We start from the raw sequence: 1,153,433 nt of genomic DNA, 5'->3' as shown, positions 1-1,153,433 counted from the left end.
GGGAAACTATTTTTTGGTGATGTTGGCTGGCAAAAGTAATTGGAAATAATTCATAGGGAAGGAATAATCCTTAGGACATAATCCCCTACTAGATCTCTAGATGACCATCTACCCCTTGCCCATCTGTGTATTTTATTCTCATTACAGCCATAATTGGAGTAGTTTTAGGGGCCCCATCCAACTCTGTATTCAGTGAGCCTGCAAAGCTTGCCTTCTTTATGCGATCATTACAATCAGAAAAATCATCTACAGCAGAGGTAATCAAATAGTGTTCCTTCTGTAACTTATTGCTTGACTTAATTTGCTTCATCCACATCTGCTTTCTCTATTTTACCATCATTAGAAAGCTGCAGATTCATTTACACAAGCGGGTAGTCTCAGACTTGCCCAGCCTTTTTTGATTTAGATTAACTGTGTCTGTCTGTTCATTTTAAGTAGGAGGGTGTTGATGTCAAAGGCATGGGGAAAACTAATCCTAAAATGTAAGATACTAGACTTCAGTACAGCAAAGCATAGTCCTCCATTATGTTCCTTAGAATCTACTAATTTACTTGATCAGAAAACTATCAGAAACAACACACATCAGAGGTGACAACACCTTCCCCACCATCAGTGGGTGACATTTTGCTGTCCCAAACTGGAACCCTGTGCAATGCCAACAAGGCAGTTTAGCAGCAGCATTACACAAGGATTAAAGAGGCAATGTGGAGGAAGCAGTTGCAGGCTGATGCTCCAAACACAAAAGAATTAAACCAAATACAAGAGAGTGAAGATAGTAGTGTTAAGAGCCCTGTTCTTGTTAACAGTGTCACCTTAGGGTTTTTTGGAAAAAAACAAAACTCTCAGACAACAAAAAAATGGCATCTTTGTCCTTCGAGTACAGTTAATGATGTCTACTAAGGCAGAGGTAAGTACTGCAGGAGAGCAGCATCCTAATCTATTTCACAGGTTTAGCTGTTGTGTTTTTGTTCTTTAGATTATTCATTTCTCATTATTCAGAGAGCTTCTGAGAATATCCCCTTCTGTAAAAAAGACTGGAAAGAGAGTCAGGAAAACAGCATCTTATTAGCACACTGCTCTCAGAATATATTTCTTCTGTAAAGTACAAGGCAGTCCTGCTGGGATTTAAAGCTCCACATCCCATTTTATTGCTAAGAACAAGATATAAAGAAATCCATATGAGTCTGTGGCTTCTAGGTATACTTCGTAAAATGTACTTACCAGATTTTTAATTTTATTTTATAGTATTGAGTTTAATGAGGCTAGAAAGATGGGATTAGATATTTACCTACATGTGACTTGGATAAAATGAAATGCATATCAGTCTAATTATCCACTGTGGGCTCAAACTAAAACATGATTGTGCTGACTTCTTGATGTCTCTCCAGTTCCACATGATAAATCATCTGACTGGATGCACCCAAACTGATCAGTTTGATTCAAGCCCTTTAAAAAATCAATAGCATTTTTGAATTTCATATTGTCAGGTTCCTTCACTCTGCATCTACTTAAAGAAAGAACCTCAAATCAAGATGCCAAACAATAACAACAAAGCTCCAGAAAACCTTCCCAAAACTCTGCTGGGCTTCTTTCTTTGTAGGCAGTTTATTTCTCTGTTTTCCTTCAGCCCCGGATATAAGGCTTTGTGACAGGGCAGACTGGAGCTTTGATGGACAGAACCATAATGTGCCAGAAAGGACACCCTTGGAATTGTATTTCATCCACATACTGACTTGGAAGGTAGCAGTGAGCAGGTACAGGTATGGGATTAAAAAAACTAAAAGTAAGTTCTCTGCCTCTGTATGAACTGACCTTATGCAGGTAGATCATCCCTCCTTTCTAAAGCATCTGTGGAAAAAAATCAGATTATTTCAGGGGTTATTATTTTCCACAGATTTTAATAGGGGACGGATCCTTTTGTCCTCTTATTTTCGATTTCTTGATCACACACAGAGTATAGGTAAACATGTCTCAAGGTGTATGCTTTAGCACATGCAGTAAATTTTCATCATATGATTATAATTATTTCTGATTATGGCGCAATCATTTGTTAGCTTTAATCTTGGGTGGAGGTAATGTCTCATGTGTGTCAACAGCCAAAGGTATTACTGATATATGAGTACTGTAACAGGCTAAAGAAATACCATCCCTGCCTCTGGAACATCAGAGACCCAGGGTCCTGAGGCAAGGGAAAAGGTACCTCTGCAGAAAGGAGTTGCAGCGATGTTTCAGACTTCTTTGAGCCAGGGCCAGTGTTCTTGGCACCTGCAGGAGGTGTGTGCTGGTGAAAGGTCTATGGCACCAGGTATTGGAGCTATGGGAGGAGGTGAGCAGACTGTGTAACATCAAGGATATTGAAAAGAAAATGGACCAGACCCCCCACCCTGACCCTGCAGCTACAGGAACTCCCACTGCACCGATGAGAAGCAGGCAAAGCCTTAACTTGTCAAGCTGGGCATGGACATGCTGAGTCTCATGAAAACTGGGAGCTTGTGAGCTCCAGCAACAAGAGGATGGTTGTGCTCTGCTTACATCCCTGATCTACAGAGCAGGTTCTGAGCCCTGGCAGCAGACAAAGACAGGGAGCTCTGTCCAATGAAGCCTCCAAACTGGCTGTGCCCAAGTCCTGTGGCAGTACAGGCAGGACGGGGCAAGAACAGTGGTGAGCAACTCCCTGCTGCAGGGACAGAGGCGCCTCTGCCAGCCCAACCTGTCACCTGGCAAGGTTTGCTGCCTGACAGGGTCTTGGGTCCTGGATACCATGGACAGGCTATTACTGAGGCGGGTAGTAGTCTTGCCCTTAGGCTATTACCCGCAGCTGCTCTTCCATGTGGGCACCACAGACATGGCATGGGGAGACCAGGACTGTACCAAGCATGACTACATGGCTCAGAGAGTTTTGGCCAATGCCTGGCAGCCAACTGGTGTCTCTTTTGTCCTGCTGGTGAAGGAGAAGGCCTGGAGGAGTTAAATGAATACCACAGACCAATAAATTTTCTTTGCCAACAGGCTAGTCAACCTGCTATGGGAGGGCTTAGACTAGGAATGATGGGGGATGGACGTGGTGACCTACGATCAGTTGAAGCAGTGGTGGTCAGGATTTGCAAGCAAAGGATTCAGGAAGTTGTCAGCAAGAACAGCTTATAATCAATGAAACAGGGCTGAAGTGTGGCCACCTCAAATATATGTATACAAAGAAAGAAGTGCAGGCAGAAGAGAAGTATGTGGCAACTTCACACCCATTTTAAGGGAAATCAGCAAAATTGGATGTCCATCTGAAGTACCTGTACCCCACTAATACATGCACCACATGGAACCAAATAGGAGGAATTAGAGGTCTATGTGCAATTGTGGGGCTAGGATCATACTGGGATCATGGAGGCACAAGAGAATAGCTTACATGATTGGATGCTGCTGTTGATGGATACCAGATTTTAGGAAAAGCAGCCTGGGATGGTGAGAAGGGAGATTTATTCTTCATGTGAGAAAGTGACAGGGAGGCATGGAGCTCTGCCTAGCGATGGGGCATGAACCAGATGAGGTCAGGCAACTGTGGGGAATATTGTAGGTGTCTTCTGCAGACTGCTTGATCAGGAAAAGTAAGCAGATGAAGCCTTCTTCAAAACCTGTTGTGCTGGTTTTGGCTGAGAAGGGGTTAATTCTCTTCACTGTAGTGCCTGTAGTAGTCAGGGACCTTTCCAGCTTTCCATCCTCTGCCCCAGCTGACCCTGACTGGCTAATGGGATGTTCATTCCATACCATGAGATGCCATGACGACCATATTAATGGGGGTGGTTGTGGTTCAGGGACTGGCGGCGTCAGGTGGGGGCAGTGAGCGGCTGCATCACACGCCATTTGTTTTGGTGGTTCGTTCCCCCTCCCCACCCCTCCACCCTGGGTTTCACGCCTCTCATTGTTTTCCTTTCCATTGTATTTTTGTTGTTGTTTTATTTTAATTATTAACCTGTTCTTATCTCAACCCATGAGCTTTACCCTTCTGATTCTCTCCCCCATCCCACCAGTGGATGAGTGAGCGAGCAGCTGTGTGGGGCTGAGTTGCTGGCTAAACCACAACACCTGGAAGAAGCCACACTTTCACTACCCCTTGTCCTCATGAGGGACATTGAATGGCCTTGATACATGTTGGAGGGACAACACAGGAGTACAAAAGAAGCGTAGGAAGTTTCTAGAGTGCTCCGATGGCAATTTCCTGACACAGGTGATTGAAGAGACAAGGAGTGGAGGTGCTCTGCTGGACCTGATACTCACAAAGAGGGACGAACTGCCTGAAGATGTAAAGGCTGTGGGTAACCTTGGCTGTGATGACCCTGAGATGATAGATTTTAGGATGCTGAGGAGGGAAAAAGCTTAAAAGCAGGGTCAGAGCCTTGGACTTCAGGAGAGCACACTTTGTCCTCTTCAGAGACCTCATTGGAGGAATTGTATGGGACACAGTCCTGAAAAGAGGAGGTGTCCAGGGCAGCTGGTTCATATTCAAGGTTTACCTCTTCTAAGTCCAGGCATGGTCTGTCCTGATGAGCAGGAAGTCAAGCAAAGGTGGAAAGGATTGAATGAATGACTATGGAGCTCCTGACTAAACTCAACCAAAATAAAAGAAGCATAGAGGAGGTAGAGATGAGGAGAGGAGACCCGGGGAAAACACAGAGGCACTTGTCCAAGCATGTAAAGACGGGATAAGCCAAAAGCCATGTAGGGTTGAGTCCAGTGAGGGATGTGAAGCAAAAGGAAGAGAATAGAAATGAGGGCCTGCTGCTGAGTGGGACAAGGGCCCTGATGACAAAGGTCGTAGGAAAGGCCAACAGACTCTATGCATTCTTCACCTCTCTCTTCACTGATAAGATCTCCTTTCAGGTCTGGTCCCTGAGTTGCTGAGACCCATCGGCAAGCCTGGAGCAAGGAAGACTTACTCTGGTGAAGGAAAATCAAGTTAAGGAACATCTATATAGATAGGGCAGACACAAGTCCCTGGGAACTGATGGGATGCACCCACGAGTGCTGAGGGAACTGGATGATGTCATTGCAAAGCCACTCTTGGTTACCTTTGAAAGGTCATGGTGATGAGGTGATGTTCCTGAGGACTGGATGAAAGCAAATGTCACACCTGTCTCCAAGAAGGCCAGGAAGGAGGCTCTGGGGAACTGGAAGACAGGCACTCCACAGTTCAGTGATTTCTATAGCAACTCAGTATACATTAGCACTTCAATAACTTCTTTTTATGTCCCGCTCCTATTTTTTTTTAATGTGAATAGTATTGGTAAAGTTATATGAGCCTCATCATGCTCAGTATGAAGCCAGTAGATTAAAATCTGCTTGCTTATATAATTGATGATTGGATCTTGCTGGTCTATTGTTGATAGTTTTGAATAAAATTATTTTTATACATTTCAGTGTAGTACTATATGTTCTTTGTTTCTGACACATGTTGTTCTACATCTTGGGATCTTAATTTTTCTTGTTTGTTACTTCTTTTTTCTCATTTGGTCATTGCTGTTCTAATGTCAGCTGAACTCTTTTCACTTCATGAAGCCAATGTGATTTCTTGCACAAACAGTGACAGCAGGCCTTGAATCTGTAACTGGAAATTTCCTTTTACTCCCATGGTACAGTTTCCTTCATTCTAATTTTAAACCTTCTATACAATAAGTTCTGTCTTTACAATTTAATACAACCTGTTGGAGTTCATGTGGAGATAAGATAGAAAGTTGGTATGATAGTCATGATACAATATACATTAATGATAAAACAACAGTTTTCAAATTGTACCCTCACTTGCTCTTTGTCACAAATCGCCACCATACAGATGTGAACTGTTATAGATGAAAGAGGAAGCAAAGCTCATTGATTTGCTCTATTTATAACATGTAGCCAGAGAACAAGTAGGAATTTAGTTAAACTTTGACTTTGCGTATTACCATTCATTTGTTGGCTCACCACCTTTGTGGCAGGAGAAGTAATTACTCGGTATCATATACACTAGTAGAAAATCCATGGCCTCAGTGCTAAAAGAAACTGAGAAGGAATTGTGCCTCAGAAAGGGAATTAGTGAAACTTGTTGTTTTGTGCAGATGCTTCTAGCAGCACTCCTAACTTATTCCTCTTTTAAGTCTTTTAAGTCAGAACTTTCTTACAGTACACCCCTGCGACGAGCATGTACCTGACTGCTTCCCTGTAAGGCAGACATTACTACCTCAGCTTGTTGTTTCTTGCCTATTCATAATCACTCTGTTATTACCTGTTCGTGTTCTCATGCAGTATTCATAATACATGAGAAGAGCTTGGTAAGCCACATCGATGATTGAATATATCAAATATTTATTTATAGTTGTGTACGATTGAATAATTCAGAACTGAATAATTGCTGTGTTCTGTGGAAGTTCCAGAAGGGGTTACAGAACATCCGTAATGCATCAATTCTTTAAGGCTAACATTGCATTTTTAGACCCAAGAGCCACTTTCACTTCTTGGGTTCTTGTGAATGTGCTGGATGTGTTCTTATTTATACAGCAGCAAGACACAGAGCCACCTGTATGGACACTTCCAGAGGCCCTCATCTGCTGGGAAATCTGTGCACATAGGTGAGATGGGATCCAACGGACTCAGAAACCTTGATCCTTGCACAGGGGTCATAAATGCAAACACATGGTGGAAACAAGATGCAACCTCATAACCTTCACCTACTTCTAAGCACCAGCCATATGAATATATACATGCTGTTACCAAGTTATATTAAAGGATAATCTGGTTTCATTAGGATTGTTTTTCCCACACCCTTATAGTCTCCAAAGTCTGCACAGGAACAGCCGCCTCTTTTTTTTCTGGCAGTGAATCTTCAGGAAAGCGTTAGTTTATTGGATGAGTGCTCTTAAATTAGAGTTAGTAAGGAAAACTCTGATTAATCACTTTTTATACGGAAAAGACTTGTCAGTTAATCATGATATGTTCTATGAAACAGTCAAAAGTTCCACAACATTTTGGTTGGGGGAAACATAAAATTATGTCCAAATATTTCAATTTCCAAAATTCTACAAAGAACAAAATTAGTGTTATAAACAATATTTTAAAAATCTGAGATGAAACTATTTCCTTGTGTATTCTTCCAATTCACAGATTTTATCACGTTTTCTTTACTTCCGTAACTTCCCCTCTTCCTCCCAACCCAGAATAAAGATGATATATAATGCAAACCTGAATGCAAATCTGAATACCAGGATTGTAGTTCATGTGAGTTGCTCTACTTCCATTTGTAAATCACCTGAAGACTGCTTTTGTGTCAGCAGAACTCTTCAGTTGAATTACATGCTTCTACTCAATCAAGGATCATTATATCACATTATAAGGTGGCAGAACTTTTCTGTGATAAGGCTGAACAGTGAGATCTACGTAGCATACTTCTCAGAAGCTTGTGTCTCAACAACTGCAGCTTGCATTTAGTTCAAATTTGGCATGGTTGATTGTCAGTAGTAGCTCCATAAATGTCTGCTGCACTCATAAAATAGATCACCCTTCACCAATACCCACATTTAGGGATTTATTTCTCCTGGAACATCAAAGCTAATTTGGGACTAGCTTTGTTTTTCAGAAGCATCTGGTCTCTACCCTGAGTGACCAAAAATTTCCAAAACATCTATGTAGTGTATTAATGAAGGGTAAACCAGATAGACAATATGAAGATCAACTCAATATATACTGTAATGATACTGCTGTTGATCATGTTAATGACCTCCTTACAAAAATATTATTGTTTGTCTTCTCTGAGGGATTTTTTATCCCTGTCTCTGTCATATTTTCCAGTTCTCACTTACTGTAACTTTCCAATATTTTAGATTTTAAACATATGGAATCTGATATAAACAAATTGCTATGCTAAACAGGTAAGCTGGTTTATACAGATCTAAAAATTCTGAAGAAAAAGCTCTATGTGGATCAGAGACTTAGTTGGGAATGTTTTTACATTTAAAATTTTGTGCGTTTGTGTAAGGGGTCAGTCGTGTACTCACTTTAACAGGCAATCAATAAAAATTCCTAAATTATTTAAACTAAATGCAAGGCTTAAAGTGAGTAAATCTGTCTACTCACTACCTCTAAAAGATTTCATGTTGAATTATCAAATACCTTTGACCAATCCAATCCCTTCACTATTCTCATTTTCCTAAACACCTATTTTCTCTCCTCATTCTCCAAATCGTATCACTACACCACGACATCATAAGAAAAATTAAGGCTTGTTTACTCCTACCTGAAACGCAATTAACTAATAAGCTTACAATGGTTGTTGATTAAGAACTTGAATGTGGGGAGCTCTCACAAACAGATGGATATCTCAAAAATTAGGAGCGGGGATGAGAGAGAAATAACAGGCCAGGAAAAAAATCCCATGTTCTTTAGTGTCCTGGTTAGACTTTTGGACCCCTTATGCCTACAGACAGATCTGCTCCTCAGAGGAATGTTTAAAAAAATCTGATTGTGTCAAACTCATAGCACAGCCAAAGAGCATATGAATAATTTTGCATTTTATAACGTAGTCCGAATAGTGCTCAATAGGCAAGGCATGGGGCTAAACAATAAAACAGGGTAAATATATAAATAGCTTCTTGGTAATAAGCACTCTCTGCCTTAGACACTAAAGTCAAGTGTCCTCTGGTGAAAAGGGTATCTTATAGTTAGAGATTCTCATTAAATATATATGTGCAGAAGAGCTACAAAGGCAAATCTGAAACTGGGATCTGTAACTTCCGAGTTCCTCATTTGGTAGCTTTAAGATTGCTTTATCATATATTATAAAATGGTAAAATATCTTGAGTTGGAAGGGAACCACAAGGATCATCAAGTCCAACTCACTGTTCCTCATAGGACTGCCTAAAATGAAACCATATGATTCCGAGCGTCATCTAGATGCATTTAAAATTATAGAAAATAATTTCAAATAACATATTAGAAAAGAGGCAAAATTCCTAAGCAGAGCTCAGGAAATTATTCCTACTGCTTACTAATATCTAGGCTGAACCTTCTGACCTCATTCAGTTGCTGTGGCATAGCCAAAGGTATCAGTGGGGGTGAACCAGAAGCCCTGCTGACGCCTTTGGGTACCCCACAGCACCTGAATCAGGTGAGCAGAGCTGGCTACACAGATGAATCATATCAAATGATTGGCTTGGAGCATGTGCAGAAAAAACATACAAAGGGGAGTTTCACTTAGGGTTTCACTGTCAGCACTGAAAGCTCTAGGAAAACTAAAGTCTCAACCATTTTGTCATTATAGATTCTTGGTTAATTGGTTGTTACATAGGTAGACTTAACACTGCAGTTATTATTTAAACTCTTCAATATTTTTTGTAAGACTATCAGTTTGGTTTTAATACTGAGAATCCATTGCAACAATTTCAGTATTATAAGACAAAGGAACATTTTCAAAAGCAGACCACCTATTTCTATAAAAATATGAAAACACTACCATTTTTTAAGAAAACCAACATTTCACAGGTGATGTAAGACAACAACAGAACTGGGCTTTCACAGCATGATGTGACTGATTTCTCAAGGTTATTATGAAGTCCAGGAGGAAATGGACAAACTAGAGAAGAGAAAGTTATATCTTGGAACAAACAATCTGTCCATTTGACTGTCTGGATGTTATATTTTTGCTTCCTGCTTGGATATTTTAATGAATTTTCACTGCATGGGGACAGACTTGCTGTGGCTTAGCTGATCAAAATTCGTGTCATTACGCTAATGCTGTCTCTCTATATGTCACTTGCAGTTGGTATGTATTGATTATACTGACAATGGTAATAAAGATCGAATTGCATTATGTATCAGATGAAAATGTATGAGATTCATCATCCATGATATGATTGTGATGTGTTCTATTGTACTACCCCATGGATGCAAATATGAAACACAAACATTCTCTCTCTCTCTTTGTCTCTCTGAAAATTAGTAACAATCTTGTGGTTTTTTTCAGCAGGGGTCTTTTTTTGCTGGAAGGCAAGTTCAAAATCACATATACACATGCACATGTATTTATATGTAACACACATATATGTGTGTATATGTGCACACTTATATACTAACATATATAGGTACAAATGTATTTTACAAAAAACCTCAAACATCTTTATGACTTCTCTACACTCAATTCCTTCCTTACTGTTCTTTGGTTTGGTTTTCAGTTGCATTCAGATTGTGCACATCTGTGTTTTCTACTTCATTACTTAATGAGATCCTGATAGAGACACCGAATTTTAGAGTATTTTATAGGACTTGGTGTTGCTATGTTTCAGTTACAAAATACCTTTTTTTTTGGTGTAGACCTTTGTTCTTCTGCTTGCTTGACTGCAGGATGAAAGCACTGAAAACAGTTATTTTTAGCAACACTGTTTCCACAGGTACCACAGTCATAATCTGTGCGACTAATTTTTTCCACCAAAATAAGCAAGCTTATTTCCTTTTCTCTTACTTATTCCTCTTAGCTTTCAGGAAGTAGTTTGTAACTACTGGATACTACAAGGACACTGCTGCAAACTGTTAAACAAATATAGCCTGCAGAAGCAAGACGTTTTCACTTAGCACTGGCTGAATTGATAAAGCTGATTTTATGGTAATATGTAAGAGCCAGGAGATCTTCCTGGTATTTGTAAAAAAGGGGGGGGAAATTCTCCTTAAGGGGCACTGAAAGAAGGGCAGGGCAGGGCAGGGAAGGGAAGGGAATTTCTCACATAGAAAGCATGTGAATAAAGTGCTAAACACAGAGGTAACAACACTGTGAGATACTACTTACTGTGGCTGGCAAAAAAATCTAGTTCAATATATGCATAAATTTCCTGCAAATTCAGATGTTTGATAAAGGCTTAGTCAACACTGGATCTCTTGCTAGTAGCAGCTCTTTGATCATATTTTCCTGTATTGCAAAATGAGACAACCAGTGTTCTCAGTGTCTGCACCACACACTGCAAAGGTATTCCTATAAGCTGCATATCTTCGCATTATTATGGCACTTGTCAGTATGGAAGGGAGTGAAAAAGTGATCAGTTTTAATTGTTCCTTATCAAGGAAGTGACTGGCTACTTTCCACAAAACCCTGGCCCCCAGTGAAGGTGCTCTGGGAAAGTCAGTCTCATCTTAGAATGAAAACTTGACCTGTGAACCTACAATAATATGGAGACTGTCTAGGAAAAGGTGTAGGGCCAGCTTTTTCTAGGTTGTTTTGGGAGATTTGAATCAGGGTTCAGAGAATTCAGTCATAAACTTTACAGCTTGAGAGTGAGCTAGCAGGAGTCTTGGATTTAGAGTGTTTATCAGATGTATTTGCATTATTAGTCTAATGACCAAAACCAGCTTCCAGGATACTGTGTAAACTAAGAATTATTTACCATATCTTCTACTATTAGTAAAGCAGGAGATGTACACATGTGTGTGGAGTGAGAGACCCTGTTTACATATGCTCAAGCACTTTCTTTACGACATTTAATATTTAATAATTTAATATACTGAAATTCTACAGTATCTGTGTTCCAGGTTCATGTCAACACATCACCTGATGCTGCCTGGGTGAGTACCATATAAAAATTTTTTTGATACTACCTTAGTGAAAAGCAACATTTTAGAAAGACAACACCATGGGTTTTTACCTTATTTTCCATGTTAGAATTATGTCTTTTGACATAATTCAGCAGAAATTGTGTCAGAAATCTCCCACAACAGAAAACACTGAAAGGAAGGCTTGTCATTTTCACCTGTAAATAGGTATCACATTCAGAAATTGAGACTGGTTTTTCTGGCTCATTGATTAACCATCTGTACTTCTGTACATACCACTAAAGTAATTTCTCCTGGAGCCATAAGCAAAGCTACTATTCCCACTATCTTCACTTGCTTCCTTTACATTCATTAAAGTAACAGCATATATTTCATTTTCATCAACACCCATCACAGCAGCTGAGATCAAGAAGGATGTTACATTATGCAAAAAACATAGCTGTAGGGCAAATATAATCCACCAGGGATACAGTGAGGATAGTAAAATCTACTTGTTTCCAGGGCCTGGCTGGAACATGCATTATATACCTGCTGTCGAGGTTGGTGTCACTGATAAAGCTGCTAATTGAATTAGCAATGGGCAGCAAGTACAGCCCTGTATACCAGTACAATTTGTTCTTCCTCTGTCTCTCTACAACCAAATGGTTTAAAACTGGTTAATAAGTGATATTATTTGCCTCTCAGCACTGCGGTATATTCCAGTTCTTCCCTTTGTAAACGGTGATGTTGTTCTTGCTCCATTATGTAAAGGCACTTAGTTTCCTGAGGGAATATGTGTGCCCAGGGAGAGGGCATATGCACATGTTCATGTCTGTTCTGGAAAACAAAAAAATCAGAAGATTATGAGCAGTGAGCATTGCTGGAGAGACTCCTTTTTATTGTGGTGCTGAATTTCCCTCAAATATTGTGGTGAGATTAAATAAAGTACAGAAGATTTAACGAATGAGTCAGCAGCCTGGAATCACTCAATGTTGTCATACAGGTAAGCAGTCCTCTGGAGTAAAGTAAATTAATTCAATGAAGCCCAATCACATTGTTCAGATGAGGCAATGGTTTGTTTCATAGCTGGGAGCCATTGATACAACATAGTTTCATTTCTTTTATGAACTTGCCAGAATTTATTTAAGACCAACAGCATTTACTGAGTATTCTTCTGAATGGAATTCAGACATAGAGTTGAAAGAAAATTTATGAAGACTCCCCCCCCCCCAAAAAAAAAAAAGAAAGTTAATTAATTTTCATTTAGATTATACCATATGGAGTATTTCTTAGCTTAAAAATATAAACAAAATTGGTTTTCTTTTGCTACAATATCCTTGGCTGAAAAGACATCATTTAAACACTTCTAATTTACTGCACTGTTATTCTCTGGTACATGAATTATAGGTTTATTTCAACACATGCTGCCTAGACAAATACAGACTATTTATATTTATATTAGGATAACATTAATGGATCCACAGTGAATGTTATTGTACCAGTTTAAGCACTTGGGTTTGAGGTTTTTTGACAATTTTATAAGAAGTCTCTCAGGGACCTTTTCCCCCCGAATTACTGGATGTCACAGAATCCAAACAAAACATCTGAAAGTTTCTTCACCGTGAAGTTGATATGTTGCTAATATATGAACAGACAAGTCACAGAATAATGAAAAGAAGTTGTTACAAAAAATTAAAAAAAAAAAAAAAAAGGAAAGGACAGAACAGTTTGTAAAATGCCATTATACAGAGTTTTTAGTAAGGCATTTGATGGAATATACTTTTCTAGATCTGACATTGCACTTCAACAGAATAATCAGAGAAAGTACAGAGAAAAACAGTAGAAGCAACATGTGATTGGTGAGTAACTATTGCTTTAGTCTGAAGAACAACTGGCAGGGCAAGGACAGATGTCTTTAAGCATAGAAGTCTTCAAGTTTATAAAATAAGAACACAATCTCTAACCTCCATGAAGAAACGAACAGGAAGTAAAAAAGGCAATGTCATAAGTTCCCATTAGATATCAGGGAAGTTATTTAGTGCAATAGATAGAGAAACACTGGACAGGCTGACTGGGAAAGTTAATGGATCTGTATGGTGTGTTCTGGCTGCAAATAACTTGCTAGGTAAAATTCATTATGGGATGGGTGTGAAGTACGTGAGCTCCTTAGGACTCATCAATATATAAAGAAGGTAACCTGTATTTTACTGTCACAGCTCAAGTTTATTTTATTCAAAAAGTGTAGCTCAAAATGTTGATTTAAAGCACAATTTATGCATCACATAGTCCTCAGATCAGCATTTTGCTCAAACATTCATTCAAATCCTGCTGTGCTATGCATATGTGAATGTCTTATTTTGGACCAAAATTTCAAGTAATTTAGTATTCTCCGTTTTAGTTCTTTATGAGGTCTTCCTGCAAGAAGAGCAACAATAGATAAAATCTATTATCCTAGTTACAGAAGGAAATATTTTATCACAGAATCACATGTTGGAAGGCACCTCTAGAAATCATCTAGTCCAACCTTTCTAGGAAGAGCAGAGTCTAAACAAGATGGCCCAGCACCCTGTCCAGAGGACTCTTGAAGGTGTCCAATGTGGCCGAGTCAACCACTTCCCTGAGGAGATTGTTCCAATGGTTGACTGTCCTCACTGTGAAAAATTTCCCTCTGGTGTCCAATCGGAATCTCCCTAAGAGCAATTTGTGTCCATTCCCCCTTGTCCTCTCCATGTGACTCCGTGTAAAAAGGGAGTCTCCATCTTCTTTGTAGCTACCCCTTAAGTACTGGTACATGGTAATGAGATCCCCTCTGAGCCTCCTTTTCTCAAGGCTGAACAAACCCGTTCTCTCAGCCTATCCTCATATGACAGGCTTCCCGATCCTTTGATCATCTTGGTGGCCCTTCTCTGGACCCTCTCCAGCCTGTCCACATCCTTTTTGTATAGCAGGGACCAGAACTGTACACAGTACTCCAGGGTGTGGCCTGACAAGCGCTGAGCAGAGCAGGATAATGGCTTCTTTCTCTCTGCTGGCGATGCCCTTTTTGATGCAACCCAGTGTCCTGTTGGCCTTCTTGGCTGCAGCAGCACAGTGTTTGCTCATGTTGAGTTTCCTGTCCACCAGGACCCCCGGGTCCCTTTCCACAGAGCTGCTCTCCAGCCAGGTGCATCCCAGTCTGTGCTGCACTCCCGGATTATGTTTTCCCAGTTGCACGATCTTACACTTTTCCTTGTTGAACTTCATATGGTTCTTGCTGGCCCACTCCTCCAGCCTATCCAGATCTCCCTGCAGAGCAGCTCTCTCTTCTGGAGTGTCTACTTCCCCACTCAGCTTGGTGTCATCAGCAAAATTCATCACGCTACACTTGATGCTGTTATCCAGATGACACATAAAGATGTTGAATAACATTGGGCCCAATATCGATCCCTGGGGGACTCCACTAGTGACAGGTTGCCAGTTTGAGAAAGAACTATTTACCACCACCCTTTGGGTGCAGCCTGTCAGCCAGTTCCCCACCCACTGCACAGTCTAACACGTTACAGTCTAACATTGTATGTTAGACATGTTCTTAAAATACTGAGTTACAAAATATTTGCAATAAGAAAACCTTCCCCCCCCCCCCCCCAATCCTTACAACATACTTGTGCAACACAACCCACAGTTCCATTAAATTCTGGTTTCAGAATCTCTAAATATCAGCTCTACATGGATACAGATTTGTCGTACTGACTCTTCAGACAAAAGCAAAATGGACTTCTGTCATTCATTTAAATAAAGTTACCTCTGAAACCTGACGATGGCAACTTTATTGGCACATCCCTAATTGTTAATAACTACATCATTGTCCTGGTTTCAGGTGGGATAGAGTTAAATTTCTTTGTAGTAGCTACTATGGGCCTTTGTTTTGGATTTTTGCTGGAAACAGTGGTGATAATGTGGAGATGTTTTAGTTGTTGCTAAGTAGCACTTACACTGGTCAAGGACTTTTTCAGCTCCCCATGCTCTGCCCGGGTGCACAGGAAGCTGGGAGGGGACACAGACAGGACAGCTGACCCAAACTGGCCAATGGGATATTCCATACCATATGACGTCATGCTCAGTATATAAAGCTGGGGAAGAAGAAGGAAGGGGGGACATTGGGAGTGATGGCGTTTGTCTTCCCAAGTAACCGCTATGCGTGATGGAGCCCTGCTTTCCTGGAGATGGCTGAACACCTGCCTGCCCATGGGAAGCAGTGAATGAATTCCTTGTTTTGCTTTGCTTCCACGCGCAGATTTTGCTTTACCTATTAAACTGTCTTTATCTCAAACCATGAGTTACCTCACTTTTACTCTTCCAATTCTCTCCCCCGTCCCACCAGGGGGGAGTGAGCAAGCGGCTGCGTGGTGCTTGGTTGCTGACTGGGGCTAAACCAGTGTTCAGGTAAAGGGCTTAAATCCCTTTTGTCCTGAGAAAGTATCTTTAGAGTATGCAGTTCTCCACTCATGTTTAGCTTTTCAGATACTTGTAGCAATATCTCTCCATAAAAAAAAAAAAAAAAAAAAAAGAAAACAAAACTAAAAGAACGGGAGTATGTCATTTATTTAAGTTTTAAAAGTGATTCTTGCAATGCTTCAGGAACATGGATCCCAAACTTTTGTTGCAATTACCAAGAAAAGAGAATGATTGGTCATCTTGCTACACCAGAAAGCTATAGTAGGAGAGCTGGGACTGCTTGTTAAGCATGCTGCACAGCATAATCATGATGATAGATATAGTCAGGAGCACAAATCAGGCTGGAGTAGTTCTAAGGGATGAGTTTCAATATTAAGATAAAATGCAAACATTTACACTAAGTTAAATATTGGCTCATTTGAAAAAATCAGCAGGAATTAATTTATAATGAAAATTAGTACCAAAGGCAAATGATCTCCCTAGTAGATCTACATAAATTAATTTGATACAGATGTATACATTTAATGCAACATATAATAGTTGGAGACCCATTAATACTCTTCCATTGCTCTTGAGCACACACTGCTTACCTGGACAGTATACGTCCTTATTCCTGGCTGTGCATAGCATTATAACAACACCTGGCCCTGGTGCACTATGGAGGTACAGTTTGTTTTCAGAATTCAGTATGCTGAAGTCAGTAAGAATAACATGCCCTTGAGATTATTCAGGGAAGTTGGACAGTGAAAACAATTTTGCCACAAAAAATTATATAAATACTAAAGTAAAACTTAACTTCCCCAAACCTCAGAATGAAATATTTCTCCATTGGGTGCCACATCCATAATACCTATGATTTCTGCTGAAAATATACAATATTCCCAACTTAGCAGAAGTGTTTTTAAGTGTAGCTTTGAAAGTGTACTCTAAGGAAAGATACCATGAGAAGTTTCTTATTTTATATTATTAAGGGTCTGTTCAAAAATTTTGTATGGCTAAAAAAGGTGGTAAAAAGAAGCACCAATCCAATTTTGTCAGGAATCAAGACAGAAATCAGTCTTTCCCTAAAGGATTGTCTGATGGTGGGTTTTTTTGGTGTTGCTTTACACCATGTCAATTGTCAGAAGCATCTCACAAAATTGTGCATGCCACCTTTGTTCTTTGTTCTACTGTTTGGCCTTGTGTAGTTACAGTTTCCACCTCCTTTTCAAGCATCAAAGTGAAAAGAGTTTATTTGAGGGAGTCTTTTTGTGTATTTGGGGCAGAAGGATGTGTCTTCTTTCTCCATCCTTTTCCATTCCCTGTTGCTTTCATTATTAGAACCTTTTGAGGAAGACCTGTAAGCCTGTCCTGAATCTGTGTAAAGACTTGTTTGCTTTAGTTTAGTTGACAAATCACCAGAAATGCTGTGCAGCATGTAAGTCACAAGGCTGCTGAAGAAACGAGTACAAGAATATTTAAATAATCAAAGCATGTAAGTTTGAATACTCTGAATAATGTTTTACTAATTTAATAAAACCCTTAAGGAACTTGGTGTAATTTAAGGAGAAATGGAAGTATGAATATGTTTCAGTATCCAGTAACACAGTTTCACCCTGGTACCAGCAACACTTTCCATCAAAACATTATGTCCTCTCTGTCATTTGTGGCATTTATGGCTCTCATAAAATAGCAGGTCCACAAAATATCAAAGTTTACAAAATCAGCCTTAGAAAGTAACGTGAAAGTGGCTGCCTAAAATGAAACTGCTTTAAGTAACAGGAGAGATTGGGAAAAACTAACTTGAATGAGGCTTCTGACTTCCCAGACACCTTGAGAATTGACTCAGTATATTATACTGGTTTTATTATTGTGTTCCAGGCTTAAACTCAGAGTCATTTTGTAAATAAATAATATAAGAATGTTTGAACTGTAACTTGAAATAAAGAGGATTTAGCCAGTGTAGATGTGTCTCTGAATGCATTTATGTCTCCTTATAATTAGACTTGTATAGGCTGCCTGCTCTAAAGTTTCCTAGAAATAGTTTCTTGAAGGCTATTTTCCTACTTTGATTTTTGTATATCATGCTGTGGTCATGTAAGATAGCATGATTTTGAGAGCCCAGAAAAACTCAATGTTGTGCGATGGAGTATTAGATCTGCATTCAGTCTTTTAAAAGTCTTTGAGTAATCTCTAGTCTTTACATCTAACTGGTGTTCAAGTACAGATCTTTTATGACATGAGAGCAGTTCTCCTGGTCACATCCATTTGTCAAGAAAGAGAAGCTACCATTCAGTCTAGAAATATAAAAGTCTTAAAAGAATGACCCCACAGAAATTAGGAGTTATATCTTGGTTATCAGAAGATTTGCAAAATACTAGACAGTGCCATAACTTACTTTTTGTTCCCCCACTCCATTGAATGGAATTTTAAGTTTCCTAGAAATACTGCCTCTCTAAGAAAATTCTAATTGCTGGAGAGCCACTACACTCTTGATGTGATGATGTTTATGCACTGGAACTTATTCCTGTGACCCTTGGAGGAATTGCAGTTACAAATAGATCTTTTTTCAGCTAAATAGTCATTCAAACATAAAAGTTAGAGCTGTAACCTGCTTTATAAATGGCTAAAATAGCCTGAGACTGAAAATAAGTCAGGAAAAACGATACAGTAATCTTTGTTTATACTAACAGATATTTATAGAAAACACATTTTTTAAACCACTTAGGGGCTGAGTTAATGCAATAACTCACTTTCTGTAGATTTTCCTAGAGAGCATATAGCTTTACGGCATAGTTAATTCTAGCCCTTATTTGTCTATTACCCTTTTTCATCCAGACAAAGAAGCTCTGAGCAGGATTTAAAAGTGCTTTAAATCTTATCCAGTTTACCAAGATGAACACCAAACCTGGAACATAGGCTACATTAAGACTCAGGATGGTACATCATGGAGAAGATATAAGTGAAGTAACTTGTGGGCTGAATATTGTCCAGTTCCTTTTTCATTATTCTCTGTGAAGAACAGACAAAACCTGTCATAGAAAATTGGGGAAGAGTCCTAGTCATTCACAGTAAAAAGGCCTATAGCTGTTGTACCTCCCCAGACACAGAAAGAAACAGTAGCTCACATACGCCCAAGTAATACTTGCACTGAGGTTATGGTAGTGTGAGTATTCAGACTTGAGTGACAATCTAAGATACACCAACTACCACTGTGGAAATACTGTGACAGTTGGAAACACTGGGAAACACAAACATAAAGAAGCTTTTTTCTCGTTCTTTGCACTTTCTGGATTTTAGCAACTTTCTCCAACCCTCAAAGGAGCAGTGCTCCAATACAATATGTTAGTGTACTTACTAGAAGAGAAGCGCAATAGCTGTGATAGCACTTAGCAAATGTGCAGCTTTTTTCTAGGTGTCTGTCAAACTTATGTAAGGGTAAATACCAGTTATGACCACAGAAATGACTGTAAAAATCAAATGACAACATGTTAGTATGCTACAAGGCTGCTGTTGCCTGAGCTAAGACTACAGAGTCTACTATGTGCCTAGTAAGAACTGGATATTTCTAGAAGCGGGGGCAGGCTCATGCCAAGTGGACTGTTCACACTGCAAGCAGGCAAAGTTATTTTTCCTCTTCATGGAACGATTCATTATGACAGCATATTCTCCATTATAACTATTAAGAGACTAGAATGCAATCCTCTTTCTGTGTTAGCATTACAATCTGAATCTGGCATATGCTGTGCGAAGCACAGAGCAGCAAAACTGCTTCTGTTCACTCCTTCTTCACTACAGAAAAGCTGTCTGAACATATGTAAGTGACCCCTGCACCTGTGTTCAGTGTTGAGTCTGAGTTCCATGTTGAATTTCAGCATCAGAATTCAGAAATGTGCTTGTGTGTGATCGCTTGCGAGCAGGAGTACTGCACAAGCACACATCCATGAACTTGAAAAGGTGAAGCATGACTTTCAAAACAGATACGAAGACTATGATAGAAGGAAGGCCTTTTAAATCTGGATGTAACAGTTATTCTCAATTTCGAATACTCCTGGAGAATAAACAATAGTTCTGAATTGCAGAAGGCAGAAAATGGAAAAGTAAGTTCCATATGCTATGTGAAATAAATTGGCTCTACCTTCCCAAAATGGGTGGTAACTGATGAAAAAAATTTATTGATGTAAATAGTCTTTTCCTCTGTTTTATATCTTTATTTCTCTCATAACCTAATTTTTTCATTTGTTCCAGTATCTAGCATGGTAGTACAAAATTAGCATTATTTTTTTTTTATTTAGCTAAGCCTTGTATATTTTTTATAAAGATAAAGAAACTATGAACAAAAAAGACATAAGATATATTAGAAGGCACTTGTCTTTATGCAAGCATCCATAGAAAGCTGAGATATCTGACATGGGAAGATGACATTTTTAATTATATGCTATTATTTGGATAGGCAAGTTTTTGCCCTGCTGTCAGAAAGTAACTGTACAGGGACACTATGACTTATTCTTTTAGAAATGGAAGACTCTTTAACTCTGGACAATGAGCTGCAGCATAAAATCTATTCTAAGAAGGGCAACTGTTCTGATCCCAGTAAATACAGCTTTTAAAAAGGGTTGAAAGCGCAGATGACTCAGGAGATTAGTAATAGACAGTAGAGTCTTTTCACTTCTAAGTCATTAGTTCAAGTGCAGCCATGGCTGGCAGGGTTTGAATCACTGCTCTTTGGTGGCAGTTAGAAAGAGTGTATGGAGAAAATTCTGTAGTTTTTGTTCCTGTTCTGTTTCACAGAGCATCTGTGTTACAAAATCCTCATTATTAAACAACGTCCAATAGAGGCCTAGTAAACTAAATGAATGCTCTCTTTCTAGCCCTGGTTGTAGGTAGGTTGGGAAACAAGCTTCTTACTTTATTATGAGATTTTTCACCTTGAATCCCCATGTCAAAAGCAGCAGCATCTGGGTGCAGAGTAGACAAATGTTGTCAAATCTTTCTGCTCTGGTTTACTGGCTGTAAAATGTGTATAATGCTTCCTTTGTCTCCACTATTTGACTTCCGTGTTCATTTACAGCCTATATTAATCAGGACAGAGAATGCTTTACCTGATGCTATAAATGTTTACCTATGTTTAGTATTTATGCAGCAGGAATCTTAGTTATTGTAGATGCATTCTCCTGTAACAAAAAAAAAAAATATCCTTAAAGAAAATATGGGCTAAATTTTAAATCCAAGTATGTAAGTCTTTTTCTTAGCAGATCTGTGAAAAAGATAAATTACTTGACCAGGTTTTTACTTTGTATATACAAATCTGTGTCCTCTTTGTAGTTTGTTCTTAAATGTGTGGATAGAGAGAAAAGGTTGTACTTTTTCAACTCCCTTGCTTTTCTTAGCTCCATTGTGTCAGTGCATATTTTACTTAACACATACCTCTATGTGCCTGTCACTAATATTTACCTAGCACAGCCTGTGTCAATTTTTCAAATGTGTCCCTGTCTGGAAACCTTGTAGGTGTCATTTGTTATTTCTATTCTTGAATAAATGTAGTAAATCAAGTATGGTGTATCTGATAATTTTCTTGACTACAAATTATTAAAAGTATATTTATGTTAAAAAAACAAAACAAAGCAAACAGGGAAAACAAAAAAGCCCCTTTTAATTTTGCCTGTAGAAGTATCTGCAGAAAAAAAACCAAAGAAACAAACCAAAATAAACTATGGTGCAGTATATTTGCAATGAATCATAGGTTTATGTAAAGTTGCAGGCTGAATAAAATGTCACCCATCCATGAAGATAGCTGTAACAAGCCACTTATGAATTCCCCCACAAAATGTAGCAGCCATCACTGAAAGCACAGGCACGTCACTTTCTAAAATAAAGGTATATGTGGGTGATAAGACTTTGGTAGACTTTGGAGGGGTTTGTTGGGTTTTTTGTTTGTTTGTTTTTAGTTGTGAAGTTTTTTGTTGGGTTTTGTTTGGGGGCTGGGGGCTGGGGGTTAGAAACAGGAAGTACAGAAGCATTACTGGAAAAATTAGAGAAGAAACAGAAAGCTGAACACCTCCTGAACAGGCACTGAGAATATGACTCTGAAGAAAGTTCAGAACCAGGAAAACTTTCTGGAAAAGTTTTGAAAAGATGTGGAGCAATTGAAGCTTTGTAGGTTGTACCTTACTCCTTTACCAATTGGTCTTCGTGAAATAGACAAATTATGGGGGAAAGTCTCCATTTTCTCTGTGCCAAAGAGGACAATTTTTATTTGTTTATAGTTTTAAAGGAAAGCTCTGATTCCTGAGATATAAAAAAGGCACTGCTTTATTCCTGTGCCAGACATGACTTTGAAGCACAGGCTGATGAAAGCAGAAGGAAATATTTACATGAATTTTTGGCTAAAAAAAAGGTTCTTTATGAATGGGTTTGGCTACTGAATGATTGAATTTTACCATGATGAAGGAGCTGTGAAGTTGTCAAGTGTTCTCTGTGTGGCTGCTAAGGCTTTCTATTTCTTCTTCATAATGACATCACACACAAAAAGATAAATCAAACTATTTCTGACTTTGTCATATATAGCAAAATGAAACACAGCTTTCCTTACACTGTTCTCCTTTCAGCCACATACTCTTCAAATTATTCAAAGTGAAGGGGAGTTGGTTTTGGTACAAGCCAACTGAACAAGGCACAGAAGTAGAGAAAAAGCTCCATTGACACTAGCATCTTTTTAGATAAAAATACAAAGAAAAAAAATAAAACGCACAAAGAAAAACTAGCTAAAAAGTCACCTTATTTTATTTGAGCCGAATAATGATAAATGACTTTATGGTTGAGCTCAGTGATTCTTTTGGTGGTTACACCATCACTCTCTTTGGACATACTCTGTATCTCCTTGGAACATTTTGTATTTAAAAAAAAAAAATCTAATTATTCTTTAGCACAGCTGCTTACACCCAGCCAGAAGGGTATTACAGGGTACATTTTCCAAATGAGGATAGCTAACAATAAGGCAGTTTGGCCAAAGGGAATAATTAATGGAGATTGAAGGTTACCAGGGACTGGAGACAGAAGTTGGTGAGAGCTAAAAATGTGTCACAGGATAAATAGAAGAAACTACTATGAAAATGTAGTATTGGGTTGAAATACAATTTAGGAAAGACATGTGAGACAAGGAGATCTGATAGATTCTCAGCAATTTCTTCATTATGCTTCTGAAAATTTATGTCTGGAGTTCTGAATTCACTGATCCTTTGCTGCTCAACAGAATAAAAATAGTCCAGAGCTTCTACACAGCTCTTGGTGTATTAGCCTAGCATAAAAGATCCAGCTGCCTATGTTGACTTTACAAATAAGTAAACTCAGACTGACCAAATCTGCTACTACAGTCTCAATTATACAGGCCAGTGACATCCAGCTAACACATTTTGCAGGGCTAATAGGTAGGTATCCTTCTAAAAGACCAGAATATATGGGAGACGGCAATAGGAACAGAAATCTAGGAAACCATCAAAAAAGCATCAAGCACAGATTTAAATATATGAACATATAATCATATCCAGTAAGGTGAATTTAGTGCTGCTTCAAACAGAACTGCAGATATTGTAACTCTTTGCTAACTCTTTCTAGCAAGGAACTGTGTTGCATGTAAACAAGACTGTTTAGTAGTTAGTAATTCAGTTTAGCATGAGGTAAGTTCTGGTAATGGCACAGAGCTATTAATGAGGTATGTAAAGCAAATGTGAAAATTGAAATACTTTTCTTCTTTGCTATTATTTTATCACAATGAATTTTTAATAGTTTTGGAAATATATACTAAACTAGGAGGAGCTGTAGACTCCCTCAGAGGGTAGAGGCCTTGCAGAGGGTTCTGGATAGACTAGAGAGCTGGGCAATCACCAGCAATATGACATTTAACAAGATAAGTGCCAGACTGTCCACCTGCGATGGTGTAATCCTGGTTATATGTACAAGCTGGGGAACGAGAGGTTGGGAAGCAGCCCTACAGAAAGGCATCTGGCGGTCTGGGTTGACAGCAAGTCGAACAGGAGTCATGTGCTGGGATGCATCAAGTACAGCATAGTTAAGGGAGGTGATTGTCCCCCTCTATTAGAGTGTGTGCAGAGCAGGGGGACCAGGATGGTGAAGGGTCTCAAAGGCAAGACTTATGAGAAGTGGCTGAGGTTACTTGATTTGTTCAGCTTGGAGAAGAGAAGACTGAGGGTTGACCTCATCACCATCTACAACTTCCTCAGTGGGGGTTGCAGAGGGGGAGGTGCTGATCTCTTCTCTCTGGTGACCAGCAATAAGACATGAGGAAAAGGAATGAAGCTGCATTAAGAGAAGTTCAGATGGGACATTAGGAAAAGGTTCTTCACTGATAGCATGGAATAGGCTCCTCAGGGAAGTGGTTATGGCACCAAGCCTGTCAGATTTCAAGGAGCGACACTTTTAGTCACATAGTTTAGTGTTACATCATTCTGCAGGGAACAGGGTGTTGGACTCAATGATCCGTATGGGGCCTTTCCAACATGAGATATTCTGTGATTCTATATTGGGTGGACTCAAAAGTCCCATTGTCTATTCTTTATTTATTCTGTTAATTTTGTGGTAGTATCTGGAGAGAACATTACTGCACTGCCTGAAAAAAAGCCCATTATCTTGATAATAGTCCGGCAGGAATATGTTCAGTGATAAAGGTTTAAGTTACTGTATTTACCTCAAGACTGCAGGGCTCCTCCAGGCATGAGTGCATAAGCAGTGCAGAGTAAAATTCAGATGACATCAACAGAACCCATGTGCACCAAGAAAAAAACTGTTCTCTGCTGTCCTATTTCTGTCAAGCATTGCAGAGATAATGGGAAGGCGCTTACTTGATCTATTTGCTTTTCCTAGTGATTGATTTAAATTCCCCAGCTTTTGTAGGGGTATAAAACACATTTCTTCAGTCCAGCTAGGCACCTTATATAATTTAAGCTTGATATTTTTGAGAGTACATTTACCATGATCTAAATCACCAGAATAATTCTCAGTGCTCAGCCCTGTAATGTTACCCACAACAGGCACACATATCGTTTGCATCTTATGTTTCACAACAAATACACATTCTGCATGTGAATTGAATAGGATCATTTTATAGAGTGCATTAGTAACAATGTTACCTCATTTTGCTCTTCTGTATGTTGATTTTTCTTAGAATTCAATGACAGTTACTCTTGATTTACATCATTGTGAGAGAGATATTTGACCCTGTGCTCCTGTAGCTCTTGACCAGTGTGTCACACAAAATATATTAATTTAAAACTACTTCAGTCATAAATACTTTATAAAACATCTGCACAAGAGATATGAACAATCCTGCTCTCATGCATTCCTAGTAATCTGTAGTAATACTACTTTTACAGAACCAGATAGTGAATCTTTTATTTACATTAATAGGCACTCAGTCATGCATTCAGGAGTATTCCTGTGATTAACAAATCACCAGCAGAATGGAGGGGTCGATATTCTCAGCCTTTCCTCAAAACATATGTAAGAAAGACATATACAGTTTGTATAATGAAGTAGATGCTACTGGATGTCTCAGAGGTTTGAAATAACACATATAGGAAAAAAATAAAAAGAATCAGCAAGTACTATCAAGTTTGTTTTCTTCAGGAGGGCTTGGACTGAAACATGAGGAAGGAAAGCAACATGCAGAGGTGAAACTGTATTTGCAGTTGGGAGAAAATCCTTAAGGGAGAAGGATCATCTTTTGTGCTACACTAACTGAAGTCTGTGCTCTTAGCCTTTGAACATATGTGCATTCTGATTTTCATATAACCAAATTTAAAAAAAAATCTGTACATAAATGAAGAAATATTATTTTGCTGTGACACTGGCTGCTTATTGCCATGGTAAGTGACAATCCTGTCTTCCTTTCAGTTCACACTGTTATGAGTGGTTCACTGTTTCATCACACTGCTGTATTTGAAAAGCATACTGTCAACATCAATCCTGTTTCTGTTTAAAAAAGAATTGGGGGGAGCAATGAGAACACACAAGAAGAAGCATCTGAGCACGTAGATTTTCTATCTTTCTCTTTGTTTGATTTCTCTGCTTAAGCTGCTAGGCTTTCTAGGGCAGCGACTGTGTCTTCTTTGTGCTTGTACATTCCTAGCACAATTCAGTTTCTGTCTTGGTTGGAGATTGTAAGATGTGCTATAGAACAAATTAAAAATAAAAAACTATCTCATTATCTGAAAATGACAAGTTTTTTGTTTGGCAGTGTTCTTTAGCTTCCTTGTTCTAATTGCTTCTAACGGTGACCAGTAAAGGGCATCCTGTTAATGTTGTTTAGCAGAATAAAGTAGGATAGTCACATCTCGAGAAAATATTTTTATCTTCACTTTTAAGGTCTTTCCCTTTGGTATTTAAAATAAAAATAATTTTTCACTCTCCACTGGTTCAAAATTTATTTAAGGGAATTTTTTATTGCCTATACATAATTTCTCTTATAATTTCATCTGGGCAGTGTATGTGAATTTAAAAAAAATAATTGGATATCTGGAAGTAAACCCAAGAGCTCTGTTAATCTGATTTAAGCTAAATATAAATGTAACATTTTGTGCAATTAATCTAATTTCATTTATTCTGAAAAAGTTGGAACAATAGTAGATTTTTTTTTTATTTCAGTAACATGCAAAATGATATGTGTGTATATAGCATATGTAAACTAGGAACACATGTGATTGTAGATTTAAAGCAACATGAATTATTTGAAGCTCAGCTATAGCAACAGGAATGATGGCACATCCTAATGGTCACTGGATGATAATAAAAGGACATGTATTCATAAAGTCAAACAAGAGAGATGGACTTGTGTTAACTCATTCAATGACAGGTTTTACATAAGTTTAAACCATTACTAGACAACTATTTAATCTGGCTCCTTTTCTAAGAGTGACTTGATACCCATACAAACAATTTTAAAGGATTTTTTTTTTTACTTTGAAGGGGATTGGATAAAATTTATGCTAGTAAAAAGCTTCTTTGTTTTGTGTTTTCTTTTGTTTCCAGGCCAATAGAGAAATACCTTTTTAACTTATTGCTGAGAGTAATTAGATTATGTTAAAGTATTGCTTTTACATTAAACAAGATAAATGTTAAAATATTGACAATGGAATGTACTTCTTATTAAGACTGTCACTTTAGAGACAAAAAGACACTGTATTCCAGATAATCTTCTCTGCAGCTTCAATAGGTAAATTACTTCCTATTACAACAATCAGAACTGCTTAGTCAGGCGTGGAGAACTTTCAGCATCCTGGTGTTAAAGGTCCAGGTCAAAATGCTCATTTGGATTAAATAAACTAAGGGCCCAAGTTAATGTATGAATCACTTCAAATCATACTTCCTCATTTTAACAGAAAATCAACCAGGAGAAAAATTGTGTGGGCATTTTCATGAGGCACAACATAACCTTCCACTAGACTTTGCAAACTTGCTACCACTGTGGTGACCACAACTAGAGATTTTTCTTGGCTTCTAATTCTTTTTGGAGATGCAGAAAAATCTGAGATGCTGTTGATCTAATGAAGTGGGTTAATCAAGTTTTAAGGTAAATTTTGTTCTCATGACTAAGTGGAACTATACCCAGTAAGTGTGGTGTTTGTTTTTCCATGAAAGCACCCACACATTTTTGTAAGCAGGATTAATTTTACTGGTCTCCTTGAAATACATAATGGCTGTTTCCCAACTACTATTTTAGAGAAGGCTGGGCTTTGCTGTGTGAGTAACAAATAATCAGCCTTACTAGTATGGAGTTAACCCCACATTTCTGTGTGGCAGTGTTATTGATACTGCTTATGTAGGTCACTAATATAGGAAAGTAGTCAGCTCAGAGAAGAAGGTAAAACTATATATACTTAGAAAACCTTTGGGGGCAATGGACAGTTTCATGTGCAGGTGGGACCCTGAATAGGCAGAGTTTTGCAGTACATTTTCTTGTACATTTTCCTGAAAATGAGCACTCCAAAAACACAGAAATGGCTTTCAGGCCTTGAAGTTATACATTATTAGGACAAAATCAAGAACAGTATAACCTTTGAAACAAAGAAGATAAGATTTAATGGCTGACATATATAAAAATTAAAAAGGAAGTGATAAAAATCTGCCCTTGCCAAATCTGTCTGGGATTGGTCTTTTCCTCTAGTCATGCTTTCCAGTCCAACAACTTCAAGCAGCTTCACGGGCTGAAGCAAAGTCCTCAGGAAAACCTCCTTCTTCTGTCACCCTGGATGCATAGTGGATTTCACCTTCTTTATTCATGTCTGAAGCACCTTCCCCCTTTTCCTTCCTTCCTCTCTGCCTGCCTCACTCTCCTACCTGAAATACAGAGTATTTGCTTCCTGGCAGAAATTTCCATCTAACTCAGTGAGTGCCAGTTAATGCTAGGGCAAAAGATTTTCCTTTTTCCAGACTCATCATGCAGTCAGCAGACAGTAAAATGCAAGCAAACGTCATATGCAGTTTCTGTCATAGAAGCTGCATGAATTCACTTGGTGTCAACCACGGTACCAATGCTAGCACCTAGGCAAGAGCCTGGTTTCCATCCCTCCTCAGTGAATATAGGCACTGATGGAGGGACACTTAAAAGACAATAGAACAGGTTTTTTTCTGTGTTGTCTGGGTCCCTGTGCTCTTTCCATTGAGTCTGCTGGAAGGCATCAGGTATGGGAAGGTCTATGAAGGTCCCCGTTTAGTTGAACTTAGATATGTTTCTTGTAGGTTTCCGAGGAACTTAAAAACCACCAAAGGAGCTGAAAGATATTTACAAAATCACTTACATAAAAGATGTGACTGTTTGAAAAATTGTTCTACTAACATGCAGCAGCAGAGGAGCTGCAGCAGAAAATTCAGTTGGTATTTGTCATGCCAAGTAAGCAGAATCATGGCTCTCTTTAGGAGGTTACTTTAGGCACTGCCCCCTCAGAAGTAACAACAGCATTGTACCTTAGGTGAAATGCTTCTAGGTGTGGTGAGAAAGCACAAACACTTTTTCCACGCAGTTCAGCTCATACCATCTGTCTCCCTTGAAAAGGCATCTTCTGACAAAAAAAAAGATGACTTCTACCAGGGGGAGTGCAGAGAATAACATTGCCCTAGATCCTATTTAAAAATGAGATTGGGCCTGTTTGAACCCACACCCACATCCTCTTTACAGAACCAGGTACAAATATACTGTCATTTAAAAAAAAAAAAATCCCCTCTTGCTTTAGTGTCCCACACAGATTTTAGCTCTAAAATGGGACAAGAAAAAAAGAGAGAAGAAACAAATACTCCTATACAAAACCAGAGATACTGTGACCTGAGAACACACACTTTTATAGAGCATACCATATTTCATGCTCATTCTCTTTCTCCTCCATTTCACCTCTGTGGTGCATTGTGTTCAAACACAGCTATTCTGAAGCTAAAATAACCATTAAAGACTTTTCATTCTGGGCTAGACTGTGAATGCTTCACAAAGCATTTTTCAAAAATGAACTTATTCTATCCTTGTGAGATAGAACAGTATGGATGAACAGCTGTAAGACTGAACACAGTGAAAAAACTAAGATTATAACAAAAGGATCTAATTTATAATCTTAGATTCTGGTAGTTACATATTAGATCTTTTCCCTGCTCTGAATCAAAAAACCACATTCTCTTATTATGAACAGAAATAAAAATGTCATATTTAACAACTATTAAAGTATTAGGGCACATTCTGCTTTTTCACAGAATCCTGAATTTTCTGAATGACGCCTAAAGACCTGTCTTTACAGAAATGAAGAAAGAAATAGGAAATAAAGAAATGCAGCACCAGTAACAAGGACAAAAAAAAAAAGCAAATGAAATATAAATGCACACACATTTATATATATTTAGCAAATATGAATAGTCTCTAAAGGTATAATTAGTGGAGAAGGAGAGAGGAATTTTACACTAGGCAAGAAATAGGTCAATTCAGCTGAGGTTCCCTACTGTACTGACAGCTGGCTGAGTATGTATTTTAGATGTATAGGTACCAGTGATTTATTGGTCATTCTTTCTCTAGCACCTATTGTATAACAGTGCAAGAGAAGAAACTTTATAATGCCCAACCCTGCTGGATATTTTTGTCTTGTTTTGTTTTGGTTTATGTGAGGTAGGCTAGACATTTGTATGATATTCCGTTTGGGATATCAGTGTAATTCTAAAATAACATATTCCAAATTAAGAGCAAAAGGAAACATTGCTAATTAGCTTTAAACACATTGCAAGCATGACTTCAAGAAGAAAACTATACTGGAAAATTGACCCTACCTGATAGTTTATGTCAGGTAAAAAAATGAATTAAATATGTTCTTCATTTGCAACTATGCTCTTTTTATTGGACATATAATTCCATATTATGAAAAGATCAGAAAATATTAAGAATTAGTGAGATTCACTTAGCAAATTGAATTTTGTCTTACCTACACCTTCAAATAATTTTTTTTGCAATATTCTGTTATAATACATTCTCTTATGCAGTAGTTGTGACCTGCATTTCTTCATTTCTGTATCTGTTCTGTGTCTGTGCATTGTTTTCAAATACTGTTGTTAATTTACATTGTGATCAGATTTGCATAAAGAATTGGCTGGTCTTCATTCCTGTTTGCCATTGCATGTATTTCAAAATTAACTGATAACTCAATCTGTACATATTCAAGATCTTTTGTTATGTTTGGTGGTTTTTTTAATTTTAAATATTAAATTGAATTAGATCAGGGATAGAAGAGTTTTTGAATCTGCTCACTGATGGTCTACTTTCAGCTAGATTTCCAAATTCACACATTAAAACCTTTTATTCAGTTTAACCTAACACCTTGATTTTGTCTACTATGAGCCATTTGAAGGACAACACTGGATGAAAGAAGTTAAATGTTTTTTGAAAAGACCAAGCATATTTTTTGTCTGTAGGTGACTTTGTAAGTCAGAGTGGTAATCTCCACAAATGTTAAAAAGTTTTTCAGAGGAGGGCTATTAGACATAAAAAACCTTGGTGAGGTGAAGCCTGCTGAAACCCAACACTGTACCTATATTTAATTGTTTGCAGTGGTGAGGCAGGTGTTTATTTTCCATTTAATGCTCCATTGTAATTCAGGGTTAAGCAGTGTATGTCAGATAGACTGCCTCATGAAAATGGAGTGGGACAGAAAGCCATCAAGAAAGGACTGTCATAATCTGTTGAATAGGTCACTCAGCTGGACATAATGGAAATTTAGGGGTATGGTCCCAGATGGCAAAACTGGGACTTTCTTCCAGGGTAGGGGCTGATACGAACTACACAAACCTCCCAAGGGACGTTGGCCCAAACTGAAATTCAACACTTGCTTCAGAAGGACCAAATAACCACCACTTTTCCTCTCCTTGTACCCGACCATTTCAGAATCAAAAAAATTAAATGTGTTAATTTAATTATACCAGATCTGAACCCTTGCTGATTGCTGTTCACTATAGAAATATTTCTTCATTATTTCTATCATGTACCAATTCCATCTTGAACCAGCTTTTCCAGACTTGGTCCCAAAGAAGGCTAAGGAATAAATAAAAAGGATCCTTGTGATCTCATCTGCTATAACAGTTTTGTGCCATTTTACTCAGCTTCCCACACAGAGCTCTGTGCTGCCCTAAATGTACTAAGTCATTCTTGGGTTAGTTTCTTCTCACAGCTAAATGGCCCCTATAGCCGATTCCTTGTTCTATTTTCTCTTCAATGTTCTCAGTCAGGCATTTGGGCTGACTATGACCTTCCAGATTTTTAATATTAAAAACCACATAAATTATTTTTTTTTCTCCAGGATTTTTGATATTTTCTCTCTCACACTTATTTTTCCACCCATTTCTGTTTTTACAAGTAGCACTATTTTCCTCTTCTTGCAATGACAGACATTATCATTGCAATATGTAATCACCACATATGTAGTGAAAGACACTTTTTATCTTTATGACTTACTATGAATTTCAAACACCATTTTTGCTACTTAAAAGTCATCATATGGATTGAAACACACAAATATATACTGTGATTGTATAATTTATTTCCTTGAAGATTCATTGTTCTTTATATAGGTTGATTGACGGTGGGTCAGCAGGCTACATTAGATTCTTCCTAGAGAGGACTCTGGCATAAGACATCTTTGGTAGGTAATTGATTTAAGTATCAAACACTGAATTTTTATCAGCAATTACAGTAGTGACACCCATTATTTTTCTGGCTGTAACAACATGGTGTGCAATTTTTGCATGCCATATCATACTCACCCTCAGTAACTGGAAGTGACAACTTGTCTGGCCTCAAAGAGATTGCTTTATCTCCCAATAAAGTGAAAAATAACACCAACAAATCAGGTAACACACCACAATTGGACTCTTTTCCCAATTAGGTAGACAGAAGAGAGGAGTGGTACCCACTTATTAACTCTAGCAATCACACTAATTAAAAAACTGTTGCATTTAGATAAGAACAATGCTTATAATACATGACTCTACAAGAATGGAGTGGATTCTTCTCTACATGAACTGTAACAATTTTTAAACGTCTCACATACTTAACTAGTATACAAACCAAAAAAAATATTACATGGTACTCATAATAAATAGTGAGAAACTACAGAAAATATGAGTAACAGCTTGGAAATAAAATGCTAAAACATGAATTTGTGTAACCTTCAGTAGGTACAAGAATAAGGTGAAAGATACTCTATTTTCCTGTATTATGCAAGTAATATCTTATATTTTGAATCATGCTTCAGTTTCAAGCACCCAGAGTCCATTACAAATGCACACAGATAACTTAATCGGTTACTAAAGCAAAGCAGTTTCTGGCAAGAACTGTGAGAAGAACTGCTTATTTGATAAAATGGAATGCTTTATTGCATCTAATGGTAGTAGGTAAAATGCATTCATTTGACAATGAAGATAATTCAGTAAAGCTGACTTTAGGATATTTGGCAATGTATAAAGTTTCACAGACTTTTTGGGATTCAAATGTCTTGACTTCTATTTATAAATCAAGCTTACATGCACACCTACTGATGTATAGGGATATTAAACTACATTAGGACTATCAGAAATTAATACTGTGCCTTACTCAAGATTTATCTGACAGCATTAAGTATTCAGACTTCAAAGTTACAGTGTTAAGTACTCTCTGATGAGGTGCAGCCCCACCACTGCTGAACACAAAGGGATGATTACTTCCCTACTCCTGCTGGCCACACTATTTCTGATACAAGCCACAAAGCTATTAGCCTTCTTGGCCACCCAGGCACACTGCTGGCTCATGTTCAGCAGGCTGTTGATGAACACCGCAAGGTCCATTTGCACCAGGCAGCTCTCCAGTCACTGTTCCCCAAGCCTGTAGTGTTGCATTGGGTTGTTTTAACCCAGGCACAGGACTAGTCACTGAGCCTTGTTGAAACTCATAAAATTGCCCTTGGCCCATCAATCCACCCTGCCCTGATGCCTCTGTAGAAACATCAAGTGTTTAGTCAAGTGTTTGTGATTAATGTATCTAATGAAGAGACATGGCCTTATTATTAAAAATATTCATCACTTCTCTGCATGAAGGTGAAAATTTTATCACAAAGAGCACATTAACCCTAGTGGTAGAAGATGGCTGAATCAGAGGGAACCATTCCACAACTAACACCATGCACTGCAAGATACTGTGTCTTTTTAGGAGTCTTTCTTTGGGTAACTAAAGTAAGCCAACCCTGTTTAATGACTGGAGTTTGGAAAGTCTGAGATCTTTGTGACAGCATTTCTTATAAATTATATGCACCTAGTGCATTTACATTGCTACAGTACTCAGAGGTATATAATCCCTTTCTCTGTGTTCCAGCCCACTACAGTCAAACTTTGGACTGATATCCATTTTCTAATAATTGCCAGGGTACAAGCTAGAACAAGATTTTTGACAAAGTTTAGCAGGGACTATGAATCTAGCTGACAGCTGAGAAGCACACAGAAGCATAAAGTAAGTACTTAGATACCACAGAGGATGTGTAGGCTAGTGATATTTCTGTTGTGGAAGAAAAATATGCGCCCTATAAATTATTCCTTAATTTATACAGATGGCAGACAAAAAGTACCATCAAATGAGTATAAAGGCATTGGTGATGTCCACGTAGCATGGATTATTAGCTGCTGGAAAGAGAATGCAAGGAAAGAATATTTCTAGCTTCTCTTTTCAAAATTCATGCTCCAGTTAACAGGCAGGAAGTAAAGAGGTCATTGTAATAACGCAATAGTGTTTTGCCATACTGCTAGTTTTGGATGCTCAAGCTTTATTAATGTACTATAATGTTATTTTCTAGGGATGGACTTCGCATGCTCAACAGATGCACATGGTTAGGGGTTCTACGTGTTTTGTTTCCTTTGGTCTTCATTTAGGACATCACAGGAGTTTCTCTTTTTTTTTTCAGGAAAAAAAACCAAAACCCAAAAACCAAACCTGAGAACAAGATATTCCAGCGTAACTCAGCTTCAGGAAACAATGTCATAGGTTGGGTTTGGTTTTTTTTTTTTGAGGTTCTGGCTGTTCAAAGTTGCTCTGCGCTGGTCACATTGATGTCTGCAGGACTTTTGCGCACTGCAAAGGGAATCTCAAATCTGAACCAAGCTACAGAAAGATGTGGTCAGAGTGCCAAATCCCGGGAAGTAGGTCCTACAATGCTTCAGATTACAAATGAAATATGTTACATAGCCTTGTCTCATCCATTTGCTATGAGGAGCCCAGGAAGGTTTGAATATTATAAAATATGTAGTATGTCATAGAAAAAATAGCAATTAAATTTGACAGCAATTGGGTGCAGAGAAAGAAAAGAATAATGCAAAGAAGTTTTCTGTTTGTAAAGCTTTTCTTAATTTCCAGAGGTGAATCTCTGCAGTCACCATCTCAGAGAAAAGTCAATGGATGAATAGCGAAGTATTAGCAACCTCTTGCCTTCCCATCTCCTCTTATACTAGTGAGTTATTCAGCAGGGATCTGCCTTCTGACAGTTCAAAACACCCTCCTCAATTACGTTCCAGCTCTTTTTCTAATTTTCTGACATATTGGCATTACTTTCAGTGTTCCTTATAAATTAAAAGTTAACTTCATATGCCTAAGGTCTGTTTCTTATTTATACTATGATATATTTACTCTTTTGGGAAATGCTAAGGAGCTTTAGAAAGGTATAAAAACTGCAAAAACAATGTAAATTTTTTTTCCAATTATTGTATAAGAGTTGCACATATTGTTTACTACCAGTTTCTTTTCAGGGGCTTCGTCTCAAACTGGAAAGACAGGAGAAAAGAAAGACTGTAACTTACCATTCACTATTACATACTTTAAATTCTACAAGAGGTCATCTCACACTACACTGCACTGGGAACTTTTATATGGCATACTGCTTCTGAACCTCAGCTAATCCATCACCTGATGGCAGGCTGCACATAGTTAGCATTAAAAGAGAACTTCATCTGTCACATTCAGATAAGGATCTATATCTATTTGTTCATTTTATGAAGCTTTAGAAACAGGTATAAGCAACTACTACAAGACATCACTGTAAGGACCGATGTTATTTGTCAGTGTTCTATAGGAGACACCAATCCAGACCGACCACATTAGGTGTTATTGAACTGTTCCAGAACTTGGTATGTCAAAATATGGTGTCATGGGCTACACAAAGTGTAGCCATGCCTTTTTTCCCTATGCTGAGAATATCTGAATCCAGTGCTAGTGCCACAGACAGCCCTAGAGAATTAATGGTGCCAGCTTGACCCTCGCTGTCAAGATCCATGAAAGTTCTGAATATGAGAAATTAAAATCCTTTTTCTTTTTCATTAAAGCCAGTTAAATACATGATAGGAAAGCATTATTCATCACACTGATCTTCTAAACTGTTAGCTTAGACAGTTCACAAGCACTAAAAAGATGCGCTGTGATAACAATCTTACAGAGATCAAGGATCTTCTGTGGTGGTATCAGCTCCCAGTGTTAGTGGCCAGAAAACATATTCACTAAAAATAGTGAGTTCTGTAGTCTCGATATACTCCTCAGAAGTTCCTAAAACTGCTGAAAATGTAGTCTAAATGGGGTTTTGTATGAAATTTCATCTCTTTGGAGGTATATAGCATTATAAGAATTCAGGGACAAATGTGCATTATCCTTGAATCATTCCTAAACTCCAAATCTGATTTGTTTTCTAAATCCTTGATCTTCATCCTTCCTGTGGTAGTAAAACCAAATAGGAAGAAATGCTCTGTATCAGTTTCCTTAGAGATTCAGGAGATTACATCAGTTAGTTTCATATTTCTATTTCATATTTCTATATTTCATACATTATTATGGATGAAATTTCAAACCATTGTGAACCTATCTCAATGACAATAAGAAAAGTAAATTTCATACAAAATTGATCATTGTTCCCTTATTTCCTAGAAAACTTCTGATTCTTTAAACATTCAGGTATATTGTAGTTTTGTTTTTATACCTGGTCAAAATGCCAATTTATAAATATAATGAAATTTAAATGTTTAAATAATATTAATTTTAACATGGTATTTAAATAATTTAAATACCATGAAAAAAGAAACAGAAAAAACTCTTCTTAATTAGTGTGTTCCACAGTTTTGATCTGTGGGCTAGGTCTTATTAGTTGAGTTCTTCAGTATGGATGCATTTTCTGTGTGACCTAAAGGAAAAGTATTTCTGAGCACAGTCTTTGCACACTGGATTACTGATCAGTACAGTCTGGAGTGTGTGTTTGCACAGGACTTCTGTTTTACAATAATTTTGTTTGATTCCAGGGGCCTACTAGTAAGAATTATGTAAAGATTATCAGAAACTAAAACCAGCTTTCTAACTGATTTTAGGGTGGGGGATCAGGCTCTTAGATTCTGCTGTTTATACATACAAATCCGGTTTTGGTAAAAAAGGCACTTTATAGGCAAGTTGTTGGGTAAAGACTTTGATTTCTCATTAAGAACATTCTGAAAATGATAAAACACGAAACATTTCTTTTAAAGCTGAAGACCCAAAGGTCTGAAGAAAGCATAAAAATCAAAGCATTACTTTGCATATTAGAGGAAAATGCCTAACATCATTTACATATTTTGCTCTTTCTTTTTTTTTTTAATTTAACACTTTCTTTTCATGTTTTTCTCTGAGAGTCTTACCACGGTAGAGTGTGTATGTTAAAATTATGAAATCTTCAATTCAGCTTCATAAGAACTTAGGCATTTTAAAAATGTACTTTCAAAATGCTTACTAGCACCATTGTGTGGTCATTCTCTCCTTGATATGCTAGGGAAAAGTAACTTTCCTAAATAATGCACTTGTCTTAATGTCTTCATGAAGATGGTCCTGGAATTGTAGCTACTAACAGAAAGACATTGAAAAGCATGTAATGTAACATTAAATATAATTATGAAATTTATCAAGGGAAAGAAAAAAGTAATGTATTTGAAATTTCTGGTAGCTACCATTCATGAAAATTGTGTATTATATAGCTTAAGTGGGGAAAAATTATCACAAATTTCAAAAATTTTGCAAGTCCATTCATATGGAAGGATATTAGCTTAGATGGATGTACTATATAGAGGAGATTCTCTGACAGTGCAAAATAAGGTAGACAAAGAGTAGTAGGACGGCCTTCTTTCCTAAAAATAGTAGCACAGCTGAGTGTCAGACATGATAGATTTCATAGACTACTTATTTCTTGGAAAAAATAATGGAGGCAAATAAATATTCAGGTCTACTCTGCACACCACAAGAACTCTAATTGAACCCTAACTGTAAATTGTTTATGTGCTTTAGATATTGTACTATGTAACTGTTGAATAATTTTTGGTGCTAACCTTGTTTGACTGTGGGGTCAACCATTCCTCTACCAAGTGGTTGTGTTTGGATACCTTCTATTATGTGTAGAAACTCTGAAATCAGTGTGTACTCAGGAATCCACATTTTTTATTAATTGCTAGCATGATCTTATTTACTACTGGATTAAGCCTTAGAAATCTTCCAACTCCTCATGCAGGCCATCAGTGATATGACCTGCTGGTCAGGAATTTACAAGTCAGCTGAAGAAGTTATGACCTTTTGATGATGAAATGAGCTCTATCCCTACCTTGCTGTGTTGTTGCCTTCCAGCTTTGCATTTTTCTGGGCTTTTGACCTATTCATGTCAGTATTTTTGTCTTTAGTCTTGGACATACCACTTACAGCTGACTCAACAGTTCCAGTCCTTTGTTTCTTCTTTTCTGAGGTTGTGTAGTCTTAACTCTGATACTCACCCAAAGCTGACCAAAATTTTCTTAAAGTAAAGCTGAACTGAGGTGCCATGGCTGTGCTTTGCAAAGCCAGTTTTCAGGCCTTGGCATCTTAACCCTGGTGTCATGGAACCTAAGGAAAACCAAATGTGGGAAAGCAATGAAATATATGAGCTAGATGCAGTCCACTAGACTTTTCAGGGGTGTATTCTAGACAGTGCAATGGGAATGTAACCCTCCCTTGTAGATCTTCATCCCCAGTCCTAAGGCTGTTGGCTCTGTTCTCACCTTTTAATAATTAGTTACCCAGGCCACAGCTCTGTCTCCAAAATCTCCTGCTTCAGCCTTAATATGCTCCTTATAGTATTTTGAGATGAGAATTAATGAAGTTGTTTCATTGATTATTTCATTGCATGGTAGCACTGCCTTGCTTCAACTCATTACACATATGAATGAAAAATTATGTCCAGAAGAGTCAGGTAGAATATGTCACCAGTTTCACTGCTACATACACACTTATCTTTTCTTTGCAGATCACTGCTTATGCCAAAGACCTTTCAGTGTTAGGATATTTAAATATACTTTAAGGTCCTTCTACTGCTGCCTCAGCTGGCCCTTACATTGCTGTAGGATTTGGTTCATGAACAGCAATAAAGATAACTTCTGGCTTCTCTCCTCCTTCTGGTTTTAAATAATTCACATATATACTCTTTTACCCTTTCGTGAATTACATGCTGGCAATATGCCTAGTAGTTCTAAAGAGTCTGTATACTGATTCTGTAAGATTTTGCTTCTTTCTCTGTTTATCACAGGACATCATTGAGATTGCAAAACAAAATGAATTGGATTTAATCCACAATTAATTTCAGGAAAAAGAAGATAGTCGTAATCATAATTTCAACCAGAGGCACACAGTATTTTCCGCTGCAAATTTTGATGTTAACACCTCAGGGGAGCATAAAGTTCTGGTTTTATAATGATTAATCATGTGCTGAAAGTTTTCAGATAATCTTATCTTACCCAAGTGTTTCATTTGATTTGACCAAAGCACCACTTGGTAGCAAATGTTCTAAATAAACTTGAGCATATTTTCTCCCTTCTGCTGCTGCCCTCCCCCCACCCCTCCCCCACCCCCACCCCCCAAAAAACAACCAAACCACAAAACCAAACACCAAAACCCACAAACAAAAAAATACTTCAAAAACATCAGCAAAAAATTCATGGGCTTAAAATAGTTGGTTGCTCTGAAAACAAATGTGTTGATTCGTTTTGTTCTTTTTAGTATCAGATGTGTTGTGTACTATTTCTAAATAAATGGTGCCATAAGACAAGCATATGTTGTTCTATATCATGCACTGCAGGTGCTGCAGTACAGGCTTGCATAATGTGCCACCTGAAACTCAGAGAAGCAATTTTCTTTAAAAGGCCAGATTGTGGAGCCCTAGCTCATGCTGATAAGCGCTTACTGACGCAAGCAGTTCCATTAAAGCCCCTCCTTCCAAGTAAGTGCTAACTTACATAAATAAGTTTTATAGGCCAGCTCTTAGCTTCCACTGTATTTTGGTATTAACAATCACATACTGACTCATACATTTTTAGATCCTCCGTACATACAAAAATATGTAGAATACGGAAGGTATTGGCAAGTATTTAGGATTTAAAATCTGTATCACATTACACAATTTGTTAGATTAAATCTTCTAACTGTTAAATTCAGTAGACCTCTGCGGTAAGTGTGGACTTGCAACACTGTTGAACCTTATTGATATATAGGTTAGTAAGTATTTGTTTAAGTAGATGCTAGGACAGAAACCTTACATATACTTGCCATATATCAGGAAGACCTGAGTCCAACGCAGATGGTAACAGAAGGGAAGGTAGGTAAGAAACTGATGGTTGTTTTCTGGCCCAGACATATAATAGGGGTTTGTATTATAAAATACTATACTTCTGCATTTATAGAATGTGGAATTCTGCTGTGCTGTCTGTGATAAACTGTTTTAATCTGTACTGAAATTATTTGTTACCTCTTCACAAGCCTGCTGCTTTCAGAATCTTAGTTTCTTGGGACAGAGGCCATTGCAAATTTAGTTGTTGTAACATGCATTTGCTGCCTATACAATAAAAAGCACATTCTAACAATACTATTGCGGTGCTTGGTTTTGTAGATGTTCTCACATCAGCTATGTGGACAATTGTGGAGGAAACTAGTCCAGATTTACACTGAATTAGTAATTTAGTTCTCAGCTGACTACATTTGAAAACTGTCTTTAAAAGGAACTACAGTTGTGAAAGCTGCTGCTATCAAAATAAGGGGAATGCACAAAATCAGCATGGAGGCGTAATGATTGTAACCTCAAATGAAGCAAACAGTTGTACGTTCAGTTGCTAGAGCCATGGGAAACATGAGTATTACAGAGGAAATACTGCAAAATTCTTCTAGAATTCCCTCATTGTGCTTCTGATGGAAGACTACATGGCATATGATCACTAGGGGAAGAAATTAATACAAATTGCAACCAACGAAGACCAAACATTATCTGCATTACCTTAAGCAACATTGTATGACCTCTTGGATGATAATTGCAAGGCAGGTGTACTCAGCCATATTTTGACAATGGGTGTACGAAGGTACAATTTCTTTTATTGTCACATAAGGATAGAGTCACGTGGTATAGGGTAAAATATATGAAGCTTCTGATATTTCAGTAAGATTTCTTTTAAAAGTGTCTGCTTTCTCAACTCTTCTCTCATATAATTCTGTCCACAGATGCGTACAAAAACCCTTATGTACCTGCATATGTATTTATGTTACACAGCATCTGTGTAACACTAAGTATATATATTATTACATATTTGCACGTATGCATGCATGTTTATATACATACATATCTATAAATATACATACTTATGTGTATTATATTTAGAAGTCACAACACTTAAGTTAATCCTGACTACAAGTTGGGTTGAACCACAAGCAAACAGGCTAAAATTACTAACAGCAAGCTCATTGCCTAGAGCAACATTTTGTTGGTGGGTGATGTGATAAAAATAGACACATCGTATTTTAATTTTCCATTCTTAGTCTAAATTTTTTTCTGCAAAATAAATTAGGGATGTCACCATCAATATTATCCCTGGTACTTATTTGCTTCCAAGCAGATGCACCATTATTTCTCCACTTTCTAGTTTCATCTTTCTGCTTGTTAGATAGTTCGAATACGCAGACATTTTTCTGTCTAAAGGATCGTTTAGGTGATGCAATAATGTGATACCTAATCATACCACATACACTGGTCCCTATAGGCAGTTTGAATGTCCATACTTCAACTTTTTATTCATCCACTTTTTACTGACTTAGATGTTAAGACAGTTCAGGTGAGAAGAAGGAGCTTCTGCTGCTTTTCTAGTGAATGTTTTCACAAAGGGAATGTGAGCATTTCAGATTATTTTCTTTCATTTCCTTCTATAATTCTGTTTCTTCTTCACCAAAAAGGGCAATTTTTTTTTTTTTTTTTAATTTTCAGCTCTTTTAGAAATTAAGGTTTGGGGTCCATTGGTTGTCTTTTTCAGAAAAAAATGAAATTATTTCCCCCTATGTTATAAATTCAGGCGGCATGTGACACTCTTGAAAGAAAGCTTCTGCTGTAATTTGAATCTAGCACTATTGTAGGTGTGTGTCATAGTGTTCTGTGGACCATGCACAACTCTCTTCAGTGTCTTGAGTGCGTGACTCATTCCATGTGTGACATACAGTCAAATCCTCTTTCCCTGAAAATCGTGGCCTTTGAAACAGGTCAGTTCATACCCTTACTTTGTCCTAACATGATATTAGGACATTACAATCTCATTTACATTTACATCTGAAGTTCCTAAGTACAACAATAATTTCTGGTTTACGTTCAGCCACAACAGTGCTTGTGAAAATGGGGGCACTCTGAGGCTTGTATTTGTCAAGAGTTTGGCAATCTAAAATCTGATGTAACTTTTTTTGAAAATAGATCCATCAGAAATTTTTTCACCTGCTGTAAACAGATGTAAATCCAAAACATTGGTCAGTCATCTCATTTTTATGAAAATCCCAGATGTAGTGTTCTGCCAATAGGCTCTGCATGCCTGTGGTTTTTGTCAGGACTTGCCAAATCTGGCAGATGGTTGGAGGTGAGTCTGAGCATGTAGTCCCAGTAAGCACACACAGAAACACACATATACAACACACATATACACACATAGACTGACGAGCACAGCCAGAAACCACAGCACTCTTGCAGACACACACGAATAGAACTTATGGCCTCATCCTATTTCCCTCTCTGGCTGGTCAGGATGAGGGTCAGTTAGTGGGAATAAGCACATTTACATATAAAGTAAAAGGTGGATCCCTCCAGCAGCGGGGTTCAGATATTCAGTTGGCCTTGTAGCTGCCCCTGGATCCCTGTCTCCCTAGCTGCTGGTTCCTGGACATGCAACCACTGACAACACAGACCCACCCTTGCCACTGGTACAGAGCCCCTTGAAGACACAAGCACATACATGCATGAGTGTCAGTCCCCTGCCAGCTGGGCTTAGACACACAACCTGTCCAGTAGCTTTCCCTGGATCCTCCCTCACACACATGTATGCACACACCCATGCACACCCTCTCCAGCACACACCCACCACAGGTCTCTCAGTCGACCTCCATCCCCATTGTCCCTCCAACTCTAGGTTTGGACAACTAGTCCCTTCAGAAGCCAAGCCCTCTGGGTGCCTCACCCTCAGAGACACCCACAGCCCAGTCCTGGGCTGCTTGCCCTGCTCTGTCTGGCCAGGCTGCACATTTGCTTATGTTCACAAACCATCACACGCACCCATGTTGGCTCCATTGGCTGCCACCATGGCAGACCTTACCTGAACCATGATTCCCTCCTGCAGCCACCACCTGCTCCTCTGCACACACAGGACAGGGCTCCTTGCCTGGGAAACAGAAATGGAGATGAGAGAGAAGACAGGATGGACCATACCGATTGGGTGCAGGGCATGGCCTCATAAGCACACTGGCCAGCCCCTGTTCATACCTCCCCAGCCCCTTATATCCCCTTTCCTCTGTTTTTCCATGCTTTCTTCTCAAACCAGCCTGATCCCCACCTTTCCTGCCTCTGGTTACTCCCCTACACATCCCACAATAAGTCTTGTGGGACCCCCTGCACCCCATGAAGTGTTCCACGCACCAGGACCATGACCCCTCTAGTTTGTGATGAGATCCAGAAAGCCCCCACAGACTCACCAATACTGAGTGTCCACCAGCCCCAGGCAGCCGAGGCTCCCTTGGACACCCTGGGGAGGGGTCAGGGAGGGGCTTCTGGCTGGGGTATCAATATCGCCATTGGTGACTCTGGTGTTCTTCGTGGGAGTGGTTCTGTTATCTTGGTTCCCTGACTTGTCTTTTTTCCTCTGTGCTCTTTTCTTTGTGTGGAAATTGGCTGTTTTATTGCATAAACTAACAGTTTTACTATGATAAACCAGAAATATTCAATATATGTTTTGTCCCTGTGCAATAATATTTAATTTAAATGCAAAGTGCTTTGTGGTTCCCAGCTCAAAATGACATTTGAAGGTAGCATACTGGGAATTTTACAATAAGTCTGCATTGCATATGGCTTGACTTGGAATAACAGAGTATGCTTTTCATCTGTATTGTAAAGATATTTTGGAATTCCAAATACATATGCTGCACCCAAATTAAGTGTAGCTTTAATTTGACTGTCTAGGAGGGTAATGGCCTGACTTCTGACTCTTTTAATCTTTAAAAATTCTACTGCAAGTAGAATATGTCCAAATAATATTGAAAAGCATGTTAAGGTTTGAGGTCCATCGAAGTAAACATACAAAAGGACCACATATGAGATTAATCACCACAGCTCAGGTAAGTTTCTACTCTGGAATTATGACCTGCTGCTTTAAATCTTCTCTGATATTCTTCTGCAACAATAGCAAATTACACTAAAATGAAACTTAGTTAATTCAGGTGAGCTTTACTTTCTCATACTCCTTGGTGCATGCATGTGATTTACTGACTCATTTGCAAAAGTCAGAAGCCCACATCAGATCCTTGAAGATGTCCAGACTTCAGCTGTTGGTGTGAGTCATTCCACCTTGCCAGCAGTTTGAGGTTCTCCCCGGCTCCTCTGAATAACAGCTTCTAGCCCATGCTGGCAAGAGTGAGAGAAGAATGTCTCATATCTCTTTTTAAGCTTATTTCTGCTAATACACAGGATATGGTTACTTTCCCTCCTCGCAACATGTATTTGCATATGCACATTCCCCACAGTCTTCTCACTGTCCTCCAGCACTTATTGAAGGAACAGCCTTGCAATGTTGTGGAGGATTGGGTGAGACATCAAAATTCAGATGTTAAGAAACCCGCTTCAGCCTCATGTGTGTTGATGCATTTCCATGATTGAAGTAAACAGAATCAAACCCTATGAACATATACATTTTTCTTTCAAATGAGGTTAACACTTTGCTGTGATGTATGCTTGATGGGATTTAAGGTTCAATTGACATAACCTACTTAAACGTTCTGAGGGAACAGACTTTCTTTAGTTAACAGCTATGTAAGCCAAATAAGGACTAGTTGGAAGGAAATACTTTTTCTGAGACAGTTTCTCAATGGATCATCAGCTCATTGCCTAGCTTTGGCACACACCAGGCAGATCTAGAGGAAGGTAGTTTACTTCCAGAAATATCTCTCGGCCGTTAACTTTTGGGGCTGTAATTATAGCTCACAGTAAAGAGTTTATTGTAATACACATATTTTTTCCTTTCTAATTGCATGACAAGGAATACAGATTTGCAAAGATGAGTGTCAGAATTAATCCTTGTAACAATCAATCTGGACTGAGCTAAGCATCAAATGGACAGGAACTATAATATATTATTTCAAGAGTCTCCTTCCATCTTTTTTATCTACAATAATTTAGAAGAAGTTTATGGTGCATGCTCTGTTTAGGTGGAAGCTAAAACATTTATCATGACAAGAAGACAGATTTGATAAAAACAGCAGTAATCAACAAATGATTACACCTTCAGCCAGTTCTGCTATAGCCGATTATGTTTAAGTGCTGAAAAAATGGTAGATTCAACACAAACATCAGTTTTGCACACAGCCATTTCATATGCTTATATTAACTGTGCTTTCAGTCCAATCATGTCTTGTTCTTTTTGACATAGTGTGCAAATAAGACAGTGTATTTATTCTTATCAATGAGATTATTATTAGGTGTTAGAGTCATGTTTTTCAGGAAATGTAACGTTTGCATGTAGACTCACTCATGCATATAAACACAGCAGTTGCTTCTGTGGCTACAACTGGCTGTGTTTAGTATAAACCTATTCTTGGATCCTGACGTTGAGGAAAGGCCTGACAGGAATATAACATATCTGAGCTATAAATTTTTAGATGTGTTGTAGTATAGCACCAAAGCTCTCAAAAACGTATCTACACTTATGCCAAAGCATAAAATGCTGTGAAAAAAAATGGTGTGAATCCCCAGTAAATGTTGTGAATGCCAGTCAGGTATAGTTGAGAATTCATACTGAAATCTTGTGTTAATAATTTTTGTATTAAGCATTTATAAACCACCCTCTGATCAGATCAAAGGCCATTCATTAAGACACACTCTTGGTTGAAGTGTTTTTGCATTATAATTGAAGCTTTCATTCCTTCAGAAAAATACAAGGCAGTATCCATTGTTTCCACTTTATTCTGAGAGTGAAAATCACCTAATGAGGAGTATTTGTGTCCTACATACTCTTTCTCTCATTTATATCACTGATGTGAAAATATATTTTCAGCTGATACTCTCTAAGTGACTATGCCTAAAAGCTTCTTTCTTTTTTACTTCGATTAAATTGCTTCAGTTTATTAAAATTGTCTAGGCTTAATATACTCTATGTGACAATTAAGCATTTATGAAAAGGGAGTTGTTACATCTAACTGTACGTGTTCACTGTATCTTGTCATTTCTTGCCATAAATTGCATCTTCAGGTTCTTTACCAAAGTGACCCTAAGTTATAACTTGTCTAACCTACTTTCATTGCTATGCCAGACATTTTAGTATTTTATGTAGAAAATGCCATCATGACCGTCAAGGAACAATACATGGGGATCAGTGCAATATATTTTTTTTGTGTAAAAAAAGTGAACCTTCTTGAAAACCGGACTAACCTTTAGAAAAATAAGAAGAAAATAAACCACTGCTTTAAGATATTTTATTTATTTCATAAAATGTTTTGCAGGTATAGCTTTCCCTAATTACCTACTGTTTGCATATATCAAAGTAATATTTTTTTCATTTTTATTTCTGAGTATTGTTTTAAGTCTTCAAATATATTAATAAGGTGGAGAGATAGGGAAGTTACTTTCATACCATATTCTTTCTATGTAAGTAGTATAAATATCCCAGAAGGAGCCGACACTAGAATTCCAGAACACAGGCAGCTCCTAAGATGAGTATAGGGTTGTTTTGAGATTATCTGTGTCAAAGCCTTATTTACACCAACAAGCTATACAATGCCCTCCACATCCTGAGGGTATGACTATATAAACTTAAGGTCAGATCTGGTACAGTGAAGCTGGGCTAGTTTTGCTTGAGACTTCCGTCAAAACACTGAAGTTGTGAGACAGAGCTGTTTGAGAAGCCTTCCCTGGTTCTTGAGAGCTCAGACCCTTTCCTGGTGTCCTGGCCCAAACTGTGCTGCAGCTAGTAGTAAGCCATTGCTCAGCCATGCACCAGGCACCCTGGCCAGACCTTGGACCTGCCTGGTGGCTGTGGGCTGGTCTGGCCCTACTTGCTGTGTGGTAGGGCTGCCCTTGGCAGTCCTGTCCTCAAGCCTCTGTACACTGAGGCAGGTGGACTGAGGCTGTGCTCTAATTTCCAATGCTGTTTTCAAAGAAGCAATTGTGGCTCAAACACCTTAGTCTTGTTGAAGAATATTTAGAAAAACACTGCTTAGAAGGAAGGATTTCTGGTGGGTATCTAAAGGAAAACCTGTGGAACATATAGAAGTTGTCACAAACAAACCACAATGATGAAAAAATAAACAGTTTTTTCTCTCTGGCACTGGATTTTTCTGTTTTCTAACATGAGACCACAATCAAGCATCCACATTTGAAGTAATTATGCCACAGTTCCCCCTCAGGGTTTGGTTACTGTCCTGCTGGCAGAAGTTGCCTTGTCTTCAAATCTGCTCGTCTGTGCTGCTTATATATCACTTATTAACTCACACCTGTCAAAGCAAACTGGCTTAACCTAAAAACTTGAAATACTAGATCTTCACTAATGAAGCCCATTTTGATGGAAACAGCACAAGGAGCACTCACACAAACAGCTGACATCACTCATCCGAGGCTTTTAAAGCATTTGGTAGCTAAAATAAGATGGCTTTAACAGAGTTAACATTTTACCCAAGTGGCCAATGCAAATTTGATAGACGGCTCCGGTGGAGAAACAAAGTGCAGGAAGTGAATAGAAATGCATAAGGAGAGGGAACAGAGAAGTGTGTACGTTGCAAATTACGAGCTGGAAACATTTTGGGTGTATTCAGGAACAACATTCACTAGATGTCATTGCTTTATGGTACTGTCATTGTCTTGAAAACATAAAAAAAAAACCTCAATGGACTGTGACTACTCAAGAGTACAGGAAAGAGCTGCTGAAATTTGAAAAGGCAGATTTTAAATCTTTGAGAAAATACTCTTTTAAAAAAGGCTGAAAGGCAAAGCAGAAATCCTCAGACACAGTAGGTCTAGCCTGCAGGCTATTCCTGGACACCCTTCTCAAGAAATGAGTGACTTGCATACTAGTGAGAAGAAAATGTTGAAATAAAATACCGATATTAAAACCTCCATGACTTAGGGAAAGACAATGAAGGTATTGTTAAACAGGAAAAAAAAAAAAACTACTTTGAAAAGTGTTATCCCATCCTGAAGAAATTGGAAGACAGACTATACAAGCTAACATTGAATTCTGAAATAGAACAGGAAAATGTGGTAAAAATAATAATATAAATTTCAAGACTAATAATTGAAATAGCATTAGTTTCAGAAGTTTAATGTGTTGATGAATTCTATAGTGTTCTATGTTGTTCAAAAATGAATCTGTCTAGTTTTCTTCTCTGTCACCTTCTGCCTCAGTATCTTCATTTTTAGCCTGAAAAAGGATTTGGAAAATATCCACACATCAGAGGATCCTTTTCTGAAGTTAATAAGAAATTTTTACAGAAATTAAATTTTCAAGGGAAAACTTCAGAGTATTTAAAAATAACTAGACAAAAGGGTTGCTGTCATCTTTTAAGACAAAACAGCAGGCTAGCTTCTCTACCTCTATGAAATACGGATCAAGTTTTGTACTGTAATGGCTGCTATGAAGACTTGACTATGATAGGTAAATTGATACCAGAAAAGAAATAAAAGAGCTAACTAAATCAGAGGATGCTCATGCAAGAAAACTATCATAGGATGCAGTTTTATTTCTATACTTGAAATGTCTCTGCCAAGGAAGTTAAACCACCCTGTCAAAATCAGCAAGTTTATGTTTAGTTTCTCTGTTTTTAGAAGAAATCAATTAACCACATAAGCTGAATATAATTTCACAGGAAGAAACATGGTAGAATAACGCTCGAAGGAAAGGCTTTTCAGCAGAGAATTCCTCTTGTCATGTGAGACTTGGTAATAGACATATTTAGGATTTTAATACTCTTTAAAATCTCCTTATATTGAAAAACAGTCACAAACATTTTCATTTTTCTTTCTACCAAACACAGTATCCCAGAAGGCTATACTTTCTATGAAACAAGAGAAACTGTAATCTATATGTTAGTGGGAGAATTTTTTGCTATGATTTACAAAGCTAAAAGAGGTTGATCTCTCCTAGAATTCAAATTCTACAAAATTGTTACCTCCATCTGAAAACACTACCTCTTTCCTGTCAGTATAGAGTAATACAACTCTTAGAATAGCACACTCTGAGGAAGTAATTTATATCTGTCAGATATCTACATCAGGATTAAATGAATTGCAGTCCTGAAGTGCCTGTTTCTCTTTACTGGTAATAAATGCACTCTAGACCACTAACTAGAAACCTCAGTGTAAAACAAATATAATGAAAAGCCTATTTCTATCTATTGATTTTGAAGAGAGCCTAGATGATGATTTTCTTCAAAAAATTCAAATTTGAATTATTGAAAACAAGGAATTGTAAATGACACTCAGTCATCAACTTCATACATTGGAGTTTAAGAATGTCTTGGAAAAAAAACCTTAATATTAATCCTCAGAATATACCTAATCAGTTACGTAAGTCAGAGCAAGATGGAAACCACCTTCTGATTGCCTTCTTTTGGTTTCCTGAAGCATGAAATTACATGTTTTAGTTAATTGTTGACTTAGCAGATAGGTCATTCAAGCCATGGGGAATTCTTCAAGATGGTTTCATTAATAGAACTTCCGGTGTGTTATTATTCTCTTTTGCTAAGAACTCCTCTGGGAAAGAAGATACGAAAGGAAAGCTATTTATTAGATCTTTTAAGTAAATGTGTTCAGCAAAGGAAGAATCCAAGAGAAACAATGAGAGTCAAAGAATGAGAAGAGGCACAAAGACTCACAAACACACTTCCCTTATGGAAGCTTCCATAAAGAATAATATTTTTCAGCTTCCTAAATTATGTTTGCATGAAGCAGGCAGAACAGGAACCTCTTATTAGTGCCTTTGGGTGCTAAAATGGTGTAAGAGAAACAATGAGATGCACACATCTTTTACCTTCATTTTCTCCACTGATGTGATGTCTTTTTCCTTCCATTTGAAGAAAAAAAAATCTGCTAGTAAATGACACCACCTAATCTGCAACACTGAAGCCTAGAGGGACTTGTTCGCTCAAGCTCACTGGTGGTATAAACAGTAAGCTGCAGCTCATATATTTTTTCCAATTCAAAAGTGCCTGAACACCTAGTTCTCAGATGACTTGCAACATGATGTGTAAGAGTGGATAGTTTCACACAGCTCATAGCCTTTGTTTCATCACATTTCATATTGGGAAGGAAAAAATTCCATGTCTGTCTTTTGCAGGATATGTCCACAATTTATTTTACAACTATTCCTTTCATTATATTAATAATGGGGTTTGTACATATGCTTTTTGGAAAATTGTATACATAATTTATTTCTGTTTTGGATCTTTCCACATCACAAATTTAAATAATTTCAAGCAAAGGTCTGCAGATGAATGGCCAGGTCTGGTTTCTTCAAAATCTCCATGAAAACTAAACTTGTTCACTGAACGAAACTGAATCAGCTGTGCTGTATTTTTGAGGTAGCACCTGGTCTTGTTTAATTGAATTTAATTTAACAGAAATGATCCAATCATTTTCTCACCTCCTGTTCACTCTTTTACCTTTCTTCATAAAACCACAGCTTACAGGAAATATGTACTATCTATCCATCAACCCCAGTTTTTTTTTTCATTCGTTGTACCTTATAAGTAATTAAAAATACACAGCATTGACCATAACACTTTTTGATCATATGAGGTGAGTCACATAGAAAATGAACTTAAAAAATACAGTCACTCATTTTAACAGAAGAGATGAAGCACAGGAAAATATATTCTTAAGAATGAGACTTTGAGTGCAAAACCAACACCATATCTGTCAGCCTGTCTGTAGGTGAAGTGAATAGGGAATGGGCAGAACTTTGGCTACCTCTCTACTCTCTGAGTTTCTTCTTAATATCTGTATTAATATTCGGCTGAAGGATAGCAATTTATTGGTGGCATGGACCATAGCTGATGCAGCAATCCATTTCTACTTCATGAGAATGGAGAGGAAAGCAAGAAATAAAAAATGTGATGAACAAATCCTTGCTCAAGGCTTTACATAATAAGAAAAACTATCATATTGTCACAACTGAAAAAAAAAATCATGAGCGGGTTTATTCAATCTACATATTTGGTTGGGTTTGGGTTTTTTTGCTTGTTTTGAAAACAGAACGTTCAAATTCATTTGGAAGATACAGTTTTGAAATAAGAAAATAGGAACAGGTTAAATAAAGGGTAACACTACCGTGTTGCAACTACTGGAGAATTTTTGCTGATCACAGTTCATCTCTTGTCAGTACAAAAAAACACAGCCACATAGAGATAATGGCAGACTTGACATTTTAAAGAAATGTCTCAAATTATTTGTCCACAGATTGTTTCATCGCTTTAAACTATTATCCTTCTCTTCCTAAGAGCTGAGTTCTGATGTATGAAAAGCATTTTCATAATGGTCATGTATTATACAAAACTAAGATGTTGGTCAGTCAGTGAGTATTCACTGATTTTAGTCTTTAATCCAGGCAAATTTTGTGTGTAAAGTGATGAGCATTTTCCAGAGAAGAGGGACATAGCATAAAATATGTTTTCCTCCATAAATGCAGGATACATGACAAAAAAAACCTGTCTTAATGTGCACTGAGGCAGAGGAGCTGAGAACATCGTTGTGCATCCCAGGACACCACGAGTATCTGGGACAGTCTGGCTGAAAACTCCTAATTTAAACTGATAATCTCTTAAAGAATCTGCCCAAAATTGTCTGCAACTCTGTCTATTTGCCTGGGGTCTTTTTCCACCAGGTGTATGAGCAGGCAGGAATATGTATGTGTTTTGGTAGGGGAGAACACTCCATTAGCCAGCAGTACTTTCTCTGCAAGATATTTCTTAGCCACCATTTTAAAGAGGCTTAGTGTTATCCAATGACCTGTATGTAAACAGTCTTTGAAGTTTCACTGACAGTAAATCTATAAGAAATTCAGTTTATATGGCCCAATGGCATAATCCTTGCTTTAGAAGTAACATTGGACTGTAGAAAGGACCATGCTTTTTTAATCTCCATATACAGCATGAAACTTTTGAAAAGAAATAATAGTGGTATGACACAAAAGTTTGCTGACATCTGACAAAATTATTCAGAAGTTAAAAAATATATAATCTGAGACAAAATAAACACTTTAGTGCAAAAGAACTGTCAGTAATATGTATGGTAAAATTGCCTAATATATTTCATGGTAAATCCTGTTTCTAACTCTTTTCAATTTTTCTAAGCTTTAATCACTCCATGTGAAAATTTCTCTGCTTCCTGCCTGCTTCAGGCTGAGCTATTTGGGAAAATGAACCAGAAAAGCTAGCTGTTTCTAGTTCCAAGTTAGAGACACTTTTGTATTCCTGTCAAAGATAAAAATATCGACCCCTTTTTTTTTTTTTTTTTAAATTCCCTTTTGGGGCAGAGTGGGGGAGGGCAGGCAGGGGAAAGGGAAAGGGGAAACTATGTCAAATACCAGAGGGTTTTGAAGGAGAAACTTGACCTTTTGCAAATGGACACAGGCAGCATTTGTGTCATTCAGAAATCTGATGAAACTTTTACTTTTCACACAGAAATTTTTGAATTTGTTAAGGAAATAGTTTTCATTCAGAAACTATTTCTGTAGAAAATTTTTAGTTAATTTTTCCTGATTCTTTCTTTTGAAAGTTGGAATTTCCGATTTCATCTGTTGGCTAGGTTAATGTGCAAAGATAATTTTTGTGTACAATGGAAATTTATTAATAAAATGATACACAGAACAATGAGGACATGAAAGAAAAAGTACAATCGTGATATATCTTCTGGTACTTTTCAGTGTTTAGATCTTTTAAATTTGCTGGAGTCATTCTTGTGCGATATACAGAGATTAATTGTCTCAGCAAGCACTTGCAAAGAAAGCACTTGTGCTCTAATGAGTTTAAACCTTATGCCAGGCCAACTCTAATTGATCCTGCTCTTTAGGAGAAATCCTTTACTTAATGATCCCTTCAAGCAGCTTAATAGACATGAGAAAATTTACCTTGTAGTCTTTCAAGTATGAGTTCTTGATGGTGACTTTATGAGTGACTTTCTATTGCTACTCTTTTGAGTTTATCACAACCTTAACACACCCCTGAAGTTAACAAGATGTCTGACAATGTACAACCTGCTGCTTTGTTTAGCATCATTTAATTGGTAATTTTTTTGTAATATTGATTTTAAAGCTCTCAGAGAAGATTGGTATGTCTTCTGGCACTAGTGGTGAGTGTTACTGTCTCAGCAGTTCGCTTGTGGAAATACATTTATAATAATGTCTATGACTAATGCAACTTCTTTTCCAGCTCCAGGTAGATGGAGCCTATAGAAAGTTGAGGAAGATTTTAGAAACCAAGGGGAATTTGAATTTCAATAAAAGAGTTTTGGTAAAAAACCGTCCAAATCTACAAAAACTGCATTTTGATTGAAGGTTGCAGAGAGACCTGACTTTTTCTTTTCCCTTTTTCCTTTTTCCTTCCTCCTCTTTCCCCTTTCCTTTTTCCTTTTTCCCTTCCCCTTCCTTTCTCCTTTCTCCTTTCTCCTTTCTCCTTTCTCCTTTCTCCTTTCTCCTTTCTCCTTTCTCTCCTTTTTCTCCTTTCTCCTTTCTCCTTTTTCTTTTTTCCTTTTCCTTTTTCCTTTTTCCTTTTTCCTCTTTCCCCTCTCCTCCCCTCCCCTCCCCTACCCTCCCAGCTGGGTCCTTAGATGTATAAAAAAAATAAAGTGTATGCAGTAAACAACAAAATTAATAATGAAATAAAATAATGTCTTAGGATAAAATAAGGAGAGAACACAATGTGTGGGTATTTACATCTATACATACACACATATGCTGTACAAATATATGTACGCATATATATGTATATGCATTTAAATATATATGTATAAGTGTACATCATATGTGCATGTCCACATTTTATACATATATACAAATATATTTTTATATATATGTATGCATATATGCATATGGGCATGTATGTGTGTCTATTTATTATTTAGGTTCCAGGTAATAGTAGGTATATATATACACCAGTAGGTATGTACACATATAAATACTTCCCCTTTTCTTTCCCTTAATAAGAAACTGTTTAGTAAGCTTTATTTCTTTATTCAGGCTAGTCACAATGGAGGCATTCCCTTCTTCATTGAAAAGCTAAGCTGTGCATTTTTGGTGTAATTTCCAGGGTTATGATCATAAGAAATTATGTTTCTTTCATGATTCAGTGAATGAAGGATCCACTTTTACAGCTGTATTTCCTCATTTTAATTTTTCAACATGACCACAATATTTATTTTCCAATTTACAGTTTTAGAATTATCCTTCCTCTCAAATATGTGATTATCCAGTTCATTTATTGAAAAAATAAAATGTGAATTAGTTTGGATTTATGTAATTTTAATGAATGCATGATATCTTAATTTCTAACCTCTCATAAAGAATGCTAAAATTTAGTATGAGTACTGGGCATGCTACTGACGACAACTGTAAAATTGTAGAAGTTTAATATTATTCTTTGAGGTTTTGGTATCCATTAAGTAATAAAAGCTCAAAAATGTGTGTCTTTTGTCTTCAGTACAGATGCTACCTCACTTCAGTGTCACACTAAATCACAGAAATCATGCTGCTGAAGCATACTGGAGTTTAGTCTCTTCTGTGAAAAATCGGTGTTTCCCACAAACCAGCAAAAGGATTCCAGATAAATTAGATGGCAATTTCCTTTGGTCTTTTGTAGTAACAGAGCACTTACATAACTATGGCAGAGTTGTTTGGTTTTTTTTAAACACTACATTCTAGCTCCAGTTCAGAATTTGCCTGTGTGTAGGTCCATTAAAATAATAGGATGGTTAATAGTATGGTGTTCTGATGCAGGAGGAGATTTAAATTCAAAATGGTTTGCTGATATAAATTACATTTTCTACAAAATACTTTTTTGGGGGGGCGGGTAGAAAGGGGGAAACCCATCATTTAGCACAAAACCAAAAGGTGTTTTAATTACCTGTTGGCTGTGTATATAAGTGCAAAGAGAAAATAGTTCTAACAGTAAAGATTATTGCCTCATATAAGCATCTAGACTAGAATATAGAGCTAATATGCCAAGAAAAGAAGTTTCAGCTCATTTCTCTCTCTAAATAATTAAATAAGTAAGGTGAAGGGCATCCAAATCAAGACAGTACTGAATAATATTCTGCTACTCCTGCCTTTCTGCTACTTTTTCTACTGTGCTATTTATCTTCCCAGTGCCACTGTTTCTTCCTTGTCACTTTATAAACTTTTGTTAATGAGCAAACGAATAACTGCCAGACTACAGTTCTACATCCACACAATTCAATGTCAGAACCCATTTTACTCAGGCATATTACTGCTAGAGCTGTCATAAAACAGCTAGACCTGTGCACAAGGTATTAATAATAAAATCACCTAACAGAGATATGGAGGATGTGTTATTCATTTGTAAACATCATATATTTAAGCGTGCCCCATTATGCAAGACAAAGTGATACAGATATCAAATGCAGCTTAACTTGTAAGTCTTAAGGTAATCCTTTTTCCTTCACCCATTACACTAAAAAAATATTGTCTATGTCTACCGATCTAGTATGTTACACATAGGTTTTATATACATCTCTTATCATTATAAGCCCACTTGAAGGTTACATTTATTTTCACCTTCCCATAGCACAGGAAAACACATGTAATGTTTTAGGAGCAGAGAAAGGTTGTCTGACATTAGTGTTTAAAATGTAGGTCCTTATGAGGTAAATGGGAGTTTTACCATTAGATTCAACAATATTGTTACTGCACACCAGAGAATTAATCTGTTATGAAGTTGATTCTGATGAATCAACACAACAGCTGGTGATTTCCATATTTGGAACATAAATGGAAACTCTTGGGCTTATGGATCACTTTTTAAAAGGGAATATGTGAAATGCATGTATAATTTTGTAATATTATTTTGACATATGAAAACCAGTGGCCCAGCCCATCTAGCCATGAACCACGAGGTTAATGGGAGCTGGGAGTGTTCAATACTAGAAAGATTGTTTTGGATAGTCATTCACTCTAAGTCTATGGAAAAGGCTTTGCAAACTTTTAATGAGATTATTATAATGACAAGAAGACAAGTCAAGAGTTTTTAGAGGTAGACATCTAAAATGTCTACCTCTAAAATGGTAACACCTTAGAGGGTGTCACCATTATCTTTGGTGACACCCTCACTGGTGACCTCCCTTCAGGGCTCTTTCTAGGCCTCTGAAGTCTCTGTCTCATGAAAACATTTTAACAAGAATTTTTTGGGTTTTTTTTTTTAGTGTTTTCTTTTTCCTTTTTCTCCTCCTCTTCCTCCTCCTCCTCCTCCTCCTCTTCCTTCTCTTATTCCTCCTTCTCCTCCTTCTGCTTTTTCTCCTTCTTTTGCTTCTGCTTTTTCTTCTTCTTTATTTTGATAGGTCCTTATTTGTTTGTGTGCTGTTTTTGTTGTTAAGTAAGCCTCATTCCTTGAATTTCCATTACTTCACCACTGTCAATGTGTGTTTATTTTCAGTTCCCCCTAAAATGGTAAGAGGGCTTCAAGGAGACATCAAAAGTTCTGACAAAGAGGGGTTGCTGATGGCAGTTGATGCTTGCAGCTTCACAGAGTAGATTAAACAGACACCTCTTCTGCAGCCTGAAAAGTCCTTTCCTCATTTTCTTTACAAGTTGACTTTTATTATAAACTTTAAATCACAGGCACATGGCCAAGATTCATGTACCACCTTAATTACCAGTCATCCCATGCACCAATCAAAGAATAAATTAAATGCACAATCTTACAACACCTAGGTCATTAGGAAGTCTGTGTTTAAATTTCATTCATGTCTTTGAGAGTAATGTCATGTTTAAAACAGGACTCTTCTAACCTACTCCAGGTTGAATCTTACCACTGTGAGCAAACGACAACTAAACCAATCTTGCTATCTTCATCAGGCATAAGCTATGACTAAGGACATTATGTAAGTCTACTGAGTGTATATTATTAACACTAAATTACACTAATACCTTCATATGATTAAGCAAGAATGAAAATTATATTAATTATTAATTATTAATTTATTTAAGGAAAGAAGTCACTTTAGAAAAAAAAAGTCAATTTTTTTTTTATGTTCTGCTGTGCTGCTTTAAATCTACAGCATTTACATAGACACGGTATGCAAATAACGTAAGTACAGAATGTGAACAGTTCATGATTTAGGATCCAAGCCCCATATAATTAGTACAACACTTCAAATTCCTCTAACTTCAAGTTCTGCATATGAATATATTAGCATGAGTTAACATTAAATTATTGTCTAGGCAAGATTACATGTAGGCTAGGGAAAATTTAGATAGCTGAGAATATGTAAAGAGACAGTAACACATTGTTAGTTACAAACAGAAACAGATGATACACAAATAAAAGGCAAATATGTAAAAAATCTCATAATCACCTGTTAGACTATAGAAAATTTTACTATATATCAGTAGAAATGTATTTGAGTCAGTGCACCTTGAAAAATCATAGTCACACTTTCCTTTTTAAAGATGTTTTCTGTGTTTTTAACATATGCTTTGAGACATTTTCCTCCTGATTTTCTTCTGGTTGTACATAAAGGAAGTTAGGCTAAATTGTTAGCTATACACAGAATATGTGCAATGAAAAGTGATCCAGAAAGAACAACAGTTCTTTAAATACTTAGCTGATAATGGTCTGAGAATCCTATTCCCAGGTAAAAGGTAGAAAATCTCAAAATTTCTGGACTGTTCGAACTTTTTGGCAATAGCTATGATATCATAACCAAAAAAAAAAAAAAAACAAAAAAACAAAACAAAAAAGGAAGTGTTTATATATATTTATTTTGCTTTGATTATAATTTTTAAGTTCTTTGGTTTTGTGTTGGGTTTGGTGGGTTTTTTTTAAGATGTGCATGCTGACAGGACAATCTTAGATGTGTCTGATGCTTTATCTATCAGACAGTAACAGCAAAATATATATTATAAGATTCTGAACTAAATTCCAGTCAACAAAATCTTGCCAATTTATATCAGGGCAAAGTCTCTTCTCCAATGTTAATCTATAATAACTGAGAATTAATCTTATTTAGAAGCATTAAATAAAACCAAAGTCTAAGAACTGTGGATTTACAATAAATTAAAACAAAATTGTCATAAGCTTTTTACACAGAAGCTTTTCATGAGGAACCACATCTTAAGGGCTGCTGGAAAGAAAAGGGATGGTAACAGATACCCCAAAAGTGCAAGCACTAGAGCAAAGGCCTTGGAAGTGCAAGCAAAAACAGCAGGTCCATAAGCACAATTCACAGATGGTTAATTATTAGTTTATTAAAGGAAGGTAACCTTTGGATATGTGTATAACCAACTTTAAATGTAAGAAAGAAAAATGAAGAATAAGTCCCCTTCACAAGTAAAATCATGCAGAGGAAATTTGAGTATTATGTGGAACTGAGAACCATTGAAGAAAGAGCTGGTAAGCAGACTGTGTTGGCAAACACATGGAAGTGATCCCAGAAAGAGGAGGAAGAAGATGCAAAATCAGCCTCAAACTCACCTTACAGAGAACTTGCATGTCTAAAAACACATCAGAATTGTCTTCTGCATTCCCATCTTCTTCGTGAAAGAAATTCATATCTTTGACATTGACATTAGGACCCATAGCAGGAGTATAAAATATGATTGAGGTGATATAATTGGAAAATGTGGACTTTAACTCTTAGTATTTTTACTGGACAACAAATTCTTAGACTTACTGTCTAAGACTAAGACTATAGTTTGACTCACAATAAGCTCCTGTCTTCTCACTTAAGCTATATTTCCTTAATACAGAAAAATTAAACAGAGCAATTTAATGCCCCTGTTCTTGAGGATTAGTTGTTAGAATTTAATTGCAACAACTAGGGATAATGTGGACAAACTAGGTGATAATTTGCAAAGTAACACGGAAGTGTAAGGTTTTATCTTCTAAATGCATTATCTGGTTGTTCCCACATACCATGCTCTGTTTTCCATTGTGAAATGGTCTTGGAGCACATGACTAAAATACTTTTGGATTAAAATAGACCAGAAGATATGCTCCAGGAATGTGTGCACACAGAGAACTCAAGCTCTTGTCAGGAACTTGGTACATGGGGCCATGCTATAGCTAGAGCTAAACCCCTTAGAACTGGTGTCAGGTAGACACCAAAGTCTCAGCAACTAGTGGCTTAATCCACAGGTCAGCACCCATCATACTACAGTAGTTACTGAGATAAACACTATCAATGAGTGCAGAGATATTTTGTCTTTTCTACTGTCTCAACAAAATTAGAAGAACCTAAACCAACTGTAGTCATTCAGATTATCACCTTTGCACTGCTATTCTGATTACTGAATTTCCTTTCAAAATACTATGACAACAAATAGATGAATAATAATCTGTATTTTCAAAATTAATCCATTTTCATGTCTCAGTTAACTAAAAATAACTGAGAGTTTAATGGGAAAAAATAGTTATTTATTTTTTTTCCCTAGAAATTATGTAGCATTTTCCAACTAGCTTGAGGGGCAACATGTGTAAAGGCAAATTTCTGGTAATGTTGTTCCAGAAATTTAGTTGCACTGAACTGGAATGTTGTCCAGCTTTTCAGCTAGAGACAGCCTTCATTTTACTACAAGAACACTGATTACTCTTTTACAAGAACAAGTTTATGCATAAAATTCTTAGAAAAAAATACCCCTACTTTAGTTCTTATTATGAAACTCTATGCCTTTTACTCTGAATTGCCACAAGCACAGGACAGATATATTATTTCAACAGTGACATAAGTGACATAACCTTTTCTTGACAGCTGACTGTGTTGCCCAGATTCCCTGTTGCACTGAAAGGTGTGACTAAAAATGTATTTCCATTCCTTTAAACCTAGAAAACTATATGCTGCCATAACTCCGCACAGGAATAAAAAATTCCTTACTCATACAGAGACACTTAATTTTAGCAACTGATGATTACAGATGTGATTAATGTCCCTTTCAATGTATTTAAACCAAAAACCAAAGTTTATACACAAGCTTTTACTACTCATTATCATAAAATTCGATGTGTGATAATAAGAAACATATACAAAGGCTTAGTAAAATCCATCAACTGTAAACTGTAATCCTTATTTTCTCTTTCTTCCTCTCCAAGTCTATTGTAATTCATATGTTAAAGAGAACATAGACATTTTCGCAAAATATTTACACCATGTAATAGGATGCTCAATTTAATGTATAAGATATACACTCATAAACCTCAAAACCTGTCAGTTAGGATACTGGGAAATGAAATGCCCCTAAGGCTACTAATATATTGATTTTAAATAACATGTAACAAACAGTCTCTAATGTGAAACACTGAGGGGTCTCTACAACAATGTATCATTTAGAGATTAATACAGAGATACAGAAAATGCAGCAATTTAAATGGAGACCTCATCAGAAAGCAGGAGCTTAGCAGGAAAGTAAAGCCATTCCAGGATGACAAGTTTAGTGCCTGGATTTCCCACCTAACCTGCCATAATTGCTGTATTTTTTCCTAGCACTCTCAGAAAACTCAAAAGGTTGGAAAAGTCGGAAGGTTCTTTCCAAAAATTTGGACTGTCTATTTTTATTAGCGTGGAAATCAAAACAGAACAAAATATTATCTTAAATATACATTGCTGTTGACTGGATGAGCCATAGGGCTGTGTTCTTAAAGTTCACTAACTTTTCAAGTCTTCATTACCAATCTAAGTCAAGTATAGCCCAGGAGAAAGCAAAGGTCATAAATATTTTTCTCTCATTAGTTTAGCTAAAACAAGTTACTGGTTTCAGCCTAGCTTCCAGTGGATAGACATCTGTATTACAGATGTTGCCTTGAAAACTGGCACCTTAGTTCACATCACTGCTGTAGAGAAGACAATGATATGAACCCTATTTCTGAGACAGTAAAAGCTCTGCTGAGAAATAGACCCTGTCTATGACTTTTTTTTTCCTTCCAAGGAAGTTCACCACTTCTACAAGTTCCAGAACTAATGAAACAGCCCTTGGTTTCAACCAGAAGGGTGTCATAGTTCTTCTTCAATAATATATAAATAATGACAAGGAGAGATTATATTAAATGTGCTGTTAGTCACTTTATATCTTGGAAGCAATCATTCTTTCATGTGGTTATTCTAAGTCAGGCTGATTTCAGGTTATAGCTTATCTAACCTGTGTCTAATTATGATAAAAATGTGCAAAGGCTGGCTTTTATGTGGCTTTTGATTTTTCACATTGAGATTCCCAGATAGTCTCAACCAACCTCAACTGAGCTTTCTCTTCTCTGTTTTTATCTTTTTGTTTTATCTTTTAATTTCTTTTATCTTTACTACATGATCTTATGAGTTTAAATTATTATTATCACCCTACACTTGTTTTTTTTGTCTTTGGAGACAGGCATCATTGTAGTTATTTTACTCAATATTACACTGTATTTGCAGCTAGTCAGGGTACAGGAAGTATATTATTTTTCCATACAAACATATTTGACAGATATACATAAATTAATCACATGCATATTGAGTCTTTGCTTATGATATTTTAAATAAATCATCTGATCTGTATCAATGACCAAAACATTTCTGTAAGAAGATAATGTGTGATGGCAAAGTTTATGGTAAATTGGTACAAGGATATATGTGTGCTGCTACCCCTCTGTTCTAGAAAGGGTGTGCCACAAGTTGCAGTCTTCAAAACATAAAGACAGGGTAATCTTGAATTCTGACAACTCACAGCTGCAGTACACCGGGTCTCAGGGTCCTATGTGCCCATTGGCAGCTGTCCTGGGAAAACCCTCAGTGCTTCATTGCTACCCAGGGCTACCAAAGCACAATGGTCAGTCCTGCGCTTCCTCTTCCCACAGAAATGTAAATCCCCAGTACTGTCTCTGACATGACCTTCCTTTAACTTAGCTGGGTTCTCAGAGCCACCACCTACTGCATGCCAGCTCCCTCCCAGATTTTATTCTTCTTTAACTAGAGGAGTTAGAAGCAGAGTCAGAGATTGCCCAGCAAGAGACTGCATCTTCTGGCAGCTTAGCACTGTGGATTGTGGTTTGTACAGAGCAATGGAAAACAGATTTCTCCCATCTCCTCTCATATCAAAGAAATTGATGGTTTTATACTGCTGCCAACCCAGCTGTGATGTGATTTAACATCTGGATAGAGAAGGAAAGAGCATTTTACACCTCTTTACATGGCCTTTTCAGTCACCCTGGACTAGAAAGAGATGCATTCATTTACACTGATATTTCTTTAAGCTTTTTCCTTACACTCCTGCTTGTTGCTCAGTAACAATTTCAATAAGCAAAACAAAATGTAGCAAGTGCTAAATTGTCTGGGAGGCACTCTAGCTAGCATGTCAGCATGTTTCTAAAATAGGTATGTTATTTTGTGTGTTACTATCATGGTAGTCAGGATTATTAATGTTTATTTAAAACAGAAAAATTGCCACAGTTAGGTCAAAGAAATGTGCATCCAGTAACTGTACATGTTTACCATGTAAAATACATATATGCATACTATAATCTATGTTTATATATACACAAGTGCATATATGTATATTAATGTATACTAATATGCATATATATATACATTCCTCAGGGATAATTCTCAGACGAAAATGTTTTCTCTATTTGACATTAGGTTAGATAGTTTAAAGTTTATAAATTACAAATTAGAAATTTTGAACACCAGCAACCTGAAGAACAGACAAAACATCTAATAATTTTTAAATCAATCCAGATGTAATCAGGATTGATGCTAACAAAAAGCTTTTATCCTCCTGTACAATTCCTGCAAGATGATGTACTCCATTCTAATATAAGATTTTAAATTCAGTAACAAAATATCCATAGCTCATAGCTTAATTAAAATGCAGTATGTATATTATTAACTGTTATGTTATGATTTCCAGTGGGAGTGAATGATATCTTGTTTTTAATTTATATTTTGCTCTTTTTTAATCCCACTCATAAAGCAGCAGTATAATTCACTAATGCCTGAACCACTTTGTCTTATGAGTTATACAGGCTTGCTTTCGTTCAGTTTGATTGAAATTCTGTACTTATGGCTTATCTGGCGTCCCTGCTAAGTAACATGTAATTACAAAGAGCTTAGAAAGCAGCAGTAAGACTTAACAGCACCAAATTTCTTGTTTCAATCTACAGGAGGCTACAACTTCATTCAGAATGTTTCGGACTAGCAGGGGTTAAAGGAACGTGAACATTATGAAAGCAATAGTGATACTTACTTTTCTTTGCTTGTTTGTTTGTTATCTGGCATCAATATACTCATCAGTTGTTTACCTGGTAAACCTCCAGAGAGGTTAATGAATAGCCAACATGAACGTTTCTGGATAATTGATGGTTACCTAAAGATGTGAATAACTATAGAATCAGCTAGCTTTCCTGAGGACACACCTCAGTGATCCATGCCATTCCCAAACGTGCCATGCCCAGCACACAGAACTAAAAGAAGTAATTTACAAGGGAAGCTAGTAAACTCAGAAAGTTCCCTATTGTATATGTAATCACCTTTCATGTAGTCTTAATGAAAGTGAAAGTCCCACTGATTTCAGCTTTATTTCAAGAGGTTTTGCTGACATAGGGAGTGAAACAGTCTGTGTTAGTGGTCTTTCTAAGCTGAGACACGCTATCATGATTTTTTAATTTTTTTCCTTGAAAGAACACCTTATCTTGTGAATTCTGTCACAGGCACCCCTCTTGATTCCAATCTTCGTTTCACATGCTGATTTTGCAGCTAATGGCAATGGGGACTCTAAGGTATATTTGTGGTTTTATAGTATGAGTGACCCAAAACCTCAGAGCAAATAAAAGTTTAAATTGTTGAATGTCTGTTGGTTTTAACACCAGACTGTGTATCATTCAGGATCCTTCACAGTGTGACACTAATGATAATTTTCTTGGCCTCTACATGTATTTTTCCCTTCTAAAATTATATTAAGCCAGATTTCCCTGACTGATTGAGGAGAACAAACAAATAAATAAACCTCAAGGGCTTGACTACTTTAATGCTGTCAAAATTCTGAAAACTCATGCGGATTCATATGTGGCAAAAATGCAGTTCATTTATAAGATGCACACAAGACTAGGACAGCCAGTGGAAGCTAGCTATTGAACTGTAAATGGTACAGCTGGCTAAGGAACAGCAGCAGTGGTTGTGATCACCTTCTTCACTGCACAGCATTCAGAACAATCCTTTACTAAACTGTTTGTGAATCTCAGTGCATCTGAGACATACAGAAACAAAGAACAACTGTACTTTTCTATATGCTTCTACAGCATGATGAATAAAGAAACACAGCCTGCTCAGGCGGAATGGAAAGTTTACTGTGTCTAAGCCTGTGTTATTTTTATTATTATCTAGAGTTTTACTCATTTCTTCTTTAACAACCCATACATATTTTAGTGTTGGTAATATATGAAACCAAAATAATTCTGAGTGATTCCATTTAGCCATGTTTTGCTGAAGGTTGGAAAGTATTATTCCTTTTCATTAACTGATACTGAAACTACAGTTGTGAAACTATAGGCCAGTTAGCCTCACCTCTGTCCCTGGAAAGGTGATGGAGCAGTTCATCCTGGAGGTCATCTGGTCCAGGCATGTAGAGGAAAAGAAGGTTATCAGAAGCAGTCAACATGGATTCACCAAGGGAGGATAATGCTTGACAAACCTGATAACCTTCTGTGATGGTGTGAGTTACTGGGTCAATAAAGGGAGATCAGGGGATGTTGTCTATCTTGACTTCAGCAAGGCATTCAACACTCTCTCCCATCGCATCCTCACAGGCAAGCTAAGGAAGTGTGGGTTAGATGAGAGGACACTGAGGTGGACTGAGAACTGGCTGAACAACACAGCTCAGAGGGTTGTGTTCAACAGAGCAGAGTCTGTTTGGAGGCCTGTAACTAGCGGTGTTCCCCAGGGGTCTGTGCTGGGTCCAGACCTGTTCAATATATTCATCAATGACCTGGGACAAAGGGACAGAGCATACCCTCAGCAAGTTCGCTGATGATACCATGCTGGGAGGAGTGGCTGATACGCCGGAAGGCTGTGATGCCATTCAGTGAGACCTGGGCAGGCTGGAGAGCTGGGACAAGGGGAACCTCATGAAACTCAACAAGAGCCAAGTGCAAGGTCCTGCACCTGGGGAGGAACAACCCCATGCACCAGTACAGGCTGGGGGCTGAACTACTGGAAAGCGGCTCTGTTGAGAAGGACCTTTGAGTGCTGGTGGACGGCAAGCTGACCATGAGCCAGCACCGTGCCCTTGTGGCCAAGAAGGCCAACAGTATCCAGGGCTGCATTAAAAGGAGTGTGGTCAGCAGATCGAGGGAGGTTATCCTCCCCCTCTTCTCTGCCCTGGTGAGACCACATCTGGAGTACTGCATCCAGTTTTGGGCCCGCAGGTTAAGAAGGACAGGGAACTCCTTGAGCAAGTCCAGCGGAGAGCTACAAAGATGGCCAGGGGGCTGGAGCATCTCCCGTATGAGGAAAGGCTTCAGTTTCTTCAGCCTGGAGATGAGAAGACTGAGGGGGGATCTTATAAATACCTATAAATATCTAAAGGGTGGGTGTCAAGAGGATGTGATTGGACTCTTTTCAGTAGTGCCCAATGACAGGACAAGGGGCACTGGGCACAAGTTGGAACACAGGAAGTTCCACCTAAACATGAAAAGAAAACTTCCTTACTGTGCGGGTGACAGAGCAGTGGAACAGGCTGCCCATGGAGGTTGTGGAGTCTCCTTCCCTGGAGACATTCAAAACCCACCTGGACACATTCCTCTGCCCCTTGCTAAGGTGTGCCTGCTCAAGCAGGGGGGTTGGACAAGATGATTTCCAGAGGCCCCTTCCAAATCCTACTATTCTGCGATTGAGTGAAATTTAACTTAAAGGAAAACAAAAGCCAGATATAGTTATTTCTCTGTACATTGATCTACCCTACCATACCCTAGTTACAACTTGGATTTACTAGACCGAACTAGAAAAAGTGAAGATGCAATTTTCCTTCCTGTTTTTAAGTATATTTACATGTTTTTAATGGTTTCACCTGTTAAAAACTTTTTTCATGTTTTGTTGTCAATCTTTTTAAGGGCAAGTCCACTGTAAGTAATCTGATAATCTCAGAAATACATGGCAAGGAATAGGATCTACCTGACTGTGTGGGACAAAAACATCTTTGGCAATAGGCTGTCTAATCTACTAAGGAAAGTTTAAACTATGAATGATGGAGGAGAGAACTCATGACCTATGATTGAGTGAGGAGGTTGAGATAAGGGCTCACAAACAAAGGATACAGATTGATGTGGCAAGAGAGGCTTTATAATCAATGAACAAGTCTGAAGTTGGGCCACCATGATGTATGCACACAAATAAGGAAACATGGGCAGGATAGAAGTATCAATTAAGCTCACATATTTTCTGGGAATTCAGCTAAACTGGGTGTCCATCTGAAGTACCTGTACACAACTAATGCATGCAGCAAGGGGAGCACACAGGACTAATTAGAGATCTGTGTGCAGTTGTGGGGCTAAGATCTCACTGAAATCATGGAGTCATGCTGGAAGAGTTCACATGATTGGAAGCTGTCTTGCATGTATACAGGCTCTTTAGGAAGAGCTGGAACGGTGAGTAGGGGGATTTGTGTTTCATGTGAGAGAGTGGCAGGGATGCATGAAGATCTGCCTGGGGATGGACAATGAGCCAGCTGAGAGCTTGTAGGCCAAGATTAGCAAGCAGACTGAAGTGAGTGACATTGTAGTGGGTGTACAGATCATCTTGATAAGAACAATAAAATAAGGTCTTCTTCCACTGCTGGAAGAAGCCACACTTTCACTACCCCTTGTCCTAATGAGGGACATTGAATGGCCTTGATACATGTTGGAGGGACAACACAGGAGTACAAAAGAAGCGTAGGAAGTTTCTAGAGTGCTCCGATGGCAATTTCCTGACACAGGTGATTGAAGAGACAAGGAGTGGAGGTGCTCTGCTGGACCTGATACTCACAAAGAGGGACGAACTGCCTGAAGATGTAAAGGCTGTGGGTAACCTTGGCTGTGATGACCCTGAGATGATAGATTTTAGGATGCTGAGGAGGGAAAAAGCTTAAAAGCAGGGTCAGAGCCTTGGACTTCAGGAGAGCACACTCTGTCCTCTTCAGAGACCTCATTGGAGGAATTGTATAGGACACAGTCCTGAAAAGAGGAGGTGTCCAGGGCAGCTGGTTCATATTCAAGGTTTACCTCTTCTAAGTCCAGGCATGGTCTGTCCTGATGAGCAGGAAGTCAAGCAAAGGTGGAAGAGGCTTGCATGAATGACTATGGAGCTCCTGACTAAACTCAACCAAAATAAAAGAAGCGTAGAGGAGGTAGAGATGAGGAGAGGAGACCCGTGGAAAATTCAGAGGCACTTGTCCAAGCATGTAAAGATGGGATAAGCCAAAAGCCATGTAGGGTTGAGTCCAGTGAGGGATGTGAAGCAAAAGGAAGAGAATAGAAATGAGGGCCTGCTGCTGAGTGGGACAAGGGCCCTGATGACAAAGGTCGTAGGAAAGGCCAACAGACTCTGTGCATTCTTCACCTCTCTCTTCACTGATAAGATCTCCTTTCAGGTCTGGTCCCTGAGTTGCTGAGACCCATCAGCAAGCCTGGAGCAAGGAAGACTTACTCTGGTGAAGGAAAATCAAGTTAAGGAACATCTATACAGATAGGGCAGACACAAGTCCCTGGGAACTGATGGGATGCACCCACGAGTGCTGAGGGAACTGGATGATGTCATTGCAAAGCCACTCTTGGTTACCTTTGAAAGGTCATGGTGATGAGGTGATGTTCCTGAGGACTGGATGAAAGCAAATGTCACACTGTCTCCAAGAAGGCCAGGAAGGAGGCTCTGGGGAACTGGAAGACAGTCAGTCTCCCCTTGATGCCTGGGAAGGACATGGAACAAAGAATCCTAGAAATAATTTCCAGTCATACTGAGAAGTGGAGGGTGATTGAGGGTGGTCGATATGGAATTGTGATGGCAAAATCATTCCTGACCAATGTGACACCCTTCCATGATGAGATGACTGGCAAAATTCATGAAGTGAGAGCAGTGGATGTTGTTTATCTTGACTTTAACAAGGCCTTCAACACTGTCTCCCATAATATTCTCCTAGACAAACTGATGAAATATAGGCTAGTTAAGTGGAGAGTCAGCTGGACTAAAAATTGCTGAATAGGCTGTTTCACAGTACTGTAACCAGTGCCATTTGTGATCATTCTAGCTGAAATTTATCCACTACTGTATATCTTAGAGGTCAATACCAGTTCTAATGGTATTTAACATCTTCATTAATGAGTTGGATGATAGGGCAGAGTGTACCCTCAGCAAATATGCAGATGATGCAAAACAGGGAGGAGAGGCTGATGAACGAGGTGGGTGGGCTGACAGGACCCACAAGCAATTCAGCAAAGATAAGTGCAAAGCCCCATACCTGGGGAGGAATAAGTCCCCACACCAGCACAGGTTGTGGGCCAAATAGCTAGAAAGCAGCTTTGCCCAAAAGGTCCTGTGGGTCCTGGTGAACAGCAAGTTGAACAAGAGCCAGCAATGTGTCCTTGTGGCAAAGAGGGCTAATCTTTTCCTGACCTGCATTAGGAGGAGCCAGCAGGTAGAAGGAGGTGATCCTTATTGTCTGCTCAACATGGGCAAAGCCACCTTTAAAGTGTGTCGAGTTCTGGGTTCTTTAGTACAAGAGAGACATGGACATACTGGAGAGAGTCCAGTGAAGGGCCGAGATGATTAACGGACTGGAGCATCACTTATATGAAGACAGTCTGAGAAATCTGGGGCTGTTCAGCCTAGAGAAAAGAAGGCTCAGGTGGATCTTTTCCATGTGTACAAATACCTGATGGGGAGGAAGTAAAGAGGATAGAACCTGATACTTCTTGTCTGTGCCCAATGACAAGACAAAAGACAATAGGCACAAACTGAGATGCAGAAAAATCTGTTTTAACAAAACAAAAAGGCTCTTGCTGGTTGTTTTGTTTTAATAGTGAGGATGGTCAAAGACTGGCACAGGTTGCCCTGAGAAGTTGTAGAGTCTCCATTCTTTAGGCATATTTAAACACTCCTGAAGATGGCCCTGAGCAACTCAGGTCCAAGCAGGAGTGGTACTAGATGATCTCCAGAGCTGCTGACCAACTTCAGCCACTTTGTGTTCTGTGATACTGAAATGCTGTGGTGACATATATCAATAAGGGAGGTTGGAGACACTCAAGTGCTCCAATACCGTGCATTTGTTAGTATTCAGGAGTGTTTCTTTGGGGGAACATACTCTCATAAAAATGCAAGCTGTTATGTGAACATAGAATGATGTTGCAGTTTTACAGATTATGGGAGTTCCCTGGTGGCAAGTATGAAGAACTGAACAGAAATCCTGTTAATTGAACCTTTTCAGACAAAAGGCCTTCTAAATGAGTATACCTGTTCATTTACCTCAGATTATTTATTATGGTGAGGATTTGCAGTTGATTAATAAGTATCTGCATCTTGGTAAGGAAGTTGTGCTGGTTTTTAATGACTAAGAATCTGGCCTGTTATTCTACTTTTCTGTTTGTTTGGATTTTTATTTTAATTTCATATTCTCTTTCTCTTTTAGTTTTATTACAGTTTTGTACAACAATTCACAAATTATGTGAATGTAATTCACCCTCCTGAGGTATTCATCAAGATTTCAGTCTAAGCAGTCATTCAATATCTGAAGGGACTTTATAATATGAAATGGAAAAGGATCAAAACATTGTCATATTACTTATAAAATATTGATAAAAGTAAGAGCTTAATTATTCTAGGAGAAAAATAATTAGTAATGGCTACTCAGTACTCTCCAAAGAAACAGCAGAGAATATATTCAGATAGGAGTAGGACAAACTGACCCAGACAAGGACAGATTGATTTAAATCACATGAGCTGCTACCATCACAGTTTTGGTTATTACTCTAGCTCTTCAGAAAGGACTCTATGGCAGCACGTGCAGAAAATAGCCAGAAACAACCCAGAGAGGCAGTGCAGTGGATAGTACCACTCAATACTGTAAATAACAATCTTGTTTTTCCTATCCTTTTTACAACCCCTTTAATAACAAAATACTTTATTTTTTTAATTTAAAGAAGTATCAATAGATCTAAGCTGTGTGTATTCAAAAATAGCTTGGAAACAAGAGAAGTTTTCAATGCTAACACATAATGATTGTTGCACGTATTTTATATTAGTATTTTAATTTTATGTGGCTAAAAATCTACATGTGCAAATATATTCACCTTTCCAACTGATAATTTCCTATGGAAAATTTTCTGGCTAGTTAAGAAGAATTGTAAACCACCTTGAATATCTTTCAAGAATGAGAGCCTGAATGTTTAAGGGAATTACATATCCTCAGCTCTAAGAAGAAATTTATTTCCTCTACATGGATCTGCATAGTTCTTAGCATGTGGTTTTGTGCCTATTTTGCTTCAATATTTCCGTATTATTTTATTTTACAATATCTTTTCAAAGATACATATAAGTGTCTGCTTGGTATTCCAATTCAGAGTCTCCATGGAACAGCTAGGTACATAGCAGACTTCAGTTTCAAGCCATAAATGCTCTGCAAATGTTAGAACCATGTGGGCAAAAGTCAAAGAGACAATAAAATAGAACACTTCCCCCCTTGTACAATAACACAAATTAGAAAAAGACATGATCACCATCTCAGGAAAACTGGCCCTGTAACATATGTTTATTCTCAGGAACCCAGCCTGAGAAAGCATGGGCAGCGGTTTTGTAACCTAATTTTTTTAGTAAGGCATTTCAGAAATGAAGAATTCTACAGGGTGGATCAGAACAATCTATTGTCATTGGAAGAAACTGACTTATCCTTCTTTCTTGCAAAGAGAATCAGTTTACAAAGTCATTGTTATCTTTTCCTTTCATGGAGGTGTCACATAAAACATGGGAAGAAAGCATCATATGACTAGGAAGCAAGAGTCACACTCTGAACTGCCATTCTGTGACAGTTATTAAAAGATCCTTTCTTGTTCTAAGGACAACTTGTTTTTGTTTTTTTTTTTTAATTGTATGACTCGATTTTCAACACTTTAAATTTCACCTTTTTAACTGGAAAAATTGTGAAAATAACAATAATAACAAAGTTCTCTGAAGTTAGAGATTTACAAATGAGATTGTTTTTCTCTAAAAACACTTGTGAGAGAGAGCTGTAAAAGAAAAAGGCAAAAAAACCCAACACTATTGAATTCCAGGCTGTATTCAAATGAGATAAGCTCTTCCTTTCCACATTACCCAATGTTTCATACCATAATAGATTGTTGTGATTTCAACAGAACTATATTTGGAAAGCTGTTATATAGTGTGCTACATGGCAATTCTTCATTGCTGTGTTTAAAGGTAGTCTTATTCTCAGAAAATGAAGATTAAGTACAGGAAAATCTTATGTTCCTTATGAAGGAAATACATCCCCTCAGAATGACTGGGAATTGTGAATATATATAGCAATTCTAATTGAAAGGTACAGATTTTGAGGGTATTTTTCTTGAGTATTTTCCTATTTACCTCTGATTAAAAACCCCCAAACATCCCAATAACAAATTCTCAAAATAATTTTCTGATGAACACACACACAGGCTGTAGGAGCATCCTTTCTATAAAATTGGTAATTAATAATGGACAATATGTTCATAACTACATGTTGGTGCTGCTTTTCCAGATCTATAAACTTATAACCATAAGAAAAAGAGGAGGGCTTTTCTAATTCATACAAATGAACTTGTATGAATACAAATACAAAGTAATGCATTATAGTTCGTAGACTAGAGACTTAAGGAGTACACTACAGTAAAGAGCAAAGATTCTTCAACTTTCTCTAAATAAACTGGTAGAGATACCACTGGAAATCCAGACAGAGAAGTTTGGAAGACAATAAACGAAACCTGATATAACCTACTGAGAAACAAGTATTTTTCTGCTGTTCTTGACTTAAAGATTCTGCTTAGTACAAACATTTCACTGTGGCAGATGAAGAGTGAAGAGTTTTTGCTCAGGGCCTATGGGAAGTGACATAATACCCTTGCCTTCCATGCAAATGTCTAATTTCTATTTCTAAGACATTATTTTTGAGGTCTATATTCTGATACTGCAGTGTAGGAACCACAAAACACATGCTAATATTTCAGAATAATGCAAAAAGAAATTGTAGAGACTGCTGTTGTATCCATAGACAGAAGTTCAAAATGTGATGGTAGAAAAATTTATCCTATCTAACCCTTATGTGTATATACACTGTTTCACAGCACTGGAAAGGGAACATTCTAGTGCTACCTGTAGGAAAAAAAACCCCACTGTTTAAGGCCGTTGTTTTAATCATAGAATGGTAGAAATGTAGGATCATTAAAGTTGGAAGAGACCTGTAGGATCACCAAGTCCAACTGTCAACCCAGCACTACCATGCCTCCTATAGCATGCCCTGAAGTGCCACATCTATGCAATTTTTGAACACTTCCAGGGATGGTGATACCACCACCTCTCTGGGCAGCCTGTTCCAATGCCTGACCACTCTTTCAGTAAAGAAATTTTTCCTGATATCCAAACTAAACTTCCCCTGATGCAGCTTGAAGCCATTTCCTCTCATTCTATTGCTAGCAACTTGGGAGAAGACACCAACACCCACCTCACTGCGGCCTCCATTCAGGTAGTTGTAGAGAGCAATAAGGTCTCCCCTCAGCCTCCTCTTCTCCAGACTAAGCAATCCCAGCTCCCTCAAACTCTCCTCATAAGACTTGCTCTCCATACCCTTCATCAGCTTTGTTGCCCTTCTCTGGACATGCTCCAGCAACTTTCATGAAGCCATGCGGGCTGGGCCTGATCCCCTGGTTGTCCTGCAGTTGCCTGGTGAGCTCACTCAAGATGTCTCTCTCCATAATCTTCCCCGGTACCAAGGTCAGGCTTACAGGACAGTGGTTCCCCAGATCCTGCTTCCGGCCCTTCTTGTGTCACAATGTCAAGTGTCACAATGGCAAGCCTCCAGTCGCCTGAGACCTCCCCTGTTAACCAGGACTGCTGATAAATGGTTATATTATCACTACTAATCATACTGAAGGAGTAATACTCATTGTAAAGTTATAATAATCACCAGCAAAATTTCTATCTTTCCAAAGGAAAGAATAAGTATCTTCTAACTTGTCTTGTACAAGAAAAAGAAAATGGGTTATTTTATATGTTCCTGAGATCTTTGAAGTCCCCCTCTATTAACAGATATTTACTGTCCTGCAGTAGGAACAGCTGATTCCTACTCCATAATCTAAAGGTTCTGGACTGTAAAAAAATTCCTTTGAACCTGCTAATTTTCAAGTAGTTTTTGAGAGAGATCTCATTCTTCCACGAACAATTTGTGGGAAGTAAGATGTTAAACATTTTTTATGGTGGTGGTGTTGCTTTTTTTTAATTTTGTGCCAAATTATGTGGTGTTGCCTTCCATGGCACAGACAATTCCAGTTTTGTACATCATGCTGGCACTCATTTGCCACTTTCTCCATTATTGATAATGCTCACTTAAGCCAACTTTATAGTGTCAAAGGTGTTTTTTCATGTTATAAGCAAGGCATATTCCTAAGAACATCTGTTTTTTACTGTCTCAGTGGTTTTCTAGATTCACCTAAACACCTTCTTTTCTTTGCTTTTGATGTGGGCTATGCTGTAGCTCTAAATCAGCCCATGTCTATGCAAGGCTTCCCTTGTCCTTGCAACCTTGCAAACTTTAGTTGTTTGAGGACCTAGGTGTAATGCTTTTAATGTCTGTTTCTTCACTGGGTAAGTAATTTTCTGCTAGTTTACTCCAGAAGTACAAATTATATCACTTACCTGTAATACTGGCTTGACAAACTCATAACCTAAACGTCCTTTATACATCTTCTGGTAAGATCTGGATTTGCACAGGTAGGAACATAAGGGAGGTCTCAGTACTGGGCAGATTTCAATCCTTAGCTTTAAAAATCGTTCTGCTTTCAAAAAAACTACCTTGTTCACTATGTAATGAGTCACTGAACCACTGAGGTATATAAGTGAAAAAAAAAACCTTTGGCTTTCATTAGCATGATTAAATGCAAGTACCCTATTTGATATTGTAAAAATAACGTAATTTAATGATTTACATTATCCTTGTTTAATTTTCATTAGAATATAATTTAACAGCATAATGTTTTTTATTTTTGCATTGCATTGGCTTACAAATAATGACAAAGTCAATTTGAATTATTTTCTTCCTGCAGTCAGTGGGTTTCTACAGATTTTTAATAATAAGATCAATTAAAGGAGAAAGCTTTAAAACAACTGTTTGTGAGGGGTTCTTAGACAATGTCTGAAAGTGACTACAGAATGCATAGCATTCATTACAGCTATTTCTGCTCTGGTTCCTATGAAAAGGTCACCTTAGTTGAATCCTGCAAAAAATGAAAATTTTAGCTAATGAGCATCTGAGAACTTGTCCTTGTTTTTTCAATTAATATTTTTATCCACTGGTCAGCACCAATATATAAATCCCTACAGGTATTTTGGAAAACCTTTCAGTAAAATAAATGACACACGTGATTTTACGTGAACTAGCAATTCCCTTGAACTGTTTATGTATCTCAAGCAGTTTTAATAATCTGTCTTGGGAAAACTCTAATTGGTTTTGAATATATCAGAATGAAGTTAGCATTTAAGTTTCAATCTAATGTGGTGCATTTAATTTCACATCCTTTTATTATAATGTGCATAGCTAGGACAAAGTAGAAATGCCTGCTTTCATATTTGTGTTAGCTGAAAGAAGTCAGTGGAGTATAATCAGTTTAGAGTTTTGAAACTGTGTATAGTCTGAGTTCTTGCCTTGCCTTGTCTTCTTTTCAAATCTCTTTCCCATATGGACACAAATCCATTGTTTAATGTAAAATGTATAACAATTATTTTTCCTGTGCATAAACCCAGTTCTCTAACAAAATATGATGTCTAAGAAGGCATCTACAAAATCTAAGGGAAAATAAGACTATTTTCCCCAAGGGTTTCAAGGACCATCAGGACATATATTCTTTGTAAATTTAGAGATGTGAGTATACTTTACAGTGACATAAAGGCATTCGGCACATTTCAGCTAAATCTGGAACATGGAGAAAAAACAGTAAAATACTAATTAATGTACAGCAAAATGGTTAGGCAGGAATAATCTAGAGAAGATTCTTTGTCTGTATTATTGTGATTTTCATTTATTATTCATAGTTTCTCTTTTTCTGATATTGCCTGTCACTGTCTTAAATGAACAGACAAACAAAAAAAAGCCCCAAAACAAAACAAAACAAAAAAACCCAAACCCCACCACCTTGCTCATCTTTTCCACTAAACTGTGCCATTTTTCTAGGTATATCTGTAGAGAGAATGACAGGCGAATCTGAGTCATTAGTTTTGCAACCTAAGGGTCATTTCTGACTCCCTCTCATCTCTTATTGATTTGAGGAATTCTTTCCAAATCCTGTTGCTTCCTTTATTACAACAGCATGTGGCAACAGCAAAAGCAAAGTGAAGAAAGTAGCTAGGATATAGTGGATAGAGAAGTAGGTTTATATAAGAGCAAACATATAAGATTCAAATGTTAAAAATAAATAAGAAAACGAAGCAAAGAATTTATATTTGGAAAACAAAACAAAACAAAACAAAAAAAACCAAAAAAACCAAAAAACAAACACCACCCACCGCCCAAAAAAACCCTCAAACCAACAGCCAGAACAGGAGTGACTTAGAATTCACCCTACTGAACTATAGAAGCAGAAAGCATGGTGTAATTGTAGTGTTTTAGATAATCTAGGAAGGAAAATAAAAAGTCAGGGGACAAAAAAGGTTTATTTCAGTACCTGAGAAGTTGATCACTACTGAAAAATTGTCATAGAATCATAGAAAGTCCTGAGTTGGAAGGGACCCACAAAGATCGCCAAGTCCAACTCCTGTCCCTGCACAGGACAACCCTGAATTCACACCATGTCTCTGAGGGGGTTGCCCAAGTGCTTCTTGAATAGCATCAGCCTAGGTGCCGTGACTGCCTCCCTGGGGAGCCTGTTCCAGTGCCCCACCACCCTCTGGGTGAAGAACCTTTTCCTAATATCCAACCTGAAGCTCCCCTGGCACATGTTCCTGTCATTCTCTCGGGTCCTATTGTTGGAAAGACCTATAGGACGTTCAAGTCCAACCATCAATTCAACACCATTATATGCCTTCTAAACCATATCATGAAGTGCCACGTCTACACATTTATTTTAATGCCTCCAGGGATGGCGACTCACTACCTCTCTGGGCAGCCTTTTTCAATGCCTGACCACTCTTTCAGTGAGGAAAATTTTCCTAATCTCCAATCTAAACCTTCCTTGATCCAACTTGAGGCCGTTTCCTCTTGTTTTATTGCCAGAGTCAACCCACCAATCAGATTCCATTATGTCTTTTTTCACTAGACAACACTACAGAAGGATATGTATGCATCCACTTGTAAGTTTCTTTGTAATGTACTTGCTGAAGTATGCTCAGAATTTATTTGTTTGGGACAGAGGTGACAAGCAGTCATGTTCAGCAGCCAAATGCACAGAAATTATAAAAGAAAATAACAGTTCCAGCTTCATACATTAGGAATTAGCTTTGGATTCCCATTTTGCACATAGAGAAATTACGAAATTTTTGTTATTTTTTTTGGTAAAGAATTCATTTACATTCCAAGAATAGGACCACAGATTTTTTTTTTTAAGCTAGTCTGAAATAGGCTATCTATCTTTGCATATATGATACTACATTTATTTTTCATTCATCTCAAAAAATTTGGTCAATATTGAAGACCATTCGCCCTTAAAACTGAATACTGAAGTACTGCCTTTCAGAACTGAAAATATTTTAACATTACCATCTGAACAAAAAGATTGAGAATTAACATAAATCATTCAGAGTACTGTAGTGACTTCTCTCAAGTACTACCTATCTTTTCAACAGTACTATTTTAACAATAATGCTATAATTGTCTAGGTCATGGATAATCTTATACCATTATCATATATAGATGTTTCTTAAGACAATAAAATACATTTGTAATGGTAAGAATTCTGAATGTGAGACAATTGGTGTATGTAAATATTTTAACACAGTAATTGTAATAATAATAAGCAGAGAAAGATCCTCAAACAAGGATAAATTTAGAGTTTCATTAACAAAAAGAAAGTGTTTCAGGTGAGAAAGAAGACACGGTACTGTCTGCAAGGAGCCCAAAAATAAAAGTAAGAAGCAAAAGTGAGTGACAGAAGAAAACAGTATTCTGGTTCATCTTTGCCTTTAGTAAGAGAGGGATTTTTTATTTATCAAATTATGTTCCTCTATAACATTGTTGTAGACACTTAATATGTGTTCCATTTGATGTGCAACTCTAACTTTTGCCTTTTTTATTATTATAATTATTATAGCAAGTGTAATTATGTTAAATATTCTACCTGTACTCTGCTTCCTGTAGTCCAGAAGTCAATATCAATTCAGTTACCCTGGGACTGCTGCCCCATGCCTCGGAACTGGGGATGCAAAGGTGATGAATAGCCAACAGCCATGGAATAAGAGTGTGCAATCAAAACTCTCTACTGACACACAAAAGAGCCAGAAAAATGTTTGGCTGATGTATATTTGGAATCAATGCCTGATTGCTCCTCATTAGTTTTGTGAATCTGCAGAGTAGTGTCTGTAAACAGGTAGATTTTTTCCATTATTTTACTGGGATGTTTACTTGCAAAGATAGGTGTTTTTTAAACAGAGCACACAAAAAATTACAGGGCAAACGAAAAATGTGATTAATATATTTTTTCATTCACAAAATCCTAATATTTTTGTCTACTTTATTTTTATACTTGTATTTCTGTGTGAAGGAGAAAAAGGAAAATGAACTATGTTCTGGAATGTAAGTACCTGTACAAAAAATCATGGGAGAGCTTTCAGAGCAAAAGAGATTTTCTTGCATAATTTTTATTTCTCTTCCTTTGGTCAGGGGAGGAAAGGGAGAACTTTGCAAGTCTATGAAAAGTAGTACCTAAAGATCTTCCTGAATATCTGTGTTTGACAAGAGGTTCTGTATTTCTGCAAAGCCTTTCCTCCCTACCCACTCCTAATGCCCTTCACTTGCACACAGTCTAATATATTGTGTTACAATAGAGTGAGGCCTCCGGGGTACTGATAATGCATGGATTAGTACATTGTTATCTGTGATCTTACAGAAGCAGAGAACTAATGATAATTGTCTTTTTATTACATTATCCTGCATTTTGCCTCATATTTCTGGTGGATATTGACACATCTCCTCTCCTTAAGCTAAAACTTTTAAAAAGTTTTGTCTCAGCTTCCTGTTCCTCAGGTGAACTTTTCTGAGTGAATTCTTTTCATAGCAAAGAGTACTCTTCATGCATTCACTTTGTCTCATTTTTTTAACCATTGAAGTTTACATTATGACTGAGTTTTGCATTACTGGCTTCTTTTTTAAAGACAGACATAGTAGCCTGCTGGGTAAACTTACTGAGTTCCTAATCTGGTGACTCTGTCTTTACATCACCTATCAATAGGGGATAACATCTAAAGATGGAGCTCAGTTTTCCCAAATCATATTATGCTTCCTGAATCTGATTTGCAAGTACAGAATTAAATGGAGATGCATGAGAGGGGTGAAGTGATTATTTCATGCTTTTAGGCTTGATGGTCTGGCAAAAGAAAGAGAGAGGAGAGCACAAATCATGATAGTTCAGCTGAGCACGATGCAGGAAAGCAGTAAATACGAAAGCAGCCTTTAGCCATCTTGTGCTGACACTCCATATAGGAGATTTCCTGAGAAAATAAAAAATGCTTGGAGGGTCTAAGTGAGGGAAACAAAAGCGGCAAAAGTAACTAAGACAAAGGAGGAAAGCTTTACACAAGCAAAGGTTACCTTTTAAAGCTACTGGTCATCAGCATACATTTGTTTCACTCCATCTGACTTGACATTTGTTGAAAAGCAGAGACATATGGATAGCTTATATTTAAGTGTATAAGCCTCATAGTAGCTGCTGATCTCTCTACATCATTATTTTAAAAGGCTTAAATGAGATACACATACAGACTTCAAAACTGAGCCCATGTCTTCCTTTCTTTCTTTTTTTTCTTTTTTTCCTCTGGCTAGTTACTAGTAAATCCCTTTCTATCTCCCTTCAGTTTCATAAGTGATTCCTTATCTCTTCTGTGCTGATGCATGTAACCCTAATAGGATAATTTCCAATAGCCTCTGACACATTACCACTTCCATTTCTTAGAGATAAATGTCCAGCATGCACACCATTGAAAATTAATGTAATCTAAATTCTCTTAGGCTCACTATCTGAAAATGTAAATTATCCTATTGTGAATTTTGATCCAGATGACTTTTAGCAGCTTGAGCTGAATATGGGAGAGCGGTTGCATGTTTATTTGTATATGCATACTTTGGATTATTTTGAGCAAATAAGAAACCTTACAATAGTACCAAAAGGCAGATGATTTCTTTTTTTTTTTTTTTTTTCCCTTCTGGAATTACTATTAAGCTAGACTTGTTTAGGGCTCTAGACAGCAAATATTGGACTTAGGAGGGAAAAAAATTATTAAAAGGGATGGAGTGAAGTTTCAAATTCCCACCAACACTAATGAAGGAGAAAGATTGTTACAGCTCCATCACACCTCTCCCTCTCCCCACCCCCCACCAGCTACCCGACCAATAACAGTGCTGTAATTAGATATTAGAAAAAGGAGTTGAGAAAAATATGTACCTGTACATATATTTGTATACATGTATCCGTATACTATATATATATATATATATATATACACATTTAAACCTTATTGTGTAATGTCCCAGTAACCTGAGATTAAGCCTGCCTGAAGCAATGACCTGTCAGAGACACAGCAGGGGTCCTTGAGTGCTGGCAGAGGTCTGGAAAGCTCAGGAGCACGATGGTACTAGGAGCCCCAGGGCCAGTCACGCAAATGTCCATTTGCAGACATACAGCTGTGTAACAACCTAATGAAGCTGCACATAAATAGTAACACAGATGGAGCTGTCTTTAACGTATGTATAAGACAACAAAAAAGCACAGCTAGGTACACTGGCTCCACTGCTTCAGAACTGGGTATGAAGAGCTGACATTTATGCTGGGCAGTCCTGTCCTGTCCTGTTGTGTGTACAAATGACACCTTTGTTACTGTGGCAGTTACCTAGGCCTCAGTCTGCACCAGAAATAATTGTAAACCATTAATTTTCCAAAAAAAAAAAAAAAAAGGTAATATTTTCTGCATTTTGTTTTTACGTCTCTAATTCTCCACCATTCCTAGATATTGACTAGGTTTAAAATAACAGGGCTGGAATCAATGCACAGCAAAGACCATTTTCTGCATGTTGTCAGACATATAGGGATAGATACAGTTTACTAAGGAACACTGATAATCAGCCCTAGGGGTAGTGTCCAAGCTATCATCAGCCTAGTATAAATATTGAACACTGGTACTAGCTATGGTGTGATAAATTTCAGTTCCACTTCTGGTCACAGAAGAGAGCTTCCAATAGAAACTATGATTTCCCTCTGTAGTGTGTTTAAGCTGCTGTTTTGTAAATCAGACTCACATGAGTAGCTAGCAGCAGGACTAAAAACAACTGCAGTTAGATAATAGCAGCCTTTGGTCACAGGTTTGCATAAGAACTGCTTTCACATAACTTCCTCACCCTTTCCCATTGCCTCAAAACAATATATGCTCAACTATCGGCAGTACCTAAGAAAAAGTCAAGGGGAAGCTAAGAAGGAAAATACATCAAAGACCAAGACAAAACAATAGTAAGTTCTCAGAAAGAATATACCATTTTCTTCCAAAACTGTTCTTTCTGTAAGTTCCCTCAGCAAAGGTGAGTGGTAAGAAATTGATCTCCCTATTCTTCCCATTACTACACTGGCTTCTCACCTCTCCTGCTTATTGATCTTAGAGACTCTATCAGCAGTTTTGGGAAACTACAAGAAAGCCTGAGATGAATGCATATTTGAGGGGTGGCAAAGACACAGCAATTATTCTTATATGTTCACCATATAGCCTGGGACTCCTTTCTTGCTTACTGTTTGCATTTTGAACATTATTACCCAGGCAAGAACTTCCTAGGCTAAACCACTTGTATTATATACCAATTAAACAATTAACTTACTTTCAGTTCTTAAACAGGAATCTATCAAGTTTCAGCTGAATTTGATAAATGTGCTTTGACGCTTAAGCATTATAGGGTGTGTTCTCATTTCTGCCTCTTTTGCTATAACATAGATATTGAAAAAAAGTCTCCCCTGGAACTACACAGGAAGCTGAGAGCCTTTTAAGTGAGGAAACAGTGGTTTAAATCCTTAGACCCAAGTCATAAATCTACCAGAGTAAATTCAGGTAGTAAAGGCTGTCATTCACAACTAACTTCATGATGTTTAGAACATCAGAGTAATTTACAACATACTTCTACTAATTAACACATAAAAATTATGTGAAATATCTGAGACACAGAAAGGAAAGCTGCCAGCTCTATTTGTATTCCTTAAGGGTGAAAATTAAATGGTATTTTCTTGTGTATAGTAGAGGCGCAGTAAGCTGCTTATCACCACTCCCACAGGAGCCACAGCAACCTTCCCAGCCTAGGGCCAGTGTCTCAGCAAGTGTCTGACTGGTTCATGGTTACACGTAGGTATTAATTATGCTTGATATCTGCAAGAATACTTTTTATATTTCTAAATATATTTGATAACTGCATAAGTATACTCAGCTATATTTAGCCTGCATACAGTCTAATATAAGCTGCACTTCCAAGCAGCATAAGCTACAAGTACAAGATACAAGTAATTCTTGGCATTGGCTTCCAGGAGAGAAGGCAGGCTGAGAGAAGGCTAAATCTCACAAAGAAGAAATATAAGGATAGACTGGGGACTCTGAAACTACAAAATTAGACTTGCAGCACTATTAGGAAAAAAAATAATTCAAGCTGTGTACGGGCACAGCAAAGAAATAATATCTTTGGACTGGTAGACCAAAATCTTGGAATTTAAAAAAAAACAAACTGAACAAAAAAAACCCAAAACACATCAAAACATAAGACCACTGACAGTCCCAGGCAAAATTAGAGCTGAGCCTGGTCAATGGATGGCACATGGGTACCAGTCAGAAGCTAAGGGGTTAAGGCCAGAAGCAGTACTGGAGACGTACGCTCATACATGTGTTGCTGCAGCAGAGACTGATGGCCCTTTGCTGAGCTGAAATCAGGGTCCTGAGCTCCTGGACAGGGGTGCCAAGGGCCCCAGGTGAGGCTGTTCAGGGCCAGTAAGGTCTGTTAATGCCCTCAGAGTCCAGAGACATAAAGTCTGAAGGACTTTGCCTGGTTCACTTTGGAGAAAAGATGGCTTCCGGGAGACCTTTTGAGTGTCTACAACTACCTGGTTGGAGAACCCAGACAAGATGGATTCAGACTCTGATTGGAACTCTATGGTGATAGAACAAAAGGAAATGGGCAAGCATCTGATCCTGAGAAATTCCAGTGAGATGCAAGGAAAGCTCTTTTTACCATGACAGTAATCACATATGGGAACTAAGAAACAGAGAGATTGTGAGATCCACATCAGTGGAGGTGTTCAAACTCAGAGGCACAAGGCCTAGACTAATGGTATCCAATTAGAACTGCTTTGAACTAAGGGTTGGATTAGGTAATCTCTGGAGGTCCCTTCCAACCTGTTATTCTGTGAATCCATGGTTAGAAGCAACATCATTTTCCTATGGGACCATGGCAAAAGAAAAAGCATTTTAAGCAATTTCAGGGCTCCAGAATAGAGAGTGAGCCTGCAGCTATGCACTGAATACAGAATTTGTACTTTGAGAGATGCACAGGTATCTGGTCACATGTAATGCTAGGTTTAGCAGGGAGTTCAGTCACCTTTTCACATAGAAAACTATTGTAAGGTAAGTTGGATTCATTTGAACCTGGGACTGTTCAGCCTGAGGTTCTGTATTTATATGTTTACAGGAGACAATCACTCTAGAGCAAAATTGACCTTTTTGTAGAAGCATGAATGAAAACAATTGTCACATCTGTTAACTTCAGATAAATTACTCATTACCAATCTGACTGATTTCTCAAAGAAAGGACTTTGTAGTTTTAAACCCTTAAACCTCTCCATCTTACCTATTGTAAAACAATAATTCCAAGATAGCAGTTCCTAAAGTTGGCATTACGTGGAGGAAAAGCTTTACTGGGAAATGAATTAGCCTGCTTTAACTTTTCTGTAAGGCAGCATTTAAAGTGAACAGAAGGTTTTGAGTTGACAGAAGTCATGGACTTCTGCACTCTGCTGAGTCTATCAATTCTCTCCAGTTTTATTTTAATTTTGTAGCTTTCTTTAAGCAGCATTAATTGCAGTCTATTGCAGGTGTGTTCCCTGTGCACTTTATGATGAGATGATTTGTGTATCACTAATCTGCATAGAAACCTGACCCTGAGCTTGAGTATCAGCAGGGTCTGCCCTTAACAGTGATAAAAGCTAGCCATGGCTGTGGTCCGGATCAGGGAGCAATGACTATCCTTAACAGTTTCAGGAAACATGTCCTATGAAATTAGTCAGATATTTCATTATCTTTTGATCTCCTTTCAACACTGAATGACAATGCTAAGTATTTTCCATGCTATTAAAAGGGAGGCAAAATGCATCCTTTTGTTTATGCTTTGAATGCCTCTCTCTGGACTGTTTAATTGTATGTACTCATCCTTTTGTGGCTTGCTCATCTGGTCCAGGTATTTCACAGCTTACTGCAATATCTCTGACCTGGTTCCATTTTCTGTTTCTAGGATCCTTTCTGCTATATAAGTAAAACCAATCTTTATACCAGTTTTTTCTAATTTTTCTCATGCTGATCTTGTGTATGGCAATTGGTGTGCTGCTCCTAAAACTTTCAACCATAGCATCTCCTTTACTATATTCAAATCCCCAATCAAAAGACACCTGCCATTTGTTCTTCCATAACTGAAGGAGATGCAAAGATTTTAATTGTACAAAATCCCTCAAAATCACCTCTATGTGCCCTTGAGGTTTATTTTATCCTAATCATTTCTGACTTCCCCACATTGTCCTTGTCAATTATCTACCCTTTAAAAGTGTTTTATTGTCAAATTTAGATTATACTGTCTTTGTGAGAGAAATTATTGCTGATAAGCATATTTCTGAATAAAAATATATTGTTTTTTAATTTTGACTCCTTTAGCCATTGTTAATGTTATCAGAAATTTTAGTGTGTTTAGCAATACAGGAGAAAATTTTATTTAAAAGAATATACATCACAGAGGAGGCAGATGAGGGGAATTTAGACACTTATTTTGTGCTTCTTTATGCAGTGCAGTTATTTTGCATACAAAGATGTTTCTGAAACTTAATCTTTTTGTTATGGACACTTCCTGACAATTCTTATATCAGCACAGCTGGATATCTGACAAGCAGGAGGATGTAGAAAAAGATAACTTTCAGCATTGCAGTGTGTTTGATTGACAATATGTCTTAGACCAACAGCAAATGAAGTATCTCTATGTTTGAAGGAGGAGGGGGGCAAGTACTGTAGTTGTCTATGATTTGTTCCTGGTGGGGAAAATGACACAAGCTACAGCTAGAATGAGATGCCTCAGCAAAATAGACTTTACTCAGAGAGGTAATTCCATTGAAGCTGGTGCATTTCCTCTTGATAAGCGTTCCAGAATCTAGCTGAAGATCAAACCCAATAAATAGGGGATTTTTGATTCAGTCTAGCTGACTTGCATTAGAGACTAAAAGAGATAATGGCAAGGCTGTTGTCATGAGTAAACACACAGGGGCAAATTTTCAGTGGTTTTTCACCTGTACTGCATATAATAAATCACTGATTACACTATAGACAAGTAAACTTTTACTGGGCTTTTTTGTAGCTTATTGTGAAGCTGGTTAACTTTTAGAAAACAATTTCATACTGTACATGTGTCTTCCATTCACAGGAACATTAAAGAAAAGAGATCTGTCATTCACACAAAATAGCTACAATCTACTGTATAAAATTTGCAACAACACTGCTGGCTATGTTGCTTTCTGACATGCACTATCTGACATTTTCTGACAATAATCTGACTCTTCATTACAGTTGTAAATTAGCATGTAGGAAATTTCAGCTACTGCATCTGTTTGAAAGGGCATCCCATATAACTTATGGTGCAATCCAGTTTCAGGGTTCATTGGCACATGCGAGCTAATGTTACTTTCGGTGAACTCAGGGACAACATTCCCAGTGATTTTTGCAGGAGTTCAACTGAGTCATAAACCACAGCAAATATGAATGGCATGGACTGTTATGTGTATTTATTTAAGGCTGTGCAAAAATGGGTACAAGACAAGAGCTGATGTGTTTTTTTTGACCATAACTCACTTTGCTGCAATACTGATCTTGTCAGTTTCTGTTGTTTTGTTTCTTTACCAAATGGGATCTGATATTCCAAAGCTTTTGTAGTCATACACTTTATTTTCCTGACCCTCTGTCAGAGCTTGCATGAACCAGAGCAAATGACACTGTCCAACAATCTCATCATACTAAATGGCTGTATAAATCCATCAGCTACCTAGAAAATCTACTCTGAAGCCTCTACATAGCCTTCAATGATCTAATACATTAAAAATAATTGTGACAAATCAGAAATCACCATCAAATAGTTTTCGATTTGCAGAGATCCTCCTTTCCAGCATACCTGGCAGGGCAACCAGAATATAAGGAAACAAAGAGAACGCATGAGGTAGGGTATGTCTACAAAAGTGAACTGAGGATTAGGGTTGTTTTTCTACATGTGCCTAGAGTAAGAACAATCAATAATCATGGCTATATTTTCTGTGTGTATCTATTCCCCTGTTGAAAACAGGAATGTAGATCTTGTAGTGATCCTGCATTAAATTATTACTCAGTTATCTTGAGAACTCCTGCACTTATTTGCATGATTTTACACATATGGGGTTGCTCTCCCTCCATTTTCCTCTTTAGTTTTCCCCTTTCATAAAGGGAATGTTACTTGCTTTATTCAGAGAATTGACCCCTGCAGCTGACAGATACTGTGAAGTACATTTCTTTGTTATAATTGCTGGTTTTACATAGGTACTCAACCACTTGCAAGAGCATCCTTATTTCTTTCCCATAATATATACATCATTATCATCTACTTTTTGATATACCAAAGAGCATTTAGTGTTTTGTCGAATGTGGAAAGATTATCTTAGGAAGAAGAACCAAACCAAACCAAACAAAACCAAAACAAAAAAAACTCAAAACCAAGCAATAACGAAAAATCCCTGCAAAACTTTCTCCAAACAGCATTTGTTATCCTCTAAGGTATGTGTAAATAAGCATTTTGTACTTCTTATTACAAGCAGCAACTCTTCAGAGCATGTTGCTGTTGTCCTGTCCTCGATATGCACCTTAGAACCAATTAAAGCATCACTGATCTTCATTACTGGTGTTCCAGTCCTCCTGATGCTTAATCACACATGTTGAACATATGCCAGACAAAGCTGGATGTCAAGAAAGTCAACATTCATATTTTCTGTACTTCCTCAAATACTTCAGCTAATATATTCTCTCCATCTGTTGCAGAAAAGCAAAGATAACGATAACACAGGGATGCTGAAGTTATCTGCTAAATCTATTCTATTACTGTCAAAGGTTGAGACTTTTAAAATATTTTTACTTGGTAGGGATCAACTAAGTCCCCTGAGCAGCTTTGAAAATCTCAGCCAAGATTCCTGCATTTTGCCTTTGGCCAGATGAGGAAACTGAATTTCCCATTGTGCCTTTCACATCTTGTGCAGCTACCCTGCTACACAACCATCCAACTGCATGATTCTTAGCAATTTTTCCCTTCTTACTCATAATCTGCTCATATTCAACAACCAGTTCTTAATTTGTGAGCAATCAGACACATACTATGCCATTATACAACCTCTTTTTACTTTCCTCATTCACAAAACCTTTCTCTTCAGCAGGTCCCAACCTTACTGTGCTATCCCTCTTTATACCTAATGGCATGGCTGACCTCACTTAGAAATTCTAGTCCCTAAAGGAACATGGAATAGTGTGTATGTAATGATAAGGCAATGAGAGAAATTCACTGTTAGCTGTCAAGGAGGATTTCCACCATCAGCATTAACAGTATAATATAGTGGCAGTGGAGAGCAATGAATGTGGAGAGAAGTGAGAGCAATCAGCAAGCTTTCATTCAGTGAGATGGAAGAGCTTGTCAAAGACACAAACAACTAATCAGTTGCCAGCACTGACTGATGTCCCAGCCTGCATTCAAATCTATCATCGTGACCAAGTAGTGCCTATCGTTTACCCAGTGGATGGATAAACTAGAAGTAATGTATGGCATCTAAGCAAATAGATCATTAATTCTGCTTAATATGTGGGGGCTAAAGTTTAAATCTTTTTCTAAACAGCAGCTTTTCCCCTCAGGGAGAAAAAAAAAAGCTAAAAAAATCTACTGTGGTTGACTAGGCAATAAAGATTTTTTATTTTTTTACGTGTTACAAATTTGTTGCATTGGATTTTATTTCACTTTATGCCTCACAATTTTCAATAAGTATTAAATCTATCAGGAAATTTATTAACATCTTAATTAAAGTGGTTAAAGAAGATAAGAAATTATATGCCAGCAGAGACAGAGGTATGCTGTTCTGTGTTTCCTTCTTATACTTTACACATTTTTATTTCCCAAAGTGTTCCCAAACTCAGCCCTGTTACACTATTACTCTAGACTTTGTATTCTTTTTTCTGACTATGAGATGAAAATTTTAAATGCAGACATACAGTTAATTGGGGTTTATTATTGCATGGCTTCTTCTTAATTGCAGGGCATGGCATCGAATGATTTCTTAATGGTTTGTAAATTCCACATTTTGCGCCAATCAGCATCAAAGTCAGTAGATTTTGGCACACCCTTTCGTAAAATGTTAATTCAAGTCATAGTTCCTGGAAATATTGAGGTCTGCATTGTTATAAATTAGAACTGTCTTAGGACTGGACAGGAGGAAGTAAGCAGTCTGCAGTTGTCCAAACTGAGGCTTGGTTTCTATCTTGTCAGTCATCAATACAGAAAAAAGTAGGTGTTAATAATTAAAAAACAGTGTCTAAATTTGCTGCATATACTATAATGAAATAAAACTATAATCTCTTAAGCAGAAACACCCAGGAGTATGATTTATATGGTTCTGCATTTTATTAAAGTACATTCTGGCTTGTTTCAAAAGTTGCTATTAGCCTCTGATCATTTGGATTCTGTTAATAAATAATTAATGGTTTTATTCATGATTGGTATCTTCTGAGGTTATAAATTATTAATATTAGGGAACTATAATAAGCATAAATATTTATATAATCCATTTTGTTTAATATACTTAATTTTTAAGATAGTAAAAGAGATCAAAAGTACTATTAAAGTATTTGACAAAAGCACAAGTCTACTGAATTTGTTTCTAAGTAGTATGTTTAAAAATGTTAATATGCTGAGAAAGAAAGTATTCTTCTTTCTTAACTTTCAGATTTTTTTCTGAAATAAAAAAGCCTTCCTGAACAAATTCCAAATGATCTTACACCTAAACCTGACTACATAAAAGTGGGTGCCAAACTGTAAACTGTTCAACCACATAGATATTCTCAAAGTCAGTATGCCAATCAAATGAAACCTAGACTTGCAATAGGGTCTTGACTATCTGATAATAGATTCCTGAGACAACTCTAACTCATCCTGAGATTAGAAATCTCTTGAGGATCCCTCACAAAGCCCAATTTAAAATCACTATGAATTAAACATTTAAAAAATATTCCCTAAAGTACTGATATTACTCATGATGCACTGATGGAAAGCACTCTGTTCTCTTTGAATGGTTACCTTTTTCTCAGTGATCCATTTACCTGGAAATACTAATATCACAATATTTGCTAACTGTTTAATAGCATTGCAACTACATAGGCAGTAGGAACATGTATTGGGTGTGTGTGGCAAGGTTTTGGTAGTAAAGGGTCTACAGGGATGGCATCTGTGAGAAGATGCTAGAAGCCTCCCCCATGTCCAATAGAGCCAATGCCAGCTGGTGCCAAGATGGACCCACCACTGACCAAGGCTGAGCCCATCAGCAAGAGTGGCTCTTGGACAACGTATTTAAGAAGGGGCAAAAACTACTGTGCAAGAGCAGCTGGAGAGAGGAGTGGGAATATGTAAGAGAAACAACTCTGCAGACACCAAGGTCAGTGGAAGAGGAGGAGAAGGAGGTGCTCCAGGTGCCTGAGCAGAGATACCCCTGCAGCCTGTGGTGAAGACCATGGTGAGGCAGGCTGTCCCCTGCAACCCATGGAGGTTAGCGGTAGTGCAGATATTCACCTGCAGCCCATGGAGGACCCCCCACCAGAGCAGGTAGATGTGCCCAAAGGAGGCTGTGACCCCATAGGAAACCTGTGTTGGAACAGGCTCCTGTCAGGACCTCTGACTCCGTGGAGAGGAGCCCACCATGTAGCAGGCTTGCTGGCAGTACTTGTGACTCCACGCTGGAGCAGTCCATTCCTGAAGGCCTGCACCTCATGGAAGAGACCCACGCTGAAGCAGTTCATGAAGATCTGCAGCCTGTGGGAAGGACCCATGTTGAATAATTTCATGGAGGACTGTCTCCTGTGGGAGGGATTGCACGCTGGGGTAGGGGAAGAGTGTGAAGAGGAAGGAGTTGCAGAAACAGCATGTGATGAACTGACTACAACCCCCATTCCCTGTCCCTGTGTGCCACTGGAGGGGAGGAGGCAGAGAAAACTGGAAGTAAAGTTAAGCCATAGAAGAAAGGAGGAGCATGGTGAAGGTGTTTGAAGATTTGGGTTTATTTCTCATTACTCAACTGTGATTTGACTGGTAGTAAACTAAGCTAGTTTCTCCAAGCTGAGTCTAGTTTGTCTGTGATGGTAACTGGTGAGCAATCTTTCCATGTACCTATCTCAACCCACAAGCTTTTAATTACATTTCTCTCCCCTGTCCGCCTGAGGAGGGGGAGTGATAGAGCAGCTTTGGTGGGCACCTGATATCCGGCCAGGGTCAACCCACCACAGAATGCTTTATGAAAGTATTTGTAAGAGGTTTAATTTAATGGGTTGCATGCTTGGTTTAGGAAAACTTCTTTAATGATAATGGCTTAAAAGCACCTCTTTTAAAACACATTCACTAGGGGTGTGCTTTGAGAACTGAAATACGCATTATTTACAAAGTATTAGTCCTTGTATTTGTTCAGAAAAAGCTCATCTCTTCGAGAAGAATATTTTCTATCATAGACTATCTGTTCTTTTAAAATTCTCAACATCAAAACTTGCTTTAGTTTTTCTTATAACAATTGAATACATCTCAAAAATGTTTGAAAAAGTAAAATATAGTATAATGGGAATACTATAAACCTGGCTTTGCTTTTTAATACAAAGCTTTGGTTTCCAAATATTTCTTTGATAGCCTGTTTGAGATATATAAAAACTAAATAATCAACTCAAATTCCATGAAATAGGCCCAAGAGTACTGAAATGCAATTGTGTCCTGGGAAACTTTACTGAGCACGTAATACTTATAAATGGTGTTTATTGCCCTTGGCCCCTATTTTCCAATAGCTGCTAATGTTGCTTTATAATCTTCTGCCTAAACACCAAACTGTAGTTTCAGTTATATGGAATATTTCAGACCTGTAACACTTTCTCTCTCCATTTCTGAGCATGCTTATTCTGTCAGCAGCTTGATTACTCCTTAGCATTTTTTTGGTGTAGATTGGAGACTGGTGGGAAGGATATTTTAATAGGTCGTACTCATATTAGCCTTCTGCTTCTATGGCTTCTTCTAGACATAGTGGGCTTCTGTACATATTGCAGAGTTCTTTGACCCCATCACTTTTAGGACAAAATCACATTAAATTTGAGTCCTGTAGTTCTCCAAAAAATAAACAAGTCTTCAAATATATATTTTGGGTTGATTTGGTTTTTAACTTGAAAATTTGAAAGTGGATGTTGTTCCTATGACCAAAATTATAAAAAGTCCTTGGTAGTCAGTTATCAGTGGGAGTCCTGGATAAAAATAACTAACAGCTGGGTGGGATCTGATCTATGCCTACCCAGGTCTGTGCATTAGTCAGTTAAGTATATAACCACTTCTGAAAAAGATAGAGAACCATAGAATCATCAAGTTTGGAAAAGACCTATAGGACATTCAAGTCCAACCATCAACCCAACACCATTATATGCCTTCTAAACCATACCATGAAGTGTCATGTCTACACATTTTTTTAAAGCCTCCAGGGATGGTGACTCACTACCTCTCTGGGCGGCCTTTTTCAATGCCTGACCACTCTTTCAGTGAACAAATTTATCCTAATCTCCAATCTAAAGCTCCCCTGGTCGACTTGAGGCCATTTCCTCTCATTTTATTGTTAGTAACTTGGGAGAAGAGACCAACACCCACCTCACTACAGCCTCCTTTCAGGTAGCTGTAGAAAGCAATAATGTCTCCCCTCAGCCTCCTCCAGACTAAACAACCCCAGCTCCCTCATCTACTCCTCATAAGACTTGCTCTCTAGACCCTTCACCAGCTTCGTTGCCCTTCTCTGGGCACCCTCCACCAACCCAAAGCCCTTCTTGCAGTGAGGGGCCCAAAACTGCACCCAGTACTCAAAATGCGGCCTCACCAGTGCTGAGTACAGGGGCACGATCACCCCCCTGGTCCTGCTGGCCACACTTTTCCTGATACAAGCCAGGATGCTGTTGGCCTTCTTGGCCACCTGGGCACGCTGCTGGCTCATGTTCAGGTGGCTGTCAACCAGCACCCCCAGGTCCTTTTCTGCTGGGCAGCTTTCCAGCCACTTTTCCCCAAGCCTGTAGCGTTGCATGATGTTGTTGTGACCAAAGTGCAGGACCTGGCACTTGGCCTTCTTAAACCTCATACAGTTGGCCCAGGCCCATCAATCTAGCCTGTCCAGATCCCTCTGCAAAGCCCTCTTACCCTTGAGCAGATCAGCACTCCTGCCCAATTTGGTGTCATCTGCAAACTTACTGAGGCTGCGCTCAAATCTCTTGTCCACATCATTGATTAAGATATGGAACAAGACTGACCACAAAACTGAACCCTGGGCAATGCCACTTGTGACCTGCCACCAACTGGATTTAGCTCTGTTCAACACAAGTCTCTGGGCTTGGCCATCCAAACAGTTTCTTACCCAGGGAAGAGTACACCTATCCAAGCCATGAGCTGCCAGCTTCTCTAGGTGGATACTCTTACAGTGTCAAAGGGTTTACTAAAGTCCACGTAGACAACATCCACAGCCTTTCTCTCATCCACTAGGTGGGTTACCTGGTCATAGAAGGACATCAGGTTGGTCAAGCAGGACTTGCCTTTCATGTAGTCATGCTGGCTGGGCCTCATCCCCTGGTTGTCCTGCACATGCTTGGTGATCTAACTCAAGATTAACCTCTCCATAATCTTCCCCGGTACTGATGTCAGGCCAACAGTCCTGTAGTTCCCCAGATCCTCCTTCTGGCTTTTTTTGTGGATGAGCATCACATCGGCAAGCCTCTAGTCATCTGGGACCAACCCCTGTTGAGCAGGATTGCTGATAAATGATGGAGAGTGGTTTGGTGAGCTACTCTGCCTGCTCTCTCAATACTCTCAGGTGGATCCCATCTGGCCCCTTAGACCTGTGAGTGTCCACGTAGCTCAGCAGGTGGTAAACTGCTTCCTCCTGGATTATGGGGGGTTTATTCCACTCCCAGTCCCTGCCTTCCAACTCAGGAGGCTGAATACCCTGGGGGTAACTGGTCTGACTGTTAAAGACTGAGGCAAAGAAGGCATTTAGTACCTCATCCTTTTCCTCAGCCTCAGTAGCAATGTTCCCCTCTGCATCCAATAGAGGATGGAGATTGTCTTTAGTTCTCTTTTTGTTGTTAATACATTTGTAAAAATATTGTTGTTATCCCTTACAACAGTGGCCAGGTTGAGTTCTAGCTGGGCTTTTGCTTTTCTAATTTTCTCTCTGCAACACCTAATGAGATCTCTGTACTCTTCTTGTGTTACCTGCCCCTTCGTCCAAAAGCAGTAGACTCTCCTTTTTCTCCTGAGTGCCAGCAGAAGCTCCCTGTTTAGCCAGGCTGGTTGTCTTCCCCACCTGTTCATCTTGTGGCACTTGGGGACAGCCTGTTTCTACACTCTCAAGACATCCTTCTTGCAGAGTGCCCAGCCTTCCTGGACTCCTTTGCCCTTCAGGACTTCCTCCCAAGGAACTCTCCCAACAAGTGTCCTGAACAGGCCAAAGTTTACCCCCTAGAAGTCCATGGTAGTGGTTCTGCTGATCCCCCTCCTTACTTTGCCAAGAATTGAGAACTCAATCATATCATGGTCACAAAGCCTAAGACGGCCTCCAATCACCACGTCTCCCACCAGTCCTCTGTTTGTAAACAGCAGGTCAAGCAAGGCCCCTCCCCTTCTAGGCTCACTTACCAGCTGCGTGAGAAAGTTGTCTTCCACACACTCCAGGAACCTCCTAGACTGTTTGTTTTCTGCTGTGTTGTATTTCCAGCAGACATCTGGTAAACAGATATCCCCTACTAGAACAGGGGCAGCCGATTGTGATACTTCCACCAGCTGCTTGTAGAACACTTCATCTACTTCTTCATCCTGGTTGGCTGGTCTGTAACAGACTCCCAGCAGGATATCTGCCTTGTTGGCCTTCCCCCTCATCCTTCCTTACCCATATGCACTTGACCTTATCATCACCATTGCTAAGCTCTATGCATTTGAAGCACTCCCTAACATATAGAGCCACCCCACCACCTCTCCTTCTTTGTCTATCCCTTCTGAAGAGCTTATAGCCATTCATTGCAGCACTCCAGTCATAAAAGTCATCCCACCATGTCTCTGTGATGGCAACTAAGTCATAGCTTTCCTGCTGCACAATGCCTTCCAGCTTCTCCTGTTTGTTGCTCATGCTGGGTGCATTGGTGTAGATGCACTTGAGCTTGACTATCGGTTTTAATCCCAACCTCGGCACGCCACACCTCAGCTCCTCTCTAGTGGGCCTGGCTATATCCTTTTCCCCCTTTCCATCTAGTTTAAAGCCCTCTTGATGAGCCCCACCATCTCATGTGCAAGAATCCTTTTCCCCCTTTGAGATAGGTGAACTCCATCTGCTGCCAGCAGGCCTGGTGCCATGTAAACCTCCCTATGATAAAAAAAAAAAACAGAATTGCACTGATGGTACCAGATTCTGAGCCACATGTTAATCAGATGAATTTTCCTGCTCCTTTCAGTATTATTCTTCCCTGCCACTGACAGGGTTGAGGAAAACACTACCTGCGCTCCTAATCCTGACCTGTGCCCTGAAGTCCCTTTTGATCACTCTTGGGCTTCTCTCCACAACCTCATCACTGCCCACCTGCATAATAAATAGTGGGTAGGAATCAGAGGGCTGTACCAGACCAGGGAGTTTCCAAGTAACATCTCTGACCCGGGCTCCAGGGAGGCAGCAGACTTCCCTGTGGGATGGGTCTGGTTGGCGTATTGTGCCCTCTGTTCCCCTCAGAAGGGAATCGCCTACAACAGTTACCCCCCTTTTCTTCTTAACAGAGGTGAATCTGTCATGAATATGATTTATGCAACAAGGATATTGGATGTTTAGTTTGAGTTTTTACCTATACAGTCATGGGAGTCTGTAATTTACATAAATTAGAATAGAAGCTGATGTGAACTAGGACAAAGATTTATTTTCATAAAAGTCCTTGTGCTGCCTCCAGGAGAATTTTTGGAAGTCCTACCGATTTGAAAAGACAAAAGCACCTAAGGGTAGACAGTGACTTTAAGTCTCTGACTCAGAAACCATGATGCACTCATTGTTAAGGAAGGTGTTCACAGTTCAGGTTACTTTCAGATTAATTAGACATGTGAGATATAAAAAATGAGAGCACAGTTCAGCTCACAAAATCTTGGTCACTGTGCCACAGAAACATTGACAAATCTATGAACTATATAGTTCCAAAGTGTAAGTCACTGTCTGCATAGTTCACTATATCTTGTTCCATCATCACCTCCACTGAGGTCACTGCAACTATTGATAGAATAAGATAGTATTACACATCAAGAAGTGGACTGGCATGTTGCGATCAGTGTATTTTAATTGCTACTGTCTTTTATTGCTCAAGAAATCTGACTGCAGCCTTTTACTGCATTCCAAACTCTGAATTCTTTCTTGAATTTCATGGACCTGTATTCCCATTAAACTTTGTTTACATTTCACCAAAGTTTTCCTGCGGGAGTACTTATTGTACAGATATGACAAATTTTTGAATATTTGGAAATATGTTTAAACATCTGCCTTCTTTTTTGCTTTTTCTTTTTGACATGCCCAGGTGTGTCATTTAAAAACATATGAAGAATGGAGCTTAATAAAGCATCAGAAATATGCTGGTAAATTACAAAGTCATACAGCAAATGCTTTTGTTACATAGATTTGATTTTCATGAATGCTGATGTTTAAAAAATTATTGTCTGTGTTTTTACAGTATTTAGTAGTTAGTTTTTAGTATTAAAATTTAGTAATTTTAGTAATTACATGCTTGCTGTGAGAGCATGTCAACGGGGCCTTTGTAAGTAACATTTTGAAATATGATTTTTAAATCTGGTTTGCAATATATTTTTTTCTTTTCTAAGCCTTCATAGAACTGATCTTCACTCACACCTATGAGTTTATGGATCTGCCATTTGGTTAAACCTATGCCAGTTAGTTATGTGACAGGCATGAAACATCAGGATGAGTCTGTGGATTACACTAGAAGGACTAATACTATCTAGTTTAGCTTAATTTTAGTAAGGAACAAAGTTTCTTGAGAAGGGATTATTACATAATTTTTCTGAAAAGAAATTCACCAAATTTGAGTTACTCGATATCTGAGTTAAATCTGAGTTAACTCGGTATCTGAGTTTCAGCTACTCACTTGCCTCCATTCTTCTATATTCCCTTCTTTCAGTCAGATGTCGATACCAAAGTAGTACTGTTTCCACTAAGTATGCTTACTGCTAAAAGGAAGCTTACAGCTGATGCTAGAGAGAGTTTTCTTCCTTTTTAGGTTGTCCAATGGGAAAAGGTAAACCAAATCAAGATTTGGTTCAGTTGTTCAGTCTATTCACAGATTCTCTTGATGACCTGTACTGTCCTGCTTATAAAGTTTAAGAAAGCATATTTAACCTTCTGTGCAAAGCAGGGTGGAAGAGGGAAGAGAATTACCTGTCTGGTTATAGTGCATCCCATCCATACAGATATAGTGTATACAGCCACTATGCCACTATTCTACTCTGTACCCACAGACTTTTTTTCAGGGGCAGTTGACAAAATACAGTCATAATTTCTAAATACTCAGATATTAAGACAGTGTGAGGTCATAAATGATGTCACCCTCTTTTGCTCTAGCTTGAGAAAGAATATTCAAAAAAAAGATATGTTAGAAACTTCAAGAGGACTTAGGCTATGTGGACCCTTTTGAAAATGGGACTTACCCATATCTCTACAGCCCAAAATAAAGCAGTGCAAAAAGTTCTTCAGGTATCTCTGGTAGTCAGAGCAGAGTGCTATTCTAACATAAACAATCTGTTTTCAGTGTCTGAGCTAACTTAACCGGAGGCATTTCAGATGTCCTTGCACAGCAATGTAGCATGCTGGAAGACACACCTTTGAAACACCTTCATGGCTGTACTCTTACATGTGAAATGTTACTTAGACAAAATCATTTTATCCCAGAATAAAGACCTTTCTGGCCAGCCATTCTGGGCTTTGTTTTTGTTTTGATTTCTTTTATTTTCCTATAAACATTTTTAACCAAACTAATGAAACAAATCCCTGCATTCATTTTACTCTGCAGCTTTGAACTCACTTCTTTGTTAAAGTGCCTGCATTTCCTAATCATAAATACAAATTTCCTCCCTTGAAAATGAGGGGAAGTGTTTTGATTGACCTAAATGACAATTGAGGGAGGTCTTGTATTCCACAGCTGTTTCTTAGGAACACTAGGTCTGATTCTCCCAGTTATTACTCATGGTTAAGCTAAGGGAAGAATGCTGCAGGTGTTTACCACACTTCACAGAATTTGAGAACATGAAGGGAAGAATAAAACCATAAATGTGAAATTGTGTGAGGAATTTAGCCAAAAAGAAGTATTTTCTTTTTTGTTTTTGAATAAAACCCAAAATACAGCTATAGTTACCAGGACTGGTTCTTTCAGCTCTGTGGATGCAAATGTCTTACATAGAATAAGAAATTTTTCTTCAATAGCAAGGTCAGATTTTATAGAAATGACAGGGGTTGTTTTTTGTTTTCCCCGTAAAATTTTTAAATACGTAGGATTTCATGTCTTAATAGCACAATGTTTAAGTACATGAGATGTCTTTATATCAATAGTCATAAAGTGACTGAAAGCCTCCTTCTCTTCCAGTATTGCAATCCAATGACTGCAATGACTGACATTTGTTCTCCCAAAGATGTCTAGGATCCCAGATGCAGCTGAGTCCTTGAATTTTATTCCTTCCCCAGAAGTGAATTCTGTAGCAAAATAAGGATGTTTACAACCTTAAACATCTCCGTGGGCACAGCTCAGATTAAAAAAATAAACAAAAAACCAACAACAAACAAACCTGTAGCAGATACTGATACTGCAATCTGAGATCCCAAACAATAATAACTTGGATCAAAGGGTGTCCTTCTTAGTCAGCTCTTGTTCATTTGACACTTCTCCTTCCTGTTCCATTCTCATTTATTGAATTGCTGGCACCACATCATATAGTAAACCATAGTTCTTTGGAGCTCTACCATTCACACTTGACGTTTCTTTTATTCCATGTTGATTACTTTGTAAGAAAGACAGGACCTCAGGCTGAGGTATGTGTGATACTAGCATAATAATATTTTCAAATCCTTATACAAACATGCAACTTTTTCTTGTAGCGTCTTTTCTAGGGTATCATTTGCTTTAGGAATAATAAGTCTTCATGAAATACGTGTGACTCTACAGCCTACTAAGAAAAGCTGTAAACTTGCAACAATATAGTGATAGTGCAGTAGTATGCCATACCTGTGATTTGCCTGCTTCACTGTTGTCCATTTGTGGATTCTGAGTAAGAAACAAATAATCCTGGAGAACAAATAAAATTGACATAGATTGACCCTTAAGTCTGTACTGCCATGTTTAATTATCTCTTGCCCTGGCTGCAGAGGTAAAGTGACCTCTGCCTCTTGAGAGACTTGACAGGGTGGTTAACTTTTTCCTGCTTATTATACAGTCATCTGCAGCTGACCAGCTTTTAGGATCCCAGTGGGAGAAACTTTGAGGCATAGTACAGGGATTTTTGGTGTTTTTTTCCTTGCTTGCTGAAAATTGGTATCATGGAGCTGGCTTTTCTAGGACTGCAGGGATCAGAATGCTTGGACAGAGGGGAATTCAACTGCTATTTTTTCCTGAAACTTTAAAAAACCCAAACCTCTCAGTCTGTAATCTGATTAAAATCTAAATGACCCTTGCAGATTAGATTTATTGGCTTGCTTTATACTTTAGGACTAGTGACATTTTGTCAAAGAACACACAATGCATACTTTCTTTCAAAACTGCTTTAATGTTTCACTGATAGCTGCCAAAAAGCAACAGGTGCATGAGCAGTCATTAATCTACATGATGCTTAGTTATTTATACATTGACAATATCAATTTTTAACTAAACATCTCATGCTTCTTATTTTCATACTTCATGTCAAAAAGTGGCAGAATTCAGCCTTTCAAAGCTTTGGCAGGGGAGGTTAATTTTCCATAGTTTCATCATACATGAGTGCCGCTTAGCATTATTTTAAATGCTATTAGGCTCCAGAACATTATTTGTAAAACAGTTTCTTTCTAGTGGTTTCAGAGCTGACAGAAAGCACTAGCTCAACACTTCAGTGGGCTGCAGCAGAACAGGTACAACTCACTCAGCAGCAATAAGAATCACTGCCCACCCCCTCACTCTTCCTTTCTGACAACTTAGTATTAGTAATTCATTTTCAGAGAAGAATTCCAATGTTCAGCCAAATCCTGGCCTAAAACCGACAAAATATAATCATAAAAAAGAGGGTCCAAATGGAGCTAATAATGATGTTTTGGTTTTGTGGATGTCTGCATACAAAGAACTCTCCAACAAGTCATTTAACATAGCCCACTAAGGAACTATCAGCTCTTAATGTTGTTATGTTGGTGCCAGTTTACATTGGATGTAAACTGGTTGCATAAAGACATGCAGTCTTTCTCAGTACGAGAAAGGGTATTTTTGTGTGCAAGATTCAGAAGACCTAAAGAATACTCCTCTCTTTACCACATATATAATTTATGAGTGCAGGCACAGGTTTGTAAAATGTAGAAAGTGCTACTATTCTATTTTTTTGTTCTTTCATCCTTTTTCTTTTCTGTCTGCTTAGCTCCTGAGCTCCTAACCAGAGAGGCTCATGATTACTAAGGAGTTCAAACATAATCTGTGTGCTTTAATAATACAAACAATTAGTAGGGCTTCTAAAAATAGTATTAATCAGATACTCATGTGTGACTGCATTGTGTTGCTACCCTTACACTTACCAGGGTTTTGTGGCTACCTTCTCTCCCAGGTAATTGCATTGATTTACACTGTATCACCTATGCGATAATTAATCAATTACCTGATGAAGGATAGAAAAATCTAGTCTTCAGCTACCACTGGTAGTTACAGATCCCTACCAGGCCAACCCAAAAAGGCATATGAATGTTATATGTGTAAGTTACATTATAGTATACTATATTACATACATATGTATACACATATATGTACCTGTATAGAAATAAATGATGTTGATGTCAGGAAATACAACAGTCATGAAATATAGTTGAATCATAATGGAGTTGCTTACCATATTTGACACTAACATATTGTAAAGGATTCTGTTACATAAACCTGTATGCATACATACATAGATTTAAGCAACAGCTTTCAGCCACCTTTGAAAAAAGTGTTCTTCATGGTTTTTTTTGTTTCTGCATTAGTCTTGATTAATGGCAGGAGTGTCGCTGCTGCGTGCTATGCCTGGTTATTATGAATGATGCTACTAATTATACTAATACTACAAAAAAATATAAACAAAAATATTTGTGCCATCAGTTGTCACTTTTGATAATCATAGTCATAAATGAAAGTTGAGTTAAAAAAGCGAAATACTTCATTGATTCCAGAGGTTCGCCTGGCTATTCAGAAATAATTACTCTACTTGATGAACCATGGTACTGTCTGTTCTTATCTTCCTGTTTGATTACAGATCAGAATCTAGCACTTAATGGGTAAGCAATCTGCCAGTAAGCTTTCCTTCATGCTATGTTTCAGGATACATTATAACAATTCATGTGATGAAATGCAGCTTTCCACCATATGCTGACATATCACAATGCAAGATGGTGAGGTGTCATAACCGACGTGTTGCAATGTGATCTGCCACCCATGAAATGGAATGCCTCAGAAAAACAACATGCCAGTTCTCAAATAAACTCTGACTCCAGTAAGTAGTGCAGCCAGTAGACTGTATAAAATGCCTTAAAGTTATCCATAGATTGCTCAGCTCTTCTGCCAATATAAAACTAACGGTCTAATTTTATCTCCACATTGGAAAGAATACAGTTAACCTTACAACACTGCAGCACTACACTAGCAAGATTTTATTTTAGCCACTACAGCAAATACTGACTTTTAACTTTTATAAGGTTATTTATTAAGACATGCAGTTGCCTCCCAATCCACACAATTTAGCTATGGCTGTGAATGGATAACAAAGGTCCTAGCATTTGTTAAGCTCTTCTACAAATCAAGTCTACTGAAATAGTTATAATGTATTCTATTAGTAAATATAAAATTTATACACAATAGTATGTGAGACTTTTAGCATAACAGCAGCCAGATTTGTACTCTGGTGATCCTGAGTCAGCACTTACAGAACAGGAAGTGGAAATTTAGGGTAACCCAGCTCATAAGATATAGGGAAACAATAATGTTGTTCTTTACTCAGAATAATTGTTTAACCGGAGAAATCTAGTCTGGCTGAACTTGGCTAGCCCGGGCGCCTCTTGCTGGGCTGGTAAAGACACCAGCACATTGTTTTAGATTGTTAAGTATTTAATATAGTGTTACATTCTTTGCAGGGGGGGAAAGGAAGAAAGAGTTCAGCTGGGTTAAAAATTTGTTGACTTCTCACCCATCTTAGCTGGCATGTAATGTGTTTAGTGTGAAGACCGGTGAATTTGTTTCCTTGGAAGGACAATCTCAAGTGACAGCAGGAGAATCTCAAAATACCGCAACATTGCTGGAAAAACAGGAGAGAGAACTCTCTTCTGAGTAAACTCTAAGGAGGGTTCAAGTGGTAGATTAGCTGGCCGCTGGGTAGTATGGAGTTAATTCCTGGTATTTAGCTGGAAAATATTGAAGTAAAATTTAGTTAAATCTCAACTACACCAGAAGATGTAGACACATTTCTTAATCCTAGAAGAACTCTCATCCCAGCCTCTTTAAAACCAAAGCATTTGCACTTACTAGTCCAAGATAATGTTCAGCATCAAAAATTGCCAGCAAACTGTCACCAGGATATAGCAGATGCCATTCTGATCATGGTTCAAGGACACAGGGAATCCAGCTTACCACTGACAGAAGAGTAGAAGTCCTATCAGGGTAATATTCATGCTCTCCATCCCTCTGTGGACACCATCAGCTGACCTTGTCACTCAGGGTGGGACACAGTGGCACTACCAGAAACTGCCACAAAAATACTATGCTATTCAGTTTTGACAAAGATTTTAGTGTTGTGAGAAACACTAATTAAAGAATGATTACATCAGGACTGTCTGAAGTGGCCTCCTGCCTACCCATGGTGCTATGGAGGGTACAGGCTGATTACTTCTTGTGCTTAAGTACCTTGACTTATTCTAACTGAAGAAGTAAGTGAGTAACTATGTACTCTAAAACCTCCCTGGTCTGTTCTTCTATTATGCCATTACTGTTAATGAATTGTTGATCTGTTAAAAGCTATGTTTTTTTCACAGATACTTCAACAAACTAATTGCAAAAAATTATTATCAGTAAAAGCATGAACAAAATGTTATTTCTTGGAAGAACAGAGAAGCATTTCACTTATTAACTACTTCCTTCTTGTGTTCTTCTAAAATCCCAGAAGAAAAGATCATCCCTGTCCCCATCCCAAATACTCTTTGGACATTAATTTTTCATATTTTATTTTCTCATACAGTCATATGAACAGTCTAATAGAGTTAAATTTACGCAAACACAAGTATCTCACATATGATTTGTGTTGTCTTTCAAGAAGCTGCTGCTGATCACAATTTTTTTTAAGATTTCTAAATTCTTTCCTCTAGCTTGATTTAAGGCGTAAAATACATAACAATACCTTCAGCTAAATTCACTGTCATTTACAGCTATTTAATGTCTTTCCTCGCTGTTATATTAATTTCACCATGAATGTTTATCACTTTTTGTGAACACCACAATTATTGTGCATGCGTATATTATGTGTATAAACATTTTAAAAACATTTTCTCATCTGTTTTCTGTTCTTAACATATTGTTTTCACCCACAGAATAAACCCCTGTGGACAAGTGCTTAGCAAAGAAGATTTTGGAAGATAAATAAAATTTTCTTATTTGACTGTTCCCTGAAAGAGATTTTAAGATCATTTCTATACAGGTTGCTGCAAACAGACATGAAGTGGCCCTCCTTCAAGCCACAGCAGCTGAAGCAGTGCAAATCAGGAAGCTGTACAGCCATACTGCTGAAATACCAAGTTAACATTTACTTCAAGATCTCTTCTAGTTGTCCCAGAGAGAGATACTGATGTTATAGAGGAGTTGTTTCTCACTGACCTTCCTGGTATTCCTATCATTGATAGCATTTAAAACAGCTGCACAGCTTGCTTCAGTGATGTGAGGTCATTATCAGGCTTAACACGGCAGCCTGAGAAAATGTGTTGGGCTTGGATTGTTTGGTTTTTTTTTCTCCATTGTGTGTTCTTCTCTACCTTGTTCTGTACTTCCAGAAAACAAAGCAAGGGAGCACAACTGTGATCCACCTTTCTGAACCCCTTCAATAAGAGAACTTGCTCTAACTAAATTACTACCTACTCTACTCTTGGTAAAAATAATGTGGATTATCATTAAATACACAGAGTGACTGACTTTCTCAGGGAGTATATCTGAATGGCCTGAAGCACTGCAGACATTTTATCCCAGGCAATTCTAGTGGGAAGCAGAACTGTGAGAAAGAGATGAGATGACACTGCCAGTCACTAGCCTCCTGCAAGAAACTGACTGTGACTTTTTTCCTATGTCTTGTTATAAAATTTTGTTTTAAACCTCACATGTTCTTTCACAGAAATTAACACAGAACATTCCACTCACAAAAAAAAGACCAGTGCTGCTATGAGTGGGCAAAACTGTAGGATAATTGTTCAGTAGCTGCTGCAGGGTGTGGAAGACAGAAGAACACAGTACTCAAGACTCCGTCACAGCTGAAAAAAAAAAAAAAAAAAAAGCCTGCTCTAACTTTATGGCTACCTTAGCAAGATAACAACGTAAGGAGCTTCCACATTTTCCTGATATCACTGAAAAAGTAAAGTCCCAGCAGACAGCTAACCTTAGTCACCTAGTTACACTAACAAGCTAATGGTGTGATTTTACAGGCAAGGGGGCAGGACCTTAACAGGTCGCTAGTAAGTGGATTACCAAGGCAACTGTAAATTCCAAAAAAAAAAGTATCAAATCATCAAAAGAGGTAAAAATAAATAAGGTATATTATTTACATGGAAAGTGATAAGGGTAGTAAAGATGAAGAATTTGGGAAAGATAAAAAGGGTAATAAGGGTATATAAGGGATACCAGATCATATGATCAGGTGGTCAGCCCTGCTTTTGATCACTGTAGCCTGGGACAGGACTACACACCTTTGCTTTTTTCAAACCTACACATGTCAGACTTCTACAGACAGGAAATTCAGGTGTGTTTTTCTCCAGTGATGTTGAGGCCACACTAGGAGAGCTCTTCCAAACTTCGACAGGGTCAACACCCAGAGGGTGCCTTGTAATAACATCATCTCTTCCTAACAGAAATGGTTATGATGGGTTTGAAATTCTGGAATGTGAAAGGAAAGAATAAAATTCTATGAGTGTTTTGGTGAGCCAAAGTGACTGGCAACATGCTGAAGAAAATGTGCAGCAGACAAATGAGTAACAAATAGCTAGAAATCTCATAGAAGACATGTAAAAAACCCTGCAAAATACAGAGAATCAAAGTAATCTCAGAAATGTTGAGCTACAGAAGATGTATCTTGAAATATATTCCTCTTACAAATGGAGATAACTGTAGCAGGTTGTGATGCTTCCTTAGCTAGGTTTATACTTGCTGTAAGTATTATAATGCTTGAGGCCATTTTTAGTCTATGCAATACATAGTATACAGCAGGTCACAGCTGATTTTATTGTTTTGCAATATTACAGCCTATTCTTAAAAGAAAACTTACGAGTATGTTTACAGAAATAGCAACAGTGAGAAGAAAAGAATAAGTAAATAAAACAAGGGCAACAGCAAAATTATAATTTCATCTTGTCCACACGGAGAGGATGAGGGGGAATGGACACAAGTTGCTCTTGGGAGATTCTGACTGGACATGAGAGGAAAATTTTTCACAGTGAGGACAGTCACTATTGAAATAATCTCCCCAGGGAAGTGGTTGACGCGGCCACGTTGGACACCTTCAAGAGTCGTCTAGACAGGGTGCTGGGCCATCTTGTCTAGCCTGTGCTCTTCCTAGAAAGGTTGGACTGAATGATCCCTGAGGTCCCATCCAACCTGTGATTCTGTGATTGATTCTGTGATGTCTTTTCACAGGTTAAGGAGTACACAATTTAAGGTGTTTAAGCAAACAGCTCTCAGCCTCTTTCCAGTTTCAATTTTAAAAATTAGGTATCTTTTTTTTTTGGTTATTGGAAGAGTTATGACAGGGACAGATTTCTTGGCTGTTGGTTACTTTTTAACTTTGATTTAATAGGATATTTTCTATTTTGGGGATGAGAAAGTCACTGGCAGCATCTCTAATGTGTTTATAGTTTTAAATATGTCATCAGTAGCAGTGAGGATAGATATTTTTTTTTTTCTATTTTCATAGATACTGTTATGACAGTATAGATATTTTCATAGATACTATGGATTATACATTGTTAAAAATAAATAATGACATAATATGACAGATCTGGAAATATAAGGAGAGGAAATGACATTTTGTGTTTTGGTATAAGGGAAAATAATACACTTGGCACTAAGCAAGGCAAAAGCAGACACCCAAAAGAGCATTATGGCAAATAGCTTCCTAGGAAAAAAGAAGCAAAAAAATTTCAGAAAACCATTGCCATATCACCATTCAGGTGGTATATATGTCTGTATAGAAAAGAATGTTGAGGCCATGCTTCCTTTTTTCAGAGTTTTATAGACCTGGCTGCCACAATGTATAAACCTGGCCATATGGTGTTAAGTGGTCATGCACTTATATTTAAGTGTACTCTATACTGCCCAGACAAACTTTCTTAATCTTGAAATCTTCCTAAAGATATAAGGTAAGGACAAAAACTGTCCTTTGTATTTTCTTTCCACACAATCACATTCCAGATGCCCTCAGTCTGGATCAAGATCCTGTGTAGCTACTGCATGGCAGTAGGTGATGAGAACATCTTCGGGAAAGGTGACACTGAGTCAAAACTACAAGGGGTTCCTCACTTCAACATGGTTTTGGGGAATGCCTCTGTCTTTCTTTCATCTCCCAAGCATAGGTACATGACAACTATATATATGAAGGACCAATGTTTGGCAGAAAACTTCTGCATATGGGGAATTTTTTACATATAGAAATTGTAAGCATTGCCTAATTTTGGAATCTGTAGCATCAGAAAAGCATAAATTATTTTAATCTGTCCTCTTTACAGTTATATTTTGAGGCTTCTCAGACTATATACATTACAACATGGTCACAAGCTATCAAGACAATTATAGGACCCTTAAAGAATAAAGACATATGAAGAAATTTCTTTCTTGTTTAAAGCAATAATAAACAACAAAAAAAAAAGACAATGCCATCACCAACACAGAAACACTACAAGTAATGAATAACCTTTTAATAGTAGACAGGACAATAATCTGGAATAATATAGAGAAAGAATAGAAGACCCTTTCTGACTAATTCCTATTTAATAACAGGTGTGGATGGCATAAATTTCTTTGCAATACCATCGTGTTTTTTGGAACAAAGCTTTGGACAAAACAAAGTAAAAATCTGTAGGACAGCAGGATAAGTAAAGGATAGTGCTTTTGATCACTGCCCTTTCAGGTAAGGGCATATAACCTCTGGATTAATAAAGGCAGATATTTAAAGCAGCATAATGACAGGTAATAGAGTATTAGATATATATTAGTATATACATAGCACATTGAGTTCACCCGGTGTACTCACACTGTGGTTTATTTTTTGTCCAAAATTGCTTTGGTTAGTGCAAAATTACTTAAGATACATATATTTTGAATTCTTGGTTAGCAACTATTTTTGATCAGAGTAGGTCAATAACTTTTTATTGTGGTTTAACCCAGTGAGCAGCCAAACACCACACAGCTGTTCGCTCACTTGCCTGCTCTTCCCCTCACCCCCAGAAAAAAAAAAGAAGTAAAAAGAAAAGAAAAAAAAAAGAAAAAAAGTAAAGAAGAAAAAGAAGAAAAAAAAAGGTAAAATTGTGGATTCAGATGAAGACAGTTTAATAGGACACGAAAGGAAGGGAAAATAGTAATAATAATGGTAAAAGAATATAAAAAGTGATGCCCAATGCAATTGCTCACCAACCAGTGCCCAGCCCATTCCTGAGCTGCAGTCACCACCTCCCCATGCCAACTCCCCCAGTTTATATACTGAGCATGACATCACATGGTATGTGGAATATCCCTTTAGCCAGTTTGTGTCAACTGTCTTGGCTGTGACCCTTCCCAGCTTCTTCCTATCAGGGCATAAGAAGCTGGAAAGTCCTTTACTAGTGGAAGCACTACTTAGTAACAACTAAAAAGTCAGTATGTTCCCAGTTAATGCTTGCTATAGTAACATAGCCAAGTTCCACAATGTTCCATTACAGTGTAACAAACACCAATTTTATTTCTATGACAGAAATAGAAAAAGGAAAAGTCTTATTATGAAAGATATTGACAATACTCAGAATACAAAATCAGCAGTATTATGAAGTATTTACAGTCAAAAGGGTTTATCTTAAATACAAGCTTGAAATCAGCAGGAGAGCTCATGATAACAGGGTTAAGCAGTGTGTTTAGAGGAGTGTTCTTTTAAGTAACCAAGACAGACATAAAAAAGAAACAAAATTGGAGGGAGAAAAACTAAACAGAGAAAAGTAAATTATGTGCCTGAATTCAGCAGAGAAGTCAAAGACAGAAATTAGTTTTGGAGCATAAAAGTGCAAATTATGAGCATTAACAACAGATCTTTCCACATTAGTGTAATGAACTTGTTATCCTAATTTTTTATAAAGACCATTAAATGCTTTCACAAAGAAACTTCTTAATTTATGTGAATGTGGAACAACCTCCCTGTGGAATGGGTCAGCATAATTTCATGGCAACTTAAATATCTTCTAATGTAACAGTAATTTTAATGTTTCTATCTGGTTCTTGTATCTCTAACTGTAGGATACTGACAGAGTTTCTTTTTCTCATTTTTCTTTCCCTTTTTCCTTTTCCTTTCCCTTTTTCCTTTTCCTTTCCTTTTTCCTTTTTCCTTTTTCTTTTTCCTTTTCCTTTTTCCTCTTCCTTTCCCTTTCCCTTTTCTTTCCATTTTTTTGCTTTTTTCCTTTCCCCCTTCCCCTTTTTCTTTTTTATTTATTTTCCCTTTTTTTTCCCCTTTTTTCTGTTTTCTTCTTCTCTTCCCCTTTCACCCGTCCACCCTTTTCCTTCTTTTGAGGTGATAGATATCTACTGACTGATTGCTACAAGAAGTGTATCAGACAGCATAGCAGTCCCAATTTGGCTGGGATACAGTTAATTTTCTTCATAGCAGATCACATAGTGTTGTGTTTTGGTTTTATGACCAAAAGAGTGTTGAAAACACATCCATGTTTTTAGCTGTTGCTGAACAGTTCTTACACAACATCAAGGCATTTTGTTTCTCTGTTTCACTAGCAAGTAGGCTGGGGGTAGGCAGGAGGGTGGAAGGGGATGCATCTGGGGCAACTAACCTGAATTCACCAAAGGGAAACTCTGTACCATATGATATTTTGTTCAGAAGCAAAACCTATAAAACTGGAAAGGGCTGCAGTCCAATGTAGCCTCTCAGGGACTATCTGGGCATCAGTCCTACACTAGTAGGAAGTGAGTCTTTTTGTGTCACTCCTCATCCACTTTTTCTTTTCCTTCACTTATTAAATTGTCTTTATCTTGACCCACAAGTTTTCTCACTTTTGCCCTTCCAATTTTGTCCCCCATTGAGCTATAGGGGAGTGAGTGTCCCACTAGATGGGGGCTTGCCTGCCAGCTGGGGTCAAACCACCTCAGAGACTTGTATCCCTTCTTCTGGCATTAGAAAGTAAACCTAAAGAAACAAAGCATTATTATGGCATCAACCATCATATCCTGTAATTTATCTTTGTGGGTTTAAGTCTTAGGGTGCATTATCTCCATGCTCTGATGTAATGTGTTTGACTATTTGCTTGGATAATATTCCTACTGCTGACTTACACAAATCTTCCAATCTCCCATGTGGTCTTCGTTGTTTATAATAGTTTATAAGTACTGAAAGTGGCATTTTGATTTGTTAGAAAAAAGAAGACTGAACAGTGATTGTCCTGCCTCAATACAGCAGATCACCCTAGATTTTGCAGTTTAAATTTTCCATGTTAGCCTGTAAAATAATATTTTTAATATGACAAAAAATTTTCATCAGAGGAATCTCCGTTTTCAGGCTGAACTTTCAGAATGAAAATGTGAATATGTCTTTAAAATGTCACTTTTCAATTATATTGTAAATCTAAGTACTCCATTAAAACTTAGCACCTACTTACATAATTTCCAAAGCATCATGTCAAGAAATTAATAATCTTATAAAGAATATTTATAATGCTTTCTGCAATTTATTTATATAAATAATATAATGTAATTATATTGAGGTTGGAAGGGAACTCTGGAGGTCATCCGGTCCAGGCATGTAGAGGAAAAGAAGGTTATCAGAAACAGTCAACATGGATTCACCAAGGGAAGATAATGCCTGACCAACCTGATAACCTTCTGTGATGGTGTGAGTTACTGGGTCGATAAAGGGAGATCAGGGGATGTTGTCTATCTTGACTTCAGCAAGGCATTCAACACTCTCTCCCATCGCATCCTCACAGGCAAGCTAAGGAAGTGTGGGTTAGATGAGAGGACACTGAGGTGGACTGAGAACTGGCTGAACAACACAGCTCAGAGGGTTGTGATCAACAGACCAGAGTCTGTTTGGAGGCCTGTAACTAGCAGTGTTCCCCAGGGGTCTGTGCTGGGTCCAGACCTGTTCAATATATTCATCAATGAGCTGGACAAAGGGACAGAGCATACCCTCAGCAAGTTCGCTGATGATACCATGCTGGGAGGAGTGGCTGATACGCCGGAAGGCTGTGATGCCATTCAGTGAGACCTGGGCAGGCTGGAGAGCTGGGACAAGGGGAACCTCATGAAACTCAACAAGAGCCAAGTGCAAGGTCCTGCACCTGGGGAGGAACAACCCCATGCACCAGTACAGGCTGGGGGCTGAACTACTGGAAAGCGGCTCTGTTGAGAAGGACCTTTGAGTGCTGGTGGACGGCAAGCTGACCATGAGCCAGCACCGTGCCCTTGTGGCCAAGAAGGCCAACAGTATCCAGGGCTGCATTAAAAGGAGTGTGGTCAGCAGATCGAGGGAGGTTATCCTCCCCCTCTTCTCTGCCCTGGTGAGACCACATCTGGAGTACTGCATCCAGTTTTGGGCCCGCAGGTTAAGAAGGACAGGGAACTCCTTGAGCAAGTCCAGCAGAGAGCTACGAAGATGATCAGGGCACTGGAGTATCTCTCTTATGAGGAAATGCTGAGAGACCTGGTTTCTTCAGCCTGGAGATGAGAAGACTGAGGGGGGATCTTTTCAATGCTTATAAATATCTGAAGGGTGGGTGTCAAGGGGATGTGATTGGACTCTTTTCAGTAGTGTTGAGTGGCAGCACAAGGGGCACTGGGCACAAGTTGGAACACAGGAAGTTCCACCTAAACATGAAAAGAAAACTTCCTTACTGTGCGGGTGACAGAGCAGTGGAACAGGCTGCCCATGGAGGTTGTGGAGTCTCCTTCCCTGGAGACATTCAAAACCCATCTGGACACATTCCTGTGCCCTCTGCTCAAGGTGTACCTGCTCAAGCAGGGGGGTTGGACAAGATGATCTCCAGAGGTCCCTTCCAACCCCTACCAATCTGTGATTTTGTAATTCTTTACTCATGGGAATTCACATAGAATTTGTACCCCAATTTCCTTTGGAAATACTTGTTTTATATCTTATTTATTATTTGTATTTATTGATTTATAATTTGTTTTAATTCCTCCAAGGCAAATGAAGGAAAACAAATATGAAAGTAGGAAAAAATACAAAACTGAAATAAATTTTCAATTTTAGCAGCTACTGTTTCAGTTAATTTTGGTAGTGAGCCTGAACATAATATTTAACACCACAACATACTATAGTAAACTTCTGGTAAAAATCTCTTCAAGTGGACATTTCTGATTCTTTTCTGTCTTCACCATGATCCAGAATTAATTTTTCCCTAACTTTCTTTAATATATTTTCAAATTATTCACCCCTTCTGAACAATGGCTATTGTCTGGAGTCTAGAGCATTTTACCTGTTACCCATAGGCTATGTTTCAGGATAGATCTTTAAGTTTCTAGATTTATTTTTTTTTTTTGAGAACATTGTTAAGTAATGGTTTCTGGTCATAAAGGTACTGGTATTTAAAACCTCCTTTTGTAACACTTCCAAATTTAAATGATTAAAGTCAGATCCTTTGTAAAAGCTACGGGTTATTTTGTTTGTTTCCAGTGACACACAGATGCCAATTGTTTAGCAGAAATACCTGTCAGGAGGTGAACTGGGAGTAGAACATGCTTCATGGATTGAGCCCTTGTGAGATCTTAGAGTAATTTAACTGACATCTGTTTGAAGTGCCTTAGTGGATGAAATTCTTACTTTCTTAGACAATATGCTTTGTTTTGGCTAAATAACTTCAGCCTGGCAGACTTTGACTCAAAGGCTCACAAAAAGAATCTTCTATCACTTTGGAAGCATGCAGCAAAACTGCAGTTACTGTTGATCATAAAGAAAGGATTCTAATAATATCCACTGTTTTTACCAGAGGTACCAGACTTTTCCTTGAAAGTTCACTTATAGGACCCCACAAGAGTGTAGCATCACTGCTAGTGTTAAGTGATACAGAGGTAAGATTTGGTTAATCGTTTTCAAGACTGTATTTCCATAGTGTGGGTCACATATATTCAGCAAGTTTGGAGCTAATGATCCTTGGCAATCGCATCCGTTCTCATCTGGCACATTGAATCATATCTGTTGTAGGCAAATGCGTCTGATTTTTAAGGGTGCTTCACACAACCCTGTTATCTTTATAATTTCAGCTAATTACTTGTCCTTTATTGTACCCCCAACTTTTATCACAACATGTGTAGACAAATACATAAATACATAACTAAAAGGGACTACATCCACAATTAATTATGAATGCAGTACGGCATCTAAGGAATTCAGATCTACGCTGAAAATTTGAATCCTAGAGTAAATGCCTTTGCCTTTCTGAGAACACTAGACAGCTTGCAGCCACTGTTTACCGTGTTAATTCATTGTTTGTTCATTGTTTGTTCATTGTTGTTTTGTGCCTTCCTCTCTTTTGCCACATCCACCAATTTTCCTTCATTTCTAATTGAGACTGAAGTTTCCTTTTGGCAAGAGCATTTTATCTCAATAATGGTGCCTTGTGACCTTCCAGGGAGCTTACATCATTTCCTCTTGCCAAATTCTACCATTTTGGCTCCTTGAGATTCCCCCATGTGATTTCAGATGAACAAGGCCATCGGCATACATTCTCTTCCAGTTACAGCTATGCCAATTGAAGAAGCGTCTGCCACAGTTGCTTATTACCAGCACCTCAGACCTGCCAGCTACGAAGTTTCATTTACAGAAATTGTATTTATTTCTGTGAAAAATCAGGCCAATGCACCTATGTGATGTGAAAAGTAAATCTTAGCCACGTTGTCTCTCTTAAACTGAAAACTGTTAGAAAACATCTGCAGGAAAGTTCAGGTAGGACAAGGGAGCAACATCCTGCCACCTGGAAGGAAGCAGCTCTGCAGTTGTCTGCCACAACTACCGCAGGTGCTGCAGGTGTGGCTAGAACCGCTTTCATTCACAACCTGTGGCTTGGCAGCTGGTTGTTGCTTTATTTTTTAAGATGGGTTGCAAGGCAGGGTGACACTATAGCCTAGGATATGCAGAAGGCAGATGGACCACAGCATTACTTTTCCCCCAAAGGTAAAAAACATTTCCTCACAATGTAAAAGGTGCTTGTGTGATATTTGTGCATATTTAATGATACCGTTTCTGTCAGTGTGCTTTGTATTCAATAATAAGCAAATTGAGCCCTATATAGCTTTATAGTTTAAAACATGTCTAATACTTCAGCTCAAAGATCACAATAGAAATAAATATAATTTAATATCGATATATAATTGCATTTTATGTGACTAAGTGAAATGAGGCCTGTTAATAGTGATACTTAGAGCTCAGATTGGAGCCTTCAAACTGACTAAATCATTAAGCCCTTAAAGAGTGAAAGAAAAGCATTAATTGGTGGATAAATACTGAGAGGATATCTTTATATGTAATATTCAGTTTGTTTCTTTGTTTTTACCGTATACACATCTCTGATGATATTTTAACACACCAGAACAATTGGTTTTTAATACCTAGTTGGTGCAAAGTATTTGATTTGGGGGTTGAGGAAATTTTGAAATTACATAAAAATTAGGCCTCTTGAAGTTTTCAATTATTTTTGCTTTGCTGAGACTCATTAGTGAAAATATATTTGATAGCTTTCCAAACAGAATAGAAGGGACATTCTGCAACTCTTGACAAAAAACATATGTAACACACAGATGGAGAATCAACAGTTTTCAGAACTAAAACTATTTTGTCCACAAATAATTGTTTTTCTCTTGCATTACTTAAAAAAAAAATTAAACAAACAAAAGAAACACCCCACCAATTATATATATGAGGAAAATAAATACCCTTTTCAAAAACTGTGGGTGTTTTTAACTGACCTTTTTGGTGTTTAAAGTTATTTTGTTTAGTTAAGGATAACAGAATTGCCTCTTGCCTTGCCCCTTGCCTTGCCTCCACAATTTCTATGTAATGTGACCTTGCATTATTTCTGGCTAGAGAGGCACTATGAAAGCTTTTATTCAGTTCCTATGCTCTAATGATGTAATGAGGTGCTTTTCTAAAGAGGAAACAGGAAAAGGAAGCATTAAAATTAATAAAAACCTTACAGTGACCTCATGCTTTTGCTGGTCAGATAAGCAACAAATCTTAGCATCTGACGTTGAACACAAACAGATCTGCCTCTGTGGAATAATAGTTGGTGTTGGTTGATGTGTTGCTGTTTGAGCAACTGAGAACTCAAAACACTCAGAACACAGACCAACACATACTCTTTTATGCTCCAGGTTGATAGTGGTTTAGTAGATTAAACATTTCTAATGAAGTGTCTGCAGATCTTAATACCGTACAAACCTTTAGAGATTCACCCATACCTAATAATCACTTTTTGTACTCTAATCAAAATACTTGTATTCCACACAGGTGTTTATTTCACAAATTAGGAAGGAAAACAAAGTTGTTTCTACACAAGTGACATGACTAACATAAAACTACTAAATGACTATCTGAGTTGAACTAGTACAGAAAAAAGGAGAACAAAAAGTTACAGGGTTTCTTTTATCCTTTAAGCACAGAATTAAATTTTTTTCCATTTATAAAAGCAATAATTACAAGGCCTCCTTTCAAGTCATGAATATTTTACCCAGAGCTCTCCCTGAGAGGGAGAGAAACAGCTTTTCAACCAGCTGGTGCAGGGTTATATTTGGCATATGGAGCCTGGATTCAGTTATTGACTTAGAAGCCCATAAATACCCCCTTAACAACAGTGCTGTGTGTAATACACATCGTTGGGGAACTCCTTAACACAGATTTCTAAGGTATCCAGCCTGCTTGTCTACTAACAGCACAATATACAGCAAAGCAGAAGACTTGAATTTAGATCAGGTTGATAAAATCCTGAGGATGGCAGAATCTGGGGAGCCTTCAGTAACAAAATAAACTCTGGGAATTTGTTTAATGAAGAACGACACTAAAACCTTTTCAATAGTCCTTAGAACCATTTTCAGCTCATTTTGCATGGTGTATTAGTGAATGATGCTGAATTAATAATCCTGACAAATTATATACACTTTATGCAAGGCAAATATACAGTACAACCAGCAACAATACAACCTTTCTTGTAACACCAATTGGGCTGCCATGGAAGCCTGATTTCTTTACAGCTTCAAGTTCTAACATGATTTGGTTTCAATTATCATTTTTTTTTCCTGATGAAGCAGTTAAAATCATTCTTCAAGGTTAGTCAATTCACTCTTCTTGGTAAATTTACTTATAAATTTACTTTTTTTTTTAGTATTTCCAAGTTCTCTGTTCATTTGCCTGACAAAAATAATATAAGGTCTGTCTATGCTGAATAGTTCAATGCATGTGTTGTGCAGTCATGTAACAGCTGGGATCTATAAATGCCAAGTGATAATTAAACAAAATTGGCAACAGAACTCTGGGAAAACTTTTGTGTGCAAACCAGAACCGTATATCTTCTGTTAGGAAGGTTATCGTGGGTGTGTGAAAAATGCATTCAGATTACTTTCCGTTTGTTTTTTTTTATTATTATTGTTTAATCGTTTACTAAAAGTAAAGACAATTTAAACCGATTTAAAATGGGGATGTTAACTCTGAAAATCATTAAAATCAGAAAAGTCACTTAAGTAGCAGAATTACTGAAAATTTACCTTATTGAGAGAATTAGAGCAAAATGTCACTTCTTAACCATATCCATAATTAATCAATTCTGCTTAATTTCCACGCTGGCAAAAAACATTGTGTAAATTTTATAATAAGGTTTGCTTAAAGGGATTATTGTAAACTCATTATACAAACTACGCATATAATTAACAATTTCAATCTAAATTCTGGCTCTAAGGGTGCTATACATTGTCAGGCAAAACAAACTGGCAGGGTGACCATGGCTTTAAAAATGCTGACGTGTATTTTTACACTCTATGTAGTTATCTTGCTGTGGCATTAAATATGGCTACTCATACTACGAAACTGAAACATACATGACATTGTCAGGAAGTGATTAAGTATGCTGCTATCTCAACAATCAGACATCATGAAAGGAATACAGAAGTCACTTTCATGTGACAAGTACTTACAAGGAAATAACAAATACCTCAGTCTTCTGAAGTGAGAGAAGAAAATGAAACCTTTTGAAGAAACTGCTGTGAATAGTTAGGTCTTCTCCAGTTACTAAATATGAATCTTATTGACATTACATGGGACCATAGTGCTGGAATCAATATGCCAGTTCACGAGTCTGTGGTGCAAGAGGTTGCTGCACTGCAATGCTCTGAACTAGAAAAAATTACTTGAGAATAACTCAGGATTTTGTAACGGTGAGATCTTATTACTTACTTATTGGCAATGAATAAAGACATTCTATACCTATGCTAGGTGTTTTGGGAGAGGGCTTGAAGAAATATTATGAGGATGTCCTATGTTCTTCACTATCATGCAACTTTTAGGCCTTTAAGTCAGCTCAACATGTCTTAGTATCTATTCATTAAGAGCCAAATGGACTCTTCCCTCAGCCAGATACATTATACAGGAGCTACATTCATGAATAAATTGAAAACTTTCGCTGTTCTGCATTCTCAAATTATCTGTCCCTCAGCAAAGTCGTAATCTTTTACCTCAACCTATCTTTTTAATTTATTTATACCTGAGCATCTGGAACCCAGGGAATATCTAGGGCAGTGATTTTATACTACAGGTCTCTCATTTCCTTCTTTTGGTCTTTCATTTGCTTCTGATCACTTAGTCCTTCACCTGGTATGGACTGTGTCCATTCAAGTATCTCTTGGTAATTGTCATCAAACCTACTTGCTACTATTAGGTCTACAGTAACATGGAGGATAAATTTTTCAGTAGTATTTTCTTGTTGCCCCAGTACAATATGGAAAAGCAGACAATAAGCAAGTATAATCCCCTTTGAATATAGAATATTAGAAAGGTTACTAGGAAGCCTTCAGACTTCTGGGTTATTAAAACAGCAGTTTTGAGACTGGCTATGGTAACTGAGAAACTTTATAGAGGGTAGTGGTTGTATATTTTAACATTGCAGATCTTGGAATACAGCTTGAAAATTTTTCAGCCAGGTATGTGTTCTGTAAATGCATCATGAAAGAGTATCACAGTCTGCAAAGTATTGTATTTAAAGCTTCTATCTGCCACTAAGTATAAAAATGTTTCCTGAGGAAATGTAGCTCGTTATTATTGTGGGAATACAGTGGTCACTGAGGTGACATTATGTAGGAACTTTTCAATGTAGATCAATACTGGCAATTCATTTGTGTGGAAGACAGGATGCAGAAACAGAACCAAAGGGAAGGCCATGATAAAAGAAAAACTCTTATGTATTAAAATGGGAAGGGATAAGGAGCAGGCCAGAAAGCTTAGTGTATGACTAATTTACTCACACATATAGCAGACCACCAAAGGTCCTGCTGTTAAAACAGATATGTGCTGAGTTCCCTGTTATGGCAATGATTCTGTGTGAGATCCTTAAAGTAGTTATTACCATAATTTTGCACCCTTTTCCTCCTTCATACACACTGGTGAAGTAGCTAAAGACTATCTTAAAAAAGAGTGCAAAATGAAAAAAAACCAAATATCCCCATTTGCAGTAAGATACAGAAATATATCTTTCCTATATATAGTAGCCTGTGGTCACCTTTCATATTGCTGTAGATTATTTTTGGTGTCAAAGGACAAGACTGAATGCTTATGCAAGTATTTGCAATTGATGTGATTAGTAGATTTCAGCAGCTGGAAAAGTAAACATTCCAGCAAATGGAGGTAGGAAGTATCTACAGTACAGAAGATACTGTAGTAAGAATCAGGAACTGAAAGCAATAGCATGTCATTATGGTCCTGAAATCTCTGGGTTCTTTCTGTTATTTACTACCACTTAACTGTAGGCAGCTGACTCATATTTATCAGCCAGTTTTCAAAATTCTCATAAAAACTGTGGGTTATGTCTTGCTCACTCTTCTATTACACAAATGTTTATGAATCTCACTAATGAAGAAATTAGAAGCAGGGAACCTTTGTGTAAGCACAATGAGGATCTCAAAAAGACTAAACCAAGTCAAAGAAAAACAGAAATATCAGTATGCTTTATCTTAAAACAGTATTTAAAATTAAAGAATTAGCTTATATGGTTGTTACCCAGGAGGCAACAGCCTTTATAATGATCAGCAGAATAAGCAGCGCAGCAAGGATAGTACTGCAATGGAAGATCAGTTCTTTAAACACAGCCCCCTCTTCAGTACGTAAGCAAGTTTCTTTTTATCATATCATGTGGCAAGTTGTTCAACACATCTTACTACTTCTGTTTTTTAAAGAAGTTGAAGCAATTTTAAACCATTTAGTTAATCCATGAAAATATTGAAGTTTAATTTCATTTATTAAACCAGCCATGGAAGATGAAAACCATTTTAAGAAGTTGGAAGATTATTCAAAAACAAACAACAAAAAAGAGCCCAACAAAAAAAAGTTGATATCCCTTTCTCTTTATCCAACAGTCAGGGAAATCCCTGACTGTCAAAGGAAGATTTCCTGTTAATTTCAACAGGAGAAAAAATTTTATTTTTATATATATATACACACACACACACACATATATATATATACACGAGAGCAATTTAGTAAAATCTTGCCCACGTGCAAAACTGGCTAATAATAAATCAGGAAGAAAAGAGCCAAATTTACATTCCAAGTGAAAATAATCTCTAGATTGGTTCAGGCTTAGTCCTTTAACAGCATTGCTGGGTGAAATATCCCGCTCTTTGTTTTAAAGCCCATTACACTTAGTGGTAATTGGAAAATGTGCAGAAACATGGATATCTGAGGAATTAGAGTGACTCCTCATCTCTTTAGTCTCCTCAAATGTTTTTCAAGGGTTATTTCAGATGGTGGAAGAATGACACCTCTCCTACTGCTTCATGGAGGTTTCTGATAGGCTGTTCTGCACCTATCTTGAAGAATTAAGCCTAATAATAAGATTTTGGCTCTTTAATGAAACCTAATTGGACACAAAGCATTATTTGGTGCACTGTTCTGTGAACATTGAGACTGCAATTGTGTGAACAGCTACCATGAGACAAGGTAATGTCTGTGAAGCACAGAGTGGTAGAGCAACTTTAAGGGAAAAACCAAACAGGCCTGCAGAGTATAGAGTGTGTCAAGCAGAGTATAGTGAACTCTTGTCTATATTTCTCTGCTTTCAAGGGCTATGGCTATGAAGCAAAAAGTAGTGACACCAGTTTCTTTCCAGTTTCTTTCCATCTTGTTATAGTAAATTGTCATTACACAACACAGAAGTGCGATTTCATCTTGTAATGAGCTGTTAGGAAGGATGCTTTGCAATGCTGCAGTGGTAGATAGGATTGACGTTCACAATGCCTCCTCTATATGGCTTCTTTGGAAGGTTATATAGGGACACATGAAAGAGTCTTTGAACTTATTGTCTATGAGACAATGAAAACTCTCCAGCACATAGGAGCTGTTAAAAACAAGGTCAACCCTATGCAAAAATGGCAGTTCTGAAGAAATATTTCATGGCTACACACAACATTTGAAATATTTAAAATATCTTTTTTGTTCTTTGGAGCACTATAAACTTTTAAAGAAGAAAAATCTGTATAGTCAAGATAAATGAAAGATGTGTGTGAATTATTAGGACTGACTATGTAAAACCAGCTCTGGTTTTAAAAAAAAAAAATGTTTGCAAAAGTGAAAACTTCTTATATTTTTCTAGATTCTTTCCTTTTCTTTTTCTTTTTCCTTGAAAGACATTTTTCACTTTAAATCTTACAAGGATTTTAATAATTTTTACTCAAATCTCACTAGCCCATGAATGAATCCTTCTTAGCAAAATATTAATATTGTTGTTCATATGTAATGAATTGTTGGAACAATAAAACTTTTTTAGGGGTCTGAAAATTGGCTTGGTATACCCTTGAATAAAAACAGTAAGCATTATTTAAAATAAGGATACAGGCTATCAGACGCACAGTCTATGCAACTGGATACACCCGCTCCTTCTTGACAAAAACATTTATTCTAAAGCTGCCTTAATTTACAAGAGTCTGTTAAAGGAAGGCATCTAATATCCCTCTGAAATGCAGAAAAGTAAAGTGACACAAACCATAGTCTCTTGAACCATTATGTTAAATTTGGCTAAATGTTTTTATTTCAAAATAACCTATGAAGCTGCAATTACTTTTTTCTGTATTCTGTTGCTCAAAATGGTTTGGCAGGGATGAGTTGACAGATAGTGTATGTTTATAACCTGTGGGATGTAATTATTTCTTAGTTTTGGAGGGGCTATATTGAACTCTAGTAACTTGGCCTGTGAATTTTTATTACTCCTTTATAACTCATTTTGTATACTAATGTAGTTTCTATCACAAAGGTATAGCTTTCTGTTACTTTGATACAAAGGACATAAAACCCCAAAGGAATGAAATCTGCAGTATATAGGTGCTGATTATGTTAATTCTATATTATATTTGCCTTATCTTTGGACTGTATGATGCCCAATGGCTTTCTATTGTTGCACTGTAACTTGATGTACATTTGGAATTCATGGTTAAAACCTGTAAACTTTTTTTTCAGAATTAAATAACGAGTAATTAGATATACATTAGGTGGCCTTACACTACTTTTATAAGATATATTGGCATGCATTCTCAAATTCCAATATTTATAGGCCTTACAATATATTGCATTTCTATTTTATTTTTTTGATTAAAGTCTTTAGAATTATCCTGCTAAAGTAGCCATGGGTTTTCAATATGCTTTGGTGGCATCTTACAAAATCAGATATTAAATGTACACTTTAACAGAAAAATGAGACATGTCTTAAAATAAATAGTCTGTGTTTGAAAAAATTACCCTGCAAATAGAATGTAAATGAGCAGAAGAGAGAAAGGAACTATGGTAGAATATGCTTATAAAATAGATGGGAAAAGTAGGTCACGGAGAAGGAAGAGAATAGACACTGGCTTTATATGATAGGCAATCTTATAATTTATTTAGTTTATAATTTATTTACAAGAACATTCATGCATCAAAGACAGTATAGACTTGTTCAAAAATGGAGAGTTGATCTGCTTGCACTCCAGAAACTGTTACAAGATCATTCAAAACTCCTGATCATAGTATTAGCAGCTCAGTTTTGAACTGTGAAGCAAGAACCCCTTTTCCAGCAATGTGTAGGGGAAAATGAGTTAAGCTGATGTGGGAGAAGGCTGTTCCACTGAGCTGCCATACCCCATGCATTACTTTTTGATTTGGAGAAGCATTACTGAGTAGTGATAATTGAAGTTATAAATCACATGAAAAAGAAAAAGGGCAAATCTTTGGTTGCTAGATGCTTGCTTCTGTATTGAGGTTATGTGTGTGACAAACAAATTGTAGACTTTTTAAATGTTGTTTCATTGGACCCTAGTTCAGCCAAGCAATCTGAGCAGCATGAACCCCTTTAATGTGAAGAGTGCTTGATTGTATGCTAACAGGTAAGTATATGCTTACATGTTTTTCCTGCCATGTTAAGCATTGCGTCATTGTCTGTGGTAGGAAAGATATGATATCACTGTAGATAATTCTTAAATGATGTTCCAAATTGTAAGTGTACCAAATGCCTACCATTTATATATTTTCATGAATTTAAGGCCGACTTATCTGAAGTCTTCTTGTATCCACAAACACACACAATTGAGGTCACATGTCAAATTACAGTATTATATTGAGCAGTCAAGCATGTGCTTCCCCAGAATGTTTCTGGAATAAACGCAGAAGGAGTCATGCTTTCAATAAGCAAAGCTCATTTTAGTGAAAAAAATATACCTAAGATGGCTTATTTTTAAAAATATTAAAACTGAAGGTATTTCCAACAATGTTTGAAGCAAATGTCCTATTCCAAAACATATTATTGCTGTTTGAATCCAATCATGTTTATATTCCTTATAAATAACTTGAAAATGACATTGCAGTGCTTGACTGGTAAATAAGAAATAAATAGTGGAAATAATGATAGCAAATAATGGAAAATAGTATGATGTTTCCCACCAAAATAAAATTGTTCCTTTCAATTTTTACATTAACTCTGTTATTTTAAAGAGAAATGGTAGATAAGATGCAGCAAATCATATCTGTTTCCTTTTTGGTGTAGTCAAAAGCTGCAGTAGCAACACCATAGCTCATCATCAAGCGTTGTTCTTGTAAATCTGGTTACTCATCTATGATCAGCTTGTGGTTGCTTACTCCTTTGATTCGTATTCTCAGATTTGAGGAAAGCAAGCAAATTAACATGCATCTTACCTCATGCCTTGTGTAAAAGGCAACCCCAAATTGGAGTCTTCATGTAAAGAGGAACATAGGAGACCATTCAGGAAAAAACAGATGGAAGACACAACCAAACAGGCCTAGCAAAAACTGCATCCTCCCTGGTAAAGTATCTTTTAGATTAATATGGGAAACTATTCTCAGATCAGTGTGGGAATTTCAAATGTAACAGTCTTATACATGAGGTTGTAATGAAATCCAGCCCAGTGCACCAACCAGCCTACTATGATTAGGTTTTGTTTTAAAGGATTATTTGTCAAGAAAGATCTAACACTTACCGTGTGGGCTGAACAGTAGTGGAGTCTGACAACACATTAAAAAACAAACCTTTACTGAGGCAGTACGAAAGTGTGCAACAATGCACACAAATAGTGGTCACTAATAACAAACACAGGATCATAAGGGATGTATGGCTCTTTTGTACTGCCAGGGATCCTTAATGTCCTGGGTCATCTGGCAGGAACAGTAAACCATGCAAAACTTTCTGAATGCAGGTAGAAGTTGGGCCACCTTTGGCTCTGCCAAGAGCAGTGTGATCTGAGAGAATCATTTGTGTCTAACATGAACAACATGGGTGGCATCTTGCCTCTGCTTCTAGTCAGGGGACTGGATGTCAGGAGAGAGAATGTTGGCAGTGTGTCTGTGCTGCTGATACTAGTCAAGGGCAGTGTTGGGAGGCAGGATGTCATAATGTTAGAAGTTAGACACTAATGCAACATTTACATGTGATTCATGACTTCGCTCAAATGACATATATTTCGTTGTTTATCTTCACCTAAGCTGTATATAAAAGTCTTGGAGATACATGTGCAAATCCTGTTAGTGTGTGTCAGAGCTGATCTTTCAAGGTAAGGAATTAGAGCTATCCATTTCACTTAAATTATTCTCATTCAATTATTGGCTGGTAAGGAAAATAGTTTTTATTATTTAGGGAAGGGAGACTTGTTACCTTATGCCTTCAGGTGTTACTCCTTGCTGAAAAAAAAGAAAATCAAAACATTAAGGTTACACTGCTGAATGCTTCCTTGCTCTCCAAAGGATACGTTTTATTGTAACTGACTTGTCTTCCACAAAACACATACACAGGGAGTGGCTGTCTTTATTAAAGCATCTTCATTTAGTTTTCTCATTTTAAGATTATTTACTCCAGCAGGATACAATCACAGCTTTTGGACAGATATCATTGCTGTTTCTAATGGCTTGTCTTCGCACAGCCTACCCTTTCAATAATTGTAAAGTATCAATTAAACCTAATAGATGTTGAACTTCACTGTTTTTCTCATTAATTTCTCAGAGAACAGTCTATTACATTTTTCATTAAGAATAATTGGTTTAGAACATTCTATGATTGCCTTATTATTTTTTCCATATTTTCAACATAACACTTTTGTTCTTTGTGCAATTGTGCATCTCTTTCTCATTATAGAATAAATGTTTTTCTTCTGTTTAACATTTGCTATGCTACCTCCTACCACAGGATTTTTTTACTATTCCTTCCCGCACCCTGTATATTACCACTACTGGTGTGTAAAATCAGTCTCTTCTGTTTTTTGGGTTCCTCATATTTGTCACAAAAGCTCCCTTAGGAGTATTCAGTCCTTACAGCCCCTTTTCTCACTTCTGTTCCATGCTTAACAGATCCACACTTGTGATTATCCAGTAATAGCTGACAAAGGTAGAACTACTTCAATTTAGAGAAAGATGCATCACCCCCCACCTTCTCACTTAAGTTTCAAATTGATGATTGGGGAAAAGCAGTAGCTTTTGGTTTGATTTTTTTTTTTCTGAGAAAGTATTTAAATTTTAATAGCTTAGGTGAATGAAGAATTAAAACCATACATTTTTAGCTTATTTTATCAAAGACTGTGGAATCCCCATCCCAGCAGATGCAAATGCCTTTCAACTACATTTTGGAATATCATTGTTTGGGCTTATAATTTTAAACAAAGAATGTAAACTCTCTTATACCCAGAAATCAAATAAAGATGGTTACATATTTTCTCTGAGTAGTGACCTAAAAACCAGAAAAGCTTCTGTACATGTCTTAATTTTTATAATTGTTTACTTCAGTCATACATTCATTTCAGTAGTACTTTAAAAAAAACCTGAAAAAAAATTTTTATTGTCTAAATTCATACCACAGACACACATACATAATATTTTTTCATCTTTATTGTACTTCAGGGAATTGCCACCTTCTTCTTGTTTGATTATTTGTAATTAAGACACATAGTTCTAAACTCAGAGCACATGTATTGAATAGTTGCAATAAATGATTTCTAGTGAAACCTTACACAGGAAAAAACTTGTATTAGTTCACATTCTTCATAGTAATTAATTCAAGAGTTTTCCACAATAATGAAATTATTCTGTAAAAGGTTAAAAACACTGGATAACACATATATAATCAATAATTAACTTCTATATGTTTGAGTAATTATGGCATTGATATATTTGTTCCAAACTGCAATGTTTAGGAATCCTAAATCTGAAAATGTTTTTTGGTAATATTGCTGAAGAATAAGTAGTTTTCAATGTGGAACTCATAAAGAAAGTAATGTAGATAATAACTTTTGTAAGGGACTTTTAAAAATAAAAGCAGTAGTTGTAGCTTCATTGACTTTGATATTCTGAGACTAAAACCAAAATGCAACTCTTATAGTGAATGAAAAGCAGGGAAGCAATGAACCAGGAGTACGTTATGAGTGAAAACTTACTGAGATCTGCATCTTTATCTTTCTGTTTTATGTGTTGATATCTGAACAAATGTGCAGATATGCATTTAAATGTTTGCTAATTTATTTGACTTCTTTCTGCACAGATTTTTTAGCTTTTTTAAAGATTTATTTCTGTTCCATTTTATTCTTGCAGCATAAGATGCCTTATATAACTGTGCCTCTCCTTGATACCATGTAAAGTTTGCAGCTCTCTTAACTCTTGAAGATTAAGCATTAAGAACGGGGCAATTGAAGGTATAGTTACCTTATGTTGACTAGATCAAAAATCAAGGTACAAAATCATAAAGATAATTTAAAATAATGTATTTTCAATACACACACCATTGGGTCTCCTGACCAGTCAGAACAAGCTGAGGGTTTTACTAATGAAATATTGATTGTTGCCAGTCCTATGACAGTGGCATTGTTTAAGACAGTGTAAATAAGCAGTAATTCGAGGGCCAGACTCACCAATATTGAAACAGGGATGTCACAGTCATTGATCTGGGACTCATTAGGGTGCAGACTGAACATTACTGTGCAATCGTGCTAGTGAGATGGATCACCATTTGCAGATAGAACATGCAGAGGGATTTTACTGTCTTTTCCTGAGAAACGTACGCAGTTTTCCAACAATAAGGAGATTTGTGGATACACAAATCAAGTCTATTGTGGAAAGGATATTTGTCTTGGAGCTCTGATTTGCTTTTACAGACCCTGAAGCAAGATCAAGGCAACATGGCTTCAGTTTCAATGTGCAAAGCTAGCAATTGTAGCACAAAGCCATTGGAGGATCTGAGGAGTCTTTGCTTTTTTCTGTGATAACTGCTAGGATAGTGTTTCTGTGGCATGAGGACTTTCAGGAATTCATAGCATAAGGTAATTCCTGAATGCCCAAAGTTTATGGAGGAAAGTTAGGCTCATTAATTTATTCCTACTAATTAGACAAAAAGACAATGATCCCAGACTACTCTGGAGGAATATAGGAATGCACAGTTCAAAATATTGCAAATCTGTTAGACCATGGAAACCTTGAAGATCAGCTAAAAAACAGAGGCTGTAGGACAGTCTCAGTGAAGACAAGAATTAGCTAGCAGGCTGGCCCCACATCTCTTACAAAGGGTATGGCAGATTATCCTCTAATTTCTAGTTTGGATGAACAATATGAAGGAGGCAGCCTTTACATTATCAATGATCTAAAAAGTATCACATTCAGAATATTCCTGAGTTTGTGGCACTTCCAGATTTCTTTTTTCTTTCTGATAGAGCTTATACCTTCTCATAAACATGCCATAGATGGCCTTAGGGGGTTCTTTATTGAATTTTTGACTACAGAAAAAGATTCATTCCCACTGGAAAAAAGTAATAGCCTGCCTGATGTTCAAGCTATGCAATTCTACAAGCAAGCTGAGTCCCGATCTCTGTATTTCAGTCTAGAATGTTCAAATCTATTACACTGGAACTGGTATAAAATATTCAATGAATCATTTTGATACAATCCTTATGGTTTTGGAGTTTTCTAGTCTTTGACTTACATTATGGTAACAAGTCTCATGATGACTAATTGGAACTAATTGCATCTTAGAACAAATTAAAGAGGGTGAGATGGGAGGGGGAAATTAAAAAAAAATCCCTTCTGTAAAATATATGAGTGGGTGTATTGTGCCTGAGCAGCTGTGTTGCTAAGTACTTTGAATGTTTCCTGTGATCTTACATTCCTAGAAGTTCTGAAAAAAATACCCATACATATATTTTAGAACTTACTCTTCTGCATGAAGTTTCAGACTAATACATAGTGACTTTATTCCATTATGAAGTCACTTAATTAATCATTACTTTATATAACTGATTATTGGAATACAGTAAAACTCTCCAAATCAAAGAATACTGTAAGAAATGAAGGATGTGGGTGGACGATACCTGACAAAAGTGATTTTTCCAACTGATTTTTTTTGCAGAAAAGGTAACCACATACTTCAAAGACTTCTTATTGAAGTGTTTTATCCCAATCCATTTTTTAAATTATTGTTTCTTTTGGTCCCTGGTACTGATGGATACATATATATTTAAAAGAAACCACTCTCCAATTGGATATCTGCCTGAATTACAAGATTCATCAAAAGATTCTAAATAATGTACAGTCACCTGAAATTTTTGAGACATTATCAAATTCAGACATGATTTTTCTCTGTTCCTCAAATCTTTTTAAAATAATCATGTTTTTCATTGAAACTAATAATGGCAATAATGTGATTGGAATGAAAGATCCAAATGTAAGTGTAATTTAATTCCTTTTTTTAAAAAAAATTTTGGTTTAGATCAAATTCTTATTTTTGTATTGTATTTTTACATATACATCACTAGAAAGTATCTCCTTCTTAACACTATCACAGAGCACATTTTTAAAAATAACTGGCCCATTCAGAATCTCACATCTTGATTTTCAATGTCAAGACTGTCTATTCAAGCAAACCAGAAAAAAAAAAAATTTGAATCCTTGGATTAAGGGGGTGGGGGGTGGGGGTGGGGAAAAGAGAGAGAGAAGAGAGGGAGTAGTTCTTCTTATGGTTAGTGTATGACTCATTATATTTTGGAATACTGACTTCTATTTAAGTGAAATGTTGTTATATATTTTTCATTTATTTTATACTCCATGACAATATAGATCACTGAGAACAGAAATCAAAAGAAGCTTGGCTTTCAGCTAGGTTTATTTAATCCATAATTTGCTAAATCCTATTATTTTTGCATAGCAACCCTATGTACAACTTATGCAAGGGCTTTTAAAGACAAGGTTTCCTGTGGCCCCTTCAACAGAAAAAAGCTACTACAGCTCTATGCCTTTTGAGGTGGGCTGTGTTTCTTCCCTGCACTCTCTTTCTCAGCACAACTTCTTCTTTTACAGAATACTGTCTTTGGGACTTGAAAGAAGTATTTCACCTTAAATATCTCCAGTATTCTTTTCTCTTCATATTTTCACACTCTTCAGTCTTAAATTTTGGATGCTTCATTGCCTGCAGCATTGCCAGAGTAAGAATCCTTCAACTCTAGCTTGTTCATGACAGTATTGAATCCAACGGGATGTTGGATTCACAATCACTATATTTTATAAAGTTTTGGTTCAATATTGAATTACTAGGTGTGAAATAGTAGAGACGCTGTTTTATAGATTTTAAAAACAATACTTTTCAGTACTTCAATCATAACATTTAATCAAGTACTACTGTTACTACTGAGATTGACAGTACCACACTTCAATACATTCAGCTTAGAGTGGGAATCAAGAAGTACACAAAGCCTTACAAGTTCTGTCTGTTTAGGGTTGTTTTTTACAAGAATAAGTGTCATTATAGATTCCTAGGGTAATATATTTACTTCATTGGAACACAGATTCAAAAACATATGTGAAAATCATCTTACATGATTGCAGTGCTGTATCAAATTAACTGAGAATTAATTTCTTCTTATAGTAACCTCTTAATGTCTCTCTAAAGATTCTTCTTTATCGGTCATATTCGTGTATACTTGATGTTAATGAAAATCTCTAAGGAACACTATTGCATTGCAGTTTCTGCTATTGTTGCATACCCCTTTCCATCTGAACATTCCTTTTTGAAGCAGTGTTTGACTTTATAATAACAGTATTTAGTTAATGTGTGCATGCACATATTTTACAGCTAAGCTTTAATCACTTTCAAGGCTAGGTTTTTGTTTACTGGTCTTCAGAAATTAATCACTGCCAGTGCATTGTTAAAAGAAAAATAATGAGACATTGATGAAGTGGCTACAATTTGTGCACTCTGTATAAAAATCAGATTATGCAGAACAAAATCAAGAACTTAAAAGGTATTGTTAAGGCAAGCTCCTTTCCTACCTTGCATTGCAAATGGTGATGGTTAAAGGTGCAATAATTAACTGATGGTAGTATGAAAAGAAGGGAATGCTTTAATAAATATTTGAAAAAAATATATATTTGCACGGATAGACCTAGTGCAATCTTCAAGAAATACTGATATAACAAGGCAGCTTGTATTTCTCAGCTTTCTTTGCTATAATAACAGCAGTTATTATAAATGAGTGATATGCCATCTTCTGTGATTGAAGTGACTTTACAGTTAAAAGCTTGTATCCTACATGGATGGGGAGTGGGGCAATATATATAAAAGAGGTTAAAGTCCATATATTTAATAAAGTTAGGAATAGTACATCAGGAGAACAGATGTTTATGTTAAAGAGAGAGAAGAGAGACTTAGCTGTTTATCTTTATCTGCTTCAGGAGTTATATGTTTCCAACATGTTCTAAGAAGAAAAGAAGAAGTCTGTAGATGTCTTGATCACAATCTCTTTCTCAGAACAGTCACTTCAGAAAATATTTCTCTCCTACAGATTCTGTAGCACTACTTTTCCAGCAGGGTCAAACCTAAATGTTTGGAAATCAATTTGGGTGGCAGGTTTTTTTTCTGTTTGGTTTTATTTTGTTGTTGTTTTTTTTTTTTAAGTGACAAAACTTTCCTTGGAGTCACAGGAGTCCTACTCATCTAGTATGTCTTTTCATCGTTCTAGAAGTGTGTCCTGCAATCCTTCATTCAGCTCTCTTCCAGAGGTAGTACTGAAGACATGCATAAAGGTTCTGGATCTATCTTCAAGTTTTAGCAGTAAAAAGATAAGGGAAACAGAAAATGGAGAGAAGGCAGGGAGGGAGGGAGGATACTGAAATAAAAACAACTGGAAATCTCCAAGCTAGTTCATCTACCTTTTTTCCATTGTTTTTGCTTTTTATTTTCATTGTTTCATTGTCATTTTTTTTTTCCTTGGGTTGCAAAGAACAATCTTTCTCCTTGCAAACTGCACACCTGAATAATTGTATTTGCAGTTTTGTTATTACTATGTCTGCTTGCAGAAAGAGTGCATTCACAGTAGTCAAAGAATTTTCTCTTGTTCCCTACTGGGATTGTGAGCAGCTTTATCTGTCACTAACTCATACCCTTCCCTGGATGTTTCACTAGGATCTGCACCAAGCTGAACATAAGTTTGCTCTCTGCCTTCTTTGCCTTAAATAAGCTATTTGTGACAGTCAGGCATTCTAGCTTCCAGTGACAGAGGATGCTAGGTGAATTAGTCACTACATCTTCCATCTGTATATCCTGCATCACTGTTTCTATGCCAGTTATTTTCATAATGGAGACAGAATAACAGTTCCATGATTCTATCTTTCATTTTGCCCTGAGCAGGGAAGTAAACAGACTCCTTCAACTGCATGAAAGAAAACTGGGATATTCAAGTAGATAAATTTCTTTCAGTTATAAAGTATATTTTCACCAAAATAAAAAAAAACAAACAAACAAAAAAACCCACAAACCCACAACCAAATAAACCCAAAACCACAAAAAACCCCACAACCTTAAGAAAACCCACCCCCAAAAAACAACCTGAAATAAAGGATATAGCATTTTAGAGTTGACACTAGTTTATTTTCAGCAATTTTCCTTAGTGTCTTCTCCTAAAGGACTGATGAGTCTGCCAGTATGGTAATAGACTACTTGCTTCTGCCTGAACCCACAAGTAGTAACTGAATTCATTGTACCCACAGGTAATTTTCCTCTTCTGCCTGCACTTATATGAAGCAGTATTTCTCCACATTTGAAGCACATTCATCTTTTTTCATAAAATCACTTTAGGATTACATCCCTCCATGCAGTGAAATAAAAAATGTTCTGCTCTCAGGGCTCATGAGTAGACAGATGAGAACCCTGACTGAAGAAATGCAAAGGGGGATACAAGGGGTCACTTAGGCGAGGAGGCCGTGACCACTAATGGCATCATAGTGTTTTCTAAGGGCTGTCAATGGGACCAATGTCCTGTTGGAGTGAGCATTTAGATACATACATAGTGAGACATGCTCTCCAGGTGAATTTGCAACCTAAATAGACAAAGTAAAACGTGGACATATAATGCCTTGGATTTCTTTCCTTCTCAAAATACCTTCCCATATAAGGTAGGAAGGGTGAAGAATATCAAGATATGAGTTATTTAACCAATGCCACATTATGGGTCAATGGGGAAGCTTAGAAAGACTGCAGTCCAAGTCAGTAAGTTGTTGTCATCAGATTAAAATCCAGAACTGAGCTCATGCTCCAGATCTTGCCTAATACAGGATCTGCAATTTTGTCTGATCCTTGTGGGCGGAACTGTGTAGGAGGAGAATAGCATTACCATCTTTTTCTCTTTTCCGGTACCAGTGCCAGTCAGAGTCTGGCCCAGGGCCTATTCTGAGGGAAGAACAGACTTGGGATCTGGCTTGCTAAAATCATTAGTCTTCTTGGTCCTACTTCTATACATATCTATAAAATAAAAATTATGAAAGTACTGAGAACTTTTTCCTAGGACCCCATAGGAGTATTTTGGGGCATTTTGAAGTTACATAATGAAAAATCCTACAGAAGGAACAGACAAGTTGTGTGCAAGAAGGCAATAGAGCTTTGTCAGCAGGAATCAAGGGACTAATTTGTGATGGTTTTCCTTTTGCACTGGGAAACTAAAGCAATGAGATGCATATGAGAGAACAGAGCCCTAAAATCAGACTCACAGTACTGGATTACAGCTGTCTTGGACTTGCTTGGACTACATATACTGTTGTAATTCACAGTTTGCCTGGCATGGTGCAGAGAGAACCACATGGTTGTAATTAGTGACTGTATGTGCTTCAGTTACTAATAATAGCCCTAGGTGCCTGAAGGGGTTTTGTGGTTTTAGTTTACAATTATCTACATTTATCTCTGGTGAAAGGTCTTTGCTGCTTTTCCTTTCTGTTCTTCTTGGTGAATCACACCAAGGAATGGATGAACAAGTAGAAAATTATTACCACTGAATCAATCAGTGCTTCAGAATCTACCGAAAAGTATGTGTGTTCATAAGTGAGCATATATATGAATTATATAATTACATATTTATATATATGAATATTCAGTTATATATTTATATGTATGTATAAAAGAATGTAACAAGGAACTGTATGAAGGAAAAAAATGAAGGCTCTTTGGCACAGATAGGACAGAGCAGGGTCTAAGGAAAGGAAGATAGATGGTTTTAGAGTCAACACTTTGTAACAACACAATGATGTGGAAATGAGAGTTAGTTATACAGAGTAAAGTGATTATTCCAAAGCATGCAATAAAAATACTTTTACTAATGAAACAAACATGGCATGTGGGAAGAGCAATCAAAAGCTGGGTCAATAAATATCAGCATGAATACGATATATGTGGAGCATTAACAGATAATGAGCTAATGCAGTGCAGTGCAGAAACTGAAACTTGTTAGGACAAAAAAAGCAGATAGACTTTTTAAAAATTCCCCTACTCTATATAAGCATAGAAACAGTTTATTTAGATAATTAAAATTAATACTGCAGAAATCACAGTTATAGAGGAATAAAGAAAGAATCCTTGTCTAAATTCAGGTACCAGATTAATGTGGCAGTATTAGACCACACAGGTCTGTTAATGCTTATTCTCCTATGCTTCCATAAAGAGTCTGATCTCACTGGAGCATAAAGGTCCCTCCACCTTTGCCTCTTTATCCCCTCTTGATAGTCTGTGACCTTGACTCAAACTATGCTTCCCTCATGGACTATAGCAATGAGATTCATTAGAAAAGGGAACTGGAAAAGCTTTTGGGGAAAAAAAACCCCAACAGCTGGAACAGACCAATGCCATGTATCTCAACTCCGTTCACTAAAGGCCTTATTGACTTCATGCATTTATTTCTGTTTTCTCTCAGTTTTTTTTCCCTGTTCATCACTTTGTTGAGCCTATGTTTCATATACTGAGCTGTCTTGTCACTTGCTGGTGGAAGATAACTTCTTTTATATAGCTGTGTTAATTATTGTGCAATTCATAACTCCCAACAGGTTCAAAGTACAGCCTGACGTCAGAATAGACTGAACTGGTGAAGAATAAAGATCTTTAATAATTTCACCTTTTGTTTGTGTTGGACAAACTGAAAGCTTTTTCCAGTTGACTGGATACTTATTTTTCTTTTACAAAATGAGAAAAAAAAAAAGTTTATTCTAAACCCATTGGTTTTTATTCTTTCAGTTAGCAACAACAACAAAAAAAACACATTTAAAATGGAACATCACTGGAAGGACAAAGTGGAAATGGAACATTTAATAACAGAGCAATGCTGAATTTCCTCTGACATCTGTTTCTTTACTGTTTCCTTATTCCAAGCATCTGACCTTTAGAATACCACTCTGTTAGATCAAAATAAATTTATTTACAGAATGTTTAGATTGAAACTTTGAGTTTTGAAACAGGGAAATCCAATACTGTTTGGAGTGCAAGGTCTGGTTGTCATACTGCCTCTGCATGGTGACGACACCATCCCTATATACATATAAAATATAAAGATAAATCAGCAACTAAAATCGCATTCCTTCCACATCAGTTTGACTATGTCATGCTTTCTACGGAAATTTGTTACTTCATTCATCTTCTCTACTGTATCACAGAACCTTTTCTTAAAAGACATGAAAGATTCAGTTTCTTCTAGGTGTTTGTCTTGTTGACTCTTGACCATAATATTCTCAGTCAAGTGCAATCAGTCTTTATACTCATCATTACTTACTGGTTCATATCAAGATTGTTACTGTGTTAGGAGCCCGTGTACCTTGACATGGTCTGCAAGGTGACTGGCCTCATTCTTGTCAGGATTTATTCTGTATTACTGACAAGAAATTAAATGTCTAAGGATACTTTCTGGTTTCATTAAATTAACATAATTTAATGAGGGCGTAAGCAATTATGGATCTGTTCACTGTGTTATCTCTCACAGAATTTAGTTTAGTCATATGAGACCTTAGTGCTCTGTCTTTCCAGAAATGTCTTAGACCAAAAAGGTAACAAATAATGAAAAATTAACTGTATCATCAAGATGGAAGCATGAGGCATTATGTAAATCTAGCTTTTCCTTTAGCTCATCTGTTTAGATTTTTTAAGCTGTTTTTTTTTTTTTTTTAGTTGTAATTATAAGATTTTGAAAAACCAGTTACAAAGACCTTTGATAAGCCTTTCAGGTAACTAATTTTGAGCTTGTATTCACATGTTTCTCCGCCTTCCTTTCTGTGCAGTTCTAATTTTTACCTTGCTTGCCTCATGTATCCAAGAGCAGCAGCACAAATATAAAATGAAGTACCTCTATTTCCTGGCACTAAAGGATGCAGTAGCCCTGAGCTCTGTTGCATAAACAGTTCTAAAGACACTCCATTTAAAACAGATATTTGACAGTTCACCTAGTGTGAGCAAAAAATATAGTCTCTTTCCTTTTAGCAACACATGAAACCAGAGGGTTAACTGTGGACTTAAGAGCAGGGTTCAACACTCACTTCTGAAAGGTCTTTATCAAAAAAAAAAAAAAAAAAAAAAAAAGATACCCATGTAGACTAGAAAAAGTCTAGTATGTGTTTCAAGTAAACTGAATTTTCGTTTTGACTATAGGAAGAAAGGTTCTTTTGCATTCATGTAAAGTGAACCAGAAGGCAGTGTCTGTGACTAGAAGATCCTCTTCTCAGGGGGAAAAAAAGATTGCTTGGCCTTACTTTAAAGTGATATTGTAGTACACATTGTAGGAAAAGCATGGGTTTCTTTTTTTTTTACAGAAACTTTCCCACCTTCTCTGTTATTGTAGCTGGATGAGCTGGAATAACTGAACTAAAGCCAGTGAATTTGCAATGTCGCCTTGTTAAAGGGACATTAAAATGAGCTTTGCTGTAAACAAATTTTTATTTTTAAGCAATTTTTTAATTTCAGTGCAATTGTGATTTTTTTCTTTTTTTTGTTATAGCTAACAGCATATCTTGTTTGGTTATAGTAGCCAAAATATCTTGTTTTTAAAGGATCCTAGGTTCAGGGGATTTTCATAAGTTTGTGAAATTGTGACTCTTTTCTTAAAAGGACTTTTTCTATTTTAGTTTTCCAATAAAATTCTTACACATTTTAACCCCATGTGTGTCAATCACAGTCTTCTAATTTGAGCAGGACTGCTGTCACTACCTGTGAGTATACATATGCTGCATAACCACATGAGATAGTTTGCCACGTCTTTGTTTAACATATCTTTCTGGAGACACTGACCAGAAGGAAAATCTAGCTACTGAAGAGTATTTTATAGAACCATAGAATCATAGAATCATTAAGGTTGGAAAAAACTGCTAGGATCATCAAGTCCAACCATCAACCCAACACCATTATATGCCTTCTAAACCATACCATGAAGTGTCATGTCTACACATTTTTTTAAAGCCTCCAGGGATGGTGACTCACTACCTCTCTGGGCGGCCTTTTTCAATGCCTGACCACTCTTTCAGTGAACAAATTTATCCTAATCTCCAATCTAAAGCTCCCCTGGTCGACTTGAGGCCATTTCCTCTCATTTTATTGTTAGTAACTTGGGAGAAGAGACCAACACCCACCTCACTACAGCCTCCTTTCAGGTAGCTGTAGAAAGCAATAATGTCTCCCCTCAGCCTCCTCCAGACTAAACAACCCCAGCTCCCTCATCTACTCCTCATAAGACTTGCTCTCTAGACCCTTCACCAGCTTCGTTGCTCTTCTCTGGGCACCCTCCACCAACCCAAAGCCCTTCTTGCAGTGAGGGGCCCAAAACTGCACCCAGTACTCAAAATGCGGCCTCACCAGTGCTGAGTACAGGGGCACGATCACCCCCCTGGTCCTGCTGGCCACACTTTTCCTGATACAAGCCAGGATGCTGTTGGCCTTCTTGGCCACCTGGGCACGCTGCTGGCTCATGTTCAGGTGGCTGTCAACCAGCACCCCCAGGTCCTTTTCTGCTGGGCAGCTTTCCAGCCACTTTTCCCCAAGCCTGTAGCGTTGCATGATGTTGTTGTGACCAAAGTGCAGGACCTGGCACTTGGCCTTCTTAAACCTCATACAGTTGGCCCAGGCCCATCAATCCAGCCTGTCCAGATCCCTCTGCAAAGCCTTCTTACCCTTGAGCAGATCAGCACTCCTGCCCAATTTGGTGTCATCTGCAAACTTACTGAGGCTGCGCTCAAATCTCTTGTCCACATCATTGATTAAGATATGGAACAAGACTGACCACAAAACTGAACCCTGGGCAATGCCACTTGTGACCTGCCACCAACTGGATTTAGCTCTGTTCAACACAAGTCTCTGGGCTTGGCCATCCAAACAGTTTTTTACCCAGGGAAGTTTATTTTTGGGTGTAACTTCAATACCTAAAATGATCCTGTTGACCTGGCACCTTTTTAAAGGCAAAGGGAAATAAAATCTTACAGATCCCTTGAAAATAGTAAAATCCTGGTAGGAATGATAGAACTACATCATGTAATGATCTTTCTACATTCATCAATAAGTGCTGGCTGTGTACTCCAATATCCCTGAATTCAGGTGCAAGCATTGTCAGCTTCTCAAATGGCTATATTGATTTTATTTTCCTTCCTTGGATTTGAGACTAATAGTTTGAATTGAATGAATGGACTTAAATCAATTTCCCTAAGGTACGGTGGATCTGGAAAACATTCTTTTTGTCTTGGACTGTTTTATTCTATAATACACCTGGAGGTGTTGGAAGCAGTGGGAATCTTTAGAGTACATCCAGGAGAGAGTTCATATTACAGTAACACAGCTTTTAATTCCATGACACAGTTTAATACTTGTACTGTAGAGCACTGGGAAGGAAGAAAACCTTATGCCCAGACTATGAGCTACAGGATGAGATCTACATTTATTTGTTAGTGAAGCGTCTTGGTGGGTGCCATCCATTTGTGGTACGCATTTCCTTCCCACCATGTAGGAGGAAGCCAATAGAATTCAATGGGCCTCCATCTAGGAGCAGTGCTGAACACCAGACTCCCAACATCACTGAAATATCTGCTTAGGGAATAAGCATTTCACAAGCATTTCCCTATGTTATATATATTGATCACTTCTTGCTGTGTATGGCACCATGTTGACTCCTGAACAAGGCATTGCAAGGAGAAAAGAATTCACACCTGAATGAAGTAAGAACAGTGTCAACTCTGACTGAAACAACAGAGGAATCTGAATAAGTTCTGTGCAATTAATTCTGCTGGACAAATTCCGTCCTGTGTAGCACCCATATTTGATACCAAAGCATCCTGGATCACCTGGCAGACAAATTCCAGCTACTAGCTATTCCAAGATAACTAACTGCCTGTCTCATCACAGCACCTCGCTGTAGTGTGTGATACAATTAGTTCATTACTATCACACATAGAAGAAAACCAAGTACTAAATCGCCATCGTCACTCCTTCTGTCATCCTGACAGAGATTTGCCAGCCAAATAAGTGACCTGCTTCAGCTTTATTTAGCTTGTTTGTTCTGCTGGGACAACACTGAAAATATCTTGTAACCAGGCATTTTGGTATGATGAACATTTACAAGAGTAGTTTTCAAATTTTCACTTGTCACTTTATTTTTTTGAAGACCTAAGGGAAAAATTCATGAACAACACTGCTAGATAGATGTTTTCATATTGTTTGGCATGTTACACAATGAGCATTCTTTAATGGTGCTTAAAATAGATGCTTCAGGAAACAAAGAAAATTCTCTTAAGTGATAGTTTATGCTTAACCATACTACCTCCCAAATTTTAAGGTATTTTCTTCTGTCTGCAATTGTTGCAAATATTCTTATATAATCATATTTTGGAGAGTGAGAAAGAAGAGAAATATATCTGCTGGATTGATATTTTTTCCATTGTTGCTTTGTCATTTTCCTCGTTTTTAATGTATATACATTAATCTCTGTGCAAAGAAGATTATCTGGGCCTGGAACCATTTCTTCTGCATTTCTTTCCTGCTAAGAGCAGAATGCATGCTACAGTAAAATCAAAGAAGTTATTATTAAAAAAGTACAAGATAAGCAATTCCGATAACAAGCAGATGTGTAAATGTTTAATACCCTGCATCGTTACACACTACAGCAGAAACTAACACTGTCTAGTTTTGTGGCAGTGCCCTAGATTCCCTTGCCTTTGTTCTAGCCATGCATCATTTAGAGGTCTCTTGGGTGATGCTGTAATACTGAGGAAATGGGAGAGTGAAAAGGGTGGGGGGGAAAAAAAGAATGAATTCCCATTAAAAAAAGGACAATAATAAATGGTGTCATGGTATATATCACCTGTATGTGTTACATACAAAAGTGCAGGGCTCACGCAAAACAGCATACAGCATTTTGACACACTGACAAAGTCTTCTCAAGCAAAAGTGGACCATATGTTTTTTTTAAGAGAATTCAAAGCTCACCGTTTATGGAAAAGCAACTTGCATAGATATTTTTAGAATGTTATCATTCTGAGGTATTTTCAGCACTGCCTTTTCTAACCCTTTCCTTTCTTTCCCTTTTCTTTCCCTTTCCTGCTATATATAGCAGGGGGACTCTCTTCTCCACTGAAAACAGGTTCTTGCCTCAAATAATATATCTATCCCATTGCTTTGTATGTTCAATTATTATATTGCCCAGCTCATAGAGGTGGGATGTCTGAGACCAGAATTTCAAATCCTCAAAAAATTGTTTGTGATAGGGGCCAATAGGATAGCTATTTCTCTGAAGTATAATGAACAACATAAAGATTTGTAGATTTAATGGTAACAGTATTAACTACCAAGTGATAATTAGTGTAATGACACCTCTAAACATTATTGTGGTTATCAGCTGAACTATATTAATAAAGCACCTGGTGGTTTTTAATTTGACTTTATCAATGAATTTTATCTTTCAGTCTGTATAGTTTTTCTCAGTTGCTGAAATGGATACATTTAGGCCATGACAATATAATAATTATAAGTTAACCAATAGCCTCATGAAAAAACATGAATTGAATAACTCATGCATTTATATAAGATGTGAAATAAATCCCAGTTTATAGGAAGAAGACATAAATTATGATTTCTGTGGTAAAGAGTATACCCCAAAGAACAGAAATATCAGCCAAAGCTGTCCTAATTCTGAAGAAACAAAACCACTGTATCTCATGGGATAATTAAGTGTATACAGTAACATTAAAAGACAGAGGGCACTGCAGCAGCATAAAACCACAACAGAAAGTTGCTATTGCAATGCACAGAATTATGCAAGCATCTCCTTCTCCCATGCTCCTAATTCTAACAAAATGCTCTCTTGGTTTTTCTCCATTTTTGTATCAAACTTTTTTTATGAGGTCACCTTTATTCTTTGCCGGTCTTGAAAAGTTAAGCAGAAAAATCAATTCACACTGTGTCAAACTTTTCAGATTATTATACTCAGTTCTCTTAGTAAAATTGATACGCCAAAGCACTCTAACAATTGCCTCACAGAAAATGAATGTTGATTATTAGAGTAAGGGGTAGAGGGCTGCTGTTACAGATGCCTTAAAAAACATGGAAGTTATTAAACAAATGGTCCATTATGTAATGTTTTATTTTATTCTCAGCATATATTAGAATTAATATTTTATGTTAATGGATGAATAGTAAAACAGGAGGCAAATTTAGTATATAACAGATTAAGTTCATCTTCATCTTCCCAGCTTTGCTCTAAACTAGACAGGTGACTTTGGACAGTTAACTTCACTTTCAAGTTCCAGAATGTTCTGTCTTTAAAATAGTTGAAAATATCTTACTGACAAAATAGACAAGACACAAAAAGAACTAACAACCTGTGTTCATTCAGGAATCCCTGTGGATTAACTTAAAATCTTCCAGAGCAGGAGTTTATAGTACAGAATTGGAGAAAGAAAGGAGAAAAAAAATTCTCTGTGGTTTCTTTTTTACCTTTTAAGTGAGAATCAGGTATTGAGCACAGATTCATACGAAACAATTAGACTTGCAAAGCTTCTGCTACCCCTGCCTGGCTGTCTTGGGAAGGAGTTAGGCATTCTGCTCGTAGAACATGTAGTTCTACAAGATCTAGAAAACAAGAGGACAAAACATGACAATCTCACTTAATGTTCACATTAAATAACTTCATAATATTTGAGAAAGTAGTCTTTTATAAACACTTTATAACACTGTTCTGTTTCCATAATTAAAAAAAAAAAAAGACATATAGGAGCAAAGGGAGGGATTTTCTGCAGATCCCATCTCTCTAGCTTTTGTAAGTTTCCAAATCCTAAACTCTAAAATAAATCTTAAGACCTGTTATATGGGTAATTGAAGGAAGGATATTGTAGTTTTGTAGAATACTGCTGCAAGTTTTTGTAATACCTCTTTCCAGAAGACATTGAGGGTCATTAGACTTAAAATGCAGAGAGTAGGCAGGATTTACGAAAAATAGATTCAAAACTTGAAATTATTTTCTATTTTGGGGGAAGGGAAACATTGGGCTCAGCCTGCATTGCATGAGAAACAAGGCAACATATTTCAGAATATGAATCATGAAGGCACTTACAAAGACTAGTTCTAGCAAGTTTATCTGCATTTAAAAAAATAATTTTAAAAAGTATTAATAGAAAAGAAAGCTTTCAGATCTTTGATCTGCCATTCAGGTATACTGCAACAAGCTTAAGAAACAAGGGAAATGGGTTCTGAGTAAGAATCCATATTAGAAACCCCCTTAATATAAAGCAGAATTCCTTAGTGAGGAGGTGTATATATACAAACACGCACATGCACACAGAGGGGAAATAACCAGGACTAATGCAATTAGGAACTTCATATTCTTTCTTTCATGGAAATGTAACAAATTTGAAGAAGATTAAAATTTACACTTAGCTTATAGCTATCTGAATATTATCAGTTAGTGATCTGCACGTAGCTTTTATGTAACTGGATAAATGTGAGGTTGGAAGATGTTGGTACAATTCTTGGGACTGCGTGTTGGACCTTCTTTAGAAGACAGCATGGGAAATTTAGTCTTGTATTCCTGTAGAAGCATGTGTAGACTGGAAAAGGTATGAAATATTTCGTAAGACTTAGTCATGTATCTAAAAATAAAATTACACACTGTTGTATAGCTGTGTTACAAAGCCTATCATCTACCACACATATTGCAGGTCTATCAAACTTACACATTGCAAATTATATGACCCAAATTTCTGACGTTGTGTACCAGGTTGATTTGATCGGAGAAACCAAGCAAACCTACAAACTGTCAAACTGCCTTAAAGGACAGCAACTGCAGGATGGATCTCATTCTCTGCTATGATACTCTGACTAATACCCCTTAGGAAGGATTGGTGGAGAAAGAAAAATGTTTCTGGCATTTCAAATATATATATGTTTTATATATATATAAGCCTTTATATTGCAACTGATATTTTAGGCATGACTTTGTGTGCATGCTGGGCTCTGTAGTGGTAATGGAAGATAAAGAGTCTTGTTAGACTGGCAAAATGTGATGAATATTAAGAAGGCAGAAAGAAGTTCCCTCCAATGGTCAAGGACCAGATCCAAACAGGCTGTAAGTGCTTAACATTTACTGAAGTTCAAAGAGACATCTTATATGTCTCTGTTCAGCTTTGCTTCATTATGGATGTGCTAGACTGCATAGCCTGAAAATTTGCAGCTTCTGCCTGTGTGTGCCCAGAAGTCTCCTCCCATGGTTGAGACATAGGTGTACTTAGTCTCTATATTAGATAGTTAAATAGGTGTGCAGGAGAAAGGAAGCATATTGGTGACAATAGTGTGTTAGTCAGAAACACGGAAACTATTTTGAACAGTGCTAATGGTGTAAGTAGAGGCCCACCAATTCCTCTCCCTACCCCTGGTAAGTGTTCCTGACCAAGGTGACCGAATGCAAGACTTCACGTACTCTTCTATTCTTTGTTACTGGCTGTTTCTTTCTTCTTCTTTGCAAAAGCCTGACCTTCCCATCTGTTTTCAGCATATATTTTAGTGTGCAGGACATGTAGAACTACATTGATAAAAATACATAGTTAGTTTGAGCTTTCTCTTGAATCTCAGCATGTTTAGTTCAAGAAACACTAATTTAATATGTTATCACAGAAAGCATGATTAAGGGCAGTATTTTATTTATTTGTATTCAGTGCACATATAAGGCTGGTTGAATTATAAAAATATTAATAAGAAAGGACTACATGTATGTAGTTTAATCAAGAATTTGTCAGGTAGGTATTTCTTTACAAAATAGTAAAATATTTGCGCACACTTATTTCTAGATCTGACTGTAACCATACACTGTCGTAGAAGAATTCTATTTAAATACATATATTTAGGATAAGAAAATTTTTCTGCATACAGCCTCAGAGGCCTGGTTGGAGAAGGGGAGTAAAGGAAGAAAATGAAAATATTATACTAAGAGGTGTGTGTTTGTGTTTTAGAGGTAGAGGGATCAAGATAGGCATGAGACACTAGGGAGCATGCACGAAATTAATTGAGGGGAGCCCCAAGATTTTTTAGAACTTGGCAAATTACATCACTGCTCTGAATTAACTTGAGCAATTTCTCTTTGTGCTGAAAATCTTGCCAGGCAAGAGGCAATTAATTAACCTAATTAATTAACCTAATTGCCTCTTAACTGGACCTGGATAAGTCTATAAGAGACACCCGTGGTCCCTTACTACCAAGTGCCCATCAACTAGAGTTGCTGTTAGGTCCCAAGTCTTTTGAGGTCTGGCTGTGAGCCAGTCTTGTTTTCTAATTCCTCAGCCCTCTCTTCCTGAAAGAAGTTGATCTGCTCCTGAGTCTCCAGCCAGAGACTTCCTCCTACCTTATCACGCTTTTTTTTTTTAGAGCGTTCAAAGGAGTTCCTGCAAGATAGCTATTGCCCTGGGAGTCTGTGTTAGTAAGAAGCTTATCAGGTCTATGCCTTCATATCTGTGCTGCCTGCACTGAGAGCACTTTCTTATAATTCTGCCCCTAAGTGTCATTCCTCTCCTTGCAAATGTTTTTATTTCCTCTACTTTTTCTGGTTTTCTCTGTAGGCATATCACACTTCTTTTGTTTTATTCACTGTTTTCATGGGTGGGCTTTTAGACTCGTAATATGTCTTCTAGTAATTAGGAAATGTCCTTGAAACATGCAAGCTGAGTTCTATAGTCTTGGCTTAATTTTACTGTTTTACCTGGTCAGAATTAAAATGTTTTAAGGTTGCAAACCGATCAGAGGAAGGTGCAACAAAAGGTTTCCAATCTGTCCTCAAAAAAATATTTAAAATGAAAGCAATGAAATAATTTAGAGTTTATACCAGTGAACAAGTTGGGTCAATTGCCTCAGGCTCATTATGTTTGAAACACTTCCCACAGAACACAGTATAAGAATATTGCTAAAGCACTTGAAATACCATATAGCAATATTTCTGTGAGCTTCTGAAGATTGAAGGAGGTTGTTCTCCAAATTTTCTTACCTTAAAAAAAGCTGTGTGCAACAGATTATGGGAGAGTGTTGAAAAAGCAAGTCCTGCAAAAGGGAATTTTGTATTCATGTTAATACTAGAAGTATATCCATACCAAACATTTGTTTTTAATTTCTCCAAATCCTGATCTCTTTTTATTCAGACTGAATATTAGTAGCTACCTCCTCTGTATGCAAGAAATAGTGTGTTGAAAATGGTCAACACAGAGAAACTGTCAAATGCAGACAGTGAAGGTTGTGCAGTGCTGTTTGTAGGATTTTGTTCCATCTATTTTTATTAAATGCTGTTATGAAAAAAGCATTTTTATGTAGCTGACATTTTTGTCAGACCGTGGAAAATATATTTTAAAACTTTTCCAATTGGTGATGCAGCCTTAGTCACCATCAGCCAATTGAGCGATGTGGGCAACAGTTACAGGTTCTCCTTGTAGTAGAACCCTGTGGCAGTTGAAAGATTAGGGACATGCAGCTGTTTTATAAAATCAATCAGTTCTGAAATACTGGAAGGAACTATTAGCTGAACCTGCTGCTTCTTCTGGGGAAGGTCCGCACAGATTACTTCTGCAATGAGATGAATAAAGATTAGAGGACTCCAGACCATATTTTACTGCAACTTTTACCATCACTTGCAGAAATGATCACTTACAGGAGAAGAAAGTTCACCTTATTTTAAGACAGTCTAGTAAATGTATGGGAGTAGAATAATGGATTTCACATTTATGTTGAACAGTAAGACATAGTCATTGAACAGACTGACTAAACAAATCACAGAAACTAGATGCTCTATCTTGTTTCTCAGATGCTGCAATACTGAGAGCCATATATATATATATTCAAATCATTGTCTTCAGTTGAAATGAAGGATAGATTTATACCAAATCCTTAAACACAACCCAGTGAGTAAATTCAAGACTTATGGAGTTTGAAACCACATTCCTCTACCTACTTGAGATTTGTTTCTAACAGAATATATACCTAAACTGAATGAACTTTCTGTCTCCAAACAACCTGAATTTTGACCTCCATCACTTGTCTCTTTGTAGTAGAGAAATCCAAACAAAAATGAACAGCGAACAAAATCTTCACCAAATTTCTCTGTAACTCCATCTAGTTTTCTTTAACTGTGGAACCAAATTTTCTCCATAGAAAGGTATGAAAGTAACTGGCACCACATGACAAAACAAAGCAAAGAATTTACAGTATGGTTTATAAAAACACTGTTCCTAGCTGCTGAATCATGTTGTCTAGCATGACATTATTTAGAAGCTTTGAATGTAAAAGCTATACACCAAAAAATTAAAAAAACTCCCTTTTTAAGGAATGCTTGGGGGATTTGAATTAATCCAACTAATACAAAGTTGATGTGATATTGTATAACAGAGGGAAATTCAGATCCTGTAGATCACAGACAGTAAACTACTAAGGGATTTTAAACACTGGCTAAGCTGATAGGATCTGGGGTGCAACCCAGGAAATTAACAGAAAGGAATTTTCGTACTTAAAAAGACTTAGTTGTTGACCACAAAGAACTGAGAAATGCCACTGTTTCTCTATAACATCTCAAATCTATCAGTGTGAGAGACAGGTACCTAGAAAAGAAACATTACAAAGACACCTGCCTCAAAGGTACTTAAATGACACTTTCCTCAAGCCTTAGTTTGTTTTATGGAGCCAGAAGATCTATTGGTATGGTATTCATTAGGTGTACACGCACTGACCAAGATGGGCACTCAATAATGAATCTCACAAAACAAAGCTGGGTCCCTGTGTATCTAAAAGCACACTTATTTAAAACAGTGAAAAGCCACCAAAAAAAACCAACCCAAGCCAAAAACCTCCCCCCCGACAAAAAAAAAAAACAAACCCCAAACAAAAAAACCCAAACCCAAGAACCCCAGCCCCCCCCCAAATCCCCAAATATAAAACCAAACAACTAACCACCACCACCAAAATAAAAAACCCACAGCCATTTCAGCACAGAATTATGGGACTCCCAGCTAGGCAAAAGTGCACATACAGTATCAAGTAATTGTACTGTCAACATTACCTGCATTATGGATGCTACTGAACACCTGAGTGGACATAAACTAAAATTTTTTCATACTTGCCAGAAGCATGAAATGTTGTATCAACATTTTCTTCTCTATGCCTGCTAGTCGTTGACCGCATGTATCTGTGATAAATACTAGTATGTAAGCTGTCAGGGACACAGTTTCCAAGGAATAATGTCCTCTAGCCTGCATCTGTTTCTTCACTTGAAAGCTGAATGGAGAGCTTGCATTCTCTGCTAGATCTCTGCAAAAGGTCCCATTTTCCCTGTCATTAGGCAGATATGCAATGGATGTTTAATGCTTTTCCTGTACTGTGATCTAAAACATTACCTCCATGGTTTATCATAGACACTGAAAGAAATCTGCACCAAACTCATATGTTGTAGTTTAAATGTTCTAGTCTAGTCTCCTCTTTACCATTCATATCCCAGTGCCTGAAACACTATTAGATTCCTGCAGAGACATCTCAAGTGCACACAGTCCCCATTCATCAAGAAGCACAGATAATTGAAGCAACCCACGTGCTTCACTGCACCATTCCCTGTGATTCTGACTGGTGTCTATTTGCCTTTTCCTGCAACCTCTGTATTCTTTAGATACTTCTATACAGAGTGAAATGGAGGCTACCTGTAGTATATTTTTCTTGAAGTTATTGGAGATATTCTTTTATGAAATGACTGAGTTCTACATTCACTATCTCCAGATTGCATTTTTTTTTTTCCTTCTTTTATTGTGCATATAGCTCTTTGATTTCAGGATGAGATGGAGATCATAGCCCTGATGAAAATTCCTAGTGCTAAATCACTCTTATGGATTCTTGGCAGTTCTGAATTACAGTCTGGCATGTGTCCTCATTCTTTTAATAGAACTAAGAAGGTGTACATGGAAGCAATGAGCTGAAATTTGCACTTTCAAAGAACAGAAGCATCAGAACTTTTTTGATAGGTGCTGCAGCACACTTACAATTCCTATGCATATGACAGAGGTAGATGTCAAGACTGGAAGAGCACAGGATGCTTGCCATCCTGAATTTGGAGGTTTATAAGATGTAAATCCATTTCTGTCATCCTATCAGAAAATGTTGCTTAGGTATTCCACTTTTGAAAAGCTGGCTTTTTTTTTTTTTATCGTCAGTAGTCATTATGGCAAACTATGGTGATTGGAGCAATGCCACTTTTTCTACCCATGAACAATACTGATGAGTGATAACTTTTATTTGAAAGAAGCAAATGTTGAATATCTAAGGGTTTGTGCTAAAGTAGCTGCAGAACAGAGATACGGTTTAGGTAGAGAGTATTGTTTGTGTGTTTACTGTGGGACAGTCTCACCCCATGTTGTACCTTTCTACCTAGTTGGGAACACCCTGGGCATTGTCCTTAATGCTGAAACAAGGCCTTCTCCCTTAGCCTCTCATCATTTTCCTGGGATGAAACCCACAGCACGAGGAAAAGCTTCTTAGCCTGGCTAAGAATCACAGCTGAGTCCAAACCCTCTAGCCTGCAAGTACTGGACATTATAAAAACAGAGATAGTTTCTACTCTCTCTGATCTCTACTTTGCTGTTTTTGATTTGGTATTTAGCATGTTTTATGAGGGTTCTGCACCTATGCAGTTAGTGGCTGGGTGTAGTTAGTGGCTAGGCTATTCTGCTTTCCAAAACCCAAAACTGCGGTTGTGTAAGTTGTGTGCCAGTTGATATCTACTCCTCTTTTCTTAAAACACAATCCTGTTTTAGTTTTGCAGACGACATTGAAGGATAAGCTATTGAGTGACTATTAATTACCTTAAGATAAAGAAACCTTTTGTAATCATTTAACACTTCCTTAGTTTATCTAGCTGAAGTAAGCATCTGCATGAGACAGACACTTTTTTCCATTTTAAGTGCATTTTAATTTTCTTTTTAAAGTCTTCAGCAAAGTATGGGTATATAAAATTTCCTTTCTCCTTAAAATCCCTTGAAAAAATGAAATTAACAAAGCACTGCCAGTTACATGTAAAGCCTTCATCCTATATTTCTGGTTCAATACACTGTAAAAAGAACCTAGCCCTAAGACTGCTTCTGGTTTGCTATCAGTAGATAATACTATTTCTACTGCTCCCTTCCTATTTTAAACCGCTTTTTTTCTTTTTTCTAAATAAAGAATAAAAAGCAAGGTGCTTTTAACTTTTCTACTCTTCATCCAGATGTCCTATTTAAACCTTGGCAACCAGCCAGAAACATAAAATGAAATGGAAAAACTTTTTTAAAATCTCTCCATCATATTCTGTCTTGCCTTATATACACTATTTCAGCTTATTATTCCAATTTTCTTTCATAAATGCTACTATATGAAGGCCAAAAAAACCCTGCCCCATTATTCATCTGATGTTACTGTTGTGGAGTCATTTTTTATTTTCAGAAAAATAGTATTTCCATATTTTGAAACCCCTTCAGGCAAAATGCCATTACCAGTTCCTCATTTGACCATCTCTGAGATGGCTTAGGATGAACTGCTTCTTAGAACTTTAGACAGAAAGGACCAGACAACTTGGTTTCTGTTTGGTTTCATTCAGAAAACCAAATCTCATTGAACTGCAACTCCAAAAAAGGTTACATTTTCTGGCTGGACTTTACCAGAAGGATTATAAAACTACAATTTTTGCATTAAATGGATGGGTAGTGTTGTTCAGTGACCTAAAGAAAAGCAGGACGTGGACGTAGGTGGGCTTCCTTCAGAAATGTCAAGACTGTCTTTTTCAGGTACAGGTTTGTCTGCTGTCTATAGATTGCTGAAAAATACTGCCATAGCTGAGCTTATTCTTCAGTTGGAGTGCTAAGCATCCACTGAAAGCAAACAACAAGCATATACCAATGTCAGGCCCAGATGTTTTAAACTTACCTGTTTTAAATTTAATCTGATTGGCATTGAGCAAAATATTTTTTATTTTTTAATCAGATGGCATCAAAGGATTCAAAGCAGAATCTGATGTACCTTATTAAGATATATACGTGTGTTAGTAGACTGAGTATAGAGTACCAATTTCCAAGTACAATCTTCCCTTAATGTAGGATTTGGTTAGGCTCAGAACTGAAAATCTGGGTCTTCACTCTCTTGTGTTTCCTCTCTTACAGTTTGGGGTTTTTTTGCTTTTTTTTGTTTTGTTTTGGGTTTTTAGTTTCTTTTGTTTGGTTGGTGTTTGGTTTGTTTAATTTGGTGTGGTTTTATTGTGTTTTTTTCTTTTTTCTTTTATATTTTTCATTGCCTTTCTTTGTACCCTTATATGTTTATCTTACATATTTTCTAAAACAGCTGAGTAGTAATTTCATAATGACTGGCTGGGTAGGAGAAGGGAGATCAGGGGATGTTGTCTATCTTGACTTCAGCAAGGCATTCAACACTCTCTCCCATCGCATCCTCACAGGCAAGCTAAGGAAGTGTGGGTTAGATGAGAGGACACTGAGGTGGACTGAGAACTGGCTGAACAACACAGCTCAGAGGGTTGTGATCAACAGAGCAGAGTCTGGTTGGAGGCCTGTAACTAGCAGTGTTCCCCAGGGGTCTGTGCTGGGTCCAGACCTGTTCAATATATCCATCAATGACCTGGACAAAGGGACAGAGCATACCCTCAGCAAGTTCACTGATGATACCATGCTGGGAGGAGTGGCTGATACGCCGGAAGGCTGTGATGCCATTCAGTGAGACCTGGGCAGGCTGGAGAGCTGGGACAAGGGGAACCTCATGAAACTCAACAAGAGCCAAGTGCAAGGTCCTGCACCTGGGGAGGAACAACCCCATGCACCAGTACAGGCTGGGGGCTGAACTACTGGAAAGCGGCTCTGTTGAGAAGGACCTTTGAGTGCTGGTGGACGGCAAGCTGACCATGAGCCAGCACCGTGCCCTTGTGGCCAAGAAGGCCAACAGTATCCAGGGCTGCATTAAAAGGAGTGTGGTCAGCAGATCGAGGGAGGTTATCCTCCCCCTCTTCTCTGCCCTGGTGAGACCACATCTGGAGTACCGCATGCAGTTTTGGGCCCGCAGGTTAAGAAGGACAGGGAACTCCTTGAGCAAGTCCAGCAGAGAGCTACGAAGATGATCAGGGCACTGGAGTATCTCTCTTATGAGGAAATGCTGAGAGACCTGGTTTCTTCAGCCTGGAGATGAGAAGACTGAGGGGGGATCTTTTCAATGCTTATAAATATCTGAAGGGTGGGTGTCAAGAGGATGTGATTGGACTCTTTTCAGTAGTGTTGAGTGGCAGCACAAGGGGCACTGGGCACAAGTTGGAACACAGGAAGTTCCACCTAAACATGAAAAGAAAACTTCCTTACTGTGCGGGTGACAGAGCAGTGGAACAGGCTGCCCATGGAGGTTGTGGAGTCTCCTTCCCTGGAGACATTCAAAACCCATCTGGACACATTCCTGTGCCCTCTGCTCAAGGTGTACCTGCTCAAGCAGGGGGGTTGGACAAGATGATCTCCAGAGGTCCCTTCCAACCAACCAACCAAACAATCAAAAGAAGAAAAGAAACGAAAATATCTCCCAAAACTTGGGCAACTCTAAGAAGCAGAAGGCCTTTAAAACCAGATATTATGAAATCTTACATTGCATTTTGAGTCCTCTCTACCCCGTCCCAGGGTCTCATTGCTGAGGGTCTGTACAGATAGATAAACCACAGAACTCAGGTGGTGACACACTGCTCACAGTTGACAGGTGAGCCCTATTCTACTGACTGTATATATACGCCTAAGCCTTTTCAAATGCAATGGAATGGAAAGTATGCCACAGTAAGTAACCCCAAATTGTCTCTCAAAACATTTGCTTGGTTCAGGTAAACGAGAAGAGTGTTGTGGTTGGTTTTGGATTTTTTTTGTTTGTTTGTTTACTGCTGAGCAGTGCTACACTAACATATTTTCCTGCCATTTGCACAAGCTATGAGCACACGAAGAGTCAATTAAGATTGATGCTTTGTAGCTTCTTTAATCTGCAATAATTCCCTTGTTTTGTAGTCTTATGTCTGTACCCCAAAGTTGGGTGTTGTTTAAACCTCCTCAAGTTGCCCTCTGTGTTTCTGGAGTGTTCCAACTCTAGTGAGGTTTTCACAGCTCCATTCCTGTGCTCAAAGTATTTCTCTTCATGTGATTTATTCCTGGCACCATTGGCTCTTAGTGATTACTCAGAGCCAAGGAGTCTAACAGAGTTCTGCTTCCTCCAGTGTTTCACTTTGAAATGATCAGAATTGTAGAACATGATCCCCTGCACAAGAAAACAGCCCACTTCTAAAGGCTTTTCTGAGAACCTCTTGCATACAAGATCTCCTGCACAGCTGGAGAATGGGACATAATCATCTGTCAGGGAAGAATGCTACAGACGTGCAGACTGAGAAACAAATGCAGAAGGGTTATACCAGGACGATTTTACATTTTGGATGGCTGTACAGGAGAGCGTCTTTAGCTGAATAAGGAACTGCTGGATCATCTTCTCTCAGTAAGTGCTGAATAAATACATGTAATATTTATTCTTGGAAGTTCTAGCTGTGAGTGTTCTGAGGAGCCAGTGGAGAGTTGGACCACAAAGGTTTTGGGGGCAGATTATAAAAAGTAAGCAGGTGCTCATGAAATTTGAAAACTTGGATGTATCTAATTCTCAGCACAGTGTTAGGGGGAGTAAGGCACCTAGGTATGCAAGAAGATCCCACTGGGAACCAGTTGTTGTTTACAAGTGGGAAATTTGGAATAAGGGCCTCTGCTTGGAGATCTGAAAGCACTGAACTTCAAGCCCATCCTTGGCACATCAAGACAGTTATTGTACCTTCCACTATTTAGCTCAGTTGATGTTCATGTTTGTGTGAAAGAAAATATGCAGAGGGGTATTTCTGGAAATCTGTCTGGTATGAGCCACCTAGTAATATGGCTGCTTACAATGCATGAGATGACTGAGGCATTCCTCCTTCCACACAAGGACAAAGGCCTGGAAAATAGAACTATGTTTACAAATATGTATTTTTAAGGCTAGGAGATTTTTATGCCCATGTACATGTGGGATATGGACACTATAATTTTACAGATTGCATTTGCTTCATACTTTACTGAACCTCAGAATCTCTTCACTGGAGACCAACAATTTCTTACTTAAATGGGAAACAACTCCAGCTGGTTGCCCAGTTACACACAGTAGGTTTTTGTACTGTGTTAGGATTTGTATCTTATCCTGAGAAAGGTCTTCTCTACTAATTTTTCAGACTTCATAAATGAGTTACACAAGCCTCTGGCAAAGTATATGTACAAGTTTTGACTCCCTCATAACTGATCAGCAAAAAGGTACATTTCTTTACAGTGTTACACATTGTATGCACACAGCAGAGATTGCTTCCAGTAGAAAGAATTTTACAGTCAGACTACTGACAATTATTGAATGTTACTAATACAGTGAAGGAGCTCTAGACATCACTAAGAGAGCTCTTTATTGTAATAAATAAACTGATAGTGTACCTGACATCCCTGACTTAACAATATATCCAACACCCGACCATTTGGAAGCTTCATGAAATGAATATGAAAAATATAAAGGCTGAAAAAATTTGTCCATCTAATCACACTTTTTCTCATCTCTGTATTCTAACAAATCTACTCCTTCATTCTAAGAATTTCTTAAAGTGTTTTCTGCTAACCCATATAATAACTGAGTTTCTCTAAAGAGCCAGGGTGTTCCAGTATTGTATTTCACTTGCAGTGAGGTAGTTTGACCAGCCTAGGTTATCTCCAGAGTGAAAGAAAAAGCCTATTCAAAACAAATAAATCATAAAATGGGGAAAATTCTAGCAACTAAATTCCTCAACTGCAAGAATGACACTTTGTGACTATGGGGAATCAGATGCATGCTTTCTTCTTTTCAAAGCTTGCTCAGGAGTGTCTAAACCATCTTAAAGTTACCTCTGTGCTATCCATTGCAGAGCATATATTCACCAGACTGTACATAAAGCCATGGAACAGATTAATATATCTGTAGAATTACTCTCTTCATCTCCCATTTGGATTCACCAAAGATGGTAAATGTGTGGGTGGAAGAATGCATTTATATTCAGTGGCTTCTTTGAAGAGGTCTGCTTCTGAAGTCAACAAATCAGACAGCAAACTGTAGTACACAAATCTGTGGCATATTTGACCTCAGAACTCACTAACATATCATCCCGAAGTTCAGCCTTTTTTGACATGATATTATAAGGCAGAAAAGGGTTTCCAAAGCTGTGGTGTTTTGAGGGACAAATTGAATGATGACTCCAAAGAAAACTCATGTTCCAGTAATAATTAAAAGTAGAGGTGTCAATATCAAATGGTGATATTCCTTACACAGTTTTACATGAAAAACCACGTTCTTCTGAAAGTACCTAGATCTGTTTCTTTTAACTGCTGGTGTGAGAATTAAATCTCATATTTTCTGAAGCTTTTGTAGGTATGGTCATGAATCACAGTCAACGAAGAAAAACACATGTACCAGAAACATAAAACTTAGACCAATTTTCAAGCCCACAGGACTGTTAAACTGAAAAGGAGAATGTACATTTTCTCCTGGAGATTAAAGTAACCCCTTCCAAGCCTCCAAATATGGACTTATGTCAGCATATCAAAATGAAGCCAATGCCTTCAAAGTGAAACAGTAAGATACATAGCAAAGGGTTAGGCAGATGGCAGATTCCCCTTAGTAAAACTGGATGATTATGTAAAATGAAAATAAAAAAAACGTTCCCAGCACATATGGCAGGAGAATTTGAGAACTGGTGCCTGCAAGAGTGAGAGAAAAGATGTTCCTCCTTTTAGCTGCTGGGTAGTGGGAAAAACAGTCCTGAGGAGCTTAATCATTGACTTCCTGGATTCAAAAGCTGTTTTCAAGAAGGCCCTTTCCTGCAGCACAGCCATACCTTCAAAAGGGTATAAATTTTAAGTTACCTTTCATCAACTTAGTAGTTTATATGCTTCTTTGACAGTGATTGCTTTAATCACAGGGAAATGAAGACAGACAGTTATCACAACTATGTCAAATATCACAGATATGACAGATATTTAACATTATTAGTTCCATTTCCTATTAACAATTTGTATGTGAACCAACTCAAATCTTTTTGTATATTCGAAAAGATTACAAAAAGTTAGTTCATTGTTTTATGCACACAAATTCTAGGCAAAGTTTGATTCATTAATTATTTGCCAGCTATTTATAATATATATTTCCTAATCTCTCTAGCAGTGGTATCTGGCAGTATTGTTCTCTCTCCTCATTGGATATAAGAAGCCCTGAGGAAGCATAAAGAACAGAAAATAGAAACACTTGTAGGAAATTACATATTTTATATATGTAAAAAAATATATATACACACATAAAAACATATTTCTACAAGAGGCTGTGACGACACATACTTTCCTTCGACAGACTAAACTGTTGCTGGCGTGAACATTTTGAAAAGAAATGAAAAAGGCTCAGTTCTGTCAAAATTGCATGGTGTTCTCATACCTCAACCTGTGCTATTGAATACCTATTCCCAATACCGTTATTTTCATTATCATTTTCTACTGTTTGTTGCTCTGTAGAGGTGTTCACTTGAACTAAATAACTTCTGTAAAATGGGGAGTCAATGATTTGCTAAGCACACTATAATATGAAAGGTTAATGGCTGAATTAAAGGCTGGTGTAAGTGTCAAGAAGTAACTACAATTACAATGCAGAGTAATTTAAACAATGACTAATAAAAGCCAAAAAAAAATACCCTTGGAATGCTTAGAAATGTCCATTATTTTATTCTACTCTTATAGACGGTTGTCTAATTTTGCCATATTGCCGTATATCATGATGATATTACCATGTGTTTCTTTTTATGATAATAGTATAGGAAGACGTTTGAGTATAGCTAAATGAATTTATCTACAAGCTACTGGCAGCCTTCTTTTTTAGCATATTTACTATTTCTGTTAAGTTCGTAGTTTCATCCATTGGCTTACCAAAACAGTATTTTCAATAATGAATTGCTTAAATACATTTCACTCTTTTGAATATTCATATCAGTTTTTAAAATGTGAAATTGTTTTTTCAGCAGAAGAAACCACCCCTAGATACTATTTCTGCCCTACTGTTATTAGACCAGGTAAGAATGGAAGCATGTGAGCTGATGATTTTTGTCTTATAACCAGCAATGGATAATCTTGTTGGTCTAAACACAAAATGCATAGATGGCTGAAAGAGAACAGAAGGTTATGTAGTAGCAGGAGAGATGATGCTACAGTATTTATCAAAGATTTGTAAAATGAAAAGAATTCTCCATTCTGAATGCTAGAAGATCAGTTTGCAAATGCTAGTAAACAGAACCAGTTTTCTATCACAGTTGGTTACTAATGGCTGCACTGCTCATGCTTCTTGCCCAGCCTCTCTGAAAATGAAATATTGTTACAGTAAACTATTAAGTCTTCACGATAACACCTACGGAAGCAGCCACTACTATGGCAAACAACTTTACTAGGTAGTTACTAATTGTCAGTTTGCCTCAGGATGGAAAACTAACTAGTTGCTAATTAGTGAAAATGGCGGGCTTCTTGGGAAATACAGTTTCAATAATGCATGACTTAAACACCACACTGTGTTTTTTATCCTTCACAAAAAATTACCTGTTCCTTTCCTTTGTCTCTATTTCATAGTTTGGAACACACATTGAGATGAGTCCTTACTTAAAAGGGGGCACTACTGGTAACCAGCCAGCCTCTTCAAGGTAAATTGCTCATGGTGGGCCAGAGAAAAGGAATAGATGGGCTCCATATGTATTGAAAAGAATAACCTGTTGCTTTAGAAATTTGCTTCTTGTTCCTATTTTCTTTTCATATTCTTAAGCCATTGTTATATGAGTTACCATTGTGAAAAAGTTATTTTTTAACTAAGAAGGGTCTTATAACTACAAATTCAGTGTCATTCTACCAACATAGAGGCTTTATAAGATTCTCTCTTGTACAAAATATCACGCAAATGGAGAAAAAAATAAAATACTATTTTTTTCTACAGCTCGAACCAACTATTTCTGCACTTCACTTTGACATTATTTTTTTGGTGGAGGAAAAAAGCCATTGGGCAATACAAATTGTATTTGTTAAATCAGGCTTTTTTTTCACAAAAAAAGAGTTAAAAACAGCAAAATATTTTTTTTAAGCTTGGGAAGTACTAGGTCATCCAGTCACAACATAGAATAAGTACAATGTAACTTTTGAGACCAGCTGCAATTAATATAAAATATTCACATTTAGTAGTTGACAAATGAGCTGCAGGACAAAATCTTTCTTTTTAATACAAATAATTAATTTAATAATAATATGTAAATAATAATATTTAATACAAATAATTGGTCAAGCAATTGTAAATAATGAATGAAGTCATGGCATATTTGTGAACATATATAAAAGCTGACTACTTAGATAAGCTGAAGACAATGAATAACTGACAGTACTAATCATGTATAGATAAATTTAAACTTACACTATAGTAGCAGCCAACACACCCAAGCTTCTAAGAATGAATTTTCCAGACAGCTATATCCACCATGAGAATTTTACAAAGCTATTGTTTATTTTAAAGTTACTTGACAGTTTAGACAAATTTTCCTTTAGGAAAAATCTTGTATGTTTAACTTTCTCATTTCTTTCTCTCTTCTTTCTCTCATGCCTTATTAATAAGATAAAGTTGATAAACATTTGTTGTGATTTGCTCGTGTTACATGTTGTCAAAATATAATTCTGATTCAATTACATTTTTCAAGGCACATGAAATTAGGAAAAGTAATGATTTCCCTAAATATTATCCATTCTTTTTAAATGAAATATTAGTTTCCAAAACAAAACCTGATTAAAAAGCCAATGATCATTATATTTGTGTTTTATTGTAGATAGTATGTAAATTGCATGTATGAGCTTCCAAATGCACTCCACACTTTTCTGCCAATACACAAAATGTGACATGTACAATACTTCCAAGGGTAACTTCTCTTATGGAAGTTGTTAGTGAAATGACAGTTTGAACAATGATAACCCATAAAAATGGATCATTTTCAGAGTCCTCCTGTGAACTCTTCCATCTTCTCAAGAATTCCTGCACTCAGGCTGGTGCATCAAAGGTTAAATAATATCTCAGTCACTATATAGGTTCTAGCTGTTTTTCCTAGCTATGAGTTTTTAATTTGCAGTTAGAACTGTGATCCTCACTTAACTTTCTCACTATTTGGTAGGGTCAGCTTTTGCATTACAGCAGTTGTCCATTATGCTGGTCACCTCCCTATTACCATTTTCCTCTGAGGAAATGATCTACTGAACTTGCAAAACAAAATACTATGCACTGGCCCTCAGCCTTCTAGGACAGAGCATTTCTGTGCTACCTTTGACACAGGTTCCCCTGGGTTGAAATTCTAGCTTACTACAGTTGGAGTGTCTATAATGCAGTGCTATAATCTGTCACCAAAGCATGTGCCCTTTACAGCTGGAGGTACACTGGTCATGTTTTAGCTGTATGGATAGACAGAATAGAAAGAAGGGCATTAAGTGGTTTTTATCCAAATAATCAGAGGAAGTAATGTAGAGGTCTTGGCAAGGGTATGATTCATTAACATGAAAAACAAGCAGTAAAATCTCAAAAGAAACATACAGAACAACAAAAAAACCCCAAATCCTAAATGCAGAAGTATTACACCTTACACCTGTATTGCACCCCACACTCTGAAGCAACTTATAGTAACAGCAATAGGAATTGAATTTAGCAGAGTGAAATGTAATATGATCCTCTTGGAATACGACAAGGAAAAAAACATATTAGCTTAATTTTTTTCACCTCTTAATGACTGAAACAATGGCTGTGTTTATGGGCAAATTAATAAGTACTTGGTATATCCAGGATCTAGCAGACACTGGAACAGCTGTTAGGGTCTTACAGGAGTGCCTACACACATTGTCAAGATCATTTCTGTGCTAGCCCCTCACACTATAACACAAAACTACATTTGGATCAGGTCTGGGGAGGAAATTTATCTTTCACTAGACTGGTGCCAAGTGGGACCAATAAGTCATGTGGTTTGTACAAAATAGGGCTCTGGCTTCCCCCTCATTTTAAAATATGTGCAGAAAATAGCAAATAGAATACAAAGCATCCACATGTCCTGCTTTCCTCATCGCCTTATGCCTCTCTCAGAAAAAGCTCCAAACGTGGGTCCTGTGAGGGTGGAATCCAGGCTGGAAATTGCTGGTGCTTGTTTTGCCAGCTTTTCACTTTTTAGTGTTCTTTGGCACAGACACTTGCTCAGCAAGCCTTTGTTTGAGGCTGAAACCCGACCGAGGGGAAAGGAGAACGGCGTTGCTTAGCAACAGCTCTCTTTTTGGTCAGGTAGCACATGGTTATGGGAAATAGAAATCTGTAAATTCAGTGGATTTGGGTCCTATCCAGGAATTTTACTTCATTTTACAGAATCAGGCTTTTCCTTTGCAAAAATCTTTGACTGTCTATTCCCCAAAATTTAAAGCACAGAGATGGTCAAACAGCAGCATCCTGTAAAGAGCAGGCAATATTAGCCTAATGGTGCATTTAATTCTATTCTTCTGTCATATCTGCCCTAGTATGCACTTCAGAAAGATACTTTCTAAATAAAAAGTATTCTCAAACTATACAGTTACTTTATTTATTTTATAAACTAGTTTAATTATATGAGAATATAAATCCATACCTAAAAATTAAAGTCAGCCTTTCTTTTTAAGTAGAAAGATATTTAAAACTTTTATCCCTTTTGTGTTAGTGGGGCTTTGATTCAGCTTTATGTGTTTATTTATTAATGATTAATAGATAGTGGTAAGGATTACTATCTGGAAAATTATTCTGGTCTCTACACATCTGCAGCAGAGGGGTTAATAGTCTTTCTTATGTAAAACATGATGTTACTGTATTGACACAACCTTGGGGAATAAAAAATAAATATCTGTGGATTTGAGATAACCATAGCAGCATCAGACTCTGTAAAGTTAATACCCCTAACTCTGGGTGAATAATATAATGCTGTTGCTATTCAACACATTTACTCTTAAACAGAAACTGCCCTGTTTTTCAACTGCACTGCTGTTTTAGAGCTCAGAGCAAGAACTTTTGCATCTTCTGTGCAAAATATGTTCTGTTCTTGAGTCCAACTTAAATTTAAAAAGCAAACAGAAACACTGTATTTCTGAGCATATGGAGTAACTTCCAATTCTGTTTGATTCTGTAGGAAAACTAAAGCAAAGAACTAAAAAAACCCTTACATGACTGTTTTGAAGAGACTACTAGCAATCAGATAAATGAGGAAGAAGAAAGTTGCTGAAGAAGACAGCTGTTCAAGAAAGTGGGTAGTTGGGTTTATCTACATCCATACTGTGTGAACTCAAGTCTCTCTCTGAATGGGTCCTTTGTGGAAAATACTGTTTGGCGACTAGCTCTCTTAGAGGAAATCACTCAGGTTTTGCTAGAGAGTCATTCCATGCTGGAGTAGAGTTTTGGAGGACTGTAAAATGCACTTTGCATAGTTCTGTATGTATGTTTGATCAACATATGTGTTTACGGTTGTGCTCCATATTAAGTTATTGTCATGGGTTTGTCTCAGAAAATTTGGATCAACCCACAGTTGAAAAATAGAGGATAGGTTCTGTACAGTGTTATTAAGATTCTCTACCAACCCCTCTTTATCATCCAGTGCATTACTTGTAGACCATGTTTCTACAAATAGATATTTCTTAATAAAGGAAAAATGTTAATGGAAGTGAGGAAAAATACAAAGTTTGTCCAGTTCCCTTGAGTATAGCTGAGGAGTGGTTATTAGTACAGAAAATAGAAAATTTATGGATAGGAAATAAGATTTTTCCCAACAGGTTTAGCTTAAGAAGACCACGCAAAACATTCATTTCTGTTGAATCATTTTCTATGCTATCTTGTGGGGTTGATATGAATAGATAGAATATTAAGATTATGTATGAACAGGTGCTGCCTAATAAACAGTTTCAGCAGTGATCTAAACAGACTGAACGGGACAAAAAATTCTTGGAGGGTTACAAACCTATTCATACTATATCATTATTCCCTCCACATTTCATGGCTGTGATGAGTATGCTTTTGGAACTGCAGTGTGGCATGGGTGGACCATATGAAATTGATTCATACCTTAATGCTCAGTGGATCATTCCAGGGAAATTACACACTTCATTACACTAAAGCACAGAGAGATGAACAATAATGAAATGCTAATATGGAGTGGCCATAGGGTACTTATTATTGACATAAATAGTAGTTCAAGGAAATGGCTTAGTTTTTTTGGACGACCAAGCAACAATTGATGTAATGAGTTTAGCTAACTCTTGATAGGAAAATAATATAATGGGGTAGTATTAAAAGGAAGAATGATACACATGTTGAAAAATCACATAAATTAGAGATACAGAAAGGATCTGCCTGGAATACAGACAAATCAAGTATATCACCTCTGTATAAGAGAGAGGTGAGCTACAAATAAAGTGACAGCATTAATGTGGGGTGTCTGTGTTTTTTCAAATACATTTGCTTCTAGAGCTACAGTAACAAGTGTTTTGTGCTTAATAAGGTCTGATATAATGTGAATTTAGTTTAATTCCTGTTGATTGTGGATGTGGCCCTCTCAAGTAGCTGACAGCAGCCTCAGTAACCTTTTGCACTAAAATTTCTAGATGCACTCACATTTTTACTTTAATGATTAGATGGCACCAAATTTGATATATAACTCAGATATGAAAATATGTTGGTAAACATATGTCCTGGTTTCAGCTGGGATAGAGTTAAATTTCTTCATAGTAGCTAGCATGGGACTATGTTTTGGATTTTTGTAGCAAATATGAATAGAGGCTCTAATTGTCAAGCATTGAAGATCATCATAGTTCCACAGAATTTGATAAAGAAATAGGTATTTTCCCCAATACCTAATTGTGTTCCTTCTTCCTTTCAGTTTAATAATCATATTTCTTTCCTGAAAAAAAACCTTAAAATTGAGAAAGTCCTAGATTTTCTCTCCTTCTACAGCCTATGAATTTCTCTCACATGGACACAAAGACTCAGGGACACACAGACATATGCACACACGCTGCACATATCACAAGCTAGCTTATGTGTATCTCTCCAGAGTGTTGTAAAATTGTGCATACACACAAGGCACCATTTTTGAGTAGGTAATATTTCACAGAGCCATATGACTCTATTTTCTTTGCTTCACAGGAGATGTAGTTGACACTTTTCTGGTATCTAGGATATATTTTTCTTAAATATTTTAGTATGTATCTACTAGTCTTTTAACAAAGGATATGGAAGAGGAAGAGATACAGATATTCAGTAGGAAAAATGAATGTGTACAGTAATGAAGTAATAAAAGAAAAATGCAAAACATCAAAAATTATTTAAAGGTCTCTACATTGATTAACAGTTGAATTATTTCATTGCTGTGCAGACTTAACTTGGAGTCAGATACTATATGAGGAGTATAACAGACACTGGGTCAGTTATCTGAAGAGTCTTGCTGGAAATGGCTGTAATAATGGATAATCACATGGTTCGGGCCTGCATATACATGAACATTTTGGAGTTATGTAGGAGAGGTCCCATAAAAGGAAGTCCTTGTATAAGTTAGTTGTTTTCTTAGTTCAAAATTACTCTCTAATCAGGTTTTCCTCCTTTGGGAAAGAGCTATTTCAGTAAGGCAAACAAGTTAGTTTTTGAATCACGATGCAGGATGCTTTCACACCTTACCATGGACTTCGCTGTGTTCACAGAATTGGTAACCAAAAACCTAATACAGCAGTGCTAATTCTGATTGATTGGTTTGAACTCATTAAGCGTTTTTTTAAGTTTTTACTTCTCATTTGCTTCCCAAATCTGCTTGTTCTAGTATCACTTACTTTACTGATCATGCATAGAAATTAGTCTTCTTTTTTTTTCTTTCTTTTTTCCTTTTATTTTTTTCTTTAAGGTAAATGTCAAACCTAATAGTAGCTGGGGTTTTTTTTTTTGTTTGTACTATTTGAAAGTCAATGTTCTTTTTTTGCAAACAGTCTGGGCTGGTTCACATCAGAGGTCTAGTCCCTATTTCACAAATAGATTAGAGGTTTGTGATTGGCCAGATGTGGTGTTCATCTCGTGTTCATCAGAGGCTAGGCATGCAGTTAAGCAGTGTACCTGAGAAAATATACACTTTTAAAATGTAGTTTCTTTCTTGATAACAGCAGAATCAAACTGCTAAAACTGCACATTACAGGTGAAATACATTTGCTGAAAGCATTGGTTAAAACCTGTCAAAAGCTGGGGTGTCTGGATATTCATGGTAAAGGCTGTGCATGCTTTGGTACTTATGGAACTCTATTACAGATTCATGAAGAGGTGATATTAGTTCATTTCACATCCAAAGGTTTAGAGAGTCTCCTAGAGTCCCAGGCAATTCATCTTTCTGCTTTCCTTACAGACACTGCCTGCTCTCACATCTTAAAATAATGCTTTTTTTGAGAGAGAGGAAAAAGCCTCCAACTTCAACTCAGGAAGCTTTTGCTTGCTTGAGGCAACCAGAGCGTGTTTGATGGGGTACTACTTTTTGCAATGGTCTGCTTTTTAACAGGTTGACCCACATCAGAATATTCAGAATTGTCCCGTAGGTTTGCTGTGACGCTGCCTGTTCTCACTTAAGGCTAAGAAGGAAATTAACATCACTGTCATGTTTTCTCTAGAAAAACAGAGCACTCCTGATTTTCAGGTGGCTTGTTCATGTTCTGTAGGTAGCCTACATCATGAAAGGACTCAGGATCTAGAGGTCTTCTCATATGCTCATGCAAATTTGGAGACTGCTGTCACAGGAAGAAGTAAACACCCAACAAACTCAGTCTTCCACTGGAAATTACTGTCTTACGCTGTGTATAGTCAGGGAACATAACCCACTGGAAAAAAAGACACTCTAAGGTATAAGAATTTCCTCCAGGTGAGTAACCACTAGGTAAAAGTAATGTCCTTTGCTTGGTCAGTTATATGTCTCCCAAATTCTGAGCGATCAGAATTATTTTTCCACTTTCTCATAGGAGAAAGTAGTTGGAAAGAAGTTTTACCCTGCCCCTGCTTAAATCCAAAAGCTGAGTGTCCTTTTTGTCTGTCTATGAAGACAGTGGATGACAAACTTCATTGTCATATGACTACATTTTCTGGGTTTAGCTATCAGTAATCTGATTCTTCTAATGAGGTTAATTTTTCCATTTGCAGAATACAATAGATAAGTAACGTTTCTGTCATGTCACCTTTGATCTGCACGTGTGCCATCACCATAAATTTTCCAAAGTTATTATGTTTTTCCCCTGTGATCAGAATAAAGCCTATGACAAAGGACAAAGGACTTGAATTGTAAAAGCCAAAGATGGAGAGGTAAGTAATCATCTGTGAAAGCTGTGTGCCTAATCTGACTGTTAAGCCCAAAAAATGACAGAGGACAAATCTATGTAAATGCTGCCTTATGTACTTGATTCTTTGGCTTAGTCTCCTCTGCTTTTTTTTTAGTGCTGTGGAATGTGAAATCCTAGCTGGGGCTCAGGCTGCTTCTCCAGGCAACTGGCAGTAGTCTCTGCCAATTTGTGAATTTGTACAACATGACAGAAGAAAACTTCAAAAGGAATTAGTGTCGATGCTGCTTCTAGATCTGCTAAGGCTCCAGAGGAGGACCATATGCTAGAAACAGCAATCCCAGATCTAGTTCCAAAATAATGTGGAGCTTTGATTATGGAAGGGGGCTTAGCCTCCATGACATGTTTTCCCTTTGCATGTGTTTCTTAATTACTAATCTCCTGGACCTTTTGAGGTAGGTGTATAAGTTTCTCTAGCCTTCACCTTTTATATTTAATCTTATGTACTTCTGGAGCATCTGACTCATAAAAGATCTCAATCATAAATACAGCCATCTCTATTTTGTTGTGATCTCTCTACCTTGAAACATATCTGAGAGGGAATGTTTCAGTAGCTAAGATTGATCTTCTGTCCTATGTTTGTGCTGTATATTTCAGCAGTCAAGCCATCCTCTGCAATAACATAGAACTTTTCCAAAGACTTTCTGAAAGTTCTGAGATCCTATCTGTTATGGATTATTGGCTGTATTCTCCACAGAATACTGAGAATTATCTTGTGCAGGTAATGGCACAGAAGATCTCGTATGTCTTCATAGCTCCTGAAGGTTTCTTTCCCTTCCAGTTTGTCTACAGTTGTCAGTCCAAAATCAACTGGCGGTCACCAAATGCATGTCACACCTGCATGCCCCTTCACTCCCACTTCCAGTTCTGCTTTCTGAACATCTAAAATTTTCTGTTTGTACTTAACTTGCCTTAAATGCTAAAGGATTTGTTGATTCTTGTCAAGGGTTCCAGTATCTTACAGCCAGAAAAATCAATTTCTATTCAAGTAGTAAATGAAGATTTTCCTGCTAGAAATTGACACCAGTCAACATCAGCTTTCCAGCTGATATATAACTGATATATAACTGATATATAACATATGTTATATTACCATATATGGAAAAGAGGATACTGTATGATCACCACTGATATCACTAATCACACACAGGTTCGGCTGTATTTTAACAATCTACAACTCATGAAAACACTTCCTGTTGCTTATGCATTTCAGTTTAGTCATAGCTTTTTATCAATAGTCCTTAGTTTTCTTTGTGCTTATAGCTTGGCACTATATTTCCAAAGAGAGCAGGAAGTCCACAGAAATGGTGGAATATTTGGATGTTTCCAATGGAATGGAATTCCTTCTCATCTTTCCCCTTTCCTACCTCTAGGCCTCATGTTTGCTGCAAACAGTGCAGGCCTTCTTTTGTTTCTTTTTTTTTTTTTTTTTAATGCAGGAAAAGAAAGAAGGAAGAGAAGGGCCAGCATTGTTTCTCTTGTCATTGGATCCTTACTAAAAAAAGAGTAAATGCATCAGTCTTAATTAGTGTTTACAATTAAACCTTTCGCTATGTCTCAAGGTACTTGTCATGTGTTAACTTTCCTAGTAAATTAATGTTAAATTATAACCAATATATAGTTTAAACAAAAAGTGTATATTCCTTTCTGAATGATTTTCCAACTTGAATACTCCTATACCACAGGTTTGGCAAATCTCTCAGAAAAATATAGGAACTATATTACAGTTCCTGGTGTGCAGTTTACTTGTCTGACCACACTCACTTGACAGTCTTTCTGTAGCCCAAAGTTTGTTGCACTTGCATGCAAGTAAATCTCAATCATGCTCATTTTTGTAGGAAGAGGACACAACCAAAGGAAATTAATTTTTAAATTAAAATGCTGGAAAAATTTCTTGGTATTCAGCCAGCCCCCAGCTAGTGTTCAAGAAAAAGAAAAATTCCAGTTGCTAGCAACCCACTGACTTTTGTGTTTTCTTTCACATATTCTGCATCCATAATGGGAGTGCTAAGAAGAAATGACAAGTGGCTAGCCCCATAGTTCATCAGCTTTCATAAGTATAGGCAAATATCACTCTGAGAACTTTCTTTTGTTGATATAATTTCTTTAATGCATTTCTTACTGTTCTAAGAGTTATCCAGGGTATGTCACTTCCTCTAGTATAGTAGTTTGTTCCATAGGCTTGAATATTATTCATAGCAATGAATCCTCCAAAACCGTTCTTATGTCTGAAACATTCCATTAAAAGTGACATTTGTGCAGAGAAACTCAGACTTTTCTTGTTCTAAGACATCACTCCCCAAAGTTTCTGCTTGTGAAAGTGATAATAGAACTTGTAGTTCAAAGCGATTTTGACTGAGTGCCAGGTATTTTGAGATGCCTGCAGCTAACGCATCGTTGCATGACAAATCATTTCCACTAACCCCTTTGGAGCAGTCGTCGGTTTGTCTGCTAAGCTCCTAGTTACTGGGAGATCACTTGAAGTTCTGAAGTGTAAGACATCATCCACCATATGTCTGTAGGCAATTACTGGATATTTTTGCACTTGTAGATCTCTACAGTTAAGTGCTTCTGTTTGGAAATGAGAGAATTCTCCAATTTGTGAAGTAGAAGTAACATTTATCCCTCTTAATCTAGTATGTAATCATTGCTTCTCATTGACTGCTATGACTATGTTAGGTGCTACCAATAAACATTTGAACAGTATACTTTCCTGTTATGAATGCGTTATGTAGCACCTGTCCAGTGAGGGCTGAGGCTTAGGAGAAAAAAAACACAACAAAGTCAAACAAAAAAATCCCTACAATTAAAAGACTGAAGTATAGCTTTTTGTTCTGAATGAAATATAGGAACAATCATTCTTATCATAGTAAATAATTTTTCATCTCCTGGCACTATACATCTCCTGTTAAAGGTTCCTTTAATCATTCTCGTTAAAAAAGGAATGCCCAACATACTCCACATGTTATTTTCTGGAAGTGATCTACATTCTGGTGTTTCCCTATAGGGACTGCTGGAAAATATTTCAGGGAATTAAGATCAAAACATCATCAAGTATTCTTTTAATTCTGTAATGTCATATTTAATAGTGAGTACCATCCATCTGATGAAGGATACAGTGCGTGGTCTTTCAATGATCTTGGTTTGGGGTTTTGTTTTGCTTTTGTTTTTGTTTTAATAGCCATTATATTTTCCTGACAGCAATTTTTATTTACAAATAATTATTCCTTTTATATAGATATGTATCTGCAGAAGACTCTCTAATTCAAAGGTTTATTTGAAAGCTCTTGTGTGAAAGACAGCATAAATGGTGCCTCCAGACATATAGGCAATTGCTGAGTAGCAAGCCTACTCTGTAAGCCAAGTTCTTAGCTTCAGGGTTGCACAGGTGCAGCTAATCATGTGGTTCCTGGCTTAGCCAGATACTACCTAGTGCTGATGTGCTTTCACAGAAGGAGCCAGTCAGGTTTCAAATTAGTTGGGCAAGAACTCGAACAGGTTTTTAGGTTTTTGTTTTTCTTTTCTCATTGAGTTCACTGGATGTAGGATTTCTTTCTATTTAATTGCCTTTTGCAGGTTTACAGCTGTCACAGGGAAATGCTGAAAAAAATCTAGTAACAAGGTAACAAGAAGGCTCATTAGAAAATAGAAATCATACCACCTGAAGTTATAATTACATCCAACTATTTTTAATAGACCCAAGCATAAATATTTAATAAAATTATGCATGTATGTTTAATGACACACTTGATAAAATGATGATAAATTATTCAATGTTAGATACTAATAGTTATTATTAATTGATCTGAATTATTATGAGTGATGCTTGAAGTATGATTCTTATGTAAATTACAATGAAAAGCAGAAAAAGTAGGATTGGAAATACGTATGGCATATTAAATATGCCACTAAATATATATACTACATATACCAAATATATAAATCACTAAAATCCCTAAAAATACTAAAAATACTGTTATTTAGAAGACATCTATCCAGTCTTTGTAGACTGAAAGCACATTCCAGTCTTACAAGAACTCTCACTGTTTGTCACTGCACTTTCTGAAGGCTCTCTAGACATAAATTAAAAAACAATACCACTACCAACAAAAAGCAATTACTTGAAAGCAGCTGTCTCAGTACGCACTCCTTTTTAAAGTTACTACAATTTAGGCAGATCCAGAGATGCATAAGTTCAGTTTTAGCCTTTTACAACCTCAATTCATTCCAGGTATCAAATATTTAACATAGAAAATGGACACTAAATCTTCTCCCTAGGTTTTCCAATGTTAAGAACTATCAGGTGCTGATCTCTATATAAGTACAAAGCACACCTGGAAAGAATTATCATGTAGCTATCTCTTCATGAAGTTAGGCTGTATTTTTACAGAGCAAAATTAAACATGGGGAGTATTAATTGCATCTCTTCAGTATTTTATCTTAAAAAACCAAAAAACAAACAAACAAACAAACACAAAAGATGTTATTTCACAATATAACTCCAAGGAGTGAAACAGTTAATAAAATTGCTATTTGCTTTTAGGAATTGAAGGCAAATGTAATACTCTGTTGATACATAGGCAAACATCATGCTTAATCCAAAGTTATTCCGAACCTGAGATTTTTAGCAATTTGGAAACGTTAATTTTCAGGCAAATCCTACTATAATTCTGTATAAGAAATTGCATTAGTTAAGGATTTAAAAACAGTTTAAAATACACATAGATGCTGGCATAAAGAAATGAACCTTAGGTCATTTTGAAATAAAACATTCAGTCCTTCAGTAAGCATAATGTTTTTCTAAAAATCAAAGTATGCAAATAGGAAGTAGAGTATTTATCTTGAGAAAGGTAAAGTTTTAAAATATAATCAAGCTGAAATATTGTAAAATGAGATTTACAGCAACAATAATTTAAGGTAATAGCAAAGATGTCATTTAAGCAATTTGCAAATCGTATATTTCCCTGCTGTGTTTGCAAGATTACCTTGTGAATCATCAGGAACTATAACTCAAAAAGCTTTTGATTTACATTTTCCTGAAACCTAAAGGCAAGAAAGGACACTACAGATAAGACGAATAACTTGATGATCTACTAGCTTCAATAAAGAAAAGGCTGCTTTTTCCCAACTGGCTCAAGTTAGACGTGATACATTCTTGCAACCTATCATATAGATATACTGCACGGTAAAAGACTGTCTGGCTCAGTTTGTGAGCAGTTTTAGTGAGGTTTCTACATGATATTTATGAGTAAACCAATAATTTTGGGTCTAAGAGTGCAGGAAAGGAAACTTAAAACAGCTCTGGAGAATGAATGCAGAATTAAAATAATTTTAATAGTTAAGATATGCTTTTCAGAATGTCTTCATCTTACATTTCTGGCTATACCACAGGTTTATTTCTGTGTAAGCCCCACATTTCTTCTGGATGTCTGCCTTATTCTATTCAGGTTCAGCTCTGTGTACAATTACTGAAACATCTGAGTGCTTTCCTGTAGCATATTAAGTAGTGTGACTAATATCTGTCCTGTATTTTTTTGGTTGTCTTGTTTTTATTCCTAAAGAGAGAAAAATAAACAGTGGAAGTTCATTTATTTATTAATTTTATTTTGTTATTTTAATTTTTTTATTTCTATCTTTTTTGAGACTTCCAGAATGTGCTACTATAGATTTACATTAGAAGTCAGGATAAGAAAAGAAATGTATCCTGTGCCTGAAATAGATGACAGTGAGGATGTAGTTGGCCCTCAGTTCCCAGGGGAAGATCTCTATCTGCATAAGACAGGATTTAATCTTAGAGAACAAACATACGCTGTGCTAAAGCAACAGAAGTGCTGACAGCAGCTTTCACTGTAGGGTAAAAGATTATTTTTTCAGTAGGTTGGGCATAGTCTACTGAGTGCCATGAAGATAAGGAAAGCATCTGTAAATTTGTCTATCTTCCATATGGCAACCATGTAAAAAGGGAAAGCCAGGTGTGATGCTTTCAAGTAATCTATGTTGTAGGGGAATCTGATGTTATGTGGTTACATAAAGCCCAACAATTTGTTTCAGTTCATGTAACTTTCTTGCAAGTGTATGTGTCATAGAAGAAAATAAGTTATTCTAAAAAATAGTCCAAAGTTGTTTTAGATCAAAACCTGTACTTCTTTTGCTAGCAAATGTGCATGAGCAGTGTTCTGAAAACAGGATTCCTATTGAGATTTACAATATATTTTACCTCTGTTTGGACTGGAAATAGTACAATGAAACTTGCAACATCTTTGAATAATGTATTCTACCATGGCTGACTGCTTAAGTCACGCATACTTTGATGGCACACAATGTTTGTAACATCTCTTCTCATTTTCCTACAATTCAATTTCCTTGTTTTTCAATTTCCTATAATTCCTTCTCATTCTTGGGTAGGAAAATACAGTTACAGAATAAATATAGCTTATCATTCACTGGAATCTGGCAGCCTCTGATGCTCAGCTAACTCCAGTATGAATCTCATCTACAGAGTCTACAAGGACTTGGTACTGTTTTCAGATGGTCTAATACTCCTGCAGGAATTGGGTATGAAAACAATTCTCTCCACTTTTGTATAAAACTCAAACCTTCCTTTCTGACCCTTCTTAAAACCGTAACACATTTAAAATTCCTGCTATTCCTACTCCTCTGTCACTGAAAGGAATAATGCGGAAAAAAAATTCTCTTGAAAAATGATAGTAATCTTAGCCAATTGTAAACTTGAATGCTGCAAAGACATTGCAGTGATGGACTTGGTGCAAAAACCTTCTTGCTCACGTTGGAACTTAAATGGAAATAATTGTCCGTTACCTACACTGGGATAGCCCTGCATCCTTCAATGTTTTCCTGTACCTAGATGTCCACCATCCACTTCCCACAAAGCAAAAGCTTTTCTGTGCCTGTCCAAATAGGAAAAGAAAGCCAAGAGATGGATCCTTCAATTTAAATTGAAGCAATGTTCTGCAAGATGTTCTAATCATCAGAAGGCTCTTCAGTATAGCAATTTTGAAAGAAACTGTGCTTTTAAGAGGTTTCTTGACCTGGCAATGATATAAAATCTCTATCCCTGAAATGAAACCTCCCCAGGAGTAGGCTTTCCTGAGTTTTGCCAAGTGATATACAAACAGGCTACATGAAGGTGCAAAAATTCCCTTTTTAATAAAATTTTATCTTCTTCTGACTTCCAGATATAAAGGCATTTCAAGCAGGGAATCACAGGCCAACGTTTGAACAGAGTCTCAAAAAACTTGAGTCTATTAAGTGAAGCACAAACCAACAGAAAACATTGTGAATTACTTATTCTGCTAAAAAAGGTATTAGCATTTTCCTTCTGAAACACAAACTTGATGGAACCTCGTAACCTAAGTCTTCATGTGGGATTCAGGAAGTAGAGTAAATTAATCCTCCACTAGCAGCAATCAAACAAATAAAAGCATTTCTAGTGTATTATGCCAATACTGCTAGAATGGGGGGAAAACCCAAAGCTATTCTGTTGTGATTAATAAATATTTCTCATAATCTCTGAGCTCCAGTGGGAATAAGATGTCATCAGGTATCTCTAGACTGTTTAAAAGAAAATACTAATGTTAATTTCACTTGCTTTCCAAACAATGAGTTGAAAATAAACACAATGTCCAAGAAATTGAAAAGGAGGAAAATTGTTGAGGGCAAAAAAGGATTTAAATTTGAATTTTCAAAAGATCATTATAAATGACTTTTTTTTTTTAAACTATATGGTACGTGTATCAGTCAGCAAATTTTTTAGTTATTTGTGTGTTTCTTGATTACTTTTTTTTTTGTTGCAGCTGTTTAGGTAGAGAAACTGCACTAACTAACTATCATACTAACTAATAAACTTGATTTCACATTACTAATATATGCCCTATAAATTTCCAGTGATGGATGTTATTTTAAAATTAATTCCATATTGTAATTCAATATTTCATTTCTATTTCCATAGAAATTTTTGCTATTATTCTGAAAGTTGTTGGATTTTTTGTTTTTGTATGCAAGCAGAATTAATATTTGAACACTGCTTTTTAAAAGCAGTTAACTATCTAACCAGTTAATTTTGGGAAATAAAGCCCTCAGACCTTGAAATCTGTGTGAGGTATATATGCGTTTTGAAATTACAAACCCTGTTACTGGTTAATGAACAAAAACTTCCAATGGCACCAGTCGAGGAATAAAATTCATTCTGTATTGTAATAGCCCTCAACACTCTAGACTTCAGGTACAGATTTCTTAGGTTACTGACTCTCTTTCCAGAAAACAATCACCAGAAATAAGGGACTTCTAAAACGTCACGCAACCAAATGAATCTGAAACAAGTTTAGCTTTCTCTCCCTTTATATATTTCTTTTTTTTTTTTTTTTTTTAATGTGGCAATAAGGACAATAAATGAAACTCAAAAGAATGTCAGGAAAAGTTGAATGGATTATTTTCTAGTCAAAATAACTTGGTGAAATCTGCATATATTTTCAGGGAAAATTTTGTTTAAGTTAAAAAACAACAACAACAACAACAACGAAAACCAACCAACCAAAAAAAAACAGCCGAAAACCAGAGTGCTCTTTTTTGTTTTGTGGAAGATAAGATTTCCAAGGAGGTTTAGTAATAACATAAACCCTAATAATAAAATTTTGGCAGGTGAAAATGTCTCTTTCAATCACTTCTGAAACTGAGAAAGTACTGCTGTAGAAATCTCCCTTTGCCTGGGCAAGCTATGCCTCTTTTGCAAAGATCACCTTGAGACCTCCTGCATGAATGCATTGCCTGAAATTCAGGACTTCCTGGACTCCTCAACAGATCATATAGGGGAAAGTGCCCTGCTTCCCTGCAAAGAGCCCTTTTTCATGAAGTCGAGTTTCTGGGTGGGAAAATGATACATGTTTTTACCCTAGAAGTATTGTAAAGATAATATTTTACTCTTTATGTCAATGTTTTAATACTTTTGTAAGGGATCAGGTGCAGAGACCTATAATTTTAGGCAATATACTTGTGGAAGAGCATAAAATCTATTGAAGCTGATGGTAGTAAAAGAACAGACTTGAAATCCCAGACTATGGACACCATTCTCATCCAGTAACTAGGCGGGAGAAAGGTATTTTAATGAAACCAAGAAAAGGGATTTGTAGGGTCCTATGCATTATGACCCTTTTCTCTCCCAAGTGTTCAAAATATCATACTCGTTTTACTGAACCTATTTATTCTTCCTGTACTTTTTGGAATTCTCTGTGTTTAAAACTTAGCACAAGACTGATCTTTCTCTTAAAATTTTCAACTTGATTAAAATCTTTGGAGGAAGATTATTCTCACAGACTTTCCCATGTGGAAAGGAGAGGTTAACGGGTCATGACTAGACATTGCCAACTAATTTATATGAGTAAAGTTGCTGAAAAGGCCAGGAAAGTCTTTCACTGAGCCACTGGTGCAAATGTTTGGAATGTGACATTGTCTATACAACATCTCTAACCATATCTGGTCATTAGTACCAGTTTTACACTTTTTACTATATTTCTATTAGTGTTCCAGGCAAGATCTCTGTTCTGATATTCTCAGTAGTTAGTATTTTATATGAAATTTTGTGTGATATTGATCTCTGACAAGGCAGGGCTCTTTGAGAATCTGTACTCTACTACCAGTGAAATTGAACCATTTGATAGTGTAAGGGGCAACGAATCTCACACGGTTTCAATACAAAAAAGTATTTTCATGTTTGGATGCAGAAAACAGTCACCTGTGGGAGGAGGTGAAGTTTTCCTCTTCCTCCTTTTCCTCTTCCTCTTCCTCTTCCTTTCCCTTTCCCACTCTTTCTCTCTTCCCTTCCTCTTTCCCTTTCTTGTCTTTCTTTCCTCACTATTTCATGTTTTTCTGGTTTAGAGTTGTGCTGAAGCACTAATATGGTTTACTGATTGGTAGCTGTTCTGTGTGGGTGATTGCTACAATGATCTCTGCGTACTTTAGCTCTCAGTTATGAAAATATAAAACTTGATTAAATTAGATTTGCAAAGTGTATGACATATTGTTTGAGGTCCTGGAGATAAAGGCACCCTAGATGTACCAAAAGCAACATAATTATCACCATTTTTCTCTGGCTGAATTCTTCTGATGACCATGTCCATAAAAGGAAGCTTGGGGAACCCAAGCATCACTGTTGCTAACACTGGTGTAATTCCACTGCTGATGGCTTTGTATTAACAAGATTCCCATGGATATGGATGTTCTGCCATTTACTCTGGGTTTAGACAACAAGTCGGTAAACACCCAGTAGCCATAGCAGCTTAGTAGTTTTGCCCATTCTTGTTTGTATTATGTGACATCAAATGCAAGTTTTTCTGAATTGAACAGTGACAGGAAATTAATTAAAATCTTGTAGCCTATGAATTAGATTCACACATGGGCTATTTCTACTGGGATTATACAGATTTTTTTTCAGTCATCCCTGAATTCTTCTGTTCTAGGCTAATTTGATTTTGCAAGAGCTTTCCAAAGGTCTGACAGTTTTCAAATGTGTCTTCCCTTCCTGGTCAGGATTTAGAAATTAATACTGTCTTCCTTATATTTCCGTTATGTCCCCCCTTGTTTCCTTCAAGGAGGATATTTGAGGTGAGAGATGCTATGGTGGCTTCATATCTCATAAAATTTTTCACTGGGCTGAAGCCCACTGTGAAAAATGAGGTAAAACAACACTTGAATCTTCTTTTGGTGAAGGCATATTCTAAGTTGGGAAAGACCAATGTATTGCTACATTTATCAAGTGTAGGGGAATAGACAGGGATCGGCGACCGGAAGATTACGGGATGTGACGGAAAGATAGACTCCTCCCCATAGGAGTGGCAGGAACAGGAACCGCAAGAGCTATATAAGCGTGTGACGCAGCCAAATAGACGGACATTTTGTATCCATCATATTGGTGTCTGTGCATCACTGTCCCCAGGGTGGGTAGAGCCCTGTGTCCCGGAGGTATGCGGCCCAAGATAAGTTCTCCCGTAGAAGCGTACAGCTACAATCAAGCAGCAAGGCAAATTTCTCTCAGCAAAGGAAGACGAGCTTTAAAATCTTAGTTTTTCAGAAAGCAGCAGGCAGGGCTGCTCTGCAGTGGCAGCAGAACCAAGGGCAACCCCAGCACAGGGCAGGGCAGGGCAGGCAGTGCCACTGGTGGATGCAGTTCCCCCTCAGCAGTGCAGGGTGGCCAGGCCAGGTCCCTGATGGTGACCAGGGCCAGCCAGGATTCTCATTGAGACTGAGAGATCAAGCCAGGGAGTTGAGTCTGTGAGTCATAGTCTGGGCAGCACAGTATGTCACCAGGTGCTGACCCAGCTGCGAGGGCTCCTGAACAAGGTGGGGTAGCAGGGGCATTATTCATAGCCCTTTCTCTTAGCTATTACCCAGGTCCAGGCAGTCTCATCATGTCAAAGCTGGCCTTGAGTGCAGTCAGCAAAACCCTTATGGTCTCTATGTGTGCAGGTGTGTGTGTGTAATGAGGGGGGTGCAGGGTCTTTACAACAACTGGTACCCTTACCCCAGTCACAAATTAATTATGTCATTGTCATTGTTGCTAAGCAAGGTATAAAACCTCTTTTTAGGACAGGACTAACTTCTACATTTTCTTGAGAATAAAATTGAAGATTTGGCAGACCCCTGAGGCAGTACAGTATCTCATATTAGTATCAGCAGAAGATCTACAGAGAAAAGGAGAATGCAATTCTTGAAGTGATCTTGATATATTTAGTTGATGCTGCAATGCCACATTGAGCTTCGATTAGTGAAAAGTACTTGCTTGTCCACACACCACTGTTATTGTCCATTTATCCTCTCTTTATCCCTTCCTCTCCTGCAGTCCTCTCTGTCCCTTCTTTCTTCTGAATTTCTTCCCTGCAGCCAGTCCTAAATTATAACCTTTAAAAGCCTCATTCATACTGCCTTTCCTCTTTCACCTTTGGAATAGTTACTATTACTGACTTTGAAGTTTTATCTCTATAATAATATTCCAGGGGAAAAAATAGAGGTGGAGACTTCATAGTCCTGAATATGCTGTTTTAAGGTGGAGGCAAACATCTTGGTTTTGTTTTATACTATGTTCACATCCAGAACTTACTTTGTTGCTCTAAGGCTAAAAAACTGGAACCCACATTTTTCTTTAACACCTAGCCTATTCTCAAACCCTGCTGTCTTAGCTTATATTAGAAGGCAAATGCCATCAAAGAGCATATCAATTAAAACATGATTAGCTAACCCTGAATTCAGTTTGGGTTTAGGTCACGTCTGCAGTACTAAATAGAATGAGTTTATTCAGAACAATTAATACATATCACTACAATGTCAAAGCTACTGACTTGTTAAATTTTCTCCTCCAACCAGGACTAGAATTCACACAGGGTTGGAGTCTACAGGTAGGAGTGAAGTGGACTGCCTTGGTCAAGGCAATGTTGTAAGTCTACGTCCTTCATAGGAATGAACTTGTTTGCAGGGATGAAAAAAGTGTTCGGTTTAAACCCATTTTCTTTGCAAAACACTTATTTGTAAAGTGCTGCTTCTTTTTACTTTTCATCACGGTGATAAGTCTTGCCCCTAGTAACATCACTCACTATACAGTCACCATCTTATATCCATGCCATCAATTAGGTGAAATGCTGCTGGATAAAAGAAATAAACCTGTTCAAGGAATAGATTTACTATACACCAGGGCAATGAATTCAGAAGTCTCCAAACTCTCTAGTGTGTTCTATATTTCCTGACCATTTAGCACATCCCTTAGAAAACAAACAAGAAAGATCACTTTCTTCACTCCAACACGTAAAGGCAAATTGCAGCTAAAATAAAGGCAGGATGCATAAATTCTTTAAAAATGCTGAATAATTTTTCTCTTCTGATTTTTTTTCTCTTTTCTTTTTCACCATCTCCTAGCAAGATAATGCATTCACTAAGAGTAGTTTACGATGGTGTGCTTTCCCTGAATTTCTGCGCATTTCATAAAAAGTACAACACTAAAATTCTAGAGATGTAGGTTCAGTTCCAGGCACTTTGATGGACTTCTTACGCAACCTTGTACAAAGTAACATGGTGATAGACGTGATACAGTAGTCAGAATTCATCACTAAAGTTATCTTTTCATAAGGTTTGGCTTATACTGTTGAGATGCAGAATAAGGAACTGGTCATTTTCCAGTACCTTAGGTGTTGCACTGCTCTGAAAGCCAGGCCATACATTTCACAGAGCAAGCCATTAGAGCCTAATATCTTTGACTGTTTACCAGCCACAGAATCTACTCTTAGAAATCTTGCCCCAGCTTTTTTTTTGACAAAGAGACACATATCATCTTTGTGCCTCAACTTGCCACTTGCAAAATGAGCTTCCATTTCACTTTCCGTCACCTTTGCCTTTCTTTTGAAGCCTGTGACAATCTGTTTTTAGCTAAATACATAGGTTATATCTACTGCAATTTTTTCTGTTGTTGCTATTATAGGCTTCTCTAGTATCAAAAGTCATGATATAAGGAATCCATGATTCTAATAAGGATTGTACAGCACATATCAGTAGCTACCAAACACACAAATACTCTGCTGTAGTTGATCATATAACATACATGGATACTTTAAGCCAACATAAAAAACAGACTAATGTGTAAGGTTTCCACAGAAGAAGGAAACTATTCCTTTTAGAAATAGGAAATATATGTTGCATTGTCAGAGAAACCTTAACTTTTAAAATTTATTCACTTTTAAGCAGGGCTTGGTGAATTCATGCTTATATTCTTCTTTAAAGACAAATTTACATTTAACCGTGTAATATCAAATAAATCTCTACTGCCTTTGTTCTCATTAAGTCTACTGTCCACATCTACTTTAATGAGGGAGTTAGAAAGATTGTCCAAATCTTTTTTATGGGTCATTTGATTTAAAAAATACTCATGGAAAGTCAATTTTAAAGTAGGAACCAGCAGTATCTACCTTACAAGCCTTCCATTAGAACCTGCATTTAAAATATTGGGCTTTTGGAGAGAAAGAACTGGGTGAGAGACTATTTGGATATAATAATCTTGCACCAGAATGTGACACAGTAGCAGAATCAGTAAAACTCATGCTCCATGCTGACTCTGATGTCATACTTTAAAGCCCTTGAAGCCAAAGATTTTCCTGAATTTTTTGACCCAGTTTGGTAGATCCCTAGAGTTTTTTTAATTCTTCTGTACACCATGTAGTTTATCTCCTATTTTGCATCATTCAAATCATGTAGTTTCAGACCAATAGGTTGTAAAATAAAATAAAAAAAAGACTGAACTAATGTTCTGCAAGTAATTGTATGTGTGTGTGTGTGTGTGTTCTTTTCCGCTAAACAAAATGCCTTTGAGACAAAAAGTGCCAATGAACTTGCCTGATCTTTTTTTAACTTGGTGTGACATAAAAAGTAGTTCTTGCTTCTAAGAAAACACTTGATTTTAGACAACATGTTTAGTGTTAAGAATCATACAAACACAAAGGAAGAGACTTTAGAAACTGGAGGGAAGAAACAGGAGATTGAATTCCTTCCTCTGAGGAGATTTTAACTTCATCACAGTAAAGATCCCCAGTCACCACAGTATACGGGTCTCTGAGGTGGGGTGTTCTCAATTACTTCCATTCACATTCTGCTTCACTTTGCTTGAATAATTAAACATTTGTGAATCAGGGAATAAAATCTTACTATCCCAGCTCCCAGATGAGAGTTGGAACCTCTAGGCTGGAGAATACTTCTTTCCTTTTCCGGCCCACAAATATTTAATTATTTATGTAAAGTGTAAAAGTGACATAAGGAGAAAGTGAAAACATCCAGTCTTATTGCAAGGCTTTGGGATACTTCCCAGGGAGGTAGGGGAGTTCAGAGACAGTAACTGAGCCCTACTTTAGCACATCCAGGCTAATGAGATATGCAGTGAACTGTTTCTATTGATCAAAGCCTCCAGTGGATATTGTACACAATTATACCTTCTCTGGGTTTTTGCCTTTTCAGTGCTTGTTACAAATCATTCAGTAAACAAAAAGGGTCTACATGATTGTCATGGTTTAACCATCAGGCAGCTAAACACCACACAGCCACTTGCTCAATCCCCCCTGCATTAGGATGGGGGGAAGAATTGGAAAAAAGGTGAAACTTGTGGGTTGAGAAAAAGACAATTTAACAGGACAGAAAAGGAAGGGAAAAAAATAATGATAAAAGAGTATAGAAAACAAGTGATGCACACTGCAATGCTCACAACCAACTGACCAGGCAATTCCTGAGCACCAGCCCTTCTCCCCAGCTAACCTCCTCAGCCTTTTGTTGAACATGATGTACTATACTATGACATATCCATTTGTCCAGTTTGGGTCAGCTGTCTTGCCTGTGTCCCCTCCCAGGTTCTTGTGCACCTCCAGACTCCTCACTGGCAGGGCAATATAAGAAGCTGAAAAGTCCTTGACTTAGTGTATGCACTGCTCAGCAAGAGCTAAAACGTCATTGAGTTATGAGCATTATTCTTATCCTAAATTGAAACCTCAGTACTATACCAGCTACTAGGAAGAAAACTAACTCTATCCCAGCCAAACCCAGAACAATATCCGCCCCTTATTCTATACCATCTACATCATGCCCATGTCCCACAATTTCCAATACATCCCAATTAATCACCACCACCTTTCCTGTCTTTTGATATATGTATACAGATATCATACCCTAAGCCTATGGGCCATCCCTCTAAAATGTCCACTGAGTTCATTTAGTCCATGACTTTAGGCCCCATCTGTCACAACAGGCCTGCAGGGCAGGAGAGATGGTGTGTGGTGTTGGGCTGTTGTGTGCTGAAGCCAGTTCTTGTTGCATCACCACTGTGCTTGTTTGGTTCTATCATCACTTTGCTTGGTTTCATCAAAATTAATTCTTCATTAATTTGGGTGATTCTTACATACTGTTGATATAGCATATAGCAACTATAGTAGTGACAACATACAGTATTATATAGCAATTAGCATCACACAGTTCAAATAATTGGCTTTTCTCACCCCAAATCAAGTCCCCTTGAGGTACACATCAGCCTTCCTATGTTGTCCTTTTTGCAGTTAGTGTTAAAGATTTGTGTTGGTTTGTTTAGTCTGCTGTGTTCTGCTGTGATTAGTAACATTTTGCCTACAAGATTTGTTATGCAAACACTCATTTTCAGCTTTATCTGGTATTTGGGGTTTTTGCTGAAACCATTACTGTACTTTGGATACCACCTTGTTGAGGCAATTAGCAATTATACCTCCTCCTCTGAGAGACTTTATATGGAGGAAATACAGAAGACTATCTTTGCAACTTTCTTCTATGATGTCTCTGCCTCTATTACAACAACCTTTTTGTATCTTGAACATCCTTGGGTGGTTAAGATGCACTTATTGTTAGTTTTTGGGCATGTTGTTTTGGTTTTGACTAAGCAACTTAATAATATTAGCCAGAAATCTGCATGAAGGTTTGATAGTTACAATTGGCAGGGCATGTGGGATAGCATGGGCAAATACCTAGGGCAGTGGGCACCCCCAGTGTTTTGGAGTTTCACCCATGAACAAGTGCAGAATCCTGAAAAACTAGTAGAATATTTGGAGAAAGTATGTTGTTACACTGCGAACTCCAGAGAGACACAGATAACTGCAACGTGCTGGGGTCTGGCCCATGCATACCGAGCCCTGCTCAACAGTATTCAGTCCTCTCAAGGGGAAGAGAAGGTCTCTGGATTGAAATGCAAAGTGACTGGCACTGTAGTCCCTCCAGCCCTGACGACAGGCACTGCAGCCACTCAAACTCCACGACAAGTACTGGAGCTGGCTCAGAGAATCAACCCATACCAGTATCAGTTGCCCCCATAAACAAGACAAAATCTTGGAAGCAGACATCAACCTGTTTAGAACAGGATGATGAAAAAGCAGGGCCGTCATGAGGAGAGGAGGAAGAAGCTATAAATGAAATAGAGACCACCTGATCCCTGTCCTTGAGCGAGTTGCGAGATATGAGAAAAGATTTCAGCCCTCGTTCAGGTGAGCACATTGTCACCTGGCTGCTCCGATGCTGGGATAATGGGGCCAGTAGCCTCGAATTAGAGAGGAAGGAAGCCAAACAACTGGGATCTCTTTCTGGGGAAGGGAGCATTGACAAAGCAACTGGGAAAAAACCCACAAGCCCTCAGCCTCTGGAGGCAACTCCTGTCCAGAGTGAAGGAAAGGTATCCCTTTAAAGAAGATGTTACATATCACCCAGGAAAATGGATAACTATGGAGAAAGGCATCCAGTATCTAAGGGAATTAGCTGTGCTTGAGGTGATTTACGGTGACCTGGATGATCAACTGTCATCCAAAGACCCAGATGAAGCCGAGTGCACATGACCCATGTGGCGGAAGTTTGTACGGAGTGCACCATCTTCGCATGTAAACTCATTGGCAGTGATGTCTTGGAAAGATGATGAGACACCAGCGGTGACAGAGGTGATTGATAGACTCCTGGATTACAAAACAAATATATCTTCCTCGCTAGTCTCTGCTGTGGAGAAACTATCTCAAGAGGTCCAGCAACTCAAAGAAGATATGTCCTGCTCCCCACCTCTACAGAGTAGTGTCTCAGCTGTTAGGAATAAGAGTCCTTTGGCTCAAAGGGGAGGATACACACCACAGGCCACCCTATGGTTCTACCTGTGTGACCACAGAGAGGACATGATGAGGTGGGATGGCAAGCCTACCTCAACCCTAGAGGCACGAGTGCATGAACTGCAAGGAAGAACAATCACTCAGGGAAGCTTTTCCAGGAAAGCCACTGCCCCAATTTCCAGTGAGCAGGTCCCCAGACAGAGGAGTAGAAGTGCTGATTTTATTTCTGAGCTTAATAGAGAGACTCTTGATTCACATTTACAGGAAGTGAGTTGCGAATGCCATGGTCAAGACAAGAGGGGCCCTGCCTCCAGACAGGTGGAGGAAAGGGATATTCTGGTTTACTGGACTGTGTGGATCTGATGGCCTGGTGCATCTGACCCACAGGAGTATAAAGCTTTAGCGGACACCGGCGCACAGTGCACCTTAATGCCATCAAACTATATAGGGGCAGAACCCATCAGCATTGCTGGAGTGACGGGGATCCCAAGAGCTAACTGTATTGGAGGCTGAAGTGAACCTCACTGGGAATGAGTGGCAGAAGCACCCCATTGTGACTGGCCCAGAGGCTCTGTGCATCCTTGGCATAGACTGCCTCAGGAGAGGGTATTTCAAGGACCCAAAAGGTTACAAGTGGGCTTTTGGTGTAGCCGCCTTGGAGATGGAGGAAATTAAACAGGTGTCTACCTTGCCTGGCCTCTCGAAGGACCCTTCTGTTGTGGGGTTGCTGAAGGTCAAAGAGCAACAGGTGCCAATCGCCACCACAACAGTGCATCGGCGGCAATATCGCACCAACCGAGACTCTCTGATCCCCATCCATGGGCTCATTCACCAGCTGAGGAGCCAAGGAGTCATCAGTAAGACCCACTCACCCTTTAACAGTCCCATACGGCCAGTGCAGAAGTCTAATGGAGAGTGGAGGCTAACAGTAGGCTATCGTGGCCTGAATGAAGTCACTCCACCATTGAGCGCTGCTGTGCCAGAAATGCTAGAACTTCAATATGAACTGGAGTCCAAGGCAGCCAAGAGGTATGCCACAATTGATATTGCTAATGTATTTTTCTCCATCCCTTTGGTATCAGAGTGCAGGCCACAGTTTGCTTTTACTTGGAGGGGGGTCGAGTACACACGGAATTGACTGCCCCAGGGGAGGAAACACAGTCCTACCATTTGCCATGGACTGATTCAGACTGTACTGGAACAGGGAGAAGCTCCAGAACACCTTCAATACATTGATGACATCATCATGTGGGGCAACACAGCAGAAGAAGTTTCTTGAGAAAGGAGAGAAAATAGTCCAAATCCTTCTGAAAGCTGGTTTTGCCATAAAACAAAGTAAGGTGAAGGGACCTGCGCAGAGATCCAGTTCTTAGGAATCAAATGGCAAGATGGATGTAATCAGATTCCAATGGATGTGATCAATAAAATAGAAGCCATGTCTCCACCAACTAGCAAAAAGGAAACACAAGCTTTTTTGGGTGTTGTGGGTTTCTGGAGAATGCATATTCCAAATTACAGTCTGATCATAAGCCCTCTATATCAAGTGACCCGGAAAAAGAATTATTTCAAATGGGGCCCTGAGCAACGACAAGCCTTTGAACAGATTAAACAGGGGATAGTTCATGCAGTAGCCCTTGGGCCAGTCCGGGCAGGACAAGATGTAAAGAATGTGCTCTACACCGCACCTGGGGAGAATGGCCCTACCTGGAGCCTCTGGCAGAAAGCGCCAGGGGAGACCTGAGGTCGACCCCTAGGGTTTTGGAGTCAGGGATACAGAGGGTCCGAAGCCCGCTGTACTCCAACTGAAAAAGAGACATTGGCAGCATATGAAGGGGTTTGAGCTGCTTCAGAAGTGGTTGGTACTGAGGCACAGTTGCTCCTGGCACCCCGACTGCCAGTGCTGGGCTGGATGTTCAAAGGAAAGGTGCCCTCTACACACCATGGAACTGATGCTACATGGAGTAAATGGGTTGCACTGATCACCCAGTGGGCTCGAGTAGGAAACCCCAGTTGCCCAGGAATCTTGGAAGTGATTATGGACTGGCCAGAGGCAAAGATTTTGGATTATCTCCAGAGGAGGAGGTGACACATGCTGAAGAAGTCCCACTCTATAACAAACTGTCAGAAGATGAAAAGCAGTATGCCCTGTTCACTGGTGGGTCCTGTCGCCTTGTGGGAAAGCACTGGAGATGGAAGGCTGCTCTATGGAGTCCTATACGACAAGTCGCAGAAACTGCTGAAGGAGGAGATGAATCGAGCCAGTTGGCCTTAGACATGGCTGAATAGGTAAAGTGGCCAGTGCTCTATCTCTATACTGACTCCTGGATGGTGGCAAATGCCCTGTGGGGCTGGCTACAGCAGTGGAAGCAAAGCAACTGGCAGCGCAGAGGCAAACCCATCTGGGCCGCCACATTGTGGCAAGATATTGCTGCCCAGGTAGAGAACCTGGTTGTAAAGGTACGGCATGTGGATACTCATGTCCCCAAGAGTCGGGCCACTGAAGAACATCAGAACAACCAGCAGGTAGATCAGGCTGCCAAGATTGAAGTGGCTGAGGTGGATCTAGACATAAGGGTGAACTATTTCTATCTTGGTGGGCCCATGACACCTCAGGCCATCAAGGGAGAGATGCAACATACAGATGGGCTCGTGATTGAGGGGTGGATTTGACCATGGATGTTATTGCACAGGCTATCCATGAATGTGAAACATGGGCTGCAATCAAGCAAGTGAAGCAGTTAAAGCCTCTGTGGTATGGGAGATGATGGCTGAAATATAAATAAGGGGAGGCCTGGCAAATTGACTATATCACACTCCCACAGACCCGCCAAGGCAAGCACCATGTGCTTACAATGGTAGAAACAACGACTGGCTGGCTGGAAACATATCCTGTGCCCCACGCCACTGCCCGCAACACTATCCTGGGTCTCGAAAAACAAGTCCTGTGGCGACATGGCACCCCAGAGAGAATTGAGTCAGACAACGGGACTCATTTCCGAAACAACCTCATAGACACCTGGGCCAAAGAGCACGGCATTGAGTGGGTGCATCACATCTCCTATCACGCACCAGCCTCTGGGAAAATTGAACGGTACAATGGACTGTTAAAAACTACACTGAGAGCAATGGGGGTGGAACATTCAAGCACTGGCATATACATTCACCAAAAGCCGCGTGGTTAGTCAGCACGAGGGGATCTTCTGACCCCGACTGGCCAGTGGCAGGTTCATTCCATACCATGTGACACCATGACCAGTGTATTAACAGGGGGCAGTTGCGGCTCGGGAGCGGCGCGGCGTCGGGTGGTGAGAGCTGCTTTGTGTGCGGTTTGTTTCGGTGGTTCGTTCCCCTCCCCTCTCCCTTCCCCCTTCCCGGGGTTTTGTGCCTCTCGTTGTTCTCCTTTACATTACATTTCTGTTGTTGTTTCTTTTAATTTTAATTATTAAACTGTTCTTATCCCAACCCACGAGCGTTACCCTTCTGATTCTCTTCCCCATCTACCGGTGGGGGAGTGAGCGAGCGACTGTGTGGGGCTGAGCTGCCGGCTAAACCACGACAGCAGGCTGTGAAACAACTTGTAAATTTTACCTAATTTAAAATAAAATTATGTCAAAAAAGGTCAGTGGAAATAAGATTTTTCTTACGCAGTTAGCTTACAGTTTTAGGTCTGCAGCTGGAAGCATTCTATAAAATCTCTTCCACCCCCAGCTACAAACCATGTACCAGAACTTGAGAAGTTCTCTGTCCTTCTCTTACAGAAACTCTGTTCAGGAAGAGTGACAGGGGTTCCAATGCTCATTGAACTTCTTTTGGGATGGAAATTTTTAGTCAGTAATGGGATTTAGGACTTTTCTTTATCTCACTGTACATGTGTAACCATTAAATTACACCTAGTAAAGTAACAATCTCGTTACAGAAATATACTGCCCTTCTTCGGAGCTGTGTGTTTAAGAGATCTTTGTTGCATCTGACACAAGAATGTCAGATGTTTAATACTTCTCTTGAAATAATCACTTATTGACAATCTACAAGTAATATAAAGGAAAGTGGGATTTAAATAATTCAAAATAAAATCTGTAAAAAGACCCAAAGAGGCAAGCTTGAGACAGGATATGGCATACCAAAACATGTCTGTTGCAGGATAATACAGCCACTTACTGTAAGAGGTACCTATGCTACAAAAGAGATATTTTATTAAAAAGTGTTGTCTACTGATTTTCATTACCACACTCTCACTAAATAAACATAATTGTGAATCTTGGCTCGAGGTTTTAAAAAAGCTGTCAGGAAATAAGAAAATACCTCTTTTATCATACTAGGGTGTCATATTTATTTGTAAATGAAAACTGTGCACACAATAAATAACAAAATGCAGGTTTGTATTTTGTTTTGTTTTGTTGTTTTTTTTCTTAATTGGGAACTTCAGATATCTCTTTCATGTGAAAGAAATCTATACTTTACAATAATTTTTAATTAATTCTATTAAATTTAAGCTTGCAGTGCATTGTGGGATGGAAGAGACTAGAGGGAGAGAATGGTAATATTTCTAAAGTTCAAAATAACTACAAACAGCCTGCCCAGTGAATGGATCTTTTATTCCTGAGGAAATGTTTGAAATAAGCACCAAAACATGGGTGGTTTTTACTTTTATTTTTTATCTCTGTCAAGCAGATTGTTAACCAAAAATACTTTTCCAGGTGAATTCTGTAGTCTATAAAAGAGATGGTTCTTCCCCCTCAGTTTTGTATTTTCAATAACCCAGACTAATCCATTCCTTCCAAAGAAATATTCCTTTCAAATGACTGATGAATGGTGGCATCCATCAGCTTCTAAGTAATTGACAACTGGACATTTTAACAGAAGCGATACATAAAGCAGCATTATAGAAGAGCTGACCAATTCAGTGGTTTGTGCCACTAGTGATAATTAGATGTTACAGCTCAGTGGTGTGCTGCATTGTTCAGTTCCAAAAGGTATTTCACCAATACAGTAATTCCAGATGCATATCTCTCATGTGTCCAAATCATTGTCTGCACTTGTCCCTCTAGAAAGAAGCAATGGCAGAAAGGAGCTAGGGAAGAGCCAACAAAATAAACTGAAGAGATTAGGAGTCATTTACATTTCAGGTGGATTGCCACAGAAACATTTTTTCTCTAAACCCTGTATTCTTGTTACTTGCAGTGTTCTACTCAAAAGTGTGGGGAGACTGGTTTTACCCATCCTGTTCTTTCAGTAAACACAGCAAGATTTTCTTGAAATGCGGTATACACTAAAGTGTAAAACTGGCTGTACCTTTATGCCTGTTGGATGAAGCTTTTATGTAGCATGTGAAGGAGGAATCATCTTGAGTGCGAACTATCCAATTATGTGTGTTAAAATACTAAGAGCGGAAGTACATTGGGATTACTAGAGCTAACCATGCAGTCTCTGTCTCACCAAGGAGGAATATTTCAGATGATTTCTTGTCAAGTAAGTGAGTTAATCCATTGTTTTATTCCCTGTTTTTGACAGTAAGCACTTATGAGTGAAACAGCAATAATGAAAATATTGATTTCTTATAAATGTGATTTCTGTACTCCTCCTGGGAAATATTTTATGCAGATTTAGAGCAATCATTGAAATACCTCATATTGCCATGATCTGTGTGATGTCAGAGGGACTTAAAACACCAAAACCATTTATGTCACTTAGAAGATTTGAAGCCTCCACCAAATCACAGTTGCTTCTAGATCAAGAAACAGTAGCTTCATAGTATAAATCAGTAATGTATGTAGCTTGGGACCTGGAATGGTAACATAGGCTTTGTTTTGGACTGGAGGGAATGTTTTGAAAGAAACTGTTCAGTTTTCTGAAGGCTACTCATGGAAGTTAGTTCATGATTTATTCTTTATTGTGCAACATAAAAATTTTGAGGTAAAATTTCTTACTGGGAGTAATGCAGTAGTGATCATTCTGAAAAATAACTTAGATTTCCGTAAATGTTTCTATTACATTATAGAAATCATTCTCTTTCATGTCCATGAATTTTGTATCTGATTATTCAGTGAAGTTGTGCAATACCTATGGTTCAAGGATCATAGAACCATAGAATCATATAATGGTCTGGGTTGGAAGAGACCTTTAAAGATCATCTAATTCCAATCCCTCTTGCCATGGACAGGGATATCTTTCACTAGTTTAGGTTGCTCAAAGCCCCATCCAACCTCACTTTGAACACTTCCAATGAAGTTGTGGCATCCACAACTTCTCTGGGCAACCTGCTCCAGTGGCTCATCACCCTTACCACAAAAAAATTCATTATATGTAATCTACCCTTTTTCAATTTGAAACCATTGCACTTAGTCCTGTCACTAGAGGCCCTGGTAAAATGTCATTCCTCATCTTTCTTGTAAGTTACCTTTATATAATGAAACACCATGCAACCTTTATATATTGAAAGGATGAACAACCCTAACTCCCTCAACCTTTCCTCACAGGAGAGGTGTTCCGTCCCTCTGATCACTTTTATGGCCCTCCTCTGGACCATCTCTCATAGGTACATGATTTTCTGGTGCTGAAGGCCCCAGAGTGAATGCAGCACTCTGGGTAAGGTATCAAAAGAGGAAAGGGGAAGAATCACCTCCCTTGACCTGTTGGCCACGCTTCTTTTGATGCAGCCCAGGGCATGATTCGCTTTCTGGTCTGCAAGCGCACATTGTCGGCTTATGTCCAATTTTTTATCCACCAGTATCCCCAAGTCCTCCACAGGGCTGTTCTCAATCCATTAATCCCCCAGTCTGTATTGCTATTGGGGATTTCCCCAACCCAGATGCAAGGCCTTGCATTTGGCTTTATTGAACTATCATGCGGTTGGTCAACCCCTCAAGCCTGTCAAGATCCCTCTAGATGGCATCCCTTCCCTCTAGTGTATCAACTGCATCTCAGCTTGGTGTCATCAATAAACTTGTGGAGAATGCAAATAATCTCACTGTCTGTGTCATTGATGATGATATTGAACATACTGGTCCCAACATGGACCCCTGAGGGATGCCACTTGTTACTGATCTCCGTTTGGACATTGAGCCTTGAGTGTTGACTGCAACATTTTGGATGCGGCCTTCCAGCCAATTCTTTATCCATCTAACAGGGCATCCATCAAACACACATCTCTCCAATCCAGTAACAAGACTGTGTGTGGGACCATGTCAAAGGCCTTACAGAATTCCAGGCAGATTACATCAGTAGCTCTTTTATAATCCACCAACTCAGTCATTCCATCATAGAAGGTTACCAGATTTGTCAGGTATGAATTGCCCTCAGTAAAACCATGTTGGTTATTTCTAAAGATCTCCCTGTCTTCCATGTGCCTGGACATGCTTCCAGGAGGATCTGCTTTACAATGTTACTGGGCATTGAGGTGAGGCTGAATGATCAGTAGTTGCCAAGGTCCAACTTTTTACCCTTTTAAAAAATATGTGTGATGTTTCCCTTTATCCAGTTACTGGAATTCGCTGGACAGCCATGACTTTTCAAATACAATGGAATGCTCCTCTTCAGTTAAATTTGCTAAATTTCTGATGCCCCTCCAGGGTATCAGTACTGAAAATCTAAGGGTAACTCTGTGCTGGCTCTTCACAGACAAGGAAACCGTAAGCATAACTGGAATATATAGCACTCCTCATGCCCAAGCTTACTCCTATGGCTGTAGGTAACTGTGTAAGTGTTCTACACCATAAGCCTGTTCATCTCCCTGCAAGGCAGCTGCACACTTGTAGGAACAGGTGGGTTGTGCAACTATTTTTGCCATTTTCTGTTGCAGTGTGGGTAGACATAGCCAGCAGGACTAAGATGAGCAACTTCTTGAAAATAAGACTTCAGTAATTCAGAAAAAGATTCACTCTATCTTTTTTGTTCTCTGAGGTAAGTGAGCTGTCATCTGAATCACACCTTTCTTCTATTTTCTAATTTGGATGACCCACTAGCCAATGAAGAGGTAAAGAACAGATTTGTTGGCGCACACTCCTTTCTATTTTCTTGCAAATGTAAACCAAGCAATACCAACAGAGGCTAAAAAGCTATTTTAAAAGGAGGTCAGTTAAGTTTAAGTTTCTCAGAATTCAAAAAATGTTGTGAATGCTACTTTTCCATTTTTCATCATATTCTTCTCCTTAATAGGCCCCTTTGGAATAACTTAGATCTCCAGGTTAAAAGTTTCATGGAAATATAAGATTTTAGCTTAATTTTTCTGGAACTGCAGTTCAAGGTTCAGTTAGACTCTTGAGGGAAGACTGGCTATTTCAGTTCATCCAGGTGGGCTTGCTTTTGTGTAATGTTTTATGTTGCAAATAATTTCAGGTGGAACCTGAAAGTCATATGAAACTTTAAACAGAGAAGTTACTTGGAAATCTACTTCCAAGAAAAATATCACCACTTTCCCACAAAACTTTCTCTATATTCAGAAAGATACATCTTAAATGAAACAGGAACAGAACGATAAACCTCAAAAGTATTTTCCTTTCTTTAGTGTTGCATTTTTGCATTTATTCATTTGAATATGTTTATCAGTGCTCAAGATTCAGAACTGACGTTTCCCCATATGTTTGTGTAGTGACTAGCTCAGCAAGGGCTCAGTCACAAGGTGATACCACATTTCCTATAAATCTTTAAAATACTGTTAATAATAGCTAAGAAATGTGATTGGTGCTAATGCTGCATGTCTTTTTTTTTTCTAAAAGAACATAGGCATTAGTCTTCTGGCTTTGCAAACATAGATACTTGCAAAGTATGCTTGCAAAGATGCAGATGCCTAGAAGTTAAGTTTATGCTTCCAGTCAGGATATTTCTTGTGGGCTTTTTTTCTTCATTTCTGACATGAGTCACATGGCAGTGAAATAGTCCTAATCACTTCTCTAGATGTAATGTCCAGAGGTGGAACTGAAGGAATCTGTACTTAGTAGACTAATAACAGATTCAGGCAATACCAAACTAAATGTGGAAGGATTTACCACAGATTAAAGAACAGGTCTGACTCACAAGTTATTGTTAAGAACCTAGTTACCAGTTATGTTCTGATATACTACGGAAAAGCACAAGCTAGCCGAGACTACCTTTCTTCAGTAACTGTGTTTCCTTTTCGTTAAATAGAGTAAACTTCTATCGCATGAAATCTGATCAATGTAGCTTACACCGTACCAGGTTCATACTAGCATAGAGTGCTTTTACTTTTCTCAAATGATTGATCTCTAGCATTCTGCCACTTGGCCAGTTTCTCCAGAACCTATTACTGGGAAAATGTCTGTGCTAGCTCTTTTTGTCTGTATCAGCATATTTTGGGCAATGAAGCACAAAATTTGCATACAAAATTGTAAATTGCACTCTGTTTTTATCATCTTTCTTCCCTCTCTGCCCTGCCCCATTGGAAGTATTCAGTTGCATCTGTTAGCTCTAATTGAGAGGAGAAGAATAAAAACCAAACATTTAACTTTGAGTAATGGTTTTCCATTACTAAAATTATGTGGAAGAACAAAAATGCATCACCAGTCATTCAGAAATCTGAATCTCTTTGGGAAGCCTTCACAAAAGAAATGTTTATATATATATAAAAATTAAAAAAGGTGGCATAAACCCTACTAGGAAAATATGTACTGTATACAGACAGTGTAATTGTTTTCTTGAAGGCTTACCTCTACTTTTATACTTCATCAGTTTTTCCTTCAATAAAGTAATATTCTGCCTGGTTAGACAAGGTCTTTAAAACAATTACAACAGATTAATTGCACCAAATTAACGTATCTATTATGATACTAATGCCATGATATGTGGTGAATACTAGTGGTTTTATCCACCATATGTATTTAATTACATATCCATTTGCCAAAGTATTTCTGAACACAATGGTGTCTTGAATGTCTGCAGCTGACTAGTTTAACTTTTTATAATTATTATTTTCTTCAAGTAAATTGTGAATATTCAGTTTCCCTCTATCCTGCACAAACCTTCATACATCTGCCAACCTGCATTTTTGTTTCTACTATAAAAATGTACAGATGATCTGGTCATCACAACTTTGGACCTCTAGAATAAACACTTTTTAAAAAATTGCAGCTGACCTGTCTATTAATTTCAGAAATGGCACAGAGTAGACTCTGTGAAACAAATTTCACAATGATTAAGCTGGAACACTTAAGTATCTTTTAGCATATGCTTGTTCTTTTGTATTTTTGATCCTAATCTCAACAAAATAAATGGCAATTTTAAAAGATAGTAGCATTAGGAAAATCCTAAACTTTTCTTTCTGTTACGTTAAGCTAACCCATTGGGGATGTCCCCAGTGATAACCATGGTTAAAAGAAGAAAGTATGAGTTAGATGTGAGCAGTTAAAAATAGTCAAACCCAAACCAGGATTTTATTTTGCAGAACTGTGTTAGTCATATAGCGATGCTAGCTCACATTGGTTTATCATAAAGATCTCTGGCTATGATTTTCACCCTTTTTTGAAGGATGATGAAGAAAAGTAAAATAGAAAATTATTTTTATCACTAAAAATATTACAAGATGAAGACTAAGATAACGGTGGAGTGCATTTCTTTAACTGAAAAAAAGTGTTTTCGTTCTGTTTTCACAAATATATTTCACAGATATCATTTGTGGTAATAGGAAAAAGAGCCCAAATGAAGTGAAGTGAGATCAAGCAGAAAACAAGTAAGAAGTATATAGAGAGAAGTTAAATTAAAAAAAAAAAAAAAAAAAAAAAAAGAAAGGCAAAAAAGAGAGAAAGACTATAGATGAGACAATGACATTTGAAATAAGAGGAGCTACAGAGAAAAGAACAGAGAAGGGAGGAAAATGAAAGAAATGTTCCTGTAAGTGAATTTTGATTTAGCAGGCACTGAGAAGGAAAAAATAAAGATAGCAAAGAGATGTTTTCAGTATATAATGAATGATGTAAAGAAATCAGAAAAGTGTTTTCTTACCTTTTCAGAAACACATTTTGTAGCTGTTGGCAGCCGCAGCTGCATTGATGATATTTTATCATGTAATGTCAACATGAATGAACTGTTATGAATGCTACTTTAAAATGCCCTTATTTTTACTGGGAAATCCAGGGCTAATAATTTATTCTGTTTAAATCTATATTTAAATATGTAAGCATGTTTACACTATTTCAATTTTGTCATAAAATAAGTGACTTGTCTAAATTAAGGTTAAAAGTACTAAAAATCTTATAACTGGATTTTTTTCAGTGTTATAGCCAAATTGGTGAGATACGGGCGTGACAAGTGGACAATAAGGTGAATGATGGACAACTGGGTGGTGCAGAGGGTCGTGATTAGTGCAACCAGTCTGTCTGGTTACAAGATTTACAATCGGTGTCGACTTGGGTGTTGATACTAAGGCTAATAATGCTTGACGTCTTTACTGGTCACTGCGGTGATAGGGCATAATGGTCCCCACCAATTTGTTTGATACCAAGTTGGAAGAAATGGTCAATATGTAGGAGAGCAGGATTGCAGTGGGTCCTGGACAGGCTGGAGAAATGGACAGACAGGAACCTTATGATGTTCACCAAAAATGAATGCAAAGCCTTGCCCTGGGATGGATGAAGTCTTGCAGTGGAACAGGATGGGGCTGACCAGTCAGAAGCAGTTCTGCAGAAATGGGTCTGCAGCCTCAGAGACACCAGGTTAGCTGTGAACCAGCAATGACCCTGGGCAGCAAAGTAGCCCCTGCTTGCTGGGCTGCACAATGAAGATTTCAGCCAGTAGGTCCAGGAGGGCATTTTGCCCTGCTTTCTGGGACCTGTGAGATGGATCTGGGGTGCTCTGCCCATTGCAGGGCTTCCCCATATTGGACAGACACTGATGTACTGGTGTGAGTCCCATGAAGGCCACCAAGGTGGCTGGAGGCTGGAGCACGGTTTATTTTGGAAGACACTGTGGGAGCTGGATCTCTTCACCTGGGAACAGATGGCTTCAAGGGGGCCTTCTTAATTCTTCAAGTTATCCAGTAGGGAGATGTAAAGAAGACAAAGCTATATTCCTCTCAGAGTTGTACAGAGGAATGAACAGACTTTTGCTGGAACATGGAAAATTCTGACTGAAGATAAGGAAAGTTTTTTCACTGTGGAGGTGATTAAACATGGCAACAGATGCCCAGAGAAAATGTGGGATCGCTGTTCTTGGAAGTACTCAGAGCTGCACTGACCACAGCCCCAAGCCACCTGCTCTAGTAGGACCTACTCTGAGCAGGGGCTGGGGCTGATGACCTCTGAAGATCCCTTCCTAGCCACAATAGGAGTCTGTGGAATTTCACTTGCAATTTTCTATAACTGGGAATGACTCGAGCACTTGCTTTATGGACCAAATATTGTACTCTTCGAATGAAACTCCGCAGTCACATCTTTTGATTATTTAATTTACCTCTAGGTAGCTAACAGCAAAGTTTTCCATTCTGTTCAGTCTTTTAAATACACATATTCATATTTTGAGGTTTCTTTTCTCTTTGGTAATTATATTTTTTACTGTAAAGTGAATTTATAGGTAGAGACAAATATTATTATTGCCTTGTTCATTTCAGAAGTTAATTATTACTATATTTACACTATTGTGTTAGAGGTAAAAGTTTAGAATAGTTGACATGGCTGGCCTTCATTGTCAGGGGGTTATTAGAAGGGGAAAGAATAGACTATTCTGGAAAACCATAAAGCACCTTAGGATCATTTTTTTCAAAAGACAGAGAAGTGTACTCAGAGGGGGACACTACTGGCTCTGACAGTGACAGTGAATATAGAATATAGAAAACAGGCTACATACATCATACAAGCTCATTTTCCATAGTCTTGCTCATTCCCCTTCCTGTCTCTCCAACAAAGTAAATGTGAAGATATTGTGACAAACACAAGTCAGGCAGCAGATACTCAACAACCAGACCATCATACCCAAGTGGTCTTCCATGTCTCTACAGTCTCACTATGTTAATATTAACCCAACATCATTAATAATTTCAAAATGAGATTACTTAAAAATAATATTAAAAAAACCCCAAACCAACCAAACAAACGAAAACCAAAACAACAAACCAACAACCTAAAAAAACCCAGGAAAACACATGTAAACTTTTGTCACCTTCCTTTCAATTTATACTAGGAGCTTCGCTCCATATCTGAATTTTCAAAACTAGAAGTAATATATGAGTCTCAAGTTGTGACTCCTTATTCCACTTCCCAGCAGATATTCTCTGATATATGCCAGAGAAAAATTGCTTAGTAAATCTTATGAAGTCTTTGTTTCAATACTTCATAAGCATGTCTGATCAGTGCAGGAATGCAGCCTTAATGTTGTTTCATTACTGGTACTTATAATTTTACCATGTTATGATAATGTGTTCCTTTTGTTTTTCTTTAATTCTTATGATCTTTCTGAAGTTTTGACATACATTAGAAACATCCTTTACAAGTGAAGTCTTTATGTCTCATTATATCTAACATAGTAAACTCCTAATCTTGCTGAAATGGTCACAATTTTCTTTTCACTGCATTCAGAAGTGAAGCCACCTCCATTTCCAGAGGAACTGGAAGTAAACCATCTTCATGAAAGTTGGATGACCTCTTGTTTTCCATGATTAGGAAGCTAGTTAAGCAATTGTTAGGCATCAGAGATACACAAAGAAGCCAAGGGAAATGCAACTAATTTCAGGTCATGTAAGCAATTAGCCAGAAGCATATCTGTCTCCATGAAGGGCTAACTTCCTACAGTACATCCCTAGCACACGGAAATATCTTTTAAACTCTAAAGAGAGTAACCCAACAGTGTGGCATGTAATTAAGTATTCTGCAGAGCTTAGTGTGCTGCTATGATAGAAATAAAGATTGTCTTAACAGAAAAGAGACTGCAGGTGAGGAAGGGAATTAGGGTTTCTGCAAGTACAGAGGAGGTCTTGTTGAAGAAAGACGCAGGAGAATATGAGTAGCAGAAGACCTTACGGGAAATATTCTGTGGGTGTAGGTAGAAGACAAGATATTATAGATTACTTCAAAAGGTAGCAAAGGTGGAGGAAGGAATGGTAATAGAATAGATGGTAAAAAGAAAGGTAACAGAAAGATACCATCACAGTTTCCTGTCAGAGATACTAGACGAAAAGCTAGAATTCTCCTCTGAATGCAATGTGAAAGATCTATTTGATTCCAAAGCCTCATTCAATTTTGAATGTGACAGCTTTGTAAAGTACCAAATCATAGACAAAATGTAACAATCTTACACTAAGGCATTAAATGTAAAACTTCATTTAATTAATACATATATATGGGTGAACCATCAAGGTTTTATTTGTTTGTTTGTTTGATCAATCATGATGGTCAATACTGTTGTGAAGGGGTAGATTAGTTTAGTATCTTCTCTTTTTTTCTTTTTTTTTTTTTTTGTGAAAGAAAGTTCCACAACTGTATATAGTCTGAACTGTGGCACTAACACTGCTCTTGATCTACGCAGCTACACACCTCTCTGAGTGTAATAACAAGGCAATGCTAAAGGAAAGCGTGGAGTATTCTTAGGATATTGCCTACAGCATCCAATGCCCTAGGAATCCATTTACAATTGGAATCCACTCCATCACTTATGTTTTAGCGTTTATTATGAAACTGAAGATCAATTTATCAAATGGAGGCTGCTGGGGAAAAAAAAAAAGAAGGCATTGCTCGAGGTTCTCTGCTATATTATATTGGGATATCAGCACTTAAATGCCTGCAATATAATCTGAGCCTTGTAATTAGTAATCATTCATTACAAGCTGAAAACACCATATAGAGCACTTACAGCCCCAAAGGACTGAGTTCTTAACTGCAGCTAGTGTTGTTTTATGATTCCAATAACTAAAATCCATTGACTGTGATTTTATTATGGTTTGTAAAGAAAGAAATTGAGTGTCTCTTCCATTTTCCTCTAGCCTCAGGCATTTGCTGTCTGTCTTATTTTCTGTTAACATTAAAACTGAAAATCTGGAGAGAAGTACATTTCTTTATATTAGATGGCCAATGGAAATTAGCAAAGTACAATCAATTGATGATATTAAATTAACATATTTAATCTTGAGTATCAAGCTGTAGTGCCCTGTTCATTAATATACCTAAAACCATATAGTTGCTTTTGGTTTTGGTGTCAGTTTGGTTGGGTGGGCAATGCTTAGGCACAACATAAGATACACTTACTGATTCTTAAAAGGTCTTTATTCACACTTGAGCCAAAGCAGCTGGTGGAGGGCTAAAGAGCACTCAAGTCACCCAAATCTCTGGATATTGCTTTCTGCTGTACCATCTGTATCCTGTTAAATATTCTTGACTTTTGCCAAGTTTGGCCAATTTATATGTTAAATCAGTTACTGAAAACTGGATCCAAGATGCCTGTGCAGGAAAAAAAGTAATATTAAATTGCAGACTCTTATACATTAATATTTTGTTTTGGAGAAATCTAATTCAAATTCTGCTGCACAAATAATGGCAGTGAGATGTCAGATTTCTCAGTCTCCAAGACAAAAATAGGAACGTAACTGTGACTTCAGCATGTTTTATTCCAAGGGAATGGTACTATCTTCACTCCTGAAAGGAGGTGCCCTACAGCTTCTTGTTGCAAAAGTCAGAAAGCACCAATCCTGTGAAGCAGCTGTAGAATCATTTGCAATTGCAAATGCTTTCTCATCCAGTATATGCTATAACCAAATGAATCCTAAACTGGTTAATTACTGACATTTTACTGCTGTGTAACCAACTAAACATTGGAGCAGTCCTGAGTGCCTTACATTAAGTGCTACTACTTGATGGTGATAACCTGTAAGCAAGTCAACATTTTAATTGTCTATTAGTTTAGTTTATTGAATTAGGAGGACAAAAATCTCATCTTGGATGAGATATTTTTCCTATAAATTGAAGACCTGCTGCATTGTGTTAACGATGTTCCATCTACTGATTTCATGTCTGTCATCTCCATGCAGAAGTTTGAATGTAACCATCTCACTAAAACCTACTGAATGCATGAAAAGTGTGTGGGTTGGTTTTTTTTTTTTGAGGGGCTGTTGCCTTTGTCTATAAAAAAATCTGTTGACTCTTGGCAAAAACAGATTTTTTTTTAAATGTTTTAAAAAATGCTGAGTCTGATTTTGTATCCCTTTGTTCTTCCTTTACCTAACTCTTCTTTCAATATATTTTACTTTTACATTTTAAGCTCTGCCATTGCAAAGACTTCTACAGTTTGACTGCAGGATTTGTGTATATATTAGGAGCAGTAAGACCTTGCCAAATTTCTATGAGAGTTTCAGAGTCCCGTTGTTCTTCCTCCCCACAGGAGTAACATAATCTTTTGCCACTTCTCATTCTCATCTTGAATGAATGTGTATTCATTTCAGTGAGAATGCTTCCCTGCTGAGATTTGATGTTATGCCAAAGTGCCCTAACTTCAGTGTTAAATCAGTTATTCAAAAAAGTAACCATGGGTTAAATAACAATATAAATAATTTCTAATACAAGCAGGTGTGTCAGAAATAATTCCTTATGAAAATATTTGGATATGTTGTACAGTCTTTCTTCCATGGCTCTCTGTTTGACTTGTGGTAGCTATGAGAAAGAGACCATTCAGGTCTAGAACACAAAGGTTACCATTACTTCACTTTTGAATAAAATTTCAAATCGATTCACTCATACATTTCTTCATTTCTAACTACATTTTTTTTTAATCACAAGAAATGCAAAGGCTTTCTAAAGGAAGAGGGGGAAAAGATTGTCTTCTTTCAAGGCTTATTAAAAAAAGAAATAAATTCACAATATTCTTTTTCCATAGTAAAGTTTCGCAGACTCTTCCTAAACCAACAAATTGGTCAAGCCTGTAGTTGATAATGCATGAACTGAGTGGGTCTGAAATGTAATGCCTTTGTTAACTTTCTTGCATTTTTAAGCGCTTTTTTTTTTTTTTTCCATATATATATATACATGTGATAAGTGAAAGTGTTGTTATCTGGTTTTTTTTAAGTGTGCACTCTTCTTGTAAAATGTAGGCAATAATCTTATCAAAGGACTAAGCTATTCTTTCTAGCTTCCCTGATTTCATTGCAGCAAGTGGTACATGGAAGATGTATTTTACCTATTGGATTTCTGCATTGCTCTTAACAGGTTTCTTGGTTACAATTAATCCATATGAAAACTATAAATCTTGAAACAGTTACAGGTAGTGACTTCAGAAAAGACAAAATTAACTTATTGAAAGGTAATTAAAATTTATTAAGATTTATATACAAGCTATCAGCAACCAAGAAGATATTATAGTCTTTCCTTTTTAAAACTGGCTTCACACTAGGAAGAAAATACATATATATATATTTTTATATATGTATATATTTAAACAACAAGTGTTGAATTACTCATTTGGCTTTCCAAATGATAAGTTAGAGACTTCGCAGGTGGTGCCAGTGCTTCATGTCAAGTGTTATATCAGAATTCAATAGAAAGACACCATTACTTCATTATTAGGTCTCAACTACCTAAATTAAATTGGAGTTGTCAGTTCCTCTGACTGGGTGATGATGACTAATCTTCCAAATTGTTCATAACCTATTTGATATTTATTGGAGAATTAGGATGCACTGTGAATGTCATCTCTGAAATGAAACCTTGCCAGGATTTTTAATCTCATACACTTCTGCTGCTTGAATTTTCACTATTAATATGCATTCATTTTTTAGAAATTATAATATTTTCTAACAACAGATGAATGCAGGAATGATTTAAAATTGGTCTCTGCTTCATTAACTCTGTGGGATATGGGTGGGGATTAACATGAAGAAACTGTTAACACCTTATAATTACATGGCATTGGGTGATGTAGCTCAGAGTGGCTGCATTTAAGGAACATCTATTGTAGTTTTATTTGGTTAGCTTTAGGTGGTTTTTAAATTAATCTCTTAGACTTACCTTAAGACAAACAAATAAATAAATAATGACAAAGAGGTCCTAAACTACTGTTGTACAACCATCTTTTTGGGTCTGAACCTTTCAAATTAGATTTCAATAACAGCAAATAGATGAATGATGAGGAGATGTGGGGACATAGGTTTTAGCTCAGAAATATCTAGAAAAACCTTTCTTTACTAAATACCATAATCCTAAATGGTTTTGCTAATGATTGGGTTTCTGAGGACAATCTTATTCTGTGTGATGCATATTTACAGTTTTCTTTTAGGATTATACAGATCAGTTGTGTTTTGTATACACAGGTTGCTTAGTAATCCAGTAATATTCAGAAGAAAAATGGTTGTGTATGAAGATATGACTTAGTGTTTCTTTGTCACCCAGTGGTAGCAAAATCATGGGCATTCTGGATTACTATATTAAGTAAAACCAGGCATATCAAAGATAATACTTCAGATACTCAAGCACTGTCAGGTCTGAAAGTAGTACAGCAGGAGTGTCCCAAATACGTTCGTTTACTGTGCATGTATAAAATTCCTTAACATCTCTTTGTCCTGTCACAGCAGCTTATTTTCATGACACCCAGAACTCAGAGTGAAAAGGTAATGAATTCCTACTAAAGTGGTTGTCCATTGCTGAAATGAATCATCTCTGCAGGTCAGTGTTTCTCAAATCCTAATTTTGTAAAATCTTGTCTTTTAAAATAGAAGTATAAGCAAGATGTGAATTTACAATCCTTTCCTGCAGAAATCTTGAGTAAGATATTTCTGTCTTGCTCTGGGATTACAATTTTCAGGAATTTTGGTCTATACCTCTTTCCTGGTACTCTAAGAAACTTAATTGTATCATAATATTTCTTCTGATTTCCAGAATTTTAAACCTGAAAAACCCATACACCAAGGGTCTCATCAAGAGTACATGGCCTAGAAGGTATTTTCAGAGCACTCGTCTTCACTTAGGTAATGATAGGCTCATGGAATCTCAGGCTTTCAACAGTGACAAAAGGAAGATTGTGTTTACATATACAGTCTTCTTAGTTGTTTCATGCTACTAAAAGTTTCTATATTAAGAAGCTATGCAAACTGTTCACATTTTTCATAATAAAATTGTGAAAGATTTAGGTCAGTGTAAGGGATCGTAAGAAAGTTACCACTGTTTTGAAAATGTTTATTTCATTCTCATATGCATGCTGTTCTAATTGCACTGAACAATTGCCAGGGGCCGTGCAAGTATAGTAAGAGAAGACTGTCTTTTCTCAGTTGGCCATGTTTGGAATTGACCTACTGTCATTGTTTCCTGCATGTACAATCTCAAGGTCTCTCCACTTCAAGCTTCAGTGAATTACACGCATAGCTGAGCTAGTCATACACATTAACCTGAATACTGAAAGCTGTGCAGAAGTAACAACACAGGCTGTACAGTCTAATTCATCTACCTGTTGTCACAGCTAAACCTCTTGTAGAAACTATACTGGCTAAAGTGTCTCACTTTCACACTGCAGCCCACTGGGCAGATACCCAACTGCCTCACAAACATTAGTTGCCTAAGTGCTTTAATTCCAGGTTCAAGTAACGAAGTTGGAAATCTGCTACTTGTTCTCCTAAGTACCTCTAAACCATCAGTGACTATTAAATATGAGTCCACTTCATGGCTTATATCCTTCCATCTCTTTCTAGCTGCACCTGTCCTCATTTTCTGTCTTGCTCTCTCCCACATACTATTTTCTATTTTTTTTAACTTTTTCCTTTGTGTATAATAGCAGCTGTATTTGTCATTAATTTTCCGTGCTGTCACTTTCTTAATATTTTGCCCAACCCTCTGCGATATGATCAGATGGCCATGAGGGAAAAGGATGAACTGGCACTCATTCAAACTTCCTGCTAGCCTTCACATGAGAAGATGGAGGGAGGGGAAAAGGACAGCTGATGTAAAATAATATCCTGCTTTTCTGTCCATCACTGACTTCCATATGAAATTCACTTATTCATAAGCTAAATACATGCTTGTCCTTTCTCTGAAGATCAAACTGAGTCCTTCTTGTCTCCTACCTCATTACCCATAATAAAGATTCTGGAATTAAAACTTACAGGCAGGTGTGATAGTGCATGGAAAAGAATAACATGTATTGTCTTTGCACTGTTGACAGCTAAATTTTTTGCTAATAAATTCCTGCATTTCCTCAGATAGTGTAGTAGGTTGAGCTTGGCTGGATGCCAGGTGCCCACCAAGCCACTCTGCCACTTCCTTCCTCAGCAGGATGGGGGTGTGGAAGAAAATAAGACAGAAGAAAATTCATGGGTCAAGATTTATCTTTTTATCTAAAGATAAAACATTTATCTAAAGATGGCAGTTTAATAATGCAAAAGCAAAGCTTGTGCACAGACCCAAAGGAAAACAAAAAATTTATTCTCTACTTCCCATCAGCAGGTGATGTCCAGCCACTTCTGGAGAAGCAGGGCTTCGATATGCATAGCAGTTACTCTGGAAGACAAACACTGTAGTAACGAATAACCTCCCCCTGCTCTTCCTTTTTCTTATCCTTTATTGTTGAGCTGATGTCATATACTATGGAATATCCCCTTGGTCATTTTGGGTCAGCCATCCTGGCTATGTCCCCTCCCAAGATTTTTCCTGTGCCCAGCCTACTGGGTGAGGCAGGGGGAACGTTGGAGAGACAGCTCTGATGTTGTGCAAGCACTGCTAAGCAGTAGCCAAAACACTGGTGTGTTATCAACACTTTTTCTAGCTACCAATACAAAGCACAGCACTATGAGGGCTGCTATGGAGAAAATTAACTCCTTCTCAGCCAGATGCAGTTATGTATAACAACAAAACAAAATGTTTTCATGCTAGTTTCTTTTGACCCAGACTGGAGACAGTTCAATAAACATGTCCTGTGCCATAAAGAAGTTTTTCTCAGACAATATTGACCCCAGATATGAATGTTCCAGAGTCTTACTTCACTCAGTCCTTCACTATCATGATCAACTGCAAGTGTTAAAGCTGAGATATGACATTGGTGAAAATGATGATGATGAAAATGCTAATAATAATAACAATTGTAATAATGACAGTGCCAAGAGTAATAATAGTTTCTCCTCTGACTGGAGATTTTTCTTAATTACTTTAATTCTCAGAATTTCACAGGGAATGTTTTTGAGTGTGTATGAAAGTAAGAAATTAATCAGCATCTTGATCTGCTGGGGAAAAAAAAAAAAAAAAACAAAGGAAAGAGCAACAGCTTCTTTGAGAGTCAGGTTTTTTATAACTTTAGTGAGATGCTTAAGTATATTTATCAGTCCCAAGTGAGTGAAATAAGATCCAGTTAAGAAGTTGAAACAGTAGAATAAACCCTAAGGGAGAAAATAATTTATTTAAAATAGAAGGGGAATCTAGTATTAAATATGTCAGTAACTTATATGCAATAAAAAAAACCTGGAAGAAAGTGAACTTAAAGTGAAGGACATGCATATCAGTGATCAGTGAGATATCAGGTCAGAGGAGATGAAGGACATGTTCATTCTTTTTACATGGAACTAAATGTCTAGAAACCCCAGCAAGCTAATTTATTTAAATTATACAAATCAGGTCTCTTGCTATTGGACTTCATATTCGCTGGTGCAATCCAAAGTTAATACAAATATATATAGCAAATAAACCCTGAATTAAGCAAATATGAAACACTAGAGACGCCATGACGTAAGTTTTTTTACAGAGCCACCACTGCCATCCTGCTCTTTTGCAATAAGATTTTGGAGGAATTTCCTGTATTTTCTTGTATTATTAATGGGGGAATTACCTTCAAACTGAGATGCAAGAATAGGAGGTAGGAGCTCTATCTAATTCTGTTTTAAGAAACAGTTAAAACTTCTTCCCATTGGTCATATTCAAGGTTAAAAAAGGTACATCCTCTGATGGCATGCAAAGATCCAGAAGACATTCCAATTTGGAAGCAAATATTTTTGGGTAGGAAAGGGAAGGAGAGGCCTTTTTCACGTGACATACATTATGCACAGTGCTCTGGTGTGTCTGCCCCTGAAGTTTCCTCAGTATCATTTTGGACAGAAAAGAAACGTTAACGAACAAGAAGATAAGATTACAGAGTAGGAATAGGAGGGGCCCAGGCCATGATACTTAAACAGTAATTGTAAAATGAACATAAAACACAACATGAGGAAGAAGGTGATGGATGAAGGTGAACAAAGTAGGGAAAGATAGTGGAATAAAAATTCTGTTTAATTCCAAATGGAATATATGTCATCAAGCTGTGGTACTCCATCTGTCACTACTTTCTTTCTAGTTCTGCTGATTTTATACTAATTTTCTTCATAGTAGGTCATATAGTGCTGTGTTTTGGATTTTTGATGAAAATTCTGTTGATAACATTGTCATGTTTTAGTAACTGCTGAACAGTGCTTACACATGATCAAGGCTGTTTCTGATTCTCCTGCTGCCCTGCCAGCAAGTAGGCTGGGGGTGCACAAAAGGTTGGAAGGGGACAGAGCCGTAACAGCTGACGCCAACGGACCAAAGGGATATTCCGTACCATATGACATCATGCTCAGCAATAAAAGCTGGGTGAAGGAGGAGAAAGGGGAGATATATGGCATTTGTATTCCCAAGTAACCATTACATGTGATGAAATCCTTCTTTTCTGGAGGTGGCTGAACACCTGCCTGTCAATGGGAAGTAGTGAGTTAATTCGTTACTTCGCTTTGCAGCTTTTACTTTACCCATTAACCTATTTTACTTCAACCCATGAGTTGTCTCATTTTTACCTTTTCAGTTTTCTTTCCAACCTGCTAGGGGGCAATGAACAAGTATCTGTGTGGGCTTCACAGTCAACTGGGCTTAAGCAACAACAGTCCTTTTATTGGAGTTCAGTGTAGGGCTCAGAGGGTTGAAGATGATGACAGATTTGATTGGCGTGTGCTCGACCAAATTTGTAGCTCTTTAGCTGCTAATTGGCAGGTTCCTATGCTTGCCATGGGCCTTGCTTGCCTGACTGCATACGAAAGTCTAGTGCTTGTTAGTGGCTGCTTTTTGCTGTTTGCTATCTGTATCATCTTAATCTACTGTGCGTGGCAGCATTTTAATAATAGCAACAGCCACATGCCTGGGCCGGCAGATGGCCAGAACATTGGTGCTCTTCATGTGCTGCTGTACTGGACAGGGTAGAACTGCAGTGTGAATTCAAGTCGAAGGAACTGTGACCTGTGGATAAGTCCACAGGGGAGGAATTACACTCCAAAGCATCTGTGGCTATGGTTATGTTCTCATCACAGCAGGTACACCCCTGAAGGAATTGTGGCTCAAGGATAAGTCCATGCTGGAGCCAGTGCACCTCAAAGTGTCTGTGACTGTAGATAAGCTCATGCTAGAATGCCCTAAAGCTTCTGTGGCCATAGAAAAGTCCACACCTCAGTAGATACACCCCTGAAAAGACTGGCCCATTGGAGTGCTACCAGATGATGTGACAAAACATAAATACTTTATTATAGAATGCACAGACTGATAAGAAATAAGGACCATTCTTCCAGTGGACATTTGGGTCCAAGTTTCTAGGTTTGTACTAGCTTTCTAATGCCTAAAAGACAGGCACAGCCATAGAATGCTCCAGAAAGCATGTATTCTTTTTTAAAAAAAATTCAGATACGGTACATTATTCATGTTACCATGGAATATCAGGTAATTATTTTAACAAACAAATGTGCCTACAAATGATATATCTACAGGTATATTTGATATCACATTTCCTGAAGGTGAATTTGAAGCAAACATAATGGTTTCATCTTTATGCTTTATTTAAAAAGCAACTTGGATAACATTGTTTTAAATGACACTGAATGCATTTGATGACTAATGCACATGTAATTGCTAGATAGATCTGCAAATTTACCATCACTAAAACGTTTGTACCTTACCTGAGATTTCATTTTTCATGGTGTTTTTATTAACTGATGTTAAGATTTTTGTCCTCTACATGCTTCCAGTTCTGTCACATTGACCAAAGACGTTTCATTGACCAAAGATGTTTCAGGTATAGAAACCCATCCATCAAGTTTTTTCAATGGAGATATTTCACTCTACAGCCAGCTACTCTACCTTTGTCTCAGCATCTTATTTAATTTTTTTTAAAAGTTAGAACATTTCACATGATTGACACAGCTGACATATATTAGATAAAATGGTAGAACATTTTTATAGAAAAGCTATTGTCCTCTGTGCAAAAAGAACCACCCATTAATATTTTAAGATTAAAATACTTTACATTCCCCCTAGCCAGGAAACCAAATGCTTAGGTGATGTAATTCAACATAGCTCCACTGACTTCAGTGAAGCTCTGCCAATTTTATATCAATTGTGAAAATACCTTCTGAATTCCTATTGAATGGATTTAATGGGGATTATTGTCAATTTCCATTGTAAATGCTGAAATGGTGCTTATTGTCCTTTTTAGCTGGATGTTATTGAACATTTCTGTTGCATCGTCTCCCTTTTTGTCATTTATGCTGCTGAAGAAAATCTGGTGTGGAGAAAATAATTTGTAACCAGTGAGTGAAAGAATGACAAAACATTTATCTTAAGAAGAAAAAGCTCTCGGTCATCATGAGGAATAGATTTCAAAAGGATCTCCGAGCTTCAGCACATATAGGCCAGCTTTTTTAAAAGAGTCTGAGGGCTGCCACTCAGAAGTGGACTATTTAATTGTAATATGGATGCATCCAGTGATTTTTAGCAGAAACTAAGGGCTTCAGAAACCATGGCAGGAGTCAAGGGATACTGAAACAACCTCTCAACTCTCATTGTAAGCTTAAACAGCCACAGACAAAGAGGCCAGCATAACTTTCCATAAAGAAGCATGTGCAATTATTTATTTTAAGTGTTAAAAATAAAGAGTGCAAAATTAGCTGTAACACTTTAGAAAAAAGGATACACAAAAATAAGTATTCTTATTCCTGAATTCTAAACTGTTAAGAATAATTTCATGGAAGAAATCAGTCTCATACAAATATCAAACAATCCTACAAGTCCAAAGCAAAAGGTACTTACACTGACTTCAAATGCAGAACACACTATTTTCCATGGCAGGGGGGGATTTTTTAGTGATTTATTTTTAAATTAAAGGCTCTCATATGCAAAGATGAAAAGCAGGAAGGAAATTGTTGAAAGCAAAAGACGTGCCAGCACATAGCACAGTGTTCTGTGGTAGACTATATATTATGACTTAGCATTTTGGACTGCTCCCAATAAAACAAGATGAATAATGAAATAATAAGGTCCCAATTAGACATAATTATTTTATATGATTCAAAATGAATAGTGATTTATGAGTTTCCTTCTACTACTTAATAACATCAGGTGAGTGGGTTTTTAGATGCTTTCCCTTTGGCATGATCCTAATCAAAGCAAATACATTTCCGTTCCCTTCATAATCATCGACACACTGGCAGAGGATAAAATTATTATTTCTGTACCAAATGAAAAGATATTTCCTCATTAATGTTTCTGAAGGAAAAAGCTGTGGCATTTAATGATCACTAAACCCAATAAATACTGAAGTTTATAAAAACCTGACTGATTTATGGGTGTAGCTCTCCATAAACTGCCAGTGGGAGTTGGTCATTCAACTGCTTTTTCTGGATCTGGGTCTCAGGGCTTATGTGATTTTCAGGAGACAGCCTTTATTCTGTGTTAGGCTCCAGGGACCTGTTCCTGTTTTCAGATCTTAACATTGCTCTGAAATTACCACATCTAGGAATAACCCACAGAACTCCTCAGGCTAATCATTCATTTGCTTTACAGGCAATGTTAATTTTGATGTCTCAGAAACTGCTAATGTTTTTTTACCAGTCAATGAGGACATTGAGAAAAAAGGTGAAAAGAAAGGAATAGTAGAATCTTTTGTACACAAATAATATTTGAAAATAAGCAAAATGTTATTTTTTCTTATAAAGTGTTTAAGATAAAGGTACACTTGACATGGATTAATAGAAGAGCATCAAAAGATATTCCTAAGAATGTCATAATTTGTCATTGTAAAGTTCACTGTTTCTTTATTTCTCCTTGAATTTATTTGTAGCAACTGAATATATGGTTAATAACATTCAAAAGGTCTTTTTTTACCACCAAATCTGTGAGGCTGTGATATATTAAGTAGTAAAGAGGCAATCAAATTTGAAATAGCATAAGGCAAAAAGAAGCTGCATTTAAGTATAGAGGAGTGAGAGATTATCTGTCTTACTGTTAGTTCACAGTGAGCTTTATACCATCGTCCACACTTGTTTACTAAGACCAGTTTATAGTGCTTGCTGGCAGACATGCAATCCTTTCCTTTCTTGCATGGCTCATTCAAGTGCCAATAAAAACTCTTTTTGCATCATGAATATGTAAGGTATCGGTTTTTTCCATGCATACTCTTTCAAAGGAGAGTGAGGAAAGGTTCCAGTTAAAAAATGTCTTGAGAAACATAATTTTTTTTTCCTGTGAGAAAGCCTAGTGAGGGAATGCACCTGAAATGCACCATTAAGCACTTGGTTTTTAGCAAGTCTGCCACACAAAATCCCATTACATTAGTGTTGTGCTAATTATTTCTTCTAAGGTCATTGAAACTGATATGTTAACTCAGGTAGTAATACTGGCGCTACCATTACTGAACTATAAAATAAAAGTAAACTATGAATTTAATTTATAATTTAAACAAACCTAGTAAGCACATATATAAGCAAATTATATAGTCCTGATAGAGTTCCTGTATCTTTACTATGTTTTCTTTAAGATATGTCTTTCTAAATGGTTACCACATGACAATACTTATGAATTATACTTTTCATTTAATAAAATCCTACAGCATCCTGCACTTAATACTTGTTAGATATCTCTTGTTTGGGAATACACTGTATTTAAAGAAAAGTGGATTTTGCCTTTTCAGATGCATTTGCATAGAACAGATTGCATGCTTTTTCAAAGATTGCATATGGACTTGCAGTCTTTGCATCATAATTGTTTACCTTTTTTCTTTCAGCCTCCGCTTCACCCTTCCCCTCCCCCAGACTAATCCTGCCAATATTTTGTAGTTTGCATAATTTGTAGGGAGGTGGTTGGTTATTTAGCACATATGTGGTTGATTGTAGTTTTAAAGTTGTTATTTATAAATGACATTGACTGCATTGATATTTCACAATTAAAGGGTATGAATTATGTACTCTGACACCATTTGGCTAGATATGCTTTTCTTCCCTACTGGGCAATACACTCCAGATTATTCATTGTTTCAGCACTTAGCACAAATGCTGATAATTCTGGGCTGTGTGGCTGTGGTTGGTAGACTCTCTTCTCATGCTGTCTATCCAATGTCTGGGAAGCCTTCCTGGGCCATTTTCCCAACATATGGTCCACAGCAGCCTTTCTGTGCCCATATGGCACAGGTGTTCAGGCCATTTCTGATGGCTTCTTGCCAAATTTTACTGAGCTATACAATCAGATTAGTCAAAGTCATTTCACTGTTGGAGTTATTTTCCCTTTTTTTCTATTAGTATGAACATATGATTGGATGCAAAATGAAAATAAATGAACACGATACAAATCTCAGCAGAGATCCTCTTACTTTATCTAATCTTGTTTCTGGCACATGCATCAATATATTTCACCTACAAACACTTCATAAAATTCAAACATGGAAAAAACAAAGTTCCATGCCATAGAAATGAATTAGAGATTTGGATTTGATTTAAATCAGCAAAAGAACAAAACCTACAAAGATTAAATCTTTAATAAAATAGATTCCAGAGACTGTACATGTAGAATGTGTCATACATAAAATGTACAGGGCTTATTATTGGATTATTAATTTTTTCTGTTATTTTCATCACAGGTCCATTCTGGATGTTCCTGTCTTGCTTTGGCCCATTGCATTGCACCAAAGTAACCAGTGCCAGGTAACTTCTTCCTTACTCAGAGGCCAGAGCAAGCATCATCTTTAACAGAGTTGACTGGTTTTCTAGCATCGTGTCATTCTTTGATTATTTCATGTCTGGTTTTTTGTTTGCTCTACCTCTCTAATCACTGGCTTAACACAGTTTCAGAATATCTTTGCTGCTTCTTATGTATTATTCAAAGGGTTCTGTCTTTCACATATCTCTACATCTTAGTAGTAGGGATTTTCCTGAGTAGAATTAGCTGCTGTTTTTTATCTTGGATTAGGATTTGTGGTGGTTTTTGGTGATTTTGATTAGTGTGGTTTTATTCTTTTTTTTTTTTTTTTTACCCTGCAGCAGACATGAAACATCATTTCCTTTAATAAAACACTCTAAGGTTTCAAAAGAATTTTTCTTCCATTTCAAAACAAAACAAAACAAACCTCAAAGTACTTTAAAAGATGTTAAAGAAGAAATATACACATACCTGTGCCTTCAGTATATCAAATAGAGTAGTGGATAAAGCTTATCCCTTGATTCAGAATTATAATTTTAAATATTCCATCCATATTCATCAGGCTACTGGCTATTCTGCAATAGGCAATAGACTTGAAGGTAAACCCAAGACAGATCTGAAAAATTTTACTACTTGAAAGGTTTGTGGAAACATAAATGTTTCTACAAAACCTACCCGTTTCAATGAGAAAATTGCAGTTTTGATCTGCCACACTAGTTTTATATGCTATAGTTCTTATGACTTCTGGGATCCAGTTTTCAAGGTCTATCTGTTGTATTAATTGTATTTCTACTGACTCCAAACATTGCTGCTCATCATTTCAATATTATTAATTCCTTAATTCTTTTGTTTGTGTTTGCTTTAGGGAAAAACACATCCTTTCCCAATTTCAATCTCTTGCTAAATTTAGAACATATCAAATTCATTGGGGGTGCTAAATCAGGATGCCTAGAGCTAGGCAGATTATTTCCTTTTTCTGTGAAAACATTTTGTTTATCTGATATTTATTGTACACTCATGCCAGTGGATTTCCCACTGAAAGTTATATCAATTGGAAATAAATTCATGGATATCGCTAGTAAATTAAAATGTCTTTTCTTTAACATAATGAAAATACATAGCTGCCTTAAAATCACTGAACTTTACTGAAAAAATGAACCACATGATGAGGTAAAGAATGGCAGAATTACCTTTCTTCTATGGAACACTTAATATGTACTACTCAATTCTTATAATCAGTACCAAACATTTTTTACTACATTCTGAATTTTTGTTCAGCAGGTAAATGGATGAAATTCCACCTGTGGTGCTGAACTTTGATAAATCTTAGGTAAGGGTTTTTGTTTCTGGTCTTGATTGGCTGGCAAAGTACACACTTGCAGTTCAAGCACCTCATCTGTATTTGTTAGATGGAAATTAGATATTATACTTCCAGAATAAAATCTGATAGATTTCAGCAGAAAGTAGTAAGAAACAAGGAATTCTTTTCTAAAAAAGAAAATCACCAGTCACAGAGAAAAAATGTATATATAACCCACTTCTGTCAGTCGTCTGATAATAGTTTTCTACTCTAAAAGATATTTTTCCTAAGATGTGTAAGGTGTTCTCATTTCTTTTAGCATGATAGAGTTTAGTCAGTTTGTCAGTTATGTTGAGGTACATGAATCTGTTTCATATCACTTCAAAATACAGCTTTCTTCCTTCATTTTACTATAATCTTTGTGAATTCAGTTCATCTCTAGCAGTCAACACCCTCACATGTCATGACTAAAAATGAAACAAAAAAAACCAAAATAAAGTAAAACCAAACCAAACCAAACACTTTCATCCCATTTCTCTTGTCCTTATCAGTATACAGTATAAGAGTAATGGGATTTCCCACAATAAGGTATATGTCATGCATATATTTTTTATATCAGGTCATATGGGGTAAGAAGCATTCTGTCACAACTGTCTGTTATGTGTGTGATATCATTCAATGGATGGATCATGAGCAGTTAATTACTGAATTACTGAAGCCATGCACTTCTGAAATCCCAGTTTTCTTTTTCACAGAATATATGCTGTCAAAACTTTTAAAATAATCTTTACAGTTAATAAACAATAAGAATTGATAAAAGAGAAGAATGCAACCTTTTTCTGCACTGCAGTTGCTTTAGAACTGATAAATTTATATGCTGTCATAATTACCTTTTTTAGGATTGGAATAGCAAAGTTGCTCCTAAGACTCATGAAAGTTATGCTGCTGACTGATTTATTAAAAAAAAATACATGCAAAAGAACAGAAGGCAAAGAAAATAATTGTGATATGACTTCAGGAACAGTACTTGACCAACCTCCTCTCCTGGGCATTCTCTGTGTCTTGTCAGATGGTGCAACTGCTGGTAACTAAGAGTTGTCTGGTTATTTTTTTAGCTTCCCAATTTTTTGTAGAATTCAAGCTTTGTCACTGACTTAAGTTCTCAAGAAACTGTCCTCCTGAGTGGATTCTATAAAATAGATAGCCTTTTCCTGGCATCTGAAATCCATGGAGGAAATGCATGCCTTATTGCACTTGGAATAAGCTTCTCAACTCTCTGATGTTTTGTGCAACCTCTTTCCAGAAGTTCTTTTGGCTATTGTAGACCTTGGCCTTCTGGACTTATTTTTCTGGAAGCCAAGGAAATTATCTGAGAAAACAAATATATTCCAATATAGGAAAACCTTCCATAAAGTCAGAAAACCCTGTAGACCAAACACAAAGGTCATTTAGAACACATAAATGTACAGAAAACCAGTACTACCCAGGTTTCTTGCTGTCCTTTAATCTTTGCCTGAGCAAGATCCTGGTGTATCTCCTCTCATTCTGAACTAGAAGAAAAGACCATTTTCAAATAAAGTCGTTCCTAACTTCTTGGAACATCTGGCCTTTTCTTGCTCATTCTTTGGTTGGGGAGAAATTATAAAGCTATTCCAGGTGACTTCTTAGACAAGGCATCCTATATCTGTTAGATCAGTCCTACTCAGTGAGAACTAGGCAATTATATAGCACATGTATTTTTAAGTAAAGAACCATTGTCTTTTAACTCCTGAACCTGGATATCTGATAATATGCTTTCAACCAAACAAAGCAATAAATAAGATCAATCTAAGTGTTCCTTTAAGATGACATTATTCATTTCTCCTTTTCATAATCCTCCCTACTCCCAGCTGTCCTTTTGTTTTTCTGATTATAGTATTTGTATATGTACTCTTGAGCCTGTTCAGCTCAATAAAGAAGAGGTTTTTTTGCCTTTTTGGCATAGTATGCTGAGGAGTTAGCGAGCTCTGTGACTGAGAGAGCTGCAGAGCCAAGACAGAGAAAAGAATAGAATTACACAGCCACAAACTGTGTTGATGTAAGACAACCTCTCTCTGCAGAGGTATTAGATTGACTGAGCCAGCTGCTGAATCTTAATCCTAAGTATGAAGAAACACATGTTTAAAAAGAAGTGGACAATGTAAAAATAAAAGGTCATGCATACAAAACATCACTGTCAAGTTGGTAAGATAAAAACAGTGTTCATGATGAACACATACAATTCTTAAGGCAAGATTTTGCAACATTTTTAAAGGAAAATTCACTCATGAATTGGGAGATTCATACACAATTCTGCATTAATTTCTTTGTGTGACCTGCCATCTGCTAGCCAGTCATTTATACTTTTTTAAATACAATTAAATCTATGTGGTAAAAGAGATAAGTCTGCCACTGACTGGTCAACTGTAGTGGGTACTTTTTGTGGCATGTACACATCACTCTGCACCATAGACGAAAACAGATGCCTTTTATTATTTACATTTTTCTTTTTCTGAATCTAGAGTGGATATTCCATTTTTATATGCCCCTTTGAAACATCTATGGTAGTGATGGCACTTATTGTCCATGCATTACAATATATACTGCAATCTTCTGTCACACTAACTTTAGGCACAGGCAATGCTTTTATCTGCTGGCCCCTAAAATACATCCACTTTGTGGATTCTTATTCCCAAACACTATACAAGAGAGTGGTCAACTTCAAGCAATCTGCTAATTTTTTTCATTCAAAAAATTTTTTTTCATACCTAGTCTTAAAAAAAAAGAGATTTTTGTTGTTTTGCAAAAGCGTCAGTGTAAGCAATAATCAACATAACATCAAAATATGAAAGAGACAAAATTGGCTCTGCACTTAAAAGAGACTGAGGTGTTTATTGAATTCTGAGGAAAGAACTTGTTATTTTCCAGTTTACACAAAGACATCTTAATTATCACCTTCTGTATATCCAAGTTTTGATTCTTAATCGACAAAACACAGCAAATATGTATTTGTGCAGCTATCTCATTTCAGGAGTGTGAAAAAGAGGAAGGGGGAGGCATCGGACCCTTGGAAAGTCCTCAAAATGAAAGGGAATAAGACAACTTAAAACTTCTAAAATGCAGAACTTCTTAAAATGGTAGTAAAAGTATAAATATAGCTTATATATCCCCTTCAGTTCACTATTTCTGACACAGACCTTTTTTTAACATGTCATCTGGAAAAGATGCTGATGTAGAGGCATTTGATGACTATCCTTGTCACATTATTTCATGCCTTATATCAGTCAATTGGATACTTTCAAGTGACAGCAAAACTAAAACACTGAGATAAGCAGAGGCAAAGAATGAAGAAAGCAAAAATATTGAATAATTTTGCAATACCCTATAAATATGTGTTGGATGCACTAATTTTATCTTCAAAACTTGAAAACCAGAAGGAAACATTGCTTTAGAATTACTAAGGGTGGAATGCAGCTTTTATCTGCCCCTCTAATAAGTAGATAAAACTGACACCACTTTCCCTTAAACAGATTGTAACAATTTGAAATAATGGTTAAGAGAGATAAGATGAGGTCTTCTTTAGGCAACATGTAAGTAATTAATGACTCCAGGCACAAAACAATAAGCTGGTGCTAAAACACAGCATGTGTGTCCTGGTTTTGTCTGGGAGAGGGTTAATTTTCTTCTTAGTATCTGGTATGGAGTTGTATTTTGGATTTAGTATGAGAATAATGTTAACACATTGACATTTTACCGGTTACCATTTAGTGCTTAGGCTAAGTTAAGGACTTTTCAGTTTATTATGGTCTTCTGACTGAGAAGGCTGGAGATCCACAAGAAGCTGGGAGTTGGCACACCCAGGACAGTCAACCCAAACTAGCCAAAGGGATATTTCATACCATATGACATCATGGTTAGTATATAAACTAGGGGAAAGCTTGCTGGGGGGCTGCTGCTTGGGGTCTGGCTGGGCATTGGTCAGTGGGTAGTGAGCAATTGCATCATCCATCACTTGCTTTCTATATTATTTTATCATTATCATTATCATTATTGTTGTTGTTGTTATTGTTATTATTAATGTTATTTTATATTATTTTATTTTACTTCAATTATTAAACTGTTCTTATCTCAACCCATGAGGTTTTCACTTTTACTCTTCTGATTCGCTTCCCCATCCCACCAGGGTGGGGAGTGAGCAAGCAGCTGTGTAGTCCTAGGTTAAACCATGACAGTGTGGAACAACAAAGACTTCTCATTGGCAGAAATGTCATATTTTATTAGTAAAAGGTACTTTTAAGTCAGCTTCAAGGCAAATGTATGTCCCTCAAATCTATGGGAAGAAATTAACAAAGGCTGGTCTTCCTTCAGAAGGCTTTGGTAGGGGCTAGAAGACTGTTGTTATTGCCAGGACTCTGCTTGGACACTGGTTAGTGTGTAATAACTGTCAAAGATGGGGAAGACTGCCATGCCTCAATACAATAAAGTGAATACTGGTAAGTGTAAACTTAGAGAAATATATTCTCTGCTGCTTCTCTCCTGGCCAAGAGTAAAAAATTCTACAAATCAAAATCAGTGAATGTAAAGTACACATCTCTACCCCTTGAGGATTTCTTTCGTGTTCCATAACCTGAAGTTCTATGATATTCATAGTGCAGTAAATATGTCTTTTTAAAAAATGCCTGTGAACAAACTGTTGAATAAGTTGAATATTTGGTACTGAGCCTATTCCTGATGGAAAATAAGGCAGAACCCCCCAGATGTAGGAGACAAAAGGACCAACGATCCTACTTAGTTTTCTTGTCAATGAGTCTATTGGACCATATTGTCAAAATATAAATTAAGGTATTATGATACTGAAATATTGCTCAGGTGTTCATATATTAAAAGTAACTGTATTCTTACGATGAATATTCTTTTGAGCAAAATGTTTTTAAAATTTTATTTGGAGTCCTTGCTTCAAGTGTAACAGTAAAATGGAATAAAACAAATAATTTATAAACACTGCTTATAATTTCTTACTAAAAATTGTTTCTTTTTATTTATTTAAAGTATGTTATAAAAGAAATTTTTAAAATTCTATGTGTATAATCAAGTAGCAGTAATGGTATTCTTAAGACATGGTAGATTATCAGGTTTTCTTTAAAAATTCTACAGGATAGAGAAGGAAATTGCAACTGCACCTTGACTGTATTCCCGACGTGTAAAAGTATATGTTGTACAGAGGTATAAAATGCACTTTGCCCTGGTATGGACTTCTAACCTGCTTTCACACCAAATTCCATATCACAATTTATCTAAAACTTCTGGTTTGAGACTTTTTGCTTGTTCTCTTTTGAAAAATTGATGTAAGGGTGTTCTCTGTTCTAAAGCATAAGAAAATGCAAAACAAGTTATTGTATTCTGAGCATTCTTAGAAGTGTGTAAAACTTTCTGGTTTAATACTGCATTTTGGGGCAAATTAAACCTTCACTGAGAAACAGCACTAACACTGTCTTCAAGAGAAAATTCCTTTCTATTTATCTGAGTTATGAATATTCAAAATCCACATATGGCAGGATTTTTCCTGAGAACTTATCATTGGCTTAGCTGTTCCAGAGGAATTAATGGTAAGATGCCTGTTAAATTCAGTGCAAGCAAATGTAAAGCCAAGATTTTTAGTGTCGCTCTCTACAGACCTGTGCAGAAGATACAAGTAGATTTTAAAGTGCTGCTGCAAAATAGTGGATTCTCATTTGGAATGAGTTGGATTTGATTCCGTCAGAGTTGGGAGCATAACAGCTGTCTTTCTGTCAGTGTAAACTACAGAAGCCATTTAATGTCTTTGTGTAATGAGACAGCTGAAACTATAATAGCCATGAGTGAAAACACAATCTCATGTGTTTAAGTAGAAGCTGAAACACACAATACAAGAAGTATTTGTACAAATCAGCACAGAAATGGCTGAGGTGAAATCAGAGATTATACTAGAAAGAGTTGACAACCTGATATTGAAGGAACCAAACTGGGAAAAGCAGGTGATATACCAGGTGTGCATGCTGCCATTCAGAGACATCTGGAAAGGCTGGAGAAATGGGCCAACAGCAACCTCATGAAATTCAACAAAAGAAGGTGGCACACCATGCAGCTGAGGAGGAATAACCCCATGCATCAACAAGCCAATGGCCCATCAGCTGGTGTACAGCTCTGCAGAGAAAGACCTTGTGGTCTTGGTGGACAATAAGCTGACTATGAGTCAGCTGTATGCCCCTGCAGCAAAGGCGGCCAGCATCATCCTGCTGCATTAGGCATAGCATTGCAGGCAGATGGTCCTTTCCCTGTACTCAGCTCAGATGAGACACTTCTGGCTGCGGTGTCTAGTGCTGGGATGCCTTGTACAACAGACACATGGATATACTGGAGTGACTCCCCTAGGGAACCATGAAGATGATGAATTGACTGGAACATCTGTCACCTGAGGAGGGGCTGAGAGAGCTGTGAGTGTTCATCCTGGTGAAGAGAAGGCTCAGGGGGATCTCCTTCAGGTGTATAAATACCTAGGGGACTGTGTTAAGGAGGAGTCAAATTCTCAGTGATGTCCAGTGACAAGGCAAGATGCAAATGACACAAACTGAGTTACATGTAAATAATTCTAAATAGAAGAAAAAGGGGTTTATTGTGAAGGTTGTCGAACAATGGAGTGGATTGTCCAGCGAGGCTGTGGTGTCCCTGTCCTTAGACATATTGAAACCTGCCTGGACACAGCCCTGGGCAATGTGGTCCTCTGCATGTCTGGGTAAGTCTAGACAACCTCCAGAACAGCAGGCCATCCTCAGTCACTCTGTGATTCTGTGATAGTTCATGGCTTCATGATTCTGACAAAAACAACTTTTAAGCTTCTTGCTTTATAAGATATAGTTGGAGCCATTAGTGAAGTGAGCCACCTGTTGCTTGGTATTTCGTGTGCTGATGAAGCAGGAAGTCTTTATTCATACTTAATTGTTATCCATTTTATCTAGAGACACACGTATTCCACCATCAGCATATCTTTATTAGAAACAGAAAACCCACAAACCTGAAGTAATTGCTTAGATCAAGAAGTAATAACAATATTTAGTTTGTGGCAGAAAATGTCAAAGTATTAAACAAAATGGCGAGTTTGGACGAATCAAAACAGGTTTGACCTACCTTCATCTGCCTAGTTGACATTCAGGTTATTGCAGCCATGCTTGCTGTATTAGAGCTACAATAACCTTTCTTAGAAACAGGTAAAGCAATAAGTTCGTCTTTTTTTGCTGTCTATTTCAATGTTCTCATGTTTTGTTTTCCTGTTTCTTGCATTCTGTAGGCACCTGAGATGTAGAAGTGGAGGAAAGAAAGCAAAATAGAGAATATTAGAGATGTCCAGTCTGTAAGCAATTGTTTTAAAAGCATATGATGTCTAGAATGTCACACTATGGTGTCAGGATGGATTAAGTGTTTTGCATTAGAAGTCTGGAGAATTTAAAATCTCCATTTAAGATAAGCTACAGTTGTGATACCCCTATATAAAGTTTATCAGAATCTTATTTTTGGTAAACTTCTGAAAAACAATTGGCAATGACAGTATTGGAATAGCATGCTGCTTTGTTTACCTTTAGCAAATACTGTATCAACATGTAGTTTCAATAGTTTGATAATAAACAGGAATTTGTTGTAAAGTTTATGATGGTCCCTGTCAGCTTACATTTATTCCTGACCTAAATGTCATGGAAATTACCTCCTCAATTCAAAAATACTGTACCAGTTTTTAAAATATCTGTCATAGCTTGATTTACACTAACTGATGCTTTAGCCAGTTCTCATTATAAGAAGGTGAACAACCTATTCCTATCTCATATTCCCCAAGACTGGTAGTTAGGAAATGTCTAAGCACAATAATCTCTTAGCTTGTTATGGCATTGCTTCTTTTTGAATGCTCTGTTTATGTTAGATGTGCAACTTCATACCTTATATACCAAAACAAACACTATAATGGGGGACTTTGGGTGGTATTTAAAACAATACAAAGTTTATGCAGGAAGATGATTTTTTTTGCAGACCACGAGTCACTGATGCCATCTGCAGGTGGTAGGAACATTTTTTTTTTTACTTTTCATGAGATAAAGTATTTGTCACAGTTGATGAGGGTACAGATGATAAATATGATTCAATAATGTAGAAACACATTGCTGTTTGACTTCTGATGCTAAGAAGGCATCCTTGGTAAGTTCCTTTTCCTCTGTCCTCTAATCTTTTCACCTCCCCTAGGAAAGAAAAGCTATTGATTTTCTATAAATGTGGATAAAAAATATCCAGTGGCTTTAAACTGCTATGTATATTTCCCTTTAGAGATATGGTATATTATGTCCATGAAATGTTTTTCCTATGAGCAGTTTAAATTTTTAAATTCTTGCATAAGCCCACAGACAGTGATGCAGCCTTTAGTATAAATTATAATGAATATGGTCTCCCTTTGTGATGCAAAATAATTACCATCACAGGCCTTCTAAGAGAAGATGTCTGCATATTCAAATCACAAGAGGTTTGTTGTTTGCTGTAAAATAAGAACAATGCTATGCCAAAGCTTTGAAGGAAGTTCTGCATAAGGAAAGGGAAATGCTCAAAAATGTTACTAAACTGTTGTGTAAATCCACCAGGGAAAAGAGACTTCTGCCACAAATAATTTTCAGCAGATATCTCTCACAGCTTTTCTTCCACCTCATAGGCTGCTGATCAGTAAGGAGAGAAGACACCTGAACACAACGTGATTTAGGTCCTGTGTTTGACACTATGCATTTTTCATTCAACCAAATAAGTAATGAAATACCCTGAAGCAAACTTTTCTATATCACATTTTGATATATGGAGACAACAGTGATCCCATTGTTGCTCTCATTTCATTAAGGTGCTTCCAGAGAGAGAGAGCAGAGAGAGCAAATAGCCCAGTCTTTCAACTGCTAGCAGCAAAATAATACAGCCAAGGCATGTTTCCCCTGCAATAGAAGTAAAAGTTCCATTTGTTCATTAATATTGAAAACTGGCAGAGTGAGTTAAACCATTAATTCCTTTGGCAGTGTTTCTTCCACTGGTATCTTACATTTGATTGATCATAGCATATGAAGTTTGATACTGCCCAACACTTCCCCCAAAACAAATTTTGTGGAAGGAAAAAAAAAAACCACAGTGAAAAGTTGATAAAATATATAAACAAGCTGCAGGTTGTGGGAGAGTGGTTTTGTTTCACCACCCCCACCCCCCATCACCACCCCCACCCCCACCCCCATCCATTTGTCTTTCATTCTTCTTGTCTACCTTATATCCCTTAATCCTTTAAGGCCTCATATTCCCACCAAACACTGACATTTTCAAGTTCCTATGTTTTATGATACTTCAAAAGCTGCTTGACGTGATTTAGTTTGATTAATGGCTGGCAGTATTCTGAAAGTATGTAGCAAAGGGACTACCCAAAGGTAATCACAGGAATCAAGAGTCTATGAGGTCCTATTTCAGCTGAGCTGTCGATACAGGAATCACCAATGAATGGAGTGTTTAATTATAACTTGGGGAATTAATTTTATGTTGTACAGTGATTTTGACATCTTAGTCTAGATAAGATTTTCCACAGCACATGCCCTGCAAAACAGACATAATTCTCTCAGACTGGAAGGTTTATCTGTGGTTTGGATGTTTTTTAAATTAATTTTTAGTTTTTGTAATAAGAAAATAAACTGACAGTGTCCTTTAATCATTTAGAAAGACAGCGTCAGGATGAGATGCCCAAAATCTTAAACTTGCAGCATGGTACACAGTTCTTGTGTGCTTCATTCTTGTCAGGAAACTAGACAGTGAAATATAAATGTATTTTATTCTGTTCCAAAAGGCAGTAATCTTGTATATTTCATTATGCATTCACATGATTAGAAAACATCCTGGATATTTAGGGTGTCATTGAGATTGTAACAATCAGGCAGGAGTGCCTGAGAAAGTAGGTCATGGAATAAATCCCATAACATTGAAAATGTGATCTAAAGTAGACAAACTGCATCTCCAAAAGGAGTTTTTCCTTTATTTCTGAATCTGTATCATCAGTGACATTAGTCCCTAATGGATGTGTGTACAGTGCAAGTAGCTTTTGAAAGACTATTAAGAGAAATGTGTGCATAAGGCTTGGTGACTTATTATTTGAACAAAATTGTTGTATGATTGCCAGATGTAGATGCAATCCCAGAGTACAACATGTTGTAAACAAGCCATAAAATAAGAAACTGCCCTGGAGATAATCTTTCTGTGATACAGAATCATGGAAAAATACACTTTGGAAATTATTTCTGGTGGTCATCTTGTCCCGTGCTCGAAACAAGCACAACTAGATCAGGTTGTTCAGAGCTTTGTCCTGTTGATTTTTTAATATAATTGAGGATGGAGATTACACAGCCTTTCTGGGTAATGTGTTCAAGTCCCTGACTCTGCATAAGGTGCAAAAACTTCCTTTTGCTACCTAGGTGAAATTTCCCTTTTCTGTGTTCTCTCTCCACTTTTCACTGTATAACTCCATCTTCTCCATACTCTTCCATTAGATAGCTGAAGATAGCAATCATGTTTCACCTCAACCTTCTTACTCTTAATGGATGAATACACCTAGGCCTTGCAGCCTCTCCTTGGATACACAGTGCTCCAGCCCTGATTGCCTCTGTGGCCTGTGTGGGACTTAAACCAGTATGTCAATGTCTGTGTCAAGCAGCGAAGCCCCAGGCTGTGCACAGCACTCGGGAGTGTCTCACGGGTCCCACGTGGCTGGGCAGGATCCCTTCCTCGACCTGCTGGCTGCACATTTGTTTGTGCAGCCCATAAGAGGGGGACTATGTTGCTGCACAGGGGCACTGCTAAACTGGTGTTCTCAGAGCCTGTGCTGTAGAGCTGCTCGCAGCCAGCTGTCCCCAGCCTCTTCTGCTGCAGGGCTTTGTCCATCCCATGGCATTTGCCTTTGATGATCTTCATGGAGTTCCTGTCCACTTGCTTTTCCAACCTCTCTGGGCCCTTCTGTATATTAGCCCTGTCCTTCAAATGTATCAACAGCTTATTCAGACTAGATAACATCCACAGATTTGCTAAAGGTGCAGCTTACTCATCATCTAGGTTGTAATAAGGGTAATGAAATAGATAATTAATTACTAGTGAAATAGTATTGATCCCAGACCAGCTTTCTGACAAACTCCCAGTGTAAATGGCCTCCAGCTGGACTGTGACACTGTTCATAGACCTTTGATCCTGATAGTCTTGTCAATTTTCCACCCACAGTACACTCTATTCATATCTCAGCAAATTTAGGTAAAAGTTACTATTTGATACTATATTTTATATTGTAGCATGCTATGTTTGTTAAGATTCTAATTTTCTGAGAGAGCCTGAGCAAACAATAATTTAAGCTAACATTAAAAAGTAATCGGGACATAGATTTTTCACAAAATACTTATAAAAATATGGTCTTCTAAGCATCTTTCGAATCATTCTTGTGAAGGACCTTTAATATGAATGACACAGGAATTAGAGGAGCTTATTCCTTGTTCCGTATGTTTTTCTTTTTGACTGCTGAGGTGATTCCCTTTTCTTCACATACTGGAAAGCTATTTCTAGTTCACTGAATTCATCATCTGTGTGACTCATGACTGACTTAGCTATTTCAGGAAGATATTTTCTGAAGAATAAACACCAAAAAGGTAGGCTTTGTAATGTTAAAATAACATTACAGTGCTGATAACCACTGAGGGTGTCTCCCTGTGTGACTTTAATCTTCAGTTTTCCTCAGATTTTCTATCTATAAGAATTTCCTTCATCACAGGGTAGTAAGAATGTAGAAGTAAATACTTAGGAAGAGAATCTGGAGATATTAATACAAGGAAATCTAGCAATTTCAAAATTCCATTGACAAAACAAGTTACAAGTTTTCTCTTAGAAATTGTGATGATCTTTGGATTCTCCAGCAGAAGTATTACTGGTCACAGTTTGCATTCATCTATGTCATAAATCTGTACAGATTTTTTGGGGGAGTTCGGTGACTGTATTCTGAATAATATGTAAACAATTGAATTCATTAAAACAGGCTTGAATGGGCAACAATCACACTGCTGTCTGACCCCTTTAGTAATACCCTCCCTCTGATACCCCAAATAAAATGGAATTTTCCGCTAAGTAATAAAAATGGACCATGTGAGCCTTGCAAAACAGAAGTCAGAGAAGGGAGGTGAGCGAGAGGGTAGCGTTTGTTTTACAACTATATCCTTGAAGAAGAACTGAGAGACTGATAAAAAGGAACATCCCACCTCAAAAGATGCCAAAAGCTGTGTGACAAAGTATGTATTCAAAGAGGACAACCAATTGAGATGTTTATGCACGTTGATAAAAACTAAAACTAAGTGTCTTTTAGGTTAACTATCCTCATCAGAAAACCAAAAATCATGCCCATAGGCCAGAAAAACCTCTACTCAAATAAACCCCTTACTCTTAGTATGTGTGGGAAATTAAAAGGGAGCTGTACCTTTAAGATGAAGTGAGAAAGAAACTAACCAATTATTAGCTGGGGGGGCGTGAATATTAGGTGTAACTGACACATTTAACTGTATAAATACCTTGTATTTTCTTGGTGTGGTATGCTAGATTTGTGGAGTTACTACTTAGCACCCATCTTTGCGCAAGAATGAAATTAATAAAATACTTCCACTTTGTGTGTATTTTGGTGTTTTGCACACCGGGTGAATAAACCTGATTTCTGGGAAAACACCTCCTTGAAAATAACTTATCAAGTTGGAGAAGAGAGATATGGAGTGAGAAAACTTCACGGCAAATTTAACTGGAAAGTAATTGTTTTCTACATGGATAGAATTGTTCAATAATCTCTTATGGAATCTGAAAGTAAATCTAACAAATTCACTAAGCTAGTTCTGAATGATAGAACCAAAATGCTTGCTTTTGGTTTTTTTTTTTCACTGCAAGTGCACAACATCAAGGCAATCTTACACTAAACCAGTGTTCCTGGAAGATGTGAAAATAATTACATGTTCTGCCTGAGCTACTGAGCAGAGAAACATTCTGTCTCAGGCTTCTGTAAAGCATGTCAATTTCCAGTTTCCATGTTTTCTGTTTTCAGTGCACAACCTGCTTGAGAATGCCGTGATTTGAAAACAAAAGCATCCTCTAACAACAAGGGATCCTGAAAATTAAGCAGATGCCAAACTCCCCTGTGGACATGCTCAGGAAAAAAAAAAAAAAAGAAACAACACAAAAAAAACTAGTAGAAAAACACCATTCATTCCCTTGGAAGTCACAGCAAGGAAATAAAAAAAAGAAACTTCTTAATGAGCCTATGTCTTGTTAATTGCACATTTTGCCTAGACATTGTACCATTTGAATAGATGTTCGCATACAGTGAAGCAGAGTTTTATGCTTAATATGATCCATGCTTTTCCACGATGGAGATTAATCCTCCATTTCAATAGGAGAGTATTTCATCCATTCTGTTTGGATCAGTTTTATTTATAAAGGAACAGATTTTAATGCCTCCAAAAAGGTAATTGCATCTAATTTGTAGAATGACCTGAAAGTTATGTTTGAGAGAGGTTAAGGGTAAGTTTAAGACAATTTAAGAGAGGTGAGTTATTTCAGTTCTGGGGGAAGAATTCTTACAAATTCTTGTCTATTACAACTTGAAGTGGTGTGCTGGTTTTGGCTGGGATAGAGTTAATTCTCTTCACTGTAGCTGGTAAAGTGTTGATCTGGTGGGAGAACATTCTTCTTTCCTTCTTCTTCTTTCTTTTTTCTTCTTCCTTTCCCTCCTGCTGGTCTTCGCTGGCTTTGCCTTTCATAGCGTTGTTCTCAGAACTGTTTTGCATACCCACACCTCCTATTCAGTGATGGGGATGCATGTCTAGTACTGTCACTAGAGGGTCTAGAGGGTCCAAGTCTCCCGTATGTGGTCAGTTGATCCTGGGCCCAGGAGCATGCGCAGAGGACTGGGGCTATGTGCTCTGAGGCAACAGCATGCATATGTGTTCCTGTCTGGTCAAATTCTCCTGGTTGCTGTGGTGATGAGGTTTCAGTGGTTAAACTGTCCTGCTTGTTTGCTGTAATGGCTCAAATTGTCCTGCCAACAATGTTGAGACAAGTTTCTGGTCCCTTACAGCAGAGGAAGTGGGTGGTGAATGGCTGCTTCACATGTTGTTTGTTTTGGTTGTTTATTCCCCACCCCCCACCCCCCCGGGATTTGCCTCTCTCATTATTTTCCTTTTCATTGTGTTCTTATTGTTTTATTTTAATTATGAAACTGTTCTTATCTCAACCCATGAGCTTTCTCACTTTTACCCTTCTGATTCTCTCCCCCTTCCCGCTGGTGGGGGAGTGAGTGAGCGGCTGTGTGGGGCTGAGCTACCAGCTAAACCACAACAGGCAGCCAGTTACCAAGGCATATCCTTCTTTCTGTTTTCAGTGAAGTCAAAATCTTCCTATACGTCTAGCCAACAAAGACATGTTATGTTGCATAGGCCTGGGACAGGTAGCTTTGTAGCTTCAGTTTTAGCATCGTTCAAGGTTTGTATTACACATGATTTGTCTCCTTTGCTTTGAAATACATTTATCCTAAAAATATTTTATTTTTCATTCTTTTTTCTTTTATTAGAGAAGTACCAGGAGACATGGTAAATTAAGCAATATTCTTTTTATATATACATTGTCAGCTGTTTAACTTGCTAGTCACCTATGTCTAATTTCTGTTATTGACCTTTCACTGGAGATGGTCGCACTGGTAGCATGGCTACATAAATTAAATGGATGAATACTGTTACTGCACTCCGTCTCTGAATCAGACAACAGAAGTTGACTTTGCACTGAACAGAACAAGATGCTCAGTCTGTCTTGATTCAGGGTAGGTCTTTGAAGATGCTAGGCAGTACCAGTTATATGGCTATCTAGATTCTGAGATGTTATTAAGTATGTTGAGCTACCATGCCAGAATGATTGCATATATTCATTTCCCTTCAATTCTAAAATTTTAGTTTTAAGTCCACTTTTGTTCTTCAATATGTTAAATGCTTTTCTTCTATGATTAATGTTACTTCTGAGTGGTAATTAATCTGAAAAATAATCTTGCATTACAGTTAGTTTACTGTGCTGTTTAAATAACTATGACATGCAGAAAGGAAGATCAGAGTAAACATTCCTAATCTGTCTCTTGAATGTAAGGAACAGCTATTTCATCATACAGCATGTAAAATGAGTAGTTAACCCCATCTTCAGTAAGCACGCAATAACTTGTTCCAACAAGTAGTGTTCCCAGGAGGTTCTTGATTGTTGTTCTGCTCTGATACCTGAAGAATAAGGATTTCATTCTTTTGTCTTCATAGATTCAGCCTTATTTACATGGGAGCAAAAGACTAGGTAATTGTGACTATAAAGTCACAACAATATTATCTGGGTGATTACAGTTTGTGTATTTCAGTGCAAGTTGGCAAAGTTTGAAAAATGTGTGTTTAAAGCTGTGTAATTGCTTTCAGAAATCTGTATCTGTTTCCCTCTCTCCCCACCTTTATTTCCGCTATCCCTAATGCATTTTTTGTATCTAATTAACACTGGTGTCAAAACCCAAGGTGATCTGAACAACATATGTGTACAGAGAATAAAAGAAAAGAGATAAAGAGAGGTTCTATGAACAATAAAAAACTTTCTTGGCCAGAGGTACACAGTCTGCATAATATACCATTATAACAACCCACATAATATATGGTGGCTTAAAGATAGTGGATTTAGAGCTTTATACTTCATGGAGAAATTGAACACAATAGCTATAGTAGGATATATTAGTTTTTAATAGCTGTTCTAATCAATGTATCCATTTTAGCTTCTTGTGCAGGTAGGTTTAAAGCTACCTCCTAATATCTTAAATTGCAAGGTTATTTCTGCAAATTGATTAAATGTATTGAAAGCATTCATGAGTAAGCAATGCTTTTCTTTTTTGTGGTCTTCTAATGCAAGCAGTAATTTTCTGCATAAAACAGTAACAGAGGAGAAATACAGAAATGCAAATTAATATAGGTTGATATAGGTTTATGAAAAAGCTTCTGCTTTTATTACTATTATTTGTCATGCTGGTTCTCAATTTGAGAATGGTAGCATGCATTTACTGGTTTTGGCCATCTTACACTTTCTGTCTTGGTCTAAACTTAAAGATTCTCTTCCTATGTAGCTAGACCAAAAAGGCTAAATGAGCTTTTTGGCTTTGATCGGGATTTTCTTTAATTTGTTTGTCCAACACGAACTCTTGTTGTCCCCACAGCACCTTCTTCTGCACTATTCCCCTTGGCACAGGGTTTGCATTCTGACCTGCAAGAATAGCCTGCCCTCCAGCTGCCTGGAGCTGCTGTTACTCACCATCTGTGAGTAAGACTTGTGGAAAGTAACAATAGTTTTAGAGTAAGCTCCACTATATAAAGTCTATATCAGAGAGAAAAAGTTTAAAACAAAATTATCAAACATAGACATAGCACTTCCCACCTGCTGGGTGTATCACATAGATGGTATGCAGTGTTCAAACTAAAAGCTTTCCTATTGCCCTTGAGTGTGCATTACTTCAGAAACAGGTATCTTTCATGAATTTTGGCATACCACAGAACACAGTCATGCACTTGTTTGTGAGTCCTAATTAGTTCTGTTATTTCTCAGAGAGTGGAAGCTGCTGTGCTTATTGCTCAACAACAATAATAATATACATGTATGTCATTGTTTAGCCTCAGTTAGCAACCAAGCACCACACAGCTGCTCGCTCACTCCCCACTGGTGGGACGGGGCTGAGAATCGGAAGAGTAAAAGTGAGGAGTTTCACAGTACCAAATTTTATGTTTTGACGTAGAGGAAATATTGCTTGGCTCAGCTCTGTTGACTGTTCCTTACCTATTGGTACATAACAATTTTGTTTCCTGTGGTTTTTCCATGTCATTGTGGAAATAGTAACATCAACAGCTTTTCTTCCTGTTGTTTTAATCGCAATTAAAATGCATTTTATTTGTTGTTAAAACAAGACAAACAAAATGTCTCTGTTTCTGTGTCATTGGAAGAATAGGGTGCACAGGGAAACAGAAACAAACAAACAAACAAAAAGGACATTCTTCATTTTGATTAAGGATTTTGTAAGTGAAAGGCATGGATCTTTATGAGACTCTGTAATATTGAATTCAAAAGACTGGCCAGAACCATGCTTCTGAATAGAGAGTCTTGGAGCATTACTGGCTACAAACACATTAGAGTTCTGGAACAAAGAATTCTGTTAATTACAAAAAAATTCTGGAAGTGTCTTACCGAAACTTTGAGAAAATGTGCGTAGCTTGTATATGGGACCTAAAATGATGGGTATGTTGAAGATCAGGGTACTGACCTTAGACATTAAAATTAACATCAGTATTCACATCCACTTGATCAGGAGGAAGGGACAGCACTGTCATCTAAACAATAAAGTCCAAACATTGACATAAAGTTGGTGAAAAAAATAAATCTGGATGGTTGATGACATCTGAGCAGCATATTCCAATAACAGCAGCCATTTCCACAACAGAAAAGGATTATACCTTCTCAACTACTTTTGCCTGGGCTAATGGACTGGTTTCAATCAGGATGTATGACAATTCTTCACGATAAAATAAATACTCTTATTTCGTATGTTGATTTAACAGTATTAGTGTACACTTGAGGGAGGGCTGTGGCACTTAATGTTCTTTTATTTTGCTGTTTACTATCTGATCTATCCATGAATGTAGCTGGGTTGCACATTTTGCAAGCAACAGCATACAGTGCAACCGGTTACTGACAAAGCTAATAAATTAAAAAGAAATGTACACCTGTGGGTAATTAAATTAGACCTGAGGAAAGTTGTAGAGATTAATGCATGTAATCAAACTATGTGCCTTAATCACTGCCACTGTCACCTGTAATTTATGGCAGAGCTTCTTTACAACAGTTCACTTTATCTAAATTTTAAAGGCATGTATATGCAGAAATGAAGGATACTGCATTTTGTATTGGCATCTAGTGCATTTTGACTGATAACAATTCCACAACAACAACAACAACAACAACAAAAGCTCAGAACAACCACTTTTACCACTGCCAAGTAACACTGAAATTCTGTGGTTAAGCACTAATCACCTGAAAGTGCACAAAAAAATATTCGACAAAGGTCCTGAACTAATATGACATCTGGGGAGATGGAACCAGAGATGGCTGCTAGAAAACCTGTTAGAGGTCAGACATTCGATTCACAACACTTTCTGTGAAGTACTATTTATTTACTGACTTTTCTTTTAGCAGTTTTTTGTTCAGCCTAACTTTAAAAGCATCATACACATGCTTGCTGTATAGGTAATTGTGCCGGATTAAATAAAACATGATGGTAGACATAGACATGACAGGAAATGAAGCTTAAACCTTCTATAGTTTAAACACCTTCATTTTAAAAAGCTTTTCATTGAGAAGTCATTTTAGATACCAATAATTAAGGTAATTAATTTGTTGAAGTGCACATGTAGGTTTCCATCAGTTTTGCAAACATGTTTGTGCAAGTCTATACCTACACATTCACGTTCACTTTGCTAAACTACTGTTAAAAGAGCAAAAATAATTTATCATCATTTTTGCATATACACATTAATGAAGAAGAAGTAAATGTTAATCTGTGACATTTTGACACTGAAAGATTGGAGAGAACCCTGTTCTGTAACAAAAATATTCATCACTTCAAACATGCTTATGCAGAATGGAAATTGTATACTGATACATTTTAAAATTAGGCCTGGACACACAAATGTTCTGAGGCAACTAAGATACACATGGCAGCTGAGACATTCAGTTCACAAAATGTGACAAAGACATCTGGATCAAAGAAGCAGATTTCAGTTGCAAACTCTGTTTTCATGGGGTGCTTATTGCAGGGTATGCTTAAATTCAGGGTAGAAAGAGGATTTTAAACACACATTTGTCTCTCCTTGAAGTTTAGACATCCTTCACTGGATGCACTGGCTTCCTTGATGGGCATGTCTTTTCCCCATTAACTGTGCAGGAAACCTATGGACTTATAAGAGATCTGTGAACTCTGGTCCCTTGACTTAGTATTTCAGATTTTGAGCTATTGCATCCTTTCCATACCAATAGGTACAACCACCTCACTGAATCTGAACCTAGGTTTGTACTAAACTTTCACTAAGAACTTAACATTTCACGTTTCAGAATTTCTGCTTAAGACACTGTGGTAGGTTGGACTTAGCTGGATGCCAGGTGCCCACCAAGCCACTCTATCACTCCCTGTCCTCAACTGGACAGGCAGAATATGACAAAAACCTCGTTAGTTGAGGTGTGGCCGGAGACAGCATTCACCAATTACTGTCAAGGGCAAAGCAGACTCAGCTTGGGGAAATTAGTGCCAATCAAATCAGAATAGGGTAACAAGAAATAAAACAAAATCTTAAAACACCCTCCTCCCACCTCTCCCTTCTTCCTGGGCTCAACTTCACTCCCAGCTTTCTCTACCTCCTCCCCTGCAGCAGTGAAGGAAGGTGGACAATGGGGGTTGTGATCAGCTCATCACATGTCTCTGCCACTCCTTCGTCTCCACACTCTTCCCCTGTTCCACTAATGGGTTCTCACCTGTGAAAGCCAATCCTCCACAAACTTCTCCAGTGTGAGTCCTTCCCACAGGATGCAGATCTTCATGAACTGCTCCAGCATGGGTCCCTTCCACACAGCGCAGTCCTTCAGGAACAGACTGCTCCAGCATGAGTCCCCCACAGAGTCACAAGTCCTGCCAGAAAACCTGCTCCAGCCTGGGGCCCTCTCTCCAGGAGGCCACAGGTCTTGCCAGGACGCCGCTCCAGTGCAGGCTTCCCACAGAGTCACGGCTTTCTCCAGGACACGTTCACCTGTTCCAGTGTGGGGTCCTCCATGGGCTGCAGGTGGATATCTGCTCCACCATTAACCTCCATGGGCTGCAGGCGGACAGCCTGCCTCACCATGGTCTTCACCATGGGCTGCAGGGGGATCTCTACAGTGGCAGCTGAAGCACCTCCTGCCCTCCTTCTTCACTGACCTTGGTGTCTGCAGAGTTTTTTCTCTGACATATTCTTACTCCTCTCTCTGGCTGCTGTTGTTTCTGCACAGCAACACTTTCCCCTTCTTAAATACATTTTCCCTGGGGTGCTACTGCCATCACTGAATGGCTCAGCCTTGGCCAGCAACATGTCTGTCTTGGAGCTGGCTGGCATTGGCTCTATCAGACATGGGAGAAGCTTCTGGCATCTTCACACAGAAGCCACCCCTGCAGTCCCTCTGCTACCAAAACCTTGCCATGCAAACACAATACAGACAGCAACAAAATCTGAAAGCAGGGCCAAATGATGTTCAGTAAAAGGCTTAAAAATATGTGTTTTTTCCCTAGCTTAAATATTAGTTCTTTGAGACTTGTACAGGCTCAAACCAAGGCCAAAATAATGGCTTTCTGGAAAGACTTTAGTATGACTTCAGTATAACTTCAGCTCATTTCTAACTGATATTAAGCCATTGACGCAGATTATAGTATAATTTGACGGTTTATGTTACTGAGGATATGCCTTCCAGAAACCTGAATGAGGCCTACTTAGTTTTAATGGAACAGATGTTATTCAGTACAGCTAGTTAAGGGGAAAGCTGAGACTGAAAGGTTCAATTGCTGGAGTAACATTAACTGTAAGCCATCCCAACTCGGACAAACATAATTCTGTCCTTTGGGAATTTAGGCTTATTGAAAACTTGACCCCTTGTCTGTTTTTAATCATTTTTTTGGATGGAACACAGGATTTTATAATGTCTTCTTATCACCATGTTCTTCTGCAGACATGTTGTAATTTTAATTTTATTTTCTTAAAATATTGGTTAAAAATTTTATGCCATAAAAATATTTTAATATGATAATGAGATATGACCTATAAACAAAATTAACATGTAATTTGAAATAACATATTGAAATATTATAGATCTTCAGGGTTCCAGTTAATAAGACTTTACCTCATGTTGTTGCTGTTAGGATTCATCTGGAGACTGTAAAATAAAAAGAGATCAGTTTTCCTAATACAAACCTTATTTGTATGTCAAGTTTTTTAACAACAAAAACAAAGGAAACTTTTCTGTCTTTATCTGTCTGATAAAATTCATTCCCATTCATGAGATAACAGTTACGCCAGAAGGGTTTGGGGGTAATATTGTTCGTTTAATGAATTTTGAGTATGAAAATAATCATCTGATTAATCACAGCATTACGGATTTTATTTGGCAAACCCCACTTTGACATAAATATGCAGTTGTGCACTTTGTGCTCAGTGTGGCTGCTCTTATCACTAGTGGGACCATCTAGTATCTCTGAGCTGTCATAGCACAGAGGTTACTTGAGATAAATCACTTAACAGTGGCTGCAGGCCCTTCCAAAATAACAGATTAGATACAGTATATGCAGGGTAATGCAGAGTGAAACAGACCAACTGAATATTCTGGAATCTAAATCAGTAGCATCTTCCTCCCCAGCTAAAGCTCAGACCTGGCAAAGTGTCATAGAAACTGGTGAAGATCATTCTTCAGTAAGGTCAATGCAGTCTGGAATAAGAATATATTGAGCCAGCATAACAAATACATTGTCGTCATGGTCATTTTTTGCTGCTGTTTTCCTTTTCTGACAGGTTAATTTTTTATTCTGCTTTCACTGTTAACGCCAATATGGCTGAGGATCCTTTCCTGTGCATAGTCTTGTTCTCTGGGAGGCACTAATTGCCAAAGGACAAGCCAAAACTGCATTATGAATAACTCTTTGATAGCTGGAGTACAGAATAAAGTTAACTTGATGCAGTTTTTTTTCTGGTTTGAGATGAGTGAAAGAAAACTAACTCTATTCAAATGAGATTTACAAGCATTAAAGCCAAGCTTCAGCTAATGGTTTAACAAGGAAAAGTAGATCATAATACGTATGACTTTGTTTAGAAATAGATAGTACTGCCTAAAAACAGGGCACCTGCATCTCTCCCTTCTTGTCAACAAAAGAGAAATTGCCAATACACCTTGCTTGCAAGTCCTCTGCCCCTATCATAAGCTATAGGATGTGTTCAGAGAAGAATACAACACATAACTTTTCATTTATTGCAAGGCATAGTTAGAAGAAATGGGGAATTTTATCATCAAGCTTTTCAGTTGACATATACAGTACTGCTATCCTTTTTACTCAACCAGTAGTCTCAAGTTTGCTTAAAATCACTCAGGTCCTCACAAATTCCAGAGTTCTGAGGGTTTTTAAAGTCAAATCACCTTGTCTAAATTATATGTATTTAATGACTACCAAAAAAATGTGTCATCTAAAACTAACCTTCTACACCCAAAATGGTTGTCAGATTAGGATTAAATGTGGCAAAAGTTATAGTTCATAGAGAATTTTCCTTCTAAAAATGGAGAGGAAGCAAAAGGATGTGAAGAAAATGCAAGCTGTAAACCATAGCAGGAGGCAATTAAACTTGGTGGGAAAATATGGTAACTGTTGTAGAGGCAAACTTTATAGTGAAGTAGAAAACGGAGGAGGGAGGTTTACCATAATAACGCTAGTAGGCATAATGATGTTTCTCATGTGTTATAAGAGCATCTGTGAGCACACCGGACAAGAAAGAGCTTGTGCTCTAAGAGCATATTACTTTTCTGATGCCAAAACGCTTGTACTAAAATATGTCATCCAGAGATTTGGATAGATATTAAGATATAGATTTGGTTCTATGAAATATAGAGCTAAGTTATTAATTGTTAATAAATTCTCTGAAGTAGTGGGAAAATAGCTAATTATTCTGCCTTGGTCACCAGTCAACCCCAAATGCCATCAAACATTTTTTACTTAACTTCAGTAAAGCTTGTCTTTAATTTGCACTCAAGGAACAAATAAAATCAGTTTGAAACATTTTTATATAACCCACTTTCAAAAGTGAGATTGGTGTTTATTGCCATTTATTCTTTACTAATCTTGTCCCAATACAAAGGAAAAGGATGAACTCTAATTGGTAGTGTGTATTCACATTGCTGTGGCTTCATTTTCCCTGTCTTAATAAAAGACAAATCCAGAGGAGCTGGATCCAAAAATTCAAAAAAGGTAGGGGTGGTTATATCTGGGTGTTGATACAGGCCCAGGTAATTTGAGAGAACCTCACACTCAGGTGTTGTTAAATCAGGAAATTTCAAATTAACATAAAGGTAGCTCATTGACTTACTAGATCTTAATGTTTATGCAATCAGATGAAGAAAGTTCAGAAAGCTGGTTGGATCAAGTGAGGAGAAGAATTTTGTACTGTAGAGAAATGACAGTGCAGTGGGAAAATGCAAAACAAAGATATGTCTGGTAACTTTTAAAACCAAAGGGGTCTGCTAAAACAAAGCTAGCAAAAATATGCATCTTGGGTAAAAAATGACTGTGTTATCACGATACACAAAAGAGGTATTTTAAAAAAAGTCACCTCAAGCTGAGCTGGGACATATTGCACAATTCCAAGGAGAAACCATCTGTATTAGGGAAACTTTAGCTACCTAAAAAATTGACTAGTAAACCCCAGTTACTTTTTGTGTGTATTAAGAAACTAAGACAGAAAAAGTGTTTAGTTAAGTTGGCGTTGTTTAGATGTGTGTTTTCCTTACACCCAGCAAGAAATAATTTGTTTTATAGTTCTGTACAAAGTCTGTTTGTCAGAAAAGCCCAACCCATGTCCTGGGAAAAAAAACGTTGTTGAGATGGCTACTTGATATCTTGGAGAGCCTTAGAAGCTGGACCTTAGTAGAACACATTGCAAAACTTTTGGGCCACAGGATCTTGTGTTAGACAAATATGTGCCTTGGCAGTCTTAGTCCATAGGCTAGATGCAAGAGCAATACTATATTTTTAGATATTCACAGGGTTTGGAAGACTATGAGGCATAGTATGACGGGCTCCAAAGTCAACAGTGTATGAACATTTAGATATATTCCCTGCTCTAGATTGCAGATGGGTGCATGGGGGGTGTGAATGTGAACTTGAGCACTCTTGCATGTGTTTCTATGGGTGGGAGGAAGCATCAGTCTACTGTTAGTCCTGTAAATAATGCAGTCATTCCCATGTAATAATTCAGAGTTACCTTGTGTTTCCTGTGTAGCAGAGAAGTGTACCCTTATTGTTATTTCTGTGAGTAGATGGCTTTTCCCCATTTTTCTTTTCCTTACTTTCTCTTCATCCCAAAAGATAAATGCTTTCTCATTCTCACATGCACTCCTGCTCCCAACTCTCATTACAGTCATGGCTGTACCTTACATTTGGCAAGCTTAACATGTTACTATCTGTCCTCAGAACCAAAGTGCACTGGAATACTCAATAAACCAAGAGAGTTGTCTGACCCATATTACCCAACAGACGGTATGCATGTCATTTGTAAAGCACCCTGCATGCCTCTGCTAGCCAAGAGACTTCACATATTCTGTCCATTTTGAAATAAGCATCCCTTGTGTAGCTGCATGTGCACCTTTATACATATTTTACCATCTACTCTTGTTTTAACTGAACCTAGACAATGTTCTTCTGACACTTGCAGACTTTAAAATATCTTTGACTGTCAGAATCCCAGAGTTTTCAGATGCATAGACGTTGTGATGCTCTAAAACACTAATAGAAGACAATTGTGTGTGTGCAATAAATGGATTATGAATTTCAGAGAATTTTCTCCAAGAAATTCAGCGCTACTGGAATTCCTGACTGTCAATTATTCTACTAAAAAAATGACCTTCCCTGCAGCAGTGTGAGTGAGTTTTATAAAATTTAAACTAAGTTCTAATTAAGTTTAAACTGAAACACTACTACTGAACTACTGCTCTTGCATGGAGCAAGAACAGACCACAAGCAATTATCGTTTCTAGAGTAAATGGCGTGGGCTACAAAAAACAGGCAAGCTGCAGGTAAAGGTCACTCTAAACAGTGAATTTCTGTCCTATTCACCTTTGTTAATGGACATTCTCTGCTTCTCCTTTAAAACGAAACAAACAAAACAAAACAAAAATTGATGTTTTTAATTGTCACTCATCTTCCTCTGCCCAAAGACTTTGTCACTTTTGGATGTTGCACCACATCAAACGATGACAAACTTTAATTTGAGCTGCACCACTCCTGAAACGATAAGAGACAGAGAGTCCTGCGACTCCTCATGCATGCTGTTCACACAGACAGTGGGTAGAGAGGGGCAGGGGGATTTGCACAGTGCCACTCCAGTTCTTTTGGCAGAAATGCTGAACAGTGAAGGCATTTCTAAAAGACAGATTCAAATTCACCTTTAAAAAAGATGTCTTCAGTCTAAAGCATGAGAGGGGAGTAATTAAAATGTATTAGAAGTCACAGTTGTTAGACAAATGTTCTGTGATTTCCTTCAAAATATTAAAGCAAGGAAGCAAGAAGTTTGAAACACATATTCTTACTTCTTACATTTTTTTTTTCCTTTATCTCATGTACCACTTCAAGAAACAAAGCTTCAACAGGTTTGCTACAGGTGTTTCTTATGTAAATCACTCACTGGTTCAGGTAGCTTAAATCACAAACCACATGAAAATAAAACACCAAGAGATGTAACTAATACAGAAATTCATAATGACTAATTGTGTGGCTGAGGCTTGAAAGTGTATTCTCTTTATCATATTAGATGCCTAGCCTGCCCTTGAAACTCATTTGAAACTCAGCCAAGGGAAAAAAAAAAAAAAAAAAAAAAAAAAACAAAACAAAAGACTCTCTTCATTTCCTTTGTCTTATTGTTCTATTTTTCCTTTTTAACTTTCAGTTCTAGGGGTGCCTTAGATATCTGGGGAAATACTTAGCATTATCACTTAGTTATACTGCATGTCATATTGATGAAATCATCGCTACTGGACAGATAATATTCCTCACCATGATTATTTGTGCTTTGCTAGTTAATTTTGAGATATAACTGTTCCTTGAGATATCTTCTGTCCAAGATGCAAAGATGACAATTGGAGAGGCAGAAAATAGGTGTCATTTTATATATTAACCTCCTCTGCCTAGCCAAGTTCAGAAAAAATTGACGAACTGTAGGGGAATAGACAGGGATCGGCGACCGGAAGATCACGGGATATGATGGAAAGATAGACTCCTCCCCATAGGAGTGGCAGGAACAGGAAGCGCAAGAGCTATATAAGCGTGTGACGCAGCTAAATAAACGGACATTTTGTATCCATCATAATGATGTCTGTGCATCCCTGTCCCCAGGGTGGGTAGAGCCCTGTGTCCCGGAGATATGCGGCCCAAGATAAGTTCTCCCGTAGAAGCGTACAGCTACAACGAACTGCATATTCCTGCTGGAAGTTGGGGTGTACCTCTAAGCTATTCACATGTGCAAGGACCCCCTTCTCTCCTGCTTTTATCTGTTCTTTTTTTGGTAACGATTTAGTACCAGAATCCATGTAGCACAATACTTTTTGTTTGTCCTTCCTCATGCATAGCAAAAGGGTGTTCTGCTGCCTTTTCAAAGTCTTTTCTCATGTACACTAGTACATGTCTTTTTTCATATACGCTAATTATTCGGTTTGTACCTATAAATGTTAACCATGATAGCAGGAAAAATCCTTCAGGCCTTGAAACACCAGAGCATAGAGTCTTTGTGTAATAACACCAGCAATCTCACCACATTAAAGTATGTTTTAAAATTTTCCTTTCTCCTCATCCTATTCCCCACACCTGAAACACCATTTCAGGTACTTCTGTTGCAAGTTTGGACTTCTCATTTGGGCACTGACCATTCAGATAACCAAATATTACTGTTGAACTTGCCTTCACTGAGAAACTTTCACTAGACAGAATATGAGAAAACTATAAACGTGGTTTTGGAGGAAATGCTAGAATTATTCTTTCAATATTCTGTCACAGTATTTCTGGATGGGCACCATAACAGTCTTGAAGTAGAACTGGATGTCTGTAGCCTTGCTCATACCTAATCGCCCTTGAAACATTTCTTAGACAGACTGGTTTGTTGAAGGTCTATACCCTCTGTTTTGACTGGATTTGGTTTAAGTCAGAACAGAATAGAATAGAATAGAATAGAATAGAATAGAATAGAATAGAATAGAATAGAATAGAATAGAATAGAATAGAATAGAATAGAATAGAATAGAATAATTCCAGACATACAATGATCACCGAGTCCAACTGCCTGATGTCTTCAAGGCTTATCTAAGTTTAAGCATGTTATTAAGAATATTGTCCAAACACTGAAAGGCTTGCAGCATCGACCACCTGTCCCAGTGTTTGAGAACCATGTTGGTAAAGAAATGCTTCTTAATGTCCAGTCTGATCCTCCCCTGATGCAGCCCTGAACCATTCCCACATGTCCTATCACAGGATACCAGGGAGAAGAGATCAGCACCTCCCGCACCACTTCCCCTCCTCAGGAAGCTGCAGAGAGCAATGAGATCACCCCTCAGCCTTCTTTTCTCCAAACTACAAAAACCCAAAGTCCTTTGCCAGCTTTGTTGCCCTCCTCTGGACACATTCAAGTACCATAACATTCTTCTTAAATTGTGCTGCCCAAAACTGCACGCAGTATTCAAGGTGAGGCCGCACCAACGCTGAATACAGCAGGATAGTCACCTCCTTTGACCATCTGGTTATACTGTGTTAGATGCACCCCAGGACGTGGTTTGCCCTCTTGCTGGCTCATACTGAGCCTGCTGCCAAAGAGCACCCCAGATCCCTTTCTGCAGGCCTGCTTTCCAGCCACTCCTCTCCCAATTTAGACTTGTGTCCAGTGCTACTCTGTCCCAGGTGCAGAATCTATCATTTATTCTTTTTAAAATTCATGCCATTGATGATTGCCCAATGCTCCAATAAATCTAGATCCTTCTGCCAGGCATCTTGTCCCTTATGAGAGTCAATAGCACCTCCTAGGTAATTATCATGGACAAACTTACTAATGGACCATTCAAGTCCTGCATCTAGATCATTGATAAAAGTGTTGAACAGGACTGGTCCTAGAACTGAACCCTGAGGAACACCACTGGTGACTGGTCGCTGGACAGATGTAGCCTCATTCACTACAGCCTTTGAGCTCTGCTGTTAAGACAGTTCTTCACAGATGGACTACTTGTTCAGAAGGCTACTGTGAGGGACAGTGCCAAAAGCCTTACTAAAATCCATAAAACCTACATCCACCACCTTCCCTTCACCCACTAGCAGGTGACCTTATCGTAGAAGGATAGCAAATTAGTTAGACAGGATTTTCCCTTTGCGGACCCATGTTGACAGTGCCTGATGATTGCGTCGTCCTTCAAACACCTTTCAGCAGAGCTCAGTATGATCTTTGAGAGATAGTGTAGGTCAGGCAGTTTGTGTCAGCCACTCGCATACAACTGTTCTAGCATTTTTGGCTATATCTTTTTAGTCTAGAAATAGTTAGACACAACCTGTGTGCTAGGAAAGGTTTGAGTAAATTCCAAATTTACCTTAGCAGCCAGATATCTTGAAGAGGTAAATTCTAAGCTCCAGATACTTAGATGATTTATGCCACTAGTTCTGGGACCAGGCATTGGGTCAAAAGCTTTAATAAATATTATGTTGAACCATACCTTTAATTCTTCTTTGTTGTCACTTTTGCTGTTTCTTAAAGGTCTTGAACACACTTTCTGTAGGAAGAAATTCTGAAGTACTATTTATAATGCTTTGTTAAATATTTTTACAAATTAAAATATTTATGCTTAACATGTAGTTAGTTACCAAATGGATTTTAGTCATTGTAATTTCCTAATTTTCACAGACAGGATACAAAAAATCTTATTATTTAATAAGATGATCCATTTATATTAATATAACTTCTCTGCTGAGACCATAATGTTGTGCATAATGCTTAATTCTGAAGATGGTAATGGCTTAAAATTTCAAAGAAGTTCTTTCTTTTCTCAGGCTGTCAAATAAACAGAAATACTGCTGTCCATCATGACATCCCAATAGGTCTCTTTATAAATTTTTAACATCTTTAGAGAGGAATGAAAATAGAATAGACATTAACTTGAGATTACATGTTGCAGTCACCACAGTGACCATATAATAATAAATAATAATAAACATTAATTACAAATATTAACAAGTTGCTAGACTTATGATTAGGTAATGATCCTAACTGCCTTGAAAAGTAAGACTTTTAAGATGTTAGAAATCCATTGCAGTGGTTATAGTCTTCTGTGATGAGAAATATTTGCTCACTTCAGTACTCTGACTATCTGACTTTCATAAGTCCTTGAGTCTGATAGTAGAGAGTGTGTCTTCTGAAAGTGAGTCTGATACTTTGATTTATGGAAATGTGGTAGAAATAAAACAAAAAAAAAAAAAAAAAGAAAAATGGGGCACCTGGAGGAATGATACACAGCAGCGTAAATGTAGGGGGACAAGCCAAATATCTTGAAATATACATCATACTCTTAGATAAACAGTCTTCCTGTTTTTTCTTACAGATGAAAAAATACAGTGCAGACACACCTGATTCACACGCTCAGAGTACCAGCAGCATTGTTAATGTAACTCAGGTTGAACAAGGCTGACTTTGCAGAGGTAGCATTGTCCTGTGTGTTGGATTTGAAGTAGCATTCTGTGGATGTTCACACTACATGTTGGGCTTTACTGTGAAAAAAATGAGGAAATTACTCTGTAGAAGTATAAAGTGAAGTTTTGTAAGAAGAGACTCAAGCCAAGAAAGAATAGAATCAGTGTGACACTTCCATGATGAATAAGCCTTGCTCCAGCTGTAAGTCTTGGAGCGAATTTCAACTTCAGCAAACAAATGATGAATGGGCAATGTCATCTAATTGTTTTTGTGTTCCAAAGATCAAAATGGTAAGGCACAGTTCAGGAATGAATTACACAAACATTGCTATCAGGAATACAGTTTTAGAAAAGTGAATATTCACCAAGGGTGTCAGGGAGAATGTTGATCAGTAAATGTACAGAAGTGACAACCCCTGCCCCATCTCTTCTCCCCCCCCCCCAGAAAAAACCCACTACATGCCTCCTCCTAGCCCCACCCTCCCAAAATAAAGATTCCAATATGAATCAATCAAAAATTGAGGACTAAAATAAGAAGGGTTATAGAAGCACTGAAGGTTTTGTATGCCTTATTTGTAAAGTCAGATCAATATTTGAATTGCAAAAGTATGAAATACCTAAACATTCACTAAAATAAAAGAATAACAGAAAAACTTTCCTCATTGCACCCAGTCATTGTAACTAATACTTATTTTGCACACCAGAAAACAGAGAGGTTTTAAAACTTTTTATGTTCATTAAACCAGCATGTATTTTAATGACGTGAAAGGGACAAAAATGAAATTTGAAGCCTTAGTCAATCACTCCTGAACCCCAAACTCTTCAAGGATAAAGGAGATAGTACGTTTATTCCTGAGCTGGAATTATGTTCTATTGTGAGTCTGCTCACAGAAATATAAGGCTTTCCATGAAGAAAAAGCTTTCTATTCTGGCAACACTGCTGGAGAATGCCCATCTAAAGCATGTCACATTTAGAAGCAGTTGCATTTGCTGACATGTTTGAAGTGTGTCTGTGAGTAAGCATGTTTACAGTATGTCATTTTTTCTTGAACTGCTACAGAATCACCAGAAAGTTGTGGCAAGGAGAGATGCAAAATTGGCCAGCATAAATGAAATGTATCAGGAGCAACAAGGTTATGAAGTAGACATTGTAAGATGTTATTATGCAAGAGGAAGCTTATGGCATGCATTTTGTAAGCTGAGATTCCATGATGAAATTCATGATTCAAATCCAAACACTCGGTAGTAAGTGCTGCAAACCATTTACTTGGGGTAATGGGGTGGATCATGACTATACTCAACCCACTGTCACTGTGTGAAACAGCAGAAACACTGTCCAGGGTTTTGTCGCAAACTAGAAAGCAACGTAGAAGAAGGCATATGTCTGAAAGAGCTCCATCGGATAAAGGATCATTCTTTACTTATTTGGACTGGAAGAACGGCTTTTATTAAAAACAAGCCATCTACTGCTTTACCCAGGGGAGCTCTGACAAATTCATATTAAAGGGACTGTGCTGTTTTGTAAACATTAGAAAACTGAAATGTAGAGTAATACTTTTTCAATGAAGCCAACACATACTTTTCAAATTTAGGAGTGCAATTGTTTTTCCATTGTTCTGTCTTTATTAACACATCTAGTTGACTTTTTAGATTTATATATTGTAACAATCCAGTATGTATGTACTGGACATCACAATGGAACACAGCAAACAACAGAAAGACCACACTTAGAGTAATAGCCTACTTCAGAAAGCATAAGAACTTGAAACCTATGGAATAAAAATGAATTGACAGAAATTAAATTAGTCTGATATAGGTTAGTGGAATCAGTTAGTGAAATCTGATTGCTGGAATGATCAGAGACCAAAAACTGCCCATAAAAATATTTTAAAATTTGCCACCAGTATGCAAAAAAACACATTCAAATGCTGAGATGTGTAAAAAGGAAAAGAAATAAAGACAAATTGAATGAATATGAGAAATAAATTATGGCTGAAACAGCCTCCATTTTCCGGGAATACTAACGAAAACATTGAAAAGTGGGTATAAGATTTGTGCTTGGGTACTGCATTTGTATTTTCTGCTTCTGTTTGTGCTAATATTGTCTCTTTTCAATATTACCTGTTCCACATCAAGAACATACCCTGCATGTTGCTGTATAATCTGACACCTAAGTGTGTGGTTGGTACACTGATTAAAAAAATAAAAAGTATTATCATCAGTGTAAACAAAATAAACAAGCAAGTAAATATGTTAAAGCTAAGAACACCAAACAAAAGCTCAAGCAGAGCTACCAAATATGTTCCCAAGGGGAACAGAGATTGTTGTGGTTCAGCCTCAGTTGGCAACTAAACACCACTCAGCCACTCACTCACTCCTCCCACCCCTGTGGGATGGGGGGAGAGAACCGGAAGAACAAAAGGAAAAATAAATTTTGTTGGTTGAGATAAGAACAGTTTAATAATAATGATAATAATGATAATAATGATAATAATTATAATAATTATAATAATGATAACAAGGAAAAGGAAAAGGAAAAGGAAAAGGAAAAGGAAAAGGAAAAGGAAAAGGAAAAGGAAAAGGAAAAGGAAAAGGAAAAGGAAAAGGAAAAGGTAAAGGAAAAGGAAAAGGAAAAGGAAAAAAACCAAAACCACAAGCAATACAGCCGCTCACCACCTGCCAACCGACGCTGCTGGTCCCCAAGCCGCAATTGCTGCCTCCCTCCCCTGTCCAGCTCCTCCCAGTGAACGTACTGGGCATGACGTTACATGATATGGAATATCCCTTTGGCCAGTCTGAATCCGCTCTCTTGGCTGTGCCCCCTCCCGGCTTCTTGTGCTCCTGGCAGAGCATTGGAAGGTAGAAAAGTCCTTGACTAGTACAAGCACTACCAAGCAACAACTAAAACATTGGTGTCTTATTAACATTATTTTCATACTGAGCCCAAAGCACAGCACTATGCCAGCTACAGTGAAGAAAATTAACTGTATCCCAGCTAAAACCATGACAGTATTAATAAAAATAAAATAATAAAAAAAGCACCAGGCTACTTTTTGTGAAGTGAGCAACATTTGGCAGGGAAAATGTAAGAACAAATAAGAGCAGAATTGACTACCCAGTGTTACTTATTCAATCTGGATTGCAAGGTATCTGTCTGGCTCAATAGGATTACAGTTTTGAAATCCTGCCTATCCAGAAACTTAGCCTACAATAAGACAGATTGTGACAACTCGCATCTAAGTGTGTTACAGCTAAAATAGTAGTTAATCAGAGAAAATGTGTCATTCTAGCTAGACTAGGTTTGAAAACAACAACAAAAAAAGAGGTTAAGAAGGAACTGTAGTGAGAAATTGCTAAAACAATGTAGGTTTGGGGAGGTATTTTTCTGACTGTTAAGTTTATTATGCAAAATATATTAAATATAGACTCTAGACTATAATATAGTACATTGGAAGATAGGAAATTGATTCAAGCTGCTCTGTCCATTCCCTGTGGTATCTGCTGTTAAATATCCACTTACAAGTGCTAAATTTCATTTTACATGGGATGCCAGATAATTTATAGTATATATAAAGTAAAACACATATTTAACATAAAAGTAAAGGTGTATTGGCATTTCAGAAATGTTATGAAGATGCAAACTCCTTAGGGTTAAGTTTCATAATCTGACGACCTCTCGATTTGAGCTTTGTTGTGGTTATATATTTTTTAATTTGATACAAATTATGTAAGTACCTGAATACAAAGCAAAGCTCTCATCTTACTATACTTCTTGGTTTGCAGATGTTGACCTCATTTTCAGATGACTCTGAAAGTACTAGTGTGGTGGGTTAACCTTGGCTAGTTGCCAGGTGCTCATCAGGCCACTCTCTCACACTCTGTCTTTAGTGAGACAGGGGGAGAAAATAAGATTAAAAGCCCACAGGTTGAGATAAGAGCAGGGAGATCACTCACCAATTGCAGTCATGGGCAAAGCAGACTCAACTTGGGGAAGATTAATCTAATTTATTGTCAATTAATAAAAGAGTAGGATAACAAGGAATAAAAACAAAACTAAAACCACCTTCCCCTCATCCCCCCCTTCTTCCCAGGCTCAAATTCATTCCTTCACTCCCAACTCTTCTGCCTCCTTCCCCTATCCTGAGTCTGGGGTGGGGGATAGGGCTTGTAGTCAGTTCACAACACTTCATCTCTGCCACTCCTTCCTCCCCATGCCTTGCCCCTGTTCCACTGTGGGGTCCCTCCCATGGGCAGCAGTCCTTCAAGAACTGCTGCAGCATGGGTCCTTTACCATGGGGTGCAGTCCCTCATAACCAGGCTTCTCCAGCATGGGTGCCCCACAGGCCTCAGTTCCTGCCAGCAATATTTGCTCTTGCATGGGCTTTTCTCCATGAGCCTGATCTTGTGTGGGTTTTCCATGGGATGCTGCTTCCTTCAAGGCATTTCTACCTGCTGTGACGCGAGGTCCTCCATGGGCTGCTATCCAGGGTGGATATCTGCTCCGGCATGGTCCACTATGGGCTGCAAGAGGACAACATGATTCATCATGGTCTTCTCCACAAGCTGCAGGGGAATCTCTACTCCAGTACTTGCATCACCTCCTCCCCCTCCTTCTTCACAGACCTTGGTGTCTGTGGACTGTTTCTGTCATGTTCTTCTCTCTCAGAGCTGTTCTGCAGTGTTTTTTTGCCCTTTCCTAAATACATCGTCACAGGGGCACCACCAGTATTGCTGACGGGCTCAGCTTTTGGCAGGAGCAGCTCCGTTTTGGAGCTGGCTAGAACTATGACCCATAGGGGGACAGCTTCTTGTATCTTCTGACAGAAGCCACTCCTGCAGCTCCTCACTGCCTCCCCCATTACCAAAACATTGCTGTGTAAACCCAGTACAGGTAGGCAACCACCCTGATTTCCAGTTTAATCTTTCATTCAATCAATTTGATCCTAAACTGGGGGCTTAGACTAATATTGTTGAGAGATTGATTTGAATCAAGGAAGACTTTGAGAATTCATTCCTTCCCAGGTTACACAAGGAGCTGTACACAGAAGTAGACCAGTATCTTATGAAAAACATAAATTTATTAACAGGCTGAAATGTATTTTTTGTCTCTTTTGGATGTAGCAGATTTCCAAGCAACAACAGCGATATGGGAGAAGCTGAGGTACACAGGCTCAGGAGATATTGCTGTGCAGGGTGTTATCGAACACAACAGGTCTTTCACTGTTCAGTTCCATCTCTTGTGCTATGTGAGCAATAGTGACACTGGGTAGTAGCAAATATAGTGGAAATATTCTGAGTTCTTAAACTCACCATTGCTTCAGTAGCAAATGAGCAATCCTGTAAGAACTAACAGCGTAAATGCTGGGTCTTGTTCTACAGAACTAAGGAAGCATGATTGTTGACTTCACTAATTTTATGGATCTCAGACAGGCAGTAATGATTTAGAAAAGCATAATTTCAGAACAGTATTTAAGTATTGATAGAAATATAAGCTAAATTAATGAAAGTTATAATGAAATTCTAAACTCAAGAAATTCTAGACCGTGAAAAGTAGACAGATATGTAGTTTGAAAAATAGAAAAGGAGTAATATTTATAGTAGTATAACAATATTTATAGGTTGTCACAAGGAGATCTAATGAATTTCATCATATCAAGCTGTTTCCAGACAGCAAATATGCTGAAATATTATTTGAAAAGAACATGAACTTTTATACTTGCACTGATGCTGCTAAAGCTTTAGTTGTGTCCAATTCGGGTTATTATAGTTCAAGAACTACAACTTATCCAAAATAAATGAAGAAGTTTATCAAACTTCTTGAAAATGAGAATTATCACAAAATACCAAGATTAGGGGCTGCTTCAGCTGTTATGCCAATTACCCTTTCAGAGCTATTTCATATGAATATCAAGTCTGGAAATGCCTGATGTTAGGAATGTACCACTTGGTAACGAGTGACACATTCACTGGAACAGAGAAAAAGGACAGGAGACATAGACAATATAACCAACCAGTAATGAGGATTATGATTCATTCCCTGCTCTGCAAATCTCTTCTATCTAAGGGAATTCCTTCTTAGCTGGCTTTGGAGGTTTTGTGGCCTAACAGAGATATCAAGAGTTCAGGAGCACACTGGAAGTCTGGGACAGCCAACTTCGGAGCCTCTGATATTACAGAGTTGAAGGGATGTCATCTTGGTCTAGTTAATTTTTTGTTTGTGTTTGTTTGTTTGTTTTGGTGATGGAGGTGGTGGTAGTCTTATACATTTTAGAATATATATGCATCTTAAAAATGGCAGCAAAGAGAAAGGAAGCTTCTATAAAACGTCTGGGTGACAGTTTCTTTGAAAAGGTGTTTCATAAATAGACCTGGAGTGAGGCACTCCAGAAAGCAAGAGGGACATGATTTGAGACATGTTGTTTACAACTTTCCAGTGTGACTGCAAGAACACCTTCTCAGACACCAATAAGAAAGAAAGTACTTGAGGAAAGGAAAGAGTGGAAGCCCTTGTATGTGTATGTCTTTTTTTTCTGACTCAGATGGTAATAAGAGTTATCAGTGGAGTGCCCACATATGGTTATTGCTAATTCCTCAGAAACCATTCACAGTTTGTTGTCAAACAATCCTATGTTTTCTAGTAGATGTGACAGTTTGTCTGGGGGAGTTCTGGAGAGTCCACTTAAGAAGAAAAAGGGTGTCATATCTGAGTAAACGGGGACTCATCTGACTCAGAAGTTGATTTCCTTCAGCAACATTTCCAAAACTATGCAGTATTTCTAATGGATTTCAGACCCACCAGTAATATTTACATAGCGGTTCATAGGAACTAAATCACTTGCCCCTAATCTATAAGAAGAGATTCCTTTGAGGTGAAGGATTTTTTTCAATTTTGGAATATTTCTTAATGCTAGTGTGGAAAAGAACGTGTATGAATAACGGTAATAGCTTTGGCTGCATTTTTCTAAGCCTCTTTCCCTGTAGACAGTATAATTTACTGTTGAGCAATGCTTTTAACTAGACTAGCGAAACAGAAATACACTGAGTTTGGAATAGCAACATTTTGCTAATCCATCATAGTGAAGCAGAAAATGCAATCAGTAGCCTGAATTCTTACTAACCCAGAAAGAACTGTGCGTGCATGTGTGTTGATATGGAGCTGAGAATCCAGAATATCTTTCTCCATTTCTGAAGTTTATGTCTGCGAACTAAAAAGAGTACAAATTCTCTCTAGGTGAAAGGGTAAAGGTCTTCTCTTCACCTCACATTCTGATTTATTATTTGGAAATGTTGCTGAGAATGTAGTCATACTATATGTTTCTAACTCACCTTGTTAAATTAATCCATCCCAAGACAATAAGAAAAAATAAGTTGTTTGGTTATTTGTTTATTTATCCTAGTTAAGAAGTGTGATGTTCAAAAAGGTAATGTTATTAGCAACAATCTGATCAGTAGATAGAAAGTTTTTCAGCAATATGGGGCAATATATGTATTTGCAGATATATAAGTAATATATATTTGCCTACATATATATAGAAAAGTAAACATAAGTTTTTATTTTGTTTTTAGAAAAAAAAAATTAATAGTCTGTGAGTAATTAAATCAGTCTCCATGTAACATAAAAATATAACTCTTTCCCAGCTACCCCATTTCTTTTCCAGTTTTGAGTGTGTGTTGATTCATTGCTGCATTATTCCCTAGGAAATTTTATTCTATAGATGGGATTCCAGTTATTGTCATGATCACTTGTAAATCTGTTTATCAGTACAATGATAAGATTTCGTGTTGTAGGATCATGGGTTAAGTAAGATTGTCCAGTTATAATTTGATTGCAATTGCAAACATGAAGCATTATATTTTCAGGCACTGCTTTTTTAAAAATTTACAAGTTTTTTCTTATGACCATTTTTTCACAGTTGCTATGTTAAATATTTTTGTATTTCTATATTGTATTCTTACCTAAACCCCCAAAATTAATATAATAAATTACTTTTCTTCTCATACTTATAATTCTAAAATGCCATACCATTTTAAGCATTAATAGGTGTAGTATGGGAAGGTATAGGTCTCTAAGATGGAATTTAATTTGTTAACCTGATACCATCTTTCGTTGTCATAGTGACTACCCATCTGCTTATAATATTTTAAAAGTAGACATTCAGTATTCCCCTTTCGAGAAACAGGATTACTAATTCAAAAATACCAAGGTAAAATGTTTTCCTATTTTGCTTTATACTGAAAAGCTATAGTGCAATTTTAAGTAGAAAACCATGGGTTTTTAAAAATTAAAATCATATAGAAAAAAGCTTTTGACACAACCTTCCTTAATTATTGCAATTTTAAATACTGTTTTTATAGCACGAGGTAACACAAAGCAAAAAAAAAGACTTTAAAGATCCCTTATAAGTTCAGACTTTCTACTTAGTTATAACAGCAACTGCATTACAGAAATGGATCTCTCCTATTGGGCTTTGTTCAGTAAGTCCCTAGAAATGTATTGTAATTCATGTGAATCTTATTTTTACCACCTAGTTAGCTCTTGCAGCTTTTGCAGGTCAACCTATTTTATTATTTCCATTCCTGCAACCTTCTTGTGTGTGTGATTCAGCTAGTGGTATACTTCCCTCCCAAATCAGTAAACAAGCCAAGTTGTAGTCACTGTGCAGCCAGAGAGGCCATCTTTCAGATGAGACATATGAACAAGGTTATGATCTCTCAGTAATTTGTAATATTTCACAGAACAAGACGCAAACCTGGGAACTTAGTTCCTTCTGCTTGAGGCTTAGGTTGCTAGGACTCCAATCAATACTGAATTTCACTTAAAGTTTTGTCACCATTGTAGAAGTATGTGGCCTGTTCCCATGTTATGAGTGACACACATCTGAACATCTCTTCTTTCCTGTAAAATTATTAATCAAATTTCTCTGTTTATCTTCACCATGGCTTTAATGTAGCTTGTCTTTTGACTTTACTCTGAACCTGTTCTTTCCCTTTCTTCAGAGTACAATAAAATATTAAACCCATAAACCAAGTGTGTTATCTCCGAAACCTCAGCCAAAATTCAGTACTTGTTATAATTGGGCTATTCAATACCTTGTACTCCTACAATACCTCCAACTGTTTAGACATCAAAGGGCCTCAAGAACCTTAAGTAAAGACATTAAATTAAAGTTAAAACCTACTAGTAATGTCTTCAAGTTAACATTTTTCTGTAATATGCTACACATTTCTTTGGGATTGTACTTTAGTATTACAACATGATTGTAAGGTAAGGAAGTAAATAATCTCCATTATGTTGACATAAGTGAAACCTTCCACTCAGTTACACAGAGAGCTCAAACTCTGAATAATTTCAGCTAGTTTCAGACATAGCTCTCCCCTTAAAGTTTTAAACTTCAGATATTTCCCCTGCAATTCCATCTGCAAATTAATTGTATGCCAAAGCTATTAGGTGGGATTGATTTACAACACTTCTCATATTGTTCAAAAGAAGCCATATTTTACCTCAGAAGCAGCACCACACTAATGATGAGTGAAGTGACTTTTTCATTATATATTCCTTAGAGACTAAAAAGCTAAAAAATGTGTTAACAGTTTCCCTAATCATCTTACTGTAAAGGATATTTCATATCATTCTTGTATCCATTTTCCCCTTCTTTGTTTTCTTTTCCACGTTTCCATGACATTTTAAAAGTATGTCAATGAAATCGCTATTTCAATAGTGTTCCTCACAGTGCCATGTATTAAAAACAACTCTGTCATGTTCAAAGGCCTCCCTTACTTTTACAGAAAAAAGCCACGTATTACTCTTGAAGCTTAGATTCTTCCTACTGTCCTTCTCAGTACCAGAGCTTTCACTAGTACTGTTCTTTACTCCATTTGTATAATCTATATTTCAAGTTTTCAGATCTATCTTTTTAAAAATTTATTTATTAGCATGACATTGGCCAACTAAAAAGATCAATAAATTATTGGGCACAATTGCTAATTCCAGATCAGAGGTATGAATGACCTCTTTCTAGTGAGTTGATAAATAATGCTAATATTTCTTCGTCTGATTTTTTTTCAATACCCAATCTTTTATTTTCATTGTAAATTGTGGTTTAATATATTTTATAGAATTTGTATGACAAGGAGTCCTTGTGAAACTGTATGCAGTTTTTCTTACAGTAGAGTGGAGTAGGTAATTCTATCCTCATTTGTTGAAAAATACCATGTAATAATTTTTAATATTATTCTTTAAAACACTTATCAAGTATTTAACTAATGTTTAAAACAACTCCCTACATTACATATCCACATTAGGTTGTATTACAATAGAGGTTTTTTTTCCATACGTGTAAGAATCCAAAATCTTTTTTATGAATGAACAGAAATATTTAGAGATGAATCGTAGAATCACAGAATCCCAAATTGGAAAGCACCTCTAGAAATCATCTAGTCCAACCTTTCTAGGAAGAGCACAGTCTAGACAAGATGGCCCTGCACCCTGTCCAGCCAAAACTTAAAAGGCTCCAATGTGGCCGAGTCAACCACTTCCCTGGGGAGATTATTCCAATAGGTCAATGCCCTCACCGTGAAAAAATTTCCTCTCGTGTCCAATTGGAATCTCCCCAAGAACAACATGTGTCCATTCCCCCTTGTCCTCTCCATGTGACTCCTTGTAAAAAGGGAGTCTCCATCTTCTTTGTAGCTACCCCTTAAGTACTGGTACGTGGTGATGAGATCCCTTCTAAGCCTCCTTTTCTCAAAGCTGAACAAACCTCATTGTCCCAGCCTTTCCTCATATGGCAGGCTTCCCAGTCCTTTAATCATCTTGGTGGCCCTTCTCTGGACCCCTTCCAGCCTGTCCACATCCTTTTTGTATAGCAGGGACCAGAACTGCACACAGTACTCTGGGTGTGGCCTGACAAGTGCTCAGTGGAGCGGCATAATGACTTCTTCACCTCTGCTGGCGATGCCCTTTTTGATGCAACCCAGCGTCCTGTTGGCCTTCTTGTCAGCAGCAGCACAGTGTTTGCTCATGTTGAGCTTCCTGTCCACCAGGACCCCCGGGTCCCTTTCCACAGAGCTGCTCTCCAGCCAGGTGCATCCCAGTCTGTGCTGCACTTCTGGATTATGTTTTCCCAGATGCATGACCTTACACTGGTTCTTGTAGAACTTCCAGCCTATCCAGATTTCCCTGCAGAGCAGCTCTCCCTTCTGCAGTGTCTACTTCCCCACTCAATTTGGTGTCATCCGCAAACTTCATCAGGCTACACTTGATCCCGTTATTCATAACATTTATGAAGATGAACCTTTTTTTTCTACCTTTATTTTTTGCCCATTTTTCATAGTTATTTAAGCACATAGATAACTCACTACTTAAAATTAGAACAGGTTTGAGATAATAATTGAGGAGATTTGTTTTTAACAGGTTAATAAGTATTATTAATATTTTGCATTTAGGTATATGTCTTTTGGAATTATCTTCCCTTACTCTAGCTAGGTGAGTATGATCTTCGCCATTGTTCTAATGTTAGTCCCAAAGGATGCATCATCTGTCACTAAATCTTCAATATAAAACTGTTCATTTTGTTTCCTTTCACTCATGTGGAAGCAGAGCTCAGAACAGTCCCTCTGGCATGTTCATAGAAACTGTGATATCACTGATTAAAATGCAGAGAAACTGGCATTCTCCTTTTATCTGCAGTCCATCATATCTTTATTGTTTGAATCTCATTAACACTGTGTTTCTACTTTTTCTTTAGCACTGGTATTTTTGTTTTGGGGTTTTTTTGTTGTTGTTGTTTTTTCCCCCACTTACAGGAAACTAATTAAATAGGCCCAACCAAAAATATTGAGATAGGTTTCTCAGGGAACTGTCTGTGATAACATTTTAAATATATCTTCCTAGAATTTATGTAGTGTTCCATCATAATTCAAAGGTAAAGTACAAAATCCAGCATCATTTAAAACTGCAAGTCTTTTATGCAAGAGCCATCATTTCTTGCATATATTTTACATGTACCTTATCCCCTTTTAAACTTTTCTTCCCTGTGCTCTTCATATTTTACTGTTAAGATTAGAAATTTTTTAAAAAGTTATTTCCAAATCCTTGTATTGGTCTTGTGAATTTACTATCTTTTTAACAGGGTATTCCACAGGATACTCCTTATAAATGTCTAAATGATCAGCTTTCCTTGCTCTGAGTGCCACATTTTTGCATATAGACGCTCCACAAAATCTTCACAGCATAATCCTTTTCTTACATTAGAAGATATAAAATCGATTGTCTTTTTCCAAATTATAATCAATTATTTTAGTACAATGTTGTTTTCCAATGATCATCTAAAGATTGAACTAGATACACACAAATTCTACGAATATGTATATGTATATGTATATGTATATGTATATGTATATGTATATGTATATGTATATGTATATGTATATGTATATGTATATGTATATGTATATGTATATGTATATGTATATGTATATGTATATGTATATGTATATGTATATGTATATGTATATGTATATGTATATGTATATGTATATGTATATGTATATGTATATGTATATGTATATGTGCTGGGATAACTGGGTTTGTTCAGCTTTGAGAAAGGGAGGCTCAGAGGGGATCTCATCACCACGTACCAGTACTTAAGGGGTAGCTACAAAGAAGATGGAGACTCCCTTTTTACAAGGAGTCACATGGAGAGGACAAGGGGGAAAGGACACATGTTGTTCTTGGGGAGATTCCAATTGGACACGAGAGGAAATTTTTTCACGGTGAGGGCATTGACCTATTGGAATAATCTCCCCAGGGAAGTGGTTGACTCGGCCACATTGGAGCCTTTTAAGTTTTGGCTGGACAGGGTGCAGGGCCATCTTGTCTAGACTGTGCTCTTCCTAGAAAGGTTGGACTAGATGATCTCTGAAGTGCCTTCCAACCTGGGATTCTGTGATTCTGTGATTCTGTGATTCTGTGTATATGTATATGTATACGTGCATGTGTAACCATATGTACAGCAAACACCACTTTCACAGTACTATATCCTATTTTTTTAGCGAATGTTGCTCTTCCTTGGCAGAAAAGATAAGTCTGAATTCTGGGATCAAAATTGACAGAGCTGTAACTACCCTTCCTTGGCTTTTCTCTTACAAAATCAAGACAAATAATTTTCACAATACAACTTAAGGAAAACAAGAAGTTTTGCACAACTGTCTGTAAGACCTTGAATTCATCACTGAAAATGGGAAAAGGACAACCTGTGTTGAATACTTTTGTAGCTATTGGAGTAACATACTTTCTTTACCTGTTTATCACATCATTACTCTTGAAAAGTTTGGCATCCAAATACTGCTATGGATGTGAAAAGGCACATATTTTTTTGAAATCAACACATTTATTCACTTAACTCACAGACTTAACAAAGAAGCGCCTATTGATCAGCAAGCTGGACCTCATAGAGTTTTCTATAGCTTTTATACAACTTGGCTTACAATAGTCCCTGGAGACTTGTTATCATTAGATAACAAGAGTTAAGGATCATTAGAGTAATGCACGATTTGGCTATCCAAGATTTGTGAAGCCATTTTGTTTCTTATAGTTTTCCTTGAAGACAAAAAACAGCATAAACTGTACTGCGTTATTTTGGATAATTCATTTCCATGTATGTACATGTGTAGGGTTCATATCTATTTAAGACAAAACAGTCCTTACTGTGTAAAAATTCACGAGCTATAAGGCAAATATTGTATCTTGCACTGTTTGGCCAGCAAATAAGGGAGAGTGTTTCAAGGTCTGCAGACTTTGTACTGAATACTTATTCTGAAACATCCCTTCCTGTGCAGCTGGACAACTATATTGGAAGATGCTGTGAAGTGTCAGCTGATACTTCGTGTGAGTAAATAGCAAAGTAGTGTAAGCAGGAAATAAAAGATTTGAATGTCTTTTAACCAAGACTGACTAAAGATTTTGGGGGGTTTTATCTTTGGTTTTTCTGTTTTTTTAAGTGTGACTTTTATTAGATATTTTGAAGGCCACCATTTTTAATCATTGGTTTTTTACTTCCATTACAAATTATGCGTGGTTTTCATACTATTCCTTCTGAATATATTTCTTAAATTGAATTCAAATCTTAATTTCAAATTGAAACAGAAAATAACCCCAAGTATTTAACCCTTAATTTTTGTAAGCCCTATACTTTTACAGGTGTTACAAATGTTTTCTAGTTTTGTTCATTAGTTTAGTTCCATTCTATTTAAAAGCGCTTATGTACATTAAGGGATAAATTACCTGCAGAAGTCCACTAAATTCTCTGGAGTTATATTAGCAAGGAATTTAACTTGAAATATTCACTTTCAGTACTTCTCAAATCCAGTAAAGTCTCTCAATTTTCATTTCATTACAAGTATATCTGTCTCTTGGGCTTTAGCTGTAACTGCTTTCTTTTTTTCTACACAGATTTTTTTTTCTTTGGATGTTCACAAGCTGATGACTAAGATCTATGAGTAATACATGAAAAAGCATAAACTTGACTTCATTTTTCATGAATACGTATTGGAAAACATTTAGTTTTGGAATTGTTATTTCTTTCGTGTTCTTGTGGTATAATGTCCTCTGCTAATATTCAGAAATAATAGTCAATAATTAGATGGGAAAAAAAAAGAAAATTCCAATTTTATATGGAGAAAAAAAAAATAGTGGACATTTTCTAAACTGGACATGGCTTGAATAGAACAAAAATAATTTATGTTGATGATAAATGAAACAATTGCATATCCCACGGTGAATGAAGGAAGCAACAGAAAAAAAATTATAATGGAAGTCTAAAGCATGAAGCAGTAAAACTTTTAGGTAGGAAAGCTATCTGATCTTTCCTGTTTCCTGCTGGAACTAGGAGGACTGTTTCTCAAAAAAGAAGGGGTGGGTAAGTCATTTGGATTTGGAGGGAGAGGGAGGGGAAGGGAATGGTTGTGATGTCTTATTATCTCAGTAAATCAATGCATGGGATCATCTTCTTTTGCTTCTGGTACTCCTGAGCTGAACAGAAATACAGGTCATTGTTTCCTTTAATCCTGTCATGTAGTATTCAGACAAAGGTTTTATAACAACAAAAGGTAAGCATACTGGATTTATATTGCAGAGCTAACACTTTAACTCACTCCCTAGTATGTTCATTATAATAAACAAAATGGAGGAATGACCAAGTAATAATATACCTTATAACAATAGTGCACAGAGGCTAGCTATGAGGCATTCTTTCCATGCGTGTGCAGTAATAAACAGCATGTATCACTTGCAGCTTAAAAGAAACATGGACTAAAAACTCTTCTATCAATAATGCTTTAATATGAAAAGCTGGCAAGAATCATTTTATTTCCTTCTTAACATGACACTAGACTACTTTTTGCTTAACAGTGTACAAGGTCTTACTTAGAAGTACTGTAGTCTATGAGAAATTAAAAAGGCAGGCAAGATGTCAGTAGAAAATTTAAAAAGGGGGAAAACCAGCAAAAAAAACAGTCCAGTGATGTCCGTGGAGACTCCTAATATCTCAGCTTGGCAAGTTATTCAACATTCTGACATAGAATAAATAAAGATACTTACATAAATATAATGCCCTTATGAAGAGCCAGCATGGCTTCTGTACAATGAAGTTCCACTTTAAACTCTACTGGCCTTTTCTGAAAAGGTTAATAACACATACCTAAGGGTAATTCAGTTGATACACCTGAATTTCTGAAAATTTAATGACAACCTACCTCATCAAAGTTACTGGGGAAAGTAAGTAGCCATGGTAGGGAGGAGGTAAATGTTTGTAATATATATTAATAAGTATTTAAAAGAGAGGAAACTGAAGGTAAGGATAAGGGAAAAGACAACCAGTGGAGTTCTGCAGTGATATGGGTTGGGAGTTATTCTGTTCAACCCATTTATACTAGCCTAAAAAAGAAAGTGAGCAGTGAGATGAGAAAGTTTTCTGATGATGCTAACTTCTTCAAGATAAAATGAAGGACAGACTGACTGTGCAGAATTACAGAAGAAACTTTTAAAATTAAAAGGTAGAATAGTAAAATTGCAGATGAAATTCAGTATGATGGAGTGATGGACTTGCCAAAGAATCCTAACGTTTCATTTAGGAAGTGATGGTCTCTGTGTTACCTTTGTCACTCAAAAAAAAAAAGACTTGGCAGTGTAATGAATTCTTCCTTGAATAAGTACACTTCAGAGAGGAGGAATGATTGAAAAAAAAACCCAGAAAATTAAGTAGTAGGATCATTAGGAAAAGATTGGAATCAAAACAGAAGACATCACTGTAGCAGTTTTTAAATTTTTGTTTTGTTGGCCTTTTGAATACTGAGTGCAGTTCTTGTCTCCCTTTCCAACTGTTATTTTATAGAATAGAATAAGTTTCAGAGGGAAAAAATCAAAGATGTTCAGAATTATGGAATGGCTTCTATATGAAGAACAATCAAGTAATCTAGGCTACTACAGCCTGGGAGAAAGACAGCTACAGACAGTTATGATAAAGGGCTACAAAACAGTAAACAGAGCAAACAGAAAAAAATATGTGTTGCTCTCTCCTTTTACAACAAGGACCAGAGACTATCAGATTAAAGTAGGATGAACAGATTCAACACAAAAAAGAGGACTTGTTTGCTTGCACCTCTGTGGCAGAGACTGGATGAGGTGCCTGCTGATTGCTGGCATGGATTCAAATAAAGACTGAACTGCTCAGGAAAACAGAAATGCTCTGAAGCCTTCTAAATACACAGAAACCACATCTGGCCTAGAAAGTCCAACACATGAACTTTTGCTAGAGACATGGAGGATATCTGTGGAAAACATTGTATTTGATTGCCATAGTCTTATCCTTTCCCATACACCACTTATGGCCATTGTGCAAGAACACAGATTTGAACTGGATAGAAACTTATCTCATCCCTGTGCAACCGTTTTTGTATTCCTTATTTTTTTTTAAGCCCTGTATTAGACTCATCTGTGCCACAATATCTGCAAAATCCTGCAAACTCATATTGGTAAGTCACACGTCAAGTTGTGTTGTGTATTCATTAAACTTTGTTTCTTTGGCCTGGCCCTTTATTTTATCTTATTTCTCATCTTTAAAAATGAAAATATAGGAATAAATATACAAGCATAAATGAGATAACAGCAATCTGTCTCTTCCTTTTGTGCTTGTAAAGCATCTACCAGCAAGGGTCACAGGCTGTAGGCTGAAGCCTTGCAGATTGTTGCAGTAGACCAATATTTAAGAACGTCATAACTTTGAGCATGTAAGTATTAGTTTCTTAGAAAGTTTTAAAGAAAACATTTTACCACATGGAGCAATGTATTTGGAGATTTTAACATTTAACTGTCCTCTTGCAGTGTATGACAAAACAGTTCTTTTTTCTCTGTTGTTTTGTAAACAAATTCTTTATTTTTAATTCTTCCCAGTCATATGATATTTCCATATCTAGACACAGATTTTAGAAGCACAATATTTTTCCTTATTTTTTTTTGAATGTTACAGTTAATATTTTCCAGTGAAAAGCTGCTTTTCTTTCTGATAAATGAGATTTTTTTCTTTTCATGCTTCTGCATGCTAGATTAAAATAAAATGAAACAAAAAGATAAACAACCTACACACACCCCCAGACTCCCTTCATTAAGTCTACAAAATATGACCTTTCAGTATCCTTCTAAGGTACCAGAATGCAAAATGAGGTGCCAGATATAGTAGATTCATGACAGGAAATTTATTCTCCACCAGTATTTGAGTTACTCTAAAGAATAGAAATAACACCGTGGTAAATCCTATACAAACAGAAGGCATAAAATAATGTCCATTAAGGAATTGTTAGCATTCTAATAGCTAAATGTCACTTCTCTATGTGCTGCATATCTCAGTGGTCTCATCACACTGGGCCCACACTGAATCCACTGTATCACAGTTAAGGATGATTCTGTTCATACTTTCTTATACAAAGGAGAGAAGGTACCCTTCCATCAGAAATTCAACACACTGTTTTTAACCTGCAGGAGATAGAAAGGACTGATAACATAGCCCAATGAATACCCTGATCATCCCTTAAAAATTTCTATTACGACCACAGTCTTTTTCATAATGTAATATTATACACCCTTCATATAACTTCTGGTAGATTAAATATGAGGAAAATAATTCCAAAGTTGAATCTTTATAAAAACTTAAAATAATGCAAATTTACACATCTAAACATAGTATTAAAATGCTCACGTCATTAAAAGCCTGGATTTTTTGGCCATTTTACTATAGTCTTCAGAATTTAACCAACTAGCCTTTCAGTATTGAAAGACATTTCTGCTAATGGTTTCTCCTCTGGAATACGTAACATTTTCTGTCTCCTTTGGTCAATGTCCCTTATTGTTAATTTTTCTTTAATCCAAATAAATCTCTTCTCAGTCTAAAAGCCTTTGTTCCTATTTATATCCCTGCTTTTCAATGTTCAGAACATAGGTGTTAAATCTAATTATTTCTTTAGTTTGCTTTGAAGCTTCTTCTACTGGGAATATGTGACATATGTCGGGGTCCTTCTCAATCTCTGGCTAATTCACTACACACTGTGTCAATTTTTATAATATTAGCACAAATTAATAAATTATACACAGACAGAATCTTGAAATTGCCATAGGAAGACAGGAAAGGAGAAAGCAAAAAGCATCTTCAATTTACCATCTGGATCATTAATGAAAATATTTGTAAGAAAAATCCACTATAATTTATGTTTCTGTTTTTAAAAGGGATCTCATCTACCTAGTTCACTTCTCAAATGGGGCATTAATTCTGCCTCCAGCAGTCTGCAGGAAAGGGATGAATGAACCCTAATCTCACAAAATCTAATCTCAAAGTAAATGAAACTGTGTAACTCTGTATGAGAAAAAGGAAGTGGGTATATAGCAATGGCTTTTAAATGCACTTTCCTGACAAGAACCAGTGTGTTCCTGAAATAATTACTTCAGCCTTCCTACACAGACTGAGACTTGCTATCCTGAAGAAAGGAAAGGTAGGAAAAAAAAAAGACAGTCCAAAGTTCACTAAGGTCATGCAGGATTTAATTTGTTTCTTTGAGCATATTGAGAGAAAAATCCTTGGGAAATCATAAGTCACATCCTCCTTCCTGTTTTCTTGCCAGTATCTTGTTCTGGTGTGTAAATCAGAACAGAAGGTAACACTATACTCTCCACAGTACTAAACCTCATTGTTACAATAATGGGTCACTTGGAGAGCTATTTCTTCATCACCATTCATTGCATTAGCCCATATTTGTTGAAGGATATTTTCCTACCTTTTTGGCACATAACACTACCTGTCTGTAGCTGTGTCTCCCAGGGTATGTTTGAAGATCTCTGTGAATCTTAATTCTATCATTTCCTTAGGCAATGTCCTTTTTCTCTCATAATTTTCTTCAGGAATTCTTTTCCTGGTCTTTCCTCCAACAAGCATGTGGCGCTTTAATATGTAGTTTTGATCAATGTCTATGATGACTGTAACTATATCTCTTCGTTTTCCTTAGATTTTTGTTACAGAAAGCAAATACAATATTTAAGAAGCTTAACTGAGTGAAAAATAAATCACTATGAGATTTTTATTATTTTAAGCAGCCTTCCTGCAAGTCGAAGAGTATTCACAACGGCTGTAACGGTTAAAAAATTATAAAATATAAAAGGGATCCATTTTACGTACAACAAACTCCAAATTTGTTATTTTTCTTTATTATTCCTAGTCACCACACATTGTCTATTAATACAGATGTCAGACTTGACATTCATAGCACTATTATGAAGCTTACATCCCCTGTTAATTTTTGTTAGTGTCAGCAATACCTAGTTAAACATCCATAAACAACAGAAACATAATTTTTTCTACACTAAATCAACTTTTTTCTGCTTTGTAAGTGAATATTAGCTCTTTTGCCACGCATAATGTATGACTTCACTTAATATAGCCTTTTGCAAAGACTTTGTCATAGGCAAGTTTGTTAAATTTTAGTATATGTAGAAAATTTTGGGTTGTTTCTTGCGATCCAGTTATGGACTATTACAAATTACTATATCCTCACAAATTCTTTCTTCATAAGGAAACCTCTGTAAACACAAATTTTACCTTTTGGCCAGGGCTGGATTTTGTTTCTTTTTTTTTTTTTTTTTTTTCTTCAAACAAGAGAGATGTACTTCAGAGAATTGCATAGAAATTGTGTCTAGTTTAATATTTCATCTGTATATATGCTCCACAGATTGTGGAGCAGATATCTGATGGGGAAAGTGAAAAGAGGAGGGTGTGACCACAGCCATGAGTCAGGTATTGAATGTTAGGAAAAGATGAGAGTTGTAGTCTCACAGGCTTGCACACATAAATGGGGCTGATAAGAAACTGTCAAAATGCTTCCCTCCCTTGCCAATGGGGACTTTGGATATAATTATGTTTACTGCCCATGATTATCTTAAACCTTTATTCTAATTACTTGTTGCCTTACCCACCTAGAAGAACAATCCTGTGTTACCCTGTATACGAAGTGTACCATCTTTGACAGGCAGAGATTTGAGACATTATTAAGTATTCCTTCAGCGCTCTCTTTTAGGAGGAAACTCTAGCTTGCAAGAGCCTAGGAGGAGCAGACTTCCCCTAAAGAGAGGACTTGTCTTTCAGAGTTGGTCCCTCTCTTCCCTGAAACACTTTCTGTTGTGTTGCTTCCCCTGAGGATGCTCTTGAATCATCTTTGTATTAATATCAACCTAAGCAAATGTGAGAAAAGCATGGAAGATGTTTTTTCCACCACATACCCATATACGGCTGCAACTTTGAAAAGAGATGTTAGGGAAAGTAGGACAAGAATTATAATGTATACATTCACACATCTCTACCTGTTAGAAGAGGACTATAAATGCAGGAATATTTCATTCAGGGAAATTGGAAATTCCCTCCGAATTATAGAAAAGAGCACTATCTGGAAAGCAGTGTTTGTATAACCATGCTATTGATATGTTTATTGTTTTAAATTACTGAAGAATCCACGTACTAATGCTATACCACATCTATTGTCACCATTCATTTTTACATTACATCTCTTTTGGAGATCTCAAATGCACCAAGATTTCAAATAAGTTTATGCTAATGAAGAGTTTCAAAAGGTGTCATCATTATGCATGTGTAATTGGCTATCTCACGTTTTACAAAACAAGCCTAACTGAAGCAGATCCAAATCAAAGAGGATTTGTTAGGTTCTTGTAAGAACATGATAAATAGGTAGCTTATCCTGACCCTAAGGCTTGGTGGGAGTTACAATGCAGAATAGAAATCAGGATAATCCCATAATAGTGACACAGCAATAACAATAAACTGCAGATATGAACTGACGTTAGCTGATACGATAGAAAGAAAGTTAATATTGGAAAGAGGGAGCCAACAGACATTCGTGCTCTGAAAATATAAGTTACTAGAAAAGCAGAGTAAGCAGATCTTTTAGTTAGACAATTCAAAATAGAGTGATGCATTTTGGGGTACAGGAGGTGCACCTGACAGGTATAATTCTCTCACTTTTGGTTTAGGACCACTCAGTATCATTTGTGTAAGTAGGTAATCTTTAAATAGAAGCTCTGCATTGTATCCTGTCTACTCTAATGGAAACTTATAGTTTATTATGTGTGATCCCAGTAGACTAGAACAGGAAAAAAATTTATGCAAAACTGTGTAATGTGGTGTAAAATTTGAATTAATCAGAGATACAGTGAAAAAGAGAGTAAAAGAGAGATCTGTGTGTGTTTTGCTTTCATTTTAAGGAGATAGACAGCTTAAGATCACTGTACTGTGGATAGGATAAGTCTAGCACAAGTATAATAGCATAGCATCCACTTATTACATTACCAATTAAAATTTGGGGAAGAAAGTCAGAGCCGTAGTACATATCCCTGACACCATTTCCAATCAGCTTTCTTGAATATGTGACATGTCATTTTAATTGGATGAGGCACTGGTTCAGCAATGAGCCAACCCACAGCTTGAGTTTACACTGCGGTTCTGTACAGGAGATGTCTCCAAAATAATAAAGCATGGAAGAGAATTTATGCACTGCCACCAGTGAGAAATGTACATGTGTGAGTGGCTATGCATGCATACTCAGTGCACAGACAGAGAAACAAAATATATACTGAGTATTGTAAAGCTCCTAATTTCTGCTGCATAGTGAAGAAGAAAATTTCTTATTCTGGGAATGCAGCTATTTGAATAACTCAGTGTTTTTAACATCTAAAGATATAGTTTAACCTACCCACAAAAATAAAACTTTTTCCCAAAAATCATAAAGAAAAAGTTAGATACATCAGCAAGGAAAATAAAAACTTCTTTTCATTAAAGCAGCACTACTCTGGTCTAATTATAACCGAATTATCTCTTTCTTCTGCAACGAGAACGGCAGAGGTTTTTGGCTTTCATTGATTATCCTTTCCCTCAAAGAAGAGATGATTACATTAGAAATGAGAGCTAACTTAACATTTCTGCAAGGATGTCACTGAGATGCAGTAGGACTGAGAACACCTGCTTGGTAAACAGTGGCTGTGCTTGGAGAAAAAAGCATCTTCAATAAATACAGAGCCTGCCCGTAAATATCCTTCAGGAAAAGTAATCTCTAAGTTTAGCAGATAAATCTTTAACATACTTAATATTACTTTGTTCTGGTGAAGCTATCTGAAGTGGGTCACAAGAAAGCTAGTGGAGAGATCAACCCGCCAGGGAGCCAGAAGGAACATTTCAGTCATTCACTATGATTCGTTTGTAGAAGCCCATTGTTGAAACATATTGTAGGGTTAACGTATTTCAGCACATGAATGCCAAGGTTACATCTCCTACAGAAAACTTAATAAGAAAAATAATAGAAAGTATGATTCCTAAAACTGCCAGGTATACTAGTTCAGACAACTAGGCAGGAAGGCAGTAACTGCTTCCTGTATGTACAGTACTTGGTATTTATGTTTTGTCTTTTATTTTTACTAAGGCCAAAAAACTCATGGAAATTTGAGCAGTTCTTAAATGTATTACCAGATTTTCCTGCATGGGGAATGTCATGAAGGACTCTGAACGATAAGGTAAGGTACTAGAACTGATTTACACAGAAAGTACAACATATATTGAGTTGTCGTTAAGGTTGATATGGGCTCTGCTGTGTCTGCTGGGTACTTAAATGATGTACAGTTATGTGAGAACTTCGTACTATAAAATTCACAAAGTTAATTTGTCATATAGGCAAAATTTAGATTCATGTTATTGTGGTTTTTTTTCCATAAGATTTACTAGGATATAGAAATTACCAATTAATATAGTGGGGTTTTTTTACTCACTGCTATCCAAACCTTCATAAATAGTTTCAGCCTTGAGAAGTTTAATCTAGCGTATATCATTACTACTTAAACATGCCAGAGGACACACATCACTCACTCTTTTTCTGCTTTCTTTCAGGAGTACAAGCTTTAATTTTGTTTGTATATCTCATCATAAAGAATGAACAAATTACACCTAAATTGTAGAAAAGTAAAGGGGAAAGAGACACTCTCTTTAGCCATCTGACTTCATGAACTACAAAACCTTTAAACGAAAAACATGGTGAAGATGGGTTGAAAATCAGAAAAAAGAAGGAACGTATTTCTGGGTTAGAGGAGAATGATGAGTGGTATGTTACAGCATAACGCAGTGCTTTAATATCTGTTCCTTAAGTCAGACTTCAATTGCCAAGCAGCACAGCTTTCATAAGTCTGCATCTGTGGTAAATAGACCAGATGGGTATAAACAGAAATAGAAAGCTTAAAAAAAAAAAAAAAAAAAAGAGAGAGAGAAGGGGAAAAAAAAAAAAGGTTTTGATTCTCATACCTTGCTTTAGTAACAGTATCAAGTTCTGTTTTGAAATGGATTGGTTGTCCAAGCAGGTGTCCTAAAGGTGCCATCAGGCATCTGAATACTAGCCAGTGTTTGAAAGTGTGCCAGCCTGATAGCCATTAATTGACAAACTGTGAGAGTCCAACATTGTGTTCAGGAAAATTAGACTATTCTGAGAACCTCACGATGAGAACAGCAGAGGGAGCTGTCAATCTTCAAAGGAACAAAGACACTGTCCAGCAACAGAGATGGGCATGCATTATCCAGTTGTTAGTCAATGCTAGAACATTACATAGGGCTTGGTGAGAAGTGTGTAGGCTATCTATGTACCCAGATAAATATGGAGTTCCATGATATCATAGCTTAACAAAAGCTGGCAAATCAATCCATGTAGTTTAAAACCAGCCTGAATTAATCTATACTGACTGTAGTCATTACCCATTGAACTGTAGTTCTGCAGTTGCTTTAGTTGCTTTTTGATTTTTAATATAACTGAATTCCTGATTTTTAATTTTATTTTTTTTTTGCTAAGTCCTTAGAACTTCCCTTTGGCTGCTTTGTGCTGGCTTTCAAAACTACATATACCACAAAATCCCAGGTTGGAAAGCACTTCAGAGATCATCTAGTCCAACCTTTCTAGGAAGAGCACAGTCTAGACAAGATGGCCCTGCACCCTGTCCAGCCAAAACTTAAAAGGCTCCAATGTGGCCGAGTCAACCACTTCCCTGGGGAGATTATTCCAATAGGTCAATGCCCTCACCGTGAAAAAATTTCCTCTCGTGTCCAATTGGAATCTCCCCAAGAACAACATGTGTCCATTCCCCCTTGTCCTCTCCATGTGACTCCTTGTAAAAAGGGAGTCTCCATCTTCTTTGTAGCTACCCCTTAAGTACTGGTACGTGGTGATGAGATCCCTTCTAAGCCTCCTTTTCTCAAAGCTGAACAAACCTCATTGTCCCAGCCTTTCCTCATATGGCAGGCTTCCCAGTCCTTTAATCATCTTGGTGGCCCTTCTCTGGACCCCTTCCAGCCTGTCCACATCCTTTTTGTATAGCAGGGACCAGAACTGCACACAGTACTCTGGGTGTGGCCTGACAAGTGCTCAGTGGAGCGGCATAATGACTTCTTCACCTCTGCTGGCGATGCCCTTTTTGATGCAACCCAGCGTCCTGTTGGCCTTCTTGTCAGCAGCAGCACAGTGTTTGCTCATGTTGAGCTTCCTGTCCACCAGGACCCCCGGGTCCCTTTCCACAGAGCTGCTCTCCAGCCAGGTGCATCCCAGTCTGTGCTGCACTTCTGGATTATGTTTTCCCAGATGCATGACCTTACACTGGTCCTTGTGTAACTTCATAAGGTTCTTCTTGGCCCACTCTTCCAGCCTATCCAGATCTTCCTGCAGAGCAGCTCTCCCTTCTGCAGTGTCTACTTCCCCACTCAATTTGGTGTCATCAGCAAACCCTACTAATATTTCAGATTCCCCATAATTACTTATCAGCTATTAGTGCTCCAAGAAACATGATAGTAAGGGCAACTGAAAGAATACAGCATGTCAGCAAAAATTGCATCAGAAATAGAAAAAAAGCCCAACTTATTTCAGTCATGAACTTAATATGAAGAAGTGAGCAGAAAATGGTTTCTTCAAACTCTTTTCCCAGCATTTAAATAGCTATACTGCTTCCACTTTTTTCCTCCTGCAACCTAGGCTAGGAAGGTTTTTTAAGTGAGACTACTGTGCCATTGTGTAGTGCTTCTAATACAGAGTTTTTAAGCACCGCAAAAAGATCATTAAATGGTAAAAGGCAGATTTAGTCAGTGTCAGCTCAACACTACTTGAGATGTAGTACAAATCACCTCTGTCTTCACTTGACTGCTAATTTGCCCAAGGCAAATCTTTTTTATATCAAGCTTAGTAGTAAAGTACATGATAGCAAAACTAGATAACTGTTAAATCACATGAAGTCCTCTCAGGAATAAAATATTCTACAAGAACTGGAAAATAAACTATATTTTAAATTACTGCTAACAGTTATTTGAGTAAAATATTAAAATGACACTTGTAACACTTTTCTAATGAACATAAGGAGTTTTTGGAAGTAATCAGTAGTTTAAACTGTCATGGTCAGTGGGCAAAATATTAACCTAGTAATCAAAAACTAATAATTAAAAGACCCGTGAATGCCTGCAAAACTTAATTATTACTTTTGTCTTCTCTGTATCACAGGCTCTTGTCTTCACTTACACAACTTTTGCACACTTTATGCTTACAAATATTTTATTAAATGGTAAGGAAGGACAAACAGCTATTATTGGCAGATATGTATGGTTCATCTAATCTTGTATATTGTTAATCCTTTATTTAATATAAAAAATATAAAGGAAAAATAGTCGTTTCCTCCCCAATATTTTCTTCTGCCCATGTCAGTGATTCAATCTGATTTTTTTTTGTTTTACTGTGTAGTTCACCTCAACTTGGATACACATTCAAAATAACAAGGGACAATTAGAAAATTACTACCTATGCATTCTGGAAAGCAGTAGTAGGGGAGGTATGACATGTAATTTTTGTATTTCAGATTTCTTTAAATTGCAAGTTTGGTCTGCATTTCACTCAAGGAAACAGAACTTTTACCCTTTATAATCTATTATTTAGAATAAAATACAAAAAGAAGAAAACAAACAAACAAAAAACCCAATAGAAAAAAGATTACAAACCTTCTCAGGTAACATAATCCACCCAAGAGCACAACTCTGCCTGTTTTTCCAATGTCATTTAAGTGGGCAAAAATACAGACACATATTTGAATTATACCTTGCCAAAGGAGACTTGTTTATATTGGGCAGTCATATAATGCTTAAAAATGTTGTAAAACTGTTTGTTTCTACAAAAAAAATTAAGTACATGAGATGCTAGGCTTCATAAGAACACTGAAACAAGTAGCGGTGTCTACACATATGTCTTCTTTGCAACTTAACTCACATCTACTTTCTCTGCTCCTCAACCATAACATTCTCTATCTCCTTGGGCTGTTTAAGAAAGGAAATATATAAAATGGATTTTGAGAGAGTTGCATGCTAAAGTAAGGGGGCAGGTGAAAATCTATTTATTGACTCACAGAAACACAGGTTTTGGTCAGAGTTCTGTAGAGTGCCACATCAGCAGTCAACAGCTGTAGGCTTTCAGACCTCATTCAGTCACTGTACCCCAGACTGGATACTCTCTCTTTTATTTAAAAGCAATTTTACAGAAATGTACACACATTAGAGCAATCTCTGCAACAGACAGTACAAATACAAAAAAAAAAAACCAGGAAGATCATCTGGGAAGCAATTTCTTAGGAATGTAGGAAACTTGGAGGACTTACAACAGTTCTCTTGGGAACCTTCATATTGACCTGATACCTTTGCCTATGCACCTGAACAGGAAAACAGTTGGGACAGCTATCTCTATGACACCACACAATTCTTCTCTCACAGGTGTTGGTTGTTGTTGTTGTTGCTGTTGTTGTTTAGAGTTCCAGAAATAGTAGTTGTCTGGGACAGAACAACTGCTCTTCTGCCCAGAACCCAAGAGATCTCCTGGGGTAAGTAGTGCCCTCTGTTAATTTGTTGCCTTCCCAGATTAGAGATGTTCTATTTAGTGTAATCCTCAGTGAAAAATCTTTGATGGTGCAACTGTACTATTAAGGATTGAAAGATATTCTAAGTGCCCTAGTTATACAGCTTGGTATTCCTGATCATCTTGAGGAATCTATTAGGTCTGCGAGTATGATTAAAGAGTTCCTTTCTCCATGGGGAAATCCTCTCCTGAACATTTCTAGAGGAAAAAAAAAAAAAAAAATTACTATATTTTCTCTCCTTTCAGTTTCACCACTGAAAACCTGTATTGCAGGGTCCTAATCCGAGAGGTGGGTGAGTGTCTGTTTGAAACATAACTTCATCTCAGTTTTGGCTCACCATGAAAAGCTTTCTCTGTCGGATAGAAGACATTTCCTAGACAGAGTACTAAGCAATTTGAACTTTCTGTTCATTACATGCTTGTATACAAAGTGTTCCTTTTTATAAGACTTTCAAAAACAAAATCCACATATTCATAGAACTAATTTTCAAGCTATAATGTTAACGCTTTTCAGAAACATCCTTGTTCAAAAAGTTGCTAAAATCAGAAGTAAATAAACCCTAATTTGTCCACAGTACATTTTCTGGAACCATTGAAATGGCTTATTTTATTAGTGATAGCATTAGGACTTTTCTATTGTTTTTATTGTCAGCAGTTCTTTTACCAGCATTACACTTGTGAAATAGCTGCAATTTGTCCACTAGAGGCAATCTATCCTACAAAGTCCAATGACAAATGCATTTTTCTTCATGACACTTTTTGAACCCTCTCACCTTTTAAAGCTCATCAGTTCTGTTTCACAATAAAGGAAATTCAATGAAGACAAATCAAAGCAAGAGTGGACAATGGGCAGAGACACAATAATCATGTACTAATCTATAGAGATCTGTTTTCTGTTGTGCTTTCTGCTAAACTTTTTCTGCGGTGTTGTACATGGGTTTTGGCTCAAAAGTCCTTGACGAGGTTTGGAGATTTCAGACCCTTTAGCAGCAGGTTCTTCATCTCTTTCCTTCATCTTACAATTCCTAAACTTATATTAACCTTTGATTTTCATTAACTATATTTTCTTTATAGGTCTGCTGTGAGAGTGAACTCAGTGAATGGACTGAGCTGAGTCTGGCAATATGAAGAGCTACTGAAGTCCATTATGTTCATACTGAAAGGAATTCTATGCAGCTGCTTCAATATTAAATTTATTTTATGAATACATACACATTACAGAAAGATCCTTAAAAAAAGAGGAAGGTTCATTTTCTTCACAGCTCATGCTACTCTCATTGTACAACAGCCACTTTTGTGAAATATGTTGTCCTTAACATTTTATGATTCAAATTATTGGGTACCACATGTTCTGGCTAACTAAAAATAGTGTTTCCAGTATAAAGAAATTAAAGTCAAAACTGCTACAACCACACAATGGCTTGCCTCTGAGGTCCAGAGCAATGGCATATGTCAGTTAGAAATGTGACAGCTATTTGATTCTTTTAATTGCACAATGGCCATGACTATTCAAATATAATACATTGTTTAGTCAGCAAATCCATTTGTGCTTACATTTACTTACATAATCAAGTGGAGTTTTGATCCTCCAGAAGTTTCTCTGACCACATTATCAGATGCTGTAAATCAATGTTAGTGAGATGTATATAAGTGCCAAGACACAGATGCTTTTGGAAATCATTTGTCCAAAATGTTTAAGAAACCATTGTTCTTCTAAAAAAAAAATTTATTTTTTATGTGCAATTTAAAACCAGCACAATAAGCAGTATGACCTTCTATAAGCTGGGTTAAACTGGGCTTCCTTTGTTTCATTTGAAAAAGTGTGCAATACTTGAAAATTTATGGGTTTCTCACATTTTAACAACAAATATCTTTGTTTTGCCACAATGTTCTTCTGTGACTCTGTAGCTATGTCAGTTTATTCCTAGCCACTTCACTGCTAGGAATTTATTTCCTTTAATTATCATTTTTTAATCTTTTTCCTTATTTTTTTAATTTTCCAACAATCATTTTATAGGGCATTCTGAATCTTGAAGCAAAACCAAATGAATTAAAGCAGTTAGAACTGCTATTTGAACTGGTATATGAAGTTTGTAATAAGATACCACCTCTATAATCTATCATTTGGCAGAAAAATAATTACATTTTTTGAAAGGTCTTCAATTCATATTAGATATTCATAAGCTGAAAAAACTCCAAAAACTGGCAGTTCAGCATGTAAATCTCAATGTTATCCACATGTGAATTGCTGTAAAATGATGAATAAATGTGATTGAAGCACTTGCTGCAGCAGCTGCATAAATCATCTTCTCTGTCTTGATTCTTGTTGCTTTATACGTTTATCACAAAGAGAAGCAAGCTTTTAATGTCATAGCAGAATCTGCAAACATTAGCACTTCCTCTCTTTCGTGAGTTTTTCACACACTGTGTGTATGTGAATATGATATTCACATTGGAGGATTATATACTGGCAATATATATGTACTAAATAATTTCAGCCCTATGAACATGAAAACCTCTATAGACCTACTGTAATCATCTCCACCAGTTGTTAATCAGGGATCAAACTGGATTCCAGAAACATGTGTTACATCTTCAAATCCTTCAACCAGAAGATTAAAGTATCCTTGTCCTTATTAGTCAGCCATGTTTTCCTCATTCGGGCAAAAGCTTTTTGCTTCTGACCTTTACCATTACTCTCTGAAAAAGTACAGTGTTCCAAACTTCTGTTAGATGTAATCTAAAACTTCATTTAAATTTTGTTCTGCCTTTTTCTTAATGTCTGAAAATATTTGGAGTCCTCCCCTTCCCCCCCCCGCCCTTAAATATAGTCCTGTCTTGCAAGTGCTTACACTTATCATAGACTCATAGAATCATAGAATGCCCTGAGTTGGAAGGGACCCACAAGGATCATTGAGTCCAACTCTTGTCCCTGCACAGGACAACCCCAAAATTCACACCGTATCTCTGAGGGTGTTGTTCAAGTGCTTCTTGGATGGCATCAGGCTTGGTGCTGTGACTGCCTCCCTGGGGAGCCTGTTCCAGCGCTTCACCATCCTCTGGGTGAAGAACCTTTTCCTAATACCCAACCTAAACCTCCCCTGGAACTTCTTCCTGCCATTCCCTTGGATCCTGTCGTTGGTCACCAGAGAGAAGAGATCAGCACTGGCCCCTTCTCCTCCCCTTGTGAGGAAGCTGTAGACTGCAATGAGGTGTTCCCCCAGTCTCCTCTTCTCCAGGCTGAACGAAGAAAGAGACTTCAGCCTCTCCTCATATGGTTTCCCCTCTAAAGCCTTCACCAACTTCATGGCCCTCCTCTGGACACTCTCTAGTAGCTTTATATCCTTAATATACTGTGACACCCACAGCTGCACACAGTATTTGAGGTGAGGTCGCACCAGTGCAGAGTAGAGTGCGACAATCACCTCCCTCGAATGGCTAGCAATAGAGTGTTTGATGCACCCCAGGACATGGTTGGCCCTCTTGGCTCCCAGGGCACACTGCTGGTTCATGTTCAACTTGCTGTCAACCACATCCGCAGATCCCTCTCTGTGGAGCTGCCCTCCAGCCTCTCATTCCCCAGTCTGTGTGTACATCCAGGGTTGCTGTGCCCAGGTGTAAAATCCGGCACTTGCCCTTGTTAAACTTCATGTGGTTGGTGATTGCCCAGCTCTCTAATTTGTCTAGATCTCTCTGCGGGACCTTTCTGCCCTCAAGAGTGTCAACAGCTCCTCCCAGTTTTGTGTCATCAGCAAACTTTATAAGTATTGTTTCAAGTCCTGCATCCAAGTCATTTATAGAGAAATTAAAGATTACCAGCCCCAAGATGGATCCCTGCAGAACCCCGCTAGTGACTGGCCACCAGCCCAATGTAACCCCATTTACTCTAACACTTTGAGCCCCACCCATCAGCCAGTTGCTCACCCATTGCATTACAGCAGTTTGGCAAGTTATCTTTCTCCTTATTTTTTGTCTTTTCATAGTTTTTTTTATTTTCATTTTTCAGGGGAAAATAGGACCAGGTTGTACTATCTGTATTGAGTTTCTTCAGCTGGGATGAATTCTTAGGGTTTTAATAATGAACATGTACCAGAAAGGCCTACCCAGTTACCTGCCCTAATACATCGGTGTCTACCTGTGGGAGACGCCCAGCCTGGGCAAAGCATTCAAGTTTGTCTCAAAGCCAGCAGGGCAGCATCCCTCCCCAGACCTTCTGGTAGCACCCTAGCTCATGTAACCCAGAATGCGGTAAAGACTCCTTTGGTGTCCAGGAGTACTGTTGCCTTGCAGCCAGCCTGATGTTCCTGGGGCCCCGGGTCTGCTGCTCCATTTTGGCCTGTCCTGCAGTAGGACTTCATCTGTCCCAGGGGCCAGGCTCTGCTTTCAGTTTTGATGAACTGCATGAGGTTCCAGCCTGCACAGACCTTCCTGCATTAGCATGTGTTCAGAATCATTGTCCATGTCAGAGAGTCACATGTGTGATTAAACAGACCTAACAAATATTGTGGAATGCAATAGGTAAGTTTATATATATTTTGTAGATACCTCCTAACCTTGTCATTACTCCAAAAAAGAAGGATAATGAAGGGTCAGACCTGAGATCTCTCAACCTTTTCCCACTGCCAGCAGAGATCAGGCTGCAAATCAACCACAGAACTATAAACAACATATTTTGGCAGAAAGGGTGGGTTGTTGCTTTTGTGACCTTTTCCCTGTCTCTCTTCCATTACCTCATCTTAAATAAGAGTTGTGTTCAAGGAAAGATGACCTTGAAATAGGTAATAAAAACAAAATTTCTGATGCCATCAGCAAATTTAAGACTGTCTGAGGTAACTGCCTTGCTATAGCCCTGCTGAAATTCATGGGAAACAGTTTTCTGTCTGCAAAGTCCTTTCGTTAAGGAAGGGTCAAGGTGTAGGGTTACATGTAAGGTTTAGGGTCTATGTGTTACAATAAAGTACTGTGCTAAAAGTACAGATACTATCTCCACCTGAACATATAACCTGTGTTATATGGAATAACACAGATATGCTAAATACTTATCTGGCTTTTATCACAACAGCAGTACATCTGCATCAGCGTGGTATTGCACCTGCATAACTAGCCTTGTTTCTCTTTGGTGCCAGTTTCAAAAACTGTGCAGATGGTTCAGGAGGGTTTCCTTAACAGATTTTTCTAGATTGTAACATTAGGGTTTTCATTCCCTCTTTTTTTCTCCTGTTTTATAAATATAGACTTTAAGTTTCTTAAAACAGAATCTATACCTTTTAAATGTTCCCTAAAATAGTTACTTCATTTTAGATACTGCATAAACAGTGTTAATTCTGTGTTAAAGATTCTCTCACTATCTAATCCTATAAGCAGGGAACGTGTGCAAAGAGCAGGATTTTAGAAACATTTGGTATAATTTTGAAAAATAAGGCCCACCAGTTTTTAAAAGAAATTTATGAGATTCTGAGAGTTACTGTGGCCTGTATATTTGATAGAAAAGGAGGTAAAATCACCAAAACACATTAGCTTCTTGTAACCTTTTTTCCTTTGGCAACTAATACAGGAAATTTGGGGCATTGGCCAGAGCAGTCTCATTTCTTAGTCTTTTATATTTCAAGAATGATTTGGTTTCTGCCATTGCTAGTTCTCATTTGCAGCAGTAAGAAAACATGCCCAGAAACATACTCAGCGTTATGGTACATAAAGACTGTATACAAACCATTGCAGTTGCTGCCTTATATATGAACAGTACTTTTTGACAGCTGCTGGTCCACAACACTGGAGTGGTGAAATGCTGTCACAGTGTTTTCTACGGATTGAAAAATCTTACCTTTTCACTCTGACAAAGTCCTGAATATTTCCTTAATGAAGAACTAAAGAAAGGCATTTAAAAAATATGCCCTTATATGTTATGCCCATTAAATTAGATCCCTTACTTTAAGTTTGAGAATAATTTTCTCTAATTTTATATTGTTAAGAGCATAAAGAAATTATTTCCTCAATCTGATGATACATCAGAATCTCAACAGGTGTAAACTCATGTGGTCACAAAAAAAATAAAAATAAAATACATATACTACTCGTTCTTATGTACTTTAATATTTAATTCAGCTATTTCAGTCCAAAAGTATAAAATAATCTTTCGTAAATTTAAGAAAATAAGCTTATTCACAGAAAAAATTATATCAGAAATAAGAACTTCATGCTCTGTTCCAGAATTCTGAGACAATTCTCAGATACTGAAAAATATTAGGAAATATCTTATCTCTCTTTATCTTCTTTCAGAATTTGTAATCAAAGTACTTGTTAGAGTACATTCTGGTTGTATCTTTTTTTCTGAGTGAGATATTATTATTTGTGTTGTTGTTAATATTTTAGTAGATCTATAAAATCTTATAATTACTTTTCTAAAAAAAAAGCCTAGTTAATTTTTTTATTATTTTTTACAAGAAAAATTAAGTTCCACTCTTATTCTGGAATGAGGGACAGTGCAAGCTATTTGGAATTATACAAATAGTCTGAGACCCACAGCTTTAAAATTATAATTCCTACTAAAGAGCTGTAATTTGACCCTGAAATAAATTGCCTGCCTTAGGATTAAATGTAAGCTTTTTATGCACAGATCCAATGCATTACAAAAACTGTAGGTTCATTATAATTAAACATTTTCAAAGAAAATGTCATTTGGAAAATTAGTTCTACAAAGTTTAAAGACAATCTATAGGAATAGGGCTTGACCATATGTACCCTTTTTGACTAGAATGAATACTAACATGCCCTTTTGTTTCCTGGGCTAGCAAGCTGCCCCTTTTATGCTGGTTGTGCACAGTCTTTTGGAAACAGAGGTTTAGTACTACTGAGCCCATTATCTGACATGATATAGAATGCAATATGTATGTATGCACATCCCTTGGTAGTGGCTGATGGGGCTTGAAAAAATTCCTAGGAAGAAGAGCCCAAAGGCTCAGGAAACAAACAAACAAAAACATTCAACAGTGTTCCTCACATAAAGAAATTCATGTTTGCCTTTCTAACTCAGTGGGTGAGTAAGACATATAAAGAATTATAGATCTGAAATGAAAGCAAGCTGTATAGCCAGGCTCAGGTGGCCTTTTACATTAAAATAAATGTTATCACAGAAAATTATCTCCACTGGACATCCTTTTTTACTATAAGAATGCTCTGCACATTTATTTTATGAACAAACAATGCAAGGTCTTTGGTAAATGCATAACCAGATACCTCATAATTCAAGGAAAATATGTGGGAGGAAATTAAAGAAAATACCAGTCAGGAAGAGTACTTGGACATTCAAAACGGCTCTTGCATATAAGTACTCAGGCTCTGCAGAACATCACTTTTGGGAAGATTTCAGAAACATCTTGTAATCATACTGTCTAGTGTTGGTGTTGTAGTCACAGTTATCAATAACATTGCTGTAACAGCTACATCAAGAGAAAGGCAAAAAGCCAATTAGATAGTGAAAACAGAATTACGAAAATATACCCACATCCAATTGATGTCTAACTATTTTGGTAGGATAATGAAGCCTAAAGTAAATGTGTAGGTAATATATGAGTGATTAAAATATAAAGAAATTTTGAAAACATGCTGATTATCATGAGAGAACCAAATTTCATATTGTTATGAGGCTTGTAACAAATTGTCAAAGGGTGCTTGGTCTGCAATTCAGATGAACACATTTTTGTAGAATGGTATTACGTATAACTGTAGTTGAGCTGAGGGACCATGAACACATCAAGTATTTCCTAATTTACCCTGCTACGTAGGCCAGGTGGGCCTTGTTTTCATCAATTCAGAAAAATAAGAAAGCCTTTCTAAAGGAATCAAAGGAACAATTAGGAAACCAAAACGTAGGAAAGACTCCATGACGAATCTCAGGTTGTTTGATTACTTAAGAGACGAATAAAACTGAAAGGTGGGAAGGACATATATTTTCACAATATTCATTCTGTCTTCACTACCTTAGACTGATGTTAGACTGTAAGGAGCTGGTTCTCTCTGTGTAAACACTTACATAGACATTCAGTAACACTGATGGATTTTTTTTTTATGCCCTCAAAATATCTGTGATTGAGTAAGGACTAATTATTTCCCTTTTAAAGACCAAAAATTACACACACTATGGGAAGTTTCTTGGACAGCTTCTAGCAGAAATGTTAACCTAAATTTTCTGAGCCCTAAGAGAGATAATCAGAAAACAGTATTTTCTTCCCGATGGCTTTAATCTATAACAGGTTATATGGTCTGGGATAAAATAATCTAAAGGATCAACATCTTGCCCATAGCACACTGTTAAAACTGAGATGAGCAGAAGCATTCCTGCTGGGGCTTCCTCAGAAAAGCTTACTTCATGACAGACTTGGGTTTGAAATAATTTTTCCACCCAAATAGCCTGCTCGGTTTTGCTGGCTTTGGAGAAATACTGTGTAAAGCCTGTCTCTCCTTTTTGTATTCCTTTTGGTACTATTGAAATTAGGCTAGATGAAGATGGGTCTGTTTACTGGCACTTTTGGTTTTATTCTGTTCTTTGTATGCACAGGGTGAAAGCCTAAAGAACATAGTAAGTGGGTTCGGGTAAGCAGAACACGATAAACTTTGTAGTTGTGAGGAGGTTATTTTAAAACAGATAGAAACTATTGAGATTTCTGGTTACAAAGCTAGAATAGACTCTCTTAAAAGGGCACATATGTAATCTACAGGAGTCCATGATCAGAAACTTTAACTTTATGCACTAGTTCCATTAATACACTTTAATTCTGGAATTGAGAAAAAGTATGTTTATTGACATGCTTTCAACATTTACTTCTAAATGCATTTAGATTGATGTAATAATAACTTACACATAAAAGGAAAAAAAATCATCTTCTCTACCCACCTGCTGATTCAGACTTGGTTTTTGTTCTATGCTGTGTTGGTTCTTCTCATTTGTTCATCATTATAGTTTTTGTAATTGTAGTATATTTTTCAGAGCTGTGCTTTAAAGAAGCCTTGTTTAACTCTTATCAACACTTTGTAGTTGCTGCTTTTCTTGGAAACTGTTTACCAATGAAAGAATAACAGTTGCTGGAACATATTGTGGGTGGTCTGTTTAACCTTGTTTAACCTTGCTTTCTGACTACGGGAAAGCCACTTTTTTCTCACTCAGTTGGCCAGAAAATCCCATTTTACGGATCAATCCCATTTTACATTTTGCACTCTCATTCTACTAAACTTTCAAGGTTTTGAAATGTTGTGGTGTTTTTTACAGCAATGGGTGACTGGGAAGAAGGGAGAGGATATACACAAACAATTTGATGAAATAAAATTCCTTCAATATTTAGAATTTTCAATCCTTCTGGAAAGCTTATAGAATTGTGTAATAGGTATAGAGATTCTGAGAGTTGCAACCTTTTATCAGAGAAAGATTTAGAAATAACCAGCAGCCTGCAAGTTTCATTTCTACTATAACATTTCATTTGTTACACCTTGTCTGTTCATTCACCTTAAGAGCAGCAGAATCTGCTTGCACTTAAATAAGTATCATTGCTTTTACTCTAATTCACTGATCTTTCTTTTCACATGATCTGCCATTTATTTCCTTTGGTAATTGTTTGGATTTTAAAACATTATTTAAAAAAAGAGAAATCTTTCTTTAAAATACTCATAATCAGGCAATTAGAATGCTTACAATGCTTTATTTGAAATCCTGTTTTATATACATTTTGCATTGTAAGTTATCCAGCTCACAACTGGATTATTACCTTGTAAAAATGCATCATAATACCATTGTGCTTCATTAGAGATGCACAAGGGTTCTAATACCCCCCCTCATTTTTATGTTCTGTACGTAGAAGTCCATGTTACTTACAAATGGATCATGTAACACCAGAAGGTTATTCTGTCTTCAGCCCATTCCTGAAGAAGATGTTCTGGTTTTATGGTGGTTTTGGTGGGATATTTGAATATTTTTAATTTAATGTAAATATTATTTTCAAGTATTTTTCTTTCCATTTTCAATAACAATAGGATATGTGATGTGTGATACCCAATTATGTTAATATTTATATCACAGCATGTAAAAACTGCTGACATTAACTGCATCTCATACAACATCTTGATGAGTCAAGTAATTTTGAAAGGTTTAATCTATTTTAAATATTCAGTACATAAAGCACAGTGCCAGAGGCTCTCCAAGACATTATGGTATTATTCTCCTGTGACAGCAGATCCAGTACCAACATTACCATTAGAATAGGAAGATATGAAGTAGAAGAAATATCAAGAGTCTTTGGCTAGCGTCTGATCTTTTTTGTTATAAAAAATCCCAGAAGTATTCAGCTAAAGAGGACAATTTTACCATGACTGTAGAGAATGTAAACTGCTAGACTTTAAAAATGGCATGAACTATCTAATCATACTAACAAATAGATATAGATCTAAGACAAAGAATTAAAAATCAGCAGCAAGCACTTTGAAAATTAATCCCACCTCTTTCCTCCTTTCTGTTTTACAAAAAAACCCTAATGAAAGTTAAGGAAACTGTATGTTATCCAGAAGCACAGTTTAGGATATTGTATCTGTAACATTCATGGATCAAAATGGATCATGCTTTTTCTGGATTGAGAGGCAAAAATTCTACAGCTAATGTAAAAATACATTTTCTTTTCCATATATAAATAAATCAGCTAGGATTAAATATTTCCAGGCATAATAATGTGAACCAGAATTCAAGCTTCAGTTGCATCCAAGGGCATGGTCATGATCACAGTTTTCTTGCACTAGAGTTTCTTATCTAAGTGCAAAGGTGTGAGTGTACTCCTACACCTTTGAATTTCTGCATTTGATAAAATCTACTATGTTTGCAGAAGAATTTATGGTGGATCACCATCCCTTCCAAATTTCTCAGTTAAGAAATACATTTGCAGTACCCTTAGGGTGATGCAGGGGAAAATGTTCTTCCTATAACCCTGAAGCTTCTGGCTCTTGACAGGTTTTGGCCAAATCTTTAATACTATTTTAATACAGTTTTGCTGTTTAATTACTAGAGGCATCACAGTTGATCATGTCTATGAGTACTTAGGAGCTCTTAAGTATACCGATTATTTAGGTGACATGTGCACACTAATGAAATTTTACTAAATATAGAGCAAATCTTTATGCAGAATATTTTTCACAATATTTTTAGCATTCACATCCATATGAGAACTTTATGTATCCTATTAATTATGATAAATTAATTATATCATAGTGGATTTGTTTTATATAAAAAAACCAATTTTTAAAAGTTTTCCTGTAATGTTTAATGAGGCAAACAGGAAGATGTTTGTGTTATAAATTGAATTGCTCAACTTTTAAATTAAGCTTTTCCACATGTTTGAATAAACACTTTCTTTTGCAGTCACTTGTGACATTTTACTATGATTCTGTATTCAGAAGCATTCATCAGTGAGAGGTAACTGGAGACAGATCAGGCTTTACAAACTTGAAACACACCTACAAAACAACTACACTGTTCAAGTGACCATCTCAAATTAATTAAGACTTGAGAGTTCGACCTGAATGTAACTAGTTGTAGTGTAGAATATTTATAAAAGATATTATAAAAGAGACTTTTAAACTTACCTACATACTGCCTGAATCAGAATAAGGAAACTGGAATACAAACTGTTTGTTAATATTCATGAGCTGAAACTTGCTTTTACCACTTAGAAAAAGAAACTGTGAAAAGAGAGAAAACTGTAGCTTTTATTTAACTTTTCCTACTGGAGTTCAGGTTAAAATGACTGAGTAATAAAAAGACTTAAGCAACAGAATTCATGAATTAGCATTTTGATTAGAGACAATTTAAAGTGCAAAAATATTTGCTGAACATGTTATACTGTTAGTTTTTTTCTCTCGTTCCTCAGCTAAAGTGATGAACTTTATTTGACCAGTTGCACAGGCAATGAAATATTGAAAAGAATATTTTCTAATATATTTGATTAAACAATACAAAACTGTTTTATTAACATCTAAAATTAATATGTAATTCAGACGACTCCTGAATACAACCTCAAAATTACTGAATCACATAATACTTTGCTTTTTAATATTTTTTTCTTCTGGAGTTAATTATTGAAGTGAACAGCATACATCACTTTGTGCAATCCCATTTCCAGTTAAAATTTGTCAGTTTTAAGAAAATATAAATCTGAAATATGTTGTATGCCCTATTCTGGGGTTTGGGTTGTTTTTGTTGCTGTTGTTTTCATTTGGGTTTTCTTCTTCTTCTTCTTCTTCTTGTTCCTCTTCTTCTTCTTCTTCTTGTTCCTCTTCTTCTTCTTCTTCTTGTTCCTCTTCTTCTTCTTCTTCTTCTACTTCTTCTTCTTCTTCTTCTTCTTCTTCATTTTGTCTTCTTCTATTGGCTCTGCATCAGCCTGGCTAAACAGTATCTCAAACCAACTGCAGCATATCTTGTCATGAATAGGAGCTGAAGGTCCCTGTATTCGTTGGGAGAGGAAACCTTTACTCAAAGCTCAGTGTAAAAATGAGCCTGTCATCCCAGAATTCTCAACCACCCCAAAAAAGAACCTTAAAAAGTCCTGTGGAGTCTGATCATTCATAGGCATATGCTCTACAATGTACTCTGAATGAGAATGAAGCAGCAAGTGCAGCTGAACTGGATTAAAACACAAACAGCCACACGAAAAAACTTACATAAGAGGGTTCTGATAAAGAAATCCTAACCTATTCTGGGTGGAAAGAGAACAACTAAGAACTGGTCTCAGTTCCATTGTATGGACTGTTGAATGTGTGTTGACAGAAAGCCAAAAATTGCATAATAGACAACAATCAAAAGTTATGAAAAAATTAGGTACGTTACCAAGCGAGAATTTTCAATGACCAACACTGACTGCACACAAGCAGTGAGTACACGTTACCAGTGATGGAACTAGACAATTAGATTTATTCAGGACAGAGCTGTTTGCCATGTGTAACATTAAGAATGTCTTCTGGAATACTATGGTAGTTGAACTTCAGCCCTTTGACAGGTTTTGCTGAAATATTTGGCAGGTATGAATGTCCATGGATATCCAATGTGAGCTGATCTATATTCTAGAGAAAGCTGTAGACCGCAAAAGACATCCTTCTCAAAGGAAAGGGAGGTGTTGAGGAAGATGTGATATGGGACAAAAAACTCATTGACATGTGCTAATGAGATAGTATATTACTTCTGCGGGCATGTAACCCAAAATGGTTGAAATTAATGTCTTTTTTTCATGTGACAAAAAGGTATAACCCATGAAAATAAAAAAAAAATTGGGGGAAAAATAATTTAAAACAGATGCCTATGGTTCTTCCATGAAAGTATATTATTCCCCTGCACACCAGGTGGCAGGTTTTTTAGAAAGCCGCTATGCAAAATGAGTTACTATAAAATAACACTTCTACAATGGCCAGACTGTGAGGCACTTACTCCTCACTGCTAGGCGAGATGTTAGCTCTCAGCATAAGGCAGGTTTTTCTTCAAAGGGAATTGGAAGTCATCACAATACCTTTTAGATGAGGCATCATGAGTAAGACACACACTACACATGCCAGGGACTGAGGTATGAGAAATTAATCAAGAACATGCCAGTTACATGAGCTGATAGTGCAAGAGAGAATGTATGTGGGAAAGGATAAGGACAGAGGGCACTTTACAACTCCATAGAAGGTCCGCTTGAACCTACTAAACAGCTGGAAAGCAATTTAGGTCTGGGCTGATTTTTTTTTTAATGTTAATATTTAATGCAAGAACTATACCATCATTGTGAATTAATACCCCTTTTTTGCTAGGTAGTCTTTTAGTGGGACACTCACCAGGAAGGCCTCACCTAAACCCAGTCACACCTGACTAATCTGCTAACATTCTATTATTAAATAATTGGCCTGGTAGGTGAGGAGAGAGTGATGGATATTGTCTACTTTAGTCCTCAGTAAGGCTTTCAGCACTGTCTCCCATAACATTCTCTTAGAGAACATGACGAAGTATGGGTTAGGTTAGTAGGCTTATCTAGCCAGGCTCTTTTCAGTAGTAACCAGGGACAGGACAAGATGCAAAGGCACAAACTGAAACACAAGAGGTTTTAAGTCAACATAAAGGAAAACTTTTTTACTATGAGCATGACCAAGCACTGGCACTCCTAGAGAGGCTGGGGAGTCTTCTTCCTTGTAATACTCAAAAGCTGTCTGGATTCGGTCCTGAGCAATGAGGTTCCAGGTGGTACTGCTTGAGCAGGGGGCTTGGACAGGACTCCAGAGGTCCCTTCCAAACTCCACCATCTGTGATTCATCCAAATGTTCAAAGGAAGTGTTTTAGAGCTGATGAACTTGCAGTTTCCACAAAGTGATTTCACTGGATAAACATCTTCTTGGACTTAATAACAGACCAGAACAGGCTACCAGCAAGGGTCAGACCACCTTGGGAGGTTGAATACTTCAAAATTCTATTCCCAAAATGCTATTACTCATATGCACAAGATTTAAAAAATGTAAAAGAGACACATTTAAAAAAATAAAAAAGCTGCAAAAAATGTTAGAGAGAAAATGTGACAATTTCCATGGAAGTTGAAGAGAGAGGAACAGAATTCAGAGGAGGAGCCTTTGGAGATGGTCATATAAAACAACTCCATAGTCTGAATGCTATCTCCAGTTGCAGCCTCTCTGGAAATGCTTTAATAAGGAACCTTGGTTTGGAAGCATAAAGACACTTGCTTTTTATTAGGAAAGTGTCAAGTACATTAAACAAGCTGGGCTGTAGACATGTGTGACACGGCGGGATGTCATTAAATGTGGCAAGCCCAATATATGACACCTGGCAGCCCTGAAAATGCCTGCTGCCTTTCTGAAACAGAAGAGAAAGGGATAGAGAAAACCCAAACCAGTTTCATTGCCTTAACCTTTGGTCTTCAGTGCTAGAGGGTAAAGAGGACAGTGAAGTGCCTATTAGTGTTAGTCAGAATTTTTAAGTGTTTTTGTAACTACAACTGTTATTAATAATGATGAAACATCATAGTTAAATTATTTATTAATATTTATTAATCTCCTGAGGAAAATAATTGTTTGAAAGTCTACAAATATGTCTGTCAGGAGACTATATGACTGTTTTACTTAACAATTTAGGAAGACATATAAAATTGCTTGCCAAGTGGCAGCAGCTTTATGTGAAAAAAATTGTAATCTTTTTATATGATGAGGTGAATGTTACTGCTTTGGGCTATTGGGTTTATTTTTAGGAGGTGATTCACAGACATAGTTTTTTATCTTCTTTTTCCTCATCAATACGTACCTAAACTACATTTTTTTCTTTCTATTTATAAAGTTGATACTGTTTTTGCTAGTTTGTTCTTGGCAAATCCCTGGCGTTTATTTTGTGAAATTCCTTATCCAAAACCCCAGTTACAAAATTTCATCATTCAAACCTAAGACATTTGAACAAAAAATAATGGTCAATTTTTTTTTTTAAAGTAAGCAGGTACTGTGGCTTAAATTTCATTTTTAGAAAAAGCCAAAACTCAAAAATTATATTATGTTGAGTAGTACCTTAAATATATGTATATGAAATATTTCTTTAGTATATTAGTCATAAAAAGTTTGGGCTGTTGAGAGCAGTGCTTCCACAGTGTCAAGGCTTCCTCTCTTTCCCAATGCCCTCCCCAACCCCCACCCAGGATGAGTAGGTTGGGCTTGAGCAAGAGATTGGTAGGGGGACATAACCAAGAGAGCTGACCCAAATCGGCCAAATAGAATGAAATGAAAGCTGAGATAAAGGAGGAGGAAGGGGGGACATTCATGGTTATGGCAATTTTCTTCCCAACTATTACACATACTGACACCTTGCTTTCCAGGAAGTGACTAAACATCTGCCTGTGAAGGGAAGTAGTGACTGAATTCTTCTTTCTGCTCTGCTTGCACATGCAGCTTTTACTTCAGCTGTTAAAGAAGCTTTCATGCTTTTGCTGCTTGTCTGCTTGTCAGCCCATTCTCTTTCTGTCTCCCTCTGCATTTAATAATCCTTGTTCACTGATGTTGAGGTACATGATATAGATATGTCAAGGAATTAATGTTCTTTAATATTCTAAACAAGCTATAAGAATACAGCGTTATGGAGCTGATGGTATAAAGTTAGTACAGGTGGTGATGGTCCCTGATGACATCTCTTCTTGATCATGGTGATCAGGCTTGAAAGCTCTTTGACAAGAAAAGTTAGAACTAGTAGACTGGTTTTCTTACCCATCTTTCTTCTCTATATATGATGGGTTTTTTTTTCCATTTTGCTCCCATCTTCTGATCCCAATATTGCTTGTCTTCTTTTTGGTTTTGCCAGTCGTCATTCTTTGCATCCAGCAGGAAGTTCTGCCTGTAAGCAGTCCCTTGTCCCTTATCTGCTGCACAGTCTACCAAGTTTTTGTTACTTGGATATATGACTGCATCCATCTTTGTTTGCCCCTAGGGTGGTCACCTTGGTCACACATTTTTGTAACATGGTTATAAATTGTGCCCGGTAATGCATAGTTTGTGAACGCTTCATGAACTAAAGGTTCAAGGCAAAGTAATGTTATTATCTACACCTTAATTAGAGTGCTTTTGATTTATAAATATCACAGACATTTTGTGTTGGCTGCAGTGGTTTCGATCACATTTGGGAATGGGAGAGATCTCAAATATACATCAGTTTCTTCAGTTTTATGAATAGCCTTCTGGGCAGAATACAGACACCCAAGGTATTTGCTCTAAATGAGAAAGTTTTCAGTGAGATCAGATACATTATTAAACACTGTATGAGAATTTTCTTGGTAGCTGGACATTGTTCACTGAAGCTCCAGGAAGCTGATTTTCATATGTTGTGCTATTCACAGAACTACTTCCCTGATTTTCTACCTTTTGGGGGTTTTTTTCTTTTTTTTTTTTTAGCTACTGCTGCAAATAAACACATGCTTTCACTGAGACCTCTACAGTGATATTTTGTTCTCTTTTCAGAAAACTAAAATTTCATTTTAAATTCAACAGCATGCCTTTGCATTCCACATAATATTGCATATGGTACTATCGGATTTCATTGGTTAACAAGGTGACTATTCACACAGTTTTTTCTGAACAGATTCCTGTTGTAGATTTTTCAACCATCACCAGAAGGAATGTAGTGACCTGGATGGACCTCACACACAAACACACAGTTGTCCAGGTCTCCAGCTGCAGGGAGTGCCTGACCCTGGCAGAGACAACATCTGGTTTTGGTGGGACCAGCTGGATGATCTACTCTGTCTGGTGGCAGAGCAAAAGGAGTAACTCAAAATGTTAAGGAGTATCAGGGAGTGTGAGAGGGAGATAGATTGGTGGAGCCGTACCCTACCACCCCTAAGGCCAAGGCAGCAGATGGAGGCTCCACAAGAAACCTCTTGCCACCAAGCAGAAGAAGGAAACCTAAGAGATGGTGTGGAATGGAAACAGGTCCCTGCTCAGGACGGCAGGCAAATCCCCTCCCGGCCTCCCTCACCTTCCCAGCTGCCTGTACACAAAGATAGAGGTCTCTGGAACTTGAGGGCCAGCCAAATTAGGATGTAGGTGAAGGTCCACCCAGGGGGCTGCCTAGGGTGAGTTGGTCAACCCCACGCATTATGGCTGCCTCCATTAAGAAGAAAAGGAGGGTAATTGTTATAGGCGATTCCCTTCTGACGGGAACAGAGGGTCACAATATGCTGACCAGACCCATTCCACAGGGAAGTCTGCTGCCTCCCTGGGGACGGGGTCAGAGATGTCACTAGGAAACTCCCTGGTCTGGTACAGCCCTCTGATTACTACCCGCTATTGGTTATGCAGGTGGGCAGAGACGAGGTTGTGGAGAGAAGCCCAAGAGCGATCAAAAGAGACTTCAGGGCACTGGGGCGATTGGTTGAAGGATCAGGAGCACAGGTAGTGTTTTCCTCAATCCTGTCAGTGCAGGGAAGAATAATACTGAAAGGAGCAGGAAAACTCACTGAATTAATACCTAGCTCAGAGGCTGGTGCCATCAGTGCAGTTTTTGGTTTTTTGATCATGGGGAGGTTTAGACGGCACCAGGCCTGCTGGCAGCAGATGGAGTTCACCTACATCAAAGAGGGGAAAGGATTCTTGGACATGAGTTTATGGGGCTCATTGAAGGGGTTTTAATCTGGGTTCAAAGGGGAAAGGGGATGTAGCCAGGCCCACTAGAGAGGAGCTGAGGTGTGGCATGCCAAGGCGGGGGGTGAAACTGATAGTCCAGCTCAAGTGCATCTACACCAATGCACGCAGCATGGGCAACAAACAGGAGAAGCTGGAAGCCATTGTGCAGCAGGATAGCTGTGACTTAGTTGCCATCACAAAGACCTGGTGGGATGACTCTTACAACTGGAGTGTTGCAATGGATGGCTAGAAGTTCTTCAGAAGGGATAGACAAAGAAGGAGAGGTGGTGGGGTGGCTTTGTATGTTAGGGAGTGTTTTGATTGCATAGAGCTTATCAATTGTGATGATAAAGTCAAATGTTTATGGATAAGGATGAGGGGGAAGGCCAACAAGGCAGAAATCCTGCTGGGAGTCTGTTATAGACCACCCAATCAGGATGAAGTAGAAGTATTGTACAAGCAGCTGGTGGAAGCATCACAATCAGTTGCCCTTGTTCTAGTGGGGGACTTAAATTTTCCAGATGTCTGCAGGAAATACAACACAGTAGAGAGGAAACAGATTAGGAGGTTCCTGGAGTGTGTGGAAGACAACTTTCTCACGCAGCTGGTAAGTGAGCCTAGAAGGGGAGGGGCCTTGCTTGACCTGCTGTTTACAAGCAGAGAAAGACTGATGGGAGATGTGGTGATTGGAGGCTGTTTTAGGCTTTGTGACCATGATATGATTGAGTTCTCAATTCTTGGCAAAGTAAGGAGGGGGATCAGCAGAACCACTACCATGGACTTTTGGGGGGCAGACTTTGGCCTGTTCAGGACACTTGTTGGGAGAGTTCCTTGGGAGGAAGTCCTGAAGGGCAAAGGAGTCTAGGAAGGCTGGGCACTCTTCAAGAAGAATGTCTTGAAAGCATAGAAGCAGGCTGTCCTCAAGTGCCACAAGATGAACAGGTGGGGAAGACAACCAGCCTGGCTGAACAGGGAGCTTCTGCTGCCACTCAGGAGAAAAAGGAGAGTCTGCTGCTTTTGGACGAAGAGGCAGGTAACACAAGAAGAGTGCAGAGATCTTGCCTTGCAGAGAGAAAATTAGACAAGCAAAAGGCCAGATAGAACTCAATCTGGCCACTGTTGTAAGGGATAACAAAAAATGTTTTTACAAATATATTAACAACAAAAAGAGAACTAAAGACATTCTCCATCCTCTATTAGATGCGGAGGGAAACATTGCCACTGAGGCTGAGGAAAAGGCTGAGGTACTACATGCCTTCTTTGCCTCAGTCTTTAACAGTCAGACCAGTTATCCCCAGGGTATTCAGCCTCCTGAGCTGGAAGGCAGGGACTGGGAGTGGAATAAATCCCCCATAACCCAGGAGGAAGCATTTTACCACCTGCTGAGACACCTGAACACTCACAAGTCTATGGGACTGGATGGGATCCACCTGAGAGTACTGAAAGAGCAGGCAGAGGAGCTCGCCAAACCACTCTCCATCATTTATCAGCAATCCAGGTTAACTGGGGTTGGTTCCAGATGACTGGAGGATTGCCGATGTGATGCCCATCTACAAGAAGGGACAGAAGGAGGATCTGGGGAACTACAGGACTGTCAGCCTAACCGCGGTACTTGGGAAGATTATGGAGCGATACATCTTGAGTGAGCTCACCAGGCAAGTACAGGACGACCAGGGGATCAGGCCCAGCCAGCATGGCTTCATGAAAGGCAGGTCCTGCTTGACCAACCCAAACTCCTTCTATGACCAGGTGACCAGACTAGTGGATGAGAGAAAGGTTGTGGATGTTATCTACCTGGACTTTAGTAAAGTCTTTGACACTGTCTCCCACAGCATTCTCCTAGAGAAGATGGAGGCTCATGGCTTGGATGGGTACACCCTTCACTGGGTGAAAAACTGTCTGGATGGCCAAGCCCAGAGAATTGTGGTGAACAGAGCTAAAACCAGTTGTCAGGTCTGTCACAAGCAGTGTTCCACAGGGTTCAGTACTGGTGCCAGACTTATTTAATATCTTTATCAATGATCTGGACAAGGGGATGGAGTGCATTCTTGGTAAGTTTGCAGATGACAAGTTGGGTGGGAGTGTCATCTCCTTGAGGGTACAAAGGCTCTTCAGAAGGATATGGATAGGCTAGATCACTGGGCTTAACCTGGTGGTAGGAAGTTGAACCAGGCCAAGTGCCAGGTCCTGCACTTTGGTCACAACAACCCCATGCAAGACTACAGGCTTGGGGAAGAATGGCTGGAGAGCTTCCCAGCAGAAAAGAACCTGGGGGTGTTAGTCAAAAGGCCACTGAATATGAGACAGCAGTGTGCCCAAGTGGCCAAGGCAGCCAACAGCATCGTGGCTTGTATCAGGAGTAGTGTGGCCAGCAGGAGTAGGGAAGTGGTTTTGCCCCTGTACTCAGCAATGGTGAGGCCGCATCTCAAATACTGTGTTCAGTTTTGGGTCCCTCACTACAAGAAGGACTTTGCGTTGCTGGAGCATGCCCAGAGAAGGGCAATGAAGCTGGTGAAGGGTCTAGAGCACAAGTCTTATGAGGAAAGATTGAGAGAGCTGGGTTTGTTCATTCTGGAGAAGAGGAGGCTGAGGGAAGACCTTATTGCTCTCTACAACTACCTGACAGGAGGACTTAGTGAGGTGGGTGTTGGTCTCTCCCAAGTTACCAGTGATAGGTCAAGAGGAAATGACCTCAAGCTGTGTCAGGGGAGTTTTAGATTGTATATTAGGGAAAATTTCTTCACTGAAAGAGTGGTCAGGCATTGGACCAGGCTGCCTAGAGAGGTGGTGAAGTCACCAACCCTGGAGGTGTTTTTACAACCTTAATAATTCCATGACTCTATGCTATGAATTCTATGAAACATGAGTTCCTAATGTGAGTTGTTGGATGGATGAACTGAAAAGTGTCTGAACCCCTAATCTAAAAGGCAAGTAATCAGTGGCTTGAAAGCCATTATCAAACTACGTGCCTTAGCACTGGGGCTGATATTACGCATTAACATTATCAGCTGCATGATTGATAAGACAACATGTGCCCTCAGCAACTTTATCTATCATACTAGTTCAGAAGAAATGGTTGGCATGTCAAATGGTAGCAGGTCAGTTCAGACTGATCAGGAGCAGCTTAAGAACCAAGCCAGAGATAGAACCAGACCACACCAGAAAATTCCCGATGTTCGAGAGGAAGATAAGAAATCTCCAGAACAGGCTTATACATCAGGGCAGGCTGGGAACTGACTGCTTCACTAAGCCCTTCTGAAAAAGACAGTTGATCACAATGGATGCCAAGTTCTACATAAGCCACCAGTGTGCTTTCATGATTAATGAAAGCAGAAGACAGACTGACCTACACTAGGAGGAGTGTAGCCAACAGATTTAATGATGTTACTGTCCTTTAGGTGATAGGGTCTCACCTGGAATATTTTGCCTGGTTTTGTACACCATGCACACTAAAATCAGGAGAGGGTTCAACAGAAGTTACTACGGTCAAATGACCTCAAAGGAGATTTAGAAGAAGCTGGACTAGTTTAACCTGTTGAAGAAGACAACATCAGATCTCCAAATAATTGGGAAGGTGTTAATAATGTGATGGAGCAGAACTGTTTTAGATAGTGGTTACTGATACAAAAGGTACTGAGGCCACAAGTTTTGTCTTGAAATTTTCAGTCTGGACATTAGTAGCAAAAAAATCATGAGGACAGTAATGCAACACTGGAAGAGAGTACCCAGAAAGTTGTGCAATCCCCATCTTTTGAGACTTTCAAGACAAAGGCCTGTACAACTTTAAATTTTAAATTTTAAATGAGTGAAAAAAACCTATATTTACTTTCACTGTACTTTAAAAAATTCATTTAATGTTAGCATAGAATTGGCAGTTTTACTTCATCTTAAAAACTTTTGTAAAATCAAGGAAATATCTCTTGCCAAGTTCCTAGCTTATGTGGTGCATATCACACTACATGGTTAACACGAAACAAACAGAATAATACTATTTATAGACTGATATTTTTCCTCTAACATATTGTAACTCCTGTTACACAAAGAAAAGGCCCAGATTGAAGGAATTATTTTTCAAGACAGACTATAAAAACTTGCAGTACATTCTTCTTGAAAATTTAAATATTTTAAAAATAAAATCTTTAGGCTAAGAAATTTTATTGTATATCCAAAGTATAATATTTGATAATCCAGAAGCATATTTTATCAAAAAAGTGAAATTTTTAAGCCAAACCAGTTCTGATATTTTTTACTTCAGTCATGACCACATTCTACAAATTTTACAAACAAGACTCCAAGTGTGACTTTTCTGAGACTGACAAGTGAATTTATGCATATCTATGCAAGATGTTGAAATAACATTACCACTCCAAAGAAGAGAGCTGGGACAAGCACAAAATTTTTTCAGCAAAAGTTTTCAGAATCTTCAGTTCATTAACAAATATGCTATTTAGCAAAATAATAGCACAAGTAGTCATAGGTAGTCACAAGTAGCCCCTTCATTATATTAAGTAAAAATTCATCTGCTTGCTGGTTGCCTGTTTTCTTTCAAGGTTTCTTTTGGTTGATATAACTTATAGATAACTATTTTCTGTTACTTCCTTTCTATTTTCTCCTGTCAAAGACACATCTAATGCAAAATACTTATTAAAATTAAATAGAGGAATAAAAAAGAATTAGCAATATTATTTAAATATATCTATAGAGGCAATAAGGTATGAAAGGTTCTTTAAACAAGACACTGCTTCACTGACACTCTGGTATTGCCCCAATATATCAAGGAAGTCGCACAGAGCTACCATAAGCTGTGTCGAGTTTAATTCAGTCTAAGACCAAATAAAGGGAAATACATTTTGCTGTGAAAGTCAAAATAATAAATGAGACCTGAACTAAGGTGCCTGGTTCTGTACTGTGCTTTAGCCTTCTAGCGCATATAACCTACAACACTGATACTTCAGTTTAGGTATTTTTTTAATTTGAAATTTCCAGAAATACTGGTTAATGTACATAGTCTCTAAATTCTCATTAGTGCTATTGGTAAATGTCTAAAGTAAGTATGAAACATGCAATTTACAAAATATGGAGTATGGGGATTGTAGCTTAGCAATTTAAATTCACATATTGTAGTCCTACTATTCCCGGGAGGCCTGGACCGCTTTACCTTGTTTCTATAATGAGAATATACTGACACATTTTCATTATTAGATCAAAGGAGTAGGGCATTACACAAAGCAAGCTGCAAATGAAATAACAAAATTGGCTGGAGTACACACGTTCATTCTAATCAATTATCATTCTGTTTTTCAGAAATCAATAAAGGAAATGGAAAAAAGGAGACAGAGGACCTGAAATTAATACAGTTTGTGAAATGTGGCTTAAAGTATGTTCATTTATATACAGTTGACTGGAATGAGTGAACTGTAGATTTTATAATTGGAAGATCTTTTGAAAAATGACTATTCAATATTTAGAGCACTTTTCAAAAACAATGTTTAACTCACATTCAATCTATATTGAAACAAACTATATTTAAATTGTTATTTTATGTTGAAATATGCATGATTCATAGCTAAGAACTTCCACTTACTAAAAAAAAAAAAAGAAGGAAAGGAGGAAAGAAATCCAGACTTACTAAATTATTAGCCTAGTTTTTATTTCTTAAGGCTGATGAAGAAGTCCTTTTGAACTGATTGAGTCTGTGGATTGCTTTCTTTTGGATAATGTGATACAAAGTCAATTGGGGGCAGATAATTTGATTAATATTCATTACTATTGTCATAGGCTGTGACACATCACATGAACTCTTTATTAGTAAGCAGCAAGAAACAAATTTGTGAGATCAGCCAGTGTCAATAGAAGTTAATCAGTTTTCATATATTCACAGGCTAAACCTTCTCTGCCTTTAGGACATGATCTCAAATCACTTACGTGAGATCATACTGAGGGAAGCAAGGACACAGTAAATGGTTTTCTTGATTCTTTTGACTATAATAGTCTAAAGTTTAAATGAGATTATTATATTGATCCCTAGGAAGAATACCCATGTAACCCATAGAAGAGATTTTGTCACCTCTTCTAGAGATCAACCTGTAATACCTGACGTGAGTCGGGGGAAAAAAAAAGCCCAAACAAATCCAATAAAACATTGCAGTCAGCTACTTTTACTGTTTCATGGTTATCAAAGTAATGCCATGGTGGATAGCTTTATACAGATTATAAAGCTGATGCAATTTTCTTAACCACAGAATGGCATTTTTATTGTTATTAATTACATTTTACCATCACACAAAGAGAATACACCCACATAAAAAAGAGAGTGTTCAAAATATATCTTATGTTATACATATGTGTTAGCCAAGACTGAGTCATGTGGCCTAGATAAAAGGATGAGTCCAGTCGAAAGAGGCAAAAAAAAAGTGCTCTAGAACTGACAAAAGATAATCAACACTGTACTAGAACCAAATAAAGTCCTGGGTCTGTGTAAGCAATTTTTATCTCATTGACTTTAAAAAAAGAAAAAGAAAGAAGTCTTTTTGAAAATTTGTCATAACAATTTACAGATGTTCTTTATAGAACTAATCTACATTTTCTAAATTGGTACCATTAGCAGCACCTTCATCCACAGAATTTTGGTCTGTAGTGCTCCAACCCAAAGACAGAAGAATAAAGTGCTGTGTTCCTGAGGAGGGCGAGGAATAGGAAGGGTGGGGTGGGAATAGGAACACATCCATGTGGGCAGGTCTGTGGTGGTACCCACCTCTGTGTAAAGACAAGGTAGTTGCTAATGAATATAATTTGTATTTGGAAGGAAGAACAGCGTTTACATAGACTAATTAACTAAGCAGTGGATTTCTGGGTGTAACTTGCCAGGTTTCAAAACCAAACTGTAAATACACCTAAATGAGTAAATTATGGTTCCAAGTTTCATTAAAGGCTTATACTGTCATTCTGCATGTGTCTAACTATCCAGAACAACCTTGAAAGATTTGTAAACCACAGACAAGGTGGAATGAACCTTAAGAAGGAGAGAAATGTTCCCTCTAAGGAACAAACTGGGCGCATTTCAAAAAAAACTTGATTATACAAAAAGGGCAGAGCATAAATTAAAGGCCCCCAGGGGCAGCTCCAACTTGCAGCCAAAACCAAGTTTTGCTGCTTTACTCTGTTGGGTAGTTTCTAATTGCACACTGCAATGAAAATCGTTTATAACTAGAAAGGTCCCATAACAACATGGCAAAGGCACGGGGGCTGCAACATAATATTAGAGAACACTTACCCTGTGGGCAATCACTAGTAACTGAGGAAGATAATAACTGCTCAGCTACTCTGAAATAATTTACTCATAAAAGAATCTTCATTAAAATAACATTAAGGAGTATTTTCAATGTGGCGTGCAGGGACTTAGCTGCGTGATTCCTTTTAATATTAATGGGAATTGCATGGCTAAACCCACACACACTGCAATGAAAATCTGCACTTATGGTTTTAACAAAAAATCCATAGAAGGAAACAAATTCAGGTGAAGGCTTCACTCTGTTGTGCCCTGTTATTGCTGATAATACAGTATGTAAGATTAGTGCATAAGAATTGTTACGTCTGTAATAAACATGCTGCTGCACTTAAGCTCTTAATAAAAGAAGTTAAGGAGAGGAGGGAAGGCTTACCTCTGTGGTAAAGCAGTGATTAAATAGAAAGGACAAACCTGGATGGAAATTTATAATTCTGCAATCTGAATTGTTTGTATAATATGCTGCAGCTCAAATGTGCTGGTGAGCTATAAAATAATTATTGATTGTTCCAAAGGAGAGGAAGTTGAAAATATCAATAGCAAGAGAAATTGTGACATTTGGTAGAAAAAGCCCTTTTGGTCAGACAGAAATTAGAAACACCATCCTTTAATGAGAATTTTCATGTAACCCTTGGAGGCCACCTAGAAGCTGACACAAAAAACATGGGACCCCTGGCAAGGCCTGTTTGGTTTTATTCTTCTCAGTTATGCTACCCTAGACTGGCATAAAGATGACTAATTGGGCCAGTATGACACAGACTTCTCATCACAAAGCTGGAAAATAATTTGGTTAAAGAAAAAAAAAAGGGCTGTGCAGTGACAACAAAGAAAGAGCCATATCTGAACTTCATCCAGACCAATAACCTACAGATTGCAAACAGGGAGAGGAAAAAAGAGCAAGTCCCATAAAGACAAATTTTTAATCCATTTTAGCTGGTAACTGGTACTTTCATCCTCTTAGTGAGTATCAGAGATATTTGTTCTCCACTTTTATTTCATCTTGTACCTTCAAGTTTTGTTTTGTGAGCAGTATTGGAGGTTTTGGGGTTTTTTGAGTGAATGTGAGAAAGATTATTTTGAGGCTTAAAAATTTCAGTAATGCCAATTATTTATAACAAGAATGCCCTGAGACGGTATTTGGGTCCAGTATTATCAGATGAGGAATACTCTCAATTGGAGTAATTGGAATTTGAAGACACGGACATTATAAAGCAAAGGATTTTCAATTATAATCACACTTGTAAGAACACCTCTATTTCCAGGAGGCAGTAATGTGAAGAGGAAGCTCTGCATATAAAGCTTTTATTATACCTTTTATTTTTTAAAGATTGTTATGAGAGCTTAACATTACTTTTAAATGATTGACACAATAACCATTCCATTTTAATTGGCACTTCTGTGATTTATCACTATATCATGTCAGGAACACCCCATTAGGCCATTTGTAAGTGAATAGCAGGGTACCGTACATCTGACAATACTTGAAGACTTCTGTTGAAGGCTCCTATTAAGAAGAGACACCTACTAAGGGAGTTCATGTCCCCATTTGATCTAACTACAGAATTTGACTGAATTGTATCCTTCCCTCCTGAGCAGAAATATAATCCTTGCCACCCCTTGCTATAACATTGCCATGTTTTCCTGTTCTGAAAGGGCATGAATAACATTATTTCAGTTTCTAAACTGAGAAGACCAGGAAGCCTAATCCCACTGAGAGTAATTGTATTGATTCTCTCAGCTTGTTACATCCACTCTAATCAGAACAGTCTTCTCAGTCCTCACCAGTACCATAACACCTGAGGTAAATAAGGAACCATATCAAACGTTGGTTTAGATCAAGGGTGGAGTTTCCTGGTACTAAGGTTTAAAAATTTATTAAGTTGGCACCACTGACACTGTCGTGGCTCTCATACAGAATGCATTTCCTTCTAAAAGCTGTTCAGTCAGATCCTGTGGAGGCAACAACCGAGGGGAGCCTCTAAATATTGCTTCAAACCCCTAGCCCCCTTCTTAACTTAATGTTCTGTTTACCATCCCACATTCAGGTGCTAAAGACTAATGATTCTCAGGAGCATCTGAATTACTCCATTTTAAAGAGCTGCATTGTTCAAAATCTTTCTAATATGCATCTGATATTGCTATTTCAGGATTTTGTGGTTCTAATTTTAGAAAAGCAATTAATCTTGACAAATTGTGATACATGCAGTCTTACCTTAGTATTTTGATCTGGCCCAAATGATTTCTTTTCAGCTCCTACATTCCATATTGCATGTTTTACATCAGCAGCTGTTACTCCATGTGCCATCTGTCTTTATCAACACTGATGTACACAGATGTGCTATTGCTGTGTGAATGTTAGAGATCAGCTTAACCTTTCCTATTATTAAAAATCTTAATAATAATAATAATAATGTATTGAAACAAGTCAACATCTAATATTTACACTAGTTTGTTTCAAGTGGGTTTTTGTAGGCTTTTAGCATTCTAAAATATGTGGTTTTAGTGAAAAAAAAAGCTAAGAATAAAATTTCCACTGAAAATACAAATATATATTGCATAGTTAGAAATTACATAACCTGTAAACTGATTCAATGCCAGAAAGAAAATCTAAAGCTATTTAAAATACTGGTGTCCTAATTTCACCTGGGATAGTGTTAATTTTCTTTGTAGTAGCTAGTATGAGGCTATATTTCGGATTTGTGCTGAAAACAGGTTGATTATGTGGAGATGTTTTAGCTGGTGCTAAGTAGTGCTTACACTGGTCAAGAATTTTTTGCAGCTTCCCATGCTCTGCCAGGTGCACAGGAAGCTGGGAGGCGACACAGCCAGGACAGCTGACCCCAGCTGACCAAAGGGATATTCCATACCATATGGTGTCATGCTCAGCATGTAGAGCTGGGGGAAGAAGGAGGAAGGGGGGGATGCTTGAGCTGATGGTGTTTGTCTTCCCAAGTAACTGTTACACTTGATGAAGCCCTGCTTTCCTGGGATTGGATGAACACCTGCATGTTGCTGGGAAGTAGCGAGTGAGTTCCTTAGTTTGCTTGGCTTGCATACACAGCTTTTGCTTTACCTATTAAACTGTCTTTACCTCAACCCATGATTTTTCTCACTTTTCCGATTCTTTCCTCCACCCCACCAGGGGGGAGTGAGCAAGCAGCTGTGTGGTACTTAGTTGCCAGTTGGGGTTAAACCACAGCAGTCCTTTTGGTAATAGTAATGCTATGATCGGGGGCATTTCAAGGTTATTTTCTAACTACTTATTATTGGTTTAGTGCCAGTAAGCTATTCTGTCAAATGTCAGAGTTTTAATAAAGAATAAACACCACAAAAAGAATCTTGCCAAAAAAGTTAATATAACAGTGCCTTAGAATCAATGCATGTTACTGCAGTTCTTTACAAAATTATTCTTCATCCCTGTGTATAGAAATGTGTAAACATACATGTAATATGTAGAAAGTTGAAATTGAAGGTAGCTTTATCATAAATAACTGCTCCAGAATTACATCACAGAAATAGGAAAAAATCTTACGTGTTAGCTGTATGTATATGTGTTTTAGTAATGGTGTACCCATGATACCAACATATGGATACTATACACAGTCTCTTTGTCACACTCAGTTTTCAAACTCCGTTGCAACAAAGCAAAACAAGTATGAAACTCCTAGACCAAAAGGCATGTATTAAAATATATTTTAAGCGATTGTAAGTAACTAAAACATGGTTAGAGTCCTGGAGAGTCTGATCTCTGTTTTTCCTATTGTAGAAGTAAGGATGATCAAGATGGACACTTACCTAATATAAATTTGTAACTTCCCTTGTTTAAACAAATGGGTCATTTTCCACAGCAAGTATTTTAGCTATATTCAGATTTATGAAAATGTAAAGGTGTTTTCAGGTATTTGCAACTCTGTAGTCATGAGTTGCAAAGAAGTATTTGTATAGATACACAGGAAAACACACTTGCATACAAGTATACTAGATGTACTTCCATACGCTTGTACCCAAATAAGGTGTCTGTAGCTTACATATACCTTTATAGGCTTTTGCCAGTAACAGAAGTATGACAGTTCACCCACTTGTAAAAGTGGTGGTATTATTTAGCACCACAGTATTTCAGAAACAGAAGCATAAGGGGCTGCTGGAAAAAAAGAAATTCCTCAGATACTCTCTACTCCCTTCATACATAGTAAGGTAAAACTATATCAGCTGTGGATGCATTGGAGAAAAAAAATATAGATTAACCTACAGCATATAATTCTGATATTATTCAATGCCAGTGTATCTGAACTTGACGAGTTAAGAGCAAACCACTAGGATATTTTTCATCTGAACCTGAACCTGAACACCACATATGACTTCTAATATAGAGCTGCTATCTGGCTTGTAACACTGCATTATTTTTCAAAGCTCCATCCTCTTAAAACATGTATACATACACACACACACACAGAGTTCATTTAAAAACACTGCATGACTGTCTGCTTTCCCAAAAACAACCATAAATCTTTGGGTAAAGTATTTGCACTTACACTCTTTTCTATAAATTTTTAACATTTCTACACATTGTCTCCCCTTAGCTTTAATATAGAGAGCAAAGAATGTGGTCATTGGTATATTTCTCCTTTGCTGAGAAACATTATTGGAAAATATGATGGAGGTAGTCTTGCCACTTCTGTGTCTTTAACTCTACTGCCAAAGAAAAGAAAGCATGTTTCAGGACAAAGTACATGCAGAAAGATAAAAACAAAGCTGTAGGAAAGCAAATAGCCATCACTCGAGTGCCATCAAATGTACGTCAACCCAGCCCAATCCAATCTTAAAGATAGATAATATTAATGTAGAGGAATTTTCTTATGCTTAAATTCTTCTAAAAATTATTTAAATACTAAATAAGGAATGACTGAGCTCAGGTAGTTATCTTTATGTTCCAATGTACCTGGTGAAAATGGATCTTCTGTAACGTTTCGCAGTTTTTATCTTGCACTACAGAGGAGATTCTAAGAAACTTGGACAAAGTACAAACCACATACCCAGTGTAAAAGCTTTCACCTTTTTGCGTTTTTTTTCCTTGGCTTTGGTTTATATTTTGGTTTTCTATTCTATTCTATTTTCTTATCTTACTTCATTTCAGGTTTTCATTTTAAAAACTGTAAAAATTGTTAGAATCTAGAAAACAATCTTTCTCTAAATTAAATACCGCTTCTAAAGGTATACATTTCTAGCCAGCATGTGTGAAGATGTATGTGAATACAAGCACACATTTACATAAACACAAATGTACTGCTTGATGTTCCACATTAATTGGTTTAAATATGAAATAAAATTTAATAGCATAGCTAGTATTGTATAGTATTTGACAATGTATTGTCATAATAGAGGCTTTCCAAACTGCTGGGGCCACTCTCAGTCTTAATTGTTATGTGTTTCATTACTCAGTTCCTCTCTTCTACCATTTAGGAAACAGAGAAGATGAAACTATGCATTATAGAGACGGAGATAAATAGACACCTAATAGGTGTCTATAGTATGAGTTAAGTTATAAAGTTTTTATTTCAGCAGATTTGAATGAATATTGCCTCAATCCAGGAAGCTGCTATGATGGCACAAAAAAAGCAGGGCTTTTTTCATAATGTGTTCTTCTCACCCACTGCTGACTTTCAGCTCAGCCTAATTTCCCTCCCGTTCTGCCAGCAATATGATTCTTCAAAGGACTCTGCTGTCCAATATCTCAAATTTGTGATTTTCTCTCTTTTCTGTGCCAGCCACTGTACTGCTCCTGCATTTGCTCGCTCCCCATTTCCACACAAACTCTAGGTCTCCTACTGCCAAGAACTGAATAGAGAGACATCGAGGCACTGCTTCCCTTTTTTTATCATAGGAAGTCTATCTCTTCCTCACCCCCATCTTTCTCAGCAAATTAATACCAGCCTGACAGAAGAACATGTTATAAAGAGGTACAGGTTAAGTAGCTTTTTATCTTCCAGGAAAAACTAAAAATCTCTGGAAACCGCCATACTGTATAAAATTATAATACCTAACCTGTTACGCTGCCAAACTCTTACGCTTAAGCCAGTGGATTCCCAATAAGATATTGAATATCCTGATCTTAATTTTGCTTATGTTTGTCAACACTGTATGTGTAAAACAAAAATTTCTCAAATATAGTTTCCACTGTGCAGTTTTCAACCTCTTCCTCAAGTGGAAACAAAAAATGGCACTCTAAGTATCTCTGAGATGCATCTTTTGAATCTGAGGGACCATGTATCTTGTCACAGGAGTTCTGCAGAATGATAGGAGAAGCAGCAACCAATATACCTGGGGGTAGACAGAGGAGAAGATTAGGAACAGGGAAAAAGTTTGTGAAGAAAAAATATCAGCATGATCAGAAATAGATGGAAAGTGAAGACTGGGAAAGAGTGAAAAAGAAAGCTCCACAGAAGGAATAAGAATGTAGAAATAAGAACAAGCATAAGAATGTGCAGATATAGAATAAGAAATCAGAGGGAAAGGATTAGGAATGCACAGGAAGAAGAAAAAAATGTAGTCCATGGAAAAGCATAGCTTTAAAATAATAGAGCACTGCATTACTTGATGGGTAAAAAATATCTTTGCAGATACAGAAGACATAGCTACTTTTAGCAGATAGAATTTTATCTCATTTTCTTATCTTTTGGAGGTTCGCTCACCAGTCATTTGCTAAAATATGATTACAAGAACCCTATATATTTAGTACGGAAGGCAATATTCATAATATATAATTTGTTAGAAATATCTTTGTGTGCATACCTCTACTGTCAGTTACTTTTGATCTTAGTATTTCAGAATAGTATTTTCCAGGCAGAAGACTGTATTCCTACTGTGTAAGACTTGTATATTGCATAGAAAATGGATAGAAAATAGCAGTTCAGCAGCTGCAGCAAATCAACAGTGTTCTGATGTTGCCTATGACAATGGATGTTCCAGATGGACTATTTTATATACCACTCTAAATAAACTTGTGTGATAAGGAAACGGACACAGATGATTATGGCCATTGTCACATCCTACTACTACTTCAGGTCTCATTTTTATCTCAAAAGCCTACAGAAAACACTGAAAGATGGCACTGGAAACCTGAAACTTTGCCATGTGAATTCCCCCTGCTTAATGATACCTGCTGGGAAGAAAAGAAGAAATAAAAAAGAAAGAAAACCAAACAAATATCAGGTACATTAATGTACCAATGTGCCATTTCTTATTTGGTTCTACATATGCGCTTGTCTCTTCAGACCTTAGAATGCACTTACTGGGGTCGACAATGTATAGCCTCTTAAAAGAATTATATTCCTCTCTTCTCCTTACCCAGCTTCTATCCTAATATAATGCCATATAATCTAAAGTAAATACACCCCATTGTAATACGTAGGTGTAATCCAGAAAATAATAAGAAATACCTACTCCAGTTATGGACTGTTTATTTATCTTTTTCTGAATGCTGAATAAATTCTGATTATACCTATAGAAACATGCTATGGCCTTTTGATCAAGTCAAGCAGATTCATTCAAGTGTTTCACCTGTGATAGCATAGACCTATTATTGCATTACAGTTCTGAAATTATCAGATCTAATAGTATAATGAAACAAAGCAGACTTCTGCCAGCTAACAGCTAGAATAAAAGCAAATTACATGATTTTTGGATAAATAACAAACACTACCTTGATAATTTTTCTTGCAAAAACGTCTCTTCCTCTGAAACACAAACTTGAATGAGGCTGGGGGATGACAACAGACTTAGTTGGGAAGGTTTTCTAATTCAGATTGGGGTTATTTTCCTTGTGTTACTTCTGATTTTTTTTTTTTATTCAGTGCCACAGGGAGCCATTTGAAAGACCAAAATTATGTGAGATCCTTAATTTGCAAAGTAATTCAATTATTGGATAGTGGAAATATCATAGTAAAACCAGATTACATTTTAATTTTGCCACAATAATTGGCTCCCTGAGGCAAAAGATACTCAGAAGAAACATTAGCATGACCACCAATATACTCAAGTTTACCCAGAAGTAAATCCCAGTCAAAATAGTATTTGATTTATTCAGATTTAAACACAAAACCTAAAAGAATGTCTACCCTGGGAGATTTGCACTGCCATTATTAATTAGAAATACAGTATTAGCACCATTGCAGAAGTAAAGTGAACCGTTTTCCTCCTGTCATCCCCCTAGTGATGAGTGAGTACACAGGTGTTTACATTTCTCCGTCCTAATCCAGCAACCAGTGATGAAATAGAGAAGGCCATGTGCAACACGAAATTCTCTGTAAGGGGAGAATAAATGTAGAGATCTATAGGGTTTTAAAGATTATTTTGACAGTCTTTTTAACAATTGTGCATAGAAACAATTGTTTAGAAACCAGTTCAGGAATCAGAAAGCATTTTGACTGGGAAATGAATCTGGGCTTCCTTTATCAGTATCACTTTTCTGTCACACTTCACACAGAACAACATTGACAATATCCACCAATCAGTACTGAAGCATCCCTTTTCATATCTTCATAATAAGGCAGGAATAAGCCACTGGTGGGTGGGTGTGTGTGGGGAAAACAACCAAAAAAAACCCCAAAACCCCAATGATCCAAGAAACCATTCTCCTGTAGCTTTCCATCTTTCTGTAGACAATGCATTCTGGACACCAGTAAGGCCTAGCAGGTGCTACAATGCTCCCAGCGTAAGCATTATCTTACTTGCTTTGATGGAGATTTACTGCAATCCAAGTGAATCCAGGGACAAGGAAAATTTCCTTTTTTTTCGATTTTCTGAGCAAAGATACTGAGAAATTTACCACTAAAAATAAATGTAAATTTTTCAAATTTGTATGTGCAATGAGGAATATGCATCTTTCTTCCCAGAAGCAACATTGTGAAGAAAGCTTGTAAATAGTCTTAGAGTCAGACGAGACAGACCATGAGAACTGTATTGGAAAGCTTAAAAAGGTTTTGTGTTTTGTATATGCTGACCCACTGTTTTAAAACATTAAAGAAAGGAATAATAGCAATAAACTTCCTTCCCTTGTATTAAACAAGAGGGAGGCCTGGGAGGCGAGAAGGTGAGGAAAGGGGAAGTGAGAGTAAAAGATGAAATATTAATAGGACAGAAAAGTGCTTATAAAAGACTAAAGAGGAAAAATTAAGGGAATAGAAAGGACAGAAAAAATGGATAGCTGGGGAAGCAAGATGAAATACCATTTAGCCGTCAAAAAAGCACAGTATGAAGTCCCTCTAAATCATGCCTTCAGATGTTATTTTTTAAAATGAAGCTTATATTTTTTTCTAAGATTGTTGACTTCATTAAGCATTCAATCTGAAATGGAAGAGGAGGCCAAGGACCAACTTTTTTCCTACAGCACAATTGTGTATAACAACTCTTCATCCTCTTGTCCCCTTTCCCCTTTCCCATAATTTATAATACCTTAATTCTGTTGATACTGAAATTGAAATCTCTAGCTGTGATTATCTTGTTTTTCTTGGGATTTTTTTCTTCTTTGTTTTCCCTTAAGGGAAAATCCAGGCCAAACTGGATGTTAATGTTTTATCTACCAATCTAAGTTCTCTAAAATACCCTATATTGTCTTGGGTAGCTCTATCTTGGTAAGATTCTCCACCAGTTTATGCAGAAATATTTGGTGCTGGAATACAAGGATCAATTTTCAGCTCTCAAAATTTCAGTGTCTTCCAGCGCACACACTGTACACCATATTTTGTTATGTTGTACTTTGGCATGCGGAAAATTACTGTGGGGAATGTGTTATGCTACAGAAATAGGTGACCCTTTCCTTCATTCAAATGCTTGTTCAATTACTATTTTATGAAGTAAAATCAGTAAAACGATGCTAAATTTTAGCAAACAAATGCTCCTTAAACAGCAACAACAACTATTAGCACAACACTCATACCACCTTCCACTCACCCTTGACCCATCGCTTTTACAGGCTATCTACAATCCACTGCATGGCTTCCCAGAAGAAATCTCCAACACACACTCGCCAATGGGTGACATGCTCAAATCAGCCATAAGGATGGAGTGGTGGTGCCTCTGACTAAATTTGTGCACTACGTTTTGTTTATGCTGTCCAGGCTGCAATGAAGACAAGGAGATGGCTCTGATGCTTCCTGTCTTGCATCTCCTCTGCTCCCCACACTGCCAGGCCTGTTGGCAGGTGGTCCTCTGGGGTTTTTGGTGCACCTTTCCCTACTCTCAACCCCAAATATTCATCACCCAAGATTTATAGTGCCAGTTGCCTGATCTCAACTTTGTGTGGCTGCCCTGTCGACATTACTTTTTATGATGTCACCCAATCATTAGTCACTTCATCTACTTTTCCTAGTTATTTCCATAGGTTACTTCTGTTACACTCAAAATCCTATTATGAGCAAACACACTCTATATAAAGCCAAGAATTTATTGTTAGCAAAACTGAAACCCTAATCCAAGAATTATTATTATTCCAGACCTAGTAATTATACAAAAAGAAAGAAAAGGAAAAAAAAAATAAAAGGAATGCTACTATACAGGAAAAAATAACAGTAATAATAATAATAATAATAATACAGTTAAATTTGTTATATATACACCTCCTAGTAACTCTCACTTTTCCTGGTGTCATGCTTACTTTTGCACTGCTCCTCTTATTGTTCTTATTTTCTTATTGTGTCTTTTGTTCATGGCATCACCCTGGTGTTATAAGAAGGTGAACAGGAGAGGAGGTGTGCAACAAATTATCATCAGCTTGAGTCCTTCAACCAGGAATATCATGTTGATATAGGTGGTTTCTTCTTCCTCAATCTAGGATGTGCCTGAGGTCATTTTTATGTTTGCTAACATGTTTTTAGATCTTGGTTTCTTTGCTGGTCTGCAAGTTCATGTTACATCTGATTTTACTACATATGGTACCTTTTGCATATGTCAGGCACGAATTTTCACCTTTGTTTCCACCTCAACTTGACTTTTTCAAGTCCTGGCTTGCAGTTCTCTAGTGGAGCACCGGAACACTGTTTTTAGCTATAGGGTCTCCATTGCCAAGCCTGTCCCCTCTGCTTACCAGCCTGTGCTCTTCTACGCCACCTCCTGTGTTTCCACTTCTCAGAGTGATAGCCTCTGAAAGCTGATCTAGGTGCAGCTAAGTTTGACCTGTCAGTTGTGTTGTAGTTATTGCCTCAGGAAACAGTGAATCAGATGGATGTCTGTTTGTCAGTTAAATATTTGGGTTTAATGATTATATACTGTCCTACATTAGTACAAGAGATGTGAGTAAGCTCCTGTATTAGACTTCCAGCTTTATAAAATGTCACAGCTCTCTTGAACTGGCTTATGATATTAGAGTCCTTATTTAATCTAATCCTATACAGCAAAATTAGAGATGTTTATGTGGGGGAAAGTAACTTCTTTTTAAAGGATGAAAAAGATACTGGTATAAAATTTCATCAATTCCTTAGGAATCTGTTCTTATTTTTTAATTATTTTCATGGGATGTAACAAAAGTTTTCAAGTTTTTTGCTAGACTCCCAAGGCTTACAGCAGCGTTACTCATGGGTAGGTACCAAGTTTCTTGCAAGGCCTGCAAAAAAGGCATCAGATGTTCTTGATCCACCTCAATCATTTTATATTGATTGTGCTGGCATGTAAAAAAAACATGGAATGCACCACAGCTGGCATGTTAATTGTTTACCACCCGCTGATGTTGACATTATAATTTTTCTCCTTTTACTCATAGTAAACTAGTGCCATACACCTCCTTATGATGAGATAAAACTCTAAATTTATATAGAATTTATACTAGCTAGATATATTTTGTGCTGACATAAAATTCTAAATATATATATGTTCGCTATGTACAATGAGTGATGTCCAAGATATCAGGCAATCCAGTCACAACATTCAACTTCTTATTTTCTCAATAGAATTTATGGGATGGCTAAAAAGTGAAAGCATGACAGGTGCTGCCTCACATTTTTAAGACTAAGCAGTGTAGATACCATCATTTGGCCATATGACAGCAATATTTCTTGCCAGCGCCTCAAGTGATTCACTACTTAAATAATTAATTGGTTTATTATTTTTTGTGTGTGCAGGATTAGAACACTAAACACTTAATAACAAATGCATTTCCAGTCTGTTAAATTAAAGAATGTAACAACTTTGTGTTTTACTTAGGCAAAAAGGGCATGCTTTTTTTGCCATAATGGCAGAGGAAAAAGGAGTATAATCTTCGAAGCCAACAAAGATGTATAACCTCAGGGAACAATAATATAAAAATCCATGTGATTTGAAAGAGGCTAAGATAAATAGGATAATAGAGAAATCTGTATATTTTTATAAACCTTAGTGTACAAATTTTAGTGTACAGATTTTAGTACAGAATATTATTCCTGTTTTTATGCATTTATGATCAAGCGTTTCCACAACTTTAAGTTTTGCTATGGTTAAAAATCGAAAAACTCTTATGTGCTGACACAAACTGTGCATGTAAAAAAAAAAATCTATATGCCAGTTATTAGAGAGAAGTTAGACATTTATACAGTGTTTGAATATTTTTATATCAACCACAGTACCACTGGCATATGAATTTAAATGGGGTAGTCAAAACAAAACCTAAAAATTACAAACTAAAAAATCAGACAACCGAGTCACCAAAGAAAATAATGTGAGAGGGAACTGAGGTAAGGCATGCAGGCAATCTTTGAGGCAAATGAGGAATTTGCCTCCTGAATGATATTTAGCTGACAGAGCCGTCCTGGGAAGCTGTCCAAAGTGGATCCATGTTTTCAGGATTTACTGAGTACTGTGTATAGGCTCCTCACTCAGTTCAGTCAATTCATTTAAGTCTTTGTGTAAATAGAACAGCAGAAGTGCACTGCAACCAGCAGAGACACTTTTTCATGAAGTGATATCTTAGGTTCACCAGGCAAGAAAATACCAGCTGAACAAGGTTTCTATGACTGTGTTAATTGTGGTTTTAGAAAAAGTATAAATAAAAAATACAACTGATATGACTTCAACATAAATATGTAATCATATTCAGTTTTGTGAATAGTGTTTCAGCCAGAACACTATTTAAGCAAGTAAAAAATCTAAATATATGTCTAAATGTCTTTAGCCTGTGCTTCTGAGTCTACCAGTTGTGCATATTGCGCACAGTTTCTCTTTGAACTGTTACATTAGCTCCAGTTATTTTGTACTGTATAAAAATAAGATCACACTTTCGGTTCCTTCAGGATATACAGTAGCTTGTGGTACAGGTGTGCTTTGGAAGGCAGGGCTCAAATTTTTTTTGTTTGTTTCTGTTATTGCTGTGCAGTTGGTATTGTTTTACTAATAAAAAAAAGTCTGTAGACATGAACAACAGAACATTGTTTTCTGGCTTCTTAAGGAGCATAGGTAAAATTTTGTCTAAAATGTTTGTGAAAGATTTACTTACATTGTTGGAAAAACGACTAGAGGTTCCCCACTTTCATCCACATGCAAAAGGAAATGTGAGAGCAACTCAGTAGTGTCTTCTACTTGATTGGCCTTCATGCTTTAGCTAAAGGTCAACTTTAACATGACGTGTACCTAACATTACTGATATCTGTTATTTCTGCAGTGACCTAAGGAATTAACTACTGTGTATCTCTTCCTTTAGTTCTATAAAGCTTAGACAGATGTAGTCCTCTTGCTTCCAGTTCCAGTTTTGACTCTCTGGTTCAGTTTGGGAGTTTTTTGTCTAATAACTAAGTCAGAATGTAATTCTCACACACACCAGCATACGCACCCTTTTTAATATAATAATATACCCATTAATGTTCAAATTATGTATGTTGCTGGGTTCAGTAATCTCATTTTAGAACTATCAGCTGTGGAGAGACAGAGATATAAAAGGGTATCCTACATAATACATTATGATTCAGAAAGTAATTTTTACCTAATCATAAACACTCTATCATCCTGACTTTCAATATGTTTCTTAAAACATTAGTGTCTGATCTGAAATGTGTGTTTAGATAATGCAATAATTGGCAGATACATGCCTGTATTTAACAGTGTGTACTCTAATATTGGCAGCTGTTCAACTATTTGTAATCAGCATTATAAACAGGTGCATATAATGTAGTTATGGTTACTGAGTCAAATTTTTTACAAGTTACCAGGCATGTAGGCTGCTTCACTTGTTTCTAAATGAAATAGTCATGTTCTATCCTTCCTGCATGATTCTTTACATGCATAAATGAATCACATGAAATTATCATTAAGGAGGCAAATGTCTTTCCTGTAGATCTGCTGCAAATCCTACAGAGTACAGGCTGAGGAGGAAAGTGAAGGAACCAGGATACTATAATCCAGTACTGATTGTTAAAGAGATATGTTGATAGTTCTATGCAAATCACATAACGAAATATCCTCCAACTGGCATAAACAGAAGGAATGGTCTTCTAGCTGGAGAGAGAGAATGGAAATCTGGTAGCCTGCATCTTGCATCTTTTCTTGCCGTAAAGGCAAAAACACTGGACCCCGTGGTGGTTATCTCAAATATTGTAGGATAGAAAATAAAAGCTATAGTGCTTCTTCATTAAAGCCTCTGATTATCTTTGAAGATGTTACTAAAGTTGTGGAAACAGAATTAACAAATTTTGTGCTATGTAGTGTTGAACCCAGAAAAGCTGTACTATGTGGAACAATTTTCTACTAGATATGCAAATTTTACCACAGTAATCCACATACTTTGGAAATGTCACAAAAGAAAGCTTGGAATATGGATACAATTCCAGAGGATATTTAATCTAGAATTCATGCAGAAAAAGCGGTAATGAAAAACACGCAGAACTTTCAGTATATTTTTTGTTATTAAAAGTAATCCTTCTTCTTTCCTGGTGAACAATATTTAATATATTTTCACAGTATTATGAAGAGCATATAAATGGTTATTCCTGCCTCCTTAAGGATAATTGAATATATATATATATATATTTTTTTTTATGTGAGGGCATAAGCAATTAAGATATTGTCTAAGGATACAGAAAATCTGTTTAACAGATCAAAAAGACCATCTGTGGAGATTGGGTTTAATGCCAGGGGGTAATTCTCCTCTCCACAATGCTTATGTAAATCAATTTAATCCAGGAGACTGAATGATTTTACTCTGAAAGATGGCTTTCCTTATTTGTAAAGATGTATTTTCAGAAAGTGTGTTGAATATTATTCAAGGCTGTGATTCAGAATATTTCCATATATAACTAAATCATCTTATAGGTAGAGAATGAGTCAGTCCTCCAATCACAAGGGAGAACTGTGTCAGATCTACTACACAAGTAAATTTTCTTACTGAAAGATCTAGTAATGTGATCTAAAAGCTGTAAGTAACATTTCTGATTAATTAATTTTGCCTTTTCCTTTTTTTCTCCTTCGTTGTTTAGTTGTCTTTCTTCAACTTCAGCCTGAGCGCTGCAAATCTTGATGGAGATGCCTCCTTGAAGCTAATAGCTTGTAGTTTTTGCAAATTTCATGTAACTACATTGTTCTGTGCAGTCAGTAATTATACTTCATCATAATAATCTAGTACATATTTCCTAAGACATTCTAATGTATTTCTGTTAAAAAAAGGTCTTTCTGACTGTATGACTTGTTGATCAGATATAGTATTATACACTAAATCCACTTATGTCATGCACATATTTTTTCTACCTGACCAAAATATTTTAGTTCAAATGTATTTCTGATTAACAACCAGTTGAGTTTTCTTCAACATTCCTAATAAATGGATAACTTTCTAAATAATGTAAGGTTTTCAACTCCGGATCAATGTCCTTATGGAATGTTTTTAGCTCTATGCTATTAACATCAAGTCTGTGGTCAAGTACTTGCAAAGCTGCAAACTGAGGACACGTGTATAGATATATGAACAATTAAAAATAAGGTCTATGTTATCTTTTGAAAACCAGTAAATTTCTTAATTTATGCTCTTATCTGAATTAGCATAGTCCCCAACAGAAGCAGATCTTTAGATCTTGCACTGAGGGATACATATGATAGGATGTGACAAAAGAAAGGTAATTCTGAAATAACCTATAGGACTATAACTGTCATTAATCACCTGCCAGTCATTTGATACTCTGCTGTAATTTATCCATGAAAGTTTAGTCAGATGTTATTGCCCAGTTAATGATAGTTACTTTGAAATTCTCAGACGTGTTTAGCAGAAAACATGACTAGCCATACTTTCACAAGGAGCTCTGCTGCATTCCAGTGAAGATACTCAAATGTGTAAAGACAAACAGGATTAGAGCTTGACACAGAATTTCTTTCAGGACATTATATGTTTGCCTAATAGGTAAGGGGATAAAGGAAGTGTCATATTTAAAAAGTCTGTACAGAGGTAGTTCTGCTGCTTGCTGAATCTTTTTTATTTACAATATTATTATAGTAGTATTTACCTTTTACTCTTTTTATTTGCTTACTTCTGCTTTCTTTTTAGCAAAGAAGAATAATAGATTATTTTAACAGCAAACAATGAACAAATGGGTGTTTATTTACAAGCTGGTTCTTGCTCTTTGACCAAATAATGCATCAAGAAGTTTAGATTGTTCAAAAGAAGGTCATTGGAACTCAGAGAAACTAGCCGTCTGGATTTATCTCTTCTTAACTTTAGAGATGCCTTTCCCTCTCTTCCCTTCTCTCCCTCTGTCTGGAAATGGTTCTTGTGGCCTGTAAGAAAAACATAAAGTCTTGGAGTGGCAGGTGTAAGCTTCATGGATGTCTAATATTGTATTAGCAGTAGTAACCTAAAGTCCCACGTTTTCCTATAGAAGAAAAACACAGGGCATTAATTTGAACTAAATTTTCATACCAAAAGAAATATTAGAAAACCAGATTTGTTTAGTAGTTTTGATAGAATAACCAGCCATTGAAAGGCTTGCACTGGAATGTGTACTGAAAGGTTATACGAATAGATAAAAAAACATGTTTCCAGTAGTAATATTTATTACAGTCTCCATAGCTTTCTTTTTAGGGAAATAGCAGTGCATCAGCTTCCAAAGATTGATGCTACACTTTGACAAAGAGTAACAATTTTTGCTCCAAAGTATTTACAGTCAAAATACAGGACACAAGCAATGGTAGCAAGAGAGAGGAAGATGGAAGAGGAAATGTAAGAAGGTTAGATGGGCAATAACAGAGCTGAGTACCTACTGTAGGTTTCCTACCCACTCACCTATTTTCTTTCTTCATTTGATTTATTTTCTTTTTAAGTGACACAGCTAAAACACCGTTTTAAAACAGACAAGAAGAAAATGATATATTCATCTGCTACAGTACACTGTAAAACACAATGCCATCAGAGCCATCATCAAAATGTATGCCAATGTATTTAGAAAGAAATACCTAGCAATCCCTACACATGTTTCCCCACCACTACCACTACACAACAGAGCATTTATGGATACATGAGCTACAACATTATTCAGCAGATATGAACCACTGAATGCTTGATGGGAAGGATACTATAAATATCTCTATAATAAGGGATTTTCACCTATTTATAAGTCTATCATAAAACTGGTAAAGGTTTTGAAAGGAAAATCCCTTCTTCTCTTTCACAAAAATTTTAATCAGGATATCTGAAAATTCTATCCAGTAATGTACCAGTGTCAAATGCAAAGTGATTTTGCACTGTATCTCCTGTTTGGAATTAATTGGTTTAATTTTTGTGTATGTGTGTTCTACTGCTGAGAAGGCTGCTTAGTTTTATATCTGTTAACTTGAAGTCAAGTGATATGGTAACTTTTCAGTGTGGTTTGATGACTTCAGAAGAAAATATGCAGTACATTTAACTTCAGGTAGAAAGAGGTATCATCAATTGATTTTTTTTCTCTTATTTAATTCCCCACAATATAGATCCTAGTGGCTGTAGATGATGATGATTATAGTACTGCATCTTAAAAATGCCAAGAAAAAGAAAGACCACAGCAAATTCCAGTTTTTCAGATTAAAAGCTTGTAACCTAACGCTAGAATTTCCCCATGGATCCTGCAGTTCAAAAAAAAGCCTGTTCCAGTTGTAGAATACTTATTTAATGTTATTTCTCTCATCTATTATATTAAATAGGGAGGCTTCTATGTTAGGAACTAGGTGAACCTTCACTGTCAACTTCTTTTATGTGGCCAGAAGGAATGAATTGTAGAACTTATCCTCAAAAACATAAATGCATGAAGAACCAGGAAATAATTATAATCCAAAATATTTATAAACAGACTGTAAAAAAAAAAAAAAGAACCTTTCTCATCTTTCTCTTTTTCTTAAAAATCACAATTTTATGAGTATCTAGTTGTACTTGTACTGTGGAGGGACAGCTTGCACAGCTTGTTAGATTTGGGCAACATGAAATACTTCATAACCATACTTCATATGTTGGAAAGAGTGCTTGCAATTAATTTTGTTCTTCTTATGTAATACAGCTCTAAATAGGATTCTTTTCATAGTTCAGTATTCTCTTTTTCTAAAAAGTCTAAATCACTTCAGAAAATGAGAGTAGGATTTTACATCATTCAGGCATTTTCAAAATGTTAGCCCTGTACTACAAGTGTTTACATGTGTACATTTACAAGTGGACTACTAATTTTTTTATATCTCAACATCACAAATTGAATTAGGAGTTTTATACAAAACTGAAAAATAACTCCTCTTCAATGAAGCACAGAATAACCCTCAACTTCTGGTAGACCTAGGGGGACCTCAAGAACAGCTATTAATACATTTTAACATCTGAAATATACATGATACTTACAAAGAAAAGTTAAAGCACTAGGAAAACATAATTTACTTTGGTCACTATGACAAACATCTTTATACTGGACATGGTTGCCACCTTCAGTTTTAACTATATTGATCATACCACATCAGGAATTCTAAGGTTATCTTGATGTGAAAGGACTCCAGCAAATCATGTTAGTTCAAAGCTGCATGTATATCATTGCTTGAAGCTGGGGAAGTCATAAGAAGCTTGAAGCTTGAAGCTGGGGAAGTCAGAAGAAAGGGTTAAGACTCCATCAGAACACAGGAGAATTCAAACAATAACTAATATCACCTCTTCACAATGTAATTTAAAACACGAACTAATCTGGGCCACATATCTCACTTCAAAAATAATTACACAGCTATTCCCACTAGTTGGTGAATATTTAAATTATTATAGTTGGTGAACATTTAAATTATTGGTGAATATTTAAATTATTGTATTCTAATGGTTAAAACTAGGATTCCCATAAGTTATACAGGATCTTGAGGATGTTTTCTATGGACATGAAGACCAAGTAAAATGTATCTCTGACAGATGAAGATATAGTCTGGGAGAAAGTAATAGGAAACAGTGATTATAAAAAGATGGTTTTTACATTTCAAAAATATTAATGTATGCTGCTTCATTTATGTTTATCGTCTTCCAGATTAGATTTTTAAGAAGTCCTGTGGTGATTAAATAAAAGCATATCATATTATCAAACAACTTATCTGGATAAATGTAAGGATATGTTTATCTTCAGATTTACAGGTGATGCATTCATGTTCCTGTGGGCAGATGTGAGTGTCTTACAGAAATGATGATTACTATCACTGCTGAGTGCAACATGGTACGCAGCAGCTGCGAAGGTAACACATATCGCCACTGCATGTTTGAAGTGTGTTACGTCTAGATTTTGTAACTATATACATCAGTGCTAAAGTTGAGGTATATAGGTTTTATCACTGAAATTGGCTAGTTTGAGCTCCTACCTGCAGGAATGTTGGGTTGTTGCTCATGGATTCTTTTTAAATTTTTTTATTATTTTTTTTTTGGTGGGGGGGAGCTCCCCCTTAGATTTATTCCTCATTTCTGTTGAAAAAATATATATGTATTTAAGGATGACCATTAACAATCCTGAAAGTCAGAATGAGAATACTAAGATCTGCAGAGTGCAGATTTTTTTTTGGTAGTGTTTTTTGGTTTTCTTGGTTTTTCTCCATTCCCACCCTCCAGCTCCCTTTTCTCCTACATTACGGTTTCTGTGTCTTAAAACTATATGGGAAGATTCTGCCAGTTTGAACTTTACTTCTGTGAAATCCAGATGATTGCAAGGCAGGCTATTTTATGACAAGTCATCCAGGTTAACCCATGATACTTGAATTCAATATGTATAATGAAAATTTATTTTAATAATCGTCTTTATTAAAATCAGCCATTTGCTTTGCTGATCCTTTAGCCTGCATCTAGTCTTTATGCAGATACTGAAGTACAGAGTTCCTCCCTAGGATAAAAAAATAAAAAGACTGACCAAATTTAACACTTCAGTCAAGTTACTGGAATTCTATTTATGTCATTTTAAACTTCAGGTTTACATCCAGGACACTAGGGTTAAACTAAAAAAGAAGACTACAAGAGGTTTTTCCTAATTTTATTCAGTTTCTTCTTGTCATTAAAATTCAATCTTCTTCTATTCATTAAAATTACATCTTTAACACATGCCCTTGTTATTCACATCTTCTAATATTATTCACAACACCCACCCAATTACCCATACTTAGCAAATCTAAATGAAATCAATATCTATCAAATAGAATCATGCCCTTCCTGCACTTTATTTCTCAGTCTTATTCAAATTATTTTTATTCCTCCTGGAACAGCGACATTATTATGCACTTTCAGTACCTTTATTAACAGTAGTTCTGAACCTACAGAAATTTCTTCCTACATGTGCATTCTAAAAATGTTCTTCGTAAGCTCAGGTTAGTCAAGTTGTCATCTAACCCACTTCTTCATACTAGAGCAGATAGATAGCTGATGTCCCATAGAAGAAAGCTGGTGAACTTCTATCTATAGATCCAGTCTACACTGTTATTAGCCTCTTTGCTAAGAGATTTACTTTCTGTGGCTGAGCATTCTTACTGTCCTTGCAAGAATCATGAAAAAGACCAGTTTATGCTTTCTGCTGTGCAATTAGGCCAGTTGATTTCAAAAGAGAGTAAAGGAATGAGTGCCCTGATCCTGCGTAACACAGCAGGATCTCTGCCAGCTTGTGCTGTGTTTTATGCTCAGCAGCATACCTCCTAGCCTGGCCAACCTGCATCAGGAAGATGGCTTTATTGCCAGAGAAGTGTCTGGAACTACTTGCTTTGCTTTCCCTCACCACATCATCCAAGTGGACACATCTGTTAAGACCAGGATTTCCCCCAGTAGGTCTTATTGTTAATCTTACGCTTTATTTATCTGGCTAAAAATCTCATTTACTAGTGTGGCCTTTTTGAAAGATTGTCTGAAACAGAAATATCCAGAAAGATTTTCCTCCATCTACTATTGTTACTAACCTCTCTTAACTAATACTTTTTTTCACTTCCTAAAAGTAAAAAAAAAAGGAACAGACCTCTCAAAGTAGATGATGGTTACATGGAAACAACCAATCACCAATGAGCTCTCAAAGGATCCTGTGGGAGAAAGGGAACAAAAACATCTGGATAAGTTTGAAAGGAGAAGGGAAACACATATATTCGCTTCTGATACATTTGCACTTGCATGCAGCAGTCATTTAACTTATCTATATGTTTTACTTTTGTAATACAATAAATTTCCTTCTTACTCGTGACTGTAAAGCATAAAAGCAATATATAAAAGTCATTAATTTGTATTTATTTTAGATAATTTTTACAGGTTTGGTTTTGCGGGATTTTTTTTGCAAATGTTCATTCATAAGGTGTACAGAATTGACAGAATGATGAAACAGATGGATTGGACTTGACTGTTAAGATCCTTAATTCAGCAAAGCAATTGAGGATATGTTTATTTACATGGCAGAAAAAAATCCTATGCTACTCTTCCATGTGGGCACGAATGACACTGCAAGCTAGAGACTGGCCATAACTAAGGAAGACTATAAAGCTCTGGGAAAGCAAGTCAAAAATAGTGGTGCCCAAGTTATCTTCTCCTCCATATTACCTGTTGGAGAAAAATGGGTGACTAGCGATAGGTGAAAAATGCAAACCAACTCCTGGTTACACGGCTGTTGTCAACATGAGGGTTTTGGTTTTTATGACAATGGGACGTTCTTCAACAACCATAGACTGCTAGGGAGGGATGGACTACACCTGTCAGGAAGGGGCAAGAGAATCTTTGGCAGAAGGCTGGCAAACTTGGTGAGGAGAGCTTTGAACGAAGGAACCTGGGGGAAGGGGGACCAACCAGCAATGCTAATGCCACCACACACAGTGGGGTAATAAAACAGGACAACCAGAGCAATGATAAATGTGCCCTAGTGGCCTCATGAGATGGCAACCTAGAGACCAACCACCTCGTGACTATAGTGGGTCCTCATGCACCCCTCTGCGGAAACCTGTGTACTCAAGCACCTTTCTGAAATGCCTGTACAACAATGCAACTAGCATGGGGAATAAACAGGAGAAACTAGAGGTCTGTGTGCGGTAGCAGGGTCATGATCTCATTGCATCTCAGAGACATGGTGGGGTAGCTCGCATGACTGGAATGTGGTCACGGATGGCTACAGGCTTTTCAGGAAAGACAGACCAGCAAGGTGAGGTGGGGGAGTTGCTCTTTATGTGAGGCAGCAACTGGAATGCATCGAGCTCTGCCCAGGAGTGGAAGGAGAACAACTTGAGAGCTTGTGGGTAAAAATTAATGACAGCCAAATATGGGCGATACTGTTGTGGACATTTGCTATAGGCCACCTGATCAAGAAGAGGAAAGTGATGAAGCCTTCTACAGACAGCTGGAAGTAGCCTCACAATCGTAGGCCGTTTCTCATGGGGGACTTCAACCACCCTGCTATTTGCTGGAAAAACAACATGGCGAGCCATGCATGATCCAGAAGGTTTCTGCAGAACATTGAGGACAATATTTTGATGCAAGTGGTACAGCAGCCAGTGAGGCAAGATGTGCTGCCTGACCTTATCCTAAGAAACAAGGAAGGGCTGGTTGAGGATGTGAGAGTTGGGGGTAGACTTGACTGCAGTGACCACGGATATTGAGTGGTAGAAGCAGGGCTACGAGTCGGGTTACAACCTTGGACTTCAAGAGGGCCAACTTTGGTCTATTCAAAGACCTGCTTGGAGGAATCCCATGGACTAGGGCTCTAGAAGGCAGGGGGATCCAAGAGAACTGAACAGTATTTAAGGACCACCTCCTCCCAGCTCAAGATCAGTGCATCCTTGTGAGGAAGAAGTCAGGCAGAGGAGCCAGGAGACCCACATGGATGAACAACGAGCATGTCCCTTATGAGGAAAGGCTGAAAGACCTGGTTTCTTCAGCCTGGAGATGAGAAGACTGAGGGGGGATCTTTTCAATGCTTATAAATGTCTGAAGGGTAGGTGTCAAGAGGATGTGATTGGACTCTTTTCAGTAGTGTTGAGTGACAGCACAAGGGGCACTGGGCACAAGTTGGAACACAGGAAGTTCCACCTAAACATGAGAAAAAACTTCCTTACTGTGAGGGTGACAGAGCAGTGGAACAGGCTGCCCATGGAGGTTGTGGAGTCTCCTTCCCTGGAAACATTCAAAACCCACCTTGACACAGTCCTGTGCCCCCTGGTCTAGATGTACTTGGTCAAGCACGGGGGTTGGAAAAGATGATCACCAGAGGTCCCTTCCAACCCCTACTATTCTGTGATTCTGTTATGTGTACAAATATCTGAAGGGAGAGTGTAAAGAAGAAGAGCTTTATCTAAAAGCTAAAGAAAAAAGTCAGGCTGTTTTCAGTGGTGTCCCATGAGAGAACAAAAGGCAGCGGGTACAAACTAAAACACAGGAGGTTCCCTCTGAATATCACAAAACACTTTTGCACTGTGAGGATTGACCTAGCACTGGCATGGGTTGCCCAGAGAGACTGTGGAGGCTCCATCCTTGGAGGTATTCATAAACTGTCTGGATAATGTCCTGGGCAGCCAGCTCTAGATAGCCTTGCTTGAGTAGTTTGGTTGGACCAGATGACCTCCAGAGGTCCCTTCCAACCTCAATAATTCTGTGATTCTGTACATGGTCTGTCTATGTCAAATGACCTTCTTTATCTGACCTGAAATATGTTTCAAGAGGAATTGCAGCTTTGCTTTTGCCCTGGAACACAACATGGATGAATCAACAGTTGTCCCCTGGCATGTTGTTTTTCCCTTCTGATCCCAGCACATCTGTTTCCAGTGATTTATATGTGTTCAGTTCCCTGTTACCAGGCATTATCAGTAGAAGATATACTGTACCATGCTTCAGTTTTCCTTTCTTTCTGAAAGGTGAAAATGATACCTGCCCTGTTTCTGATGCTTGTTCTTTAATGTTTGCTAAATTGAAGTTTCATTTGTTAGCATGCCTTTATATAACAAAGTGTTTATGTTACTATGGAGAAAAGGCAAACCTAAAACCCAAAGTATCTAATAAGTATATTTTTATGGTTAGTACATGCATAAGTGTTTGCAGAATTTGGCTGTGACTGCAGGATCCATTTTTATATTCCAATTTTTGTAACAGAACTAGGCTAGATTACCATGTTTAGGAGAAAAGTAGCTATCTGAGTACATTAAGATGTTGACAGATATTGACTTTAGGTGCTGACCACTGAAGCCTATCCACTGAAAGGTTTAGTTGATCTACAGAAAAAAAGCAACACAAAACAGCAGTCATATCAGTTTTCCATGGGAACAGGATTTGTAGATAAACTATATATACAAACTTGTGTGAAAAAGGCAGTTCTACTTGTTTTCAAACTTATGTGTCCCCACAGTCAATTAAAATAAAGGCTTTTTCATGCTCACATACATTTAGTTTGAAAGTACTGTAAGACATTATAAAACTAAAAAGTGCCAGTGCTATGAATCCTTGATGCTGTTGTGAAAACATCTCAACTATTGTAAACTGACAACACTTATGTAAATCAAACTATGTTTCTGAACCTTACATACACAACACAGTAAGACAGACATCTAAAAGTATCGCTTTCTTCAGTAGATATATAGTTGAGATTTGGATGAGAAAACATATTGAAACACTTTTCTTTCCAGATGAAAATAATAGCTACCAGAGCAGAGGGGTGGGAAGGCAAGCTGAAGAGAGGGTCCAGGAGTCTTGCTTTTATAATAATAAGTTGATTTGTAAATATTTAAAGCAATTCTACAGACGTAACAGGAGAACTGCAGACAGAAATTATGTTTCTATGGCAGTACTAAGCCGGTCAAGATCACCTGCACAACTGTCTTGGTTATATTGCTTACCAGTAGAAGAAGAAATAGGAGCTTTACTTGTTCCTAAACAAGTAAAAGATGCCTTCCAAAAGAGGCAGATGCCTCTGTAGGTGTGTAGGAGAGATAGCTACTCCTGCATGAGAACTTCCTAAGGGAGTGTCTGTAAGCAGCAGAATAAAATTACATTTTATAACATAAATTTCTTGATGGTGATGTTTCTTCTTGTCCATATGGAAGGAAGTTACATGTAAAAATAAGGAAGCCATTAACTTCCAACATCTTTACTGAACACAGCTTCAAAATCATAGAAAAGATGTGCCACCTATTTGCTGCTAAAACTGGTAGAAAAGTAAAAAAAAAAAGGGTGATCAAAGTATTACAGCTACTGAGAAATCCTTTACAGAACAGTAGAAATTGAACAATATTTTCCACACATATGCAAAAAATGTCTTAATATAAAAACAATTATTTAACATCCTTTCTAATGTATCAGTTTCAATGCATACTAGAATTGTCCAGATTTTTAGTTTCAATGCCAATGAACTTTTAGTTGTATCTGTTAAGCATTGGTACAGGAAGCAATTAAAATAACAACAAATCTGAATAATAAAAATCTGAAGATTTTATTATTAGTGTAAACTGAAATATCTATTTCTGCAAAATTTAGTTGTGTCTTACTAAAAGAATTCTAAAATTATGCCTCTAACCAGAATCCTGAAAATCTACTTGAGCACATAAATAAGTAGCCTTATTTTTACTTTCAGAAAAGCTGTGGAAAACTATCTTGTTCATCAAGCTTTTTTTTTTTTTTTTTTCCCTGACCTCTCATATATTGAATTAGAACTTAATTTTACACAGAAAAAGATTGGTTATACTTGACAAACCATACTCCATTTCCTTTCTTTTTCTGTACTAGGGCAATGATGCAGGATTTAGAAGATGCAGGATTAAATGATTGTTTACTATAAATTCTGATTGGTCTTGCAGTTTTCACACAGAGCATTTGCTCATATTTGTGATATTATGCTGTCTAAAATGCATCAACATAAAAACAAAATAAAACAAAAAACCCCAAACCACCAAACCCTACCTTTTTATCTGAGAGAATTACTGTAGCATACAAAGTAATAAAACTGGTTAGATGAACGTAGCACTGTTTTCTGAGCTATTTTCCCCCTTCCCACCCGCCTCCAGCAATAGGTCTGCAGATTCAGTACTGTACTGGAATACAAGATCTAATTGAAAAACAAAACATATATTTGTTTGAATTAAATGAAGTCTGTTTCTTTCTCTCTCTTCCTCTCTCTCCGGGCCAGTTAAAATGCAAATACACAAATAACAAGCACTTCCACCCACACAACACAAAAGAACATTGCCACTTGCATTGTTAAGTTTTGTGGCTCTTACAAGATTGCCAATAATTGCCCCTTATTCTCTTACAGTAAAGCTAAAGGACCTGTTCTATTTGTTGATGTTACTTTAATTATTATTTATAACTATTTTTATATATAATTATATATAATTATATTTTATATTTAATTACTCTTACTCATCCCTTAACTGTTACATTGCCACTGTTATTCTTCCAAGACAATTTCAGTAAATGTACATCTGTTAGTATTTACTAAAATAAAAAAGTATTTCTGCAGCAATGACATTAGTCTAATAATTAGTTACTACTTAAAGTACAATTGTTTATCTAAGCAAAGAAAAAGAGGGCAGGTTATGCCAAAACTATTTAAACTGCAGTGCTCCAAAGAGACAGAAATGGACAAGATTTTGACCTTGCTGGTGTTGAAGTTGGTGGGGCAGTTAGACCTGCTGTTTTTATCTGTCTTGCATGATTTCAGCTTATAAAAGTTAGTTCATTCAGTTCACTAAGCCACAAAGGACTTAAAAGTCTTTTACTTAATGGGTTTGTGACCCACTGGCCTTTTCTCAGTGAAAACCTTTTCAGCCTCTATAGCCTGTGCTTGTACTAAACCCCATTTTTTATGAAGACAGTAAAATTCAGTATGCAAATTCCAAGTCAAGGGCTGAAGAAATTACCCTAATACTTTGTAGCAGTTTCAATAGTTAATTTATCTTCCTATAGAAGCTCCAAATCAGATTCAGATAATGCATGCTCAAGTCTCTTTTAAAGGGATGCTGTATTTTATTTGCTTTCAAGGAATTATGTCTATATCGGTTCTTCCATTATTTTGTAATAAGCTTGTGGCAAATCACCATCTTCACCTGTGGCCAAAGAGAAGAGGTCATTATTCTCCTGAACAAAAGTCACACCTTCTGAGCAATCCTGGGAGGATGCAACCTAGCTTTAATCTAAAAAACTTTACCATGAAAACAATGATGGAAGAGACCAAAATAAGGAGTTGTTATGGCAACTGGCATACCGAGCATAAGTACATTGATAAGAAATTACAAACAGATACAGAAAAATGATGGAATAAATTAGATTGCTAATTAGGAATTCAGTCATACAGTTAAAAGTCTCAAAGGGTGTGAAATATTTCCCCAGTGATCATCAGCTATTTGGCTGGTGAACAGTGACAGAGGTGTTACTGCCCGCTTCCTGCCCACAAGGCATGGAAGGAACATAATTTCTGTTTTCTGGATTGCACTGGATCAGGGAGCTTTCTGTGACATAAAAAAAACAAAGCTTTTTGCTTTCTTTTCCTGTTTCTTCTTGAAAGGCAGTGAACTGCTAGGCAGCAAACCTAAAGGTCATCACTTCACATCCAGGACCCTGAGGAACATGAACAGAACAGGTTCTGTCATCCAGGAATCTCTTACTTATCTACCTGTCTACTGTATCTACCTATCTTTCTACCACATCTTCCTATAAGACACTATTTCCTTTTCAAGTGTATTTTCATTAGTTCCAGTGTTGTGGGTGTTTGTCAAGAATTTCCATAGCCTTTTGTTTTGCATATAACATTGAAGTACATAGTCTATGCATTACCAAGCAGCTTACTAAAGTTAAGAGCTAATAACTGAAAAGTTAAGAAGCACCAGAATTAACAATATAGTACGACTTCTTCCCAATATGCAGTGCAAATCTGTTTTTTCTCACTGGACCACCACTCCATCTCTGGCATATGTGATAATCACTTGTAAGACTGGTTAATATAAAATCTTGGGGTGGTCAGCACCCAGCAGGACAGGGAAGGCTGAAAATTGATGGAAACCAATCTTTACTTGAGAGGAAAAACAAGCTTATTTAATATTATTAAAGTGAATTTCTACAGCCTTCAGAATGCAAGAACTCTCCTTTTCTAGTCGTTAGTAACAGTGCTCGTGGCCTTTAGGAGAATAACATATTTTGAATGCAGGAATGGTCTTGTCAGTTCTGGATGTAAAGAAAAGAGTTTATTGCTTGTGGAAGCTGTTGGAAGAGGAGAATGACTTTCTATGCCAGAAAGCTTTCCATGCTTTTTGCAGCATGCATAAAAATATTGTTACATAACTAGCATTTACCTTCCATGTCAGGAGTTCAATTAGGAAAATTATTGTTGACTCCTCTAGCAATTCAGAACATTGTTTTACAACATAAATTGTATAATTTCTTAATTATTTTTGTTAATATATTTTTAGGGCTTTGCTACTACAAGTTAACAGCCAGCAAAATTTTCTTCAGAAAAATACTGTCCGCTTTGCAGATATGAGAAAGTAAAACATTTTGTAGTTAACTTGAAAGCTGATGGTACCTTTTTCCATGATTTTTACTGGACTGTGAAAAATCCATACCTGTAGAAGACTAACAGTGTCATATCTCTTCTGGGATACACTGCTTTACAAAAAAAAATTTTATAACATTTCATGTTTGTATAAAGAGCAGTTATGCATGATCTCATAAGTGTCAAAGTTCTTAATGTTCAAATCACCTGTGAATTGTAACTTTTTGGACAATCGGTTGTGTGCTTGTCACAGTATATTATGCTAATAACTTTGTTTGTTAACTTCACCAGGATCAGATCAAAGTCATAGACTGTCACAAGAAGCAAGAAGTGTTGTGTGTTCATTGATGTGAGAAAAACAATAGTATCATGCAATTCAGCAGGTGTAGATTCAGTTTGCTGAACAACTTACTTTACAAGATCCTAGTTCTGTGAATGCTGTCAAGCACAGTATCAAACACTTGTAGAAGTTTCATTAACTTCAGTCAAACAGAGGCTCAAGTCACTAGCTCATTGTGGCTAAACACCCAGTTATGAAGTGTCTCAAAGAGAAAATAGAGGATGTGATTCCTTTTATAAATATGACACTCATAAGCTAAGATATAAGGGAAACACAACCCACTGCTTTTCCAGCATTCCAGTTGAGCTGGACCAGTGTGTATGGAACCAGTATCTTGCAGGGGCATTTTGTAGGGGGGATGGTCTTTCTCTACTGTGGTCTAGGTTTCCTCAGCTCTATTTGCTGCACAGGAAGGATTTTGCTAACAGTTATCAAGGAATTTTAGAAGGATTACTGAATGAAATTCAAGTCTAGCTTTGATATCAAATACACTGACATTCATGACCTTACAAATAGCTAGTGATCCCAAAATGATATAGGAAACTACTCCTACTGATGACTTTGTGAAAGCGATCAGCCATAGGCATGAAACAACCTACCCTCCTATTAGCAATAAAAATAAACAAATAGATCATTGTCAGAACTAATGAGGAAATAAATCACTTTTTTGTCAGTTTCTATAAAAGCAAGACAGTTTGTGGTCTTTCTTCCCCTGCTCTCTCTGTTGTTTTCCAGAAAAAAAAAAGGAAACATATGGTGATCATTGCAGAAAACAAATGTGCAGAGAAGAATTTTGATACAATCTCAGGTGGAATCTAATTATCCATTCAGAAGCTATGTTCTCTGGTTAAAATAGTCAAAATGTGTGCTCTTAACTTCTAGGAGGACCAGACCTGCATATTATTGCTTTAAATAAATCTTTCAGTTTTGGTAGGTTTCATTTTGTTTTTATGTCAAGATTTCTGCCTGTTTTAAGTACATGTATAAAACATGGCCTTTTTTTATTGGGACACTTCAGAAATTTCCAGCAGCCACAAGGTGCTTTTTTAGTCAAGAGTTCCTCATAGAAAGTACAGTTCTGTGATCTTGCCTGAGGAAATTTAACTTCCCAGAAATATATTTGTTCCCCAAAGTTGACACTGGGCAGTACATGGGTTCTTAGCAATTTGGCTAGAAGCAATGTTCAGGTAATGGTTCCGTGGTCAGTTTTCAAGCCCATATGTAAGTACTTGCATATGTGTATGGATAGGGGGTGTCTGTGTGTGTGTATTTATATTTATGCATATTGGTTTTGCTGTATCTGGAGAGACAGCAAAATATTTTCAACATCATCTCAATCTACTTTATTATATTGTCTAAGAGTTTCTCAATACTAGGCAGACATCATATTGAATAAAAACAAAATGTTCGAAGAAGGATTTGAAGTCAGCCAAAATTGGGAAAAATATATTATGAAGATTAAATTATATATAAAACATGAAGGTTTAGTTCAGATGTAGTACATAAATAAGGTTGTTTTCCAGCTGCTTTCAGACTCTTTGCTTATAATTCTGGGAGAAGTCAGCAAGGCTGGGTCACCCAGCTAGTAAGCAGTGCATTTACTTGGTGCCAGCCACTCTGTTAACACTGGGTAGACTTCCTTCTTCTTTTACAGGAAAATGAGTTATTGCTCATTTACTTTGTGGGTAGGAAAGCAGACCTGTTACCTTTGTTATTTGAGCAATTCCTTGTCTGCTCTTTCTACCCTGCCTTCTTTATTTTAACTGCAACAAACTCTTCTCTGCATTGATGCACAATATACATTATTTGAAATCTTTGCTATTCGTTTAAGCCCACAAATTAGATACTATCCAAGACATTGGCTGTACTTTCATTTTGGCAAGATTTTGTCCTATGGTATTAAGTAAAAAATAAAGACAGTACAGATGATAGACCTTGAGACAGAGTACAGTTGATTTAGGTATCTCAGTGCCTCCATGGCAGAATTCTAAAAGCTGTTTGTTGGACCAATAGTTCTACACAATTACACTTAATTTTATGGTGTTTACAGAACTCACAATGGGTCTGAATTGTCTTTACAGATTTACACACCAACAGTTTTAAATTTATACGCCAACTTCTCATTGATTTTGACCCCTCTCCTGTCTTGAATTAATCCTCCTATTTCAATTATAACCACACTAAAAAGGGAACAATCTTATAGAAAGATAACAGATGGATTTCAGACTCCCAAATCCCCATGACTACCCAGTAGAATCTGGGTACTTAATTCATAATATTGTTCTGAGAAATCTCTCTAATCATTACCAAGAGCGAGCCACATGTTTTCAGTTAGATAAGTACAGCCAGGCTAAGCTGGCTCAACCCTCTCATAGACATGGTTTTCAGAACAGGCAACATTTAAAAGATGTGAAAACTCATATCCTCAAGCCTTTACATATCATGTATGCTATGGAATTTATATAATTAGTAGGCTTATTACAAGTACAAAGTTTATTTCACTGGAACTAGTAAACAAGGAAAGGAATATTAACAGACAGGTCCTGATTTAGTGTAAATTCACCCAGAATTAGTCTGTTCAATGAAAATACAAAAGAAATGTTGGAAAAATCTGCTTAATAGCACCACCAGAGATTTTCTGTCTTATGAGAATTTCCTGAGGTTGTATCTTTACAGAGCACCATTTCTGCAAATTAGGTCTATGCTAGAGTTGTGACTGTAATGCTGGTCTTCAAATGTGTAAGAATCCTGAATTACAGATTCTATTTATTTTTACTGCATGACCCAATAATACTAGAAGTATATTGTGGGTTAACCATGGCAGGCAGCTAAACCTCACACAGCCTCTCACTTACTCCCTCACTGTGGGTTGGGAAAGAGAGTAGGAAGGGTAAAAGTGCAAAAGCTTATGGGTTGAAATAAAGACAATTTAATAGGTAAAGCAAAAACCATACACGCAAACAAAGCAAAACAAGGAATTCATTCACCACCTCCTGTCGACAGGCAGATGTTTAGCCATGCCTAGGAAAGCAGGGCTTCATCACTCATGATTTTTACTTGGGAAGAAAAACATCATCATTTTGAATGATCCTTCTTCCCCCAGCTCATATTGCTGAGCATGTCATATGGTCCTTGTGGTCATTTGGGGTCAGATGTCCCAGCTGTGTCCCCTCCCAACTTCTTGAGCACCTCCAGCCTACTCCTCGCTGATGGGGTAGTGTGAGAAGTAGAAATGGCCTTGACTCTGTGAAAGCACTGCTCAGCAATAGCTGAAACGTCAGTGTTATCAACAGCGTTTCAGCAGAAATCCAAAACATAGCCTTATACTAGCTACTATGAAAAAAAATGAACTCTATCCCAGCCAAAACCAGTACAAGACTCTTGGAAAATTGTTTTTAAATTAAATGCATCCATATTCTTAGCCACAATTCTATGATTCTTTTACATGTTTGCAGCTTGAATATGACCTTACGCAAGATTATGAGCAGCCTTAATTATATTTGGTTTTATTAAAGGAAGCATGTAGGTAATGTTGAATTATGTATGCCATACTGCCAGAACTATTATTGCTTTGTTTGTTGGGGTTTTTTTGTCCAAATACTTAATAGGAAACTGTTAAGCAATGAGTCCTACATCTGAAGGTTCATCATCTAAGTCATGAACAGAAATCACTGACATTTTAACTAACATTAATGCTTGTGAACATTTCTCTATATCTATTTTCATACCATCTGTGCTGCAAGGTAGTAGAGGTCAGGAAAACTAAAAGAGAACTTTTGACCATTTTTATAAACAACTGTTATTTTAATACCATTCCTTTTTAAAATATATGAGGAAATTAACCTTCTTTTCCACTTGTGTGTGTTTTGTAATTGCAACAGCCATATGATTTGGTTATAGCTCAGGCATCTGTTCCCTGAACTGATTTTGGCTAGGGAGAGGGATTGATTCTTCTGTACCCAAGCTGAAAATAGGAAATATAGCTGGGCCTTTGGATATATCTTTGAGAAGTATATTTTGGTTTATATTAATTGTAGGACTCTGTTGAGATGGAATGGAGAGCTGTTCTACCCAAGCATCAGTTTAGTGGGAAGCTATGAGCTTCTTTACAATTTCTTGCTTTGGCTACTGCATCTAAATCACGTTCTATCTAATCCAAAGGAATTCTGCAAACAAACAAACAAACATGTTTCTTAATGTAGATGTTTCTCTTTGTTTGTTCAAAATTGAATCAAATATCTTAATTATGCTCTTTTTTCTTTTTTCCTTTTCTTTTTACTTTTTTTTTTTTTTTAAGAAAGGGAAAGGAAAGGGAAAGGGAAAGGGAAAGGGAAAGGGAAAGGGAAAGGGAGGGGGAAAGGGAAACGGAAAGGGTTACAAATCTGGACTTTAAAAGAGCCAACTTTGGTCCCTTCAAAGAATTGCTTGGAGAAACCCAATGGGCTAGGGCTTTAGAAGGTAGGGAAGGGTCCAAAAGAGCTGGTCAGTATTCAAGGACCACTTCCTCCAAGCTCAAGATCAGTGCATACCTAGGACGAAGAAGTCAGGCAGAGGAGCCAGGAGACCCACAGAGATTAGCAAAGAGCTTCTAGAGAAACTGACATGGAAGAGGGGGGTTCACAGTATGTGGAAAATGGACTGGCCACTTGGGAGGAATATAGGAATGTTGTCAGGGTATGCAGAGATGTGACAAGGAAGGCAAAGGCCCACTTGGAACTAAATCTGGCAAGGGATGTCAAGGATAACAAGGGCTTCTTCAAATACATCAGTAGGAAAAGGAACACTGGGGAAACTGTGGCCCCCTGCTGAATGAGGTGGATTGAGAACTGGCTGAACAACACAGCTCAGGCGGTTGTGATCAATGGCATAGAGTCTGACTGGAGGCCCGTAACTAGTGGTGTTCCCCAGGGGTCTGTGCTGGGTCCAGTCCTGTTCAACATATTCACCAATGACTCAGCAAGTTTGCTGATGATACCATGCTGGGAGGAACGGCTGATACACCAGAAGGGTATGATGCCATTCAGCGAGCCCTGGACAGTCTGGAGAGCTGGGCCAAGGGGAACCTCATGAAATTCAATAAGAGCAAGTGTAGGGTCCTGCACCTGGGGAGGAACAGCCCCATGCACCAGTACAGGCTGGGGGCTGAACTACTGGAAAGCAGCTCCACTGAGAAGGACCTTTGAGTGCTGGTGGACAGCAAGCTGACCATCAGCCAGCACCATGCCCTTGTGGCCAAGAAGGCCAACAGTATCCTGGGGTGCACTAAAAGGAGTGTGGTCAGCAGATCGAGGGAGGTTATCCTCCCCCTCTTCTCTGCCCTGGTGAGACCACATTTGGAGTACTGCATCCAGTTTTGGGCCCGCAGGTTAAGAAGGACAGGGAACTCCTTGAGCAAGTCCAGCAGAGAGCTACGAAGATGATCAGGGCACTGGAGTATCTCTCTTATGAGGAAAGGCTGAAAGACCTGGTTTCTTCAGCCTGGAGATGAGAAGACTGAGGGGGGATCTTTTCAATGCTTATAAATGTCTGAAGGGTAGGTGTCAAGAGGATGTGATTGGACTCTTTTCAGTAGTGTTGAGTGACAGCACAAGGGGCACTGGGCACAAGTTGGAACACAGGAAGTTCCACCTAAACATGAGAAAAAACTTCCTTACTGTGAGGGTGACAGAGCAGTGGAACAGGCTGCCCATGGAGGTTGTGGAGTCTCCTTCCCTGGAAACATTCAAAACCCACCTTGACACAGTCCTGTGCCCCCTGGTCTAGATGTACTTGGTCAAGCACGGGGGTTGGAAAAGATGATCACCAGAGGTCCCTTCCAACCCCTACTATTCTGTGATTCTGTGGTTGGGAAAAGGAAAGGGGAAAGGAAAGGGAATGCTCACATGTGGAGACAGGTGATCATGTAACCATTTGAAACACTTATCCCAGAGATAACTTTATTGATTCCTCAAGAGAATACTACTTTTCTACATTATTAATCATTCTTCAATGTTACTATTTCTGTTCCTTTGTGGTGGGTTGACCTTCACTGGGTACCAGGTGCTCACCAAAGCCACTCTTTCACTCCCCTTCCTCAACTGGACAGAGGAAAGACAATATAATGAAAGGCTCATGGGTTGAGATAAGGACAGGGAGAGATGACCCACCAACTACCGTCACAGGCAAACCAGGCTCAGTCTGGGGAAATTAGCTAATTATTACCAATCAAATCAGAGTATCTAATAAGAAATAAAACCAAATCTTAAAAAACCCCCACCCCTCCCTTCTTCCTGGGCTCAGCTTCACTTCTTATTTTCTCTGCCTCCTCCCCCAGAGCTGTGCAGGGGGACAGGGGACAGTTCGTCACAGGTTGTTTTTTCCACTCCTTCATCCTCATGGGGAGGGACTCCTCACACTTTTCCCCTGCTCTAGCATGGAGTCTTTCCCACAGGAGACAATCCTCTATTACATTCTCCAACATGAGTCCTTTCCACAGGCTGCAGTTCTTCACAAGCTGCTCCAGCATGGGTCCCCACCAGGCTGCAGACCTTCAGGAACAGACCGCTCCGGTGTGGGTCCCCCACAGGGTCACAAGTCCTGCCAGAAAACCTGCTGCAGCGTGGGCCACTCTCTCCAGGGGGCCACAGGTCTTGCCAGTAGTCTGCTCCAGTGCAGCCTTCCCATGGGTTCACAGCCTCCTTCAGGCACATCCACCTTCTCCAGCATGGGGTCCTCCATGGGCTGCAGGTGGATATCTGCTCCACCGTTAACCTTCAGAGGCTGCAGGGAGGCAGCCTGCCTCACCGTGGTCTTTGCCACAGGCTGCAGGGGTAGTTCTGCTCAGGCATCTGAACCACCTCCTTCCTCTTCTTTTCCACTGACCTTGGTGTCTGCAGGGTTGTGTCTTTCACATATTCTTACTCCTCTCTCCAGCTGCTGTGGCACAGCAGTTTTTGCCCCTTCTTAAATACATTGTCCCAGAGCCACTGTTGCTGATGGACTTGGCCTTGGTCAGCAACATGTCTGTGTTGGAACCACCTGACATTGGCTGTATTGGACATGGGGGAAGCTTCTAGCATTTTCTGACAGAAGCCACACCTGTAGCCTCCCTGCTACCAAAACCTTGCCAAGCAAAACCAATACATCCTTTAAAATCTTTGCCATCTACCCCAAGAAGAAAATGTAGAAGAATGCCTTTAAAATATATCTTCATGCACCACTATCTTCTCTCTCCACTAAGTAGTGGGGACTAGGTGTGCTGGTTTTGGCTGGAGTAAAGTTAATTTTCATCATAGTAGGTGGTATGAGGCTACATGTCATGGTTCAGTCCTAGTTGGCAAATAAACACCATGCAGCCGCTCACTCACTCCCCCCACCCCTGTGGGATGGGGGAGAGAATCAGAAGAGCAAAATAAAAAAAAAAAAATTGTAGGTTGAGATACAACAACAACAACAACAATTAAAAGGAAAAGGAAAAAAAAGAAAAAAAAAAAAAACACAAGCAATACAACCGCTCACCACCCACCGACTGACGCTGCCTGTCCCCGAGCCGCATTGCTCCCTTTCTCCCCTGACCATCTCCTCCCAGTTAACATACTGGGCATGACGTTACATGATATGGAATATCCCTTTAGCCAGTTTGAATCTGCTCTCTTGGCTCTGTCCCCTCCCCTCCCGGCTTCTTGTGTACCTGGCAGAGCATGGGGAGCTAGAAAAGTCCTTGACTAGTACAAGCACTACCCAGCAACAACTAAAACACTGGTGTCTTATCAACATTATTTTCATACTAAGCCCAAAGCACAGCACTATGCCAGCTACGGAGAAGAAAATTAACTTTATCCCAGCTAAAATCATAACACTATGTTTTGTATTTGTCCTGAAAACACTGTTGATAACACCAATGTTTCAGCTATTGCTGAGCAGTGCTTTCACAGATTCAAGGCCATTTCTGCTTCTCACACCATTCCACCAGTGAGCAATAGGCTAGAGGTGTGCAAGAAGCTGGGAGGGGACACAGCTGGGACAGCTGACCCCAACTGACCAAAGGGATATTCCACACCATATGATGTCATGCTCAGCAATAAGAGCTGGGGGAAGAGGGAGGAAGAAGGGATGTTCTTAGTTACATCTTTTTTCTTCCCAAGTAACCATTACGCTTGATGGAGCCCTGCTTCCCTAGGATTGGCTGAATACTTGCCTACCAATGGGAAGCAGCGAGTGAATTCCTTAGTTTGCTTTGCTTGCATGTGCAGCTTTTGCTTTACCTATAAACCTGTTTTTATATCGACCCACAAGTTTTCTCACTTTTACTCTTCTGATTCTTTCCCACAACACACCAGGTGGGAGTGAGCAAGCGGCTGTGTGGTGCTTAGTTACCTACTGGAGTCATCCAGTAGCATCTTGCACAAAGACTTTGATAGCTCAATTCCCTACAGAAGAAAGGGAAGGCAAAGAATAAATCAAGAGTCTGGGATGAGAATTCTCTATGCAGAGCAGAGTGAGACAGGATCCTTATCTCTGAGTAACACCAGGATACTACTTAGGAAATTAAAATGTGATCCAGTGTTTCCAATAGTGGAAATAGATGACATGTAAGGCAACAGAAACTTGGAGCTATTGTAATGTGAAGTATTAGTTGTCAGACTTCACATGTTGTTTTGGCAGATGTTCTACAGCTCTTCAGAGGCCACACCAAAAAGGCAAAGTGTTAATCATATTAATCATTACGTTCTAACAAGGTTTGTCTGGAGAGGCTGAAAGAAGAGATCCGTATCTGAAGGTGACAGATCTCTCAAGATAGAGGGAAAACAAACAAATAAACATTTGAATAAAGCCCTGAGTTTTGAAAATCTTCCCTAGCATTTCAAACGAAAAAGTACCTCATGTCAGTTTTTTCCACACTTCCAAGCTACTTCATGATCCCAAAACGTATCAAGAGTTCAGTAAAACATCCATATGGACCCTTTTCTCTCTGAATTGCATCCTGATGATGCCACGGGAGTAGTAATTATAGCTACAGGGAATAACTGACTCCTTTTAAGAACAAATATAAACTCTACTATATATAATTACATTACAACTAGCAGGTAGAAAGTTCAACACTGTTTCGTGGATGTACTGGTCTGTACAGAGAATCTCATTTCTTTTCACCTTTAAACCCCAAAAGTATTAAAATTTAAGCTCACCTATTCATCTGGTACAAATCTGCATAGCTCTGTTGTACCTAAGGGGTTCTTGGTCAATTTACAGCAGCTGCTTCAGAAGCATAGTCTGAAGGTTGTGTGTCACTCATATAAGTTACATTTTCCCTTCCCAAGGTGATTTTTCTAATGGTGCTGAACCTGTGCTCAGCTGACCTCAAACAGGAATTAAAACAAAACCTCATAAAAGCGCAGGGGAGACACAATAACAATGCATCTGAGGAGAGGTCTGAATGATTGACAATAGTTCCTCAAAATAATGAGTACTGCTTCCCAGGGTCAGGAGGGTACGTGACAAGCAAATTTTGCCAAAATAGAGAGGAAGAAAAAGAAGAGAGAAGAGAGATACAGGGTGTGGGTTAGAAATAAACATAAGTATTAAACCTCAAGTGTATAACCAAATATGTGTATATGTGTAATCACATGAAATATATACTTATATGCAGGTATTTGTATACATGTGTGTATGTATATTTGTTTATGTGTATATAGTTGTATGTGTATATGAATGAATTCATAAATAGGCACAATCTTTCTAAAGGTGAAAAGTCTCTCTTCAGGCTTCCCAGATAGAAACTTACTCATGTTACATTTACATTTACCCTATGGCTTGTTCTGTTTAGGGTAATGGTGTCTGATTCTAAAAATAACACTCAATAAACATATTCAGTCCTGCTTTTAAAACATCTCCAGTATAGTGGTTCATTCACACTGTTGTTACATCTGTATTCATTATATACAGCTTCTGTCTTTTTGTGATGAGAGACCAAATATCGTAGGAAAGTAAATTCTACAAATGGAATCTTGCCTGAAAACAAACAAACAAACAAAAAATGAAAACATTCTATAAGGTTTATTTGTAATTATACTCTTTTTAGCACCAGATTCTTTTTTTTAAACTTATTTCTTTTCCCTAGTTGCTCTAGAAGTTTTTAAAAATACTTTTGATGTTCAGTAGTTGTTAGGAGTAGCAGTAAACATGCAAATGTTTGAGGAGTCAAATGTACTTAGCAGTTCACTCAGAAAGTAATCTGTTTCCAGAACTGCATTTAGTTTTCAGTTCTTTCAGTACTTAATTTTCTAGTCCTTTGCCTTCTGTCTTTCCACTCTGCTAAGCAACTGATTTTACCTGCCAATTTTAAAAAAATATGTTTATGAGAAATCTTAATTTTTATTGATTTATTGTACTAGTATAGTCTAGTTTATTGGAGGTAAAACACCTTCTGACAGGAAAGCAGTGATTGACCTCCTCTTGCCTTGAAAGATGTGAGAAGAGGACTTGTAGGTAATATCTATGGGAAAGGGCTATACAAAAACAGCAGTTACAGAGTTAAAAGCACTGAGATAATTCTTTTTGTAATAGAGTAGATTACAGGAAGGGTGTCTTTGGGTAGCATATTGAAAGCTTTATTGTTATTATTATTATTATTTAAATTATGTTCACCAAAATGACAGTTTCATAGTCTGAGACATACAGTTTGGATACACACAGTTTAAGCTAAGAGTTATGACAGCAAAGGAAATCTGTTTTGATGCTACTGCTGAATATGTCTACAGAAAAATAAACAAAATTATTCTATGTGAAGCACTGTGTTTCAATTATATTACCTTTTGAAGGAACACCTGATTATTAATACTTGATTGGTGTGGCCTATCTGTTCCTGGGACCTGAACCAGGCAATGCAGATTTTTATACGTCAAATGCCTTTAAAAAACCCTGTTATTTCCACTCAGATACTGAAGGATGGGGTTGCTTTTAAATCAGAAGAAATTTGTTTTATGATTGTCCGTGTTCCTAAAGGGACAATCCCTTTTTAATATTCCCCCCCTCCCGCCCCAGAATATACTCAATAAAAATTCAAGTTGTTAGGAATTTTTACAGAATGTATACAGAGTATATACATTATCAAACTACATTGTATGAGGAATTCACATGAAATATATATTTTCCCTAAATGAGTCTTTGCTTGTTCTTTGAAAATTTCTAGGTATTATCTCTTCTTTTTGAGAAACCATGCTTACTATTTTTAATCAAATTATAGTTCTATATCTGTTCCCCGTCTCTCGAGTGACTCACATTTCCAATAGTTTTACCCATTACTGAATTTAATCTTATGGCTGTGTATATTAAGGAATTCACCCATAGATCCTTTTTTAAGCATGGTATAATCTTGGCTTCTTGTCTCATGACTCCTCTGCTTTAAATTAGCTATGCTATACAAGCAGATTGAATTAATGCTTTATAAAGATAAAGAAAAAATCCAGTGTTATTGAGATGGCCTACTCTCACAGTACTTTAGTGATCTGAGGGACCAAAACTCTGTTGCAAGAAAACAAATCTGCTTCTTTTTTTCTGGTCATCTGTCAGAAGTGTCATTTTTTTGGTGTAATTCTGTGTCTTTTGTTTTCCTCTGCTCATATCTGTGTCATGACTTTAGTATAAACACACTTTTTTAAAGGGTGATATTTGAAAGCATATGATGGTTATAGTGCATGTGCAAATTCACAGAAATTACAAAGCAAGCACACCAATGACGATCTCTTTGGTTATTTTGCTGTCACCTTAACATCTATGTTTTTGAAAGGCCTATGTTATGTAGCTTTTCCAGAGACCTTCATTTGTTGTTTATTCTTTGCTAATGTATTTTATTTTGGATGATGTTAATGGATTTTCTTTTTGCATATAATATATGAAATTATACTGTTTGTGCACATTTCTACACATTTGTTGTTTCCAAAAGCGAGGAAGTGTTGTTTGCTACTCTATTAAACTCTCTGGGAAAAGTAAAAACAGACCTCCGATTTTAAACCTCAAAATCGGTAAAAGAAAAAGCAGTGAACAAGGGAAAAGCTTGTAATTGCTATTGTTTGCCATAAAGGGTTTTCAAAATGATCATAGTGTAGCTGATGAGAAGAAATCTACCTGACTTCGCAAAGAGTCTGCAATATCTCTGAAATATTATCTTCTTTATTTACACTTGAGAAAGGCTGGGTAAGACACCAGGGAAGGTTTCTAAACTTTAATACTGTTGATTGTTCCATGAAGCATGGTAAAGGGACCAGGAAGAGAAGAGTTACATAAACTCTGTCTTACTGGAAGTTTATTGTCCCTCAAGTTTCTTAACATAATAGTGTTATTTAAAAATATGTGTAGCTATTAAGACACTGCTTTAAATACACTTGGTCAGAACTTGGAGATCACATAAAGAGTTGGCTGAAGTAAAAGGAACCATCTGGTTACCAGTAAAAGAAAATAAAATGACACCTTTATCTGTCTACGACAGAGGATGGAGTTAATCTACATCATGAGGTCTTTCTCTGAGTGTACCACTGAAATAAATAACAAACCAAAAACTCCAGAATGAAGCAGTTTTATGAAGTCAGTATCTGCTTTGAATAAGAAATGGTGTGAGATGTCAGGGTTCTCAAGGGACAAAATTTTCCCTTTCAGTCAAATCTAATAAATATTTTGGGCATTTCCTCCCTGCCACCACAGGATGAAATAATCTGACTGGAGTGTGTAATCCTCCTTTTCAGGAAAACATTGTTGCTTTTGTTAAGAACAAGTCTGATTGTAGTACCATGATAATGGTGATCTCAAACATATTTTGGGTTTTGTTATGACAGCCAGTGTCTGGAGCCACAGAATTCCAAAGGAAACTCTGCTTTACTTTTTCTTATGGAATTTTCTCAAGCTATTATTTGTGGTAATTATTTTGGAAGTGTAGAATCATATATACTAAAGTTCTGGGTAAAACCTAAAACAGTCATCTAATTCATTCTTCTCCCCACTTGTAGTGTGCCTCTGCTCCCAGTGAACTAAGTCTTTCTCACTGAAGACAACACAGCACTAAAAATGGATGGTAAAGAAAATGTAGTGTGAAACATACATTAAAGGTATTTTTTTCTCTAAAGTGTTTCTTAGTATTACTGCTGATTCCTTTTCATTTAGAATTTAAAACAAAAAACAAAGCCAAAAAATCTCTTTCAAACTGACTGAACTGCTGATTGCTCTGCTTTCTTTTTCCTCTCTTTTACTTGAAGAAATTAGAATAGCTACACTGTCGAAGAAAACCACATATTCCACTGCTGTGGAAGTTGAAAACAAAAATCATAAGCGATGGCAAAACCTAAATTCAAATAGGAAAATTTAGTATATGACAAATAGTTAAATAGTTAAACTACCCCTTCTTCTTCCATCTAAGAGGAACGAAAGAGATTAGGTTGGTGGTTTGCACTGAAAAATAATTCTACCAAGGCATAATGATACAGCAGGATCAACTAGATTACGTAACATACTTCAGACAAAAATCAGCACAATATTACTGTCTTTTCAACCTGGTGCCATCCTGCTGGATAAACATGTAAATAGAGCACTTTGGAAACCCTATGAGATAGCAGATATTAAGTTACAATTCAACAAGGATGTGTAATGTCATCTTATTTGCTGCAAGGGGCAAAGCATTATATATGTGTATACTGTTGTTATGATTATAAGCTGTTCAAGTATTAGTTGCTAAAAATTCATATATAATTTTTTAAACCAAGGGAGAACTTGCATAAACAGGTCCAGTTTAATAGAATATTTGTGTCACACAATTTTCCTCTTTTATCCCATGTTAAATCCTTCTAACATGACTGTTGTGATATTACTACTTGAATGTTAAATTCATGTTGCCTGCAAGAAGTGAGAAAGAGGTCTTTTCATTTGCAGAAAGTTTCATCAGAGTTAAGTTCTAGAGCTAATGATCTGAAACGAGCAGATCACCTCAAGGGATTTTTTGTCATGTATTCCTCTGGATAGCCCTTGAATTCCTCTTTGACCTCTTTCCCTGGACAGCTGCTACATCACAGACTCTTTCTGTAGATGGGAATTCTGTAAAAATCTTCTTCCTTCACCCATCAAAACTGCTTCTGAGCCGCCTACCATGAGTCCATCAAAGAAGTGCAAAGCAGTACCCTGCCACCACCATTTGCTAGGGGAGCAGAGGTAGTAGATGAATGTGAAGTCAAGTTCATTGCACAGACTTTTGTGATACCATCACAAAAGAAAAGCATCCTCTAAACTAAATATAAATGATCAATTTACTCTGGTATATTAGAATTACAACAGGAATGTTATTTGTGGGTCACTATTTTGAGAGATTTTACAATATCTGTTACAGTGCATGTAACAAATATTACAGACATTGCCTCTTTCTTTTGTTAGAGAAATTATTGCCTAAAAGTTAAACTGTCCTGAATTTTTACAACTGAACCAACTAGAGTCTCCAAAAACTCATTAATGCCTCTAAAGTGTTTTCAAGGGTAGCATTTGGAATTAATTGACTAGAACATGTGAAAGTTACCTGAATCCCCTTATAAAACACTAGAATTTCAGATTGTTAATCATGCATTTTCTGAGATTGCTTATTCAAGTGCATTTTTCTGGATGGGGAAAAAAAGAAAAGACAAATAAACCTCCAGATCAAAGACTGGTGGTTTTTATTCTTTGTCTTCTGTACCCTTTTGTAGGGCACAGTGCAGAGAAGAGGTGATCAGCTGAACCTCTTCCTACGGGTCTGTAGTATCATGCCTTTTCAACTGCCCATTAAAAGAAAACAACTAGCAGGATTTGACCTATGTTACATTTCATTGGAGCTCCTTAGCTGTGGCTCCTCTCCATTGACTACATACACCTATGTAGAGCAGCTCTCCACAACGTTTGACCATATACTGCACTTTTGAAGGCAGTCAGAGCTTTGATACTAACTTCCAACAGACAGGCTTTACTTATATACCTCTGTTTACAGTTTACCAAGAAATTCCTCTATTTTTCAAAATTAACATGTTAAAGGAAAACTTGTTCATGTTCTTTATAAGTCAGAGGATTAGGAAAAAAGAAAATGCTAGCTTTCTTCTTTTTTTACTTTTTTCTTTCCTTTTGTAATAAATTTTAAAACACTATCTACCCTGGATGTCTCAGTCATCAGAGGGAAATAAGGGAAAGAGAATGATGTCACAGAAATTCATGTATTATCAGGTAGCCACTTTGATTTTGTCTGTTGAAAGCAGCTTGAAAGAGTAGAGCAGTAGAGTTTTTAAGATGTGTAGTATACTCACCTTGATGTCAGTGTTCAACATGAGTCCCAAGCCTGATTTTAGTGTATAAACATTGGCGTTGTTTATAAACAAACTGTTGTCTATAAAGTTCTGTAAATTTAATGATTCATTTGTCACTCTGAAGAAATTACTATTAACTTTACAATAAACGATTCAACTTCTGCCTTCCCATTCCCTCTCTTAAGGTATGTGTGCTCCAACATACAATTTCTCCAAGACATCAGGGGACTCCAGAGTTTAAATCCATCAGTTAGAACCAAACAGGAATGGGAAAACAATTCAAAGAAAAATACTCTCATCTTTCTAATTCATTTTTACATTAAAAAAATAATAAAAGAAAGTAACAATGGCAAAATAAAAAGTAATCTCAATCTTTCCATCTAAATATAACTCAGTAGGCCACCTTAAGGAAGACCTGATGGTGTTATAGAGAATTCTGATGGGTAAATTTAATGTCTGGCAATAGATGGGTTCCAAGGGTAACCAAATGCCATCTTACCCAAAATGGAATTGGAAGTGGATAAATACTTTAGTACTATATCCATCAAGAAAGAATAAATTATTGGTCCAGTGACCACTGATGAAACCAGGTGCCTGGGTTATTCCTTCCTACATGTGACTCACAGTACAGCCATCTGTTTTGCAGAAATCATTACAGAATCATAAAACTTAACAAAAAATTAAAAAAAAAAAAAAAAAAGCAAAACAACAACAAAACCAACCAAAAAATACCCCCTGTAAATATTTCTCAGTGTTTGGTGCTAAATCATTAATTACCAATCTTCAGTCCAAAAGACTTCATTTCAACAGTGAAAGTAATATGTGACACAAGAGATAAGGGAAACTGGCAATAGCAAGAATTAGGCACCAACTCTCAAAGTGTTGAAAAGCAGTCAGAAGTGATCTGTACAGAAATAAAACTAAGACGTTTGGACAAGTAGTTGACAGTCACATGCATGGAAATAAGCCTCCTTTACTTTTTTTTTTTTTTTTGATGAAAGGTGATAGAAAAAACTGCAAAGCATGTTGCTACCGCCAGATACCATTAACCCATAAAGTTTATTAATGCCAAAATGAAGTGCTGGAAGAGCAACCCATGTTCCACTTCTTCACAATTCTAGCTATTGCCCTAAATATTCTGAATGAAATAGAAGGAACAATTGTATGATTATCAGTCCCATAACAAAGTTAGACCATGGAAGGGCATGAGAACACCAAATGCATTGCCTAGCCTTTCTTCATTTCTTTGTAATTTACCAGTAAAGCTACCGTGGAGATAGGAAAAGCATATGGCACTCAAGGAAAAAATTGCAGCAAATTCTGTAAATTCTTCTGCTATAAGTATTTCTTCAAGAGTGCTCTTTGTGCAATTGCTAGGTAAATTATTCACTCTCTGTTGTATTATGTTACGGAATAGAAAAAGTTGAGGTGAAGTTATACTCTAAGAAATAACAGTGTAAGAAGTGAAAATGACAGCTCAACATGGAACCTCACAATGGCTCTCAGATTAATTTAATTCCATTTTCTTCTACTCACTAACTTCTTTCAGACTTCCAAATGTTGTCTGAGTTTTGGAAGTCAAACTCTGTTTCTGTTTCCCCCAGCCCCATTGATACTGAAGATCTTCAAACTTGCACTAGAAAAGGAAATTTGTTCAAAGCTGCTTGCAGAAAAAAGTCGACATTTCTTCTCATGGTCATAATGGCTGTGCAATGAGAACAGTATTTTTCATGGTTAAAATACATAGCTTCAGAATTTTTACATTTGTTAAAAAGCTAAGTCTTATGGGAATTTGTCTTACTTAAACTAAACTTCAGACTTAGCTTATTTCATAAAAACAATGAAACAGTGTTTTGCCTAAAGTTATGTAAGAAGACTTCAGAGAATCCAAAAGCAGAAGTTTAACTCCCAACCTCCATAGCATCTTCTCTTCTTAACTGTTCCAAAATTCTATTAATAGTAAAAAAGAAATAATTCATAACGTATTGTCAGCTGTGAAAATCTTGGCTCAATAGGAGCATTTGACCAAAAATAGCTTAATTATACCTTGATTGCAAAGTTCAAATAAAGTCCAATGAGATTTTACATACCTTGTCTATGTGCCAGGCACTTTATTCAGTCTCTCAAAATGCCGGGGAGAATGTTTTTGGGGAGACAGAGTAAAAGCCAGCTTTTACAACTTACACTTCTGAGAAATAAATAGTGTATCTTACTGCTCCTCCTCTAAAACCACAATTGCAGGCCACTGAAAAAAGGTAATGGATTCAATGAACTACGGATCTAGTTTACTATGCCTATTCTTATGTGATTTATTGTAGCATTTAAGTTTAGAAGAACCTTTTGCTCCATGAACACCGATCTCAGCTGTACTGCATTCCTTGAAGGTCAGGGGAGATGTCCTTCAACAGATTCTACCACTCCCTAACAGTCTATAGATAAATGTATAAGTAGTAGCTAAGTCATCTTACCCACCCTAGATTTCCTGTGCTTCATCCCTGAAAAAAAGTGATGACTTTTCTACTTAGTGCAGCAAGTGCATTAGAAAATTCTCAATTTGTTCATCAAAAAAATCTGAAAATTGCTAAAGTAAGTGGATAAATTTCCACAGTCCTCCAGAAGGCTATGAATCAGCTTATCTGTCCAGAAGACATGACCTATATGGCCAATTTCTCCACCCTTTTACATTTACAACCTCTGTCATTTAGTCCTTCTGTTCTGTTCGTCTTACAGTGAAAACTATGCTAGTAGTTTCTCTTACATACATCAATGTTTTGTAAGAAAACTCTGAGGCTGGTATAGTAGCTTTTCAGATTTGGAGTAAGGTTAATATAAAACTTTCTCACTAATGAGATTTAGTTTATGCCTGTGGAAAAAATCAAGCCAAACCAACCAAGAAAATTTTTAAAAAGTTATCAAATATTTTACTTTTTCTTTAATCCCTAAAGGACTAATGATAATATCTCTCTAGATTTACAAATCTACTATCAAATCTAGATGTGTCCCAAAATTAAAGAATTCTGTTCCAATTGACATTTTTTCCATCACTGCTAAAACATGAAGAATTGGGAGGTATGGGGGGCAGAACTGTTTGTTTGAAAATCTTGCCCTTTTTACAGATGTGGTTTAACATTAGTGAAATAAGTGTGGAGAAGTATTTTACATTTTGAACAAAACTTCAAGGGTAAGATCCATCCATTTTTAGATTTACTTGAACAATAGATAATAATGTTCATCTCTGGCACTGATATGCTATGAATTAACTGTTTTGAATATATGGTAGAAAATTAGTTAAAACTTCTGCAATTCAGTAATGCTGAAAGACAAAATGCATGTTGCTAATGATAGGCTGGGGTTTTTAAAACATTTTCGGTTGTCAGTGTGTCATTCATAATTGTTTTTTGTCACTGTAAGCATCTGAAGAGAGTAAGTGCTTAAATATAGTCCTATGAATAATCCCATGTAATTCTGATCTCTTGCTGAAAGTAAGCAACTCCTTCCATCACTAATGGATGCAGTCAATGGGGTAATGTGTCCAGTGCAGAGTTCTTTGAAGCAAATGTATATATGAAAAAAGTCTGATCCTTCTTTACCATGTGATGGTTTGGATCTTGAACAATAATCAGGTATTTTGGCACCTAATAAATGGTGGACATAGTTATTTAAGAATAATGCTATGGAATGATAAGATAAATTTTAAATACAACTTCACATAGTGACCTGTCTTCAGAAATAGATATAATTCATCAAAACATGTTAGAAGAGATCATAGTGACATTTTGTAGAAATATTTCTGCCACTTAAGAACCTAGACTTTTTATTAAAGATATAATGTGCCTCTTCATCATGTTGTCATTGTGGACTGCAATCTCTGCTTCAAGAACAGAATTGTGATTAACTATCCTATTTTCCTTAGTGCCTACAGGATTTGAAAATTTAACTGCATATTTTAAAAAATTGCAGGGTTTAAAAAATTAACTGTATACCTGGCATAAACTTATTCTAAACTATGGATTATCTGGTTTATTTAGCTAGATTGTGAAGTGGGTTTGTAGTTAAAGCAGTGTTATCTAACAATCTTACCTCTGAAATTAACAGGAAATCTCTGTAAATATAAAGGAAAGGAGTAATTTGGTTTTCACTGGACAGAGGTGTTAGTGTCCATTACATTATGCTGATGTTTTCATTAGTAGGGAACAGGTCTGCTTAACGATAGGTATGAATGGAATGGGAGGTTAAGTTTATATAGAGGTGGGCAAAAAAAAAGGACATGGAACAGTTGGAGCGGGTCCAGAGGAGGACCGCAAAATGATCTGAGGGCTGGAGCACCTCTTCTATGATAATAGACCAGATTTCCATATACTCCTTTTCACAGATGATTATGATTAAGGACTGAAGCTATAAACTGTTGCTGTTAAAAGGAAAGCTGGCCATTTTCTGGATTTGCTCTATATTTCTATTTCTGATGTATAAAGTTTCAGAATAAGTAGGAAAAAATTACTTGTGATTTTGTGTCAGATCAGTGAATAGTTCTGCTGAAAATTTCCAGGAAATAGAAAGCAAATTCTGGTATTAAAAAGGTTATTTTGAAAGAGCTTACCAAACTTTGTATAATAACATTTGCCAAAATGTTGTTAACATTGACTACAAACATACTCATGACATACTATGTTTTCACCAGATACAGGGTGGTAGAGCATGGGGTCTTCAGGTCCAATTCTTTACAGACATATTCTGAGTTTCATTTTGCTTGAATTTTAACTAAAATAATTTAAAACAGCCCATCAAAAGAGATATATGTCTAAAAATTCACCTGTACAAAAAGATCTTCAAAACACTTCAAAGTCGTGTTTTTCCTCCTTTTGATTTCACATAGTTTGTAACCTTTTATTCATCAACTTATTTTGTATTTCCTTTCTGAATTTGCCCTCAGTTGCTACAATTAATTAAAAAAATCACCTCTCAGACCGATGCAATCAGTTTGTAGTGGTGTTTAGGTACAAATGCTAGTTTCTTGAATCTGTATTTCTTTCCCTAAAATATTTTATGTTGAATTTTTTATAGACACTAATTGTTCATTGTCAAAAATAATTAAGCTATAACAAAAAAAACTTTAAAATACTACCTTCTCTGAAAGTTATTTGAAAATTAATTTGTCTACATGTATTTGCTGAGTAAAAACTTCTTGCTTCCCCTGCTTTTATCAGTACCAACAACAAAAACACATGAAACTCTTGAGAATTTATATAAGCAGACTTGGCAGCTGTTTTTATATTTACTCAGATTATGAAATATAATCAGAAATTAGAGCTTTGCTCAAGTAATATGTTGATTTTGAGAAAATTAATATTTATTCATTAATTCAGAAATAGATACATTCTGATTAAAGAAATTTATTTTACTTTTCAAATTTTTAATATTTGCTAATTACATTTTTTACTGTGAATCATGGTTCCCTAGATTCTCAGGTAACCCTTTGTTGTACTGTAAACAACTATTTCAAAATTAGCATGAATATAAGACATTTCTTTACATGGTTTCCTCTTCACAGTGCTGTCTTACACCATTATTTTTTGTATTTTATACATTAGAGAAGCCCCTCTTAATATCAACAGGAACTGTTAAATTCTGTATAACATTTGAAAACTTTACTCGGGTTTTCTCAGTCACATAAGTGAGGAAATGGAAATGTTTGGTCAGACTGAACAGTGTTAAATTCATGGGTTTTACAGCAAAGCAGTTTTTCAGGTTGCTTTAAAATCTGTACCTGAATGAGAGATTTGGCTTTTATATTTCACTCAGTGACTGTCTACACATGTGCATGTGTCTAGGTATATGAAGAGCAAAGGAGCCATGAACACAAGAAATCATACTATAGCCAGGTGTGGCTAATGTTCCTCCTGCCTTGTGAGTGAACCTTTTGTCTTATAGAATTATTCTTAAGTAAAAATCTGCTTCACTGGGTCAGGAAACAAATTCCAGGAAACAAAGTAGGGGAATGAATAGGTTACGTCCTAAGTCCTGTGATAAGACTCTTTCTGAGAAGCAGAGCCTATTGCAATAAGAAAATGCTCAGACAGAACACTGAGAAAAGATCCATACCAACTTGCTTCCAATCCTTGCTAACTAGCCCAGAACACTGAAGATAATGTATTGCAGCAGTTGACATCATTTGAGGCGTTGGTCTTAAGTAGTGTTAACTGATGTTCAGGTGGGACCCAACTAATTGATATGCATTTCAATTTCAGGATATTGTCAGGTCTTTCAATGTCTCCTTTTTCCTACGCTTACTTCTCCTTTTTCATTGTTATTTTTGAGTGAGGGTTTGAGGGGAAAAATTGTTTGCTTTCCCTTCTATCAATTTACATCAGAATGAAATGGATTCAGTATCTTACTATTTTCATTTATCAAGGCCAGCAGAACGCTTACCTCTCTGGTAAATTTGAATTGTAAAGGAAAAACTTTCCAACAGGTTTTTCATCACTTAAAATCATGTTCCTGTTTTGTCCCTCCCCTTTTCTTGCTAAGCTACGTGAAATGTGTTTGTTCCCTAATATATATGTGATTTAACTATTTTAAGTTATTACTAGACATTTCACTTTTCTTTAGGACATTTTCTACTAACTTCTTCCACATCAATTCACTGAAATTTGTTTGGAATGAAGGCAAATATCGACGACAAAACCACACGTTTCTAGGTCTGACACAGAAGAAATCTAATGTTTTTGTACCTCTGATTAGGTTCATACCTACTGCTTGTTATGCCTTTCAAGAACTGAAAAATGTGTAGTTTGCTTTTCATTTGAGCTTCAAGTCTCTTTTGGAGTCAAACAACATGCTGCTTCTACCAATGCAGTATTCTTCTGACTAATAGATGGAACATGTAAATAAAATATTTGCTGTTGTGTTATACCATTCTTTCATATGTACTATACACACGACTCAGCTTGAGCCAGTGTACTTTGTTCACATGGTTTGCTTTTAAAATATTCTGTGAAGGAAAATTGTCCTTAGAAATCTTTTGTCATTATTGGTATAGCATTCAAAATTATCAGAGGAATTTTCATTGAAGGTGTTAGAAAAAACATGCAAAAAAAAACAAAACCAAAAAACAGTTCTAGGATTTAACTGGGGAAGATTTTAGGAAGCAGAAAACAGTTCCTTAGTAATGATAATAAAAAGTAATAAACCCATAAACCTGTCATGGTGCCGGGGCCTGGGATCAGGGAGGGCTCCCTGGAAGGAAGGGTGGCAGGGCAGGACCTGGCCAGCCAGGGCCCATCCCATTGCCCAAAGACAGGGAATAGGCAGACTGGGGTGAAAAGTAAGGACAGCCCCATCCTGGGTCATTGGGCACCTCAGTGGGGACCAGGTTAGGTTGAGGCCAGTGGGGCCCACCACTGGGCAGGACAGGGCTGTGTTGGAGCTTAAGACTGACATCTTATGTCATCACTGGGGCAGCCACTCATGGCGTCATAGGCATTAGGAATACAGAATTCCCCCCTTTTAAATAAATAAATAAATAAATAGAAGAATGTTTTTAAAGTGCAGTGTTAAGGCTCAACAGCTGGGAAGGTTTGCTTTTTGTGGGACCATATAGTAGCAATCCATAAATGACTTAAGTTCCAAACTGATCAAATCTGAGGTGTCAAGGTGCCTTACATATAACTATATGAGTCATAACTGTATGAGTCCACTGATCAATGACAACTCCAGATGTAATTTAGAGGAAGGAGCCACCTAAAGCAAGCTGATAGAGAAAACACCATGTAAGAAACCCACTTATAGCTTAGCCACATAAATGCTCTATCCACTTGACATCAACCCAAAAATAAATACCTATACCTTTTTTCTTTTTTTTTTTTTAGTCAAAAAACCCAAGATGTCTGGACAAAATCTTTACTGCAATAGGCAACACAGACAATATAGCACTTCACTCTTGTTTAAGATGATTGTCCTTCTCTATAGTCACCCATGTAAAAATTGATCTATTCATATGTGGTAAGTCAATGTCTCTAGAAATGTTGAAGTTGAAAAGGGTGAAAAAGATTTCATGCATTTCCAAATGGTGCTATTGAACACAAAGTCAGCCTATTCAGTTGTCACACTGGCAACCATCAGAATGACTGTAAAAGTAGATAAGTTGACTAGAAGCCTGGTGAGGGGGCCCCCACAGTGATCATGTAGAATATTTTAATAAAACATTGCAGCATTACCTGATCAGAGACATGCTCCAAATTTTTCTTTGAAATTGTGCTACTGCTTGTAAAATTTCTGAGATTCTCTAAGGCAAGCTTAGTATATATATCTATGAATGAGAATTACTTAATCTGGTTAAGGCACTCAGACACAGAAACCTGCCTCTAATATACTTTAACGAGCAGATGTCTCGGGTAAAAGGGAGAAACAATTATTTCCTTTTCCAGCCATCTAAAAACGTGCTGGAGAATTGTATGATGTTTGAATGACATTTGGTTGTTTACATGCGTTAGGTGTACTGTGACAATGCTAGAAGTTCCAGAACACTGTGGGACTTAGAAGTCTTGGGTAGGTTAGAGTTCATTTTAGGCATGAGGTTCTCACTTCTCAGACAACTGGGATAGTGTTGAACAAATGTAACATTCTAATGCCTGGGAAATTTTACTTCCAAATAGTACCTAGAAAAAGGGTAAGGCAGATATAGGGAAGGTTTAATGAGCGTTTCAGGAGTACACTTAAATATCTAAATTTCTTATAAGCCAGGCTTCTTTCTACCTTCCATAAACACCACCAAAGTAAGAATACTGTGGATTTCCCAGAAGCTTTTGGCAAGATTAAATAGCTTTGGATTGAGTTTGACTAAGATTTAACATTGGCTATCAACTTTTTTTGGATACTTTTGTCTTTGCAGTTCACCTTCTAATGCCTGAAGTCTCTCAGGTGTTGACAGTAAGATCTTTAAAAATGCAGTTTTAACATTTCAAAATCAGAAGCCTGCTCCTTCATATAAAAGCTTTCCAAAATATTCCACTGCAAAAAGCTAGTTGAGCCTTTTTAGGTTTGACATTTGCATGATCAAACTCTGTTTGGAATGAGGTCCAATTTTCTCTCAGGATGACAAAGGTTAAAACCAGTTCATCCTGTTTTACTGATACTCTTGAGAAAGATTGTTGTGAATTAGGGTAAAGCACCACTTTACTATTTCTACTATAATGATTACAGGCTAATAATTTATTATTAGGCTAATAATCTGATAGGCTAATTAATTAATTAGGCTAATAATCTGATAATTTTGAAACCAGAGGTGAATTTGACAGATAATTTTAATGTCATTTCAAAGTTTTGCCTGCTTAAGAAAAAAGAAAAAAAAAGAAGAAAAAACACAGTTATACAGGAGCTTATATTCCTTCCTTAAAAGTAGCTTAACTGTCCAAAGTCTCATGAGTTCCCCAGTTAATTTAAAAATGTAAGACTTAGACTTGCAAATAGATTGGGAACTTTTCAAGCTACATAATGTGCAGGAAGTGTACATTGAATCCATTGATTCCTCATTTATTTGATATTTCAATGTCTTTGCTTTAATTTAATTTAATTCTTATCTATATTTTATTTTGTAGTTTTTGTCACGCTAAATCTTAGAGAACTGGCAAGTATAAACTTGATTGACCTAAATTCTCATTTCTTGGGCCATTTCTTTCTGCACAACCTTGAAAACTAAAGCATAGGATGAAATAGAACAATCAAAGCATTATTAAAAGTACTCCTGAGAATTTCATGTCTTTAATTTACAGACTGCAAGTGTTGTGGTAAGGAAGTGTTTGAAACATTTGACGCTTGTTAGTTTGCATAACAGAACACAGAAATAACTGTATAGGCAAAGGAAAAGATCGGACTCTGCAGTACTTTGTATTTAATTGAATTTAAGAAGGAGTCAAATGAAGTTTCTTCAGAAGCGTAGAGTTTTTAATCAAAAGAAAAAAAAAAACAGCTAAACTCTTCATTACTCTGTTTTGGTTTTTTTTAATGAAGATGTCCTAGCAATAAGAAGCAGACACATTAATATTTCAGGACCTTTAGAACTTAATAAAACATCTAAAACCTCCCTAAAACATAATAAAGACCTTGTGTGTACACTGCAGAACATTCCAATATTCTTGTTCTCATAGCCTTGCCTTGTGCTTGGCTCCACCAGTAACTGCAGATTTTTAAGCTAACCTAGAGTTTCAATATCTGGTAGAAAAGTGATTAAAGAGATCTTTTCTATGTTGAATGCTAAATGTTGTTTCTGAATACTGGAAGGGAAATTAGTTCTTTTTTTCAAGGAAGAAAACAGTAGTAAAATGAACTATACTTCTATAAACATCAAAAGGTTGGGTGTTTTAAATCTGGATTATAAAAACATCTCTTTATCCACACAAATGAATCTTGCATCACCATTTACTAGTAGGTTTCCTATCTTTCAAAGAACACTCTCAATCATCAGACATTATTTCATATGTCAGTAAGTCACTTTTCATTCTGCAGAAGCTCTTCCTTTTTTTAAATAAACCCCATGTTCTAAGAAGAGAAATTCAGAGTCTCAGCTTGACAGGTGATAAATCTGATTTTTGTACAGGAATCCTTCATAGTTTTCTCGTCTTTTTTGCTACTATACACAAAGTAAGCTATTTCTAAGATATCAAATAGCATCCAGTTAAAGAATAATCCAGACTACTTGAATACTGGATACTACATATGGGGTCAATTTACTTTATAACTTCTGTTGAAATTCAGTGCTCATAAATTAAAGCACTCAAGTAGGGTTTAAGGGAAATAATGTTTTCTTTCATATTGATACACATTTTTAAGAAAAAAAATCTACTTTTTTTGAAAGCCTAATATGCAGAAGTTTTTCTTTGTTAAAATTTTACACTTTCTACCAACTCAAATCAGATCTTGCATGACTTGCAAGAGCAAGTCTGACTGGAGTAAAGGCTCACAGACTTAGTTTCTATAAAACCTCAAGTGTCTAAGAAGAAAGAGTAAACAGTACATTCTTGAAAGTAAAAAGGTGGTACAGGTGTGAAATAGGCTGATTCAACATCTCATGAGTATTATTTCCATTGTCAGGATACAGCCATACTTATAAATAAGTCCTAGAGTTACCTTCAGGAACACATTTTATACTACCTCATCCTGTGCAACACACTTGAAATCATGCTCCCTGAGGCAACCATGGGCCAAGACTCCATTTTTCACACACACACACACACACACACACACACACACACACACACCCCAACACCCACCCCACCACCACCTTCGCCCCCACCCCTCCTTAACATTGGCATTCTTACACTTCTATGGACCTAAAATTTTATGAGACAGATGCTTGTCTTGTAGGCTCCAAAGATCATCAGTGCACTTTTATATCTATGGAGCACTGGCTCTCTTTTTTAAGCTATTTTTCCCTGAAAAGAATGGTGATCTTATCTCTGGTGATAAGTATTGTAGTAAATGGGAAGTAGAAGTTGTGTTGAAATTAAAAGATTTTGTTTCCAAATTAAGCTATTGATTTAATATTTGCTTGAAAGTACTGGAACTTTATCTTGAAATTGTAAAAGATTAAAAACCATGTATTCTTAAAGCTAGCTCCCTCAGGCTTTTCTCCAGGGGTTTGGCTAGCAGAGAAAGTGGAAGGGAATCCACATAATGGGGTTGACATCAAGGTTACTCAAAACACCAATGTGCAGAATATGTTTGTTAAGATAGATCAGCTATTTTTGCTAATTTATAAAAAAAGGGGATGAAAATGCGTATAATGTGATGTCATTTGAAATAATACTAAATAACCAGAACACCTGTTTTTTTCAAACTGTGTGCATAGCGCTGAAGATATCGAAAGCACTGATGGACTGTCAGGTGTTACATTAAAACTCAACAACAACAACAACACACAGCAAAAAAACAAATGGGAGATATTTCCAAATGAGGTCAAGTACAGTGTAGTAGTGAGCCTAAGAAGTGCAAGACCAATTATTGCTCAGGTGCCATTTCTCACTCTTTCTGTTTCACCCAGCACTATAGTGCTGACTGCTATAGACACTGTAGGCTATGTGTTTGTGATAACAGCACAGCTGATACTGTAAAAGCATTGTTGAAATTGCTTTCCTGTTTATTACTATAGTTTACTTTTGATTCCTAATGAAAGAGGCACTTTTAGTGTTCTCTTGTGTTAGAGATGTAAACTGAAACACTCTGCTTTAATTGCACAGACATGAGTAGTTACTGTTCAAGCTGAAAGTAAAATGACTCTCCTCATCAAGGCCAAATGCTTTGTGGGGAAGTTTTTCATAAATAATTGAACTACAAACAATTGTAATAGTAACTAATGGGAATTAGGGGACGTGGGCTTACAAACACAGCAATATGTTTTGCAGAGCTCAGGAAACCTGGAGTAAGGTTATGGAGTAAGAGGGCAAAATATTTTCTCCTTCACCTGTAGAATTTTTTTAATATCCCCTATTTTTGATGTCTCCTCTCAAACTACATTTCCATGGCCAGAATTTTGAGAGTTTATTTGAAACCACTTTTCATTGTATCAATAAGTAGAACAGTCAATTTTATCTTTTTGATATTCATGCAATATTGGTAAATAATCTACTGTGCTATAGTTAGGTTAGAATAGCATTAAATAACCAGTCAGTCCCTGCTTGATTGATCCTTTTGTATCTTTGACTTCCCATGGAGACAGAAGTATTTTAAAAAAATAAAATTAAAAAGCTTGAATTAAATGATCAGAACTCACTTTAGATATTTTTTGGAACTGTCATAATAGACCACTCTCATGGGATTTAATATATGCGGAAGAAGAACCTCTTCATTTTGATAAGATTACTTTAGGTGTTCAAGACTTACTTTTTCCAAAGAAAAGGCTAATGAAGTGTTACATGTGTGCTTATCTGAGTTCCACATCTGCTTATTTATGGGGCTTCTCTGAAGCAGTAGGAGTAATAATAATTAAAAAAAAAAAAAAAAGAAACAGACCTATTCTAGGAGCATTTTAATACTATTAAAATATAACTTATTATACCAGAGATAAGAATGTGTTTGATAAATAAATTGAACCATTTAAATTAAAGAAAGCTGGGGGGGGGGGGGGGGGGGGCGTAGGGGGTGCAGAAAAAGGTTCTGATAAAACTGAGAATAATTTCTCCAGTGAATAGAATAGAATAGAATAGAATAGAATAGAATAGAATAGAATAGAATAGAATAGAATAGAATAGAATAGAATAGAATAGAATAGAATAGAATAGAATAAAGCATTTGTCCCCTCAAACAAGAAACTTATAATTCTTAATTACACATAGAGTTTGTGTATACCTATGTACTTCTCTAAAGCAGATGCATACAAATACCTTTAAAAATGGTAAAATTCTATTGATATGGTTTATATGGCAAAATAAGGATGTGGGGTTGTTTTTTTTTTAATTGTAAACCCTGACAAGGACTTAATTTCTATTTTGAACATAGGCTTGAGATTATTTTAATCTTTGGTAGTACTTTTTTTCTGTATTAATTTCATATATGTGTGCTCTGCTCAGTTCTTTATTGTCTCCCAGACTTTTATCTGAGAAGAACCTCATTTCTGTGTCAACTTTTGAGCCAAATAATTAGCCAAGTGGTTTAGAATGGTGGTTGGTCATTCTGAGACCACACATCTACATCTATTGATATAGTTGTGCCTGGGACTATGTTCTGTGTGATATCTAGGGTCAGGACATAGGAATTTAATGTTACACTCAAAACCTTGTCATGGGCAAAAGAGATCTAAATAAAACCAACACTATGTTGTTAGTTACATTAACGTTTCAACAGCACAATACCATGCAAATTTATCTCAACAAAACAGAAGAGTTTCATTAATAGCACAATTAACATTGTCATACAGAAACATCATACTTTCTACCCCTAACAGCTCAATTTCCTGTGGAAGGGCAGGGGAGGAGGGTTAGGGTGTCAACAAGCTCCAGCCTCTTGTAATCTTCACTGGGAGAATTACAGTGTATATTCTGGGGATTTCTCTCAGTCCCAGATATATTGAAATTTGTTCCTCTGCATTTCCATGTCACAGCCTGCTTCTTTATTGCTTCCTGGCTGAAGCCTCAAAGATGTACAATCAACTCTTCCCACATTTGGGGATGTAAGGGGAGTTGCTGGTCACACTGGGACCCCCTGGAAGACTCAGGTCTTGTCCAGATACAGCAGGTACAGAGTCACATCTCCAACATGGTTGGTAATGGCCACCGGATTCTTGTTAAGGCGTACTAAAACAATACAGGGGCCAAGGCCAGCTCAGCCAGGGCTGACAGAACCTAAGGCTTTTTCTAGTGATGTTGAAGACATATGTCTTGTGATACATTAAACAATCATTAACTGATTACTCTTTGACACTACTGCAAACACTGTGGCAATCTCATAGCTGTCATGTGGTCCAGGAAGTGCAGGAGTAAGCAGAGGAAGAATGAACTACTAGTTCTGAATGGAGTTTATCGGTTTTCATTAGGGTTGTCGTTTGTATTTTATCCTGTATGCCTAAAATTCTGATTGTAAATATAACACAGATACTTTCCATTCTTTCCTTTTACTGTTATATTCTACGTGCTTGGCACGGGAAGCAAGGTGCATAAAAAGGTATAGTCACCAAATCTGTAATGCTTATTTGGGTCACTGCATTTGGGTCCCTTGTATGCAGTGAGAAAACCTTTTGTCGCACTTTGTCTGATTCGACTGTATTTCTGGTATTCCAGCCTGAGAGGCTCGAATCATCAATAGAGAAAATTCACTGCTGACTTCCAGCTAACGTTTTCCCTGAATTAGCATATATTTACATAGAAAGGGATATCTTGTCTGTACTGAATTTCTCTAAGTTTGTCTATCATTATTCTTTTACCTCTAGATGAGTACATTAGGAAGGAAGTTCTACATGTATTAAAAAAAAGAAATCTTTTGTGTTACTGCGAAATGGAAGCTAAGAAGTTGTCTATGACTATCTCTGTTAAATACATACATTTACAAACAAATACATATATTATGTATTCACACTTCCATATCCTATGGTTATGTGCATGTGTGGTTGAAAGAAGGATCATGATTGGTCAAGGCAAGATTGCTTGATTGTTGAGTATCATGTTCTCTTAAAACCAGAGCCTGAAAAAGAACCCTAGAGGAACATTAAAGCTTAATGTTTCATTGACTAAAGTTTAAATAGACTACATGCTGCTACTTAACTGTAAAAACATTGTGGATTTAATTCCTCAAAAGCTATGCCCTGCTGCTCACAGTAAGAGGAAAAGGAAATTTACCATATATGAAAATAATGTTGATGTATACACCTGTGGTGGTCCAAAACTCTGCAGCATCCAAATGTGGTCTAATAACTGCTGATTAAAGAGGGACCCCGTACACTCCAACTGAGGCCTCCCCAGCTGGCCCTAGTTGGCCCTAGTTGTTACCTAGTTGCATGGCTGACCTCTGCTTAGGTCACTGCCCACCAGCGTCCATGGCCATGACCCAGAGCTGCTCCCTCGTCCCACCAGACCCAGCCTGCACCCCTGCAGGGCTCTGCCTTCCTGGTACAGAGCATGGCCTCATCCTTGCTGAATTTCTTGGAGTCCTGTTGGCTCCCTTCCCAGACCTGCTTTTGTGCTATTCAGTGCGCATATCAGTCAAGAAATTGCTTTATGTCCCTTCTCTTCTTTCTTGGACTGCAGTCTGCTGGTTCTTTTTCCCTAAAGTAACTTAGTGGTTTCTTTTTGGTCTAAAACTTCATTCCAAGACTATTCCTGTAGTGAATATTTTGACATGAGTAAAGACAAAAGGTTGATCCAGCGTGCCTGATTTAGTTACTACAGGCAGGTACTTATTCATTACAGGGGTCCTATCGGTACTTTTAAGGATGTAACAACATTACCAAATTAGATGGATAGTTTCTTATATATTTCTGTAGATTAAAAGTGTTTTCCTTTTTCTCTTGTTCAACCATCTGGAACAAAAAATCACCTGAAGCCTGTAAATGCCTAGAATACTTCCACCCTCCTCTGGTATGTTCTTGTATTCTGCTTCCAGGAGAGAAAATATGAGGCTAATATAGCCATCAATACTTTCTAACAAAGGATATTCAAGAAACAAACTTTCCAAAGGGCAGGTAAAAACTAGACCACAGTAATAATCGTAGCACTTAAGGCCTGTTCAATTTTTTATTATTGCTTTTACTTTGTACCCGCTGAGTTCATACTATGCTGTTTTGAGAACACATTAGCTCCAAGTGCTGGTACAACCCGCAGTCAGGTTAGCAACACATTCCAGTTATCAGCAATCATCAATACTCAGCAGACAGTGTTATGAACCTACAGTTTCCAAGGAGTAACAGATGAAAACATGTCTGTAACTGGGAAATCCACAGACATCTCTGTTGCACATACTTAACGGAAATTATTGGCCTCCAGTTTCACTTGTCTGTGCATACCTTTTTTGTTCCTCTGATCTACAAAACTAACAGCATTTTGAGGATTGCTTTTCATTTGTAAATGACTTGGATGCAGGACTTGAAGGAATACTAAAGAAGTTTGCTGGTGACACAAAATTGGGAGGAGCTGTTGACAATCTCAAAGGAAGAGAGGCCTTGCAGAGAGATCTAGACAAATTAGAGAGCTGGGCAATCACTGACCACATGAAGTTTAACAAGGGCAAGTGCCGGATTTTACACCTGGGCACAGCAACCCTGGATGTACACACAGACTGGGGAATGAGAGGCTGGAGGGCAGCTCCACAGAGAGGGATCTGCAGATGTGGTTGACAGCAAGTTGAACATGAATCAGCAGTGTGCCCTGGGAGCCAAGAGGGCCAACCATGTCCTGGGGTGCATCAAACACTCTATTGCTAGCCATTCGAGGGAGGTGATTGTCGCACTCTACTCTGCACTGGTGCGACCTCACCTCGAATACTGTGTGCAGCTGTGGGTGTCACAGTATATTAAGGATATAAAGCTACTAGAGAGTGTCCAGAGGAGGGCCATGAAGTTGGTGAAGGCTTTAGAGGGGAAACCATATGAGGAGAGGCTGAAGTCTCTTTCTTTGTTCAGCCTGGAGAAGAGGAGACTGGGGGAACACCTCATTGCAGTCTACAGCTTCCTCACAAGGGGAGGAGAAGGGGCCAGTGCTGATCTCTTCTCTCTGGTGACCAACGACAGGATCCAAGGGAATGGCAGGAAGAAGTGCCAGGGGAGGTTTAGGTTGGGTATTAGGAAAAGGTTCTTCACCCAGAGGATGGTGAAGCGCTGGAACAGGCTCCCCAGGGAGGCAGTCACAGCACCAAGCCTGATGCCATCCAAGAAGCACTCGGACAACGCCCTAAGAGACATGGTGTGAATTTGGGGTTGTCCTGTGCAGGGACAAGAGTTGGACTCAATGATCCTTGTGGGTCCCTTCCAACTCAGGGCATTCTATGATTCTATAAGATTAGTCTCTAATTTTTCTACCCAACCCACCTGCAGGTCATTGCCCCTATCAAGAAGTGATGTATATTCTGTAGTTGTTCTTACAAGCTGTTGTGACTCAGACACATCACCTAATTACCCACTACAAATTAGCTATTTCTACTATCAGCAAGAGTCAAGGTGCAGCAGCAGCAGCTTTGTAGAAGCCAAATATCTCCCTTGAGAGTCAAATGGGGTTTCTGTTTCTTCTTCTGTCTCTGTGATTGCAGACTAAAGACAGAGAGGACAACAATAGGTTACTGATTTTTTCTGTTATTCTACTGTTCAATACACTATTCAAATAAGAGAATACATCAGTTGAACTTTTAAAATTTCAGATTAAATATTCTCACTATTTAATGCAATTCTGCAAAGGGAAACAGGAGTGTTGTAAAGTCCATGAACTGATAGTGCTCTGGTAGAATATTTTAAATAAATTTAAAGGTGATGCATGTGTACCATTAAACCAAGGGGAAGCATGACTTGCTAATACCAATGATTTGGTAAAACACTGTATTTTGTTCTTTTTTTTTTTCCTATGACAGAGAAGTTCAGCTCTTACACTGAGAACATTGTTTTGCCAATAGGGAACAAGCTGTATACATGGAACGAAGAGTATGCTATTAGTCATATTAATGTTTCAACAGCACAATATAATCCACAATTATCTCACTAAAATATAAAAATACCATTAATTACCATTAACATTGTCATACAGAGACTTCACACTCTCTTGAATCAGTGTTTGACTTGACTTACCTTTCCAGTGACTTTCCAGGTGCTAAGGCTAAGATTTCAGATTTTCTCTGGTAGGAGAGGGGAGCAGGGGCAGGGTAACAACAAGTTGCTGTCCTCCTGTTAAAGCAAGCTAAAACAGGACAGATGCCACAGCCTCTGTCCAGCCAGGACGTGAGACCCTGCACTACCAGGCAAATACAGAGCCTGTGGCCTCTTACTAGTAACAACAAAAAAACAACAGAAAGTGTCTGTTTAGGGGATTTGCTTGTTTGTTTGTTCCTGCTCCTCCCTCCCCATCCACTCCCCACCCTCCACCCCCCACCCCCACCCCCACCCCCATTTTTTATTATGCTGCTTTTAAAATTCAGTTTCTTTCATGATGATGTTGTTACTCCTGTATTAGGATACCTAGACAGAACTAAAATAATGTCTGAATTATTTTCTCTGGCTTTTCCATGCATGGAATACTGTTAATAGATCCTTAATCTTTTTTAAGTATGGGACAAATATATATTTTCCATTTCACAGCTCTTTCAGTATAAGCTGAAATTATCTCAGATACTTGCTCAGTCTTGTAGTGTTCCTATTAACACTAGTTATATTGATGATATTGTCTTTTCTTTTTGTGATAGTTGTCTAGAAAAAACAGATATAAACTTACTAAAATACTTCAGATGCTTAGTTCTTGTGTCAGCTAAACATTTTATTCTGTATTTGCCAGTGTCTGTGCCCAAAGCATAATTTGTGGAGTTGAATTTACCTGTAAGTAGGAAAACAGAGGTTAGCTGTATAATGGCAAGCTGTACTGAGTCTTCAGATGTAAGAACTGGTACTGATAACCACAGTAGCAAGGAGGAATTTTTGATGCTTACTCCTACAACCCTCTTATGCCCTGATCCTAATGTTATTCAAATTAGTAAAAATATTTCTGTTGATTATTTACACGGATTTTGGATCAAACAGCTCCAGAACCACTTTCAATTAAACAACAAAAACAGGATACAATCCTGTAGTTGCTGGTACAAAGGTTGCCTAACAAAAAACAGTGCTGCTAAAGACAAGTGTTAATGGAGAGTTAAAAACTCCAGCATGAAGCTTTCAGCTAACAAAGGCTCAAAGTATTGAGGTATAAAAAATGCTAAAATGGTTATCAAAGTCATCACTTCTGAGGCAGCTTAAATAGTAACTTCCATTTAGCAGTCTTTCAAAATCTGTCTCTCCTAAAGTTTAAAGCTGTTAGGTTCTCATAATGGACAAAGGTTACAGTCACAATCCAATACAACTTGGCTTGCTTGTATTTCTGGGAGTTTTGTGTGCTTATTTGTTTTGGTTTGGTTTGTGGGGTTGTTTTGGTGTTTCACACACACACACACACACACACTTAGTAATAGTAACAAAACAATTAATTAAATGAAGCATGGTGAATGGATTTATACAACATACTCAGCACTTTAAATGGCTTGTTAATGAATTTTCACATGGTAGCTGTTGGTTTTCCAAAAAAAAAGTTGAAGGCTGCATTACAACCAGTACGGAAAGAGGTCACTAGTATGATGATCTCTGAAATAAATTGTTTCAGGCTATCCTGTATTTCATACCCACTCTTTTCCTCCATCTCCCATGACCAACCAAATAAAGCATCTTAATATAATTGCACGTTTTCTTGGTTTATCCTAGGGTGTGTTATCTGTCTTTTCCAGTCTCTGCCTCTCTTGTCTACAGTTTATGACCACTGAAGATGAATAGAATGTGTTGGAAAAAGGAAAAAATTTAGCATGAGGGCTGAAAACTGTCACTTAAATGAGCTGTTGTCTCTTGGGTATCCCTTCTTTCTGGAATAATGATCTACCCTACTCTTTCTTGTAAAAGATGGTGTATTATAAAAAGTAAGCTGTACTGTTAAAATAATCTTTTCCAACAATTACTTGCTTTGCATCCTAAAATGAAAAGAACTAGTGTTTGAAGAGTGCTAGGTCTGCTTTAGTGCTCCCATGTAGCTGCATATACCTGTCAAAACAGAGTTTCAAATCATATCTGCTAATCAGCCAGCTGTGTATAGTTAGAAAGAGAGTATTCAAAACTGACTGAAATAGAGAAAATGTCACTATACCTTGTTTGCCTCACCGATCATTTCTCTGTGTTTAGTTATTAGGAGTCAGATGTGTCCATTGCATTTGAGAAAGAAGTTTAACTTTTTCCTTGCCTTTGAATGAGGAATACATTGCACATTGACAATAAGTCTTACCCAAGATCTCTCCATATTCCAGCAGCAGGGTCTGGGAATAACACAAAGCACTTCTGATACCAGAGGCAGAAGGCACTACCTGCCAACATTTAATTTTACTGCCCCGACCTTTGCTAACCACACTGCTTGCAGTTTTCCCTTTTTCTGTATTGCCTCTATTGCCTGTTTTAATATCATTGGGTAAAACACCAGTCTCACACCCAACAGTAGTTGATTGCATTAGGCCTTTAGCTGATGCAAACATTAATCATAGTTTTTAAACAGACCTGGATCTCAGCGTTACTGAAGATCTCTTAATAAAAGTTGCTTAATACTTTACATATTCTGGAGCATAACATAAGTTAGTTTGCTGAGATACCTTGCCATGAATGGGGCTGGCTAAGGCAATATCTATCTTCTGTGACACTACTAATTTTGCTGTGCCCACCCAAACTATTAGTTTGTGTCATTCTGGTGGTGTTGCCTTTTCTGAATTCCTCCTTTAACCTTGCTGTGTTAAATTTTAAACTTACATTTGCTTTCTGAGACTCTGATTTTGTTAACAGCTTTAGAACTGTGTTTTTTCATTACATTTCTCCTTCTTCTGTTTTCTGTTAGTTCTGATTGCCCAGTAATCCATCTCAGTCAATTTGTCCTCTTCTTAGTCTACACATCTCCCAAAGATGGTTCAGTGGTGTGCAGAAAAGGAAGTGGAAAAACTTGTGAGTTGGGAACTGCACACCTATTTCATTCAATCCCATATCAAAAAAATGCACCTCCTGTTACACACACCAGCTGTAAGACATAAATGTAGCACATTAATTTGCTTACCCTGGATTTTGAAAATGCTTGCTGTCTGAAACAAAAGACCATTTGCATCCTAAAAGGACACCCTATGTCTGAGTTAGGAGTACTAGCAATGACTTATGAAGTAAAATTAAAGACCTGTTGCACCCATAAAAGTAAAAGCACTATGAAGCAGGCTTTATTACTACCTTTTTTTGAACCCAATCTTAAGTACACAAATGTAGAATAACTGTGTAAGCATTTTTGCACCCAGTGGCACAGTAACAGTTGTCTTGTCACTGTTCGTAGCAGGCCACAGGTATAATGTTAGCTGTGCCCTACACTAATTGTGCAGGGACCTGGTTCCTCCCTGTCAGGCTTGTTACTGACTTTTTATGAGACCATACTAGGTTAATGACAGCTTGAAGTGATGTTACAGTCAATATCATTGATATTACATGTTTAAGGAGTGGACCTAAGACAACCTCATGAAATTCAACAAGGCCAAGTGCAAGGTCCTTGATGTGGGTCAAGAGAGTTCCCAATAACAATACGGACTGAAAGCAGCCCTTCAGAGAAGGACCTAAGGATACTAGTGGAAGAAAAACTGAGCACTACCTGACAACTAGCACTTGCAGCCCAGAAAGCAAATTGTATCCCGGGCTGCATCAAAAGAAATGTGGCCAGCAGGTCAAGGGAAGTAATTCTGCACCTCTACTCCACTCTTGAGACCCCTCCTGGAGTGCTGCATCCAGCTCTGTGGTCCCCAGTACAAGAAGGATATGGGCCTGTCAGGTCATTGAACACCTCTCCTGTGAAGAAAAGCTGTGAGAGTTGAGGATGTTCAACCTAGAGAAGAGAGGGCTCCAGGGAGACCTTACTGTGGCCTGTCAATATATATAAAGGGGGCTTGAAAAATAGACAGAGACTTTTCACCAGGGCCTCTAGCGACGGTACTTTACATATGTTTATGTACATTTAAACTGAAATATAGTAGATATAAATAGGGTTCTAGAATGAAAGCTTTTATGATAAAGGTGTTACGACATTGGATGAAGTGGCCAGAGAGGTTGTGGATGCTCCACCATTGAAACATTCAAGGTCAGGTTGGATGGGGCTTTGAGCGGCTCAGTCTAGTGAAAGATGCCCCTGTGCATGGTGGGGTGGGGGGGTTAGACCAGATAAACTTTAGAGATCCCTTCCACCCCAAACCATCCTATGATTCTGTGATTATATTATTCTATTATATACAGTTTAATTGGAAGATAGTAGCAAAGATCTTGAAAATATGGGCACATTTTGAAAACTGTTGACCATACAAAATTCACTGATGATTAATTACACATCATTGAGAAAACATAGCCACAGAAGCAGGAAAAAAAAAGGTGTCTTTTTTTTTCCTCTAAGAAAACAATCAGCAACAAGGTGAGGAAGAGAAACAATCAAGCAAGAGGATAAGACACCTGCTGCAGCCTTGGAAAGTAACACCACTCAGGCATCTTGCAGCATATGGTAGCCTCAGCCTTGACATCTAACACCATTAATGACCACATCGGTAAACCAGATGATCTCAGTTATGTGGTGTTGTGCACTAGCTGATGTAGAATATGATGTTAAAGACTCGTTTCTGTAGTGATCATGATTAATAGTGTGTAAGAACAAATTATTAGTACCAGGTATGTTGTTAATGTGGTAGTCCAGTAAAGTTTAGTTTTAAAGCTTAATACTGGCCTGATTTAACAAACTTACAAATACTCCCACCACAGTGATGTCTAATTTCCTTGCTTTTGTACATAAGCATATATGTATAGTAACACACATATTTAGAAGTAAAACCAAGCCTTTAGAAACAGAAATTTGGTCTCCTCCTAAACTCTGGGTCTCTTTGTCATGCAATGGAAAATGTTTCTTCTCTATACAGAAGCTTTTTTTTCTGTTAGAAGCAAACATGTCTGTTGTATGATATGTAAAATAAAGAGATCAAGAAGAATGGTTTATATGAAGACACATAGGGACAGTGAAACAGAAATGGACAGAGACATCAGTGTTCCAAGTAATGCAGCTACTAGTTTTTGAACAGAAAGTCTTAAGTCTGACACTAGCACTGCATTTCTTTGCTCACAGTTATTCTGCATTGGAGCAAAGGATTCTGGTTCAGAAGAAAAGGAGAGACAAAGATTTTTGTGCAGCACATGGTTATTGTTATCCACTGAGAACATAAGTCAGAGAACATGAATGTGTAAGGAAGATCATTGGCCTTACTCATGGATAACAGATAGATCAAGCGCCATTATGGTGTGTTGGGCAAGATGTTGGTTTAGAGATATAAACGTCTGTTTGCCTTGTTCATCTTGTATTAATGAGTCCACATGTAAACTGCAGAAAATCAAGCCACATTTTTAACAATTTTCCAGAATTATTTTTGCTTAAGACTGTGAAATGTTATGCACAGGATGGTCCTTTTACTGCAAGAAAATGGAAATTATCCTGATTATTCTAAGAAATCAGTAAGAATATTACTTCAGCAATGATGTAAGACATTTTCAGGTGACTACTGGTACAGTTTAACAACCATTAAATAAGAATTTTTTAATGCCTTCTTCAGATGAAAGGCTGTAATGCCGGATGGCAAATTGTGTTCCCTGCACCCTAGGGAACTCTGGCTTATTTTCTGTGCTTTGTTTTGTTTTGGTTTTTTTGTTTGTTTGTTTGGTTGGTTTTAATACATCTTTAAGATAATACTTTCACACATTTTTCTTACAGCCAAGGTCTCCTTTCTTACATGGTCACATCAGAAACTCCACCAAACCCAAGGATCTTGACTTGAAATTGATGACTTTTCTTGAAGTCCACATTTTAATATGAAATGTGGAGGAACGTTTTGTTTCTAACAAAAATGTGGCAAATTCCAAACCAACTTTAGGAGAAGCTTAAAACCTGACACCTGTTAAAAGTTATAGAAATTGGTTTATTCATATTCTGGGCTGTTGAAACTGAAATTTAAGATAGCCATCATGTCAAAGTCTATATTGGTTTGTGTCAGACTGTTCAGATATACAACTTATTGGCAAAGATTGTGGAGCAACAGTAATCAAACAATAAATAACTCAGAATATCTGGGAATTTTAGACCTGGTGAAAGTACTCATTTTTGTTTAACTCATCTTTTTTCCATCACCTATAATAGATTCCAGGAAAATCTGACAACTTTACCTCTACAAAGTCTGTATTAATTCTGGCTTGCATAAAGCAGGCTATTCACTTTATTTTAGATTAAACAAAATTGGCAAGTTTTTTTAGCACGGTTCTGTTTGTTTATTTGTTTCTTTTTAAAGTCTATCCGTATCAGCATATTTAATTATAGTCTTGTTATTTCTTCATATTGTAAATCCCTCTCAGCACCAGAATGTTTTGGGTTTTGGTTTTTTGGTTGTTTGGGGTTTTTTTACTGTCTGGACAGACTATAAAGCAAATATGGGCTTTAACATTAAAGGCCCATTTTGATGAGTACAGTGAGCCATGGGGCTCACCTTTTGTAAAAATATCTGGGAACTTGCTTCAAGGAGTACCCTATGACATACTATGAAGACTAAGGGTTTAACTTAAAAGAAAAATAATGCTGATAAAACACAGAACATTTTTTACACGTCCTTCTTGCAGTAAGCCTGAGTTGTGGTTCTAACTGTTGTAATGCAATTTATCATAGAATAGAATTATGAAATCATAGAATGGTTTGGGTTGGAAGGGACCTTTAAAGGTCATTAGTCCAGCCCTCCTGCAATAAGCAGGGTCATCTTCAGCTAGACCAGGTTACTCAGAGCCCCAGCCAACCTGACTTTGAATGCCTCCAAGGATGGGGCATCTAGAACCTCTCTGGGCATCCTGTTCCAGTGTTTCACGACCCTCATCATTGTAAAAGAGTTCATCCTTAGGGCCAAACTAAAGCTACCATCTTTTAGTTTAAAAACATTGCTCCTTGCCCTATTGCTACAGGCCCTACTGAAAAATCTGTCTCCATCTTTCTTATAAGCCCCCTTTAAGTACTGAAATTTTGCAGTCATATTTCCCTGGAGACTTCTTTTCTTGAGGCTGAATACCTCCAACTCTTAACAGCTTTTCTTCACAGGAGAGATGTTCCAGCCCTATGACCATTTTTGTGGCCCTGCTCTGGACCTGCTCTGACAGGTCCAGGTCTTTCTTATACTGAGGACTCCAGAGCTTGACACAGTACTCCAGGTGGAATCTCATGAGAGTGGAGTAGAGGTGCAGAATTACCTCCCTTGACCCACTGTCCACACTTTTTTTCATGCAGCCAGGAATATTATTGGCCTTCTGGGCTGTAACCACACATTGCTGGATCATGTCCAGCTTTTCATCCACTAGTATCCCCCAAGTTCTCTGTATGGCTGCTCTCAATCTCTTCACCGCCCAGCCTGTATTGATACTGGAAGTTGCCCTGACCCACATTCAAGACCTTGGCCTTGCTGAACCTCACAAGGTTCACATGGGCCCACTACTCAAACTTGTCAAGATCCCTCTGAACGGCATTCTGTCCCTCAGGCATGTCAACCGCACCACTCAGCCTGGTGTCATCTGCAAACTTGCTGAGGATACATTCAATCACACTATGTCATTGATGAAGATATTAAACAGTTTTGGTCCCTATATGGACCCTTGAGGGACACCACTCGTCACCGGTCTCCATCTGGACATAGAGCCATTGATCACTACCCTCTGGATACAACCATCCAGACAGTTCCTCATCTACCCAGCAGTCCATCCATCGAATCAATATCTCTCCAATTTAGAGAAAAAGATGTTGTGAGGGACCATGTCAAAGGCCTTACAGAAGTCCAGATAGATGACAAATGTAGCTCTTTCCTTGTCCACCCATGTAGCCACTTCATCACAGAAGGCCATTAGGTTGATCATGTAAGACTTGCCCCTAATGAAGCATGCTGGTTTTCTTGACGCACCTCCCTGTCCTGCATGTGAATTAGCATAGCTTCTGGGATGATCTGTTCCATGATCTTCCCAGGCACAGAGGTGAGGCTGACAGGACAATAGTTCCCAGGGTCCTTCTTTCTGCCATTTTTAAAAATGGGTGCAATGTTTCCCTTTTTCCAGTCACTGGGGAGTTCACCTGACTGCCATGACTTTTCAAATATCATGGAGAGTGACTTGGCAACTACACCAACCATTTCCCTTAGAACACTGGGGTGCATCTCATCAGGTCCCATAGACTTATGCATGTTGAGGTTCCTCAAGTGGTCATGAACCTAATCTTCTCTTACAGTAGGAGGGACTTTGCTCCCCCAGTCCTGGCCTTGAGGTCCATCCACTCAGAAGGTGTGGGAAGAGAGATTACCAGTGAAGACTGCAGAAAAAATGTGGTTAAGTACCTCAGCCTTCTCCTCATCTGTTGTAACCACTTTGGCAGTTTTCTTCTTCAGTGGGGTACACTTTCTTTGACCTTCCTTTTCTCGCTGACACAGTTGTAGAAGCCCTTATTATTCTTTGTAGCACTTGCTATGTTCATCTCCACCTGCACCTTGGCCTTCCTGACTTCTTACCTACAATACCAGACAACATCCCTATAATCTTCCCAGGACATCTGTCCCTGCTTCCACTGTCTGCGCGTTGCCTTCTTGCCCTTTAGTTTGACCAGCAGGTCTTCACTTATCCATGCTAATCCCTTGCCTTCCTTTCCTTATTTCTTGCACCTGGGGATCAAGAGCTCTTGTGCTCTATGGAAAGCATCTTTAAAGATCTGCCAGCTCTGTTCTGCTCCCTTGTCCCTGAAGGCAGTTTCCCAGGGGGTCTTATTGACTAACTCCTTGAGGAGCTGGAATTTTGCTTTCTAAAATTCAGGGTCCTGACTGTACTCTTTACCTGTCCCATTTCCCTCAGGTCTGCAAACTCCACCAGTGCATGATCCCTGCAGCCCAGGCTGCCTCCAATCTTGGCGTCACTGATTAGCTCACTTACATTGTTATTCACAGATAACAATTTTTGTTCACAAAAAAGAGATGACTCGGATTTAATGAATGATTTAATGAGAGGGATCCACGTACACAGATTCGGAATTTGGATTATTACATAGAAGGCAGTAGTATAGAAAGAGAAGCAGATAAACTTATGCTAGAGATGCCATTCTCAGTTTTCTAAATTTTGGTTTACATGTTATCTGTTTGCCTTAAAATTATAGTTAGTATAAGAATTATTCTGTGTTTAAACAATCAGTAGAAAAGTTATGACTGTTTGTGTTCCTTTTTTGTTTATGTCAGGATTTTGACAAAAAGCTGGGAGAAAGAAATTTTCTTATGCTGTATTTCTCTTATGATTATGAGGCATTCAGCACTTGAGAATGCAGAGATGGTCAAAGACTCAGCTCTCTTAGGACTTACATGGTTATCATTAGATATCCTTACCCATGTAAAATATATCATTTTCCCCACGACTTCACAATTCAGAGCTGGCAAGTGCCTGATTAAAAAAAAAACGGCAGTCCAGTAGATCACTGTAGGAAAAATGTCCAGTTTCTTAATTATTTGTAGAAAGCAAATGCCAAACACACACAAGCACAGCTGAAAGAAATCAATTTTCTATCAAAACAATGAACCGCCTGTCTTTTCCAAGCCATTCACACATATCTGTCTGATTTGTGGGATATGGCACTTTAAAACAACAAAGCTGAAGTGAGGCTTATTACAGAGTGACAGGATTTTCAGTAGTATAATGAAATTTCAATAACCTTGTGATCCTGATCTGATTTGATTGTATTTTTGGAAAATATTCTTTAAATAATATCATAATGTCACATCCTTAAATCTATATAATTAGCTATCTAAATAACTTCTGCAGTGTTTTTGATTTGTAGGGTTTTTTCCTCTTCAGGTAAGGATGCTTAAAATATATACATATACCTGAGAAGATATCTATTGTCTATCCCCGCCCCCACCGCCCCCACCTTTTACTTTGTGTTCAAATAAAAATGATTAAAAAGGGGAGAGGTCAGTAGAAAAGCCAACACCACATTGAGAGTTTTCATGGGATCAGGGGTAGAACTACTAGGGAATATTTTTTAAATCTGTGTAAATTAAAGTTATTTACTGTCTGTAACTTGTTTCTTAAACCCAAATTCTCTTCTTGACTTGTACAAATTTTCTTTATAGTATAGAGCACTGAGGTTCACAAATCCACTTTCCCTCCTTTTCTTTACAGTTGCTCATATACTGAATTAATTTTTCAACAAATGTTGTCATTATACATCTTAAAAATATGACCATAATCAAAAAGTAGTAAAAGTATATTACATACAGAAAGATTAGATTATTTGCCTTTTGATCTGTGAAATAATGAGCAACAGAAGCTGTTAATGTTTCGTCATTTACAATATTTAAAACTGGTATATGTAAAATTGCAGAGTAAGTGCAAAGTGGAATATTCCTTCTCTGACAAACAGATGGAATGGGTAATCAAAATTGTCTCTTTTTTAGCTGCAAACTTTTTTTTTTTAAATGACTCTGTTTTGGTTATTGTCACAGCTGTTAACAGCTGACTCAGAGCTGTTACAAATCCTTAACACTGATTTAGCCAAATGGTAGACATTCATACAATATTAGTTTTTCAATTCCAGCACAATATAGTAGACATCTTTTCCTTCGTCCCTTACTTCCATTACTGCTTTCCCTATCCTTTGTTCTCAGTAATTCTACTTCAAGAAAAACAAGAGAACTGGCATTTTCAGGTATACATTAAAATGTCTTTGAACTTAGATGCTTCCTTTTCCAACTAGCATAGTTTTAATGAACATTAAAGTTTTCACTTACATATTTATATAACTTATTCTCCATGAGTAATCTTAGTAGTTGTCATAATCGTACTTATAATAGCTTTTAAATTAATACGGTATTTATCATAAAAACATCTTTATTTATAAGATGGTAAGAAATAATTGCCTTTTACTTCTTTTAAATGGGTTCATAATTAACATTTCTAATTTTAATATTGAAATTAATACATCAATATGAATGTAAAATATGATTAATTAATACCTGAAATAGTAAAAACTATTTTCACCTCCATGCTTCTATAAGATGTTAAGATTTTCTGAACAACAAAAGAAACCCACAGATTTTTTTGTTGTTCATGGTGTTCTGTGACTTTGTGGACTATAAAATTCTTGTGGAAAATAAAAAATGATAACCCCCTCTCCCAAGAGCAAAAACTAAAACAAAAACATGGATGTTTTCAGTCTGTTCTAAAAACATGGAAGGCTCAGTTTGCACAGCATATGATTTTAACACTTTGTAAATAAACCACAATTTAACCATTATTTAAATACAAATTACTTTACTAGAACTCAAATTTATAAAGGCAATAACCAACAGAGTAGGCAGCTATTTTATACTGTTTACTGTACATCCAGAAAGCTCAGTGAAATGGATATTATAAGATTATGACCTTTGGTTTAACCTTCAAGTGTACTTAGACTCCTATGTTATTCCACTAGTGTGAATAGTAACTCTTCAGCTATTGGAAATAATTTTCAAGACAGACCTATGGTGACTTTTGAGTATGTTGCAAATAGTAGTCCAAATTCTGTTATAATTAGCAGGCAATGTTTCCATTCATATCAACAATAGCTTTACCTTAGTGAGTCACAATTCTTCAAAAACTTCATGCAGTTAACAATCAAGCTAAAAAACTTTCAAATAAAAATTTCACATGAAGTTTTATAGCTTTTGGTTTTTGCCAGCAAACACAATTTCTTCACTTCTAACACATTTAATATCTCCAATTCTGTATTTAAAAAAACTATGTGACAATGCATACAGAATAATTGGTCATATGCATACTTGTCTTATAACATGGCAGGGCCACAAAAGTAAAATAAGCTGGGGGAAATAAAGGTATCTTGTTATATATGGGGAAAAAAAGAATAAAGTTTACGAAATTATCTTATTCTTAGAACCTGAAGAAGAATTTTGCCAAATTTATTCTCTGTGTGAACTGAAAATATCATATATTCATTATCAAAATTTATAATTTTATAAATTATATATGTCTAGCCAAGCAAATGACGTTTTGCTGTAATCGCATGCAAGTGCAATGCTCAGTATACATAACGGAGCCTTTAACAGATTTTTTTTGTTTATGTATTGATTCTATAGATATTTAGCTAACAGGAATGGTTTGTACAGGCATGTCTTGAACAAGCTGAAATATACTCCTTAACAGAAAGCATACTATCTGCTTTCACTTCACTGGGACTTGATATCTGTTACAATTAGAAAGACCTCTTGTAGTAAAATTCAGAAACCTCACCAGATCAGAGTCTAAAGGAGTATTCAGTGTTAACAGAGCAGTCATTTTTGTGTAGGGTCCTCATGTTTCTTTTCTTAATAAGGTCCATTATACTACAAAAGCCAGATTTCTTGACCTGCTTGTAAATTGGCATAGTTGCATTCAGTCCCTAAGCAGTGTGTGTCAACCTCCAGTGCCGTTAATTTTAAGTCAAGAATGGGTGTCTTTCCAAAAGATGCAGACATTATTATAGATCTAGAGGAGTAATATCTAGTTGAAATGTTGCAAGTTATAGCAAAAAGCGTCTCCATAACATTCCCTATGAGTAGATTTTTTTTTGCAAGTTCTGCTCTCAGAACTGGTTTGGAGCAACCAAAATGATGCTTACATACCAGTGTGCCTGGAGTTCTACTTTTGTTTGACTGAAATAAGGGTTAATATTTCAATATAAGGGTCACTAGTAGTCTCAAAAGTAAATTGTTTGGGTTGCCGTAAGGGATGACTGGTAGAAAGGAAAGGTTTAAGTACACTTTTTGCTAGCTAATTATTTGACTTCGCTAATCCACACTATTACTACCTATTGATTCCCCCCCTACCCAGGACTCAGTACTACAAAGTGGATTTTTATGCCGTGCAACAAATTGTCCGATACTAAGGGCTGTAGGTGTGGACTGGATCTGAACTGGTAGACCAAAGCTAACACACCCCATTTCTCCTAGACATACCAACATAAACTCAGTAACAATTCCTTCACAACTTCCCTGATATTGCAGCAAGCTGCTGTCAGCAATACATTAAGCTTCAGGACCCTTGAAAAGCTTAATCACTATTCAGCAGGACAGTAGGAAATACTTTAGAAAAACATGATGGCAAAATATCGAAAGACATCAAGGATTTTTCATATCTAAGGAGGCCAAGAGTGTCTGAAAGAAAGTAAATTATTTCAACTAGTTTAACGTATGGTCTTTGAGTGGTATACAACAACCAGACACAGGACGTCCTTTTGCTTTCATCTTAAATTCTTGTATTTTACTGCTGAACCAATAAAGTGGTATACCTTGCAATGATGTTATCTGGGGTGAAGCAACTCCAAAATGAAAAACTTGAAATAATGTAGTTTCTAATTTTATTTTTTTAAAGAGCTGTATGACGAATATTCTTATTTTACTTGAAATTTTTTGAAATATTTTTCCTCAAATTTTATAATTCTGTGGAAGCTGACTAATGAATATCTCTTTAATGAACAACTTAATGCAGAAAAATACCCAAACTTTCAACTGAATTGAAACCTTAAACTTTCTGTCAAATAAACTTTTCAGATCACTTAATAAATAAGTAATGAATTAAAAAATCCACACAACTCTGCACATCAGTTCAGTCTAATGACCAATGAGCCAAAGCTGTCTCACAGAGGCTGATCTTTAGTCCAGTTTTTACACAGTGAAAAGGTAAGATAAACAACTCAGTGAACTGAAATAAGTTAAATTCTACAAATTTGTGTTAGAGAGGTTAGCCTACGGAATTTGATTGTCCTCTTTGTAATATCCTAGATGACGAGATGTTCAATATGAAATTTTAATCTGAGTTTTGTATGACCTCTTCAAAAAAAAGGTTGCAGAGGGAATAAACAAAACCTTTCTGTGTGTATTCTACTACCTGAATGTGTGCAACCTGCACCTTTAGTTCTGAAATTACAGATTTAATTTTAATAGCTTGAGAATATATCTAGTTCTAAATACTTTTGTCTGAAGAATTACTAGGTTAGATTGTGAGTACGCAGTATTGCAAACGTAAGAACAAGATTTCAGTCCTTGGTTACAAAAGTGAAAGATGTACAGAGCAAGATGTGAGCAGTTAAGGAATTTGTTATCAGGTTAGTTTCTCAGTCAAGCCAATTTTGGAAAAAGAAGATTGTTTTTGAAAAGTAGAAATTAATTCTAGGCTGGCAGGTAATGGTTCTTCCTTGTTACCACATCTATTCCAGGATGATGGAATCTGGCGCTAAAGTAAGTTTTTCTTATGCTATGCTAAGCATCCTTGTCACTGATTTCCTATTCACTGGCTGTTAGTCTGTAAAGACTCAGTATTTCCTATGATTTGGTAAAAGATCAACTAAATAAGAAGCCACAGTTCTTGTGTCCATCACATGCATTCTACTTTTCTCAACTTCATGAGGATTTCTTCCAGAAATTACTATTGATGGAACCACTTGATGGTGGGTTTGGGTGCAAAGGACTAAAACTCCTGAGATAAAATCCTTGGCTTGAGGAATAAAATAAAGAAGTTAAAAGTGTACTAGAAATATGGATTTACATTTACTCTGTAATGGATCTCAAGGTTTAGTTCTATATGGATTTTTATTAGCTATCTTGTGGCTGCATCTTTCTGGAATTCAGTGTTGAGTAGTTAATACATTTTATTGCTATGTAGGAGATAAATCTAAGGTAGAAAAATATGTTTCACTTCAGTTGCTACTATATCACCAAGTGAAAGAATTCGTGCCATCACAGCACTTATCATGCGAAGGTCTGGATATGCCTGAGAAAAGGAAGTGCAGCTGCCTTCTGGACTGTGCTATAGATCTTGGGTTTAGTCAATGTGTTTTGCTCACCTACCTCTCCACCACACTTGTTGTCTGGCGAGCTGCCCCAGAGGATCAGGTAGGTAGTTCAAGCACTTAACTGACCAGTCAGAACACACGTGTATCTGTCACTGTCCCTTCTGAAGAGTTTACAGCCATCCATTGCAGCACTCCAGTTGTGTGAGTCATTCCATTGTGTTTCTGTGATGGCAACTAATATCATAGTTTTCCTGTTGCATAATGGCTTCCAGCTCCTGTTTGCTGCCCATGTTGTGTGCATTGGTGTAGATTCACTTCATTTGGGCTATCGATCCCACCAACATTTTGAAGGGAGAAACCCTAATTCCTATGTGACCATTCTCAGTTGCTTCTGTGGTTTCTAACACATCCATAACCCTTGCATCTTTGCTGCCACAGGGATCTCCATCCCCTATCTCCAAAATTCTGCTGGTGACACTAGGCTTGGAAACATGTATTGATCTGCTGGCTCTTCCTGCTTCTTCCTTCATTATTCCCTGCAACTGGAAGGATAGAGGAGAACACTACTTGTGGTCCTGATCCACTACAAGTCATCCCAAGGTCCTGAAGCCTTGTGTTCGTGCTGTCCCCTGACTTATGTCTAAGGCCAGATGGATGGCCTTTATTTCACTAATTGACTCGATTCTCCTTCATCATTTTCTCTGACTTGCCATATAGGACTCCATACAGCAGCCTTCCATCTCCAATGCTTTCCCACAAGGCGACAGGACCCATCAGTGAACAGGACATATTGCTTCTCTTTCTGGCAGTATGTTATACAGTGGGGCTTATTCAGCACATGTCACCTCCTCCTCTAGTGATATTCCAAAATCTTTGCCTTCTGGCCAGTCCGTTATCACCTCCAAGATTGCTGAGTGACTGCGGTTTCCTACTTGAGCCCATTGGGTGATCAGTACAGCCCATTTACTCCACATAGCATCAGCTGCGTGATGTGTAGAGGGGACTGTCCATTTGAACGTCCAGCCCAACACCACCAGTTGGGGTGACAGGAGCAGCTGTGATTCAGTACCAACAACTCTAAAGCAGCTCAAACCCCTTCATATGCTGCCAATATCTCTTTTTCAGCTGGAGTATAGCAGGCTTCGGACCCTCTGTATCCACCACTCCAAAACCCTAGGGGTCGACCTAGAGTCTCCCCTGGCACTTTCTGCCAGAGGCTCCAGGTAGGGCCATTCTCCCCAGCTGCGGTGCAGAGCACATTCTTTACACCTTGTCCTGCCTGGACTGACCCAAGGGCTACTGCATGAACTATCTCCTGTTTAATCTGTTCAAAGGCTTGCTGTTGCTCAGGGCCCAATTTGAAACCATTCTTCTTCCAGATCACTTGATAGAGAGGGCTCACCATCAGACTATAATCTGGAATATGCATTCTCCAAAAACCCACAACACCCAAGAAAACTTGAGTTTCCCTTTTGCTAGTTGGTGGAGACGTGGCCGTTACTTTGTTCATCACCTCCGCTAGGATCTTACAACATTCCATCTTGCCATTTTATTCCTAAAGACTGGATCTCCTCTGTGGTCCATTAACTTTACTTAATCTTATAGCAAAAACCAGCCTTCAGAAGGATTTGGACTATTTTCTTCCCTTTCTCAAAGACAACTTCTGCTGTGTTGCCCCACATGATGATGTCATCATTGTATTGTAGGTGTTAGGGAGTTCCACCTTTTTCCACGCTACTATGGACCAGTCCACGGCAAATGGCAGGACTGTGTTTCCACCTCTGGGGCAGTCGATTCCAGGTGTACTGGACACCCCTCCAAGTAAAAGCAAACTGTGGCCTGCACTCTGCTACCAAAGGGATGGAGAAAAATACATTAACAATACCAGTTGTGGCATACCACTTGGCTGCCTTTGACTCCAGTTTGTATTGAAGTTCTAGCATGTCCGGCACTGCAGCACTCAGTGGCAGAGTGACTTCATTAAGGCCACAATAGTCTTCTGTTAGCCTCCACTCTCCATTTGACTTCTGCGCTGGCTATATGGGACTATTTAAAGGTGAGCGAGTCTTGCTGATCACTCTCCAGTCGACTGGAGGACCCATGGATGGGAATCAGGGAGTCTCAGTTGGTGTGATAGTACCACTGGTGCACTGTTGTGGTGGCAATCGGCACCTGTTGTTCTTTGACCTTCAGCAACCCCACAACAGAAGGGTCCTTCAAGAGACCAGGCAAGGTAGACACCTGTTTAATTTCCTCCATCTACAAGGCAGCTACACCAAAAGCCCACCTATATCCTTTGGGTCCTTGAAATATCCCCTCCTGAGGTAGTCTATTCCAAGGATGCACGGAGCCTCTGGGCCAGTCACAATGGGGTGCTTCTGCCACTCATTCCTGGTTAGGCTCACTTTGGTTTCCAATAGTTAGCTCTTGGGATCCCCCTGTCAATCTGGCAACACTGATGGGTTCTGCCCAGATATATATAGCTTGATGGCATCAGGGTGCACTGTGCACCTGTGTTGACTAAAGCTTTATACTCCTGTGGGTCAGATGTGCCAGGCCATCAGGTCCACACAGTTCAGTAAGCCCAGTTACCCCTTTCCTCTGCCTGTCTGGAGGCAGGGACCCTCTAGTCCCGATCATGGCTTTCGCAACCCACTTCCTGTAAATGTGAATCAAGAGTCTCTCTATTAAGCTCAGAAGTAAACTCAGCACTTCTACTCCTCTATCTGGGGAAACTGGAAACTCACTGGAAACTCACTGGAAACCGGAGCAGCAACTTTCCTGGAAGAACCACCCTGAGTGACTGTTTTTCCTTGCAACTCATGCCTCTAGGGTTGAGGTAGGTTTTCCATCCCACTGCCTCCTGTCCTCTCCATGGTCATGCAGTTAAAACCATAGGGTGAACCATGGTGTGTATCTGCTTTCTTGAGCAAAGGCACGCTTAGTCTTAATGGCTGAGATACTGGTCCATACTGGTGGGGAGTAGGACATATCTTCTTTGAATTGCTGGAACTCCAGGGACAGTTTCTCCACAGCCAAGGTGAGGGAGGAAGAGAAATTTGCTTTGTAATCCCAGAGTTTATCAATCATCTCCGCCACCATTGGTGCCTTGTCACCTCTCCAGGACATTACTGCCAATGAGTTTCCATGCATCCATGATGCGCTCTGTACAATCTTCTGCCACATGGGTTGTGTGCACTGGGCTTCATCTCAATCTTTGGATGACTGTTTGGTCCAGGACCCCATAAACCACCTCAAGCACGGCTAGTTCACTCAGGTACTGGATATCTTTCTCCATGGTTGTCCATTTTCCTAGGCAAAATGTAACATCTTCTTTAAAGGGACACCTTTCCTTCACTCCAGACAGGAGTTGTGTCCAGAGGCTGAGGGCTTGTGTGCCTTTTCCAGTTGCTTTGTCAGTGCCCCCTTCCCCAGAAAGGGGTCCCAGTTGTTTGGCCTCCTTCCCCTGTAATTCCAGGCTACTGGCCCCATTATCCCAGCATCGGAGCAGACAGGTGACAATGGACTCACCTGAATGACATCTGAAATCTTTTCGTATATCCTGCAACTCTCTTAAGGATAGGGATCGGGTGTTCTCCATTTCTTGTACAAGTTCTTCCTCCTCTTCTCCTCCTTTCCTCATGATGGCCCCGCTCTTCCATCTTCTCTTTCCAAATGAGTTGTCTTTCTCTTCCAAGATTTCTTCTTGTGTATAGTGGTGACTGATACTGGCATGGTTTGATCCTTTGATTCAGCTGCAACGCTTGTCACTGGGTTTGAGTAGCCACATGGTCTGTCGTGGGGTTTTGAGTTGCCTCAGTGCTTGTCGCTTTCCTTGTCTTCGTCTTTTTAGATCCAGAGGCTTCCTCTTACCCTTGGGGGTACTGAATAGTGTTAAACAGGGCTCAATAGGCATGGGCCAGGCCCAAGCACATTGCAGTAATTTGTATCTCTCTGTCACTGCCTGGGTGACGACATACTTCCTCCAAATATTCTAATAATTTTTCAGGATTCTGCACTTGTTCAGGGGTGAAGTCCCAAAACATTGGTGGTGCCCACCTTCTTAGGCATTTGCCCATACTATCCCACATACCCTGCCACCCATAGCTATCGAGCCTTGGGGCAGACCTCTGGATGATATGCTTAAATTGCTTATTAACCTTAGACAGAACTAAAACTGTCTGCCAAAGCAATACCAACAGATGTATCTTAACTGCCCAAGGATGTTCAATATACTGAAAAGTTGTTGTAATGAAGGAGGAGACATTACATAAGATGGAAGCTAAGGTGCCATTCTATATTTTCTCTATAAAAAACCTCTCAGAGGAGGAGGTATAATTGCTAATTGTCTCCATGAGGTGGTACCCGCAGTACAGTAACAACTTCCATGCAAGACCCAAATAACCGATAACGCTCAAGGCCAGTGTTTTAATAACAAATCTCTCAGGCAAAACATCTCTAATCACTGCAGAGCACAGCAAACTACAAAAAACAACAGCAATTTTTAACATGTACTTCAAAATTAGCATGGTGAGATTAGACAAACTAATATCAAGAGTAGATGAGTCAGTGCTGTGACCAGCAACAGTTACTATCTCAAACCCTTTGTGCCCAATGTTGGGTGCTAAAAAGGACTGGTGTGTTTCAGCCCCAGTCAACAACTAAACACCACACAGCCACTCGCAATCAGAAGAGCAAAAGTAAAAAAATAAAACTTGTGGGTTGAGATAAGAACAGTTTAATAATTAAAATAAAATAATAATAATATTGATTATGATAATAATAACAATAATGATAATAAAAAGGGAAAGGGAAAAAGAAAAAAAAAACAAAACCACAAGCAATACAACCACTCACCACTCGCTGACCGATGCTGCTGGTCCCCGAGCCGCAATTACTGCCTCCCTTCCCTGTCCAGCTCCTCCCAGTGAACATACTGGGCATGACGTTACATGATAAAGAATACCCCTTTGGCTAGCTTGAATCTGCTCTCTTTGCTCTGTCCCCTCCCCTCCCAGCTTCTTGTGCACCTGGCAGAGCATGGGAAGCTGGAAAAGTCCTTCACTAGTACAAGCACTACCCAGCAGCAACTAAAACATCAGTGTGTTATCTCAACATTGTTTTCATACTATGTCCAAAGCACAGCACTATGGCAGCTGCAGTGAAGAAAATTAATTCTACCCCAGCTAAAACCATGACAATTGCCCTTGGAATTCTGTTGCAACTCCATAACTGCCTACTGGAAAAATCAATAATGGATAGTAATCTGTAGCAGGGTAGGAGGTTTTCTCTTCACTCTTTAACCCAAGCCCCAGGGAGGCAGAAGACTTCCCTAAGACCTGGGTCAGGTTGGCATATTGGGTCTTCTGTTCCCTTCAGAAGGGTGTCTCCTATGAAAATGACACATCTTTTTTTCTTTATGGAAACAATTTTGATGCAGGACATTGGCTGACTTAACCTCCAAGATAGATGAACCATTGTCCTTGTTAGTTGTTTGGCTCCACTTGCAGAGCCTCATATCTATTACGCAAGGGCATCGGGAAAGGTGAGGTAGCCACAGAAGAGGCACACCTGCTGCGCCAGGCAGGAACTTGTTGCCATTGTCCCCTATCCCTTAAGTCACTTTGTTCAGCCAAGCGGAGAGAGGACAGGGAATCCTTCTTATCACGTGTCCTGTCAGCCTTTTGGGCCTGTCTCAGGGACTGTAGGGTGCAGTTCCAGTAGTTCTAGATAACTATAATCTATATTTATATATATTTATGTATATATAGACATATATAATATATATGTCTATATATATTTATATAATATATATACCTAGATCAGATGCAGCTCTCCCTGATACTCCTCAATCTACTCGCCTCCTCCCAGTGCTCTGTCCCTAAGCAGAGTTCCTCCACCCGGGCGCACCTCCCACAGGGGTGCTCACTACTGCCATCTGACCCCAGCATAAGGGCAGGGCACACCCTGCACCCGGACACCTCAGTGGCAGCATGTTCCTGCTGGAGCTCTGCTTCTGAAGCTGCATCAGTTGTGGTGGGTGCAGATATTAAACAGGCTGTGACTTTCTACTGGGTGTATACCATTGCTCCCTCATCGAGCTGGTAGAACTTCAGCACCATTCCTGCACACCCTTTGCACATACTGCCATGCAAACATCCACACCATGCCCTTGCTGACATGCTGTTTACCTACGCTGTTCGTGGTGCTCCTGGTTGCCAGGGCTTCCTGAGGGCTTCTTTTATATAGGGCAGGGGGAGGGGCTTGGGTGACACTGCTCCCTGCCCAGGTCTTGTCAGCCACTGTTGTGCAAGATGTGGGCTCCTGGTGGGTCTCTTGGCTCCTGCTGAGGCTCCCCCAGCTCAGAAAACCCCACTGTACACCACACTAGAACACTCCCCTGCAGATTGTGCCAGCACTGGTGCTGCTTGCTTCAGTGACTAGTTATGCTATGGAGCAGGAGAGGTATTTTCTGTGAACTGGATGATTAGCAGAAACCTACTTCCCAAACATAATTTTATCACAGGAGGTAGTAGTGAATGAATGTGTGTGCTGAAGGAGGAAAAGGGCTAATTATGTTCTGGTAGCATAAGTGGAGTTCTGAAGGGTTTTCCCCATCCTGTATTTTTGTAGTATAACGAACAGTATGTCAGACTGGATAGTTTTCACTTGTGGCAAAGCCTTGAGTTATGGAGTGTGCAGAGAAGTTGATAGGCAGTATTGGCTCAATATAACACTACCCCAGAAGTCATTTACTGCACCAGCACATAGATTTCTGCTGGTCATGGGTTTGACTACCCAACATAAAGTGGCTGGAGATCTCTTTCTCTTTACCCTGGGAGCCATTAGATTATTGGCAATGCATATTTCCCTGACAAAGTTTCCCCTACATGCGGTATTAAGATTCTGGAGACTTCAAGAATTTCTTCTCTAATACTTAAAATATAAATGAGGTAAAGGCAAAAGTGCCAGCTGGTTCTGCACTGTGCTGGTTCTGCACTGTGTTTGCAGTGTGCAGTCTTGCTAACCCAAGACATAACTGGAGGGCAAAAGGAAGGAAATGTCCCTTCTCCTTCTTTGCAGATCTATGGTAAGGTTACTGTGGACTGTGAAGAGGAAATGAAGAAAAGTATAAAGTCTGACTTTGTCATTTAGGTGTGAATGTGACTAGAGGGCATAAAGCTGCAAATGCCATCCCTGTCGGCAGCTGAAAGAGAAGTACAAAACACTGACATCACAAAATTCCAAAGGGAGAAAATTTTAGGCCCTTGATGCTGCAAAACACTGTCTGCCTTAGCTTTTATTTTACCAGAGACCTAGTCTATTTGGGCATCTTTTATTTCTGAAAGATGTTACCTTTCTGTGCCCCTCTTTTTACAGTGTCTTATTTGCAAAAAAGCTACCACTCCAGAGTAAATTTAATTTATCTTTCCACATTTTCTCCCTCAATGATCACAATTCATTTTATTAATGGTAAAATTCCAGTTCACAGTATGCCAGCATGACTGTTTTTCAGAACGGTTGCCTTTCTTAGAGAAAGGAGGAGAGATTGGGGAAAAAGGGGGGAGGAGAGAGAAGAAAAGAAAACAATCTAGATGCAATTATGAGTGACCTTGCAATACTGAACTGGCATACTCTACAGAATCAATAGCCAGACAAGTTTCTGTGGCAGATCCAATAAAAGGAAAAAGCACTGGTGTGGGGAGGAAGCCAAGTAGATTAGAAAAAAAGAGATCATCGTACTACTATTTCTTTGAAGGTGCCAATTCTCTGATACAAGTTTTGAGGCAGAAATTTGATTCACACAAAAAGTGACAGCTGTTGTGGCTTTGGCCAATTAAATGATGAAAAAATGTAATAATTTTACGCTCTGTCTGGTATAAAACCAGGTACTTGAACACCAGTCAGCTAGGTGAAAACAATGATGAGTGCATAATTTGTTGCTGCAGAGCCAGAAATTTCTTTCTTCCTTCCTTCCTTCCTTCCTTCCTTCCTTCCTTCCTTCCTTCCTTCCTTCCTTCCTTCCTTCCTTCCTTCCTTCCTTCCTTCCTTCCTTCCTTCCTTCCTTCCTTCCTTCCTTCCTTCCTTCCTTCCTTCCTTCCTTCCTTCCTTCCTTCCTTCCTTCCTTCCTTCCTTCCTTCCTTCCTTCCTTCCTTCCTTCCTTCCTTCCTTCCTTCCTTCCTTCCTTCCTTCCTTCCTTCCTTCCTTCCTTCCTTCCTTCCTTCCTTCCTTCCTTCCTTCCTTCCTTCCTTCCTTCCTTCCTTCCTTCCTTCCTTCCTTCCTTCCTTCCTTCCTTCCTTCCTTCCTTCCTTCCTTCCTTCCTTCCTTCCTTCCTTCCTTCCTTCCTTCCTTCCTTCCTTCCTTCCTTCCTTCCTTCCTTCCTTCCTTCCTTCCTTCCTTCCTTCCTTCCTTCCTTCCTTCCTTCCTTCCTTCCTTCCTTCCTTCCTTCCTTCCTTCCTTCCTTCCTTCCTTCCTTCCTTCCTTCCTTCCTTCCTTCCTTCCTTCCTTCCTTCCTTCCTTCCTTCCCTCCTTCCTTCCTTCCCTCCTTCCTTCCTTCCCTCCTTCCTTCCTTCCCTCCTTCCTTCCCTCCTTCCTTCCTTCCCTCCTTCCTTCCTTCCCTCCTTCCTTCCTTCCTTCCTTCCTTCCTTCCTTCCTTCCTTCCTTCCTTCCTTCCTTCCTTCCTTCCTTCCTTCCTTCCTTCCTTCCTTCCTTCCTTCCTTCCTTCCTTCCTTCCTTCCTTCCTTCCTTCCTTCCTTCCTTCCTTCCTTCCTTCCTTCCTTCCTTTTTCCTTCCCTTGTTTTTTCTATTTATTTTTCCATTTATTTTCCTAGGGCAAAGAATTTGGGCGTAGATATTGTGACAGATCAGTGTAGCTGGTAAAATTAAAGCATCAATTAAAAGTTGCTTCAACATGTAGAACCTTCAGGCCCTGTTTTGATTTTTTTGAATTCATTTGTAAAGAAGGAACTGCTTATTAATTATGCTTTATGTAAATTTTGTAACTTTGTACACAGAGATCCATCCAATCAGATGACATGCATCTGAGTTTGAAATTTTGAAAGGAAGTCTGATTCAGGTAAGAAATATTTTTGTGAGTTTTTCTTTTCTCTGTGAAAACAAAAACTCATGAATTTTTGTTTTTTTTCCCTCCTACTAGACCCTCTTTAAAAAAAGAACGGATCTAGGAAACAAAGTTTTCTCCTTCTTTCACCTTGAATGTGTCCCCAATTTCTGGAAGTTCCTATTTACTAAGGCACATACGACAGTGAAGAATATCATATAAATATTATTGATCAAGTCTAGGCTACTTGTGTCTCATACTGTGGCCATTGATCCCTCCATTGTCTCTGATCCCAAGTTTTAACCTCAGTCTTTACTAAACTCAAGGTAGAACCTGGGATGCATTCTTTCTGAGGGCTGCATTTCTGATTGTTATACAAACAAAAACAAACAAACCAACAACCCCAAAATGCCTATATTAGAAGCATGTTTGAAACTATGGTTTTAAAGTAATAAAGAGAAGGACTGTACCAAGGAAATCTTCCAAAGAAAGAGAATCGTCCTTGAAAGAAACATGCATATAGCTGTCTCAAGGCACATTTATACACTCAGTACTGTAACATCTTCAGTCTCCTTCAGTGTTGTTAGTGCCTGCATTTTTTAAAATGAAAGTAGCTCACACAGAGGTGAATGATGATATAGTCCTTTCACTCTTGAATGCTGCCTGAAACTATTGGCTTGCTATCTTTTTTTCTTTTTAAAAAAAGTTAAGATACTGCATTTTTAGAAAGTTTACTTTGTCTTTAGAGTGATCTTTCTGCTTTCTTTGGTAAGGAACAACCATCTTTGTTTAAATATGCAAAAAATATTCTAGATTTCTCACAAGAACATACTCCTTGGCCTTTGACATTTATCTGGGACATTGCCTGCCAATGAAAAGGGAAGCATCTGTGGGTGTTTCTCTTGTTAATACTCTGCTGGTTCATTCATGTTCGTGAAGAACATAGGAATTTCTTATAACATTCTACAGTCAAATTCTTCTTGCTGTTAGAACAGCATGAAGTGACATCAGGCTGCTTCACAAAGTAGTCAGAAAATTATGTTGATACAAAATAAACTATTGCACTTCTTTCATTTTCTAATGTTCTACCTTAACATATTCTACATTCTGAATTTTTTACACAGTTTAAAATTGCCTAGTGTTTGGTCTTTTGACAGAAATGAAGAGAATGATATCTCACATAACTTCTGCATAATTCTGAAGGTGTGTGTTACATGGCATAACTTTTTATTGTGTACCCATATCAAAGTGATGAGCTTTTACAAAGACATCTCTGTTCTCTTCAGCTGTTGCATGTTTGTGCAGAGCTGCCAATATGAATCTTTGATACTTGAGAAATTGAACCAGAGACCTATTCTATATTAAGTAATGAAATCAGAGAAGTACAGTATTACATTAATGTTTGTGATTTCCCTGTTTTAATGCCTGCAGTTTCTTCTCTTCTTCTCTACAAAATTAGCAAAGTACATATTCCCTATTGAGAATGTATTATATACTATATCTAAAGTTTCCAGGTTCAACTTTTGGCATTAGACGAGTTAATTACTGTGCTCCTTTCAAATGATAGTCAGGAAAAAACAAAAATATCACCTTATAACTGAAAAATCTCTGAAGGAATTTTCTCCAAAAATCTTTTTACATGTAAGTGGTAATGAGACAAGGGCAAAATATAACTTCCGGCTGACAACTTTCATATTCATTTTTTTTCTTTTTCTCCTTTCTCTGCCTGTCATAAATGAACAGACATCCAAAAATATTTGCAATCCACCAGAAGACTGGTATGTGAAAGTAAATTATTCTAATATAAGTCTGTTTTGCAATTTCATCTACTGAAAATTACCTCTACAACATCTATTCAAAAACAGTGTAATCAGACTTCGAATTTAGAACCATGCATTAGGATTTTTTTATGTAATTTTGAGATAACAATATAACTCTTGAATATGAACGTGTATTAGAGAAGAACTTTTGTCTAATTAAAAAGAGAAAGATATTTTGGATGGAAATACATATGGAGAGTTCATGTGATTGATAGAAGAATGTATGACCATCCCTGTATTAAACTTTGTCTTTTATTTCCAGTTATGACAATGAGGATGACACATATATTATAGAAATATGACATTTTAGGTAAAACTGCAGAATAATCAGAGATGACATACAGGGGACTGTTACTACAGTTATGTACCAGAAAACAGAACCACCTGTGTCATTAAGTTGTCCTGCCATCCTCTGCAGCAATGATTTAAAATAACTTACAGAAAGCATGCAGCAATCAAACACCATTAGGTGAGCAGTAGGGTAGTTGTATTTGCCTTTGTAAAAGAATTTCTTTCTCTCTTATTTTTGAGCTAAAGATAAGCCCTAGGAAAAAAAAAAAAAAAAAAAGCAGCAGTATGGAGGAATATCTAAGAAAGAAACTTTGAAAAAGACTGAGTACATTTTTGTGTCCCAAAGCAGGATCAGCTATACTTCTTTCATTGGTGACATATGTTTATATTAACTACTCTTAAAGTCATACATGGAGTTTCCTTAGCATCTGCAAGAAATTTCTTTGGCTATCTTTACCGCCAGAAACTTTTCCTTATTTTGGTGTTCTGCCCATGTCTTGCTGCTGTAGTACTGTTTCCTCTCACATATGCTGGACGTAAAAAATACTGTTTCCTCCATGCAGCAGCCTCCTTCACATCTAAAGCCATACAAAAAAATCTCTCCCCAAGTTTCTAAATTGTTTTCCAATATCAGATGGGAGAACTCAGCATAGAGGAGAAAAATAATCAGAAAATATAACTAAAGAAAAGCAACTTCCACTATTAGACTCAGTGCCTCAGCTTATGGAGGCAAAATAGAAAGTTTTACTTCATATGGTTTTTATTTTATACTTCTAGAATGCACATTCATTACAAGGTTTGACCTGCTTCAACAGACTAACTTTGCTGAATTCACATTCCTCTGTTCTGACACACTACAAATCTAACAAGTTGTAGCTGGACCTGGCTGTCTGTTTAAATTTAGACACCTGTCCTTTTCTTTGTGAATGTTACACTGCTTTTGGTTATATTTCCAATATGTGTTTCCCTTCCCTTTCTTTCTCCTTTCTCTTATCATTTCCTGTTAATGTAATTTTGATTTTGTTTTCCAAGTTTTCTGGTGTCCTTATGAACTTCAGGTCCTAGGTAAATGTGCTGAGCATACGCTTCTTTTAACTCTCTAGTTCGCTAAATAGAAATATTACATAATAACAGATTTAGCAAAGTTCCTGCAAAGCCTCACAGAATACATCTTATTATTCTGACATGGAACTGTCCCTAACTAATGTATGTACTTTCCCCACCTCTCCTTGTTTAAAGAAAAGATGTACTAGTGTTCTTCTATCTTTCCTAAGGATCTGTATTTGTATGCTTTCCCTTTCCCACATGCATGTAGGAGAGACTGAAAGCAGAGAAAAGGGTGAAGGAGAGGCCTTGCTTGATATTTCTTAGCTCAGTCTGCTTCCCTTCTGGAGACTGCATCTTCCAATCTGACCTGTACCTGCCATCCCTAGCTATTTTTAGCAGAGACAATTGTTATAGCTGGCTTTTGTTTAAGGTGGGAAACAAGCCATTTGTACGTATGTTCTCCATTTCTGTCTACATGGGTCAGATTAAGAATTATAAGGAGATTTATCTTTCCTTCTGCCTTCAGTTTCAAGGGGGAATAAGGTGGTGATTCAGTGCTAACTGTAGTGACAAAGCTAGTATTTTTGTGACACAGGCATAGGACAAGTCTGCACCAAGTCACTCCCTTCAATATCAGCATTACTTTTTGCAATCTAAGAAGTTTATATATTGCAGTCATTTAGAAGTAATTTTTCTATTTCCAGTGCCATGATGAGACAAAACCTTGTTGGGTTTTTTTGTTGTTTTATATGTTTTATTTTGGGTTTGCAAGGAGGAAGTTTGGGGTGGGGTGTCATTATTTTTTTTTGTTGCACTATTTTTCCATTTAGTTGTCTCTGAAAAACTGTCTTGAAAAATATAGCCTATTAAATCACTTGAGACAAACTCCTTTGTCAGTCTTTATGAAGGTCTTAGTATGTTTATGCTCAGAACTCTTATTTGAAATAGTCTTTCTAAACTGCATTTTTCTTGTATAAAAACACTGCTTGAATATGCTACTTTAATTTCCTTCTTACTCCCTAAAACAATTTAAGAAATAGTATGCATATGTAAATACATTTTACCAATATCTAGGTAAGTAGACAGATTGATTGATCTATTTCATATATTAGGCATAAAAACCACTTTATTCCATCCATCCATCCATCCATCCATCCATCCATCCATCCATCTATCTATCTATCTATCTATCTATCTATCTATCTATCTATCTATCTATCTATCTATCTATCTATCTATCTATCTATCTATCTAATTTACCTACCTACCTATATACCTATATACTTGTACACTTATCTTTAGAGTGCAGATATGCCTGCTAGGGTCAAGAGAGGAAAGATAAGTTTGTTCCTTTTGAAAACCTAAGAAGATGAAAGGAAGATATAGGGGAGAGGAAGAAAGAAGGTTGGTTTTTAACATGTAACATATTTACTTTGTGCAATTAACTTAGAAAACTGGAGAAATTCTCTCTAGTTCTGATTCCTACAATTACGTACTCAATTTTCAGCTAGCCTCAAAGGGAAAAAACACTATAGTTATTACTCAGTGTATTTTTGGTTTGAAATAGTGTTATTCATTTTATGTAAACCTCTGAACTCTGAAGTGAATGGTTATACAAGCAACTGATATAACAATTTTAAGAAAACAATGAAAAACAATTATATTGTGGTGACAGTTATCAGGACATTAGGAGGTTGATCCCTTCAGGCTGAGTAAATGTTGGTCCTCATCTATTCTGAAAAAGAGGACTTTATTACACAACCTGAGGTTAGGAATAGAGTGATCTGGCCTTGGTTTCTGATGTATATACAGCTGAGCTCACTTACAAAAGGTCGGGACTAGGATCTATATTTGTGATTTAATATGCAGTTTGAGAACAGAGAATATAGCTCTGACATCCTTTCCAGATGGCACTGAAGGCTACAGCCTTGAATCCAAGCAGCACGTGGAGACTGAAGAGTGAATTTTGCTGTTGCCAAGTTGTATTCTCTTGATCCACATAATGACTAGCAATGTCAGCTTTGTGCCAATGAAATTAATTTCAGCCAACACAGTCAGTGGAAAGAAGACAACTTTCTGTCTCTCCAGAAATTAATTGAGCATGTTGCTGAAAAAAGAATGTGCTGTAAGTGGTGGGTTTTTTTCCCAGTGTCTTTCATAAAAGTTCATCTATATTTCTGATGTTGCTAATAGCATGCAGTCACTGAGACGATGTCCTTATTTTGGGCTTTAATTCATATTTAGCATGCTTTTAACTGTAGTGATAGTACTAATTTTGATGCAATAGTTGAGGTGTCCTTGCAATTGTGGTCTTAGAAATGAAGGAACACATTTTAAGAGCTGGCTGGTGTATAAATTTTTATGAAAAGGACTCATAAGAGGAATGGAAGACTCTTCTGCATTCTCCAACAGTGATTTCTAGATTCTCCAGTTATTAAGGGATACCTAAGACCTTTGCTTTCAAATCCAGAGAAACAGTGAGGCAGTTTCAGCTTCATAAATGCTGATAATTTACACCGAAAGCACTATACAGGTCTTATTTGAGAGGAACAAACAAAACTTTCTACAGGAAAAAAAGCCTGAGAATGTGCATTTCATGCTAAGCGTTTTAAAAGATGTCAGGAGTAGCAAGTTGCCAAGAATAGTTTCCACAAATGCAAGGTATTTCTTCAAGAGGGCAGCTGAGTGCAACATTAATGCACAAGTTTAATTGTAAGCTAGTGTTCCACACTGAAAAAATCTCCTTCTCTAACTGCTAGGTTAGTGACAAAGCTAGTGAAAAGTCATCACATGAACGAATGTGTGGTTCTAATCTCATATGAAATCACAACTGAAAACTGTTTTAAATTCAACCACCAGCTAATAGCCAAGGTTTGCTGGTATTTCATACTACATATATATATTCCAAAAGTTATGGTGGAAGCCCTGTAAATGTAAATGTGAAAACCTGGGAAGTTTTCAGTGTTAACATAAGCTAAAGCATGATTGAAGTAGGATTGATAGGCTTTTCTTTTCTTTTATTTATTTGACCAAAACAAAGTCTTGGCATGATATGCTGATGGCAAAGATTTTACCAACTCTGTGTTTTCTTGTATGCCTGAAGGTATAAAGAATATATTTTTTCCCTCAAAAATATTAAAACAACATGTTCAAGTGTGCTTGCAGAAATCAGTTCTCCAGTGCCCTTGAGTACTTTTGAAAATTGCAACCAAATATGTCTTGTACAAAGAATCTCATTCACAATTGCTAGAGACCTATTTTTTACTTGGTTCACTGAAAGTGCTGTTCTTCTGATATTAGATTTTCGTTCAGTTCAAAGTCAAAGTAATCAAGGTATTCAGTTTCCTAGGAAATTCTAAAATTAAGGTATTTTAGAAGCAAAATACAATCCTTAGATTTTGAGAATTTTCTAGAGGAAATTGTCATTCTTTTTAATTGTATCACCCACTACAAATGTGCTTTCTGTCAATTCTGAATTTTTTAGTTATTTTCAGAGTTTAAAAGTATGAAGCATTTCTATAAACCTGTTATCTATTGCCTTAGCAGCTAACATCAGAATGGCTTGTCTCCACCAAGAGATCTAGGATCTGAACCCAGACAAAAATGTGTTAGGAAAATAATTTATGAGTCAGAAATTCTCAAATGACATGGTAATTAGACTAAAGGGGACTATAAAGTAACTCAATGGTTTCTCTTTGGATCAGTTCCACTTATCACACTGGAAGAGTCACCAAGCTGAGTGGCACAATTAACTCTGTAGTAAGGCTACTCTACACGTGAAGCAACCAGGTATTCTTCCTTGTCCCAGTGTAAACAGAAAAAAAAGATGGCATTCTGGATATTCCAGAAAAATATTGTAGTTTGATGACTGGGTAGTTCTCCAAAGTGAGAAAAAGGTATTGAATCTCAGTCTCTTATACTGAAGGCGAATGAACTTCACCACTGAATGTTTGGACAGAAAGAGAATTTAAGTTGCTTTGCTCTTCCTATAAATGCCCAACATTAATCACTCAATTCCAAGCCATGTTAATTTTTTCTTCGTATAAAAACGGAACTCTTTTTTTTTATTATTATTTTTATTTCTCATTTACTTGAGTGTAGAAAGAAAAAAATATTAATTCAGTTCAGATTCATTTGAATATATTTATTACATTTTCCCATTAAGTGCAGAAAAGAACCCCAGTTGCTTACATTGTCTTTTTAACAGCTTCATCAATCAGAGGATTTCAAATGCACTTGGAGTTGTGCTCTCTTGAATGCAAATCACCTCATGTGCATGGTTTGGTCTGAGATTTAGGATATTTCCAATACATGCTTAGATCTGTCCTGATTTTTTGTGTAAGTCTGACCTATAACTTCAGTTTTGTAGTCATCTTTCTCTCTTATTTCCTCTTTTTTAGTTCCCTTCGTGGTTTGCAGGTTTTGTGTGTGTGTGATGTGGCTTTTGGCTGCACATTCTGCTTGCATTTTTTCAACCCTGTGATGTTTTGGTAAAGATGCATTCTCATTCTAACTGATATCTCAGAAACATTAGGCATAGTTATAATGTTATACAAAGCAATGACAACATAGCTGATTACCTCTTTGCTACCATTTAAAAGTTTTGTCCATCAATCAATTATATTTATGATGGCTGTTTTAACAAATGTTTTTCTTTGGTCAACTGAGTTTAAACATATATCACAAGATATGTTTCTCAATGGCTTATACTCTTTCTCAGAATAGCTGGCATGAAGGTATTTTGAAATTCGGTGTCCCCTATGTAATTAATGTGAAAATTACACAAAACTCTTGCCATAGAACCTATTGAACACTTGAATACCAGCTTCTTGCTTTTCCTATGCATGTACAAAGCTATCCTTTACTTTGATTTAGATGTATCTACCTTCTAAACACAAATGCCATTCAGGACATAGATTTTAAATGCAATTCTACTACCTGTTCAGTAGCTGGATCTGGTGCCTCATACTTTATCAACAATAAATTACATTCCTGTTAAACTTGCTGCTAAACAAGGAGTTACCATCCTATTAAAATCCAATTAAACATGCATCACATTTGATGGATATAATTAGAAAAACTGGAGAGGGTAAATGGTTCAAAACACTACAGCTAGAAAAATGTCAGTGGAATGTTAAATGCAAAAAAACCCCATACAATGTGCATACAATGTGCATAGAATATATCTGTTCATAAAAAGACATACTTTTTGCTGTCCTTTTAATACATTTATTTCATACCTTTGGCTGTTGAGCAGAACTAAATACATTTCCTGTCATAAGTTATACTGAGGTTAGACTTTTGATCCTTGTTCATTCTGAAAAGAAAAAAAATGTTTTCTGTTTCAGGACAGATTTTGCAAGCATTAAAATGCATTGGCTGAATTCATTTGTGCAGTACAAAGATATGCACTGCTGACTAACAAGACAAAATCATAGAGGTCAAGAAAATAATTTCACAGGAAAGGATGTGAGATCTGATATGAAATGAAGAATTTCTGCACTGAGGCTTCTAAGGTGTACTTTGTCATTTCCTGGTACTTGAGTATTTTTAGAGAAGAAGAGAAGGTTTTACCACACAATGGAAAAATGATACCTTTGAGAAAGCATCAAGCAGATGTCCTGTTGAGTGGATACCTGCCTTTGCCTAAGCTACATTTGCAAAAATTTGAAGTCACATGGTTAGATAGACCATAAGAAGGAGAAATTCTTAACAGGTGTGGATGGATTTAGTATGATCTGGCTTCAATAGTGGATATTTTTCCCCAGCCAAGACAAGTACAGATTATATTTTAAATGGTTATCATAACACCATTGATAAGACTGGGGCAAGTCATGTGCTGTTACATAAATATAATTCTATAATAATTCTGTTCAAATCAGTGGGATTCATTAAGATAATATTGTCTTAAATGAGAGAAAAATTTGGCTTACATACAGTGCAGTCACACATGTTAAATGAATCATAAACAATTAACAGAACTCTGATCTTAATGTTTTGTTCATTTCCTTGTTTCAAGCAAAAGAAATTTTGCATAAATTACACTATCAGAAAAATATTAAACATTTGCTGAGTTTCAGAAAAATATCAGAATACCTTTTCCCTTCTGTATGACAGAATCCCAAGTGTATTCTGGTCTTGAGACTTAATCCTTTTAACACTTCACTAAGAGATGTAAATTTTGCCTTGAAAATAGCACAGCTATAATTATGATTAGTTTACACATGGACAGCTTACCCACAGATAATGAACTCTTACTGGAATACCAAAAATAAAAAAGCCACATAATTAAATGACTATAAAAACCAAATGCCTCTTTAAGATTTAGCCCCTATTTGGTTTTTTATTTGGTTTTTTTTTGTTTATTTGCTGTTTAGTTGTTTTTGTTTTGTTTGGGTTTGGTTTTCTGTCTGTTGTTGTTTCTTGAAAAAAAATAGAGGGAGTCTAGTTCGGTTCTCTTTGAAATAGTCTTTGCTGAGATCAGAACATGACCTAGAGGGAAATAAAAGCAGATAGCTGTGCTCTAAAATAGTTAAAGTAGATAGTGTGGATGATGTAAAGTTGATTAACACTATTTTAACTTGTCCATCTCTCCATTTTTCATATGATGAGACAAAAGAAGAATTCCAGAGATGCTGAAAATAATTAGCTTGGCTGTTCAGAAACAGGTTTATGAAAAGTCAAAAGTGAAGGACTTTTTACAAGAACAACATTTTCATTCTAAAAATTTGTATTTTTTTTTCCTATTATTTAATGTGTTTCATTTAAAATTATGTCATTTCGAAGATTTCTTCTTATAATGTTACAAAGCACCTAGTGGAAATATTTCACTTCTTGAGTTTATTAGAAAAGTTTTCTAATGCAAAACATACAATAAAGTGTGAATGATATAAGAAATCTGAGTGATACGTTTACAATAAAGTGCAATTGATATGAGAAGTCTGAATGATATGTTTTTTCCTATCTCAGACATAACTTCCTTTCAGGAAATTACACAAACTGGCTTCATGTGAAATCATGTGAAAGAACTGTTCTCTGTCATATTACCTTTATGTATAAATTCATGGTCCAGAAATGTCCTGAAGGAAAGAGCAGCCTCCCAGTCCTGTAAACTGCCAGTAAATCCAGTGGCATTCAGTACTCACTGGGTTTAGAGGAAAGTAAGGACTTCAAGCTTCTTCCAAGGGATTCTTTTAAAATCTACTTTATAGATCTTCATAGAGGATAAATCAGAGGCTACTTGTACAAATATATTGCAAAAATTGAGATGTTTAAATACCATTAATTTAGAAGAAAAAAGTCTACTGTTACTGTCCTGGTCCTGAATTCTTTGAGTATGGATGATTACAATGAACATAAATACTTCCATAACTGACTTTCACTTACAATGCTAATGTGCAAACAGGGTATCAGGTGCAAAGTGACTGTGCTATGAGTCATCTCCTTCAGTTTTCCATGGGTTTGGTTAATTAGGCTATTAGGACCCCTATTCTGTTCTTCTTTTATCTTGGTGTTATTCAGCTGCCGTTAACAAGAGCAGTGTTTGTTAATAGGGCTAAGATTTACAGCACCGTTAATGTATTTTATACTACAATCCTCAAATGTTTTACAATGAACCTGTCCTTTATGATATAAGAAAAGTGAAAGCATGAAAATGTCAAGTGTGAGTATTTATGATATTCTTTCTGATATGGCGAATAACCAGTGCTATCTTCGCCGAAACATTTGGGAGTCCTAAAATAATGCACAATGTAAGGGTGTTTCTTTTGGAAAAAAAATAATTGAATGACCAGCATGGATTTGCATAGATAGTCATATATGTGAAAATTGGCAAAAAGAGTTCTTGTTAAACAACTTCGCATATTTGCAAGGACTCTGTATTCTAATATAAACAATAAGCAATAGTGTCATTTTTCACTATAGGCTTGTACCAGAAACATAAATAGACTATGTTTATGCCTGATAGAATACTCTTACCTCGTCAGTTCTGCAAACTAGAGATGGAGAAACACACAAGGGAGTAATTATCTTTAAAAAAAAAAAATTAGTTGTGGGAGGAGCAGAATCAATTTTGTTATTGTTATTTACTATCGAATTGTCTCGTGAGCAACTGTCATGAGTTGCTTCATGGATTCTTTTATGTTTAATAAAGCCTAAACTCATACTTGAGCCTTTTCCTCCAGGGAGATGCTAATAGGGTCAGATTCCTATACCTGATTTTTTGTGAAGCATGTAAGCACCTCACATTTTAAACCTTGTATCCCTTCATCATATAAGACTGAAATGAACACGTTAGAAAGCTGTCATAAGACACGGGTAAACAGAAAGACAGACAAATGCTATGAATACACATATCTCATTTCCTTGGGAAACTAGGTATATTACGTAACATAAAATGTGCACTCAAGGGAATAGTGCCAGCAGCCTGGGTATTTGAATATATTGTCTTAGTAAGCAGCTCTCCTATCATTCCATCACCACTTTTTATATAGATACTTGCAGAAATATGCTATTGTTTTAAGGGCCTCTGGCAGCAGGTGCGCTAATCCAGTCTGAACCTATGCCTGGATGATCTTACATTGTCACAGGCTTGGGTCTGAATACCTACTAGATGGTCTTTTCTCCACTCTCAGATAATATGCACAGGCTACCAATATTTTAGTGGGAGTGCAAAGAGTGTAAACATATTTCTCTGGTTCAGAGAGAAAGGGCTTGGATAGTCCATCCCTTGAATGATGATACAGAAAAGTTCCTCATAGCTGCTGGTTAAACCTAGAAGTGTTCCTGACTGTCTCCATCCATTCACCCTTGTATATGCTGATCTATATGTGTACCTTACATCTGAACTCAACAGTAGCTAGTTTTTTCTGTAGCCTGAGAGCATCGATTGATTTATTTGCCCATATAGAAAATAGCCACTTTGCCTTCTTTTCAACATATAGTTGTAAAAGGACATCACGTTACTAGTGGTTTACTGTTTAAACCAGGACTTTCCCCTTGGTGAGTTTAGGGGATTTGCCTACGCTTTATACTCAGGCTGCTGTGAAATCCATATAGATACACAGTTATTTATTAAAAGTGAACTCAAAAGAAAGCTAAGAACCACAGCTCATATTTATATTCTTATTGGGATGGTTCATGCTATGAAATATATAAGTATTTGTGATTCCAGGGAGATGAACTTATGCTTTTAGCTGCAAATCCATTATAATTCCATGGAGCACAATGATATTGAAAGTAGCATATTTACAAAACGTCTTCTGATGAGAAAAGGAAAAACTCTGGCCTTTGAAGCTCCTTTCTGAATGTCTTCATATTAGCAAGAGTGAGAGATGAGACAGACAGGACAACAGATAAAGAGGTTAACTGCCAAGGTTAAAGTCCATTACCCATTTTGAAGTCCTTGGAGGAGTAAAGACAAACTCCTAGCCAGGATATTCAGTGTTGTCGATTGATTACTGGCATCAAAGCAGGACCCAGCTTTGCCAGCAGACTTTCTGGAGGCTAGGAGAGAATCTTTCCTCTCAGATATTTTGCAAGGGCTTGGTGGGTTTCAGTTATTAGCCAGTGATAGGTATTCACTGCTGACACTGAACTGTAGGCAGAATTTGTCCATTTCTCTGATGGATTTACCTTCATAATAGGCTTGGAGGAAAACAAATCCTTAACAAAAAGAGAGAATGAAACCCAATGAGCAGAAATCAAAACCAGACACAGTAGAGGAAGGACTAAATCTGTCTCTGTGTCTTTAACCTTTGTAAGAGTAGAATGTCAGTGGGGTCTTGACAAAGGCTGATAGCAGCTCTCATCAGGTGAAATTATTAGAAGAGAAATAACTAACTAGGCTGTATGATTTATTGATGTGAAATTCCCAGATGAGTTAATAAAATTACAGCCTAATTAAATGACCTCACTTATTGTCTTTCTTTCTGCTTGGCTGAGATACCTCATTCATTTTTCACTTAAAGAGAAATATATTACATTTCAACAATATGTTTAGCTGGAAAGATTTCCAGAAAGTATTAATCCTTGAGGTAATTTCTATGGAGAATGGAATGGTGACTATTTAAGTACACTTTGCACATGAGCCAGTCTTTAAAAAGAAAAAAAAAAGTAAAATCAATGTACAAAATAACAACAACAAACAAACAAAAAAAACCCCCAAAACATGAGAGTGAAGGAGAAACTTATGTGAACAGAATGCAATTAACTAAATTGGACTTTTTCCAGATCCAACCTTCCTTAGTCTTGTAAGGAATGCCAATGGATTTTTAATGATCACAAGGCATGCAGGCCTCTGTTTGCTTAACCTTTCAGAAGACCGCTGGAATATTTTAATATTTTTGTGTCTGATGTGAGTGTTAGGCAGGAAATGAACATTCTAATCCTCTCCCAACCTACCATCCACCATGGCACTTAGAAATTTCTTGGCTATATATCTATATTTTTATATGCAGAGTATAAATATAATATCTTTTTAGAAAAATTTCATATTCAACAGTTTTCTCTCCAACTTCACTTAGAATTTTTCAACAAAATGCATACAAATAAATGTATACCTGGAAACAAAACAAACCAAAACACATTTTTCTTAACCTGCAATTTTCAGGGTGTTTTAGTGGTGGATATTCCCTTTCCTCTTCTTTCTTCATAAGAGGAAAACAAATACAGATAGAATTATACACACACAGCTTTTTTCAAGAACACAGGTGAAAGAAAGAGTATATTTCATTTGAAATTGGAAAATATTCAGAAAATATATGCACAAATATGGAAAAAGTATAGTTCTCACCTAAAGTCTACTCCCCAGCCTTGACAAAGTTGCTTATTCTGGAAACATAAATGTAAGAATGATTTAAATAGATGCTGCTAATCATTTTGTAATGTAGCTCATCTGATGCACAAGAAAATTAGTACCAAATTATTCCAAGTGTAGCACCTTAGCAAGAGGTAACAGAAGCTTGGCATCCTTGCTTATTCAACCCCAATCTTCCTTTATGACAAAGGGGTTTTGAAATAACTAAACCCTGAATAACTCCATAAAATCCAGGGTCCTAAATCTAAGTATGAATGGCTGAAAAATCTGCAAAAAACTAAAGTTGAGTTTGTTTGTGGAGTAGAGATATTGCAGTATTAATGTGAGATAGTGACAAAGAGCTGGCATAAGTTGAAAAATAATTAATACAAAATTGCAAAGTATTTGGAAAGGAATTTATGGAGATCAAGGGAAAAATGAGGCTCTGAAAATACCTAAATTCACAGGCAGAGACCATTGATTATACTATGCATTGCCGTAATTAACTGTACTGTGTTTCAATGAAGGGGAGTGCTGTTTACGAATCTGTGAGCAAGGGGTGTTCTCCATGAACCGGGTTTTTAGCTGGAACAGAGGAGCATCTTCCTTTTCCTGATTGGTTTGGGCAGTCTGAATTCCAAATTTTCCATATAAATGCTCTAGCTTATAGATATTTCTTCATGTTTTTTCTTTCTCTTGACCTCAATAATAGTGTATGATTTGAAAAAAGAGGAACAGCTTTCTTTCAGAGGAGAAACTGAAAGCAGTATACTCTCTTAGAAAGAGTCAAGTAGAATCAGGTAGAGTTCTAACAATCAGGCTCTCCTCAGTGGTAGAGAGGCCACTTTCTGTAAAAGGTAGGCATTCATTTCTCATTATTTTTATCTATTGGTTCTAGAAGAAAATCAAGGAAGGAGAGTAATATAGTGCTAAAAATAGTTTAATAAGGCTAAAGAGACAGATGTAAGGAATTGGTCAGTGTTTCTGGAGATGGCAAGAGGTCTGCTTACCTATCACAAAACAGGAAATGGTTCTTCTTTCCTTAGTAGAAAAAGACAGTAAGGCCAGTAGATTTATACAGTTTGAAAAAGCTGGTGGTATACTTCCTGTTTAAATATTTGCTAAACTAATTTCTGAGCAACCAAAACATAGACTTCTTTGTAGTCTGGAACACCTATTACAGAAATTACCCATCTTTACAAGACAAGAGTTTTCCCCATTTTGAACTGTGTTAAACAGTAACGTCTGACCTGTGCTATTCAGATAAGGTTGACCACGGTCTTTCTCCACATAGCTGTCACCGGATTACTTCAGAACAAACATTTGAATCAAAGAACGCTCAGACTCAACAGCTGCCAGATCACGTTCTGCAACCCTTGTAAACTTACAGATTCTGTCTATTCTGAAGACAGAAGTAGTTCAGTTGGATAAATCACACACATTTTCTACTTTTTGTCTCTGACATAATGGAAGGATCTCTCTTTCACATAAAATGCAAGACTGTGGTCTAATTTGGCTAATCATATGTCACTGAACAGCTTTAGAATACAGACCTTTTTTCAGTATTTGATGTATTATCCCTGTGGCCATGCCATCCATGAGGGGTAGGATTAATAAGATTAATTTGGAATATCTCACCTAGTAAGTTTCTAGAAAAGGAACTTTAAAAAGCATTTTAATTGGGAGTAGTGACAAAAAAATAAAATCTGACAAATTAGTTTATGATTTACTAAGAAATTTTACACCTAGGTTTGATTAAACCATGTGCGTTTAAAAGGGTATTTGTCTTACTATTCTGAGTAGCAGCTGGGAAAAAAAAATTATCAATCAAAATCCTATAAAAATACCTGAGGTCTTTCAGAAAGAAAATGTAATGATGTTGGCAGTCAAAGGATGAGAAAGAGTATTCTGGTCACTTCACTAATTTCTGTGTGGTTGTGCAGTTTGGTTTGGATATTTGGCATGCAGTTAGACAGACATGCTACTGCTGCCAGTGATGTTAAGAAAAATGTGACTATTACTGTTAGTATACCCAGCTTGTGTTTCAAAGTCATAGCAGTGGTTATTTCAAAATAGCTTCCATCCATTTTGTTCTCCTTGTGAATAATTTAATTGACTCACTAGTTACATTTTGATCAACGTAAGTTACGTTTCAGAGTATCTTAAAGTTTTTCTTCACTTTCATCATTTCATAAGAATGTAGACATTGGTACATTAGAATAGACCAGCAGCATACCTGCCCTATTTTTGTCTCAAACAGCAGTCCTAACTGGTTACAAATTAGTTGCACAGTATAAAATATAGAAGCTGAAAATTATGGAAAAAGCGATCTACTGAGTATCTTTTCCACTCACATTCATTAAAAAGAGGTCTTTGCCTTGGAGGGTGCTTGTTGCAAATGTTATTTCTTTTTCAAGTCTTAAGATATGTAATCCTTTTTATGCCATTCACTGTGGACTAACTGCTTTGGAATATACTTCACCTCCACTTGTGGAAAAACTGTTTCACTTTAAATCTACCTGAACAGAATTATAATAAACATATTTTTACTGTTACATTATTAACTTAATTCTGATAGTACTCTGTTAGCTAGAGAAAAAGTATGTGCCTCACAGCTGTAAATATTTGTCTTTTAACGATGCTTAAATGTATCTGAAGGTCACAAGTGCTTAATCAACTTCACAACACTTCATAAGGAAGGTAAGATTCCTACAGATGAGGGAACTGAGGTATATGAAGTCTGTGTAGTCTGGATACTGTAGCTTATCTACAGGCAAACTGTGAGTCAGTATTTTAGCATCAATATAGACTGTCATGGTTTAGCCCCAGCCAGCAAGCAAGCACCACACAACCACTCACTCACTTTCTCACAGTGGGATGGGGGAGAGAATCAGAAAAGTGAGAAAACTCATGGGCTGAGATAAAGACAGTTTAATAGGTAAAGCAAAAGCTGCTCACGCAAGCAAAATAATTCATTCACTACTTCCCACAGGCAGGCAGGTGTTCAGCCGTGTCCAGGAAAGCAGGGCTCCATCATGCATAATGGTTACTTGGGAAGACAAACACAATCTGTCCAAATATCCCCACCTTCCTTCTTTTTTCCCCCAGCTTTATATGCTGAGCATGATGTCGTATGGTGTGGAATATCCTTTGGTCAGCTGTCCCAGCTGTATCTCCTCCCAGTTTCTTGTGCACCTGGCAGAGAATTGAAAGCCGAAAAAGTCCTCCTCCACATTATCAACACAGTTTTTAGCACAAATCCAAAGCATAGCCACATAAATTAACTCTATCCCAGCTGAAATCAGGACATAGACTTACAAATTTTGTGCACAAACTTTCCTGGTAAACTCTATAGACATGCACATACGTGCATAGGTATATGCATACATTTGAAATTAATCTTTTCATGTGGTTTTATTTCTAATTAAAGTTTACATTTTAAGCTTAAAATAGATTTGAAAACACATTTCCTTGAGTCACATCATAATAAAATCTTTGTGGTATTTATGTCAGCACAAATACTCTTGCCTGCAGCTCTCCTTGATTAAATGGTGCGGCTGACATAAATCCTGTCTAAGAGTTGTTGGCATGCTACAGAATATACTTTGCAGAAATGCAGAGAATATTCTGTAAAGGACTTTGATATTAGGTATTGGAACTAACTGTAGGACAAACAGAATATGTAAAAACTTTTTTACATTACTTACAACATTTGATACCATTTAAAAACATGAGAAAATCTATTACAGTTGGTGTAACTTAGATCTCTTGCTCTTCATAGATCTTAACTGATTAATTGCAACACACATGCAAGAGCTTTCCTCTAAGGAGATAGATTAATGCACATTTTGAAAAATGGTCTAGTATAGACTGGGTGAGGAAGGGGTTTAAATGTTTGGGCAATACTTTTATTTAACCTTTTCTTTAACATTTTCTGTCTTCATTTTCATTTCATATATGTCTGTATTTTATTTGTTGTAGTTCTCTGACAGGGAGATTGACTGATCAATCTGCATTTTCTTGTTTTTTCAATTATTTACTGGTATGTCTATAATAAACAGGACTGAAAATGTATGTATGTGTTACTGAATTACAATGTGTATATAATGTACAGTAGTTGTAAGCACATATAAAATCACACATAGGTAAGCATAATATATACATGATGTATGCACATACACACACATAAAACTCTAACCTGAGGTACTAAAATTATTAGTAAATGTGCTAAATTAAATGTATGCAGTCTGAAACTAATCAAAACATATGGAAAAGAGCAGAAAATTACCTAATAAACATTTGTATTAATATGGTAAAATTACTATACTTTTTTAAAGCTGTATTATAAACATATGCTTTTAAAAAGCCCATCAGTAATGGAGGGAGACATGTCATACTGTCCAGACAAAGCCATAACTTACTATTTTGACCAAAAACCCCACATCCCTCTGGTATTACAAGTTGATGCAAAGCCTATTACAATCAATATCAAGCAATTGCATCTCATTTTCTATCAGTCAGCATGCTAAATCCTTGATGGATAACTAAGACACTAATCAATATCTGAGTGTGAGCCTGATTTCATATACTTTTCTCCTGTTGCTGCTACAGTCTGGTATTACAAAGTATAGCGAGAAAGATTCTGAAAGTGTCAGGACCAAGACTATGAAAATATCAGTGAAATAAGAGCACTTTCTCTAGGTTCTCTAAACATAAAGTTAGAGTAGGATTGATATCTGCATGCTAATACTTCAAGATTAATTCTTTCTAAGAATATTACTGTTGGTAATTAAATTACATTTGAAATGAAGACAAACTGCAGATCAAGTGCATCAATAGGTTTCCCTGACCCTTCACTGCAGAGTTCAAACATGTTAATGATTTTTCTAAGGAGTTTATTTAATCAAAATATTTAGTATTTTGACTTTCAATCATCTTCAGATTCAAGCATCTTTATTGCTCCTCAGTAGTAATGATGCTCCAGTCTAGAGTCGAAGGCAAAACATCAGTCCACAGTAAGTTAGTAGCAGTTTTGTCATCTCTATAAACCCTGTCATTTACCAGGATTTCACCTAAGCTGTAAAGATAGGTGACCCGTTTTCAGTGACTATGGCATATATGTTCTGGAGATAACAGAACTTAATCTCTTGGTTCCTAAGCATAAGTATCACGTCCCAATAGAAAAAGAAAATGTCTTATATGATTACGAGTGGCTTTAACACAGGGTATCGCTCTTCTCTTTTTAACCGGATCTGTGCAATATAACTTTGGGCTTTCATTCTTCTCTAAGAAGAATGAAACTAAACATATGTTCATATGACAACATATGATGTGTTGTCAATGTCTAAACAATAGTGCTCTGGAAAAGATGCAGGAGGAAGCTAGGGGTTGTAGGGATCAGAGTCTGTCTGAGCTCTATATATTTTGTGTGAGTCTAGTGAGGAAATGTACTTTGGCATAAAGTAAAGAGCAGGGAAATTCTGCTTAGATTCTTGTACAGGTCTGAAAATCCTTTGTATGCCTAAATAACTATAACCTTTGTTGTAGCTCTACATGTGGTCCCTCTGCCTGTAGCTGTAAAAATGCCAACAATCTGTCTGTGGATCATTGGCTGCAAAACCTACACTTGTGAGCCTCCTGTGGTTCATGGGAGTATATGCAAGAGCAGGCAGCTGGGCTGACAGCAACAACAGCTGTGTTCTTAAATTCTCATCCAGAAGCTTCCTACCAAAATAGGTTTCTGGAAATCTGTCTCATGACACCTGGAAGTGAATTACAGCCATGGAAATGGTGGTGCTTGGGCTCTTAAAAGACTGTCACACTCTTTTCTTGAGATATTTATCACACATTTATTCAATGCAGATAGTTTATCCATGAATGAAAATAAAACTGAGACTGAGGGCAGACTGAGGCCTCACAATAAAGAAACAAATTTTACATTCAGCATGTGGCTTTGACGGTTGACTTAACTATGAAAACATTTAGTAGCCTGATTCTGCAAACTACTCGTTATCTCAGACCCTTATTTGATGTTACTGGACAAGTGGGGAAGACTTCTAGTGCCCCCATATTGTGCAACTAAATTATGGATAAGAGTGTAATGCAGACATGAGGGTCTGTTTCTGCTGCCTGCATTTGTCACCAGTGAGAAACAATGGTAGTTTGGGGTTTAAGTAAAATACCTTTCTTCATCTTTGTGAAGTATTCAGGATCAATAGTGCCATTTCAGGATTTCTTTCATGGCCTTCTGACTGTTACAGAAAATTTTTGTGTGCCTGTACCACCTTCTGCCCATAGAAGCCTGGCTGAACCACATTTAAAGAAACTCTCAGATATTCATAACATGGAAACTGTTATAAAACTAAATCTACTTATTTGTTTACATCTTGACAGTCAACATTTTATTCTGTTGTTCTTGTGCTTTGATTTGATATATTTTCAAACTCTTCCAAATACAGGAGACTAGAATACTGACTGATAAACAGAAATATAGGGAAAACAAGGTGTATCTAAGCAGAAATTATTTTTGTTATTGTTTGTTGTAGCATAATTTTACCTGACTTTCAGTATTTAACATCTTAGAGCCAATCTGAATGATATATAGAAACACATATTTGGAAATGGAAAAATGTGCAAAGTAAGTAAGAATTTAAACACATTTGGAAGTGCAGCTTTAGGCCTATGTTTTGCTGTCTTCAGTTTCTGCTTTTAGAGCTGGTACTATGGATGAGCTAGCTTTGAAAATTTCAAATTTAAATTAACGATGTTACATCTTTGTATGTCATCCTTCTGCCCCTGCTCACACTGTTGGCAAAGGTTGCAGTGTCACCCTCTTTATCTACATGCATTCTTTCCTTTCAAGACAAACTCATGGCAGAAATGGGAACTTCCAAAAAGGAAAGTTGCTGAGGTGTCTCTGACATCGTCTCTCCAGAACAAGAGAATTAACTATAATGGAATACGCAAGGAAGTAACAGCAGCTTCGAGGTTCAATTCTAGACATTGTTACAGTAATTATTTTATTCATCTGAGCTGCAATGAAAATTTAGTCCTTCTAAGCCTCTTCCAGGTTTAGGGTTCATGTCTCCCTCAGACAGCACTGCAGCCATTCAGCTTCCTTTAGCTTTTTCCTAGGGTTATTTTAAAGATTGTGTGGGAAGGAGGAAGTAAAAAGGATGAGGCTATAGACCATTGTAATCAACAAGCTGTAGCTCAGAGGTGTCAAGGAAGTAGCTTGTTAGATCCTGTTCCAGGGCTGCCTTCCTGGGAAGCAGAGTCAAAATGAAAAATGATTTAGCAGTAGAGGAACTTCTAAGACTCAGACAGGGTTTGAGGGCAGTTTGGACAGATGTTCCCATCTTATGCTTATTGCTTCCAAATGTGTTTAAATCTGTTTAGTGCTGGCAGATAGGAATGCCAGGCAACTCAGTTTTGTTGGTCTGGTTTCAGGCTGAGAAATTCTTAAGAAGTACCACAGGCAATAATATTTTTTTTCTTCTTTTCTTTCCTTTTTTTTTTAATTAGTCTGATTTAATGATTGGGGTTTTCTTTTCAAATTTATTTTTCATAAAACTTCATGAAAACAAAGCAAAGAAATCAGCTGTTAGTCTCCATTGACAGTGCTGCAGATGTTGTCTAGGAAATTTCAAAGAGTTCCTATAGCTCCACTGTTTTAAGAGTGGCACACCTATTAACTGCAACTAATAAAGCCAGAGATCTCACCATACAAAAGGTGAAGAGAAATGATGCATAGTAGTGCTAAGCGGCACAAAGTTCACAAGGTCTGAGTTCTACCTGTCTGTGATGGTTTTTGCTGGACTATGCTCTCAAGGGAAGTTTTCCCTCCTGCTGTTTTTCCTCTGGCTGTACTAGGAGAGAGAAAGATCTGTAAATGTTAGTTACTAACAAGTATTATAGAGATATACTGGAAAGAAGGAAATAAAGGAATGAAATAGTGCTGACTTAAGTTGTCACAGCAGTATTCTGTAACTTGTCAATGGAAAGACTTCTGATTTGGGGGTATTCTTTACTCACGAGGCTGGTTTGCTGTAGAATTATGTTATGAAATATATGTTCTCCCACACTTCATAACTTAAGGCCACCTTTCAATGAAAACTGATTTGTCTTTACTCAGTAGTCATTGTTTTCAGTGGAAATTTTGGTGATCTTTTATTCAATAACCGAGTTTTCTAACTAGACCACAAAAAATCACATACCAGTTTGATGCCAGGTTCTAAATAAGCTGCTGACTAAAAAGTGTTGGTAGTATGGGGCTGAGAATTGTCTCCTACAGTGGCTATATGTAACCATTATTTGTGTTGTGCAAGTATTATTAAGCAATGCTATAAATGCGTGGTATAAAGTAAATTTGTATCATACCATGAAACAGCAACAAGTTGAAAAGTTTATGACCACATATTAAGTAACCTTACCTTGTTCTCAAGTTATTTTTCACATCACTTTTTTTTTCTTGATGTTGATGCTGTTTGTCACTTCTCATACTTCTCCCTTTGTCTGGTTGTCTTTCCGACTCTTTGCTTTTTCCTTCTCTTTCATTTGTTTTGGTTAAGGTCTCTGTTTCCTCCTCATGCATCTGTCTTTCTTTGCTTTTTCTCCTCTTCTCTAAATTTATTTCTGTGCCCCTTTCCTCAGTATTAACTAAACTAATGAGCACTCATTTTTTCTGAAGACTTTGAGACTTTGATATATATATTCTTCTATTGCATTAGGTAATTCCTTATAGTGGTGCTAAGAGTTGTTTTACAGGCATAGAGGTAATCCCCTGAACCAAACAGATATCACTTAACTGTTCAGGAGAAGACTTTCAGGAAAGTTAACAAACAAGAGAGGTTTACAATACCTTAAAAACATTTCGGTATTTTTTAATACTCCTTTCCATTAAAGATTTATCTCCTGGTTTTGATGCATTATGAATAAACAATTTTTAATTAAACAATAGGGGGTAAAGGAATAATATCCTAGTTTGTACTATTTCTCACTAAGATAGCTTGCACTGTCTCATCCCTCAAAAATGTGAGGCATCACGTTGTAGTGTTTAGCGGGAGGTAGTGGGCGTCAGCAGACTTCCATTCTGTTCATGATTCTGTCCCATTTCCTTCCTCAGCCTCTGGTGAATTACTCAGTCCCTGTTTGAGTGTGTCTGTTTCCACATACTTTTTCTTTCCTCTTCCCCACCACCCCTCCCCCCCCGCCCAAGTGCTCTGCCTAGAATAAAAGTGTTGTGAGTTGCTCTATTATCAATGCAATAGCATATACAGCCACAGCAGAGTCAATTTTCAGTGCAATTACAGTGAGCTAGAGGCATAACTTATATTATTTATGGGGGCTGTGTATCACATGGATCATGAGTCAACCAATGTTGACAAAAATGCTTGACAAATAAATCCATTGTGGAAATTGTTTTTAAAATGCTTTCATTTACAAAACAGTTAAGCAGAATACTGTAGTATGTAAAGGAGAATGAACTGTTAACTTTCTTTTTCTGTCCAAGAGTGTTAATAGGAAGCTTCGAAGCCTGGGACACAGAGCTTGATTATACACAGACAGAGCTTTGAAGATCTTCTCTAGGGCACAGTTTCTTGATGGCATATTTAGGTTGCATTCTGTAATGTTTATTTTTAGAGAACCCTCTTCTTATTTAATAGTAACGATATAAAGCACAAGGGTTACAGATAATAATACTTGACTCCACATTTTATGATAGCATAACAAAAAAAAATCTGTGGGCTTACAGAACTATAGGTTCCAAAATATACTCCTTATTGATGGGAGGTCATATTATCATTTAGATCAATACTCCACTATTGATTAGTGTGAAATGTCTATGCAAATCTTGTAACAAAAGTAGAAGTACTATGTATAAAAAACACATTGATGTGCTTTCTCAGAAACTGACACCATTTTTAATTTTTTTTTCAACACACATATTTCACCTACCTTTTATAAACAGAACATTTTACTGTGATTTTCCCCCAGTTTCATAAAAAAAAAAAAAAAAAAAAGCAAATAGAATTTAAATTCAACCACAAATGCATTTATAGTTTTTCAGGGGAAAAAAATGGACATCTGAATGTGGTATAACCAGTGGTTTGGAATTTAAAGGTTTACTGCTATCTGCCTTTAATTATATTATCAAAACACAGGATTATGTTTCAGTAAAATCTTCCTCAGCATGGTGATAAAATAAACTTTCTTTGTTTTTGTTGATTTCAAACTATATAAAAATGTCTCCAGTTATTACAGGCTTTTATTCTCCAAATGCTAGTGATTTTTAATAGACTTATATGCTGTACATTAATCATTTATTTGGGAATTTTGATTTTAGCAATTTAATCATGTTCAATTATATATCAACATCAGTTTGCTTCTTTCTGATACAAAATCCAACCTAATCTTTCTTGAAATAAGGGTAATTACAGACAATAGGGAGACAACTATAGCCATGTATTTCAGTATGGTAGCTCTATAAGGCCTTAAGGTGGAAGTAAAAACCTGAAAAGATATCTGTGTTCTTCATGCAAGGTATAACACATAATCGCCTTATGGAGTACTTGAACAAGTCTACTGAAGACACACCTGTATCTGTAGCAAGCAGCACTCAGACCATGATGTGACTAGTATCACATCTAGTTACTTTTAACTTTCCAGCCTGGATTAAATGATACATATATATTTCTGAGTGGGTAAGCAGCTTGCAGTAGGATTCCAGAGCACAGATGGAGCTCTAAACCTTTATACTCATAGCCAGGTGCCCTAAAGTACTTGTTACAACCTGAAGCCTCCCATCAGCACTTTGCCGTCATGCTCTGCTTGTTTGGCATTAGGTTCATCATTAATAATATGCTATAAATATTCTCAGATGCTGGACAGCTAGGTTTTATTCTTGTTTGGACTATATTGTGCATAAATTGTAGACATGTTTAACTGAAGTAACAACAAAGAACATTTCCTTAGCCATTTCATGAGACAGATTACTAGCAATTGCTGATTCTTTATCAATGTTCACTAACAACAGTTACTTGTAATCTGAATATAGTTAATTTATATTTGCAGAAATTCTCCTGAAGGTATTAATAATTTTTCTTGATATGAATAAAATACAACCATTGTAAGAGATTAACATAATAATGATTTTAAATCTTGAGGAAAAAAGTAAAAATGTAAATATTATATTTATAAATAATCATGTGAAAATATGAATATGTATGAAAGTACTAATCTATAAATTTGAAATTAAATTAATAGAGTGATAGTCATTGACTAGTTCAGAAGTTCTATTATCTGAATGATTTCTGTCCTTTTTCCAGCAAAATCTAAGTTTTCCATTAGGAAGAAAATCTTTAGCTAGAAGGACAGTATGTACAACACTTGAGAACTGGGAGATTCCATTACCAATCTTAAAGTCCTTTTTGGTTTCTGGAGTTCAGCTTCTTTGCTTGTCCCAAATTCATCTTGCTAGAGCTGGACAACACAGTGCTTATTTTCTACCTAAACCTCACCACGTCCCATAAATTGGACATGATTTTGACTAAGGCAAGTTTCATCTGCAGGTGAAAGAAGGAGAGAGTCCTGGGTTTGAGTCTTTCCTTTCATATAGGCTAGTCTCTTGAAAAAAATGTTTAAAATGTTGGGGTAAAAGCAGGGAAAACCCTTATAAAAATCTAGGAGGTCTAGTTAATTTTGTGGTTTTATTTTTCCTTCTGTGAAATGGAAACGGTGATTCTTTACCACAAAGTATAATTAAAAAGTTAGAATCCACCAGTGACTGTGAGACAATCAGATGCCACAGAAAAGAACCAACAAGAGAATATGGATAAGCCTGTGTAATAATATAAATACTAAACAACTTTTCATTTGGAGGATAACCGTTTTCTAGAAGGTTTCTATTACTTTTAATCTTTATTTATCTCTTGCCTTTCTGGATTTTTCATTTCATATAAACAAAAAAAATTACTTTTCTTCAGGGAAAATAACCAAAGTACATATCTTCTCATGGAAAGTTTGCACGACTAATGTATTGTAGATAATTTACATTAACTGATTGCTTGTAGGTGCTGGACAAAATATTTCATTTTAAATATGAGGCATGGTCCTAAAAGATAGGACTGTCAGATCAATAATTGTATAGGTAAGGTAATTACCTTTCAATGCTAATTGTCTTTAACTTTCTCATTCACCCAAACAAACGGTAAAATGCTAGTCTGAATCTTTTGCCCGACTCCAAAACCTTATTGTTACTTACAGGGCTTCGATGAAGTGATGCCTATTGCGGAGCAGATACATATGGAGTGACAAAGCATTCTCCAAAAAACAAATCATATTAATCAGTGTACTTTATATTTAAAAGTATATGTGTGTAGGATTTTAGCAGAGAAGGTACTTTCTAGAGCTTTCAGACACTGGCAGGGGAAAACAAATTAGTGTGCTAAAACAATACTAAATCCCAAAGAAAAAAAGTAGCCCATTTTCACGTCCATGGGTGCATGTTTTCTTTTTCTGTTGCCAACTGAAGCAAGACAACGTACACAACCAAGACACAAGGAGAAAGGAAAAGAATGTTCTGGGCTGATGGAGATGTCAGCACCGTAGAAATATAAAAGTTATTAAAGACAGTGCCAGAGGGATTGGTGCTGGTCATGTCACTGTAGTTCTTAGTATATTAAGCCTTAACTGATAGAAGGTGTGCAGACAAGTTTTTTGATGAAACTAGAAAAATGGCCAACTTGTGATTCCCAGTGGAAACATGCTATAGATTTGAGATGTTGATATTCTACGGAAACTGTTAGGTTGCTAATTATTTCTAGATGAGATTCATTGCAAATTTTGTTTTTATGTAGGTGACACATACGTATGACACTGGTAACCTACAGCAATTTAATTGATTTTTGTTCCTGTATACCCTCAGAAGTTATATCAGAGAATCTCACTATGCTGCTACAGTCCATACATGAGGTACAGTACTTTAAATTTGGGAAAATGTGCAGCTGGGAAAACAGAACTCTCATGCTGACTCAGGTTACCTGTGTGACTGCATTTAAGGGCATGAGGTATCAAAGTTTTTTTTCACAGAACTATGCAACTTGAGAACAATGGAAAAAGTCTATGTAAGAGTCTTATTGGTTACTGATGTAAACACAAACTTTTCACAAACTTATCTTCAGTGCAGATCACTAAACCTGCAGTAACATATCTCTGCATGTGTGAGCTTGTACGTTTATTCACACAGGCTTATGTTTTACTAGCACATTATCACTCTGTAGAAGAGATACTTCAAAAGGTGAAGTTTTTAAGTGTGCAGAAAATGTGGAAGAAATTGATGCCATTACTTGACATACTAAGAAAAAGAAAAGAAAAAAAAAAACAAGAAAAAATACTTCTAGCATAATGAGAATAAAATATTTGCTGATATTCAGAAAGCAAGCTCTTAAACTGAACAGGAGAAAGAAACAGATTGCACTCATGAGACTGAAATGGACCAAACCACCTTTTTTCTTTTTCTGGAACTCTTTTCTTTATGTCTTATTTCTATGTGACTGAAAGAACCATATGGGCACAAACCACAACTGCCAGGAAGGGAAACTTTAAATTCTACTATATCTTTGTAGCAATGGAGTATTATGTCTGTATTTTGGCCATAGTCAAATGAGTTTTAAAGCTACTGGAGACAAAGTGTTAAATGTTGTATTTACACACACATAAATGAAAGGACATTTTCAGTACACCAAGCACTGAATGCATTGCACTAGAGACCACCCTTGAGCACAATGGGTGCTTTCCATTCTACATTATGTGTGAACAGATACTCTAGCTGTAATTGGGTAAAGACCATCTTCTGTGCCTTACTCTTCCTTGATAGTTTGCTTGTCTTGGATTTAGTGAAGGGTCCTCCTCCAAGTAGACTGAAAATCTGAAAACAAGAATCTGGGCAGGCTCTGTAAGGTTTTTTTTTTCAAATACACTCGCTTATCAAAGAGAGGTATTTTGTCCCCTTTGCTTCTATGTCTTGTCTTAAAAGAAATTAAAACACTACAAAGGGTATGATTTAATATTTTTAAAAAAGTTTGCTCTAATCTTCAGATACAAGTATTAATTTTATTACATACTATATTCTCCTTAAAGCTGATGGGATGGTTTAAGAAAATAACATCAAGCAAGTATTTGTCTTCCATAATCCTAATCATACCTGTAAATTAAAAACAGTAGACTATGCAAGGCCTATATTAGTATTTGAAAGAACTGGCATATTTATTTACAAACATGTGGGAATAATAAATATATTTAAAGGACATTTCAGAATATTGGCAATTCTCATTTATGTGGTTTGGGCATTGCTAGTTAAAACATAGCATTGTTCTTCTATCTTTTTCTCTTTTTTTCCCAATGCTTTTATTGATTTCATTACACAGCTCTGGATAATTATTTTACTATTTATTTGTATGAGAACAATAATATTCCACAGGAGTTAAATAAAACCATGAAAAATCCCTGCATTTAAAATATTAAGTATAACAAAGAAATAAAGACAGTGGGGAAGGCAGTCTGTAATTACATTGTCTAAGTCAGTAGTGCACAGTCTGTAAGAACTGCTTCACTTTAAATTGGAATTAAAGATTTTTTTTTAATATATCTTTCCAGAATACTCTAGTTTATAACTAAGGCATGTTTCTGACAGTATCACTGGAAGACTATGAAGTGAGAATAAAGTTCTGTACTACACAGGATTTTTATTGAGATGAAAGGGATAATGAGGTTACTGTGAGTCTCCCCAACCTGTAAGTGCCATGTTGCCAATCTTAAGTAGCAGGTAAGAAAGAGCATTTATAAACACTGAGTGACAGAACGTACTAACGCAGAACTATTTTCTCTTTTTATTGTCTATTGCTGTTACAAAATGCAAAGGACAAAACATACCCTGAAGTTGGAGGTTAGGTTGCCAGTTATTCTAGAAGCTTATTAGCTCTTTACCAGTTACTACTGATAAAGTACTACTCATTGTAAAATTTAACAGTAACACTTAAAATAGGGAATTCTAAAATCTGAGGCTATAAGCAAGGTTTCTTAAATAGATCACAGACTGTCCTAAGCTATTCTTTATTTCTCGTATGACCTATCAGATATTTATGGAGTGATATTAATCCATTTCTGCTGTCCAAAATCTGCTTCTTTCAGCATAGTGATACCTCCAGTGCAGTTATATCAACCAGGAGCATTAACATGTAAGGATAAAATCAGAAATGCCAACATATGAAATATCTTACTAATAAGAAATGATTCTATAAATATGTTCATAGAATCAGAACTGGGAAGGTTTTAATATGTTAATCAATAAAGAAGGACCATAGGAATACATACATTATACCAGCATTCTTGGTCTTTGATTACGATAGCTTAATGCTGAAAAAAGGCTTTTGCAGAAGTCTGCTCTCAGAAATGCCACAAGTATTCACTGACTCAACAATTTAAAAAGAAATATTGTTTTCTGTGTTTTTCAAGAAGAAAAAAAGGATTTATTATCCGTAGTCTAACTGTGGTTCACTGAATAACTGTACAGTGTGTTTCCTAATTGTACTTGATCTGTATGTGGTTTCTATCAAATTCACAAAGATGTGGCTTGAAATGGTGAAGATAGGTGGTGCCAGTAATTTTTTATGGAAAATAAGCAGGAAAAGGCATGTACTGGCTTGACGTTTTTCACTTAGGTATTTCAGCTTCCACCATTTATCATTCTTACATTCAATTATTTACACTATACTGGCATCCTGTCAAGACTGAAGCCTAAGTGTGTTATACTGAAGAAATATAAGGACAGTCAGACCACTGGCTCTGCAAGACAGGAAGTAAAAAGTTTGTGATAGCCAAAAGACATACTGTGAAAAGCCTTTTCTAGAAATGTGCTATAGGTTAATATCAGATGTGTGTTATCTGCAGATAATTTCATAGTGGTCTGTTTTGTTTGGTTTAAAAATTGCTGAAATTGTTGGTAATTGGATATTGAATTTACTATCACACAGTGATTGCTGAAGTTTACAAGTGCTTCCTTCAAAATTCTCATGCAGAATTCTCCTTGTACCGATTTCCGCATCTGTGTGAGTCCATGGTATCCAAACTTCAGGTTTCAAAAATTAGTTTGGGGAGCAGAGTCAGGTTTGGGGTGGAAGTCTTCATATACCTCCTTCCTTGGGAAGAGTTAAGTTTATCTGTCTTAATAATCTTCTTAACTAGTGTGATCAGCAAGTAGCAATTATTAGCAACTACATCATCTGAGAAAGTCTTGTAAACATTATTAGTGTCGTCTTACAAATGCCTTTGTGGACCCCACTTCCAAGGTCCCTCTTTAAAACTTATATGTTTTTCCATATGCAACATTTATTTTGCCTGGTGGTGTCATGCTAGTTACTGTTCCTGGTCTTTCTTAATATATCAGAAGCAGTCTGTGTATTACAACCTAGCAAACTCAACATATAAAACTTGAATTTTGCAGCTGGAATAATAAAAAAAAAATCTACAAAAAGTCTTCAGATCCCTTTCTACATGGACATGATTTTCACATGCAGATAATACAAATATATAGCTAAAAAACTCATGTTAGTCTCCTGTTGCCAGCCAAAACAAGCAAGTGTCTGAGCTAGGCCGATGTGTCTTCTTGACAATTCTTTTTTCTCTGTATTGTTGTGGAGGCAAAGGTTGTTGATATGTTTTCATGGGATGTATCTTTTGTCCTCTCCTCTAACAGTTCAAGTAATTCCCCTCTACCTACTTTGTATTGGAGCTGCTCTTCTCTACAAATGATAATTCTCTGGGACAGGTCCTAACTGTGCTTTCCTACATTAAGAAGACCAAAACAAAACAAAACAAAAAAACCCCACATTACAGACTTATAAATACAGTTTAAAACTAAACCATATGCACTGATTTGGAAACAACGTGAGCCATTGCACTCCCAAGCCTGGAGAAAGAGGAACGTTGACTGTATTTGTGGCACTGAAGCCAAAGCATGACATGTGGTTGGTACGTATGCAGTTCCATATTACTGCCTTTGAAGGTAGCCTCACATTCCTTGTTCCATGATTCAGTTCCTGCTACCACTTACAACCACGCAACAAACTGAATTTCTAATTATCTGTGGATTCATGGATAATAAATTTCTGCAAAGAAGAGCAGGATCAGGCCCAGATATGTGCTGGTTTTGGCTAGGAAAGAGTTAATTCTCTTTGCAGTAGTGCCTGTAGTAGTCAGAACATCATCCAGAGATCTGCCTCAAGGCTTGATAGTTATGAGTGGCAGGGCATGTGGGAGAGTGTGGGCAAATACCTAGGGCAGGGGGCACTCTGTGTTTTGGAGTTTCACCCCCGAACAAGTGCAGAATCCTGAAAATCTAGTAAAATATTTGGAGGAAGAATGTTGTTACCCTGGCAACTGCAGAGAGACACAGATCACTGCAATGTGCTGGGGCTTGGCCCATGCTTATCGAGCCCCAACAGGAAAAGAAGGTCTCTGGATTGAAAGACAAAGTGACAGGCACTCAAACTAAAACCCCCAGGACAAGCACTGTAGCTACTCAAACCCCCCGGTAGGCACTGGAGCTTTATCAGAGAATCAACCCATGCCAGTATAAGTTACCCCCATACAAAAGAAGAAATTTTGGAAGCAGAAGTCAACTCGTTTAGAAATGGATGATGAAGAAGCAGGGCCATCAAGAGGAGAAGAGGAGGAAGAACTTGTACAAGAAATGGAGAACACCCGATCCCTATCCTTAAGAGAGTTGCAGGATATACGAAAAGATTTCAGATGTCATTCAGGTGAGTCCATTGTCACCTGTCTGCTCCAATGCTGGGATAATGGGGCCAGTAGCCTGGAATTACAGGGGAAGGAGGCCAAACAACTGGGACCCCTTTCTGGGGAAGGGGGCACTGACAAAGCAACTGGAAAAGGCACACAAGCCCTCAGCCTCTGGACACAACTCCTGTCTGGAGTGAAGGAAAGGTGTCCCTTTAAAGAAGATGTTACATTTTGCCTAGGAAAATGGACAACCATGGAGAAAGATATCCAGTACCTGAGTGAACTAGCCGTGCTTGAGGTGGTTTATGGGGTCCTGGACCAAACAGTCATCCAAAGATTGAGATGAAGCCCAGTGCACACAACCCATGTGGCAGAAGATTGTACAGAGCGCATCATGGATGTATGGAAACTCATTGGCAGTAATGTCCTGGAGAGGTGACAAGGCACCAATGGTGGCGGAGATGATTGATAAACTCTGGGATTACAAAGCAAATTTCTCTTCCTCCCTCACCTTGGCTGTGGAGAAACTGTCCCTGGAGTTCCAGCAATTCAAAGAAGATATGTCCTACTCCCCACCAGTATGGACCAGTATCTCAGCCATTAAGACTAAGCGTGCCTTTGCTCAAGAAAGCAGATACACACCATGGTTCACCCTATGGTTTTAACTGCATGACCACGGAGAGGACAGGAGGCAGTGGGATGGAAAACCTACCTCGACCCTAGAGGCATGAGTTGCAAGGAAAAACAGTCACTCAGGGTGGTTCTTCCAGGAAAGTTGCTGCTCCGGTTTCCAGTGAGTTTCCAGTGAGTTTCCAGTTTCCCCAGATAGAGGAGTAGAAGTGCTGAGTTTACTTCTGAGCTTAATAGAGAGACTCTTGATTCACATTTACAGGAAGTGGGTTGCGAAAGCCATGATCGGGACTAGAGGGTCCCTGCCTCCAGACAGGCAGAGGAAAGGGGTAACTGGGCTTACTGAACTGTGTGGACCCGATGGCCTGGCACATCTGACCCACAGGAGTATAAAGCTTTAGTCAACATGAGGGGATCTGCTAATCGAGCTGGCCCTGCCCAGTCAGAACACTTACGTACTGTGGAAGGGAATAGAGTCCCTGTAGTGCACATAAAAAATATGTTGGGGAGCACAGTCTGGGTTATTCCTGCCTCAGGCAAAGGCACCCATTCGTGGGATTGCTTTTGCTCAAGGACCCGGATGCACTTGGTGGGTGAAGCAGAAGAATGGAGGAGGCCAGTGTGTGCCTCAAGGGGATTAGATCTTGGGTGAAAACAGCCAATGAACTGAATGGCATAATGCAAACTGCTATATAATATTGTATGTCATCTCTTCTGTGGTTGCTACATGCTATATTAATGATATCATAGCACAAATCTCCCAATCCATGGAAGATAAACTTTGATGAAATAAGCAAAGTGCAGCAGTGATGGAATGAAGACTGACTTAGTATGCAGCAACCCCAACACCACACACAGCACCTCTCCTGCCCTGAAAGACCAATAGAACTGTTGGAGCCTGGAGTCATGGACTGCGTGAACTCAATAGACATTTTAATGGACACTTTACAGGGAAGGTCCATAAACTAAGGGAATGATGTCTGTGTATTATGTCAAAGGATGGGAAGGGGAGGGGTGGTGGTTGGTAAGGTTGTATTGGATCGTATGGGACCTGGGCATGGTGTAAATGGTATGGAATAAGGGGTGGAGAATGTGCTGGTTTTGGCTGAGAAGGGGTTAATTCTCTTCACTGTAGCACTGTAATAGTCAGGGACCTTTCCAGTTTCCCATGCTCTGCCACGTGGGCAGGAGGCCAGGAGGGGCAGGACCACATCCAAGAAGCTGACCCCGACTGGCCAATGGGATGTTCATTCCATACCATGTGCCACCATGACCAGTACATTAACTGGGCCTGTTGGGGCGCAGTGCAGTGGTTTGGGCTCAGGGACTGGCAGCATTGGGTCAGTGGGTGGTTGCATCACGTGCTGTTGGTTTTGGTTGTTCATTCCACCCCCACCAGGTTTCACTCCTCTCTCACTGTTTTCATTACATTACTGTTGCTGTTGTTGTTATTGTTTTATTTTAATTATTAAACTGTTTTATCTCAACCCCCAAGCTTTACCCTTCTGATTCTCTACCCTGTCCCGCCGGTGGAGGAGTCAGTGAGTGGCTGTGTGGGGCTGAGTTGCCGGCTACACCACAACAAAAATACTGTAATAATTCACTCCAAATACCTTTCATCCTGTTTAAGATCCTTACTACCTTTCTTTGTTAGGTTTCTAAAGGTAAAATACTAGATAAGGAGGCAGGAGGTAAAGAAATCTACTGAATTAGTCTTTCCCTTTTTGCCTTTTAATTCAGTGTTAAAATTCTGTGTGGATTCCAAATGTAAATTAGTTTTGTAGCCTTCTGTGATCCTCATGTGGATATAGGCCCAGCAGACAAATCCACCCCTTTAGGGGCATAATACAATGCTGTTAAACACATCTGGAGACGATCAGAACATGTATCATAGACATCTTTGAGATTAAAAAGTGTTCTTATGTCAGGCACTCCATCATTCCACCAGTGCATGATTAATTCCTATAATGTTGCCTTTTAGTGCTACATCACAATTTAGAAACCAGAACTTATGGTGTGCTGCTTCTTCCCTTGCTGATGATTTCATACCATAAACTAGGAAAATAGAAATTTTGTTTTGAGCACACCGTCCAGTTTTTTTAAAAGTTGCCCTCCATTTAGTCCTACTCACATTCCCAGGTAGTAATTTAGGTATATACAGACTCAATATATCAACGGATTGCTATATCATATCTGGGGAGGAAGTTGGGGGCTTTAATAAGAATGGAAATATTTTGGACAGGAAAGCACAGTGAAACCTGAGTCCTGTCAGTACCATTAGTCTCTCTTTTTTTGAAAAATCAAATTTATCCACCTATATTCTTAAGAAAATGTTTAACAGAATGACAAACAGAAGGATCTTTGATTCTAAAGACTAGTTTACCTCACAAAAATGAAAAATCTATTTTCATGACTTAGTGTGTTATTGACAAATCCTTACTTAATCAATTTTGTAATTATGTCAATGGCTTCATAAGTCAAACGACTTGTGTGTAACACCTGTTCTGTTAAGAAATCTGTCCTGCAATTGTTGCAGAAAGGCTAATATGTAACCACAATATTTAACATTCTTTTAGACTTCCTGGGAGAATTTGCTGCTTTAATAGAAAAAACAGACAAAGTGAATTAAAATGACCTTGCTTCTTTGAATTAGTGAGGGTTGGTGTGTGCAAGCATTAAATCAATGGCTGGCGTCAGCCTTGCTCAGCTGTAGGGAGGTCTGTAGTAGTCCGCTCATAATTTGAGTTGTAAAGTATTTGTCTTTTACAGCATCCAACACTCCCTCTTTTCTCCTCAGTACCCACTGTGCTAACACCTGTCTCAGCTAGAACTTCTGTTTGAAGGTGGCTTAATGATTTGGCAGTAGTACTGCACAGATCTACACTGTAAACATAGACTCCTGCAAGACCTCAGGGCTCTTGCTCTTCCCATCAGTGTGGACTGGTAACGAATGCAGGAAGTACATTGTACTTTATCTTTTATATTGCTTCTGGGTAAAGCTTTATGTACACATTTTAGTGAAATTAATGGGGGTTTTGTTTGCTTGTTTGTTTGTTTTAAAAACAGTTTTCAGTTACTACCTACTAGATGTTAAAAAAAGTATAGTTAAGTCCATATTCAATAAACAAATAGCCTTTCCTATATAACTCCAGTTTAAAGGTTTTTCAACTTGGTTTTAAAGAAACCATGTCTTAAAAATGTCTCCAAAATGTGATTTCATATTCACATCTCACAGTAAGGATCCCCTTCACTGAACTCATAAGCCTCTAAGAACAGCATTATTACCAGTTTCTGCTGTGTCTTAGCACAAAAAGCAAGTGTTTTGCTTTGGTTTGGATTTTTTTCTTTTCTTTTTATTTTTTTTTTTAATATTTACATATTTATTTCATGGGAAAAGAACACTGATGGAAAAAAGTTGTCTACCGGGAATGCAAATGGATAGAAATAATTTATGTGACCACCATATGTGTCACATTTCCTTTGTAGATATTTTTCACTGGTAGATGGACCTGCAAAAAGACATACACTGATGAAGTGTGTGTTTGCATACTAAGTGTTTTGTACTGAGAAGTTTGAAATTATTTCCTAAATAACTGAAACATCTCCCTTTTTTTAAGCCTTGCTATTCTTTTCATCTTTTGCCCTTCCAACATTTCTAGTTAAGCAGATGAATTTCATCATCTGAATATGTATACACATGTGTATCAACCTCAAAACTTCAATTTTATCCTCAAGGTTTTAAAACACACTTTCTTCTTTATCTTAGTTTCAGCTTCTTCCTCTCAATTCATGCACTATTTTACTGTCTATTTCTCTCCTCTCCTGTTCTGTTTCTTCTGTTAAACTTCTTCCCACATTTGGAATGAGTTTCTACCCTGAAAACCAGGAAAAATCAATGGCTTATTTCAACAATCCCTGTAATTCTCATCTTTGCAAAGTCTTTTTATTAATATGTCGGTTTAGACTCCTTAGTTATTAGCTTGAAGATAGAGAGGTATACACATGTGCACGTTTCTTTGTATTTAAGAATCTCAGTGCAGACACATGTTCGTCTGAGGGTGACAGATATACTCAGAATGCCTGATATACAGTATAAAGTAGAAAGCAGTCAACTTTTTTGTCAAAGGAGGTCAAAACAACAATCATGTTGTACGCTGCTTCTCTGTATTGACACTTGTATGTTTCACTAAATGCAAAGAAAAATAAAGGAATCCAGAGGAAATAAAGAGTTATTTAGTAATTCTTGTGCCTAATCACTTGTTTTTCACAACTCTTCTGCAATTTTTTTTTTTTAAACTGACTTTTTTTCCCCCTAAAAATGAAAGTATTAAAGGTAATCTCTCCTCATCCACCCCTTCCTTTAATAATAAAATAGCAAGGAAATTTCTGGATGAATGGATAGAATATAAAATACTTATTAAAATAACATAAACAGGCACCACATAATTCATGAGGCACTGTAAAAGGATCTATATAATTTAGCATAGTGTGATCACCTGCATATAAATTATTCCTCAAAGATCAACAGGAGACAAAAGGAACTGGGGGAGCTACTTTGAACTTCATTTAAAAAAAGAAATTAATTAGAAAGGTACAACAAAGGCTATTTTGTGTATGGTCCATGAAACCATAATTATAGATTTTTTAAATATAATTTAAAAGAAAATCTATTATTTAATTAGGAGATATAAGTCTAATATAATTTCTGTTAAGAGATATGAAATTACTTTTCCTTAAAATTTCTAAGTTGCTAAATACTGTGTTTATAATGCATAATAGAGTGCCTCAGTGAGTCTCCTTCTGACTAAAAGAGTCAGAAATTAGTAATACTGGTGCAGGTTTGGTTTACTTACTGTAAATGTGATGTCTCCAATGTGCTACATTGTAATTTAGTATTCTTAGGAAAGAAGAAGTTATTTGGAGGCTTATGATCTCTTTTTTTGCCAGCTTCTGCCCACAGTACTTGAGTATTTTGCAAATAATAAAATTCTGGGTTTTTTTTTAATATATGATAGAACAAGTTTAAGTGGCTCTATTTAGATTCTGAACCAGTAAAGTCATTTAGGTCTCTGTTTGTCCTTGAGGGAGAAAATAGCACTCATCTTGAAGTTGCTGGGAATACTTTTATGCTTAAAGATATACTGAAGTGTCTTCCTATCCAAGGATCAAAAATTGCAGTCTTTCTATGGAAGAGAACAAACCTTTAAATCACTGTCAGAGAAAGTTTGACTTCCTATCAGACCTTTTACTGATATTGCATTTAAATGAAATCCTAACTGCAATTGTTTTGTAATAAAAGAAATATTACACTTAAAAGACATTTAAATAACACAAAAAATGCAGAAATTAGCATTCATCTTTACAAAATGTTAGCACCAGGACATGCACATTAGGGTTGCAAACACTTGTTCAGACAAATAACTTTCTTTATAAAAATGGAGTTTATAATCAAGTGAAAACTCCAGGTGTTTCATCCAAAATGTTTTGAATTTAAGCCACATTTAATTTTTAAACCAGAGTTTCTAAATATGTATCCAAAGGAGAGTGATTTAGTTTCAAATCAAACTAAATATTCCATTTGATCCCAAATAATTTTGACCAGTGAAGCCGTTTTTCTTATAGCTCCGTGTAGAATGAATTCTTACAAAGTCCTGCTTTCAAGACCTTGGGCCTTTCTTCGACGTGTTACAAAAATTCACTTTAGGCTTTAATATCATTTTAAACAGTACCAAGCAGTGCACAATGAGCCACCTAAAGCAGGGTCTAAGTAAACCTTTGCAGAGGTAGTTATTGCTCATCTTGGGTAGCATGCTGTTTGTGCTGGGCATTTTCTCAACCATAGTCTTATGTCCAAAGGGCTTGAAAACTAAAAGCCTGCTTGAGTTTATTTCCTGCCTCAAAAGACAGTTTGGCTTAAGAAATAGCATGTTTCACCCAAGGAAGCCTGAAGAACTTGTTAGACATGTAGAATACACAGAAGATCCACAGTGTATGAAACACATATAAACCTGTGGGGTTGGAGACCTTGTCCTGTGAGGAGATACTGGGAGACTGGGGCTGGTTTAACCAGGAGAAGGAATGGCTTCTGGGGCGCCCAACAGTATTCCCAGCAGTGATGGGAGGGGATGGAGAAGATACAGCTGGGGTCTTCACAGTGTGGTGGGAGGGCAAGAGGTGTAGCACAAGTTGAATCATGGGAGGCTCAGGCTGGAAATAAAAAGAAGCCTTTTCCCCATGCAGACAGCCCAGCTGTGGAGCTGGAGCCCAGGGAGGTTGGGCCATCCCCAAAACATCTGAGGAATTTTACACCCTGACTGGGTTAAGTCTGAGCAGCTCTCTCTGAGCCCACCACTCAGCCCACGTTGGGCATGGTCTGGGACTAGAGACTTCTCCAGGTCCCTGTCAGCCTGAATTGTCTTGTCACCCTGTGATAACTGCATTATTTTTTGCAACTATCTAGCATTGTGGGTATAAATCACATTATGTGGCATGTAGTCTGATGGACTTAAGGTTTGAGTCATCCATGCACTAGTAGACAAAAAATTCACATTTTAACTCCTTTTAAATTTTACTTTCAGCACATCCCAGTCAGCAATGTGTTTCATAGTCTCAAGCAGTAAAAAAACCTGGATCTGACACTACAAAAAGTCACTGGAAAAAAACCCAAACGCTAAAAATGGTCTAAACTATCTCCATTTAGGCAAATAAAGTGTTCCATGACATCAGTTTTCCTTTGGGGAAGGATTCTTACCAGGCAGAATTCAAAAGTTTGAAGGAGCAGGCAGTGGTCTTGCTTCACTTGAATAAAATCAGCTACCATGTAAGTGCAATAAAGAGGACGAAATACAAATATAGTTTTGTTTTGTTTTGCCTTTTGTCTATCTTCCTCATGTGTACTAGCACCTTTAGTGAAACAGCAAGAAAATATTTAAATTTCAATGTACTTTGTGCCACATAGAATCATAGTAATGTAGAATCATGGAATCATAGGATGGTTTGGGTTTGAAGTGATCTTTAAAGATCATCTAGTCCAACCCTTTTGCCATGGACAGCAACATCTTTCACTAGACCAGCTTGCTCCCAACCACACCCAACCCGACCTTGAACACTTCCAATGATGGGACATCGACAACTTCCCCGAGCAACCAGTTCCTGTGTTTCACCACTCTCACTGGTAAAAATTTCATCCTTAGGGCCTATCTAAATCTACTACCCTTTAGTTTAAAAATGTTGTCCCTTCTCCTGTCACTACAGGTCCCGGTCTCTCTCCATCTTTCTTATAGGCCCCCTTTAAGTACTGAAAAGCTGCAATAACATCTCCCTGGAGCCTTCTTTTCTCGAGGCTGAATAACCCCAGCTCTCACAGCCTTTCTTCACAGAGAGATGTTCCAGCCCTTGGATCATTTTTGTGGCCCTTCTCTGGACATGCTCCAACAGGTCTATGTCTGTCTTGTACTGGGGACCCCAGAGCTGGATGCAGTATTCCAGGCAGGGTCTCATGATAATAAACTGGAGGAGCAGAATTAGCTTCCTTAATTTGCTGCCCATGGTTTTTCTTTTATGCAGCCCAGCATACGATTGCCTTTCTGAGCTGCAAGTACACATTGCCAGCTCGTGTCCAGTTTTTCATCCACCACTATCCTGAAGTCCTCCTCCACAGGGCTGGTCTGAACCCATTCATCTCCCAGTCTGCATTGGTATTGGGTGCTGCCCTGACCCATGTGCAGGACCTTGTACTTGGCCTTGTTGAATTACATGAGGTTTGCATGGGCACACTTCCCAGTCCTGTCAAGGTCCCTCTGCACGGCATCCCTTCCTTCATGTGTACAAACTGCACCACTCAGCTTGGTGTCACCTGCAAAGCTGCTGAGGGTGCACTCAATCCCATTGTCTCTATCATTAATAAAAGTGCTGAACAGTACTGGTCCCAACACAGACCCCTGAGGGACACCACTTGTTACTGATCTCCATTTGGACATTGAGCCATTGACTGTAACTCTTTGCACATGGCCATCCAGACAATTCCTTATCCATTGAATACTCCATCCATCAAACACATATCTCACCAATTTAGAGACAAGGATGTTGTGTGGGACCATGTCAAAGGCCCTGCAGGAATCAAGACGGACGACATCAGTTGCTTTTCCTATATCCACAAATGCAGTCACTCCATTGTAGAAGGCCACCAGAATAGTCAGGCACAATTTGCCCTCTGTGAAGCCATGTTGGCTCTCTCTAATCACCTCCCTGTCATCCATATGCCTTGACATGTCCTCCAGGAGCATCTGTTCCATGATCTTTCCAGGCACAGAGCTGAGGCTGACTTCCTCCAAATATAGTAATATGTGGGTGTCTGAAAGTGTCTTTTTCTTTTAATACAGTGTTCTTATGACTGTGACCACAGAGAGATCTTTGCCTTCTTTACAATATCTACTGCCTTTTCATAATTATTGCCTATCTCTAATGGCCTTTCCACTGTAATGTGTGTATTATTTTGTCAATTCTTCATTTGTTTTCAGCTTTACTTTAAGATCAATGAACTTACTTGCCTATTTGACAGGACCATCCGTTGTTTGTGTAATTAATTAAGCCTTTTTTTTTAACTCAAGCCCAACAGATCTTACTGAATTTAATTGCCACTCAATCACAGAGCAAATTCTTCCTGAAATTAAAATCCTGTTCTGCAAAGACAAACAAAGCTTCAGCTGCTTCTTTAGGTTGCTTTTGTGTCTTGTCCTGCCACTCTTAAAACAAGAAAACTGGATTTTCATCTTTGTAAATCCTGATATTCCTTTTTTGGTTTTTTTTTTTTTTTAGTTAAACACCTCTCAAATTGAAACACTCCTGTCTAGCACTAACAGATTAAAAGGCATATAACAGAGAAAATATCGCAGAGACTGCTGCTATATTTCTGAAGCATTCTGTAGGAGTAAATCAAGTAAGAGAGGTACTGGTATGTTGAGGGGCAGGAAAAGGGCACAAAACTTTACACTTGCTTTGCCCTCTGGTTATAGTCATCTATACTACAATCAAGAAAAGGAATGGTCAGTATACACAATTTACATTACTTCAAATAATAGTCAAGAAATGTCACTCTTTTGTCATGAGATTTACAAGTGAAATTAACAATTTTCTCACGTCTAAACTTTTCTGATTTTTTTTCCAACCTGGCAACCATTATTCCTTTTATTCTTATTTTGATTTGTGCTGTGGTGCTGGTCCCTCATGAACATGATATTGCAGAAGCATTATTGTGAACAGCAGTCAATCATCTTGAAATCTGAAAAAGGTGGGTTCTTAGTGGGATAGGTGGGGAAAATCTAACTGTAGCTTCATAGCTCATGCCAAAACAAGGTTTCATTGATTTCAGTGGTCACTCCACTGCTCTTGCTCATTGACTTCAATCGGAGTTTTGCTTCACTAAGGATTTTGTGATCAGATACTTCATTTGAACAAAATGGATCCATTTTTCAAATTGTCACTGTGTGCTTGGGAAGGTCAGAGCTGTATTTTATGTAAGCTAAACTAAAGAAGACTTGGGCTGTGGGGAAGAAAGTGACAATGAGAACAAGAAAGACAACATGAGAAGGGAGGCAGAAAGGGTGTGACAGTACTTCATTTTCCCTTTGAGTTCTGGGGAAGATGTTATCAATGATCTACTTGTTTTGTTTCCACAGATTACTATTCCCTGACAATGTTTTGGAGGTAGCAGAGGAAGATAAAAGTTTTATTTTGCTGCTTCACCAGCTTTAGCAATTATTTTTCTATTAAAGATTAAACATTGTCATTATCCATCTTAAGTCTGATAATGTGGCCTAACAAAGCTCCAAAATCATTACCCGTATCTCAGAATTTTTGAAGAGTAGGTTGAAACCTGCAGTTCTGTTAGTGGTTGCCAAATCTGGCAGCCTGACAGTGACAAGGCTGCCACAGCTCCATGCCTCCAATCCCACCTGGTTGAGGGGAAAAGCTGGTGAGGCTGAGTATGTAGTTGCAGTAATGCATACACAAACACACATATACAATATGCATATATGCACATAGACACAGCGGGCCACACAGATCCACACAGGTGGAAAACAGAGCACTCTCACAGATACAGGTAGAACTTATGACATCATCCTTGCCACTGGCATAGAGCTCCTTGAACATACACAAACACACATATGCATGAATGTGAATCCCCTGGCAGCTGGGATTACACACACAGACTGTCCAGTATGTTCCTCTGGATCCTCCTCTCACACACACATGCACACACATGTGCACACAACCACCTCCTTGCACAACCACCACAGGTATCTCAATTGACCCCCATCCCCATGGTCCCTCCAGCACTACGTTTGGACCCCTGGTTCCTTTGGGAGCCAGCCCCTCTGGGCGCTTCATCCTCACCGCTCACCCTGTTCCCCATCTGATGGGGTTGCATATTCACTGGTAATCACACACCAGCACACACACCTGTGCTGGCTCCAGTGGCTGCCACAATGGGCATATGGACCCTGACACACGGTCCCCTCCCACAGCCATGCCCTGCCCCTCCACACACACGGGGCAGGGTCCCTTGCTCAGGAAACAGAAATGGAGATCAGAGAGAAGTCAGGGACCCCCAGGGGAGGGGCCAGATAAGCTCCGGGGGTAGCGTCTGGGCTATTGACACCCCCCACCATGGAGGCTTTGGGGTTCTTCATGGGCACGGTAGCATTATCTGACCCATCATTGTTTCTCTCTGCCTCTCTGTGCTCCTTATACAGGACCAAATTTTTTTATCCCATAACCTAAAGATCTCCAGTTAATACCTAATTTGAGAGTCAAAAAGATTAAGGATGGAAAAGATCTGTTTTAACTTCCTAGGAAGGAAATATTTCTGCTGAACAATGCTTTGGACTACTTGATTTTAACCACCTACACTGGGATCATATATGACAAGGTTTTCATCACTTCCTTTAAGAAATCATTTCACTATCTATTAATTTTAATATCTCCATTAGTTTATTACCATATTTTTAACTATGTATTTTTGGTGTTTCATTGTTTGTTCAATCTGCTTTATTTGCACCAACCCAAAAAAATCTAACTCTCATAAACTCTCTTCTTTTTTAGTTCCTCAGCTGAACTCTGTTAGCTTATTCTAAAGCAGCTGTGCACAGAATTTAATCTCTGTTATTCATACTATTTAATAATGACAGAAATTATATTCTTTTCCACAGGTTTTGGATAATTTCACCTGAAAAAAGCTATTGAATGGATAGAATTAATCCACTTTATCTTCCTTGAAGAAAAGGGTGGTTCTGATTATACATGCTGAAACAAAGGTAACTTTGATGTGAATTTTGATGTAAAAATATTTTTATTTTATTTAGATGCAAAAAAAAAAACCTCCTTGAAAAACAGTCACTTCTTCACGTTCTTTTTCTTCAGGAGCAGAAAATGTCTAGCTGACTTCATTTACTAAGATGTGTTGATGTGTGTACAGCACCCTCTTGATAAACAGCAGCTATTCAACACAGCTGTGAACTTCAAGGTATATTATGCCCCTTTCTTGCACACTAAGAATATATTTCCTATTTGCACCCTTCAAATTATCTACCAGATCATGATAACTTCCTCAGCAGTGCAGTTACAAAGGCACATAGGCATAAAAACCCAAAATAAATCCACTGTAGAGTTCCTCTTAGTAAGTGATACATATAGGTACCTGAGAATCAGTGAATTACTGTTTCATTTCTTTTGATTTGCTCTTGTTATAATGTATATTTTTCCAGCTGCAGTTTAACAACACTAATAAATGAAGCTGGAGGACCTTTCTTTCTTTACCACACTAGGGTACCACTAGCATTCTAAAAAAAGCCTAACTGTGACTCTTCCTGATTGAAGTCTTCCTGACTGCTAAATCAGGCAGTCCTAACCTCATGAAACCAGTACAGAAGATTAAGCCACTACAGAAGATGAAGCCACTTGTGGCTAATTAATCTTCTGGCTAAGGTTCAGAAAGAATAGGTGTTTCAGGGGGTGGTTTCCCACTCCCCCAGATGAATAACTATATTATATTATGACATTTCATATTTTATTTGACTGGATGAAACTAAGTAGGCCTTCTCTTGAGTCTCTGATTAGGCCTTCATTTTTTTTTTTTCTGGTATTTTCCAAAGCACCAGCAAGGTCTCTCAAAATGTTGAGATCTCAGTCTACTACAGATAAAACCTGCTGGGCTCAAGACAATCTCCAAGGAGACTATGTAGATCTTTGCAAGCAGACTTATCTTGAATCTGCATCCCACAGGCACAGCTGACTCTAGTGCTGTTGTAAAATCTATTATGTTGACTACCTGGTGATGACTATGGTGGTGGTGATTATTCTATATCATTATATTTATGTGTATTACGTACACATACCAAGGCACAGTATTGAACTCTTAAGAAGACAAAGATTTTTCAAGATTTACTAGATTTTATTGTTTGCCACCAGATCAACTAGTTAATCTGTGAAATATCTTGTTCTTTATTTTTGGCCAGCAGCCTTTGAAAATATTGGACAGTACACACCTGGAACATCAATGAGCTATTTTTGGAAGTTGAGCCTGAGTTTCGTGCCAAGGAAGATGACCTTTTTTTTTATATTTGCATGAGAGTTACTCAAGAAAAGCATAGACATCTCTAATTTTTCTGGGACGCCATTGGAATATTTGAGCTATCAAAATATCAGACAGTCCTCTAATCTTTTTTCCCATCCTTACATACTTTTGTGTAAATGTAGTCTCTTCAGTTAACTCAAACCCTGTATGATATTTAATTACAACTCATTTTTGCTCTTCTCCCCTGAACAGTTATTTATCCTTGCTAGCATTTTACCTTGATTTCCCATCAGTGCTGCAAATAAAGACTTACTCTGTTTTTCTGCAACTCCCTGTTCATGTGGCATTTAAAGTCTTCCAGATCTCCTTTTAGTGGTGCAATAGTTTCCATCATCAATCTCCTCCCCTTAAGCTTTGAAAGAGTACTTTGTTGTTTCAGTGGGTTTTTTTCTGCTGTTTCAATGGCTTACAGTGCAATTAAAACTACTTCAGACAGATGGGAATTTCCATTCACATAATAGTTTCTAGCCACACTATCTCCATGCCACATCTTAAGTGATAGCTATATTGAGTCCAAAGCTTGCAGTATCCTAAACAGAAAGATAATCAGCTTGGGACTGCCTTAGCTGAATTAAGCTGTGACATTGTTCAGGCTCCGAGAGAGTGCTCTTTCTGCTGTTTTGTTGCTATCATTTCCAATTCAGAGAAAATAACAACTCTGCCTCACATACACCACCTCTGCTGTTGTATTGGGGGATTTTTTTTTCTTTTTAAAAAAATATTATTATTTCACATTACTTCATCAGCTTGAACTGAAGGATCTACACTTGTACAGAATTTTTACCAGTTAAAAGTAAAATAATATGAAGCTACTACCTTTTTGTGTGGTGGCTGAACTTTTAGTCCATAGCTAATACATTCAGGTTTCACTGCTGTGCAATGCTCAATTGTGCAAAATGTTTTTTCTCTAAATGTTCAGTATGAAATGCTTTTATGGGTCAGTATATTTTACCTATAAGTAATCCTTCCTAGCCAGTAATCTAGAAGACTCCCAACCATAAACTGACAGATAGAACGTTATTCCTCATTGAAGAAGCTACTGCACCTGGACTTTTGGTTGGCCTTTCCTTATCTATTCTATCTACCAACTGCACAGCAATACAAGAAAAATGGAAAATATTCTTTTAATATGTTTGCAGGAAGCTTGAAACTGAAAGCCCATGTATAAGGTCTATATAAGGCCTAGACATACTTTGCATACATATCCAAAGCATTCAAGGATATCAAGGAGGATTAGCAGAATTTATGTAGATAATCTTCAGCATAGCTGTCAAAGATGTTAACTTTGGTTAACATGCTCCATGGGCTGCAGCTCTTGCTAGGAGCTTGCTCCTGCATGGCATCTCCACGGTCTGCAGCTTCCTTCAGTACATATCCAGCTTCTGTGGTTTGGGGTCCTCCACACAGATATCCACGGATGTCCAGTGTGGATATCTGCTCCAGCTTGGTTCTCCATGGGCTACATGTGGACACCCTGCTTCACCATGGTCTTCTCCATGGGCTGCAGGGGAATCTCAGCACCTGCAGCACCTCCTACCACTACTTTTTAACTGACGTTCATGTCTCGAGGGTTGTTTCTCTCACATTTTTCCCACTTCTTTCTCTCATAACTGCCATGCAGTAATTATTATTGTTCATTAAATATGCTATCACAGAGATGCCACAAGTGTTGCTGATGAGCTCAGTTTTGGCCGGTGGTGGTGGGTCTACTTTGAAACTGGCTGTAACCAGTCCTGTCCAACACAAGGGCAGATCCTGGTTCCTTTTCTTGGAGACCGCCCCTGCAATCCTCACTGTCCTGCCAAAACCTTGCCTCCTGACCCAATACAACCATCTGTGTTGCATCCTGAAAAGATCTAAAGAAGATTGAAAAAATGTCATTTCTTTTTGAGGTTTCTTTACTTTATTAATTTTATCCCTTAGATTTATTCCGATCACGCTTGTTCCAAAATTGACATCTGATAGAAGCTGAGCGATGGATTACTAATGGATTTGGTAATGGCTAAAGGATGATACTCTAGCTCTCTCATAGCAACTCTCACTACTTGTAGTTGCAAGTCCTGTCTGCAAAAACCTTAAGAAACATTCCTGCAAGCACTGACTGTAAAGACTATTCACAGTTTATCACACAATTTCTCTTTTTTCTTAATATATTTTTTTAACACTGTATGGAAAATGAGGATGTGAAAGTCTGAATTGTGTCACTGAAGGATGCCATAAGCTTTCTTGCCTTGCGAGCCCCTTTTGCAGTTTGAGGAATACACTACCTAGTTACTTTCTCTAAATCATTCAGAGGTCTGTATTTGAAAATTGTAGACTATTTTCCTTGTCATTTTCCTTCTAATTCCAACTTTCTTGAAATATCAATTCAACTATGAAGATTGAAGGGAAAGCCAGGGAAAAGACACACTGGTGAATGTGAAAAGAGAGCAGACAGAACATTTAGAAAATGAGGGAGCAGAGAAACTGATAAGGCTTAAGTTTCAATTCACCTAATGGCATAGTAATTAGATAAAAACTTTGAGAATGTTATGTTTGCACCTTTTTGTGTGTGTAAATCACTTATGGTTTCAAACTTGTACATTTCAGCTGAAGCATGAACCAAAGTTTAGATCTTATATATACAAATTATAAGGTTTTGTAGTAATTGTACACTTCAAGGAGAAAGTGCCTTTTTTTATCACATTAAAAAAAATAGTTATCACTGTTCGAGATGCTGGATTAACACCTTCTTTGTCAGTCAGTCATATGCAGATCATATGCAGATGATTGTCAGCAAGTTTTGCAGCTGTTTTCTGAAGGTAGAGAAATGTTAACTTTTGTGAGTCCGTGTTTCTGTCTCACAGTCCTTTTCCTGCGCATGGGGAGGAATAACTCCTGCACCAGCACAAATTGAGGAGGAAGTGTCTGGAAGGCAGATTAGCAGAAAAGAGTAGGGAGAGGTCCTGATGGACACTGAGTTGACTGCTAGGCAGAAAAGCATCCTTGTGGCAAATAGGGCGAAGAGCTTCATGGGTTGCATTAGGCAGAGCGTTGCCAGCAGGTTAAGTGAGGTGATCCTTGCCTTCTCCTCAGCAGTGGTAAGACACATCCAGGTGCTGTGTCCAACTCTGGCCTCCCCAGGACAAGAGAGAAGTGGACATCTTTGAGCAAGTCCAGCAAAGGGCCTTGAAGATTAAAAAGGATTTTATGAAATTTATACATTATAGTAAAGATCATATAGAGGTTATGTAATCCCTGGAATATAACTAGAGGTGTCTTCCAGCTTCAGCAGTTCTGTGATGCTGTGAATTTTCATGGTTACCAGCTTTTCTTCATAAAATATGTCCTCTTATTCCCTCACTCATAGTGTCCCAGCTCCTTTTGGCACTACCATGCCAAGGCCAGCTCATCACCCTTCTGTATTGCAGCCAGGTGGCTTTCTCTTTTCCCTCATGTGACTATAAGCCAGGCAAAAGCCTTTGGGAATTTTTTAGGAGAGCAGTTTGCATTTCTGCATTTCTGCACCTGATGTGTCAGTTGCTCCTGGCTGACAGAATTAGAACTTGGGAGAGGAGAAGTTCACTTAATTACTGCCTTACAGGGAAGAATTCTTAGTCACCTAGCAGAAATGATGCTCACACATTGGATCTGGAAGTTAATAAGGTATGTTCATGGTAGATTGGTTTGTTGTTGTGGGTTGTGGTTTTTTTTTCTGGAGAATTCAGCTGTGCATCCATGACAAATTTCTAATGGGTATTTGCAAACAGAGTACTGAGAGTCTTATAATTTACAAATGTCAACAGATTTTTCACAGAGGGGAACTACCGAAAAGCAACTTCCTCTCCATATGCCAAATTTCAAGTCTTAATCCTAATGGTATTTAAATTTATTAACTAAATGTTAACAATAATGTAGAGAAAGCAAGGTTGCTTCCCCTAATCCTGCTCTAAAAAATGACAGGATTTTGTTGACTGTATATAATTTTCTATAAGGCTGGTATCTGACAATCAATAGTTTAGTTTTAATAATTAAAGTTAGGTACAATTCTAAGCTAGTGAAAACAGCTTCTAAAAAAAGAAAGATTGGACATTCCCAGCTGTGCTAGCAGGGTACACATATGAGACAAATAGAATATGAAGGAAATACAGAAGACAACGAGGAAAAACAGCCCTAAAACTTCTCAGGAGTATCTTGAAACACACATCTCACTATTTTAAGCAGATGACTATGGCTAATGTCATAAGAGCTTGTAGCAACTTAAAAGAATCTAAAAATTAAGATTATGACAAAATGCTTACCTGAAGTAGATTTCAATTAGACAACTCAGAAACCTTACAAGTAATGTCCTTCTGTACATTTCAAGCCAAAATTTTAATACATGACTCCTGAGACTGACTGAAGCCAACCTGTGAAACAATCAGATTTGCTGCCTGTTCCGTTTTATAAAGTTTGAGAACAAAAGCATTGGATGTCACAATTTAATATGTCAACCTGTCATAATTCCGATTTTTGCAATGCAATGGGTATAACTCAACCCTCCAGTATTCCTCAGTCCTCTTTGAGAGAAAATTTTTGTACAGAAGAAAATAACAAAAAATTACAGAAAGAACTTTTTAACCCATTTGTATGTTTATATATCCTAATTTAAATTAAATTTAAAATACTTCAATTAATAAGATTACTGTTGGGTCCAACTACAGTTTTCAATTTGGCTTGTTTATTGGGATGAGCTTTATATTACTAATATACCTTCAATAGCAACATCTGTACAATGACCTAAAATGGTTCTGCAAGACATATCAACATGCTGCTCTGTCGAGTGCAATGGGCTGTCATCTCTACAAGTTTAAACAAACACAGAAAAGTTCCACATGGGGTATTGTTTTGTTTCACACACTTATTATATGGTGTGTTCTCTTATCTGCCTGTAGTGTTGTTTGTTTTATAGAACACACAGTAGGTCCTGACTAGAGTATGGGGAAAATATACTCAATGTAAACATTACTTGTTAAAAATGGTCTTCTTTCATTTCCATGACATGAATATGATTCTATTACGCTCTTATCTACTTTCAGTGTTATACAATAACCTGCTTTGTGATAAATCTGCAAAAATACAGGCTTAAAAAGGTCTACCTTAATTATGATAATGCATTGAGGTAGCATGAAAATTATAAAAAACCACTATACATGCAATTCAGAAAAAGAAAATCAAGCTCAGAGAAACCTGAACCCCAAAACTGCATGTTTCATAATCATACTCTGCCCATTAAATATGATAAATCTTACTATTTCTAGTCTCTGCTTAATCACTATGATGGAATTATGTTTTTGTTTTCACTAACTGTGATTTACTTAGCGTGCTTTGATTTATGGCACCACAAATTTATTTAGTTAATGGAATATTTTAATTTACTGTGCATGATAGAACGCAGTGTAAAATTACTTTGAATATCTGTATTATATTATATTACTGTTGAGCCCTAACCAAACTATGAAATCAGAAGAAAATTAGTTGTGTAAGTAAGAAGAAAAAAGTTAGTAAGTACAGATACTTTCAGGTATCTGTACCTTAGTACATTGAAGATCTTACAACACATATACCAAAACAAAGATTATGTTTTATGTTGTAAGTTAACACATTCTTCTGCTTAGAGTCCTTTACAAGGGCTATGTGCTGCACTGCAGAGCTGAAGCTACTCATAAACTTGCAATCCATTGTCCCAGTTCTGCAGATTTCCATGATCAACCAATGGAGCTATTCATAATTATTCCTAGTAATTAGATTCAGTACATAAGTGTATCTTTATGGGACTAGAGTTCTTAGTACATTATCTTTGAAAGTCTTATTCAGAAAAACTAGGTGATGCAGAGTTGTTTAGACAAAGTGTGATGTGAAAAAAATTTCTGATACAATGCCTGAAAAGCAGCAGGTGTACAACAGGACAAATATGTTTACAGACTTTAAAGGAGAAGGATGATGACCAATTCTGTTCTGTAATATGTAATATTTACATATTAAATGTAAATATATAACACAGGTATATTATATATTCATATATTTTATGCCCTAGAATTCAATGGTACTTAATACCTATAATTTGTTCTGACAGGCACTTTTTAATAATTTCCTCAAGCAAAACAACATTTAGCACAATAAAAGATTTCACATTTTATACCACAGGCAGTTAACTGAAACATTCTGTTCTAATGGTACTGCAATACACTTCTCCGGTGATATTCAGAGGTTTTATTCCTAATTTAGATTATTGAGATTATCTTTAACACTCTGTCATGGTTTGACCCCAGCCAGCAACTAAGCACCACACAGCTTCTCACTCACTCCACCACACTGGGAAGGGGAAGAGAATCAGAAGAGTAAAGGTGAGAAAACTCATGATTTGAGGAAAAGTCAGTTTAATAGGTAAAGCAAAAGCTGCACATGCAAGCAAAGCAAAACAAGGAATTCATTCACTACTTCCCATGGGCAGGCAGGTGTTCAGCCATCCCCAGGAAGGCAGGGCTCCATCACGCATAATGGTTACTTGGGAAGACTAAAGTCCATAACTGTGAATGTCCCCCCCTTCCTTCTTCTTCCCCCAGTTTATATGATGAGCATGACATCATATAATATGGAATATCCCTTTGGTCAGTTGAGGTCAGCTGTCCTTGCTGTGTTCCCTCCCAGCTTCTTGTGTCCACCTCCTACTCACTGGTGGAGTGGCGTGAGAAGCAGAAACAGCCTTGACTCTGTGAAAGCACTTCTCAGCAGTAACTAAATCATCCCTGTGTTAACAGTGTTTTCAGCAAAAATCCGAAACGTAGCCCCATATGAGCTACTCTGAAGAAGATCAATTCTACCCCAGCCAAAACCAGCACACACACTTACCTAAAATAACTGTTGTGAATCGACTTTCTTAACATCTGATGTTGTGTCAGCATTGGCTTGGAGCTATGCCTCCATGGATTTGAATGAATCCAGCATAATATGCCTGCCTCTCCTGCAATTAAATCCATGTTTTGCATTCTCTTTTTGCATATTTTTAAGTCTTACATTCTGGCCATTAGTGTGTAATAAACAACCATAAACAGAATTAGTGTCCTAAGGCTGTACAATAAAACACCAGCTGATTTATTTTTCTTCCTGCTTAAAACACTGGCCTGTTTAAAATACTGGCCTTGTCAATTTATGCATGTGGACCAGCTAGCAGATGCAGGCCTATACAGGCTGCACTGAAAACTTCCATAGGTTCTTTGCTGTTATTTTTTAGAAGAAGATTCATAAGTCAGAAACCACAGAAATGAGAATATCTCCACAAAGTTACAACTGAATTATTGTGGGATCATGTAACTTGTCACCAAAAAAACCCAAAAAACAAACAACCAAACAAAAAATACCCCACAAACAAAAAATGTTACTGTTGGTAGTCCATCCATCTATTATTTCTGGTGGTTAATGTGGGAGCTGTGCTTGTGAAAAAAGGCCTGCAAACCAGGTCCCAGAAGGTAGTTATTAAGGTAGGCTGAATTCAGATTCAGGAGAAGAGATAAATTAAGGAATATATCATAGTCATTATATCTTTACCTTTTTTTTAATCACATTGATTGATTTGTAAACAAAAGGTTATAAATCGTCCTCAGTTTAATGTTTAGAATATTGAAATAGGATATGATACTTAAGTTTTATTATTAAGAGTACTGCAAATGTAATTTAAATTAACCATTTTTGGGGTGACAGATGAACTAGTACAGGCTAGATTTCTCAGTTTTGCCACACTTAGTGGGGACAACAGGAACAGAAATTAGCCAGCTGTACTTTATTGCTAAAATAGACCAGATCAAAGAAACAGAGATGCCAAGAAAAACTTCCTTGCTTCCCTGTTGTGACTGTAACTGCATTCTGTAACTCACTGAAGCAATTTACACCTGATGAGAAAAGGTTGTTCTCGGTGAAAAGTGTTTTCTGTGGTTTTGTTTGTTCGTATATATACATATTAATTTATCCCTTTGTCTTCTTCTTTGCGTTCATCCTAGTTTGGCACCTCTTCAGAAAGCCAGAGTATCAATTAATCTGTCTTCTTCCTTCATTAAGAACTACTGTACCTCTCTATTTTACTTCAGATTTCTCTACAGCCCATGTAGAATATTTCCAGCTTTAGAATTTTGCAAGTTCCTTGTCTGAAGCAGAACAACAGTCCCAGTACCTCTCCCCTGTACAATACCTAACCTCCTCTCAAAAACACCATTTCTAAGAAAGACCAGACAGTAAATTTAGCACCTATTTTAGCCAACAAATTTTGGATCTGCTTCTGTATAGAAGAAATTGATAGTCATGGTTATACTCTGCTTGACTTACCAGGCAACTTTACTCAAACTCTTACCGGAGCATGGTGACAGTCAAATATCTTTTCAGCTCTTATATTCTTTCCCTTTTCTCAGAAATAAGATTCTTTTCTCTAATGATGGGGTAGTCTGCTGATTTTTTCAGTCATCCTATCTCGAGGGTTTCATTTGAGTTTACAACAATTTCCCTGCTGGCAGCAGCCTTTACAGATTAATAGGTGGTTATGACTACACAGTTTGAGCAGTTTGTAATGGTTTAAATGCTTGAAGATTAACAGTAATTATATGTGGCATATTAGGATAACATAGATTAATGTTGCCTGTGACTCATAACAGTTTTCTTACAGACTAAAAGGTAACTTAGTTTTTACCATTGTGTTCAATGTTTTACAAATGATTTAAGAGAAGTTGATGAGGAATCTGTTAAAACTTCCAAAGAAATAATAATTACCAAGCAGTGAATTTTTCTTCAGTTTCAGACGGTCATTCTGCAGCTGTAATTTTAAGATCCCATATGCAGCAATAGACACTAGAGATGCAAATGGATATGAATAACAGATTTCAGAGAGTGCCTTGATACATGAGTTCAAAACGTTACTTGAATAACAGTTTTTATTGCCCTAGCAGCACAGAACTGAACATACCTGAATAGCAGCGAGTTAAAAGCATCAGCTACTGCGTAGCAGTGGGCATATTCCAACCTGTTACTGAGAAATTTTTGGCCACTGAAGCCACCAAGGATTCCTGTCCTAATGTTATCTTTCCCCCGCTAATTAATAGCATCTCTCTGTTTTACACCATGGAAAACAATACTGTCCTTATGCCACTGCAGTGTAAATTACAGATAATGAAAATTGCTACAGCATCAGTAGAAAGAATATGACAAAGATCCGTATACAGTCTGTTATGAAAATGATTTTGAGCAGACAACAGTCATGATCTGATGTCCATCTTCTTGAGTTTTATAGAAAAGGTCAGGTTCTAACTGTGATGATAAAATTAGCTAAGTAACGAACTTCTCATAAAGACTCAGTAGCCCAGTCCAGTCAAAGGTACTTTGCATGCATCTAATGAAAATAAGATTGCGGTACTAAAATTATGTAAAAAAACAGAAAAGTAAGATTGTTAAATGTGAGCCAATTCCAACTATCTTAAAGCAATTGCTATCAAATTTTTTTGTCATTGTTATACAAAGGAAAGAGTACTTAAGTAAAAAAAGGAAAGCAAAAAAATGTAGCATTTACTGATATTAAAAGGAATCTTTTTCCACACACAAATAAATAAAGTATTGGTAAACTGGCAAAAATGAAGTATTGGTATCCTATCACTTAGCCAGCTACTCCGTGTTTGTATCCTATGACTTAGAAATCTTCCTTTGGTGAGAACAGGGCAACTGAGATAACTTTTACAATGATGCAAGCTGACAGGTAGTGCCTGAATCAATCCCAATATTGATTTCTATGGATTTAGGATCAGGACTTTTATTACTATGAATGTCACAGAAATTCATATCAGCTCATGTTTCACAGATGCTGATGGAAGAAGGCCCATTTTTTTATAAATTTCCCTGTTCCTAAGAAACAATCATAATTGATTGTCTCTGGATCTGGAGACTAAACTCAGTCTCATCTTGGTAGTGCACAGAGAAAAATGGCATTTCTTACTTTTCCCAAGGTTAGCCTAACATTAATTAAAGAGTCTCACTGCACTTTTATCTACCGTCCTTGTTCTTTTGTGGATATTATGCTATTTTTAATACAATGAAAATGAATAAATTCAAATGTCAGAACCCAGAAAATGAGTACATTTCAGGACACTTGAACATGTACAGCAGATTCTAAAACATACGAACAGGATTTAATTTGCAAAGATCTTCCGATTATTTGCATTTTACAGCACCCTCCCTGTATGACTTGGTATTAGAGAATTAATGATGTCTTTTCTTAACAGCTTCAGTGGTTACTAATGATCTATATAAATTACACACTACCACTCTTGGTGATATGAACAGTCATTAATTTAGTTGCACTAATGAGATGGATTAGAGCAGGAGATCAGGCTCAGCCAACATGGGTTTATGAAAGGGAGGTCCTACCTCACTAAACTGGTCTCCTTCTATGATAAGGTGACCTGCTTAGTAGATGAGGGAAAGACTGTGGATGTTGTCTACTTGGACTTTAGAAAGGCCTTTGACACTGTCTCCCACAGCATTCTCCTAGAGAAGCTGGCTGCTCACGGCTTGGATGAGTGCGCTCTGCGCTGGCTTAAACACTGGCCAGACGGCCGAGCCCAGAGAGTAGTAGTGAATGGAGTCAAATTCATTGGCAGCCAGTCACGAGTGGTGTTCACAAGGGCTCAGTGTTGGGGCCGGTCCTGTTCAATACCTTCACTGATGATCTGGATGAGGGGACTGAGTGCACCCTCAGTAAGCTTGCAGATGACACCAAGCTGGGTGGCAGTGTTGATCTGCTGGAGGGCAGGAAGGCCCTACAGAGGGACCTGGACAGGCTGGATTGATGGGCCGAGGTCAACTATATGAGGTTCTACAAGGCCAAGTGCTGGGTCGTGCACTTTGGTCACAACAACATCATGCAATGCTACAGGCTTGGGGAAAAGTGGCTGAAGAGCTGCCCAGCAGAAAAGGACTTGGGGGTGCTGGTTGACAGCCACCTGAACATGAGCCAGCAGCATGCCCAGGTGGCCAAGAAGGCCAACAGCATCCTGGCTTGTATCAGGAAAAGTGTGGCCAGCAGGACCAGGGAGGTGATCGTGCCCCTGTACTCAGCACTGGTGAGGCCGCATTTTGAGTACTGGGTGCAGTTTTGGGCCCCTCACTGCAAGAAGGACTTTGGGTTGCTGGAGCATGCCCAGAGAAGGGAACGAAGCTGGTGAAGGGTCTAGAGAGCAAATCTTATGAGGAGTAGATGAGGGAGCTGGGGTTGTTTAGTCTGGAGGAGGCTGAGGGGAGACATTATTGCTTTCTACAACTACCTGAAAGGAGGCTGTAGTGAGGTGGGTGTTGGTCTCTTCTCCCTAGTAACCAGTGCTAGGACAAGAGGAAATGGCCTCAAGCTGCATCAGGGGAGGTTTAGATTGGAGATTAGGAAAAAATTCTTTACTGAAAGAGTGGTCAGGCATTGGAACAGGCTGCCCAGAGAGGTGGTGGAGTCTCCATCCCTGGAGATGTTTAAAAGAAGGGTAGACATGGTGCTTGAGGATATGGTTTAGTGGTTGGACTTGTCAGCGATAGGTTAGCAATTGGACTCGATCTTAAGGGTCTCTTCCGACCTTAACAATTCTACGATTCTATGATACATAATTTCTGTGTAACATGTTAAATGAGAGGGAGAGACAGAAGTAGTAGTAAGGGGGAGAGGCAGGACAGAAAACTTTCTGGGAGGTCATTAACACCACCTTTACAATGAAGGGAACATAAAGAACCAGGGGTAAATCTGTGCATTCATGTCCTTCTTCCCAGCTGATAATCATGGCTATGAGATAGTCTGGGTCAATGTGAGATTCAAAGTCATCATGTGTTCCTGTATTCATTACTTCCGACTAGAAAAGCAGAAAGCAGAAATGTGAACGGTGCAACCGTTAGCATACTGGTTTTAGAAGTGTGTTTTGTGAGTGTTTGAATTCATGGTGATTCTGGTTAAATTGCTCAGACTCCCAAAAAGGCTCAAAGACTATCAGGGGCTGTGGTTATGCCAAGTGCATATGTGCTGCTTAGCTTTCTTCCCTCTACTCTTGTCAAAGTCCTTTCCTCAGATTGCCTGTGGAGAGGAGTGCATAAAACATTACACTCCTTAAGTATTTTAACTGGTTCAAGAAATAGAATAGTTTATAGAACCATAGAGTCATAGAATAGTTTGGGTTGGAAGGGACCTTTAAAGGTCATCTAATCCAACCGCCAGAGTTGCACGAGTTGCACATAAGCATCTCTTGATTCTTTATCCCAAGTGGCAGAAAAATGAGGAAAGGCTTCTTCATACCTGGCCCTCCAGCAATAAAGTTCATAGGAAATTCAGTATCCCATATTCAGGCTAAATGGCAATTTATAGCTGCAGCTGTTTTCTTTGAATAACCTGATTAAAACTGAGTGATTACTTTTATACTTTTTCTCCAGATAAAACCATATACTTTGACTGTAACAGTAAATAGGCTGAAACCTTTTCCTTTTTTTTCCCTCCCTTTACCCCATCACCCCCCATTTAAAATATTTTTCTTTTCCTTTCTCTTTTTCACTTGCTTCTGAAGACCTTTTCTATTTTCAACATGTCAATGATGAGAGCATTTAATCAAAGTATTCTTTTATCATGAACATCCTATCCCATCACTAAAATATATCTAAAAGAAAGGTATAGTCAGCACATAAAACTGAAATCATGCCATAAGGAAAAGTGACTGGTAGGGTTTATAAGTTACAAACTACATAAGCAGAACCCTGGGATCCATGTCAGAAAATCTATCATAAAATTAAAAAGAATATTTTTGTGCTTTGATATTTATTTAAGAGATAATGTCAATGCAGTAGAATATTGTCACTGGTTAATGGTTTCCCAGTGCTAGAAAAATATCAGTGCAATGCAAAATATTTGTTTTGAAAAAGATGAAACAGCTTAGATCTTCAGCAGAAGATAAAACTGTTTCACTCTAATAATTTGTCTTGGATTCCTCAATGTTGTATTAAACAAAAAATACTATTTGTCTTCAAATAAAATCATCTGAAGTTAAAACTGACACATAGTTCTGTCATGATTAAAACATACCTTTTCCATGGCCTAGTAAATGCCACCTTTCATAAAGTGCACAGAAATTTTGGGGAGTCAACTGCATACAGATGTAAATGTATTAGAAAAAGGCAAATGTCTTGATGAGTCTTACTGTGGTATATATGAATTGAGCATAAAAAGAAAGTCTGCATTGCTTATTAATTTATGCTTTTCATGTTGGTGGTATTTTAACTCTTATATACTTAGTTAATTTTGATCTTATACTTTATAACAAATTTACTATAAGCCTCATAAAAATGACCAGTCGGTTCTACTTCTTGTGAATACAACTTATTTAATCTTAAAGTTTAGATTTACTTGACTGCATGTGTTTAGAACAGAACTCTGCATCAAAAAGACAATCTAGCCTTTGTATGGTGCTTTAATAATGATTTTCTAAAATTCATTTAAACAAAAGAGCAAACCTCCTCTCTGAAATGAAAAGTCATTTTGATTATTAATCAAATCCAAAAAAAAAAAAATAAAAATGTATGTTTCCATTACCAAAAAGCAACAGCAAACTCAGAAGGTCAAGCATCCCGAAACTCTTTCTAACTGATGGACAGTATAAGCTGTAGTCTGTAAAATTCCTTATCATGTAAAATATTTTATTATGCTACTTAGTGTTTCTTGTGGAAAAAAATAATGAATATGTTAGTTTTGTTTCCTTGTTAGGGTCTGAAAATGTTAATTATGGCTTCCAAAGTCACAGAGCATTCATGATAAAGCTATTCTTCAGAGCCTTATATTATAAAACAAAACAATGAACACTATAAGTTTAATGTACATTATTCCTATACATGTGCAAGACTCATATGCATTAATATGGTAGAGGCTGTGTTGTGTATGTGCATTCATTTTTAATATTTAGTTTCCAAATACTTCTAAGGGTGTTTTTGCTATCTTAGTTATAGTAGAAGAAAAATTCAGTGAATATTAAAAAGAACTCAAATAGAAAAACTTCCACTTGGATATATTCTTCATTTTATATCTCATCTGCTTTTGCATATTGAAGCATTTTTCACTGTGCCAGTTGAGAGATGCTGCAATGTTGCACCCGAAACTATGTATGTACAAATGTCTATTTGATTGTAATTACAACTGAATGATTTAAGTGCTTGAACTCAGTCATTTATTTTTACATCCAAAAATTATTCTTGAAAGCAGTCAGCACTTGAAAATATTTGTACGATAAATTATATCAAGCGTCAAAAAGCTCCTTCTTGTAGTAATACTTCTCAAAGACATTTGTTATTTAGAAATTTAACTATAACACTGTATTAGCGGTAATTTATGTTTACCAATGAAAACTGAAAGAACAGTTTGACTCCATGACATTTAACTTTGTGAAGTAAAATGGCAGTTTTATATTCTCTATGTGGTAACAGGTTATGTGAGTCCAGCAAAGACTGATCATATTTGGGTCCATAAAAAAAGTGAGGAAAAACTGCCAGTTTGGAAAAACTTGGTCAACAACAAGTATCTTAGTAAATTATTGGTGCAAAATTAAGACCAAATATAACATTTATGCCTTTCTGTCTAAATCTGATTTTTCCTCACGTTCACTAATTTTTCCTATTACCAGTAATGTTATCCTGGACTTTATTTTTGTCCATTCGATGTTAACACTTCTAATATAACTTTGCTGGAATTGTGTAATTTTCAAATTATTAAATTCCATTCCCTCCCCTCCCCTCCCCTCCCCTCCCCTCCCCTCTCCTCTCCTCTCCTCTCCTCTCCTCTCCTCTCCTCTCCTCTCCTCTCCTCTCCTCTCCTCTCCTCTCCTCTCCTCTCCTCTCCTCTCCTCTCCTCTCCTCTCCTCTCCTCTCCTCTCCCTCTCCCTCTCCCTCTCCCTCTCCCTCTCCCTCTCCCTCTTCCTCTCCCTCTTCCTCTTCTTTTTATATATCACCATAAAATACTTACAAGTATAAAGACATAGAACCAGAGGGACAAAGATAGTTGTATTATCTCTTCACCCAGTAGAACAGGGCTCCAGATTCTGAGGACTTTGCCAAAAGGTACATGAAAGACTGTAAAAGAAAGGGTCTCAAGTCCTGAGATCTTCTCAAGTCTGAGAAGGCTAAATGGTAACCTTTGGCCAAAATCACCCTGCAGAAATGCTAAGCCTTGGGGTCAGATGGTCTCTTATGGGAAACAGAAATCTATTACCTCATCAATGATAGAAAATAGCCTAAATCATACAATAGCTAATTTTAAGGAAACTAACCTACTGTTATAGACACTCTCAGTTTTTCCCTGTTTTGAATTTTTCATCTGTACTCCTGAGGTCAGTAGGGTGGTTAATGCTTCTGAACTTGGCCATGTGTTCCTAAAACTCCAATAACCTACTCAAGGATCTACCGAGATTTTGTGTATTGCAGAATATTTTTGTGAGAATTCTGAATTATGTAGACCAGAAGTAACCTTGCAAGAATCTGTTAATTTTTGGTTTAGAAGAATGTGGGTAGAAAATAAAATGTAGCATCATTGCAGCATCTTGTATTTTACAACTTTTCATCTTAATTGATAAATTATACTTCAGAGGAGACAGAAAACATAGATAAGAACAAATCTGTCAGCAAACAGGATTTGCCTCAGAGGAGAAACAGATGAATCCTTTTTTCTTGATGGATATGGTTTTTTACTTTTTTTTACTCTGCATGCAAGTTGTCAGCTTCTGTCTGTGGACCATGTCATGTCGTGAGATAGGAGACCCACCAAGTGGAATTGTTAGGGACTATTTGCCTTTGATCTTCTTTGGCACACAGCTTCCCAGTCAGCCCTCTATTTGGTGCCAGATCTCATTTAAGCAAGAAGTCCATCAGTCAATCTCAAGGTATTAGAGAAGGCCAAAAAAAGATGGGTAGCAGAGAGGATACATTAAGTGTAACATCACCTATATGATTTTTGTCCTTTCTTCCTGCAAGCTATGGAAAAAGCCAGTGAATATTTTTGAGAAAACACTGTGGCCTTGAAAGGAAAAGAGGCAGCAAATGTCTCTGGACACAGAACATGTCACTGAAACATTAATTTTGTGTGCCTCTGGTAAGTTATGATGGAGATGCTAGGAATGGAGATTTAAAGAGCTACTGGAAAAAATATAGTTTGTTTAACAGGATGCAGGGTCCATAGGACCTAGAAGTAGATTGAATTAAGTACTTAGGAACTAATGTGTACAGGGAAGTAGCAGTATAATACACTGACCAGTAGAAAAAGTCTAGCAACAAAATAAAATACTTTAACTTTCTAGACCAGAGAATAGAATCAAGTATACTAAAATCCATTATACGGTATAATGAGGGAACATAAAAAAATATAGTTCTAGCAAAAGAGGAAGAAATTATCAGTATGACCAAAACCTAAGGGTTAATGTAGAAATGAAAGGGGACATATAGGTCATACTAAAGGAAGGAAGAACACAGTGGTGGAAAAACACTTAAAAGTCATGTGTGCCAAAAGCAGATCTATGTGATCAGGGAAGTGGATCTATGCTGCAGAATTGCATGCTGTCTGCTAGTGGCTACTAGCAAAAACATGAGTAGAAGGCTGAAAAAGTCTGTGATAAATATTCCTTTATTTTTGTCATTATTACAACACAGATGATACCACCATACTCCAATTTGAGTGTATGAAGACTGAATACCTCAGAAATTACTCTGTGTTAAAGTAACCTTTAGAATAATTCAAGAAGTAGTTTTCAGGATATAGGCACTAAAATGGATAATATCAGCATGTCACTGTACACATCTATGTTTTGTACATCTCTTGCGTATCGTGCAATTCCAACCCTGCTTGTCTCAGAAATGGTGTACTAGAAGACAAGTTGTTTTGAGAGGGGTAAAGTAGATTATTATGTCAAGGATGACAAAGTAAGGTAGAATTTTTTATTCTGGGAAAGAAGTAATTAGGCAGTTTTGGTATGACAATAACGTATGAAGTGACTAGCTACATTGAGGAGATAGAGCCCGAAAGACTGTTCTCCTTATTGATATCTGATTAGATTGATGTTTCATTGAGGACAGACAAATGACTGAAATATCCGTATACATATGTGAGGAGTTTAGGCAACAAAGGATTGAAAAGAGAACAATCAGAAAAACTGTGCTTTTTCTAAGAAGTTTAGGAAAAAGATAGCTGTCAGAGTAACTTTCTTGGTTTTCCTCTAAAACTTCTCCCATGAATTGCAAATTAACCTGATCATTCTTCCTGGTGTACTCAAATCTACAGAGCTTCAGAAGCTACAGAGAACTTTAAGAATATGTTTAAAGTTTTGTGAAATTATTACTATTATTAAGATTAAACCCTTTTTTATGTAATTCTGGGTATCGGAGTTTGAGTACAGCCTCTGTTTAGCATGTGTATGGAAAGATGGAGTTAGAGAAAAGACAGTATTAAGATAATGTGGCTTATTAAACACTGCTGTCTTCTTTTCCCTTCTGCTTGCATACAAAGTTTTCTGGATTTTGTTCCATGTTCTCTGAAATTCTTTTGCAAGATATGCTTCGTCCTAATAAACTCCATAGCCAGTTATATTAATTTATGAAAATTAGTTTAGGGTTGAGAATGCACATGGAAATGTAAACCCATGAAGACATTTTTCTTGCAACCAGTGTCCTTCTTACCTTGTTCTTTTGTTGTTCTTGCCACCAATTTTTACATTATTTATATTAGTTTTTCCTTTTTCAAAACCAAAGTGTAAAGCAAGAACTTTGACTAGTATACCTTAGCATAATTCTGGCTTCAGTGGAACTATGTCAGTTCACAACTATCTCCTGGTTTATCTTTCTGCTGTTTTGTGCATTGTCACAGACAATCTGATTTGAACAGTTCAAATTGTCTTGGGCAGAAACACTGTCATCTTGACTCTGACAAAATGATGACACAGGTACATAAGTAATTGGATTTAATGTAAGTTACAGTTTTTATTTACAAGCATGGACATGCATTGCACAGCAGCTAGAGTAATGCTGGTTTTTCTGTTTAGCACATTACTCCCACTCTGTAAATATACCTTTAAAGATTTTCTCAGCCTAATTAAAAGGTATGAAAGGTAAAGAAAATTACTTCCCCACTGGGTTCGACAGATTCTTACCCTAACTTTTTGGAGTTTAAATTTCATAAGCCTGTCCAAGATGTTTTTCTCATTACTATAGTCATATGCCTTAGCTTAGAGTACAGCAGCCTGCATGTAGATGTGCTCACCTTTCATCTTGCTCCCTCAGTACTTCAAAAATGTTCAAAGAATGATATAGGTGTTTTACTTTGGTTTGGGCCAGTAGCCATGCAGATGGAAAGTACGTTACAACGCAAGAGGAAAATCTGATGACATCTTTTACAAATGTTTAGGCAGGAGAGAGAGTGTCAAAAGCATCAACTGCAAACTAATTAGCAGGACTAACAGGTCTGTTATAAGAGCTATTTATCTTTGCTTAAGGAAAAGGTGCATGATACAGCTTGGCAGAGCTCTCTGAGAACTTAAACATACTGTATGAAAGGCTTAGATAACTCTTGATAATTAAAAGACTAACACTGACAAATGGCACAGAAATAAAATAAGGGCTTAAGGGCAGTTAATTAACCCATTTAAGAGCAACTCAGTTTCTCTTGGGTTTTGTTTTTAGGTTCCGCCCACCACCCCCTTAATTTTGTTTTTGGGTGTTTCTTCTTTCTTCAAATAAGGCATTAAAAGAGTGACTTGCCACCCTTCTTGTCTTCCATGAGGCTCAGTAAGTAACAGTAATCTGCACTTTTATAAGATGTTGCACTTGAGAGCTGATTCAGCAGACGCTATAATCAAGAATTGCCATAATTATCAGTGATCATAGGACTCTGAAAATTAAAGGGGATTGAGTGCACCCTCAGTAAGTTTGCAGATGACACCAAGCTGGGTGGCAGTGTTGATCTGCTGGAGGGCAGGAAGGCCCTACAGAGGGACCTGGACAGGCTGGATTGATGGGCCGAGGTCAACTATATGAGGTTCTACAAGGCCAAGTGCTGGGTCGTGCACTTTGGTCACAACAACATCATGCAATGCTACAGGCTTGGGGAAAAGTGGCTGAAGAGCTGCCCAGCAGAAAAGGACTTGGGGGTGCTGGTTGACAGCCACCTGAACATGAGCCAGCAGCATGCCCAGGTGGCCAAGAAGGCCAACAGCATCCTGGCTTGTATCAGGAAAAGTGTGGCCAGCAGGACCAGGGAGGTGATCGTGCCCCTGTGTGCAGTTTTGGGCCCCTCACTGCAAGAAGGACTTTGGGTTGCTGGAGCATGCCCAGAGAAGGGCAACGAAGCTGGTGAAGGGTCTAGAGAGCAAATCTTATGAGGAGTAGATGAGGGAGCTGGGGTTGTTTAGTCTGGAGGAGGCTGAGGGGAGACATTATTGCTTTCTACAACTACCTGAAAGGAGGCTGTAGTGAGGTGGGTGTTGGTCTCTTCTCCCTAGTAACCAGTGCTAGGACAAGAGGAAATGGCCTCAAGCTGCATCAGGGGAGGTTTAGATTGGAGATTAGGAAAAAATTCTTTACTGAAAGAGTGGTCAGGCATTGGAACAGGCTGCCCAGAGAGGTGGTGGAGTCTCCATCCCTGGAGGTGTTCAAAAAATATGTAGACAGGTCACTTTGTGACATGGTTTAGGAGGCACAGTGGCGTTGGTTTGGTGGTTGGACTTGATCCTAGAGGTCTTTTTCAACCTTAATGATTCTATGATTCTGTGAAACCTGCTGGTAGGTTTGTTGTTACCTTTACTACAAGTTCTGCCTCATAATTTTAAACTAAAACATTTTAGTTTTAACATAAATAGCGTTGGGTGTTTTGTAGGTAAGGTCAAAACTATGAATATTTGAATGGTCCATTTCTATGTTTTGGTGCAGTTATATATGTCCAGAGGAATGGAGTTTGGGATAACTTTTGAAGTTGATCAGTGCTCAAGAGCATAACTAAGTTTAGGTACTGCAACTGCTATACACTTTTTGGATTATTTTTTTTTTTAGTCTTCTCAGAACAAGAATTTAAAAACAATCAAGAAGGTAGCAAAGCTTTCTTTGATTCTAGAGCTCAAAAGAGATGCTACAATCCGCTTTATTTTGCTTTAGTATCCTTTTGAGAAGCTTTAATGTCCTTTTGCCACAAAACTGTTATTTTTATATATTAGTACTCATATTTTGGCATGAAAAACAGAGTGAAAACTAGGCTTTGCTTTCCGGATGCAAGATTGTCTTGTATTCTGGACTCACCATGAGATTGTGTAGAGCTTGATTGACTGTAGAACCTGAATGCAGTAGAAAAAATGTTTCCTCCATGGTGTTTTGGATACATTATTACAGCATGATGTAACTTATAGGCATGTAGAGTCTGGAAAATACAAAGCATCTGTTCCCCTCAGCACTGGATTGTCACACAAAATATGGATTTATTTTTTCATAAGATGCTTAGCTACATGTAAAGACTTAACGTTTCTCACTTCTTTTATGTGGGCTTCTGGGTTCTACAGTGCCATATGTGACATCACTGTTAAATATATCATTAAAGAATTGATACAGTGGTGGCAGTCACAGTCCATATTACAAACATCCTATCACTGCATACGGAGAAAGAAATCTAAAACCTCTCCCTAGTATTTGCAATTAAAACATAGCTTTGGTCTTGTTTCCTGTAATATTTTTCAGTATTTTTGAAGGGCTTAATATAAGCAAGTACTATTTCTTTCTTTATTCACATTAAGCAAAACCATCTGGTAAGTACTAGTCATGTAAAGGAAAAAAAAAATCTTACGCAACACTGTATGCATACATATATGTGTAATGTCTTTTAAATTAAACAAGAGAACAAATTTACTTAAACTAGTCTCTTATCTGTATATCTATATATCATCTGAAATAGTTGCTGACCTGTGCAAAGATATCTTGTGAAATGTCACGGTATTAACATAACTATATGGAATTCACCTTTGTTTGAAAATACATTCTTGGCAGTGTGTTTTGAATTATGTCCATTTCTAGGACTTCCTGTGGATGTTGAAGAGAAAAAGAGAGGGAAGATCCAGCTGTTTCTGTTATTCTTTTGCACTACTTGCTCCATTACTACATAAAGAAATTCTTCCTGGTGTCATCAGAGTAATTAGATCTTACCTTGCCAGGAAGACCAGATTCTTCATTAATTTTTACACCTTTAAAGTACGACAGAAACTTTGCCAGGATAGAATAACTGAAAAAGTAAATTGTTAGTGACATTCAAGGTGAATTGCAAGGCAGAAGGGTATACTCAGAACCTTGGTTAGTCTTCATGCTTTGATCCAACAGAAGTACAGATATATATTGTTTCTTTGAATTTAAGATTTTCTCTCTCCACATCATTTATTGTTGACCAAGTAATGTAAATATTTTTTCTGTAACATTATGAATTGGAAAGTTTTGTTATAAAATTGAGCCGATTTGTTGGAAACTGGATTTAGTACCTTTTGACCTGCTGTTCACATTTTTTATGACTAAACTGCCTAAAACCATGAGTCTTATTGATTGGATCTATTTACACACCACTGCTGTCTTTTTGCTCTTAACATTATGTTCTTGAGGGGAAGAGGTCAGATTAAATTACTAACAACTTCAGCTTTGTGGTACTGCTCATTCACTGAGAATCTATACACCTATACCAGCCTTTCTGCTGGTAATCCACCAGGATCTTTAAAAACAAGGTATAGTTTTTGCTCTTAACTTGCTGACATGAATAATGTAACAAGTTCTAAGTATGATGTATTCCTTACTTATTGACCTGTTTGGGAACTTGTACTTTAGTCAGTTTAGGGGCTTAATTAAAAAAAAAAAAAATTAAGTATCTTAAGCTTTGTGGTATTCATTTTAACCATTTAGAAATAGGAATATTCTTTTCATGTTGCAAAACTTAATTGTGCAAAATTTGGAAAAATTGTTTTTTTAATCAGACTTGCCTATGAAATTTGTTGGTACAGAAAGGTTTTTTTTCCATCAGCTGATTCATTAGAAATGTCTGACCCTTGTCCTGTATGTGTAGCTGGAGGGGGGGAAAAAAGTCAATACTCTGTTTGGTCAGGTCCAAGTATCCAGTACCATTTATGTGTTCTTACTGACTATAGTAATCTCTTAGTACACTATGAAAGGTAAAACGGGGGACGGCAGTAAGTAATTCTTCTATGGGGGAAGGCTATAGCAAAAATTTATAAATACCAAATCCCAAGAAAGATCTAGCAGGAGTTTGGGACTGAGGAAACAAAATGCTTTTAACATAGTATAGGATGTTTGTATCATGAATTAGAAGCAGTCTCCTAACTAGTGAAATGGAAGAAATTACACCTAGCTTGCTTCAGCTTTTGCTATCTGCAGAAAACCTAAAAATTATACCTGTCTGGAAAACTAGAATTCTGTTTTGAGAAACATTTTTAAACTTTGAAAAGTTTTGTCTTTGACTAACTCATGGAAACAGTGGACTTGATCTTGAGGCCTGAGACTTTCAAAGTAATCTATCCTTTTTAGTGCTAGTTTCACTTGCATAAAGAATAAAAGTAAAATGGATATAAGCATGGCAATTAGGTCAGTCACCACTTTTTGCTCGAAACATATTTCTTAAAAAATAACAAGACAGTTCTACTTACATCATAAGACAGTTCTATTTATAACATAAATTTTTATTATTCCTACTGTGCTGAATAGACAATTTTTATTAATAGAAATCAGAAGATGCAAGCTTTGTCTTACATAATGAAACCCAAAAAGTGGAACACATTCTTTATATCATGCTAATAAATAGGTAGAAAAAAAACCCAACTGGACAAAATAAGTTGCACTGATGTAAGGTCACTATAAAATAAGTTCTACTCAAATTTACTGTACATGTTTCCACATGATTTTGCATACTTTCACAGATAGTAGAAAGGAAACAAACTTCTGTTTTCAGTAAACCTCTGAAAGTCTTCTAATTGTTGTAACCTTTCATGTGTAAGAGTTCCTCTGTTTCTTATAACTTAGCCACATAATCAAGAGTGCATTATGAAAAATGTTAAGGGAAGAGAGCTTGCATGTATATGAAAAAAGGAAAGATTCAATCAAATAATGACAATGTTTAAAAGAATAAAGGCCATCTAGTCATTCTAATAGGTTTTTTTCTGTTTAACATACCAGGTTTTCTGTTTCAGTCCTTATTTTAAAAATTAATAAAAAATTAGGGCATTACATGTTTTTTACATGAAAGTGGGAGAAAGTACCAAACAATATGCAAAGTCATTTGAGGCTTAAAGACAGTAAGTCCCCTGTAAAAACAAAACAAAACAAAACAAAACAAAACAAAACAAAACAAAGCAAAGCAAAACAAAATATGCTAATGTTAGTCAAATGGTTTAAATAGTTTAAAAACAGGCTTCCATGATTTCTTACATATCAGGGCAAACAAATTATCTGGTACAAGAAGATCCCACAACAAGTGGCGGAAGAACACTTAAACAAATATTTATTTTAAAGTGGCTTTAACTTCTGAACAGAATTTTGTCTCACTAGAAAACATGTAGATAGAAATAAATGTACTTTTAAAAATATTACGTTAACGGTGATACAGGTTTTGGTATGATACTTACCTTTCTCTGAGTTGTATTTCTCAGATAAGCAGATGGATGAACCTTTCCAAAAAGAAAATCTAGTGATTTTGACAAGATGACTGATATTCTTCCCAGAAATAAGTTGAAACAGTTAAAAGAAAATATCTAGGGGAAAGTGTTATCTTAGGGTTGTGAGTAAAAAGCGTGTATCTTAAGCTTAGTTGATTACGTAATGCTTTTAGCACTTCTGTTATGGAAATGTTCCGGATACGTCTGCTTCATGCAGTGCAGAGTTTTCTTAAATTATTGGCCACCAAATACTGAAGTAGCTGGTTTCTGCCCATTATTCAAACTAGAAATGTGGCCCTATTAATTCAGCTCGCAGCTCAAGCTAATAGGCTCTGTCTTCGTTTAGGTCTCGTTAATTTGGTAGCAGACCCAGAAAGCAGTGTTCTGACTTTCACCCATGTACGTGACCAAGCATCTGTGGCTATGGGGAGGGAGGTTTATCTTGATAGCTTGTGTATTTCTGTGCTGCTCCACTGCACTATGTCTTTGTATCCCCATTGAAACCAATTAGGAATCCTGTTGTATGAAGCACCATACAACCATGTCAAAATACATGGGGAAAAGTAGGCAAGGCAGGTAAAGGGACAAGGTACTACTGTTCAGTTTTAAAATGCACACATTTTAAACTGGAAAAGATTATGGGCCTCATGTAAATAAATCTGGGACTCAGGATTAGTGCTAGTCTTTTATCTCTCTGGGAATCACCAGGACTGGGACAGGTGTGCAACAACCCTACTAACCTGTAAAAGGTTCCCCAGGCTACACCCTGGTTCTGGAGTTTGGCAGTATTTGGCATCGTGAGACAGTCAGTTCCTGATTTTTTTTCATAAGATTTGCAGCAGAGGAAGCCACTGAATCCAGGTTGTCTCCACACATCATTAGGTGCACCAGAGGCAGTGCCATGCTGAACTAGGATGAACAGGGCTGAAAGTTATGTTTATCTTTGAAAAGCAAAAATGCAAGAAGGATAAAATTTTATTTGATAATATAAATTCAATTTTATTGTCTTTTATTTTGAAGCTGTTGAAGATTTTGTATGTTTAAAATGAGAATTAAGATAAACTCCATGGCTTTCTGAGGGATTTTCAGATCAGGGAAGCAACACTTTACAGGTAAATATTTTTTGTTTTGAGGATGATACTTTTTATTTTTAGGCTTTTTCCCATACCCAGAGAGTGCATTAATTTACAAATATGCTTCTTTAGCACTACTTAAAAATTTTAGTCTTAACAGGAAAAACAGCAATGAAATATTTTTCAGCAAAGAAATGGAGAAAAAAATATGAGTAATTTGTGAACATCACTTGTCATCTGTAGTAATAGACTTGGGGGCAGTATACAGTAGCAACTCTGGGAATAAGTATTAAAATTATACCCTGAATACCTTTATAAAAGGAATGACTAGTTCCCGCTTTCATCACAGGTCATTTTTCACTAGCGGACTAGAGCGGCTCCTGCCACTTTGACTTCACTGGCATCTAGAATCTCTTTCTTTTAACAAAGTTTTCAGTATACCTAAGCCATTCAGATATCTTTAATCTAACATCAGAGTGAAATGTCTAAACTTCAATCCATCTTTGGAAAAAAGTGTCTCCTAGTTTTCAGAGAGAGATCTAAGGTCAGGGTTGCTTTTGTATTAATAGATCAATAATAAAGATAACCATACAGTGCCACTGAACTTGTCTGACCTTGAAGTACTAGGTTATTGCTCAACACCAGTCAGAAATATTTCTTCCCTTCATGTTTGCTTCTCTAATTTTTAAAAATCTGTTGTGGTTTAGCCCCAGTTAGTAACTAAGCACTACACAGCCACTTGCTCACTCCCCCCACCACTGTGAGATGGGGGAGAGAATCAGAAGAGCAAAAGTAAGAAAACTCATTTGTTGAGATAAGAACAGTATAATAATTAAATTAAAGTAGTAGTAGTAGTAGTGGTAGTGGTAGTGGTAGTGGTAGTAATAGTGATAGTGATAGTGATAGTGATAGTGATAGTGATAGTGATAGTAACAATAATAATGGAAAGGAAAATACTGAGAGAGAGAGAGGCGAAACCCAGGGAGGGGAGTAGGGAACAAAAAAGCAACAAGTGGTGCAATCACTCAACACCCACCAACCGACACCACCAGTCCCCGAACTACAATTGCTGCTTTCCCCGGCCAACTCCCCCCAGTTACTATAATGAGCATGACGTCATATGATATGAATATCCATTGGCCACTTTAGATCAGCTGTCTTGGCTCTTCCCCATCCCCTCCCCTCCCAGCTTCTTGTGCACCCAGCAGAGCATGAGGAACTGGAAAAATCCTTGACTATGACAAACATTACTTAGCAGCAACTAAAACACCAGTGTGTTATCAACATTATTCTCATACTAAGTCCAAAACACAGCACTATACCAGCTACAATGTAGAAAATTACCTCCATTCCAGCTAAAACAATGACAGTGTCCACCCCTTATTCCATACCATTTATATTATGCTCAGGTCCCACACTATCCAATAAAAACTCAATAACCACCCAGCACCTGCCATCCTTTGATCAAATACACACATATCATTTATCATCCTCTTAGTCTAGGGACCACTCCTGTAAAATGTCTGTAGAGGGTCCACAAATGTCCACAAAATGTCCATTGAGTTAATTTAGTCTATGACTTTGGCCTCTGTATATTGTACCAACCTTTCAGGGCAGAAGACATGGTGGGTGTGGTGCTGGATTATTGTACTCCTTGTTCCATCACCGCTGCTCTTTTCTTGGTTTAATCAAAGTTCATTCTCCATTAATTTTGAAGATTCCTAGTGTGATACGTTTCATATGGCATATAGCAACTACAGAAGAGATTACATACAATATTATATAACAATTAACATCATACTGTTCAGTTCATTGACTGTTTTCACCCAAAATCGATTCCTTTTGAGGCACACGCCGGATTCCTCCATCTTTCCACATCATCACCAAGTGCACCCAGGTCCTTGAGCAAAAGCAGTTCTACAAAAGGGTTTTCTTTTGTCTGAGAGAGGAATAACCCAGAATGTTTTCCCCAGCATATTTTTACATGCACTACAGGGAATTTTTTCCCCTTTACAAGATCTAAAAACTTTCATTGGGCAGGGCCAGCTCGATTGGCAGATCCCCTAGTGTTAACTAATCATGTGGCTTCTGCTAAAAGTATATCCTAATGCTTAAATATCCCACCTCCCATTGCTCTCAGTGTAGTCTTTAACAGTCCATTGCATCATTTGTTTTTCCTGATGGCTGTTGTATGACAGGGGATGTGATACACCCACTCAATGCCATGCTCTTTGGCCCAGGTGTCCATGAGGTTCTTTCAGAAATGAGTCCCGTTGTCAGACTCAATTCTCTCTGGGGTGTCATGTCGCCGTAAGACTTGTTTTTCCAGGCCCAGGATAGTGTTCCGGGCAGTGGCGTGGGGGACAGGATATGTTTCCAGCCATCCGGTGGTTGTTTCCACCATTGTAAGCACACCGTGCTTGCCTTGACTGGTTTGTGGGAGTGTGATATAATCAATCTGCCAGACCTGCCCATATTTATACTTCAGCCATCGTCCCTCATACCACAAAGGCTTTAACTGCTTGGATTGCTTGATTGCAGCACATGTTTTACATTCATGGATAACCTGTGCAATAGTGTCCATCATCAGGTTCACCCCTTGATCGCAACCATGTAAGTTGCATCTCTTCCTTGATGGCCTGAGGTGGCAAGGCCCACTGAGCTATAATAATTCACCCTTACGTTGCGAGTCCAGACCCAACCAAGCCACTTCAGTCTTAGCAGCCTGATCCACCTGCTGGTTGTTTTGATGTTCTTCAGTGGCCCGACTCTTGGGGACGTGAGCATCCACATGACATACCTTTATAACCAGGTTCTCTACTCAGGCAGAAATATCTTGCCACAGTGTGGCAGACCAGATGGGTTTGCCTCTCTGCTGCCAGATGCTCTGCTTCCATTTCTGCAGCCACCCCCACGGGGCATTTTCAGCAGCCTTCCATCTCAGATTCTTTCCCACAAGATGACAGGTCCCATCAGTGAACAGGGCATATTGCTTCTCTTTCTGGCAGTGGGGCTTATTCAGCACATGTCACCTCCTCCTCTGGTGATATTCCAAAATCTTTGCCTTCTGTCCAGTCCATTATCACCTCCAAGATTGCTGAGCGACTGGGGTTTCCTACTTGAGCCCATTAGGTGATCAGTACAGTGTAGAGGGGACTGTCCATTTGAACGTCCAGCCCAACACCACCAGTTGGGGTGACAGGAGCAGCTGTGATTCAGTACCAACAACTTCTAAAGCAGCTCAAACCCCTTCATATGCTGCCAATATCTCTTTTTCAGCTGGAGTATAGCAGGCTTCGGACCCTCTGTATCCACCACTCCAAAACCCTAGGGGTCGACCTAGAGTCTCCCCTTGGCACTTTCTGCCAGAGGCTCCAGGTAGGGCCATTCTCCCCAGCTGTGGTGCAAAGCACATTCTTTACACCTTGTCCTGCCTGGACTGACCCAAGGGCTACTGCATGAACTATCTCCTGTTTAATCTGTTCAAAGGCTTGCTGTTGCTCAGGGCCCAATTTGAAACCATTCTTCTTCCAGATCACTTGATAGAGAGGGCTCACCATCAGACTATAATCTGGAATATGCATTCTCCAAAAACCCACAACACCCAAGAAAACTTGAGTTTCCCTTTTGCTAGTTGGTGGAGACGTGGCCGTTACTTTGTTCATCACCTCCGCTAGGATCTTACAACATTCCATCTTGCCATTTTATTCCTAAAGACTGGATCTCCTCTGTGGTCCATTAACTTTACTTAATCTTATAGCAAAAACCAGCCTTCAGAAGGATTTGGACTATTTTCTTCCCTTTCTCAAAGACAACTTCTGCTGTGTTGCCCCACATGATGATGTCATCAATGTATTGTAGGTGTTAGGGAGTTCCACCCTGTTCCAGTACAGTCTGGATCAGTCCATGGCAAATGTTAGGGCTGTGTTTCCACCCCTGGGGCAGTCAATTCCAGGTGTACTGGATGCCCCTCCAAGTGAAAGAAAACTCTGGCCTGCACTCTGCTGCCAAAGGGATGGAGGAAAACATATTAGGTGTATCAGTTTTGGCATACCACTTGGCTGCCTTTGACTACAGTTCATATTGAAGTTCTGGCATGTCTGGCACAGAAGCACTCAGTGCAGAGTGACTTCATCAAGGCCACAATAGTCTACTGCTAGCCTCCACTCTCCATTAGACTTCCGCACTGACCATAAAGGACTGCTAAAGGGCAAACAGTTTTCACTCATCACTCCTTTGCTCTCCAGTCAATGAATGAGCTCATTGGTGGGAATCAGGGAGCCTTGGTTGGTGCGATATTGCCATGGATGCACTGTTGTGGTGGTGATCAGCACCTGTAGTTCTTTGACCTTCAGCAACCCCACAACAGAAGGGTCCTTCGAGAGAGCGGGCAAGGTAGACAGCTGTTTAATTTACTCCGCCTCCGAGGCAGCTACACCAAAAGCCCACTTGTACACTTTTGGGTCCTTGAAATACCCTTTCCTGAGGCAGTCTATGCCAAGGATGCACGGAGCCTCTGGGCCAGCCACAATGGTGTGCTTTTGCCACTCATTCCCAGTTAGGCTCACTTTGGCCTCCAATACAGTTAGCTCTTGGGATCCCATTAGCAGTGGGAAACACAATCTCTTTTCATCTAATAACTCCTTACTGTTGCAAAATAAGGCTAGAATACCTTTGACATGTAATACACATCTTATATTTCATTGAAACAGCTTTATCGTACAAATTTAGTATAATAGTTATGACTAAAAAAATGTTCCATGAGCGATAAACTAATATGTTAGAAGTAATTAATATTAGGCCTCCCCTTACAGACGTGTTTGCTTGAGCATGATGTCACTAGATTCAGTGTTGTCCATTTTATATACTGGAAGATAAATAGATAAATAAATAGACAATGTCACTGATTTCCAGAATATTTTATATATAATTTAAATACATATGACATCAAGACAATGTAGCTCATTTTAGCAGATTTTGGTTAGATTAAAAAGACCTTAACTTACATAAATTTTCCTAATGAATTAGAGATATAAATATTTGTAGTATAACACTGCCTGACAGTATCATGGTATGGTAGCGAAAGGGTTGGAACAACTCATTATCTTCTGTTGCTGTTCCCCTGTCACCACCCCAAATTTTCACTTCTTCTGAATGTGTGATTACACACACGTGGTTTGTGAGCCATTAATCTTATCCATAAAATAATCTACTACTGAGAAAATAACTTTGTTACTGTTCTCAGCTGCCTTTTCCAGTTTAGCAGGAAAGGCTTCTGTTTTCAGCTTTTGAGTTGAAGGTTCAGTCCTACGCAGTGTCTGAAATGACAACTACGTTACAGGACTTAGTACAAATTGATTAGGGAGCTGAATTTGCTGCACTTGGGATGATTACCACTGCTATACCAAGTCCTCACACTGGATGATCGCAACACGTTCCATGCGAAAAGCACTTCTTTAAGGGAGTAATGGACAATTTTGATTTTCCATCCGGATACTTACATTGAAATCAACTCTCACCATTCCAGCACAAATAGGCATATTCTAGCCGTTATTTGGTATTAGCTTAGCTTTGTTACAATAACAAAGAGTACTTGGGATCTCAATGCAAGGGTTAAAACAACTGGAGTTTTCCCACAAAGTTAAATGGATTTTTACCTTAGAATTTTTTTACAGGGTCTGTTATCTTCCATAATGAGGGTTCTGTCTACCCGGTCTGTAGTGGAGAACTTGTATTCCAGCCTACTACCAAAGTTAATTGGTGTCATTTTTATATCCACAAACGTGTTAGTGGGGGAATAAAAATGAGATTCAACTGGTTACTAAACTACTCCACATACAGTCATATTTATGGTTTTGAATAGAAACAGAACAGATCTTAAATAAAGTGATACTAATGGGAGCTGTTCTGAAACTTCTTTTCGTTAGTGAATTATACAATACAGCATGAATAAGAGGTTTTGTGTTGCTTTTATATTATTTTTGATGAAAGAACATAATACATGCATGAAATAAATACATTCACCAGCTACAGATTCAGTAGCAGCAGCAGCAGTCTGACATGAGCATCTCTGGTTTAACTTGATAGGCCTTTGAGTGGAGGCTTGCTTTCTAGTATCTTCCCAGATTCTCTCCTGTGTACAAAGTTCAAAGCTATCTTTTAAAAAGTTGAGGAAGGTAAAGCTTGTTTGTTTGTAAGAAGAAACTGAATCATAATACATTTCTTTTCACCACTTCTTTTGTAGATGGCGAATTTACCTTTTTCTTGTTAATATGAGATTTAAAAAGATTCTATTGTGTCTGAGAAAAATCTCTATGGTTTCACACAAAGATTTTCCAATGCTATATTATTTCTTTTAAAATAGGATCCAGTATTATTCTTCCTTTGAAGTTGTACATAGTTGCTGAAAAAGAAGTACTTGAAACTTTGTAAACACAGCAGATCTCTTAAACCCTTAGAGTTTAATGGGGATGATGAAACATTTTCTTCTTTCTTGGCAGTGACAGTTCTATGTCTTTTTCAAGTAGAACCAACAAGCCAGCATGGCATATTTTCATCTTCAAGACACAACACTTAAAAGAAACAAGCAACAAGACCCTCAAATTACATTTACACTGAAGTAGCAAGACAAGTGTAATCTAACTATCAAAGGAATGGTACGCTTAAGTGCTCCAAATACTGCAAACTCAGCCTAGGTATAATTTGTGTTGACTATATTTAAACAGAACAGTGATAAAATGAGAAATAGTCACTACCTACAACTTTAAACACACCTAGTGTTAGACAACTTTCTACAAGATGTAGTGTAGGTTTTGCTACAATAACGGAAAATGCCTAAAGTGTGAATATGTGATTACATTATTCCATATGGTTTAAAGTGGTTTATATTTGTACAACAAAATGCATCTACATGCCATGTGCATATGTAGCACTTATAGATGACAAATAATGTATAGCTTCTGTGGAAATGTCTCAGGAATTTAGTAGACCCCTTTCCAGTGTTTACTTTCAAGGAATCATGTTTCTTTTCTTAAGCTCTCTGACACTGAGAAAATAGGTGCAGAAATGCTTCAGGTACATTAAGTTTCAAATATTATAATGTTTCTTTTTTTTTTTTTTAATTTTTTTCTTCTATTCTATACAATGAAGAGTTTGATGATTTATATTTCTATCAATGTGATCACAGAGAAGGTAGTTCAGAAAATACTCTTAAGGAAAAATAAAATTAAGAAATGTGTATTAAAATATATTTAAATACGGAGATAATTTTACCTAAGATACAGCTGATGATTTATAAAGATTCTTACTAATTTTGTACCAGTAGAGTTTCAGGATACCAGTACAGGAAAACAAATGGCAAATTCTATTATTGGTGATATTGAACTTGATGTAATACTTTAAGAATTATTCTCTGCAAGGTGACACTATTCTTGGGGACAATAGGACATTATGGGTGAGGACAGTGTTGATAACATAAATTAAAATTATAGTCCACTGTTTTTATTTATTAACTCACAATAAGCAGTTCAAATAAAGTTAAGATAGTGAGCAGGAAGTCCTGCATTTTAGGAAGAATACTGAGAGATTTGGCCTACTATACTTTTTCATAAAATCAGATGGTTGGCTTTTCCTACAGATTATATAATAATCATGAAAGAATGTACAAATCTTATATTCATATAGGCAAAAACTGAAAAGAAAAAAAATAAATATTTTAGCTGAGGATGGAGTATGCAATTACACAGTCTGAACTCCTAAACAAGGGTCAGGACAGGGTTGCTTGCAGATCCTCTCATAAGGAAAGATACTGTGCTACCTCCCTTCCCCTTCCCTGATACACCTGGACAATTACATGAAATTTTGAGTCCCATTATCTCCCCACTATCCCTGCTACTTATATAGCTCTGTCATCACTTTTGTTACTGTTTTTAAGAACTTCCACTCAGCAGAAGCCCTATGGCCCCAAGGAGAATGAAGGGACTGCAGGCTGAGTCCATGCCCTGAAACAAGGAACAGGGATGTAGTCAGAAATAACGCCTGTTTTCTGCTTAAGTAAGCGCTCTGACAGGTAACAGTTAAAAAACTGCCCCCAAAAAAATGGTTTTGTGAAAATTTTTGGCATTATTGCAGAAGAAGTTTTTATAAGAATAGCACCATTTCCTAAATTTTAAATAAATTCCTGTGGATGACTTAATTAGTAACAGCCAGTAAAACATCCAGTAGAGAAGATAATTACTTGATTGTCAAATGGAATAACAACAGTTTTCCCTGCAGTGAAATCTCTACCACTGTAATTAGGTTATGTCATACTTTACCCTGAAGGGAATATTAAAAACACAAGACCAGCCAGTTCCATCCACTGTATTTTTCTATTTATAGATTAGTGCTAAATTGCTGCCTTCGTGATTCAGCAAAGACATCAATAATGGAATAACAGCTCTTCTGTTGCTCAATTAAGTTTGCTACATGGATATTAATGTAAATATGGATCTTGTAAGAGAATTCTGTTGACTAATCATTTGGAGTATAATAATAAAAATTATACAAATGAAGAGTTCTAAAAGAAAAAATAGCACAGGAGAAATACATACAAGCAGGACAAAAAAAAGTAGCAATAAAAATATCTGCATGGAATACACATATACTGACACGATGAGTGATTTTTTTATTTATTTCTTCTGTGCAGAACTAAAAAAAAAATTAACAACACTGGTGGATTATAGCTTTATGTGATATGAAGAATTCCCTACCACCTATAAGTCCATTTTGAAAAGAAGAGTTACAAAATTGTTTTTTAGCACCTGCTCGTTTGTGTTCATTTTTATAGATAAAAAAAAATTATTCACTGGTGTGAATACTGCTTGGTTTTCCATGTATATTTGATAAATAAGGGACCTAGATGTTTTATACCTGATATAAAATCATGCTGCATTTCTTTTTCCTAGAAAACCAGATTGTCCTGCTAAGTATATCACTTAATGGAAAAAAAAAAGTACCAGAACAAAATGGCTTCACAAAGTCTTCATTGAGTTGGGTGAATCTTAAAATGCTTGACATTTACTAAATAGGAAACAGCAGTAGCCTCAGGTTCTCCCTGAAGTAAAGGTAACTGTTAGGGAGGCTTCTGGTTCAAGATTTGAACACCCTTTTCTTAAGAAAATGAGATTACTTTGTAAAATAAATTAAAAGATAAATTATATATCTTAATTATATGAGAAAAAGAGGTGAAAAGGCACTTTGGTTTGATTTCTGTTCTGTTTTGTTTTGTTTTTTCTTAAAATGGTTTATGGAGCTTTTGTAAATGATACACAAGCAAGCCGTCTCCCCAGCCTGAGATGGATCCAATACCAAGCTGAGAATGGATTAATAGGGATCAGGATTTTTTTATCTGAGCAGTGGTCCATGCATTGATGCTTTGACTTGATACAGAACTGCTTCTAAAGGATTTGTATGTGTAAGGTTACTATATAAAATGAAACCTCATGATCTTCATTAAAACAAGAAAACTGATAATGCACAAGACTTCTTGCAAGCTGTTTCATCTAACAGTTGAGGTCATTTAAGACAGATTAAGTAGTGCCAATGATAGCTAGAAATGCAGTATAAGGTATTCTTTGAAAATTACACAAAGCAACCTGCTTTTGTATATATTTATATTGGATAACTGGAAAGAGCAAGAGGGAAGACACCATCCCCATCCTCACTGTTTTCTGAAACGGAGCCTAACTTTGTGTTGTAACAGTGCAAAAGAAAATGGAATTTCTGATTAAAAGGCTGACAGAAAGCAACCTCTCTGTGCTGAAACTGAGTATCACACTATTATTACTACTTATATATCTCTCACCATTGCCTTGCTTCTCAGTTCTCTTCCTGTTGAAAAGCCTGTCCTTGCATGAGTGTCAAATCCATTGAGCGAGGAGTTTTCTGTAGCATTATATGCCACTTCAATAAACAGTTTATTTCATGTAAGTGTCACCTTTCTAAATACCTAAAATCTGTTTATTAAGTAATGATTTTTTTTTTTTAAATTAAGCAAGGGCCATGTAATTATCTCTTCTTAACTCTTAGGAATTTATTTGGAATTTATTACCACATACCTCTAGACTGAAAAAAGGCAACTGTTTAATTGTATTCAGAGCAGAGTACAGTACGATACAAAGTAGAAATTATTGTGTTGGATAGTTCAGTCATAGCTGAGGAAAGCAGAGGGGAAATTCCCATTCTATACTTGGTTGGGACAACACGATTGATGTCACCTTTTTGGTGAAGAGCTCCAAGGAATTCTTCCTTGTCACAGATAAGCAAAAAGTCAGTTTCATATGCTGTTCAAAAAGACAGCCTCTTTCCTACCATAATGCTCTGTAAAGCCTCAGTTCACTTCTGACTCAGGGGAATGTCAACAGCAATGCTCTTAGACTTTTTGCTGGAAGCTTCATATTTAAAGTCCTAGCACGGTGCAAGTCTACTTAGTGCATGAAATTCAGTGGGTTAGTGACTTGAGGTGACACAACTATATGCCACAATTTGTTATGTGCCATGCAGTTTTTAACACTTCAGGCAACAGTGCTTTGCAGATGTTGGAAGGCAATTATTTTTACAAATCTAGAGTGAGAAAACACCAAAGGGATACAATGTTTAATGATACTCTAGTTCTCAACCAACAAATCAGATAAAGTCGTGAGGTTACGAAGTAAGACTGACTGCATTAACAAGAATGCTATAGCCATTGCTTCCACCCTGAAGGTCTTGTAGACATGGAACAGTAATCCTAAGAAAGAATGGTTCCCTGAGGCAGAAGGCCAAGGCACAAGCACCATCACTATCTTGAACACAAGTAACAGTGCTAGTATCAAAGACATCCTGACAGTTTACCAAATGCTGTTGCTATTGAACGCATACTTGTTTTCAATCCTCAGAGACTAGTAACAAAGATACTTATGTCTTTCAAATGCTATTTAATATTAAATTCCAGCATCTCAAATTGCCTCTAGAAACTCATCATCTGGCATACATATAATTATGGCCTCCTCTGTACTAAGTGCAGTCACTTATTGATGGCTTCTGTGATGAAAACTGTTTCCATGTGCCATGATAGCTTTAATAGTTAAGTGAATGAAAAATTCACACATTAAAATATGCATGTAAATTAGCGATATTTCCCCTTCTTCCGCCTCATAAAAGAGCATTAGTGTTTTGCACTAGCTACTGTTTTGACACAAGACTAATTAACCTCCAAGATACCACCACAGGCCTCCCCCACCAATGTGCACCAACCAAGATCCAAAGATACTAGTTCTGAGATAGTTCAGTCCCTATGTCCATGCAGGCCTCTGTTTCACTGCTGAAATTACTGGCAAGGATGACAGCTAAGAGGAATTGTGAAGGTGGCTTTGTTTTAACACAGATTTCTGTCTTCAAGGAGCAGAACTGACAGTATTAGCTTTTTTCACATAAATTGCTGTGGAGCACCCTTATTAAAACATTTTCAGTCATTACCAGCCAAAGCAAGATCAGAGCCATTGACCTAGTAGTGATGTAAGACTCTGTATTGCGTTATCCAATTTACCAAACACTTTTCACCCATAAGCAGATCTCAGCACACACAATTGAATCTGATCAAGCCCTCCAAGACATCCCTACAATAAAAATAATCCTTCTTGAGGTTTACCATCCTGTGAATAACCCTGTGCTGAAATTCAGTGATCAACTCTTATGTCTGAAATATATGCTGAATTTTATATTTTCTCTTCTTAATGAGCATTATCTTCTCACAATTTTTGTATTTTAGAGGCAAATCTGGCCAGAGGACATGAAATACTCCTTTTTCCATAGATGATTGTTCTCAAAATTAGTGTTCTGACAAGTAAGGTCATCAGCTAAATTGCAGAACCTGTCTGGAAAGATCCTGTGGGGCTGCAGATATGGGGAAAGACAGTCTTAATCCCTTTGCATTAATCCTGTATCAAACAAGACAGAACCTTATAAATACAGAACTGTAAGTGAATAATGCTAGTATGTTTTCTTATAACCTCATACCATGTTTTCTTGCAGTTCATGTCTTTTTTTATTCCCTAATTTGCAAGACCATATTTATATTGACTGACCTTTGTGATGTGACTATTATTTTCCCAGGTTTTGGAGTAATACTGCCTGTTTCTTTTCCAGATTGGTATTGCAACGGTAATTTTTTTTTTGCTTTATTCTCTACAGTTTCTAATTAGAAAAATGCATATCTATTATTTCTTATGCTGTGGCATGTGGCCTGCTATCTGAACTGTGTTGGAAGACTTTGAAAGGATGGTAACTTTTTATATTTTCCTGTCACAACACTTTTTTCTTTGCTGTTTGATCACTTGCAGATATGATCAAGCTTTAACTTGAAAAAATTTCTGAAGAAATATTTGAAGTTATCAAGTTAACTTAAGATAGTTCATATGTGAAAATAAACCAAAAATAACTTAATGTGTGAATATACAAACATGTTAAAAAGAGCTGAGGTTGGTTTAGATGCTCAAGTTAAATATGAAACATTTCAAGTGAATTGTAATGTATAAATGTAATAACAAGATCAATGAGACAAAGGAGAAGAGGTTGTGCAGCATTCAAGAATGAGAGGAATTAATTATGTTTCAAATCTCAGTATGATAATTTTGGCTCCATGGCATCAAAAAAAACAATGTTGAAATGTGGCATGTCTTTTTGCTTCTCTCTCTTGACAAGAGTGATCTGCTCTTAGCTGAGTTTCTCTGTAGACACTCAGAAGAAGCTTCACGGTCATCTTTAAGGAATTAATCTCCTTTGACCAGTTTTCTTACCCTGCAGAAATCTGGTGTGATTTCAGGAATTATGCCAACAGCCATCATGGATGATAAATTTTTCCCTTTGTTGCTTCCATCTCTCAAACTCTAGCTTGTTTTATGAACAGTGCAGTACAAATAGCAGTTTCCCAGCTTCCTCATATGTTGGGAGAAGTTTTGCATCTCCTACAGTTTCTGTGTACTTATCCACATACTTGCTCCAGAGTGGTGCATGTGAAAGTGAAGAAAATAGTTGTCAAGAGTAATAAAAATATTTTCACTCTCAGGACTAATGAGTCAACACCACAAGCCAGCCTAGTATTTTATTGCACTTCCTGATGTCCTTCCTGCCATGCAATGCCATAAAAATCTCCTTAGTGTTTACAGTGTTTATACTATTTGTGCATTGTTTCACCTTTGACCTTCAAAAGAAAAGCAATGCAAAATGATCTGTACTCCCAAACAGAGTCTCAATTAAGTCATAGGGGTTCAGGCAGGCACATTTTCATGCACTGCATTGCTGGATCTGTGGGTTGGAAATCTTCACAGGAAAGGAATTTCTAAACGTATGCTTCCTGAGGAAATAAAAGATATTTTATCTCCGCAAAACCTGCTTGCATCATACATCTCCAATAACAACATTGTGCTTTAATGGGGGCTGTGTGCTGAAAAAACTTTTATGTGTCATAAGTTACCATTCAATAGACTATGGAATGCCACTATGATACTCATTTTTGGCACAGTTCATTTATACATATAGACTATAGGATCTGTCCTTAATATATATAATAAATGTAAAAGTGCACCTTTGTTTGTACAGTTTAGGAGTAAAGCACCATGTAAAGCTTCAGAAAAAAGCCCAGAGGACTACTGGAGTCATTTAACATATTGAAAGATCATAAGAAACATCTACTGAAATGATGAGGAGAACTTAAAAGGATCAATATACTAAGATTTTTTGAGGAAAAATTATGTAGTCTGCAACTATTGGTGCACATATACTAGGTAGTTTTCTGAGAGAAGTCACATTCACCCTTATGAAAACAGTCTGAGTAGACTATATACTTATTGTCCTATTAAATGTAAAAGTTGGATATTTCTTTTAGGTCTCCCATCATTAAGACGTCAGGGAATTTTCTCATACCATTTTGATCCATTCCTAACCATTATTCTCTTAGTTCATTGCCCAGCCTGTCACCGCTTACCTTCAAGTATAGAAGCTCTGTACTACTATGACTATTCACTTTTCAGTACTTTCCAGTTAGTGTTTCCCACCCATAGAATTTTGCCTTGAACTCCCTGCCTTGCAAAGGGCTTTTTTTCTCAGACCTAAACCTACCTGTCTGCATCCATACCTGGGCCCACCTGTACTTCCCAGTGTTCCCAGCAGAACCTTAAATACTTTAACTTGTGTAGCACTAAGGGCCTTTCTGTTTGTAAATCTTCAGCCTGCCTTTCCTCTGCAGCTCTGTAACTTTTTACCCAAGCTGCTGTGACAGTGTTTCCCAAAGCTCCTGTCCAGTTCTTCTCCCATGTTCTTTTCATGCTGTTTTACTTAGACTTGCACACCCCAGTTCTGTCCCTGCTGGGTTCTCATACAACGTAAATGTCACTGATGTGAGAATCACCCCTTTGCTCCTTCTCTTTTCTTATGTCCTATTTTGTGGGCTTTAGTTAATATTAGAGAAACTATAAACTTTGTGAATAACAACGCAGTAGTGATTTAAATATGCAGTAAGAAGTAATTAATAACATATACGTAGAAGACCTTAGCAGTCAATCAGCACATAATGCTCACGACTAAGTATACTGTAATCCACACTATCATAAGCAGGAGCAACCCAAGTGAGCGGGTCCCAATGAAGATCATGCAGTACTAGGAAAAAGTGTGGAAAAAGGCAACAGTCTCATCACCTTCAGCTTCACCACCTTCTACTCTGGAAGGGATGCACAGGGAAGATTTTGCATCAGTGCTTTTCCTGCCTTGTTATTGGGAAACTTATCCCTTTCACTTTCCTTTCAGAAGTAATATTCACACTTAGGACTGATGTGTCATTGACAATGATCCATCTGAGTAAAGCTTTGTGCATGTATATCTGTTTCAGCATCATTTGCGCAACAGGTTTGTGCACTGGTTTCATGTACCATTATGGAAAATATATAAGAAAAGATTCTGGACTTACCTCAGTAGCAGGGAAACCCCTGACAGCTACACTGCACTTGTTCAAGGCCTGGTCTAAAATGGGCAATCACAGAAAAAGGTAAAAGTAGTAAAATGATGTGGTTTATTCTTGCTTTCTGTGCACAGACTACAGCAAGTTACAGGACCTGATATCAAAAGTTTGTGTAAAGTGCCTCTCATGATTTGGTGCTCTCAGCTCTTGCAGGCATCTGAGTAAACTCCAGCTGATGCTGCTGCCACTGGTGTAGTCTGGGAGTCACACTGCCATCCTATTCCAATCTGATCCTGCATTGCAGAGGGTGCAGCAGGAAAACAGTATCTTAACAAGGAAGTGTCTTAACAACAGGCCTCTAGCCTGAGATGAGGGACCTCAACCCTTCAGTTATCCAGAGATATATTCCAAAGTTATTCTGCTATTTCAAAAACTGAAGAAGATCTGACAAAAAATGAGGCTTCATAAAAGGTAGAAAATACATGGATGCAGACTGTGAACTGTGGTCCTAATGACTGAGGCATAAAATAATATCTGGTCAGCTTATAAGGCATTAGCCTACCCTGTTAAATCTGGTGTCACACACCATGGACTTGCTAAAGTATTTGGTTTATGTGGCAAGGTGTGGTAGCAGAGGAGGGGGCTGCAGTGGTGGCCTTTGTGAGGAGGGGCCTAGGGCTGTCCCATGCTGGATGTAGCTGGTTCCAGACAGCTCCAACAGACCCACCACAGGGTACAGCTGAGCCCTTCAGAGAATAAGGTGGGAGGACAAATTTTTAGTTTTGTCTTTTCTTCACCATCCTACTCTATTTTTAACTGGCAACAAGTTAAAATAATCTTCCCCAAGTTGAGTCTGTTTTGCTTGTGATGGTAATTGGTGACTGATCTCCCTGTCAATCCATGAGCTTTTCCACCTCATTTTCTCCCTTGTCCTGTTGAGAAGGGGGAGTGACAAAGTGGCTGGGTAGGGGTCTGGCAGACAGCCAAAGTCAAATCTACCACAGCTATGCAGCAGAAAAATTTATTCATCCCTTAATGAAGAATGAATCCTTGTCAAGAAAGTAACAGTAACATTGTGAACTCTGACGCAAGGAAACCCCTTAACTACCAGCTGTGTACCAACCACCTAGCATACCATGAGCTGAGAATTTTATGCATACTGGATATTTCTTAAATCTTACAGAAAACAGTCACCTTTCTAATTCCAGATGCAGTAGAATCAGAAAGGTGAATGATAGATCTGCAGTTTGCAAATACTGAGGGCAGTCTTCTGGTCAATACTTGGTGGCTTTCTCATGTTGATCATCTAACATGCGAAATATGAGATGAGCTCTGCACAGATCACTAGCAAAATTTCCTTTCCCATGTTAAAGCTCTCCATTCACCATTAAATTCCTAAAAGTTATATCATAAACTTACACCATCAGTTCTCATCCTTCTTGTGAACAAAAAGATTGTGAGTAAAATCATGTGATGAGGCAGGTGACAAGCCTGGCCTCAGCTGTTTCCATATGTGCTGCCTGCACTGTATGTTGTCTGTCAAACTAAACATAGCCCACTGTGGGTAAAAGGGGCTTTCACAAGGATGGAATACCTGGGATCTTTTGGACATCCCTCCTGCTTATATGGTCACTCACTAGCTCATGTAACCTCAGATAAAAAGACAAAATTCCTATTCCCCTGGCAGACAGCATGGCTTGGCAGTAGTCTGTATGTACAAACAATACCATCTCATACTATTGAAAAACTATTGTTATATGATTAGGTAATTTATGCCTTGAAGTGCCAAATCACATATGATTTACTGGATCTGAACATCCAGAAGTCTATGGCTCCACTATTACTAATCCTCAGATGAGAGTTTAAAACAGATTCTGTACCCTTTTGCAGGAGATTGAATTACAGTTATCCTTTCTAATTGAGAAAATTATGATGATTTCTAAACATATTGGCCATTATTGTTCAACTATGTTACGCACTATTCCAATGAATCATAAGTCAGACTATCTGTTATTCTGTTTATCTATGCTTTAGAATTTAGTCTTTAGACTAAGGAATAATCTGAGGAGTAATTAAATAAATCTAGCCAGTAACTAGACATAATGTGTTTTTTACCAGCTAAATGGCTAGAAAAGTACTTAGGACCTGTGTGGGGTAGTCAAATATTGTAGAAAGACCACTGGGTGTGCATTAAAGGACTAAGGAAAGAAAACTACAAGTCTCTGTTACTCTGTTAAGTAACCGAATGCACAGAATTAAAAACTAGACTGACAAAGACAAGAACAAGTGGCATTTATATGCAAAATGATGTCTGCATACAAATGTATAGGGCAAGCATGTAGAAAACTTGACAGTTTCCAGAAAAAGAAACTATCTGAAGAAGTGTTTTTTTAACAAAAGGAAAGGAGCAAAGTGAAACACTTATTCAATATAACAGTTATTTTATCAAAAGAAGTTGACAATTTCTTTAAAAGCATTCTATTCTGACAAATTTGAATTAAAAAAGAAAGCCCTGTATGTGAAAATTTAGACATTCATTCTCTAAATCATAGGATGTAGTAATTTTATTCTCAAATGCAATACCTCTCTACATTCCACTTCTTTCATAAACCTTTTTTTCATTTTTCAGACCCATGTAGAGTTTTAGTTTTCTTGTACTTATGAAGTATCCTAGCCATGGCAACCTTTAAGGCTGCAGTACACCAAATGCCACTTATTCTATCTTCATCCTTTACGTACCTTGGCTATTTTGATTTCTTCATAAAATTTGCTTGCATTTGCTGTTTTAGTATATTCTGTTGCAAGTTCCACTTTATATATTTGATCACATTTCTGATGAAATTTTTTTTTGCAGTCATTTATTTGTAAACTAAATAACTATTAAAATGAAAGTAAATTTGGGTTGGGAAGAGTGATCGGTTTTGGGGGTTGGGGTGTTGTTTTTTCTTTTAACTGCACCATTGCATCAGTTCTACATTCTTAGTTTTTCCTTGGTGGAAAATGGCCCGGGGTACATACTTTTGTATCCTTTGTGTAGTCTCTCTATTCCAGGTTCAAAAGAATTCAGAATTGTTAAACATAATATATCAGTGGCACAAATAATCCTACAAAGTCTATAGGAGTGCCTGACATGTGATCTCTTTTGACAAAATGGGTTATCATAATCTAAAACACCAAAACCTTCCCCCCCCCAACCAATATCACTCTGATTTCCATTATTTGAATTCCAAAAACAGAAAGTAATGACAGCAGTCATACCAGAGGTAAATTACCTGAGGATTAAATTTCTGCAATAGAAACGTGCTTATGATTCTGGTGATCTTAGGACAAGATCTGCGTTCTGGCGGCATCAATGAATGAGGAGCGTAATCCTTTGAATAGCATTCTTCACTATGCAGTTGTTAAATGCCTATGCAATCTGAAACTCAGCATCACAAAAGCACATTGAAGCATGTCTGTCCATGCAGATTCAAGCTCTATACTTCAATTTTACTTTCAGGATTTATTTCCTCTACAGAGTACCATACAGACTGCTTTAATTGTACTGAAAGATCGTACACACCAGAATTACTAGGGATATGCTGTAATCATGAGGTTGTGTCTATATTTCATGAAAGTAGGCATCTGAACCAATAAACGTAGCATTTCTGTTCGTGATCACATAGCAGCATGAAACCTCAATCCAATCAGATTATTTATCTGCTAGTGAATTCCATCTGCCACAAATACTTTGAATAAATTTAATGGAGGTCAGTAGCTCATTGTATATCCCACATATCCCTTCATACTCTCTCTCTTCTGTTTTTGTGTTAATGTTGTACACAGATGTAATATCCTGTTATGGCACGTTGTGTTTATAGGACAAGCACAAGTAGAGCATTAAAAAAACAGCAAACAGAGATTCAGAAAGGTGAAGCTTGATTTCATGGTTTCCTTGTTTACTCAGGAAGCCCTGCTAGACTCCTTGTGCCATGCTGTTCAGAAGAACTTTCATTTTTTTGATTTCTTTAAAGATGCTATCTGTTGCCATTCTTCTCAACAAACTTGCCAATTTTTCTGTTATCAATTTTTGGGATGTTGTGTCATATTTTTCTCTTCTTCCATTTTCTATCTAATTTCTAGCCCTTTTATTGTTATCGTGCCTTCAGAGCCAGTCCTTGAATTTAACTTGCAATGATCATTGTAAGTTCCTTTCTGTAAATTATTATTCTAATGAATTTAACAAAATTAAATTTTGCAGGTAGTATTTCCACACTGTGCAAAACCTAAATTTGATAAGCAGGCATAGGTAAAAGAAGAAGAGTAGACAAATCACAGATTTTGGTTACAGATATTAATAGGATTCCCTGCATCTCTGGTACAGATCTGATGACCATCTGAGATAGGTACCTGGAATTTAACCATCATTTCAAAGTGCAACTCTTCCTCAGCAGTTTTCCTGAATCAGAACAATTAATAATCTTGAGATGTATTTTCTTTAAGAGTAGTTGTTAGTCATAATAAAATTATGTCTTGGTTATCTTCAAAAGCATTTAAATAAAGAAAAGCAAATGTATTAAATAAAGAATGTAGAAGTGTCTACAACACATTGCTATAACATTGCAAACTCGTGTTCATACATGTGTATAAATAATTACATAAATGGGTACATATTAGATGAAGGAGACATAACGTAAGGTGCTGCCCATGGAACAGATACCATAAAATGTGATTCCTTTATCTGTTTTGAATTCTAAAATGGAAAAAAATTACCTTGTCTTTAGGTGGAAAGCAGTTCATTAATTGTTTTTATCATGTTAGATTTCAGATGCGCTTGCAAGACAACTCAGAACAACTGTTCCAAAAAGCTGTTTCCTGAGAGGTAGAAAAAGAAGAAGGAATTTCTAGGCAATTATTAGAGGCATGAGGCCACCAGATTGAAACACCAAACACTACAGTAGGTCATCAGTTTTATTTACTAGATTTTTAATAATTAAATTTACGTAAAGAAGATTATTAGGAGTATAGATTGAAATGATCAGCATTAGATTATGCATGAGGATGTGTTTGATTATGAACTGAAAATAACACATCAGTGGCAAGGGTTAAAAGTAAGTAAATACCATCCTTATCTCATTCATATATGCAGTAAGGCATTTGTGTGGGTTTCAAACAGCTACAGGAAAAACAATCCCTGAGTAATCATGTAACTTGCCTGCCAATTTTGTTACAGTAAGATAGGACAAAATTACCTCATTCCTTTTTTTTTTTCTTCCACATCCAAAATGACAGTATTAAACCAAATTCTTTACATGCAAGTTTAAGGGATCAGTAAGTAAGGAGTGTTCTTTTAAATACCATTTTCTCTCTCTTCACTATCCTGGTGATATTAAAAAATTAGTGTTCACCTGCAGCAATATTCCTCTAACATCTGTATTTCCTATAAAGGCAGATTGTTATCAGCTAGTACAAAACTGAGTAACAGAAGATAAAGACAGGGAGGATTATCCTCTATCCTCTCAGTCTTATCTACATTGTTAAGTCAGGATCTCTGAATTCCAGCCAGTAGGGTTAAGAAGCAACAGAGTCTGAGCTCATTGAAACCCTGTCAGTTTGACTCTCTGTGCTCTTTATTTGGGAACAGGAGTTCGTAGAGGGAGCATCTGCATTCCAGGCATACTCACCAGTAAAGGTGCAATTGGCTATATAGTCATTTTGAACTGCTTTTCTGAACAAACCAGGGGGGCAAGTTGCTGTGTTGCTGACAGTGATAGAAGAGCAGGCTGAAAATGAAATTGCTGTTAACTTTCTACCCATCTGGGGCATCACCTTACTTCTCACCACCATTTCCCCTGGACATTTTCCTCTAGGACGAGAAGTTAAATATAAGAAGGCAGATTTCTCTGCACCTTCTCTCCATCTCCATCCGGTGGGAAAGTATCTTGTCTCCTCAAGCTGTAACAGTCATAAACACATGCTAGCAGCCACTATACCAAAAATATATACGAAAATACAGCTGGAGAGGAAAGCAGAATTTGTGGAAACTAATGATGTTGATAACAGAACTTGAGAAATGGTATCCCTTGTTTTACTTTGAAAGTTACATAATTAGTGGTGATAAACCCTGTATTTTCTCAGTTTGTGTAATATTGCATATCTATCTTGATTAAATTCACTAATAGTAAGGGGTAAGAATTCAATACTGTCCAAAATCAGAGAAAGAGAAGGTATCCTATCTGGGGTTCTTACTTATTCCTCTTGTTTGTATCTGTGATGCCTTAGACTTGAAAGATCAATTAATGTGAAAAAAATGTCTGTAGGTTAAAAAGCTGGTTGTTCTTTTCTCAGTACAACATGATACGCTTCTGCTGAGAATAGTGATGTGGAGCTCAAGGTCAAAGTCAGTTCTGTGCTGTTTAAGGGATAGAAGTGGGTTCACAAACACCCTACTTCTGGAATAAAAAATGCCTTGGGGTGGGGTAAGTAGTTAATAGCTGATTGTTACACATCTATACCAGAGAAAGGCAAACAAACAAACAAAAAAATATGTATAAAAAAGCAAGATCTATGCTGCTAGACACATCCTAAATTATAGAAAAATTTTTAAAAAGGAAAAAAAACCCAAGAAAGTAAGAAGGAAGGCTATTGTAAAGGACATGGATTAGCTGTAGGCAACTGAAAATGAGCCTGGCAGCCCTTGTTTGTGGTCATGTTCTGATCTGAGGTCTTTCAAAAACCTGCAGCCAGGACTTTCTTAAAACATAGGAAGCTATGTAGGCAACTAGGTATAATCTGTTATTTATAGAAAACATTTTTGCTCAAAAGTTTTTCATAAAGTTTTGTTTCTATTATTATAAAATACCGGGGGAGTAGCTCTTTTAAAAAAAATATTAAGCACTTGTCCCCAGGGAAGTGGTTGACTCGGCCACATTGGACCCGTTTAAGATTTGGCTGGACAGGGTGCTGGGCCATCTTGTCTAGACTGTGCTCTTCCTGGAAAGTTTGGACTAGATGATCACTCAGGTCCCTTCCAACCTGTGATTCTCTGATTATTTTATGCTTCATTTTTATCTGCTATGCTATTTTTGTCTTTCAAATAAAAAAAAAAGTGGTCATACTGGTTTGTGTTTAAATTGTTTTTTTGTTTTGTTATTTTCAACATTTCTCATGCATATGAACTTTGAAGAGCTGCAAATTGGGAGCTGGAAAGTTGTAAAGAAAACAATTGAAAAGGAAAGAAAAGATTAGAAACTACAGACATTTCATTTATGTGTGGGAAAGGTGGGAGATTTTAAATGAAAACTGATTTTTAGACATTGGTATTTTTACTTTAAAAAAAAATAAAATTTAAAAGGCCAGAATATTTTCTAAGAAAGCTATAAATTCTTCAAAAAATTTTTAGTACAAACTATCTTTATATTTATATTTATGTCTAATTGGCATTGTTATAATTTCAGTTTAATTTTCAAGTGTTTTCAGTAATGTAATGGTAAACTTCTTATTCTTTTCTCCTAAAAATAAATAGAAGTTCTGATATTGCTAAATTCTCCCAGAGGAGAAGAACACAGAATTGCAGATTTTACCTTTGTTATATTCTTTTTTCCTTTTTAATTTTTATAATTCTAGTGATAAAAATTTCAAGGGGCCTATTCCCCTTGGATTAGAAATTGAATTATCTGTCTTGTGGGTTTTGGTTGGTCTTTGGGGTTTTTTTGGTTTTTGTTTTGCTTTGTTTTGTTTTTTTAATCTTAGCAGGAGTGCTATATGATGTTCGGGCTGCACTCAGAAACATAGCTGAAATGACATTTTAGATAGTTTTTGGATGTGATGGAAGACAACAGGAAGATGATCAAAGCACACACAAGTAGATTCCTTCACCCTCTCTCAAGATACAGAATATTATAATACATCATTTTATCTGTTAATGTTGCATTTAATGAATCTCTTCTATTAAAAAAAAAAAAAGAGTTGGTTTGGTGTTTCTGCATCCATTTGTCTTCACATCTGGAAGCATAAAATACAGATGGAGGGTAAAGGAATAGGAATAGCTATGGTATGCCTAAAGTAATTTTGTGTGCAGTGAAGATATACATGAATTGCTGCAAAATGCTGATCAGGACTTCTCAGCTCTTTCTGGAAACACTGATTTCCCTAGTCCCTGGGAAACGTTGATGAGGACAAATTGTACCTGAGAACTTCAGGACATTTCCTAAATTAAAACTGGAAAATACCTCCAGAAAATTCAATTACTCTGGACTAGGAGAAATCAAGGTTCTTTCCAAAGAAATGTGTTAGCATTGGCCAGACTAAAACCATTAAACGATTCATTTATTTACATTTATTGATGTTTTATTCTTTTATATATGTATATCATAGACTGATTATTAAAGAATGTGAAGTGAATGCTCACAAACTAATCTACTATACTAATAAGATAGATAATGCCACAGAAGCCCATTTAAAGAGAATAAGAAAAAAAACTGGCAATATGTGACAGCTGATAGCAATCAGCTTCAGGCTACTGAAGTTTAAAAATATTCTGTTGGGCTAATGTCCCCCATCTTGTTAACAGTGCCCAGGTGGAGATATAGAAAGATGAAAGCTAATCACCTGATTTTTTAAAATAATGGAAAAATTTCAGTGTCCTTTGAGAAATTAAACCATGGGTTTTCCTTTTAGTTAGAAAAGTAGCTATCTCAAAAATATTTACTGGTTTTTATTTCTTTACTGTTGCTTTACTAAAGGAAATTATTTATTACAGTGTATCTTTGTTAAACATGGTGTATCTGGTTTGGGGACTTGGCGTTTGTTTGTTTGTTTTTAATTTCATATTTGTTTCAATTTATAAACTGTGCAGTTTCTAGATGGTCTCTGGTAAACTCTGGAAGATCATTGCACAAATGTCCTGTAAATCAGCCATATGTATTAAATTCAGTGACTGCATCCTCCAATCTATGGAACCCCTAATGTGGGTGTATTGATGGAAGATAATCTTATATTGGAATAATTAATTTTAAAGTTGTTATGACCAAAAAAAAGATGCTTAAATGTCTTGCATTATAGTATACTATTGAATCTCTCAGTTTTCAAAGAACAACATGAACTGTTTAGTTTACTAAAGATCTTTCTGTGTCAAAAACTCTTAACGAGTTCTGCTTCATTTTTCCTCCCATTTCCCAACCCATGACACTTAAGCCTTTCCTAAATATTTCCCTAACTTTGAACTCCACAGTTACTACTGAAGAAAGTGTTTTCATTTGCTGTTACCTCTGAATAAGTGATACTGTAATAAGTGCCTTCATCTTTCCCTGCCACTGTAATTTTTTAAGTTGTTCATAAAGTCTTAAATTCTGCTAAACAAAAGCACCTATGTATACTGACAGAACTATCATTGTAAGGGGTTGTTTTACCAGAATGCTTTCATACTGACAAAAGAGTGCTTCCCATGTACATAGGAGCAGACAGCATGTACTAAACCATGCTATACAGTATTACGAGGGTTTTGTTCATGGTTTGGTTTTTTTTGTTTGGTTGGGGTGTTTTGTTTTGTTTTGTTTTGTTTTGTTTTGTTTTGTTTTGTTTTGTTTTTTCATAGCAAAGATCTTTTGAAGAGCTTAGACTGCATGAAATATCTTAGTGATTTTAGAAAAACATAGTTTTTATGGTTCCATCCAGATTCTTTTACCACCAGAGCTTCCAGCATAGTAACTCCATGATTATTTTGTTTAAACTCAGAATTTTTTTCCTGAAGAGACAACACAGATGCTTGCTATTTCGTTTGGTATCTTCTGTCACATGGGTTTGGAAATATCTGGAACAGAGGGCAAAAGGAACTTGGAAAGATGTCATGCACAATTTGCCCTCTGTGAAGCCATGTTGGCTCTCTCTAATCACCTCCCTGTCATCCATATGCCTTGACATGTCCTCCAGGAAGATATTTTTCATGATCATACCAGGCACAGGTAAGAAGAGAGGCTGACTAGTTGGTAGCTCCAAGGGTCTTTCTTTTTGCCTTTTTAAAAATGGGGGAGACGTTATCCTTTTTCCAGTCACTGGGGACTTTACCCAACTTCCATGACTATTCAAATATTATGGAGAATGGCTTGGCAACTACATCAGCCAGTTCCCTCAGGACCCTTGGATGCGTCTTGTTGGGTCCCATGGACTTGTGTATGTTCAGGTTCCTCAGATGGCCTCAAACCTGATTTTCTCATATGATAGGTAAGGTAGGCAAAAGTGCTTCCTATTTCGTTTGCAGTGCCATTATCTTTGTTTCTTATTTGATTGGAACTGCAGTGTCTCCAGGATCAACATCACTGCTATGCACACAATGCATCTCTTAATTTTATCAGGGAAACAAAATAAGAAAGTTTCAGGTTTAAAATAGCAAAATAAACAAGCAAAAAAACAGTACCTGGGAGCAAATCATAGAATAAAGTATCTGGTCTGGGAAGACTGTAATGCTATACTGCATGATATTTCCAAATATTTGTTATATATTTGTGAGACAAACTTTTTAATTTGGCAAAACTCTACAAACTGTCTAGAAGATTGGTTATACAGGACAATGACAGATTTCAGCGAGTTGCCAACATTCTTCTTTAATGTCGGTCACAACTTTAATCCTTTGGGAGCAATAATGCTTTAACTAAGGCATGTTGGCAAAACAACTACTGTCCTTCCTATTATGTACATATTCAGGAAGTTTTCCAATTTGGTTTTCTACAGTTTCTTCCTTGGAGGAAGAATCTTTTTTTTCTTTTATTTAGTGAGAATAGAAGATTGATGTAGGAGCTGGAATAGACTTTGGAGGAGGTCTAAGGAAAGGATTCTGAGTGGAAAACTGCACGCAGTTCACTAAATTCTGAGAGCTCATCCATATCACATGTACAATAAATTTTAACCCTGAAACAATAATTTGCTTTTTATCTTTAGAGAGAAAGAACAATAAGCCAAGTAAGTTGAGTACAATATATAAAGTTCTCGTCACTTTTGTTCACTTCCTTAGGATTTGAGACACCAAAAATAGAGCAGTGTGATACATACAGGTTCAGTCTGTAACACTGCTGGTCATTAGATGAGTTTTTCTGGGGCAAAAAGGGCAGGTGACCAAGCTAACCTCTAGTTAGATATCTTGCATCTTCTGCGGCTGATGGCACTAAATATTCTTAGAAGCAAGATACTGAACTAAGCAGAACTTGGGTCAGTTCCAGCAAATATAAAAAGCATACATATTGTAATTTCATATTGATGATAATAGGCCCAGGTCCATATGAAAGTTTTATGCAGTTGTTTGTTTTAAGGCAACAGTGAGTCATTTATAATGTCCACTCTTATAGCATTTGTTCAATCAAAAATAAAGAAAAAACAATATTTGTACATGTAAAAGGTATCTCTTCAAAACCTGAGTACTAAGGCTGTTATTTTTTGTTGTGTTTCAATACTGTGTGAAGAGAAGTTCTGAACTTGTAACAGTACAGAATATTATCAGAAAATGCAATGTCATCATTTAGTATGATATTTTTAAGGAATTCCAAAATTCCAATTATTGTACTTAGCAAGGTATCCTTTTTCAAGTAAGATGGCATTTGATTGATGAAGTTAACATTCAAATATATGCCATTGAAAAGGCAAGGTGGTGACATGCGAAAACAATGGTCAAGGAGGATGCATTCTCTGTCTGTCTGTAGTTTTATTGGCTCGAGTTTTCCATGGCTGCTTCCTCCAATCAATCATCAGTGATTTACTAGAGCAGTACAAAGCGCAAAACAAAATACACCTATCTGCTTTATAAAGATGACAAGGGCATTCAAAAATGCCCTGATGATTGAGGACATCCCCCTGTATAGGACCATGAATTCACCTTTGTTACACCTAAAACTGTGATGTTGTCAAAATAATCCGTATCCTTACACTAACAAAACACAAATCTTGTAGAAATATATGCAAAAGCCATGACTTTATTTATTCCTACGTTATAACCCAATCATGCTGAAGCTCACTAGGGGCAGAAGTGGGGATGCTCATTTTGAATGCAAAAGTTTCCTGGTATTGCGTCTCTCTTGTTTGTTATATTCCCTCTAAATCAGCCTACAGTGATAAATCTGGCTGTTTAGGGTGTCTCTTTGGCAGCCTGTCCTTTGATTAGGCAATTTATCTTTAACATGCCCAAAAAAGGTGTTCTCCATGAACAAGAGTTGGCAGTTAGGTACTTGTACTATGAATGCTATATTGTACTGGCTAGGTAATAGACACAGAGAGTCAGATCAGCTGACACTAATGCTCCTTAATAAACGGCCATACTCTGTACCAACAGTATATAGCCATCAGTATAGAGGGGAAAAGATGCTGTAGGATCGGGAAAGTAGGGACACATTTTATTTCATATTAAATAAGACTGATGAAGATCATCTTCAGTAAAACATGGTTTGTGTTAGACAACATGTCCTGTGGAGACCTAGAGAGTAGAGAAAAAAAGATGGATACTGATTATTTCATAAACACTGTGGGACAAGTTGTCTGCAGTTACACAAGAATTTTGCAACTATAATGGAGTGGCCCAGATTTATATTAGAGCTGTATGAACTATTAGTTACAAAATTTAAAACACCTTCAGATTCAACTCATTCAATTTTTTCAGCTTCCTCAGAAATGGCAATTTGTCATATAAAACTTTATGCACTAGTGGTGAAGACTTATTTTTCCTGGATTTCAGCCAAAATTTCAATACAGCTTTCGGTCGTGAATGTTTGGTTTTTAGCTTATGTGGTTGTCTTTTATTCTAAGGTAGAAGTTATACAGTTTTCCTGCAGGATGCTTCATTGTCTGTGCCCACGCCATGTGCGGAAGAGGGTCAGCACAGAACGTCTTGGCCAAAATAAGTAAATAAACACATAAATCTAAAATCGCCATTATTATATAGCTACTTTTACTTGAAATTTTGCTAGAGTAAAAATGTAATTTTATCAAATATAGCAAAGTCAAAAGTGGATTTTATACAACTTTATGTGAAAAATATTAGTTGCTATTAATAATGTAGAAAAACAAAAATGAGGGGGAATTAAATTTCCCGAAGTGGAGAACAGGGATTCACTGTATAAATGAATCGTGTTTTGCTTTATGTATTAAAGCCATATAAATACATAACCAGTTATTGAAAGAAGATATATTTTGCTGCAGTGTTACAAGGTGTGCTGCCAGATATGTTGTGGACTTGGGGAGGAGTCTGAAGATTTTACAGCACTATTCAACATCCTAGGGCAATTCTGCCCAATGTATACATTTAGAGCAGTCCCTAAATAATATAAAATTATTAAATGTTCTCTACATCTTCACAGCTCCAGTCAGAATGAGACTGCCTGCACATGCAAGGATGTTACTACTACCATCAGGGATTGTAACTATTATCACAAATTAATCTTTAGCTCCTGTGATCTGGCTACTATCACCATGTATACATCAGCTGCTGCTAGACCCTATCATCCATAACCTGTTTCTACAAATACTTCACAGTTTCTTACATACTCCATTATATACAATGAAAAATATTAGTTGGAATTACCAACTCAGTCAGCACGTGGGTATTATTTGTGGAACAATGGAATGTTTTGGGTTGGAAGGGACAATTAAATTATCTAGTTCATCCCCCCTTCCATGGGCAGGGACATCTTTGACCAGATCAGGTTGCCCAAAGTCCCATCCAACCTGACCTTGAACAGTCCAGAGATGGGGCATTCATGGTTTCTCTGGGGAACCTGTTTTAGTGTCTAACCACCCTTATTCTAAAAAAACTTCTTCATTACATCCAATTTAAATCTACTGTCTTTCTGTTTAAAATGATTGCTCCTTGTCGTGTCACTACAAACCCTGGTAAAAAGTCTTTCTTATCTGTCTTATTAACCCCCTTAATTATACTGAAAGACCACAATAAGGTTTTTCTGCAGCTTCTTTTCTTCAAGCTGAACAACCTCAACTCGCCCTAATTTTTTTGATTGGCGAGGTACTCAAGCCCTTGGCCTTGTTGAATTTCATGAGGTTTTCATGGGCACACTTCCCAGTCCTGTCAAGGTCCCTCTGCACGGCATCCCTTCCTTCATGTGTACAAACTGCACCACTCAGCTTGGTGTCACCTGCAAAGCTGCTGAGGGTGCACTCAATCCCATTGTCTCTATCATTAATAAAAGTGCTGAACAGTACTGGTCCCAACACAGACCCCTGAGGGACACCACTTGTTACTGATCTCCATTTGGACATTGAGCCATTGACTGTAACTCTTTGCACATGGCCATCCAGACAATTCCTTATCCATTGAATACTCCATCCATCAAACACATATCTCACCAATTTAGAGACAAGGATGTTGTGTGGGACCATGTCAAAGGCCCTGCAGGAATCAAGACGGACGACATCAGTTGCTTTTCCTATATCCACAAATGCAGTCACTCCATTGTAGAAGGCCACCAGAATAGTCAGGCACAATTTGCCCTCTGTGAAGCCATGTTGGCTCTCTCTAATCACCTCCCTGTCATCCATATGCCTTGACATGTCCTCCAGGAAGATATTTTTCATGATCATACCAGGCACAGGTAAGAAGAGAGGCTGACTAGTTGGTAGCTCCAAGGGTCTTTCTTTTTGCCTTTTTAAAAATGGGGGAGACGTTATCCTTTTTCCAGTCACTGGGGACTTTACCCAACTTCCATGACTATTCAAATATTATGGAGAATGGCTTGGCAACTACATCAGCAGGTTCCCTCAGGACCCTTGGATGCGTCTTGTTGGGTCCCATGGACTTGTGTATGTTCAGGTTCCTCAGATGGTCTCAGACCTGATTTTCTCATACAAAAAGGGAGTTCATTCTCCCAATCCCTGCCCCAATCTTCACAGGCTTGAGAGATGTGGGATGAAAGATTACTTTTGATTATAACCCTTTAGCTATTATGCAGGTTTTGCAATATCCTAATTGCACCAATCTGGAAGGGCCATGCAACATCCACAGAGCATTTATGACAACAAACTGGTTTTCATATGAAAACATACAGTAGTTTTCAGCAGCAACTGCTGGAGGTTTCCAACTTATGTGGAAACACAATGCTGATATATAATGCTTTGGTTTTGACTCTGCTTTTCCGTTTATCTCTAGGACGAGAAGGCTTTTTTAGGAAGCCTGCAGATATTCAGTAATAAATTGTGGGACGGTTTTCAGGCTTTAAGCTGGGTTATCAGCATACCAAGGAGGAGACCTTGAATATGTAAGCTGACTATGATGAACAGACTTTGTTTTTATTCCCTGATGGATTATTTGCAAGTTTTAGCAACGTGGTTTCTTTTTTTCCTACCCATGCCCACTGTTCATTATTATCATTCCATGTTGTGAAGGTAGAAAATTTATACTAAAGAAAGTTTGGAAGATGGTAATTGCCATTAAGGTGACCAGTATGTCCCTCATAATAAGATAATTAAAAGTTGCATTTCCAAATAAGTCCATATCATACATGAGCTTTGTGTTACTCAGAGAATTGGCATTGCATTTTCTATCAATAAATTGCGCAATAAAATAACAGCTGAAATATCAGATGTATTGCATTTACATTTTGACTTGTGATTTAATGCATGCTGCTATATAAGTATTAGTGTTTATTTAGTACAGTATCAGAGTATCTTGTGTAGAATATGATATATCATTATGCTAGTATATTATGACCGTGAATATATGGTTAAATATTTTCTATAATTCTGGCACAGCATAATTCCTAATAGTAATGGAATTAATGTTTATTGTACAGCAATTAGTTTGGAAGGGATAGTGAAGTGCTTATTGCCTAACAGCAAAATGGCAGCAGCAAGCAACAGAGCACCTGTATTTGGATCTCCTTTATATCCACCTCCTGCCTTCCTAGTGTGTATCTGGCACTGCTGCATCAAAGGAAAACTGTTAAACAGAGCTGACAGGAGATAAAAAAAGAGGATGATATTCCAGAGAGAATGCCCTCCTTGGAAGAGCTTTCTTCTAGCATCTTTCTCTCATAATAATATGTGTTTCAGATAGCCTGTTGGGGACTTCTCAATGGTATTGTAAATTGGTATCATTTTAGAGACAAAAATTATTCCTTTATACATGGTCAGTCAACAGTCTGTGTATTTCCCATACTCATCACCAGGACAAGCTTTATGTTTCCAATATTCATTCTCCATTATTTCAAAATCATCAGGTAAAAACCAACCAACAAACCAACCAAAACCCCCAAACCAACCCACCTACACCCATATCTTTTAAAATTTCTAGCTGATTCACAAAGAGAAATCCAGACACCTTCTAGTAGCAAGTACCATTATGACTACATAGTCTTCTTGTTTCTCAGTATTTTTTCCCCTCTGAATATTCAAATTTTCTACTATGAGATCCAGACTGCATCATGACTTTGGTTGTTAGGTCCCAGAGTAATCATGTACCTTACTTCCACTTTGGCCTTTGATACAAGTGTCTCCCAACAGAATCATGCCATCATTGATCAATTTAGGGAGACTTTTGAGTGAAGAAGACAGAAATTTCACAGGACTGGGACCTAGCCTATAGCACTCACTCCCACAGATACTGAGAATTCCCACAGGCTTTGCATTTTTCAGAACTAAATATAAAACATGTTTTTATTTAGCTTTCCCCGATAAGGTATTTTCACTAGAAGATATGCATAGAGCCTTTCTATCTACCATAGATATATGCACATCACACCCTTCTCCCTCCCCCCTCAAAGAAAACCAAACCAAACCAACAAACAAACCAAAAACCAAAAACCAAACAAACTCCTGCCCCAATTAATTAAACTATATCTGTTACAGGGTAAGAATGGGAAAGAAGAAGAAGAAGGATGTTTGCTGTTTTTTCTATTTTTAAATACTCCAGAGGCACTTTGATTCTAATGGTGATAAGGCTACATATGTATCTAGATAGTTAATTCCTTAGTCCTCTAAGGAAGTCACTAAAAAATAAATGTTGATATATAATTGACTCATAGACATATTGCCTCTGGCAATATGCTATAGAAATGCCATCATGAGATCTAGGGAAACAGATCACAGATTTTAGTAACTGACACTTCACATTTTGTAAGTTTATCCCTATATATTTCAAATGTTAATTGGGATTATAAATCTTTCTACATTCGGGTGAGGTTGGGCTTCATCTCCTTGACAATAACCTAGTATTATATTTAAAACTTACACAATTAAAATGACTAATATCAGCATGAGTTAGAATAGTAAAATTGCATGTTAATTGTAAATTCATTAAAACCGACACTTGCTCTGACATGTGACTGCATGAACACTGTGGTGGTAAAGTGCTAGCAGTGCTTTTTTGACACTGCATATATAATTAGAAAAAAATTGCTACCTCCTGTCAGGGTTTTCTTTCTAACTGTAGGGTATTTTTTCCATCTCTTTTGTTAAGATTACATTTCTGAGGGTGTTCTATTGGTCCAACCAATAACAAATAGTATTCTGAAATAAAGGAGAAAGAAATTGGTTAGTGTGCTTATTGTTGCATGTGTAGCACAGAAAATAAAATGGAAAATGATGTAATTTGAAAGCACAGATTTGGAATAAATTCAGAGGGCTGATTTGGTGACAACATCTAGATAGTTAACATTTTTAAGTTTGACTCCTTGAGGGGTACGATACCTATCAAGCCGTCTTTCTGACAGGACAGCATTCTCCTCGGATGTGAATAGACAATGCATTATAAGACATTTTGGAAAAAAAAAAAGTGGGTGGGAAGAAGAATCACAGAATAATATAAAACAACAGTCAGTAGAAGGTATAACTGTTTAAATACAGCTGGGTTGTAATACATGTCAGGGAGACTTGTATAATTTTAGAATCTTAAGAGACCATATGTGGGGGCAGGCAGTGGGAGGAATGGAAAATTTGTGGGTTTAAAAAATAACAACAGAAAACCTGTGGTGAAGTTCTAAAAAAAGATTATGTTAATTTGTGATTCATTGCCAAACACAACTAGATATTCATAGCACCAATTAAATAAAATATTCTAATTAAAATGTGTTTTTGTTTTAGTTCATGGAAGGTGTGGGAAGTCAGCAACAATGTGTTTCTCTAAACTTCCCAATAATTTTAAAATTTCAACAATGAGGAAAAGTGTTGGGAAAAGGAGAAGGAATGTTTCGCAGTAAAGTCACAAAACCAGAAATAAGGAGATCAGAGCTGTCTCTGTCATGCATACAGTTTAGACCTTGGGTGATCAACTGAAATTTTATTTATTTTGTTGATCTCAATGTTTTTAATATCAAGGATCCATTATCTTTGTATCAAGTTTGTATCAAGAATTTTGCAGGCAGACTGGTGGGAAGACTAGATCTATCTTGTTGACAAAGCTTTAGCTCAAATACATTGTATTGTGGGTAGTGTTCCATGGAAGCACCAGAGTCAAAGATGACATGACTAGTGAAGCACCTCAAGGGGGAGAACCAGGAGCCGTGTAACATCTGTACATAGAAATTAATCTGCAATCACTGACACAGCATGATCTCCCTTACATGGCTTTTATATCAAGAGAAGGAAATAAATATTAACAGATTTTCAAATTGCCCAGCGTGTACAGTTTAGTATGATTCTAAATTTCTCATTTGGACTTTAGCACTCAACAAAAAACACCCAAACCAAACTGCTCACTATGATAGTGCCCTCTCTGTAGTTGAGAAGGTCCTCTGATGCCCCAAACTAGGTACCCATATTTATAAAAATCTTGGGCGCTATTAGATAGTCTATTTTTACTCACAATGCTTACTCACAAACTGGCATAATTTACAAATTTCTTAAAAGTCTCAGCAATTTTGTTGAGGAGTTTAATTTCTGGAAGAAGTTTCATTTGGTTTTACCTGATGCTAATTTGAACCAAACTGACAAACACTAAGCTATTTAATTTATTTGGTATTGCAATCTTTAAAGCAGGAGTATTGATTTATTTTGCAGAGATCATCATCCCAAGATACAGCTTCAGGATATTCAGACAGACTCACTAATTCAGGAAAGAAGAATTCTGCATCCAGAATGGACCCTTATTTTTTAGAATGGGTCAGTGCAGCATCTAGTAATGTCACAATCTGTATGAAAGCCATATGATCATTGGTTTTCTGTTATACAACAGGATCATGAAGGAGTGCCTAAATTTTGTGGATTCCAATAGGCTTTGTAAGCACAAAATAGCATCACATACAAGGAATATAAACTTATAAGTACAGAAAAGAACTTCCCTCAGGAGGTCATAGTATCTCTGTTGACATTTGGAGATCTTGTGTATTGACAAAATGCAAAAAATTTCTCAGAATTTCCTGGATTACTTAGTACATTTAATTAAATTAAATAAGCAATTAAAACATAGTCATATACATTATTGTATTCTACAGGTTACATGGAAATTATATAGTAACATCAATAACATAAATAACACGGTAATATGCAAGTCCACCCTAAATGTAGGAAAAAATCAAAACTATATTTTCTATAAATAGTGATATAATAATGTAAGAGGAATTTAAATGGATTAATAGTATATAAAGCTTTTTATATCAATACTGAAATTTTCTTTCTACAATATAAGTAATAATGACATTTAAGAGATGATATTTCAATTTGTCTTTGATTTTTTTGTTTGTTTGGTTTGCTTTTCTTTTAACTTTCTTTTTCACAATTGAAAAAAGGACAAGGTTTATTTAGATTTGTTTTTAGTAGAAAATACAGGTTCTGAAACACCTGTTCAGACACTCCAAAAAACAATCAGGCATACAGCCAAAGGGGCTGGGGTGAGAGAGACAAAAGATGAAAGATGACCAGGGTAGTAATTAATACTTATTTTATTTATAAGGTTCCATTACCCTCTCTACTTAAGTCGCTGTTGGAGGATCCATGGATCTTGACATCATAATTAGACAGATGAAGACACAACTGGAAATATTTACAAAGAGCATGAATGTTTCATGAACAATGGCATTCCCTGGGCCTAGAGAGGTGCAGTGCTTGTAGTGAAATATCAAGTCTGCATTGCTCACATCCACCAAAAAAATACTCCCTCCTCTGAGCTTGTAGGCCCTCTAAAGGCCCAAGAGGGTGGCTACCTACACTCCATAAGGCAACAAACAAGCAGACAAACAAAACCAGAAAACAAGGCACAATGTTAGGAATCAGCTTAGAGTCCTAGTACCCTAAGGACAGAATTACAAAGTCTTGCTGCCTAAAAAGAATGGAGAGTGTTATGAGTGGTGAATGGTTCTGTGGTAGGGACATCTCAGCAGAGGAAGACAGAGAGGTAGGCAGGCCCCCAAGAAAAAGGGAGGCATTCATCATATGGGACAGAAAGTTGTGGTTCCTGCTGTGAAGAAGAGTTTCCATTGTTGTTAATAACTGAATAGAACTGTTCTTTTTTGTTGTTTTTGGGTTAAAAGTAAAAGGGTATGTAAGGAGTTTGGGGCAGAATGTCTGTGGCACTCATTTTGGCTGGCAGGAACACTACAAGCCTGCAGGGAATTATGCTGTGTTTGAAAAATATGGAGCAGCTGAATATAGGTATTTCATAAGGACTGAGCTGTATGTACTCCAGGATTTCAGACAACATCATAAGCACCATTATAATCATCTGCCAGTTCTGAAGCAAGTAGAAAATATCCTGCATGTCAGCAGGCCCAGAGACCCGGAAGTGTGGCCTCGCTATTAAGGAAACTATGCATATGACAACCTCTTGCTTATTATGTACGTTCTTAATGTGTGTTCAGATTAACTCCTTTACTATTGCTGAGACTTTCCTATTCATGTGCTGGTAGCTTCTAGGCAGCACAGTAACTGTCCAGCTGCTCTGGGCTCTGATTAAGTAAGCATATAAACAGAAAATCATTGCCTTATGAGTATATGATTTTGTGACAAAAACAAATGTCTCTTTTTACTTCTAGCAGTATTACAGAGCAACAATACTTGAGATAAAATGATATAAATAGTATTGGGTTTGTGCATCACCAGTAGAGTACATTGTCAGAGGCTAGGTATGATGTACACATGCACAGCCCTGCTGAGTTTCAGTAGGATAAATCTCTAAGAATAAATGTTCAGGAACACTGAAAAGCACCCTAGTCATCTGTTTCAATGCAGCCGTGATAGCATAAACTGAAGGAGATTGCCACATTCTAGTGAGATTGCAATTTGGGCTGCTGAGCTTTCATTGCCAGAGGGGATGTTTGGGAGGCAATGAGCTTATCTTTACTTTTAAGTGTAAATTGACAGATAGAAATAGAGAGTTCTCCCCTCTCCCAAACCAATTTGAGATCAAGATTTTAAAGACATTTTACACAGAAGAACTCAATGATGACAAACAGGAATTCTTTACTGGTAGGTAGTTTGAGTGAAGATTCCTGTCTGAATGGAGCTTCAAAAGCAATCAGATATTCCTTGTTTGAAAGACCCCAAGAAAGTTTTTTGCTTGGCAGAGACATTAAACAATCAGCCTTGAAGATTAGGCTCTTGAGTCAACTTCTAACTCACTAAATAAACTGCAGAGTCTCAAAAGTTCTCAAACTCTACTAAGGTTAGAGTACATTTGAAAGTTTAAAGAAATAAGGTGTGGTCTTACAGACATGATATTTCTGAGTAAAGAGGCAGTGTGTGAGATAAGATTTTTGTTAACAATAAGAAGTATATAAGAAAATGTCCGAATCCTGTGATTAAAATGTGACTGTGTAAGAAATGTTTTGCAGAAGTATCATCCATAGCTGCTGGTGTTTCTCTTCCCAGCAAGAGCAAATACAACTTCCTCCCATGTAATGTAAGTGTAAGTAAAACATTAGAATTTCTAAGAAGAGACTAAAAAAAATTATGACCTTTTACTTGTGTAACAAAAAGTAAATTTTCATGCTATGAAGTATTTGTATACGTTCTTTTTTTACCTGAAAGTTTTAAAAATTATTAGTTTAGGCTAACAATATAAGGTTGCTTTTAAATTTTTTGTTTGTTTGTTTTTGGAGGTGTTATCTGTCAAATACGCAAAAGTTCAAAAACTAAAAGTTAACAAAACAGACTAAATTTTTTCTTTATTTAATAGATAGTTCATGTTAATCCTAACACATTTTAATAAAATAAAAACATTATTAGTTTTGTAGTTCTGTATTGCAAGGATGACTTTACACTTATTAAATAACAGAACACCTATTGATCAATTTTTTTTGGTTACTCTAGAACAAAATATTTCTGCAGCATATGCATTTTCATATATTTGTGTTTTGAGAAATAATGCTTTTCTGTGTAAACAACTTGTCCTCCAGTAGTATAAGAACATTTTTTTTAAGGTTTATGTATTTCAATACAGTGTTAACTCTAAAACTGAACTTAATTAAGCTAAAATAATAAAAGAAAATATTATCACTCTATTTGTTTATGTGCATTAAGATATCATCTGGTAGGGAAGAAGTGTTTTCTTTTTCCTTTTAGCAAATAGTTGAGAATAATTCTAGAGGTCTGTTTGAATTTGTAATTACTCTGGCTTGTATTGTATGTTATTATCAGAATTAAGTCAAAAAGTAAATGTATTTCCATGTTCCAGATTTTTTACTCTCCTCCTTTTCTTGTATTTGACACAAAATTTTTGGTTAAAGTGAAGTTCATTAGAGACCAAAGGAAAATGCAGACCAGCAGGTAACTGGGGAGGCACCTGCCCAGAGCAGGCTCAGTCATGGGGTAAGATGAGGATGCCTCAGCCCTCTCCCAAGCAGGTGTTCTCTATCACTTTCTCCAGGTCCCTGACAGAGATTTGGTACACTACCTGTGATTCTGTGATTCTGTGATACCGCCCAGGACACATCCCTGAAGTACCCATCTTGTTACCAGCCTCCATTATCCCCTACCCTCTGAGCCAAGTGGACTCATTCTTTGATTTTCCCAGCTGCCAAAGTGAGCCACTTCCCGTATCCTCCTTTTCTGCATTGAAGTTCTGGCATGAGTTTCTGGCATGGCCTGGTTAGCCAAGCTTGTCTGTTGATACATCTACCTGTTTTCCTGAGATGGACTATTCTTGTGTCAGATTAGCCAGTTTTCCTGACCTGTTTTGCCTCTCAGAGCTGCCTTCCCTGGTATCGTCTATACCAATTCCCTGAATATGCTGAAATTTGCTCTTAAAGTCGATTTGACCCTAAAGCCTACCCTTCCTGAACTGGATCCTGAATGTCTCTACTACATCCAAGACAACCACTGATTGTCACATATCCAGCAGGTTTTTCTGTATTAATAAGGCTGTGAGTGGATCCAGCTGTGTGCCACCCTTGGCTGGATGATCCAGTACCTGATTCACCCTCCAGAAATCTTGATTGCTTGTGTTTCTAGTAGATGGTTACACTTGTACTCTCCTAACAATTGAACTTATGATGAAGTCAAAGGGCATCCAGAAGAGGAGACAGTTAAGCACTCACCGTATTTTTTATTGTTTGTGTTTTGTGGACATATTAAAAAACCAGAACAAACCAAAACAACAAACCTTTACCATAAAAAAGACCAGTGGTTTAATCTAACTTGTACAAATAATTTAATGCATCTAATATACAAAGCTTCAAGCAGATAATTATGATTTGTTTTAAGGACCAGCTAGACTAGTTTTAAACCCTGTACTAATGTTTCTGGAGTTTAAATGCTTCACAGAATCAAAGCTAGATCTTTAGCCTCAATTCTGAAACGAAGGTCACTGAATAATGGTCAGTGCTCCCATGTTGTCATCCTTGTGTCCACTTGTACGCTTTCCACTGTGAGAACAGAGATCATGGGACCCAAACAAAAGCTGACAGCAAAGACAGATGTTCTTAATAAAGGTTAGACAGTTTTCAAGAAGCAGTTTCAAGCATAAATAAGAGGATTGAAGTTATATGTAATGGGATTTTCCAAATTGATTTGAGAGCCAAAAAGTTGGAAGATATATTATCAGCCCAAGATGCCATGGGGACTATATTGATATATGAAGCTAAATCTTTTCAATGCCAAATGAACAGAAAGGTGAATATGATGAAGGTGAATGAAGTTATTGGCATTCCAGAAGGCCTGGAATCCAATGTTATTGAACTTCTTGAAAAGATTAGAGAAACAACTCCTGGCAAATATTTTGCATTTTATGTTGCATATTGTTCAGTCAGTGGCTAACAGCCCCAGTGAGAAGTCATTATAGGAGAACATACTTACACACATCGCTTCACTGTACAAGAATTTAGGAGTAAGCTAACTAGTTAATTCACAACTGGGAGATATCAGCAAACAACATACAGGACATCCTGAAAGAACAGAACACTTGAATCCCTAAAACATGTGCTTGATTCCTGAATTAGGCTGGCATAGTTCTGTGAAAATGCAGAAAGTACCCAGATTTGTAAGATTTGTATTATCTACAAAACAACTACCTGCAAGATATGGGCATGGTAATTTTTTTGCTACCCTTCACCATTATTCTGGGGGACTAACAGCTTTCTGTGAGCTCCAGCTGGAAATTCACGTTCTTTGAAAGGTGATTCTACTGGTTTTCTATATACTGTTGCAAAGTGCAAAGCACTTCTGTTTTGTAATCACCATCATTTCTTTACTTTGAGTTGCTGTAATAAATTATTATGTTTACATACTCTGCAACTGCATGTGGGCAATATCAGAGGTTATATTTTTCTTTTCACTTTAGCTGAGCTAGAGTGCACAGATGCCATGGGCCTCGTAGTCCCAGCGCCAGCCTGAGAAGGGCAAAGAGTCTTGTCCTGGCCATACTGGATGGGGGTAACTTCTCTGGGGCTGTGCCAAGTGTTCTATTACTTACCTGAGGCAATAAGAAGAGTCTGAGCTGAAGTTTTTAATGGCGATCTAAATAACGGATCATAATGGGAGAAGGTATTCATTATTACATAAGCTACCAAAAGAAACAGCTCCTCGGTCACCACATCTTCAGTGTTATATTAGGAGTATTTAAGACTCGGCTCCCAGGACTCTACAATACTAGATTAAACTTCTTCCACGCTGTAAGCTTTTGAAAACTTAATTTATTTTAATAACATTAGGTAGCTGGAATTGGAAGGGTTTTATTTCCTATTGATTCTTCATAATTGAACAAGCTGGTCATTAAGTAGTCTCGAGATTCTGGTTTCTTTTAAGCAGCCATTTTATTGTACTTTACTCTCATGATATAATTTAAAGAAAACGTTTCTTCTTTTAGGACTTGGACTGCTGAAGATCAGATTATGTTATTGGGGAGCCTCTTCTGGAAATACTCATGGGTCTGATGCCGAGCTCATAACACTACTGTACATCTGGTCTAGCACTAATGAAGCTAGTGTAGAGGAGGCCATAATTAGGGACTTAAAAGAAAAACCAACCTTTGTCTTTATTGTACCTTAAAGTTTAAGACAAAATGAATGGCTGAGAATCTGGTGGTTTAGTTGCAGTCTAGTGGTTTCACTGCATTTGTGAATTTTGCTGTATAACACTGTGGAGTCTCTTACCCTCTATTACATGTAGAGCAGTACTGGAACAGACACTTACTAGGTTCTTCATCATGCAATTTAGTAAGGTAAATTTAGGTGTTGTAATCTGGTAGAACACAGAGAGCATTGTCTATCTCTGCAATTTATGGTTCTAATCACAATTCCTAGCTTAAAGGTTGTTTGTACACTTGCACTGCCTCCTTACAGTCATTGTGTTGGGCATTGTACAAACATTTGTAGGAGACATTCTAAATAAGTGCAACAGCCCAAGAGAGTGTGTAAAGGGAAGATTTTTCTAGTGGTAAATGCAAGTAGAACTTCAGTGGAAATGAAAGCAGAAATGCTTGATTTTCCTTCTTGCTCTTTTGAGTTTCAGTTTGCTTTTTATACTCATAATTTTTGTCACAGAGGCATCAAATTTATTTGTCACTTATTTGGAATCTGATGAAGTATTTTGGAATTTCTGGATAGTACATTATTCTAAATCCAGCAGTTGAAAGACAAAAACAAAATATCATATCTTGGTTTATCAATGTCACTTGAAATGTGTAAGCAATCTTATAACAATATATTTATTTATTTTGTTATGATATATCACAGACAGAAAATAGACTCTATCTGATGTTCTGTGGGTGGTTTTGGATGATATGGGTCATAACTAATGTGTTGTGTTGATAATATGTAAAAGCAATAAAATCTGTAAGATGCTGACATGGCCTATGCACCAGTTTCCTTGTGGCGTATCCAGTGCTGCATATCAAAAGCAGGAAGAGTTCTCTGTTTACAGTAGTTTAAATTTCAACTTTTTCTATTCTCACAGTCAGCGTTTATGAATCTATAGTTTTAGAAATATTTTATCCTAAGTAATCAAGAAAAATATTGCAATGGTTGGGTAAGTTATTTCCTGATTGTAAGTTTTACCTTTTGGATGAGTGTTAGTGTTTGTCTGAAATTATACTTATAGAAAGAATTGTTGGTAGGAAATTTTAGTGTAGAACTTTGTTCAGAAAAGTAGGCATTTTCATCTTCTGGAACACTTAATGAATTTTAACTTTAAAATGTTTTTAAAATATTTTTTCTTTGGCACATCATTATAGTATTTTTCCTATAAAACTTCGAAGTGACTATTGAGTATGCAAAGTCTGCATCACATCTTAAAATATTGCTTTCTCAGGCAATATTTTCCCAACAGCAGTGTCACTTTAGATTTAATTTTGTTCATCCATAGGCTTTAATGTTGCTTCACCGTCATTATGCTTGCCAACACCAGTACTGACACTATATAGCTGTGCGAAACTGCATCACTTACCTAATGTCATAGCAAATTGCTGAAAATACTGATCGTTCAGACCCAGGCTGTGCAATTCCTCTCATCTATCGTCTCTACAATAAAGTTTCACTTTGACCCAAATTTCCCTTCACTGCTGATAGATCTAGTATTGCAAATCATAGACTTCTAGACTGCTGAATCATTGAAAGGGGTTTGTAGGAAGGTGATTTCCATAAACAAGAAATGGCTGTTATATTAACCTGTGGGTACATGCACTACTTTCCCCCTTTTTTTCTTTCTTAACCTTTCTTTTTTCTTTTTTCATCTTTCTTTTCCTTTCTTCCTTCCTCTGATATTTCCTGTCTTCTGCATCTCACAGTTCTTGGTCATGTTCAAAAATACACATTGTAAGGGTCAAATTTTTGCTAGTAACTTTACTGATGATCTAGATTTAGAAGAAATGTGAGATGATTCCTACTTGTAGTTATTTTTCTACAGATCAATGCAATAATTCATATCAGATTTTGTACAGTTTGTGTGCATAAGTTTTGGAAATGCCGTAAGTCTCTTTTGGTCTTTAAGTTATGTTAGGGAAGTACAGGCTGACCAACCCCTGATCAGCACATTTACTTCTCCACATCTGAAGGGATGACTCCAAGAACATCATAACTTTTCAATTCCTTTTCATATTATATACCTTTTTCTATGAATAGTTTAGCTGATACTCTGTAGAATTAAATTGAAAACTTACTGAGAATATTATGAGTTATATTATGAGTCTGGAGTTTCAGTGGAAACTGAGAACTCTGAATTTAAATACTATGTACAGCTTGTACGTTACAATTTGCAAATAGTGTCCTATCTGCAGATACCCACATATTCTGCAATAAAAGGTGTAATACAGGCAAGAGGATAATAAACAGTCCTGCCTCCAATTATAGTTGTGAGAGGTAATAGAAAACACCAAAGTGGGGATAAATCTTAATTTAAATAGGCTATTGAAACCTAATTGGACCTTAGGAAAAAAAGAGAATAAATTAGCTTTTCATCAAAAATTGAATTATACAGAATAAGCATTCCTGTTTTCCAGACACCATGAAACCCTTCTGACAAACATTGCTTCGGTTCTCTAAAATAATTATTTTCTCTGAAGATTTTATTTTTCACTTAATTTGTATTTAAAAAGTATTTTAACAAGCTATATACAGAACATTTTAAGATGCATAGGCTTGGTCTATTGATTGCAATGGCATAAAGCTTTTGGTTTTAATTCATTGAGGAATTAAAGAGATACCCATTAAACCCTAAAATGAAAAGGTAAAAGTAATCAGATGGGTAAGCCAAGAAGGAGGAAGAGACTTTATGGTTCATGAAGACAGGATTTGATGTATAAAAGATTCAGCATGTATTACATTAGTCCACGAATTAAAAATAACATGCTTATCTGACCTACATTCCGCCAGGGACATAACTGAAGACTTTTCTGTCTTCAAACCATTAATATAATAGAGATGAAGGTCATTATTAAAAGACCACAAAAAGAACTACGATATTTTGTGTCTGCCTTAAGGAGTTCTGCCATCAGTCATCCTTTTTTTCTCAGAAGTATCACCTTATTCTCTCATCTTCATAGTTTTACTTTATTTTTAACAGTTCACTTCTTTTTAGTTAAGGATATAATACATATGCTGCTCAAGGCATGTCTTGTAGGAATTAGTGAAAAAAGAGGCTTTAAGGTGAGAACAGCATTGTTTTTTCCTTTCATTTCACAAATCTTCAGTTATCTCCAATCTGTACTCCAAGTGTGTAAGAAACTCAACCAAAATATCGGTGGATTAATGAAACACTTGTGAAGCTCTTACCAGGTCCTCTGCTTAAAAGCAGAGATGAGGTTACTCATTTGGAGATCAATCCTGTTCTTACTAATTAAATGGCAAAATCTTGCTTTCTTTTCAGTACTGCAGACCAGAATCTAAATCCATAACGGACTACAATGTGATAAGACTTCAATGCATGTTTCAGTGCACACTGAAATCTCTGGAATTTTTCAAGGCCTACATGAATGTTGGTATTGGTGTACTGGTCAGACATGTGATCAGGTCAGACAAGCTTTCAAATCTAACACCCGCTGTTTCAGTGAAAGGAATAATAATGCGAACATAGATTGATGTTGGACACACAGTCCACCATATTCATTCTCAGGTTGACCTCTAACAGTTAGAAATCTACCTTGACCCAAAGATATGAAGCTGGTTTTCCCTTTTTTTGTCTTCTTGGCTAAAATTAAACAGGTACCTAGCCAGAGCTAAGCATGTTCAGTAGAATCACAGTGAAGACTTTTGCTCCTTAGCTAATGCTTGTTGCTTTAATGAAATAAAAAGAGACAGCAGTTATATGAATTCAAATATAGGTGTCTAAATAGAGGTTTAGGGAGAGGGCCACAGTGGGAAATAGCTTCACCCTGTCAGATCTAAACACTCTGACCCAGGCTCTACAGTTTAAATGTTCAGGATTTCTACCTGATGTTACTAAAAATAGATGCAATTCTTTCGTGCAGTGTGAGACTGTTAACACATAAAAGGTCAGGAATAATGAAGAAAAATTATGGCATTCAGTCATACAGGAAAAAATACTTTCTCAATAATGGAGATCCAAAGGCCCATTTAGTCACTTGATCAAAATAAAGAAGACACTTAAGAACATCTTGTATAACACCTTAGTTTGAAACATTTGTTTAGCTTTTTAAACTTTTTTAACAAAAAAATACCCAGATACAGGTGGTATTACCAAACTATTTTAAAGTACATGCACTTGGAGATTTGATGTTGTTGTTATCCTAAAAAATGAATGTAGTTAATATATAAATACGACTGTCCTATAATAAAATTCTATTTTTTCTCAGTAATACATTCTGCCATGCTCCCTGAGCTACAGTCCTTTCCCAGGAAAAATTCCCATTATAAACCGTGAGACATTTGGCTCTTGGGTGCATACCTAGTCCCTTGTAGGCAAAGGAACACCACTTCAGCAACTTGAAAATGAAAGATTATTTCAGCAAGTAAATTCCTAGGCACCTTGTGATCTGCAGGTAGGAAACACTTTCTCAAACATCAATTTCTCTCATTTTGTAAGGAAATTAATTTATGTATATGCATGCAATTCTTTCTTAATTTCTCTCATCTTTGGAGTATGTGTAGTGTACAGACACAGACTTTGAACAATGTGTATTTGTTTTACACATAGTGAGAAGAAATGCATACCATCTTTTCCCTGTCACCTTTTCACTGTCTGCTTTAAGACATGATCCTTCAGAAAATATATTAATACTGGTACTGTGTAATTTTTCATTTGAATGTTTTCCTTCTTCCTTAGAATAAAATGTTCAGCTCTGACCAGTGTGAATAAGGAAGGTACAGCTATGGGCAGCTTGTGCTGATGAGGCTGCATCACACAGATTAATTATGTGAGGATATCAGGGTTTCAGAGCTGCTTGCGGGCACCTGGTGTTTGCAGGAATGGTCTTTTTTGCCTTCCAGGTGGTTACAAATTGCCGAGTCATCTTCTCAGTTTCTTGCAGGAGATGTTGGACTCTGCCCTACAAAAAAACACTCGAGGAGTTTCAGAAAGGCTTTCTTGCTGTGTTCTTTCCCATGTTATTATGTTATCTTCTATTCCTCTTCTCTCATAACTTTTATGTTGGGATGGGTTGATTCAGTTGTTCATTGTGGTTATAAATATGCTACATACCAAAATGTCTGCTGCTTTGCTTTGCTTTGCTGATGATAGTCCACAAAAAGAAGTCTGAGTATTGAAGTTGGCTGAAAAAAAGAAGCATGTGTGCCCACAGACACCTAAAGGTAGAAGTAAAATAAGGTGGTATTTTGCATCTTAAAACTGTTGGCTTTGCATTTTTCCTAGGCTTGCCTTTTCTTTTGCACAAGCTCAGTGTCATTATTTTAAAATGCCCAACCTCAGCCATACTTTTCATGGGTGTGTTGCAAAAAAGTAATAGATTATGCCCAAACAGAAGTGCTGGTCGTGTATAAAACAGCATAGTTAGTACTACAACTAATTCCTAAAAAAGCAGATATGCAAATCACCTTTCCTACTGTATCTTAGTTGGATATAGGTGCAGTGCTGCCTCTATGTTAGACTTAGTTATTTCAGGTTATAGGTGTTGTAAGATCTGGCAGACACTGCAACTTGGAGATTTTCTTAGTTCTGATATATTTTTATTTCTAAATTAATATTTGGAACATTTTGTTTTTATTTCTTGTTTACTTCTTTGTGATTTTCTCCCAGTTGCTTTCACGTCACCAACTTTGCAAAACTTTTTTATGTTAAATTGACCCCAGCCTTCACAAACTGTAAAAAGCATAGTGTAATGCTCGGGATGCAGAATGGGTGCTTCATTCAGGCTTCACGTAAGTTATGGCTAAGTGATCTTTTAACATACTACACTGCACAAAACTTTGGTACTCATAAAAGTTTATATAAATCAATATATTACAAAACTGTAGAATTTACTGCTGTGAAGAAATTTGCAGTGAAATGTAGGAATAAGACATAGTAAGCTGGAAAAACCTAAGTTGAAAAGATAAAGGGAAAGCCTGAAGATCAAAAGGAACATAGGAATGAAAGATGTATAATTCTATTTTGACAATGAGCGTTAAGATGTTAGAATACTTAATTTTCCACTGCATTTAGCAATGTTTTACTGTACAGATAAAACCAGCTTTACAAACATTAGTGATGCCATATTTATTCATAATTTAAAGCGATATTCACAAATGGTCTACCAAAGGGGAAGACATCACTGGGAGGAAATATTTAACTGGCTCTGTTGCCCAGTCTCAATGAAGGTGCACTCTACAATAGCACAATTTTTAGCCTCCTTTTTTCTTTTTTTAAAGGTGATGGAAATATTTTTCCATTCTTTTTTTTTTTCTTCCCTTTGTTTTGTTTTTTTTTTTTAATTTTTCCTTTTTTTTTCCCCCGAACTCTGAATCGTCATGCTTCAAACTAGGTCAAATTGAGTTGTAGTGAACCTGAAAGAGAAAACGGCGACGCTCAGTACCAGGTGCGTATGGGGAGTTCTCCATCGCCCGTATGCTTCTAAGGGCAGTGCTTTGACTTGTGCCGGGTAAACCTCGCAGCTGAAGTAATACCTGCAAGTGGACGATGCGCCTTCTGTCACTTTTAGGGTTGCGCGCTCCTACCTGTCCCTTTCCCGGGGCGGAGGCTGAGCGCTTCCCCCGGCCCGCTACCGTGCGGGGGCCACGGGGCGAGCCGGGACCTCCGCGGCCGCGCAGCCCCGCCAGCACCGAGGCGCCCCTGCCGCGTCCTGCCGCACTCGGCGTCGGGCCGGGCCGGGCCGGGTGCGGGGGGCGCCCCGCTCCGCCTCCCTGCGGGGCGCGGGGGCGTCCCCGGTCAAGCTCCCTCCGCCGCCGGGGGGATGTGTCACCTCGCAGCCCTCGCCAGAGGCCCCTCCGGCTGCCTGAGCTTCCGGAGAGCCTTAGGCCCGAGCGGTGCCTCTCCTTTGGTTCAACCTGGTGCTTGAGCCTTAGCGTGAGTGGTGGTTACGTCTCAGGAGTCGCGGAGTAGCAGGGGGACCGGCGGGCAAGAATTGCATGACTAGGGGTTGGGAAACACTTATCCTGGAAAGAAATCACCTTGATTCAAAACACCCCGGTAGGAAAAAAGGAAAAAATAGCACCTCTTAATAAACAGAAATCAGTAGGAGGTAGCCGGCATGCTGAACAAAGTTTTATTTTAATGCAGATGAAGTGAAAATTAAAAAAAAGAAAACAAACACAAAACAACAAAAACCCCCCACCATCAAACCCAAACCCCACAACACAGAAAAACAACAACAACAGAATCCCTTTTTCAGTCTTTCATGAACGGTTTAAGGTCTGTGAAGAGCATTCGCGCGTCGTTGTGGGGAGGAAATGATTGCAAATGTTCCTCTTGAAAGACAGTATTGACTAGCGTCAGAAATACCTTCGAAAATTAAATCTCGGTGGGACCTATTTCTGGAAAAATCTTAATTAAAAATAGCGCACTTACAAAACTGTATTCTAAAGAAAAAGAAAATACCCACCCTCCTCACCCCGTCTGCTCTCAGACTGTGTAGCGTTATCGGTGGAAGCTGAAATCTTACAGCAATTACCCCAGCATTTTGCCGTGCCGAGGGGTGGAGGGGCTCTGGCGGGGGGGAGGGGCTCTGGCGGCTCTCATTGACGGGAGATACTTTGGGGGCAAAGTAAAAGTGCCTCCCGGGAGCAGCGCTCTGCTGCTGCTGCCGCCGCCGTCTCTGAGATGCTACAGTATCAGGCGGAGAAGAAAAGAAATGAGTTTGGAGTTGATGTACACGCCGGAGCAGCAGTAAAAAGATATAAGATATCGACACGCTCAGCTGCATCTTGTTAAAAGCTTCCTGCGGGTTGGCAGAATGAAATCTTTATTTAAAACACACAAACTATCGTCAGGGGAGGAACGGAAGGGAAAACAGTAAAAGGGCCAAACGCAATGCTTAACCCACCGGTATAAGCAAAAGAGGAGGAGAAGCGATGAGATTGGTTTGGGGCGAACGGAAGGGGGGGTGCCCTGCTTGCAGCCCAGCCACAGCAGCCACCCGGGGAGTCAGTGCCTCCACTCGGGTTTGAAGAGAGACTTTCTCTTTGATGGTGGTAATGATAGTTGCTCCGGTAGGGGAAAGGGACTTATGAATACCAGAAGCGTAATTTGGGCTCACACTTGGGTGTGAATGATAGGAAAACGTGCCTCGCCACCACATCCACGTCAGCGCTCTCTTAAGTGGTGGTAATATTATTATTTTATTATTGCTAGCCAGTGGCTTTAAAGGTGCATTATTTTAATGCATTATTAATTGTTTTCCCAGGGAGAGGAGGAAGGTGGGGATAGGGCTTATTATTATTAATAGCGAGGAGCTGGCTCGCTCCGCTCGCACACGCCGGGGAGCGCGGGGGGAGGAGGCGGCGCGCCGGGCGGGGGGGGCGGCCGGCGGAGCGCGCCCCGCCACCGGCCTCGCTGCGCGGCTGCGGCGCGGACACGCGGGGCTCGGCGCATCCCCACGCCGCTCCTTCCCCGCCCGCTCTCTCCCCCCCCCCCCCCCGCCCGCTCCCCACCCCCCCGTCAGCCGCCGCCGGGCGGAAAGTTCGGTGGGCGGCAGCCGGCGCCGTCCCTGCCCGGAGCGGTACTCTGCGGCCGGCACCTCCCTCCCCATCCCCAGCTCCGGGGCGGCGGGGCTCGGCGGCTGCCGAAGTTGCGGCGGTGGCCGGGGGGCCGCCGCTGCTGCCGGCCATCAAGTGGCTCGTTAAGGAAATGCAGGTGAGCGGGCTGAGCGGCGGCGGGGGCGGGGGGGGCTCCGCGGGGACCGGCCCGGCCCTCACCGGCCCCCCCGGGCCGCCCGTTGCATCCGGCGGTGCCGGGCGGGGAGAGCCGGCAGCCGCCGCGCCCCCAGCCAGAGCCGCCCCGCCGCCCCCCGCCCGCAGGCGCGCACACACGCACACCCCACACCCCTCCTCCCCGCTCCGCGCTCGCTCCCTCTCTCCTCCCTCTTTCTCCCTCTTCCTCCCTCCCTCCCTCACGCTCTCTCTGCCGGCCTCATCGGAGAGAGTTGCAGGTACCTTTCCTCTCCCCTCCCCGGCAGCTCCCCCACCCCACAGCAAATTTTAGGGTGCAGGAGCCTCGGGCGGGCTTTTTTTTTTTCTTTATAAAAAAAATCACTGGTTTAAAAAAAAAAAATCTTTGGAAGGATGACTCTTTTGCAGGAGTGTGCTCTGAAAGCAGGGATCCCCCCAAGGAGCTAGCGGCGCTGGATCCCACCAAAACAGAACTGCCTGATGTGGCATGTGCTTCTCTCTCTTTGCAGTTCCTTTCGGGCCTGTGTGGACTAGGGGCACAGCGCGGCGCCTGACTGGCAGGACGGGAAAGCGGAGACTCCTTCAGGTTTCCAAAGAGGTCCGAGCGGACTGCATTAGTAAGTAAATACTCTGTGCTTTGTTTCAGTCCCTATATTCTTCTGCTCCTCCAAACCTGTTCTGAGCATACACACACGCACACACCTTTGTTTATACGTGTGTGTATGTGTGTGTATTTCTACTTCTAAGTCACTCTGCTCTGGTCAGAGAGGAACTTGGCTGTGGTAACTTGAACTGTTTTGAGTGGAAAAAGTGCATGAAGTGGTTTGTTCCTCTTTTACGAGATAATAAAATAGCAGGTGAATAACTGTGTAAAGAAACAGTGTGTCAAGTATTGTGTAACGTCTACCTTAGTCAGAGTACAGGTATGTGGTAGATTACAGAAAAAATCTAAACAAAGAGACGCTCCCTCAGGAGGGGTCTACAGCATGGTGTGACCTGCTAAGAAATGCCAGGTGACAGGGCATTCAGTTTAATGTAAAATGTGCATAGATTATAGATACTAAGAGTGGCTTTGTCTGCATTCAGTTGTAAGCATTTTTAGTCCACATCTCTGAAGTTGTCAGATTTTTCATGAAGTTTTATATGTACAAAATGTATGTGTATTATTTCTTCTAATGAGGATGACAGTTCCAGACAACAGTTTTGCTTTCAAAGTGCTTTTACAGGACATAATCAAAAGTACTGATGGCACTTTTTAAAATAGGTGCAAAAGATCTAGGAGAAACAAAAAGAGAAATTAATTTAAGAGGGCTTCATGATCAGTAGGATTGAGGTTTGCTGGCTGAGCTGTAGAGTTGACAGAAGGTAAAAGATCAAATAAAGGTATGACATGAAGAGTCTGCTGTTAGGTGCTCTTTAGCGCGAAATACATCTGCAACTGGAGAGGAGAACTTTCACAGGCATTATTTCTCTTGGGACAGTGAACCCATCGACATTTGCTGCATCTCTGGTAGAGATAGGTGGAGAGGAAACAGCTAGTACTAGTAGTTGAGGGTTAACTGTTTCCTAGGTAGAAGGAAGAAACAAGGATGAAAAGTATGTCAATGACAATATTTGCTCATGTTTGCTAATATCTAAATAAAACCTTTGTGTTATGTCAGTAGAAATAGAGTTGAGTCAGGTGTTTTGAATGTACTGGAAAGAATCAATAGCATTTCAGCATTTTTTCTCTATTCTTGCCAAATGGACTTGGATTTAAATTCTTCAATGTGTTATTGTATCTATTGTAGGGACGTTATGGATTTGAATGTTAATAAAATAAACTTACCTCTTTACAAATTCTTGACAAATTTCGATTATTTTACAGTACAAATTCATAATAATAAATGGGTACTGGAAATAAACTATACAACTCAAATCTCTTACGCATTACATTTTTACTGTTCACCTAATCAGAATTAACTTGTGTCATTAGAAGCTGTTAAACACGCATTTACAAGTGCATTTTATTAAACATCTCAATGTGAAATTAATGTTGCATTTTCAGGTGTAATTCAAAATAATTCACAACTAATAAATTTCTCCAGGAGTGAAAGTTTATTAGGGTCAAATTAAATTATTTTCCTTCTGAATTAAAGAAATTAGTTTATGTCACAACAGTAAACGTAATTACACAAAATTTATGTAGGAAATTGGTGTGACACAAGCAGGAATGGCTAAATCTGCAGTAGCAGAAGGATGACATTCAGAGTTGCTTTCAGGTATTCGTGATCTTAAAGCTAGGAATAATTACAAAGCATAGGCTACAAGTTCTGAGGTACTGAATCGGGGTGACTTTCATATTGCATCACAGTAGTCTTTGGGTAACTGACAGTAACGTTTATGACAGGAAAAAATGCCCAATTAACTTGTGAACTTGAAATAAAAGAATAACACATTAGCTAGCTTAGTAAGGAATCCTACTGTTACTGTTCTGGTACTATGAATTTATCTTTGAGTTAAAAACAAAGCTTTTTTTTTTTTTTTTTTTCCCCCCCAGTAGGTAACATTTGACATGGCTTATTCCTGTGTTGTAATCCCTGTGGACAGAGCATTAAAATAATATATCCAGATTATTTACATAAACTGTTTTAAGACTGCATACAGAGAAGTTTATTAGGTTAAGCTTTCTGTTCTGCTAGATGGTCCCAAATATGCAGATGCGTTGTTGAATGCCCAACAAAATGTCTATTTTTATAATAAAAGAAAAATTAAAATATATTTGACTAATCTGATAGGAACTACATTGTTTAGGTTGAATCACAGCATACTTAGTGACTCTTAGTTTGGAGCATGATCTTCATTATTTGTCTTTTGGATTATCTTTAAATCTAGGCTATGTCCCGGCAATTGTATCAAGACATTTTTCATATAGATACTATACTCCACTTTTGCTGTAATTACTATTTGCTACTGTGGGAAATGACCTGAGTCAGATCCTGGCAGTTAAGTATGTTACATATTATATTTGATCATATATATGTGCACAATCTTGATCATAATTGTTGATATAGGAAAATGTCAAATCAGGTCAATCTAATTCAGAAGAACAACGGAGGACTTAAAAAAGACCTCTTGCTGTGAAGATATAAAGTTGATAGAACATCTAAGTTGCATGTGTCAGCAGTAATGTGTTTTACTATGAAATTTTTCTTGTTATTCAGATCAGATAATGGCCTGATGAAATATATAAGCAGTATGCAGGGAATGAATGATAATTCCTCTAATGTGTGCTTATTGTAGGAATTTTTACTAATAAAATCCTGCATACCTGTATTACTTTGCAGTAGATAAAAGTCAAATAGCATTGTATATATTAGTATTAATCACATAGTATACCAATGTACTACCAAACTTTGTGGTGATAAACTGTGATGGAGAAATTATGAGAGGCTACTGATTTTTTGTTATGTGTATCTTTCCTGAAGAAACTGACAGTACACAAACATGATGTTTGATAGTACGAACTATTTTGAAATGGTGGCTATGTTAAGCATCAAATAACACACAGCTGTTTTGATCAGCTTGTTTTATGTGTCTTATTTTAATAACTTTTACAGCATTAATAACTTTTATGTGTATGAATGCTAATTATACAGGTTCCAAGTACTATAACAAGTTGGAGAAACTTAAGATATAATTGGCTAAATTGGAAGATAGGCCAGTTCAGCATTTTGGGAAAGGTTACTGATATTTCTCATCAGTCCAAAGCTTGTTTAGTGTGAAAACAGGGTGGTACCTGAATCTCACATGTTTAGAGTAAACTTAACTGATTTAGTATCACTTTGAAGACCTTGTAAGCAGCAAATGTTCTTGGCAGCAAATAGAAATTTAAGAGTGGCATTTATGCTGATGTTCTGTAATTTAGGGTTGGATTTTGATACCTGTACTCAAGAAAAGTAGACTTTTTCCCTTCATTAGTAGCTACAGGGATTCTAGGGAAACCAGCTGGGGAGAAGGAAACATTCAGGGCATTCTTGGAAAAAAAAAAAAAAAAGAAAAAAAGGCCATAGAAATATCTCAGATTCAAAAGTATTTGGACTGGAGAACGCCTGTTTATGTGGTTTTGGATTTTTTTTTTTGCCGCAGAGATGTTATAAGGTCATTAGTACTAGAAGTTTCTTAAAGAGCTTTTATGTTATCCGTCCTTTCTCTAGACTTTTCCACCTTGCAGTTTTGCATCTGTAATCCTAACAGAAACTCTGATAAAGTTAACAAGGGGTTTTATGTCACAGTGTTAACAGAACAATGACAATGGGGTCACAAAGTATTGACAAGGAGTGCATCTGGTCTATAATTTTTTGGACATATTTGATTGTGATAAAAAATGTTTAGTAGCAAACAGATGGATTTAAAATTCCAATAGGAAATAAGCAGTAGGCATGGGTGAATTGATTCTCAAAACAAGAATTACATGTGCTTAATAATACAGACTAAGACAAAGAAATGTGCACAGAAGATTAGGCAAAAGAAATGCATAATGGGAGGGTTTTTAGGATTCTTAGTGCTATTAGATGCTGTCTGATTTTTGGTATATCTCTTCTAGTAGCTTCTTTAATAAGATTCAGTATAAAACAGTAACAGAAAAGCTAGCAATAAATGGAAAATTGCGGAGGAATTACTACTTTTATGGTCAATATGAGGATTGAATTATGCATCTATTCTCATTTGTTGTCAATAGTTGCAGAAACAGTCCTATTTCTCTCATATTTCTATTCTATTAAATATGCTTTATTAAGTGAAAACTATTGTGTGAGAAATCTCATTTTTTACATTCTGTCAACTTTGTAACTACTTCTAAAAAGTGGATTTTTTTTGTGAATGCATAAGCTTAAGATCTAGTTGAATAAGATTTTAACCAAGTGAAGACTGCAGAATCCGGTTTATAAAACGAATTTTGTAAAATTCCTGTCAGCTGTACTGTAAAGTTTATGAAAATACTAATATGTTTTAAATTTATGCTGAATGCAGGCATGCTTTTAAATGCCTTTAAAGTTGTTTGAAATACTATTACACTTCCCAGATTATGCACTTCCATTGTGCTGAAATGTAAAAGTAAGGTTTTAGAGATTTATTTGAAGGAGATTTCTTGATGTGTATGTTTGCAATATAAAGAAGACTCTGAATAGTCTGATGAATTTTCCTAAGAATGCTGTGGGGAATTTGTTCCAGCTATAAGCAGCATAAGCTCAAGCGCTTACCAGTTAAAGGATAGATAGATAGATACTATAGCCCCAGTCCTCTGCTTTCTCTAAACACTGGGTGTAGAAAAATGTTCTCTACGGCAGTCAGTCCACACTTAAGTCTCATCTAATGAAAAGCTGGAGGGGTGTTTAAGCTGAATTCTTCAGTAGGTTTCAGGATGTGTCAAAAGGTAAGGTGGACATTTTGGTGCATATGGTGCATTCTGCTCTCCTCTTGAATTTGAAAAATAAGAGCTGTACACAATGGCCATCAAGAAATTACTCTTTCTCCAACCTGCTGCTCTTAATTTGGTTTTAGATAACCTAGTTAATTTGCAAAGTAAGTGTAAGACTACCCAGCAGTGAAATGTTAAATGCTTATGCTTTTTTTTCACGGTGGAAAGATGGGTGGGGAGAAAACTCAGCAAGGGTAGGTGACTGGCTAATCTGTAAACATGAGGACTCATGGTTTAATGGCATGTGGGACTATTTAGATGCTCTAGTTATTACTAAAACAGTGAATAAGGTAAACTCATATTTCCAGAGAGCTCAGGAAAATTCTTGGCTGGAGAGCTTCTTACAGGTGACAGAACAATTGCTTTATGATGATTAATTTAAGGTGAGCAACCTGAATAAAGGTCCTCTGGTGGCAGCAGGTTGGAAGTGTACACCAGCCAGTCATTCGGGAGCTGTAGTTCCTAAGGTTACTGCAGCAGAAGTGACTGCATAAGAACAATTGCAACTACTCTAGTCTGGAAGTAAAGTGATTTTTAGACTCTCATGCAGCAGTTTAACAGTCAATGTGGGAGTATGTCAGGCAAAGTAACTTTTCTCTAGCTTTGACGCATTCTCTCTCTCTCCTACGCTCTTAAAATGTATCCTTTCTTGTGGTGCAAGACACAGAGTCTCAGCAGGCCTTGTAGTACATAGGACAGCATCTAAAGTAGTTCATGTTCAGCTCTGTATTCTCCTCACTCTCCTCACTCTTATAGCCAAAATTGTTTTTTTCTGTCTTTAGCAAAAAAGTAGTCCTCCACATTGTAACTAGATTGAACATATCATATTAATTTAAAGTATAAAGATTTTGCTTTTTTTTTTTCCAAACAGGAGTTAAATATGAACATTTACAGAACAATTTTTAAATCTACACTGGAAGACTTAATTTAAACCTTAACGTCTGATGAAACTTCTGATGAAGCACAACATACTTTCAATACCTGCCTATAAGAATAAGGGAGAGCAACGATGTAACTCTTATTGGGTATTTACAGGATTGCTAGCAATAACAAAAGATAAGCCAAAATGATGTCTGAGTTGATGTCCGTTTGGGTAGAAGGACATAAGGGTACCCATCACATCAATTTAAAAGTGACAGAAAAAATCCTACAGGATAGTGCATTGACTCAATCTTGAAAGATTTTCTTTTACACTGAAAGGAATGTGCTGTGACGTAGTGTTAGGCAAAGCTCAATAGCAACATCAGTACTCAATAGAAAGGGTTCAAAGAGGAGAATCCATATGAGCTGTCCATGTCTGCCTGAGTTGATTTCCTTTTCTTATTGCAACTATGAGGTTGCCAGATGGCATCCTCATACTTCTTAAGAGAGCCAGAAAACCATAAGGAGTGCTGTCTTCATCAGAAATCATAACAGTATCATGAAATTACAGTTGATACTTTTCTTCTTCTAGGTTTTCCTTAAAGAAGTGTGTGGTTTTTTGTCTGTTAATTATTGTGGGTTTTGACCACAACAGAAAACTGTTATCATGCTCATGCATTATTAGTGTGAACCAACTCCTTAACTGTCAGTATAGCTAGGCTATTAATGTTCATATCGTAAGAAGTCAGACCTAAAACCTCTTCTGAGACCTGTAAAATACCTGCAGTGGGGGTAATGTGCTGGGAGAGGCTTGATCAACATTGAGTCATTATTACTGAAATATCCTACATATGTTAGTAGAAGTATTTGAGGTGTATACAAAAAGTTCTCTTTAAAGGAAATTTAGTTAACTTTTTTATATTTATGTAATACTCTGCAAATCTGGTGATATGGATAAATAATAAAAGTGAATTTCAGATAATTTATTACATGCAACCTGTAATATGATTTGTGTGCCTACTGTTCAAAGAAATATTTCTAATAAAGGGTTATATTAATTATTGGTATTCCTTCACAAATGGAAGTCTGCCCAGCAAAGCGTGACAGTAATTTCAAATTTGACATTAGTAGATTTGGTCTGGCATCTTTAACATACCAACTGGAGTACTTAAAAAAAAGAAAAAAACACAAAAACAAAAACACAAAAACCCCCCACAAAAAACCCCCAAACAAACAAAAAAACCCAAACCCTCATGCTTTAATATAGTGATAACCTATGTTCTCCTTTGGATAATTTAGCCACTTCTTCAGTTTTAAACACAGTTATTCTGTGAAATTGTCCTTTCTCCATACGAATAAAAGATACAGTAATAGCTTTTTCACACAACTTAAGTCCTAATCTTTTTTTTTGTTTTTTTGTTTTAACAATGCTGGGCAGCTATACTGGAAAAGCTGCATAAATGCATTGGCTTGTTTTTGCAGAGCATAAGCTTTGAAATGGGCTATATGGTTGATTTGACTCTTCTTTTTCTCTGTGAACCCAGTGTCCTCTGACAATTCCGTGAAGCTAAGATCAGATAGTGAGGTTGGAGATTCTTTTGTCAAATGCCTCATCTAGGAAGCATACAATAGACTGCAAACTTCAAGAGCAGCCAAAAGATACATAGGTCACCAAACCTGGATAAAGAAATGCTGTTAACCATGCTCCCTATATCCGTGATGTTGTCTTCTGCAAAATTAATTTATTCAGTGAGAACTGGGTCAGCAGCATACAATAGGTGTTATTTGGAACAAGCAAGAAATAATTTGAAAGCAGGGTCAGATTACTTTCTTTTGCATTTTTAGAACAAAGTGCAATGGGCTTCCTGTGCAGTTTGTTTTCTATTTTCTGTTCTGATGAAAGTATGAGAAAGGATGCAAAGTAGCACAAAAGTCGTATTAGGTACGGAAGGCCACTGGGTAGAATACAGTCAGGTCAGGATATGTGGTTTTTTTGTGCAACCTGTAATTAAAAAATATTCTAGAATTGAATAATTTCTTGAATAGCTTCCATATAGATTGTGATGCTTTGCCAACCTAATCAGAATGCATGATTTCTCCAATTTTAAAATCTCTTTTCTTTGAGAATCCCCTATAGGGTTTTTGTTTTCTATTCTAGCATTATTAGAAAAAAGTGATTTTTGTATTTGGCACAACAGTAGTGAGTTGTCTTGCAGCACCTGTTTTTCCTCAGCCACTGTAGGTTTTCAGAGGTTTCTATAGGTGTGGAAATGGAATCCCTGGATGTTTGCACTATCATATTCTATATCAGATCGTAAATCAGAAAGTATCCAATGTATCCACAAGTATTTGTCCTCAGAATCATCTCTTTTTCTTTTTTTTCAGTAGGGAAGCCAGCCTTTCCCACCATTCCCTGTCTTCCCCTTTTTCAAAAGGTTTCTCTGCAAAAGGCTGGAACATGGTTAAAGTGTCTGATTATTTTGAAATTACCTCGTAACTCAGGATTTCTGTTCATTCTTGCTGGTCCTGAGAATAGTGACCCTTTTTCCTTGGGTAAGAATTCATTATTAAGTAGGGTGATGTTCTCAGCTTCCTTACTTCGTTTTTCCTAGAAATTATACAAACGGGAACGAGCTTATATAAATATCAGATGTTTCCTAATGTAGGGTGAGAGATGAAGAAATAATAGTTACAGAATAGTTACAGAGTTACAGAATTAATAAAGTAGACATTTCCAAATGTTGGGATGAGTTAGGTGTATCGATATCTTTGGGCAACACTCAAGTACAGTTATACAGATTAAATCTTTTTCTTGCCCTGCCCCTACTCTGACAGGTGTTGGCTGGCTTGAGAACTTAATGGGGAGGGAAGAGGAAGCCCATGAATATTCCTATCTGTTCAGTGTTCTGTTGATTTTATTAGTCATTGATGCTGAACAAATTAAAGAAGGCATGAATTGTGACAGTTATTTCAGCATTTCTTGGTTACTTAAAAAAGTTTTGTAAAGAAAAATTGTATGTTTCATTGTATATTTGAAAAAAAAAAAAAGGATTGTTAGAAGGTACATGAGGAGGAAGGAAAGTGAAGGTAGAAGATGGGTAAATAATGGGAATGGAAGAAATCCTCAGAAATGAAAGGAGTCCTGTTATTCCGGTCTCTGCTCAGCCCCAGGCTACTGTTCTCTTGTACCATATCTGCCAGTCCCACACAGGTATTTCAGAAAACCAAGAACATATACAATTGCACATCTATCTGTGTTTAGGATTATGAATTGTGCAAGTCTATATTCTGATGTAACTAGAACTTTGCCTTTCCTCCTTGCCTTTCCCAAAGGCAAGGATTTTTTCATGTTATGCTAATTATATCTGAAGCTAACAGAGCTCCCTTAATCAACACTTGCGCTTAACTATCAGCATAATTAGATTAATTATATTTTGGAGACATCCTAGAAATCCTATCATGCATATATGCATCTGGATGTGTTGGAAGTGACATCATCCTGGTCATCATCTTCTGAAACAAGCTTATCTGTTGTTCTTTTGTTTGTTTGTTTTCTTTTCAGTTTCTCCCCCTTTTCATAGATGACATACAGGTTGGTGGAGTCTGAAAGCTTGTGCTACTAACTATACTCCATCCATAGAATCAACTTGTATGCTTTTCTGGTCTGACACCATGCTGGTGTCTCTGAGACAAGGCATGGGGGCACTGCAAAGGTGCTGAACTGTGTAATGTCACAGTGCCTTTTTCTTATTTGCTGCTTTGGTAGGTCACTTTTTTCTGTTTCTTGGAAAGGGAAGATAGACCTAAGGATATGAGTAATATAATTATGCTGAGGTGAGGTGTGTTTGCTGTTTTTGTATTATTGACATCTTGACCATTATGCAACCAGTAAAGATTACTGGCAGTAATATTTTCTTCTGAGGTCAGGGCTATTGATTTTGGAGTATAAGCATAGCTGATATGATAAATCTGATGGTAATAATTCTATCTGGATTTAACTTTTAACATAATTTGTTTTGGACAAAAAGTTTGAGGTACTTGCATATACATTTACTGAAGTTATTTGGCTATTATGTTCATTAAATGATTTTTGGAAAAGACATTCTAAGTGGCCTGCTTGATAAGGGGTACTGGGAATAGCATGCCTGAGAGACTCCTCTTATAGATGTAGGTCTCTTTCTAAAACCTATCTATCAAGGTTTTAGAAAGGCAAGAGAATACATCTTGATTGTGAGCCAGAAACATTTTCCATAAACAGAAGATGAAGTGATCTTTAAAGGTTGTCCTAATAATCACAAAGAATAGAGTGGTTTCATGAGCAGAAAAAAGGATCCAAGAAAACCTTAGTCTGTATCGCTTCATTTAATATTATTAATATATATGCCCCTAAGCAATATTCCATCCTTGTAAGATGGTATCCCAGCTCATGCAAACTGTAACATCTGTTCATGGTGCTTCGCTGGCTGTTTACATTTTACTACCTTGGGGAAACAAAACATACATAAAATAAATTATGCCACGTTGAGATTTTCATAACTTAATCTTACTCTATGTCTCTAAAAGTAGTACAGTATCATTTGCTGTCATTTATGTCTGAATCATATAAAAGTTGTGATCCAGATGGAACTTGGGGATAATAAAGAGGATGACTAATAATTATGATAATAATATTTATGGTGATGCCTTATTATTGTGTGAGAGTGAGACCACATTGTAAAGTTCAGAGGAAGTAGATGTTTTTTTCTTGCTTTGTAGTCAAGGAGAAAATATCGGAACAGAGTGAACAATGTAATGCTTCTTTTTTGTCTTTGTTCTTAAGCTGTTTTTCTAGCAGTGTTAAGAGGGAACTAAGATGGGAAGGTTACCTTGCAGAATAATATTTGCAGTGACTTTTCTATGGTAATAACCTTCCTTCTTATATATAGCAGCTAAATCTCACCATTAACTAAAAATACGATTTTTCAAATCAGTTCTCACGTAAGCAGATACAGTACTTTCCAAAAGGTTGTTATGTGATCTGAAGTTGTTTTACCAAAGTTTCTTTGAGCAAGAAGTATTGTGTTACTGGTTGCAGCTTCAGTTCTACTTATTTTCTGGTGCAATGTGGTGGGTTTTAATTTTTTTTTTTTTTGGGGGGGGAGGAGGGAGGGCGAGTATGTGTTGGTACACATACAAGAATGTTTAGTGATTGTACTGTCTAATTATGTCTGTATTAATTTTGAATTGCTAAATGGACATTTTAAGTTACAGCAAAGTACAGTATTGCCTTCATCTTCTCCTTAGCCAACACTTTCTATTAGTACCTTTGAATTTCCTTGACAGGAAGAAATAGCAATAATTCTTGGTGGTATGAGGCTTGAACACCATCTATACACTTTCTTAAAGTAGAAAATGGTACAGTTGTAAAACCTATTGTATTGGGAATATGTTCTTAATAATGCTACCTAAAAGTATGTTGTTATGCTGTTGATTTTAAAAAAGCTAAATGTCTGAGTTAGTTAATACTGCATGCACTTGGACAGAAAGTTTTTTTAACCATTGTTTATAGCAGCAGAGGATGAATGGAGGAGAGGAACAAGTATCACGGTACTGCTTGGCTTAAGGTGAGGACAGAGGCGTACATTCCCTCTGCACTCAGGAAGAATTTTCTATGGAAAAAAGTAGGTTGATCATGCAAGTCCATCCCTTTCTGCTGTCCGTCTTTACAGGATGAAAGCTACAGAAGCTTCTGTAGTGGACAGAAACAAGTAGTCAGAGAAACTGGAGCTAACCTAAAAACATGCATTTGTTTCTCCTAAAGGAATCATATCTTGGGGGCAAGCCTATGCCCTGTTCCAGAGTGACAGCCCCAGTGGTGTGTAATGGCCCCAGAGCCTGTGCTCAGGACATAGTTGAAAATGCCTCTTTCCTGAGGAAATTTTGAAATATGATGATCATTTGACTAAAGCTGTCTGTAACTAGTCAGGTAAAAGGAAGCATAGCTTGGTGAGCATTTGTGAAGGCTATCTTGTCCAGTTGGTTTATCTTGCCTTCAGTCAAAGTTGGTAACGAGCTGGAAAGTAGCTCAGAGAGTTTTCCTCTCTTCAACTTCGAGAAGAGCAAACCAGGTAAAGAATTAAGACAGTGTGTGTGTGCCTATTATTTTTTCCACAGTGCATATTTGTAGTGAGTGTAACCCTTTTTCTCTCAACACACTTATACAGAAATTCCTCTCATGGTTTTTTTTCCATTTGTAAAACACTTTCCCATTGTAATAGCTAAGTAGAAAAAGATGACATATCAGTGTAATTTGATTTTTATCCAGTGAAGCCCTGTAAGAATGAGAACTGGTAAAATCTGAAAACAAGGTGTTTAAACAGTTTTATAGGTGTCTGTTCCTTGTTATAGCAAAAAAAAAATAAATTAAAGTATGACAGATATGTTCAGACGTTAGTGGAACAGTAGCTGAAGTGTTAATTGGATTCTGTTTCCCTGAACGTCTCTCTTAATCCCTATAGCCCTTTACTTGGCCACAGAGGAACTACTGTGTATTTTAAATTGTAAATAAGAAAACAGGAGTAGTAGGGAGTACCAGATTGGGCAGTTTTATGAAGCAAAGATATCCACTCAAGGAGAGTGTGGCAGTGCTAGGCTGTTAAACTGCTCCTAACAAGTATCACTTTGTGCCTTCCATCACTAAACATTTCACAAGGAAGGCAGTGGACAGGAGCCTGAAGGAAAGGATACAATTTTTTCCTTCCCCCCTTGGATCAGGATCAAGTCTTTGTCTCATCTTTTTTACAAGGTAGTTCAAGTAAGCTTTTTCTTCCCCCTCTTACAAAATCTTCAATGCATTTTAAACTCTAGATTGATCGTAACATACAAATTAATGTGGTTGTTATATCCCAGTAGCTACAGGCAAATCTTATTCCCAAAACCACATTGAAAAAGGAAGTTATTGTAATACACACCATGAGTAAATTAATGGAGAAACAGAATATTTTCCACAAAAATATTAAATTGGAGTGTTAAACAAGCTATTTTTCAGTTTTAGAGTAACTTCTGAAGTGAGATGTAATTGTCCTTGCCACTCACTGTTGTTTGAAAACAACATTCTCATTATCAGAGTGTTAGAATTATTGAAAATACAGAGGAAAACTCCATAAATCCAGTGATGCATATTCCAAACTGAAACTATTCAAGCCTTTCCAGTAAGTTTAAATGATCAATTAGTACTTAAAATAATATAATTTATATATTCTCATGGTGAACAGTAGTAATCTTTTTTGGTTTGGAGAAGGCTATAACATTTTTATATATATTTCCCAGGAAAGACTGACACATAGCTTGCTCCTCTTCCCCCTTGCTGCTATGTAATCATTGGAAAGATTTCAAAAAGTGGTAATTAAAACATGCATGCACTAGAAACATGCACATCATTATTAAATATAGCAGTGTGAACTAATTAATTTCATTGTGTTACATTAGTCAAATAGTTGCAGTGGCAAGCAGAGATGATAAATAAAATGAGAAGAGCCAGCAATACTCAGGTCATAAGCTACTATTGTACATCTAAATGTGAATCTTGCAGGATAATAGCCTCTACATTAATCATAGGGCACTCGGGACCAGCTGGCATTGTTAATACATTGCTAGCAAGAATACTTTTTCATGTGCTTTTTCTATACAAGTTCATCACCAGCTAGAAAACGTAAGTAGTCAAAGTTTACAGTTTGAGCGAGTAGTTTCCTCTTCACAAGAGTATATGGTGCATGGGCTATCAAGCATGTAAACAGAAACAGCAAAATCTACTACCTACTGCAGAAATAGCCATTCAAAACATTTTATGATGAAAAATTAAGATGTCATTACTTACTAGTTCATTTAAAGCTATTTGAACAGTAAGAGAAATACTTTAATATAAAATATTTTAATCTGAAAATACATGCTTCAGCTACCATGGAATTCAATATGGGTATGTATACATGTTCTCAAAGGTTTGCACGTGTAGGGAAGCTAGTGTTATATTCAGCAGCAAGGTTCAACTGGCCCAAGATTTATTTAGTATTTGTTTCTTCTTTCAAAAGAAGTGCTAGTACAATATACTGTACATTATACAGGTCATGAATCAGAGACCTCAGCTTTGTCCACTGGAACTATGTAATCCATGCAACTGGAAATCTGTAATTATTATGAAACTGCCATAAAATATGACTTAATTTATGGTTGTTTTTTTTAAAAAGTTATATATAAAGTCTGAAAAATCTCAGAAGTGCAAGAGCAAGGTTATTGTGATCTGGATCAGAACTGGAAGAGGCTGCACAAAGAAGCTTCCACATACTCTGTCCTCGCTGCATTTGGGTATTATTGTTTTGGTACTACAAATAGAGCTGCATGAGAATATCTGAACTCAAAGTACTAGGGTACAGTCCCCGCCCCGTCCCCCTCAAAAAAACCCCCCAAGAATAATGAGGAGTAATAACAAATACCTACATAGGTACTTTTAGGTTTGGATCTTTATCCAGTCCATTTACTGCCTGTAGGTAGGAGCAGGGGAGAATATAGACAAGGGAAAATCTGTTCCAGTTAAATAAGAAAATGTGCTCATAAAGCCATACAAACCTTGTATAAATGTAATGTAAATATGCATCAGAAATGTCTTATAGGGAAAGGAGCTAGATTTCAGGTGTACAATTAAATATATTAAATCATTCTGTTCAACTTGCAAAACAACCAAGGAGGATTGACAGAAAATGATAGGAGCTACCACTGAAGGGGAATAAAGTCTTCCTTGAAGACTTTCTCCTCAGCTCAATTTTAGGGTGGCCATAGAAAGAGGATAACTTTATGGAAATTGCTACTAGAAACCTCTTATAATGTTTGAATAGGATAACAGTTCCTCCTACAAAATTTCAGTGATAAGTAGGTGGCTTACTAATGGGTCCTCCAGTATCAATTTCCTGTCTAGAAAAGTGATTTGAGGAGAAACGTGGTTTTTTTTTTTTTTTTTTTTTCTGGTGGGATAGGGCAGTTTATGCAGTTCCTGGACCTACGTCACAAAGCATGCTGGCTGCTCTTCAAATAGAGAGACTCTGGAATCAGCATGATCTCAGGAGCCCTTGGGCTTTGTACTCAGCAGAAATGAGTACCAAGTCCCAGGTCATGCTGATGAAAAACCTTCAATGATTCTGCATTATAATTAGATTCTTGGAAATGTGTTGGAATGATGATTAGGGAGACTGAGAAATGACATTGATTTTTTTTTAATGTCAAAATAGAGCAAATGATGCTAAATGCCAGTTACTTTAATTGAAATATTTATTCTTTGTTTAGTAGTGAATTCTTGTTACATGGCCATGAGCCAGTGTCATGCAAACCAACAGCAATTCAATTGGTTTGCAGTTCAATTTAAGGTGCAGATCCTCTTTTTCAGCTGCTAGTTATTCCTGTAAGACACCAAAGTATATTGTAGACATGTAGAAGTTATTGAACTTTGAAAAATCACTCATCTATTAAAAGTATTCAAGTCTTACCCATTAATTTATAATTAGCAGTTACATTGGCTTGTAGTTTAGGAACCCAGATTCGGTTAACTTGTATATAGGAATTAAGGTGTTAATTAAGATTTTAGTTTAAGTTGAAGTTCCTATGCTGGCTTTCAAATATAACTTTTAAAAAATATATGATGAGAAGTGGAGAACATGATTAAATTGGTAATTTTTTTCCTGTTGAGGTTGACATATGGTTTGAAATATAAATTATGAAAACCAGTATTATTTAAGTAATTAAGCCAAGCTGTTCTGAGACATTGAAAGAGAAATCTACACAACGTAGAAGTAGAATCTTTATATCTTTACCTCTTTGAAGTGCAAATGGTAAAGTAAGGAAATAGCTTATTTCTTCTAATTTGGTGATGTTGAAATTGTTCTTCAAAATGAAGTTTATCTATCAATATGGGGACACCAACCTATTGTATCCCAAGCATATTGTTACTTTCCAGGACTTTTGAGTTGATGGAGCGTTCCTGATACCTCATTATATGAATAACTGTGGCAGCGGTGTGACCTTGTCTTCCATTCAGTCATTCAGTCAGTTAAATGGCTGAAGCTCAGAAAATTGTAAGCTGTTTATTCAATTTATGCTGTTAATCAGTGAAATTCAATTGGATATCAAATGGCTTGAGAAAAACAGCAGTTTATAATAAATGTCTGTCAAGTTAAAAATATTCTCTGATTGGAAAGAATTTTTCAGTCTCAAATAATAGTCTTGTGTTATGTTATCCTCAAAATGAACAGTTTTAAATGGCAACCATCTCTCTTAAACACAGGGGACAGTGGCAGGATTCTGTATGCAAATCTTTATGGCTTACTTATATTTTCAGATGCTTGTGCAGCCAATTAAAAAAGAAAAGGTGAAGTAATACAACATACAGTATTACTGATACAAATCACTTGTTTGTAAAATAAAAGAGTGGTATGGTTTGGTTTTTTTTTGGGGGGGTGGGAGGGGGAAGGAGGTAACACAGGTTCAACTGGAAAAAGGTGTGTGTGGTGGTTTTTTTTTTTTTGTTTTGTTTTGTTTTTTTAAATAATGCTTGGTATTCAGGAGTGGGGTTCAACTGCTAAAATGGGAGCCAAAAGATAATGATCTTAATGTACTTATCTTCAGTTGAAAATGACATCTGAGATTACTTTTGACTTAATGACCCTCAACTACAGTATTGATTCCTGGTCAAAGTGCTGAGAATAAAAGAGTTGCAATTTTAGAGTTCCTAATGATACATTCATGTTACTCCTTTCATCCAAGAGAATCATGTCATGTGTAACAAACTGTATGCTTTGTTAACTTCAGTTAGAATGTGTTGTTTTTTCTGAAATGAAGAACTAAATGTAAGCTTGTTACATATGATGGACATGGTTTTTTTTCAGAGCATGTCTGAATTAATTTTCCCTTTGTTCTTGTGTATGTAGACATTTAGGAAAATATCAGAAACATGTTTGCTAGCAGAATGGAAATGGGTAAAATAAGTTAAAAAAAGGAAAAAAAGCAAGCAAACATATTTGCACTGTCAAGTAACAGCTTTCTTTCTGTCTTGCTAGTATAGAATGCAAAATGATGTTCACTGTAGAATTTCAGAAACTTGTTGTGTTGGAGGTAAACATTTCTTATGAAGCTATTACCATGCAAATGTGAGTGGAACCAGAATAGAATGGAAGACTGATGAGGAATAGAGCCAGCGGTCTTAAGTGTGCAGTGGCTTTCTGTTAACAGGACATATTTCATAGTAATGAATTCTTTACATTTACCTTGATTCTAAAATGCCACAAATTAAATGGGAAAAGGAGAGTTGAAATGAAGTCCCTGTTGACAGTTCTTTCCAAAGAAGAGTGGCTCAGAAGAATGAGATATGTGAAGAAAAGAGGTTAATTTAACACAGCAACATTCCTGACATTGTGCGTGCGTGTGTGTCGTGCATGTGTGTGGAAGAGCAGTTGTATATGTGCAAGTGGGCCCCCTGCCCTTATCTGCATGTAGTGACAAACCCTGTCAGGTATGTAATAATTTCAGGTTTTTGCTGTTGTCTTACAAAGAAAAGCAGTGAAATATGTATTTCATTAGGTGAATATTTTTCTCATCTGCATTTTTAGTTATGTATTTTTCCCCTGGTACAGAAGAATTGGGGTCCTGCCACAGCCAGAGGATTCTGTAATCTGTATGAGAGCAGGCTTGCTACAAGTCCTTAAGAGTACTGTAGCAAAAGATCAAAGACTTAAGAACATCTTACGTCCAGCACATGTGAAATTTGTTGTTGTCTGTGACTTCTGTTTGTGGAATACAATTACCTTAAATCCCTAAAAAGATGTTTCCAAAATGGTAGAAAGCTAGGTTAAGCAAACTGTCTAAACCAGGAATGTGTGACGTGGTAAGCAAACCCAAATCTACCTGTCGAGGCTGCAGCCCAGTCCCTGAAATTCTAGAGGTTTCTAAGAGGCAACACAAAGGCTGGTTTGTTTTGTTTTTTGTTTTAATACCACCATTTTTTCCAGTTTTTATCTGTGCCTACCTGACATGAATGAGAAAGAACATACTGAAAACAAAGCAAAGGATCATGTAATCTCCATACAAAGTTTGTTGTTTTATAAGAAATATAACAAGCAAGAGGCTGGTCTATGTTTGAGATTCCCCCCACCTCCCTCTTGGCAAAAGGAGGAGAAAAAATAATCCAGGATGATGATATTTTTCCAGTCCTTCATAGGTTATGCTCATAATTTAAAGTCTTACTCAGACTACTTCCCCTCCCCAACCCCCTCTCCCCTAATAACATTTCTTAAATTAGGCAGTTTGATTAATCAATTTGGTGTGCTAAATCACTTATCCTTATCCTTATACAAAGCTTTAGAGATTTTAATTTGTTTATTTTTCAGATTTATTTCAAAGTCTCATCTATAAAATTAGACTAGTTTTACTTTTTCTGTAATGAATGTGTGAAAAATATTTTTAATGTTATGGTGAAAAGGTCACAGGGTATTCAAAGAAGAGCTTGGTGATGAATTTGCAACATGACACTTTTGCAACCTGCAATTCTAAATAATTTTAAATTGCTTCCTTATCTTGCTTTGACATATTTAAGGTGTTCTATATAATAATATAATAATATCAAAGTAAGTATTATATATAACAATATAACATTAAAATATTCACCATCTTTCTATCTTTCTTGGAGGAGGGAGCAGATTTCTTGTTTTGGTACAAATCCATAAAATGTTCATGTTTATTTTTATATTCAGCTTTTATTGCTTTAAATTTGTCAACATTAAATTTCAGTCAACCTAGTTACAGAGAAAATCAGAATTAATTTAAACTTGACTTACTACTTGCAAAGTATGCAGTTTTCCTCTGACTTTTATATATCAGCAAATTTAACAATCTAGGTCATTTGTAAAAATTAAAAACCAGCAGAAGTCTTAGCAGAGATGACCCTAGTAAAACCCCACTAGATATTTCTGTGTTCAGCACTTCCATGTGTGAATACAGCAATTTTTTTATAGTCTTAAACACATTTCAAAACACCTTAAGAAACTGGACTTAACTTCTGTATATAAAGATAGCAGAATTCTAATTCTGATTTTTTAATGATGCATCTAATGCAATCCCGAGTTTCTTCATTTTAAGACATGAATTTTACCATATCTGAAATTCGTTAACAATTTAAAGACTTTTTTTTAAATTATAGTTTAAGAGAGATCAGTTTGTAAAGAACCACATCTTAATTTTTCAGTGCTTTTTTCTGACACATTAACTAAATCAATGGCTTATAGTTTGTTAATCAGTGTCCTTCAAAAAACTTTCATGAACCTGAATAACTAGAATTGGATATTTGAGCAAGTCACAAAGGAGTGGTATGGTGTGCAGAAAAGCTGCATGACTTTAACTGGAAGCCCTGTAATTTTTTTTTTCCTTTTAAAATGAATAATCCTATACCTACTTGTAGCTTTCAGATTATTATTATTTTATCAGGTAGATAAACTATGGACACTTAGAAGGAAGTTATTATTAGTTTTTTCCTATATTGTATACTTTTAATATAACTCCTATAAAATTATAAAATATAACATATCAGTATACTGTTAACACTTAAAATACCTATGTAATAGTATACAATTAATATGATGTAACAGTATTACATATATATCTCTCCATGCCTTATCCTATAAATCAGATTGGGCTCGCCTTAATGTTTGAAATTCTCTAGCAGCAAATTAGATATTTGTAAGAAAAAATTTCTGTCATTGTCTTCAAACTATTGATTTCTCAGCTGCAACAGATCATTAAAACCAAATACATGGTATAATCTTAACCCCAGCTCTGTTTATAGTTATTAGGATGTTTAGCTATAAAAGTTACATTTGTGTAGTATGTTTGGTTCCTCAGAGTTCATCCTTTTTTGTTATGGGTACTTAAGTATAATCTCTCAGGAAATTAATTTTTTTTTTTTTCCTTTTAATTCAGTTCGGTAGCTGATAATCTTTGCTTCTCTCCCCTGCACCCTGTCCCCCCCATCTCCCTGGCTCCACTTCTTATTTTGGAAGGAAGAGTAGTATGACAGCATAAATATTACTTACTTGCTAGCAAAGTTTTCTTCCTTATTCAGGTACATTGTGCCTGACCTTAGAAGTGCTGTGTGGATAAGAGGAGGTGATGTCTCTTCCCAGGTTTAAGGACCATAACCTGCTACATAATCTTCACTGAGATGACTGACTGTTTAAACAGCCTCAAATCTCAGACTTGCTTCTCATTGCCAGCATTAAGGCAAAACTGTGAGCTCACCCCCCCACCACCCCAACTACCCTTTTTTTTTTTCCTCCACTTTTATTGATAGGTTTTGAGAGAATGGCAACTACTGAATATTGAAGGGTCTGACTCTGTCCCAGTCTGGCCTTTGGTTACAGGCAGTATGACAGTCCTGAGGTCTGTGAGATAACGTCGCATTTGAGAAGAACTAATTTTCTGCGTATTGATGGGAGAGCTGAAGAGGTAGGAGTGTTGCGTTGCAGCTGGTGGGTTTTAGTGTTGTTGCTTGTGGTGAGACTCTGTTGACAGGGATTCTTCCCTTGTGTTAGGAGCTAACACACTGGTTTGTTTTTGTCCTAGAAGCTAGTTTCAAGTGGAAGGGAGAAGTGAGACTCTCCCCACTCTCTCAAGATGTCTATTGTTAGCACAAAGTCTGTTCTGCATCAACAACAGAATGAATCTAAACACCAGTGGAGGCAGAAGTAGAAAATGATTAAATTTGGGCTAAATTTAAAGTGGTGCATTTCATTTTAAAAAATACAGGGTTGATTTTTACATTTGAAGTGGTTCCAGCCAAGAAGGGGTGAGTGTTTTCCCCCCTTTAATATATCGGCATGCCTGTTATTTAGAGAGAGGCTAAAGCTCTTACAGTTTTAAAAAGAAAGTCTGGAATGTCACATTAGCTTCACCGATGGAATAGGTGTATTGATGTGCAGTTTTACTGCACAGCAGAGATAGTGGCGGTTAAAAAAAAAATCCACAGATCATGGAAGCATGCAAAATCTATCATCTAAATTATTGTATCAGACGTATTTCCATAGTATTTGAGCCATAAAGAACCTAACCTTGATGCATCTTTTCTATAATAAAGTCATGGTCATATCTAGCTCTCTTTTCCAAACAAGACTTGTCAGTCCAATGAAGTATAAAAAAATTTTGTTAGGCCCATTCTTAACATAGGATAGTGAACAGATTCTGTCTAATTACAATATTACATTCACTGGACGACTTTATGGCAACTGCTTGTGTTTAAAATCCTGTAGTTGCAAAAACCAGAAATTAAGATGCTACGTGTCATTTACTTTTATGACAGGTAAGACTGGCTAGTGCCAAGCACTACAGAAGTTTAGCTAAGCTTCAATTAAATAAGTGTTTTAGTACACTTGATAGAATTTTTATTCCAGTTGTGATGTATAATCAGTGCTGGTCAAGCATTTACCATGAAAATTGTATTTTCTCAGAAAATTGTGATTGTATTATGAAAAATACCTGCTTTCTACATGAAAACATATTAGGAAAAAAAATACGAACGCTTTTTCCAGGAAAAAATAAGCAAACAACAGGGGTGATGACCAAAGCTGAAAAATCCTGCAACTGACTGAGTGTATAAAGTTGCTAAGGTGCTTCGCAGGAATTGCAGTGGGGGCACTTCAGATCTGTTTTTCTGTAAGGTCTGTTCTTCAGCTCAATTTATTTACCAAGATTAAAAAAAAATAGGAAAATGTGCCCCTGAAGAACCCAGATGACTTGACTAGATGTGAGATGTGCTTTAATTTGCTTCCAACAGCTGTAATAAAGCCCATCTTGTAACTTTTATGAACACTAACTGTGAAAGAAAAATACAGAAAACAGGAAACTTGCCACTCTTCCAGCTTTCTGCAAATTTGTAGAAAAGCTGCAGGAAGATACCAATCAAGTCAAGAAAAACAGACACCAGGTTTTACTCTGTTCAACTTTGTAATATATTGTACATTTGTACGTTTTTGCATCTCTGTCTATCTATCAAATCCTTGACAAAGTGAAATAAGTAATAATATCTCTTGTAGTTGTGGAACATAGGGACTTGCAATCCTCTGCTGTACTTGCTCTGGCACTGCCTTTATGTTCCGTAGTCTATCATACCCGTTGTTTTCAGACATGATTTCTACAGCTTTGAGATGATACAATTGTTTTGAAGCAAAGAGTCAGACTGCAACTTTCTTTTTCCAGAGAACATGTCATATTTCTCTGATGTATTCTTTGTCCAGAATAAAGAAAAAACATGGCAAACTTGAAGTACTTGGGATAATAAGGATGTCAGTCTGCAGGGAGTGTAATGTAGCCTGCAAGACAGAAATGGTTGTGTTTCTTGGGTCTCCCAATTGCATTGTTTCCATGTGGTCCATTAATTTTTAAGCACCCTTTTCAGCTCCAAAATTAAAAAGCTTTATTTTGATTTTTAGAATTTAGCAGTGGAGGAAGAAGTTTTGAGGAAACTGGTTCAGATAGTGCCTGTAAGAAACAGACTAAAGAACTATCTTCAGACCACCCAATGGATGGTGATATGGCATAGACTTTTTCAACAACTGCCCATCAAAAATACATATGGAAGTTTCTTAAGAAAAGAAGAATAAATCCTCTAGCACTTGCAGTTACTATTGCTAAATCATTCACATCCTTTTTTCTCGACAGTAAAAATTCTTATGAGATATCATTAGACTGTTACAACTTATAATGGAAAAATCAATGCAGTAAGAAAATTAAATTTTACTGAGAGCCTTTAGGCAAAATGCAATGTGAAAATGCATTTTAGCTTCCCTTGTGGTTCAGAGGAAAAGGAAGAAATGGAATCTAGGTTAGCTGTCAGTGCACAACAGTTTTTAGAAGCCAGCAAAGCAGCCTGTGAACTAAACTCTTGCTTAATGTATTTCTTCCCTGATTACTTAATAATGTGAAAATAACCACCTTAATCTGATCATTTGAAAGGTCAGAAGTCTCTTCTACCCTTTTTAAAAACCAGTCTTTGGTCAAAATCAATGAGTAGATTCATCTTCCCAGGAAGAGGATTTAACAGAAGGAAAACTGATTCATCTGCTAAGGTATACAGCAATGACATCTGAACCCCTGGAGAGAGAGTGAGAGTGAGAGTAGCTAAAGTGGAATGAGGTGATTGTGGTGTAATCAAAAAGAAGTCGATCAAAGCTGCCAACAAGCTCTTGTGGAGAAGTGACATATATACTACATTTGGTGTACTTTGTAATCACTGTAAGTGGTCACTGTCTCTTGCTGGCAGACAGATATAGCAAACACAAACTGACACACATGGCAATTACAGATTTAAAGCTTATTTAAAAAATCAGGGAATTTTGGGTTCACTGTTTTAAAGTAAGAGAAACATTCATAAAACTGTTTTCTATTTCATGCAATAATTTGTTTACACAGAATTTATAGGTACAAAAATCTATAGTAATCAGAATCAAAGTTAGACAATGGTGGACTTATCTATCTTTCAAACAAATGCATTCAAGTTCTAAGATAGACATAATTATATTTTTTAATATTTAAAATGGATGAGTCATAAGTTGTACACATTAATAAGATTAATTTATTTAGGAAGATCCTTGAAAGCTAAGAGTAAGCATCATTCAGCACCTAAGTTGCTTTATGTTTTCACAACTTCTCTGGCCATCTAGGTAGTAGCTGTATTTTCTGGGAGAGGATTTATACATATTTCTACACACCCATTATGTTTATGTGAAAGAAATGTGTGCATATGTTTATATAATATATGTGTGCATTATATGTTTGGGAAATAGGTGTTTATAGCTTATGTATACACACAGACTCTAAAAATTGTAACTAAACTACTTTTCTTCCTGGAACTTTGATTTCTGATGGTCAAACTGAAAAGCATTGCTTTGCTTTGGCAAAATATAATATGACCACACCTAAATTTATTTATTTATTATGGCAAATAAAGAAAACCCAAACAAGTCATTACTGGTAGCTCAAAACATTGCATTTCTTTGAAGGACCAAATATAGAAAGCTCATTACTACACTTGTGTAGGTTTAAAAGATTGCATATTCTTGATAATTATAGTAGTTGATAGCATCTCTTGTGACTAACTTTTAAGGAATAATTTTTTGACCTTCTTTAAATTTAATTTTTTGAACAGATTTATTTCAGTCTGCAAGTAGAGACCCCAATATAGTTTATTGTGTGTGTGTGTGTGTATTAATTAACATCTTCCAGATATTTTGTCATTTAACAACATGTACTAAAAAGAAGCCTCCCAAATCTCTTTTGTGTAGTACATAGAAAAAAACCCCATTAGTTAGCAACCTCCAAAGACTAACTAAGATTGCGTCTTCTTTTATGCTACACATTAAAGTCAGAATCTGTTTAGAGTATTAAGACACCAGGGAAGAGGCCTATTTAGAAACCAATATCTCATTTGTACAGAATGTTTTGCAGTGGTTGTCCAGATTCTGTGCAAGCTCAGGTGTGACAGGCTAACTGAGCAGCTGACCTCCTCAGCAGAGAAGGGAAAACGGACAATAAGAGGAGCATACTGAATGGTGATTTTTGCCAGAGGTGTTGAAGTCTTACTTATGTTTGTTATGACAAAAGAATGTAATGTACATGTGCTGTGAGCAATACAGCCAGAACAGATTTTTTTTCTGGTTCAAATTTCTGGGAAAAAGTATTATCTTTATTATAAATCAGAAGTAATCTATATAAATCAACATCTTCAGAGGGAGGACCATGCATTTTAGAAACTTTCTGTGTAGGATTTCTCCCTTCACATGGAAAGGTAGATAATTTTCCATGAACTATTAAATATGTGTCCCACCACAATTATCTGCCCACAGTGAATCTTCTGATTTATTAGTTGCTTCAGTAAGCAAATAGGTTAAGGTAGGAGATACAAGAAATATACGTCATCCTTCCCCTGCTTCACAGACTTCTACCTGCATAATGTATGGCTGTGTTTTATTGAAAACACAAACAAAACCAAACATGGTGCTTGTTTTTCTGACCTCAAAAGTAGTCTGCTGGAGATGGCTATTTCCAAATTTACAACTTACTGTAGCTTCTCTGCTAAGAGATGGTGAGAAAAGGTATGCAGCTGAAGGTCTAGCAGTTGCATGGGGCTGGTTCTGCACTCCTAGAGGACGTGATGATCTCTATGAATGAGCCACGCAGAAGTTCTCTAAAAAATTTTCTCTGGAGCAGACTTTGGCAGGAGAAGATGCAAACTGGTTTGTTAAGATACATTTATAACTAGGACTAATTTCAATAAATAGGTAAGCTCTTTAAACCAGTAACATCATCTTTGGATGGGTGGCAATAGCTTCCATATTGTAATGCCAATCACTATTAATAATAGTCATAGTTGTATCAGTAGACAAAAATTAATATTACATAATGATAAGCCACCTGTTATTCCCTCCACTGTCCCCTTTCACTGTTAGTATACTCATTTATTAGTTAGAATATTCATATATTGCATAATTTAATTGTTACTGCTGTGGTATGGAATCAGAATCATAGAATGCTTTGGGTTCAAAGGGACTTTTAAAGGTCATCTCATCCAATACCCCCTGCAATGAACGCAAATATCTTTAACTAGATCAGATTGCTCAGAGCCCTGTCCAGCCTGACCTTGACTGTTTCGAAGGATGAGGTGTTTACCACCTCTCTGGGCAACCTGTTCAGTGTTTCACTACCCTCATTGTAAACTTGTAAAAAATTTCTTCCTTATATCTACTCTGAATCTACCCTCTTTTAGTTTAAAACCATTACCCCTTCTCCTGTTGCTACAGGCCTTACTAAAAAGACTGTCCCCTTCTTTCTCATAAGTCCCCTCTAAGTATTGAGAGACTGCAATAAGGTCTTTGCAGAGCCTTCTCTTTTTGAGGCTGAATAACCCCAACTCTCTCAGCCTGTCTTCATAGGAGAGCTGTTCCATCCCTCTGATCGTTTTTGTGGCCCTCCTCTGGACCCACTCTGAAAGGCCCATGTCTTTCTTGTGCTGAGGACTCCAGAGCTGGACACAGTACTCCAGGTGGGGTCTCATGAGAGCGGAGTAGAGGAGCTGAATGACCTCCTCTGGCCTGCCGGCCACACTTCTTTTGATGCAGCCCAGGGTATGGTTGGCTTTTTGGGCTGTGAGTGAACATTGCAAGCTCATGTCCAGTTTTTCATCCACCGGTACCCCAAGTCCTTCTCCCCCAGCCTGGCTTGATACTGGGGGTTGCCCTGATCCAGGTGTAGAACCTTGCACTTGGCCTTGTTGAATCTCATGAAGTTGAAGTGGGCCCACTTCTTGAGCTTGTTCAGGTCCTTCTGCATGGCATCCTGTCCCTCAGACGTGTCAACCACACGATGTTACTACTGCTGAAATGTGCTTAGTTGAAAATGTTAAGACACTTGGTATAACATTTCCTGTGCTAAGTTCTCCACAAGAATGCTGTTCAGGCAAATACTGAGCTCCTGGCTTGCAAACATGAAGTTCCTTGACTTCAGTGTGAGTTGAGGAGGTGTTAGAGCTATGCACAGCTGAGGGTTTATTTGGGACTGAGTAAATATCTCTACAGAATCACAGAAAATACGGATCTTCCAAAAGGTCATCCTACCTTAAGTATTTTACCATTCTGATAATGAAATGGCCAGTCTTTCTGCACCTGCCAGATTACACAGATCTCCAGACTCATAATGTCCAGAGAATTTGGGAATCATTCACCTCAATAAGTTCTCTGTTACTGTACTCTCTAGTTTTGATTTATAAGCATAATTCTATTTGGTGATTTTTTTTTTTAATGGTTTAAATTTATTTAAGATATAACATGTCTGAAATATTGCTCATCCAATAGTTATGAATTATTATGTGTAAAATCAATCTACAAAAATTCTGCTTCTCTGTAGTGTTGTTTAGTTATTTAAGAAAAAAAGATGAGGTAGGGAAATATCTTGGAAGTTGAAACAATAAATTTAATTTAGATGGAAAAAAGACACTAATTCAAGAATCCAGCTGTTGATACAATATTAAATATTTGGATATACTAATGTCGCTAAGGACCTATAGGTGCCACCTCAAGATAGTGGTCAAAGAGTAAGCAGTTGTGGACCATGTTCTGAGAGGTGACAAACACCTGAATGAATGCAAGATGAGTGTTAGCCAGAGATTAGGCAATGACCCTTTTTTTTCAAATCTAGTGAGCTTCATGCCACTGTTTTCTATTGTAAGTTATTATTTCAAAATGAGAAAAGGTTTAATATGATACTGCATATAGAGTGCCTAACTTTCTAATGAAGTGAGTAAAAGAGCAGCTCTGTAGCTACTCTGTGGATGCAGAGCATTGTGTTCAGAGGTAAATAATAAATGTTAAGAAGAATATCTGCTGAGTTCTCACTGATAAGTGCTAAACAATTAATTGTAGGAAGTAACGACTGTGCTGGGACAGATTAGAAAACCACAGGTGATTAGTACTTTGTTTAGAAGGTTCCACATTGGTGAATCCAAAGAACAGATTTATACTCATGTCATGCTGTTTCTTAGATATGTAAAGTTAGCTGAAATACCTTGTGAGAGACCCACAATGAACATCAGCATCAAACCACACTAGAAAACAGTCTAGAGCTAATTTATCTAGGATTTCTGATTTGTATAGTGCTGTACAGTGGTATTATAAAAGTACATAGCTATGAGAGACTTACTTTTATAAGCAGTACTTTTGATTCTATGATTTATTTGCAGGAAAACACTGTGATGTGCATTTTAGCACCTGTATTTAATGTCTCAGAACAGCAGTCTTCAGCATACTTCAGTTATGTTCCTGATATATGCACTGAGTCTTTCAACCTCTGTGGCACATTTCAGTGTGAATTTGACAACAAGCATGGCAAAACTGTTGGGAAATAATGGAGAGTTTCACACTTGAAGATCTTAGATTGCTGAGAAACAAAAATCAAGTCCTTATTTGTCTCATACTTTACCTCTTGGAAACATAATGACAATTGACCTAACAAACACTATGGATTGAATTCCTTTAAAAGCTTCAAGAAATTTTGTTTCTAGTGACAAAATGATTACATCCTAAATAATTTGTTATACTGGTGTCACTGAAAATAGCTATGTACAAAAAGAGAGTATTAATAAACCTAAAAATACGTTACTTCAAAATGCAAAAAAAGTAATGTAGGTAATGTAACTGAAATATTTCAATAATATATTTGAACTAGTTACTTCTTTCTGCAAATATGTTTTCATTTGTGCATACAAAGACCTTTTTGTGTTCTATTACAGTGTCATGTTTTACATTTCTAACTTCTTTTCCTGGGTTGCTCACAACAGAAAAAACTCATTTATTAAGACCAAAGTGTATTTGTGTCCATCAAAGATTAACTGAACATCTGTTCTTAGGTACATACCTTTAGCATATTATAACTTTTATTTTTCTATTTCAGGTAATTCTTACTTATAAAATACCTGCTAAAAAACTGACTCACATAGTTAAAAATTAAATACGAGCAAACAAGAGATTGTTGCTGGAAATGCAATTCATACCACTTTTCTGTCAGTTCCTTACTAGTTTATTAGATATAACAACTTTATTAAATGTATTCTGTTAAATTAATTTTTTATGTTCTTCAGTAATATATAAAAATGTTGCTGCCATGTAACTGTAAAGCATGTGCCACCAGCACTCTTTCTTTTTTTCTAGAGTACTTACTTGAAAGTAGAGGAATTTAAGAAGAAATTATATGGCAATTAGGAATCCCAAGCTTTACACAGTGAAAAGCTGTAGAAGACACTGTATAAATACAAACTGTGCTCGTATGGATTTTGATGGACTTTTCCAGCTGTGCTCTTTGTAGATTTGTTCACTTCACAGGCACAGCAGTCAGAATTTAAACCTAGTTTTTGAAAGTTATGTGATCAGCCCTTAAGGGGAAAATAAAAAAATTCAGAAGTGTGATCAGAGTGCAGTCAGTGTAACAGGAACTCAGTGTACTCAGTGCATTAGGTGCAATAACTAGTAATGTCTTCTTATCCCACCTATCACCAGGGTTGATGTGACCTAATGGGATCCCACATTTGCAGTAAGGGAATATTGAGATGTAGCGTTTGAATGCCTCTTGGTATCCTGAAGTATTTTCTTGTCCTAGATTAAGCTTAAATGCATCCCGAGATTTCAGTTTTCTTTGATTTACAGTTCTGCTTGGATAAAATCAATATGTTCTGTCCCATCCACCAACTCCTCATGATACCCCCCAAAAATTGCCTCTAGTAGGAAGTTGGGCAGTTCTCTTCCTGTGTGTGGAATAAATAGTGTTAACCAGTAGCAGTACGTAACTTTCAGCTGTTTCTGTTTTTTTCTTCTGTCATCAATTTGCACGTGTTCAGAGTTTTCTGGTTGTCTTCAGATGTAGGAAAGAAAATGACTGCAAGCTTAAATTCTGAGAGGAAAGTGGCAGCTTAGCAAATGTTGATTCATTGACTTGTCATGAAAACTATCGCTGTTGGTGGTAATGTCCAAACGTTTTCAGTAAAGTGGCAGCTGGTACTGTATGGATCAGAAATAAAGGTACTGTGATAGTGCAGTTATTTTCCTTCAAATATTTCTTTAGATTTGTAATGTAGTTTCTTGTTTTTTAATATTAAATAAAACCACAAAACAAACCCAAAACTTGTCATTCTAGCTTTTTTTTTTTTTGTCTCCTTATCAGAGAAACAATGTGGACAAAATAAGAACAGAGTAAGCCAGAGATTGGCTATTGTTGAATATGTATCTTCTCTATAGCTTCCGTTAGAAAAACAGCCATTTCCTAGTACTGGGACTTGGAGAAGTACTAATACTTTGCTGTTGTTTACTGGCTTTTGTTAGAAACTGTTAAAGCCTATGAAAATTTGGGGTTTTTGAACAGCTATCAGAGATGAACACAAAAGGTTCCTCATAGAACAGATGAGAAAGATGGCACATATGTGGAACAGCATTTCATACAGCCATCTCTTATCTGGGACATAAAAATATGTGTGGAATATCAGTGCTTTCTGTGAAAGAGCCAGGTACAGCAACTGGGGTCTTTTCTCCATTTCTTTCCTATGGACCACAAAATAACTGTTCTGCCAATGAGAATAAGAACTATTAGAACTGTGTAGTCACGTGAAGTTGTGTGAAAGACAGACTTCAAGTGAACTAAATATGTAGAAATGTGGCAGACAGGAGCATTACCACATAAAATTTCTGAAATTCAACCGAGCTCTTGAGGAGGATCGGTCTCTGCAGACATTTGTATTTATTTTTTTACCTTTGAAATTAGTCAGCTTTGAAGGTGAATGGCACCAGGCAAATTCTGCCTCCAAGAGAGGAGTACCATTCCAATCCTTAAAACGACTGGGGATTAAAGCAGTTTTTATAATTATTGTAATATTTTATATGGTTAAAATGTTTCTTTTCTAAATCTAACTTTCCATCTGTTCTTTGTTCTTCAAAAAAGCTGCCTAATAACACATATGCAAAAATAATTAGTAAAATAAACAGTGCAAACAAAAAAGAAAACAAAAAGCAACCTCAGGCACAGAAAATTGATTTTAAGCCTCTTCTTATTTGTACAACAATTAAAGGAATCTGTCTACTGTGTAGGCATAGTAAAACTAGTGATTTTTAAGAAAACCTTGTATTTGTGGATTTAAATCATGGTGAGACTCAGTAAAATGAAGTCTCTCAACTATGCAAATCATACAGATGTGTTTAATGCATTACTCGTCTCTGCTTGTCATGGAGGGCTTTTGTATTCCTACAAAAAAACTTCAAGATTATGTGTTTCTAAGGAGACCATATCAGCACAAGCTTTAATTAATGTCATTGATAAAGTGGTGTTAAAGTCGAAGATCTCAAATCTGAAGTATGACTGTAAAGAGCATTAAAATGCATAATCGTCCATAGTAGGATCATGGATAATCGAATGGCTGAATAACACACTTTGATTTTTTTTTATTAATTATTTTAAGAGTTACTCTTTTTTGCTCAGCAATCAGAAAACAACTGTACTTTTTGTACTTTGGTGAACTCACTTGGTTCTTGATGGATTTTTGTTTGTCACTGTGAAGTGGGCTAGAACATCTGCCAAGATCTTTTATCTAAGTATTAGTTTGCAAGTGGAGTCAAAAGGCTTGTGAGTTTATTACTGGATTCTTTTATATCCTGATTTTCTGAGTCACTGTACAATTTGATGGAATAAAAATTAGCTATGTATAGCTTGTTTGGATTTCTTTTAAAAGGAGCAAGTGTATGTGTGAGCTAACTTATACTAACTTGCTAGACTGGTAGACAGAACTTCACAATGGTCAAATTAAAGTCAGAATTAGGATTCAATAAATAAGCCAGTATCTTAAAATTATCAACCTACCAAATTAATAGAGTAAATTAGCTAATGAAACTGTGAGGTCAACACTAAAATAAACTATTTCTTATTAGTCTTGTCTTCAGTGAAAGTAAAGAGCCATCTCCCTTTTGAGCAAAGTCTGTAGCTTGTGCTGTAACACAAAGCAAATAACCTAGCAAACGACAAACAAAGTGCAATAGCCTCTGTTGGGTGTGACATGTTTCTGCATTGCTACCCTTAGTCTATAGCAGTTCCTTTGTAGTGTAGAGAAGTAGTATCTTCTATATAATGATTTGTATCTGATTCATATGAGGAAATGTCTGAAACTGGTCAGAAAATTGGCACTTGTGAAGTACGTATTTGTTTCCAACTAAAGGGAGCCTACAGAGACTAGCAATGTGGATCCTATAGATACCTATAGTTAGACAATGAGTCCTGTTCTTCGGGGTACATTTTGATCTTAAACTCTTGACAGGTTGAATTATTCTAATAAGTAAGTATTGTGCCATATTTAACATGAAAGGATTAACTGAAGAGGATGCTATAAGAGATCAAAGAAGAGTGAATCTGTGGAAGGGTAAGACATCTGGTACGATAAATTTCAAGACACTTAATATAGTAATGGCAAGAAACTACCTACAGGCTTGCTCTTTCCAAAAACAGAGCCTTGGAATCAAAGAAGGTCTTAAAACTCAAAAAAGATCCTCTGGGAGTGTAGTGGAGACTGCTCTGTTGTCTCATTGACAACATACGGACTTAGATAAAGACCTTTAAAGACCAACTGAAGGCTGGTGCAAGGAACAGTGAAGATGTAACAGTACAAATAGATGTAATATATGCGTTGTCATACCAATGCTGATGCTATTAAAGAAATGGTATAAACAACAGTAGGTCACTAGGGTAGGATGGTATGCACTTAAGAATTCTAGCATAGGGCTGAAACAACTTAATTGCTAATAAGGGCATGTAAAACTTCCTAGGTACTTGAGACTTGTGAGACGGGAAGTGTGCTACCACTCTTCAGAAAGATGTTCCGGGAGAAACCTATGGATCTGTATGCCTGAGATATCTACTGGGCAAAGAACTGACCGTTGTTGTGAAGGATCTCATTCTTGAACGTGGGATAAATATAATCTACCTGAAAAGGAATAAGCTTGTTTTAAAGAGAAGTCTCACTTTAAATTCCTTTTGAGTGTTTTGAAGGAGTCAGGGAGCATATAAGGAAGTTGCTGTAGACTACCTGTATTCCCAAAAGGGCTTTTTAAGGAATTTCAACATCTGTGGAGTAAAAAAGGAAGGTCTGGTACAGATAAATAATTCTCAGCATAAAGGATAAGTTCTTGCAGTGTGCAAATCCACCACGGTAGTTCTGCAAGTATGTGTTCTGGTATCTTTTAACATATTCATTTGTAAAAACTACAGAAAAAAAGATTGACCCAGTGAGGTGAGAAAGTTTGCTGATAGTATAAAGTGCGAGGGGTGACTGTGAAAAATAACAGAAGAACTTTACAAAATTGAGTGACTGTGCAGTAATAAGGCAGGTGAAATTCAGCACCATCAAATATGGACTGAAGCGTAACAGTGATGATAATAGTTTCACGTATTAAGTGGTGGATTCAGTGCGTCATTACTACTCAGGAAAAAGGCTTGAAGTTGAGATATGGATATTGCTAGAGTGTGGATACTGTGCTAGCTGCAATCTTCACCCATCTTAGTCTGATTGAATACTGCTGTTCTTGAAAATTCATAGAACACAGCATGCTCTATCCTGATGAAGTTTCTCTTCAGTCACTAATCATCCCATCATACTTTTCAAGAAGAAACAACTGCATGTTAAAGTGTTTGGAGAGTTAACTAAACACAGCTGGGGAACTGCAGGCTGCAGCGTAAAAATCCCATCTAGGTGAATGGATAGCTGAATTATTTCCAGGTTTTGGTGCAAAAAGTTCAACCAATTACCTGAAAGTTTCACAGAAGCAAAGCAAAAACTGTCTTTACCTGGTCTTTACCTAGTACTGTAGTAAAGAACTTGGTTTTCCTTTTTCTCATACTTACGTCCACTGTCCTGGAGATCATGACAAAGAAGGCATAGGAGGTAATGTGGCTTAATGCCATATTAGGATTCTCACCACAGAGGGACTAATTGCTTTAGGGTTGGTTTTGTATCTTTCTGTCTGTTATATGCCAGAAACGGCTAGCTGTCTTTAATTGCTGACATTTATGATACAGTATAGTTGCCAGTTAAGCTGCAGCTTACATAAAAAGCAAACAATACTATGACTGACTGTGATTTTCAGAATTTGTACATGTTCACCCTTTTGCTTCTTCATCTTTGTGAACTGTTTTCTAGCTCATATTCTGAAGAGATTCTGTATAATGCAGTTGTCTTCGATTTTTCCAGAAATAGCTCATTAACCATTTAATTGATATCTTGACCTTCCAATTGACTTTATAATTGATGTTTCCTTTCACTGCACCTGTTCAACAATTCATTTTTATGTGCTTATTATACTGTAACTGGTTGTCTTATCTAAAGCTATATATATTTTATTAATACATATGGTGCTTGGCATTTTGAATCAACTGCATGTTCATTTCTGAATCACTTCTTTTTCTCCTTATTCAGTATACTATTCTGATCTAGAAGCGGAAAGAGTAAGATAAATAAAACATGATGCAGTTCTTATTTTCCTTTTTTGGTAGCCCAGTGACAGGCATCACTAGGATACTATGATAATGTAGTTCTGAATGCAAGTGCTGTAAGCTGTATCAATGTCATTGCTATATTTACTATAACGGTTTTGTATGATACTGTATGCTGACCAGGCTTGTATGCCTTTGAATATTTTTTCCCCTTTCTGTACCCTTAAACCTATCAGTTATACCTGCATTGGGGAAGGACTAAAACTGGGAATGAGGGACCAGCAAGGGCAGATAGTGGTCTGTGAGAAAAGAGGATTTGGGAGCTGAGCATCAGAGCAGGGCACAGACAAGGGTGGTATCCCATGATACCTGAGCCAGGTGAAGGGAACAGGCCTATCATGGTGGCTGGGGTCAGCAGCAGGCCATGGTGATGGGGCAAGTCCAAGATCAAGCCAGGAAGCCAGGCCTGTGAGTCAGGATCAAAGTCCCAGTGGGACGTGTGACCAGGCACAGGCAGGGCTGCAGGCTCACGTGAGGACAAGGGGACCAGCCTGTGCTTAAAAGCAGGTTCTAAATGGATAGGGGGCATGCCCCGTTGGGGCTGTCTGCACAGAGCTGGATACCTGCATAATCGCTGTCCCTGAGCACAAGAGCCAAGTCCCAGCAGGACTAGGATGCATGCAGGGCTCTGACACTCCTGCCCTTCCTTCCTGTTTCTCTTCCTGTTGTCCTTCTGCTCCTGCTTCCCTTCCTTTCTGCTTGCCTTCTCCTTCCCTTGCTCTTTCCCTTTTTCTTTGGCCTGCCCTTATTCTTTTCCCTGAAAGAGTAGGTGTAGAGCACATTGGGCACACAGCTAGAAGTAGTGAGAGTCTGTGGGGACAGAACTAGGTGTGGACAGCACTGTGCTAGCTTTACAGGAGTGCACATCCACACAGCAGTTTTCAGCTGTGGGGTCTACCATCATGTCTTGGATGTCTGAAGGAACAGGATGGCACTGGAGGGAGAGTCATCTTCTGTATCCCCGAGTCCTACTGAATCCTTTTCAAAAGGTTTAATAGCATTCATATGTTTAATGATATAATTGTTTCAATGTCACTATATAGTTCACTGTGTATTTTCATATCAACCTTTATTTACACTGTGTGTAGGCTAAAGAAAAAAAAAAGAAGGAACAGAAAAGCGTAAATGTAAACAAGAACCAAGGCAATCACGCAATTTGAGAGAGAACATATATCACAGAAACCTGCTTTTGCCAAAGACGTATTTTGTAAGACATGCCTATAAATGTGTCCTCTTCATAACTCCACGCTCATCCCTCACAGGAACATTAGACTTCTCCAAACTCAGTTATCATTTACTCTTGAGTGCCTCAGGGTGCTACAGTTCTTCAATAAATTTACAAGCATTGTGACTAAGAAAAGCTATTATGAAAATTTTTCTGTTTTGGTATTAGAGTAATATTTTAAGATGCTGTATCTGCTCTGTGGAAAAAAATCTCCAAAGCATGCAGAAATTCATAAAAAATTGCTGCTTTTTTTGTCAATCCTGAAAAATGTTGACAATTTCTTTTAATGGTACTACGTCCTACCAGTATCTGTGCTGAAAAAATAAAACTCATCATTGATTCTATGTGTAGGCTGGGTTGATGGATGTCTCAGTCTATTACACCCAGCTGATTGCATTTATCTCCCATGGAAATAAGGGGTGACTGTTCTATAATAGTGTTCTAGTAAGTCTGAATTGCAGTTGTTGTTTCAACTTCATTCAGTACTTATATTTCAAGCTGGAAGCAATGTTTTCTTGAGGACTGTGCTGAATCACTTTGTCCCTTTATACTTTCTGCAATTTTTCACCAAGAATTTAGGCTCAGTACTCCTCTTTCAAATTAGAAATAACTTGCCTCCTGATCTGTGACGTACACTTAGTACTAGAGACAAAAGTAATATGATTGTCCTATAAAGATCATGAGTTCAGAAGAATAATGTTGCATTGGCACTTTTCAAAACTGCAGACTATCAATGCTATTTGTCAAATAAATCCTACATCCTTGTCATAAAATGGGTAGGTACAAATGACCAGATAGTATTCTAGAATCTTGTACTGGTTTTGGCTGGGATGGAGTTAAATTCCTCCACAGCAGCTTGTATGGGGCTGTGTTTTGGATTTGTGATGAAAACATTTATAAATAACATGGGGGATGTTTTGGTTATTGCTGAGCAGTGCTCACACTGGTCAAGGACTTTTCTGCTGCTCACACTGCCCTGACAGTAAGTAGAGTGGAGGTGCACAAGAAGCTGGGAGGGGACACAGCCAGGACAGCTGACCCCAACTGGCCGAAGGGAAATCCCATAATATATGACATCATGCTCAGCAATAAAACTGGGGGAGGGTTGGAGGTTGGTGGGGGCTGACGATGCTTGGGGACTGGCTGGGCATTGGAAGGTTGGTGATGAGCAGTTGTTTAATTTTTGCATCACCTGTTTTTCTTGGATTTTGTTTTCTTCTGTCTTTGTTGTGTGTGGGGTTTTTTTCTCCTTTTTTTTTTTTTTCTAAATTATTAAACTGTCTTTGTCTCAACTCACAAGTTTTCTCACTTTTACCCTTCTGATGCTTCCACTTTGCAGCTGGGGGAGAGTGAGTGAGCAGCTGTGTGGTGCTTAGTTGCTGGCCAGGGTTAAACCACAACATATGTCTTAGGAAGAAGTAGGGATCATACCCAGCCCAAGCTATATATAGTCCTTAACTTTTACTTAGAGATTCTGAAGAGTTTTGGTAACTGGAACAGATGTGATGAAGGAAAAATATGTCCTACATCAACAGTAAGGCAGACTAGTAGCATTTGCACTTTCTTGTTTGGTTACGTCCTTTGAAATGCAATGTACAAATAAGACTGAAATTTTAGAAAAATTTAGAAAAAGTCTTGCTTTTGGTAATGCAAAATCTCATGCCTGGAAACAAAACACAAATTTCAAGCCAAGCTAGAAATTCTAAGAATATGTTTACCATAATTGCAACACAATTCTGGATTCTTTATATTAAGAAAGTTTGGTGGTGTCCATGAGATTTTTCAGAATCATTATCCATAGGAGGTATTTCATCATTGTTAGAGAAAGAGAGGATTTGTTGTCCTGAATTCTACAGACAGAATTCACCATTACAGGAAAACAATGTCAAGGGCAAGTGCAAATACCAAGTATTATTAATAGTTTCAAAATATGGGCAGATTTTGTGGTTCAAGACTGTAATATTGTTATGAAGTATTTATATAATTCTGTGGTGGGTGGAGTACTGATCAGGTATGCTGTCTACTTCAAAAAGTTTCAGTAGGACAAAAACAGAAAATAAAGAACAAATCTCCAGGAGGAAGACCTGGGATTAAGGGTAACAAAAACAAAGACATACATTTATTTATTTAGTTGTGAAGGAGATATGAAAATGCATCTGGTAGGACATGAATCTCTGGTGAATAAAAGCAAGAGATGTTGGTACAACTAACGGGGGATGCTTTGTTTGCATTTATTCTAAAGAACTCAAACATCAAAGTGTGTGGTTACAGCTAAGATATAGGACAAGAGCTGTCTTTTGTATGGCCTGTTTGCGTTATTTTCTTAGAGTTTTGTAAGGGAGAGAAACTTCAGAAAAAGAAGGGCGCTCACGTTGGAAGTCTGAATCATCTGCTGTAGGAATTAGGGTATGTTTATGTTATAGTCTTATTGGAATGTAGATTTGAATGAACCTGTCATCATGTGGGAAACCAAGTTGCTCTTGAGACAAATCTTACTTTTGAATTTGGAGCTGAAATATCTCATTGATCTCTTATCAATTTCTTAAATTGCCTTCTGTGTACAACTTGTCTTTAAAGGTGGCTTGGGTAATATTGTACTTGGAAAATGAATAGTATTCAAGTTTTCTTTCTTGATATGCTCACACTCATTGAGGGCAAAGTGGTCATCTGTAATCTTTTGCTTGGTCTTAGTTTGCTTAGAATTAAACAAAACAAAATGCCATTCTTGATCTTGCTTATCAATGGAAATATTGCATTATTTTCATTGCCCCTGATGTGAAAGAATTGAAACTGTATAGAAGTTTTACTAAAGGTGTGCACAGAACTATTAATATTTATTTTTATTGTGGTCTGAAAGTCTGGAAGACTGTTATATTAGTCTGTGCCAAAAAGAAAGGCTTATACTCTGAGAAAACTACTATGAAAATAGATGATAACAAGGATTAAAAAAAGGCAAAGAATTCCTACACTACCCTTAAACTCTACTTGTTCAGAAATGTAATCAGATAGACTGATAGACTGATCAGACTTTTCACAGGATAAGTACATCTCTGTCTAGGGAAGCATTTTGCAAACATTCTAAGACAAAATAAATAGGCTACACAGAGTACAGTGCATGTAACTGTAATACCTTAGATAAGAATTTTCATTCTGTTGTGGTTTAGGGGTTCAAGAAAGGTCTTAATATCCAGATAAGTGTATTTGTATCACTGTCACTGCCATACAAACCCATTACATAGACTTGGACAATGAACACCGGGTACCAACTATGCCTGAGCCTTTTGAGAATATCTGCATTCACTATTTGTGGGCAATTCAATACCTGTAAAATAGAAAGGATAGTACTATCCTTTTTCATCAAGCAGTGTTACATCACTGAATCAAAGTTTAGAGAGTAATGCCTCTTTGCTATTGCCTTTTCCCTTTCCCTTTTCCCATTTCCCTTTTCCCATTTCCCTTTTCCCATTTCCCTTTTCCCATTTCCCATTTCCCTTTCCCCTTTTCCCATTTTCCATTTCCCATTTTCCATTTCCCTTTTCCCTTTTCCCTTTTCCCATTTTCCATTTCCCTTTTCCCATTTCCCTTTTCCCTTTCCCCTTTTCCCTTTCTCCTTTCCCCTTTTCCCTTTGCCTTTTCCATTTTCCGTTTTCCCTTTCTTATGTTCCTTAGCTGAAAATAATGCCGTTTTTGCAACTTATTTTTTTCTGCAGCCAACTAGAGGCTGCTAGCTCCTATCTCCTCAAAGGTTGACAGAAAAGCAAACAAACAAACAACAAAACAAAAGAGCTTTTGTGCAACATTTTCTCCCATTACAGCACAGGATTTTATTCAAAATCTGAGTGATCTTTATGGCTGTTACCAAGGGAAAATATCTTGATTATCAGGAACTCATGGTAAGTTTGAAAATATGTTTTCACCTGTATGTTGAAGTGTCTGTTAACTGGTTGAAGAAGATAAAATTTCTTGATCCAGGTGGTAGGAAAGAGAGAGATCTTACTATATAAAAACTGATCACTTGCATTATTCTAGGGAGCTGTTTTGCCTTCTTATCCCCTGCAGACATTCTCTAATCATGTTGAAATGTATTGTTTCAAACATTGGCAAATGCCCAGTAGTGCATAAAATACATAGACCTGTTTTTGTAAATGCTCCAAAATAAATATGGCAATTACAATGTTTATATTTTTAGCTATACTCTCAGACATAAAGTGCAGTGGGATGTCAGGACATCAGTAGGGCACCTGTTACTGAGACAGGTAGGCAGGGACAGAACTGTCTTGAAAGAAGAACCAAAACACTTCCTTATCCAGTATGTACAGCACACTCAGTAATTGAGAACTTATCTACTTATTTACTTCCTAACCTAATGAATCATTTATTTCCTTTTAATTCTGTAATTTGTAGAAAAATGTCCAATTATTAGAAGACCTCCTTTCAGTAATTCTGACACCTTGAATGAATTTAGTGGATAGTAGGATGTAGTGGTCTCTTTGTTTGTTTCAATCTAGTATAATCTAAAAGGATTCTCCCCACCCATCATTAACACTCATTAAAATGCATGAGTAGAGGGTCTTTATAATTCTTGTCTGAATGTTTTTTTCAATTCTGCTCTACATTTTGTATATGGCATGAGTGGCTAAGCTTTTTAGTCTTTCAGTATTATAATATTTTTAGAAAGATATATCTTATACTTCAGGATTCCTCCCCTCTTTGCATTGTACAACTAGAAAAATTCCTTCCATAAAAGTATAATACCAGATCTATGAAAAATTGGGAAATACAGCATCATGGTCTTGTATGATGAGTTTCTGGGAGTGGGAAGAGGTCATACTCTGCTTGTTAATATTGGATTTCCTAGGCAGAATGGTGATTTTTTTTTCCTTCAGTTGCAGTATAATTCACAAAAGTGGAATGCTCAGCCCTTTGATTGGAAGAGATTTAAGTCATCATCACCCAAAATGTTGGGGTTTTTTTTTGAGTAGGGTACTTCAAAGAAACTTGAAGGACTTTACATTACAAGTAGTAAATTTATAAGCTATTTAACAGTATGTCTTTGCAACTATGTATTTTTCTACTTTGGTTTTGAAAGGATTTTTATTTTTCTTTTTTAATCAATATCAGTATCAGAAATGATACAGTAACTTGCCTGGTATTTTTTGCTTTGTTTTTGTTTTTATTCTTAGACTGTTAGAAATGTATGGTGAAAATATATAATACAGTTTCTTTTGCAGACCCTACAGAGAGACATTTACAGAGTCTGCTTGTGATTGCTAAATAGCACAAAACCCATATGGCAGGCAAATACACATTATGGACAATGTGGAATAAATTCTTCTACCAATTATACTGTTGTAAATCTTCAGGAACTCGTGTCTCCCTTTGATTTCTTTAAAATTCTTTCTGCAGACAGGTGTATGTCATTGATTGGATTTTGTTTATTATAGGCTTACATGAAATGAAAAAGGATGCTCATACAAATGTCGCCATATATTATTTAATCTGGTTCTACTGCAGGGAGTTAGTGGGGGTAGAACTGCTGTGACTGCAGTTACTGGGACAGCTTGCATTGACTTCAGTGAGTTCATGATCAGAGATTTTACCCTTCAGAAAGTCAATGCTTTTATATTGTACTCCTATCTATTCTACTGAGGGTCACTGTCTAGCAAACAGCATTTTAATATACAGTATACTTCCTTCAACTAAAAAAAACCCCAAACCCCAAACCTCAAGATTTATGTGGTTCGCTTTTCTTTAAATCGTTACATAGCAATTAAAGCAAAGCAATGACTGGGGAGTAAGTATAAAAGTGTATTTCATATCCTTTCAGTGAACTAATAAAAAATTTATGCCATTTTATAATACAGTATAAGCTGATGCAGGGTTACAAGGGATTGGAAGTAGGATGTTATTCTTAGTACAGAGCATCTGTGTTTATAAAGCAAATTTTGTCATTATATCAGCAAGTATAGTTTACACTGGTTTATGTAGATCAGAAGTATTATATGCTAGTCTTTCAGTATTAAAAAAGCATCAGAGAAGACTTGAATTTTAAGGTGATATTAGGATATGATAATTTACAAATTAATAACTGCTTTTGAAATAAAACTAGAATCTTCTAGAAAGATAGATTTTATATATGTATTTAAGATAGATAAGAAAGAAAGGAAGATATTTCCACTTTATGAAAGATTTCAGATTGCTTTAGCACAGGCAACTGGAAATGGCTTTAAAAAGGTTTTTAAAACTTAATTATTTCTTCATAGTTGCCAATTTTTTTTCTTTGATATGTGTTCTTCCACTATTCCCTATTACCAAGATACTGTTCCTATAAATTATTTTTTCTCCTAGGACTAACCACCCCTGCTTCCACCTCCTGAACCCCCTACAAATGCTGCCACCTGTTGTTGGTTGAATGAATCTGATGCTAAGTTTTTGCATGGTGATGTTTTGTTTTGTATCCTTTTTTTTTTTTTTTTTTCACTTGGGTTCCTATATGAGATCTTAATTGTGCCAAAGAAAGAGTATGTGTAGCATGATCTCTAGCATGTTCTAAGATGGTGACACACCAAATCAACATTCTCTTAGAATATTCCACCATAGTCTTTATATATCTATCTATATTTTTAGCGCATATTTCAAATAGATATAATGAGTTTTAAGTATAACATAAGCTGCATTAATTAGAAACGGTATTCTAGGTGTGTAAAATTCTCTTACCCCAATTTTCAGTATGTTTCTGCAAATTATAGTGGTGCAGGCTGCTATCTACAACTCCCTAGTTGCTACCAATATATTCCATCCAAATCGTTTGGTAGGTTGTCTGCATTCTTTACCAACTAGTGGATTACTACTTGTGGTAGGCCAAGGAAAACCATTAATTTATTATTAGATTTGTTAAATCTTAGCATTCTAATGAAGAACTATTTTTAATTCTTAAGTAATATTGACACATAATGTTCAGATTATCTGATTATTGCAGCTCATTTGCATTAATTGTGCAGTCACAACTAATAAAAACAAACTTCAGGGTACCTTGGCTGTCATGATAATTTCTCCACTGCTTCTAGGTGCTAAGGTCAATGATTTCAATCTTGGGGTGCAAAGAGTACAGTAAACTGTCAGCATGACATGTTCTCGAGTGGAAGAAGCATGATACTAACTTGGGGATTTTGTCTTCTTACTTTTGGATCCGCTTGGTAATTTATACATGTTTGGTCTTGCAATCCACTTTCTCTTTCTGTATGGATTTGCAATTCTTGCATTTGCAATATGTGAACGATTGACTATATTTGATGTGTTTTTCTTAAGCTGGATATGCACTTTTGTGGACTTTGTAGTCTCTAAAACTGTTTTTATCTAGCTCCCAAGATTGCATTTGTTTAATGCCTGCTGACTGACTATTTCTGCATTGCTTATAGCCTGGGTGCTCCCATATCATCCTGCACCTGTACTTCCAAAGCCTCTGCTACCCGTCCATGCCTGTACTCTTCCACACTACATTTTTATTTTAGGGTGACAGTTCATCCAATGCAGAATCCTGCTTGTTATTACTCTTTATTAGTTAGAGATACATAAATAGTAATTGGAGTTACATAATATAGCTGTACTAAGCTCAGCAAAAGCTAAAACAAAGTGTTTAATAGTCATCTGGTGGTTAGACAATTGCTGTCACTGCTAAGCGAGCTAAAACAGAGGTCAAGGCAGTCCAAAACAAGTTTAGAGAAAGCATAACAAATCCTGAGGTTTGTGTTTTTAGTTTAACAGAAAGTATGTGGACTTCTTACAGCAACAATGGCAAAAACATACTTATTGGGCTGTATGGCTACACATATCTGATGGACGCGTGAACCAAAGATGAACACATCCACAAATCTGTGGTACTGGGTACTCAAACTGATCATAAGCCCTTTAAAATAGGTGGAAGTTCTTACCCGTTGTTCACATTATTGTTGTTGTCCTGCTTTCTGTCAATGGACATGCTTCAGAGAGAGAAGTATTACTGTTCTAGCAATACAGATAGTAAAAAATGACATGTAAATTACCTTCCTATCATACAAATAACTGGTCAGTGTCAGAATCAGAAACCCAAGATAGCCACAGCATTTTGGTTTCCAAGTACATTTCAAGTATACGAAATATTAATTGTCCTTATCCCTGTTGTTTTCTTCCTACCTAATGTCACTAATTGGAATTTAGGAATTTGTCATTTTATGATTAGAGCATTTCCACACTCACAGCTGAAGTAACGGTGTAATACTACTGTTGTCTGAGGCTGTACTTAATACATCTGCTGACGTGTTACTTTAAATGTTATTTCCTGATAAAAAAGGTCAGAAAATTATGCAGCCAACACATTAGCATTTCAGCAACGGGAATATTTTCCCCATTATGAAGCTATATTTTGGAAGAGGTAGGGGGAATGGAGTCAGAATACTTCTCTTTTCTTCTCCCATCAACTTTTGTCAATGAGTATCCTGTCGCTTTTTTTTTTTTATTTTGTTGTTGTTGTTGTTGGTTTTTTTATTTAGTGGCACTCTATTTTACATGAATATAAGCAACTTATAGCATTTCCCAAGAGCGAAACAAGCTTTCCCATATAGTTCTGCCAAAGCACTGACCTGCAAAGCCCTTGGCAATTCTTTCCCTGGCATTTTATTCCTTGGCCTCTCCTGAGTAGAAGCTGCCAATCATTCAGAACAGTGCCAAATTGTGTAGTGCTTTTGTGATGTGAGAAAGGATCTACTAAATGTTGGTGGGAGACTACCCAGCTGATTTATTTCATTTCAGTTGCAAAAAAAGTAAATGAAGTCACCAGGCTTTTCAAGAATGGAAAGCTAATCCAGCCATATTTTGCTTTCAGCCAGTGAATTTACTGTTCTTTTTAACTGGTTTGACATACATATAAATAAATAGGTTTATGGTTTTTTCCTCTATGAGGCTTAACAGAAGCTAAAGGAGCACGGGAAATAGTGAGAGATCCTTCCTGTTATTTGCCAAGAAAGACAAAAAAGAATGAATGGGAAAGTCTTGACAGCTAGACACAGGAAAAAACTGGTGGGGACTTTCTGCGAAATTAAAAGATCTGAGTATGGAAGTACAGGGGAAAATGAGAGACTTGAGGTGGACCATGACATTGGCAAATCTTTTAGTCTGGTTTGTGAATGAAAAGAAAACCGTGAGCTGAGTTAAAAGAATGCAAGTTGATTTCCTTAGAGGAGAAGAAATAGTGAATTTAAGATAGAAAATTTGTAATAAATCAGGATTAAATCTGTCTGTCTTGGCCATGAAACCAAAGGTGGAGAAAAAAAGAGGGGTCGAATATATGCTCTAATGTTACTTTAGAGGAGGCTGACTAAAGGTAAAACCAACATAATGTAGCCAGCAATATATAAGCATACATCAAAGTGTCTTAAGGCCATGAATTCTTCCTGTGAAAAAAGTCTATCAATCTAAATCATCTTGAAAGACTTGCCTAAGAGCCTGTGACCTTTGAAAATTCTGTAATTTGAGTTTCATGCTTGTATTCAACTCAGAAAAAAAGATCTTGCTCTCCCAGGTGTAATGGACATGTTGGTGATCAGCACAGGGGTCAGGCAACAAAGCAGTTGAAGGTATCATGACCCCACTAGCTAAATATGATGAGATAGTCTTCTGACCTCTAACTTCAAAACCTGCCTAGGACCTTGCTTATTGTTCTGTCTTAAGTTGGGTAGCATGCTACAGTGGTCATCCAAACTAATTTCTCCGAACCCTGTTTTTTTTCTTTTCCACAGAATCAAAGAATGGTAGGGGTTGGAAAGGACCTCTAGAGATCATCTTGTCCAACCCCCCTGCTTGAGCAGGCACAGTTAGAGCAGGGGCACAGGACTGAGTCCAGACAGGTTGTGCATATTTCCAGAGGAGGACACTCCACAACCTCCCTGGGCAGCCAGTTCCACTGCTATGTCACCCTCAGAGTAAAGAAGTTTTTCCTCATATTGAGGTGGAACTTCCTGTGTTCCAACTTGTGCCCATTGCCCCTTGTCCTGTCATTGGACACCACTGAAAAGAGTCTGGCCCCATCCTCTTGACACTCACCCTTCAGATATTTATAAGCATTGATAAGATCCTCCTTCAGTCTTCTTTTCTCCAGGCTGAACAAACCCAGGTCTCTCAGCCTTTCCCCATATGGCAGATACTCCTGTCCCCTGATCATCTTGGTAGCTCTCCACTGGATTCTCTCCAGTATTTCCCGGTCTTTCTTGAACTGGGGGGCCCAGAACTCTGCCCACTACTCCAAATGTGGCCTCACTAGGGCAGAGTAGAGGGGGAGGATAACCTCCCTTGACCTGCTGACCACACTCCTTTTAGTGCACCCCAGGATACTGTTGGCCTTCTTGGCCACAGGGGCACGGTGCTGGCTCAGGGTCAGCTTGCTGTCCACCAGCACTCCAAGGTCCTTCTCAACAGAGCTGCTGTCCAGTAGTTGAGCCCCCAACCTGGTGCATGGGGTTGTTCCTCCCCAGGTGCAAGACCCTACACTTGTTTTTGTTGAATTTCAGGAGGTTCCCCTTGGCCCAGCTCTCCAGCCTGTCCAGGTCTCATTTTCAATCGGCTTTCAGTTTCCCATCAGAGTGTGCAGTCACTGCTCTTCAGTTGTTTAACTGATAAAAACTAGCTCCTTGTCTTGTTCAAGGTGGTGGCAGTGGAGAGTGGGAGAGTGGATAGTGGGACTTCACAAGCCCTTAGTACTGATGTCAAGACTCTGGTCTTATTATTCCCAGTATTTCATTTTTGGGAAAACAAAAGGAGGTGAAAAAAATCCTTGCGTAATACTGCTTCACAGACTATTTACCAGTGAACTGGAGTATCAAGTTCACGTGATATTTGGTAGGATGAAGAAGAAAGTATTTGGGATAAATATAGAGTATTTATCTGTTGAAGTCCGGATTATATGAACAGGTTTTGAGGAACAGAAAATGTGGGCCCAGTACATGCTTTATGGTTACATATACATCACTTATGGAAGACAGGACAATTATTGTATCTCTGTTAGGGTAGTTCTCTGGGGTATAAAAGTAACAGAGGGTTGTCAGTTTCTTTTTTCTTACTGCTTTATCGGCAGAGAGATCCATGTCTACATCTGCAGCACAGAACTATACTCCTACTGTTTTCAAGGGAAGTTGTTTTCTTATCCTGTTGTCCCATGCTACTGCTGAGTAATCACATGCTTCCAAGAAAGCCTTCTTGCAAATTACTCATTTTTTTTTTAACCCCCCCCAGCCCCCCATATGCTCAGAGATACACAGCTGGTGCCAGACCAGACTGTCCTTAGTCATAGAGAGGACATTCTCTCTGTCCAATGAATTGCAAACTATGAGGAAAAATCTGCCTTGTGAGTCATTACACATTGTGTGAGGTGGCTGGTCAGCAGAAATACACCTGGCCAGGATGCGTCACTATTCACAGTTTCTCATTTTTATGAATATTTTTCCTTTAACAGAGAGAAGCTGCACACCATAAGAAAGTGCCTGGCAGAACCTGGCACTTCTGTGCATGTCTCAAGCTGAAGAACACTTTCTGGGTGGTATCCGTGCCTTTGCCCTTGAAGTCAGAAAAACATTATCAGCTTTCTTCTTCCAACATTTTTAGATATGTTATGTGGTTGACCAATGAAAGCAGGAACAGACGAGTTCTAGGTTTCCTTCTTGGGATGGCACAGAGCATGGTGGCAGGTTTCCAAAATAAAGATAAAGTGGCTTGGAGGAATGCAGAAATGCCCTTATTCCCATCCAGTACCTTGGATGTACATTTCTCCAGGCATTGTCTCATGAGTATGCATTACTTGGCATCATATCAAGGTGGTGTCTTGTTAGCAGTAATTTTTATCAGTCCACCTGCGTTCCTTTTGCCAGTGGGGCTGATGCTTGTTCTTATTTTAGCCTTCAGCTGAAAAGTTCAAACCAGCTCTTTGAGCACCACTGGTGTGTCAACTTTGAAGATCTGTTTACTGATGTTGAGGTCAACACTGCCCAAGCAGAAAATGAGAGAGACCTTGTACTGGTGTTGAATGTCCTGTTATTGCTGAGAAAACGTTTTCTAGGCTATCATTCACATTTTCCTGTTAGTATTAGATTTACTTAGAATGAATGAAAAAGTGAAAGACTTCAAAAATGTGGCTAAGTCATAAAGTCATTATTAACTCAAAATATAGTATAAGGAACATAGTATGATCAAGGGAATATATTCCTTCTTCTTAAATACAGAAAAGCCCTAAACTGATATATGGTATGGTTCTCTAAAGATAATGAAATGTGGAGTTTGGCACATGGTGTATTTCTCAGTGTTATTATTAGTAAGTATCTATATATATATCTATCTAATAAGTAAGATATAGACTGACTCGTGATTTATATATAAAATTAACATTGCCCTTGGCTAGATCTCCTTTACTCCAAAATCAATGTTTTTTCTCAAAATCTCTTTTTCATTAAAATGGAAGTTCAGCTTTATGCTTGGCTGTTATTTTGAATTAAAATTTCCTTTATTTGGGGGCTTATTTTATGTTTCTTACTTTCCCTATTTTGGAGCTTTTATTTTTGACCATGAAATATACCTTCTAAAGAGAGAATAGAATATGTGTTAAAATATTTTTGTGACTATCTAATACAACTTATAATTTTGATGTGTGATAGAATCCCATGAAAGTTTTGTTTTTTTTTTTTCCTCCCCAGCTTTTAAGTGTTCTAAGAATCATATACTCTGATGCATTTTATACTATATTTCATCTCATCATCTGTATTGTCAACATTGAATTTAGAGAGACTGACTGTCCTCTCTGTTTTCTATTCTTCCTGGGCATCCAGAGTGAAATAATTTGATATCTTACTAAAGTTTTCATTCCACAGTTATTCAGTCTCAAAATCTCCTGTTAAGCCTCACTGAGATTTTAAGTAGGAGTAACGTATCAAACCTGTACAGAAGTTACCTGCAAGTATATCCCTTTGTAGATTTCTCTTAATGCCTAATATGGTGAACAAAGCCCACGTGGTCATCTTATAGAAGTTAATCTTATATTCTATTATGAAAAATATACCAACATGATTCAGCCAATCCAATTTTGTTTAGAGCTGTCTCCAAAATCTTGCTGATAATGAAAACATAATTTTCCTCTATTTGAGAAAGCCAAAGTCTCAGATTCAGAGAGGCAAAGATTCAGAAATAGGCAAACGCTTGAGAAGTGCTGGGCAAGCATGTGGATACAGTGAGCCTATACATGGTTTACCAGCCTAAACCATCACTGAAAATTCAAATTCCCTTGGAAGCAATGCTGAAATAATCCCTCAGCTACAAATTTGGAAGAGTGCAAACAGCTGTGTAACTTTTCCAGCAAAGTATGTAAAGTGAAGGAAGTTAGGAAGTTATGCTATTGAATTTGTGCAACTTGTACAAAATATTTTAACAGAAGCTTTCAAAAAAAACCAACAAAAAACCAAGAGCTGGAGTAACTTTCCACATAAAATTCAAGGTTTAGAGTATCAATATAGTAATGAAAGAAATGTTTTGCAGATTTGGATCTTGCCCTAAGGGCTTTTGAAAATGTTACTTTGGAAGCAAGACTTAAGTGACATTAGTGTTAGATCTTTTTTCTTGTCTTAGATTTTCCGTCAGTATAATTTTTGTGTAATTCTGTGGAGTTACATTGGTATGAAATGTGTATTAGTGGAAAGAAAACAGGTTTTAGTCCCAAATGTAACTGTAAAGTTTCCATGCAATGCTTAGCACCTGCCAATCTGAATTATGTGTCACATATTGTGCAAAGAGAAAAGGTAAAGGAAACTTAATGGTAAATGTAATAGTTGCCACCCATCTCATTATTGTCAAGGGAGGGAGGAAAACGGTGACTACTTATTGGCCTCTGACACTGAGATTTAACAAGGCAATAAAAAAGCCTGTGTGTGCAGAATCCCTTTTCTTTCTCTGCTCTTGAAATACTTTTTTCTGATATGAGAGTACAGATGCATTTTTGTCAGCCTATTAGTAGCATGTTTTTTTTGTTATTAAATGTCATACATGCAGTTTCAACAACCACATGCAAATAAATAGGATGGATTGAAAAAGGATATAACAGCAACTAGGTTTGACTTTTTCTTATAAACTACCTATAAATCACAGGATATTTTCTATGTACAAATGGAAAAATAGGCATTTAAAATACATTTTTAATGAAGAAATTCAAGAATTATCATGATTAAGTGAAGAGAAACTAGTACCCTTTGATTCCCCTCCCTTCTTTTCCTGAGCTGATATGTGGACTGAAATCCAGCGCTCTACATTAAGGCAGCAATCTGCAGCAGAGTGGATGAATTTGTGATAAATTGTCCCTTGAGGTTTATAAAACATATTCTCTATAAAACCAGCCACAGTATGTTTCTCCACATTAGTCAGTTTCTGACATTCAGGCTGCTGAAGCTTCTAGGCCACTGGTATCTGCCATCCCAAAGCTGTAAACAACTCTTTGTTTATAGCAGCAGCGCTCATACATCCATTTCAAGGTTTTACAGCGATAAAAGGCTGACTGCCTACATAAACTGGAGTGGGCTGCAATGTTGTTATTTTGTTTATTGCTCTTTTACTGCAGTGGTCAAATAGTTCCTCTGAGACTAGACACTGGTACTCTGCCATCTGTACATTCAGTGTTAGACAACTTGTGTCAACTAAACAAACCACTATGACAAACAGTTATAATGAGCATACTAATTAAATAAAATGTTGCCGTGTTAAACTGTGGGGGACATGTGGAAGATTAATAGCAAATTAAGAAGAACTTGTCAGTTACCTTTTAATGGGTAATGACAGTAGCCCCTAGAGAGGTTTTGATTATATTAATGCTTTTTCATTTCTTTGGTCTGCACTATCGTTATAATTCACGTTATGTTATTACAGTAAGAAAATAAAGGTTTGCTACTTAAGAGGGATAGGACATTTTTGCTATGTCTCCATAACACTGAGTTTTCAGTTTAGAACAGAACTATGAAATTTTGAAGTGTGTGTACCATTAATTTCCCACAAAATTCGCTGTTGCAGTCATGGTGTTTTCTCCTCTCTTCATAAGGCTCAGAAGGTTTTTTTGATTATTAGGAAAATGCACACTGACCTTTTTTTTTCTTGAAGTTGACCTTTCCTTTGAAAATCCATCATGTTAATAAATGAAAAGCCAAATAAGTGAGGTATGACATCTACAATTTAAAACAAACAAAAGTATTATATGTGTACCCCAAATCTAAAAGGTATTGTGATTTTCTATACATAATCTCCAATTTTTTAATCAGCTCAATACGCCTTACAGTCCTGCCATATTATGTCAAAATCTTGAAGGAGTTTCCCGAAATGATTATTCCTTACTTTGCTGATTACGTCTCAAGTCACTCAGCACTTTCACATAAAAAAGTATGCTTAATTTATTTTAAATAATACCAGGTTCTCACACCACTGGGGAAGCAGCAAATCACATGGGAATCTAATGGACGCCTGGAAATAAGCTTTTTTAATTGATCAGTTCAGAATCTACCTTTAGCATCGGTAGGAAGTCCTTAGCTACAAATGGTGGTCCTTGTTAAAGGACAATGGGGAGAAAATGGAGAATGGGATCAACTTTTCCTGATACTTGAGTAGCTACATTATAAAAATTGGAAGCCTGACAGGCTATTTCTCCAGTTAAGCCTAGGTTTATTGTAGGTAAAGTAATTATGGGGATATCCCATGGCTTAATCCTGACTGTTTTTGATAACATGGTGTTAAACCCAAAGCTCCCTGACCAGCATTTTCTGGTAATAAGGCATGAGGCTGGCTGCTTTGAACTCAACTTTAATGAAGAGCTGTTACAAAACCTGAACTTTTGTTGAGCACATTAAAGGTCTTGCTTAATAAAAACCTTTAGGGACCAGACCCAAGAATTTTAATCTGCCATGAAAACATTGTAGACTGAAATTTGTTCCTCTTTTCCAGGCATGGAATTTTGACATGTTTTTTTTTAAGTGTAGATGAAAGTAATGAATACACTTTTCCGTAGTTACTATGAAGTAGATTACCTTTATGGGTTTAAATAAATTGGAAAAGGTGCCTAGAAAGGTAATACACATTTGTTAGTAATAACTATTATTTACTAGCTACTACAAAGAAATGATACTTAAATATTTTCACTGTTAAATCAATTGTAAACAAAGGATATGCCTCTTCTCAGGAATAAAGAACGTAGGAATAAGGGGATTGCTGGCTTCAAGAAATTGACATTAACAGTACTACTTCTTTCTCCCTAGGGAGATTGAGGTAAAATTAAATGAAATCAAAAGCTGTGCTAAAATCCTCCAAGAACACACCAGTACATAAAAAAAGGAGGGGTCACAATACTCAGAGTGGAAGCTGATTATTTAGATTAAATGAAGATAGCATAAATGTAAATCTAAACAGTTTGTTTTGCAGTGAGACCAGGAAAATGTTGGCAATTAGCTAGACAAAGAAAACAATTGTCATGTTGCTGAGGCACTGGATGGGCAATCAGGAGACCTTGCTTCAGCTGCAAATTTCACATAAATTTCTGTGATGTAAGGTACTTAAACTCAGATGTGGAAACACTGCCTTGCAATGAAATCAAACACCCCTTGAATCTGTGGTGTTAGATTGTCTGTTAGCATTGTAAGATTGTGGCAATGGTGGGGAAACATTCAATCTCATGCCATACTTGTATGGTATCCGGTAAAATGCAACATCATTCTTATTGCTTGTGTAATGTAAATGCACATTAAAATCTTGTTTGAGCTTCAGACCAAAAAAAAGTATTCCAGGATTGTTTTCTGTTGTCCAGCTCTGTCACTAACTTTCTCAATTTAACACATTTTACAACTGCTTTTTCATCTACTTTCTGGTTCATAAGAAAAACTTATGAAAGATATTTCCACTATATCCATGTACACATACTAACCCCAAAGAAAGTTTGTTATAATAGTACCTCAGAGGGAAAATGGACCCTGACTTTGGTCATCTTGCTGTCTTCTTGTAGAATGCATGCAGTAATGGAAAAAAAAATGTATACTTATTTTTGTAATCGACCGAGCCCTGAGTTATTTTACTTGGAAAAACTAAAGTACCTGCCCTCTGGGTGGAAAAATGGGAGTTTTTGTCCATTTTAAATGCTAACATTTTACCATCCTTTTTCTCTTGGCATTGCACAGTATGTACTTAGAAGCACGACTGAAAGGTCTTGCTGGAGCCCTTATATGATGGCCTCCTGAAGGCAGCTGTGCCTGACTTATGCTTAAACCGCCTGTCCCCCCTCCCTGCCCTTTATTATGTAGTGTTATCAGATGCTGTTTACAAACAAATTATAGTAGATATACAAGTGTTTGTATGTATGGCACGTGCTCGTACATGCATGCAAGTCTGTCTACCTGACAAAAAATATGCCTTTTGTAGCATTAAATGTTTTTCTTAGCAATTCTACCTTTCCTGGATTTAAAGACTGTGTAGTTGACACTTGTATCAAAGGGTTAAGGTCGTCTCTGTTGTCAGGAGGATGGATGACTTCATTATGACTGCAGTGCATGACTGAGAAAAAGAAGGGTTGAAGTAGGAACAGTCTCAGAGTTGCTGAGCTAAGAGGCTAAGTGGTGCTTGGGACAGCTGATTTGTCATTGATACCTAATACATTATAGCAAGCAGAAAACATGGATGATTTCTGGAAAACCCTGGCAGAAAAGGCAGGTGTTAATGAAGTAAAACCAGTTGTTAATGCGCAGTGGTAAACTAGCAATTACAGCATGATCCATGAGAGGTGATACAGTTGTTTCGTTGTAATGCCTCATTCAGTGAGGAATACAAGTTTATGTATTGTATATAACACTACCAATACTAATTCTATCTATATTTAATTAAGTAACAAACCATTTTTTCCCTCTTTCTTTACCTTACAGCAAGATTTTGACGAACTACATTGGATTTTGTTAATTGTTCACGATAAGGTGTTTCTCACTGGGAGGGAATATTTACTGAAAAAAGAAGATCCTAGACTTGTTGTTCATGATGTGATGTAATTTATGGTCATAACTTAAAGCATAAAAAATATTTTAAAAGTATAGATTCAATTTCTGTCTGCATAAACTAGTATACTATGGATGTATGGCATTTCACTAAGTTGCTTCTTTATTATGTATTTTTCCTTTACAACCATTAACTCTCATCTTATTTAACTGGGCTATCTTGGCCTACATCATACAACTTTTTAAATTGTCCCTAAACCTCTTCTGTACCTCTTCCGTTCTCTTGAATCTTCTCATCCTCATGCAAAGCACATATAAAACATTGCCATTTTGATTTGGCAGAGAATCATTATTATTCTATTCAGCAGGTGTAAAAGTGCACAGTACGATGGAAAATTAGATTATGATATCACCTGTGGTCCTCTTTAACTTGAACTCAGTTGAGATTCCTGGATGTTTTTTCTGAATACTGACAGATCTCCCAGTTGCTTTTCTGTAGCTGGTTATCTCTGTCAATGCTATGGAGAACATTAGTAGTCTAAAATGTAGACTATTTCTTTATCAATTCTAAATAGGGTTTTTCATGTTTTCATTACTTGGTTACAAATTTTAAAAAAATGAAGGCTATGTAGTCAAACTAAATCATTCACTTTGCAAACACTTGATAAATAATTTAATTGGATTACTTCATTCATTCATGCATAATCAGGACTGTCACGGAACTATTTAATTTGCTTCACTGAGTATAAATTCTACATTATATCAGTATATAAATAATTTTGTTTCTATTTATGGGTAAACAGATGTACCTTTAAAATACAACGCAACTAATAAATAGCATTATGGATACAGAGGAATTAACAGGTGTTCTTGATCATGACCTATAACAAAAGGTTGGAAATTTAATATACAATATTTTATTCTGCAATTTTCAGTTAAGTCTACTCTTCATTGCATGGTCCACGTCAAAAATATTAGACAACCACAGAGGATGTAGGGACAATCTTGATCTCCTGTCTAGGTTACATATCCATCATAGCACCTATTTTTAAACTGATTGAACAGTAAACCAGCATTTCTATGGTTACACTGAGCTTTTTGACTCAAGAATTATAATCTATTATATTGCTGAATGTAATAATAATAGCAATAACAATAATAATATGCATGCTTTGAAAATGTTACCCTTTTCACAGTTAAAAACATAAAAATTGAATCTCTTCTATCATGTATTTGTCTGTTTAGGTGCCACAACTAACTCTATTTCCTTTCAGTAAGGAGGAAAGTTGTCTACGGAATATTTCACTAGTACTGAGGTGGTACCAAAGGTGCCTGTAATGGCCTGCCTGGGACCAGAGTTCTCCTGGTTTTTGATTTGGCAATTTTCAATGTATTTTGACATAAACTTAAGTTTAAATAAATAAGTTTTCTTATAATAGCTTGTACAGTAAGGAACATAAGAACTGCTCTTAATGCTGAAAAATGTGTACATAGAAAATATATACAATAATTTAGGTTGGCACTGACCTCTGAAAGTCATCTAGGCCAAAGTAGCTCAGTTAGGCTGGGTTGCACATTACTTTGTTGGTAAAGTCTTGAGTATCTCCAAGTATGGGGTTCTCAACCTCTTTGGGGAGCCTGCCCAGTGCTTCACCACCCTCACAGTAAAAAAAAATATGAAACTTTAATCAGAACTGTTTTATTTTAACTTTTAACTGTTGCCTGTCATCCTGTAACGGTGAATCTCTGACAAAAGTCTGCCTCCATATTTTCTTTTCTATCAGGTATCTGTGGATGCCAGTAAGATCCCCCAAAGCCATCCCTTCCCAGGCTGAACAGACCCAGCTCCCAGAGCCTCTCCTTGGATAATCAGTGCTCCAATTTCCAATCACCTCGGTCACCTCTATGGGACTTGCACTAGTACATCAGTGTCTGTCCCAGTTTGGGAGAGCCCCAGTTTGGGCACAACACTGAAGTGCATCTCATGTGTCCCCGGTAGTGGGGCAGGAACCCTCTCTGGACCTTCTGCTTGCACTCTGCTCATGTAGCCCCAGACATAGGAGGCTTCATTGCTGCCCAGGGGCCACCCATTGCCTCATGGCCAACCTGGTGTCCCCTGGTGTCTGCAGAGATGTTAACTCACCAGTCACTGTCCAAGCTGCATTGTTGCTTGGGACTGCACATTGCATTTTGGACCTTCAGTCAAAAACTTTGCTTTTCAGTTGGATTGGAAGGATGTTTGAATTTTTTTCATTTTATCTTGGTTCTTACAAGCTGCACTTGTGTGGAAAAAATGCAATCCAGTTTTGTGCTGATTATCAATAAGATTTGTCAATGAATGAATGGTTGAGACACTAAGGAGGGAAAATATTTTAGAACATACGTGAAATACTAACTTCAACACTTTCAAAGGTAAAAGAGAAAAAAACAGTGCAAACAATTCAAAAGGTTTAGCAACTAAGATATACTTTGGAATTCCGTATAAATTAATTTCACATTGCTAACAGAAGGACAGGATGTATGTTCCACTTTAAAGCACAGTCTGCAGTGTCATGCGTATATCAGGTGTCCAAAAGGACATTGTTTCACAGTTTCTGTTTCTTCTCTCCCCCAGAGAAAACAAACAAACAAACAAACAAAAACCAAGCAAACAAAAAACCCTAATGGTGCATAGTCTGGAATAAATGCTTACAAATTTATTTTTTGTTCTAATGGAACTAGTTAGAGAAGTATCCCATGATTGCAGATATTGCTTTTTCTATACACAGTGAGTAAGGCCTAGTACACAAAAAACGAACCAGGAACAAAGAGCCGGCCATGGTATTGGAGTCCAAGCAGCAACAGAATTCCAAAATAAAGATCCAAAATTCTGAGCAGGCTCATACAGATTTATGTTTCTTGCGAGTTTTTTATCTAACTATTTAATTAAAATACTGCATTTTGAGCATGGAAGTCTTAAACCTTTTGTACATATCCCAGAAAACCATGTCCTAGGGCAAAAGGGTAATTTTAAAAGTGAAGAGATCCTCGGTCTGGAGTATGTGACTTTTCAATCTTGTAGGCACTCATGTAAGAAACTATTAGTTGGCTATAGTTGTTCTGCAAACTGCTGGGAAAATCACTTATTTAATTAGAGGAGAAATTTTCTGCTTCATCTCCAGCATACTAGAAAAAATCTGTGCTACTCCTGTGCATACATAAACACATATGTGTCTATTCACAATCAATTAACAGAGAGACACACGCTGGTTTCCTAATCATACCTTGATTTGGTGTCAGTCCACAGACCAGCGGAACTTGTAAGGAAGCAGTCATTGAAGTCAATTTCACCGTGTGACACATGGTCACTAGGCCATCGACCTTCCTTCTTCAGAAAACTTTAAAGGAAATCCGCATTTTTACAAGTGATTAATTTCTTCTCTCTTGTAAGTAGTTGTTTCAGATATGAGCACTAATGTTTTACTCATTTTATTCCCTGCCAAGCATCCACAGATGTGATCACAACTGTATGTAAGATATACTTTTTAGTTATCTCTTACTATATTTTACCAGTTGAAATGGTTACATCACTCTAGGAATTGTGTGGCCCAATAGGATGTATCTCAATAGAAAGAATGTCTGAAAAACATTGTGCTGGCTGACCTAATTTTCATCTTCCTAGTTTCCACATTTTTCCCCAAGAAATTTTTGTTCTGTGTTGACATTTAGTTTTACAGAGTAAAATAACTTTATCTTTGGTCATTGCCTAAGTAGTAAATTCTACGAAAGTTGAAAACACATTTGCAACTCACTGCATCCGAACGCTATTAATGCTGCTCTCAGAAGGTGCATTTTGAGTGTATTTTCTTTTTCTCCACATATAAGGCAGCTCTGTATCAGTTTAGATCCTTGTGTATTCAGGCCGTTATGTGAGAAAAACGTATTATGCGGATTTATTGCATAGAGTACTCCTGTATTCTTAAGGAGTCAACCCAGTTTACATAACTACAAAAGTTCAAAATTATTTTGTGTAATTCTAAATATTCTATAGCTGCATGTGGGTGTATTATCTTAGAATCATGGAATGGTTTGGGTTGGAAGGGACCTCGGGAGATCATCTAGTCCACCCCACCTGCCATGGGCAGCGAGACCTTTCACCAGATCAGGTTACCCAAAGTCCAGTGACCCTGGCCTTGAACATTTCGAGGGATGGGGCATACAGAACTTCTCTGGAAAACCTGTTCCAGTGTCTCACCACCCTCAATGTAAAGAATTTCTTCCTTACGTCCAATCTAAACCTAACCTTTCTCAGTATAAAACCATTGCCCCTTGTCCTGTCACTACAGATCCCGGTAAAAAATCTCCCTCCATCTTTCTTACAAGCCCCTTTATATAGTCCTGTATTCACAGCTAAAGAAATCCTTATTAATTGTACTACAAAATCAAATAAAGATACAAAATTATTCTTGGTGGCCTCTACAAACACCAGTTAGTAGTTAATACTACTTGTGTAGCCCCTCCAAAAGTATGTGTGATTACACCCAATCAGGCAACCGTTTTTTTCTGTAACATCAGAAGCTTTACTCTGGAGCAATCATTTTTTCTTGAAGTCTGGGAGTAATCAGCCCTTATTTAGTCAACTCTCAGTTCTTTAAGGTGTGAATTGACAGGTGTGGTAAGGGACACTGAGCTGTGTAGGATCTGTGTCTGTGAGCACCTGTTTGCGTGAGTGTGCATAGCTTAATCTGTCGGGTTTGTTAGCTATTTAAGGCTTTACTTTGTACTTACTTGCAAAAGAATAATCACTGTAAAAATCAGTTAAAAAAAAAAGAGAAATGTGAATTATATCAAACCCAGATCGTTCGTCGGCAACAAATGCAGCAGCAACAAAGGTGAGTTCCGCAGCCGGGTGCTAGATTGGGGCAGACAAGGGGGTTCCCAGAACCAGGGAAGCCCGAGGGAGCACAGAGTGGCCTGGCAGCTCTCACGAGGGAGGCTGATGCAGCCTGGGCGTTGCAACAAGCAACCGCAGGAGATTTAAATGGCCCCTCAGAGCACGAGTGACCAGGAGCGCGGCAAACAGGGCATCGCGCAGCAGTTTGCACAGGCAGGGCAAGCAGGGAGGGTGCTGCATCCCACTTGTAGCCCCACAGCCTGGGAAGCTCTCTAGATCTAGTTCTCTGCCGGGATGGTGAGCACTCGCCGCAGAGCGAATACCAGTGTTGTTATGGTGAAATCCCCAGAGAGGTCTGATGCATCCACCCAGACGGATCTGGAGGCTTCAGTACAGACGGTAGGTTGCAACATGTGCCTCAACCCCTGGCCTGGTGAGAAGGTAAGTACCTACACAAGGTGTGCACAGGTTGATGATCTGCTGCGTCAGGTGGCTGAGTTGCAGGAGGCAGTTAGAAGGCTGATTAATATTAATATTAGTAGAACTGAGGCAGAGATAGATAGGCAGCCCCAGAACCACGCCCCTATAGCAGACAACACTGAGAAGGAGGAGGTACCTTGGACCCTGGTGACCCGCAAAAGCAGGGCTCTGCCTCAACCCCCACCTCCCAGTATCACCACCAGCAACAGATTTGTAGCTTTAGCTACTGCAGACACCCACGAGCAAGGTCTGCAAGGTGCAGCTGTACCAGCAGCACAGAGTAGGTACTGCAAAAAGAAGAGATGAGTGCTCGTAGTGGGTGACTCCCTGTTAAAAGGCACTGAGGCACCCATCTGCCAACCTGACAGGGAGTCACGAGAGGTTTGCTCAAGCACCTTTCTGAAATGCCTGTACACCAATGCACACAGCATGGGGAATAAACAGGAGAAACTAGAGGTCTGTGTGCAGGGCCATGATCTGATTGCAATCACAGAGACATGGTGGGGTAGCTCGCATGACTGGAATGTGGTCATGGATGGCCACAGGCTTTTCAGGAAAGACAGACCAGCAAGGCGAGGTGGGGGAGTTGTTCTTTATGTGAGGGAGCAACTGGAATGCATCGAGCTCTGCCCAGGAGTGGAAGGAGAACAACTTGAGAGCTTGTGGGTAAAAATTAAGGGACAGCCAAATATGGGAGATACTGTTGTGGACATTTGCTATAGGCCACCTGATCAAGAAGAGGAAGATGATGAAGCCCTCTACAGACAGCTGGAAGTAGCCTCACAATCGCAGGCCCTGGTCCTCATGGGGGACTTCAACCACCCTGCTATTTGCTGGAAAAGCAACATGGTGAGGCACACATAATCCAGGTGGTTCCTGCAGAGCATTAAGGACAATATTTTGATGCAAGTGGTGGAGGAGCCAACGAGGCGAGATGTACTGCTTGACCTTATCCTAAGAAACAAGGGAGGGATGTGTTGAGGATGTGAGAGTTGGGGGTAGCCTTGGCTGCACTGACCATGAGATGGTCGAGTTTAGGATACTGTGAGGTAGAAGCAGGGCTATGAGTCGGGTTACAACCTTGGACTTCAAGAGGGCCAACTTTGGTCTCTTCAAAGACCTGCTTGGAGGAATCCCATGAGCTAGGGCTCTAGAAGGCAGGGAGGTCCAAGAGAGCTGGACAGTATTCAAGGACCACTTCCTCCAAGCTCAAGATCGGTGCATCTCCAGGAGGAAGAAGTGAGGCAGAGGAGCCAGGACACCTGCATAGATGAGCAAAGAGCTTCTAGAGAAACTCAAATGGAAGAAGGAGGTTCATAGTATGAGGAAAAAGGGAGTGGCCACTTGGGAGGAATATAGGAATGTTGTCAGGGTGTGCAGAGATGCGACGAGGAAGGCCAAGGCCCACTTGGAACTAAATCTGGCAATGCATGTCAAAGGTAACAAGGGCTTCTTTAAATACATCAGCAGTAAAAGGAAGACTGGGGATACAGTGAGACCGTTGCTGAAAAATGAAGAGGCCCTGGTGATGCAGGATGCAGGTAAGGTAGTTACTGAATGCCTTCTTTGCTTTTGTCTTTACTGCTAAGGATGGCCCTCAGGCGTCTCAGCCCCCAGAGAAGAGAGGACAAATTGGGACAAAGGAAAACTTCCCCTTTGTTGAGAAGGATTGGGTCAGAGATCATTTAGGCAAACTGGATCCTTGCAAATCCATGGGCCCTGATGGGATGCACCTGCAAGTGCTGAGGGCGCTGGCAGATGTTCTTGCTGAGCCACTCTCCATAATCTTTGGAAGGTCGTGGAGGACAGGAGAGGTGTCCAAAGACTGGACAGTAAATGTCACTCCAGTCTTCAAAAAGGGCAAGAAGGTGGACCTGGGGAACTATAGGCCAGTCAGCCTCACCTCCATCCATGGAAAGGTGATGGAGCAGTTCATCCTGGAGGTCATCTCCAGGCATGTACAGGAAAAGAAGGTTATCAGAAATAGTCAACATGGATTCACCAAGGAGAGATCATGTTTGACCAACCTGATAGCCTTCTATGATGGTGTGACTGGCTGGGTCGACGAAGAGAATGCAGGGGATGTTGTTTATCTTGACTTCGGTAAGGCATTCGACACTGTCTCCCATAGCATCCTCACAGGCAAGCTAAGGAAGTGTGGGTTGGATGAGTGGACAGTGAGGTGGATAGACAACTGGCTCAACAACAGAACTCAGAGGGTCGTGATCAATGGGGCAGAGTCTGGTTGGAGGCCCGTAACTAGTGGTGTTCCCCAGGGTTCTGTGCTGAGTCCAGTCCTGTTCAACATATCCATCAATGACCTGGACAAAGGGACAGAGTGTAACCTCAGCAAGTTCGCTGATGATACCAAGCTGGGAGGAGTGGCTGATATGCCAGAAGGCTGTGCTGCCATCCAACGAGACCTGGACAGGCTGGAGAGCTGGGCTAAGGGGAATTTCATGAAATTCAACAAAAACAAGTGTAGGGTCTTGCACCTGGGGAGGAACAACCCCATGCACCAGGTTGGGGGCTCAACTACTGGACAGCAGCTCTGTTGAGAAGGACCTTGGAGTGCTGGTGGACAGCAAGCTGACCCTGAGCCAGCACCGTGCCCCTGTGGCCAAGAAGGCCAACAGTATCCTGGGGTGCACTAAAAGGAGTGTGGTCAGCAGGTCAAGGGAGGTTATCCTCTCCCTCTACTCTGCCCTAGTGAGGCCACATTTGGAGTAGTGGGCAGAGTTCTGGGCCCCCCAGTTCAAGAAAGACCGGGAAATACTGGAGAGAATCCAGTGGAGAGCTACCAAGATGATCAGGGGACAGGAGTATCTGCCATATGGGGAAAGGCTGAGAGACCTGGGTTTGTTCAGCCTGGAGAAAAGAAGACTGAAGGAGGATCTTATCAATGCTTATAAATATCTGAAGGGTGAGTGTCAAGAGGATGGGGCCAGACTCTTTTCAGTGGTGTCCAATGACAGGACAAGGGGCAATGGGCACAAGTTGGAACACAGGAAGTTCCACCTCAATATGAGGAAAAACTTCTTTACTCTGAGGGTGACATAGCAGTGGAACTGGCTGCCCAGGGAGGTTGTGGAGTCTCCTTCCCTGTGCCCCCTGCTCTAACTGTGCCTGCTCAAGCAGGGGGGTTGGACAAGATGATCTCTAGAGGTCCTTTCCAACCCCTACCATTCTGTGATTCTGTGATTCTGTGAAAACGTGACATAAATGCTTTTATCCTTCTTTTTTGCCCCTGGATTACAGTGCCTTCCCATGAAAAAATAATAAGCCGCCTTCACCAGTCACATCACTGTGCTTTTTCAGAAGCAAACTCAGAGCTAATCCTCCCTGTATTTTTTTTAACTGTAAATTGGAGATGAATAATCTGAAGTATATCCTTTTTTACTGGTGGTTATAACAGCAAGCCATGGTGCTTTCATGAGTGATCTCAGTGGTCTTTGAGCAACATTAGGTTCTGAAAACCAGGGCAAGGCAAAATTTCCATGTCTACAGCTTTAGATGTACATGCGTGGATTTCAGTGTGGGAGGATTTTCCAGGTCTGCAGGCAGTATGGCATAGAAATGTGGAAACTGGCGACATCTGAAAGTGGGCAAACAGCTTTGACACATATTTATGAAGATGCTTCCCCAAACACATTTAGCACTTTCAAAATCAGAGCTAGCTGGTTCGCTTTAATTGTATTGAGTTTTCAAAAGGCTTTTTGGCCACACAGCTTTTAACCCCATACAACTGAAACCAAAGCAATAAACACCGAGAACATAGACATGACTCCTTCAGAGTTCCTAGAAACAGATAAAATACAAATAAATAATGTTGCAGCTGAAGATCGAATATCTGAAGTGTGTAATGTCAGCCAACCCTCACCACATTGCTACCCAAGCAAACATCTGAATAAGGAATGTTGACTTTTCCTAACCTGAGTCTTCTCTTCTTCATAATCTCAGTCTTGTAGAATTCTAGGCAGTAGGATTGTCTACAGAAGTCTGTATAATGCCCCAGAAACAGGGACACTGTGCTACCCAAGACTTATTCAAACGTATCAAAAATATCACGATGACTTTTCTTGTTTGGGTTTTTTTGTTGTTTGATTGGTTGTTGCCTTTTTTTTCCCTCCTTAATCTTAAATTTAATATCAGTTTAGTAATATTTCATTAACAGTATGACATTTCTGATGTCTGATGAGAGTAAGTTAAAATTCTGCTTCATTTTTAGTTTCATAGACTGCAGGCTACTATTTTTCTGAATCCCCCTATGCTTATTTTGAATCTTATGTAGATATTCTGGATATTTTATCTGGCTTTATGCTGTACTACTTGCTTTAATTAGGAGAAGAGGTAATTATTTGTTGAAAGAGCTTTAAACAACCATGCAGTCATTTCTCATTTCCTTTCACTTCACTCACTGCTTTTACTTTCAGAATTTATTTCACTCTAAGAAAACATTTTTAATACTGGTATAACTTCTTTGTTTTGTTCTATTTTAGTAGACTAGATCATATATTGGACTGTATTGCTTAGCTATTTTTTCTGCATCAAAAAGGAAATGAAGCACATATTTCCATGTTTTATGCACTTTATTTTTCTGTATTTGTAATGGCAAAATTTTCCATAATGGAAAAATCAGTTGTTGCACAATGTTATCTTCAGCAGTGCCAAAGAAGATGAAATTCACAAAGCAGTTATACAGTAATTGCAGCAATGCAGTGAATCTCAGCTGGGTAGCCTAAATTACAAAGACTTTAGGTAGCAAGGCACCACACTTGCCACATTTCCAATAACTGAGGTCATGGACGTGCTTTCAAATAATCCTTTAATGTGAAGCTATTATTAAAAAAAGCCTAGATATTAACTAATGGAGCAAGGAAAGTAGCTGGCCTGTATTGCTTGCTGATTCTTAGTATATTTTTAGTCTATGTTGATTGTAGCAAAAGACCATAGAATCACAGAATTATTTAGGTTGGGATAGACTCTTAAGGTTATTGAGTCCAACCATAAACCTAACACTGCCAAGTCCAAAAAAAAAGTCTAAATGTCAAAAAAAGCTACGCAGAATTCCAATGTTCTTAAACTAGCTGTTACTTTGGCCGGAGACTTCACTAGATAGTGTTAAATTAAGAAAAACTATGCATGAGCCATCAGACAATATGGATTCTGAGCATTGGAGAACAAACTCAGAAAGGTTGCTGATCAAACTTCTGCTGACTTCTCAGAATTCTATTTTACATCAGTCAGAGGGAAAAAAAAACTGCAAGTGCTAGGTAATTGTCATAGATGGAAGGTATTGGAGCTTAAAGATAACAAGCACAACAGGGTCTGGAGTACAGAGCATTTTATATTGGTGTCCTTTTTCCTTTCTCCACGGGTTTATATCTCAAGCTCTGACACAGCAACCCCCGCCTTTCTCTGTCCTTCTCATGGAGAGAAGGTTCTGGGGGGTGTCAGTAGCTTTGCCCTAGCAACACACCTCCCAAAGAGCCATGCCTCTCTCTCCCTTTGTATGTCTTGTGAATTTCAGTTCTCCAAGTGAACACCATGCTGTGACTCTGTAACAGAATTTCTTAAAGGCTCTGTTCATGGTGGTGGCTATGAACAGTAAGGTCCTGATCTGCCACAATATTTTTCTAAGGAGATTGTAGCAGGATACTACCTTTGACTTTTAATGAATAAAAATGTACTGTGTAACCAGTCTTTCTTAAAGGTATTGGATTTTAGCTGTAGCAAGTGGTTTGTAATTTTCCTATTAGAAGTGACTTGTCTTCACATTAATGTTGTTTTCCTTTATGGTATTAGTCAAAATACTCCCTGTGAATTAAGGTTATCCAAAAATATAAATCTGGTTTGTAGTTCACCTGTCATTACATTAGGATAGCAACCTGCTGTTACAAATGTAAATAAATATTGACCTCTGGTGTTACAAAAAGAGAAAAGTATCTTTCTGCTTTCCATGTCAAGTTAGAAACTAGGTACATGTTTGAGTGGGGCAAATACATATACATTTTTTAATGTATGCATCTATATATACACTCCATGACTTATTTTCCTGATGAAACTGCTAGATACAAAATTAATAAACAAAGACATTAGAAAAAGAGTTATTCTGGGTTTTCTTTGTCATTTTTTTAATAATTCACTGCCCAGCTTCTCCAGAAAAAAATAAAAATAACTTGTAGTTATGGGGATTTTAGGTGCATACGTAATGCTCAGAGTAAAGTATTCTGTTAGGTAGCTGGGAAACTTTAATCAAAATATATTTTGAAAAGGCATATTGAAGGGTGATTTTACAATGGTGTTCAGAGTGAAAACCAGTGTTATTCCTTCATATTTCTTATCTCATGTAACTGATTCAGTTTATTTGTGTTTTTTACTGAATTATTTGGCTTGGAGCAGAACCTAAAAGCATCTTCAATATTCTTCCTTTCCCTTTTTTTCTGTGTGGTTTTTAATAAATTATTTTATTTTAATTAAAGGCAATCTGCTTATGATCGTGAAAGTATTAATTTCCAATAATTCAATAGCCATGTATGCACACTTTTCATCATAATATTTAAAATTTTCTCATATTGCCTACAACAGTGTTAATTTTTAATAGTCTGCAGTCCCCATTAATACAGTAATGTTCTTCTAATATTTGATTCTTTCCTAAAACATCTAGAGAAAATTTCTAAGGTATTGCAGGTAGTACAGAGTTAAGATGTAAAGGCACCTCGTCAGTAGCCAGTGGGGTTCAGCCCTTAATGGAAATGTTCACCAGATAGAATAAACCCTAATATTGTAACATATACTTTAAGGTACTCAGACAAATATGTTGTGGCTGTTCAGATTTAATCAGTTGAGTCCAGGGCAGAAAGTGGAGTGCTGATTAATTAGCAGTGATTCGGGGAGCATAGGAAGAAACCGACTTTTTTGGGGGAGTCCCATGTGGGGCTCAGGGGCAGTAAGTCTGCTGCTGTTCCTGCATATACCAGGAGAGAAAGAAGGGGAAAGAGAGAAGGGAAAGAGCCTCAGGCTATCTTACTTTCCTGAGCAATTCCTGCTCTTCTCTACTTCCTGAAATGCTTCAGAGCACCAAACAACCTTTCCCCTTAACATGATCAGTTTGATTTACTGGGTGGCCCTGGCAGGTGTTTTGGGAAAGTAGTACATGTATCCTCCAGGCAGAAGACACTGAAACTGCCCAAATGCCAACAGCAGTTGTGTGGGCTAGAGGAAAGAACCACAACTCTGAGGTCAGTATGAAGTTCATACTGCAGATCCATGCACAGGTGTGCTCTGCTTTACCAGTCTTCTTGAAATGGAGCCTAGCTCCTGAAATGCTCCTAACCAAAATGGGGGATTCCAAAATAACAAGCAATGTTCAAGTGTCAGAGAAAGGTTATAAATTTCAGTTTCTGAAGCTCCTTTTTCAGGTACAGTATTTCCCAAGCAAATAGTAAGGTTTTTTTTCTCCTTCTTCCTAGGGAGGAAACAAAACTTTCTCCAGGGCTTAGTACTGGGGCCAGTTCTGTTTAGTATTTTTATCAATGATCTGGATAAGGAGATTGAGTGCACCCTCAGTAAGCTTGCAGATGACACCAAGTTGGGCGGGAGTGTTGATCTGCTTGAGGGTAGGAAAGCTCTACAGAGGGATCTGGACAGACTGGATCGAAAGGCCAAGGCCAACTGTATGAGATTCAATAAGACTAAATTATGCACTTTGGTCAGAGAACAACCTCATGCAACGCTACAGGCTTGGGGAAGAGTGGCTGCAAAGCTGCCCAGCAGAAAAGGACCAGGGGGATCTTGGTTGACAGCCAACTGAACATGAGCCAGCAGTGTGGCCAGGTGGTCAAGAAGGCCAACAGCATCCTGGCTTGAATCAGGAACAGTGTGGCCAGCAGGAGCAGGGAAGTGATCGAGCCCCTTTGTATTAGGCAGTGGTGAGGCTGCACCTCAAAGACTGTGTTCAGTTTTGGGCCTCTCACTACAAGAAACACATTGATGTGCTGGAGCATGTCTGAAGAATAACAACAAAACTAGAGAACAAGTCTGATGAGGAGCAGCTGAGGGAGCTGGGGCTGTTTAATCTGGAGAAAAGGAGACTGAGGGGAGACTCTATTGCTCTCTACAACTACCTGAAAGGAGGTTGTAGTGAGGTGAGTGTTGGTCTCTTCTCCCAAGTAGCAGGTGGTAGGATGAGAGGAAATGTCCTTAAGTTGTGTCAGGGCAAGTTTAGATTGGATATTAAGAATGATTTCTTCACCAAAAGGGTTGTCAAGCATTGTAACAGGCTGCCCAGGGAGTGGTTGAGTCACCATCCCTGGAGGTGTTTAAGAGACATAGATGTGGTGCTTAGGGACATGGTTTAGTGGTGGACTTGGCAGTGCTAGGTTTCTGGTTGGACCTAGTGGTTTTAAGGGTCTTTTTCAACCTGATTGAATCTATGATTCTAAAATTTATTTTTGTTCTGTGAAGGTTTGATTATAGATGTTATAACTATCACTGTAAAAGAGAAGCTTAAACCATTCCTTGATTTGGTTTTAACTCTCTCTGTGGAATCTATTTCTAAATATGTATGGAGAGTTTATGATCTCTCCTTATATTGAACAGATTATGTAAATGTATTGAAAGCAAGTTGGAAGCATAAATCACAGATGTCGGTTTGATGGAAAGTTTGTAACCAGAAAAATCTACAGCTCCCAAATCCCAATGTGTTAATTATAAGGCGGCATCTGGTATACAAATTTATGCCGAGCTACGAAATGTTCAGACTAAAATAGAGTATGCCTAAGTGGGCTTAGTGTCTAAAACCTACAGTCATCATAGGGAAACTTAAAATCATGTGACTGTGAAGTGTCTGTGATCTAAACTGTCTGCAGCTAGAAAAGTGATGTAAGCTGAAGGGGAAGGTGGGTAAAGACAGTTGAGAAAGGCTAAATGAGCTAGTCATGTGCACCTGGAGCAAGTTTTGTTTCCCTTCTGTATAATGAATGTACTTACAGGTAGACTGGGTAGAAAAATCAGAAATTCATTACCTTGATAGCATATAATCTCTGTGACCTTTAATACTAATGAAGTACACATTTTTTTCAGTGTTTTTTTGGGTTAAAAGTATAAACAGTGGAGCCAGTAATTTCTGTTGGATGCTCTGTGGTTACGGAAGACTGTATTACTCTGTAACACAGTTTTTGAACAATGTGGTTGTATTTGAAAATGAGGTAAATCAAACAAAGTTATCTAATTAATTGCCCTGTCAAAATTTAAGGAGAGATACTATGCAATAAAAAAAAAAATATGTTTGGTTAAATCATGGGCACTTACATTTTTAAAACTGAGATATCCTAAATAGCCATTCAGTGTCCAGTTCTGCTTTAGGTTACCTATAGAGAGTGAATGAAGGCTCCCATGATGTAGAAAATTCCCATTTTTTACCTGTCGGAGGATGTGCATGAATTAGTAACTAGGGAGAAAGAGATTACTGGTATTTCTCCACCTGAGGAACAAAACTATAATGTTGGTACTTCAGACCAACTGTGTCATCTCTGTGACAGAAATCAGCATAAGAAAATGGCTTGACTTAGAAAGCCTGGCAGATCATTCATACTGTACGATTTCAGGCAGGGGGAGTCATTGTATAAACTCCAGACCTTATGCTGATGAACAATCAATGAAAAGTAATACTCCATAATTTTGACTTCAGATGACTCTCAACTGTCAGATAAAGATAATGCTGGTCCCTACATGTTCCTATTTAGAGTACTCTTCATGAACCTGCCCTGGATTTAAAATTGAATTTCTCACTGCAAATGTGCAAATTTTTATCCTTGAAATCATATATAATTGGGGGGGAAAAAAAGTAAAATAGAATGAGAAGATCATATTAACCTAATTTTGTTTAACAAAAAAAGTTCATAATATTACAGCTTTCTGATCACAGAAGTTGTAATTCAATATTTAAACACATCCACGCATAGAAACCACCAGAAAGCTACATAATCTGTATATATTTAGTGATGCTGAGCTTAGCAATCTTTCAGAGAAATAGTTGGCAGTCTGTTTCCTCACCCTGGGAAACTGCAGTAACTCCAGTTTCTGTCCTGAGCACTGCCTTAGATTCAGAGCCTCTCTGCTGTCTGCCTTCATGCACTACTTCTGTTTGGAGACATGGCTGGTTTGCAGAGGGTAGTGGGAAACTGTCAGTTCAGTCTCAAACTAGATGTATTCAGCATTCCTGAGGGACTGAGAATAAATATGTAAAGGAGAGAGAGGAGTGCAGTGCATGCTGTAGCATTAAAACTGAACCCAAATATTGCATATGACATCCTGCAAGCACTAGGAGAGGATTATACTGTTGCAGGGGAAGAAGACTGCCCGCTGTGATGATTCAAAGTATACAGGCACTGAACTAATAATGTGAGAGACCTTGTCCAAGTGGCTGTGGCACAAAAACAGTAAAAAACTTAAAAGACAGTTTGGGAAGTTTCTTAAGGCTATATAGTGAAGATCATCTGGATGTTTCAAAGTTTCAGAACGCTCTCATGACACAGGTGTGAGTTAAGTTTCCTGAAAGAATATGAATCCACAATTGTGGCTTTTTGTGGAAAACTTGTCCCACCTTTAATGACTCTGTTTACAGTGGGTTTGGAGTAGACTGTATATCTGTATAGTGGTGTCTCTAGTGAATACCAAAATAACCATAATTTAGAAAAGTATAGAAAGAGATTATCTTGAATATTAATGCATTTTGCACTGGTATTAATGACAACTTTGATTCATAGATCTCACAGTAAATTTTAGAAGTACTATTGTTCTCAAGGTTTTGTTTGGTTTTGGTTTTGTTTTATGTCCCTAGCGACAGCAGTTCATAGATTATTTAATTTTGCTTAGGAATTTTAAGTTAGTGGTAGATCCAAATGTAAAACCAGATGGATATGCTGCTTTTTCTTAAACACTTGGTTCTACTTACAGATGTTGAGCTGGTAGCTATTAATCCAAGAGGAGAAAGTAACCAGATAGGCATTTCCAGTCCCTGTGTATATGCTTTGTAGAAAATGAAGTGTAGGCAAGATCTTTAGCTGAAAATTAGTTTTTCAAAATAAAAAATAAATGCACTTTATTTCCACTGGACAGGTGGTTTTCTTTTCTTTGCCTGTGGTGTTTTTATCAGGTTTTATGACAATGTTATGCTATTCAGCAAACAGTAAGTGTTGCCCCTTTCCAGAACAGTACTTGCTACATATACCACCTTTGAGAGGCCAGACTGCAATGTAAAAACATATGCAGAAGGAAGTATGAAGGAGGGACTAATGATTGTGAGTTTGCTATAAAGAAAGATAGCACATCAACAGACTTAAATAGCAGATACTTATGGTGTCTACTGACCAACACAGTGCATTCCTGATTGTTAAGCGGGAATATGGATACAGGGATTTAGCTTTGTACAGGCACAGTTGAATTTTATTGTTTGAATGTAAGTAAATAGGTTGTTGTAGAGGACTTAAGAATGTGCTGCCACAGCAGAAAGGCCTGGGTCTCCCACAGGTCTATGTCATAGCTCTGAGACCAGTGTAGGTCTCTCAGGTGTTCCACAGCATGCAGCATGGCAGTACATAACTGTGTTCTGTCCTGCCCGTAGATTCAGTTGGTTGAGGGTTAGAGGTCCCACTAATTCAGGACTTTCTTGGTTGCTAAAGCTACTTATGGTAAATGTGTTTTTCTCTGCATTTTTCTCTAGTGTAGTTGAGCTAACTTGTAAATGCTGGTTAATAGAAAATGGTGCAAAGATTATAGTATGCTAAAAAGAACAAGCAAGTCTATCTTTAGACAATACTGTTAGGATCGAAAGATTAAGCAGGCAATTCAGAAAATTAAAAACAAAACAAAACAAGGGACTCCCTGCAATATTTTAATTTGGTCTTGCTTGTGTGCACTATGTTGTCATTTAATTGTCTAATTATACATGTTTTTTTTCTGTAAGATCCTGCCTCATTTGATTCATGGAATTGGCAGTACTTCCTTAATGAGCAGTTGTTTGATATGCTTTTAATTTGTTATTCAAAGAATGCACCCCCTGCTGTATTTTCTGCAAGCTTGTTAAACCCTATTCTGAAGACAGAATTATTAGCTTTTTCTTTGACTGCACAGTTGATGGTCATTGCAGTTGTTCTTGTGTTCTCTGCAAGTAGAACCTGAAGGTCTTTTTTGGTGATGTTGGGTTTTTTTTTCATCATAAAATACAGAGTTATTGAATCCAAAGGCACTTGTATGTAAAAGAGTGTAAAAGAGTGTAAAAGAATGTAAAAGAGCTGGTGAAAGGTTTTGCTGAGAAAGATAAGAGCACAGACAGAGCTACGGCACTGCCATTTAGCAGAGGTGGAGCTACCCGACTACTCATCTAAGTGTCCTGTATATATTCACTCAGATAATAATAGTATGGAGCACATTTGTTCATTCTTCTAAATATTAAAAACACTAAACAAAAAGGAAGAAGAAAAACAGAAGTGTCATGAAAGAAATTAAGAAAAATGTCCATGCCCAAATTAGCTAATTTCTTTTGTCACTGGGGAAAGACTGTTGGAATGGGTAGCAGGAACATTGTTTTTGGAGTGTTTTCTGAAAAATAAGAGCAGTTACATAAGATTTTTTTCTTCTTCTTTGAAAATGAGATAACTTTTTTATAACGTTTCTGGGAGTTCTGCTCTTTCAAAAAGAGCTTTAAGATTTTCAGGTTTCCATTGCTGGTTTTTTAACTAAGGTCCTGCCGTTCATGTTGGAAGGTAGTGCGTACTGCTTGACTGGGTAGTTCTGTCCACAAAGTAGCCATTCACCCCTCAGTTATAACAAATACACAAAACAGACATGAACTCAAATTCTGTAGAATGTTGAAGATACGACAGAATTGCTTTGCTAACAAAACCATATCTGGTCAACCACAGAAAAGCCCTCAGACCCAGGCTCTTGTTTCTTCACTCTGTTATACTTCCTCCCTTCATTAGTAGTTCCCAGACTAATTTAATTTATCCAGTTTTATTTCCCTTAGTGTCTTACTCCCTTTCGATGGAGAGCTGTGAGGTTTTGGTATGATCAGGCTGGGACCTTACTTCCAGTAAAATCAGTGAAGACAGTATCCGGTATTGTTATCTGGGAAAGACCATGAGGAAAATCTAGGCTTTTACTGGCACTTCTTGACAATATCCACTGACCTTTTTTCTATCTGCAGCTCAGTTTCTTCACCTAACAGGTCTCTTTATCTGAAGCCTTCTTCATCTAGACAGAGAACATTTTCCTTCTTAATTTTCAGTGTTACATGTAGCTTTTAATCTGCATAATATCCCTCCCTGCTAGGTGGTCTTACTTTTCAAGTCCTGTTCTACTTGTTTCTTGTACAGAATCCATTTCACTTCACTATGTATCTTTGTTATTAATCTCTGTGCCTTTTTGAGACCAATTACACTCTCCTTGAGACGGATGCAATGGAAATTGAACATTAGTTCAGAAGGGTGTATATGGTAACTTATGTATGTTGTGTAATTTGTTCGGTCTTCCTTCCCTAGTAATTCTTACCATTCAGTCTGCATTCTTGATGACTACTGAACAATGAGCTGGTATTTTAATAGAAATTTTCTTTGTGTTAGTAGTTAGTTCATTGTACAAATGTATTTTTTTTCCCCATGTGTGTGGCTTTATATTTATGTATGTTGAATTCCATTTCCTGGCTTTTTTTATCAGTCAGTCACTTAAGGCTCGTGTGCAACTTATGCTTCAAATTTAGTACTTGTATATTTGAATACAATCATTAAATGTCATTACTGGGCAATTCACCCCTTTTTGTAAGTCATTTGTGATATTATTAAACAGAACAGCACCAGCACAGTCATCCATGGCAACTGTTAACAATTATAATATATTCTTTTTTTATGTCTCCTCTTCCTTAACTGGTTGGTTATTTATATAAGGGAATTCCATCTTTTTAAATGACATCTTTCTTTCTCCAAGACTTGTTAAAGGCCTTGCTGAATAATTCTCAGAAACCCAAACAGGCTGTATTGACTGGATCTCTCTCTTATCTATGTTTTTATTGAACTTTTCAGAGAAGTCTATCAAATTTGTGAGGCATGTATTTTATTTACAGAAGCAATCTTGTCTTCATCTCATTTTATCACTTATAACTTCAATAGGGTGTTCGAAATTGCCACTTCTGGTGAAACTGGACCTGTGTCTTTTTTTTTCCGTATGTTGAGAATATTTGTAGCTGTCATTTATGATATCAAAACATTGTTTTCTAGAGGGGTATCTGACATGCTGTTTCATTATAATAACTGCTCTCCTAAGGTGTTCATTTTATACCCAGTGGTAAATTAGATTCCTGATAACAATTAAAAGATCATCTTCTTCACACACATCAGGAAATCACTTCAGTGGGCTGCATCATTTTAACATAACAGTGTTAATAACCTATACAAAAGACAGACATACTTAATCTATTGTTTTAAATATAACTGTAGACTGATTTATACAATATCTCTTTGATTTTTTTTTCATTGTGGAATTGCACAGTTTAATAATGATAAAATTACTCTTATGCTAAGTATGATTTATGCAAAGGTACAATTGTTTGCTGTCTGGCTTTTTGTTTTGTTTTGGCTTTACAGGTTAAACCTGGCAACTCTTCCTTTACTCTGCCTAAAAGACGTTCTTCAGGTTTATGCTTTATTTGGCTTTACAGAATGTTAATATGACCACAATTCACAGCTCAAAATGTGGAAAAAATCATTAAACTAGCTTTCTAATCAGGAGGGTGTAAAATTGTAATTAAACTAATGGAAAACTGACTTAATTATTAAAAATATATTAAAGCACATGTAGTACCTGTGCTTGCAATCTTCTATTCCATATAAGACTTTTGCACTACTTTAAGTTAATATTTGATTCATAGCCATAGAAATAACATCATCACTAAGCATTTTTATAGTTTACACGTAGAATATTGATATGGAAGCTACAACTACGTGAAAGCACTGATACTGTATTGTGAGCCACTGTCATTTTCCTGACATTATGTGAGGAGCCCCTCTGTGTCTCCTGTGAAAACCAATGCTTTTTGAACTCCCCAAAGCAAGACAGAATTGTTCAGGACTCTTACAACAGGATACAAGAACTTTAATTGACTGGTGGTGAAACTAAATCCAGTTTAAATCCCAAATATCTTTGGTTTTCACTTTAAAAAAAAATCTGTCATTCAACCATGCTATTGAAGGCTTTGTCAGCAAGATAGAACTCCCTGTGTTCCATTGTTTAGGTGTTTTATATTAAAAATAAACGTGTAAAATAGAATAATATATTTGGGTCATTAGTTGTCATTTTGTGTGCGCAGAGAGAGCTGATTATGTTATCATATTCCCACAAAACTATTGTTGAAGGCCATTAATGAGTCACTGCTCAGAACTTCTTACTGCAAATGCCTGTAATTTATATTTTTCATTTATAGTGTCTTCATAAGTCCAGCAGCTGACCTGTTTATGTTTACATTATTTACTTTTGTATTTGATATATTTCCTTTGACCTCTGCCTAATATCAGAAGTGATCCATCAAAAAAAAATCCTCGTTTCAGCTAATGCTTGGCTTTTGGGAAAATATGGAATAAGCCTCTTTTAACTGAGAGCTTCATGGACTAGTCCCAGGTTATGCTTTCTGGGAAAGTGACGTGAGCTGCTGAGGCTCTCTGGTGCTAAGAAATTGCCCTGCTGTTAATTCTTCGATGGAAAAAGGTTGGCTCCTGGGAATTTTGCCATCCTCACTGAAGTGAAACTGTCCAAGAGACATGACAGAGCTAGTCAATTAAGGATTAAAGAATTAAAGATCAACAGTAGTACTTGATCTTAAAGATTTAAAGTACTGAAAAGTAATTAAAACATTTAAGGATTTAAAATTTAAATTTTAGGTCCAGTGTTTATAGAGGGGTTAAAGCACATTGCTGACCAATAGTGATATGTACTTCTAGTCCTTTCCCAATAAGCCTCCAGACAACACTTCTCACAGGTTTATTAGGCATACCATTCCAATGCTATGATTTAATTTAAAAAGATCTTGATTTTTGTAGATTTCTTTGCCATCATTGTATCTGAAAAACAATAAGTGATTAAAATTAAACTTTTCTTCTGTTCTTTTGCTTCTGGCTAAAAGACAGACCCACACATGAATTATTTTTTTAAGAAGTTCAGTAATTTGAACAAAAACTTAATTTTCTAAAAAGACACTTTTCAGGAAGTGTATTTATTTTTTGCTATGACAGCATATCCTAGCAAGAAATTCAGGTTTGTTGATAGTTGTTGTTTTTTTTTTTAAACACTGTTTTTGAGATCAGAGAATAAAGTACAACAAACAGAATTACAAATAAATTATGTGCCTGCTTAGCAAAACTTGTTTCTGTACAATAAATGATAAACCATGGAAAATAAGTCCATTATAATTAAAAAGTTATATTTTAAAGTTAATTTGGACGACTAAGATCAAACAATAACTGAGTACTACTAATTAATATGCATTGCATGTGATCTCAAGTATACTTTATAAATGTCATGGCTAGAGCAAGAGCAGGTTAAAATCATTAACTACATAATGTAGCTTATAAAAACAGGATCACAGTTATAGGAGAGGGTAACTCTTTAATTTCATGTTTTTAATTGACTGCTTCTGTAGTTAATTAAACAGTTAGAGTAGGTTTTGGTTACAGTCTTAATGGAAATTATTTTAAGCAGCTATTAAATTGAGAATCTTTCATATGAACATTTTTAGCCATAGAAGGAGTGCATTCATGTTAATAGGTTGTATTGGAGCTAAACTTACTTTTAATATTTATGAAGCAAATTAGTATTAAATGTCCCACAGTAATTTATTGAAATTTCTATTCTCTTGGGCTTCCACATGACATTATCAATTGAAATCACTATCTGTCACCTCCCACTTACTCCACTATTTCATTATATAACATAAAAGGACTTTTTTTTTCAACAACAAAAAATACTCTTCATGAATCCTGGTTGCAAACTATTTCTTCAAAGTAATGTAAAAATGCTAAGGCTCTCTTGAAGCTAAACCAAATGCTTCTTTTTCACTCTTATCTTGAATATACAATTAATAGGAGGTATAAAATTTATAAAAAGAATCAAAAGTACCCATTTAAAACCTCTGCAGGAGTTTTTCAGTAGATGTGGCAGGCTGGCATGTATGTCATACTTTCAGTTCTGTGAAACTCTCGGTGGGTCATCAATCTCTTTCTGGATGGTCTGGCAAAACTGCAACAGTTTTAACCCTAGTTATCACATTTGTTTTTGAAGATACCCTTGGAACAAACATAAGGATGTTGTTACTGATTTGCTTTTATAATTACTTCCATTGATAAACTTTCAGAATGCACTGGGAACTCTTATATATTGTTATCTGGAACCTAGAGAGCTTTCTACTCTGCAGACTGGAAAATAGTTTCTTAGGTTTTATATATTACATCTTCAAATCCTAGAAAACATTGAAGTTCTTTAATTTTTGTAGGTGTGAAACGCTCCTGCTTCTCACTTTTAAACTAGGTCATTGTCATGGTTTAACCCTCTCCAGCAACCAAGCACCACACGGCCACTCGCTCAGTCCCCACTGTGCAGTGGGATGGTGGAAGAATTGGAATGGTAAAAGTGAGAAAGAAACTTCTGGGTTGAGATAAAAGCAGTTTGACAATTAAAAAGAAATAATAATTTTTTTTTAAATGCCAGGAAGGGGTGGGGGTGGGGGGAGGAAAACAAACACCAAGAAAGGCAAGTGATGCAAATGAAAACAATTGCTCACCACCAACTGACCAACAGCCAGTCAGTCCCTGAGCAGTGGACCCCCCACCAACTCCTCCTCAGTTTTACTGCGAGCATATTGTCATATGTTTTGGGATCTGCCTTTGGTCTGTTGGGATCAGCTGTCCCAGGTGAGTCCCTTCTCAGCTTTTTGTGCACCTTGAACCTACTTGCTGGCAGGGCAGCGTAAGAGGCACAAAAGACCATGACTGTGTAAGCACTGCTCAGCCGTAATGAAAACTCGCCTGTCTTATCAACACCATTTTAAGCACAAATCCAAATCACAGCCCCATACAAGCTACTATGGAGAAATGTAACCATCCCAGCCAAAACCAGTACAGTCATAAATATAAATGTCTTCCTAGAAATTGTTGACAATGTAACAGTCATGTAATAACTCTCACAAAATTTTCCTTCTTCACAATTTTAATTTTTTTAAAAAAACCATCTTTCTTCTGGAAATAAAAATATTTAATTTGGGAAAGAAATGTTAGTTAACTGTCATTCATTGGAAGCAGGAAAATGAGATTGACAGGCTAAGATTCGTTACAAGATATTTCAGGTGGTGAATATTGTACATCTCATTACAACTACAACAGTGGATATTTGACTGAATTATTATCTTGTCACTATGTTTCATAGAACTGGGAAAGTTTCCACCAGTAGTTTGAAATGCCTGTTTCATTTCCACAAAGATAATGCTATCGATCCTGAGAATTCATGCTGTTACAATTATTTTTTTTTTTGCCTTTTTAGAAATCCAAATATGTCCTTACCAGTTTTTTATGAGAAACATAAACTTAAAAGAGACAGAATTATGAAATATCTGTATATTTTAAAAGGCCAAAATATTTGATTACTTGCCTTGGGAATGGCAACACTAAGTTCTATTCATTGCAGATGAAACAAAATAGTCAATGGTCCCATTATGACAATGAAGGTCATGTAAAGAGTTGAAACCGACTTGAATCTTCTTTACATGTGAGTGTATTTAATTCGTAAACTCGTTACAGAAGTGTTAGTTTAATTCAATAGCATGAAGAATGTGTTTGGCAACTGTACACTTTCATGCTAGTACTCTGCAAGCTTCAAATTGAGAAGTAAGCTGAAAATTTAGAGATTTTTTCAAAGTTTTGTGGGTTCCTAAGAAAGTTATATTTTCATTAGGACGTTGTTCTAAGCAAATGTAACTGTTCAAACTGGATGATATTCTTTTGTTGGCTAAACAAGCAACTTTCACATTCTAGCCCTCCTGTGAAATTGAAAAACTTTATCTGGGAGTATATGGCCCTGGTTTCCTTCCTTAAATGGAACCTTGAAACCTTTACTTTTCACCTGATTTCTTTATTTCTTCCCTCTCCCCACTTTTTTTTTAAAAACTTTTACATATTAGAGTGTCAAAAATCATCAGAAATGGATTGGCTTTTCCAGACAAATGCCTCTAAGTTTCCAGAGTAGTTGTATTATATCACTAAGAGCAATTTTTGTAAATGGTCTGTCATCCAAAGTTTGAGACATCCATTGCATCTTTAAAGTATAAGACAGCTATTACTGTAGACAGCTTTGGAAATTTATGGGCTTCATGTGAAAGAAAAATACAGTAGCTGCAGACCTTAGACAGATAGTATTACAGGCTTGTATATATTCTGCCCTTTACTTCTCATGCACTCATCTGGCTTGGGAAGAAAATAGTCTTGTCAGTGCTTGAAATTAGATATACTAGTCTAAGAAAAGTGTTTCCTCTATTGCTGGTAGCATCCCTGTGTACTTGCCCTCTGAAATCATCAGTGATCTATGTAGGGCTTTGTGCCTTCAAAAGTTGTCTTCATCTACTGCAAATAAATCCTATTAAACCAATCAAATTTTCCTGGGAACACTTCTTCATTGTTGATATGATTTTAAAACAGCTGACTACTATTAAAAAGATAATATTGCCAGCAGAGGAAGTGACATTATGGGTGGATTAACTAGATTCTGAAATCTGAAAGTACTGTGGTGTTGTACTATTATATATTACAGACACACAGTTAAACCATTTTGAGATTTAGGTTAACTAAGCCTAGTAAATGTCTCCACATCATAGGTTTCGTGAAAAACAGTGAGGTAAGACTTGGGCACAAAACCAAATAAGACCCCAGAAAAACTTGTATGTGTGCAAAGCGGAATTAATTGTTCTAATATCAGTTGCACTTTGTAAGTTATTCTGGTAGTCACCAATAACTAGAGAAACCTATACCACATTTCCAGTTCACAAAATAGAAGGTAAGAAGGTACCTGAGAAATGTGTAAAATTCCTCCATTTCCCTTTGCCTCATTGCTGAGAGTCAAAGCAACCATGAGGGATATTCTTATTTTGGTGATCCAAGAGAAGCAGGGACAGATAAGCTGCTTTCCCTCTGGTGTCCCCTGTTGCCCTTTAAAAGCCATTACTAAAGTGTAACTTTGCCCCTGGTTTCTCTCACCCATATGGAGGAAGATGAGATACTGCCTTTCCTTGACTCGAGACAAGGAGTAGGAGAAAGCTTCATGCTTCTCATTTTTCCCTTGATGATGGAAGAATTTGAATGTAACCTAGAGGTGAGCAATTTGCAGCCTTGGGAGGGCTGAAAGTAAAGAAATAAAATAAAAAAATCAGACAACACTTTTTCATGTAAGAAAGGAAAGGAAATTTCTTTGACAGATCTTGCAGTCTGTCAGTATTCTCTGAAGATAACAATAAGTGGAGCTCAGGGGTTTTCTGGAGCCAACAGAAATGAAGTGTATTGTGCAAAGATTCTAAGCTTATTCTAAACAGTAACTCTGTAATTCTCACATGACTGATTTATATTGTCTCTTTATATTGCCAATGTTGTGGGGAGAATGTCCATGCTTTTTTATAACCTCTGTATAAGGAGTCTGAGCATGCTTGATTTATTTATTGTAAAGCTGATATTTAATGGGGGGTTCTGTTTATATACTTAGATTTGCATTGTGCTTTAATGCTGCTATCCTGGCCAGTGCGTACTGCTATATATGAGAGAAAGTAGTAGTGAATATTAGTGTGTTTTAACCAACTATTATTATTTTGAGCTTGTAAGTCTACAAACTAAACAAAATTACTGGCGTTTTTTATTATTTTATGTGAGAGGAAAGATGGGTTCCAATTCAGTATCTGTCAGTGCCTAAAGAAATAACAACCTAAATATTCCAAATAGAATCCATAGGAGGAATTTTTTACAGATAGGTTTAATTTTCCTATCAAGGTAAAATGTGACACAAACAGGAATTGAACTCATGATCATGAATCCCAGTGTAATTCTTCAGCCATAGGACCATCCATCAAATCATTTAATTGCCAATTTGGGAAAACTAATATTTGCCCTGCTTTGCTATGACTTGTGTCCTAAAAGCAACATAAAGGATGTGAAATGGTGAGTTCCTTTCCTGTGCTCTGGTTCCTAAAACTACTCTCAGTATCTTACTTGTGTTCTTTCATATTATTTTACAGTCTCAGTGCTGTATAATTATACTTTTGGATATTTGCATTAGTAGTTCTAGAGCAGGAAGGTTATATGAAGGCCTGAAAAGGTATTATTTAGGGAGTCATAAGCAAGGAGAGAGGATAGGAAATAATTGATAGATAAACAAATCAGACTCTTTTTCTTAATAATCAATGTACTTCTGCTTTTAACCAACTGATCTTGTAACACAAATAATAGACTACTCTAATGATTAGTGTTTTAGCAACTGATACAATGGGATTTCTTGAAATAAGCATGCTGTAATATAGATATAGAGATAGCTTCTGCATACTACACTTACTGAACAGTCAAAAAGTAGTACAGTGGTAGACAGTTTTTTCTGATCGTAAGAAGCTTGCGGGAGTGAGGGGAAAGAGAAAATAACCTTCATTCAAATAATGTTGCTCAACATTAAAGTCTTCTGAAAATTGTCCTTTCATTTTCACACTTTCATTCTTAGAAGAGAGAAAATTGCTAAACATCTCTGGTGTGATTCAAACACAACATATTTTGCAAAACATATTTGCCTGCAAGTATTGGCTTTTAATTATCATCACATTTATTTCACTCTTCTTCCTTCTAAAATCCCTTTGGTGCAGGCACCTCATTTATCTATATTGTGAAACATTTTACATGGTTACAGGGCCCTAATTCTGAGTATATTAACAGAGACATAATAGGCACACTTAACGTGAGCACTGTATGTCAAATATATTTTTAGTACTGAGTGAAATAATGGTCTGTAGTATCTGTGAGTTCCATTGTTCACAGATAATTATGATCTATGAAACACCATATGGTCTCAATATCACAGAGGATACATATATATTTTGGAAACAGAGTGCTTTGTGGCAATATTGCCATTTTGATCATTAGAGAAAATTTTATATAGTACCTGGAGAAAAAAACCCACCATGTATGTTCTTTCTGCTTGGATGAATACACTTACATGGTAGGCTTTACTGTTGAGAACCTTTTAAAATTAGGAAAAATAGTGCTATTACCTAGTTCAGTAAAAGTTTATAACTGGAGCAATAGTCTTCAGTCATGCTCTTTCCTAGCAAACAATCAGATGAGATTTGCAAGGTTTTTAACACTTAGGCAGAAAAGATTTATGGAAAATATGAGGGTAATCAAAAATATTTTATATTGAAGAAGATGGCTTGAAATAGAAGTTTAATGGCTAGAGAGTTTGGGATGGCATTTTTATAGAAGCACCCAAATTCCATTGAAGATCAGTGACATTTTAATGCCTAATGATTTGAGGTTTCTCTAAAAATTAGAGCCATTTTGCATATCAGCAATTTACCAGCCCGTCTGCTTTTCTAGTAGGTTTTTTGTTTGTTTGTATTCCAGAAAATAGCATAATCTCACTCTTGTACATAATTTCTGAAGTGCAGGTTTTATTATATCCTTCTCCTGCTTGATTTAAATTCCTTTAAGTAGGTGATACCAATCATAGTTTTTCGATAGAACATATTTTGCCACAAAGTTACTGATTAGTGAAATTACTGTAGTATTTTAGTTTTGATGCATGTCTATAAAACAAAACCTGAAAAATTTTTAAAGTTTGAAATTGTTTAATTTAAATGAGAATGCTATGAATGCATCACATAACTTCTGAATCTTGATTTCTTTAGTTCAATCCTGAAGCTTAAGACATTGAAATCAAAATAAAAAATAATATCTTAGTTTTTCTGTTTGTTTCTTTTAAATCATTATACACAGCATGGGTTTTGCCTGAATATTTATTTAAGTTTTCATTATCAGTTTGTATCCTAAGCTTTGGAAAGGCTTGTGGGGTACTTGTTCTTTAATCTTTCAATATACATAAACTAAAGAATATCTTTTCTTAGATTTTAGGTCAATACCCTTTTTGTTTCTGTCTTACAGCTGCCATTAAAACAAAACAAAACAAAACCAACCAAACAAAAACACCTAGCATGGATTCTTGCTTCAGAACACTTGGAGGTGTCCCTGGTGTTCATGAAAGATTCCTGAATACTCAATTCCTGCCACCAAGTTTTCATTGGGAATTGGAGACTGTAAAAAACTAAATATATACAGTGGCATATTAAACTTTGAAGAATCTCCAACATTTATTAGCTGTGGACACCCTTTATAATCAACAGGTAAATTTATACTAGTAAGAAAAGCAAATTTCGTATCTATTTTAATAGATCAGTCTGTAAATAGTCTAGAAAAAAATATTTTACTGAATTTTTATAGTATAAGTAAATATCTGAATGAGTTTTCTTTCAAGACCTGTTATGTGATCTGAAATCTGAGTGTCGACTTGTTGGGACTTGACAGGTCAAAGTACCTTATAGTACTATCAGATGGGATCCCAGACCCACACATCTTTGCTGTTTCTGTAAGTTCCTTATTTGCTGTATACAATGGGAACAGCTTAGCACATTTGTTAGGAGCAACCTGTGAAATTGAAACAAATCACAGAGACTTAGAATACTGAAAGAGCTTCAAAGGCTGGTCTACAGTTTTACTTATGGCTTTACCCAAATACAAGGGGTCTGTTAATGAGACGGGCCATCCTTGCACCATAGATGTCTCCTGTCTAGACTATTCAAATATCAGAGATTTCTGGTACTGTGTTTGATTAGTAATCTAGCTAAATCAATAAAGTTCCATGAAAATTTTTTAATCATATGTAATATTCCATCACTTTTTTTTATAATGCAAACTTGTCTTTGAATTAATGAGACAGGGAAATAAAGTTGCTGTATTAGGCAAGAAACATCATAGTTAAAACTGCTTTAGGATGCTGTTTCTGTCTTTTGTAAGAGTTACAGGCATATGTTCATATGAACTGTAGGTAATAAAATCAGTCCACGGTGAAATGTTCATGTTGAAGCCATATATCATTAAAATCGAGCTGCATACACCAAAGAATTAATGCAACCTTCCATGTATTTTTTGTACCGTGTGGAACTATCTGATAAGGTAATGTCTGATGATAAATTGAGTTTATGGTGAACTGCTAGATTCAATCTTTGGCTGTAAATCTCGAAAGCTAGCTTCTTTCAACAGCGAAGCTAAAGTCACTGCAGTGTATACCAACTGTCACTTGAATCAAATTCATCATGACTAAGATAGTATCTCTTGCAAAATCTTCCTTAAATGGGGTCACAAACAGTTCATAATGAAAAAGCTGGATGGATAAATTTCTCCTACAGTAATAGAAAATTTCCTTCAAATATGTGTCCTAAATTCTTGTTGCATCTCAGAATTTCCCAAATTTTCTCCTATGTGATTTTATATATAGTTTAATATTACCAAATTAAATTAAATTTCATCGTAATGGCTTTCTGAAGGAGAAATGGTTTGACCTTCTTTGAGAAATCTTTTCACTCTCAGTCCTCTTGAGCACTTAACCCCACTTGCTGTTTCATGAATATTTGTTTGATATAGATATAAATGAAAATAGCAACTGGTAATTAAAACTGCTATGATTGATTCATTATGGCCTTAAGCTCTTACTAAGAAGTTTCCTGTATATTTTTGTTTAGGATTTATAAAGCAGACATCTGTTAAATATGCTTCTCATTTCTTTGTCACATTCAAATTCTTATTTAGGGTTTGACTCCTGTATGTTTGTCCTCACTGAGACCTACCGCTGAAAATATAGAAATGCTTGTTAATAAAGAATGATAAGTACAGATTTTGGCTGTAAATAGGTAAAGCTACTACAAGTATTGTGCTGGCATGGAGGTTGTGTAACTTTTGTCTTGAAACAGACGGAGAAGTGTTGTTCTTTTAAACCTGCTTCAGTGACAGCATCGTTAATCATAGAGGAAAGCACATAGGAAGAGATGGGTCGTTCCAAAGATATTATGTAAAGTACGACTGAAGTACACATTGGCATAGTTTTGGGGTGAAGCATAAAATTTATTTTTCAGTTGTATATTCCTTGCAAATTTGGATTAAAGCAACAGAATAAGCAAAGGTAATTAACAAAACTAAGCTGAATAATGGATTTTCTAAGCATGAACTTTAAATTAAAATTGAAATTTCAGTGCTTTAGTAAATAATCTTGCTATTGAGAAAATGCAGAAGGCAAAAATCAGAATCAGATTACATTTCCTGTTGGGATATCAAAGGTGAATGGGCTGAAATACTTGTGTCCTTTTCTGGTAATCAGAGATGAAAATTAGCAATAATTGGATGTTCGAGTTGACAAGAAATTAACAGAAGTATAGAAAGGTTTAAAAGACAGCTGGCTCAGAAAGAAATGAAGGCTTTAAGTTTAGAAACCAATTAATAGTAAAGAGAAGGTAGGTTGGCGCTTACTGTTCAGGCTTTTTCATGCTAGCAGACTTGAAAGAGGGCATGCAAAATAGTTAAGTGAAATACTGTTTTTAAAAGAGGAAGTAATTAATCCATGGGACTGATTACTGAAAGACCGACAAGTTAGCACAGACTGAGCAGCTATTTTAATCTTATACAATTGCTATAGACTGCTGCTTTTTGGAGGATGGGAAGGAGTTAAGTAAAAAGTGATCTGAGGCCTTAAGACATGAGATAACTACTAACAGCTAACATTGTCAGCTACTGTATTCATCTTCTCCCAAAGTGTTTCTTCCTGGACAGTGTCAGAAACACAGTGGTGAAATAAATGAATTATTAATGCCCAATAGTGCAGAAGATCTGGTGATCCACCTTAATAAAAAATGAGAAGCGTTAGTTTTGACAGCATCAGTGTGGACCTTCATCCATATTGACTGATGCAGGGAAGACACAGGGGGACAGATATTCAGGCAAATTGGAGGGGGAGTTACCTGCCTCTGCAGGGAAGACAGAGACTTGCACTAATACGCAGGAGCCTCTCCAGGCCACGAAGTTACAGTGGGAGACTTTTGATTTACACAAGAAGTTAAACGTTTAATTTCCTAGCAATTAGCTCCACTTAATGATGGAAGGGAAGTTTATGAATTGATTTGTTCCTTTGGTTCTGCACCGTATTTTCTTGCTAGTGTTGCCATGAATGATTTATTGAGAATGCTGATAATAATTAATTGCTTTGGGAAAGCCAACAACAGATTTGTTTTTATATGCTATAATCAACAACAATTATGTTAGAAGTGTAAGCCTGGAAGGTGCTGACTGTCTCCTGCTCCTGTTGTGTCTTCCCAGTGTGTCTTCTGCACCTTTCAATTTTGAACCTTTATTCCTACACAAATAAGCCAAATATTTCAAAACTTCATTAATAAGAACAAACAGAACAAGCCCAGAATTACAGGCGTTATTGAACGTATGCGAAGTCTTTACTGGATTGTATTTATTGTATATTACCCCATTTTATATGTAAACACAGAGAAGTGTGAAAAAGAAAAAAAAGAAAGAACACCACGAAAGAGACCAAAACAAAAACCCCAAAAATTTAGAAACAAAGAAGTTTCTCTTCAGGGTTAGTTTGTAATGCTTTCTGCTTTTATTAAGGCCATCCAAACCAAAGAATAACTTATTTTGTTAGTCTTACTTTCAAGCCTGTTGCAAACTACATTGCTGTGAAGGTTGTGATTCCATTTTAACAAAGTGTATGAACTGTAAATTGTCACCTAAAGGGAGCTGTATCTTACTGGCAGCAGTGATTAAATACGAGAGCATAGGAAGTTTGTATATGCAATAGGGAAAATGCCCAAGCAATACAGACAGCGAAGGTTAACATACTACCATCAGTAATCTGTTAATATTTGATGTGAATGACTTGATTGAAATATGTATTTATATGCTAGTTGTCACTTTTTCAAAAGAGACATATGGGACTTGCAAGGAAATATACTGAACATACATGTCTATGTAGAAAACTATACAGCGTAATTGTTCAGAGGAGGCAAATGAATCTCCTACTGTATGTACAGAAAGTAAAAATTATAAGTTGATTTTGATGAATTCCATTCCAGTGACAAATAATGATATAAATGCAGTTTTGACAAGATGTGCAAATAACTTAAGTCCACTGATATTTCTGAAGCTACTTTTTGAATGTGCTTTACTTAAGTAAGTCTGTTGATCTTTACCACATAGAAATTTAGTCAAAATAGGAAATTTTTAAATCAGGAATGCAGCATCATATGAGATAAAATAACAAATGAAGTTATTAGCTATACAGCTTTGTAGACATAAAAACCACTTAATTTGGTCCTAATTACTTTCAACAAAAATGCTATCCTAATCAATCTGGGAATTACATGTTCAGGTAGCATCTTTTTTCAGCTGTGTCTTGAATAAGAATGAAAATATATTAGCAGAATATTCCAGTTATAAAATGTTTCAAATTCAGTAATCTCCTTCTAATGATGACATTCACTTACATTAAATAGTTATTTTTATATGATACATGAGCAAATTCATACCGTGTTCAAGCTCTAAGACTAAAGGTTTTTTTGAGTTATGTAGTATATTCACACATGAATAGTAATCTTGCATAAAATGGTACGGTAATGCTCACAGTTTAGCTGTTGTGTCTATTTTAGGTATCTTTGAAATATCATGAAGCTTTTAAAAATGTTTTGCTGCAGTATATAAAAGCTGCATAAAAGAGAAATGGCAAACCTGTCATCAAGATTTGACCCTGTTTTATTATTAGTTAGGGTAATGTATATTTTAAATTACTTGAAGTTTTGCTGGATTACCCTGTTGTGAGTCATTTCTGAAAACTGTTTTTTTCAGTGATTAAAATGCACTCTCATAGCTGTACAGCACATCTGTGTGTCTTTCAGCAGTGTCTCTGTCTCCTGAAACATAGTTTCTCATCTATAAGATTTCTTATAATTAAATAAATGTGATGCTGAAAAATTCTCTGGTCCCTATGATATTGCTGCTGCAGTAGTAAGTGGGCTTGTGTGATTTTGATGTCAAAGTACTTGATGTCATTTTGTAATCAAATTCAGTGCCATTTCACTACACTATGTTGCTAATAGTTAAAGGCCTGAAATATCATAATGCAGCCTATATGTTTAGGTGTGCCTTCTTCTGAAGCTTTTTTCTATTTCAGTTCATTATTTTCTTTAAAAATGCATGTGTCCCTCCCAACGTATTTTGTGGAGTTGGTAATGTAAATTCCTTCCTTTAAAAAAAATAAAATAAAATATTAAATTTAAAAAATGAAAATAAATTGAGAAAGATGAATCCACAGAATTTATTAATTTTAAGAATTTTGGATAACAAAAGTTATTGAAGTGTTGTTTTTCTCTTCTTCTAAAGGAGTATGGAAGTTTCAAAATCAAAAACTCCCCAGGACAGGAAAATCACTTTCTATCTACCCTTAAGCACAATGTGACTCTGTATAGCCTCATAAATGTTTTGTTATGCTCATCCATTACACTTTTGTCATAATAAAGAACTAACATATGGGGTCTTTTTCAGATGAATATGCACTTTTAGTGAATTTTCACTTAAAAATATTATTAATCAAGTTACGTGTACAGTACAGCCAAGTAAATTTTGCCTATACTAACTTTTTCTTGCATAACAGACCATGCTGCATTCCTTATTTTATATGGATATGTATTAAAGAATATGAACTAAATATAAGAATAACCTTTCCTTTAAAAATAAAAAATTAAAAATTGCTCATGACAAATGTTTATTTAAAAGCCGTCTTATAATTAGAAAATTATGAGATTTTTGATTTTTTGGCTGTCATTTCAGTAAGAGAGTAAAATTGTTAGGTATAGCATGGGATTAATTCTCCTTATCAGACACAAAGATCATCCATAGTTTGGAATTCTTTTACACTTAGCGAACACTGAGTCCTATTTGCTCTAGTCATCCAATTTATCAGGTATCTATGATGAATTTTGGGAAGAGGGTTAGGGAGAGGAACCTGCTTCCATGGTGCTGGTGGTGTATTCATGCACATTTACCTCTCTATTTTTAAAAAGTAAAAGTCTGTGCTGTCATGGTTAATATGTCATGAAAACAATATTATGTAGCTATTTGTTTGCATTATTCTAAGGACATGTATTTGAAAAATTAGGAAAGCCTTACTTGAATTTCTTAACTTTGAAACTTCTCTGGATTTCTACATGCTTGGAAACGAATGCTATAGCAATGTCGGTATGAAATAATGCTATCAGTAATTAGGTCTATCAGTAAATTTGGCTGTTATTAATTATGACCTATGAATAAGTGAAATACATTGTATCACCTGTGACACTGAAATGGTCAACACATAAAAGAAAGTTATATTTTCTGTATATAGTAGCAATACTTAATGTAAGACCACAGAGTTCTCTCTTACACTAGCCCCAGAAGTGGATGACATGGTATATTCATCGTTATATTGATATAACTACTCCAATGCATAAGCCATACAACAGGCATTAATTCTTACATCATGGAAAGTATACAATATGGATGAAATTCCAGAGCTGGCGTTCCAAAGTGAGGCATATGGACCTTACCAAGAGGGAAAATCTAAGTGATGCACTTGCTTTTTAATGCCTTTTTTTTTTCTCTAATTACCATTGATATTGATTGAGCTGACTAATAAGCAATAAAGCAACAATAAGAGTTTATCTACAAGCGGAAAACAGACAAAGTGCAAACACATCTGGAGGCAGAATTAAGAATAAAATAGTCATCTTAGTTTGTGGCTTCAGTTTTGGAGTCAGCTTTCATAAACTGGGAGAACAAAAAAGAAGATAATTCACTTGGCTACAGTACTGATACTCAGGCTTCTTCACTGACATCTTTTGGTTTAATGCAGTGAAGGCAGAGTCTAAAATGAACAGTGAAAAAGTCATAACATTTGCTCATTGGAGGAAGAAATCCAAGTTCAGGAGTTCAGCATTTAATACCTTTTTCCTTCTCCATCAGTTTCATAACTCCTCCCAAATGCTTATATACCTAAGGGAAACTTAAGTTAGGTACCTCCATTTTGTTATTAATTTTATCTACGAATCTGATATTTTTTTCTTATTCATACAGAGGGGTACCACTATCAGTGGCACTTATAAATGCTTAATGTAGGTATATGGGGTTTGTTTCATTTTTATCCTCTCAAGAGTGCTTACAGACTAGTTGTGACAACACAATGTTTCTGTGCTTAACTTCCTTTCTTACATGTGTGTCTTGGGGCAGCTCCATAGTGCTAATAGAGCACAAATAAAGGAGTTCTGTCAAGGTCTGATAGGGTTTTAATGTCTACGTGACTCAACAGAAAACCATATAGCAATACCCGCCTGGGTCCCAAACGCAGTATAGCTGCATTTGAGAAGTAATAGCCACGACTAATTCAATCAAGCTTAGAGCTTTAGTGAGGCAGCTCACTACTTCTAGTTCAAAGGCTGGCTTGGACACAGTGAGCTTGAGTACCACTGCACCACAGTATATAACTTGGGTTATATCATATAGCATTGCTTTATGTCATAGAAGTGTGTTAAAATGAATTTATTCAAGATTGGGAAGTAGTCTGAAACCATCTGTGATAAAGTAATTTAGATAAGTGGGGGTGAGTACTCTAGTAAGCAAGCAGTTCAGTACCTGAGAAGTGTAGAGATTTCATGGATGCAAAAGCTGACCATTTTAGTGTTGTACTCTGTTAACGTTAATAAGCCCAATTTCTCAGCAAGGTATTTTAGTCTGAGCATACTATCATCCTAACAGTCATACTTCTTCTGGATGGGAAATAACTTCTGCTTTGGAGTGATGGAATGCAAGGAGAATAAAGTAATGTATTTTGGAAAAAGACTGTATAGACATATAACTTGGAGGGTAAAATCCAGTACTTTATGGATTAACACTATACTTCCAGCTTCGGCCCTAGACAAAAGGGTGACTGGTTTACATGCAAATCGTGTCTCTTTTGCAAGAACGGTCACAAACAAATCTGGTTCTGTGTGCGCAAAGTCCCCAAAGCCCCCAGTCTTACTTTTCATTCCCAAAGAAAGCTGCTCGCAGAGACTTCTGTGGAAGTAAAGGAAGACAAAACATATTTGTATTTTTCCTTAGACTTGTGCAGTTATGAAGTATCAGTTTTATCTTTATATGTCTTTATAATCTATAATCTTTTATATTCCTGGAACAAAAATTAATCTTTTATACATTCATCCTTCCTGTATATTGGAACCACAAAACAGATAAAAATCAGAAGTAAATGAAAATAAAAGAATGGGCCTAAATAGTCACTACATGCTATTAATTGGGCAGTGCATTTTAAATATCTTTAAAATGTAAGACACGTTTAAGTTTTTGTTTTTCTTCTTATCATGTTAAGTGTGTGAATATAAACACATTTTCATACTCCGTAATACACACTTACAGAGACCTTTTCATTTATTTGAAAAAAACCAAACCAAACCAAAGCCCATAATCAACTTCTTTGTCTTACTCTAATTCTTGTGGTATTCCTCTGGAAATAACCGGAGAAAAATACCTCCAATATCGGTTTAATAAACCTTACTTATTCTAACAACAATAAATAAAATATTTTAATTTTTAATACACATTTCCTAGTTTTCAATAATTTTTTTTTCACATTGTAGAAAACAAAAGTATTAAACATGGTTCCCAGTTACAAATGTAAGAACATGTTTATCAAGTGGCATTTATCCTCACATGTGAGTAAACGAACTCACTTTCCAGCAGCATCAGTATAGTAAAAGGAGCTGTCTCTTTCAGTTGCTTCCTTTGAAGGCCAGTGAAAGAAAATGCTGAAACAAAGAGAAACTGTCTTTCAAATTCAAGAAAACAAATTTTGTTACATCTATGAAGTGTTCAAGTCAGAATATGCCCCAAATGCCTGAGTTATGTGTAGGATGTATGGGCTGATCTGTTGGTACAGTGTTACTGTTAGCATTTCACACTGAGTTGCAAACTTGATGAAGCTGAAATATGTCCTAAATTCAGGTAGCATTGCAAGTCACACTCGGTTAAAAAGGGTATATCGCAATGTTTTCTCTCAGCTTCTCTCTCCTCTGCTGTTGAGGATCTGGTGCAATCTACTTTAAACTCTCTGTAATTAATCTGGGTTTCTGTTGCTCATTTGTTTGTTTGTTTTCTCTTTTTGGGGGGCTGGGGTGTGGTGGGTTTTTTTTGATAGAATTAAAGGTAAATTGTCTGCTCCCCAGCCCTGCCCCTGCAATGTATGACTTTTACACAAATAGCAGCTTTTTCTTGCTACTGATTTTCTGATGTCCTACCTAGGGATGAGTGGTTGTTACGGCAAAGAAAAGATACCTGGCAACACGAAGTGTAAAGAATTGTCTCCTTTATCTCCTTCCTAAGAAGCCCGGTGAAATAAGATGCTGAAGCAAAGGGCAATAAAAAGTGGTTGGAGTGTTTTTATTGCAGAAGGCACACAACTACTCAGAGGCTACACCAGCTGATATAAATTAGAGCATCTTTCAAACTGCTGTAATGTGGCTGAGACAGCCACGTCGTAACTGGCTTGGCTGCATCCTGTTCAGCCCTTTAAACAGAATGTGGATGTTGCAAAGAGTCATTTTGTAAGAGTGCATTAACAGTCATTGTAGCCTACATAGATTAGAATAAACAACTACCTACATACTGTCTGTATTACTTGAAAACACGATAAATGGATATTAAATATGTCAGAAAGCAAATGTAAAAATGACGTTTTATTAAAAACGAGGCAAAGTTCTTCAGAGGCAATTTAGTGATACAAAAAATTTCACACCATCTTCAGGGAAATAATTCAAAATAGCTGTTAGCTGGGTCCTATTCGTAAGTATTTCAAAGAAGATAATCATGAGGACAGGAAATTAATTTTTAAATGGAACAATTAAAATCAATTGTAACAGTCACAGAAAAGCATCCAAGGCTCTAGAGGTATCATTCATTCCTCGTTATTATTAATTAGAGATAATCAACTATTATGGTATTTAATTAGTTGTAGACCTACTTTGTATTTTCTATCCATAAAAAAGGATACAAATGGGGAAGCATGAAATATTAACATATGCTATATGAAATATTATATTTGAAATCTAGCTGTTTAGCTGTGAACATGCTGCTGCTAGGCTGTATTTTAATCTGATATGGGTATCTTTTGGTCAGAATTAATATATATAAATTAATATGAATAAATAAACAAACAAATAAATAAATAAATGACAGTATTTCAGAAAAAAAAATGCACAATAAAACTCCTTAAATGGAAAATAATCACCAGGACTTTAAATTGACAAACCATTATGTTTTTGGGAAAGCAAAATTCAGACCTATGCCAAGTACCGCCCCTTGGCACAAATGGCCCAGAGAGCTGTAAGTAGGTGGAGATGTTATAATTGTAACTGGAGCCTGTTCTTCAGTGAGCTGCCAAGATTCTCAAGCATATTCTGAACACGAAAATTAAGGGCCATGAGAATGGTCGGGGGCAGGAGCACCTCTCCTGTGAAGGCAGGCTGAGAGAGTAGGGGTTGTTCAGCCTGGAGAAGGCTTCAGGAGACCTTATAGCAGCCTTCTGGTATCTGAAGGGGGCCTACAAAAAAGCTGGAGAGGGACTTTTTACAAAGCCATGTAGTGATAGGACAAAGGGTAATGACTTTAAACTGAAAGAGTGTAGATTTAGATTAGATATAAAGAAATTTACAATGAGGGTTGCGAGAGACTAGAACAGGTTGCCCAGAGAAGCTGTGGATGTCCCATCACTGGAAATATTCAAGGCTAGGATGGATGGGGCTTTGAGCACCCTCGTCTAGTGGAAGATGTTGCTGCCAATGGCAGAGGGATTGCAACTAGATAATCTTTAAGGTCTCTTCCAACCCAAACCATTCTATGATTCAATGATTCAATGAAGTACTCAAAGGGCTTTGCTATGAATTCCTGTAGTTGAATGAATCCCAGCTACAAGGAGGTTTAATCCTCAAAAATATAGTCTTGTGCTTAATACTTCGAAATGATGGCATCAGTAAGTTCTTATTATTGCCTTGCTAAGGATCAGCTCTGCAAGGTGCTGAGCAAAGTGTCACCTATACAACAATCAAACAAAACAAAACAACAATTGCCTGATCAATTCAGGCAATCAATTCTGCAGCCAAGAAGGCCAACAGGATGCTGGGTTGCATCAAAAAGGGCATTGCCAGGAGAGAGAAGTCATTATCCCACTCTACTCAGCGCTTCTCAGGCCACATCTGGAGTACTGTGTACAGTTCTGGTCCCCTCTGTACAAAAAGGATGTGGACAGGCTGGAAGGGGTCCAGAGAAGGGCCACCAAGATGATCAAAGGATTGGGAAGCCTGCCATACGAGGATAGGCTGGGAGAACTAGGTTTGTTCAGCCTTGAGAAAAGGGGGCTTAGGGGGGATCTCGTCACCATGTACCAGTACTTAAGGGGTAGCTACAAAGAAGATGGAGACTCCCTTTTTACAAGGAGTCACATGGAGAGGACAAGGGGGAATGGACACAAGTTGCTCTTGGGGAGATTCTGATTGGACACCAGAGGGAAATTTTTCACAGTGAGGACAGTCAACCATTGGAGTTATCTCCCCAGGGAAGTGGTTGACTCGGCCATGTTGGACACCTTCAAGTGTCGTCTGGACAGGGTGCAGGGCCATCTTGTCTAGACTGTGCTCTTCCTAGAAAGGTTGGACTAGATGATCCCTGAGGTGCCTTCCAACCTGTGATTCTGTGATTCTGTTATTTAAAATTCAGGGCTGACCAAAAGTTAAAGCAAATTATTAAGGGCATTGTTCAAATGCCTCTTAAACACTGACAGGTTTGAGGCAGCCACCACCTCTCTAGGAAGCCGGAGATGTGAAACCTCAGAAGGAGGAAAAAAAAACCCAAACAACAAGGGATGCAGCTGGTCACCACACACCGACCAACACTGCCATTCCCTGACCTGCAATTATCACTTCCCCCAGCCAACTCAGCTAGTTAATTCACTGGGCATGACATCATATGATATTGAATATTCCTTCGGCTGGTTTGGATCACCTCTCTTAGCTATGCCCCCTCCCCTCATGGCTTCCTGTGCACGCAGCAGAGCATGGGAAGCTGGAAAACTCCTTGACTAGTGTAAGTACTACCTAGCAACAACTAAAAGAGTTAACAGTTGAGCAGTTCTTACTCGTCACTCGTTGGCTCTCCAGTTGATGAATGAGCTCATGGGTGGGAATCAGGGAGTCTTCGTTGGTGCGATATTGCCACAGATGCACTGTTGTGGTGGTGATCAGCACTTATTGTTCTTTGACCTTCAGCAACCCCACAACAGAAGGGTCCTTCAGGAGACTGGGAAAGGTAGACAGCTGTTTAATTTCCTCCGTCTCCAAGGCATCTATACCAAAAGCCCACCTGTACCCTTTTGGGTCCTTGAAATACCCTCTCCTGAGGCAGTCTATGCCAAGGATGCACAGAGCCTCTGGGCCAGCCACAATGGGGTGCTTTTGCCACTCATTCCTGGTTAGGCTCACTTCGGCCTCCAATACAGTTAGCTCTTGGGATCCCCCTGTCACTCCAGCAATGCTGATGGGTTCTGCCCCTATATATCTTGATGGCATTAGGGTGCACTGTGCACTAGTGTCCGCTAAAGCTTTATACTCCTGTGGGTCAGATGCACCAGGCCATCAGATCCACACAGTCCAGTAAACCAGAATATCCCTTTCCTCCACCTGTCTGGAGGCAGGGCCCCTCTAGTCCTGATCACGGCATTCGCAACTCACTTCCTGTAAATGAGAATCAAGACTCTCTCTATTAAGATCAGAAATAAAACCAGCGCTTCTACTCCTCTGTCTGGGGACCTGCTCACTGGAAATTGGAGCAGCGGCTTTCTTGGAAGAACCCCTTTGCATGATTTGTTTTTCCTTGCAACTCATGTACCCATGCCTCTAGGGCTAAGGTAGATTTTCCATCCCATTTTCTCATGCCCTTTCCATGGTCATGCAGGAAAAACCATAGGGTGAACCGTGTTGTGTATCATCTCTCTTGAGCAAAGGGATGCTTACTCCTAATGGCTGAGATAGTGGTCTGTAGAGGTGGGGAGTAGGACATATCTTCTTTGAATTGCTGGACCTCCTGGGACAGTTTCTCCACAGCTGAGATGAGGGAGGAAGAAATACTTGCTTTGTAATCCCAGAGTTTATCAATCACATCCCCCACTGTTGATGCCTCTTCATCTTTCCAGGCAAGTACTGCCAAAGAGTTTGCATGCAATGATGGTGTACTCTGTACAAACTTCTGGACATGGGTCGTGTGCACTGGACTTCATCTGGACCTTTGTGTGACTGTTGCCTATCCATAAATCACCTCAAGCGTGGCTAATTCCCTCAAATACTGTATACCATTCTCCATGGTTGTCCATTTTCCTGGGTAATATATAACATCTTCCTTGAAGGGATACCTTTCTTTCTCACTGGACAGAGTCACATCCAGAGGCTGAGGGCTTGTGCCCCTTTTCCAATTGCTTTGTCAATGCCCCCTTCCCTAGAAAGGGACCCCAGTTGTTTGGCTTCTTTACCCTCTAACTTCAGGCTACTGGCCCTGTTATCCCAGCATTGGAGCAGCCAGGTGACAATGGGCTCACCTGAATGACAGCCAAAATCTTTTCGCATATCTTGCAACTCTCTCAAGGATAGTGGTCAGGTGGTCTTCATCTCGTTTATGAGTTCTTCCTCTTCCTCCTCCTATCCTCTTGCTGGCCCTGTTCTTCCATCATCTCTTTCTAAACTAGTTGGCTTTCACTGCCAAGACTTCTTCTTGTGTATAGGGGTGATGGATACTGGCACGGTTTGATTCTTTGATTCAGCTTCAGCTCCTGTCAGTGGGGTTTGAGTGGCTACAGTGCTTGTCACCAGGGTCGGAGTAGCTGCACTAGCTGTCGTGGGGGTTTGAGTGGCCGCAGTGCTTTTTGCTTTCCTTTTCTTTGTCTTTTAGATCCAGAGGCCTTCTATTCCCCTTGGGGGTGCTGAATAGTGTTAAACAGGGTTTGGTAGGCATGGGCCAGGCCCCAGCACATTTGCAATGACTTTTATCTCTCTGGAATTGCCTGGGTGACAACATACTTCCCTCAAATATTCTACTAATTTTTCAGAATTCTGCACTTGTTCAGGGGTGAAGTCCCAAAACATTGAGGGTGCCCACCGTCTTAGGCATTTGCCCATACTGTGCCACATACCCTTCCACACATAGCTATTGAGCCTTGGGGCAGCTCTCTGAGTAATATTGTTAAGTTGCTTATTAACCTTAGACAAAACCAAAACAGTCTGCCAAAGAGATGCCAACAGATGTATCTTAACTGCCCAAGGATGTTCAATATACTGAAAAGTTGTAATGAAGGAGGAGACATTATATAAGATGGAAGCTAAGGTGCCATTCTGTATTTCCTCTATAAAAAACCTCTCAGAGGGGGAGGTATAATTGCTAATTGTCTCCATGAGGTGGTACTCAAAGTACAGTAATGGTTTCCATACAAAACTCAAATAACCAATAAAGCTCAAGTCCAATGTTTTAATAACAAATCTCTCAGGCAAAACATCTCTAATCACTGCAGAGCACAGCAAACTACAAAACCCAACAGCAATTTTTAACATGTACTTTACAATCAGCATGGTGAGATTGGACAAACTAATATTGAGAACAGATGAATCAATGCTGTGACCAGCAACAGTTATTATCTCAAACCCTTTGTGCCCCATGTTGGGTGTCAAAAAGGACTGTTGTGGTTTAGCTCCAGTCAGCAACTAAATACCACGCAGCTGCTCGCTCACTGTCCCCACCCCTGTGGGATGGGGGAGAGAATCAGAAGAGCAAAAATAAGAAAACTAGTGGGTTGAGATAAAAACAGTATAATAAGTAAACAGTAATAGTATTATTAATAACAGTAATAATAGTATAATGAAAATTAAAATAACAAGAGAGAAAGAGAGAGGTGAAACTTTGGGAGGAGGGAAAAAACTAAACAAGAAGTGATGCAACTGCTCACCATCCACCAACTGACGATGCCAGTCCCTGAGCCGCAATCTCTGCTTCCTCTGGCCAACTTCCCCCCATTATTATACTAAGCATGACATTATATGCTATGGAATATCCCTTTGACCACTTTGGATCAGCTGTCTTGGCTGTGTCACCTCCCCTCCCAGCTACTTGTGCACCCAGCAGAGCATGGGGAGCTGGAAAAGTCCTTGACTAGTGTAAGCACTACCTAGCAACAACTAAAACATCAGTGTGTTATCAACATTATTCTCATACTAAGTCCAAAACACAGCACTATACCAGCCACAGTGAAGAAAAGTAACTCTATCCCAGCTAAAACATGACACTCAGCAAGTTTGCAGTACCTGCCAAACTGATAGGAGAGGCTTGTACGCCATATGAGTATATTACCCTTCAGAGTGACCTTGGTGAACTGGAGAAACAGGCTGACAATAATGTAATGATGTTCAAGAAGAGGAAGTACCAAGTCCTTCTCCTGGGGACAAATAACCCCATGCAGCAGCACAGGCTGGGAGATGACAAGCTGGAAAGCAGCTTTGCAGAAAAGATCTTGAGGGTCTTGAGGGTTCTAATGGACACCAGGTTAACCATAAGCCAGCAGTACACCATTGTGGCAAAGGCAACCGACAGCTTCCTGGGCTGTGTTAGGCAGAGCACCACCTGCAACAGGTCATCTTTCTTCTCTTTTCAGCACTGATGAGACACATCTGGAGTGCTGGGTCCAGCACTGCGGTCCCCAGTAGAAACGAGAAACACAGATACCCTGAAGTAATTATAGTGAAGGACCACAAGGATAATCAAGGGACTAGATCATCTGACATCTGGGTGGAGTCTGAGAGACCTGGGGATGTTTAGCTTGGAGAATGGAAGACTCAGGGGGATCTTATCTATGTGTTTGAATACCTGCGTACAGTAAAGTGATGGGGTGCAGTAAAGAAGATGGAGCCAGATACTTGAATTGTTACTCAGTAATGAGGCTAGCAGCCTCGGGAATTATCCAAACCCTTCTGGGCAATCTTCTGTGTCTGACCCTCCTCTGCACTAGGGTTGACTGGGCGATCTCCAGAGGTGTGGGCTAGCTGTGATTGGGTAATTTGTCTTTCATGAAAGGTGAAATGCACGTCAGTATGGGAGGCAAATACAAGACATGTTATAAATTCCTAAACCTGAGATTGGTTTTGTATTGAGTGAACACATTGTACCTACAGTACAGCAGAGGTTTGCTGACATATATTGTAGGTATTAATTATTTAATGATTATACAGGGTTCTGAAGATGTAAGTGCTAATTATATACTATTTGCTTTTGAATGTGAGTTGATAATACTAGTTATAATGCTTCGGCTGGTAAAAGACTTGAAAGCTTGCAAACATACCATTATTATGCTCTTTTCACATATTCTGTAATAAAAGCTGTGTAAAATAGCTAATGCACCATATTCTACGTTGTCTCCTAATTTGAGTGAAAAACAACCCTATTACTTAATCATCTCTTCTTTTCTCCTTTAGAATATGTCGTTAATGAATGTCTCAAACTGCATGAATAAGTAAAACTATATATTCAGAGTGTAAATGTTTTAAAACTCTAAGAATGTATCTAGAATAATTTAATTGAGTCCTGAAGATATGTGGAAAATGAAAACTGCTCCTGGCAAATTAACAGTAGCTCTGAATATTCAAATAGCAAAGAGAGGAAAGTGCTGTTATAATTAGGATTAAATGAATGTAAGCTGCATTTATAGCTGTTATTCTTAGCTTTTTGTGATATTTCTTTTAGGAGCATGGTGCTGTGTTCTTATTGTATTTTTCTAATGAATGAGTGATGCTGTGCCTGTTAATTCAAAGAATACTTTCTTCTAACATTAAGATTGATAGTAACTATGCAGAAATGGATTCTTAAAAATCTAGTTTAAAAATGCATGCTTTATCAGCCACAGTTCTTTTTCTTTTCTCTTACTGAGTTTTTGCTTATTTTCTGTTATTGAGCATAGAAGTAGCTGCAGCCATATGAACTAACACAGGTCTTTAAAGAGTATGGTTTTATTTTTCTGAAGTGCATTAACAGTGAAAGCACTGCACAGAAGATACAACTAGTAAATTATATTTTGTCAACACTATAAAACAAGTTATTAAACTAATATGAATTATATTCAGCTAGGACAGTGTAGGATTCACAGGGCTTTCAATAATCAAATGAAAAACTGCAACATTCAGTATAGAATGGGGTAAATTCCTGTTTAAGGTTATTCAAAAAACAGCAGCCATTATTAGTATTCCAAAAGAAAATGCTAATAGAATTTTCTTTTTACTGATTTCAGTGATATTAATACTTTAGTAGTGGGTTTGGGTGCATTTGCTGATGTAGCTGTCTAAATAAGTCTGTCTGTTAGTTCTTAAAAACAGTAATATATAATAATGACATATCTATTGCATATCCTGAAAGACTTAATCATAGTTTTCAGATCATGTTGCTGTGCTAAAACTATCATTTTTACAATGCAGAAAAGGACAAGTTGAAATGTCTTTTTCTGTAACACTGGGATTGTACACACTGGAAATCTGTGTTTAATTCATGCTTTGTTTCTCAATGATGTTCATCATTTGAGGTAGCTTATGATATAGTGAACTGTCAAGAATATTTACAAAAACAGGTCTCCACTTCAAGCAGTAATAGATCTTTTTCCCTTATTCTTTTTTCTTTAAAAATAAATCGTTGAGAGATAGGGGGTTTGTTTTAGTTTTTTATAGGTGTTGAATGAATTTAGGTCTCTAAGAAATATATTTATTTTTAGTAGAATATTATTTTAATTTCTAAGGAAAACATTGAAAATAATAATAAGTGTTATATAAAAAGCTTATTCATTGAAGTAGAGGAGATAAATGCATAAAAATGCATTCCTGGCAAATTCATTATCTTTCAGGCAACCTTGATCGTAACTTGTCATACCCCAACCACATTCAAGAGGTAGTCCAAATTTAATTCTTTATAGTCTAATATACTCTATTTCCTGTTATGTGTTAATTCTAATACCTAACCCTTTACTCTCCCTCTGTATGCCTCTCTGTCACCATCTCTCTGTCTCTCTTTGTAACTCTCTCTGTCTCTGTGTCTCTCTGTCTTTCTCTGTCCCTCCCTCCCCCTGCCCCCTCTCTCATATATGAGCATCTATGGATTTGTGAATTTCAGCTGGCAAGAGGCCTGACTGTGCTTCAGAAACTGAGGTTTTGTCCATATTATACTGTTAGCACTGGGCTCTGAGAATTTTTGCATTATTGGGGGAAATGCATTTGCTTTCTCCCATAGCAACACTATGGGATTTGAAAGCCAGCTTTCACTTAAGACTTTCTAATGATTTAAATTAAAATTCACTGTAAAACAGGGCTAGAATTTCCAAAAATGTATTGAAATCTTTACTGTTGTTCTCTTAAAATCTCTGTCCGGAGAATATGAAAATCCATCAGGCAGCAATTCAAATCAGGGAAGGCAGAAGGAACTTTTCTTTCTTTCATAGAATTGCAGAATGGCTGAGGCTGGAAGAGACCTCTGGAGGTCTTCTGGTCCCTTGCTCAAGCAGGGTCACCTATAGCCGATTGCCCAGTACCGTGTCCAGGCAGCTTTTGAATATCTCCAAGGATAGAGATTCCACAACATCTCTGCACAACCTGTGGTAGTGCTCCATCACCATAAGAGTTTTCTGATGTTCAGAGGGAACCTGCTGTGTTTCAGCGTGTGCCCGTTGCCTCTTGTCCTGTCACTGGGCACCACTGAAAACAGCCTGGCTCTGTTTTCTTTACAACTTCCCTCTAAGTATTTATATACGTTGATAAGATCACCCTCTGAGCCTTCTATTCTCCAGGCTAAACAGCACCAGCTTTCTTAGCCTTTCCTTAGGGGAGAGATGGTCCAGTCCCTTCACCTTTTTAGTGGCCCTTTGCTTGACTTGCTTCAGTAGCTTCATATCTCTCTTCTACTGGCAAGCCCAGAACAGGACACAGTACTCTAGGTGTGACCTCATCAGTGCTGAGTAGAGGGGAAGGATCATGCCTGTCAACTTAATGACAATACTTTGCCTAATGCATCCTAGGATCCCATCAGCCTTCTTTGCAGCAAGGGCACATTGCTGGCTCATATTCAACTTGCTAGCCACCAAAACCCCCAGGGCGTTTTCTGTGAAGTTGCTTCCCAGCTGGGTGAACCTGAGAATGTGTTGGTTCCTGGGCTTGTTCCTCCCCAGGTGAAAGACTTTGTATGTCTCCTTGTTGAACTTCATGATGTTTGCTTGTTTTTTGTTTATGGGAAACACAGGTAATTTTGAACCAATAGTTCTTTCTATATGTGGAATATTTTAATGAGACTTTCTTTATGATAAGGTATTGATTCTTCTCCGATAAACAGAACAAATAACTTCAGTCTCTTCTACCTTATATTTACACATGTTCATGATTCCCAAAATGCTCTTCTGTTTTATATTGCAAGTTCTCTAATTACTCTAAGAATAATTGTATTCATGGAGCATGTATTAAGGTTATAAACAAATGTGATATTTAAATTCTGATTATTTTTGATAATTTCTTTGCATATGCTTAAACACCTGTTTAAATAATGAAAAAAATAGCCTTTAACAACCCAACAAAAAAGAGTAACTTGAAACCATACAGGGCAAGTGCAACACTAGCAATAACAAAAAAATCACACTTCCCATGAACCAACCCCCCTTAGGTGATATCGTTTTCCTCAGCATCCTTTCTAAAATGCAGGCTTTGCCTCATGTCCTGAAAGGTGACAGATCTGCATTATTGCAAACTAAGGGTGGCAAGAAGGTATTTCATGAACAAATGCATCCAGATTTAGGATATAGTTCTCACTTGGAACTGGGAAAGTCCTTTTGGGATCATGACATTGTCGAAGACAGGGAGATGGAAGCATTTGGTTATTTAAAGAAAAGATGCAGAAGATAAATTTTAGGTTAAGTTTTTCTAGTATATTTGCTCTTAACTGTATCAGTTAGGCACAACTTAGAAGGAATCTTCATTAGCCAGAAACGAAAGATTAAAAAAGACATTCTGCTCTTTCATTTTTTTCTATTATAACTATTTTATACTTCTTTTGCAGACTATTATTAGTTAAACTCTTGTCCTTTAATTATTACTTTTGACCATTATGACAGCAAGTTTTAATTACCTTTACCAATGTATTAATTTAATCTCTATCCTCCATTGTACACGAAGCAAACCACAGTTGTAATGAAACCTCGTGAATGAGATGGGAAATGAAGTTCATCTTAAAGTAATATGTTAGATAACCATGACATGTTAGCAGTTGCTAAGCCTTGTTTACTTAGCTCATATTGTTGTCGCATTCACCTTTCTAGAAGTTTAATTTCAGCAGTAGCTATCCTTCATTAAATCAGACTGTGCACTGAACATAAAGAGAAACATTGTTTGACTCACTGAGGAAGTTCTTCAGAGAAATATTTTCTAGTCCAGAAGTGTTAGGGTTTTCTGGTACATTTCAAACTATCAACAAATTATACCACTTCGGCGTACTAGATATGCTAATGATTATTATATTATAGTGTGATAGTATTATAGTGTGACAGTGAAGACCATTTGAAATGTCTGGGTGGTACTTCTGAGAAATCTGGCATCTGCTGAACAATTTCAGCAAGAGGAAAAGAAGGTGGTGAATGACCTGTAAATAGAAGAGTTAATGAACGGAAGAGACCACAAAAGGAGACAAAGAAGACATTCATCTGGTCTAAATATTGACAAGCACTATATGGAAAACTCCATATAGACACAAGAGCTGAAGATAAACTGAAGCATCGTTTCAGTTCCCTTATGCTAATGAGCAACAGATCTCAGATCCAATAATGAAAAACTGCTATATCTTTAAGTCTAGGTGGTGAAGAAAGTAGTGGCAAGAAGGCATAATTTTCAGGGAGCAAAACTTCAGCCTGTTACTTCCTTTATGCTGGAATTAGGTTTCTTTATGTTCTCTTAGTGAAGGATCCAAGGCAACTACACATTTTTTTTTTCCTTCTGATTGTTTTCTCATGGAAATACAGTGTCAACGGATGAGAAGAACAAGTTTGTGAACTGGTTAATTGACATGCAAGTAAAGCAATACTTAAATGTCTATTTGGAAGCATTTTGATTATATGCTTTCTATTTGTTTTAACAGAATACACCTTTTTTCCCAAGAATCTGCTTCTGTGTTGCCCCATGCTATTGCCATTTTAAAGCTGCTGAAAGTGTCATGCGGAGATGCCAAGAATTCATCCAATGAGATCATATTAATAGTTAAAACAGTAGGTAAGGGTGTGGTTTATCAAAGATATTTGTCCCTTCATTTTCCCTCATAGTGAGCAAAGGTGCTATCTGAAGCAGAGGAAAACTTGAACATTACTATTCAGATAGGTTTTCATATATAGAATAAACAGTCAAAACTTGTTCTGATTAGAGAGTTATGACCAGATGTTTAAATGGATCAGATTATTGGTAACACAGATTTTCTAATTACACTTAAGTTTTCATACTCAGCTTTTTTTGGTGGATGAGCTGATTTCCTGTTGGTTCCTGATAATTGGACAAAACCTAATGTCATAGCAATCTTCAGAAACAAGGAGGAAGACCCATGGAGCTACAGGGAATTCAGCCTCACATCAGGCCCCAAGAAAGCTATGGAGCAAATCCTCCTGGAAAACATTTCCAAGCACATGAAGAACAAGATGAATTGGAAAAAGCTGGTAGGGATTTACTAAGGGAAAAATATACCCATCTGAATGTGTTGCCTTCTGGGGTGAGATGACTGGTTTGAATCTTTAAGGGGAGAGAGGTGGATCTCATTTACACACAAGACTTTTTGCGTGGTCTCTTATGGTCAAATTGGTGAAAACTAGAGTGGATAGAGGACTATAAGTAATGTTCAATGTTTTCATTAACAACTGGAATGACATGAAGTAAATGGACTCTAAACAAGTTTGTGGTCAACCTCAAATTTGGTGTCAACACCAGTTTGGGGAAAGTGGTTAATGCTGGAAGGCAGAGCTAAATAACAATTTAGAGGAATGTGGAAAAGCCAGAGAAATGGGAAAACAGGTTCCTCATGAAATTCAACAAAGGGAAATGCCAAGCCCTGCACCTGTAGATTAGTAAAGCTCCCACACAGGTACAGACTTGGGGCTCACCAGCTGGAAGGCAACTTGGCAGAGTAAATGCTGGGGTCCTGGTGGACAAAAGCTAAACAAGAGCCAGCACTGCACCCTTCGGGCAGTGAGACTCTGTATGAGTGAGTGAGTGAGACTCTACCTGGAGTGCTGTGTCCAGTTCTGGGCTCCCCAGTGCAAGACACATGTGGACATACTTGAGTGGGTCCAGTTAAGTATTACAAAGATGATAAGGGACTGGAGCATATGGTGTACAAACAAAGGCTGAGGGAACTTAGTTCCTGGGGAGGAGAAGGTTTTGGGAAGATCTTATTGCGGTCTTCATAATGGGAAAGTGTAGAGAAGACACAGCCACCTTCTTACAGCTATACAGCAAAAGGCCAAGGGAAATAGTCACAAGTTGCAACCAAGGAAGTTCTCGCTGTGTGTAGGGAGGAAGCTTTTGCGATGTACTGAACAAACATAGGGGCAGGTACTCAAGAAGTTGTGGAACTGTTGGTGGAGATATAAGAATATCTACTAATTATTTGACTTGACAGAACCTGAGCTACCAGGTCTAATTTACTGTGCTGCAAGGAGGGAGTCAGACTACATGACCACCAGAGGTCTCTTCTATCCTGAACTATCCTATGATTCTACCAATTTAACATTTAAGGAATAAATGAAACAATTATGTATTACTGTCAAGGTTTCATTTCCTAATACAGATCTGCAAGTTTTAGAAAGCTACTGTTTTCCTTAAGTTACAGATGAAAACTGAAATTTTGACTATGCCAACAGTCTCACAGAGTATCTGCTAGAGGCTCTGCTATACATTACTTTTATTTTGTGTGATTTCAAATCCACCATAACTTACTTAGCTGTGTTAACTGAAGTGTATGTCAAGCAAAGTAAAAATAAGCCAGTCAGACCACTGATTTTCAAGAGGAAAAAGTGGATTTCTATCTTAGTCACATGCCTCGTAATTAAAATGTTAAAAAAGATAAGAGATGTGGGATGATTGGTCTTAACTAGGCTGATTAATATTGTTTTGGGTATCCCAGAATAATCAAGTTAAGTGCAGTTTTAATTTAATTATAGAATTTTAAATAAAGATGATATATGTTACTCTATCAGTGCTGTCAAAATCTCTGCACTCTCTCAAAAAATTATAATGATGTTTAACAACTAGGGCCACAGCTAAATCAAACAGTGTTTTTGTTTTTTATCTTGTACATTACCTTCTATGATTTGTAATAGCTCAAAAACCAGCAAGTGCTCAGGAGTTGTGTAACCCTCTTAGCCTCACTTGGTTTAGGTACTACATATGAAATGTAACTTTATATCCACTGGTACCCAGGAAGAAAACAGCTCTCTGGCATTCTGTTATTTACAAAAATAAAGGGCAATAATATCTTATTTTTATTTCATATGTCAGATAATTATATTGTAAAAAGTAGGAATATTTGATTTATAAAATACTGCTTTTTATTTAGCCTTTTTGGTGATAGCTACTTGGAGAATGTCAGCCATATTTGGCATAATTTGATATACATACTAGTTTCTTTTAAATTAAACAAAATGCTCATGATATTCTGTCACGCATGGGTTCTCAAAAATAGCTTTTGTGCCACTGAAACTGAAACTGCTGAAGATGTTGATCTTATTAAAACACTCTTAGTGATCCGCATCTAACTGCTACGGAAAATTTAAATTATTGAGTTAATATGAAATTAATTAGTCAACCTGTTTTTGAATATTTTTTCAACCTCCTGAGAATGTTGGTTTTTCAACACAATCGTATCTCATTACCTTCTCAACCTAAATCACTCTTTTTTGTTTTATTTCATATACTCATGAGGGAAAGGTAGGGAATTCCATTTAAACTTATCATCAATAATTTTAAATTCTGCCTCAATATCAGAATATTGACTTTCATGGAATATTCATTATTAAATTAATTTATGTATTTGGAAAAAGTTAATACAATAGCAAACACTTTATTTGGTGCTGCTCCATTTCTTAGCTGTAATCACAGCTATGGAAAAAAAAAAGAGCAAATATGGTTTAGTTTGTTGAAATGAAGTTTTGCTGAAAATATTTTAATGAAAATCTATTAGAAATAAGGCTAATATTTTTGGCTTTGGAAAGAAATCAGGGCATTACTTAAAAATATGATGTTGAGTTTGGAGGTTTTCATTATTTTAAAAAAAAGTAATTTTGGCAGCATCAACTCTGGATGGTCAGCCTTTTTCACTAGTTCATAGTTCCACTGATGTTAATGAGAATCCATGACATTAGCAGTCCACGCAAGCTTAGGTAGCTTGACTGCAATACTAGGATAGCATTAATTTTGGAACTGTACAGAGAAATAGCTAACTTCTGAATACAGTGGAAAACACTGCATATTACAATTGCAAGTGAGTGTAGGTGTTTAAAAGACTGGGTCTTCTTAGCAGGTTGTGAAGACGTACTAAGATTTCACATCCCTAACTGGGCTGGTTTATTCTGTATTTGAAATGCTAGTAAAAATATTCAACACAAGCTTTCTTTTCTTCTGTTCATGATTTTTCACAGGATCTGTTCATTATGTAGTGAACTTCAATTTCAATATTCAGGACCCACGCTATATTTCACAAATAGACTTTTTGAAAGAATTGATAGAGGATTTGGGGGGAATGGGGTTTGACAGGGTGGGGGTTTGTGGTTTTCTTTTTTTTTTTTCTTTGTTTTGTTTTTCTTGTTTTCTGTTTTCTGGTTTGTTTTTGTTTTTGTTTTGGGTTTGGTTTGGTTTTTTTTTCGTTTTCCCTGATGTGAAATACGCACACAGCCTCAAACAGTTGGCAGGGATTATCCTAGATAATGGAATATGTGTTTTACTTGTCAAGTGGTGTTTTAGGGAAAACAATCACTTATGGTTTTGTAGATAAACTTAAGTTTTGCCAATGCAGACTTGACCTTTTTAAAGAAGATCCAGTTCATTGTAAGCAATATGTTTCACAGTAGCAGTTTTGAAACAAAATTTTCTCATCGAATGCATGGAATTTATGCTGTCAGAGAGAGGCCTAATAGGGACCATCGAGTGGAATTTGAATTCCTGAATACACTTCATGTTTACTGAATGACTGTAATTATCAGGTTGGCCTCAGGGAGTATCATGGATTCTCTGCTCAGAGTTAGGAAAGTTCTGGATCAAGTTCTGTACTGGAAAGAGCAAAGATGGAAAAGATGATAGACTGTCCCTCTCCTTGTACTGGGCCCAGGGGAGTGATTTTTCCTACCTAACGTTCCTGAAGTGTAGTTTAAGAGGGACTGAAATTGTATGCCTGGATTTGCAGATGTCAGTTATATCTGGTTTATTTGGAGTTCTCTTGAAGGGATTGCTACTGAGCAACCCGAGGGAGAAGGGTGTAACTCGGAATGAAGGAATCAAAATATAGCATTGAGAAACTATGATGGGCTGTGTAATACTTGTCTGGGATTTCTTGGGGACCAGGAAAGAAGCTGGAAAATTCTAGGCACACCTGAAAAATATATGATTCATTTTAGTGATGGTAATGAATCATAGAAGACAACCAACTGCAAAAACTGGAGTTCTAGGTTACAGTGAGGTGCCAGATAAAGTTGAAAGTGAGATGCAAAAGGTACTCATTAGATGATGATGACCTATGCCAACATATCTATTCACAGGTTGTAACACAGTACAGTTTCTGGGTATTATATAGCACAACCATACATTTTTATATTTACAGAATGGTCTGTGACTTTCTAATGTTCCACATTCTGTAGAATTATTTGTTTAGAAAAATTAGAACATTTTTCAGTTATTAAGATATTTAATGTCTGTAGGTATCTTTTTCTTTTTAAGGAAACTTTGTGTGGTGTAGAGAGAGACTATAAGTTTTCCAAGAGGTATGGTATATATCCTCAAAATACTAAGCTGAATTAATTCAGATGCTGCCTATTAGATGAAAAATCATTCTTTTTGTGCATTTCCATTTGTCTGATAATCCTGTGCTACAATCTGCAGCATTTTTATAAGAAAGAATGGGATCTGGTCTAAGATTAGTATTGAGAAAAAAAGGCATCAAAAAAAGTCTTCCAGTTTATTAGGGTAAGTAAAGGTCCTAGTTCTTTACCAAAACCAAAACCAATATACCTTCCTGTGAATTCACTGACACAGCGTAGGTAGTAAATAGAAAACACCTTCAGTTCGTTTAGATAGGAGATTCCACACTCATGTCTCCCAGTCTGCCACTTTTTTATGGTTTATATATGGGTTTTGATACACTTGTTAATAGCTTCATTAGTCACCATGTATGATGCCATAGTTTCATCACTCACTCTCAGTGACTTACTGAGACTGTCATGAACAGCAGCTCCTCCAAAAAAGTTTCCTCTTTAGTTACACCACATTGGTGATAAAGAGGTGATGGACTAGACGGAGAGATTAATGGTCCAGAGATAATGCACAAAGGTTTAAATGGGAACCAGGTCTTTTGAAAGTCAGGAAGTTAGTTTCACCAGCAATCCTCTTCTGTCACAGAAGTTCATCTAAACATGATAAAATGCTGTGGTGCAATTAGCATACTGGTAGCTGACTTTTATTTGGGGAAGTCTTGGATACTCTTACACGGCAACTTTTATTGGTAACATGTTGTCCTACTTTTCTGTTCTGTAGAGTCTGAAAGAGATAACGATTTCCTGAAGAGACCAAATAAAAAAAAGACATCATAGTTCATAGAATCATAGAATGAATCATAGAATCATAGAATGGTTTAAGTTGGAAGACACCTTTAGAGGTTCATCTAGTCCAACCCCCCTGCAGTGAGCAGGGACATCTTCAACAGGATCAGGTTGCTCAGAGCCCTGTCCAACCTGATATTGAATGTTTCCAGGGATAGGGCATCTACCACCTCTCTGGGAAACCAGTTCCAGTGTTTTACCACCCTCATAGCAAACGTTCTTTGACCTATATCCAGTCTCAATCTACCCTCCTTTAGTTTCAAACCATTACCCTTTGTCCTGTCACAACAGACCTTGCTAAAGAGGTTGCCCCCATCTTTCCTATAGTCTCCCTTTAAGTACTGGAAGGCCACAATAAGGTCTCCCCACAGCCTTCTCTTCTCCAGGTTGAACAGCCCCAACTCTTTCAGCCTGTCCTTGTAGAAGAGGTGCTCCAGCCCTTGGATCATTTTTGTGCCCCTCCTCTGGACCTGCTCCTAGAAGTCCATTTCCTTTCTATATTGGGGGCTCCAGAGCTGGACAAAATATTCCAGGTGGGGTCTCACCAGAACAGAGAACAGGGGCAGAATCACCTCACTTGACCTGCTGGCCATGCTTCCTTTGTTGCAGCCCAGGATACAGTTGGCATTCTCGGCTGCAAGTGCACATTGTTGGCTCATGTCCAGCTTTTCATCGACCAGTACCCTAAGTCCTTCTCTGCAGAGCCACTCTCAATCTCTTCATCCCCCAGCCTGTATTGATATTGGGGGTTGCCCTGACCCAGATGCAGGACCTTGTACTTGGCCTTGTTGAACCTCATGAGGTTCTCACAGGCCCACCTCTCCAGCTTGTCTAGGTCTCTCTGGATGACATCCCATCCTTTTGGTGTGCCAACTGCACCACTCAGCTTGGTGTCATCTGCAGGCTTGCTGAGGGTGCGCTTGATCCCACTGCCTATGTCATTGGTGAAGATATTAAATAGTACTGGTCCCAGTACGGACTGCTGAGGGACACCATTTGTCACAGGTCTCCATCTGGACATCGAGCCATTGACCGCTACCCTCTGGATATGACTATCCAGGCAGTTCCTTATCCACCGAGCAGCCCACCATCAAATACGTATCTCTCCAGTTTAGGGAGAAGGATGCTGTGGGGGACCATGTCAAAGGCCTTACAGAAGTCCAGACAGATGACATCCATCGCTCTTCTCTTGTCCACTGGTGTAGTCACTCCATCATAGAAGGCCACTAGGTTGATCAGGGAGGACTTGTCCTTGGTGAAGCCATGCTGGCTGCCTCGGATAACCTCCCTGTTCTCCATGTGCCTTAGCATAGTTTCTAGGAGGATCTGTTCCATGATCTTCCCAGGCACAGAGGTGAGGCTGACAGGATGGTAGTTTCCTGGGCCCTCCTTTCTACCCTTTTTAAAGATGGGCACAATGTTTCCCTTTTTCCAGTCACTGGGGACTTCACCTGACTGCCAAGACTTTTCAGGGAGAGTGGCTTAGTGACTACATCAGCCAATTGCCTCAGGACTCTGGGATGCAGCTCATCAGGTCTCATAGACTTGTGTATATCCATGTTCCTCAGGTGGTCATGAACCTGATCTTCCCTTACAGCAGGAGGGGCTTTACCCGGCCTGGTCCCCATCTTGTGGGCCATCAACTCAGAATGGTTGAGGAAAAATATTACTAGTGAAGACTGAGGCAAAAAAGTTGTTGAATACCTCAGTCTTCTCCTCATCTGTTGTAGTTCACTGATACAAATTGGTCAGGCTTTTTCCCTTGTTGTCTTCCAGAAGCTAAGTCTAAGATATCGAAGGCTTTTAGTACCACAGGCTCTTAAGTGTATGAAAAAGTTAGCATTTTATGGTCACATAATAGAAGTAACAATAGCTTTTCTAGAAACAACATACCTTCTCACAGAAGACATGCGAGTGTGTGAAGTATTTTATAATCTTTAAATGCAATCATATACCTGTTTATCTTGTATCTGCAGTCAAAATTGCACAGAGGTGCTTAAAGGAATGAAAACAAATTCCTCTTCCTATGAAATAATGGCTTTAAGATGTATCAGGGGAGGTTTAGAATGGAGATTAGGAAAAATTTCTTTACTGAAAGAGCGGTGAGGCATTGGAACAGGCTGCCCAGAGAGGTGGTAGAGTCACCATCCCTTAGGCATTCAGAATATGTGTAGACGTGGCACTTAGTGATATGGTTTAGGAAGCATAATGGTGTTGGGTTGACAGTTGGACTTGATGATCCTAGAGGTCTTTTCAAACCCAAATGATTCTATGATTCTAAAAAAGATGAAGAAGGAAGTTTGTACAAGCCATATTACCAGAACTGGTGCATATTAAATGAAGGCCTTCTAGTTCTCTTTTTTACAATAATGGCATCCAAAGGTGATATCATCAACTCACCAATTTGAGGGTGCCTAAAACCCACATCTTCTTAAAAAAGGTAATATGTTTAGCTCCTGAATTTCTGTTGCCATAACTATCTGGGATTAAGTTTTCATGGAAAAGTACTTGACATCTTTTCTTAGTACTCAGCAATTGTTTATGAAAAAGTATTGTTACTGCCATGCCTTGTATAGCCTCTGTTGAAGGAGATATTGACAGTGAACAGGGGAACAGTGTATGACATCTCTCTTATTGTTAGAGAAAAAATATACTGTTCCAGAAAAACTAAGTACCATTAGGATGGAAAGCTGGTAGGAAGTGGTTAATTTATAAAGTTATTGATGGAAGAAGCAGGGCAGAGGAACACATTCTTGGTTATTTTTATGAGCACCCATAATCTTAGAGGATATGAACTTTGCACCTTCTCCAAGTGCAAATTCATAATGCTAAGCACTATATACGGTTATGTTGAACGCATATGTAAGGCTCCTGTTAGTCTATAAATAGGCAGCCAAGTGACACATCGCATGGGATTCTGTAAATTATTACTCAAATTCTTTTTTTTCTGGTAGTTAATAAGCAATAACACCTAACTTTGAATTTGATTTCTAAAAACACACTTTATTTTTTAGCAATGCTATCTAAGATGGCCTAAATGAGAACAGCTCTTCAAAACTGTTTGAAATGATATGAATCTGTTCATCACATCAAAGTTATTTCTCTGACAGCTTATGAAATTATGTTTTTAGAAAACTTTACTGTAATTACGGTTCACCCTTTTGGCACAAAGCACATCTGCAGAAAACTTAATAAGAGGATAATCAAGGAAGCAGAATAAAAAAGGAAAAGAATGCAGGCAGTCAAAATCAATTACTTGATAAATCTCTTTAGAAGTAATGCATACAGTGTTTTAATTTGGAGTTTTTAAGCATATGCTGTCATTGGAAATTTGTTAATATTTGAGCACGGCATAAACTGGTTTGGCAGAAAAGTTGTAACTGTCCCCTTTAGGCACTCTGGAGATGAACATTTTGAGCCAAATCTACTTTGTTTGATGGAATAAATTACACTGAAAAATAATATATAGTGTCAATTTATTTCAATTGTCAAGACAGATACTATACAAAAATACTGTGTGTTATCCGCCCTGAAGGACAAAAATAATTTCTTAAACACTCTCTTCCCCTAGTGACTTTGCAGTTCAGTGTGTGCTGTCGTATGATTTTTGGGAAGTGTGAGATACTAACGGAAATTTTACTCTTAGATTTCTCCAAGGAGTCATGGAATCCCTTCTCAGACGATATATAAATGCTTCTTTGAAAGTCAGTTAATGCTAAGCATTCTACCACAGAAGATTAATAAATTCAACAGGTCAATATTTGTCCCTAAATATGGAAGGGCATATCTGTCCCATTAGAGGAGTATATAGGAAAGCAGTGCATTGCTGTGCATTTCATGTATGTTTTAGGATATGTGGAGAAAGATGATATTCATAGATCTTCTGTATACTATAGTAAACTAAAATTTTTAGTTGTGTGAAGGAGGCTGATGTGAACCCTTTCACTTCAGAAAAAACGCATGTTCAGTAAGGAAAATAATGTGCTTTTTTAACCTAAATTCCTTAAAGAAAAGTAAGACATACATATGCATCAAACCAGAAACCACCCAAATGGCTCTTGTCTGCCACTTGTATTTATCAGACTAATCTCTTCGTAAAATGGCATTTCACTTGCCAGATTTCAGCTTTACTCCCCTGTATGCTGGAGTGGCCTGATAATACAGTTTCGACAGACTACGTATGCATCCATTGATACTGAATTTACCTACAAATTTGCTGTGTTTAATGGAACTCTGATAAATGTCGCTGAAATACAATTTTATGTTAAACTCAGAACTTTTACATCCTAAATATAAAAACCAGTTTATTTTATTGTTATGTTTGTAGCGTATGCTTTAGAATTATTTGAAATTACAACTCAAAGTAAATCTCTCTCCTTTCTTCCTCACCCCTATTCCCCAGCTGCAATATGCATACCTTCAAACAGTAAGAGGTGTCTAGTTTATCACATGCCTAAGATGGCCGAAGAACAATTATTTTTTAAATACGTTGCAAACGCATACTGTGCGCATGTCATTTTTTAATATACTTTATTCAAAAAACAATAAAAGGGATGGAGGAGCAAAACTAAGTCTTTTACCCTTTAAGTTAAGTAAGGACTTGAGCATTGGTTCCACTGGTTCAGAATTTACATATAAGAGGACACAGCCTGTGCTGAATATAAGCCTTCTTTTTTTTCTAGTTGTTACAGACGCTGTCATTGCCTAGGTAATAAAAAAAGCTTATATTCTTGTCTCGAAAAGTTTTTTGAGTGGACTTCCACTGCAGTTACTTTTTGCTCTTTACAGAGTGCAGTGCTCTTTCCAGGGGTTTCTAGGATATGAAGACAGATTGAACATGTTGCAGCTATTCATCTCAATGCATGTCCTGTTTGCAGACAGACACTTGTTAGAGTAGGTGTGAGAACTCATCCATAGGAGATTAAAAGCATCAGATCATTTCTGTAGAATATCAGAATAACCTTTTGTTTTACAGATGTCCAGGTGTATTTCAGAGAATGTAATCTGTAGAAAGGCAGGATTGCATTTCTGTAACTGCATTTCTTTGAGACCGCTCTTTTTTTTCTTTTTTTGTTAATGCTAATGTACATAAAAGAATGCATGTGTCAAGCAGTAGATTTGCTATAAATGGGATCTGTTTGAAGTAACTGTAAAGGCATGGCCTTGACAAGTAAAACCTCTCACGAGGAATGTTTGAAAAATATCTGTGCATTGCAGTGGTTAAACAGAACTTTACCCTGAGACACAAGTAAATTGGAAAACTTCTTATGGAAAACCTCTTTATTGTCTGCTGTTGGTGTTGAGCAGGTTTTCGGGGAATGGCACAAAGGATTATGTCGTATTTTACTATGCCAACATGAATAAAATTGCTTTTAGTGCCCCAAAGACTGAACTACTAGTATGAAGGTCAAAGAACATTGGCATTTGCTCTTTGGCATTGAGTTGTGAAGGATGAAGAAGACGGTGTTAAGTGTAGCACAGCTTCTTTACTCTGTTATTATCCTGAAATAGTGAGATGAAAGGATAGTGATAACTGAATGTGTACAGTAAAAGGAGAACAAGGTGCAAGTGTAGTAACTCTTGAAGCAATTAAGATAACTGAGAACATCAAGAGTAAGTTGTTTTTGCCTTAGTCATGTGATTATAAAAAGCTTTCCAGAAAGGTTTTTTTGTCCTGTTGACTACAGAACAAACATGTAGTATGCAAATGTTGTTGAAGTTCTCTAATTTCCATGTATGTAAAAAGTTCCTTAAATGTTTTAGAAATATATACTGGTGTACACTTAGCTGACTCTAAAATATGAGCTTAAATGTAACTCCCTGAATTCAAATTTAGTGCATAACTGGATTTATTTTATTTTATTTATTTTATTTTGTTATTTCTTAAGAATAAGAGGAATCAAATATGACATCAGGGATTAGTGAATAGAAAAGTCTATTTATATACCATATTCTGGGGTAATTGATAAAGAACAGTGATCCTTGTGAATCTAATTAACTTAATTGTCTGACTTTCCAAGAAGTTTATCTTACATCATGTTCTTAAGTTATCAAGTAACAGTGACATAGGTCAAGCAATATTTTGCTGAATAAACTATTCATGTCACAAAAGCTAGAATAAAGACAAAGGAAAAAACCTTATATTTCTAAAAGCTTCCCTTTAACAGGCTGAGTTGCACAAGGGAGATAATAAATTACTTTAAAAAGCGGTGTTGAATGAGCCTTTTAGTACTTCAAATTGTTTATAACTTACTTATGTACCAAAACATAATATTACATTTGAATGTAACGATACCAACAATTAGTAAACAATTTGTACCCCAGGGTGTTAGCAGGCTGTTTCTACTCCTGGTAGTAACAAAGGGAAGTGTGTGTGTGTGATTTAATTTATACTTTTTTTTTAAAAAAAAATCTATCCTTTCTGAAAGGGTCGTATATAATTGCTAGTTTTGAACTTCAGTGGTGTTTACAACAAAATTCCTGTTCATGAATGCAAGCCTTCAAGAACTACAAAGTTATCTTATAAATTATATAGCTAGTGCTCAGCTTAGTTTGTGATCTACTCTTTCATATTGCAAGATGTAGTGTGTTTAATGTGTACAGTAAAAGTTCACCTGTTTGATTTTTTTCTGAAGCGCACTGCAATGTACATGTAAACTGTACTGTTGCTATGAGATGCTGTTTAGCTTTAACGTGTCTTTGTACCAATTGCCTGATACCAAAGAAAGGGGAAATGATGTATGAACTCCAACTTAATGGCAACTTTTCAAAATTTTTATCTATATCAAACCCTACTAAAACACTATTTTCTTAATTACAGAAGTATTTCTATGGGTTTGACCTGACCAGATTTCTTCAATGCATATCTGTATAAGACATTTTTGTGTCATAATAAATGCTTGTATGATCAAAAGCTTATTTTTAGCTTAAAATGATTTTAATTTCAGTTGAATTTGTTTTTTAAAACTTTTTTATTTAAATGGAATCTCTCTTTTCAGGTAAACTACAAAAACCTTTTTGGGGGGGAGGGAAGTAAAAGTGTTTGAAAAGAAAGCAACCTTTAAAGTATTACAGAAATTAACACCCAGATAAGTTCACTAACTCTGTTCATTTAGTACCATGAAAAAACAACTTGTTTGTACACCACACAGGAAAAATGAAATCCCTACAATGAGCAGATCCAGAAGTAGAGAAGGTTTGAATAGGAAAGGAATGTTCTTTTCTCAGCAACAAGAGGTTTCAAGTGAGAGTAGCTGAGGAGAATTTTTCATTCTGTTTTTTAACAATGTAATTGTTGGACTTTCTTTTCGGCCTCAGTACAGTTAATTCAACTCTGCTATATATCTTTTCCTGGGATTCAAAGGTGATACACCCAAGATAGTTGCTATTTTTTCATGTACTCTAAGGAGCTAAAGACAAAGAAGAAAATTAGCATATTAATGTACTTCTTTGTGAATCTTAAATATTTTATTTTCTGTATTCACTAAGATCAGAGTAAAGAACCCCTTCTTGCTCAGCTGTTTTAACACTAAACCTGCAGCAACTGAAATGCAGCATTTTTTATTTTCAGGGGTAGGTTGACAGGAGTTTAAGAATCTTGCTTTATTACTTTTCATTAACTCTGTCAAACAAGTGCTACTGGTTTCCTTCATTTGAGATTTGCCTGCTAAGTGGAACTTCCAAACTAATCATAAATACCAGTGCTTTAGGCTGAATAGTAATGATCTTATCTGCATTGTAACTACAACCATTTCGTTAATGTACTACATGCTTAGTGCTGTTTTGTGAAATTCTGAGTTGTACGTATTATTTGTCAGACTATCTCTTCAAGAGAGAAATCCTGCATGGACTTCATTGTCTCCTCCAAGAACTAACTTTTGAGGCTATGCTCCTTACATTGTTTACAAATCTCAAACGTGAGTACCTGTAGAAGATAAGGTTAATCTGACTGAAATTCGGACATATCGAGCCCATAGTCTTTAAGGCACAGCAACAGGAAGCAAGCCTTACAATTCATACCATTTCTAATAATTATTTTAAAACAGCTCTGTGATTAAATGGCCAATATCAGAAAGTGAGAATTTACACCTTCATGTTCTTATTTAAATTTTAAATTTACTCTAGTGTAAGCAATACAGTTGATGTTTTATTGTCAGAAAGATAAGGAAGAAATTATTTCTTTGCAAACTTCATTAATGATTAATTTCTATGTAGCTTTCTGGTAGCATCATTACTGGTTAAGGCTACAATTGCAAGGAGAAGATGTTAGTTCATAAATTGGAATTTTGTATTCCTCCACCTAGGAATGAATTAGAAGTTTCTTTTTCAGTTAACTAGATAAACGGGTATTATGTTGTAGTATACCATACTGCAATATTGCATACTATGCTGTAAAATTTGGGTACGCTATAGACATAGTCTACTAACTTATGATTTATAACTTCCAGAATAGGAGAAGATATTCATGGTTATTAATATGTTTGCATATATAATACCTGCATACGTTTTTGTTGTTGTTCTGTCTCAGAACTAGCACAGAATGTAATTGCAAATAAATTCTTTCAGGCTGGAGTAGTATCTTTTGATGTCTCTAAACTGTTTTGCATAGAATGGATTTCTAGAGGTTCTCGTTTTACTTCTCAAACATAATTGAGAATGCTAATGTTCATCGTTATTCAGAATCTGCTTCTATTTTCAGAATCATAGCATTTGAGAAGAGATCCTTGCCTTTTCTTAGAATGGGCAAAACCTGTGATATTTCAGTGACTGAATTAAGCTTAGTGCCTTGTTAAATGGAATTCTGCTGGCTCTAACTGCAATTATGGGCAGGGAAAATACTTTGGAGAAATTTTTCCACAGTGATGGAATTGCTGGATTTTTCACATCTTGCACACAAACTGTTCTCAGATAACTACATAGAACTAAATGTCTTTCTCCTTAGAAATCAAAAGTTCATTAAATTGGTTTATTAATTCAGAACTTTGTATGTAAATTATGTAAGCCTATACATAATCCTACAACAAAGTTCTTCATTGCTTTCTAATTGCTGGAAAACTGTGGGGAAAAAAATCCACTGGTTTCTTTTCCTAGAAGATGCTGGCTTATTGGAGGATAAATTAAAAGAACACCCAAATGCTATGTCATGACCATAAAAGTATTGCTTTTTAGAGAGTATCTCCTTGAATCCATGCTTCTGCAGGGTAGCAATGTAATTGTACTAGGATTCTAATTCAGAGATGTATTGCTTATCTATATTTTAAAAATGTCTTTTGAAAGTCTACTCAGATGCTTCATAGTCTTTATGAAATAAACTTCCTAGTTCTAAGGCAAAATAATAATTTTATTGAAAATGTAAGAAATTTTCTTCTTATTTTGTCTTTCAGAAGTAGAATGGCATTAACTGATCTGTGTGTGAAGGACAATAAAGTACCGAGCACTGCCTGGTCCTTTAGCTTCCAGATTACACAAAATCAGTTCCTTTAGCCTATACTAAGAGGCTAGATATTCCATACCTCCTATCATTCAGCCCTGCTCTGTTTTTATTTGAAAACTCTTTCTTAAAAAAGATACAGGAAAAATTTTGTATGATTTTTTTTCCAGTACAGAACAACGTCAAATAGATATTGTCTGTTTTTCACATAAAGGACACTTGCTGGAGGACACTGTCAGAAAGTAATTTGACATTTTGAGTAGTGAGGCATTCAGACTGTGATCCACTATAACAAATTTTTTCATAGAGCTGCTATGTAATTGTTGATCTTCCAATTTGCTTCTGACTTCTTGCTAAATATAGTACTTTTGATTCGTGTCTTTGCACTCATTTTGGTGGGATTACAACCTTTCCCCCAGTATATTATGGTCATGATATTTTCAGAGACTGTACTCAAATATCTGATCTCAGTACCTCCTACATTTTTTAACTAAAGTTAAGATGTCCATAGAAGTGAACAAAACCTAGGATTTTGCTTTTTAGCTTGTTTTTCACTTTCCTTCATAGGGATTTAATTTACCTGTTATTGAAGTAGTTGCCATATGGAACAATTCATAAAGTCTTGCTGAAGTCAAACTATATCATCCGAATAATGAATTTATTTTTTTATTTTTAGTTATGCAATAGGCCAGATAGCCTATCAAGAAGGTGATAAATGTGATGTTATTAATTCTTGTATATCTCATTATATTCCTTGAACTGTTAGTAATAATTCTGCTTATTAATAATTGGATTTAGTATCCGGATATCCAAATCAGCCTTTCAGGCCTAAAATTCCTAGGTTCTTTTTAAAGAAATAAAACCAGCTAACTTTGTCCTGCCTCAATTCTCTTTGGACTGGTTGGTGTTGAGTTTTGTGCCGTCCTACTATTTGCTCTTCTACTTTCACCACAGGAACTTGTAGAGAGTTCCTTCTACACCATGGAGAATGAGGAGAGGTTGGTTATTCAAGCAGAATATTTAACAAAAAAGGAAGAGCAATATTTGTGTGGTCTTTCAGTTCCTACTATCTTCAGAGGAGTAGAGCTCAGCTTAATACAGGCTCCATAAAAATCTTTGCAAGTTGAGATGCTGCTGCAGAGCTTCAAAAGGGTGTTGCATTATCATAGAATCAGAGTAGTTTCAGTTGGAAGGGAGCTTTAAAGGTCATCTTGTTCAACAGCCCTGCAATGAGCAGGGTCATCTTCAACTAGATCAGGATGCTCAGAGCTCCGTCTTACCTGATCTTGAATGTTTCCAGGGTTGGTCCATCTACCACTTCTCTGGGCAACCTGTTCTAGTGTTTCACCATCCTCATTGTAAAAAATTTCTTCCTTGTATGTTGTCTGAATCTATCCTGTTTCAATTTAAAACCATTACCCCTTCTCCTATCTCTACAGGCCCTACTAAAAAATTTGTCCCCATCTTTCTTCTATGCCCTTTAAGTGTTCAAAGACGACAGTAGGTGTCCCTGGGGCCTTCCTTTCTTGAGGTTGAACAGCCCCAACTCTCTCAGCCTTTCCTCATAGCTGGAATAAGGAAACAGCTTGGAGAGGTGTTCCATCCCTTGGATCATTTCTGTGACACTCCTCTGGACCCGATCCAACAGGTCTTTCCTGGGCTAAGAGCTGGACACAGTATTCCAGGTTGGGTCTCACTAGAGTGGAGTAGAGGAGCAGAATCACCTCCCTTGACCTGCTGGCCACACTTCTTTTGATGCAACCCAGGATACAGTTGGCTTTCTGGGCTGTGAGCTCACATGTCTGGCTCAATGGCCAGGTTTTCATCCACCAGTACCCCCAAGGCCTTCTTTGCACGGCTGCTTTCGACCCCTTCATCCCCCAGCCTGTATAGATACTGGAGGTTGCCCTAAGCCAGATGCAGGACCTTGTACTTGGCCTTGTTGAACCTCATGAAGTTCACTTGGGCCCACTTCTGAAGCTTGTCCAGGTCCCTCTGAATGGCATCCTATCCCTCAGGCATGTTAACTGCACCACTCAGCATAGTGTCACTTGCAAACCTGCTGAGGATGCACTCAATCCCACTGCCTGTGTCACTGATGAAGATATTAAACAGTTTTGGTCCCAATGCAGACCACTAAGGGATACCACTCATCACCGATCTCTATCTGGACATTGAGCTATTGATGACTATGCTCTTGATATGGCCACCCAGCAAATTCCTCATCCACCAAAAAACCCATAGCTACAGCTATACTTAGCTACAGTTACAGCTACAGGTAGTTTCACTGGTGTGAGGGCCTTTCTGTGTTAAAGATACCTTCTCAACCAGGTGAGGTTGTCAAAGGAAAATTTGTCTGTGATGCATGGCTGGTTAATTTTTGCACCATGTTTCTCTAAGAGTCCTGTTGCTGAGTATTTTATATGTTGATTTTAACCCCTAAGGATAGAGCACATTGAGGGAACAGGGGTACCAGAGGAATTTTGAAGTCTATGCTAGTAAAGGGAGAGCCAGAATTCAATATAACCTTCATATGGGAGAAATGGTAAGGGCAAAACTAGCCCATATTATTACAAGGCATTGAATATTTCTGACAATTAAGGTATGGGAAAAACAGTGAATAAGATGAAGTTTCAGATTTGCATGGAAACCGAAAACAGCTGTTTTAAATTCAATCTATTTTATACAGAGTCAGGGTTCTGTGTTACAGATGACATAAAGATTTTTAATCTTTGAAAAGCAGAGAATGAAGACAACTGTGAAATCTGTAGGGTGGAATGCTTTAGATTGCTTTATAGCTTACTGGATGTCCTTGAGAGGGTGAACTGGAAGTTTGTGGGCTTTGCAGAAGTGTGCTGTTTTGTTTGGCTGGGTTTTTTCAAGGCAGTTGATTTTATCATTGCCTGTAATATGCCAACCATTGTTAGCATATTTATTTGCAAGACATTTCATATTTAAGATAGTATCCTACTAAGCCTAACAAGCTGCCAGTGGAGTAGCTATTCTAGCATGATACCGAATTTTGAAAAAGATAGTGTCTGTACACTTGTCAGCTGAACAGCTGATGTGAAACCACTGTTAAGCATTCTAAAATACTGAGTTTCATGTTTCTCCAAGAGGTATAGAAATACCTATTTTCCTGTGACAGATGCAGTACAACATAACATTAAGCTTACTTTAAGGATAAGATACCCGCCCCACTGAGGTTTATTGTCATGCCTATGTATAAAGGTTAGAAATATCTGAAAGAGTCATGGCTTTTTAAATCTTCTGGTAGACATACATTGATAACCAGTGCTCACAAAATTGTTCTTATGAAGGCTGTGTTTAAGTAGTACTCAGTAACAGTGCTACCTGCCTATTCATGACTATATAATTTACAGTATTTACTTTTTTTTAATAGCCTCTAATCTGCCTTTTATGTTTATGCTATTTCAACATCCTTAAAAAAACTTCCTTAAAACTAATTTACACTTCATAAAGATAAAATCATCATTTTTCCTCAAGGACTGATTAATTTGATACATTAATGAAAAAGTAAAAGGGCTTTCTATGTATCGCTGCATCTTGTGTCAGTATTTCTCAGATAGTAATATAGTCTATGTTATCTTAATGACTATCACTGTATGTTATCTTAGGAAGTGAAGGTGATGCACAGTAGGAACTGCTGGCCTTGTATTTTGCTTCCTCTGTGAGAACGCTCAAATGTTCAGCATTTGCATCAGTGAGAGAAAGAGGGCCACTATTGATACATAGATGGGCAGATGATGAAAATGGTAAAGAGAGATCAGAGCAAATACAAATTATATTCTTACATGGTAAACCAGAAAGGCTTAAAGAATAACTAAATTTTAGAACAGAATTTTTCCTTGATACAAGTTTTTGCATAGCAAGTGAATGTGTGTGATATTGTATAGGACAGTTTTGGCTAGCCTGTGCACAGACACTGAACAAACATATTAAGACAAACTTATTATGGACTTTTCATCTTCAAAACACAAATTACTTATAAAACACCTAATCTAGCTTTCATACATGAGATTTTTCTTATCATTGCATCAAATAACCAAACTGTCCCTTTGCTGGAGAAAGGAACATTGTAATTGCACATGACTCCATAGATAATGGGTTACTACCACTGCTGATTTCCATCAACTAAGGAAAAATTATTCTTTCGTATTGTTCTGGATTGAGTTTATGTTCAATCCTGAAAAAATCAATTGCTAAAAAATTTAATATAAAACAATGGGGAAATGTCATCATCCAGACATGTGTTTGAATAGACAGAGTAGTAACAACTCACAACTTCAGACTAACAGGGTAATCACTTACATGAGTGAAGTTTCCACTTGTATACTTTGAGGTAGACTCTTCAGAATTAACTCCAAAGCTGAAGTAAATCTTCTGAAGCATTTCTGTCATATGAAAAAGACAAAAATGTGCAAGCAGGAAGGAGGATGAGAAGAAAATTGTTCAAGCTTTCTTTTAATTTCTAAATCAAGTTTTGTACAGACTTTGATCATGTTTTGTTTAGACAATTTCTTACAGTCCTGCCAGCTGCTTAATTCATCTTTGTAGACCTTTCATAGCAAACTACAGTTGAGACTTATTTTTATTAATCAATAATTAGTCACACTACAGTATTAACTTATTACTTGTAGGTAACCACATATTTTCTAAACTGAACTGAAGAAATGGATCTTTCAGGTAGATTAAGGAAGATGCTAGAATATTTAACTATAGGCTGTCATAGAAAACAATTGAATTTCATAGAAGAGGAGACACAGAGGAGTATAAGTGGAACATACTAAACTTAAAGCAAACTTAAGAATTTTGTTGTCTTCAAATCATGCAAGCATCTGGCCTAATATTAAATAAACATAGAGAAAAAAAAGTTAGAACTGAATAGTTATTTGAAACTTTTTGAATGAAATTGAGATATCCAAGGTTTTCATATCTTGAGTTCAATAAGCATTTTTTTCTGTACTTGGACACAAGTTGAATAAATCATTGAGAAATATCTGGCATTTATACATTAACATTGCCCCTTTTATTTTCATTCAACGCTGGATGGATAATTTGCAATTTATTTGTCTGCATTTGCTTATGTTATATGGTACATCTAGAGTGAGTTGCAATAGATTCAGTAGGCCTATGCGGTTACGTAATTGTGACAGTTACAGGCTTAAACAAAACTTGGAAAGAATAAACGAAATGAACAGTGGAAAATATAATTTCCTTTGTAACTATTGTTTTGGGTTTGTTGTTTTTCGTTTTTTTTTTCTTGCTTTTAGATATGCCTTCAGCATGTGCCTAGGCATTTTTCCCTTGCTGAAGTTTTCTTATCTTGCGTGGCTGCTGTTAACAGTTTGAAAAATATAAATAAGCATTACATTGTGGAATCAGAAATTTTTTTTTGTTTGTTTGTGTGTGTGGTAAGGATAAAATGCTAGGAAAATGAAACGTACCACTAGATCATTCCTAAAAGCCACCCAGAATCCCAAGAAACACTTTGATTCTTTATCACCTCCTGAAACAGATAATTTACATTCCTGGAACAGCAGGCCCCACCACAGAAGACCATAGCCATGCACAATTTTAACCAAGAAACAGAAAAGCTGCAAAATGCGGGGACAGAACTGCAGTTTTTAATGGGTGGTACTATGAAGTGTTCACTAAACAGGATTATTATTTAATTAATTTGGAAAATTCTTCCTCTCTACCACACTTCCTCAATTCTGTAGACATCATAACTGACCATTGGTTAGCACAGAGAAAATATTAATGAGCCATGAGCCATGAGAGAAAAAGAGGAACATTACATCTGGACTGCTTCTTGCTAGAGGTCCAACAGGATGGTCCCAGTCAGCAGGAATGCACTGGGTATTCTGAGTGGTTGCAATTTAAAGATAGAATTTGTTCATCAGAAAAACAGTTTTCTGGTTCTAAGACACTACACATTAATTAGATAAAACCAATATATATGAAGTTTTCTGCTACACTCATCTTGCAGTTTTTGTCACAATTTAAATAAAAGTTGCTGTGTGCTGTTAGTGAATTTATCTCAAGTACATTTCTGAAAGCTTACTATGCCATAATAATCTTCTTCCATCTGTTCTTACACTAAAGAACTATGTTTTTATTGTTACTACCCCTGTTGTGGTAATAATTTCACAGGTTGGGGTTTTTAAGTCTAATAAACCTAATTCAAGATTTTAACACTATTAAGATGAACAGAAATGACACTATTATTTCAGTGCTGATGACAGAGACAGCCTAGACCTACAAGAACAGTACTGCAAATCTTTTTTTCCCAAAAGAGAACCTTATTTGTTCATGAGTCAGTAATTTGGTTTTGACACAGATTAGTAGTCCATAATTAAGACTAATAGTCTGTTTATTCACAGGACTTTCTAATCGCACAAATACAAATGTAATGAATATTTCCAACCAATATCGAATACTCTCTGTGCTAATCTTATTATAATGTGAATTGGAGTTGGGAAGTATAAACTAAAGCCATCTTGAAAAAGAAATTAATGTAGGTATACAAAGATGGGTAAGAATCTGGATGGGTAAAAAATGTCAAGGGATACTGAGTGAGAAGAAGCAGATGTAGTTATCTAACTAGTTCTTGTTTAGATTGAACAGCTTATTTTGAAAATATTGAAAGGAAAAAAATTTACAGTGTGCAAGTATATGAAAAATTCATATTTGTTCCAAAAACAATGGAACAAACTCCTGCCTGTCCATGAATTACCACATAAATGTTTTGCTACGGATCAAGAATCAACTGAATTGGAATCAACTAATGTTAATTTTATTTCCAGTGATACCGTTGGTAGGCTGAAAGCTTCTAGTATTTGAAAATATACTCAGTTATCCCAAGTAGCACATTCTAAAATTCATACTTTTTTAGCCAAGAATTATATGCTTTTTGAGTCAGAGTATTGAGAGCGTGGTTTATTTTTAAGCCACACTTACTCTCCATTTAGCCTTGAAGATGACAGAACAATGCCAGAGACTTAGTGATGGTTCTTTTGAGCATGTAGGTGGAGTAAAATGAATGGAAAGCCCTTTTATAGACAAAAATAAGTTCTTAATTCTAGGAAAGAAGGTGAAATATTTTTCACACATTTTAAAGATAAAGGGAGAATTTGGAGCAAGGAATCAGGGCTTCCATTTTGATACTTATTCTCTGAACCGCTGTTATCATGTCACATTTATATTACACTTAAGACTTGGTACAATTTGTAGAGCTACCCTCAACTGAATTAGTCTCAGCTATATCATAGTCTGGGGCATGATAATAGCATTAATATTACAAGCCTTATCCCTGTGTATTGAGCACATTAAGATTTTTATGAAATAACCATGTGTCTGTCCCTGGAGTACACTGAAATTGCTTAACAGCACCGTTTATGCAAATAAGTTATACAGTTAATTTATGTTAAAGACATTTAATTACTCTACAAAATTACTTCAATATAATATGCCCATTTATTTTAAATTATAAGACAGAGATTTTTGAGATTTCTTTGACAGCAGTTAGGAAGAAAGATATTTTCTTTTGGTACAAGTTTTTAAAAATAACTTGGTTAATAAAACAGACAAATGGACAATTTTTCAGTTCCAAGGTTTTCTTAGGCTACGAGAGGTAAAAATTACTGACTGTTTTGTATGGTTATGTTCAATTTATGTAAAAGTTTATGTAGTTGAAAACCTGTGTGAGCATGTAAATTTAAGGTGTTGAACGGCCTCTTTACATGACTGTAAACTTTGTCACTGTTTCATGCTCTAAGGCACATATCTTAGTTTCTGCACGTTATAATTTATTTTCATTTAATTCTTTTGCATTTAAAATCTGGTAAAATTTATAGTTAAGCTGATATTAGAATTGCCAATACCCAACTACTGTCATGTTCCTTCTCCCTTTATTAATAGCAGCAAACAATAATATTAATTGTAAATATTTTTATCTTGAGACTGTAGCTAAATTTGAACTTGAGTGGTATTGTAGAAATATGTGCCAAAAAATTAGAACAATCTACAGAAACTCAAATACTGGTGGTCCATACACATATGTTGTGCAGGTTGCAGTCCTTATTATTTCATCTGTAGTCAATACTTTAAGATATCCCAGGAGAATAAAGGTGAAATGAATGGCAGCAAAGGCAGTAGAGTGGAGTTTGGTAAAGCATCAAAATGAGAAAATAAATTTCTGAAAAATAAAGGATTTCTAGTTTTGCTGGTTAGCCCCACAGTAATATGTGTGACCAGGTAAAAAAGGAAGCAGACTCTTGAACAGGCAGATTGAGTTTATTACCGTGCATGAAATAGACCAACTGTACTTGGTTTTTTGTTTGTTTGTTTTGGAATGGGAGAAGCATACATAACTAGAGGACAAAAAAACCTGCTATAACATTAATTTTGCATATCTGTCAGCAAAAAGTATGTATACTGGCTGTTAACTCATGTAGTATCTTGCCTTCATTGTATCCAGATGCTCATAGCAAAAGTGAAATTGTCTGGAAGGAATAGGAAAAGACACAGCAATCACTTCCTATAAATTTACTTCATTATATGTTTAATATAGTGCAAGGTCTTTGAGGTCCACAACATAGTGTTAATGTTCCCATAAGCTTTATGGACTTACTTTAAAATTATTAATTTAAAATGTGTTATTCACTTACCTTTGTATCACTTATGTGATGAACTTCCTTGCCTGTTATATTATGTATGAGAAGACCAAGCATCAAGTGCATAAAACTCAAAATATTAAAAAGTACATGAACTAGTCATGGATATTCATACAGTTTTGATTAGTCATGCAAATCACATGATGCTATATTCCCTGATTAAATGATGCAGGGCATTCATATGCAAGTGTAAAAATTCCAAATTCAGTGTCCATGAAATGTTCACATAAAATCAATGAAATTATCTGTCAGAAATTATTTATAGTGAAGATTAATTTAGCACCACTAGTCAAACCAGGGTAGACTTCAGGATCTTCTCCCTGGACTCAGCAAGAAACCTTTGTTTATTAGCAGAAGCAATTTAATACTTTGCAACGAAGTGTTAGACCTTTGGAAGAAAAATGAATGGTAAAAATAAGGCTTCATCACAGATGCAAGTGCCATGCATATTAAAGGATGTCTTTGTCCTTTGCAGTGAAATGATCATAATGAAATCCATAGGATTGACTGGAGCATCTCTGAAGACCAGTTTCTTTCTGAAACCTCTGAAATCTCTGAAAGTGCATATGGAAGGTGCAAATCCCATAATAAATAATTGTTAAAAAAAAAAAGAAAAAGAAAAAAAGATAAGAACCTGATGTCAAACCTTCTGCACTTCATTTCTTTTTGGTGGTGGATATAAGGCTAAAAGAACCTCCAACAGTGTAATTCAAGTACCCCATGGCTGATAAAGAGCTAATACTGATTTTAAAAGAAAAAGTCCCAAAGTTTGTGCACCAGTGGTCCTTGAGAACAGTGTATTTGCTATTGTCTTTTATTGTACCAAAACTATATGGAATCATTTTTGGGACAAAATGCTTACACTTGTATGCTTGTATGAAAAACAAAATCCAAATCCAACTATCTCAGCATTTCTAGGTGAAAAAAAAATATTTGATCTCTGGGACTGAGTATATTTCACTTTTTTTTTCTTTTTTTTTTTAATTGCTTTAATTCCACCTCTTCAAAGAATTGGAATACTCATAATGAATTTTTGCTTTACTGGAGTAGTTTAGAAAGCACACAAAACTATAGACTAGGTCCCATGTCCTACACAGAAATTCTGACTTTCTGCTGAGTATTAAACATTTGAAAAGTTTGTTAAAGGCTATATTTACATTCATCACTGGGTGACCTGAGTTGTTTTCTGACAGGGGAAAGAATAGACAGTGTTTATCTCTAGGTTTTCAAGGGTTGCTTCTCAGAGTAGTTTCAATGATATCTGTGCATATGAAATTTGCTTACGGTAATCTTAATCGCATTTTAATCCTGTATTTTACTTACATTTGAGTGTAATTATTAACATGAAAATAGGACTGCAAATTAATGTGATTCTCCTTTATATTTCCATTGATAGTTTTAAGGCATCACATCTTTAGCAGGCACTTTTTGTAGAATGACTTCTAGGTCTTTTCTTACTTTTTTGAAATGATCCTCTAAGTTCTCCAGTTGATGCAGTGTTCAGTGCTATTTTTTTTTTTCTTATTTGTAAATTGTGTAATTCTGTATTCTATATATATCAATTCTGAAATATTACAGTTGTTCCTGGTCTTTTGTGGAACAAAGTCTTTCACAAAAACATAGAATCATAGAATCATTAAGGTTGGATAAAACCTCTAAGATTATTAAGTCCACCTGTCAACCCAACAATACCATGCCTCCTAAACGATATCCCAAAGTGCCACTTCTACATACGTTTTTGAACACGTCCAGGGACGGTGAGTCCACCACCTCTCCGGGCAGCCTGTTCCAATGACTGACCACTCTTTTGGTAAAGAATTTCTTCCTAATCTCCAATCTAAACCTCCCCTGATGCAACTTGAGGCCATTTTCTCTTGTCCTATCACTAGTTACCTGGGAGAAGAGACTGACCTCCACCTCACTATAACCTCCTTTCAGGTAGTTGTAGAGAGCAATAATGTCTCCCCTCAGCCTCCTTTTCTTCAGGCTAAACAATCCCAGTTCCCTCAGCTGCTCCTCGTAAGACTTGTTCTCCTGACCCTTCACCAGCTTTGTTGCCCTTCTCTGGACACGCTCCAGCAACTCGATGTCCCTCTTGTAGTGAGGGGCCCAAAACCGAACACAGTCTTTGAGGTGCAGCCTCGCTAGTGTCCAGTACAGGGGCGTCAAGCCTACTCCTGCTGGCCACACTATTCCTGATACAAGCCAGGATGCCATTGGCCTTCTTGACCACCTGGTCACACTGCTGGCTCACGTTCAGCCGGCTGTCAACCAGCACCCCCAGGTCCTTTTCTGCTGGGCAGCTTTGTAGCCACTCTCCCCCAAGCGTAGAGCATTGCATGGGGTTGTTGTGACTGAAGTGCACGACCCGGCACTTGGCCTTGTTAAACCTCATACAGTTGACCCCGGCCCATTGATCCAGCCTGTCCAGGTCCCTCTGCAGAGCCTTCCTACCCTTGAGCAGATCAACACTGCTGCCCAACTTGGTGTTATCTGCAAACTTACTGAGGGTGCACTCAATCCCCTCACCGAGGTCATTGATAAAGATATTAAACAAGACGGGCTCCAAAACTGAGCCCTGGGGAACATCGCTTGTGACCAGCCACCAACTCTTGGTCATGATTTAGCTCTGTTCTGTGTCTTGATTTAGCTCCATTCTTTGTCTTGATTTAGCTCCGTTCACCACAACTCTCTGGGCTCGGCCATCCAGCAAGTTTTTACCCAGCAAAGAATACACCTGTCTCAGCCATGAGCCGCCAGCTTCTCTAGGAGGATGCTGTGTGAGATAGTGTCAAAGGCTTTGCTGAAGTCCAGGTAGGCAACATCCATAGCCTCTTCCTTGTCCACTAGGTGGGTCACCTGGTCATAGAAGGAGATCAGGTTGGTCAGGCAGGACCTGCCTTTCATGAAGCCATGCTGGCTGGGCCTGATCTCCTAGTTGCCATGCACGTGCCTGGTGAGTGCACTGAAGACGAACCGCTCCATATTCTTCCCCCGTACTGAGGTCAGGCTGACTGGCCTGTATTTCCCTGGATCCTCCTTCCAGCCCTTCTTGTAAATGGGCATCACATTGGCAAGCCTCCAGTCATCTGGCACCTTCCCTTTTTAACTTTTGCTTAGGATTTTTTTTCTACAGAATCAAGAACATTCAAATAATGAGAATTCTATTAAAAAGCGTGATAGACTGGACTGGATGTGAATTTGGCACAGCATTTTTCTGAATCAAAACATAAATATTATAAAACATAAAAAAACCCAAAAATATTGTTATATGCTAGATACATGAAATCTTCCATCACTTAATAACTGTAGCAGTTGTATATCTTAATATACTATTCATTTGCTGGCAGGTAAAAATATGTTTGTTAGAGTTGATAAAACAATGTAAAAGTAAAAAAATCAAGTAAAAAAAAATACACATCAGTGAAATATTTAGGATCATCATACTTAAGGGAAAAGGTAATTACACTCAATATATTCCTCTAAAAGAGGTGGTTTTTGACAATATTTGGCAAAAAACTTCTACAAATGTTTTTGATCAGTTCTAATTCATATATTTTAAGAGGTGGGTGAAGATTTTTGTGTAATTTTCTGATTTAGAAAAGGTACATATTTCAAAGATGCTATAAAGAGAATTCACCTTCCTTTTATCTCCCTGCTTAGGCTGACCATATCTCTTTCATCATAGCTCCTTTTTTAAAGGGCAGAGTGTTGTGCAATAGAATCCTATCAATAAGGTGGCCATAAAACAAAATGCATGTTTTATTATGAATGTATTCAGATTAAGTGATTTTTATAAAAAGAACACTTCAGGAACATAAATAAAAGTATGGTCAAATAGAGCTTTTTTTTTTTTTTCTTTGAATAATCTTTTTACAGGAAAATGTAATCACAATGAAGACAGTAAAAACTAATATAGGAATCTTGGTAAGACTAATTCATAAAGGGGAGAAACAGAACAAATCTTAAGATATTTGCTAAATTCATATAAAACACTTGTTGCGTTGTTAGGCACTATCTTATAATAAAGCCGTTTTAGTGTCACTGAATCAGAGCAGTAAAAGTGATGCCAGTCCTCTGTACTAAATTAAAGGTACAAGAATTTACTATATGTCATGGGTCATTATACATTTGTTTATGGAGTACCTAAAGCAAGCACAGCATTTCACAGTCAAATCTGTGCTTTAAGAAGTTTTGTTAAGTTTTGTTACGTTAAAATTTGCAAACAGTAAAGCATGAAAAAAACTAGTCATAAGAGTAATTTCATCCATTAGGAAGTCTAGGCATAGTGCAATAGTTAATAGTCCTTAACAACAAGTGAATTTAAGGAAACAAGGTGCAGTTAATCTGTGTGTTCAGTTCTGTGGCATCTTCTGCAGTTCTACAGCTGAAATATAAGCTAGATATAAATGTAATGTACTCATTTTTTTCTAACTCTTTTATATCAGCAGAAGTTTTGCTTGGATGAACCAATTCCTTATTGCTTATGCAACATTATTCACTTTTATTTCAGCTTCTAAATTCTGCCATCTACTTCCTTCATATATATTTCTACAGATTCTGTAAAGTTTTATTTGAAACTTACTTCTAGCATCTATTGTGTCATTCATTTAGCACCATTGTTTATTTCATTCATTATTGGTGGCAAACTGACACCAAGAACTTTGATATTGCTCTGTCATTTCTCCAGTGGAAGATGAGAGTCCTTTCTTTCCTCTCCTCCAGACCTCTGGCTTTCTTCCTGCATGTCAGGTCTTGTGTTTCTCCACATGGATGCTCAAGTCTGGCTAAGATAGTTACATGAGTCTAATATATCCAACTTGCTGTGAAAATTTGGAAGAGGGTCCTCTGATTTTGTTTTTTTTTTTTCAAATTATGCTCTACCTGATATTCAGCTTTTGCTTTGTTATTATTTTTGGTTGATTGGTTAATTGTTTTTTTCTTGGTTTACTTACTGAAAAAAGACCTTGATGACTGTAGAACTTTTAAAGCATTTCCGAGCATTTGGGTCATCTCCCCATTAGCGTTTGGTTAAAAAGTTAAATCAATTTAGAAAGTGTTTAATATCTTATTTGAGACAAGAAGGGAGTAGAAGGCAAATAGGAGTGATGCACCCTTATATTCATACAACTATTTTATTACATTTGAGAGTGTAAATTTTATTTTGAAAGTGTTTTAAAAGTTTTGCTGATGCTCTGCTGTTTGTTATTATCTGCTAGTGTAGTTTTTTTGCTTATGTCCTATGAAAGGCCTTTTGGAGGGCCTGTCTGATGAAGAGGAAGACATGAGAAAGTCCCCCTCTCTTGGGAGGAAAGGGAAGGAGTACTTACATATACTAAATATGGACACCAAGTGTTTGTAATTTACTTTTTAAACTGTATTTTGCATGGAACTTGTTGCTCAGAGAAAATATTTGGTTTTGAAGATATTTTTTCCTCTCAGTGCTCTACAGTTTCTTTGTTGGAATCAAGACTTGAAGTCACCTACCACCACACATAACTTTCGATCAGCCAACTGCCTGATCTGCTAGAGCAACTTAAGTTCTCTGTGAGATTGGTCATAGGCTTTCATTATTCTTTTTTTGTGTGCCACTCCTTTTATTTTACAGAAGGTATGCTGGTGGAGGTTTTGTTTGTTTGTTTGTTTGCTTGTTTTTTTTAAGAAGAATTATGATTGAGAAGGCCATTTTCTGAACACATAATTCATGAAAAAGCAAATGTGATGTCAACCAAATTTTTCAGTCAGGTGTTAAATAATTTTCATTGGTGACAATAAAGTTATGAACTGTAAAATTACCAAAGACTGGTTAAGGATAATTTTGCAATTTAGAAAGAAGAGATACTAATTTCTTCAAGTAAATAAACAAATTCCTAGTAACTAACACTTAATGGTCAAGAGTAAGGAATATTTTTGCCTTGCATATTTTGAGATGGTCCAAAGGACATGGTTATGTAGGGGTTTCTTTTCATGGTCTTTGGTGAAGGACAGGCACGCACTTTATTATGGCTTAAGAAGGTCATTCTTCTGAAAAGTTTTTTATTTGCTTATATTTGGGATATCTATGAACTTTTTCTGGGATATGTAATCAAGTAATCGAACTTAGGTGTTCTCTGCTGCCAGATTGCTTTTATACCACAGTTAGCCCATCTTTACATTGTTACATGTATGCTTCATACACAAGGGGTTATATTAGTGATGGAACCCTGTTAATTCCACTGGCAAATTCACCCACGACCAAGTAAGGATGCTTTCAAGAAAAGATTGGAAACTGTCATGAACATTTAATGGTATGTGGGAAAAATAGCTTTTTCTTGCTTTGGAAGTGTTCCTAAAAGATCATTCAGACCTTTGCAGCTATGCAAAAGGTATGGTGTCATGGTAAACACCGTGAAAGACAGAGTCAGCATTATAAGTCTGTGTAACAGCATTACTGAAATGGGAAAATCTATTGTTAGCATCAAGTATAGTTTCTAGCATTATGGACTCCCTTCTGAAAATAAATCTTTTAATTGCATCTTAAAAATCCTGAAGAAACTGAAATAATGACAGGACCAAAACACAGAGTCTATGTAATTTTCTTCAGTGGTTGTAGGGAGGTAGAAGAGGTATTGTTTTCTGCAAAACCTTTCTCCACTTTGCCAACATCTGCTTTTTTCTGTTGGAAGAAAAACAGGGCAGGTCTGTTAGGGTGTTGGCAACTCCGGATATTTTCTCTTCTCCCATGTGAATTGAGCTCATAGGTTGGGGTTCTGTGTAGTCTGTGATGCACTGTGACTGCATATATATCTACATAAACAGAAATACATCACAAGAAAAAAACATATATTGCTACTCAGGAAGCAGTCAGGCAGTTGGACTAGATGATTGTTGTAGGTCACTTCCAACTAAAAAAGCCTATTCTATCGCTGATGCCCTGCTAAGGGTTACTGCCTTATTTATTTTTCAGACAGTCATTTATGTTTGCAGGATTAATTTTATGGGGCACTGCAACAAAAACTTATTGTGTGATCCATATCCTATGCATTTGTGTTGACCAAAAGACATCATATTATTGAAAAAACAAAACAAAACAAAACCCAACACCCAAAACACACACACACACAAAACAAACCAACAAATAAAACACTAACACAAAAAACCTTAGAAAAAATGTATTATTTTACTAAAAATTTGTACATAATGAGTTAAAATATCTAGAAAAATTTACAGCTGATCATTTCTGGACCTCCTTGGATTTTAGCCCTGCAAAGGAGTGAAAGTGCTGGAGTTGTTTTATCCTATATGTTTTTCAACGTATGATGGATAACTGAATGGAAATTTATAAACACAAAACTTAGGCATGAAATTTATATTTTTCTCAAAATTTTTAATCTCCAAAAATTAATGAATTGATCCAACCACAATTTACTGTATCTGCATTTTGTATATACCATATCTTTTAGACTAGTACATACATACAGTCAGACATAAAATGAAAAACATACTGCTTTCTTCAGTCCAAGATTCAATATTTCAGACAATTTAATCACTGTAAGCTGGCATTATTATCTTGTAATTTCATAAATGTATAATATCTATAAAATAGAAATATATTTTAAATTATAAAATATATGTCAATATAAATTTTATAGGTTTATATGAAATATCTAAATCTGTTTCTGTATTTATGGCTTCAAAAAGTAATTAGGATGATTTGCTAGTGCCTTTTTAATAGCTGTTTTTCTTAAGATCTTCCGTTAAACCCATTAGAGAGACTGGTAATACATAGACAGTAGTTACTGTTGAATATGCTAATTTCCTCAGTGCTATCCTTTTTTTTTGTATGTGGAGAATGAACTACTGGTACCTGGTAGTCTTATGACACTGATTGTTTCCCAAACAGATTTTCAGAAGATAATGTAGAAACTGGCTTTACAGTGACTGGATAGGTAATTATGGCAGCATTTATCTCTCCAACAGTATCATAAACATAATCATATAATGTCATAAAATTGAATGCAATATAACACAATACTATACAATAAGCAATGATGATCTTCATATTAGCATTTTGTGTTGAAATGGTTACTGCTCGTGTCTTTATTATGTTGCGGTCAACAAGTGATATTTTAAATTTCATATTTAGATGTCATAAAAGTAGAAGTCAAATACTGAAATATTTTTATAGTGACAGATGTTGCATATTTCACTAGTGAAATATATGTCTTCTTGCAAAATAAATGTCTGTTTTACAAAGATAGGTTTGCCTGTTGTGTCTCCATAGGTGATGTAAAATTTCAACTTTCTGTGGAAGGTATTGTACAAACTTAGTAGCAGTCAAATGAAATATAATTCTTAACAGAAGCATGAAAATGTATATGACATTCAGTGAGATACAGGAAGGTATCGTCATTTGCCTCTGTGTAACACTATTGTATTGTGTTTGACTCCATGAGATTTTAATACGAAAGATAATTACAATAGTTGGAAGGATGTTGCTGTGCTGCCCTAGACATTTTGCCTGTACTGAAAATTTGAAAAACTGAGAATTCTGTATATCTTCTGTAGATTAAAAAGTGTGAATGTTTCCCAGTGTTAGTGTGGTTAGCAAACTAAGCACCTGACTATCTAGCCAGGTAAAACACCCTTTTTTTAAATTTGCACTGAAAGACTTTTAACATCGTTCAAGGTGTTTATGAGAAAAATTATTTTTTCTTCAGCAGCAATATATGTTTTTTCTTGTGATGTATTTCTGTTTATGTACATATATATACATTCATATATATCTGTATGAATGTATGTGTATGTAAGCAGCTGTATATATCTATCTGAGACATGGCTACTTTTATTTTACTAAGGATTTCTCTTTGATGCAATAGATGGCATTACTGAAATGGGAAAATCTGTTGTTAGCATCAAGTATAGTTTCTAGCATTATGGACTCCCTTCTGAAAATAAATCTTTTAACTGCATCACAAAAATCCTGAAGAAACGGAAATAATGACAGGACCAAAACACATGAATTCTGATATGCTTTAGCTATATTGTTTTTCCTCATACCTTGATTCTAATATCTGTTCCACTTTTCCTGTGCAGGAAATTTCATTTACATATTATAGGAAGAAGATTTCACTTGCTTTTTAAAGTAGAAATAATGTTTCCTACCTGAAACTCACAAATAATGATTACTTAAAAATGCACCCATGACAGAAAAGTTGCATATCTAAACTCTGTAATTTTCTTTTAACATGTCATATTTAGAGTTGGGCTTTCTCATACACTTTCCTGCACTTGCACTTGCCAAAATGTGAAAGGTTTGCATAAACCCTCTGAGGAAAAGAGAGATCCTTGTGTCATGCTTTGCTTGTGATAAAAAGATCAGAAGGTATGTGAAAGCACAAATTTTCAAACTATGTAAAGCAGCCATTCTTGAGTGATAAAACAATGTTACTGACCTCTTTAGGCAGCTTCATAATGGGGGAATGTCACCCTAATTTCCCCCCGTGGGTGCATCTTTCATGTGTACAGCCCTTTCTATCACTTACGTTCAAAAAGTTGTCATGAAACATTTCCATTAGTCCCAGGAATAACTCCAGGTTCCAGTTAATGCTAGTTTTTTGTCTTTTATCTCTCGAAACTTCTTCATCCCAAGGAGGTATCAGGTACATTTCTTGAAGTGAGATAGGCCATTAAATATCTCCCCAGGACAGAATACTTGTTCTTTATTAAGTCCATAAAAAAAAGTAATAAAATAAAGATGTGGAAGACTACTTTCTCCCTGATAGGTCAGGACGACCATCAAAGAACCAGACATTGTATCTAACATCTTTCTTCCCTGGGGTGCATTCCTGTTCACTCTACAAAAGTCGTAATACTAGGGCAGAAAGAATTCTGGCCTCATTTGATAAATTTTGAAGACTCTAAATAGAACCGTTCTGTGTGAAGTGGATATTTTGACATCAAGATACACAATAGCATATTCTGTTAGACTTTTTTTTTAAGTACTTTAAAAACTGAATCCTTGCTTGCATACTTTTTTTTGATATACCTCCAGATACTTAAAGCAATGTTATGCATTCTTAAGCAAATGTAGAGTTAATTAAATCACCTGTGATTTAAAAGCATGCATTTTTAATGAAAAGACATAATAGGGTTTTCAAGTAATTTCTAAAAAAAGATTAGATTAAAAAAATTTATCTGTCTGGAATCAAACTTACTCAAATCATCTACGTGTTGTATATTCTCTTATGCTTTATATGATAATAGGCTACATCAAGGTAGCAATAGGATATTTGCACAGCTTCATCTCTCTGTAATCTCCTAATGGAAATTGAAACTTTTGGGCTATACCAGTAACTCTTTAACCAAGGTGTCAAAATGCTAGTTCTTTGTTCAAAAATCAGAACGTTATTTTGAAGGGGGCTGTAACAGTAAGAGAGCACATACAGAACTAGGAAACTTGTAAAAGTGGAAATAGTCCCCTCTTTTTATGCGTGGGAAACTTATGAGGGGTGGAGAGAATGGAGGAGTACAGATAGACAATAGCAAGGATTGGCTGAACCTTGGAGAAATTATACATAATATAATGAAATCAAGGAAAAATATTGTATTAAATTCTACAGGCTCACAGCTGGAAATAAGAGCTCAGTATTAAGTGACTACATGCATTTATTTTTAGTAAAGCTACTAAGAGAAGGGAAAGGAGAAAAGTTAGGTTTATAGTTATGTATAAATCTATAGTGGACAGTAAATGAGTGGGATGATAGTACCACAGTGATAACACAAATTGAATTATTTTCATTACATTTATAAAAGAAACCTGGGAGAGGTGGCAAGAATCAAACAGGCTGCACAGCTGCAGAAGGTGATTATATACCCATTTTCATGTGGAAGCAAGCAGCTGGGAAAACACAAAACTAGCAAAGAGGAAAAGGACTTTGATAACAGAGCTGTATTTTCTTGTGATACATTTTGAATGGCAATGAACCTGAGAATAAACTTGGCAAAAAACTGTGCAGAATCCCTAAACCAAGATGCCCTCAGGACATACAAAAATGGGTGATATGTAACAGTAACTATATTGCAATAACTATGCAGGATACTTGATAAGTGACAGGTATATTACATACATTAATTAAATGAGCAGGAGTTAAATCTTGCCAGCTACTGAGCATTTGATATGGCCTAATAGCAACAAATCCTTCTTACTCACTTTTTAACAACAACAACAGCAAAGTTCAAGATGTGTTTCTAGCTTCATCAGAGGCACCAATTAGCTGTTTGTGGTGTCTGTTTCTCTGCAGTTTTCAAGAACAATTGTATCATTAGAGCATTTAAAGTGCAGTGTCGGCAGGAAATAGAACAATAGCATACAAAGCATTACAAAGCATAGAGCCATTAGGTAGTTTTTGTCCTCATTGTGATATGTCTTGGACAGCATTTTTTTTTTTTTACTGCAAGGAAGAAATAGAAGATAATTTGTCAGAAAAACCCAAGATTTAGGAAGGCCCCTCTAAGTTGTCTGAGAAGTCCAGTGCCATTTTCTTACTGTTAATCAACTGTTTGCTTTTAATATTTTTTAAAAAAATTAAATTAGACCCTCTTAAATTCTCTTCAGAGAATTTATGAAGAGTAGAAAGTCTCACAAAAATATAGTGAAACAGTAGTTATTCTGTTCCATTTCCAGATGACTGGAGCACAGCAGGAGCTGGCTCTGTTTGGATATTTGAAACACCTGACGGTATGATTTTTTTTTTCCAGCAAACTTAACATAGTGTAACAGCCCTAAAATCCTCATTTTGCTTAGATTAATAACTCCTCTCTCACATTTTCTAGGTTATATGAGCACACACATTTGTCTAAGGCCTAAATCAGATTCTCTCAGCTTCCTATTTCAAATTCCTTTATTCTGTGTAGGGCCAATAGTAGTGAGCATGGAAATGGTGAATCCTCAACAGGTCTTAAGTACATTTATGCTAGGACCCTATATTTCACTTTTGGAAGTAAAAGATACTTAGGTGAAAGAATACAAGAAATAAGACAAGTATGGAGTGATACACTGTTCCAGATAATAAGCAATGTGAGGACTTCGTAAAGATCAGTTTCACCTACAGCATCATATTTAATGGTTGTTGCAGCACCTACATCTATATATTCCTTACCTGAATTGTTTTATACTTTTCCAGTATCCTAAGGCAAAGAAGTCCACAACTGCATTACTCGTACTATGGAAAAGGTCCTTCCTTTTGTTGCTGTACTGGTTCATAACTTTATTGAGCACCTTCAACTCTTGAGTAACAAACCATAGTCAGTAATTATTCCCTTTTTTACCTCTCCTTGCTACTCATAAGTTAATTCCATTTTGTCACATCACCCTTCTGTTTTCTATTTTCAAAAATGAATAATAGCAGAAATCTCAAAGGGAATTTTGTATGATGGCTGTGACAAAGAATCTCTGCTTACTCAGAAGTTGTTTTGTACCTCTGATTACATTTGCCACCTTTTTATCTGTAGTTTTGTGTTCAGTAGCGGGGCACACCAGAACTATTGCAGTATTCAAGGTAGAGGATACTATAAAATTGTCTTCCATTTGGTCTGCCATCGCTGAACCCTGAACACACTTTAAGAAACTGTTGCTCAAATCATCCTTGTGTGATTACGTACACCACATAAAATCCATGACTGTGGATGTATTCTTGCATTGTCTTCTCCCATATACTTTTTTGCTGTGTACTGACAGTGAATTCCATTTAGCATTTTTTCACTCCATTACTAGTACAATATTGGGTCATTGTGAGAGTCTTCTTAATTGTTTCTTTTTTTTTTACCCTCTATTTGTATCACCAGCACTCTTGGATGGCTTCTTTCCACTTCCTTTCCCTAATCCTTTAAAAATACCACAGGACAAGTTAAATCACAGTACAAACACTTTCTCTGTGTAATCTCCTACCTCTTCTGGAACTGACCAAGTCCATGCCCACACAAAATGCAGACTTTGGCCTAACAAAAGCATACTTGCATGTACTACTTTTCAGATAATTCCTGTATTTTGGGGCTACTGATGAATACAGTTCTGACTGGGGAAGAGATGGAATAACCTTTTAGTGCTGTCATAAGAGGATATATACCACACTCCAGCTGAAAAGCAGAGCCACTATTATGTTGAGAAATTAATTTAAGACACTGAGTTGGTTCAAGTGAAATGTATTTTCCTAAGCATTCTGAGGATGGATTTTTGCAACCGAATGTACCAAACAGTGCACAAGACAGCATTTTAAAAATAAAATTAATCTGTAATGCACTAAGAGTCTGCTAACTCTGTGCTCTAGAATTTAATTAATCCATCATGAATTCAGGATTAAATTACAATGAAACAGAGCCATTGAATCTATCAGGCAAACAGTATCTTTAATTTGTCATGTTCCCTTTAGGTTTCTGTGAAGCATGTTTAGAGTATTCCAGAAGGTGGAAATATTTTTGGGGCACAAATTGCAGAAATTATGATAATTTTGTACTGTGGATTCAGAAAAATTTTCTTATTCTGATCTGAATGAGGTAACACAAATGAGGTACAACTGGTTGTGTGTGTAAGAAATGAGGGTACAGAGGTAAGCTGGAGGCAGTTAATAGGCAGATATTAAAATTATGTCTGTCTTGTATTATTATTTCATGGTTCATATTTTAATGATACACATTTCTAGTTTGTGTTCTTCAGGATGGAAATTTGTTACATTCCCCTCCAACCTGAAGTTAGAAAGAGCATAAATTCAGAAACTGGGATGCTAAATGGGACGCTAAATGCTAAAATACTTAATCGCTGGAAGAATCTAGTTTCACAAGCCATGTGCTAACAGGGTAAGGCAACAGGCTTTCTAAAGAGTTGTACAAGAAAATAAAAAAGCTATCAAAGAATAATGAGAGACTCATTAAGGTATATTGATTCCAGGAAACTAGTAGATGGGAGTGGAGAGACTTCAGCAATTAAGTTGGACTGATGGCATCTTACTTAATTGTACTACTGTTTGCAGTGACCAGATAACCAAAAACATTAATTCCTGTAGGAATTTTGATAATAATGTTTACGGTAATGAAAAAATCTTCTGTGTCCCAGTAGGTGTTAATGATCACTTCATAAATAGGGTCAAGTACTTTCAGCAGTAATTTAAGGTGCAGGAATTACTTGAGCAGCAAATTCTGAGTGAAAAGAAGTGCTTTTTGCCTTTGGTAAGGTATCTTTCCAATAACAGTATGAAATACATAGCATATAACTGACCAATGGGCACCATGACTAGCAAACATCCTTCAGTTATTACTGTCATATATTGTAAATTATAGAGTATACATTTCAGCTGTACTTTTAGAAATACATGATGCTCTACTAAAAAGTAACAGGTTTTGGGTTGGGTTTTTTTTTGGTCTCAAGCAAGAATGTGATACAGTGTGACTATTAGTGTGACTCACCAGTCTTTGAAATGTAAAGTTGCAAACTGAAAATATTAGAAGTTCACTGTAAGACAATATTCTCATTAAAAAAATCTTAAAATAGGTTAATCTGGCCTGTATATGTGATTTGCTAACAGAAAACATAGGGGTGTGTGTTTGTTTAAGCTAATTTAGGATTCTTTCCACTGCAGTTCCTGGCTCATTTGTTTGCTTTCAGCCCTCTTAGGGTAGAAACATGGTTTCAAAGACCGTTTCAAAACAGCTATTTGGTTATAAACAGATACCTGGTAGTCCTACGAATCCTATCTAGGTGAAGTTCTCTCTAGAGGACAAACTATCTCAGCGGGCAAGTTCTCTTTGCAGTGAAATTCTTCTACAGTTATCTAGACTCCACTGTCATCAGTATTCTTAGTTTTCCAAGACCATTCCATCAGTGAAGTTCATCACCGGCAGTTCTCTGTGGATGTGTGTTGTGTTTATGCTTGATTTCAGAAGCTTGGAAAAGGTTTTGTGTGGTTGGTTTGGGGTTTTTCTATTTTTTTTTTTCCCCTGAGACCGACATCTCTGATCCAACAGCCATATTTGTCAGTTCTGTAAAATCCACAGACTCTGATATTAATTTTAAAAGTACTGTCAAATAGGTTCACATTTAATTAGGTAGTAAGGAAATGGAATTCCAGCATGTAGTTTGAGTGCTATAATAATAAGTCCTGTTCCTCAGTCATGTTCAGAATACAGCAGTGCAGGTGAGATTAAACTAACCAATAGCTTTTGTACCAAGAAAATTAATTTGGGACTTAAATTTCTAAAATATAGTTCATGTCCAGAAGTTATGGCACTACTCATACTGAATCATTCCAGGGCTTTGTCAGCTTCAGTGTGCAAAGTGCAGAAAACGTTGCCTGAAAGCATAGTATCTTTATCAGTTCTGCATTCTCAGTGGAGTTGTGGCTGGCTGTAGGGTTATTTTGCTTGGCTGTATTTCAGGATATGAATATACCTGAACTCAATTCTTCCCTATTCCAAAATGTCTTTTTTTGGGGGGCTATTTTAATCTTATAAGTAGATATTTCACTGTCTTAGTAGGAGGGCTGGAAAAGACTGTAAATATATCTAGTTCTTTCATGAGCTGTCATGTTTGCCCTTCTCTAAAAGAGCAAGACTCCAACAAAAAGAAGTATCAGAAACGTATGTGGCTTGAAAGAGTTGCTTTCTGAAGGAAATAACCAAAAGATTAAATTAATGGATAGCGCATATGCACATTCTTTACAGTAGCACAGCGCTCTGAAAGATAATGAGGAGAGATTTACAGGCCCACCAAAAGTCCTGTAACTATTTTCTTAGAGTGTGCTTACCAGTCTGTTCTCTCTGAATGTCTAGACAAGTGAATTTTGAGCCTGTTTGTAATTCCACAGAGATCTGGCAGCTTTTGTGTGATGATCAGCAAAATATTAAATTTAAGGAATAAAAATTGATTTTTTAAACCTAATATCTGCTTTCCAAATAATTTCCTTTCATTTACAATGTCCAATTTTGACAATTATGTCTGGACTGAAATGGCTATTACTAGCAGGGCAGTTCAGAATAGTATTATTTTTCTATGGAATTCCTCTAAGACTTCTGTTGTGTTCTCAAGTTTGCATACTGTACTTACAGGAATATGTATTCTTTTTTGTCTTCCAAACAAGCTGAATGGACTGATTTTTACCCTTTATTTCAGCCCTGCTTTTGTTGACATATTTTAAGTGGACAGTCACCATTGTGCTGGTTAGTATCTTCAAGCTAAGCCCAAGTAAGGAGGTATACAAAGCATTGGTATAGTATTTTATTTTAAAGGAGTCATCATTTTAAAGATGGAATTATGTGCAGTATTTTAATTCAATGACAGGGACTTCACTCAGCTTTGCTTTATTTTTCAACTTTAACTTAAGTGTTGACTCTGATAGTATACTATTTATGAGAATGTCATGACTTTTTTAAAAACAGTTTTTGACTTCAGAACTTTACTGTTGCCTGAAAACTAGGATGTTAAATTCCTTACTTTTAGCTATTGCGCTTGTGCTTGGAACTTTAACCCGGCTCCAATGTTGCTTTGAAGGCTGGATTTAAAATGCAATTATTTTTCATAATACTGTAGGTGGGAACTGAATTTACTCCAAATATGGAATTTTTATAGATATTGGTGGTGTTACATAGCCCTGCTTTGCTTTCATATACACTAGTTGGTTTTATTTTTCGCTGGAAGCTGCTGACTATTCTGTGGAAATGAACTGTGTACTCCAGCTCATTTAGTTAAAAAGTGTGGCCTTTTCACTCTGTCACATCTCTTTTTGTACAAAAAGTCTTACGTAGTGTGAATGTTTCTTCTTGGTGCTCCAGATTTCCTTTGCTGATTCTAAACCAGGGACCTTCTACAGACCTGAGACATTGGCAAAAACTATATAATCATTTTTCTAGATTCTGTTACTATACAAAGCTAGATGCTTGGAACTTAGATCCTTAATGAAAGAATAAGTTTTTGGAGGAGGAAACAGCTGGAAAAGGGTTTAATAAATGAGCAAGGTTAAGCCACAAATAGAGGGTGGGATTTTTCAGAGTCTCCTGAGCTAGCTGCGGTGGACTTTTTAGTAGTAGGTGCTGTTGAGTTAAGCAAAAGTGAGTGAGACCTAATTATCTATATTAAAATAATCCTGTTCACATGCTACCCCACTCTAATGTGATATAACTGTTATTTATATAGTCTTTGAATCTTGGAGAGATTCTGAAAAATATCTATATTAAATAATCTTATATTATTTCTTTTACGTAGTGTTCCAGGAGAAATTGGGTGAGTAGGATTTCTTGGGAAAAATAGCATGCTTTACCAAAAAGTAAAAAAAAAATTTAAACACAAACACTTCTTAACCTTCAGTAGGATATTTCCAGAAATAATCCATATGCTACAAATGCAGTAGGGTGGCACTGAACTGTTAGAAACATAGAATCATAGAATTATGTAGATTGGAAAAGACCCTTACGATCTTTGAGTCCAACTGTTACCCTGACATTACCAAGTCCACCCCGAACCCATGTCCCTAAGCTATATATCAAACATTATCTTTTTCCTGATCTGGATTTTAATTATGTGCCAGAAACTGGTTCCTCCAATGTAAATGGCTCTTGACTAATATGTTAAAAATGCTGTTATGCAGCAGGCAAAGTACTGGCATCAAAACACCATTGCTAGAGAAAATGCAATGGGGTAAATATTTACAAATATATTTTTTTACCCAATGTACAAGTATATCTGTACACCTTTTTTCTTTTAATCAGGGATTAGTTTTACACACTAAATCAATACAAGCCATATCAGACTGTGGAACACTTTGAAATACTCAATTTAATATGAATATTCTATGGTTTTGATAGATTGTTTTATACAGTTGTGAAATTTATATAGATGTTGAAAATTTCTGGTAAAGTCAAGCAGCCAAGGTGGGGTCTCAAAGCTGGATAACATTTTTATAGAAGATACTTGGACTAGAGTGAGCCTGTAGTCTGTGAAGCTACGTCATGATTACAGTAGCTCTGAGGGTGAAAATACTAGGTGTGGTAGTGCCCACATTCGATATCATATAGAAAATTCAACTCTCCAAAACTATGTTTCTTCAGCTTAGAACTTCATCAAATTATTTATTTGTGATTTGGAGAACACTTACCAACATCTGAAGGAAAAGTGTGGCATAAAGTATTCAAAGACATGAACTATAGACTTCTATTACTGTACTTGGAATATTTGCTATAATTTTCATGAAAATGTTGCATATAAATTGGGTACAATCTTAAAAAGTTTAGATAAATACTGTAATGCAGGGAACACTTGACAGAAAAGTAAATGGTTTAAAGATTAAGTAATTTCTAAATTTTCAGAGTGCAGCAATGAAAGAGCTGGAACCAAAACTTAAGAATAAAGTGATGCAGAAATACGTGTCCGAAGGATCGGGAAAACAGTTTTTGATAATAAAATATACCAGGATATTACCATGAAAACTGCAAAACTTTTTTCTCTTGTCCTGTTGTCTTGTTATACTGTTAAGTCCATGCCAGAGGACTGGGATTTTTTTCTGGTTTTGTTTCTGTGTACAGTTCTGGTCCCCTCTGTACAAAAAGCATGTGGACAGGCTGGAAGGGGTCCAGAGAAGGGCCACCAAGATGATCAGGGGACTGGGAAGCTGCCATACGAGGAAAGGTTGGACAATGAGGTTTGTTTAGCCTTGAGAAAAGGGGGCTTAGGGGGGATCTCATCACCATGTACCAGTACTTAAGGGGTAGCTACAAAGAAGAGGGAGACTCCCTTTTTACAAGGAGTCACATGGAAAGGACTAGGGGGAATGGACACGAGTTGCTCTTGGGGAGATTCTGATTGGACACCAGAGGGAAATTTTTCACAGTGAGGACAGTCAACCATTGGAATAATCTCCCCAAGGAAGTGGTTGACTCGACCATGTTGGACACCTTCAAGAGTCATCTGGACAGGGTGCTGGGCCATCTCGTCTAGACTGTGGTCTTCCTGGAAAGGTTGGACTAGATGATCCCTGAGATGCCTTCCAACCTGTGATCTGTGATTCCAGTCCTTCAATGGTTTGGTTTTTTTGTTGTTTTTTTTTTTTTGAGATTAGATGGAAATTGGAAATTCAAAATAGATTGTTGAAGTAAATTTTTAATCAGTGCTATTTGGAGGTTTTTGTCTTTTGTTTCCCGTTGAACAAGAATGCATAATTAGGGATACAAAAGTTTCCTGTATGTCCTTTTCATTGTTTCAGGTAAGATAATTAAGAATTTACTGAGTAATCTTTCTACAAACCTAAGTAATCATGCATGAACATAGATACCTTTTGTCCAAAGAAGCAATTACTTGCAAGATAGGGATATGCCAATACTCTTTTATCATGCCTTTTTTGCTACTTACTTCAGTGCACTTAGGGATGATTATGGTGGTGAATTTAATACTACCCCAGAAAGAATCTGAATATCTAGAAGAAACATGCATGAAGTGGAACCAACAATATGCAGTGCACTGTGTCCCAGAAGTTTAACTGTGTAGTGTTTTGAGAAGACGACAACTTGATTCATCAGGTTAGGCTGAACCACCTAGGAAATAACATTTGTTGAGCAAAATTACTATTACATCTTCAGCTATAAATAGTCTAAGACAGTGATAAGTGCAAAATACAGTCAGTGTCCACAGCTATTAACTATATAGTAGCTAGGTAATATGTGGCCATAAATCATTCCAAGATAATGTTGTCTTCAAACCAATTTATTGTTTGAAAATTGTTTGTTATTACTGTGCTCACCTGTAGAGGGGTTTCAGGTGGTAATATTGCTATGACAAAAATTTCAGTAACCGTTTCTTGCCACCTTTTGAATAGAAAGCTCTGTTTCCCAATACGAGAAAAACACCTGAACTTTTAATTACATCTTCATCTTTAAGTTAACGGTGAAGATGCCCTTGCATCCAAATTGCACAGTGATGATTGTTTTCTTACTTAGGTGAAACCATTTTTGGGCTTACCTCCTTTGAAAAAGCGTTTTTTTACTTTGGTCTTAGTCCTTTTCCTGACATATTTTTACTATGGATTGCACATGTAACTTTTACCAATTTTATTATTTTTTTTAACCAAGCTTTTTTCTTCTTCTTCCCCGTTACTGAGCAAACAAATTTAGTTCTTGTTGGCAAGATAAAGCATGTCAAATTTGTCTGTGGAATTGACTCCTCCCTTCCCTGAAACGTTGACTCATAGAAATGCATAACATATATTTACTGCCACAGAACCAGTTATTCTATATGACTATAAAAATTGGTGATTTTGTCTATGATGCTTAAAGCTCTATTAGAAAACTGGAACAAAATAGGAAATTGAATAAAGTATTTGGAAGATGAGACAAAGTTGTAGCAAATATTTGACTCCAGTTTCATAAGTGCATTTTGTGACTTATTAAACTTAGGTAGATTTTGCTCTGCCAGTTTTGTTGAATCATAAACGCAGTTCACTAGTAGACACAAAGGACCAGTTTTCAAAATTGTCTGTCTAAAGTACACATACAAAAGTGCTCTTAAGTGTGAAGACTGTAATGTGTTTGCCATTATAACAACACTTTGTATTGCCATACTACATTCCATTAGCAGATATCACTATACGTGCAGCTACTAATGACTTGAGTTCCCCAGTGAAGAAATGTTGCTATTTCTGTTTCACAACACATGAAAGAGAGTGTAAATGTGGCAGAGGTTGCCTACTCTCTAATGACAGTTTAGGAGTTGGAGAAATGAATCAACTGGAGAGGAAAGTGTGTGATTTGAAGCACTTTTCTTTTTATTGATACTGATATTCAGCAGCTTTCTCTTTGCCAGATAGCTGGACACACCAGGGAAATTGCTCATTCAAAGTTGCTTCTACTTTAAAACTATCTCTGTAGGTCCATTGTACCAAACTTGCAAGTATCCCTTTCCTTCCATGATGTATTCACATTCTTGCCAAACTCTGTAACCCTTTCAGGAAAATTATTTCTAGGCTATATTTCTGCCTTAGCAAGCTTGTAAGTCTGGCAAGTTTTCCCATCTGTACTTGTATTATGCAGTATGTTGTGTAGCATCATTGAAGGTGGAAACTCAGTGTTTCCCCCCACTGCCTTCCAAAATTGTTACTGAATTTATATGAACCTTCCCTCCACAATAATTCAGACTTTTTCTGATGCTAACATGTTCAAATAGCTATTCCACTGAGCAATGATACTTTAAAGGCAACATAATACTGGCACTATGCATTTTTTTGCTGTGCCTTTGAGAATGAACCAGAAGTCAGTGAAATTACTAGGTACCTGAACTGAAAACTGTAGCCTTGGAGAGTAAAGTGGACCCCAGCCACCAAGCCTAGTACCAAGGCAAAATCTTCTGTAAAAATTGTAAGGAAAAGCTGGGAGCCATCTTTCTTGCTTATTCCCTTTTCTTTCACCCAGCTAATTAAAAAAGTTGTGGATTTGGGAAAGAAATGATTTTGCAGGAACAGAAGACAAGGAGAGGACAGGGTTAAGAAAACCAGGACATGGAGCTGAAGACAAGGGAGTGGTACAAATACATAGTGTATAACGTATGTATATAAAATTATTTCTACAAAAACATCATCAGCAAAAAGAGAACCAAGGAGACTCTCCATCCTGTATTGGTCACGAAAGGGAACATTGTCACCATGGATGAGGAAAAGGATGAGGTACTTAATGCCTTCTTTGCCTCAGTATTTAGCAGTAAGCCAGAGACAAGTTATCCAGAGGGTATTCAGCATCCTTAACTACAGGAAGGGACAGAAAGCAGAATAATCCCCACATAATCCAGGAGAAAGCAGGTTCTGACCTGCTGAGCCACCTGGACACACACAAGCCTATGGGGCTGGGTGGAATCCACCTGAAGGTACTAAGAGAGCTGGCGGAGGAGCTCGCCAAGCCACTCTCTGTCATTTATCAACAATTTTGCTTAACAAGAAAGGTGCCAGATGACTGGAGGCTTGCCAATGTGATGCCCATTTACAAGAAGGGCTGGAAGGAGGATCCAGGGAAATACAGGCCAGTCAGCCTGACCTCAGTACGGGGGAAGAATATGGAGCGGTTCGTCTTCAGTGCACTCACCAGGCACGTGCATGGCAACTAGGAGATCAGGCCCAGCCAGCATGGCTTCATGAAAGGCAGGTCCTGCCTGACCAACCTGATCTCCTTCTATGACCAGGTGACCCACCTAGTGGACAAGGAAGAGGCTATGGATGTTGCCTACCTGGACTTCAGCAAAGCCTTTGACACTATCTCACACAGCATCCTCCTAGAGAAGCTGGCGGCTCATGGCTGAGACAGGTGTATTCTTTGCTGGGTAAAAACTTGCTGGATGGCCGAGCCCAGAGAGTTGTGGTGAACGGAGCTAAATCAAGACAAAGAATGGAGCTAAATCAAGACACAGAACAGAGCTAAATCATGACCAAGAGTTGGTGGCTGGTCACAAGCGATGTTCCCCAGGGCTCAGTTTTGGAGCCCGTCTTGTTTAATATCTTTATCAATGACCTCGGTGAGGGGATTGAGTGCACCCTCAGTAAGTTTGCAGATAACACCAAGTTGGGCAGCAGTGTTGATCTGCTCAAGGGTAGGAAGGCTCTGCAGAGGGACCTGGACAGGCTGGATCAATGGGCCGGGGTCAACTGTATGAGGTTTAACAAGGCCAAGTGCCGGGTCGTGCACTTCAGTCACAACAACCCCATGCAATGCTCTACGCTTGGGGGAGAGTGGCTACAAAGCTGCCCAGCAGAAAAGGACCTGGGGGTGCTGGTTGACAGCCGGCTGAACGTGAGCCAGCAGTGTGACCAGGTGGTCAAGAAGGCCGATGGCATCCTGGCTTGTATCAGGAATAGTGTGGCCAGCAGGAGTAGGCTTGACGCCCCTGTACTGGACACTAGCGAGGCTGCACCTCAAAGACTGTATTCGGTTTTGGGCCCCTCACTACAAGAGGGACATCGAGTTGCTGGAGCGTGTCCAGAGAAGGGCAACAAAGCTGGTGAAGGGTCAGGAGAACAAGTCTTACGAGGAGCAGCTGAGGGAACTGGGATTGTTTAGCCTGAAGAAAAGGAGGCTGAGGGGAGACATTATTGCTCTCTACAACTACCTGAAAGGAGGTTATAGTGAGGTGGAGGTCAGTCTCTTCTCCCAGGTAACTAGTGATAGGACAAGAGAAAATGGCCTCAAGTTGCATCAGGGGAGGTTTAGATTGGAGATTAGGAAGAAATTCTTTACCAAAAGAGTGGTCAGTCATTGGAACAGGCTGCCCGGAGAGGTGGTGGACTCACCGTCCCTGGACGTGTTCAAAAACGTATGTAGAAGTGGCACTTTGGGATATCGTTTAGGAGGCATGGTATTGTTGGGTTGACAGGTGGACTTAATAATCTTAGAGGTTTTATCCAACCTTAATGATTCTATGATTCTATTATACTGAATGTGTATGCTATCTGATAGGCAATAGTGGCATTCTAATTTGTGAATGTTTGAATGCTACCATAACACTCTTTAATACTTCAGATTTTCATATATAGTGATTGTATAATGCACTACTTCACTGTAGCTTAATTTTCAGATTTTTTTATCAATCATTAATATTGATAAATATTAATATTAATATCATTAATGCTCCTTTTCTGCATTACCCAAAATAACTGACTCCTTATATGGCAAACATCCTTTCTAGTATGATAAATGCAATGCTATATGTGTCCTGCTGAAATTGTAAGTGGAATTTTTTCTATAATTAAATATTAGACCAGCATCCAACACAGTAAGCCCTAGAATGGGGCTTTTATGCATAATCTCTTTCAACTTATTTCTAAAAGTTATTAACCAGAAAGTATTTGTAATGAATGACACTGCTGATTATATGCTGTATGCTAAGTTTTATAACAAACTAGGATGTCTTTTTATCACCAACTCGTTTGAATAGTTTCCTTTATATATAAAGATGTAAAACTCTTCTATAATTTCACCTGAAAAAGAGATCCATTAGATATGGATTTTTTTTTCCAAATTATTTGAGTAAGGGTACATATATTCCCCTAGAGAAAACAGGTTTAAACCTGAGATTTTCCATAGAAGAGCACACACATCTAGTGTTCAGAGAGAATATGTTCAAGGAGACATTAAAGGAATGTATTGATGGGGAATTTCAATCAGTGAGAAGGGGTGGGGAATTAAAGGGAATCTCTCCCTACTAATCTACAGTACAAAAATTCCTTTGCTAGAGAGCGTTATTTTGACAACAAAGGATATATTCCATCTGTATCCCTAAAATGGCTTTTGTATACTGAAGAAAATTTAAGTATTTTGCTTCAGTGTGGTACATATTTCACTTATTGTTTAGGGCTAAAAAGATAATTGATTGGGAAAAATGAAAGCATATAATTTGATGGTTTAAACTGGCATTTTATATAGTACTTCAGTTCAAACAAATACTTGTCACTGTTGTGAATTATAATGGTATTAAATATTTACCACATCAGGAATATAAACTCAGCAGTTAATAAAAAAAATCTTCACTGCTATGATACTACCATGAAATACTAAGGATGATGAGCGGAACATGAACTTACTCAATTGCTTGTTTCAGGCACTTGTCTTTTGACCTTAAGTTTGTGTGTTACACATTTTCTTTCAATACATTTACTGTCATGTTATGTAAAAATGTAGTCACATAAACACACAGCTGCATAAAACTATCACAAAATGGTTATCTAAACAGAACGATTAAGTGTTCTGATATGTCCAAGGATATCTATGGTGTGTTAGAAAGGAATGGAGATAAAAATGAAATTTGCAAATGTTGTGACAGTCTGACTGTAAATCAGATAGTTACTTTCACAACAAGTATGAGTAAACTCTCAGGAGGTGGAATTATTGGTGCCAGGAAACATTATTCATTCTCTTCCATGGTCATCTTTACCTTGCAGTACATGCAAGGTCATTTTTTTTTTTTTAAGTGTCTTCTCCAGTGGTATTCAGAGCTTGCTAAAGGACAGTCTCTGGACTACTTCTGTAGCATTAAATTAACATGTCATAATGAACATTAACCATTTGGGTTCTGTATGTCTGTACAGTAAATCAAAGAATGCTGTCAGTAATTTGTATCATATAATTAGCTCATACAGATGGATGACTATGTAGTCAGGCGTTGCATCCAGAAGCCATTCGTTTGTAGGGCATGGGTGTTATCAACAAAAATAAAGCAAAAAATTCTATTGAATTAATTCTAGAAGACTCAGTGACCTAGGCTATCTTAGTAACTGTGATACTGTATGTACAAGGTGCTGCTCATATAATTCGCAGAAGAAATGCCACGGAAGAATATCTGAAAATTTTCTGTTCACCCCAAAAGAGAAAGAAGGTCTGCCTTAGACTTGGAGATATCAAGGCAGCTCATTTGGAAGATCATTCAAGAGAAATTTCAATTATTTTTTTTCTTCTTTCCCTCTCTTTTCTCAATTCCTTCATTTGCACATTATTGTTTCTTCAAGGTGTGCTTTTTTTTTCACTCTTACTAGCTATCACTTGTTAATTGTTCTCATTTTCATCACTTTCCCCCAGTGTACCTTTTTACTCTGTGGCTACCAAATCCCCTGAACAGCAGAGTACTGTTCATAATTCTTATTGGCAAAGGGAAAATTGGCTTCATAGCAGAGTTTTCCAATAGGATGCTTCTTTCTATGGTAGTGAAGTACGTAATGAGGGAACACAGTGTGCTGAACACAGGGAACTGAAGGACCAGATGAAATTTTGCAGTGCCAGTCTAGTTGTCTTCACTGATGGGCCATGCAGTCATCCATGAGAATATTTATTATAGGGAACTGAAGTGTCATGAAAAGCAGTTGCATTGTGGGATTACTCACTCTTTCTGCAGCTTTTCATCCAGTTTTTCACTATCTGTTGCTTCCTATTTCCTCTGTTTAAATGTTGTTCATCTCACTTCCCTAGGGAACCTCTAAAACTGACACATTGTATTGTATGTATGTCCATCTATGTATTTATTTTTTTGCCATGTACCAAATTTTCATTTAAATTCTTACATTATTCATGAGGGAGACATTCTTTGCAGATTCATTCCTAATTTACTCTGATTTCCTACAGAACAAGTGAGTCTGTAGAGCCTTAAAGCCCCATACAGTTTTGTGGTTTAAAAAAAAAAAGTGTTTATCCTTGACTAACGGGTATTTCAAACATGCATGCAATTTAAATGAATTTACAAATGTAGCTGTGTTGTTTCATCATTTCTCAACAATGGTAACAAAGAAATTCAGTGAACATACTCTCTGTTCTGTTGTCAGGGAGACCTCACCAAAACGTGTGTGGCAAATAAACTTCTCTACTAAGTAACAGGTCTTTCACCATCAACCCCTGTGAGATTCAAAATATTAAATTGTACATTTCATAAGGCAAAAACTGATTTAAATCTTAGCGTATATTCAATCACATCTCCCACTTGTGATACAATATCTCTTAAGTAATAAAATATTTAAAATGAAGAAAAAAGCTTGACATAGTAGTTATTGAATTGCAAAGAATGAGATAGATGGCAAAGGGTCATAAGCATTATTAGCTTGCAAGACTCAAAGAGTTGTGTTGTAATGAGAGTTTTGTTCACTGTCATCCTATTTTTATGCCTGGGATCTAGCTTTGTGATACTTTTCGCAAGCTTCTATTAAGTGAATTAATGTCTGCTTGCTTGTTATATATAGATATTTTCTGTTTATATCTTGTCGTGTTTGTGACCTCAGGTTTCATAATGTTTAAAATGTTGCAGTTTGCTAATGCTTGCATGTTTATAATGGAAATGATATAAAAATGAAAAAAAAATGACAGATGAGATGACTGTTATCTGGTTAAATATTACAGAAAAAATCAGACAATGTACAGTTTTGGTTTTAGTGTCTTTTCTTAGATGAGGAAAATTTATGTTTTCTTAAATATTTCCCAGTGCATCTCTTATTCTTATGGTTAAGCAACATGAGGAAGAGGAGTGATTTAACAGCCTTCTAGAGATTGTGTCATCTGAAGTGTCTTACTAACATTAGTTCATTATTAACATCTTATTTTACCACTTGTCATCCTTGTATTTTCAGTCTGGTATTAAAGTTTCTTTGTTGTTAGATTTAGGTTGGGGGTGAAGAAGGAATAGAAGAAAACTACAAAAGTATAATTATGGTCCCATTATCCAGACTAAAACTAGATATAACAAAACTGACTATAGTTAAGCAAAAGGAAAACACAACCATAAAATGGTCACTTGGATTGTTTTACATAGCCAACTGTTGGATGCTTGCCTTCATATCAGTTGTTCTGTATGCAAGTTATTTTGTGTGTTTTATTAATTACTGAAAATTACTTTAATCTAAGGTGCTATTAAATTGTTTTAGTGTGATTTGGGGGAAGGGGAATGTGTGTGTTTGGTGTTTTATCAGACTAATGTCTTTCATCTACATTTTGGTACAGATGGGAGATTAATCCATTAATCCCTACAATTCTCCCTTGTGATTTACAAAAGTGTCTTTATTATTCAACCTGCACATCTATACAGTAAAAAATATTCAAGTATTTGCTAGCTGTTGTTTATGAGTTTCCTATTCTCTGAACCTATTGCTTTACCACATAAAAAACTCCCCTGGAATTTTTTGTTAAAGAAACAGATCAACTACTTTGGTAACATCTTTCTGTTGCCTTCTGGACTTGCATATTAGCAGTTTGAGTGTGGAGAAAACTGAAATTAAGTTTTTGTGAGAATGGATGTTCTGAATTTTCAGTGTAGGTTTTGTAGAATCATTGTTACTTGTGTTTGAGTATTTGACAACTGCAGATTTAGGTTTGTTTGTTTTTGTTTTTCCTCTGCCAAGAAAAAAATTATGGTTATCTCTACATATTTAGTTTTTTTAAATTTCACTGTTTGTATGTTTTTATATTTGTATCAGTCACTTTATCAAAGACTAAGTTAAGCTCACATGACATACATAGTAAAGGGAATTATTTGTATCATAATAGTGAAATGAAACAACTGACAGAAGAAAAGGGTTTTAAGAATGAGTAAAGATGGCTTCCATATATTTCTGTGGTTTTTTTTTCAGATGTTGACCTAATGACTAACAAAATATATTTTAATATACCTCAGAAGCTACAGAGCTACAAATTCTCTTAGGCAGGTCTGTGTATAGAAACCTATGTGGACAGTTCAAGATAGACTACAACACTTTTTAAATCATGTTACTAGATTAAGATGGGGAGAAGATAAAATGAAAGAAGTGCCAAAAACTGCATAAGGAACTCTTTCTTACTGTGAGACTAACTTACAAGCAAAAAGGGCCCTACAAGAGGGCCCTGCAAATTTTTTCAGAGGGTAGTTTGCTTGTTTGTTTGTTTTTTAATCTGAAGCAACACCAGAATTTTGTCAAAATAGAAGAATAAATTAATATAAAGACAAAGTATGGGGGGAGGGAAAAACTTCTTTCTGGTAAGATTGAAAATTAATGTGATTTAGCTGGAAGGCATCTGAATGACTGGTGATGTCATTTTTCAAGCATTTCAAGGTGTGATGATTAAAGAATGAGGAGAGTGGTGAGGAGAGCTTTGCAGTTACTTAAATTTTAATTACCGGTAATATGATTCGACACTGCAAATTACAAATTTAAGCTCAACATTGGTAATACTTTTCTGTTGGCAAAATCTATTAGCGGTGGGAAAATCCCCTCATTGAAGATGTGGAAATACCTTCATTTGATTCATTTGATGTTACACTTGATGAAATGCTTGGAAATATGTAGAGAAAGAGGATGTAAGCATCTAATAAATCTTAGTGTTTTTATTCTGACCACAGAATAAAATGGTCACCTTATGAAAATACAGGCCAAGCTATTCAAACACCATTTTTCTTGATTAAAAGATTTAGTCCATTAATCATGTTAACAGAAAAAAAACTTCATTATTTTTCTATCTGAATTTTCCTGAAATTGTCACTGTGGTTTACTCTATTGCTGAATGTGGTTTTTAAGATTTAAGGGAGCTTGGTTTTGCTGTGACAGCTGCACTCATTTTAATGCACAATGTCATGAAAGGACAGCACAATGAAAATATAAAAAGCCAAGCTTGTTGCATATGTATGGCTTGTGAGTAGCTGAAACTAAATTTTGTCAATTTGTGAAGTCTAAAATCCAGTTGGGATTACATCAGATTTACCCTTCAACTATTGTAAGGAAAGAGAAATACATGTTAAATGAAACACTCTTTAAGAAACTTCATCTCTACACTCCCCCTTTAAAGCTATTTTTTTCTCAGTGGCCTACTTCTTAGCTGCAGTTTACAGTAACTGAGCCATGGTATTTAATTCCTATAAAATGTCGCAAATATTGTCATTTGTTAACTTCGACAAAAATGCTGGCATTGATTTGAACCAGTGGATTCAGTTGTGCCTATGTGACCCTGGTAGATTGAATCAGCATTGTTTTATTAGTCTCTCAAAAATTAAACATTTTGGAGATTTTTTTGACTATGTGAAATTTGCTAGTTATGTCTGAGCATGAAATCTTTGTGCAAGGAAGAAAGCTTCTTCCTGTATTGGAAAATTTCATCTAATTAAAAACCAGTCTCTGTTCCCTTTTATTTTCTGATATTTAACTTGGCAACAGCTAAGCAGTGTAATCTAGACTAAAACTGTATTTTTCAGTAAATGCCATTCTTTTGGCATACATAAAATTATTTTGTACACTTTATTTTAAATTAGTTGCATTAGCCTTAAATGTGAAAAGTGTTACAAATTGTTTTATTGCAATAGTTTTCAATACATAAATACAACTTGGAAAACAAAATCAAGCACAAACCTCTATTTGCTGCTTGTCCTAATTCAGTTAGAAAGCAAAGAAAAAAAAAACTAGCACATTAAAAAAAAATCAATGGAAGGTCAGCAAACAAAAATAGCATATGGAAATGATCTGCAACACTGAGAATATTGCTTTGTTAAATATCAGTGCATAGAGCTCACATCCCACAGTAAGATCTGGACATATGTGGGTGCTTGTTATATATGTTGCTATCTAGTCCAAAGTCAGTTTTCAAAGGGAGGCAGCAACTTCACTTATGGAAATACTAGACATCATCAGCATTCATTTACAACAGGCTTTTGAACTTGCTCCAATGACAGTTATAAAGGTTTACAATTTACACCTGAATCTTTTGACTTAGTCCTTCATCCCTGACTATTTCTTTTCCTCTGTGAATTGGTGAGGGAAAGGGATAAAGGCAAAAAAGGAGTTATCTTTGCTCTCCCCTTCTACATAAGCCAATGGTTCAGAAGAGTCTGTATCTCTCTGGGAGCTGATCTTTTTATTCTTTCATCTGTGTTGAAATCTAGCCATAAGCTGCAACAATGCCATTTCTAATCTGATAGGGCAGTGCTAAACGTCATTATAATGGAAATAACTTTACAAAGCTTAAATTGTAAGCGAAGTAATATATCCACAGGACTCATTTAGTCCAAAAGGAAAACTTACTAATGCCTTATAAGTAACTAGTGAAACCCACTTTGTTAGATCCATTAATTACAATAGAAGGTAGGAATGCAGGACAGCTGAAAAGGGAAAGACACAATCACAAACATATGCAAGGTGGTGACACGGTGGACAGAGCTAATGAGCTGGATCAGTCAGCCCCAGCCCAGAAAAGAGAAGAAATGGATATGTCTCCACTTTTGCAGGTGCTTTCTTACATATTCTTCCCTCCCTTACTCAGGCCTTCCGCCCATACTTATTTTTTCCTTGTACAAAAGTGGGCTCTGATGTTACTTGCCATCTGCTCTGAGTCTCTTAGTAGTGGAAGAGGTATGATCACTATTAAATATTTCATCTGACATTTTGGGACAGATCTTGGCTTTACATTATAAACTCAATTATTATAAACTCAATAAAGTTTCTACTTTGTCTGACCCACCTCTATCTGACCAAGCTTAGTCTCTGACTGTGGCAAAAGAAGATCTGAGAAAGATAACGCCTGATAATATCTGCAGTCCATACACCTTGTTACTGCTGTAACTGCCACAGGATTTCATGAGAGCTGTTAGAGGAATATCTCTGCCTATTCTGTTTAGCATCTACTTACAGATTGTCCATGAATTTCCCATCTTGTTAAACCTGCTGATTCTATCTGCGTACACAACTTCTTGTGGCAACAGATTACAGAATTTCACTGCCTGCAGTGGCAGGGCTGCTGTGCAGGGTGAAAGGATTCAGCAATGATAAGTTTATCCATTGATATTCCATGTGAATCAAAGTAGTGAAAACCTGAAGAAGAAATGTTTTCTGACGTTATAGTTATGTTACATTCTGCACCACTAGAGCATGGTAGTTGGAGCAATGTGCATCTTTTAAATTTCAAATCACTCTGCCTCTATCAGGATTTCCTAAACAACTGCTTTTGATGAAATGTTCATCTATACCATCTGACAGCATTTGATCCTTTAAAAGCTATAATCTGATCTGCAGCAGTAAACTCTATATGACAAGGCAAATATTGGCATGCCTGACTTGGTATGAGACAATCCATCAGGCTTGTCCGAAAGAAATTGCACAAAAACAAAATACGGTCTGAGGGTTTTTTTTCAAGGCATCTGCAAAATATTTATTCTCATCCCCCTTCTCCATATCTTGAATTTCCAGGCGCAAAACTTAATTAGTAAAGCATCCCATGTCTCTAGAGATCTATCTTTGATGAAATAATGAAAAAAATTAATGTTTTATTTTCTTGAGGAATGGGAAGGTTGCACTGACAAATTTGGGTAAATTTTTGGACACAATTTTTTAAATTTCTAGAGGTCTATTCATTGGCATGTAATGTTTTGAAGTGTTGATTTATCTTAAGATAAGTTTTGAATTTTATATAGAAATACTGGTGTAAGAGTCATCACAAAAGCCTGGAAATGAGGAGCTATATTCTTCAGGATCTTAAGTAGCAGTTAGTATCACATGTCCTGTTCATTCAAGCACTTTTTACAGTACATACCTTTTCATCAGTGACATGTAAAAGCTCCTCCTTAGGAGTAAACCTATTTAATCAGCTTTTGTTATGTTTTCAATGTATAAAGTAATGGTGAAATTGCACATAGTGGAAGCCATATAAATTTTGCTGTGGAATGTCTTCCAGAGTGTATGAGCTTCACATAAGGTTCTAAAATTACATACATCAGCATGCAATTGTTAATCAAGAGAGTATCGAATAATTATTGGAATGGGAAGCAGATTACTTTGCTTAATTTGCCAGCGTTCTTTTTCAACTGAATTCCTGTCATTTCCCTTTTTCTTTTTTAGTTTATTTTCTTCCAGACTGGTAAAATTAGCTATAATTTCCAGCAGTTGCAGTGTTTACTCTTGAGAAAATTTGCTTTATCTTTTTTGTCTTGTTATAATCCAGACAAATGTTTGGGTTTTTTTTTACCTTAGGCTCTAAAAATCTGTAACAGCCAAAGCAGTAAAAATGATAAGCAAAGATTTCTGTTTGAGGGTTTGTATAGAACAGTTACATTATTTCACTTTTTACATTCATATAAATACCTTTATTTTGACCTTAAAGGGAACATTTCAAATGTAGACAGAATATCCATGTTAATGCATAGCCTAATTGCTTTTGGGCCATTTTTTGTAGGTTTTAGTTATCCTTTATATGTAAAATTCATAATTTTAGTCTTCTGCCTGTCAAATCAATGACCCAGCACTGGCAGAACACAGGACCACCTTTGTAGCATATGAATATTTCCACCTAGATTTTTTGATAAATCAACTATAGAACTTTACCTCTGAGAATGAACAAATTGAGGAGAAAGCTTTCCCATAAGGTGCCGTGCTCCCTTGAAGAAGTCTGGATTTAGAACTCCTTTATAGGACCCTCACTAAAATTTGCAGGTTGCATTCCGCATTGATCTGTAGTTCTGGGAGGATCATTTATGACTGAAATTCTTCTAAAACTGATGTAAACTCTAGAGAAACTTTCTGAAATTTAGCCATAAACAGTTGTCACAGGCTTTCTAGAACTGCTTTTTTCCTCTTTATTCCTCCCCCCCCTTTTTTTTTTTCCTTTTTGTAATATACATTTACCAAATTTTCATCAAATTTGTCTCAAGTTCTATGAATGTCTGGGGTTTTTTTGTTTTGTTTTATTTTGTACTGTTTGATTATTTTTTTTACGAAGACAGTGAAATAATATTTATTTCCACAGAACAGATATATAAGTCTGATTTGTGAATAACTTTACAAAATGTAATCTTTTGTTTAGCCAACATAGTGAAGGTAAATTTCACGGAGATTAGTATGCAGAGGTAGGAGAAGTCATGTTTGGAATGTAATTCTTAGCCTTTATTGCTCTCCAGCTGTCAAATGAAAAACTACTTTCTGTTTTCTAAAGATATAGAGATAAACAAAAATATATTTTGGTAACTAGTGATGAGGACAAGTCTGTTTTCTCCTCATTTTGCTAAAGTTATAGTACCTGTAAGTTGAAACATTCTTTCCTGATAGTTTTATTATGCCAAGAGATGAGAAAGCTGTCATCAGTAATTAATTCTTGCAAATGTCACAAGAATAAAATATATAAACTTGAAGAAAAAAAAATCACAGATCTTTAGCTGTTCAGCTGAAATTGGAATGGTGTGAAGGAGATGCTGAAAGGGTAAAAAGCAGACTCCCAAAGAAAACTGTCTATAAATAGAGGTTGGCCTAATTCTTACTTATTCTATAGTTGGTTTGTACTGCTTCATAAAAGTACTACAGAAATTCACTCCCTATATCATACATTAGTTTAGTTAGGAATTTTAGGATAAAAACTAGTGGGGTGATCCTGTCTGACTGCACAGAAACCAGCTGGTTCCACTAGACTTTAGTATAGAGAAAACGATTTTTAAACCACCTTTTTATTTTCATTTCTTTTCTTCAAAGAGAAGCATTTTATTATGAAAAAGTCAGTTATTTTATGTTTATGTGAAAATATACGAACAGTCAGTTTAAAGTATATGATAGCTATTCCCCAATGAATTTAAGATCAAACAATAGGCTGTGTCTCGTGTAAGTGAATTTCCTTGTTCAATTTTCACATGTTGTATCGGAAGGAAAGAAGTTACACCACCTGTGCTGCACTGTCTCCTAAACTCACCAGCAAAATAATAGAAAACTAAATATATATATTGAAATTCGTTTCATTCTCCTTAAAATTCTGTTTTGAAATACAACTTCAGGAATTGTATTTGCCTCAATTACAACTCACAACTTTAACTCAGCTATATATGTTCAGAACTTAAAATACATCACATTGTTCCCATTCTGTCTTTAATGGAAATGTAGTGCACCACAATCTATTTCTATCTTTGAAAGGTATCTCAACCAATTATTTTTGGTTTAGATTAATATATATTGGTATTTCTCTGGCCAGTACTGTAAAAAAAGGGAAAAGACTCATTTATCCAAGTAATTAAAGGCAAACCTATTAAATTCAATAATATTGTTATGAAATAAAGTATAATTTTATATTATTTGTATCAGAAAACTGTGGTCATGACAAGAAGAAAAGATTCATGGACCCTATATGTTTCAATAATTAACTGGTTTATTTTACATGTCTTTATATATAGCAGGTCTTCTCTTTAAGGTGTGAAACTGACCATGTTCAAGGGGCAGTTGTCTCACATGTTCAGCACTTAATTACCATAACAGTACAGTTAAAGTAGTTCAATAGCCATACGTGACCTTATAGAGTGACATGTATTTCACTTGGGAGAGCCATTACTTCGCTAGCTTTAAAGAGTTTCTTATTCCTTGGGAGTCTTTGACTCAATTTGCGGAAGAAAGGAATCTTACATATTTATTTTGTTCTCCCAATCCCCCTGGCCACCAATAAGTTTCAAGCTATGATGATTTCAACCAAATACAGCAGAAAATTAGATTCCTCCAGTATTAGTTTACGACAGGTTCCTAAGGTGTGGTGGAATGAGCAGGGGAGAGATTTGTAATGCTAGCTCCTGTGGAAATTTTTGCAGTGGTCTATCTGGTGGATACAAGAAGAGCAGTACATCTGGCCAACAAAGCAACCTGGCACAGTCCTGGATGCTTCTTGCCCAGACTCTCCACAGCCTCCTGCTATCCACCTCCCTCCTTGTATGGTCTCAGAAGTGTGACAGGAGGCTACAATTGTGACAGGTGTTGTAAGATTGGGTACCAGAAACTATTACAGCATGCTTCTGAGATGGAGGTCACAACAGATGCATACTTGTTGAGAAATAAACAGATACAAGATCAGGTTTCATTAGATCCTCTATTCAGAAGAATAATGCAAGCGTGGCCACTGGTGATCATTCTTTTGGTTTGAGTCTTTTCTAACAATTTACTCAAAAAATAGTTCCTCTTTATTTATTGCTCTTCATCCAAAATAATTGTTCAAAATTTAATAGTGAAAAATTAGGACCCTAAATTATCTAATGAATGGGATTACTATGAATAGTGAGCAATAGACTGTCTCTTCTATAATCATGCATTCAGGCACTTTCATGACTGGAGGTGTAGCACGAAGAGGGTATTTGAGATTAAAGACCTCATTTACTTATTTCAGGCAGGGCGTCTTTACTAAATCTTGATGTGTATCTGCAAATTTGACAACAACTTTTTTTCTTTTGCAAACAATTCTTGACATTAACTGAAATATGGAGGATAAAATAAACAGCCTGCTAAATATATTGTTATAAACAATAAGTACCAGATTATTTCCCTTGAGAAGAGTCAAAGCTGTTGTTTCTGAAACAAAGGAAATTGGGTTAGTAATTTATTTGTCATTGTTTCACCTTTCAATATAACTGGTTTAGGTTCTACCTGCTACCTTCCCTGAGCATATTTTAATACTGATTCTGCATTTCTTTATTGATGCTGAGATCTTGCATACACAGGCATACAAGAATTTATGGCTTAAATTGTCCCTTACATTACCTGTTACATTTTACTCATCACTTTATGAAATAACATTGCGATATGCTTATTTATTTTATAAAAGATGAAAAGTGGGAATGTAGCTCATAAACATAGGCTTTTACACCCTGATGTCAGCATTTCTTAGTGAGTGCTAGAATCTTAGCCAGTCTTTTCCCACTGAGAAATCTGTGAGCAATTCTGAAAGCTGCCTACATGTTTAGGTTCTTATTCTCAAAGAATCACAGAATGGTAGTGGTTGGAAGGGACCTCTGGAGATCATCTCGTCCAACCCCCCTGCTTGAGCAGGCACAGTTAGAGCAGGGGCACAGGACTGAGCCCAGACAGGTTGTGCATATTTCCAGAGGAGGACACTGCCCAACCTCTCTGGGCAGCCTGTTTCAGTGCTCATTCACCCTCACAGTAAAGAAGTTTTTCCTCATATTGAGGTGGAACTTCCTGTGTTCCAACTTGTGCCCATTGCCCCTTGTCCTGTCATTGGAGACCACTGAAAAGAGTCTGGCCCCATCCTCTTGACACTCACCTTTCAGATATTTGTAAGCATTGATAAAATCCTCCTTCAGTCTTCTCTTCTCCAGGCTGAACAAACCCAAGTCTCTCAGCCTTTTCTCATAAGGGAGATGATCCAGCCCCCTGATAATCTTGGTAGCTCTCTGCTGGATTCTCTCCAGTATTTCCCTGTCTTTCTTGAACTGGGGGGCCCAGAACTGGGCCCACTACTCCAGATGGAACTTGGAGGAAGTGGTCCTTGAATACTGCCAGCTGTCTTGAGTCCCCCTGCCTTCTAAAGCCCTCGCCCAGGGGATTCCTCCAAGCAGGTCTTTGAAGAGGCCAGAGTTAGCTCTCCTGAAGTTCAGGGTTGTAATCCTACTTTTTGCCCTGCTTCTACCACACAGGATCCTGAACTCCACCCTCTCATGGTCACTGCAGCCAATTATTATACATTATACATTGAATATCACAGAATCCCAGAATCCCAGGTTGGAAGGCACCTCAGGGATCATCTAGTCCAACCTTTCCAGGAAGACCACAGTCTAGACGAGATGGCCCAGCACCCTGTCCAGATGACTCTTGAAGGTGTCCAATGTGGCCGAGTCAACCACTTCCCTGGGGAGATTATTCCAATGGTTGACTGTCCTCACTGTGAAAAATTTCCCTCTGGTGTCCAATCAGAATCTCCCCAAGAGCAACTCGTGTCCATTCCCCCTAGTCCTTTCCATGTGACTCCTTGTAAAAAAGGAGTCGTCTTTGTAGCTACCCCTTAAGTACTGGTACATGGTGATGAGATCCCCCCTAAGCCCCCTTTTCTCAAGGCTAAACAAACCTCATTGTCCCAACCTTTCCTCGTATGGCAGCTTCCCAGTCCCCTGATCATCTTGGTGGCCCTTCTCTGGACCCCTTCCAGCCTGTCCACATGCTTTTTGTACAGAGGGGACCAGAACTGTACACAGTACTCCAGGTGTGGCGTGACAAGCGCTGAGTAGAGTGCGATAATGACTTCTTTCTCTCTCCTGGTGATGCCCTTTTTGATGCAACCCAGCATCCTGTTGGCCTTCTTGGCCACAGCAGCACACTGTTTGCTCATGTTGAGCTTCCTGTCCACCAGGACCCCCAGGTCCCTTCCCACTGAGCTGCTCTCCAGCCAGGTGCATCCCAGTCTGTGCTGCACTCCCACATTATGTTTTCCCAGGTGCATGACCTTACTCTTCTCCTTGTTGAACTTCAGAAGGTTCTTGTTAACCCACTCTTCCAGCCTATTCAGAACTTCCTGCAAAGCAGCTCTCCCTTCTGGAGTGTCTACTTCCCCACTCAATTTGTTGTCACTTGCAGAAAATTTTCCTAGGCTAGGTTACATGTATATATTTGAACAGTGAGCCCTTGTTCAGGCAAATATTAATGTACTGGGAATTTTTCTATTGTTATGTTCCATACTTTGGGTAAAATTTTGGCAAAAATCTGTTTTGTTAGCTCATTTGGGACTGAAAAGCTCTTCAACACTTTGTATGACACAAGTTAACACATTTACAACCTTGTCATCTGGTTGCACTACAACCAAGTGAGAACTAGCACAACTGAACTAATTCATTTGGATAACAGTGCATATTTTTGCTCCTGAAAATGGTTCTTAACAGCCCAGTTCTAAAAGAACCCGCATAAAGGTTAGGGCACTTAACAGGATTCAGATCTCTGAGTTTCCTTGTCTATTATTCTGCTGGAGAAAGAGAGGCAGAAAAAGCCAGACACTTTACTGTAGAAGTCTTGACAATCAAGCGGATAATTGGAACAGATAGGAAGAAAGTGCTTCCGATCTTTTCTTGTGCAGTCAGGTAAGTGCATCCCTGAATTCAAGATCTGTAAAGGGGTGAATAATATTACCATGCAAGCTGTAATACAAAGAACTATGAGATTTCAGCTATCAGAAGAGCACAAAGAAATACTTTACTCTGCTTTATGCTGCTTTTTCTTTTGACTGATTTTGTGCCATCACAGGTGTCACACATAGTCCAAGAACACTTGTTTTTCGATTGTATAAAATAAAGGCATTAATTTACTTTACCTATCCTAGACAACAGAATTTAACCAATTTTGGCTAATCAATAGCAGAGCTGTGAGGTGGTGACACTGTGCAGCCATGGAACAATGACTGTGATATGTTTATTATGTACCTTCATCAGATCACTTTTGTCTTTCTTCTAAAGATGAATGTACATGCAACATTGGAAGAGCCACTAAAATCCTTTCGCTGGCAGTCACTAGAAGAGTACATTTCCTGCTCCCAAAGCATGAGGGACTGCCGAGATTTAAATGTACACAACACGACTGATTCAGTGCCCATATTTTTTGTTCTGATTTTTTTTTCCTAAGAGAAAGGAAATGTGGAATTCAGCTGTAGACGGGTTATTTTTGCTTACTGCTCTCCAACCCAGTTTTGCATTCCCAAACGAGTCAATCACAATTTAACTTATTGTTGTTTCTTTCAGTGAGAACATAATGTGTTTGCTAAACTTAGTTCAGATTCTTTATTCTTTTTGCCCAAATTTCTGTGGAAATATTTTGATATATGCTATTCCTGCTGGGCTCATCTTATGAACTGTGTATGTCTTAACAATGAAAGTCAAGATATTATAGATTTCATATTTCGTTTGCCCATTTTCAGCAGTAGATGATGGAATGAAATGTTTTCTACTAGAACTGTGGCTAGCATAGCATGAGGGACACTGCTATATTACAAGCACTGATATTTCATGCAGTTTATTTAGCTTTAGCATTTTGTGAGGTTTCCCTATGGTTTTTGTATTCAGGCTCTTAGAGTTACTGCTGCTACAAACTGGGAAAGCAGGCTATTACTCTTGCACTTAACAGATGGCTTAAAAATGTCTTAGCCATATAAAAAGTGATTAGCCTTAAGGATGCTTTCTGTGATAATTATTTGAACATATTTTACCACTCTACCACCTTTTACCACTTCTGTTGAACTTAAGAATTATCTTAAGAACCTTCTCAAGAGCTTTTCCTCTTACTAACATCTAAAATTGCAGATACTGTATAATTTATACAATGAATGACTCTTGTCTCATGAGGGTCCCAGTTAGAAAAACTATATAAAGAAAGAAGATACTAGGAGATAAGTGCTCTGATTATAGTTACTGCAGAAATCCTATCTTTATTTCTTTGATAATATGCAGAGCATTTTAGAGAGAGGAAACTTTTGAGACATCTTTTCTGTACATTATGAGATTTCTTTCATGGTGAGAATTGCATTCTTTACACTGCAAGAAGTCATTTTCTGTAACTGTGATTAAAGTAATTATTTGTGTATTTCAGTCTTATTCACCTCTTTTCTACCCTTTCTGTTATTTTAACTCCTCTACAATATTTTTTTCCTGTGTTCTATTTTCCCACTTTTTTCTGGTTTTGGTTTGGTTTGGTTGTTGTGTTTTGGTTTGTTTTACCAAGGGCAGCTTTTATCTACCAACTTGGTTTCATTCAGCAGTTCTGGCTTATATTGATAAGACTATGTATGATACTTCCTGTTATTTATAGCTATGCTAAAGCTTCATGAGATTTAAACAACCTGGACAGAGCTGTTTTTTCAAGTTCATGACAAAAAGTAGGTCAGTTACTTAACATTATTAGCTAAGTAAAAAAACAAAGAATGTTCTTATAGTGCTCTAATGCTTTTTGCTGAATAAAATTTAGAAATTCTTAATAAAAATAAAACTAAAAATTCTTAATAGAATTTTTTTGCTATTTAGCAAGAAATTTATGAACAGCCTGTCCAGAACAAGTGTATTTCAACCTAGATATTCAGCAGACTGTCATTTGTATTCTGTTGGCTCCTTCCCATCGTTCACAGAGCAGGAGAAACAGTAGAGACTGAGTGTCAAAGAGTAAGGAGCTGTGTGCAAGCATGCAAGGGCACCACATGTAATACCATAGTAGATGAAAACTCAAGATGTCAGAGTCAGGCTTAAATTTATTACATGAACTGAGCAGAGGTGGGATGCCCCTGTAATCAAATTATCCCAAGATCAGTAGATGAGGTATTGTAGGGTTTAAAAGAGTATTTAAGACTTTCATTTCAGTTTCTGTACTCCTGATGAATTTCCCTAGTTGTTTATTTTAGTATAGTCTTAAGGGTCTGTTGTTTGCACCAAATTAATTGATAACTCATCATTAAAGCTTGATGAGCCGCAGAGATCCATTTCTTATTCAGCATTATTTTCAAAGTGCTTGACATTGCGATCTCAGCATCCTTTTGGGGGGACTTTGATTAATTTATTCTAGTTATAGTTTTCAATTTTACTGTGCTCTTGAAGCTAAGGAAAATATACACATATTTAGGGTGACTAATTTGCTTTTATAGAAGTAGCAGTCAGTGGAAAAAGTAGGTACATCTATACTAATTTTGTGTTTTAGATAAATGTCCACTTCCAATTCACTCAGCGGATTTAGAGTTTTAAAATAAATCATGTTTGCAGAAGAAGGATTTTAATAATTATAATTTTCAAATCTTCACCTTTTTCCCCTCACCACGAAAGAGTGCTGTTTGCTTTGAATGATTTATGTGATTTTTACTTACTTGTTTTTCTTAATCTCTCTTACTGTTCTTTGCCTTTTTAGACAGGTGGTTATTTTAACGTTCATCCTTAGGTGTCAAGACTTTCCAGTACAAAACAAATTCCAGTCCATCACTTTTTTCTTCTCCTTAATTTTGATTCTAGGATTTCCACTTGATTCCAAAACCTACATATCTTTGTGTTCCCTTATCCAAAGGCAGTATATATTAACTACAGTTTGAAATAAGATTTGTTTAGAGTGTATGCATGTGTGTTTGTGTATTCTTCTATTAATCCGTATTGTGTGTTATCTTCACCCACCCTCCCCTCCACCCATTTACTCAACTGTTTCATCAAAACAGTTATCATGGGATACGCCTATGAGCAGAAACCATCATATGTGTGCTTATTATTTTGATACTGCTGATACTGTAACTTTGTGGCTGAACACAGCTAAGACTCATCAAAAGGACATATATACTTTTACATTTCTTTGAATGTTCTTCATTTCAAACAATATTCAGACTGAAACAGAGAAAGAATAAAAAATTTAGGTTTTAGATTAAATTAGGAAAAACAGTCAAAGGTCCTGCGCATGGGATTTTTTTTCAAATTTTCCAAACCCTTAGAAGCTGTGAAATTACATTTTGCATTTTCCATGGATCTTCATTTTCACATTTCAAGGGCTTTTAATTCTAATGCTGAATGAAAAGTGATACTACAGAACTATCTTTGCACGATTTGATTTTAAATACTTACAGAAATACATTTGATTCTAAATAGATACCGAAATACATAAAAGGGCAACTAGAATACAATTCATAGTGACCATTAACAATGTTTTTTATTAAGTGCAATTCCTCTTAGTTAATATTTTAGCTAAAGAAATACTAAATTAATGAAATATTATTTGTTGCTTACAAATACCCAGACAGTCAACAAGAGTCCAAAGTTGTTAATGTTTATTTGAAGATAGTATGATATATATACAGAATGCAGCATTGGGGTCAGGTATATAAAGCTGACGTCCTCTTATTACATGGCAAGGATTAACCACTGAAACATTTTCAGTTTTGATTATTGTTTGGACAGTGATCCAATAGCCAACAGTATGACACTGGTGGTATCCCTAAACTTTCTGTCAGATATATCAGAATAAGCTAGATGTCTTTACAATTAGTATGTGCAAATACTTACTGATAGGCAATGTGCTCTTTAACAGTTTAGCAGTTGTTATTGGAGCAAACTGGGTTAATCAGTTCTTGTAGAACATCAGCATTTTTGGTATTGCCACAAGCAAAGACTGTAGATATATGCCCCTGTTTTAATTTCCATTTCTACCTGCCATTCTGCCTTGAAATATTTGCCAGCATCAGAGTCAGTGAAGACTGCATAATTAAGTCCTTTGAACAGTTGAGCTGCACACAAATGCCAGCAGTTTATTAACTATAAGAAACGTAATTTTTGCTTTTGTCAAAAATATCAAATAATCTCCACCCCTACCTTACCACACAGAATTATTTTAGGCTGACCTAATTTCATGTTTGGCTAACAGCCCTGTGAGAGAACAAGGAATTAGACGTTTATGCACAGGTAAAAGAAAAATAGCATTTATTCAGAACCACAGACCATGTAACTTTGTAGGAGGCAATGGTTTGTGTGCCACTGTGGGTCCTGAAGGAATATGTGGAAGTTATTGAAAAAATGTTCTTACAAACTTTAGTGTAAGCATTATTTATAATGTCATAAAATGAAATCAGTAGACCTGGTAGAATAACACCCACTCTAAACATTAGTAATATAGTAATCATAATATTTTTACTCCAATTTTGAACAGATTGTTCAAGATATTAGAAATTAGAGAATATCAGTGTTTATGTTGTTTCTTTTGAGTTTGTGTTTTGCAAATTTTTTTAATTACATTTTCATTTCTACTTCAAATGATACAGTGCTTTGTGGCTATACTTCTAATGGATTGGTAATCAACTTTTTCACCATTCAGAATTCTGGTGTCGAGATACTGATAAATGCTACATGATACAGTTGTTACTTAATTTAATTGCAAATAGAAAAAAAAAAAAAGCTACTTTGACAGGATGCCTGTAAGGCATTCTGTATGTTTTACAATATGGAGATCCATTGCTCCTATGCCTATACCATGTAGTATCTACTAAAGTTCAGGGTGTGGATAAATTTCCATTGTGCAGTTGTGGTCAGAGCAAGTTGACAGTTTTTCATTAAAAATCATCTTTGTGCATTGCTGAGTCATGAAAGCAATCCCTGTGCTAGGCAATGCACCTGCAACAATGCTTGGCAGTCAGACAACCTTCTAATTTTGCAGGAAGTATAAGCCTTCTGTTATGCGATACCCTCTGTAGTAACTGATGTTACACTATCTCATTCTCTGTATGGTGATTATCACAGACTGATTATCCCTTATGTTTTTGTAGTATATAATAATCAGATCAACGTAGGTGCCAGAATCCAGCCAGATAGCATTCACGCGATTGGTTGTTAGTTATAGTATTTCATCTGAGTACTTGTCACTGGAAAAAAAAAAAAAAAAAGTAGAGAAAAAGGCAAGTATACCTGATTTAGAGATTGTACCTACATCAACAAGTAATTGACCTTTGTCTGTCTTTCTCTGCAAGGTGCAATCTATGAACACATCTCTTCTCTTCCACTGTTATGACAGAATGCATGGTTTTACTTGAAGCTTGAAGTATAGGTTTTTTGTGTGTGTAGCAGGAAAAGCATACTTCCTCTGCTATTTAATGTAACAGTTTAAATAGTAATAGTAGGGGCAAAATGATAGCATAATGACAGACAATGAGTGAATAGTTTTGTTTTTTAAAGTCCAGTCAAATTTTAACCACTACATCTCTGTGGTTGAGTTTACAGGATCTTCAGATACATTTACTTTTTCGTATTTCATCTTATTCTAGAATACAGAATTGTCTAGTAAAGTAATTTGTCTAGGGGTGGCAAGAACAGGATACTCGAGACAAACAAGATTTTTATACTTTTAACTCCTTTCAGGCATTTTTTTCCCCCATTTTCTCCTCAAATTAAAGCTAAGGTGTCCTGAAAGCAGGGTGGTCTATGAGAAGGATAAATCCTAAAAACAGATCTACTGAAAATAAATTTAGCACAAACCTTTTCCTCCTTTTATCTAAATTCAGGTCAGACCTTCAAAATAATCTAGACTCAGAGCAGCCAAATACCAAATGAACAGATCAATTATATTATTTTTTATAACAAATTATAACTAGTGAGTCAAACTTCCCTTATCTTGACTAAATTCTTTAATTTCCTAGTTATCATGAACAAATCTTTTAGGTTTTTTAATGTAATCTTCAGCACTTTCTCCATAAAAGCATATGTATTTCAATATGTTCTTCAATATATTCATTTATGTTAAAAATGTTTTCATAAATGCTAGTTCTGTTTTAAGTATTACTTATTTGTTCTATATTTATTTAGGAAAACTTATAGCTGTTGTGTTTATATAATTTTAACATTATTCAGCATGAAGTAGAAAATGGAGATACTCTGCCTCATACTTCTGTCACTCTGACTTACTCCCTGGCTGAGTTGTATTAGGAATTTTATTCAGCTACTGAGATACCTTCAGGTGAAGCACTGCATTCAGGTAGGAGAAACTTCTGTAAAAAGAAAACAAACAAACAAGTCAGCAACTTCTAGGATTGCAATTTAGTAAATAAACAAAGCTAAAAGCTGGAGGAGAGCTTAACAATCAAAGAAAAACATCCAGGAAGGTAAACACTGTAATTCTTCCTCATGACTGGGTCCACTCCTCTGACGTTACCATTCGCTTTGTTTTTAACCTGACCTAAATGAGCATGCCAAGATCAGCTAATGTTCCTGCATAGAAGCATTCACAGTATTTGGCAAGAAGCTAAATGTTTTAACTGTTTCTTTTCCGCATGACAAAGACTATTTGTCCTACAGAACATCTGCAGAGGAAGGCTTAGTATGAGTGACTAGAAATGGTTTCTGTGTTTATTTTGTGAAATTATCAGTGACTTTTGGAAACTTAAGCATTTTGCTAGGTCTAGTTTTGTTTTCAAATGTAATCTATATAGAACAGAAGAAGCAGTTAGCACTCTTCCAAGAGATTAATCCCATCTCTGTTTTTCACTTGTAAGCCACTGTCCTAATACAGCCATTCTTATTTTTCTCCTACAAAAATATGTTCTGAATGCTACCACTTCATTTTGTTCTTTACTGTTAGTTTTTTTGAGAGTCAAATAATTTATCCTGAAGTCCAGATATGTAGAATATGTTGAGAAAATTATATTTTAGGATTACTCTAAAATAGTAATAAAAAAAAATCGCTGGGGAACGAGGGTGAAAACATTTGTCTCTGAAAGACTGAAAGAAAAGGCAGATATCATGCAGCACATTCTCGATGTAGAGTTAAGAATTGCTTTGATATTGAGACAGGCATGCTCAATGTTTTCACTATATCAGCTACTATTTTCAAACACCTAGCATGATATATGCAATGTGAAAATATACCACAGTATAAAGATTTCTCAGCACACATGATTTTCTCAGATCAAAAAAAAAATCTAGGCAGGATTTACATATAAAAGAGATTACATTTTCTATGTACTGACTGTGTAACTTCTCATCTAATCCTTTAAAAGTAGACTTCTTTTCTGTGCTAGAATACTTATGGGATATCAGGCCAACTGTTTTGGTTTAGTGTGTTTCCCATAAAAAGTTTTTCGTGCACCTTTAGGGAAGCAGTGAAAGAAGGTTTGAAATTTGTAGACCTCATTAACTGAGATAAAAGATTTTTTTTTCCATTTATTTATACTGACTGTATCTTTAATGTTCTGTAAAGATCATGTTTTTTTCTTAAAGTCCTAGAATAATTAAAAAAATATTATTTTAAATATCTTAGTTTCTTCTCATAGAACTTGGATGAATTTGCTGTTCTCTCAAGGACCTTTGTTAAAGAAGAAATTTTGAAAGTAACCTCTCTTTGTCATAGTATTTCCACACACTCATACAAGTACAGAAAATCTTTATGCTCTGAGATCAGTTACATGTAGGAACATCATGTGCATTAAGTAATAAAGGTTTAGGATTTTTAGGTTTAAATAGAAAAAATTACTGAAAGTATAACTTTGTTTCTAACCAACCATTTCTTTTTCTCAATCGTGATTTTGAGGACCAAGGAAAATACTTTTTTCTTTCATAGTTTTACTTAATACTACACAGAGATTGAAACTTTCAATATGTTTGTGTCCAAAGAATACTTTATCTGTATCCTTACTAATGTAAATTAACTTCCACATTTTATATGCATTTTGAATAGCTATTGATGCATTGTGTTGCACATATCTTGGATAGTGCTTTTCAATAAACCATCCATTTTTAGACTTATAGGGAAATAAAATCTGTTAAAAAATATGTTGCAATTTGACTGTCATTCTGATAAAATGACAGGGACAAGTAAAATAAAGGAAAGAGAATAAACATGTTTAGAATTCACTATGTAGCTGTATTATTCCACTGATTTAGGTTGTGCTGGAACAAAACAGGAACAATTCATAACTTTTTGCTTTTTTAAGGTATGCATGATTGAAGATTTTTAGTCAATACCAATAAAGCTTCTCCTCGGGTAAATATATAAATGAAAAAAATAGGGAGCTTTCTTTACTAGAGGACTTTGTTCCTAGTCCATCTGCACAGACGATTTATGTAATATTACCCTTTGTTGATATGTACCATGTTCAGGAGCTGCACAGCAATTTAAAAAAAAAAAATACTTTCAGTTTCTAGTTGCTTTTATCTAACTTTGGATGGCAAAGACTGACATGGGCCTCTCCAGAGTGCACTATTCACCTTTCTGGTGAAACATACAGTAATATACATTACCTCAAGTAGTCCTTTTGTCACTGTGGAAGTCCATATATATATATATATGTATGGTATATATGGTATATACATATATATATATGTATGGTATAACATTTATTATAGATTGTTAAATAGTTTACAGACTTTCTTACAGTACATGTGTGCCAGTGTCGACAGTACAGCAGATTAGAGTTTAGATTTAGTGAAGAGCACTGCAAAACCAGAGGTGATTTCATGCTTATTCAACAAGCCGTGATCCAGTAAACAAGAAAAAATATGCTAATACTTGGGAACTTGTCCTTTTTTCTTCTATATTTTACCATACCAGAGAAGAATAGCATATCTGCCATGTATGCAGAGGATCAGTGAACCTATTCTCTATATGTTTATGATCTCTCTTTCTCTGCATACAGATGAGGAATGGTTTATAGCTTTATAGAAAATAAAATTGAAAAGAACAGAAAGGAAAAAAAAACCACATCAACAACCAACAGACAAACAAAAACCTAACAAACAGTACCCCCACCCCCAAAAAAACCCCAAACAAACAACCCAAACCAAAACCCAAAACAAAATTGTGTATCTGTTTGGGGAGCCCTAATTGTTTACAAACCACATTGGTTCTCCTTTCTTCTGACAACTTCCTGGGGTAGACATTAGACCAGGGTAGAAGCAAGTTGAAATTATGAGTTCAGAGACAAGGCATTTATTTTTGGAGCATTACAGTGCTACTTCTTCTCTCAGGTATTGATAGAAAGCCTCCATTTCATTACAAACATATACAATAATATACTTCAATTCTTTGAAGGGACCATATGCTTTGATAGTTTCTGTCAGTGCAAAGCAATTAGTGTTACACTATATCATACTGCTCAATCAAAGCCTGTGTTTCTGTTGTGTGTTGTTGTCAGCCCATTTGCAGATTTTGCTTTTTGGAAGGAAAGAGTTATGAAGGACTGGTTCTCAGAGTACTCAGGGAAAGAGAGGAAAGTGAATCCATAATGGCCTCTGGAGGACAGAAAGGAAAAGTTTACTAAGGCAAAAGTTGACTACATGATCATCCTTACCTTATACCCACTCACTGTTGCTAAGAAAACAGAGATGAACTTAATACGGCTTCCTCATTGACATACATGTCTGCTTTTAGAAAGGAAACACGTGGAAAAGTAACTGAGGATATAAGTAATTAGAAGATGTTGGCTGAACTTCTGAAACTGAAGTATGTAACGTAAAGAAAGGAAAAGGACGTAGCTATGCAGAAACAAAACAGAAAAGCAAAGCAACAGGCACTTAGGAGAACTCTAGCATATCCCTCTCCTGTGTTAACAAGGCAAGGAAGGAGGAGAAAAGTGATTTAAAAAACCTGTCTTCATTCTCCCCTCAAAAACCATCACCAAACCAAAAAAAAAAAATCCTGGAGAGACATTATCTGGAATTAAAGGACCTATATAAACATTGTCATCTTTGTTCTTTTCTAAAATGGCATTCAGACCATTGCTTGAAAAATGAGTGATAACCTTTTAAAATCTGTGTCCTTCCTAGTGTGAATGCTGTTTACACCCAGTCTGGAAAATCAATTAAAAACATCTGGTCTGTAATTTCCAATTTGTAATGAGGAGCTCCTAACGTTATTAGAAGGGATTTCCTTCTCCTCCCCTTCATGTCTGAACGTGCTATTATCTGCAGGATGGGGTCTCTTCTCACTCTGATCTGTGCACACAGCTCCAATTAATGTTAATAGCAATTTCCAGGGTGGAGTAAAAGGAAATATACTATGTAAGTTTAATTTCTACAACCTCAGATCCATCTACTCTGGTGATGGATTCTAGCCATTGCCACAGTACATAAGACTTAAAGATTTCAAATGCTGAAATATGTTGACATCTTTGATTTGAGGGTTATGTTTTTTAGTGCAGATGCTATTAGTTTCACTCAGATTATTTTTTTTAAAATTTTAAATGCTTTTCTGATTCCTTGAAGCTATTTAAAACCTTTTCTCAAACTTGGCTTGCAATCTATCAACAAGAAATTCTCACTATGCCCAAAACCCTGTTTTTCCCTATGGGCTGGGAAGTCCAAACTCATAGGCTAAAAGGCAGAGTGTAAAAACATATTAATGTGTGACAGCTTTATACCTAATATGACTGTTTCTCTGTGGCTTTGGATAGAGGGAATTAAAAGACAAAAAAACCTTCTGAAACTGTAAACACATAAGAATTTCACAAAAAATAAATTGTGATTGAAAACTAGCCAGTGTCTTTGTCAGTTAGAAATTATGCCTCTGACAAGATGGAAACCTGCAACACTTTCTTAAAATTCTTAATCTTATGCCTCTTTAATTTCTACACTTTTCCTTAAGAGAATAAAGAATCCGGTAAACTCTACGAACACTTATCATGAATTTTGCTTATCTTCAAGCAGAATTAGTACTGAGTAAACACACAGAAATATTTGATGCAGAACCACAGGTTGCTAGACTAAAAATAAAGAGGTTAAATTATGTAAGACAGAAGGGAGAGGATTAATCACTGGGAATTGTCTGCCCAGTTTCTGTGCTACTAATCCCATCACCCTTTCTCCAAAATGGATTGTCTGTACAATGAGTCTTTACAATGCTGACATAAAACATGGTCTAAACGTATAAATAAGAGAGATTTTTATGCTAATTTTATACTAATCAACTTATTCATGTCAGTTTGTGGTCCTGCATTCACAATATAGACACCAGGAGAAAGAAAATTGCAGCCATTTGGTAAAAAATTTTAGTGAAAACAGAAAATGGTTTATTCTTTCTTGCATTCCTTTGGTTCTTGACTAGATAGGTTTCTCTTTTGTTTGAGGGAAAAATATAAATATGGTTGATTGGCTATATTAATGAGCAATTCAAAAATATTGCTCCGGAGAGTTAAAGGCATTTATAAGTTTTGCAGATTTTGATTCCTTCATGTTTGTTTACTTTTCTTTCCTCCCCAGAAATATAAGCTCTGTGTATTTACCCAGAATAATATTTAATGTTCCAATCTTTCTTTACCAAATTAGGCAAATAGCAATTATTACAAATTTTATAGCTCTACTGAGGTAGGAAGTTACCTTATTATTAAAACTTTTGGATCTCTCGTCAATACTGCCAGTAGGCATACGGCCAGTGGGACCTTAAGTATCTGAGCTTCTACAATGATTATTTTGTTACTTAAAAGTAACAACGTTAGTCCCCAAATAAGCAAACCCAGCTAATGGAATGAGCTACATAACAATCACTTTGGATAAAATGGTGCAGTGCATAAAGTTCTGTTGTTTTCTCAACAAAGGTTAGTATATTGATTAGCTTTACATTTAACATCTATCTTTCTGAGATATGTCAAGACTTGTTGAAAGAGCTAATTTAAAAAACAAAGTGTATTAGTTTTACTGTTTAGTTTCAGCAGTGAAAATTATGTAGCTCTTAATCTTTCTTCAAGTGCTAAAATGTTTAAATCATCCAATTGTAAGCCCATTGTATATCATTACTGTGTCTGTTTATAGGCTTTTCCATGTTTCTAGTCTAGGGAATACCATTAAACAGTAATGAACTGACTGAAAGACTAACTTTAGGCTATTGCTACAATACTCATCATATCCTCCACTGCAATAGAAATTCCTAACTTATTTCACAGAATCACAGAATCACAGAATGGTAGTGGCTGGAAGGGACCTCTGGAGATCATCTCGTCCAACCCCCCTGCTTGAGCAGGCACAGTTAGAGCAGGGGCACAGGACTGAGCCCAGACAGGTTGTGCATATTTCCAGAGGAGGACACTGCCCAACCTCTCTGGGCAGCCTGTTTCAGTGCTCATTCAACCTCACAGTAAAGAAGTTTTTCCTCATATTGAGGTGGAACTTCCTGTGTTCCAGCTTGTGCCCATTGCCCCTTGTCCTGTCATTGGAGACCACTGAAAAGAGTCTGGCCCCATCCTCTTGACACTCACCTTTCAGATATTTATAAGCATTGATAAAATCCTCCTTCAGTCTTCTCTTCTCCAGGCTGAACAAACCCAAGTCTCTCAGTCTTTCCTGACCATCTTGGTAGCTCTCCACTGGATTCTGTCCAGTATTTCCCTGTCTTTCTTGAACTGGGGGGCCCAGAACTCTGCCCACTACTCCAGATGTGGCCTCACTAGGGCAGAGCAGAGGGAGAGGATAACCTCCCTTGACCTGCTGGCCACACTCCTTTTAATGCACCCCAGGATACCGTTGGCCTTCTTGGCCACAAGGGCACAGTGCTGGCTCAGGGTCAGCTTGCTGTCCACTAGCACTCCCAAGGTCCTTCTCAACAGAGCTGCTTTCCAGTAGTTCAGCCCCCAGCCTGTATTGGTGCATGGGGTTGTTCCTCCCCAGGTGCAGTGCAGGACCCTACACTTGTTTTTGTTGAATTTCATGAAATTCCCCTTAGCCCAGCTCTCCAGCCTGTCCAGGTCTCGTTGGATGGCAGCACAGCCTTCTGGCATATCAGCCACTCCTCCCAGTTTGGTATCATCAGCGAACTTGCTGAGGTTACACTCTGTCCCTTTGTCCAGGTCATTGATGGATATGTTGAACAGGACTGGACTCAGCACAGAACCCTGGGGAACACCACTAGTTACGGGCCTCCAACCAGACTCTGCCCCATTGATCACGACCCTCTGAGTTCTGTTGTTGAGCCAGTTGTCTATCCACCTCACTGTCCACTCATCCAACCCACACTTCCTTAGCTTGCCTGTGAGGATGCTATGGGAGACAGTGTCGAATGCCTTACTGAAGTCAAGATAAACAACATCCCCTGCTCTCCCTTCATCAACCCAGCCAGTCACACCATCACAGAAGGCTATCAGGTTGATCAAGCATGATCTCCCCTTGGTGAATCCATGAATCCATGCTGACTATTTCTGATAACCTTCTTTTCCTCTAAATGCCTGGAGATGACCTCCAGAATGAACTGTTCCATCACCTCTCCAGGGATGGAGGTGAGGCTGACTGGCCTGTAGTTTCACTGGTTGTCTTCTTGCCCTTTTTGAAGACTGGAGTGACATTTACTGTCCTCCAGTCTTTGGACACCTCTCCTGTCCTCCGCGACCTTTCAAGGATGATGGAACTGGCTTAGAGCATCCGCCAGCTCCTTCAGCACTCACAGGTGCATCCCATCAGGGCCCATGGATTTGCAAGGATCCAGTTTGCCTAGATGATCTCTGACTCAATCCTTCTCAACAAAGGGGAAGTCTTCCTTTCACCAGATTTTCTCTCTCACCTCTGGGGGCTGGGGTGCCTTCAGGCCATCCTTAGCAGTAAATACCAAAGCAAAGAAGGCTTCAGTAACTCTGCCTTCCCTGCATCCTGCATCACCAGGGCCCCTTCATTTTTCAGCAGCAGGCTGACTGTATCCCCAGTCTTCCTTTTACTGCTGATGTATTTAAAGAAGCCCTTCTTGTTATCCTTGACATCCCTTGCCAGGTTAAGTTCCAAGTGGGCCTTGGCCTTCATTGTTGCATCTCTGCACACCCTGACAACATTCCTATATTCCTCCCAAGTGGCCACTCCCTTTTTCCTCATACTATAAATGTCCTTCTTCATGTGAGTTTCTCTAGAAGCTCTTTGCTCATCTATGCAGGTGTCCTGGCTCCTCTGCCTCACTTCTTCCTCCTGGAGATGCACCGATCTTGAGTGTGGAGGAAGTGGTCCTTGAATACTGCCAGCTGTCTTGAAACGCCCTTCCTTCTAGAGCCCTAGCTCATGGGATTCCTCCAAGCAGGTCTTTGAAGAGGCCATAGTTCTGAAGTCCAGAGTTGTAATCCTACTTGTTGCCCTGCTTCTACCTCACAGGATCCTGAACTCCATCATCTCATGGTCCCTCAGCAAAGGCTACCCCCAACCCTCACATCCTCAACCATGCCTTCTTTGTTTGTTAATATAAGGTCCAGCAGCACATCTTGCCTTGCTGGCTGCTCTACCATTTGCGACAAAAAGTTGTCCTTAATGCTCTGTAGGAACCACCTGGATTGTGTGTGCCTCACCGTGTTGCTTTTCCAGCAAATAGCAGGGTGGTTGAAGTCCCCCATGAGGACCAGGGCCTGCGGTTGTGAGGCTACTTCCAGCTGTCTGTAGAGGGCTTCATCATCTTCCTCTTCTTGATCAGGTGGCCTATAGCAAATGTCCACAACAGTATCGCCCATATTTGGCTGTCATTAATTTTTACCCACAAGCTCTCAACTTGTTCTCCTTCCACTCCTGGGCAGAGCTCGATGCATTCCAGTTGCTCCCTCACATAAAGAAGAACTCCCCCACCTCGCCTTGCTGGTCTGTCTTTCCTGAAAAGCCTGTAGCCATCCATGACCACATTCCAGTCATGCGAGCTACCCCACCATGTCTCAGTGACTGCAATGAGATCATGGCCCTGCGACTGTGCACAGACCTCTAGTTCCTCCTGTTTATTCCCCATGCTGCGTGCATTGGTGTACAGGAATTTCAGAAAGGTGCTTGAGCACACAGGTTTCCCTGGAGGGGTGCACGAGGACCCACTATAGCCATGCAAACCCTTGAGGTGATGGGTCTCCTGGTTGTCATCACATGAGGCCGCTGCGGCACCTTTATCACTGCTTCCCTTTACTTTATAATGATTGTAAAAAATTTTTCTGTCTTGAAAATATAGATATCCAAATAAACATGAGCTGGAAATCAGCTGGGTTTTTTCTTTTTTTTTCTTCTTTGACCTTGTAACTTGGGAGATATCGGTGAAATGGTGCAGGGCAACTTCCTTAGCATTCTTCAATTGCTAAAGATGATCTGATATTTTGGGCATCTTAATGTTCATTTTCTGTAAAATGAGAAAATACAGTTTCTGAAATTTATCTGAAGCCTTTCCTTGTAGTACGGTAAATGTCTTATTTGTATCTGGGCTTGTTAGAGAATACCAGTGAATGTTTTTTCTTTATTGTATATCTTTTTTATATCACACTGGGTTTATGAGAACATGAGAACACTAACCTGGAAATAAATCTTTGTGTGAACCTGTATGGATATGATCCATGGTCTGTTGAAGCTAATGCAATTAGAAATAATCCACAAATAAAGCTTCTGAAAGACAAGAAAGATTAATTTTAACCAGGTAGTAAGTAATACAATATTGATGTGTTTGCATTATAGCCAGTATTATATCATATTAAGAGTTCTTTATGTGTACTTCTGTGGTAAAAGAGCAAGACTTGTTGTTAAAAAGTATGAACATTACATTCCTAAAATGCATAAGTATGTGATGAATTACAGGGATACAGAACTATTGAAAGTAACCTGTCTTTGGTTTTGTCTTTGTTGTCACTGTTTCCTAATTACAAGAATGTTTGTGATAGCCAATACTTATGTCTGTTTATAAATCCAACTAAAAATGTGTGATTATTATTTTTACAGCAACCAATATCTGCATATCTAACTGCTTATTTGGGGGTATGCATTTTTGAGCATTAGTTCTAATTAGTCCTACATTATCCATATGCAAAACACCTGAATTAAGTGCAATCAACAAGCTTTTTAAAACAGTTTGATTCATACAGAGAAATTTTCTTGGAAGAGAGAAATTCACACCCATTTCTTTAAACTGATATGTGCTTATCAGTGGTCAGGACAGGGCTAATCTGACTGCAGGGCTTATAAGTTATGTGGTAGGTATACATGGTAAATGAATATACATAATAATGTATCATTTTTAATGATCTCAAAAGGACCATTATAAGATTGCTTTTTTTTTTATTTTATTTGAAAAAGGCACTTGGGCCTTTGTATAAAACTTTCAAATTGTCTATGGGAATTATTTTATCACAGAAACTGTGGTAAGAAATCTGCTGAGGCTGTTAAAATGTATTTCCTTTTTACTGTTGTAATTGCTGATAGAGGAATAATTAGTATTCATGCCACTCTCCACTGGGCCTGATCTTGATCCAAAAAGTAAATTGAAAGTAAGTTGATCTACTGTTTAACCAACTAACAGTTAAACAAATTTTAGAAAATTTATAATGGTGTATAAAACAAATGTTGTTTAGAAGTGCTTTAGGTGTTACATAAGAAATAAGACAAATTCAAAGTTAAAGCCTTTATTGCTCTATATTATAGTAGACTTCCACTGTTCTTTTGTTTAGCGGTTCAGTATAAATGCATATTTAGAAGGATAGAATCCTGGATGGAAACACTTTTTAAGAAGTGGTGACTGAATATTTCTCTTTCAAAATGTGTCTCACCTACAATGCCTAGAAAACACTGAATTTGTCCCTACTTGACAAAAATCTTTTTATGTCAATGTACTGTTCAAAGATCTGATAAAATCTTTTGTATTATTAGCAGTTTGTGAAAATCTTTTACAGAATATTGTGCTTTACTTGTTCTTTCAACAAATTGTCGGCCAGATACATATTCTTAACAGAGTATCCTTCAAAGGATTTTCAAAATAGCCAAGACACTAGTGAAAACTCAGGTAAAGGTTTGAACAATCATGTTAGGGTTTTTTGGTGCTTTTTGTTTTCTTTTTAAACTCTGGGCAATACTTGAAGTATGTTGCTCAAGTCACCTTAGAGTATGAAATAGTTTTCATAAATATGAACTGTCTCATTTGCTCTTCTGCTTGCCCTCTAGTTTAAGGGGATTTATGAGATACTGGGCCATGCATAATAGCAGCAAAATCAATCAATATTTCTTTTTCTTGATTTAAGGGTGTAAAGTATGTTAGAAGCCACTGCTCTTTCTCCAAAACTATGTGCAGAGCTCCATTTCCATAACATTTTTGATAGTCTGTAACGCCCTAATGAGGCAGCAAGCTGGTTTTGCGTACTTCTGTGTTCCTGTAAACATAAGTGACATATCCATCTCTTTTTTCTGATTTATGCAAAAATACACGTAAGCATTTATTGTGGGGAAACACCAGATAAGCTAAGGTGGAAGAATCAAATCTTTTTTTTGCAAAATTCAGAAGTAAAAAGATGACTTTAAGTACAAGGCTGACTTCTTTAACACTTTATAAAAACTTAGTGTAATTTTGAATTAATGGAATGTTTTACTGGTTTTGTCACCTATTAACAAAATTCTGGTTTTGCAGGCTGAAACAAAAAAAGCCCATAAGGGACTTTCAGGAAAAGTACTTTTCCCTTAACATATAGCTTAAGTCCTTTCTGATAATAGGTTTTAAGGGTATAATTTTTTGGGAACAAAATGCTCAGAATTACTGCAGGTCTTGAACTGGACAAAAGAGGCACAAAGTATATTTTGTTCTAGTCTAAAATACCTTTTACAGTGGCCCTGAGTTTGATGATTAAAGCTCATTGTGTCAAAACAGTATTTCAGAATGATTGTTCTTTTAGAAAAATAACATTTTTAAAATGATGTTTGGAAGATGACAAGATGTTCTTAGAATCTCTCCAGAAGATTCTATGATTTTAACCTAAAAAATATGCAGTTTTAAATGGGTTTAGTCATTAAAATATTTTTATTAGTTTAAATTGTAGTCTAAAGTTTCTTTTCTCTTCCATCAGAGACATTTGACATCATCGGCAAACATAGACATCCTCTGTGGCATTTATCTAGTTATGACTTGCCACCTCTTTACAATAACTGGTCAGACATTTCTCACAGTGAATTATCCTGAGAGCTGAAATCAGGTAATCTTTTTTTTTATTTTTAATCTTCAGGACTGAATTCTGGATAATACTTTGAAATTAACTTCATTTTTTTCTAATAATTTCATCCGAACAAGCGTATTTATTGGTCAGCAGGGTGCAATTTAAATCTTGATTATTTTTTAATCATCTGCCCTGATATTGTTTAACTGATTGTGTTAAAGTAAATTCTGTAACTTGAATGCTGAAATAAACTACTTTATATACTTTTTAATAACAATTTCTGTGTACATGGATGGAAATATAGTAAAAAAGAAAAGTACATATAATACAACTATCAACATCTAACATTTTTAGAGGTTTACAGAACAAATAAATTTTTTCTTACTCTATATTGTTTCCTGCCCTTATTCATTGTATGTCTTACTCATGTTTTTCCCAAGGAAGCCTATTCTAATTTTACATGTTCAAACTAGCTTTTGTCCAGAAACAGTAACCCCTTGTTTGAAGAATTGCCAATTACCTTGACACTACAAGAGTGTTTTGTCATGATATCAAATGTTGAGATTTCTCTTAAAGATACACTGAGTTAGAAACAGGATCTTTGTAAGACTGATATGGAGGCAATGTATGGAAAAGAGATTTGGGAGGTGGCAGCAAAAGGATTTTAAAGTTGATAGGTGATAATGGCTCTTATTTTGCATGATAGCAAACCCTGTTTCATTCTTATGGTTTCAACAGTTAGCACTGAACCTGCCACAAATACTTCAAAGTAAAAGAAAATAATCAGAAAATTACACAGTGCTAAACACACTTTATTAACCACTAATATTTGATAGAAGTAACAACAAATACAACCCTTTAGTGACTGGGAGAACTGAGATATATTTTGATACTAATATATATTATTTGTATCCCTTGTATTAGCTACTTAGTAATATACTGAGCTTCAACATATGAAAATTGGTCAAGGTCCTCATGGCATATAAAGCAAATGTTGATGACCAATTTATTGTAACTATTAAAATCTTAAATAGCATTTCACAAAATCACAGAACCGCAGAATCACAGAAACAAAAGGTTGGAGGGGTCTTCGGCGTTCATCTTGTATGACTTCCTTGCTTAAGCAGGGTCAACCTACAAGAGGGTGGCCAGGACCATGTGCTTCCTCATATCTCCAAGGAGGAGGACTTCACAACCCTCTGGGCAACCTGTGCAAGTGCCTGGTCACCTTCACAGTGAAAAAGTATTTTCTGATGTCCAGATGGAAGTTCTTGTGTTTCAGTTTGTGCCTATTGCCTCTTGTCCTGTCACTGGGAACTGCTGGAAAGGGACTGGCTCTATTTTCTTTACACCATCCCTTCAGATATTTGCACACATTGAAGACATCACCCTGAGTCTTCCCTTCTTGAGGCTGAACAGTCCCTGTTGTTTCAGCCTTTCCCCATAGGGGAGTTTCTACAGTCCCTAGATTATATTTGTGACCCTTTGTTTAACTCACTCCAGTAGTTCCATCTCTTTCTTGTACTGGGGGGCCCCAAAGTGCGACACACTACTCCAGGTGTGTCCTCACCAGTGCTGAGTAGAAGGGAAGGACAACCTGCCTTGACCTGCTGGCAACGCTCCACCTAATGCAATCTAGGAGGCTGTTGGCCTTCTTTGTGGCATGGACACATTGCTGGTTCCATGTGCAACTTGAACACCCCCATAGCCTTCTCTGCAAAGCTGTTTCCAAGATAAATAATGCCCAGCCTAGACCCCATATGCCTGACGTTATTCTTCTTTAGGTCTGGGACTTTGCAATTCCTTTGCTGAACTGTGTGAGGTTGCTGTCAACACAATTTGACAGTCTCCTGAGGTCCCTCTGGATGGGGCTGCACAACCCCCTGGCATATCAGCCACTCCTCCCAGCCTTGTATCATCAGCAAACATTTTAAGGCTACACTCTGCCTCATTATCCAAGTCATTAATAAAGATATTGAACATGATTGGACCCAATATTGATGCCTGGGGTATGCTGCTGTTTACTGTCCTACACTTTGTTGTTGTCTGAGCCTGGTTCAGCTAGTTCTCAGTCCATATCACTGTCTGCTCATCCAGTCCATACTGCATCATCTCCTCTATGAGGATCTTACGGGAGAAGGCATCAGAAGCCTTACTTAAGTCAAGGTAAACAATATCTACTTCTCTCCCCTCATCTATGGAACTTGTCATTTCATTGTATAAGGTTATCAGGGTTGTCAAGCATGACTTCGTCTTTGTCAATCCATATCTACTACTCCTGGTCACCTTTTTTGTTGTTCTCATGCCTGGAAATGGTTCTCAGGATTAGTTGTTCTATCATCTTCCCAGGGGTGGAGGTGAGGCCTGATGGGCCTGTAGTCCCCTGGATCCCTTTCTGCCCCTTTTGAAGTTAGAGGTATTTGCTTTCCTTCAGATCTCAAGTGTAAGTCAGCCTTGATCCATGCTTTTCACCTGGTGTCAAGGTCTGGTAAAGACTGGTGTTCAGTATCTCAGCCTGTTTTAATCTGGTGTTTTTTTTTCAGATTATTTTGCTGCTTTATCAATAACAACAAAATGTATTAACGTTTCTTATCTATGACAAGTACAGTCTCTTGTAAATCAAATATGAAAATAATACAAACTAAATTTAAAATGCCTTGGATTGACATAATTTTTAAAGAATAAAAAAGTGTGAAGAACATAAATATTTTTAAAAACAGAGAGGGCAAAAAAGTTCTCTGCCTCCCTTATTTTCAAACTTTGTTGCCAGTTTCAAAGGATCTTACTGACGTAAGTCTTAGTAAAATTAAAACCCTTCTTTTCTGTTTCATGTACTGCTAGGGTAAGTAATTTACACCTTTACAACCTGAAAGCCATGAGACATTTCTCACAGTTTCAGTTTCAGCTGTAAATAACAATTCTGGTTTTGTGAATAACAGTTTAAACTGATGAGCTCTGTAATTTGGTAGTCTTTCATTCCAAGCTAATAACCTCTAGTTAAAGCAAAAGGCATGTGACTTTTGTGTTTTAAAATAACCTGGAATATTTAATATTTCATGGTCTTTAAAATTTAAGTTTATTAACATGTTAAAATTTAAAAAAATCCACAAGAGGGGCATGGAAATAACATAATAGATGTGCTATAAAATATGTTAGCTAAGTAGTTCAATCAGATAGCTATGCCAGGCTTCACTGGCATATTTCAACTTCACTGAATTTTCAACTACTTAAATGAAAGCAGAAATTGCTATTAATTCACAGCTTTCATTAATCAAAACAAAATTTAAGTTAGATGATAAGAAAATTGATAGAATTAATTCAATTGGAGAATGTAAAAATGCATGAAGAATAAGTATATATCATGGTAAATCCAATTTTTATCATGCAGGGTTAAAGCTACGCTATCCTATTCTGAGGGGAAAAAGTGGGCATCGGTATGCAATTTTGTGGTTTTAATGCAAATCCTTATGAATTTTTTCAATTAAACTTTGTTAGTTAAAGATCTCGTTACGTATTACTGCATTTAAATAGTGCTATTTCAATGGCAGGTTTTTAGATTGTTTTCCAAAATAATAATTTGTAGATAGCTCTTTTTCTGTTTGTACGTATGCAGTAATGACTCAAAACAGCTTCTCAGGTGTGGGGGGTGGATGTTCTTAGTTATCTATAAAATGCCATGTTTGCATACCATCTCACTTTAATAAAATTTTTGAATTTTCATATATATCTTTGAGGTTAAATTTCCCAAAATAATTGAGTTAACAGTAGCAAATAAGCAGGACCATATTTTGAAATATATCTGCATTTCTAGACATTTCTGAAAATGTACCTTTGTGTGCTTATATACTGTATTGAAAAATGTCTTAAGTTCCTTAAGCACTTAAGACTTTGAAAAATCAATTCTGTTTCTACTTCATAATTTATTAATTCAAGTTATTGGCTCCTGTCTTCTGAGAATCTCAAAACTATTGTTCTAGACATGCAGGAGTTTTTTAAGCACTTATGCCTAAATGCAAGTAGAGCTGTGCTAAACTTAACATTCCAGTTACAGAATTCTTAACCATTCTTTGTCTCAAAATTACTGCCAGTCTGAGATGGAATATAACTGAAATAAACTATACTATGTTTAAGTAACTTTTCTACTTTTTACGTATATACAACCTTTTCTGAGTAAGATTTTATTTCCTTCTTTTCTTATTTTTGTAAATCTTTGGCAAACGATAGAATAAATTTAATAGCAGAATGTAAAAATGCATGAAGACTAAGTACACTAGATCACATTAAGTCTAATTTTTATCATACAGGGTTAAAGTTATGCGATCCTCTTCTGAGGGAAAAAAATGGATATCAGTATGAAACTTTGCGTTTCTCGTGAAAATCTTTATCAATTATCAAAGGTATCAAATTAGTTTTACAAACTGTAAACCTGCCTTGGAATTAATCCGCATTTGATGCTTGATGACATTGTTGTAAGTATTCGAGGAATACCAAAGGCCCAAGTGAACAGTATGAAAGACCCATGTTTAACCAGATTATGACATTTGTTATGTCCATTTCTCCAGGAAGAGCTATTGATAACCATTGCTGTGCTAACTAGCAGCTAAACCTTAAGAACAAATCCTCAGTTTCTTTTCCTTCCATAAAACCAAATTATGAAAAATACTTCAGAGGTCAGTAGTTTTATCTTAAAGAATTAATGTAATTTTCACTAAGTTCAGTTGAGTTCTTAGAGTTATTTTCGAATTTGTGATGACTTATTACTTAAAACATTTAATTAACTTATATTTGGTGCAGCAAAATGGACCCTACATTGGTACAGCATCATATACAGATGGATCCAGAGAAGGCTATCCGGCATCCATCCGATGCTGCACCAATGCAGGGCTCCCAAAATTTAAGGAGACATAAGACTTACTCTCTTATCTATATTCCTTTTATTCAGTCTTGTTAAAGCACATATTTTATTAGCAATTTGTTGTTGGGCCTTTCTTGTTGAGATCCAGAGAGAACCCTGCACCACTTCTCTCTCTTGCTCACCTAACCCTGTTACCCTAGGTGCAGAACAGATATCAAATGTGATGGCATCGTACAATGCACTAGAATTTAATACAATTATAAGCTTAATTGAACAAAACTAATATAATATATTTTCTTTTTAAAAAATCACTTTGCAGTGATGAATGAATTCTTAACAGAGCATAAACGTGCTGGTTTATTGTGTAGTTCTGGTTACTTGCTATTTTGTTTAAAGGCAATGTAAAATGTGTCATCAAATTATTTGTATGCTTTTGAAAGTTGTACAAGCTTTATAGTTTCCATATCTTTGAATTTGCATTTGCTTTTCTTATGAATTCACACAGGGTTTGTTTCTTTGACCCTAGAACTATAAAAGGTATGAAGATGCAGTATTACTGCCCAGAGTTTGATGTCTCTAAAAAGGATATTATTGAAGTCCTCTTACCTATGTGCTTATTAAAAATTAGACTTCCCATAAATAAATGAATGCCTTAAAATTAGTAAATAGAGCTGAATATATTTTGCAATAAAAATTACTATCAGTTGGCTGAAATAATGATAGTAGTGTCCAAAGTGGGAGAAGAAATATATCTTAGCATACTAAGATATAGCATATGACATATTAAGATCACTGAAAAAACATCAGATAGCTCTGTGGATCAACTTTTCTCTTTCATCTTCGAATAATATGCAAAAAGTCTAAATATTTCTAATATTTTTTCCTTACCAATTTCAGGTGTTTTTTGGCTGCCTAATATAAAATATGCTTACACTAATTGGTGTATCCTTCCACAAAAAGTATGCACAACTGTAATGAACATGAACTGCTTTGAATCTGGGATATCCTGTCACCTTCAATTTTATCCATTCCAGTCAATACTAGACTACTAATCAGTTCTTTCTTACAGAATGTGGGACAGAGGGTAATACTTGCAGTTTGTATGACTGACTGTTAAACCTTCATATAGTACATCAGAATGAGGTCTGAATGCTGAAGGGTTTTATTGGTTTGTCAGCAGAGTCCCAAACCTCAGCAGACAAAACAAAATACTGCAAACAGTATGTAAAACCAGTAATTAAAACTGAATAGGGAGAAGTGGTCTTTCACGGGTTCTCTCAGAAGTTTCCTTTGTTTTAGTTGTAGCCCTGATGGTGACTCCTTTTGTGGATTCAATCTCTTTGCTTCATTTTTGCAAGTGGTAAAATGACTCTCATAGTAATGGAAGATCTACCTGTACTAGTTATTGAAGCATTCATTATTCACACTGAAATAGACATATTACAAGATGTGACATTATATAATGCTAAATAATTTGTTTCTTTTACTGCTTGCTTATGTTTTTAATTTTATTATTTTTCTATTCATTGCAAGTTCAGCCATCCTTCTTTCCAATCTCTCATGTCCTTGGGTGGTACATATATTTGCTTCTGTGGTTGTCCTAGAAATATGACAGGACAAATTAGCGCTCTGACTCATGAACAAAATATATAAAACACTTCCCGATGGCCATATTTTCTTTGTGCTGCTCATCTCAAAGTGACCTAGTTTCTGATGCACTATTTGAAGTGCTTGAAGGACTGATAAGTTTGTTTCGGTACTGTGTACAAAGATATCAGAGAAGTTCAAGGCATCGGACCAAGGAGAATGGCTTAATTTTTCAGTCATTTTTTCACTCCTGGGTCAATTTATGACCAGTAAAGCAAAATCATAAACCTGTTAATGTCATAAACAAGCTGTAAGTGCAAATATGTTATGAGGCTTGAGTGTATACTTCAGGTAGAAGGCAGTGAAGAAAGGAAAAAAAAGAAGACAGCTAAAACTGAACCGATTTTAGCACTCTTAAGTTGATTAGAAAATAAAGTACGAGAGCCTGCACTATGACAGAATATTTTCCTCAGAATGCTGAATAATTCTAATTCTTTTCTCTTTAGTTTAAATGCGTTTCAACAAAGCAACTAACATTTTTAAAACATCCCATGTTTTATGACACGGTAATTTTTTCCAGGCTATATTATAGTCATGGGATAAGCCTACAATTGCCGAAGCATTTGACCAAGCTGATTTGTATATCAGCTAGCCAAAACTGATGGAGGCTTGTCAGGTCTGTAGTATTGGATCTGACCGAAGGAATAATAGGTGAAAATCTGCAAAGGGCTCTAGTATTGAAATGCATTTTATTTTATTGATTTTTTTTTTTTAACATTTTAAGCATGTACATACAAGAACTACTCTTTTTTTATGTTTTAGTTTGGCGTAGAATAACTGTTCTTTTAAGCACGTAGGGCAGGGCTACTATATGAAATGAATGGTATTGCTCCTTGTAAAGGAAATTCAAAGAATAATTGTCTCCCTCAGATATATTCCATCTGTGTGCTTCTGTGGAAATGGATTTCCTAGATACATCCCTAGAAATTTTGCACATTGCATATAATAATAAATATATACTTTTTTTATATATTTTACTGTGAGTATAGCTATCTTTACATAATTCCATATTGCTCTTCTGTGCTTCCCAGAGCAGGTGCTGTCAATCATTTTCCAGTAGAGGGTTGAGAAGGAGAATGGGAACATGACATTTATTTTAACTAGTGACTTAAACCAGGACGTGAATGAGCCCAGATGCCCAAAGCTGAAAAAGAAACGAGTCTAATTCATTGTACAAACCTTCTCAAGTGCAGCACTGAGTACAAGAATTCTTCTGTTTTGTGTATTTAACCAGATAATATTAAAGCATCTGCTTAAGTTACAGAAGGCCAAGGGATTAAAAATGAAAACTTTGAAATACTATTCTTAGCTTATACCAAAGCTTCTGGCAGAATGTGTTTTGTATCCCAAAAGTCTATATAAGCAGAGATATAGGCTGGTGTGGGAGTTAAAAAGAGGAGACATCACAACAATCACTTTGTTTTCTTTAATAATATATATATTTCTTTTCTTTTTTTTTTTTTTGTCTTTTGGTGTTCTTCAACCACAAGGGTTACAGTTAGCCAGTACTGAAAGCTAAAAAGAACAAAGGACAGGGTGAAGGCTTCAAAGTGTGTGTTAAAGCATTCTGTTCTTGAATTAGGTTTCACGAGTGAGAATTTTAGACCAGCCTTCCTTTAGTGCAACTACTGATCCAATATAGCCCATATTTTGCCACAAACACATTTTGATCGTATAATTTCGAGAATGACACTTAGCCAATATATTTCATCATTTCAAATACAATTAGTTATCATTACATATCAACCTGACCTAAAGAGAGGTGCTGTACGTGTAAAACAAGTTCTGTGTAGCTAGAGAGAATATTTAATCAGGTTCTTTCTGAAAATAGCGTTTATAGATGCAACTTTGAAAGTTACAGCTCAGCTGATTTTTTTTCTTCTTTAATTAAACAAAAGCTATATAGATAAACCATAGCATAACTGCTTGCTTGCCCCACAGTTTCTGAAATATGACTCATTATTTATGATAAAATGAGTAAAAACAAGCATACGGGACAGCAGACCACAAATATGTCATTACCTTTTTTCCCCTCAAGGATTAGGGATCAGGTCATATTTTCTGTTACTGTATAAAATATACATTTCTAAAGAAAACATTGATTACCACAATGTCCTACAAAAGAATATATCAATGCATCGTATTGTCCTTGGTAAATAAGATAACCACATGCAACAAGGAATGACTTTCAAACAGTTATGTATATAGTTAGCAGCACTTTTACAGATTCTTGCAGATCATCTTCTTTAAATGGAATTATTTGTGACGGTTATGTTGAGTATATACAAAAATGAGTACTTTGGGGAGTAGTCACAGAGACCAATTTTAGGTGTATGAGATTAGCCTTTCCAGACTCTTTCTGCTGTACATGGGGCTGCAAAGCTCCACTGCAGGGCAGCTCAGAGCACTCAGCTGGGGTTCCTCCTCTGATACCACCCTCCAGAAGAACCTGTCTCTCTCCCAGCATTAGCAGAGATAAGCCTTACAGATATGTTATCTGTACTTATGGATAACCTTTGTGAAACCCTAGGAGGGAGCAAAAAGTGAGATATGCACTCCTTGCATGTGGGTAACAGCTGCTTCCTGGATCCAGTGTGTCTGAGAATGGCACAAAGCTTTGCTGAGTTGATCAAGCTAATGGACTGGAAGGGAAATCACTCCTCCTAAACACCACCCTCTCCTAAGGTAAACCACACACTGCTGAGGCAAAAACTCCTTAGTTTTCATAGTTTTGTGTTAATTTAGGCTACTCCTGTTCAGAACAGGCAGTGCCAAGTCTCTCACAGTGTGTGTAGTGTGACTGTGGAAGTGCCACTGGAAGCTGGAATCAATCTTCAGGGACTACTAGCTGTATAAAATATGCTGGGACAATTCCAAATTATTTCCTTTTCCTCCTTTACTTTTCCTTTTTACTTTTATTTGTGACAAAACAATGTTGTTATCTTATTTAATTTCTTTTTTAAATCCTGAAATAAAGCATTCATCAATAATAGAAAAACACTTCAAGATGATCAGTGAATTGAGCAATACTTTATCAGTGCCATCTAGTGTACGCAACTACAAAATGAGATACTAGAATTTTTTCTATCCTGCCTTTCTAATAAATTCACAAGGCGTTATGGCAAGTACAGTTCTAAATGTTTGTCTTTGATATCACTGTCACTTCAGCAAATATTTTTTTTTCAGCTAAACATTTTATCAAGAGGTTTCAAAATAGTCTTGTGGAGAGTAGTTATTAGAAAAGGGTTTGGGAGGCTTATGTTTCATTTTAAATTTAAATAATAACCTTATTGTGCTCCTAAGAGAACAGTGGAAATAAATAGCTTTATCATTCACATCTGATGGTATCTGATGGTATCTGATGGTACCTTAATCATCTGTGTCATCCAATCATTCACTCTTTGTAAGGCAGATAAAGTAAGCTACCAAAAATGTGACATTGGCAATTTAATGGATAAACTTTCATAAAAAAGACTGACTTAAAAAGCGGACAATATAAAGTATTTCATATCATAACAGTAGAACTGTAGGATACTTAAGTGGGGTATCATAGTGCTTTTTCACATTTGAGTGACCTTACTATTAAGTTTTTACTCACTGATTTTCAGCAAAATTAAGCTACTCTTTTCCTTTCTCTCTTTGAAGAAACATTGAAGTTTCTTTTTGATTACTGATCTTCTCAACACTATATATAAAAAAAAAAGTAATTCACTTTGTTTATCAGAATCAGAAAGAACAAAAATGAATTAATTTCATAATTCTTGTACTCCACATTATTAAGTTAGTCACTGACTTTATGACTCCTGAAGGAGCTATGTTGTCAAATTACTCAAATGATTCCTTTTATTTCAGTCTTTCTCTGAGAGGAAAGAGAGTGGAAAAAAATATTGAGGTTGGCACTGTATTTTTGTTCAAATATTAATCCCCAAGTTGTCAAGTTGTCAACTTCTCTGTAAAAAACAACAAAACCTAATTGGGATGCAGGGGGAATAGAAAGTAAAAAGCGCACTGTGCAATGTCAGGATCCCTGTGCTTGGTGTTATGCAAAAGTTTCTATATGAGCTAAGATGTGGACAGAATATTACCATATTCTTTGTTGCTAACCTATGTCAATATATTTAGAAGTCCATCCGAAGAGATGAACTGGGAAAAAATTTTGATTTATCTCTCATTGGAACTGAATATATATACATATATGTACAGTCACATACATATATGTGCATATGTGTGTATATGTAAATGTGTATGTATACTTCTGCATATGTTAGTGAATTTAAGTATATGTATCCATATATGTATATCTAGCAATGAGAAGTTACCGTGAGGGGAGTGGTTAGCACTGACCAGTTTCAGGCCAGTTCCAACCCTTAGCACTACATATGTAAAACAATCATCTCTTAAGAATTTTATTCTGAATTAGCTGTGCATAGATAGTGCCACAGATCTGATGTGATTCATCTTGCAGGGAAGGCTAGAGTGCCTGGGATGTTCTTAGCCATGGAAGTCATGGTGGTGAGGGCTGAAAGCCCTTCAACAAGGGGAGCAGGAATAGAATTTTTTTCCCTGTTTTTTCCTATCTCTTTGTGGATGTTTTATGCTCCTCCACCTCTTTCCCAAAGAAAACAGTGTGATATTCCTCTACTTCAGGTGGTTTGAACCTACAACTAAGGCGAACATCTTACTGGATATTCTGAGAAACCATACTCTTAAACTTATGATTTGATGTTTTCTGGTTTATATCAATAAACATTTTATGCAAAATGAAGCTTACTGAACTGAAAAGACTAAAAATACTCCATCACAAAATATGTCAAAGCTTTGTAGCACAGGGTTGGGAAAATCGGATTTCATCGCTTCAGTGTGACATGAACCTGGGCATTTTGACCACAGTCTCACTCCATACAACTGTTGCAGTTGTTTGCACTGGATATATATTTTCTTTAATGATTTTGTATCGTTCAGTAACATGGTTAGTAAATTATTTACCTGAGATGATTAACTTGGAAAACCTTAGTCTTAGTCCCTATACAAGCTAACACTAGATCCCTTTTTTAAATTGGTGTGATCAGTTCATAGCAGTGAGCCTTAAAGATACCGGAAGGGTAAATACTTCCTATTAGACATTGTAGGTGTGGTTACAATAGTCAAGGAAGATAACTGAATCTAAGTCTGCCATGTACAAAATTTGTACATATCAAGTAGCAGGCTAAAAAAGTCGAGGCTACCCATCGACCACTTCTTACCAAATCTACTTTTAATGCACTTGTTTGGCCAATTTGATCTGAATTTGCAAATACAGTTTCAGAGAAGGTGAAAATGCAAGTTGGAGGTGTGTTAATTGACCTTTTACTTAGAAAGAAAATGTTAGCCTTTTCTAATTAATATATGCTGTGCTTACTTCTAAGAAATTGCATAAATAATAATTGCTTACCAAAACCCTATATACATTTAGGAGTCTCTAATAATCAAAATGATTACTTAATTGGAATTTTTATTTTCTTCAGAGAGTGTCAGTTAAAGCAAATTCCATTGTGCATGTGAAGTGGAATTCAAGCTCATTTGGTTAAATGTCCAAACCCAATAAAATTACACAAAGCTAGCTTAATGAGCCTTTTAAAATTTCTGAAGAAAAAATAGCTAAGCAACTGAGCTAAGTAGTAAATTAGGTAACACCACATAAGACATTTTGTGATATTATTCATGTACTTTTATTAAAAGTTTTCTTACATAATAGGGTATTTTGTGGTAGTACTGGATGCAGAAGGAATTTTTAGAAGTAATTCAATCTACTTTTGCTCTGCTATGCAACCTTAATTTTAACTGCAGTTAACGGAAATGTTTAAATAAAGCCAACTTTCTGATGAAGAATATTTAATGTTTGAAAATTCTGGAAGGAGAAGTGTCAAACCCTATATAGCATACTGACTTCACAAAAATAATCAGATGATAATAGGAATAGTCTTAAAAAAAATTTTGTGAGTACCTGACTCTGATGATACATATCATATTTTCCTGTAGTGGTCAAGTGTTGTCTTACCTTCTTTTTATTTCTGTAACAGTTATAGTCAATAGAATGATAAGACTAGACTTGTCAAAAGGTTTTGCATATGCCAGGCTTCAAAATCTTGAAGTGTAACCTTGCCTGTAACTGCTTGGTTAACAGTAACTATTGTTCTACTTCAAGTTTTAGAGATAATTACCTTTTTTTTCCTTTTATTTTCTCTCTTTAATGACTGCACCTGGATCATAATACTTTAATGATTTCCTAAAATCACAATATGTTTGACCAAAGTGTACATTCACTTTGTACTGGAGGAGAGAAGGAAACAAACCTACTCAAGCTGATGGAGATGTTTTCTTTTTTGATATTTTTGGTTTTCACCCTATCTAAATTTTCAAATGCTCACTTCTACTATGGCTGTCTTGTGGAGACAGTACATGTGTCCTTCAAACTTAAAACTGTGTGGTCTATCATGGTGGCATACTGTTTGCAATGCAAGTCCATAAAAATCTTAGTTATTCAGTGTCTACAAAAGGAGGACTGATATAAGGTTACTGGAATAGCTATAAAACTTCTTAAATTTCTTTCTTTTTTTCTCTCTCACCTAGAAGTGTGATTGCAATATAAAACATGTAAAAGTTTTTGAAGTTTCAGCAATGATGAAATGACTCTCATTTCTCACTATCATTATCTTTTTACACCTTTTCTGACACTTGGAATGTTTGCTCAGTAATATGAAAATGGACTTATGGCAGGGGGAAAGCCATGTGCAGTCTTCACAGCTGGTGCAATGGGCCATTGTGCCTTGTCGTCACCTTCCTACACTTAATTAATAAGCATCTGTTAAATTCTTGTATCTACACAGGATACAGAATAAAATGCCTAAGTTTCATTTTTTCCATTTTTGACATGATGCTTCCTCCCTCACTTGAAAAATTATTACTGTGAATATGAAAAACACAGATACATTGAAATGTAGAGCTCTGTTCAAGAAATAAAAGATATGGTTTAATGTTTTAAATATGCAGACAGATCAGCTGTGTTAACAGAAAGCTGTACTGTTATTTAGGTATTTTATGGTATTCCAGCAGATCAAAAAATAAAAATATGTGCATGTTACCTTTCTAACTATTCTGACATAATTCATAACATTTTACAAGCTAATTTATTTCTCTTCAGAAACAAGGAACATAATGTATATATATTTGGTTTCTGGCTATCGAGGAGCAAGAGGATTTATATATAAGCTAATGATTAGTAACTACTGAGGGTCTATTTATGCATGTATTTGCTCTGTAGATGTGTGGATACAAGCAAAGAACATTAATAATATAATGTTTATGAAGGAAAAGGGCCAGTAACCAGTACCTCACCCTGGTGATTATACAGATCCTTGTGATAGTCTCCATTTCTTTCTTATCATAATGCTAAAGCTTTAATGCATGGGTGCCTGTGCCATGCCATATAGATTTTACCCACATATATATGGTACTTTCCAGCACAAGTTCAATCTTGATAGCTTTTTCTTATTAGTTTAAATTTATCCATGTTACCAAGAATCATAACGTTCAGTAACAATGTATTGTACTGTATTTCTCATGGTTTCCCCCCTGGAAGGAATTACAGAATTTGTGATTTTAAAACTTCTCTAGCAATTGAGTGTGTTATTACCCTAGCGTTAATCCATACTTAACTAATTAAAGATGGAACTATAACATATTAACACATACAAAACTATTTTTAATATTGTTGAAAGCTTGGCCTTTAGAAATCTGGGCGTTCTTTTTTTTTAGTGGGTTGGTGGTTTTTTTGGTTTTTTTTTTTTTGCCTTGAAGCTGTAATATCATGTAAGATTCAGGGATTTTTTCCTGAGATTTATGGAATCCAGTTTGAAGCAGCAATGGATAGAACACTTGTTTTCAAAATGTCACAGAACTCATCTATTTCCTGATCTTTCTTGTTTCCTAAATGAATTAACAAAACCATTCTGTTATAGTACTATACCAGAAGCATAGTTTTGCTTCTGGAGCCATTGCTAGGAATATCATACTGATTCACTAGGTGTCAAAGGCAATTCTTACCACATTGCTAGGGAAAATGAGAGTAATAATTTGCATGATGTGCATAACAAGGTAAGTAGTTGGGGAACAATGAGTTCAAACATAAAAAGCTTATTCTTATCTTGCTTTAAAATTAATTTAAGCTTGCATCTAGGTTTAGGCTTCTATATTGTTATTTAGGGAGTGAAAGGAGGAGAAAAGAAAATATGTGCATCCGTGTTGAAGAAATTCTGTTGAAGAAATTCTGTCAAATGACTTGTTGAGAATTAGATGGCTCCTAGGATGGACAGCAGAATGTAACAATCTTCACTTTTATATTTCCTTGTTAAATTCTTTTCCAGGTCTGTTATTGGTTTTGGAATAGCTCATGTGGACAAGCTTCTTGCTAACTTCCATGCAATGAGTTGAGGATTTTTGGCTTTAGCAGGCTGCATTGCGGTAAAAAAAAAAAAGCGTAAGCAAAAAATAGTAAAAAAAGTCTGGCATTTCTGCAAGGACCACCTATTGCCCTCCCCATTCCATTGCAGCAAGGACTAAATTATTCAGTTGCATTAATTGTTCTTGCTGCTGTGATAAAGGAACATTTTGGAAAAATATATTTATGTTTAAACAGGCTTTTTGTTCTGACTCACATGAGAAGATAGTAAAAAGTGTGTATGAATGTTAGCACTTTCCTAAAGTTTTCAACTGAGAGAGAGAGAAAAAAAGAAAATTAGGTGGTTTATTTGCATCCCGTCTGATACCTGAGCACGTTTTACAAAATATCCAGCAAACTTCAATAACCTTGCCAAGCTTCCAAGATGTAACACTCAATCCTGCTATTTACATACCCTTAGGAAACAATGTGGAAATCACATGGAAAGTTCAAAATTATCTATACTGGGACAACTCTAAGGACCAAATTTTATAATACTGTGATGTGCCAAAGGCATACAGACTGACGTTACCTGAGTGCTAACCATCCAGAATTGAAATGAGCATAAAAGTGCTAGGGAGAAAAATTAGGAGGAACAAAAAGTACACTTTTTCAGTTATTTTCATTTTCAGCATGGCCTGCCATTGAGATAAAATATTTGTTGCTAAGGAAGGGAAAGGTAGTGTGAATTATGAAACAGATAAGAGGATAACAAATCAAAGAATCGCAAATCAAAGACCTGCCAAATAGCAAGCAGGTTCCCCCGAGAGCTAGAATTACAATTGAGTTCAGTTTATACAAACTTTGGGTACAGAAAGCTGTTGTGCTTTGGAAAAAGATGAAGATTTCACTAACAGATATTTTTCAGAAATGATGGGAATTAGTTTTATTTTTATGCTGATCACAATTTCTTTAGACATGAAGGGAATAAAATTGACAGGGCTTTTTGCCCTTCTTAAGGCCTTTGAACAAGTATGAACTACTCCATAGTAAGTTGAATATGTATAATACAAAAAATCCTGAAGCACCTGAGTGAACTGTCAGTCAAATTAATAGCATGCTGTTTTAAAAGTTCCAGTTGCAGGCATCTATTTCTTAAAATGGAACCAAGTTTTTGTGTCTTAATAAATAACCTAGATGTAAAATTAACTCATCCACAATTTATGTTTACATTGCAACATAAGCATACTTTTTTCTTTTTAATTGATATGGATTTTATTTTATCTTTCATTTGGAAGCTAAGATGGTGTATCTAGGAAGCAAACTGTATCAGGGTTTTGAAATTATATTTGATGCTTTTGTTTTTTCTTTTCAGTATTGTTATACAGCAGTGATTTGTAGTATACACAGTTAAAGCAAGTGCTTAGCTTTTAATGATTGAAAACCAGTCAGCTATTGAGATTGCAGAAGGTACTGCAGTCCACTAAAATTATACCAAAAACCTATTGGACAAGACTACACTGACAACTAATATAAAAAAGACTCCTGTACAAGTGCTCTGTCAGTTCCTGTGGACCACATAACATGGAATTTTTAATGTAATCATGTAGCTATGTTACATACTGAATTGTACTATGTCAATCAATTTCCTTCATCCAACATAGCTCAAGTCTCTCAGGATTGGTTGGCTTGTTTGTTTTTACCATCCTGACTCTGGTTTCCAGTCACACTTCATTTATGTATTATAGAAATGACAACTACATTCCACATTATGTTACGTTCTGATACCAACTTGTCTTCCTTGCTACATCTGTTATCTCCCTCCGCTTAGAATTCTTTGCTATTTCTTTTTCCAAATTACAATAACTCCCTGAAGTTAGGAAAATCACCCAGCAACCAAATTAACCAGCTTTATATTTTATTTCACCACTCCACTAGCATGAACAGGAAAAAGCACTCCAGAGGCAGTGGATTTTGGCCACTTATTTTAAAATATTTTTCATGTCCATTTTTCTCTAGAGTGTCTAGATTTTTTTTTAAATCCATATAGAATAAATGTGTCTGCATCACCTTGTTACAATATTTCAGCAAGGGATTAGAATAACACAGGTTCTGGTTTAAATCGAGAAGGTAAAGATTCAGTTTGATAAAGGCAGTCTGATTGTTTATTGAAAAAAGATTTAAAAAAGAACTGGAATTTTCAAACTTTGATAGATCAGGATCCTAGTATTTCATCAAGATTTGAGTATTCAGATTGAAAATGAATAGAAACATATGGAAACAGTTTCTGATCCTCCTATTGGAAGTGAAATTCAGGAATGTTAATTTACTTGAAAAAATAATGCATTGTGTTTTCTCATTTCTCTGTGTCCATATTGCACTACGAAAGGCCTTTTTCTTTTCTGAAGATTTTTTTAAAGTATTTATGTTAAAAGCTTATGTCACTAAATCTCCACCTACCTTAAGTATTTCAGGTGTGACTTTAAAATGATAATTGACATCATTATTTTCACAAATAACTCTTTTCAGTAATGGACTAGTGTTCTTTTTCCCTGTCTTTAAGTAAGCTGATGAATGAATAAGACATTTTTTATGGTAGAATCCTGTCCACCTGCAAAGCTACTTCTTGGTAGATTTACCAAGACACTAGAGTTATCCCTTGATGCCAAGTATTGATCTCTCAGCTTTCCAATCGTCCTCTTTTTTACAATTCTCTTCATTTAACACCTTACTGTTAAGAAGCTCTGTGACAGGTGAGTGTAAGGAGGGCAAAACACAAGTTTGACTAGCTAAGAATATTTGTTTACATACATACATAATCATATGTATATTTAAATATATGTATTTTACATGTAATATTTATAATATATAGCATATGATAAATATAGGTAGATACAAAAGTAAAACTAAGATATGTGTGTATACATGTATGTACACAATATATACAAAGAAGATATATAGAATTGGTTGGGTTTTTTCATGGCCATAGAAATGTAATTTAATGTTATTCTTCTCAGTATTGGCTTATCCTTGGTTATTTGTCTCAGAAATTTAGCAAGTTCACAAGCCCAGCCCTTGTTCCTTTGCAAAACCAATTCAATAGTTTAATCTGTGAGATGTTTTCCATTTGTTTGGTAGAGAATTATCTGTGGTTAGTTAGGTGGCTCACTCCAGCATGAAGAATTTTGGCAGTCCTCATGTGGTGGGCAAGCAGAAGGAAAGCTCTTCAGTGGGCTTGCTGAGTCTTTCACATTTCAGAGAAAACCCTGTGAAATGTTGCTGCTAACGCTTTGAGAATGTAATGTGAAATCAGCATCAACTGTCTCAGCATCTTTTTAGTATAAAAAGCCTCTTGAGCTGTTAGATTGATGCTATTCTGATGAAAACAGTTGTTAGTTGCTGTTTAGTTCCTAAGTTATCACTCCAGACAAGAGTCCTAGACACTTACTATGAAGCAATTTACATTATTTGGATCAGATAGTAAGCTGTTAGAATGAAAGGCCATTAGTGGAAAATGTATAAACACATAAATATATATATAGTGTGTATATATATATTGGATGGTGTACGTATATATATATGCAACATCCTTGGCCACAGTCCTGCCAGTGCAGGGGCATGGTCCCGGGGCGGGTGGGGTGGGGTGTCCCAGCTGTCCAATTAGCTGCCCAGCCTCCTGGGATCACCTGGGACACCCAGGCCAGAGGCTGCTCTGGCTCTGGGTGTATGACTGGGGATCTGTATTTTGTCCAGTCCTCCCTCTGCTGACAACATTGCTCATCCACTCCTATGTGTCTGTGGAGATTAGCCTCTATCCAGGTAGCCTGACAAAAGGGACATTGCCACTTTTGAGAACAGTTGTCTTGTTAAAAGCAAACAAACAAAAAACCAATAAAGTAAACAAAATGTCCAAAAAGATCATTTAATTGTAGCTGAGGTTTTGTTTGTTCTGTAGCCTGTATGCCTGAATTTCCAATGTATTTCCTATGCGAAGTAATTTCTCATCCTTCTTTCTAATCTCCTCAATGGTATCCTGCCACTCTCACCTCACCACGATGCTTGTAATGCTAATCCTTCAGGTATCAGTTGTTCTCTGAACTCCTTCCAACCCACCTTCTCAAGCAATCATTGTTCCTTTCATCCTGTATTACCTTAACTCCCTCTTGAACTCCTCATGCTTTTCAGTCTGCTGCTGTGTTGTTGCTGCAACTCTCTCTCTCAGGTACCATTAGTCTGAAATACCTACTAAATGTCTTTTTTAACCGTCCTCTATAGCCTTGTTGATTCTCACAGTTAAAACTCTTACCTTTCTTGAAATACCTGCCTTTTCTTAGCTCCTGTTGAATTGTTTGACTCCTTGTATTGGTCTGTCTATATTTGTTTATACATGTATATAAAAGTATGTATGTATGTATGTATGTATGTGACATATATACATATGTATAAGTCTATACTTAGACTCCTGTAAAGGTCTTATTTGCTCTCTGGATCCTCCAAATCACCCCCACCCCACACTTTATAATTCATAATGTTATAATGTTATAAATTCTGTCTCTTGTTTCTTTTTAATTGAAATAATGTATGATTAAAACGTTAGATCAGATTATGCCTTCCAGCTTAATCAATGATGAATTTAAAATCCAATTAAAAGATCCATTCAAAATGTGTTTTGTTTGAATGCCAGCTACTGAAACAAGAGTTTTAACTAATGAGATATGCTTATTAGATAATATTTGGACTACCAAAATGTTCCCAAGTATTGTATTCAGCTAAAGACCATCTGTGAACCTATACCAATTACAAAATCTAGTGATAGAGGTAAAAGCTCAACAAATTTATATTCCTAAATAAAATCCTGATTGAAAAGTTGCAGGTTTTCATCCTTTTTAGTATCAATATGTCAAACAAACATTGACAGATTTACATTTCAGATATGCATCATCTTTTTCTTTTTTTGTAAAACAATCAAAAATCCTTCTCTCAAAATAGTTTGCAAATGTGAGCATTTCTGTTGACTTCAGTAGAAATGCCTGCAAGACTAGCGATTTTCAATACTTTTAATTATTAAAGGCAAGTAAAAGGAAGAAGGAAAAATGGTACCACAGTACTTCTTTTTCTTTTGGCAGAGTTCACTTCTAGTATATTTTTTGTCTAACTGGTGAAAAAACTTAGCCTCTGAGCATAAAGGAAGAGAAATTAGATTATTGTTGCATTAAGAGGTACATACAAAATCCATAAGAGGTAGGAACAAAATATAAATTCTGTTTAGGCCTAAGCATGTGCTTATAATACATCTTTCATAGCCTCCTTTAAATTTTCCTAAGTAATTCAACTCCACCTGTACAAACTAGAAAGCTCCTTTTAGCCGTAAAAAAAAAAATCAATTATCCACTACAGGCTAAATTCCCTTTAAGTTTATGCTGATTTTTGGAAACTTACAACAGGTAGTAATTAATTATGGATCACTGCTGATTTTGAAATCTGATTTCATTTGACTGCCTGTACTTTGGAAGATGAGTTTCACATGAAGCAGAAATGTTTGCCATTTTTAAGCATCAAACAAAATCCAGAAATCACTAACATAACTGAAACTAAAGTATAATATCCCTCCCCTCTTTTTGCAGTGCAAATCACAGACTTGCATTCTGGTATGGGTTAAACTACACACAGTTCTTCTTCATTAAAATAAGAGAGCTGACTTCATTTTTTTTACTGAAACTGAAATTCCTTCTGACAAAAATTTATAACCTTCTGACTACTTTTAAAACACTGGACCCTTTGGGTCTAAAATTGAGTGAAATTCTCTCCGAATCCTGTCCCATGAACAGGAATTGTTGGACCTAGATGATGTACAGGTAAAGCGTAATATGTCAGATTGACTGCAGAATTGGTACCCTCATATTCAAAAGAGATGAAAACAGCAGTGAGTTACTCATTTCATGGCAATTTAACCTAATTGAAATATTACCTCTACAAATGTCCATTGTATAATGTACATTTGTCACCTTCAGGAAATAAATTTTTATAAGCCTTTTTGATAGTTTATGGGAAATACACTGTCCACAGAATATCTTTACATAGTTTTGAACTCCAGTCTAAAAAGAGAAGGAGATCAATTACAGGCTGTTTTGAAGATTTGTTTAAATTAATCCAGGAATATTGCAGATCTTCAATTTCATCATATTTCAGAACAGGGGTAGTTTATTCTGCTATAAGAGAGCTGGGAGTTGCACTGTTGTGGCCCATTGTTCTCTGAAGTGTGGGCCTTTAAGCGTGCCACTGTTCCAGAACTTAGGTTATTAAAAATATATATATATATAAAAAATTACCCGTACTGTAAAAATGTGTTTGATAAAGGCCAGCATCAAGAAACCTGACATAGCTACACACTACTATGCTGTGGAATAAGGTATTTTCTGTTCCACAATGAAACAATATTTCTAAAAATACTTTACAATGAATAGCAATTATCACACTGCATACTCCAAGTCTGAGATACCTGAAATACTCACTGCTAAGTTTCTTTCTTGTAACCAAAATGCCACTAACTTCTAGGGTAAACCCTGTAGTGTTACAGTTTTGACTTATGAACTAGTAAACTAGTGAGGAATAAAATATACCAGCCAATAGATGCCATTTGTCTCCAACAGATAATCATTATACATACTGCAGTTAGCAAGTAAAAGGTCAAGTAAATGCTGTTGTGTTCTTTTATAAAGGAAACAAACCCACATTCTTTCAATAAAATTCATATTAAATGTAATGAAAATAAAGCTTGGTAAATTATTTGTGAAATTAATCAAGTAATAAAGAAGAAATGCCAGTTCAACTGAGAAATCATGCTTCAGCTCAACTGGGAATGGGCTGTGCTACAGCAGAGAAACCTGTTTAGGGTTCATGACAAATTTAGCCTACTACATGCACTGGAGAGTCTTTCCCAATGGACTGGTTTTATGTGTGAGTGGTATTTAATATGCATCTGTTTTAATCTTTTTAATCTTTACAAATATGAAACATTATTTTTGTTCGTTTAGTTCATTTTAATAACTCAGAAATCAGCGCTCATTTGTCATGTTAGAAAAAAGGTTTCAGTGTTCTAAATAATATGATAATTTAACTATATATCTGCTGTGAAATCCTGGACAAAAGTATTATATCTCTGTGTTCTATTTTCTTGATAGAACAGGCCTTTCTTTTTGCTTTTTTTAGTATTATTTATAAAACTTTATAAAAATAGTGCTTTGCCTCTTGCTCATCTTAATGTACATGTACATGGTCTGGAAATTCATGGCAAATCTCTTAACATTGGTTTAGGCATATGACATCAGGTCCCTATAGAAGTACATAATATTCTGGTAAAAGTTATTTTCCTTTCATTTGAGAGATGGTCAGAAGAAATGTTACTTTAATATAGAGGATTTTGTCATTGTCAAACATTGATAAATTCTGTACACATTCAGATGGATTGCTTCTGATTCACCTAACAAGATGCAACTTGTTATCTTGGATACATGAGAATCTGACTTTCTGTGCTAGATATACAGAAATTCAGTCCCACTGACCACAACAGAAGCCCAAATCCAAAATGTAAATCCTCAAAAATCCTACTGAGCTGCAAATGAGACCTGCATATTTTTAAAGGCCATAGCACCTGAGTTTTGCAAATGGACTCCATAAGTTTCCTACATGTTTCATGCTAAGCAAGTGCTCAAGTGTTTCTGCAAAATACTGTATCTGCATCTGCACTGAGCACATGGACATTTACTCTATACCCAAGATCTCATAAAAACTGTCAAAGTAAATATTTCCTCATCTGTTCCACTGCTAGAGCTTAATCTGCCAGCTGCCTTCCAGGAACATAATCTGAGACAGTCCCTGTGAAGAATTTGGTTGAGAATAATGTTACAATACCTCTACCTGATAGTCTCATGATTGACATATTGTCTTGGAAGAAATAAGAGTTGGGCTGTGATACCTGTTTTTGCCTTAGAGAATTTTAAACCCACACTTCATGCCCCACATTGTACCAGAAATTGACCTAGTTGCAATAGCATTGATCAGTTTTCATGGGTATTCACAAAACTACATAAACCTATGGTATCTTGTGGCAGCTGATGCTGCAACAGCTCCTTAACTGCTAGTCAAACCTTGTACAGAGACTTATCAGGAGGAAAATTGTGAGGTAGCCTGAAAAAATCTTCAAAATGCCTGTCAACATTGCAAGATCTGGTTAATAGTTCTGGGAACCTGTTTCATGGTCACTGTGTCTTCTGAACATATACACTGCAAGAAGAGTACTCCTTTTTGAACAGGTATGTAAACTTGATAAGGTTACCTATTATGAAATTGTATTAGTATTTCTTATTTCCCTTGTCCTGTCTTATCTTCTTCGTTTATGAAGGATGCTAATACGTATGAGTTTTAATTTACATGGCTGATGGTTAAGGGGTAATTATTTAATTGCATTAATTAAAGTCTTCTTTAAACCTTATCCCTCATTACACCCATCACCTTCCCCAGAAAACAAATTTTCCTGATAAATCAGTTCTGTGTACCTTGTGGCAATGCTTATTGTCTGGAAGACAGATTATCTTATATTTAAAGAAATCACATTTTTGTAGAATAATTAATGATCTTGCAGTTCAGCAGTTCCTATTTGTGCTTTTATGGCACTTGGTGATTTTGAACTAAGGTGTTATTTATGAACAGAAAATCTGCTTTTCTGGAGAAATGACATTAAAAAAGAATAAAGAATAAAGAATAAAGAATAAAGAATAAAGAATAAAGAATAAAGAATAAAGAATAAAGAATAAAGAATAAAGAATAAAGAATAAAGAATAAAGAATAAAGAATAAAGAAATGTGTGTTAGCATTAACTTGGTTTACCAGCGTAAGCTGTTAGAAGATAGATGTTCTGTGTAAGAATTACCTTGATTTTCATCTATCGCACAGTTTACTTCCTGTTAAACCAAATTACAAGTATTATAGTAATGTGATCAGGTGTTTTCTGTGCTTCCTTAGAAATTCTTTTGACATTTTATTAAAACTTTCTGAAGAATCTGAATAGGATAAAGCAATTGGAGCTCAGGAAGAATCTTAAATATATACTGCAAACTTTATTGAAGCATTCTTTCTTTTGTTTATTATACTGTATTCTGTAAGAAAATCAGTTGGTCACTGCTAAGTTTGAACAGAAGTGTCAAAATCTGGTCTATGTATGCAAATTAACAGAAAAATAATAAAAATACAGTTAAGAAGTTTTCATTATTTAAAATACACAGAAAGTATCCTTAAAGTGTTCTAATTACACACTGCACAATTAAGCATAAAGTAATGCAGTAACTAACCACCTAACTCACTTTTTCTGATGTTCAGTTATAAAGCAGAGCAAAAAGTAAATGGAATTTTGAGATAACCTCATCACTATTCATGAAAAATACTGCTCTTTCAAGAAGTAACCTAGCTAGATTCCTTAACTGCTGAGAGGTTTCAGAAGACAAGTTTTCTAGGTATATATATCTTGTAGCATACCATTGTTGTCTAATTTATTTCTCCTCAGAAATGTTATCTCTGCTTATATCTACCTATCTCAACTACCCAGGTATTTTACCCAAATTTTCTCTGTATTTATCATTTTAATATTTTTCCTGTGTAAGTATGAACCTTCCTATTTTTCAAGGATCATAGAATCATAGAATCATTTAAGTTGGAAGAGATCCTTAAGATCAACAAGTCCAGCTGTTAACCTAGCACTGCCAAGCCCACCACTAAACCATGTCCCTAAGCACTGCATCTATACATCTTTTAAACACCTCCAGGGATAGTGACTCAAGCACTCGACTGGCAGCCTGTTCCAGTGCTTGACAACCCTTTTGGTGAAAAAAGTTTTTCTAATATCCAATCTAAACCTCCCCTGGCACAACTTGAGGCCATTTCCTCTTGTCCTATCGCTTGTTACATGGGAAAGAGACTGACATCCATTTCACTACACCCTCCTTTCAGGTAGTTGTAGAGTGGTAAGGTCTTCCCTCAGCAGTATTTTCCTGAGCTGACCTGACCAAGCATAAAAGACAGTAGTAATGCATTAACCTGAAAATGAAAGTTAAAAGTCCTCTGAGTGAATTACAGACTGGTAACAGACACCTGATTGTCATAGCAATCAGTGCTAGAGAGGATATCACTCCACATTTCCTCTGTTGTATTATTTTGCATGTCGTTAATGATACTGAATGATTAGAATCTCCTTTCAACTCTACCTACTCAATATATCAAGCAGAAACCATGGTTGGTGTGTCCAGCTATAATTTAGTGTCATTTACAGCTGTAGTTAAGTGATTTCTGCTCTCTTACAAAGCCAGTTTATATGCACGACTACCTTTCACAAGTAAGTTATGGTTTACTGTTGCTTTTAAGGTAAAGAAAACCAAACCCTAGTTCATTACTATTGTTCAAACCTACCCATTATTATCTCCCAAACCATCAAAGACCACTAGTTGCCACATTTGTATGGAAATGTTTAACTCTGAATTAGCTTTTCTCATAAGAAAGATAAAATAATGACACTTTATTTTGATGACATAATGCCATAAAGCGGAGGTTGGTAGATATATATTCTGAAATCACTTGTGTATAATTATGCTGCTTATAAGTTTCTGGTATGTTGGAAATACTTGTAAATAGCTTTTTTGTTATAATGTAAATATTCATTCTGCTTTTCATCAGAGAAGATAAAATCAAGGATGTCATTACAGAATGTAGTTTAGGTTGACATACTATTTCAAAGTAATTTTTAATGATTAGTTATAGATACAAAAATACATTTTACAATCCCGTTGTATGAATATATATGTGAATACTTAGGCATACATATGCACGAGTGCATATACATATACATATAGGTCTGGTTAAAGTTTCTTTTTTAGAATTCCAGATTTGAATCTGAAATTGAAATTGTCTGACTGACACTAATGCATTCTATTTTGCTTAAGAAAGTCACAAATTCTATACAATATGTGGCCATTGCAAATTCTCTTTCATATTTATACATTAATTATTATTTTTCAATTTGACTCTATTAAGAATCTAATAATTCCCTGTTAAACACTGCTTGATAAGTTGTTCAGCAGCAGCTGTTACATCTGAAAAACTGTGGAAAAGCTTGTATGACATTTCTGAAATGGTGCATACATAGGGGTAGTGGTTTTTAGTTTGAATCACTTGGTTAGTTAAGTTAATAAGTTGGTTAGAATAATAATGGTTTATCTAGCTTGAGGTGGTGGAAGTATGAATGGCCAGGAAACAACAATTTATAACAGACATCAAAGAAATAATGCCCAACAATAATATAGGTGCCTACTATAAATGGAGTAAAATCCCAACTACTCATCTACAACTTTGTGACCCCGATTAATATTGTATTTCATAAATATGGATTCACTGGTAGTTTTTCTTTGACTACTCTGCTGAATTTACATTGTATCTTTTGTACCTCAGTAACAAGACCTAAAATATTAAATGTGACTTCATCATTCTGTTTCTGAAATACACAAAAGAAAGACTTAAAATGATAGATGCTTCAAGAGTGTTGGTTGACTATTGTACCACACTTGTAAAGTTAAGAAAATAGCTGGAGATATTTGAGATGGTGAGACACAAGCAGTATAGATTACCTGATGTGATAATTTGAAAAAATTACAAAGCAAATAAAGGGTTTTTTTATGTATCAGCTGAGGTGTGGAAGAGTAAACCAATGTATTAACCTGTCTTAAGTTTTAATTAAGAATATTCCAGGAGTATGTTCAGTCATTTAGAATTCTGTCTTGAGCAGAATGGGGAATACCAAAGGTAAATACAAGCAGAAACTAAAATGAGGAATCTTTTAGGAAAAAGAAATAAACTGGAAATCTCAGAGTATGTCACAGAATCACAGGTTGGAAGGCACCTCAGGGATCATCTAGTCCAACCTTTCCAAGAAGACCACAGTCTAGACAAGATGGCCCAACACTCTGTCCAGACGACACTTGAAGGTGTCCAACATGACCGAGACAAACACTTCCCTGGGGAGATTATTCCAATGGTTGACTGTCCTCACTGTGAAAAATTTTCCTCTCGTGTCCAATTGGAATTTCCCCAAGAGGAACTTGTGTCCATTCCCCCTAGTCCTCTCCATGTGACTCCGTGTAAAAAGGGAGTCTCCCTCTTCTTTGTAGCTACCCCTTAAGTACTGGTACATGGTGATGAGATCCCCCCTAAGCCCCCTTTTCTCAAGGCTAAACAAACCTCATTGTCCCAACCTTTCCTCGTATGGCAGCTTCCCAGTCCCCTGATCATCCTGGTGGCCCTTCTCTGGACCCCTTCCAGCCTGTCCACATGCTTTTTGTACAGAGGGGACCAGAACTGTACACAGTACTCCAGGTGTGGCGTGACAAGCGCTGAGTAGAGTGCGATAATGACTTCTTTCTCTCTCCTGGCGATGCCCTTTTTGATGCAACCCAGCATCCTGTTGGCCTTCTTGGCCACAGCAGCACACTGTTTGCTCATGTTGAGCTTCCTGTCCACTAGGACCCCCAGGTCCCTTCCCACTGAGCTGCTCTCCAGCCAGGTGCATCCCAGTCTGTGCTGCACTCCCAGATTATGTTTTCCCAGGTGCATGACCTTACTCTTCTCCTTGTTGAACTTCAGAAGGTTCTTGTTAACCCACTCTTCCAGCCTATTCAGAACTTCCTGCAAAGCAGCTCTCCCTTCTGGAGTGTCTACTTCCCTGTGCAATTTGGTGTCATCTGCAAACTTCATCAGGCTACACTTGATGCCGTTATCCAGATCACTTATAAAGATATTGAATAACATTGGGCCCAATATCGATCCCTGGGGGACTCCACTAGTGACAGGTTGCCACTTGGAAAAAAGGAGCTATTTATCACCACACTTTGGGTTGCAGCCTGTCTGCCAGTTCCGCACCCACTGCACAGACCACTTGTCTAGGCTATAACGCATTAATTTCTCCAGAAGGAGACTGTGGGGGATGGTATCAAAGGCCTTGGAGAAGTCCAGATAGACAATGTCCAAGGCCCACCCCATGTCAACCAGGCAAGTCACTTTGTCATAGAAGGCCACCAGGTTTGTCAAGCACAATCTGCCTTTAGTGAAGCCATGTTGGCTTTTCCCAATCACATGCTTCATTTGACTTGTGATGGCCCCCAGGAGGATTCATTCCATAACTTTCCCAGGGATTGAGGTAAGGCTAATGGGCCTATAGTTACCCAGATCCTTCCTCGAGCCCTTCTTGTTGATAGGGATAACATTTGCCTTCGTCCAGTCCTCTGGGACATCCCCTGTTCTCCATGACCTCAGATTAAATATACAGAAGATGACTCTCAAATTAGTTGGTTTCAACCTCCCTGATTGTCCACAGATTGAGATCTTCTCACTGGTTTTTAAGGTTTAGGGCAATGTGTAAAAAATGTTACTTATGCTAAATTAAACACTTCTGAAGCTTTGAACCCTTGAAGCTTTTAATCTTTTTTAGCTTTTGTTTGTTTGATGGAATTTCTTATTGGTCAGAGCTATATATAATCATGCTGTAATTAAACTTTTCCTTTAGATCTGCTAGTCATGAAGTTTTGATGTTTTGAAGGTTGTGAATCTGTATTATTTTTACGATAAAATTTGGTAAATATTAACAAAAGCTTAAATCCAATTAATGTAGTCTAAGCTGAATAGGTATACTTCTACAAACATACATGTATGTGAACATCTGCATAGAAAACATGTATGTATTTGTGTGTGTGTATATACATGAAGTGTAATTTCATGCAAATTTTTGTTTTGAGTTTTAGCTGTTCTAGCCCTGGAAGCTATCATAAACAACAGTTGAAGCTACTACTCTATATTTACAGTTCCACTCTACATTCCAACTATGGACCTGCTCCTGGTAATAGTAACAACAGCAAAAGAAGGTTTCAGTCAGATAAACTTGCTGCTCAGAAACTAAGGCAGAAATGGTAACAAATAAGTAGGTCACAGGGCAACATAGGCTAAGACCACTTCTTTCAGCAGCAAACTACTCATAGCGGGGTTTAAACAAACCATGAAGCCATGGTCCCAGGGAAAGGAACAATAGCAAAAATTACCAGGAGACACACCATTAAAAAATATTACCATTCCTTATTTTCTTCAGAGATAAAAATCTTTGTTTAATGTTATTTTACACCAGTGCAGGAATATCTAATAAAACTGCAGTTTGCAACAAGTTTAATTTCCAAGAAATAGTTGGAAAAATAACAAGCAGTTTGTACTTTAGTTTTATGGGTCCTTTTGACAGATTTGGTAGTCAGCATAAAAAGGCATCATAAAGCTGTATTAAAAATAATGTGCTTTTTATGCTTTACATTACTGTGCAGAAGATGTTTTCTTTCTTTTTCATTTGTACATTTATTTCCATTTCACCTCTGAATGAAGCTGTTTACAGTGGCTTATCTGTCCATGGTTCATTAGCTCTGCTAGGCTTCACTGTTTTCTGCTATTCCAGGAATCAACAGGTGTTTTATTCAGCTGTCCTCAACTGAAAAAAGAAAATGTGCATCAGATTGACACTAACCAGGTTAATTAATTTAGGCATGTAAAGCATTTCTTTCAGTAGCAGCATCAGATGAAGCAGCTTAGCCTTTCCTCCCTTCTTTTTGTGAGATTGTTCTTAATCCAAATCAATGCCTTGATTGGTTCACCACACAGCCCAACAAACAAAATAACCAAAGGATTATTACTACAGCAAGGAAGCTTCCAACAGGCAGAGAAAAGTAGGAAGGTCTGCTGGGACTGATTGAGGTAGTCAGAGCACAAAAGACAAATGCGTGTATCTGTTAGTAAATACACAGTAAACCCATGTTAAGTGTGAAAGCCCATTATACCTTAAAGGTAGTATTCTGCTTTATTTTGATAGACACTGTATTTTACAAGTCATAGTCAAGTATATGATTAAAAACATGCAACAAATATACTTCTGTACTACTTTGTGTGCATGGCTTAGAATCTAAAGTGTAGAATATTCAATGAAAGGAGAATGAATATGGTAGCACACATAAGGCTTCAAGGTTTTTGGAGACGTATCAGTCAGGGAAAAATGATCAGGTCTTTTATTTTCTTTTTATCAACTCTGTCTCCTTACTAGAATGCATTGTAGTTAACAGAGAAGCATCCTCAGAGGCAGCAGTGAATGATCATTGCAATCTTATATTTAAAATATATCACAGCAGGAGCTGTGCTAAATAATAAATTAAGTAATCTTCCTGTGTGAGCAGCGTTATAAAATAGCCCAGTCATTTCATTAAGCGTATGCTTTGCCTGTGTAATGAACATTGGATCAACTATATGGGTATATTCTGTTGAATATATTATGAAGGTAGATTGGTGAAGCTTAAGGGAGTTTACCCTTTAAAGTTAAGTTGAAATACACCTATTTTATTGAAAGTAGACATTTTAATTCTTAGTTTAGAAGTATCCATTGGAGTGATATTCAGTAGTAATTTTTTTTTATTCTTTAGCTCCCACTTTTCTGGCATGAAGGTTTTACATGCTGCTATTTATAGTTACACAAAACACAAAATTCAGATGAAAATTCATGTTTTAATCTACAAAAGATGCTAAAAAGAAGCTTAGTAATCAAATGCACTGCAGGTAAAAAGCAAATATAATTACTTATCAGTAGGTCACAGTAGACTTGTACTACCAAGACAACAGGATATAAACGGAACAGCATGTGATAGTACCAGTAACAGACATTACAATATATGTAGAATACTTCATTCCCCTGTCTTTTCCAAACAACTACACTAAAACTGACAGTAGGTAGCAAGATAAAACTTTCCCTAACTAATAAATTCCCTGATCTAAAGCCCTATTTTGATTTTAAGATTTTTGGAACCAGCAAATGATGCCATATATTCCCTGTGGGTGGGGTGGAAGGAAATTTCTCTATCTGGATATAATATCAATCCCAATCAAATTTTCTTTAACAACACATTGATTTGTAGAATTTTTTCTTTTTATTTTCTCTGTCACTGTATAGACAGAAAGCATATAGTGTACATGTTACAGCCAGGATTAGGAAGCAATCCACCTGCTTAAAAATATGTATTCCTTTAAAGGTTGTGCTAGGAAGGTTTCCTAACTGACAGCGTCTAGAGTGAACATCCACAGTTCACTTGATTCTTTCAGCATCTTCCTCCAAATTCCTTTCTTTCATGTGTGCCAAAGGAACGCCATCCTCTTGGCTCTTTCATGGCTGTAAGTCAGCTACAGAGGTTTTGGAGAAAAGGAAATTAAGGGACCCCTATCTCTGCAGTGCAGCACGTAACAGAAGAGAACTTTAGTCTACACCCACCTTTTACTCCAAAAGAAGAACATACACAGGGCACCTTGCTGCTCTGAGGCAGAGTCAGAATGACATAGCCGATTACCTTGACTTGTTCAGATTAGGTGATTGGGGATCAGAAATACCTATTCCATTGTCTGTCTTCAGGGAGCAGCCATGCTTGCTCCTCCCTGACAGTAACATATTTCCATTAAATAATGGAAGAGATAATTGAAGTAGAAGCATTTTTCTTCACTTTTTTAAACAACAATATTCTCATTAATTTCTATTAAGAAGTTCATAAACTGAAACATTGATGTGCGTTTGTGATTTAAACAAATAAACTTTCGCTTAAAGTATTAAGTTGATTTTACAAAGAGATCAATACATAACTATTATCATTAGAGAGAAAAACTATATGGTTGCACTTGGTGTTCTTTATGAATACTCATCCACAGAAGCAACAAACACATAGATAATTATATAAAAATTTGAGCAAGACAAATTTATTATTGTAAATATTTAAGCTCTCACTACTATATATTTTTAATGAATTCTATATTTTTAATGCATCTATTACTAAGATGGCTGAATTCCACATTTCTGTTTCAGGCTATTTCTGCTTTATGACATCTCATTTAGGGGACATGATGTAATGCAGTTGAATATTAGGTTTTGACGTAATTGGTAGATGTATTTTCAGAATGATGGATTTGAGGGAAATACATCTGCTCACCTGCTGAAGTATGGTGTATTTATAAAATCCAAAACCATAAATGGAATGATTTTTAGTCATACCTGTTGAAGATAAAGGGAGGATAGAGCTGCCTGTGAAACTAGGAAAATGCTGTGCAGCCCAGTGGTTCTCTCAAGCCATGTCTTAACCTATAAACAGATGTATTCAAAGGAAAAATAAACCAGGCTGTAAGTCAAATATGAGTTGGCAGTATTTTTCCACAAAAGAGTAAACAGGGCAAAAAGGAGACCCATTTTGAAAGCCTTTGAAGTCATGCTTATTGCATGCTAGCTAGTTATTAAGAAAACCAAAACGATTTTTAGTATGTATAAAAAATGTAGTCAGAAGGTAACTCAGTATTTCATTCATTAACTCATGTAACTCCAGTACTCCATTACTTATCAAGACAGATATACTGTGGAAACATAACAGAAAATAACCTCCATAAGGAAATTACCTGTATAACTGAGAATACTTCTCACCATTTGACCAAAGCAAAAGCATTTTCAAGATCAAGCAGTCACATGGGAGTAACCATTTGATCAAATAGATTGAATGCCACCAGAAGTATCTTAACATTGTCCTTGAAAAGTCTCCTTGCAGTGAAGCTCCCTCAGTTCCTTTCTACTAGGAAATAAATCATACCTTAGGGTGAATCACCAAACCTCTCTGTAAATGTTCCTAAATGTGTTACCTTCTTGCCTTTTATTTCTCCTTCTTAGCCAAAGAGGAGAGGAGAAAATAGCTGATAGATGATACAGTGATTCTTCAATTTGGTTTTCACTGGGAAGAAGGTTGGTGCTGATCCAGTGTGTACTGTCTAGTAAATCCACTTTTCAATATTAAATGCACATATGACCATAACTTCAGTAATTCAGGAGAAACCTAAGAGGTTTTTTATTGTTGATTTAATTTATATCAAAGTCAGATATAAAAGTAGCAGGTTTAACTTCAAAATTATGTAAAACTCCAATGAAAAACCACACAGGTGTTAGCTATTCCTTTGCAGATAGATGAAAAAAATGGTTATTCTTCAGCTTAAAAAAGACCCCATTTCTAAAATTATTTTTTTCTGAATTCCTGAGCTTAGGACAGTTAAACATCATAAAGAATTAGCTCCTTTTAAGATTATGATTGAGATAATTTACAGAGGTTAATAAATATTTAGGTTTCTATTTAAATTTGTCATAAAAACACTCAAGTAAATAAGCAGAATAAATAGTGTAGCATAAATTAGATGCTAAAAATTCTTCCAAGTTCAGTCATTAAAATGACACTGATGCATCTATATATATGCATATGTAGACATTATTAATGCTATGCATGTTTTTGTTACTTGATTTCTTACATTGACAAAACTGATGTGATTCTATTCCAAAGTTCCTGCTATTTACTCAAGTAGAAGTACTTACTACTAACTTGAATAAGTGTTACTGTCATTTGGTGTTACATTTTTAATTAGCAAAATATACCATATCTCCCTATGCAATTTCTCATAAACATAATTCACTGCGATATTTCAGAAAATCTTTGCTTACAGGAGACTTTAAACAACCACTGAAATACAGGAAAGCAAAATTCAGATTGCTCGTAAACCTGGAGCAAATGCAAGAACCTATCTTAGAAGTGAGCAGGGCATTAGTGAATAAACTATCTCATGTCCACAATGGGTATATGGCTCTCTTTCTTTGACTACAATAGTACCATGACTCTGTCAGAGATTTTTTCCAGTTCACTATCTGTGAAACTTCTGTCTCTGAAAAAGATTTCATTTTCAGTGACACTGAGCATTTCTGGATGAAAGAAAATGTTTTATCTAAATTGTTGATGAGCTATACTTAACATCACATGGATTCTGATCCTAGCTCTGCCATTTACCTGATAGTTAAATGACAGGTTGCTGCATTTTTCTCTGCTGCTCTTTCCCTTCCTGTCTTTCATTTTTCCGGTATAAGAGTCTGTATCTCTGAGCATTTACTTAGTGATTATTGATTTGAGATCTTCACTAGGATCCTTAAGAGCTGCAGTAATATGAACACCATCAGAAATCTCTCTTTATCTCACTAATAACACAGGTGTCATCTTTTGTTCAAACAGTTTCCAAGCAGGAGAATTTTATAAAACATAAAAAAGGAAGTTGTCTTCATTTCATACGATCTTTTGTATAATCTTCTTAGTGGTACATCCTATTACAGCCTGCTCCTTTCTTAAATCATTGCTCTGTTTGAGACAGGGGCTACAGCTGCCACAATTGTTGGTTCATCTTTTGCTATACAGTGCAGCGTATTGTATTTCTGATAAAAGAGTATGACTACACAGCAAAGAAAAATGCTATTTAACTAGAACTCTGAGCCAGATACAGCCTACCAGATAAGAAAAGATATTACATGACACCATGGTCATGTAAGGAGGAGTGTGGTCACATAGGAGAGTCTCCTGCAGTTCATCCATGTTTAGTAGCAGTTCATGTGCTAACAGCTTAGGTGGAGGCTACTAGTTATGACCCATTGCCTATCGTGAAGGATACAAAATCAGTTATTTATAACAGATGAGATGGAATGACTCACTACACACATTCCCCCTCTGTGCCAGAAAGAAATCTCATAATTACCATACTTCATTTCAAAATACATTAATCATAATTTAATGATCTACAATATATAAGCTGTTGTGAGTGAGCAGCAAGAATGGCTGCTACGGAAAGGAAGGCAAGCCAGGAGCAACTGGTGACAGAAGGACAATGCCTGTAAGGCCAAGGGCAGAGTCCCATGACATCCAAACAAGAAGAGCAAAGCAGGTCTGATGGCAGTAGCAGAGACCAGGGGTTGCCAATCAATTCTGTAATGATGGATTAGGTCAAACCTCAAAGGCAAGTCAGCAGGTCAGCAACCAGGTTCACAGAGCACATGATCAGGCACAGCTGCAATGTTGCTTAGGCAAGGCCCAAGAATAAGTGTCTGAGCTTGAAAGCAGCTCCCAAGTGGTGGAGGAGAGCCTCCAACCTCCTTCACACATAGCAATTTCCCAGCAGCCAGAATCCACTTTAGAGCATTGCACTATGTCAGAGGTGACTTTGAGCATAAACCGCTTAACTCCTGAAAGGGTCCTGACAGTTGGCTATCCCAATTCCAGAGTCCTTAAGATTAACTGGAACATTTTCCTGAGGTTTTAAACAGAACTCAGGCAAAACAGTGTTTAATTTAGCTAGTTAGCTAGCTAAACATTATTTTTAAATGTGTATTTTATAGCCAAGGCCTCACACTCCAACTGGCTTCTTCAATAACTTCAATAGTCTTGTTTCTCCAGTAGAAAGTTTTTGGACATGGTCTGTAAATGCAAAGATATAAGATGATGAAGATACTGAAAAAGATTCAAGCAAGTGTGACAATATAATCTAAAATTTGCTTACAATCAATGTTTGATTAATACCGACACTAGTGAAAAGAAAAAGCCTATTTATAACATCCAAATAAGATTTTACCACTATTTTTTCTTTCTGTTCTCTTTAATTGTGGATCAAAATATTGTATTTAAAATGCACCCAGGGTGCTTCTTTCTAATCGTTAAATCATTTCAGTAAAATCTGTTGGTGGAAACAAAGGTTTCAGAATCTTGAGCTCCTAGGAAATGTGCTTGTTATTTTTATCCACCGCTGACGTGCTAGGGAAGAAGAGCAATTTTGTTTATTCCCAGGTGGTTTAAATTTGATTTGAACTCACAGCTGAGTTTAAGCTGATGAATAGCTTTTTATTGAACATGAATAAATTGAGAAATTCAGATTAGTCAGCCACTTTTTCGTCATAATTTAAATTCCGGAGAAGCTGCATTTAGCAAAAATAGAGCAGAATGGTAAGCACAATTGATCAATTGTACCTGATGACTAGCTGAATTAATAAAATCATTAATTAATTTAATGCTGTTATAGGTATTTTCAGTATTAGTGTTCTTATGAAAAAGAATTTGTACAAAACAAAGGGAGAACAACTGCCATCAAAGATAAAAACCAGTGAATGCACGAATCAACCAATATGCACACCAATACAGAAAGGTAGATTCCTGCTTGTAAACATACATATCAGATCTTCCTCACAGATTGAATACCCTGTAACAAAAATTTTGGTCGTGTATAAAACCAGAAGAATTTCAGCTGGCTAATATGGTCTTTTGAGAACTAGACAATATTGAACACTGTCTCAGCACTCAGTTCAACTTCAGAATCTGAAACCTGTTCTCACAAAAAAGAAGGTAATCCTAGCAATCCTTTCTGGAGTCAAGTAGCATTATCTAAGCATGAGAAAATCAGAATCTAACTCTCTCTTCACTAGTAAGACAAATACATAATTAAAGTTAAACACACAGTTTCAGTTATGTCTTTTTTCTCCTGACAAAGTAATAAGCATTATTCTATTCCTGCAGAAAAGTTTTTGTGTGGATTTTCTATATATGTATGTATATATTTGTTTGTGCTTATTTGGAAAATGCTTTGAGACCAAAAGATAACAAAAGCTACATATTATTATTTTATTCTGCTGAGGCATCTAGATAGCAGTGTCATTTCCCTATAAGAATGACAAATTGTGTGAGTCAGAGTCTAGACAGAGAAGGAAAGGACTAACCAAGAGAGGAAATATTGGAATGAATCCCCTTATATTCAGTGGAAAGTGGTTAGACCCCATTAGTGCTCTTAATTTGGCTTTTGGAGAATTGGTGATATACCATTAGAATGAGCCTTCACAAAACAGAATAGGTTGATATTATATTGGTTCATTTAAAGATTAAGAAGTGGGACAGGGGTGTGTCTGTGTGTTTGTTTAATATAAGAAAATTACTCAGTAACACTGAAAAAAATATATCTGGAAAAATTTTATCTTAATAATTTACAAATTTCAGATAATAGCAACTTACCAGAGGAGGGTGTATTCCTGAGCAGAGTTCCCTATGTAATTGTTTGTGTTGAATTCTTACGGACATTAAGTAACTTGGTACTTAATAATTACCTATTTTGTATATCAGTGCTGTCTATCATAAATGTTATATAAGTTATGTGCTTTTATCATGTCTTTATTTTACATATAAAAATATTTCCCAGAAGTTGGACAAATCTTAAAATGATGAAAAACATCTGCAAAACAATCACAGGAGCTTTGTAAACCCAAGAGATAACTGCAGCCCTCTGACAAATAATACCATCTGTTGTCTCTTTAGTTAATGTATTTATAAATTCTAGTCGTTTCTTATTATTTGGTAGTTAGTAGTAAAATATTACAAAAATTAATTGAAAAACACTTGGGTTTATACGTTCATTTAGGACACTAATCTTTCAACGTCTCAGTGCACAGCTAAGCAGTATGATAGGCACATTTTCATTTACAAGGATTACATGCAAATCAATTAATTTACAAACCTAGTACACTGGTCTGATTCTAAAGTTATTCCCACATCAGATTGAGAGAGTGGGAGTTTGGTACCTTAAAACTGGTGCTAAAGTTGAAGATGAGTCACTTAGCTATTTCTAAGTACACTTGCTTTACCTTCTTTGTTCCTTTAAAAACAAAGTGGAACATCTGTTTGGAACGTAGTGGTCCCAAAATGGACAGAATGCATGTGTGGATCACTATTTGCTGGATGATAGTGTGATAATGTGATTTGGAAAATACTCTTGCAATGAAACTACAAAATTATCAAGAGCTAGGATTATTCTGGAGTGTTACACAGCTGTTTTGAAGCAGGTTTGGGTTAGTTTCATGTTATCAACAAATATAAACAATTTGCTGCAATGACGTTGTTTACAAGCTGTCTGACTAAAGACTCAGTTCAGAAAAGTGTGGTTGAAATTTAAATAAATACATAGCCCAACTTATTTTCATATTTCTGTTTTGTGCTCCTAGATGCAGGAAAAACTGGCATTTCAATTTACTCATGGAAAACTTTGAATAGTATTGAACAGGAAAAAGAATCTTAATTACATGATGAAGGAAATCTTGCACTAAGAAATACGATAGTGTCATATTGGAACTTCTGTCTCTTTCCCAGCATAGGTTAATTGTGAGCAAAATGTATTATACAAGTGCATATTCACGTAATACTGAAAAAGGTTGAAACAGAAAACCACAGCAGCAGTGAGCATGCATTTATACACAATGCATTGTAATAAGAGATAGCAGCCATGACATCAAAGACATCTAAAAACTACAATGAAAAGCAATCATTGATGAGAAAATGTTGCATTAAAATAGAGATTACCCATCCTTTATTAATAGGATACAATTATTTCTGTAATTAACACACACACTAAGCACACATGATGTACAAACTTAATTTGTTAGAAACCATAACAGGAAAGAGTCTTGTGGTATTAGCAAGATGTTTTATGTGAGCTGGTACTTTTGAAAAAATTCTTTAATTTCAGTTGGGTTTCATATGTTTTTGTTGGTAGGCTATGTGGGATAAATAAATGTATACTTGTGTGATACACTGAATTAAAGGTATACGTGATTTCAATACAAATTGAAAAATAGTTAATTACAAAAATATTACATTAATTAAATGTATAACTGCACCGTATGATACGTTAAATAATGAAGTTATAGCTGTGTTTTGAAATTTTATTATGCTTGGTCTGTGAAAGAAACATTTTCCTGTACTGATTTATTTTTTCTTTATTTTTCAGCACATGGTAGTAGCTACATACCCAATTTACTTAGTATCTTTCTACTTCACTACCATTAGAGATTTTTTTTTTTCATTTTGTGAATATGAACTTTATTCACAAATTCTTTCTACTTAAGATAGCATTTCAGTATGTTAAAATGATACAAATCTCTGGTCTGGGTAGAGAGCTAAATATTTAATTTAGAAATAAAAAACAGAATAATTTTCTGGTCACACTCCTTAAAATATATGCCTGTGAAGGAGTGTGCTTAGTGATTCTGGAGCTTAGAAGAATGCACTACTTCCATAGACTCCAAATAATTGGAGTCAAATGGGATTCTTGGTTAACAGACATAACTAACAAGAAATTACTTTGAATGTAATAACTAAGCAGTGCATGAGTGGTAGCACACCCCACCCACACATCCCCTCTTACACAGGACAGTTCATGTTAGTGACGTAAGCATATTGTACCATTTTATTAGTTCACAGTTCTACTACTGTCTTCTACCCTTCCATATGCCTTGGATTTTGAGGACAGTCATTTAGTCTAATGGTGGTTACTCCATTGTACCTTTGGTGCTTCCATTATTAGTATGCACAATTCTGTGCATGTTTTCAGTGTACACACACCCGAGGTGGGTTGTCCATGCCTAGATGCCAGATGCCCACCAAGGCTGCTTTGTCACTCCCCTCCTCAGCCAAACAGAGGAGAGAAAATATAACGAAAGGCTCGTGGGTCAAGATAAGGACAGGGAGATCACACAGAAATTACTGTAATGAGCAAAACAGACTCAGCTTGGGGAAATTAGTTTGATTTCTTAACAATCAAATCAGAGTAGGATAATGAGAAATAAAACCAAATCTTTAAAACACCTTCCACTTCTTCTCCTTCCCTTCTTCCTCCCTTCTTCCCGGGGCTTAACTTTACTCCCAAATTCTCTACCTACTCCCCCCGAGCGGGGCAGGAGGACAGGAATGGAGGTTGTGGTCAGTTCATCACAAGTTGCCTCTGCTGCTCCTTCTTCCTCAGGGAAGGGAGTCCTCACGCTCTTCCCCTGCTCCAGCATGGGATCCCTCCCACAGGAGGCAGTTCTCCCTGAAATTCTCCAACATGAGTCCTTCCCACAGGCTGCAGATCTTCATTAACTGCTCCAGCGTGGGTCCCTCACACAGGGTGCAGTCCTTCAGGAACAGACTGCTCCAGCGTGGGTCCCCCACGGGGGTCACAAGTTCTGTCACCAAACATGCTCCAGCGTGGGCTCCTCTCTTTGCGGGGTCACGGGTCTTACCAGGAACCTGCTCCTGTGCACGGTCCCCCACAGAGTCACAGCTTTCTTCAGGGGACCTCCACCTGCTCCCGCGTGGAGTCCTCCCTGGGCTGCAGGTGGATATCTGCTCCACCATGGACCTCCATGGGCTGCAGTGGGACAGCCTGCCTCACCATGGTCTTCACCAGGGGCTGTAAGGGCATCTCTCCTCTGGTGCCTGGAGCACCTCTTCCCTATCCTTCTTCACTGACCTTGGTGTCTGCAGAGTTTTCTCTCTCACCCATTCTCACTCCTGTCTCTCCAACTGCTTTCACACAGCATTTTTTTCCCCTTCTTGAATATGTTATCCCAGAGGCGCTACCACCATCACTGATGGGCTCAGCCTTGTCCAGCATAGGGTTGGTCTTGGAGTTGGTTGGCATTGGCTCTGGCGGACACAGGGGAAACTTCTAGCAGCTTCTCACAGAAGCCACCCCTGTAGCCCTCCCACTACCAAAATCTTCCACGCAAACTTTTAATACCTCCTAATATAAATTAGTTCTATTATTCTAGAATTTGAACATGATCCCAGTAAGATTTTCAGAAGTAACTAAGTTTGCTGTGTATGAAAACTGTATCTAACGATCTTAAGTTTTTCTTGACTGAGATGGACAACAGTTTTTCCTGATTCTGTTTCTGCTTTTGCTCAAGGCAAGTCTTTTGTTAGTCCAGTGGGAATTTTCACTCAATAGCTGTTGTGCCCGATGACAAAAACATCTTCTTCTCTATCTGTATCTAGATCTAGATATCTAAAGCTTTATTAAATAGCTGTAACAAATTCTTCACTAGTGCTTAAATCTGCAAGGCACTCTGGGCTGATACCTCAGCTATTTTGGGGAAGCTGAGTGTGGAAATAATGAGGCTCACAAAGGATTATAAAAAAGGATACCTTCTCAGTTTAAATGAGATTTCAAAAAATGAACAGATATTGACAGAACTGAATGATTGTTTTCATGTTTTTAGTGTCCATTTCCTCAGGAAAAATAAGATATTTTAGGTTTATTCACAGTCTTCCAAGACTTCTAAGGTTCTTCCCTGAGATGGGAGGAGCCTGTGCCTTTCCCTGTAGTTAGATTCTTTCTTCTGTTTCTCACCCCAGAGTTAAGAAGGTCATCTGCTGAAAAGCATGACTTATGCCAGTTACTGTCTTCCTGGCACAGAACTTTTCCTTCAGAATTTAGAGTCTGCTTTTTTTATTCTCAGATCTTTTTGGCAGGTTATATTCTTCCCTGCTTCCTAGGGAATCCAAGTCTGCCATGTGATTGCCAGGTTAAACTGATAATTAGATAAGATACGGTTAGATAGGATCAAATTAGTTCCTTGATTTGCATGTAATGAGTGAGAACAGAACTGTTAAAAAAGTGTCTTTGATCTGTTGGCATAGACCACAAACAGTGTTAAGACTGACTTGACTGATATTAATAAAGGAAAATTTCCTTGATGGCAAATGTGATAAAGACTAAGATAATTTAATTTATTGGATCTAAGAATCTGGCCTTGGTCAGTTCACATAAAAACTGCTGTCCAAAGCTGTCCTTTGACTGAACTGTACTCTGTATTAATTTCCTGTGCTTTGCTTTTTGATTTACTTATTGGATTTTAAAACTATGCATGACTTGAGAACACCTCCACAGCACACAGGAAATAGAAGTGCTTTTATTGGTATTTTGACCAAATGAGCAGTAGTACACAACATTGCTTCCTATAAGAGTATTGTATTTATCACATTGTACATTTTCTTTTTACATCACATACATTCTGTTTCATAAAGCAGACATCAACAGTCTCCCTTTCCTGCTGAAGATAACTGTATGGGAGTTAAAACATTTGTACAAGAAAGCTACCTTATCCCCATTTGTATCAAAAGTACAAAACAGGTATGGTAAGACAGTTGTTATTTCTCCCTCCTTAAAAAAATAGAAAAGCCAGGAAAAGCAAGAAGTGAAATTTTTCAAAGCTGCCTATGAAGGCTGGATACCTAGCTCCTGCTAAAATCTCAGAGACAACTTTGAAAATTTCAGGCTATGTATGTATTTTCCAGCTTACAGATGGTTTTAGTTATTTATACAAGGCCTGTCAGATTATTCATTCCTTAATGATCTGTTTTTAGTGCCTCACATACCAAATAACAGCTTTTCAGTAGTGTTGGTGTTTCTTTGGCATGTGCCAAAACTATTGCATAGCTGTTTATTGGTGACGTGAGCCACTCCTTTTTCTTACTATTTTACACTACAATCAATGGGTGACTGATGCCCTAAGTCATTAAAAGAATTATTCTCAGAGATGACTATTTCTTTTTAAGATGAAATGTGTTGGTTTTCATATTATTGCATGGAATATTGCTATTGTTAAAGACATAAAGGATCTTCAGAATAAGCAGCTGAGGAAGCAATTTTATTCTAAGCCTTTTTTGCTTTTTTATTTGCTGACTGCCCAAGTTAGGCCAATAAGCAGTTTAGCCAGCAAACTGCATTAATAACATGGATTGAGAGGAATCTAAGAAACAAAAGAATAGACAGGTATGGTGCCTCATTTTTTATGTTGTTTCATTTTCCAAATAGATTTCTACCTAACTCATTCTTTATGTAAACAAGAGGCTTTTCATATGACTGTTTTTACTTTATCATGTTCCAGGATTATTGTAATCTGTTAACGTGTTAATTAGAGTATATATGTTTGTTTGATTGTTTTTTTTAACCTTTTATGGGTCTTGAAACTGTATTCTATTTCTGCTGAAAGAAAAAAGGTGTCTGAATAAAACATCTCCTGAATTCATTTCCCAGTTTGTGCAAACACAAGTCTAATAATCAAGTGAAATATTTTGTTTTGACACAAAAATGAATGATTTGTGTATTTCAGTCAAAATTACTTTCCATTTTAAAATGTTTTCTTTTTCCTTTAGTAGTGAAAACACTCAAAATCTTTTGTGTTTAATAAAATGAGCTGAAATAATACTTCAACTTTTTGATTTAATGGAAAAACTTACAGTAAACCACAAAAATTCTTATCTTATGGACATGCTACTGTGATTCTTTATCTAGAAAAAGGATGCTTTAATTTACTTTTCTATTACCTTTGGGCCTTCAATTTTAAAATATTTGAAAATTACATCTGTGTTAAATCATCTTAAGACTGAATATATTCAGTGGGTGTGTCCAAAAAGTCTTTACACTGTTAATAGTGATAGTACTTAACCAGTAGTTAGTAACACTAGTAACTAGCTAGTAGGAACACTAGTAGTTCTTAGCTTTTTGGCAAATACAGGTAATCGGCTCAATTACAGATTAAAGGAGTTAAGATTATGTCAATGTTAGCATTTTTTTTCTGATCACACTTTCTGACCAAATCTCCCAATCAGTTTAGGTCACTTTGAATTAGGCTGCACTAGAAAGCACAAACTGGATTCTTTCCACATGATATTATGCTAGAAGGCAGACACCAGAACTGTACTTAATCCAGAGTGAAAACAGACAAACGAAATACCTGAAATGCATCTAGTGTGAATCCTAGAACTTCAATACCAAGTGTTTCTCTCTACAGATCAGAGCTTTTTGGCCTAGTTGGTAATGTGTATGTGGTCTCAGTGGTCCAGTGTTAGCATCTAATGTAGGCATTTAACCCTGCCAGTAGACAGGCGGCTAAGGAGACATTGTCACTGAAGGACCCTTTTTTTAACTGTTTTAGTTTCCTGGCTGGATTTGTTCTCCAGGTGGATTCATTTGACCCACAGTCACACAAACAGGTGTCAGTAAAATGAACTGAGGACTGCTTCTTCTGGCAGTAATCCAGGCAGCCAGTTTATGAAGCCATGCTTCCTATATAGTCAATAGAGACAGGCTGTTTGGGAATTAAAGTGCTTTCAATCACCTTCTGAAGTCTCAACTGACTATATAAAGATCTCATATTTTGTTCTATATATAGACAGAATTTTTATATTTCTATATAAATAACTAATCCCAGGAAGGTCAGTGGTGCAGAAGACTTTTAAAGGAGAATAGTGCTTTCACAGGCATAGTTTTAAGTATTATGGGTCATAATATGGTTATAATGTATAAAATATAGATAATAAAATTATATATATAGGGCTTATACAATGTTTCTGTATTTTTAAGTAGTAGTTAAAACTTTGTTATCTTAATTTATTTTTTAAAAGTAGGGGGAAATATACAACATTATTAATATTATTTCCTGTGATTAGTTGCAGTACTAGTAGTGATTTGCTAATTTCCTTTGCAGATTTTTCAGTGTAGAGGGAAGTGAAACTGGTAGGAAGGATAAATGAAAAAGAAAGAAGCTGTCTTGGGCTACTGGAAAGCAGGAAGAATAATGACAGGAAAAAGGCTTTGTTTTCTAAAAGCAAATATGGCTGTTTGGTTTCTATGTGGTAGTTTATAAAACATATCCCATGTAAACCTTTATTTTAAGGTTTTCCTGACTTTCTTTTTAAAACATTGTGTGTGGTGTGACACACTTGTAACATAATTAAATGTAGTACAAGTGTGAAGAAAGACGTGAATTGTGAGAGCTATCTAGAATAAGTTCAGAATATAATTTTCTTATACTGGTTCATTTAGACACTGAAGGGGAAGGGTGTAATGTGTATTTGAGATTCATAAATCTCATTAACAAATTGTGTAACAGTAAGTCTATTGCTTCTGATTCTTTGTCTGTTTGACAACTCACCTCTGTTTAGCATACACAGGACTGCTGGGCATATTTCTAAAGAAAATCCCATAGTGAGCCTTTAATAAAACAAGCATAAAAATAGCAACTATTTTTCTGTGCTATCATATGTTTTTAATATACACTAATATTATGATGGCCAAATTCCATCTCTGAGGCCATATACGTTGTATTACATTTTGAAACAGAAAGGATATCTTCAGGCTTCTTTTTGTACTATAGATTCTGTTATTTATTCTTAGTTATTTGGAAAAGTTTCTTGTCCATTTGTCATTTTCAAAATTGTGTAAGGAAAAAGGGATAAAAATATTTACTGCTTGATTTCTTATTCATACCTAATGTATAACCTAAACTGAACAATACAATTACTATGCAAAGTTTACAAGGTATCTCAGAATATTAACACATCATTTGGGAAGTTCATGTTGTGTAAGCAAAAGCCTCTGGAATACCCTAACACAGTCTTTCCCACCCTTGTTTTTTCTCTTTTCAGCTAAAGGACTTGTTCTTTTTAGGTAAAACCCTAGGTCTGCTAAAGCTGATGTCAGAAATGCCTGTTAACTTCAGTGGACTCAGGATTTTCATTTTCAGTTAGTGATTAGCTATGTATGTATTCATATGAACACAAATGGATTGAATAATGCTAAGCACTGTTTAGAAAATACAATGGTAAAGTGATAGTCTTGTTTTACCTTAAGGACAGGTGCAACCTGTCTTAAACCTAACTGTTTAAGAATCTTCCATGTCCTGGGTACTTAGCTATTTGTTACCTGTCCACCCAAGATCATAAGATACCTCTGCTATGGAGGACTGGTTTAGATTTTTAATTCCAGAGCCCAAAACACTAGCCGGCACAGCACTTCATTATGAATACTTTTTCTGTTCTTTTCAGAGAAGAATTGTAAAAGAAGAAGGTTCTGCTGTGAAGTTCTGACTTCCAGTAAATCATTCCTAATGCCTACAAATGAATGCCCCCACTCACACAAAATAAATGCTGATACACTGCAAAAAAAAAAAAAAAAAAAGAAAAGGCAATGTAATCTTAATAATATGTTTATAATAAATCAGGCTTTAAGCTTGCAATCATGTTAATGTAATTTAGTACTGTATAATAGTCTCTGAATAAAATTAGTAACAATGTAGGATTGTGGCAGTTAGTCTGTGTGCCCAGCAAAGTCTTCACATAATAGGAGAGGTTTGGCATATGAGAAACCTTCCCACCTTTTTCACCAAGCACAGTCTTTCTTTGCCCTGATTCAGAATTTTCTGGTTTCCTGCATACCGGGGCTAACAAATCTGCAAACAAGAGCAGAGATATCAAACTTTAAAAATGAGACAATTGCAGTGATCTTCTTCCTTCACTGCGAAGCACAGCACATATCTTCATCTTCACAGTGTTGTCAATCTAGTTCAAGAATATAAGGTAAATTTTAAATTGCAGATATAACAATGCAATTTTGTAATATTAAATGAAGAGTTGGTAACACTTTACTGTAAGTGGGTAATATTTTCTCTTTTGGTAGTTATTGTAATAATATTTCCGATAAAATCATTTGGCATAACTGTATATGTAATGTAGAACACCATGAGAGTCCTATTTTTATATTATATGCCTTACAGGACATTTTAAAAAAATTTGGGGAAAGTCATCTGGAGACTGAAGAAAGATGATGTTTTTGAATAAATTGTGTACTACATTAATATTTTTAAACAAAAGAAATAATTTCTGTTACAACTTGAATAAGCATTGCTAGAATCAATAAGAAGAAAATTACAGAATCTATATAAGTAAAATAACAGCAAGATTTTATTTATTTTAAACTGACTGAGTCATAATGGTAGGACATAAAACTGACGTATTTAACAACAAAAGTGTATTATCCTAAGCAGTAATATCACATTTTTAGCTATTCTAGATTAATAACTTTACTGTCATGCTATTCATGCATGCATTATTCAGGGTATGGCATTCCTTTTCTCAGTGATTATTAACATAGCTTAAAGAAAAAGATACAGGTATTCTGAAGGCAGAGAATATGGACTGTGAGATAATATAGAAAAGGAGTAATTGTGGACAAATTTTTAAAAGCTTCAAAAAATATTACAAGACTCAAAAGGGAAGATATGTGAATGCTTAGTAAAAGCAAAATTATAATTGGCTTATTCATGCACGTCATTCTACTGAAATCAATAGGATTATTCATGTGAACCAGGTGGTGGCCAATTACCCTTGTCCTTATTAGATGACCATTGGACTGCTGACATAGAACAGTACCATATTTTTGCACAATAATTCGAGCTTAATTTTCTGGCATCCAGAAATTTTCCTCCCCACCATTCTTCAGTTCTGGTTTAAACACGGAAGGAACGTATATGTTTTCCTCCTCCTCCTTTATTTCTGAGTATAATTTCTCTGCACCTACAGATTATCATGTGAATAGCACTGACTGATGAGAAGTTACCTAATAGGTGCTACAGACCTAATTTTAGCTGGCTGTTCTTACAGTTATTCCAAGTTCAACCTGTTCTACCTACTGCAAAAGTCCTCAAAGTCATGCGTCTTGGGGTATGATTAACACATCTTCTGTTGCTACAAGTTTGGATAGATTGGATTTACTTTGCTAACCTGTCTCCCAGTGCCTGACAGACTTTTGCTTCTGTTGTACACCCAGCCATATATGGAAGACCTGACTGTGACATGCACTTTAACATGGAACTCCTCACTGAAAAATGCAGCTCTTTGCAGGTTATTTGCTGCCAAATTACAGCCTCTCTTCACAGCTCTGAGGGAGCAGAACAGGATATTAAAAAAAAAAAAAAAAAAAAAAAAAGCGCCTTTTTCTTGCAGGATTTTCACTAGCAATTACTTGTAAATAAAGGTTTTCCTCATATCCATCTACTTTTCTGTAATAACTTGCGCTTATGGTGGGCAGTAAGGAAAACACATACAAAATTGTGAAAAGTACAGATCTGAAAAAAGATCTGTTTCTGCATTTGTATTACCTTTTAACTAAAAAAAGATGCATATGGTTTTCCAGCATTATCTCTGGTATGAAAGATGGCTTTAACGAGACTGGGTTTTCCATGTCACTAGAATAATAACCTGACAAGGTTTCCTTTTTAATTTAAAAAAAAAAAAAAGTGCATGTCACTGTCATTCCCCAGCTGCAATTGGCAGGATATTAGACATTCTTAAAACTGTGCAATATGAATACTTATAGTAATTTTGGAGAAAAATAAAGACTGATGTATCTGCGACAAGTATGACAAAAGACTAAATACAAAGATAAATTTAAAAAAATAATATTCCAGATGATAATTATTTGGATTAAGAAAATTTAAAAACTAAGACTAAAATAACAGTTTGAAAATCCTGAATGAGTAGGAGGTCTCTATGAAATGGTCTTTTCCCACAGAGATTTCAAACTGGGCTGCAGTATGAGGACAAATTGCCCATCACTTTTTCTCTGCATTTTGAGTTTAGAGGTAGAATGCAGCACCTTTTTTCCTTTTTCTATGAACAGCCTGTGTGCTTTTTTTAATAACCTCTCATCTTAATTTTTTATTGCTTTGGTAACATATTCCATAATCTTATTTTGTACCTCCTTATTTCATATCTGTCTTTATTTTGACACTAGGTCAAGTATTCTTTAAATACCTATCTTATCTTTTTCTTTTTGAACTGTCTGCATCTTCCTGAGTTCTCTTTCATCTTTGGAAAATCTACAGATATCTCCTTTCCTTGTTAAGGGAGAGAAAGTGTGTACACCTTGTATTTCAGAATTGTATAATCGATAGGAATATTGTGTTTCATGTAAGATTTGCAACGTAAATGCATTTCTTCTCAGTGGTAATTGTTCAGACCACTTCGTCTCGCATTGTTGCCTGATTTAGAAGATATCAATCCTTTGCTTGTAGAGGCAAGTAGAATTATTTCAGCTGATTTGTTGTCTTGTAATAGTTTAGTGTCCAAAGGGGGAAGATAGGACACCAATAACTGGAGACTCACTGCAGGTCTTTATTGATGTTTATTTTATGTTACCAGCATTAGAAATTAATTTTCTTCTGAAATACACATTTTATTTCCTTTACCTTTTATAACATTATGTGAACTGTGCATAATAAGCTGAATATATTTAAATCGTTCCTTTTTCCTGCATCCAATAGTTCTGTCAAGGAATCACTGATTTGTTGTACTGTTGAACTGGCTTTGAGATATTGAAAGATTTTTACCAGGAAAATGGCTACTCATGCATCCCTTCTCTCAGATTTTGTGTCATCATTCCAGAACACAAAGATTTGGCTACATGGAATCATATCAGGTGTACAGACCTTTGGCAAATATTTTGTCCATGTGATTGCAATTTGAGAGTCAGAGATAAATAGGGGTAGGAGAAGCTTATGGATAGGCCCTGTAAGATTCTGAATGTCACACCTGACTTTGGAAATAAGTAGGTGAGAATGATGCTTAATTAATATCTTTATTTAAATTATGTTTTGACTCCTCAGGATTGCAAAAGAAACTTAAACATACTTCAGATGTAAAAAGTATAATAAAGTGAGGTCATCTTGCAATGAACATATTTCAAGGTTCATTTTCTTCTTCACCATACCAATCTGACTTTAAAGCAGTGTACAGAAGTCTGGTTGTATTTTTCATTCTGATACAATGTCTACCCAAGTTTTTGTATCATCATTCCACTTGCTTTATATATATGGTATGAAAATTAATATTATTTTATCTTTCTTAGCTCTTTTTAGTCTTTTGATTTTACTTTAATTAGTTACATTCTAATATTCAACTAAGCTCCATAATGTATTTTAGCTATCTTTGACTGGTGGCACAGTTACAAATATGATTATCAAGCGAAGGAGGGTTTGCACTTTTCTTAATTATCTATGTCTAAGTTTTCTAGTACTGGGTTTTTCGTTTTCTTTTTCTCTTTTGTGTATTATGACCTACTTTTAAATACATTGGAGTCTTTATTACTGTGGGTTTTCAATGACTGGATAAGTCAGTTTTCTTTGCTTTCTTTGTACACTTCATTGTTTCATTTCTTGGATTTATGTTGCTAGTTTGCGTTTGTTTTAAATATTATTCAGAATTTCATCCTGGATCAGCTCTAGGGCTATTCTTTGTATCATGCTATTTAGATCTAGGATTTGTGTTAGTTGATAAAAAATTCATCAACACCTCGATTGAAGGTAATCATGTGCTGCTGTGATACTTCATAGTTTCTTCTATTCCTTTGCTGTGCTGTGTGGGGCTACCTTTGACTTCATTAGGACTTCTCTGATTACAGTGATTATCAGACTGAATTTTAGTCCATTCACATTGCTGTCTGAAAGATACATTCTTCACTACAACAATTTTTTCATAGGAATTAATTTGAATTTATGCAAAATTTCAGAAGGAATATCTAAATATTATTACTCAGAAAAAAATAACCTGCTGCTTCTGCTGAGTACAGATTTGCACATAGCTGATGTGTATGTGTGTGTGTAAGGCTTGTGTGTGGATTTCTGAGTTTTACAAGTGGATGAAATGCCTCTAACCTTGTTTTTTTGAAAAATATGTTCTTGATAGTTCTTTACTAATAAGCCCCCCCAAAAAAGCACTGATAGTATAAGAGTTTGACCTAAGTCATGTCCTTGCCACAAGCCAAAATATAGGCTGTGAATGTTTGGACTTTGAAGTTTTATTCAGTGGAGCATGCTTCTAGACAGACAGAAACCAAAGTCAGCCCCTATTTTGTATAAAGCAATGTGGAGAAATGTTCCTTTCCTGCTTATAAAACGTAAATGTGCAGAAGGTGCTGAAAATAACTTGAGCACAGTGCAGATAGTAGGTCAGTACTGTTCCTTTGAATATATATATTTTTTCCATCATTTAGTGCATCTTAAGCCAGTTCTAGTTCTAAAAAATAAATACTCAGCATTTATATATGGAAACAGCAGTCCTATTCATTTTATTTCTGTAAGTAATGTCATTAAATCAATGGTGGTAGTCATATAAGGTAAGCACAGTATGGCCCTTTGTGTCATTTTAAAAAGATGCATCTTTATGGGAGAGATTCATTATTAAAATGTGATGGTGGAGAGATAAATCAGTGCTGTTTTTTAAAGGTTAAATCAGTTATAAGGGTCTTCAAAGCATGTGGTGTTTTTAACCTAATTATGAGCTATTCTTAACAGGATTAATTTTTTCTGCTTTAAACGCACATTTCAATGTTGGGTCTGATTTTATGGTTCCTGTATCCTATAAAAAGAGGTCTCTGGAGGGTGAGTTTCCTCCGTGATGGAAACTTTTGAGTTTTCAGGACTTTTGCCACATAAGCAAGACTCTTCAAGCATTTTTGGGAGACCAAATTGTGAAGAGAATGAGGCTAACTTTTGTATTGCTTAACAGAACAATATTGCCCAATAAATCCAGCTTGAATATTTTTAGTTTAATTCTGTTGAAACTCAAGTATATTGGGCAGAAAAAAAAGAAACAACACTGAGGTCAAGTCTCTAATAAAGCCTAGTGATTAGCAAAATAGGAGATCTAAAGGCAGAACCTCGCCCTGCCTGATGCCATTTGATTGAATGTCAGGCGCTTGCTCTGGCTGTCTTTGTCGGGGCAGGAGGTTGGTCTATGGTCTTATTACAAAGCTTTTCTTTTCCTTTTAAAGTAATTATAAAATTATTCTTGTCCATATGACCAGAATGGTAATAATTTTGTCAAGCAGTTCTACTGAATTATGCCTTTTTGTACTTTCACTTCTCACCTAAGGTACTAGAAAGAGACATTTTAGAATAACACATTATTTAAAATGTTTATTTCTGAATATACTACTGAAAAAGATACCGAATACTGAGTTTAAAGAAATACTTTCAGCAAGCCAGTGGCTAAGATTCTCCCATTGAAGTTATTCAACTTCTGCACTCTTTGAAATAAACCATATCAAAGAGGTTATGGAGGAAAAAATATGCAATGCAACAAAATCAAGTATAGCAACTCTCATGCATTTCACAATGACTGCTTTGGGTTTGTCTAGTTTGGAGAAGAGGAGGCTGAGAGGTGACCTCATTTTTCTCTACAGCTTCCTGAGGAGGGGAAGTGGAGAGGGAGGTGCTGACCTCTTCTTCCTGATATCCTGTGACAGGATGGATGGGAGTGGTTCCAAGCTGCATCAGGGGAGGTTCAGGCTGAATATGAGAAGGCATTTCTTTAGCAAAAAGGTGGTCAAACCCTGGAACAGGCTTCCTAGAGAGGTGATTGATGCCCCAAGCCTGTCGATGTTTAAGAGGTATTTGTACAATGCCCTTAATAATTTGCTTTAACTTTTGGTTAGCCCTGAAGTGGTCAGGCAGTTCAAGTGATGATTGTTGGAAGTCCCTTCCAATTCTATTCTGTTCTGTTCTAAATCTCTCATTCCAAATTCAAATAATTTTGTCATCTTCAGTTATGTTTCAGCATGGTGCATAGCATGAAAGGGAACTCTGCATGAAAAATAGACTTTCAGACTGTCTTTGGCAATTTGCTTTCATTAAGTCAAGCCACTAATAGCTCTGTTCAGTAGTAGCTGTGTTTGGTAGGTGGGTAGATTGATTTTTACACTTTCTATTCCTTAGTGCTTGGTTCATAAAAGAGTAACTGTGTCAAATAATATTTATGTTCTGTGAAAATGCCTCCAAGAAAGCATTAATATCAATTATGCCTAATAACAACATTGAAATGTAAAATATATTTATCGAAATAATAATGAAAAATAGTAATTTAAATCAGACATTGCATAAAAAGTAGTTTACGAGGTAATTACTCTTTACTCTAAACTAAAAACTCATCGACAGAATAGTAAATAATCATATCAATATAAGAATATTCTGGTATCTTATAAAATAAACCAGATAAAATAATTGATAAAATACTTCATATTGGCTGCTGAATTACTGAGTATCCCTAGGAATCCCTAGTATCCCTCCCTAGGAAACCACAATCTGTTAGGAAAATTTCTATGAAAATTAAATGTACATGCTACTAAAAATTAAGATTTCAAAATAGAATGGATACAGACAAAGTCTGTTAGCTTTGCTTATTTTAAAAGAGAAAATAGAAAGTCTTACCTAGTTAGCAGTATAAAATGAAAACTGAAAGGGGACAATTTCTTCCTAGGATTGGAGGAGAGAAAGTGGAGGACTAGAAAGAAAGAGTGAGGTGCAGCTAGATATTAAATGGAGAAGGAAGGTATTTAAACAACAGGATATTGTTAGTGAAGAACAAAAATATTGTCCATTAGTAGATTTTGCCTAGAAACAAAAAGAAGCTTGATAAAATTCTAGAACAGCATTCTAATAAAATGTAGTACAATCTAAAACCCAGCTTTGTGCTAAGATGACAATCATTTTCTGAGTTATTTTGTGGTTGCTTTTGATTCTAGGGGACTGAATCTATGACCCAAAGATCATTGCAGGCCTAAGCCGTTTTGTTCCAGTTCTTGGGGTTTTTTCCTCCTAATTTATTTCTCCATTTGGTTTTGGTATTGTTCCGGAATGTTCAATTGGCTTTGACATTAGCAATCATAGTCAGTAGGAGTTCGTACATATTCCACTTCAACCAGCTTTTCAGCAAGACCTACCAGAGTATTGACTCTCCCCTTTCTTCCTTTTTTTTTTTTTGTTTTTCAAATTCAAATTTAATAGTGAAGATAATAAAACTGATATAATTTCCATGGTACTTATTACTAAATTCTTCAAATTTTACACAATGACCCCTTCTTTACTTATCTGTACCAATGCTTTCTGAATTTTATTTTTGTTAACAGTTTATTTTCCCCTCACAAAGAGTATCTCATCAAAGGAAACCTGAGGCTGCAGCATCTATTGACAGATTATAGCACGTTTTCAGATGAATACCTGAATATCCTTTTTCTGAGAGCAAACTAGTCACATAAATTGGGGAAGATAACACAATTTTTTATATCCTCTGGAAATATTCTCATAAATAGTAGCTGTGAGGTACGTAAAGACTTCAAGTGGTTATATTTAACATTGGCTTATATTGTTCTACAGGTTTGCATCATTTGATATGAAGGGGTAGTTTAGACATGTAGGTAATTTGTCGTAAATGACTGGAAAAGGTGCCAATAAGAATTTCAGATTAATCGTCACAATTTTCACTTTTGTATGCAAGCACTTACTTAGACGTCTATTAGTGGGGAAACATGATCTCCTACTAACCAGTTTCTATTGATTCTGTTCCCATTACTGTAGCCTTAACCAGAAAGAACTAAATCATAATCTAATTTCTATGTTGGGTGCCATCATTGTGTATGCCATTAATAAACTAATGCATATCCTGTTTAAAAATAAAAGTTTCATTCAAATATGCTTCTTAGTAGTCAAGTTGCATAACATCTGTGGCCCAATATCCAAAATCAAGCTAATCTATTGTCAACTACATCCCTTATTTATATATGAATTACAGTTATGTCTGAGGTATACTATGATTTCAGCATACAAGTAAGAATGAGAAACCCCTAATCAATTTTAATCAATTGAAAATTATAAAAATTTGGGGTGAACATTGGTAACTGAAGATAGACCAGTATTTTTTGATCCTCAGCTGGAGGGGAAGAGGAGTCGATTTAAGACACCAGCACATTTCTGCAGGGTTTTAATAAAACATGTTTCATATCTGGAGTACTTTTTTTGTGGTGTTAAGTGTGGGGTGAATCGGTACTTCAGACATCAGAACTGCAATTCAACTGCAGAAGCATAACAGAACATAATGTTTCTCCACATTAAGGAAATTTTAATAGAAGGTCTGAAACTTACAATATACAGAAGATCTGGCTTGACACATTCTAGCACCAAATGTATTTATAAGTGCAGGCAGTTGCTAAAAGCAAACCCTCAAAACCATTGACTGCAGCTGAGCAATATACTGAAATTTAGGGTTAATCTTAGATATTCCTAACCAGAACTGAATGTCCAATTTTAAGGAATTTCCTTCAGCTACCACTAAGGGGGGAAACAAATGAGTTGAAAGTCAGGAAATAGGAAATGGGAGCTGACTTCCCATCAATAAGCATTTTATGTGCACCAAGAGTTCCAAATATATGCAGGTAATGGTGTCATAGGAAGTCTTACTGCAGGTATGAGGTTGACTTAATGTGTGAAATGTGGGCTGACTGCTCAGTAATGTTCTGGATTGCTGCAAGGAGCTGAGCGGCAGAACTTAATACCAGGGATCTTTAGTAAGTCTGATCTTTACTATAACCTTAAGATCATCCTTAACTTTTGGTGTAAGCCTTGAAATCAATTACACTATCTGCCTGATGATAATTACAGTATCTCAGATTATATATGATATGTGGATGCCTGTGCACACACCAAATAAACTATGTAGCAATTTGCTCAAAAATGTTACTAGTCCGTCTTGTTATTTATTATGGGAGTATTTGAATGTATAAACTGTTCTGTGTTCAGCACTGAAATGAATATAGAACTAAAGCATAGCATTTAAAAAACCTGACAGTTTTTTGTAATGAAAAATCAGTCAGGATTGCTAATTCTCCTTTGTATGAAGAAGTCCATGATTATGAATCCATAGTAAAAATTGCAACACTTTTCAGTGAAGTGGAACTGGCTTAAAAGCTTTCACTGCTAGTTGCCAAATGTATTTTTTTTAAAATCCTAAGCCTTGGAAATTAGCTTACTGTCATCACAGCAGTCTGCTGCTGTAAGAGCCATTATTTTAATTTCCTACTGCAGTTCCTGTTGAGAAATCAGCTATGAAAACTGTTTTTTTTATAAACCGAACATGATCATAGGTTGTATCTCTTAAAATGGGACAAGAGTGACTAACATCAGAAATTGAAAATTAGATTAAGGTATCTTTGTATCTTGGAACATTCAAGCTATCATAGAAGACAAATTCAGATTTTCTCTGAATTGATTGATTTGTTTCTGCTTTAGTATGAAATATTGTAAACTCCTTTCACTGAAGTCAAACAGAATCTCATGGCCTGAATAATGGAGAAAAAAATAAAGAGGGGAGAGGAGAATCCTGATATTATAGCAAATATGTGGAGTATGGTACAAGAGTCAGCTCAGGAATTATCAGGTCATTTCAGTGATAGAACTGACATATTCTTCTGGCTTTTTCTGATCCATTTGGGTATCTTCTTGCCTGCAGGGTTCTGAATCATAGAGGAACTATTAGCTTGGACTCCATGTTGGGATGTTCATGCTCTGCATGTTTGCTTAACACTAAGCCTGAGTACTAAGCTGTAGCTGAACCAATAAGCTTTATCTGACCAATGCACTGAGTCAGTTACACAGCACGGTTAGCCTGCAACATATATAACTTCACTGCAGGTAACTGGGAATTAAACAGTCCTGTTTTATGTACATTCCACTTACAATGGAGTACACCATATGTTACACAGTAAACTGATTTGCAAATGGTAACTTCAACTGGAGAATAAATATCCTTTTTTCATTTGTTCCCTAACAAGTGGTAAATATCATAATCTATTAGATGCTAGATTTTACATAATTCTAATTTTTAAGAAATTCACAGAATCACAGAACAGCCCAGTTTGGAAGGGACCTCAAAAGTTTGTCTGGTCCAACCTTTTATGGGAAAGAGACATAATCTAGCATCTTGTCCAGTTGCATGTTGAAAACCACCAGTGATAGGGACTCTACCACATCCCTGGGGAGGTGGTTCCAGTAACTGATTGTTCTCATTGTAAAAAATGTCTTTATTGTGTTGCAATAAAACTTCTCACAGTGCAACTTGAACCTGTTGCCCCTTTTCTTCTCCATGTGACTCCTCATGAAGAAGGAGTCTCTGTCCTTTTTGTTGCTGTCTTTTACGTATTGGAATACAGTGACGAGGACCCCCCGAGCCTTCTTTTCTCCAGGGGGAAAAGACCTAACTCCTTCAGGTTTCCTCACAGGGCAGATTCTCCAGATCATTTCTGTGGCTCTCCTTTGGACCCTCTGCAGTCTGCATCTTTCTTGAACTGTGGGCACCACAACTGGACAGCCTGACAAGTGCTGAGTAGAGTGGGATGATCATATGTCTATCTCTATAGTAATGCTCCAGGAGATGTAGCCCAGGATCCAGTTTGCCTTCATTGTGGTTCACTGCTGATTACTATTCAACTTGTTGTCCACCAAGGCCCCCAGCTCCCTTTCAATAACGCTTCTCCCCAGCCACAGATTTCCTAGTCTGTACAGGATACTTTGGTTGTGTCATCCCAGGACTTTGCATTTATCTTTGTTAAACTTCACACAGTTCTTGCTAGCCTTTCCAGGTCTCTGCATATCGCTCTCCTTTCTGATGTGTTCACCTCACCACCCGGTTTATTGTAATCAGCTCTCAATTCTTAATCACTCTGCTGCTCGCTTGTTTAAATTCTAGAAAGAGTTTGAACTAGTTAGTCTGACAAGATAGCAGGAAAATAAATATCAAACCGTAGGATAGGCCTCTATGTGGTGAAGTACCTTTTGCTGAAGATAAAAGTTGGTCCAAAATAATGTTGCCCTAGTACATTTCATGTGAAACTGACTATGAAAATCTGACTGTTGCTGTTTCACAGAAATATTTACATTTGACAAAAACTTATTAAAGTTACGTTTTATCTCACTTCAGCTATGCCTCCAGTTCAGTACTCACAATTTGAGACAGGAGTGTCTTATTACTTCCAGAACACACTCACAGCTTGCTCTGCAAAAAAATCCAAGAAGTGTTGGCAGGTATAATTATTACCTCCAAGATCCAAGCAGACAGAAATCATTCCTTCTGCTGCTTATAAGATTTTGACCTTCAGTCTGTAAGCAAAACTCTCCTAGCCTAAGTGGAAGTTTTGCTCATATAAGGACTATAGGTAGCTTGTATCCAGAGCTTAGGCTTCATTGTTGCTGTTTAATGAGGAGTAACTAATGTATGTTTTTCACAGAAAGTGGAAAGACGTAAGTTCATAAGACAAAAGTAATTTGGAATATAATGTTCATTATACAAATAACATTGTTGTCTGACTCATGGGAATCAAAAAGAAAAGTTGGAATCAATGTTTATTAATAATAAGTAATGAAGTTTATCTATTTGAACATAAATTGGGACCACTAATATGTTGATTTAGTAAATACTTTAACTTTGCTGGTAAAAGGCAGCTCTTTTTGGCTCACATATAGAATTTGTATTCTTTCTGAAAGTTAAATACGAATACAATAAGAAATTTTGAAGTGATCTGGAAATAATGATAATCAGTTCTTATGTTTTATGTAAATCCAATTAAAATTCTGTTTATTTCAAAAGAACTTTGGAAAATTGTCTGAAACATAATGTGTATGTCATGACTTACTTTTAAAACACTGTACAAAATCCCATAATATATTTTACCCCACTAAGAACTTTCTGGGAAATCAGCATGCTGGGGTGCCTCTCTGAGGTGCCTGTACATCAATGTATGCAGCATGGGAAAGAAACATGGGAAATTAGCGATCTGTGTAGAGTTGCAGGACTTTGATCTGGCTGGAATCATGGTGATTCAGTGGAATGGCTCACATGATTGGAGTGCTGCAGTGGATGGATACAGGCTTTTTAGGAAGGACAGAGAAGGCAGACAAGGAGGTAGAGTTGCCCTTTATGTGAGAGAGCAACTGAAATGTATGGAGCTCTGCTTGGGGATGGATGGTCAACCAGCTGAGAGCTTTTGGGTAAGGATTAAAGAGCAGACCAGTGTGGGTTACATAATAGTGTGTGTCTACTGTAGACCAGCTGATCAGGAAGAACAAGTAGATGATGCCTTCTTCATGCAGCTGAAAGCAGCCTCACATTCACAGGCTCTGGTCCTTATGCAGGACTTGAACCACCCCAATATCTGCTGGAACAGGGACAGTACAGCAGGACATGAACAACCCATGATGTTCCTAAAAAGCTTCAGTGACAACTTCCTGATCCAAGTGACAAAGTGACCAAAGTGAGGAGGTGCTCTGCTGGACCTCATAATCATGCACAAGGAAGGTCGTGTTGGGAATGTGAAGGCCAAAGGCAGCCTTGGTTGCCATTACCATGAGACAGTAGAGTTCAGGATCCTGAGATGAAAAAACAGGGGAAAAAGCAAGATAACAACCCTGGACTTCAATAAAGCAGGCATTGGCTTCTTCAAGGCTGTGCTTGAAATAATCACATTGAATAAAGCTTTAGTTAGAAGAATACCCCAAGAAAAATGGTTGATGTTCAAGGGACATGTCCTGCAAGCTCAAGAACAGTCATCCCAACAAGCAGGAAGACAGGCAAAAAATATCAGGGGGCCTGCATGGATGAACAAGATGTTGTTGGCAAAGCTCAAGATGTAAAAAGGGAGTATATGAAAGGTAGAAAAAGGGACAGGTAACCTGGGAGGAATACAGACAAGACACATTGTCTAAGCATGGAGAGGTTCAGGAAGGAAAATCAAAGCCCAGGAATAGAATCTAGTGAGGGATGTCAAAGGAAAGCAGAAGGGCTTTAAGTACATCAACAGCAAAGGATGACCAGGGAAAACATGGTCCCACTGCTGAATGAGGTGGGGACCTTGGTGAAACAGGACATGGAATAGGCTGAGGTACTGAAAGCCTTCTTTTCCTTTTGTCTTGACTAGGAAGATTGGCCTTCAGAAATCCCAGATATCTGAAACCTGGACAACATCTGGAGTAGGGAAGGCATACCACTGGTGGAAAAGAATCAGGCTAGGGAATACTTAAGCAACCTAAACATGCATAAGTCCATGAGCCTTGGTGAGTTGCACCCATGAGTGCTGAAGGAGCTGCCTGACATCAATGCAAAGCCACTCTTGATTATCTTCGGAAGATCATGGTGACTAGGACAGGTGCCTAAGGATTGTAGGAAAGCAAATGGCAATCCCATGTTCAAGGAAGGCTAGAAGGAGGACTCAGGGAACTATAGGAGGCCTGTCAGGCCTCACCTCCATCCCTCAGAAGGTGACAGAGCATCTAATCCTAGAAGCAATTTCCAGGCAATTTACAAACAGGAATATCACCAGGAGCAGTCAGCATGGATTCACCAAGGTGTGCTTATGCTTGACCAACCTGATAAACCCCTATGGTGAAATGATAGCCTTGGTAGATGAGGGTGGAGCAGTGGATATTGTCTACATAGGGTTCAGTATGGCTTTTGACACGGTCTCTGTCACCCAACCCTAAGGGGACAAACAGGTTCTTTTAGGAATCCTTGGCAGAATGATGACAGCACTATTACCAGGAGTCAGGAGCAGGGAGTAGTGGTCACACTCTTCTATGACATCCCCATAGACAACCTGTTGATAAGTGGGCTGGAGGTGGGCAGTGAGGTGGATTGAAAATTGTCTGAATCGACAAGACCAGAGGATGGTGGTGAGTGGAATGAAATCTGCTTGGAGGCTGGTAACTAGTGGTGTACACCAGGGGGCAATACTGGGTCTGACCCTGTTGAATACCTCCATGAATGACCTGGAGGATGGGGCAAAATGTCCTTGGCAACTTTTTGTAGATGACCGTGCTTGAGCAGGGAGGTTACACAAGATAACTCCAGAGCTCTCTTCCAGCCTTAACTGTTCTGTGATTCCATGCTTTATGACTGTGATATCTTTAATGTTGGTAGTGTTATAACATTACCAGACAGAATGTTTCTTGTATGGACAGTAACCTCAGTATAAATCCGGAAGGTGGGTAACCACAGCTGACAGCTGGCAGCTAAACAAATATTTAATTAAGAAACTATTCATCCAATATGGGATAACCCCTTTTGAAAACATCTCAATGCATGGGACAAGGAGTTAAAATTGAAGTGGAAGGATTTTATATGATTTCTTATGGAAGATAAGTGAATAACATTTGAATTTTAAGTCCCCAGAACTTAACTGCTAAACATTAGTATAATCTTTGACCTCCTCTTCCAATGAAACTCATTTATGTCCAAATGGAATGCCTACCTGTTAGTCTTTGAATATTTTTTATTCAAGAACATAAAGGATTCCATTTATGTTTCTAAAATTACAATTATTTGGAAGTATTTTTGTGTTATAATGATTAAAATCTTTTTTTTTTAACAATAGCAGGTTACATATAAGTTCATTAACTATTAGTTGAATTAGGACATTTGATTATTCTCTTCATATACCCAGAGGTCTAGAGAATTTCAATTTTAAAATCAGTCATAAAAACATTAAAAATCTTGAAAAGAGAAACTTATTTTAGTTCAGGGAACAGAACTGTAGTTATTATAACCTAGAATGATTTATCTGATGTTAATTTAGTTTTAACTAGTGTTAAAAGGAGTGCTGAACTTAAAAAATACAGGGTACAAATTTGGTTATATCAATGCTAGCTGCATCAACTGTTTTCAAATTGGCCTAGAGATCAGACATAGGTTCTTCTGGCTTTGCTGCTCATTAGCAGAATAAAACATTGTCAGCATCAAGCTATGGAAACATAAGGTATGATAAGCTGATCATTCACAAAGAAATTATTTTGTGAAACTATCAGTAGCATAAACAAGTTCAAAAAGCAGAACATGTTATATTAAGAAAAAAGAAACTATGAAAAAATTTTGGGGATTTCTTTGGTTTGTTTTTTTTGGTTGTTTGTTTTTGTTTTTTTTTTTGTCTAGCTATAGATGTTTTTTATATCAACACAATGAAGGAATTCACCATGCTGTAAAGTACTAAAGATAATGCATTTTTAGATTTGGTGCTTGCTTCCTATTCAGTCAAGCTAGTAATTCTATATGAGGTACAATGTTACATCTCATTTTATCATGAATTAGATTATGGAGTCTTCCAGGTAGAGAAATCTTTGATTACCCAGATCATATTTAAACACTAACTCAGATGAAAACACCCCCCACCAACTGTATCCATTTAACCCTGTTCTTTTGTTCACATTAAAATTATGCACCAATACTCAGCCTGTTGAAGAGATGTTAAATTGGATCTTGATGTTCCCAGTATATTGTTTTCATGACTGTTAGGTCAATAGTCTTCAGGGAAATTAGATACATTTCCCTGAAATTACTTTGCTCCATTATTATGAAGAACTAAGTTTGTCAGTGTTTATGAGATTTATCTACACTTCAGATTCTGGGGAAAAATGCATGAGTCGATTCCAGGTAGACATAGGTCCAACATCTTGTTACCTCACCTAGCCATAAATTAGATGCTTATGACTCTCCAGAGAGAAAGAGAGACAAGAAAGATCTAGGATGAAGCTGAGTAGTTCTCAGTGGAAAAAAACGTCTTAGGAATAGGGACAGAATTTAATTTAGTTATCTTAGTCTTTTGTTTTAAAGAAGCTTCAATGGAAAAAGTTACTTTTTTTCTTTGCATAGTAGATGGAGTTTTAATTTTTTTTTTTTTACATAGGCACAGAAAAAGACTGGTATGCAGAATTTCAGCTCAACCTTTTTCCAAAGGTTTTTGTTTAAGGATAGTAGAAATACATTTGCATTTTCTGTGAATTGCTCTCCTTTGAGTTTTTGATTTGTTTTGTTTTCAAATCATAGCATGATATAAAAAATAAAGTTGCTGCCACTCAAGCACCTAATTTTGCAAGAAGTTTAGGTTTGAAAGTGGTAGTACTTTATAATCTAATTTTAAACTCAGTGAAACATTTATCAATAAATGAGGTTTACTGCTGTAAATTATTTGCTTCCTATAAATTCTTTTTATTTCAGCTAGTCACCCTGCATAAATTAAAGGGTATAGAATTGCTCTCCAAATACCTATGCACTAAAGGTGGGAAAAGTGTCCCACTGTTCCTGTTGGCATTACACGTTTTTGTTGAATCATTTGTACATGTTCATGCAGACAGCAGGATTGATTCTCCGCTTAGTTATAGCTGTACATTTTTAAAATGTGACTGTTGTTGTAAACTAACAGAAATACAATATTTTTTTTCAGAATTAATCAAGGGAGACTTTTGGTAACAGTTCAGTGAAGTCAGAATTTCAAACTAAATCAAAACTGTCATGTAAGCCTGGAGAATGTGGTGCATACTATGACTTTTGTTTCCACCTCTGCATTCAGACTACTAGTTGTTGAGCAATTTTGCTTTTTTTTTTTTTTTCATCACAAAGGAATTTATTGTTACTTACCAGTCTTTACCAGTGCATAAGTTTGTATAAGCAGAACTCAAGTGAGTGGTCTTTTATGCAAATAAAGGTGAATCAAATCCTATTAAGTGATACGGAGTCATATCAGATTCTGCAGTTAACATTGTACCTGACTTCCTATATTATCTGATTTTATGTAGTTTCCTCTGATTTAAATGAAATAAGACTATTATACCTGAATAGAATTATAAATAGGTTAATTTTCACTTCACTGTTTTTATTGCTGAAAGTAATGTGTCAAAATGTTGCTAAAGTTATTCTTAGCTTTTAAATCTATTCAGCTCTTCCTAGATGCATACAGTCTGTTCTAATGGTCTTAGCAGGAACAGATATCTTTTCTAATTCTGTTCATCAAAGTTCCCTGAGCATGTCTGCTAAATCAGGAAATCCTATAGGTATGGAGCAAACCAAGAAAGCAAATAAGCTTTTCCAAACCTAATGTTTCTAAACATTAGTTGTGTCTCTCCTGGATTTATCGGGTCAGAGGCCAGGGGCAGGCACAAAATGGTTTTATAACTCCGTTCCCCACCTCCTCCTTCACTCCTCCCAAACCGGATACTCCTTAGCAACTCTGTTAACTTGGTGTGGCTGCCTTTTGTTACCTTGCAAAGGAGGCATATAGGGAGATGAGGTCCTGATGAACGTGGAAAAATGGAGGAGGTTCTGCTGTGAAATGTTTTTTTTTCATTTCAAGTTCTCATGAAAGAGTACACTCATAGAAGTTATACAGTCTTATTAAGAATATGTGAAATGTGTCCACCCAAGGGATTATCAATATTTTGTCTTGTATATTCCAATATAATCCTGAATCAACTAAAGATATGGGAGGGGCGACCTGTAGAAAATTGCCACAAATTGTCTTGTGCCACCATAATTGCCTAAAGTACAGTAAGTATAGTGGGGTTTAACAGTTATGGAAATACTCTAATCATAGAGCTGCTGAAAGTGTGCATCTTCGCAAAGCATTAAATGAGTATTGGGTGAATATATATAGAAAACATTCTGTATATCTGCCTGTTTCTGTAGGAACAGTAGGACTGCTGAGTGCTGTGATTTGAACTAAAGGCACGTTACCTGTACTATTGTGTGTGCAGTCTGGATTATAAATGGTAGCAGAAGAAGATTCTCTTGTACTGAGTACCACAAAGCATAGTAGGGAAAAATCCCAACCCAAAAACTCCCAGGAAATTCAGCAAATATATCTACACATTGTGAAAATTCTGTTAGACATTTTAGACAATGTGTTGATCTGCAGGCTCTTTTTCCTGGGATACAGGAAAGACAGAAAGTAAGCCTTTCAACATGGAAAGCTTTGAATCTCTTCAGTGACTTGCTAGGGAGAGTGAGCAGCTTGGGTTGTTTCAAGTTCAGGAAACATCTGATGTTCAGATAAGACAAGAAAAGGAAATAAACAGTTATGAAATCTTCAAAAGCAATAACTTTCCACTGATGCCCTGGAAAGAGTAATTAGCTCATTTGGAAATTCTTCTATGGGAGTCTTCAACCACTGATTCATAGAGGTTTTACTGAAGGTTTCTGACCCAAGTGTTCTCACTTTAGGTACAAAGATGTCAGTGGGCTATAAACAAAGTAGGTGCTATTCTTAACTACTTGTGCAAGTAAAACCAAGAAAGGTCTGTCCACTCAAATGCATAGAGTCATGCTGAGAGGAAGCACAATCCTATTTACCATATAAAAATCAAAAAAGGTCAGAAACCTTGAAAAGAACAAATAAGAATAACTTTATTCTAACCCAAAACTGACCTGTCAAATGATCTGTTACATCTGATTAGAGTGTTGGGATTTTTGTATCCCTTTTTAACAACCTTTCTAGTAAATGTACTAATATTTTCCCATGAACTGTAGAAATTAAACAATATTCGCTCAAAGATATCTATGTTTTGATAGGAATCATTGGGAAAAATACATAAAAAATCCAGGCAGACCTTAGTAAGGGTTGTGAAGATTTAGGTTATTAGAATACTGCACAAAAGCAGGTATGTGAGAATAGATTTGGGCATTTTATCTGTTGTTAGACAGATGTCAAAAACCTAACTACTAGTAAAATTGATATTTTCTTTAAAGTGGTAGCCCACAAGATATTTATCTAAAATCTGCTGGTGATAACAAAATGCTTAGGTGGTTCAGGACAAAGGAGGAGAGTCTATAATGAGACAGCATGCCTAGAGTTTTTTACTGTTTTCTGTTAATGCCTGGTAACATCAGCCAGTCTGATAAACATCAAGATTTAACAAGACAGAAAGGAAAATTGTGTGTCTTCTGCACTGGCTATTTAGAAAAGATTTATTTATTTGGTAGCCCAAATGTTAAGTGTTCACACAGATGGTACACCTTCAAATTTTCCATTCTTGAATAATTAACTCTGGCATTTCAATGTCAGTCAGTTCCTGAAGTAATGCTGGAAGTATGAAGTTGGGTCTCCTTTCTCATTCTACTTTCTCTGGGACCCCAGATGGGATTTTCTATTCCTGCAATACCTGTCCTTTATGATGATGGGGGTGACTGTTCTTTTTAAAGGTGTGATACTGTAATGACACTTTATTTTTTAGTTGAAACATCTGGAATATTAGTGAGTAGGTTAGCTGCTGAGTATGCCATCACCTCCTCTTCTGATACCTAGTTAAAGCAAAACAGAAAATATCTCCACTCTTTTATTATTTTAAATGAAATTATGACTGTCTGGGTGAGCTTTCCTTCTTCCACCCATTTTAATAGTTTAACAGTAGAAATAAATTACCAGGATTTTTTTTAAATATAGTGAACAACAGCATGATGAAATCAATGAAAAATGTCAGAAATCTATGTGATCACTGAAGAAATGATGATACAGGCTCCTAAACCATCAAACGCTTTTAGGTTGTAGAATGTGCTAAAATAAAAGTTCATCCATAAGCAAATCAGTCAACATGTCTGTATATATTCTCAAAGACAAAAAAAAAAGCTTATGTCATTTACACTGCTCTCATGTACTGAAGACACATGCAAAAATTTCGCACTTATGAGAGTGGATCCACAAAGTGGCACAATTTGACCTTACGTGTTGTTTTATTCTCCTGTGAAATTCTGTACGTCACTTTATGAACACTTTACAACACACTGAGAAATTAGCAGCTAGTTCTGCCTGGAAAAACTTCTCCAGACCACCTCTAATATTGCAAGAACATTGCATGTTTCATTAATAATTTCCATTATTTTTTTAAAACTCTAACTCTCTTGATGGTAAAATGTGCTTTTTTTGAGTCACCATCCCTGGAGGTGTTCCAAAAGTATATAGACATGGCATTCAGGACATGGTTTAGGAGGCATGGTGGTGCTGGGTTAATGGTTGGACTTGATGACCTTGGAGGTCTTTTCCAACTTTAATGATTCTATCGTGCTATGATTCTATGACTCATAAATCTTGAATGAAGAAGGACTTTTCCCTGCTTCTTCTGAAATTCATGGTATTTTGCAGTATCACACATGTTTTAATTACTTTTCCTTTAAGTATCTTTACCATTAGTAAATATTTGTTAATCCAAATTATTTTTAAAAAAAAATTTGGGCTAAATAAGAATAATAGTAAAACCACTAAATTCTTAGATCCACATCCTGTAGTCAATTTCAGTGCTGGTTTTGCTTAAGTGAAGACTGTAGAAATGAACTTCTTGAAGCTTCTTGACAGTTTTTTAGGACTTCTAAAATATAATCTGCATGAACAGACTCTTGTGCCCTCATAGCAACGTACTGGATCAAAGGGATTGTTAAACAACTAAGGACATAATAACTAACCTTTTCTTCAATAACTTTTTGATGGAATCACATTTTTCTACTTGTCTTATTGTCCCAAGGCTCAGTGCACTTGTATCTTTCAAACAGCTAGACAATTTTCTGAAAATAGGCATTCCCCAAAGAATTTTCTTCACACACAGAGTCCATAAGCCTAAGAAAAATAGACAGAATATTTTCACACATACAGCTCAGAGTAGCTTCATAGCAGATACAGATGATTTGATGTATAAATGAAAATGTTATGAGTGCTAAAAATAGGAGAGACAGTACTATGTAATAAAGCAATAAGCATGTTCATGTTCAGTGCTGATGTCTTGTCTACTCACACTTGAAACACTTTCATAGCATGAGTGTCAGTCTAATGTTTGGGGTTTTTCTTCCCTTGTACTTAATAGAGTCATGAATGTCCTCTGATAGTACTGAAATGCACAGAGTCTGTCCAGTATTTAATGAGAATGCTTTCACTCATACATCTCCATTTCAGGATGTCTGTGGTGCCAGCTTGCTTACATTTCAGTGTCATTTTCAGGAGAATCTATGGGGTAATTGAGAAGTTCTTTGACATATAGCATTGTGTTCCACAATGATGAATCTATATAAATTTTAAGGTAAACCAACTTTTTGAGTAAACCAAATAGAAGGGAAAGAAGAACAGAACTGTGCAAATTCTCTTGACAAAGATACTGTACTAGTTTTAAAGATTATATGTGAATTTAAAGCAATATTATCAAACTTTGTAAGTGACAGCTAAAGAGAATTTTATGATACATCTGATATACAGTCATGTTTTCATGTCTGTCTTCAAAAGAGAACAAAAAGCATTGGAACCTATGATGTGGTGAAACATTTTGCTCTGAAGTGATTGTTCAAAGTGTGCTTAGGAACCAGTGTTTCAGCTATCAGAATTAAGGATGGTATGGTAAATATTAGTATTATCTCTGTGATGTAACTTGGATACTGTGCCAGTTATGTGAATATTCTTGTAAAATTCATAAGTGTTTAGGCAGAACCTTCGCTGAAATAAATGCCAGATCCTAAATAATCAGAGTTTCCATTTTGATATGATTTTTTAAAAATATAGTTATATCTGATTTCTGTGAAAAGTAGACATTGGCTACATTTCTCCTGTGGACAAATATAAGGTACATGCTAACTCTTCTCCAGAATTTATTTAAATTTTGTTGTGTTTTTTACAACTTATAACATAACACAATGACCTTACACATTGTTATAGTGAATCTTCACATTTATACAGCAATGTTTTGGGGTATTTTTACATTTTTTTAGTTTGCATGCTGTTGTCCTCAAGATTGCTATTGATTTTGATCATTTTATTGAGAGGCATATGACCTTAACGTGAAAAGATTGGGGTTTTGTACGATAATCACTACTGATATTAAAAATAACAAAGGATGTGAAGTAGTTATCATGGCATGACTTTGTAATTTGCAAGTAACTGGAAAATAGTTCAGGGTACCCGTAATGTTCTTACGTGGGAAAAGGGGATGATTTTGTAACAGTGAAGTAGATAAAAGTGAAATACTACAACTGATGTAGAAGAGTAAAAATCACTATGACTTAACATGTAGTGAAGGATTATGGAGTTTGTGATGCAGAAGTAATATGGTGTCCCTTGACATAGGGAAAGAAAATTGCAGTGTCATTGAGAGTGCAGAAAAGTGAATAAAATTCCTCAGTGTAACACAAAGTCTGACTTACATGTTTTCAGGAAAAAAAGAATGCAATGGAAAAGTTCGATTAACACATTCGTGCATATTTTGAAATTATGGCTTAATACAATAATATGAAGTCAGCAGTGTACCCCAGCAGCAAAGAACAACCGCATACTGGGCTTTATGAATGGGGGCAGAGCTAAGACTTCATGGGGAGGGATTATCTTCTTCTACTCATTCATTAGACCACATCTGGATACTGCATGTAGTTTTGACCTTCAAATATGGGAAGGACACAGACAAACTGGAGTGGGTTTAGGGGATGCCACTGGGATAATGGGGCATAGAGCCCTTGCTCTCCAAGGAGAGCCTATGGAACTGGGGCTCATTCAGCTGGGAGAAAGCATGGCTTCAGGGACATGCAACAGCATCCCCAGCACAACTGGTAGGGGATGGAGGAGATGCAGCTGGGCTCTTAACAGCCGTGCATGGTGGGAGGTTGAAAGGCAGTGACAGAACCTGAAACATGAGAGGCACAGGCTGGAGATAAGGAGAAGCCTTTTCTCCAGGAGGACAGCCCAAGAGTAGACCAGGTTTCCCAGAGGTGGTGTACTATTTCCAGCCTTGGAGGTTTTCAAGACCCAACTGGACAAAGCCCTGAACAACCTTGCCTGAATTAAGGATCGACCTTGCTATGAACAGAAGTAGGGCTAGAGACCTCCCAAAGTCCCATCCAGCCAAAAAAATTTTATAATTCTGAGACTGTTAAGTAGGAAAATAAATGATCATGGCTGTTTGTGTTCTTCCATTGTTCCCTTCACAAAGCATATGATTTTATATTAAGCATTCTTTGGCCGTGGTGTATGTGCTGGATATTCACTCTATCAACAAAGTAATCTTTGTAGATTTCTTACCAGGTCTTGCGTATTCTGGGCACATCACACATATTAGTAAGAAAGGGCAAGTATTCTTCACTACATCCTGATTAAAAGAAGGAAATCAGTTAAAACAATAGCTTAAGAGGCTAGAACAAATGGATAAAAAGGAGTCATGGAGAGGAAAAGGAATTGATATTGCAGGAGATTTAGAAGTTATTAACCACCAGACTCCAATTCTGTTACCAAGCCTTCAGCATTCAGTGCTGTATCAGGCCTACATTGTGCACACAACTATAACAGAAAAGAACACTAATGATAAAGGAAGATTTTAATCTTGATCTACCCTGTAGGAACCCAATCCACAGCAGAGTTTAATTGCTGCAAGTGCAAGGTCAGTTTCTGCTGAGGATCTTTCTTAGTCCAAATTTTATTTAACCTGTGCAGAAAATTGAGAGCAATGTTTCTCTCATTAAAAAAAAAAAAAAAAAAAAAAAGAAAGAAAAAGGCAAAAAGAAAAAAGTATAGAACATTGTAACATTGACATAATTTATTATGCTGCACAGAGCTGAAATAACAAATAAGATGTAGATATTATATTACTGCCAACTGTGCAACTGCTGTTTTGCACCTGTTCCAGGGGCTGGGCAGGGAGCTGTTTCCCTGTACAGACACAGCCACAGTTGGAAGGATGCATTTTCCTCATCTCCTGATATACCCAAGATAAACTGACATGCTGAACAACTGCAATGACACAAAAGTCTCCTAGCTCTAGGACTTTAGTCATAAAACTGGGTTTGTCCATTCTAACTCCTGATAACAGGGTTACGCCAATCCTCCTTTGGGGAAACCTTCCTAGCAGCAAAAGGCAAAAGTTGGAATCTTGGTCTTAGCAAAACATATAGTAGTTTTGCCTTTTGTCACTGAGGCCAGTATCTTATTGCCATTTCTGCCTTTTACCAATTTGATTTTTTTTCATCAATTCCCTATTGCTGTGGTTCTCCCTATAGCTTTTGTTTTCTTTTCTAGGTTATACTGTGATTGCTGTTTCAACAAATATTACACCTATGGTGTTTGAGAAACCATGTAAAATCTGTTACTTTGCAGAAACAATTTTAATGCCTCTCTCATATCTGAATAATAACTAAAAAACTACTCATCTTAATTTTTTTAAAGAAACAAGGAAATAAAACTAAGGTTAATGGAGTGGGAGGTTCAGTGGAGATGGAGGATTTCTTTTTGCTTAATGAGACTTGAGGACAGAGTACCATAATAAACTACACATGTTCAGACTCATGGCCAGAATTTTTTTTTTCTGTTCTCTGCTCTTGGAGCATTGTGAAAGATACACAACAAATTATGAATATATTGAAAAAAACTGCTAAACCTTAGCAAGTAGCCGTCAAGAGCTGGAAAATAGCAGTGGGATACACAAAGCATACATGTGTGCAGGGCTACCTATGATGGATTTGATCCAAAAGGAGCAGTTTAGTAATAACAAAATATGATACCTAGGAAAATAAGCAGGTTAGTTTTAGAGTGAAAAATTCAATTCACAAAGGCAGCAGCTTACACGGTGTGGTACCTGGTGATAGAAAAATCGGGATAGTGTCAGGTCATCTTATTATGCCACTGCATTATGGATTTCATTACTTCTCATTGCTAGTCATGAGCCTTGAAGGTCAAAAGTCAGAAGCAAAGAACTTGTTAAAAGTAATATTATGGTCTCTTTCAATAAAATACAATGTAAATTTCTTAAGACCATGCCTCTGTCTGTGCAGTGGGAGAGGGGCCATGGACAGACAGAGAAATTACTTGAATTTCATGATTCTTGATTACTTGAATTGGGGAAATTCAGCTGATGCAGGGTTGCTTACTGGCCCTCTGAATATGCTCTTTGGTTTCTAAACAGTATGATGGCTAAGAAGTGCAATTAAAATGTAACATTGCTAATCTTCATTCAAGGAGTATGTCAAATGCCTGTCAGTCTCACTCTTACATGAACAGAGTGCAGGAAACTAATTTGTTATAATGCTGAGAAAATTCATGAAAATTAATGCAGTATATATATATTCATATTCTCTCTGTTACATTTTGATTCATATAATTAAACCATGGACAATGTTGTAGGCTGCCTCTACATGAATTTTGACCTTTGTCACAGACATATATCTTAAATTAAGACTATTGTCTTAAAATAATAGATTCTACTGCCTCATACAGCTGACATGTACATAACTGTCACATGACTTAAAGCGTGACCAGCATTTAGCAAACCCGTAACTGGTAAAACCTGCTTGGGTAAAAACTGTCTGTGTTTTTGGCATATTTAGCATGTGATACTTCATTATCATACAGTAGATTACTTAGAAGCACACATCTGTAATTTAGTCTTGTTTAGGATTACAGAGATTAACAAGGCAAACAATATTGGTGTGCTTATAACCAGTTCTTATTTTGCTCCACTACAACACTGTAGGTCCTGACCTCCTACAGAGTTAAAAGCCTTATCATGTCATTTAATTCAGAGGAAACTGAGGGGTCTAAACCCTCAGTGTGCTGAGTCCTTAGAAATCCAGTAACTTCACACCTTATGAGTTTCCTATTAAATTACAGTTGTTAAAACTCCAGTGTTTAAGCCCTTCTAAAAGGGTATTAAACTAACATCTAAGCCCTTTAAAAAGGGTGGCTGTATGTATAGTGTGGTGGATTGACCTTGGCTGGATGCCAGATGCCCACCAAGCCACTCTATCACTCCACCTTCTCAGCAGGACAGCAGGAGAAAATAGAATGACAGCTCAGGGACTGAGATAAGGACAGGGAGAGAACATGCAACAGCTACTGTCACGGGCAAAACAGACTCAGCTTGGGGAAATTAGTTTGATTTCTTAACAATCAAATCAGAGTAGGATAATGAGAAATAAAACCAAATCTTTAAAACACCTTCCACCCACCCCTCCCTTCTTCCCGGGGCTTAACTTTATTCCCAAATTCTCTACCTACTCCCCCCGAGCGGGGCAGGAGGACAGGAATGGAGGTTGTGGTCAGTTCATTACAAGTTGCCTCTGCTGCTCCTTCTTCCTCAGGGAAGGGAGTCCTCACGCTCTTCCCCTGCTCCAGCATGGGATCCCTCCCACAGGAGGCAGTTCTCCCTGAAATTCTCCAACATGAGTCCTTCCCACAGGCTGCAGATCTTCATTAACTGCTCCAGCGTGGGTCCCTCACACAGGGTGCAGTCCTTCAGGAACAGACTGCTCCAGCGTGGGTCCCCCACGGGGGTCACAAGTTCTGTCACCAAACATGCTCCAGCGTGGGCTCCTCTCTTTGCGGGGTCACGGGTCTTACCAGGAACCTGCTCCTGTGCACGGTCCCCCACAGAGTCACAGCTTTCTTCAGGGGACCTCCACCTGCTCCCGCGTGGAGTCCTCCCTGGGCTGCAGGTGGATATCTGCTCCACCATGGACCTCCATGGGCTGCAGTGGGACAGCCTGCCTCACCATGGTCTTCACCAGGGGCTGTAAGGGCATCTCTCCTCTGGTGCCTGGAGCACCTCTTCCCTATCCTTCTTCACTGACCTTGGTGTCTGCAGAGTTTTCTCTCTCACCCATTCTCACTCCTGTCTCTCCAACTGCTTTCACACAGCATTTTTTTCCCCTTCTTGAATATGTTATCCCAGAGGCGCTACCACCATCACTGATGGGCTCAGCCTTGTCCAGCATAGGGTTGGTCTTGGAGTTGGTTGGCATTGGCTCTGGCGGACACAGGGGAAACTTCTAGCAGCTTCTCACAGAAGCCACCCCTGTAGCCCTCCCACTACCAAAACCTTGGCATGCAAAACCCATATGGTAGAGTTTGCATATTTGACAAAAATAAAATAAAATTGGTTCCTTGGTGATGAAGAATTAATGGACATCTTCTTACCATGAATTTGCCATTTTTCCATAACCCCAGAGTACATATTTCTGTAAGCGAATGATCATGTGCACATGAAAGTGAAGGTAAATAGACTCTCCCCAGGACTAACTTCATTAATGTAGACAGTTTAATTTTGATACTAAGCAAGTCAGAATGCTTGATCCAAGACATCAAAATGTATTAGCTTTTTTAGACTGCAGTGTGCAGACCTGGCCTTCTCCCTTCATAATCTGAAACTTTTTTTTTACCTTTTTGCCCCATTACAGGTTCACGCCAGTGGTGGACTTGACTTTCCTCATAGGGAGCTACAACATGTTTATTCCTTGTCATGCTTACGACTAAATCTTGAAAAAGTTAACAATTAAGTTATCTAAATGAGACCAAATAGCATTCTAATCAATGCAATATCCACTTTTAACTCTTTAATTTTGAGAATACTTTTTTAAAAGTAGAGAAATATACTCTAAATTTTTAATAACACACCTGTGTTCACATCACTATGCCAGGATTACGGATCAGAAATCCAATTTATTTCAATAGAATTTGTAGTGATAAAGGGCTCTGAATGCTGCCTTGCAAACCTGGGAGTTGAGTCTTCCACATGGGTGTGACTAGAGCATATATGAGTGAATTCAAAGCAGAGAGAGAATATTTCCAGCATGACACATTTAAAGTTAATGGGACTCATGTAGCTATACCTCCCCATGCATTAACATTTCTTTTTGATGTCCAGAATTGGAAATGGGATATACAGAGACTGTGGGAATTCCTGCCATAAAATTGATGCAGGGCAAGTGATCGGTTGGGAGTTATGCTTTTGACTTCTCCATTAGACTGTCTGTATCAGTCAAAACCTTGAAGCGTATAATGCTTGGTTTTTATAAAAAATATTTTTGAAATTCGGTCCTGTGAATGGTAACTGTAATTATCATGCAGAATTAAGCACATAATAAAATTTATAGATGGCTTAATTTTAGATTTTTTGGAATTGATATGTACTTCCTGTATATGTAGTGTGTCAGTAAGGTTGATAAATAGCTGGTAGTATCTAAATTACACACAAGTTGAGTTTGTACTGACACTCAAAATCACATTGCTGCTATACAATGATTAAACACTTCTCTGGCTCATGACACATTCAACAATGTATGGGTAGCAAAACATCCATGGAAACAAACTGTCCATGGATATTTAAAACTGAATTACACATTTTCATGAATATTTGATCTGCATATTACCTGTAAAATGCTTCAGATTGGTCACCTGTAATTTGATCTTATTAAAGTGCTAGACGCAAGTTTCTGTGTGCCAAGAAGGGTTGTAGTTCTGGAAAAAAATATTAGAATTGTACAGTGTATAAAATCTAACCAGATAGACAGTCCAGGATTATAGACTTCCTATGATATTATGCTTCTGTGTCACAGGAATCAAAATGTTAATGTGACATAAAAGTCTAATTGTCTTGGTGTATTAGCATGTATTGGATCAGCACACATATTTGCTGGGTTTAATATCTTAAAGGTTAGTTTACGTTTGATCCTTTTAAAACTAAACATTAAAACATAAAAAAATGTTTCTCCTATACTCTAAAAATTATATTATTCACAGGCAAAGGTAGCTTACAGGGGAAGTGGAAATGTTTATAAAGTATAAATACTGAAGACATAAAATCCATTGCATCAAGAAACAATTACCTTTATCTGCTGATTGAGTGGAGAAGATAATAATGGAAAACAGCTGCAGGCCATCCCTTCTGTGAAGTTGCTTACAGGTGACATTAGCAAAGGTTTTACCTTATGGTAGAATGTAAATTTCATGTTTTTAAATGGGAAGAAGAAACTTTATTCCACATTTATAATGTTTTAATGGACCTTATTTTCTAGTACAGATAATGTAAGTCCATAGGGAGAAAAAAAGAGAGTAAAGCCAAAAGTCACAGTAACAAAAATATTCTATAGTCTCCAATATAAATCTGTTGTTATAATGCAGCAAGAATCAGTTTAAAGTTTTTGAAAAGGCAAGGAAAAAATCTCTTACCCATATATTAGTATTATAAGGTTATCAATAATGTTTTTACCTCTGGGGTAAGGTTCATCCCATTAAAATGTACTAGGCATGTCCTTTAGGGACTTCTTTTTCCCCTGCCCCTGAAAACATTGGTATTATAGTGGAAGGTAATTTCCAAATAACATTAAAACCCTTTGAAGCTTTAGCTTAATCCTTATCCATCATCATTAAGTAGTCTACAAAGACTATTTAAGTGTAGACTGCATATAATATTCACAAACAAATTCATTCTTTTAAAGGTTGCTCACTTTTTTTTCCTTTCTTCTATATTAACATCTATATTAGAAAAAAATTATTCTTCCCATTGCATATTTTAATTGTTATTTTAATTGTAGGTCTTGAAAGATTAAGATTTAGTACTTCAGTTAGCCTAATACAATTTTTTATTTCTAGTAAAAGATCAAAGTAGAACTAAGCCATATTTGATACTTTGAATATCATACACTTTCTAATTCAAGATTGTCATGATATACCACATGCTGGGAAAATAAAAGCTAAAACTTAATTCAGACCCAAAATATTTATTAGGTATTATTTAACAGTACAAAACACATAAAAAGGAATATAACTGTATTTTTAAGAAACTGCCTATAATACAGATTTCCTATGCAACAGCACAGACTAGTGGCTTTAGCAAGTCAGCAAGTTTGCCTTGTTCTCGTCAGTAAGTATTGAAAGAAGATGGCTAAGATCAGAGTGTATAGAAAATCTGAGTGTAAGCTGAAGGAAGTACTTTACAGAGGCAAGTATTACAAAACACTGCTTCAACTTTATTAAGAAACAAGGGACAGTGAAAGATATGCTGTTTAGAGGTGCATCTCTTTTAGGGGAAGAAACAGGTCATGAGAGTAAAAATTTTTTTTTCTTATTTTTTTGAATTTATTTAAGAAAAACACATCCATTTCATTAGCAGACAGGAATGCTATTTTTTTGTTTGTTTGTTTTTCTAACGCATGTATGGCTTCTAACAGGTCTGGGCATTTTACAGAATAGATTGAACACAGGACTTGAAAATTATTTTACAAAGTGACAAGTTATTTGTACTATAATAGGTTGAACCTGCCTTCATGCTTATTTACAAGGAGTGACTTTGTCAGGACTGATTCTGTGAGCTTCTCAATTTCTTGCAAAATCTGTCACAGGTTCACTTCAGTGTTACATAAAATTACAGAGAAGTTGTTTTTCAAATGCTGTTGATCATTTAACATTTATAGAGAAAAGGTCTGTATAAGATTTGGCTGTGGATGTTTTGAATCTGAGTGCAACTCTGACTTCTTAGGTCTTCTAGACTTCAGAAAAATCTGTTTACAATTAAGGTTAATGACTTATCTTGAATGTCGGAATTTTGATCTTAAAGGTTACACACAGCTTTCTTTGCGTCATTGCTCACACAACTTCTTATGATCCCTTGATACAGGTTATCTCTGCTTTTCATGTCTTTCTCTCCAGCTAGCCCAAGCACAGCATCACACTGACATCAGTGTAGTTGCTTCATGTAGCTTGTAAACTCCTTGAGCATTATCATCCTACATTTCTTCCCATTAAGTTGCATCTCACTTTTTGAGAAAAGCTTTTTTCTGCAATTATCCAAACAACACCTAGAAAAAGCTAGTGTGGCCTTGTAGAGGCATAAGAATATGTTATATATATGTTCAGTACACTAGAAGCTGCCAAGCATCAAAAAATAATTGCAAATTTTTTACCTTCCAGAACCCAGATCATGCAGAAGGAAAACATATTGCTCTTGTTCATCAGAATAAATTGACAAAATGGGAGGAGGTGTGCCTCTGTGTGCATTTAAAAAGAGATCTTCTAGCACACCTCATCTGTGTTGGTCACTTTAAAGCTGTTGGCACCAGGGTAATGAACACTGGATCTAAAGACAATGTTAAAGCTAGGGATCCATAAATAATCACTGAGATTGAAATTCCAGTGTGCTGAATTTAAAAACTGCTATTTGCAGCTTAAAAATGGTCAATGTGATGAGATATAAATGACATGAAATGTAAACCCCAGCCCAGGAGGAAATAAATGCTTCACCATGCAGTTTGAATTATGATAGAATTTGGTGCAAGTTTTCTTGTACATCAAATATTTCAGGCATGAGACCTGAAATCAATCAATCGTTTGACTATGTAATCATAGTTCCTTCTCACCACACCCCTCAACTGTGTATTTATATTCTTCCTTCTTTAGCTAGCCAACCATTACACTCACTGCACCTCTTTATGCCATCTTAATATTTCTAAGTGGTTCAGCTGGCTTGATTTCCTCATCCTAGCTGGTCCCATTTCCACTCTTTCCCAGCAATTTCTTCCCAGTTTCATTAATTTCTAAGCAACTGAAAATAGGTTAATGTAATGACAATAGAGTTCTGCAGGCTTCAGGACAGCAAATAGAGAATAACCATGACAAATTCTCTTTCTTGGTAGAATATATATGCCTATAGGCATTCTGGTTTAGACTCGCAAAAGTGTGAGACTGAGTACTGATGTCCACATCACAGTTCAGTCTGAACCGTTCAACATCTGACTTGGCTGTCTTGAAATCTTCAGCAGGCTAATATAAAACTGACATTTAAAGGCCTCTAGCTGGAAAGGAGTACTCAGTTTTATCTGGATTTGGAACTATACATAGCTGAAACAGAGAATGAAGACAGAAAAGCTCTTAAAAAATGTCCAAAGCTGTGTAAGCTACATATTACTGCTTACTCTATATTCAGCATCAACATGACTTTGCAGTGCTAATTACTGATGTGTACTTTGTGACCTAAACAGAGGTTTCCTAGCAGGAGGACAAAATTAGTGTGTGTTCTGGATTATTTGTTGTTGTTGTTGTTTGGTTGTTTTTCTTTTCTGGAGCTACCAACTCTTACCAAAAGCTGGGTGTTTGCTGTGAGGTGCCTGCTACCTGTCTATAACATATGCCTTTTTAAAATATTTGGGTTTTTTTCCTAAAATAATATTTTTTACATTTATTCATGAGTGAAACACTAGTTTTGAACTTTATGCTTTTTTAATTTTGATTTTAAAATGGTTTTCCACAGAGATGTCTTTGCCTTTAAGATCCTGCTCCCTTTGTACCTTCTCGTCTCCCACTTTTGGGAGGTTTTATGCCCTCTAGTTCATATTTATCAACCTGATTTTGTTACCTAGTCCCCCAGAGATTGGATTGCGTGAGGATTTAGGTTCATATTTTTCATAATTTTATGATCTTGATTCCATTAGAATGAGCATCTAGATTCTTACACAATGTTACGCCCTGAATTTCAGCAATGGTAAGGGTTTTAGTCGTCCATTACTTTACTCATAAAAAAACCCCCAAACAAACCACTTTTGTTTACTCTAAAATTGAATCAGGAAATTAATCGTTCCAGCAGATGGCAGTAACTCTCCACCTACCCCAGCTATGGCTAAAAATTTGTAATCATCCTAAGCAGAATTTTTTTTTTTTTTCCCAACTGATGGCTGAATTCCTTAGACAGGCTATTCTTTTTTTAGTTTTAATTTTCAAGAAGACCAAGCACAACAGTTATCACTAGGTCATTTGAAACTAGCCAAGACAAGAAGCACCTAACTCCTACATCATAATTAGTTCTCCATATTGATAATTCAGATAAAGGAACGTGGGTTGAAGTTGTAGTTAAATCTGCATTTAGGTGACAGGACTGCACTGCTTCAGTTAACTTGGCAGCTGCGAGAACCTGAAACTGGTCTGGCTTTTACTCAGTAACTGTAAGGATTTCCTTGCAGTAGACTTGTCATTCCTAGCTATTCTGCTTATTTGACACATTTGTAGTATAAGTGGCATTGGACAGGATACAGACAGTCTCCCTAAAGGAGAGTCTTGCTCAGACATTCTTTTCTAGTCACAAAAGATCACAATCACAATATCTTCCTGTTAAAGGGATACAGTCAAATAGAATATACAGAGAGATACCCATTAACTCAAATTCAGTGTATGCTGCAGCTTCCTAAAAAAAATGGACTGATTTTATTTTAAGTCTGCCTTAAAATAAAAGTTTTATAGTGACTTCGTTTCTCTTCCTGTTTAAAAATCAGTGCAGCTACTGAGATAGCAATTGCCTGTGGCTCTATTCTACAGCTTATTCAACTATGCATAGACTTACCTTCATCATGCAAATAATCCCTCTGCTGTGAAACTCCTTGTCCAACTATATCCTAATACATGAATAAGCGTTTTTAGGATCCAGATACAGCTAACCACAATTAAATTAATGTCATACATAAGAAGAATGATCAAAAATATATATATAATCAAGGGGTTATATATATAATGCTGCCACTGCCACCAATTTCCTAGTTACTTGATATTTAAAGAACTTGTAAGTAAATGAAACAGAAGTCTAAGAGAATCCTAACTTATTCTGAGTTTCTTTAGTGACAAATATGAGAGATAGAAGTTGTGCTTACTTTAAAGCAATGCAACTCTAATCCAGATTTCAACAGGACAGTTAATACTAAAAAGTATTTTATCTACTGAAGGCTTTTTATCTTGCTTCCGATGTGAAAGGACATTGTATCTTTTTACCAAATATGATTAAAGGACTTACACTGCAAAACACAGGTTTGTATAAAAGTGCGATGAAAGAGCTTTCAGTTACTTGATGACAGACAATTTCTTAGCTATGTTGTATGCAGAATGGATGCACCAGGGGAAATAAATCACTAAAAGGGTACTGGAAATCACAGAATAATCTTTTCTAACTTTATGTCTTTCTGTGACATGAACCTTACTGCTTAATTACTAGCTGTTTTTTTGTGGTTTATTATTATCATTGTTGTTATTATTAATTATTTTTTATTTCCATAAAGAAAATAATGTTTTTCTTGCCATATCTGTTCAGAAGACTTTGGAAGATTCCTGGCTCTTTTGCTTATAGCTAAGGTCACCTGTATCCACTGCCTGTAGAAATGTGTTATATTCCAAAAGTGTTAAAGAGACACGATTCTGTTTTAAGATGATGTGCGAAGATGGGAATAATTAGAAGAACACTTTGGCTTTTCATTTGTAAGCCTGTTCTTGGGAACTTCGGCTTCACTCAGCCAGTACTGGACTACATGATGGCTTCAAAGGACTAAAAGTGGGGATCGCCATTTTCTAACACTCATTAAGAGTGTTCCATTCATCTATTTGAATTATTGAAAAATGCACTGTATTTTATAACAGTAGTTCATTCAATATATATACACTTTTTCTACAAAACCTATCTTTCTGGATATATACATATTTGACATTTTCCATTATATGTCAGATGTTTTATTTAGACCATAGTTCTTGGCTTTCAGAAAAAGTAGAATCATAGTACAAAGGGAAAGGTTTACTGCAGTCCTGCTCCAGGGTGCATTTTGTAACTCATTCTTGATGTATGAACAGAAGAAATAATTGCAAAATTTTCAGGGTTTGGTTTGCGGTTCCTGTCCTCCACCATCTTTTTTTTATTACTTTTCAGCATAACAATGCCTGTTTTGTAGCATTTGATCCATTAGTAGATGATTTTCCTTATTTTTTTAATAGGAACTGTTGAACAATTACTATCTGGTAATATGCTATTTTCATAAATGCCAAATGCTGTTGAATATTATTTGCATTCTTTAGATATACAAAGCAGCCAATAAGAGAGCAGAATTAGAAAGCCATAGAAACAAATTACTTTAAAATGAAAAAAAAAAGCAGGGGAGTAACAGAAGGCAATTTGTATGTGAATTTCACTTACCGAATTCTTAATTAAACTAAGAGGATTGGTTGGTTTTATAAAAGAATAGCTTTTAGCTTTGTTGCAAATATAGGGTATTTTCACTCCTGCAGTCACCTCCAAGGCACGAGTTAGCTCACATTAAAAAGCTGGTTTTGCTGTAATGTCTTCTGTGCCTGGTACTGTAAGAAAAAAATGTGTCAACAGAAATTTACAGATTAGACAGTATATTAATCTAGACGCTCTGTAAAAATGTGAAGTTAATATGATAATTAATTCTATAGTGCTTTGATAATAGAACAATTAAGACACAAGGTGACAAAAAACCCTCTCCCTCTGCAACATTATATTTTTCCAAATACCAGAAGTAGCTGAACAAAAAACCTATGGTAAATTATCTACTGCAAAGGCAAGGCCACAATCAAACTTTTAACACCTCAGAAAATTCAACATTTTCTAAGGGATCTAGCAACTAAAATCTTTGGCAAGGAGGAAATATTTCTTTCATCCCAACAAATGAACAACATGAATGAACAACACTTTCAGATTTGTGATTTGTTCTGTTTTGGATCAGGAACTAGGGCCTGGGAAGGAGCAGGGGGCTGTGACAAAGTCACAAAGTCAGGGCAGGGATATGGGGCTAAGGTGAAGCACACGGGCAAGAGGAGGCCCACACATGGCCAGGTAGAGGCAGAAAGGTCAGCCCAGAGCTTCCCGCTGGCAGGGACCAGGGAGAAAGATGAGACTCATGACTTTCAGCTCAGTGGTATCTGTGGGCACAGCCCCAGACCCTCAGCCAGGCCTCACTGCACCTGGGTAGTCACAGGGGAAAAACACTGGCACAGCTGTGGGGCAAAGCCCCGTGGTGTCTAACTGTGGCCACTAGCACTGCTATGAGTCCTGGCCCCATGGCAGGACTCCCATGGCATGGCACGCAGTTGCAGGGGGTGGGGGGCAGCCTCAGGCACAGCCGTGAGGCCTATCCACCATGGCTTCACCCTAGGGCCTGGCCTCTACATGCAGCTTGGGGCTCAGGAAGGTGCTGTAGGAGTAGAGCCACCCCCGAGTGGACAAGCTGGGAGCTGGGGACACACCAGGCTGGGCAGAGCCCTCCCTGTGGGGTGCAGCTACCCAGAGGGGAACGAGCCAAGGGACTAGGGGAGCTGAGCCCATCCCACAGCAGTGCAGCAAGGGGATGGGCAGGACAGTGTGGCTTGGGCCTGTCAGGGGCAGCAGGAGGTGGGGAAGGCTCTGCCTGGACATCAGTGGCCCTGAGCAGGGGCAGTGGCTCTCACCTGGCCAGGATTTGGGGGCTGTCCCAGGCTTTGACATGCTGGGTCAGCCCTGGCTGCTGCTTTAACAGCAGCCCATGATAAGTCTGCCAGGAACTTCTATCTCGTGAAAAACAAATACTAACTTATATATTAATACTAATACACTTATATTAATATAGGAGGGCAGAACACACTGCCCTACTACTTTTTCTTCTCATGATTTATGAGTTCTTTTTACAGCACTGGTATAGAAATAGGCAAACTTAGTCAAATGCAAGGTAAAACAACTCTGATGCCATTCTAATAGGTGAAAAAGGGTTAAACACATTTTCACTTTATGTCTCCACAGGGACCTGTTTACCAGAGCTTAAATCTACCAAACAGCAGACTGAAACCCCTCTATTTTGCTTCCTGTGCTACTACATTCCCACTGGGACAATGCCATGTTTCTTGATATTATTCTTCGTCGTGCTGCCTCTAAATAGCAATACTACTGAGAATGACTATTGAGAATGAGGAGGAGAAACACTGATTTACTTGGCTGTAAAGTCATTCCTGGAAGGATGCCTGCTTGTGTCATACCCTAGCAGACAGACTGTGCTTCGATCTGTTAATGAAAATGAGATTAGGCAAGTGAGAGGTCCTAATAGGCTGACCCTACATCTTCAAATGCAAATACAACTCTTAGCTTCAACATCTGCGGCCAGCTTTCTGGACTATTACACCAGTGACCTTGAATGGCCTGGATTGACCATGAATGTTGGACCAGGAGGGTATTCAGAGGAACATACTTCAGGGCAAAATATCTTTTATTCATATAATACACATTAGATACAAAACCATAAATCATCCTGTTTCAGTATCCTGGCACATGTACATTATGATCTCCTTTCTAGAATTGGGAAATACTCTCTAGCAACTTTAGACCAAATTTCTTGCTCCATGGCTTATCTAGTGTTTCTGCAGAACTTTGCATTCTTGTTTTCTGCGAAAACAGATTGAGCTAAATTAGGCCTCAGATTTGCTATATGTTAAAATTCCTGATTTTTATATAACTATTCACACATACATGCTTTAATTTGAGGGATGGATATTTTTCCTCCTCTTGGACCTTACTTTTTAGAGCCAAAGACACATCTCCTGCTGTTTTTCCTTGAATAAAAGCAAATGATTAGGTAAGGAATATTGCCCTGTAAACTTAATTTGGGAAACAGATATTTTTCACATTCTTTATTTTGCATCTCACTTTTTGAAGTTCAGAATCTTTCTAAAGGTGCCAGTAAACACCCTCTGTGTACTCACACACATCTTGAGAATGATTATGAGATATTGTTGATGGCCAGCATTGTATCAGCTATAAAAAATCGCTCTTGATAAGCAGGCAACTTTTGACATTACAATCTCTTTGTCAAATAAATTTTCTAAATAATAATGATATTGTTCACTTCTATGGGGGGAAAAAAATCACTATGAAGGGAGAATTCTAGTTACATATATGAACTTTTTAGACAGTCTTTCTTACCTTTAATCATTTTTTTAATTGAAATGATAGAAGTGTTCAACCTTCCCTCTGACACTTATTCTAATTCAGACTAAGCACCTCCATGCTGGAGAAGAACTCCTGGTTCCCTTACCCTGCTTGTAATGAAACCAGTATTCTCATTTTTTTTCCGTGCTTCCATCTTTAGAGGTTTTTTACGTACTTTTTATAGTCTAAATCTGAAGATAGCTAATGTTACGGACAGTGTTACGTTGATGCAGTTAAACAGTTTCCAGCATCTAAATTAAGTCACTCAGATCTAGGATATCTCAGCATGACAGTTGTTTGTACTATGTTGGCTATGAGTCAGATTTACTTGATGTCTTTTCTTGTCACTACTTTTTAGAGGGGGTGTAGGTGTGTCTTCCTTTTCTATAGCATGCAAGTGGTTACTTGTTCCTGAATCCTGAGTCCACGTAGGACTTCATCTGCTATCCTGTGCCATATCCATGTGCACAACCACACTATTTAAAGAGATTCCCTTGGAAGAAATTTGGCTTGGCTACAATCTCATTTGTCCTGATGGGCTGTTCAGTTGTTAAAGAGCTCTCTTGCTTGTCCCTTGCCATGACTTCCAAATACCCAAGAATGCTCTTTGGCACTGTGGAAAAAACAATCCATAGTCTAGTTACCATGCAAAGAAAAGTCCCAAATCATGTGCTTCTGCCCTTTTCCCTTTGCTGATGTGACATTCATCAGACTATCATTACCATCAAAGAGGTAAACTTGCAGAAAATGAGACCCTTGTTTTTTAAGTATCAGTGCTGAGTTCTCCAGACTCATTGATTGTGTGTCAGGGGAGTGACAGTGGAGAGGACAAAATAACATGACAGGAGGGCATACTCTCTTTTCTCTGGTAACTCTTAGTTTTGCATACCTAAAGCATGAAATACAGTAAATGTCAATTTCCATAATTTCATTACAAGAGTCATTATGAAGAAGACTAAAGGACCACTGCAAGAGAATTAGCCTAATGAGGTCAAATTGAAATGAGTGACATTCATTCATATATATTCAGATGCTTTCACAGTATTCTTCAATTAATTTATTTACATAGCATGTCAGTGACGTAGCAGAAGACTGTCATCCCCATTTACCAGTGACAAACCTGAAAGAGGCCTGGCCATGGTCACACACAGAGTCTGTCTCCAAAATCTGCTGGCAGCTATTTGGCATGGTCATGTCTTTTCTCTCCAGATCCTGTAACACTGTGTTACACGGACTTAAAAACAAAGTCTGGTGGCTGTGACATTCTGTTTTATATATTTTATACTGAGAGGCATGAAAAATATATTCTAGAGACACAAGAGGTTTTGGGGGAGAGAGTGTTTTTGTAAAAAATATCACAAGCATTTTGTAAGTCATTTTCTTCTGAAGCAAGAACCAGCCTATTGATCCTTTGGGGGTATGTTGCAATATCGTCCTCTTCATATTTATAGCACTGTAATCCACTGTTCTCTTCCTGGGAAGGATTTTCTTTTTTTTTTTTTTATAATTTTCTTTTTCTTTTAAATAAACAATGGCCACTTAATAAGTAGTGGAGCTTTTTCTGTGTCTGCAAGTTTAGGGAAACAAATAGAGGACTTTCCAGAGCTACCCTATGATATTCAGCTGTGTGATGATTCTTGAGGCTTTATCATCTGTGATTTAGACTCATAGCTATGCTGATATGCCGATATCCTTAATGATACTGAATTGAGAATTAAATGAGCCCTAACAGTGAAATTATTAAAAGAAATTGAGAAAGAATAGAAAAGAGCCATGGAAAGGTAGGTAGATAAAACCAGAGTGTGGGGGGTGGGGAGTGAGGTGAAAGGCACACAAGCCTCCAAAATGGGAAAAAATTAGTCTTACCAAACTTCTGTCCCACTACCACAACTTTGCAATGGTTCGTCCTTATCTTATTTCTTCAGATTTCTCTTTTTAGGACTCAGCCCTATAACACTCCTTTCTCTCAGTTTGTTTTTTTCTTTTTCCTCTATCTTTTAAATGTACACAGAACAAGTTCATTACTTGTCAAGAAAATGAAAATAAATTATTTAAAGTAGGCAGTACTTATGCTTAGTAAACAGAACACTTAGAATATATTTTAGGTATTAGTTTTACTTCTTTTGGTTGGAAATACTGGGGTTTTTTAAGAATACTTGAAGAAAAATAGCAATAATAACAGAAAGGAAAATTATACTGAACATGATGAAAGTCTTTCGGTAGTGGTGAACAGGACAGGTTAATGATTTTCAAGTGATGAAAGCCCATGTACTTGGAGCACGCAAACTCAATACAAACAGCTAAAATACACAGAGCAGAGTAACAAAGGGTACTGGTAAAAGAGTGGATTAATTCACAAAAAATGTTAAATTTGCATGTGTTTATAAAAAGGAACAAAGGGTAGTGCACCAGTTTTTCAGGACATACATTGTAAGTTCCTATTGCTACACCAGCATTTCTATGACGTGATGACTAATTAAGCAACTTAAGTAAAAGAAAGTTAATTGATGTTTTTATATACATAAAGGAAATATTAACTGGTGTATAGTGTCAGCCTAAGAAATCTGCCATACACACAGCAACATTAAAATGTAACAAAAAATGTGTTCAAGGCAGTCATTTGAACATTGTCATTCAGCCTCCAGCACTGACAACATATATCCCATATTATTTCCCATATTATCATTCTGCTCCCAGTGCAACTATGGAAAATATAGCAGATATTGAAATGCTTCTGACTTCAAAATGATTGACTCAGTCCATTGTCATATACAACCTTGTTTCACCACATTTGCAGGCATTGCAAGTTCATATTAAATAAATGTTCCAAATGCACCAATATGCTTCCCTTGCAGTTTATACTATTTTACATTTCTTTACTTTTAACAAGGAAAAAAATAACTGCAAACTCAGATACCGGTTCAGAATGATGGGTTCTTCCTCAGGAGGTGAGAGGCAGCAGCACAGAGAATCAGTACTTCAGAAATACTTGGCACCTTTCAGAGCTGAAGTTGAGATATTTCCAGTTTACTTTTTTGGTCTCCACTAGTAATAAAAAATCTGAAATATTTTGGTTGTTTCTTAAAAGCTTAAAGTAGGAGATGATAAAGTTTCAAAAATGCAGTATCTTTCAAGAAAGGCTTAAGAGGTTGGATTTTGTTTTGTCTGGGTTTGGATTGCAATGCACTCTAGTCACCTAAGATCAGAAAAGTATCTTTCCTGGATCCATATAGACTTATAAGACACTTGGCACCATTATGAAATTTTTAGCTAAATTTAGGACCACAGAATAAGACTGGAGTCATCTTTGGAAAATGTAATAAATTTTTCATACCTCAAGGTACTTCATATTCTTAAATGTAACCACACTGCAACAAATACACTGAAAGTCCTTGATGCTGAGTCTATCTCTTTACCTTTAGACTCTCCAGTTTAAAAAAACCCAACAACTATTTGAAAAATAATGGCTTTTAACACCTCTTTTCGTGTCCTGGAGAAGGTTCAGAACTTCATTCTTTTGATATTTGGAAGTACTTGGTTTCTTATTTGTAATCCGTAACTAACACTGTAATTTCTGATGACTGTAAACATTTAAAATCAGAATTAGCGAGAAATCTGACCCATGCTATTAGAGTTAAGACAATACAGTTTTGATGAAGAATTGTGTCTTCATACAGAAAATACAGAAAATGTGTCTTCATGTAGAAAATTACCATACTGAAAGCAAATTTAATTTTATATAGAACTATCTTTAAATAATAAAACAAAAATTAATTATTTGTTAAAAGAAAAATAATTTGGCTGCTTTGAAAAAAATATTAATTTTGGAAATGAACCACCAAATGCATATTCATATGCATTTCATTTTGTTACAGCATAAGGAGAAGGAGTTCATATACCTGTTATTCCTGTGCAAAATAAAAGTGGATAAAATTTTTTATGAGGAAGCTATGTATGAATAGGTACATGTTATGAAGTTCAAATGTTTTGCATAAACATAGGTGTTTTAGAATTCCATATAGAAACCCTGGAGTTTTAGTTTTTCCTACTTTTATAGAAAGTTAGCATAACTAAGCATGTGTCTTAAAATTAAAATCTTCATAAATTTTTTTTCCAAATTGTAGTTCACTGGAAAAACTATTAAACTTGTAAGAGAAACATCAATAAATAGGATTAATCAAGACTTATGCACAATACTATTTCCTGTAAGAACAGGAAATAAAAGATGTACACTCTTTTTACATAAGGAAAGGCCAAAAGGTTTCCCAAAAAAGCCTCATACAAACCAGAAGAACCAGCCAATGGGTTCATAAAACAGAAACTTTATTTCAAGGTAGGTTTCAGACAGAGAAGGCGGGTGTCACAGAGCTCCCTTTGTGCATGGCTGTGGGTAGCTTCCATCTGTCTGTATGACAGTGGTATGGTGCAGACTGGGGCTGTGTGTACTTGTCCTTAAGTCAATGGCTTTGTAGAAAGCTGCAGAAATCTCTGGCTGAGTGGCTGAGGAAGGAGGGGATGGTAGTGCATCGTGTTCTAGTTGTGTCCCTGTCTGGGCCTGAGGCTGTGAAAAACAGGACACTATCAACAAACAATGGGAGCAGCCACCTTTGGTCACCATAAGTCACCCCTGCCTAGGGTTCTGCCAGCCCCAGGAAGTCCCAGGTCTTCCTGGCAACAAGGAGACACCCATCCTGAGCTGGCCATGTCACCAACTGCATGGTGACATAGGCGACCACCAGCTGCTGCTGATGTGACATGGCTGCTACATCTCTACAGTGGTGCCGGGAGCTGATGGCTTGAAAATAGCACCAGCCAGATGCTATAGAATCCTTATCTTTATGTCCATGGTCCTTCTGTAAATCTCTCTGCCTGGATTTGTTTTGATTTGATCTGAGGGTATATGATAGTAAGAAATTAATATTTGGTAGCAAATGTTAACTTTGAAGAGTAGCTGGAAAATTGACTATTAGGCAGCTGTATATTTCTACTTTGCCACTTTCACTTCCTTAGACTGTAAACAGTAGAAAAGGGACCCTTATATTCTTTTATATACTTTGCAAAAGAAGTTGTACATGTTCAGAAGCTTTCCAGTCCATATTCCTTTAGAGTACTAGTACTTCTACTTTGCACATGTAGAATTTCTGTGTAGTCTCATTTATTTTCTGTTTTGTAGTAGATCTGGGTGAGATTTTCCACTGAAAAATCCAGATTTAGTTTGACCTCATAATTTATTTTGATGTTGGGAAAGGAGATAAATCAGATTTTAAAACCCCCAAATCAGCAAAAATATTTTTTGTTTCATTAAGTTGTGATTAGCTTGGATATAATTGAGAGTTCATAGTTTATAGTGATACTCTGGGTCATCTTTCATGGACTTCATTAAGTTTTTAGTCTGGAATGCCAAGCCAGAGCCTAATCAGGTCATTGGAATATTCCTGTTGATTTCAGTGGGGTTTGGATTAAGGATATATTGTACTTTCCATGAATATTCAGAAATCTTGGTGATGAGATTTTTATGTCTCTACATGCTTGGGTACTTAGAGATCACAAATGCCTAAATCCATGATCATGCCTAAATTTAAATCCAACAAAAAAAGACCATTTTAAAGACATTCCATTCACACTTGATGACATTTTCTTGAACTATTTCCGATTTCAGGAAATAGCCTTTCTTCGGTATCTCTTAGCTGTGCTTTCCCTCATAAAAAAAGAATCTCAAGAACCAAACAGCTTTGCTCCAACTTCATAATTTCCTTTAATGTCAGTAAGTCTCAATACAATTATGATTTTTAAGGAAAAAAAATGCTCTATTTGCTTATTTTCAACAGCTTTCTTTGTGGTGCATGTGCAGTGCATTTCAAAAAACATTTTCTCTGAAACTGCTATTGTATTATGACAAAAATAGTTCCCCTAAAATTTAGGGGAAGAGAGCTTTTAGGGCAAAACACTCTTGATCATTATTTGCCATTTACTGCTATTTACTTCCCTTTTATTTTTTCGTGAATCATTAGGAATATTGTGGCTTCTGAATGTCACCGATGAGATACAGAAAAAGGTGGAAGGTTATGAATCACAGACTGCCTAGGTGGATGGAAAAAACAGAAATGCTAAGTAGCATGAATAAAATATCACAGAATCACAGAATCATTGAGGTTGGATCTGGACCGACCTCCCTGCTCAAGCAGGGCTACTTAGAGCAGGTTGCCCATGACCATGTCCAGATGGCTTTTTAATATTTCTAAGGATGGAGATGCTACAGCCTTTTCTGGGCAAACTGCTCCAGTGTTCAGTCACCCTCACAGTAAAAAGCTGTTTCCTGATGTTCAGACAGACCCTTCTGTGTTTCCTTGTTCCCATTGCCTCCTGTCCTGTCATTGGACACCAAAGGAGTTTAGCTCCATCTTCTTTGCAACATCCCTTAAGGTATTTATATACCTTGATGAGTTTCCCCTTGAGCCTTCTCTTCTGCAGGCTGAATAGTCTGAGCTCTCTCAGCCTTTTCTTGTTGGAGAGATAGTCCAGTCCCTTCAATATCTTCATAGCACTTTATTGTTTCTTTCCAGCATGTCCATATATCTTTTGTACTGGGGAGCCCAGAATTGGACACTACTCCAGGTGTGGCCAGTGCTGAATAAAAAGGAAGGCTTGCCTCCTTTGACCTGCTGGCAACACTTTTCCTACTGCCCAGGAAGATTTTGGCCTTTGTGACAAATGTACATTGCTGGTTCATGTTCAGCTTGGTGTCTATGAGGAACCCCAGGGCCATTTGTGCAAAGCTGCTTTCCACTTCTGCATGTTAAACTTCATGGGGTTCCCATCAGCCCATTTCTTCGGTGTACTGAGGTCCCTCTGGGTGGCAGTACAACTCTCTGGTGTATCAGCTACTCCTCCCAGTTCTGTGTCATCCACAAAATGTGTCAGTGGGCTACACTCTACACCATCCTCTAGATCATTAATAGGAGCACTGAACATAGTATTACCTAGTATTGACCCCCTGGGCACACAGATAGTTACTGACCTCTAAGGAGACTTTGTATTGCTGACCAAAATGCTCTGAACTCAGCCATTTAGCCTGTTTTCAATTGACCTCACTGTCTGCACATCCAGCCCATACTTCATCATCATCTCTGTAAGGGTGTTACTCTAGACAGTATCAAAAGCCACATGGAAGTCTAGGTAGGCAATATACATTGCTCTCCCCTCATCTACCAATCCTGTTATTTCACCACAGACGATTACCAGGTTGGTCAAGCATGAGTTCCCCTTGGTGAGCCCACCAGTCAATTGCCTGGAAATGGTTTCCAGGTTTAGCTGTTCCACCACCTTCCCAGGTATGGAGGCAAGGCCAGATGGGCCTGTAGCACCAAACTTCCCCCCTGGTCTCTGGGACTGCTGAAGGGTTTCCTTACTAGTTAAGGCCAAGGCAAATAAAGCATTCAGCATCTCAGCCTATTCCATGTCTTATTTCACCAGGGCCTCTGTCACATTCAGCAGTGGGTCCACATTTTCCCTAGTCATCCTTTACAGGCTGATATTCTTACAGAGGCCTTTCTTGTTGCCTTTGTCATCCCTAACTAGATTCTGTTCCTGGGCTTTGATTTTCTTTCCTGCATCTTTCCATGCTTAGACAGTGTCTCTGTGTTCCTCCCAGGTTACCTGTCCCTGTTTCCACCTTTCATATACTCCCTTTTCACATCTTGAGCTTTGCCAACAACATCTTGTTCATCCATGCAGGCCCCCTGATGTTTTTTGCCTGTCTTCCTGCTTGTTGGGATGGACCGTTCTTGAGCTTGCAGGGTATCATCCTTGAATATGAAAAGCATTGCAGAGAACAAACATAGTCAAATGAGAGAAAGTACTTCTACTGAGAGTAGAAAAAACTTGGCAGTGGCAGTTATGCTTACTGTATTTTGGGGTAACAGAAAATGTTTCTTTCTTTTGTTATTGTTTGTTAGTTCAAGGTTAATTTTTCAGTAGTGAGAAATTAACTTCTTCTTGGACACTATTTACAGTTAGAAAGTGTGCTGAATGTCCACTGCACAGAAAAGGGGATCAAAAGACTAAAAAGCTGATGGTGCATCTGCATTATTACCTCATTCTTACTGTCACAATATATATTTCAGTTTTATTATTGGGAGGGTATTTTAAGAACAATGAGAGGAGTCTGGAAGGATAAAGTCTAAAAGACCTGCAGACTAGAAGCATAAAGACCAAAACCTGTTGCTTTTGTTGTTGCTTTTTTTTAAGTGGACCATGTATTCCAGACACAAAAGAATGGAAAAGGAAGTACTGAAAGTGGAAATGATATCAAGGCCCATAGAGGATATTACAAGAAGAATGAGTAGGGAAGTAGAGTATCTCTGGTCAGGATAAACCTGCTATTATTCAATAAAAGGCAGAAGAGTGAAAAACTTGAACAATTAGATATTTATGGAAGACAGTGGCAAGGGCGGGTATATGAGAAGTATTAAGGTACATATATTCAAGAAGGGAAAGATGGATACTTGAAAAGATGAGGTAACTTAGAGCTAGAAAACAAGAAGGGGGAAAGGACAAAAGCATTGTATTGTAGAGAAGAGGTCCTATGATAATAGCACAGGTGAAGCAATAAACAAATTAACACAGCATGAAAATACCAACCTCAGCCCCACCAGAAAGGAGAAATTTCCTCCTTAATACAATAATGAGAAAAGAGTTGGGGTTTGGGTTTGTTTGTTTGTTTGTTTGTTTGTTTGTTTGTTTGTTTGTTTGTTTGTTTGTTTGTTTGTTTTTCCCTACAAACAATCTTTTAATATGGAAGAAAAGGTAGACCATTATTTGTCTAGACTACCCACATGTGGTGAAATAACTTAAGAGTGTTTGGCAGGCAAAACAGGCTGTTTGCCTGAAGGGTCAACAGGCCAATGCATTCCACAAAAGCAGAAAAAGGAGGTGTGAATAAGGTGAAGAAACGAAAGAAAAAAGTCAGTTTAGAAAGGAGTATCTTTGAATGATAGAAATGTTATTGTCACAAAAGCAATTATATTTTCCACCCAAGCCACAAATGCTATGAAATCAGACCAGGGTAGAGCTAGGGGATAACTAAACCCATCCAAAAGCAACGTATGAGGATCTAGACAACTGAAAGGAAAAGTGCTTTTTAATTGTATCTTCCTAGCATGACATTCAAATATATGCTGTAAAGATGAGTACTGCATTCTGTGTGTACGTGACACTCATCAGTTTTGACCCGGGTAGTTTATAGAACCTCTGTAAGCCTGACTTCTAGTGAGAAAGAGTTAAACAATTGAGTTAGAGCAGACATCGATATGGTAGAAATTGATACTCGTTTGTGGTACATGAACAGATTGGTAAGGCTACAGTTCTGTTTTCACAAACTGTTAAGGTAATTTACTGATTAACGTACTGCCTGTGCAAGTACTGCAGGTTTGGTAATACCTCTGGTGCACTTAATGAGCTAATAGCATAAGTTCAGTTTTGAAACTACATTTTTGCACTAAATATAGTACATTGAAAAAGATTTCATCTAGCAAAGTGACATAGCAAGAAACTGTTTATAATTAAGACAATATGGTTGAAAATACAATTGTTGTTTCATGAACACTTTAATCAGAAAATATCTGATTCAAATAATTTAATATATGCTTATTTATGATCTAGAATGTTTTATATCAGAGTTACTCTAGAAATTCCACTTTGTTTTGCTGCCTTTCAATGATAGCAGTTTGCAGAATTTATCATCAGTGCAGTAATATTTTCTTTTTCTTGAACCATTCAGAATTTATTGGTGTTACTGTAGAAATGCAAATAAAACATGGTTTATTTTCTCTTTCAGGGAAATCTGGGAGAGTCTTACGCTTTCAATCCTCCAGTCATTGCCTGTGCTGTGAGGACATTGTGGCGAGGTGGTAAGTTGGTGTAGATCTATTGCTTTGATCAGCTAAACTGTCATTTCAGATTTAACTGCTAAAACAATATCCTTCAGTGCTGTGTCTGTGTGACAAAACTTGAGAAATGTCTTCCTGTCTCTCTTGCTCTTGGCAAATTCCCAAAATTGAAAGTCTATGATTAATTTAATATGTAGGAAGTCTGAATCACAGCAGTATCAGATTTGTTCTGTATTTACAGATCAACTTTTTATCATATGAATAGACCAGTTGATTCATACATGTTCAGTCCCTATTTTCCAGAAATTCTAGGTTTGTATACGTCTAGAAATCTGGGTGATTATTCTAGGTTTTTTGGTAGAGCATGAGTCATGCAGCAACGTTTGATACTGTCAGCTTTCAAATTCCAGTGATCTGTTTGTCGACCATTTGACAGTCTTTTAAGAATTTTGCTTCCCCCTACCCACCTCAGTATGACAAATCTGTAAAGGGTTTTCTTTTCCTGACTACAAGGAGAGCTGATAGATTTAAGAGGTCACTGCGTCCTGTCAATGTTCTCTGGATGAGCAACTTTTACGAAGCTCTAATAAATTACATCATGACTTCTGTTGATCTTAGCAACACTCTGGTAACTCTTATATTAAAACAGTCCCTGCTAGGAATTTGTATCTTAAATAAGTTTAGTTTTAATTTTAACTTTTAGATCCTGAGTGGAGAAAATGGAAGTGATAGTCACATATTTCTAGGTGTTAGAACAGTTCTAAATAAGGAAGGGTCCGATGACTGTAAGTCAGTGTTCACAGAATCATGACTGGTGGCTCTCAGTATTTCTGACCTCCAGCTGCTTGTCCAGTCTGCCTTAATACGCGATGCTCGTGTTTTTTTTCTTTTTTTTTTTCTTTGTTATAAACTGAAAGTTTACATTACTGCTGGAGCTTGAGTGCTAAGAAATACAAATCTTCATCTTTCAGTAAGAAATCATGACTTTTGTTAAGCTAGACACCATTTTGTGGTATTTTCCCATATTTCTATCCATCCATTAATAAAACTAGAAGAATGGTTTTACAACTACAGTTATACATCCTAGTTCTATGGAAAAGATTAATGTTCCAGAATCTAATGAGTACAAGAAAACCTTTCAAAGTACTAGGTACTGGGAAGAATAAAGTTGTATGCTATTTCATTTCCTATGGACACAGAAATGGTCATTATATGATGTACATCAGTTGCAGAGTTAGAACCACTGACATAGCATAGATTCTTATTCTTGTTGATAAAGGAAGAATTTACAAAGTATACAGGATAAATTATTTCTGACTTTAATATATAAAGATCACCCAGTCCAGAGTCTGTTACTTTTTAAACCAGGCAGCTATTTGTTCTGATCAGTCTTCTGAGGGACTTTTTTTTGGTAATATCACTGAAGTATAATGTCACCTACTACATCTTGGTCTAAAAACAGAAGTGATTTCACACAAGCAGTGTCTACTGGAGTGAATAGTAACAACAAAATTTCATTTCAATACAAAGTTTCCTTTTGAAGGATTTTTTTCCTTGCCTTTGCAATCAGTAACAGATTAAAGTGCAATCTAAGTCATGTCATTTGGTCTTCCTTTTACTTAATTTAGTTAGCTAAAATATAAAATACTTTTATTGGAAGTAATCAAATTATCTCCTTGCCTTGGTTATTTTTACTGTAAAAGTAGAAGTAGTTTCCATGCAGTAATATATTTTACCCAAATTAATAAACATGTTCCCAGAATAAATTCACATTCTTAAAGTAAAATCTAATAAATACAAATCTAATTTATTTCTGCCTTCTCTTGCAGTAGTGTCTTTTTTTTTTTAATTAAATATGAACCCAGTATTTATATTGATATTTCACTGTTAAAGAAGACCTGATTCACTGCACTTAGATTGTTGCTAATCTTTTAAGACTGCAGATCTTGAATAAAGGTATTTTCTTTTCCTAGGCTGAAATTCTATCATTTTACCAAATGTAAAAAATTTCCTTGAAGGAATCAATAGCAATGAAAAACCAATGGGAAATAAAGAATGAAAGAAAAAAAAAATAAGGCCCAATTTATACCAAAGTTTGAATTATTTAAGATTTATATAATTTTTGTAATTCTGGATCTATGTCAGATATACAATGAAAATAATTTTAAAAGCCCATTCAAAGTTGAATAGAGGTTGCTTCTGTTTTGTATCAATTTCTTTTAACCAGAAATTCAGTGCTTTGTTTTCCTCTGCTTGGTAAGCACGGTTTCAGCCCTGAAAATATCAGCATGCAGTTCTTAAGGGTGAAATTTTGATACTGCAGAAATATAAAGCGTATCCACCAGACTTCACTATGTCTGAGATTCTATGTGTAAACTTTGATGAACAGGGATATGCCTGCAGCACATTCAATGATAACTAAGATACATCCAAGAGGAGAGAATAGGTTTTCATTATTTAGAATTAATTTATTCTGTTTTATGAAAAAGACAGAAAATACATAGGCAAATACGATGCAATATTTTATTTTTTGTGATCATAGAGATTAAGGAGGCAAATATTGAAGTTTTTTTATCAACTTCACGTTATTAATAACAATACATGAGTATTTAATGTATTAAAATTCTTAGCAGTGACTGTCAGTTCAATAGCTTGGCAAGCTAAAATTAGAATATTAAAGATTTAACCTCTAGGTCATATTTTTGAAGCCAGTTTAGACTGGTTGAGCTTGAACATTCTTTCAACTTGACAGTTATTTGGCACCCTGAAATGTGATGGTGGAGAGAGTTCAAATGCCGAGGATAAAGAACTAGTTTACAAAACAATTGCATGTTATGACAATATTTCACTTCTTGCAGTCACAACAGAAGGGTCAAAGCCCAGATGTCTATGCAGAGTCAACTGTACCTCAAGTCAAAAAGCAGGTCTTTTGGCTTAAAATTGATGAGGCACCCTGTTAAAAAGTCAACTTCTTTCCCCCTGCCCCCACCCACACAGCACTGCAGTTGTGTATAAAAAATTCCAGCCATTTACCATCAGCACAAAACTCACTTTACCACTTAATCAAGCTTAAAATTAGGGAGAAAAAGAACCTCCTTGTTTTGATAAAATCTATATTGTTCCTAAAAATATTCTTACTGAAAATGAGAATAGCATAAGTCAAGTCATTCCTACTAAAGCAATAGTGATTAGAAAAGCAGCCTTAATGGAACTGAAGAAAATCTTGGTGATTTTTGTCCCCAAAATTAAAGATGTTTCAGGTAACTTAATTCTTCTGGAGTGCTGTCATTTTGTGGATAGAAACCTGAATCAAGCAAATCTTCATGGAACAGTTAGGTATTTTGAAAACACATCTGTTTAGAGAATCAGAGGTTATCCTTAATGATCTATTACAAATGATTTTCAGTAAAACAAAATGGAAATTATTCTTAATCTGTATTTTTTTTCTAAATAAATATGGGTATTTCTCCCAAATATTCAGCACAAAACAAATAGAATTGGAAGGAAGTATGTAATACAATTCAGTATTTCTTAGTAACCTTGTGGTGACCATGAGTCACAAAAGGTAATCTGTAGAGTTACAAAACCAAGAAGGTTATAATATAATCTGAAAGAAAGAAAATGTTGCTTCTCTACAAGTATATTTTACCTTTCACAAACAGGTAATTCTGAACTCATGCAACACAGGTTCTATAAGCTGATTGAGGCATATTCGTAGTATTTTCTCTCTTATTGTAAATGAAGGTGTTGAGAACAACAACTTTTTAAAGAACACTTTTAGTGTTACCTGTTGTTATACATACATGTCAATGTTCTCCTATAAATATCTTACGTGTATCTTATAATCACATGTTCAAAAATAAGTTAATGTATTCACCAGTTTTCCTAAGTGTTAGGATCATTTAAAGAAAATTATTTTTTTATTTCACAGAGGCCATTTTAAGACCTTGTACAGTTTTGAGAGACCTTATTGACTGGTGAGGGGTAAAAAGTAATTCATTATTCACAAAGAACACCTTTTTTATCTGAGTCATGATGTGTTGTGCAGAATTGACCAAAACTTTATTGCAAAATACCTATTTTTCCTCAGCTCATTCTTGGTAGAGAAAAGCATACTTTAGAAATATTTAAAAATGAAATAATAACCTGCCAAAATAATTTTTCTTGGTAAATTTGAATGGTTTTTATTCTGGTTTCAATGTTTTCATATCTGTAGTCTAATTCTTATCTCAGCAATATTTATTCAATTGTCTGAAGGTAGGATTGATTACATGCAACTAGGTGTAGAATTAGCAACCTTCTAAATCAAGACAATTACCATGGATATATATGTGTATATATAATTTTAATAACTGATAATGTATTACCTTTTTACAAAATAGTACAGTTGACCTTGGTAAAAGTAGACTTTATGTGTAAAACTAAGACTATTTCATTACCATGTGACCTAGGATGGTGATAGTTTCTCCAGAATAGACAGGCAGGGATTGACATAATGCAAGTTATGATATACGATATAAGACTTCTGAAGACCTGGCATCCAAAGTGATTTTTTTTTCATTTATTGTTTCCTTTTTGAATTCAACTGCACTTCCACTACTTCTGAAATGCTCAATATTGTTCTCTTCATTCTTCAAAGGACTGCAACTCTTGAGGTACCCACTCTTGGCTAGTGACCAAGGCCATGCAGTTACTTTAACTCATGTTCCTTTTTTATTATTTCCTGGTCGGAAAATGGAAGACAATTAACATAATTTCAAAAAACAAATGTTACTAAATAATCATTTAGACAGATTGTGTTCTACATGCATATATGGACTTTAGAGGCAGCTGTTCCATAACAGAAAAATATGAAAACTATGTTCAGTGTTACCGCAGTTCTTAAGCTTGGACTTTGTTTTATAGATTTAAGTATTAGAGTACGGTAGCATATACAGTTCTGAAATTTTATAATGCAGAATACTGTGTATTATTTCTTCTCTCTTTGTATTAGGGAGTCTGATAAATTTAACCAACTTTCTGTTTTATAAACCACACAAAACACATCTAAGGATACCATATATTTTATTTATTCTTTCATTAAAAGTGAGCGCTAATGTTGAGTGACTTAGCAAGTATGGGTTAAAAGGTTACCTCAGGTTTGACCTTTTTCTGAAGTCCCATTTGAAAAAGCCATACTTAATATTTTAACCATTGATTTAACAGTCAAGATTCCAAAAAGGCAAAAATCCTTTACTTTTCTTTGTCTGCTTGTTTTATGGTTTCAATATCCTTTGACATTATAAATAACTATATTTAGTTTCTTTAGTTTGGCTGATTCATGTTTGCATTTTTGATCTCTTACAGTAATACGGATGACAGCTTCTAAGTACGAAAAGCCTTTTTCCATGCTTAAAACTAGTCAGGTAACTGTTACAGAGCTGCTAAAATACATCTGAAACCCCTGAGGATACCATCCTGGCATTCTACTAGATAGCATAAAAGGTGAATAGGGGATTTGTCTGGGTTTACCGCTTCTTAGGTGAAGAATAATATCAAGTACTTGGCAAAAGTAATTTATTGAAAGTGTTTATCTTCACACTTATTTGTCCACTAGTTAGAAAGAGGAAAAAAGCAAATGTCTTGGATACTTAGCAAAATCTCTTTTTGATACATAAACTTTTTTTTTATAGGCACTAGCATATAATCCTATGTCCCTGTATTAGAATGTTTTCTACTTAAATTAGAAGAAATTGCATATCAGAAGTGTTAGCAAGGCTGATGACAGTTCTAAAACTGGAATACAATCGCTTCCTCCTCCCCCACCCCGCTGAAATATGTTTATCTAATTTATTGCAAGTATTAAGCAAAATACAAGATTTGTAATTTCAGAAACATTAGAGAAGATCAATACTTTGGATCTCTATTTCTGCTCTAAAATCTTTGTTGTTAATTCCTTCTCACTTCGTATAATTCATTCCTATAGACTAGTATAACCATTAAGATACTTCCTTGAAAGTAGTCTGGCTGGTACTTAGATATTTTTGTGCCTCTGATAAATCCCACATTATCCAAACATAATCAGCATTTGATGTTCCTAATACTATACGGTGCTTTTATGTCTCAATAACCAGATTTAAATTATTAATTAAGTTCCAAATTTAAGAGCTCTAGTAATGACAACAGGAAAAAGTATCATATCTAGAAAATCAGAAGGCCTGATCCTGAATTCATTTTGGTGTGTAAATTGGAATTAGAGATCATTTCACATGGGTTAACTAGGTTAATAAGAAGCGACAAGCTTTCCTCAAAGAGGTTTTTGGAGTTGTTTTTTTTTTAATTATGTAGAACATGTGAACCATTTCCTTTAGTTCTATGACAAGAAATTAGGCAGATCACCATTAAAAGAACTACAAAAAGTTTTGTGAGATAAGGTGAAAGAAATAGTATGTTTGAAAAAAACCAGCTGCTTATTCTCAAAAAATTATTTAAGACTAGAAAAGTGACACATTTTGACTCCTCTCTTTGCCATATGAATTAATGATACTAAGGTACTTTAAAAATAAACAAACAAGCAAACAAAACCCAAGAATTCCCTCCTCACAAAATCAGTGCAAAATTATTTTGTTTCTTTTTTTTTTTTTAATATTAAGAAATGAGAACAGAATCATTTGGCACTGAATTTCATTTTTTATATAATGTTTTTCTACATAAATTCAGCACTCTGGTTGTTTAATCCTATTTCAGTTAGAGAGTTTTAGAGTATCTCTTTAAAAAAAAATATAGACATTACTCCTACAGTGCATTGCACAAAGAACGAGCCTGTGCACAAAGAACATGGCTGTATTTGTCTGGAGCTTTTTTGGGCTGGTGAATAACAGCCAGTCTTTACAGAATTTGAACCTGAATTTTCAAGTAATTTTTCTGATGATACTGTGGAGCTCTGGCTAAGGAAATAACTCAGTATTTAGTCATTATTTACCCACATCATTGAAATGAAAAAAATGTGTTGCAACTTCTGCTAATTCAGAAATGTATTTGTAAAGAAACAGTGAATATTACAACTTCTCAACTGAGGTATTCACTTTGTGTTATTGTAGGTGACTTTGTTTTACTCCCACTCTTTCTTTGCCTGCTTAAATATTTCTCTGAGGTAATAACAATAATTGTAAAATGTAAGTCAGCAGCTGTTAGCACACATATTTTTGTTGCTGACAAATTCAATTAAAGACATTGCTAGCTAAACCAATCAAATAACAGGTAGATCAGAAAAGGTCAACTCTGAATTATTGTTTCCCATAATAATTTCCCAAACCATTAAGTCCGTAAAATTCATTTGAAATTGAAGCTCATAAAAGTAAATTATAGAAAATGCCTTGCTAGTTTGTGGGTATTCTAGAGCATAAGGCTGTGTGTCTCCCATGCATAATGCTCCTGCTAACATTGTCCAGGTTGCAGCACAACTACAGATAGGCTCTAGAAGCATTTTCATTATAAATGCCTATTTCCAGGCATGCTAACTACAGTCAGAAAGTTTTTCTTTTTCCTCTGTGAGTACAAACCCATTTTTTTTTTTTCTGTGAGCTGTATATTGGGGTGTTCATGAACGACATGAGATAAGGCTTGATGCACAGTAATAAGTAAATTTATCGTAATAACAGCAGTAGCTTTTGAAGTTCAGTCATTTAAAAGGGAATTATATTTCCAAAATTACAGTGTGTGTATGAATTTGTAATGAATTAAAGTGCAAATGATTAAAAAAACCCAAACCCAAGAGATCTTAAGACTAAGGTAGGACGAAGCAGTAATTTATACAGCTACATTAAGCTTTTAGTTGATCTATGATCAATGCCTGTTGAAAATAATATTTGCCAACAATTCCAAAAAACTCGGCTGATCATGGTCCCTAATTCAGCTCTTCTAACAACTGTAATGGAATAACAACTGTTATGGAAGTCAGAAAGGGGCCTAAACTGAGTAGCTGCAGAAGTAGGTAATTTAATGTTGTCACAGTTGCTTTTTAAATGAAGTATTTTGTTAGAGAGTACTGCTTTAAGAGGGAATGAGGTTTTTAATGAAAACAACAAAAGTTGGTAAAAAATAGTAAAAAACAGTGAAAAAGAGGGAGAAACCAATACCCATCCAGAGATTATAAGGGAAAAAACTAAGCACCAGAGGTTAGGCTGGTACATATCCTACATGGTTGTTACGATCATTCATCGGCAGTTAAAATGTCTTTCTTTACTTCACTGTATTGCACATGAGAAATTGATCATATGTCTACTAAAATACTTCATGGAAAACTCATATGCTCTAAAAAAAAATCATATCTTATTCAACTCTTATGAATAGCTGTTAGAGAAGAAAGAAAGAGAGTGCTGTGGAATCAACAAGTGCTGCCAAAACAATTTTCACCTCCCCTGCTTCTTCACAAATAGGGAAATATTTGTTTTCTAATTACTCCAGGACAGTAGTTTAACTCACATTAGCAAAAACAGCTTCAGAGTCCACTACAGATGTTTATTAAAGTGAAGAACAGTGTAATTCTGTGGCATTTTTAAGGAAGGCAGGCATTCATATTGCTTTAACAGACATACATGTTCCTGTCTATTTTGCTTTCCCTTGGCCACATTTTCCATTATAAAAGCTTCCTTTTAGTAGAAGAAAATGCTTATTCAGATTTTCTTGTATAAAATGCAACATTTGTTTGATTAATAGGTATCTGAAAGGGAATAGAAGTAACTGGCACATTAATGCCACCATGTACTTACATAATACGACACTGAGAGATCACAGGACTTGAATTTGAATATGATATATGTATTATTCCATTATATAACTGGAATTTTAGTTTTAATTCTTATTCTGAGTAGTTGTAATTTATTTTATTTCCATTTTAGACAGAAATGATATCTTCACCTATCTGCAGCGCTAGCGCTGCCAAACTCTTAAGTGCAAGTGTTCAGGTTGCTTTTTTCCTATTCTGTAAGCGTTGTTCTTTCCCATATTGTAGCTGCAAATTAGGTTTACTTAGGAAAGTGATTGCTTGCAATTCTTTTTCTTATAGAAAGCTAGAAACATTTTGATTTGGGATTGAAAAAAAGAAAATTTTATCCCTTCTTGTTAATCTTTACTAGTGGATAGATGTTCAAGGCTTCTTTTGAAAATATAAATAAGCAGCTGTGGGTTTCTAACTTGATTTAGTTTATGTGAGAGAAGCACAATTCAAAAGCAAGTTTTAATCTTGTACAAAGTTGAGAATCTGCACTCTCACATTCAGACTCATTGCAATGGACACATTTGTGGGTTTTGTCTGGTATTATATGAATTAAAATAAGCTTGGGTTTTGAATGAAACTCAGAATCCAAAATTTAAGTAAACTGTGGACAGGGATAAAACATTTGAGTTTATTTGATATACACAAGTTTGTAAATGGAAGTAGATCCTTTTGAAGAATGCTTTTACTTAAACCAATGGAGTTGGTATAAAATAGATAAACAGCTTATTTTTCTGTGACTGATTCCACACAGACTTTGATGGGAAACCTTTTAATTTCAGTGGGAATGGATGATGACACCTGCCAAGATAGTCTTGAGCAGCTATTTACTCCAATTTTCAATGTGAAAAATATTTGAATGTACTATTTCCTACAAGAAGAAATATTACAAAAAATTAATATTTATGACATACTTTGATTTTTTTGCAAAAAAACCTTAAAAACATTAATTTGCAAAAGAAATAAACTAAAGCAATATATGATGCATTAATAGCATTATTCTTATAAGTGTTGGTGTTCATAATATAAAAGTCCCTTCAGCTTTAAATAAAAGCATAAATAAATTGAAAGGAAGAAAATAAATTCTCAGTGACAATCTTTATACTTCACACCTTCATACTTCATACCAGGGTAATAGAATCTTCTGTTTCCTTTAGGTATACAGCTATAGAAAATAGAAATATTTAGAGCAATAGTGATTACAGGTATTTTTCTGCTGTGTTCCTTTGACTAAAAGAGTTGCTGATGCAAGACTTGGCAAATTTGTACATGATCTCCCAACATCCAGCAGTAGACCAGAAGCCTATTCAGAGCTATAGCTGTTGTTCCAGCTAATGCGCATGTATAAGGAAATAGTGAAAAAAATGCTGGCTGTGTATCTGTGGATCAATCATCAGCGTTCAAAATGCAGCTAGCTCAGAAAGGAAAAAGGGATCAAAATGGTATCTTGAGTTGTGTAAAACTGAAACAACTTAGTTTGATCGTTACATGTGATTAATTAATGATAAATGGATCTGAGTGTTTAAAAAATCACCATTGATAGAAATATCTGTGCCCCAAATCCACATTACAAAAGGATTACTACTGAAGTGTATACTTTCTACTACAAACCATGGAGTTGTAGAGGAAGATAAAGAAAGGGGAAACACTTCTTAGAATACCTTTTATTTTGCTAATGAGCATATTCATGAGCTGAAGCATCTTTCACATGCTTTGGAAACTGGAAACTCTTAGCTGAATTGTGATGTCTTAGAATTGGTTCAAGAGAGGAATATTGTTAAAACAACCACAAAGATATTACTTATACTCCCATGAGACAATTAAGTGACGCAAAAGGGACATATGGAATTTTAAATCTATGTAGCTGAACTGAGATTGTCAGGATGGGAATAAATTGTGTCTTTCAAAATCAGTGATTTATTTTTCCTGCCCGAAACACACTGGAAGGTTAAAATAATTACATTAATTTTATATCTTCTTCTTAAGTATATATCCAATTGCTATAGTGAAGGTTATCATGCATTTTGCTTGATTTTTTTACTTGGAACATTTCTGTGACTATATCTCTCTCTACATGTATCCATCTTTCACATATGTAAGTGATCATTGTTCATGTTTCTGACTCATTTTTCTCTCTACTGGGAAAAAAAACCATTAATTATCATACCATTCAGTTCATTGCCAGTCCAGACCCACCTGAGCCACTTCAATCTTAGAAGCCTGATCCACCTGCTGATAGTTTTGATGTTTCTCAGTGGCTCAACTCTTAGGGATGTGAGCATCCGCATGACATACCTTTACAACCAGGTTCTCTACCCGGGCAGCAATATCTTGCCACAACGCAGCAAGATCCCGTCTGGGGATCTGCTCACTGGAAACCAGAGCAGCAACTTTCCTGGAAGAACACCCCTGAGTGACTGATTTTCCTTGCAACACATGCCTCTAGGGTCGAGGTAGATTTTCCATCCCACTTCCTCATGTCCTCTCCATGGTCATGCAGGTAAAACCATAAGGTGACCTGTGGTGTGTATCATCTCTCTTGAGCAAAGGAACGCTTATTGCTAATGGCTGAGATACTGGTCCATAGAGGTGGTGAGCAGGACGTATCTTCTTTGAATTGCTGGACCTCCTGGGACAGTTTCTCCGCAGCATGATGAGGCAGGAAGAGATACTTGCTTCACAGTCCTGGAATCTGTCAATTGCATCCCGCACCATTGGTGCTTCTTCATCTTTCCAGGCCAGTACTGCCAATGAGTCTACCTGCGATGATGGTATGCTCTGTACAAACTTCTGCCATGTGGTTCATGTGCAGTGGGCATCATCAGGATATTTGGATGGCTGTTCATTGTCCAGGTCACCACAAATGACCTCCAGCAAAGCTAATTCCTGCAGGTGCTAGATACCTTTCTCTATGGTTGTCCATATTTCTGGGCGATATATAACATCTTCCTTGAAGGGATACCTTTCTGTCACACTAGAAAGGAGTCACGTCTAGAGGCTGAGGGCTTGTGCTCTTTTTCCAATCACTTTGTCAATGTCCCCTTCCCTAGAAAGGGACTCCAGTTGTTTGGCTTCCTTCCCCTCTAACTGCAGGCTACTGGCCCTGTTATCCCAGCATCAGAGCAGCAAGGTGACAATGGTTTCACCTAGATGATGGCTGAAATCTTTTCAGATATCTTGCAGGTCACTCAAAGATAGGGATCAAGTGGTTTCCATCTCGTTTATGAGTTCTTCCTCTTCGTCCTCCTCTCCTTGTGATATCCCTGTTCTTCCATCATCTCTATTTAAATTAGTTGACTTTCACTTCCAAGATTTCTTCTTGTCTATGGGGTGACTGACACCAGCACAGGCTGGTTCTCTGCAGTGCCTGTCATGGGGGTTTGAGTAGCTGCAGTGCCTGTCATTTTGTTGTTAGATCCAGAGACCTTCTCTTCCCCTTGAGAGTGCTGAAAAGTGTTGAAAAGGGCTTGGTATGCATGGGCCAGGCCCCAGCACATTGCAGTTATCTGTGTCTTTCTGGAGTTCCCAGGGTAACAACATACTTTCTCCAAATATTCTCCTAGTTTTTCATGATTCTGCACTTGTTTGGGGTGAAGTCTCAAGACACTGGGAGTGCCCACCATCTTAGGCATTTGCCCATACTCTCCCATATACCCTGCCACTCATAACTATCGAGCCTTAGGACAAATCTCTAGATGATGTTCTTAAATTGCTTGTTAACCTTAGACAAAACTGAAGCAATCTGCCAAAGAAATACCAACAGATGTATCTTAACTACCCAAGGATGTTCAAGATACTGAAAAATTGTTGTAATGAAGGAGGACACATAGAAGAACATAGCAAAGGTGCCATTCTCTATTTTCTCTATAAAAAACCTCTCAGAGGAGGAGGTATAATTCCTAATTGTCTCCATGAGGTGGTACCAGAAGTACAGTAATGGCTTCCAGGCAAAACCAAAATAACTAATAAAGCTCAAGGCCAGAGTTTTAATAACAAATGTCTCAGGCAAAATATCTCTAAACACTGCAGATCCCAGCAAACTACAAAAACCAACAAGAATCTTTAATATGTATAGCAAAAGAAAAGAGCATGATGCAGATCAGATAAACTAATATAGAAAATAGATGAGCCAGTGCTGTGACCAGCAACTGTTATCTCAAACCCTTTGTGCCCCACGTTGGGTGGCATGAAAGCTCTGTTGTGGTTTAGCCCCGGTCAGCAACTAAGCACCACGCAGCTGCTCGCTCACTCCCCCTACCCCTGTGGGATGGGAGAGAGAATCAGAAGGGCAAAAATAAGAAAACTTATGGGATAAGATAAGAACAGTTTAATAATTTTAATTACTAAATTTACTAAATTTAAAATAGTAATTAAAATTATTATTTTTACTAATACTAGTACTAATGCTAATACTGATAATATAATGTAAAGGAAAATGATGAGAGAGAGAGAAAGAGGTGAAACCCGGGGAGGGGGGAAGAAAAAAAATATCAAAACCAAACAAGGGATGCAACAGCTCACCACCTGCCGACCAACACCACCAGTCCCCAAGCCGCGATTTTTGCTCCCCCAGCAAACTTCCCCCAGTTAATATACTGGGCGTGATGTCATATGATATGGAATATACCTTTGGCCAGTTTGGATCAGCTGCCTTGGCTCTGTCCCCTCCCCTCCCAGCTTCTTGTGCACCTGGCAGAGCATGGGAAGCTAGAAAAGTCCTTGACTCTTATAAGCACTACCCAGCAACAACTAAATCATTAGTGTGTTGTCAATATTATTCTCACACTAAACCCAAAACACAGCATGATACCAGCTACTAGAAAAAAATAACTCTATCCCAGCTGAAACCAGAACAACCCTATTTCATTCAGACAGCGCTACCATCATTCCATATAAATCTCAGCCCTATCCCAATGTTACCCTAGTTTTAGATCATTTATTGGGGGAGCAAAAGATCTATGGGGAGAAAAGACTGGTTTATATCCAGCACTTGCAGCACACTTAATATGTTCATGCTTGGGAAGGGAAAAAGTTTGTAACTCGCAATTAGGAAATCTTCTTTAAAGTTGTGGGAGTTCTGGTTTTTGATGAAGCTACATAAAAAGGTGTGCTACCTTGAGCCCAATTTGTGTGTGTTGTTCTCACTTTAGTTTTCTGCTTGATGTAAATTATGATGTATATTATAATAGACATTTGTGTGATGTTATAAATCAACCTCCTATCTCATGTAAAATAGTTCCAGAAGGGCAAACTGGGAAACACGAAGTTCACCACAGTTTTAGTACATGAAACACATGGCATATAATAATTCTTTCACTCCCAAGAACAAGAAATTTGGAAACAAGTTAAGAATACTTAACTCAAACAAGAAATTTTTTGCAATTACATGCCTCTTAGTGAAGTTAACTTCTTGCCTTCAGGATGTAAAATCAAAGCTAACAACTTGAAATACTATCACTGATTAGTTTGTCCTCAACCAAACCAAACCAAACCAAACCAAACCAAACCAAACCAAACCAAACCAAACCAAACCAAACCAGAAATGAAACGAAACCTAGTCTGTATTTTTTCTCCTATGTAGTATTATCTAGATTTCATTTTTAACAGACTGTTTTCAAGCAATATATCATCCGTCTTGGTTACCACTATTTTTTTTCCCTGAGAATGCACATTAACCATAGAAAGCCAACTTCAGAATAATAATTTGTAACTTATTTTTGCCCACCCGTCAGTGTTGTATAAAAACTAAGTTTTCTGAACTTCAAGATAAAAACATTTTGAACTGGAGCTTTTTTAATTGGAAGCACATTTACCATATTCCTTACTATATGCCTTCCTCTTATACCCTATTCCTCTCACCCGCAGGACCCAGGATAACAACACCTGGGTCCCAGTGCCCTGACTATTGCTCCCAGAGCCTTGTACTCACATCTGTTATCCTCCAGGTTGTCCCTTGTAGTACTATTGGTTCCAACATGGAAGAAGAGCAGGGGCTAATAGTCAGATGGTCAGGCAAGCTTTGACTCTCTCTCCACAACATCCTAGATCTGAGCCTGCATCAAGTAGCTACTTTCCCCAGACAACAGGTCAGGTCAGCACTGAATGCCTCCATCTCCCACATCAGGGCGTGACCAACTACTATCACTTGTTTCCTTTTAGTGTTCCTGCATGGGTCAGGGTCAGCTGTCCTGGACACTTCACTTGAAAGTAAACTGTAATAGACATTTAAAAACTGATTAGTGTCAAGGATACCACAATCAAAAAGAAATTTGGAAATTTTTGAGAAGTTTTCCTCTTTCTCAAGTATATGGACCTGCACAGAAGTAAGCTGTTGAGGCAACAATCATTTAAAAAGAATGATTTTTAAAAAGACACAGTAAGTTGAGCTAACTGCCTGGAAGGTTCTTTGCTTGGAAAGACACAGTGGACAATATAAAAGAGAGTCATACTCTTTATGGAAACCAGTAATCTACTTTCATCCTTTTATATTATTTTCTGGGCTGATCTTAGGTGGGGGAGAGTTTATTCTCAAGTGGGACACACATACAAAGTTACCATGTGAAATATCATGAGAAGATTTTTAGGTCTTTCATACTAGTGATCAGATAATATTTTTGAAAGGTTGATCAAGATCAGAACAGGATTTCCTTAAGAATTTAAAGAGAGAGATTGAGACACCTTACAACTAAAGGGAAAAAAATCCCCTTAATTTAATAAGAAGTTCCAAATGCTAAATGTCATGAAAGAAGAGGCACTAATGTACAGGGGAAGTGGAAAAGAAAATAGACATCATCATAACATTAGTGCTAAAAGAAAGTTGAGTGATGCTTGAGTTTTTCATAGGTGTAAAGTGCCAACCGCCTTCCTAGTATCCTTTTTTCTTCTGCTACTTACCAGGAAAAACAAACCAAGGTATAATACAGTCTTATAATTGAATATAAAGAACTAAATGATAAATATCTCATATTTATAGAACACTTAAATCTGACATCCACATACATAAGCTTGCCAGGTAATGTACAAGGCACAGACAACAAAGCCTAAGCACAGTACAACATAATGTACTGTAAGAAATGAATCAAATTAAAATTGGTTAGAACAGCACCTGTTCTCAGTCCAGTGAAAAGATGCTACCTTCGGGACAAGAAGCTCCTGACCCTTAAATTGATTGCAGTAGTTGGTAAATCTTGACTTGCTCAAAGATGGGCACTGCTAATTATCTAGGTTTGATTGTTATATTTTCCCACTGATTTGGCAGCTGCCTCAAAATTACATTTGGCTAAACTCCCAGACATTAAAATATGGGATGGACCAAAGACATTTAAATCCCTCCATATGTCCATATTGTATGCATGACTTCTATCACTTTTAACACAGCACATTTCATATATGTGTTGCATAGAAGCAAATAATTAATTTCACTGAAATCTGTCCAGGTAAGGTTTCTCCTAGTATTAGTAAGGTCTGTTACTGACAGCTTCTGGGCTGTGTGGATTGTTTCACTCTAGTAAACTCAGTTTCACAAGCGATGATTGTTGCTCTCAGTTGGTTGTTGATAATTATATCGTAGGAGTAGTGGAGTGCTTTCTGAGAACATGTCACATGTGTCTCCTCAGAACAGAGACCGGTTGTTTGAAGGGATCCTTCTCTTTAGTGCTACAGTTTTATTTTGCAATTGTTCCTAAAGACAAAGCCACACCATCTTTTCAGACATTGTGTCCCCTTAAACTTTTCTTTTGGCAAATATCTCAGTCAATATTCAGATTAGAATAAAGTTTCGGGGACATATTAACACATAACAATATCTAAAGATATCTGAAGAAGTGGTACATACCGTTTGTTCTAGCTGAAGATGTTACCCTTGTCAGAGACACCAAGTAAGCTGTAAGTTTGTAGAGAGTATGTGCTGGGAGTGCCCTAATTTATAGCTTAAGAACAGTTGTTCATCTTGTATTAAAACTCTTTCCCCAAACAGTCCCCTTTATTCTTTGCCTAAGAACTATCCCCCTGTTGTGACTTGAACTGTATCTGAAACAAGCATCATATATCCAAAGTTACAGCTGCTTTTTTTTATCACTGATGATTGTGTGTGTGTGTGTGTTTGTGTGTTTGTGTGTATGTGTTCCATTTTTCAGCTCTTACAGATAGTTACAGGAATGTATAACAGACTAACCCAGTGCAATATGGCTGGTTTAGAGTAATTTACTTTCATAGTTTCTTACAGATTTTATATTTTCTCTTAATGAAATCAGGTTGAGACCAGAAAAATGATGAATTGTAAAACTTAACTGATGATATCTATCAAAATCTTACCCTCTCTCTCCCTCTCTGACACACAGACAGACACACAGAAGTTATAAATCCTGCTATGGTAGGCTTTGTTTTTCAATGTTCATCTTTATTTCTATCCTGGAAAAAATCCATTGATTTGAACAGGTTTACTGTGATGTAAAACTGATGAATTATGTTGGAGAACGAGGTCATAATCATAAAAGCATGTTTTGTTTTGCTATTAAACAGATATCATTACTGATATCGATAAACACCATTAAGAAAAAGTAAGTTCTTTTTCACTGTATGGCTGGTTTACTTTTTTCTGTGCCTTACCTGATGTATAAAACCCAATTTAAGAATGTATTTTTTTAAAAAAAAAAAACACATCGTTGCCAGGAAGAATGTTATTTAATTTTATTTATTTTATTAAAAAAATAAGGAAAATGCCACAAAATGTTTCTGATAAGAAGTATTGGGCACTGCTTAGCTATATATATTGTGTGCAGGGAAGACAAGTAAGTACAATTCAAATATGCTTAAGCTGGAAAAAAAAGTAGTTATACATGTATTTTTATTTCATAGAAACATAGCTGTCTATGTTATAGCTGGAGATAAATCTTTATTTTACAAACCCATATTCAAAGTTGTCATTTTGCTCAATAGGTTTCATCCTTTAAGTTTTCAGATACTAAACAAGAAATTGTATGCTAAGGTCCTGAATGACCCCCATCATTCACACAGTGTGAATTGTCTCTGGAAGTAGTGGATGTTAGATGGAAGTGTTTACAGAGAATTAAAAGTGACAGCAGGAGCATAGCTGGTGTTAATAAGTCAACTATGCCAAGTCAGTTTTCCTCACTGTACTATGAAATTATCCAGTTCTTTTGAATTACACACTAATGCAGACTGTGTCTTTGACTATCACGAATGAGCAGAAGGTATTGATTAAATTTCTCTCAGCTAATCTGCATTTTTAAAAATGAATTATGCTGCTGCTATGTGTGTAAATACCATCCTAGTTATTTGCTGTATCTTCTTTTTGCATATGTGCCTCTCCAACAGTTACTGTGATTTCCGTACATATGCAGGAAAACTGGTAATGACACATTTCCTTTTTGCAGTTGAGCAGGACAGAAGATATGAAAGGGAAAGCAAAAATTATCAAAGCAGTAGGGATGCTAAGAAGTGGTGGATCCTAGGGCTTCAGGATTTTTCAACTCAAAAAAAGTAGCAATAATTAGTATAGCTCAAGTACAGAGATGCATTTATTCTGTAGAAGCTGGAGTTCTTCATATTAATGTTTCCAGCTTCTGACTGGTTAAAATTAACTGAGGTCATTATGTCTATAAGTTCTCTAGCTGAAATATCAACAGGTCTCTGTTGATCCTGTAACAAAAGGTAGAAGGCCATTTATTTTTACTTCTGTACTTCTTGGATCTTAATGTTGTCGATCTTGATGCTGTGTACCAGATAAAATTCTAAGACGTAGGGGCAAAACCTTCTGCAGTATTTATTTTTATTTAAAAAAACCCAACCAAACAAAACCATAAAAATAAAAATAAAAAATGAAATTAATAAAAATTAAATACATGAAAGATTTTCCTGTGTTGGGTGGCAACAAAATTTTTTATAAAAATGCTTTTCAGACTGAGAGATGCCTGAAATTGCAAAGCACTGGGGTTCTCACGGTCCTTCCTCCCAAGGGATATAGATTCAAAACTCCACTGTTACTAATACAAGGCCTAGTGCCAATTTCTCTTTGTCCTAATGTGTTAGAATATGAAACAGAACTGCTCCAACAATACATGAGTGATTGGTCTGTGGGTTTTTTTTCCCTCATCAGTCTGTGGTTAGGGCAAATGCTGGGCATACTCTATATAAGCAAAAGATGTCTCTGGTGCCTTATATGACTATTCTAACAACTGGGCAAACTGTTATTCTTGAAAAGGATGGTACTCCCCTAAGATTGGGCTTTTTATTTGTTTTGTTGGATATTTCTTTCTCCCTTGTGCATGAACAGAATTACTTATCTCTTTTTTTTTTGCTTTTTAACTTTTTAATACTCACATAGAAAAATTTGAAGTCAAACCCGTTTATTTTTCCAGAAAATTAAACTTCTGATTCCTAGCTGGTGTTAAAAGGTATTGTCACCCCACGTGGGACATCAATAATTATGAACAATTAGTAGAAATCAGTTTTGGTTATAGAGAATATAGTAGTCCAATAGAAGATGAGACATTTTCAAGCCTTTATTTGTCCATCTTGATGATACAGCTCTGTATAACAATAATAACCTTGATGCATGAATTCTGCATAACATGCACTAGCAATGACAAAACATCATATTGATTGGGTTTGAGAGGACATTATAGTAATATAGTCAGGAGCAGAGAGGAGAGTTTATACTGTGAACTGTGCCTGTTTATACTGTGAAATTTGTATGGGCCAATGTGCTGTGACTGTACAACGCAGTGCACTGAACAGGTTCTTGGTCAGGTCCTGATGTAGCTCTATGTCAATAAACTTTGCCCTTTTTTTTCTTTTTTTGCTTAATAGGAGTTCTCAGTTTGCGTGCACAGTGACACAAGTATGAATACGTAACTTTTAGAAAATTGTAGGGTGCCATTATTTAAGTGATCGTCACTCTGTGGTGCAAAAAGGCTTCAAAATGAGATGCATGGTGTTGTTGCAAGCAAGTAGCCATATTAAAAAACAAAAACAAACCAAAAACCAACTAACCAAATAAAAAAACAACAACCCAAAAATCTTATTCTAAGCATCTCATCCTCTTGTTTTAGTTTCTTGCAGGAAAGCAAGATAGCTAAATCTGAATATATGTATGTTCCATTTTGTGCAGGATAAAAACTGTAGTTGCTCCTCTGGTGATTGATATTCTTGTCAAAATCAAACCAGGCTTTCACACAAATCAATTTCAGAATATGAAAAATTGGAATCAGAAAATTCTCAAATTATCAAACAATGTATAATATTTAAGTTTGTAATTATATTTGTAAGCCTTGTAAATATTTAAATTACAGAACATTTAATAGATCTTTAGTGAATTGCATTTTAAGATTACTTGGATTTGCTTGGATTTATTTTTGCATACTTTGATGTCAATTTATAGCAAGTTCAGTTAAAATGCAAAATAAGTTTCCATTGCTTTAGAAAAGACACTGATTTTGGAAAGGCTGCTTCCATGCCAGAGTTTCCGAACAATGTACAGGCCAGAACCTTGTGTAGTTTTACAAAATAAGTCTGTGTCAGTGATATATAATTGATTATTAAGTTGCGTTCAACAATAAAACTATGTTTTTTCATTCATACAATATCACAAAAGAAAATTTAACGATTAGCCAACTTTTTAACACTGTTTTTTTCTGAGCTTCAAGGGGAAACATACAAATAATTTTCTTAATTACCTGTATTCTTAAAAAAGTGCTAACATAAGCCTAAAATTTGAGTTAATGTTTTGCAGAACAAGTATCTCTGAAAGCAATTTATGTCCGATAGGACAACTGAGTTAGAAGATTAAAAGAATATGACCAATATTTTCTTGTAATGTATCCACAAATAATTTAATAAAGGACTTGCAGTTTCCTTGAAATTAACTTCTTTGAAATATTTGCTGCTTAGTTTAAGAGGACAGGCAAACTGTAACAAGGTATGAAGTACAACAGTGCCATTTTCTTTTTTTACACATATAAGTGTGGTAAGAATAGTAACAGTTTGCAAGCCTTCAATAGTGCCTGAAAGATGTTCTTTCTGAAAACAAATTCACACAGATCTAGTGAATCTGTGATAGGTAATTTTTCTGTGAATTCTCCTATGACTAGTACACTGATTGAATTTACCAATATTATATTTTATGTAACTGCTTCTGTTGAGAAAGGAAAGGAAAAAGGAAAGAGGGAAAAGACAAAAGGGAAAAGGGAAAAGGGAAGAGGGACGAGGGAAGAGGGAAGAGGGAAGGGGGAAGGGAAGGGAAGGGAAGGGAAGGGAAGGGAAGGGAAGGGAAGGGAAGGGAAGGGAAGGGAAGGGAAGGGAAGGGAAGGGAAGGGAAGGGAAGGGAAGGGAAGGGAAGGGAAGGGAAGGGAAGGGAAGGGAAGGGAAGGGAAGGGAAGGGAAGGGAAGGGAAGGGAAGGGAAGGGAAGGGAATATTGTTCTATTTTTTCAAGCATAAAGTAAATTGCTTTAAATGAACATCTGCAACTGATGGAGGACATTCTGAACACAAAGTCTAAAACTGAACCTGGTTAATTACAAAACTTTAGGTCTGAAATTTGCCTTCAATATAATAATACAACAATGCCTTTAATAATCTGTGTGTACGCCTGCTCATATAATATATGAATGTGCCTGTGACTTTTATTTTAAAACTGTCATAGGGTGGGACTTTTTACTATTATTATTATTTTATTTCTTTGTGCTAGAAAAGCTTTTGTGATATTCAATTTTCAGGTTCAACTTAGCTTTCTATCACAGCTAAGTCTGAGAAGAGAAGAACCTTCAAAAAAGAAATATCCAGAAACATCCAGTGCAAAAATCTCATAGTACGCTCTTCCCACTAGTTTTCTGGTTTGATTTTTCAAAAATGCGAATTCAGGTGCATAAATTAATATTCTATCTCTTGCTTACTATTGAGACAGACTTCATGAAACTTTAAAGGTTCATTAGCTGTCTTCAAACCTTCCAGAAGTTGTAACACAATAAACACAGGTAATGATCTTTATTGTAAAAAACAGTCTGCTTGGGTATGTACATATTTTACATAATGACTAACACCTGGAGGAACACTTCTGAAACATGGGTAGAAGCTCATTTTTCTCCACAGATCCCTTATCAAATCTGTGGTTTTTCCTCACAAAAATATAGAAATATTATGCAATAAAATCACAGGTAAGGTTGCTTAGTTTGGTTATTTTCAAATAAGTATCTGATTTCTTAAAAAATTAGGTTGCATAAGATAACATCACTAAATGATCAGATTACACCAGAAAGAATTGACTCATCTGATATTTGGGGCCAATTTATGAACAAATAATGTAGATATTAAAGACAAGATTTAAAAATATATATCTATAACTAAAGCACTTCCATGGAGTTACTGGAATCTAGTCTTAGGGGAATAGCAGAACAGAAATACTTACTTTTCAACAAGATATTAACTTCAGCTTGACAAGATGCAACTCCTCAATGCCCAATAGTTGCAGAAATGCCAGTGTCATTTGTAAGAATGCATACTACTATAAAAAGACTGGTTTACGATATCTGTGCTTTCTAGTATCAACAGTAATTTCTATTTGCCATTTGAAGACTTTGATTGACAGCTACATCTACAATTCCACATATAGAAATATAACAATATATGTCAGAATAAATATTGTGACTCAAACAACATACAAATTTTTTCAGAATTCCCATGTATTCTTCCTTCTCTTATTCTTTTAGTTCAGGTAAACTGTCTGCTTGATTCCCGGTTATCAAATTCATACCAAAAGGGCTGGAAGGAAGGGAAGGAAATAAATTTCTTCTTCAAGCAGACAAATACTGAGGAAGGAGAGATCTAAATATAACAGAATAGGAGAAAATATTAAGCATGTACCTCTGTATGACAGAGAATTTCTCCACAGCATAGAGTATAAAATAGAAAAGAGAGGGGTGAAACATTGTCAGCTCTTATCAGGAGTGAGAATGGGAAACAGAAATGAAAAAGACACAGGAGACATGATCCTGTCTGAAATAAGGGAGAATATGACTCAGTAATTCCGGAGTGATGCCTTTCCTGTCATCTTCATTGGCGCAGAATTGTTTTACACTGAGGTCACATAATATACTTTTTCCCTGAAAGCTGGAGGCACAGATTCACCAAAAATTATTATTCTTTTCCCATATTTTCTACCCTGTCAGACATTTTGTCTTTGTATCTTGTATATACATATGTTTTTCTTGATTTTCAGTGTAGTGGTAAAGGAAGAACAAAAAGCAAGCAGGCAAAGGCGAATCTCTCTCTGATAATCACAAATTCTGCTTAAGAGACTAAACTGACAGACTAAAAAGAAAAAATTACTTGCTTCATTGGATACACTGGCCAGAAAGAATTAAAATATCATTGTACAATGCTAAAAGAAAAATGAGGTACCAACTTCAGGTACAATGCAGAGCATTTCTGAAGTTACACTTTTGTAGGACTAGGAGAAATTTCCTTCCAAAAAGAAGTCAATTTGTGCATTACACAACTGTTCACCTACCTATTGAAAGTTCAAAAAATACTTTCCTTGATTCCTTGGTGGGAAGCTCTACTCCGCACTAGTGAGGCCACATCTGGAGTGCTGTGTCCAGTTCTGGGCCCCCCGGTATAAGAAGGACAGGGAACAGCTAGAGCAAGTCCAGCAGAGAGCTGCCAAGATGATCAGGGGGCTGGATCATCTCCCTTATGAGGAAAGGCTGGGAGACCTGGATTTGTTCAGCCTGGAGAAGAGAAGACTGAGGGGGAATCTTATCAATGCTTTTATATATCCGAAGACTGGGTGTCAAGAGGATGATTCTTTACAGACTCATTTCAGTGGTGTCCAATGACAGGACAAGGGGCACTGGGCACAAGCTGGAACACAGGAAGTTCCACCTAAGCATTCTTTTACCTCAAAAAAACTCAACCCAGACCAAACCAAAACCAAACAAAAAGGACAAAATGTAATGTCTTGGGTTACTTTTTAAGGTAAAAGAAATTAATTAAGAATGAATTAATAAAGGCTTTTGTTTAAATCTCAAGAAACCATTTACATGTTTTTCCTCTGTGAATTCCCACAGTATTTTCAATATAATGAGGGTTTTAAAATTTTTTTTCCTATCCCTAATACTATGTAGTACTACTTCCTAATGGTAAAGGCAATTGCTAGCCGTCACCCCAGAGTCGGCTGCATTTCTTTCTGCATGAAGTAAATATTTAAAAAGTATGATTCCTAAAGTAATTGTACATAATAAGTTCTATAGAAATATAATAGCTTCTCACAAAGTTAATCTCCATATGTACCTCTTATGGGCTTTTTTCTGCTTGAGTGGCCAGGGGATGCAGTGAAAGCATATGTGCATTTGCTAATAACTGCAAGTGTCCTCTCACAGTAAAAATATATAAGCTCTAAACCTTGATAAGGCAACTTTGGAAAAGCAAATGTCTACTTTTGCAAACTACTTTGCTGTGTGGTTGTTTCTAGATTCTAATTGCTCATTGTTCAAATGAAGATCAGTGTTCCTAGAGAACAGATGAACCTTTTTAGGATATAGGCACAAACAGTTCCATATTTATGACTGTCAGATACAGAAATTACATTTTCTAACCCTTAGAAATGTGTTCTTCATGGCCCTATTAATGTAGCTTGAAAAATGTAGACTCTTATCTCTAACATAATTGAATTTTTTTATCAACTGCTCTCAGGAAAGAAGTTGACCTGCATCTTTGCAGGGTCAGTGATTTTTGAACTTAGTGATTGAATAAAGATTATAGAGTAGGAATGTGTAATAGCAGTACTCACCTAAGATTTACTTTCTGACATTGTTAGTGGAAAAAAAGATTAAACATATTTGCATTAAAAAGATTTTGCAGGAAGATCAATGTTAAATAACTTCATAAATGTTTCATGATCCATTATTCATTCTGCAGCCTATATTTTCATGTTGTTTTAAACACATAAAGTGAAATCTAATTGTTTCTTCTCCCTAGAGCACACTGTAGAAGTTATCTGTAGCTACTGAAAAAAACAGTCAAGCTTTATTTGTAAAAATATAAAAAATGTTATTAAGAACAGCAAATATATTATAAGGAGAGATATTTTCAAAATTCAAAGAAAAGCTGGTGAAAGTAGGTGATTGTTTTTTGCTGTTGATGTTTCTTGCAAGAAATAAAGTGTTGACGCTTCTATAATGAAAATGCTGTTAGTGCATATCTGTCAGTGTAATGGTACCCCAGAGCTGCATTGCTGGATTTCATTACATATTATAGTAAATAACATTTACTGTGAAAAACTGAAAAATGAATTCCAGTGGAGCAGTTATCTACCACTTAGTAATCAGTACATTAAAGAAAGATTCTACAGGGAAGACAAGATTTATTTCATGAACTGGTACAGATCTAAATAATACATGCATGAAAAAGGACATGGAACCAAATGTTAAAGATTTACTAAATTGTTTATAGTAGTGGTATGATTAAAGCAGTGTAGTGTTTGATATGGGAAGTTAGAGCTGTTTAGAGTAAAATTTCAAGACTAATTTAAGACAGCAAGCTACAAAACTCATAGTTCTTTTTTGTGTATTCTGAATATGTTTGAACTTGGTAGCTCCACTGCACATGAAGTACTTTTATACATGAAGACTTTGGCAACGTTTGGCATCTTACGCATTTAAAATAAATCTATTTTCTATAGATCACCCATACCAGTCATATTTAAAGATACATGAATTAGCATACACTGATAATCACCTCAACCTGCTGTTTTCAGTTGATAAAGATTACAACATACAGCTGACCTTGAATGCACTACCACACTTCATACTATATTGCTTCAGGAGACAAGCTAAGGGACATGTTCAATTTAGTGATGACTCTTGTTTGACATCCAGTAAGTCCGTACAGGTACATTCCTTTATTCTCTTTGCCACTACAATCTTTCCAAATGAAAGTGTCTACTTTAATTCCTGTAGTTAACTGGAAACATTCAGGTTTATTCTCCTCCCTTCAAGATGTTTTGCTGTAACTTCAACATACCTTCATGTCAGTGATGAGTGAACGAATAGATCTTTCTCGTCATCATTTCTGTTGATAAGCCAACTGTAATGACCGGGTGGTTGTCAAGACTGTTGCTGAAGATGTCACTGAAGAAACTTATTACTGTTACTTCTGCTTAGGGAGGTGCTTTGCAGCGGAAGCAAATTGCCAGTAGAACCTCTTCTAGAGATAACCTTGGATTCATGTGGTAGGGGTTTCTATTGCTACTGCTAGGTCTACCTGTAAGTTTGCTTGTTGGAAGCTGTTGCCTAAAAAGGGATTTGAACTGGAATGTATGAAGGATTCAGGGCATGAACTCAAGTTCAAAAAGCTTGAGTTAGTACTAGGCAAGCAGGATAAACAGTGTCAAGTCTTCTTACAGGATGATGTTCTCCTTGCATTTCCTCCCTTCTTGTTGGGAAGGATCAAAAATTAATCAGTTCACCCTTAAAAATGTCTTAAAACTACATGATCCTTGGCCTATTTACAGCATTGATGAGCTGAATCACCAGTTTTACAGCACTAATAATTATTAAAAAAAAACAAACAACAAAACCAAACACAAAGAAAGAAAGGAAGAAAAAAAGAAAAGCATAGCTGCTTTTGTTCTTGGAGTAACTAGTGTCCACTTTCTTTCTTCTTTTTCTTTTTTTTGTTTTGATGGAAGAAACATCTGAGTATTTTAAAGAGAAAAAGGTGCTTTCCTTTACTGCAGCAGTTCCATTATTGCAGCACCCCAAGCTGATGGGAAAATTCTTTCTTATGCCAGGTGATCATTGTGACTACTGGCAAGATCATGAATTGTACATTAGCAACTCTGTTGGGAAAAGATACTGATAAGGGATTGGGTTTTGGGGTTTTTTTTTGGTGATAATTTATTTAACACCATGCTAAATAGGTGTAACTGGATTTTAGTGCCTTTCTGCAGCATTGCTCTGTTCTGTGTGGAAGGGTTAGAAAGCAAGAATACTCATCTCTGTTTCTCCTATCACAGTAAATGTTACATCATATTTTATTTCCTTCCAGCTTCTGGCACACACAGTAAAATCAGGGTTATTTCCTGCACTATTTCTAAGCTTTAAGGGAGGGGATTCCCTATATCTTTACTTCTCCTTCTCTTTCCCAGTCATTGTAGAATTTACCCCTGAGAGTATGATATATAGGGAGTTGTATAATTAATTTATTTCATCATTCATTGGACTAAATGAAAGTAGTAAACTTTTATTTCCACATGATTTGAAATAATTTAAAGACATTTTTCTTATTTTCTGTCTCATGCTGTGCTTTGGGTTTAATAGACCATTTTAATTTAAAATAAAATGTCTCATTTAGTTTTCCATGCTTGCTTTTTGACTCTAAAATCTACTGTCATATATAGATTAAAAAAGTAATAATATAAAATTAAGATTATAAAAAATATTTTTAGAAATTTTGTTAAAATGAAATTTTGACTTTTAAGCCTCTTCGCAAAGTAGGTAGAAATTGATTTATCATTATCAGTATTAAAAAGTAATCTGGAAAATGTAATTAATTTGTAGTAATAAATTTTATGGAATAATAATTTCTTCAGGAACTGTCACATGTCAGGCATTTTGGCTGAACCAGAAATACATGTTAAAAGTAATTTCCTCTGAACTCTATGCTATCTTGTAAGACCATTCTTTTTACTTTATTGGTAGTAGGTTTTTTATAGCATATGAAAAATTATTAATAAAATTAATAAAAAAGCAATTTTTATCTCAGGATCTGGGAATGTTGTGTAAACTTAGAATTATGCAGGTTCACTAAGATTTACAGTTTGAATAGATAAGTTTTTGTCTATGTTAACTGTTCCATATCCTGGACAATCAGTGTTTATTAAGGGATATGAAGAGATATAAGGACGCTGTACCATCTTCTCCTGTATATGTCTATGAAAAGTTCAGGTGGGTTCTGCTGCAGCTTCTGAGTCAGTAACAGAGCAACAGAGTAGTTTCTCAGATATTAAGCCCTTTAGCAAAAGCAGGTTATTCTGGCCATATAGCTACTGGACCTCTTTTAGAGATATAGAAGTGAATGACATAGAGCAATGACAACACATACAGTGTCCTCTGTATCAGAGGATATCCCTGAGGAGGTTGCTGGTGAAGCTGGACTTCCTGTAAAGGAAAATATCTTCTGAAAGAGCATAAATAAAGATGACAGAGAGTGAAAGAGGCAAAAGCTTTTGAGTAAGTAGACTGAAGGGCAGGATTCTTATAGGAAAGACCTATTTTTCTTTCACACAGTCAGTTGAATGATACCCCTTGTTTTGACTGTTCAGAATACCACACTATGTCTTCTCCTACTGATGAGAAAAATGTATAATTTTTTTGAAATAAGAACACTACTTTTCACACTTTAATATTTTTGCTTTAATATTCCCAGAAATATTTAAAATTTATATTTTAGCAACTGTTGCTTATTATTTTAGGCTTCTCTCAATTATCTTCTCTTTTTTGTGTGTAACAGTACAGCACCTAAATCCTTCATGTTTTTCTTTGCTGTGAAAATTCCACAGTACTGCTAGTACCTTTTTGATGTTAATAGGACTGTCTTCATAGTATAGTATATTATGGAAAAAAACACCAGTAAAAGCTGAAAATAAGGAGGTCTATTTGTGCTAACATAACTTTTTTCCTAATTCTACATTTTCAAGTCAATTATGAGACTGTGTTTATGGTTACAGTAATACTTAAGTAAAGTACAGAATCTATGTTGTACAGAAGGTAAAAGAGTTTATGTTTTAGACAATAGTGTCCTTGTAATTTTAAAAAGGAAATTCTGCCTGCATTCGTTTCACTGCAATAACTATGACATTCAAAATTCTTTCTAAAAAAAAAAGGCATTATCAACAAACCTTAACAGGAAGACATCCTCACTCTGTATGTTATATTCAGAATAGAAGTAAGAAATTAATCTACATTTTTCATTGGATAAAACTTTCATAGAAGTCCATAGGGGTTGCACCTAGATAAGGACTGCTGAATTCACCAGTGCTTACCATATCTCAATAGTACAGTGAGAGCATTATTTAGAACACATTCTGTAGATTTTTCCTAGGAGTCCTATGAAGATTCCCTTGGCTTAGTTCCCCCAAAACCTAACCACATTTCAAATGCCAAAAATTTGTTGGTCCTGCTCCCAGTTATCAGTTTCAGACTTCTGGCTAACCTCCCTGACTAACACAAAGCTTAGACACTGTGCTTTCCCACATGTTCTTATCTGGAAGGCAGCCCACACAGATGATGGCAGACTAGGCAACTGAGCATGTTTGTAGGAAACACTGAAATGTATCATAGCTGTCTCCAAGGATTCTCCAACAGGAAAGTGTGCAGATGAGTATTTTTTCCTTTGTTTAATATGTACTCTGCATCTTCCTTGCTTATGTAGTTTTTGGGCATGATAACAAGTCATTTCACATAATTTTTTAATAGACTTTTCCTTGAAAGTTTCTGATTTTGATCTTCCATCTTGTCCAAGAAGTTACCCAACCCCCACCCCAGTTAAATAATGAGATTTATTTAAACAACTATCCAATTCTCAAGAGGAATTACAGTATGTAAAGTTATTCTGCTTCAGGCATTTCTGCTACATAGAAAGAATGTTGTGGACTCCAAGACAGGCAACTATCATGCTGAGAAGTCAGCCCCTTTCATAAGAAAATATGGCTGTGATGCTACATTAGCTACAGTCTCTTCCAATGAATTATTCTGATAAAAAATCCCCTATTGCCAAAGCTGATACTTTACAAGAATGGTATTTCAGTGTGTTTCTTTAAGAGTATTCTTTGGGAAAATGAGAAATATCAAATGATTTCAATTCATTTTTTCATAAATTAAAGTCTAGTTCTAACTTTTTGGCTTCTGAAGACTACATTTCATGCTTAAGCTATTTATGTGCCATTTTCAAAATAATGAAGTTTCTTATAAATCTTTTTTCAAGAACTGACATTAAAATGGTTCATTTAAACCTTACCCAAAATTTGATTTTTTTGTTTGCAAACCATTATTAGGAATTCGACTTTTCATCAAAACCTGGGAAAAAGTAGTGTCCCGCTTGGCATCATTCAGAGTACTGTGATGACGCTGAATGTCATCATACACAGCTCTTCTTGAAGAGAAGATATATATTTTTAATTTATAAATGAGTACTTCTTTTTTGTTATTTCAAGTTGTGCTGGTTTTGGCTGGGAAAGATTTAATTCTCGTCACTGTAGTGTGTACTAGTCAGGGACCTTTCCAGCTTCCCATGCTCTGCCGCCTGCCATGAGGGCAAGAGGCCACAGACGAGACATCTGACCCCAACTGGCCAATGGGATGTTCATTCCATACCATGTGATGCCATGACCAGTACATTAGCAGGGGCAGTTGGTGTGTCGCGGTGGTTGTGGCTCAGGGACTGGTGGGTTCGGGTTAGTGGGTGGTGAGCGGCTGCATCATGTGCGGTTTGTTTTAGTTATTCATTCCCCCTTCCCCCACCACCTCAGCTTTTGTCCCTCTGTCATTATTCTCCTTTTCATTGCATTATTATTGTTGTTGTTTTTATTATTGTTTTATTTTAATTATTAAACTGTTTTATCTCAACTCGTGAGCTTTACCTTCTGATTCTCTCCCATATGCCGCCAGTGAGGAAGTGAGCAAGCGGCTCTGTGCGGCTGAGTTGCCGGCTAAACCACAACACAAGTTAATCTCTTTCACTTACAAGGTAAATACAATGTTCTCCAGGCCATTCAAGTCTAATTTGAGGTTTTAGGCACTTACTTATTTTCATCATCTTCCAAGACAGAACAAAGCCAGGCCAAACAAACTTTCAGGAATGTTGTTCCAAGTCTCCACTTTGTTGGCTACTGGTTTTTATTTTCTCTCCCCCATTTTTTTCCCAGTGAAAGGAAGTTGTCACACTGCATACAGAAAAAGCTGTGTCTTCACTTTTAAGAGTGCATACACAAGCTTGTATGGCAGCCAAGATTTGTTTAAACTCTAGTGTCACCATCTTCAAACAGTTCCTACTTCTTTTCTTTCCGATACCTCCTTGTTAGTCACTCCTACATTTTTCCAGTTTTATTTCCTTAGAATTTATACTCCAGTCCATTTCTTCTTCTAGCAGCATTACTGTTACAGGGGCATTACACTTGAGGGCTCTGCACTTCGTAGAGATTTGTGTGTATCCAAGTTTTTTTCATTCCAAAATGTCTGGGTTATGGAAGACGATTTAAGTTTTGCTGCAGCATGCTGTTGTGCTCCTTTCATATTCTTTAGAAAAAGAGTTTAGTGTTTACTCTATTTAGGAAACTGAGAAATAAGACTACTATGTCTTAAAAAATTGAAATCCTAATCAGCTAGAGGATTTTATTGAATATTTAGTTCACTTGCAGACCTCAGAAGAGAAGCAAGAGATTAAAAACATATTTACATATGAAACTGATTCATTTTAAAATCAACCGAAAGTTATTTGAATCAGTAAAGCACATCATAATTCTAACCAAGAAAATGATCTTAATATAAGTAGCAATAAATTTCCATAGATTACAGTAGCTCCCAGTGAAGATGACATTTTCCAATACATGTAATAAATAATCATGGTCTCAGTATATAGGAATTTGTTTGGGGTTTTATTTTTTCTCCTAATCCTAGATAAGAACATGCTGATACCTAATTCATTCAAACACAAAGGCAAACCTAGTGGACTCTGACCATTTGTTTCCTACAGAACATGATGGGCACCACTGATAAGAGTGAAAGTGTTAGAAAAGATCTATAATTGCGGGGTAATTCATACCAAGAGTCAAACTCCTAACTTTGTTGTTATATATTTTATTATACTGAACCCAAGCCCCAAATCACTAGTGCAATTTGGATCAAAATTTGTGCTTTAGAGATCAAAAGAGCTCGCTGAGCCAATGCTATTTGTTATGGCAGTCCATGCTGGGAAGGGTCAATGACATTCCTCAGATATCTAAGCAAGCTGTGGAAAACAGAAATGAAGTATGAGTGTCCTAAACTGGCCTGTGATTACATGACAGGGTGGAGTAGAACTGTTCTCTTCCTGGACTGAAATTTGTCAGTTAGTAACATACTTTTCATTCATAACAGTGTGAATCAGTGGCAAAGATAAAGTTATTTCCGTACAGAGATTGGCCGGCATACCACTTTAATTACTAAATATAATACTAGTTCTTTGTATTTTCCCATCTACTTCTTTTGGCCATTCTAGCTTATCATTTTGTTTACCTATTTCAGAGAAAAATATCCTTTCTCTAACCCAGAAGATTATCTGCTTTTCCCAGCACTAAGTTTTTCTTATAGATCACGAGCTTATAGAATGGTAACATTCCCAAAATGCCTAGAAATAAATTTCGGCTGTGCCTCCTAAGAGAGACATGGATCTTCTTGAGGCTGAAAGATGCAAAATCAGTTTGTACTGTCAGAGTTTAACTTTTTTTTCCCCTATTGAATTTATTATTGGGAGAAAATGTTGTATTGACAGCCGTTATTACTGAGTCTCCTATTTGTTCGTGCACCAGCTTTGTATATCACTAGCAGTGATAAATTCTCCTTGCAGCCTCCCCATATATCAGCCACTTCAGACTCTTCCTACATTTTATCTTTGACTGCCCTTTAATAATTCAGCTAAAAATGTTGCTTGTGGAAAAATACTAATCACATAATGAATGTGATTCCATACTTGCACCCTGTGGTCATTTACAGTTTTCTGCAGTTATCACAAGGCAATTACTCAGCTACTAACTTATTTAAAGTCTGTGGCACTGTAGACTTATAGCCTTACATCCATCTGTGCTCGGTCTTTTCCAACCTATAACCACCTTTTCTAGAGTGTAGGATGATCTTTGAATCCAGTTTCTTTACATCATTACGGTATTCCACAGAGCACTCAACTATCCGTATACTAAAGCACATAAACTAGTTTCTAGAATGTCATGACAGGACCATAGATGTCAGCTACAGATACAGCTCTCATTTGTTTAGGCAGTATTTAGAAATGGCATAACATTTTACAACAGTATATCCAAATAAGTTTTGGAAAGAAAAAAATCTCAGGTCATTCTAAAGCACCTTTTTGTGGATTTTAAGGCATCCTGTCTCATATAATAGAAGCACCTAATATAGGTCTTTATACAGAATCTCAGTATGAAATATAAACCTATAACATAGGCAACACAGTAAAAAAATGAAATCTACTGGTCAAAATCAGCTGCAAGTTCTTAATATTTTGAAGACGTTGATGAAAATCTTAAAATAAGCTTAAAACAATGCTCTTAATTTTGACTCTGTGTCAAAAAAAACCCCACTGGCATAAACAGAATTTTGAAATAGGGCAATAGAAGGAAAAAAGAGCAAAATATTCCTGATATCATAAATTAGGCTAATAGTGGATACAGGAAAAAGTATTTAAAGGATATGAAAACTAATAAACAAATGGCCAGATTTCAAATGTACTTTTCCTATAAACATATAGATATGTATTTGTATGTAGTTCTTTTTAATTTTGTATCTTAAATTAAATTTTATAGATTAAAATCATGGACATCACCTTCTACACTGGGAAACTGAACATGTCAATGAATTTTTGCAGAATCAGGATAATACTGCATGGATAAGCATGGAAAAACTATACAGTACTTCTCAAGATGACAGAGGGAGCTGTTGGTTTAAAATACCAGGAATAAGTATTAATAATCCATTGGCACAAATTACATTCCGTAGTTTTTTATTATTATTAATATAAATAATAGTTTGTATATTAAATATATAATATATAATTTAATTCTATAATCATTTATATAATTAATAGTATATATAATCATATATAAAATAATTAATATAAGCATCATATTATTAAATATTTTTATAATATTAATAATTATTTATAATTATGTGTATTAGTGAAGAGAAAATATTTTAATATATTTATCTATACAAAGAATTCTTAACAATTATTAGTCTATGTATTACACATTTTTCAATTTCAAGAGTCACAATCCCATAGATAAACTCCGTTCTTAAAACAATCTTGAACAATAACTAGTTAACAACATTCCATTGAGATTTCTCCCAAGCTAGGAGAAATAAAAAAATCTACAGTTTTTACTGGAAATAACTGACACATGGCATTTTCTTCTTGCCCCTTCTGTCAGGATCCTGACCACAGCCCCCTTCCTACAGTTTCAGTGGGCTGAGTGAAGGCATTTAGTCAAAGGTTACCTTCACCTTGGATGAGAATCCAGAAGCTTGGGCTGCCCTCCTTCCCTGTGGAGCTGCTTCTTAGCAAAGGCTGCCCCTGCAACCCCTGCCTGAGCCATGTTGCCACTGCTCAGAAGCTGCATCTATGCCAAGACTCAGACTGCTCCATTCCTGACCCAGCCTGGACCCATGGACAGAGCTTTCTGGCCTGGTCTCACCTACCTTGCTCCAGTACCCTTATGAGGCTATCACTGCAACGAGACTGTCCCTGGCCACTGTGTCTGGGCCTGAACCTGATCCTGACTTGCTGTCTCAGTGTCCAGGCTCCTTGTCAGCAGATGGCATTACCCTGATTCCTCTGCATTCACCCTTGGTTCCTGGCACCGTCCCCGTGGTGAGCAGCCAGACCTTGCTCCTCTCTAACATCTTAATTCAAAGTCTAGGTTAACATTTAGCAAACCTATTTGCATACAAAACATGCAATGAACTTGGCTTCATACTGGGAATTTAACAGTGCTGTGAGGAAGGTAGTACAATTGCAGTTTCTTACAGGTAAGTAGAATTCACAAGAACAACTTGATTCGTTCCTTCAAGCTGGTGGAAACAGGGATGATTTTCCATCCTTCTTGGCCTAATTTCAGTGGATGACAGTAGTTTCTGATCAAAAATAGCTGAAGTCCAGTAGCTCTTTTTTTAGAATTGGTAGTAGGAGAAACAACAGGGAACATTGTTTTTTTGCTTGACATCAGTCTGCTCCAAGGACTGGGTATTTATCTTCATATTTTCATTCTGTTGATGAATTACTTCTTAAACATGGACTATTGTTGCTATGGTGTTTTGCAATGTGTTACAGTATTCCTTTAGAAACTGCTATATTGATCCTGTTACCACATAAGTTTCTGTAATTAGGTTCTGGTTCAGTCCTGTATTTTAACCCGTCTTTGAAATTTTGTTTCAGAAGGGAGTGTTTATCTGGAGGGGCTTGTTTTTTGAGACTTTTAGTGACTTATTTTACCAAGAATTTGAGAGCACAGACCCAAATATGTCTCAAGGAAACATCATTCATTAAATGAAACTTAATCATATCAGTCTTAAATAAAGACTTGCACTATAAAAGATTTCCTCACTGATCCTTTTTGAAGGCAAGTATTCTAGAACAAAATAAGTGTAGGTATGTGACTGAAACCGTATTATACTGTTGGAGCTGGAGATAACTTGAGACTCAAACGAAGGAAATCTACTGTAAATGTGCATCACGTTAGTAAAGATGGTCAAAACTCAAATAAGACAAAATTGAATCATGTGAGGCACCCGAACTAGCTCTCTGGTATGCTTGTGTGGCTTTCCACAGTGCTTTGTAGCAATACTAGCTCACAGTCAGCACTGCATTGTGCTTGGACCAACCAGTTACTTTTGTAAACTTCATCAGCTCTTGGAAATAGTTTTCTGACAAAGGTCACTTGGGCACTAGACACTTGTTAAAGCAAGCTAAAATGAGTACAGGCTCCGGGAGGTACAGCAAGGTCCCAAGACCCTGCACTGTAAAGTCAGTATAGAGCCTGTGGCCATATACTAAACCTGGCAGAATTCATGTATACTGGACTACAGTTTCAACTTGACCTAGCTGTCATTATGAAACCTCCAAGGAAAAAAAAGGGTTATTGCACATGTAGTAGTTTCTTAAAAAAAACATGTGTCTTGGAAACAATAATAATAACGAAAAGCTAAGAAATACTATTGATTACGATCATTGCACTGTTTTCCTATGACAGCTGGAATAAAAGGCCTGTTGACAGTATTCCCCTATAACCTGTTTGACATGTGCAGACATTTTCTTGCCTCATGAGGAAATAAAATACTAGATTTAGAAAGAAATCACAAATATGTTTATTTTGGCAAAACAGAAGTGCAAAAGTAAAACTGTGGTTTGGTGACAGATGATTAAAAGCTGTAAGAAAGTCTGGAAAAGTTATATAAATAAATAGCCTCATTGATGAGACGAATGGAACTGAAGTAAGAAATGAGAAAATACTGAGAAGTATGTTGGCTGAGGTGTGGTGGTTTTTATTTTGTTTGGTTTCATTTGGTTTTCTTCCCTTCTGCCCTCCCTACCGTCCCTTAGTTTAATCATTTTGCATGCTGGCATTGTGAATGCTGTAAGTGAGATTCTGAAAATATAACTATATGATTAGGTTTGAAAAGTCCCAGCTAACTCTGCTTTCATTTCAATGGTACAATTCTGTAGGTACGTTGTAGGGATCTGACAATAGCTTTATAACAGTGAGAAGAAGGAAATTGCATGGGAATTCTGATTTATGATGAAATTTTGAGCAAATCCCTTATTTGTTGAGTATAAATTGCTTTGACACTAAGACCTTGAGGAATATTTGATTCTTTAATTTTATGAAGTGAAGCAGATTCGAACTGTACCTAACAAGAAGAATTGCATTTGAATTGCTTTAGGAAAAAAAAAATCATGTTTGATCTCTTTATTACTTGTAATTTAATGTGTTCAGAAATGAAACAGTTTAAGAACTTTATGTACAACACAGAACGCTGAGTTTTGGATTGTGTAAGTCATAGGTTTTATACATTGTAGGAAAACCTAGGGTACGTGTGCTTTCTAAGATCTGATTTGCTGCAACACAGTCCAGGCTTTGCTGAAAATCTGAGTTTAGTCATAACAGTGCACTTACTTTTTTGGTTTATGATTATGAAAGCAGAAAGAATCTGCAATAGATAAGCATGATGTTCAAATACATTACAACTTGATACTGGATTTACACCAACATTCTACATTAAGGAAATGGAATAAAAAGATTATAAATTTATATATCTGCTACCTAGATTACTAAGAATATATTATTATAAGTGAGAAGTGCCTGAATTCATTGAAACAACATTCAGCTTTTTTATTAATTAAATTACCAGAGGCAAAATGAATGAGGAGAAATATTGCATATCTTTAAACTTTTTCTGTTATATTTTCTTCATTTAGTGGAGTTATTTGACTTCTTATATTCTTTTTGCTGCAAGTTCAAATGCAAATATCTGCGATAGCATAGCCATGATAACACTAATAATGGGATTATGCATTGAAAATACTTCTGAAGAATTGCTTTTGATAGAAAACTAGATTTAGTGCAGAATACTAATAGCCGAGTGCCTGCAAGCTTATAAAATCTAATACTATATTATCTGTTGACTAAAATGTATTATGGCCAACAACAGGTTTCTATCTCTTTTTTGTTCAGTCTCACTTAGGAAATGTCAGTCTCACACAAAGCAGATTATGAAGACTCCATGTGTTCTAAGAAGCTAATCTCCCATCTTCCAGACCAAACCTAGAAAATATCTCCAGGCTTTTTATTGTATGCTTCTGAACAGGGAGCAGCACCTGAAAACAGTATGAAGCATGTGGTGTTTGTGGCTCTTCATCTAGTGTACGGAATTCAGTCTGCATCAGAGCAAGTTCTGCCCTTGCTACGTAAATGGCTTCAACTACTTTTTATTGGCTTATTCCAAACTGAAGCCACAAAGAAGATTTTGAAAATGGTCTGTTACATCTGTCATATTAGGAGAACCATAAAGTTGAAAACGAATTCTTCCTTTAGGACAGAAGAAAGCAAAACAATGAATGGGAGGTATGACATCCAAAACTGTTGCTGCATAGTCAAGATTCAGCAGGCAGCCATACAGAAAGGTTGAAGTTGGAGGGGACCTCTGGAGGTCATCTAGTCCAAACCCGTTGTTCCAGCAGAGACACCTAGAGCAGGTTGACAAGGCCTATGTCAGATGGCTTTTGATAATCTCCAAGAATGGAGATCCTACAACCACTCTGGACAACCTTTTCCAGTGTTTGGTCATCCCCACACTGAAAAAGGTTTTTCTTACATTCTAGATGACCCTCCTGTGTTACAGTTTGTGCCCATTGCCTCTGGTGTTGTCAGTGGGCACCACTGAAAAAAGCCCATCCATCTTCTTTTCACCCTCCCTTCAGATATTTATATACATTGATGGGATCTGCCCTGAGCCTTCTCTCCACTAGGCTAAACAACTTCACTTTATCATCCAGATAAGAAAGATGTTGAATGTGATCTATCTCATGTTCCTGTGACCTAAAGTTCCATTATAACTTTCAGTGTGCCTTGTGGGATAGGAGGTCCCCTGGGGCCAGAAGTGGTGGCGACTCCCTAGGGGCTGGTAGGCCAGGACCTCAGCCAGAGCTGATCCTGCTGCCCCAGCCAGGGACCATGGCAGGCTGGGGGGACAGTCAGGGGTAGCCTCAGAGTAGGACATCAGGCACTTCTGTGGGGATGAGGGCAGGCTGAGCCAGGCTGTGATGGCAGCCTGCAGGTGGATGTCAGGATTGGGCCTGGTGAGTGGGCCCAGGGTGAAACACAGCCCAGGATGACTGAAACAACTTTATCAAAAATTTGTTATTGACAAGGACAATAGTGGCACTTGAATATAGCTGCTCTTCATGTTATTATATTAATACTTTTTGGTTTAGAAGGAAATGCTCTTTTCTTGTCCTTTCCAGCATAGCTTTTATATTCCAGGCAAAACTTGACATATTAGCATAATTATCAAGGGCTACATGAAATGTAAGTATATTTTTCAGTTCCCTGATAAGAGAGCAAATAAAATTTATTTGAACAGGTATTACGTCAGATCACAGTTTCTATGTGGCTTGTGCATGGGTAATCCATTCACCATTTCCTGGTTCTTGAAAACAGACAGCAGCTATACTGATTCCTAATACATAGAACTGTAGCTTTTGACAGTCTTTGTATGTGTTGCCAATAGCCACTGTAGATTCCTGGATTCGTTCACAAAACCAGTGGCAGTAGGATATTTGATACCAAAGAATGCAAGAAATCAGCCAGGGGCCATTATGCCTAAGACTGGATAAATTAGAATTTTTCCAGCCATACCTGTTGTTAAAATAGATCTGCTTCAGAGGGAAAGATAAGGAAGACAACCTTAAATTTTTAAAATTCAGACCTTTTATTTGGTTTTATGTATTGTTGTTGGAGCTGTAAAAAAATAACCAGTGATGTATGAAACTTAAAAATTAGTTCCACCTACATGATTTTTGAAAACTGATTTGTGCAACTCTTTATGTGGGGATTCAACAAGTTGTTTTAATAGCACAATCATTCTTTAACCAGGTACTATTTATGCACATTTAAGGATTCCTGAAATCAAATCTGAATGTATCGGTAATAAAGTTCTTTCCTGGTAACATATCTTCCTTTTCTTCTGAATAGACCTATCATAATATTTGGCCAAACAAATGAGAAGTTAAAGCACACCTGATACATCTGGCCAGATTTCACTGGCGTATTTCAGGAGCACACTTCGTGAACTGAAGATAACAGCAAGCAGACTGTACCGAATTGGCTAGGATGAATAGTATGTGGATGATGAACAATACATTCAGAAGTGTGAGAAAAGTTTTGAATAAGTGTTATCCTTGCAGAAAAAAAAACCTGGGGTTCTCACCCTGACATTCACTAAGGTTAGTCATTAAGATTATCTCGGCATACGTTTTCAGAAGCACAGTTCCTGAATTTCACATAAAATTTTAAGCACAATCCATGAGAAAGCCCAGAAAATCCAAACACATTAACTGTTTGAGGCTAAATAAACCAAAACACATAAATGAAAAGTTTAGAACTTCTAAAGTCTGAAGCATGTTTTCTTCAGATCCCAAAGCCTAGTAAATACCATTTTTGCTGCTGTTGGTTGACAGAATGTTTTACAACAACCTGACAGTACAGAGTTTCAGGACCTGGCTGGATTTGCCTTAATCCAGGCTGATTTTACCTTGTTTTAACAAATATCTAGAGATCAAGTGATGATTGCCAAACATGTTGCAGCTGCAGCTCTGTGAGTTCCATCAGGTCAAGCCCTGATGTTTTATATCACCATCATAACTTAAATTTCCAAAATTTTGCCATATTTGATATACTACCTCTTCATTTAGGTCATAAAATATCAAAAAATATTGGTCATCTAAAGCATCCAGCTTAAACTCATCTAGCCAAACTTGAGATAATATTATCTGTTAGATTATTTGGGTACGTGCATCTGCTGACTGCATTTTGAAACTAAACCAAATCATTAAGTAGGAAAAAAGACGTCACAAAGAGTCAGCAGAGATTTTTACTGAGATGAATTTTTAATCATCTTACTTGGCTTACAGTTATTGCATCCTTCTCTGTCAATATCTGGCTGCCTTCTTAGGCCAAAACTTTTAAATAACAGTATTCCCATGTGGCAATATATAGCCTTTTTTTTTAAAAAAAAAATCTTATTACTCCTTAATTTCCATTCCTTCCTGATTGGAATGTACATATCGCTCAAAAGAACCATGTACTCATATATACTTTTTTTCAGATACATGAGGATGCAGAAGAAAAAGAATAACATATCTGTATGTGTTGTATTTGGCAGCAGAAAAAATAGACAACATTGTGATTCTCTTTCCAACAAGCAGCATGGGTTGCACAGGGAATTTGGAGGGATGGCAGATAATTCCATTTTAAAATCAAAGGCGAAGATGTAGAAACTCTCTACTTTAAACAGAGGAAAATTCTGATTTCAAAATTTGAAATCAACGAATTGAAGTTCGGTAGTGTCTCAGTCTCCTTTGTTAAGCTGTGGTTGCTAGGATTTACAGGGTAGGTAATGGCTTCTAGTAAGATCCTTACTAAGGGAACCTTACTAAATCCAAGGCTTTTCTGGTATCTCTGGAGTTCCTTGTTTGAATCGTCTCCATTCAAAACTTGACTAGACAAACAACATGCAATCCAATCTAAACTGTCTCTGCTTTGACTAGAGAACTGGACTGGAAGAACGACTCCCAGATTCCCTTCAAACCTAAATTATTTATGATACTATGGCTCTGTGACAGAAAAAGTTTTACAGTGACAGTCCATTTTATCTGAGAATTCCTTGCCAGCTATCCTTGCCTCATGTCATGATATTGCATGCCAACATATAAGAAGACAATTTGGATAGCCAGTTCCTCCAGGTGCATTATCATTTATTTTCCACTTCTGTAATGAACTGACATGTATTTTGTTTATATGTAATGAACATCATCTTTAAAAAAGCTTTCTTACATCAGTAAATAAGTGTCATCTAAATAGGAATTTGGCAGTATGCTGAGACTATATATGCAGTAATATTTATCTTTTTTTTTCCTTTTTTCCCCCCTTTCATTTGAAAGGACCTGTGATCTCTGTAGCTATCTTACCTACTGTACCCTTTATAGAGTTTGTTGCTTATAAACCATGTAGTTGGCCCTTGGGTTACAGCATAAAACTGCTAAAGAAATTGCTGGATTTGCTTTTTCTTACCCTCAGAAGTAATTATAAGCAATTTAGTCACCATGATGATCACAGCAATAAGGGTCTGTAGAACCAAAATGAAGTAAAATTGTATTTTCTTTTAAGAGTTGCCCAAGTCGTTACCACTCTTTTCAGAGATTTTTCTGCCATATACTTTAACTTCTACATGTCTATATATTAAAAATTAGGACAATTTATTTAAGAAATGACTCTGTACCAAACTGCAGCATACATGAATGATGATTATTCACTCAGCCATGAGGTTTAAGGATGGAAATGTTTGCCAGGGATGGAAAAAGAGCTTTCATTCTGAAAATAGAATCAAGCCAGCCTTAAAATGCAAGACCTCTGAAGATTAAGTTGTCTAGTTTAATCAGAGAGAATATTGAGGGATCAATTCTACATGAATATATATGTGTATGTACACAACCATAATAGAATGGAGAGGACAGCTGTTTAACTTTGAAGACAAAAATGGTGACAAAAATCCAGTTATTGAGAGCCAACTTTTAGACAGTATAGTATTAGAATTAGAAATAAATGTTCTAGTTGTGAGATATTTAAATATTGTCAGGGTAGTGCAACTTGCAATTATTTGATAACACAACTATTTCAAAGATATACTTCACCCCTGAAAATTTTATATCCTGTGTGCATGGTTCTAATGGATATAGGACTGCTTTTGTTCATTTGGACCTTGAAATCCTTTAATCTCTGATTCCCCATTTTCATCATCATCTTTCAAGACTACTGGGGGAAACAAAATTTAATGCATTGATATTTTAATGTTCTTTGTACTTGCATCTATACATTAAACTAGTAACAAAATCAAATTTCATGCTTCAGAGCTTTAGCCAGTCATCAGCAAAGTGAAGGAGTACATTGTCTTGATGAGCAATTGGTTAGATATATTTTTTTATCCTTTCCTCTGAAGAATCAGAAGCTAGCTGTAACTTTAGACTGAAAGAAAAGATAGATACAAAGACTATTAAAAAGTGTATCTGCTGACAAGTTCAAGGTTATGCTCATCACCAGATTTTTATTCAAGTAGGAAAGTCTCTCTGCTCAGTCTGATGGGTAGTTTGGAAGATTTTTGCCAACTTCTTAATTTTCTCTTCAGCAAAATGAGTGGATGGAGCTCCTGAAGTGTCATAATGTAAAAATTATTTTTCAGCATCTAAATTTTATAGGCAGAATAAGTCACTTCTTGACAAGAAATGTCAAAACTGAGCTGAGCTTTGTTTGGATTATCTGGGTATATTTCAGATAATAAAATCCTACCACTATTAAAAACCTGAAGTAGAGGAGCAAATGCAGTCCTCCCTTGATACCATGACCTATCAGGGAAAAATGCATACAATCATTATACCTATGGCCTCTAAGAAAGTGAAGTTTTCAACTGTTGCAGCACTCAGGTCAGAAGGCTGGCAGCTGTGGTGCTTGACCTTGGAGAGCTGCCAGCTGCCTACCCAGCTGCTTTCTCACTCCTGCTCCTTAACAGGAGAGGGGGAGAAAATAAGGTGGAAAACTTGCCATCTGTTAATGTCTCTACACTATTTATGGGGACAGAACTATACCACATTGGAAAAGCACCTGGTTAAAATGACGTAAAAGAAATAACCCAACAATGTCCTGACTATTGATTATCCATTTAGGATAAAAAGAAATAATGTGGAAAACCTGTACCTTCTTAAAGGACACTGTAAATGTGAGGTTGGATAAATAAATTAATTTACAGCTGTAGTTATATAAGAACATGATGAACCTCAAGGAAATCTAAGTACTTCACTTTTCCTAATGTTCCCCATTTACCTCTTTTTCTTAAAGAACAAGGTAACTGTCATATTTTCTGTTGTAAAAATTAGATGTTTCTCTGGTGAGTTAACCTTGGCTGACTTCCAGATGCCCACCAAGCCACTCTTTCACCCTCCCTCCTAACAGAACAGGGGGAAAAATACAATGGAAAAGCTCATGTGTTGAGATAAAGACAGGGAGATCACTCACCAATGACTGTCAACAGGCAAAACAGACTTGACTTGGAGAAAAATCATTTATTGCCAAATAAAAATAAAGTAGGATAGTGAGAAAAAAACCCACCCAGCCTTCTTCCCAGGCTTTAGTTCATTCTTGTGTTTTCTACCACCTTCATGGGAAATGAGGGTTATGGTCAGTTTATAAAACTTATTCTCTGCCTCTCCTTCCTTCCCACACTTTTCCCCTGCTCCTGCATGGGATCCTTCCCATGGTATACAGTCCTCCATGAAATGCTCCAGTGTGGGTCCTTTCCATGGCTGCAGTCCTTCCAGAACTGCGCCAACATGGGTCCTTTCTACAGGGTACAGCCCTTCAGGAACAGGCTGCTACAGCATGAGTCCCCCATGGACTGCAGGTCCTGCCAGAAAACCTGCTCCCGTATGGGCTTCTCTCCACAGGCTCCTGTGTGGGCTGTCCACAATCTGCAGCTTCCTTTAGGGCATGTCTTCCTATTGTGGAATGGGGTCCCCCATGGCCTACAGTATGAATACCTGCTCCAATGTGGTCCTTCATGGACTGCAGGGGGACAGCTTGCTTCACCATGGTCTTCTCCCTGGGCTGCAGAGGCACCTCTGCAGCAGTGCCTGGAGCAGCTCCAGCTTCTCCTCCTCCTCCTCCTTCTCCACTGACCTTGGTGTCTGTGTTTCTTCCATGTTTATCTCAATCCTCTCTCTCACAGCTGATACACAATATATTTTGCCATTTTTTAAATATGTTATCACAGAAGCACCATCATCTTCACTGATGATCTCAGCTGTGTCCTGTGGTGGCTCTGTTTTGGACCTGGCAGGAACTGCCTCTGTCTCATGTGGTGGAAGACCCTGTTCTCACAGAAACCATCCCTGAAGCTCCCTTCCTCCTCTAGTCTTGCCACATAAACCCAAAATAGTTCCCCATACTAGTTTATAGAATGAAGGGTTTCTTCACTGCAAAAATTTACCAGATTCCCATTATAAACTTTAATTCATCTTCCATCTACTCAGAAAAACTAAACAAAGTAAAACAAACAATCACACTGACCCTAAATTTGAATTAGGTAAACTATATCCAAAGTAAAGTTACTCCATAGAGTTTGAAATAACTCCATTTAGGATCCATTTAGGATTATGCAAACAGGACCTTAAAAAATAAACCAGGCAGAGAAATGTTTGTAATTATGACCTTTTTTGCACTACTGTGACAAAAATGTTGAAAACATTATCAACATCTTTATAAAGTACTAGTTGATTATGATTTCAAGCAGTAAATAAACTATTAAAACTTGAGAATGGGCAGAGAAATAAGATGTGCTCAAAAATCAGCTCTTACAATTCCACAAATGGCTTTAAAAGCTACCTTTGCTTTTATTTTTATTTAAGAAAGCCATTTTTTTTTCTGGCATGAAGCAGAATGTGAGGATCTTAGTCACTTTAAGTTCTGAAGACAATATCAATATCTATATTAACATTTTGCTGTCTGTGAGGTTGTGTGAGACATTTGCTCTCTCCACATTGCCCTGGCAGAAATCTCATCTTTTTGTCAAGTTTCTTCCTTTGGGCTGAGGACTTGTGATCTTATCTAAAAGCTATTGCTGTTGATGACAACCTTCCTGTTAGATCAGGAAAGCTTGGAAAATTTGTTTTGAGAGGTCAATAAAATAGGCAGTAGCATACAGGGCTTACATCTTTGGGGGCAGCAGGAGTCTAATAATCTCATGTTGTCTTGAAGACATGTTACAGCAAAAGAGATTCCTTATGATATTTTTCCACAAAGAGAACAGAGAACATGATATATGTCTTTCTGCTGATAAAACAAATTTTTATAAAGGGACAGTGGCTGGTAATAAAAAGAAGCAATAGAAAAGTCTGTCATAGATTACCATGTTCTGTAATGCAAATATCTTATGCCGATGTTATCAATAAAAATTTTAAAATTCATGTTACATATAAAGATAATAAGAGATGTTTATATGTGTGAAGTTCTCTTTTCTTTTTTTTTTCATTGTCAGCTGAAAAGGTATTTTGTACACTTAGGAACAGGACCATGGTGCTCAAGTCTTGACAGAAATGAAGTGTATTTTAATATTTTTCTTACTTCTGTAATTATTCAGTGCCATGCTTGTGGTGAGTTACTTTATTGATAAAAACTTGTAAACTTAATCTACACAAAACTGTAAGAACTAAAAAGCTTCTTCTGAGAGCATGCTTTTCCTTTTTATCTTCTCTCCTAGTTTTTTTGTGTCTTCTTTTGTTTTTAATTTGTATTACTGCATTTGTAGGAAATATTCCAATGGCAAATGTTTTGATACTTTTAACTAAAGAGAGAAATGAAGCTCTCAAATACATAAAAAGTAATAAATATTCTGCCACTGGGAAAGAAAAAATTGCTCTTAAAGGGCATCACTTTCAGTGATAGTAACTACAGATTAGATGTGTGTTCATATTATTTGTTTTATTAATTTGACAATATTTGTTCTATTAATTTGATATTGTTTGCCTTTGTGTAATAAAAGAGAAGAGAAAATGCCTCCACATAAACATATCTGGAGATAACAAACACAGGTAAAAGATGCAGAGTAAATGAAGTCTTGTAACTGTAAATGTGAAAGAGTTGTTAAAACAGACAAACTCTATAATGTAGGATCGTATTCCACATGTGTGAATGAAGGGAAGTAGAAAACAGATTTCATGTTTTTGAAGGAGGGACATCAGCACCACATATAGCTCCCCTTTTCGTCCAAAGAATTCAGCAAAGGCTTATTGAACTCTGTGTTATTGCCACTATTTATAGAAGCTGAAAGAATAATGTCATTTTTACAAATAAATTTCTTTTTAATTTAATTTATACTACTAAGAAGAACTTGGGAAGTATTTACCCATCCTCAGAAGTCATGAGTATCATGTAAATATTCCTTAGTTGGAAATGATCACAGGTGTACTGTTTTTGTGATGGCTGAGGCAGGATTTCAGATTCTCTCTCACGATTTTAATAAGTAATTTTCAAACAAGCTATAATACCACACAGGTGGTGGAGGAGCCAATGAGGCAAGATGTGCTGCTGGACCTTATATTAACAAACAAAGAAGGTATGGTTGAGGATGTGAGGGTTAGGGGTAGCCTTTGCTGAGGGACCATGAGATGACGGAGTTCAGGATCCTGCGTGGTAGAAGCAGGGCAACAAGTAGGATTACAACTATGGACTTCAGAACTATGGCCTCTTCAAAGACCTGCTTGGAGGAATCCCATGAGCTAGGGCTCTAGAAGGCAGGGCGTTTCAAGACAGCTGGCAGTATTCAAGGACCACTTCCTCCAAGCTCAAGATCGGTGCATCTCCAGGAGGAAGAAGTGAGGCAGAGGAGCCAGGACACCTGCATAGATGAGCAAAGAGCTTCTAGAGAAACTCACATGAAGAAGGACATTTATAGTGTGTGGAAAAAGGGACTGGTCACTTGAGAGGAATATCTGAACCTTGTCAGGGTATGCAGAGATGCAACGAGGAAGGCCAAGGCCCATTTGGAACTTAATCTGGCAAGGGATGTCAAGGATAACAAGAAGGGCTTCTTTAAATACATCAGCAGTAAAAGGAAGACTGGGGATACAGCAAGCCCACTGCTGAAAAATGAAGGGGCCCTGGTGATGCAGGATGCAGAGAAGGCAGTTACTGAATGCCTTCTTTGCTTTGGTATTTACTGCTAAGGATGGCCTGAAGGCACCCCAGCCCCCAGAGGTGAGAGAGAAAATCTGGAGAAAGGAAGACTTCCCCTTCGTTGAGGAGGATTGGGTTAAAGATCATTTAGGCAAACTGGATCCTTGCAAATCCATGGGCCCTGATGGGATGCACCTGCGAGTGCTGAGGGCGCTGCCGGATGCTCTCACTAAGCCAGTTCCATCACCTTTCAAACGTCATGGAGGACAGGAGAGGTGTCCAAAGACTGGAGGACAGTAAATGTCACTCCAGTCTTCAAAAAGGGTAAGAAGACAACCAGTGAAATTATAGGCCAGTCACCCTCACCTCCATCCTTGGAGAGGTGATGGAGCAGTTCATTCTGGAGGTCATCTCCAGGCATGTAGAGGACAAGAAGGCTATCAGAAGTAGTCAACATGGGTCAGCCAAGGGGAGATCATGCTTGATCAACCTGATAGCCTTCTAGGATGGCACTACTGACTGGGTCGATGAAGGGAGAGCAGGGGATGTTGTTTACCTTGACTTCAGTAAGGCTTTTCATGCTGTCTCCCACAACACCCTCATAGGTAAGCTAACAAAACTGTGGGTTGGATGAGTGGACAGTGAGGTGGATTGAGAACTGGCTGATCAGCAGAGCTCAGAGGGTCGTGATCAATGGCGCAGAGTCCTCCTAGTTGGAGGCCTATAACTAGCGGTGTTCCCCAGGGGTCTGTGCTGGGTCCAGTCCTGTTCAAAATATCCATCAATGACCTGGACAAAGGGACAGAGTGTCCCCACAACAAGTTCACTGATGATACCAGGCTGGGAGGCGTGGCTGACGCACCGGAAGGCTGTGCTGCCGGTCAGTGAGACCTGGACAGGCAGGAGAGCTGAGCTGAGGGGAACTTCATGAAATTCAACAAAACCAAGTGTAGGGTCCTGCACCTGGGAAGGAACAATCCCATGCACCAGTACAGGCTGGGGGCTGAACTACTGGAAAGGGGCTCTGTTGAGAAGGACCTTGGGAGTGCTGGTGGACAGCAAACTGACCATGAGCCAGCACCGTGCCCTTGTGGCCAAGAAGACCAACGGTATCCTGGGGTGCATTAAAAGGAGTGTGGCCAGCAGGTCAAGGGAGGTTATCCTCCCCATCTACTCTGCCCTAGTGAGACCACATTTGGAGTGCTGTGTCCAGTTTTGGGCTCCCCAGTTCAAGAAAAACAGGGAACTGCTTGAGCAAGTCCAGTGGAGAGCTACCAAGATGGTCAGGGGACAGGAGTATCTCCTTTATGAGGGAATGCTGAGAGACCTGGGTTTGTGGGTTTGTTTAGCCTGGAGAAAAGAAGGCTGTGGGGGGATCTTGTCAATACTTATAAATAGGGTGGGTGTCAAGAGGATGGGACCAAACTCTTTTTTGTGGTGCCCAAAGACAGCACAAGGGGCACTGGGCACAAGCTGGAATACAGGAAGTTCCACCTGAATATGAGGAAAAACTTCTTTACTGTGCAGGTGACAGAGCAGGGGAACAGGCTGCCCAGGGATGTTGTGGAGTCTCCTTCCCTGGAGACATTCAAAACCCACCTGGACGCGGCCTTGTGCCCCCTGCTCTAGGTGTGCCTGCTCAAGCATGGGGGTTGGACAAGATGATCTTGAGATGTCCCAACACCTACCATTCTGTGATTCCATGAATATCAGTGTCCTATGTGACATCTAGCATACCTGAATTTTTCTTCCCTATATTCTTTTGACCTGAACAAGGACTTTTGTGCCAACATCTTGTAATTTTTTCCGGTTCTATCAGCAGATCTAATACGAGATATTACTTCTCCCCCCAAGCCTTCCTTTAGTGTCTAACTTGTGCCTTTGTGCAGCAGCATCATAAGTCTGACTTTAATACATTGGAATTCATTGTGACTAGAAGCATATATGTAAATGTCAATGCTGAAGCTTAACCTTTTTCTAATATTGTCAACTATATATTGGCATTTGGCTTTCTTGGCCTGTTTTCTGAGAAAATGTAAATGTTTTAGCCCTCCTGGCAGGGAATTTCAGCATACATAATAGAAGAGAGAGACAATAATGCACAGTGCTCCTGTAGTGGCTAACAGAAGTAGCAGACAGCCCAAAGCTTCATGCTTATCTGCTGCTTTCATTCAGGAGCCAAAGTGATGTTTCCTTCTGTTCCCAACTGATAACAAGTGCAAAATAGAGGCAAAAATAACTTTGGGCCAACTGCATCCCTATCAGAAAAGAGAAAAACAAATTGCTGGTCTGATTGGCAAGAAGGCAGTGAAAGTGTTCATACATTTGCTGAGACAGAAATGTGCAGAGTTGAAGGCTAAGGGAAAGGGCAACTAAATTCTAGGAAACAAGAGGACAGAAGCCAAGAAAGGGCATAGGAAAAGATAAAATACACTGAAGGAAAACATAAGAATTTACAAAGAAAAAGAGATGCTGAGAGAAGGGGGTTACTTGCTTCACTGGAATGGAAAATGTGCACCCAGTTTGTTTCTCTACAGCAATCTTAGCATGGGAGAAAAATGTCATGGTGTAGCTGCTGCACATGTTTGTTTTCCAATTTCAAGTTAGAAGTAATAACAGAGAAGACATTTCTGCCCCTTAGCCTCTGCTGATGATTCAGTATTTAGTTAATTGTCATATGTCTCCTGTGCACCTCTGCCTTGGGGAATTCCAGGCTAGATCTGTTTGGAAATTTACCATTAGAATAATTTCTCATAAGAAAATATTAATTAGTTGCAAAATGCAGCTTGTGAGGGCATATGCAACAAAGGGAGTTTATGGTTGAAGCACTTTGGAGAGATTTAATTCTCTCTCTGCATTCCACCTATTTGTCTTTCCAATCTAAATGTATCAGCAAGACACACTTAGATTTGCCTGTTCTCTTCTTTTGGAAATATTGTTGGGTTTCTGATAAAGTCTTCAGATACTTTCAGAATGCACCCCATGGAAAAGAAGTTTTTAAACTTAAAAATGTTGCAACAGTGGGAAAAAAGTTCTATATCAGTTCTGTTCTAGATAGCTTTTCATGGTCAAATTAAATTTGTCTGCCCTTAAGGGGATTTAGGTGTACAAGTAACTTCCACTAAAGCTTGTAGTGAAGGAAAGAGTACAAAATGGCTTCTGAGAGAGCAAATTTGCTAATTGTGCAAATCTGCGTCTACAGAGTGTTCATGGAATAATGCAGACTTTGTATTCCAGGGAATTACATAAAGTTCCTGTGTCTAAGATAAGGAATTCGGTTCTTTATGTTAGAATTAGAACAAAGTAGAAAGAGCTTTCAGTTGTTAGGAAATTACATCATATTAATTTTAAAGGATTACTTTAACTTTATAATGAAAGAATTCTTTGAACAGCTAGAGGACAGGAGACGTGTTATTGAAGCTTTTCAGTGTTTAGATCACATTTATTTTTTTCTGAGGAAATAAAGATATGCCATTTAACTTCAGGGAAATAACATCAATACATAAAATAACATTAGTACAAAACATAGTTTAGTTCTCCTAGATAGTTATGCTGTAAATGAAAGGTCACAAATTTATCAGATGTGCAGTGCCTCTCTAACCAATATTTGTATACAGCATTAAGGAACTAACTATATACTATAAGTCTTTCTTCTTGTCTGGCCTTACTATAACTGATCATTGATTCATAACCTGTATACCCTATATGGCATGGAATGTTGATGGACAAAGGTCTGAAACTTTTATAAGTCAGCTGTGTCCTGTCCACAGTGCTAGCATAGCATACAAGGTCACTTTAAAGTTGTTTTAAGGCAGAAGGCAGAGAGTTTGTGAAAAATTTTGCTCTCTGTAGAAATCCATTCCTTGTGTTGTAATACAGCTGAGAGCTGTAATATGATGATGATTTCTCATCATGTTTGTTTGGTGTTCTTTTAGTTTGAACAACAGATGTATCTTGTGGCCAAGAAGACATAATAAAATTATTGAATATTTTAATGTTATAGAAATGATGAAAGACTATTTTTTCCCACTGTCTCTTCCATATATGCATATCTTGATACATGTCTCTATCCTTTCTGACACTCTCCATACACAATGGTATGGAGGCTGTGAATCTCAGTGTATATAACAGGAACAGATAATTAAGAAATTGACAGTTTGGTATTCCATTTTTAAAGTTATTAACTTTTATTGTGATGCTTGAGAAAATACATGGATTTCATAACTTTCACTTCATCCATAAAATGTATTGTTATAGTGGGAAGCGATCAATTTAGTCAAGAGCAGTTTACAGTTGGTAAAGTATTGGTATTCTACTTCTGTAGTAGAATAGCATAGCATAGACTATTTCAGTTGGAAGGGCCCTACAATGATCACCTAGTCCAATTGCCTGATCAGTTCAGGGCTGAATAAAAGTTAAAGCATATTGTTAGGGGCATTGTCCAAATATGTCTTAATCACTGACAGGCTTGGGGCATCAACCACCTCTCTAGGAAGCCTGTTCCAAGGTTTGACCACTCTCTCACTAAAGAAATGCCTTCCTAAAGCCCAGTCTAAATCTCCATGGTACAGCTCTTAACCATTCCCATGCCACGTGTCCTACCACAGGATACCAGGGAGAAGAGATCAGCACCTCCCTCTCCACTTCCCCTCCTCAGGAAGCTGTAGAGAACAATGAGGTCACCCCTCAGCCTCCTCTTCTCCAAACTAGACAAGCCCAAAGACCTTTGCCACTCCACATAGCACATGCCTTCCAGCCCTTTCACCAGGTTTGTTACCCTCCTCTGGACACATCTGAGGACCTTAACATCCTTCTTAAAGTGTGGGGCCCAAAACTGTACACAGTTATCAAGGTGAGGCCGCATTGACACTAAATCGTTTGGCTGGTTTGAGGCACCCCAAGATGCAGTTTGCTTTCTTGGCTGCCAGAGCACACTGCTGACTTGTCTTGAGCCTGCTGCCAATGAGCACCCTCAGATCCCTTTCTGCAGGGCTGCTCTCCAGCCACTCTCCCCGATTTAGACTTGTGCCCAGGGTTTCTCTGTCCCAGGTGCTCAATCTGGCTTTTTGACTTGTTAAATTTCATCCCATTAATTAGTACCCAATGCTCCAGTCTTTTCAGATCCCTCTGCAAGGCCTCTTGGCCCTCCAGAGAGTCAACAGCACCTCCCACTTTGGTATCATCAGTAAACTTGTTAATGTTGCATTCAACACCTGCATCCAGATTATTGACAAATATATTTAAGAGATCTGGCCCTAGAATTGAACCCTACGGAATTCCACTGGTGATGGGTCACCAGCCAGATGTAGCCCCATTCACTACATCCCTCTGAGTTCTGCCCTTCAGCCACTTCTTCATCCAGCACATCATGTACCCACTCATTCCACCTTGTCCAGAAGGATGCTTTAAAGGACAGTATCCAAAGCCCTACTGAAATCCAGCAAAACTATATCCACCACCTCCCCTTCATCCACTAGGCAGGTGACCTTACCATAGAAGGATACCATATTAGTTAAAGAGGACTTTACCTTTATGAACCTATGTTGACTGCGCGTGATGATTGTGTTTTACTTTAAATGTTTTTCAAGAGTACCCAGTTTGATCTTCTCATTAGTTTTCCCAGGGACTGAGGTTAGACTAACAGCTCTGTAGTTCCCTATCTTCCTTCACACCTTTCTTGTATATTGGAATAACATTGACTAGCTTCCAGATAGCAGGGACCTCCCCATAATCCCAAGATCTTTGGTAGATCTGCCATAACATCTGCTAGCTCCTTCACTACTCTGGGATTTATCCCATCAGCCCTATGGATTTGTGAACATTCAGCTGATACAGCTGGTCCCTTACAACTTCATGTCCACAAGTGGAAAGTCACTGTTCCACACCTATGGTCTTCTGACTTAGAGGACTTGACAGCCAAAGGTTTGTCAGTATTATTAAAGACTGAGTGTCATGGTTCAGCCCCAGTTGGCAACTAAACACCACACAGCCACTCACTCAATCCCCCCACCCCTGTGGGATGGGGAACAGAATCAGAAGGGCAAAAGCAAGAAAACTCATGGGCTGAGATAAGAACAGTTTAATAATCAAAATGAAATAGTAATAGTAATAATGGTATTGATGATACTACTACTACTACTACTACTACTACTACTACTAATAATAATAATAATAATCTAATACAAAGGAAACTAATGAGAGAGAGAAATGAAGCCTGGAAAAAGGGGTGAAACCCCCCACAATTGATACAACCACTCACACCCATCGACAGACACTGCCGGTCCCTGAGCTGCAATTGCTGCCTTCCCTGGCCAACTCCCCCCAGTTAATGTACTGGGCATGATGTCATATGATATGGAATATCCCTTTGGCCAGTTTGGATCAGCTATCTTGGCTCTGTTCCCTCCCCTCCCAGCTTCTTGTGCACCTGACAGGGCATGGGGAGCTAGAAAAGTCCTTGACTAGGACAAGCACTACTCAGCAACAACTAAAACGTCAGTGTGTTATCATCATTATTTTCATACTAAGTCCAAAACACAGCACTATACCAGCTACAGTGAAGAAAATTAACTCTATCCCAGATAAAACCATGACACTGAGGCAAAAAAACCAATTGGATGCCTCTGCTTTTCCTTTGACCCTCTTAGTCAGATAACCATCTTCAACAAGCATTAGTCCAATGTTTCCTTTAGACCTCCTCTTGCTACTAAAGTACCTTAAAAAGCCCTCCTTGTGTACTGACACAACATTGGCCAATTTCAACACTGACTGATCTTTGGCCTATCTTGTTCTCTCCCTGCATATATGAACCACAGCTCTATTCTTCCTGTGCAGTCTGACCTTGCTTCCAGAGATCATAAAATTTCTTTTTTCTTTGAGCTCCACAAGGATTTTTCTGTTCAGCCAAGATGGTCTTCTGCCCTGCTTGCTTGACTTAAAACACAGTGAAATTTCCTCCTTCTGTGCTTCTAAAAGGTGGATCTTAAAGACTGACTAGCACTCACGGAGTCCTAAGCCCTCAGAAGCAGATTCCCAGGGTACTCTGCTAAATAGCTGCCTGAATAGTTGAAAGTTTGCTTTCCTGAAATTCAAGGTAACAACTCTGCTGTCCTTTTTTCTCATTACACTGAGAATTTTGAACTCAAACATTTCATGATCACTGTGGCCAAGACAGCCACCTACCACCTCTCACAAGTCCTTCTCTATTCACAAATACCAAGTCTAAGAGACCATCTTTCCTAGTTGGCTCACTGAACTCTTGTGACAAGAAGTTATCTCCTACAAACTTCAAGAATTTCCAGGACCTGCTCATCAGAGCAGTATGTTATTCTCAGTTAATGTCTGGTAAGTTGAAATCTCGTATAAGGACGAGGGCTACTGATCCAGAAATTTCTCCTAATGGTCTGTAGAATAATTCATCACTGCTTATGTCCTGGCTGGGTGATTGGTAGTAGATGCCTACTACAATATCTCCTTTGTTTTCCATCCCATTACTCCTCAGAGTCTCTTAACCACATCATCACTAACTGTAAGGGCTGTACAATCCAACCTTTCTGTTATATATAGTGTGACACCTCCACCTCACCTGCCCTGCCTATCCCTCCTAAACAGCCTGTAGCTCTCCATCCCAGCACTCCAACTGTGGGACTCATTCCACCAAGTCTCATTAATACCAATGATGTCATAGTTCTGGGTACTAACCAATGCTTCCAGTTCATCCTGGTTTTTTCCCATCCTGTGTGCATTGGTTTACAAGCATTTCAGATATGCTCCTGAGCCCTCCATGTCCCCAGGAGCAGTGTAAGTGTTCCTACTTACTTTGCCACCCTCAGGTGATGCCAATGCCAAGCTTTGTCTTACTTACTGCAATCCTATCGGTATCCCCTTCCCAATCAATTCTAGTTTAAAGGTCTCTCAAAGAGTCCCACCAGCTTACACCCAAAGATGCATTTTCCCTATTGGGACAGGTGGATCCCGTCAGGCCCCGGCATACCTTCTGTCTTCTTCCATGGTTAAAAAGCTCAAAAGTTTTGGTGGAGACACCAGTCTTGGAGCAAGGTATTTATATCCTTGGATTGCCTATTTCTGCTAAAGTCTCCCTCCATTACCGGGACAATCAAGGAAAACACTGCCTGTGCTCCTGAAATTTTTAGCATTCTTCCCAGGGCTCTGAAATCTCTTTTGATTGACCTCAGGCTTTTTGTTGTGACATCATTAGTACCCACGTGAAAGAGCAGGAATGTATAATAGTCTGAAGGTTGTACTAAGATTTTCAGTCTTGTGGTGACATCCCTAAACTGAGACTCAGAAATGCAGCAAAATTCCCTTTAGAGAAGGGCTGGTCTGCAAACAGGCACTTCCAGTGTGTAGAAGAGTGAATGACCAATGACCATGACTTGCTATTGTTTATTCTCAGCACTGGTCTTAATGCAGGTTTTGTTGTGAGGGGTTGGTCTGTCTGACCTTGTCAAGACTGCTTGTATATGTTCCCCCTCTATCTCATTATGTGTTTCATCCACTGTACCTATTCTGTAAGAGTATCTTAGAGAATAAGGCGGGGTTTATTATATGGGTCTGGGCTGTAACATTCTTCCATCCCTCCTGATCCCTTTTAACACTGCCTTCTTCCTGGCCCAGAATGGATCCTGGACCTGCTTCCATAGTGGTCATGCTGAGTTGGCTTGCACGCATCAGAGATAGCAGAATACAGCTCCATTGATCAATCTCTTTCTCAGACTCTTGAATACTACTCAGTCTGCCCACCTTCTCTTGCAGCTCAGCCACCAAACAGAGCAGCTCAACTATCTGGTCACATGTCCCACAGGCTTGCTTGCAATCACTCTCCACCTCCAGTAACATTTGTTCCCACTTCACGCAGCTGGAAATCTGGGTGGTCACATGCTTGGAAAGGAGTTCTGTTGGTGTGGCTGCATTGGTTCTACAAGGTGCTAGAAGCTCAAGAAAGGCAGAGGACACTGCTTTTTACCAGGTAGTCCTCCATGCTTCCACAGACCTGCCTGCTGCCACAGACCTGCCTGCTGCCACACTGCCACTTCTTGCCATAATTGTGCCTCAAATAGCTTTCACTAGGTCCTGTTCTTTATTTTTTCCCAGGTGCTAAAGTGAAATTTATTAGACCATGGGATTCTGAATCTTCCCTTTTGTCTGTTTTTGTAGATGAATAAAATATTTGTCACTCTTTTAGTCAGTTGGGACTTCTTTTTATCTTCATGACATTTCAAAAGTCATAGAAAGCAATTCAAAATTGAGACATATTTTCATTAACATTCTGTTTTAAAGATAGTTTGCATAATTTTGACGACTATAGTCCATTATAAGGTGAAGAAATTTGGAAAAAGTAAATAGTACTCTAAGATCAAAATAAATGTGAATCTTTGTTAGTTGTATACCTATATTGAATTACTTTCCTCTAAAACACTTTTATTTTCTACTGCCAGACATTCTGATTTTACTTTCTTCAGTACCAATACTTAGAAATGCCTGCCTTCTATGAATAAATATTTTATTTAAATTTAAAAGTTACAAATTAATATAACAGTAAATTTTATAAGAATTTTTTATAGCAAAATAAAGTATTATTTAGAGAATTTATTTATACACATGTTGTATCACACATTCAAGGAGAAATTCAGAAAGTGTAATAGTTTATGCTTCCATCCTTTGTATGAGTGTTCTGATAAACCCTTAATGCGACAGGAAAAGATAATGTAATGAATGTCTTATTGCACTTGGAAGACTGTGAAAAAAAGTAATTGACACAATATTTTTTTCCAGGTGGGAGTAAAAAGCAACTGCTTTCCTGGCCCTTTACAACCTATTTAAGAATTTGACTGACAGAATGTTGGCACCAGCTGTGGAAGAGCTGATCAGCCTCAACTCCAAGTAAGTGAAGTTTCATGCATTCAGAAGTTCATTTCACACTAAATTTACAAAGCCTGCTGATTTCTATCAACAAATATAAATTAAAAATGCAGTTTCTAAGACACTGTAGAGCACTTCGGTTTCCCATGTTGTGGAATTCAATTTTTCATTTAAACACATCTTTAAATCAGTATGTAACTTCGTCTCTTCACACATTCACATGTAATGTTATTTTGCAAAATTAATGACATCACTTTCTGATTCCTCTTCCTTTCTAGACAGTTGAAAGCACTCACTCAAAGTAATGACAAATTATTATAAAACATAAATATATAAAAAAATATATAAGCATATATTAAATGATCAAAATATAGATAAATACTAATCTGATGTAAAAGATAAACCAGTGAAAAAAAATGTGAGGAATATTATTTGGGTGCTAATTAAATGGACCTTCCTTCTTATTGCATTTCTCTTGGAAGAAAACATGGGAGATGATTTTGGATGAAGACAGTCAGAAGCCTTGGCTGTCCGAAGATGGTCTCTGAGGGAGTCCTACAATTATCCTTCACATGCTAGAGGCTAAGGTGACAGCAGTGCTAAAGCCACAAAGTACAGGAATTACATACACATATTAAAAAAATCTGCAGAAAATGTCTTAATGGAAACACATGGAAGGCACCAGCTGTATTAAAGCATACCTCTCATTCTTGTAATCTTAGTTTTTAATTATTCATGGACTCTGGTATCTCAGTTCAACTTAGAATATTCTATTTTCCCTGCTATTTTTTCCTGGTAAATGTAAAAAATTTCTCCTTTTCTATAGCTAATAGGAGCTCATGAAGAAGGTAAAGGTAGAGTGGTTTTCAGTTTGTCAGATCTGCTTTTTACTCACAGTATATGACACAGTAGAATTTCTCAGTGAAAGTCTATTTTCCTCTCAGAACACCTGCTAAGAAACCTGGAGGATACTAGCCTGGAAAGAGGAGAAAAGTGAGAGAGGAAGAAAAAGAAGAAAGAAAAAGAGGCAGTAAGGGTGGAGTATCAATAAAAGGCATTCATGTATCAAAAAGACAGACAAGATATAATATTGTAAAAATATTCCTCTCCGAAAACATGCTAATGTCACTGCAAAATAAACACTTAGCTTACATTATTAAAATACTTGACAGTTTGGAAATTGCTAAAAATGTTTATTTTTAGAGCTATTGACATAGACACGGTCTAATAGAGCTGCCAAATCCCTCTCAGTAGCTGTGTTAGTCTTGGATCACCAATTGCTTTACTGATTATTAGAAATGCTCATAAAGTTGTATGGATGCTTTGTCTTCTATGCCCACAGCTAGCCAAATTAAGCTAGGCTATGACTCATATACCATATTTGCTACATAAAATAAAAGAACTAGGACTCTTCACAGGTTCTCAAATGTATTGAATAAAATGTGTTAATCTACTTTAAGAGCTATTTTTAGATCAGGCATAGAGGGGAAAGGAACTTAATGTAGCATATTCTTGATTCAAACTGAGAAAAATGTTTATGTGAACAGTTATTTCTCTCTTAAAGCTTTCAACTAGCAATTTTACTTTCTATGAGTGATGTGTGACTCAAAAATTTATGGAAGAATGAGACCACTCCTTCAGCAATTCAGTGATTGACAGCTGCATTTAGGAAACCCATCTATTAATTATAGGCAGCTTATTTTCTCCAAAACTCTATTACTTTTCGTAAGTAAAAAAGCCTGTGGCCTAAAGGGAGTTTGTTAGTGGTTATTGATAAAGAAGAAGCCTCTAACTAAAAAAAAAACCCCAAGACTTTGAGAAGAAGTGTTCTTTGTTATTATCCAATTGCTGGTGAAGGAAGGAATATAAGCAAGATCCCATCTTCTATAGAGAGACTTGTGGCATTTAGACAAAACAGGAGTAACTGTAAAGTTTGGGTGCAATAAAGAGAATATACAATAAAAAGAGTAGTCAACAAGCATTCACAAAGGGAAGATCATGCTTGATCAACCTGATAGCCTTCTACTTCTACTGACCGGCTGGGTCGATGAAGGGAGAGCAGGGGATGTTGTTTACCTTGACTTCAGTAAGGCTTTTCATGCTGTCTCCCACAACACCCTCATAGGTAAGCTAACAAAACTGTGGGTTGGATGAGTGGACAGTGAGGTGGATTGAGAACTGGCTGATCAGCAGAGCTCAGAGGGTCGTGATCAATGGCGCAGAGTCCTCCTAGTTGGAGGCCTATAACTAGCGGTGTTCCCCAGGGGTCTGTGCTGGGTCCAGTCCTGTTCAAAATATCCATCAATGACCTGGACAAAGGGACAGAGTGTCCCCACAACAAGTTCACTGATGATACCAGGCTGGGAGGCGTGGCTGACGCACCGGAAGGCTGTGCTGCCGGTCAGTGAGACCTGGACAGGCAGGAGAGCTGAGCTGAGGGGAACTTCATGAAATTCAACAAAACCAAGTGTAGGGTCCTGCACCTGGGAAGGAACAATCCCATGCACCAGTACAGGCTGGGGGCTGAACTACTGGAAAGGGGCTCTGTTGAGAAGGACCTTGGGAGTGCTGGTGGACAGCAAACTGACCATGAGCCAGCACCGTGCCCTTGTGGCCAAGAAGGCCAACGGTATCCTGGGGTGCATTAAAAGGAGTGTGGCCAGCAGGTCAAGGGAGGTTATCCTCCCCATCTACTCTGCCCTAGTGAGACCACATTTGGAGTGCTGTGTCCAGTTTTGGGCTCCCCAGTTCAAGAAAAACAGGGAACTGCTTGAGCAAGTCCAGTGGAGAGCTACCAAGATGGTCAGGGGACAGGAGTATCTCCTTTATGAGGGAATGCTGAGAGACCTGGGTTTGTGGGTTTGTTTAGCCTGGAGAAAAGAAGGCTGTGGGGGGATCTTGTCAATACTTATAAATAGGGTGGGTGTCAAGAGGATGGGACCAAACTCTTTTTTGTGGTGCCCAAAGACAGCACAAGGGGCACTGGGCACAAGCTGGAATACAGGAAGTTCCACCTGAATATGAGGAAAAACTTCTTTACTGTGCAGGTGACAGAGCAGGGGAACAGGCTGCCCAGGGATGTTGTGGAGTCTCCTTCCCTGGAGACATTCAAAACCCACCTGGACGCGGCCTTGTGCCCCCTGCTCTAGGTGTGCCTGCTCAAGCATGGGGGTTGGACAAGATGATCTTGAGATGTCCCAACCCCTACCATTCTGTGATTCTGTGATACCTTGAGTCTTACCAAATCTTAATTTTGATATGACTTTCTATGGCATCCTAGGACAAATTAGGAAGGGAAAAGGTCTTTGAATTATCTTCTAAGAGTAGTGCTCCTACAGTTAAAAGCTCCATTTGCCACCACTCTTTGTGTTTAATGAAAGGCTTTTGAGATAAGCAACCTTTAGGAGACAGAGACAGCTAAAAAATGGATAAAAGTTATCAGGTTTCTTGGGATGAACTGACAGGAAGTAGCATCCTAAAACACAGGGGACAGCGAGAGCCATCTTGTTCCAGAAGATCATGTTTATACACAGGATGCAGTAAAGGTGTCTTGATTTCTTCATGAAGTCTAGAATAGCTCCTAAGTGTTAACAATAAACCTCCCAATTTATTTTATTTTTTTAATATCTTCGCCAGCAGCCAATCACGAATGGGAAATATACCTAGAGAGCGGAAATCTCAGCCAGGACGTCTGAGGCTAGAAAATAATTACCTTGTTAGCCCTCCTGAGATTCAAAAGGATGTCTGTGACTATTGCCTAGGTATCCTGGACAATGGTAGGCTTGCTTAATACACATAGATTTTCCAGTTGCCAACTTATTCAGTTTTGTTAACCTTTTTTGGTTGCGTGTGAATACGTCAGGGGGGGTTTTATGTTAAAAGTGAACTACTAGAGACAATTAATTTTCCTCTGTTTTCTGGCCCAAATTAACAGTCTTTACAGTTTTACAAGGCAACCCTAAATTACTAAACCTGGAAAGGTTTGCTACTGGCAACAGTTTGTGGAAGAATATTCTTTTAAATTCATGGTCTTATGGTCTATTTAAAGCAAAACACTTTTTATAGTTGTTTACCTGCTATCTCAATGTTATGAGGTCTGACAAAGAAATCAAGAGTGGTTCTAATTCTCAAGTAGAAAAGAGGTTCTACTTGGATATTAAGCAGAAGCAATGTGGGGATATATTGGAGGTTGCCTATTTTCTCAATCACATGCAAGATGAAGCTAGCACCAGTATTTCTGTATCAACAATAAATTTTAATGGATGTTTCATCCATTCTGTTTACAACATCATGTTAACATTTTGTGTCTCACAAACTCATCCCAAGGTCAAAGAAGCTACCTAAGCTAGTGGCATACAAGCAATTTCAAGCTTCTGCTCAACAGTGCTGAACACTTTGCTATGTTCTATGCAATGTGCTAAGCTAAAGAAATATCCCAGTAATGTCTGAAAAAGGAAGAATCCTTTGTCAAAAAGTTTCACATTAGAAGGAGAGAGTCATAGGCAGTGGACATGTTCAAAATGATTAGTTGATTGACACTTGTTTAGCACTTTACAAATTGAGAAATTACTTCCAATCAAAGAGGTGTATTTATGTGGCATATCAGATGACCAATATTTCTGAAGTGGGAAAAGATAATATGAAATTATCAGAGTTAATAAGCATAGTGATGGAAGAAAACAGACTTCAGCGTTGTGGTGTGGAATGTGAGTGGTGTGCACATCCCTTTGAGGTCATAGTCACAATAGTTTTATTGTTTATTTCAAAGTGAAATTGTAAATTTAGAAATATTACAGTAATTATGTAAGGCAGGTAAGTAGCATCTTGTTTTTTAAATAGCTGCTGTGTAAACAGTAATACAGAGGTTGGTCTAGATCACAGGCACAATATTTAACAAGTTCAGGAAAATCTAGGTCGATGCAATTCATGCCTATGCAATGTGATAGCCATGATTAGAAGAAGGCAAAGTTGTGTATACTTGATCACCCTGACTTCAGAAAATCCTTTGACACAGTCTTCATAGTATCTTTATTGCCAGGTTGGTGATATATGAACCAGATAAGTAGTCAACAATGTGGCTTGAAAATGCTTGGACTGCTGGGTTTAGTGTGTTGTGATCTATAGTACAAAGCTCCACCAGTGACCAGAAGGCAGTAGTTTCTCTCAGGGACCAATACCAGGACCAGTACTGTTTAACATTCTTCATTAATGGCCTGAATGATGGTACAGATTTCATTCTCATCATGCTTGCAGATGACACAAAATGTTCATGGAGCAGTCAGTCTGCTGCTTAGAGAAATTATCTGACAGGAACTCCATGAAAGTCCTTCATCTGGGAGGTAACAGTAGAAACTGAGGCTGACGAGCTGGGGAGCAGCTCTGTGGTAATGGCCCAGGGAGTTCTGGGGGACACTAGGCTGGCCCCAAGGCAGCAGTACACCCAGGCATAGCACTCCCACATCCTGGACTGCATTAGCAAGGGTGCAGCCAGCAGGTCTGGGGAAATGATCCTGCACTCCTGTTCAGTACCTGTAAGATAGGTACATGAGAGATCTGGCATGCTGTGCACAGCTTTGAGCACCCCAGTATAAGAACAGATGTCAACGTAATGGAGATAGTCCTGACCAATGTGGTATGAGGATGGAGGACAGGGCATCTAAGGATAGGCTTTAGGGGCTGGGCTTACTAAGCCTGGAAAAGGGAGAGTTTTGTGGGGGAGGAGAGGACTTACTGGTACATACAGCTACTTGATCGTAGGACGTAGAAGAGGCAGAGCCAGACTCTTCCCAGAGGTGCACAGAGGAAGGAGACAAGAGGCAACAAACACAGGATGGAACACAGAAAATTTTTATTAGAAATAATGAAAAAAGATTACTGTGATGGTAGGCAGGTTGCCCAGAGAGATTGTGGAACCTCCATTCTTGAAAATACTCAAAACCTGACCAGACATTGTCCAGAGCAACATGCTGTAATTGGATGTGCTTTGCAGAGAGGGGTTGGGCTAGATGACATTCAGAGGTTTTCTCTATAGATTAAATAATTCTCTAGTTTTGTGACACTGAACACTAAATAAAACACCAAAAGAATATATGCTCAGAGGCTTGACCTTTATTCAAGAAGTGCATGTCCATAAGAATCTGTCTACCAGTGTCTGTTCCCTGTGCTTTTCAGAGATTCAGCCCAGATTACTATTATGGAATTTACCCACTGAAAGAGGAATAGAGTGAGTTAATTTGTTTAGAGTCAGCTCTTGACTGTAACATATTGACCTCTTTTTATTCTGAATGTCACGGTTACCTTATTGAGGAAAAGTATGAAAAGTAAGCGAAAGGGTCAGAAATTTAGACTGGAATGTGGACATGCTGTATAATGTTACACGCTGAAGCTAAATGCACCCCAGATTCATCTTTACATTGGTATATATTAAGTACATACCTCATGGTTCCCAGGTATTTCCCTGGCATGTGGTGTAAAACTTTTACAGAACAAATAGAGAGGGTGGAGTAAATTGTTTAATATTTGGAAACCATTCATATCCCCTGCGATACAAAAAATCAGATGAACAGTGAGTGTGTTAAGTTATATATTTCACAAGTGCTTCCAGTGAGCAAAGAGTTGAAACAAAAGATTATTTTAGATTAAAAATAAAATCTGTGGATATTAGTCAATTTAGCTTAACACTTGAAATCTCAATGACAACAAATAAATCCCAGTAAAATTAATGATATAAACCCAAGAACGATTACTGTTACAGCAGTTTAGAATACCCTGACACCACAATGCTTGTGTGCTGGTGTCTTTCCTGGCCATCTTTGTCAAGTGATAGCAAGTAAAAGGCAAGGGAAGGAAACACTACTGTATTTATTATAAATTTTGGAACAAAACCACAGCAAAGTGAACATTCAACACTAGAAGTCTAGTGTTAAGCCAGGAATGGAACCCATTTATCTTGATCCCTGCTCCACAGCTTCAGCTTTCATCTCTAAGAAAGCTTTGTGTCTGGGTAACATCAGGATCAGATTTTCTCAAGCTTTTAGTAGCCCCATTGGATGAGGTCTTCTTTCCCCAGAGAGCACTTATCTGATTATCAGCTGATTATCCCTGATTTTAGTACATACTGAAGGTCAAGGTTAATATTTTTGCAGCTTTCCTGAAGTCCTGTGTGATGGCAAAATTCAACAAGGTAGAAGTGGTTATGATTTGTCTCTTAATCTTATAATCCTTTATAATTATTCCATTTATGCGTGTCAGATAAGATATCAGAATTTAGAGACACACTGATCTGACAGTTCCCTTAGACGGGAAAAGAGAAACCATGTGTGCACTGATGACTTCTCTCTGGATTGATTAAGGTTGTAAACAAGGGCAAGAAAGAAACTTAACCCTTCTGTCTCTGGATGTTCTAACCCTTTGAATAAGCAGGTAGTGAGTATGGGCAATAGCTGCTGTTGCTGGTTTTAGATCTGTAACTTATGTTCTCTGCAGGGCACTACTCTCGTCATCAGTAACAAGTTTTAAAGTTATATATAGACAAAACAGCAAACTGACTGTGATTAAGCATTACGAAAATCCTGTCTGCAGCTCTTAAACTAAGTTCTGTTAATATATTAAAATCGAGGCTTGACAGCATTTTACATAACTTTTAAAGAATCTTCTGAATAGTAGCCTGTTTATGTAAATAACATATTCTTGAAAGTTTTTGAAGCCAGAACATCTATATAGATAGAATTTTAAGTACTTCTGTGTATTTATAAGTTGAGAAGTTAATAGTAACTATACTGTAAGTGTGACAGACGTACAAACTACTAAATAAATGAGTCAATCTAAAAGCAGACCAAAGAGCAATGGTATGTTAATATAATAATCTTTTCTAGCATACTGGTATCATTACCAAACATATATGAGCATGACAACGTCTATTTTCATAAGTCCTGTGGTATGGGACTACTATTCTTTTTATGCAAATGCAAAATTGAGGCACAGAAAGAGCAATTACTTCCCCCAATGTTATAGAGCGAATATATGGGAAGATAGCGAGATGCTTTCCCAAATCCTAGGTTAGAGTCTCAAAAATGAAGCAGTCTATTGTGAAGGGCTGTCTGTAATACAGAAAACAAATAGTCCAAGATCACTACTTTCTATTCACATATCAGCTTCTGTATTTATAAAGAGAAAAAGAAAAAACCTTTAGAAATGATTTATTGAAATGTGATATACTTTCTTTGCAATATTGTACAGACTGGCATAATTATGTATATAACACATACATGTTATATATATGTAACAAGTTCTCTGTAAAAACTTCTTAGACTTATCTGCATGAAGAATACCCTGATATCCAACTGCTACTATGTGTGACTATGCAGTCTTTATGGTTGTGTTCTAAGGTGACAATGATACACACTAAAAATATTAAGGATGAAAAGGTAACACAGTTCATATGTAAAGCCAATAACTTAGAGTTAGTATAACAGAAATACTGACAGTCTAAACAAAATAATATCATTAGTCCAGAACTAATTATTACACAGAAAGAAAGAAAGAAAGTTTACTGATGATACCAAAGTGGGAGGTGCTGTTGACTCTCTGGAGGGCCAAGAGGCCTTGCAGAGGGATCTGAAAAGACTGGAGCATTGGGTACTAATTAATGGGATGAAATTTAACAAGTCAAAAAGCCAGATTGAGCACCTGGGACAGAGAAACCCTGGGCACAAGTCTAAATCGGGGAGAGTGGCTGGAGAGCAGCCCTGCAGAAAGGGATCTGAGGGTGCTCATTGGCAGCAGGCTCAAGACAAGTCAGCAGTGTGCTCTGGCAGCCAAGAAAGCAAACTGCATCTTGGGGTGCCTCAAACCAGCCAAACGATTTAGTGTCAATGCGGCCTCACCTTGATAACTGTGTACAGTTTTGGGCCCCACACTTTAAGAAGGATGTTAAGGTCCTCAGATGTGTCCAGAGGAGGGTAACAAACCTGGTGAAAGGGCTGGAAGGCATGTGCTATGTGGAGTGGCAAAGGTCTTTGGGCTTGTCTAGTTTGGAGAAGAGGAGGCTGAGGGGTGACCTCATTGTTCTCTACAGCTTCCTGAGGAGGGGAAGTGGAGAGGGAGGTGCTGATCTCTTCTCCCTGGTATCCTGTGGTAGGACACGTGGCATGGGAATGGTTAAGAGCTGTACCATGGAGATTTAGACTGGGCTTTAGGAAGGCATTTCTTTAGTGAGAGAGTGGTCAAACCTTGGAACAGGCTTCCTAGAGAGGTGGTTGATGCCCCAAGCCTGTCAGTGATTAAGACATATTTGGACAATGCCCCTAACAATATGCTTTAACTTTTATTCAGCCCTGAACTGATCAGGCAATTGGACTAGGTGATCATTGTAGGGCCCTTCCAACTGAAATAGTCTATGCTATGCTATGCTATCCTATCCTATCTTAGAGAGTCTTGTGGTTTAGCCAGCAACTCAGCCACACACAGCCGCTTGCTCACTCCCCCACCAGTGAGACAGGGGAGAGAATCTCATGTGTTGAGATAAGAAAAGTTTAATAATTAAAATAAAACAACAAGAACAAAAATGCAATGGAAAGGAAAACAATGAGAGGTGCAAAACCCAGGGTGGGGTGGGGGTGGGGGAAGGGGAATGAACCATCAAAAGAAACTGCACATGACGCAGCCGCTCACTGCCCGCCAACCTGACACCACCAGTCACCGAGCTGTAACTCCCCCCGGTGCACTAACTGCCCCCATTAATATACTGGTCACGGTGTCACATTGTACGGAATGAACATCCCATTGGCCAGTTGGGGCCAGCTGCCCTGGCTGTGGCCCTGCCCCTCCCAGCCTTGCCCACATGGCAGAGCATGGGAAGCTGGAAAGGTCCCTGACCACCACTGGCACTGCAGTGAAGAGAATTAACCCCTTCTCAGCCAAAACCAGCACAGAGAGTAAATAAAAAAAGATCTTTAGAGGAGAGTCCTCCATAATGATAAATCAGTTAACACTGCTATGCACACTATGCTTGTAGTATCTACCCCTTTTCTTATTCACTGTTCCTGTAAGTTCTAAGATTGGTGATTTTGGTCTGGAGTAGGCAGAAAAGTATGGTGATCAGCCAGCATCTTGACTCCCTTGGTGGAATAAATATGATGCAGTGGTTGAAGGTTTATTCCTACTCAATCTAGGAGTTACTTGTCATCATTTTTGCATTTTCTAAAACAATTTAGACTTCGCTATTTCTTCATTGGCCTGCTAGTCCATATTACGTCTGAACTGACTATACAGAGTGTGCTATCCTTATGTTGAGCATATGTTCTTTAGGGTCTTTGCAACTCATGATTGGTACACATCTGCACTTCTTTAACTAAACATTGGTGAGTTGTTCATAACTGTAGGGTCTCCAGTACCACACCGGGCCTCTTTTCTTGTCATTTACTGCCTGTGCTCCTCTATACTCCATCACGTACCTATTTCTAAGGCCTCTGCTTTCGTACCCAGAAAGCCTTCTTGAGCAAATCATTACTTTAAAGCCATAGACATTTCTATACAGAACACCTGCTTGTTACCACTACCTATTTAAAATTATAATTAAACACGACAAAAACCCAAACAAAAAAAAAATACCCAAAAGAAAAACCTCAAATTAGAACAAGTCAGGCATATCCAGGTAGTCATGAGGAAAAATTATATCTAAACAAGTTAAAATACAGCTTCAGGCAGGTCAAGGCAGTTTCAAAGTAAGACTGACAAACCAGTTCAGAAAGCCTGCAAAATGAGCAGAAAGCCTGTGACCTGCTACTAGCAATAGCAGAACTCTTATTTACCACAGTGTCGAGAGCAGTAAGTCTTGTCCTAGTTACTAAAGACTAATATAGCATTAATATCAGAACTGAGAGAGAAATGGTCTTTATGCTGCCAGTGTTCTCTGTCTGGTTTGTAGGTAATGTAGAGGAGGAGTTAGTAAACAAAATTCTATCAATCATAAAATGTTAGCTATTCATTAAATGAGTACTATTTCTTCCATTAGTTGCTTACATGTGAGCCTTAAAAATATCAGAACTGATACAAATAACAAAGTGAACTCATTTAAAGCATTTTTTAAAGCTTTGCTTTGTCAACTTACCCATATTTACTGTGGAAGGGAGTGACTTTTATCTCTGAAGAACCCTGAATCTGTGATTGTGTTTTATATTTTACATACACTCCTGTAACATTTCTGTAATGGGTGTTATCCCAAATCAGAGGCAAATATTTAATCAGAAGCAGTTGCTAATTAATTTACTTTGAATGTAACCGCAGTCACAAAAATTGTTTTCATGTAAATATGCTGGAATAAAATACATGTCACTTTTAATAAAATTACTTGAATTTTTTGGAACAGAAAATAAAATAAAACATTCTTGTCTCTGTACCTCATCTTTCTACAGCTACTTTTGACCCCACAATTTAAATAAATAAATAATGAAACCTAAAATTGACACTCTCTTAAGACTTTGAGATTTATTCTTTCTTTCCTTTTTGGTATTGATTCTTATTTTCATATATAAATAAATATATTATCCATAGAAGCCTACCTGCTGGTTGAATTCCTTCTGAAGAAAAGTATACTTAGTTTCCTGTCCTGAGGAGTCGTTGCAGTACTTCATAGGAAAGAACTTCTGAGTTCATTGTTAATATTACAAATCAAACAAGCAAGTAAACATTGTACAAGGACAACTCTCCCTATGTTTTATCTCAAGCTGGTCTTAAAAACTCCCAAACCACTGTAGTTTGATATTCTATTTATTTTTTAAAGCAATTTTAATCTGACTTACTGTTCTCTAATAAATCATTAGTATTCAAATAGTGTCAGTTAGATTGGCAAGCAGCCTACATGCACACAAACACATCGTTGCTTACTACAGCAAAAATCACATTTAAACATTCACTGCTTCAAAGCATATTAACAGTAAATATAACACCTGATCCCTCTCAAGTCTCAACACATTTAGTCAGGTTGTTAAAAGCTCAGCAATATTCTAAGAGGGCAGCTAATGCATCTGTTTTGTTTTGTCTGTCTTTGGATGTCCTTTCTGAAGTCTGTATGAAACGATTTAGACCTGATCGCTTTCAGGTTTCACCATGAAACTCAGGTCTTTTAGGACAGATCAGTTCAGTGTTGACCTATGCCATCACCACTGAGAGGTCTCATGCAAACTGAACTTTTAGTTTGTGGCAGACAGCAGTATAGTTCTTAAATGGATATACAGGTATTTACTTCAAATTCCAAATGTGGGGACTCACATTGTCCAGCAAAGAGGAAACTGAGGGGTGGTGATTGCATAATAGATTCATAGATTACATCTTCATTCATACATTTTGGTTCCACTGTCTGTAACCAACCCTTCAGACTGAAATTACAGTTTCCTCTGTTCACTAAAGCTACTACCTTCTGCTCCTCAGGGCTGCAAAGGACACATTGCCTGGAACCACCGAGCATGGAGGTTCAGCTTAAACTCTATCTACTAAGAATGTCCCTCTCCTCTCTGACCAGAAACCTTGTGCACTGTTAGCTGGAAAGATAGCAGCTCTTCACACAAAAAAAAATTAATGAAATAATTAAGAAGATTTACTGATTCTTTGGAAACTTTGTAATTGTTACTTCAAATGTAAATTTGCCTTTTTAATAGGGGACAGCTAGACAAGATTATTCTTCCTCTAAAATATGATTGAGCTTAGAAGAGAAGCAGTCCTAGCCAGCTGTAACTAATGTACAGGAATTTCCCCAGTTTGTTTATATTTTCTTTGAAATATTTAGGGTAGTCCTTGTAGAAGTTGGGAGAATCACTGGGGACAGAAAACTGGCACTCTTCCTGTGCTAATGGACAGCTGGATCATAATGGACAGATTTCCTGCAACAGTATGACATTTCTGGAGGATTTGTGTGTGACAGATGGGATACCACCTGCTGAGAAATCGAAGGGGCTTTGTTACCATTATTGAAAATACGAAACTATGAAACATGAGTAAATTAAGGGTGTCACAGCTTTTCCCTATGTAATATGTCAGCGAATATCAAGATTTAGGAAAAGGTGAAAGAACAGAGGACAACAGACTCATTTGAAACTTATTCCATAGTCCTGAATATGTAGAAAGAAAAGGACATTGGAGGTGTACGTGGATTATTAAACTGGACAAAGGTCTTTAAGGCCACATTTACCATAGCTGTCACTATTAAATCTAATATGGATATATCTGGCTGTGTTACATTCATAGCATTCATAGAAGAGTGGTTTCTTTGCTGCACTTGGCAGTGGGTAACGATATTACTACCTTTTTCAATTGTCATGCAGGAGAATTACTGTGTCTTTTGTTTTCAGTTGTTATGTGAACACATCCAGTGTAGACTTCCTTCAGGTAACAAACAACTAATCTTATTAATCTTTACCAAACTTTGGCCATTTGATTTTTGAATGTCTGTAGAGGAATTAAATGCACCTTTTTTTTTATTATTTAAGAATTTTAAATTATTTTTAAGTGTGTTTATATAGAAAGGCTCCATCAGAATGATTGTTGAAGGCAAAAGAGTATACACACATACTTTGATCATGTAAAGCATAGGTCTAACTAATAAGAGTTTCCTCCTTTCAGGTGTATTTACTGTTTTGTTTTATTAAAGGCACAGAAAATAAGGTGCTATTTTAAATGAGTAATAAAGTTAGGTGAGGAACTTGCAGCAGCAGGTAATCCCTTAAATGGGAGATGGTATAAATATGAGCAGAGAGCAGCCCATATGGAAGAAAAAAAAGAGGTTCTAATTCCTTGCATGAGCTTTGGAACCTGTAATCCTATGCAATGCAAAAGTAATTAGGAAGATACACCTTTTGCCAAAGAGTTAGCCAGTTTACAATTTAAAATTACTGTTTTCTAGAACAGAATGTTCTAAAATAATTCTAAGCTTCCAGATCCACATGGCAAACTACTTCTTATTCTCCTTTCTTCTGTATTCAAAAGGCAAAATACATTCACTACTGAGTAGTGCTGTGCCACATTTTGCATGTATTACTCATACTAAATGCAACCCTCCTCTGAGAATTTTCACTGAAGCCAGTGTGACTTGTTGCAGAACAAAGCACTTGTCAACATGAGAAAGGATGTGCAAGTTCTCTTCTTTAATGTTTAGAGGAATATTATATTCCTTTAAGGCTCCCTGCCTCTGGGAGATGGGGCAAGTAGCTGACCCATTACACAGCAAAGAGAAAGCTTTTACAAACTAAGTCTTGCCTGTTGAAACATTTTAGGGCTCTTAAATTCTTCCCCAGACTTAACTGCAAGCTCTGTCTTTTCTCACATTAGTCAAAGTGCTAGTAATTAAAAAACTCTTTCCTTTCTTTTGCTGGACCTTGTTTTTCCTGGTAACTTTGTGTTAAAAATGGAAATTTGTTTCAGAAGGCATTAGGGTTAATCCAAGTAATATCGCTTGTAGTGCAGAGATCAGAAGTGCTCAGTTTTGTTTGGTATTATTTACTTATTTGTCTGTTGCTCTGCATAATTAAGATGTGTGAAAAATACAGCCACATAAGCAATAGTTCACAAACTACTGACTAATTCATTGATTACTGCTGCTTTGAAATATGACTACAATTTGTGCTGACACTTAGAAGTAACATGATTTAGGGACAACAATTTCCCAATTAACATTATAATCTATAACTTTATTTAAAAATCATATTACTATGTAAAACCTATTAAATAGGCAATAGAATTCATATCGCTAGAGCCCAGATATTTAAGTTATAGAAATTCACAGTTACTTAAATATTTATAAAATGAGAGTTGAGAGAAGCACTTTTGAAAAGCAGTTAGTAATGAACAGACATCAAGGGAGTCATCATTATAACAGCAAAGTGCTTTGCAACTCCAATAACTTCACTGGTGCAGAAGCAGGCCATCAAATTTAATTAAAAGCAGTCTAAAATAAACTGAAAAATTGAACTGCAAAAGCCTATCCTTTGCCAGCAGCTGAAGGCAAAGAGAAAGAGAGAAGGGAGAACCTTGAAAGTAGTAATGAATTGATAAGCCTTCCTGCCTGCAACTTGTAATTTGTTCTGTCAGATTTTAGTATCAGTTAAACTTGATTAATAGAACAATCACTGATTCTCTATCTTAAATCTTTATGCACAGTCCTTCTATTATGGGTTTCCATGATAAATGAAAGTCTGAGAGGGTCAAAATTTAAATTCCTTTCCTTACTTGCTCATTTCATTTAAATAATTCTAGCATGTACATTTGCTGGACACAGGCAAACTCTTCAAAACAATTTAGAGACAGAAACAAACATTTTATTGGTTGGTGTTTTTTTAGGTTCTTGCAGGAACGTTTAACATTTTTTTACCCAACAAAGTTAGATATCACCTGGAGCATGAAGTATTGACATCTCCATCTGCCACTAGAGGTTCCCATGGTGAAATGAAAGATAAGGAGGCTCATTTGCACTGTAATAGGGCTAAAAAACTTAGTGCTGCTTTATATGCTCAGATTAATGTGGATATAGGCAAACTGTACCACAAGGACAAAACCAATTTACCCTAGATCATTTTATTTTTTATAATAATGTGCTTTAATGAAGCTAAAGCTTCCCTGCTGTGACCTTATTATGTTTTCCAACATCAGTAGGAAATAGATTATGTTGAATCGTAACAGAGCTCATGAAACAGCAGGAATTTTGAGGCAGAAGATCAATTATATTTTAGTGGTCAATACAGAAATAAGAAAGGCAAAAGCCAAGTAGATTCTGAGAAATAAACCAGTTGAAAAGAAGTAAACAATTTTCATGTCAATGTACCACAGTACAGTTCTTATAGCAGTTATTAAAGATACAGTAGTTTCCCAAGGTGGAAATTTCCACTCTAGTAGATGTTCTAGGACAATTGATATTCTTTTGTAAAACAAGGTGAAGTAAATAGGAAGTATGGTGTTGAAAGACTGAATAAAATTTATAGCAATATGAATGATTATTAATTTATTCTTTGGTAAAGAATCAATACTTATGAAATTAAGAGAAGCGGTCTCAGTCATGAAACATTTTTCACCTCTCCCTCATGTCATTTTCCTCTTCATTATATTATTATTACTATTACTATACTATTACTGCTTTATTTTAATTATTAAACTGTTCTTATCCAAACCCTTGAGTTTTCTTGCTTTTGCCTTTCCAATTCTCTCCCCCATTGTACAAGAGTGGGGGGGAGTGAGCGAGCGGCTACATGGTGCTCAGTTGCTGACTGGGGCTAAACCACAACAGCTACCCTTGCTTATATTAAGAATCTTAGTTTACGTGCTATGTAGGCAAATTTGCTTGGATATTGAGCAAAGCAATAAAAGATAATACTCACGGTATAATTCATTGTACCACTGATACACACAAGACCTGCACTATGTTAATAGATATAAACTTCAATTTTTTTAGAGTTATTTTTGCATGGTTCGTAGATAGTCAGGAAATGCATGGGGCCACATGGTAGATTCTAAACAAGTGTGTGGAAAGGATGACTTGGTCTCCAAACATTGAAGGGATCCTTCACAATGAGACTAGGGTGTGCCCAGTGCTCTAACAGACAGATGTGGACAGATTTGTGATTGCTACGGTGCAATCAGATGGTAGGATAATCAAAAGTGTACCGGTAACACATTATGATAACTTCACTCAGTCTGAAGAGCATTTATCAGATGAGGTACTCTGACTGAAGAGCTAGCCAATATGATGTTTGAACTGAATCTGAAGCAAGCATGTGCCAAGGTGTATAATAGTCTTTGCATTCCCACCTGTGAAACAAGCCAGGGAGGATATGAGTGTCCCATATGTCAGCCACCTAAGTCAAGAGACTTGAGTTCTAAAGCAAGAAGTTCTAAAGCATGCGTTCAATATGCCAATAATCAGTGTTTTCACAGCCAGGAGGATCTGAGCATCTCCAATCCACCAGCAGTACACATTTTTTTACTACATCCTTAAAGAGGACGTCATCTTGCCTTTCTCTTGTGTACACCAGTGAAGTAAGGATAGGTGGAGAAACTCTCTTGAGCCATGACTACATGAAGCAGACTCAGCTGCGTCAATGTCTGCTCTGTTTCTAGAAGGTTATCAGGAAATGGTTTAAGAGAAGTGACTGGTGTCACTTTTCAGACTGTTGTGAGGTCCCTGCTCTTATCAAAAGTCATTTATTTCTAGGAATGTAGAGCCAGGCTGTGACACAGAGATGTAGTGATGTTCAACCTGGACAACAGAATGAAAGAAAGAGAATTGAAGGGTCCCTCACCTCTCTATGGAGTAGAATCCTAAATATTAACTGGTATCCTTTGGCCTGGAGTGATCATGCAAATGCCTTTTCAGATGGTACAAGTAAGGACATGAAAGGATAAAACAGGTTTACATCTACCATTCAAGAAAGCTTTTTATTTTTTTAGCTCTGTTAGTAGTTCTAAAGAAACAGTTTCTCCTTACAGAAGTCTTAAAATACTTTTGAAGTGAAATCTGAATAAAAATATGATGCTTACATTTAAACATCTATTCACGATAGAAAATCTTAGTGGTCAGTGCCTGGTGCAAGTATTTTGTCTTGTTAAATGAATTTCAGTCTTGAGTGGGCACCTGGTTTTTGCTTCAAAGAAAATGGTCAACAACCAGATAACCTTGGGGATAAAACCAAGTTAAAGATAATGGAGATCTGCTTTCTAATAACATACCTGTGGGAAGTATTTATAATTTGAAGGCCTTTTGTTTATTATGTGTTTTTCCTGTCCCTCTTTGCTTTTCTTCTTTAAATAAAAGCTTCTTGTTATGCATAAATTTAAAATTAAGGTTAGCTTTTTCCCCAAAGTCTCTGTAGTGTAAATCTGTGTCCAGAGCTGCATAAAATTAATTGCATGTAGATGCAACTTATAGAAGACATGCTAACCGTGTCTCCCAGCTTTATTATCAGTAGGGTGCTGCCTCTAACAGAATTAAATTGAATATTACCTAACATTCTTTAATCAAAACAGCTTTTAAGTAACTTACCAGCCAGTATAGTTTCATTCTTTCTTTGATCTTCTGCTTAATCAAGGGGAGTACTTCTGTGGTACCTCAAAGTTAACTAAGTTCAGATCAGCTTTTTCTATGTGATTTAATTAAAAGATATGACTGGGTCTAAGGTTTAGCATATTAATGGGATTTTTATTTAACATTTTCCCACTCAAATGTTATTTTTTAAAAAATGATATACTGAAGTACCAGGAAAAAAATATTCCTGCATTTCCAAATTAATTTTAAGTGTCTGGGGAAGAAACAGTACTTTAAAAGTCACTTATGTGCATATTTTAGGACTTTAAAGCCTAGTTCATTAGTGTAGTAATAAGAATGTAGACTGATAGGATTTTTTATCCTGTAATATCAAAATACTAAAAATATTAATACTTTACAGAGGAAGGAAGAAAAAACTGAATGTTAAAAATGTTACAAGGATAGTGGTACCTGACAGTTCTGAACGATGACCAAATGATTCTAAGCAGTTCTGACTTTACAAACTCTAGCTGATCCTTGCTCCTCCTTTGATAAGAAGTGTTAGACACATCAATTAACATAGAAATACAAAATCACATCCAGATTTTTTCCATTCATGTTTCTATTTACTTCTGTAAATGTTGAGCTACTACTGTACATACTGTTAAAGCCTGTGTCACTTCAGTGTGAAGTATCATATTTTCAACTGAAAAACTGACCTGTTTATATTAAGCTAGTGCTAAAGACTGTCATTCAACCTCTACCTTTGAGTTCTAGTTTGAAGCCTACATACACCATGATTGATTTGCGTTAGCATATTGTTTTATTAGCTTTGTCCACAACATTGAAGATACATTGCTGAGGCCTCAGGTCATTAACTGGTCATTTGTCTTGGTCCTCTCTTTACACACTCTATTATTAAATGTCCTAGAAAACATCAAGTGATTTTATTTTCTGTGTTGAAATAATCAGTGTGTGCTAGTTCAATAAAGTTGACTTGATGCATGACCAAAAGTACAGATGCATAGAACAGAATGTATTCTAACTCCTATCTAGGATACTTAAAAATTCATTTAAATTTGATTTGTAATGACATTATTGTAAGATGTTAATACCCTAGGAAATAATGAAGTCGACATGTAGCTTGGAACATGATTATAAAAGGTTTATATAGAAAAAAAATCACTTTTTCTTCATAATAATACTAGAAAAAATTGTTATTGTTTTTTAACACACTTTTAATTAACTGAAACCTGATTGCCTCATTTTCTACATAACACTGAATACAGAATTGTAGTTACAGAAAAGATGCAAAACAGTAACTTTTGTGTTTGTTTGTGTTAAAAAAAGATCCCAACTACTTAATAAAAGCATTATTATGACTCTGCATACTTTTCTTAACATGAAAATAAACAAATTTCTATATTTACATTACTAGAAAAATACCTAAATATCTAGGAATATAATATTATAAAATATTATTAAAATTAATTTCCTTATTATTTTTTTGTTGTATTGGGGGGAGGGGAAGAAGAAGATTATTTGATGTTTATTGTAGTAAAGTGTGTAACTGGCATGAAAATGAAATTTGAGCTACTACTGCTTTTCCAGGAAAATGTAAGGTTTTGTCAGTGCATGTGCGTTTTATTGTATTGGCTAATATTTTCAGATGATGATGTTTTTCCATCTATGGAAAAGTATGAAGTATCATCTGTTATGCTTAAGAATTACCTATGCTCTCCCAGTAAGAATGATGATTTTCTATATCTGCAAGCTTCCTACTTTGTGTTCCCAAACACTTTGTTTATTCCTAGTCTAAAAGAGAACAAGGTACTGAATTGTTCTTAGTGGTGAGGAGAGGTGATTTCCAGTTTAGGAGAAGTGTGCAAGAAGAAAGTATTTTCCAGCAGTAAGGCAGTAAATTCTGGAAAGTAATTGTTTGCAACGCATCTACTATGGTCTCTCAGCAGGCTTATTTTCAGTGCCTGATGCGGAGTTCCTTGAAATTAAAATACCTTTCAAGCTGCCATTGCCTCCTCAGTCTTGAAATGTTCTCTTAATAAGACATAATTTATTATTAGACTTTAAAAAATATTTTCTGTCAATACAGTTATTCAAAGTTTTCAGGCTCTTCATTTGTGGGATTTGGTAAATCAAAACTAGGTATCAGATTAATCAGGCTTAAATTTATATTAATAATTTAAGAGCAATTAAATAAACTGTAAATGCATTTATAGTAAGAGGAAAAGTAAGAATAATATTAATTAATAGTCAATGGAAGAGCAAAGCTGTTAACACACAATGATGAGAGCGTAGAATCATTCACTACCTTTGTGCTCCTAAAAGTCCTCCACAGGGATAGCTGCATGAAATAAGCATGTATAAGACCTCAGGGTACAATGGGAAGGGAACAGTTGGAGACTACTTGGAAAAAATAGGCATTTTCAAATATCTGTCACATTCGTGCATCCATTAACACTTATCTTTGAGAACATGTAGAGAACAGATGACGTTCCGGAAGACTGAAAATTGATGAATATATTTTCAGGCTTTTAGAAGGATCAGCTGAAGAATTATAGACATGCCACAGTAACTTCAGTTTTCAGAAAAACACTGGGACAGAAAATAGAATACACGGTATTAGCACACCTGGAGGAAAACAAGTAGAAGAAAAACAGCCAACTTGAATTTATTGTAAGCATAACATGTCAAACCAGCTTAATTTTGTTCTAAAGTAGACTAACAAAACTTTTAGAGGAAGAAAAAGGTATATGTCAGTATCATCACTGTACTAAGGATTTTGTCATTTTCCTGTATGGTATTTCATAAACTAAACTGGGAAGCATGGTGGTCTAAGTGAAAGTTTCGTAACAAAGATAAAAAAATTTTTGGGTAACCTTACTGAAAGAAACCTCTTTATGGTGGTTTACTGTCGAAACAGATATGAGGTAGTTGTGAAGTTGCTTGCCATAGATCAAAAAATCTTCTACAATTAACCAACAATTAGGGAAAAAAAAAAAAAAAAAGTGCTTTTATGTATTTCACCATACTTGGAGAGGTTTTAGTAGCTTTAGTAACATTGAACACAGGATTCAAGTACCGTAGCAAATGTTGGACTTAACCTATATAATATTGTCCTTTAGCAAAAATACATTTTTAGAAAATTAGATTTAGGAATAAAGAGTTCCAGAAATACATAGTAAGGAATAGTTCTCTTCATAGATGAAGTACTGACATAACCTCTGGAAACTGAACTCTAGGGAAAGGTTGAGATGTTTGGAAAGCCTAGAAAAACACAAGAAAGAAGTTTAGAACTCCACAAAACTCCTGAAAACTTAATCAATGAGAACAGATTGAAATACCTGGAGTTATGTTATCCTAGAGAAGTGCTGGATAAGAACTGATAAGACTCTCCAAAAACCTGGTAGCCCGCTCCGAAAAGAATAAGCTGATTTTTACTAAAAATGGTGACTAGAAGAAGTAATGAGATCATATGGGAGGTTTCAGTTAGAAAATAAATATAGCTTCAATGGTAAGCATATATTGTGCAGGTTGCAGAAACTTCATAATTTAAGACCTGTAGCAAAAAGATTTTCAAAGCAGGGATTACATAATTATAACTGTCCTAGGGCAAGAAGTGTCTTAAAGAGTCCCTTCCAGACATGTTTTCGGTTATTGGTCCTATAACCTGCACTAAAATATCCTAATTATCTTTTGTTGATAATTTCTGATGGATAGTCAGGCACCCCTTGTTCTTTTTTTTCTTTAAATAAAAGGCTTTTAAGTGCTACAACAATTACATAATACTATGATATTATCAAACTGTAATTTTTAAATGAATAATTCAAGGTTATTTTAATTCATCAAACAGGCTTTCGTTTTTGCACGGGACTTTCAGACTGCCATTTACATAGTGTCATTATATTTGCATGCATAATATATTGATAGATAATGCATTTTGAGTGAGCAGGTCATGAAATGTATTTAATTTAATGCTAGACTACTTTCTGTAGCAGTTGTCATTTATTAATATACCAAGTCTAAATAAATGTGCATACATTTGCAGGAGGAAAAAAATCTACAATTTTTTGGTTGCTAAATTGGAAAGACTATTTATCCTTCAAAACTGCAAACTCGTCCTTAAAATCCATTAATCAGCATGTTAGCCATCCATAGCAGAATTTTATGAAAAACACCATGCTAACCACACATTTGACAGACATGCTTCTTCAGGTAGAAATCTGTCTCCCTTTTTCAATTTATAATGAATAAAGTACGTGCATCAGCAATCAAAAACTATTAAAGTCTGTTAAAGCAGAAGCTGAACTTTGCATTTGGGTCTGCTGTTTATTTCTGAAAGAAAGCTAAAGAGGAAAAATATTGTTACCACTATGTAAAAATTGCTGTCAGAATAGGCCTTTCTCCTCTAGTAGTTCAGTATTGTGTTGACTGTGTAATTTACAGAATAGCAACTTACCTGAGACAGGTTTTAATTCCTGTTATGGAGACTGGACTGCCAACTGACATAGGCAAGTTATTTTCCATCTCTTTCAAAGGGAGTCTCCATCTATTAAATGCAGGTAATAATTTTCCTTTCCAATTATTTACAGTTCCAAAGCATCTATACTTTCATTTTGATATTTACCAGATTAGATGTAAATATAATACTGACCACTAGGTTAATACCTTGCTAATTTGATGGGCCCCCAGTTAGACAAGCTGTACATAAAGACTGGGGAGTGACAGGCTTGAGAGCAGCTCCACAGAAAGGGACCTGGGGGTTCTGGTTGATGGCAAGTTGAACATAAGCCAACAGTGTGCCCTGGCAACCAATAGGGCCAACTGTGTCCTGGGGTGCATCAAGCACTGCATTGCAGCACTGGGGAGGGGATTGTCCTGCTCTACTCTGCGCTGGTGTGGCCTCACCTTGAGTACTATGTGCATTTTTAGGTGCCACAGTATATTAAGGATACAAAGCTACTAGAGAGTGTCCAGAGAAGGGCCACGAAGTGGGTGAAGGGTTTAGTGGGGAAGCTGTATGAGGAGCCGCTGAAGTCACTTGGTTTATTCAGCCTGGAAAAGAGAAGACTGAGGGGAGACCTCATCGTGGTCTACAGGTTCCTTATAAAAGGGAAGAGGAGGGGCAGGTGCTGATCTCTTCTCTCTGGTGGCCAATGACAGGACCCAAGGGAATGACAGGAAGATGTGCTGGGGGAGGTTTAAGTTGGGTATTAGGAAAAGGTTCTTCACCCAGAGAGTGGTGGAGCGCTAGAACAGGTTCACCAGGAAGGTAGTCTTGGCACCAAGCATGATGCTATTCAAGAAGCACTTGGTCAATGCCCTCAGATTCATGGTGTGAATTTGGGGTTGTCCTGTGCAGGGACAGGAGTTGGACTCGATGAACCGCATGGGTCCCTTCCAACTCAGGACATTCTATGATTCTGAAATGTTATCATGCTTACAAATTGTTGTATCTTGACATCAGCTGAACAATGGGTTTGCAGTAATTTTAAGACTAATTTGATTTACTATTAGCCCCGTTTCTTATGATTTGTATATAATAACACCAAGAGAAATTACTTACTTTCTATTTCCACCTTTATCCATCTCAAAGCTCTTCCTTGAACTGATCCTATTTAGTGTCTGAATTGGAAGATAGCTGGATTTTGAAAACTGACTTATTTTCACCTCGGTATCTAAATAATTTGAAAAATTGTAATTGTATATGATAAATGATAATGAAAAGTGAAATTTTGATAGATATTATTTCCAATTTATAATAATAGTTAGAGAATACATGCAAAAGTGTGACTGAAAATTGGTAAAGCATTAGGCATATATCGAAGTCCCTTTATAATGCGTGTACTGATGCGAAACTGTCATGTGATTGTACATACTGTAAGATGAAAACACAAGAATCAGTTCCAGGAAGCAAAAACCTTAAGACGTTCAGAAAAAAAATAAATCAAGGACAATACTTACCTCAGGAGGATTTAAATTTGGTTACTTTTGGAAGCACTGAATGTTTTAAATTTTAACTTTTAAATTTTAATTGTTACTTTAAAGAACTACAGGCAATAAACCTAAACTGAATTATTTTCCACAGGAGTAAATTTGTGTAGAAATCCAGAATATTGTTTTTAAGCTGGCATAATTTTCCTGTGCACATCCATGGTAGTTTCATAGCTTTTAAGCTGTGGAAGTATATTCTTTAACCTATATCTATTAAACAGATCCTAATATTGACAAATCTGTCCTGCCCAGACCTTCCTGATATAAAAAAAAAAACCACAAATTTTACACTTTGGATACAAGATATTATATTTCAAAGGTATTAAGTCTGTATTCTATTTTGGATGTTTACAATCAAATACTTCACTGAATCTCTACTTAGCTAAATCACACGGCCTGAATTTTAGACATTCAGAGCACTGAAGGTCTTAAAATGAAGTCAGTGTGCCTATCTTTGGGCGGTGGGGGGTCGGGTGGGGAGTGAGGAAGGGGGAGGCAAACCAATATTAACAATAAGCCATATGTCTAAAAGCCAACACATGGTCAGTACATAGCTGTTTCTCTCTGCCACTCCTTCCTTTTTTTCCCCAGCTGTGGCATGGAGAACAGCAAAATTTGTCATTTTCTGAGGGGGGAGACCTTCTACAATTGCATTGTCTTCTGAAAACACAAAAAAGTGTAGATAATTACACAGGATTCAGTGCTAATTATTCTTATTTATTTGGACACTAAATATCTTTGAAGTTTCAAAATGTTTCAGGAAGAAAAAACAAAGATAAGAGACTTGAACATGGTATGTTATTAATAAAATTGAATTATAATTCAATTGTATAAAGCCAGAATACATATACAGGTTTGATGTTCAGTTAATCTTTTCCCTCATTTGTACTATTTTCCTGCACACACTACTGGGAAATGTCACTGTTAGTGTGAAATTTTAGCTTTCATAATCTCCACATTTCAGACCGCATTGCTGACTTAGTATTTCTTTTCTATCTATGTTGCAACAGTTACATCTTGTAATATAGAGGCAAATGCATTGTGCTGTCAGAAAGATTTTGCTTAATATTGCTTAGGGAAAATCAAAACGAAAAAGCTGAACTGGGCTGAAACACAGCTACTAAATGCTTAGATTGGATATACAGAATATACTTATTTAGGTATTTATATATCAAATTTATGCGTGGTGGTATTTTTTTTCTAAAGGCAGCCCACAGAATTTTATTTTGAAAAGTTAGGTGCAGTATGCAGACTGTTGGAAAATATTTGTGAATTATGATTTGTAAAGAAATCATCCTGTGACCAGCCTTGCAGCTGTGATTATGTCTGTGAGTCAGTCAGCAGACACTTTAACTGACTCTATTGAATTATTTACTGAACATTTATATTCAGATTTCATTTTTATTTTAAAATTTCATTAATTTAGTGTCCAAATTCATAAGCAATTTTTCTTCAGTGTAGCTGTGTTAATTCATTCCTTGCATTGGATTCTGCCAATCAGATGTGATTTACTGTGTTAAATGACACATTGCTTTATCTATGTTACCAAAAGAAATAAAAAAATTATTTTAGAGGGAACAGGAAGGAAAGAGAAAAGAAAGTAGTAATTTAAAAATTTGTTTCTATTTACTTATATGGTTGTATTTTTCACATGTGCCTAGGGTTTAGACTTCCTCCAGATCATCATGGCACAAGCAGATACCACAATGGTTAATAAATCTCTATCACAGTATGAACCCTTTTGGTTAGGTATTGAGACATTTTAAAAGTCTGTACGAAAACTGCATTGTTAGGTACCCAAGCACATTTACAATCTGTCCACTGTTTCTTTGGCACTTTTAAAAATGGAACTTGATTGCATACACTTAGTCACTGTTTTTGTTTGTGCATACACTAGACTGTAGTTAATAAGATGCTGAATCCCATCTGTAATGACTTGAATATTCTGTTAGAAAAAATTATGTCAAAACTGTTTTGGATTAATACTGTTGATTTTTGTCATAGCATGTTGCTACACTTACTTTATTATTCCAAACATACACCACTGTATGATTTGTTTTTATGTTTGTTTCTTCAAATTCTCCTTACAAATGTGGATTTTAAACCATAGACTTTTTATTCAATCCATAAGGTTTTGTAATTTTTTTTTTCTAAATACATATCCAGTAAGATTGACTATAATTAAAGACTTTTAAAGGATTAGGAGTTAGTTAGCTTTGACTTTGGCACATTCCTCGTGCTTTAGCATATTATTATTTATTATGTCTTACAGCGTTACATATTTTTGCAGCACTGAAAGGTCAACAAACAGAAATAAAACTTTTAGGTTGGTGTAGACTCTTTCTGGCCTCTTGAAAAAGGTTCAGCAGCCATCTTACATGACATAGCATGGTGTGACTAAGATCACTGCTCATTAAGTGCTGCAGGGGCCAACTTAAGTTGTATATAAAATGGATTTGGTGGACTCAAACAAGAATGTCTGCTTAGAACTATATTGATATATGGTCTGGATTTATGTGTTAATATCCTAATGACAAACTGCAGAACAATGTTTTGAACTGCATTTGTTGTGTAACTTTGCCCTAAACTATGATTTAGGAATTACATCAACTTTCCAAACTTCAGAACAGTTTTGAGTAATCACTATTTCCCTTGTCTTTGGATTGAAAATGGAAAATTGTGGTAAATTAAGCTGATGACAGGCATTCTACAGCTGTTTCTGAGGGACAAGCTAAATGTTCAGTGTCTTGCTAACTTAAAATACCTTAATTCTTCTTCAAGACATTTCTGTGGACTGTATGAGTACTCAAACACTAATAAAACAAATATACAGGATACATTGAAGCAGGGAGGTATCAATCCTGGATTTCAAAATTATCATAGAAATGATGATAAAAGTTTATATTATTTGAAAACTTCCATGATGGTCCTATTAAAAGAATTTTATTGTACATTAAAAAGAAAGCCCCATTGTGGATTCTGACAGAAGAAAACAAAATAATAGCAATTGTCTTTATAATTTCTTAACAGTGATTTCTATTAAATGTGTAGTGGAATACATTATTTTTATTGTTACCCATTTGTAGATAATAGTACTGGGTATCTGAGCACAATAAAGACTGAATTAAAAAGATAAGAGTAGTAGATTTGGTAAATGTATCAGTGTGTTCAGCTAACAGCTTCAAGATCATCCATCCTTAAAATGTGATTAGGACAGGGTTTTTGAAACCTGTTTAATAATGACCTAAATCACCTGTGGATTCAGCTTCTTTTCCTATCATTATTCTGTGTCTTAAAAAAACAGTATTGAGGTTCCTATAAAAAGATGTCTGGACTAATCCTCCCTTACCAATATATTCTCAGGTGCTTGAATATGTGAAAATAGAGGTAAATCACTGCATATAGGTTCAGCTATAATGTGAAAAGGACAAAGACGTCTGGAAATAGAAGCATCTTTTCAAAGAACTCCTCCTTATGAAGACACTAAACTTGAGGAATATGTTTAGGTAGAGCACTTTCTTTTCTGGAGCACACATTTCTTTTATCTAAGTTGTTGGAGAGGCATAACGTGTATTCAAACAGAGCCCATGTAAGCTTTATCTTCACCTTTGTAAATATAGGAGCAAGAGGTTGATTACGGATGGGAAGGCTATACAGAACTTAGTACTTTGATCATACTACTGAAAGTTTGACACAGAATACTCAAAATACAATACATTATTTTGCTATGTTAAAATGGAAACATTGGAAACATTGTTTTATATCTGTTTTCTTTTTTCCAAAAGTTTATTATAGTGTCTGGCCTATGTGTATATTTTTCCTCCACTGGGGTGAACTGCGGAATCATTTAACAACGTACAAAATTACTGTTTTTCAGAATTCATGGTGGCCACAGAAAAATCTCTAAATACATAGAAAAAAATAAAGAAAAGATACTTTCCTCCCTCTGTCCTTTAGAGAACCAATCTGTTCCAGGCAGATGTTACAAATGAACAAAGTTTCAGTAAAAATATAACTATAAAGTAGTGTCGTTCCGGCTAACTCACACGAATCTTGAATTCATTGTTTTTTCTTCTTCATGCTGCATGCATATCTACTTTTTTTTTTTTAAGATGCATTTACTGACTGTTGGTTAGAGTCTTCAGCCATTTAGAAGATAATCATTAATAGACTTCAAGTGAATGCAGCAGCATATTAAGTGGAATAATCGGATTCCACTGTATTGCCAGGTTTCTGAAAATGTGGTGGTTCTGTTTTAATTAAACCAGTATTTTAACATAGTATTATTCTTCTCAGAAAATGAAAATCAAAGCATCTCACAACAGAATACATCTGAAAGGTTTGGTAGTTAAGCAGTCTCCCTCTTACATACACAGCCACCTGAACCTGGCAGGTGCTAAATGAAGGGTATTCAGTGTCTCACAGAATTAAAGCCCCTGAACAGCATGTTTTGTCAGTGTGATGGCTGTGAGATATGTAGCTGAAAAGGCCATATTGAATGACACCAAGTTCTAATGGAGCTCTCAGTGGGCTTTTGGAAAGTTATTAGCAAAAATAAGAACATCTACAACACTCAACATTGAGAATGCTCAAATTATTTATAGTCTGGTAAATTTGTGAATAAAAAAAAATGCTTAAATTAATGTATTGTCTGTTCAGTCCTGCTGAAAACAGGTTTTAATGAAATAAATATTCAAACATAGTCGAATTGAAAGTTAGCTTGCCAGATCAGACCACCTGGTTGAATTATCTATTAGGTTTATGATTACTGCGAAGACAGCTAGCTGTAGCCACACACAAGAGAGCACTTGGAATCAGCTTTGTCTGTTCCAGTGCTTCCAGTCACAGGCAAAGAGACAAAGACAAATCAAACATTGTCCTTTATTTGGAAGTAAAAAAGGACAGAAGGGCAATACAGTTTTGCAATTTAAATACCTGATGTTGTATCTGGTCACTATCATATTGCATGTAATTCTGTCCCTTCCCTGCTCTATGTATGAAAAATCTAGAAAAAGGAGAGAGGGTGATCAAAGGCGTTTCTATAGGAACCAATGAGAGAATAAAACATTACACCATTCAAGCTAAAAAAAAGATAACAGAGGGAACCATGATAGACATTCACATAAATATATGCAGCAAGGAAAAGTTGAATAAGGTACTATTAATCACTACTTTTATTCATGTAAGAACACTTCAAATTGCCAGAGCAGGTTCAGAATTTAGCACAAACAAAAGTGTCACTCTGAGTAGATACCCTGGATGTGTCTAGCCTCTTCTCGAAAACAAGAAATTTCAAAAGTCTGACATAGGCTTTTACATGACAGTAGGTGCTGTATCAAGTTCTTGTTCCTAAACCCATTTTCACTAGTTTTATATAGCAAATAGATATTATTTATATAATATAAATATGAAGTGAATTAGACAGATTTCAGAAGAAGCCAAACAATCTAAAAAAGGGGAAGGACAAACCAACCCCAGAGGGGGACCAAACCAATAAGAGGCAGAGTATCAGTTCAAAAATGATACGTGAAACAGAATATCAAGTCAAAGTCCAAGATCTTGTAGAAGGTTCCTATGGAATTAGACCAGGAAGTTCTCAGAGAGAGAGAGAGGCTCCAGTCTGAGTGAAAAATAACTTCTTTTTATAACAGAGATATAAGACAGTGTAGCATATTCTACTTCAAGCAAAAAATAGATACTGTTAATTTCTATTTTTCACCTGTATCATCCAATAGATGATGATGTTTTCTGTTTTTTCAGAGCAATTTTATTTTTCCAGATAGTTTTCCACCTTCCCAGACATTAAGTTGCCATTACAGTCCCTTGGTTTTGTGCTCATTGGTGGTGTCTCAGTTTCTAGGTACCCTGCATTTCAAAGAGGCCAGCTGCACTTTTCAAGGATGTTTTTGGTTCACAGGCCTAGTCCCCAGCCTTGCAGTTTAAGTCTGGCAGGCCTTCCTCTGTCAGTGTTTTTCAGCAGACAATTTATTCTATTCAGTAATTTCCCCTTTCTATCCAGACCATCTTCGTTGTTGCTCACATCAACACATAAAGATATTTTCATCTGTATGCTTGAGTTAATTGGAAGAAGATCAGCTGGATTCTGTTCAGCCTAGTCTGGAAGTTAATCTCAGGTAGCTCAGATAGCTTAGTGACAAAGAGAGGTCAGAAATTATCTTGTCTCTGACCCTAATCAAGAGAGAAGGTGTCCTAGAAGATCAGATATAGCCTTTGCTGTCTTGGACAGACTAGTGAGTGACCCAATGTAATAAGCAAGTGATGTAGGCTCTACTTAAACAATAGTCTGCCAAAGTCAAAATATATCCAGCCTTCTTCCTGTTTGGCTGCCGGACAATAAGTTATTAAGGAAATGATGGGTATGTCAGGCAGACTGTACAAACATATGTCATGGTTTAGCCCCAGTCTACAACCAAGGACCACGCAGATGCTCACTTACTCTCCCCTGGTGGGACAAGGGAGAGAATTGGAAGAGTAAAAGTGAGGCAACTCATGGGTTGAGGCAAAGGCAATTTAACAGGTAAAGCAAAAGCTGTGTGAAGAAGCAAAGCAAAAAAACGGAATTTATTTGCTACTTCCCATGGGCAGGCAGGTGTTCAGCCATCCCCCGGAAAGCAGGGCTCCATCACGCATAACAGTTACTTGGAAAGAAAAATGCCATCACTCCAAACGTCCCCCACTTTTTTCTTCTTCCCCCAGCTCTATATGCTGAACATGAGGTCATATGGTACGGAATATCCCTTTGGTCAGTTGGGGTCAGCTGTCCCAGCTGTGTCCCCTCCCAGTTTCTTGTGCACCCAGCAGAGCACGGGGAGCTGAAAAAGTCCATGACCAGTGTAAGCGCTTCTTAGCAACAACTAAAACATCTGTGTGTTATGTGCTATCACCACTGTTTTCAGCACAAATCCAAAACACAGCCCCGTACTAGCTGCTATGAAGAAATTTAACTCTATTCCAGCTGAAACCAGGACAACATATCTGCGAGGTTTAAAAGTGGTGGTATGGAAACCCAGAGCTATGAATACATTAAAAGCTAGCGTGGAGTCTGCAGTCTATTTTCGTTAGAATTTGCTGTATTTTGGCTGTCCAAAATTGCAGGTAGACTGTTGAGAATTATTATCAGCTGTTGGCCCTAAAGAAAATGGTATAATGTTCAAAACTGTGCAGGCAGTAGTGCTAAGCTAGTCTCTAAACTTTTCTTGAGCTATATGCAGGAAGAAAAAGTGAGCAAACAGACTTTAAACTATAAAATAGCACCCTCTAAGGAAAACTATCTTCTGGAAGAGGAAAACTAAAATATTTTGGTAATGTAAAAGGGTAAGGGATAAGTTCTTTCTTTGAAACCTGGCTATACATTAGGAAACTGCATTAACAGAAATAATTCTTCCAGTTCAATGAAAAAAAACCTTAAAATCAATATTCAAAGACTTTGACCAAACTTGAATGCTGTAAAGAAACTCTTCTCAAAGGTTATTGGATATTCATCACCTTGAAGCTCTGAACTAGTGACTTTTGAAGATCTTAATCATGATAGATATAAAATTAATGGAAAACTTCAGATAGTTTCTGTGATTTTTAGTTTTTTCATCAACACTGGTAAAGCAGCTAAAGTTAATCAACTGTATTATCTGCATATGCCTACAGTACTCCCTTTGTGTCCTACAATATTTTAAAAAATGCCTTTGTCTTACTATGATTTATTTTTTCTATGTTCTAGTATATTTCTATCATTAAATCTTCTTAAGGGATATTCATATGTACTGTTAGCTAATAATATTTTGTATTGTTCGATTCCAGGGAGACAACCAAAATTTGTATGCTCACAGTTGTTGCTACAACTTGTTTTATTACAATTTGAAAATATAATGGATATCAGTGTACAATGCAGCTTCATGCTGAATGCAGTACATCTGTCAGTTTCTATAACACAAAGCAGAGGAACAAACATAGCCAAATAACATTGTTGGTTTTGGGTAATGTTTTTCTTCACTGATTACATAAAATATCATAAAGCATCAGGCTGTCCTATGAAGTCTGATGCACAGCATTGGGGCACACTTTTTTTTTTTTTTGGTCTCAATGAGAATCAAAAGGTAATAGTAACTGTTTTTAACTATCCGAAGTTGTGGTTGCTTTTGAATACAGCCTCATCATTAAGCTTTGGAGATTAAATACTAGCTAGATAAAGAACAAATTCTAGTGGAGGTTAAATTTAGATACTAGAAATAAATCACATCATGAAAGCGGTAAAAATTTAGGAATTTTGTCTTCAAATATTGACCAATCATGCCTCTTTTAAGGTGCTTTTTATTTTTAATAAAACCCATTCTGGTTGTAGTAGGAAAGATCAGAAATGAACTTTCCAAACAAAACATATTTTTATTTTTTATTCTTTAACTAATGAATGTTTTCAGAAATCAAAAGTCTTCCTGTGCCCCTTGCTCTAGGTGTGCCTGCTCAAGCAGGGGAGTTGGACAAGATGATCTCCAGAGGTCCCTTCCAACCCCTGCCACTCTGTGATTCTGTGAAATAAATATATATTTTTTTATTTTTTTCAATTGCAAATTCAAGAGTTTCTGTTTTGATTTTAGGTCCAGAACCGCTGGAACAGGACAGTAGCAGAAAGAGACAATGAAGCCTGTGGATCTGCTTAGATCCTGGCATGTACATTTTTTTTTTTTCCCCTGATAACACTGTCTGTCACATACATGCACATGTGATGTCATTCTTAGGGCTTAAATCACACTGTTGTATTGACCCACTGTCAGCTGTCATTGAGTGGCCTTAAATGAAGATGTCCATCACAGAATAGTGGTACAGAAAGATAATACAGGCTAGAGATGTAGACTGTGCTTTTCCCAAACCAATCTATTTGTACATACATATGGAAGAAATGGTAATTTTCTTTCTTCTCATAGCCTGCCTACATACTCTCCCTTCCTATTTCCCACCCTGTGCAGACTATTACTAGTCAGAGACAAAGGAGAAAGGAAGTACTCTATTTCAGATGGTGCTTCTTAGGAAATAGGGTTATGTGTACAAGCATGTATGTGCAATTAATGCAGCCAAATAAATTTCTCTTGCTCCCTCACAGGTGAACAAGTAGAAGAAGAATAAAGAATAAAAGTATTGATAATTGTGTGCTGTTACTGAACTCTTTGTGCCAGGTGGGGAGATGTTATCAGGAAGCTCTGTGCCAGATGTCACTGTGATAAATTAAACACAGAGTATGGACACTCTTGTGATGAGATTTTAATATCATGAAAGAATTATGGAAAGGGCAAAAGTTTACCTTTAAATTAATGAAGGATGTTTCTTGTGATATGATGGTAAACATGCATACTTCTCTAAGCAGGACATTTTTTTGCAACAACCTGTCATAATGTTTGCCTTTACTGTAAAATCATTGGAGTGCTGTCTACACTCACTGCACGCTGATTCAGCTGAACCGATTGTTCAGTTTGGTAAATACATGAGTTGATCCTCATTGTGAACAAACTTTTTGCAGATATGAGTGTTAAAACCACCCCTGAACCTAAACGAAAACACAAAGCTAACCTGGACTTCCTATTGATTAAATTTATGGAACAAATATTTACATTAATGTAGGTATTCTGAAAAAGTTCCTAAAATATTAAGTCCTAGACTGAAAGCTCTTATTGCTCTGATTAAAAGAAGCATATGATTGTCTTAATGTACCGTATTTTTCTTAGAAAAATTATGCTCTGCCTTCAGAGCATCTCTTTCATGGGTGACTTTTTGGAGGGTCTGAGTGCTGTCCTACTATTAATGAAAGTTTTTCTTCATCCTTGTTCTTATAATTTTTACTCATTGGCTATTTTGAAGCAGAAATGTGGAAAACAGTGTGGAAAGCAGCAAATGTATAGCTTCACTTTTATCCTCAGAAGAAACTCAGAGGTAGCAAAATACCCACAATCAGGAGATATCAGATTTTATTCTATATATGTGTGTATTGCAAAACTCAGTTGTAGAGATTTCATTTGATTCACTGTTTGAATTATTAAAAACAGAAATATGTCTTTGCTTTTTGGAAGGCACTGGAAAAATGTGGAAAATAAAAATACTTCTTTAAAGTTAATATTGTAGACCCACATACCTTGCTATTATTTAACATAAAATTTATCACTTTCAGTAAGCAAAAAGGAAATTTAACTATTAGTGATCTACAGAGGGGTGGAATTGTTAGTTTTGTTTTCCTGCATAAGGTAAAAAGTAAGAGATGAGTAGCATTCAAAGATCAGGATCTCACCATCTGAACACAGAAAAAGCCTATAGTTGCTGAACTTCAATATACCCTTTTGATTTAAAAACAGAAATAAATTATGCTTTAAATTTCATTTTTTGAAAACATGAAATTGAAGAAGTGTATATATATCTTCTCTGTGCTAAATGACTTAAAATCTAATATGCAGTTTTAAAATTCTATATAATACAGAAAAAAATGACCAGTTTCTCTGATCTTAAGGAGAGTGAAATTAAAACAAATATTCAAGACAGTGATCATGCAATTACATTTTTTTAAAATCTAGCTTATATTACCGTATTTTCTTGTATTGTTGTTTCTTTGTTTCTTTCATTTTTCCATAGATACATGGATGACCTTTCTATTTCATGTTCAGCACTATGTGACAAACTTTGTGCTACTTTGCAATTACCCTGTTAAAAAAAAAAAAAAAAGAAAATAAAAAAAAGCACAACCAAATTAACAACTTCAAAATGTTGGAATGTTGCCTTAATTGCAAGATGTATCATCTGTGGAATAATTTCAAGTTAAGACATAGTTTGATATAATATACTCTTATTCTGTTTCAGTTTTTCTTGCAGCTCTCAACACAAAAAAAGAAGTGGAAAATAAAGTAGTTCTTGCTTTTGCCAGTAACATCATCTAGCTACTTTTATGTAATTCTTCAATGTTCTTTAAAAAGAAAATGAGCAGCTGTAGATTCTTTTCTTTTTTCTTAGAGTACACATATTCTGATGGAAACATGAACCTGTCTTTGTAGGCAAACGACTGAGCCATAAGCCCCTTATCTATTTCATTTGTAGCAGACAAAGTGTGACAAACAGACCTTTTAGGTTCCCATCAGTCATTTTAGGAGTGAGGTACTACTTATACTCACTTACCACACAGCCAGATGACAAATAAGTATTCCATTACATAGAAAACTACCTACCACATCCATCAGCCAGTTTGGAGTGCTATAATGTTTCTTTTATTTTTTTCCATATTAGTAAAAAGGCAAGTGTGTGGAATCCACCCTTCTTTAAAGGTGTATCTTGCAGTACTGTGGAAGCAAGTTGAAAGCTGAAATAATACCACTCATTTTTTAGTTTTCATTTACCAATGTTAGTGGTGTAAGGAGAGTGGAGGATAAGAATCCCTGAGCAATTCAATAAAAACTGCAATATTTATAAAATACACTAGACCTACAAATGGAAAACTTCCACTGTCTTCACTCCTGCCCTTCCCCACTCTGCCCCATTAACCACTTGGGTTCTCGATTCCCAAGGTCTCAAATCAGGTGCAGTACATAAATCCCATCAAAGTACAGTGAGAGAAATTTTGAGATTCTTCAGTCACCGATAAGACCTCATTTCAAGGACAGAGTCCTACAATATAAAATCTATTACCACTGAAATCCATTTAATACTATTTATTTTCTCCTTTGCTGATCTGGTCCTAATGGAAAATTGGGTCTGCCTGTGTCATAACTGTATTATGAAATACTGTACTGGTTTTAGTTGTGCCACCTGAGGAAACTTACACTTCACTTCAAGGCAAGTTAATTTATTTTATTCTGATTATTGCATTTAAACTTCACAGGTGTCACAGGGCTCTGCAATAGCTACTATACAAAGCTACTACATAGCACTGGGAGAAAAGAAAAAACTGAGAAAAATTTTAACTGTTTAAAATTTAGAATTTTTTTATAGATTTCATAAAATATCAAGAAGTGGCAAAGGTTTCTATTCACTAAGAAGCAGAAAAATATTAATCTTTTTGTACAGTTATTTTTTGAGGATCCAATGTTATGTGCAAGAACATTTTCCATGTGTATAGTAGTTTTGAGAGAATGTCAGTAGTGTGAAATTAATAACACTTATTCATAACTGCTCTTATATCTTGACAATTTAGAAATTTCTGACACTACACTTTGCTTTAAATAATTATGTAAAATTATTTATACTGCTACTGAAAGAATTTTAGAAAATAGCAAAATTATTACCTCTGTATTGATGATGGAAAGCACCTTTCAAGTATGACCAATTAGCTTCTGTTTCTATTAGAAAGCAGAGGTTGACACTGCATATAATAATACAGTCATCCTGCTTTGATACAGACTTTCAGTCTTCCTATTCCTTTATTTATTAGAGTTATTGCTGTGATATCAAATAATTTTTCCAAAGTGTTATGGATTGGAAATAAGTAAAAAAATCCAACATGAGACGCATAATTGTAACAGGTTCAATTCTACTTTATTTTACATAAGCTTTTACTTACAAACTGCATCTTCAGAAATTCTATGAGTGCTCAACGCTAACTGAAGGCTAAAGGGATTCAAAGATATATCTGAGGCAGAAAACACTTTTTCTGAAGAGATTTCAAAAGAGGTGATATGGCATCTTGCAGGCAGGCAGTTCCAAATGACAGACATCCACAGACTTCCACAGCAATGCCAGTGAAATTACACTAAAACAGACTGGTCAAATTGTAGGATTAAAAAAATAACCAGTCTGTAGAGGGTTGAAACAAAGGAGCTTGTGGATTACACTTGATCCTTAGATGATTAGAGGACTTATTGCAGGCATTTATGTTACTGGACTGCTTCAGAAGGCAGATGCTAGTTTTCAGAGAAGTAAAACTTAGCAAAGCCAAGGACAGTTTTTAATAGCTACATCCAGTGATGACTGTCAATGGAACTTTTAAGTGTAGTATCAAGACAATAGCAGTATTACTTCCATAAGAATCAAAATAGACATGTGGAAAAGGAAAATATAGAGTTAAAACCTACTTAATTAAAACTAATCTCAAAATCAAGGTCAGAGGTCCCAGCTTAGTGGTACTACGATATGTGATAGCATACATTTAAACTTTCTGGTGTTTTACACAGACACATTAACAGGACTAGTGAACTAACACACATCAATAGAAGAATAAAGTTCTTGGAGAAAGGAAAAACTATAAATATATATAGGAGTGACTTGTTTTCATTCTGGTTTTGCATTTCATCTACTTGACAAAGTGTGTTAATTTAATTTTCTTTTAAATGCAGGATAATAGTCACATTATAAATATTGTTTTGACCAAAGAAAAAGAACAGACATCAGAGTAAAACGATAATGAAGACCTCACACAGTATTTAAAACATAATAGATTTCAACATGGCTTCCCCATTACTACCTGAATTATTCTGCTTAATTTTGTCTGTGACCTATCTTCTGCAAGTTTTTCTTCAAGACAACCCAGACAGAGTTTCTACCTAGACAGAGTTTTTACTGGAAGATGTTAACTACTAAAACCAAAACATTTTTATTTTGTTATTTCATGTTATTTTGTGTTATTTTATGTTATGTTATACATTGTTTTCTTGTGTTCGTTGAGGACTGATCCAGCAGTCACCTAGGATAACAATTCCAGCTTCCTGTAACTAGGAGTGAGAAACAGTACGACCTAATTCTGTGTTCCTCACATGGCATCTCTGATTTTGTTGAGAATAGTGTGTATACAAAGGAAAAGGCCTTCTTTAAATTCTTACTATAGAACCCAGTCCAGCAATAGGATTCTTTAACACAGGAAAGTTATCAGACAAAGTCAGTATGCAGAATCAGAGCTTAAATTATACATCTCAGTATATAAATGACACATCTATTCTTCCTTTTGCTTGGAAAAAAACAGCATTTCAACATGCAGGATATTTTATATTATAACACTTATCTTGTTTTATTAAAGGAAGGGATGAGAGCAAAAGCCAATATGATGAGGGGATTGAGTGCACCCTCAGTAAGTTTGCAGATGACAGCAAGTTGTGTGGGAGAGTTGATCTGTTCCAGCCGTTTTGATGTCATGGGTTTTGTATCCACCCCTTATTCCATATCATTTATGTCATGCTCGCGTCCAACACTATCTGATACAATTTCAATAACCCCTACCTGCCTTCTCATCCTTTAATAGAATATACAGATTTTATTTGTCATTCCCCTGGTCTATGGACCACCCCTGTAAAATGTCTGTGAAATGTCCATTGAGGTCATTTAGTCCATGACTTTGGGTTCCACCTATTATACAAGTCTTTCAGAGAGATGGTGTTGGATTGTTGCATGCTGAAGTCAGTCCTTGTTCCATCACCGCTGCACTTTGCTTGGTTCAATTAGAGTTCATTTTTTAAATTAATTTGGGAGATTCCCACCATCATACCATTGATATGGCATATAGCAACCATAGTAGTGATGACATACAACATTATACAGCAATTAACAGCATACCATTCAGTTCATTGGCTGTTTTCACCCAAAACCAAATCCACTTGAGGTACACACCAGACTCCCTCCATCCTCCTGCATCACCCACCAAATGCACCCAGGCCCTTGAGCAAAAGTAATCCCATGAATGGGTTTACCTTTGCCTGAGGCAGGAATAACCCAGACTGTTTTCTCCAACATATTTTTTATGTGCACTACAGGGACTCTATCCCCTTCCACAGTACGTAAGTGTTCTGACTGGGCAGGGCCAGCTCGATTGGCAGATCCCCTCGTGTTGACTAACCAGGTGGCTTTTGTTAAATGTGTATCCCAGTGTTTGAATGTTCCACCCCTCATTGCTCTCAGTGTAGTCTTTAATAGTCTATTGTACCGTTCATTTTCCCAGAGGCTGGTGCATGACAGGGATGTGATACACCCACTCAATGCCATGCTCTTTGGCCCAGGTGTCTATGAGGTTGTTTCAGAAATGAGTCCCATTGTCTGACTCAGTTCTCTCTGGGGTGCCATGTCACCAAAAGACTTGTTTTTCCATGCCCAGGATAGTGTTCTGGGTGGTGGCATAAGGCACAAGATATGTTTCCAGCCAGCCGGTCGTTCCTTCCACCATTGTAAGCACACAGCCCTTGCCTTGGCGGGTTTGTGGGAGTGTGATATAGTCAATTTGCCAGGCCTCCCCATATTTATATTTCAGCCATCGTCCCCCATACCACACAGGCTTTAACTGCTTCACTTGATTGACTGCAGCACATGTTTCACATTCATGGATAACCTGTACAATAGCATCCATGGTCAAGTCCACCCCTCGATCACGAGCCCATCTGTATGTTGCATCTCTCCCTTGGTGGCCTGAGGTGTCATGGGCCCACCGAGCTAGAAATAATTCACCCTTATGCTGCCAGTCCAGATCCACCTCAGCCACTTCAGTCTTAGCAGCCTGATCCACCTGCTGGTTGTTTTGATGTTCTTCAGTGGCCCAACTCTCGGGGACGTGAGCATCCACATGACGGACTTTCACAACCAGGTTCTCTACCCGGGCAGCAATATCTTGCCACAATGTGGCAGCCCAGATGGATTTTCCTCTGCGCTGCCAGTTGCTCTGCTTCCACGGCTGTAACCAGCCCTACAGGGCATTTGCCACCATCCAAGAGTCAGTATAGAGATAGAGCACTGGCCACTTTTCCCATTCAGTGATGTCTAAGGCCAGCTGAATGGACTTTACCTCTGCAAATTGACTCGATTCACCTTCTCCTTCAGCAGTTTCTGCGACTTGTCGTGTAGGACTCCATACAGCAGCCTTCCATCTCCAGTGCTTTCCCAGAAGGCGACAGGACCCATCAGTGAACAGGGCATACTGCTTCTCATTTTCTGACAGTTTATTATACAGTGGGGCTTCTTCAGCACGTGTCACCTCCTCCTCTGGTGATAATCCAAAATCTTTGCCTTCTGGCCAGTCGATAATCACTTCCAAGATTCCTGGGCAACTGGGGTTTCCTACTCGAGCCCGCTGGGTGATCAGTGCAACCCATTTACTCCATGTAGCATCAGTTCCATGGTGTGTAGAGGGGACCTTTCCTTTGAACATCCAGCCCAGCAGTGGCAGTTGGGGTGCCAGGAGCAGCTGTGCCTCAGTACCAACCACTTCAGAACCAGCTCAAACCCCTTCATATGCTGCCAATATCTCTTTTTCAGTTGGAGTATAGCGGGCTTCGGACCCTCTGTATCCCCGACTCCAAAACCCTAGGGGTCGACCTCGAGTCTCCCCTGGCACTTTCTGCCAGAGGCTCCAAGTAGGGCCATTCTCCCCGGCTGTGTGTAGAGCACATTTTTTACATATTGTCCTGCCTGGACTGGCCCAAGAGCTACTGCATGAACTATCTCCTGTTTAATCTGGTCAAAGGCTTGTTCTTGCTCAGGACCCCATTTGAAATCATTCCTCTTCTGGGTCATTTGACAGAGAGGGCATATAAGCAGACTGTAATCTGGAATATGCATTCTCCCAAAACCCGCAACCCCTAAAAATGCTTGTGTTTCCCTTTTGCTAGTTGGTAGAGACATGGTTGTTGTTTTGTTCATTACCTCCACTAGGATCTTATGACGTTCCATCTTGCCATTTTATTCCTAAGAACTGGATCTCCTGTGCAGGTCCCTTCACTTAATTTTATGGCAAAACCAGCTTTCAGAAGGATTTGGACTATTTTCTTCCCCTTCTCAAAAACCTCTTCTGCTGTATTGCCCCACACAATGATGTCATCAATGTATTGTAGGTGTTCGGGAGATCCACCTTGTTCCAATGCATTATGAATCAGTCCATGGCAAATGGTAGGGCTGTGTTTCCACCCCTGGGGCAGTTGATTCTAGGTGTACTGGATGTCCCTCCAGGTAAAAGCAAACTGTGGCCTGCACTCTGCTGCCAAAGTGATGGAGAAAAATATATTAGCAATTATATTGTGGCATACCACTTGGCTGCCTTTGACTCCAGTTCTTACTGAATTTCTAGTATGTCCGGCATGCAGCACTCAGTGTCTTCGTTCACGCCACGATAGTCTTCTGTTAGTCTCCATTAGACTTCCACACTGGCCATATGGGACTGTTAAAGGGTGAGCGGGTCTTACTCATCACTCTGTCTCTCCAGTCAACGAGTAAGCTCATGGATGGGGATCAGAGAGTCTCTGTTGGTGCGATATTGCTGCTGGTGCACTATTGTGGTGGTGATTGGCACCTGTTGTTCTTTGACCTTCAACAACCTCACAACAGAAGGGTCCTTCAGAGGCCAGGCAAGGTAGACAGCTGTTTGATTTCCTCCGTCTCCAAGGCAGCTACACCAAAAGCCCACTTGTACCCTTTTGGGTCCTTGAGATACCCTCTCCTGAGGCAGTCTATGCCAAGGATGCATAGAGCCTCTGGGCCAGTCACAATGGGGTGCTTTGGCCACTCATTCCTGGTTAGGCTCACTTTGGCCTCCAGTACAGTTAGCTCTTGGGATCCCCCTGTCACTCCAGCAATACTGATGGGTTCTGCCCCTATATATCTTGATGGCATTAGGGTGCACTGTGCACCAGTGTCCACTAAAGCTTTATACTCCCGTGGGTCAGATGTGCCAGGCCATCTAATCCACAGTCCAGTAAACCCAGTTGTCCCTTTCGTCCACCTGTCTGGAGGCAGGACCCCTCTATTCCTGATCATTGTATTCACTACTCACTTCTCGTAAATACGAATCACAAGTGTCTCTATTAGGATCAGAAACACAATCAGTGCTTCTATTCCTCTATCTGGGGAATTGCTCACTGGAAACTGGAGCAGCAGCTTTCCTGGAAGAACCTCCCTGAGTGATTGTTTTCCTTTGCAGCTCATGTACCTGTGCCTCTAGGGTCGAGGTAGGTTTTCCATCCCACTTGCTCATGTCCTCTCCATGGTCACACAGGCAAAACCACAGGGTGCCCCGTGGTGTGTATCCGCTCTCTTGAGCAAAGGGACGCTTACTTTTAATGGCTGAGGTACTGGTCCATACTGGTGAGGAGTAGGACATATCTTCTTTGAATCACTGGAACTCCCGGAACAGTTTCTTCACAGCCAAGACAAGGGAGGAAGAGAGATTTGCTTCATAATCCCAGAGTCCATCAATCACCTCCACCAGCACTGGTGCCTTGTCATCTTTCCAGGACATTACTTCCAATGAGTTTCCATGTATCAGTGGTGTGCTCCGTACAAACTTCCGCCACAAGTCGTGTGCGCTGGGCTTTGTCTGGATCTTCGGATGACTGTTGATCATCTAGGTCTTTATAAATCACCTCAAGCACAGATAGTTCCCTCAGGTACTGGATACCTTTCTCCATGGTCATCCATTTTCCTAGGCGATATACAATATCTTCCTGAAGGGATGCTTTTCTCTCACACCAGAAAGGAGTCACCTCCAGAGGCTGAGGGCTTGTGTTCCTTTTCCAATTGCTTTGTCAATGCCTCCTTCCCTCGAAAGAGATCCCAGTTGTTTGCCTTCCTTCCAGGCTACTGGCCCCATTATCCCAGCATCAGAGCAACAAAGTGACAATGTGCTCACCTGAACGATAGCCGAAATCTTTTCGCATCTCTCGCAGCTCACTCAGGGACAGGGATTGGGTAGTTTCCTTTTCTTTTACGAGTTCTTCCTCTTCCTCCTTCTCTCCTTGTGATGGCCCTGCTTCTCCATCGTCTCTGTAGCTGCAGTGTTTCTCACTTTCCTTTTCTTTGTCTTTTTAGATCCAGAATCCTCCTCTTCCCTTTGGGGGTACTGAATAGTTTTAAACAGGGCTCGAAAAGCATGGGCCAGGCCCCAGCACATTACAGTAATTTGTATCTCTTTGGCATTGCTAGGGTGACAACATACTCCCTCCAAATATTCTACTAATTTTTCAGGATTCTGCACTTTTTCAGGGGTGAAGTCCCACAACACTGGGGGTGCCCACCTTCTTAGGCATTTGCCCATACTATCCCACATACCTTTCCACCCATAGCTATCAAGCCTTGGGGCAGATCTCTGCATGATATTTTAAAATTCCTTATTAATCTTAGACAGGGCTGAAATGGTCTGCCAAAGCAATATCAAAAGATATACCTTGACTACCGAAGGATGTTCAAGATACTGAGAAGTTGTTACACTGAAGGAGGCATTATAGAAGGTGGTAGCTAAGGTGCCATTCTGTATTTCCTCCATGAAAAACCTCTCAGAGGAGGAGGTATAATTGCTAATTGTCTCCATGAGGTGGTACCCAACGTACAGTAACGGCTTCAATATAAACTTCAAATACCAAATAAAACTCAAGGCCTATGTTTTAAAAACAGCTCTCCCAGGCAAAACATCACTAATCACTGCAGAGCACAGCACTCCACAAAAACCAACACTATCTTTAACAGACACAGCAAGAACACGGTGCAGATTGGATAAATATTGAGAACAGACTCTGTACTGTGACAAGAAACTGTTATTACCTCAAACCTTCGAGCCCCATGTTGAGCGCCAAAAAGGACTGTCATGATTCAGCCCCAGTTGGCAACTAAACACCACACAGCTGCTTGCTCACTGCCCCCGCCCCTGTGGGATGGGGGAGAGAATTGAAAGAGCAAAGCACAAAAATCCCCGAATTTGTGGGTTGAGATAAGAACAGCTTAATAATTAAAATAAAATAATAAATATAACAGTATTGATTATCATAATAATAACAGTAATGATAATATAATAAAAAAGAAAAGGGAAAACCAAATAAAACCCGAAACCACAAACGATACAACTGCTCACCACCCGGCGACTGACACTGCTGGTCCCTGAGCCACGATTGCTGCCTCCCTCCCCTGTCCAGCTCCTCCCAGTGAACACACTGGGCATGACATTACATGATATGGAATATCCCTTTAGCCAGCTTGAATCAGCTCTCTTTTCTGTGCCCCCTCCCCTCCCGGCTTCTCGTGCACCTGGCAGAGCATGGGAAGCTAGAAAAGTCATGGACTAGTACAAGCGCTACCCAGCAACAACCAAAACATCGGTGTGTTATCAACATTTTTTTTATACTAAGTCCAAAGCAAGCACTATACCAGCTGCAGTGAAGAAAATTAACTTTATCCCACTAAATCCATGACAGGGTAGGAAGGCTCTGCAGAGGGATCTCGACAGGCTGGATTGATGGTCCGAGGCCAATTGTATGAGGTTCAACATGCCAAGTGCCAAGTCCTGCATTTGGGTCACAACAACCCCATGCAACTGTTTCAGAAGTCTAGCTCAAATGGAATCTAATATATAGCATTAGTAGCAAGGCTTGCTAAAGCCTTAGGCTGCAAGCTGTGAACTTTCACCTAGGTAGCTGACTGTATACTGAACTTTTACTTAGCTACATGAAGGAAGGCCCTGAAACTGATGCAAACCAGAAAGAGAAGTTAGCCACAACCATCAACAGAAGCTGTATCCATTAAGGTAAGAAAAAGGAATGTCCCACCTGGTGACAGAGAAAAGATCCAATAAGGAACAAGAAGACTCCAGTCCCAAATATTACTATTGGATCAAACCATCATGCTAGGGCAGGGGAACTTAGATTGTAAGAGTATAATTGTCATGGGATTTCTTTGTTTGGGGTCCCTCTCCAGAGTCGTCCAGCTCAAGCTGATTTTTCTGCTGTACCACTCAATATATTCGTCTGGCATATATTGTGTGGCACACTCTGCTTCAGGGAAACCTAGGGTTAAGCCTGAAGGGAGATGAAGTGCCCAAGAGTGAGTGTGTGTGTGTAAATGAGTCAAAAAGGGACACCTGTCAGCTCAGTGGTGTTGTCCACTGCAAAGGGACTTGGGTCCTAGCAGTTAAAGTCTCAGGTGGTTTGTGTGGGACTCCCCAGTGGTGTACAAATGCTCAGGCACCAGCTTTTCCTTTAACACAACACTACAGACTTGGGGAAGGATGACTATAAAGCTACACAGCAGAAAAGGACCTGGGGGTGTTGGCTGACAGCCAGCTGAAGACGAGCCAGCAGTGTGCTCAGGTGGCCAAGAAGGCCAACAGCATCCTGGCTTGTATCAGGAATAGTGTGGCCAGCAGGACAAGGGAAAAGATGGTCCCCCTCTACTCATCACTGGTGAGGCTACACCTTGAATATTGTGTTCAGTTTTGGGCCCCTCAGTACAAGAAAGGTGAACATGTCCGAAGAAGGGCAATGAAGCTGGTGAAGGGTCTAGAGCACAAGTCTTAGGAGGAGTGTCTGAGGGAACAGGGGTTGTTTAGTCTGGAGAATATTCCATTCTGGATTCTACATTTCTATGTTTCTATGTGTGCATTCTGGAACCTTAAAAAGCACTTTATAACTTTGATAGTTATATTCACTCAATTTACATAGGAAAAAAATCTGTAATCTGTTCCTCTGCTACTGAAAAAATGGTGTTGTGCCTCTCCTAGAAGCAAACAGCTCTGCGCTGACCTCATGCTTCTTTAAATAAAATGCTGTTAGGTATTATGGGTACATTTTGAAAACCTATAAGAAATCAGATGTGATAATTAGTGACTCTGTAATCTGTTCAGCCAAAAATTTTTTGTCCAGGTAGTTTATATCACCTTTCTGTGTATTGCAATTTGGCAGTAGGTCAAGATGTAAATGTACTGTCTGTTGGTTTTTGGTTTTTATTTTTCTAGAAACACTACCCTGTGTAGGTGCCAGTTAAACAGCAGCAGCAAAGGTGAGGTACCAGAGATCAAGTTCAGCTGACTGGTGAAATCTAGGATCTCAGCATGGTCTAGAAAGTGACTGAAACACTAGTGTGACAGGCAAAAGAGAAAAAGTTCATGGTAAAGGTCACAGAGTCATCAGTAGAGTGAGCAGTTTTCACTAATCGATCCACAGAAACACTTACATGCATGGCTGCCTTTAATAGCTGTTTCAGCACTAAATAGCATCTGCTTAAAATGATACCCAACCACAGAAATGGACTGCAATAATAATAACCATTGTTCTTATGTGCATGAAATAATGTCTGCCATGAGAAAGGACCCAGAAAAGTAATGTAAATAATAGCTTTCATTTACAGATTTGAAATGAGCAGATACCTACAAATATTTGGTAATATTATTTTTGTGATTACACTATTTTATAGCATATCAAGGAAGCACAGCAATCCCAAAGAGAAGGGGTTGGCATCAGCTATGGCACTGTTTCTCCCTGCAGTATACCTATCTTTCTCTCCCTGACCTTTACTTCCTTTTTGTTTTTTGTTTTTTTCTTGCATGACTTCAGCATCTTGGACATGTGTAAAGTCAGGACACTGAAATGTGCATTCTACAATTAATGAAAAAGCTTAGTATACTTAAGCAATAACATGCTTTTTACATATTGGTGCACATCAGTGAGCTTGACAGTAGAGTTTTCAGTCGTATTTTCATTTGGAAAAGACTGCAGAAGAGAGGAAAGTACTGTGAAGTTTATTTTTACCTTTGTAGTCTAACTTACTACTGTGAAAAGTAGATAACCTGTTTATAAATATGTATAAAAATCCATGAATGTTTTATACTGTTTCCATACTTGAAAAAACATTGAAGAGAATCACTGATGCTCAGTGCTTGCGGGTACTTGCCATATGTTAGTGGTGATCAGAGGTTTTCCACAACTTTCAGAACAATATGAGTTTTACATACTGCAGATAGCATCCTCCATTTGACTGGTTTTATGGTTGTTTGACTGCTTCTTTGTAGAGAAGTTTGTGCCTGTTTGTTGGCACATCCTTTTCAGCTGGGGACACTTTTGGATACTATCAGAGCACATAAGTTTCTTCTTTAAAGCTGGTTCAGATGATGTAGTTTGTTATACCTGATAATACATTTTTTTCAGACAAAACAGAGTCACTTCTGATTAGGCATTACTTTTATATTTGTTTATTTAATGGATTACAGAGAATTCTTCGTATTTGTAAGCAAGTATTACAAATTTAAAACATAGCTCAGCTATGTTCTGAGAAAAAAAACACAGAACAAGCAAAGTATTATTCAATATCATCAGCCTTCACCCTCATTATTGATCTTTCTCATTTCCTGAATCACTGAATTAAATATAATCTACAATTAGCTCAATATTTTAAAATGCTTCCATCAGTATTTGTGCATGAAGTTATTTGCTGTTTGTCAAGGAGAATAGGGTTTGCACTGTGTCTTCACGGTCGCCTTGTCTGGTGCTGGGGTTTATACTGCAGTTGACAGTGAAAGGAAGGTGAAGGAAACTCTGTTCTTTCAGCTAACTAGTAAATCCATGCTTGAAGCTTCAATTTATTTCCTAATTAACACAACACAATGTGGGTTTTTTTTTTTAATTACTCTTCAAGCAAGTATTCCTAGAAACAACTAACTTTACTTTTGTTTCTCAGTGGGTTTCTTTCAGAAATCTGTGAATAGTAATGCTTAGGAGTCTTGTATTTGGTTGATTTCTGTAACATCTTTATGTTATTTTTGTGCATTTTATTTTCTTGTTATATTTGTAAATACATGATACTTATGTAAGGAATATTAGGCATGACTAAAAATATGACATCTATAAAGAGATTTAAGATTTTTCCCCCAAAACTAATAACTATGCTTAGAAGATAGAATATATATTGCAATAAGTTATATGAAATGCAGTGATCTCATATTTACCCCACTGCTGAAGACATGTGGCTGGTTTAAGAAGTATTTTCACATCAGGAGTGATTTATGATATCGCATTTACTTCAATAATTTTTAAAAGCTTAAAATAGAATTGTAGTGTCCTGTTAGTGAAAAGGATGCTGAAGGGAGACCATATCACTCTCTACAACTACCTGAAAGGAAGTTGTAGTGAGGTAGGTGTTGGTTTCTTCTTCCAAGTAACAAGCCATAAGACAAAAGCAAATGCCTCAAGTTGTGCCAGGGGAGGTTTAGATTGGGTATTAGGAAAAATGTCTTCACCAAAAGGGTTGTCAAGCACAGAACCAGGCTGCCCAGGGAAGTGGCTGAGTCACATTCCCTGGAGGTATTTGAAAGATGAGTACATGTGGTGCTTAGGGATAAGGTTTAGTGGTGGACTTGCAGTGTTATGTTTCCTTGGACTTGGTGATCTTAAGGGTCTTTTCCAACCTAAATGATTCTATGATTCTATGGTTCTAAGATCATTACTGCAATGCAAGACAAACCTTATAGAAATAATTCGGAGTTTCCAAGATTGACTATGTTTTTGAACATTTGGATTTAGGACTTGTGTAACCTCAAAAAAATATTGGTCTTGAAATTTTTGGAAAGTATTAGCATTGCTCTATTTTTATGAAAAACTGATAATTCAATGAGAACTTGTAAGGGCCTAACATTTATTGCAAAATGCCTATAATTTTTTTAAAAAGGGAGTGATGTCCATATTCATCAGAGAATTAAGAAACAGGGTACTAGAAGAAAATTCAGAAATGTTGAGCTATCAGTAGTAAAAACTGTAAAAGTCTTTGCACTGTTGCTAAGGTTTTAACAAATATCATTGGTTTTCTCAGCCACAAATGTTACAGATAACATCTCTATCCCTCATCTAAACTATGTGAGAAAGTAAGAATGACAAGAAAAAATGAAGAAAACACTGAGGAAATACATACATGAAGTTCTTCCTTCTATTGTAATGCATTTTTTTCTGTGTTGCATTTATTGTAATTTATTTTTGAACTGAGCTAGCTGTCTCCAGGTTAGCATTAGTAGAGATTTTTCTGGGGAGCTAGATCTCATACTAATAAAATAATGTGTTGGGGAACTTACTCAGAATTCTCTAGCTCTGCCTTGCATCAGACTGCATAGCAGAAAACAGCTGCAGGATTTAGGGCAATAATATCTAAAGTGCTTGTAAACAGTTTAAACTTCTCCTTACTTTTTTCTTCACAAAGTAGAAGGATCATCACTTTCTAAGTCCTGTATTTCCATATACAGTGTTCTTAACAAAACTTGCTTTTTCAAATAGTCCATTAACAGAAAGCTATATTACAAGCAACACAGAGTTTAAGGTGAAATGGTATTGAGTGCTAGATAGTCTGTACATTTATTTAGTGTCTGTAATGGAACTTCTTAACACACTTTCATAAAGGGGAGAAGATTTCATTGACTTTGAATTCACATGAAAGGATAACAGCGACAAAAGACATCTAATTGCGGGAACAAATGTAAGAAACAACCTTTGATGTCACCAGGGACACTAAGCCACGGAAAAAATTTGTCTTAGGAAATTAACTGGTGCCCTTTACACTATATCTAGCCAGAAATAGTCAGGGTGTTTGGTATCTGGAAGAAAGCAATGGTGGCCACAAGCCTTTCCCACTGAGTAATAAAGCTGGTAACTTTCATACTTCACCTCTATTGTCCTTTTGACTTGATCTGAAAACCTTACAAGCAGTGAAGTATACTCAAGGCAAACACTTAAGCTTCTGAGAGTGTAACACTGCAATATAGTACAAAGTCCAGCACTTGTGCCCCTGTTTTTTAGGCTTTGGCCCACCTTTGTGTGTCCACACAAATGGACCATGCACACTTGTTCTGGGGGTTGACCTTTTTTTGACTGACACCCCAAAACCTGCCTGGAGCAAGGCTGCACAAGTTTCTAGGTAAAGCTTGTGTCCAGGGAGGCAGACCTTAAGAGGATATCTACCAACACTGAGCACTGCTTCTCAGTCCATGTCTATCTTTTCAGCTGAGACAAGCTAGTAATTACATCTGACTAACAAATATGACTATGATTGCTATAACTAATGACAACTTACAGATTCCTGGATTTTAGTATTCATATGCTCTTACCTTGCAAAATAAATGTCACAGAAAAACTCCAAGATTTTAAAGAAAATAAAATATTTTTTCTTAAAGAAAAAGTATAGAACATTTACATGTAAAAGATAGCATGTAACAAAAATACCCCACTTTTAATACAGAAGTATTAAATTAATAAAAGTTTTAATATTGAAGAATTAAAAATAAATGTGTTTTTTTTCCTTTCTTTTTTCCTTCCTTTTTCTTTCTTTGTCTACTCTTAATAGCTCATTTATGTTTTGGGGTTTTTTATTGTTCTTACTATGACACTACGTTGATTTCTCAGAAAATTTGGAAGATATTTGTGTGTCCTGTCAGCACAAACTATTCACTTCTTATGGTCACTCATTCCCTGTGAGTTCCTCTATTTCTCAATAATTGTGGTCACTGGTGACACAGATAATACAGTACTGAAAGAACATTATGTGGTTACCTTTATAATCCATATCACAAGGTAATTAAATATGTTTTGTTCCAGCTGAAGTAAGAGTTAATTTTTGAAGAACTGGGTCAATTCATTCAATGTGATAATATGGGATTGACACTGTGTTCTGTGTAGCATTGACTGAGAGATGCTGGATTTGCATTTCCTATTGAATTTAATTTGTCTGAAGATATGTTCCACAGCCTCAAATTTTACATATATTTTTTTCTGTGATCTTTTCATACTTCAGCCTGATACCCAATTACTATCAGCTTGACCTGATGTGTCAGAAAATATAATTTATACTTAAATCTCTCTCTACAATCTGTATAATGAAGAGAACAACTTTGAGTATTTGCTAACTTTTGTATAGTTAACTTTGTAACACAAACACATCATGTTTGGTTTGCTACAATTTTGCATGCAATGCGGTGTTTCTGGAGCTAGAACACTTACAATAGAGAGCACAGTAGTGTTTAATAACCACATAAATACTTGTATCAGGTCATCTGCATTCAGCTAGAACCAACTAATGATAGCAGGGCTGCCAGGGTTATGTTCCTACTAAGGTAACATCATCTTAACTGTCTGGATAGTAGTTTGCTGTGTTGGTGGAAAGACTGTATTCCAAGCACTTTCAGGGTTATGGCCTTAACTGTCACATGATGGGAGGGATCTCAGATACCCTGATTAAATCGCCAACAAATGTTTAACAGTATAGCTTTGCCCCTACCCTTTAAACACAAAAGCAAATAACTGATTGTTGTCGTTTAACCTGGCAGGCAGCTAAACACCACACAGCCTTTTGCTCATTCTCCACACAGTGGCATGGGGGAAAGAATTTGAAAAAAAGGGAAAACTCTTGGGCTGAGATAAAGACAATTTAATCAGACAGAAAAGGAAGGGAAAATAATAATAACAACACAAGAGTATACAAAATAAATGATATGCAATGCAATTGCTCACCACCCACTGATCAATGTCCAGCTAGTTCCCAAGCAGCAGCCACGCCACACCCAGCCAATTCCTCCTAATTTTTTTTGCTCAGCATGATGTCATATGGTGTGCAATATCCCTCTGGCCGGTTTGGGTCAGATGTCCTGGTTGTGTCCCCTCCCAGCTTCTTGTGCACCTCCAGCCTTCTCACTGGCAGGGCAGTGTAAGAAGCTGAAAAGTCCTTGACTTAGTATAAGCACTGCTCAGCAAGAACTAAAACATCAGTGCATTATCAAGATTGTTCTCATCCTAAATACAAAACATAGCACTACACTAGTGAAGAAAATTAACTCTACCTCGGCCAAAACCGCTCTGAAGTCATTTAGACAGCCGGTCTGCAGGTCAGCAATTTTATTCTTTTTATGTCTGGTCAACCATTACAGCTATCTCACAGTCATTTCAAAATTGGTCTTGAACACTTCTAACAGCAGAGCTGATGCAGCAAAGAGATTGTCATTGGCTCTCCACTGAATATTTCCTCAATTTCAAAGGTTTTGAAGTCCACAATTAGTTCTGTAGTGCCACAGCTATGTTACTGGCCTTTCTGTTGTCCTGGCTGTCCTTGATTTGTTAGATAGTAAATGTCACAGTTAATGAATGTAAAATGATGGTGATGTTGCTAAAATAGGACAAGTGGCAGTAATTGTACTTGAACGTGTTCTTAATGGGCACTAATACTAAAAATAAGTGAGAGGAAAGGTAAACTCATTTAAGAAATTCAGTATAATCAAAATAACTGCTAGAATAAATATATAATTTCTTACTCCTAAGAGTGTATAAGTTGGTTTAGCTACTTAATTCCTTCCAAACCTATTGCCACAGACAGGGCTGAATGGAAACTTGAATTTCATATACCTTACTCAGCTCCCCTCCCCTATAACTCAAGATTCCTCACAAAAATCTACAGCAGTCCAAATGTGGCTCACATTCATTGTAAGACACAGAGGTGAAATGTGAAAAGTGAAAAAGAAAAAACTTGTGCTGGTAACTCTGTCTAGTAAAATGAATTTCCAAATTTTGTGTTTCTGTTATAAATAATATTCTATCATATTTCTGTGAACATGTATGGGTAATTCTGAGCTGACTTAAGTAAATAAATGAAAAATTAAGAACATAATAATTGGAAAAAAAATTGGAGAAAATATGTGCCCACAAAATAAGAGAAGCATAATTTCTAGAATAACATGGAATGGAATAGATGGCATTGACTCTAGTATTAGACCTAAGAAAGAAAGCATTTCTTTAAAGCAAAGCCTCTGTATAAAAAAAAAAAAAAAAGAAAACCAACAGATGTAACAGTGAAAAGTTCTGCTCAACTGGAAAGGAATAAGAATTGAGAAGGCATGCCTTTCACATTTTCATTGAAGGTGGTCATTAGGGATCATGATAATAATGATTTTGATGAAATACTGCAGTCTGGTATAAAACCAGGCTCCTGAAAGTCTGTCCTGCGTCTTTTGACAGTTTAAGTTACAGAATTTTTAGACCTCTGCCTGTATTTTTTATTTAAAATGTGATAATTAGGACATATTTAATTTTCTTGTCGCTCCCTCTTGGACAAAAGCTCATCTTTCTCGATTGATGTTACAGCCTGTGCTATGGATTCCAGCAAAGCAGACACACAGATGATCTCTAACTGCAACATATTGTCACAGGAGCATTCTTCATGCCTTTGCAGAACAAGTTTAATTGAAAAGCAGTAAGAAATATTGTATCATTTAATATGCAGCTAGAAGCAAAGGTGACCAGTGAAAATTCATCCTCTATTACTCAGATCAGTTGGAAGATCTGGTGCTTTAAACACAAAAATTAGAAAAATTGTGGCTAAGGTTGTGATACTAGAAAGATGTTTTCTGAAACAATCCATTATGGGTAATATTACAGAACTGTGCCTCTAATATTTTTGTCTTAGGACCTCAAACCTGATTGATTTGTGCTGTTCAAAGGTAATGGAAAAAAAAGAAAAGAAACTATAACTAAAAGATTAGTAATATCTATGAATTTCAGAATGACCATGCAGAACATACAGATTAAATACCAAAGTATTTATTTAGAAGAGAAAACTCTAAAACATTTTTTTTTCTCCAAAGACTTTGTTGTGTGCTCAAAATGACACACACAGTTCCCTATGTCCTTCTTCAACCCATTTTAATGGTTGCGATCTTCTCATCTTACTTACAGCCTATCAATGACTTTGGTTAAAGATGACTGAAAAAATTATGTAGTGTTGGGCCAGTTCATTCAGCTTTGGGACAGATTTAAGTCATAAATTCTTGGTTAAAGTTAAAACTGGATTACCTAAAACAATTTCCATGTATTAGACTTTGTGTTGGTGACTGTGTACAGCATGAATACAATTGCACTGCATGCAGCCAGGTGTATTCTTTGATGCCCTTGTGGTAGCATGAATATTTGCCTTGAAATAAATCTTCTCAGGAAGTTTGTATTTTGAGTAAATAAACAAATAAAACTTTAATTGCTGCCTTACTGAATTTTCAGAAATATAAAGTAGGCAGCAATAATTTTTTGTTTTATAAATGCAGTTCATCATCAGTCTCTGTATATAATATTAATTTCAAGATGCTATTTTTATCAGAACACTTGCATCCTGTGAGACAGCAGCTTGGAAATCCTCTGTGCATTCATAGCTGCAGACAGTGGAAGAAAGCCATCGGAGATAAACTGGAAAGCATTTACCTAATTCTCAGAAAAGAATATGCCAGCTGATTTGGCCAGTGCTTAACTTAATGTAGAATTTTACATCTAGAACTTTCAGAAAATACAAACTATGTATCATTATCATCTAGGGTCTTGATGGATTGCAGAGTGAATTTTGTAATTATGAAATCTGAAACCTTCTGTGGGAGCACATGATATTTAATACTACATATTGGGAAAGAACTTTCTTTCCAGAACAGGTTATCTGATGGAGGAAGAGGGACATGCACGTATATCTCAATATAGGATGTTTACTGAAGTGAAGAAGGTGAGGATAAATGTTCCTGCTTGGCTTGAAACTGAAGAACCTATTTTTAAGGCCAGCCCTAAGTGTCTAATACCAGCTCTTGTATCTCTTGCTCATTTTCTAAGAATTTGCAGTAAAACTTTGAAAAGTCTCACTTTTGATCAATGTGAATATAGTTAGGTTATAAAGAAAATGATTTGTTGCCCAGCTTACTTTTACATAATTTAATTACTTGATGATTAAGTCTGTAAGAAGGAAGGGAGAAGGTAGGATTAAAAAAAAAAAGGCCAAGTGTTTTCCATGACAAAATCCTAAAACTATGTTGTATACGAGTTTTTCTTAACCCAGAAAACCAGGGTTATGGATCAATCTTTAGATTGTTTCTTAGCAAATTCAGTGAGTTTCTTTAATATCATCTGTGTGCTTTGAGAAACACCTCCTACACCATGGATATCATCAAACAATACAAATGTAAACAGCAGCTTACATTGACTCTAGCCCTCAATGAAAAACTTACTTTTTAAGATTTGGGTTAAGAAAATTCTGATCTTGTAAGTGGAGGGTAGTATTTTATTAAGGCAGGAGATTGGTTTTAGTTCTCCTAGGTTCAGCTGAAGGATATACTTCAACAAAATCCTGGGAAAAAAAGCAAAACAACTAAGAAATATGAAGTTTTCATATTGAACGATTTCTCTGTATGTCCTGTTCTAGTCATGTTTCAATACCAAAGTATCAATACCAAAGACAGTAACAGAACTGTTGCCACTACCAACAAATAGTTCTACTTGACATATGTAACAAGCACTAATATTTTAAAAAGCATTAAAAACTCTTGATAATTAAGCGTAATCCTGATGAGCATGATGCAGAACTTTTGGAGAGCCAATAAAAGGCTCTTTTTTTGGTACAGGATCACCCTTGCTTGCCTTTGAGAGACGCGTCATACTAATCACTCAGTTTAGTCACAGGAGATTTTTTGTAATTAATTATTATCCCTATTCTCTGTTTAACTCATAGTTTAATCCCTTCCATTTCAAGATGATGATACACATTTATCTCTATTTTTCACCATATTATGATACAGGACAATGTCTGTTTAACATGTAACCTCTTAGCCTGCTATGATAGTCCAAAGCTATTGTCAGAATATCAGGCTATCTTGTTTAAATAGATAGGAATATTTTCTTGAAAGTTGGCATCCCTCAAGAGATAAGAAGAAATTCATGGAAAGTAATGTCTTTGCCAGATGAAAAAAATTCCCTTAGTAGCATGTAGCACATCAGTGTCTGCCAGCTAATTCCCATGAATACTCCAAAAGATTGTGCTTGTCCTTTAAAAAGTGTAAGATAATTCACAAAAGCTTATCATGAAAGACAAGTAAGCATGCTGACTACAGAGAAATTCAGGTAGATGCTTAATTTTACCGTAATTAGTCTGATTAACTCTGCTCTGAGGACAATTCTGCCTGGGAGGTTAACCTGTGTCCAATAAATTCATATCCTATCTTATTGTACAGTAACTCCTACAGGTAGACAAGGTCTCAATGTGCACTGATTTATTTGGTATTAAAGTTTTTTTGATAGGTGTATTAGTCCAAATATGTGGGTTGGGTTTTTTTTAAAGTCAGGGTTTTTTTTTTCCTTCAACTTCACCCAAACTACAGTAAGTTTAGAGATTTTTTTTGTTTGATGGTAGTCTTATGATATAGTAAGAGTTAACTTGGTCAAACATGTCATAACAAACCATTTGTACTACTCTCAGGAAACCTCAACGCAAACTATGTAAGTCCCCCTATGGCACTAAAAAGCATTTTACATGGTTGAAATACTGCAGATGGTGTTCAAGAAGGGGAAAAAAAAACCCTAAATAAACTGTATAATTTTGCAAATTAAGAAGAATGCATGTTGATGATGTTTGTTCGGTTGGTTGATCTTTTCTTTTTGCATGTTTAGACCAACAGCAGCAAAGCTGTACTAAGTGACCCCTTCCTGAAAAATCATTAAAAATGTGATTTATAAAGTAAGTATAGAAAAGGAAAATAAGATTATGCACCAGCTTCACAGAAAAAAATACTTGAAACAGAACCGTAGTATACATTTCTATATATGATTATAATGCATTCAGTTTGTTTTATATCAGGATTGAGAAGCATAAAGGAGCCTGGAGCGCATAGCTTGCAAAAAGAAAATAGTCACGTATTTGAAAAGCTAAATCTTGAAGAATGAGTTTTGAAGAATGGCTATTGTAATTACTGGTGTGTTCATGCTCCTTCTGAATTCCAGCATGCACTGTATTAAACATATTTTATTTTTATTAGTTTTATTATGTTATGCTCTTTGCTATTTTCACACATCACAGCACTGTCATGCCATCAATTTTCCTTCTGACTATATCTGCAGAATTCCCCCTTCCCCTTAGCAGGCAAATTGTACCATCTACACCAAGGACACTGATAAAGCCATTCATGTTAATCAACTACTGGGGAACTCCCATGGGAATACATTCAGCATGCAGTCCAAAAAGCTCTAACTAAAAGTCACCTCCAGGACACCTGACCACCCTTGAAGTGGTTGTAACATTATGTTAACCTCTTGCTTCTGCTCCCCAATCAGGCTGAGCCTCAGCTAGGGCATTTACCTTTAGGGGCTTCTTAACTTAAGAGGTGTAAGTTGCTGTGATTGGTATGACTTGATTTGTCCCCTGCCTGCCATACTTACCATTATTTTTCTAGCTATATGCATGCTGGTGTATAGCTATGCTATTTTTATTGTCTCAGCTTCTCTACAGGTTTAGTAGAAGAAGTGCCATTCACATTCTTCTTACTTATCAATAGACAGATGACAAAAAATGCATTAACGACATGCATCTCATATACAGAGCTGTCAAAATACAGACTTTTGTTTATGAATTCTCAGATTCTGTCTTCTACAGTTTTGTCTTCATACTGGAAAGAATTTTAATTCCTTCTCAGGTTTTCGATGCTTAGGAAAATTTTCTTTTAATTTAAGGTCAGGTTGTTCAGTATGTCATGGTAACAGCTGATTCAGCTGTTCAATACAGTGCAATGTTGATAACCATTGTCTCAATTTGCATGTAATTGTAGTAATGTATAACAGCTATCATTACATAAGTAATATAAATATAAATCCATAAATAAGTAAAATCAGTAAATAAGTAATCATTCATTACATAAGTAATGAATGTAATAATAATACCTAGGCATTTACAATCTATCTAGTTGGATCTTCCTGGCTTTTTTTATCTAGTTTTGCCTTTCAGCTGAATTCTATTCTCTCTTATGGTGAATATTAATCTTGGTCAGTACTGTCCTATCACTGCTATGTCTGTCCTCTGTACCTGGTATATTTGTGCTTTACTGTGCTACAACATAGCTGTTTGTTTAGGATTTTTTTCAAAACTTTAATTAACATAACATAACATAACATACCATTTCAGATGAAAACCTCTGAACTTTTTAGGCATTGGCTGAAAATGCTAGAATCCTCTTTTTCTCATTTGTAGACTAAGTTGCCTTCTCTGCCAAGGACAAAGGTACTCTACACATAGAAGTTTCTATTCAATTTCTTAGATACCCAATGTGGAATGATTAATTTATGTTGGTTTTACAAAGCTTCACCCAATAATGATTATCCAAGGAATAAAAGAGAATTGTCCTCATAAAATGGCTATTGTTATATTACACTGTGGAATTTCTGAAGCAATGCTATTGCTGTAGCAACAAAATACATGGAATAGTCTGGTATTTTTCCACAGAAACTTGCCAGTTAACACAACCAATGTATAAATCACCTGATCAGTACAACCAATGTATGTCTTTTATCTTGCCTTTGATGTTGTTTGCTTCTGCTGTTGTTACCACCTGAAATTAAAGTTGAAGAGCTGGTCTGAACTGTGCCTCTAGAATCACTGATGAGATCCTCACCACTGAGTCCTGGTGGTGTTTTTGTTGATTTGGGCTCCAGTGAAAGCCGATTTTCTTAGGTGGGCAATGCTGGGTTTACCATTGCAGTGCTACATTTAAACAGCACTCTGTTCCTGTGAACTTTCAGCAATTTTTCTCTAAAATCTTTTCCCTGTGTTTTAATTCTGCATGACATCACTCTCTGAAGTAGCCTTTCTCAATATTCCTCTCCCAATGCTTGTAAATCAATACTAAAACATGTTGATAAAAATCCATCTCCACAAATGACCACAATGCATCTCCACAAGACACTAAATAAATCTTCAAATAAAAATGTAGACTTTGTGGGAGGCTTATGCATAGTTCTTCAAAAAGGCTAGTTCCTTATGGGTATTGGAAATTACATCTTTCTCATGTAACAAAAATTTTTACTTTTTTTCTTTACTATATTAACTTTGCTTTGCTGATAGGAATTAGAACACTCAAAGGCTTTTGCATGAGGAACAGCAACATTGTATAATTTCTCCCTGAAGAAATTTTTCTGGATGATTTGTGAAAAGGGTTCCTGCTCCCTCTCTTTCTTTGCATGTAAACATCTTTCTAGAGGGAGAGGAAAAATAAAAATTTGAAAGACTGCTCTGTTTAAACTCTAATTGTAGATACCAGTGAGGAAATTTTCCCCCATAATCCTTATTTCTTTTTTTTTCCAACATACCTAACTTTGTCAAAAAAGTAGTAAATTTTTTAAAAATCTATGATCCACTAGTGGTGACAGAAATCTATTGGAATCTATGTGTGCCAATCGGTTGATATGGTTTGATTATGGTACTGTCCTGTAAGTAATTATTTATGTCAATCTGGTGTGATTTTGAAGGGTTGCGTTTTAATCTTCTACTACTGAATTTCTTTTTAAAAAATAATTAATGTAAAAATTAAATCCTTGTTACTGTATGTTGTCTGTAAGTGAGATAGCAATGCAAAACATGCTATAAAATAACTGAAAGGGGTAATATTTGTGGGTTCATCAAAATGCAGGAAATTAATTCAGATTTTATATACATAGATATATAATTATACAGTAATTGCAATTCTGAAAGCTTTTTAGGTCTTGTGAATTTCATATTACTAATGGAGTAAGGGTTAAATAATTCTGTGTAATTTAGTTGGAGTAGTGAGAGACAGTTACAGTTAATGTGAAGCATTATTCCATGGTCCTTCTCCCAAAATGTAAAACTATGTGTTTTTAAGATATGGTTTACAAGCAAGCTTTGAGTTTACCCTTTGAGAACATCACATGATTCTGCATTAAACCCAGTGGAGAGAGCTGCATTTCACATTAGTCCCAGATAAGCCTGTGGCTTTGTAAATCTTTCACATAGTTTATTATAAATGCTTAATAGCCTCTGGATAAGCCCTGACTTAACTTATTTGGCTGCATGTTTTTGTTTACCACAATTTTATATGCAGAGATCAGTAAGATTTATGATTTTTGTACTGTAAATAAATATTATAATCAGGTAAAAGCACCAGAAATAAAATGTTATTAATGTTTGTTTTACTGAGAGATATGTTGTAGAAATGAGTTTGCCTAAAACTCTTTTTCATAAAGCTCTTTTAGTTTCTTTGTTGTTTTTTGCATCAGTAGAAAATATGCATATATACCTTTTTTTATAAACAGCAGTTCATAAACTCTCCAGAGCCATATATATTTCCAAACATTCTTCAGATAAGAAATGGTGTGAAAATTACTAAAAAGGACAGATAAACATTGGTGGGTGTATTTTATTACATTAATACTGAAATAAATATTATATTTGTCAAAATATGACTCTGTACTACAAACATCATGTGGCAGAGGAACAAGCATTTCTATTTCATGTACTGATCTTTATATACAGTGCAAATTTGTTTTGGGGAGATTGTAATTACAGTGCTTTATGTACAAACTATTTATTTGCTGATAACTGACTTCATAGAAGGATTGATGAAAAAATTCAGAGTACAAATCAGTGTTTGCCCCTTTGTACTACTGCTTCTCCAAAAGAGCAAGGATACACAGTGTAAGCCCAATGACCAGTATGTGCACAACCTCCCAGAAAATACAATTCCAGTGAAGTTATGGCTCATGAAGTTTGGTTGAAGAGAAGTATGAAAGTGGAGATTGCTTTAAGCTTTGTCAAACTTTGTCTTCCTGCACCCTTTCCAACTTGCTTTCTGCTTAAGCTGTGGTCTTTCAGTTAATTACCCATTCTCAGACCTGTAACTTTTAGGTTATCTGCATCTCAGCCAAACACCCTTCCCACACTTAGAAGTAGCTGGGCTTTTGGTAAAGAAAAGCTCAGTATTTTACTGACTGTCTGGAAGCTGAGCAATGGCTGCAGATTCCAGAGATGTCCAGTATGTCCTGGATGAGTCTACAGTCTTGAAGCACGTGGTACACCCTCATTAAAACAGTAATCATTATATTGCTAACACCATGACCAATACTGGAATATTAATGTTTGTAAAAGGAACCAAAAGAGATACATTAAATGATTTTTTTTTTTTTTCTGGAAAATGAAAATATCCACTGTCACGTAAATAAGGAATATAAATGCTGTCATATTAAAAACCCCTCACATTATGAATGTAAAGTCAAAGACCTGCATTTGGGTTTAAAAGAAACTTCTTTGGACTACTTTAACTCTTTCTTATTTATATTTTCTGGCTGTCTTTTAAGGTATGGCAGTGCTGGTTCATTAGAATTATAGATCATTTACATGATAAGCTTATGGCATTTCTGTTCATACAATGTTTATTCTTTTATATATATTTTTTATCTTATTTTCATTTTTCCCAAACAGGTCATGGGATGATGTGAACAAGGAAAAAATAATATGTGAATTGTAGCTTTTGCATTATTGTATAAAGATTCATTTTTATAAGCTTGTACTTGGCGGAAATACAAGACTTTTTTTTTTCTCCTGGATGTTATCTGAATTCTAGACAAAATGTGACAGTATAGTCAAAATTAATAGTGCACAAAATCCTGCTTTTTATGACCTGCCTTAGGTCTCTGTGCAGTGCAGCATTTCCCTACATAGATGTAGGACCTTAATAGCTGCTAGCAGCAGTGGCTTCTCTCTGCTCTCCTTTGCACCTGTAGACATGGTCAAAAGGGTATAATGTAAGCAGGTGCATTTACAGTGTGTTTCTTTTCTGGGCAGTGTTAGGTAAAACATATTTAGCAGAACCTTTTATGAGTTACAGAGGACAAACTGTGGTTTCAGCCACTAAGGGCATCTCTGAGACAGTTTTGTTTGAGGAATTGACCAAGGTTACTTCTCATAGTTGACATCTTGTACAGTACACAAACATAAATCACAGAGCAGCTTTTATCTCCCTCAGATTCATGATAAAAAGCTTTAGAGTTTGACCTTTGCAAGGCACATGTGTTCTAACCAAATTTTACAATATAAAAGTCACCTTTAAAGAAAGAAAGGGGACAAACAGAATAACAAGAATCTGTTTAATCATGTATCATACAGGGAGGTCAATCATCATGTTGTTCATTCTCATAAACACAGCACTTGGGATATAAAAGTTTATTTTCATATTAGCACAATCATGGAAAATGAACTTTGAAATAAATTAACTGTTTATTTATGCAATTTTCTATTGTAAAACTAGCCTGCAGGCTAACAAAGTGCTAGCTTGCCTAAAGGACATTGTTTTAAATTAATAGCGAAAATTTTTCTGACAGCTGGTAATTTGCTTATTTACAGCTTCCATATTAAAACTTCAAATATAGTACATACAAATTAATAACCTTCAGCTGAAGGGCCCTTGTTCCCTTTTGATTGTTCCAGTTGCAGAGAAATGAAACTTCCTATTGCTTTTTTCTGTTTCTAATTATCATCTTTTGACTCACGATCCTATTTTCTCTCTTCCACATCAAGTTCAGATATGTTGCTATAAAGTGGAAATAATTAGTTATGAGGCCAGTTGTAAATCTCTCAATTACTTAGCTGTAGCATTGAAACCATTGTACACTGGATTTCCTTCTTTTTTTTCCAAGAGTGATCTCTCTCATGCAACTTTCGTTTCATAGTACAGGCATAAAGCAAAAATAAGGTAACTGGATTATTGCAAACACTTAAAAGTACATATGGAGATAAAAAACAGTTAAGAAGTCCTGTTACTAAGAAAGACATGTTGTTTTGATGTCATTTAGATTTTTCCTTTTTAATGTAATATTTTTTTTCTGTGTTCCATGCTTTATACCATTTTCTAAATTAATTAGTTTACTGATTTCCTTATATGTGGGGCCTTTCTTTGAGAAACTGCCTGCCTATATACCGACCTTTCTCAGGGGAAATGTGAAATCAGAGCTCTTGTAGTCTTTGCTGACTCCTGGTTCATTCTGAAGTGCAACTTTTAAAACCCTACTCCTTAACAAATCAAAACCTCCTACGAACAGCTGAAATAGTTTCAGTGGCTACAAAGAAAAGATAGTAAAGGTGTACAGTTGTTAACATACGCACATTAAGCTGAATAACAGGTGTAGCAGCAGTAACAATGGAATAGTAACAGGATGTGCCAGAAGCCTGAAGATTCAAGGAAGGCATTGCTGTGTTTAGTGACACCTCTGTTTCACTATTATTTTAACTTGTACTACTGAGATTAGGCTTACACAAATACATTCCTCCATGCAAATGTCATGATGTTTTCCAAAATGCAGAGGTACTTGAAGAGTAACTCTTAAATTTAACCCACCCACTGCATAGATCTTTAAATTTATTGACCATATTTGTGTGGAGGTCCATTCATCTGTTTGTCTAGCAATTAATTTAGCGAAATAATATTACTGAATCATTTTTCCAGGACAGGAGTACTTTAGTCCAAACCCATTAAAACTGATAGAAGACAAAGTAATTAATTTTTTTGTGCTTGTTAATTAATGTGGTACATATTAATAGAGAAAACTGCTACATCCTTTTAAAAATCTAGTAAAATGAAAGGAACCTAAAATAACCCAATAAATGGTGGATTAGTTGGTTGGGTGAAGGCAATGGATTTAGTGTAACATACAACAGTGGTGAATGCAACCAAACTGAAAAAGGCAGGATTCTTACAAATAAGCAAAAGTGATGTTTGGTATTTATTTGTGTGTGTGTGTGTGTGTGTGTGTATGTTTGCTTTGGTTTGGTTTGGTTTGGTTTGGTTTGGTTTGGTTTGGTTTGGTTTGGTTTTCTTCTGAGGCCATGCTGAGCTTCAGAGTTTAACTATCTGGAAAGTTATCCTTTGGAGTACTGAGAAAGTGCCGTCTATTGATAATTGACAGTAGAAACGTTGAATCATTTGATCACATTTTTCCAGGGTACTTCTCATAATAAAGTTCCACCTTGAAAGTATATATTTATTAGGTCAAAATCAAAAAATTAGATTGTGGAACACTTTAGTGGGAAACAGATTTTTTTGCCACATAAGCCAATGCACTGTAGGGAAACTAGACCAAAATTTTCTCAGGTTCTGTCCATGTAAGCTGCATACAAGAGTACCACTTCACTGTTGGTTTGAACTTCAGTATTAGTCACATCATTGTACATGCTCCTCTCTCTTGAGATCTATATTTTTTTGACTACATTTTTTATAAACCATCTATACAGTTTATATACCATAATAGTGAAATGATACTCTGTTTTGCTGTGTTAGTGGGGATGTGTAGTACACGTCATTTTTTTTCTGGGTACCTCACCTAAAACTCCTGGTGAGTGATTTGAAGCTTCACACAGCATAGAGAAAAGTCTTGCCCCTTTTCATTTTTTATTGTGTCTTGACATCTGTATTGATACACTAAAGACCTAGAGGTATTTTACTGCAAAGGAAATCATGTATGCATTTCTACATGCACTTTAAAAATCATCTTCTCCACCTTTTATGCTGAATTTTCCAAACTAGTAAATATTCTTGCATTGAAACCTGTTAGCATTTGTTCTCCATTTGCAAAGTGGAGTAGTAGTAGTTAACCATATTGCAGTTTGAGAAACATAGATTAATTTTTGGTGAGAAGCTGATATGATATAAGATCATCAGTGTAAAATAATGGGATAATCAGGTAAATTAATAATTTTCAGCTTATTCCAAGAACTGAATGGGACACATAGAAGAATACAGAGGTCTGCATACTGAAGACTAATTCTAAAAGAAATAGTTAATACACTTCTACACAAAGTACACAATAGTTTGGGCACTTGAAATAAGCAGGTTTTATGCAAAAGAACAAACTATGCTATATAAACACACAGCAAGATACATTTTGGGTCTTGGAGAGTAACTGCGAGTAGTAACTATGGTGTTTGGAGGTAATTTTGTACAGACTGTCAAAAAAGAGCTGAGTTTGCTTGGACTACAAATATAGCCTGTTTGGTTTTGTCATGGACTGTTTTCCACCAATTTTTCTTAAGAGATTTAGTTCATTAACTGAGTTTTCTTTCAGCTATATAAATATAATCTGATGTCCCATAAATATGTGAAAATCAAAATAAACACTCAAATTATCACTTCAATTGAACTTAGCACAAAAAAAGCAGTTTGATTAAATTCATTGCCTTTTCTTTAGAATTAAATAGCTGTGCTATTTATTGTTTCTGATATTATGCAAACAAAACAATAATAGTCCTTATCTTTAGAATATAAACACACTAGATTATTCAGTGCTAATATAGGATTATGCTTTATGCATGGTTTAGACAATCCTCTGGTAGGAAATATATTCATAATTCCCTTTTAGAAAAAAAACCATTTGATTTAAACATTCCAGACATAATCCATGTGAGTGAATTTTCTAGCTCTATACAACTATTTAAAGTAGGTTTTCTCAGCTAGACTCCATTTATTGTATCAATCAGATTGGGGGGGTATAAGAGTCATCTTGTTGCCAGGGGAATTTTCTCTCATACAGCTGTATTCATACTGTTTTGTCTAGTACCGATTAGCTTGGAGGATGTTTCCTCTGTTTTCTCCCTTAGTAGTATCTTGAACTGACTTTTTTCACAAAGAATCCCATCTTTTATTTTCATGCGGGGTTTTTTTTTGTTTGTTTGTTTTTTTAATAACAATCAGGGGAAAAGGATCTTTTTGCTACTACCATTTTTCTGCATGCTTATGCACTTTTGACTACATCTGGATGAATACTGAAGGAAAAAGGAAAAAAAAAACCCAGCAAACCAAATTAACTACTACATGATATGAAGTCTATTAAAAATCGTTTTGAACATTCTTAAACACTATTTCAGCAAGTGCATTTGCTGGCACAGATGCTCCCAAAAGAATACAAGTTAAGCAAATGTTGGATAATATTGTATGACAATGAATTTCAGATAAGCAATTGTGAAAAATCACATATGATGCCTGATAAAAAAGTTTTCAGTCACATAAACAGTAGGATGAAGTCATCCAGTTCAGTTATACTGATTTAATGATCAAGCATACTTTGATACTATTTGAAAATAAGAATTACTTTTCAGTTTTGGTTTGGTTTTTTTTTTTTAATTAATTGTAATACTGTGATTCATGAAGGCCACCGACATATTCTTGGATTCTATTTTCATAGGCTCTTAAAAACAAAACTTTTCCACATAAAAATAGCAACTACAAAAAAAAATAAATAGGCAACACTTAGGTGCTTTTTTATCAAACATGATATTTGTGGCAAAATAATTCCTATTAATACTCTCCTTGTTCAGTGTCTGCTTCTGTCACTTGTCAATTCTTGCTCTTTCAGAAGGGATCTTTTTATTTCTGAGAACTTATTTACAAGAACTTTGTAAGATTTAAAGAACAAAAAGATTGGATAATCAGGGTGAGTTTATTATTATTTTGCTTAGGGATGATCTGATGTATTTCTTAATACATTTGATAAAGGTAAAGTATTTACTTCCCGTTTTGACTTTACCAGGCATTTTGTCATTTTGGATTGTTTAAATAAGGAGAGTGATGCATAATTTTACCTTGAGACATTTTGCACACATTTGAGAAATTTGACTGTATTTAGAACCACACATTCTACTACAAAGTACATTGTATCACCATTGTCTTTGTATTTAATTTAATTAAAAGAATTTTCTGTCCTGCATATGCAATTGTTAAGTGCACAGTTTCATTTCTCACTGCTACAGTGATGCACTGGAAAGAAAAAAATGTAGCATATTCAATGGCTTTGCATTCCGTTTAGCTTTTTCATTATTTGCATAATGTAATGTGTATAGACTTGAACCACACATGGAAAGCACATGTTGATTAAAGTCTTTCATACAGTTTCACATCATTGTAACAATGACATTAGGTGTTCCCTGCGCAACGTTAAGCCTCCTGTGTGCACTGCCTTGTATTGTGTTCTTACAATTTGAGAGGCAAAACCAGTCATGTAGCAAAGTTTCAGCTTAAACTGAAGGTTAAGTTGTTTCTCAGGAGGGTTTAAAGTTTAATTCTTTATTTACAAGGCAGAAACCACATGAAATGCTGAAGTATCAAAAAACAAGCTTGGCAGGAGACATGTTTTTACTTTTAAAATTTATATTAGCCATAAGGTGGCAGTGTGGCAACTATTTTTAATCGAAGTGGAAAAAAGGGAATTGTAATTCCTAGGCTCATTTCCAAGGTATCAGAAAAGTAACAGAGTAACAGTTTTGGTGTTCAGGGGTTTTCTTTTCTCTTTTTGGGTTTTTTTTTCTTTTTTTCTTTAAATATATATACCTAAAATAAGAAGACAGAAATTCCTAGGAGTTAAATCTTTTTGCTAATACCTGACTTCAAGCAAAGAAAGATTCTGGCAAGCTACAGAGGAAATATGTAAAAATATGTTAAATATGCAGTCTACAAAATATAAATCAGAGGCAGAATGAGACGCTTAGTTGTGAATATGTTACCTGGCTTATACACGTGCCTTAAGGGAAGTTTATTCTTTTTTTAGAGAAATACCATTTCTTTAAAGCATTAGGAGAGCAATTATGTTTATGTGCATATACCTACATACGTACACCCATAAATGAAAACAATTCAAAAAATAACCACTTTCAAACAAAATGAAGTTGTAAATTCACAGCCTCCCTCTGCTCCCCTCCTCCTATGTCCCCTTAGCATCTTTCTCTGTAAAACACTAAAGGTTAGACAAAACAGATGTGGGAATGTTTGGTGGATTCTTCACTGGCTTCAAGTGTGAATCATCCCAAAAGCTTCTCAGAAAGAATCCTCAAAAGATATGAAGTGTATCACCAAAATGCAGATGGATGAGAGATCAATGGCTGTTCTCAGATGTTTTCAATAGGTTTGATCTCATTTCTGCAGTGAAAGTACACATATAGAAAGCAGTTGGCCATTCTGACTCAATTCTGAATGTGCAGATGGATAATGAAAAATTTGGATCAATACCAAATGTGCAATTTTCATACAGATCACGTGTTCGTATGAAGACTTTTCAGAGCTAATTTTCCTTCTAAAAATATTTACTATAAGGGCACATCCTGCAAAGTGCAGAGAATTTCAACACAAACAAATCTGTTGGTTTTGAGTTGGAACTAGAGGGCCAATTCCTAGAAAATTAAAATAAGTGAAGAGAAAAAAATAAAGAGGACCAGTCAATGTTCAGAATTAAAAGCATTGTTTCCCATTCTTTACAACACATTGCTGATAGACACTGGCTTTGCTATTTTAAGTCAAATTGTCATGCTTAAAGCCTAGTTCCAGTCTCAGATTTGTGGCAAATTTTTGCATTTAATCCTTTGGATTAGCACTTTTCTTGCACAACTGATTTATAAAAATCACAAAGCTACAAAAAGCAAACAAAAATGACCTACATTCATGATGACAGTTTTCTGAATCTAAGCACTTTTCTGTGCATTTGATAAATTTATATTATATATAATTTATATAACTATAAATGTTATCTAAAGTTATACATAAAGGCCTGCAGAATAGCAAGCCACAAAAGTGCTAAAATTAATATGTATCTTCCTCAGAATTTCTATTTGTGTCTTTTTTCTAATTGGTAATATAAAGCTATAGCTATTTGCAAGCAAAATAACTTTGCAGTTTCCTTAAAAAAAACAAACAAAAACAAACAAACAAAAAAAACCCCACAGAAACAAAAAATTAGGTATGCTTCCAGTGAAAAAATTGTTAAAATTGCATTTTCCCAAGGCTGTATAAATGTTGCCTTAAGCTCTTAGAGGTATCAGTGATAAATTTTCATCTTTCTGACAAGTATTAAATGAAAAATAGTTAGAAATGGTTAATCATAAGTTTCACCTATAGAATACTGGTGTTTTCTTCATAAATAATAATTATTTGTTTCACACACTAAGTGGTAAGCATAACATTTCAGGAAGTATTTAGGTATCAGTAAAACAACCAGCAAACCACAAAAAAAAAAAATTGTTAAAATCAGATTTAAAAAGCCAACCAAACAACAAAAAACCCAAAAAACCTGCCCTTTTGGCCACTTAGGGTTAGATAGAACTGACGCAAAATAAATTCAATAGAAAGAAGAAGAGGTCTATAATTCACCAGCAATGTAGTGGTGCATAAGCTACTCAGTGCTTTAGGTGTCTGAATTAAATGTTTAAAAGCAGACGATGCTGCTGTTAGGTTTGTACTGAGTTTTTTGCCACTTCACAAGGGCAGTTACCTCTTGATCCCTACGAATTACAAGTAGAAGCAGGTGGCAGCCTCCCTGGTTAGCATCCCTGAAGGAAGAGGTCCTGGAGGTCTGCGTTGCCAGGTCATAAATAGCCTATGGCCCTGAACCTTGTCAACCCAAAGCTGGAATGAATCTGCCTCCTGCAGCCCTTAAGCTGCTCCTCGTTCTGCAAGACCACTTGCAACCTCCACTTTGCTCAGTGGTGAACAGCTGTACACCCCACACAGGTGCCCAGGTGCTGGCAGTGGATGCTGCAGGGGTGGTCTCTGTGAAAAGAGGCTGGGGGCTGTCCTGCGCTGGACACAGCTGGTTCCAGCTACCTCCAATAGACCCACAAAAGGACACAGCTGAGCTGCTCAAAAAAGATCGTGGTGTCTCAAGAAAAACATGTTCAAAAAAGGGCAAAGATTCTGGACAGTCAGAGGAGGGAAAAATAATGGGATATATGAGAGTGAAGACAAGGAGAGGGAGGAGGTGCTCCTGGTGCTGTAGCAGATACTTCCCTGCAGCCATGGATTGAAGCACACAATGGAAGAGGGGAAAAGAGTGAGGAGAAAGCTGCAGCAGAGAGAATGGCTGTGTCCTGACCACGTGCCCCACACACCCTACCCTGGACATGCTGCCTGGGGCAACTAGAGGAGTCAGGAATGAAGGGTGAAATTGAGCCTGAGAGAAGGGGAAAGGTGGGGGTTTTTTTAAGTTTGTCTTTGTTTCTCAGTACCTGGATCTATTTTAATGGTCAATAAATAAAATTTGTTTTCCCAAATAAAGCCTGTTTTGTCCATAACAGTTATTGACAAGTGATCTCCCTGCCTTTATCTTGACTCATTTTATTTTCTTCATAGAATCACGGAATCATTAAGGTTGGAAAAGACCTCTAGGATCATCAAGTCCAACCATCAAACCAACAATACAATGTCTCCTAAACCATGTCCTGAAGTGCCACGTCTAAACACCTTTTAAATACCTCCAGGGGTGGTGACTCCACCACCCCTCTGTGCAGCCTGTTCCAATGACTGACCACTCTTTCAGTAATGAAATTTTTCCCAATATCCAATCTAAACCTCCCCTGATGCAGCTTGAAGCTGTTCCCTCTCGTTCTATGGCCAGTAATATGGGCAAAGAGACCAACACCCAGCTCACTACAACCTCCTTTCAGGTAGTTGTAGAGAGCAATAAGGTCTCCCCTCAGCCGTCTCTTCTCCAGACTAAACAGCCCCAATTGCCTCAACTTGTCCTCATAAGACTTGCCTGCGTGGGGTACGCAATCAAGTTAACCTCCAGTGAGACCTCAGCCCTTGATCTATATGCCTGGGCTTTTGATAGAGTTTGATAATTCTACCTTCAGCTGGCTGTCAACCAGCACACCCAGGTCCTTCTCCTCTGGGCAGCTTTCCAGCCTCTCTTCCCCAAACCTGTAGTGTTGCATGGGGTTGTTGTGACGAAAATGCATGACTTGGCACTTGGCCTTGTTAAACCTCATACAGTTGGCCTAGGCCCATCTATCCAGCCCCATCCGGAACTAAACACCACGCAGCCACTCACTCACTCCCCCCACCCATGTGGGATCGGGGCAGAATTGAAAGAGCAAAAGCAAGAAAACTATTGGGTTGAGAGAATAAGAGTTTAATAATTAAAATAGTAATAATGATAATAATGATAATTATAATTATGATGATGATGATGATGATAATATGAAAAGGAAATGAGGGGAAAATCCCAAACATAGATATGTCTCAGTCATTTTTTGTTCGTGTTCCTTTAGATTTTACTTCTCATTTCTTGCTACCTTCTCCTATATCTTTTGCACCATGTTTGGTCTTTCCTCATTTCTCTGCTCTGTTTCTTTTGGGACTACTATTTTCTGTCTGATCTTTTTAACACATTTTGTAGAAGCTTATTTTTCCCACTGAGAAACTGTACTACCTCTAGAATAAAGGATGAGACAAGTGTCATTATGAAAAAGAAATGTATAGGAAAAAAAGAAGGAAAAAGAAAACTGAGTTTTCTTGAGAGGGTTCACAAGACAATTGAAGTGCAGTGAATAATGCTGTTTTCTTTTGCCTGGTTTTGGGGATCTTTGGGGCTTAGTCTCTTGGAAACTCAACTTTATAAGCTCAGTTCTCTCTCTGTGCACTCCTAGGTACTCTGCTGACATTGTCCTCTCCAAAGTCAGCAAAATTTAAATGAAAACAATGTTTGGAAGTGGATTCTTCCCTTCCCCATACTTACAAGTATATAAGTAAACTGCAGAAGACTTGTTTTCCAGCACCACATGTTTTGGATGCAAGCATATCTGGGAAAACAGGGGTGATATTAGGTGGCAGGTGTGCCTTGACAAAAGTAATGTAGCAGAAAGGTTCCCAGGATCTTTCACTTTCTTCTCTTGTCTCCTCAGCACAGTGGTGATGAAAGAAATCCCTTTTCTTGGGTAATGTGATTTGGACAAGCAGAATTCTGTTGTAGGAAGCCTCTTCAGCCTTTCCAGCCTGGATTTCATGCCATTGGTTGTCCTTATACTGTATAAGAGATTGGTGAAGCACAAGGTCATGAACTGAACCATATCTGTTCTTGTTATCACACTGTCAGGGAGTCTTGTTTAAAACAAAATGAAACAAAACAAATCAAAACAAACAAACAGACAAAAAAAAAAGAAACAAGAGAATCACTGTGGTAAAGAGAGGTACAGGGATAAGAAGAAGTGTGAGTTTGTTTGATTAATGATCTCAGGTTATTTCCGTCCTTTTCAGAAAAAGGATACTTACTTTCAGACTCTGCTGTCTTTTCTGCATGCCCCTGCAATTAAGAAGACAGAAACAAACTTATACTGAATAATTTAGTAATCTGTTAACAGTTAATCTGTGTTCATCTACCAAAATACAGTATTTCAACATAGAACTAGCCCTGTGCAAATCCAATAAATTTCTTAGATTATACATATTCTTCAGTCCTGAGTACCCTACCTGTCAGCCACCAATAAGACTGTGTAATCATTTGGGTTTTTACACTTATCTTCTTAGTATGGCAAAGTTAAGATATTCCCAGGCTATTCCGTGATCAGTAGCTAATTTACTTTCTTTTTTTTTTAATTCTCTACCCTCTACTTTTAAGTCCTAGTTTCTGCAAAATACATTTTTAAGAAGCCTCAGTGATCTTTAACTTTCAACTATGTATGAGGGAATAGACAATTTCCATTGCCCACTCAGGGTCTTCCTGACACCACCTGTCATGAAACAATTTTTGAATCGTCTGCAAGGGAGGCCTCCACATTCCCAAGAACTACTATACCATTTCCAGTATTGTAACAGTGGTCTGTTACTGGTTTTTGCAGTGAAGGTCTTCTATTCCACTTTCAATCCCAGACTGGGTTCAAGGAAACAGTCTAACAGCATGCACATTTTTGTCTAAGGCAACCTTTAAGGAGCCTTCCTAGTTGCGAATTAGTAACGCATATTTGCTAGGCCCTAGTTTCATTGCTTCAGGGTGGGGGACACAAAGGTACCTCTCCCTTGAGGGACGAATTCAGCCAGATTTCTGGTGGAGTAACTATGAGTTCTTTATTAGTGTTCTAGAGAGTGAAATCCAAAGATCAAGAGTGGCACAAATTTCTCCCAGCAACATCAATAGGGAAAAAACATTACTTAGCTGCAAGGAAAAAGGAAAGAGAGATGCCTTAGAATAATTAATAGCAGATCCAGAGGCTGTTGTGCAGCAAAAAATCCGTAGTGAACCTGGATCATATTAGTCCCAAATATGTGAACCATTCCTCACTGTCCAAAATTTGAGGATTATGAATGTTATTAGCAAGGAATTAATCTAGCTCTACAAACTACTAATCTGTCAGAGTGAGACCTCCCAGCCTCAATAAAGGAATTAAAAGAGGTGCATTAAAAGTTCAGAAGATTTCTATTATTTTGGTATTTTTATGTTTTCTTTAATGTATGTTGAAAGTGTGTAAAATGTGAAAAACAGTGAAAAACATCTTATCTTGAATCTAATAGAAGTTTTGACAAGTAGTTCACTTTTATGATCAGGATACCATATTATGCTTGAGTGGACTAAACATCATGAGCATATTATCATCATCTGAGGTAATCACACTGAATTTTAATTTTGGTGTGGGATGTTAATTTGAAATGCTATGGCCACCAAGCACATGTTTTGCCTGAGAAGGCTTAATCAGATGATACTGTTGTTTAGCATATTATTTCCCATGGGCAAATTAAGCTCAAGTGTTTAGCTCTGTGGATCCTTAAGAATCTAATGAACTACCCTGGGATCACACACAAGGCAACAGTTCATACACAGTGATATATAGCAAATCACATTTTAATTTTTCAAACAAATAAATAAGTTTTGGTATTTATGGAAAAATATTAGATATGTTTTCTATTTTAAGTTTGACACTAAATCAATTAAGTGTTTATGCAAGCATACTTGTACAGGGCTTAGCACTATGTTAATTTGAAGTAGAAAGCAAATGGAATATATTGCTTTATCTCCTTTTGAGGTACAACAATGGCATTTGTGCAGCCTTTAGCTCTATTCCTCTGACAATTCGAATACCACATTTTAAAAAATTAAAATGCTATCGTTTTCTGCTTTGGCAAAAATTTTCTCTTTCAAGCAAGTTTATGAAAGATTACTTCTGTGATTTTGTGGAAACTTTATTTGTCAAAGGAAGATAATTCCCCCCTGAAGCCATCAGCTATGAGATGTATGTATGAAGACATGAAAATCTGAAAGATTTAAAAACCCCAACGAAATAATTCACCTGGCGTAATTTTTACCTGTTAGTAGGTAAGTGACTTTTGTATTTAAGTTCACTCACCAAACCAAGAAAGAAGCTTTTCCAAGACTGATTCCTAATATTATGAATTATCAAGATAGTGTCTTACGGGGATGAACACACTGATTACCCACCACCTCTCATTAGTCTTTTGTTGCCAAAGACAAGGTCATTTTCCGCAACTTCTTAGTTTTTCTTCCTAAGATGTAGAGGAAAATAAAGACATAGGAATCAAATAATCTGTAACCAAGCCACAAAGAAAGCACACCAGCATATCAAATGAATTAATGAATTTGGAAAAAATCAAGATTTGTCACAATTGTAGATTTACTAGTTAGAAATTATCTATATTTATTTCTTTAAATGATTACTGGTATTTTACATTATGAAGGATTTCTCTCACTGTCTGAAATTAGATTTTAATGATATAGCCTAAGAACCATCACCTTATTTACCACACCTTTTAATAAGTCCCCTCTCCTACTTCCCAAATATCAAAACAATAAAAAATATTAAAGAAGAAAAACATAGTATATGGTGTTGGCTTCCATTTGTAGTTTGAAACACATTTTTCTGCTATTCTACCAGTTTGGTTGGATATCATTCAGTCAAAATATCTTCAGGTTCCAAACTGAGGAAGGTTATTCTTGCCTGATCCATTTGTTTTTTATTCCACTCTTTCAATGACAGAAAAAGTCTTTTTTAGACACTGTCACTAGAATATTTATTAAAAATAGATTTAACAACAGTACTAACATGAAAATTGCATGCCAAAAATACTTAAGTTAAAATAATTAAACTCAGATTCATTTTGATGATTATATGGCAACTGTGTAAACTCTATAATCAATCATTTTTAGTACATTTTTAAGAAGTCACATAGCAAATGGAAGATCATCAGCAGTAAAAAACTGATTTTAGGGATAAATCTTTTTTCATTTTTATATCTTAATTCAAAACTATAAAAAAAATGACCCAAGTATAATCTTATGCCCATTTCCTTGAGATCCAACATTTCTGTTAACAGTGTTGTATCCTTACTTGTGTATCTCTGCAGTGAACTCTGGCAGGAAGGAGGAAAGGATTCTATTTCCCAATGCTTATGAATGCTTTATTATATTAGAAACCCTACTTCATATAATTTCCTCCCTGTAAGACAACTCTAATGAAGAGAAAATGGACCACTGTAATAACCTGACAACCACATTTATCCATAAAGAAGGTTAGTTTCTTAACAAATCCCACCTTCAGCTCTATGAAACTGTACTATGACGGAAGAACTCAAAGAGTAGGAGAGAAATCTCCAGAACTTTTTTTTTTGTTAGATATTCAGCTAACAAACAAAGCTCTGTAATGTTTTCCAGTTACATAGTCACAAATCTAATGAAACAGCAGGATCACTGGAACCAAGGAACATTTTATTTACTTTGATTTTCATAAACATAAAGGTAGGGAAAAGAACAGTGTATCATTTTAATCACCAGTCCAAAATAATCTGTAAATTAATACATATATGAGTAAAGATAGTGCTTACAAGGATGTGAAAAGCATGCTAATCTGAATCAAATCAGCTGATCCATCTTCTGCATTTTGTCTGTGGCAAGTGCTAATTGCAAGATACTGAGTAAATTACCAAAAAAAAAAAAAAATCCTTGCACAAACTTCAAATCTCACACCAACAGACTTTCGATCTCCATACAGGATAGTTTCTTCTTAGCTGGATGTTGCTTCCATCCATTATTGAGTAAGTTTGTATGCTTCTCAGAATTTTCTTTTTTTTTTAAATTTCCCATGATCAGAGCTGTACTGGGTTTGCCAGGAGCCAGTCACAGCAAAAACCACTCCAGGTACTACCCTTCACTGTCTCACTGATGAATTAAGCTTTCTAGAGCTCCCATTGACTTGTGAAGGATGCTGTAGTTGTTTTCTGTCAACAGAAATCATAGAACCACAGAATCATTAAGGTTGGAAAAGACCTCTAGGATCATCAAGTCCAACCATCAAACCAACAATACAATGTCTCCTAAACCATGTCCTGAAGTGCCACGTCTAAACACCTTTTAAATACCTCCAGAGGTGGTGACTCCACCACCCCTCTGTGCAGCCTGTTCCAATGACTGACCACTCTTTCAGTAATGAAATTTTTCCCAATATCCAATCTAAACCTCCCCTGATGCAGCTTGAAGCTGTTCCCTCTCGTTCTATGGCCAGTAATATGGGCAAAGAGACCAACACCCAGCTCACTACAACCTCCTTTCAGGTAGTTGTAGAGAGCAATAAGGTCTCCCCTCAGCCATCTCTTCTCCAGACTAAACAGCCCCAATTGCCTCAACTTGTCCTCATAAGACTTGCCTACGTGGGGTACGCAATCAAGTTAACCTCCAGTGAGACCTCAGCCCTTGATCTATATGCCTGGGCTTTTGATAGAGTTTGATAATTCTACCTCATAACCAGTAGCTAGACAGAGAATTTTTCTAAATACTATTATATTTATGTTTTTTTCTAATATTCCTGAAAAAAAGTCTTTTTTTTTATGTATTCTTTTTAATCAGAATAACAAGCAATAAATGAATCTGAAAAACAAATAAGCATAAGGTAAAAGAATGGAAAGAGGAGAATTTCAGGGGCTTCTCATCTCTTGAAATTCCAAAGGAACATTTTTGCCTTCCTTGTTACTGCACTTCCAGAGTGTTTATATAAGTATTAGGAGCTGATGGTGAAACTTTTTTCTTTCTGAGACAAAAAAAGAATACATATTATAAAGATGTTATTAATATGTTGGGGAATGGCTCAAAAATATGTAGAAATTTTAGATTTTTTAATATCAGAGTATATTCACTATTCATGGTCATTAGTCAAAGTACAGCAGTTCTTGATTTCCAGGAAAAGTTTTGAATATCCAGATATGAATGAGTTAATTTTAAACCATTCCTCAGTTATGTAAATGCACAAAATGTAGTGCCACTTTCTATTCTTATTACAATCGTGAGACTGTCACTATAATTGATTAATTTTGTGCCATTCTTTCCCAGTGATCTCTCTGTCACAAGAATGAGCTATCACAGAATTTTAATGCTTAGTACATTTTAGTTTTCATAATGTATTCTGATTTTCATTCTAGTGACAAAGGTTGGCAAAAAATCAGGCCATATTCATAACAAAGGCTGCAAAAATAAAGCAGGAAACTGTATAGAATCCATCTTCATGACAATCTCAGAACAATGAGAACAGAAATATCACAAAACAAAACTCTTTGTTCTTGTGGCAGTCTTGGTATTGTAATATCACAATACTCCAAAATGCATTTCTGAACCTTTTGGATTGGATATATTAAACTCATTTTGCAGTATGGATATCTTTCACAATATTTTAAAAAGAGGATAGTGGGGAAAAAATATAGTGTCAAAATGTGATTTGTTAGAAACAGTTCTGATTTAATGGAAAATACTATTTGGCTGCTCACTAATTCCTAAATCCATTACTGAGTTATGTGGGGAAGGAAATGGGGGCAAGCAGGGAGGAAGGAAAAACCAATAGTTATTTTTCATGTGAACTTTGAACCACGAACTAGTTGTTTCTTTCTGGGCCTCATAGTATTACAATTGTTTGCTAAATGGCTAACATGGCAAAACTGTGAGTATCAAATATAAGAAACCTTCAGTAAATTAGAAATTATTGTAATTTATTGAAGTTGTGGGTTGTGTTATTATGAATTATGTGTATTCTCCACATTCTGCTCCTAGAAGTAGCGTGAGCCAAGAACCAATGGTGAATTTGGTTTTCGTTCTCTAGAGTAAACAAGTCTATGTTCTTCAACACCAAACTCATTGATTGCGTACAATCCCTACATTTGTCTATCCTCTGCATAATGTTAGTTTTTCTTTTAGCACCCCAATTTTTCAAACTCTCTGTTGGACAGAAAACTATTAGTAATATGAAAACAGATAGGTAAACAAGCCTTGCTATATTGTACTTTATTGTAAACAGAAAGAAAAACAACCTGTTCAATAGCTTGATGGACAGATAATCTGATGGTGAAAATATTTTCTGGTTTAACAATTAAACAACAATAACAGATGTTTTAATTCAAAGGTCAGGCCATATTTCTAATTTGAAAAGTTTACATATCTAGCTGTGAGCTCATATTTGTCATACAGCTCAAAGTCTTATTCTATATTGGTTTTTATATACATTTCTGCAATCCAAGAGGAATAGGAGAGAATACCAAGTACTTACAGTAATATTTATTAAATTTTAGTGTACTACAATGCAACTTCAGAAAAAAACACTATAATATTTATTCATGTATGGGACGTCTGTCACCTCTACTTCATTACTGCACATAGGTGCTTGACACATATTTAAATATTGCAGACTGGAATCTAAGCAAGTATACTGGGGAAATACTCCATGCTTAGCTTTTATATTCTAAACTTTGTCACAGCTGTTGCCAACTGTTGAAATCAGAGTATTTAGCTAGATGTGCTTCTGGTCTGACATGATAGGGCTTCTCTAATAGCAAATAGATACCAAGAAGTATAGTCTTGGAAGAATGGTATTAAAAAAGAAAAGTATTTATTGTTATTTCCTGTTTCCACTGCACTACAATACCAACAGGTAGTACAGTAATAAACACTTTCCTAGCTCTGCCCAGGTTTGTACATTTGTGATACCATTTTTTTCAACACTGAGAGAAAGTTAGTGAAAAAATATCCCTTGTTCAGATTCTGGAGAAAGATCTCTTCCTCATGGGATCAAGAGTAAATTAAATGCCTTATTTAGCTCTCTGAATTCATAAGTGTGTGCTCATCTACTGCCCTAGGGGTCCATGACCACCCCAGGAGGGAAGTAAAGAGGTCTTGCTTACAGGCGTCATGTGTTTAGACCACAATTTCAATATACAAAAGGAGAAGATAGCATCTATTATTGAAGCCAGTGAATTTTAAAGCTCATCTCCCAAACACTGATGACCAAGGACTATGCTCACATGTGTAGGTGTTCAGATGCTATTTAGCCATTTTCAGCATTCATCATCCCATCTATCTGGAGTAGAGGCTGAACACAACCTCCAAAAGAAAACAGCAAACGCTTACCTGAAAACAGACAAATATGCAAAGATCTCAGACCTAAATTAGTGGAAATCAAGTCTGTTGCTATTCCATTTAAAATTACCTCAGAAACAAAAAAACAAAGATAAGTGGTTTCATAATCTACAAGAAATATGTGGAGTTCCTGGAATTAAGTCTTTACAACATTTGTCCACATGTTTCTATCTCTTAGAGTCATTCCTTTAAATGTTCAGAGAAAGCTGTGCAATTGTCTATGAATCAGCTTAGTCAACATACCAGATTTTCCAAAATATGCAGTCATTTATTATTATTGGCCAATCTCATCCCCATTAAATTAAGAAAAAACAATTCTCTAGAGGAGTAGACTCACCTTTTTTATAGGAGACAAAGCCTGTACCGTTGTTAGCACAGCAGGACCTATTGGTCGGTATTGTGTGCTCCCTTTTTGCCTGTCTGGTTCTCTCCAATCAAAGGAAACAGGGATATGGGAGGAGAGAGGAAACAAGTATTTGTGGCCCTTCACAGTATTCAGTAGCAAGATGTGCCCCTAGATCCAGGAACTGGGAAGTGCCTACTGGCACTACAGAATAGATTGTAATCCTTCAGATTAGATTTGTACACGGAGTATACATTAGCAGTGATAATGAAATGAAATGCTTCAATTGAAAAAAATTTCCCTGTGGCATGCTTTCATAACCATTCTCTGATACATGAAATTGCAATCCAAGACTCCACTTCATGAGTCCCTGCTAGGAGTTATTGTTCAATGATAAGGAGAGCATCACAGTTTCTCCTATTGCATTCATCATATGCTTTCCATGACCATGGCTGATTTGGTGTCCACAAAACAATTCCTGAAGGTGGCCATTGTCCAGACATCTCTCCTGTGGCCACCTTCTTTCCTTCTACAGCTGCTGAATCTCCAGGATTACCAAAAACTGTTCAGAAAACTGAAAGCCCCAGAGGGGAGTAATACTGTTCTGGTACCCAGGCTCAAACTTTCAGCAGTGGATACCTAGCCAGTGTTGTCAAGGAGGTAGTGTTCTCCTAGACCACTGCTGTCTGTGCTGCTGCATGGACTGAGGCAGTCTTTGTAGTTCCCCAGGGAGGAGGGATGAGTGAGACCTGGCCAAAGTCCTGCCACCTTCCCCAGCCCCCAAAAAGGGATTTGCACATCCCTGGCAGAAATACAGCCTCAGCCTGAGATAGTTGGGCCACACAACTACAGCCTGTCTGCAGCAGAGGGGAGAACTTGCCAGGTGGCCCAGGAGCTTCCAGCAGGAGCTCAGTCTGGCGGTCCAAAGACAAAATCCCAGCACTACTCGCAGCATCTCTCATGTTGACATTGCCTGCTTCAGCAAGCCCAGCCCTCCAGGGGCTCAGTTCTGGCCACCTGAGGATTGACACACCAGGCTGGTTGTACATGTGGTTGTGGGTTGCTTGAGCATTTTGCCTTGCATTTTGCAAACTTTGCTCCTCTGTTTCAATCAGAAGCAAAACTCTTAGACAAACTAAAGTGAAAGTGGTTTGTACCAGACTAGTTATCCCCCTTGGGTGACAACTGCAGGAAGATGGGCAGATTGCTATTCCGTTTGCACTCCCCTCCCCTCTGGACCTTGAGTTTGTGTGATCCCTCCTCCTTGTGCTCAAGTGTCTGTGCTCTCACCCTGAATAGTAATGGGGTGCAAAATGTGCTAATGGGATGTGAGCTCCAAATCATTGCCCTAGTGAGTGCCCTAATTAAAACCAACAAATTAACATTCAAATCTGTCCCCAGGTAAACCAAAGAGAAGTGCTGCCAGGGGTAATACTTGTGTAGCTGCAAGCAGGCTCAAGAATGCAGGTCAGTTCTAGAGCCGACACTGTTCTGTACATTTGGGGAAAAGAGACAATTTTGGCTCTCTAAGGTTGTCCCAAGTACACGTGAAGGGAGAAGAGAACCATATCTCAAAGAAAGCAAGTGACCAATTTCTGTGCTTTTGTTTCTTTTGGGTTTTTTTTAAACACAACTTTGAAATATTCTGTGGATGAACTGTGAGAATATAGAATTGCTTTATGAAATCACAACTTTCAAACCCTATTCTGAGAAACTTTAGAAGTTATATGCTAGCAATACTCTATCTTCTTCAATTTTAAGAATTTCTCAGTTGAAAACATACTTTTTTCTTTTTCTTCTGGGGAATCAAACCAACAGGATCTGTTGACAAATCTCTTTAGCAGTCTTAGTATCAACGGTGGTTCCTCTGGATCCTCTAGAAAGGAAATTTTGAGAGAAGACTGTTGATTGGAGAACGCAGCCTGTGTGCCTTGAACATAGCTAGTTATAATTTCTGTGTGAGGAGTGCTAGTACTGGTATCTGTTATGACATGAATTTGATCAGCTGCTGTTTTTCAAAGCTCAACTTCAGCATTGGTAATGTCACCATCTAAGACCCTTCTTGTGGTAGTAAAAGCATAATTTTTGGCAGCTACTCCAGTTTCCTTGCTGACTCTCATAATATCTTCACATTCTGTTGTTCCCAGAAAAGAAGAGGGAGCTTATTTTCCTTCTCATTTATCTGAGCTGTGCCTGTCCAAGTAATGCTGCTGTCAACATCAATACTTTCTAGCTCCTTGTCACTATCATTATCAATTTTAATCACAACTGGAAAAGAATGTGCTGAGTTACTTGTGTGATCTTTCTGCTGTTTATTCATAATCTTTTCCTTTTTCTTTTTACAATGCCTCATTGTATCATTTTTCCTTCATACAATGACTCCACACTCGGACTTCTAATCTCTTCTTTTCATTTCCTTACACTTTGTCTCATTACTTGCTTGATTGTCTGAAAGGCTATTGTCATTTCTGTAGCAGTCACTGAATTTTGATACAGTTTTCTTGTGGTCATTTCCTTTGTCTAGAATTGTGCTGTCCTTGACTGCATTGTCCAAGTGGTGAGTTCTGTACTTTTTTTTCCAACAGGCTTTTCACTTTTAATTCCATCAGTACTTCCAGAGGGTGTCCTTGACCTATTGCTTGATTGACTCCTTGATCTGCAGCTTTCACAATAACAATAGGGTCTGTCATAAGAGTCCCCTACAGCTATGCAGATCTATCTTTCCAGTAAAAGACTGTATACAGTATCCTGGACTAGTAGCTTGCCTTGAATTGTGAGCATTAGACTGAGTCCTCCTCCTCCATGAGGATTTATAGACATCTTCAACCATGTTTTAACTATATAAAGCAAAACCATCCTGGTATTTACTTTGGCAATTGTCTCTCACATAGTAATAACGACTGCCTATGCTCCTTGACCTTCTTTTGCCAGGGCCCTTGCTATGTGCTCATGATCTACTTACTTCTCTGGATTTAGTGCTTTCATGACTTATAGAGCCTCTCTGGTTGTCTTGAGAGGTGCTGGTGTCATGAGTTCTCAACATCGTCTTGTTTCTTTTGCTCCTGTCTGTGCTATCTCTGTTTCTTGATCATCTCCTTTTAAGCTGACCTTTGCCACGATGGTCCTTCCTTATCCTACAGCTATTACTGCCTTGACTGTGCTGTGAATAGGATTGTGGACTTGTGGACTTTCCTTTCCTGCAAATGTATGTGGCTACAAGGAGTGCATATAGTGTCCCTTCCTGAAGAGGGGCTCCAGATCAAGTTCTGCAGAGATAGATCTTTTACTTAACATTTATTATAATCTTTCTTCTTCACTGCAAGGGATGAGCATCATTTACACCTACCTATGTTCTCTGAATATAGGGAAAAAAAAAGGCAAAGAACTTCTGCTTGGTTCACTGTCACTACAACTGTGAAATTGAGTTGGCTGCTCTTTCTTCATGTCTTCCTTTTTCTTTGACTGACTTTTCAGTGTCCAAAGACAGCTCAGCTGGTTCTCATGTTCTCTCAGCTAATGGCTTTACATACCCAATAATAACACAATTGTCCAAAGAACAGTCAATGTCATTTAAGGCAGCATTAGCCTGTACTGAGTTTACTGTTCAGTTCTTTTCACAGCAAAGTCCTCACCAGAACTTTCTGACTCATCTAGAGGAGAACTTATTGTTGCATCAGCCTTTCTCTCCTGAAGTATAAGATGACGGCCCTGGATTTCATCACAGATGAACTGTGATCTAGTTCTCGAGAATCTGCCTCATATGGAGACATTGTAATAATTGATGAGTCAGAACAGCTGTCTTCATCATACAATGAAGCAGGAGAATTCTATTTGTCATGTTGATCATTTGCTTCTAAGTTAAAAGAAGATACAGCAAGACGGATGAATTCACGTGAAGTATGGTGTTCCCATGTTAGGCTGTTATGTTGAGGAAATCTCCAGCCATCAGGTCTGGCAAAAGAGCCATTTTCTGATGGTCTGAATATGTACCCCTTAAAGTCATTTTCATAACAAATTCTGCAGAAAATAGAACAGAAAGACTGCTTACAGAGCAGGCATTCTGCTTTGGTTTTTGACCACTCCTGGACAAAACAGAAACAGAACCTGTGGAACCAGTGGCTGAGATAACCAACATTGTCAAATCTGTCCAAGCAGATGGGGCTTTAGAATCAGGAGACGCTTGTGTAGAGTCATCAGAAGTACTGGTTTTGGCTTAGAGAGAGTTAAATTCCTTCATGATAACTTGTACGATGCTATGTTTTGGGTTTGTGATGAAAACAGTGTTAACAACACCAGGACGTTTTAGTTATTGCTGAACAGAGCTTACAAAGCCTCAAGGCCTTTTCTGCATCTCAGAAAACCCTGCCAGTGAGTAGGCTGGGGGTGCAGAAGTTAGGAGGGGACACAGCTGGGACAGTGACCCCAACTAACCAAAGGGATTCCCCATACCATATGACACCATGGTCAACAATAAAAGCTGTGAGAATATGGAAGGGAGGAGCTTTCCTGGAGATGGCTGAACACTTGCCTTGATAGGAATTAGTGAATGAATTCCTTGATCTGCTTTGCTTGTGTGTGCAGATTTTGCTTTATTTTTTAAAACTTTCTTTATCTCAACCCACAAGTTTTATCACTTCTACCTTTCCAATTGTCTCCCCCATCCCACTGGAGGGCACTGAGCAAATAGCTGCATGGTACTTAGTCCCAGCCAGGGTTAAACCGCAACAATCATAGAATCATAGGATGGTTTAGGTGGGAAGGGACTTTAAAGATCATCTAGCTGTAACATCCCCTGCCATGGGCAGGGATACCTTCCACTAGGCCAGGTTGCTCAAAGCCCCATCCAACCTGGCCTTGAACACTTCCAGGGAGTGGGCATCCACAACTTGTCTGGGCAACCCTTGCCTGTGTAGTTCAGTAAAGAATTTCTTCATAATAGCTAATCTAAATCTACCGTCTTTCAATGTAAAACCATTACCCCTTTTCCTGTCACTACATTTCCTGATAAAGAGTTCCTCTCCATCTTTCCTTTAGGCCCCCTTTAAGTACTGAAATACTGCTATAAGGTCCCCCAGAGCCTTCTCCTCTCTAGGCTAAACAACCCCAACTCTCCCAGCTTGTCATCATAGGTGAGGTGCTCCAGCCCTCTGATGATCTTCATGGCCCTCCTCTGGGAGGCCCTCCTCCAATTCGCTGGCATCTAGTGCAACTTACTTGTACTAGCTTAGGGCAAAATGTTGCTATCAGCTGCAAACTCCTTAGCTGATGAAGTCATGTTCTAGAAAAGAAAAAGAAAGATCATTACTTTTCTAGAGAGAAAAAAATGTTGAAGTCTAGACAAAGAAACCCATAACCATCATCTTTAAGGTTAAAAAATCCAGCATTAGCCAGCACTGAAAGAATATGAAAGAGACAACACAACACTAATTATTTTGCTTGGTTTCTCTGCAGAACACTTGAGAAGTGTAGGTGTCATGGGTAGCTTTCATCCTAACACAAAAAGGAAGGACTGAAAACTCTCCAGCTTAGGAACTACGTTTCTAGAAAACCTGTTCTACCCAAAGAAGTAATTAATCTGTCTTCACTAACAAGAGCAAAACTGTCTTTTCTCCTCCATTTTTAAGTGGAGGTCCTCATTTGCAGCACCACTTTTTTCAGGAGTACGTAACAGTCTGTAGGATCATGTATTCACAAGAGTCTTAAACCAGCCTTTCCCTTACAAATGTAGACATGCCAGAAATATAACATCTAACAACTCGTGCCCCCCAAAGCAGTGACACCCTTTCCACCCTTAGAAGCCCAGCCTTGACAGTCGTGTTTGTTCTTTCTGCCTTTTAAATGACCCCTTTTTTGCTTTTGAATTCTACATTCCTCTTTTCCTACCGATGCTGTTTATCCACTCTCCCCTTTTTCTCTCAAGGTTCAGCAGCAGTTCCCTTGCTGCAGTCTTTCTGCAAAGCTCTTCAGGGATAAAGCACATGAGAAACTAGCTAGAAGTAGGTCTTCTGGGCAGTTCTCCTGGCAGTCAGCATGCTGTAGCATCTGCTCAGTGGTGTTTCTATACTGCTCAGTGGTGCTTCTGTACTGCTTGAACAGTATCACAGAATCAGCATGTATCTCCACAGAAGAGGCTGTATTTGAAACGAAGAAGAAAAGTAGCAGAGGGACATCATAGTAATTTCCATGCACATCCATGATCACATTATGGTCAGAGGACAGACAAAAGTCCAGTCTAGTGACTTTGGAAGCACTGTCAGAATCAGACACGTGACAATGCTAGGGGTGCTCCTACACCAAGCTTATTACCCTGTCACATCACAGGAAGCTATGAGTTCTACTGGCTCCATGGTCAATTGTTACTAGCACATAATGTGTACTTACATTTACCTGATCTGTACTTACAATGACCAATATCTAAACTATTCAAGCAATTCCAGATCTCTGTTTCACATTAAAATCAGGCTCTGAATTGTTACAAGTTTTAAGTGGAACTTGAATCATGCTGGCATATGCGAAGACTACAGGCAGGACTTGCTCTGTCTTCCCATTCTCAAATGACTGTTTTGAAGTGGTTCAGTAACGTTCTGATTAACATCATCTGAGGCACATTTCCAAAACAGACCAACCTTCATGTATTAAAAATACAAAACAGTTAGTTCCATCCTTTAAGAATAAAACAAAACCAAGTATTTAACCTAAAGTACCAGTCTCAAAGTTCTGCTGGGCCTATACTGTTCTTATACCCTCTAACTCTGCTTTACTGGGCCAACAGTGCTGGCTACTGTTGATGGATCATGCATAGAGATTGTTGGCCTAATGACCTCCAGAGATGCTTTCAACCCTAAATTAGTCAATGGTTTTATAGCAGAAACAGCCGGATGGCATACCTACACCTGTCCTCAGGTATGCAGTGCTGTTGTATCTAGTCAGACTGTCAACTGTGCTTAGCCATAAATCTATCTATTTTAAAGGTATTTTAGGTATCAAGATTATGTACAGGAATTATAAGTCACTTCAAATAAGCGACCAAGTTACTTACACAGAAGTCGTTATGCCATCTTTTGCAGGAAGCCCAGAAACATTTTGAAACCCCATGCTGAATGCTGGGCAAAAAGTGTGCTGTGCAGACACACTAGACACATACACAGGCACACAGGCACAGGCACACACGAGTGGACAGAAAAGTCATGGATTTGTGCTCAGCAATGAGTGCATCTAAAAGGGGGTATTCTGTTTTTGTGCAATTTCTCCTCAAACAGCCCTCCATGCAAAGATCATTGCAATGACAGGGAGTTGGAAAGATTCACATGAGAAGCAGTTTTCTCACAAAAAGTCAAGCTGGTGCAGAAGATCAGCCTTTGGGGTTGCATTTTTCATATGTTTTAACCAGCCAAAAACACAATTACATTTTCATTAAACAAGGTAGAGCAAAACCCACCTAAACTTTAAAACACGTATTTGGAAACGTGTGGAAGTAGTAAAGACATTTCCACACATAGAAGAGAACTATAAAACAGCAACTAAAATAATATTCAAATTGAAATTGTGCACATGCCATACTTTGACATCCAAATGTTGATATCCCTGACACTAAGTTTTTGAAACAGTCACAGAAAACTAATTCTCTCATCAGATCAGCACCTGCCCCTCCTCCTCCCCTTGTGAGGAAGTTGCAGACCATGATGAGGTCTCCACTCAGTCTTCTCTTCTTGAGCCTGAATAAACCAAAGGACTTTAGCCACTCCTCGTACAGTTTCTCCTCTAAACTCTTCACCTGATTGTGGGCTTCTTCTAAACCCTGTCCAGTAGCTTCATATCCTTATTGAAGGGGCAGGTGCTGGTCTCTTCTCTCTGGTGGCCAGTGACAAGACCCAAGGGAATGGTAGGAACATGGGCCAGGGGACGTTTAGGTTGAGTATTAGGAAAAGGTTCTTTACCCAGAGGGTAGTGGAGCACTGGAACAGGCTCCCCAGGGAGGCAGTCACAGCACCAAGCCTGATGTTATCCAAGAAGCATGGGGACAGCACCCTCGGTTTTATGATGTGAATTCTGGGGTTGTCCTGTGCAGGGACAGGGGTTGGACTCAATGATCCTTGTGGGTCCCTTCCAATTCATGACATTCTATGTGCGTATGCATGTTAACAAAAACAAAATCTTTTTGTGAAACCCAGCTTTTACCTAGGTGTTTTTATACAAACAGGTGTTTTCTATCTTGCAGGAATTTATAGTTGATCCCTCAATGAACTCAATAAAGTGTTGAATGTGTCAGTCTCAGTTCTACCTGTCATATTAATCCTTGGATACTATGATTTAAGGTAACTTTACTGATAAAATGAAGACTTGATAGAAGACACAGATCACAAACATGCATTGACTGAAATCAAAATATTGGATAATATAAAGACCATCTGGAAACATGAATGCTAGGTAAACAAATGTTTTGTTTTTTCAAGTATAACCACAGAAAAAATGATGCTTCTTCCTTCTTCAAGTTTATTTTGACCAGAAGAGGGAGTTAGTCAAATTTATGACGGAAAATTTTTATGTAATATGTAAAAGAACTATCTTGTAGTAAGTGTAGAAATAGACCATTCATGAAATTTCATGAAACTTTAAGGAGATTTCAAAGTATTAATAGCTAATGGTAAAAAAATAAAATAAATAAAAATACCCTTTAATATATGGAGACTTCTGTGGAAGATGGGAAATTAAATTAGAACCACTAAAACCCAGTTTGCACAACTTGAACTTAAAACAGAATGAAAAAGACTAAAATCCAAAAATATAATACAAATTTTTAAAATATTAATGTGTTGTCTTCAACTTTTAATCTGAAAGGTTATTGTTGCTTTAGTCTAAGATCATTGTCCCACTTGAGATCTTAAGGGTATTTTAACGATTTTATTCTTTTTATAATCCTCTGGTAGTTATCACCTTATTGTGCAAAAAAAAGTGCTTTTTGTTAAAATTAATATTTTTTCAGACTGACAGCAAATAACTACATGGCTGAAGCATTTTTTACATTATTATTATTTTATAAAGTTTGTTTTCGGTCCCCTTACAGATAAATTTTCACCTCTGTTACTTGGCCTTTTAAGAGCCTTTTTGATCCAATATTAATGCAAATTACATTGTCATGTTTTGTGACTTTTCCACACTTATCACTCAGCTATAGCCTAGATTCACAGATATATTTTTTTTTTTAATCGCTAATAGATTTGCAGCTAACCTATGGCTCCAGCCATGGTCAGTTGCCTTCAGTATCATTGATGTATGCATTGTGCTGATAAGTACTGTGGTTCATTTTCCTCTTGGGTAAGCACAGTTAAAAAAAATAAGGGGGGGGTGGGGTGGGGAGAGAGAGGGAGAGAAACTCTCAGACTAATAATTACCTTAGCCTGAGACAGGGATGGCAAAACACACTTGATTGCTTTCTAACCTTCAGTACTGTGTAATGAAATATGGCTGCTTCGGGACAAAAAATGTGTGATAGCTTCTTGTCTTTTTACTGTTATTTCTCTGAATTCCTCAAAACTGCATTTTATTCAGCATTATTAGTGTGATAATGTTTTAATTAAGGGGCAAATCTTGGTCTAATTATTACTTATTTCCCCACATCAAAAGGGCTCTCCCCAATATTCTCAGTGTCATAATTTCATATCACATTTTAATTTGTTAGTTCATCAGTGTGAACTGAGTATCCTAATATGTAAAAAATCATTCGTCATGATTCAGTGATCTAACAAATCTTGTTGAGAGGTGAAGTGGTTAGCAAAAAGAAATAAGATTTCAACATTATGGAACATATTATGAAATATATTTTGTATGCAAGAGTACTTGTATCACATAAGAATACAGGAAAGAGTTATTCTGACACATGTTTTTCTGTATCACATATAATTTTTTCTGTTTCTTCATCTGAAAAGGAGAAAAAAATAACAAAACATATAATTCCTTGTTAGAATGATTTTACTTCAGCAGTCGTGGTTGGTGTTGTACGACAAGTAGATTTTGTGATTTTATTACATACTGATTATGAAGATCCAAGGTAGACCCGGCCAGACAAATGGATAAACTCAGAAACTGTGTGTATCTCAAACTCCTCCAAGAAATGTCTACCTGTATATCTGCATGTATACATTGGCAGTGATAGGTTAGCAGTTGGACTCGATGATCTTAAGGGTCTTTTCCAACCTTAATGATTCTGTGATTCTATGATTCTATGTTTAGATAGTTTATGTTGTTAGTATCACATAATTCCTTTGTATAGAGCTAAAAAAGTAAAAAAGGGAAAAGAATCAACCAAACTGGAGAAATGTATTGATATGTAGCTGATTAAAACTAAGAAGAGATTTGAATATAGTCATGCTTCTTTTAACACAATTTGGTTTTTAGAAAAACCACACCTATTCTTTCCTTTATCTCGCTACAAAATTCGCGTAGGTATCTCTAAATTCCATCTGTTATTGGGGTTTTGCTGTATTATAAGCATTTTCTACATCATGTCATGTGTTGACATCACAAGTAACTCACAGTTACTTTTATGGTTTGCTTCATCTGCAGATGTTCTTAGAGTGTATACAACAGAGCATTTGAGAAACGGCAACATTCTGGAAATGTTATTTCCAGAGCTGTCCAAGCAATGAGATCTTGAAGTGAATACCCCATCCCTTTGTCTTTCATTTTTATTTTCATTATCTGCAAATGTAAAGTTGACTTTGTTTACTTTAAGATTTACAAAGTAAACTGGGTTTACAATAGCATTTTACAAACACAGTGTTAGCGTTAGCATTTGGGTTTGGACCAAGCTTTTGAAGTGAATCTTCTGACTCTCTCCACTTACCAGGCTTTGGTTTACTTTGTGTCCTCGGTCTGCAAGCTGGATGACTTCCAGATAAAACTGAAGTGGAAAATCTGCTTCAGGAGTGCACACAATATGACCCAACTGTTAGTGGGCATTCACTGTTGAGCAATAGGCAGGAGTTAATCTCATTTGAAAACCGTGAATCCCATATAGTTTGACAGTTGGGTCCCAGCGTGGACTGGAGACTACCTCAGTGGCTTTTAATACGCGGGTGTTTTACCAGTTTTCAGTGACTGAATTTAAATTTTGAATACTGAATCTGACTCTTAAGTCTTGCTTCAGGTCCAACATATAGTTGTGTGGAGAGCTAAGCAGTGAAATTTACAAACACCATACTCTGAAACTATCCATAGCTGGACTATAAGTAATGATAAGGACAAATGTATTTTTTACACCAGATTTTCTGAAGTGGTTCAATATGTTTCCAACTAATGTACACGAGCACTTTTTCAATTCTTTGCTCTGAACTCTCTTCCAAAAACTCCTGAGACCTTTCTCCTAGCTAGGGTGATTCCTTTATACCAACACATAACTATGACAGTCACACTCCAGCTACATCTAGGTAGAGAATATTCACTTGTGATATGATAAAGCTGCCCCAGTTCTTTATTTCTTCTAATGGAATTCAAAAGCACATCTGGTTTGTTTTCAGTAGGAGGAGAAAAGTAGGAGATGTTGACAGCTGTGGACTAAAATTATGCCCAGCGTCCCCTACACGAAGTGTTCCATTTTGCACAGAATTAAAAAAAAAAAACAAACAAAAAAAACCCCCAGTTCTATACACTCAAAGCAGAAAGGTGGAGTGGTTGTGATTCCCTAGCCTACTGCTTATGTTGGTGGATAGAAACCCTGATTTTCAGGAACTCTCTGAATCTTTCTGTCACACAGGGCATCTGGCTCTTTCCTAATCTAGCTGAAATTTTTTCTGAAAAGTTCTACCTTCCCACAGCATCTATTTTTTCTGATACAGATTGTAGTTTAAAAGTCTCAAAGTTATAAGGTTCATCTCATTAAATACTGAAATGGAAGCACCTCCTGAGTGAAATGTGGCAGCTGTTAAACAGTGAACAGCAGTACTGCACAAGAGCTCAGGACAGTGAAAAAGAACGTTGTATCTAATTGAAACTGCAGGAGAATTGTTAGTAGACAGAATGCAATTATCCAAACTGGAAAGTGTCCAAAACACTAGGATTAATGTACATGCCTTTTCCTGTTTCTTAATGTTGTGGGAGAGGGAAAATGAGACTGTTACTGCACTACATTAATGTGTAAATCATTAGAATTCCACTTATTTGTTTCAAACCAAAAGAAAATCCTCTTTGGAAGAAAGTCTACTACATTATAGGATCAGAATAAAGCTAACTCAGCAGCAAGTGTCATCATTTACCTCCTTTGGCAGTTGTCCTTCTGGGTCTTATAAGTTGTGTTATGCACAAGCCCTGAACTCAAAGTCAGTGTGCTGGTTCAGAAGCACAACATCTCTTAAAGAGTGGCTTTACAGAACGATGTAACATGAAAAGCAAGCATTGGTAAGAAAGTACTCCTTTCCTTGCAGCATGATGTTATTACATGGTGGTGTTCGGGTATTTTGGCTGCTCTTTTATCCCCTTGCCATTTACTCGTGTCGTCACTTGTATGCTTGCTGAAGCAAGGTTTTTGGTCAGTCCTTTGCTGCATGCTCCTTCAAGTAAAAAGTTTCTTAATGGATTTTCTTTTTTAATTCATTAACTTAAAGAATTACCTTTATTTCAGCTGCAAGGGGTTCTTCCTTGTCCTTCATTTATGCTGTGTCAAAAAATACAAACTTCCTATCGCACTGATATTAACAATAGGTCAAGATTCATTCAGGTTGAGAAAAAGCATCCCTTGAAACTTATCACCTTCAATCTGCAATTCAGCAGGAAGTAAAGCATTTTCAGCTAAGATATGGTCTAGAAAATTCCATTTCCTTTAGAGGACTGAGATTGCTGCTTCCTCAGAATGAAATAACACTAAAACTAGGAACAAGAAAGATTACTGTGCAGTGGGAAAAGCTTCCCAGAAGAGTTACAAATAGAAAGTCCAAACTAGTTGATGAGATAATTCCTGTCAAGTTATTCAGGGTTAATGGAAAAACAGTAATGTAAATAAGCCACATTATAACAAACACAGTTACAAAAAATGGCCATGCTTTTAGATTAAGATTTAGATTAAGACATTAAATAGTTACATAGCTGTTCTACTAAAGCTGAGAGACTGCAGAGACACAGAAAACCTAAATGATTAAGACTCTGGAGAGAAGGCGCAGAGGAGAGGAGGATGAAATTAAAGCTTTCAGTGAGCTTTTTTTGAGAGAACACAGTGACATAAACAAAAGGACATGACTAACAGAAATGTTTGAGGTAGTTGGCATATCTCTAAATGTACAGAAAATGGTAAAACTTAAAGGAAGATTAGAATGTTTACACACTGGTCATTGCCATCACCTTTTTTCTGTTAAGTTTTAGTACTAATAAACAACCTTCCCTTAGGTAGAGTTGACTATTTATTGGGGACACCTTCCAGAAGAACTAAAAGTGAGATGGAACCTGAGATTAAAATAGGTAGTACCTGGGGATATTGATGCTAGTCCTATGCTAAAAGTCAGTGTGTTGTGCAGATCCTCTTGGAGACATGTGATGACCTGAGGTCAAGACTTGAAAACAGATGTGCTTAAAGGTTTGAAGTGATGCTGTGAAGGTGGCTGAGTCAATATATCAGAAGTTATAAATGAGTTTACTATGGCAAAAGGTAGAGGACAAATCACATAACTTGAATTTATTGAGTGGATGAACAGTGGTCTCTCTAAGAGTGTTGTGTATGTTCTTGCTGAGACTATACAGTAGGTTTACATAAAGGAAAAACATAAAATAAACTTAATAGTGAAAAAATAATAAAGCAGTTGCATATATATTAGTATGATATCTGCAGAAAATTCCTCCTTTAGTATTCTATGTTACTTGTCTTGCACAGAAAACACCTTCTTTGGTAAAAATTAAAAAGAAATCAAAGACAAATATTACCTTTCCATCCATGTAATGGCATAGTGGTCTATCACATTAATGTCAGTGTTGCAGGCTGATAGTATGGTACATTTACCATTTTATCACCCACAGGTGTAATTCTAACTAATAAAAACTAATGTTAATTAGTAAATGTGACTAATACAGGCCATTTACACAGATTTTGACCCCCTTCCCGTATCAGAGGTTCTGATACTCTTCTATGAACTAATATGAATCAGTCTGGGCATAATTCTGACACTGTTGTCACTGTGCATTAATATAACTACTCTCTTTGGCAGTAGCAGAGTCCTGCAGTGATTTTGAAAGGATAATGTTAAGGCATGCTTTTAGGAATATGATGTAATGTGCATATGATGAAGAGCTATTGCATTTATTAGGTCATTATCAGTTTAATTATTAAGAATACTTCTATATCACATGTATAAGAGCAGAATGGGAGTCACGTATAGCATGATCATGCAAAAAGAAAAATTACAATTTCTTTAAGAATATCTTTTCTGGACTTGAAACATTCACTGTTGCTTATATTTTCTGCCTCTTTATCGTTAAGAAAGTCTTCACAAGCTGTAAGAAGAGTAAATAACCTCAGTGATTTTGGCCAAATCTGCATGTTCCAGTGGCCTTACTCACCTCTGGACTCTCAAATTTGAGGCCTATGTGCTCAAAGTTATGCTGAAATAGCAAAACAGGATTAAATTTCTGGAAAATTCTACTAAGTAACATAGTGAATAGAAATACTAATAACTTTTTTATGGACCTGACAATAATAGGAAATGCTGGAATTAGACAATGAGCAATTGTTCAATGTTGCTGAAATAGAAGACAAGGAATTAAAACTGTCCTTGGAGTTAAAATCAAGACTGTCATGGCTATTTTTTTGTGCCTATAAACTTATGTCAGCGTATTGCAAAGACTTCCCAGAGGTTTCCTCTTTTTATAAGAGTAAAAATGGAGAACAGCCAGTATTTTATCCACCTTTCTTATTCTGATACAAAACTGAAGTTATAATACCTTTGACTGAATGTTAATTATTTGTGTTAGATAATAGGTAGTTAAGTAGGAAGAAAAAGATCATGCATCTTCTGTGCTACCAAAGATCTATTAATATTTAAAAATTATCATTTAGTGGTAACATATGAAGAGGTTTTTGGATATTAATATGCTGTGACTAGAAGAGATTCATTTCAGTCCTAATTCTACATCCAGCTAGACAATATTTAAGAAATCAAATTTGGTCTCCTGTGTACTGTGTTATGTAAGGAAAGTCACTTACACAGATTTAAAGTTAACTGTGATACAATGAGGATTTCTGGATGGTATCCCAAGAAAGCATTTTGAATATATTTTCCTCCTTTTTTCCCCTGTTGTGAATTAATAATGTGTTTATGGACCCATGTCTTGGAGAATGCTTTTCTGTTTATTTTTTTTTATATGGTGTTTATTTTATCTGTTGATACCACTTCTTACTTTTTCAATGTGTGTATTTACCTATAATTGACAAGCCGTTGCAACAAATTAGGTATCCCCTAGCTAGCTGGCCTTTGCAAAGAAGATCCCTGAAGGCAATTAACAAACGGAAACACTGCACGTTTTCTTAGCTTAAAATTCCTAATAAATCAATATGAGGCAAATATTCATACATTAAAGGTTAAATACTTTAAGTCTTTTGACAGTAATTCAGTGTATTTTCAAGAGAGGTGTAATTTTGGTATTAATTTTTTTCTTTCCATTTCATCACTGTTTGTCTCAGATAGTAAATATTTCATACTACTGACTGACACTTCACAGTTGGAACAACTAAGCATACAACACTCAGATCTAGTTTAGAGGCCTCCAGCTGCAAATTTATTAAGAAATATCATTCCATAAATAAAGCTAATGTTTATTCAGTGGCTTTATATCCATGGAAGCAATATTCACACACACATCATCAGAACTGCAGTAGCTAAGACCATAAGTCTGCCATCAGTCCTAGTCCCAAAAGAAGGATCAGATGCTCTTGATTAAGATGCCTCCATAATAAATCTCAGAATAGCTGTTGATGTCATTAACATCTGTATAGTCATGGCAACACTGCCTTAATTTTGAACTCTGAGATAAGGCTTGCAGACCGTATTTTCAAAAGAATTAGCATACTTGGAAAAGCACCTGAACACCTAACCTACACAGGTGCTTTTAGAAATCACATTGATGAGATTTAGATGATTAAGTGTTTTGGCAAATCTATATCTATCTTTAACATATTGAAATACCTTTCGAAAATCTTCGGGCTTAGGCAACTTTAACAGCATGATCAAGAAAAGGCATAAGACAGACCCAGACAAAACTATGCCTGGGGACAACAATACACTGTCCAGAATAGCTTTTTCCTTTTCTGCTATAAACTTCATGAGCATACAATGAGTGAGGACCAGGCCTCAGAGTTCAGAGCATGACAAGTCTGCTATTTAAAGAAAATATTTTTCCTTACCACAAATACAGTGATCGTCCAAAATACTGAGAGCTTTGAAGAACAAAGCTGCTATGCCTTTTTTTTCTGATTCCATACATCATGAAAGAAGCAGAAGTATGAATTAGCTCAATCATGGTTCCATGCTTGAGCAAATGAAGCAGATGGAAATATTACCTTCTGTTCAGGTGTGAAGTGGGTGAACAGTAACCCTCAGCCTTCATTCACAAAGCTCCCCAAAAGTCAAGCAGGTGAGGTTTGAATTAATGAATCAGAGGTTGCCATAAACCATTTGAAAGCACTGTAAAAGGTTAAAATATTTTTGTCCATTGGTAGAGACTATATTAATGGAAATGCATATTTCTCTGCTGAAATAGGTATTGTCTTAAAATATCAGACTTTTATGAGCAAACCATGTCACTTTACCATTTCTGTGTGAAATCTTGTAATTTCTGTGCTTACTTTTATCCTTGTAACATATCAACTTCAGTGACCTTGCTTTCATTTGATACTAACGTAAAAAAGGTAAGAAGGAATTAATTCACACAGATCAAATATCACACAGGTCATTCAGTTACTGCCAAGAAACCTGTTTGCTTTCTTATTATCATCAATAAAATCTCAAAACACATCTTTGATCTCTGTTTAGGTTCAGTGCATAGGTCTTTTCATTTGTTTGTTTCTGTCACTGTTCTTGATACTATTTCTGGAATTCTTGTAGACATTAGTCCTTCAAGTAAAACATAATTCATCTTCAGGTCTAGGAAAACTGATGTGGAGGAGAGGAGGTTGGACTGTTATTGGAGGCCGATTAGTATCTGGAAGGACTATTGTCCAATAGCTCTGATTTTAAATGATAAAGCAACACAATAAAAAAGTTGGTATTCTGAGGAATGTGTTAGGAAGGGTGGCAGAAGGGAGTAAAAGTTTAATGAGGAAACATGTCACTTAGCTGCCAAATAGACATCACCTTGGAAAGGTGCGACCCAGGATGTTACCAGTTTGCCTGCATTAAAAAATAAGTGATTGGTACTCTATTACACATTTATTATCCTGAGAATGGCATCCTGAAGTTAGGTACTTGCCATGTGAAAGAAACTCCTCCCTTCTCCTAATTTGTTTTTTTTAAGATGCTACGAATTAGACACTTTGAAATAGTCCTGTGTGGTTTCACTGATCCTTACAGATTCTTAACTTAAAAGAAGTGCATGGGTCATTGAACCTAAAAAATTCAGTAGCCTTCCCTTTCCCTTCAAAGATATGCCGACCCCCCCCAACCTCAGTTAAAGAATTCATGCAGAATATGATGTATTCTTTCTCATGCCCTCCATATAGATATTGTTCCATAAACCCCTCTTAAAACATTTCAGCAAAATCTGACAAGTGACAAGATCAGTCACTGCTCTTAAGGGTGAGCTGTAGTTCAAAAGGAGGAAAGTAATAATTCACTTTAAGGTCACTGCTAGTTAGAACTTTAACCTTGCAAAGTTTAGAAGTGTGAATAACTCATAAGTGTATAAATCAGCTTCTCAAGTAAATTAATTCAAAACCTAACTAACATGAACATAGACTGAAATAAATTTTTGCATTTTGAGCCTTTGGTTAGATCTCATTATTTTTTGTTTGTTTGTTTTCTTGCTAGCTTTTGTTGGGAGTTTTGGTGGAGGAACTGGAATTGTCAGTAACTCTTTAGGCCAACAGCTGCATGTGTAGACCAGTAACAAGCAGTGTAGTCAGTCATGTCATGAACTGACCATATGTTATTACTGATATAAGTCCTAATTGCAATATTTACTTTTATCTGTTTTCTGCCCTCTTGTCCATTTTACCAATAATACTTTTGAAAAATCCTGCTCCCAGATCAGTTTCAAGTATTCATTATTTATACAGTCAAATTGTTTAAGAAAGGTTTCTTCTTCTGTACCCATAAAGTGAAACCTTTCCTGGAAGCAGTCAATCTTTTCCTGTTTGGACATTTAAGATTCAGCATTTCTAATTATTACAGGGCTAAACCTAAGATCTTTATGCACTGGTATGGTAGATTTGGCCTCGTAATAATGTCTGTTGTTATTCTTAGACCTTACAGTCCTTAAAATTTCACACTTATAACAACCTTCTTTTCTTCTGAATAGAAGCATTTGGAACACTTATGCAAACATTGCATATATAGGTTTCATGTTAGGGGGGCGTATATACCTGTACTAACAGAAAAAGTGGTGAGGAAAATTGATGAATAGAGCTTTTGAACATTTCCTTCTTCAATACACGGAGATCTTAAGTTGTGCACATTAGAAATGTTAGTATAGATATTACACGTGGTCAAATCACTTGTGAACAAAGTGCCAATTCTCAAATAAATCTTTTCAAGCTTTCATTCTTTGTTATGAAATATTGCAGAAGTCTGCAATGGCATATCAAAATTCTACATACGACTAGGTTTGTTGCAACAATGTCAAGGACTTAGATGTAGGAACATTAAAGTGAATGTTGGTAGTCTACCCTGGTTATTATTACATAATTATTATTACTTGCGCCTTACTTTCCCAAAAATAAGCACATAAAACCTGAGACAACTTATAATATTTAATAGAATGGTTTTTGCAGCCTTGCGAACAGTGTATTTAAGTGCTTTACATTATAGAGTTTTTATCTGAGTTGATCTTTAAATGTTATTAAAATGACATTTAAATGCAAACTGATTCAAGTCTGAAAAAATGTTTCAAGAATTGCAAAAGTATATATTTGGTAATGGTGACCAATAGTACAAATATTGAATTCTGCATTATTTTAGAGTTTCACTTATGACATAATTTAAAAATTCAATTATGAAAATTTAAAATTAAATAAATTTAAAATGTTCTCTGATATGATTTGAAATTCATAGTAAGACTTGAAGAAAATTCAGAAACATCAGATACATTTAGAAAGAGGAAAGAGAGAACTGCAGAAATGCATTTCTACTTTTATTGCTAATTGTTTATTTTGGGTATGTACCTAGCATCACAACATTTAAGTCTCAATTCTTTCTGACTATTCCTATCAACAAACATAAATCTGTGTATGCATAAAACCATGTTATTTGACAATGACTGTTACCACCAGTAATATCAAATGCTTAAATGTTTTTTTCTTTTTCTTTTCAGATCTCTATCCTGAGGCAAAACAACAGGATGTGCCTTGGAGAAGAGTAAGTTAAAAAATTCCTTGTCCTTGATATTTTTAAAATTATAATAATACCTGGATACTGTATCTAAAATTTCAATGAAATTAGCCCATTATCCATGAATTTTAAAAATAGTAGGCCACTCCCACTGAGTCCTACACTGTTTATTCAGACTTGACCTTGATTTCAGCAGGAGCTTTGCCTGAGTAACATTCTTCTGAGTAACATGAATTTAAACATTAACAGTTTTAGGGAATTAGTATCACATATTTAAGCACCTGTTTCTTATTAAATCCCTCAATTTTATGAATAGAGAAACATCCTAGGTGATTTTGTTGCTTTAGGTAACGTTCCTCTAGAAAAGATACCCCAAGGAAGATGATCTATTCTTACAAACAAAGTAATAAAGACCGTGATGTCTTTTCTTTGATGTACATCTTCCAAATGTAAAGAACACACGTAAAATTATTTTTATGTGTTTAGATAGCTATTAATCACTGAGCTTTCTCCTTTATCTGTGCCTGGAATGTCTATCTTCTCTGTAGCGCTTGGAAAGTTACTTTTTATTGTAAAAAAATCACATAAGGCTAATATACAGTTCATGTCTCTCAGATAGTGTACTTGATAAGCTTTAAAACTGAAGCATTTTTCACATCCACATTATGTATTGTTTTACTTTATCCCAATAGCAGCAGGTTCAAATGCCAGTGACTCAATGACATAGCTTGTGCAGTAATGAATATCAGTTAACTGCTTGGTATTGAGGGAATGACTAGCAAAGTTTTTGCTATGACAAGTCTCTGCTGAGTCAAGAAGTTGTCATCCTGTTTTTCAGCAGCAAAATTAGTGCAATGTAAGTAATATTGATTTCCAAGTGGTATGATGTTACATTACAATGCCGGATGCTAATCTTAATTTCTATTTGTTAAAGATACTGCAAAGTGTGTTTGAGTAGAAAATGTAAAGTTACTATTAACCTGCAGTTATAAAAGAGAACACAAGCACACTTGGAATGTTACCTTTGGTTTGGTGATTTTAGGACTTGGATTTTAGACCAAAGACTAACACCAGTCCCTAAAGAAACAGAGGTTCTCTAGCCAGGAAAATTAATCTTGTTTCACTGCACACAAAAAAAAGATGCAGTGGTTGGAAGATAGGAGCAATACTGGGAGTAGATCATCTGTGCCTGGCTCCTGGGAGAATATTTCATGTTTCCTTTCCCCAGATATAAAAGCAATCTCTTACAGCCACTGAAATCACTTGAGGTATATCTTCAATTCATTTCAATTGTCACAGTTCCATTCCATTCAGCAGAGTGGTATTAATTTTCATCACCTCACTGCTTGAACATAAATCTTTATTACCTCAATTAATGAGTTTCATTTTTCCCTTCCTTTGATGTGCTTTGTGAGAATATACTATTATTCCAGTCACATTTGCAGGGTACTCTAAGAGACATTTGGCATAAACCCTTCCGTTTTGGAGTTATGCTGCTTTCAGGCCTACTGAGAAATTGATATCATACTCAATTCAGGAACGTCTTTTTGCTCTGAAGCTATTCTTTACTATTCACAGTTTTGTCCTGATAATGCCTCAAGATATTTTCACTAGACAGGCAGAGATAGAGTTCTAATGGCAGGATGCAAGCCGAGGAAGGCAAAATGCAGTTTTCTTTCCTTAAAGTTAATATGTTGCAAACATGAGATAATTCATAAGCAAAGTCTGAACCACACATTTAGATTTTAGAAGGATATGTGAGTGTTATGTGCTAAAACCAATATTTTGATTCAAAATACCTATGCCTTACTACATTTTACCCATTACAGATATGTACTACAGTTGCATTCACAGAATCATAGAATAGAACTATAGAATCATTTAGTTTGGAAAAGACCCTTAAGATGGTAGAGTCCAACCGTAAACCTAACAGTGTCAAGTCCACCACCAAACCATGTCCCTAAGCATCATGTCTACTGCTACTGGCAGGTAAAAATAGGTTCATTAATTTGCAGATTAATCTTTAATGCTAGAAGAGGTGCTATTAAGAAGGAACATGTTTTAACACAAAATTCAGATTACAGAGTTAATCTAAAGTTATGTCAACAGAAGTCATATGATAATCTTTGCAAAACTGTTGTCCATCAGGTTAATCCTGGACTGCACTTGCTTAAATGCAAAGCACCTTAACAAAACTAAAATGTTTTAATTAAGAGTCTTTAAAAAGTCTTTAAACTTAGCAAGGATGGTTAAAAAGAAAAAAAAAATCAGCTTTAGAATACGGGAGAACAGGATGGTGCATTCTTTAAAAAACAAAACCATGTGTTTTTTCTGAAAAAGTATAAGAATGGGGGAGCTGAAATTTAGTTTTTAACTGATCCTGCTCTGTCCTGTCAAATGACAAATATTTAACTCCTACTTTGAACATTTGCTGTATCAGTCAGGCTAATATGAAACTCCATTAAAACTTGATCAACAGATAATACATATAAATGAAAAATCTCTAAGCAATAGTGTCTGGAAGCAGGAAGAGTTTTAATTTTAAAATTATTTTGTTGATTGTTTTAAATGGCTTCAGGTTTCAAAGTTTTTGGACACAGGACGTTTTCTAATTGTTGGTCTATTCAAAAGCTTATCCCCCTTATGATAATGACAAAAGGTATTCTTTGTTATAACAAAACCAATCTAGATCTCTAAAAATATTTTTCAGTTCTGTCTTTCTGCATACAGCAGAAGGTTTTCTAATATTCTGTTAATAAATTTCTGGATTCTTTTATTATTTCATATATTGTGTGTTCTTTAATTAAATAGAATTTGTTAACATTTTTAATCCTTTTTATTTATTACAGCCAAATTAGTACTAATACAATTATCAACAGATAATTGTAAACAAACAAAAAGTGGTATTTTGCCTCTGTCAGAGATAAACATTTTGCATTATGCAATACAAATAACAATATTATTTTCCTGCAGTGCAGATTTTGCCTGCTCATTCTGATATTGTGGATCAGGCAGCCAAATTAGTTTTTTTCTTTTCCAGCCTCAGTGTTTCTATATGTTCACTCATAAATTACTTCTAAGTAGATTACTTTGCCAGCCTTGTATTCTAGGGAAGACTTTTTTCAAACACTTAACTCTATGTGTGATTTGAAACTTGATCTCAAGGAAAAAGAGAGAGGCCACTAATCAAATATTTAAAAAAAATCTGAAATAATCTTCTCTACCTTATAATCATAATGTCAGGAAGTTCAATATTTCTGCTCAAACAAAAAGCCTGGTAGACATATTTACCAAAGGCCTTATGATGTTTGCAGTCGACTTTGCAGAAGACAACATTTATTAAACCTTTACAATGTCTGGCAGGTGCCATGCATTCTCCTGGGGATTAGTGTTATTCAGATATTGTCTTTCATTTGAACTTCAAACCCTTTTCCTTTTTTTAGAGACAGCTTTTTAATAGGATTTGGAAATTAAAACCTTTTTATTTGTGTCATTATAATACCCACTACGAATTTATGCTTGGGAGATAAATGCCAATAAAGCTAAAAGCTACTGCAATTTTTAAGAGGGAAAAAAAGAGGGGAAGAGGTATAAATGTAGTTTGAATCATTCAAAAAACTAAAGCATGACCTGTGATATGTTCTTCTTCCTTTTTTTTTTTTTTTTAATGAATAAAGCAGAGACAGGTATTTCCCAGTATTTCCATCTTTCAATATCTAGTCCCAGTATTTCCATCTTTCAATATCTAGTCCCACAGAGACTTTATGGTGTTATAAGGAGACAAAATATTGTGTTTAGTAAGATTTAGTCTTAGCAACAAAAATTGGTTAAGAATTCAATTTTGAATGTGAAAAATAAGATCTGAAGAAGAGGACCTTAACAGATTTTGCTTCTTTAAAGCCTCACATGTAGACAAAAAATGTAGGTTCCAGCTTTCTGGAGTCTAGATTTCTAGTGTAGGTAAATTTGGGCAAAACACAGGTAATTTAGGAACTAAAACAAAATGGTGCTCAGAAAGAAGATGATTAGACAGTTGCTTACAAATTCTCTTTCATTTTGTGCTTTTTGTATTTAGAGAATATGTTTAATTCCATAGTATACCTTAAAGTAAGCTCAATGTAAAATTAAAATGGAAATAAATATCTTTAAAACATCAGTAACAGAATTCAGGCCGCCAAAAGATACCTACTGTTTTGGGAAACAGGATGATATATCGATTTACTTTTTTTCCTAGTTTCTAAAAGGAAAGGTTTCCAAGGATCTTCCTTCCATCCTCTCTGGTTTACTATATCTCTCTTGGGGGATGAATGAAGAGAAGGCCATCAAAGAGTCCTACTTTTGTTTTCCTGGAACTGATAAGAATCTCCTCAGACTTCTGTAAGAGCTGAATGGAAGTGTGTCCACCTTTTTGCTTGTTTGCCTTTTACACTAGAAATGCTCAGTAAACAAAACTCCTGTCCTTTCAGCAAGGTTTTTATGTGTTTTCTGCTGAGCTATAGGCCTCCAGTTCAGTCCCATAAATATCCACACTGCTAAAGTTTCCAGCTACCTCAGTCTCACCAAGCAGCCCGCTATAACACTGTGCCTTGTGGATTTCTCTGTGCTAGTGCAGGTTCTGACTGCTTCTGGTTCAGGGTCCTAAGAACACTGTTATCATTGATTGCAAGCATTGCTGCCAAAGAAACTGGGGTACAACTCCAAGGTGAAAAATAAACAGTGTGATAAAATCTGTTTTCACAATAACATTTTTGGTTGCTTAGGGGTAGCACTGGGCTATAAGTTTTGTTTGCCTTTATTGGGCATAGTGGAGGGAAAGGGTGAAAAAAGGGTGTGAGAAGTTATGCTGGGATTTCTGAAGAAATGGTAAAATAACCACAGGGCTTGCTGGCACATACAGCCATGTTAGTGGAGAATAAGAAAAAAAAAAGGAGGCAGACTCTGAAAAAGGAGAAAAGTGAAATAAGAAAGAACCAGAAAAGTGAGGAAATCGTGAAGAAACTTGTACTATCAGATTCACACCATCCACAGATGCAAAATTCCACAAACACCTGTCACATTTGCGTATATTCAACACCTGGAAAGTTTTCCAAGAAATTTTTGGAAATTTGACTTTTGTCAAAACATTTATGTCTTAAGTTGGTCCCCACAGGTTTCCAGCTCATTCTTAGATCTTTCCTGATACAGAGAAATGTGTTTTTAGACTGAGTAACTGAGGTTTAATCAACATTTTGCTATGTGTGTTTTAAATTTTGTTGGTTGTGAAATGTGCAACTTAGCAATATTTATTTTATTGTTGTGTAAAAAATGTTATGTGACCTAGAATTCTAAAAACTCTTGGATGAACAGCCAGACAGAAAGTTAACAGTTTCTCTATGTGGCACCTTTAAACAAAAACAAATGAACAAAAGAAAAAAAAAAAAAAGGAAAAAGAAAAGGTTACTAGAAAGAAAGCTGACTCTTATTTAAGAATTTTATAAGTAACCTAAAACTTTTTTATACCTCCGTGAAGTTGTTTAATATTTCAGATGCTTTCTTCCCAAAGCAAGGTGGAGTGGTTGTTTCAACTTTGAATTTTTGACTTATTATAACAAAAAACAGATATTAACAAACATTCTGCAGATACGATTATTATGTGATCACTCAACACAATGACTTCTTACCAATGTAAATAATAATTTTAAAACAAATTCTTTTTTAGTTTAACAAGTTTTGTTTAGCTTTCTCCAAAAACAAATCTGAAAGACTATCTAGAAGAACTGGAAGAAAAGTATATTTTTGTTTTATATTTCTCTCTTTAATCCTTTTCCAAATGTAGACAGATACCAGAGTTTCTAACCTGATGGATACTATTTCATACAGTTGTATGAAAAACAGAATGGTTTTTTCATTGCTTTATCTCAGTGCACTTTCACAGAGGTAACTGTGGATTGTTAATCAGTGCTCTACAGCTGGAACTAGTTGTCTGACAGTGAAGATAGGGAGCTGTGGTTTGAAAAGAATTAAGAGGAAGTAAAAACCCCTAACTGAAAAAATTCCTCACAGACTTACTAGTAGAACCTGATTTTATTGAAAAATCAGTGTATTGTTTTGCTTTGGTTTTCCTTTTAAATTTCTATTCAACTTTTATGAAATATGTTTTGTCATTCTAGCTATACTAATGTAACGATGCATCATGACTTTCCTGCATTTTAAAGGGTTGTACTAATACCCACCTCACCCAAAAAACTTGACATCTTGTTAAAAAGTTATAATTTTTACTGTCATCAAGGACAAGGTGGAGGTCTTTAAAAGTAAGGAGGAGAGAAAAAACAACATAAGGCCAAATGCAAAGGTACATATTTTGAGGTTTTCTCTACCAAAACTAATTGACACCCATATTTAAAGAATAAACTGCTATTGTGCTAGATATTATACAAATTTAGAAAAGCAATAACTCCTAATTTGCATTGTCATGATTTTAAGTACTAATTCAGAACAGCGTTATAGGGCAACCCCAGTTCTGTAGTTCCCTCTATACTACAAAAGCCCGCTTGAAATTGAGGTTATTACAGTGTTGGTTTACTCCTTTTATAGTCTACAGATGCTTAGAAAACTTTGAAGATATAAATACAGGAGAGAGTTTTTGCCTGGAAGCTCACTAGAAAATACGTAAATAAGAGATGGTGTAATGAAATGCGAACATTGAAATATCTTCCTTATAGAAACTGCTAATGTAATGGAAGATTTTCTTCAGTTTGGGTATACATTCTTCTTTAACTCAAAGAGAGAGTTTTCCCATTTCTGACACCAATTTAAAGTGTAAGTTCCTCCTGAAATATTATCTTCCCTTTTGATCTGTTCAACAATGAAGAACAGTGAAAGTGACTAAGTAGAAGAGAATCCATAGTTTATTTCTTTCTCTTTCCCGTGTTACATAATCTTATATTGGTGAGGAAATTCAAAGAGAAAGAGGGTATATAACATATACTAGAATATATACTCTTTCTGATCATTTTCCTACATGCAGTATTATTATGTTAACCACTCATCTCGTGCATGAAACCTTTTCAGATGCATTTTAAAAGAGTAATTTTACAGAATCCAGGGAATTTCTCTTATCTGTCATAACAGAAATGTTTTCAAAGGATGCTGTGTAATTAAGCATGAACTCCCCTGCCTGAGCAGCAATCCTAAATCAAATTGTGTTTTTCCAGGTGTTTCTCCAAACACTTTAGAATATTTCCAAGCGTAACCCCTTACAACTAATATTGCACTGACTCGTCTGGAGTTTACTGGTCTTCATCTTTTATTTTTCTTTTTCTTCTAATGATAGCTGTGTTCTAGAAGATTTACTTTTCAGAAGTTTATGCTAAATATAATGGTGGAATTCAGGTGTACAAACCTGAGACAGGGCCAAATTCAGAGGAAAATTGGGAAAGATTTAATAAGTCCACTTATTTCAACATGAACATTAGAGGGTTCTTTTCCACTTTTTTCCTGCAGAATTGTCTATAACGTCAGCAATACATTAACATGAAATTTACACTTTCTTACATGTTTTCTGATTTAGCTCTTTGAGTGAAGGATAGTACATAAAATTTATATCCAAAAGAATTCAATTTTTAGAGTTCTAAGCCAAAATGAAAAATAAAAAAGGTGAAAGTGGACTTTGTTGATTATATTATTCACTCAGTGAACACTTCTGAACAAAAAATAGTCCATTTACCATGAGCGGTGTGAAATTGTTTTGAATTATGCAAGGCTGAACCTGTTGCAGGGTATCGAACATGAAAATTCCCTTAATGACTCAAAGTCCCAAGAGCTGAAACATTAGATTTCCCAAAGCAATGAAGGAAATCTTTTAGTTGATGTAATATGTGATATTTTCTCAAAAAGCCTGAATATAAAGAATTTTCATAGGACAATAATAAGCAAACTATGTGAATAACTCTGGGGATAAAAAGAAAAGTGTTAGAGGTAGCATTACAACAGCATTTTGCTTCTTATTCATAATGGATCTAATGGTAAAAATACAGTAGAATTGAATGTCAAAGACAATATAACACACTGGGCAGTTTTCACAAAAAAGAGATACTTGCATTAAATTTGTAGTATTAGGAATAAGTTTTATCATGATGTATCAAATTTTTTGTTGAATATTTCAGTACAAAGCACCATATTTATCTAAGCCTGTGCAGAAGAACAAAACAAAACAAATTTGACTAAATATTATTTAGGACAAAATACACAGCATTAGTATTTTTACAATACAATTTTATAAATTTGTTTCAAAGGAAATAAATGACAGATTGTATCTTTTTATGTTTGCATAGTTTATACTACAAAGTTTAAACCTTCTGTTTTATTGAAATGAGCAATTAATCATTTTGGTGTTTGCACATGACTGTCAGAAGTTATTAAAACCTTTTGTTTCTACAAAAGTTAAAAACATGAGCAGGCAAGAAGACAGAAAGTTTTCTGGAGTGTCTAGAATGGAAAGTATGGTCTGGTTTTAAATATTGCCTTAAAAGATACATATTTTATTCTTAAGTATCATACTTGTATACAATATTACCTCTAATAGTGTTCTAAGATTTCTGATGTCTTATTTCATATGTTGTGTTCTGTCGCTATGCTGCTGTACCAGTTTGTCCTGTTTCTTAAGTTATGTGCAGTGAACACTGAAAAAATCAGAAGTAGTTGTTCTCCCAGAAAATATATAATACATACAGAATGCTGCTAATGTATCAAACAATTGTCAGTAGTTTAGATTTCTTCCCGTACTAAACCATTTAAGACCTCTGTTTCTTATAGGTTGCATAGATTCTAAGCAATTTACTTCCTTAGGTTAAATATTTTACATTTTTTCCCTTAGTTTTTTGACTCTGATTTGGAATTAGAAATTAGACTTCTTTATTCTCTGGTTTGTTATTAATTTACACTCATACTGGACAACCTATTGTAGTGGAGAGATATCCAGTCTAAATCTAAAAGTCTTAGTCAGGGTAGCAGAACAAGATGCAAGATGGAGGAGTCATGAGCTTCCTGTGGGCTTGCCTTTCAGACATACTTTTAGAATTGACCTTGGTTTAGACCATTTCATTTTCATAGGTTTCTTTGATATGAGAAAAGCCTTGCTGTTCCACTTTAAAATAATAATAATAAAAAAATAAACTAAAAAATTACCTATTCTTGTAATTGCTTTGCAATTGTCTTTACAAATTTTAATAAATTTTAGTGGTTATAATTTATTAGCCCAGCTTGAGTACATACATATTGTTGGTCAGGTTCTTTGGTAGTGAAGACAGTAGTCCAAATCTTTTAGCCCAGTTTTCTTGTAGGAAGCCTACTCAAAATTAATAGATAGACACTTCAGTGACTAAGAAATAACACTGCTAAGAAGGAAGCAGGCAGGAGCCCTTTTTACCCATCAGTCAGTTTGAAGACTCACTTCAAAGACACTATAGGATTAGAACCATTTATGCCAACACACAGAAGTAGCCACTCAGAAGCTAAGAGGAGACGTATCTTTGATTAACCCTTGCTTCCTCCTTTGGAATAACACTCCTGGAAGGAAGATGAGGAGGGTCAATTGTCCAAAGACCATTTACATGTAAAGCAGCAGCTTACTTCCAGCTTGATGTTAGTCAAGAACAATAAACTACAAAGATCTATTCCACCTAGATTCTTTTCTATCAGTTGTGCATGCAAACACACGTACTGGCATGGAGGCAATGCCAGAGTTAGAGTTAATGTGTCTAGTTAGTGCTTATGTATTAAGCATTGGTGATGGAAAAAGAATATGCATGCCGTCAGAAGCTATCCCATTAACCACTGCTATTGAAGTTCAGCATGTGATCAGTTTTGACATATCTTCACCTACTATCACAAGGGGCTGAGGTTTCTTTTATTTGTCCCCCAATCAAACTGATCTTATCACATACATTTGCCCTTGCTTATTGAGGCACTACTGTGGTGTAGCCTCTTCTACCTGGGGGGCAAGAATATTCACTTACTGAAAAGAAATCTTGACACCAAAACCACAGCAAAACCCTGATATTTCTAGTTGTTTATGATGCAGTAAAATACATATTTCCTCAATCACATAGGGAGTTTGACAGAAACAGCTTGTTCCTGTCCCAGGTAGCTATTATAATGACGTTTTGTAGCTGTTTTCCTAAAGTATATGAAGCAGAGGTGGTATTTTGGTTGTTTTGACAGGTGACCAGTTATTTAAGTTCCTACAATGCCTACACAGCCTGTATTCATCAGACATAGTAAAGAATTAATCTAAAGGGAAAAGGAAAGAGGATGAGAAACAATCACCTGCTGCACTTGAACTATCAAGACAGCTGTATAATTCACCAGTTGTTAGCCTGTTTGGCATACTCTTACCTTTTGGATTAGGAAGCTACATGGTGATATTCTACATGAGAAATGATAAAAGTAAATTTTTAAAAATACAATCTTCCCAGTGTTCCACTTTCATCTCACCAGCAGCTCCTGTGTCTCAGCTGTAAAGATTCAGTTGCTTGTGTATCATTCTGTAATGACCCATCTTTAGAGCACAAAAAACACCCTCTCTCCCTTGTCTTTGTTTTTAATTAGGCATTTAAAAAAATTAAAGTCATCTTGCGGTGAGTTAAAAAACAAAAAGATAAAATCCCTGCCAAACCAAAAACACACACACAAAAAAAATCACAAAAGCTATTGAGTTGACACAAGTGAGGATGAAGTAACCAGCTGGAAGGGAGCTGGAAAAAAGCTGCTAAAACCAAAAATGAGTCATTCATCTCTCATATTGGATTTACTTCCTGTAGGAAAGGACACACAAATGTGGTCTTACACTACCTTAATTACAGAAATTCTTGCAGAAGGTGTCCCTATTATGTTTAAGGAAGCCTTCTCAAGGAAAACACAAGACAATCATATATTTAAAATAATTTTCCATTGTCTTGATAAAAGAGACAGTGTTGTTCAGTGTGTTGTGTTATCTACTTCAGTCTCATCTTCTGTTGAGTTCTTATACCCCAGCCAATATTATGACAACTGAAGGCTAGCTCTCCTGGGACTCTGGTTTTTTACCAGAATAAAATAATCAGAAATGTGTAGCTTTGTATTTATGTGATTGTAAGCAAGCAGTAATCACAGAAGGAAGGAGGAGAACTTTAAAGTCATACTAAAATCAAATGCAAAAGTTCTGAATATAAGCAACAAGTGCTTGCATCTTTCTGATCTCCCCTTCCTTATACAGAAATATAAACCCTGTTTTACACACACCATGCAGTCATAGAAGTTGCTGCAGGGTATTCCTGCTTCTAGCTAGTTGGAGCCTCAAGAAATTTTTACTGCCAGGTTTTGGGGTTTTGATTTTTTTTTATTATTATTATTAAGGAGTTTGTTTCATCTGAAATTCAGTAAGTGAAATATTAAGAATGAAGCATTGCAGTAACCTGAGAGAAAGAAAATAACAAAAAAGAACAACAGGAAAAAAAAAACAACTGAGCCAAGCCTCAAGCAACAAAGAGGGTTGGGATTTTTTAACTTCTGTCTCTCTGAGGTCTGTTTGTGATGGATGATGTGGAAATGAACATCAGAGTAAATCTTAAACTCTGAATACCAAAGGCATTTATAATGTCAAACACCATTTTTGTTCCTCTTTGGTTTTATTCCCATTTTCAAGCTGAAATAAGTAGCCCTAGGAATTGCAGAAAACTGCAGTGCAGTCAGCTTCCTGAACAGCAGCTGAACTGCTGGGCTTTTGGCAAAGACTTTACTTCATTTATGCATGTAAAATTCCTAAATGTGTGACTGCAGTTAACCTTTTATATATGCCTTTATATATGCATAGGAGCCTATACAAAACAGTCAGGGCCCATGAAGTCCTCAGCTCACTTGTGACTTGCACAACACCCAAGTAGGTCCAGATAAGTATATGTATTTATAAATGACAAACAGGTCTACAGCAGGTTAACTGTTATGATTCCAGATATATTTCAGGTGTAACCCAGGTATCTACTTCCATCATGGGTTAGAAAGTGAAGACTTAACAGACTAACAAGTCAAAAAAGCTGCAATGAAGGAAACTGCAAAGTTGTTAGCCCCTGCTATTTGTCCTTTCTTTCTGTCACATAACTATCTCTGCCTTTCCCATTAACACTTGTATCATCTCCCCACTCCTTCCCTGAAGAAGCCATTTGGTTTTGAACCTCAAAACATTTGTTGCTCGAATGTCAGAAAGTCTCCTGATTCTGCCAAGATTGTGGTGAGAATAAGTCCCTCAGTTCATGGTTAATGCAGCTGTTCAGGGCAGGGAAAGCTGTGACAGCAGGAACATCCCCATTCTTCTGAATAGGATAATTTCTGTGATCCTGTTTACCCAATGTCTCAAGAGTAGTTGGGTCAGCACAGTAGATGGGAGGCATTTATCATGTCATAGAGGCAGGTATAATTACCTCTAGATAGGGGTAAAAAGAAATTTGTTAAATTAGTTTTACTACCAGAGGATATGCCTTAAAAGGGCATATCTTAATGCAGTTACTCAGTTGATTACAATCAGTCCTAAGTAGCCCAAAAAACAAATGTCTAACTCTGTTCAAGCTAATGACTGAAGATAGTATGATTCTTTGGAGGAATAATACAGTAGGAGGCTAGTGAAGATGTCGAGCAATGTATGGATTAAAAGCAGGTGAAAGGTATCACTGTGAGTCAGGGTCATTCAAAGGTTGTGCTAATTTTATTTTTCCATCATTCTCAAGATCTCTATCAGAGTCAGAGTGGAAGCCTGTGGCCTCACGTACTCCCTCACTTCAGAGCTTCAATGTCTGCCACCTGCTGCTTCTGTACTTCAAAACTCTCTGAAATTTCACAGCACAGAAATGTGGAATATCCTCACTTTGTTCTATTTTGAAAAGAAGTGTAGATCTATAATACACTACTTAATTACACAGTAAGGATCCCAATCCTGCCCTTTGAATAAAAAGTGGTTTTAGATCTTCAGTGAAGGGAAATAGAATTTAGGTTGTATTTTGACCTCTGTTTCACACATCTGTATTTGCAGATCTAGCAGGAGAGAGGATCTGAGACTCAGCTCTTCTGTCACAACAGGATTATAGTGATGTTGCTGCACTGCCAATTCTTAACTCATGGTGCATAAAGTTCAGAATATCAGCTACCCTGTTTGTGTTGTGATGAAAAAGTCTGTGTTTATTTCTGATTTTGTGCCTTGTTGGTCTCTAAGCTGACAAATGGAGATAAAGATACTGAAGTTCAGGAATGCCCAGATACGAAAGTTAGATTCATTGAGTATGAATATAACACTCCAAGGGAGACATCCATGTAGCATAAAGCAGCTTAAGGCACTGAAGCATTGCCTAGGCTTGCATTTCTATTTATTAGCATGTTAAATTTCACTAGATGAATAACATAGCTAAATGCAATAGTAATATTTCTCATATTTTACTCAGCTTGAGTTTACTTTGTACATTAATTTATAGTACCATGAAGTTTTCTATGTCTCTTCTGTGTGTCCTGTATTTTCTAGGTCAAACATAGGAAAATGCCATAAGTCACAGGAAATAGGAAATAACCAAGAGGTTTGGGATTTTTAGTACCTTTCACTGAATTTACCCTGTGTGGAATCTGGATTATAACAACTGTCCTATAGCCCAGTGAGTCTATTCTTTTGTCTCAGAAGGGTTTTTCAAAGTGTAGTTAATTAATTTTCATAGCTATTTGTGCCTTATCATTATCTAACTTTTACACAAGGCTTTAAATTAATGTTTGTTGCAGATATTCATTTCATAGAAGTGCATAGACTGACAGGAGTACAAAAATTCAGAATACACAACAGTTTTTTTCTCATTTTGTCCTCATGAAGCTACAAGTTGTGACCTCCATGACAATGGAAGATTTATTTGCAGGGAAAAAAGATAAAAGCTAAACCCCAAACGTCTTTTCAACAAATAGATGCTCTTGTCATTAGCTTTTTTCTTTTTTTTTTCTTTTTTTTTTCCTTCTTTTTTTTTTTTGTGGTCCCCGGGAGTATATATTCTCTTCTGTGGGAGTGTTACAGATGACAATATCAAGCACTTCCTATGTTCCCACCTCTTTTATAAATGAAGTGTCTGACAATCCAAAAGAAATGGTTTATCATTGTAAGAGTTTGTAAAGCAAACAGTCTTATTCTCCCAGCTGTTGCTTGCAAAGCCAACATATTCTTGAATAATTCATGCCTACTTCCATGTAACTAAAGGGAAACTTTGCTACTGTACCTGGTTGTTTGTCTGGGCTGTACGCTCTTATAGTGCCCCCCATTCCTTCTTCAACTAATAGCATTGGCCAAATATATATATACATATACACGCACATAAAAATATATATGAACATACACATGCAAAATGTATTCCTATTCCGACAGTTATATAAAATACAGTTCTATTTATATAAATAAGTATCTATACAATAGAAGTGGAAATATTATCTTATATATACATAATACATATAATATGCAAAATAACAATCGGGAAACTAACTATACATATATTGGCATAATTATATATATATAAGGATATATATATAATCAGCAAAATAAAAATGCATTTTGTTATCCCCAATACAGAATTTACTAGATAATTCTAAAATAATTATATGCTCTGTAAAAACTTTAGAAATAATATATTTTAACATTTTAATTTCTACTAATATTATATTGCTGCTGGCACAGAATATCCACTCTGATTGTTTTAGTTACCAGGTGGCAGTGGAATGCAGCCTTTCAAAAATAAAATATAGGAAATATTTTCAGACATGTATTTTAAGTCTTACCTCCCATACACTATGAATCTCAGAGGGGATGCTTTATGGATAAAAATACTTACATAAATATTATTATGGGAGGTTCTTTCTTTACTGCGGATGCATGGTGCACTCTTGCCTTTTTCAAATGCTGCAGAGTATCAAATTGCTTTTTGCTAAGCACCTCGATTTGCACTAGTCAAGCAGTAGATTTTTCTTTCTTTTTCTTACATAGAAGTAGCCTGAGTCAGATTGATGCAAACGATAATGAAATCTCAAGTCAGCAGAAATTCCAGTGTAAGGAAGATCTTGAATATTACAAAGAACTGTCTTAACTGGCTACACACTGTTTCTTCTTGTATAATTCAATATAGATAGCATGACAGGGGGCATGCGTATAGCCTGCTGCTACCTTGGATGTCTGCAGGGCAGAGTGCCCTGCGAGGCAGTCCTGAAGGGCAAAGGGTTCTAACCAGGCTGGACATTCTTCAGGAAGGGAGAGTGGCCATCAGGAAGGCCATCCCCATGTGCTGAAAGATGAGCCACTGGGGTAGAAGACCAGCCTGGCTGAACAGTGAGCTTTGGTTGGAACTCAGGAAAAAAAAAAGAGAGTTTATGAACTGTGAAAGAAGGGGCAGGCAATTCAGGAGAACTACAACGACGATGTGAGGTTATACAGGGAGAAAATTAGGAGGGCCAAAGCCCAGCTACAAATTAATCTGGCTACTACCATAAAAGACAATAAAAAATGTTTCCATAAATACATTAACAACAAAAGGAGGGCTAAGGAGAATCTCCATACTTTATTGGGTGTGAGGGGAAACATGGTGACAAAGGATGAGAAAAAGACTGAGGTACTTAACGCATTCCTTCCCACAATTTTCAATAGTAAGACCAGTTTTTGTCAGGGTACACAGCTCCCTGCACTGGAAGGCAGAGCTGGGTAGCAGAATGAAGCCCCCATAATCCGTGGGGAAATGGTTAGCGACCTGCGACACCACTTAGACACTGACAAGTCTATGGGGTTGGATGAAATACACCCTAGAGTACTGAAGGAGCTGGCAGAGGTGTTTAGTGAGCCACTTTCAAGCATTTTGTCAGCAGTCCGGGCTGACTGGGGAAGCTCCAGTTAACTGGAGGTTAGCAAATAAGACGTCCATCTACAAGAAGGGCTGAAGGAGGATGTGGAGAACTACAGGCCTGTCAGTCTGGCCTGGGTGCTGGGGAAGGTTATGGAGCAGATCATTTTGAGTGCCATCACAAAGCATGTACAGGACAAGCAGGTGATCAGGCCCAGTCCACATGGGTTTATGAAAGGCAGGTCCTGCTTGACTAACCTGATCTCCTTCTGTGACAAGATGACCTGCTTAGTGGATGAGGGAAAGACTGTGGATGTTGTTTACCTGGACTTTAGTAAAGCCTTTGACACTGCATTGCACAGCATTCTCCTGGAGACACTGGCTGCTGATGGCTTGGATATGCATACTCTTTGCTTGGTAAAAAACTGGCTGGACGGCTGGGTCCAAAGCGTTGTGGTGAATGGAGGTAAATCTATTTGGTGGCTGGTCACAAGTGGTGTTCCCCAGGCCTCACTTTGGGGGCCAGTCTTGTTTAGTATTTTTAACAATTATATGGATGGAGGGATCGAGAGCACTCACACTAAGTTTGCAGAAGACACCAAGCTGGGCAGGAGTGTTCATCTGCTTGAGGGTAGGAAGGCTCTTCAAAGTGATCTGGACAGGCTGGATCAATGGATTTATGCCAATTGTACAGGGTTTAACAAGGCCAAGTGCTTGGACCTGCACTTGGGTCATAACAACCTCATACAATACATTGGGCTTGGGTAAAAGTGGCTGAAAAGCTGCCTGGCAGAGAAGGACCTGGGGGCGTTGGTTGACAGCCACCTGAACATGAGCCAAGAGTGTGCCCAGGTGGCCAAAAGCATCCTGGCTTGTATCAGGAATAGTGTGGCCAGCAGGAGTAGGGCAGCGACTGTCTCCCTGTATTTGGCACTGGTGAGGCCACACATTTGAATATTGTGTTCGGTTCTGGGCCACTCAGTACAAGAGTGTCATTGAGTTTCTGGAGCATGTCCAAAGAAAAGCAACGAAGCTGGTGAAGGGTCTAGAGAAGAAGTCCTGTGAGGAGTGTCTGAGGGAACTGGGGCTGTTTAGTCTGGAGAGGAGGAGGCTGAGGGGAGCCCTATTGCTCTCTACAACTATCGCTCTCTACAATCTCTTGGGTCTCTAGGACCGGAGGGAATGGCAGGAAGAGAAGACAGGGGAGGTTTAGGTTGGATATTAAGAAAAGGTTCTGTGGCGATTCATGACACAGACTCTGTATTCATGCACAAGCAAAGCCAAAAACCTTTATTCACAAAAGAGCAGCCTTAATATAGTCTGCCTCCTGAGCTAGTATTTTTTCCTTCTCTCCACCTCTGAATGTGTTCTATCACACTAGTTCCATATATTATATAAACATAGATAAGCGCACTCTCCTGCTTCAATGATCCAGCTGTGCCCCTGACCTTCTGTCCTGCATATGAAGGCCTCAGTTCTGTGGTTTTGTGGGTTGTTTTTCTATCCCACGGCTTGCATCCAATAAGGGCAATGAGATCTCTGGTGCTGTGACAGGAGGCCATATTCACCTACTCCACTGGTTCTTCACCCAGTGGGTGGTGGAGCACTGGAATAGGCTCCCCAGGGAGGTAGTCATGGCACCAAGCCTGACCACTATTCAAGAACCACTTGGACAACAATTTGGCATTGTCCTGTGAAGGGACTGGAGTTGATGAACCATGTGGGTCCCGTCCAACTCAGAACATTCTTTGATTCTATGAACTACCTGAAAGGAGGTTATAGCAGCGTGGGTGTTGGTGTCTTCTCCCAAGTAACTAGTGATAGGATGAGAGGAAATGGCTTCAAGCTGTGCCAGGGGAGGTTTAGATTGGATATCAGGAAAACTGTTTTCACTGAAATGGTTGTGAAGCTTTGGACCAGGCTGCTCAGAGAAGTGGTTGAGTCACCATCCCTGGAAGAATTTAGAAGATGTGTAGATGTGGTGCTTATGGACATGATTTAGTGGTGGACTTGGCAGTGTTAGGTTTATGGTTGGACTTTGTGATCTTAAAGGTCTTTTCCAACATAAACAATTCTGTGACTCTGTGATTCTGTGACTATCGGCCACAGAGTAACTCCCTGGACTATGACCTCATGATCTAATTCCTGATCCCCACATCACAGTGTGTCATGCAAATATTAGTCAATGATTTCTGAGTTTTCCATTTTGATTCTACCTTTTTTGGGTGTTCTTGTGCAATAATAAGTACCATGCATGGTCACTTTTTGCCTGAAGATCTTTGGCCTGAAATAATATTCTCATTGAATTTAGTCATTGAACAACCCCTAGCCTGAGGACCATTGCTTCTACAAATGAAGGGCCAATGTGATGTTCTACTTCCAAAGGATAGTCCCACCTACTGCATATTTATATTTAAAGAAATATAGTTTTAGCAAAAACTTCACAGATTAAAGAAAATGAGGAATATTTTGCCCTTTCTTCCCATCCCTCTTCTCATCCCTCTCCTATATCTTTTCTTGTCCTACATTTTTCTATCACACTAAACATCTGGCCCCTGTCCTTGCTGCTTCTGAAACCAGTGTAAAACCATAAATGAAGTATTCTCATGCTTTTCTGATAAATTTCCAAAACAAAATAAAACTGACAAATCTTATAATAAAATCTGTCATATTTAGGTTCAAAATATGGACAGTTAGGAACTCAAACTGAAGAAGAGAGCAATCAAAGGGCAGTTCCTGGCAAGTAAAAATTCAGCATCAAAAGGAGTTCCTTCTTCCTCATGCACTGTTTCACAGGAAATTATTTAAGGTGACATTCAGATGCACATCAATCTCTGGGATCTGTGTGTGGGTTTTGCCTCTTTCAGACAGGAAAAAGATGTATGTCTGGGTGACATCATGTTTCTTAGACTCTTACTCAGTCTCGCCAGCAATGACGACTGGCCTTTAGAGAGGGAAAAGTAATCTAAGTGTGAGAAGGATAAGCCAAGAATAGAGCAATGATATATATTTTATTTTGGTCTACAAAAAAAAGGTAGTTGTAAAGGTTTGATTTTTTTGAGACTTCCAAACTTTATTAAAAAAAAAATATTAGGAGAATTTAGAAAAGTTTAGATAAGTCTTGGGACATCTTTCTATATAAGAAACTTTGATGCTACAACAAAATAATGAGGTAAGAGCCAGGTTTAGCTTCCAATAGCTTATGCATCCGTACGAATATGATTTCATCTATAATGTACTTCTTAAGAATTAGGATTCTGAGAAACTGTCCATTTCCACATGTGGCACACATCTATTATTGAGCAGAAGTGAATGACATTATGAGATTTTTCAATTTGCTGAATGGTGACTTGAGATTTTGTTTGTCTCCAAATGAAAGGTTTCTAAAGCTGATTCACTGACAAGGCCAGCTTCCAGTACAATAATAAAGAGCTGGAAAAAGAATAAAGTTGATTCACTTCCTTAAATACTAATTCAGGTGTTTCTGTTTAGGTGAAATACCTAATATTCTGATACAGGAAGGAAAGTCAACAAGAATAACAACAGCAGCAGCAGCAGCACCAAGAGTGTATATCTTTAAATTATTGCTGCAAACCCAAACCAGCAATTATTCCATGAATTCTGGCTATAGTTAACAGAAAAAAATGTAGAAAAATTGCAGTGTCACATGTTCAAAAGAGAAATTTATCTATGGATTTAGTCTTCTAGAGCTATTCTTGGGTACTTCAGTCTTAGCTGAAAAAATAGTCATGTTTGTGACAGCTGCTGAAAAGACATTCATTGATTTATTAATTCCATTCTTCTAATATATTATCTCATTTGGTAAGATTACTTTTTCTAGCTTATTAAAATACCATTTCCAGATGCTTTAGAGACAGTGCAACTACTGTTGAAAGTCTGGGCAAAGAGCTGACATAAAATGCATAGTTGTTTTTAGCTATGTTCCACAGTCATTCCCCAGTAGGTGTAAGATATTTTAAGGAATCTAGTGACCTTGTTATATATATTTGTCAACAAGCTCTGTTGATAAGTATCTAGGCTAAAAGAATGACGTGGTTTTGGCTTCTGATTGTTGGTAAAATTGTGAGTGCTGTGAGAGTTACTAATAGGCAGTGTCCTTACACTTTCTAATAAAGTGTCTTGAAACTATTTTCTTTTCTTACAGAGCTACTGATTGTGGAATTAGACTTCAGTGTAAGAAAATAAAATCTGCAAAATAAAAATGCAAATTCTAAAGGATACTTTAACACAGGAAAATGGCCACTTTATGTCCCAAATGGAAGAACACTGTCCTAGTAATAGTTTGTTATAACTTTTTCCAATCTCTATCAAATAGTCATGCTGAAATGAAAACATTTACTCTATTAACTAGAGAGGAGACAAAATTACACCCGTATTTTTTATTCTTAGAAAAAAGTTTCCCTGTGGTCTCTGTAAGTGTTGTTGTAAGTGCAATTTCATATATTTACTATTCCAATCCAGAAATAAAACAATAGGCTCATTAATTAATCTTACTTCCAGTTATGAATTAGGTTTGTCTGATAAAAGGGGAAAAAATTAGTCTTTTAAAAGTATTTTACTCAAATTTATAGTTGGTCACTTCAGCAGCCAGTTAAATGTCAGCTACTCAATTCTATGTTACTACAGAGGAATTGACCAGTGGAAGTGAACTTTCACAAATATTGCTTCAAATTACCTTGCAGAAATAAACTTTTTATTAGTGAAAAACATTAAAATTGTAAATAACTATAAGATCTCAATGAAATGTAGACTCCTGACTGCTTAGTACTACCACTGAGGTCAATAGGAATGTCAGTTTCACCAAAAAAAGATCATTTAGCAGTAAATAAATTTCCAATTCCAATTTTGGTTCATTTAAATTTATTTTTTTGTAAACCTTTCTTTTTGTTCCAAAATCTGCTTTAGTTTTTATTTTTAAAAAACAATGCTTTATTATTTCACCATTTTTCAACTTGAAGATTTTTCTTTTTACTCCTTGGTTAGAAAATGAAGAATACATAAATGAAAACACTTCAGTCTACAATCGACATTTTTCAACAATAAGAAACTGAACAAATGGAAAATTTCAGAACTACTTTCTCAACACATATCTGTTAGAATTTGTAAAATATCTCCCCTTTCCAGTGCAAGATTTGTTATTTTTACATAGTTTGAAAAACTAAGTTTTTTTAACTCAGTCAAAGCTGTATGCCTTTCGTTTCTGGAGTGGGATGATATTTTTACCAGCTGGGAAGTGCATTCAGTACTATTTGAGTATAATTCCTTCAGAAAACATCATATCTGATCAAAAATACAATCACCACAAACTTCATAAAGACATACATTACATTTGTGAATGTACTACACTAGTACCTGGCAGTTGGTGATTCCATGCTCTTCCTCACATCCCCAAAATGTAATAGTCTTTAAATAACATATGGTTATACAGCATTCATCACAAATAACATTTTGAATTCAGGTATTGATTGAATTTTGATGGGGATCAGTGACAGTAAGACTGCTTACAGGGTTCCTGACTAAGTGTCTTCCCTCTTTTATACAGCTTTATTTTTTCCATTCCTTTTTACCCTAGAAAGAAAAAGAGACTATAAAGCCACAAACCTTTGCATTGTGCTAACTTGGCATACTTGTATGCATGTTTGTGAGAGAGCATCTTCATTCTTCTCTTGTCTTCTCCAGGCTAATACCAGCCAGCATCTCTTATATCTAAGGCCAGAGACCTCCTCTGCCTTGCTCTCCTCAGTGTATAGGCACAAAGACAAGCCTAATTTCACCCTTTTAGGAAATTTATTCAGCCAACTGTATTAAGAGATCAGCACTTTCTAGAATAAAAGTGGCTTAGTGTGTCTTAGTGAAAAAATAATTTTCAGCCAGTCTTTCTTACTGGAAAGAGTACTTTATGCATGTAGCATATACTTTGCACAATCAAATAAAACTGAATTTTTGAAGTAAAAATTGAATGGCTATGTAGAGTCAGCACAAAGACAAGACCTTAGTCAATGAAAAGTCACATGGATTTATTCTGACAGAATCTGTTTGAAACTTATTCTGATAGAATCGATTTGAAATTATCAATGTCAGAAAGTAAAAGCTATATTATGGCATATTTATAATACTAATAGTTATATTTCTCTGCTAGAATCTTCAACATCAGGTCTAACACTCTAGCCAAAGTCAAACATCATGAAGAAGCAATAACACTATCTCTACCTATTTGAAAGTTCCTTAAATTTCACATTGTGCTAAACTTAAGTAAATGACCTGTTGCATTACTCATATTGTTAATTTTTCCCATTTTTTAAAGGCATGAAATGTGAAATGTATCACTTAATAAAGCAGAGGCAAAGCTAGTGTTTGTATTAATATAGCTTACTTATGTGAAAGGAAAATGAAGATCATAAATCAAAATTTCTCATTACAAGTTCCTTGTTTTACAGTAATTTACCAGTTTTGTTCCTGTTTTTTACTGTTCTATATCTATCTTATATCACTTATCCTTTTACTTAATTTACTTAATTTCTGAACTTTTGGTATATGATGCTCCATTTTGTACAAGTCAAAAAACTAATTCTAAATTAACTTATTTCCTTCTCTCCTCTGTGACAGTAGGCATAAAAAGGCAAAGGCATTCCCTAGGACCTCTAGTGAGCATGCTGTCATCAGAAAATTATTTAAATAGTAACTTAATTTTCTCAGTATTCTTAATAAGAAAGAAAAAAAAACCAAAACCTGGAAAAAAAAAAGTCTTCTAAAATCCTCTAGGAAAAGATAGGTGGAGAAGGATTCACAAATTCTTCAAAAACATTAATGTTGGGCTGTGTTGCAAATTTCTGCATTACAAGCAGCACCGTTTGCCAAAGAGAAAATAAGAATTCAAAATCTATTTTTGCCTTTTTTTAATATATATATTTATGTCCTGACACCATATATATAGATGTATAGGCACATATATTTATGTGTTTTAATTCTCATTTGCTCTTTCTTTTAATGATTTTAATAATACACATAACACACAGTTGGTCTTGTGTCAGATTTCCACACAGGAATGAGCTTCATTCATACAATAACGAATAATATGTGGCAATATATACTATTTTCTTCAGGGAGACTCAGTTCTTTATCAAAGACTTGGAATACAGTTTCACTGTGTTTTAGTCAGTCAGTCAGGCTTGATATACATGCCACTATGTGTTTAATTTATGCTCGTTCCTGTACTTATGTATGTGAAAACCATGTACAAAAGCATAATATTGAGCCATCTATTTTTTGAAGTAAGTGTTCTGAGATTGCCTAAGACTACTGAATTTGTTTGAAATGCTTGTTACAATTTAAATGACAAGGATACTCCTCTTAAAAATTTACTTTATAACGCTATCCTATTAAAGAGTTTCTCACTATAGCAATTTCATTCAAAAAAAAAAAAAAAAGAAAAAAGAAAAGAACAATAAAATTCACCTGAGTTGCCTCATCTTAATGACCCAGCAGGGCAAAGTGGCTTAAACACTGAAACAGAAAGTGTTAGCTCCTTTTTTAAGAAACAGAAGTTAACTGTGAGAGAAGCCAAGGAACGTTAAATCTTCTGATATTTTGTAAGATTTTGCAGTAGGAAAAAAAATGGACAGGAAGTTAATTTTGCATGATGATCTTAGAAATAATTAATTTAGAAATAATTTTCTAGATTTGGACCCTCTGTATCTTTGAAGAGAAAGTGATTGCCCATGGAGTACAGTACAGTGACTAATGGCATTCTTATCTTTACAGTAATGCCTTGCAACTTTAGATTTATTCTTTGAATGCATCACTGTGTGATTCTTAAATAAAACAGAGAGAGCTTAGTCTGGAAATATTTCCAGATTATTTCTCTGAGGTATGTGCCATAGTGCTGGGTTTCAATTTTTTCACTTGTACAAAGAGGTTTTGGATTTTTAAAAAATGAAATTAAAATCAGTATTGTGTGTTAATTAGAGATTAGTCTAAAAATAACTATATGTTCACCACTGGGAGAAAAAACTATTCACCAAATAAATCCTTTTGTTATGAAATTTCTTTGGAAATCTTTCTCAAGGTCATCTTTTTCTGCCTAACTCTTCCCATTCTTACAACTATGGTAGATGCATATTTTTGTGTAAAAATTATGAAAAATGAGCCCTGCATGGGAACTATGATTTCGTATTCATCAGATCCATTAATCAGACAGTTCAAGATTATCTAAAATAGTTTTCTACTGGATTGGAAAACTGAGCATGTTCACATGGAGATTCAGAGATCCAGATCATGGAAAGAAAGAGAATGGTCAGAGTAGAACCTTTATTTTAAATTGTATTAAGCCATAAAATTTTGAAGTACATAAGAAAAAGTTTGGGCTTTTTGTTTTGTCTGTTTGACAGACTATCTGAATTAGGACATTTGTAAGTGAATAAACTTTATGGAGGCTGTCCTATTTTTCAAGATTACAGAATTTACATTAATGGAGTCAAGATCTGTGCTAGAAAAATGACTAAAATGTATGGAGAAAGAGGGGAAAAATGATTTTTTGAAAGGCTTCTCTGTTTTTTAAATATCTCCTCTCATTTAGTGTTCCCTAGAGTAGTAGGCTTTGTTGGTTTGTTGTTTGGTTTTTTTTCCAGGTGGTATATGTCCCCAGCTAGAAGCCTTCAGATCAGAATATAAGAAATTATTTGATTAAAACTTTATCTGTATTCTGTTCACTTGTTTATATACTAAAACAAATATGTTAATTGCATTCATTTTTAATCATGGAATTTGTCCGCTGTGTTTTATATTGCTAGCCCAGATTATAGTGAAAACTTATAAATAATAAAAATCGTTCTCCCCTTTTGTTTGAGGCATGCTAGAAAAACAATAACGTTTATGAACATTAAAAATCAGTGTTTTTCCACTAGTTCCCTTATTTGTAAATGTTATATAATGATGTCCCTTACATTTCCTGGTGAGCCTGGCAGACTGTTACTATCCTGTTTTAGGGTGTCTGACACATCTCCTTTGTTTTGCAAAAATATTACATTAGAAATAGATTCTAACTTTACACAGTATCATTTTGCTCAGGCAAATGTCTTGAAGGACTAGACAGATTCTACAAGGAAAAATACTAGTTCCTAATTCACAAGGGCATTTTCACACTTGAGTTTTTCTGCTGACTCTAGTAGGACAATTTCAGTGATGGTGCAGCTAAGCAAAGAATAAATTTTGGTTAAGGAGTCAGTATAAATATTTCTCCTTCTGCTCCTGTTTAGTAGTTGCTGTCTTCACACTTGTTTGCTTCTCCCTCAGTTGTTCTAACAGCTTTATGTGGGACTGTGTTGTAAACCAGACAGTTGAAATGACTGGAGTAAAAACCAGTTCCTTTTTCTAACCCTTCTTACATTTATGTAATGGTGCTAGCAATGAAGCCTTCCCCTACAAACAATAGATTTTGTTCAATTTAGAAGGCTAGCTCTGTTTCAGAGGATCAATAAGGAGTTTCTTAAACTGGTTTCTCCTCGGAATAAAACCTATCCAGGAACTACACCCTAAGTAACTGTTCACCTCTGACAATACTGTCCTGCAAAGAAAAGTAATCATGAACCTGATTTTCTGCAATTGCATCTGATGTAGTCATTTATCTTACAAAGTAGGTGTAAAAAGCTACACTTATGGTCTTGGCAACATTTTTTACTTCAGTTTTCTCAGGGGTAAATGGCTGTACAAGGTGTGGTTGTAATAGAATCAAGTGTATTGTGTTACTATGTGCTATGCAAGCAACAGCACTCAGATTGCATTGTGTTCCCTCCTCCTGAAAAGTAAAACATATTGTGAGGTTTACTGTACCAAATTATATCACTTTGTGCCTCTGATTGCTATGTGTAGAGAGCTATTATTTATATGGCACAACAAGCAATCAGCTACTGAATAGCATTACGCATACTGATGACATTATTTATCTCTATGATTATTAATACTAATACGGAAGTCCATTCTAGTACGGGGGGAGGGGGGCGAGGATAGTGATTTTTCTCTTTTTCTGAAGTAAACTCTAATAATATTTTTGTGTTCAGTTTAAAGTATGAAATTCCAAACCTTGGCTTCTCTGCTCAGTTCCTCACATAATTAAATTAATTTTGGTATAAAATAGATAATTATACATTTCAAATTTCAGCTGAATATTAATTCATTTATGGTAGTTCAGCACTAAAGAATGGACAGCTTAGGACTGAAGGAGTCATTATGAAATATTACCTGTCATATGAAATTCTATGAATGTTTACTGAGCAGTACTTGACCTAAGATACAGCTGAGTATGTAAGATGGATTTCCAGCTCTTTATAAAGGGCTCCCTGTAGCATAAAACCTAAATGTCCAGGCTGATTCCCAGAAGGAAAAAAAAAAAAAAAGAAGCAACGGAAACCTGTTATTTAGAATTCTCTCACTCCTGCCGCCTCCATCATAGCTCTTCTGTATTTATAGGCCCCTTTTCATTACTGTGATTTTGAAGTGCCTCCATTGAAAAGCTTTTGTTTTTGACATACTTGTAAAGCATGCAACATCAAATGGTATACTAGTAAATGATATATTAAAACAGCAAACCTGAAACAATGCATATGTTGGTGTAATTTTGCTCTTGGTTTGACTGTATTGACTGTATTTATATTTGTGGTTTCTAGCTGAAGCACAGCTGAGTATTTGCCATATTCTGAAAAATGATTGCCAGGTTTTACTCGTTTAGGGTCAGAAGCTAATCTCGTTACTAGCAGTAATTTGGCATTCTGGAATGTTTGAACAGAATAACTGAAAGAAACAGTTAACCTCATGAAACTAACAAGGAAGATTATTTTGTTCGTAGCTTAATATTTGAAGACTGCAATATGATTGTAGAAGGGTGCATGTTTAGCTGCAATTATATCCCATTTTTTACAGAGGGCAAAGACGATAAAGTTTATTAGACCACAGCTTTTCTCAATAATTTTCTTTCTGTTTATTTCCAAACAGTACTGAACTTTTCACATATTTACATCTTTGCTGAGCTTAAATAATTTAAGTAACCTACAGTTGGTCATTTCACCATCTAGGATTTTACTCCTTTCAGGAAGAGGTCCTAGTCACCCTGGCTAATAATCTCTTAGCAGTGTGCTGGCCAGTGCCTATTCTGCAGTATTGTTTCCATGGAGTCCTGCTGAGAGGGAAAAATAATTACTTAGTATTATGTTTTTATTGTTTTATTTCAGAGCACCTCTAATGGATAGCAACTTCTTATAACCTGCCAGTTTCTTCCATGTAACAGAAGTTTTTCTCTTCTGTCATCTTTCTTTTGCAAAGGATGAGAGGCAACAGAAAGCATTAATGAGAGTGAGTTGTAACAGCAATAGTCTGGGGGCTGGCTCGTCATCTGTCTCTCTGAACTGCTCTGAAATCCACAGATATCAGTGAGACTGGAGCAAGAGAATTAGACGTAGTAATAATTAGCAAAACCATTATCCAAATACGCCTCGTTTTATTTAGTCTTGAAATAATAGATGTGTTTCCCAAAGGTCCCTATGACCAAGTCGCTTTTTGTAAGAAATTCCTATTTGTCCCTGAATTTTTTTCTGGAAAGTAGAGAGGTATTTATATATACCTTGAAGATTTTGTATTATTTATGAGACCTAAAAAAAAAATGAATTACTTTGAAATAAAGGTGAGCTGATGTTTAATAAAATTTATGGGCTAATAGAATCTGAGTCACACAACTAATTGTCCTTCCATGGTAGGCACAGCACTTAGGGTAAAGAGATAAACGGCACATGTCACTTTACCTCTCTGTTTTTGTCCTTTCCTGTTTATATTTCTCTCCATGTCACTATAGGAGTCAAAGTTCTATATAAGGTTTCTTTTTTTTTTCTTCCACTTTTGTATTAATGTGGTATCACCTGTAGCACTCACTTGTGATTCTTTCTAATGATTGTATTATATTTCATCATAGCATTGAATACTGATATCTATTTAAATGATTTCAGAAAGTGGACTGTATCAACTTAGTTCACTCTAACATACAAAACCCTACCTATGTCTTGATTTTATTCGTGTTTCTTCGTAATTTTATTCATGCTTCTTTGAAACAACTGACAGTTTTAAAGGTGATTATATGAAAAAATCTTAGCAGGAGTGGGAACTCAGACTGTACTTTCTTGCAAGGAATGACCTTGAGGGATGCATAGCTGTAAAATTTCAACGTCATTGCATACAGATTTGTCTCCTCAGAACAGAAAAACACTGCAACCTAAGATTAAATGAGCAGCTGGTAGAGAGCTTCTGATTTGATCATGTTGCTTTTTTAGACAGACTAATTGTTCTGATTTATGGTTATCACCTGTATTTCATGGGTGCTTGCTTCCAGCTCTAATTAATGGATAGTTTGTAACTGCTGCAACTTTAATTGTTCCTTGGATTTCAAAGCGTAGAGGAAATATGGCTGTTAGCTAATAGAGGTCTTGCTTCTGTGACCTTTTTTGTTAGAAATAGAAATTATAATTGTTTGCAGTTGGGGTTTTTTGAGGTACAGAATTTTACACCATCTATGAAATAAGTATACTATGCAATGCATATAGTGATGACTATGATTAAAAGTATACAAAATTACTCTTCACTGTAAAAGAAAGATTTTGTTAAAACTTCCTAGTATAAGGTTGTTTGACATTATTTTGGGAATAACAGGTCTTTTACATAATTTGTTAATTTAATTCTGGTCCCTATATAACACAACAATGCAGTTTATTTAACTCTTAGTAACCTTTTTGGATTAATTAATTCCTTTCAAAGATATATAAAATATTGGTCCAAAGATTTAAAGACATGGAAAATGCCTCACTTCCCTTTGTTATGTCACTTCTGTGATTTTGTGAACAATAAAATACAGTTATGCTATTTTTTAATAGAAGATCTTCTAGTCATAATATGAATAATGAAGAAAGACTAGATAACAACAGAACATGGATTATAAAAGTCAGTACTGTTACAAGAGGAACAGCAGTGCACAAATACGAATTAAAAGAAAGGATTTCTTTAAATTGCAAAATGACAACAGGATTTTATAGTACATAAAATAGAATGCATAGGATATAAGAAGTCAGATATTGTGCTGAGGTTAAAGTTAGAGAGGAGAAGTTAATGAATATTGAAGTAGTTTTTAATAAAGTAATCCAAACTTCATATACGCTCACAAGAGAAAATACAGAAAATAAAATTCAGTCAAAACAGCATTCTTGTAGGTGGAGCCTTCTTTAAACTGTTACTAAAATTACAAGTAGAAAAGTTTCTAACATTTCATGATGGTTTTGTTTTAATCCACTGGTTATATAAACCTGCATTTCCCCTCAAAATTTTAGAGTTTTCTAATATCTCACCTTTGACAATTCATGAGTCATCCCTGTCACAAAGATTTCCACATCTGAGCAAATTTTTACAGCTGTTGTTACTGGTACCTTCTCTGAATCTTGCAGACTTTCCATAAATATTTTCAGATTAATTCCTCAAATTTTCATTCTGATTTGCTTGTTACAGAGCATAATGAAACAGTGTTATGAGAACACGAGAATAAAAAGGTATAAATCTCAGAACATAACTAAAAGGGGGGAAATTACACTGGGATCATACAGAGAAAGTGTACTTGGTCATGCGGTATTTAAGCTTCCCCTTCAATAGTCTCCAAAAATATGTGAAATAAATTGATTAGAAAAATTGAATAATAAAAAATATATCCAGATGCACTCTGTGGAGTAAACTAGAATACTCTGGAAAGGTTCAAGATTATTTCAGAAGCTTTTTCAGTAGTTCATACATGTATATATACATAGGCATAGATTTCATTAAAATAAATACCAAAAAAACCAACAAAACCTTAGTCTCTTTCTTTTGAAATGAAAAGTTTTGTGAAAAAGTTGCAGATTCAGTACCATATTCATCTGAGTAGTCTTTCACTGTCTTTGGACTAGAGTGTTTAAGAGCAGAAATTCTCTCTAAAGCCTGGTCAAAAAGGCCTGCACTAGGATATGATGAAAAAATACCTAGCTTTAAGACTTTTCTATGCCTGGTTTCATTGTATCACAATTCCTTTACAATTTTGAAAAAAAATAATTAGAGACCTCAATTTATCTTTCACCAGAAAGCTTAAAGTCTGTTATACCCATGAATTCTCCTTAAAATAGAGTATTCTATCCAATAATAAAATTATAATCTATTTTTCAAAGGGTGGAGTAGAAATGAGATTGAGAGATGTGGCCAATACATACAAATATAAAATCAAAATTAATATGAATGTAAGAAGGGGATTACATGTTTTGGTAGCCCAAAATTTTTTATCAATTTCATCTGTGAACTGCAGAAAGGTTTGACAATTTTTTATGAATTACATTTTTTTTCAAAAGAAATAATAGTTCCAAAGCGCACATTAGTCAAGTATGATAGAGGATTTATATGTTTCTGTATTATAATAACTGTGTAAACACTATCCTGAGTATGAGTGCCTATTCACTTTTTATTTTAAAATATCAATGTTTTCTTCCAATCCAGAACAAAACTGAAATTTTAAACCTCTCAGTAATGAAACAAATCTCTCTTCCCCTTCCCCTTTCCCTTTCCATTCCATAAAACCAAGTATCAATTTTCAGAGAAGTAATTATTGACTCTGGTTAAACTATTTCACCTACCAGTTAAAATTGCCATCTAGTTTTCAGGTTAAGTTCTCACCCTTAGCCTGTCTGTATCTTTATAGGGCTGTTCATTTTTCCTCTGAGGCAAATGAATTGCAACAAATGATCTCCAACAACACTCATAACTATGTACAAATGGCTCTACTACCAGTGAAAGAATGGTAATTAAAGAAGGTTGGGATACTAAGAAAGGGTTAGTTTTCTGAAAACAATAATTTTAAAATTTCACCACCAGCATCTCAGCTGAAAATTGCTGTAGGACTATACTAGTCATTGGCTAGTCATACACCTTTTGCACATACTGTCATCTGTTTCTGTAGCTAGGTAGGCTAACTGCCATTCTTTGGCAGGCAATTGTTAGTACTTTACAATGGCACTAAATCCCCACATGTACATTCTGTGCTTTAGTCTTCAATCAGACAGCTGTTGCCTAGATGTGAGCTTTCAATGCAAACCAGAGACGTTACTGCAACATCACTATGCTTATTGCTTCCCTCCTGGAATGGATAAAAGCAGCAGGAAAATTACACTGACAAAATCATTATTATGTTCCAGCCATCAAAAGGAAAAAATCCTCAACCAGCCAAAGAGGGCTGTGGTCCTACTTCGTGCTAAATTCCTCTTACCATGTACGTAATCTGCCTTGGTTAGGTAGATGGAGCTCACACAAGAACTGACGGCTGCAGTCACACATTTCTTTTGTTAAATAGATATATTATAGGGACTAGGGCTATAAAGCTGCACAAAAAATGTAGTAATTATTTTTAAGAATTGCCTGGTGAGATACAGTTTTAAATTGTGTGAATTTTAGAACTACCAAAATAGATCGTATTTCAATGGTTAACTACCTGTAGATTTGCCTACAGAGAAAGTAAAGCATTTCAGAAAAAAACCCAAAATCTTTAAACATTTAAAAATATAAATATTCTAGCTGCCTTTTGGCACAACAGAGACAGCTTTAGCCTGTCCGACCTTGGTTATGTCAAGCTCCTGCTAACTTGGTAAATACTCTGTTCGTGTGCTGCATTAGTGAGCTTGGCCTTTGCTGATGGGAAGGAGGGGAAAACAGGTTTATTGAGGTCTATTATGTTCCCATTAACCTAAAAAGCAGAGACACTTTCTGTCATTTTAAGTGTTCATATTCTGGATTCAGCAGCATTAAAGTCAACCACCTCTGCCCTTACTAACATATGTCATTATAACCAAAGGAAATTACTAAAAAGCTGGAGTACTCCATCTGTATCTTGCAGATCAGGCTAGGCTTGTATTCATGGGAAACTTGTCCTTATGGATATGAATATTAATGCTTTTAAATGGTAATCTTTATGAATAGTTATGCCCCTTTATCCCCTTCTTTCCATTTTGAACTTCAACATTTGTTTGGTATTTCATAATTGTATCCTTTCTGTCACTAAACAGACACGGACATGGCCTTCTGGTCAAGGCTGCATTCAGGTTCTCCAGCCTATAACTCTGGCAAGAAAAAAAGCTGTGGCCTCAAGTTAACTAGAGGGTGCCTTATAAAAATAAATAAAAAACATACATAAAGAGGGTCACTGGAAAAACTTAATGATCCTGAAGGATATTTTTCATTTATCTACATCTGTTTTGTTTCAATAGTTATTTTTATTACTTTTTAACCTCTGTCTTCCAAGTATATATGTGAATGCATACAGTTGGCTAGCAAATATACCATGTATTTGTGTTCGTGGATAGAGCTTTGCCTGAAACTTGGGTGTAGGAAGTTACTTTGACTCTACTTTTAGTAGTTTTCTACTTGTTTTGTTTGCTTTTTCATGCCAAGAATTGGCTGGTGGATAAGTTCCAGAGACAACACCTGCATGTCTGTCACACATTGCAATTTGCTTAGAATGTTGGTTATTCTCAGTTTTGGTGGAAAAAGTCCAATTACATGCCGTGTTATATGGATCATATCAAAGTGTTAATACTGGACCTCATGTTTTACCCATTTTTTCCTTTTCAGAAATCAAAAATCCTAGGATCATCACAATATTAAAATGTATACTGTAGAGTATTTCAATAATATATTAAATAAAATAGTACAAGAAGAAAGTAATCCATCAATATGGCTTGTTTTCTCTTTGGACTACGAATGCTCTTTCCCTCAAAATCTGAACCTTTACAGCACTGCTGCATCAGAGAAAACTTCACAGTGTGGATTTTATAGAGATGCTGCAATTACTTATGGTATTTTCAAGGCAGAGTGCTTTTCTTCTGTCTGAAATCTATAGAAGATGATAGCAAGTAGCTGAAAAAAAGATTAGATTGAATGGTGTATGAATTTTAATTTAAACTGTTTATTGAAATGACATACATGTTACTTTAAGTACCAAGTACCTGCAGATATGGAGGCCAGGGGCTAGCCTTCAAGATAAGGCTGAAGATTTTATTTTGCCTCTTTTTAATAGGAGAAATTAAGAATAAACCTATTAGTTAAATGGAGCTAAAAGTTTTAACAGAGACGGGAATCACAGCCTAGGTACTCCTTGTTACATTTTTTTCTCCATGACTGGTGAAAACAACTTAGTTGCTGTGCCAGCAGTTGGCTTAAGATAACAACTGCATTAAAATGCATGCCAGGTTCACATTATAGCACCTCTTTGCTGTTATCCAAATGCTATTGAGGAAGGTCTGCAAATTACAAATTCGGTAGTTTAACGAGTCTGTCAAGCTTGTCAATTGTCAGGGAGAGAAAATGGGTAATCATCAGGAAGAAAGTTCAAGGTGACGTCTTTCCTAAGGTGCAGAATGCTAATAACTGCAAATAAACATGAATATGAGCAACCTCGACCTGAAAATTATAAACCTAGTTGTAGTATCTCTGTGCCTTATAGTACAGCTAACACCCTCCAAGTGGCTTCCCTCTGCTGGTTATTGTGTGCCAATTATTTTCAGCATTAAAGCCAGTACAGCTAAAAGAAGCCAACCTTCTTATGATCACCTTTTTAAATAACTGTTAACTGTTAAACTTGACATGCAGCTTCCTATTGTTAAGGTTACTTTCTCTTGCAAAAGCATAACACTGAAAAGATCAGTTTCATCAAGGCGGTTAAAGACAGAAAAGGAGGAAGAAGCAGTCTCTCACTACCTCATAAGATGACCTTCTCTCAGATAAAATGATTTTAAAAGCTATCAGAACAGAGTCTATTTCTTTCCTGGGTACCCTTTGTTACAGGATATGTGATAACCAAAATTTTTACTAGTGGAGTTCTTGCCCTCTTGTAACTTCAACTAGTAGGCCCTTTTCACCTTATCATTATTTTGTTTGCAATCTAGAGACATCTACAATATGACATATACAATATTTAAACATTGTGAAATAAAGTGAACAGAGAAAATTATAGTGAAACCAAACCTTGTTTAAGTTTATCCATCATAGTATGAATTATTTCAGCAGCTAACTTTTTTAACTCCTTTACTTTGTAACTATAAAAAATATGATGTGGTCAGATCTGCTACATGAAAGTTTAGATACTCAACAAAGAAAACTATACAGCAAATTATTATTGACTTTACACAGAATTCAGTCAGAATTCAGCTAACCATCTTTATTCTTTTTTTTACCAGAATTTTTATATAGGATAGATTTTTATCACTTTTACTAGATAATTGTTCAACATTTAATAATTAATAACTGGTTTTGTTGATAAACTGTAAAAACACTTCTTGCTTTCCATGGAAATGAGTCTTTTTTTATCGGGGTTCTGCCTTCTATCTGATTAAAACTTCTGAATCAAATCAGGTCTCCTTAAAATAAAACCGCTTCTACCTATTTTGATGAGGTTTAATTAACTTGGATGGATAATTGTTCATATAGTACTAAGTAACTTTTGACTGATATTGTGAGTTCTTTGAGAACAAATATGTCTGATGAAGGGGAATACTATCAAAATAAATATTGCAATCTTTCTATTTTATTAGGTTCATTATAGTGAATATTATGACAATTCAGACTGCTTTGTTTATGCATGATGTACACATTTTCTTGATGTATGAAAAGAAAGATATTAGATCAACTTTTACTGGCTTTTGCTTAATTATGCAATAATTATCTATGAAGAGACCTTTCTTCTTTTTCAAGCGTTCTACTTATTGTCAGTAGAAAATGAAAATCTTAACATTCTTTCAGATTTTACAGCAAAAATATAATTTGGTAGTTTGTAAAGCACTGGAATAGCCTGTGAAATCAAAGACAATATAGAACAGTAATGATCAGATCTGATTGTCTTTTGGTACAAGATGACATGCTTCCCTTAAAGTCAAATGACCTCTCACACTTTTTAAATAGTTATTCTTCTCTTTATTCTTTTTATCCAGCATGGCAGTTAAAGTTATGTGAGAATTTTCATTTGTTTCTTCCTTGCCTTCTCATTTCCACTGCATATACCATTTGAAAATAGCAGCATAACAAAAGAAAATATAAATGTTACAAATTTAAGCCCTCTGATTATACCAATCAGAACACAAAAGTTAATAGTATTGTTACAACTGCAGAGGAAACAGAGGTTAATCTTTCTTACATTTCAGGTAGTTTCAGGTGGTGTGATGAAGCTAATTTCTAGCCTCACAGTTATCTCTTTTTCACTCTCCGTGAAAATATGCATAGTGTAAATTATCATGTTTTTAGCTTATTTTGCTTAAACATGCAACCTTATATAAGTCATTATGTTTTGTTTACCTTCTGAGGAACTGCACAGTTCCCATACAATTCAAGAAATTTTGCAGAAGTTCAGCATTCACAAGGATTTGGTCTTGGAGGTTTGCATGTACACACAGATGCATAATAATTCCATATATTTTTTTATGTTTGCAAGTACATACACATGTTTATATGTACAGGTGTACACGTACATTTGTGCAGCACAAACAATGTAGATTGATCTACTTGACAAGGTCACTGATCTCATGAGTGACTAGAAGCCAAGTTCAGATTTCAGATACACTCTTTTGAAATTACAGGAAATTTTGACCGAGGCTGGAAAAGGCAGCTGGGCTTTGAAGCTTACCACATGTACAAAGGAGAAATTAAAGCTACAGGTATCCCTTACTTCCTCATGGTCAACTCACTCCATATTGTTTTATTATTATTATTACTATCATTATTCATTAAGGATTACATAGTGTGACTATTTGTAGCTATCATATGAATAGGATTTTCGCACAGACTATGATTTCCTAAGTAATTTATAAATGGCTTCGTATAGAAATTAATTTCTCTTTTTGCAGAGTTAGGGAGGTCTGATTCTTGATCCTAATGGTAGGAAAATTTATCCTGCTTTGCAGAGAAGAAAACAGAACTTACGATTTATAGATGTCCATCTGAGGATATGTTCTTTCCACTTGAAGATTAGTAGCTTTATTATAACTTGACTCAAGTAAGCTCCTAGTCACCAAATAGTCATGGCAGTAACAGACCTCCTAACTGTAAGGAAATAAACCTCAAACCAGCTGTGGAACCATTGCCTAAAATTGTCTTAATGGAAGCTGACCTATTTCTGAACTGATTTTTGTAGCTGTTATTTAAAGGATTATTAAAATCAAATAGACTGAGGTGTTCAACCTCTGTAAAAAAAGGCACACCGAGAGAAGCTCTCATGTACAAAACAATGCAGATTAACACAAAACATTTTGATTCTTTTTTCCAGTACACTGCTCCATTGAAACAAATTGTACTGCTATGATCAAGAGTTACTTCACAAGCAAAACAAGAAAAAAGAGTTTTTAAATTTTGCCTTTTTAAGTTACATTTTCCACAAGAAACAAAATACCTATTATATTTTGAAAGGCACTGCACAGTACACCTGTAAGTACGGCTCCAGGACATGCAGTAAAATGCCAAGAGTAAAAGCCTAGATTCATCAGAATCACCCGATTTAAGAGGTAGGTTGTACAGGCAGTAAAGACCTAGGGAAATGAAGAACAGATCTCACAGACATCTACAACTTCTCCTAAACATTGCTTAGTATTATATCATCCTTGAACTGAAAAACAGGACATTACGAAGCACTAAAATTTAGATGCAGGAATATAAACATAGCTTGGCAACGTAAAAAACTTATGTTGTTAAATTTAATCTAGTTTTACTATTCAAAATTATTTTATCTGTAGTAACTTAGAATATTTTATAAATTAATGTTCTTTATTCCACCCAAATGCATGAAGATATAAAGATAGCTTCTAGGGGACAAAGTACAATGCATTTCTAGAGACTTGTTGAAATGATGTAAAAATCTTCTTATTGATCCTGAATTCAGTATGATGACCATGTACTTAAGAGATTTTGTATGTTGATGAATAAAACACCATATTGGAGCTTTTGAAGCTCCATGGATTTTATCACTTAACACCACTGAAAACTTTGGACCAGATGGTTAGTATGGCTTAGGAGAGGAGAGAAAAGATTAAAAAAAATCTATGTAGGATATATGTTACAAGCTGATCTATTTAATTTTGTATGGCACTAAATTTACAGGCTTTCCAACATTTAAACTAGGAAAGTAGTTCTGATGAAAGATTGCCCATATTAATAAAATTGAAGAATTCTTAACATACCAAAAGACTCCTTGTCTTTAAATGAGACAAGGATCTGGTAGTGTCTGCTATTTCCCAGGATTTTACTATCTTTTCCCTGGTTTAAAGTCTGTCCAAAGATTGAATACATTTTGTACTGTTTGGAATTAAAAAAAAAAAAAATGTTTATTGACTTTTACAAAAGCAGTAACCTCATATTCAAGAGCTGACTTTGAAGTTAACATGTTGCATTTCAGAAGTGGCTTTGTGACTTTTTGATTCTGTGCACTATATTATAGAGAAGACCATATCTGCATTAGTCATCTCATCCCTTTTGTTTTATTGACTGTCTAGGTGACTATGCCTTTCTGCTTTAGTAGATGTTATGCTGGAAAAAGTGTTAGTACATAAAGGAGTTAGTATTTTTTTGGTACTTTTGAACTATGTTGCTGTAGAATAAGTTCTATTGGAAATAACATGATTACATGTTAAGGAAGACTGATGGAATACATGTGTCTCAATGAGTTCTGGGGAGAGAGTTATTATAATTTGCGTTCAGATACCTATGAAATACCAACGATATTTACAGGTGATATAACAAAACTGACAATGTCCCAGAAGTACCTATATAATTGACAGCCCTTTCCTGTCCTTAGCATAGATTTTAAGCATTGAAATATTAATTAATATTTCAGAAGAAAATTATTTGTTCATATAGGATTTTTTTTCATGTTTTCTTCCTGAAAGTCTTGAAAGGGAATGTAATATAAACTTTTCTGTCCAAGTGCATGCAAATGTACTGTTAACTGAAAAGTATATGGGAGAGTTAGTAACAGACCCTATAGCTAAGCTCTATTAGTAGAAGTTTCTCCTTAAGTTTCTCACTTTTAAAATTTATTATAGTTTTACTAATTTTTTATCCAAGTTGAAATAGGATAAATCTCTTTTCATATCTCCTTATACCTCTTCCAAAGTTTCAGCAAAAATTTTTCATCTATTGCTGAGAATCTGCACTTGAAATTTTCATACAGAAAATTGTGTATTATGCAGAGGTTTTCTTCCTTTCTTTACAGAACTTCAGCCTTTCAAATCACCAGTTCACTAGCTAGAGATTTAATATGAATTTCTAAGCAATTCTTTTGTGCAGAAGAAGCAATTGCTTAAAAGACAACCTATATGTCATCTTCATTGTACATACCGGCAATGTCCATGGCATTCCCTGAGTGATCAAACTGATATTCTGAAGCAAAGAGATTTCAAAGACTACTGCAAAGTAATGGAACAAAAGCTGTAAAGACTTTTTGTATTATTACATCAGAAGGTGGGTTAGGTGGGAAATCCTTAGGGAAACAGTTAATGAGAATTCCCAGTGTTGACTGTGTAGATACTTGAGCCCTTGATTCTTTGGTCTATGGGGAAATGAACTAAAATTATTGATTTTACCTAGTTCTATTGCTCTTCCTCTTCCTCTTTCTCATCTTCATATTTTTCTTCTATTATTATGATTAATATTATGATTATGGTTATTATTCTCTTTTTTTTTCTTCTTGCCACTAAATGATTTTAATCTGTTTTTATTTCCTCTGGAAAAAGAAATGGTAAATATAAATATAATTGATTTCACAAACCTGGCTGAGGTGTAGCTAGTATCACTAAATTAAGGTATGTGTAAACTACCTTTTTTAAATTAAAAAAAAAAAGTGTTTTTCAGTTAGTGCTTATTGCTTGTAAAATGTGGTACTTTATGAAGACTGGCTGATAACTTGTTAGTTCTATCATCATTTCTGAGAATGAACAAACTGCAGACCCTATGCTAAGTTTAAGTTACTGGTATATTTGCAAACAACCTCCAGGATACTCTCAAACAGAGCTAGTTTACTATCAGGAGTGCTCTCTTTTTGAGGACATACCTAACCAGGCCGTCTAGTAAACTCTTCTTAAACAACCTCAGTTATAACTTATATGTTCTTACACAAATTATTTTTGCCAATCACTTCACTCACACTTTTTCTCCACTTTAAGTTATTAGGTCTTTGGAAGCTCCAGTTGTACATATTACTGGTTTTGGTAGGTTTCTCTTTCACCTTATTGAATGTATTCAGATCATCTTTGGTTGCATTATCATTCTGTAAGTCTGCCAGAAAATTATTAGAATTTAAGTCATTTACTACTTGGTAAGATACAAAATTGTAATATTCTACATAATTTTTCACTCCAGTATCCAGAATTTTTAATCTTATTTTCACACAAAAATTATTTCAAAAATTCCAGCCTCATTTACAACAATGAATAGACAGCAGAAGGGAGAGGTAAAATTTGCATTTTCTTAGCAAGGCAATGGCTTGAAGCATGGGTAGTGGACAGTAATCTTCACTCTAATGGACATTTTGCACTTAATACTATGCACAGCTATGAGCTCACATAATCAGGGTCCAATGCTACGTACCATTGCCAAGGAGCTGAAGTGAAGATAAGTTACTTCTTTGCTGCCTTTGTACTACTGGTCTGTAACAGTGGTCAGTCACCTTCTCAGTGGAAAGTGTATGGAGACATTACTGTCATTGTTTTTGATAAACACTGCATTGCAGCTGTTAACTGTAGTTTCTCATTAAAAAAAGGACTAAAACATGTTTTCGTACTAAATAATACTGTAAATACAACTACTCACATAGAGAAAATCTCCATTAAAGAATAAACTGTCACTAATAATTTAAAATATTTTCCAAGTGGCAAAGTTTTACATGCCACCTAGGTTTCGCTGAGTTACCAAATAATTAGATGAAGTCAGAAGAATTGAAACAGCTTATTTCCTTTAAAATCCTACTTGGAAATTTCCAGAAGACAAGTAGTATTTTATATATTTATGAAGATAAAATATTCTAGCAAGAGAACTTATATTTCTGCCTAACTATATATAAAACATTTTAGAAAAAGACCAAAGAAATAAAAGAAGCCCAGAAAACCTAATTGGTAATTTAAGTGCAGGATAATATTAAACCAGTTCTAACAGAAATAAACATGTAGCTAATCATATTAATCAGAGTACTGACAAAAGAAAATTTAAAAATTTATTCTTTTCTTATTTTTAATCAGTTTATGACATGAACTGCAAGACTTTTTGAAAAAGACATTCTGTTTTTTCAGTAAAAATGTGCGAGTAATCCAGTGACCTGGCTATGCCTTATGAATACATTTTTGTCTTTTACTGATTAGTTCTCTCCCTAGTAAAATAAATTGCCTAAATTTTGCCTAAATTTTGATGAAATTGGCCAATAAAATTGTTTCCTGAAGTAAACTGTCAGAGATTATAATACTGGGTTATATTTAGATGAATGTTACAAACCTGTCTTCTTTGGGGAAAAAAAAACCAAACCAAACAAAAAACCCCAAACAACAAAAACAAAACATGCTCCTACAAGTATGTAGTTTTCTCCCAAAAGGTTGATTACATCCCACAGGAGTCATTGCAATGCCTTGTATGTATAACTTCTTCACTGGATTAACACACTACACAGTTCTACTAATTGTTTTACAAATACCATGAAGGAAAGTCTACTTTGATTTTTCTTAATAGTTACGTAAATATGTCTTGAATTCTAGTTTTGTGCAAATCGTATCATGACTGATTATTACCACCTACAGAAAAGTGGTCAGTGGTAATCAATGAATCATGAAATTACATCATTGCCACTAAACTTTTGGTTTGAAGGAAAGTACTGTAAATTATAATACTGTCTGAAAAAAAAAAAAAAGTTGGGTATGAAAAATTATACACTTCAATTTATATAATTTATTAATTATTATAGATTGCCCAATGAAATATATATGCTTCTTTAAAAACAATGAATATATTTTAGTAAATATTTTTATCCGAAAACATGTATTTGCTTAAATAAATTCGTGGCTTTCTTGGAGAGAATATAAAATGGTTTAACTGAACTTGATTTTGAGACCATCACTCTTCTTTAATTTCTCTTTTGTTAATATAGGATTAGAACAAAATTTTTACATTCGAGATTTTGAGGGCTGGAAAATTTTTTGGTGTTGTGAAGTAAAGCATTGATTACCGGCTAGTAAATAAAACCCAAAATACTTGTATCTGCACTTTCAATAAATATTTAAAGTGTGTACAGGGGCAAGAAGTGTTAATGACTGTTAAATATAATTCCATGTACTATTACAAATACACATCAGAATTATTGTTTTTTGTTGATTTGCAGTTCTGCTTTCATGCAGACTTTCTAGAGATGAACTAACATAAAACAGAATTATGCCTATCGGTATGAAACTGTGGGTGCAGGTCTGATTTTCAGATGCAAACCAAAATAAAGAAGCAAATCCATCAAAAATGGTTTTCAGATTAAAGCACATTAAAATTCTTACTTAAAAAAAAAGTTAATTACTATGCTTAAATAGAGGTGACTTAGGTGAAAAATGCTTCTAAACAAAGGATGAGAGAGGAAAGAGCCATTGCAAAATTATTAGCCCATCGCATGCTTAGTAGCATGACAGCAGATTAAATTCAGCATGGGAAGGAAAATGGAAGGTGATGGCATTTGGAAAGAGTTTATTAGTTTTATTTTGCCTGTTAACAGATTTTCAATTAATACAGTACAGTCATGTTCAAAAGTAAAGCAATATGTTGATTAAGATTAAAAATCTGTTTTGAGGAATACTATAATGTACACAATTTCCAAAACATTGACAAGGATTGCTTAAGTCAATTGATAGAGATCCAAGTATTGAAAGAATCCTCAGTTTAACAAATTCTAGGCTGATGACTGTGAGATCTCTGCCTGATGTCAACATTTTTGTCAGATACCTTTAATCCATATGTATACCATTTTGAGAAAGAAATCTATATCTATTTCATATTCAATTTTGATAATAGTTTCTCTTTTAAAAGAATTAAACATTAGGTGTAGAGATGCTTCTGTAAATGAAGAGATTAGAAAGGTTGAGTTGTTTTTGAAAGGAACATGTGGAAGAGAAGAGATAGAAAAAAAACATTTAATGTGTAGTATGTTGAGTGTTATTGAAATCAATAACTTTTATTTATATTAAAAATGTTCTATTAGGTACTTTATAGGAGGAGTTAAGGCTGCAGTTCTCTGATGAATACTATAAAATTGAAAACTGTCAAAGCTTGGATAAAGGAGCTGTTGGTCAGTTCCACCTATGATACTTACTTTGTTTTGTTTCAGTCATCTCTTCCTTCTCATTTTGGTCTGAAGGAGGGTAGCTGCTTTCTCCCCCAGCACAAGATGATTTAGAAATGTAATATTTTGTTGTTTCGTTGCTGTAAGCAAAATTTACTCAAGAAAAAAATCCCACAACATATTATCTAATAATCCTCGTTAGATTAAATTGAACAGTAAGATACTGAGAGATATTTCTGTATAGATCTGTACTACATTATCTGCAATACTGGCAAAGCCAGAGAGAAGAAAATACTTCAAAAATTTCAGGATTGTAACCTACCTGTCTACATGACAGTATTACCAATTAATCAGTCATACTGTAGCCTGTAGTTGCATAAAATCTGTTCCCTCCTGACAATGAGTTATTGGGAGATTATTTTCTGAAGAAGTGTTTTATCCAAGACAATGGCCTTGTGAGATATCAGTTTTATATCCCTAGTTTGATTTTCATCATATTCTAAGTGAAGTAATAAGTTCATAATATTCTGGCTACATTAGAGGCAAATTAAAAAGTTTGCATATAATATCAATTAGCTAGACACCAGTCAAATAAACCTTCTATTCAAAATGCTGTTTGATTTCATAGCAATTGAAAACAGGTTGTAAAATTAGGTAGAAGTTTTCATCTTTAGCACTAATGGTCCCTACATAATGTCCCACCAAAACTAGTACAGACAGTAGGCTAAAGAGAGGGAACAGAAGAAAAACAAAATCAGGAACAAGGCAAAAAAATTAATGGGAGATTTTGAAGTCCAGGCATCAATGAGGAAAGTGTGATTTTGTGAAGAAAAGGTAGTAATCTAGCAGAGTAAGATCTTAATTTCCATTCAGCAAAAATTCTAGGGAATTATTTAAGCACTTATTTTTTCTTTTTTTATTTAATGTCTTTTGTTGGAAGCCTTATATACCACCTTTGTAGGTACTTCTTCCTTTCTTGGACACCAAAACTCTGTAGCACAACTGTATTAGTTAATAGTTTAGTTAAGAGAGCTTAATACAGTGGGACAGTCACATGTGCTTCTCTAACTTGTGTTATGCAATCTCTGTCTGAATATGCAGAGTTCAAGGTAGTATGCACATGAATAGGTAATCTGCAATCTCCTTAAAAGCTTGCAATATGAAGCTTAAGATCACTTAGTCAAAGGTTCCTGCCGGGAAATATGGATTGCTTGTGCTCAGTGCTGCACTCCTGTGAAGTTAAAAAGCTCTCTTCGTCCCAGAGGGCAGGCAATTTTCTTGTACAGGTAGCAAGGGATGTTGATAGAAAAGGCAGCAATACATTCATGGAGATAGACAGTGAAAAGAGTACAGTTCTTATAGTGAGCTGTCACTATGGGCAAGACACCCTGACTGTTCATGCTGGCCTGTTGCCTATTTTAAACAAGACACAGAGAGAAGAAGAAGGAGGATGGGCTTGGAATTTGGTGAAATATGCTACCACAATATTGTTTACTTAGCTTAGATTAATTCAGATACAATATTTATATTTTTGATTCTTTTTCCTTTCTATGGTGCAACTTATTTATTAGTTACCTACACTGTTGTTTTGATTCATAGACCCTGATATACATTATATTTAACACTGTCATTGAAAGTGTTTTGTAGCTTATTTTTAAGTAGAATCTGACACGTTTGCTTCTTAGTAACAAAAAAATACACAAAAGAGTTGGCCAATTAATTTCTCAAATATCTCCTCTATTCCAGACCCAGGAAAAAAAGAGACTGTACTATGTATATATGCTTATAACTGAGAAAGATGTGTAAAAAGTTATTGCACTCAAAATCTACATTGTGAAAAGATTGCTATATTTGAACATAAAAAGCTAATTCTAAACAATAATTCTGAAAAAAAAAAAATAATTTTGTATTAGAAGTAGCAACTCCAAGCCTAGCATTGGGAAATACTACAAAAGTAGTCCATAAAACCAGCTGACAGCTGAAAAATTAGTAACATAGATGTTTTGATTAGAAAAAAAAACCTATCACAGCACATCCAGACAAGAAACTAGGAAGTTTCCAAAATCAATATTGACATATTAATTGCTTACAAAGAACTTCTTTTAAAGACTGTAAATGTTGTAATGGGAGCCTCTTCTCCGTGAATAGGGTAGAATGCTACGAGCACATAACACAGAGGAACATCTCTTTTTCCATCCCCTTTTCATTTTTGCATGCCATTGGGGTTATTAATTCTAAAAGCTCTGAATATTCTGATTGCTGGTCCTCTGAAATAGCATATCTTTCCCTATATCTTTAATAAATGAGGCTTCAGAGAGGCTGTTGCCATGCTCACTAGATTAAAACTCTTCCAGGGCTAAAAAAAAAGACTATCTTTTATGTCAGGAAAGGTTGTAAACAATGATAGGAATTTAAGATAATCTGTTTAGCATCCTTGAAGACCAAGGACATTTTGTAAATCTCTAAAATATTTACAAAATACCTCATTTGCCTTATTTAGCACTTCTAAAATAAGTTAAATCTGGTCAGAAGAGGGAGTTAAAGACATATCTTAGTTAGTCCTTTGGCTCTACTGAGAGTAGTTAGTTGCTGAACTTTGCCGCAAACTGAGGAATCCAAGATGACCTATGACTACTATAGCTCTTTGAAAATATTGTTATGATAGAAAGATCACTGAAACACTAAAATTAAAAACCAGCAATACACAGGATACTAAAAAGAAAGAATATTCTTAACATCACTGCATCAGATTTCTGCCTTAATCTGCTGAAATAATGAGACATCTATTAGGAGAAAGAATAGCTTCAAGAGTTGTCTTCTTTGTTAAGTTACTTCTTTAACTGAGAAAAAACCGAGTCACTTGATGGTCACAGGAAGGTTTTATACCAGAACAGCCATAGGTTTTTTCCACAAAATTATGACACTTTAAAAGAGTGAAATCTCTGGTGACATTAAGTGCTAACTATGGAATGACAGGCATGACCATTTCTAATTTAGCTCTCCTTGTAATGCGGGTTATAGTACGGGTATATGGTGCACAAAAGTGTGTTGTATTTAAGGAGTTAACTTCATTTTGCTTTTTATACCACTCTTGTATGTTGATTTTTTTAATCTATTCTGGCTTTTTAAGATAACAATTCTTAGAAAAATTTTAATGTAGTGTGGGGCTAATGTAACTATGTTCCCCCTTGGAGTCTACAAGACAGTGGTAATTTAATGTATGATTCTGTAGTTAGAGCACTGTGCTAACAGCAATTATATGCAGCACCATGTTGAATTATATACACTTTTCTGCATGAGCTCATGCACTCCAGATATTTGTAAAGAAAAAAATATTATATAGCTTTCCATGCATTGAGGGAAGACTATGGGACCAGTTGTCTTCTCAAGGAAGATAAAATCTTATTTTTATTTCTTTTAAATAGGCTATCTTTACACTAAATAAATTGAAGTACTTTAAAATACTTGGGTTTTAAATATGGGAGTAAAAAGTAGAGTAGACAAGAGGAATAATTTAATGAGAAATATGTTTTTTTGAAAACAGGGTATAAATGGGCGTACTCTGCATGATCAGGGGCAAGGCAAGACAAAATGGAAGCTAAGTTGAGCAAGACAGCCAATAAAAAAATTATACCCTCAGAGTTAATTTTACAGCTGTTACGGAAGCAAGTAGTTTCCATTAGATGAAAGCTTGATTATAAGAAAGAAAGTCTGGTGAAAAAATATCATATTCCAGAGTCCATTTTAAGGATTCCGTATCTGCACCCCACACACTGCATAAAATTTGGTTTGTGTTTCATTACATCTAAAGGCTTATTCTTCTATTGATGTATGGTTGAAGCTATATACATGTATCAGAAGAAAATAAAACACTTCATTTCAAATTCATCAAGTGAGCAATATGACAAGTTACATGAGTGCTTGTGCTCATTATAATAATTTTGCCTTTATAATTACAATACATTGTTATTTCAAGAAGAAAAGATATCATTGTGTGTAGTTTCTTATTTACATTTTAAGTTATGCTGGTTTTATAGAGTGAGACCATTTTTGTCAAAGAGTTCTCTGAACAATACATCCTAAGTACAGAGAAGTGGAATACTTATTTCTTTGAGGAGGAGGAAATTATTCCAGTAGAACATTTAAGTTTTAGATTGGTCGCTCAAATTCAGGAACCTAAAAAAGCCAAAAGGTTTGGACTGCAGTCTTCACTCTTCAACAACCTTAAAATTGCATTTTCATTATAAACATACAATGGCATAAGTCTAAATTCACAACTTAACATTATGTTCAGTCATACAAAACTGTAAGAAATGGATGCCTCTGACCCTGAGACTCTTGAAATAAGACACTTCTTAATAGGGAAGAGAAATATATGAGTTGGAAAATACAAAATTTTCCCACCCAAACCAAAAAAACCAAATCTTAGCTGATTAAACATTATCAGTTGACTCTGAATGTCTTGTTTTTTAAAAATATACATTATTAAACTATTTTCAAAGGGATAAACATCCCACAAAAGTGTCTGATAAAATCAGGAAGCTTTATCAAAACATTGATTAAGCTCTTTTCCTACACCAAAGGAGAAGTTCTCATGTTCTCTGAAACTTAAAATCTCTGCAGCAGTTATTTTAGAAGGAGCCAATATAAATCAGTTCAGTTTATCTGCACTTACTGTACCTGCACATCTTTAGATACTTGGAATCAGTGCAGGGTTCCATCATGTCCCTCATAGACAAGTAAGTGAAGATTAACTCTCTGGTACTTTTCTGCTTCTCGTGTTTTCTTGCTGTTGTTCAGTGAATGCTTAGCAAATATTTGTCGATCATCATAAAGAAAGCACTGATTTAAAATCCCATGATAGTAGGACTTGTGCAAGCACAGAACCAAAAGTTAGGCACTGTTTTTCAGAACATACGCTAAAACCAAAAGGACAACATATAGATAAAGGCATGTTGGAAATCACATGAAAACAATCAGACAACAGCGGTCATCATGCTAGATGGAGTACAGGCCTTCAAGAACACAAGCACTTCTATGGGTCGATTTAGTCATCAGAGAAAAGTAGTGTTTTAATGAGGAATTTAAAAGAAGGTAAAGGAATAGATTTGAAGATGTTTACAAGGAATCCTTCCCAAGTTTGAATGACAATATGGAGGATGTTTATTTGAAAATTCAATATTGTGATGGTGAGGATTAACATCATGAGCTAGTGAGAAGCAGAAAATATACTCTTGATACTGCATAGAGACGATCAAAAGTCAAGAATTTTGAAAATGAAGGCAAGAGGTTAATATTTGATATGATGAAAAGAGAGAAGAAAAACCATTGGAAGTACTCAAGGTAAAGGGTACAGCATATGAGATGATAAAAGCCTGAATCAAAATATTTGCATATGAATGGAAAGGAGAACATATACCTTAAAGACTAAACATGGCCTGAATATGTAGAGCAAGGAAAGATCAATAGGCATAATACTGGTATTCACAAAGCCTGAGAAAATATGTAACTGCAGGGCTCAAATACAGGCAAAAAGTCAAGATGTTTCTATTAACCATGATTAACATAATGGGAGGATTAGTATCTATGGGCTAGAAGATTTAATTGGACCTGATTAGAGATGGCTGGAATAGGGAAATAAAGATATGCTTTTTACCTAAACATGGCAGTTAAATTTTTGGGTAAAATTATCCAGTTTAGAATTCAAATAGAAAAAAATAATTTAACTAGGGTTGGAGAGCACTTTGGGACTGCTGTGGATAGAGAGACTGGGGAGAATTCTCTGAGGGTATAAAGTTTTCCAAAAATAAGTATTAGCTAAGAGAAAAGTCATGGAAGAAAAAGAAATGTCTGACTATTCTGATGGTATTAGTCAAAGAAGATGAGAGTGGCACCCTGTTGCTCAGTTTTGGATACAAATCTGTTAAAAGATATTACGAGAGATTCTTTAAGAATATTTTCACATGTTGTCAGTGACTAGAGAAAAAAAAATTGAAAGAAAGATTATGCTAGGTGGAAAGCAAAAAGGTGTTCAAGGATAGATATTTTTTAGTCTGAGAACACTAGGCATGTGCAAGGACAGAGCAAAAAGAAATGGAGAAACTAGTTTAAAAAAAGGAAGAAAAAGATGATAGCAGAGAAAATAAATAGTATCAAAGGAGATCACTCAGAAAGGGCTTGACAGGAATGAGAAAAGAAGGAGAGATTTATGGAAAAAAGAAACCACACTGAGAAAAGAACAAAGTAGTTTCATATTTTGTCCTTTGTTTTCCTGGAAGAAGTTAAGCAGGTATTTTATGAAGAAGAAATGGAAGTAAAAGGAGAATAAGGACAGAATCAAGAAGGAAAAGTGATGGCTTGCATTCATTTAGAAAACTGGAATTGCTCAGCAAGAAACATGTCACTACTGAAACAGGAAAATAAAACCATTGCATAAGCAAAATTCCTCGTCCACTTGATGCATTCTGCAATACCAGAGAAGGAAGAAGGAAGTGGATGGATGGAGTCAGCCTTCTGGGCAGAAGCCAGAAAGAGCCATGGCTGGAAAAGAATGAAACAAAGAGAAATAAAGAATAAATAAATAAACAAACAAACAAAAGAAAGAAAGAAAAGGGGGGAAATGAAAAAAAAAATAATGGTAGAAGGGCTAAAAAGAGATAGGACAAGAACAGAGAAAATAATATATCTGGCCTGGAAACTACAAAACAGTCAGACAGCTGAGTTCTTGTTTGTACCTGTTGTGAAAGGAAGAAGTGGAAAGATAAGTGAAGAAGTAATAGAGCTGGGAAGAAATGTGCTTTGCGTGTCCCAAATCCCAGGCTTTGTGTTTGCTTTTGATGAACATCATGGGTTTCCTGTCTGCCTGCTCCTCTAGTTTATCCTGTGCCTCTGAAATGGGAACCTTGTCCTCCAGTCTATTTATCACTCATCTCAGCTAGCTATCAACTCCAGACTTGCAGAGGGTGCCCTCTGCCCCATTGCCAGGCCATCAATAAAGACTTTTGGCTCCAGTATTGACCCCAGAAGAATGCCACTCATAACTCGCTTTTGTACCGCTTATCATACTGTGTTGAAATTAGTCATCCAACCAATTTTCTATCCACCTCATAGTCCATTTATTCAGTACATATCTCACCAACCTGACTATAAGGATTCTCTGGGAGTCCATGTCAAAGGCCTTTTTACAGTCAAGGCAAACAGTATCCACCACCCTCCACTGCCCATTGAGCCTGTCACTTTATTATAGACAGCAGTCAGGTTACTCAGATATGATTTGACCCAAGTAATTTACCCCCAATAATCTATGCAGAAGTTAGTATATTGTGTTTTGGTGCCAGAGGAAGGAAGTATATGAACTATGTTACCAAAGAATCAGAAAGAACCTGAGAAAAGAAACTTATTAGCAAGGCTTGTGTTGTAACGCCTTGCGTAGCTCAGGAGTTGTTTTGGGAAGTTGAAACGTGTAAATGCCAAAGAAAAATACAGATTTAAACTCACTCAGACTAGACTTTAGTCTTAAGAAAGTACTTCAGCTTTTTTTTGAAAGAATGCTGTTTTTTTCCTGAAGAATTATGATTTCCTCAATCAGGACTTCATAAAAGAAATGGGTTATGCTAGTCTTTTTCCCTGTTTAGATAATTTACACCATCAGCTAATGCAATAAAAAGAATTACACTGAACATAGATAGCATCTTTTATGTGGGCGTTTACGGTACTTCATCAGCTCCATGACTGAACTGTTACTGTTCTCTAATTATACAAATGCAGTGGCATAAGATGTAGATGTAGATCCATCTTTCCTGCAGACAGATAAAAAAACCATTTTTAAATATAATCTTTTATCCTAATCCATGTAATTTTACATGGGAGAAAATGAATAATCATTAGCAATAATAAGCATCCTACTTCACTGTGAGATTGGAAAGGCATAAATACTCTATTGCATTATGAAATCTCAGCTGTGATTATGAAGTGTAACAAAGACAGATGTGCAGGATTAGTTCATCATAAAATGTAATTAATTGTAGTTGAGATAGTAATTCAATAAGTGCCTTGATTTTATATTTTTCTTTTGCATGAAGAAAATTAAAAGTCACACACAATTCACTATGTATTTTTAATAAAAGTAAGTAGTTTTCATTTCTGACTTCAATATTGATAATATGAACAGTGTAAGGCTAAAAGTAGTAGCATGTTTATATTTGAGTTTTAAAAGTGCTGTTACAGGAATCATGAGGAAATACAGAATTTTCCTGCAGAGAATAAACTATTTACAAAGTTTTTTAGCACCAAAGGACAGATCAGAATAAATAACCTACATTTTTAGTTTTAGTCTTCAGAAACCTTCCAAAATCCACAGTTTGGAGGTGGGTCACCTAACCTTCCTTCCTGCACAATGTATGAGGAAAGGTCAGCATCTCACACAAACAGCTGCCATTTGATATGTTGATCAGGAAGATAACGATATTCAGTATGTTCATCAGAAGATTCCTAGAGCTAGAGAAAAGAATATACAGGTGGCAAAAGTAAATCCTAAATAGATCCACTCAAACACTGAATTCCAGGCTGTAGGAAGGCACTTTTGTCCATGTATTTACAGTACCTTGTTCTATAGTTAGGTAATCTTCCCAAAGAACCTCTAACCAGTACCTAGCTGGCCAGCCGTATGCCCATTAATCAGCCAACCACCACACATATGCTTTTTGATTTGTACATTTAAAAAAAAAAGCTTTATTTCTTCTGTTTGTGTAACAAACTTTTCTTGTTACATACAAATAGTATTCAAAGTTCAAACAGTTCCCAAATATTTAACAGCAAGGCTTGAAATTAAAACAGCTGTTTATCTTTTTAAACGTTACCTTTCTCTAACAAGAAACATGCAGCTTTTTTCCTCATCTCAAATCCTCAAGTCCACTAAAATGAGAGTAGCTTGTGCTGGCCTGCCAGGTAGGCATTATGCTACAGAAATCAATAAAGCTGCGGCTTTGAACTTTCAAAAGTCATTACTGTCCAAATCTCTCTATATCTGATTTAGAGCTATGCTTGAATCATAAATTAATTAAAATATGGGAGAGACGTGAATTCATTTGCTCAGTCATAAATCTTTTGTACTTCTTTAGTCTTCTTGGGATATCTAAGATACCTTCATGGACCTGGCAGGTATGACATAAGGTACAAAATGACATGTGGAGGTGAGGTGGCTGGTCCATATATAGAAATGTGAAAAGGTCACTCAATTCAATGCCTAAATTCCTCATATTCAAACAGAACACAGTCCTCTCAAGACCATGGGAAAAAATAAACAAGTTACAACATCTATAACATGAATGTCTTTGATCCTTTCAATAATATGGAAAAGAAAAAGTAATCCAATGCACAGTTGTAGCTGTGGTTCTTTCGCCTAAACTATTCCTGCCCAGAACACTTGATCACTCAGATATATCAAGCCCAGTTTTGTGATAAATGGACTTTTACTCTAGCTTTAGTGCAGGACAGAGCAGCAATTAATGACCATTAGAAGAACAAAAAAAAAATAATTTTAAAATCATACAAGGAAAATATTTGATAGGGTTTTTCTTCGACCTGTAAAGGATTCTCCACCCTCTTTTTTAGGAGTTACTGACCCTTGGCAATAAAACAGGTTTCCAGAGAGATTGTGGAGTCTCCATCCTTGGAAACACTAAAAACCCAATTGGGCACAGCTGTGGACAACCTGCTGTAATCAACCCTGCTTGAGCAGGATTGAGGCTAGGCAACCTCAAGACATGACTGCCAGCTTCAGCTCTTCTATTGAAGATGTTTCTGTTACAGGAAATATTTTATTCAGTATATATTTTCTGGTAGAAATTGTCAAAATGATGTTGATTTGACATGTTTTAGATTCTTTTTTAGATTTTTTTCTTTTTATTTTTTGCCAAACCAATGTGAAAATGAGAACAGGGAGTACTCATCAGATTTATGGGTAAGAATCAGAGACAGAGGCAACAAAGGGAACTTTGTGGCTGGTGTTTAGTGCAGGCCACCTGATCAAGGGGACCCTATTGAGAAAGCCTTCTTACTCCAGCTACAGGAGGTATTGTCCTCGCAGGTTCTCATCCTGCTGGGGGACTTCAACCACCCTGACATCTTCTGGAAAGTAGTATGGTGAGCTGTAGGCAATCCATGGAGATTCCAGAAGGATTGGGGATAGCTTCTTAAGCCAGGTAATAGACAGCCCTACCAAAGGGGATACAATACTGGACCTGTAGCAACAAAAGTGAGCTAATCAGTGATGTCAGGATTGGAGGCAGCCTGGGATGCAGCGATCATGCACTGGTTGAGTTCGCAGTCCTGAGGGACATGGGTCAGGTGGAGAGTAAAGTCAGGACCCCAAATTTTAGGAAAGCAAACTTCCAGCTGTTCAAGGAGTTAGTCAATAGGACTCCCTGGGAAACTGCTCTCAGGGACAAGGGAGCAGACCAGAGCTGACTGATCTTTAAGGACACTTTCCACAGATTGTGAAAGCTCTCAATCCCCAGGTGTGAGAAGTCAGGAAAAGAAGGTAGGAGACTGGCATGGATGAGTTGAGACCTGCTAGTCAAACTAAAGGGCAAGAAGAAAAGGCACAGGCACTATAAGTAGGAGCAGGTGTCCTGGGAAAAGTATAGGGACGCTGCCCAGTCGTGTAGCGATGGGATCAGGAAGGCCAGGATGCATCTGGAATGGAACTTGGCAAAGGAAGTAAATACTAAGGGCTTCTACAGGTGTGTAAGCCAGAAAAGGAAGGTCAGAGAATATATTGTCCCAGAGGTACTACCACCTTTGCTCACGGACTTGGCCTTGGCCAGCGGCAGGTCAGTCTTGAGGCTGGCTGGCATTGGCTTTATTGGACACAGGGGAAGCTGTTGGCATCTTCTCACAGAAACCACCCCTGTAACCCCCCTGCTACCAAAACCTTGCCATTCAAACCCCATACAGAAGCACTAGCAGCTGATTGAGACATGGTTTTTCTGGAGCAGGTTTTAGAAAACTGTTTAGCTCCCAGTTTTGAATGAAACCAGCTATAGCAATTCCCTAAACTTCTACAGAATTTCCTGAAATGCAGTGGAAGCTGCATGTATTTAAGACTTTTAGGTGATACCAATGATAACCTGGTATCAATTTATCTTATGCCCAAAGAAAAACTCTTTAAGGACAAGAAAAATGAGTAAAGGATCAGGGAAAGAAATTAGGGAAACATGGGAAATTTGGACTTTTTTATTTGCTTCTTAATTCTAAGGTATATAATGACCGTCTGAATATTTTTGACAAAACAGATAAGTCAACAGGCAGAGCTACTCCGTACTCTGTTTTATGCAACTTAAGGGCCTGGATTTTTTAAAGATTTAAAGAAATGTCCCTATATCACAAGTTTTGGAAAAGTGATACGTAAATGCCAGCTTCTGAACTTAAAATACAAAAGACTAATTTTTTCTTATTTATTGGAGATTGTGACTTACAGCTAGCCTGCATGTTTAAAACATAATAGCAGTCATCCAAGGGTACCTTCTTTCTGTATCAAAAGCCTTTGACACAGAAATTGCCTTATCTTCCTTAAAATATCTAAATTCTATTGTCACTCTGACGTTTCCAGGAATGAGTGGTGAAACAGAATATTTAGCAGAGATTTAGATTTAAATCCTTTCCCATGTACCATTATAAAGCTATGAAAAAATTAGCACTTAACTAGTGAGGTGAAAGATTTCAAAATATTACAGTAAATCTTCCCAGAGAGAGAGAAAAAGTGTAATTATCCCTTATGATATTCAATAACCAAAATAGTAGCTTAAAAATAAGTATTTAAAGCTAAGTCTATATTAGAAGAAGTGAAAAAAAACTCTGAAAGGAAAGACTTAAAAATCATTTCTTTGTAATATACAACTATATCTGTTAAAATTAATGACTTCGCACAATTGATAGAAAACCCTTCTAGCAGCACACACACAAATATGATAATTACTTTTTTGAATATTGAACTGTATGATCCGCTAGACATAATTTATTTAATGAAAAAATAAATAAAAATATGTTAGATTAAAATGTTTATTTAAAAAAATACAAATCTTAAGAATGCCTATTTCTTAATTTCTAATCCAATTGAGATAACAGAAAACTATCGAAATATGGAGTAAGTTTTGTCTATGTGTGAAGTACAAAATTTTAAAATAAATAAAAATGGTTTCCTAAGATTTTTGAGCTCTTCATTGTTGAAGAGACTTTGTTTCCAGAGCTGTTTTTCAAATGGATACCTGCCCAGATATGTTGAGATGGGTACTGATATTCTGTTTATACAAAGAAAGAAGGCTAGAGGAAGAAGACACATTCTGAATTTAGCATAACTTGGATATTTCACAGTTTGTTTGTCTGTAAGAATATTTTTTTTACCTCTGCTATAACCTATAATACCAAGTGAAGGATTATCTCTGAGTTATTTGGTACTGAATGGAAAGATGTATCAACACAGCACTAGAGCTACCAGTTAAACTTTTATTCAGTCATTAAAATTCTGCCTTTGATTTAACATTGCAGTAAATTAAGATTAAGCAAATGTTCTATTTAAACATTTTTCTACAGCTGTAACATGTATAGCTTCATATGTTAAATTGCATTCAGTAAATTAATTACAGGAGCTTGACTCCTTTTTCTCAAGATTTTTAATTCTTTGCAGAGGTTTGGGGTTTGTTTTGGTTTTTTTTTTTTTTTTTTTTTGTTAAGTGTAAATGTTAACAACCTATGTTTATGGAAGTATCATTATAATATCTGTTCTAAAGCCCATCATTTCGTGCATGTGAATGATACCCACTGAGATATGTTTCTCAGGCTCTCAGGGAAGATTTCTCAGGAGGTTTCCTAAAGAGGCCGCCAGACAGCAGGAACTACAAATTAGACACAGATCTTGCTTTTGCAAATCATGGTTTGCTCCCTGTCCTTCTCTTCAGTTCCTCCCAGAAGCCATTGAAAGAGGGCAATGGAATTACAAAGTAATGAGGAGGTGGAAGTTCTGATGAGTGTCCCACCTGGATGGCTTATTGTTCAATATAATAGAGAACTAGGGAATACAGAATAAATCCTTTTTTAAAAACACACCAAAATCCACCATAGTAGAATCCTAAATTTAAATTCAAGAGGCAGAAAACCAGTTACAATTAAATATGAACTGAGGCTACTGGGCCCACTAGAAAACTATATTGTAAAACGAATCTGTGCTGTTCAACTGCTTCTTTAAAGAGAAAAAATATATACTCCTTTAGCCTGTTCTGTGTTGATCTTATTTGTGAACATGTGTTCATGACAGGACTAATCAGTCTTGACTGCTGCTAAGTATCAGAGAATGGTTTCCAAACAACTCTTTCCATCTTCCTGTGCACATCCTTACATATTCTTTTTCAGTGTTGCTCACTTGATTCAAATTAATGTTTCTCACAAAATTTTTGAAAGATTTTGGTAACAAAGTATCTACATAATTCACCATGTCTTCGCAGGGTTTTTCTGGAGATTCTGTAGGTTGAAGTTCCTCCTTTACTTCAGACGCTTAGGGGTTAAAAAACCCCTCTAGTCTTTCACTGCCACTCAAGTAGTCTAAAGAAAGGTTTCTGGGAACTAAATGGTCTTTTTGCAAAACAGTAGGAAAGATTCAAGACTATCCTGTCACTTAGACAACTAATTACACCATTACATGCTGCAATTACAATTAAAGATTTTCAGCTGATGAAAGGCATGTTCACAGCATTCTCATTACCTCATATTTCCTTGCCAACACTCAAGAGTATCAAGATTTTGATAAAACAAAAACAACTTGAGAAGCTATACTTTCTCAGTAACATCAACAGACTAGTTTAGGGACTGCACTGCAACTCCTTCTCATTATATATTAACCATGTTATTTGAAAGAGTAACATCTATCCTTTGTGCTGAAGGTATTTTGTTTAAACTGGCCTTTTCAAAAAAGTCAGGCATTCATTACCATGCTGCCGTTATTTTTCAAGTAAGCAACTTTTAAGAGAGTTTAGGCTGCTTTCTTGGACTTAAGCAAATTGGCTTCTCTCAAATTTAGTTGAGAATTGAAAAAGTCCCCTTATAGTTAAATCATGCCAAAAATGGGGTGGTGTTTTCATAAGTGATAAATAGAATTATTTTTTATGATGATAAAGAACAGAATCAAACAATGCCAGTTTACCAGAGAGGAAAGAATATTATATTCCTCTCAAGCATGTATCAGTCCATTTGGTAATTAACTTTGGACCAGTATATGGAGTCCTAGAATAAGTAAAAATGCACTGGGAAAATTCAGGAAATAAGTGTTTTGAAGGCTATCTAGACATTGGATCTGTTTCAAAAGTAATATTTAGGAAGTCCCAGATTTGCAAATAGGTCTGGGAAAGTAATATACTTGTCTTACTATATTTTGAAAATTCCTTATCTTCCCATATTATTCATTAAATTGCACAGAAGAATAAAGTATGCTGCATAGACTATGATATTGTGTACGTTATGACAGTATTAGTTATAAAAATTAGAATTAGTTTGGATGCCTGATGTTTAATATTGCCTTTACTATTGTTAGGAAAAGAACTCAGCCTTAAGAGACACTAAATCTAATATTATTCACATTTCACATTTTCTAATATTCCATCCAATTCCTGCTCCAGATAATAAATATGTGTGTGAAAAATATTTTTATCTGACACTATCATTCTTAATTTCTGGTTTCACAATCATTTTCATAGCAACAGAATGATGTTTTTATAAACACTACATTGTTTCTTCTGTTTTGAGTAGAAGCAGCTGAGATGTGACTCCACACCTGAATTTCAAAGAAAAATAACAAAAGGAGAAAGATTATGTAAACCCTTAATATTCAGATTAAGTTACTTATCTGGTTTCCTTTTGCCCCAGTGTCAATATTTTTTACATAGGTAATTAAAATATTGTAGCTCAGTCAAGGAAATTTTTTGTTGAGCTGATAGCAGGAGAAATAACTCTCTTTTGCATCATTTGAAGATGGGTATGAAACAAAACTTCACTCGTTAATAAAGGTGAAAAATCCCAATATCGGATATATCGCTGCAGCCAAATAACACCTTTGCCACTCAAAAGGGTGGAAGTATGGCTGTTGCAGAAATACAACTCAAGATATATTTCTGGGGAGATTTCGTTAAGTTTGTTAAAATCCAAGATAAATATGCTACCAAATGAAAATGTAACAAGGATCACTTTTTTTTGTCTGTTTGTTTCCTTACATGTTTTATCTTCAGTTCTATCTGGCCATCCCTGACCAGTACTATGTTCTGGTTACCTTTACTTCCACTCAAGCCTGTGAAGGGACTATGCCACCTCTTCATTACCGCTGAACAATGTGTTACACATGGGCTCTATGTTAACACCTTTACAGACTTAAATTTCCTCTCCTGGGAACACATTTACTAGAAGGAAAAGAACTTTATATAGTACTAACTCTGTTAGTACTCATGAAAGAATCCTTTGAACATGTGAGTCCTTTGATCTCAGTATTTTATATTTCAAACTTAAGATCTTATTTTTAATCTATTTCTTCAGTCAGGACTGTCTTATATGCAAACTGATGAAGGTAACTCATGTTTCAGAAAGGCATTGTTTAAGCCTTATTCAGTTTAAAACTTATTCCAAATTGTGTGGGACAAGGATTCCATTATATTTTATAGTCTGCATTATTTGTTTCTAAAGTTTTACTATTTAGGGATTTTAAAACATTACAAAACCTTTTTACTTAGGAAGAGGATGTCACTACCATGTATGACAATAGAGTGACAGATTTATTTAAAGTTTAAACAGTCATTAAGTGCAATAATAATAATAACCACTTTCATATATTTTTCTGTTAGAGAATAAATCATTGCCAATCTCTTTTACATACAGCCAAGTGATTAGACCATTCACCTGTGATGTAAGAAACTCATTTTCAAATTGCTGTTGTAAGAGATGCTCCAAGTTCCAATTATAGCTAGAATGTCAAGTGGAAGTATCCTTGTGTGGAAACAGCACTTCTGTGTGAAAAAACACCAAGCAAACATACAAACCAACCACTTGAATATTCCTGGAGTTCAGAATAAAAATAAAAGGAAAGCCATAATGTTCAATCCTCTGCTTAAGTCAGAGTTTCATTCTTCTCGAAATATTTTTCATAGATTTCATCTACTGACTGCTTACAAAGGAGGAATAAAACCTTGGACTCACTTATTTTCCTCAAACATTTTCACTACTGCAAAGTGTTGATGACATGCAACCCACCCTTTTTTCCAGGCAAATTTCAAAGAGCTAAATGCCTGCTCATTGCTCAGCAAGATGTGTTAGAGATGTTTACTAGGAGGAGAAAGTTCCAGATAAGAGATTTCCTCTTAAACCACAAATTATGTGTGAAATATCAAGAAGTGCCGACCATATTCACATCAGATCGCTAATTTTGTTTTGCTAATTTCTTGTACTATGTAATACTGTTTTCCTCAGTATTAGTGTCTGACCTGTGCAATCACAAACATGATATGAACCAAATGGCAGAACCACATTTTGACTGAATTAGCCAAACCAAATTATAAGGAGCATCCAGAACAAAGAATATAGAACTTACACTATCTGCAGAAGAACACAATACACTGCATAAAGTTGAAGTGGCTCAGTATAATTTTCACTTGAGTGAAAGTGTTACTTTTTGTCTTTTTTTATAGAAAATCTGAACTGACAGAGTAAGTTTTCACCAAAAATAAATTGTGGGCCACAGGGCATTTTTGAACTTGTACTAGAAGCTAAAAAAATCCCCCTTTCTGGTTTTAGGAGACCTAAAACTAGAGTGACTGCCGCTGATCTAAGTCCTTAATAGGAGTGCTGAAGAGAAAGATATTGTTACAAGAATTATTAATTATTCCATTTATTTCCTTAAATGCTGATATTGAAGATAATATCTGCATTCATGAATCATCAACAAAATAATTTTGTCAGATGTGATACATTAGTGGTGCTCCAAACAAAAGCAGACATTCACAAAACCAAGAACTTATGGTTTTGATTTTCTGAAGAAGTGGATTACTTAAGTTTTATTGAAATCTTTTTATATACTGACATTCTTCTATGAATGCAGCTGCCCACAGAAGAAAAGCATATTAAAGTGCTTCAGGTGCTTCACACTACAAAATTAGCCACAGTCTGTCAGTTCCTGTTGAGTGCTTATTGCAGCACCTGTTGTTCTTGAAATGAGCCACAGATGAGTTGACTGAAGTTTAGGTGCAGGGTGTGAGTTTGATTCTTTATGCAGATGGAGCTGAAAGGTGCGCAAAACTAATATATTTTACATGTAAGGTAATTGTTCTGTGAGAGGAAGTAAAGAAAATTGCAAATCATTTAGCTAGGGAAGAGGACAAAATATGTTGTTGCAGTGATGTGGTGGTATAAAAAAATGTTAAGTATGACTGCTACTAAATAAAGTGCATGTCTAAAAGGCTTATGCAGAAGATATTTTTCAGATATTCCTACACAAGTTTTGAATTGGATTGTAAAGGTTCCTTTTGCATGTGGAATTTGCTATGATATTTATCACAATAGGCTGATAGGATGAATAGACAAATGAAGAAGATATCCATAAAATGTTTCAGTTGATTCTTCCAGAAAAAATATTTTACCTTAAACCAATCTAAACTTAATTCAAGTCCTTGTTTTGTAGCCTTCATTTTTATAGTATTTTCATGCCTTTTCTTTCCTTATAATGAGGATACTTTTGCTCTAAAGCTTTCATTGCAAAATGTATCTTATAGCTGTTCAGAATCCTGTAGTATCTCCTTAGTTGGTGACTTTTTACGGATTTCCTGTTTTGACTTTTGAGGTGCATGAAAGTAGAGGATTCATACAAATTACCAAGACTGCAAATGATAGCTCTGTGTCTTGGATCCAGTGTCTTTGCAGCTTTTCTTAATTCCCTAAAATTTTTGTGAGTGGCTTCATTACATAGTCCTAACTCATACTGAACAGTGTTGTTCTCAAAGATTCTCCACATTAATAATTACACTGAATGTATAGATTTACAAGATAAAAAATAAAGATTGCAGTCAATTTAGGAGGCAATAGTAGGGCAAAAATTAAAACTGCATTTAAAAAAATATATAAAGCAAATTTAAAATACTACCATCTTTCATTAGGAAGTGAAAGATATTTAACCTTACCTTTACTAATGGACAGTTTTACATTGAAAGTCATGAATACTTAATCTTTTTATCAGACTTTGTCAGGTGTAAAGTCAAAATTATGTTGCTGGACACAATCAACACCTTTTTTATGTTGTCTTATTAATATTCTAGGTATTAACCGGTTCTGTATTCAAACCCTACTTAATAGAGACCAATTTATAAGAAATTTAGCATTTGCTTTCATCAACAGACTAGTGTTGGAAGACATTTGTAGTACCTGGGGTTTTAATATTTAAGTTTCTTTGGAGTAGCTCTAATTTAATATTGTACAAAGTTAGAAATGTGACTCTTGCCACAGTACAGATATCTCTCCAATACTTAAATACAGGTTATATGTCTACAGAAGAGATTAAGGAAGTTAGACTTACACATTCTACTGAACTGAGAACAAGTGGGTGTTACCAATATTAGATCACTTTGAAAAATTCAGATATGTTTTTGCTTATAACCTTGTTCCCAAGAAACCTCTCATTTCTATGTGATGCTTGTTAGATCACTCTTTCTAATTTTTAGCTGAAAGAGCAAAGGGTTGCTGCATAGCTTTAGAGTTGTATATTACTCTTCATGTATTCTTGTATTCATGTTTGGTTTTTTTTTGCTACGAGGGTGGTGAAACACTGGAACAGGTTTCCCAGAGAGGTGGTAGATGTCCCATCCCTAGAAGCATTCAAGGTCAGGTTGGATGGGGCTCTGAGCAACTTGATCTAGTTGAAGATGTCCCTGCTCACTGCAGGGGGGTTGGACTGGATGACATTTAAAGGTCCCTTCTAACCTAAACCATGCTATGATTCTATGATTATATTCTGAGTGGTTCTTCAGCATAATTTTAATGTGTCAAAATCAAGTTACCATTACATCCTTCCTTATATCCAGGGCTGTTGTCTGACTTAATTTAATTAGACAATATGTAATACAAACAGCTGAAGCAGAGACAATTTTCTGCAGAAGAAACCTGATTAAGGGAGCACTAATGAAAGAGAAACCGTATGCTGACATTTTCTGAGATGCAAATCCAGAGCTTTAATTCTGTATACGCATAATGACACATGTATTTTTCATTATTTCATAGGGGGTGGGTCAGGTATATGGACAGAGAATAAGAAGATGAAGAGCCCATGTGACTATTGTTGTTAATGAGGTGTGAATGGTATCAAGCTGTTACTATACATCTTGCCAGCAAAAAGTCCTCAACGGACAAGAAAAGTGAATGAATTTTGGAACCTCCCCTGAGCAGATCTATATTGTTATGAAGTCAGATTTTCTATTTAGGTCTAAGTCAGCCTGAACTCCAACCACTTACTGAAGCTATACTGAAAACACTGGATATTCAAAATTCCAGCTAAGCCTCCTTTAGCTTCTCCTCCCATTTCTTTAGCCCCTTACTCTTCTCAAACTGAACAAACACTGTCTTAGTATCAGCTTGTAGTGTAAGAAAAAAAGGAAGAATACAGTTCAATATAATATCCAAGCCTTGTCAGATTAGAAGAAAGGGTGTCTGTTCAAAAATTGTTTCAAAACTGAAATCCATGTGTAGGTCTGTAGCTGTTTTGTAAACTCATATGCAAAAAAGCTGCACAGTTTGTGGGGAATTCTTATAAATGATGTCCTGGCAGCACAGAGTCACCACAGCGGCTAGCTTGAGTGCTGTATATCGCCTTCCTCATGCTTTCTGACCTCTCCTTCTGTCTGCCTTTGCTGTAACATTACTCCTGAATTTGCTTGGAGAGAGAAAGGAGAGAAAATAGGGTGGCTAAGAAAGGCACAGCACACAAAAAGTAAAGAAGGCAGAGCCCTTAGGGAGACCTGAGCAAATGTGGGTGTGGGTGTGTGTGTACGCGCACAGAAAGGATGGTCTGCAACATGCTGTAGAAAAATGGGTGTTCAGTAATTACACAGAACCAAGGAGACTGGCTGGTCTACTGAAAATAAATGGATGGCATAAATACAAAGTTTTTAGAATTGCTTCTGAAAGATGAGTGGGCAGAAAATGTTTGGGAAAAGTATAAATGGGGAAGTATTATAGTAGAATTAGTAGAATATGGCTTTCCTGTCAAGTTGTGTGTTTTTTTTTTTTTTAATCATTTTTGGATATAGCATAGAATATTAAGCTCACTAAAAAAAAAGCACATGGCTAAAATAAAATTGCTTGAGTGTATCCTTCTGACTGAATTAAATGTATTAAAAAGTTTTCTATTGACTTCAGTATGCTATTCAAGCATAGACTTAGAAACCTGTTACTTTCATCCCAGTTCTTTTATGAAAGTGATGTAATTTAGTGATGTATAAAATACTCACAAGTAGGATTCTACTGTTTTTAGTTTTTATTTTTACCTGGGCTTTTTTTTTTTTTCTAATGGGGGAGAGTAAATGACTTAAAAAAAATTATGAAATTAATTAAATAAAGCGTTAATTTAGAGTCTAAGCTGACCAAAATTTTAAGTAGAATTTTCTTCATAACACAAGAATTCTGTGCAACAAACCTTACACTTTTAAAAAACAGATTTACAAATTCAGTGTCTTACTAAAATATTAACCTAAAAGATAAGTTTTCCTCACAGAAATTCATACTGCCTATCAACCTGCTGGTGTAATTCATATGGCGGCATTCAAGCAAACAAAATGGAAATAAATATTTTAAAGTACGTAGTGATCTACAGAACTTAGTTTGACACATCAGTAACAAGTTTAATGGAAAAAACTATAAAGTTATGATTTTTTAGACACACTGATCCTAGGAGGACTAAACATCAGGAAAATAAATATAGAAGAGTGTCAGATATGTGACAATCATAAATATAATAATTTTAATGTCCACCTAAGATAGATAGCATTGGCTGTTTTCCACAGAAAAGGAAGTTTGGATATGGAAAGTAAAGGACTTGTTCAATTTTATATAGCAAGACTGTGACAGAGCTAGAAAATAAAACTACATTAGACACACTAATAATTAATCGTGTGGAACACATGACTAAAAGTTAATATTTTACCCTCATTTATTATTGTCTGTATGTATATTAGAGAGAAAAGAAGAAGACAGAATCTAACTGGCTGAAATTAAGTTTGCAGGGCTTTCCTCATTTTGACTAGGAAGGCATTTATAGAGTAATATTTTGTAAATTAATTGTTGTATTATGTCCTTAAATTTTAACATCTGAAGGAGGAAGAGGTTAAGTAAGTCTGTGTAAACAACTGTTGGTATTTTTTCCCCTCTGGAAAAAAAAGAAGTGGAAGAAAAAGTGACAGAATTATTAATGTCAATAGAATTTGGCAGTCTCAGCAAATAGCTGCCATAATCTCTGGAATTATCTTTTTAAAATTAGTATCCTGGTGATCAAATATTCAGTTCAGCTGAGTTTTCATATATGTGTGTGTGTATAGTTTTTTTTTCCTTTTTTTCTGGTTTGACTTTTCTGATGCACTCTTTCCCTCAGAATTCAAGTATGAAATGTCATTGCTTAGTGTCTCTGAAACTTGAACTCTAATCATCACTGAAATGAAACTATCTCTAAAGTAATGGAACATGAGCATGAAAATAGAGAGTCATTAAAATACAGTAAATCAAAAGGTTGCGTGTTGATAGCTTCTGCCATTACTAGTATCAGAAGACATGTCATTACTACTGTCAGAAGTCATCTCATGTTGTTATCTTGATCTTACACATTTTATTAAAAACTTCTCTGGATCTTGAGTAACATTCTTTATATTTTACAAATAACATTATCAGTCTTTAGCAAGTGACTTCTGAGAAATTGTCCATGTCTGTAGGAGCTCTTTGACTCCCATGTACATCCTGGTGGCTGAAACAACCCTATATGGACATTTTTTTTACATCAACTAAAATACGTAACTAGCTGTCTTCCCTTTCAAAAGCTTCGACCTGAATAAAACAAATGGAGCTGTTGAGAACTCAACAGTTTAAACCCTCAGAAAGAGACTACCAGAGTTACTGATAATAAAGAAAAAGAATGAAGCTGCAGACCTGTGTTTTAAGGCAGTGTCTGAAAAAGAGGAAGGGGAGACAGTATCCAGAAAAGGAAAAAGGGTACATCTGGAAAAAGAAAACAATATTAGTTTAGAATTAAGAAGGAGAGGATGTGTCTGAAAGAAATGAAACCATTTACTGTATCAAAACATGAAAGCAAACTTTTTTACATTAAATATTTAAAATTAAAATATCATGAATGATGATCATGATTGAATTACCAAATACAATTTTGATGGGTTTCTTAAAACCTTTGCCATAACCATTCATACTTTTCAGTTGATAAAGGGATCTGGCAGCTGTCCAGCTGCTTACTAGGTGTCCTGTAGACACATTTGTGAAATGTGAATCATAGATTAAAATCATTTGGCTTCTCCCCCTCTCCTGATGCCATCTTAACAACCTGGAACAAGTTATGTATCTACACCATCATCACTGAACCCTCACTGAGTCTCAGATAGAATCATATTCAAAACTCCTGTGGCCTAAACCTTTTCTAAGGACCTGAGGCAAACAAATCTTTCAGCTTTTTGACAGTGCACGTGGCAACACCTTAAAACACTTAGCTTTAAAAATGCTTCTTTAGTGACAGTTAGCATGGTAGTCCATTTTCCTGAAGCACTTGGGAATCTGAGGTAAATCAAATGTCATATTTGTAAATTTCTTCAGGAGTTACCACCTCTTGTAGGGTGTGAACATTCAGGACATTTCGTACTACTGTGCTTCAGAAAGGCCTAGCAGTATTGCACAGATGTTTTGCAGGGTAACCTGTGGTATGTCATCAGTTCATCACCACAGCAGACTGTGGATTTCAGAAATACAGAGAGATTTTTAAAAAATATTGGATACATTCACACATGAAAGACCTGTGAGGGTCCATTGAATATAAAAATATACATATTCTGCTAACTGATTTTCTATGATTTTCCCCTGACCTAGCTTCCTCTTCTCTTTTTCCTCACAATTTCTCTTTTGCGAGTTAGAGTAAATGTACGAGTGAATAAGACTGTGCAACTGTCCTTACACTGGCAATTTTTTATTACTTTTTCACAGGACCATAGAATGGTTGAGGTTGAAAGGGACCTCTGGAGGTCATCCTGTCCAACCACCCTGCTCAAGCAGGGTCAGCCAGAGCAGATGACTTCTGAGTAGCTCCAAAGATGGAGGTTTCAAAGCCACAATATTATTAAGTAGTATTATTATTATTAATAATTATTTTCATTCATCTACTACTTTTTGTTACGTTTATTAAGTGTATCCAGAAAAGATGGTTGAATAGACAACTGTCTGAGGATATGCTATTTTCAGGAAAAACAGAGGCCATAATATGGAAGTGTAGAGTTTAACCCATTCTCCCTCAGTCTCCTCAAAACCTAATAAGCAGTTCTATTAACACTTCCAATATTCTGTCTACTAAAAATAAATGTGTGTATGTACATATTGACCACAGTCAGCTATACTGTGTGGAAATCAAATTATGATATTTAATCTGATCATATATTATTAATATCATATATTACAGCTGTGATGATGTAAACACAAAAAACAATTTTTTAATCTTTTTTAGATCATGTAGTAGCGCGTAAGAATAAAAGAGGGAAAAAAACCCTCACAAAATAACCCCTTCAGTTTTCTTCCAAAGATCCACCTGATAGCACACCCTGTTCATGCTATGTCCTTTAGTGTAATTTCATAAATGCTATTTAATTCACAACATGGAATGTGTAAGCAAAAATTTTAACTATGAAACTTTTCTTCATATTTTAGACAGATGATCATCTCTGACAGCATGTACTTTGCAAATGATGTTCTCTTAAACAGTCTATTGTTTTTCATATAGATTGTGTTGCAGAGTAAGGGAAGTATTTCCACTTACATTTGTCTTGAGGATATTAGCACCTGGAAAGTCAAAACATGATCATCCCCTTTCAGAAACCCCAACCTTAGCATAAAGCAGGAAGCCAGTTTGTCAGAATAGTCTCTATGCAATAGTAATTTAGAGGCTCAACCAAGGAAGCAGAAGTGGTCACCTGTAAAATTCATTACTACTCTAAAAATGCTTACAGTAAATTTTTTTTAAAAATTTACCTCTAATACAATTATTTCTTGACAAACAAAGTTTCCTTGACAAAAGAAAACAATGGTGTGGGTAAGTTCTTTATACTTCTATAGTCTTTCTAAAAACTGATCTAGACTAGGCTTCTGGACATATATGCAGACTGCAGTAACCTACCTGCAAAGACATACTCTGAAATTACTATTTCATTTCATAGTATATATATCTTCTTGTGACAAAATATGGAAAGCAGAAAATTAATGTATTTATCTTGGCAGACAGTAGCTCTGAATGATGGGTTTAATGAGAACTAAACAGGTGAAATTAAACTTGAGTACAGCAGACATTACAGTAATAATTCAAAAATATGAAGCTCTGCCCCAGCACCCGCTCTCTCTTCCCTCTAGAAAGTCATACCGTATTTTGCTTATAGCATTGCTGCATGCAAGTGAGATCATGGTTTTGAGACATACATCTGAAAGGCTTTTGAAACCTCATTTCAACGATGCCCTCGAGAGAAACAGTGTTTTTTAAAAACAGTACTATCCCGAAAAGTCTTGGCTATACACACAGCATTTCCATCATGTCATGACAGGCCACCCTGAGCTGTCAATAGTGTCTGCTATATAAAAAATTACATCACTTGTAAGATACGCTTCACATTACACTTAAATTCTCTTAAAGGTATGGAGTATCATGCACTTTACTCTTGCCTGTCTGTTTTTAATAAGTGTCTTGCTACAGAATTCTGTATTTTTCACATTTCTAGTGATAAATGATGAGACTTACCTGAAATGAATTCTTCCATTTCCACACATAGCTCTAGCAACTTCAATATTATTCCACCTGAATTATTAAGCATAAACAGGATAAGAATCAAACTAATTGTTTTGACAATACTAGCATATTTTTCTGCTGAGGTGTCCACTTGCCTGTGTAATCCAGCTCACTCACAAGTGAAATCAGGTGAAAACCTCAGTCACCCCCTAAATATCTATAATATTTATTTATACTCTTGGGGATTCAACAAAAATGTTGAATCTCACAGTTTCATAAAACCGCTGTATTTTAGATTTCCAAAGGAATAATAATAATAATAATGATAATAATGATAATAATGATGATGATGATGATGATGATGATGATGATGATGATGATGAGGATGATATTATTATTTACTGGAGAGTATTTGTGCTCTCACAGCTCCCAGAATCTAGGCATGGACTATAAATTCTTTGCATTCAGTGACATATATTACAGAAGCAAATAAACATCTCTGCCCCAAAATGTTTAAAACCTGGATTGGTTAAAAGACTTTTGAATATCTGAAAATGAGCCAGTTGTTATCTCTTAAGCATATAAGGATACCTTCAAAATATTAGTGCAAGGTGACATACAGATTATCTGTCAGTCATCTTCAGTGGGAGGATCAATGGAAAAATCTTTGAAGATAGTAAAACTTTGGTTATTTTTATAATGCCCAGATTGCGAAGTGATTGTAACTTTACACACTAACTTTTATTTTTACGTCTTGAAACCTCTTCATTGGCTTGACTGACAACTAATACATTTCACACTTTTTTGGCCAAAATATTGTTTGAACCATTGACCCATTAATGAAAGTGCATCCAAGTGCCAGTCTTTTAAGCTTTCCAGTCCTCTGGCATTAGTTATCTCTAAAAGCAAATAAAATGTTATTCAGATGTACCAGTTGTCACGGTTCAGCCCCAGTCAGTCAGTAACTGAGCACCATACAGCCGCTCACTCACTCCCCCCATCCCACTGGGATGGGGGAAAGAACTGGAAGAGCAAAAGTAAGAAAACTAGTGGGTTGAGATAAGAATATTTGACTAGGTAAAGCAAAACAGTAATAGTAATAATAACAACAACACTAATATAATAAAAAGGAAAAGCAAAAGCTGCAAGTGCAAGCAAAGCAAAACAAGGAATTCATTCGCTACCTCCCATCAGCACGCAGGTGTTCGGCCATCCCCAGGAAAGCAGGGCTCTATCAAGTGCTTCGTTGGTCCAATCCAACAGTTACTTGGGAAAACAAAGGCCATCACTCTGAATGTCCCCCCCTTCCTTCTTGTTCCCCCAGCTGTATATACTGACCATGACATCATATGGTGTGGAATATCCCTTTGGCCAGTTTGGATCAACTGTCCCGGCTGTGCCCACACCCCTTCTGGCTTCTTGTGCCTGTTGTAGAGCATGGGAAGCAGGAAAAGTCCTTGACTAGTGTAAGCACTGTTTAGCAACACTTAGCACCTACTTAAGAACAACTAAAACATCAATGTGCCATCAACGCTATTCTGACACCAAATCCAAAACACATTATACAAGCTACAGTGAAGAAAATTAACTCTTTCCCAGCCAAAACCAGGAAACCAGTATCACACAGACCATTCCTCTTAGCCTTTTTGATATGTTTGTCTGCAGAAATAATTACACAACAGCTATTAAATATTAAATCTAAGAAGTGTTTCTTTATATAGATAAATCTGGATAATGCATTGCTTATTTATCTCTGCATTTTAACATGCATAAGAATTACTTTTTCCAGTTTATAGAACATCAGGACTACATGTTTGAAGGGTACGTAGTAAAAGAAGTTCTAATCTGCTCAAGTAATTTAGAGGAAGTGATGGATTAAAATAGTTGTTTCAATTAAGTTTATACCTTCTTACTTCTAGTGCTGCCATCCGGGTCAGGATTTCAGTTTCTGTCCTGCCACTCAGCAAATAGAAAGAGACTGGACTAGCCAGGGTACTGTGCTGTTTAGAGTACCTGCAGGTGGACTAATGCAGCAACAGGTTACAAGGTGTCCTATACCTGAAACATTTAGAATTAACTCAAAGGGGATGATTACTGGTAATACCCAAGTGAAGGAGATACTAATCCTTTTATTTTCTCTTCAGAAATTGTCCTAAAATTGTCCAGGTTGCATCTCTTTGCAAATCTAAGCCTATGTAATGTCTGTTTTTCTAATCCCAGACAAAATTGTTAATCTAGCCTCTCTTTGGAAAAGTCATACCATTTTACTGTATTGATTGCTTTTTATGGTGCTGTCACTACTTTGTTAAGTATATTTCAGTTTTCACAAAGCAAAAGAAGGTGAGAATAGATAATAAAACAGTCACAAATTTAAGTACACAAAAAGAATTTCAACTTTGTTTCTAGCAAGCTAAAGTCATAATTTATTTTTTAAATTACTAAAACAATCCAACAATCTAAAGCAGATTTTCTTTACACTGAGATGAAATTTTCCTCATCTAAAATTACCAAAATTACCAGCTCATCCTCTGGTGTTTCTTTACAGTCTGTTAGTGATTAATTGTTTTCTGATGTTACATGTGTCTCTGTCCTCTAGCCTCTCTGCTCCCCCTATATACATACATATATATACGTATTTGTGTGTGTATATATATATAGTTGCATATACACATACAAAATAAGGAAGGTAGGGATGCATGAGGAGAGAAGCATTCCAAAAAGAGTACTCCATCATATTTATGTATCAGCTACAATACTGCAGCAAATCATGTTCTACTAGCAAGCTTTTAAAAATCACCGTTGCTCACTATGAATTATTTTACTTTTCTCTATGCTTATATGAGAAGAACATTCTGTTTTCAAAGTTACCAAAACACAAAAAGAAATTGGACAGATAAGGTATACTTTTGTCTTTTAAAAAAAAGAACATTCAAGCACAGTTTTGGTTACTACCACTGCAGGTGGAATGCAAAACTATGTTTGATGTGATTGCCAATACAGGAATTCAAGCTATACCAGTTAATCACTTATTAAACTTGATAATGTGTTTGGTATGAAATATTGTTGCCATTCCAAAGGGCTACTTTCATAGTTACTTCTTCCCCCTCAAAACGTTAGTTTCACCTGGTTTTAATTACTTTTGTTTTGGTTTTAATTTATTACATGTAACTACATAAAGATTTCATAAATCAATTCTATCAAGGTAAATAATTACCATGAAACTTTCAGGGAAAAATAGACATGGTTTTCCTTTCAAAATATTTGCCATCATGTTTAAACAAATAATTTCCTGTGAGAAGTGCTTTTCTGTAAGTTTTTCTTCCAGTGAAAGCAATTTTGATGGGAAAAAATGTGACTATATCTAATAGTGAAAAAGGAATTGTAAATGTAAGGTACCTATTTATTTGTGCAACATTTCAACTTCTAATATTTTAGATGTTTAATATTGTTGTATGCAGAAGAGATTAGAAGAATTTTTGGTTGTTCTTCAATCTACCCAAAAATTTACTGGTAACAGCAAGTATACAGTCATTCTGTTCCATGAGTCACTTCCATCACATCTGTACTTTACAGTATTTTCTTGTTTTAGTAAAATCCAAAAAGACCTACTGCCTAACAAGTATTCCAGACATAGAAGCTGGCTACATTTCACAGTGGAGGTGTTTTAGGTAGACAACAGTCTTCCTGCATACGTCATGATTTTGTTTTGGGTAGCCACAAGGAGTGTGGCCACCAGGCAGTTCCTGTTGTGCAGCTAGCACATGCAATCATGAAAGCAGCTGTGCAGCAGTCTCTGGGCTCTGCTTCTGGGATCAACTAGGAACTCCTCCAGGCACCTTGAGCTTCCTGCAGCTGAACAGAAAGAGTCACCACAGGATGCTGTTGCTCCTAGCAAGCTCTAGCATTTATTTCTGACAACCCTTTTCAGCTGCTCCCAACAAAAGTATGTTTGATGTTTTGTCTATGTCCTGCTCTTTCCAAGGGAGGGGCACAATGACTTTTGGCTGGTGCCAGGAAGGGACTTGCACATGAGCAAGGCCTGTTGCTGTAACCAGAACCCAGTTTATGCCACAGGGTGTGAAAAAAAGATAGTGTCCCCTTTGTTCTGCCAGTGAGGGGGAAAGGGTTGGGTGAGCAGTGCACAGATCTTGTGGGTAAATAGTTGCTTGCACAGCAGGTGCTGATGGTAGTGATGAAGCTTTTACAACCATGGGAGCCATGCTGAGGATCAAAGACTGCAGAGGTGAGATGGGATTCACCTGAAAAAATGTGGCAAGGGCATATTTGCGAAGAAACTGGCTGAAGTGGTGAGAAGAGCTTTAAACTATTGAGACCAGGGAGGGAGATTATGACCCAAAGTCAGCTGGGGAAAGTTCAGGTAAGTTGAATGGTGAAGAGTGCAGGATGGTGGGAACAAAGACCTCAGGAGTGATGAAAAAGGACAAAGGAACATCTGCTGCAGGTGCTCATACAAAAAAACTCTCAGGCTGGGACAAAAAGAAGGACAGACTAGAGCTCCACATGCAGCAACAGCACTACAGCTATACTGCAATGGCAGATGTGGTGGGACAGTCTGCACAACTGGAGTGAATAATGGGTAGATACAATGTCTTCAGAAAAAACGGGCAGTGAAGACAGGAACAGGGACTGCCCACGGTGTGAAGGATCAGCTTGGAAGTGGAGATTCATCTATGGGATTGAGAACAGGCAGGCCATGAGCTTGTGTTCCAGTGCCAGAGGACAGGCCACTAAGCATGATGCTGTGGCAGGAGTGTGTTATAGACCACTCACCAGGGTGGCAAAGTGGGCAAAGTTTCCTTTAAATGACTGTGTCACAAACACTAGTTCTTAGGGGGGATTTACGCTCCTTGGCCTCTGCTTAGAGGGCAAAGTAACAGGACACAAGCAGTCAAGATTTCTGGAGGGTACTGGGCATAACCTTGTGAAGAGACACTGGATATGTCAAACAGGGATGACAAGCAGACGGATCTGCTATTCCTCACAGGGAGGAACAGGCTGGAGATGTGACAACTAATGGTATATTGGCTGTAGTGATCAAATTATCAGAAAGTTCAAGATCTTGAGCGAAGAGAGGAAAGAAAGCAGGGCCTGAGATGAGCAGATTTTGGCTTATCCAGAGGTTTGGTGGATGGGCATGCATGGTGGACTGCACTGAAAGGCAAAGTTGCTCAGGAAAGCAGGCAGACATTTAAGGACAGCATCTCCAAGTGTGAGAACAGTCCACCATGGTACACAGGGAGACACAGACATACTGGAAGCTAGCTTGGCTGAGCAGGGAACTCATGCCAGAGCTCCAATGCAAAAAGGCAGCGTACAGGAGCTGGAAGCAGGGACAGGCTAGAAAAGAGGAGTTTAGAAACACTACACTGGCATGCAGGATTGGTGCTAGGAAAATCAAAGTCTGAGTAGGTTCAGAAATGACATGGAAACATCAAGGGCAACAGGTGTTTCTACGCAAGCAGTAGAGGACTGAACAAGAAAATTATGAATGGGACAGGTGATTTAGTGACAGGACACACAGACAAGGCTGAGGCACTCTGTGCCCTCTTCCTCTCTTTGCTCAGTCTTCACCAGCAAGGTCTCCCAAGCCTCTGTGCTTAATTAGAGGTATTCAAGGAGGAGAATGGCCAGCAGTGGATGAGGTTGAGTTGGGGATTACTTGAGACAATTTGACTGCTCTGTTCGATCTGTTGAGCTGCAGCTGAGGGGGTGCCTTTGGAAGGCCATTCTCTGACATCTTTGAGAAGTCAGGGAGACTGGGGGAGCTCTCCAGCCACTGCAGGAAGGCAAATGTTGCATGCATCTTCTATGAAGTTCAAAAGGAACAAATGCAGAAACTACAGGTGGGTGTTGGCTTCACTTTGGTACCAAGGAAAATGACAAAGTGATTCCTCTGGGAACATATTTCTGGAATCAGGAAGGAGAAAGTGATTGGAAAGAGTCAGCATGGTTTTTTCTGACTTCTAACCAGACTGACCCTGGTGATAAAATGACTGGATCTGTGGACACAGATGACATTTACTTTAAATATACCAAGGCTTCTGACACTGTCTCCTGCAACGTTCTTGTATCCAAGTTAGGAGATGACAGTCTGGATGTGAGGACAACCAGTAAACAACCAGTTGGACGGTCAGGCTCAGAGGGCCATGATTAACGGGGTTGTATTCTGCCAGGAGGCTGAAAACAAGTGCTGTAGTGCAGGGTGTATCCTGGGACTTGTCCTGTTCAACATCTCTATCAGTGACGTGGAGCAGAGGGTGGAAAGCATGCTCATTAAGTTTCCTCATGACACCGAGGGGGGACCAGCTGACATGCTTGAGGGCCAGGCTGTGTTCTGGGGACCTGGATAGGCAGAAAGAAGGGGCTGCAAGTAACCCTGAGAAATTCAGCAAAGACAGAGGCTGAGCCCTAAAACCAGAGCCTTGCAGCAATGGCACTCTGAGGCTGGCAGGGCCGAGGAGCAGTTCTGTAGAGATGGCCCTGGGGCTTGCTGGGCAGCGAGCTCAGCAGGATCCAGCTGTTCTGCAGCCAGCAGCACCTGAGGCAGGGCAAGCTGGTATATAGCATCAAGGCACCACCCTTTATTCAGCGCTTGCTGTATCATTTCTAGATATGGTGTCCAGATTTGGGTGTAGATCAACTGCAATGAAATCATCAGAAGCCACCAAGAGGGGGCTGAAGCCCTTGCCCTCTGAGGAGAGGCTGCAGTGCTGGGACTGGTTCCACTGGGAGAAGCGATGGCTTTGAGAGTAACCAGCAGCATCTCCATCACCAACAGGAGGAATGGAGGAGACACAGATGGGCTCTTCATAGTAGTGCATAGTGGGAAGGTGAGAGGCAGTGACACAAGCTGAAACATGAGAGGCTTAGGCTGGAGGGAAGGAGAAACCTTTTTCCTACAAGGACAGCCTAGCTATGGAGCCAAGGCCCAGGAAGTTTGGGCTGTCTCTGGCCTGGGAGATGTTATGCCTTGACTGTCAGAAAATGATCAGCATGATCTGACAACACATCTGAGACTATTCTGGCCAAGGGCTGGGGCTGGAGCCCTCCCCGGGTTCCCATCAGCCTGAATTATTCTATGAATCTCTGAGAATGAACTTAATTACAATGTATGAAAACTGCAGTTTATTTGATGTATTGGTAACATTTCACAAAATTGAAAATTGAATATTAATCAGCTGGGAAACTGATTAGAGCATTAGAAAAGTACAGAAGTTTGCAAATGTAAAGAAGGTGGAATGTGAGAGCAAAATGATAGTTCAGAATTAAAAAGACTAAAAACTGAAGGTGTATCATTTAAAAACTGTAAACTACGTGAAATTTAATTTTTGTAAAAGTAAAAAAAAGTTTAAAAGTTTCAGTCTTTTTAAATGTATTTTATTGTGTAAAATGAAAAAAGACCTTAAAAATGCAGAAACTTTGCTGATCATAGAATTGTCAAAACATGATATACTGTTGTGTCCAAACCCCAGTAGGCAGCTAAGCCCCACACAGCCACTCACTCACTCCCTCACAGTGGGAAGGGGAAAACAATCAAAAGGATAAAAGTGAGAAAACTCGTGGGTTTAGGTAAAGACGGTTTAAGAGGTAAAGCAAAGGCTGTGCTTGCAAGCAAAGTAAAATAAGGAATTGTTCACTGTTTCCCATCAGCAGGCAACTATTTAGCCATTTTCTAGGAAAGCAGGGTTCCATCACATGCAGCTGTTACTTGGGAAGACAAAATCCATAATTCTGAATGTTTCTCTACCCACTTTTTTCCTTAGCTCTTATGGCTTAGCACGATATCATATGCTCTAGGAAATCCCTTTGGTAATTTCACAGAATCCCAGAATCCCAGAATCACAGGTTACAAGGGACTTCAGGGATCATCTAGTCCAACCTTTCTAGGAAGGGCACAGTCTAGACAAGATGGCCCAGCACCTTGTCCAGACGACTCTTAAAGGTCTCCAATGTGGCCGAGTCAACCACTTCCCTGGGGAGATTATTCCAGTCATTGACCGTCCTCACTGTGAAAAATTTTCCTCTCATGTCCAATGGGAATCTCCCCAAGAGCAACTTGTGTCCATTCCCCCTTGTCCTGTCTGTGTGACTCCTTGTAAAAAGGGAGTCTCCATCTTCTTTGTGGCTACCCCTTAAGTCCTGGTAGAAGGTGATGAGATCCTTTCTAAGCCTCCTTTTCTCAAGGCTGAACAAACCTCATTGTCCCAGCCTTTCCTCGTATGGCAGGCTTCCCAGTCCCAGTCCCCTGATCATCTTTGTGGCCCTTCTCTGGACCCCTTCCAGCCTGCCCACATGCTTTTTGTATAGAGGGGACCAGAACTATACACAGTACTCCAGGTGTGGCCTGACAAGCGCTGAGTAGAGCGGGATAATGACTTCTTTCTCTCTGCTGGTGATGCCCTTTTTGATGCAACCCAGCATCCTGTTGGCCTTCTTGGCCGCAGCAGCACACTGTTTGCTCATGTTGAGCTTCCTGTCCACCAGGACCCCCAGGTCCCTTTCCACAGAGCTGCTCTCCAGCCAGGTGCATCCCAGTCTGTGCTGCACTCCCGGATTATGTTTTCCCAGGTGCATGACCTTACTCTTCTCCTTGTGTAACTTCAGAAGGTTCTTGCTGGCCCACTCTTCCAGCCTATCCAGATCTTCCCGCAGAGCAGCTCTCCCTTCTGGAGCATCTACTTCCCCACTCAATTTGGTGCAAACTTCATCAGGCTACACTTGATCCCGTTATCCAGATCACTTATGAAGATGTTGAATAACATTGGGCCCAATATTGATCCCTGGGGGACCCCACTTGTACGCAGGTTGCCACCTGGAAAAGGAGCTATTTACCACCACCCTTTGGGTGCGGCCTGGCAGCCGGTTCCCCACCCACTGCACAGACCACTTGTCTAGGCCAAAATGCATCAATTGCTCTGGGAGAAGACTGTGGGGGACTGTATCAAAGGCTTTGGAGAGATCCAGGTAGAAAACTCCTACCACCCACCCCATGTCAACCAGGCAAGTCACTTTGTCGTAGAAGGCCACCAGGTTTGTCAAGCACGATCTGCCTTTAGAGAAGCCATGTTGTCTTTTCCCAATCACGTGCTTCATTTGACTTGTGATAGCCCTCAGGAGGATTCGTTCCCTCTGAATCCTAGGGATTCAGATAAGGCTGATGGGCCTATAGTTACCCGGATCCTCCCTCGAGCCTTTCTTGTAGATGGGGGTAACATTTACCTTCCTCCAATCCTCTGGGACATCCCCTGTTTTCCACGACTTCTTGAAGATTATGGAGAGTGGCCTTGTAATGATGTCAGCCAGCTCTCTCAACACCCGCGGGTGGATGGCGTCAGGGCCCATCGATCTGTAGGGGTCAAGCTCCTGAGTAATTCATGTACTAACTCTTCCTTCACTGATGGTGGGTCGGTGTTTGGATCAATCGGCAATTTTGTTCCCAAATCCTAGGACCCGACAGTGCTGGTAAAGACAGAGGTGAAGAAAGTGTTGAGGGCCTCTGCCTTTTCAGCATGGTTGGTGATTGACTCTCATTTTCTGTTTAACAGTGGGCCTATGTTTTCCTTCTTTTTCTGCTTATGGTTGACATACCTGAAGAAACCTTTCTTGTTATTTTTGACATCTACAGCCAGTTTCAATTCAAGCTGTGCTTCTGCTTTTCTAACTGCATCTCTACACACTCTGGCAATGCCCTTGTAGCTCTCGATGGATAATCCTCCACTTCTCTATCTCTGGTATGCTTCCTTTTTGGATTTGAGTAGACCCATGAGGTCATGGTTGAGCCATGGGGGCCTCTTGCTCCACTTACTTCCCTTTCCTTTGTAGAGGATAAATTGGTTTTGTGCTTCCAATAGAGAGTTCTTGAAGAACTCCCAGCACTCACTAGCTCCTTTGTCTTCCATGGAAGCATCCTATCGAATCCCCCCCACCTGACCCCTGAGTGAACTGAAGTTGCTCTTCTAAAATCCAGAATCCTTGTCTTAGAGCTGACCTTCAGCACACTCAGCAGGATCCAGAAATCCACAGTATTGTGGTCACTGCAGCCAAGGCTATCACTAACCGAGATATTACAAAGCAGGCTTTCTCAGTTTGTGAATAGCAAGTCCAGCAGCGCCTCCTTCCTGGTTGGCACATCTAACATTTGTATCAGGAAACAGCCCTCTGCATTCCAGGAACTTGGTGGATGACATACAAGCTGCCATATTGTTCTTCCAGCAGATGTCTGGGTAGTTAAAGTCACCCATAATGACAAGGTTCTGTTGGACAGAAGCTTGCTTTGTTGGCATTGTCATCATGGTTAGGAGGTTGGTAGCAGATGCCCACTGTGACGTCCTGCTTGGAGACAGCCCCTTTGACTTTAACCCAGAGGCATTCGATAGAGCAGTCACAATTGTCATAGTTGACTTCAATACATCAGTATGATATCAGCATTGATTTGGTCACAAATCGAAAACATAGCACTATATGAGTAGCTATGAAAAAAATTAAAACCATCTCAGCTGAAACCAGTACATATACATAGAAGCAAAGGGTCCTCTGGAGGTCATCTAGTCCAATGATATGCTTAAAGCAGGTACAGTGAATGCAGTTCTTCAAGGCCCCTCCAGTAAATTTTTAAATATCTCCAAGCATGACATTGGAGCTGATATTTAACCATCTTTAAGGTGAAAAAGTTTTTCATTCCATCAAGACAGGCTAACTTTTGTTCAAACCATGTTCCTTTCCTCTCATCTTTCCATTGTGCTCCTCTGAGAACAATTTGGCCTTTAGGTATCTCTGGACACCAGTAAGACCAAAGGGACCAAAAAGGACCAAAGCTGTCCCTTCCCAGACTGAAAAGACACAGCTGCAGCAGGCTCTCATCAGATGTCCCTTGCTTCAACCTCCAACCACCTCATGGCTTCCCTAGGACTTGCTCCAGTACATCAGTGTCTGTCCTGCATGTGGGAACCTCAGTGTGGGGACAGAACTCAGGTGCATCTCACAGGTCCTAGGTAATGAGTTAGGGTCCTTCCCCAGACCTGCTGTCTGCACTTTTCCTTGTGCAGCCTAGGGTGGCTTTGCTGTCCAGGTGCCCTGCTACCTCATGGTCAACCTGGTATCCTCCAGGGCCCTGAGATCTTTGAACTGAGCTGGTCTTAAGCAGCTGGCCCCAGCATGTTCTCGTGCAGGGCTTTGTCCTTCCCAGGGTCTATGCTCTGTGTTCACTTGTGATAAAGTTCATGAAGTTCTGGTTTGCCTGCTTCTCCAGCCTGTCCTATGATTCTGAATAGCTGAATGCATGAATAGCTTCAGTGCATTGACTGTTCCGTGCAGTCTGCCACCATGAACTGGCTGAGAGTGCACTCTCTCCCATCATCCATGTAGCTGATGAAGACATTAAACAATATTTGCTCTAGAATCAAAAACTGAGATACAACATTGCTAACTGGCCTCCAGTTGAGTTCATCACAGCTATTTTGGCCTGGCTGTCCAGACAATTTTCCAGCTACCCTTATTTCCCTTTTTAATCCATATTGCAACTACTTGACTGTAAGCATATTATAGGAGACTGTGACAAACACCTTGCCAAATTTAAGCTGTAAAATATCTAACGTTCTCCCCTTATCCACAGATCAACAGGTGGACTGGTGTGTTGTAGCCTAATTTAAGATTAATGAAATGTGAAGATAGATACATATAATTTGTACCATTGTCTTACCTGACCAGTGAAATTAAATGAAGAAAAGCCTTCATTTTATTAATTATTTCAATGAAGCTTATCTATTGTATGCCCAAATTATCTGATGTTGCTCCTACTAAAGAAGATTCCTTTGGTTTAATCTGGTGAGAAGAGTTAGAAAGCCATGACAATGGCAGAAAGATTAGAATAAACTTTAAGCAAGCAGTCAAGCTTTCAGGACAGTTGAAAGGACTACTTATTAAAGTAAGAAAATGCTTTTTATTTCCTGCCACCCTCTGGCTGATTGCATTTATTATTGGTGGTAAAATAGACTATTCTTTATTCTTTTTCCCTTGATAGTGTCTATTTCAAATATCTACGTCATAAGTGATCTCCTTTCCCATTAACAGTTTTACCTCCCAGAATATGGCCTGTGCCCTCTGTTTATTCCACTTGAGCTTCTAGATGTAATCCAATGGCTTTATTTCAATTTCCAAGGATGTCCATGAGTTTACAGTAATCTTTACAAAGATAATTTTTCTCTTTTAACCTCATGCAAAAGCCATTCTCTTCAGGGATGTGGAAACTATCAGTCTTCAAAATGATATATACAGGAATGAACAGCAAAACTCTTTCATGTTTCTCCTGTACTGTGAAATGCCTAAGAAAGAGGGGTCATATTTAGTGTAACAATCCACATTGTTTTCCTTGTGCAGAAACCTGAATGGAATAAGAGGTGCTAAGAATGAAGATGAAAGTAGGGATGGGAGAAGAGTTACCTCTCTATTCATAAAATAAGAAATCATAAAACATGTAAGAAACTCTAGCTTTTCAACTCAAAACCATTGTAATTTCTTCTTAGCAATGTGACACTTTTTTTTGAGAGTACCTGAGATAACACATGTGTGTATAGCAAACAACCAGCAGATCTATGATCTATGGGGTAAACTGTGCAACACAAAGCTTGAAAAACAACAAAAGCACCTGGAGGACAAGAAGATGCTTCTTGTTTTAAATGGTGTTTCAACCTCCTGGGCCAGTTGGTTAACAGTGTAAGTTTTGCCATCTCTTTAACTTTCTGATTTGTAGGATGTGAATGGCTGCTGAGAGACCTCCAGGCCAAGGACTAAGGGAAGCTGCTTCTCACAGCTGGAAAGGATAAAAAAGAATTATGGGGGCATTTGGGTTGTACAAGTCTGCTGTTCTGCAGCATGATGAAGGCTATTATAGCAGTGATTTCCTTTGTGGGTTCAACAACCTGCTAAAACCCAAAAAGAAATGGATATGATTCAAATATATGCCACCATCTTATGATTGTTGTTTTCTTTACAAAAATAATTTCCAACTTTCCTCCAGTTGCCTTGCCAACAGATTTAAGTTCAAACAGAAAGGCTGGTAGCTCAAATCCCAAAATACTTATTCCCTTCCCCTGTTGACAGTCATTCTGGATCAGCATAATCAGAGTATAGAGCTCAGAGAAAGAGCTGTGAAATGACAGAGAAGTTATCAGACTACTGCAGAGTGAAATATTTCTTATTTTTAATGAGTTGTCATTTTCTCAAAGCATGGTGTGCCTCCTCAAATCAAAACAAAAATGCAAGTACACTCCAGCATATGTATACAGGAAAACAAGAAAAATCTGGTAATACAAAGAAGCCCTAAACCTGATGTTCCTGGAGTTCCTAATTTCCATTAATATTATTAAGAGGTAAATTTCATGTAGGAGTTGCTCATTAAACATTAATATTGGGCTAGCTTTGTTTTAACATCACTGTCAAGCTGATGGTGGGGAAATTTTTCTCTCGTTATTGTGAGGCAGATACACATCCAGGATGACAGCTTGCAAGTCTCTTTCTAAGATACACTCCTTTCCTTCCTCTTTCTTTCAGATCACGTATATAAAAGATGGTCGGCATAGGCTCTGCCACATTCCCAGGAGCCTGGGTTCAGTTTCTGACAGTGCCACTGTGGAAAAAAATTATTTTAATTTCTCTGTATTGCAGGACTGCCTTTGCATGTTAAGGATATATGTACTTCACAGGATGGTGTTATGATGATAATTTAAAGATGGAGAGTGTGATTCTATTGCCTCCCTATTAAGATAATAGAGCAGAAACAAGTTTTCTCTTATTTTCAGCAGGATAAAAAGCCTACCATACTTAAACATATTTACTATTGGTATAGTAATGTAGATAAATTGAGTAAATAAAAGCCAGTACTCACAACAAAGACATCTCAGCCCATCATCAAAAATGTTGCATAATTTTGGGAGGAGTGTAAAATTTAGCTTGATTTTTTTATCTAATGAGAACACTTTTAGTCAGCAAAATAGGAAAGGAAAACTTTCACAAATAAAAAACGGTCTACTTGTAAGATTAACAGCACTTCTGCTGTCTACTTGCTTGGAAATACTCCCAGAAAAAGCATTCATGGTTTTGGATAATTCTGATCTTTTCTGACCCCAAAATATGGAGAGAGAGAAAAAAAAAAGATGTTCATGCATTTAACACTTCAAAGGAAAAAATACTGTAAATTCAAAGGTTTTTAAATTAGTAAGGAGGGCAAACTTTACCTACCAGTTTTCATGTTTTTAATTATTTCTTGTTTTATTCTGTGTTTAGCTTTACAAATTGCTCTTGCTTCTGCTGTATGATAGTGATTTCTACAAACCTAAAAGATGCTGTAACTGGAATATGATTGCTTGGTCTATTTGTTTTATTTGTTTTGAGTCATAGAACACTGTATCATCTAAGCCTAGATTTTCATATTTTTCTATTGAGACAACCACTTTTATGAAAATTGTTTGTATTTGGGTGTCTCTTTCAAGAGTACATTAATTCATAAAATTTATCTCTTTTTCATATTTGATAACTAAGATATTTATTAATCTATTAACCTTCAGAACAGTAGAGTGGAGTTTGAGGTACCACAGAATTTTTGCATGCATACTTTCAGATATTTAGACATTTAACCTGAATTTATATTAAAGTTATTGTCCTAGATGTGCACTCTAATATCTAAATCAAGTAGCACACGTAATAAACACATGAATTTGAAATGCCCTACCTAAACAGACTTTTACCCCTTTTGTTCTGAGATCTTCATTACCTTTGATCAAAAAATGAGACATTTAACTTCTTCATTAATGACCTTTATTATGGGACAGAGCCTACCCTCATAACGTTTGTAGAGGATACCAAAAAGGGGAGGAGTGGCTGATAAATCAGATGGGAGTGGCATTCAGAGGTACATGGACAGGCTGGAGAAATAGGCCAACAGCAACCTTTAAAGTTCAGCTAAGGTAAATGCCAAGCCCAGCCCTCTAGGCATCAGTGTAAGCTGGAGGTTCACCCACAGGAAAGCAGCTCTGTACAGAAGGATGTGGGGGCTCTAGTGGACACCAAGTTCACCATGAGCCAGATACGGGCTGTTGGGGCAAAGACGACCTCTTTTGCTGCACTAGGAAAATTAAATGGAAGATGTTAACAAATGGGAGAATACTGGATGCTTCACATAAGTATCTTTGAAGTTGAATTATGTATGTCGAAGTATCACTTGATGGACTGTGCATAATCAAGTACATAGCACTCTTAGCCTATAGTGCATTCAATACATTTTAATGAATATATAGTCCAGTAACAAAAAAAAAAACCAACCACATAAGTACAGTCTAACCTTTCCTAAACATTTTTGACATAAAAATATTTTCATAGCACCTGTTTGTTCTTTACTTTGCCTGCGTTTTTCTAACAAGCTAGATTTTCACCCCCTGCCCCAAGTCTTTAAGAACCATGTTTCTAGGAGTTTCATGCAGGGGAAAAAGAAAAAGAATAGCTTGAGACATTTGTCATGTTTTATCCTCTTGTGTATGTGATGTTGTTAAGAAATGGCTTGTGAGCACTAAGTCCTTAAGACTAGATTTTATGTTCACTTATCAAAAATGTTAAAATGGGGAAAGTGGGAAAGCTATCACAAACACAATATCTGCTTCCAGAGACAATCTGCTGCAAGTATAAAAGTGTGAGTTCTGTGTGTGAGTTCTTTAACTCTCTGCACTTGAACAAATGAACAAAAAAGTAATGATTGCAGTTTCTAAGGTTTGAATGTGGAACTTAAGCATAATTTGCATTATATGAGCTTACATTTATAAAATGAAAATGTATTTAAATATATGAAATAAATTATATGTGGAAAAATAATAAAGAAAGCAAAATTTAATCTCTTATATATGCATTTGGAATATTCCCAGATTAGATTCCTGGAGGTCATGGTGGATGAATTTGGAAGCATTTCAGAAATTTCATTTTTTAAAGTATCTTGTTTGTTGAAGAGAGGTTTTCTCAAAACAAACTTAGAGCTCTAATCTTAGTTTGGGTAAGATATATGTATATATGTGCAATCCTTTTCTATGTATGACATTGATCTCTTAAAAAGACTTAATGTTAAAAGAAGCATTTTAGAAGAAGGTATTCCTCCAGCTTCCTGTGTCTTGCATTCATTCACTTGGAACTTCATTAATCAGACAATTGGATCTGCACAAAACAGGTAGCTGAACTGATTGTTTAATCCACACAATGGTGTAAGGAAAGGGGAAATACCTACCTAGATCAGGCTAATCTAATTAATGGTTAGATAAAAATAAAACATGTAATGTCCACAGCTGAACATTGGCCCCCATGTCACTTTGATCCCATGGGTGCTAGCTACATAAATGACCTCCATTCAGCTCTTCAGTGTTTTGTTTGGGTAAGTCCTCCTTTGCTCTGCCTTCAGAAACGAAAGGGGTAGGGAACTAACAGGAAAGAGCTGTCTCCCCTTAGTTCTTCCCTCCACTTCCTCTCCACTGAAATACACTCAATTTCACTCATCTGCACGCACCCTTACTAAACTGACATGAAGTGTATGTTTGTGGCCAGCTCAGCAAGAAACTGGATCGCATAAAATATTTGTGAAATTTTCCAAATAATGACAAGGGGTTTATGCTCCAGATGTCTGAGGTGCTTCCTCTTATGAATTGTATTTTTGTTTTGCAAACACTTTCGTGAAGATGTTTTCCAGTTTATAACACTCTTCACTATTGTGAATGTCTGAAACAGATAGGCAGTGTTTTATAATTAGCACATGTGCAAAAGTGCTTTTTTGTGGATGGGTTTGAATTCTCATCTGATAGAGCTGGCAGTAGCTTCTTCCTCTTGCCGACCCCTCAATTGTTTTTCCCATGAAACTTTATCAGGAATACTTAAGACGTGTATATTAGTCAAACTAAGAACTCTCATAATTTAGTTTTGTTTATTAAAAGGCTGTATTCTGAATGTCATGAACATGAAGATTCTGCCAATATTTTGAAGCATTGTTTAATGTATCTGCATTACAAATTTCAGTCTGACTCATGTTTTGCATCTATGAAGACAGTTCATATATTTTTACATATATTTTTATATGCATTCACATATTTTTACAGCGTGAAGAAGCATTACAACTCCTTGGAGAAAGACCTTGCATATGTTTTGTTGTGTAAAAAGTGCTTTATGCCTACTTATTAGCAATGAGATACTTATTAATTTAAATGCTGCTAGTCTCAGTGTCTTAAGAAAGGAGAAGACATTAGAAAATATTGAAAACAATTAATAACTCTTTTATTGTACCATATTATTCCCAGCAAGGTGTTTTTGAAAATTTTAGCCATGTTCTACTTTATCAAATTAAAAGAATGCTCATATATAATGAGCATTCATATAATAATAAACATTGCAATTACAGCACAATATTGGTTTGCTATGATACTAAAAATATGAAGAACCCTAGTTTGTTAATTGCTAATGCACATTTATGCCATATTGTTTGCTATTCATACAAACACTGTGTGAAGACAAATTTAGGTAATAGATGGGTGGAAACGGGCTGGTTCTCTAACAAGTTATATCCTATGATCTTTAACAGACACCTCAGACTAAATTGTTTTGGTTTCTTATTTGTCACTGTATCATCTGAAAGAATTGGAAATCAATCATACATGATGCATTTTTCTGTTTTGAGAAAAATGTGCCAAAAGTCACTAGTGATATATGAGATGAATGTGATGAGGTGAGAAGAGCAACAATTCCTGTGTATTAACTATAGCCTTTGACTCCCTTCAGCAAAAAAAAAATAATCACTTTTTAATAACTTACTTCTTTTTATACAAACAGAATATATAGCAAACATCTGAAGAAATATGAGGGATCTCTGAAATAATGCATTAAAAATGAGTACTCTTTTTATAGAATATTTCATGGAAGACAGAAGTAGACCATAATTGTAAAACTTCATAGCAAAATGATCTTCTAGTGAAAGTATTTTTTACTACTGAAAACACAATCTAGTGCCACACACATGCTTCTCAGTTCCACTGCCTCAGTGTGTTTTCATAATTCTGCTTGGGTGTTTATCTAGTTATAGTTTTATTTGTTTCATGTGATATAAGCACTGGATCACAGGCAACAATGGGGACAGTTGGTTGAAATCTAAGTGTCTTTCGTATTGTGGAAGAGATCACAGTGAAACAGCTACATGAGGAAAACACTGAAATTTCACATCTTAAGCTCTACTTCCTAAAGCGGACTAAGGCAAAGGAGAGGGAGAGAGTGTGATACTTTTTGGGTGAGAGCCTACCTACAGGTAATTTTTATTTAAAAACACAATCTTGTGATTCCTAGTCATAATTTTTTATTCATAAAGTACCTACCAACTGTATTTGACATCACCTTCAGGAGTCATGCTACCTCTCTGGGACTGAGTGAGTAAGGAATACATGTGACACCAGAGACAAATATTTGGAAGGAGGGTGTGAGACAGAAGGAAGCTGAGTGAGGAAATTCAGATATAAGTTTGTTGTGGTTCAGCCTCAGTTGGCAACTAAATCACTCCCCCCACCCCTGTGGGATGTGGGAGAGAATCAGAAGAGCAAAAGCACAAAGAAACCAAACCCAAACTTGAGGGTTGATATAAGAACAGTTTAATGATTACAATAAAATAATTATTAAAATAATAATTATTATAATAATAACAATAATGATAATATAATAAAAAGGAAAAGGGAAAGGGGACAAATACAGAAACAGAAATGATAAAACCTCTCACCACCCGCGAATGGATGCTGCCCATCCCTGAGCTGTGATTGCTGCCTCCCTCCCCCGGCCAGCTCCTCCCAGTGAACACACTGGGCAAGACATTACATGATATGGAATACCCCTTTGGCCAGTTTGAATCCGCTCTCTTAGCTGTCCCCCCTCCCGTTCCGGCTTCTTGTGCACCCAGCAGAGCATGGGAAACTGGGAAAGTCCTTGACTAGTACAAGCACTACCCAGCAACCACCAAAATATTGGTGTGTATCAACATTGTTTTCATATTGAGTCCAAAGCACAGCACTATGGCAGCTGCAGTGAAGAAAATTAACTCTATCCCAGCTAAAACCATGACAAGACTTCCAGGGAAAAAGTGAGGTAGGGGGCAGCAGCAGAGTGATTGCTGTTATTTTATTCATCCCTCCTTTGTGGTTGTTACATACCTTACAGTCTTCCCTGTTTGTGTGTTTTGCAGACAAAATGTGAACAGAGTCACAGAAACCTTTAGGAGAGAAACTATTGTTTAATGTTGTGCTGATATTTATATTACTGCTCTGTATCTGAAATACACTAAAAAAGGGGAGTGTTTTGTTCTACATTCTGAAGATATATTAAAACTATTATATCTCCATGTATCCAGTGCCTAAAATTATTTAAAATAAAGCACAAAATATATGTTTAAGACTATGAAGCAGCTAATTCTTCATGTTCCTAACAGAAGTGCTTAGATAGCTATCTTTCATGCCTGACACTGATTCTACATATACCTACAGTTTTAACTGCTGAGTTATAATAGCTGATTTATATTTATACGATTCTAGTACCAGACAAGTTTAAGTTCACTGGGACTACTTTCCTTGGAAATTTGTTCAGCTGTTCTGAGGTTTACTTCAGAGGTGCTAAGACTTAGCAGTAACTTTCCAGCAGTTTTCTCAACTACTCAAGAAAGACTGGTTCACAACATGTAAAATAGGAGAGGAAAAGAAGTCTTGGCTGGTACATCATTGGGAAGGGGAATAAGGAAGACCTGAAAAAAACCTGAAAATATAGTATTTCAGCTTCTCTTTTCAGGCATCTTGTATCAGTTAGTCTATAACAATTTACAGAATTACACTAACAATGAAGGTCCTTTGTAAAAAAAAAAAAAAAGAAAAAGAGAAAAAAAATCAAAATTAAAATCCAAACAAGTTACTCTGGAAAATTGGAAAGTGACAGATAGAGATAAACTTAGGTTGTACAAGCTCAAACGAGGGCTTACTACAAGAGCTCCACAACAGACAGAAGAAAGTAGTAAAAAACCTACAAAAAACCTGTGGCAGACCATGTAAGAAATTTAAGCATTAGGTACACGTACTATGTATTTAAACGCTAGCAACTAAAATCTCCTCATGTAATGACAGCCTTAAATCATACAGTTTTCAGTTTGGAACCAGTAATTGCCAAATGATTAATTTAAGATTTTGAGAAAGAGACAGCTGAAATCTTCCATGTTAAGAGAATCTTTGATAGAGCATTTGAAAGAAGGTGGCTATCTGTAACATTGCACATTGTGGCAATTCCTGAGGATATATAGCAGAACTAATAAATCAGAACAACTCTGTGAAACCCCCATCAGTTGTACAAACATGATGAAAGAACAGTTATGTTTAAAGATCAGATATATTAATTTGAGATTTAAAATAAGCATAGGCTAGCCCACAGGTATATAACTAAAATGTCCAAAAACATGTTGCATGAAGGAATCCTTGAGGAGTGAACTCAGGAGAAACAGCTGATTGATGTAAAGATGAAGAATATTTATGACAAGAAATTTTGAGGTGGTAACTTTTTAAACTCAAGTAGATGAAAATAGAACAAGAAAACTACTTTTATTTTTACTTGCACACGTACTATTTGCATGAAGACCAAGGTGCATGTTTAGACACTATGTATTGCAGAAACTTTTTGACCTGGATGATGGTATAATGTCATGTTTACATTTTTGATCTTTTCTTTCCTCTACTTGGATCACCTACATTCTTAATTATTTTTATAAATGTTTATGGCTTGAGATAACACTGAGTCATCTCCATGCAATAGTCTCTTCAGTCATTTTACAAGGTTTTACTGACCTGACTCTAATTAAGAAGACACGAAGCATCCTAAATTTGTGTGATTGAGTTTGTTTTCATTCAGTAACATGAAAATACTACAGTGGATTAACAAGGAACTGCACAAAAAAGCTATCACACTCTACACCCTCTTCTTACAGTTACATCTTTCTAAGGGCTGTGTTACTTCTGATGTCAAATTTCTAATCTGTATCAGCCTGTAAAGTCTACTTTTCCCTTGTAAAAATGCTACTGAGTCTTTGTTGCATTAATGGTAGGAGTCTGAAGAGAGGCTAGGGAGGTATCCTACTGTTGAGTCATGAGGTTCAGACAGGACCCCCTTGCTTGCTAAACTCCTTCTCCAAGAGGAGTCTAGGTGCAGCTAAGTCTTAGTCTCAGATTTGGTCAACAGTTTATTTTCTAAGGGTTGTAGAAGTAACCACTCATCAGAGTATTTGTTGTTAGTAACTAATTTGGCAGATGCCCAGGCCAGTCACATTCAATGAGAACAATCACGGCAAATAGTACAATTTATTAAAGCAACAGATACACAGGTTCTTTGGATTACTGGTGATAAGATTGCTGGTTACAAGGCACAAATAAATACCAAAGATATGAGTACAGGGCTAGGCTACAAGTATGCTAAACAAATATGAAGCGACTCTAATATGAAGCAAAGCAACTCTGATACGTCAGGGATTTAAAGCGACTCTATAGAGGTTTCCAGTCTTATCCAAAGGCGTCCTGGGGGGGCTGGGGAAGAGGCTCAGCCCTTCTACTGGGCCCCGAAGTCAGAGTGGTATGCAATGGTATCTTCCCTAACACCCTCTTTCGTTTCACGTATTTTATACCATTTTTTATCTTTCAGGTGGAGCTTGAGTGACTCTAGTCATACATACCTTTATTATGATTGGTGTAATCCCCTCCAGTGATTATTCCACAGTCTTCCATAGACATAAATGTAATTTCCTGTTCAGTAAGTGCTTTCTCTGCAAAGCTTACAACAATAGAAATATTTAAAAGTATTCTTTAAACTTTCTCTGTTTTTTTGAGATTTCTCTGCTAATGAAAAGAACTTGGAAAGAAAAAATTCTCTGCTTGGACAAAATATAGTTGTAATATTTAAAAACTCTTGTATGTTTATAAACAGAAAACTTTTCACAACTATTCATCTTGGAAGCCATTGAACAGGTGTTATTCCCAGTTTAACACTGAAGACACTTCAAGACAAAAATATGATTTGTCTAATACTGAACAATAAATCAGTGGCAAAGTAAGGAATCCAGCTTTCCAATACTGTAACCATGGAACCATATTGCCTCTTATCACAATAGCATTTAGTAAATGAATTGGAGATTTATTCTTCAGCAAAGAAATAAAATTATTATCGTAATTAAAACTAAATATGTTCATTTCAAAATAGAACATGCTGCTAACTCCAAGCATGGTCAGATTCCAACATGATTGTCCCCCACTGATATTTAATTACTTGACTTCATAGGAGGTATTAATGAAAACAACACTTTTTCCCAGTGACAGCAAACTCCTCTTGAGCTTGTGGTAGGATACATACAAATTTTAAGTAATCTGGACAGATCACACAGTGAACCAGAATCAGATTTAGAGCAGCGTGGTTCACATTAGCAGCTTGCTTTCTTTAATGTAATCTCTACCAAAAATAACTACAAAGTTGGCGCAGAATGTGTGTAAGAGGGGTGTGGTTAAAACACAATGAACCGTCTTTCCAGGAATTTTCCCTAAATGCATTTTAACAGTGTTTTAAGTTTTCTGGGAAGCAAAAGGTTGTATATACAGTTTACAGAAAGAACTGCAGAGTAGCTTTCTCTTCCTTTTGCACCCAAGAACTCTGAATTCTGTCTTTGTTTTGTGACTCAGGAATCACATAATCCCTCACACACACATAAAAGCTTTCTTACCATCTACTTTATTGACAGGTACAACAGAACTTGGGGATTGATAGTGGAAAATACTTTTCAGGCATTTGTTGTTAGTTTCTACTGCAGGTCAAGGTATTATTAAATCATGTAAGTGAAGTGTAGAGACATTTATTTCACTAGTTTCTATGTGTGATTTGTCATTAAAAAACTAAAGCACAGCATTTGCCACTTGTTATGTAAATTGCTGTCGGTATTGAATACATCTCAAAAAAGTGCATGATACTTTTTTATCTAAATTTATTTTTATCTGAATTTATTTTATCTAAATTTATTTTCCATTATTTTCTAATTTACACTTATGATATAACACTGCAGAATTAATTCTGTGACAACTGCTACTTGTTTTCAGATTTATATTCTCTTGGAACATATTATCTGGAAAAAAGGTTGCACCTAAATTTGAAATTTTAAGACCCAGGCTGGTAAAATATATACAGATATTAAAATCAGAGTGTCTATTCTCAGGACCCACAGAGGAGTTGAAGGCCTGCATAAAAATTATATGTAAAATAACAATTGTTTTTCTTTATCTGTTGCCAAAAATTTAACATTTATTCTTGTTACATCCAAAAGCAATAAAGGAAAATATCCAAGTTGTTATTTAAGGATTTCTAAAGTGGAAAGTTAGTAAATTATGTGAATTACATAAAACCAAGAGGCATCACTTTTTGTTGGGTAGTCAGTAAATTTTATGAAAAGCTAACAACCTATAAAATACTCATTGTTATGTGGTGTAATGTACATTACTTAAATAATAAGGCTTGCGATCAGATATAAATATGCATATACACCTAAGGAAGAAAGTACTGTTACAGTATTATTAAAAATAATAAAATAATTATTAAATAATTATTTAAAAGAATATAACAATGGGTACACCGTTTGCTGGGTAAAAAACTGGCTGGATGTTTGTGCCCAAAGAGTTGTGGTGAATGGATTTAAATCCACTTGGCAACCGGTCACCAGCTGTGTTCCCTAGGGCTCACTATCAGAGCCAGTTCTGTTTAATATCTTCATCAATGATCTGGACGAGGGGATTGAGTGCACCCTCAGTAAGTCTGTAGACAACACCAAGTTGGGTGGGAGTGTTGATCTGCTGGAGCGTAGGAAGGCTCTGCAGAGGGATCGGACAGGCTGGATCAATGGGCTGAGGTTAATTGTATGAGATACAACAAGGCCAAGTGTCCGGTCCTGCATTTGCGTCATAAAAACCCCATGCAGCACTACAGTCTTGGAGAAGTGTGTTTAGAAAGCTGCCCAACAGAAAAGGACCTGGGAATGTTGGTCAACAGCTGGCCAAATATGAGCCAGCAGCGTGCCCAGGTGGCCAAGAAGGCCACTTGTATCAGGAATAGTGTGGACAGCAGGACAAGGGAAGAGATCGTCCCCCTGTACTCGGCACTGGTGAGGTTACACCTTGAATACTGTGGGTTTTTTGGGCCCCTCACTGCAAGAAGGACATCGAGGTACTGGAATGTGTACAAAGAAGGGAAGTAAAGCTGGTGAACAGTCTACAGCACAAGTCTTATGAGGAGCAGCTGAGGGAACTGGGATTATTTAGTCTGGAGAAGCAGAGGCTGAGGGGATATTATATCGCTCTCTACATCTATCTGAAAGGACGTTGTAGTGAGGTAGGTGTTGGTCTCTTCTTCCAAGTAACTAGCCATAGGACAAGAGGAAATGGTCTCAAGTTGCATCAGGGGAGGTTTAGACTGGATATTAGGAAAAATTTCTTTACTGAAAGAGTGGTCAGGCATTGGAACAGGCTTCCCAGAGAGGTTATGGAATCACCATCCCTGAAAGTATCTAAAAGACGTTTGGATGTGGTGCTTAGGGACATGGTTTAGTAGTGAACTTGGCAATGTTAGGTTAATGTTTGGAATTAAAGGTCTTTTCCAACCTAAATGATTCTATGATTCTTTATGTGCATTCTGCTATGTAAATTAAGTACTGATTTTTTAATTTCTCAAAGTATTAAAGAACATATTCAACAAAAGCAAATATAAAGCCTGGCCCCTGGGATAGACAAAACCCTCCAGTAAACAGGTCAGGGACAACTGGCTTGGAGCAGTAGGAGTGCCAAGCCCCCAGGGATGTCAGGTTTTCCATCAGGCAGCAGCATCCCCAGGCAGCAAAGAAGCTACTTCTGCACCTGCATGAGCAAGAGTGCAGACAGTAGATTTGGGGAAGGATCCTGTTCTGCTATCCAGAATACGTGTGCTGTCCCCAGCCTGAGGTTCTTACATGCAGGACAGAAGCTGACCTACTGGATAGACTCTGAGGGAGGTCACCAAATTGGTTGTGGATTGGAGCACAGGGAGTCTGATAAGAAGCTGCAGAGCTGGGTCTGTTAATCCTGGGAAGAAACAGCCGGGGCGGGGGAGCAGCTTATTGCTGTGTACGTGTACCTGGTGGGAGGGCACAAAGACAGAGTCAGTCTCTACCCAATACTGCACAGTGATAGTATTAAAAAAAAAAAAAAAGTGTAACACAAGAAATTCTAGCTAGATATTAGAAAAGACTTTTCATCATAAGGGTGATTGAACTTGAGCACAAGTAACCTAGAGAGGCTGTGGAACCTCCCTCCATGGAGATATTAAAAACCCTGACTACTCATATCTGAAAAATCTGCTATTTGCTTTATCTCTCTCTAATATTGTCATGGAGAGTGTTGGTGGTTCAGCTGTGGGAGCAGAATGGCACTGGTTAGTGACATGATCAGAGGTGAATTTCCAAAGCAGGATGCATACATTTGGAGGACTGCAGTTTCTTTTCTAATATTTCCATTCCACAGCCAGTTCACACACTTCACATTCATGTAAACCAGGGCCCATTGGTTGTGGCCCAGCCAGGCCTAGCACCAGGGTCCCAGGAGCAGGACACTCAGACTAATGACTGGTGCATCTAATCTAGCTGGGTGCCCAACCCCTGTGCTCTGTGGCTCCACATTGACTCAGCGTTGGACACCTGTGGATGTGTGTCCCTCACCAAAGAACTATTGGTTTTACTACCTATTACTTTGCATGTTAGGTAGTCAGCATACACTGATCATGTGGCTCTGGGCCAGTCTCTGTGACTTTTTCCATCAAAGGTTGGTTAGCAGCTCTCACCAGGGTTTCTGTCATCTACGGGTCTCCTGCCCCAGATGTCTTAAAATAGTGTGAAGTTCACAGTGGTTATGTGAAAAAAATTTGTCTATTGATTCTTTCTTTTCCAACTCAAATATCATTTATCTAATCAGTTAGTGCCAGGTGGATATAGTCAATCTCCTTCACCTAACAGTGTTGCCAAATATGCTTCATCATGTGATGACAAACACCTAGGGCTTTGACCCTGATAAAAGGAAAAAAACTTTCTTGTCATAACATACTTGAAATATATTATTGGTACAAATAGTGATATGTTTAATTTTCCACTGTGAAAAATAATGAATTATAAATGAAAGAGACATCCATGAGACAGGAGTTCTGCTGCACAACAGTTTGTGGGATTTTGAAACATATGTTTGTTCAGAGAGAGTGTGAAATATTTATTTGCTCATCAAAAGGCACAGGGATACATCAGGGATGAGGGACATCCAAATTCCAGTCCTTCCCAGTAAGATTTATAGTTATACTTCATAACAAGTAACTATGCACTGGAGACAGCAGAGATGTGAGCCTGTTCATTCTGGTTCTGTTTGACAAACAAATGCAAAAGACCCATTCACTTCTCTATTAAACACAATAATGTAATGAACTTGCTTCTTGCATGCTTTTCCCACAAACCAGCCACCCCACTAAAAGGTATGTTTCTACACTCCTGAATGAAAACATGTTTTGAAATGTTGCAACTTAGACAACCACAAATCATTTTTCTAAATGCCAAAACAACAGAATAATCTCAAAGTCCCTGCTGACAGCAACTCCATAAAATACCTTTTTTAGTTTCTAGGTGTCCTAATGAACATGTGATAAAATAGTTTCAATCATCTAGACTGTTCTGAGATCATCATAAATGAACAAAGTGATATGTTACATGTTACGTAATCTACAGCAATGCCCAACATGTTATTGTTGTTAGTCACATTTACAGGGTATGTCCCCATTTTATGGTACAGTGCACCATTGTTTACCTCCCTCCATGATTTGAGACAAAAGAATGCCAAGAAGTTGTCTTAATGTTATGAGCCATCAGTCCTGAAGACCAGCTCCTCAGCACTCATCAGTGTTTGAGGTGATCACAATGGAAGAGTACCCAGGATAGTACATAGTATTAAAAAATGCTTTTACTTTAAGAGCGCATTTTCTTTTGTCTGACTGTAATATTTTGTAGTTATTCAAATGTTGTAGATTATCACCAAAAGAAATAAGAATACAATAAAACAAAAATGCAAAAAAATCCCAAAATAAAAAGAAATTTCAGACAAAATACTTCTTAAACTTTGTTTTTTTTCAGTATTTGTAACTCTTCAGTAAAAATTATAGGCTAAGACATATTTATAACTAACTCATTTTTAATTTGCAACTTTTCCCTGTTAACTGAAACAAAGCAAGTCGTGAAATGACAACAGACCTGCTTGTTCATAAACTCTGAGTTCTTCAAAATTGTTTTCTCACATACTTGCATGTTTGAAGTGAACCAGGACCTTAGCCTTTGACATACATATTCTGTAAAGGAATATTGTAGGAGACAAATCATTAACCTCTTTGTATTAGAAGTGCATTTTTATTTTCCATTGGGAGCTCTGAAACATTGGTTTAACTGGAAGTTGCACCAAAAAAGAATGAAGTTGGCAGCTGTGAATAATGGGCAGCAGTTACCATTATACTCCATGGCTCTGAACCATTTTTCTTTTCCTTTTAACTAACATTTTTATGATGTGATTTCAGAAATTGTCTCATTCACTAAAACAAAACCAAGCAAACAACACTTTAGAAAGTTAAATAAAGAAGAAATCTGTCCTGCAGTAATGCTAGATATTTTCAATTGTTGCTTTAAGAATACTGCGTAGCACCTGTCAATATTTGGTAACAGAGCTATGCTGTATTCTAATAATTCTAGTGTATCTAAAATCTGAAATCATGTTGACTCTAATATAATTTCCAGCTGGTCAAATTGACTTTCAAGACTTCACAGTAAAAAGATTATTATAAATACATTATTTCATACTCAGTAGCACACCCCCATAAACTGAACTAACAGAAGAAATGTTTCTTGACGTAACCTAGAGTTTCAAACACTGTAAGTCATTTTGCTAGGGGTCTTGAAGGCTTGTTTTAAGGAGAATATTTTTGGATTTTTACATTCCTTATAGATATTGACTTCCTAGTTGTTGCAACAACTTGTGAGACAGAGTAGCCATGAATGCAAATTTCTGTGATATGAATGTAGTCACAGAAAAAGCCCATGATTTGAAGAGTCAAGGATGTGAGACTGGCCTTCTTATATGGTCAGTTATTAGATTCACTACATTATGCTGATACTAATTCTTGTTTCTGCTTTGTGGACAAATTGATTAAATAGAAGACAGACCTATGCCTGCAAATGTACCAGATCAGAAATGTTATTCAGACATTAAAAGAAAGGAGAAAACAGTCCCAGAGGCAATAAAGTTTTAAATTTGCTTCAAAAACATTAAATACATTGAAATAAATACATTTATTTGAATTGGGTGGTAGAAACTCTAAAGAAGAGCTTCAAAATCTGACTAGCATGTAAACTGAAGGCTTAGATCAAATATTCAAATTGCATATTTTTATTTTCAAAAATGTAATTGATTTTATGACTCAGTGGATAGAGAGATCCTGATTCATAAATAAGTCATGTTACATGACAATGTTGCTAATAACATTTTAATCTTTTATCTTATAATAGACATTTCTGTGGTTTCAGAGCTGCTTTTTCTCTAATAAGTGTTAATGATCGCATGATAATAACCTCTTATAACTGTTGGTGATAGTACATGGCATGCATCTCTCAGTAACAAATGTTAGCTCCCTTCCAGTTCGTAATACCGTTGTGTTCAGTTTTTCCATTCAGGATGTGTCAGCAGTTCTTTCTCAGCCACAGGTTTTTAATTTGTGAGTAGTTTGTTAACTAATAAAATTATATCCAAAATTTTTAAAGAGAGAAAGCAACTCCCCACAGCCATTTCATTTAATATGTTTATGAATGAGTCAATCAGAATTTATGTGCAGTCCCTGTAAAGGTAATTTGCATGTTACATTAATAAATTTATAATCTCAGCTTTATCTGCTTGTTAGAAAAATGGTAACATAACTGTTATGTTATGACCCATACAATAGCATGAGATATAAAACAAAACAGATTTTTGTCTGAATACTGTTGGACTTCAGCCCTTTCATGTGAAAACCTGTCTGGCTCCTCTGATTTCAGATTGCCAGTAAGAACTAAGTCAAACATGAAAAATGTTAGGCTAAAATGACATAAACCATTCTTACCTTGAAAATGAAATAGAATATCTCCAGAAGGGTTTATATCAGGTTTGCTTAGAATTGTCCTCTATTTAAAATCAATTCCATGAGCACAGGCATTTAAAGAAGCTATCGTTATTAAGGAGTGTATATTTACATATGTGTACATACATATATACATATGTATACTCTGGTACCTGTACATACATTCTTAACCCACGGTAGAGGTTTTACAGATGAACATTTATGAAGGGGTATATAACTAAAGTGGCAAGCCACCTCCAACTTTGACTTTAAAATTACCAATATTGTGCTGAAGAGAAGAATTACGAAAGAAGAATTACTTTTTCTGAAAATTTTTTTATGCCTTTTTCTTCATAAGGCACATTTATTTATGAATTGCTAAAGCGTGATTTTTTCCATGAAGGAAAAAAATGTTACTTAATTACATTTTTATTAAGGGGGATGTAGGGTGTGTGCGCTATTACATTCTTTTAAGCAGACTACCAAAATATGAATCGGATGTAACCACCAACTGTTTGAAAAATTGCTTTCAGTTAACAAGGAATTATTATTAATAATTTCAACTAGGGGGTCCTGCATGGGTCTGTTTATGCCATGTTGTTTTTCAGGGTTTAAAATAAAAAAAAAATATTTGAATGATGGAAAAAAACATAAGCTTTGAAAATCTGTGGCTGACAGACAGCTGGGCAGGATTGTAAATTCCCCAGAGGATAGGATTAGAATTTACAAAGATCTTGAAATTAGAGAGTTTATCCAAAATCAACATTATGCAACAAAAATGCGAGGATACTACCACAAAATGCACAGAAACAAAACAGAAATAACTGGATAGAGTGCAGAAAGACAAAAATTTAATACAACCTAATACTGCAAGTTCCAGTACAGCACAGATAAATTCTTTAATAGATCCCACACTACTGCTTCACAAACCATCCAAATTCCAGGACTTATTTAAGCGTAACATAGTTTCTTCCTTGCCTGCCCTGTACGCTGGAGATTACTTTTAATAGCAAGTATGTAAGGGGAAAGTGCATACTGAGGTTTCACACCCTGGTAAATAAGAACATACTCTAGGGTGTGTATCCGGGCATCTTGACAACTGGAGTTTAGATGAACAGCATCTGCACTGAGGTCCAGATATAGTCCTTCCAGTCTGCATAAATGAAAGGAATTACCAAAGGGATACAGCAAGAAAAATTTACCCTTTAATAGAAAACATGTTATAGTATTGTCATGTAAAATATGGGCTCTATGCCTTGTTAGGGAAGCCCAAACTGTAATGTTTTGTCAACAAAGCTGGGTTTTTCCATTGAGGTTAATATGAAGAAGAAAAAGGAGAGGTATTTTATGCAAGTATAGAATACCTGCCAAGAATTTCATGAAGGTTATTATGAAGATAATCTCCATAAAATAATTGAATTGGATATCTTTTTGAATTTTTAGGTTTTGAAATGCTTAACATGTTTTCTGCTGTAAACCAGAGTATTCCCTCAAGAGATTATGAAAAAGGGATTCTAAAACTTAATGGAATATTTTGATTTCTTCAGCAGGTATTTTTGTGTCTTTTCAATAAATTTTATCAGATTGACAATGATTTTGATTCAGCAAGAACAGAAAAAGGTTGTGAAATGCCTATTTTTTGAAAATTAGTGCAATGCTGAAAGCCATCACATCTATCAGATATACATTTGGGAATAAGCAGGGACTGTCTGGGGATTTTTAAGTGAAGGGGGCACAGTTATCAGCTAGAAAGACAGGGCAGTCCTAAACAAAATGCACTTCTACTGCTTTTATTGTAGGCTTTGCTTGAATCTGTTTCCAGTTGTGGAAGAACTAGATAACAGAAAAATCTATGAATTTATCCCTACCTCTTTTACATTATGTTTGTTCTCTAAAAATCTGAGAAAGGATCTTGTATTCTCCAAAAGTAGCAAAATATTTTAGACATAGAAAAATTTACTAGAAATTGCTGCCAAAATATACATTACACTTGAATGAAATTTTAAAAATTCCTAACACATTCACAGTCTATTTGGAAATATTTTAATTTTTAATTATTTGCTCATTTTGGTGTGGATATTTAAGGATACTATCTAATGGGAATGAAATTAGATTTTGGACAATGTTTTTGATCAACTGAATTTAAGTGTCAGTGAGTAAACAAACATCTTTTTTGTTGATAATTGGTGTAACCTCTGCACAAGGAAATACGAATTAATAGAAGTAAGGTGATAATACTGGAATTTGTCTTTGTAATTAACATAACAATAGTAGTGGGGCTTGTTCCCTATGTTGATTTATTACCAGTGTTTTAAAGTCAAAGTGCAAAAAGACCATTGAGAGCAGAGTTTTCATCCCTTCTTTTTTTTTCCAACCTGTTGAAGGAAAGGTACAGTAATATTGTCCAGTACTGAGTCATCATATGGCAGTTTTTACTACCTGGTAGTTCCCATGGTGTCTTTAAATAAGGGGTGTTGTAAAAGGAGCTAGAAAAATCCGTAGCCTACTCAATTAATGATCATTCTTATCAGTGATTTCTAATTAAGCAATGTCAATAGAATAAAACATTTTCACAGGATAATAGCCTCCTGCTTGTTTTCTAAAATTGTGATGTTTGCATAAAACAGTCTTGTGAAATTTAAAGAAACTCACGGAAAAGAAACCTTAAAAAAATTGACAGTTGTTGAAGAAACATCCTACAAATGTGGGAACTGGTTAAGCATTTAAATGTAGAATAACACCCTGAGTTCTGTGAGTTTGCAAACATCTGAAATAAATCACTTTTTACTTAAAATAAAACCAAATTAATTTCAGGATGGAGAGTTCCTATTCTCTACCAAAGTATGATAAATTTGTTGGCAATACAATATAATGAACTATCTTATTGATATTTTATTTTTATATGCATAGAAATAATCCTTGGTATTAAAAAATACAACTTTTCATCTAAGCCTCTCAAAGTACATGAGAAAGATTAATTGAAACTCCCAAGATGATTTTGCAGAGCAGGAAAGTTTGTGCAGAGAAAGAATTTGTGACTTTTCTAGATCAATATTTTTGTTCACAACAGAACTAGGATTATGCTTGAGGATTATTAACCTACAATATCCTGGTTTAAAGCACTTTGATGTTTTCTGTGTAAGGATTAGACTGGTGCTATAATGGACTGACTCTCTGATGGGAAGGTAATAAGATTTAAATTCTTGCACCCAATTTCAATTTTATATAACCTTTTTTTCTCAATGGATTAAAACTATAGCAAAATATTCTAGCATATCCACCCAAGGGTGTTGAGAGACCTGGCTGACATCATTGCAAGGCCACTCTCCATAATCTTCAAGAAGTCGTGGAAAACAGGGGATGTCCCAGAGGATTGGAGGAAGGTAAATGTTACCCCCATCTACAAGAAAGGCTCGAGGGAGGATCCGGGTAACTATAGGCTCATTAGCCTTATCTGAATCCCTAGGATTCAGATGGAACGAATCCTCCTGAGGGCTATCACAAGTCAAATGAAGCACGTGATTGGGAAAAGACAACATGGCTTCACTAAAGGCAGATCGTGCTTGACAAACCTGGTGGCCTTCTACGACAAAGTGACTTGCCTGGTTGACATGGGGTGGGTGGTAGGAGTTTTCTACCTGGATCTCTCCAAAGCCTTTGATACAGTCCCCCACAGTCTTCTCCCAGAGCAATTGATGCATTTTGGCCTAGACAAGTGGTCTGTGCAGTGGGTGGGGAACCGGCTGCCAGGCCGCACCCAAAGGGTGGTGGTAAATAGCTCCTTTTCCAGGTGGCAACCTGCGTACAAGTGGGGTCCCCCAGGGATCAATATTGGGCCCAATGTTATTCAACATCTTCATAAGTGATCTGGATAACGGGATCAAGTGTAGCCTGATGAAGTTTGCACCAAATTGAGTGGGGAAGTAGATGCTCCAGAAGGGAGAGCTGCTCTGCGGGAAGATCTGGATAGGCTGGAAGAGTGGGCCAGCAAGAACCTTCTGAAGTTACACAAGGAGAAGAGTAAGGTCATGCACCTGGGAAAACATAATCCGGGAGTGCAGCACAGACTGGGATGCACCTGGCTGGAGAGCAGCTCTGTGGAAAGGGACCTGGGGGTCCTGGTGGACAGGAAGCTCAACATGAGCAAACAGTGTGCTGCTGCGGCCAAGAAGGCCAACAGGATGCTGGGTTGCATCAAAAAGGGCATCACCAGCAGCTCTACTCAGCGCTTGTCAGGCCACACCTGGAGTACTGTGTATAGTTCTGGTCCCCTCTATACAAAAAGCATGTGGGCAGGCTGGAAGGGGTCCAGAGAAGGGCCACAAAGATGATCAGGGGACTGGGACTGGAAAGCCTGCCATACGAGGAAAGGCTGGGACAATGAGGTTTGTTCAGCCTTGAGAAAAGGAGGCTTAGAAAGGATCTCATCACCTTCTACCAGGACTTAAGGGGTAGCCACAAAGAAGATGGAGACTCCCTTTTTACAAGGAGTCACACAGACAGGACAAGGGGGAATGGACACAAGTTGCTCTTGGGGAGATTCCCATTGGACATGAGAGGAAAATTTTTCACAGTGAGGACGGTCAATGACTGGAATAATCTCCCCAGGGAAGTGGTTGACTCGGCCACGTTGGACACCTTTAAGAGTCGCCTGGGCAGGGTGCTGGGCCATCTTGTCTAGACTGTGCCCTTCCTAGAAAGGTTGGACTAGATGATCCCTGAAGTCCCTTGTAACCTGTGATTCTGTCATAATTTCCCCACAAATATTCAAAATAATAAAATAGAAAAAAGGTGTTGTAAACCATAGATTAATTTAGATGGTTTGCAAAGTATATTTGGCTTAAGAGGCATTTTTTCACTTGTGCTGTGGTACTCCTTTTAGTGGTCATATATTGCTGCTTTCTTAAAGGAAGAAAAGGAAAGGGAAGAAAATTACAAAATACAAATAATGTCCTGGGGAAAAATATTTCAAGAGATAGGATTAAGTTAAACTCTTAAGGTAGAAGCTTTGTTGGGTTTAGGGTTTTGTTTTTATTTGGGTTTTGTTTATTTTTTCCCCTGCAATATTATGGCAATATTGCATGTTGACTTCTGCAGTAACAGAACAGACTGCTCAGCAGCTTAAGACACCTAAGACCAAATGTATTGTTGTGGTGGAAATTCTGAGGTCTTTAACTAGGAAACATTGACAAGGTTCTGTTGGACCCATGTGATTTTCAGTTTTAAACCTCCAGCTCAAAACTTTGTTAGAAACTAAAAATAAAACTAACTTGACTCTTTTTTTTAAGATGAAGGAAGGCCAAATATAAATACATTTTTATCTTCAGGTTCTTTTTTTAACATGTCTAAAATACCTTGGAAAAAGGTCTGCCATTCCTTGAGTCATGAAGGAAAAAAAGAGGCAAAAAAAAAACCAAAAAAGAAAACAAACAAAAAAAACTAAACCCCATAAAAACCAAAATACAAAACTAATTTTTCGAACCCAAACACCATGGAAAATTGTTAGAATTTGGCAACACTGCAAGCACTGAAAGGATAATCTGTTAATAGGATGTCTGGAATAATCTTAAGATTACAGAGACATACATACTTCCTCCTAAGTATGCAGATTACCACTATAGCATTTAATCTTCCTCTTTTATATGTTAATTACCATTAGCATAAAAGTAAAATAAATTTAATATAATGTTTATGCATAATTTTTTCTATGCCTCCTTCTTTTCTCTTATTCAGACATGGTTTTATTTTGTGTATTTTCTAATATTTATTTGCCATATCTAAAATTTTGAGCATTAATCTTCATTAATGTTGTACTGGAAAGAGAAAAATGCCCATAGACAAAGAGTTGGAAACTAATTTGCTGCAGGAAAATCAATTTTAAATTGTTCTTATTAAGCTAATATGTAACCTCAAGCCTTATTAATGAAATAACCATGGTTATACTATTGATAAATTTAACACAACTTAGCAGTTATAAAGAAATGCATCCAGGTCCATGAAATGAATGTTAATTTGATGATGAATCATTTGTATTTGATGCTCATAAAGGGGATTTGCTGTACTAATCTATTTTCTTCCTCTGCTTTTACAGAAGAAATACTATTTTTGCATCCCCAGATTTACAAATATCCACCTCCAGATTCTCTATTGCTTTTACTCTGATGTACTTTCATCAGCTGTCACAGAGCATTCTGATCCCTTTCAAACATGACTGTATATCCTTTATTATTATTTTGATCATATTGATTACCTACTCTTACAGCCAAAATCTTAGAATGTAGTTTGATTTTTTTTTTTTTTAATATCTTCTGAGCATTAAAGTAATTTGTTTTCTAAAGAAGTGATTTATGTTCAAATAAACTTCTCAAGTCATAGTTTGAACTGCTCTGGTGCACTGTCTGAACCTCTGCTATCCAGATATCCCTGGAGTTTATTTGTCTCCATGGAAATTCACAAATTCTCAGTTCCAGGAGAGAGCTTAAAATTAATTTTTCCTCAGAAAGCTGTTGGGTGGTAGGGAGAGGAAGACTGAACACTCTTGAAGGCTTAGGCTTTTATTGCACTGCTTTTTGGACATAAAACATGCTGCTTTTAAAGTGTACTATTCAAGGTTTAAGCCAATTGATTTTCTTATACCATACACATATGTTCATTATTTGCAGTGCTGAACTATCATGTACTCATTTTGCTGTATATCTAATGTCTATTTATTGTCAGGGGTGATAGAAAGCATTTGTTTTGTCTTCTTCAGATCTCAGGATAGAGAATTTTTGACTGAGTTCCAAACCTGCAAGCTCAGGGTGAGTAATTATTTTTGTTATTTCTTTAGCTTGAATTTGGATGGTTCTGTGAATAACTATATTCCAGCATATGACTATGTTTCCTGGAGCATAAAAAAAAATCCTACCCAGTCTGTGATAATGTCACTTGGTAATTAATCTTTTTTTGTTTCAAGAGATTGTAGATGAAAAGGGATTTTTTTCCTTACTGTGTAACCAGAAATGAGTCTGTTCATGGTTTGTTTGTTTGTCTGCTTTAGCATAGTTTGACTAAGGAGACCGTGAGATAACTGTACTTCAATGTTATATATGTAACTTGACTGTGTTGCATTTTAAGACTAATGTTAACAGTCATCAAACACAGCAGCTGACATAATTTCAAAGTGAAAAAGATAATGTGAACCACAGAGGCAATGATCTGTAAAAATGACAGAGGTTCTCCAGACATAAACTGCATTTTTTTATGTTAAATCCCTTGTGAGAAACCATCTTTTAGGAATGAAAAAGGGCTAAGCAGCAGTTAACAGTAACACTATCATGTTAGGAGTTTTAGCAAAAAGGTTTCCTACAAACAGAAGTTTGATGTTACAGTTTGGGGGAGTGAGATACAAGAAAGATAGCTGTTATAATAAAAACTACAATTCATAGAAACTTGTGCTTGCTGTAGTTTTCCTCTTTTCCATATACTAAGTTTCTGGGGAAATTTTATGTTTAAGGTGAAGTCATTTGAATGAAGTATGTTGACATTCAGCATGTTGCTGAAATAATTTAATAAGTAATGTAATAAAGCTATTGAGACAAACAAGCTTAAACAGGTTACCAAAGTATTCTCCTGTGTTTTAAGCTTGTTTCATAACATTAAATACAATAATGTCGAGCGCTTGTTTTATAAGAAGGGACAATACGATTAGCATGCAATTGAGATCAAGCTCATGAGGAAACTTCATTTGTATAATACAAATAGCTGTCATACTCTGCATACATGGGCAGCAAACAATGCTCCTAGACAGTGGAAACCTAAACCCAGGAGAACAGATCTGTCAGTTTTGTTTTGTAATTCCACTCGTTGTGTGAAGGCACTAGTTCAAAAAGCACCATGGCAAAAATTATGATATCTTTTACCGGGACACTTTTTTTGTAATGAGTTATACACTTTGAGCTTTAAAGCATATTTCTGTTTCAGAAGTTTCTTGCAAAAGCCTGAAATTCAGAATTTTGTAATATCAATTTAAAAGGCTCACATTGTAGAATCTTCCCTGCAGTGGGTAATATAAAGGTATCTATTGTAAGTCTATAATATGCTTTAAATTCCAAATACCTCAAAAATCTTGGTTTTTTTTAGATATTGGAGTGTATACAGGAACACAGGGCTTATTCAGATTCCTGTAAAGGTCCTGTACTCATAGAAATTCTGTAGTAGTAAGCAACCTAATATTGTCAAAACTCTTAACTGCATAGATATCCGCCTTATTAAGTTTCTTACTATCTGGTGGTTGAGGAGACACTAAAAGTGTTTAGTAACAACACACTGAAGTGACAGAGAATTCTCATTATAATACTGGCATATTACTGAATATAAGATTCCTGGTGATTAATTCTTTTATTATATTTTGCAAAACTGATGGTCTCTGAAATACACAGAAACATAGATGTGTATGTGTGTTTGTGTATCATGTATGATAAAGCTTTGCTTTGAAAAAAGAAGTATACAAAACTGATATCTCATGGTTTGAGGAACCAGGGTGTGAACAACCTGTTAAAGCACTTTTTTTTTTCCTAATAAATATAGGATGCAACTGAGATAACCACACTAAACGATTGACAATTATAATAAAATTATGGTAAAGCAAGTTTTTCTGTAAGTTAAGAAAAAAATCAAATGTTACATGACAGAAATAAATTACTTTTATGGGAATATCCAGCAAAAACAAGAAGCTCTAACCATCTAAGCTAGATCACTTAGGTGCAGCATACTTGAAGCACTTAAAAGTTACAGCTGTTAGGGGTTTACTGGGGTAGGGGGCTCATTTCCAATTGCATAATCTTTCCAATATAGTCAAAGTAGACAGATGAATAGTCTAATTAATTCCTTGCATAAATTTACAAAGTTCAAATAATATAAATTGGACATGGGATTCTCCCCAGTGGTGTTTGTATACTTTAGGTGTAGCTGATCAGTCAGTGAACTCTCTCACATTGTCTTACTGGCCTGCAATTTCTTTCCATAAAAGTGGTGCAGATGACTGAAGCAGGACTTAGAATGATACACGCAGATACTGAAGTATCAAAGAACCCTTGGAAAATTTGAATCAGGGGTGGAATCTGGTTCTATACTGTAAACAGGACTGTTTTGCTGAGACAGAAGTTTAAGCAAAGGCCTGTGGTATGCCCAATTTAGTATTTTGTAATGAATACTTTAAAAAGGGAGCACTAACAAATCTAAGCAGCCTTGGCACTGTTAAAATAGTAGTACAAATTTTAAGCATCTTATTATGCTTTTTAAAGAGATTGCATTAAATTATGAACGTATTTTAAAAATATTACTTAATAAATTAATGCTTTCAACTCTCCCTTTCACTTAAAAATGATTTAATCATTCTTATGAAGGTTTTATCAGAAGAAAAACTCACAAGCTGATACAGAACTGATGTATGAAAATAAATCTTTAATTGAAAAACTGATACCAGCAACTGATCTAACGTTATGTCAAAGTCATGTCCATGCCATTCCCTAATATCCAATATTTATGTATGTCTATAAAATAAAAAATTTTGAAAAAAATAACAAAACCACCAAAACACTCCTAACAAGAAAAAAACCCCTAACCTTCTTACTCTCTTACCCATTTCTTCTTATGATTTTTTCTAGTCCTCTCCTACTTCCGATCTTTATTTTTTTAAAACCTTTCACACATATACTTTATTTAGCTGTTGCATCATGTGATGGACCTTGGCCAAATTTCTCAAAAAAAGGCCAACCAGATAATGAAATGTGCAATATATTCCCTTAAAAATAATTGTTAAATTAAAAAAAAAAAAAAAAAAAAAAAATGTAATGTTTCCTGGACATCTTATGGATGATCTAAGATGAGTCTGTAAAAGGTAATAGGCAACCTCAGCAGGTTAGAAGGATGTGTCTTTACTCCTAGGATGTTAAGCAAATGAATGGATTCTGATAACTTTCCATAGCTGCCTTGCTCACATTTTTGATAGTTTTGTCAGTGAAATCAGTGTCAAGGAAGGAATTTGACATGGAGTGTGGGCATCAGTTTTATTTTATGTTCAGATTGTGACTCCTTTTTCCACTAGCTGACAAGAAAATAATTTTCTTGTCCATGAATCTGTAGGGGGGCCACCAGAATTCATCATCCCAAAAGTGACATGATTCTTAAAGCTTTTGTGGTATTAAATGATGTGATCTAGAAAACCAATAAAAACCCAAACAAACAAACAAACAAAAAACATTTTTCCATTTAAAAATAATGAAGGGTATTTTTAAAGACAGGATTTGTGGAAGTAAACTTAAAATGCCATTTTCCCTAAATCCCTCTGAATGTTGTGGCACAAATTATCAGGTATGTGACTACGGATATGCTTGTATGTTCACTGGCAGAAGCTTGCTGTTATAACCTATATTTAACACTATTTGGAAAACTTTACTTCTAATTATTTTTTTACATATGGATAGATGGATATAAATGCAAACACATGTGGGTATGTGCGTTTAAAAGCATATTAACCTTCCTGAACGCATTCTAGATTTGATCCTGTTCTGTCCTTAAGTGTGTGTATGTGTTTTATAGATAGGCATACAAGCTCCTGTATATTTATATTTCCAACATGACAGGTAATATTTTCTTAAAAGCACTGCAAAAGTGCTAAGCCATTTGTTCTTTTGATGTAAATTTCAAGCATGATAACTGTAACAATTCAGAAAAAGCCAATCCAGCAAAAATATCTTATAATACTCTTCGTAGGAGATTCAGTAGCATGTAAAATAGTATGGCTAGAGATTTTGCAGGTCATGCCACAGTAAAAACAAAAGGTGTATGTAAATTAGGAAGGACATCTGGGGTTCTTTTAGTTATTTATTTTTACTTTTGTGACATTCACAAAAAAGTTACGTTTGCTGAAACATATTCTATCCTTCTGAAAGATTAAAATGTATCACCTAAAAAAAAAATATTTCTTTTATTTGAAACACAATATATTCACCAAATTCATTTTTTTATTAAGCAATAGCCCCAATAAAAGTTAATCAACTTGCATAAAATGTGAATTGGAAAAAATTGCTTTTATACTGAAGACAACTATCATTTTTTAGTAAGCATACTCTGAAAGTATTGATTAAAAAGTCCTACACCACAGCCACAGCCTAGGGCAAATTATCATTAGAATGATGCTATACAATCTTGATGATATTCTGCATTTTGTACCTCTGATAATGTCATTGTATCTCTTGGGAGTATGATTATTCCTGAAGTTAAAATCGGCTTTAAAAGAAAAGGCAGCTTGAATCTCATTTTTTGGGTGGATGGAGATAAACATACAGTGGAGGTAAATCTCTTCTCACGTAAACCAGAGAACCACATTCCAATCCTCAGGATTTTGCAATGGTGATTATATTCTGTTCTGTGTAAGGAACTTCACTATTTTTTAGCCAGCAATAATTGCACCTTGAAACTTGCTTACAGACCAAGAAACAGGTTTGTGAGCTATCATGCAGAATTGCAAATTCTAGAACATAAGGATTTGTTAGAAAATAAATTAAATCAATCAAGGAAGAAAAGATGTTGCAATACTGCTAAACAGGCATTAATTTTGGAATAAATTTCTCCAGCTTCATTATTTAAACTATTGAATGGATGACAGACATGCCTCTCCTGACACACTAGAAATACTAGTAATGGACACACTGGCTACCACTGTCAATGGATTATTAGCAACTGTTCTTAGACTGATTTTCTGACATATCTTTGAACTTTGTTGACAATTCACAGATGTGCCACCAAACAAAATTATTGTTGATTGCTGTCAGGGTATAGGAAAGGGGGAAAAATAGTTTGAAGCTATTACCTTATATTCAAAGGCCACATCAGTATCTGCATATGTAAGCTTAGAGTGGGTGTGGAATTGGAAATGTAAATTATAAGTTAAAAGTAAAATTGTTTCTTTCATCCAGCCTCCAATATTATTACTGAATATCTGAAACAGAAATTATTTAAAATGCAACATAGCAAAATGTTTTCCATTTGCTTCAGCAGAGGTCAGTTAGCTCTCTGAAGGAAGGAATTTTTCCCCAGGACCAAAAGATATTGTACTGCCATTTTGTAATGCTGCAAGAGAAATTTAGTGACTCATATAAGCTCACTGAAGTCATTGATAAAATTACATCAGGGATAAATTTGAGAACTCTTTTATTAAAGCTAACTATTTACTTTCCTTTCTTATATATAAAAAAAATAGTAACCATGTATTTGAACTATTTTTCAGTTTTTAAAGAACTGAGAATTATTCTTTGAATTCTTTCCCAAAGCCTAGTGAAAAGACTGTTATTAACGTCAGTGGCCTGTAAATGAACTCCTGTTCCATATAATTCTCGTGAGCTTGATCTTACATAGAAGTCCTTGTCAGCCAGATCCACATTCTATAGCTTCTAAGTATGTAGGTATTTATATCTATATCTTTTATATGAATTATTTTCACTGTGTTTGTAAAGAACATAAAATAAATGAGTCAGCCATTAGCTTATGCAACTCCCCTGTAAAATGGAGGGGAAGACGAAATTTGCCTAATAAAGTTCTGGAGAACTTTATAAATGCTGTATGCAGCATCAAATATATTGCTTAAGACATTAGAAACCATAATGGAAACACTCTTTGTTGTCTCTTTTCTCATTATTCTATATTCAGCTTGAAAGCAGAGAAAATAGTTACATTACTCACTGCAGGAGTGAAAAGCTGTTAAAGCACAAGTTTATCAGAGATTTAATCATTTAAAATTCACATTGAAAATATAGAAGAAAAAATAAACTGGTTATTTAGACTGTTGCCAGGTTATTGGACACCTGCTTCAAAGGATAATGTCCTGCCTTTTCATCTTCATGCCGCTTCTGCTTCTGAAGGAAACAAACATTGTCAAAGAATATTCTGGTTGAAAAGTGTCACCTGAGTTGTAACATGTGTGGAACTGTAAAGAGTTCAGATCAAAGTTGATTAATACTGGTTGCTGAAATAGCATAAGAAGCAAACTATTTTTTTCATTTCAAATGCAATTATGTTGCCCTCCAAAAGTTATTTTAGGTGTTGTCATAGGAAAATATGTCACCAGCATGGATTTTTTCTCAATATTTCGTAACTGTGGTCCAATATCAGGATAAAAATCCCATTGCCTTTTAGGGAAAAGTTGTGTTCTTTTGTGTGTGTGTGTTCCATGGAAGTTTTTCTGAATTTTTATGTTCAGTAAGAAACTGTAGAAATAGAAACAGAAAAATGGCGTAGTGAAAACCAATCTTTCTTCCAGTCCACCTGGGGTGGTGGGTCCCACAAATACAGGATTTTCTGCATAGACAGAGGTAAGAAAAAATATTTAGAGCCTCATTTTCAAAGAAGATGTAGCCAATACATTAATCTACGTTCATGTCGGCAATAAGTCCAGTAAAATCTGATCCCAGCTGAGTACTTCAGAATTTTTAGGAGAAAATCACTTACATACTGTGTAAATAAATATATAACTAAATGCAATGTTGGTCTCAAACAGGAAGTTGTCAAATGATTTTAATCCACAACTCCAGTTAAAAATAATTAATTATTTTAATAAACACATCAAAGAACACAACATAAACTCTGGGACTCTAAGTCAGGACAAAGATCCAGCTGGCTCAGTGTGATTTTTCCCAGTGGTGGTTGGGCTGTAAAGGTTTTGGTAATTTTTCTTCTGAAATAACCTGCAGCTTCAGTCAGTCAGATTGTTGGTTCCACTCAGCTTGCTGTATTACACTAAAATGGAAAAGTGAGAAAGTATAATGAAGGTATCTGAAAATACTCTAAATTCTTATAGTTTTAGACTTATTACTAAACAGGCCGAGTAAAGTTTCTCATGTTTTGCTAAGTGTCAAATACAACCAGCTGTTCTGAATAAAATTCCTTATTCTTATTTAAATATTAAACTGAACTAGAGAGAAAGCAAGCACATATCTGCTAGAACATATTTCTATGTATATGTGAAATGAAAACTGTATGATTTCCATACTCTTAGAATTCAAGTACAATCTCTTCCTTCCATCTCCTCCCATTTCAGTCATGTTTGTGTATTGATAAATTACATTGGGCTTTTCTTGCAATACATCTGAACGCACAATCTGAACCAGTGTATGCAACTTCTAAGATATAATTTTCTTTTTTTTTTTCCCCCTTGCCAAATCAAAAGAAAGTAATTTATGTAGTGTGTCTTGTCCTTTTGACTGTTGATAACCATATCAGTCTTTATAAAAGTTTGTATCTGAAATGAAACTTGTTGCTTATTTGAACTATGAGTATACTGGGAGATCAAGATTAGGCTTTTGGTGGATCATCTTATTGATAGTGAGGAGTTAGGGGGGAAAAAAAAGTAACCTTGAACAAGTAAGGTTCAAAGTAACAACTTTGAAGCACATTTGCATCTCCAAAAATCTTTCAACAGAAAGTAGGTAATTCTAGAGGTAATAAAATAGATGAGATTTCATTGTGTAGCTGAGTGGAATTCAGCACCCTGTATCTCAGCTTTACACGACAGATTATTAATAAACTGCCTCTCTCATCAGTAGATATCAAACTGCAGTAACTGCCATTTCTGAATTTGAAACTAGAATTTTATTTTAAGTATCTTTGTTCTCTGATCCACTTCCTTTCCTTCAGTACAAGCCATTCTTTTTCTACACAGAAAATATATGTGGTTGTTGAGCTATATAGTTGATGGCATTCAGTTTATAAAATTAACGTATTTCTGAAAACCAGCAGAATAGTAGAACACACATCAACTCTACTCAGGTTGTAGTGCAGACAATGAAGACCAGAGCAGATAGGGCTATTTTTGTACCTGGAAATATGTGAAAGGTCATGGGAAATATTCCAGTGGGTGGTAGAGCTGAGCCTTCTCTAAACAGAGAGACACAAGCACATATTTTTTACAAGGAACATATTGTTTCATACTTTAGCTCTTTTTTCTTTCTTCCAAAAACACTTAATTCCTTTGCAGAGCAGTCCCAGTGATACAAAAAACTAACAATTGTAATAAATTTATACATAGGTGTTATACTCTGTATAATGAAATATCAGGTAATCCCTTTGTGCAAAATAGTTCTTTATGAAGAAAAAAGTAAAGCTATTGCATAATGGGAACAAAATTTTGTGGGTTTGAGGCCTAGTTTGTTGTATGTTTATGGACTTTGGGAAGATATTCTTGTGTTGGATATATCTCTTCTCTCTTCAGTTCTTGAAATATTTAGAGTTAAATAGTATGAAAAACATGCAGTGGCTAACATATTCAAGAGAAACTTCTGTGAGGGACTATGTCTTGGAAGAAAGCTTACCAAAGCTTCCTCCCCAGATGAAACTCAGGTTGTAAAGTCTCATTATTAATGAATTAATCTTAAACTAAGACAAAACCGTAGAGGAAAATGAACTTATCTTTTACCTTGTTTTTTCCATTTTTTTTCAATTTCAGGCTCAGGATGATATGGTATATCTGCAAAAGAACAAGATTAGAACATTCTAAGAGCATTATTTGTACTTCCATTAATTCTGCATGAAAAATAGATTTCTCTTTATTTTCAGGGTACCAGTTCATATCAACTCTGCTGCCATATAAGGAGATATGCTGCATTAACTTCCTCCATCTATACCACTTTTCTAAATGCATAAAGACTGAGGACTGGAGTAATCTGGGAATGTTTGCTGAAATTCATATCATTGGCAGGAGTTGGGTGGAGGCAGATATTCTTTAGGGAGGAAGTTTGATGTTTGTACTGCTGCCTTTTAAAAGAAGTTTAGAAGAGAGAGACTAGGAAGAGCTCCAAGGCAATGTGAGGCTCTCACATCACTTAGTTTCCCATAGCCACTGCTTTTGGGATACGTTTGGGACTACAGCAATATTCCCATCTGATACTTTGGCTTTATCTGCCTACTGTCAGTATCAGCCACTGCTAACCCATAACTGACGCGGAATAATTGGCAGTACTGTGACACTTTCCCACTTGAAATTATTTCTTCATTGCTCTTCTGGGCACAGAAACTATAATTTTGGATTGAAAATTTGAGTCTAAAGTACATAGCACTCCCTTGTTCACAACACTAAAAGTTACAATGATGTACATTGTCTACAGTAACCTGCAGAAAACACCTACAGAGTTTGATGGCTGACTTCAAAATGTTGGTTTTCATCCTGGGATACAATTCTTTGTCAAAATCTGCCAGAGGTTTTTTAATCTTTTGGAAAAAAAAAAACAGCTATAGAATCATAGAATAGTTTGTGTTGGAAGGGAGCTTTAAAGAGCATCTAGTCCAACTCCCCTGCCATGGGGAGGGATATCTTTCACCAGATCAGGTTGCTCAAAGCTCCATCCAATGTGATCTTCAACAGTTCCAGAGATGGGACATTGACAGCTTCTCTGGGCAATCTGTTCCAGTGCCTCACCACCTTTATAATAAAAAATTTCTTCCTTATGTCCAATGTAATTTGTTAATTAATCTTCTAAGTTCTTTAGATAAATTTTTGTCATGCCTTTCTGATTTCTATCATGTTTCCTTTTTGTCATTCCTCCAAATGACATTTCTTCATAGTTTGCCATAGGCATCAATCTCAGGTTTATATCCTCTTTCCCATATATCTGAAACTATGCCTAGTTTCTAGAGAAAAGCCACTTTAAAATATTAAATATTTTTCCCTTTTTTCTCTCTTTTTGACTGCCACACTGCATTTCTAGACACTTTAAACACAGAATCTACTTCTAGTCTCTTAAAGACCTATGCACTAACATCACTGTATTTTATATTTCTGTTTTCCTCTGGTTGATTTAATATGGCAAATAGAATTCTGTATTGGGAGAATTTTACCTTGTAATACAAACATCATCTTCTCCAGATACAGTTGGACACACTTTTTCATCTACATTTAAAAAGAATAATTATAATTGTATTCATCCAGTTGAATTAATTTTCTGGTAAATTTACAGAAAAATGTTAGGAAATGTTTAAAGTAATTTTTTTTTTCTTCACGGTTTGATGTGCAAAACTCGGAAGAGCACAATATGTTTCTGTTTTTGTGGAACTATCTTGTAGTTTTTATTGTGGGCAGAGAAACAGTGGGACAAATGTGCCTAAATACTACTAGATGAAGAACACATATTTAAGCATGCAGTTCTTAATGTTTGTAGAGGACTCTGAACTGTCCATAGAAGAGATTTAAGGCAGATCTTAGCTAGCCTCTGTGACTTGTGTCATCTGGGAAGGACATGTAACCTGAAAAAGACTAAAAAAACCTGAAATAAATTTGGGACAAGGTAGTAAGTTACTGTGCCTCTGTTTCCCTCCTTTCTGCTGCCTGAACACAAAAGAGTTTAAACTGAAAAAAACATACATTGGTATGACACGTCCCAGACAAGAAGCTGTTTCTGGAGGGTACTAGAGCTTTCAGCCTCAATATTCCTTCCCCATCCGGCAAAGCCATGAAACTGAGCCTACATGAAAGTACAGGTGTGCTACAAAGACGACTTCTTAACGAGTTCCTTCACCACCACCAGGATAAGTATTTGTTCAGGTTTACCCATTATTATTAGATTTAATTAGACATAAGACTTATTTTCCTAGTTACTTCTGAACCAATTAGTGTTGAAAAAACTAGTAAAATGTAAATAGAGATTGTGACAAATGTAGTATGTGGCATTTCTCTAGAACGGAAGTTTCCCCAGTAATAAGACAGAATACTGCTCCCGTCCACATTCTAACCCTAAACGTACACTTTTCCCCTTGTTTCTGTTATGGCAACTTTCTTTTCTTCTTCTTTGGGTCAGGTGAGCCAGTATTCCATTTGATAATAATGTCAAAACAAAAGCAATACCCAAGAAATGCTTTGTGTAAAAATTCTTTGTGCAAAAATATATCAAACCATGATGCTGTTATGTCATGCCATTTCCATCTTCCTTTCCAACCAAAGAAATCTAGTCATTTGTAGAGAAAGTAGAACAGACACTGATAATGAACCACTTTGAGTTGTGTTCGGGCTCAGTCTGTGATGATCAATTATTACTGCTCTCAGGCAGCCCTCTTCCTTATGAAAGGATTGCCACATTGGTGCTGTACCTTCCTAGTTGGAGTAGAAACTACTCTCTCACTTTGTTTCAGCCTAGCAAGCCAATGTGAAGAGAAAATAAATGCCCAGATTACAATATATGGATGCAGGAGTGACACTCTAGCTTTATAAGGCAATACTAGTAGATATATTAAGTGCAGATTTGGGAGGCAATTCACTGGTGAGGCAACACAATAATCTAAGTCTTATTAAGTAAGCTCTTGAGCATTACTGTCTGATTCTGTCACAACTAAAGTGCCACAAGGCTGCAGGTATTGATCAGAGAAGAATAATAGCACAGGATTTGGCATGGTGCCTTGTGCACAAATCATGTTGGGTACAAGTGACCATGCAGAGAGTGAAAGATGATAAAACAACCCCTTCAGCTCAGAAACAGCATTCTTGTTACAGACCATGAGGACTTTGCTAGGATGTGTGGACCATCATTGAATATTTGTCATATGTACATCAAAATATACATATTTCTTCATAAAGACACATGGTAGTTTTTACCATTCACTTTCCAAGAAACAATAGTAATCCTTTCACACTCCTCTAGCTTTCCTCAGTTCTTTAAGCATATACAGCAGAACTGTAGTAAATGCAGCAGCATGTTTCTTCCACTCCCTTTTGCTTATATGTGTAAAGTGTCTTTTTCTTTCTTAAAAATACTGGTATAACTGACATAACAAATTAAAAAGGAATGTTGTTGTGGGGAACAGCTGAAAATGGTCCAAACAGCAACATTTAGCTATGAATGGCAAATCAGTGTTTAGGCAGTTCTTGGCTGTATCTGTAGTGCTGAAACAGTAGAGGGTACAGTAAATGTCAGATAATTTTTGTACATTTAAATTTTAAATTTCGGTACAAGTCAGTTCTGTAAAGGAGAGAATTAAGACTTTGATCTAACAGATTCTTCTATTCCCAGTTTTCTGTCTTTTGTGTCATTTGGTGGTTTTTTGCTTGTAAGTTTTAGGAATATCTGTCAAGAACTGATGTATGATTTAGAAAGAATGCCATGCACCATGCAGAGAAAAAGAAGGTGCTGAGCCACAATGATGAGAAAATATTTGAGATAAGCTGAAGAGTTCTGCTACTTTTATAACCACAGAAGGCTTACAAAATTTTATATATTTCTGGCTAAATTGCAGTGAAGGTAATACTGAAATTGCCATGAATTAGCAGGCTGGTGCTTCCCTTGCCTAGCAGTCTCCCATGTCAATCCCATGTCATTCAGTAATCTGTTGTTTTCTAGATATACATTCCTGAAGTGTAAACATTTCTCAGGCAGAGTTCTAATTCACTCTGTTAATGTTTTACTTATTTTAAATATGTACTAAATCAAATTAATTTAAAAAAGAACTATATACATCAGTTTTGCATGTATTTCAAGTCTTACACATAAGCACCCTGTTGACTCATGGTGCCACGTAGGTGCTAGAATACACCTGGTTTATTCAAAGGGACACCATTAAAGAGAGAATTCACAATGCATTTAGACAGCATTATTTTTACATCAATGTTCTTTCATGTTCCCTCCTGCCTTATGTTTATGAGTGTCTTTTCTTGCCTTCTGTGTAATGCTGTTGAATGTTACTGATCACAGAATCAATCATAGGGTAGTTTGGGTTGGAAGGGACCTTAAAGATCATCTAATCCAACCACCCTGCCATGGGTAGGGACACCTTCTACTAGACCAGGTTGCTCAAAGCCCCATCCAACATGACCTTGAACACTTCCAGAGATGAAGCACCCACAGCTTCTCTGGGCAACCTGTTCCGTTCCCCATGACACTCATAGTAAAGAATTTCTTAGATCTAATCTAAATCTATCCTTTCTCAGTTTAAAGCTTGTCCTATCACTTCATGCCCTTGTAAAAAGTCCTTTTCTAGCTTTTTTGTATGCCCCCTTCAGGTACAGGAAGACTGCCATAAGGTCCACCCAGGGCCTTCCTTTCTCCAGGCTGAACAATCTCCCTCAGTCTGTTTTCACAGGAGAAGTGCTCCAGCCCTCGGATCATCTTCATGTCCCTCCTGCAGATTCAATCTAACAGGTCCTTCTTATGATGGGAGTCCCAGAGTTGAATGCAGTACTCCAGATGGGGTCTCACAAGAGCAGAGGGGGAGAATAACCTCCCTCAACCTGCTGGCCATGCTTCTTTTGAGGCAGCCCAGGAAGAAGTTGTTATTATTGGATAAGACAATACTTTCTGTAGGCATTGTTTCATGAATAATTTCTTCTTAGCAGATATTTTCCAGACTAATTCTCTGTTTTCTGGAGTGCAGACCACTGTGGTGGCTATATAGTGCCAAAATTGGCTGAAATCTGAGACTAACTCTCATAGATAGGTGAAAGCACCACCATCGGACTTTGCTTTGCAGAGCTGGAACATGAGTAAGGCAAGTGAGAGGTGCATAATGAAGTCAAATATGCTGAAACCCTGATAAATGCTTCTACCATTGAGAGTGGTGCCATTGTAATTCCACAGCAGTAGGGTCAATAACAGATGGCAGCAGCTCAAAAGAGATTGTGTCTGTAGGAGGAGGGAGGGGAAGGCAGACACGCTGTGATACTTATAAACACTTGCTACAATTTGAACTCCATTAGGGACTGCCTGTGTCAGGGGTGGGGACATATTTCTACCGCTGATTCATTTCTGAAATACAATCAAACAAAGCAAAAACTTCTGTAGACTACTGATGTGATGCAGGAAAACTCTTTCAAAGCTTGACAGTAGCTTGACTGGATAGATACTTTGGGGCCAGTTAAGGTAGTAAGCCAAAGATTTCATCCTTGCTCAAGTACAGGCTGTTACAACTTTGCCACATGACCAGTTTTATTCTTATCCATTTCACAAAAACTAGACATATCTGCATAAATCAATGTGTATGTGAATAGTAGTTCTACACCTGGGGAAGCCTGGTCTTATTGAAAAAAGGATAGTGAAATGCACATCATGTAACAAATGTTACCATTTGATTATGCTTTTGATATTTATTTCTTTCAGTGTAATCTGGCATTTAATTTGTTCTGAAATAAAACAAAAGATGCCCCAAGGAATTCAGGTCCTACCACTTTAGTGACTGTTCTGATGAGAGATGCTTCCAGCCTTCATAAAAATCTGCAGTTCAGAAAACCACCTACTATAAGATATACATTCTATATTGTATACCATATGCCACAGATTATTTTTTAAGTTTTTTTGTTGTTCTACATTTCCTTAATGTCTGTCTTGCGACATACTTCTGGGCACTACACAAGTGTAAATAAATATCTTTGTCCAGTGGTACTTCACTGAATAGTTCTAACTGATATTTTTTGTACTTAGACATGTACAGGATTTTACAGATAGTGTTTTAAAGAATTATTCTTGTTCTAATATGAACCCTGCACCATAATATTGTTGTCCTTTATTCTGTGAAATTATAATAGACAACCCATCTGAATAAGATCTTGAAATCTGATCAAATGTTCCAGATGTTCTTGCTAGAACACTACAGTTCCTCTGTGATCCATGTCAGAAATGCAGCTGTCAACACTAAAGCACACCTGCCACCAGATTGCTGTAAAAAAATTATTTTTCAATTTTATTAGGAAGTGCAGTAAATTTCCAGAACAACCTGTGGTTTCATATTGAACCTTATGTCATATTCCAAATTCACAATCCATAAATCAACAGGTTTAAGGAATTTTATGTGGAAATAACCTTGAGTCTGAGAAATCACATCCTAAAGAGTTTTGCCTCAAAATACTATTATGGATATCTTCAGAATGTTGTTCAGTAGAACACAAGCTGCTAAGAATTTTGCAAGTCACCTACTGGCTGTTGAGACTGTACATGCAGAGTGTGTAACTGAAAAAGGGGTATAGGATAGGATAGAATAGAATAGAATAGAATAGAATAGAATAGAATCATTTATGTTAAAAAAGACCCTTAAGATTAGTTCAATCATTAACGTAGCACAGCCAAGCCCACCACTAAACCACGTCCCTAAGAGCCATATCTACACATCTTTCAAATACTGCCAGGGATGGTAACTCTACCACTTCCCTGGCAGCCTGTTCCAGTGCTTCACAACCCTTTCAGTGAATACATTTTTCCTAATATCCAACCTAAATCTTCCCTGGCACAACATGAGGCCATTTCCTCTTGTTCTGTCACTTGTAACCGTGGCAAAGAAACAGAAACCCACCTCGCTATAACCTCCTTTCAGGCAGGTTGATTCTTACTGCTTCCAAATAAACAATTTTTCACTTTACCACAAATAGTTCTGGAAACAAAAGAAATCCATGGGTCATTATCATTCAAATTAGGATGGGTATGTGTATTGGATTTTGAATCAGTCAATAGACTGAAGTTCTCAGGGGAGGTCCATTTATGTATGCCAAAATACATTCAACAATGAAAGCATTGACTTTCTATATATTCTTTCACTCTTTGCCTCATATGAGTTATGGCTTCTGGTGCAAGGTTCTTAGCCGATACCCTCTATAGAGAATTTAATCTCTAAACCGTATAACATAATTTTTGTTACTTAAGATTCTGAGAAGGATCTGAGGAATAGCACATTTTATATAGGATCACAAGTTATAAGACTTGAACTGTAATCTCGCAAATGACTGATTAGACCTTTATCTGCTGTACCACCTTGCTGGAGGCTTTATGGTTTTAAACTGCATTTGTCAGTTTTATAAGATTGCACAATGAACAAGCCACGTGATGCTTTTATCTTCTAAAATAAAAAACATTTCGCAGGGTGGGTTTTTTTCCCCTTCTGCTTTTTGGAAATTTTTTCTTTTTTAATGTTATGAAATAATTTTTAAAACTATACAATAAACATGCATTTGAGATACTACTTCTAAAACACTATACTGTAATTGAATATTGCCATGACAGCTCAAAAGGTTTAGCCCTTTTCTAGGTATATTTGGTTTAAGTGCTTATTTCATTCGTCATATTTTCCCATTCCTGCTTTCTACTGACTTACCACAGAGATTTTGAATTATGTGAGTGAAATTGTCCGTGCTTGTATGTGAAAAGAACTGTACACTGAGAAAGGACTATCTGGCATAACTCCTGATGGAATATCTGAACATCTGATTTGCAGAGAGCTCATTGACTTTCCCCTTGAGACACCACCTCCATGTTTACATATTTGCAAATATCTGAAGCTCCTTCTTTATAAGAAGATGTAATAGAAACAGCAGAGTACTCTGGTTGCAGACAGGTTCACTTTGCTTGGTTATAACTGATTATGGAAAACTCATTTACTAGCCAAGGCAAACTATGCATTAAAGAGACTTTTGTCTTAATATAGGAAAGATTGAGTTTTAAGTTATCAGGCAAATTGTCTTTTAACACTGAAGAGCCGAGAGCAAAAATAATACTCCCTTTTAGGAAGCTTATCCTCCAGCTGGTCATTAGGATTTTTCACAGAAGTTTGCCCCTCCCAGAATACAGAAGCTGTAATGGATCACAAAACCTAGACAGCTTCTGAGACACAATTTACAAATTGTGCCTATTATGGCTAAGACCAAGTGAGGTGGCCCTCCATCTGTCTAAAAACATTCAGCTTAACATCACACCAAGTACAAAAGATTATGTAGAGCTAATACTTCTATCATCATGGCTTCTTCCTGTTCTACAACTTAGTGTGGTCTAGCCACATTGGCAGTTTAACTGGCTCACAGAAAAACAGCTTAAGGGCAGTTTTTAATTAGAACAGAGTTCACAGAATCACAGGTTGGAAGGGACCTCAGGGATCATCTAGTCCAACCTCTCTGCGAAGACCACAATCTAGACAAGATGGCCCAGCACCCTGTCCAGACAAGTTGTTACAGGGTAGTTATGGTCCTCATCACTGTGCAACATAGATTTTAAAAAAATATGGTGGATAGGGTACATGTGGTGAAGCCACACATGAGCTAATCTTCCAGTGCCCTATCAGTTCTGTATACACCTGAATAAACTGATTTTGTGTCAGAATACTCAATGACTTTCTTTACACATTGCAAAGGGTTTCCTCTTCTAAGAACACACAGGATCTGGGGAATCTGGTTTAATTTCAAATGTCATTTGTACATTCCTTTCCTTCTGCCAACATACAGTGTAGTTTAGGATATTTCCTTATGTACCTTGTCATCACCTATAAAATTATTACATAGACATAACTGACACATATAATACTAAAACAATGTTTTTTAAACAAATTTCCTTTATTTATACTAAGTTATGTATGGATGTGAATGTGTTTATACACATTGTTGAGGTTTAGCCCCAGCTGGCAACTCAGCCCCACACAGCCCCTCACTTGCTCCCCCACTGGTGGGATGGGAGAGAGAATCGGAAGGGTAAAAGTGAGAAAGCTCATGGGTTGAGATAAGAACAGTTTAATAATTAAAATATAATCATAATAACAACTACATTGCATCAATAATGCAATGAAAAGGAAAATAATGAGAGAGGTGAAACCTGGAGCAGAGGGGGAAGGAGAAATCATAGAATCACAGGTTGGAAGGGACCTCAGGGATCATCTAGTCCAACCTTTCTAGGAAGAGCACAGTCTAGACAAGGTGGGCCAGACTTTGAAATGAACAACCAAAACCAAAAGCACATAACACAGCTGCTCACCACCCAACACCTCCAGTCCCCAGGCCACAGCCACTCCCAGTGCACAAACTGCCGCAGTTAATATACTGGTCATGGCATCACATGGTGTGGAATATCCCATTTGCCAGTTGGGGTCAGCTGTCTTGGCTGTGGCCCCGCCCATCCTGGCCTCTTGCCCACATGACAGAGTGTGGGAAGCTGGAAAGGTCCCTGACTAGTGCAGGCACTAATTAGTGACACTGAGCCTCTACTTAACAACAACTAAAGCATCAATGTGCCATCGACACTTTACCAGCTGCACTTTACCAGCACACACATAAAAATAATATGTGTAGTTAATAAATTGATAGTAAACACAGCCACTTCCAAGCACTGCTAAATAAACTTGTATTAATTTTCTAAGAAAACAGAGGAATATTAAACCACATCTTGGGAAGACAGGGAAGAGAAACATTTAGTAGAATCCAGGAGCGAGAACTTTATAAAATATTGTCTATGAAGGTTTTTACATATGTCCACAGTTTCCTCTCTGACATAATCCTAAGCAAAGAACATTATATTATGTCATGTAGGTAGAACAATAGCTGAGATAAATTTCCTTCCAGAGAACAGATTAAAATTGATTTAACAAATTTGGAACCTCTTGTTGTGCTGAGCATAGAATTTGACACTTGCCTGATAAAACTTGCCTCAAGACCATAGATACACCATGAAAATATTATTCAAAAATTGGCAGTCTCTACTCAACCCTATACAACTTCTGTCTGAAAAGTTGGGGCAAAATAATTCATTAATGAAACTTTATTGTATCTTGTCGCTAAGACCCATGAATTTACATATTCAAACAGAACTTTAAGGAAACGAAAGTATAATATTGGGATTAGCATAGAATATTAGAAACAGAGTTCTAAATAATTCATGAATTACTAACTGCATAATTTTTACTTCTGTATTTTAAAATTAGATGTAAGTAAGAACATTTTCGGAGGAAAAAGTACACAGTGTGCTGTACATACTCTTATAGCTACTCAGCTGTTTTAAGAGCTCGAGATATTTTTTGCATTAGGTTAGCTATTAAACACAAATATACACCTTTAGTTTCTTTTTATTTACCTTTTGTTTGTAAACATTGTAGGAATTATTTTGTTCATTAGGAAACATTGATGCTACTTAAAAATGCATAACTATAAACTTCAAAATATTTGCATTTTATCTGCATCACAGTCACCTAAATTAAAACAAAAAAACCCGAAACAAAAAAAATAATCCCACACCCAAACAAACAAAACCAAACCAAATCTCTGGTCTTAGCCACTGTTAATTCTAAGCTGATATTTATCCACATAGTTTTGTTGGGATATAGGCCATATGTTTTATTTTTCATAGGTCCAAGTCTTGATCAATCAACTAAAGGCAAGATGACTCTTGTGATTACATGGAAGACAGTATTTTGGTATTTAGCCAATCCACTGAAGCAGCTTTCCAAATAAAAATGTGTTGAAGAGAACCAGGAAAGTAGAAGCAGCTTTGAAAAAAAAGAAGAAAAAAATAATCAGTCTTTGTACTTATTAGTTGTCCAAGAGAGAGATTGCCAGAAAACTTGCTGTCTGCCCAAAGGGAAACATTACTTCCAAAATTTTTAACAGCTTCATGTGGGTATTGCTTCAAATGTTCTCTAAAACAGCAATACCAACTTTTTATCCTCTGAAGCACAGTATGCTCTTCTTTTGCAAATGACGGTTTAAAAACCTAGTGCTGTAGTCTAGTTCTTTGAGACATCAGTGAAAGTGAAAGAAAATACTTAGAAGCAGACTGATTACTTGCCAGTATGGACTTAAAAATCTACTGAAACAGTTGTTCTTGTGCCAAATGCACCAGGATTTTTATTAACCCTTTTCCATTATTCTATTAATAATTGTAGATGCGAGCTTTAAATTAACACTCAGTAGTGGATTTTTTGCCAATATAAGCATGTTAATCACTGTGTATCTTACTTCAGAGGAAAATTCCCATTTTGATAGGAAAAATCCCATCAGTCTCTACAAAACAGGTTTCAGAAAATGTATCCTCTGCAATTTCTATCTGACAAACAAATATGCGACATTTAGCAGTGTGAAAAATACTCCACTCTCTTTCCTAGCCTTTCAGCCCCTTCCTGACTTGACTGTTACCCAAAAAGGCTAAGGCATACACCAAACTTTTTTTCTAGCTACAAGAAAGTTTTAATTGAAAACAAGAGTGCCAGGTTTGAACACAGCTTTGGCAGATCAGCGGTTAAATTAGAAGGGGCTTTTCATTTAAGTTCCGGTGTTGATATGTCACTGTGCCCTGTCACTTTGAAAAGCGATAGTGCTTTGTTATCAGCACTGAGTGCAGGCAGCCTCCTGATATAGAGGCAGACTAAAATAGGCTGCCAAGGTGATGAAGGCACCATGCACATGTTGCACCCTCCTGTGCAGGGAGATGTGGAGGGGCGGTGCTGACACACCACTCTGCTCAGACAAACAGGCAGATCATCTCCCAGGGCCTAGTTTCCTGACATTTAACAAAAAAAAAAAAAACAAACTGATGGCACAAACATTCATCCTTGTTCATCTCAAGGAGTATAAAAGGATTCAGAGACTACAGTAGCATTTCTCATTAATAAATGATTCCTTGTATGTTTGCTTATCATCCCTTTTGGCAGGAAAAGGCTTTGTGGGATTAGTCATTGTTGAGAGTCTTGTATGCACAGAAGCTAGAAGATTTGAGGGATGTTTGTATCTTATACTGAGGTTTTAGATGCAAAATGGGTATATGAATGTTATTCTCAGCTTCCATGATTAAGAATTAGTATAATTCTTTTAATATTTAAAGTCACTTTTTATATAATTCCAGCTTGTACTGCTCTGACAGAAAATGGGTTTGATTACTTTTTTCCTTCTGCTGTTCCCACCTATTAGTGTCTCCTTGGGCCTGCCACGGCAATCTAAATATCACCCATTTGATGTTCTTTTTCTGTCTAATCTTCTCAAACACCTATCTTAACTGTTGCAACAAAAAACCTCACGTGTTTTCTAGTCAGCATGACAGAGGGAAGACACTTAACCTGTCATTTTCTACCTTCCTTGTCAGCCAAAACTGAGGCATATTGGAAGTAAATACTTCATATCTGCACAGCAATTTTATGGCAGGCATGGGTTCTCCCTCTCTGGTTATTTGCTTAGCTGCCTCTTTTTGCATAAAATAAAATTTTACTTCTATTTTCATGGGCTTCAAATATCTGCATATTTGGAACAGAGGACCTAATCTTTTTTTTTTCATTTTCCTCTTTTGCATTTGTAGACATTTTTAAGATTAAGCAAAAATATAAATTAAAATAAGGTTTAAGTTATTAAAATTTTTATTTCAAGCTATTCAATTTGTCTCATAAGCTTTGCTGCTGCAACATAGTGTTAATTGAAAAGCCACCTAATCCAGAAAATCTGGGATAAAAGGTGTGGAATATGAATGAATTTATCTTAGACAGTACACATCCAATTATTAATAATATGCCACTACCACAAGCCTTATACCAATAACAAGAACTTGTATTATGTGTGTTACTTCACATGGCATTGAAGTTGATTTCTCAATTCTTGATGAAATCTTTGGTTTTGGGTAGTGTGCCATGCAAAAATAGCCATAGATGAGAAGTATATCGTGGTATGGATTGACTGTCTTTCAAGAAGAAAGAGATCCATGAGATGCCCTGCCACTGGGAAAACTCACCTTGGAGTTTATGTTACAGTGAACTGGTTGTTGGATAGAGTTGAAGTTAACAAAATGACAGGCTTGTAGTGTTTTAGGCTGCATAGGTTTTGTTTCTGTGTGAAGCTAATACATGTAAGTTTAAATGTATTATTTATATCTGTTCTTCCTTTTATTTTGATGATGTTATGTTATTGAAAAGCATATTCTGTTACTAAAATTTGCTTTTCTGGCTAATGAGTAAATAGCCCTACTCTTTTTTAAAGATATGTGCTTTGCTTTTTGCTTACTGAATGGCTTTTGTTTCTTGTTTTTGGAAAACAGTGTTAGCAAAGATATCAAAAAGAATCAAGTAGCTGTGCTGAATTTATGAAACATTACAAGATTTTTTAAATATTCATCTGCAAACCCTTTATCTCCATAGATTACAGGTATATTAAATTAATTTTTAGATACAATTTCTTCAAGTTAAATCATGTGAAATTGAAACTTATTATTACAGTTAGTTGCATACATAAGGAATGTTTTGTTTCATTTTTACTTCAGGCTAGAACAGTAGTTAAAGCAGAGAGTACCACAACTGGAATAAAAATTTTCACTTTTTCTTCTTTTTTTTTTTTAATAGTTTAAACCTTGTTAAAACTGAGAGATTGAAGATACTGTCGTTGTATGTGATTTAAGGTCTTCACTAAATTGACAGATTTCAGGGGTTTTTTTCAGAGGCAGAAATCCTAGAAGATACACATTTTCTTTCTCCTTTCCTCACTTTCTGCATTTAGCAGAATACGTCACTCATCCCACCTGGACTCTCTCAAAGCAGATCCACAAAGCATACAGCAGCTCCTATTGTCAATGAATGCACTAAGACAGATAATGTCATTAACACTGCAAAGGCTTTGCAAGTATATATAAACTAAATGAAATTGAGTGGGGCATGACAAATTGCATTGAATTAAATCTTGTTTTAAAAAAGTATTTTTTCTCTCTGAAGGTCATTGCACGCGTTAGTCACTCAGGATGCTCGAAGTAGCTATTAGATCAAATAAGGGGAGGTAATACTGAAATTCTACAATACACTGAAAAACAGAATAGAGGACTGTGGGAAGAGTAGCAGGAAATAAACATCTGCAGCTGAACAGAAGTGATTTGAATCCTTGTTTGTTTGCATTCTTACTAATTGAGAAAGAGACTATAAAAGAATCCAGAGGCTATAATTGAAATGTATTTTCTTGCTTGGAGCTGGTGGAAGATGGAATATACAAAGAACAATAGCTTGTTTTTATTGGTAGAGGGTTGGGTGGTTTTGGGGGTGTTGGTGGTTTTTTTTTTCAATTTCCTTTAGACTTTAAATGCTTTTTCTCTATGCTTAACATTTTTATACAATCATTTTTACAACATTTTAAAAGTGGAATTACTGTTGAAGTACTTTCTAGCTTTAACATGAACAACATGTAAAATATTAAATGTCTGTCTTGCAGAATATCTCAGTTATCTAACTGTTTTAGTAAATATAACCTGTAATTCAGAGTATATTTATTTTATTGCAGTTTTCTGGGCATGTATGGTCATTATATAGTTTAGTAAAAAGGAATTAAGTGAGTGTCAGGGAGGAAGGCTGCAGATTTGTCTTGTTCTGGTTATTTATTCTGGGATGTATGGAAATACCTAGAAGAACCACAGGGTGTCTGAGGCTGCTTGGCACCTCTGTAGACCATCTAGTCCAACCCTTTGCTCACGCAGGGTTAGCTACAACAGGTTGCTTAGGGCTGCGTCCAGGCAGGTTTGAATATTTCTAGGGATGGAGACTCCACAACCTCTCTGGGCAACCTGAGCTAGTGCTTGGTCACCCTCACTGTAAAAACGTGTTTCCTGATGTTCAGAAACATGTGATATTGCAGGGTATGATGCCATCACAGTAAAAATGTTTTATATTTAACTGAATTTCCTTTCTTTCTGTTTGGGTCTGTTGCCTCTTGTTCCATCACTGGGCACCACTAGAAGTATCTAGGTCCATCTTCTGGACTTCGCACATCAGGATATGTGTCTTACCTGTACTAAGCAGAGAGGAAGGGTCACCTCCCTTGACCTGCCCATTATGTTCTTCCTAACACAGCCAGGAAGCTGTTGGGCTTCTTTGCTGCAAAGGTGTATTGCTGGGTCATGGTTAACTTACTGTCCACCAGGATGAGAGGGGGCTTTTCTGTTAAGCTGCTTTCCAGACAGCTGGCCTCCAGCTGGCTGCTGCTGTGTGCAGTTTCTTGAACAGTTTCTCTGTGTTCTTACTGGATCACCAGTCCCTGCTTCCACTAGTATGTTGTGTTTTCTAGTCTGAGTTTCCTCAGGATCTCCATGTGCATGTATGGAAGATTGTGTCTTTCACAAAATGATGTGTATTTTGTGGGAAGGAGGGAAGAAATGTCCTGGAAAATAGCATAGGGCATACAAAATGTGTTAAGATCCAGCAAAGGTGGAAACCATAACAGCAATATTAGCATCCTCTGAGAGGAACAGTGATTGAAGTCATGCTATTGAGCTGATAATAAGTAGAGATTCCTACAGACACAAAATGGATTTTCTGGTATTTGTTCAGTCTAGGAAGGAAATGTAAACCAATAACCTGGAAACAGAGACCAAATGAAAAGACTGATTCAGGAAGGACCAAACAGAGAGGGCAGATTTGTTTACAATATTTTTTACTTATTCTGTCTATTACTAAAAAATTGAATTTAAATCTGAATTTATTTTTTAGAATTCCTGTTTTGGTTTAGGAATTTTCTTTCCTAATGAATAATAACCTTAGAAATGGAATATCCATTTATCAGGCTCCTGTGTATGAATCATAAAATCATTAAGGTTCAAGAGACCTCTAGCATCATGAAGTCCATCTGTCAGCCCAACACCACCATGCCTCCTAAACCATGTCCCAAAGTGCCACATCTATGTGTTTTTTGAACACCTGCAGGGATGGTGCCTCCATTACCTCTCTAAGCAGCCTGTTCCAATGCCTGACCACTCTTTCAGTAAATAAAATTTTCCTAATATCCAGTCTAAAGCTTCCCTGATGCAATTTGAGACCATTTCCTCTTGTCCTATGGCTAGTTACTTGGAAGAAGAGGCTGACACCCATCTCGTTACCACCTCATTTCAGGTGGCTGTAGAGAGCAATAAGGTCTCCCCTCAGCATCCTCTTCTCCAGACTAAACAGCCTCACTTCTCTCAGGTGCTCCTCACAAGGACTTGTTACCCAGACCCTTCACCGGCTTTGTTACCCTTCTCTGGACATGCTACAGCACCTCAGTGTCTTTCTTGTGAGGGGCCCAAAACTGAACACAGTATTTGAGGTGCAGCCTCACCAGTGCCGAGTGCAGGGGCACAATCACTGCCCTGCTCCTGCTGGCTGCACTGTTCCTGATACAAGCCAGGATACTGTTGGCCTTCTTGGCCACCTGGGCACACTGCTGGCTCATGTTCAGGCAGCTGTCAACCAGCACCCCCAGGTCCTTTTCTGCTGAGCATGTTTGCAGCCACTCTTCCCCAAGCCTAGAGCATTGCATGATGTTGTTATGACCCAAGTGCAGGACCTGGTACTTGGCCTTGCTAAACCTCATACTATTGGCCTTGGCCCATTGATCCAGCCTGCCCAGATCCCTTTGTAAAACCTTCTTACCTTCAAGCAGATCAACATTCCACCTGGAAACTTACTGAGGGTGCACTCGAACCCCTTGTCCAGATCATTGATAAAAATATTAAACAAGACTGGCCCCAAAACTGAACCCTGGGGAACACAGCTTGTGACAGACCACCAACTGGATTTAACTCCATTCACCACAACTCTTCGAGTCCAGCCATCCAGCCAGTTTTAGCCAATGAAGAGTACACCTGTCTAAGCCATGAGCCACCAGCTTCTCTAGGAGAATGCTGTGGGAAACAGTGTCAAAGGCTTTGCTAAAGCCCAGGTAGATAACATCATCTCTCATCCACTACATGTGTCACCTGGTCATAGAATGTGATCAGGTTGGTCAGGAGGACTTGCCTTTCATGAAGCTGTGCTGGCTGCACCTGATTCCCCGGTTGTCCTGCACATCTGGTGAGCTCACTCAAGATGAACCACTTCACAATCTTCCCCGCCTACCAAGATTAGGCTGGCAGGTCTGTAGTTCCCTGGATCCTCCTTCTAGCCCTTCTTGTAGATAGGTGTCTCACTGGAAAACATCTACTCAACTGGGACCTCTCCTGTTAACCAGGACTGCTGATAAATGATGAAGAATGTCTGGCAACCTCCTCTGCCAGCTCCCTCAGTACTCTCAGGTGGATCCCATACAGGCCCAGAAGTCATAGGCCTGTGAGTGTCCAGGTGGCTCAGCAGGTCATAATCTGCTTGCTCTTGGATTATGGGGGTTCTGCTCTCCGTCCCTGTCTTCCAGCTCAGGGGGCTGAATACCCTGGGGATAACTGGTCTGACTGTTAAAGACTGAGGCAAAGAAGGCATTAAGTACCTCAGCCTTTTCCTCATCCTTGGTGGCAATGTTGCCTATGCATCCAAAACAGAATGGAGATTCTCCTTGTCTCTCTTTTTGTTGTTAATGTATCTGTGAAAACATTTATTATCTCTTACAACAGTGGCCAGATTGAGTTCTAGCTGGGCTTTTACCTGTCTAATTTTCTCTCTGCATGACCTAATGATATCCCTATACTCTTCTTGAGTTGTCTGCCCCTTCTTCCAAAAGCGGTAGACTCTCCTTTTTTTTCTGAGTGCCAGCAAAAGATCCCTGTTGAGCCAGGGTGGCCATCTTTTCCACCAGTTTGTATTATGGCACTTGGGGACAGCCTGGTCCTCTGCCTTTAAGAATTCCTTCCTGAAGAGTGCCCAGCCTTCTTGGACTCCTTTGCCCTTCAGGACTTCCTCCCAAGGGACTTGGGAAGAGCTTCTAACCATCCATTGCAACACTCTATTCATAGGAGTCATCCCACCATGTCTTTGTGATGGCAACTAAGTCATAGCTATCCTGCTGCACAATGGCTTCTGGCTTCTATTTGTTGCCCATGCTGTGTGCATTGGTGTAGATGCACTTGAGCTCAGCTACAGATTTCACCCCCAACCTTGGCATGCCACCCCTAGGTTTCTCTCTAGTAAGCCTGGTTATATCCCCTTCCCTCTTTGCACCTAGTTTAAATCCCTTTTGATGATCCCTGCCAACTCATGTGCAAGAGATACGTGAACTCCATCTGCTGCCAGCAGGCCTGGTGCCTTGTAAACCTCCCCATGATCAAAAAAAACCAAAATTGCACTGATGGCACCAGCCTCTGAGCCATGTGTTAATCAGATGAGTTTTCCCGCTCCATTCAGTATTCTTCCCTGCCACTGATGGGATTGAGGAAAACACTACCTGTGCTCCTGATCCTTCAACCAGTCGCTCCAGTGCCCTTAAGTCCCTTTTGATCATTTTTGGGCTTCTCTCCACAACCTCATCTCTGCCCACCTGCATAACCAATAGCGGGTAGTAATCAGAGGGCTGTACCAGACCAGGGAGTTTCCTAGTGACATCTTTGACCTGGTCCCCAGGGAGGCAGCAGACTTCCCTGTGGAATGGGTCTGGTCGGCGTATTGTGCCCTCTGTTCCTCTCACAAGGGAATCGCCTATAACAATTACCCTCCTTTTCTTCTTAACAGAGGCAGCCATAATGCGTGGGGCTGACCAACTCACCCTAGGCAGCCTCCTAGATGGACCTTCACCTACATCCTCATTTGCCTGGCCCTCAAGTTCCAGAGACCCATATGTTTGTGTACAGGCAGCTGGGAAGGTGAGGGAGGCTGGGAGGGTATTCACCTGCCATCCTGAGCAGGGATCTGTTTCCATTCCACTCCATCTCTTAGGTTTCCTTCTTCTGCTTGGTGGCAAGAGGGTAGGGGACCCTCTGCTTCTATTGGAGCCTCCATCTGCTGCCTTGGCCTCAGGGGTGGTGGGGTACATCTCCACCAATCTATCTACCTCTCACACTCCCTGATACTCCTTAAAATGTTTCCAGTTCCTCCTTCAGCTCTGCTACCAGACAGAGTAGATCATCCAGCTGGTCCCACCAAAAACAGCTGTCATCTCTGGTATGAGCGGCAGGCCCAGGCACTCCCTGCAGACAGAGACCTGGACAGCTGCATGTCTGTGTGTGGGCTCCATCTGAGTCACCACATTCTTTCTGGTGACGGCTTTCAGATGAGTGGAAACCATAGCTCTAAAATACAGATAATTCTCCTTTAAATCTTAGCCCAGTTTGGAATCTGAGAATTTTCTGCAATTGTATCAGTTTTGTCACATCTTGACACTTTATGGGGCTTACTGAGCATCAGCAGAAGGGTAAACTTTAAAAGTGCTAATCAGTCTGTAGACACTGTAAATTAATTAATATGTTTACTTCATAAAATATAGCAAGTTCAGGAGGGCAGCTTTCCTAGTTGGCTCACTGAGTACTTGTGACAAGAAGTTATCTCCTACAAGCTGCAAGAATGTCCCATGTCTCTACGTGTTTAAAAGGCATTTGGACAACGTCCCTTTTAGCATGTTTAAACTTTTGATCAGCCCTGGATTGGTCAAGCAGTTGGACTACATGATTGCTGTAGGTCTCTGCCAACTGAATTAGCCCTACTCCATTCTAGTCTATTCTAGTCTAGTCTAGTCTAGTCTAGTCTAGTCTAGCCTATTCAAAAGACCCCTGAACTTCATATGAAGAATTCAGCTTCTGAAAAAAAGCCTTCATCGTCTCCAAAATTAATGACATCAAAACCCAACTATAGAATCATAATTTTCTCTAAATATGCTGTGTATAACAACTTTTACCAAATTTTGACTTATTGTGCAAACTCTGCAAAAATTGGACAAAAAGGACTTATTAACTTGCGTGACACCACTTAACGCAATCTTGCTGATTTCAAGACCCAAGTTAGTATTTCTGAATAGTACTGAAAAATGTAAAGTAGATGTCAACAGTTGTTTGCTGACTTAGTTACACAAAAAAGATATGTCCGTATATCCATCATATAATAATGAATAAAAACAAAAGAAAATCTATGTAAACCAATAAAAATACTCACTTCATTGGTGTTCCATACCAGAAAAGTTTCCCAATCTCCTTCCACTCTTCTACTGTCTTTTCTGAAGTTTATTCTTAACAACAGATGACTATTTGAGATTGTAAATCTTCAGATCATTTTGCATGGAAAAATGCCTGATACAATAACTAGAGCAATAACTGTACTTTGAAAACTATGCAAGTCACAGGATAGTTCTCAACAGCAAAGCTAAAAAACTCTTTTTGTAATAGGTCTTTCCCAATTAAGAGATTTTTCTTGTCTTTGTTAACCCTTGCCACCATGTATCTATGTGAAGAAACTACCTTCGTTTTCTTTGTAACTACCTTCTAGGTCCTGGATGACTGTAGTTAGATTCCCATCAGGAACGCCTCTTCTCCAGGCTGAACAAACCCTATGTCATCAGATGTCATGTTCTCCAATCCCTGAGACACTTCATTAGCTGCTGGACTCTTAGGTTTTTCAAAGTATCTTAAACTGTAGGACAAAAACTGCGTGGAATATTCCACCTGTGGACAAGTAAGTCAGTAACGGGTGGGACCATTCAACATATGAAGAGAGGCTGAACGAGCTAGAACTATTCAGTCTGCACAAGAGAAATCTCAAGGGAGATCTTATCCATGTGTATGAATACCTGAGTGGTAGTGTGTAAATAAGATGGCACCAGACTTTTCTCAGTGGTGCTCAGTGAAGAGGATGAGAGGCAATGGGCAAAACCTGAAAGATTTAAAATTCCACCTGAACAAAAGAAAAATATATTTTCCTGTGAAGATGGTCAAAGACTGGCACACATTGCCCAGACAGGCTGTGGAGTCTTTATAGGTATTAAAACATGCCTGAAACACACCCTGAACAACTTGTTTTAACTAACCCTGTCCTGAACAGGGAGTTGCACTAGATGATTTCTATAGGTGCCAACTAGCCTCAGCCACTCTGCAGTTCTGTGAAGTGTTTAAGAAAGCAACATTATCACATCCCTTAACATGCTGTCCGTAATCTTGCTGGTGCAACTCAGGGCACAGTTTCCCACCATGACTGCAAGGGTGCACTGTGGATTCACGTTCAGTTTACTGTCCACCAGGACACCCAGAATGTGCATAATCAACATATGGTAAAATTCTTTAATGTTACCTGTAATATAAATTTTCACATTATTTGCCAAAAGTGCTTTAGTGAATCCAGGATTATACTGAAGATATCATAACTAGCACTGGAAAACACAATTCCAAGATGTGGCTGAGGTACTGTCAGTAAGCTTACTTTGAACTTGCATTTTCTCTAAACACAGTTTCTGCTTCTCTCCCATGGAAGTTGCTGGTTTACACTTGTACCTCATCCATTACACTTCTGTATTTTTCTGATGCGGGATGGTGTACAAAATAAAATTATGTTACCTTGCATCTAGGAATAAGTTTCTGGGGTTTTACATTCCCTGTTCGTAGTGCTAGTAACCAAGCGAATAACTGAAGTAACAAGGAATAATAGTATCAAACCTGTTTCCTTAGTGATTTAATATTCCTGTCCCACCAAAGTGATTTTAACCTTCTGGATGTCCAAAGGGCTGTGTACATTTAAAAACAATAACCAGATATGTCCACAGTAAAATAAGTAAAATTTAAATCATGGATATCTTTCATTAAAAATTTTGGCGCCCAGCTATGGCTTGCGTGATCATACATGAATGAATGTTGTTGTAAATGTTTGGCATGCACTGAAAGTTAAGCTGTTTGTCTCAGAACTTAACTCTGTTTAAAAGAATGTTCATAACTTAAACAGATCCTAGAATATAATTCTCATTTTATTGATATATATGCAATATTATTTCCTATAGGATCCTAAGGCATAATGATTTACAATTTACATTATCACAGACTGAATAACAACTGGCAACTGAGTAAAATCTGTCAAATTATACTGTTGTATTTAATATGAATGCACATCTAACTCTCTCTGCAAGAAATGAATTGTAATTTCATGCTGTAAGATTTCACAATACAGAAAACTGATCATTAGATTTCCATTTTTAAAAGAAGCAATATAATGAGAATACAATCAGATCTATAGTAATTTATCATTTCATATGCCCTAGACTATGTCAACAACCTTAAAAAGCACATTTGCAAGGGCAGTTCTACAAAGTGCTTAGTAGAATTTCTCCAAGAAAGTATAATACTGCTAAAGTGACAATCACACTCAAACATTTTTACATCACTATATTGTCTTATGTGTTTTTCAAAACTCCAGTTTTTGTTCTAAAATTCACTATGCTTTGAAATAAATTGCCCTCAGAATCCCCTCATTTGAATTTTTAGTCAGGTAGACCCAAAATTTGCACCTGATTCTCTTCAATGAGCATTTAATACCGTTATAGTAGTGCCTTGAACGCTCAAATTACTTGACCAATACTATTATGCATTGATCACGTTTATACTTAGCAAAGTAATTGTCTGAGGAGTAATTGTAGAGGTTTCCCTTTTACTGTAAGTTGATGGGGAAGTAATCCTACATGGGTATAGGGTAGGCACTAATTCATTATACCTTTTTTATTTTTATTTCTGCTTTAGTGTGACTGGATCTTTTTCTTATTTCCTCCAATTAATTTACATTAGAAAACATGCATTGCTTTAAATTTCTCTTCAAATTTCCCATTAAATTTCCCATATGCTTCTACAACACCCACGTAACAAAGAATTCTATTTTGAGTTAATGATTAGGCTCATTAGGAAAAAAACCCCAGTCAGTAAGACCTATATTTTTCTTGCTGAAACACAGCATATGATTATCCATGCTTTAGTCAGGAACCAGTACTGATCTGTTGAATAGATCATCTAAAAGCAAATGTCTTAGAAACTATAGCACAGTAAACCTGTAACACATCTTGTGTGTAAGAAGCTTTGTTAGAGGATTAAAGCATTCCCACCACAAAAAAGTGTTAGCATGTTATTAAAAATGAAGCATGAATAAAGGATGATTCAGTGTTAATTTTTTCTTAGATTTGCTTTTATAGGTAAATGGTACCTTGGTCTATAGATTTCTTTTTTTTTAATGTAAGTACTTCTTCCCACTACCTAAATAGAAAGCCTGTAAATAGTTAGGGATGTAATCATTCATTGTAATTACACAGAGTGTTCGCACCCAGTTCAGCAATAAGATGGTGAGAACAAGAAGAAAATAAAGTAGCTATGTCTATAGTAATATTAAAATCATTATTATTTTTTATTTAAAAAGCAACATAAAAACACACTATATGTCTGCTTTGTTCTTAATGGTTTTGTGAGCTTTCCAACAAAAATAAAGCCTGAGGTATCTTCTTTACACAAGACCCCAAGCAACATTAAGTTTTGGAAGTCTTCTGGCATAAAGATTTCAAAAGTGGCTATGGCCAAATTAAATACAGAAATAATTGCAAATGTCTTCTTGGTTAATCATGTTAGTCTTCACAAAAAGTTAATCTTACCTTGCTGCCAAGTGATGATCATTTAGTCTTTTTCTTTCTTAAGTTTCCTGAATAAAATATTCATATCATCCACAAGGTGTGTGATTTGGGAGTGTGGGAGTAAGAGAAAATTCCCTTTTGGATCAAAAAGCAAGTTATATGTGCAGATGTTCTTCAATAACTCTTCTTTAGTAGGTAATGGTTTATTCATTACAGCTTGAATTAAATGCTTTTGTCTTATAAAGGACATAGTTTTGTTTTTACACAAATATGGTCTGACTGAAAGCTGCAACCTGGTGTCATCCCTTTTTCACTTTCTGACAGCTATTTTAAGCATGAAACGAGACCTTTTAGGAAACTTAAGTTTTGGAGGGCAGCTCAAACTTACAGGCTCTCCTGGTTCTGATATATGTTGTTTCTTATGGAAGATGTATTGGTGAAATCCATATCATGTACCCACATGCACTGAACATGTATGTGGTGGGTTCACCTTGGCCAGTTGCCAGACTCCCACTCAGCTGCTCTGTCATTCCCCCTTCCTAATAGGGCAGGGGGAGAAATTAAGATGGAAAAGCTTATGTGTTGGGACAAAGGCAATAGAGGTCACTTACAAGGGCAGCACAGACTAAACTTGGGGAAAATGAATCTAACTTATAGTCAATTAAAAAAAAGATTGAGATGTTGAGGAACAAAGACAAAACTAAACACACCTTCCCCCTCACTCCCTCCTTCTTCCCAGACTCAACCTAAATCTTGTCTCCTCTACCTACTACCCCTGAGCAACACAGGAGGATGGGGAATGGATGCTGCAGTCAGTTCATAACAGTTCTTCTCTGACAGTCTTTCCTCCCCACACTTTCCCCCTGCTCCAGGACTGGTCCCTCACACACCAGAAAACCTGCTTCTGTGTGGATTCCTCTCTGCTGGCTGCTGGGGAACTTCTACTTCCTTGCAGCCCCTCACTGCCAACATCTAGGCACCTGCACCCAACACAATGTACTAAGCTTTTGTGTTTACTGACATACAGCATGGGAAAATTGATGTAAAAGCTTTATTCCTCAGTGATTTGACTTTTCATTACTAGTGAGCACCAGCAGCAGAAGGATATTTATAATGCTATTCCAGTGTCAAATCAGAAGGGCACTGTGCATAGGAGCCTGGTAGAGCAGGGTTACACTGACACGCTTGTCTGAAAAGACTCTCCCTCTCACACTAATAATGGCCCATATAGATGCTACGACCTACTATTTGGGGCATGTGTATACAACAAAATAATACTAGTATAAAGAGATTATATATGGTTCCTAAAGAGAGTTCCCTTGGTAGGCCAGACTTTCCTGATTGAAGAGAAGAGTGTAGTACCTTATTTTTATCTCATAATTATATGTTACCTCATGACAATTTTGAATCCCCATGGTTATCTGTTATGTATTTGCCTGCTTCCTTAATGTGTGATCTGTCAATTCCACAAAACAAAATCTGTCTTCTGATGCTGCTGTTAATGCTGCATCTCTCTGGAATGTGCTTTGAGACTTCCGCAGAAAAAGTCTCTCTCCTTACACATCACTGGATATTTCTTACTTTAAAACTGACTGATTGCAAACAATTCCTTTAACAATTTATTTCAAGGGTGATGGTGTGCAGAGCTTGGAATCAAAATTCTGGACCGAGTGAGAAAAAGTTGTGATTTACTATCATTTCCCACTGATTGAAGCTTAACTAAGGTAAAACAAAAGAAAATGACAATGAGATTGTGTTATTTAGTTGTGCACATTATCTATATATAATATATGTTTGGAGCATATTACATATGCGTATTATATCTTTGTGCAATATATTTATGCATATTACCTTGAATCTTTATTTAAAAAAATAATAATTTGTTAAATCAAGGTATTTGAAGCTAACCAGAAAAGTCTGAACACAGAATTTGTGTAAAATTTTAAATTTTTGACCTACAGAAATAAGAATTTACTAGTACATTTCTTGACTTTTCAAGCTAATACAATATTTAAAGGTAATCACATCTACTTCAATAACATGTACCAAGAGTCTGATTTTGTCTCGGATGATGTAATGAAGCAAATTATTGTGGCATTCACATTTTACATTTTGCTCCATTTCTCTGTCTCCCTCTCTCTTCTCTTGTTCTTTTCAATAGTGAGGTCAGCTGTAGGGTTTTTTATATATACATAGTTGTGGTGAGTCAGAACATATTAGGAACTTTGGAATACACTTGCTCTTTACTGCACTGAGAAAGCCTCTTATTACACTTTGTGGGGACATTTGTTCTTGGTTAGGGAGTGGAGTGGGTTGGGGGGTTGGTTTCATTTTTGTTTTTTTAATGAGGAACTGCCTTCTGTGTTTGAGTTTTCCTATTATGAAATGTTTTAGCTAACAGAGAATCTATCTATAGTTGTTAAACACATGTAATATACCTTCATTTATGCATATGCTTAGAGAAGTTATATGGGTACAATTTACAAATACTTACATTTTATGCTGACAGCAATCCGTGAGGGTATTGGCTTTTTTCATAAATAAACAATTTTTTTCTAATTTGCAATACAAACCTTTTCCTCTGAGGAAAAAGAAAATCAAAACATTTTGGTAATTTTTATGTCCATGATGTAGTATCGTGAAAGATGTTCATTTGCGTTAAGTGATATTTAGGGGCTGTGCCCTCACACCAAAACTGTGGAGGCATAGTCAGTCTGCTAAAAGTGTTTCCTTCTCTTCATTACCTCTGTCTCACACTTCTTGACTCAGTGTCACAGCTTGTCTCTTTCTTAAATCTGAGATTGGGTCTTCAGGATCTGCAAACATGTTGCAAGCTGCTGGGAACATCACAGATTTTAGCAGATGCCCTGTTGGTGATGATAGCGTATGGGTTTATTCTAGCATACATGCTATAGGTTTTACACTGTTGAACTGTGTATGTATACATTTATGTTAGCTTAAGCTCTTTATTTGAATATGTGTGCAATTCTTTGCTTATTTATTCTTGATCCATTCACACCTTTTTCAGACATAATTAGTTTCTGTGCTGCACATACTGTATTTTTCCTAGAGTAATCTTCAGTTTCAGTTAATACAAAAATAATAGGAAGCAAATTTACCCTAGGATGCTCAGCCATGTTTTCTACTGAAGTAATTTTTGTCCCTGAGCAATAAGTCATTAAGGGAAGAATTTCACCCCAGTAGTTCGTGTCACAAGTAACTATCTTTTCAAGCAGAAATGATTACAGGAACCTAACTTGTTTTATCTTTGAATCGGAATTCCTTGAACCGCTTTAAGAATTTAAGGTACATAAAGAACATACCATTTACATTTGAGGTAATTTCTGGACAGCTGAAGTACTTTGTTGAAATGAAGGTTTATCATTTCCATGAGTCCTATAATTTTGGGAAGGTACTCAGCTGCGTAAAGTACAATCTGTGTGCAACATCATCTTGGTATTGAGACATAGTCAATTCTGAATAAGCCGTATACTTAAAATAGCCTCCTGTATCACTGTCACACAAGAACAGAAAACTGAGGAAACCTGAATTTGGGCTGAGCTGGGGAGGAAGTGGAAGGCTGCTCACTTTCCCTGTTGTTAATAAAGGATGACTACTGGCAAAGTTTAATTTCTGTCATTGCCTTTCCTCTGTTACCCTCAACTGCTATCCTAGTGAAGGACAGGGTAGAGAAGAAATTCAAGAAAAGACAGTCATGACCATTAAGTAAAACAGTGAATCAACACCAGTGACAGCTTTGTAATTTCTGAGATACAGGAAACTAAAGATGTGGATTATAATTTGGTGGAAGAGAGGAAAACGAGGGTTAATACAGAAGAAAGGTAACGTTGCCTAGAGCAGGAAGGAGATAAAAGGCCACAGAGAGAAAAAAATAAACAGTAAGATGAGAGACCGACAGGATGAAAAGTGGCAACTCATTTACTCACCAAAGATGAAATCAGGGTAGAGAACAAGAGGAAGACAAGGAAAAACTGGAAATCAGTTAAGAATAGTGTTGTATCTCCTGAAATTTTATTATCTTGCCCATTTTTTTTCCACACATGATGGTTTTCTACTACACAATACCCTTTAAGAATACCACAAGTCCACACTCTGTCACAGAAGTGAAAGAGAAATACCGGAAGAGGAAATGAAGGGAAAAGTGACTCTGGGGAAGGAAAAGAACATGTGTTAACTTTTTCAACTAGAGGCTAGAAGCGTAAAACTGAGAGGAGTGTGGGGAGGGGAGATAGAAAAGGGGTATCAAAACCTAAAGGGAATTGATACTGAGGACTTTGGGTGGAAAGAAGACAAAATGAAACAAGAAACAGGGATGTTATGAAGTGCAGAAAGCTCTTTCAAAAGCAAAAATAGAGCAAAAGAGTGAAATGGAAGTTCTGTGCAAGACAAAGAAATATGAAAAGTTGCAAGAAAACACATACTCTAGGACAGAACTACCAGTGATGATATGGTAGCTTGGAATAAAAGAAGACTTACAAGTCTCTAGGGTTTGCTTTCTTTTTCAGAGGCTCTATCTGAAGCTGATGGTAGGTTTAAGTCTACATTTGTTTCAAGCTATAAACAAAGTCAGCAAGGAAAAAGGAAATGAGTTTCACACTTCAGAAGAACATTGATAAGGGATAAGGAGAGGAAGTTATAGTGTGGCCTTATGTTCTGGGAAATTTTTATATGCTACAGGAAACTGGCTGAACACTTCAACACTTTTTAAAGTCCACTGTAATTTATTTCTACTCAGCATGTTTTCTGATTGCAATTATCTCTTTATTCTTATCTTTCACAACAAATCTTAGTGGCAGTTGTGATTAGGAGTCTGTTTCTTATTGATTTCATTGATATGTGAATAGCAAGTTATTTATGTGCTTAATTTAAATTAATTTTATTTGTAGGGTTAAAGCAGATGTTTAGGAGTTGTGATTTCCCACCAACTGTTCAGTGAAGTGTCATTTACATGAGGCTTTTTCTTTCCAGAAACTTTCATTTTCTCTGCCTGTATGTTTCTGATCAGAACTGCATGAGAAAATGACTTTCATTAACTAACACAAGTACACATTATGAGATTTATGGCTCATTCTCTCTCTATTGGATGTGTACTGTAAATGGTTACTAAACTCATTGAAAATCTTTCTGGCTCTGTCCATATGCACACATTTTACATACTCTCCCCCCATTCCATCATGGTGGGGACTGAGTGAGCAGCTGTGTGGTACTTACATGCCAGCTGGGGTTAAACCACAACAAGATGCATTCAAATACTGACTCTGAGCAGTAAATCACAGCTTCCTTGGATGATGCATTGTAGATATGTGTGATCACATGAAAATAGTGTGTGTATCAGCTAATAATTTAGAGGACTGAGGTATGACTATTCCTAAAATAATGTACAAAGCAACACTAAAAACAAGCATTCTCTATGTTGACCTCTCCCATCATTATCTATATGAAGTTTTTCCTTTCTTAATGATTAGTCAACACTTTGTTTACTGTCCTGCTCTCTAAAGGAGTGAAATAATTCTAAACTGAGAGTCAAAACCACCCAACACAATCCATGGACAAAGGGCTTGTGAGGGCTATAGACCTTTGCAGTTCATTTTGTCTGTATTGCTGTTAATCATTTGACTTGCCTTATATACAAAGTGTCTTTTTATTGTCTAGGTGGAGAATAAGAGATCTAAATTACACAATGGACATAGTCCATGGGAAAGTCATAATTAACTCTGTAAACCTTGTTTTTATCTAGAATCCTGGCCCTGTGACACCATTAAGGTCTTTACATTTTCTCTTTGTTCTTTGGTCTTCTTGCTTAAAACTTGCAAGTCTGGTAAAGATGCTAACTATACTGTTAGGTTAAAATGGCCTGAAAATTCACAATGGCTAGATATTATTTTTCCCAAGGTAATGTTATTTATTAAGTGTTAAGCACTCTCGATTTACTGCTCTGTATTTTGCAATGAAGGTTCTAGAGAATAGTTCTCTTTTCCAATGTCTAACTCATAGATGTGGTTGGTTGTTTTTTTTTTGGTATATGTGCATGTGGTATCTGTAGTATATTTGTTAAACAACAATACATTTTAGGAAACATTTCCCTCATCTTCACAGGGAGGTGGAAGACAAATGTCGGATCACATATATTGAATTTACTGTACTAAGACAGACCCCGGCACTTATATTTTTATATCAGTAGAAGTCATATACTTTGTTTTATAGCAGTTTTAGTTTCTTGCTGAATTTCACTGTATATCTTGAAAAGCCTTTATCCATTCTATGTATGTTTTGTAATGAGAAAAAAATCAGGGTCCATCTTATGGTTTTAGGTTATGATAATCGGTCTTCTGTATAGGAAATATGTGAACACTAATTTGAGGTCATAATGAGTTGTGTTGTAGGCAATACAATTTCCATGATTAGCGAGAGCGTTATTTCTGGTGCTATTATTTCACGTTCAGAAAAGTTGGGGTTTTTGTTTGCTTGTTTGTTTGTTTGTTTTTATATAAATGTTATTGTTAAAATTAAAAAATAGAAATTTAATACTGTAGTCCTTTTCAAGGGACTGATATGAAGACATAGTTTTGAATGTTATGTTTAGAATTCTTATGATCATCATATTTACCTGAAATTTGGAAAGCTTGATTTATAAACACACAGGCTGAACTCACACATGGTTTTATCTGAAAAAAAAACCCAACCAAATCAAGAAACATTAAAATAAGCCCACTTTCTGAAAGATGTAAGTGGAACATGAGCTCTTTGGGGTAGGAAAGGTAGGCTTTCTGTGGTTTTTAAGATCTTCACTTCTTTTTTCCTTCTGTAGTGCCCCAGGACTTAGTGCAGAGTGGTTTTTGTATGTGAATAGGGCTTGTCTAGGCCAGGAAAAAATATAAGCTTCATAGCCATGAAGTTTTGTTGTTACCCTTTTTAGGGGGAGGGCATTCTTTTATTTTTCCTTTTAAGATAGGGGCAATGCAAGATATTTACATTATACAGTCATATTTTCAAACATATTACAAAATGAAAACCAAAGCAGTTTGACTGCTAAAATATTCACCAGCTCTCAGAAACAGAAGCTGTTTACTGCCAGCCTAAAAAGACTGGGTAATTAGCCGAATCTGACAATATATGTTTAATGTCAGCATGTTACTTGCTATATGTTGTGAATGTTTTTCAGGACATGAAGATAGAAATACTTAACTGCTCAGTTGCTTTTGTACCTATGTTTACACTATCAGAAACACACACATAATTCTGGAAGAATATTCTGTTTGTATATGTGTGTGTGTATATTTGTATTAAATGACTGATTGTGCAGACTTTTTTTTTTCTTACATTACAGGTTCTGTTGGTCTGCAAGTAAACTGGGGAATACAAGGTATTATTTTGCTATAACAGTCACACTGATTATAGATGTTAAATGAACCTCCATTCCTTTGGGGGTCTCTTGGTTGGGGGTGAGTCGGGAGCTGGGTTTTTTTTTGAAGTGTAACATTCAAGATTTTGGAAGAGCATATGGTCCTAATAGGCTTGATTGTGACATGTCATATTAAATTTTAGGCTAATATATACAAATGGAAAATTACTAGAATTTAAGCTGAGTCTCATGTATTCTTGATAGTCTGTGATTTACACTTATACATCCTGGCCAACCTACAAGGGTAGACTCCAAGGAAAAAAGAAAGTTCCAAATACAAGAGAAAGGGAACATGTGCCTCTGGGGTTTTTCGTCACCCATTGTAAATTGCACTGGACTGGTAGGTCCTGGAAAAGATGAAATGTTGGAGTTGAGAAAGGGAAGGTATTCAGGGATTTGTAATTTTTTAAAAATGTAAGAGAAAGATAACAACCCTCTAGCTTTTAATTTCATCAGCTGGATATCTTTTCTTCAAGTATGGAAGAGGGACATCTTTTGTGCGTGTCTTGTGTCCTATCTCCTTACTTCTGCCCATGCCTCGAAGATATTGGCAAACACAAATAACTCCAGTCAGACACAAAATGTGCAACTATTGTGTTGGGAATTGAAAAAAGAGTCTGAAAGCTGATCTTTTGCTGCTTACATAACGGAATCTTGGAGACTGTCTTAAAGGTTTAGACAAAGCTGTACACAGCAATAGTACTTATCTTTGTACTGCCAGAGGATTCTTAGGTGATGTGCTTCCATGTTCCCATTTATTCTAATACAGTAATTACTGTAGAATTTGGATCAGCTGTAGTAATTATGGGTGTGCAAAGTGTGCTGCAACAGTTTTGACAATAGCATTCACTACAGATTTTCTACCCTTCATAGCTGCCAGAAACTATACCATTCTATGGAACTTCTAATACCAGTATCACTAGAATTACCTTGTTAAAATCGAGAAATAGCTTTCTAAAAGCAGTTAATATTAAGGAAAAAGGCAGAGTTGCTCAGTGTTAATGTAATACCTATTTTAAATTGATAATACCATATGCTTTTAAAATGTTATAACAATATATTTAATTTTAACTTTTAGCCTACATTTTTCAAGCAGGGTGATTTGTCATGGCAAAGTGGAGTGATTTGAACTTGAAATATGGCAGAAAAGTGAGTTGTTGACAGGCTGATCTGTTTCAACCTATTGAAGAAATATTTTCCCATTGGTTTCTAGCAAACAGCTATGCAAATAGAAATTAATATTCAAAGAACCAGCATAACAATTATTATTAATGTACAATGCCCTCCTAGATATTTATTGCTGCAGTACAGCTTCTGGTCTGTATGAATCAGTTTTCACTGTAGTTTATTAGCAATCAACGGTGATTATATGGCTCTAGTGTTTACAAACTATAATTCATCATCCTCTTATCTTTTATTTATGAGACAATGTCAAATGAAAGAAGCAAATTGTGCATTGTTTTTGGTTGGAAGAACTCTTCACTCTACAGCATATTAAGTTTGCCATGAAGCGGCAGTGTTCAATGTTCTGCTCTGACTACCTTGTATATCCAATCTGCCATCTCACACCAGAGGAGAAAGCAGAATCTTCAGTGGTGTCTCACACTCTGGCAACTGTGATTTAAAAACAGTTTTAGAAAACCCCTGACCCATTAAAGTCAATGGGAGATTTGCCATTTACTTCAGTGAAGCCAAGATTTTATCCCTTCTGTTCGCTGTGTTGTTATTTTCGTTGACACCTGTGCTAAGCAAATAGGAAGCAGAAGAGAATAGGTTCCTTCTGTTCACCCTTCTCTCATGGGAAATAATTTTCAGCACATCAAAAATATTTGAATATTCTGAAATGGAACTGTTTAAATCCCACTGCTCCCATTTCTATAACTGTCATCTTAAAGTAAAATATTATAAAGGAAAATTATACTAACATGTTATCTCTGACGTCATTATATCTGTTACTGAGGAACAGTTGCAACTAGTAGGAAAGCTGGTCATTTTCTTTCTGAATTTCTTAGATTACTACAATGGCATTTACATTTAATTATCAGATTTATACTATGCTAATATGAAGATTACATGCATTTACAACAAAAAGCAACTTCTAAACAAATGAGACAAAACAATAAAGGGAATTAAGGAAAGCAGAGTTGAATGCATATTATTAACCTGTCAAAGCTCTTTTTATCAATATAAGCTATATTTTATGCCTGGTTATTAGTGGCTCCGATGTGACATTATTAATGTAAATGGTATTATATTTATTACTATATAATAGAGTACTAGTTATTTTATTCTAATTGTCACTCATCTAGCAGACCTCCATTTCATATTAGAAATTCTTTTGAGGCTTCTAAGAGCTCTTTTGCAATTTTCCTTGTAATTCACATGCTAAAACAGTATTATAAATTCATCATGAAATTTTAGTATGACAATCTCTCATAAGACAAAAATGCATTTTTCTATGTTAAGCCAGGTTCTTAACCTCTAAAGATTTGCAACAAGGCAAGATCTGCTGAAAGGAATATAATTTTGATCATGTTTTCTGTATGCTTATTGAATGAAGAATTACTATTTAATATAGACTGGATAAGGCTGTAAAATTCCCCAAATTAGTCCCTTCGCTTCTCTTCCCTTCCTTCTTACAAAATTGCTTTAAAAAAATTTCCTTCCATCCTTAGTCAAAAAAATGTACTCATATTAATGCAAAAAACATAGTCTAGATTAATATTGCAATATTATTATTAATGATAATATTAATGTTTATACAGTCCTCATTAAATTAGTTAAAAAGGTCAAAAATCTTATATTGGAAATCTACCTTAAAGTGAACAATTTAACACTATATGAGGTCTGAATTTTAATACATATGTTATAGTGGAATGGCTTGTTTGATAGACCTTATCAGTAGGCTCAGACAAAATTCATATTTTGATGATGCCAATAGTATCTGTTTTCAAAATATCCATATGTATCTTAATGGTAGCATGAATTTTGGAAAAAAAAAATTACAACAAAGTAACACTTTTTTACACTAGTGTTTTGTAGAACTCATTCCAGGACTCAAGTATGCAGGGTGAAGATGGAGATGTAAAGTTTCTGATTAAAATCATTAAGCATACATATGTATGATTTAATATCTAAATAGTATGTGAATCTGAGCATGCATTGCTTTTGCAGTACCAATATTTTTTGCTTATGTTCTCACAATATAGTATTTATCCACTATTGTGAATACTTCTTCCTGAATCATACATTCTTGCCTCCAACTGACCTCAGACACTGCAGTGTTGCTAGAGCTAAACTGGGGCATCCAATACAACAGCTTCAATTAAGATTTTCTGAAATTTAAAGCTCAAAGATTCTGGGAGCCAGGAAGCCTTGTGGATTAGGATTGTCCTGGTTTTCAGTTTGATGATACTAAATTATCTGAGCTTTTTAATCCTGTATCTTTCATGGTCCTTCTGAATCCTGCCTTTCCTCTTTACCATCTCATTTTCACCCAAAAGGCACTGTTTCTTTGCGAGAACACTCAAAACTTTTGCCTACATTGATTACATCAGCCAAACTTTGCATAAAAAGTAAATGCTCCAGGACATCATAGAGAGGTTGAGTGACCTCTGGTTTTCTAAATAAATAGACTTTCTGGATTTTTGCCCTGACAATAGAGAGAGCAGCTTGCTAGTCAGCAGGCATTGCAAGTAACTCTAGGTTGTATTTGTAATGTCACAAGAGCACCGTGCTTGTCATATGAAATTATTAGTGACAGTTGATGAGAAACCTGAAGTGGTGAAATGATTAAAAGCACACCTGTGATCATATTATCAATAAAAATTAAAATGACCTGTCTCAATTGGCTTTCTTTGCTGTCATGTACTCTGCACCATTTCCATGGTAATGAAGCTTTTATGCCACTCATGTTAGCTTCAGATAATGTATTCCCCTCAGGTGTATGTTTTTTATCATCATCCATTTTACTGTATGAATGCTGACGTTGTAGGTGATTGCAGATGTGCCATAATCCTTGGTTTCTGCAAATAGTTTCTCCCTTCCCCCTTTTGCTAGACAGGTATTTATAGCTCTGTCACAAAGCTATTGATTAAATGTTGTAGATGTCAGTATAGTCAAAGTTTCTTTGAAAGACTTAGTGGATTAATTGATAAATAATGGGATAATATGAAAAGTTTATTTAATATAATACATTCATTGCTAAACTTCAATTCTATATAGTAATATATTTTTAAGGACCATGCAATTTAAATGTTCTTTGTCAGAATAATATTTTTTTAGAAGTTAGTAAGACGGCTGTATTTTTAAAATATCTAGTACTTCATGATACATACTTTTTTATTTATTAAATTATGTTGATTACATTATCCTTCTACTTAGTTTATTCAACACTTTATTCCTTATGCCTGAGTCTTCAAACCAGTTAAAATTGTCACAATGTTTGATGCTGAAAAAATAAGAAAAGAAAAATATTCTTCATACATGCAAACACACATAGTCTTGTAGTACAACTGAATATGATATTTAATGGGGTTCTTATATAACAGATCCACATTTCTTTGAGGACGGTCTCTGTAGCTGTGCTATAAGGTTTGAGAAAAAGAGTCAAATTCACATATGAATCTGAATTTTAACGGTTCACTTATCATTATGCCCATCTGCTCAGCATGCAAACTCTTTAATCTATGGGCATTTCACCACTTACAAGACAAGGTTGTTAGTTGCTTTAATGCTTTTCTTGGAGAAATTTTTTTATAAAGACAAAGCTGTAAAAGTGATAATATTTTATAATAAGAATTCCTGGCCAAAACATGTTTCACTACCATTAGGCTTCCCTTGAAAAATTTTTTTCCATTAACCTTTCCTCCTCTTTCTACAAATGTCAAGTAGCTCTATAAGAAAATGTTATAGCCTCCAAATATCACAGTTTTATAAGACTGTAAACTCTATCTTACTCTGGAAGAACCTTATTTAATTATTAATCTTTTTCTGAGTTGGAAGTTATTTATTTGAAATTAGTATTTAATACCTAATTCTGTAAAGTATAATGATAAGAGGGCTTAACAACATTAAATTCTGAAAATTGAAGTCCACCTAAAAGCAATGAATGATTTCACAGTTACTGAAGAAAACACATGACTGAAGACCAATCTTTTGTCCTCTGTATTTATAAAACCACAAGGAATAAATAATGCTTTATAAAACTCACACATCTCAGTTACTATTATTAACTTTTCTCAAAATAATTAAATTTTGATGGCTCAACCATGAGAATATCAAATTTTAATGTGACTATATAAGAAAACTTTAAACTTTATCCTTGATGAAAATGTGTGCATCAGTCAAACTCACACGTTTTTATCATGAACATGCTGTTGAATCTCTTGGATCAAAATTAGAAAAATGCCAAAGCTCACTTTTGTTTGAGAATGTTTGAGAAATTCAGTGCAGGACAAAACCTAACACCTAATAAGATCATAAGGAAGAATCTAAATCTGCAAGGAGAAAGATAAAATAGGATAGTGGATAACGGCTATGAAAAAAATCAGGACTTAGATTCACTTGATTCAATAGGGAACAAGTTTTCACTAAGCATACTCAAGTCATGGGGCAAAGAATAGGCAAGTGATGATGGAAAGTTTTTTTGATGATTAATATAAATAGACGAAAATGCCTTTCTTTAAGAATTTATGCCTTATAGAAAAAAAAAGGCATAATCGACTTTCATTAGATTGATAGTGAACCTGGTGCATCTTTTTCAGACACAGAATTTTGACATCCAATGTAATTTGGATTTAGGAATTTGATTTAAAGAGACCTGTAGCTCTGCTTTGTTCATCTTTTTGTTATTTCCCTAATTTTTAATATTACGCTCCTTTGAAATCAAAGCCTAGCTACTGCTTTTTTTTTTTTTAATTTGTCAATATTTTAATAAATTTGATTCAAAGATTATTTCTTATTTCCAGACCTTCTATGATTTTTTTATCACTTCTATGATTTTTATCAAATAAAAATCACCTTTTATTTTAATATTATTTCAGAATCTTTCAAAATATATGCTTAGTTTTTCCAGTTTCTTGCCTTAGCTCAGTTTAGGATAGTAAAAATTCACTTTTTAGCTTTTAGATTAATGACTGCTGAGAAAGTATCTATCTGTCCATCCACTTTCATAACTAAAAGACATTTTTTTTAAAACCTCATTCTTATTTCTTCCACTAATTTAATCGTAGTTGAAGTCATCCTGCAAGTATGGAAATATGATGTTCTTTTCTGTTTGTTCTAAACTTGCTGATGAGTTTACAGAGAGATGGCATTTGCATTTGCATTATTTAACTTGTAAGATTTAGTACTTCCTAATAGTTTATACTTAGAGTTTATGAATATAACATGTTTTGAGACATCAGCTCAGCCACCTGACTGATTTAACATCAACAAAACAGGTAATGCCCATGTGTCTCAATTATTTCCTGCCCCTATCCCTCCTGGTGGACTAGGTGAAGGGGTTGACTTGTAGACTTTATACAAAAATTTATCTGAAAAATGAAATAAATCCTACAGGCAACTTGCCTAAATATACAATTACATAGAGGAATACAGCAGAAATAATTTCTTAAATATAGGTCCTGTCATAGATCCTTAGAGCTGAAATTCTTAATTATTTTACAGTGCTGTAAGAAAAGAGATGCATTCATAAGAACTGTGTGAGCAACCTGGTAATTCTGATTTCATAGTACATTATGTGTACTAATTAATTAAGGACTAACATGTAAAATAAGTCCTTACAGTAGCAGTGAATTAGGTTCAGTGACCTGGGGGATTTCTTACAGTTTTGTGGTCTACTATCAGGTATTAATGGTATTATGGTATCAATGTAGTCTTGTTATCCTTAACTTTGCATAAAACTTTAACTCACCCTGTAGCATACCAATATTAGAAAGCCTAAACCTTCTTTTGGAAGACTGTCTTTGATATTTCACATTAAGTGCAAATAAATAAAAATGGAAATTTTTTTCCACAGGCCTGGTTTTGACCTTCCACAGTCAAACTTTTAACTGTGTTCAGTTAGTAAATGGGTAATTAAGTTGCCTGCACAAACATTTAAGTCAGCAGGTTAATTTTTCAATGTTATTTTACATGAACAGAATAAATGAAATGGTCCTCCAGGATGACACTCAACACACTGGAAGTTATGCTGCTTCTCCGAATCTCTCTGGAAATTACTCACTCTTGACCCATCTCAATAATTTTCTGATTATGTCTGCATTTCTTGACTATTCTTACCTCTTCCTTCTTCTCTTCTCTGCACTTGTCCTAGGCCTGAAAAGCTATCAGTGCATGTGTGTACCTATTACAACACTGAATATTCAATGAGATTTTCCTTCTGGGATATGCTGCTTCCCTTTCATGTTTTTTCAATTTAATGATGTAGGGTCTCTCGTTGCTGTTCAGGTCTTATCTCTCACACCTCTCCTCCCTGAATCTTGAGCAATCATTTCTGTGCTGATCATTTCCTAAAAATCCTAAAATCCTAAAATCCTAAAAATCATGAGCTGGTAGCTTAACATTGTTTCTTATGCCTTTCTTTCTAATCTATTTCTGAGTTCCTAATAAATTAAACATATTCTTTTCTTTTTTTTTTTTTTGTCCTCAGTGCTAAAACCTGACACTTGTCTTAGCTGTTTCTTCTCTCCAATACTAAAGAGTGCTCTGTTCATCTTTTCCCTGTCCTGCCTCCAAACCCTTTTCATTAACCTAAAACAAGAAATTTGCACTAGTCTTTTCTTCCTCACTGCCATGCACAGATCCCTCTGTGGGTCTTGTCTTCTACTGAAAGACATTAACAAGTAATCAAAGTACAGTCTTATGGCTCAGCATAATGGTTAAGAAAATTTTAAGTGTATTTTTGGGTTTACATAGTTAGGTGTTCTACACAAATTTTCTGCCATCTTCATCATGTTGACCTTATTCTTATTGTGCCCTTCCAATTAGTGACAGCAATAAGACAAATTACAGCCTCATTGTCTTAGAAGAAACTTCTGACTTCTTTGGAGCATTGTTGCTATAGAATCGGTGTTCTTTTCTGCACTATACTGATATTCCTTAGTACCCAACTAGTCTCTTTTATGGGTCATAAGTTTCAGGAGCTGCAGCTTAGTGTCTTGGCTCATACTTAAGGCTCAATTATGACACTATATTAAATATAACAATGACCCTTAAAATTTTGCTAGATTACATAGACCCAAGTTAAAAATAACAGCCATAGTATTTATATTATGAATAATGGGGCAGGCTTGTGGATAATTCAGTAAGGAAACCAGCAAATTTTCTCCTGAAGGCGTGAAAATGTTTAACAAGTGCATTTCCTATTCTCATTTGCTCTTCTGCTAGCCATTGTTGCTGCAACAATGTTCTTGAAATTGAATTTGCTGTATGGGATATTAAGTGTCCAGTAGCTGTGAGACATATCTAGCAGCAGGTAGAAAAGGATCAAAAGCAAAACTGTGAAGCATAACACTACAGGAAGCATCTACTTCAGTTTTGTTTCAGGTAGGCAGGGAAATACAAAAAGTTTAAATGGAGAAATCCTTTTCCTGCATCTAGTCTTAATAGTGGAAAATGAGTCGCTGCTTCTTTAACAATCCCCAAAAGTATGTTGTGGTTAGTTGTCCTAATAATACTGTGCACGTTTACTTCAATCCACAGCAATGCATGCATCCTGATTTTTTAATATTCTGTCAAACAAGCAGCAAAATCAATTTTAGTCACTAATCTATACATTCAGCAAACATCATAGATTCAGTATGTCCTTTGGTCACTGTATAATGTATCACACAGCAAGCTTACTTTATTGAATTTCCTATGATGGTAAGCTGTAGCATTACATATTATTTTCCATAGTGAAGACACAAACCTGATATAACAAATTACCATTATCACAAGTTAAGGAACACTTAAACACTGCATTGCTATTTTAGGAAGTTAACACGTTTGCTCTGCACTGAAACTTTGTAAGGAAGAATGTTCATGCATTAGAACAATTTGTTTGCTTTACTGTTTTCCTTTAAAGAACTGCATGGGAGTTACCGGCTTATCTTTCCTTGCAACTGATCCTAGTGAGAGCCTTTTCAAAGAGATGTTATGTTTTTGTGGTCTGCCATCTGTGCCAGATTTCTACATTACTAGTGCAATTGTATGTGCATTTTATGTGCAATAGTTCAGATATTTCATGTGACACAGAATTTATTTTCTAACTACATATTTAGCATTTGCTAATCGGAACTATGTTTAGAAAGACTTGAACGACTTTAGTTACCAGTAATCTAACATGCAGTTTTATCATGTAATTCATGCTAATTGTGAATATCCATTGCCTGAATATGCTGTGAAATCACTTCTGACAAGAACACTGTCATCCTCATATAAACAAATGAATCACAGTATACATACCTGTATGATAAATTTCTTCCTTAAAACATGTGCCAATGTAGTCACAAAAGATCCTGTAAAAGAAATGGGTGGAAACCTGATTAATTGGTTCACAGGTAGGATAAATAAACATTGCTATAAATACATTTTCATTAGATCCAAGCAAGATTTTACAAATGTTAAATACGTGGGTATATGAAACCATTTTTTTAAAAAAACTCTGTTTGTTAGAAATCTGTTCTCTAAAAAAAAAATTGAAATTTCAATACTTATCTATCAATATCTAAATATTAGGTTATCATACCTGGAATGTATTGTAGACATGTAGCAAACTTACAAAGTAGGCATGCTTTTGACACTAAGCAGAAAGTTCAATGTACCTTCTAAAATGTTCATCTCTACTATGTAAATGTCGAAGTTTTTCCACCTTAAGCAGTTAAATTCTCTGATTATTTTTTTTTTAATCTAAGCATAATGTTTCTCACAGTGTAGCCATATTGCTATGACGTGAAAAGAATCCTGAAATGCTACTGGAATTAAAACATAAAATTTCTACTGTAATTTTCTTCAGCCTGAGATTTCATCCTCACCAAAGTGATGATATCTCCTTTGTAATTTGAATTTCAAGTTTACAATATAAGAAAATATTTTTTGGCTCTTCTGTTCTGTTGCTGTACGCTTCCTTGGGAGAACTTATCTTGGGCCGCATATCTCCGGGACACAGGGCTCTACCCACCCTGGGGACAGTGATGCACAGACATCAATATGATGGATACAAAATGTCCGTTTATTTAGCTGCGTCACACGCTTATATAGCTCTTGCGCTTCCTGTTCCTGCCACTCCTATGGGGAGGAGTCTATCTTTCTGTCACATCCCGTGATCTTCTGGTCGCCAGTCCCTGTCTATTCCCTACATGTTCAAAATCAGTGCATGAATTACCATTTTTAAGTTTAGACTTTAGGAATTTATTTTTATTTTCTTGTATTAAGTTTTTCTTTGAAACGACATTATGTGAGAGAGTTCACCGTGTTAATAAGAATTTTTTGTTCTGGTCCCATATTAATTTTCTCTGTATTTGCAAAATAGGACTAATAAAAAAGATGTTTTATGTCTAACCATTAAAGTTCATGGAACATAGACATGAGCAACTGTGACATCTATACTGTGGGAAAGAATAAGTTCCTGCCATATCTCTTAATTGCATTCTGTGGATACACGTTCCTCTGGGTGTTTTTTTTTGCTTTGTTAGAAAACCCAGACACGTGTTCAGGGAAGTCACAATGTCTTCTAGAGGATCTTCTTATCTGGACAACTAAACGATCAGAATTTCAAGAGTGGGTGCTGATCTACCAGGAGCAGGACAAGGCTTAGGCATCCTATGACCCAGAATACCTAGCTCTCAATTGAGTAGTCTGATAGTCACAGAAAGGTAGAAGAAAAGTAGAAAGAAGACGAAAGGTAATAGAAAAGTAGAGAATAGCAGAAATGGTATTTTGGCAGAACTTGAGGAAAAGAGAAGATGGTGTCTATAAAACTGATTAGAGATTTAACTGAATGCTTTCTGAAAAGCTGTAGGCCCCCATGAGTATCACATTTAAATTGTTTCTAAAATTCTGCAGTTTATTGATCTTTCTCAAAGTATTCATTATGGTTTTTCATCAACACAGAGGGAAGATATGAATATAGGTATGTGTAAAGAAATGACAGATGTGAAATTCTATTGAAATGCTATGGTCAAATAGCAGTAAGTATTACCTATTAGCTAATAACAATATAGTTGAATCTTCCTGGGTCACAGAAGTCATTTAAGTCTGTTTTCCACACATACTGATTGCATTTTAAAACAACATAAAGGTCTAGATCTGGGATTATGGTTATTTAGAATCATAGAATATTTTGTGTTGGAAGGGACCTTTAAAGATCATCTAGTCCAATTCCCCCACCATGGGTAGGGACATCTTCCACCAGACCAGGTTCCTCAATGCCCCATCCAACCTCATCTTGAACACATCCAGAGATGGGGCATCTACAACTTCTCTGGAAAACCTGTTCCCTGTGTCTCACCACCCTTATCATAAAAAATATCTTATGTACAATCTAAGCCTTCTCTCTTTCAGTTTAAAACCATTGTCTTGTCTTCTGTCTGGCCTGCTAAAAAGTTTGTCCCCCTTTTTCTTATAAGCCCCTGTCATGGTTTTAGCTGGGATAGAGCTAATTTTCTTCACTGCAGCTGCCATAGTGCTGTGCTTTGGACTCAGTATGAAAACAATGTTGACACACACCGATGTTTTGGTTGTTGCTGGGTAGTGCTTATATTAGTCAAGGACTTTTCTAGCTTCTGATGCTCTGCCAGGTGCACAAGAAGCCGGGAGGGGAAGGGGCACAGCTAAGAGAGCAGATTCAAAATGGCAAAAGGGATATTCCATATCATGTAACACTATGCCCAGTATGTCAACTGGGAAGAGCTGGCTGGAGGAGGGAGGTAGCAATTGCAGCTTGGGGATGGGCAGTGTTGATCAGCAGGTGGTTTGAGGTTGGGGTTTTTTTGTGCTTTTGCTCTTCCAATTCTCTCCCCTGTCCCACAGGGGTGGGGGGATTTAGTTGCCAACTGAGGCTGAACAATGACAGTCCTTTTTGGCACCCAAGGTGGGGCCTGAAGGGTTTGAGATAATAACAGTTGCTGGTTACAGCATTGATTCATCTGTTCTCAGTATTAGTTTGTCCAGTCTATACCATGCTGATTGTAAAGTACAGGTTAAAAATTACTGTTGTTTTTTGTAGTTTGCTGTGCTTTGCAGTGATTAGAGATGTTTTGCCTAGGAGATTTGTTATTACAACACTGGCCCTGAGCGTTATCGGTCATTTGGGTCTTGCATGGAAGCCGTTACTGTGCTTTGGGTACCACCTCATGGAGACAATTAACAATTATACCTCCTCCTCTGAGAGGTTTTTTGTAGAGGAAATACAGAATGGCACCTTAGCTACCGCCTTCTGTAATGCGTCTTCCTTCAGTGCAACAATTTTTCAGTATCTTGAACATCCTTCGGTAGTCAAGGTATATCTTTTGATATTGCTTTGGCAGACCATTTCAGCCCTGTCTAAGATTAATAAGGAATTTTAAAATATCATCCAGAGATCTGCCCCAAGGCTTGATAGCTATGGGTGGAAGGGTATGTGGGATAGTATGGGCAAATGCCTAAGATGGTGGTCACCGCCAGTGTTGTGGGACTTCACCCCTCAACAAGTGCAGAATCCTGAAAAATTAGTAGAATTTTTGGAGGAAGTATGTTGTCACCCAGGTAATTCCAGAGAGATACAAATCTCTTCAATGTGCTGGGGCCTGGTCCATGCCTATCGAGCTCTGATTAACGCTATTCAATACCCCCAAGGGGAAGAGAAGAGCTCTGGATCTAAAAAGACGGAGACAACGAAAGTGACAAACACTGTGACCACTCAAAGCCCCACGACAGATGCTGCAGCTACTCAAAGCCTGGTATTGTAAGGCCACAATAAGGTCTCCCTGGAACCTTCTCTTCTACAGGCTGAACAACCCGAACCATCTCAGCCCTTCTTAGCAGGAGAGGTGTTCCATCCCTTGGATCATTTTTGTAGCACTCCTCTGGACCCACTCCAACAGGTCCATGTCTTTCCTGTGCTGGGACCCCCAGAGCTGGATGCAACACTCCAGGTGGGGTCTCACCAGAGCAGAGTAGAGGGTCAGAATCACCTCCCTTGACCTGCTGGCCACGCTTCTTTTGATGTAGCCCAGGGCATGATTGCTTTCTGATCTGCAAGTGCACGCCATCTGTTTGTGTCCAATTTTCCATCCACCAGTATCCCTAACCCTTCTCCACAGGACAGTTCTCAATCATTAAGCACCCAGTCTGTATTGCTATTGGGGACTGCTGCAACCCAGGCGCAGGACCTGGCACTTGGCCTTGTTGAATCGCATGAGTTTCACACAGGCTCATTCCTCAAGCCTGTTAAGGTCCCTCTGGACGATATCCCCTCTCTCTAGTGAATCAGCTGTAACATTCATGTTGGTGTCATGCCCAAATTTGCTGAGGGTGCACTCAATCCTACTGTCTACATCACTGATTAAGATATTAAAGAGTTCTAGTCCCAGTATGAACTCTTGAGTGACACCACTCATTACTGGTTTCCACTTAGACATTGAGCTCTTAACTGTAACCCTTTGGATCCAGCCAGTTCCTTACCCACCTAACAGTCCATTCATCAAACACATATATCTCCAATTTAGTTACAGGTATGTTGTGCAGGACCTTGTCAAAGTCCTAAAGAAATCAAGGTAGTTGTCATCTGTAACTTTTCCTTTGTCCATTGATGCAGTCATTCCATCACAGAAGGCCATTAGATTAGTCATGCATGATTTTCCCTTGGTGAAGCCATATTGGCTGTCTCTGACCACCTCCCTATCTTCCATATGTTTTGACATCTCTTCCAAGAGGATCTGTTCCATGATCTTACTGGGCACAGAGGTGAGGCTGACTGGTCAGTAGTTCCCAGGGTCCTCCATTTTATCCTTTTTAAAAATGGGTGTGATGTTTCCTTTTTTCCGGTCACTGGGGACTTTGCCTGACTGCCACTACTTTTCAATTATGATGGAGAGCAGCTTAGCAACTTTGTCTGCTAGTTCCCTCAGGACCCTGGGATGTATCTCATTGAGTCCTGTGGCTTTATGCATGTTCAGATTCCTGAGGTGGGCTTGAGCCTGGTCTTCTTTTATAATGGGAGGGACTTCATTCCCCTTTGAGGTTCATGGACTCAGGAGATGTGGGAAGAGAGATTACTGACGAAAAATGAGGAAAAAAGGTTGTTGAGCTCCTCAGTCAACTCCATGTTGGTTGTCACCAGCTTTTGTGTCTTATTTACCAAGGGTGGTACATTTTCTTTAACCTTCCTTTTCTGGCCAATATACCCAGAAAAGCTCTACTTATTACTATTTGCACCTCTTACCAAATTCAGCTCCAGCTGTGCTTTAGCTGATTCCACTCCTGATTCCAGCCCTACACATCTGGTCAATATCCCTATGTTTTTCCCATTTCACTTGTCCCTGGTTCCACTGCCTGTGCATTCCCTTCTTACACTTTAGTTTGGCCAGGAGGTCCTTTTGAAGCCATGATGATCTCCTGCCTTCCTTGCATGATTTCTTAAATGTGGGAACTGAGAGCTCTTGTGCTGTAAGAATAATGTCCTTAAAAAGCTGCCAGCCCTGTTCAGCTCCTTTGTCCCTGAGGGCAGTTTCCCAGGCAATCCTATTCAGTAATTCCTTAAAACACTGAAAGTTCACTGTCCTAAAATTTGGTGTCCTGACTCTACCTTTGCCAGGCCTGTAACCCTTAAGACTCTGAATTCCACTAGTCTTGACATCTCTAGTTAGTTGTTCTGTTTTAGTGAGCAACAGGTCCTGTAACGCTTTTCCTCTGGTTGGGCTGCCTATCACCTGGATTAAGAAATTATACTCAACACACTCCAGGAACCTTCTTCAATTACTTGCAGCTTGCTCTGTCCAGCAGAGGTCAGGGTGTTTGGCGTGCCCCAGCAGGATCAGAGCCTATGAACATGATAATTGCTGTAGATGAAGTTCTTCATCAACGAGCTCCCCTTGGTCGGTGGCCTGTTATAAACACCAACCATGAGGTTTCCTTTGTTGGCTTGGCCCCCAGTTTTTACCCATAAGATCTGAACCTGCTCATTTCTGTTTTGCAACTCTGTGCAGTCAGTCCATTCCTTTACACAGAGGGCAACCCTTCCACCCCTCTTCCTTGCTTGTACTTTCTGAACAGTTAATAGCCATCAATTGCAATGTTCCAGTTATGCGATTCTTCCCAGCACATTTCAGTGATAACAATTAGATCATAGCTTTCTAGCTGCACAATGGCTTCCAGCTTCTCCTGATTGTTACCTATGCTGCATGTATTGTTATAAAGGCTTTCAGTTGGTCTACTGACTTTCTTTGGAGAAACATACCCTAATTCCTTTGAGGCATTTCACAGGTGTTTCCCCATTGGTTCCCAATATATCAGCAGGAAGTTAGAAAGCTGACAATTGATTTATTTGTAAATTATATAAAAATAAGCTTTTGAAGTTTATTAATGTGCATATATTTAATTTCTGAAAACTGTCACTAGTTATTTTATTTGTGTTGAAATTTGTCATATAAAAAATACGTGTTAAATATATTCCCCTGATATATTTCAACATACCAGATCTTCTGCTACTATTTTATAGGATGTAGACAGTATCAATTTTTTCTAGTATTATGAGTTGTATATAAGAAACTTGACAAATCAGATAGGCTTCCTTATATTTCAATATCTTAGAGAACTTAGACATGCTCAGCTATAAACAAAGGTTCTCTAAGCCTGAGTCTTGAGCTTTTGAACATAAAGTGGTTCACAGGAAAGAAAACTATCTGCAGGACAAATATTTTTTTTTAATCAAGTTTTCTGCAGATATTCTTGCCTCTTAGTGTCTTAACTTTGCAGCTTCTATCCTACCTTTCTTGTGTCTCCTGCTTTTAATTGGCCTATATATCTTTATGTCTATAAAATTTATACACCAAATGTGTTATAGGAAGAGATTTTGTAGACATGTATGTAATTTTTCAATAGTAATGGTTTTTTGAAAATAAAATGGTGTAGGACAATGATACCTAGGATATGAAAGAGAAAATAGTAAAAACTTTAAAACAGTGGAAGACAGGGTAGCATGAAGTGAAATAATGGATTTATGTTTATTCTACAACCTGTAAAAGACATGCCTATTGAAGATACAGTGTGACTGTATGTATACCCCTACTGTCTCTTTTATCCCCTCTCTTTTTCTCTGTAATGATATATTCAGAATTCACAAATTAGTTGTATCTTTTTAATCAGGAAGAAAGCTCAGAAATAAAAAAAAAAAATCTCATCACTTCCTTCTTTTTTTGTCTTACACTAGGAAATGCTTGTTTACTCAGCTAAAGTATGTTTTATCTTCAGAATATCCAAGGTTTTTTACATACCTAGCAAATTAATAGAAGTTTCAAAGGTACCAACATAGCAATCATGTATTGTTCATGAATGTTATTCAGCAAATAAAATACATACATCAATCCAAATTCACAGAAGTTAAATTGTCCAATGAAGTGACACCTCATCAAATCTATTAATCTTCTATACAAAGTATTCATCTAATCTAGTGTGTACAAATATCATATATAATCTTTAAATAAAATTTAAAACAGTAAACTCAATTTCTTTTTTGCCTTAGTTACCAGGGAATCTTACCTTCCTGAAAAATTCAAGAATGGAACTACTATTGCCAACTTTGGCAAAGAATGGACTATTTTGGATCCAATTACACAGGAATTTGAGTGCAACATAACAGCTTCAACGATGATTTAAAATAGTTCTACATGAATTAAAATGTATATAAATTTTATTAGTTTTTAATTCAGAGACAGTATGATCTAAGAGCCTTGCAGGGACTTTAGGGGAGAAAAGTTCGATTTCTCGATTTCCTAGAGCAAAACAAGAGCATCTGTACATATTAAAATGCAGGGCTGAGTCTTGACCTTAACTGAGAGTAAATCTGAAGAAAATTATCTCTGTGTTGGAAGAAGAGGAAGTGGTTTTTTATCACCAGATTGAACTTAAACATGGAACAGCTGTCTAAAACTTCTGAAAATGTTTCAGGGTTAGAAAGCCTTGAGAAGAAAAACATCCATGATTAAAAGGCAAGCAAGGCAGGCACAGATGTTTTCTCCCAGATTTAGGTATGTTCAATACATTCTAAAATGTATTACTTATAATATATCATTCATGTAAAATTAAGCCCCAAAACTTGATAGAAGTCAGTTAAGGTTTCCTGTGAAACCCAAATTTGGCATTGGTACAGCACATGTATATACATCTGTCCTGAATAGCACTTGGTGACATACTCATGTCTTTTAATTACACTTTTCACAAAGGGTCACTGATTCTGTGTTCTCTGGCTTTTGGCTGACAATGTAAGACACAGTATAATCTGCAGAAATGTGAGCCATCTCACCTACAACAGTGTTTGGTGAGAGCTCTGCTTTGAGCCTATAAAGAGCTATACAGCTCTAATTATGATGAAAAATAAACCCCCGGGCATCAAAAACTGATCACACAAAATGAGCTGATACTTTATAATTTTGCCTGCAATCTCTCTGCCTCAGTTTTCCTTGTGTAAAGTGACATTGATTACTCTAAATGTCTATTACTTAATATTAGAAAAGGTCTAAGATATTATGACAAAAACACCACAGAAAATTCCATAGTATAGTTATAATTCTGCCTTCAGAGCAAAATCTGAATAATTATCAGTAACAAGGGCCAGTGAATAATACTGGAAAATACTGAATATTAGCTTTCTTAGGCTCGACCGATAACAGTTGGAAATGAACAGAAAACCTTTAAAGCATGCAATCTCTTTTCATGCCTGATACGTTTTTAGAAAAATAAACAAGCCTTTGTATATCTGGATAAAAATTATACCCTTATCTTTTCTCCAATTTTATAGTTAGTTTAAGAAAGGATACTCTTTCTCATGCAAAACTTACTTTGAAGTAGAAACATACTGGCAATCTTAAATTCAATTCCCTGACTTTGCAACTGTCTTGTTTTATGTAGTGTATTTCTGCATGCAATATTTGCATTAAATGTTCATATAAAGAGTTGTATCTTATACAAGACATATCCACCTCTCTGCTGATTAATGATGTACCCAAATTTCTCTTCCATCATTTCAAAATTTCATGCAGCTGCCATTGTGAAAAACTCGGCATTTTTAGAAAAGGACTTTGAACTAGTAACTTTTGAATGACTCTGATTTTTAATATATTTTTTTTTAATTTCTGTGTACATTCTCCAATAATGCATGCTTCATATACACATGCATACTAGGACTTAAAAAAAGATAATCATCGGTATTTGTTTTTAAACAAAAGTGAGGACTTAGCTATCATCTTAAGAAGTGTCTCTACTCATCAGTGAGAGAAAAAGCAGCTCTATTTAATTTTGCAGCTTTTTTCATTGTTTTTTTTCATAAAGGCATTTGGCTCATGCTTTATCTGGAGTAAAACTACGTAACACTTGAAACAACCAAGATTTCTAAAACAGTGTTATCTGAAATGATGTAACAATACCTAACTCTTTTATTTACATATTATGGAAGGTGTGTTATAAACAAACAAAATACTAATATGATTTTTTGGAAGTAGTTTTGTAGTATTACCTTTAGTAAAGGGACCTTATATGGAAAATGTTCAGAAAAAAGTTCCACAATTTGTGGTTTAAAGAACCAAACTGACAAAGACTTGCATCAAAACTGTTTACTTACCAACAGACCTGTTGCGAAATTGTACCCTGACACAGATTACTAAGGAATGGGGCATACTGTATCAGAAACTAGCCTTTCAACCAAGACCACAGAATCACAGAATCACAGGTTGGACGGGACGTCAGGGATCATCTAGTCTAGGGGGACTTCTACAAAAGAAATTTCTGTACTTTAATTGGAAGACAATGGCTTGATACAAGACGTAATAAATTGAATTCTTTGGTGGTATGTAGAAGTTCAAATGAGATGATTAGAAAAGTTCCCTAGGGCTGAAAAGTCTTTGAACCATTTCTCTATTACATAGAGCATTGGGTTTGCTGTATGCTTCAGAAAGATATTTTCTAATAAGCTATAGGTTAGACTTTGCAAAAGTGCTTAAGTCTGCCTTAACACTGCTCCCATGGAGGCACCCTCATGCTCAGTGAAACAGCATTAAGTCAGTACTAAGTGCTCCCAAGAGTTCTACCTGAAGGAGAATAATGCACATTTAAATAGTTAATTTGAGAAGTTAGTTGCCGTTTTTATGCTCCTGATACAACTTACTGCTAAGCTGGTTTTGAGTGATGTAAATTATATTTGTTTGATGGTATTATAAAAAATAAAAAAAAAATATTTCGTGTTAGCGAGACCTTCCTTATAAACACATCTTAGTGTTCTAATATGACTGCTAGAAACTGATGATTAATAGAGGGATAAACATGAATAGGAAGAAATCAGTCATCATGTAAGTTTACCAATGTTTAATTATGGTTTTTCTTCCTAATCAAAATAACAGTCTTTTACTAAATCAATCCCTTTAGAATGACCAGAACAATAGCAGCAACAACAAATACCAAATTTTTTAGACTAGGAATGTATCACACAGACTTCTAGGATAAAAGTTCAAAAGAAGATCAAAGGAATATACCTACAAAATAGTGTTATATGCATAAACAATTTGGATTTTTATCTGATTTGATATGTCTTTGATTGTTATGTGCCCCTTTCTGTCAACAATATCTTCTTTTTACCAACTCTAAGACCTCTTTTTGTAAAACGTTGGCTTCACCACAATTTTAAAAGAAAAGTAAAAAGGTAGGATTGCATATAAAGTCCCTAATATTGTGCAGACTTACTTTTTCCATTGACACATGCCTCACACTATGCTAGATAATGAGTAAGCAGTTGTGAAATACTGGCTACATGCTGTGTATTTCTTTGCTAGCACACAGTGTTTTCTGTGTCTTTGGTGTTTTGTTTGTTTGCTGTGTTTATTAATGTATCATAAATTCCTGATACATAGTCCCCTAATCCCAGAAAGGCAAAAAGTCTTCTGAGAAGTTAGAAGCCATCAACTCTGTGCATTAACCTCCTATGCATTAATGTGAGTACATGGCAGGTCTATACATAATAGAATGGCTAAACTTCCCTGGAACTGTTCTTGTTTCAGTTTGAATTAAAGCTATTTGCTCATAATAATATTATCAAGTGTTTGAGTAACCTTGTTTCAGTTTATTGGGCATTTTAGGAGTATTCAGAATATATACTCATGAAAGTTCAATAAAATTTAGCTGAAAATATCCTGAATCTTCCTCTTCTGCTCTTCATATTTATTGCAAGGTTTTATCCAGATGTTCATGAGAGTGTAAATGGAAAAGTTTAATGATTTCATCTGCACAGCAACTACTACATCTTGATTTTTTTATTTATTTATTAAACTGTAGTCTGCATTCAGCATTGTTTCATTGCTCATGCTATGTAAATCAGTTTGCCAAACCCAGGGAAGGCCTAATAACACGTTATGGAAACAATTCTAATAATCTCATTCTCAATAAACAGTATACACTGGACTTCAGAATATTTTGTCCGACACAGCAGTATCACTTTGGGGGACAAAATCAGTGCCCTTCATGTTTTTTTAGCTGCTAGAATGAATGTCAGAGTGGCAGAGTTCATTCAGGCCTTTAAAATCACAAGGGTTTGGCATCTGTAAATGCTTTCCTTCCAGGCTACCAAAGGGCTTAACCTAACTTCCTAAAAACAAATTGGTGATTAATTTATTCCAAAGTTAATTAGAAACCAGAGACAGTGTAAAGACAAATTCAAGGTCCATATACATGTTTACTCTTAACTAAACCCTAATTTTTTCAGAAAGCCTGACAAGCTCTATGCTTCTTATTACTTTCATTAGGAAAGGCAAGCAGTTTCCTGCTGGCTGGTTTTGCTTTTTCGCCTAAGTGTCAGGGAACAGCAAGATGTCAGGCAGGCAGGGCAGCGCTCCCATACATCTAGTCAAGGCCAGGTGAGCTGGTCCAAGACAGTGGCCAGTGTCACTGCCAGCCCCATAACCATGAGGCATGTCCACAGTGCCAAAGTAGGTCAAGGCCCCAGATGGGAGGTCAAGTCCCTGGATCAGCATCAGGTTCTGGGTGAACAGTGACAAGGCCAGGCACGGCCACAGCTGCAATGGAAGACCTCCTTCTAGCTTGTATCAAGGACAGGAGCCTCCCCTTGAAAGCAATTCCCAAGCAAAGGACCAGGAGACCAAGGGCTCAGTGCAGCTAGTTAGTAGTGATTTTTTGGAAGAACTGTTTTCAAGGCCAGATGCCTGGACTATTATTTAAGTTGGCCTTGGCCTAGGCAGCCAAAGCCCTGGAGCAAGAAGAAATGCACTTAGAGCCACGATGGTAAGTATTTATCAGCACCTTTTTTCAAGACAACAGGTGTCCATGCTTTCCAGTTCCATCTGCTCCTTATGCCTACATCCTGTTACACCCAAAACCTTGTCACCAGCAGAAGGGAACTCACCACATATTATGAGACAAGAACTTACTGTGAGTTGAACTAGCACCAACTAACAACAAATTTTAACAGTATAATTAAAACTCAGTTATTATTGGTTCAGTTACAGAATACCAACAGAATTTTCACACTAAGTTACTGTTCAAATTTTGTTATTCAAATTTTGTTGTTCAAATTAGCATAGAAGAGTCTCATTAATAATACAATATAAGTTGCTATGTAAGTAGCCTTTGTAGTTTATTTCCAGTGTTCCTCAGAACTTGTCCAGACACAGCACTCATGTAGCCGGAGCTCCAATGATTTTAGCAATGGTCACTTGGCCCCTGGATCCTTGCAAAAGCAGTGTAAACCAGCCTGGGCCACAGCAATCCCAGCCATGCCCTGGGACCCCACATCACTAGGACAGTGCTTCATTGAGGGGCTGCTTACTTTTTACATCACCTGAACTTCCTCATAGATTTGGCTCCTTGCAGCAGTCAAGGTAATACTAAGGGGCTTACGATATTTATGTAAAAATACTCGAGGGACATATGTAATTGTCATAAAATAACACAGGTATTTGCTTTAATACCCAAACAAAATGTTTTCCAATAGGTGTCTTTTTCCAGCAAGCACTAGTAATACTAGTCATCCACATTAAATAGAGTTTTATATATTCCAGGTGATCTGGAAGCCTCTATTTTTATTTTTTATGCTGTTTTCTATTACATGAATGGACAATTAGAATTTCTACCAAATATGAGTACTAAAACTACAATGAGAAACCAGATGGTGTCATCATCACAGAGTACCTTTTATTTCCAATCAAAAATGATATTAGATTTATATCAAGTATATCTCAGCTTGTCTTCAAAATAACAAAAATTATATTCCTATCATAGAAGAGTTTAAATTTGAAGTGTGCCATTAGTCCCTGATTGAAGCTTCACTACTTGCATATTGAGATATTTTGGTGGATGAAGACATTCATGCGGTTTCTTTGTGTTTTGTCTTATTCATTAGCTTGTCAATGTAGTTAGTTTTTGTTATGAAAACTGGTAACAACAGTAAAATACAATGTATGTTGTTAAATTTTCTGTGCTTTTAGACAAATAAGTATTCCTACATAGGTTATATTTTTTTACATCTTATGATACATACAGAGTTTCCCCCCTGTGCTTTTTAAATTGCAAAGATACATGAATCTTGGTTAAAGTTTTCTACAGCTTAGAAAATGGAAGTAAAAGAAAATTGTTTATAGCGAAAACTAAGGATTTAGAAGGTGTGTAAAATACAGAATAGAACTCTTTTGTGGGGGTTACTCTACACCTTCACTTTGGGAAGCTTTATATCACCATGTTCCTCAGCCCAAAGTATTTAGGAATACTTGGGTTGTGTCAAACATGGGAATTTCCATATATATTCTTTCCAGAATTCATTTTTGCCAAACCACAGTCAGCTGCAGTCATTTCTTTAAAGCTGTCTACTTTTTAATAAATAAATTAATAAATACATCAACTATTTTTTTTTAGTACCAGATTCTCAGCTCAGAATGTAAGGTGGGATTCACTGTAGCTGACTTAATCTTCAACTTGACAAGAAGAAAGGAAGATTTGCAGGTATTATAGACACCTCTTTAACTAAATTTTTTCTGAAAAGGCTTGGCACAACTACACTGTACACTGCTGTGTCTTTTGGGAGGTGTGACAGTTGTTCAACAGAAACAAGTATTAGGTGGAGAATAATTCTTGATCATCTCCCTACGCCTCATGAGATACTTCAGCCATTTTGCCGCCAAGTCAATGACCCCACCACCAAAGTTCTTGTTATGTATGAAGGAAAGCAACTTTTGACTACTGTCCTAGTGGAATTAAAGAAAGTGTGTGCCAGTGAAGAAGATTCTGCAGGTCATAGGGTGGACTATCTTTCCTTGCTCCTTAAAACTTGTAGGAGGAGACATAGACCTATCTGGTTTCCACCAGAAATCTGCTTGGCTCAACTAGGCTCCCCCATTGCGGGTCTCAGGGACACTTCTATATAATGTTTATTTTTTCTCAGTGAATCTGTTCTCTCTCTTTGGTACAACAGAACACTGTCACAGTAATTCCCTAAAGGTAAGAGTGTTGTCTTATTCCTTTATTTCTAGTTACAGGCCTCTCACAAAAGACAAACTGCCCCATCTCCTTTCACTTTGATGACTGAATGAGCTGCACTTCAAGGTTTAACTTTATGTCTGATACAGCAGTTATAAACCTGGTGTCCCCTGGACTCTAATCAGGTCATCAGAATTTGCACTGGGTGCTGGTTGGTTTGTCTTTTTTTTAGCCTAGTTTAGCTAAGCTAAAAAGCAAGGGTTTGCCACTGAATTTCAACTACCTTCCACCTTATTTTTTCTGAATATTTTATGTATAAACACTGTGAAAAATATTGTTTGTGATCTGCAAACTTAGTCAGAACTTTTATTTCTATTTCTACTCCACTGGAAAGTGTGGTCCTGTCTTTTGGAAAAGTGTTCCATAGCTGCACATGCATTTATATTCTCCACTTATGTTGAAGTTCTTCACTAATGGGACCACTTCATGTTTTTCAGGAAATATCCTTTTTTATTAATAGCTGTTTTGTGATCCTATTTGCAACCATTGAACGTGTGTGTATTATAAGGGTCTCTTTATTTTAAGATACATTTATATACTTTAGTTTTTTACAGTAACAATAGTGGTCAGTGAGAAAGCTGTATTCATAAAAGCTAGAAAAGATATATATTTTAATGAAAAGTCTGACATTCTTAAAATCGCCCATTTCTTTCACTGCTATAAAGGAAAAAAAATCCAAACAGAAAAATTAAAGAGTTTAAAAGATGGACATCTCTGGAGTGTGTAGTTATCCATCTCTTTATTAACAATAGCACATTCTGTTATTGCAGTTTTTGATTTACAGCCTCAAATAGGCTTTGAAAAATATAATAGAACATCTTTAATTAAATCCCTAAAACTCACATTCAGGGATAAATAATAATCCATCAGCTATTTCATTCTCTAACAGGACCCAGGAGAACTTGACAGTCTTAATCACTTCAGCCATTTATACCTTCATTTTCAGCTTTGTTTCAGTTGAGCCATTTAGTGGGGTTTATCTAAATTACAGTATCTTTTTTTTATCACACTTCATAGCTGTAACACAGAAACTAATTTCAGGTGCAAAATGGAATATCTCTGAAGCACAGACATCAGTGGCGTAAGCATGTTAGAATGAAAAGTTACCTGTCACTGACTGATATTTGTCTCTGTAATAAGCTGAGGCATTCAGGAGCTGTGCCTCTAGTAAAATTAGGAGCTACCAGCAGCAGCACAGCAGAATTCTAAACATGTTAGAAAACATTCATTTTCCTTATTGCACAAGACAGCTGTGGAGTACAGAAAGAGTTTCATTAACATAAAGTTTTGAACTACAACCCAGCACTGCTACAGGTGTGTAGAAGGTCAATGTAGGAAACTCATATGGTTCCTAAACATTCATATCAATGCTGCTCTAATTTCTTTTATCTATCTTGAGGATAAAAAGAAACATTTACATGTGTTTTTAGATTTTAACTTTGGTACAGTGTCCAATTCTTTTAAAATATTTTATGAATGTGAAATAAAGGGATATGATCTCGCATTGTCAAATTAACTTCTTAAATATCTGTATGGCTGCCCCAAATTACAACTAAGGTAAAAATGACGGTGTGCAGCTACTTTTTTTTTATTGCACAGTGACAAATTTTATTAAAGTAGGATCCTTCACCATGGTTTTTCTTCTTAACTGACTTTACTGTCTTGTTTTTACATCTTAAGATTTCCATAACTTGTTAATGTTAAACATATACAGTGATGACCTGTACAGAGGTATTTATGTATTTAAACCCTACTCATATTAGTATAATACAATTTCAACATTTAACTATTTCCCCAGGATATTTTTTCATATTCAAAGGCTGCCAGATAAACTTCGAGTAACAGTTTGCCTTTGAAAGGGCATGAGAATATAGCAGTATGATCTTTTTTTAGAACACAGGGCTCACAAACAGATTACCACTGCAAAATTAATTAATCACAGGACAGAAAAATTTGGGGGGTGACTTTCTGGGGTTAGAATTCCACCCTTAGTAAGCAGCTTCAAGAAGCATCTTCCGAAATAACTGTGTCCTTACCCACCAGTTAATTTGCATCATGTGTGTGCACAGTGCAAGTGATTGAGAGAGAAAAGTAGAAGCCAATACAAGTTCTGACAAAAGGATATGGTAGAAGTGCATGCCTTTCTAGACAACATCCAGGCACTGTGAAATGAATAGAGCAGGGAATGGGGAAGGAGTTAAAGTAGTAGGAAAGACCATCTCTGTAACACCACAGAAACTAGTAAGACCTAAGCTGTATATCACTAATGCCTAGGACTACCGCGCTTCAAGCTTCCCATCTTCTCACTGTGCACACCTCTTCTACAAAACAAGAATGAATAATGAGCATGCCATGTTGGTCTCCAAAGATGATAGTATTTTCCCAAGACTTTTGTATTTTTCCATGTGATTGTTTTCTCCATATTGAAACTATTTAAATAATATATTAATTGTTCATATGTTTAAATGTAAAGATTTTAAAAAATCATTTCTCCTTTTGATAGCTTATGCATCACTGTCAAATAAATTTCCTTGTTATCAATATATTTAAACTATTATAATTCTTTCTACCTTGAATGAAAGGTCACTAGCATAGATGTAAATTTCATATTAATTCCTTCAGATACAACCTATGTGAGAAATGTTTAAAGTGCTAAGGCTTGAAAAATTCCGGCTTCTCAAGGAGTTAGTCACTAGGGTCCCCTGGGAAACTGCCCTCAGGGACAAGGGAACCTGAACGACCTAATGAGATGCATCCCAGAGTCCTGAGGGAACTGGCTTATGTAGTTGCCAAGCCAGTCTCCATGATATTTGAAAAGTCATGGTGAAGTCCCTACTGACTGGTAGAAGGCGACCTTTGCACTTATTTTTAAAACAAGTAGAAAGAAAGGCCCTGGGAACTACCAACCTGTCAGCCTCACCTCTGTGCCTGGGAAGATTATGGAACAGATCCTCCTAGAAGCTATGCTAAGGCATATGGAGGAAAGGGAAGTGATTCAAGACAGCCAACATAGCTTCATGAAGTTGGTCTTGCCTGACCAACCTAATGACCTTCTGTGATGACGTGACTACATAAGTGGACAAGAAAAGAGCTACAGATGTCAGTTCGGTGTCACCTACAAACTTACTGAGGGCCACCACTTGTGACCAGCTGCCAACTGGATTTAGCTCTGTTCACTAAAGGTCTTTGAGACCAGCCATCCAGCCAGTTTTTTACCCAGAGGATAGTCAAAGCCATGAGCAGAGAGCTTCTCTAGGAGAATGCTGTGGGAGACACTGTCAAAGGCTTTGCTAAAGTCCAGGTAGAAAACATCCACAGTCTTTCCTTCATCCACTAGGTTGGTCACCTGGTCATAGAAGGAGATCAAGTTGCTCAGGCAGGACCTGCCTTTCATGAACCCATGCTGGCTAGGCCTGACCCCTGGTTGTCCCGGGGATTTCCAATAAAAATAAAACCTTTTTTTCCAGGGACTGGAGAAAATCTCTGCTCATTGCCGTGGGGGTTGGACTAGGTGACCTTTCAACCCAAACTATTTTATTATTCCATGATTCCATGGACCTAGGCAGATATTTGACAAATGCTTCTCATGGCAAATTAATGTTGCAAGAGATGTAATGTATATTATCATCAATATTTTTCACACTACTTGTGTTGAATAGAAACTGAAGATGATTGGACAGGCAAACACTATATTTTAATCAAGCTTCATTAAAAGGACTTGTTTGGGAGAGCACATGATTCACAGTAGTGGCATTGATTGCAATTTACATCCATACATTAACATTTGCATTTAGTAATTCTTGTTTGAAGTGCTCTGTATTGTGTATATATTTCATCTAATATAAAGAAAGTTACGTTATTGTAAGACACTTGTAGCTCTGAAAAGAGAAAATAATGAAACATAATTGGTCTGCTACTAGTGTCACATTAGAGTAAACCAGGAATGATTACATAAAGCCAATGAAAGAAAAACAAGGCCAAGTACTTCAGATGCTCAAGTGATTATTGCTCAATTTTATTTTGTCATCAAAAAGTATTTATAAAAAGTGCTTTAGGAAACACAAGAATTGCAATATGTAAGCCATGAAGTACTGTACAGGAGGAGGCAGGTGTTGGTGTACTTTACTAACACTTAAATATTTAGCATGATCATTAAACTTTATATTGCACATATGCATACATTTCCAGCCAAGTGAATGCATGCAATAGAAATTTCAGCACTTGTCCTACATATTCAGTTTTGGAGAATCTGCCCCTTGTTGATAATGAATGAACAAGTGAATGAGCAAAAAGCAGCATAAGCATGGATGCTGCATCTAAATCAAGTGAGCTTTGGAAAAGAATAAACAAACGGAGATGCGAGTGTTGCTGTTCCCAGATGACTTTATATATCACCACCCCCCTTCTTGGAAAACATTTTGAAATCTTTCATTAATGCGTTTTCAGATCGTTTCTCTTTTCATAAGATATTCCTTAAAACTTCAGAGTTGCTTAAAAAAAATGGTTGGAATATGAATGCAGATTTATGTGTAAGACAGTTCAGCAGATTTAGCATCTCTGAGTTGTCAATGTATTCATCTTTGACTCAACAACAAAGGATGATTTAAAGCTATGGTAATTAAAACCATATCTTTTATGAATGTAGTTTAGTAACAAATTCCACTCAGGAAATTCACAGACTAAGAATCTTTACATTCACAACTCTCAGGAATACTGCAGGTTCAGTCAGATTTACACATCTCCAACCAAGATGTAAAATCTTGCCCCTCCTGCTTGTTCTCTTCAGTAGCCAAGTTCCTCAGTGGCTGTCAGAAAGAAGGCAAGCCTGTTTTCTTCCCAGTAGAAATTAACATCATTCTTCTTATACTCCAGTCCACAAAACACACAGTGAGGCTGCATCCATGCACAGTTCTGAAAGTTTCCTGACACCCTGAGGCTGAGCTGGGTGCTGAGAACTAGTTGCATTTGCAGCTCCACAGAGATTAAAACTGGTAAAATAAGAAACATACAGAAACAAAGAAAAGTCCTCTCCCAGTGAGTAGAGCAAAATACGAAATATTCAGCAACACCCACAGAGTGCTGCTGACAATCTGTGCAAAATGGCTCTTACCTTTTTCATGTGATTTCTAGCACTGAAATCTGAGAAGGATCTCAAAAACAACATTCTTGTGCCAACGGGTTAGAGGGTGTCTGGGTACTTGGCTGATTTTGACCCAATACATATATTTTTTAGGTTCTTAAGTTGTATTGATCTAAATATCATTGTAGGGAGTTACTTAATATTTAACTATGGTCAGTAATAAATTGGATTTGGTGTTCTCATTATGCTTTTGCTTTAAGTTTTTGTTAATAAACAAATCTTCCATTAACCATTCACTTAATTGTGATCTGCATGACATAAACTAAAACTCAGATAAGAATTCTGGGACAAAAATCAAAGGACAAATTAGCTATTTTTTATGTTTTGTTCCTGATAGGTGTCACTCCCATCAGATATGCATATTACAGTTTTGGTACACAAGAATACAGTTTATGAGGCTGAGAAGACAAGAATTCTGCTATGATTTCAGGGTGAATAGCAACAATCAAGTTGAAAACTAAACTTGATCTGTGTGATTTTGGTTGTACTCTTTTAGTATGAGGTCACAGAAAATATAAAAGATCAAGTTAAATTCACCTTCTGAAATGGATTTTAAGTCTGTCTTTTTTTTTCAGGTTTAAAGCATCTCTGTTCTTTACTAGGGCACATGGTATAAAATTTATGTAGAACACCTAACAATACAAACCCAAAAATGCACTTAATACTTTTTCAACCATTAGGCTAAGCCATGGGAATGTGCTGTGAGAACTTTTAAAAAGTCATTCAGTAGAAGACAAGATCTACAAAGGGATCTGTAAAACATACTGGGGGAAAAGACCAGTCAGCAAATTTTCAGGTTATGCTGTTCATTTCAGGGTCAATATAAACTCTCCTACAATCTTAACTCTCATAATGTAAGTTGTAATGGCAGTCCATGGCTATATGAAACACTACTGAGAGAATGCTTTCCCTGTCTCAGATTGGATTCCCTGGGAAAAAAGGCAGATCTGTATCTCTCGCCATTCTTAATTCAATGTTCATTTCCATTGTAAGGAAAGGTAGCCACACCAAATGCGTGAGGCTATAAAATGCCAAGCCTCTTCCAATGAAAATCAGCTACTAGACGACCATCTCCCCACTCCTTTAGGTTGGTACAGTGACATTCATGGTCACCCATAGCTGTCCTAGTTGCAGCTGAAGTTAACTTTAGACAGGATATATGTCTTAGTTCCCCATTATCTGCTGTACTTTTCCCTTTAAAAAAAGAAACAAGTTATGACACCTTCATGGCCTAGTTAGTCATTTAGGGCCCTTAGAAGCATTCTTTGCAGGAGAAAACAATCTAGGATTTTGCCTTGTGTGGTGTAAGTGCCCACCACAGGGTTTTTGATCTCTGGTCATTCAATAATGTTGCCTACTCTCAAGATGAAAAAGAAGGCTGAACACTGAAAGAGCACTACATTTTATAATAAAATACAGGATTCTTTCATAGTACTTCAGATTTCCAGCCATTACATGACCTCAAGATCCATTATCAAAATTCCTTTTGCACCCATCAGGATTAGAAACTCTTATTTTTCAGTAAGACTTGAAAAAGCTAAAAAAATCATGGTACATAAAACTGAGAGAAAAAAAAAAAATCCATTACAGGAGATTGACACAGCACAATGACAGAATTTGGTAATAATTCTCTTAGAGAATCATCCTGATAACCATATGCTCTCGTGTCATCCTTTTGATACCAACACAGACATGCCAGAATCTGTCCCACTCATGTAGTTGTGCTGTATAAATTCCAAACTTCAACTCTGCCCACTGAAAAATAGACTTCATCCAACATGTGTCTGCCTTGATAATGCATAGTTTTTTGAACTAATGTATTTAGTCCCCCATGGCAGCAAGCAGGAAATGTTAAGCACAAACCACCATTTGGAGCCTCATGGAAATGAAGAATGCCCCAGAAAAATTGTGAGTTATTTTAGATAAATCACTAGAAGATACACCAAAAGTGACATTTTTCTAACAGAATTATGTTACTTGGCTGTAGTCTGTTAGGATTGTAAGATTCTTATGCTACAACAAAATCTATGGCCTCTGACACAAAGAAACCTTGCTTTCAACTCTAGAACATTTTTCTGTGTTCTTTCAAGCTCCTCCTAACACATACACTCAAAGTGAAATATTTATTAATATTCTCCAAAGTGTTGTGAACTGATGTTTGACTGCACTGCCACACCTACATACATCTATAAAAGATTTGGGGATAAAAGGAATAAACAATGCAGCATCCAGGTACTTCTCATTAATGTACACAAATGACTCACTTCTGTTTCTTTAACATAAAAGACAATGAGCTTTAGAGAAAACAAAGTATGAAGTATATTGTACTTAACCAAACACACTGGCTCTAGCTGTTAAACTAAAGCTTTTTCGGGAAAATATCTTACCTTCATAAATTAATTTTTTGTTCACTGTAGGAAGCTAAAATGTGATTAAAAGCCAGAGAAAGGCTTGATCTCTTTGTGAATGTAGCTTGTTTGTACCACTCTTTCTTCTCCGGAAACTAAGATTTTCTTGTTCATTTTAAGACTTGAAATCTATCATTGCTTAGGTCTTTATTTCTTCCTCTGCCTCTCATTTTAGTTTGTTTTAGCCAATAAAATGAAAGTTTTGATCACTATAGGAAAGTCTCTAGCTTTTATACAAATTTGTTGTTGTCATGGAAAATTGAGATTGATTTTTACATAATGGAAAATTATGGATTGATTTAGTAAACATCAATACCATTCTGAGTTCACAAAGTCAGACTTCAAGATTAAACTCAGTAATTCCACGAGCAATTAACATTGTGTGTATATATCCTATCGAGACTTCTTAAAGAGAAGAATGTATGCAGTTTCTTTCAGATCTATTAGATGAAGAAATTAGTAGAAAGCAGTAGCTATTCTGAAAATTGTCAATATTTCAAATTCTTCCCCACTCAAAAAATTCAAAATTGCAACTTTTATTGGAACTCGAATCAATATTTATTCATCATTCCTTTATTGGTCTCATAACACACCAAGCTGTCAAAATAGATTAATATTTTAAAGAAAAATGTATTTATGGATATGTGATTGTATTCATTCACTGCAGTTCACAGTAGTCAGACATCAATGATGCAAAAAACAGAATAGCTGTAATTTTTCATATTCTAGTTGAAATTAGGATTGTACTTGAAAATAAGATATTCATAATTATATGCATTTACAAATTAAGTTTCTAATGTTCCAGTTGTCTTAATACTTGTCCTATTGCCTGTTTTCACTTTTTTCAGAATTATCAGTAAGTATTTTCAAGAATCTACCCTGCATTTTGCTTGTATATGGCCTATGATGGAGCTAATAGACATGATCCAACTATAGTGAAAGTTGATTTATGTATATGATATCCAAATCCAGACAAGCATATTTCCTTCTATAGAGTACCTAGCTGCTTTTGAAAGGACACAGTCCTTAATCAGCGTTTTAGCTTCATGTATAGTTGTTTTCTATGTGGTAACCTCTTTTTTTCAGAAATTTCCCTTCTTAAATAGTTCCCCTCAGCAAGATTATTTCCTGTGTGTTTGGAATTTCTTAAAGTGGATTGATTGAAGGGAAAAAATAAGTTTGTGAAAAACAGGAAACAAACTATGGAAAGGCCTTGATGATTCCTGTATTACTTTCTTTAAAATGCAAAGTTATAATGACCCAGAGCTCAGGACAGGGATAAATGAAAACAGGTGACAATACACCACTAAACTCATGCAGGCAGCTTTAAATATACTGGAGATCATGAAGGTAACACAGTGTTAATAAGAACATTTTTGTTTTTCTCTATGATGTGTTGGGACAAAAAGACCAACCTAGATGTTTGTTCCAGCTCATACAGGAAGTATATTATGGCATGTTTTAAAAATCAAGCTCTAAAATGAAAGATTATGTATACTTGTAAACAACATGTATTTTAAAACTCTTATAGATCAGGACTGAACCTACAATAATAATTTTGATGTTACAGTTTAGAATGTAACTGTAATATTGCATCAGTTCACTCTTGCCCTGAATTTTTAAATTGGATTTTGTGTTGATTTGTTTTTCTTTCAGTAATAATTTTGGATCACAATACAGATTAATTGCTAGAAATCCCAGGAAGAAAGAGAACAACTGAAAAGGTTGAGTTTAGTCTTTGAGGTCCCTCTATTGCAGTAAACTCCGCAAGTTTTATTCAAAATCTCCTTGCACACTGTATAACTTTACAATGTTTTAAAATCCAGCAACAGTACATAAGTAGAATTTCAAATGTATTTTTACCTTCTGGTGCTTATCATCGCTGCCACCTTTGTGAGCAGAAATTTTAGTTTTCTTTTGCTGTATACTGGTGATATGAGGTTGCTTTCTAAGAGGAAGGAGAGACGTGAAAGTAGAGAGACAAGTTAATTGCTGAAGTCTGGCCAATTTTGTCCCCCTGTTTCTGTAATGCCCTGATAGTTCATTAAGTGTGTATGTTATAGTACAATTACAATGAGCAATATTTCATATTTCATCAAGCAGAATTAAAAACTTATGGAGAGGAAAATTATGACATATGTATACAGTTTGGTGAGTAAGGGGATTGTTGTTTTCCTGAGCATACAAAAGCTTTTCATTACTTTATTTTCATTACTTTCTTGGAGAAAAAGCAAAGCAAAACAGAACAACAACAACAAAAAACCAAACAAGGAAGAGCTTACATTTTCCTCTGTAGGGAGTCCACAAACCTTAGCAGATAATGCACATTTATTACATGTGAGAAGTGATCCTTACAAGTGTTGTGTGAAACTACTGGTTATGCTGGGAAAAAAACAAGTTCACAAGGCAAAATGTCAGTGTGGTGGGTTGGTCCCAGCTAGCAGCCAAACTCTCACCCACACACCCAATCACCCCTACCACCCCCACCAGCAGGATGTGGGAGGAAACTGAAAGAAAAGAAATGAGAAATCTTGTGGGTCAATATAAAGACAGGGAGATTGTTTGCCAATTACTGTCATGGGCAAAACAGACTTGTCTTGGAAAAATTAATTCATTGTCAATTAAAATAAAGACAGAATAAAACATAATAGTTCCAGCTGGAAGGAACCTACAACAATCATCTAGTCCAACTTCCTGACCACGTCAGGACTGACCAAAAGATAAAGCTAATTATTAAGGTCATTGTACAAATACCTGTTAATCACTGATGGGCTTGGGCATCAACCACCACTCTAGGAAGCCTGGTCCAGTACTTGACCACCCTCTCAGTAAGGAAATGTTTCTTAATGTCCAGTCTAAACCTCCCCTGATGCAGCTTTGAACCATTCCCACAAATCCTGTCACTGGATACCAGAGAAAAGAGATCAGCACCTCCTTTTCCACTTCCCCTCCTCAGGAAGCTGTAGAGAGCAATGAGGTCACCCCTCAGCCTCCTTTTCTCCAAACTAGACAAACCCAAGGTCCTTAGCCACTTCTCATAGGACATGCCCTTTCACCAGGTTTGTTACCCTCCTCTGAATGCATTCAAGGACCTTCACATCCTTTTTAAATTGTAGGTCCCAGAAGTGCATATAGGACTCAAGGTGAGGCTGTACCAACATGAAATACAGCAGGTTAATAACGTAATTTCTCTGGCTGGTTATGCTGTGTTTGATGCACCCCAGGATGTGGTTTGCCCTCTTGGTTGCCAGAGCACACTGCTGGCTCATATGGAGCCTGCAGTCAGCGAGCACCCCCAGATCCCTTTCTGCAGACCCACTGGATACAAGTATATCTGCTATGGAAATGGCTGTGTCTAACTAGAAACTGAAAAGTACTGTTATTTGCAGATCTGGAAAAAAAACATGAACTGTAGTTTCCAGACACTCCCCTCCCAATTTATACTTTATATGTCCAGTGTTACTCCATCCCAAGTGCATCATCTGGGATTTGTTCCTCTTAAATTTCATGCCATTGATGATTGTCCAATGCTCCAATCTGTCTAGATCCCTCTCCAAGCCCTCTTGGTCCTCAAGAGGGTCAACAACCCGGCTTGGTATCAGCAGCTTCATTAATGGTGCATTCAAGTCCTGCATCAAGATCATTGATAAAAGTATTGAACAGAACTGGGCCTAGAACTGATCCCTGAGGAAGACCACTAGTGGCTGGCTGCCAGGCATATGTAGCCTCCTTCAGTACAACCCTTTGACTCCTGCCCTTCAGCCAGTTCTTCACACAGCACGCCATGTATCTGCTTATCTCACAGCTGGACAACTTGTTCAGAAGAGTGCTGTGAGGGAATATTTAGTTACTAATTTGGATTGTTGGAAAAAAAAAACCTGAACAAAATTAAAAAGAAACATTCACACACAGAGTGAAAACACTTTTCCTACTCTTCAGGCTCATTTTCACTCGCAGGCCCAGCTTCACTCCAAGCACCTCTCTTCCCCACCTGCTTACAGTTAGTTGGGCAGTGCAGGAGAGGTTAAGGCCAGGATTTAGCAATTTCTCTCTGCTTCCTCTTCCTTCTCTGTCTTTTCCTATATGGTGGCTTGAGTCTTCCACATGGTGCAGTCCCTTGAGGGGACCACTTGCTCTGCCAGGAACACCTCCCTCCCCTCCGGCCTTGGTGTTTCCTCTGTTGTTTGTCACTCTGTTTTTTTTGTTCCTTTCTCAGATAGAGACTGGACAGATAGTCCAGTGGTTTTTTTCCCCTTTCTCAAGTATATTTTCAAAGAGGTGCCACATGTGGCTGATGGGACCAGCTACACCCTGTAGCACAACCTTTGTGGTTCTGGCTGGAAATGACTGGAACTAGCTGTGTTTCGTACAGAGCAGCCTTTGCTCTCTTCTCACAGAGGCCACCTCCTTGATTCCCCAACACCAAAACCTTGACACCTACAACCAAATGCTGTTTCAGTCACAAACTTTTCTTTGTGTTTTTCTAAAAATAATCAAGAGTTTCTTAGAAATAATTATATCTTTGTTTTCCTTACTTTTCTTTCACAAACATTTTTTGTTATCTTTTTCCTTCTGCACAATCAGTGATTTATCTGTGAGAGTTTATTTCCTTAATTTTATACAAGCTGATTTTTAATTCTAATGCCAGAATCTGTGTAGAGTCGAGTTTATCCTGAATATCAAAGGAAAGTCTAAAGAACAGATAGCTCGTCTTTCTACATTCTTTGCAGACATAGTATCATACTCAAGGAGACAAAATAACACTTCAAATTTAAAGGAAAATATTACAGCAAAACACAGTGACTATGGAAGTAAAAAAAATTGAGGATCACACTAAGACCAAAAATATTAGAAATTTTAGAAAGAAAGAGAAATTTAGCTTAAAAGTAATATTAGACAACCCAGTGGAAGAGATAATACAAGCAACTCCCTGCCAAATGGACTGTGCCTGTAGCACTACTGTTGCCTTTCAAACTAAGTGTGGATTTTTTTTTTTGTTCATGTAAATATTTAATCTTATTTTCTTAATCTCTGGGAATACTTTGTTTCAGAAACAGGACTGATTACAGACCTGGTTTTGTGGTGGTTGTTGTTGTTATAGTTATTATTATTAATATTATTACTATTAAAATTCATAATTTTTAAAATATCTTTCTGAGAAAGTAAATCAGCAGTTCAGTGGAGCTGTACTGTTGTTAGTGCACCATAACCATTATTCAGAAATTCCCAAAGTACACATGACAGAGAAAGCAGTTTGTTGACTAATGCACTGATGACATTCATAGACCTTGACCAATAACCTTTTCTATCTAAAACTATTTTTTTATTATTTTCAAAGTGGAGTCTCCAGTTTTCTTTACAAGTTAATATAAGCCCATGTTTTGCTTGTTTGCTCACTGGGTCAGTAAGATACATACTGTTGTGTACATGCATTTTAACCATGTGTATGTACATAATTTATTTGTTCACAGAATTACTCAGCTGTAGATGTACCTACTACTGTGGTATCTACAAAAGGTTTACTGGTCACTAGTATAGATTAAAATCTGAGTTGCACATAATTAGTTTTTTGCATATTTTTTGTTTCATCTTCCAAATTTGAAAAGCTGAAGGAAAGTATTAAGAAGCTAAGAAGCATTTATACCCTGATCATTTCGTAAAGTAATGATAAGATTTTGCCAAGTTAAACTTCAGGTAACTAAATAGATATCTGAATAAATAGCCTCATTTTCATTGAACCTAGTGGGCCTTCAGGACTCTTCAAGATAAAAATGTAGTAGTCTGACTTTTCCACTACTGAAAATCCCACGTTAAACATTCTTATGTGTCCAGATTGTCCTTTTTCTGTGGCTTTACTGTTGGTTTACAATCTGTGAGGTAAATACTCCCTGAATTATAAATTTTGTATTACTGACACACAGACAGAATGCATGTTTCTATTTATTGATTTGTGCCACTAACCTCTACTTTAGGAGAATTCTTAATTTACCTGAGCAACTGACTGTTTCTTCAAAACATCCAGTATTTATTGAATTTGAGTGAAGAAACTCACTGAACCTTGTTACTTTTTCCTTTTTACCTAATCTTATGAAGTTATTTGACAGTAACCTTGTTAAAATATAGCACGGGTATACATGCAGGGTGGGTAGGAAGAGTGTAAAGAAGGGGAAAACATAACTATATTTGTAGTTTAACAGAACCTTGTTTTATTTTGATGGGACTCCAGTTGATGTGATTTTTTCCGCCTCAATAGCATTCCTGCTGGACAAATTGTAAATTAAGTTTATTCCTCAATGAGTATGCTGTCAGGGGATTGCTCTGAGGGCAGTGAAGCTTTTTGAAGACACTTGCTATTTTTAAAATCTGAGTAATCCTACAATGATAGACTGTCAGTCATGTTTCACTTTTTTCCTACCAAATGTGGAGAGGCTGTCTAAATATGTAGAATACATAACATGCTACCATACCATTTATTAACTGCAATAAAGCCGTTTTCAATGCTGGTCATGAAAACCTGGTCTTCTATATATTCACCACATTATGCCAATATCTTTCTTATATAACTAATGTTTTATCTACACAAATGAACTAGAACTTTATTTTCCACTTGAAATCTATAAGCTACAGGCTTCCTAAAAGATATGATTATTTGGTTTTAATAGATGAAATTATAATATCACGTAATGGAACATGTAACACAGTGCACCTGTTAAGATACTGTAAAACTGTAAGAATCTAATATTTTAATTTAGCTACCAGGCACTTTTTTCCTTCTTTTTTTTTTTTTTTTTTAATTGCAGAACTACTGCACTAATCAGCTCTTAATATGCTTTGTATCTCTTGGATTAGACAACTTCATAACTTCATTATATTATGGTGCTTTTATTTTTAGCTTTGTTGGATTATTTTGTGTTTGCATAATTTTTTAAAAAAGTTGGAGTGATAACAACAAGAAGCAATGTAGAAGCACTGAAATGTATTTGTCATAGCTGCATATAAAGTATAAAGATTATATAAAAATTAAATTGTATTTGTATAATATATTAATATAAAGATTGTACTGTATATATTAGGTCTCATATATTATGAATATCATATATATATAATATATTTTGTCTTATTTCTGTATTTCTTAAGTAGAACACATGGAAACTGTGTTTGTTTTATTCCTTAAAAAAACCTAACTGTGACCTTTTCTGAAACTTAACTTGTGTTCCTGGTTCTAAAAGATACTCTTTTGCTCTCTATCAAGCTGGGAGACAGTTATACTTCTTACATATTATCACAAATAACTAATTTTGCCAGACCAAGTCTGTACAATCTGACACATGCACAGCTCTCTGGGATTTTCCCCTACTGTCTTGGTTCAAAGCAAGTCTTAAAAAAAACCTGTCAGCACCAACACAGCAAAGAACAAAAAACAAGGGAACAGGAAACTTGACAATGCTTCCATTGCATTGGCAAATTATAACTATGCTCTTAGGAATAAATAACCCATAGGACAAACATCAAAGTCAACACCAAAGTGTGTTCAGAATAGAGATCCTCCTACAAATATTTTGATAGAGTCAGAGAATGGTGAAAATAGAAGAGAATACACACTAGCAAGCACAGTAAAAAAAAAAAAAAAAAAACCAACCAAAAAAACCCAACAACAAACAAAAACCCGAACAACACAACCACTCCAGTGAAAAGGAAGCTAAAGTATTGCCTTCATATGTTTACACAGAAAGTATTCCATAGTGCAAACACCCATATAGCATGTTCTGAAGCTATATATAAACTATACATATCACACAAAGATGGTATTTATTTCCAAAATATTTTCTCCTGCTGTAAATAAGATAATAATTACGATTTTCATTAACTAATAAAAAAATAACTTAATCATCTTTGGTACAATACAAATACATCCTAGAGATACGGAATCATAGAAAAACATAATTATTTGATTTGGAAAAGACGTTTAAGATCATTAAGAACTATTTACCTAACATTTCCAAGTCTACCACTGAACCACATCTTTAAGTCATGTGCCACATCCACATGACTTTAAATACCTTGAGGGGTGATGAGTCAACCACTTCCCTGGGCACCCTGTTCCAATGCTTGACAACCCTTTCTGTGAAGAAGTTTATCCTTATACTCCATCTAAACCTCTCCTGATACAACTTGAGGCCATTTCTTCATGTCCAATCACTATTTACTTGGGAGAAGAGACTGACACCCACCTCACTACAATCTCATTTCAGGTGGCTGTAGAGAACAATAAGGTCTCCCCTCAGCCTCCTCTTCTCCAGACTAAACAGCCCCACTTCTCTCAGGTGCTCCTCACAGGACTTGTTATCCAGACCCTTCACCAGCTTTGTTACCCTTCTCTGGACATGCTACAGCACCTCAGTGTCTTTCTTGTAGTGAGGGGCCCAAAACTGGACACAGTGTTTGAGGTGCGGCCTCACCAGTGCCGAGTGTAGGGGCACTATCACCTCCCTACTCTTGCTGGCCACACTATTCCTGATACAAGCCAGGATGCTGTTGACCACCTGGGCACACTGCTGGCTCATGTTCAGGCAGCTGTCAACCAGCGCCCACAGGTCCTTTTCTGCTGAGCATGTTTGCAACCACTCTTCCCGAAGCCTAGAAATTACATGGGTTGTTATGACCCAAGTGCAAGACTGAGCACCTGGCCTTGTTGAATCTCATAAAACTGACCTTGGCCCATCTATTCAGCCTGTTCCAGGTCCTTCTGCAGAGTCTTCAACCTTCCCAAGCAGACCAACATTCCCACCCAACTTGTTGTCTGGAAACTTACTGTAAGTACACTCAGTCCTCCCATCCAGATCATTGTTAGACTTATTAAACAGAACTGGCCCCAAAACTGAGCCCTGGGGAACACTACTTGTGACCGGCTGCCAGCTGGATTTAACTCCATTCACCACAAAACTTTGGGCCCAACCATCCAGCCAGTTTTTTACCAAGCAAAGAGTATGCATATCCAAGCCATCAGCAGCCAGTGTCTCCAGGAGAATGCTGTGGGATGCAGTGTCAAAGGCTTTACTAAAGTCCAGGTAAACCAACATCCACAGTCTTTCCCTCATCCACTAAGCAGGTCATCTTGTCACAGAAGGAGATCAGGTTAGTCAAGCAGGACATCCCTTTCATAAACCCATGTGGACTGGGCCTGATCACCTGCTTGTCCTGTACATGCTTTGTGATGGCACTCAAAATGATCTGCTCCATAACCTTCCCCAGCACCCAGGCCAGACTGACAGGCCTGTAGTTCTCCACATCCTCCTTCAGCCCTTCTTGTAGATGGACGTCTTATTTGCTAACCTCCAGTTAACTGGAGCTTCCCCAGTCAGCCCGGACTGCTGACAAAATGCTTGAAAGTGGCTCACTAAACACCTCTGCCAGCTCCTTCAGTACTCTAGGGTGTATTTCATCCAACCCCATAGACTTGTGAGTGTCTAAGTGGTGTCGCAGGTCGCTAACCATTTCCCCACGGATTATGGGGGCTTCATTCTGCTCCCCATCCCTGTATTCCAGTTCAGGGGGCTGGGTACCCTGAGAACTATTAAAAACTGAGGGAAAGAATGAGTTAAGTACCTCAGCCTTTTCCTCATATATTGTCACTGTGTCTTCCCCTCACATCCGATAAAGGATGAAGATTCTCCTTAGTCCTTGTCTTTAAGGAGTTGTTTGTTTTCCTTTGTCTTGAAGACAAAGTACAATCTCATAGTATCACTAATTTTTTCATGAAGGAATTGAAATGTTGTTCCTATGGCCATATCAATGTATGAGCTAATGCCTTTTGGAAAGTGTGAATATCACTTTAGTATTTTCTGCTTATTCACCATAAGAAAAAGAGAAGTATGTTCAGTGCAGAAGAATAGTGACCACCACTTATAATAAAGACTAAAAATAGCTGAAAACTGGAGACAGATTTTTCTAAGAAAAACATATTTCATTAAAACTTCTTCTCTGACCCTCACAACCAAGGCTATGTAAAACAACCTGAAGGTTGTTTTCAAGGTTCTAAAGCTTGAAATCTCACAGTAATTACATGCAGCAATTTTGGGATCTGACTTGCTCTCTGTAAGTTGTCCAGAAAATTTTGGTGTCTTTATGTGTAGAACCGTGGACTGAGATTTATGTAAATTCAGTTGCAGGGAGTGCATGTGACTGGACAGGAGAGTGATTTTCTAGCAGAGTTCTTCTTGACTTGATAACTCACTCTTTGGCAGCTTCAATCTGTTCACCTTCAGGTCATACTATACACCCATCCACAAACTCATGTACTTGGTAAAAGATAGGAAGTGTTGGCTTTCTGAGAAAATGGCGTCTATTTGTTCCCACAAAATGGCTGATCTGAGTTAGTTGTTCTGTGGGTGTATATCAGACTTCTAAAAATGGATGGGAAAGAATGCTAACATGCTTGAGTGCTTATATTAATTTTCGTTACTTGTAATGGGCAAAATAGGTTAAACAACATACACATATCTTGGGGAAATCTTCCTCCCCATGGGTTCAGGAATGCGGTCTGACATTTTTTTAAAGCTGGTAGTTTACCAGACACCAGATTTTTGTTCACCAGTATTCCCACTCTGTCTGTTGTACTGTCTAGGTGTTTCCATTGCCTGTTAATGGCCTTGCCTCTTTTCAGTGCTGGCCTGGAGACACAGGGCCAACTGATATGAACTGGGAGTTGCAAGTACTGCAATACAGTGTGCAGTGCCTCAGTCTCTTTCCTAGACTTTTATTTCAGATCCCCACGTTGAGCTGAAATTTGGCCACCTTTACCTGGATTACTCATATACATAGTGATGAGCCAGCAAACAAGGGACACTGGAACCCAGAAACACTTTTTCATGTATTAGGATATGTGGTATTCTTTTTCAAAGCCAATGCCAAGTGGAGAAGTGTCATTAAGTTGCCAGCTTCTGATGCTCTATGCTACGACACAGTATAACGGAGCTAAGTGGGGAGTGAAGTCACAATTATTTCATAGTGTCATTTGTATCTAGGAAATCAGATTTTACTTTTCCGGTAGAAGTAATAAATGTAATGTCTGCTTGGACTAAAAGGCTGTACCCACCATGCATTATCATTGGCAGAACTTTGTTCTTTCTGATCATGGGATGGTCTTTTCATCACCTGGTCTACTGACATCCAGTGGGATGCACCTTTCTCAGAAGGGGAAAGGTGTTTTAGCTCAGGAGCTAGCAGGGTTGATGGATAGAGATTTAAACTAGATTGGAAGGGGGAAAGGAACAATACAAGGCTAGTCAGTGTGAGCAACAGGATGGCACACCAACGTTCAAGGAGCTGTGTGCTAGGAAGATTCTTCAGATTCTCCAAGTGGCAATGGGCACAATGAACTACACTTGAAGCATTTCTACACCAATATGTGCAGCATGAGGAACAAGCAAGAGGAGACGGAAGTCTTGCCCAGTCCCAGAGATGTGATGTAACTGGTATAAGTGAAACTTGGTGGGATGAGTCTTGTAACTAGTGTGCCATGATGGATGGTTACTGGCTTTTCAGGAGGGATAGGCAGGGCAGGCGAGGTGGTGTGGGTGGCATTGTATGTGATGGAGGAGCTGGAATGCATGGAGCTTGCAGCTGGCAATGGTATGATTGAGAACCTCTGGGTAAGGATTAAGGGACAGACAAATAAAGTGGATGTTGTCATGGGAGTCTACTACATGCCACCCAGCCAGAATGATGACACTGATCAGTTATTCTTTAAGGAACTAGGAATGCCTCTAAGTCACCTGCCCTTGTCTTCATGGGGGACTTCAACTTGCCAAATGTTAGCTGGGAATATCACACAGCTGGTACAAACAGGTCCAGAAGATTCCTAAACCATCTGGACAATAACTTATTGGTACAGGTACTAAGGGAACCAAACAGGAAAGGTGCCTTCCTTGATTTGTTCCTTAGTGACAGAGACTGTCTCTTGGGTGAAGTTGCAGTTGGTGACTGCCTTGGTCACAGTGACCATGAAGCAGAAAAGTTTAATATCTATGGTGACAGAAGGAAAATTGCCAGTAAGACCTCAACTCTAGATATGAGAAGAGCAGGCTTCAGGTTCTCAGAGAACTACTTAGCAAGGTTCCCTGGGAAAAAGATTTTGAAGGTGCTGGGGTCCATTAGTGCTGGTCACTTTTTGAGTACTACCTCCTAAGAGCACAGGAGCAGGCAAGTCCAAAATGTAGAAAGTCAAGCAGTCAAGGCAGAAGGCTGGCATGGCTGAGCAGGGATCTTCTTCTAGAAATAAGGTGAAAAAAGAAAGTATATGCCAGTGGAATCAAGGTCAGGAGATATAATAGAACTAGAGACATGCTGTTCACCACTGCAGGGAGGAAATTTTTGCAGCCAAAGCTCATTTGGACTGGAAGCTGGTCGGTACTGTGAGGGACAGTAAAAAGGGCTTTTTAAAATATATATTATTGGCAAAAGGCAGGCCAGAAATAACAACAGCCCATTACTTGATGTGCATGGTCACCTCACAAACATGGACATAGACAAAGCAGAGACATTTAACGCTTTCTTTGCCTCAGTCTTCAGCACTGATGATGGACTCTAGGACCCACAGAGCCCTGGGCTACAGAACCATGACTGTGACAGTGATAAACTCCCAACCAACACTGAACTTGTGCAGGACTTAGTCCTCCAGCTGGATCCCTGTAAGTTGATGGGGCCTGATGGGATTCATCTGACGGTACTTAAAGAGCTGGCTGATGTAATAGTGAGACCTCTCTCAATGATTTGTTAATGCTTTTGGGAATCTGGAGAGGTCCCAGTTGACTGGAAACTAGCAAATGTCCTGATCTTCAAGAAGGGCAACAGGATGTCCCCAGTAAGTACAGGCCTGTCCATCTCACTTCTGTGCCTGGCAAAATTATGGAGAAGATTATTCTGGGAGATACTGAAAAACACCTGAAAGACAATGGAGTCCTTGGTCCCAGCCAGCACAGGTTCATGAGGGGAAGGTCCTGCCTAACAATCTTAATTTGCTTCTATGACAAGGTTACCCATCTAGTTGACTAAGGGAAGCCAGTCGATGTAATAATTTTAGATTTCAGTGAAGCTTTCAATACTGTCTCTCACAGTATCCTCCTGGGCAAAATGTCCAGCATACAGCTGGATAAACACATAATGCAGTGGGTGAGCAATTGGCTGATGGGTCGGGCTTAAAGGGTCATAGTAAATGAAGTTATATTGAGCTGGTGGCCAGTCACTAGCGGGGTTCTGCAGGGATCCATCTTAAGGCCAGTACTCTAATGTCTTCATAAATTATTTGGATGCAGGGCTGGAAGGAATAATAATTAAGGTTGCTGATGACACAAAATTGGGAGAAGCTGTTGACACTCTTGAGGGCAGAGAGGGCCTGCAGAGAGATCTAGAAAAATTACAGAGCTGGGCAATCACCAGCTGTATGAATTCCAACAAGGGCAAGTGCTGGATTTTGCACCTGGGGCACAGCAACCCTGGATGTACACACAGACTGGGGAATGAGAGGCTAGAGAGCAACTCAGCAGAGAGGGACCTGGGGGTTCTGGTTGACAGCAAGTTGAACATGAGCCAACAGTGTGCCTTGGGAGCCAAGAGGGCCAACCATGTCCTGGGGTGCATCCAGCACTGTATTGCTGCCGGTTGAGAGAGGGGATTGTCTTACTCTACTCTGCACTGGTGCAGCCTCACCTCAAGTACTGTGTGCAGTTGTGGGTGCCACAGTATATTAAGGACACAAAGCCACTGGACAGTGTGCAGAGGAGGGCCACAAAGCAGCTGAAGGGTTTAGAGGGGAAGAGAGGAAGAGAGGCTAAAATCCCTTAGTGTATTCAGCCTGGAGAAGAGGAGACTGAGGGGAGACCTCATCGCAGTCTACAGCTTCCTCAAAGGGGAAGAGGAGGGGCAGGTGTTGATCTTTTCTCTTTGGTGACCAATGATAGGACCTGAGGGAATGGCAGGGAGATGTGCCAGGGGAGGTTTGGGATGGATATTAGGAAATGGTTCTTCACCCAGAGGGTGGTGGAGCACTGGAACAGGCTCCTCAGGGAGGCAGTCACAGCACCAAGCCTGATGCTATCCAAGAAGCATTTGGACAACACCCTCAGATATGTGGTGTGAATTCTGGGGTTGTCCTGTGCAGGGCCAGGGGTTGGACTCAATGATCCTTGTGGGTCCCTTCCAACTCAGGACATTCTATGACTCTGTGGTTCTATGATTCTAGAAGAGACTACCAGGTTTACTGCTTTCCTCCTTCTTAGATTCTTTCTATAAGAAATTTTCTTTTAGATCTAAACAAGGCTTTCCAATGGACATTAATGATCTCATACTTATTTTACAGCCAACAACTGTTAAAGTCTGATTTTATTAAGCATTGTATTACCACGACTGCTAGCTTTAAATTCATCTGTCATTGACAATATAGAAATTCTGTGTTTAACACAGTCCCCTTTGTATAGTCTTAGATAGTCATCTCTGTCCCACAGCCTTAAAGGCCTTATTTAATTATCAATAGATATTAAATTCCATGGTTTGTCACATTGAGTAGCTAACAATATCTCTTGCTGAATACAAATAATACCTCTAGATTCCTGGGGAGCCTTTTTGAACATCACAAAGCTATCTCTGCCAGGTCAAATGTATGAAAAAGGGGGAACTGCAACTGTTCCTTATCCAAGCTTCAAAATCCAAACTTTGACCAGCAGCCTCAGAAGTCATTGGTCAGAGTAGTAAGACAGCTTGTTCAACCATTATGACAGAGAAAATGACCCTGAAGTCAAAAATCACTATGTAAAGTCATCTAACCCTCTTGTGAATTGATAACTAGTTAAGTTACTGTCACAAATTCTGTTGTCATTCTTGTCCTCTAAGTAGATGAAACTTCCCACAACTCTGTCATTAATTTATGCATAAACTCTGGCCTTTTCAATAAAAATTATAATCTTCATGAGGTTGTTTGAGAGAAAAAGAACAGATTTCTGAACTGTGACTGTGCATCAGGAATATATTTCTCTGAGATGGCAATGTGCAAATGACTAGAAACATCTTCATTTGTACATACAGAAGATTACTCATGCTGCAGTAGTTTTTAGAAAGTTTTATTCAGTTTTGAAAAAATCTTATGGATATGGTTGTTCCATCATTTTAAAATAATATTTTATCTTGATTTTTTGGGAATTAGAAATTCCCAGACTTTCTGTTCTATGTACTATGCATATATGTATATTCTTTTCCCTGCATAGATTTTCTTTCATTGTGACCTTGTCAGCTGGCTCATTCTCACATAGGTCCAATTAAAAATACAGGTGGACTATTTCCTAGGACAAAAGTGTATTTATTAGAACTGACAACAGCAGGCTCAAAAATCAAGTAATTTGTATAAAGCAGCTGTATATTTCAGTGATAATGAAAGTACATTTTTAAATAATATGTAATGGCTTTTATGTGATTTTCATTTATTATAATAATGATTCCTAATATTATTCTAACTGAGATATTCTTCATCCTGACAATAGTAGTAAATAATTAAAATTGGGCTTACTTTTTTTAAGCTGATATTTTTATTTTTCCTTTCCTCTTATTATGCATTGTATCTTGCAGAAGTTATAAAAATTATTTAACTATATCAAGCCATCATATTTAAGGTATTTATGAAAAAATAATAAATATTCTCCTATTAAGTAAATAAAGATAGACATCTGCAAAAGGAACTATCAGGAATAGTGCTACAGGTACAGAATGTTCTCAGAACAGTTTCCCTTGATAAATGTGCATTTAAAAAATGTGATGAATCTCCTGGAAATGATACACAGATACTCTTGTATATTTCCAGTATTCCATTGTTACTATGCATTCTCCTTTTACAGGTAGTTCTAGCTTAATATTCACAACAGAGTCAGAAGTAAAATGTGTATACATGTAAATATGTACAGAATAATTGTAGCCTCATGGAGAAGAAAGCACGTACCCAGAAAAGTTTGTGATAATTCTGTCAAAAAAGCTGAAAAGAGCAGTCTAACAACACTGTTAAAACTGTTTTTATTTGGCTATGTTCCTCTCCTTTTTTTTTTTTTTTTTTTAAATATTAATTAGTTACACTGGATTGTGGTATTTGTTGTAAAAGCTGTTAGGATAATCTGTTTCTAATCTCTTTCTTTCCTTAGTACAAGACAAAATTTTTCTTATTAGTACAATTCTTGTTCTCCTAGAAATATGGTAAAAGTAAATAAAATAAAGTAAAACAGAAATTCAGTGGTTTCACTAACCAAATTAACTCAGTTCTCATTTTATCCCTACAGTTCCTAGATATACTTTCACAACAGCAACTGTAGAGTTTTTTGTGGGTTTTAAGGTTTTGCTTTTGTTGTGTCTTTTTTTTCCCAAAACATACGCTACAGTATTTTAAGGTTATACATTCAAAGAGATTTGGGATATGTTTCCTCACTGAAGTGAATTAAATCTTAAAGTGAAAGAGGAAAAAAAGAGAGTGAAAATTTGTTTTGAGGAAGGAACATATGTAGATCAATGTTTCACAGAAACTTCTTACAATTTCCATTCTCTGTTGAATGTTTTTGTTAATCTTGTATTGAAAACCCTTAATGGGAACTCTGAAACAGGACATGGATTTTTTTCTCTTATGTTTATGCACATGTTCTCGCTTGCTCATGCACAGCTGAATGAGGAATCCTGAAAATAAGCAATAGATTTTTAGACAACAGCAGTGTGAACAGAGATGACAGGTTTGTGTTCATAAAAATAGGCAGCCGATACAGAGTTATCTATTGTTAAATTCCTTTCCAAGCAATTCTCTGAAGTCAACTACTAGATCATTTTTATCATTGTTCAAAATCCTTGGAGTTTCAACTGCTAGTAAGTGCCAGAGATTTAGAAAATATTTCTGTCTCTCTCAATATTTTTTAGTCATTCACAGGTGTTCTGGTTCATATTGTCTTTGGGCTATGACGATATTCCTGGCAACAGAATGACCTACATGACAAGGCACATCACATGTCTATGAACATATGGTCTAACATCTTGAACTCCTTTAAGAACACCATTGTGGTTTTCTCACATTAGCTATGTGATCTGTTATAAATGTTTCACATTTGGGTAGGAGATGGATCAGTGCTCTTAAAGATTTGCCCATTACAATGACAGTATTGTCAGTATTGTTCCTATTAATGGAGAGCATATTTTAGAACAAAAGAAAAGAAAACAACACAACATAAAAATGCTGTTATAATTAGTTTGAAATATAAGACTGGATAAGAAATTACTACGTGGAATTGTTTGTTGGTATGATTGCTAGCATCGGCCATTAGTGAAAACCACGTTTCATTTTTGTCTGCCTACTCTTGGAGGGGGAAAAAAGTGAAAAGCTAGGACTACATTCTTTTTTATACTAGAGAAATAAAGATTCTGCCCCGTTTGGAATTTTCAGGCAAGACAAACACTTTTAAAATCTGTTTTCACAAATGTTAGTCTATTGGGAAGGAAAATATAGTGTAAATTGAGATTTCTTCTCCCACTAAAAATGTACAACAGTTGTATTTGTCAGAAGGGCTGCTTGGATCTCCTCCTCAGTCTTTATTACTATACATTTTTGCATTTTGTAAGTGCTTCCTTAATTAAAAATCTTTGTGTTTTATTAGAGCATATATGATTAGATTATATATCATTCACTAATATATTGTAGTGCACTCTGTTAATGGACATCTCTCCCCTTAAAAAGGAAATTATAATAAGCCCTACAACTAGCTTGCCTCATGTTGTTTTATAAAAATAATAAAATAACATCTTGTTTTTAAAGAGTTGTGAGAACAATGTTTGCCTAAATGATAACTAAATACAGTACTAAAAACAGAAGACTACTATTAAACCAAAGAACTCTCTTACTCTCCTTGATGGAGCAATATCCACATATGTTGTTATAGAAGTTGAGGTCTTCAGTGTTCTGGCTAGTACAAGCATTCTAATTTAACACAACTGTCATATTGTGTAAATGATTAGCAAAATTCTCAAGTCTTTTCCAAGTTTTTTTCATATTGTTCCCTTTATTTTCTGTGCTCTTGGACCACTTTAGCCCTGGTGCCTATGTGTTGGAAATTGTCCAAATTGGTAAGTTTTGGAGTATGTACCAACTAACATTTTATTTAGAGACAGAGAAAGACAACAACTTTCCAAGTCTTCTTCCATGATGCAGGATCCGAATTTTCGTTTTGAACAATGTATCTTTCTGTTTCTGAAATGCTTTTAAAGAGGAAATATGCATTAAAGAACACAAATATCTCAAAGATTGCTTAGTAGATAGAGTGTTGTTTACTGCTTGTATAAAGCCATGTAAGAACCAGAATTTTTATGATACTTTTTTTAATGGACAACATTAACTAAAAAGCAAAGGAAAGTAATTAGTAGCTATACCTTTCATGCCATAACTCTTTTGCTTTTTTGTTCTAACTGTAGTCTTAAGCATCACGTGTTGGGATGTATTGAAATATTGCACAATTTTGCTTAATAATGGATTAATAGTTTTTCTTATAAATCATTCAAACAGAAACTTAGGCAACTGCTCAACTATTTATCTGATAGGCAACAATAGCACGTTTTTCTATTACCATTCAGAAATTTCAGTTTCAGTTCATAGTTTTCCTTATGCTTGCCTGTATGCTTGTCCATGCCAATTGTCTCTAGCTTTTCTGGTAACAAAATTGGGTGCACAGGATTCACAAGTTTTCACGGAAATATGGCTCAGAAAGCCTGTGTGTTTCTTGAACCTCTTTCATTATGCCTTCAAAAGGTAGGCAACTGTCTTTTAAAACAAGTAGCTTTCATACTTCAAAACTTTTGTAGGGTCAAGCCACTACTATGTAAGGTTTTATAGCATTGTTTGCACTCTCATATTTTGAAACAACTGTTGAAAATACATCATTTTCTCATAGCTTATAAAATTTGCTTTAAAATATGAACCCTTTCTGAGTTTAAAGTATTTTTCAAACAGTGTTGTCAATGCTCCTTTTTAACAGGAAGGAGTCTTTCCAATTTCTTTATTACCTTCCATGTGGTTCTCACTCACTTGTGGCAATGCCCAGACATGAAAGATCAGTCTGACCTCTTTGGTTTTACATTTTACTTTCTTTTAAATTAAAAAACAAACAAACAAACAAAAACCCATCATACAATCAAGCAAAACAACCTCCCATCCCCACAACTAAAGGCTTGCAGAAGCCAGGTGCTACCTTCACAATACTAGAGTTTTGAGTGAGTATCCCACATGCGGAAGAGCTAGAAAAACATGAGTGTGTGTATTTATTCAGAAACTATTCACTTAAACCTTAGAATAAAGTGTAGATATCATTGATTTTTATTAGTAGTAAGTGTATTAGTTCAGTATTTGAGTACATTATATCGGAGGTGGGTATATATGTGGGGTTTACTACTGGTGCACAACTGCACTGTGATACTTCATGTTTTCATCTTAGAGTTTCCCCTATCCATATTTTTCACTAGAATTTATTAACAACTTCTTAACCAGTAAGAATATGTGGTACAGTTATCATTAGTAAAAGCTGTTCCCACAGGAACTTTGGTCTTTGTTCTGAATTTAAAAAAAAAAAAAGTAGGTTTCTGTTGCCTTTTACAAAATTTTCATTGACCATATTACACACATTCTCAAAGTGTGTGGTACCATCCATTTCCACAGCTAAAGTATCATTTTTTTGCTTTGTAAAATAATGCACTAACTAGAGCTGTATCCATTTATTTGGTTGAAAAATGTTCCTTCCTTAGATATATGTTCACTGTTAAGAAATGTAATATAGAATACAAATAATAGAAGTAGGCTCACTGAACTCTCAGAATTTCCTGTGTAAAAAAATCCCTTCAATCCAATATTTTTTGCTGGAACTCTATTTGACAGAAATTAAGTACAATGCACAAGAATGATGAGTGCTTCAGAAGCTGTTTACTGAGAAAGCATATCTCTGTGCACTGTGTCCAATTGCTGTGCTGCTTATTTTATTTTATTTTATTTTATTTTATTTTATTTTATTTTATTTTATTTTATTTTATTTTATTTTATTTTATTTTATTTTATTTTATTTTATTTTATTTTATTTTATTTTATTTTAATATCTGGTATTCCAAAATTTATTTCAAGTAGAGAGAGTCTTTATTGAGGGAACCCAGACTGCTAATTCTTGGATAGCATAAATTTAATTTTCTTCTTTCTCCTAAGACTAGTTTAAACTGAAATTTTGATTTCACTGAATAATTTTTGATAGCTACATCAGAATAGATGGACAGTAATCCAAGAATTCTAAGGCAACTGAGGAACTTCTCAGTGAAAATGACATGTTTGTTTTAAAATACAAAATAACTGAGCTGGAAGTAAGTATCCAGCAGAGACATTTAAAGATGTGTTTATGATCTCCTTTAATACTCTCATTAGTTCCTCTGGCAAAAGACATAGTACCCTTCTGATTACGAGTTGAGAGACACTACCAGAAGTCCACAACATTGTCTAGAGGATGTGACCCTCATAAGGGTCAGAGTAACACAAATGGGTGATATTTAATAGTTCAAAGGGCAGGATCTTGCATTTTAGAGCTAGCAGTCACTGTTGTTACCTGTTTGGGTTTTGTAAGCTAGACTGAGAAGAAAACAAGACAAAGTACCTGAAATAATTAATCAGATGAGACACTATTTTTAGTAGAGAGAGAGAAATACTAATGCCATGCTCAAAACACTGACAAGAATCCAACTAATCTCACATGTAAATTCAGTTCTTTTTAAGAAATATAAAATAAATTTGGAAACAACTATATTTGAATAAGCTTAGACTAGAAAATGTATTTAAATAAACAGATCTGAATAATTTATTCTTACAAAACTAAGTCAGAGAAATTAAATTACTGCTGCTTAGAAATAAACCTGGGAAGTAAATACACACAAGGAGTGAAAGGGCAGCATCTGCCCAAGTACAAACGTATGTACGTTGGCCTTGAACACATTCAGCCAGGAAAGAAGAAAAACATTTACCAGCAGACTTCAGACAGAATAATTAACAGATTGCAGTTTGTTAAGAAGAGTTCACAACAGTTGCAACTATAGAAAGTGATCAAACCCATTTGTCCAGGAATTTCTCCACCAGTCCTATGTTCCTGTTTTAAATTGATACAAAGGAAAAAGCAGAATTCCTTGAAGTTCAGTGTTGGTTAGAGTCACCAACAAAAAAGCCTGGAAGTGCGACAAGCCTGTTTCAACACAGTGAGTGTCTTTTGACTATACCATATGGATAGGAGCATACTGAAATGTCAAGCTATAACCACACTGAAGAAGGTAGCCCTATACAGGGACAATTCAGGTGTTTTAGTGAGAAGGTTTGTCTAGATTTGGGGGGGCTATACTTACTAGTTATTTAGATTTTAGCTATTTTTATAGTTTTTATTTTTAATCTGAGAATTTGTACAAACTATAATTTAAAAATAATTCTTCACACGATTTGGCTTTATTTCAAGCACTTTCCACATGATAAGATGTGAGGGATGAAGTGACGAATTAAAGTAAAAGACCCTGGTATAGCTCTATGGTCATGCTGGTTTGTGGGAAGGCACTAAAAACCTTTTTGGAAGAAATCAGCTGTTGAACAAACTGATTCCTGCAGGCTTTAAGGCATAATAGATATGCTATTGGTTTTTTTTATTTTTTATTTAGATTTTTCCAGTTATTTGCTGGTCATTTGATGGTACATTGTGCCTACTGTGAGGAGAAACTGGGCAAAAGAATACTATTTGCCTTTTGTATTTACCTGATTTGAAATGCATATTGAAGCAATATATTGATCCATGTGCCAGGAACTGGTGAGGCTGGCAGAATTTTGAAGTAGTGGTTTAAAAGCAAAAGTAAATATTCTGAGAATTCCGTATGTAGAATTAGTCCTGCAATAGAGGATGAAAATATTTTGAAACTTAATGGGTTAAACCTATTTTAATGAAATAATGTCACTGAAAGACTATTAGTCTTTCATTCCCTGTCTGCAAACCAATAGTTAATTTTTCCAGGTATGCTGATATTTCTGATAACCTATGTCTTAATTTCAGTACTTAAAATTCAAATTAGACCATTAGATTCTCACAATATTTCTTCAAATATATTCGCCAAATTATTTTTCTCTATGATGTATTGGTGGATAATTATTCTAGTTAATAGAAAAGAACATACAAGCTGCTCCTTAATTTTTTTTAAAGCTAATCACCTGTAATATTTTGTAATTATAGCCTTCTTTTCTAGAAATCTTTAAATTACAAAATCCACGTTTGTGCAACTAATGCAGAAAAACTGTGTTTAAAAGTATATTTTCCCTTGAGATTATTTCATTATGACTGTTTAACTTTCAACAGAGATAACAGAGATAATGGTGGCTGCCTAACATATAACAATGTTGAATTCCATTAACATCATGATTAATTACTCTACCAAAAATACAATAAACTTAACCAGTTTATATATATTTATTCACCTGTCAAAAAAAGCTTATACGTCTGAATCCAAGTGGATATTAATTTGTGCAAGTACACAGAAAGAATGCATTAATTTTTTTTTATTAGAAGTATCATAACAGCCAAAAAGAAGAGTATTCTATATATAGAACTAGGAAATAATTGCTAGCACAATTAAGCTCTTAACAGCCTAATCAAAATAAAATAGGTATTTATTAGTTCAGTTACAGCAATGCTCACACTTACTTTGCAGTCCAGATTAATACAGTGAAGCTTCATAAATATAATGAAGCTTGTTATTCAAGAAAACTTGCTAGTACCTGTCACCTTTTCTCCACTGTCCTCACTCCTTCGATTCCACCCCAGGTCCTAAGGTTGAGACTTCGGACTCCTTGTGAACAGAGGGGTAGTGTGTTATTTTGGATAGCTGTTAAGTCTCTCAACGTCTTCACTGGGAGAGGTTTGAAGCCGACAGGGCAGATCTCTTTCTATACATTTCAGTGTCACAGCATGATTCCTTCTTTTTGCTTCCCATCTAAATCCTGGAAGGTGTATCTTCTCCAGCCTCCATGAACATAAGGGTCCATTGCTGGTCACACTGGGACTCTCTGAGAACCTTAGACCCTGTCCAGGTACAGCACTCAGAGAGCTGCAGCTCAAACATGTTCAACAATGATCACTTGGCCACTAGACACTGGTTAGGCAAGTTGAAATGTGACAGGAACCAAGGTCAGCCCAGCCAGGCCCTGAGACCCCGCACTGCCAGGCCAACATAGAGCAAAAATTGTATTTATTCAGGTACAGTATACTTCTTTGAGGATAATGTTTTCATCTTTGAAAAGAAATAATTTCATTTATTAAGATGCCTTTGTAAGAGTTCATTTCAAAATTATTACTTTTTCCAGAGTGTGCAAAAATATTATCTGCAATTTGTCTTCAGCTCTCACAGGTTTGGAATAGTTAATGGATAATGAGTACTTTAGAGTCCTTGAAGAAAAATTAGGGGAATGGAAACCTAAAAATTCTGTCTGTAACCAATGGAGAAAGTCTTTATGCAGGTACCTGAAATATCCCATAATTTGTATTGCGTGGAAAATAATAATATCCATCTTCCTCTCCCACTGTTTATTAAAAATAAAAGATGGGGGGACGATACATGCCAGCTTGCCTAGCTCTGCTCCTAATTCAGACAAGAATATAGAAGAAACATATGAAACTCGGAAAGGTGCTTCCTTTTATTTTTAATTTTTTTCTTTCTCCCATATAAATATGTGATAACAAAATCTTAACCAAGAACTTCAATGCATAATGTGACTTTTGCCTGCCCAAAGAAACTGTCAGGAAGAATTCCCTGATGGCTTCTTCTGAGTAAAGTTAATTTGCCTCCTTCTAATTTTTTCTTCATGTATTCATCATTCTTAATCTACCTCCATTGTCAATACCATGTGTCTCACTTCCTTAAACTTATCAATTATTGTTGTTTTCTGAATATACTTACTGTAGTTTTCCAGTTACCATTCTTCCAGTTTCTGCAAATCTTTCATCTTTAGATTGCCCATTTCTTCTTCCCCAACTGTTTTTTCTATGGACCTTCATTGCATCCTTTGAGGATATAATTTCCTCCTACAGTTTCAACTATTAGCTTTTACTTACTGACTCTCAAATCCATCTTGTCTTCTTATTGTGCATCCAGTTCTACACCTGTGTCTTCCTGTCCAGAATTTTCATGGAAATTTTTTAGTGATAGGTTCAACGCACCACACACTGAACAGCTTACCTTGCTTTTAAACTCCTCTTCTTCATTACCATCAGCTGTGTCAGTAAATAGATATTTGCTGAAGTTATCGACATCAATATTGAGTCTCACAACTCAGTTTCACAACTGAGATTTGCCAGGTCCTTCTGCTTTACACTTCACATTGCATCCTCAAGACATTGTGCTATTTATGCTTTCTGTTATCCAGCCTTTTTTCCTTTCCCTTCCTTTCCCTTCCTTGCCCTTCCTTTCCCTTCCTTGCCCTTCCTTGTCCTTCCTTGTCCTTCCTTGCCCTGCCCTGCCCTGCCCTGCCCTTCCTTGCCCATCTTTCCTTTATAGTCTTAGATGCCCAAATCAGTTAGTCAGAAAGTCAGGTTGGGTACAGGCATCTTCCACGTGCCAAATTTTGAATCTTATCCTTTTATTAGACATTTGAGTTTCTAGATGATCCCCAGCCCCTGGCCCCTGATCCTGTGTTATACAGGAGGGATGTAATTCTCCAAAGCCACAGCAGGTGCCTTATCTTTGTGCTTGACTGTCTTCCTGCCTTGCTTATCCCCTGCTTCTTTTCTTAGAGCAAAACCAGGTCTTTTCCCAGCTTTCAAGGTTTCTATTTTTCACTGGCCACTAATAGACCATCAAAAAACTGTTTATCATTCTTGTTCTCTGCTTCCAAACTGGTCCCATCTTTTCCCATGCATAAACATAAACAACATAGCAAAAGACACAGGGTACCAAAACTGGTTCATACACCAGGTTTCTGAACTTTTCTTTTGTTTTATGTAACATCTGATGTGAAGCTGTAGAGTTACAGGCAAGTGGTGCTTCTTATCTGCCATACCTGTAACAAATTCTGAGTCAACTACTAATATTTTCAAGTCATACATATGTATCTTATTTTCTTACATTTATTTCTTATTTCATATGTACTGTAACTTATCTTCTTAGGAAAAAAAATGTTTTTTCTTTACTGCAAACCTTGTCTGCTGAATTGTGGGTAACAGCATGTAGCAGTAAAACATCAAATTTTTGTTTAAACATTTTTTCCCTTCTGAAAAGGAATCAAACTCATAATCTGCTTAAACAATTTTTAGGGGAGGATTTTCTACTTGGTAACTGCACATATGGAAATATTACGCAAACTAATAACCTATCTTTTCTCTGTAACTTACATCTAGTTGATTAGACCTATAGGTAAACAGTGCATCAGGTTGTTGAAAGGAGCAGAGGTTACGTTATAACACATTTCAACAAGGTCTGCCCAGGTTAATAATTCTGAGGTAAGATTTACTGGCAGAGGTAAGATCTTTTGTTAGATCAACAGATACACTTTGAGAAGTATTTTTTGATCACATAATCCCATAATATCTGATAGAGTGGGACTGAATTCATTGTCAAGCAGATTTTGACAACTGTTAGCTGCATCTCAAACAAGTACTTGCTGAGGAGAAGGAAGTAGAGTTAGAAAAAGGAGACTCAGTAATATGATTGGTCCTGTACTTCAAAGACAGATTCCAGAAATTACTGCTTCTGGACCTTTGGAGCTTTTGTTAGGACTGGGTGGAAGGTAATTCTAGTGACCCATAAAATCAGTGTATTTGTGGGTCCTGTCCATGGGGACCGTGAATTTTACTTCTACGTCTTGACTTTGATCTTCCTTGAGAAACAAATCCAAGTCAGAACTTAAGAAAGAGTCATGAAAGTTTTTCTTTCATAACCGTGTCTTTTATCCACTGCCTGCTTGAATTAATTCTAGCTCATGTTGGATTTTTTTATCTTCTCCACAGTTACCATGAGGGTATTTAGTGCATTGTGTTTCAGTCTAGAAGGTACTTTTTTAGAATCTAAGAATTTTAATAGCTAGGTTCTTGTCAACTTTTGAATTTGTTGTTCTGACTTTGACTGGTCTAAGATATGTTTTCCTAGGTCTATGCTTGTGAAATTTGGCAGATAGGAATTAAGCTTCTAGTAAAATATCTGCAATAACTTCGTTTCAGTGGAGATTTTCATTATTAAAGGGCAGTTGCTGGGGCAGCTACAGCAAGTGATTTCTGAACATTCTGGGAATCTCAAGTGTCCACATATTGTAAATATGCAGATAGTTGTAAGATTGCAGAAAATGTTCAAAAGGAAGTCCTTACAGTTGTCTTTGCCATACCTGACAATAACATTAAAGGGAACCACAGGCATATGGACCTAACGCTGGGCAGCACTCTTTGTGTTATTGCACAAAAGCTGGGTGTACAGGTTACAGTCTACATGCTGCTGATTCCAGTTGTTTTCTGTTCAGTATATGGAGATTGTCAAATGGCATATTGCCACCCTGTATCAGGACTCTAGTGCAATAACCACCATAATACTTGGGAATACAAATGCTCAGAGATTTTGTCTGTGGTTTGTTGTACTCTTGTGATTTCTGTTCGCTGTAACAAACCTTGAGGCAGTTGGCAGGTGGTATCAGACAGAACGGATCTCAAGCCGCTTCATCTTCCACTTGACAAGCAGACCATTTCACATCAATCCTGTGGTTCAATACATTCAGATAATGTTTACAGCACTATTCTGTCCTGAAACCTCTTGATCTACTGTTATTATCTAGCCCTATATGTAAATTACTATATTGAATATAGGCTTCCTCCTATTTCCAATTTTATAGTAATCTTAGTTACAAAATAATGGGTTCAATTCACCTATATAAAACATTACTATTTCTGTTAAAGTACATGGAGTTGTCCTACTGAAAGGTGAAACCAAAAAGTTCAAAGCTATTTTATTATGTTGTGATTAAATAAAATTATAAATATTCTGCTGTTATGTTACACTATGTGTTATTTCAGTATAATAAAGGATCATTTTGAGTATCACCAAGAACCATGAACATCAGGGAAATCTGAACATATGCTAAGTAAAAAAATAATTGTTTTGCAAAATGCTGTTGGATTTACTGGTACTTTAAAATACATATATTTTCAATTCTTAAGTAGTACATGAGACTATGATACTTAAACTAAAACAATGCAGTGTTAGTACACTTAATACTGAAATAGGTTTTTAATTTAGAATAAAGATAGAACTTTAAGTACACATAATGTTAATGGTACAACTGAAAGCACTTTGCCTGAACAGTAACAGGAACCTAATCTTTATAGATTTTTATGACTGTGATGGTGAGTGATACAGATATTAAAAGTATATTATGTTGCAGTCACTCATTTAATAAAGTCTAATATCCTATCTCTTGAAACTAAAGTTGTATATGAAATAGTAAACAGACCAATGTCCTTAGTTTATTATTCTGGACATAGAAAGCATTCAAACAACTAATTTGTCTGAAAGGTATGTTTTTTATGTTAAATAGAAATATCTGAAACAAATAAATTTTCTTTCAGGATTTATATATAAAATATATGAGAGTCTAAGTTACAGCTTCATTCAATCTCTAAGAGATTGAATTTTATGTTTAACAAATTTGTCCTTTTTTTCATAACACTTTAGTATATAGTTATCTGACTGATATATTTAAGATCACAATATGAGGTTGTACATGTATTTTAATTATGGTAGAATTAATTAACTGTAATATATAAATGTTCCAGAAGCCAAAATATTGATTTACCAAAAAAAAATATTGGTGATTTTAACATTAAAGAAATTCCCCCCAATTTAATGAAGACAAACTAGAGAAAAAACAAGGATGTGCATTAGTTTCCAGTTTTATGCATAAAAAATAATATAATTACCTAGAATTCATGGAAATGTGAATTCTTCCTAGCTGGAAGAATGGCTTTCCAAACACCCTCAGTTATACATTTATTATTCTGAGAGACAGTCTGATCTTTGCAAGAAGGGCAGAGAATCATAATAATACAGCAGAATGCTGAATGGTATTCTTTAAGGCCATTCACAGGAGCCATCTGTCTCCCCATTTGTCTAAGCTATGGTGAGGTATTGACCTCTGAAGGTGTACTAGCCTCTTCCAAAGTTAGCTCCAACCTTACCCTGACTCCAGATAACGTATGCAAATTACTATACTGTAGCTTTTTATGTTGGCAGCATTGTACCAATGCTACTTAGGTGGCTGTGCACACAGAAGTAATCTAAGCCACCTCTGCAGCCAAAGACATCTGGCATTTCAACTTCATTGTGAAATTCATTAGGTGCCAGCAGTCTCTTACAAATTACTAATTACTCTTATTTGAAAATTAATTTATTCATACACACAAAAGAAAAAAAAATAAAGATGACCGATGAATCGATGAATTCCATGACTGGAATGATATCTTACTCTACCTCAAATAAAGATTGTCACCTCCAAATAAGTAGTTGAATTTCAGTCCTTTTTCAAAGAATAGAAGATCATATTTGTGGTGGAAAATTAATATCTAAAGCACTAGTAAGAATGCAGTATACATGAATGTTAGTGCAAGGGTTTTTTCTTCTTCCCTTCCCTTCCCTTCCCTTCCCTTCCCTTCCCTTCCCTTCCCTTCCCTTCCCTTCCCTTCCCTTCCCTTCCCTTCCCTTCCCTTCCCTTCCCTTCCCTTCCCTTCCCTTCCCTTCCCTTCCCTTCCCTTCCCTTCCCTTCCCTTCCCTTCCCTTCCCTTCCCTTCCCTTCCCTTCCCTTCCCTTCCCTTCCCTTCCCTTCCCTTCCCTTCCCTTCCCTTCCCTTCCCTTCCCTTCCCTTCCCTTCCCTTCCCTTCCCTTCCCTTCCCTTCCCTTCCCTTCCCTTCCCTTCCCTTCCCTTCCCTTCTTTCTCCTGCCTTGGTTACATGGTTAGTTTGGACTCAAGTGTTCATCTATCTGGATAACAAAAGAAAAGGTCTAAATTTGGCCTTCTGTTGCTGCAACAAATGGTTGACGAAGATGAATGTGTGTGAGAGGCTGAATACGCTCAACAGACAAATATTACTCTGATACATTTTCACTCTAATATTTCACAGAATAAACAACAAAAACCCCAAAATATGCTGACTACAGAGACTCATGTCATTGAGAATTAACAGTAAAAATCTTTTGTCAAAAGGTTGTGAAAGGTGTGTCTAGAGTAACCTTCCAAGACCTTCCATGTGAGAAGTATACAGAGAATAATTGATATTAATTCCAAAATATGATAGATCTGTCAGATGATTAGTTATTGCTGGGGTAAGCTTACAGTAGCAAGTCATGTCATGTTTCCTAAATGGAAATTCAAAAGAGTAGGATCAAAAAAGGATTTGGTTGGTTTTTTTTCCAATTTCTCCACGTGAAAAATACTGATTTAATTTATTACAATTTAATGGCATAAGATGCAGGCAAGAAAAAAATATATCTGGCAAGAAAATTTAAGTCTTGAAGAAGCAGCAGTTGCACTGGATTTACAATTTATTTTGAAAACACTGTGTCAGTCAGTTTTGTGCTTTTTGATATATTTTCAAAACCAGAAATCTGTTTTTTGTTTTGCAAACTTTAGGCCATTCTCTTTCATATTTATACTGCTATGATTTTCAATCAGCATAATCTGAAAAAAACCATTTCACAAGAAATAACATTTTTAAGAGGTCAATTTTGACCTTTGGACAAGTTTCTCACCTTGCTCTTTCTAACTACCTATTACCTGGAACTGGGGGCATGGAATATGACAGAAGGATCATGCTGGTTTCTGGATATTGCTCATTGTTTGCTGAAATATTTCAGAAATATTTTTACAGTTCTGAAAAATAAATTTGTACATGCTCAGTGGTTATTTGTAGAGCCTAACAGCTAATTTTTTTTTTTTCCTAATCTGAACATTTGTTTTTTTCTTATAGTTCCAATGTAATGATTGAGACACAGATGATTCATTCTTAGATGATCAAATATGATACACCTTGGTATACATAGGGCTGTAAGTCTTTCCCTTCTCAAAATTGTTGAAAGTCAACTATTGTCCTCTCTCTGGGGAGCTTACCCAGTCTGCATAATCAGCTGGAATTTTCTGCTAATTTAAGAATGCTACTTGATGCCTTATTATAGACCACTAAGTGGTTTATTCCATGGTGGATGCAATTTATTCTTCAAGTCATTAATATGATTCAGACTGGAAGTAATGGGATATGATCCTATATTCTCCTACTGTTGTGAAAAAGTGAAAACTTAACATTCCTTATTACTTTGGCTCTGTGCTCTTGTATTGCTTTGCAAATTAGTTAGGTAGCATTATAGGCAATAATCTCTCTTTTAGTCAGTGTACCTGAGACATTATAGCATTTCTTTCTAAGCCCTTGGCAGCCTAGTGACAGTGCTGTCTGAGACTATTAAGTTGTTCAGGGAGCCAACATTATTTTGTCCAGATTTTCATAGTAATATTAATGTTTGTTTCATTCTAAATGCTTTTCAACATTGTGACTTCTTTCTTTCCAAATCTGCTTTGTTATTACTATTATTGGTAATGTTGGATAGAATTGTTAATGTTTGCTGTGAATAGTTTTATTCTTTTACATTTTCAGCTTGTGTTATGTTGTCAAGGACAGCTCCCACCTCCCACTTAAAAACTTCCTTCAATATGCAATTTTGACATGAAAAATTGCCTCAAATATGTACATTTGTAAAAAATTACTTTAAAATTCTGAAATATTTGTACAGCAGTGGGATTAACTAAAATTTGTCATTCTTCTTGTGAAACACATAAAATGCAGCTGTCGTTGGGCAAATATTTCTCATGTACTCTTTTTGCGCTTTGTGCCAGAATTTGAAAACCTATAATGTAGAAGACTTATATCCCTACCAAGCAGATTTTATATTGCTTAATGTTAATCAAATATTCAGTGAAATCCCTCACTGGTAAAATGCATCCATTGTTAATAAATGCTTGACTGTATAGTCTTTTTCTGCTTAAAACATTTCTATCTCAATCCTCTAGTAAGTGGATCTAGTTAGCTGAAAGAATATAGTACATTCTTCTAGATCAGTGTTAGGATCATCCTCTGCTGACAGTCCATGCAGGCAATGTAGTGCTTTTTGATGTCTGATCCACCCTAATTTTGCTGAAGATATATTAATACAGTAGTATAAGAATGAACTAATCCTTTGCAGAACTTAACTCTTATCTGTAGAATGTTATCAAGAAGAATAGTTCAGTAAATCTTCTATGTGCTGCCAATCCTAACAATCCGTGAGCCAGAAGTTCAGTCCTACAACTTTAATGGAGTTAAAGCAATTTAAGCTTAATGAAGACCTATGGAACACAGTGGTTCCTTCATACTAGCACTGTATTATCATACTGTTAAAGATGGTGTGTAACATTAATTTGGTCATTTATTCATTTACTTGTTAGGATTAATTTTTAAATCATACAATGTCTTTAGTGAAAATTATTATATGAAATAATAAAATCTTATTTTGGATCTCATATTCCTGACATTGATTTTACTTGACCTTTGAAATATGAAATGAAAACACATTCAAAGACTGGAGGAAGAAATTTTTTTTCTGGCTTTTTTTTCTGGGGGTGGGGAGGGGGGAAATTGTGCTTTGTTTTTACCATTGAGTATTATTGATTAGGCAAAAACAATGAGCTGCGTCAGTAACTACTTTTCTTACCCTAGAAGGCTAATGAGAAATGTAAGAACATCTCATCGCTATCTAGTAGAGAACATTCTGAAAGCTTGTTCAAGAGTATTTTGATGTGTTAGGTGAAGCCAGGTGTGATTCCTCTAAGGCAAGGTAGTTGCAAGGATGAAGAATGTTAGGCAAATCTCATCAGAGATAGTTACATCCTTTAAATATGAAATTCAGCAAAGCATGTTAGTTGATGATTTTCTGACAATGTTGACACATGCTGACACACAACACATCCTTGTAAGATCCATTTTCTTCCATGTAAAAATGTCATGGTTGACCCCTAGAGTACATCCATATTTTTTATGTAAATAACACATACTGCTTCGTGCCTGTGTCAGATCTGTATGCAGATAGCTTTTTCCTTCTCTGAAAGATAAAAAATTGAACTGATAGAGGGTTTGTGTTTCTAAAGTCAGTTCTGGATGTTCCCTAAAGAGGCCTGTCTTCATCATGCATGCTTAGCTTTTTGCTACCTGTATTCATAGTTGGTTTTTGGTGTTTGGTTTTTGGTTTTGTTTATTTTTTTTGTTTTGTGGGGTTTTTGTTGTTGTTGTTGGGTGTGTGTGTGTGTGATGTTTCTCATCACTGTAGAACCTGTACCTCTTCAGCAAGTATGCTTCTGTAACCAAAATAGAATATTGTCCTAGATGAGTTCCATAGCTGATTCTATTTTCATTTACATTTATGGGACTGAAGTGAGTGCAATGAACACCATAAATTTGAGGCTGAATTCTATCTGCAGAGTTGTGACAGTGGTAATAGTCCCATTAAAAATGCAGGTTTGCACTTCCGGGCAAACTTGATCTAGAATGTTGTCAGTAAAACCTGCCTGGAACCTTGCAATGCCAATTTTATGCAATCATTTCTCAAACTATTTTATAAACATAGTGTGATTAATGTACAAACATTAAATACATTCACACATACACACAGCTGACTTGTTCAGTTACCTGAAATATCCTGCACAACAGTGCATTATACCATATAGATGTATTTATTCACCTCAGAAGTCCTGAGCTGGCAGATCATTTAAATAAGTGCCAAAAAGTTCAGGTTTTTTCTATCCAATGAGGCATACAAGCTTCCAGATACATACAAACTGCCTTTTGAAAATTGTCCTCAGAGAAGTCAATGTTAGCTATGTAGGTGAAAGAACCACAGTATTAATTTAAAATGATACTATAGTTTCAAACCAGACCAGACCATATTTTCTTTGTGTTCATAAATGTCACTGTTCTATAGATATGTTACACTTACAACATGGAATAAATTTCTGACCAGCTGCTGGGAGCCTTCTTGTCTCAGAGTTCTCAAGCAAACAAGAATAATGTCACAAATTGTGCAAAGAGGCTTGTAGGAATCTGTTTCAGATGTATATTAATCTCAGTTAAGATGACCTCCTGTTCTTCCCAAACATAAACTAAAGTTCAGTGGTAAACTGATCACAGTTATTTAATGACTCAAAAATAGAGTTTGCTATGAATTTATGAGGAAAGTAGTCATATTCTTTTAGTCATAGTAATAACTCAACCCCTTGAGACACAACCCATTTGTAAAGAGATTGAATCATTATCCTGACATTCGAGAAACATATGCTGTGATAGCAGCTAGACTAAAGGAAAACTCTTACCTAAAGAGGAAAAGATGATACAGAAGAACCTTACAAAAACTGAAAAAAAGCTTTTCTTCTCTGCAGTTATTACCAAATGGAAGAAAGCTAACCTTGGTTTCTGCATTGGATAGTGCTCTGGTTTAAATCAGCTTTTAACTGGTACTACAAATCTCAAAATATCTTCATTGTGTTGAAGAAAATAAAAGAAAGCATGTCATCTTTTTTTTTTCTTCTCATTCTTTTTTTTTCTTTTCCACCATATGATGCTTCTATTGCAACTTACCCCGTTGCTTTGAGACAGAAGGAATTGAGATGCAGTTAGAAAATAGCGTTTGATTTTTTTTCTATAGTTTTCTGAGTCCTGCATGTAGAAAATTGGCTATTAAAAAGCTGAAATAAATTTTCTTTTTAAAAGTGTTCTGTTTCAAGGAAAGAAAATTGCAGAGATTTAAAACATTTATCAGTAGAGGAACATAGTGGATTTTTTTCATTTTTATAAGGCACTTTTAGCATATACTTGCCTCTACTTGTGAAAAGAGTTTACCTTTTTTTTTCTTCTAATGTGCTGTGGTTTTGCTTGTTATTTTAACCATTTTTTAATTACTATATCCCACTAATATTAGAATCTTTAAAGTGGCTTCACTAAACCTTAAATCTATATGGTAGCAAGGAAAAGAAAATGTTGGCTAGTAGTTTAAGATGAAGGATTTCACATGGAATCAAATTCCTGTTTCTACTTCTATTTGCTGCAAGCTAGCAGTCAAACATCTCAGTTTTCCCCTCTATAAAATGCAGATACTTGTTTCCTGAACCAATCCCATTGACTCTTTCACTTCTCCTCCCTGATTTCATAATTCACATGGTAGGTTTACAAGGACATATTCTACTTTCTTTTTGACATCATGGAGATTTTGAAGTTAATCATAGAAGAGTTCCAGCTGGTTGCAGGTAGAAAGATTGCTAGTCTTTCCTTGCAGCAGTCTTCCTCCACAAAGTAAAATACAAAGTGAAAATAAAAAAAAATAAGTGGTAGCTGTAACAATATCTGGAACTCGTTTTGAGACAGAGTGATTCCAGTGGCAGTGAATATCGGAGGAAGACGTGCTGCCACAGAGATTCTGAAAAATACAGGTGCAGTGTATCAGGTGTTAGCTGGAGTAAAGGTACAGACTGGTTAGTCCTATATGCCTGTTTCCCCTGTAGAAGATCAAGCCTGAAATACCTGTCTTTTTACAAATGTGTTTATCTCAAAACCAGTATTCATACAGTAGTTCTGCGAAGATGAATACTGACATTCAAAAGGAGATGTAGTCTGAACCTTCAAATAATCAGGCACCACTTTTACAAAAATGGAATATGAATTCATGCATACCATTGAATCAATTTCTTTTTAGTTTACGAGTGTCCTTTCCACATCTTTTTAAGAGAATCCATGAAAAGCCCAGCTGATAGGAATAGCCCAAAGGCATATTTAAGTTAATGCATCCTAAATGAAATCTTAACCTTCAACCTTCATTTTCGAAAAGCATATTCTCTAATTAGATAGTGCTCTTTTCATGCAAGTGAAAGGTGTAATGCTGATTAGGTTATATATCACTGAGGGAAATTTTGCCACTACAAGGTCAACATCTGTTGACTTGGAAATGAGAAAGCATAATTCAGCATTTGAAATCATAGCTGCTTCTAGTCGGGTTAATTAAAAACTAACTCATAATTTCCTGAAAACTCATAACAAATGAAAGCATAACCAAAGCTGAAGGAGATTTTTTTTTTTTTTTTTACATTCTGATATGCATTACATATGTCCAGCCCATGCAGCATGTAGGTTAACAGAGGTGCAATCGTGAACCTGGACAGAGTCACATTTGATTGTGGGTTTTTCTGGGTTGATTCAGGTTTTTTTGCCATGATTCTTCTGTACAAGAATACAATTAAGGAACAAAAAGCTTAATGACATTAATGATTGGTACTCCAGACTCAAAAGGTGCTGGTTTAATCAGAAACACTGAATGTGATTTAATGCACAAGTCCTCTTCAATATGTTCTAATTTATCCTGCTCCACAGACTGTGCAACAATTCCTTAGCTGGAACACTGGTTAGATATAGAAAGAAAAAACACACACACCTTTTCTGCCCAGTGTCTCGATTAACACAGCAGGCAGCTAAACACCACACAGATGTTTGTTCACTCCCCTGCCCTATTGGGATGGGGGAGAGAATGAGGGAAAAGAAAAGGAGGATTCACAGGTTGAGATAAAGGCAGTTTAATAGAACAGAAAAGGAAATAACAACAACTACAACAATAATAATAATAGAATATACAAAATAAGCAATGCACAATGCAATTCCTCACCACCCACTGACCAATGGCCAGCTCTCACCTAGTTTATATACTGAGCATGACAGTAAATGAGATGAACTATCCCTTTGGCCAGTTTGGGTCAGCTGTCCTGGCTGTGCTCCCTCCCAGCTTCTCGTGCACCTCCGGCCTTCTCAGTTGGTAGATCATGAGAAGCTGAAAATTTCTTGATTTAGTGTAAGCACTACTTAGCAACAACTGAAACATCAGGGTGTTATCAACATTATTCTCATACTAAATCCAAAACACAGCACTGTACCAGCTACTATGAAGAAAATTAACTCTATCCCAGATGAAACCAGGACACCCAGAAACCAATTAGTTCTTTTATGAATCTCAGTTTAATAATATATACATTTCAGGGTAGTAACTAAGAAGGTCATGTACAATTACACTGTTTTCTATGTTTTGCTTTACAACTTATAAATAGTGTCATCTTAATCAAATACAAGCTTGTAGAGATACAAATATTTACTAACAAAGGTTTTGGATGAGGGAAATCACCTCCCCTTCGTAACGTAATACTAAAATCCTGCAGAACTGGATACTTACACACAGTAAGGTACCAAAAATATAGATGTGATGACTAAGCACTTGAAGCAATATTCATTAAAAATATTATGAGTATATAATCCTTAGCCTAGAGAGCCAATAATTTACAAGGAAAAAAAATATTTTTAACTTATTAGTCATATTAGTACGTTCTTCACTGTTTCTTCAGTACAAACCTAAGAATTTTTATTTGCATTTAGTTCAGTTGTAGGGTAAGCAACTTCTGGGAAACTTTCTTCAGAATTTCTCCCTACATACATTCTCTTGATACTCCTTTAGCTTCAAGTGAGTTTAAAATGCCTTCTAGAGAGAATTATTTTCTAGCACCTTCATATGCTTTATACATACAACTCTCTTATTCCATTTGAACTCTGACTTTTTGCTACAGCTGAATCCAAGAAAAAGACCTTATGTCATGAAGAGCATAAAGAGCAAATAAGCCAGATTTTCAAGAGACAATTTTAAATCTTTTGTTAGATCTTTGTCAGAACACCTGATGAGAAGGCAAGAAATGTTAACAAAAGCATAACCATACCAGAATTTATATTTGTCTAGCATATGAAACAGACAGCCTGTCCAAGACTACAAAATATGAAGTAATTGGAATGCTAAGGGCCATCTGAGCAAATCTCCAAATACTTTATATAATATGTTGAACTTTACTGAGTTGATGTGAGGAAGAGGGAGCCCAGGCTTCTTGATAAATTAGCAATAGTTTTCATAATGATTGGCAACTATGTGGATGGTAGTTTCTTGACAGTCCTTTTTAAGGCCTTACCTCTAGCACCTAGTGGTATCAGTTGGTTTCATGCATCTCCTGTGGCATATCTACCTCATTCAGCCTTGGAGCACACAAAAGCTGTGCTCCTTTTTCTCAGTTTCTATTTTTGTTTATTTGCTTGGTTGAGTTTTTGTTACTGTTGTTGTTTTTCATCTTTAGGGCTTTTATCATCACTGAAAGAGGATAGAAAACTTCAGCTTTGAAGTTCTACCCTCTAAGTGTATAGTGATAAAACATTACCTTTTGATATGTTCATGTTCACTGCATCCTTTTTTTCATGGGTAAATACAAGAAATAGAAAATATTAACAGGAAATAAAACCAGTCTTTTTGTGCATCTCTAAAACAACTAAGAAGCATGTTTCATAAGCTAACTGACAGAAAGTATTAGCGATATTGATTACACAAAAGAACAAACAAATATGGAGAATTTGGCGGGTCACTTGGAGAAAGGTAGCTTAATGACATTGAATAATACTGAACATTTTTAAAAAGGGCTTCCTTATAATTCTAAAAACATGTAATTTTAAAAAGTCACAAGCCTTTATAGTAGGTGAACTTATAAAAGCAATGTCTAGTTAAATAGTTAATTGATTTTCTTTTTATTCACTTAGATATTTTAATTTTTTTCCCAAAGCCATATTACAAGATTTATCTTATTTGTGATGTTTTTGTTTATTTTAGCTAATTTTTTATTTTGTGTAATATTTTCACAGCAAAAGATAACAGACAAAATGGATCCCAGCTCTTGTATTTCTTAATTTATATAATACAGGAGAGCATTTTTGCAATCTCTTACACATTTTTACTCCTAGTTATTATTTTACTTAAGAGTTAATGATAAAAGGAATTGAACGTTGTCACTGGATAATGCTATCCCGCTGCAGGATGAATGTCAAGATATTTATGAAAAATAAAGGATCACATGAAACAGACACATGTATTTCAAAGCAGGAAAGCATTTTTCTGTCAAAATATTCAGTGCTGGTCATAGGATTTCTGTCCATCCAGACTGTTTTGAAAAAGTGAAACAGATGAGAGTCAAAAATAGACTAGCAGCTTTCCCACTTGACATTAATTATAGAAGTTCAATTTCGTAGTATCTTAAAGATATGATTAAAAATAATTTTCCTGGTATAAGCAAGAATGTAAAAAAGTAACAAAATATTTTCCATAAATATTTTTTCTTTTATTATCATTTTTACTGTACAGCAGTTGCATACAAATGCATCATTTCAGAGTTATAAAAAAAAAGATACAAAAATAAATAAAGCTAGAAAGTATGAGTATTATTTTATCTGGTACATATATATACATAATGTTTTATGGTTTAACTTTATAAGTAACAAAGTAAAACTTAAATATTAACATTATTGCCATTGGCTCTGTGTTTGCAGAGATCTTAAGCTTTTTTGTAACTAAGGAGAAAAAAACTGATCAACTTTTGGCAATATTAAGAAAATGTGAATAAAATATGATCCTAAGCAGCCTTTTTTTCTTTCTTCTTTTTTTTTTTTTATTAAATTAGTTAACAGGTAATAAAGCAGGCAGTATTAGGAACCCCATGATTACTTTTATCTTACTCCTGCCAAAATCATTCTGCTGAAAAGTCAGAGCTGTGAGTTTTGACACTAGAGTAGCTTGTAGTTCAAAAAGTACTGAAATATTCCAGGTCAAATACAGATTTTCCCATAGGTACTTGATCTGGTGTTTACAGCAGAAGGACTCTTCCCAGCACTAGGGACATAGACTTCCACTTTATTGCAACTAATGTTAAATTTTATCTATCTCGCTGAGCTGCCCTAAATGATAAATAACTAGAAAACACAGATGAAAACAGAAGCTAACTAGCCATGGTTATAGCTGCCTCTCCAGTTTCTAGTTGGAGTACTTAATAAATGAGTTTCCTTCCTGTATATTCCACTTTGTTGTTTTGACACAGTATTACTGAGATATCTGGTGTCTACAGTGCTATGAGTAGTATAGTCAATAGAAAGGCTCCCTGGAGAAGTAGCTTAAGCAACATGGCTTTAGGAAACAAAAAAAAAAATTGGATAAAGTGTTTGGTATTCAATGTAAATAAAAGAATGCAACATTAAAAAAAGTTAAGGAGATCCAAGTAGATGCGATTAAGATGATACCTTTGCAGATACTAATCAAAGATGTTTTCCTACTCTTTTGTTAAAAGAAAGGAAAACTCTTCTACTGAAAACAGTGAAAAAATAATAATACCCATGCTTTTTGCATTGCATTGCTTATAATTAGTGTTTTCATATGTGGTTTCTTCTACTGTATGAGAAGCAGATATCACTAATTCATGTGAGCTGATAATCATGTTACAGGTTGGTTTAATGAGATTAGTGCTTTTTTATAATTATTATGGTAATACACTGCCTATGACTCATACAATTCTCTTCTATTAATTATTATGTGATTGCTTTAGTGTAATTTATTTCTTCTGAAGTCCCAAGTTTATTACAGTAAGTCATATAGTTATTGACTTCATTACATAGATTACTTCATATTTTTTTTTCTCATTGGAATTCCATCTTCCTCTGAGTCCACATATCTCCCCTTATATTCTTGGGATTTCTTTTACTGAAAGTATTGCAGAAAGTATACAAAATAGGTCATTATTTCTGCTAAACCCTGACAATCTCCCTTGTCTTTAAAGTGCTACTTGGGCAATGGTGGAATCTCTCTGGGGAGCCATCATACCATGACATGGACTCCTGACATCATATTAGCTCCACTTAGGTTGATTCTCTGCTTCCAAGAATGATGTCTCAGGTTAAGGGTAACGTAAAAGTCATTATGATTTCTGCAGTTTATTTTTCAACACAATATACCCTTGATGGAGAAAATGCCACTCCAGATTTTGAAATTCAGTAGGTGATGTAAGGCACTGCAAATACTCAGGATAGCTGCCCTAAATTGGATGTCTAAAGCCACTGAGTTCTAAGACAGGGTCTGTGTTGGAGATGGGTCCACAAAAAGAGGTGCAGGAAGGCTTGCAGTCCACACTAGGGCCCTTAGAGCAATAGCTTGAACATATTTCCTGTGAATTTGTAATTTACTGTAAATTTGCTTTCTGTCCCATTCTTTTGTTTCTGTCTGTCCTGCAAGTAATATGGTGCAAAATAAGGGATATTCTATTAAATTCCTTGTCTGTCTGGAAATCCCCTTTGAATAAGACCAAATGTTGTCATTCCAGAACCAAACAGAAAGGGAAATTCATACCCAAATCCTGAACAAATGTTACGATTTTTAGATAACAGAAAGCTGCAAAATAAAAATATGCTATTTCCCTCTGTAGGGAAATGATGTCTTACAGAAATTCAAACTTAATTACACATTTTTGGCAAAAATATTGATCATACCTGGTAAGCACACCAGTTTAATACTGGTTATAAGAAGACACTTTTTCAATCAAGATGCAGTAAAGATTGACCTTTTTTTCTGTACTGCCTACTTACAAATTCAAATTTTCTATCATGTTATAAACTCAGGCTCAATCTTAATCTTATAATACGATATGAGAGAAGTCTTATACTTCACTAAAGGACTGAACTGTAACTCTCCAAATGGAGAATGAATATAGCAAATTTTGTTAATTTTGTGTGAAGCCATTTGTAATAATCTGAGGGGGGGAAAAAAAGCAGTACAAACCTTGCTAGTTTAAGATTCTAGAAAAAATTTCTAATGGCTCTTTCTATGTAGTTGGTAGATAGCAGCTCACTTTTTTATTATGTTGAATGCCTTAATTGGAAAAGCTGTTACATAAAATTAAATCCTGTTCTCCCATGCAGTGTATCATGATTTTTAGCACAGCACATTTCATGTGTGCAAATTAACCTTCCTCACAGCTCAAAAATAATGTGAAAGGGTGCTATAATGCTTATTTCTTTGTAATGCACAGTTTTAGTGTATAGACAAGCTTTTATGGCCAGCCTAATGTTATCCTTCTAACTAACAATTTTTTCAGGATGGAAGAAAGATGATAAACATGTATTTAAATTCCTGGAGAGCATTTAAGGATAAAAAATACAGTATTCGACTGATTATATGTGACACAGCTCATCAATCTTTCCACTTGGGAAAGAAGTTTTGTTCCATAACAATAAAATATGTGTCCACAAAATTATCTTCAAGATCAGAATTTGTCACATTGTTGCCCAGCTGCATCACTGGAGTTTCTCAAAATCTTAGTGAAGACTGAAGAACCCAAGTAGTTGTTTGTCACCTGCATATTTTCATATCTTTTCAGTTATCTCCTACACATTACAAGGACCACAGCAGTGCTAGTTTTGAAACTCTGAGCTTTCCTCATAATTGTGGTCCAGATTTGCATTGTGTAGTTTAAGTCTACAATCTTAAGCACCTGAAGTTATGTTTGATGAATCCAGGCCTTTGACATCATTAATAGGAACTATTTAAACATTTTCCCCTTTCCTCCAACTCGCTGGTAATTTTTTTTTGTAACTTTACTCTCTCTCTCCTGATTACACCACTTTCAACATATATTTTCGTTTCCATAGTAGTTCTCTCTACCATGATTTCCCAAGGCATGGAACATTCCTAACAAACAAGAAAAACATTATTTTGTTACACAAAAATTACTTGTAATTTCATAAGGATATTTGAAACACTCATATAATCTTAGAGGGGGATATTTCAATCAAAAATCAGAGAAAATAAAAATCAGTAAAGCTTCAACATCAAAATATTTGAAAGGTCTGTTTTAGAGTTGCCAGTATCCCACTTGTTTAAGTGAATTTGCACCCTGTTTTGGTTCTTTCAAACCTTGCTGGCCTTAGCCTCTAGATTTCCTGGAAAGTATTTCACACACTATACACTATCCTGCTATGACTTGTTCTGATTCTTCTATTGGAGTTGCCCTAAATAGCAGTTAGATATTTATCAGAGTTGAAACTTTAATTTCGATTTTTTAGGTGGCAATCATCATGATAAACATGCCAATGAAAGGCTCACTTTCCTGTATTTCATTTAGAAATGAAAATGTAAGTGACACATGATGTGTCAAAATGTCCACTGCTTTAACATCAGGATTGAGATCCTTCCTAGCATACACCTTGTGACTCAGGTTATGTTTTGCATAAATACTTTCTTAATTATACATGTGGATGTTCATATTCCAGAACTATTTGTTACTCCTCAAAAAAAAAGAAGATTGTTTGGTAACAGAATTTAACAAAACCTACTATCCTGATATTTATCTTGCTCTTAATTCCATCCCATTAATCATGTTATATTATGCACCTTTCTTATTCACCATCTTGTCAAAGAAAAAACAAAAAAATTACCCAGATTTTTTTAATATATTTGTCTGTTTCTTCTATAGGTTGAGCAAAAGCCATAGTTAGGCTGTAGTTTACACAGTATTATCAGTTTGAATTGTAAGCTTAGAAGCGTTACAAGTTATATTTCCTATTTTTCTTTACTTGTCTTTTAAAAATACATGTTAGTTATCCCAAGAGAAAAATTCTTATTAAATGACAGCCAAACTTTACAGTTTCTGGGTTTGCTTCCAAAACTTTGGATTAATCTGGTTTTTCTATTTATATATTATTTGTTTATTTACTGTTTGTATATCTTGTGAACAATGGCTTCAAGAAGAAATACTGGGAAGCAGGCACCAATGTTGCTACACAAAAGACGATTCCTTCATGAAACCATTCTATTACAAAACATAAAAAAACCCTTTATATGTGAATGAGTTGTAGAGTCCAACGGAACACTGACATCAGTGCAGCACTTAAACATGAAATAAGTCTGTCTGAATGTTTCTGGGTTTAATAGTCCTCAAAGATTATCAGCATAACCATCACTTAGATACGACATCTAGCAACTGTCTCTGGACCTTACATATTGCTAGTTCATTTCAGAAGCCAGTCCTCAAACTGCCATATATCAGGGTTTTGAAGTTTTATGAAGTTCCTTTTGACCAGTTTATTGTTGGTAATGGAGTAGAATTTCTAATATGCTCTTAATCTATTTTTGGATGCCTCATTAAAAATAAGATCTTGTTTCTGAATTTATTAATCCCTACTTAATCTACTACAGTTTTTACCAGATTAAAAATTTATTGAGATAGTATGTAGGGAGCTAAGGAATTTTGATTTCAAAGCTTTTTACAGGCACTCATAAGCATTGGTTTTAATGCACATACCTCTGCTGTCAGGCTGATTCTTTTCCTGAATATGAAATCTACAAGATCCGAGCCCACCTGACAGCTCATAGATGTGAAGATCAGTAACAGAGGAAAATTAATCTTCATAGATGTTCTTAAAATTAATACCAGCTTACATGTTTGAAACTTTTTTTCTAAGAGTTTTAATACAGGCTATGTTTAAAGAGAAAATCAAAAGCATGATTACCTAATTAAACATGTAATGCAACTTTGTAGGATTCCAATGTTATCTATGCTGATAGACTACTGTATCTGTGTATCTGTAAATTAAAGGATATATTAAGCACAAATATCTTAAGCAGGACCAGAAGTTAACTGATGACTGATTTTTGCATCAGAGCGGTTACTATGACAAATAACTACAATTGAATAATCCTTGAATGACTCATGATTGGTATCTCCTTTCAAGATAAAGCATAAAACACATGCAAAAGGTGAAATATACAGCTAACAAAATGCTTCAAAGGAAAACCTTATTGTTCATAGCTTACTACAGAGCCTTTTATACACTAAGTCACAGACTGACACAGTGTACAGTGGCTGGCATGCATTTTGTATGTATGTTTCTGTATTTTACTGGGTTATTTCAAGAATGTCCAATGCTGGAGCATTTCTCTGACATTGGAGTCACTGTACTATTGAAAAGAAAAAATCCCCCAAACCAGAAACTAGCTAAATCAGTGAAATGATTCAACAAATTTAATTACCATCATCTACACAAACAAAGCGTGCAAGATCTGGCTCAGTGAGTCATCATGTTAAATCCTCCACATGGTCATGTCCAATACTGGGATATCTGCCTGGGAATAATCACTTGTTCTAAATTAAATAGAATGAGGATTTTATCAAATAATATAAAACCAGACACATTTCCTATTCTGCCTTTAAATTATAAACTTCTGTCCTATCAGGTTTTGTTACAAATTCCTTCATTTTTCATCCATTTTTCTCCTCCAATTCCAACCTCAGACTTGGTCCCTTCAGTCTTGCCATTTTGAATTCTTCCTGATGTTGTATTAGTCCACTATAGTTTTCACAAGTTCTCACTATGTCTTTCTTGCAATCAGCTTTTCTTCTTGTCATGTTATTTTATTACTGCCACCTTTAGTCTCTTCACCAGTTAATTCTCTTGTTCTTTGTCTCTATTGATTCTACCCTTTCTTCATTCTATACCTTTATTAACATTTGACTTCTTTCCCTCCTTGAAATTCTCTTGGGTGTGAGAAAAATTTTGCTATGCTTTTCTTCTTGCCTCTCTTTAAAATGTCTTTACCATATTTTTTAAAATTTCTTTCATCTGCTTTCATAGTTCTTCGTAAAGTCCTACTTGGCCAGTCTAGCTTTGCAATGCCTTCATTAATTTTCTCCATTAACATATTGGCTGTGAAGTTGACCCTCTCCCTTCTATATAGAAACATTTATAAAACAAAGGTTTGAGAGTAAATGAGGTATATGACTTCATTAGATCATTCCTTTTCTTCTATGCCAGGCTTCTATGTGGCTTTCAGCTCTTCTTTTCTCTGTGTTTGGAAAGCAAGGTCATCAGAGAGATTATTATTTCCATCTGCATTTTGAGTGTCTAAAAAAAGTTTTGCAGCCCCTTACTTTTTGATGTGGTAATAATAGTCCATTGTATCTTTAAAAACGTTGACACATAATAGAAAGCATATATCAAGGAACAGAAACAAAAGTTGTAATATACATAGCTCAGTGAAATAATTTTGAGCTCCTATGAATGGTGAAACTTTCCAGACCTTAGGGAAGAAGTAATTTTTCTACCAAACGGGCAAAGAAAATGTAATATCATACAATCCTTGAAATGCCAGAAAAAGACCATGTTGTCAGCTAAGTCTTCAGAATTAATTTTAATTGAAAGTTAAATAATTATATAAAAGAACAAGCAACTTCAAATTTATTAATAAATAACTAATGTATACATTGTACAAATGACTACATTGTAAATTTTAAAGATATGTGAAATCAAATAATCTTTTGTGCTCATAACTTTAAGTCCACTGTCATTATTTTTCATTTTCCCACCTGGGAAAACATAATCCAGGAGTGCAGCACAGACTGGGATCCACCTGGCTGGAGAGCAGCTCTGTGGAAAGGGACCTGGGGTCCTGGTGGACAGGAAGCTCAACATGAGCAAACAGTGTGCTGCTGCGGCCAAGAAGGCCAACAGGATGCTGGGTTGCATCAAAAAGGGCATCACCAGCAGAAAAAATGAAGTAATTATCCCACTCTACTCAACGCTTTTCAGGCCACACCTGCAGTACTGTGTGCAGTTCTGGTCCCCGCTATACAAAAATGATGTGGACAGGCTGGAAGGGGTCCAGAGAAGGGTCACCAAGATGATCAAAGGTCTGGGAAGCTGCCATATGAGGATAGGCTGGGAGAACTGGGTTTGTTCAGCCTTGAGAAAAGGAGGCTTAGAAAAGATCTCAATCACCTTGTACCAGTACTTAAGGGGTAGCTATAAAGAAGATGAAATTCCCTTTTTACATGGAGTCACACAGAGAGGACAAGGGGGAATGGACACAAGTTGCTCTTGGGGAGATTCCCATTGGACATGAGAGGAAAACTTTTTACAGTGAGGACGGTCAACCATTGGAATAATCTCCCCAGGGAAGTGGTTGACTCTGCCATGTTGGACCTGTTTAAGATTTGACTAGACAGGGTGCTGAGCTATCTTGTCTAGACTGTGCTCTTTCTAGAAAGGTTGGACTAGATGCTCCCTGAGGTCCCTTCCAACCTGTGATTCTGTGACTCTGTGATTTAATATCTTATCAGTTGTCCACACTTCTTCTAAAATGTGGCTAAATGAAGGCTTCATTATGAAAAAAAAAAGTATTTTATTTTGATCCCATGCCTGTCTGAAGTCTTTCCATCAGTAAATTAAGGATGCAGAGAACGTGTAATTAACAAATGTAGGATGATGTGCTGCCCACATACCTTTGCTGTTTGGGTACCTAATATATTAGTTCTTTAAAAAATGTGTTTATATTTTCTGGGTATGGTTCTTACACATACTAATTTTCATTTTCACTGAAGCCTTGACCAGCAGTCCCGGAGGAAAGGAGTGGTTTTACTTTCTCTTTGATGTCTCCTCTGTAAATATACAATGGTGATGCTTCTTTATTTCACACCAACAGAGGTTGTGCAGTGAATCACAGAATCTCAAAACTGTATTTCCTTTCTTGGAAACAATCAGCTGTAGTACAGCTATTTGCAGTAATGCTTAGAATACTTTTGGTGAGATCTCATGACAGGTATAAAATTAATCTCAAGTCTCCAGTGTGTGTTATATTAGCTCCTCTAATGGCCTGCAGTCAGACTACCATGGGTTCTAATCTTGTTAAATCTAAGAAGCTAAACAGCTTCAGACTGATTACTTCATTCAGTGACCTCCAAGGAACATAACGTGCCAGAGAGAATGGTATTAGCAGTTTAGCAGGAACTGCTTTTCCCTCTGAGTCAATATGGAACTATAAGCTCAGAGTAGATCTAGAAAAGCTACATGCTTCTTGAGTTCTTCTGGAAATTACATTATACAGTTTCTGGCTATCTTTCAAATTCAAGTTTTCATGTCTTTATTCATTATCTACTCAGTGTCCTTTTCGAATTAGAATACAGATACTAGCAATGTGTTTTGATTCCACTTTTTTTCTGTGTGGATTTAATAGCTACAAAATAATTTAATAATAAATAATATATGCAATTCTACCTTCCTAACTAGCTCATATCTCTTCTCTGTTGCACAGGTGGTATTGTACAAAGCTACTTTTGATCCTCTAAACTAAAGTGGTTCCACAGTAGAACCAATTTTTTCTCATCCTGCATTTGTTTTAAAATAACCAAAAATTTTATGGGAAGAATACATACATGAAAGTTCTTTTGCATTCTCCTCTCACATTCACAGAGGCTGTAGAATTATATGCTTTGATGCAAAATTTCCCAAATTCTGGCTTGTGATCTCAAATTGACAGTGTGGGCTCACCCTTACTTTCTTTATACAGTAAATGTTGCTGGATGAAGTAGTCTCTGATCCTCCAAAATTCTCTTTAGCCTGAAACTTCGTGAACTTCTAGTTCCAAATGATCTCACAGGACCATATGCAGAATTTTAGCGAACCTCTAACTCTTGTGATTACAGTGCATTCTTTATGGAAATATTTTTGTTTTCTTCTACCAAAAAAAAAAAGGTGCTAGTCAAAAAATGAAGAGTTGTGGAACTTACAAAGCGCAATTCAAGAAGGAGAAAGCTACTTCTCTGGTAGGACTTATCAGTGAAGAAGTGACTGAACATAACATCTATTGCCCCTTCTGGCACCATAGTTCTCCTAATTCAAACGTTTGAGGTGGAAGAACCAAAGACATTCCAACTATTGATTTTTGTCCACCTTTGTAAAGAAGAACTAGATATCTACCCTCTTCTACTCCTGCCTCTCACATCTCCTTTCTTCTCGCTGTCTTTCCATCAACCATATATTTATAAGTCTCTACCTTATTCAGAGGAGAATTCTGATATGAAGCTAGCCCATTTCAGTTAAACAACCTTTCCACCACTGAAATTAGGGGAAATAGTGAAGACATACATATGTAAACTGAGAATGAAATAAGAATCCAAACAGACTGAAGTGAAGACAGCTTTCAATGTCCTGGAAAAACTGCCAGGATAAAGGAAAGACTTAGGTTAATTGCATGCTGGCTATGGGAGAGACAGAAAAAATAAAGAAAAAAACCCCATGAAACTACTTTACAGAAAATAATGGTTTTTGTGTTTGAGTGCTGTACATACAGACTTTCCTACCTCATCTTTTCCTGTTTGATTGTTTTTTTTCTTTTTGTTTCTCTCTAGTGACCTTTTTTTTTTTTTTCTCTGAAATATTTTTGGTTTGTGTGGTTGACTCGGCCACGTTGGACAACTTCAAGAGTCGTCTGGACAGGGTGCTGGGCCATCTTGTCTAGACTGCGCTCTTCCCAGAAAGGTCGGACTAGATGATCCCTGAGGTGCCTTCCAACCTGTGATTCTGTGATACTGTGATTTGATTTTCTTTTATTGTGATGTTTTCACAATCTGAATACATTTACCCATCATTACAATTTTCTTGAAAATCTCCACATATATTTAAATAAAAAGACCT

The 1,153,433-nt window shown here is 36.9% G+C and overlaps 2 long non-coding RNA genes and 1 pseudogene across 2 annotated transcripts; 2 read left to right on the top strand and 1 right to left on the bottom strand.

Moving 5' to 3' along the window:
• The first annotated feature begins 154,514 nt into the window (after positions 1–154,514).
• On the top strand, positions 154,515–158,978 carry LOC135310616 (uncharacterized). The gene is made up of 3 exons (XR_010370686.1): positions 154,515–154,559; positions 155,107–155,177; positions 158,691–158,978. It is a non-coding gene; the product is annotated as an uncharacterized LOC135310616 (long non-coding RNA).
• A 339,149-nt stretch (positions 158,979–498,127) lies between these two features.
• Positions 498,128–1,073,632, top strand: LOC135310494 (uncharacterized). Its single transcript, XR_010370574.1, has 7 exons — positions 498,128–498,163; positions 498,413–498,520; positions 775,209–775,281; positions 832,090–832,197; positions 930,713–930,756; positions 1,034,040–1,034,088; positions 1,073,596–1,073,632. It is a non-coding gene; the product is annotated as an uncharacterized LOC135310494 (long non-coding RNA).
• LOC104047556 (E3 ubiquitin-protein ligase Topors-like) lies at positions 913,329–917,559 on the bottom strand (annotated as a pseudogene).
• Positions 1,073,633–1,153,433: the final 79,801 nt, after the last annotated feature.

Source organism: Phalacrocorax carbo, chromosome Z (assembly GCF_963921805.1).
Source record: "Phalacrocorax carbo chromosome Z, bPhaCar2.1, whole genome shotgun sequence".
Lineage (NCBI taxonomy): Eukaryota > Metazoa > Chordata > Aves > Suliformes > Phalacrocoracidae > Phalacrocorax > Phalacrocorax carbo.
Note: the sequence above shows the minus strand (reverse complement) of the source record. Positions and strands in the feature narration are given on the sequence as shown.